This window comes from Anomalospiza imberbis, chromosome Z, assembly GCF_031753505.1.
Source record: "Anomalospiza imberbis isolate Cuckoo-Finch-1a 21T00152 chromosome Z, ASM3175350v1, whole genome shotgun sequence".
NCBI classification, from domain to species: Eukaryota; Metazoa; Chordata; class Aves; order Passeriformes; family Viduidae; genus Anomalospiza; species Anomalospiza imberbis.
Window position 1 is genome coordinate 53,943,455 of NC_089721.1, and position 1,153,433 is coordinate 55,096,887.

The 1,153,433-nt window shown below is 40.2% G+C and overlaps 16 protein-coding genes and 4 long non-coding RNA genes across 40 annotated transcripts; 8 read left to right on the forward strand and 12 right to left on the reverse strand.

Annotated features, from left to right (window-relative positions):
* The first annotated feature begins 4,923 nt into the window (after positions 1-4,923).
* SUSD1 (sushi domain containing 1) lies at positions 4,924-48,571 on the forward strand. The gene is made up of 16 exons (XM_068177252.1): positions 4,924-5,032; positions 6,820-6,951; positions 8,425-8,580; positions 9,218-9,370; positions 10,699-10,875; positions 13,406-13,585; positions 15,582-15,761; positions 21,099-21,193; positions 24,160-24,349; positions 25,332-25,426; positions 26,485-26,671; positions 37,504-37,597; positions 38,671-38,926; positions 42,530-42,569; positions 44,661-44,754; positions 47,483-48,571. The coding sequence occupies exons 1-16, from the start codon at positions 4,939-4,941 to the stop codon at positions 47,619-47,621; spliced, it is 2,262 nt and encodes a 753-aa protein (XP_068033353.1). The 5' UTR covers positions 4,924-4,938; the 3' UTR covers positions 47,622-48,571.
* A 52,142-nt stretch (positions 48,572-100,713) lies between these two features.
* Positions 100,714-153,973, reverse strand: UGCG (UDP-glucose ceramide glucosyltransferase). 2 transcript variants are annotated; one of them, XM_068176718.1, is made up of 9 exons: positions 153,443-153,973; positions 129,573-129,714; positions 126,068-126,170; positions 125,079-125,180; positions 124,582-124,694; positions 122,498-122,676; positions 121,983-122,069; positions 121,371-121,560; positions 100,714-101,239 (listed from the first exon to the last, which is right to left on the reverse strand). In XM_068176718.1, exons 1-9 carry the CDS (start codon positions 153,766-153,768, stop codon positions 101,180-101,182), a joined length of 1,302 nt encoding a protein of 433 aa, XP_068032819.1. In that variant the 5' UTR covers positions 153,769-153,973; the 3' UTR covers positions 100,714-101,179. The 2 variants fall into 2 exon arrangements, with proteins under 2 accessions (XP_068032819.1, XP_068032818.1); XM_068176717.1 differs by lacking the exon at positions 100,714-101,239 and adding an exon at positions 120,183-120,624 and having other exon boundaries at positions 153,443-153,965.
* A 4,694-nt stretch (positions 153,974-158,667) lies between these two features.
* LOC137464825 (uncharacterized) lies at positions 158,668-167,291 on the reverse strand. 2 transcript variants are annotated; one of them, XR_010994442.1, is made up of 3 exons: positions 164,690-167,291; positions 160,380-160,462; positions 158,668-159,471 (listed from the first exon to the last, which is right to left on the reverse strand). It is a non-coding gene; the product is annotated as an uncharacterized lncRNA (long non-coding RNA). The 2 variants fall into 2 exon arrangements; XR_010994443.1 differs by lacking the exon at positions 158,668-159,471 and having other exon boundaries at positions 159,592-160,462; positions 164,690-164,965; positions 165,152-167,291.
* Positions 167,292-199,908: 32,617 nt separating this feature from the next.
* On the forward strand, positions 199,909-247,506 carry SHOC1 (shortage in chiasmata 1). Of its 9 annotated transcripts, none has more exons than XM_068175628.1 (28): positions 199,909-199,965; positions 201,767-201,844; positions 205,403-205,532; positions 206,071-206,152; positions 207,745-207,935; positions 209,641-209,803; positions 211,658-211,760; positions 212,461-212,617; positions 213,906-214,013; positions 217,343-217,472; positions 218,274-218,368; positions 219,373-219,615; positions 220,739-221,185; positions 225,067-225,243; positions 227,759-227,866; positions 229,471-229,658; positions 234,157-234,229; positions 235,637-235,709; positions 236,302-236,486; positions 236,986-237,091; positions 238,734-238,845; positions 239,797-239,918; positions 240,875-240,968; positions 242,004-242,135; positions 243,464-243,613; positions 244,662-244,830; positions 245,050-245,607; positions 247,168-247,506. In XM_068175628.1, exons 2-28 carry the CDS (start codon positions 201,776-201,778, stop codon positions 247,251-247,253), a joined length of 4,251 nt encoding a protein of 1,416 aa, XP_068031729.1. In that variant the 5' UTR covers positions 199,909-199,965; positions 201,767-201,775; the 3' UTR covers positions 247,254-247,506. The 9 variants fall into 9 exon arrangements, with proteins under 9 accessions (XP_068031729.1, XP_068031730.1, XP_068031734.1 ...); XM_068175629.1 differs by having other exon boundaries at positions 235,640-235,709; XM_068175630.1 differs by lacking the exon at positions 205,403-205,532 and having other exon boundaries at positions 199,910-199,965; positions 206,071-206,202.
* Positions 247,507-250,771: 3,265 nt separating this feature from the next.
* Positions 250,772-256,997, reverse strand: GNG10 (G protein subunit gamma 10). The gene is made up of 3 exons (XM_068177167.1): positions 256,833-256,997; positions 253,342-253,473; positions 250,772-251,667 (listed from the first exon to the last, which is right to left on the reverse strand). The coding sequence occupies exons 1-2, from the start codon at positions 256,911-256,913 to the stop codon at positions 253,348-253,350; spliced, it is 207 nt and encodes a 68-aa protein (XP_068033268.1). The 5' UTR covers positions 256,914-256,997; the 3' UTR covers positions 250,772-251,667; positions 253,342-253,347.
* Positions 256,998-257,776: 779 nt separating this feature from the next.
* PTGR1 (prostaglandin reductase 1) lies at positions 257,777-387,460 on the forward strand. The gene is made up of 11 exons (XM_068177165.1): positions 257,777-257,781; positions 375,854-375,897; positions 376,545-376,651; positions 378,509-378,554; positions 379,323-379,382; positions 380,592-380,759; positions 382,616-382,733; positions 383,018-383,173; positions 384,703-384,808; positions 385,859-385,977; positions 386,887-387,460. The coding sequence occupies exons 3-11, from the start codon at positions 376,546-376,548 to the stop codon at positions 386,995-386,997; spliced, it is 990 nt and encodes a 329-aa protein (XP_068033266.1). The 5' UTR covers positions 257,777-257,781; positions 375,854-375,897; position 376,545; the 3' UTR covers positions 386,998-387,460.
* On the reverse strand, positions 268,514-276,391 carry DNAJC25 (DnaJ heat shock protein family (Hsp40) member C25). The gene is made up of 4 exons (XM_068177164.1): positions 276,040-276,391; positions 274,907-275,059; positions 272,404-272,874; positions 268,514-269,464 (listed from the first exon to the last, which is right to left on the reverse strand). The coding sequence occupies exons 1-4, from the start codon at positions 276,358-276,360 to the stop codon at positions 269,342-269,344; spliced, it is 1,068 nt and encodes a 355-aa protein (XP_068033265.1). The 5' UTR covers positions 276,361-276,391; the 3' UTR covers positions 268,514-269,341.
* On the forward strand, positions 279,660-703,918 carry ECPAS (Ecm29 proteasome adaptor and scaffold). 4 transcript variants are annotated; one of them, XM_068177161.1, is made up of 49 exons: positions 279,660-279,777; positions 287,519-287,649; positions 292,116-292,232; positions 293,856-293,974; positions 295,108-295,260; positions 297,322-297,490; positions 297,976-298,115; positions 299,306-299,387; positions 299,627-299,746; positions 299,916-300,001; positions 300,264-300,342; positions 301,430-301,479; positions 302,035-302,101; positions 302,208-302,330; positions 303,409-303,512; positions 304,651-304,774; positions 306,732-306,812; positions 307,519-307,750; positions 308,292-308,383; positions 310,107-310,241; positions 312,233-312,398; positions 312,815-312,987; positions 313,457-313,558; positions 315,375-315,498; positions 316,430-316,575; positions 317,517-317,571; positions 318,307-318,421; positions 319,346-319,411; positions 319,658-319,775; positions 321,520-321,687; positions 322,577-322,656; positions 323,407-323,512; positions 324,132-324,179; positions 325,170-325,291; positions 326,388-326,538; positions 327,332-327,397; positions 329,190-329,279; positions 329,760-329,826; positions 330,459-330,550; positions 330,639-330,705; positions 330,940-331,131; positions 332,091-332,299; positions 332,786-332,829; positions 333,327-333,519; positions 334,093-334,237; positions 334,841-334,946; positions 335,102-335,190; positions 336,369-336,440; positions 337,279-340,114. In XM_068177161.1, exons 1-49 carry the CDS (start codon positions 279,756-279,758, stop codon positions 337,416-337,418), a joined length of 5,538 nt encoding a protein of 1,845 aa, XP_068033262.1. In that variant the 5' UTR covers positions 279,660-279,755; the 3' UTR covers positions 337,419-340,114. The 4 variants fall into 4 exon arrangements, with proteins under 4 accessions (XP_068033262.1, XP_068033264.1, XP_068033261.1 ...); XM_068177160.1 differs by lacking the exon at positions 279,660-279,777 and adding an exon at positions 279,854-280,119; XM_068177162.1 differs by lacking the exons at positions 279,660-279,777; positions 287,519-287,649 and having other exon boundaries at positions 292,114-292,232; positions 295,173-295,260.
* Positions 341,310-365,507, reverse strand: SMC2 (structural maintenance of chromosomes 2). Its single transcript, XM_068177375.1, has 24 exons — positions 365,304-365,507; positions 364,265-364,414; positions 363,552-363,674; positions 362,597-362,635; positions 362,304-362,414; positions 362,067-362,111; positions 361,318-361,551; positions 360,538-360,687; positions 359,587-359,820; positions 358,593-358,752; positions 352,380-352,497; positions 351,539-351,677; positions 351,172-351,291; positions 350,649-350,853; positions 349,939-350,074; positions 348,852-348,976; positions 347,845-348,038; positions 347,404-347,547; positions 346,957-347,151; positions 346,161-346,361; positions 345,256-345,372; positions 343,797-343,957; positions 342,393-342,540; positions 341,310-341,480 (listed from the first exon to the last, which is right to left on the reverse strand). Exons 1-24 carry the CDS (start codon positions 365,469-365,471, stop codon positions 341,310-341,312), a joined length of 3,588 nt encoding a protein of 1,195 aa, XP_068033476.1. The 5' UTR covers positions 365,472-365,507.
* On the reverse strand, positions 394,552-403,706 carry LOC137465242 (thioredoxin). Its single transcript, XM_068177166.1, has 5 exons — positions 403,521-403,706; positions 397,736-397,840; positions 397,041-397,100; positions 396,171-396,236; positions 394,552-394,769 (listed from the first exon to the last, which is right to left on the reverse strand). Exons 1-5 carry the CDS (start codon positions 403,542-403,544, stop codon positions 394,707-394,709), a joined length of 318 nt encoding a protein of 105 aa, XP_068033267.1. The 5' UTR covers positions 403,545-403,706; the 3' UTR covers positions 394,552-394,706.
* Positions 441,736-560,041, reverse strand: SVEP1 (sushi, von Willebrand factor type A, EGF and pentraxin domain containing 1). Its single transcript, XM_068176581.1, has 50 exons — positions 559,197-560,041; positions 546,578-546,833; positions 545,212-545,388; positions 521,457-521,615; positions 521,032-521,211; positions 515,932-516,111; positions 511,502-511,699; positions 509,037-509,155; positions 507,673-507,802; positions 506,917-507,024; positions 506,560-506,691; positions 505,082-505,276; positions 504,051-504,172; positions 502,371-502,479; positions 500,294-500,485; positions 499,729-499,962; positions 499,054-499,215; positions 498,152-498,313; positions 497,141-497,302; positions 496,493-496,587; positions 495,275-495,371; positions 494,531-494,644; positions 493,551-493,664; positions 492,473-492,674; positions 491,284-491,441; positions 489,983-490,184; positions 489,148-489,323; positions 487,724-487,848; positions 484,258-484,381; positions 483,587-483,757; positions 480,851-481,024; positions 477,776-477,895; positions 476,838-477,014; positions 475,972-476,056; positions 475,466-475,657; positions 473,398-473,565; positions 470,800-471,472; positions 466,627-469,406; positions 465,222-465,447; positions 463,985-464,140; positions 462,055-462,118; positions 461,205-461,378; positions 460,074-460,247; positions 459,477-459,650; positions 457,993-458,169; positions 456,483-456,653; positions 451,454-451,549; positions 448,583-448,678; positions 445,888-445,981; positions 441,736-444,285 (listed from the first exon to the last, which is right to left on the reverse strand). The coding sequence occupies exons 1-50, from the start codon at positions 559,713-559,715 to the stop codon at positions 444,255-444,257; spliced, it is 11,076 nt and encodes a 3,691-aa protein (XP_068032682.1). The 5' UTR covers positions 559,716-560,041; the 3' UTR covers positions 441,736-444,254.
* On the reverse strand, positions 575,225-577,109 carry LOC137465040 (uncharacterized). Its single transcript, XR_010994541.1, has 3 exons — positions 576,895-577,109; positions 575,653-575,762; positions 575,225-575,370 (listed from the first exon to the last, which is right to left on the reverse strand). It is a non-coding gene; the product is annotated as an uncharacterized lncRNA (long non-coding RNA).
* MUSK (muscle associated receptor tyrosine kinase) lies at positions 603,636-659,119 on the forward strand. Of its 2 annotated transcripts, XM_068175921.1 has the most exons (17): positions 603,636-603,803; positions 607,760-607,886; positions 611,073-611,224; positions 612,634-612,761; positions 613,248-613,389; positions 629,221-629,345; positions 633,833-633,992; positions 635,473-635,479; positions 638,244-638,510; positions 643,430-643,605; positions 644,005-644,028; positions 647,089-647,177; positions 647,520-647,679; positions 648,923-649,112; positions 649,448-649,639; positions 655,817-655,965; positions 657,794-659,119. In XM_068175921.1, exons 1-17 carry the CDS (start codon positions 603,707-603,709, stop codon positions 658,468-658,470), a joined length of 2,862 nt encoding a protein of 953 aa, XP_068032022.1. In that variant the 5' UTR covers positions 603,636-603,706; the 3' UTR covers positions 658,471-659,119. The 2 variants fall into 2 exon arrangements, with proteins under 2 accessions (XP_068032022.1, XP_068032021.1); XM_068175920.1 differs by lacking the exons at positions 603,636-603,803; positions 607,760-607,886; positions 611,073-611,224; ... (3 more) ...; positions 633,833-633,992; positions 635,473-635,479 and having other exon boundaries at positions 638,273-638,406.
* A 4,298-nt stretch (positions 703,919-708,216) lies between the features above and the next one.
* Positions 708,217-774,779, reverse strand: LPAR1 (lysophosphatidic acid receptor 1). 4 transcript variants are annotated; one of them, XM_068177379.1, is made up of 4 exons: positions 774,699-774,779; positions 751,545-751,716; positions 739,395-740,142; positions 708,217-709,274 (listed from the first exon to the last, which is right to left on the reverse strand). In XM_068177379.1, the coding sequence occupies exons 2-4, from the start codon at positions 751,602-751,604 to the stop codon at positions 708,973-708,975; spliced, it is 1,110 nt and encodes a 369-aa protein (XP_068033480.1). In that variant the 5' UTR covers positions 751,605-751,716; positions 774,699-774,779; the 3' UTR covers positions 708,217-708,972. The 4 variants fall into 4 exon arrangements, with proteins under 4 accessions (XP_068033480.1, XP_068033481.1, XP_068033482.1 ...); XM_068177380.1 differs by lacking the exon at positions 774,699-774,779 and adding an exon at positions 774,453-774,609; XM_068177381.1 differs by lacking the exon at positions 708,217-709,274 and adding an exon at positions 716,613-717,157.
* Positions 774,780-917,757: 142,978 nt separating this feature from the next.
* On the forward strand, positions 917,758-962,732 carry LOC137464612 (atrial natriuretic peptide receptor 2-like). Of its 3 annotated transcripts, XM_068176052.1 has the most exons (26): positions 917,758-917,944; positions 918,277-918,420; positions 918,623-918,732; positions 926,225-926,327; positions 929,480-929,576; positions 932,373-932,505; positions 934,901-935,024; positions 936,127-936,231; positions 936,796-936,898; positions 938,448-938,593; positions 941,118-941,190; positions 943,409-943,556; positions 944,994-945,080; positions 945,351-945,494; positions 946,265-946,386; positions 948,027-948,168; positions 951,086-951,134; positions 952,062-952,166; positions 953,159-953,272; positions 954,100-954,193; positions 955,020-955,107; positions 955,855-955,994; positions 958,619-958,771; positions 959,404-959,502; positions 961,744-961,835; positions 962,392-962,732. In XM_068176052.1, exons 4-26 carry the CDS (start codon positions 926,316-926,318, stop codon positions 962,467-962,469), a joined length of 2,448 nt encoding a protein of 815 aa, XP_068032153.1. In that variant the 5' UTR covers positions 917,758-917,944; positions 918,277-918,420; positions 918,623-918,732; positions 926,225-926,315; the 3' UTR covers positions 962,470-962,732. The 3 variants fall into 3 exon arrangements, with proteins under 3 accessions (XP_068032153.1, XP_068032152.1, XP_068032154.1); XM_068176051.1 differs by lacking the exons at positions 917,758-917,944; positions 918,277-918,420; positions 918,623-918,732; positions 926,225-926,327 and adding an exon at positions 928,219-928,434; XM_068176053.1 differs by lacking the exons at positions 917,758-917,944; positions 918,277-918,420; positions 918,623-918,732; ... (1 more) ...; positions 961,744-961,835; positions 962,392-962,732 and adding exons at positions 928,219-928,434; positions 961,301-961,586.
* A 9,506-nt stretch (positions 962,733-972,238) lies between these two features.
* Positions 972,239-974,165, reverse strand: TMEM215 (transmembrane protein 215). The gene has a single exon (XM_068175923.1). The coding sequence runs from the start codon at positions 973,789-973,791 to the stop codon at positions 972,433-972,435; it is 1,359 nt and encodes a 452-aa protein (XP_068032024.1). The 5' UTR covers positions 973,792-974,165; the 3' UTR covers positions 972,239-972,432.
* Positions 974,166-987,990: 13,825 nt separating this feature from the next.
* On the reverse strand, positions 987,991-990,856 carry LOC137464539 (uncharacterized). Its single transcript, XR_010994275.1, has 2 exons — positions 990,715-990,856; positions 987,991-988,255 (listed from the first exon to the last, which is right to left on the reverse strand). It is a non-coding gene; the product is annotated as an uncharacterized lncRNA (long non-coding RNA).
* Positions 990,857-999,510: 8,654 nt separating this feature from the next.
* LOC137465362 (E3 ubiquitin-protein ligase Topors-like) lies at positions 999,511-1,001,812 on the reverse strand. The gene is made up of 2 exons (XM_068177376.1): positions 1,001,791-1,001,812; positions 999,511-1,000,966 (listed from the first exon to the last, which is right to left on the reverse strand). Exons 1-2 carry the CDS (start codon positions 1,001,810-1,001,812, stop codon positions 999,534-999,536), a joined length of 1,455 nt encoding a protein of 484 aa, XP_068033477.1. The 3' UTR covers positions 999,511-999,533.
* A 14,469-nt stretch (positions 1,001,813-1,016,281) lies between these two features.
* On the forward strand, positions 1,016,282-1,022,223 carry TOPORS (TOP1 binding arginine/serine rich protein, E3 ubiquitin ligase). Of its 2 annotated transcripts, XM_068176679.1 has the most exons (3): positions 1,016,389-1,017,043; positions 1,018,132-1,018,253; positions 1,018,692-1,022,223. In XM_068176679.1, the coding sequence occupies exons 1-3, from the start codon at positions 1,016,404-1,016,406 to the stop codon at positions 1,021,671-1,021,673; spliced, it is 3,744 nt and encodes a 1,247-aa protein (XP_068032780.1). In that variant the 5' UTR covers positions 1,016,389-1,016,403; the 3' UTR covers positions 1,021,674-1,022,223. The 2 variants fall into 2 exon arrangements, with proteins under 2 accessions (XP_068032781.1, XP_068032780.1); XM_068176680.1 differs by lacking the exon at positions 1,018,132-1,018,253 and having other exon boundaries at positions 1,016,282-1,017,043.
* A 27,005-nt stretch (positions 1,022,224-1,049,228) lies between these two features.
* LOC137465013 (uncharacterized) lies at positions 1,049,229-1,049,992 on the forward strand. The gene is made up of 2 exons (XR_010994531.1): positions 1,049,229-1,049,711; positions 1,049,769-1,049,992. It is a non-coding gene; the product is annotated as an uncharacterized lncRNA (long non-coding RNA).
* The last annotated feature ends 103,441 nt before the right edge of the window (positions 1,049,993-1,153,433 follow it).

Sequence of the window (1,153,433 nt, forward strand, 5' to 3'; positions counted from 1 at the left end):
ATAACAGTTACACCTAATTTAATATTACAAGATCAAAGTGCTGCTTTAGTAACAAAACAAAAGCACTGTCTTTTTTTATGCCAATGAATGCATAATTTTATGAATCTAAAATCCAACTCATTCTGCTAGCTTTGTATTCCCAGGGTCTAAATATACAGTAATTTAAGGTACTTTCTAACTGAGATAAAAATAGCTACTTTAAAAATGATGAACAGTTTAATTGATGTAAAAGTTTAATTGCTTACACAACAACTCGGAGAGTAAGGTTGAGGTATTTACTATGAAAGGTTTGGTTACTAGATTCCCTTTTCTTTCCCACTACACAGTGTTGATGCAAATCTGAGAATGCCTGGTGACAAATACAATTGGTCCGTGGAGAAAGAAGCCATGGCAAAAGAATCCCCAACTGCCTGAGCAGCTTCAGAATGGTTTGGTTTATTTTCTCTGGTCACAGAACCACAGAATGGCTGGGGTTGGAGGGACCTCTGGAGATCATCTGGTTCAACTTTCCTGCTAAAGCAGGTTCACAGGAACATGTTCAGGCAGGATGACCAGGAACTGGCATGACACAAATACAGAATTTATCTTCATAGATAATATAATTTAACAAGTTGCCATATTTCCCATTGAATGTTTCTAGACTCACTTTAAGACTCATCTTGCCCGTAAATACAGCAAAGCTGATGGAGAGAGAAGGATAATAAAAGGATAATTGTGTAGTCAGTGGGATTTGGGTTTTTTCCTGTACCTCTCAAAGATATTGTCATTAATTTTTGCCTTTTTGACAAGCTGTTACTAAGTTCTATGCCGTTTCAATAGAAAGGCCAACACCCCTGTGGGTGAGTTTGGAGAGCCTGGTAGAGAAGAAAGCATGAATCTTGTTGCCACATTCTTTCTCTTCAGATTTTAGCAGATATTTTAGGATCTGAAAGGAAAAGATGTCTGTTCATCTACTTGGAGCTGAAAAAATCACATTAGTTTTTATTTATTCAGTTATTATTTTTAAAATGTATGAAGAAAGTGCTGTTACTGTTCCTTTCTGAACTTTTCCTTTGTGCCTCTCTGCCTCTTCCTCCTAACTACGGTATTCAGTCAGCACAACCCTCAAAACAATGACACAGCATGAAACAATCAAAAACAATGGCTATCAGCAGTATTCTTGGATGATATTCCAAGATCTCACAACACTAGGATACTCCTCCATAAACCAATATACATTAAGTCCTTGCGGTTTAAAAACTCCTAAAAACTGGGGCAGTGTGCTGTGGCATGAAAGCTTCTACCAGAGGTTATGTTGCACCATACACACTTATTTGGGAATACTGTCCCTGTTACATATCTAAGTAGGAGGGAGAAGTGCAGAAAGGCAGAGAGGGGTTATCTTATCAAAGCTCCCAGTGGGTTTGTGGCAAAGCCTAGTTTGGTCTCCCATGCTAAAACCCACAGATAGCAGCCCTTTTGCTCTGGAGAGCTGCTTTTCTGATTAGCAGTAACTGTCAGCAGGCTTTATCACCCACTGTGCCCTTGTTATGAGATGTACAGGGCATGCTCTATGTCACATCCAAGGCCTGTCCTTTAGTCAAATTGTATAGAAACATTCAATGTTTAAGGTTCAAATTCAGGTATCCAAAGCTTTGCAGAAATCTCATTTACATTTTCATCTTGACTTCATCTGCTAGGAGTCAAGACAGTGACATAGGCACCCTGAGAGTACAGACAGAAATACTGCAAACAACTTGAGTGATAGTACTTCCTTTAAAAACAATCAAACAAGATACTACTTTACTTCTGCACAGTATTTACTGAAGCATTTTCAATAGAAACTGAAGAGGGTCAACCAATCTTTTCAGTTATTTCTGAATATTTTGAGTTATTTTCAACAATTAGTGTGTCTTATTCTGGGAGCTAAGTGGGTAACCAGAAACCAGTTAGTAATTTGATTAATTTTAATTAGGCAAGAGAGACAGAATTCAAATAGAAGGAATCTTGCATCAAGCTATAGTTACTCTTTCATTGCTATTTGGAAAGAAGCACTTGATAGAAAGTTGTTCAAGAATGCAACTGCACAATGAAGAGCTGAGTGATCTATTAACAAGGATTAAATACATTTATTCACTCTGGCTGAAGATGTTTGCTGTATTTTTGAAAATGTGTTTGCTGAAAGACATATTAGTACAAAATATTTTGTCTTCATGTGTCAAGATAGGTAGTGTAGTCTATGCCAAAAATGCTTAGGAAGAAAATTAAAGTGATTTAGATGACATGGTGATATTCACTGTCTGCAAAGGAGACAGAACAAATAGAGATGGCTGAGGACATGTTTAATCCAGCTTCCCCTTCTGATTTTCAATTATCTTCATTTAGACACTTGAAAGCTAAAAATGCACAGGAAACTTCCAAGCATCTCTGGATTAATTGTATTACTTTGACCATCACAACTCTTTTCACAAAGAAGAACAATTGAAGCAAATACATCTTCTGGTTAATTTAATATTAGGGATGAAGGAAACACTGTAATTACAAAATAGGCCTCCTTCAGGTTTGACCATGAAAAAATTAAAATTTTTATCCTATCCAGAACAGAAAATATAGGTAGATATTAGTCTGTGATTTCGTTAGAGAGATTTTTTACATGAAACAAGCAAGATTTGCTGAAGATGTTAAGGATGAGCATGTTGGGACACTAGTCTCTCTTACCCTCCTGAATCTTTAATTATCTTTCTGTACCAATTAGCTAGGGTTTGGGCAGGTGACATCAGGGCAGAAGTGATCTATGATGAATCTGACTGGTGGATTCAAACCTGAAGTAGTGGAAGAGATTGTTTGGGAATGCTGTGAATTCTACATCACTGTCAGCATAAAGAGCAAGTTAGACAAGTATGTCAGGAATCAAAGAATAGACCTTGTTGTAGAGTGGAAAACAGAACAAATGACCTCTCAACATCTTTTAACACATATTTTTGTGCATTAAAGTAGCCTTTGTATGTAGTTTTAATTATTTGGTTCTGAAGTATGTCTTAAACAGCAATTAATTGTGTGTTTGAGACATGATAGACAGGAACATAACAAGGAGGTCAGTTCCAGTCTAGGTCCTATACTTTTTTCAGCTGATGCACATCTTTGTTCCTTTCTTTAAAGAATATATCTATTATAATTTTTATTTTGTTCTTTTTATAAATATGATGTGTTTCTTCAGGTTTTGTGCTAAAAATATTTTTCTGTTTGCTGCATGAGGTGTTTATAATTATAAAAAGTTGCTTCCACTACTTTTTGTGAAAGGAATAGTAGAAACTGCAGTGATTAGTAGGTCTGCTACACAGTGGACATCCGAGGAAGTGAAAAATTGTAATTTCCAAACCATTTTAATATGTTGTGCAGAACAATTGCTCTCTGAACCTTTCCTTATAATGATAAATCTTACCAGCACTGAGAATGCATGCTTCCAGTTTCTGTAAGTTCAAGGGAGAAATATGCAGTAATGACATATTTAGTGTGTTCTTCCAAAAGCAGGATCACTTGTATGCAACTGGCTGCTGCTGAAGAATCTGGTCAAGATGAATAAGCATAGCAGAAACTGATTTAAAGTGCATACATGCTTAAGTAGGCAGAACAGTAATTAAAAAACAAAACAAGAAGCAAACAAAAAACCCTAAAACAAACAAAAAAAGCCATCCCCAAAAAACAACAAACCTAAACTCCAAAACCTGGAAGAGAGCAGCTTATGTAAATAAATCAATAAAGTTGATAATTAATTGAAACTGGGTTTTGCATCCCTTGAAATGAGACACCAGTAGTTTGGTGTTTGTTATAATACAGCAGGAAAAGATCAGTTTATGTCACTTAAATGCACTGGTGATGGAGGACTGGGCTGAATTAGCATTCAAAGGCATTAATGAAAAGCCAGCATAGTACATGAGCAAAACTGCATCAGGAATCTCATTAGAGTTACCAAATATGCCAAATTCTTCTTTTGTGTTAGGCTTCCCCAATTCCTACCCTTGGCACTCCTCTCTTGGTGTAACAGGGCAACTGCATTTGTAGTTGAAGTTTATGCAGCTTTCTGAAATGCAGGCTCACGGACATGAATGACGACTCTGAGCGCTAGGGCTATTACTACTCTTCTACAGCCGAAAACTCTTCAGGCAGCACTACCGGTCCTGCCAAAACCTGAGGTTCGGGGATTAATCTGAGCGGCGTCTGAGGCCTGCAGTGAGAAAGCTTCACTTTATTTCAAGCAGTAAGGCCTGGCCGTGTACGGCTGCACCAGCTTTGCATATCCTAGGACTGATGCGCCAACTTCGTGCCGGGGCGCGTTGGCGCCGTGCGGGGAGGCAGCTGCGAGCCCTCCCCCCGGGGACACACCGAGCGCTCCCGGCCCCGGCCGGAGCTGCTCCTCGGTCCCGTTTGCCGGCGGCTGGAGGGAGGCGGCGCAGCTCCCACGTACAAACAGGTGTGTCTATCCGGCCGCCCTTCCTGGGAATCATAAATAATCCTACCGTCTGTTTCTCCCCCTGCCCCCGGGCTATGGACAACAGCAGCCCTTATCAGCCTTGCCACCTGCCTGGCCGGGGCAGAGGCGGTGTCCCGGGGAAAGGAAGGGGTTGTGCCAGGGAAGAGAGGAAAAAGAAAAAAAAAAAAAAAAAAGGAAAATAAGAAAAAAAGGGAAGAAAAGAGAGGGTTTTGCGGGCAGTGGGGCTGGGCAGGAAAGGGGCCTCGCTGCGGGTGAAAGCGCCGCGGGGGCCGAGGGCGCGGCGGTGCGATAAGGGCGTCCCGCCCGCCGGGAGGCAGCGCCAGCCGCCCTCCGCCCGGGGCCGCGGGCTCTGCCCGGCCCTCGGGTTTTGCCCTGCCCTCGGCTCGCCTCCCGCCCTCCGCCCCCAGGACGATGCAGAGGCACCGGGGCCGTGCAGCACCGAGGGGCGCGGCGGCGGCGGCGGGGACATGAGCGCGGGGGGCGGCCGGGCCCCGGGGCCGCTCCTGCTGCTGCTGCTGCTGCTGCTGCTGCTGCTGGCGCTGCCGCGGTGCGCGGCGCGGGGTGAGTGCGGCCGGGCGGGGGGACTGCGAGCTGGAGCGGGGCGCCAGCCCTGCCGCCACGTCAGGTGCACGGCTTGACTGGTGCCCGTGGCGGCAGAGGCAGCCCGTGGTGATGGCGGAGCACGGTGGTGTTGTGGGCAGCCCATACTGGTGTGCATGTCCAGGTATCCCATGGTGATGGTGGCGGAGCAGCACGTGGTGAGAGTGCTGGAGGCAGCTCACGGTGGTAGCGGAGCATCCCGTAGCGGTGGTGATGGCACCCGGGGCATTGGTGGCGGAGGTGGCCCTGGTGTGTGCTGTCCTTTGCGCTGCCTGGGCTGTCACCTGCTGACGGCGGAGGTAGCAGCGACCTCGTGTCCTGCTGGGCTGAGGGAGCTTTGCCACGGCGGGAGCCACGCCTGATGAAGCACATGGGTAGGACAAAACAGTGCGGGGACTGTAGTGCTGGCATGATAAACTGTGTGTTGTGTAGGACAAATAAGTAATAAAATTTCAACTGCAGTAGTAAGGGCAGGCGGGGGGTGGAAACACGTTTTTATATCTCCTGAAGCAGTAATCTGAGGAGGATACTTCCATGTCTCATCAGAAGATTGAGGTATCATGAGAAAGTTCTCTCCGTGGCTGTTTGTAAATTTAATTTTCTGTTCTATGTTGGCTGCCATTGCATGCTGACAGTTTTTGTTTTCTGCTCTTATCAGAAACACACACACACACACACACACACACACACACAAGTATATAAAAGCATGGATAATTAGGAGTAGGAATCTAGGATGCTTCCCACAGCCTTAAAGCACTCATAGAAACCCTAAAAAAACTGAAACCCTGTGCACGTGGAAAGGCACTTTTATATATTTAGACATTGTAGAGTAGTCAAAATTTTTCAGAGATACTAAATATAAAGTCATGTTAGTATTCTTATCAATTTCAGTTATCTTAGAAAAGTAATAAAATTCCATACTTCTTTGTCAGGCACCATCAGACATCAGCTTGTGCACTATTAGTTCTTTATTTTAAAATGTAAAAAGGCATCAGCATACACATGCTTTGTCTACATTAAATCCATCCTTTCTGACATTTGTCATTTGAAAAGTGAGGGTATGTTTGATAACAAAAAGAGCTTATAAGAAATGGAAGAAAATGAAGATAATGCCCTGAAACAAACAAAAAAAATATTCTCATTTCATGTATTTTTTACAGCCCTGTCAAATTATAGTAAATTAGGTTTTGTGCTTCTCAATCACTTTTAATATAAATTCATTTCTAAAATTACTTTACTGTAAGTAATTTTACTCATGGCATTGTTAGCAACATTTTTATTAATAACATTTTACCATAATGACACATGGTACAGATTGCTAACTATCCTGCATGTCTATGTGTAAATAATAGAAAAAAGCACAACAAAACAGAGGAAACAGAAATAAAGACAAAAGAGAAACAAATGCATATAGAGAAAAGATTAATAATATTAGATGGAGCTACTTACTGTATACCTTCTAAACCTTTCTGAAACCTGAAAAACTTTTCTTTTGTCAGAGAAGAGAAGGATGGACAGAAATGCTCAGTGTAGTTATTTGTTTAGTAACAAATAATTTTCTGTTTATTTTTAATCTTTAGTATTTTAATACAATAGCTGTGGTTTTCCTACAAGTTTCAAAATGAGGTAATCTATTCTATGTGTTTTAATCTGGATTTTATCTCCACCTTCAGTTCTGTGCTGGTTATCCTACCATGCCACTTGTAAGGTATTTTTAAAAAGGTAATTGTGTTTTTTTGTCCTTAAAGTAATTGTGAAGAGATCCATTCAGGATGTCTGTGCAACTTGCCACATTCATGCAACATGCCAGCAAAGTGGAGGAAAAAGTGTTTGTATCTGCAATTATGGATTTGTAGGCAATGGAAGAACCCATTGTCAAGGTAAGCTGCCTGCTTGTAAAATGGAAGGAAACTCTGTGAATTCCTAAAATGCTCCTTCTCAAGTAATTTTAATGAATTCTTTGAAGTGTGCTAAAAGCTCTATCATTTCCTGGAAGAATCTCCCATAGAATATATTTGGATTATTTTTCCTCACCAAAAGACTTGTACATATTCAGAAGTGCTGTTTAACATTTTGTTACTGTGGCTGATAATGTCCTTCTAAGACTATCTCATATCAATATGTGAATCAAAGGACCATGTCAAACGCTCTGTCTCATGTCTGTAATAGCTTACCACTGCTTAATGGGGGTAGTCCTTCACCAGTGATCTCCTCCTCCCTGTCTCTTACCCTTCTTTCACAAAGCACTGGCAGCTGCTGGATCCTGCACAGAGTTCAGATATCTCGTTGTAGGAAAACCATAGAACTACAGAATGCTTCAAGTTGGAAGGGATCTTTAAAATTACACAGTTCCAACCCCTTTGCTCCGGCCAGGGACAGCTTCTACAAGACCACGTTGCTCAGAACTCCATCCAAGCTGGTCTTGAACACTTTCAGTGATGGGGCATTGGGGCATCCACAGCTTCTCTGGGCAACCTGTTCCAGTGCCTCACTACCCTTACAATGACGAGTTTCTTCATAGTGCCAAATCAAAATCCATCCTCTTTCAGTCTAAAGCAATTTCTCCTTGTCCTAGAACTACAGGATGTTGTCCAAAATGCCTTTCCAGCTTTCTTGAAAGTACTCTTTAGGTACTGGAAGGCCATAAGAGCTCCTCAGACATTCTCTGTTCTAGACTGAACAACCCCAAATCCCTTCAGCCTTTCCTTGCAGGAGAGGTGCTCCAGCCCACAATTATCTTCATGGCCTCCACTGGACTCACCCCAGCTGGTCAATGTCCTTATGTTGGGCACCTCAGAGCTGGGTGCAGGGTTCCAGCTGGGATCTCATCAGGGCAGAGCAGAGGGGCAGAATCCCCTCCCTCCCCAGCTGCCCACGCTGCTTTGGCTGCAGTCCAGGACAGGTTTGGCTTTCTGGGCTGGGAGTGCTCATGGCTGGGTGATGTCCAGCCTCTCATCCACCAAGAGCTCCAAATCCTCCTCAGCAGGGCTGCTCTTGATCCATTCTCTACCCAGACCGTAGCTGGGCTTGGGATTGCCCCCACCCCAGTGTTCCATGAGGTGCTATAATCAGTGTATGGCATAAGGAAGAATAGAAGGAGAGAGCAGGGCCCTCTGGTTTCAGCAGCTCTAAGACTCTTAGATAACTTAAGCTGTGTCACAAAACTGTATTCACATTTTCATGCAGGGACAAAAATTTCTGTTTTTCTCCAGCTTATCAGCAGTGTTTACATCCCAAATAATGTATAAAGGAAATCAGTAAGGAGAAGTCTGGTTATTTGACCATGAGTGAGGAGGGGAGGACACCCCACTTTTCTTAATCTCTCTCTGATGTTTTTTTAAATATACTGACAGATAAAGATGAATGCCAGATTGGAGCCAGCAAGATCTGTGGAAATCATACACTGTGTCATAATACACATGGAAGTTTTTACTGTGTTTGCCTTGATGGATACCGAGCCTCCAACAACAACAAGACATTTATTCCCAATGATGGCACGAACTGTACAGGTAGACATCACAAAGAATTCTAAGCATGACAAATCCAGAACTGCACCATTTTTTTCCCATCACTGTAGAACTTATTTTCTGACACTATATCAGAGAACTTCTGTTGTTGATGTGCTTGTTTGACATCCAGGTTCCTAACACCTATGAATTAGTTCCATTTTGAGCTCTGCTGTGTTACAAATCATTGCTTCACAAACTCATTCAAACAATGATCTTTTCAGAAGAAGCAGCAGCAGGTAGATTAACAAAATAGGATGATACTTAAAATTACCCAGATTGTAATTTTTGTGTTTAGTGTAGAATATTAGCCAGTTTCTTGTCAGTGATGAACTGTTGTAGCCATTTAAGAGATGTCCAGGTACAGGATTTTTCTGGAATCGTTTGAACAGGATATAACATTGGAAACTATTTGTCAAGTAAACCAACAGTAATTCTAAAGATAGGTAGTGGCAAAATTGCAACAGTCCTGTTTCCAGATGCTTGAAGATGAGACAATCATAAGGTCTTTATTTTCCTAGAAGAGCTGTGAGAAGCTATGTAGAGCTCTTCAAAGAAGAGTTAAGCTTGGGCCATTTATTAATTAATTAAAACAAAAACCCCTGTTATGAAGTGCATCTGTTTTTCTCTGAATTTTTAGATATTGATGAATGTGAGGAGTCTGGGCTATGTGGTCGCAATGCAAGATGTGTAAATACTGAAGGAAGCTACATGTGTTACTGCAATGATGGTTATAAATTAGAAACTGGAGAGCATTCTTTTCGTCAAGATGGAAACATAGTTTCATGCAAAGGTGAGAGTCTCTGCTGTTTTTGCTAGCAGATAAAATCACGTGTTGCACCATAGTGCAGTGCTTCTTCTGGCCTGTGCTTCTCCAGGGCAGAAACTCTTTCTCTGGACTTTGCTTGCTGTATGTTTTTTGTTTTTCTCTTCTTGTATTCAGTTTGTTCCAGTGATGTCAGGATCCCAGAGTCAACACCAGATATTCCTACAGGTTCTCAGCAGTGCTTCAGATGTGCAGGGTCAGAGCAGCTTGATAATATTATGAAAGTAAAGTAGTTAGTTTCTGAGTAGAAAGGAAGTGTGCTGTAATCCAGTTGTTTATATAATCACACCACATAAAGGGGAAGAGAAGAGAGACTAAATAGCTGATAAGAGAGGTTAGATGAACAAAAAAAGCCAGGGGACAGGAATAATAAAATAACAATTTAGCTATTCATTACATACTGTACTTCCTGCATAAATAAACAGTTCAGTTTATATTATCATAACAGAAAAAACAAAACCAAGTTTCCGATTTGAAAATCTATCTTTAGTGTCAGTTTTCACAGTAGCAAACTGCTAGTAGTGTAAGCTGTGGGAATCAGAGTATATAATGAACACAGGCATCCCAGGTGGAAGGAGCTGCCTAGATTATATTCAGCTTTTATTTCTGAATTACTGCCAGAACCATCAGTACAGTTCACAGCCTGTAATTGCTCAGTTTTTCTGACTGGAGTGCTCTGCTTTGTTTGCCAGAATTGCTGTGATAACCCTGCTTCTTATCTCACTGACTCTCCTCTCCATATTCTGTGGCCCAGTAGAATGTCTGTACTGATTGTGTTTCTTGCAGAGTTGCACAAGGGAGCCCTGTCCAAGCAGATGTGCTGGAGGAGTGGAGCTTTTGTATGCAGGCTGTTTCAATGAGATGAAGGCTTTGAGGGGCAGAACATTTCATTCTAATTTTTCTGTTGCAAAGTGCTTCACTTTTCCCATGCTCAGGGAAATAAAGCTGTGCCTTGGGGCCTCAATTTTTCCTGTGATGTTGAAGAGTCATTCAGCCATTGCTGTAATGAGACTGGCCCATGCAATGCACCATCACATTGCAGTGTCTCATCTCTGGTGTTGTGAATGGCTCCAGCTGTATGTTAGTAAAGGTGTAGCTCAGTAGCTGCTTCCCTGTGTTCCTCCAACTGTGGCCAGGACAATTCTTCAAATCTATTATTCTACCTCTTTGGTAAGCCCTCAGATTCATCAGATCAGGAGCATTTTGTGGTGTGACCATCCAATTCAGCTGATTTTAAAGCGATCAAGTGTTGTGATTTATGTACTGTGAGATCTTTCAACCCAGTCTCTTTGCAGAAATCGGATGTGGTTCCCCTCCTGAAATGAAGCATGGCTACATTGTGGGGAACTCCAGCTTGCTACCAGGAAGTGCAGTATATTATGAGTGTCAAGAAGGGTTTTACAGCAATGAAGGAAAGTTCTCATACTGCACTGCAAATGAAACTTGGGAACCTGCCACTTTAAGCTGTAAAGGTGAAGAGAGTCTTATATCTTTCTTAAATTCTTCATTAAGGGGTTTAATGCATGGGAAGTGTGAAAGATAATAGACCGTTTCCACAATCTGGAAGTGTTTTTTCAAGATCTGGTTATTTGCAGGAAAAGAAGAAAATTGAAGGACATGTTATTTTACCTTTTTCTTTAGTGTAGTGACATTTTTTATGCTGGTTCCTGCATTTTTACAGACACTGAAGTGTGTCCTTCTGCCTGTGAGCTGAGGCCTAGAAAACAGCTAGATTTCTTTAACATTTCATGGGAAAGGCTACTCAGTTAGAATCACTGACCTCTCATGAAAACATTAATTTTCCTGACACCTTGTGAAGTTTCGTGTGAAGGTTTGCTGTAGATGCAAAAGAGGGCATCATAGCACTCCTCATCTCTGGTTAGTCTTCATAATTTTAAGAACATTTGTGCATGAATGTCCTGGTTCAGGGCAAATTTGGGAGAGAATCCTCGAAGGGGTTCCACTAGAAGGCAGATTCAATTGGCCCCTCCCCCAGCTGGTTTGGGAAAAATACCTCATAGGAGAAAAGTGGAAAAAACTGTTTATTAAACAAGAAAACCTGAACAATATTAAACATTAAAAACTTCTTGCCACTCCAAAAGAGAGACAAACTCAGGAAAAATCCCCCCCAGGCTGCAGCTCGGCTCACTCAGTCTCTTCTCAGTCCCTCCGGCACTGGAAATGCCATGGCCCAGGACCGGACGCTGGGCCACAGGTGCGAGCTGCTGGTGCTCTTCTGGGGTTCAGTCCAGAGCGGGTTTGAGCAGGTCCAAAGAAAAGGAAAAGCCACAGTCCAGGGAACTTCTTTGCCTCAGCTAGCTAAAACTAACTAACAAACAGAGGAGAGCTCTGTCTCGCTGTCTGTCCGTCCGCAGACAGCACAGTCCAGGAGAAGGAACGTGGAGGATTGAAGTGAGTGCAGTTTTTGAAAACAAACTCCACGCTTCTTCTCTCCCCCTTCACTCCTGGAACAAGTCTTAAAGGTGCAAAACTTATTATTCAGCATAAACAGGACAGACGAGTGGGGATAAAAGCATCATACAGACAATCTAGGACAATGAACAAACACTTCCACATCTCTGAAGAGTTAAGTTTCCTATGACTGTCTTTAAAACATGTACTTGCTTTGGTGTTCTAATAATCCATTCTCTGGCAATATTACTGCTTATGAGTGCAGGACTCCTTTTGTATTCTTGTGAGTAGTTAGAAAGCCATTGTACTGGTTACAGGGTACTTGAAGTGCTAGCTCACAGAAGATACACTGTGTATAGCAATTCTGTAGGGGAGAATTGTCATCCTGGAAATTGTCACTTAGTGAGGAGAGTTCATTCTTTCTCTGAAACTTTTTTTTTTCCCCAGTTCTTTCCCTTTCTCTCTCTTTTTCTTTTCTCCGAGAATGGATAGAAATGTAACATTTGTGGGAAGTGAATAAATTAAAATAAGGGTGCTAAAACAATGTGGCTGGGAAAAGCAAAATATTAACGATCACTAGAAATTCATAAGAAAGAAAAGATAAAACAATTTTAAAACAATGCAAGTAACGCTTTACCCCACCCAAAAAATAAATACAGGACAATGAATTTGAAAATGTAAAGGGAGTGCCCAAAGTCTCAAGTGGTCCCTAAAGAAAGTTTGAGGAATGCAATTCTTGCAAGTTGTTGATATATTTTTGTTAATGTTTTTCAGAAGTTGCTTTTTCATGTGATTTTTAAAATTTTTACAATCAAACAGTAGGTCAGGTGAAACTTAACAGCATGGTTAATTCTCTGTTATGGTTAATTGAAATAAAATACATGATACACAAAGAAACAGCCAAAAGTCTGAAATGTCAAACTTATTTCCTCCTTGTATTGCAAGCCCTTTTCCTGTTTTCAATTAGGACTTCTCTTTCTAAAACCAGCAAGTCTAATTTTTTTTTAATACTAGTGAATGTACCTTTAATAAATTCTTTGTATGTGTGAGTATGCTAACTGACTTCTTTGTTTGAGCATTAGGTAGACTCTTGCCTTAACAGGAAGCTTTAATATTGTATATTGTAACCTATTCTGTGATTTTGCATTTTTACAGCTTTTGTACACTTTCTAAAGTTTTGCTTTCCAAAGGCAGTTTCGCTTATTGGCCTTCCTTTGAGTGTTGCTCATTGTGAATGGTATAGAACCACCTTATCCAGTGTAATCAGGTTTGTAAAAGCAGGAGAGTCTAAAGATTCAGAAGAAAATCAGGACCTTTCTGTATACTATCAGCTAGACTGAGGAGGAAGTCAAAGATTTAGCATGCTATTCTGAGAGAAAGAGAGAAAAGTGTCCTTTTATTTGGAAGCAGTTGTTTGGAGTAGCTACACTGCTGTCAGTCATAGTGGGAATATTGCAGAGGACCTGAGGAAGTGTTGTATACTATAGGAGAAGAGGGTTAGCTGGTAAAGATGAAGAAGTACTTTTGTTAGTGCAGCTATCACTGCTCCTGCTGAATGACTAATAGATCCATCTTCCTTCATCTCCTCAGGTGTGGACTGTGGCGTTCCACCTTCTGTTTTGAACGCACATCCAATATCTGTGAGTGGGACCACATACAGAAGTGAAGTTACTTACGATTGTGTTCATGGTTACGTGATGACAGGTGGCAGTGGCACTGCAGTCTGCAATGCCAAAGGACAGTGGGATGGCCCTGATCTGGTGTGCAAAGGTAGATAAAGCCTGCCTTCTGATTTGTTTTGCATAGATACTGTTTAAGTCACTGTAATAAATATCAGTCATCCTCTAGGTGTTCAGTTTATACAGCCTTCTGGCATAGAGAGTTGTCACAAAACAAAAACCATATATTGAACAGGGTGTTTTTTTTTAATCTGTGTTGCTAATGAAGTTGCAATAAATTGTTAAAAGTTAAAATTCCAAGAACATAATCTCAGTGTGTGTCAGGCATTGGGATTACCATGCGATGCAAATACAGCCTAAATTGCTGACATTTTTCCAGTTCAATATCCACTCTACTTTTCTGATAGCAATTGAAGCCACTATCAGGAATCAAACTGCTATTAGTTATTAACATACTTTCAAAATTCCTGTATTTGGACAGTTTCCAGTTGGAAATTATAATTGCTCATAGATGCTGTTGCTATTTGAGATGAGTCAAGTTTCTTATAATGCTATGATTTGGAAGAATGTAGCCTAAAGAGTTCCTCAATAAGATGGAACACAGCTGTACATTTAAAAAAACCAAACCCTCTTATCTTTTTTTTTTTTTTTTTTAATCTGGGCTCATATTCTTAATTAGGAGACCTTAGAATTATTACACTCTTTAGTAAGTTTTCACAGCTTCACTTTTCCACTTGTTGGGTAAGCAATACCTTTTCAGCTTGATCCAGGATCAAGCTTTCAGTTTATTGCAATCAAAAGTAGTAATTTTTTTGAATGCTCCATATGTATGTTCTAACCACTCTCTACTTTTAGAATGACCTTTAATATTCTTGTTCTGTGTCATGAGTCTAAGGAGAAGGTTTGCACTGTCACACAAGAATGTGCTTCTGCATTTCAGTCCGCTTACAGAATGGCCATGGGCAGGTAGCTGGAACAGGAGGAGTTTTTGTGTCTTGTCACATACTGTCCTTCTATGAGTTAAGCACGTGCTTACATGTGCATTAGTTATTCAAGGCTTGTTTTGATGATTTATGGTGGATACATTCATACTTATTGGTGTATGAAAAGGAAGGTAGTCATGATGGTAGAATACATCCATTGAAATACATATGTTTAAATTTTTCTTTAAAGGTTGTACAGATCATGATTCTATAAGCTTTGGTTTTTACTTCTTTGCATTCCTTTTTATAAAATAGAATTTCAGAATCACTTAAAATTATTGAATGGTTTTAAAAGAACTTGTTTGCTCCATATAAGCTTTAATGAGGGTATCATTTTAATTCTTACGGTGTTTGCTTCTTATAACTGAAGTGGTGTAGAATCTTTTATTGAAGTATAACATTCATTGTGAATTGAAAAGCAGATTTTACCCTAAATAATACTGTACCATCTATTTGATCTTCACTTTTTATTCTTTTTGTTCCCTGTTTTTATTATTCAGCTCCCAAAACCTGAGCAAATGAATTAAATTATTAGTTCATTATCCTAGCTTTCTAATTATCTGTAAAGTGGTTTGCATAATCTATCAAATTTTCCCTCAGAATTGCTCATTCATCTTGTCTGTAGCAGCATCTTTTTTCAAAACTTGAATTAAATCCACTGACAAAGGAACATAATCTTCTTGATGCTGCTCTGTCATGACACTTCTTGGACCATGTTTCTTTTTTAATATCTGCTGTTACTAATGGTATGTAAAATAAAGGAATAAATAGCATGTGGAGGATAAGAGAGTGTTGTGCAAACATAGACTTATTCATAAAAAGAAGATCCTTAAGCTTAAAGTTTCTTGCTCTCCATTTCTACTCAAGGCACTTTCTTTTGCTTTATGGGTCATCTTGTAGGATGAATGCCCCACCCTGCTAGAAAGTCTTCAGCCACAAAATCCTGGGTTCTAATGAACTGGCCTGACTTTTAGAAATCTCTAAGAAGTGGAAAAAAGCAAAATGTGACTTTCTAGGACAGTTCATCCCTCCATCTTTAACACTTTGATATGTCTTGCCTGTTTTCATTTCAAGGTTTTGTTTTCCTGTTTTTCTCTGTTCTAGAGATAGACTGTGGCAAACCTTTGCTGATTCCACACACGACAATGACCTGGGACAACTCTACCACTCTGTGGAGCAGAGTGTACTATCACTGTAAAGAAGGATATTATTTCAATGGAGACAGGAATTTTTCAGAATGCACAATAGATCAGTCATGGGAGAATATTACATACGTATGCAAAGGTAAGTATTGCCATACAAAGTTGCTGCTTAAATTGCAATTTAATTAGTTTGTCATTCCTATTCTGAAGTTAGGAGCAGAAAGAAGAATGAAGGCCAGAAATCCTCTTCTAATTTATGATCTAGGGAATGTGGTGGTACTTTTGGATGGAAGGGTCACAGAAGAGAGTGTTAACAATACAGCAGCTTCTACTGGATGCCGCAGTTCTTTCTATAGCTGTCTTGCTTTTTATCTCAAACAGAAAGAGACTAATGCAACTGGAGTTTTATTGCTTCACTGAGGGCCTTCAGCTTTAGAAGGCCATGGAGTGTCACCAGAGGGGAAGAAGGCATTTAACAATATTTTATTGTGATTCTAATACTGTAAAATGCACTCCAGTGAAAATAGTGGAAATTTAATTTGAAGCCCTGTATCTCTCTCTCATGTTGTTTGTTTTGTTTTTTGTTCTTTTCTCATAATGACCAAAGCAAAATTTGTTCATGGTTGCCTTTCCAGCCTACATCTAGTTGTCTGAATTTCATTCCAGAATTATTTTCTTATTAAAGAATGAGTCCCAAGAAGGAAGATGTATATTAAAGTTGTTGTCATACTGTGTGCTTGGAAGCAGGATGTACTGACATTTTATTAACAGCAGCAACAAGCATATGTTTTGGACTATTACTGTTGTGCTCATTGATGTTCTTCTGTGTCCTAAAAAGGAGTTGTCTACTACTTTCTGTATCTAGTTCTTAAGTGGAATGCTGTCTTTTGCAGAAGATAGTGTTCATTTAGCTTTGAAACATCTTCATGGTTTTCAAAATGACTAGAAGTATATCCTTGACTGCTGCCACTTCACTTCATACAGAGTTGCTGCATGAGGCCTCTCTTCCCTCACTTGACCTCTTGAGCATCTGTGGTAAATTTAAAACATGTGACATCAAGTAAAATGAATATGCAGAAAAGCAGTCCTCTAAGCTGTTAAAGTGTCCAAGTGAAAATGGAACCACTGTTGTTGGAAGTCATGGTTCATATTTCATTCAGGAAACTCATATGACTGTATTCTGTGAATTGACTTTGAAGCCAGCATTGTGTAAAGTGACTAAGTTAGTCAGGTCTGTCAGTCTTTGAAGTGCCAAGAGTTGTTTTGAGCGCTCTGAAGCTTTGAAGGGCCCGAACCTGTAGACTGCACTCATAGGATTACCATGGATTTCAGCAAGAGCTTTGCCTGATTCCAGCCCTAGTTGCTGGACAAGAGCATCAAAAAAGTCAGTTATTGTCAAGTAGAACAGTAAGGAAGGGTTACAAAAATAGCCTAACTAGTCCAGACTTCTTTAAAAAAATAATCATCAAGGAAGTTGTTACAAAATCTTGCATCTTCTTGACTTCTACATTTTTCATATTCACTGTAGTTAACAAATTGCTTTAAAATTAAATGAAATTTCTGTTTGTGCAGGGATGCCTTTGAAATTTACATGCTCTTAATGGTATGTAACAGTAACACCCATTAAAATGAGAGAAAATTATTTACCATTACAAAATAATTCATGATAGGCATTGGAAAACCAATTGCCTTTTCATCCTGCCTGAAAAATTCCATTAGAAATAAGGCAGTTAAGAGAACATCTGCAGGAAATTCTCTTTGACAATTAATTTCTTCATTTCTTAAAAAGTGATTGCTATGGATGCATTTTATTTACATTGTTTGGTGCATTGTCTGTTTGGATATGTGGTAAAAATATATCTCTGTGTGTGTATACAAGTACTTTTCTAAGTAGCTAGTTTAAATACTGAAAATGTCTTTACAAAGTTAATTTTACTTGTGATGCTGATTGGATTACACCGTCAGTAAGGTAAGACAGGAGTAAGCAGGATTACAGTTTTTAACAACCTCTGATTTATTTATACGCATAATATGAGGTGATTGACGTGCAGAGAGCAGACCAGAACAGACCAAAATACCTGTTGTCTAGTGTGCTTAGCATGTAAGCCTGGAAATCTTGTGGAGCTGCTCCTCACAAGTGCTTGGTTTCCCAAAATCTCGGAACAGGTAGTGTTAGAAGGACTTCTGAATATCATCCAGTCCAATCTCCCTGCCAAGGCAGGGTCACCTAGAGCAGGTGACACAGGAACGTGTCCAAGTGGGTTTGGAATGTCTTCATGCTTCCCTGAGCAGCCTGTTCCAGTGTTCTGCCATTCTCAGTATAAATAAGTTCTTCCTTATGTTCAGGTGGAACTTCTTGTGTTTTAGTTTATGGCCATCTCTCCACTTTCTGTCTCTGGGCACCACTGAAAAGAGCCTGGCACCATCCTCTTTGCACATGTCTTTGATATATTTTCATTTATTTAATTGCAAAAATGTGTTTTGATTGGTAGCAGATGGCATTTGCAACATTGTTCACCACTTACAGAATTGAACAGGCAAAAATATACAAATAAATCTAATACCTGGGTTTTTTCTTTCCACTAAATTGCTTGTATGAGTGGGGATAGGTAGCAAGAGCTCTGTAAATGAACTTGCATGTGTGGATTCTCTTTTAGCTACTTGCTGAAGATAAATGTAAGAGTGGAGCTGATCCTGTCTGCTTTCTGGTAAAAAAGTTGCTATCCTTGAATTTCTTGACATAATTTCTCCCCCTCCAACACTCACTATTGCTGTTGAAACAATTTGCTTTTTTTGCATTCTACCATTTGTGTTGTGTTGACCAGCACCTGTCTTTCCTGGCTGCCAACAGCCAGGTGCTATTTGCATCTCTCTCTGTCCTTTCCCAAATCTACCTTTCTCTCTGTGACTCCTCCAGGATTTCTTTTCACCTTTCATCTCTGGTTCTCCAGGTATTTATTTGCATGTTGTTTCTAGGACACTTTCTTTTGGGATGAGAAAAAATTGTGAAAGTAACCTGAAGATTAGTGGGGTAGCAGTGAACTTCACTCGCCTTGGTTTATCACAAGTTAAAATTTATAGTGCTGAGATATAGACAAATGCAGGGTCTTCGCTTCTCCCATCTTATTTTGGAGTTTAAGCTGTTGATCAAAATCAGATACATGTAAGACCTTGATGCTACTGTGTGCTACTGTGTGTTTCACAAACCAAGTTCCCTAGCTCTGTAAGTCACTGGCACTGTTAGATTTCACAATAGAATGAATGTTTCAAGGAACCTGTCTCCCTCTAGTTGCAGAATGTTTTTTTCAGAGAAATCTTTGTGCTGTTACTGGATACTCCGTTTATGCTACTGGGATTAATGTTAAACCAAGCCCTTTCTATATATTTGGCTGTCCAAACAAAGATTGTGTGATCAGTAAGAGTAAAGGAGAAAAAGCAGTCTCCTCAGAAAGCTGAAGGTAATTGCTCTGTACAGATTTTCATGCTCTTTCACTCACATCCATTTAAAGTAGAAACTTTTGAGAAGTTGCCAGCTATTCTGTGAATTTATGGTCATTGCCCGGTGGCCTTGTCCTCAAAGTTCAGAAAGTATAATAAAAAAATTGATGTATTTACAGAAAAAAAATGCTACTAGTTCTGCATTCTTCCTTCCAAGGAGGTCTCTGTAAAGATTTATTTTCTTGTCTAAATACCAGTGCAATCCCTTTTGTTGTTTGCTGCTTTGTTTTCTTTCTTTTTTTTTTTCTTTTTAGCTGTATAGCTGTATTATATAAACTGGTAAGTCAAGTTGCAGATTTTCTTGCTAAGAAGTCTTGCAGATTACTCTCTCTCTTGTCCCTCCTGCCTCCTTGTTATGCATTTTAATTCAGATCTCATTGATATGGAAACATTTTCCCTCTGTCTGTGTATCCTTCTTGCTATCCACTCTTTTAATAAAACTGTGTTTGATTTAAAGAATACCAGAACTGAACATAATCTTTTGGTTTGTGGTGGTACAGAAAGCTGCAGAGTTTCGGGCAGTACTGCAAAACATATAACAATAACAATAAGCAGCCCTTAAATACAGTTAATCACTCAGCTATTTGTAAGAAATTTGTTTTAAAGGACACACAGATTAATCTTTTTCTTCTGTCCTGGAAACATGGAAGCTTTCAACAGCATTTCCATATACAATGGATGTGGAATGGAGGAGTTAAGATTAATTGGGAGATGAACTGGTCTAGTGAGTGAGGCATGTATTTGTTGAATATATCGAGAGGGAGATAATATTAGAAAACAGTTTTATGGCAGTTCTAATAATCAAAACAAAAAAGAAAAAGTGCTGCAAAATACATTAACTGTTACATTGTAGTTCTAAATAGCTGCATAATTATGAAATGCTAGAAATGCTAGAAACTCTTAATATACTGATGCATTTTAGTGCCAGCTTGATGCCCACATGCTACAAGGGGGCCCCTGTGAGATGGTAATGAAGTTTATAATACAGAGGAAGAGTGACCTGACCTGTGCTTGCTTTAACATCAGAACAATACACTATTTTGTGAATATTCCCTGAAGTATCTACCAATGCTATCCTATAAAAACTTTTCAATTTTTCAGCAGCTAGTAAGTGTTTTTCATCTTAGATTCTTTATCAGGATGGGTCTGTATGACTTTGGTCATATAGTAAATTTAATAAGAAAATATGGTAGTAGGACAAAGGAATGACAATTTGAAGGCTGGTGAAGGAAAGGAGTAGGTATTTTCACTGTTGATCTGAGTTGTGACTAGAAGGAGTTTTGTTCTTAGCTATATGAGAATATTATCTCATCATGTGAGAGCAACTGCACTGTGTCTAATGACAGCAGTAAGAGAACTGCTGAAAAAATGCGTGGGTGAGCTCACCTTCTTAGCTGTGCTGTGTCTCTGAGAAAACCTGCTCTTCTAAGTGTGTAAATTAGCAGATGTGTGTTGAGGGATGTATCTCTGGTTGCTAGAGCTGTACTTCCTACATACGTGGTTCTGTGGGCTCCATTGTTTTAATCTAGTGTTTGTTTTGAAAAATGTTCTGCTGTGTTATTTAATTTATTTTACAACAAGAAAAAAAAGCCAACACCTTTTAAAAAGCAACTCGAGTCAACAATGAACCAAAACTTTGATTCAGCTACAAATAAACTCTTTTCCAGTCTAATACAGAAGCTCTTAAAAATTCCTTGGATCAGCTTGGCTGTATGTTTAAAGAGTTCACAGTCTTTAGCTCAGGACAGGCTTCTTCAGTTAGCCTGTTATTTAAAGTTTAGGAGCCAACACAGTTAAGAGAAAGCCTTCTACCTAACATGTGCTTATCTTTTTTGGTTTTTTCCTGTTTGGACAAAAAAGCAAAGCAAAGAAAGCCCCAAGACCAAACCACAGAAAAAGTAAGAACTAAGCAATTGCTCCAAACATAAAATATGCATGAAAAGTAATTATTTTCTTTCTGTGTTCATTCTTTTGGTCACAGAGGAGGAATTATTTAGTAATTTATCCATATTCAATGAAACGTGTGTGAGGTGGCAAAGGAAAACTGGAAGACTGGGAGTGCGGGAAACATACACAGTAAGTAATAATGGAAGTATTTGAGATTGGGAATAACATTGTCCTAGTTATATCTGCTGATTCAGCAGTAGATATTTGTATTGTGGGTTTTGTTGGTATGGCAATTTGTCTTGATCTTCCCAGTGGAACACCTATATACCTAGAGGTGACTGGCTGTGCTAGGAAAGAAGAAAATTCCTGTCCTAAAGGTAGGTGAAAAACTCAGGGTTCAGAGTCTCATTCCAGCAAATCACCTAAATGCCTGCTTGAATCTGTAAGAGATTATGCCGTAAGTTTATGTTTTAGTGAAATTCTGTTGAACAGCTCAAGCTTACATTGCCACAGAAAACACTGCAGAACTTGGGTTCTGTGCCTGTCTTTGACAAGCATCTCAGCTGAACTGTGTCTCACTTGTAGATACTGGATATAACCTGGTGAGGTTCCGGATGACTGGAAGCTGGCCAGTGTGACACCCATTCACAAAAAGGGTGCTAAGGAGGATCCTGGTAATTATAGACCAGTCAGCCTGACCTTAGTACCTTGCAAAATAATGGAACAGTTTATATTAAGTGCCATCACACAGAATTTACAGGATGGCCAGGGTATCAGCCCCAGTCAGCATGGGTTTAGGAGGGGTAGGTCATGTTTAACCAACCTGGTCACCTTTTATGACCAGGTAACCCGCCTAGTGGATGCAGGGAAGGCTGTAGATGTTGTTTATTTGGATTTCAGCAAGGCCTTTGACTCTGTCTCCCACAGCACACTCCTAGATAAGCTGGAAGCCTGTGGCTTGGACAGGAGCACTCTGTGCTGGGTTAAGAACTGGCTGCATGGCCGGGCCCAGAGAGTGGTGGTGAACACTGCTGCATCCAGCTGGCGGCCAGTCACCAGTGGTGTCCCTCAGGGGTCTGTGCTAGGGCCAGTTCTGTTTAATGTTTTTATTGATGATATGGATGAGGGTTTAGAGTCTTTCATTAGTAAATTTGCAGATGACACTAAGCTGGGAGCGTGTGTCGATCTGTTAGAGGGACGGAGGGCTTTGCGGAGGGACTTGGAACGCTTGGATGGATGGGCAGAATCTAATGGGATAAAGTTCAATAAGTCCAAGTGCCGAGTCCTGCACTTTGGCCACAATAACCCCCTGCAACGTTATAGGCTGGGGATGGTGTGGCTGGACAGTGCTCAGGTGGAAAGGGACCTGGGGGTGCTGGTTGACAGTCGGCTGAACATGAGCCAGCAGTGTGCCCGGGTGGCCAAGAAGGCCAACGGCATCCTGGCCAGTATCAGGAATAGTGTGGCCAGCAGGAGCAGGGAGGTCATTCTTCCCCTGTACTCGGTACTGGTGAGGCCACACCTTGAGTGCTGTGTCCAGTTCTGGGCCCTCAGTTTAGGAGGGACGTTGAGATGCTTGAGTGTGTCCAAAGGAGAGCAACGAGGCTGGTGAAGGGCTTGGAACACAAGCCGTGTGAGGAACGACTGAGGGAGCTGGGATTGTTTAGCCTGGAGAAAAGGAGACTCAGAGGTGACCTTATCGCTCTCTTCAACTTCCTGAAGGGTGGCTGTGGTGAGCTGGGGGTCGGTCTCTTTTTTCCAGGCAACAACAGATAGAACAAGAGGACACAGTCGCAAGCTGCGCCAAGGGAGATACAGGCTAGACTTAAGGAAGAAGTTTTTCACAGAAAGAGTGGTCAAATACTGGAATCATCTGCCCAGGGAGGTGGTGGAGTCACCATCCCTGGATGTGTTTAAATAAAGACTGGATGTGGCGCTTGGTGCCATGATCTAGTTGAGGTGTTAGAACATGGGTTGGACTCGATGATCTCAAAGGTCTCTTCCAACCCAGAAAAAAAAAATTCTGTGAATTTTAGAAATGCAAAGTATATCAAAATAGTGTGCCTTGCTCAAAAGTTTCAACTAATGTATATCTGAACATTTTAGAACCATTTTTCTTGGAAATTGAAAGCAACCTTTGTAAAAGACTTTTTTTTTTTTTTTTTTTTACATGAGCATAAGAATAAAACTTAAGGCAATTCTCAGAAACAAAAGTTCAGTCAGTGTTATTGAAGGCCGAAACAACATGATAAGAATTCCAATGTTTTCACAATAACATCCCAAGAAAGGGGTTTTTGTGTGTGTGAAAATAAAAGGAATTATTTAGGGTGTCCAGGGTAAGTACATTTCAAGGTTGGGTAATAATTTTGGAAAACAACCCATCTTTCTCCTCCTATGTTATAAACAAAGTATTTTTAGTATTTTTAGTTTGCATACTTTTATTGAGCACTGCTGAGATGGAAAACACAGCTTTCCAGTTCCCCTAACAGGTCAAAACTGTTTTTTATGTAGCCAATGGTAACTGGCAAGCTGTGAATCCGTGGTACAATGTGCTCTGTTCATGTGCTTCTCCTGAATTCTGCCATCTGAAATACACTTCAGAATAGCCAGAGAGGGTGAGCTTTGTCTGTCCCTTCATGTCATACAAGCAACAGGTTGCTTTTTCACTACACTTGGACAATCTTAGACAAGCTCGTCTACTGTCGTTTGGTGTTCAGTCTTACTCCTGCTTCTGTGGGGCAAGGGGGAAATGATAGCAAAAGGGAAAGAAAGTAACAAGTAGATGTACTTTCTATCTGTGTGCTGTAAACAAGAAACAATATTTACTTACACATTACTATTTGAGTTGGAGATCTTTGTAGGGTCCACAGTAGATTAGGTTCCTAATAAATTTGATTAGATTCTGTAATAGATCCCTCCTATCTGTTGTAGAAATATATTAAATAATATGAATAGTTTTAACAGCCAGAAAAATTAAAGATCTAGTTTATTAAGACATCCTGTAGCTAGTCAAAAACCTGTATATTTTCCTTGAACTGATACTCTGAACCAGATGTAATCCTGTGTTACATTTAAGAACTGATAGGATTAAATAAGCTAGTATTCTGAATTTTGGAGAGCCACAACAAATTGCACTATTATCTTTGTTTCAATAGTTTCATATACTGGGCCAAAGATTGGATGAGAATATATTCTCAGAAGATGTGATATTTAACATCACTACAAGTGAAGATAATCCAAAGGTGTGTTTAGATCTGGACTCTGGAAGCAACTACATGGTGAATATAACTACCATTTCTTCTGCAAACATCACTGCCTCAGTTACAGTAGCAATTCAAACAAAGGGTAGGTTGTGTTTTGTATTTTATGTGCTTATAAAAGAACTTACTGTGCTGCAGAGTTCACTGATTTGAGTCTAACAGACAGGAAAAGGGGCTGTTTCCTAGACTCCATAATTATTTATGCTGGCTATGCACATGTAGCCACTGTCAGCATCCTCTTTTTCTGCAAGATGTTTTTCTTTCTGCTCACTTGGTCATTGACTCTTATGAGCAAGAAGAGCAGTAGCAGAAAGTGCTCTTCAGATTTGCAAAATTTACTTTTTCAGGACTTGCCTTCTGGCTGAGGCAGTATTGGTACAGAATTTTGGTTGATGTACAGTGCCTAGTGGTTTCTGGTTTTTGCCTTGAAACACGATTCTTTGCTTGTAGGAGAATTCCCTGTTGCTTGGCTGTGTGATACTAATCTAAGTGGTATAAGCCTTACAGACAATGCTCCTGTGTTTACCAGTGATTAACAGGGTTCTGGCAGTTATCAGTAACTGTACAGAAGCCATGTTCTAGCAGTGGATTTCTGTAGTATTTCAGTCGTGGAGACTTTTGGCTTGTCTTCTGACATACTAATTCTGGTGAGACAGACCTTGAGAAGTAGTTGCTTTTGGAATCCACAAAAATGTTTTTACTCACATGATTTTTCCTAAAGGGCATCAACTATGACAAATTGTTCTGTGATAATTTTATTTACATCAGGAGGCCTGAACCCTTGATGTTTCTGTCATGATAACCTTCTAGGCCTGGACAAGTAAATAATGTGTTAGATTTCCTGAATAGCATGCTTGGGTTTTTCCAAAAGCTGATTGCTCTGGAAAATGATCATGCTTTACTTATCTTGTTAATTCAAAAAGAATTTATAGCCTACCTCTCTGTCTCAGAAGAGAATGAAATTTAAAACTTAAAAAAAAAATTATTCTCAGCTACTTATGTTCAATTAAGTTGAAGGAGGTAGAGTTTTTTAAGTAAGTTGATCTCTTTTTAAATTGTCTCTACAGTAAAGGAAGCTTTCAATAATGTGTTAATTTTTAATGATACCTGCTTGAAATGGAGGAGAAATGTCAGGGGAACTGATGTGGAAGACAGATACTCAGTAAGTGACAATCTATATTTTGAATCTATAAAGCAATTTTCATCAATCAAAAACCTTATTTTTCAAATGCTCAGTGCTAGCAGTGTTCCTTTATATAACAATGCCTCATAAAACCCCAAAGAATAATCTTGCATAGCAGCCAAAGAAAGACGATGCTGTCTTGTAGTCCTATTTCTTGCTTATTTTTCCCATACTTGACCCTCCTTATCTGTACTTTCAAGTTTGCCATGTTCAGGCAAACAACTCGCACAACTCTATTCCAGTTCCACTGAGTCATTTCTCTTTGCCTTGTGGTATGCCTTCAGTCTGCCCTTATCCCAGTGGTGAATTTCTGCATTAACTACTTCTGCCAGTATTCTTGACCACCTGCTGTTGTCTCAAGTTTCCCTGTGCCAGGAGACAGTAAGAGATTATCTGAGGGCACAGGATCTATTTAAAGGAAAAATAATGCAAAATTAATATCCAGCAAATATTTTTGTTTCACATTAACAGAGAAATCATTTGATCAGGAGAGGCCTTAGGTTACTGATTTCATGATCATTTCAGTCATCAACAATAAAAGAGGAAATCCTACTGAAACAAAAAAAAAGAACACATGAACCCGTAAATTTCCCCAGAAATACATGTGACTGTATACGGATTCCAGAGTGTAGTTGGCATGGGTCAAAATAACTTGATTTTGTCTCAATCCTCAGGGTGAAACTGGAGAGGTGTTTATGTGAGCTTAATTTTATAATTCACCAGGAGGGTATACTTCAATGAAAGTGAACTGTTACTGGAAGCCTGTATGTTAGCAGGAAATATGGTCTAGGGGAAATTAATAAAAAAGAGGATGGACTAGGAGGAGAAGTGAAAGAACCAGGAAGATACCAGATCTGATCAAGACAAACCAACTTTTGGAATTATTGGAATTTGAGTAACCATCAATGCCTACAGTTTTGACCCACTGTAAACAGTGGTCTCTTCTGCTGTTTCTTCTAATTAAGAGCATGAGATGGCTGAATGCCAGTAATGTATTATAACATTTCAGTTTTCATGCTGTGATTATTTGGTTACAGTTTCATGTGCAAGGCCAGCGTTGGTATCAGAAGAACTTCTTTCATGAAATGACCTTCGAACTTTCCACACACAAGCAAGCTCCTGAAGTTTGTTTAGATTTGCAACCAGGCACCAATTACTCCATTAATATTTCCATGGTAGCTTTGAATTTTTCACTGCTTGTTTCCATGACAACACAAATTGCAGGTAGGTCTTGCCATTTATTTTATATATTTACAAAAGCACCTAGTGGATGTAAGAGACTCAAGTGAATCTGCATTGTTGATCTCAGTGTTGTGGGATGGGTTGTCAAAGTGTTCTTTCCATGCTCAAAAGTGTCCACTGTTTGTTTTCATGGGTTTTGTAGAGTTCAGAGCCAGAAGGGGGAGAAACATTGAGATGCAGAGTGTTAATGTGTCATTTTGGGACATCAGGGAAAAGATAGTTTGGTGGGTTGGACACAAGACTAGTATCTAGGACAGCTGAGTTAAATTCTCCACCCTATTAGAGGCTAAGTCACTTTTTAAGAAAAAGTTCTCTCCACAGTGGAGTTAATAGCTCAACTGCACTTTGTATGGATATTTGTAACAACAGAAACAGATACCACTAAAGTCTGCAAGAATTCAGTGTAGAGTACAGGAATCTGCAAGTACCTCACACAGATACTTTTGCGTCTAATTGGCAGAGTACAAAACTTAAAAGACATTTGAGCAAATAAGCTTCTGAGGGAAGAGCCTCAGGTTCACAATTTAGCCAGATGTATGTCACTAAAATGCCATGATGAGAAACATCTTAGGGGTCTTGATTTGTTTAGAACAGTTTTCACCATCCCTGTGCTGTCAGTATCTCTGTATTAGGTGAAGTGCAGTGCAGTGTTTGATGATGGTGTCTCTCTTCCTGTCAGGGACACAAATTTCAATAGGTATGGAACATGAAAGCTCTCTGAGTGTCTCTAACTCTGTTCAGCCACTAGATGGAAACAATTCTCTTCTGACTGCTTAGGAAGAGCTGCAGATTTGTGTTTTGAAATTGATAGTATTGCTGTATTTTCAATAGTAGATCTGACAGTTTTAAGCTTCATGAAAGGTAAAACATCTCTTGTTTCTTAAAGCTGCTGTTTAAGATATACAGTGACCTGTGTGTTTCTTTTTTTAAAAAATGAAATTAAATTACAATAATGATTTGGTAATTCCTTTTCACTATTTCCTAACTTTCACTCAAAAGTAGTTCATGCGTACATGTGTCTTTCTTAAAAAAGCTAGTAAGATATCTCAGAATTTTGTTGATAGTGGTAATTTTTGAATACATACTTAAAGAAAAGGAAAAGCTCTTTACTCTGTCATCCTATGGTATTTCCTCAATTCTGCAGGATTGCATCAGGTCACTTACTCAGCAGAGCTCTAGAGAACACTTTGCATTAGGTGCTGTGTGAAACAGTATTTGTGTCTTGGCAGCTGGCATATTTTCCTCTCTGCTGAGTTAGTGCTTAACAAATACATATGCATAGCCCCAGGAAAAGTCTTTGCATAGAAGTTAGGTTATTTCCGTTTTGAAAGGAGATTTTACTACACCAGCCCATTTATACCTGGTAGTTATCGTATTCAATAAGCAATAAAAGATGGGTGTTGCTCTGTCATATTAGGAATTTTTATCAAAAATTGGGTGTGAAAACATTTCTTATTTTCTAACCTCCACTGAAAAACCATACAAGTATGTATTTTTTAAGTTTTTGCAGAAATTCCAGAAAATTAAAAAGGCAATAATAATTTTGCTGCAAAACTTGCCAAATAATGGAATTTAAATAAGATTAATTGTTATCTAAGATTAAAAGGATCCAGCTGAAATAATGCTTGCGGCAGTGCTGCGTTTACTTCTGTGTCTTATGTCTTGGAATTGCATTACCTATGCAGGCAGCTTAATTTATATAAAAACTGTAATTTAAACTATTATTTAAACTATTATTTTCATCTTCATTTGTTCAGTTATTTTGTAATCATGTATGCATTTTCCATGGTGAATGAAATGATCTCAATTTATCTGCCAAATTAATTCTGAAAAGTGGCTTTATTAGCTCTGGTGCTTTTCCAACTAAATGGTATTGTAAAAATGCAAGATATGCCTTAAGCACAGAAGCTGTAGGGAAACTGAGACTTACAAAAGTGTATTACTGATTATGTTCTCATGGGTTGTTTGAGGTTTCATATGCCATCCTTGAAGAGGTACGTGATCATTTGGTCTGTAGCCACAGCTGGGGGCAAATTCAGATGCTGTGTCTCCTTGACTTTTACAAACCTTCTACATTTTGAGAGTTTGGAAAATCTTAACCGTGGAGTTTTGAATAGTGTGAAGAGACATATCCTAGACAATTGGATGTTCACTGCCTTACGGACCTAATTTCCTGACAAGGATAGTGACTTTGTAAATTTTTAGACTGTTGCAAAATACAGTAAGTATGTAAATGCTAGCAATAAGTTTGGGTATTTAAAAAAAAAAACAAACAAGATTTGTCAATGCCTGTTATGAAAGTTACTTCTATATCCTGAATATCTATATCTATGCTCATATTCATCCTGAATGAGGATATGTTATATCCATATTATTTCTAAAGAAAAAAAAAGCCAAGAACTTGGATCTAAAAGCCAGTTTTTCTCCCTGGCAAGTAGCATCCTCAAAAAAAAATAGTTAGTTTTTTCTGTCATCTTGTGGATGCTAAATGCAGTCTAGCAGATGCTTCATGGATCATTGTAAGACGCATCTTGCACAGTCTTTTATGTTGTCTTAACTTATTTAAAGAAACTCTCACCACTTATCTACTGGAAATAGGAAATTGAGTCAATTATCAAAAATTATCAGGCAGTGATTATATTGTAGCTGTAAAAGGGTGGTAGCAAGATTGTCTTTTAAGCAAGGACTCTTGTGCCCCTTTCCAGAGAAGGAAAGGAGTGGGCATACTTGTGATTATACTATTTACACATGACTCTGTTCATTTTCCTTTTGGAATATCCTTTATTAAATCATGCTCAGGGGAGGCATTGTTCTTAATTTCACTACCTGTTTTTACATATGAAATGAAGATGACTGAACCATTTTGTAACCATTTTTTCAAGTGTTTGAAAAACAGAATAATAAATAAAGAGCTAGGTCTACTTTACTTTCATTGCTAGTGTTCTGAGTAAGAGTAATTTTTTCAGTTCAGCCACATTAAAATTCTATTGATATTTGAATCTGGTTTTGATCTTTGCTTTGGGTAGATTCTTTATGAAAACTCTGGTGTTTTGGGGGTTCATGAATGCCTATATGTTTACAGAGTCTGGTTAGCTTTTTTTTTGGTTTAGAGCAGACCACTATGACTTAAGACATAGTAAGACTAAGTGTTTCTGGACACTAGAAATAGATCTTTTGTGCCTGAGTTACTGATTACATTTCCTTCTTGTAAAATAATTCATATTAGGTTAAATTACTATTTTTTCATTGCTTTTACTCTTCTTGATTTTCTGCTTAGAATTCAGCTGTATTTTGAGTTTGCTCAAGGCATGCTATTCACACATGCTGCAATTCCTTACTTATTGGATGTGTACTTTCCAGGGGGTTTGAGTAGGCTTGACCTTAAATCTGTGTGCATCAGGTAATTTTAGTACTTCCTATGTTTCTCAGCTGCTATTTTTTTTTTGGTTTAGCTCAGGATTTGCCTGCAGGCCACGTACTTGTGTGTGTCTGATCTCTGTCTTCATATGAACATGTGAGTGAGAAAGTAGAGTCACAAGCAGAGAGTCTAGAAAGTTACTTGGATAAGGAGAATGTATTCCATCAGATATTAAGTATAATCTTCTAGAGCCCTGCTCCTTTGTCTTGGTGTGTGGAAAATGTACAACATTACAGATCAGATTGTGATGTCTAACTTGTTCATCTGCCTGTGGATGTACCCATGCACATAAAAGATAGACTATTGTTCTGATCTGATGTAGGATGGAAAACATTTATACTCATTCTTTCATAAAGGGAGTTCTTTAAGGTCTGGAAAAGGAGGGAAAGCCCCAAATCTACTTTCCCGTGAGGAAGTGAAAGACTGGAGGTGTGGTGATCTCATAGCTCTTATTCTGGGAGCACCAGAGCACCAGAATCACGTACCTCCAGAGAAACTGTCTGGTAAAGTGTGCAGCATTGGAGCAAGAGAATTGCCAGGAAGGGAGTTTCTGGTTTATGTAATGAGGGAAGAGAAGTGATGAAAACATGAAAATGATTACTTTTTTTTCAATGTACGGGGGAAATGAGATGCCAGTCATGTAAACAATTTCGTATATATGCATATACTTTTTATTTTTGTGCAGAGTTTATTTAAATGCATGATAATTACGTTCATATGAACACCACTTCACTATAATTTTCCTGAACTCCTCCATAGTAAGAATTTTTCATGAGTCTCTGTGAATTCATGAGTGTTTATATAATTTCTTATTCTGTTTGCAAAGCAATTGATATCAGTGACACAGTCTATGCTTTACAGCCAGTGCTTTAAAAGAGGAATAGAACTCTGATTTCCATACTGTTTGCTTTGGGTAGATTGCTCACAGAAGAGAAACAATGAAAAGTAAACATGGTGTCTTATGTCAGGCCTTCTAGTTGAAAGCATCAAAAGCACCTTGCTGAGTTTTCCCTGACCAAATTTTCCTCCTCTCCCATGGCCAGGTACTGTGAAGTACCTTCATCTTGGTGCATATGAGCATATACATATGTGGCCAGTCGCCTGTGCCACACAGCCCATTAAAGCAGTTCCGAGTCATGCAAAGGACAACTACATTTGGCCAAGGTCCAGGAGGAAGGGAGAGCTGCAGAGTGCTGAGCAAAGGCAGGGGATGTAGGAAGTGGCTGGCACTGTAAGCCTGGGTGCTCACCCTGAGAGTCCAGCAGAGTGCTGCACCCCTCTGCTTACCCAGGCAAGGTTCTGTCATTGGCTTAGGAAGTAGGGTGAGAGCAGTGATTGCTGTTGGCAGGGTCCCTCTTGCACTGGGGTTAGGAGGCTGTCATACCAGGTCCCCTCTTGTGGAAGGACCAGGCAGGTCCCTAACCCAAACACTCTGAGGCAACAGCGCCGAGCTCCCATTCTGCTGCCAGACCCTGAACACTTCACCCTGGGTCTGCAGAACAGCAGATGTGAGCACTCAACACACCTCATTTTGTTCCTGGGGATCACAAGGGAAAGGTGCCTCAGGAAGAACCAGAGCAGAAGACAAGCCATAGGAATGTTCAGGCAGGGATGAGCCAGGAGATGGGGATCACCCTGGCTCACCTACACACGTGGCAGCAGAGTCAGGCGACCCTAACGCACCCTAGAGACGATGCCTACAAGAAGCAGCGAGATGTGAGCGAATTTAGTATTAAAGGTGGAGTTCCTGGCCCAGAGGTGCTCTGCAGCTGGAATCGGGGCCTCTTCAGGCCCTGCTCCAGCACCGAAAACACCCAGTGGGCACGAGCTGGCTCCCTGTGTGTTGTGTGGCTGTGAATTCTCACTCGCAGGGCAGGGCAGGGTGGCAGGTCACTTGCTGGCATGGAGGAGACTGAGAGGTGCCAGCCAAGGTCCCCTGGAGCACTTCTCCCTGCTTTTGGCTTTCTTTCCTTGCCCGGGACCGTTTTACTTTTGAAGACGTGCTGGCCCTGGGCACTGCTGGCCCAGGGAGAGAGAAAGAAAGGCCCCTTTGTGCAGCAGAGCTCAGGCTCCCCAGCGCGGAGCCGGGCCCGTGGCACACGGCTGCAGCAGAGCTGGGCCTGGCTGGTGACAGCGCTCTGGCTCCGTCTGCACTGCTGCCTCGCTGAACTCATACCTTTCCCATCATCAACAGGATGGTGTGACATTCAGCCACAGAGCAGGAGAACAAAGCCACAGTCAGCAAAGGGAATCACATCAGTGGGATTTCCAGAAACGACCAGGCTTTAAAGACGATCTAAATGACTTTTTGTGTAGATGTGGTCTTGATTTATTTATTCTCCCTCTTTCCTTCTTTTTGCATAATGTTCCTCTCTAACCAAAAAATCTCTTCTCACTCTGTATTAGAACAATTATATTTAAATATCTACAGTAAAGTTAATTTCTCTTCAAACAGTAATACAAACAGTAAACAATGGTTTTTCATTGTATTAATATCTCTACCTTATTTTAGTTTATTTTTTCAGCAGTATTTTTTACTATTGTTTTAAAATTCAGCAAAAACCTTTTGGACATAAAGCCCGCAAATACCCATGTGATGCCCAAAAGAGGCTGGAAATAAATCCTCATAAACCAGTGTCTATAGAGCAGGTATTTGTTTATTGCAGCGCTGAGGCTGAGGAGATATCTCCACCTAACTTACCCACCCTTGTCAAGTGCTGTGGTATATTTATATAGACAGTATGGCTTTGTGTCACTATGTCACTACAACATCATTACGTATGTACCAGAACTAATTTACATTGTATGATCTCATGGTTCTAAAAAGTTCTTTTGCACTGTGGTTGTGCCTCCCCAGTTTGGTGGTCATCAGGGGTCTTTGATGAAGGCTTCCAAGGTCTTTTTCACTTTTCAGCTTGGTTTTCAGAGCATGCACGGTTACGGTGTTCCTTGCCTGTCTGGTCCTAACCTGCCTTAATTCTTTGTTTTGTGGCTAACTGGCTTTACATTTGCCAATTTCTCATTAGTACCATACTTACCTATCTCTGAAGCTATCCACCTGGTGTGTTTTTTTCTTCTTTTTTGTCTATTCAGCATTAAGCAGCTAGTTAACCATGTACTAGCCATTACATTGTATAGAAGTTATTTTTTATCTGGTTATATAGGTATAAAAAGTTATGATTCAGGTTGTATAGGTATAAAAGGCTATGATTTAGGTTATTTACGTATAGAAAGTTATGATTCAGGTTATATTGATATCAGGTTATATAGATATATCAGATTATGTGTTATAACTCAAGCTATATAAGCACCTTGTGACTTTGACCTAAGTTATGTAGGCATCGCATGAAAGAAATCCCTTGTTTGCAGGGAATTAAGATCAGGCAAATGGTCTTGTTTCACTAATGGGTTGTTTTATTTAAAGCCCGGCCTTAAGAAGAGTCTTTGATTTGGATTCTTTGAAATAATTAGTTTGGTGAAGAGTTGCCATTTGAGTTTGGACTTTGTTGTTCAATTCATTACTGTTTTTAAAGCTTTGTTATTGCCCCTAAAGTGTAACACCAAGCAGGCTTTAGCTCCAGCATTGAGGCATGTGATGATTCTCAGTGTTGCTGAAGCAGGAAGCTCTTCCCGGCATGCACTTTATTCCCTGTAGCTTGCCTTCAGGTTCAGAGAGAAAATCAGTAGATGGATTCTTATTGTAGAATATTAGCTTTTATATTAAATGTTCAAGTGTTATTAACTGCTGTGACAAGGAAGTGCTTAGAGTAAAACAATCTCTGGATATACTTCATTTTTTGCTATGTTCTTCTCTGTTTTCCTGATGTTGCTACAGATATGTTAGTCTGTTCTGCTCATGAAGACTTAAAAAATTTAGTTCTTTCAGAAAGGCAAAGTGCTAACAGAATGTGAACAGACTGGAGGATCTTGATTTCTTCACCTAGTGCAAGTCCTTGCTTCTCTGTAGTATTCTCCTTTTCCCTCCAACTGCTCTGTGTGGTTGGATTTTTAAATCTGGTAATAATGTTGGCCTCCCAGCAGACTTCTTTATTTTTTTAAATTACATTTTTAGGTGTTTGATTTCTGGCAAAGTTCTTATTTTATTAAAAAAGTCAGAGTGGGCAAATACTGCATATGGAATGACTCCTTTAGAGTTTATTTTCTGATCACCAAAAATTAAACTAATCCTTTCAATTGTATTATTAGTAGTATTATTATTACTCCTTCACATTGCTACAAACTGTTCACTCTTTTTATTAAAACAGATTGTCTTCTGTGTGTTTGATGTTTTTAATAACTAGTATTTTTTACCGGAAACTAAACATAGCAAATGACTCCATACTTTAACAGCACTATGTGGTTTTTTTTTTTATTCTTTTCTCTTTTACTCATTTACTAGGGCTGTCAGTTCTGGAAGGCTACTTATTTTCATAATTTGTATTTTCCTGTCAGATTATAGAAAATAGAAAAATCAGTTGTTATGACCTTAGCATCTTCTTGTCATCTGAGTCCACATCTGTTTCCTCTTGTGCTGTTTATCTGTAAAACAATGCAAAACCGTTGCATGCAGTGCACATTCTGGCTGTCATTAGAGAAGAAATTTCCAAGTTTTTCTTGGAAATTGAAAAATTCTTTAGAGAAATTAATAATAGTGTCTTGTGGTGATACTGAATGTCAAAGAAAAGGAAGATAGAAGGAGTATACCAGATAAAACCACCCTGAGAGATGTATTTTCCTGTCACTCTGTATATTGACAGTGTCTGTGCTAAGGAATCACTGAAATTAAGAGATAAGTTCTGTCAATTAATGTTTGGTTATGTTTGCAAAGTGCAAAGAGCCTAAAGATTGGTTGTCAAATATTAGTTGTTCATTTATTTTGTTCAGATAGAAATTCTGCCTGTACCTTTTACAGTATCTGCAGCAGTAGATGTATTGAAAAGAACAGGAGCAAAGACTGTTTCCTGTTCTTGCAGGCAGCCATGCAATACCTTTCATTAACTCGGAAAACTCTCAGAAAGGGTTTTCTGCCCTGACTCTACTAGAGGGAAGAAAGTAATTGTAGAACAATTGCTTTCAGAGAATCATAGAATATGCTGAGAAGAGACCCACGTGGATCGTGAAAGTCTAACTCCTGGCCCTGCACAGGACATCCCCAAGAGTCGCACCATATGCCTGAGAGCATTGTCCAAATCCTTCTGAGACTATTGTCCAAATCCTTCTTGAGCTCTGTCAGGCTGGTGCTGGGGCCATTTCCCTGGGAAGCCTGTCCTAGTGCCCAGCCACCCTCTGGGTGAAGAACCTTCTCCTGATAGCCAGCCTAAACCTCCCCTGACACAGATCCAGGCCATTCCCTCAGGTCCTGTCACTGGTCATCAAAGAGAAGATATTGGTGCCTGCTCTTCTGCTTTCCCTGAGGAGGAAACTGTAGACCATTATATAAATCTTACTCTCATTTCAGTCCTAAATGTTCATGGCTGGTTTCTTCACTAGTAGTTCACCCATAGCCTGGTTTTGAAGATAACCTGGTAAAGGGAGCTACCAAAGCAATTTATTTGGGTAGGTGAGCTTTCAGGAAGTTCTCCTGAGGATGATTTTTGTCAAGGGGTAGAGGATTTTCTTGCTAGGGGTGCTTATATGGCCTGTTAGCTTTATTTTGGGCACACTGTGCTTAAGTTGTATCCCCTCACAAGTTTCATCTGTGTTAAAGCAGAGATCATATAAGCTTTCAGATTTCCTCTTCATATGTTACAAACCCAAAATTTTGTTTGCCTCATATAAGAGAATTTCTTTATCTAATCTCTTCCTTGTATCCTGTGAGCTGGTTTCACACAGCTCTGTCACACTGAGGATTGGAACTTCAGGCACCATGAAATGGTCACACATGGGCCTTGTGTACCTTGGTGGTACTATTCTAGTGTTATGTAAGCATGTTTCTTATGCCTTTTAGAGCAGCCTTTTGGATTTTTCTTTCTGTTGTCATTTTGGCGCCTAACACTCATTCTGAGATGTACTAATATGCCATTCCTACTACTCAAAGGCAATTAGAATATTTAGCATAAATTCTTGTTAGAAGCCCAGATGTATCACCTTGTATTTTGAACTGGTGAATTTAATCCCAGTTTTGAACAACAGCTGTTAGGGTGGTTCAATCCTCATTTTGCAAAATCTCTGTATTTCTAACACTGAGCAGCAAAGTTCATCTATAGATACTGGGATTTTGCACCATGATTGTTAACAAAATACTAGTAGTACTAACCGCTTATAACCTTCCTGCATCCCAGTACTTCTGCTTTCAACATGATTTTCTAGCTCCCTTTTTAGCAGTTACTTACCCTCTTGACAGTTTTTTAACAATCTTCATTTTCTCCTGCAAAACTAATGATTTTCTGTACTTCAAAAGATTATGTGCAGCTATTTGAATTCCAGCTCTTTGAAAAATCCATGCATCTCAGCAATATTTTGCCTGATGTCACTTAACTTTGGGAAGTCTGCATTGATTTTCTTTTGTTTCTCTTCATGATATTGATTATTCTTTCTAGGTCTGAAGCCTTGGTGTTCTGTACATAAGCACTGCATTTGTTACTCTTCAGATATCACAGTCAGATATCACATTGGCAGCCTAATACACTGGTGTACAAAAAGCCTAGCTGTACCTGTATTTACCTGTGCAAGTTCTTTCAGACTTCTGGGCTGGATGGTGTCCGTGCTTCACGCTCTGCCCTCTTAGTTGTGCGCACTGAAGCTATTTTCATTTTTGCTTCCAGGCTGGTAGTGGTAATTTCCATATCAGTGTGCAGCTGTCGTCATTACCATTGAAATTAGAGGAAGATTTATTTGTTCAGCCTTGGCCTTGATGCAAATTCCTGCTAAACAGATAAGAGTCCTGCATCCATATTGAAATCCAGTTTAAGGGCCTGGAGATTGCTACCTGACTATGAGCAGTATCTAAGGAAGTTGCCTTCTTGAAAGTACTTTAGGCATTACTGAATGCTCCTTTATCATACCATTGTATTTCTTGCAATGGGCTCTGTGCACAGTTTCATATTTTTCTTCTCCCTGACCATTTCAATTAGTCTAGTAAATAATACTGCTTACTCCAACAAACTTTCACTGCTCATTTCTGTGTAGTCAACCACCATTTTTGGCATCTCTCTTTTTCCCAGCTAGCAGAAATACAGGGGCTGCCAGATCACCTTGATCATATTTGCTCTGTGTTTTTCTTGGCCAGTTTTTGTTGCCTGCAGGCTTTAGCTGTTTGGGGTTCAAGGCTCAATTGAGGATGTTTTGGCGGAAAAACTAGCTAGCAGTTGAAAAAGGAAGTGAAAAGTTGCTAGGAACTGATGCCTGAAATATTTCTAAAACCTTTCTGAACCACAGGTGTTCATTCACTTTTCAGATCCCCCTTTCCCAGAAGTAGAATTTGTTGCATTTAAAGGTTCTGCACCTTTGCTCAGACTCCGGAAAGCAGAAGATCAAAATGGACCAATCAGGTTTGTGCTATTCACCCTTTCAAAGAACATTCTGCAGATTCATATTACATACAGATTCGAACTGTTTTGGGTGACAAGATTACTTTTTTAGCAATGGGAAAAACTCAAACTGTACAGTTTCTCTCCCTTTAGCAGAGTAATATTTAGCTTCAGGCTTTTTGCTGTTTTCTGGAACAAAATCCTAGTTTGGATAAATGTGAGCTTTCATGACTGGCTTTGTGGTTTGATTTTGTTTTACTTTTCCCTTTATCCACAGTGAGGTTACAGTAGATCTTTATTGATGGATACAAACACACCTCTACTGATGTGATTTTTCTTTTCCAATGAACTCATGCAGCACATTTTTCCCCCCAGAGCCAGAAGAAATAGCGAATAATGTCCTTATTTATGCATATTCTGAAGTCCTGTTTTCATAGTAGTGTATTACTATCAAAATGTATTTCTAGAGTAAAAGGATTTACCCCTTACTGAGTGCTGTTGGTGACAGAAGGAAAAGGTAACTCAGTATTACACTGAAGCAGAAAATACTTGAAAGCTAGTAACATCTCATGGAATGGCTGGTGTAACAGCCTTAATGAATAGTCTTTTCTGCAGTTGAATATGATAGACTAAACATTGTTTTGAGAGGTATGAAGAGAGATTTGGTTAATTTTTTTTAAATGGTACCTTTACTCTCCTCCTTTCAATTGAAAAAGTCTTGTTTCTTTGAAGTTAAAAGTAATTTTTGGAGAAAATGGTATATTACTTCATAGGTGAAGTTCAGTGTGAGGAGGAGGATGAGATTATCTGAAGTATGTCAGTTTTATGTTCTTCTGAATATCAATAAGCATGTAACAATAACATGAATATGATGAGAAGACCCAGCTCTAAGCTGTGCATGCAGTGCATTTTGTGAAGTGGAACACACACACAGAGAAATATTTTAGTATAAGTATTTGTATTGGACATTGTTAATAAAAAACAGTTAAGAGGCTACAAACAGAAAAAAACCAGTATGGATTAATGAATATCTGATGCTTATTTCATTGAAATGAGGGCTAATATTTACTTTTTTTTTTTTTGTTTCACTCTAGTCTTTATCAAGTGATTGTGCTTCCTCTGGATTTGCAAAGCACTTTTATTTGTGACTCCTTTGATGCTACAACTTTCTTTAGTAACACCACTGACATTAAAGGATATGTGGCAGCTGAATTTCGGGCGAAGGATGTTGCTGATAATATGTCAATTGCTCTTGGAGACAGATATTATTATGGGAAGTTTTATAATGCTCCTTTAAAGCTGGGAGGAGAGTATTGTGTTTTTTTGAAAATAATAAGTGAGTGGAATAAGGTAATGGATGTTTGAAAACCTCTTCTTTATGCCTCTTGAATGAAATATTGCTGGGGGAAAAGATGAAAATGTTAGCTGAGTATTCAATTTTTTATGATACTTTGAGGATCTCCTAGTTGACAGAATTAAATTAAATCTGAAGCTCTTTGAATATCTCTTAACATTCCTTAATGGCATTTGTGTCATTCTAATGGTGAAGAAACTCTGAATGCCAAAAGTCAAACAACAGAAAATAATTAAAAATGAATGGCCATCCCTGCCCTCAGTAATTGAAGGTGTGTGTATTGGGCCAGAATTTACTAAAAGAGATTAGTATGAGAACTTGAAAATCACTCCTTAGCAATGATGAATTCACCCTTTTTCATTTTTAATTAATTATTTTATAATAATGTCCCAATTCTCCAAATGACATAGAAAAATATATTTTATCAGATGTTGCTATCTTCCAAAAGGCAGTGAGTGTCAGTTCCAGCTCCACTGAGAAAGCCTTATTTAAAAAAAGTATATTTTTATAATTATTTTTTTATTATTTTAAAGTAAATATGTATTTTTAATTAGAAACAAAAAGTTTCTAAAATGTGCATATAATCTAGTGTTTCAGTTGTATCTATCTCAGGAGTCAACAGTTTTAAATTTTTTGTATAATATAAGTCTTAGCAGTAGAAAAATTTTCTCCCATGAGACGGGATAATGCCTTGTGTGCAAAACAGTTCCTGAATACCAAATGAAAAAACTGATCTAAGCTAACTCTAATAAAGAAAGAAACACCTAAACAGTACCTCATCTTGCCACCAAAGTAGAGATTTTAGGACTTTGTGTGCACGGCACAAAGCAAGAAGGCATGCAAAAACTGATCCATGAGTAACTTATAAATAATTCTCTACAATTTTGGAAGCCTACACACAAATCTCAGTAAATTAAAACAGCTTCTGTTAAGAAATAGTGAATAAAGTCCTCATTTATGCATATTCTAAAGTACTGTTTTCATAGTAGTATTTTACTATCAAAATGTATTTCTAGAGTAAAAGGATTTACATTTTACCTGTAACTGCCTCAGTTCCAAGTCAGTGAAATAAAACAAGTGCATGTAATAAGAGGATTCTGGTATCTACTAATCTGTGCAGTACTATTTAGCAGTAGTCTGAGAAATTTTTATAGCAGAGATGAAGTGGTTTCTGATCCTGATACAAGTCTGTTGTTTGTCATATTTTTTTAATTAATTGTATGAGGGGAAAAGTAGAAAAATGACAGTAGAAGACATTTCATTTAATGAATAATGTTATTAACATTGACATCCAAAATATCTTGGAATTTGGACAATGAACTGTGTTCAGAGAATATATATTCATAGAATTTCATAGAAGAATGTGCTCTGTGGAGCAGGATTGTTAATCAGTTAAATGTATATAAGTTTGGCCTCTTTAAGCGCTACTAAATATATCTTTGGGCTTAGTTTATTTATTCTTGGGTTTATGCATTGGCTTCCCTAGCTCTTCACCCTCAGTATTTTCTAATACTGGGGTATTTTAGCTTCTTTTACTTTTGTGGAGGTTTTTGCTGCACAGAACAAAGTAGATCCTTACACATCTTTGCCAGCCATTTATTAAGCTGATTCTAACTTACGTTATTTTTTCTCTTTCTTATGGATTATTTCCTGATCTTTCATTGCTGACATTTGCAGACGTATTTTCTAGGCCACTGATTTGATGGATTAATATTACAGTTATTTGTAGAGGTCACTCTTGTTTCCTACCTTTAAAAATACATCAGCTCCTTAGTGTACGCTTTCCTGTATGGCTTTTTTTGGTTGACGAAATACACAAAATTACATGCAATAGTTATGAATCATAACTGAGACTGCAAGTACCAAACTGCTTTGCTTTGCAGCTCTGCTTCTTTAAAATGGAACTTGGACTGATGGTTCAAAAGTATTCAGTTGTCTGCCGTTTTATCTTCAGTTGTCATATCCTTTTATTTTCTGCAATTGCTAGCATTAGAAGGCTGATAAAAAAAATTGGAATTATGAATTGCAGGTTGTTGGGTTTTGAGACTTTTTTAAAATGCAATTACTTAAGTAACTGCATTTGGATTCAAGAGCTCAGTCTTCTTTTTAAAAAAATTGCTTGGACCTCAATTCTTAATACCTGTGAAATCAGCATTTCTGAAGCGTCTTTTACTTGTTAGCACATTTCCATTTGAATACAGACAAATTAGAAATAGATGTAATAGGCTCCTAACTAATGTTCTCATTACTCCCTTTCATATTCTGGCATCCTTAAGTTTCCATTCTTTCTCCTTTCATGCTAAAAATGGTGCAATTTGTATCATTGTGCTGCAAAATCAATGCTTGTTTTTTATTTTTATTAACATTATTGCTGAATATCCCTAACTTATTATCATGTTCATTTTTCCATTGTTCAGATTTGAAGGTCCTGAAAAGGGTGTCTGCTGTGACGTTTTTACTTTCCATTTATTTTTTTGTTTCTCTGAGATTCATGTGTCTTCCGTAACTTCCCTGATAGGCAGGAGATATCTGATTTTCTGCACACTAGAGTGTGTCATGAAGGTAACTGTTTCAAAATGATGGCACTCACACCACTGCCCCAGAATCTGACATTTGATTTGGTTTCTACACCCATCTCCTTTTCTTTATCTTTTCACTTCTAAGAAGATTTTTCTTGTCAGTCTTTTGTCTTTTTAATTAACCAGAAAATTCCTTATAAATAATGGGTTTAAGAATTCTTGAGATTCCACAATTCAGCATGCAGACACACAGAAATGAGATTAATCACACAAATGTGCCTTCATCCTTTTATCCAAATGCTTCAAACTGTAGCCTGCTTTCTCAAATGTACTGTTATTCAGAACAACATAATATACACTTTGCTACAATATGAAAAATGCATGTATTGTGTATGTATTATGTGAAAGTCTGTGAAAGTCATTTAGCAGGAAGCACTACAAAAATACACTTCACAGTAATTACACAATAGATAATAGAACCTAGAATAGAACTTTTTGTGTGTTTATGACCATGAAGAGCTGGGGGAAAATGCTCTACAGAGACCAAAGCTTTACTGTAAAATAATCAAACTTGTTTAACAAGCTGGCAAAAGCAGACCCATGATAAATATTTCTTTAATTGTAAGTATTCTATACAGTTATTAAAAATCACCAAGCATGTTATCATAATTGAAGAAAATGCTACATCTAGTATTTGTAAAATATGCTATCAGATACTCGATTTTAACATATATGTTCTGCATGGGAGAGAGTTAACACAGCATATTCAGCCTTATCTTCACATTTCATAAATTCTGAACCCTTATCAAAGCAATGTCAAAGATCCTTCCATGGATGGAAGGTTGTAAAAAGAAAGGAAGAATAATGAGCTAAAAGCTAGAGCCAGCCTTTCATCAAAGTTCTATGTCTAGTCTTATTTTTATAATTTATAATTTTTAAGATGATATAGAGGCTGCTACTAAGGGAATAACAAACTCCATTCCCAATAGTAATTTTTTTCTATGTCTGATCTTTCAGAGAGTGTTAATAACAATAAATTTTTCTCATGAGAAACAGTGATTTTTATGTTTTCTTTTTTAGGTAAGGACACAGACCTGTGCTGTTTGGGCACAAATTAAAAGTAAGTAAATTTTTCCTTCAGTAAAAAAGTGTAAGTTGTCATGGCTTTGCTTGGCAGCATAAACTAATAATTGCTATGGCTGTTTCTTCTTTTGCCATTCATGATCTGTTGACTTCAAGGATTGAAAATATTAGAGACAGGAAATTTTCCTTGCTCTTCACTATTCAATTCCAATGGATTCAGCAATCCATTCTAAAATGGACTCTCCTGTTTTTTCCTGATTTTCAGTGTTGTTATTTCTGTGCATCACATCCAAATCTTTACAGCAATTTTTGTGCACAAAGGATTTGAAGCACAGAAAATATGAAATTTTGGAAGCCTATTTTAAGATAGTTCTATATTGGCTTAAAGATTTAAAAAATTCAATCAAAGAACAACAACAATAACTAAAACTAAAAATATATTTAAAAAACCAACACAAAAATGCAAAAAAAAAAAAAAAAACAGAAGAAAAACAAACAAAAACCCACCCAAAACAACAACAAAATACAAAAAACCCAACAATAACAAAAACCAGCAACACATTGCTGCAATACATTTTAGCTTTTAGAGGCCATATTTTTTATTTTAGAGTGTTCAGATGGTCCATCAAGAATTTTACAATCTTAAAAAGAACAGAAGATACTGTGCAAAAATTAAAAATATGGCTAATTTGTATACTGGTAAGTATAGTTTCTTAAGTATATAAGTGGCATAATTTAAAAACCCTGTAAATTTCTCAGTGTGGTTTTATTTTGATTTACTTTTTGATTTTAAAATACTTCCAATTAATGAGTTTACCTCAGAGGAATTTGGAATCCACTAGAGATCATATTTCCTTCCCTTCCACCATAGCTGCAACTACTCTTCACTGACCTCATGTCTCAGCAAAAAGCAGACATTTGCCTCCCCTGACAAAGAAAGCAGCACCTCTGGAGTCTCCTATGAGCCCTAAAATCTGCTTCTGTGTTGAAAATCTCACAAATTTGAATTAGAAAAGGCAGTAGTGCTGGGAAGTGAGACAGTACTTTGGAATGATGTCAAATCATGTGGTACATGGAGTGCTTGAGGTGCATGTCCTCCATATCAAATTATCACTATAAGTGATCTTCTGGTGACAACTCTGTTTATTTCTAAGTTTTCTTTAGTTACTCTTTCTTTAATTACTCTTACTACCTAGTTCATTTACCACCACACTTGCAGTATAATGTAGGTAGTTCCTTGTGGATACTCTGCTAATTTCAAGGGCTCCTTAGGTTTGATGGTTCCATTGCTAGGACTGTTTAGGCAATAGCTGTAGAATAACTCTGGAAAAACAGAAAACTGTTCTTTTCTAAATTTGTCATTTATCAACATGCACCGCATCATCAAAGACTGTCTTTCAAAAAGGTGGATTTTGTTTTGAGTCTAAAAGAATGAGCATAGCAAGAACAGAGTAGGACAGCTCAGGTCTTTGGCTTTTGCTGTAAATCCATTTGCATTTATATTGAATGGACATATAGTCAAAGTGTCCTTTACCCTAATGCACTTCTGCAGCTGGAGATGCTGAGACTATTTTTGGCTTGCTGAATCATTTGAGAAATATTCCTTAATTCAGCTTGTGTGGAAGGCAAATCTGTAAAATAATCTAAACCAAATGACCCTGTTTTAGGTGCCATCTAGCTAGACATTGTGTGATAGAACATTGTCATAAAAATGGTAGAAAACTGTATTAAAAGCACACTTTTTCCTGCCACAAAAGAAGTTAAATGATGTTTACGGGTTTTTCATGATATACAGTCTACAATATGGAGGGAAGACAATTCTGTAACTTTTATGGAGGGCTGACATCTCTGCTAGAGATGTATAATTCGCTGATGGAAACTGGTGTTACAGTTCTACAAGGGCAGGTATATCTTTTACCAAAAATGAGCATCATAGTAATTTTTTTAAATACTCTAATTAATCTTTATTCCTCAACTAGATGGTAACTACCAGGTAGTCAGCTCCATTACTCTCATTCACTGAGCCATAAGTCCACCATCTGGGTTTTGTTGCTATACTTCAGCTATGAGCAGACTGATGCTGCACTATTTGATTGGTTTGTTTGAATTGTTTGATACTTTCTTTCAGATTTATCACCCACTCTCCAATACATGACTGCTGTTGGATTAGGGTCAGTGGCTGCTGTCTGCCTTATATTGTTCGTGTCATTCTCCATGGCACGGTATGTGATGTTGCTGCCTCCAGTCTTGCAGTCCTCCTTCATGTGTTTTTCCTTTTCAGATAGATTTTCTTGGCAACTTGCTTGGTTTAGGCATCTTGGGAGCTTAGAAACTGTAATCAAGGGTGCTTTCAGTGGCCACTAATGCTGTCCATTGCTTGAGCTGATGTCCTCTGTATCTTTGCAATTACTGGCAAAGCATCTGAAATGTGTAGGGCTTATCTTAATAAAGGAAGGATTTAAGACAGTGAATAGAACCAGGACTTTACTACAGAAGTGTTCTGATTTAATGGGAATTAAGTACATGAAGTTTATATGCAGAGCTAATTTTTTGGCTTCCCAAATTTGTTCAAAAGGTCTGAAAATAATTGTTTTACCTAAAGGCTATGATAAAAACATGTTTACAATTTTTAGGAGATTTATTAATTCATGTTTCATGATCCTTCAAGCAGGGTCAGTAACTTCATAACTGTCTTCCTTTCAAAGCTAAAACAAATATGCAAGTCATGTACTTGTAAATGCCTATATACATGTAAAACCTCTTCACTAAAATCTATGTCTTTGTTGTTGTTTCAGTATGCATATCTACAAGAATAGTCTTCTGATATATTTCCCTTGAAAGATCAGGAGCCTTCAACCTGGGGACTATGAAATATAACATTGATTAGTTAAGCTGCTTGTTTGGTGCTCTGAAACAGAAGGAATTAGTAGTATATAGGACTGAAGAAAGTAGGTTTATTTGGATTGTTTGTGGTTGTCTAAATTTCAAATCAGTTCTTGCAATCAAAATTCTGAATTAGAGGTTCCATAGTCTCATTTTTTTCTTTAAGTAACTAAACAAACAGATTTCAGGTTTCCCTTAGCAGCAGAATGCAGTGGTAAACTTGAGCTTGCAGTTTTGGTTGTTTCTGGGGATTTTGAAAACTTATCAGTGTCAGCTTTGATATTTGAGAGAGAAGGGGCTTTTACTGTCTTGATTTCTAAAGTAGCTGACTCCTAACAGAGGACTTATTGCAGGAGGAAAGGGTTCCCTGGGCTGTCATGATGTGAAAGGCTTCTCAGTTATTTCAGTTTCTCTGGCAAAAATGTGGCAGAGGGATATTAGTACTTTTCAAAACTATGTCAAATCAATTAGGTTCACAGTGATAGGAGAGTGATTTGAGGTATGAGACAGTACTGGAAGAATCATGTATGAGTATGAGCCACATGTGAAAGAGTGCAGAGAAGATAGACCCTGAACTTCCACATCAGCCTTCTTTCAAAAGGAGTGAGAGAGAATGAAATCCTTAGGGAGCTGATTACATTGAGTAAATTTGACAGTGGTGTATTGTAGGGGACAAGGACTTAATAAGTCAGCAAGTGTCTTTTAGGCCCTTAATCCCATGTGCAGAGAAATTTTTGAATCCATTCTCCTCTTCTAAGGAATATCAGACAGAATCATTAACAGAAATTAAAATTGCCCCATCCCAGCAGTAGGCAGAGAAGGGAAACCCTAGATATCAGTTGTGATAAGACCCTTCACAATGCTCACAAAGAAGTATCTGTAATATTTTAAATAACAAATGTGCTTTTAGTTATAATTAACCATCAGCTTAAAGCATTTCTGGATAAGAATGTGATTTGAAAAAAACCCACATGAAGTCAGCCTTCTCTCCTATCCAGTTGTAAAACCATGGTCCTGTTTTAGACACTATACTCTTAGACATTATACTCCAAGACAGATGTGGTCTAGCAGGAGAAAAAGAGAGTGGAATTTAATAAAAGAGATCTGGGATCTATTTAATCTAAATGCAAACAGGGCATTCTAGTGGCAGGTTGCTTAGCCTGGCAGAGAAATTTCTGCAAAGAAGCATAATATGTAAATATACAAAATGCTACTACATAAAGATCAACTTTCCCCTGTTGGTAGTGCCAGTCGTACATGTACATGTACCCATGTGCTTCTGAGCTGTAGGAGAAGGAGGAATGGGAACAAATTGCTGTGAGTGCAGCTTCTGGGTGGTCTGCAAGAGGAGGTTTAACAAACTTGTCAGTAATAAAATAGCTATAGCCGATCTTGCCATGGTGTCAGGTGAATGGTCTTGGATTATTTCTTGGGGTCCCTGTAAGATTCTGTCACAAAGAGTCACTGTATTCAAGTGCTCACCAGCTTGCCACATGTCTGCTGTCTCAGGAATTATGTTTCCACAATGGGTCAGGGTGTGAATTCCAGCTAGTGTGTTTGCTGACAGCAGTTCCAACTGTTCCTCGATAAGTAAAAGTGTGGAACTGCATTCACAAAGTGAAGTCTGACTTCTGATGTCCTCAGATTTTATACTTTTCATTTTAAAAAGTGCATTAGCCCATAGTTGTCATTATTAAAGTCACTCTTCATTCATATACCTTACTCCATTCTTTGCTTTCTTCTGTATGTGATGCCCATTCATATGCATAAGACAGTGCCACAGCTCCAGATTTCTGAAGATCTGCACTGGGCATCAGTGTTGTTGATGCCAAGGTTAACACTGGTCATGTAATCATCTGATAACCTGTGAGAATGCTTCCTACCCATCTCACACTGGCTGTAGTGATCAGGATTTGTAGCAGCACCGTGCGTCTTCAAAAACCTTCAGAAGCATTGCCATATATCTGATAAATATAAGCGATACAAGTTCCCTGTCAGGTCTGTGTTTGAGCCTTGAATCATTTGTAAGATTTTTTTTTTTTAACCAGAACTTTTTTCTCTCTCCAGCTCTTGTCTCCACAGCTCAATGCACCCCCCACCTGCTGCTGTAGCCTGTGAGGCTGTACATTTATCTACCACAGTAGACATGGCACAAGCCGGAATTGCATCATCATTCCTAGAGACTGAAAGTGTCTCTCTTCTCTGATGGTTTATTCCCTGAAGTCAGCATAGAAAAAAAACATGCTCTTCTTTCAAAGCCAGCATGTGTCTGGTATCTTCACGTCACAAATGTACTACAGCACCGTCAGTTTAAATGTGCTTGTCACTGGAGTGAGATGTTCATTGTCTTGCCTTATTCCAGATTGTGTGGTGTGTAAAGGAGAACCTTCCTTCACAAGCAGGTTATCATGCATCCCATGTGTTGGTCACAGTCTTTCAGCTATTCCAGCTGCATGAGTGCCTGATGAGTACTTGTATTGTACTTGATTACATTGAATAATCCTCTGATCCAGCTGAGACTGAGGATTAACTGCTACTTTAGATACCTTTGCACACATAAACTGGCCTATTATGAACAAAAATACAAACCTATCCTTATGCGAGATAAAGTGCCTATTGTATTTCCAATTATAAAGGTAGAACACTTCTGTCAGTCACTTACAAGTAATGATACACCACTAACATGTACACTTGTTAGCCATGAAGTTGCCACATTCAAGTGCTGTCAGCAACTGATGTGTTCCAGAGATATTGCAATCATTGCTCATAGCAATTAGCAGTAATTGCAAATAATATACCAATCTATAAAAATGCAGTTTGCTCAAAAGCTGCTTGCTTCAATGGCATGTGAAACTAATTTAAGGCAGGACTTTCCTGTGTTAAGTGCAGTTTTGTTAATCTCTGTTCTATTATTACAGCTGAGTAAAGCCATTAAATCATTGTTTAGTTAATTGGCTGGTGTGTAACATCTGGTTAGAGTCACTTAATAAAGTACAATTAACCAATTTCCTATGGCATACTCCCAGATAATACATTTTTTTCTTCTGTAAGAAAGAATCAAGTAGCTTTGATTATTTCCGTTCTTCTTCAGATGTTTCTTTGTTATATGTTAGCAAAAAAGATGTCAACTGATGAAATAAAAAAGCAGGAGTTTTGGTTTTGTGATTTTTTTTTCTTAAGTTATGTTTCATGTTTTACCACTTTAAAGATATGCTACACATTTTTAGAATTCTTAAGTTTCTGAATTGCTAAGAATGTGATGCCTACTGCTCTTGGATGTTCTGTCTCTCTGTGACATGTAATTAGGGTCTTTTTGGGTTTAAAGTGCAACAGCAGATTTCATGGTTAGAAGCAAAGAGGAGTTACAGCCAAAAAAGAGTTTTCAATTGCTGCATCCAGCTGAGAGTGCTTTTTCCAGGTCTGGGCAGATACCATTTCTGTTATCCAGCATTTCCAGAGCTGTCCTCCAAGTTACTAGCTAATAGCTAAGTAACACCTTTGTCTACATTAGGGATTAAAAGTTGATAGCATTTTTTGTTGCTAATTGAGGAAGAACTGTTCATACTGGGAAACCATGCCTTAATTTTTCAGTTTCTCGTGTGAAATTCATTCTCACACATTCCATGCCTAATTCCCTTTTTTAGTAGAATAGATTGCAAGGTTTGGTATAGAGTATGAACTCCACCACTTCGTTCTGATTCAGTCTCCTGCTGTTCTGGTCCTTAGAGAGAGTTCATGAGCAGATGTTCCTGTGTAAGGGAGAGCTAGAGAGGCTGGAAATTACTTAGAGAGGCAGATGTGCCATTCTTTGTGAAAAAACTGAACTTCTTTTTACACTTTACTGAGACCACCAGAGTTGCAGTATGCTATACTTGATCAGGACTATAAAGTCCATCTTGTCAGTGGGTATAATTGGAAAACTGGAGGTCTTTGTGTAATCCTTCAGCAGGTTATTTCTTTTCTGTGTGCCTCTTATTTACCTAAGTTGCTTTTTCATAAAATAAAGTTTTCAGAGCAAGGTTTTTTCCTTAAAAAACATCCATACTTCTGCTGGTAGTTAGATAACATATTTAATGATTGATTTGGTCATCTCCACACAGTGCAGCTTCTTGAAACCCTGGAATGGACTAATACGGGAGAAGAGATGAGGCAAGACTCTGTCATCTTCAATTTTCCACAACAGCTACAGTTCTGCAAGTTTCCCTCATTCCCTCTGTCTCTCTTGTCACTCTTGGCAGACCTACCTCTGGCTGTGAGCCATTTTCATCTGTGTTTATCTTATTACTTACCACTTCATGTGTACTTATCTTTCTTCCACCTATATCTGTTTCAATTAAATGTAGAAAGAATAGAGAACTAGTTTAACCTTGCCATCCTCAGATCGATATGCAAATGTTTACAGTTTTTTTGTTAGACCCTTGCTCTATTGCTCCCAAGCTTTTCTGCTGAACAAATTGCAGTGTCATAACCACACTCTCATGTTTCCAGAAATTCTAGAGACATCTCTAGTGATTCTAGAGACATTTCTAGTACCTTCAGTTAACACTGAAATTTGTCTTTTTTTTTCCAATTTTTTCTCTGTTTCCTTGGATAGGTTTTCCACACCCAGGCCAAGTAAGGTTAGTTGAACTGAATCTACTCTATTTTTACTGCTGATCTGTACCACTTCATGGTGCTATATTGAAATGTGCTATATTGAGAAACTCATTGGTTTAGATCTATACCAATGTCTGCACTATATGCGGAGTGTTTTAATCCTCTTTATAGGAAATGGGAAATTGTTAGTCCTGGATAAACAAGTCTTGTAAGCTTAAGTGAAACTATTTTTTCTATTTTATTTTATAATTGTGAAGTAACACAGGATACTGTAAAAATACAGCACTTATACAAGTAATTGTGATGGTATATCAAATGAAAAAGGTTTTATTGGAAAATACATTTTCTACTACATATCACTAATGGGTCCTTTAAACCTTTTGGTGAAATTTCTTTGTTGTTGGCATGATAAAGACAGCCAGAAGTCAGCCAGGCTTGTTTGTTTCAGTATTTATATTTTCAATCAGTTGTACAAACAGGGCCAGATAAGTGAGCTGGTCTCATGGTTTTAAGCCCACAAGTCCATGGAAATGAAACACCTTACAGCCATTCCCTCCATCCCTCCCTTCTCCCTGCAGTCCAGTGTAAAGTGGAGAAATATCAAAGTAAAACTTGCATGTTGAGCTAAGAATAATTTAATAATTGAAATTAAAGTAAAATACAATAATAGTAGTGAAGAAGAAGAATAGTGAAAAGAGAAAAAACCAAGCGATGCACAATGCAATTGCTCACTGCCCACTGACAGATGCCAGACCCCACTCCTGAACCCAGACTGGACGAGATTCTGGGTTATTCCCCTCAGTTTATGTACTGGCTAAGATGTTCTGTGGTGTGGAATATCCCTTTGACCATTTAGGTCACCTGTCCCAGCTATGCTCCCTCCCAGTTTGTTGGGTTTTTTGTATACCTCCTCACTGGCAGAGCATGAGAGACAAGGGAAAAAGAGAGTCCTTGATTAAGTGTAAACACTCTTTTGCAAAACCCAAAACACTGGTGTGTTATCAACACCATTCTTATTCTAAATCCAAAACACAGCACTGTAACAGCTACTGAGAAGAAATAAATTCTACCCCAGCTGTAACCAGGACATCCAGTCTGCTTCTTGTATTTGTGTATGTTCTCAAATTTAACTATTCTCAATTACCACTCCTATTTCCAAGGTCTTGCATTATTTTGTGAGGCCATTTCATATTCGGCATGGTTCAGCTAGAATCCAGCATGGGCTCACAGGTCTCTAGGTCAGATGAGAGGATTTCTGCTCCTAGTGATAGAACTGCCAGGAAGTTATGAAAGTCTGTGAAAAATCTAACTGTTGCAATAGTTTTAAGGAGGTAACTGGTGTCCTTGAACCATATCCGGGGTAGATTCTGTGAAATTAGTTGGTGATCTCAGTGCTGAGCTCTAATGTAAGGGAATAAGTGTCAGTGTTGCAGAAGTACTACAGTTCCTAGGAGCAGAAGAATGACTCTTTGGACAGCACAGGCACTGTCCTGTCATTTCTGACACTGATGAGGTCTGAGGAGTCAGAGCAAAATGATTTAATTTGTGGTATTGCTATTATGGAGCTATTTCCATTTTGAAATTAACAAAATGACACCATTACAGTCACAGAAGAAAAAGGGGAGACTTGCTCTGGAGTTCTCTTTTTCCTCCTCCCCCTCTTTCTCAAATTTTTGTGCATTTTTTTTCCAGAAATAATGCCTTTGTTCCTGAAATCTCACAGTGGAATAAGGAACAACAACACAACAACATTTTATTAGTGTTTTCACAACCTTGAGGCAGCAAAATTTATGCAGTTCAGTTGCAGTTCATGTTTTATGTTCTCTGGAGTCCTTGTTGGATTACCATGTTGTATATTATATATGTATGATATGTATATACATGTGTGCATGTGTGTGTGTATAATTTTTTTTTTCTGTTTGTGCCATTGCACTTAACTAACTGAAGATACAGTCAAAATTTCCCAACAAGAGTGGAGAAACTTGGTTTCCACCCAAAGACTATAAAAAAATGCTAGTAGAATGAGAAGCAACAGAGAAAGAATTATAGAAATAAAGCAAATTCTTAACAGAAAGTAATTTCCAAAGGTCCAGATTTTCTTGAGCAGGTTTTAGCATGGAATATTTTAGCCTGATTTGGTAACAGTTCATATAAAAGTCACTCCTGCAGCCATCCTAGGAGAAGTGAAAAGGCAGCAGTCTGGTGGAAATGTTCCAAGCTAATGACCACAAATCAGCTGTGCCAATACATTAAATAAAGACTAATATAACAAGAACAAAGGGTAGGGTTGGTGAAAGCCATCTCTCAGCTGTCCCTTTTAACTGTGTAAAGTGGCTGTCTCAGATTTTCTCTTAGCTGATGAAAATGTTAGGAAGTTTCATTTTGTTTGGTATTCCTGTGAATTCTGACCCGTTCTGGGTATTTTATTTCCATACATTCATTTGTCCAGTCCTTTCTTATAACCTGGAGTATTCCTTCATGCACAGAAAAACAGAATCAGATCACTGTGGAATGCCACATTAGTGGCAATTGTAAATATTTGCTGAGAGGGACGGGGACAAGGCAGGAATGTTTAACACATTCTTTGCCTCTGTGTTCAACATGGATAATCAATCAAGGGGGTCTCAGTACCCTAAGCTGGAGGGTCTCACCATGACTGTGAGAATGATCAACTCCCAGTTGACCCTGAAGTTGTGCAGGATCTGCTGCTCCAGTTGAACATTACAAATCTGTGGGGCCTGATGTGCTTCCTCAAAGAATTAGATGATGTCAATGCAAAACCAATCTTGATTTTTGGGCAATCTTGGGAATCCAGAGACATCCCAGCTGATTGGAGCTGATGAATGTTGTTCCAGTATTCAAAAGGGGCAGGAAAGAGGACCAGGGAAACTACAGGCCTGTCAGTTTCACTTCAGTGTTCACTAAAATTATAGAAAGATTATTTTGGGAGGTATTGAAAAACACCTGAAGAGCAACACAATCACTGGTCAAAACCAGCACGGCTTCATGAGGGGAAAGTCCTGCTTATAAAACCTGATTTCCTTTCATAACAAGGTAACCCACCTAGCTGATCAAGGGAAGCCAGTTGATGTAAGCTTTCTGGATTTCAGTAAAGCTTTCAATATTGGCCCTCCAGTATTGAAAAGCCCTTCTGGAGAAAATGTCCAGCTCACAGCTGAATAACCACTTTATGTGATGGGTGAGCAGCTGGCTCAGGGGTCAGGCACAAAGGGTTACAATGAATGGGGTGACATCAGACTGGTGACCTGTCACTGGGGGGTTCCACAGGCCTCCATCCTCAGCCCTGTGCTCTTCAACAGCTTCATGAAGGACTTGGACAGACACTGATTTCTTCTCTGTGGTAAGCAGTGACAGGAGATGAAGAAATGGCCTTAAGCTGTGTCAGGGCGTTTAGGTTGGGTATTAGAAAAAAAAAGGTTCTTCACCCAGAGGAGAGGTTGAGCACTGAACAGGCTCCCCAGGGCAATGGTCACAGCACCAAACTTGACAGAGTTCAAGAGAAATTTGGAAAATACTCCTGGGCTTGTGGTGTGACTCTTGGAGACAATGTTGTATGGGACAGGGAAGTGGGCTCGATCCTTGAGGGTCCCTTCCACTCAGCATATTCTGTGATTCTGTGAAAGAGTGCTTCAACAGCAGTTCTGCATATTTACAGTATACCAAACTCCAACTGGCAAATTAATATCATTATTATGTGATTATACAGCATGTTTCAGTTTGACAATTTGAGTGGTTTATGACTTAATGAAACCTGGCTCCTTCCAGTTCAGCTAAATACTACCTTAATCACGTTACTCTTCATGGCTTCAGCTGCTAGATGTTCATTTTTATTACAATAAAACAAATTTAAAACTGGGCCTAGATCAAGGTATACTGAGGAATTCATTTTTCTCCCCCAGATTTTCATTAATTTCCTTTGAATTTATGGCATCACCTACATTCTCACTCTGTGCCCTATAACATTGTTATTTCTTAATTTAGTGCAATGAGACATATATTTACATTAGTTTAGAATCTACTGTTATACTTTAATTCAAGGCAGAAAGAGGAGACCAGAGAGGTGAACACATTATGTATTTTTTCAAGAATTTTGAAACAATAGGTGTAAGAATGTTTCCTGGCATAGCCACAGAAGTATCCACAGATTCTTCAGCAGGACTATTATTTATCCATTGTTTGTCTAGACAGGAGGTCAGTGTGAAGCAAGGTGGATAGGAATTTCCAGCTGCACATTGCCTTTGTGCAATTTCCTTTATTGTTTGAAGATACAGTTCCATACTTTATGTGTGTGTGTTCCTTCTTGAAAGACTTGTCTTTTTTTAATTTGTCCAACAATAGCATATGAGATGAAATAAGATTGTTGGAGTTAGTTTAGGATCCTTTGATCTAGTCTGCTTTCTGCTGGGACTCCTGGGGTTTATTTCATTGCACAATCTGATAATTACCACAAGGCTGTTCAATATTTTTCAAATAAATGAAATTTTTAAACACATTTTTCATGTATTGGCTTTTGGCATTTAGCAATGAAAAGCCATGCCATCTTTGGCAAGGTGCGACAAATATTTCTTTGTCAATTCTATGACTTACTGCAAGTAGCAGCTCTAGCTTCACCCAGCTTCATCCTCCAAAGCAAAAAGCAGAGTTCATGCATTGAAAAGGGGCTGCATTTAAGGGGACAGAGTAAGACTTAAATTGCAGAGATTTTGTAAACACAGGAGTGATGAACCCAAAACACTTGGTAAAATATCAGCAAGCAAGAATAGTAAGCTAATATGAGAAGCAATCCAATATAATGCCATTTAGATATCACTTGGTTTTTTGCAAACATGCCACAGCAGACAAGATTAAAGCAGTATGATAGTAAAATACTTTTGCCTCTAGGCATTTTCTCTGGTACTTGGACTTTCCCTTCCCAGATATTTTCCTTGGAAGTCTGTTTTAGGTATTGACTAATTGCTTCCTGTGTTTAGTCATATCCTTTTCTTTTAGTTATGAGCTTTCTCTGTATAGGTAAAACTGCTGCAGTTGGGATATGCTTCATTATAGGAATAAAGGCACGGTGAAAATGGTTTCAAATACTTTGACACAGTGTCTGGAAACTACAATACTTAAAAGAGATACTATTTCTCAACAGTCTAAATATCAGGTGCTGATTTTAAATTTTTTTTAAGACTTCCAGTCCCTCTTAAAAATCTTACCTCAGCAGTCATTAAGAACCTGAAACTCTTATACTGAACTTCACTTCTATGTCCCTTTCCATTTTTAAGGTATATTTTCCTATGAGTGGCATATCAGCCAAGACTTAGAATCACAGAATCATAGAATATCTCAAGCTGGAAGGAACTCATCCAGATGATTAAGTCCTTGCTTTTCACAGGATTACCTAAAACTAAACCATATGACAGTGTTTAAGAGCTTCTTGAACTTGGACAGGTGTGGTGCTGTGACCACTTCTCTGGCCTATTCCAGTGCCCGACCTCTCACTGAAGAGCTTTTTACCTAATGTTCAACTGAAACTTGCCCTGATGCATCTTCATTCAATTTATTTATCCATTTCCATTGCTGGTCACCAGAGAGAGAGATTAGCATGTCCCCCTCTGCTGACCCCCACTGCCCTTGTTCATAAGCTTGGGATTGGTGTGTCCAAATGTTGCTTCTTCATTACTTATTTTAAGCAGCTGTCTCACAGGTTTAGGTTTTCTAAAGAAATGACCGTGTTACAAACTCTGTCTCCCCACAATAGTATCTTTGCCTACTGTCTGTGTTAAGGCACATTCAAGAGCAACAGGAATATTAAAATTGTTGTGTTTTGAGTTTGGTGAAAGCAGGCAATTGAGAAGGGCAAGAAAACAGCCTCTCTACTTGTCAGACCCCAGAGAATCTACTGCACCAATAAGTGATGTTCTGCCCAAGCTTTATAAAACGTGGAATACAGTAGAATCCATTGCACAATCAATTCTCTCTGTCTCTTGCATGCAAACAGCAATGAAAAACTTTTACTGCTTAGTATGTGATTAGTCTCCTGTGCCTTCTAAGAGCTGAGTTCATTTAATAACTCTACTCAAGTTATGTTAGGAATTCAGGTCAGTAACAAGATACAAATCCAAGGAAAACTAGGCTTGACTGAACCCAGTGTTCATAGATCTGCTTGTTATCTAAACTCTTTCAGCATCCCTGCAGACTGTTCTCTGCAGACTGATTTAAAGAATTATAGAGCAATGGTTTTTTCACTATTCATTTGCAGTCTGTTAATTCTTAAAACCTGTTATGAGAATCAGAAAATCAGTGGAGCTGGAGGTGTCTGCCATAAAGAATCACAGGAGTGTTTCTCACTAGATAAGAACAATGACATTCTCTGAACTCATCTATCCATATTTAAGAGGAAAAACAATTAATATAAGTGCAATCTTTCCATAAACAAAAATCAATATAAGTTCAATCTTTCCATAAACAAGTTGTCTCTGATAGTTGCTGGTCCACAATGATGACACATAAGCAAAAGGACACTGGTTTTCCCCAACTCTGGTTTTCTGGGAAACACGGACACACCATAAACAATATCTAGGGAATATGTAATGTAAGGAAAAGCTAAACCCTGGTGTTCATATGAATAGAAGAAAAAGGTTTATGCAGAAATGCATAACTGAACAGAAGATTTTAAGAGTGAATCAAGATGACATTTATATTCTTTCAGATAAAAAAAGCCTTTGAGTCTCAGATATTTACAGTGGGCTTTCCAAGATATCCACTAAAACCATTCTCTTCACATCTCATTCATGTTCTTACCCGTTCATGTTCTTTCAAGGAACTGTGCTGAGAATGAAGGTACCTATGTCTGTAACACTCTGTATAAGAGGCTGCAGATTAAAGGTCCTTGTCTGTGTTAGCAGGAATTTATTACTGTTTTTGCATCTTGTAGTTTATATGCTAAATTTGCTGTTGCCTGACTTTAGGAAAAATGTGCTGATTTTTAATTATCTAGGGGAAGTCTTCATTTCAACCTTAGCCTTCTCACAGCTGTAGAAATCTGGCTACCAGCTGCTGGAAAATCACAGACAACAAATGCTGGTCTTGAAACTGTAAGAAGCAGCAGTTTCCTTTCCTGCCGTGCACAAATGCAAATCACTATAATCAGGCCTTGTTTTTCAAAGTATAAAAGGAGCTCTCAAAACCAATAGAAATTGTTCTCATTCCTGCCTTTGACATCCTGGGCAAGACTACCATTGTTTTACTTTTACTTGGTTACCTTTTTTATCTTGTATTAATTTTCTCCTACATTGTAATTTATGTTAATTTTGTTTTGTCTTTTTCCCAATGGAGTCAACATCCTGTGGGAATATAGGATTGCCTTTTTTTTCCTCTTTGGAGTAAGGAGGGAAAGGAATTACTCTTTATTTTGTGAAGAAAAAAATAAAATCAGATGATCTCAAATGTGCTTGCTGTGACATTTGCTCTTTTGCACTGTTTCACTTACATTTCAAATCAAGGCAGAAAAAGTGCATGGATGTACTTTAAATTTGGAACTTTCTTCAACAGGAGGAAAATCAGAGAGAGATAAAATGCCTCTCAATGCAACTTTAATCCATATGTTGCAATTTGACAGTGACAAAACTTTGCTGATTGTTCACAATAAATTATTGATCTAAAAAAAAATTCTAGTGAGAGTTCATATTCTAAAAAATGCAATGAGGAGTCATATTGTCCCAAACTGCTTCAGAACATCATCCCAAATGTGACTGGCTCTTTTGCTATCAGAATTTTGAGAAGGAACTGCTTCTTCTGCTGCCAGTCATCGAATCTGCCTTTTGTCATGGTTCCCTACAGGCTCTGAAAATGCTTGCTATCACATTTGAGAATATATATTTCGGAATCACAGAATTCATTGCTTGTCTAGCCTTTTCATTTCTCCATGGCACTTTCGACAGACTGTCTGTGACTCAAGACCAGCACTCATGGCAGTCAATCTTTCTAGTGGGTCTGACAGGAAGAATTACCCGATACTTGCTCATGAGATGATCTTCGCCAATAGATTTTCAGTCAAGGGATCAGCAAATTAAAACAAGTGACAGAACCTCTGCAGGTTCAGGCTGTCAAAGTCTGAAATTTTTATATGTGTCAGTTGGGAAGCATTACCACAGTTCCAATTAAAGACCCAGCTGGATAATGAGGAATTGACCTGAGACCAACCAGAGGCATCCTTTTGTGTAATTGCTGAGCTTTTAAAAAAAACCTGTGATGATGTCAAGACTGACCATTTCCATGCAAATAGATCTCCTTCCAAGGGAAGGTTGAATGTCTGCTCTTATTTTGAAATTGCAGTTTCTAAAAATGATGTGTCAGGTTCAGGTAGAGACAGTGTCCTTAAATTATTTTGATTTCTTTTTGGAAGTGTAACTTCTCTTGTGAAAAAAAAAAAAAAAAAAAAAAAAAAAAAAAAAAAAAAAAAAAAGCCAAAACCAGAACCACTAAATCTGATTAAGAAGGAAAAGCATAAGGTAAATAATAGATCCCAAGATGTTGCAGAAATACATTAGGATTTGCACCAAGGCAACATTGGTAAATTTTTCTTGGAAGGTTAATCTGGGGCATGTGCCTTTATGGAAAGAAAAGAGTGTTTTGGATATGGAACTTCGATACATGTCAGGGTATGTATATTTGCCTCTGTGCAACAGAGACACTAGTACCCCTTTGAATAATTTGTAGATTCCTTTTTCTTTTCCTTTTTGTAAAGGAAAGATGTTTTTGAAAACAAATATAAAGCTTTGTTTACGAAAACATTATTAAAACTGATTTTGCTTTTTCAGAAAAAAAATGTAGATTTTATGGAAAAATTGCATTATTAGGCATTCCTGTATTCACTTCTTTATTTGGTTTGAACTGCTGCTTCTCCTTTGTACTTAGGAAAAACCATGTCAGTACCCAATGCTCTTTCTTCCCTTTGTACAACAAAATGCTTATAATGTTTCCTCTGCTGCTTATCTGGGGTTATTTATCTTCAAATGCCCCTCACTGGGATGAAAAGCCTTGTGTCTGGTTCTGAATATAGATTATTATCTTACACCTATGCCTGTCAGTCCCTATGTGTTCTTTATATCATATATAGATATGCTTATCTTCTTTTCCAGAGAACCCAAAACACTTTGCCTCAAGAAGGCATGAGGAACAGAGAGATTAGGTATTGTCCTGACTGCCATAGAATTGGTTAAAAGAATTAAACTAGAGCTGTTGTCATTTGACTCTCAATTTTGTATTGTGAGCACTGATTTAGACAGCAAGATTAAGTAAGATGTGTTAAATTTTTTATTTTATAGATAAAAAACTTCTTTACTTTTTTTTTTAATATACCTTTACAGCTGCCAAAAGGGTGTGTTTTTGATCTGTAGTGAATGTACTTAAATTGTTATTCTAAGTAAAATAACAGGAGGTCCCTACAGTTTAGAGTGATTAACTCTACTGATGCCCAACATAACAATAATACATCAAAAAATAAAAAGAAATACATGATCACTACAACACAAATTTACTTCTCGGTGTCAAGATGATGTAACCTTTTAAAGACCTAGTTCTATTATTTCTACATCGGTTTTAACACCTAGAATAGCTACAGCTCACACTTTAACCACATTAGTTGCTAACTAACCAAAGCAATAACACATCTGTAACTTTAAACAGGTTACTACTAGAAGTAGACATCATTAGACATACCACTTTACGAAATAAAACAACTGTAATTTTTTTGTTATTAACACATAGTCATTAGAGCATCACTAGATGGCTTAGGTCATTGTTGAAGACTGGATTGCTAATTTTGTTAGTGGTTGTAATTATTGGCTTGTGTCTTCCCTACCTACTTATATTTTTCCAAAGAGCCCTACAAAAACCCTTAACAACTGTGTTTCTAGCTCATATACAAAAAGGGAGAAGTATGGATAGGCTTAGCAGCTGGTCTACAGGCCACATGACTGAGTTAGCAGAAGAAATTGCTAAATATGAGTTTATCCATAGCAAGGAAAAAACAAGGCCATTAGCATAAAAGCAGATAGACACATAAAAGATATGTGACACATAAAGGATATGTGCCTTAGTGAGCAGCGTACGAGCCTTAATAATAATTTGTTATAAACTCTTACCAATTAATTACTGACATTAATTGTTTTATACCAATAAAATACAATAAGCTATTGCTTTATCCCATGAATATAATAAACTGTTTTGATATAACCAATGGCTTAAGATTACGCTTTGTAAAGAGTATAAAACTTGAGAACAACTTGTAATGAATAAAAGCCATTGTTGTCTCTACACAAGTGTGTGTTTACGTCATGTGTCCGTCTCAGCAGTGACATTGCTATTCCTTAATTTTCTGATAACTATATTTTGTGGTTTAAAAGCTGGTTCTACCATACATACCTGTCTATGATCAAGGCCTGTTTTTCATACCACAGGTTGATTTTACTTTACATTGCTGAATGAGAAGGTAACATAAAGAGCTTGTTAATATAGGGGCATTTCCCATGGATTTTTATCCACAGGTGTGCTTGTGATTAGAGTGATACATTTTGAGAGTAGGTAGAAAATAGAAATATTCCATTGTAGGAATTAATGCTTTTTTATTTTTTAACTGTTTGGTGAAAATTATTCGTGTGAATGTTACTCTGAAGGGTATTATATCTATGTATACTCTGTAGCTGCATGCCTGACACTGGTTCTCAGCAAGAGGAGGAGGTCATAGGTCTCTGCTATATCTCATAGCTACTCATCTAACGAAACTGTAAGTAAAGCACCCTGTCTACATCCTGTACACAAAGTGTCATTGCAGCAGGTAGTGTTACCTGCTCAGCTCCCCTCAGCTTTGGTGTGAGCTTTTCAGTTTCTAATGCTTTAAACTGGCCATGAGCTAAACCCACACGACCGTGTTTTCCACAGCTCCGAAACAGTATTGGGAGGCAGAGCAGGAGAGCACTTCCTGTGGGATTTCAGTGGAGTTACCAGCTTCCTCTGATAGTCTCTGTCTGCTAGTGTGTGAGATAAGGAAACAGATGAGGGGCCTAGAAATATCACAAACTCTAGCATACAGTTGTGATCTGAATACTGTGGCTATGGCATGGCAAACATCTGAAACTCCTTTGGGCCTGAGGAGCAGTAAGCAAAATAAAAAGCAACCAACTTTAGTGAAATTATAATTTTGTTTTTCTCCTGCTTTGTGAGAAACACCTCTTGACAACTGGAAAACAGTGCTAAACTATGACTGACAATCTATTTTCTGTCCAAAGTCAAGTGACTTGTGGAAAATACAGACATTCTTGAGGGGAAAGGACCATTATCACTTCAGAGAGAGGCCACTGATAAGAAACTCTGTCACAAGAACATGATTAAGGAGGGGAATGAGTTGCTCAAGAGATAAAGCAAAAGCAAGCAGATAGAATTTGCAGAGATGAATACACCACTTCTGCTTTTCGTGCTGTTTTTTTTCCCATGTCCTCTTTGTTGCAGTTCCTCATAGCCAGTCATGTTTAGCTGGCAGTTTGAGGGCCCAGCCAGACAGGTCATTTGCAAGTCGGCAACACAGGTGTAGTGATTGCAACATCATGGTCATTCTGGATGTGCTCATGTGGGGAGCGGGAGAAGTTGTATTTCTCCAGAAAAATATTTACCTACAGAGAAAAAATGGTGTAGTGGGAGGAGTAGGGATAGCTCAAGCAGCCTGAAGTTAAAGCTGAGATCATAATTTTCCCTTTAAACTTTAGCTGTTTTTTCCCCTTCCAGAAATACAAAAAAAAATTCCCCTGACTTAAATTTGGCAAAGCTCAGGGGGAAGAAGGCACTTGTGGACACCTTTCTAACATGGTTGTCCAGGCATCTATCAAAAGGCAGATTTTCTCTTTGTGATTGAGAGCAGGAGCTTCAATTTGAATCTCTCCTCATGCAGAACACCCTGAATACTGCAATCTTAGACACTTTCATAGTAACTATAGAAAGCACATCCCCATCCACCCAGCCATATTCCAATGCTAATGATGATGATGCTAAGCTCCCTGTGATCCCCTTAAGGAAAGAAAAGCTTTCAGCTGTTTTGGCTCTTTTTTTTTTATTTAAAAAAAAAAAAAAAAAAGCAGGGTGTCTGCACCATTTTTATACTCAAGCACAAAGGCAGGATGTGTGCTCCAGCAGTGTGCAGGTATAGCCAGAGCCATGATGTGAATTTGAGCAGGAGCTGCACACCAGCTGCTGAGTTGTCTGGGCTGCACAGCATGGGATGACCAGCTGCAGCCTCTGATGCTCATGGGACTGGTGCCTTGCTGTCATGCCATGTAGAATTCCACCACACCTCACATTTTTTTTTTGTTTGGTACTGTAGCCTGCATTCTGCTTTCAGAACTCACATTTATTTTAGTAAAAAAAGGGCTTTAAAACACTGTACGTTGAAATAAAGTGTCTCCTCTTTTCTTATTTTGTTTTGTTTGGGAGATATCTGTGAACTAAAAAAAACAGCTCTTTCTTGGGCATTGCTGACCTGTAGCATCCTTCCCCCCCCCCCCCTCCCAGGGTCTCAGTGAGACTGTGACTTTAAAAAGTATGAAATTTGGATTGTTAAAATCTGACACAGCTGGTTTTCACAGCCTCATACTATTTTCCACAGATGATAAATGGTTGTTAGTATTTATATATCTAAGGACTTGTACTGGCTTTGAAATTGACAAGAACAATGATAATTTTGTAACAAAACCACTCCTTTTCCTATTGAGAAACAGAATTTTACAAAAGGGTTGCTGAAACATACATAAATAGGCATTTTTTCAGGTATGTACAATGAAAGTCCAGTGATTTAAGACCACCTATTTTTTTCACAGTTTCCCCATGTAAGGGAAGAGCTGGAGAAATAGGAAGGTATTCCTTTGTAACCTCATAGTACTGCATCTGAGCATTAACTTCACATCCAAAGACAGGCCCTCTGCCTGGTCTGTTCCATTGGGATTTTAAGGGAAGTTCTCTAAGGCATTTAGGTGCTAGCTGTTCTTCTGGGGGTAGATGAACACCCATAAACATCTGGGTAACTACACACTTACAAACCAGTTTTCCTGAGGACAGAGGTGTCTGGAGATGTTTTGGGTGGACAGGAGAGTCAAGGGCACTAGCTATTCTTATTTACTGTGAGTAACTTTTACAGAACTGAAAACAAAGTAATGAGTACAGCTACTGCACCCTACAGAAAACTGAAGGCCCAGAAAGCTTTGGCATTACAAGTGAAGAATGACTTTTTATTTACTCTCCAGCAGGAAAGGTTCAAAGAGCACTCCGAAGTGTGTAAGCCAATGCACATCCATAAAAAGAGCAATGCCCTTTATCTCCAATAGGGTGGATAATGCCTAAGCCATAGAAATATTTGTTTCTTGGTTATTAGCCCTCCAGTCTCCCTTTGATACATATATATACATGTAGAGGGGTTTAACGGTGGTTACAATCACAGATCTGTGTCCTGCTCTAGCTCTGCATGCAATATTTATATAGCTTCCATTGCCAAGTGTTTGATAACACAATATTACAGTATATTTTTCATTGCAGCATCTCTATATGATGTAGAAGTTCACTTAATAAAGTTCTTTTGCTAGAGGGAGACTTACAAGTCACTTTTAAAAGATGTGAACTGGATGGGTACTGTTAGAGCACATGGTAGAAGGAGGAATTTGTGAGTACAGTGCCAGCAGAACATTCACTATAGAGCTGTTCGACAACTTTCACCTCCCTAGGGTGAGTGTTATGCCCTCTCTGTCTCTTTCTCCTCTGTGCAATACGGGTGGTAATGACTGTTCTTCCACTGAGATCTTGGCAAGGGAAAGGCATTCCCTTCTATGCAGTCTTTTCACAGAGTAAATACCAGCCCGGGGATGCTAGCATCATCTTTATTTTTTTGGTACTGGGGGTCTGGCAACAATAAGCAGCTGATGGCTGCAGTGGACGAACTCTAAAAGGGTAAGCAGGCTTGAGGTACGGTATATGGTACAAAACTGTCAAAAACAGCACTGAAAATCTTCTTGTTTAGGATATGCAGGCTCATTACATAGATACATGTTATGTCATTTAGAAACACAGAGAGAACACTGAAATTTCTGCATCCAGAAAAGACAAAATTTTTTAGGAAAACCCCACTTGTAGCTACAAACTATCTTGGGCAGACATTAATAATTCTGAAACAATTCTTCTAAGACAGACCCTTGACCAGGCCCCTTTGAAATAGAGATTTTTGGAGTTCACTTGAATTAACACAATAAATTGATTTTAACCTTTTACTTGAGAAACCTCTGCCATGGTACAAAGGACATAGGAAAATGCAAATCTCAGAAGCTTCTTGCATAAAGGACAATGCCAGAGAAGACCAGGAGATGCAAAGAACCCAGGTAAAGGAGCTCCTCTGTCTCCAAGCTTATCAAGACCGACAGACGTACTCAGATGAGCACCAAAGGACCAAAAACGCATGCGCAGAGGAGAAAAGTTCAAAAGTTCAGTCTTGAGGAAGACCACAATCTTCAGCCTCAGAGACCACCAGAGACCACCGTGCGACCACCACGGCAAACCATGCATGCCCAGAAGGGTGCGAACCTATTTAGCATGAGAGACAAGGACAGGCAGGGCCAGGGGTTGAATATGCATGAAAAGGTTGTGTAATGTATTGCATATGGAATACCTTTGTGAATAAAAGTGTGGGTCAGACCGAGGCTCGGGGCACAAGTTTTTGGAGAGCTATCTCGCTTGTGCTGGGCACTGACATACATACCCACTTCATAACTACATCGAGTTGTGGAGTCTATTTATTTATTCCGCGTATCGCTTCACCTTGGCCAGAAATAGTATTTTTTTCCCTTCTGAGGCACTGTCCCAGTGAAAGCTCAGGTCCAAAAAATGCATGCCTGCAGTCTCATAGGAAAGCTTTCTATTTTCTTCACATAGTATGAATGCCTGGAAAAACTAGTGTAGGCAAGTAGAGCCAGATCCCCCCTACCAGCTTTGCTGCAAAGTAGCTCTACTCTTAGAGGGTGAGTTTTTCCACATAACCCTCACACCTCATGCATGCTCCTCCCTCCACCTGCATCTGCTTCCCTGAGCAGGCAAAATTTTGCGGTTTGGTCTAGCAGCAGCAGTTCTCCAACAAACATGTTACAAGCAGTTTTGAAGCCATATTGAGTGGAAGAGTGGAATTCCCATTCTTCCTTAGCGTGCCATTACTTTTATCCCAGCACCATGAATTATTTCATAAACTTAAAATCCCTGTATTTGAGATGCCTATTCTGCCTTCCCCCCCCTTTTTTTTTTTTTTTTTTTAATATTATTATGATAAATCTGTTTTAATTTAGTTCAGGAAATATCACTGAGTGAGCAAATCAAGACAATCCAAAGAATGACATACTACTTAATCCTGTTTCACCTAAAGCCATGAGGAGATGAGTTGGCTTTGTCTTCTTCAAACTGCTGCTAATCTTTCTACAGTATCGAGATTGAGAGCACGTTGTATCTTCATCAGTTCATCCAGCATCACATAGGAGCTGTTAACTCTTTTTAAGTAATCTGAAAACAAAATGCAGTATGGGTTTAGTGTTTTGGGGCCTTCTTGTTTATTTTCCTTAGAACTCAACCCACATTCAGTAGTATATGGCAACAGAACTGGTCGTTTCTGGAAATCCCACTGATGTGATTCCCTTTGCTGACTGTGGCTTTGTTCTCCTGCTCTGTGGCTGAATGTCACACCATCCTGTTGATGATGGGAAAGGTATGAGTTCAGCGAGGCAGCAGTGCAGACGGAGCCAGAGCGCTGTCACCAGCCAGGCTCAGCTCTGCTGCAGCCGTGTGCCACGGGCCCGGCTCCGCGCTGGGGAGCCTGAGCTCTGCTGCACAAAGGGGCCTTTCTTTCTTTCTGGGCCAGCAGTGCCCAGGGCCAGCACGTCTTCAAAAGTAAAACGGTCCCGGGCAAGGAAAGAAAGCCAAAAGCAGGGAGAAGTGCTCCAGGGGACCTTGGCTGGCACCTCTCAGTCTCCTCCATGCCAGCAAGTGACCTGCCACCCTGCCCTGCCCTGCGAGTGAGAATTCACAGCCACACAACACACAGGGAGCCAGCTCGTGCCCACTGGGTGTTTTCGGTGCTGGAGCAGGGCCTGAAGAGGCCCCGATTCCAGCTGCAGAGCACCTCTGGGCCAGGAACTCCACCTTTAATACTAAATTCGCTCACATCTCGCTGCTTCTTGTAGGCATCGTCTCTAGGGTGCGTTAGGGTCGCCTGACTCTGCTGCCACGTGTGTAGGTGAGCCAGGGTGATCCCCATCTCCTGGCTCATCCCTGCCTGAACATTCCTATGGCTTGTCTTCTGCTCTGGTTCTTCCTGAGGCACCTTTCCCTTGTGATCCCCAGGAACAAAATGAGGTGTGTTGAGTGCTCACATCTGCTGTTCTGCAGACCCAGGGTGAAGTGTTCAGGGTCTGGCAGCAGAATGGGAGCTCAGTGCTGTTGCCTCAGAGTGTTTGGGTTAGGGAAACCAAAGTAATACCTGCAGAAAAAAATTACAGTCCAAAGATTTGTAAACATTAATTGTTTCCTAAATTTGATGATGGACTAAAAAGATGGAGAGTCTGTTTTTTAGTTGCATTTTGCATTGGTTTGGAAAAAGATGCTGAAAAGAAAAACAGAAAACTGTAAACTTTTGAAACATGGTGTATTTTAAAATTTCTAAACACTTCTGAGGTAGCAATTCATTGAGTGCTTTAGAAAGGTTAATACTATAATCTGGAAATGCCTTGGAGAGATTGAGCAAATTCCATTTTATAACACTGTGTTATGCTTAGTTGATGAACATGATTTGGCCTCATTTATGGGAGAGCATATAGACAGAGAACCAGGAATAAACTGCTGCAGTGGTAGACTTCCTTTGTCCTGAAGGTATTCAGGTGAATAGAATGAACGGAGCAGGCTCCAGCTTCATCAAGGCTCTTGACTCTGATAGAAATGGAAATGCTGAATGAAAGAGAACAACAAACCAATTATGTGTTATACAAGGACAGAAAATGGTTAGATTCCTTAAATCCTATTATTTCCAATCAATAGAGAAAAGTATCCTTCTCTTGTCTCTGGTAGATGAAGTTGGATCAGATCTCTGTGAGGCTATTCCTGCTTAATTGCTCTCTAGTTCAGATCTGCACAGGTCTCGAACAGTGCAGAGAGGGGTAAATGCAAATAGCTCTGTATTGCCCTGGATGCACCACCATGCAGGAGGTACCAGCCAGCCCATTTCTGCAAGGATTTATGTTGTTCCTGCTGCTGCAGAGGCAGCTGGCTGGACCACTGGAGATCTGACATGACAGAAGTTCATTAGGTATGCAGGGCATGTTTTTAACTCAAAAGAAGAAATACTATTAAAAACAAAACAAAACAAAACAAAAACACAAAAAACCCACCAAAACCCCCCATTTTTCCTTTCTTCAGTTCCGTTTAGATCAGGCAAAATAAAATCCTGGATATATTCTGCCCCCATCTCAATTCCTGAAAACATTTTCTCTATAGAGAGGAAGTAAACAATGCTATACAGTTAATTTCTGTGGTAGACATCATGTGCCTTATAGCCACAGAAAGGAAATTTGAAAACCCTTGGGGAGAAGGTGGCACTTAAAAAGAATTTCAGATAAAAAGAAGCAAAAAGGTCATAGAAGAACCTCTAGTACACAAAAAGCTGCAGAAATGCACCAAGAGTGTGAATTCCAAATTTAACTGCTACTGAAAATAGCAGAATATTCACCTATTACAAATTAAGTGTAAAATAGTGTCAGAAGCAATTTCCAGTTTCCTGCTGAAGTCCAGATCAAATCTCTGGGATCAATTCCACAATCACCTGAGGGAACCAGTAGTTCTTGTCATAGTAGCAGTGCTAGTAGCTTCCACAATAGCTTTGAAAAATGGATGAAACTTTTACTCTTAAAAAATATTTCTTCAGAAGTCATTGCTAGAGTTATCCTAAAGCAAAGTTGCCCTTTACCTTAAAATTATTTCTAAAGAAAGAAAGAGCATAATTTGCCAAAGAGGTCTGTGAAGCTCACGCACTACTGAACACTAAAATAAAGCTATTCTTTACTGACTTCAAAGGTCTAGTACAATAAAAATACCAAATGTTATCCTTAAGAAAGATTTTAGAAAACTGTAGTGAGAATTGGGATGTCCTGTTAACAGATTGTGTCCTAGGGTAAATTGCTTTTTAGGTCCTTACTGAACCTCAGCTGCTACTTCTGATTGTGCTGTTTATTCAGGACTGGAGTATTTTGACCAACAGTAAAATCAAAAGGGTTAATATCTTTCTGTGGTAAATATCCATCTCTTAGAAGTCTGGTAGTGGAAATACCAAAGGGAGGCATTCGCAAAGCAAAATAATTATTTGAAAAGTATTGAAAGAGACAGGACTTTAAAAATGTTTACCTGATTAAGCCACTTCACAGTCCAGGTTGCCTTCCTCTATAATACTGTGGATAAACTGTGTAATTCTGTCAATAAAATTTATATGTCTACTTCAAGAAAGAGAAATAAGGTTTATTGCACCAATGTAATAGTGAGAGGAACATCTGAAAGAGCTTAGGTCCTCTGGAAATTATTTACATTTTTTTAATACAACATGAGACAGTTTGTAATGTCCAAACCTGTGCTAAATGTGATTTCACTAGTGATCCACATACCTGTGAATACTTCAAAAATATTGAACATAAAAAACCCCTTGAGAATGTTTGTCATGAGCAGGAATAAATATTCCAGCTGTGTTTCAACCTCATGATGAATAATCCAAGCAGAAAGGAAGAAAGTCTACAGGTGGAATATCAGTTATCAGCTGGTCTAGTTCTATGGGTACTACTCTTTTCAGATAAATTAATAAGCAATATTTACCAAATATTTTAAATCAGAAATATTTCTAATAATTTTCCAGGCAAATGGCAATAATGAATTACTGTTTCTTTTAGGATCAGCCTTTTTTTTTTTTTTTTTTTTTTTTTTTTTTTTTTTTTTTTTTTTGTTAAACCTATTCTTGCTTAGAGTGGAAAGGTTTAATCATAAGGAAATAAATGCATCCCAAACACAAAACTTATTAGTTCCTGGAGGGGTAACAGAAAACATTATTTTGTATTGTTTCTTACTGAAACTATATATTAATAATTAAAATGTTACATTGTACATTGTACAAATGTACAAAACAGCAGAAATTGTATGTTATTCTCTTAATAGAAATACACGGAACTCATCTAAAAAATTGGTCATTTAAGTAATTTAATTTCTTAGAACAATTCTGTCAGAATTTACTTATAGTTCTATTATTTTTGATTATTAATTACAGAGATATATGAAACTTGTACCGAATCCTATTTCCATTTTTAAAGCCTCAAATTAAATAAAAGACTTATCAAATGAAGACATATGACACCTAACCTTGGAAATAAGAATTTCCAACAAATAAACCAGATTTTCTTTTTCTAGAGTTTAATTGCTGAAGTTAAAATTTTTCTGTGATTCTAAATTAATATTCACCAGATCATGGCTATTTTTTTCCTTATTGTAAGAATGGCAGAGTGGATTTGTTTCTTTCAGTCCCTAGGTTGTTTTTATGTTTCCTTTTAACAGTAAATGCAGAAATGAAGAGGATGCAAGTGAAGAGGATGCAGTGAAAAACCCTGTGCAGAGCTGAAATGCTTGCAGGGGGTGCAGCTCAAATTGAAAAATACCGACAAGGAGGTATTAAAAAATAGCAAATCTTGTAACTTCGAACACACGGGTAATATCCCAAGAAAAAAGTTCCTGTATTTCATATCCAGCTGTTTGCTAAATAACTTAATAATAACCAGAACAACAACAACAACAACAACAACAACAACAAAAAGTTACTTGACTTACACTCTCTGTTGTGGTTAATTTTAGAAAATACTGGGAAAAATTTGCTCCCTGTCAGTCTAGGGAGCAGCCCCAGTCAAAACCAAGCAGATTCCCAATCAGCTCTGGCTCGTGTACCATAGCTTGAGCTCAGGTTAAAGCTGGGTACAACAGTGCTTATAAATTTACAATCTGCTGGTCACATAGGAGGCAGTGGCCTCTGCTCCACAGCTAGCCTGCCTTTGCTAGCAGGTTTCCAAACAGCATCCAGCACAGAACAGTCTGTGGGTCAGCAGTTTGCTCCCTCGAGGGGCATCCTTGCAATTCATCACACTGTATTTTGGACAACTTTTCCTGTCTCCAGTCAAGTGATTCAACCATATGTCTTGTGAGGATCAGGAGATAAATATGCCCAGGAAAAACAAAAGCCACTTATATTCAGGTCAGCCTGCAGTGTGTGGCTGCTAACCAGAAAGTAACTCCTTATGCTGTGCTATTAGGAGTCCCATTAAAAAATTCATCTTAAACCAGAGTCCTAGTGACCAAGCTCATGCTGTCTCATGTAGAGAATCAAAACTCCCAATAAAAATCGAAGAGCCTATTCCAATTCTCAGAGCTGGTCTCCCTATGTTAGATTTAGAAACTAAAATATACATGCTCTCTTACAAAAATTACTATTAATAGGGAGATCAGGAAAACCTTAAGGTACCCTGAGTAAAAATATCAGTGTAAAACAAAATAATTATCCTTTGCAGAAATAATGGAAGTCTAAAGCAAAAATATTCACTGAATCGGCTATAATACTCCACATGATGTTTTTTTTTTAGTGTTGTTTGTATAAAAAGGCTAACAAATTACCACCTGATAGCTGTCAGCAGACCAAGCATTAGTATAAAAGTGTGAAGTATCTCCTTTACCTTGTGGAGCACCTCTGAAGGCTTTAGCTGTGAAAATGGATGAAAAATGTCCATGTTTTCAGATTTCATTGAACTGGCTGATGGGGGAGACTGAGCAGATGTGCTCTTTAATCTTCCTTTTTTCATATTACATTGTGTAATATTGGCTAACTCAGCTGGTTCTCAGCTGATTTTTCCAAGTTTCTGGAGGGGAAGGACACCAAAGTTTGGAGTTTTCTTGTTTTGTTTTGTTCTGATTTTATCTCCTCAATTTACTGTTTTTGTGTGCATCTGGCAAAACGTTGGAAGGACAAGATCTTTGAAAAAAATTAATATCTGCTCCAGTCTAAATATAAAGGTTATATATCCTTCATATCTATGTAATGATTCTCTCCAGAGACTTGCAAAGAAACAAAACAAAACAGAAGTAGCAAGGAGGAGAAGAGACCTTGAGAGGTCTGTAAGACCAACTTCCTGCTCCAAAGCAGGGTCAGAAATGAGATCAGATGTTTTCTCAAGGCTCTGTGCAGCTAAGGTTTGGAAATCTCCAAGGGTAGAGGTGGTTTCCCCTCCTCGTGCTGTACATGTTGGGGAAAAAAGCTTATGCTTACCTCCAGCCTTGCTGGCCTGGCTCAGCTTGCTCCATGCCAGGACACAGAACTGCCCCTGGCTCCAGTGCAGCCCCTGAGCACATTGACTGCTCTGTTCCCATTTGGGGTCATCTGCAGGTGACCAGTATTTGCAGTGAGTGATTTTTCTTTTTAAAAGTATTTCTTGTGACACAATCTAGACTAAGGAATGTCTTCAGAAATGTGAAATGAAAGGGAAAAAAAATTAAAAAGAAATCACTCCCTTAAATATGTAATTCAGAACTAACTGTCTGTTGACAACTGTGGCAGTAGACATCTGAAACTTCATGTGCTTTGGACAGAATCTAGGTAGATATTCTTGCAAAAAAAAAAAAAAAACAAACCAGGAGACCATGCCTCTGCTTTATAAATATATGCAAATAACCTAAAGGCAGCTGTGTCATGTTGAATTTGTATATGCTGCAGAAATGGCCTTGAGAACTTTGTGAAATTCTGGACATTTTCTTCCATCTCCCACACAAGAAAATCTGCTGCAAAATGGTGTTTCTAGTTTAAATCGATCGTTCATAACAAGCCTTTCTCACAGTCTGAGAGATGTCATGAGAGGAAGTATAAAAGCTACTCAGAACTTCCAGGAGGGCAAAAAAGCAGAAACAGACAGGTATGGGCAGAAAGGGATCACTAGAAACCTCATGTCTGGCTTCCTGTACAAAGCTGGGTTACCTTCAGAACCAGGTCAGGTTGATGAGGGCTTTATTCTGCCTGATTTTGAAAGCTCCCCAGGAGGAAAATTCCTCTTTCTTTCTTGGCACTGTGCTCCGCTACTTCACCATCCTCAAGGCAAATTATTTTGCCTTTGTGTCTAGTCATAATCTGCTTTACTGAAACTTTTTACAGTTACCTCTGCTGTAGACTGCTGAAAAAGACTATGGTACTGTCTTCTCGATAATCTGCCTTTAGGATTAGCAGAGAAGATGGTAATCACTACCCCTGATCCTCTGGCTCCATACAGCTCTCATGCAACCTGAGAGTCAGGATTCAAGGGAGGCATTCAAGGGAAAACTCAGCCCAAAGTCCAGAAAGCAATGTGCAACCTTGGCTCCAAATACCTGTCAACACTCCTGCTTAGTACCAACCCTTCAGAGGGATAGAGAAAATGCCCATATGTCAAAGCAATGCTGTTCCTTGCTGTGAGCAAATGCAGATCACACCTTCTTGGTCTCCTGTGTCAGCATCCCACTGTGCATGAGAGGCAGCACACCTGCAAGCAGGGAGAGATGAATGCTGAGCAGAGCAGGGTATATTGCTTTTCACTTCAGAAAGGGTTTGTTCCTGGAACAGGATTGCAGCACGTGGCATTTGTTATTTTTGTATGTCTGTTGTCAGCTAAAGGTGCTCAGTGACTCTGATTTTTGAGTAGCAAGAAGGACAGAAATTCATACATTCACATGCACTGATTTACACCGATTTTGAGTTTTCCTCAAAGTCTCAGGCAGAAGCAACATCAAGAGACCTTTGTTTTCATGATCCCTTTTACTTATGGCAGGCTTAGGAGTCAGTAGCTATCTGCTAATGCTTATCAGCAGCTGAATGTCTGAGACCTCGGATATCTTGCTTCTGCAATGTGCTATCCCTCCTATGCCATGACCCTTTGGGAAGATGTCCCATCTGTCACTGTTAGCCCCAGGCATGGAATCACATATCTTTTTAATAGCTTTAACATTCCAGGTGTGGACATCCACTCAGCCTCTCTGATGTCTGTCTAAGGCCATCTCCTACTCAGAAATGACATCTCAAACATGTACAAGTGGTGATCGATCCACTTGTAGATGGTCCTTCCCCATAGTTATCTGCTGGGCCCTGTGTCACAGACAGCCTGATGTCTGGATCACTGCCCAATGGGGATGGGAAGAGACAGCTCTGATGGAGAAACTTGGCACTGTGGGTGTGGAATTTCTATATTGTCATCAAGGAAATTGCAGAGATTTTCAAATCACAGATAACTTTAAAAACAAGCTTGTTATTCATCTTTCTGCTCCCTCAACAGGCAGGAAGAGGGTGCAGCTGAATGCAAGATTTTTACAAGCATAGTCAGCAATCTCCTCACAAGCCCAGCTCCTGCCTATGTGTGTACTGCCAGCCTGGTATTTTAGCTTTTTCCCAGGAAAAAAATATCACCTTTCAAATCCCACAGACTCCTTCAGCTCTTTTGCTACAGGAGCTTGGTTAATGAATTCTCTATGGGCTTGTAAACATTTCTGCACCTCATTACTTGCTGCTTCTGGATAGAAATCTGCTTGGAGCTTCATTAACAAAGATTATCATTGTGAACCATGACTAATTTGTCCCCAAGCACTTCCAGCTTTCATGGTCATGTTTAGGTTTAAAAATAAATGCCAGCTGTCCCTCTTTGCTAGTGCTTGTGTAAAGTACAATGGTAGCCTGATAAAATTATTGCTGGACTGATCACATGGTTTGTGTCAGAGGTTCCAAAAGGGACTTACAGATAAGAGAAGAATTTCTTGAAAGCTTTACAGGAATTAGAAAATAACAAGCTTGCCCTTATGCTGCCATGCCATCATGCTGGCCAAAATTAACTTTATATATTTGCAAAAAGGAGAGTCCAACAGTAAACAATTATTGATTCAACTGAAACAAGAAAGAAGAAGCTGTGATTTGTTGGAGCTTGCAATAGTCATTCTTAAGTTTCAGTTTGCAATCATTATTATCCAAACCAATTTAGAAAAGGAAAACAAAGCTGTTTTGCCTCTCCACCTGCAATGCCACACCCTTGGTCTTTGTTTTTTGCTGTTATTATTTAAAAGTGCTACCTACATGGCTGCATACAGAAGGTTAGGCCAAACAGATTGTACAGTGCTGGTTTAGCCACTGTTCTTTACTGCCTGTAATTCAAGAACCAATAGTTTCGGTAGAAGGGTGATGCCTTAAGCTTTAGCTTTTATATTTTTCAGATCCTGTGCTGCACTAGTGTACAGCTCTGAACTCCATAGAGTGTGTTAGTAAGCTCTCTTCACTGTTGGGTCAGACAAAACATCCCTCTAGGCCTGGGAACCAAGGTCACGGTCACTGTCTCAGGCCCTGAAAAGTATGAACAAAAGTGAACTGGGGGGGAGCAAACTGTGGGTATATGATTTCATTACCTGAAGCTGTAACTGGACAATTGACCTCTGATATGCAAAGATACCAAACTTTAATCTGTCTGGAAAACTCATGACCACTGTCCATATCTTGGGTGCAGCCCCTCTTGGTGGCTTTTACCCTGCCCAAGGTGTATCTGTTAAAGGTCTTTAATAAATACCTACCTTATTCTTTTGGCTCTGTCTAGCTTCTGTTCTAGGTAGCCAGTCTAAGGCACCAAGGGGTGCCCCACACTGTCTGCAGTGGACCAACTAATTGAGTTGTTCCTTCTTAAAATCACCCTGACCAGGCAGACTGATACCTGTAGGAAATACAATCTCTGTTTTAAGATGACCATGAACACATACTCCTAGTAAGTCTTGAGAAAAGCCCCAAATGCTAGAAAAGGTCTTCATATTCAGCTGATAACTCCAAAGAGAAGCATGAGGCTTGAGTGCATTCCTTACTGGTACCCATGGGAAGGGGCACTTCCACTCCTGAAGTAGGTGGTAGCGTGGCAGTATGAAATCAAGCCTGATGTTACTTGTAGCAACTTAGCAACTTGGTAGGAACAACTGTGAGAAAGAAGAACCATGAACTCTGAAAGAGAAGCAATGAAAATGGAAAATGTATGGGTTTGTTTTCAGGATATAGACAACTTCTGAATGTATTTGTTTGTGCTGAAAGAACGTGAAGCCACTGGGCATGGATATAATTCATTGTCCTCCTACATTTGTGATTAAAAAAATGAATATATTATAACTCTCATGCTGACCCATAGCTGGCTAATTATTTGCATTTCCCCACTGCAGCCAAGATAAATGTGGAGATCAGGGAACAATGCCCTTAAAGATATATTTCTTATGCAATTGACTGTTTTATTATTTTTTAAATATTTCCGTGATTTCAGAGCGAAAAAAACCAAAAACTTTGTATTTGCTCGGCATTGCTATTGTTGGGGGTTTTTTTGTTTTGTTTGGTTTGGTTTGGTTTTTTTTTTTTTTGGTGGGGCTTTCTTTTAGGCAATATTGATACTTTGCACTTTCAGATACTTTGCAACATAGGACAACTGATTTCCTGACTTGACCACAGAAGAATGGTAATATCAGTTGACATGACTGAAACAGATTCAGAAAGGTTTCTGTAGAGAATGGTAACACTGGAAAAAATATTTGCTATTTGGAGAACTGATTCATGGTTTCTCTCTCTCTATCCTTATCTGCCACCTCCTTCTGGTTTTAACTGATATTGAGATGACCATATGGATTCACTGACAGCCTTGGTGTACATAGGATTTACTGCAAGAAACTTGAACACCTCTGTCAATAATCTGTGATGCTTAATCTGAACTTTCTGATGTTTGCTGAGGTAGTTTTCCCAATTGCAAACATGGCTAAAATAAGAAAACTTGTTTTATCCAATTTTTTCAATACAAACTGTGAAAAGAAATCTAAATCCTTCTCTTAAAATCTTCCTCTGAGATGGCCACTGGAAGACTTTCACCCTTCCAATGTACCCTTCACACATTTTCAAGGTGCAAAACTCATGTTGGGTATCAAGGCCTCCTGGTGCTGGATGGATACAGCAGAGCAACTCATTCCTCTTGTTCCTTTCTTACAAACTCCAGCTACCACTTGCCACCCCCCAGCTCCTATATCTGCCCAAGAAAACTTGCCAGCCATCAAACAGGTTTGATTATCAAATAACAAATCTGTAGCTCTGTAACATAAACAGAGCCTCTCAAGTTTCAAGAGGGTCTCAGACTTCTTTTGCTCTCTCTTAAATTGCTCTTCGTCAAGCTTTCCTACCCGTTTTTCCCCACTCTCATTTGCTTGTTTCATTTGTTCACTTTCTCTGGAGTGAGCCTTTCTGCTGCAGTGCTGGATTCTGCTGCTGAAAGTGAAGATGATGCTCAAGCATGTGCAAACAATGAGCTGGCTTAGACTTCTGCAGCTGATACAATTGCAAACTTTTCTCCACTCTACCATATTACTCCCTTTTCACATAAAACATAAAGGAAAATTTTCTTCAGATCACTTCTTTCTATCTCCCTTTCTCTGTGTCAGATCTCTTCTCTGCATTTCTTCTTCCTCTGAGATATCTTCTTTTCTGTGAGAGCATCTGGAAGGAGTTGTTTCCCCTTAGACCTTAGCATTTAGCTCTTGGTGTTCTCATAGACTGGCATGCATCTCGGGGAGGCTGTCACAAGAGAAAGACCAGTCCCTCCAGTCTAAGTGTGCTCAAAGGCTTTGCTTCTCTGGCAGGCACGTGAGGCTTGGGGCTTCCACCTTAGTGGAGTGGGGCAGACTGTTTTCATGTACTTATGCCATGTACATGAAAACAGTTTTCATGTTGGAGGCTTGTGAGGGACTTGAGCATCTCTTAAAACCGCAGTTTGGAGACAGGACAAGTGGAAACTGCTGGCTTGTACTGTGAAAACTTGGGCAGTGCAGGCAGAGGGGCTCTGTGCACATGCCCTGGGAACCACATTACATACACATATGTACATAAAACAATAATAAAAGAAGTGATAGCAGGCAGTCAGAATAAGCCATGAAAACCAGCTCTTCCTGAAGCCAAGGCAGGCTCTGCTTTTGTTAGAGGTGTAAGCAGGATGAGTAAATCTTAAAAGCAGAGAGATGAACACCAAAATGACTTCTGCCATTCATTCTGCTTTCACTTGCATGGTAGGATTGAAAGTCTGTTTCGGTATCTGTGGCAAAAAAAAAAAAAGTGGTTACATTCGGAATATTTTCTGGTTTTACTACCTACTACTACTACAGTTTTACCCAGCTAAGCCTTGCTTGTTAATCAAAGTTTTTACTAGCTTACACATCATTCTTGTTAAGTAGGTCAAAATCAATATTCTTTTCTTTTCTTTTCTTTTCTTTTCTTTTCTTTTCTTTTCTTTTCTTTTCTTTTCTTTTTCTTTTTCTTTTTCTTTTTTCTTTTCTTTTTTCTTTTCTTTTTTCTTTTCTTTTCTTTCTGAAGTTTAGGAGAGAACTCCTGGGGAATTGCTAACTGTTCACAAGGTTTCTTTCTCACCTGCTCTGTGTTCCTTTCTGCCCATCCCCACCAGGGCAATTGCAGGCTGCTTGGATCCTCCAGCTCCTGTGGCACACACCGACACCTCTGACTCCAGTAATCACAGTTGAGCTGAAAGATATGCACTGGGGGCAACCACAAAAGCTCGGTTTTTGAAAATCATTACACTCAATCGCCTTTCCCTTGCAACCAGTCCCTGAACCTGCTAGAAGGCTGTTTGTTCCTTTTCACCCAGGGAGTTAGCCACTTCCTAGGGATGAAGAGTAGGAGACCTCAGACATGTTATGTCTGTACCTGGACACTGGGTCAGGTACATTGCAACACAGAAAGATTAAAAGCTCAGCTATCCCTAGTGCCTGGATACATCTGTATAACAGCCCTCAGCTGATCCCAAGCTGCAGCTGAATGCAGGGGCTTTAGGGAGACACCTCCCCTCCACACTTCCTCCCCATAGGTTCTAAAACCTCCCCAGCTACCTCTGGTGGCCAGAGCCCATGTGGTGTGCTACAATACAGAAAACTCTGGTGGCCAGAGCCCATGTGCTGTGCTACAATACAGAAAACTACCCACCTGTAGTGTCCTCCAGGGGTACTTAGCAAGAAGAAATCAAACAGCTGCTCTGACAAGACCAGCCCTGGGGGAGGGATGCCTGTGTAGAAACATTCAGAAGCTTGCTTTTTCTTGAGTGGAGGAAAACCTCCAAACTTTTTTTGTTTAGACAATCACTTTTATTCTGGTAGTCTTAACAATTCCCCTGCTTTTCAAACAGCGCATTTTGAGTCACAGGGAATACACCTTCTTTCAGTCTCTGATTTGGGCCAACCTGACAGATGATATGCATTAAAGATCCAGTGATTTCAGGGAATATGGGATGGTCTGGGACTTCTCCCATTTTGAGCATTTTGAAGTCCAAGAACCACAGAATGAGATACGGTTTCAGAACAAATTTTTTACAGGTCACAAGAGTGATGCATGCACAGTCATCTACAAGGGCTTCTCTCTGGGAAAAACAAGGGCAAGGAGATGCAGATTGAAGAAAAGCCCTGGGAACAAGTTCGCTGTGATGGGAGCAAACTAGAGTGCCAACGTGTACTGCCAGTGCTCCCTGGTATCTTTCACCTATCATCCTTTACTAGGAGTCTCAGTGTCAGCTTGTGCCAATGACAGATGCTGAGCAATGGCCACTGACTTCTGCTCTAACTATCCTTAAACCCGTAATCTTGCTACTGAAACAGCATGCATGGTGTTTGAATAGCCCTGCTATCCCTTAAATAACAGCCTGGTACAATTCTTACATAAGTTGTAATTTTGCCCTCCTTCCAGTTCTTGATTTCAAGTAACAGAGCCCAGGTGGCAGCAGGACAGAAGTCTCCATGGCTTCATAATAAATAGCAAGTTGAATCAGTGAAGCCTGTTTTGCCTTACTAATCTGCCTAGTGATTGGGCTACTCTCTGAATGCTGTGATGACTAAAACAGGCCAAACATGTTTTTCAGTAGAGAATGTTTGAGGAAGAAGGACACTATTAAAGTGTATGTTTCAATGGAAAAGGTAAGAACTGATGTTACTTGGGATCATAGCCTCTTGGTCAAATGCAGTCAACACTGTCAAAATATGTTCAAAATAACAGAGCAATCAATGGATCTTTACCATTGTGTTAATTCAATGCTGGACAGAAAAATGAAAACTATTATTTTTCTTTCTCTTTCTCCTCATGAGACACCAATGGAATTATTTTCCTTTTCATGCTCTTATTTGCAGGTTTACTCACTGGTGTGAACCTTCCGCTATGCCTAGAGCCATTAGCAACACACATACCCCATCCCACTCTCCATGAAAATCTGGTTGTTTTTTTTAACATCTGACTGTAATAAAACTACATGCAGGATAATGATATTTCCCTCTGGGCTGGATTTTTTCCTAGTGCACTTAAGGAAACTGTGAGGAGTTGCTGAGCTACCTAGCCTGAGGACCGAGACTTCAGATCTTCATAAGAAAAAGCCAGTTTTATCTTGAGGTAGAGATCTTCAATGTGTTCTGGCTTCCAGAGAGGAAAAGATAGACTCAGTGCATGAATCAATCCTGACTTCACTTACTGTTGATGCAGCCGGAGAAGATCCAAATCGGTCTATCTTCATTATGATTTTCAATCACTTCCTTCCACCTCTACAGCACTACTTGGAAGTTTCTTTCTGCTAAAAAATTGTTCCAGCTGTAAAGGCCTTTCTAACATACCTCAAGAATGGAAAGAACCTACATCAGACACTGAAAGTAGTTAATTCCTTAAGTAGTCAAAGCATTTCTTTATGCAGTTTGGAATATGGTCTCCTTTTGAAAAAATCTGATCCAAGACACAGCCAAACGGTGCTGAATTGCAAATGTTCTCAAGAACAAAAAGATAATCAGAAAAACTAATGTACAAGCACGTAAATATTGATCTTTGTGCCAGTGTGCTTACATTAAAACAGTCGTTTGTGCAAAAGAAATGTACAAAGTCATATAGATATTCAGGTTCCACCATGCCATTTCTTTTGCTTTTGTTCTGTAGTGTAGCAGCTAGGGAGGTAAATTGGGGTTTAGTGTCTGTGCATGACACTGTTGCAAGGGGCTGATAACTGTAGCTGCTTGTGAGGGAAGATTAGCTGGCAAAAATTGGAAGTGTATTCTGGGCTTTCCCCAGAGAGGTAGTCTCTACCGTCTTTGTTTTTTCATTTACTTAATTTTTCTCAATCCAAATAAAATATCTTTCAGTTGGAGGGTCTTACCCATTGGCTTGCTGTGGTTTCTGGGCACCGGAGGAATTGTAGGTGTTTTGTGGTTTTGGGCTCCTTCCATGTGCTTCAGTGGTTTTGATTGCTGTGCTCTGATTTTGGCCCATGCACACCTGAGATGGTGTTACCTTGGCAGAGCAGCAGCCCTGTGGCAAGGGGAATGGGGGCTCTGCAGTCAGCTTTTAACCTGGACCCTCCTCTGGCCAGACGGCATTGAACCTGCCGCCTGTGAATGGAAACGTGAAAATGCTGAACACTGCAGCAACAGCAGCATGGCTGCTGTCACAATCCTTCCTTCCAACAGGAAAAACAGAGTGGTGATAGATGTGAAGCATGCAGCTTGGACATCATCCTGACTATGTTTGCGTCCCATCCAAATTTTGTTATGTTTTTTGTCTGTTTTACATCTGATGAATAATGTGGAGATAGGTCACAGAGCACAAAATATCCTCACTGAGATCAGCTGGCGCATAGAAAAACAGACCCTGTCCAATTCTTTAACTCAGTGGTTCTTCCTGCCATTAAGGATGAATAGTTCACATGTAGGTGGGTTTGCAGAACTGGAAGCCACACTTCCAGGCAGGGAATCTCTGCACAGCCTGTCTTCATTTCTGTCTTAAACCCAGATCTCCTCTAGCTGCTGTATGCAGAGAATGCATATGTAGTATAAAGCCAAATTGGTAATTTTTTATGCTGGTTAGAGCTGCAGAAAATGCAGGACTTCTACAGACTGCCTGAGTGCATGTAGTGCAAGTGGAGGCCAAGCCCATGCTTTGGCTTTCCCTTCCCAAATGCATTGCAAGACAAGCTCTTATCTTGGTCCAGGTGGGCAAGTGTTTATGATTTCAATAGGATTTGTGGCCTGAGGTAATCCAGGTAATGCAGCTAATCCAGGTAAACCTTGGGTTGCAGGAAGCATTTTCAATCTCTTAATGTCACAACAAATCCCAGTCAAAGTGCTGTGTGTTGTGTGACCTGCCCAGGTGAAAAGTCCAAATGGTGTGAGAGCAGCAAACTTGTCTATATTCAGAGCAGGGCTTGTTAAGAAGATCTCTGATGAGGGTAATAGGGTCATCTGGAGTTCTCTGACGATTGCCAAGTGTCCCATAGGGTCTGACACCTGCTGTCATGTTGGGCCAAGCTATGATTTAGTCAATGCAAATCAGTATTGCCCCATCAATCCAGTGGAGATAAATTACCTGAGTCAGCAGTATGGTCAGGTTTGGAGGCAAAGATCTTGTGCTTTTCCCATAAACCAAAGCTTTGTCCAGCAGTGGACCAGCTCCCAGAAGACAGATGAGCAAGCCAAACCTGAATCTTAAGGTCCCTTTCTTGTTTCAGCCTTTGCTCAATTTCCTCTCCAGCTGGTACACTGCACACAGTGCTGCACAAAGTGAATGTATGCTACATGACACGTTCCAGCACAGAGGTTTCTTTGAAAAAGGCAGATCAAAGCATCACACAGCAATTCAAGGCGATCTCCCTAGCACAGCTGTACTGTTCCTCCTCTCCTTGATAACTGAGCGTGAACAGTTTCTGGTGTGACCCTGATGGTATCCTATTCCCAGGAGCACTGCAACCCACTATCACACAAACAATTTTTGTGTAGTCTGTGCTAAACCAGAGCTGGACTGTGCACAGGTATTGTGTGCAGGAGATTTCCCCTCCTCACTGCAGGAGATTTCCTGCTCTGTCAGATGCCCTTGTTCCCCAGACACTTACTAACAACTGCCCTTGCTCATGCTGTCAGAGTGGATCTGGATTTTCCAGAGCCCTGTCCACTTTCAGACATCACCTTATGGATTTCCTACCATACTTAAAGTAGTGACACAGCAGAGGGGTGTCAGGAGCCAGGCACATGTCAGGTTTGTGCTCACCGAGCAGCAGTAAGGATAATGTATTTAATTGTTGCTGTTTACTTGCTTTTTCCCTGTTAAAAATTTTAAGAGCAGATGAATAATCTGGGTGGACTTCCAGACATGTCCACAGTCTGTCCTTTAGGCTCTTAGAAGTGCTCTTGTGAGTGCTACAGGAAACATATAAAGTAAAATGTGCATTTGAAACTATCTGAAAGAGAAGAGGAAACTCTCCAAGGTTGTTCACAAATCTGCAGAGCCCCTTCCCCATTTGGGTCTGTGGTTTCCAGAAAAATCATGTTTGCAGGCCTCCCTGGGTCACTTTGAATTGCTACTCTGTTACAGCTGCCTGTGGCAGTAGCCACATCCAAAAATTATTTTCCCAGCCCAGCAGAGAGGACCTCAGTGTTGAGACCTGACTTGATCTAGGCTGGAATGGAATGACAGGCCTGATCTGGAAATGACAGGCCCATTCCCAGTTCTCTGAGCTGTGGGTCCCCCTCCAGTCCTATAATCACCCAGCTGTGAGATACCTCCTTAGAGTACAGCCCCATGGGAGTAAGAGGCCTGTGTTCTTGAAGCGCTTTGCATTTCCCTTCCTGCATCACTGTCTTTCAGCAGTCAGCCAGCTGCAGATATGATGGGGAAGAAAACCCCAAACCTTTTTCTCTCATCACATTTGTGTTTATTTCTGAATTTTTTAATAGTTTGAATTCAAGAGGATCACTAAGTTACTTGCACATTAATGCAGCTCTCATAAACTCCATTGTTCTTTGTAGGCTTCAAAACCTGAAATATTTAGTGTTATAAGAAAAATAAAAATAACTTCAACTAAGGTCTAAGAGCCAGAGTATCCTTTGTTTGTTTAAACTGTTCAGGCTTGCTAGTTGGCAAGATGAATTGAGTCCACAGGTTGCATTCCAGGTATTTTCACAAACACTTGCTGTATTTGGTGGGTGACTGTTATTATCCAACAACCCAAGCTTCAAAATTGCAAGCACGTGATCCTAGAAGCAGTAGCTTTCCAGGGTAATTGGGTGGAAAAAGATTGCAAGCAAACTTCTGGGTGCTGAACCACTTTTCTCTGCTGCTGGAAGGTACCTGCTCTGGCTGCAAGTGTCTGAGTGAAACGTGTCTGTGTCCCTGGGTATTAGTGGGCTGGTAGACGAAGCAGGCAGGACATCTCCCTGTTGTGATCACTCTGCAGAAAACCTTTGGAGGAACAGAAAAGCAGTAACAAAGCAAATAAAAGAAGAAGCCAAGTGAGAAAAGTCATTAGGGAGGAAACCAGAGAAGCAAAGCAGTGACTGGAAAACTGTGGCCCGCACATGCTGGTGCTCACAACATCCTAAGCAAGGCTACTGCCTCTGTTCCAAATGTTGGCTTTCAACAGCAAAATGAAAGACGTGTTTATTGGCACATTTAAATAAAAGAGAGCTCATGGTAATAGCAGCTGGCTTAGTAGAGCAATTTATGGGAACAATGTTGAGCCTGTGGTTAGCTGTTTTGCTGAACAGAGAACAGTCCTAACCTCTCTCTCTGCACAGAGATTGCTGTTTCTCCTAATGAAGTCTCAGCCACAGCAGCATAGCCAATTTGGAGATGACTGTCTGGTGCTTTCCTGTGATACATATTACTTTTGTAGCTAAAGTGGATTCCTTCTCTCTGCTGGGACAGCAGTTGCAACATGCAATAACACAGATGTAACATGCATTAGCATCTGCAAGTGTGAAAGAACACAAATCAACGACCAAAAATTCTCTGGGTCACCTCTCTGCTTTCCTCAGCTTAACATAATTTGGCATAAAGTATTTCAAAAACTGTGTAAGGTAACCTGCTTACATAGACTAAGTTTAGAAGGGGCAGGATCTGGAGTTTCCCTGAATTTGCATGCAACAGACAAAAGAAGTGAGTCATGCTGAAAACCTGTTGATTAAAATGGTTCAGGAGGGAAAGATTATTTTTTTTTTTGTTTTTGAGCACTGAGGATGAAAATTGTTGTCTAGTGTTTACAGGGTCTGGATTTATACAGCTAAAGCTGTTCTGACAGTGACACACAAAATACAGTATAATCTCTGGCAAAAGGCAAGCTGTGTGGAAATCTATAAGGCTCTTTTCACAGAGCTTGGATCCACCTGAAACTGATCTGCCTGAAGTGGGTCTAACCAATTGCAAAGTCATTGCCCTTGACAGACTTTGGTCTTCAACTGACCCCTGCATTGCAGGAGGATACCCTGATGGCTTGCAGGGACAGGGAAAAGGTGTGCTTTGTGAGAAATGTGTGCAGAGAAGGCAGAGAAAGGACAGCTGCTTTGCTGGGAGTAGGCATGGCCACCAGGGATGTGTCAGGTAGGCAGAGGGGCCGTTTGGAGCAAGCGTACCCAGGGACCAAACCAGGCAGGTACATGTGCCCCCACCACGTGTATCCATGCTTGCTGGGCACCCCCTCAAGGACACAGCTATGGAAAAGGCTTTCAGCTGTATTTGTTCTTTTGGTTCCCTACAATAATTTGCTTACAGGAAAGAAAGAGCAATAAGGATGTGTACCACATCTTTGCCTGAGAAAGCAGCTGTGCTGCATAAATGCTTGAGCTGAACAGATGCTGGAGAGACAGAGGACTATTCTCTCTACCTGGCAGCCTTGGGGGCTCTGACTGTGTGCTACAGAGAACCTCTGGGGTCAGACTGGCATAGTTTTGTCCATGTCGTATTTGGTCTCCCATTCTGGTAGCCACTAAATATTTGGTAGGGTTAACTGTTGCACTCTGAAGACTTGCCACCTCTGTTTCACACAACAGAGTCTGGACTGGTGTCCTCAGAAGGAAAATTAATATATGTGGGCTAGTCCATGCCCTGTGGCAGAGAGGGTATCCCACCTCACTGATGACAAGGATACCTGTGTGCTCTGAGATGCTGCATCTCCTCTTCCACCTCTGTCACCTGAAAGCTGTCCTCTTTATTGCCTTGGTCCCAGGAGCATCACTGAGGGGCAAGGCAGGGATGCCAGGGAGTGCTGTTTTCCCAGTGGCAGTACAAAGGGACCCGAGGGACCTGGCATTGCTTCTACCATACCTTCCCCTTTTTCCTCCTTCCCAGGTTAGCAATTTCAGCCTTCCACACTACCCAGACTCTTCTCCCTTTTGTGCCCATCCAGGAAGTGATGCACACAGAAGAGAAGTGATGGGGAAGAAGCCAGGGAACTCCAGAAAGCACAGAAATATCACATTAAATAGGTTGAGTAATCCTAAAGGGTTATTAGCCATTTTCTCCCAAGCCTTCTTGTTCTTTCAACTTCCCTCCTTACCAGGATAAATAATGTGTTTTATGCTTGTATTTATGAAGAAAAAGCCTGTTATTTCTCTCCCAACAGTTTTCAAGAACAACATAATAAAAAAAAAATCTCTTGTGTTTATCCTGGGACTCATGTTTGTGAAAGGAGGTGTGTGTGGGAAGCAAGCAAAGCAAATCAATACAAAAAGAGAAAGAGGAGGAAACAGGCAAATGTGTGCTAAACTCTGTGGTGTATTCTCTTGGTTCACTCACAGTCCCTTTCTTTTTTTCTTTTTCTGTCCCTTGAAATTTCAAAAATCTCTTCACAGTAATGAATTGTGGCTCAGTCAAAAAAAGGGGCCTTGTACAAACCAGTAAACAATTTTAGAAAGAGCAGGTCTTTTCTGTCAACAAAATAATTCACATTTATTGGGCTAGCAAAATCTCAAACTTTTGGCCTTGTAATCTGAAACATTTGACTTTGTACTGCATGCCTTATAAATAGGAAGTTAAAATCTGGCACATAACAATACTGAGAAAATACTGAGAAAAACCATATAGGTAGAAAAGTCAGATATATTACAGGCAGAAACATTTGCTTGCCTGAGTTATTGCCAATAATTTGGGTTATTGACTTCTAAATATTTAACCCTGTTTAGACTGGTTGCTATAAAACATGTGTGCCTTAAAAGATGAGAGGACATTAGCTACCCCAAAAATTTTCTGCTGCAATCAGAAACCTGGTGCAAGCTAACCTCTGACTGAATAAGTCAGGAAAATGGCACTGTTGCTAAGCTTGTAAGCCTCTCCGTCTTTTTGTCACCATTTCTGTTTCCTTTGAGTCATGCCCACAATTCACATGAAGCATCTACCTCCTTGTGAATCACAGCAATAAAAATATATAACCAAGAAGAAGAATACTGACAGAGCACGTCCACCAGGTTTGTTATGGAAAATTGTCTGTTCTTCTAAAGGCAATCTATCAGAGGCCTTTAAAATCCCTTTGGATACACCAGAATACACTAGTGTGGATACACAATGTTTGACCCCTCTGCAATAAATCCCTGTTCATGTGGCTGTGCCTGCCACGCACAGTGCACAGTGGGCTGAGGGGATGGGGGGTGGCAGATGACAGACACAACCAGCAGCATCATGGGTGCACCCTCATAGCTCACCCAGAACTCACCGCTCACTGGCTCTCAACCCCAAAATAATATCCTTCCAGAGCATGGTTTTCAAAACACCAGCCAGGGTCCCTCTACAGCCCAAATATGTATCTGGAAGACTGTGTCATGTAAAAACCCTGTGGGGATGTGGTATTGCTCCTGTGCATTTGTGAAACTTCTACTTTGCTGTTCGGCACTGGCAAAGGCAGCCTAACAACCACCGTGTGGAGGTTCAGCCCACAGGGATCTCCATACATGGGAACACATCTAATTTTCTAATTTCCTAATTTCCTGCCCTGAGGTGGTGTCTACATACCACATCAGAGTTATTTAAGCAAACCTCCTTGTATGTTTGAAAATCAGATAGTTTAATTAAATAAGATTTGCCATTTTATATATATAGAATTGATTACTGACTGTTATTGCTTATTTCCCACCCCCACTGCCCCTCCTTGGATGTTTTTCAGCAAAGACGTGGACAACTTAGTACCCCACAAAACAACCTGTCTGGCAGACAGATGGTGTTAGAAACAGTTTTTCCGCAGCCATCTGTCAGATAAGTCCCATGCCTCACTTTGAAAAGCTGATGCACACAGTTGAGGCACCCAAGGAAGTCAGTACTTGTAAATGGTATCACTGATGTGCCCAGTACACATGGCAAATCTGGAGTGGCAGGGCCCAAGGCTGTGCTCCTTGGTGTAAAGTGTGAAGTCCCCAGGTTGGTGGCAGCCTCAGGAGTGGACCAGGTGAAGCAGATGATGCTGCAGAGCTGTGAATACACATCTGTGTAAATAACCCCATGTAACTCCTTGTTGCCACCATCAAGCCAGGATGATAATTTCACCATGCTCCCCAGGGATCAGTTCCATTCTCATCCTGGAATAGTCAGGTCAATGTCAGGTGGTTTTGAGCCAGCTGGAAAAGATCATCCTTCCTCTCTCGCCCAGAAAGCTTTGATCTTTCAGGGACACTGACAAGGAGAAAGTGACCGAGCTTTCCCTCTTGAGATCTACCTGTTTATCTCATACATCCTATCCCAAGACAGGCAGCCAACAGCAGAGCTGATCCAGAGGACAGGCTCTTGCTTGCACTTCATCAGGAACTCAGCTTTGCCTTTTTTTTACACAATTCTGAACACACATTCACTGAAATCCTTGTTGAAATCATTATTTGCCAGCGGAATACAGCCATGCCCATTTTGTCTTTTCTGAAAAATATGGGCTGGGAGAGATTCATTTTTCCATGCACTTTAAGTGTTTGTATGCCAGCTCACCCCTAAAAACACTACAGGTAGCAGAGGGGGAAGAGGGTTAAGTGGTCTCCCATGTTTCTTTTCTCCAGCATCACTGAATGTGCAAGGACAAACAGTGGGTCTCAAGTTCAACATAGTTAACACTGTGAAATTGCCAGACATGCAAGTGCTGCACACTCTGATGTTATATCAGCAAACATTGCTATTTCAGGTCGGCTGGGCAGGCATTTTTAGTTTAGCTACTTCTTTAAGATAAGTTTTAAGCATTCCCATAGGTATGGTGTTCACACAGAAAGCAGCTCTGAAAAAGGTTGGTACTCTGTAGAAGGAGCTAGAAGTTGGTGTTTTGTGAAATGCCATGGAAGGGTGAAAGAGCAGACCTTGAGCTGTTTATTAAAAACAAAAACCTCATTAAAAAAAAAAGCCTGTTTGTTCTCTTTAGCTATCCATTGGACATCTCTTATGTACATGACATTTATGTATTTTTAAAAAATCATTGAACAATGAGACTAAACAAAGCTCTGCAAGTAATTGTTTTCTGAACACACCCATAAGGATTCTCCCAACAACCTTATTTACAGTGAGGTGTCAGTGAGCAGCCTGTCCCTGAATCTAAACCTTACCTTACAACTGACATCAGAGGAGGAGGATACAATGCTGTTGTTCAAAGGTTTTAGAAATGACAAATATTATTGAGCTGTTTTCCTTCTGCTGTCTCTCCCTCCCTCCATTGTTCTCAACTTGCAGGAACCTGTTAGGTGAAAACAACCAAAAATCTTAAACACTGCTGACAGAGGAACTTCTCCCAATCTCCCTTACTGCCACAGCACATATCAAAGAGCTGAAAAATATCCTCAGTGACTAATCAAAGAATCGACAGAAGTAATCAGAGCTGGATGATCAGGCTGGGATGGGTGCTTCCAGCTCAAACCTCCACCAAAATAAGAAAGTGCTCTTTTTCTTTTTCTTTTTCTTTTTCTTTTTCTTTTTCTTTTTCTTTTCCTTCTTTTTCTTTTCCTTCTTTCTCTTTTTCTTCTTTTTTTTTTCTTTTTTTTTCCTCCACCACTCCCAAAGATTCTGAATCAAAGATAGGCTTGATATCTCTGCCTGTCAGAGAAGACAAAAGAAATTTGTCTTCTGTTTTGTTTCAAGTTTCTGGTTTTCAAGCTACAGTAACATAAAATGTTACTGTACAATTGGATCGCATGCTCTAGTACTTATTTTTCCAAATGGTAGTTGCTGATACTTACTATGTTCCTGGCATTACTTCATGCATGAAGTCTACACTGAAGTTCCTGTTGGCCAAAGTTTCTGTCTTCAGCTGTGGTTTCAGTTCATCTATATCACAGCACTGAGTAGGGAGCACAGCAATAGTATTCTGTCATTTGTTCAAAAGGCACTTGGGGGGTTAAAAGGTGCTTCCATAAAAAGTATTTGAACAAAGACAAGTGCAGACCATGAGGCAAACTCTTGGTGCCATTGTGCTAGCAAAGAAGCAGGGCGTGAGAGGAGGCATAGGCATGCAGGGAGCACTCCACCTCCCTTTCTAGGATGTGTTTTATGGGAGCAAGCCATACTCACACATACAAACCTTCTGGTATCTCAGCCGAGAAAGAAGGACACCTCAGAACTGACTGATGGAAGCAGAAACAAATCTCTGTCTGACCTTCCATCTGACTAAATGACCCCAGGCTCTGACTCCTCCCATCCTGATCACCAGCTGAGCATGTGTTGGAAGGCTGTGCTTCACTGTAATAAGGGAGCAGGCCAGGGGTCTTCTTACTGGTGTGGAAATAGCTATGTAAGTGATGAAATGCCAGTGCTCACCTGACACTGTTCCAGTGTATTAACTATTGCACAGCCCTGACACGATGCCTGTCAGGGTGCTGATGTTTTGGGATTACTTGGAAAAAGACACTTTAGCTATAGTACAAAATTTATACAGAAAACTGCTTCAATACACCTGCCAGCTGGGAAGTGGGATGAATAGTTGTCCTGGTTTGGGCACCACCTGATATGGACACCACCAGGACAATAGCCTACAAGGTAAGCACATCATAATAATCTTGGTGACTTTGCTGGAAAAACCACTGAAGTCTGCTTTAAGTAAGGGACAAAACTACAATATTTTTATAACAGGAAAGGTGGAGAAAGAGTGAAACAGAGACATCCAGGAAAATTCCCTTACTTGGACAAGAGTTTCAGTGTAACTATTCTTTCTTATTTCTTTTTTTTTTTTTTCTCCATCCCTCTGATATATGATCTTCCTGCTTCAGCAGAACTACTACTGACTGACTTCAGCTGCTGACTTTGAGATTATTTTAATCACTAGGCCTTTAGCCACTAGCCTGCCAAAACTGTTCCACAGCTTTCATCCTTTTGCAGACCACAAGGGCCACACCAACACAATGCACAAGCAGGAACAGCCCTATGGTCACTCAAACTTGCACTGGTGAAGGCATCCCACTGAAGAACCACTAAACAGCTGGAGCACACAGCTCTATCTGGCTCCTGGGTACAAACAAGAGGATGGTCAGGGAGAAGTGGCAGACAAGACATAATGATATCCCTGGAGCCATTGAGAATGCTGCAGCACCAGCAAATTTCTGCCTTGCTACTTAAAATCACTTCCATGCACTTCCTTCCTGCACCACAGTGCTCTTAAGCCTCCCGTTCATAAAACCACAAAAGGTAAAGTCCAACGAAAATGAAAAAAAAGCTGAAAAAAAAAGTTAACTTCAGTGTTCTTAAGTTAACTTAAAAGTTAACTTAAAAGTTAACTTAAAAGTTAACTTAATGTGTTCTTCAGTACACATTAAGAAATATTTGCCAGACAAAATAACTAAACTAAAGCGCAATGGGGCCTTCAGAATTAGTTTAAGCAGCATTTTTAATCAAACAATTTTTACTGACATCCCTACTCAGGCTGCTGAATCTGGGTCTCACACTTTTCATAAGAGCTGCCTGTACAAGTTCAGAATGCTGAGCTTGTGCAAGTGAGAGGTTTCTGTCCTTGCACAGGACAGAACAGGGGCTTGCAGGTTACTTGAGGCAGGAAGCCCTCCAATGAGCAGACCCAAGGGAAACAGGCAGCAAACTCCCAGGAGATTCAGGGCTGAAGGACTGGCTCTGAGATACCATGAGATAACACAGAAGCTTGCTCATCTTACTGCTTCTCAGATGGTTGGTGTTTTGGTAAGGATTGGATAAGTTGTATGGAGAAGGACGCATGGGTGTTCTCCCCAGGAGAAATGCTGTTGCACAGGCCACACACACAATGACTTCAGACCTTGCTGCAGAGGAGCTGCAGGGGTGGGTGCAGAAGGTTGCTAAAAGACAGTCTGCAACCACCTTTAGCATGGTCAGCTGCAGCCCTGCAAACAGCAGAAAACCCCTTTGCATCCATCTGCTTTTCTCTCTTACCATCCTGCTTCTCTGTCTCCACATCACTGCAGTGACATGAGCTTCCCATGGTGGCCAAATTTGTTCATGCACAGGGCACAAACCCAAGACACACTAAAAATTGTTGCTGACATCCAGGGTCAGGTATGAAAGCACTGATGTTTCCTACAGCTGAGTACTCTGTGCCTTCAAAGCATGGCATGGATGTTTCCTGCTGCTTAGCCTCCTGCAGTCCAATAACCAGGGGAAATCATCTAAGCACTAGTGGTCTCCCAGAAGAGCTGAAATTAATTCAGCCTGGGGCCTCTACGTTACTGTGGGCTGTTTCAGATGGGTGATGCTGCTTGAGCTGTGCCACCAGTACAGTCGAGATCTCTTGATACTAAGAGAGACTCTGCTGACCTCCAGTCTTCCTCATCTAACAGATACACCAGGGCTCTCCTGGAAATTTGTGCAACATCATGGCTAATGCAGAGATCAAAAAAGATTAACTTTTGCTTCTTTTCTTGGAGAGACCTTCAAGCTGCCAGAAGCAAAACTGAGTATTTCTTGAGCTGCAGATATACCAAGAACTGAAGATGGGTGACAGCACCTTCCCTAATTCTGCCAGGCTGCATCATCCCACACCCATGGTACTGAGCCCTGCATCGAGTCATTCCAGGGAGGTGTCAAGCCAGTACAGAGCTGTACAGAGGTGTGTGCAAAATTCTGGTGCTGAGAAAAAAATAGAGTGAAGAGGAAGAGATGTTCTCAACGTGCAGCAGTTCCTTTTTCCATTAAGTCAACTAGACTGAGTAAGGTATATCCTTTCCACGTAGGTATTTCCTGCACTGTGTCAAGAAGTAATTGCTCATCCACTGAGTTGCATCATTTAAGTGAAGGGAACATGTATCCACAAAGGGTGTTACTGAACTAATTGAAAAAGGCATCTCTACCAGGGGTTGTAGGCAAATTCACTATCCATGGTGAGAAGCTAATCATCTGGAGAAGAGAAGAAATAGGATTTGCACATATTTTCAGACTGTATTAAAATGTTTCACCTGCTTAAAAGGCTGCTGAATTTCCTATTTTCAACACTCTGCTGTGTTGACTGTTGCAGCTCTCTGTATGTGGACTTGCCATCATCTGTTTTTGTATTAAAGAACAATTTTTTCTCTCACAACCAAATAAGATGCTGAAAGTGCCCACTGTGGGAAAAACAAAGAGCAAAGCAGTGTTTTTCCAGATTTCCTATTTCATGATATGTTGGAGCAATATTTACAGAGAGACAGCCCAGCCATAAAAAAACCCCTAACACCTATTTTTCTCCATGTTTCTTCCCATCTTCTGACCCTCAGATATGGGTGAACAAGGGTCAGAAAACTAGTGGGAGGAGCAAAAGCTCATACAAGTATAATGGGACCATTAGGGCTCCAGAGCACCCACTCAAAGAAATCCACACGAGTTTCAGGGTCCCTGTTAATCTCCCCACAGCACTGCTGGATCTGCAGTTGGAAAACAGATGATGGCATCCCTCAGGGAGAGGGACATGGAAAAATCAACAGAACTTGCTCAGTCCCCTGAGCCATCCAGGGCTGGTGCAGAGGCTGGGTCTTGTCTGTGAGGTGTGTTTGGGGCCAGACACTCCTGTGCCTCCAAGAGCCTGGTACTACCAAGCACAAATGCAGGTACAAATATCACTTGTATGTCTTACAGCCTGAGCACTACTCTTGCAGCCCCCCCCAGCCCTGTTTCCCAAACAAGATGCAGAATCAGGTTGAAGAGAAAAAGAAGGTGACATTAAGGGAGTGGATGGATGAAGGGGTTCTGTGTGAGGTAAGAAAGGCAGAAAGAGGTGTGGAATGCAAGAGCAGGGGGAGCAGTGATTCACAGCAGTGTCCTAATTTGTATGGAGATCAGCAGACGGAAGGTGAGGGTCTGTGTGCATACATTTAGCTGATGGAAACATGACATAATGTGTTATTAACTTGGCCTGTAATAAAAGGAGATTACACAATGTTGCTCTTGTCACAGGCAGAGTGTACTCTCTGACATTCACAGCAGTCTGGCTTATATTCACTGATTTCACACAAATGTTGGCAATTAATACCTTTCATTCCTGCGCTCAATGTCAGAAACAGTAAGAAGTCTTAACTTGCACAGGGTCTAGGTTCATAACACTCAGGCTCCTGGTATGGCTTTTCTTATTAAAAATAGCATTACTTTAGTAAGGAAAATACCATTAAAAGAGAGCAAAAAGCTTCTAAGTGTGGTTCTGGTGATACAGCCATGAAGAAACAGACGTATGCTGCTTTCAAACAGCATCACACAAAAAAAAACTAGCATGGAAATAGTGGAAGAAAAAATCAGCAGAATTAGGGATGCTGCTGTTTACCCTGAAGTGGGAAAAATTAATCAACAAGAACTGAGGGCTGGAGAGGCACAGGAGAAAATAAATATTTCTCCAGGGTAAAACAAGGTTATTCTTGATGCTGATACAGTGAAGTCTATCAAGCTGGGGAAAAAATCAGGGATTGTTGCACAAGGAAGAGGGGTCTCAAAAAAAGCCTGTAAGAGATCCCAGAGGTCCAGAGTAGCCTGACAAGACAGTTTTATACCATACACAGCCATTGCAGTCATCTGTCTCTCTGCCTTCTACATGTTGTCCACACACCCTTATCCAGAGTTGCCACAGCAGCACATTTGGCTGCATTTTCACAATGGCTCCCATTTAATATTAAAGATTCTATTAAAATAGCCAATGGATGGATCACGTTCATCTCAGGGACTGCCTTGGATCAAGTGTGGTTGTAAGTTGAGAAGTGGAAGAATAGTTGTGTAAATGTGTTGTCTGAGCAAATGTGGGTTTTGGAGGAAGACTTCCCATAGTCCAAAAGAGGGGCTATGTGTTCTTAGGTGCAGAAAATGCTCAGACCAACATGGTGTTGGTCTGATATGACAATAATTTCACTTTGTGACGGTTTCATATCACAGCAAGTGAGGTATAATTCTGCCTTGTTCAGGCTGATCTGTTCTCTTATAATTTCACCAAGAATTTATTCATGCAAGCTTTATAAATATTAGCTATTTTAGTCTCACTTCATTTCTGAAGATATTTCTTCATCTTTATGTAGTTTGAATTCATGAGAAGTATTTGCCTTGGATGCATGAGGATTTTTCTGCTTTGCATTTTGTCCTCAACTAAAAATTTCTCCCTCCTGAAACTTCAGAGGGTCATGGGCAAAGAGCAAATATGCTCATACAAAATTAATCACAGCTACACTTCTTCTGGTGTGCTCTAATGGTTTTGCCTATTAACTGTAACCAGAAACTTCTGTCACTTGGTGTTTAGTCCAGACTGTAAACCCTGCTGGGTGGAAGAAACACAAAGAGAAACACTATGCTACTTGATCTGCTGGGCCACCTGATCTTCCAAGGCCAGTGTTAGGTAAATAATAAATAATAAATGCAGGTGTCCATTTCTGCAAGGGCTGAGGATTCTTCTGTCTGTGGAAGCATCTTCATGAAAACATCACTCTGCTTTTCTGCTCCCTGCACAGGTGAAGAGTGAAAGCACAAAGCAGTCTTGCAAAAGGCAAATATTAGCGACTGGCAAGGTGGAGAGAGTAAAGACTCTCTCAGCTCACCATAAATGGGGGAGGGTAAAGGTATCTGTAGCTAAAAATAACTTGCCTGAAAAAAAGGCTGCAGACTTCAGTTGTTAACACATCAGGTGCTGGTCTTTTCTCACGACTAGAGGAACTGGCAAGCCCCAGGGTGCAAAAGGACAGTTGCTGAATGGGATGTTTGTAAGGATATGACGGCAGGGTTGACTAAATGGTTCAGTAATGATAGCAAAGTCCACAGCCACATGATGAGAGATCCAGAAGCATGCACTAACAGCTGCCTGTCCATGACAAGTCCTCTTGCAGGACTGTTCTCACTGTTGCTTGTATGTGAGGTGCCCTCCCCTGCTGTAGAGGAGGATGCAGCCAGGGCTGTGACATGAAGCAAGCTTGGTCTCTCAAAGTAGGCACCATGCTGTGGAACAGAAGCTTCTGGGAGAAACAAAGGTTGTTGGAAAAGGTAATTTGCAAACCCAAAGCTTTCTCCCTTGGGAATCTGTCCTGATTTCAGCTACGATAAAGTTAATTTTTTTCTTAATAACTGGTGCAGTGCTCTATTTTGGATTCAGAGTGAAAATTATGTTGAAAACACACTGATGTCTGGTCTGTTGTTAAGCTTATCCTAAATGAAAGACCGTTCAGTGTTTTGATCATGGACTGATCTACAATAGTGGATCTACTGGCAGTTGATGTGATATACCTTTCTCAGAAGGGGAAAAGCCTTTTTTGCACACATTAGCAGTGCTGATTTTTAGACCTTTAAACTAGATTGGAAGGAGGAATGGGGAAAAAATCAATTTTACCAGTGATATGCAGCAGGATGGTGCACCAAAATTTGAGGGACATAGTGCTGGTGAGATGCTTCAATCGGCTCCACAAGGTGACAGCTGCAATGAACTACCCCTGAAACCCTTCTATACAAATAGACATAGCATGAGGAAAAAGGAAGAGGAAGCAGGAGCTTTGGCCCAGTCCCAGAGATATGCCATCACCGGGATAAGCAAAACGTGGTGGGATGAGTCCTGTAACCGCTGTGCCAGGATGGTTAGTTGTAGACTTCAGCAGAAACAGGTTGGGCAGGTGAGGTGGAGGTGGTGTAGCACTGTAAGTAATGGAGGGGCTGGAATGTGTACGAAGTTTGCAGTTGGCAAACTCTCCATACCTGAGAGCCTCTGGGTAAGGATTAAGGGATTCATATATAATGCAGATGTCATCGTGGGAGCCTGTTATAGGCCATGCAACCAGGAAGCCAGGACAATGACACTAATGAACTTTTCTTTGAGAAACTAAGGGACACCTCCAAATCATTTGCCCTTGTCCTTATGGGGGACTTCAACTTGCTGGATTTTAACTGGAAATGTCACACAGCTGGCACAATCAGGTCAGGAAGAGTGCTAAAACACCTGGAATATTACCTCAAGATACAGGTACCAGATTTGTTACTTATTAACAGAGGAGATTTCGTGAGCAAAGTGGAGATGAATGGCTGCCTTGGCCACAGTGATCACAGAACAATTGCTGTCAGGAGGAAAAGTGCCAGCAAAACCTCAGCTCTGGACATGAGGAGAACGAACTTTAGGCTGCTCAGGGCACTAAAGAGTAAAGTCCCCTGGGAAAATGCTTTTGCTCGTGTCCAGGTCCATCAGTGCTGATTTTTCAAACATCACTGCCTAAGGGCATAGGAGCGGGCAATTCCCAAATGCTGGAAGTCAAGCAGAAAAAGCAGAAGGCCAGCTTGCCTGAACAGGGATCTTCTTGTGAAGCTATGGCAAAACCAGCAGGTGTATGGCCAGTGGAAGCAAGATCAGGTGACATGGGAGCAATACAGAGATGTCTTTTTTTCTACTGTAAGAATAAAATGCATGAAACCAAAGCTCAAATGAAGTTATAGCTAGCCAATACTGGGGGGAACAAGAAAAAGAGTTTTTAAAAAAATATTAATTGGAAAAAGGAGTGCAGAAATTACATCAGCCCATTACAGGATGAGGGTGGTCACCTCATAAACCTGGACACAGACAAGGCAGTTTAATGATTTCTTTGCTTTGGTCTTCAACACCAGTGACAGAATCTGGGAACTATAGTGGCCTGAGCTGGAGTACCACGGCCAAGAGAATAATGAACTCCTAGCCAATCTTGAACTAGTGTGGGGCCTCTCTCAGTGATTTTTGAACAGCTTTGGAAACTCAGAGCGGTCTCAGCTTATTGGGGTCTAGTGAACATTGTCCAAATTGTCAAGAAGGGCAAGAAGGATGACCCTGGAAACTACAAGCTTGTCAGTCTCACTTCAGCGTTCAGTGTTCAGTGTTCAGTAAAAGTACAGAAAGATTATTCTGGGAAGTATTGAAAAACATCTGAAGAACAACACAATCACTGGTCACAGCCAGCATGGCTTCATGAGGGGAAAGTCCTGCTTATAAAACCTGATTTCCTTTCATGACAAGATAACTCAACTAGCTGATCAAGGGAAGCCAGTTGATGTAAGCTTTCTGGATTTCAGTAAAGCCTTTGATGCCATCTCTTACGGATCCTTCTGCACAAACTGTCGGGCACACAGCTGGATAAACAAATTAAGTGATGGGTGAGCAGCTGGCTCAGGGGTCAGGCACAAAGGGTTACAGTGAATGGGGTGACCTCAGACTGGTGACCTGTCACTGGGGGGTTCCACAGGGCTCCATCCTCAGCCCTGTGCTCTTTGTCTTCATAAATGGCTTGGACTCAGGACTGAAGGGATACTAAGTTCACAGATGATACAAAACTGGGAGGAGCAGTTGATTCCCTCAAAGGCAGGGAGGCCCTACAGAGAGACCTTGACAAATGAGAGGGCTGGGCAGGCACCAGCTGTATGAAATTCAACAAGGGAAAGAGCCAGATTCTGCACCTGGGATGGGGCAACCCTGGGTGTACAGACAGACAAACAAATGACAGCCTAGAAAGCAGAAATGAGTGCAGGAAAGGGACCAGGGGATCCCGGTTGAAGTTGAACATGAGTCAGCAGTGTCCTAGCAGCCAAGAAGGCCAAGCATGTCTTGGGGTGCATCAGGCACAGCATCACCAGCAGGACAAGGGAGGGGATCGTCCTGCTCTGCTCTGCACTGGGGCGGCCTCACCTCGAGTGCTGGGGGCAGTTTTGGGTGCCACAACACAAAAAAGACATTGAGCTGTGAGAGAGTGTCCAGAGGAGGGCCATGAGGATGGTGAAGGTTCTGGAAGAGAAGCCATATGAGAAGTGGCTGAGGTTACTTGGACTGGAGGAGACTGAGGGGAGACCTCACTGCAGTTACAACTCCCTTGTGAAGGGAATAGGAGTGGCAGACACTGATCTCTTCTCAGTGGTGACAGTGACAGGACCTGCCACTGGGGGAATGGCCTGTAGTTGTGTGATATGAGGTTTAGAATGGAATTTTCCTTTTCTTTCCAATTCTTCTCCCCAACAAGGGGGCAGGAGAGAGTGAATGATCAGCTGTATAGTCCTTAGTTGCTGTCTAGGTTTAAAACATGAGAGAGTCCCAACTCCTTTGCACATGCTGTAAAAACTGTAAAGCATTTCCACCATCAACTGGCCACTGATAGACAGCCCTCCAGCAATGGATATACCCCTAAGATTGCTCTGTGCCTCTTTCAGCCTCTCCTGCTTCTTCTTCAGCAGACACTTGCCTCCTGCAACAACTACAAGACACTGAAGGATCCTCTGCCCAGAAAGCCCAGGGCCTAATTTGCCCTGTAACCATGGCCAGCATGCCTAGATTTCCATTAACTGATAGTGACTAATCAGTCGTTTTAGAAAAATCTATGTGGGACCATGATGGAGGCTCAAAAGTCTGTGGCTTCAGTGGTGACTCATCTTGGAAAGACCTAGATTAGTTGGTGGAAATCAGACCCAAACTTTCCATTGATAGCCAGCTAAAAAAACCACCGTGATTCTCCTCTGAACTGCAGCAATACTTAAATAGCAGGCAAGGCAGATAAGGCCTAAATCTTGCAACTTCATGTGAACGACATTAACCTTTGCTAGCTGTACCTGAATCATATTAACCCTTGTTAGCTGTATGGAAAGAAGTTGCTCACACAACAGCGATAGGTGACAATATTAACAATACTTACAGGGAAAAAGGGAACAGACTGATGTGTATGGAAAGTATCTTGTTGAGATAAAAATGAGATTAAAATGGCTTTCAACAGAAGATACTAGAAGATTTCTATCATAATTAGTAGAACTCACAGTTTGAGTCTTAAGGTCACCAAGACAATGCCTCTGTTCTGGAGTTGAGTCCTCAGAGGAGAAGCAGACAAACATAAACACCAGCAGATGATATTTTGGGACGCTACAGAATAAAACCAGCAGAGGATGAAGGAGTACATGAATGGCAGGGAGACCCCAGCAAAGGGGAGACCAGTCTCTGCCATCACAGAAGAAAGCCTACAGTGGCATGAACATCCAACATGCTGCAAAAGGTTCTGATGGCAATCACTGCCTGAATCATGTCAAAGGTTAGAGGAGGCAGCTCTGGGAATAATTACCTTAGAGCAGCAGCAGTCATTGTTCAACCACAACCTTAAAGGAGAAGATAAGGTTTAATGAATCTGCAAAGCAAATGAATCTGAATAGTTGTGCAATCCAGCTGGGGTGATAAGGAAAACTGAAGCCTGTGGAAATATGTTATGACATTTCTGTCCCAAGCACATAATGAGTACAACATGCAGTTTGAGTCTTAAGATCAGTAAGCCAATGCATCTGCAGCAAACTCATCCCTAGTGTAAGTTCTTGTACCGTACACACCGCCATCCCCGATCCACCCCTATTCTCTGGCACTTCAGCCAATGAAGCTCAACTACACTGGCCATCACACCACTTCAAGTCACACCACAGCATCAAAGCCTCAGGATGTTTTACATTTTCACTGAACCTTACATCCTGCAGCATTATTTCAGACTTCTTTTCCATATTCTCCCTTACATACCAACTTCTCTTCACTTTCCGCTTTATGATCCACTCTTCAACCCACTTCACCTTATTCTCCAGTTAGCTCCTTCCAAGTAGTATCAGACAGAGCTATCACACGTTTTCTAGCAACTACAGGATAAACCATGTTGAAACTCTTAATATATAAGATATCTATAAAAAATTAAGGAAATATATATTTATATAAAATAAATTAAGGAAAACACTACACTGAGCCATAAACTCAACAGGACCACAGAGTGAGCTGCATCACTGGCGCTGTGTACACCAGGACTAAACCCAGTATTATGAAAATATCAGAGATTTTGAGGCAAAAAAAGACAAGCCTCACTTTATGTTCTTATGAGTCAGGCCTTGTTTTCTTCTCCTTTGAACTACCTCCTACAACACTCACTAAAGCAAGGAAATGCTGAATGCTGTTGTCCTTCTCTGGCCAAGACTCAGGTACACCCTTCTGATGACAGCCTTTAGCTGAGAGAATGAATTCAGGGAATTACTATGCTTGCTAGACTAAAAACCACACACTTTTTTATTGTACATAAGTATGGGATGGCATCTCTATGCTGATGCAAGTCCAAAATTATTTTTGAAGCGTCAAATGACATTGCTCTAAACCTGTAGTTTAAAACTATGCTTTAAACATATGTTTATATGTTTTAAAATCAACTATCCTGGATTGTCCAGTTGTAAATGGCACTGAAGCATTGTCTCTCCAGAGCACACAAAGCAGATCAGCCACCTCCAGCAAGTACATGCAGACAAGCAAAAGGCATTCAGCACGCAGCCCAAGCTGGCTTCATTGTCAGCCTCCGTTTTGTTTTCTGGTTTGTTTGTTTACATTGCAGGAGGGTGGGAATTCGTGTATTTGGGAATAAATTTGGGAATTTGTATGTGTGTGTGAGACATCTAATCCAACACATAAGTGGCATTTTCTAAAGGAATATAATGAATATGTGTAAATTCTGCTTAGACAAAAGCGGTTGTTCTTGAATAAGACAAAGGACAGTCATTTTACCACTGTTACAGCTGCCTTCAAATGCATTCCTGACCATGTAAAGTCAAAATGTGCAGCACTGAGGGCAAGCACTTTCCTGAAAGGAAACAAATTACATCTGTGGTCACAAAATTTGCAAATTAGCTACCACTCAGTCAATTTTGTGAGGAACATGTTAGATGTTTTGCCCAGAGACAGAATTTCAAATTGAGACATCATCTGCAAAAGATAATTTTTTTCCTGAGGCTTTTCTTTTCCCCACAAGGAGCTTATGTCTACAGCCATGTGAGTTCCATGTCTTCAGAGATCAGATGTGGCATTTTCAACATCCCCTTTGGCTTCTCATCTCAGAAGATCTAAGCCCTTCTTCTATTCCAAGTTGCTGCAGATGAAAAAAAACAGATGTGATTTTAAAAATCACAGAAGTAAATCAGTACAGAACTTACACACTGACATTATGAAACAGACATAAAACTTCCTTAAAACCACAAAATCCAAATTAGTTGAAACTTTGGTTTACACTGAATTCAGAACATTCCAGTTCTCAAACACTGCCAAATACATTAGAACTGGCCCAAGCAGGCCAGTCTCAAGTCTGAAAGTGTGGGATTCAGCTGTCAACAGGAGTACCTTTAGTGTGCATCTCAGTAGGGTAGCTGCTGTAGTGATAGGCATCCTTGCTGCTCTGGGCCGCCCTGTTCTGCAAGACAGGTGACATTTAAAAAGGGAATAAGTTGTTTCAATAAAGTGACTTGAAACTCATCCCTTGAAGTATAAAATTGGCTACAACTACTCAGGTGTGTCCCCTGTTAGGTGTGCTATGACAGCCTTCGCAAGAGGCTTGCACCTGCAGCCAGGCTGTTAGCTGTGTCAATGCAGCTGCAACAGCTAATTGCAAAAATAGCATTCTATTTCACCTGCACATTTTACAGTTGCTCCACAAACGTGAGAGCCTGTGTTTGAGCAGAGTATGGAGGAGAAGGAAAACACCTGGGTTTGCCTCAGACACTGTCTTGTTCTGGGTTTGCTCTGTGCCAGACACTTCGAAGGCCTGATCCGTGAATAGTGCTCCCCACTATGAGTGAGATAATGCAACAAACTAGAAGTTAAATTACTCCTTTCACATACTAAGCTACTTCCTCCAGCCCAAAAAACTTCTGTATTTCAGGTCTGTTTCAGTACATCAGACAACCAACTGAGCATGCACCTACATATTTTCTTCAGTCTTATTCCCATTGCTAGTGAAGAGAGACCAAGGCACAGACCCTGTCCCAGCTGTGGAATGCTTCTGGCGCACCCCCCCCCAACAGTGTTCTGCTCAGGATGAAGACCAGCGAAGGGATATTTTGTTTTGCATTTTGATGTGAATGCTGGTGCTTGGGTCTGGCAGCATTCATTTGTTTGAAATTAGAGTGGCATTACAGTAATAGTTTTCAATTTGCTTTCGTATCCAAAGCTTCCAGGTTCTCTAATAGAGTCAGAGACCCATATCTGGCAAGTGAAGCCCTTGAGCAATAGGTTTGTTCCACTGATTTATTTTCTGCTGGCCTCGTAGGCAGAAAACGACCAGTGCAGTGCAGAGCAGCACAGAAACCACAACGTGACATTTATTTGAAAACAGAACTGTTAAAGTGCACTGAACATGAAACTCTCCAAACATGCAATGTTTAACTGAGTTCAGCAGAGAGGCAGATTGAAATGAAAATGAAAAACTCACACAGCTGAATCACTCTCATTGAATTGAAAGAATCACAAAATCACTAGGTTGGAAGAGACATTTAAGATCAGCCCTAACACCTCAACTAAACCATGGCACTGAATGCCACATGCAATCCCAGATGCTCTCTCAGTTGGTTCATGCTTTTTTGATGGTTTCCCATGCAGGTTTCTTTACCTTTTCTTTCTGGGCTTCCTGTATAAGAGACACGGATGAACTGGACTAAGTCCAGAAAGATGACGACGGGCCTGGAGCTGTATTTCCAAGCATTCCTGGCACCTCTCTGCAGAAGAATCAGTAACTTTGTGAGCATGCTGGGCATATGCAAGGACCATCCTCTGAAGGCCAAGCCCAGGGACAACTAGCTCATGCCATTTGCAATTACCAAACACCACATAATTTGTCATTTGCCCTAGCCCTGGTATTTTTATTGTTTAAAATGTGAAACCAGCATAAACTCCCAGTAGATCCAAAATATTAGGGAGTTCAAGAAGACAAATGTGCACGTTCTAGTTACCTTTCTCTAGCACATGCCACAAGATAACATGTGACAAGATGCAGTGTCATACACTGTGGACCTCTGTATGAGACTGGCAATGAGCCGAAGGTGCCAAAGCTGCCAGTCCTTACTCTTTCTATGTAGGAGGGTCAGTACCTACTGCGCATGGTGCCCCTAATGCCTCGGGACATAGACTGGGCCCTGGCCCTACTGAGCAGTGACTTCCAGCTGTCCTGGTCACCTGGCCCCACAGCACAGAGGCCTCTGAACAGCCCTTTTTTCAGCATTTGCCAGCAGAGCACAATGACTCCAAGACAGGAGATCTGGAAGCTGGTAGTCAAAGGGATCAATGGTGTTTGCAACCTGGCTGTAGCCCACTTCTTCCTCTTCTTGGCAAAGCACAGTGCCAGCTGCACTGTGCAAAGTGCTTCCCATGTCAGTGCTTTCTCCCACTAGTTTTGCCCATTCTGCAAGATTCACCCTCTGCATATTATGCCTACCTTTCACGCTGGTCAGCCTCAGGCACCAGCCAGCAGATTTCCAAGATGTTTCCAGAACTGCAATTTTCTGCACTTTGTTTAGTCAAAATTTTATCTAGACCTTTCCAGGTACACGTTGATAACTCCTCAAGGCCAGAAAGTTTTCCTTTGGTGCTTTGTCCTTACTTGGACTTTTGGAGGGAGGTGAGGAAAATTAGAAATGTCAGGACTTCTAGAAAATAGCAGCTTTACCAACTCCTCTCGAAAAGAGATACACTTTTGTTTCTCTTTTAAAGTGAAAACATTTGTTAAATTACTTACTGAATTGATTTTTATGCATGCTCATTATTTCACAGGAAGAAATCTTGGGAAGAAAAACTGCAAGAAGGCTAAAGTATTTCCTCTCTTACAACCCTGCAAAAACACAACTGTGATTTGACATGCAGGATAAAAATACTAATATTCCATTTCTATGCTAAGGACTCTCATGTCACCAATATTATGATGGTTGCACCATTAGAAAACTGTACCACCTACAATTTTTTCCATAGCCATTTCCCACAAGCAAGCTATGACACATGAATGTATGAAAGCAGTTTGCAAAGATGTGCTGATGCATAAAAGGCAGGCTGCCAGCCTGTCCCCATACAGCCCATTTGATGACACAGAGGCCTTTCTGCAAACAAAAACTAGGCTGTTTGAAGGAGCTTAGCTGTGTCTGTCTGAAGTGGTCTTGTCCAGGGTGGGGCATCAAGAGAAAATGCCCCTCTGTCACCATTTGCAGCACAAACTCAAGGGCTGGTTTTCACATGGTGACAGCTAAAACTGCCAACAATGTCACTATCGTGGCAGAGTGTGGAAGACATAGGAGCAAGATGTCCCAAGATCTGCTTGCAACATGCCCAGGTTTTTCTGATAGTAAATGCTGAAAAAAATCCACAGTACAACCACAGCCAGAGATACTATGGCTTGGCACAAGACTTCTCTCAGTGAGTTTTGATAATGAAAGGCCCCTCTATCACACAGAATTATTAAGCCTTGTTCCACAGGCCTGTCCCAGGTCATTGATATGCACCAGTATGTAAGAGTTTCCTTTTGGGCTGCAATCTGAAGTTTTTTGACTGATTTCATGCAGATCTGATTTCATGCAGAAGTTTCCAGGATTTAGAAGCTTTTTTTTTTCCTTTCTGCCTTTTTTTTTCCAGTGCATAAGTAGAAACATTTATTTGAAACAATTTCCTTCCAAAATTATCTCAGCCTGAGGAATCACGCTGCAAGTAGCTTCCATGCCAGCATATTCCACACATTTACTACTTTTATTCCTTGCACAAAGCTTTAATTTATGACTCATCACACTGTAAAGCTGTGGTAGAAAGAGGCCAAGGACTGTTTCAAGACAAATAGCACTAAAGATATGCCTGTGCAGGCTGCTTCCTTTCTCAGGAAGTCTATCTTGTTGCTTTTCTCTCTTATTTTCCTTTCTGTTCTATTCAGCAAGGTAAAATCAAACAGTGCTGCTGGTGAAACAAAAATCCAACAGGCAACTGTGATGATCAACCACAGACTTGCACCAATAAACATTAGTCAGGCTTACTGCTTAGAGAGATATTTTACTTTATACTGGAACCACAGATCTAACCACCCACTCCTTTATCAGGCCTTACAATGAAGGAGACCTGAGCTTAGCCATTTTGCCTTGCTTTGCAGCTAAAACAGTCTAGTGTGACATTAGAAAGCTCTAATATTGAGCAAATATTAGCCTGTTTATCCTGGATGACTGTTGTGGGGGTTGTAAAACTTATTGCTAGAACCTTTGGCTAGTGTTCAGAAGGTAAATCAGGGATGTACCACGTTTTCCCACTGACAGAAGGTCTATCTCACAGCATTGCTATCCGTGAGTGCAGATGGCTCTGGGACACTGCTCATGTGCATGTGAGTTTACTGGTCCTTAACCCTCTTCTGATAATCAGCAGTTTCCTGGGATGTGAGGTGTTGCCCTCCAGGTGCCTGTCCCATTGGTATCTTGGGAGAACATACATGGGAAATATTTGCTTCATGCAGCTACACCTAAGATCCAATCTGTGGTTAAACACTGTCTCTCCTGGTGCTGATAATTTGCTGTTTCCTCTGGCATTTGCAAACAGTTTTCATGCTCCAAAATGCAAGTCTAAAATTTCTGAGAAAACCTGCAAGCTGGTCAGCAGCTCCAGAGAGGTGTGAACCTTCTCTCCAGCATGAGGGATTACAAGTCTTGTCATTTCTCTGGAGACATACTGAGCTTTAGAGGGACTGGACTTGCACAAAACAGATGCGTTATCTGGCAGTGGGTTGGATTAAGCTGCTAAGTATTGCTATTTCCTATCCAGACGGCAAGGGGATGAGTAATGTGTACACAACAAGAACAGCTGGGCAGAGGATGTTTTTCATGTGCTTCTCCTAAGTGGCAGCACTGACAAGTCTTGGATTACTGCTACAAGCAGAACTGTTCAGTATGCTTCAGAAAGCCCCACATTCTGGAAACTGCATTACCTTCATCCTCTGTGGGGAAAAAAAAAAAAAAACAAATTAAAAAAAACAAAAAAACCCAAACAAACAAACAAACAAACAAACAAAAAAAAACAACAAAAAACAAAAAACAAAAAAACCCAACCAACCAACCAAACAAAACCCACAAAAAACAGGCCTCTGTGGTATTCAGCATGTGCCAATTGAATAACCAGCACTGCTTGTACAATGCTGCTTGTACAGCAGCATTTTCTGTGAGGAGAGGTTGCTGCTTTTTCCCACCTGACCTCACAGCAGAGACTTCCAAGACCATGAAAAAGTAAAGGGAGCTTTTGTAAGAGTCACTAACAGATTTACTCCCCTTGATAGGAGAGGCCCATTCACCAAGGTGTCTGGAGAGTGGGTACCTGTTTTTGGGAGCATGCTGCACCACAGATGGGGCCCTGGGCAGTGCAGCACCACTGGTGGCTATGAAGGCTGCAGAGGTCCCTGTTTCATGTCCCCAGATGATCAGAGCTAGCCATAAGGTAGCTGTGCACACAGAATAAGGAACAGGATACTCTCTGATTAAAGGATACTAGTTGCTCCCAACCTTTACCCCCAGGGTCCTGCCCTCTGTGTGAATACAAGACAGTTGGCTCTGTTTGAACTCCAGATTCAGCAAAATTTTTAGGCGACAACTCATCTCACAAGTGTTGCCCACACCTCTTGCAGGCTGCCCCATATATCCTGAGGTGATGCTTGGACCCTGCAGGGACATGCAGGACCCCATGATGCATCTCAGAGTGCTGGTGCTGCACAGGCTGTGGGGACCTGGTACTGAATTGGCACCTCTTGGGTAGCAAAGAGACTTCAGCAGCATCAGTTCCTTGGAGAAATGGAAACCTAATTATACAACCTTGACACTGGTTTCCAAGGACGCAACAGGGCTGGCAGCACCTCTTGTACCGCCAGCACCAGCTGCACATGGTGATTCTGCCAACTCTGCCACTTCTGCCTCTTTGTACTCCCTCCTCCAGCATGAGAGCACAGTAGCAAAATCCACTCCATGGACCACAGCAGAGTCTCAACCTGTGCAGTGCCATGAGGGAAAGTTGATTATGCTGACTACTTGTTTTCAGTGGCCTCGCTGATGGAGAGGGATGCTGCAAGGAGCCACTTAACTCTGCTTCCCTTTGCAGGAAGCACAGCAGCCCTGTTCCAGCAGGGTTGAATGAGGTCTCTTAAGAATATCGTCCAAATTACTTCCTCCCAGCCCCAGGAAGGGGAAGAGGAACACACAGTTTAAGGAGTTAGAAAATGGCCTTCACGTCTCCATCTGCCCTCCTTGTCTTTCTCTGAATTTGCCTTAAAGCTTGCTCCCCCAGCTTCTGCCCACAGAGGCCTCCCGGCTGCCACAGTAGGAAGCTTGCAGCTAACTGTGTATAATGTTGTTCCATCCATCCTGGATCAGTCAGAAGTGGTCCAGATAGCTGCACTCCCTCTAAGTGAGAGAGTTATTTGCCCAGCAGAGGCCTGATCCTGGTGCTGAGGCTGTCTGTTGGCATCAGAAGGAACTACACTCTGAGACAGCCATCTCCTAGCAAAGGAAGTTGGGAAAGATGAGTTACTTAAAATCAGCTGAAGATGTCCTCAGACCTCCCTCTGGCCCAGTATAATTGGCACTGATTACAGCCAATTACTGATTACTGTAGGCATGAGTTCTCATTTTTAGAATGTTAACATGTAGTTAGTTAACGTGGAAGCAGGACACCTGAGGAATGGCTGTTTGCCCTGGGCTGCCCAAAATACACGATCACCTGCTCAGCAACTCCCTTGCCCCCAGAACCGCAGTGGCCATGGCACCACATGTCCCACAGGCTCCACTTCCCAAAAGTGGAGCAAAAGCACATCAGAGCTCTGCCCTTGGCTAAATGGGGAAAGGGCTGCTAATGAGTAAAACAGCATGAAGTGATGCTAGAGCAGGCTTTCCAAAAAGTTTACATCATAAGAGTTGTTCAGCCACCAGAGAAACAATGCAAGAAATAGGCAAGAGAACAGTGCTATCTGCAAAGTACATCTAGGTCCAAAAACTAATTCAAAATCCCTTTCAAAGGTGATCATGGCTAAATACCCAGAATAAAAATAATATTAAAAACAGCCTAGAAGAAGAGCAGCTTAGTACATGGCATGGGTTAAAAGCATTCACCTTCAGTCTGCATTAGCTCAGATTATGGTTCTGAGATTGGAGATTAGGAGGAAGTTCATGGGTTGTGATCATGCACAGCAGGGGCTCTGGGTCTTCACAGCATTTACTTTGACACCAATGAAACTTCAAGGTCCTGAGCCTGGTCCCTGCTCTTGCAGGGTGCTGCCACCTCCACAGGTACACAGCAAATACCACAGCAAGGTTTTCTCACTGCCCTTTGTCCCAGGGATGACTGCAGTGCCATGGGAGGTGTGTAGGATTTTGACAGATGTGTTTCCAAGAAGAAAATTCTCATCTCCTTGTGTGGCAATGTCCAGAGGCTTTGTCTGACTTCATCAGCATATGTTACTTTAAATGCATTACTTTGTCAGGACAGGCACAAAATTTTGTACTCTTTCCTGAACAGGGAACATTGCCTGAGAGAGCAAGTCTAAGGTACACACACGGGGTGATGTAAATCTAGAGGACACATTTGCAAAAGAAGACACCCTAGAAAGGCAAGTGTCAATAAGATATCAGTTAGGAAAAAAACAGTAATAGCCAAAAAAGACTAATTTCAAGTAACATTGCTGCAAATACCACTACCGCCATTCAAACAAGACACAAAGAGAACACATCCACTGCCTTATATACCATTATGTCAGTCAAACCAGAATAAAGAGGGTGGAAGGTACTAGATTTTAAAGTGGCAGCATTTTATACTTTTTCCCTCTCTTTCACACTGGAACAAATGAAGACAATGAGGAATCCAACCCTGTAGCTGCCAGATAAAAAATAAAGCTTCTCAGGAAGAAGATGCATCACCTGGTGGAAAAATTCAAAGCTAAAAACTGGTTTGTTTATATATTTTTAATCTCTGGTACCCAATTGAAAAAATACTGTGTTTGAACAAAAGGTCTTTATAGCAAGTGGGAATACAAACACACCCAGACAGCACTAAGATAAGCATGGAAGTCTAAATTTTTTCATTTACTAACATAAAAATGTCACATCTTTAATATAAATAAAAGGGAAGAAATTAACCAAGACCACAGTTTCTTTATTTTTTAATATTTACAAGCAAAACCTATCGTACAGCAATCACATCTTATGTTTATTTAAATTTATTTAAAATATATCCTGCTAAAGAATACAAACTAATTATTAATATGAAAGTAAATATATTTAGTTTGAAAGTGTATATATTGTGTATCAATGGAATATGCACAGAGTTAATGTTGCTTAGCTAGCTTAAAGCTAAAACTAATCCAATATGCAACTCAAATTGCCACAGCTTAATATATTTTATGACTAAGCTGCTGCTTTAATGGCCAGTCATAAAATCTAAATCACTTAACCCAACATGCAAAGCCTAGCATGTGCACTAAAATCTGTGCTAAGCCATTAAAGACATTGCTGTCTGAGGGTGTGAGCCTACTGCAGCTTATACTGGTGTTGATCGCTGCAGTTACTTCCTTCTGCCAGCCACCAGACCCTTAACTGAGGTCTTCCAACTTTAAAGCAACAAATAAATACACAAACAGAAAAATCAACCCCAAAATTCCCAAACCCTTCCCTTCCTTTAAACTGGATTTAGTTTGCTGAAACAGACTTGCAAAGGGTTTATCAATCCCTGCAGCCAACACAATGGAGGGGCATTCAGTAACTGCCTGTCCTCCATGGCCTGTGCCCAAATGTACCTGTGCCTGGATGGTGGCAGATGCTCAAACTTCTGCTGTGAAGGATGTGCTTCAAGGCTTACAATTTGCAGTGCCTTGTCAAGCTCAAGAGCCCATGGCCACAGGACAACTGGCATGTTTGTTTGTCTAAGCCAAGAGAATTGCATTGCAGGGACACAGGTGCTGGACACACTGCATCTCCTTGCACCATCTTTCTGGGTGCCAGGAGAGCCAGGCAAAAACACAACACAGAAGACAATCCTTTGTTTTATTCTCCAACTTGGCTCCATCACTGTTTCAAAGCATCTCTGGAGCATCCAGGACTCCATTCCAGCAGTCCCTGGCCATACTTACTAGGTTTTCAGCAATGGGTTCAATGGGCAGAGAGGCTGGAGGCAGCCTAAGCTCAGCTGAAAGCCATGCTACACCCACCACATGTGCTGCCCATTCCCACTGTTTACCATCCCCCTAGGTGGGACAGACTGACTTGTGGTCAGCAGGATGGTGACCATTGTTGTGCTTACTACAGACCATCAAGGAAACATGGCTGCCTCTGCATCTCCTCCGGTGGGGAGCAGGTTCGTGCCACATGCAAGTCCTCCAGGAGTGTGCACTCAGCAACGTGAACATGGTTGGCTTCTGTGTGAACTGGTACCTCCTAGAAAAGGAGAAGAGCAAAGGTGAAGAGAACCATGTAAGGCCCTGCACCAGGCCCAGAGATGAGGAAATGCACCTCAATCCCATGGACATGTGGTTGGACAGGGAACAGAAGCCTGTACCTGTACTTGACTGGGAGGGAAGAAATGGGAAGGAAGAGCAGAGAGACCAAACCTAGAGGTAGAGGAAACAGCAATAGGAAACCTAGAAGTAAGACACTGGCCTTGGAAACATTGGGCAGGTGAAGGGGAAACCTCGCAGAAGGACTGGAGGCATTGGGCAAAGAGGAATGGTTTATTGTGAAGGACAAGATGTTGATTCCCTCACCCAGACAAGATGACTCATATCCAATATGCAATGAAGGCACTCAGAGTCTGTGCCCAGATATATCAAGGATTAGCAAAAATCATTTATTCTCTTTTTTCACCTAGTTATTTCAGGAATTAGCGATGCAGCCAGTAGTCACAGTCAGTGATTACCATCAGTAATCCATTTGCATTGTTTCCATTTCAGACCAAGGAGGATATATTTTGCTTTTGGTTTAGACTAATAGATTTTTTCCATATTTATACTGAAGTAAAATAACTTCAGATTCATGCTCCCTTTTTACACCATGCTGATGTACTCATGACAGCCAGGAGGTCATGCTGTCTTCCAGAGGGACATGGTCTGGCTGGAGAAATAGCCCAACAGGAACAACATGAAGTTCAGCAAGGAGGAGTTTAAAATCCTGAACCCAAGAAGGGAACAGGTAGAGCCTGGGGGCTGACAATCTGGAAAGCAGCTTGATAGAAAAGGATATGAAGGTCTGGGTGGACACCGAGTGGAACTTTAGCCAGCAGTGTGCCTTTTCCACAGAGAAGGCAAATGGTGTCTTGGACTGCACAGAAAGGAGTGATGATAGCTGGTTGAGGAATGGGATCCTTCCGACTACTCAGCACTGCTGAGGTCACAGCTCAAGCAAATCCATAGGAATGCCACAAGCATAATGAAGGAACTGAAGAATCTGACATATGAGGAGAAGCTGAGAAAGATAGGACTGCTCAGTGTGGAGAAGAGAAAGCTCAAGAGCATCTTATCTGCATGTACAAATACCTGATGAGGATGAAGGAGAAGGAGACAGGTTTTTTTCTCAGTGGTGCAAAGTGCCAGGATGAGAGACAAAGGGCACAAACTGAAACACAGGAGATTGCTTTTGAAATTTCTGAAACACTTTTGCTGTGAGAGTGGATGCACAGGATGGCCAGAGAGTTTTTTGTCTGCATGCTCAAAACCCACCTGGACCCAGACCTGAGCAACCAGACCTCACACATCCAGTCTTGAATGGACCGGGGGGCAAGAAGTTCCTGTGCTTCAAAAATGCTTATAGTGGGCTGTTTAGTGCTGTTTGAAGCAGCAGGGATTACCAATCTTCTACTGAAAATCCAATACCCATTTTTACTGAGGAGATCCTTGAGGTAGCACAGACACTCTCTGGTTGGAAGCAGAAATTTCTTTGTCACACAAAGTTTTCTTAGAGTAGTGTCTTCTGATTTGTTGCCTGTGGACTTGTGGATATCTGCAGAGTACTTCTAAAGAACACAAGAGATCATAACTAAGCAAAGTGAGCTCATCACAAAAGGACTTAAGCATACCATACAGGAAAAAATCCTTAAGGATCTATCAGCTGGGCATATAAAGGAAAATGGACGTTTGTGTTGATCTGATCAAACTCAAGTGGGTAGTGATGCACCTTCCTCCCTGTAAAACAACAGGTTTTAGCTAAATATGGAGAACAGCCCAGAAAATGGAATCAAGGTTTAGGAGATGTGTAGCAAGGACTGTTTTTTCACAGGAATCCTACAGCAAGACTTTCCAAACAATGTCTTTTTCTCTAAATAAATGCTAAGCAAATACCATTTTCCCCCCTTTTATTATCACCTTGACAGGAACCACTTCCCAAAAAAGCAACTGCCAAGCATCAGTGGATCAGACTTACACCATCTGCACACTGTCATACATGGAAATAAGGTTCTCCAGCCTGGAACTTAGTATGGCCTTTAGTGCTCTCTGATTTTCACACATTGCTAACAGCAGGGAGGAGATGGTAAAATTCCCTTGACAGGAGGAAACACATTTATCCACTGATTGCAGTATTGCAATGGGAGCGAATGGCTCTCACAGGTGCAGACATCAGAAGATATCAGCAGACATCAGAAGTGCCTGCAGTGCAAACCAGATGAAGGCAGCAGAGCACTGAAACAGAAGAGCTTCAGTCCCTTCAGACACTTGCCATCTCCCACCTAGAAAAACAAAGAAAACTATGTCCAGCCTATTAATGACAACATCAGCTTCCTGGGGACTGAGAAGCTCAAAACATTTCACAGTCTACAAGGGGAAAAATACCCCATGATGTTAGGAATTATAAATGAGAAAAAGTCCATGGGGTTTTTTAGGGGGAAATCTACTGGACTTTGGAGGAGGAAACAGTCTTTAGTAAAAAGGGCTCCCTTATTCTCCACAATACTTTCCTTTAGGACATAATCCGTGTTTAGGCTTGAAACAACAGCAGGAAATGCTACCTGCCCATGCAATGCAAAATAGCATAATTATGTGGCCGGAAACCTGGCTTCTGTTATCCTGCAAAACAGCTATCACCACTCATTTGAAGGACTTCAAGGGCAATTTCCTCTGGATACCTGTAGCATTTTGACATTGAAAACCCAATTAGGTACATGGCCTCCTGGCATAAGTCAACTGCGTGCCACAGGCTACTTTGCTGTGACCCCACAAAAACCAGCCTTGAGACAGACTGTATGGGCAAGTGCAGTCCTACCTGCTGTATAGACTTGGCTTATGACTTCATATGTTCATAAAGAATGAGTCCACTGTTAACAGTAACAGTGCCTGAGGCAGAATTGCACCAGATTCTCCCTTAATCACTGGACAGAGAGCTGGAAATGCCAAATTTTAGTTCTGATGTTCATTTCAGCTATGTTTTTAAACTAAACAAAATAATCTCTTTAGTCATCACCTGCTGCATACAAAAGCAATCTGTTCAAAAGGCAAAGCACGAAAATATTATGCAGTTATATTCTGGCTGCAGAAAGATTGTTTTTATGTACACACATAAAAATACGAATGCCAAATATGACTGTTGACTCCTACAAGAGCTAGTGTATTGCTGACGCACTGCGATGAGCTCATTGTTTGTGTCAGTCTGCATACAGACAAGATATGTTCCACGTTCACATGCACTTATCACTGCAGGAGGATGCCTGAAACACACCAACATTTTAAACCTGAGATTTTAAGCTCTAGTAAGAGGGTTCCTAGTTCATACCACCAGCGTAGTACTCACAGAACTACACTCCTTCCAACATCTGCCTTCTCCCTACTAGACACACTATCTGCTTCTAGACACCCCAGTCCCACAGCATCAGCAGAGACCTTTCACAGTTCAGTCATCACCATACCATAAAGTTAACATTCTCATCTCAAATAAAGTCTGTGGCTGCAGACATTCCCAAACGGGGAAAGTCCAAACCTACCTGCTCCAGCTGGAGCTCCCTCCCCATTCAGCCAATGGCCCAACAGTAGCAAGTTGTCCTTATCCTCCCTGCAAATCATCTGCAGGAGGGCAAGCTTAATGCTTCAAGACATGGGAAGCCAAAATAAGGCAGCCTTTGAGAGGTTTGTAATCCAGAGACAACAGGTGCAAATTGTCATGTCTTGCGGAGTGAGCTGCAATCCCCGCTGAAATGCTTTCCTCCTTTTCCAGCCATACAACATAACCCTTAAACAGACCATGCTGAAAGCCCCGTAAAATTCATGGAAACAGGCTTATTCTAGATATCTAGCCTTCAGGAATATCTCAGAGGTCTCCAGCCTCTCTCTGAGCAAGGACTCTAAAAGAGTCTTTCTAAAGTTTTGCCTCCATTATTCTTCCTTGTTACTCAGTATGTTGCAAAGGTGGCCAGACTTGCCCATACTTCATTCTGGAGCATTAGTCACAAGCAAATTTAACACCACTTTCACCAGTTCCACTTCTTATTGCTGTTATTTCTCCTTCCCATGTTTCTGTCCTTGGGAAAACTCTTCTATAAAGACCCTCAGGAACAACAGTTGCCCCAGAATGGAGGAGCAGAAGCCAATGAAACTGAACAGGAAGGAGGCAAGTGACAAAAGTATATGCCTTGCCTTGCTCAGATTTGCAGGGCTGCCAGCTAAGGAAGCAGAGTTTCTGAATTTTTAGTGGAAGATGAAAAAGCCTAGATGGATAAAACATTGTTCAAGCTTATAAGTAAAAAGTCTAGGAAGAAAATTACAGGTTTTGAGCTTTCCTCTGTCTGCTTACTGAGATGTGAAATGGAACTGAATACTAGACCCACTGGCTCATGATTTATTTAACTTTGTGCTGCTGGCCTTTTATACTAGCAAATTATTAATTTATCTGTATGGTCCACTTACAGAAAGAACAGGTTTGTCAAAGTCAAGGCTTCTTACAAGATTTTATTTTGGCTTTAGTACATGTATATCTATATATAAAAGTTCATACACAAAAATGTATGCACATATACCTTTATCTATGTAGTGTGTGTACATGCAATAGAAAAACAAAAATTATATATACAGATTCCCCCAATTTCTCATTTCTATAGGGTTAGAGAGTCACTTTTGAATGTGTTACTGCATTTTACATGTGTACTCTACAGGTTTGCTGTTGTCTCATCACCTCTTCCAGCGTTTTAGTATCAGAGAAAAGGCAAAGTTATTGCCACCAAAAATAAGTTACTGTTCAACATGTAAAAATACACTCTTCCAGGCATCAGGCAAGCCTTAAAAGAAGAAAATCTATTCATCAAACAGTAAAGGCAGGGGGAGAGCTAGCAGAGCTTTAAATTGTCTTGAGCTCACTTCCACCCTGTGAGCAGATCAAAGTTTAACACATGCCCAAAGGATGCAAAGACAAAGTCAAGAATAATAATTCACTTCTTGTCAAAGCCCAGTGAAGAGAATTCTTTTGCCAGCTCCTGCTTTGTGCTCCCTGTGAATTTACTGGCTTCCTGCACAGGCACACGAGCCTGACCTCTCCCATTCACCCACAAACTGGCTACCTATAAAATGGCTATTAATTCCAGCTGGCACATGGGCTTTTGGCTGAGGCCCTTCCTTCCTGTCTGGAACTGGGAAAAAGTGTTGGGGGATGTTGGGGGAATGTATGGAGGGATGAGACAGAAAGAAGCAGCAATCCATAAACTTCCAGTGCAGGGCTCCCTAGTCTGCATTTCTTAATTGAGCATCTGCAGTCACACCAACAATTAGGTAAAAATCATTAGATCTGATTCAGATGAAGAAGCAGCATATTCTCCCCAGAAGCACAAACCACACATAAACAGCAGTCCACTCTTGATCTGAGGAGCATTCAAGAAATAAAGCATTCCAAATGCTGTGTTGAATAGCATTAAAAATACTTTACTTTTTACAGACTCTTAGGTTACAGGATTAAGCTGGCTAGTTATTTTAACCTCAGCTAAGTATAAAAATGGGCAGCCCAAAACATCTTCCACTTAAAAGGGTTGTTAGACACTTGTCCTTTCAGATGGACCGTGCAGAGCTTCAGCATAGTTAAAACATTTGCAAGACACCAGCCTAGAACTGCCATTGAAAAGGAAACCCACTGGTTACAACCTTGCAAGGTTGTAGCTGAACATCAGCAAAGCCTTAGGATCCACAAGACTGGTTGGTATGCTTACAATTAATGCTGGAGTTGTAGGGAGAACTGGACACTGATTACAGGTAGGACTTAAAACTGAAGACACAGCCACCTGTCCTTAGAAACTGCTACAAAGAAGCTTTTAGGGACCTGCCAAATAAACAAAAGCAGAATGTGGTCAAGGTAACCAGAAGAATTATCACTTATTCTCAGTTGTGTGATAGCTGGCAATTGAAATTGGTTTGTGCTGTGCAGAACAGCTAACAACCTTCTAAACAGTCCAACTCTAAGGCTCAGAATCAACAGGATGCACAAAGTCACACACAAAGCAGGGTTTGGCTCTGTGGTTGGTGGTTTCATTGGTTGTGGTGGTTTTTGGTTTGGTTTTGTTTTATTGGTGGGGGTTTCTTGTTTGTCTGTTGTTTTTTGGGTTGGCTTGATATTATAATTTTTTTTTTTTTTTTTTTTTTTTTTTTTTTTTTTTTTTTTTTTTTGTTAAAAGCACATCCCAGGACCCTGATTTCAATTACAGTGCAGTTTTGCAACACTAACACAAGAATCTTTCATATATTCTCCAAAGCCAACATAAAAGCAGAAATCACTTTGTGGAGGGAAATTCTCATCTGCTCAGATAACTGCATTATAATACTAAGTACTGTCTATGACACAGATTTTAGTTTAGGATATAAGAAAAAAACTTATGTAAACCTGTGCATTCAATCTGAATATCCAAGTAGTAAACCATTTAGTATAATCTGATCATTAGTTCCAAACTAAAACATTCTCAGACCCAAAAGATGGATTAAATTTGAAATTATTGCTGTTTTCTACAGTGCCATTCTCTCTTCTAAGTGCTATTTATGCAAGCATAGACACTACAGAAGCAAAAATATTTTTGTGTAACTATTAAAACACTATTAATAAAGTATATCTATTGCCATATTAAATTTTAGTTTTCCTGAACCTCATAGCTATCACCAGTATTAGAGCTGTTGGGGAACCACTTGAATGCAAGAACAGCTGGAGCTCAAACCCACCCTAAAATTAGATGATGAGAAATTAGCTGTGAGACCTAAAATCTTTTAAGATGAATGAAACAGCTTCCAGAAGTGATTTGTGAAAACAGGTGGTTAGAGACAAGCTTTTCCAGCTGTCAAAACAGACTTGAGAGGAAATGTAGGTAGCCAGCACTCAGCAGGAAAGAGGAGAGTGGCAAAAGGAATTCAAGGGAGAAAGTCTTCAAATGAAAGGGCAGAATAAAATGACAATATTATTTTAACAGTAGGCAGGAAGGTAATAAGAGGACCCAAGAAAGAGGATTTAAGTATTGTGGTGTGGCTGCAAATGTACTGAGCACAAAATACACTTGAGAATATTTAAGCTTCTATAAATAGATTTTGAGTAATTCCAGTGGTGTTTGTTTATGCCATGTATGCAAGATTCCAACAACCCTTTCATAAACACAGTCTCTTACTAAGTTTCACATGATCTTCATAAATGTTAGGGAAGAGACAAAAAAAAGCCAAGTTAGATGGCAGAGCAAGTTCAGAGTGCTTTCAAGTAAGTGTACCTGAAATCAAAGGATCAACATTATTTCTCAATGTCAACATTTTTGTGGTAAAAGTTATCACCTCTAAAATCTGAATCTAGGCTAGTTACAATAGATATGGAACTATGCTGTTCACTTGTAAAATTTTTGTACACTAAAGTTATTCTAAAAAATTAAGAATAACTCAAAATCAGTTTAGCACATTTGAGTTAATTTCAGTCAAATATAAAATCCAAATGAGATGGTGTAGATGTAAAAAAACTATAAAGGCACATCCCCTTACTGCTGTGAAGGTTAATTAGAAATATAATCTAACACAACTGCCATAAACACTTAAATCTGTCACATTACAGTATCATTGAAGAAAAGAAAAAACTACTCCAAACAGATTGTATTAAAAATTTATTTTTAAATAAAGGAAAAAACAATACAATTATTTTAAATAAACAAGGTGTATTCTACACATCTGTAAATCAACATAACTTTTACATAAGCTGTTTATAACTTTTGAAACTTCTGTTGCAGCATTGTCTACAACATTTGACATGTTGGTTTCCATTTCATCATCAACCAAACAATACCCAAATGAAACCATTTGCTTAAGTGAAGCTATATTTTTCACAGCCAAAGATGGCTCTACTAATACCAAAGCACCTGTTAAACAATTATCCCCACCTAGTTTTTTAAACGGAAGTCTGTTCAGCCTTTTTTTTTTGGTTCTGTTCCATTGCCTGCATAGAAATCAGCATAAAGCTAAGTAGCAAGCTAAGCTTCACTTCAGTAGTGCAATGAGTGGCAAGAAACTTCATGAAACAAATGAAGATACAAACATTGTCAGTAAAATTCAACTATGTCAAAAACAATATTTGAAAAAGAATGCTTTTGTGGGTCACAACTAGACTAGGTTTCAGTGTAAAGCTTTCCTCAGGAAAAGTGCTTCTTCCTGATTCACATGAAAAGAATGAAGCATGCATCACAAGCCTTTGTTCATACAGAAATGCCCATTAAAAAAGTTCCATGTTACCATAAGGCAAAAGAGATATTAAGGTGGATGAAGCATCTTGGCCCAGAGTATGTTTTACAACAAATACCTACACATTACACTCGTGTAGCAAATGATGGGTAAGGGATTGGCTCAGTAAGGTAAAAAGTCAATTTTTATAAATACATATCATTATTGCTAATATGCTACACATCATCATCCAATTTTTAAAGCTGCTTTGTTGACATAACCTTGTAATTAGCAGGTCACGTTCATGGTGACAATATGCTATTCCATATGAAGAAAAGTAAAGCAGCATAAATACAATTATGAAAACAAAAGGCTTATGCAACAGTCTTCTCTAGCTTGCTATGATTTTTTTAATTAAAGAGTGTTCAAAGAAAATAAGTCCAGTTCACCACAAATTAGGAAATTTCACAATGAGGTTGAAAACCAAGTTACAGGGAACAGAGAGAGGAAAACCATGGCATGCATTATAATCTAGTCCTTTTAGTCATACCACTGGAATACAGAAGTCCAATTTAAAGGCTACACTAACAGGCAAATAGCCAAGAGTAAACTTAGTTTGATATCTAAATTAAGACTACAGTTTTAATCAGTAACAGCAAACTCACCTGGCCCTTTAATATATTCACAATATCTACTGCAATTGAATTACTTAATTGTGACTAGTATAGGTATGTTCACTTTACAAAGATATTAAATACCTGCATCATGAAATTACATTCTTAAGACATTGTGTAAGAAAATAGCTCATGTGTGAAATGTTTCTGAAATGTATTTCTGCTCCCTACTATGTCCCATACACACACCTAACATCCCCCCACCCCCACCATGAAAGCATTCACTCACAGGGAAAAACAAACACCCCTTAAAAAAGGATGGAAGTACTGAGGGGATCACCTTGGCTAGTTACAGCACAGTGCTTAACGTGGTTCAAGAGACAGAACCAGATCAGACTTGGCCAAAAGATGCCCATAACACATGCCTGACCAGTAAATCCTTCCAACTCATTCTTATCAAACTCAGTCCACTTTTGGTTACTGCAATGATTAAAATATTCCCTATATACATATAAACACAAGACTTCAGGTTTACTTTAGTTTGTTTTTGCAAAGCAGTTTAGTCTTTCTATTCATATTGTTCTGCAGCAACTACAAGAGGTAGGCATAAAACATTTCAGAGCTTCTTTCCCAAGGTCCCATTAGTATCTCAATTTAGTGGGATAAAACAAAAATCAGCTGTAACTCTGTGATTTTACTAGGTACAGCCTTGTGCAATCCAGCTGGAAAATAGTTATGTGACCCTAGATTCACTAGCCTAGCACACCAAGGAGTAAGAAGCTGTTCATATCCCAAAAGATATTTTTTACAAAAAAGTCTACTGCAGAGCATTTAAATAGAAAGCAGATGTCAGGATCAATTCTCCCTATTTTTATTTGTACATAGGAGGAAGGTACCATTTGGCCAAGACTACATATGTATTTTCACAGATGCAAGTGCCATGCAAAAATAAATTGAAGAACAGATACTAAACATACAAGTAATAAAACTACTGAAGGTAGATTTTCTTGGAAGTATATAAACAACTTATAATACTTTTCTTTCCCCCTTCACTTTTTGACATTCACAGCTATAAATGTGTGGCTATACATCAATAATTTCTTCTGCAGTGCCTCCACAACGTAATCTGTAGCGCCCTGTCCTCCAGCTAATAGTGGGGTCCCACAAAGCAGATAGAAAAATATAAATTGTCATGGATTCTCTGATGAACCAAGCTACTGCGTAATCAAGTTTTGAAAAACACAGAGCACCACCCTAGAAATAATAAAAAGCAAATTATTTAATCATACTGATAATTCAAGAGAAATTTTAAAGTAATTTAAAACCTTTTAAAAATGTTTTATAAGCTTACTAGGCAGATTTACATATCAATAGCATCCTTCATTAAAACCCAATAATATTTTCTTGTTCAAGATACAATTACCCATATTAAATATTTTCTACAGCATTAGAAGAACAAATGCTGTTCACATTTGTGGCACCTTTCTATGTTAAAAGTTTTATGAAGCCTTGGAAGTAGGTTATGGCTGTTCTTCTTGCCCATTATTAAAAAAAATTAAGAGAAAAATATATGTATGAGTACACATACAGCTCAACAAATATAAGACAAAGTGACAACTAAAATACAATAATAATCTCCCCCACAAAATCAAATCCCACAAAGCTTCTGCTCTTGTACTGTCAAAAGGGCTTAAAATTTCTGCATATGCTCATGTAGAGCAGATTTGAAACATGAATATTAGTTAAGGGGACGGACCAACTTTCAGAGCCTAGTCAGAGGCAAGTGCAGAATTTTGTAGTATACAAAATTACAACCAAAACTACTTCTTCCTTTTCATGATACTGTAACTGAAGCTGGAAGACTGAGAAGTAACAGGATTGGATCTGTTATTTCCTTCATGTCAACAGAATTATTTATGGTTTTAATTAAGCTTAACTTTTTGCTGAAATCAATGGTAATAAGTAGTTTTAGTAACCTCCTGGAAAACAAAATTACATACCTGAACACCTTTTAGTTGAATGTAGTCAAATATAAACCATGCCAAGCAGTGACACATGAAAAATATCATTATATCCCATCTAAACACATGATGAGCTGCCCATCCAATAACTAGACTGGCAACAAAGCACTCTGAGATTGGCTCACAAATTATTGTAGCAGGCAACATATTAATTCGTAGTTTGGCCCACCTAGAAAAGAAAAACAAATCAGTTTTGACTTTGCATTATTCATTACCTCCTCCTCCCCTGCCTTGCCAAATGAGCCATCATGGTATTTTCTAAAATGCTAATCTCATTTAATCAACACCTCCAAATAAAATACTGCAAAAAAAACTCCCTTTCAAAGATGCTATGGATAGCATTTAAAAGGTACTAAAGGGCAGGGGTGTGTTAATTTTTTTTAATACTTGTAACAGTCATTCTGTGGAAAGTCAGTGCCTCTCTCTCAACACTAACAAAGAAGCATGCATCAAGCTGTGCAATGAACTTTAGCACACTGGGCATTAGATCAAATTAGCTTGGAAAATTTATTCCCTCTAATTATCAGACCATCCCCATCAGAAGAAGGGGGCAGGGATGGGTGGGAGAGAAAGTAAAAATCAAAATCTTACCTGATCATTCTGGACTGAAACTGAGAAATAGAATATGAACCAGAGTTTTGCATTGCAACTTGCGTGGCCATTGCAAATTTCCAACCCCTGTAAAAGGAATTTGTTATAATAAAAATGTGCAAATAAGAGATGCAAAAACCAACTAGATAAACCCAAGAATTTTATTAGGCTTGAGAATTTTCTTTGACATTTGTGTCCTACTATTACAATGGATGTAGGCAAAAAAACCCAAAAAAACAAAAAAAACCCCACAACTTTTCTTTGGAAAAAACCAAATATTTAAACTAAGTTCTGAAACTTTTCTCTAAAGGAATTGAAAATGATATGGATTAATTATTTCTAAAAGCCTTATACTGATAGGACAAAGCACATGTCATTAACACATTTGCTATATATATCTGAAGCTGACCTACACTTACAGTACGTGCAATGTGTTTAAAAAAATCCAAAAAGCAAAGAAAAAGGAAGAGTTAAACCACACCTAAAGCAATAAGCTTACTTCAGAGTCATCTTACCGGTCAGCTATAGCTTTGGCCATAAAGTAATCTTCAGCAATATACTGCGCAAAAGCTATCAGTCCTCCAGCTTGGTCCAAGACATCCTTCCTCATCAAGCATGACATTCCTGTTACACACTTAAAGCCAGTTAAGTTGGCTGAAATATATGACCTTGGATGTGAGGTTCCAAAATAGACCTGTCAAAAGAACAAAAGGCATTTAAAACTCTGTATGTAAGTAGTACACTGACAACTTTTTCCTCTGGAAACATAAACACTAGGTAAAAAACACTAGGTGTGTAAAAAACACTAGGTGTGGCCAATTATGATGGTGTATTTGGAAAGGCCTTTAGTACCATTTAAAAAAACCTAGTGTATCACCAGATCTGAGAAATTTATTGGTCATATTTTTGCAAATCTATAAGCAGGTTTTAAATCCACATATTGAACTACTGCACTTAATTTTGTACTTAATTTCTAATTTACGGAGGTTTTTCTCAGGGAAATGATATGTATTAAAAATCCATTATGTAACAGACTAATCACAAAAATTAATATATTATGTGGCGATAACTGACAGTCATGTTCTCTCCTTCCTCTTGTGAAAATTAACTGCATTCCTGCATACGTGTTCTTAGAAACTTAATATATGATTCTACGGAAGCATGGGAAATTTGTTTAATTAACATGCTTGCAAACAAAAACTGTGAAAAAAACCCTCAGATTGTGAGCAAACCTTTTTACAAGATTCAGTAGAAATGACCTACAAAACAACAGAAGGAATGAGTGCTAGTGCCTCTCACTATTATTTAGACTGCCGTCACACTGGTACAGTAACTCATTCAAGAAAAGGCATGCTCATCTTGCAGTATGCTGGATCAGCAGGCAAAAAGCTCTTCCAGGAATACAGGAGCAGGAGTTGTAATTCTTGCTTTAACAAACAGCAATACTAGGAAATTTGTGCTATAGGTCTCTGCTTCCCTCTTGAAAGAGAAAATTCAGACTTTATATCATTAAAAAAAAGGAAAAAAAGAGAAAAAAATCAGCACAAAAACATCTCTCATTTAGAGCAATGATGGAGTACTGAATTTCACCACACTTTCATCTCTCACGTTTCTGTCTTTCATCCTATCAGTTAGCCTTGGGGCCAAAATGTCTTATGCATGCCAGCTCCAAATAAAAGTTTATTAGATTACATGCCTTGAGACACAAGGAACAAAAAAGCAAACTGAACCTCTTCATTCTACCAAAGAGAACTTACTGAGAAAGAGGAGAGGGGACAATAGGCCAGAATGAGTAATATGAAGATGGTGGATAGGAATCAACTTTTTACTTTCTCTTTCACTGCAGTTATTATGAGACGTGAAATGGCACTACAGAACAAGAGTCAGAGTAAACCAGATACAGATCCTGTAACAAACAGATCTATGCAACTTCCTGGTATATAAAATTAAAGCTGTTAAAAATTTATATGTACTCAAAAAGAAAAAAAAAGTTCATTTAATAAATCTCTTCTTACTAAAATACTATTATATTAAAGATTGGTAAATATACGAGTCTGATTCCTGCTCAGGTAGTCTCTCATCTGAAAATTACAGAACACTGAGGCAGTACTACAGGAAAATAGGATATAAGCCTTGCTTTTGTTCTACTTTCCATAAAGGCTCTGCTTGTAAATCCTGCTGGAAGTAAGACACTGCGTGAGCTAGACTTAGCTTAGACTTGTTATGACCATTTTTGTGTGCTTTTTCAGATATCAAAATAGAATTAATTAGTCCTTTCTGACTAAGCACTAGAAAGCATTTATCAGTTTAAGTCTTCAGTTTTTTAGTAATTTTAAATATAAACTCCAAAATGTGTATCTGTTAATCTTTACTGCTCATATTGTAAACTTAAATATTGAATCAACAGACAGAGTACCACAGAGAAATTTTGAAGCACTTAGAAGTTGTTCTAGTTACCCTGAGTTGGAAGTGTGACTGCAGCTAAAAATAGTATTTCCTCACTCACAAAGTACAAGAGGCACAGTACAGCTTTCACTCAGCAAGGTTTTGCAAACAAAAAAGAATAAAACAAGATCCCCCACCCCAACGCTGTACTCACCTGCTCAAGGGTAGCAGCAAAACCCTGTCTGTCTGCAACATAGGGGAGCCCATGGACCAAGCCCACTTTTTCAGTCATTTGATTGGCCATATCTGTCAGTGTGTCTGGTGTTACTAAGTGACAAATGAAAAACAACACTTGATGGAGCAATTCTGTCATTAGCAGACTACTGCAGCAAGACACTAATTCTCATTTTATTATCAGTGTCAACAGTGCATATGGTTTACATAGGCTACCTTATAAAAACGGTTTCAGAAAAATAATATTAGTGATTAACAATTATTAAGATCAACAACAAATAAAATGGAAACAGTCTGAATAATATTTTTAAAGGTTATTTTCTCCTTTAATTAGAGGCTAATCTTTTATTCCATGAAAACAATTTTTTCAGACTTTTAACTTTAATTTCTGCTTATATTCTCAGTTAAAATAGTCTCCAAAATCTGCTTGTTTATATTGAATAAGCACAGTTTAACAGTTAGCATATACACACCTACCTCTGATTCCACTATCACAAATCCATATGAGATCATATTTGGCAACTTCATAGCCAGGCATTAAGTTATTAATCTTGGGGTTGATGCCAACCTTCTTGCCACCTAAAAAATACAAACATCATACAAAACTAATGTATGAGGAGTTTTTGGAATTCAGATTCAATACCCAATATATTTAAATATATGAGCTGAAGAAGAGTAAATGTTTACCCACCAATTCTTAAAGTCCACTTTTATACAAAATATTTACATTATTCCTTCACTTCTATATTTTGTAATTGGAAAGATAAAAGGAAAAAATATTCAAATGCTTCTTTAAAATGGCAGAGTAGCAAGATTATTGTAATTAAAGGAGCAGTATAACTATAAAGCTTATTACTACATTCTTGTAAGGTAAACATTATTAATCTCTTATTCTTTGAGACTATGGTTATGAAGATTGTATTCTACAGTAATTCCAGCAGAAAAGTAAAAAAGGAGCAGAATAGAGTGAGACACACTCCTTTATATCCAGCTGACAGACATGGTCAATATTTTTTTATATCATAGGAAAAAAAACCAATTACATTTTACTACTTTGTTCTAATACACCTTTCCTCTGCTAACTCAAATATAAAGTGAAGAAAGAGCCATGCAGCCTAAGCAGATGAAAAAGGATTGTTACAGGACCTCAAGCTCAAATATAGCCACAACTCTGGGTCACTTCCTGCACATTTAGTTCAGTGCAAAGACAGCATTTAAACAGTTGTTTTAAAATTAGGAGGAAAAATTGCAGGGTGTTACCCAAACCATTCCTCCTAAAGTTTTATTGGACTGATGTCACAGACTGACTACAAACTTACTTTTTACTACAGACTAGTGATTAAGCTAGAGAAGCAACATGGGCTGAACAAGACAACTATTTATTTATCTATACAGAGTATTCTATACGGAGTTGAAGACCTATCATTTTACAAGTCAGAGCCCCACCATCAAGTTGCACTGCTTACCTATAAACAGTCTAGCATCAACATTTGGGTATTTGCCAAGGAGCTTTTTGCACACATCAATAGCTGGATCATCATGATCTTGTACACAGAGTAGTACTTCATACTAGTAAAAACAAAAATGTATACACTCATATATATATTTCCATACATACAGCTAATATCCATACTGTCTATGAAATAAAGCTTAATAGCGTAGTAAGCTAAAAAAAAGGAATGTTGTTATAGAATTAAAAACAAAGGGGTTGTTTTACAGCTAAATAAGTCTAGCTTTTTAATGCACAGACAAGTACTTGTGAAAAAAGAACTAAGGCTGTGTCTCAATGAACACTTTTACTGATGAACATTACTTCTGCTGTTATTGAATGGTTTCTATTAGTCATGAAATAAGATGTTCTGGTGTACAAGGTAAAATTTTTGTTTCCAGTTCCATTTTTGCTCATATACGAATCTTAAATCCAATATTATATTCAATGAAATGACAGCACCTGAAATATGAAAGAATGAGGTTATAATACACCATGACTGCATACCTCTAAACTACATCTTCCATCCCTTTACTTTATAGATACATATGCAGAGCAGAGTTGGAAGACAACCCACAGAGACCAATATATGTATATATGTTTGTACACTTAATTGTACAACAAAGCTCAGGAATATGTATATGTAACATATCTGTCTTTTCTTTTTAATAGAGTAATGGCTGAAAAAATAAATGGTAAGGGAAAACTGTAGCTGCTACATGCTTACACAAGCTAGTGATAGTGGGTGAAGAAATATGAATCACTCAAAACTGAGACAGCTCTGGTAAAGGTATTTCTGCTTTTGCAATAACAGCAAATTTGTTAAATACTTCTTACTTGGTATCATTTTTTTCTTACCCTGTTAAAATTACAGCATTAAAGCTCTAATACAAAGACTAAAATACAGAAAATGCAAATTTCTAATCAAGATACCCAGAAGCCATTTTTACAGTCCAAGGATATCACCTCATTAAACTTTATTTTCACTAAACTACTTAAGCAAAAACTATCTGAATTTTGAAAGCTGCCTATTGGCTCTATGGTGAAAATCTCCGATGTTCTTGTTCAGTAAGGGGTATTACATACAACAGCAGATATTAAGTTAAATATACATATATATATATATATATATATATATATATATATATACACACTTCCAATAAAAAATAGTATCGTTATACACAAAAGCCTGAACTACTCTAACTCCATTCAGAATATTGAGGAAATTTAAAATCATTTAAATGGGAATTAAGATTTGCTCTAGCACTGCAAACTATCAGACAATATCAGACTGCAAACTACCTCTCAGAATGCAAACTTAAAGTCAATTTGGCTAAGGAGAACCAAGTGGTTGATTTCTGCAATCTTACAGCATGGAGAATGGATTTTAAACAGTTGTCTCATTAAGCAGACAGGTCCTCTCATCACAACAGAATCTTGAATGAGAATCAGCATGAATGCTGTAGAAATAAATAACTGAATAAATTAGTTTTTTACTGAACATTAAATTAAATTTGTAAAATAAAACTGTTTTTCCAAGTCATTATACAACCAATCTTCATTCCACAGCAGCAATGACACTTCTATATCCATATTCTCCAAGAAATTGAACCAGAAGTAAAGCAGATATTTCAGACTCCAATAATTGAGAAAAATTCAAAACAAATGGCCTTTGTACACATTAGCAAAGTAAAAAATGCTTATCTACACAAATATTCCCATCAGGTTCATCTGAATTTAGCATGAATAGAGAAACTTTTGCAAAATTACAATATGTACAGTAGATGAGAACTCTTCACTGATAAAAAGATTATGTGTAAGTCCTGCAGTTTTTAGATGGCATAACTGGATTCAATCCAAAAGAGTATTTCACATATGGAGTATCACAGAAGAGAATCATTATCACTACAGGTTGAATTCAGCTTTACTGGAAAAAGTTTCAGATTAATCTTTCACAATAATTTTTCACTGTACAGCTGAACTTTGAATACCAGGCAATACTGTTGTTCTAATTTTTGCGGTCAATCTCTTAAAGTAGTTCTGCACAGTAACTATAAAAAGTTTTTTCAGACAGTTTGGGGACCTTGCTCATATGGTCTAATCTGTGCAGCAATAAACTGAAGCATTCACACATGCATTTTCACTCTCCCTGGAAAAAATATGATTATCTACTATTATCTGAAACTCGGATTTGTGTGGAGTAGCAACATTTTAAGATTATTATCCATGTGTTTTCAGAACTAAGGACCAAGACTACTTCTTGTAAAGCAAAATCCAATATAACTTTTTTTTTTTTACATTATTAAAGAAGTTTTATTTGTAGCCAAATGTTTCAGTTGCATAATGTTTGGATGCTCGTTATAGGTCATATAACAGCTTATGATATTGCTTTAGATTCTTTGCACTGTTGGCAATACTGGCATATGCAGCTTACCTTAAGTATACTTTAAAATGTGCTTGGCCACACTTTATTGCACTTTGTTGAGTTGAAAGAATTCGTATGTTCATGTCTGAAGCTTTTTAGAAGGCCCAAAGCTTCATTACAGAAAAAAATTTCCAATTTCTGATTAGTTTCAAGTGCTAGGGATTTTTATTTGTTTTACCCTGCCTACTTAGGTGTCAGTTTAAGGCTCTCAGAATACACAACCCAAACTTACTGTACAGCTTACCCTTTTATAATGGGAGAAACAGTGTCAGATGTAGTTTTGAGAAGAAATGAGAAAAGAGGAGTTTTATATTAAAGATAAATTTCAAATTTCAGAATTCAGCAGATACAAATTCAGTAAAAAATGTGTTCTTTTTCCCATCCACAGGATCGTACTTCAAATATTGAATGATACAGCAAACATTTACAGACTTCTTTTAAGCTCTTTAGAGCAAGGAGAGCATCTGACACACTTATCAACTACATTGCTTATCGCTTGTATTACACATTCAAACACTGCCCAATAGCAAATGTGAGCTTTTATTAACTATTTGCTTCCCAACACTAACACATGGCTTAGAGACTATCTTAGCTACCAATGACTGGTGAGGTACATTATCTCATCACTGAGCAACTCTTCATTAGATGAGACACCAGTAAGAACCACCAAAATGTTTCAGTCTATCAGTTAAAGGGTTCTCCATTGGAGGATCTCTTAAAGAGAAGTAGTCATCTGAGGAAAATTTCTTGCCTCTCAAGTGATCTCTTACAGCAGTATGAAACACTTAAATCTATAAACACCACAACACAAGCATATTGATTAAGCAAATCTTAGTGGAGTGTAGAGTATGTTTCACCCCTAAGCCTTAGACATGTTCCTCAATAGACAGCTTTTTAAAAAGGAATAGGTTTTGTTTGCAACATGTAAAATATGTAATTACACATTTTCTGCAGAAGGAATAACAATCCAAGACAACCAAGCAGCACAGCTCCCAAGCTTGTCATGTGACTTTTTGAGGCATAGGAGGAAAAAAAATACACTAAATAATAAACATACTTTAGGATAATCCAGCTCAAAGAAGGTTTCAAGGTTGTTGATCAGGTTAGGATCCACGCCTTTTAACGGCTTTAGAAGTGAAACACCAGGAAGCTTGCTATATGGCTGTTTGTCCGTGGCTTTCTTATTGAGGTGGAGACGTCTGTAATGAGAAATAGCATATAACACCACTTAAGAAAATATGCTAGAGAAAGCCAATCAAAATACAGTCAGAAGTAAGAAAGCTTTGGAGTTAAAATTGCTGCAAAAAGGATAAAATCTAGCTGTTGAAGAAACAGCTGTTTTTCTATCCAATAGTTGATGTCAAAGTTGATGTCAACAGCTGATGTCAAAGGCAATGCCTAAAAAAACCTTAGCATGGCATGTAGTTTACATTCGGCTGCATTTCACTTAATAGATATTTTGTATTAATGCATTATACACAATGCATTTTGAGCAACAGGAATATGACGTTTTTCCAAACTGCAGCAGAGATTTTTCTGCCTTCCTCCACACCATTAAAACCCACAGTATGTGAAAAACAAAGTTCTCACTTGAGAATTTTCTGAAGTTTAATAAGAAATTAAAGAAAAGGACAAATATCCAGCACAAAACAAACCAGTTATACTGTTATATTACAGGGGCACATACATATTCATTAATTTCATTCATTATTCAAATATTCTTGTGATTTTAGATGTTTCAGGGATTTTCCTACTTGGTTTTTAACCTTTGACTTGTCTGCATGCCATCCTGTTGATTAGATCAATGTATTTTATTTCTCCTTGTGGTTTTATTCCCTGATAACCAGGGTCAATAAATTCTTCTTTTCTCGGTGTTCTAGTTTTTGCCTCTATTACCTTGTCTTTCAGATAAGACCCTGAATGTGGGAAATTAATTACTTTACATCCTTCTCTGAGTTAGTTACATGAAAAAGCATTTTAACATCCCACAGTCTTTATTAGGTTATGGTCTAAAATACAATATATATATCACACTACTATTTATAGAAGCTATATAGCGCCTACATAAACTGAGAGATTATACTATACCAAGAGCAGTTAAAAATAATTATATATTGTACCATATCAAAATACCTGTGATTAATAACAGCATGCAAAAGCTAATACATAAATGCGAAAGCCAGTATTATATTGTCATTTACAACACAGTATTATAACAAAATAATCATAAAAATCAATTTACTGTAAATAAGGCAAAGAAGTAAAAGTCTCAGGTGCTTTTTCCTGCATCAAGTTATGCAAAATTTAGAACAAACTGAAAGCACAGGAGAAACAGTTGATCCTACTGATCAATTTGTTAACAACTTCAAGAAAAGATTATGGATCAATTAACTGTAGTATAAAAATCCTGACACCGGGCTGGGTCAGAACTACAGATAAACTTTTACACACAATTTCAAACAGTTTCTGGTACTTCAGCAATGAATCTGAATTGTTTAGGTCTTGAAAAAGTCATTTAAGATCATCAAGTCACACTTTTAACCCAGCACTACCAAGTCCACAACTAAACGATGTCCCTAACTGCCACAACGAATATATAAAATGTGTTGGCAATAACATCACAATTCACTAAAATGAATGTTTAATCCTACACTCCTGTGTAAATGAACACAAAATTGCATTCTGAAAGACTGATGGGTATTGGAGACTGAATGTTATAATTTATGGCTTAAACATCTTCATGAAGGGCTTTTTGCTTACATAGTAAAACAGTGTTACAAAAGCTGCAGAGAAGACCACCACACCCTGAACAGACCTTCTGACTGAAGCCCTGAACTGCTCGCTGATGGAGATAAGACACAGTGAACTCAGCTCTTCGGCGAGAATACATTCACACAGGAATCAAGCCTAACACCTTCGGAGCGGAGACCGCAGCCCCGGGGCTGTCAGCTGCCAAGCCCGCACAGACCCTCGCACCAAAGGGCAGGGGAAGAGAGGTTTTGGCTGTGTTTCGGAAAGCCTCTGGTGAGAGGCAGTGACTGCCATCCTCCACTGGGCAAAGGAGCTCATCTGAGGGGCCCCTTCACCCCAGGAAAAGCTTGCCCCAGCAGAGGGGGTCATGGCCCACCAAAGGCCTCCCCAAAGGGGCCCCCAGACCCTGCACCAGAGCACTGCAGATGATGCACAGACCCTCAGGGTTGCAAGGGACGGTGTCAAACTGGTCCCCTGCAAGGGGGGCGCCTGGGCGTTCCCACCTGCCCAAAGCATGGATTAACCCCCGGAAGTCTGAACTCTTGGGCGTGTGGTGGCAGCCACGGGGGACCCTCACCACCAAGACCAGATGAAGGGGAGCAAGGAGATGTCGTTGGGACCCTCGGATGGGTGACATGCTTCCACCTAACCCCTGTCGCTCTCCCCCTGTCCCCTCAACCCCCATGCACACCTCTTTTTCTATTTCCTTTCTTTCCTCTTCCTTTCTCTTTGCCCCTTTTACTATTACATGAAATAAATCAGTTTTTTGGTACCAACATCCTTTGGTTTTAATCACATTTTGTGGGAATATTTTGAATCTTTCTGGGTCCAATCTCTTTTATGCACAGAGGCTTCATTTCCTTTGGTTTTCTGTGGTAAACCACATCGTAACAATGGGCCAGTATACAATCGAATTTACATGAAGAAAATACATACACACAAGTCACTGAAGGACAAGTATCCACAGAAACATAAAATTTGCAAATTAACATATGTACCACATACTGCAATTCTCTACCATGAAGAGTAGTCAGATTGAAAGATTATTTTCTTGCAATGTGTGTCTAATGATATCAATTCTCATCCTTACCAAGTAAAATTACTGAACTATGAAGAAGCTCCAGTAAGAGAAGAGATTCCAGTGGATCTCTAAACTTTTTTTTTCCCTGAAGTGGGACAGTGCCATTTGATACCTCATCAGCCCCAGCCAGCATGTTTGCCTTTAGGCAGGTTAGCAGCTAGACATCTTGAGCATGTTACAAAAAATAAACAATGGGTTGACCAGGAAGACAGAAGAATAAATCAGATTATGTCCTAATACTGTTTTTGAGTTCAGACCTGGGCTCTTCAGAGGAAAATTGAAATAGTGTTGCTGAACATTTAACTGCCAAGGGATGGTCAGACCAAAGCAAAAAAAAAAAAAAAAAAAAAGCAGTAATTCAGATAGCTACCCCAGGCATAAATTTTCCTAGCAATGTTCAAAAACAAAACAGGAAATAAGGCCTTTAGTGCTAATAAAAAGGGAGAGTGTCAAGAATGCAACTTTGACCAGGAAGGTCAAAAGTAGATAATGCAAAGGAGAAAAAAAAAAAGAAGTGTAGCAACGCATAGAGCTTTGTACAGCAAAAAGGCCATGACAAACAGGAAATACTGTAAGGAAATGTCAGTGTACTAAGTTGTGAAGACAGCTCTGAGGTAGAACTGTGGTGAATAAGCATAAAGTGAAAAAACTGCAGACTCTTGCAAGGCAACATATTACAAACCATGCTGACACAGTATTATGAGGGTGATTGAATTACAGTAAGAAAAGCCTACAGACTGTGCGAGAGAAACCTTGCAAAACACACAAATAAGACATGCAGCATTATCGCAATCTATTCAGCTCTGAAGCACCATACAGTTTTGACAGCAAGTGGCAAGACTGTCCCTAACATTCTATCTTAACTAAGACTTCAGTTCATGTCCTGTTCATAACACTGCACAAAAGTGGCAGCTTGCCCTTTTGAAAGCACTGAGGTATTGTGACACTAACTATGGTGCTCTGTTAGAGTCCATGTACCAAACAGCAAATTAACAGTAAACCAGATCATTTTACACTAGGGACTATTTGTGAAGTGGCATATTCTGAGAAAGAATTAAATTGAAAACCTACCAGAGAAACAGGCCAACCATTAAAAAAAGTTACAGTATTGAAATTCCGGCTAACATGCAACATGGAAGTAAAAATAGGAGACTAAATTTTAGGATCATTAACACTGTTGATGCAAGTACATTTTAAGTGAATCTGCTACAGTATATGTACCAAAGTCTCCAAAGAGAGGTAAGATGAAGCTGGTGTTTTTGAGTACTAACTTGTGCTTATGCTGGTTCAGTTTTCTCAGACATATGTTGTGATCACAACGGTCTTAATTTCTACATTACTCTGCATGCCTAACACATACAGTTCAAAATTATAAAGCCAAGTAATCTTTTCTCAAAGGTTCATACTGTGTATAGGATAATATATGTTATTTTGCATTGATATTAGTTCAAAGCAGTCAAAACCACCAACCTTTGAACTCTGAGACAGATGCTGGCAGAGCAGTGTTTGTAAGCGCTTGCAGATAACATGTGTGAACCTAGCCAGGTTATATTTAAGCACTTTGGCACTCACATTTATTAAATTAATCAGCCTGCAGTCCCTAGGTAGTGAAACTGATTTTTTTTTAATACAGTCTGGTACTGGCATACATAGATGAGGAAAGAAAAAAGAAAAAGCAGCCATATGGGAATCATGTCAAGTAGTTTCACTATCCAGCATAATGGAAAAAACACCTGAAAAATCTTCTCTAACTTGGTTGCTTATCACGATGATAATAATTAACCCACAGAAGCACCTGTACCCCAGATTTCCTCTCAGCAGAGGGAAAAAAAGTCTCCAAAGACAAAATCCCAACAAGTTATTACTGTTCAGAAGCAGTTCTTGCTAATCTGTACCAAATTATGCAACAACAACAACAACAACAAAAAAAAAAAAAAAAAAAAAAAAGGCCAAGGAAACACTTCCTCTCCCCAGCTCATTAAGGGCAGAAGAGTATTATCATAGAATGATTTGGGTCATAAAGGACCTTAGAGGCCATCTAGTTCCAATGCTCTGTCATGGGCAGGGACACTTTCCACTAGATTAGGTGGCCCACAGCCCTGCTCAACGTGGCCATGAACATTTCCAGAGATGGGGCATCCACAGCTTCTCTGGGCAACCTGTTCCAGTGTCTTACCACCCTCACAGTAAAGAATGTCTTCCCAATATCTAATCTAACTTACTCTACCAGTTTGAAGCCACTCCCTCTTCTCTTATCACTACATGACCATGTCCTTCACTATCTCTCTTCTAGCACAACCAAAAACCTTGCTACAGTAGACAAGCTGCTGGGTTTCTCAGACATACACATTTTAAACACAGCTGAAAAAACTTTAACAATTCTTATTCTCTCATGTCAACCTTCCCTCAGCAGACAGTTTAACTAAAGAACTATCCTGTTAGAGGGAGGTAAGTATATCTTGATGAGAAATTTGTAACAGACGGCAAAACAAGATGCAGAAAGCACTCATGACATTCCTTGAAGACTGTGCTTTCACAGACCATCAAGATAAGGTAGCAGATTGCTACTTCTGAAAGGGACTTCTTTTCCTGCTTCTGCTTCTGAATTTTTAGTGATCTGAAACATCTCACTCAGGTCTTTGTGGAGTGTTGGTCTTCTGTGGAATGTAGGGCATAAGGTCTCATCCTAAACAGGAATAAGAAAATGTGAGGTTATTTGCCTTTTGGTAACAGAAAGGTTAAAGGGATGAGCTCCTCATATCTTCTTCACTTCACATACTATACATATAATGAAATATACCTATGTAACTATATATTTAACCATGTATGTATAATTAAAACACTCCCAAAAGTTGGTACCTTTATCCACAAAAAAAAAAAAAAAAAAAAAAAAAAAGGAAAAAAAAGAAATTTGCTACTGGTATACCACACTAGTCAGTACAATATGTACAATATTAGCAGACATAAAATCCTACCCTTAATATAATAGTACAGTGTAATAGTATAAAGTTCCACATAAGAAGTCATAGCTAACAAAAAAGTTCCAGTACCTCACAGCAGTAACTTTTTATATAATCATGTGATCCTTTTAAAATTAAGTAATCAAGAATCCTTTTAAAAAGAAATAGGACTTCTATGTGTAAAATAATGTACACAGAATAGTGTCCTTGGGACAACTGGTTATGGGATCAGAACACAAATAGTTTCTCCTCTATCCTTCCAGTTGCAAAGAATGATGAGAGAAGAAACATCACAGGAAGATCAAGCAGAATATAATACCTAGCTCTGTAACTGGTGTCATCAGCAGAATTTTGAGTTTCTTGACCCAGGGTTGGTTTATGTGACACTACAGATGGGGTATACCTGTCTCAAAGAGGGAGAAAGGATTTTTGTATAGGTATTATCACAGCTCATTGTAGGAGCTTTAAACTAATTTAAAGGGGGAAGGGATAAATATTAGACATGGTAGAAATAAGCTTGGGGACAGACTGTCAGTATTTAAGGGACAGTGCGCTAGTGAGGTCCATCAGTTGGCCATCTCAGTGGAGGCAGGCGACTGAGATATACATTGCAGCAAAGACATGAGAGTTACTGATCTCCTAGAAACAAAGGAAGAGTTTGAAAACTGCCACAAACCTCAAAAAAAGGGTGGCAGGATTAATTGTCCAGCTGAAGTGTATCTACACCAATGCAAGCAGCATAGGCCACAAATACAAGGAGCTGGAAGCCATTGTGCAGCTGGAAAACTGTGACACACCTGTCACCATGGAAGCACAGTGCAACAACTCAAGTGCTACCATGGGTGGCTATAAGGGATAAGCAGGGAAAGAGAGATGGTGGGGTAGCCAGTATGTTAAGGACTGCTTTGGTTGTCTAGAGTTTAATGATAGTGATGATAGGGTTAAGTGTTTATGGGCAGTAATCAAGGTAATAGGCCAAAAAGGCAGAAACCCTGGTGGGAGTTAGTTATAGAACACCCAACCAGGAAGAAGACAGATAAAATATTCTACAAGCAGCTGGGAGAAGTCTCATAATCATTAGCCCTTTTTCTTATGGGGACTTCAATTTACAGTTGTCTGCTGGGAATACAATACACCAAAGAAGAAACGGTCTAGGAGGTCCCTGGAGTGTGTAGAAGATACCGACAGTGTCAGGAAGCTGAGTGAGCCTGTTAGGGGTGGCCCCCACTGGATTTTTTGTTTGTGATCTGAGGACTGGTGGATGATTGGAGGCTGTCTGCGGTTCAGCAATCACAAAATGATGGAGTTTCTGATTCTTGGAAAAGTAGGAAGGGTCAGCAAAGATGCCACCTAGGACTTCCAGCAGGCAGACTTTAGCCTGTTTAGGAGACTGTTCAACAGAGTACCTTGGGAGGCTATCCTCACATTCAAGAAGGAAATCTTAAAGGCACAGCCAGCAGGCCATCCCCATGTGCCAAAAGACAAGGCAGAGAAGAGGAGTGACCTGGCTAAAGGAGGAGTTCCACTTTGACTGGAACTCAGGATGAAAAGGAGATTTTATGACTTTTGAAAGACAATGCATGTAGCTTTGGTGTTACTAAGTTACGGACAGAGAAAACTAGATGGGCCAAAACACTAGAACTTGATCTTGCTACAGCCAAAGAAGACAATAAAAATGTATATATAAACACATTAGCAACAAGAGGAGAGCTGAGGAGAACCTCCATCCTTTACTGGTTGCAGAAGGAAACATTGAGAAATTATATGGAAAGGCTCAGATACTATCTTTGTTTCAGTTTCTAATAGTGAGGACATTTGTTCTCCAGGTAACAAGGTCCCTGAGTGGAAAGAATGGAACAGAGAGCAGAATGAAGGCCCCATAACCTGGGACAAATGGACCTGCTACACCACTTAGACATACAAGTGTTTGGGGCTGGATGGGATCCACGCAAGGCTACTGAGGGAGCTCACGGAAGTGCACACCAAGCCTCTTTTGACCACCAGCAGTCCTGGCTAATGAGTGAAGCTCCAGTTTACTGGAGGCTACCCCACATGACAACCATCTGCAAGAAGGGTTGGAAGGAACTAACTACAGGTCTGTCAGCCTGACCTCAGTGCTGGGGAAGGTTCTGATGCAGATCATCTTGAGTGTCATATGGTATGTACAGGACAACCTGGGGATCAGCATAGGTTTAGGAAAGGCAGGTCCTGTTTGACCAACCTGATCACCTTCCGTGACAAGGTGACCCACTTGGTAGATGAGGGAAGGGCAATAGGTGTTGTCTACCTTGACTCAGTAAGGCCATTGACACCATCTCCCACAGCATTCTCCTGGAAGAAACTGGCTTTCCATGTCTTGGACAGATGCACTCTTTGCTGGGTAAACAACTGGTTGGATGGCCAGGCCAGAGAACGGTGGGGAATGCAGTTAAGTCCAATTAGTGTCCAGTCAGCAGTGGTAAGCACATTTCTCTCTCTCTCAGGATTTTTCATAGAGGTGCACAGAGAAAAAGAAAGAGAAACCAACTTCTATTTCTGCTCCTTGTTTTTCCTATGTGGAATGTGCTTAGAGAATTGTTTACCTGAGATGATTGCTTGATTGGATTTGGTGAGGATTGTTTTAACCTGATGGCCAATCCGATCCACCTGTGTCTGGACTCTCGCGAACAGGGTCACAAGTTGTGAGTCGGTTAGATATGGTAGTTAGAAAAGTAGGTATATAGTTTTAGTATCTTCCTTGATGTAGTATATCAATGTATTATAGCATAGTTATAATAAAGAAATCATTCAGCCTTCTGAACTGATGTTGGACACCATCATTTCTTCTCACTGGGTTTGCCTGCATTTTACAATAGTGGTGTTCCCCAGGGGTCAGTATTGGATCCAGTCCTGTTTAATATCTCTATCAATGATCAGGATGCGGGGATTGAGTGCCCTGTCAGTAAGTTTGTAGAAGACACCAAGCTGATATGCTGGAGGGCTCTGCAGAGGGGTCTGGACAGTCTGGATTGATTGGCCAAAGACAATTGTATGAAGTGAAACAAGGCCAAGTGCCTGCACCTGGGTCACAACAAACCTGTGCAGAGCTGCAGGCTGGAGGAATGTGGCTGGAAATCAGCCCAGAGGTAAAGGACCTGGGACTGCTGGTTGACGGTGGCTGAACATGAGCCAGCAGTGTGTCCATGGTGGCCAAGAAGGCCAGTGACATCCTGGCCTGTACCAGCAGTGGTGTGGCCAGCAGGACCCAGGACAGTGATTGTCCTCCTGTACAGTGATGAGGCTGTACCATGAGTGCTGTGTTCAGTTCTGGGTCCCTCGCTACAAGAAATACACTGAGGTGCTGGAATGTGTCCAGAGAAGGGCAAAGGAGATGGGGAAGGGCTTGGAACACAAGTCTGATGAGAAGAGACTGAGGGAGCTGAGGGTGTTCATCCTGGAGAAAAGGAGACTTAGAGGTGACTTTATCATTCATTACAACTCCCTGAAAGGAGACTGTAGTGACATGAGGGCCAGTCTCTGGCCCCAGTAACAAGCAACAAGACAAAGGGCCTCAAGTTGCAGCACTGGGGGAAGTTTAGGTTGAATATTAGGAAAAATTTTGTCACCAAAAGGCTTAGCAGGTATTGGAATGGGCCGTCCAAGGAAGTGGCAGAGGTACCAAACCTAGAGATGGTTAAAAGGTGTGTAGATATGGCACTTATGGACACAGTTTAGTGGTGGATATGGCAGTGTTCAGTTAACAGCTGGACTTGATGATCTTAGATAGCTTTTCCAACCTAAATTATTCTATGACTTTATATGTTGCTATGTTTCCTATGTGAATAATATTTTATATGTATAATATTATGTAACAAATATATATTAATATAATTACATTTTGTATAATAAATATATATGTGCAGGGTTTTGTCTGCATGTGAAGGTGGGAGGGATGGGGCATAAGCAACCACTGTCATAGCTCTAGTAGATCCCATCAGGAAGCAAAACATGGAGGCAGAGAAACACAAGAGGACTCTGCAACAATACAAGTAAGGCAGAATAACACACTATTACCAAATATCTATTTCTTATACTTCTCTGTCCAGATTTAAGCCCATAGAAATACTATTGCTGCATTACTGTGGAGGCCTACTACACTATTACTTTTTTTATGGACCTCATAGACATCAGAAAGCTTTGTAATCTGAAAGACCAATCAAACAGAAAACCCAGAATCACCTGTGGCCACTGGTCTCTTAGTAAACTGAAAGAATTATTCTTAAAGCAAGAATTAAACACCTTGGTCTTGTTTTAAACTTTTCTTCCCCTTGAGAGGAGCTTTATAATGTAGCTGAACCTGTTTAACTGCAGGCTACTGCTCAGAGGCACTCCCTCTTTCTCTTCTTTTTCTGGGATGTCCTGTGCTGACATTTGTCTGATCCCACAGTGAACTAGCTGAGATTCATAAACCACCACATAACTATTACTCAACATGTAATGTTAGAATATCATCAGTTCAACCTAGTAAGCTTGAAAGGATGCAGGAAGATAATCACGCAGCTTCACAGGCAGCAAAGGTCCCCCAGTAATCCTTCTGCTGTGCTGCCATCAATACCAGCCAAGCAAGACATCATGCCGGTACTGATGCACATACAATCCTGCTTCAAATCACTCACCCAAATGAAAGTTAAATGTGGATTTTGTTTTCTTTCACTTCAGATTGTCTTCTGCCAAATTAGAATTCAGGCATCTTATGGAAGGCTGCATAAAGCTCTTGAGTATGTTCAAGAAGGCTCTGAATGTGCTGCCAAGATCACAGGAGAAAAGCAGGGATAGGGTCTTCTTCCAACTCATGCTTCAGCAGGATTCCAGAAGAGCTGAGCTGACCACAGATTTGGGTCAGGCCCCTAAAAACTGTCCCACAACCAACTCCACATCACCGTTTTCCCTCACAGCATTCACTCCCTTAGAGTTTGCTCCTTATCTGTCAGAAAAAGCCAACTTGAGTTAATTAGTAACAGAAAACAATGCCAGTGTTCAAAAGCGACTCTTGAAGTAATACTTCAGGCATACCCCTCTTCTACCTTTCTTGACTGAAAGGAAGACATCAGCCTATAGAAATATGCTAGTGCCAGGCACCCTTGCTTAGCTGCTGGCCTGGGTCAAACCATTGCACCAGACAGTCATTGCTCTCAGAGAGGCATTCTTTCCCATCCTCCACTTTTGTCACCTGCTCACATCCAATTCAACAGCCATATGGACACATGGCAAGTCAATCCACCCACTCACCAGCCTAATAGTTACACAACCCTCAGATCCAGCAATAGGGAGGAGCAGAAACAGACAGCTGCGGACAACATGGTAAGGACTTAAGGGGAATCCCTAATGTAATTAAAAATATTTAACAAGTCACTTGGCCTTGATAAAATGTTCAGGGATAGGAGGAAGTAGATTAGTCTGAAAGAAGAACATGGCAGGTATGATTCAGGTATGCACTTTGTAGCAGAGACTTCTTGTGGCTGTCTGCCAGCAGAAGAATAGTCACAGGTTTGTGCATGTCTGTAAAACCACTGAAAAAAAATGCAATCCTGCCTTTTGCATACTAGGGGTTTATGTTGAAAAGCATGTTACAATTGAACTTCATCACATGCCAGCTAAGTGTACAGGGCAAATAAAACACTTAATTCAATTTCAATGCATATTTTCTCCTGTCCTACACATAACCTCCACAGACAAAATGAAAAGGACTTTACAATGTAATGCACTGAAATCACAATGGGTAATGGAGAGGAAGAGAAATTAATAATAATAATAAAAAAAAAGCTAAAAGAAGCTCAAGAGTCAAAACTTTTCAAAAAAAAAAAAAAAGGAAGAGTCAAATTAGAGGTCTTGAACTGGAATTGATCAAGAAAGAACCTATATTGTGATCATTGTTGTTCTTTAGAAAGTGAGTGCTCTCAAAAACCAAACACCAATTTGCTTTTTCAGTTTTGGAAAGGAGTCATTCAATCAGTGGCTAAGATTAAGGACAAAAATCATGTAATGTAGAACAGTTGAAGTCCTATATAGTGTCATTTGCCATTTCAAATTTAAAACCTCCATACGCTACTGAAATTCTTTAACCAACATTTTCAAAGTATTGCCATTAAGTCACACTCAGTACATGCAATCCATAACTTGATACATTTTTTTCTAAAACAGGGGGGAATTGAATGGGGAGAATTGAAAATGCTTTCAAATCTGTTTTACAGTTTCAAGTAGAAAAACGACCTTATCTTTTAGGAGTAAGAAAGAGCAAACACTAGAGATCTCAGCTTAAAGCCAGCAAACACACTCCCTCTCCTACTCCCCTCCCACTCCCTCAGGATAAAGGGAGAAACAAACAGCCATACAATAGGCTGTGGCTGAACCAGAAGCAATAGGAATCCTTTTACTGACCAAGTCTTGGATAGTTCACAATTCAGCAAATTGAATGGAGTAAACGAAGACATAGCAAGATGCCTACAACACTTCTATTACTGCATCACACTAAACATTAAAATAAACATACCATTTTTCCTTGTAGTCTATCTGCAGTCTGCCATCAAAATAGCAGTTTGTTCCCTGATTCTGCTTTCCCACACCCTCAGCCCACTTGTGGCTATTAAACAGTCAACACCACAAGACAAATCAGATCAGCCTGCTGATCAAACAGGGAACTACCCGACAGAAAAAACTCGCTTGCTGATCTGAGTCACCACAGAGCCACATGGCCACTAAAGGCAGATTAGAATGGCAGAAATGTTTAGAAAGGTATAGCAGAAGGAAGGGATTTGGATTACCCCCTTGACCATCAAATCAAGATTCACTAAGGCATAGAAACAGAAATGGTTTTGGACCTCCTTGCAACAGATACTGTGCAAGTTTAGAGAACTGCAGCATCCAACACAATTCGTGAAAGTCTCCAGGGGATGGCCATAACTCTGGGCCAGATAAACCAACCACAGCAGACAGTTTTTAGTAGAGGATCAACCCATCAATGTTTGGGAGCTTCTAAAACACAAGGCTTTAGAACAATTTTATTTTGAGTCTATTCAATTTGGTTTTCTGACATTTATTTTGAAAATCTGTTAAGATTAAAAGAGCTCAGCCTCAACTATTTGATAATGCACAAGTTTAAATGGCAACATGATTTGCTAAACATTATATAACGTGCATTCTTCAGACCCCAAGCTGCTGCTTTTGTGCAACTTTTTCCAGTTTCTTCTCCCTCAAAACTTCCAAAACAATTAACTGCCAGTAGCAGAACTATGTTAATGACTCATCAGAAATTATATTAACAACCATACAGCAGGTACTATGCCAACATTTTTTCTTTATTTTCAGTGTATGACAGTCTGATTTTTATTTCATTAACTCAGCAACAAGTGTTTCCAGGGTACAAAACAGCATACTACTGAAAAAGAGACTAAAACACCAATTCACACAAGTTTGAACACACAGTCTGGCACCATATTACCCACAGCTAGAGTAGTAAAAAAGTGTAAACCTTGTCTGGACTACACAATTGTCAGTGAGAGGGTCACTGCCTTCATGCTGCAAATGCCTTGGAAAGCTTGAATAAGTCTCCTGTATGAAACATCAGAAACTAAAGGAAGCAATTACATAAAAACAAAAATGCTTTGAAAGAAAATGTTAAGCTAAAATAACACTTCTACACTCAACATCATGTTCGACGGCATTTCAGAAGTGTAGGTTTTTTGGGGGTTTTTTTACATTTCTAACAGGTACAAACCAGAAAAACTAACTTGGCAAATTTTATCTGTCTTAGGTCTACAAAAACCCTGCAATACGTGGTTTGTACTGTCAAAAAAATTTACTGCCCTCAATGCTACACAATCTGCACAAAAGAATCTTCTTGGAAATGCAGGTATAAAACAGGTATTAGCTCTCTTAAAAATGCTCAAAAGTGAGAAGCAACAATTTTGAACTAAGTTTTGACCCAATTTTCAACTTAAAGTATTTCAATATAAAACACTTGGGATATTAGCTCCATAACAGCTCAGTACATTGACCAATATCTGGTTTTCATCAGCTTGAATATTATAATAATGTGTGCATATGATCAGAAAAGTGATACTTCTGCTTCATAAAATAAGGTGTAGCATACTACCCATTATTAAACCAAAGCATCAGTCATCTGGGAAATAACTACAACATCGGCAAATTGAATCAAGATCAAGTCAAGTGCTTAATAAAAACAGGACAGCTGTAAACAACATAAATGTGAATGGTAAACTTCATTTACAGATTCCTCCTCATGGACTATATTGTTAACAAATCCAAGATGAGCCCTCATTAGAGGGGGAAGAAAACAAAACAATCTTTAGTTTACAAAGAGTTATTTCTAAGAGCAGAACTCAAGTGGTCAAAACCTGACGAAATCAGTTAGCAGCACAAATGAACAAAGATGGGTTGTTAGTTATCCTGCTACTTTAATGAAAAAAGATTAGTCCACTAGAAGCACACAGCATGTGTTCAAAAAACTGCTGTAAGAAATAAAACAATTCCTCAGGAAAGTGTTCAAGTAGCACTGGCAAGAAAGTCCTAATCTTTCACTTAGTACAATGTATCCCATCAGCTTTCTAGCTTACAAGTTCACACTTGTAAGAATGTTTTTTACCTTGGTTGTCCAAAGGACAGTGTAAGACTTTCTTTATACATGCTGAAACTGAAATAATTTGATTTAGGGTATGAATTCACCCAGGCTACTTATGAGAAGATATAGTCATCAATATGTCCTCATCACCTACTATTAAAAGTAATTTATATAAGAAAATGCAAAACAAATCACCTTGCAATTAGTAAAATTAAAATATTTTTTAGTCCATAGGAAAACATCTCTCACAATAAAGTAATCAATAATTTATTTTAAACAGTAGTCTTCAACAAACTGTAAAACCAATATTAAGTGTGTCAAAATGATGGTATTTTATTTCAGTTAAAAAGCAATTTAGAAGTCCTAATGAACTCTGACACCACTATTTAGCATTACACCATTCTCAGGGAGTGATGGACAGAAATACTGAAGGGTGCTCTAGTAAACCAGTAAAACTAGTTATATGCTCAGCATGTCATGGAACAGCTAGGACAGTAATTACAGATTCCAATTTTTAAAGTCACTTATCATCTACCATTCTACTCATCCAACTTAATCAAAATTTGTTCTTTTATGGAAACAATTAATGTAAAACATCAACTTCTTCAAATGACTTTGAAATCCTCATATCCTGACATAAGCTGACAGAAAGATTGTAATTTTCCCTGTCCCACTACTCAGCTTCTTCCACTTCAGCTCACATACAAAGCTGGATGCTTTTTTGCCCTAAAAAAGCTCCACTAACCCAACTGTTTCATTTCCATATTACATACTCCAAATCTTACAGCATTCTATCTTCCCCTTCCACAAAAACCACTCCAAGAGATGTGACAAGTAGGCTTTAAAATCAAAATACATCTATTGTACTATCTTCCCTCTTCTCAACATAAGTACACCATCTACCACTGCCATGATTCCTCTCCTTCAAATGAACACTAGACAGTCTTTAATCTAGGCTTAGGATTCTTGCATTCTGGTAAATCATTCAGGGCTACCAATACCTTTATATTTAGCCCAAATTTTATAGTCTGTGTCTTATCCTCCTGACTCCCCTATTAAAAAATTGGCCTGCCCTAATTGCCTTCAACATTACTGGTTTTCTCCCACACTGTTACCACTCTCAGATTTCTAGTCCTGCACTGTTTTGCTTTCCCATTTATCAAGCTTGTAATACAGAAACTCATTCAACCACAATCTTAGTATATTAAAAAATCACAGAAAAAAAGACAGAGCCTCCACAAACTCTCCAGAAAGCCTGTTTCAATGTTCACCATGAGTGTCTCCTTTGCTTTAAAATTACAGTCTTTCACTTGAATTTGTTCTTTCTGCTTTTCTATTTGTCACACAGCACCACTGAGATGAGTCTTGGACCTCACACCCTTCATTCCCCCAAACAATCAGGTACTCTCACACATTAATGGGATCCCTCAAGCCTTCTCCAGGCAGAGTTCCAGCTCTCAGTGCCTCCTTGAGTGAAGGACGCCACAGTCCCACCACCATCCCTGTAGTCCTAAACCAGACTTGCTCCAGCATACCCATGACTCATACTGGTGAGACCAAAACTGTGCTTCGCACTCCAGCCAGCCTTTCTGGTGCCGTGTAGAACAGAAGGATCACCTTCTGCAACCTGCTAACAATGCAGCAATGGCTTTCTCTGCCAAAACTATGTCACTGTTCATAATCAAACTGATGTTTGGTTGGCTGATTGGCACCAATCAGCATTCCCATGTCCTTCCCTGCCAAGCTGTTTTCAAGCCTCTCAGTCCCTAGCCTGTGCTGATGCATGGAGTTATTTCTGCCAGGTGCAGCACATGGCATTTTCCTGGGATGAGCTTCATAAGCTTCCTGTCAGACCATTTCTCCAGCCAGTCTGCGTCTCTCTGAACCCATCTGGTGTATTAGCCACTCTCTCCAGGTCTGTACCAACAGCAAACTTGATGACCATGTCACACAGTCCATGTCATTAATGAAGATGTCAAATGGCCCCAGCAATCATTGAAACTTGATCATTTTGTGCATCTCAAGCTTAACGTTTCTTCAATACTTTCCATCTTCTACCACAAGCTATTATTATCATATCAATGCAACGTGCATACAGCAAACTACGAAAATTTGTTTCAGCTTCAAGCAGGAGATGGAACTTAACCTTCAGCTAGCATTTCCTACACAAAGCACTCCACTTTCCTTCACAGTGTTGAAAAAAATGGCTTTCACCTCTAAGTTGTTAGAGATTGTCCCACTCTGCTCTGCACTGGTGCAGCCTCCCCTCAAGTCCTGTGTGCAGTTTTGGGCACAACAATACAAAAGAAAAAAGATATAAAGCTATTAGAGATCATCCAAAGGAGGGCAACAAAGATGAAGAGTCTGGAAAGGAAGCCTTATGAGGAGTGGCTGAGGTCACTTGGTCTGATCAGCCTGGAGGAGACTGAGGGAAGACTTCACTGCAGTTACAACTTCCTCATGAGAGGAAGAGGAGGGGCAGGCACTGATTTCTTTGCTGTGGTGACCAGTGACAGGACCTAAGGAAATGGCCTGAAGGTCAAGGAAGATTTAGGCTGGATACTAGAAAAAGATTCCCCTGCAAGGATGCGGTCAAAGCATCAAGTCTGCCAGAGCTAAAGAAGTGTTTGCACAACACTCTCAGGCATGTGGTGCGGCTCTCAAGGCCGGTCCTCTGCAGGAAGAAGAGCTGGACTTCTATGATCCTGTGGGTCCCTTCCAACTCAGAACATTCTGTTTATTCTGACTTCGGTGTTCCCACACCCTATCAATTTCTTGTGTTCCTCCCCAGTAACTGTATTTGACTTCCAATCGTTGCATTGCTGTCTTTCAGATTTGCCTCACTACAATGTTGTTAAACACTTGCTGAAAACCCATACAACATGAATTTTATGGATGTAACACTTACAGCAAACACCTTGGGATTTCTGCATAGGGTCCATCATCAATGGACAGATTATGGGAGATAAGAGTTACTCAGGGAAGAAGCAAGATGATTAAATGTCACCTCAGATATACATAAGCCTCAGATAGCTTTCCAACTTTTCCTGTCTCTCTCACGTCCCAGTTTATGGTCAAACACTTAAGTATTTCTTTTGCTTGCTTTTAACCCTCAAAGAATTTTTGCAAAGAGACACTGCTAATCAGATCATGAATTTGCTTCATTCCCTGTTCCACACATACAAGATCACAGACAACAATCTGTCTGTTGTTAGAGTCACCAACACTCTACATCATCCTTGTCATCAGCTACGTAACTGGAAAAACTACTTACCTTGAGGAAGATAACCTGCATAAGAAATTTAAGCGCAAGTTGTTCAAGTTGAATAAAAGTTCATTTAAGTCACGTACCCAAAAACAGACGTGGCATTCTGTATGTGCTAGACACATTCCAGCCACTTTCTGGAGAAGCTCCAGTACAATCACACTTTGCAGTTTTCCAAGTTTGGTTATCAACAGGAGGCAAGGGTACCTCTCACCTCTTAAAGGAGTAGCTGGTTTATCTCCATCAGAGTCTATCAAAGTGTTTGTTCATTTATGACTGGTAACACTTGATAGTAACAGAAGAGTTTTCTAAACATTGCTTTTTAAATTAGATTTACACTACAACATACCTAGGTCTTATCTGCAACAAGATGTGTCTGCAGCAGTTCCACAAATCAAAGAAAATGTAACTCGATCATGGCTAATTGTGTAACTAGTGCTGCTCTTTAAAGCTGTCTTACCCAATCTATTGCCAGACACTGGAAAATATAAGAAAGTTTAAAAGAGGAGACAGTCCCACCAACACACAAAAAGATGAAAATGAGATGACAATGAGAAGCAGAGAGATTAGAGCAGGATGAACCTGGACACAAATTACAGACTGATCAGCAAGAGATGGTCAAAGAGTAAAAAGAAAGGGTTGACAAGACAAACAGGCCCAAGAGAAATAAAATTTTAATTTTCTTAAAAATTAAGTATCACAATTACTATGCAATTAGGAATTATTAACCAAAGTATTAACTTCACATTAAAAAAAAGCAGAAGTTAAACATCAGCTATGTGGAGGTTTTTGCTTCGGTTTGGAAGCCATGTTTAAGAAGTCTTTCAATGTTGCAGAAGCACCTCAGGAAACTTGAGTTTTATGCATCTGTGCAAACTGATTTTCCTCCTCGTGTCCATACACACAATAAGGTTATTAATTCGTTTTAGTTGCACCTGGGTTTTTTATTACCTGTATATGTTTCTGAAAAGTCTTGATTTTCACTCAGCAGACAAAGCCCAGTTACACCCAAATGCCACATAAATGCAAAATTCATTATTTCTTCATTGACTACTGTAACTAAAAGCTTTTTAAAATAATTTGTCTAAAACCAGCAGTATGTTTATCAATTAAGTGTCAACGCACTACCCTTCCCACTTACACCTGGGAACCAAGAAGATGAGCAACCTCAATTGACTGTGGCTGCCTAAAAGTGATTTCCATTAACTGCTGTGATTAGAATTGCCACTGACAAATGGGACAAGAACAATGAAGACTCAAAGCCAGAACATGCATTTATATGAGTTCGGGTTTTTTGACCAGATAAATAAAGACAAAAAGATAAATAAATAGCTTAAGAGAGTTGACAAACATTAATGTCTCTAATATCATTACTGAGGACTCAGACAATGGGAGCAAGTGCACACTACATTTACAATGACACTAAATTGGTCAGGAGCATTGATTTGCTGGAGGGTAAGAAGACTCTGGAGAGGGATCTGGATCAATAGGCCAGGATCAATTGTGAGGTGGTGTTCCACCAAGGTGGAAGTAGTGGGGGGCTGTGAATGAGCTGCTGTGGGTGCTTAATTTCTATCCGGGCTTAAGCCACGACAGTGGTTCAACAAGGTGAACTGCTGGGTCCTGCTTGGGAGTCAAAAAACGCCATGCAGTGCTACACACTGAGGGCAGAGTAGCTGGAAAGCTACCCAGTAGAAAGGGACATGGAGGTCCTGATCAACACCTGCCTGCACATGAGCCAGCCATGTGTCCAGGAGGCCAAGAAGGCCAGTGGAATCCTGGCTTATATCAGAAATATAAGCTGTGGCCAGAAGGACCAGGGCAGTGAAGTGATTGTCCCTCTTTACTTGGCACTGGTGAGGCCACACCTCAAATTCTGTGTTCAGTTTTGGGCCTCTCACAACAAGGAAGACATTGAGGTGCTGGAGCTTGTCTAGAGATGAGCAACAAAGCTGAAGAAAGGTCTAGAGAGTAAGTCCTGTGAGAAGCAGCTGAGGGAACTGGGGTTGTTCAGACTGGAGAAGAGGAGGCTCAGGGAGATCTTTGCTCTCTACAACTCTGAAAGGAGGGTGTAGCCAGGTGGGGTTTGGTATCTTCTAGGCAACTGTTGACAGGACAAGTGGACATGGCCTCAAGCTCTGTCAGAGGAAGTTCAAGTTGGATATCAGGAAGAATTTCTTCATGGAAAGGGTTGTCAAGCATTGGAATGGGCTGCCCAGGGAGATTGCAGAGTCACCTTTCCCAGGGATATTCAAGAAATGGATATAGCACTTGGTGCTAAGGCTTAGTTGACGAGATGGTGATCAGTCAAAGGCTAGGATCAATGATCTTGAAGGTCTTTTCCAATCTAGATGTTTCTGTGTTTCAAGGAAAGAGGTGGCAAGAACCAGATTTTGCAAATACAGAATAAAACTAGTCTCTATGAGATGAAGGGCATCAATAACGGTGTCCAGCCACCAGCATTTTCAGCCATGACACCAGCAACCATCTTTTATCTGGAGCCCTCTCCCCATAAACAAGCTCCAGCATTCAAAGCAAATACCACTGATCACCTCCTTCACCTTCCCTTCACAGGACTATCTTGCTTGCAGGACCAAGCCATTCCTCCATGTACAGCTCCATTAGACAACCTCCCAGCCATCCTCCCTCCCACAGGGCAATGCTAACAAGTGGCACAGGCTCCAAATGCACCAGCACAGTGCCCTCTCCAGCTACATCCCATCAGCTATTGTTTCCCAGCGCCACCATAGATCCTGCAAGGACAGTTGCTTGGGATGGTGTTCCCCACATCTTTATTTTCACTTCAAAGGGCAACTGTGTGATCACACTATGGGGAGCTGTGATCCTTTTTCCTAAGATCTGCCAAATCACTGTAACCAAGGCAGCTCCTCCACAACTGCCTGTGAACCCAGAATAGTTTGCAATTTGGTCACCTCAGTGCTACCAGCAGATCACCTCCAACCATGGGGCACTATTTGCACTGAGCACTGAATACCGCCATTGCAATCAGCCCATTACTCTGTCAAAGACAGCTCCAGACTCTGGCCCTACTGAGATGGCAATTCCAGAGTCCTGCTGGAAGCAGACCAGGGGCCTCAGAGGCTGAGAGCAGATCACCCCAGTTCTTACTCACTCTGTCCACAACTTTTTTTTTGGACAGGTTTTCCACCTGTTAACACACAATTTATACATGCACTTGTAATTCCCATTAACAAAAAATAAAACTCCTTCCAGATTTCACACCACTGCAAATACTCTAGATGCAGGCCATACCCAATCCAGCTGCTGTCTGCATTCCCCACCAATTACTGCCACAGGCAAAACTGCCTCAACTCAGGCAATTCAATTTAAACTACTGGCAATCATCAGGCAACTAATTATCAATTTGTGTATTGAGAAAAAAAAAGACAACCAACCTAACTTTCAGGGAAGTACCTTTTGTCCTCTTTCCCCAGGCTCTGCTTCAGTAAGAAACCTTTCCCCCTCCCCCTTCTATCTGAACTGCTCATTTCCACGGTTTCTTACACTCAGTCCCTTCCCAGCCCTTCAGCAAGGAGGCAAGGGTTAGCACATAATGTTTTTTCTGCCATGCCTTACTTCTTACTAATTTTCTTCCACTACTGGTTGTGTCTTAAACTGTTACTCTGCTCTAGCAGGTGTAACTGTTCAGGAGTGACTGATGTACAGGTTGCAATCCCTTTGGAAAAGTCTGTGCTCCAGTATGGGCCTGCCGTTTCCTCAGGAGAGTCAACCATGGGGCTGCAGCCCCTCAGGGCATCTCTACGCCAGCATGGGTTGCCCACAGGTTATAGTCCCTTCAGGAGTGCCTTACCTGCAGCCCAGAGCGCACTCAGGAGTGTTCCTGCTCCAGTTCTGCCTCTACAAGAGGCAGTTCCTTCAAGGGGATAGCTCCTGTGGCATTGACTGCCCAGAAGTGTACTCTTCCCTCTAGCTCTTCTCTGTTATTTCTTCTCACATCTCTTAGCCTATCTCATCATTCTGCCTCCTGTTCATCCTCTTGCACATCTTCCCCATTTCTGTCTCCTGTCCATTTCAGTTGTCACTTATTTGTAAAAGAGTTATGAGCAGTAGCACCACACATGCTGACTTGACAGGTCGAGATTTAAGCATGCAATAGATAGTTTTAATCATCTTTAAAGCCAACCAAAATCAGCCATGCCCAAAGTAGTCTCTTCCCCCACTAAGCACCCTTTCTGCCCCCCAGTACTGAAATCCTGCCATTTGTGTCCAAGGTAACCCAAACAGGTAGTTTTCAAGAAAGAAGTTAATTATCCAAGTGAATATAAGGTCTAAGGATAACTGAACTATAGCAAAAGAAAATAAAACTATTAGAGCTTATAAGTGACTTTGCATTTTAAAAAACAAACAACGACCCCCCCAAAAAAAACCCCAAAGACAAAACCACAAAAAAAAAAAAAAAAAAAGAAGGTATTCATAAGTTCAATTTGGATAGTGTTAGTGGGCCCAGTCTTGTTTAATTTATCCATCAATGACTTGGATGAAGGGACAGAGGCCTCCTCAGCAATTTCACTGACAACACAAAGCTGGGAGGAGTGGCTGATACCCCAGAGGGCTGTGCAGCCCTTCAGAAGCACCTCAACAGCCTGGAGAGCTGGGCACAGAGGAACCTTCTGAAATTCAGCAAAGGCAGATGCAGGATTCTACACCTGGGGAGGAACAACCCCAGGCACCAGCACAGGCTGCAGGTGACCTGCTGGGAAGCAGCTCTGTGGAGAAAAGCTGGGGGTCCTGGTGGGCAACAAGGTCTCCATGATCCAGCAGTGCCCTGGTGGCCAAGAAGGGCAGTGGTATCCTGGGCTGCATTATGAAGAGCATTGCCAGCAGGTCACGGGAGATGAACTCTGCCCCTCGTCTCAGCCTTGGTTCCTCACCTGGAATGCTGTGTCCAGCTCTGGGCTCCTCAGTAAAAGAGAGACAATAAAGAGTGTCCAGCAGAGAGCTCTGAAAATGGTTAAGGGACTGGAGCATCCCTCATATGAGGGAAGGCAGAGGAAGCTGGGCCTGTTCAATGTTGAAAATAGATGACTGAGAGGGGACCCCATATGTGTCTATGAGTATCTGAAGGGAGGGTGCCAAGAGGATGGAGCCAGGCCCTTCTCAGCAGTGCCAAGCAATAGGACAAAAGGCAGAAACTGATGCACAGGAAGTTCCACCTGAATATGAGGAAGGACTTCTTTACTGTGCAGGTGACTGAGCAGGAACAGGTTGCCCAGAGAGCTTGGGGAGTCTCCTCCACCAGAGATATTCAAGAACTGTCTGGACACAGTCTTGTGCTACGCACTTTAGGATTAACAAAGATGGCTGGACCAGATGATCCACTAAGGTCCTTTCCAACCTGACCCATTCTTCGAGCTTTGCTTCAGTCAGGGCTGAGGTTTTTACAAGTACCTATCAGATGCAGTAGAGTGGCAAGAAAGGAGAACAGATAAGCACAAGGAAAGCAAACAGAAATTCAGGTATTTTCAAATCCTAGTAGTGATGCAAGAGTAGCCTTTTACTTAAGAAAGCAAAACGACTATCTAAAAAGAGGTGTATTCTTAACCCTTTCCCCACTTACCCATAGAAAATTCCTCTGTCAGGTTCTATCTAAATGCAAACACTGCTCACAAACTGTAAAGGCATTTTTACTTGGACTTATCCAAGAAGGATCTGACTCACTACATATACTTGTTTTACTAGTACTATCATTATTTGTCAATACAAAAAAGAAGTGTGCTTATGGCTGGCACAGAGTACTGTGCTCTTTCAGTTGTTCCGCCGTACAGCCTTTGCAGTCAAACACCATACATTTTCTAAATCCTGTGCACCCTGGTCTCCTACCACCACCGGGAAAGTCACAAGTTACAATGTATACCAGTACACAACAAACACCAAGCCTTCCCCAGCAGCGCCAAGGGCAACGGAGCAAAGATCACCGCGCAGAGCAGGAGGCAGAAAACCAGAGGACGGTATTTTACCCGAAGACCGACGGCAGGGACACAGCCGTGCCCTAAGCACGACCAGCCCGACCCCCGGGTCTCTCGGCAGGGTCTGCGGGAGCCCCCCGCAGGCAGGCAGGCGAGTCCCCGGGCTGACACACGGGGCAGGGGAGCCGCCGGCCCGGGGCGGAGGCAGCGCGGCGGACGGGGCCCGCTGCCCGGGCGCTCCAGGCGCGATGGCGGGTGGGTGACGGAACAACGCCGGCGCCATCCCCCCGCACCCCAGCACTTACGTGTAGATGATGGACATGAAGTGCATGAGCCAGAGCACGACGAAGAGGATGAGCCCGAAGATGGCGAATCCCTCCGAGGCCAGGGCCAGCACCGCCATACCGGGGGACGCGGCGGCCCGGGCAGGAGCCGGCGGCCGAGCGGAGCGAGGCGGGGGCGCGGGCGGCCCGGGGGCGGCGGAGCGGCGGTTGCTGCGGGCGGCCCGGGGGCGGCTCCGGAGGCTCCGCTGCTGCTCCGCACCGGCCTGCGCGGGCAGCCGCTCGCGTACCGAGAGGAGCCGCCGCCGCCGCCTTTCTGTCAGCGCAGGAGGCGAGGCGGGCGGGCACATCCGTTACCGGCCCGGTCCCCGCCCGCCGCCGCCGCCGCCGCCTGACCTTGGGTCCGTCCCCCTCAGGCCGCCGAGGGAGGTGCGGGGCCGCGGCGGCAGGCGAAGGGCGGGCAGCTTCGACCGCCGGGGAGGGGTGCGGGTGCGGCAGAGGCGCTGGTTCGCTATCGTCCAACTTTGGTGTTGATCGCTGAGGAGACCGCAGTCCTTTAAACACGGAGGCGGGGATCGGGGGCAGTCGGATATTGCCGGTGTTGCCGAGCATCTCTGAGGAGAGGCTGTGGCAGCTGGAGGTGTTCAGTCTGGAAGAGAGAAGACTGAGAGGGAATCTCATTAATGCACATAAATATCTCAAAAGCAGCTGCCAAGACTCAAGGTGCCAGAGTCTTTTCGGCGAGGCCCAGCGACAGGACAGGGAATAGTGGCCATAAACTAAATCAGAAGTTCCTCTCAACGTGAGAAAGAACTTCTTTACACAGGTAGAGGACTGGAACAGGCTATGCAAGGAGGTCATGGCGTCTCCTTGTCCCGAGACATTCCAAACCCACCTGCACTTGTTCCTGGTTCACCTGTTCTAGGTGACCCTGCCTTGGCAGGGGTGGTGGACAGGATGATCTCCAGAGGTGGCTTCCAACACTAACTGTTCTGTGGTTCTGAGATCTAGTACGGGGGGCTGATATAGGGCTGTATGGCCTTTATTTTTCTTTATTGCTTTTGAGTCCAAACACTTTCTTGGTGATGTTGAATGCTGCAGGATGGGATTGCTATATCTAGCATAGGTGAGTCAGAGAGCTGCTCCAAGGACTGGGGCAATTCCAGCAGTCATACTGCCACCTGTGGAGCCCAAGCAGTGCTAAAGTAACCTGGTGACTACCAGCCTTGGCTACATTTGAGTTAGTGTCCAGTTAATGAAAGAGTCAGTTGCTCATTACTAATCCTCTGAGCCAGTTCTTCTTGCCTTTATTTCATTACAGTGTTTATGGCAATTCCTATTACTGTGATGTGGCTCCATTTATTTTTGAGGGGGTTCATATGCAGAAACCTCCCAACACTAACACTTCTGCTTTCTTTTACAGTTCAGCATTTTTGATCTGGAGTCAGAAATATCAATTTATCTTCTCTTTTTTTTTTTTTTTCCTTATTGTGTAATAGGCAAACATGCATTGCATTCACTGTTTTAAATTTAACTCCATTAATCTGTGGTATGCTGTGGGAGGACAAAATGGCTGTGCCTTGATTATACTGAGCTTGCAAGAATAAGCATAGCTTTACATAAAAGACTATGTTTACCTGTACATGAGAAGGTATACTTTTTCTCAGGAGTCTTCACCAATAACACAAGCTGAACATTGCATTGTATGCATGTTCTCTAATAGTTGTTGTTTTTTTTCCTCCACTGCCCTCTTATTAATGTAGGTACAGGACTGTTCATAAATTCTGCTAAGAACACAGTTGTGGTTTTGAAAAGTATCCTAGTCACCACAATAACTGTAGAAAGAATTGGGTTTCAAGTTAGGTCTAGCTGTATGTGAGAAGTTAAGATATGGTAATTTAAAGGCAACTTAAAAAGGAATCTCAACTGGTGTGGAATTGACCAAATTAAAAGTATAATTTAAAACTAAAATTGAAAAGCTACAAATAACTGGTAAGAAGAGGTGAGGTATCAGTCCATTCTAGTGCAAACACTGCCTGTATAGTCTGTTAGTTCCTGGTTAATGTTAGTTTCCACATAAATAAATAATGGGGCCAGCAACATGCCTTTTCACTGGCTTCAGTGATTTCTTATTATAACTTCCTTAAAAATAACTTTTCAAGTAAAACAAATTACCTTAATTTTCAAATTCCCCTATTGTGTTTGTATGTAATTTGTAACTGAAAGTGGAAGGTTTTTTTTCTATTTGTTCCTTCATTTAGAGTCTAATGATCACGTTTATATTGATTTAAGATTGCCTCAATGATCTTTATAGGCATTTTTTAGCCATGATTTGAATTGCCATGCTCCATGTTGGCACAGTCACAAGACTAGTTGAGTCAGATAATTCAGAGCTGATACATATTAATTTTTGGAATATAGCTCATATAACCTTTACCTGCATCTTGCGTGCATCTCTCTTCTAAGGCAGAAACAGCCTATGCAGAAAAGTATCTTGGCTTAAAATATGACAGTACAGGGAATTGAGGAAGATTGAGGGCCTGTCACCAGTAATCAGTAAAGCAAATAATCAGAGCTTATTAAACTGAAGCAGTAAAGCTTATTTTTTTGTCCTTGAAGATGTTTGCCAGGGAGATTAGATAAAGATGCTGCTTATTGTGCAACAGGTAGGGTCAATGACTCCATGCAAACAAACCTTGCTGAGACTTCTTCATAAATAAGATGAATAGAGGTACTGACTCCTGTACTTCCCAGTCATACTGATGAATGAGCTGTCCTCAAGCAGTGTTTCACGAGGAAATGCCAAGCTAGTACAAATAACTTTGTCCAGAAAAGGATCCACCTTTCTGTCATCCTCTCTGGGATGTCATTCTGCCCTCTGGTTGTATGGGGAGAAAGAACTCTCTCATGAGGTGTTTAAGGTAAGAAGTTGCAGCACTCAGTGTTCAAGTTGATGTAAGGTTTAAAACCAGAATCTTCAGTATACTTTCAGGATTGTAATGGAGGAAAATCAGGGATGGTAAAGCCTTCAACCTGAGCAACTTCTCTGGTAAAATTTGCTGCCACATGGATTCTTTTAGCAGGTATATTAAGATTAGTGAGGGAGCAAAGGTTGCCTGAAGCATGGGACCACCTGGAGTTGTGATCATTCAGTAGTAGGGGACGTACACTTGGTCTCCCCTCTGTAAGTGTGGAGTGCAACAATTCACAGAGAGCAGTGTTCTTCAAGCAGGGCAAATCTGCCTACTGAAAGGTGCCTCATTATGCCTTGGGGCATATGATACACCCTGGTGTTTTAATCAAGTGCTTGGGACTTAATGCAAATGTGTACTATGTTTATATTAAAAACAAAATTAGCCATCCCATGTGCTATAAAGTTGCTGTTCTTGGTTCGCTCATCATTTTGCCAAAATACTGATTAATTTTAACAGTGTTTGAGTGTAGTTTGTTGCAGGTTGAAAAAGATTTATTTAACATAAATCTTCGTCATAATGGCCCGAGGTGACCTAGATATGAGACTTGTTCCAACAACAAAAATGATGCAATAGAAACACTCACATAATTTTGAACTGACAAAAAGAGATAAATATAATTATTTAACAAAGGACCAATAGTGGATTAACCTGTAGTGATGCTGGTATTAATGCTGAGAAGGCTGTGGAAACCAAGACCACTAAAGTTTCTCTTACTGGTACACCTATGAAAGGTTTGAACCCTATACAGACCTCCCAATTTTCTTCTCAACCATCAGTTTCTGTTGAAAACCATTGCTTACATAAGCTTTGGAGAGAGAAAATTGATCTAAGTCTCCATCCTCAGATGACAAGACAGTTTGTCACCTGGATTTCAGTTAAAATTGTATTTAAAATCTGCTGAAATGCTATTTCAGAATTTGTATTAGTGTTTCCAAGTACATTTTCTCCAGTTCACTTTACTATTACTGTTTCTGTTTAGAATGGTATCACTGAAGTTCTGGGCAGATAGAAGGCAAGAATAAATTTACTTTCTCTAGCTTATGTGTAATTTTCCTTATGAAAATATAAAATAAGGGGACAGACAGTGGAAGTTTTCTCTTTGCTTAATGATTAGATCCATGAATGCATCTGCACTCTGAAACTGCTTTGTAAAATATTTTATTATAAAGGGAACATGCATTGGTAAGGATTGTGTTTCTTCAAAACTTGGTTCTAGTAATTTAAACTCTGAGATGTCTGCTTTTATTAAAAATTCACTTTTGTTCATTTTAATTAAATCAAAGAAGTGTGTGTATTACAGCTCTGCATGTTTGTTACTATATAAATACTCTGCCTTGCATCTTCCTCTTAAATGTTTAGATTATTAAAAAAGTTGCAGTTATTAGTTGGATTTGATACAGAAATCTATGCAATTGCTTGTTAGCCTCCATGCCTGAGTTAAGAACTTATATTTAAATATAAGTCCTAGAGCACTTGTGTATATAAAAGCCTGTCTAGGAGAGGGAAGAGAGAGAGACCAAAAAAGAGACACTTCTCCCAGTATCCTCTTTGTTTGGCAGTAACAAGCAATCAGATCTGCATGTGTGAAGTGGCTTGTGAGGTTTAACAAATGCAGCTCTATCTAGGCTAGCCCATAACACTGTCTGTCTTGTCTGTTACTGTGTCTCAAAAAATTGAACACCAGAAAAATTAGAGACCAAAGCTCTTATGCCCAAGGGTTGAAAAAGTTAAAGCTACAGGTTGCAGTGAAACCTCAAAGTACAAATCTGAAAGGAATAAAGCCTCAGTACTTTTGATTTTCAGAAATAACTCTGTAATAGAACAGGAAAGCAGTATTTCAAAAATAACTCAGATGTCTCAGGTACATGTATTTTTCTTGACAAGTCAATCCAGGCTGATTAACCTCTAAACCTCCCAGATATTGCTGTTGGAAATAACTAGGCTTATACACTCAGCATTAAATTGTGGAATACTTGGAGAATAGTTACATTTAGATGACCAAGGTAAATAATTTTGCAGAGTCACAGAAGAGTAGGGTTTGGAATAGACCTCTGGAGATCATTTATTCCAACATACTTCTGAAGCAGGGTCATTGAGAGTAATTTGCTGAGTTTGGAGTCAGTCTCCATCTTCATTACTCCACCCAACCAGTTATTTGTGCATGTTGGTAACATTCCCCCAGGGCCTTCTGCAATTTGAACACTCCTGACTCTTCTGTCACTCCTCATATGTCAGATGCTTCAGTATCTGTCATCTTTGTGACCCTCGGCTGGTCTATTTCCATACTGCTACATGCAGTGGCAATGCACATAACTGAAAGCCAAGATAATGTTGGCCTTCTTTGTCTAAAGGGTGCATTGCTGCTTATGGTCAACTTTGTGTCCACCAGCACCCCAGGTCCTTCTCTGCAAAGCTGCCTTCCAGACAGTTTGCCCTCAGTGTGTACTGCTGCCTTGAGTTGTTCCTCCCCAGATGCAGGACTTCTAATATTCTTCCTTGAATTCTACATGCATTCCATGTAGTTTTTGTCAGCCCATCCATCCAGACTGTCAAAATCCCTCTGAATTTCAATCCACCCATGTATGTTATCAGCCACACTTCCCAATTTTGTGTCATTTGCAAACTTTCTGAGGGTTCAAACAGCACTGGCCCCTCTATTGACACTTGATACATTCCAATAGTGACTGGCCTCCAGCTGGAGTTCTTCCCACTGATCACAAGGCTTGGAGCCTGTCTGCCCAAGCAAGTTTTCAGTTTACTTCACCACACCCTTATCTGGTTTATTCCTTGTCATTTTGTCTAGGAAGATATTGTGGGAGACAGTGGTAAAAGCCTTCTTGAAATTCAGATTCACAACTTCCAGTTACCACCCCTTATTCCCAAAACTAGTCATCTGGTCATAGAAGGCTACACAGAAGGTTGATTCTCACTGCATAAGTCCATGTCAACTACTCCCAATCACTTTATTGTTCTTTGTTTGTTTAGAAATGGTTTCCAGGATAGCTGATCCATCACCTTCCCAGGGACTGAGGTGAGGCCAATCAGCCTGCAGTTTCATGACTGTAGGTTGTGGCCCTGCTGGAAAACAGGAGGGACATTTCTTTCTCCCAGTCCTCAGGAACCTCCCATGTTCTGGTGATGTGTCAAAAACAATTGGAAAAGGCCCGCTGCTTCAGCACTCATGTGCATCTGTCAGGTGGAATCGTCTCCTGATCTTCCTCCACTGAAGGTAGGCACTGAGTAGTTCAGTCATATCCACGTCCTTCGTCACCAGGTATCCTCCCTGCTTAAGCAGCGGTCCTACATTTTCTATGATCTTTCTTTTGCTACAGGGTACTTCACTGTCCTTCACATTCTTCATCAGATTCAACTCCAGATGGAGTGTGGCTTTCCCTCTGTGCTCAGAAAGAGTGTCTGTATTCCTTCAGAGCTGCCGGTCCCACCTCTTCTAAGATTCCATTTTATACTTGATTTTGATGAGGAGACCTTGCTTATTCATACAGGTCTTTTCAACCTTTTTCCTTTATATGCTCTGAATATCTTCCATTTCTTTACTGCTCTTTCCTGACTGTCCTTCAAAGTTCTTACTCTTCACTTCAGCAGCCACATTTTGTAAGGGTTTGTTCTCCAAGGCCCACCTCCAAATGTTTGTTCTGGCTTGTCCTCTGTTACGTACTCCAGAGTCTCTCCTTTTGATTTACAATTATCAATGAGCAAGAACAATGGGGCTTTGTTATAAGTAAGTGTTAATAGGTAATTTTTTCAATTTTTATCTGCTGCCTTTTTATTCCTTTACCTCCTCTTTTCTCCATTTTTATTTTGAAATTTTCAGAACAAGGATTATCCCTTTGAGATGAAAAGACATTTTTCAATATACACACTGTCACAAAATTCTCATATCTAAACACCAGTGTATTTTTATTTTTTAAAAAATTTCCTATGAACAAATTACATGCTCCTTCTAGGGCATATAATGCTATCCTTACCTCCTGGAAAACAAAACCATCTGGCCACAGTATTTTGATTATTGTGGAGCCACAGGCCAGGGAGGATGGCCAGGAATCTCTCCCTGTGTGGTCGTATGAGAAGAGGGTGGTGATCAGGGCTGAGAGCATCTGATTGAAAAAGTGTGATAGTTATGATATATTTCATATCTGAAGATTAAAAGGAAACAATAAATCTATCTATATCTATATCATCTTCATCTATATCTATATCTACATCTATATATTCCACAGAATCACAGAATCAGCTAAGCTGGAAAAGATCTTTGAGATCACCGGGTCCCACCACTGACCTAACACCACCTTGTCAACTAGACCATGTCACTGAGTGCCACATCCAGTGTTTCCTTAAACACCTCCAGGGACAGTGAGTCAACCAACTCCAGCGTTTTAAAAGTCATATATCTAAGGAATATTAAGCAAACAGGTTCCTTTTAAGAACAAAATCTGTTGCAGGTATTATTACCAAAAATATCAGTAAAATAAAGCTCCTTATTACCAATGTGGCATTAAGAAGCAGGCATTCTTTATTACGGCACTGGATGCACACGGGATATCTCCACCAGTTGAGCTAAGCATAGAAAAGCTATTGCTTTTATAATGAATCTTACATAATATTAATTGATTTTCCTGGAATAAACATATATGTAATAATTATTTCCCTGAAATTATTATTATTAAATGTTCCCTCCCCTTTGCACATGTGTTCTTATGTCCTGGGGTTTTCTCTGGTGGTTGTAAACCCTGAGGTTACAGCTGACTGCTATATAAACTGGTGTTACTACCCAAACATGGAAGTATCTTCATTATTTTGCACCTCTTCTTGGTTAGCATTTAACATGATCCTGCAGAATAAGCATTGTGTGGTTCCACTGGCTACTGGTTTTGCAGCATAAGCACTGTATATTTCCACCAGCTGAGCAAATAATTCTTCATCTGACAACAGTATGTACATGGAATTTCACATGCTAAGCAGAATATATATCAAAATATAATTGTTGTTTTTAACCAACAAACATGTTAGAGAAATATTGAGTATAAGCATAGAAAGGGAAGATGAAGGTAATTTGCATTTACATTTTTATCTGTTTAGGTAATGTTTTAAATTTACATTTTTCATGAATAGTTTTGAGAATAAAATCAGTTTTTTTCACAAGTATCTTAAAAAATTGCTTACTGTTAATTTTCCAGTTGGATACACACTATGCATGGACTTTTTACTCGGACTATAATTTATTGTTTTATTCACGGAACTCAATTGGCTATTGACATCAACTCATAATGGCCAATATCTTCTGTGGATATCAGTTTTATAAAGATAAGGAAAAAAAATCAAGCAAAATTGCAAATTGATTAGCTAGCTACATATTTCATGATTTTCAGAAACGTAAGCATTCATTCTTCCGGAGAGTTTCTGAGTTTGCATTCAGTGCAAACCTTCTTGGAAATTAAAAATGCAGAGTACAAGTTAAAAGTATACTACAACTATTAGAAACATGTAATCAAGTTTCTTTTTCCACCTGCTAGACCCAAGCAGACACTCAGGGTTCTTTGCATCTCTCAACCCTTTTTACTGCAAAACTGTTGCATTCTTGTTAACCCAATCAAGGATAGCCAAGAGCACATTCCCAAGATTTAGTGGATTCAATGAAGGGCAGGTTCTTCGGGGACTTAGGAACCAAAGACATACATCCAGGGTTTGAACTGGGGGAAAGAATTTGGTCAGGGAGCAACACAACAGACATTGTGGTCAGAGAGCCCCCTTGGGGATCAAAACCATGAGTTTTTTTGTAAAAGCCAAAAAGGGTGAAATTCAGGGAACGGAATCTAGCTACAGAAGGGAGGTAAATAGTGATGTTTCATGACTGAATGGGACACTATATCTAAAGATAATGTTTGCTGCTTACAAGAACAAGTATTTGATACTCCAAGAATCCATATAGACACAAATAATAAATTTAAATGGATCTATGGATACTGACACTGCGATTAGTCCTTAAGAAACTCCTGGGCTCCAACACTGGCACCACAGTCAAAAACGGTGGCTAGGGTAGGAGCTGATTCCTGAGCTCAGTCAAAGCAGATCCAGGAACAGCTGGAAAGCTCATAGTCCTTTCTCACTACTACAGCTATGACTGCCTGGAAGCAAAACTGCCTTGGCCAGATACATGAGCAAAATTGTAAAGATGTTTTGGTCATTACTTATCAAAGCTTAGAGGGTAGAGGGAATAATTGCTTTAGAATGATATTTGTCTTAGAAATCAGGATTAGCCCTGCCTTGAAGCTGAGTGCCCAGCAATTTCTCAAGTCGACATTAACACACTGACGACAAGATAACTTGTGATTGAATACAGTCCAAGATACCTCACAGGGTTTCCTACTCATGTCTCAAGGGCTAGAATTACAGCATACACCATTAGCTTTGTCAGAGGCATCCCTAAGGAATGCCTTTTTCCCAAATGGCTGCGAAGAGATGATTTGTATTTGAATCTTTCCCAGCCACTACAGAATTGTCAAGCACCCAGGAATCACTCTGCACTCATTTATGAAGTGCTGGGATCTGCTTTCTGGTATCTGTGAGTATTTGCATACAGTTTCCCACAATGAGTGGAGGTACCGACTGAAGATGGACAGAAAGGTTATGTGTAAGTAGCCAGAATGCACTGAGATATCTGTTCCAGCCATGTACTTGGTTCTCATCACAAAGAGTCACAGATTCATAGCACTGTTTGAAAGGGACATCTTGACTTCTTCAATTTCTGCCTTGGTGCTGCTGAAAGAACCTGAAAACAGTGTACCCTAAAACCAAAAATATACAGCTAAAATTGTCAAGAGGAAAATTTGTCTGGCATTTTAAGAATAGTGTTTTAAAAAGCTATTTTAAACACTATTCCTGAAGTGGTTTATAAACAGTTGTTTCTAAATAGTTGTTAACGCAATATTTCAATCAGATATGAATGATTCCAAAGTTGCTCATTTAGCTGTTATTGCTGCTCCTCCATCTTACCACAATGCTTTCTGATATTCCAGTTCCTTTATTTTGTCAAACTAAGCTCAATAATAGAGGTCACAGGAACACGATAAAAGCCGCCGTGCAAATATATTTCACAACCACACTGAGCAAGTTTTCTCAACTCTTTTTTGGGAACATCTCTTATTTCCCATGTCTAATACAGGTATACATCCTGCAAAAGCTGTACTTGCATTTCTTTAAAGGAGTTGCAAGTAACAGGCCCCGTACCTGAGAAGCTCTGCTGTTCCAAATTGTGTTATGTGTTTATAGTATAGTCCAGGCCTGCTATTTCAAACAAATAAATGTTTTTATCCAGAACAAAAGAACGGTTCTGCTTAGGACTTGCAGTAGCAGAGCCATTTTCCCAGTTGTATGCTAAACTGGGCTGATAGGTCACAACTTCAGTGGCTACTCCTGCATGTCTGGGAGGTGCACAGGGTGTGGTGAGCTGAGGCTGGCTGAAACAGTGCAGTCCTTCTTGCAGAGTGTTTGTGATTGGTGCCTCAGATGTTCCTTACCCATCCTCACAGGGATCATCTATTCTGACCTATGACCACAGCAGTTACAGGTGGCTCTTGCACAGGGACATGCATCGAGTTAGAAGAAATCAGGGTGACATGAGATGTCTGATCTGCTAAGTTTCCTGTGTTGTCGGTCATTTGTATTTCTGCTGTGGTTATTTAATTACCACTTTCACAGAGAAGCAGCTGTTAAGTGGCTCAGAAAACTGATATACATTGAGTCTAGACAGTTTGAAACCTGAGTTTTCAGTTTCTCTCTAAATAACCAATATAAATGATGCTATCTGAGTTTCTGTTTCTAAAAACATTCAGTATTTCCATAGCATTTTCCTGTTCTTTGCAAAGGAAAGATCATCCTTAGTTGTGCTGTTATATTGTCCTTGACAGGACTTATTCCTTAAAAATGTGGGGAAAACTGCTGAGAAATTATCAAGTTTCTGTTACCATTTAGGCCCATTACAAAAGCACTACAGTTTAATGTTCTTCTAAATTTCTTTGCAAAGGAATATTCTTATAATCAGGTGCAAAACAGGTGAGAGAGAAGGCTGAACTTTGATTTTTTACAATGGAGTCACCTCTGAAAAAAGAACTCTACTTTTAAAATAGTGATTTAACAAATTCTATGTACATTTTCCTTTCTCTATGCAGAACCTGTCTTAGTTTGTTGTAAATATTAAGTTGCTAGGTGTTGTGTGAACTGGTTTCATGCTGGGGACTGCTCAGCAGATAGGGGATTACTAGAAGAGATAGGGGTTTACTAGAGCTTTTAGCATCATGGTCTTTTCAGGTAGTGACTTCTGTTTTACTCAGGAGTTCTCTTCATTTCGGTTTTCATGTTGACCCAGAAAGTGACTGTAATATAAAGATGTACAGATCAGAAAAATTAACGTGATTTGGTGTGGATAAATGGTAGAATGCTCTCCAAAAGGATCCCCCTGAAATGGAATATCCACTCACCTACTTCTGGAATCAACTGGTCTTAGTAACCACCAGTGTCTTGTTGTCAGCCTTGAGTACATTTGTAAGAGCAGAGTCTTGCCAGGAACAGAAGTATAAGCAGTTGGTTGTTTTTGTGTTAAGGTTAGTGATATCAATCTGGAAATCAAGGAGGAAACAGTGGGAACAGCTGCAGGATCCATCAAAATTTCACCCCAAATTTCCTCATAATTTTGCCCTAAACCAGGACAACCTTGTTCAGGAGTGTGATCTGTTTCAGATACTGACAAAAGTGAACAAACAAATGATTGGGTAATTTGCCCCAGTTTCATTTAAGTTTGAGACCTCAGCCCAGAGTGTGAAAGAGAAAGCCACAGGGTTTTTTGATCTGTCTTGTTTGTCTGCAAGCCTTCTACTCGTCTGTCGTGCCAAAAATCCCCGTGGTACAAAAAACCCGCTCTTGGATCAGTCTTATCTTGAGTGCACTTGAAGATGTTGTGAAAGCATTGGCACTGTGTCTGGGAGACACAGCTGCTCTGCCCTTTTGCCTCAGGACAAAAAGTTCAGTCTTTTACCAGTGAGTCATAACTGGGTGGATCAGCTGTAATACAGGGAACAGGTTAATTCTCCATACTTGTCATCATAAGCCATTGTTGCATTGCATCATGTATTCCAAACCCATGGTGTCAGTGTAAGGTGTGACAGTTGATTTTGATAAGTAGGAAGCAAGAATCTACAAATTACCTCATCCTCCACAGACTCCAAGGGACTATTACAATATCTTCTCATCATTTCTTTGTGACTTGTTCTGGTTTTTATTAGAGTTAAAGGTTCTTTTCAGGCATATAATTTTTGTAAGTTTGAATATGGAAAGGCTATATTCTGTTTCTGTGTATCACAACTGTAAGGTTCTGGGCAGTTGTGCAAACCAGTAGGCATTTTGTCTTCAGGTGACTTCATCACAGTTGAATCAGAAATATTTTATGCATCCCCTCCTAGTAACCTGTCCTTTGCCCTTGCATTCTTTTTCTCCCTCGAGCAAATAGAAATACTATTCAAGCACCAAATGCTTTGTGTGTGTGAGAGAGTACAAACATTTGATATGGTTAAATAGGCAATGTTTCTCTGCAGTCTAAAGCCATTTCCTTGCTTGCATATATGTTTGTGTGCTTAATATGGCCTTACCTTGCTTTTCATTGGTCTGTGATATTCTGTTTCTCAGTGCCATGAGAGAGCAGGCAGCTCACCTAAGAGGCTTGTATCACATGAACAGGTGTGGCTTTGAAAGAAACTCCAAACTATTTCCAGCAGGAACTTACTCACCACTGAGTCTTTTCACAGTTAGCTACTTGTGAGAGTGGGGCTGATAAACAAACTCTCGTTGGGCAATACAGCTATGCTTGCCATGAAATAATCAGCTTTTCCAAAGGCTAGAAGAAAAACTCCTCTGGCTGATTCACACATTTACACAGCAAATTACTCTTTGGTTAGAGGGCTGTGTGGCCAAAGAAATCGGGATGTATTGACTGCAATGCTTTTCTCCATCCCTAGGGAATAAGGAGCAGGTGTCAGACCTTTCATGGGGAACAGAGGGTCACAAAGGGTCTGAATGCAACCTCTTGGAGAAACTTTAGGGAAACTTAAAGGGGTTAGAGCACAGGCCACTGGACTCCTACAGGGCAGAGTTTGGCACAGTGGTACAAGTCTACACTTAGGTACTTAAAGGTTGTAGCTGTGTTAGTGTTAAGGCTCCAGCAAAAGTACTCTCAAATATTCTTCTGTACCGTTGCCTACAGGTATTATACCTTGTATGGAGACAGTTAAATATCAAGGAAATGTGAAAATGGTGTGACAGACAAAGCCAATTAATTAAAGTATGTTAAATTATGATTGTGAATACTTCCACAACATTTATCTTATTCTGGGAAATGCAAAATAAATTACTTCACTATGTTTTACCACATTTGTAAATGCCCTCTTATTTAAAGGACAGATATCAGCACTTGGGTTAAGGGGTGGATAGGTTGGTAATATATGTTCATACATGCTATTATGCATTAAATATGTAGCCTGTGACAAAGTATTGCTAAAGCAAAAGAGTAAGCAACATGTCAGCAACTGTCATAATTGGTGTCCCAAAGCTGACTCCACACTGATGCACTGACAGTTCACACAACCACAGAATGCGTCAGGTTGAAATGGACCACAGTGCATCATTTGCTCCAAGCTTCTTGCTCAAGCAAGGTCATACAAAGCACATGGCATATGATTATGTCCAGATAGTTCTTGAAAATGTCCAGTGGGAGAGACTTCACAATCTCTTCTGGGCAATGTGTTGCAGTGCAAGATCACCCACACAGTAAAGAAGTCCTTCCTCATATTCCTCATTTATTCCCACTGCCCCTTGTCCTATTGCTTGGCACCACCAAGAAGGACCTGGATTCAGCTTCTTAACAACTTCCCTTCAAATACTTGATGAGGTCCTCTTTCAGTCATCTCTACTTCAGGCTGAACATGCCCAACTCTCCCAGCCTTTCCTGATAAGAGAGATGCTCCAGTCCCTTAATCACCTTCATAGTCCTCTGCTGGACCTGCTCCAGGAGTTCCATGTCTTTCTTGTACTGAAGAGCCCAGAACTGGACACAGCATTCCAGGTGAGGCCTTGCCAGGGCTGAGAGGAGCAGGGTCACCTCCCTCAACCTGCAGGCAATGTTCATCGTAATGCACCCCAGGATGTATTTTTTGGTATCCTAGTATTTAACCCTGACTGAAATGGAACTACATTCACCTATACCAGACTAAAGCCTGGCCCAACATTAAAAAGACCCACTTCCAGATATTAAAGTAAGTCCATGCTGCATGTCCCAGAAATTATTGAAATTTTCATTATTTGTCCTAGACATGTTCAGAAGTTTTAAAGAAACCTCAGTGCACACACTTTTGCAAAGACTGAAACAGAACAAATCAAATTTTTGCTCTCCCGAATCACACTGTGGTATCTAAAATATATTGTGCTGATATATTTACGATAATGTTTATATTTATATTTTCTGACTTTATCTATACTTACGGAATTTAATTTTTGCTAACAGATTATTTCCTTTGACACAGTGAGTACCAACATTCTTATATATATGTTTGTAATTTTTACCCACATTTCTGAGAACTAGGGAAATCATTCCCAATTTCCAATTAATGCAATTTAAAAATGTTTACTGTGATAAAATCATGGTTACTTACATACAAAATCTTCTAGATTTTTTTAGTATAATTTCATTTCACTTCTGCTCTAAGTATGTTGCATACTCTGTGGTACTACAAAGAGACCAGACTGTTCCTCAGGCAGCTTCTTGTCAGATTTTAGTCATGATACTACAAAGGCAATAAACAAAGATGAGACAATAAATAAGGGAAATTAAGATTACAGCTAAAACATTTAATCGTAATACCGTGGAGTATAGAGATGCTCGTTTCACATATAGAAATCCAATTCACAGTCCCTCTAGAACAATGTAACAAATAGAAAATACTAGGGCACAAAGCACATATTTAAGCACAGTAGCTGAATCAATTTTGCTGTGATAATTTTGGCAAATAAGAATGCAAGTAGTTGCCAGGCACCCAGAAATACAAATGATTCAAAAATCACAATTTTTTTTTTCTATTTAAAGTACAAAATAATTTTCTAAGATGCCTCCAAATTAAGGCTTAATTTTACATCATGCTCTCCTTAAGAAAGTAACCTCTGTGTCCCTTTTCATTGGGCACATTACCAAGTTCTTCTGTTTGTTACCAACTTAGAAGTAAAGGCAGTTTCAGTGGATGCATTGGTAGAACAGTGAAATGATCCTCAGCAACTTTATAGAGCTTTATAAACAGCAAAAAATGGCTTCAGGACATGGGGAATACTAAATATTTATTACAACAGTCTTAATCTGCTTTCTGATTCTGAAGGTTACTGAAGTGTTTTGCAAAATGTTTTCATTGCAAGAGAATCTTTCTTTATATACTTTCTAAGAAAGTTGGTAATACTAGAATGGTTCCTATCTGCCAGCTCCAATTAATTAAAGCTTGTTTTTCAAGACACTAAAGAAGAATAAATATGAAGAATAAATAAATTATGAAGAATAATTTTATTCTAGTATATTGCTTCTTGATTTAGTATCTAAATACTACAGTTATTTTCTAATATTTGTATCTCAAACACTTTCCCCCTTTAGTCCCAAAGCTTGCTGTACTTCTCTTATTTTTCTAATCCACCTATTTTTTTCTGGATGGGAATCTGTTCCACCAGCCAGCTTTCCCAGTGTTGCAAAGCACCAGACCTGTCTATTTTACAGAGATTCAGAGACATGTTGTATCCTCTTTGGAACCACAAAGGAAACAACATGTTAAAAGCCATTTTCACCCAAGAACTGGGTTTATATTCAGGGGCGAAGGGCTCCATAAGAACATCTCCAAAGCAGAAAGGTAATATGAGAGGTGACATTGATATTGCAGATGCCACACATTTTTTGCTGTGCCATATATAGCTAACTGTCTATGGATTCAACTTTTGGCTTCAGTACATTTAATATCCGGATGTCCCTGAGCAACGAAAATGCTCCCTGAATACTTACCTCATTTTTGTGTACTATGCACTTCTTCTAATTGAATCTTTGAATCTGTAATTCTCTTTTTTATGAACCTCATCCTTTCACACATGAGTGTAAGAGGAGAGTGCCTATCTGACTGCAAAGAGCCTTCCTCTGCCCTGCACCCTGGCCGCCCCACATCTGTAGTGGACACTCTGCTCTGAATTTGCCCCTCTTTCTCTCCCTTCAGAAGATCACTCCCATTATACAGCTGAAGGAGATCTGTTCCTGGAGAAATGGGCTGAAATGAGCTTGAAGTAAGAGGGAAGGTGAGGCCTACTTTAAAATATGAGATTGAGTACTCCAAAAGACTGTAGGAGACTTGGTATAATTTATTTGCTGTGTTTGATGTAAATGCCTGGAACAGAGATATAGGAATGAAGAGCCAGGTGTTCAAAGAGCTATCTTGATCTTCAGAGGCTGGAGAGCCTCAAGACCTAAGTCTTCTCACTGATCCTGCTGTTCGAGCACATCCCTTGTTCCAATGCTCACTTTTAGAAACGTATATGTTCATTTACTGACACAGCACATAGATTCTTGTGCTCTCACTACTCACTATAGCTTTTTGCTAAAATTTCCAGCCATCCAGTTGCTCTGTGCTGTGTGTTCAATAGTCAGGAGCCTACACTGCCTAAACTTTGTTTCATGAGTAATTTCTTCATTTCAGTCCAACTTCATCCGTCTTACTACCTATTTGAGATGCCTTTTCAGACCCTTGACTTCTAAAGAGAGCTATTAGGGTACTCCAGCCTTAGTGACACAAATGACCATAAAATGAAGTACATGGTAAGTCATACTTAAAATACAGGTTTGAGATTGTCTACCATATATGTAGGCCAGGCAAAAAGAAGATCATGGTAGCTGTAAACTCTCTAGGTACTTAGTCCTGGAGGACTGGCTGAAGTCCAGAAAGCCTTCTGGTGTGTTTCTACAGGCTACACATCTGCTTAGACCCTTCTCAGCACATACAACTTGTTCCAGCTTCTTCACCATCCCAGCCTTTATTTCCCACAAAGCAGGTTTCTAAGGAGGTCTGTGGCTCAGAGAACACTCCATATTCTGAAGTGCCTGCATGGAAAAAAATTTTGTCCTGGATAGATACAGCAGTGTTCCTTTTGTTATCACTTTTGCTTTAAATCTGCTGTAAAGGAGAAAAGATCTTACATATCTGAGAAGAGGGACCCCATAACAAAAAAGAGGATGAAATTGTATTGTGGCAAAGCAAAACAAAAGGCTGAGGTTATTATTAAGAAACCACAAATCAACCAAATGAAAAAAAAAATTCAGCCTGGGTCAGCAACAGAAAAAGGGGAAGAAGTCAGAGATGTGCAGGCCTTCATGAACCTTGACAGTCACCAGAATATGTTCTAAGAATGTAGTACAGAAAAATAGGTGGCAAGAGTGTTTGGAAACATACCTATGTGCTGTGTGGTTTTGTGGCACTCTGTCAAAGCCCACGTGTGTGTCTAGCTTGCAATAAGCATTGTGTGTGCAGCTTACCAAAGAGAGATACCCTCATCATGTTTTGCAAGTTGGATTTCTCACTGAAATGAATTAGTGGCCAGCTAGCACCAATGTGCAGGAATGTTTGGTCCACATAATAATATATTTCTGCTGATATGTAATGAAGGGCAACACTAGAAGTCATTACTAGCTAAGAACTTTACTGAGAGTATCTGCAGCAACACTTGTGTATCTCTAATGGATATGATTACAATGCACACAGTGCCAACTATGCCATCAGCAATACACAGGGTAGAAAATAAACCTCTTCCTCCTTTCCCAAGGTTCAACATGTTTTCCAAACTTTTTCTTCCAACTTATATCCACTTATATGACTTCTTAATTTTTTTATTCTGTATTTTCAGGTATATGAGATCTAGAAAAAACTCCTTTTTGCACAACAGACAGGAAATGCTGTACTTACCTGCAGCCAGTTCAGAGATGAGTAGGGTTTTGTCTACATTCATGTTGTCAGGGCAGTAATTTTCCATCACCAAGATGACACTCGCTGTCACCTCACAGAAAATTTTCCCCATTACAAATATTAACAATGAGCCCTACAATTATGTGGTCTCTATATCTTTAGATATAGAGATTTTAGAAACTTAGCAAAATTTTGCCCCATCTCAGTCTTCCACTGTGTGCTAAGCTCCCCCTACCACACCCCAGCAGATGGTCAGAAATATTCTAGTGTTAACTCTCCATCGCCTTCCCCTTCTACATACACAGTAGATTTCTGACAAAACTTCTTAAAAGTAAGACAATCATATTTATGCAACATGTTTTGAAATCTTAACTCTTAGGAAAAAAGCTAATTTGACTCACTGTCAGATCACATGAATTCAAATGGTGTGAAATTTGGTAATGATTAAACAAAACCTGATTAGATTGATCTGAAGTTTATGGCCAGTGATACCATGGATTTTGATTCCAATCAAATTAAATTCCTTGGATCTGGCAGAGGGGAGAGGGAACTGGGAAAATGATTTTTACAAGCAATTTAACTCAGTGCTTGGGAAAATGTAAATGACATCTGTTTGCTGAGGGACGTGAGCAAAACTTTGACACAAGATGCTGTGACTAAGATTTTAATTTCTCTCAATTATTTTACATTTATTTTGCTTCATTTGGTTTGATTGTAGGCAAAGGCCCAGCATTCATAGAGCTCCTTAGTTTGACAGGCATTTTAGAAAATGAAAACCTTTCTGTATAGATGCAAAAAGCAATCCCAACTTGAGAATAATGTATATGATTCATACCAACAGTAAAACATTTTCAGTGGTGTAATTATTTACACAGCAGTACAGGTATTAGAGAATTTTTCTTTAAGAAGGCAGTGAAGCTCCTTAGTTTTGTCCAATGCCTTCTGACGCTTTACTATTTCCATGGCATTTTGATGAGCCCAAATGTCAATAGAGTCTTTCTATCGAGTTCCTGTTGTATAAGACCGAATGAACATGCAGTGACTTGCTTCACTAATTGCACAGGTGAAGCAACCATGTCCCATTTCCTGTTACCAAGTGTATTGCTATCTATAGAGCTCAGCAGTTTATAAATATTGCTACAGCTTCTTATCAGAACTCCATCAGCCACAGTATTTCATAACCATTCCATATGAAAGTGTTCCCAGGTACCAGGGTGTGTTCAAGAAGGCCTGGGAAGATTATTGCCTGAGCCCATGTTAAGCAACAGCAAATGATTAGCCTTCTCTTCCTGCACTTATACATCAACCCCTGCTCCTGTGTGCATTTTCTGTATGATGAGAGATGATCCTGAAGACGCATGAACAGATATTGCTGCAGTACTGGCCTGCACTGCAAATCCTGCCAGAAGTGTCTCAGTATAGTTTTCATGTGCCTGGCCTCTTTTGTTCTGAAGTGACTGCTTATATTGGCTGAGGAAACAGTAAAAAGCATACGTGTGACATTTTCCTCCTTCTGCTCTCCTTTTCCTAAATGTTAACATTAACTGTTCCCTTTTTCATCCCTTTTCAGCTTGCAAGCTGTTTAGAAACAATAATTTATTCTCACAACTGTTCAGGGAGGCAAGTAGATATACATATCACATTTTGCTGAAAGGATAATTGAAATGCTAATTTCAGTGGACTTCTTAAGGTGATAAAATTAAGGTTTTATTTTTGTTCAGTGTTTTTAACAATTCAAAGAAAGGAATCTCAAAAACATTAATCTACTTCACCCAGGTGTAAATGAGATTCATTGACTCCAGACTAAATTACTTTTCTTCATGTCAGACAGGGAGATCATCAGTTGGTTAAATTTCACTTAACAGTCCAGCAATCCCCCTCCAGAACCAATACCATCATCCTTCTTTGTGACAGCTGCACTCAACAGCAGCATTCTGTACAAGCTTTACTGTAAATTACTTTGAAAGCAAGTAGTATATGTGCAGAGTGCAAAGTTTGTAGTATATGTGCAAAGTCTTCCATCAGTAATCTTTCATTCAATGTAAACCTGCCTTCTGTTATTTCCTTTGCCCTGGTGATGGACTTCTAAAGCTACCTGGCAATGAGCAGTAGAAGCACTTGCACAGTAATTCAGCTTGGAGTTAAAGAGAGTAATTTCACTCTTCTCATTTACTCCCTTTGTAACCTGACCCAGCCACCCAGCATAGGAATAAATCCCCAAGATTCTGCATTCCTGTTTTCATGTTCCCATGTTATCAGCAATAGAATAGGGTAGAATTGTAATGTCTTGCCTTAGTTTCATGGCTAAACAACACTAACATGCCAAGCCATCATCAAAAATACTAGCATGCTATGGTCATCGGTCCATGTGTTAGCAAAAGTATCAAACTGCATTTGCCAAATATATTCCTTTCTGAAATTCATTGAAGTGCTGCTTTAAAATAGACAGTAGATGGAATATTTTTTGAGCTTGTCAAAGTTGAGAATTTCCAGGAAGATAAAAATCAAATAATTCAATTCCCACAGTTTCCTTTAATCCTGGTAGGATTAATCCAGGAATGTTACAAGAACAAACTCAGCATCAAGAACAGTGGTTTCAAATTTTCATATTGTAATTAATGCTTCACAAAATTCTAGGTTACAGCTGTGTACTATACAAATTAACAAATAAACCGTACAAATCTAAGAAGTTGCCTTTGAAAAAAAGTAAATTTCCTTCTTTTAGTTTAATAGAAGGATTCAATCCATGGATCTCTCTTTTCACTTATATATGTATTTCTGTTAATAAAATACATTTAAAGTGACATTTGTCCTTGTCTATTGACAAGTCACGATATATTGGTTTTGATACTTAAGAGGCAACATTCCCTTATTTGGTAACAGTTTTAGTAGGACTGAATGCCTTGCCAGCAAATGGAGCTTTGCCCCAACCTTCATTTCTACTGGGCAAAAAATATACTCTTTAGTGTGGCAATAAAGGAGCAGAAGCTAGTACAATGCACATAGGTGGCATTCCTGGCACTTAAGTACCCAAGAAATACAGTATATTACAAGGAAAAACCAGAAGTGTGGCCAGGTCCAGTTTTTTCATGTTCTGGCCAAAATTAAGGAAGCATTGCTGCTTCTTACTTTCACATGTGGTTTGTGTGTTGCTTGCAATTTACCCAGTCAAGTAAATTTTGCCCTTAATATGGCAGTTTCAATAATGCCTGGAGCTATTATAAGTGCATTATGTACTTTCACCTGAATTTTGCCCTTTATGGACTGATGGGACCAATACACTAAAAATAAATACCTTGTTTCTTCAGGTATACAGATTTATTTTCAAAAGACTACAGTTTCTTCCATCCTGTCTTATACTAAACCTCCCTTTGTTCTGTCTCATCTAGGCCACATAAACTCCTTGCAGCCACTGTTATCAACTGGTTTTTCTGAACTTCCTGAATCTTTCCTTTCTAAATTACTAGCAGCAGAGTTAGGGGGTCCCATGGAAGCCATGGGGTAAATAATGCAAAACTTATTGAAGAACTGCCTGGGCCCAAGCTCTTAGTGGAGTTTCACACTTGTATCCTGATTGTTCAAGGGTCTTTGCTTGAAGTGACCATGTAAAGGGTTAGAAAAGAAGTAAATGATAGCAGACTAATTTTGGGGATAAGAATTATAAACAGGCCTACAGATTTTTGTCTAGTGTCATGGAACCACTTAAGGAGAGTGGTTATGATTTTTCTTTGCTATTAGCCTGTGTGTCATAGCATATTTCATAATTTCTATAGCAACATCCATTATGAGATGCAGCTATTCAGCTCATTAATTATTGCTGTTGATTTTACACAAAAAGCTGTTTTTGAAACTAACAGTTAAGAAAAAGTAGCCCATATTTCTCTCACGTGATAAATATTATTGAGACTGGGCAATGTGACCTCCTCCTTCCAGCCATTACATTATTCTGTCAGAACACTAAAAATAAAAAGAAATTTATCCAATTATGTTTTTCCATATAAATAATCTTAGCAATGGTATCTTCATTTTTTGCTGCTACAAGGACTGGGGCAGGATCTATGCCACCTCTAAGTCCTAAGCTCACTGCCAGGTCTATGTCCACTGAATAAATTTAAGCTTAGGATCCTTCAGTTCTTTCTCCTTTCCTGAATAAATTTATGTCTTCCTGTTCTGCACCACCACTGCCTCAGTAAAAGAGGGGCTGGCCCAATGCAGGCTCTTGTCATTGTGAGTTCATGGATGCTGGGTTTCCACTTCCAACATACAAGCAAACCTGGGACACAGCACCTCTGACAGAGGAGTACCTAAGGACTGCAGCTGCAGAATTGGAGGTGTCTTGATCATCCATGGTTGACATCATCACTGTCACAGTGGCATCAAGTTGACCACACAGTGCATGGTGTCCTTAATCCTTGCCCCAGAGCTTACCCCAAGCTCTACAGTATTCAGACTTTTATCTACAGATCAAGTCAGGATAAGGATGGTTGCCATCATTCATAGCTAAAACTGCAAAATATTTTTTAAAAATGGGTAAAATTTTGAAAAGTATACTATTTGAGATTTATAAAGTGCTATTTAAAAAGGGAGCATCCCACAGTTCTTTATGAACTACAGACATAAACACCCTTAAAACCTCAGCTGCTGGCACACAGGTGTCACTTACTCTTCTTAGTTACTATTTGCATTGTGGGTAATGTACAGAAACTCCAGGCATGGATAGGGATGCCACAGTGATTGATGTTGCACTGACAAAGAATGAAAAGGTAGCCCTTGCTCTAAAGATCCTAATGTTTATTATGACATACTCTACACAGGAAGAAGTGGCAAAGATAATAAATCAAACTTGGGATGCAGCTCCTTGCCGTCTGGACAGCTGGGCACTGGTGGTGCCAGATAATGTCTATCTGCTGCTGGGGCACACAAAACTGTGCTCACCTCACACCTTTCTCTTTGTGGGCTCCACTGCAAAAGCAGGTGTAAACACCTGTGCAGGTGTTCTTCAGGCAACCAAATGGGGATGTAGATATTAAAGAAAGCAGATTTGGGGTAAAAATATTTAATTTTCATGAAGTTTCTCTCTTGCCCAAGAAATAGCCATCCCCACACAAGGCTCTAAAGAATGCATTCATCTATCCTGCCACTGTCCTAAAACAGGGCTCCAGTAGCTGCAGACCAGAGGTGAGGTTGCTGGCTGATGGAACTCCAGTGGCTGTTCTGAGGGCAGATATGTTCCTACAAGATGTCTTGTGTTTATGCCAAAGCACATATACGTCCTTTATATGGACAACTTATTGCAGTTACATGGTCTTTCCCTACAGCTAGTGGTGACTAAGGCCCTGCTGATCTCAAGAGTTGATAGCAGACAGAACAGGAAGATATTCTCCCTTCTCTGTGACATTCAAAACGGTAAGTACTTCAGGAAGAGATCTGCAAAGAGAAGTTTGTTCAAAAAACACAATCCTGATCAGGTTCCTATCCTGATCTAAGGAGATGCTGGAATCCACCTATTCTGTCAACATGAGGTGTAACATTCATCAGAGCCAGGAGCCAGATGAAACCCACTGTCTCTGTATGTACTGTTATTTCCAACACAAGGGATTAAATAAAATTTAAAAAAGAGAAAGAGCTGATCTTAAATCTTTTTGGTTTGAGCCTTTCTTTCTGATTATTTACTTTTTAGCCACCTTCACTAGCAAATAAACTCAATTCTGATTGAAGCAAAAGCTTAGACTGTACTGTAAACACTGGACTACAGACTGCAAGGCAAATATCACCCATTAGAAGAGTCAGAGAAGGGGTTGCTAATACTGGTTATCTTACACTAGTGCTTTAACCCCCCAGGAATTCTGTTTTGTGTGGTACTGCATGTATTATTGAGGGATAGTCCCATCTCCAAAGAGCTAAACATTTAGCTGTAGAAGACAAGATGAAAAGAAGAATAACTATGTTTTAAATATATGGATTTAGAGATAATAAAATATAAACTAGAACTTAAAGAAAAGTAATACCTAGATTCATGTTACCTATATCTGAAGAAGGCACAAGCTAAATATCTAAGTGAGCCCATAGTTTTCTTCTGTAGTAAATGGAGAGAGGGCCATATCTGCAGAGGAGCATATAACTCAACTTAAATACATGTGAATAATGTCCCTTTTCAGGAATAATTTACACAATTAGTTTTAATTAGGCTTTACTTCAACAATAGCTGGTTGGGATTAATCATTCTGTTTGACTTACCCAAAGACACATCAGAAATTAAATGCTGGACTATGACCCAGAGTCATCTGTCTTCTTGAATTTCCTGGTTTTAACTTAATGTGCTGTGTTTCACTACCTGTTGGATCTGGCAGAAAATTCAAGCAGTTGATGTAATCTAAGAAGTAATTGGGAATTAACACAAAGTGTTAGTATTCTTGGGTCATTTCTGTTTGTATCTGCTCTAGTTAAAGGTCTTTCTTTTCACAGTAATTCAACAATAATATTTCTGGGAAAATTGTATGGCATTTCATTTTAATCTGAAGCACAGCAAGTTTCACTAATGCTCTATTTTCTGTGAAATATAGCTTTAAAATATATTGCTATTCAAGTAGGAGACCAAAGCTGCACTTAAAACCAGAGTACAGCCTTTTTAAAATAGACATCAAGAGAAATTATCTTTTCTCTCTACTGTTTTAATCACTATGTGCTTACAAAAATGCTCTCTTATTTTTTGTGTGATCCTTCCATGTCCTCTGAGAGTAAGAGATCATCTGCAGTTGTTGGAGACCAGGTAGGTCGGCACTGGGCTGGCATTTCATTTAGGAGATAGCCAGCATGGTGTAATTTCCTTCCCATTCTGAGGAATGCAAATATCTGGGTGTCAGAGGCTTGTGGACTGACATTCTTGTCACCCATGTTAACATCTAATAATGAACTGAAAGTTCAAACAGAAAAGATAGGGGCTTTTTGTTCACTCTCTGAGGTCCTCTGACCCTGCATTGCACCAAGATTGATAGTGAGGTGGTCCTACTGTGCTGACTGGCTCTCAAATCATTTAGCTGTGGTAAACAGCAGTCTGTCACAAACTGGTGTTTCTGGTGTTGTAAGCAGAGCAGTTCGCACATGGGACAAATTGATTCAGATTGGCTTCTGGTTCAGATTGAGATTTTCCACATAGAAACTCTTTTGATCACAAAAGCTGTTGGTCACAAATGTGAAAGTATCAATTCATATCACTGACTTCCCAAGAAAATAGGTGTTAATGAAAACTACATTACACTGGTATCTGCAAGAAGCACAGAATAATTTTCTAATACTGTGCATACACATGTACTGGACAGAAGTCTCTTCTACAGACACAGATACATAAAATGTCTCTGATTCTGACAGCAGATTGTCCAGCTTGCTCAAGTTCCATAGAGGATCACAGAGTTTCCTATGGTATTTCTTATGTCAAGACATGCTGCTATATACGCTTCATGCAGAGAAACTATAGAGTAGTTGCACGGAAAGTGACAACATTTCAAACTATTTTGTTATACAACTTCCCCACCAAAATACAGGAAAGAATATGGAAGAGATGGAGGAAATCTTTGCACCTGGTGAGTTAATACAATGATCATTTTGCAAAATCATTAGCCTGTGGAACCATATAATTAAAACTACAAGAAACATTAACCAAGGAAAGGAATAAGAAACTATACTTCATTGATCTAAAGACTTGCAAGTCAATGAACGAGGCCAGTTATGCCAACTTTTCTCCTAATTTAGGATGTAGTACCAAGTTCATAAGGCGGTCAAGTACAACTTCAGGATCATCAGCCACCAGCCACTGGAGGGACACCTGGAACAAGAGAACACATGTGCCAATGGAAGGAAATACAAACTAATGACTCCGGGGAAGTCGTTATCATATATATATTTCTTCTGAAAAACCTATCTAGTATCTGAAATATAGTATGCACACAGGAACCTTTTCTGTACTGAGGATGCATGGTATTTCAGAGGAAATATTCCCTCATCTGTCTGGTGCCAATTAAAGATTGCTTGTTTCTTAATGCTACATTGATGTTAAAAATTTTTATTGTACTAATTTTGGTAAAACAGAGATGCCAAGTGCACGGCTCTACTGAAGCAGCTTTTTGTACAGTGAAAAATTAGAAAAGGGAACTTTTACCAGAAAGAAATATTTTTAGCCATGTGCCTCAGCAGAGGAGTCCTTCACTATGCTGTTCTGTAAATCCTGAATGGATTCTTTGAGAATAGTCAACTGTGTGATCTTCATCTGTCTTTCATAGCTGGCAAACATGTGCTGTGATGAATCTTGCAGTTTTATTCTGCAGATAATAAAGAGCACTTATGACCTTAGGCTGAGGAATGGTGACAGCAAGCCTCAATTTTTTCTTCATTTATGAATTACCACCCTGTTATTTTCTTCCTAGGTGTATGAATGTTTTATGTCATAAGTGCTTGGGCTAAAAGACCCTAAGTTGGTAAATGCCTTCATTGCTTTGTTTTATTTAAGTAAATGTTCTTCTCACAACAAGTATTTCAAACTTAGAGTGACATATTTACTGCTTTTTTGGAGCTTTTCCAACTTATAAAATGCTGCAACTTTCTGCAGAGTTTGCTGTGATGTCCAAATCACAGGCGAGATTTGGCACACACCTGTGGAGGATCTACCATCTCTTTGTGCCTCACCTTCTGTACTTACAACACTCCTATAATTATGGCTTAAAGAGAGAATACATACAAATTATTCAAATGTTTGCCTTCTTCTTCCTTTGGGTGTTGCTAATTCGTCACCAACATTTCCAGAATCAAACTCATAGCTGTTTTCAAAAGGAGCTCCTGATACACATCTTTGCTGGCAAACTGACCAGATATAAAGCATCAGCAGAAGCCACATTGCAGTCTATATAAAAAATTAGTAAAAAAAGGCTCAGTTAGACAAATAATAATAACTGACATATCAACAGTCTGGGTGTTTCAAGTTCCTCACCCATCTTCCTTGGAAATCATGTTGAATGAGACTTAACAGTTTGAAAAGATCTCTTTGTAGAGCCCAACTAACTTTATGATTAGGTGAGCTGTGCTGATATTAAAATCACCAATGTGTGTATACATGAACCATCACAAAACTCAGAATGCAGAAAGCCCAGAACTAGGACAATTTCCGAGCCACAATTTTCCCAAACACATTATGCTGAAAATTATCTATCTTTTGGGTTTTAAAGATGAAGACATGTTTAAATACATCTGTATATATATTGCCCCATTTTATCACTGAAATCATGAGTCCCACCACTAAAATGATGGCTTGGTTTAAAAATTATGAAGTCTGCATGTTTTGATTAGTGAAACAAATGTGTGTCTAGTTGCATTCAGAGCTTTTAATCTGCTTAAACTGAACTTTTCACCATATATCCATGTAGCTTCTCTTTGTTTTGTAATATATCATACTAGTGGAAAAATCTTGGGGGAAAAAAAAGCATCATGTTAAGAGGAAGAATGTTGCAGAAAAGCAGTGCAAAAAGTGGGAAGAAATCATATGCTAAGAGGAAGAATATTGCATAAAAATGTTTCACAACGTGGGAAGAAATCAACTCACTCTTGTAATTGACGATTATTATTCTTTGCAATGTTTGCTACACTAAATCTGCCTGGTGATCTTATAGTTAGGATCCAGTTTTATCTTCTGTGTCATTTGCATGAAAATACTACAAGCCAGTGGCACCAGTAAGTACTTTTGCTGATGAAATCCAAATGTACAGGCTTCAGTTCAAAGAAGGCCTTTAGAGCAAAGCCAGTCCTGCAGCCAACAGTGAAACTGCCATTATGCTCAGCGCTACTGATATATCTTAATTAAGTCAGTGCCTTTCCTGTTCTTTCCATTTCCACCCAAAAAAAAAAGTCAATTTCAGTAAAAGACAAGTGCACAAAACTGTGTTGTTCCCATTCTTGTACTTATTTATGGCACATCTCAATCACTATGTACAAAGTAAAGGACCAAAACATTTCAGCTAACATATGCAGCAAAGATTGACACGCAAAGCTTGGTAGCCTTAGAAGGAGATTTCCTAAAATATCTCAGTAGATCAAATAACTATCTTCTAATGAAATCAAGGAAGGTTTGATAATTGTGCATGGGAGTACCTTTATTATGTACTAAATGTATTATGCAAATACATTTAGAAATCCAAACTGCACATGCTGCTATGAAATGGTAGTTGGTACAGTGTTAATTTAAAATTAACAAGCGGGACTGAGATACAGAGCAACAAAAAGCCACTTTGAGTTATAAGAGCAAATCCAAAGCTTGAAGGAGCACACATTTTCTTCTCAAACGTGCTATAAACTGTACAGTCTGAATGGACGGAATTGTGCCTTCTGTTTCCTACATGGGCTGGAGGGAAAGGGCATCAACAAAGAAACAGCAATAGCATGGTATTTGAGATTAGTCATTTGAGAACAAAAAAAAAAAAAAAATAAATAAAGCCATTTCATTCTGTGCATCTCTGTTAAGAGTTGGTGCAGTCTGATACTAGCTGAGAATTCTTTTCAGCAGGCTTTTTAAGTAAAGAGTTAGCTCATGGAGTTAGCCCTTGCTTGGAGCAATGACAGATGTGAATCTGAAGTATCATTTAGCTCTTGATAAGTAGTCTTATACTGCAAATTTCCTTTCTGAAGTAGGGATGCAAAGCTCATTCAAGAGGGTTTAACATGGTGAAGCACCCTTGGGTCACAATCTCATGCAGCACTACAGACTGGAGCAGAGTGGCTGGAAAGCTACCTGTCAGGAAAGGACCTGGGGGTGCTGGTCAACAGTGCCTGAACACCAGCCCAGGTGGCCAAGAAGGCCAAGAGCATCCTGGCCAGTACCAGCAACAATGTGGCCAGCAGCAACAGGGCAGTGACTGTCCCTCTCTACTGGGCACTGGTGAAGCCACACTTTGAGTGCTGTGCCCAGTTCTGGGCCCTTCACTACAAGAAATAGATTGAGCGAGTCCAGAGAAGGGCAACGGACCTGGCAAAGGGTCTGGAACAGAAGCTGTAAGAGGAGCAGCTGAGGGAGCTGGGAGTGTTTAGTCTGGAGGAGACTCAGAGGAGACCTAGGCATTGCAGCTCCTGAAAGGAGGGTGGACCCAGGGTGCGGTCAGTATCTTCTCACTGGCAACCGGTGACAGGACAAGAAGAAATGGCTGTGCAAGGGGAGGATTAGGTTGGATACTAGAAAAAATTTCTTCTCCAGAAGTGTTGTCAAACATTGAAACAGAGTGCCCATGGAAGTAATGGAATCACCATCCCGGCAGTGTTCAAAAAACATGTAGATGTGGTGTTTGTAGTGGTGTTGTGGTTGAGCATGGTGGTGCTGGGTTAACAGCTGGATTCAATGATCTTAGAGATCTTTTTCATCATTAACGATTCTGTGATCTTTTAGCTTTGTCACTGAGTTTTAAAAGACAAGCTCCATTACCATGTCTGCTTGAATTTGTCCATAATATTACATATATATATATAGATACTCTGGGAATATTAACACTACCTAACTGTGAGGATTTGTGAATGTAATATTGTTAATTTTCTAGAAACCTGTGGAGAGAAAACAATATGAAAACAGAAAATAAATAAATGCAATTAGTGGGGCAGGGTGATTTTAAACCATCTTTTTGAGAAGGCTAAGGTGGAACATGTAAGAGTTTGAGAGAAGGGTATTCATGAGGCTTTGCCTCTCTGTTTGTTTTAACTTGGTTTGTGCTTTCAGAATGCAGCATTTGAAAAAAAAATTAAATATGTGTCTATTGGGATGTAGCATCAGCTAAAGTGATACCTATATGGAGAATAATGGACCACACCTGAATATATCCCTATTGCATTTTCAGACAACTATTTACCTATCCCAAAGATGCTCTTCTTTACGTAAGATATTATTTTTAAGTGGTAATATAGTACTCCATTCAGAACTTTAAAGATTATTGAAGAACTTAAGTTCAAGAAAAAAAATCAATTTCAGGCTAGTTTAAATTACATGACAATATCTTTTATTATGTGCTTATACTTAGGATCTAATATCTACCACAACCTTTCAGATGTTCTTTAATGCAGAGTATAGAATGAAAAATATATACTTGCAATTGATACAGGCTAAGAGAGAAGCTTTCATGCAGACTGAAATTATTTGACATACACTTGGGCAATCTATATCTGCTGTTATAGAGAACAATGACAAGCTACCTGAAAACACAAGAATACAAAAGAAAAAAATATCAAATAGGGAAATCCTAGATAGGGACTAAGCATTACTTATTATTTTATTCAGCCTTCCTCTGTGTTGAAAGGTCTTTATGGATGATTACTGCCTTCCTGATTTACCTGGTAGTTACACCTATGTGTTATAGATTGAGACTTTCATGATTTGAGGATAATTACAAAAAAAAGTTGTCTGCTAGAGATCAAATACAAACTATGGATATTATAGTTGTCTGGGGGATTTTTATATGTAATTGCAAAGCTGCTCTCTCTCTGTAAGCCACCTTATCACTCAGGTACAGTGCTTGGTTCAGGTCTAAAATGAGGTCACAGAATAATTTAAATGTGAAAATACTTGTTGTATTTGTAAGCTTGTATTCAGGCTTTTGGTTCAACCCCTTCTTAAAACAAATTAAACTAGAGTAAGTTACCTAGGCTCTTACTGAGTCTCCAAAAATGAAGAACCCAACAGCCTGTCTTAGTCGTGCCTTTACTTCACTGATGAAGTTTTCCTGAGAAGGTCCTGTCTCCCTGCTTTTCCTGGCCTGCTGCTTGTCACTTTTGGGCCTTCCCACATTCCTATTCACTGCCATACAGCTGTCTGGGGGCTTAAGAAATTATCCTGGTTACGCATCAAACACTTCTTCCAATCTGAGACCCAGATAATTCCAGAAGCAAATCTGTTCTCCCTAACTCTTTATGTGTTTACCCTTCATCCCATCATTGTAGTGTCTGAATGCAGTGCCTTACATATGTCCCATCTTGACAGAATTAAGGGATGGAACTCACCAACAATTACATCTATCATAAGGAAATCAAATGGGGGCGGGGGGGGGGAATAACTCCCAGTTAATGGATAGCCACACAAGATGGCCTGTGAGGCACCAGTACAATACAAACAGTAAACACTAACCAAAAAAACAACAGCTCTTACTCATCTTTCCCACAAGAAAAGAGGAAGTAGATTGAGGTGGCTACCTTGTCTGTTTAAAAAAAGCAGCTCTCAGGTGGGTTAGGGTACAGTGCACATGAACTATAATTTTAGCTACTGCTGAAGACAGTGGTTAAATTATCCAGCTACCCTACTTCTCTCTCCACTCTTCTGTGCTTGCTGCTCCTCTTCCAACACTATTGATGCTTGTTTGACCAGTTTGATGACAGACTTAAGCTGACAACACCAACCCTATCAAATAAGTAAATGAATGTTTGGCTTCCTAAACTGACTCATCTCACCACTTCACGCATGCAATATGTTCCAGTTTTTGTGCACTGTTTACCCCTCCAAACATGACAGTAGTAACCTATCTCAGATATCAGAAAGCATCAGCATTAGCCTGAATGTGTTGATTTAATTTGTTTGGGTTTGCTAGGATATGATCTGAGGGTAATAACTTTAAGGGCAGATATGTGATACTGAGGAAGTGTTTTGTTTAATGACTTGACACAGAGCTTCTGAGGATAGACAGTATAGAATTCCTATAAGTTTAGAGAAATATACTCTGCAATTTCTGCATCAAGCCTGTACCTCCTGCTGGAGCACAGCTGCACTGCTTTTCAACAAACCTCCAATGCTGGAGATGAAGAATCTCTGAGAAAGTGTGATTTCCAGTTATTAATTTGCTTTATTGTTAAAAATTCCTGCCTTACTTCAAGCCTGAATTAAACTAGTTTTAACTTTCAGTGATTCTTCTTGTACTATTGGTCCCTTGCCACTGGTGTCTATTTTGTACAACTGTGGAAACAGCAGAAGAAAAAGCACTTTTATAAACTCTTATTTTACTGTTATCAGTCTTAAATATTGCTGAGAAGATGTACATTCCCATAAGTCTTCATAAGGTCTCCTTCATTTCTTCCTAAGGTCTCCAGAGAGAGCTGTCAGGGAAGACACCTTAGGTGTACCCATAGAATTTGTTGCTCTGCAAGGTTCATGGAGTCACAACCCCCAAAACCTAGAATGATGTTGTTTTTCTGAGAACAACACACTTTAGCTTCATATGTATTATGCGGGGGGAGGGGAGGGGGAGAGAGGCTGTGGGGTGGAGTTTACCATTATCTGAAGTGCTAGATGATGGCCACAGCTAGACAAAACACATCAGGTGGTTGCAACCACAGCGTAGGAGTCATATCAAGATGTCTGTCCTTGGATGCTCAAAAGATCCCTCAACCTCATCAGAAGACTTATAATCTGGGATGATTGTTCTATGATTTGACTGGAACAATCAGCTGGTCTTACACTTTTTTTGCAGGTGGAAGGTAATATTCTGTTGGATCATTTGGGCATATGTCATCAAAATAATTCACTAACAAGGTCAGGGTGGCTTCACTGCATTTTGAGGACACAGGAAAAATGGAGTCCAGGTTTGCTCTGGTACTCATGTAGGCCACCCTAGCTAGTGGCAAAGGCTACTCCATCACAATCTCATGTATTGTGAAGGCAAAAGGGCATACTTATGGATGCCTCCAAGCTGATGAGAGAAGCTTTGTCTCATAGCATTAAACTTCCATGCTTCCATGCAGAAAGTCCACCCTCTAAGCCTTAGGACTCCAGAAGACACTTGTGACATTCAGTGAGAGAACCCCATAGGAAAACTAGAAAGAAATCCTGTCAAGTGCTTTTGTTTTAGGTTAGGTATCAGCAAAACTTCACTGATTATTTTGCCCTTAGTGTAATACATATTAAACAGACACTGACTTGGCTCAGTGTGACCATACTATCCCAAAACCTCAGGACCCTCACACACAGGACAAGCCCTTACAGGACAGCAACCCCTACCAGGTCTGAGGCTGTTTAGTGTATGTGCTGCAACATTCTGCAAATGTATGCTAACTAATATTATATCTAATAAAATTTTATTAAATATATTAATAAAGGAATAATCAGTGTCCCCAAAATTTCCTAGAAAGAAAAATCCTGGAATATCTTTCCTGGCTTTTATGTTAGGTATGAGTGAGTTAGTGATGAAATAACCTTCACCATCTTTAAATAAAGTTGTGTGTTACAAGGCTTAGTAAGTTTCTAAGATATTCCCACGATTTAGTCACATGATAAAACCAGCTGCCCCATACAGCTGCATGAATGTGTGTTCTCACAGCCACTCATGCTGAGCCTCCTTTTGTGTGTTGCTCACTACCAGCAGCAGCTGGGATGACAAACCTTGCAAGTGCTTAAGACAGTGAGCAAATTTCATGCTCTGAATTTCCCAGTCCATTAACCTCAGCTGTCTTGGCTCAGTGGGACATTCTACTACCCGAAAACCTCATCACACTCACCAACAGGACAAGCCCTACTGATGCATGACCAGCAGCATTGTCCCTGAAAAAGTCTGAGGCAATGATGTGCAGCAATGATGTGCTGCAATTATGTGCTTCACAGCCCAGTCTTAGCAGGGGAGCTGAGTCCTGCCCTCTTCCCTTCCAACTTTGTTCTCTTACAACAGTGAAGGAAATGATTCAATGAAGAAGGGGCTAAACTCAAATCCAGTTATCTGTTTCCCACAGTGACTTCTGTAATCCTTCATCTTTATAGGTACTCTTTATAGTACTTTAGAGAACAGGGACTGGGTAAGCACTCTGCAAGCCAAAGTCATGGCTTTGTATATACGTACAGTCCATGACAAAAATTAACTGACTACTCCGGGCATGCTGACAGCACACATGGATTGCACAACTGTAAAACACAATGTGCCAACACTCTCTGCGAAGTGCTCTTTGGTTTGCTCTTACATATTGTACTGCAAAGGCTTGCTGTCAACATGCAGTGAACCCTTTGTGAGTGGAAGTCAAATAAAAACATTTTTGCATGAAAGAGACCTGGCATAAAGTAAGCTTTATCATATTGCTACATTCAAGAGCTGTTCAACTGAGGATTATTGGCTGCTACAGATATAATTCTGCTACAGTGTCAGAAAAAGCCTTCTCAGCCTTAGATTCCCTTATACTGATTCCTATGATAGACTGAGTACCTTCTTACGTTATGAACATTTCCTTTTGGTAACGTGTTTTAAACATGTGTTTTAAACATGTGTCATACATGTTTAAATATCATAGATGGGGATTTCAGATTTACCGATTCCTTTTGTTTCTCTGTTTTGTCTGCCACATTTTCTAAAACTTCCTTCTTTTTCTGATTTAAACAATGCCTCCTCAAAATCACAACATCTCATTGCTGGGTACATTTCCAAGATTAGCCAGTCCTGCTAACTCCTGAGCAGGTTCCTGTCAAACTGCACATAGATTGCAACACCATTCAGCATGAATTTGTGAAACACAATGTGCATCTGCAAACAGTGTTCATTAATGATACCAATGGGCTTAATATATGCATACTAGTAAGAAAGGTGCCTATTACCTTTCACTTGTAATCATTCCTCCTGTTTCCATTTTCTTGTTATCTTTTTCAATCATATCTGACCTAAACTACAATCTCTTTGGGATGGATTCTTTTATTTATCTGTTCACTGTGACAATAAAAGAATTACACAGAACAAGCCACAAAATCAGGGTGGAGCTTCTTATCACCGTGTTTCACATAGCTAAGTACTGAGCAGGAGGGAGTGGATTTTGGCAGGCCAAGGCAAAAAGCAAATGGGCTTATCTTTGTCCTGCATTGTGATAAATCTTCCAGCCATGTAAAAGTGTCATCTCAAGACCCAGATCCTCAGGATGTGAAAACTAAATGAAATATGAGTGTAGAGTATGAATCACTGGGAGCTGAGTCATCGACACACAGAGTTTTGTAATATTAAGAATTTTTCTCTCTTTCAAAAAAATCCTACTGAGTAAATACTTCAGTCTATAATACTGATCCTGACTAAATCAAAACCTTATTTGCTTATAAGCACATTTGAAGCCAAAGCTCACTCACTCATGAAATCTACATTCCCAGTGCAGCATAATAGAGCCCTGGTTTACACTCATATCTTCCAACTACCAGAACAAGTATCAGTCGCAGCAAGAATGTTCATCTTAGCAAAAAAAAAAAAAAATAAAGGAAATTGCTTGATCAATGTAAGACTGCACAAAGCACAATGATGGATGACATGAAGATCAGGGAATGGAGTACCTGACTTATTTTTAAGAGTGAATTTTATCTTTGCTTTCTTATATTTCAGTGTCTCCAACATCAGCTGCAGGTAGGGACATAGCTACCCTCAGAAAATGACCATCAAAACTAAAGAAAGTCTTTGCTGGCTTGACTTTTTTTCCCAGCAGAAACAAAGACTATGTTTCCCCTGTGTTCCTGCGTTCTGTGTAATCTGTGAGCTATGAAGAGCTTCTTTGCTCTGGATGCCTGCCAAAACAAATGATACATGGGATTACTTTGTTACTCAATCTTGCTCTTGTAGCTTTTATTAAAGTGTTGAACTTCCCAAAAGACATTTTACATTACAGGTGCTTCAAGGGTGTAACAACCCACCCCAAAAGAACAGAAGGAACCTTTTGGCTCCCTTCACTACCTGCTGTCTTACAGGACAGCTTTAAGAATAAAAAAAGATCAGTAAGTTTTCCTGCGGCTACCTGCCACGACCTCAAGCAGTCGAGATGTGCCGGCTAGCCCTGCCCGTGTGAGGCCTGGTGGTCACCACGTGTGTGGGCACTCCAGGGGAACGGCGTCTGGCACCCTGGCAGTGCTGAGTGCTGTGGCGTGGGTTAGGCAGCTTTGGTAGGTCCACACGCTGAGAGGAGATGAAGAGATGAGAGAAGGACACTTGTTTGAGAACCCAAAGAGCTTTTATTCCCCCAGGCAGGGCAGGAACAAAGTTCTCTCAGGATGGTTGCAGCGACAAAACGCTGACTAAACAAAGGCTGGCAGCAGATTAAATAGGGGGTGGGCAGACAGGGGTGTAAACCTATCTTGCCCAATGGGGACAAACGAAAGACAGGATTGACAACGCACAGGGAGTGAACAAACCCGACTGATTGGACCAAACAAGGAGGAAACAGGGAGAGGTGAGGAGATTGACAGTTAACTGTGGATACAAGTGGCGGGAACTCTCAGAGTAAACAACTTGGAGAAAACCCCTGTGAGGGGAACAATGGGTGAGTACAAGGAACAAACCTAACTAACATTAATACAACACCTGACTAAACCAACCCGCATCACAACACTTTCCTTCAAGTAAAAGTTAGATAAATTATTATTATAGTGCAAATGAAGTTCAAATTTAAAAAAACCCACAAAAATAACAAAAAACTAAAACCAAAACAAAAACAAAAACAAACCAAAATTGTTTGAAACTGTGGTGTTGCCCATTCATTTCAGTTCACGGCACATACTAACAAAGAAATTTCCTTGGCTGAGTCTGGTATTAATGAATAAACAAGGCATGCCTCTTAACTCTTACAGCTGACAGTCGCATTCCTGAAAAGGACACCATAAGTTTGGAGTACTACAATACAAAACAGGACACAGTTATTGAAAACAGCCTGAAGTTTTTACATTTTTTTCTGTCATTTGAAGTACCAGACCTATTCTTTCTTGTTCACTTCATCTTAGATAAACTCATAAGGGCAAAAAACACATCAGAAATATCTCTATATGGACTTTTATCTTGCTTCTCTCTGTTTAATTTACGATAACACAAATTAAGCATTGTTAAGTTTGCATCTCTGAACAGAAATTTCAGTTTTATACTTTTTGTTATTCAAGAGTTCTTTCCATCTTCTCTTGTCACCCTGCTTAGGTAGAGAGACCTGACTGAACTGAAACTTCAGCTGGACTTCCTCTTAGTCCACACAACACACATTATGAAAACATTCCCTAATTTTCCAGTGCCATGCAAAAGTTATAACCAATGGGAATTCTGACATTTTTTAAACTTCTGACAGTGAGCGAGGCACCAGAAGCATGACATGACATATCAACATTGCAGAAGACAATATGTCAAAGAGTCTTGTAACTATGGTCCTGTCCTCCCTGCAGTACTGATGGAACATGCAGTTAGGCTCTGGAAGTGTAACATCACCTGTGTTATGCAAAACACTTCTTACGTGACTGTATAATTCTTACACCTGTGCATTACAAATCATGCAGTGCAAGAAGCTTTCTCAATCAAATAACTTAGTAATTTTATAATTTAACATTGCTGTGCAGCATTGCAAGGAAACTATACATGATGAATGGAATGGATGGGCATCAGGAAGTGGATGTCAGAATGGGATTACATGGCATACTGTGAGGGTCCAAGTCTTGGTACTTTTCTGATCTTGAGTTTAAGGAAAGGGTCTTTGATTTTTGAGTGTCTTCCTTTATGAACTTGGATGTTTAGACCTTCCTGAGCAAAAAAAATGTGCAGTTGTGTGAGTTATTGTAGACCAAGTAAGCCTAGGACAGGAGTTAGGAGTATTAGCAGGAATTAGAGATGAAGCCTACTAACTAAAGTTGCTCTCTCCTACTGACTTTCTGTCAACAAAAAAATGATCCCACTACTCAAATAACAGTACAGGTGTCTCCAGTTGAGTAGAAGAAATGGGCTTAGACACTGCTACTGACACAGAACTGAAGGAGGGTGAATAAGAGGACACATGAAGGGACTTAAAACATATCTGTGTACAAATTCATCTCAGATTGAGGGCACTCCCTGCACAAAAGCTCAGATGACAAACATAGCAGGGATGGAATACTCTTGTGAAACAAAAGCAAATGCTGCTTGTCACTGTAAGCACAGTCCAGTGGTACTAGGGACACATGACAAACTCTTTCAGACAGGTATTGCCATATGTGAACTTTTTGCCACTGCTACAGCTTCCAAAGCTGTGTTTCTTCCACCTTTTCCCTAAGAACAAAGTAATTATATCCTATTTGGACAGTTTATGCATATAAACTGTTCCAACTGCATTGATGACCCTAAGAATTTGCACCAGTTATATTTTCCTCTTCCATGACTCTAGCTGTTAACATGAAATGTAATGTTTCAGCAGGAAGCCAGGCAACATCACCTTAATTAACTTCTGTGGTATAAAAAAATCAGACTTTATGTACTGTAGCAAAAATAAGAATGAACTCCAGTACAGAACATTAATTACCCTCTCACTCCACCACATAATTTGTTCAAATACATTCATAAGCCAAAACTTGACTTAAAAACATTTTGCAATAATTATGACACTTTGATCCATGATTCTGAAAGTATTTTCTGTTGTAGTACATTACTCAAAGTCAGGCTTGGATAAGAATAAGAATTGGCATCAGAAGTGAGAAGATGGCACTTAACAGATAAGGCAAAGCACATTGCATGCTTTTAGTTTTATCTCTGTTTCTTGGGCAATTAACATCCTCAAAATTGCCAGTCCCCAGAGTATATTAGGCACGGTCTGTTAATAAAATCTTGTGGCTACCATCAGTAACATATATTTTAGAAGAACTGGACCTTTTCTTTAAAACAATATATCCCTGCTATGAAGTACCTACATATTCTATTTTCTGTGAGATAATTTCATTTGTTTTCCCTTTAAAAAAAATACCAAACTCTTGTCACTAGGTATTACACATCATCATAAATAGAATGCATTGGTGCTTACAAATATTTACTAAAGGCCACAATTTGGAAAATATTTTACTCAACAATGCTTACAATGTCAGCAATACAACACTTCAGTAAACAGTGGACAACCATTTTTCAGGAGTTAATCATTTATGGCATTTTAATGTCAGTTCAAAACAAGCCTCCTTCTGTTGTCCATCAGATGTGGAAGATGAAACCAAACAGATGACAAAAGTATGGAGAAACCAAGTAAAAATGCCCAGAGACTCAGAAATGTTTTGAAATGTTAAATGTAGCTTCCAATATAAACCCTTTACATCCAGTCTGGTCTCATGTCTCCTCCAACAGCTACCAATATTCATTGCATCTGCTGAGGGAGTAAATAGATAATATGTGTTGGTATGGCACTACCTAATGAATGGTGAAAGGTGAAGGGGAAAGAAATGTCTGTCATTATTGGTCCAGATGAGATTTTCTGACCATAATGCTGCCTTTCACCACCATGAGCTGTTTGAGGGATAGTTTAAAAATTACAGCAGGAATATTATCAGCACAGTCCTAAGGCAGACATCTTGACAACTCCTAAACTCAGATAAATCCTGAGCTTGATCATTATGTCAAAGATTCTGTCCAGTTGGAAAAACTGAGCTCTCCTTGGAGCTACCACTGCTGTCACAAAGCCTTAAAATATTTAATTGCAGAGCTGTATTCATTCTAGCTCTTAAAAAACCATATCTTTTAGAGCCTATTTTTTAGAGGCCCTACCCTATACCAGACATCACAGTTCCTGAGAGCATTCCAAATATCCATTACTGTGTTATCTGATGTATTATGTCACAGCCTTGCAAAAAAACTGCATTTGTTTTGGATTATAATGTCCAAGAATCTGTCAACACCTTAACATTCTGGAAGTGTTCAGTGTACAGTTAAGCTTATATAAAAAGAATTCACAACCAGCTGTTAGTCCTCGTGAGATCATGATGTCAGTCCTGCTCACTGCCCACTAAAAGTACAGACTGCGACACTTACCTCATATACAGAGAATTTTTCATTGCAGGTTCTCACTTCCTTAGACTCTCCTGCTAGAGTATTTATTATATGTATATATTTATTATTATATTATATAATATATAATATATAATATTATATAATAATATTATTTTATAAGGCCCTCCATACTAACAATCACAGGGGGGGTCTGATTCCTTTGATAGAGTGAAAGAACAATTCAATTTTGTTCTTTTTTCTCATTATTTCCTGAAGTGCCTGACAGAAAGAGTAGGCCATCCTTCAAGCAGCAGAGATGGAATTATTCAATGCTCATACTTGTTCCCCTACTCTCCCATTTGTAAGTCCCATTTGTACGCACAGTAGAAACTCTTGAGATGGAATCTGAACTACAGTCCTGTCATTAATCTGATAGTTAACTGGCTTTCAGAGCTGGAAGATACTATGACCTGTCAAACTTAGTATGTAGAATGTCAACAATTTGCTTTCATTTCAGCTCAGACCAGAAGATGTTGAGTCTGACTGTGATAAGAAAGCTCAGACCAGAAGATGTTGAGTCTAACTGTGATAAAAAAGCATCTGGAGAAACTGTCAAAAATCTCTGAAAACCCTATTTATCCAGGAAAACTGCTCCATCATAGTTACAATAGCCAAAAAGTTCAGACAGTTTCTAGGTACACCTGTGCTTTTCACTCTAACACCAGAAATATTTTCCTGTAATTCTGGCATGAAAAAAATATTATTTTTTCTGTGTTTTAGTGCATATCAATACCATTCAAGCCATTAAAAACAGGCTACAACAATGCATTCTCCCTCTTCAGGAGACTTATGAAAACTCACAGGGTATAATGCTTCCTACCACTGTGAGCATCTCTTTGTTTCTGCTACATTTTTTAGCCTGATTAATGTCGTTTGCCAGGTGCTACTGTAAAAAGTGCTATTGTAAGAAATTGCTAAACATTAGCCAAAGTCAAGACATTTGGAGACACAAATCATACTTCTGTGTATTTACTACAGTTATTCATTTTATGTGCAAAAATGTTCAGTAGAAGAAAGCTCCATATTTTAACCCATATGTAAACCTCATAAGTAAAAAAGCATATGTCACTCAAGCAAATAGATTTTTACTAAACTTTTACATTAGAATGCAACACTTGATAAGCTTAGCCTCACGGATTTGCTTTAGCATTCTATCAGCTACCTCAGTCTACAAATACATCACAAATTATTTGACTTAACAAATTATAATTTCAACTGTGTTATTCAAAATTTGTTAATTTGCTATTTATTAAAAAAAACCCAGCGACATCAGCAATAAATACTGTGGCTTTAATAAATAAATAGTGTGATGCTGAAGCACTTAGCTTCTCCATGTCCAAATCCCAAGACACTTTGTTCACGATGACTGCCCAAGATGTTAGAGCAGTTTTGGTCAGCCACAGACCTGTCCTGGAGTGAGCTATTCAAGCTATTTACAAATACTTACTAAAGTCAAGAGAATAAAAAACTGCAGCTTATCAGCAACCCCATGTCAGTATTATGAATAGCCTGACGTGTTTTTTATTAAGAACTTTATTAATACCTAAATTTTCATAGTTCTGGATACACAGGAGAAAAACAAATGCAAATGCCTCAGATCCATATCAAATGAGCTCACAGAAACTAACAACCACTACAAATACTTAGCAAGTATAAAACATGCATGAAACAATGCCTGAGAGGCTTAGATGGTGTAATAACCACACTGAGACATGGAAAACTGTCTTCAGTAAAGAGAATCACGCAATAACACATGCAGATTTTGTGTTCATCTTTGTTCCTTCTGCAGTTTTTTCTTTGGTTTCCTCCACCTACACACAATATCTGGTTTCAGATAATTCCTGTTTGATTTGGTAAATCACTAAGGACATTGCAGATGTGCCTGGCCTGAGTTTGGACCTCTGTATTTCACAGCACTGTAATCTTACTATAATTCACAAATGTTGTAAAACCTCAAAATATAATCCCTGCTTTCCTCCTCTCACCTTGGCTGTATGTTGTAGTGAGACTTTCCTAAAACAGTAGAGGGGTGTAACCTCTACACAGTAGAGGGGTGCACCCTCAACCTCTTCAGCCACTCTGCTGTCAGCATGTTGACTCCTTTCTCTTTTCAACCCTTCACCTTTCCTCTACTGGCAGCTTGGGTGAAAGATGAGCTGTTTTTCAGAAGGTGTGGATGTCCCATCCTTGGAAGTGTTTAAGGCCAGGTGGGATAGGGCTTTGAGCAACCTAGTCTAGTAGAAGACAGATATGCCCATGGCAGGGAGGTTGGACTAGAGGATCTTTTAAGGTTGGCTCCTGTCCGTAGATTTAAAAACATTTGATGGTGGCAGAAGTACCTCTTCCAACACAAACTATTCTGTGACTCTATGGTGCAGGTATCACAAAATCCTGTGACATGAATCCTCCACTCACACATCACAGTGGAGCAAACTACTATTGAAATTCTAGAGGAAATACTAAAGATATAGAGTTTCCCAGCAATGATCCATATGCAGTGAAGGCTTGTGTAATTAAGCATTAAGGGCATCTTAATGCTAGTCTGAGAGCTGCAGTATTTAATGGAGGACAATATTTCAGATTTGTGCCTCTATGTGAGGTGCTGCCCTCAAGCATTATATATTTGCATTATATATTTCCATTAGGCAGAATATATTTTGCTGTAACCTGGCAAAAGTTTCAGAAGCTGCTTTGAAGACAGCAGAGACAGGAATGGCAGCATGACAACACAGTAAGGAAGACATGGATGTTGAGCTCTTTTTAATGGCAGATGCTCACTGCAGAATGGTGTTTCTAGGCCCGAAATGCAACCCAGGACTGGGAGTAATCCATCCAACTTCACACTTTGCATGTATCAGAGTTCAGATATAGGCTCGGTAGCTAAGGGGAAGAGTAATGCCCTTCCCCAGCCTGAGCAATGAAATACACAGCACTCCTCCATGCACTGAAATATAGAGCACCTATATTGACTGTGCAGGGAGCCTGACACTAAACTGCTTGGATTAAACAATGTATGTGTCTTCCTGGTGATTAAAAACACACATGGCCACTGAAAGGTCCAGAATTTCATAAGCTTCCTACCTGCGTAGAACAGAAAGGACCTGCTATTGCTGTTCAAACTTAGACTCGAGTCACCATAACTAACTGTCCCAGGAATTTTTTAATCATCAAATATTGCTGCAGTTGTCTCAGACAGGTAAGTGACTTCACTGAGAAACACTGAAACAAATATAGCTACTTTGCCTTGTACTTTTCAATGAAATGATGCTCAAATGTGAAGTCTCAGTCAAAAGGTAGGTATTCTCCAAGGTAGTGCTTTATGCTTTCACCATATTTTTACAGCTAGCATACCTGTGGCAAAGTATTACACTACATTATCCCACTACAAAATGTCTTAGACCAATTTTTAAAATGAACAATAACCAAGCTCTAATCTTAAAGGTATCATAGAATAAAAACATCTCACTCATGGTGTTTAAGTTTTTATGTGTCTCCAGGGTTTTCTGTGGCTAGCACATCTTTGTAAGATTCATATAACAACCATATGAAGCACATCTTCATAAGGTTACTTTTAAATGCGTTTCCTCCACCATGCAAATGGGCTGGAGTCACCTCCTAGTGTCATTCACTCTGATGCCTACTCTGGTTAGTATAAGATAAGGTTTGTAAATGTGTTTCAAAAAGCATTCTTAATATTACAATGGTATTACATATTTACTTGAATTTCTTTCAAGGTTTAGTGAGATATTTGTGACAGAAGTATTCTTCATACCACAAAAAAAAGAAAGAAAAAAATATAAAAATATTACCTGATAATTCCCCCTTAACAAAAAGGATTTGGAAAAACAATGCACAAATCTTTACTGTTATATGCCAATGACTACATACCATACATACATGGTTTTTCTAGGAAGAGGGAATGATAATTTGCAGTATTTAGGAACTGTTAAACAAAAATAAGTCCACAAAATTTCTGAGTCAGCATAATCATTTAGTTATCATAAAGTTTTTATTTTCCCTCAAAAGCAAGCAAATAAAGCAGCAATGAAAATACATCCAAATTCCATGAAAGCATTGTACTTTTATTTAGGGGCTATTGCTAAAGCCAATTTCCCTTATGAGATTTTTCCCTTCTGACAGACCTTAGGTTAATACACAGACCTCTTGAAAGGAGATTCCTGGAGATCTGAAGCCCTTCCTTTTCAGTCCCTGTGGGATTTTTCTGCCTACACTTTGCTCTTGCAAGAGAAAACTGTTCAAGTAGATGTGTGACAATGATAGCCCCTAGTGGAGCCTTTCACAAAACCTCTTCCACAACCACTGCTGGATTCGCAACACATGGATGTACATTTTTCTACAAACAATGAACGAATATGGCAGCCTTTCTTCATTTTTCATTCACTCTAGCTAGAAATTAGCTATGTGCCCTGTTTCATCAAGTTTTCTATTTTCCTCTCTTCGCCATTTTTACCTTATTATGTTTTCCAGTTACTTTTTTTCTGAAATGAAAGTCAGTATAAGGTTTTATTGCTTTTATCATTACGCCAATTCACAAGTTTAAAAAAAATCTATTTGTCCTTTGTTTTCACTTGAAGTGTTATGGCATTACTTACTGGCAGATGCTTACTCAGATGCTCTGAGATGGTTTCTAGGTAACTGGAGGGGAATTAGAGCCTTTGACAGCAGGTCCAGCTCTTGCCTGGTCTTGGAAGCATCAATTTCTCATCCAGCTGAGTCTCCTTGCCCTGCTCCGGTGGTAGGACACACATTGTCTCTCAGACACTCACGGTCTCCTTGAGTCTGTCCCCCAAGAACAGAGCTCAGCAAGCTTGTGTCTGCAGCAGGGGCTGCTCCTGAGGAAAAGAACACAAGCCAGAGATGGAGTTGGGCAGGTAGAGGAGGGGCTGTGGATGTATTGCTCCCACAGGGTGAGGAGGAGGTGGTATCTCCAGTGTCTCCCCTCCCAAGAGCATCCCTGTGTCCTTCCAGGCTGCCACATGTGGAGCACATCCCTAGGCTGCATCAGCCTTTTGGGCAGGGCTGCTCCATATCCAGGCTCATGTAGCATGGCTGGAGGCCATGAGCATAGCTGGGGTTTCACACCCCTCCTGAAGCCATGAATACTAATCCTGACCCTGAAGGGAAATAAGGGGATGCACCAACATGCCCCGGCACAGGGCAGCAAGAGTCCCTGTGCCCTGCCTCACCAGCCATCGTCTCGAAGTGCTTATCCCAGGAAGGGGAGTGAGCCGTGCAGGAAGCATGCAGGGTGGAGTCGGAACACCAGGAAGGCTGCAGGCCGTGCACTCGCACTGTGGCAGCTGAGGCAGCACAAAGAGCTTCTGCACCAGGCAAATGCCCCCTCACCTTTCCTCTTCAGCCTGGGACCTCTCTGCCAGCGGCATGAACCTTTGCCAACAGCCTCTCTTTCTCCTGGGGATGGGATGGGATAGTCTTAGCATGGCTAAAACATGCATTTCTCTATATTCCAGCTGGAGAGGATCACTTCTGAAGTATTTCAAGTGGAAGTTAGAGGGTTCTGTATTGTGCTTACTTGTCCTAACAATTCATCTCCTGATTCTTAGAGAGTAGAATAAAAATATACTACAAATATATAAATACCAAGAAAATGATAAATTACTGACATTTACATTTTTCATATGAACAGCTGTCTAGGAAACACTGGCAATATGCCTGTGACTGAGTTAAACCCACCTTCAGGGTTAAAAAAAAAAATTAAAAACCCCAATTCATTCATAGCAGTAAAGAAAGCATCTGTCATTTGTTTTTTATTTAACTTTTTCACTCACTGGAATGTACAAATACTAATGGAATTTCTGGAACCAGCGTGAAAAGTGCAAATTTTCCACGGTGAAACCAACCCTCACCTGGAACTGAACCCGCAATGAGTTCTTGGAGGAGACACATTTTCCCAGACTCCCCCAACTATTATACCAAGTAGCTGACTGCACCTGCTGCAGCACTGCCAAGGGTTTTTGCACTTCGGACGTGTTCCCTGTGGGTATCCACATCCATCGTAAAAGTAGGAGAAGGCATGGACAGACAATAAAATGGCTTTGTGGTGCCAACAGTAAGGCGTCATTTCAGCAAGCAGAATTGTCTGGCCTACTTCTGGGCTGGGATGTTGCGTAAAGTCGGATGGTGTGTGGTAGGGGAGGGGAGATGGGGCCTTTGCACAGCTACTCCTGAAATCTTTGTCATTCCAGGGACTAGTCAGAGTCTGGAACTGCAGAAATCTGACACTAAACTGCCTTCTGAGAAACACAACAATTTGTTCAACAGGCTGCAGCTCCCCAGGTAACAGGCAGCAGGTTAGCCGTTCAGATATGATCCCTTTAAAAACCAACCTGGTCCCGTCTTTTTAACGTCTTCTCCCATGCGAGCTGCTTCCCGGGGGGACAGAAGAAGTTACTTAAGTGCTTTACTTATGCATTTACTGCTTTAGAAATATTTTCAGCTTTGAAAATCATGTAAGCTTTCTTATCGGCTAACTCCGGAGGATTCCCCTTTGTTCACGCAGCCACCAGGGACGCCCCGCTCCTGAGGGAAGGGCGGGAGCCGGGAGCAGCGGCAGCCAGTCAGAGGGGACAGCTCGGTGAGGCAGCCAATCAGAGGTGAACGCTCGGGGAGACCGCCAATCAGAGGTGAACGCTCGGGGAGACCGCCAATCAGAGGGCTGGCCTCGCCGCCCCGAGTGGGCGGGGCGAAGGCGGCGCGGCGCTGAGGGAGCGGTCGTCTCGGCGCCGTGAGGGGCTGAGGTGGGTGACCCTGGTTGGTGCTTATCCGTAGATCTAAAGCCATTTGATGCTGCCAGAAATACCTCATCCGGCATATTTCGTTTACTGAACGTGGTGTTGCCTCGAGTCCTTGGAGAATGAAGCAGGGTCATACTCGTTTTTCGTTTAAAAAGTTTGAAGACTTCCTTGTAGGCTCACAGACTGGTATGTCTAGGTCCCACTTCCTCAGTTTTAAATTGGAAAGTTGGAACGTACCCGGATGCAGTGTTTTGTTTGCTTACTGATTGACAAGCCCTTAAGGAACTAGTGGTACCTGCAGTGACTACTGACCAGTGCACTACATGTAGGTGTATTAATTCAAATTTTATCCCTGGCCGTAGTAGTTGCAATTCTACAGCTAATACTTGAATTATCGCATGTCTATATTGCTATAAAGAAGTTTTAGTCGGTAATACACATCAGTTATGCTAAGGTGCAGTTCTATCCACTGACCTCCAGCACTAAATGTTGAAGTGTGGATCCATCCGTCCTTACAAACCCATCCCTGCTTGCTCCACTCTCCCACACCCAAATCTGTTGGATGTAGATCTGATGGAGTGTCCTGCAGGCTGTCCAAAGGGTTTTCTGTAGCATCTTGTGATTTTGGTCCACTGTTTCAAACTATCCCCACTCCTTCCCTCAGAAGGTCCCCTTCTACTTTGTTCTCTGTAAGATTTTGTATACCTTATTGGCTGTTTTGTTTCTTTGCCTGAACCTTTTTACTTCTCCTGCACTACTTTTCTCTGCCCAGACTCCTTTCAGCTATTCCCTAGTTACTTTTTCCTCCACCATAGAATTGGTTCCAATCTGTTACATCCATACCTGTAATTGGTATGTCCAAATTTGTTAGGTAGGCAGTTTTAGCCTCATGGCATGATACTGGTACATACATGAAGATTGCCTTCTGTCACAGGTTTCCTTTATGGTCCTACAATTCATTTTGATTGAAATTCAATTACATCATGCTCTTTTTGATGTAATTATCTTACTTTATCTTTGAGTCTTCTACCTATTTTTGAGAAAAAGTATTGCCTTACCTTGTGCGGATCCCAGCTACAATATATCCTGTTTTGCATTCACACTGTGTCTCTGGTCTTGTATAGTTTTTTGCCTCTCTCCTGGTTCGCCTCAGAAATATCAACTGTCTTAGAGACCTGGTGTTCCATCAGGGCCTCGTGCTCTCAGCTAGCCTATACAATATCTCCTTTTTTCTTGAGAAACTGGAAGCAGGGAGAAAGTCCCCTCACAAATACATGAGGGAGTGGGACATTAGTAGTCTAGACAGTTGAATTAGTGCCTTTAAGAACTAATTTACAATCCATTTAAAAAATCAGTTAATTTAAGAGTTAAATTCAGTTTATTTAAGAGTTAATAAAACTGATTCAGTTAATTTAAGAGTTATTACTTACGGGAGTTAATTCAATTAATTTAAGAGTTATTACTTAAGGGAGATAATTTGTATTGCCTACATTCACTTAATGGTTCTAGAGGTTTTCTGAGAAATAAACACCAAGAAGCATAGTTAAAAAAACAAACAAACAAAAAAAATTCCAAAAGCGCAGTTCTTTTAGATAAAAATCAAATGTTCATGGTCTGTAGTTAGTCTGTTACATCCTTCCAGAGGAAGAATATTGAATGCTTTGTTTAGCCTTCTGCTACAGGAAATTCAGTCTGTGGTGCATGTGCTAGAAATTATGAAGCTATTAATGTTGAACCTCCCCTTTCAACATTTTGAGGTGATATAAAAAGTTTTTAACTGATCCATATTCTGTATGTCTTCCAGACAATTGAAATGTTGAAAACATCACAAAACAAGATGTTTACAGCTTTGAAGTATCACTCAACAGACTATTTATATGAGGTATTGTTTTATTGTTTCTCTTTATAATCTGAATGAAATACAGCGGATTTAGTGAAAATGGGAAAAGATTATATGAAAAGATTGAGTACACATTAAAAAAAAGATAACAAGAACTACTTTCTTTAGAATTCTCTCTCTGAGAAGTTCTTGGGCTGCACTTCGTGGGATTACATAGTGAAGTGATTACAGGCTTTTTTAATAAAAAATATAGGTACAATTTTGCACAGACTGTATAATATCAGTTATTTTTAGTGTCTGTTGCATTTATGATTTACTTATCATGCACATACAAGTTTCCTGCTTTGGAGACTACACCGTGCCTTCTAATAAATTAAATTAATTACTTTCTGGATAATTAATCCAACTTTCTAGCTACTTTTCTGTGTATTAGAATAGTGATACACAATGCTGTATTCCTTAATGGTTGTAGGGAGAAGTTTTTGCAGTGTCGTAGATTAAATTCATGGAAAGGAGATTTTTTTCCCCCACACACAAACAATGACTATATTATAACCTCTTATCCCCAAAGTACCCTGTCATAGCTGGTTTTTACTTACTTATATTTTCAAAGAAAGGCCACAGACCAAATACAAGACTTCTCTTGCAAAGGAGCAGAGTAGTGCTTTGCCAGAAACAGCCATTTGTAGTGTGTGAGCAGAACAATGTAGCAAGACATGATGCCTTCAGGAGTTCAGGGACAAGGGACAAGGAGTACAAGGCCAGACAGAAGCACTTCTGGCACGTACCTGGAGAATTGCAGCCTGGGAAGTGGTCTGGCAGTAGTGCTTGCAGTTGAACTGCGATCCATGTTATGAAACATTGCCCACATCCCTTTCCTTAGAGTACAGCAGCTGTTCCGTATAGTGCCTGTGGATGTCCCTGCTGTTTTCTTAGATTGGAACAACCAGAACTTCTTTATTGTAATTCCAGCAGTATGCAGTCTGTCATGAAGTGTTTTTGTGGATGTCTTCTCAATGTAGTTCCATTCAGCTTGATCACCAGTTGTTTCCATATTATCTATGCATAAAAAAATAGGTGTGTTAGCAAAACATGTTATGGGCTATATGCAAAAGAGAATTACATTGCTTTTCTTACCTAAGTTGTGTGGAGGATGGCGCTGACATCAGGACAACTGAAAACTTTTAGAAAAGAAATGCTGAGTGACCTGCTGAATGGCTGCTCTGGAGCAGTGTAAATCTTGATCTGTAGTGCTACCAGAAGGGGTCAATGGATGTGATCACACATTTAGAGGTATACAGGTCTGAGTGTGCAAGGGAGATGCTGTGCTCGAGCTGCAGCTTACTGCTTCCTGCACATAGCTCACTCAACTGGGTGCAGAATCCTGCTCCTAATATACTTGTTATGCACTTATATCAATTCCAGGTATAGTTTTTCCTGGTTCCCTTTATAAGTATCTTTGAAGGAAGGAGCCTTTTCAATCATCCTAGACACAGGAGTTACATACTTCATGCTCCTGAGTGTTGTAGGTGTGATTGCAAAGTCATCTTGGTAGTGCAAGGTTTTCGAGTGTTATAAACTGACAATACATGCAAACTGAATGGAACTGGGATAATATCTTTCAGTTAGAAGAGAAATGTGCAGAGACCTTTATATATTCTTGATAAACAGGGGTAAACATGCACTGATTGAATGCTACAGCTATTAATAATGGCATTGAAAAACACTTCTATATTTTTCAGAATGGCAAGAAAGATTTTGTCTTATCAGACTTTATAAAGTGATCTAATTCAGCTTAAACATTACCCTTAGAACAGTTTCATTTAAAATATTTTGTAAAATGTAGAATTTTCCTGGTTTAGGATGTGGAGATAGTTCTAGGATGTATTTCTTCCACTTCACAAATATCAGTGACAGAAAACAATTTTAGCTATTAAGCTAAAGTTAGCCTCAGTAAAACTGCATAGTGGTGTTTCAAAACTCCTTCTGATCTCTGTTTCATTATTGCATGTACTTATTTGTTCAGTAACTTCTACAGTAGCAGTAGCATTCTTCTTTAACCTTTGAGTCCTTTGACAACTTTTATGTGCCAATTCTGACAGCTTCTTTTAATGAAGAGAAGGGTTATCCGTAGCATTTCCTGTTCCTGTTATCTCTATTAGGAAATTTACTAGCTGCCCTTTATTTTATGATAAATGCAGTTTTTTCAGCAATAAATTCAGTATAGATTACCTAAACTGATATATGGTCAGTAACGTGTAGAAGACGTTATAGGTCCAGCTGCCCACGGTCGTCTGATTCTGTCTTCTTTATTCAGAATTTGTGAAAGAGATCAGTGAGGAGATGCCATGCTTGGACTTAGGCAAGAGGGACTCCAGTGGATCAGATCTGTTTTTCCACAAGAGCCTTTTAAGGAAAAGATGCTATGATGGCAGGAGTTTTTGCTTTTTAATTAAAATTAACTAACATTTACAGAATTGTAACTGTCCCACAAAGGATTAAACAGAAATGGAAAAAGTATTTGTATTGATGAAGTGACAGTATTTGTTTTCGTAGCTTCTCCATGTTTGTTTGTTTGTTTGTTTGTCAGTGTTGGTTTATTTTGGTTTGTGGTTTTGAGGTTTTTTTGCCCCTCAGTTTTCTCTTTTCTTACAGGAAGGTTTGAAAAGTACACCAATAGCTTGGTTATTCTGGTTGCAGTCCAAGTCAGTGAAATATTTCAAATATTTCTAGTTTGTCACCTGAGATTTCTAACAGTACAAGCTTTATTTGTCTTGACAGCATATGTTGGAATGAGTGGGCAGTTCTGGGACCTGAAGGAACACAGCTGAAGTGAGGCAATGGGTTTACAGCTAGAGAAAAATTTCTGCTCTCATTCATTATGTTCTTCCACATGACTATAGCTAGTTCTCTTTTCCGATATGCCTTATACTTCACAGACTTTTAAAGTACAACTTCTTTCTTCTTCTTTCTATAAACTTGATAAACACAAATGTGTAAGTATAATATTTCTTTGCTTCCTGAACTTACTGGTTTTTCTGTGGATTTGTGCTCTTTATGCAATACGGGGAATGGGTTTCTGTGACAAAGAGCTGTAAGATAGTTTATTGAACTTGGTATTCAATAAAAAGTTACTAAACTTGCCACATAGACTATTTAATTCCAGAATTCAATTGATTACTATCCCTGATTTTAGAGGAAATGAAAGACCTTTCATTAACTCATAATGACACATGAAAGACAAGAGGCCCTAGAATATTAAAAGCACTTGAAACAGCAATAGTAGGAATGATACTAAGTTGTTTCTGGTTGGCTTATCCATGTGTCCATTCAGGAGACCATTCCAAGTGTTGAGATAAGCATTTGTAATTGCACATTCAAAGCTTAGTTAAAGTGTAGCTAAGCATATGTGCAATTCTGCCTACTCAGAGGTGTAGATTAAAAGTTAAATAGCAAATCAGGTAAATGTTAGTATCTTCTCTTAAGAAGAAGAAAACCCTTGAAAGCAGTGGGAATGTTTGAAGAGGCAGTGCGCAAAAAGAATGGAACCATCTCTCTCAGAATTTTATCACATATCTTTTTTTTTTTTTTTTTATTCAGAGCATGGCAAGGCAGAAGTTTTCCATCTGGAAATTATCACTTTGCTTTCCTCCCTGTTTACATCAAGATGAAAAGTATCATCTCAATGCACTCTTTGCTGATGATAAGTATAGGAAGCCATGGACTAGAAGTATGTTATATAATCCTTAAGTTTAGTTTAGACTTACTGTACATTAAAGGAAATCTTGTGTTTATCCATAATGTGATAAATCTAGTATAGCTCTTGGAGGTAGAGCATCTTCATTGCCCAAATTGAAGCAAATAGGTAATGGATATTTATTTGAGTGGCACCATAAATAAGATGATATTTGATGTTTGTAGAGATCTCTGGATAGATTTCTTTCCAGAGACATGTTTATGGAAGAAAAGCAATGATCAGAGATAAGTGAATTACCAAATCTGATTAGTTGGGAGAGGTTTGGAAAATGATGCTGAGGTTATGAGATGTGGCAAAAAATGAGGTCTTCAAATGTCAAAGGTAAATATATGTATAAAAGTGTTTGCATCTTTCTTGTGCATTTGTATTACTTTTGCTAATGGAAACTAAAGGTGTTGTTTCTTCCATGCATCATGTGTAAGTTTGATTAACCTCTGCAATTATTTAATCAATATATAAAAATTAATTTAAATATTTTCTGCATGACTTTTTTCTCTTCTTTTCATCATAGTTGGTTCAACACAGAACATGATGGCTATTTCAGTATTGGATCAATGGAAAAAAAGTTTGCCTGTGGAGGATTTCCTGGAAAAGTCAGTAACTTTAAGTTAAAAACATTTATGATTTCTTTGATATCACTCAGGTATTTTGTGAATTATGTGCTAATGAAGAAAACAGAATATGAAGATGTTTCCAGACAGTAACAAGTATGCTGGAGCTGTACACTCTATCAGATAGCCTAGACATGGGTTTTTTTTTCACTAAAAGTAATACTGTGTTTTTATGGAGTTCACTGGTTCTTTAAATAATTTTTAATGGTTGTGTAATCTATTTATGACATTGGAGAAAGTCTCTGAAAACTGCATGAACATGAAAATAAGCTGTTTCCCCCCTCCTTTCTAAGCCAATTATCTTATGTAACTGTACAGGCATAGCTATATGACTTGAACATATCTTTCCATACTTAGAATAGTCTGCATTAAAATATTTGCTATTTTCTAGAAAAGTCTTACTAGGACTTTGGCTTTGGAAGAGATGGCCTGTGTAGTCTCAAAATAAGCAACTCAATTAGGTTTATTCTATCTATAAAACTATAGTGAAACCCAGTGATTTCAGTGAAGTTCTAACTTGGGCAGTTAAGTTTTAAGGTACATGGATTTTCAAAGGTTTATGCCATGTGAAACATTGGATATTAGTTATTATCAGTACCACATGGTTATTACTGGTGAACTATACTACTTGTAGCTTCAAAATTAATTTCTGAACTACAATCAAAGAGTTCTAAAATAGTTGATTTTTTTAGATGTGTAGCAGAGGTTCCCCTCTATTGCTGTTTACACATGAAGTCCTGTACTGAATTTCAGAGGTGTATTTATATGCTGATTGCTTTTATGAGCATTACCTCTATATGACTAGCAAATAGCAAGATGATATAATGTTAAGTATTATTAAAAATGTGAATAAATCAATAGGATACAAAATTGAGAAATCAATTGTCTGAAATGAGAATAGTAAGTACAATAACTGTAGATGAGCTGATTTGGGTGCTTCAGAAATGTCAGCACTCATCAGAGTTACTATATTGTTCAGTCAATTTATATGAGTAGCACAGCATTAACACATATTTTAATCAACTATTGTAACTATTTTGTCCAGATGCATGCTTAGCTGGGGAAAATAATTTCTGTAGTCAAATGATTTTCCTACTTATTTGGCAAACAGTAGGGAGGTTTTCTTAATAAATAATAGTAATACTGAGGTTTAAATGAAAAGTTGCAGGAAATAAAAGTGGTTTTGTTTCTTCACTTACTCAATCTTTTTCCTATTGCTGTTACTTGCAATTCCTTCATGGTTTTTGAAACAGAAGTGTACATTTTACCCAGCAGCAAATTTTGTCACAAACATTATGTCATTAATAGGTTTGATGCTTTTTTCTTTTTGTGCAATTTTATGCTGGGTGTAAGCTTAGAGGGCTTTTTCTTGCGGAAGGATTGAACATGTAGTTGGACCATGAATCCAGTGAATAGAGAGAACTCTAATTTCCAATCTTCTTCAGTGAATATGGTGATTATCAAAGTTCTTGGAGCACCTAAGTGCTGTTGATTCACTGCGGAGTCAGAGAAATTACAACATTGATTTTGCTACAGCTTAAGCGTCAGATTTTTTTTGTTTGTTTGTTTTTTAGGAAACCTATCTCCTTTGTGGAGTTTCAGACTAGTAATGATTTAATAGAAGTTATTCCAAGTTCAAATCCTTGCTCTCAGACTAACACAAAAGAACCTTTTTTACTTATGAAGAATGGTTTTAAGGAAGACTCCACCCAAGACAAATATCTGAAGATTTACTATGCCACTGAATTTGAAGAACCACAGCAAGGTAAAATGTTCAATTCACTATTTTCTGTGTTTTGGTTGAGTAATCTTGTTAACTTTTGTGATATTTTGTGCATGTTCCAGAGACATTGATGAAGTCATTTGGGTGATCAAAAACTTTGCTGTTGCATAAGGTATAACCACTAAAGACAGATTTATTCCCTGGAGAAGCAGGGCTTGTTTTAGTAGTTCAAGAGAGATGCAAGCTAAAAGAAGTCTAAGATAGATTTCTTTGTGGAGATCTGTTTGAGTTAGAACTCAAAGAGTTTGGTGGGAACATAATCAGTATCCATCATTTCCAGGCACTATGAGAGAACAGAGAGTTATTACAGACAGGGAATCACCCAAGGAGTGAAACGGAGATGTGGGAATAAGGAGACTTCCATATTGGTAAAAAGTATGGAAGAAGAACAAAAAACTCCCTTTGCCCTTCTATATGTATTATATATGTGTAAAATGTGTGTGTAGATATATCTGTATTTCATACTGCAAATATAAGGGAATGTGTCAAATGTGGTTACTGCATCACTTCTGTCTCAGGAGAGCTTTAGTTTAAACTCAAAAGAATTAGAATATTGTGATGGCTTGGGTTGGAAAGGACCTTTTATGGGAGTGCAACACCTCTGTATTCAGCTCAGGTTGGTCAGATCCTCATCCAACCTAACCTTGAACACCTCAACTCTGGGGATGGAACTGCCTCACCTCTGGGAATAGGGCATTGACGACCTCCCTTGTTGTAAGAAACTGCTTCCTTATATCTAATTTAAATTATCCCTCTTTAAGTTTAAAACCTACAACCCAAAAGGTCTATCCCCACCTTCCTTATAAGCCTTCTTTAAGTACTGAAAAGCCACAGTAAGGTTTTCCTGGAGTCATCTCCTCACCAGGCATAACAGATGCCAATTTTCTCAGGCTTTTCTCACAGGAGAGGTGTTCCTTTCCTCTGATTGTTCTGTGATCCCTCCACTTGACATGCTCCAAGAGGTCCATATCTCTCTTTCTACTGAGGACCACAGAGCTGGATGCAGGGTTCCAGCTGGGATCTCACCAGAGCAGAGCAGAGGTGCAGATCTCCTCCCTCCCCTGCTGCCCACACTGCTTTTGCTGCAGCCCAGGACACTTTGGCTTTCTGGGCTGGGAGTGCCCATGGCTGGGTTATGTCCAGCCTCCCACCCACCAGCATCCCCCAGTCCTGCTCACAGGGCTGCTTTTGACTTGTTCATTCCCCAGCCTGTGTAGATATAATGTCATCTTTCTTGAAATCACAGTAATTTTCAAACTTTTTTGTAATTTTTTTTCTTCATAATTAGGGAATCTGCAATTAGGTTTAGACATGTATGGAGAGGGTACATCATTTGTACATTTAAAATTGCACTGAGCTAAGTTTCTTGTCCAGAACCTACTTCAGAAGTTCCTTTATCATACTTGAAAGTGCAAACAAGGAAACAAAAAATACCTTTTGTTTTTAATAGGCATTATGTAAGACAGAAGAAAAAGCTGAAGAAAACTAGAGGTTATCATGTGAACCATAGAAGTCTAGATTTCATTGCTCTTCAAATGTATTAGGATTTTTAAGCTTAAAGTTAAAAGCAGTTATTGTTTTGCTGACATTCATAGTATTCCAACAGTTGCTCAACAATTCTCTTTATTCTGATAATTCTTAGTATTTTTATCTTGTTTTATAATGTGTTTTTCTTCTATTTTGTCAGATTTATGTTTGGAAGAGGAGTTTGTTTTTATTGATAATCTTGAAAATTTTCGTAAAAAATTGCCAACTTTATCTATACTTTTGAGCAGACTACAGTTTTTTTTAGTGAAAGATCCCCTTTTGGATTCTGAAGGACAGTTATTTACAGCAGAGAATATTTTCAGGTACCTACAAATTTCTGTATAATATTAAACATAAAACATAGTCTGTGTATAATGCCATTAACATTTTTACGTTTGTTGTATTTTACCTTTGTAACTAGTTTATGTTTGCAACAGGTAAAGACTTCAGCTTTTAATGTTAGGAAAAAATCAGGTGGGTGGAATTTATACGCATTAAGAAAACTAGATTAATGAAATTGTCATTTTTACATTCTATAGGTGTGAAATGCAATCAGGATATTAGTTTTGGAATACTGAAAAAATGTGCATCTTTAAGGAATCTAGTCCTTCTTCAAACTGACTGATTCCATATCATGAAAGTATCACTAAATTTAGTAGGGCTAGGATTTTACACATGCTTCCATGTTCTTTTTTCCTCTCCTCTCAGATATGCTGCCAGTAAATCCATGTTCTTGCCCTGTTGAATTGTATTTCTTCAAGTTTAAATATTAATTATTCTTATGGTTTTGCTCAGTTTTGTATTGCTAGGTTGATTGAATTTAATTGAATGATACCTATGTTATGAATTTGAACAAACCAGTACATTTAAGCAGGTATGTTGTATCAAAAATGGGCCTAGTATTTATTAATATACCCCTTGTGTACATACATTCATAAAGTCTGGCTAAATCTTGTGCTGATTTACTTCATATTTGGACTACTTGTATTGCTTCCTTTGCGCTTGGAAGGGTTGCATGACCGACAGGCAAGGTAAAACAGATTTTAACTGAATCAACTGTACCCATATAGTAGAACAAGGAGGAATGGGGTTGTTTGCCTGTTTTTTCGAAGATGAGCCCTAGTCTTGCAGTGAATCTTGGATGTAAGACTGTGTGAATACTGTAAATACCCAGTAAAGAGAACATGATCTGAACTTTCAGAAATACCAGTAATGGGAGAAAAAATTGCTAGTGTGAAGCTTTACAGAAATAGCTCTGACCTCCTGATCTGTGGTTGACTAGCAAAACCATGGACCTGTCCAAGGCGGAAGTCCAGATCTCCTAGTGCAGCACACAGGGAGATGCATTTAGAGAAAGGGACTCAATTAGACAAACTTCAACTTGCGTTAAATTTAATGAGTATCCCAAGGCTGGACACAGAACAGTTTGTACTCTGTGGTCTAAAATATTCCTCCAGAAAATAGTGGTGTCAGGGACTGATGAAGTTACTCCCCTAAAAAGTTACTATAGATTTAGTGCCTGTAATTGGCACAAAGGGCAAGCCTGCTGAAGCTCTTACTTTCTATCTGACAAATCTTCATCCCTGTGCTTCTTGTGTCCTTGCTTTACAATGCAAGTAGTAGCTTAATTCCTGAGTTTTACTTCCAAGTGTTTTAAAGTTTTTTAGTTAAACCAGGGACATACTTTTAGTTTTCACTTTAACTAGTAATAAACACACTCTGCCTTCTTTCATGTTGAATCTTTCCTGAAAATAGGAATGAAAGGTGGCAAAAGAGAAATAAGGCAAATAGATTACAGAGATTTTCTGTCTAGTAAAAAAATTTGACATTGGAAAAAATTAGATCAGCAGCTTTTGCAGAAAGTGCTTTTACATGAGGGGACTTTTGTGCTGGGAGGTTGAAGAATTATAATATGAAGGTTTTTTTTCTGTAACTGTTTAAGACAGGTCCTATATTAAGCATTTCTACTCTGTATATAATGTATTATTTCTTGAAAGTTTTCCTTGGTTGATTACACAGATAAGTACAGCATTACTTGGAATTGCCTTATTAGAAAAGTCATGGATTTAGAAAAACTTTTGCCATGTATATGGCTATCAAGACTATTGCTAAGAGTGTCAGTCCTAGACATCACATAATACAAAGAAGTCACTTACTTTCTTTTATATCTTTCAAAGAGAATGTTTGACTTTCCAAAATGGAATGAAGGTGGAAGAGAGTCAAAATGAATTGCAGGGGATTAAAGAGAGTTTCTGTGCTGTATCTATGAAAGATGAAGAGGTATCATCCTGTTGTTTCATACTGTATATTATATTAGTGGTTATTCTGTATTATGCATGTGTGTTTGTTCACCTTCAAGTCATCTTACTGAGTTCTTTTCATATTTGCCAAATATTTCAAGCTTTCATGCTTCCAGATAAAAACACTGTTATTGTTAGTAATTTTTTAATTCTTGGATGCTGTTTTTAGTAATCTCTGCTCTGACAAGCTGTTTGTCCTGGTACCTGATGTGTTTGCAGTTTTATGTAGATACTTGTTAAACTAAGAATAAAAATTGATCAGAACAGGAAGCCATGACATGAGCTCAGGAAAGGGAAGGCTACAAGACATGTTCTGGGATTTGGGGGGCCAGCTTGGCTTTTTTTTTAAAGAAGTCAAATCTACTTTTTGCTCCATTTTTCAAAATTCTAAAAAACAAACTTTCAGTAAAATAAATGAGGATTGTACTTGATTGGGAACAGTAAGTTAAGACACACTTTTTACACTCCACTGACTCAATCTGAAGTTGTGTAACATTGTATTTTACTGTCCATTGAGCTAAGCTTTGTGTGTGCTGTGTAAATGTCAAGTGATTTCTCTCCTAAGAGCTCTTAAATTAGTTTAGAATTAAGTTATTTCAAGATTTTAAAGAAGCTTAGACTGTACAGTAATATGAAAGGAAATTTACTGGCCATTCTGTTGTGATTAATATTTTTTTCAGTATTTCCTGTTGCCTGTTGATTTAGAATTCGACAGACCTAACAATGGCAGATCTGATTGTGTTAAGATTCCATTATACTTGCAGCTAAAGGAGATGTTACATTTAGCTCCAGTCCCTGTAGATGATCAAGACCTTTGCAAACAAGTGATTAGAGAAGGTGAGGGTTGGCTTTCTTAAGTGCTTGGCCTGATTTTCCTTTCATTTCAACACATTTAACACAATCAAGCTCTTTTATATTAAGTTCACTTAAAAATTACTTCCTAGCTTATCAGATGAGAATTTCTGTGGATGAACTAGGACCTGTATTACACCCAAATTTCTGATATTAGAAATGTCTCCTTAACGGTTAGTAAACTACTTGCCATTTGATTTAGTCCAGAGTTGCATTGTAATCTTGAAAACAAATGTAATATGAGCCATGATCTGTGATATATATAATCAACATGGCTATAATCATTTGGTCTTGTGCTCTCTGTTTTTAAGTTTACTTGCAGAGACATCCCTAAGAGGATTATACGCAGAACAGTCATACCATAAAAAATGCTTTTGTTGCATTGTAATTGCAAACACAAAAGAAGATTTTTGGGGGGAAAATGGTTAAATAATTCCATGGATAACAGGATTATTCCCAATGACAGTAATAGTTTCTTTAAAGGAATTTTAGTAAAATTACTAAATGCTTTTAGACTTCTGATAAATATAACTTTGATGACAGTTATTGGCTAATGGATTGGTTTGTATGACAGTATTTTGTTTAGTTAAAAGAAAAAGGCATTGCCTGAGGGTTGGTTTTTTGTTTGGTTTTTTTTTTAAGTCAAAATAAATAATTTTCCACTTTTTTGGTGGACAGGAAGCAGCTCAAAGAATGAGGCTTTATGCTTCTGAAGACTGAGGATGTGTGCTGAATTCTGTGTCTCATAGGGCAGCAGTTTGAAGTAAACCAGTCTCTTACTGACGACAGAAACAAAACTTTTTAAAGTGCATATTTGACTAAAACAGTTTCATGTGCATTCCTCTGATATATTTAGTATGTGTCATGTTTCAAGCTGAGATTGCAGGGATTTGAGGATTCCGTACATAAAAGTAAACCTATTGGGGGTCATTTTGTTTTAGTCCTTTTTTGGTAACAAAAGAATCTACAGACACATACTCCTAGTAAACTATATTTAGGCTACTTAATATAGTTTAGTTGTTCTGGAAATTATTGTAGTCATTAGATCTTGGGATAATTCAGATAGTGACTATACAATACTGTGGGGGACTTTTTCTGTCACTTAAGGGACAAGACTGAGCACTGCTCTAATCAGCTAAGGCATCTGGGGTTACTAAGCATGACTAATTTTTCATAACAATATATCATGGAGGTTCAATAAAAAGACTGAATGCTCTGACAGTAAAAATTAAGAAATGATTCATTTATGGCACCTTTTAAAATCTGTTTTCAGATCTCAAAGCAGAAATTACATACAAAATAGAAATTTCCAAGTACTGTGCCATTCCGCAAGAGGTTTGCTCCAGTATTAGCACAAGTATGTCGGAATTCTGTGAGTCAGGTAGGAAGATCTGTGTAAATCAAGGGGTGATATTTAAGATAAATTTTTCAAGTAGTTTCTCTAATACTCTGTTTGTGGGAGAACATAGGTAAGAAGATTCCCTTTGTGTAATCTATTATTTTGTACCCACACCATAAAGAGGTAGAATTGCCATACTACTTTTTAGAGCTTTATGGTCTAAACACAACCAACTTTACAATTCCTTCATGTTGCTTTTGGCTGTAAGCGATGTCTATAACTTTTGCACTTGATTCGATTTTTAGATCTTTTTTTTTTATCTAGCAACTCATCTGCTGAGAGGGTAGATGAAAGTTAAGGCAGATTGTTAAAACTGTGGAGTCAAAAAACACAGTCTGGAGTTTGTTAAAATCTGATATAAATGCTTTCAAAAGAGGGTGGTGGAGAACAATTCAGGTGGCAGTGCTGTGTGAGTTCTAGAGATTCAAAACACCCTTGCAGACATTCTGTTTTGCAAATGGTTCAGTAATTAGGTGTGATAGGGAAGTTGAGCCAGAGCTGTTTTCTACAGAAATGAACTCCAGCTGTTGAGTATTTACTAATGTGTATTGAATCCTTGCTTCTCCTGCACTGGGATCAGGAAATACACCCTGTGTGACCACATTTAATAGCTTGAAAACCAAAGTCATGGTGTTTACACCATCAACCAATGCAGAGTAGCTTTGGTGTTTCACTGCTCAATCTAGTCATCCTACTTTAGTTAAAAATTTTTCGTGTTCTAGGTGTAACCTTTCAAAACTATGTACAGTCTTTGCCAGCCCTGCTATAGTCACAGCTAAATTCTGGCTAAGTGAGGCAGAAAAATGGTTATGCTGGTGACATTTTTCACCTTTCATTTAATGTAGAAGGACCTGCACAAAGAGTAACATTTACAAATAAATGTGATCTGAGCAGAGTGTCAATACATGATTGTACATGTACGTCTCTTCCTAATGTATATACTGTCTATGAAAAGATCTATCCATTGTTGCATTGGACAGTAGCAGTATTACCCATCAGTGCTTGTTCACTTGATAGTTTTCCATACAGAAGTTACTAAAATATTCAAGAGGTGTTGAGTTTTCTCCAGACCAAGACCTTTCTTATTGTCTTAGTTTCACCAAGTTTTAAATTTAGGTGATAGTTGTCCCCGTCCCCTGCATGCCAATAATACTAATAGTACCATGCTTTAGATACTGTATTGTAGTGGAATTTTGGTTGGAACAATCAATCATATAATTTCAAAGTGTCTGATATAAAAGCTTTATGCAAACACACCAAGTTCCACCAAGATAAAGTTAAGCTTATTTTACATCTGGAGATTATTGTCTGGGATGATAAACTGTAATCTGTGTCTACTCAGCTCTCTGACTTCTCTTTACTTCTAAAGCTTAAGGGGCTTAAGTGCAGTAGATCTGACTCTTCCCCTGAATATAGTACTAATAAATTGACTGTGATCTTCTCTAGGGTATTGCCCAGTCTTCTGCAGTAGATAAGTGGTCAAGCCATCTTGAATAGTCTTTTAAAGGAAGTGGCTGCATTAATCCTTACTACCAGTTGCTCTCTTAGCTCTACTGTTGATTCAGGCAGAATTCTATTGTTGGGGCACAATCAGATTCAATCTCTCCCTCCCTCTCTCATTTTTTTTTTCCAGGATAGACTCAGGTCTGTAAGATAGAGACCTACAAATGTGTGCAAGCACTGCCAGAACACCATTTGATAGCAGTCTCTGTATTAGGTGTCAGGTTTCAGCTGAGATACCTGACAGTATTCTCCTTCTAATTAATTTTGTTCTTTATGAGTTACCAGAAGTGAAATATGTTTGCTTGAATTGAGTGAAGAAACAGTCATAAGACTAAGCGGTCTTTCTCTAGTCACTGAGTTTGTTTAAAAAAGGCATTGAGAGACAAGATAGTTCTCTGAGTCAGCAATGTTCTGAGAAGGGAAATGTTACTCTGAGTGTAGGCAGAGTTTAGCTATGTAGCTGATAAAGAATTCCAGTGTCAAAGGCATAAATAACTAGACAAAAACAAATATGAATAGTATTGCTCAAAAAGAAAGAATAGTTCATTTAAGATATGACAGGTATTTTTGCTGTCCTGAGACCAGCTTCTGTCCTGTTAAAAGTCGAGTCCTAAAACTGTTGCTCTTCACAAAAACTGGTTTGTGAGCTGAAGTTCACAGCATGTGTTCATTGAACCTTTTTTGTTCTGAGTGGGAAAGAAGTTATACTGACTGGAAGTATGTTGCTTTCTTTTGTACCCACTTGAATTTCTTACCCTTTTTTTTCCTGCTTTTCTGATATGTTTGTGTCCTTTGGCTTTCTGTCACTGTCCCTTGCCCTTCCTTCCTAACAATCAGCTTGTTAGGTCCTTCAAGGAGAAGCTGAGAACAGCTGGATAGGTGACTGACTGCTAGGCTGCTTTGTGCCAATTGGCCAAGCAATGTGGGTATGATGATTGCATCTACTTATTGCCTGGTGGAATGAATAGGGAATTCATTGTAAGTGTTTTTCCTTGTGGAGGCACTGATTTATTCACAATTTTTCTGCCTTAGTTTTCACAGAACACGGAACAACTGTGGGTTTTCTGATTTCTACTTTTGGGTTAGTAGAATGCCAGAGGGATTAATACCAGGGCAATCACGTGAACCACCAAAATCAATGAAGTTGCAAATAGGACTTGAATAAAATCCAATAATCATTAATATGTCCACATTTAATATGATTGGAAGGAAGAAAAAAAAGAACGTTTAAACTGACTTGTAGAGGACTTTTAACGTGCCAGGTTTGTTTTTATACTGCTTAAAAAAAAAAAAACAAACTGGTGTTGTAATTTTCAGCAATCATCCCTAGAAATTTCAATGAGAACTAATTCTTCTTGAAGGAATTTTTTTTTCATTAAAATCCTGACTGTTTTTGAAGTTCCTGAGGCTGTTCTTACAGCAGCCACAATATTGCCTGTAGTCTCTCTTACACTTAATTAACTTCATTTATGGAGGAATCATCTAAGAAGGATAACAGGCATGAATATCAAAATCTCAGCCATAGTACCTGATGATTTAATTATAAAAGTAATCTCTATGTGTGATGTGTATGTACCCAGAACTACATCAAAGGAATGTGATCTACAATCGTTTCCCCAAACTGTTTGGAAATAAGATGTGAAGTATTTGGGGCATATAGCTTATTGAATTGTCCCATGAAAATATTTTCTGTTTTAATCCAGAACTTCACTTGTGTAAGATTCATAAGCATGTGTATTTCATTCACAATTAGCTTTGTGATTTTGATTTTTATTTTCATTTTGGCTGGGGCTTTATACAATTTCCAGCTGAATATATTCTGTATTTGAAAGATGAAATGGAAGTGCCTTTAACTCCTCCATGCAGACAACAAAGATCATGGGTTAATTTTCTGTGCAGAGGACTTCAAGAAGAACCTATTTTCCTCTCTGGTAACAGGTAATGAAACCTTGGTAGTGACAAATTCTGTCATAAATCCTCAAAATTATTGAAAAAAAATCACTGTATTTATGAATTGGTATTTACATTCTTTGAGCTGCATATGTATTGTGTTTTGTGTGACAGAGTGATGGAATGAACAGTCCATATGTGTGTTTTTCTAGAGGAGCCTGAAAAAGGAATGGAAGCTGCTTCCATAGACCTCTTTCTCTGGGAGGATTTTATAGCCTGAAAATGCAGTCTCCTTTTTGCAGTAGGCAACAGTAAATATTTAAAGTATTTAGCAAGTATGTGTGTGGGCATATGCATGTATTTATACCTATGGCAAGCACATATCTTGCACAAGGATCACCTGCAAAATGTCCAGAAGAGATATAGTAAGAAAGTATTGTGTGTTTTGGGGATACCCTCCAACAGGCCTTTTCATGCCAACATAGGATTAGGATTGCTCCATCTTTTCCTTCTCATCTTATTTGAGACTAGCATTTCTTGCCTTGCTATCTTTTTAACATCAGCAGGAAGAATTTCAATATCCCTTTGGGACAGGAACTGTGGTCTGGACAGAATTCTGATTCAGTGCTGCTTTACTTAATGGCCCAGCCTTCATGGCTCCTCCTTTTACTCTTTGCTGTCATCCTCTCTATGGATAGGAAAAAAATAATTTAATGAACAAGTGAATGAATGAATGAACTGAAAATTTAAAGACAAAGTATATTTTTAAAAGGTAGTTTTTTATAAATCAAAATTTAACTGATAATGCTGCTAAACTTCATACGTGCACATTTTTTATGTTCTTCATAGTATTTTGATTGCAGAGCCCTCTAGGGAATTCTTAGAATCTTTGGTATGGCAATCAGAGAAGTATCGGGATAATATGAGCTCTCTTTTGCTTGTCGGTAAGGATTTCTAATTGATGATCAATTTCTAACTGATGTTTACAAGTTCCATGTACATGGAGAAGTATGGCAGAAAAGATAATGTTATATTACAGAGCACATATTTTGAGCCACTGAAGTTTATCTAGTTACTGTAACCCTGTGAAGTTTGTATTATGTGATTATTTTAGTACATATAAGAAGTTACAGTATGGCAACACAGTAGTTGGTATGCCATTTATCCTTCTATGGAGGTAATTTGAATTAAGTAAGAGTTTTATTGTTTTGTGACAGTGTTCACTACTATTATATAAAATAACTAATAGCTGAAATTTGGTGATCTGTTTAACTCCTTCCTGTGTGCTATTTTCCCTTAAATAATGTTTCAAAATATGTAGCAATCAATACAATGGTACTGTTAATGGAAAATAATATTGTAATTTCACGAGAGTAGAAGAGAAGTTGAATACACAAAACCAAAAGAAGCTGCAGGCTGTTCATGAAAGTGCCAGAATATATATTACTACTATTCTTTCATTTCACTTTATTTGCCTTCATTTTACAAGTGTCAGGATTAAGTGTGTATATTGACTTGTTTTGTTGTCCAATTCATTTGTACTTTGATTTATAATTGAAAATAATGTATGGTATGCTTATTACGGTTTCAGTTAATTTTTTTCAGGTAAGGATTATGATAAGTCTTTGTAACCATGACAATAACCCACAGATAATTAACAAGATAATTTGTAAATTTAGTAATGCAGGTACACATTATTAGATTTGGAAAAAAAATTTAAACCCTCAGCCCTCTTACTCACAGAACTCAGAAAAACACATTTCCTCTGATAATGTTAACTGCTTTGCTCTTAAATCTATTGATGGACACAGAGTTACAAATGGAATTATGAATAATAGATATCTGTAATAGGCCAAGAGTACTTGGGAGCTTTCATTTCCAAAAGGACATTCTGTTTTCATCTTTCTAGATTACAGATATTATATGTTAATTTCTGATTCTTTTGTAGAGCATCCAGCTGTCAACCTTGCACATCAGCATCATTCACTGACAGAACTGTGGAAAAAACTGCCACTTGAGGTTGAAACACCAATGCTTGGCTCACTAGAGGAGGGCTGGTGGCTTCATAGGGATTTAAATCCAGCAGCTGTAGAAATTTTGGAACGATTCAGTATGGATGGAAGTAATGCAAAGAGTCTGCTTCCTGCAGAAGTAGAAACATTCACACAATTTACATCATATCAATTAGAAAGTAAGTATTTTCTTTTTTAAAAAAAATGATAGGCAGAGACAGGTACTTAAACAGAGAATCACACAGGGAGTTAGAGATCTCCAAAAACAAAGGAAATTAATTATTTCTTATTCTTAAGAACAAAATGTTTTACATTAAAATGAAGGAAGGGGACTGCTGCAATTAAGGTGTACTTTCACTAACTCAGAAGAAATTCTAGGAAGAAAAATGTTGAACTACACAAAGTCATCTTTGCTATTACTGTGCAGATGAAGAATAGCCTCCACCAGTCATTTTTTAATAGAATAGTTTCATACAGGAGAATTTCTTAAGAAGTAGTAGTTTTGCTTTGGAATATTTTAATGAAGCAGATATTCACATAGTCCTATCTGCACAAGGTCAGTGGAGGCAGTATGTTACAGTGAAAATTACTTATTTTGTGGTGCTGTAGAGGGTTTTTTATGCAGACTATTTCCAATTTGAACAGCTCATCACTTCAGAATTTCTCATGGATATTTTTGGATACTTATAATCAAACTTCAACAAAGAAAGCAACAAGTTATTCAGATTTTATTGTATAACTACGGCCAGACTGCAAGGCAACAATTGTGGTTGTAGAACTCCAAGGATTGAGAGGAACATGAGATATTGTGAAACACATTGACACTGCTCATGCAAGAACATTTCCAATTAACTGCTTTTTAATTTCTTTAATTGTTTAGCTACTGTGTTTCAGATGGATGTGCAGCTACAGTGCAAAAAAGTTGCAGTTCTAGTGAAGCATATCTTCAGAGGGAACTGTTTACATTCATCTTTTTTCCCCTCTAAAAAACAAAAATTGTCAATTTTTCTTCCTAATGAAATTTATTGCATCCCACTTTCTAGAAATCTAACATCAATAAATCCCATGTAGAGGGTGAAAACTTCAAACAATAGCGTGGCCTTCTGTATCTTAATATTGTGCATTTTTACTTAGGACTAGTCAGTATAAGTTTTTTGAGAAGGGATCCTAGTGATCTGAGAAGGCACAAAGAAGAAGTTTGTAAAAATGTCTTCTCTGTAAATCATGCAAAGTCTTTAATTCCAATGAGGAGAAAGAAAAGAAATCTGTGTCACAACAAATAAATTAAATTGTATTTTTTAGGATGGCTTGAAGAGAAGAATTCTGTGACAAACCAAGAGCTGCTTTCTGCTGAAAGACATCAGTTAGAGAAAGTAGTTAATCCTGACTTGTCACTGCAGATTCAAAGGCAGAACTTTGCCATGAGCGCTCCGTCATCTGCCAAAATTCACAGTACAAATACATTTGTGGAAGAGCTTACTGGAGGAAGCATAAGCAAGATTAAGACAGAAGAGGCAATTTGCTTGTTAAACCAAGAAAAGAAAACCTCCAAACCATCTGAATCAGACAGCTGTAAAGATATGTCTTCTAAACTAGACAACTCATCCTGTAGTGGAAAGCCTGCATCACTTGCACTTGCTTCTAAATGGGCCAACTATGATTCTGATCTGAACAACTTTATTATGATGAGATCTAAATATACAGTCACCCAAAGAAAGGAAAAGTATTATGTAGATAGACCTGAAAAAGGTATGTGAACCAGTTTATTCTGCCATTTTTTCCAGATTTAATTCTTCTCTATTTCACCAGTTACAATAGATGCTAGTTCATCCTAGTCAATTATTTGAAGTAAATTGGCAACATTTTTGTGATCTTAAATGTAACTGAATTTTTAGCTAAGTAACTTACCTTTTGTTGTTTTCCTTTTGATATATTAGAAGATTTTGGTTGGTTGATTTACTTGGGTTGAGGTGAGGAGGGTGCTTTTTTTTGGGACGGGAATTTTTTTTTTTTTTTGTGTTGGAAGTGATATCTCATAAAATAAATATTTGAGTTTATTCCTATTCTGACAAAGTAACTCTAAATGGTATTAACTTTGGGAGATCTCTTCCATCCATATGTTCTAAATTGGATGTCCTGGCCACTTTGGAGAAGTAGTAATCCTCAAATTTATTGTGGTTATCAAATTGCAAATATCAGTACTCACTTCTGTAGCCTAGGAAATGAGCAAGAGTTGTTCATTTGAGCCAGTTACGCTGGTGCAAACCCCATCAAATCATCAAACAATGCACCAAAACATTTATTAGGGAAAACAGACAATTGTTGGTAGGCTTGTTCTTGTTGATGGCAGTACTTGGAAAAGAATATCAGGTTTTGTGTTCAGCACTGAAGGAATGCAAAATAGCATAGAGAAAAAAGAAAGTAGAAGAATTATCCTATTTGTTTTGAAAACTAAGTATTTGTGACATAAAGTGGCAAGTAACAGTGGCAGACCTCCAAGCTCACTTTTCAGAATATAATTTTATGTAAAAAAAATTTTGAAATTTTTTTTCATATGGCAGAATTTTGACCATAACTTTTATCTGTGTTTTAGTTAAATGTCCTAGCATAAAAAAAAAAAACCCAAAACCAAACAGCTGTTACATAAAAGCCTCAGCAATAGTTCCTGTAGAGTTGGGATGTTTAATTGCAAGCATATGTAATCGTTTGGGAGTCTTTCTTTTTTTTTGTAAAGTTCATATGTTTCTGACACTGTCGGAGATGCATAAAGCTTTTCATGGCGTCAGAAAGCAGCAATACAAATTTTAGAAGAGACCAAGGTACGTGAAGTTTTATGCTGCCATCTAGTGAACCCTGACTAGAACTGCGTGGCCTAAGGAGGAATCCAAGTGTATTGAAAGACAAGCTGTCACATTCACGAATAGGCTTGGGAGGGTTTAAGATTCAGTGCAGATTAGGATATGTGTACAGGTAGACCACAGTGTCGCAGATCAGTTATGCCTGACATATAGAGAAGCCATTATAATATGGAGGTCTGTGATAAGCCACATCAGTGTAGAAAGTATATAAACCTTTGCATTCTTTTACAATAAAGAAAAGTTTTTTCAAGGGTCGTTCTAACTCTAACTGAAAATTAGAAAGACCAGCGGTGCTTGCAAGGCCTCTTCATTGTTTGGCTTATTTTTTTAAAAGATAATCATTGTGTGTAATGTTTAGAAAATACGCAGGAGGGAAATAGTACAAGAAACTCAGTGATCCAATTTTGAACCCCAGATATCTTTTCAAAATAAGGCAATTTGTCTAAGTTAACAGAATAAAAATTCAGTTTTTCTTTGCCTTCTGTCTATGTATTATTAGTTTGTTTGCTGAGGAAAGTGGCATTCTTAAATAGAAAAATCAATAATGTTTATAAGAATATTCCTATTCAATAAGAACTCCTTTCACAGAAAAATAATCAGAAATAAAGAGATAGAAGAAGCTTTGTGGCTAGAAGTTGAAGCTCATGCATTGTATATATTAGGAAAAAGGGAAGGCTACTTAGAAATATTAACAAGTTGCAAAAGATAGCTAGATGACAGGAGAAAAATTATTTTCAATATGCAATTTTTTTTCCCATTTTCAACTTCTGTGTTCTTTCTGCATGGCTTAAAGTATCTGAACTTTTCTACTCAAACTCACTGTTGTATTTTCATTAGTTTAAGCTACATATAGTCAGCAGCATCTTTTCTGTCATGCATGTTTTTTCTCGATATAAAGCCATACGAGGTTTCCTATGGAGCTATATTATACACCAGTAATACCAGCTCCTTAACTTTCCCAGCTCTGTATTTCTACCCTTAGGAAGAGCAATCTGATTATGCTTGACTTCTTAGGCTGTCAAGGCAGACAGGGCCTAATCTGTTTTTGGGTCTTACAAATTTGTGTACTGTATAAGCCCAGGAAAACAATAAAGAATTCATGAAGAGAAAATGTATGTTTCACGGAAACAACTTCATTTGAAAGTATTTTTGCATGTAGAGTAATTTGTAGAGCAGTTTTCTTATTCATTGATCTGGTTTTGTGATATTAGCTAAATATTCCCTTGTGGTTTCATTATGTAGTGGTACAGCCTGAAGAGCATATGAGTGTTCACAAAGAAGATGATTCTTTTTGTGAGACTGTAAAAACAGAGGAAAAAACCCAAGAGAATAAAGAATATTACAGTATCACTGTCAATATTCAACCATCAGGTATACACTATTTTTGGAACTGCTTTACCTTCTCCCAGGTAATTAGTGACAGGACCAGAGGAAATGACATCAAGCTGCACCAGATGAGGTTTAGATTGGATATTGGGAAAAATGTCTTCATTGTAAAAGTGGTCAGGCATTGGAACTGGCTTCCCAAGGTAGTGGTGGACTCACCATCCCTGGCAGTGTTAAAAAAACCTGGGTATGTGGCACTTGGGGATGTGGGTTAGTGGTGAGCATGGTGGTCCTGGGTTAATAGCTAAGCTCAGTGATCTTACTTGTTCTATGATTCTATATAGTTTTGCAATATAATTTTATATAAAATAGTACTTCTCAGACAAATATAGAAATTATTGGACTTAGTCTCTTCTCTTTTTGGCTGAAAGTATTGCAAGTAGATGGATATTTATTTTGGCACAGAGGTGAGAGTGGGCTGTGGAGCAGCATCTTAAGACAAAAGCCAATTTCATGCAAGGTAAAAAGAGTAACTTGGACTTAGAGTTATATCTGATCAAAATCAGTAGGCATGAAATCTCTAAATGCCAATCAGTACTTTCCATTTATTATTCTGCACATTTTTGCCTGAGTAAATGAGAAATGGAGATGGAAGAGATCAGTAGTAATTTTTATAGGAAGGGTCTTTAACACAGTAGAAATCAGCAATGGATTTATCTCAGACTTAACTGGGCCTTACACCTTGAACTCTGGCTGTTGTACGAGGCATTGTATCAAAGGACATAACTGACAACACTTTTCTCATGCAGTAAAAATGGTAGAGGAGAACCTAGAAAATTGAAAATACCCTGCCCTAGGAAGTTGTAGGCCTAGCACAGATTAGTTTGGTTTTCCTTGGAAATGCATTCATTCGAGCCATGTGCTTAATGGGATTTTCTTTCACTGAACCAGTGAAAGAGTAGAGTAGTCTTTTCATCTCTTCCCATCTGAGATGGAAATCATAGCTTTAAGCTTATTTTAATTTTTTTTTTCTAAAAAAATTTTAAGCAAAATTGCTTTAATTTAATTGGGGAGAGAAAATAAAGCATTTCTGCAGTCAAAACAAAAATTAGCATTTTGAAAATTACTATGACGTAGAAGCAGGCTGCTGTAAAACAACTGAATATCAGAACAATCTTAGTGTGAGTCACAGCAGTAGAAAATCCTAACTTCTTTTGGAGTTTGGTCATGTTATGAAATGCATAGAACAATGTGGTTACCTGCTGTGAGGATCAGCTGATTGCTACCACACAGGAGGCTCTGTGGCAAGTAACTTTTTTCATTAATGTTGCAGCTTTCATGAACAAGATAATGTTAATGTTTTGCTGTGTCTTTTGAATGTTCATGTTCAGTGGTGGTATGTGAAACCAAACTTCATTATTATGTTTTGTTCATTGTGTTATCCAGAAAGCCAATGCCAGGCATACTGCCTCTTGGAAGAAGCAGCCATTCCTGTACTAAAAGATTTGACAGATCTGGGTGTACTTGCTTCTGTTACTTGGAGCTTTGACAATGTTAAATTTGATCATACAAGGTTTTTCTTAAAACAGCAAGAGAAAGTGATATGTGATCATTTTAAACAAAGTAAGTTTTTAAAACATCTGTTCTTCTTCAAAACTAATACAGATTGAATTAGTGAGACAAGGTTCAAGATGTTTTATAAATTAATGGTAAATCTTTTAACAGTTTATCTTATAGAGTTACAACAACTGATTTCCTCTTTTATTTCAAAAATGTCTCTGTCTTCAACATTGCATTTATTAACCTAATATTGCAATACAAAATCGTTCTCATTGGATTTCAATTTAAAAGATTTTACATACGCTTCAGAAATGTTGTTTCTATAGCAAACAATTTTTTCATGCTAGATTTTAAAATAAAAAGTTGTTTGTGTGGTTTTGTTGTTTCTTTTTTTTATAGCTATATTTTGTCACACCTGTATGATGCCAAATACTATGCCCATGTTAGAAATGAGGAGGAAAAAAAATCCATAATAATTTGGTTTCCTTCTGACTTCATTTCTCTCCTGTGTGGCATGTGAAAGCCCTATAAAACCAGAAAAAATAGAAGGAAAGTCATCAAAATTAGTGACCCCTTAAAAAGATTTTTGACTGTAAAGAAAGTCAGGAAAACTTCATAACAAAATAGAGACTGGTTTGAGGAACATTTAGGAAGTTACTTGGTATACTGTGTTATTTTTTGAGTTGTACAGCTCATAGCTGAGAACTAGTTGTACAGATAACATAGTAGGCTGTCTACTAGTTGCCAAGTTTCTATATTATGTCACAAATTATGCAATAAACTCTTGCTGTCTCAATTTCATTACTTTCTGTGTTTAATGTATTTTTCTCAAAGAAAATATTAACAACCATGAAACCACAAATGAGAAAGGAGGCAAACAAAAAGAACTGTAGTTGGCCCTACAGAATGACAGACTGTGATTTATGGAATTACCGTATTAAAATTATCAGCAGCAGTGTTCACTTAATGTGAAGGAGTTTACAAAAAGACACCATCTTCACAAACATGAGGGATAAACATGGTATCTATATCTGTATCAGTAAATCACAGAAAGGAAAACATTCATGAGAAAAGTGTACAGAGAATTGCTACTGCTTCTCTGAATCAAGGAAAAAATATGTAAGAGTCTGCATTTCAATTCAAGATTAATTTAAGAAACCTTACATCCTCTCAAATGCAGTTTACATGCTATAGAAATTGCATTTTTCTCCAGCTAAAGCAGCAGAAGAAAGTAAGAACTTTTTTGCTGGAAGGTCCACAGGAACAAGAGAGAAAATATCCAATTCATTCATAATGAATATTTCTCTGTGTCTGTATGAGATACAAAAATCTCCCTGGTAACATACTTCTTTTATTTACTTCCTGGTTTTAAATAGTTTCACAATATCCAGTCTTATTCCAATTTCCTTCAGACTATGCTGATGTATTTGCTCCTTAATCCCTGACTGAACATAGAAAACAATCACTTACTGTGATGGTAGTGATCTTTTAGCAGATTACTATTCTCCTCCTGGTCTTTTATGCATGAAATATCACCAACTGCTCCAGTCTTTCATCATAAAATAGTTTCTTACTGTGTTCCTTTGTTTCTAAAGGACCTGTATTCCTCACTGAGTTTTTACGGTGATTGGTGTAAAGAGTTGGATATAGTCCTTCACTAACAGAGCTGAACATTAACTTTCTATCTTTTGATGCGGAATAGTTGCAAGATCCTTGCCTTTCATGCAGTTTCCAGCTACATCCTTCTGTATGCTGTGTCCTTAAGTTGGTTTTTCCTTCCCAAATGTGTTGCTTGTCTTTTTGAATTAAAAGTTATGTTAATCCCAGTACACAGAACTAGCTGTTATTTTTCTCCTAGAATGCACCTTCAGCTAGTAATTTATTCTTTGATTATTTTCCTCAGCCTTTAAAGCATCCCTTTGCAACCCTTTTAAGCATCTTGAAGTAAGTGTTTTATTATTAAGCACACTTACTCTGTAGTTGTGTTTTCAAAAATTTCTGGTTTATGGTGATGAACTGCACCATTACCTGTGTGCAATTTTCAAAAATACCTTCTGTTTTCAGACTAGCTATTCAGTCAAGTCCTATAATATATATTCAAAATGGACACAGTACAGAATAGGAAGCCCATAAATTTGTATGATGTGTGTGGGGCTAAGAAGAAGCAAATGTCATTCAGATTTACCTTCTTGAAGGTGAAAATTCTCATTTTGAGATGTTAATTAGGTGCAGAGAATTGCCACACTAAAACCAGTAAAGTAATGTCGTTTTAATGATGCCCAGGGGAACTGTTACCTCCTCCTCCAGCAAGCACCATCTATCAGTACACACCTTTCAAAAATATTGGCCACTTGCCCTGGGTCAGATGACCTGGGAAATGTTATGCTATATTTTAAGCTATTTGGCAAGACCGCCAGATCTGAAGGTTATCTTTGAAGGTTATCTATGTTCAAGTGTGTTTAATGAAAATGCTTAGATACCGGGATCTTTTAAGCTGATTATATATATACATATATATATATAAAATGTGAGTTGTGACATCTTATGTAGACCACACCTCTGTCTTCTCTTTATAAAGGTAAAATATATGAGAAGGAGATCATATTGTTCAGACACGCTGCTCTGGTACACCTGCTGGTGACAGTTCGAGATCTCCTACTAACATGTGGCTTGGATACAGCTCTAGGTTTGTTTTCAGTACTGAATAATGATACCCAGAAACCCAAAACTTTGTGTAAGTTCTGCAGACAATCCCTCATGTTTATAGCTGTGACCCTTTGCCATCAGGGTATATGCTTAGTTCATGCTAATAGACCAAAACTGTTACAAAATAACAGTTATTCCATTCGTTAAGAACTTTCACATTTATAACATGTCTTGTATCTCAGAATGACAAATTTTCGTTGGAATCTCTATGTAGAAACTGAGGAACATGCAAAAGTCAACCCCTTTCCTATTTACCATCTTTGTGAGTGTGGAGCACTTTCCACATAAAATATTGTTAGGCTCTGTGATAGTGAGCTACTTAAATCTGAGAGCATTTTAAGCAACATCTTAAATATTATCTAATGTGTCATGAGGAAAGATGTTTGAACTTGCAACACTGGACTTATGTAAAAGCTTTTTCTTTTTAACTTTTCTGGTCTTATTCAAATTTGGAGTATGGCAATCCATTGTAACCCAATTTAATGCCTAAAATGATAATGCTGAGCTTGTCAAATTCCTGTAGTTGTGTGTTTCGAATTTTCAAATACCTCTATCAGTCTAGGTCTACAAGATGTTGGAGTCAGTGTCTATGAATGCCCTAGGAAAGTCAGACTCCTTTTTTCTTTATAGGAGATAAAGTTGCTTCAGAGCATCTACCTTCAGTCTGAACTATCCCTTGATGGATGATGTTTCCTTAAAACTGATGTAAAATGTAAAGCATCTGCCATAAACTGAACTCTAGGGGAAAATACTTTGTATTTCCTTAAATATTTCTAGCAATAAAAGAGTAGGAAGAAGAATACAGAATGAATATATAAGTAGAATCCTAAGTACAATTCTTTTCCATCATTACTATAAACAATGTAGAAGGATGGGAGGAAGAAAAATTAGCAGTTTTTCCTTTACTCTTTTTTGTGGCAGAAGCACTCCTAGATGGTATTTCAGAATTACAAAAGCACCAGTATTTCCAAACCTGAGCAACAGCTCACACAGTAAATTGTACAAGTAAAACATATATGAAAAAAATTAGAAAATTGGGTGAGATACTAAGTAGGCCTTGTGGTGTTCACTGTTGTGTTGTGCTGTGTGATTCATCATGTAGTTATCTTGGATGTATTTTTTTCTTTATGCATTTTCAGATAACCCCAGCATTCTTCACCATTTATACATAGAAGCCATTCAGAGTTGAGAGTAGTTGTGATAATATGGAGAGTGGTAAACACACAGGACAAACAAGCTTTAGACAATGGTGATAGAAATATTGTTGTTAGTTAGTATAAGTAATACAGATTAGTTAAGTATAAGAGTGTTGCAGCCAGCAGCTGCAGCTTTAGGATGCAATCTTGCATAATTCTATCTGGAGTTACATAGCAGATACTACATAAAGTACAGCAGTTTTCTAAACACCATTTATGTACCTGATAAGTGGTCATACTCTCCTTCCATACTGGGGAACCACTAACATTCATCTGTTTTTGTGCAAGATACCTTCATATAGATTTGAAATTGATGTGCAGATTGAACACAGTGCTTGACAATTATCTTTTGTCACTTCATGTACTTCTTTTGTTGCTTCATTAACAGGTTATTTGTCCAAGGCAAAGGATATCTATAAAAACATTTTAGAATCCTGTTTGAATAATATCTGGAGGCAGCTGAAGATTGTACAGTACAGCAGCCAGAAAAAGCATGAAACACATCCCAAAATAACAGCGCTTCAGAGTGAAATGTCAAATTGGATGAAAAGTTGTGGAGAGAAACACAGTGTTAAGGTTAACAGAGTAACCAATTTCTCTTAACAAAAAAATTGTTCCAGATTACATGAGTAATTGCAAGACTATGTTTGAACAAGGGCTTATTTATGAAAAAAGTCTTACCTCATGGTATCTATTAAATAAGGCTAAATAAATTTTAAGAACTCTGTCACAGCAGTACAAGTTTTTGTTTGATCAAATCTCCCTTTGTTTTATGCATGAAATAACATGCAAAAGAGTTTTAGCATTGCCAGGGCTTTCTCTTGTTGCAGGTGGTTTTGTTTTCCTGATAAGTTTATTGTATCACATCAGTTACTAAAAATTATAATATAGCCTTTTATTTGAAAGCCTTAGTCATCTGGCACAGAGAGAATCATAGCACAAGTCATGATTGTGTGCTTTTATGGTATGACTTGGAGCACACGTATGCCAGGGAGTGTGTGAATGGTGTTATCCACAGATAACCTGCTTAACCAGTGTATCTGGCCAACCTCCTGGCATTTGAATGATATAAAAAGCAAATATCTGTGAGCGAGTGCTTTGGCATGGAAGAGAGAGTTCTGGAGGATATTCAAATTACCCAAAGATTCTCTTTTCTGGACGTGTGAATATTTTGGGTGATATGACACAATGCCAAACATCACCTTCCTTTGCAGAATATTTATTATTTCTTTTTAGAATACTGATCACATTAGGAAACAGAATGAAATGCATAGTGTTTAAAGTGTTCTAACTGTTTGGAATAGTATTTATGATCCTAAATGCAACCAAAAAAGATCTTTATTTTAACTTCTTTCCATACTTCACTTCCTGAGGATTTATTCTTCCTGTGTTTAAGAGTTGCACAGGGAGCTCTGAATATCTTTTGATTAAATTTTGCTGAGAAGAACAGTATAACAACTTATTACACACCCTTTCTGAATTTAAAATTAAAATGAAGCAATAAAAATAAAATGGTGCTGATTGTCTTGTTGTCTCTCTTTCAACAGACAAAGATGATTTTGCATCCTTTTTCTTCTTAAGAGCAGTAAATTTTGCTTTTTGATTATGTTGCAGTAGGAGGCATATGAGAACTTGATGTCATTTTGATGTCAGCTCAGTGGCAATCTGATTTTTCTTCTGAGCTCCACTAGCCATGATTTTTAAAAAATTTTGTCTATAACTTCTGAGTTTTGACTTGTTTGCTTGACATCGTCATGCAGAGATATGCATGCAATATAATGCTATATATGATTTTATTCACAATTACTAATTGTTTCCTGTTTCCTAACATTCAGAGACAGGTTTTAATGAGCCTGACTAGGTAGAAGGAGTATTCCAGTTTAATAAGAAGTAAAAGTTGTATTCCACAAACTATTTATTGTTCTATCATATCTTATCAATATCAGTTAATATGATGTGAAATAGGATAGTCTCATTATCCTTTTATTAGCCAAAGTTGTTATTGAGGCAGGATTGTAATGGGACATTTCCTTTGTAAGGAAGAAGTTACTGCTGGTTTAGGAAAAAAAATTCCTCTCTGTTTTATTATCTTTTGTACTCATGGTTAGATAGAAAATTATTAAAAATTTGATCTAGCTCACATGAACATATAATGAGTCTGCTGTTGAATTGTGTGCAGAAAAGCAGGTCTGCATTTTTATATGTAGTTGTCCAAAACTGCTTATAAAGATGTCAGTGGATTGTTGAGTGGCTCTTCTGTGCACCTACTTACAAAAATTGAAATCTGCCTCTGCCTGTCTGACCAGAAGTTCTTTTCTGCCAAGATCTAGCACTCTTTTAATGTTTACACGTATGATAATCTTAATGTCTCTAAATCTTAAGAATCAGACAATGCTATGTGACTTCTTTAAAATCTTATCTTGTGTACAACATGAAAAATATCTATAGAATGGCATAAAAGTTCAGAGAGCATCCTGTCAGAAAGCATAGTGATGTATTTAGGTACATACTCTTCTTTATATACTTAGTGTAGCATGTGTATAGTTTGTATCAGTTAAAACAATGGACAAGGTAAACACATTCTCTGGTGGGGATTCTTTTTAAGACTGTGTCAGTTTGGTAGATTCTAATTCTTTTCAACATTTTTGCCTTAAGCAATATTCAATGAGTCTCAGATCTGTGGCAGAAACACTTTTGTGACTCCATCTACAGATTGGAAGATCTTTCTAATCATTTCAGGAGTACATCCAGTACCTCCCTCTGTTACAAAAGTACCTTGCAGACTGAATTCTAGATATCTTCAGCTTAAGTTTTGTCTCCATAAGGATAATGTTTCTAATGTGACAAATCTGTCTAGTACAATAGTAATAATGGGGTAAAATATCTTCAGATAGTGTCTTCAAGCAGGTTCACAAGCATTCTTTTTGAGCTCAGGAGCAATTCAAGTCAAAAGCCAAGCAAGTGAGGCAGAAGCCTGGCCTGCCTGAGCAGGGATCTTCTAGAATTCAGGTGGAAAAGGAATGTATATGGACTTGGGACGTCACTTATGAGCAGGTGGCATGAAGGGACTTTAGAGAGGCTGTTCACTCCTGTAGGGAGAAAATTTATGTGGCCAAAGCCCAATTGAAGCTCAAGCTGGCCAACACTGCTAAGAATGACAAAAAGGGCTTTTTAAATAAGCCAAGAGCAAAATAAGAATCAGAGACAACGTTGGTCTGTTGCTCAACAAGGTTGGTCACCTCACAAATTGGGACACAGACAAAGCAGAGACATTTAGTGCCTTCTTTTGCCTGTCTTCAATCCCCAGAGCCCAGTGTTAGAAGATTGTGACTGAGGATAATGTTGAACTCCCAGCCAATCCTGAGCTTGTTTGAGACTTGCTACTCCATCTGAATGTGCATAGACGTAGAGAGCCCAGTGAGGTTCCCAGGGTACTGAAGGAGCTCAAAAATGTCATTATGGGAACTCTTTCCATTATTTTTCAACAGTGTTGGGAATCTGGAGACATCCCAGCTGAATCAGGTGTTACTTAAGGTTACTGGAAGGTGTTAAATGCTGTTTCAATTTTCAAGAAGGGAAAGAAGGAAGCCTCTGGTAATTACAGACTTGTCTGTCCTACCTCAGTGCCTGTTGAATTATAGAAATGTTTATTCTTGGAGTTACTGAAAAATGCTTGAGAAACAATGCAATCATTGGCTGCAGCCAGCACAGGTTCACAAGAGAAAAGTGCTACTTAGCCAACCTAATTTTCTTTATTTTCCCACTTAGGGCAAGGTGACCCATCTAGTTGACCAAGGGAAGCCAGTGAGGGAAATTTTTAACTTTAGCAAAGCTTTTAATTCTGTCTCTCACAATATCCTAGATGAACTGTTCATCACAGAGCTAGACAAGTCCATAATACTGGGTGGGGTGAGCAGTTGACAGGTGGGTTGAGCTCAAAAAGTTACAGTGAATGGAATTACATCAGGCTGGTGGCCAGTGACCAGTGGTGTTCCCCAGGACTCAGTTTTAGAGAAAGTGCTCTTAAATGTTTTTATAGGTTGTCTGAACACAGGAATTAAAAGTACATTAAGTGATTTTACTGATGATATTAAATTAGGTGGAGCAGTGGACTCTCTTGAGGGTAGAAAGGCATTACAGAAAAATTAAACTAGAGAGCTGAGAACTCACCAGCTCTATGAAATATATGGAGACTAAGTGCCAAACTCTCTGCCTGGGATGGGGCAATCATGGTTATACATACAAATTGGGAATGAGACTTGAGCCCAGTGGAAAGAGACTGGAAGTCTAGTTCAATGGCAAGTTGAGTCAGCAGTGCCCTGGCAGCCAGGAGGGCCAAACAATGTCCTGGGGTGCATCAGGCACAGCATCACCAGCTCAGAAAGGGAGGGGATTGTCCTGATCTGTTCTGCATTGGGGTGGCCTCACACTGAGTGCTGGGGCCAGTTTTGGGCACCACAATACAAGGAGGATATCAAATTTGTCTATTTTATCTGTCCAGAGGAGGAGGACCAAGATGGTAGAAGACCTCAAGGGCAAGAGGAGGGGCAGCTGATGTCACTTCTGTTGTTCCTCGTGGGGAAGAGAAGGCTGAGGGGTGACCCCATCACAGCCTACACCTTCCTCAAGCAAAACAGCAGAGGGGAAAGTGCGTATCTCCTCTCTCTGGTGACCAGGAATAGGACACAAACAACTGGAATGAAGTGGTGTCAGAGGAAGTTCAGGCACATTAGGCAAAAGATTCTTCACTTAGAGGGTGGCCTTCCCTGGAACAGACTTCTACATAAGTGGTTAAAGTACTAAGCCTGTCCAAGTTCAAGAAGCTTTTGGATGTGGTCATATGGTTTAGTTTTAGGTAGTCTTGTGAGAAGCACGGAGTTGGACTCTATCCTTATGGGTCCCTTCCAACTTGAAATATTCTACAATTGTCATTGTGGAAAACTCCAAAGTTTCTGATTTTGCCATCTGTTTATTCAATCTTGTGTTTTCTGTGCAGAGGAAAAAGAAAGATGTATGCGGGCTGAAAGAAAAAAAATTTACCTTACTAGAATTTCTTTTAATTGTCTTCATACAGATACTAATAATTACAAGGATGGACTCTGAAAGAGAAAAAGCTGCCTTCATTCACCCATTATCTAGGATAGAAGGTAAATTATTATTTTATGTGTATTTTTGAAATAAAAAGTGGCTCATATTCTGTAGGGTGCTGCATTCCTGTGTGAATGCTTGGTGCAGGTGTTTCTCCCTTCTCATCAGGACACTTTCTACATATCTTCTCACTGTTTAATATTTCATAACTCTTCCATCAGCCTTTTATCTTTTAATTTTATTTTATCCCATTTAAGAGTGCTGGTCTAATGTTTTCTATTGCAAGAGCATAATAATTTATCTGTTAGGTCAAAGATTTTTTTTAACAGAACATGAAGGAGCTGTGGACAGCCCATTGCCTAATTATATTTGTAACTGTTGTCTTGATCAGATTGTCTCATTGTTTTTAACTGATCATTAGTCACAAGCTTTCTTCCTTGCAAGCATATTCAGAGCAGTTTGATTTTAAAAGTCTTAACTAAACTCCCCAGCATAAAGCCTTGAATGAGTATTCAGGTACAGATAATATTTTCCTTTAGCTATACGTTGCTAATTTGTTAAATATGTCAGCATAAGCTGTATCAATCTATAAACCTCAAGGCAAAAATATACTGTTTCCAATATCCCACCTCCCCACTGATAAAAGCAGCACTTTCATCACTTCAACACTTTACACTGTTCAACACTGCAAATTCAGCTGGTAAAACAAACATGTTTCAGGAAAATTATAATTTGAGCCTATAGTTATGTTTAGAACAGGTCACTGACTCCTTTATATTGCTTTTTTAAAATCTATTTTCATAAATCCTACTTGCTTGAACCTTATCAAGTGTTGTGTATTGTACTGTTCTTTTGCCTTTAAAAATAGTTAGATTTCCTATGCTCTTAAAATAAGAAAGCCTATCTTTTAGAATGTTTTGAAAGGGAGGAGGCATGTTCACAGTGGTTTTGCTAATAATAATATTTAATGAAAAGAGCTTTATTTGTTTTAAGATCTTCAGACTTGTTTGCAAACACAGGTCAATCCTACTATGCTTTTGAAAAGAGGCACTTGTGTAGAACCAACATTCCTTCTTAGATACATCTTGCAGTTAAAATTTCAAATGTACAAAAAGTGTAAAGAAATTTAAGATATAAAGAGGCAAATGTGGTTCCTTTTGTATCACCCTTTAATTTTTCATTTTAAGGTAACAGACTTGTGAGTTTGTGAGATATTAAACTTGTTTGTATTACTTTTCCCTTGAGTTCTGAGAAGGAAATGTCTAAATCATTATATACAACAGTACAATACAGAAATTGTATAGGACTTCAGCAAGATAGAATATGTAATACTTAAAAAAGATAGAATACGTAATACTTAAAATTTTAATAACCTGTGTTGTTCCACATTTGCTACTTCCTGTTGTGTGTTGATTCATACTCATAGAGGCTTATTTATTTCATCAGCTGTTTAATATTTTTTTAAGCAGGTTTGAAAGCTGTGGATTTGAATTCAGAGAAAAAACAAAGCCCTTTAAGTTGTAAAGAGATCATAAGCAAGTAAGTTAAATTCTTGATTCATGAGAACAAATTCTTTAGTCGGGACTAAGGTCAGTGAAGCTTCAGTTACTTTAGATCCTTTCCGTGGGTCTTTCCAGTCTGGAGTAAAGTTTTCATAATAGTATTAGTTTGATAGCTGTAGTTTTTGCCTACAGCTTCATTTTTAGAGTTGAGAATTTTGTCCACTGTAGAAAAATGCTTAGTGAAGCCTAGAGGAACTTTAGGGAACAAACAATTGAATATTCTTTATATGTTGTTTTGCGTGTTTAGAAAAAGAGAAACATGGAGAGAAACATGATTTTTGCTTGTTATAGAAAACAATGCTGGAAGGGCATAACAGAAGAAATTACAAATGATGACATTTCTGAAATATATTATATTTTAGGCAGATAATTGTAGGAGGTAGAGTACAGCTTTTGATTTTTAAAATAATTTTTAAAGGAGTTGGAACCTTAGCCAAGAAGGGTAAATATATTTTTGTAAACAGTCTTTAAGCAGTTAGAATTTGTCAAAGTAAAACTGAGTTTATTTTGTTCTGAGGGTATTTCTACCTGCACTTATTTTTTTTCATATTTTGTTGGGGTTTTTTAAGTCTTAGTAGATATTCCTGCATTATTGTACATAATCAGCAAATTGGAGCTGACTTCCCTTGGACGTGCTTCTCACTAGTAATGGAATACGATTATTCTGAAAATTCTGGCTGGAAAAATCTGTGCAAAAATCTGAATGTCACTTACATGACTTTTAAAACCACCCTCCCTGAAACAATACAAATGGGTAAGTGTTATCCAGAATTTTAATAAACAGTTAGACTAACATATGAAAAGAAAACATTTTCTGTTCCATAAAATGCTGCATTCATATGCCTGTGGAAGAGAATGAGTAATACGTTATGAGGGCTAAAGCTCAACAAAGAGAGCTGGGTTTTCTATGCAACAAGAAGGTGTTTTTATTTGAGTGTAGTCCTAGTTTTGGCCGGCATGTAGGAGTACATGTGGGTTTATAAGAGACTTGTGCCAAGTTTATAAGTTGTTTACAGCTTCTGCAAGCTGTATCCATCCTTCCTCGTTCTAAGGGAATGCTGTAGATCTAAAAAAATCTGAATTAAAGCATACTTTCAAAAAGATTCAAGGGAGTTTCATTTTGGAGAAAAAACTTATAGAGTGGAAGCATTTTATTGGAGATGAATAAAAGCTGAATTTTTGAATGTCCATTTGATATATCTATATTTTTTTTGTTTATTAAACTATTATCTTACATATACAAAATGTTGCAGGGAATCATGGTTGTTCCTTTCTTCTGGAAGTACAGATTCCATATGTATTTCTGACAACTGAAGGTCTTCTTAATATGCCAGATATTCTTCAGCTTTTTGAATCCAAGTGAGTTAAAAGAACCTATTTAATAATGTGGGCTATTTATTTTCAGATTTTCAGGAGATGTATGTTATTCTACTGTATCATGTGTTAGCCGTCTATTTGGCTATCACATACATTTCTGCAATTACATTTATTAGCCTTTTAAGAGGCAAGAGTATAGTTTTTTCTGTTTTTTCACTTAGTACTAGAGATTAACACACATGCCAACCAGAATGGAACTGGCCAATTTTTTAAATTGTAGCTGGTATTTTTAAATCAGAACAACTTTTTTAATTGTCTACTTTTCTCTGAAAATCATCATGTTAACAAACTTTTCTTTTCTTTAGTGCTTCTTGGTCCTTGGAAGACTTTGTATTTAATTCTTCATAAAAATTGCTTTGGTAATTTGTTATTGTTGTTGCTTTCATCTACTGACGCTATACTAAATACTCAAACTGAACAATAATAAAACATCTTATTTTCTGGTGCATCACAGTGTTTAGGAGAGGCTAAGTTTAAAACAAAAGCTAATTTATTATTAAAATTCAGATCTGCTATTCACTTTATTTTTAATACTCTGTAAACTGTATGAAAACTGCTAGGATTGTAAATCATTGTGCTTCTTTATTATTTCTTTGACATAATTTTCTTGAATTTTGCTCTCACAGTAATAAATAGTTGGTAAAGCTACCTTATATCTCATTAGGGGTAAGGAAGAAAAAAGAAAAGAAAGAATGAAAGAAACAAAGAAACAACGAAACAAAGAAATGGGGACCAGAGCAGCAAAATCTCTCAAACATAGTGACAAGAGATACATATAGTTGATTTCACTATGTTGCAGGACAGACATGCCAGTTTTAATCCTGGCTATATCCTTGAGTCTGCTGTGGAGCCATTTTTGGTCTGTGTCTAATTACAGTTCAGTAGGGGGAAAAAAATATATGTCTTTGACATATAAAATTTGAACACATAATCTGATATCCTTTTAAACTCTGACTTGTTCAAGTTCTCTGTTCAGCCTGGCCATAAGCCAAATAGCTAGGAACAGTGTTTTGTTATTTCACTAGCTTCTTTTAGCACTGATGAGGGAGTTAAATAGGTGAGCAAAGAGCTGTACAATTTCAGAAAAGGTGAGAGTTTACTTTTTTTTAAATGTCTGAATATACTGGCCATACACGTTCCTAGTGGACATACTGCTGGCAGATTCAGGTTTAAGTCTCTTGTGTTTCCTAGTAAAACACAACAGGAGCCTGTGCTGCTGGCAGTTCTAAGTCACTCAGAAATTTTAGGATCATACCAATGGCAATCAGGCAATTTGCTTTGCCTTGTGCTGCACAACCATGAAAGGAGGAAAAAAAATGCAATATGTAAAGTTAGAAAAAGTTTCTAGGTATCTATATTGGTTTCTATATTACCTCTATATTTTTCTGTAAACTTGAAGTCTGGATGTCAAGATCATACTCAATGCAGTTAGCAACATAATTTAATTTCACTAAATCGCTGCTAAAGTTAATCACTGTGTCGTGAAGTGAACTGAGCATTTGAGAACGATCAAGACTGTGTAAGTTAAAAACCCGTATTAAGGGCTGCATGTTACCCATTTCCTTTAAGAAAATAGTATTATTTTACTTATCTGAGTTTTAATGAAATAATTTTATTTTTTCAGGTACAGCATTACCTTTGTTGAAAGAAGCAGTAGTTACTCCTTAAGGCTTTTTGGAAGTACAGATCGATATGTTGTGCTGACAATAGATGAATGTACTGCTATCTTTCTGCAGGTACAAAATGAAACTACTCTGTCCAAGTTGTGTTATGTGTTCAGTCACTTCTAGGCTGTATTTTCAGACTTCTGACATATCTTTTCTTCCCCATAATCATATTTAATTCATCCATGGTTTCACATCACAGATCAGTAATCCTAAAATTCTGTCTGTGCCAGTTTGACTAGTTTAAAATGTTCTCAGTTTCTTCACTGAAGTAACATTTGACCTGTGATTTGATTATACAGAATGTAGTTAAAGGAAGCATACTTGAAAAGATGGTTGTATAAAGAAATTTTGTAACAACCAATTAATTGTATTTGCAGCTCTATTGTGTTACCAGTGTGCATATTAATTCCTCCCATTTTAGATGGCTATCTGAATTAATCTATAGAATAATTTGTCCTACTTTTAATAAAAAATAATAGTTTAAGCAATGGCGTACTACTTAAATTCTGGTATGCAACAAGACAGATTGCAGGTAGAAGAATGGCTTCTGAAAGATAGATACATAATAAAATAATCAATTAGTATTACAAGTATTGCAGCATAGACATTCTTATAAGCTACTTCAATTAGTGATGTTGGACTTCATATACTTAGTGTAGGTATTATATGATTTGTATAGGCCAGGTAGGTACTTCAGAAGTTTATAACAATATTTTGCATTATTAAAGTTCACAAAAAATCTTAAGAACAGCCTAAAAAGGTATTGACAGTGTTTCTTTTTAGAGGAAGGAAGAAGAGGCATAAAGCTTTGAATCAGCCTTTTGAAGTTCAAAGGAATAATAAATTGGGAATACAAACTAATTCTCCCAACTTCCATATGTGTCCTTAATGCTTACATTATTTAGCTGTATTTATGTTTGATCTAGTTTCTGCATATTATATTGATACTAATTAAAAGCTTGGCGCAGCCATGGTAATGTATTTATTTAGTTTTCACTCTTTATTTAAATTTGATGGTAGAGTGTGGAAGAACTCAATTATGAGGACTCCTGTGACACTGTAATAACAAGGCTGATGGCATTATCACTCCAATATATGTGCTGTTGGATTATTTTCTATTCCAGAGAAAGACTGAATTTAGAGTAAGTTACTAAATTCTTTTGTTATCCTGGTATTTTTAAAACTAACTTGTCACTAAAGAAAGCTGCTTATTAAAACAAGTTGATACTCATTTATCTTTGAACTTCTCTGTAGGAATACATTTCTCTTAAAACAATACAAATATTGTAAGCTCATATTTCTACTGTGCTTTGGGTTTTTCACTTAGTTACAATGTTGTCATGCTCCTACTGAAAAAACTCAGTGAAAATGTAAAAGTAACAATGATCACTGGAGACCACCAAAATCTTATAAATGTTTTTTTTATTTGTGCGGCTATTTTTAGTCTTCCATAAATGATAAAGGAATGGTTGTCATAAAATAACGGAGTTTGAGGCAGGCAATATTAACATGAGGTGTATTTCAAACCAACAGGTCCAGAAATTTCACAACTCCAAAGATAGGAAATACTGGAATTATTCCTACATCTGTTTGAAGTAAACTAACCCCTACAAATGCATGGTTATGAATTATTGTGTTAATACCACTGTATATTATTTGCAACAGGGAAACATTCTTCAAGTGTTCTTCCAGTGCATTACTAGTTCTCCTTTTGCTGTGGAAGCACATCTTCTGTTGACATAGTTCATAAACATTAATTTATTACCTCTTCTGAGATTTTTTTCTATAAGCAAGTGGTAATTTCCTCTCTGTTTTTCTTCCAGTGTCTCCAGTGACTGACCTTGATCCACACCTTTTGCTTCAGACCACACTTGCCTTTCTGTAGACTGACTCCATTTTCTTTCCTTAAAGTCCATCCTTCAGCAGTCAGTCCTTTCATATATTCTAGTTCTCTTTCCACAGACATTAATGCTCAAACTGTACCAGTATTCTAAATTACAGGAAATGAAATAGATATTTATGAAGACATGGAACAAATGGTTTGAGATTATTACATGTGCTTAATAAATATTAATGATCCAGTGAAATTGTTTTACAGGTACAGTCTCAAGGGAAATACTCTGCTTAACCTTGTCTTAATTTATGCCACTCTAATTGAACTTACACAGAAATCAAAAGACTTTGAAGTGAAGGTAATTTTTTCTGTATTAATCTTCATGATATGATATTTCTAAAAAGCTCAGTCAAGTATACCTTCTACATCAAAAACATAAAATAGCTCAAAATTGCTAAAATAAGAGAGGATCTTAATTCAGTGCTGCTAAAGTCAGTGAAAATACCGTGTTGACTGCAATACAAGTTAAATCGGATTCAAATTTCAGTTGAAGTCTTGTTATGACTAGAAGTCAAAAAATGGGATGGTAGATCCCAAATTATTGGAATACATATTAATCTTGCTGTGTCTTAATTTGAAGTTTCAGATCAATATTATGTTGCTGATGTGACAGAAAAAAAAAAGAAATAATCTGCTGTCGGCTAGTTTGCATTTTTAATGAGACAAAATAACTTTCTTTAAAAATCAGGAAATCTAGAATCTAGAAAATCTATTTTAGTATCTATAATAATCGGCATTAAAAAATAGGGCAGAAGCTTCATTCAGCTTACCAAAATGTTGGTAACTTATACTTTTTACCTAATTGATATCTTTTTAGGCACTTTTTTCACTTATTTGCAGCCAATGTTGAGTGCAGATCTTTTTGAAGTAATTTTAATTTGCATATTAAAATTTTTATAACATTTACCTGATTAAATGAAAGTTACGAGGATGAAGTGAGGATGGAGCTTTTTCCATTTCATGTACTCACCACTGTAGTTAGTATGGAAAGTATAGTTTCAAACTGTTACACATCTTCTTAAACTGTAGTAGGCATCTCACAATTGCCTGTTTTATTAATAACTCATACCCAGAAACTCAATCACATATAAAAGACCTATAGGATGCATCAATTAATTTCACCTACACAGCATTTGCATAAATAAGGAGTGTGATTTGCAGCCAGGATAGAGGTTGGAGTTTTTCTGCATGATAAGCATGGATCAGGTTTAATTACTTAGCAGTATCAACTCTTGTGTTTAGGGTGACCTTTGGTTTTCACCTCAATTTCTGTAGCAAATTAAGACACTCCATAGAGTAAATTTTAACCAAGAATATTATCTATCACTTTTAGGTAGTTCTTACACCGGGGATTGAAGAGACAGCACTGGTAATTCGTCAGATTGCTGACAATATTTTGATAGCATCTAATATCAGTCCTCATGAGTGGCTGGACAAATCCTGGCTTTCTGTCTTGCCATCTGAGGTTTGCTTCTCTTCCCATGAATTTACAGTTTTCTTCCTGTTTCTAAGATTTATAATGTTTTAGGCTTTTTTGTTGTAGTTCTCTTAAGATATATTATTAAAATAAGCATTATTATATATGTGTATGAATATATATATGCATATATATATATATATACAAGCATATTTCTAGTATACATGCAAAGACATGTATATATATAGTATTTCCATCATCTTTGTCAGCACAATTAGATGAAACTTGGACTTTCCCTGTGCTTTCACAATTAACCTGTAAGGAGGTTAATCCACCACATCTGCTTGCCAATTTGTGCTATTCTACAGTTCTAGGCACTAGGTTTAAAAAACTACCCAAATTGTAAAAGAAAAACATACAGTGGCTCACTTGGGCAGGAAGCCAAATTCAGCAGTGCTGATCCTTTACTTACGTAAATGGCATTGCTTGCCGGCTTGCTTTAGTAATAGATGGTAAAAACTTGTTTAACTCATGCAGTTACTTGTTTATTCATATTCCAGTAAATGCTGGAACAGGCCCATCAATCACCATATATCCTTTAACTTGTACAGTAAGGTTCTCAAATGAAACATATGGATTTGTTCATTTTATGTGACAGCTTTGAACTCTTGTAAAGCTGAGATTGTTTTTTGCTTTTGCAAAATACAGAAGCATTATAGAGCAGGTATTTGCATGGCCTTTCAAGAGGTGGGTATTAGATTATAGGTTTTCCAATTTAGAGATTAAGGATACTGGTAAAAAAATGGAGACGAGCCATTGTATTGTGTCTGTTAAAGATATTTGATCTTGGCAGTGTTTTATGAAAGTCAGGAACAGGAAGCTGACACTGATAACAAGCTACTCTCAACTTGCTGCCCTGTTTGTGACATTCATCCTCCCCCTGACAACTCCTGCTTTTGCCACCTGTTTCATTGCCATTAGCAAATACAGCTTTTGTAAAACAGAACCAGTTTTGTCAGTTTATGTTGATCTAGGTAATTCACTTTAAAATGGAGAATTAATAGTAAATCTGGTCATGCATTTTAAAATCAAGTTTAAGTTATACACTGGTTTTAACCTTTAGAAAATAAACATCTTTAGACTTGCTTTTTGTCAAATGGTTATGCAGAACTTACTCTTTTTCAGAAATGATACTATGTTGCATCTGTAGTAAAAAAAAATTATTTTTTATTGGACTGTAAAAGTGCACTGTTTGAAAGCCGTCTTTCTATGATACACTGTAGGACTTATTGAATAAGATGTGACTTGGTAGAACAGGAAAAAAAGGATAAAAAGTTTGTCAGATTTCAGTCTAACAAAATAATTTCCATTTTCAGCCAGAGAAATGCCTGCTTACTTTTCCATGTATCAATCCTTTGGTTGCTCAGTTTATGTTAAAGAAGGGATCTTCACTGAACAGGTTATTTCTTGCAAGCTTTGATCAACTCCAGGAACTTCTGCCACAGATTCCAAAAAAAGTTTTAAAGGTTGGCCAAAATTATTTTATATATTATATTAATTTTTTTGCTCTGTTGTAATATGTGGTTGTTGAGTTTTTTTTTAATTTGATACTACATGTGCATTTGCTGGTGGCATTTAAAAATTAATTACAGGTTTTAGCATATCACTCATATCCCAAAAGTTGAGCCTGCTGATTCTCAGCAGATTTTGTCAAGTCAAGACTGGGAGGAGATAATGACAGCATTTTCTTAACTGGAAAAATACTCATTAGATCAACTTCCTCCTTGAGCTTCACAATATTGAATATTGTATCCACATGCAAGGTTTTGTGTATTTCTATCATAAAAGATGTTTTCCAATTAAGTATTTCCAGGACTTCAGTCCCTCCTTCCTTCCTTCCTGCCTCCCTCTCTCCCTAAATGCACCACTTAGCATTCGTAGCACTTAGTGTTTGACAGAGCCCTAGAGATGAAGAATTGTGTGCTTGTACTGTTCCTACTGTTGGGTCAAATCAGGAAAATTGTAGACTGAATATAGTAACCTAATTCAATAAAAAATGCACATATTTTATCATTCAAGAAAATGGCTGAGGACACCATTCATTTAAGGTGAAGCATACCATTAAGGTGAAGGAGCAAGTGAATAGGTATTCAAGCACTGAATGTGCAGTTGTGCATATTATTGTTTTAACTGTATATGTGTAAAGCCATCTTTATTGACAGAAAAAGCTCAGTTAAATTCCTCTGTGATGCATGATCGGTGCCAATCCATTGCAGACACTGCTTCCTACAGTCTTGGAGTAATGAAGGAGAATAAATTGTATTATTAAGATATTGCTTCTCCTGTGTTTCAAGACAGATACTATTACTTTATCTGTTTATAGATGTAAGACAGGTACATTGTGTACTCTACATGCCTCTCCAGCTTTGGTAAGTCTTTTTTTTGGTTCCAGTAAACAAAAATTTATACATCTTAGAATCTTAGCAACTGATTTAACTTTTTGTACTTAGCAGTATAGACCAAGTAGTGATGTACCATCAACATTCCTGACAAATACTTTCTTCATTGTTACAGCATTTCAGTGACATGATATCTTCATACAACCTAAATAGAGCTGCTCTAGAAAAAACAGAGAAAGGTGCATCACACCCAGAAAACCAGAATAACTTCAACACATTGTATCTTGATAATAAACAAAATTGCCAGATTTTAGACCTGCTTGATAAGGCCCAAAACAGCACAGGTAATACCTTGAACTACTAGGAAAATGTGTCTCCTTTGAAACCAAGTGAAAAATCTGAATGTATTAGAATCTTTATCTTCTTATCATGGCAAGGTCAGTTATTCTGATGAGACAGACTGCAATCACAATGCTCAATGACATCTTGGTTTTCTGTAAAATGTAAAAAATAAGCTAATCTTTCATTCTCCATACAAAATGGTTCATTTTTTTCTCTACCAGGAACATCTCATATGAATTCTGAAGCCCTAATTCCTCCACTGAATCATCATAAGGGTTTTTTAAAGTCTGATCTTCCAAGTTGTATGCAAAAGAAAGCATGCTCATCAGACGTAATTACAAGGAGAAAGCTGGATTTCTTTGCTGTATCAGAGGACTATGAAGATTTTGCTCATCTAGAAGTTAAAAATTCTCTCCGTGTTCAAAGGCAGCCTTTCAGAATGCGTGATAGCTCTGATCATTCTTCCAAAGACTCTGAAAAAGAGGATTTCTTTGCAACTTTCAATGACTCTGCACCTCAGGAGAGCCCTAAGAGTTTTCTAGATGAATTTAGAGACACAACATTTAAAAGCCTTGAAATTCAGATTGACCAGCCCCTGTGGAATGATTCTTCATCCACAGGCCCACGTAATTCATTTGCTCATGATGGTTTTCTCTCTGATTTCTTTGATGATACGGATGAGCTTCAAAATCTGAATTTTAACCAAATAGGTGAAACATCTAAAGGAAAGAGAAAACAAAAGCCTCCATTCTTACAGATAAAAGAAAAAATTAAAACAGGTAGGTCCAAAGTAAGCTGAAGATTTTGCTGAAATTTTTTTTGTTACTCAACTGCAAGTAAGATGCTACATTTCTTTTAAAAATCCAAGTTTAAGTTTGTTTTTAAAAAGTGCCTAACACCTAGTACAGATGACTTAATTTATGATTTGTCTGTTACTGGCTGTCATTAAATCTTTTGGTGGTACAAGGTCAGCACAGCATTAAAATGCTTTCACTAATCAGATCAGACTCATTCATGAAAACCTAAGTAACTAATTTAAACCACTCTTTCATTTAATGCTTAGGGTAATTATGGAGATAAAAAGAGAAAAAGTTAATTTGATATAGTAAACTTCTTTTAATTTTCAGCCTCTGTAAATTTAAGCATTCATACAGAAACTCTGAACAGACCTTTTGCTTCTCTGGAATTAAAATCGAGACCTGCAGTATTGCTGAGTAGGTAACAAATATTCCAGTAACCTGTAACTGGCACTGACAGCATAAAATTCTACAATGTATTTCAGTAGAGATCAGGGCAAATTCTCCTGGTACCACATTTTACAGTGTTCTGAAAATACATCTCCAACTGATAAGCTTTCTGTATTATTCTTGCCCAGTAGGACAAAAGTATACTTGAATGTGAATCAAATCAAAACAAGGAAAAGTGATTTTTGGTTTAGATTTTGGAAGAACATACTTATTCTACTTTGTAATTCACTAAGCAGGGGAAAAATGAGTATACTAAAGAGCTTTTCATGCTAATGCAAACTAACCCCCCCCCCAAAAAAAAAATTAAAAAAACAATCAAATAAAAAAACCACCCCAACCAACCAGTCAAAAAACCCATAACTTCACCTTAATACAATAAAAGCCTCTGAGAGCAAAAATTTAAGAAATATGTAGAGAGTCAAGTTAGAAAGACACACTGGGAACAAACCCCAAGGATTTCTTCAGGTGTCAGATAAATCTCTCATTAAATCACAGATAATTCATGACACCAGGCCAAGCCAGTATTTCCACTGGAACATATCGAATACTTAGGTCAGTTTTAGCATTTTCTGACAATACTTTTTGTAAAGGCTAAATATAATTTCCTTACAGTAACTTGTTTTGAATAAGCAACTTCTCAAATACGTTATTGTAAAAGCACTTGAATCTTAAGAATGTAAGTAGCTTATTAAAACAACTTAGAAACATGACTATGTCTGGTTAAAAAGAACTACATTTCAACAATTATAGAATAATTCTAAGTGTAGTATTAATGAAATAGAAATAAACATTAAATATTTTTTGAAATATTGTGGTTAAGTATAGGTTGATTTATTAATTTTGTATAAGGTCCCATATTCCCATTGCAGGACAATATGCATTAAATGGGACAGTAGCAGTAAGAAGTAGCAAATATCAATCTGTAAACATTTTATTTTATGACAGCTGTTTTATTAGTGAGCACAAATCAGTTAAAGCCAAAGTCTGCTACTGCTTCTGAGAAGCACACAGTTAAGTCTGCATACATGTTGTATTTATAGTTTATAACGATTTTTCTTTTTTCCACTGCTTTTTCAGATTCAGCATTTCCAGAAGTACCGGAGTTCAAAAAAAGAAGATTGACATATGAAAGAGTCCCTGGAAGAAGAGATGGACAAACACGTCTTAAATTCTTTTGAACAGAATGAGGATTTGCATATTACGTACATTTTCTTTTTTCATTCTTGAACTCTTTAAAGGGAAATAAATAAATTATTGTTGTTAGTTTTTAGAAAGTAATTAGGATTTGGAAATTCTTACTAGCTCAGGATTCTTCTGTATGTTTTTAAAATGTTGCTAAACAAACTAGTTTCTTGAAGCTACATAATCACAGCTTCTCTGTTGTCATGGGTGATATACAGGTACTTTATCACTCTTTATATAAAAAAACAGAAGGGAAAAAGAAACAGATGCCGAGGGTCACTCTGGGTTTTCAAAACACCTGTGTTTGCTCCCTGAGCCTGCTGTTTTTCCAATGTAAAGATGGGCTTGATCTGCCAGAATCTCAAGGCATCTCAAGGCTTCTCAAAGTCTTGGAGATTTCTTGCAGTTACAGCTGTGACTTTTTGTAACTGTCCCTTGGGCTCCATTCCACTTCTCTTCTTCTGACAGCTCCTTCAGGAATAGTAAGTTCCTGAGCTCCTTTTAATCATAATCAGTCTAGGAAAAAGTGCTTTGTTTTATGGACAACATGCTAAGACTGTGTTGAAATTTAGCATTCTCATAGATTTGTTTCATGGGATTAAGCTGTGACCCTCACCCTTTGCATAATCTGCTGGAGGCCATTTCTTGGCATCCGTATTTTTTAGCCTGCTGCAGGGCATTGGCAAGTTGGGGGATGAAAGTTATCTGGGAAGCAGATCCAGATATTATAGGGTACAACTTGAAGGGGTGAAAGATTGAATTAAAAAAAAAAATCTATCTCACTTGTAATCTAAAGAACAGGATAAAATAGTACCCAAACCCTCACTTTCCACCAAAAGATTTGGCAACAAAACTGGAAATATGTGTGGGGGCAATGGTAGACAGTAACTCCATTCTGCCACAGGAATGCATGAACAGTTTGCACTGGCATGCCAGCCAGCTCCAGAATGTCTTTCTCTGTTCAGTGGCCTTCAGCTGAGATGATTCAGATTTCAAACTCACTAATCTTCTTAAGTTTGATGCAGTAACAGAAAGGTGAGGGGGACAGGCAGGTAATAAAAGAAAAAACCACCAAGTTTAAGGTTTATGCTTGCAGTTAAATACTTACTTGACATAAAGCCTTTGTTAAGCACATATTCACTATTTGAGTAAATGAAACCAGCACTTAGGGAAGAAAGATTTGGTCTTTCTGAGAAAACAATGCTGGTTTTTGACTGAATTCTTAAAAGCTATGACTGTACTAACTGCAATTTTAGTTCACAGTAATATCCCTGAATTATTTGTACACTGATTGCAAGATTTGAGAAAATACCTTTCACAAGTGGTAACATAAAAAGATTTCTAGTAAAATTGCAACAAGCCACTGTTTCCTAGAATAAGAGAAAGACTGAAATAAAAGTTGTAATTTGCTTACTATCCATGGCCCATTTTTGTGGCCACCAGACCTAACCATTTTACTTCTTTTGCATTATGGGTTATGTTGTTCCGAACTACCTCCCAAAAAAACAGGAATCTGTTTTTTTTAAAGTTCAGTGTTACAAAGTCTCCGTCACAGATGACCACAGTTTGAGAAAATTATGGCTGCCAGTGCCAAACGATGTATTTATGTTCTCCTCTTCCACAATCAAAGGCTGACACCACAACTTCCCCATGAACATATGCTTGTGAAAGCATAGCATAGATAATCTGTAGATAACTTTGAAAACAAAGGCATGTTGTATACATTAAATAAAGAAATTCAAGTGCTAAGTTTCCATTAGGTAGAAAAAATGTCAGGGTACAGTTAAATTACTGGTAATGTAGTGGAAAATAAGGGAAAGGGCTTGCAATGACTCTTGATTTTTACTCTATTTGTTTATGACAAATCTCAGTCTATCACAGATATGGACACATTGACAAATTCATAAAATATTACATTGTTCCCCCTCCTTTTGTAGCAAAATGTGATGCTTGCCCTGGTCTAAGCTGTCACTGGGTTCAGTTCAGAAGTTGTACAAACCCAGGTACAGCTGTAGAAAGGACATTGCCCTGTAGACTGGCTAGGTAAGGGACAACATGTTCTCCTGCCTACAGAAGCAGTCAGCTGCCCCGGCTCATTTGTCAGGTTCTTTGGTTATGCCAAGGAAAGGGGACCTGCCAATGCTGAGCTGCTGAGATGCAGCCACTTTACCCAGCCAGCACAAAATAACCAGTAGTGGCACACTTCACCAAACTGATTGCCAACAGGAACCAGAGCCACAGTGCCAACCAGTCCTGTTTGGAGCTTGTTCTGATGCTTGACTTCTCTCACAGAACATGCCCTGGGAGGGCAGAGGTAGCATTGCTGTCACTCCTCTCCCTGCTTCCATCCAGCAGCTCGGATACACACTGCCCTGAGAGCAAAGAGGTTCAGCAACCAAACTCCTCTGAAGAGGCTGGAATCCATGTCTGAGGAATAAACACCATGCTCAGAGGGACAGCTGAGTGAAGTGTTCCCAATCGATCTCACAACTGCTGCACAGATTTTCCTAGTCCTTGCTGGTGCAAGGCGCTGATGCAGCCAGGTCCTGCAGTATGCTCACAGTGCTACTCCGGCTGTTTTGACCTGGTGCTCCAGCTGCAAGAGATCAGATGGATTTGGGCAGAGCAGCCAAGAGACAGCAGTGGTTGACTGGCTGTCTAGGAGTGGTGGCTCTCTGCTGCACACTGTGATTTGGCCACTCCTTGTGCCAGCTCAGCAGCCACTTCAAAACCCAAGCTCCGAGTGACATTGCTGAGCCTGAAAGTGTATGCAGCAGGGGTTCTGGGGAGAGAAATAAGTGTGGAGGTGTGGGGATGAGGGGAGGTTTTTTCGAAAGAGGGAAAAGAAATATGAAGGGCTTGCCTGGGAGGAAGTAGGCAGCAGCTAAATGCTGGTTGTCCAAAGGCTTTTGATGTATTCACTTATCAGTATCTTTGACATTTTGGCCTCAAACCAAGCCTCTGATGGCCTCTGTGCAATAGTAACTTGCTTTTCTCTAGACTTCTATATCTGTGTCCAGTACTAACAGAAAAACTGCCATACTTAAATAGTCTACAGTGAAAGGCAGTCAGAGTGAAGAGAAGCTGTGAAGGAAGGACGAAGGACGTTTTCTTCAGTATTTAAAGGCATAATACATACTGGCAGTATTACAGCTCTCATGTTGGTGTCTTTCTGAGGGATAGCAACATGAAAATACTTGACAAAGACAGAACTGCCTGGAGGATACTGTTGGCCCATTTCAGTTAACATTAATGAACATTAAGTACTCAGACTGCAGAGTTCTTCCTTACAGCTTCAAAATGTGTAAGTGAGCCTCATAACATTGTTAGTATTTACAGCTGTGGTGAATAGATACGAATGGGATTTTTCTACTAATAAGATACAGTTTCTAAAAATCCAACAGCAACCATCTCTTCCCAAAAGAGCAAAGAGCTTGAGGCCTTCACTCCCACTACAAAATCCACCTATCCTCTTCTTTACAGTGGCTGCTCTTTGTTACAATTACACAATGAGTTCAAAGCCAAGAGGGATAGGAATTTTATTTCGAAACTTCTATAAGATTAGTACAAACAATAGGAAGTACACAAAATTAAAAACCTATTAAAAAAAAAGTTGTTCTTGTAAAAGTGCTCTATCAAAAAAGTGAAGGCAAATGACCAAGCACATTTTAGTAAATTCTGTGTATTGCAAACCGTGACAACAATGCATGCAATTATCTTTGGGTGTTCACAGATTCTTAGTGTCTGTTTGGTAACATTTTAAATATGTCAAGAAAATTAAGAAAATTCCACTACAACAGTACTGTTATAAAGTAGAAGAAGGCTTACAGATTAGAAGTATTGCAAGAAACATGCTTTAGGAATCAGGCCTCTGCTACAGCAATTACTAAAATGTGTCATTTATGCACTGAGATGCACTTGAAAAAAAACTAAAGTTGGTTCCAGGTTTTGCTAATGGAAGCAAAATGTCCCCTGAAGACATTACTTCAGCTCTAACAGCATTTAGCTCTATACTTTAATTATTCACTTTTAGGTTGCTTTATTTCGGAAAAAAAAAAATCCCCGTGAGTAGTTTTTGCTATTATTCTGGAGTTACAGTTTATCAAGGTCAGAGTAAGTAATTTGATTAAAAATTCACATGTTTTTACTTTCTAAAATGTAAACTTCTCAAGTAATATTTGTATAGTTAGCATAGTGTAGTAAAAGTGGTGATGATTATGAAAAGAGTAAGAGTTACATTAAAAAACTTCAAGAACATTACTAAAATATAGTGGAATACAAATTCACAAGAACACACAGACAGATATCTAGGATGCTGTTTTAGCCACATAAAAGACAGAGACTTTTCTTGTGAAGGAAAGGCAGTTGTTATTCATGTCATGCTTGAAGGCAATTCTCCAATGACCTCCCCTACAAGAAGAAAAAAAAGGCTTATTAAATGCCATTTTCTTAAGCTGACAGATGTAATGTCTCTTATAAATTACAACAGAAAAGCTCCTTTGCACTGAGAAAAACCAAATAATGACCTTCCTTTGCTGAATGTTGATATCCTCACAATATCACAACATTTTAAAATGGCTTTTTTCTTTGCTCTGAATTTCCTATGATCCTAAGGTAACACAAGAATAATAAACTAAATATTTGATCTGTCAGCAAAAAGTACCAAATGACATCTTGGGCTGAACTATGCATTTTTTAAAATATTGTAAATTAATCATCAAATTCTTCTGAGAAAATATTTTTGTAATGTATCTGTGTGATGTGATCACCTCAGAATATGTAGACATATACCACACAGACCCCCAAAAAACCAAAAAGGAGAAAGGCTGCTTAAATAACAGAAGAACATATGCAATGGTCATTACAAATTTTATCTTATTTGCACTAAGAATTACAGGTGGTGCCGAAATTAGGAAAATCTGCTTTTGCTTCACCCTCTCTAGATTTTTCCAGAAGAGCATCTCATGTTCAGTTGTTCCCTTTCTTTAGGTTCAGTCCTGTTTTGTTAAACCTATGTAGCAACAATCAAAGCCATGACATTGATGAGGCAAAAGCTCAGGTGCAAGCTCAGGAACAGGTGGCAGCAGCAAGGGGAAGATTTTATGAGTACTTTATGTTCTAGCTTAAATTCTGCCCATAGAGAAAACATCCACTTTTTCTTTAATAGCACTCTCATCAAAAGAACAAGCTTCAGTGTTTCTTCCTCTCTCTGTAGATTTTTCAGCTCTTTAGCAGGAACTATTTTTATTTTTTCTTTTAAGGAGTAACCCCTTCTGAACATCTTACTTCCACATTTGTGTGTCAAGCGAAAGAAGTAGATTTTCCAAGTTACGGTGTGGTTCTGCCCAAGACTACTAGCATGCATGGCCTTTCTTTCTCCTGCTGCAATCACTGATAACCTCTGTGACAAATGGGATAGGCCAGACTGGGAATCATGAAACTGGATCCCAAAGGTTTGCAAATGTTGGACAGCCACCCACCCACCTGCTCTGCAGGTGTTACAGGGGTACAGGCAATGCGGAGTTCAGGGAGTAGCTCATCTTTTAGATCTGTGCTGAAAAAGGTTACGAAGGATGTGGCTATAGATTGTCTCAGCTCCTCTCTGCTTCCACTGGTTTTGGTGCTGTACCAACAGTAAGAACAGGAAAAGCCTAAGGACAGACACAGCAAAATGAACTGCAATATGACATTAAACACCTAAATGTATTTTAACATGATTCTTAAGCTGTGAGCTAGTCATCAGAACATATAAAATTGCCACAGCTTTGTCTTACTTCTCCATGATGGGTATGTGGCTGTCTACTGTCCGGCTATATCAAACATAGCACAAACACAGAAACGCAACTATCCCAATAAAAAACTAACTCATAAAGAAAACACCTCTAGAAAGAGCTGTAGAAAAGAGACATGCTTCAACTGCCACACCTAAAAAGCCCAGAAAAACCATTCACAGAGCCAGCAGAGAAATGATGAACACTCAAGCAAGAACTCAACACTTAAACAAGTATCACCATGTGTCTTTGTCTCTCCAAGGGCTTGAGTTTCAAATTAGAGTAGTTGTCATAGCATCTGTGACTTTATTACCTGATTTCAGAGCAGAGCACAAGATCGGGGTTCACGGAAGGGATTGCTCCCTGCAGGAACCCCAACAAGCAAGGCATCTTTGCAAGCATTTTGCGCACAGTACTGCTGGAGTTCTGCAGCTGCCTGAGAGACCTGAAAAGGAAAAAAAAATCCAGAGAGGAAACTAATTCATTCACAAGCATCTATTAAGCATTTCCTCTTGAAGAGCTATTGTCAAACAGAGCTGGAGTGCAGCCAAGTCACCTCTCAGATTCTAGAACATCAAGTAAATCAGCACAGAAGCAGAATTTACAAAGCTCTGATGAAGCACACATGAAATACTACACCAGTGATAAGCTAGAAGAGTGTAGAGGACTGAGGTGCCAGTATGATGCAATTTCTTTCCATTAAAATGCATAGAGCTATGATGATTTTATAATGTACTGTGGTGTTTGGAGGTTTATATTTGAACTCATATCTTCTGATAATTTATTAAAAGGATTTCATTACAAACTTCTAAACAACACAGAGTATAACCAGGAGTGAAAGCAAAAAGATGAGGATGAAAAGCTTTTGAAGTCCAAATGGTCATTTTCCCCCAGCAGTGAAGTCAGAACTTCAAATCCACACTCTGGCCCCCTAAAAGGAGAGTCCAGAGCTGCAGAACAAGCCCAAGATCCCAAAGGCAAAATGTCCTCAGCACTGAACTCCCCTGCTCTCTCTCCTTGTGGATGGCAAGTCATTCATGTGCCTACATTTTTGAAGGAAAATGTAGAGGAATTTCCAGTTTCCCAGACACATATTAAGAACAGCTGTGGGGAACTGTCAAAACCCATGCTGTCTGATATATATTTTAGAAAAAGGAAGTACTAAATATATTGATGGAACTATAAGTTCCCCTCTGACCTCACCTCTGCCTTTGTTACAGGACTCCTGAAATACTGACTTTTCTTCCTACACAACTCTGCACTGTTGCCAAAACAATAACCAGAAGGGTCATCCACGCTTCCCAGCCTCCTGTCTACAGGAACCACCCCAGAGCCCCAGTGGAATTTTGGTTCTGGGCCATCCCATCTAATACCATCTGAAGACACATGGGAAATCTGGCTTAGCACACATTTTTCTTTGCTATTTTGCTGCTCTCCTGTTCACTGTCTTCCAATTCTTTTTCAGGCTCTCCTCCAGGACGCTCATCCTAGTAACTGCCTGAATTTAGCCAGCAGTTGATGGCACTTCAGGGAGCTGTTATGAGAAGTTTTTTTTTCCCTCAGCCTCCCAGGTTCTCTTGAGCACAATACAGGGAGAAGCATCTGCAGCAAGGACTCCTGCTAAGTCAGCAGGCTTTGTCACTCCTTCCTTACCTGAGGAGAAGCCCTTTCTGGAGGCTGCAGAGGACTCCTGCCCTGCCCAGCCCCTTGGACCCCCTGTAGCATTAGCAACCTTGCCTCAACCACAGCACCTGCCCCTTTGTGGTGCCTGACTGTGCACCACGTGGCTATCAGGCAGAGATCCCACTAGCCAACACTGGCTGGGCCAAGGCTACATGGAGCTTTTTCCTTTGCAAGTCAGCAGTGCTTAGAGCATCTCCTTGCACTTTGCTGCCAAACCCTTCAACAGAGACTGAGCTATGTATATCCTCAAAAGATATAAACCAGAACTGCCTACTCTTAGTCCTACCTATGCCCCGTAACATTCTTCTTTTATCCTGTTCACACAGGAAATTTCTGCAGTATTTCATCACATGACAAACACACTCCCTTCAGCAGCCTCCGCATGCAAGATGTGTATGGGTACTTCTTCCTACTCAGTTTCCTCTTTCTGAAAATATTGTTCCTGTCTGCTTTTTTAGCCAGCAGAGTAAACAAAATCACCATTGGAACTTGGCAGTATGGAATGTATTTTTAAAAATCCTTTCATAACCAGCTTCCGTCTGGAAACACATTGTCTATTCAAAGTAGCTGAAACAATGTTTTCTCCCATTTCAGTGCTTGCTAAAACTGAGCCAAGTGGTTTTTATCAGCTGAATATATTTCACATTATTTTTGTATTGTATCTATAGAAACCTAGATGACATAATTTATATGTGTTTTTAATCATGTGTCATTTTTTATGACATGACATGTCATAAAACATGTCATTTTCATGACATGTTTTTAATCATGTGTCATTTCAAAGCCATGAATAGGCTGCTAGAACAGCAACCTGGAAAGAGACTGCTGTGCAGAGTGCTGCAAGAAAGGTAAGTCTGAGGTCCATCAGGGACAAGCCTCCCCGGATTACCAGAGCAAACTCATAAAAAATACGCAGCCTTGGGAAGTCGAGCTCCAGAATATGTTACTGCCACAAAGTAACACCTGAAAACTACAAACTATGTATTTTATAGCCACTTCCCACCCACAAAAAAATAGTGGGGAGAAGTACATGAGTATTTTGAGTTTATGACTCAAAATGAGCAGGAACAGAGATCCATGCACCAACAATAACTAGCGGGCAATCATTTCAGTGTCTGACAATACTCTTCTTGGCACAAGAGTCTACATTTCTACTCTGAAACATGTTGTTTTCCACATATTCCCACACCTTACTGCAGTGATAAGTACAGTAATTTTTAGTGAATCAAGCATCTGCTGATTCTGTTTTGCTATTAAAATGTAATAACAAAACCAAATTGATTAGAATGATATCCAAAAGCCAGAGTGGTTTCACCTTGCAAAGAGCAAGTCAAATTTTCACCAGCCCAGGTCAGGAGTAGTGGGAACAAGTATTTTGAATTATTTTTAAATCAATTAGCTAAGTTCCTGCAGCTCAACGTGTTGGCACTGTCGTCAGACTGAGGAAGCGAGTCTTTCGTGAGTGACTTTTCTGGACAGAGAAAAATGGCGAATGCAAGCAGAGAGACGAGAAAAGTGCAGCATATAAATTAATTTGATCTCCATCACTCCACAGACTATGCTGGATTTTGTGCATGGTGATGAACCCCTCACATCTGCTGGAAACCAAGAGCTGTCTCGGTCAGGTCACCAAACCTGAGGAGCTGGCAGACGACAGGACCGCCTCATCAAGCTGCCTTTGTCTGGAAATGTGCAAGCAGGAGAAGATTCATGCATGCGTAGCAAATCGCCTGCCTTCCCCAAGTGTGCCAGCGGGTACCACCCCGCACCGCCTCCCCCTGCAGATCCTGCCAGCGCTCCGAAGCAGGGGGAAGTCGGGCTGGCTCCGCTGCGAGGAACTACTGCCGGTTATCTGTTTGCTGGTGCAGAATTAACGAGGAGCTGCTGTATTATTTATCACGGCTCCTTCCACCAGGGAACGGCACTCTCTTCGTCGCTCCCGTGCGGCCGGGGCTCGAAGCCCGCCGGGCACACGCACGCCTCACCCCCTTCCTCCCCAGGGCGGGCGGCGCCGACCAGCGCGGAGGGGAAGGCAGGAGCAGCTCCTCTCTCCCGCCCCACCGCGGGGGTCGCGGCACCCCGCGCCTCACCCCGGTCCCCGCACCCCGCGCCCCGGCTCACCTTGATCCTCTCCACGGCCGCCTCCACCTTCAGCTGCTCCACCAGCCGCTGCATGGTGCTCAGGCTGCCGCCAGACGACATACCGAAGCCGCGGGGAAGACGGAGGGGATGAAGCGGGCAGGCGGCGCGATTCTGGCGGGCTCGGCTCGGTTCCCTCCGCCCCGGGGAGGGGCCGGGGCCGCTCCGCCCGCAGCCCCCGCGGACCGCCCCGGCTCTCGGCCAGACTCCGCTTCTCGCTGCTGCCTGCAGCGCCTGACAGCGGCGCTCGGTGCGGACTGGAGCTGCTTTGGGGGCCAGTAAACCTGCTGGTTACAGCACGGCCGAAAGAAATAAAAGAGAAGGAAACAAAAAGTAAAGTGGGAAGTGGCGGGAAGGAGAGGAGAAGAAAAAAAAAGAGGGGGAAATGGGAGGAAAAACAGGGAGGAGTAATAGAGGAAAAAAGAAAATATGAAAAAGAGGAAAAACGGGGAAAAGGAGAGAGAAGAAAAAGGGGGAAAGGTAGAAGAGAAGTGGGGGAAAAACAGGGAGAAGAAGAGAGGGGAAATTGAATTCACAGAGTCACAGAATAGTTTAGATCAGAAGGGACTTTAAATATGGCCTAGTTCTAGCCCCACTTTGAGCAAGGATGCCAGCCACTACATCAGGTTGCTCAGAGCCCTAACAAACTTGGTCTTGAACAGTAACAAAGATGGAGTTCTAAACATGTCTTCTGCCCACAGGCAGCTGTTAGGTCCCAACTGCCTGGCAGCTGCTGCCAATGTTGCTGCATCTCCTAACCCAGAACTGTTCACCACCATTTCAGCAGTGACCTCTCATATAAATAAGTCCTCTCGCTTTTTGGCAGGGGTTTGCCATCTATTAGTTTGCTGGCTTGTTTAAAAGTTGTTGGAATTAAGATTATAGGCTAAGATGGTTGCTCTGAACATAAGACAGGACAAGCAGAAGGTTAGGCCCAGCCAGAATGGGTTTCTGGAAGACAAGTCCTGCCTGACCAACCGAATGTCCTTCTATAGCAAGGGGACACAACTAAAGAATGAGGGAAAGGTTGTGGATGTTGTCTACCTAGATTTCAGCAAAACCTTTGACACCATCTCCCACAGCATTCTCCTGGAGAAACTGTCAGCTTATGGTGTTTATGAGTGAACTCTTTGCTGGATAAGAACTGGCTGGATGGCCGGGCCCAAAAAGTTGTGGTGAATGGAGTTAAATCCAGCAGGCAGCTGGTACTAGTGGTGTCAGTATTTGGGCCAGCCCTGTTTAATGTCTTCATCACCTACCTGGATGAGACAATAAAGTCCACACCCAGCAAGTTCACAGATGACACCACGTTGGATGGGAGTATTGACCTGCAGGGCAGTAATGCTCTTCAGGGGGATCGAGACAGCCTGGATTGATGGACTGAGGCCAGTTGTGTGAGGCTCCACAAGACCAAGTTCTGAGTGATGCCTTTGGGTCACAACACCCCAGGCAATGCTTCAGGCTGGAACAGTGACTGGCAATCTGCCTGGCAGAAAAGGATGTGGGGGTGCTGACCAAGAGCACCTGAACACGGCCCAGCATGTGCCCAGCATATGCCCAGGTGGCCAAGAAGGACAATGACATCCTGGTCTATATCAGCAACAGTGTGGCCAGCAGGACCAGGGCAGTGATTGTCCCTCTGTACTTGGCAATGGTGAGGCCACACCTCATGTCATGTGCCCAGTTCTGGGCCCCTCACAACACTGAGGTGCTGGTATTGACAAATTTTTGGAACACTGACATTTTAGGAACACAGACAAATGTTTAGGTCCAGAAAGGAAATACTGCTTATTTTACAGAGGGTGCAAGGTGGAAGTCTCCTACAAATCAAACACACTGCTGCGGCGCAGCAATGGCACACAGCGGCATGCTGGGTATGAGTAACAGAAGGGGGGTGAAACACCTCCCCTAGAACCCCGAACCTCCTAAGTAGCTGCTGAGTAATCATGGAAAAAAAAACGTGGAAAAGATGAGATGGGCCTTGCTTGCTTATCCAAGGAGCGTTCATTATGCCAAAACAGCGAAACAAAAAGCATTCATAACTCAAATATACAGCAGAGGCGAGGACGAAGGCACAAGCAGGACAGTGGTTTTAAGGGACAGGACTAGGGTGTAGCTTGGGACTAGGAACCAATACCAGAGTGGCAGGGGAGGAATATAAGGCGGGGATTACAATGTTCTAACCAACAGGGAGTTCCTGGGAAGGGAACAGTCTAACTAAACCAATACGGCAGCAAGGGATACATAAATGACAAGGAATCCTCTGGAATAAGGGGTAGGTATGAGGGAGGACTGACAGCAGGGACTGAACCAATGCCTATTGGAGGGGCGGGGGGTGGTACAAAACCAACTGTTGAAAACAATAGTAAAAAACAAAACACATCACAACAGCGCACCAAGGAGTAAAAACCAAGAGAATTTATACACAAAATGTTACATAAACCCGCCTATCCAATACTTTGTTACCACCTACCTCATGCATAGTCATTTAGTTTGCACAGCCTTATGATGTGTCACCACGCCTGCATGGGCCTCTTCTGGGGTCTCCAGTGCTCGCTTTTGGTCACTTGGGGAGGTGTCCTCTACGAAGTTTAAAGCAAAGTTTAGCTTAGGTCCAGCAGAACGATGGTCTTAATGGTCTTTTCCAATGTTAATGATTCTATAATTCTGTAGGCACAACCAGGTATGCACATGCTTGTGCCTCAGTCAGGGCCTAAGCATGGTCATGGAAAAAGACACACTGAATCTTCTCCAAGATCCTAATACTTTGCAACCCTTTTCTCCATAATGATCTCGTCGCTACCCAGTACCAGCAATACTTGTTCATGTAGACATTTCTCTCTCAAGTCAATTCAACCTACACCGGCTATGCTAAGCCTACTATTGTAACTCCCAGCAGTCTCTGAAAATTTATGCCCAGAAGAGAGACATAATTTAGAACTACCATGGTAGTCTAGAAATGCCTAGTAGCCTCTGGTAACGAGAAGTCACTGCAGTGTTGACAGCTTTCTAAAGACACCTGAGTTTTTTCTTTTGTCACAGAAATGTGACTGCAGTGCTTCTGCCCAGCAAATTTTTGATGCATTCCATGAATTTATGTCTGCATCTGATTATTTTCAAAGGGGTGACATGTCTAGAGAAGACAGAACTCCAAAATGAACTCAGTAAAATGGCTCATTTCCAGCTGTTTTTGTGATATGTCTGACTTCTCCAGCCACTTGATATCAGGCTAGAAGTGTTACAGAGACAAAACACCATTGCCACTGAAAGATACAGCTCTGTCCTCTGCCAGGACTGTACCTCCATTGCATTGATTTCCACTATAATATCAGGTCATGAAATTCATCTTCATTACAAGGAAGGTAGACATCAAGGGAAAACAGATCCGTGTTTCAGCTTCATATTTGCATAACCCAAATATTTTGCTTGGAAAAGGACAGAGCATAATGCTGCAGAAAGTCAAGAGCAGCAGAGCTATTAGCCTGTGAAACTGCACACACAGGTTTAGATCCTCTTAATACAATTGCCTTGTACATTTCCAGATGTAACTGTCTTTTTTAATAATCAACGCCACTGTATTTGTGCTTAGCTTCATTCTCTGTTTCTACCACAGCAACTTACTCTTCCCTCTTCCACTCTTGCAGGACACTGATTGTGTTTTGGAGGATGAAGCAGCAGTAAACCAAAGCTGTGGTCTCTCACTTCATACACATCTTTGCAGTGTCCCTAAGATTACTTCATGAAAGCAAGCACAGCTTTCTGTGCATACCTTCTTTAACAATTTTTAGATTATAATTGATAATTAGATGCAAAATGAATTAAGTTCATTGCTACTCTACATTCAACAAAGATTAAGGAAAAATCTAGCAATTCCTCTTCAATTTTACTACCCTGTGCAGAGATTCAGCATAACATTTCTGTCATGCTGTTCTGGCTTCTGCTGGGATAGAGTTAATTTCTTCTCAGTAGCTGTTATGGTCTTGTGTTTTGGATGAGAGTGGTGTTGATAACATACTGATGTTTTGGTTTTTGCTAAGTCCTGTTGTTCCAAAGTCAAGGACTTTTTATTCCCTCCTTCCCTCATGCTCTCCCAAACCAGGAGGGAGCATAGCAGGGACAGGTGGCCTGTAACTGGCCAAAGGGATATTCCACACCATAGTATGTCATGCCCAGTACCTAAACTGGGGGGAGTCACCAATCTGGGTTTGAGAAGGGGAGTCTAGCATCAGTCAGCAGGTGGTAAGAAATTTCATTGTGCATCACTTGCTATTTTCCCTTTTTGTTATCATTGTTATATTATTTTACTTTATTTTCAATTATCAAATTGTTCTATTTCAACATAAAAATTTCAATTCATCTCTCCTTCCCACATCTGCAAACTGTCCAGTTTTTGGGTAGATCTCTGGGTGATGTTCTGAATTATTTATCTGACCTTAAAGAAGACTTGAACCATTTGCAACAACATGCTGGCTCCCAATAAAAAGACCAATTGGGTTTCAAAGGTAGTCAAAGGATATTCAAAATCTTAAAAATTCTTGACTACTCTTATCAGCCTGGAGGGCAAGGAAGGAAAATAGGAGAGGGAGAAAAAAAATAGGAAGGAGTTCCCCTCATAGGCTGTTCCTCCAAAGGGAAAAATACAAAGATTATTAATCATTCACAATAAAGAACTCCCAAAGCACAGAGGTGCCTGCAATGCTGAATACATGCACCTGATTGGTTTATGTATGGCCAACACTGTCATATCATAGTCCCATCCTGCAAAATACACCACAGAGAACAAGTACTAGTATCACTGGTACAATACAGAAAAACTGTCACAAATATGAGAGCGAATAAGTCCACATTGTAGCTAGCAACTGTTAAACTACAACAATGAATGTTTATAACAATTTTCTTTTAACACACTTTCAGACCTGCCCTTATATCAACCGTTTGGGTCCATGATCAGGTGTGAAAAGGATGTTGTGGTTTAAGGCCAGATGGAAATTAAGCACAAAGCAACCACTTGCTCAACTCCACCCCCTCTCTCCACCTCCAACCCAGTGCAATAAAGAGAAGGATCAGAGTAAAATTCATATGTTGCAATAAGAATATTTTAATAATTGAAAATAAAGTAAAATATAATAATAATAATAACAATAGAAAGAAAACAAACAAGTGATCTACAATGCAATTGCTCACCACCTGCTGACTGATATCAGACTCCTCCTTCCCAAACCTAGCACAGCTGCCATTCCAGGTAACTCTTCCCACTTTATATACCAGGCATGATGTTCTCTGGTGTGCAATATCTCTTTGTCCAGTTCAGGTCACTTGTCCCAGTTTGGTTTTATTTCTATATCTTTTCACTGGCAGAGCATGAGATAAGGAGGGTAAAAAATGTCCTTGACTTTGGATAAGCACAATTTAGCAAAAAGCAAAACATCGCTGTGTTATCAACACCATTCTCATTCTAAATCCAAAACACAGCACTGTAACAGCTACTGAGAAGAAATTAACTCTGCCGTAGCTGTTACTGGAACAGCTGAATAGTTTGGGGTGGCAGGGTGCATGGGATTTTATGAGTAAGTACATAGGGCAGTGGGCACCTTCAAGATATTTGCACCTTGCCCCTGAGCAAGTACAGAATGCAGAAACTAGTAAACTACTTTTTAAATGTGTGCTGTCATCCTGGAAGCCCAGAGAGAGCCCAAATCACTGCAACATGTTGTGGCCTGGCCCATTCTTATTGAGCCATGGTCAACACTGCTCAGTAGTCTGAGGGGGAAAATATCTCTGAATCTGACAATAAGATGAAAACAGGCCATGCAACTGCTCCAGCCACTGTGGGACACTGCAGCTGCTCTGACCCCAGTGACAGGAACTGCCACTAACACCACTGAAACAGAACCTACAGGGGCCAGTGTCAGTTACCCCTGTATAGAAGCAGAAGAAAAGTACATGAAAATCATCCTGTAAAAAACCTTTAGCAAAAGCAGTCAAGGAGGACAGGAAGAATAAAGAGGACAAAGAAGCAGCACTGTCACAAGGGTGAATTACAGAGCCATCATCAAGGCCATCACAGGAACTGGAGGAGGAGACAGAAGAGACAGCCACAATTGATCCCTTTCCCTGAGTGAGCTGTGGGAGATATGAGAAGATTTCAGTCATTGTCCAGGTGACGGTATAATCACCTGGCTGTTCCAGTGCTGGGACAATAGAGCCAATAGTGTGGCATTAAGAGAGTAAGGAAAGCAGGGACCACTTGCTGAGAAACTGGGCATTGACAAAGCAATGGGAATAAAGACACAAGTACTTTGTCTGTGGACATGACTCTTATTAAGTGGGATGGCAAGGTATCCCCATAAAGAAGATATTCCATGTAATTTAAGCGAATGGGCTGCAATAGAGAGAGGTATTAAATACCTGAGGCAATTAGCCATATGAGAAGTGATATATTTTGACCAGGACAATGTGCTACCCAGGTCCAGATCATGTCTTATGTCCACAATTCATAGTGGAAATTTGTACAGAGTGCACCAACAGCACATGCCAACCCCTTGTCAACAGTATTTCTGAAAGATAATGCACAACTAACAGTGGGTGATTTTCCACATCCAGGAATACAAAGACAGTATTCCTTCCCCCATCACTGCAGCTGTGGAAAAGCTATCAGATAAACTGGTAGATTAACTGATTCAGGATTTTCAGCATTTCAGAGAGAATATGTCCTACTCCTCACCTCTAGGGGCCCCTCTTTCTACTACTGACAACAGGTGTCCTCTTGCTCAAGAGAGAGGATATAAAAGGTACACACCACAGGGTGCCTATGGTTTTACCAGGAGGACCACAGTGAGGATATGAGGAAGAGGGATGAACAATCCACCTTGATCCTAGATGCACAGGTGCAGGAATTGCAGGGGAAAAGAAGCACAGTGCAATTTTTTCCAGGGAGGTTGCTGCTCCAGTCTCCAGCAGACAGTTTTCCAGGCAGAATGGAGTGTCTGGTTGTAATACTGACCCTATGGAAAGAAGTTCTAGTCCATTTCTACAAGATGCTAGTGGGGAACCTTGAGATCGGTATTAGAAGGGCCTTAGCCTCTAGCCAGGTGGAGGAGAGGGATAACTGGGTTTACTGGGTTTACTGCTGTGCCAGGCCATTGAATCCACATTGCGTGGATTCAATGGCCTGGCACAGCAGCCCCACAGGAATACAAGGCTTTGGTAGACACTGGTGCACATTGTACCCTAATGCCATCAAGCTGTACAGGAACAGAATTTATTTGTATTTCTGGAGTAACAGGGGAGTCCAAACAGCTAACTATATTGGAGGCTAAAATTAGTCCAACTGGGAATTAGAGGAAAAAGCACCTTAGTGTGCCTGGACCAGAGGATCCACGCATCTTTGGCATAGACTGTGCCAGGAGATTATATTTCAGGGTATTGGTGGGCTTTTGGTATTACTTCTCAAGAGACAGAGGAAATTAAACAGTGGTCTACCTTGCCTGCTCTCCCAGAGCACTCTCCTGTTGTGGGGTTGCTGAAGGCTGAAGAACAGCAGGTGCCATTCACTACCACAGTGGTGCATGGAAGGTAATAAGGCTGCAACAGAGACTCTGTAACTCCTACCCATGGTTTGCTGGCTGGAGAGCCAAGGAGTGAACAGCAGGACCTGCTTACCCCTTAACAGCCCCATATGGCAAGTGTGAAAGTCTATTGGGGATGGAGACTAAGAGTAGATTATCATGGCCTGAATGAATGCTGCCTCTGAGTGTTTGCCACACCAAACATTCTGGAGCTTCAGTGAAAACATGAGTCAAAGGCAGCCAAGCGGTGCCAACACTGACATTGCTGACATGTTTTTCTTAATCCCTCTGGCAGCAGAGAGCAGGCCACAGTTTGTTTTCGCTTGGAGGGATGTCCAATAAACCTGGAACTGACTGTGGCAGGGATGGAAACACAGCCCTACCATCTGCCATGGACTGATCCAGACTGCACTGGAGCAGGGTGAAGCTCCAAAACACCTGGAATATATTGATGAGATCTTTCTTTGGAGGAATACTGCAGGAGAGGTTTTTGAGAAAGGAAAGAAAATCCAAATCCTTCTGAAATCCATATTTTCCATAAAACAGGGTAAGGTGAAGGAAGCTGCATAGGACATGCAGTTTTTAGGAATAGAATGGCAAGATGGACATCACCAGATCCCAATGGACTTTACTTATAGGATAACAGTGATGTTCCCACCAACTACCTAGAAATAAACACCAGCTCTTCTAGGCACTGTGGGATTTTGGAAAATGAACATTTCAAATTCGTCTGATTGTAAGCTCCCTCTAGCACATGACACAGAAGAAGAATTATTTTGAATGGGGCCCTGGGCAGCAACAAGCCTTTGAATAAACCAAATAGGAGATAATCCATGGTGTATCCCTTGGCCAGTCTGAATAGGGCAAGATTTAAAAAATGTGCTTTATACTGCAGCTGAAGAGAATGGTTCTTCCTGGAGCCTCTAACAGAAAGCACCAGGTGAAGCTCAAGGTTGAACCCCAGTTTTTTTGGAATTGGCCATAAGGAGGATCTGAGGCCTATTATACTCCAACTAAAAGGAGACACAAGCCAGCTTATGGTGTCCAAGCCACTTTGGAAGTGATTAGTACTGAAGCACAGCTCCTCCTGGTACACTGGATGTATGATGGGCTGGATATTCAAAGGGAGGATCTCCTCTACACATCATGCAACCAATGCTATATGGAGTAAGTGGGTTGCACTTGTTGCACAACGAGCTTGGATAGGAAACCTCATCATCCAGGAATCTTAGAAGTGATCATGGACTGACCAGAAGGCAAAGATTTGGGAATGTCACCAGAAGGAGAGGTAATATGTACTGGAGAGGCCCCACTATGTAATACATTACCAGAAAGGAAGGAGCAATATGCCTTTTTTTGTTTGGGTCCTTCCTGTCCTTGTGGGAAAGCACTGGAAAGTGGCTGTATGGAGTCCCCCACAACAAGCTGCAGAAACTGCTGAAGGAGAAGGTAAATCAAGTCAGTTTTCAGAGTTGAAAGCCATCCAGCTGGCCTTAGACATTACTGAATGAGAGAAATGGCCGATGCTTTATACTGATTCACAGGTGGTAGCAATTGCCCTGTGGGGGTGGTTGCAGTAACGGAAGCAGAATAATTGGCAAATTGTGAAAAAGAATAATTGGTGTAAGGTAAACCCATCAGAGTTGCTGCATTGTGGCAAGATATTGCTGCCCAGATGGAGAGCCTGGTTGTGAAGGTGTGTCATGTGCTAGGCCACTGAAGAACATCAGCATAACCAGCAGGTGGATCAGGCTTCCAGGACTCAGGAGTCTCAGGTGGACCTGGAGTGGCAATTCAAGGGTAAATTATTTCTAGCTTGGTGGGCCCATGACACCTTGGGACACCAAAGAAGAGATGCAACATAGAGATAGGTTTGGGATTGAGAGGTGGACTTAACCAAGAACACAGGTTATTCATGAATATGAAACATGAGCTGTCATAAAGCAGGCCAGGCAGGTATGGGGAGGCCTGGCAGATTGACCATACCATACCCCCCCAAATCTGTGATGGCAAGTGCCATGTGCTCACAGTGGTGGAAGCAGCCACTGGATGGCTAGGGACGTGCCCTGTGCCTCATGCCACTGCCTGGAACACCATCCTGGGCCTGGAAAATCAAGTCCTGTGGCAATATGGCACCCTAGAAAGGTCTGAATCAGACAGTGGAACTTCATTTCTAAACATCCTCATAGACATTTGGGCCAAAGAACATGGCGTTGAGTGGATGTGTCATTCCCTATCATGCACCAGCCTCTGGAAAGAACGAATTATGAAATGGACTGTTAAAGACTACACTGAAAGCAATGGGTGGTGGGACATTCAAATGTTGGGATACATACACATTTAGCAGAGGCTACCTGGTTAGATACCAGAGGATCTGCCAGCCAGGCTGGCCCTGCCCAAAGTTTTTATGTGGTGTAGAAGGGGATAAATTTCCTGTAGGGAATACTAAAAGCATGCTGGGGAAAGTGGTCTGGGTTATTCCTGCCTCAGGAAAAGGCAAACCTATCTGTGGGATTGCTTTTGCTCAAGGACCCAGGTGCACTTGGTGGGTGATATTGGAGGATGGGGAAGTCCTGTGTGTGCCTCAAGGCAATTTGATTTTAGGTGAAAATAGCCAATGAGTTAAACTGTATGATGTTTGTCACTATGCAACACTGTATTACCACTTCTGTGTGTAGAAGTGGTAGCAATAGCTGCATATGTATCACCTCACAGACCACCTCATGGCATCAATCCTAATCACAACTGTTCTGGGGATCTCAGCCTGACTTCCCTCTGATCATCACACCCACAAAAATGAACTTTGATAAAACCACCATGTGCAGCAGTACTGGGATCAGAACTGGCTTAATGTGCAGCATGCAACAAACCAACACCTCATACCATCTTTTCTGCTTGTAAGACTCTTAACAAGGATGAAGACCAAGTCATGGATTAAATGAATTCAACAAACATTTTTTTTTTAATTGTGTGGATGTTTTAACAGTGTTCAATTGACTAAGAGAATGATGTTTTTATATCTATCAAACAGGGAAGGTGATGGGATATTGGGGAGTGTGAAATTTGATGTAATGCAAATGATATGGAATAAGCACTGGGTATTGTCCTAATTACACCTTCTCAGCAGCTGTTACAGTGCTGTGTTTTGGGTTCAGAATGAGAATGGTGTTGATAATACAGCAATATTTTGGTTCTTGCTAAGTCATGCTTATCCAAAGTCAAGGACTTTTTCCCATCTTGTCTCATGCTCTGCCAGTGAGAAGATTAAAAAAAAAAAACCCACCAAAACAAAACCCAAAAAAAAAAAAAAAAACCCAACCAAAAAAAAAAACCCCAAACCAAACTGGAAGGGAGCATAGCTGGGACAAATAACCTAAACTGACCAAATGGATATTCCACACCAGAGAACATCATGCCTGGTATTTAAACTGGGGGCGTTACCCAGAAGGCCAGCAGATCTGGGAACAGGAAGGGGAGTCTGGCATCTGTCAGTGGCTGGTGAGCAATTACATCATGCATCACTTGTTTTACTGTTTCCCATTACTATTGTATTTTACTGTATTTTCAATTATTAAACTGTTCTTATCTCAACATACAAGTTTTACTTTGACTCTTGTCCCCATTCTACCAGGGTGGGGGGAAAAGAGAGGGGAGTTGAACAAGCAACTAAGAGGTGTTTCATCTCCAGCTGGGCCTAAAACTACAACACATGTTTTTGAATATATTTTTTTAAACAGAAAACTGAAACAACAATTCAAAAATGTGCAAAAAAAAATTGTACTGCCAGAACCAATCTCCACAAAAGGTAGCTAACAAGGCACTGTTTTCAGCAGTTTCCTTCTAAGGAACTCACTTTTACAAGTATGATGACAGGAGAGACACTATGCTCCCATCTTTCCTTCCCCAGTAAAATTACTGAAGAGGAATAAAGCAGCAGAATCTCTTTTACCAGCAAATCACAGAAACTCTCTGATCTCGCTTGTTACAGAGCAAACCACACAGACTGCTGTTATGCATTATTTATTCTAAGTACTCAGAGGTCTGATCAGAAGAGATAAATGTAATGAATACTTAAGATTTAGAATTTAAAACTAATTAAGTCTGCATATATAAACTTTTATTTACATAAGGCATCAAAATTGCCCTTTTTAACAAAAGGGTCATTTTCCCTTTAACCAATAATTTGGTGAAAGGAATGTCACATTTAATAAACTAATATTCACTGGTATACTTGTTCTGAACAAGAAGGTATAACCCAATGTACAAGATTAAAAACCACAAAATATCCAAGCATACTGTTTCATTAATTACTCTGTAGAACAAAGAATTAAGTCTTATTTGCATCACAATGATGATCAATCATGCATAATTTATTCCCACGAAGAATAAAATCCATTTCCAAGTGAAGCAGGAATAGCAGTAGTCTTTTATAATCCCCATATTGTTTACATGAAAAACAACCAATTTGGCATCTTAAAAATTATATTGAAAAGTAGGGGGAAAGAGGAAAACAGAAAATGACCCTTGCTTCAGAATCTTTTATAAGCATTTTCAGTTTCCACTTGCAGAAACCCTTCAGCTTAAAAACTGGGACTTGTCAAGGTTTGAACTAAAAACATTTTCAGAAAGACTAGAATAATGGTTTCATTGATGATGAATATGAAGTATCTAGCAAAAATACATTGTTTGGAATAATGAATTCCACACTGATATCCCCAAGTAAATGGCATATATACATTAGGCTGAGCCTGTTTTAATAGGTCTGATTTATAAAAATGGTAAACCTGTATTATGCTTCTGCCTGATGTAATAGTTCCTGAGTTTTAGATCACTGCTAAGCCACAGCAGACAAAACTCTGAATGATGTAATGAAAAGTTTTGCAGATCACTTTCAGCAATAGCACACATTTTGTTCAGCAACTTTCAATCGTCAATAAAAGTCAGTCTTCCAGGTCCTTCATTTTTCATCCACCGCCGGTATCTCTTCCATCGGGGATCCATGGCCATCTTCTTCTTTAACTCCTCCTCTTGTTCTCGTTTATACACCTGGTAAGACAGAGAGAAGGTTTTAATAAGGATGAAGAAACAGCTTAACTGTTCTTTAAGTAGGGTCTAAGTGTTTATTCTTCAATAATTTGCCAGCTTATTGTTCTTAAGACTGAGTTGCAGTACAGAAGCAGACCCTGACCAACACCAAGTGTTGGAGGACCTGCAGCCCAAGAGCCTACTACTTACTGCCCAAGATGCTTTGTGTTTTTGCTGAGAGCAGAACAACCTTCCTGTAAGCTCCAAAACTTTTTTTTTTGCTAGAGAAGTACATGCTCAATGAGTTCAACAAAATTCACACTAAGCAACTGCTCATATTCTGAAAATCTAACCTTGCAAGTCCCTTTCAGCACACATAATGTTCAATGGAGCTGTTCAGCTCCTCATTTTAGCTGTTCTCCCTTTTCAAAGTCATCATCTAACAGAATAGCACTATGGGACTTTTTGTTCCCAAGTAAGGTTCTCAGCAAACTTAAGAATATCTCAAATATCTCAGCATCCAGTATTTACAGTACTAAAAGATAAACAATTATATTCTGTCAAGAAATATTCTGTCACTGCAATGGGATCTACAGTTAACAGCAAAGTCAATAATCTTAAAAAAAAAAAAGCCAAGAAAATGCAACAGTATCTGCATTTTTATTCTGGAAGGCAGTTTATGTAGGTGCAGCCAGCATGAATCTCAAAACCATCCATGATTTTATCATTTCAGTGTCATGTGACTTAGTCTGACTCAAAGGCCAATTAAATTTAGAGTTCTGCTATGCACAAACAAGATTTTGAAAATATATTATAAATGGCCACATGAATATACAAACTCAATGCTCAGTGATCATAAAGGTTTTAGGAACCACTAGGAAGCAGTAAAAATATTGTGGAGCTCTGTGATGTCCCTGTGTATTGAATTCCTGGTCTTTCCCATCCTAAAACACTGGAAAACTGAACAATATGAGATAGACATCTCCAGTGATGAAGGAACAGACAAGCTTTTGGGGAGAAACACTATAGCGTTATTTTTCAGCCTAGAAAATACATGACTTGGTTTCAAGTAAGGATATGGCAGTGGTACACAAAAGCACAGCTAGCACAAGAACAGAATAAAGCATGATTATTCTCCATTTCCTGTAATACTGGAATGAGCAGGAGTCCAGGTGGTTTCAAAAAAATCCTCTTCTACCACCTTCTTCAAGTATTGATGAACTCATGACCACATGGCACAGCAGACTGAAAACTTCACTGCATACAAGTGACCAGGTAAAACTCATTGAAGCAATTACCTACAAAGACACCGTTTCCTTTTCAAAAAGTCACAAAGCTGCAAAATATAATGGATAAATATTACTACACAGGTGCAGCTGTCATGTATTTGTTACAGAAAATGAACTGCTGGCTACTACAGGAGACAAGTGTGAGCTAAAAACACTTCACTTGTGGCAAATACAGCTCTTTCACATTCAATGACCAAAACATCCTTAGTTAAAAACTGCATGCATGAGAAACTAGGGCAGTTTTTCCCTACTACAGGATATCTATCCAATCTTCTCCCATATTAACATCTGCTTTAACTAGCAGCATTACTCAGTCTTTGGACTTCAGATTGTTCCTTCAAAAGAGGCAAGGGTGGATTACCCTACAAACTTGAAGAGGAAAATGGTAAAATAGGTGTTAATGTAAGGAAAGCATCAGCTGCTAGGTATGTATATGTGCTCAGTTAGGATGGGTTTGCTAGAAAACATTCTCTTATCTTTGATGTCCTGCCATCATCCCACCTCTTTCCCCAGCATATGTAGAACAGCAGCACCAGCTCCATATCCCCTTAAGGAGACTAAGTTCACATGCTCATGTTTTTCTTTAGAAACCTCCCATCAAAATGGCCCACAAATGCACCTCTGTGGAATAACAGAAGGGTGCTGTCAACATGCCATGCCTCAGCATCCCAAATAATTCTGGACTGAAAAATCCATGCTGTGGCTAATGTTCTTTCTCTGCTCTCACAAATTTTTTAAAAATTACATAGTGACTATCTAGTATTGACTATTAATTTATTACCTATCCATGGCAAGAGCAGAAGTTGTGCCTAATGGTGGTTTTTATGCCATGCCTACTTGAATGGGTATACAGCACTGCAGGAACAGTCTATGACTCACCACAGGCCAAAGAACTATCAAAGGACAGATGGGAAAACCAAACCAAAACAATAACAAACAATCAAAACAGTCTGAGCCAGGAAGTAACAGCTTAGAAGACTGATGAAATAGGAGTTTCAGACAATCTGGGTAATACTTATTACAAATTGTTACTGTTTGGAGAACAGACAATAGTCTTCAACCTACCATAAGAGCACACTGTTACTACTGCTCTGGGACTGCTGGATAACCAACATTAGTTTTTCCACCAGGGCTACTGATAAGTAACATAGAAGAGAGATTTTCAGCTTCCCTGAAGCTGCTGGATAGACCTTAAAGACTAATTAGCAAAAAAAGCTAAAGGTATGTAAAAGTAGCTGGAACCAGTGGATGAACAGATAATAAGGAAAACAGTGGTGTCTTTGCATGTAACAAGAAGCAACAGCACATGCCCAAAGAAAAAGTTCAAAGGACACCTGTAATATTGAAACACTGAGTCAATACAACCATCACAGACCCCTTCAGACAAGCCTCTAGAACCATAAAAGGACTTCCAAGAACCAAGCAGGACTTGGATGCATGCAAATTAGCTCTAGGAAAATGATGTTTATGTATTAATTAGGAAGCATATTGAATGAATATGTATGATCATGATGGAATAAATACCCCACTGTAAAGTTTCATGACATACTTTTGATTAGAGGATATATGCTTGGGGTGTGTCCAGTGCTGTAATAAAGAATGCCTGCTTTCTAATACTTCAAGTTGTGTTAGAAAGTTTACTTCCTGGCTGATTTCAGTATCACTACCCACCTCATAGTTTTCTCGTATCCACAGCTGCCGTTCAAGAAAGGTCTCTTTTTGATGATCTTCCAGGCTGTCAAACTGAGACTGAGACATTTTCATGTACCTTCGTATGATATACAACTTCTCTTCCACACCATACTCTTGCCCTTTAATAGTGAAACAATAAATCCACCAAAAGTACCAAACTATGTATTTGCACCAGTAAAAAGGAGCAAGAAGGATCTGAAATAGAAGGATATCATATATTTTGGGCTTCTGATAACCACCCTTTATATCTATTTTATTTTTAATAATGTCTTTGATAATTTCTTCCTCCTCTTCACGAATTTCTTCTTTAGACCTCCTGTTCTTGCCTTTTTCTTTAGTCTTGTTGAGTAAACCTTGTTGCCTGGCAATCTCAGTAGCTTGTATACGGTATTTTGGCACAGATGCTAAGTAGTTGATAGCTTCATTGTAACTACTCCACCAGCTGAAGAACTGTAATTTAAGAACAGTAAAAGTAAAAATCATGTTTTAATACAGACACATTCCTATCTGGAGGTTTGCCAGGAAAAGAAAAAAGTTATGCTGTCACACACTTTTAACCACAGTTATATTACAGAAAGGGCAAAAAGTGAAGCTAACAGTACTTCTGTGGTATCACAGAAGCTATCCCTCCAGACTCAGTGAAGCACCTGGAAAATTGATGTATACAAGTGTATCTCAATTGATGATGACAAGGAAGGCCAAGCAGACACTATCCTGAACAGTTTTGTTCCTGAGTAGATGGCAATCTCCTGCAAGTTAATACCAGGCTGTGCCAGCCATTCTTGTTATGAATAAGCCCCTCTTGTTATAATTATAAATATAGGAGGTAGTATAAATAGTATACAAATATTTAAGTGTGAAATTGTTACCCACTTAAAACAGTTCACTGAACATTGACTAAGTATGTGACAATCTCATTAGTCTGGCAGTGTCCACTTTACAAGACTCAACATACCTCTCATACCTCTCTGATTGCCAGCTGCGCTCTGGATTTCAAGGGAGTGGGGAAAAAAAAACCCCAGACAACAAATCAGAAATTTATTGCCTGGATGAACACAGAATCATAGAACATCCTGAACTGGAAAAGACTCACAATGATCATCAAGACCAGCTCCTAGCCCTGTACAGCACAACCCTGAGAATGCTTCATTCTGAAGACAGAAGAAGCACAAGAACTAGCTAAGAAATTATGTTATTCCCATCTAGGGTCTTGTAAATGACCTGAGATGAGGCATGGAAAACATGGAAGAAACTAGACAGGCAAAGAGGGAAAAAGTTAGCAGCTCACTTTCATTCTTGGGACATCCAAGCGTGTCGCACTGACACAATGTTTTTAACCATGACACATCTCACACCATTTAGCAAGACCAAGCACAGACATAAACCCACTATACAACCTTAGCAAATGCCGAGAAGCAGAAACAACAGAAAGCAAAATGGGCAAACCAGTTTACACAAATGCTTGCACTTGCAGAGAAAATAAGAAATAAGACATGAAATGAAACTTTGCCACTACTAAATCTGAAGATAAATTAGGTATTTGGCTGAATATGCCATTAGAATTTATTATTCCAAGCTCTCAAATTCTGATCAACATACTTCTTATTCCAACTCCCAATGTCCCACTAAACATTGAGCTGCCTGCACCACAGCATAAGCTATATATTTCTCTCTTAAACTTCTTGGGTATTTCTAATGATGTTTTGAACCAGTGATTTAAAAGATCCTAAAGAGAAGTTATGTACTTTTGTGCTCTTGTCAGCAACTGCACAAGCTTTTTCATCTAAAACACAGGGGGTTTTCTTGGCCTTGTATGTACCACCTTCAGAGTAAACTGCTGAACTGAATTTGCTTCTCTCCTGACTTCATCAATGTGGTGTTTAAAATACAATGCAATGAGAGATTCATAAAAGTTTAGTAAACTCCTGATATTCAGTCCTATCATCTGAACTGAGACTTGAATTCAGTTTGCTAGTCTGTTTTTTTTTGTTTTTTTTTTTTTTTAATTTACTTATGGAACTTGACAAGCTGACACACTTTGTTTTGGGACTAGTCCTGCCTGAGCTACTCTGAGCCTGCCAGGAAGAACTGAGTAAATTCTTCAGAAGAGATGCACCTTGTCTCAACAAAAATAAAAGAAACTTATCTCTACCTCTCTACCTTTGTTCCAGGTACCTCTCTACCTTTGTTCAAGGCAGTCAAAAATCTACTAAGTACCTCCTGACTCCAGGGTTTTTATGGACACCACCTCTCTACCTTTGTTCAAGGTACCTCTCTACCTTTGTTCAAGGCAGTCAAAAATCTACTAAGTACCTCCTGACTCCAGGGTTTTTATGGACACCACACAGATGTGAACCACAGCATAGAGGAACAGGGCCCCTCACTGACACTATATATTAAATGGTACATTATGAGAGCTGCCACTACTTCTCTTCTTGTTCAGAAACTCACGGAACAGTATGATGTAAATGTGAAATTTTACCTGAAACACGGAGATGGCACACACTGTAACTAGGATCACTATTGTGACGTCTACTTTAGGTGCCAGTCTCCTGCGGTAGTAGTGGTAGTAATGCCTGTAATACTCTTCAGGATGATCCAGCATGTAGTCATAATCTTTACGTGTTTCTTCATCCTGCAGGATGACATGAAAAACTCGTTCAGGTTTAAATTCCTGCTTTCACTTGCTCTATTGTACATGTGCTTTACATCTCAGTAAGGACCATGCCTCTGTAAAACTGGCGGCAGCCCAAGGGAGTATGAAACAGAGGAAATTAGTAATTTACTTATATTCTCTATAAATTTGTTCTCACACTTACCTGCCCATGCACATATGACATGTTTAGCTGTAAAATGAATAAACAGGTGCTGTGCAAAGGCATTTAAAACTAGAAAATAGACAAGCAACTTGTTTAACTTCAGAATGGGAAGTCCAGCTGGACTGGAATTAATCAGTATTGCTCAGGAAAAGATTTTCAGATGAAGAACCTAGTAGAAAATTGTTTTACAAAACTTAAAGGAATTAGTTTACAGGGCTATGGAATCTGTCCAATGGAAGGCCAATTCAAAACCTCATTGTTCTCATGTCTTACGAGTTTTTCATCATTTTCCTCCATGTAATTGCGGGAGGGGAAATAATTTTGCGAGGCTCAACTGAATTCCTTTCAAACTCCGTCCCCCCTTCCGCCTCGCAAAAAAAAAAAAAAAAAAAAAAAAAAAAAAAAAAAAAAAAAGTCCCCTTTTCTAATCCCTTGTAGCCTTAAAACACTTACATGTCTCCTTCTTCCATTCCTGGGTTCCATCTTTGCAAAGTCACACACGCTTTGCCCTGAGAAGCTTTCCCTTACAGATCCCATATGCTATTCGAGTCAGTGCTACTTTTAAAGGTATACCTCCAAGATAAAGCCCAGTCGGTTCGTTATAAATAAATAAATATAATTTAAAAAAATTGAAAAGAACGCGTTCTAGACACAGAAGGATTTTCAAGAGCACTCCATCCTCCTTCCCGCACTCTCGGGCTGGCTACGGAAGGAGGCTTTTTCGGGGTGTTTCTCCTCCCCGCCCTGACTGCTTACCGGAGCGGCTCCGGCCGCGGCGGCGGTCCCGCTCTCTCACCTTGAGGGTCTCGTAGGCAGCGGCGATGAGTAGGAATTTCTCGTGCGCCGCCTGCGCCCCGCTGCCCTCGCCGCCCGCGGGCTCCCCGCGGTAGCGGTCGGGGTGGTACTGTCGGGCGAGCTGCCGGTAGGCGCGGGCGATCTCCGCCTTGCTGGCCTGCCGGCTGACGCCCAGCACCTCGTAGCAGACTCGGCGGCCGCAGTAGAGGCGGTCAGTGAGGCCCCGTGCCGGCCGCGGCAGCAGCGCCGCGCACAGGCACAGGCACAGCGCCCACCGCCCGCCCCGACACCACCGTGCCGCCGCCGCCGCCGCCGCCGCCATTTCTCCGCCGCCGGGGCCGGGGCCGGGCCGCGCTCCGCGCCGTGCGCGCGGCCGGCGGCGGGGCCGGCGCGGAGGGCGGAGGCGCGGCAGGGGCGGGCCGCGACAGGGCCCGCGCTCGAGCGTGGCGGAGGCAGGGACGGAGGGACGGAGGGACGGAGGGACGGAGGGACGGAGGGACGGAGGGAGGCAGGGAGGGAGCGCGGCCTGCTCGACGCGCCGGGCGCTGGGACGGGTCCTTTGTCCCCGACTTCTCACAGGCTGCTGCCGGCCCGCTTTTCCAAGCCGGCGGTGTGCCCTTGCGTTGCACCCACGCCAGCGGAATCCTGGGATGCATTCGGAAGAGCACTGCCAGCAGGTCGATGAGGTGATCCTGCCCCCTGTACTCAGCCCTGGTTAGGCCGTATCTGATCTGCTGCGTTCAACTCTGAGCTCCACAGCTCAAGAAAAACACGGAGATACTGGAAGGGGTCCAGAGGAGGCCACAAAGGTGATTTGGGGTCTGGAGCACCTTTCTCATGAGGAGAGACTGCAGGAGCTGGGCCTGTTCAGTCTGGAGAAGAGATGACTGAGAGGGGATCTCATTAATGCATATAAATATCTCAAAGGCAGATGCTAAGAGAATGGTACCAGACTTTGCAGTGATTCTCAGCGGTAGTAGGAGGAGCAGAGGCCATAAGCACAAGAAGTTTCACCTCGACATGAGGAAGAATTTTACACTGAGAGTGGCAGAGCACTGGGACAGGCTGCTTAGGGAAGTCACGGAGTCTCCCTTCTGGAGGTAGCCAAAATGCACCTGGACACGTTCCTGTGCCATGTGCTTTAGGTGCCCTTTGCCTTGGCAGGGGGATTGGAGTAGGTGATCTCCAGAGGTCCCTTCCAACGCCACTGGTTCTGTGATTCTTCCAGGGAAGAAACCTTTGAAGTACTTCCTGAGCCTGTACCTGGTTTAGGCTTGCTCCTAGCAGAGCTCAGGGTCTGACCACCTGTCATGTAGGGTCCAAAACAATTTAAATGGCTCCACTTTGGGAACCGCCCAGTACACTGCCTCCATGGCGCAGAATTCATAGAGAACATTCCTCCTGTGGATGCCCAAAGACACAATTGATAGGTGACCTCATCTTTGTCTAGAAGTATCCTAAGGGAGGGTGACAAGGTTCCACCTGAACATGAGGAAGATTTTTTTTATTGTGCAGGTGACTGCACACTGGAACAGATTGCCCAAAGAGGTTATGGAGTCTCCCTCATCTGAGAGATTCAAGAACTGTCTGGATGCAATTGTGTTCCATGTCCTCTAGGGTGGCCCTGCTTGAGCAGGGAAGTTGGACCAGATATCCTTCCAGCCTGACCCATTCTGTGATTCTGAGTGATTCTGTATGCACAGCTCCCTGAAATGGTGGCTTTGACAGCAGGTCTGCCACCTGTGATGTCCCATACCCAAAGACTTCTCCTGGAAAGGAGGATTACATCTCTGTTCTGGTGTAACCAGCAGGAACATCACCTCAGTGTTTGACCTTTCTTAGGAAAGCAGATATGGGCTTGATGCTGCAAATACCACAAAAATGCTCAGCTCATCAGAGAGCATGTGCTGTTCTTAAAGCTAGAAATGAGTGTGCCTCCCATGTAGCTGGTTATAGATATTCTCAGTTCAGTCAGAGAGAAAAGGAGAGAGATTTCTACCAGGCTAAGCCTGGGAAAAAGTCCGAGAGGAATGCAGACAATTATTATCTCTTTTCTGTTCATATTGTTTATAGATATCTTCTACCACTGTGTGCTATTCATACTGCACCAATGGTGTGAAAGGTTTTCACTTTGAGACCATATTTCACCTTAGCAATCCTGGTTATAAAAGAGGAATACTACACTACTTGTTAATAAAGTTTGGATCATTCTTTGCCTTCTGAACTTGGAGTCATTTTCATTCCAGTCCCTGCCTCAAAAGCAACATCTGGTCTCCTCTTCTGCCTGTCTCCTTTCTGCAATAATAAATACTTAAAATGCTTATAGTTTGCATCAGTTGTGGATGGGCCCCAAATCTGCTTCCTCAAAAAAAAAAAAAAAAAAAAAAAAAAAAAAGGTCCACCTCTTTACAGCTCACTTCCTAATTAGAGCCCAGCCTCTCAGCGCTGGAGGCTGTGAGTCAACTCCTCAAATGATTACATTAAAAATTGTGGTGGGTTGACCTGGGCTGGGTGGCTAGTGCCTACCAAGCTGCTCTATCAATTCCCCTTCTCAGCTGGATGGGAGAGAGAATAAGGTGGAAGACGACTTGTTAGTTGAGATCAGGCAGTTTACTAAAGCAAAAGCAAAAATTTATGCGCACAAAAGCAAAGAGGAATAAAATAATTTTATTCTTCCCAGCCACAAGCCATGTCTGGCCATTTCCTGAGGAGTGGGACTTCAGGATTGTAGAGGTTGCTTTGGAATGCAAAACTGTAGAAAATGAATGCCCCCTGTTCCTCTTTCCTCCCTCAGCTTTTGTATCTGAGCTGACATCATATGCCATGGGATATGGCTTTGGTCAGTTTGGTCAGCTGGCCCGGTTGTGTCCCCTCCCAGGATCTTGCCCACCCCCAGCCCCTTGATGGATGAAAGAATGTTGGAGACACAGTGCAGATGCTGTGCCAGTGCTGCTCAGCAACAGCCAAAGCTGAGCAGCAGCTGGTGTATTTTCAGCACCTTTCCAATTATCAATGCAAAGTGCAGCAAGGTGAGGGCTGCTGTGGGGGAAATGAACTCCAGCTCAGCCAGAAACATTGCACAGATGTAGCAAAAATGGTGCATGGAAGCTTTTGTCACCTTTTTTTTTCCTGACTCGAGAAACAAAGCTAGTCCTCTGACATCTGTCACTTGAACTCACGTCTGCCTTGGGGCTGGCCCTGGAGCTTTAGGGAGACGTCACCAGCTGCCCCGTGCCGCCCGCAGGAAGCAGTAAGGGAGGTGGGGAACGGGCGCCACTCTGTCTGCTTCCAGAGGTGCCCCATCGACGCCTCGGCTGGGGCATATTGTCAGGTTGCTTCTTACAGAAATCACATATGGCATGGCAGAGTTTGGGAGAAAGACGCACTGTGGTGGTCTCTCGGAGTAACCCCAGAACGGCATGGGAAGAGTTCTACAGGGTAGCTTTATCCCTTCGGAAAATGGCTCTGGAATAGAAGCTCGGCAGCGGCGGCCGGGAGGGCGTGGCCATGTCGCTCGGTGGGCGGGGCCTTTCCCGGCTATGGGCGGGGCCTTTCCCGGCTATGGGCGGGGCCTTTCCCGGCTGTGGGCGGGGCTCTCCGCCCTTCCCCTGCTAGCGCACTCACGGCCGCGCGGGGGCGCCGTACGCCGCTCCCGGCCCGTCCCATCCCATTCCATTCCTGCGCCTCCGTGCCGGGCGCGGAGCCGGCGCGGCCGCCATGGAGGTCAGCGCGGACTCCGGTCAGTGCTGTCCCCGTAAACCTCCTCCTCGAGGCCCGCCGGGCGGGGCGGCGGCGGCGGGGCCGGGCCGTGTACGCGACGGGGGCGGGCGGTGGGGACGGCAGGTCTCTCTAAATATAGACTGGCGGTGACAGAGGAACGGACCTTGCCACTGTCGAGGGGAGCCGCCGGGAGCAGGAGGAGGAGGGGGTGGAAGAGGTGGAGAGGGAGGAGGAGGAGGAGGAGGAGAGACGCCCGGCCCGGTGCCGGTGCCGGAGATGGGTGGGAGGCGCGGGGCGTCTCTCGCCGCCTCCCCTCCCTCCCCAGCCGGCAACATGGCCGCGGCCGCCCAGGACGAGCTCAGTAAGTGCTCGCGGGGCAGGGACTCGCAGCGGGGGCTGGCTGGCTGGCTGGCGGGCAGACGGCGACCTGGGGTTTCCCCGCAGCGGGTCTTCTCCGCGGTGGGGCCCGGCCGCCGGCCCGGCCGGGCGGTGACGGCAGCGGGGCTGGACCGGCCGTGGGAGGCCATCTCGGGAAGCGGAAACCGGGAGCAGCAGCACCTCCCGCATCCCCGGCCTCTCACGCCGGCTGCGTGACCTTGCGGGGAGGCAGAGGCGGCTCCTGGCCGGGACGGAGCCTGGGGTTGCCGGGACCACCGGCGCCGTGGGAGCGGCCTCCGCCCACCGCTCCTGGACGGGCAGGAGCGGCACCGCCTGTGCCCGTCGGTGCTCTCGCCGTGCGTTGTGCGACTGCCGTGTTTGAGCCACAGCAGCGGTGTGAGCACAGCGCAGGCTGGCACGACCCGGGGCGGGTTCTCCCAGCGCCCTGAGGTGCCGTGCCCCGCGGTGGGTACGAGAGCGCGTCGCGGCCGCCCCTGCGGCGCTCGGCACATGACCGGAGGTGCCGCTGCCGTCGAACATTCGGGATAGCGGAGCTCGGCCCTGCCGTGTCCTCTCCAAAACCTTTTCTCAGAGACTCTGGGGAAGCACCCGATGAGCTGTTCTTTGGAGAAGCTTAGGGAACTTAAAAATAAAGCGGTTTATCTTCCCTTGCTTTTCCCGGCCTGGCATAAAGATGGTTCTTATCTTTGAAGAGTTAATAGCGAGATAGCATATGACTCAGCCAAATGAGAGGGCCTTTGGTTGCCCTGAAATAGTACTTGGCAGTCGTCAGAGAGAAAGGGCAGAAGAAATACTTTGAGCATATTTGAGCACTATTAGCTTTCAGTACTAAAGAATTTCTGTGTGCTGTTTCTTCATTTGTTGTTTTTTTTTCCGTTGTTACTGTTGGGTTTGGTTTTATTTTTTTAATTGTGAGCTTCTGTGTAGACAATGTCCTAATTCTGCACTTTGTTAGATGTTACTAGAACGAGGTTGAGTCATATGGTAATGGTGGGGATGTCCCTTATGTAGCCAAGGTCCCATGGTGGAGTAGAGAAGAATCTTGATCCTGTACAGATCCTAGAACTGGAGGACCCTAATGCCAAGATATTTTTTCCATTGACACCTGGGATAATCACTGCTGCTGTCATGTAAGATCCACAATGCTATTGTGAATCCTGTTGGTGAAACCAGTCAATGTCTTCCTTGTGACTCCGTGGCTTTTATCAGTATGTAATCTAACTTTCCAGGCTCCAGATCTGATCCTGCAAAAAATTAGTTCTCAGCCATGTGCCTGTTGCTACACAGCCCTTTGTCTTAAGCTGGACTAGAAAGACAAATGTCCCCAGACTGAGGTTCACATTAATAATTACATTATTTCATTCAGGTTATTTGACCACGACATCCTTCAAAAATTAGAGAGTTTTATTTGTTTGCTTAGAAATCTTTTCTTTGGGTGGGAGGAAGAATCTCTTTTTGGAAATTTCTTTTTGTTTAGTTTGGGTTTTTTGTGGTACCTCTCTGTCGCTAAATAGAGAGTACTGTAATCTTAAATAAAAAATTAATTAAAGCTAATGGAAAAAAGAGTAACTTCATGTAGAGAAAGAGAGGGAAGCTAAGCCTCCTTGTGGGCTCGCTCTTTTGATACATTCAAATAGTTAAATTTCAGCATATTTGGAAAGAAATCCTTTCTTTTATAGGATAATGACTAGTCCTGAAATGACAAAAATAATTACCATTAGTTTTAGGTTGGAAAACCAGGTTTTCTTGCTTTATATTCATGTAGTATTGTAAATGGCTGTAGGAAGCTTTCATCTATACCCCTGTCAAACATGGAAACTGTGTAAATGCTGTGTAAAGGATGCCTCTCATTTTAGAGGACAAGTTGTTTGAAGGCAGCATAAGATATGGCAGTTTAAAAATTAATGCATAATTAGTAAATTGGCCCTAAAGCCACAAGAGTTCAGATGCAAGAGAAGCAAATTAATCTTGAGTAATAGTAGTCATCCATTCAAATGGAGAACCTGTGCCTGGAATATTGCAAATCGCAACACGGGTTCTGATGTACTATTCAAGCTTTTATGTAAGCTTTTCTATAAAATGAAAGAATAGAATGGGAAAAAAACATAATATATGCTTCCTCCAACAGGCCTTCCTAGCCTTTTCCGGTCAAATCTTGTAAAACAACCTGGTGAATGGCCTGTTTGTACAAGTGCTCCCTTAAGTTTTTTGGTTGTAGGCACACAAGGGGTTACTGGTAGAGACAAGAATAGCACCAGCAAATCCTGACTCACTGTTTGCTGCTATAATCATACTAGTTATATTTTCTCCCAGAGTCTAGTAGCATTTGAACAATAATTTGATTCCTATTTTAGTAGTTGCACAGCAGATGAGAACTTTATTTTTGTGTGTGTGGAATAATGCAAAAGCAATTGCTTAGTTCTAGAGAGACAAAAGGGTGTGATAGACCTTTTGCTTTAGGAGGAACCTACCCCTAAAATTACCCCTGCCATCCAGGAGGTAAAATTGAAATGCTTTTGTACCCAGAACTCTTTACTTGATATAGGGCCCTTTGGAGAAAATGTGGGGGGATGCTTTTGCATGTAATGCTTCTACAGTGTTCAGGTAATAGAGGAGGGTCTCAGAGGTTTTTGTCTGATTTACTGAAACTGTTGTAGAAATTATTTATTTTGTAGCAGTTCCATCATCTGTGAAACTGATAGTTCTCAGGAAAGTGAAAATAAATTCTGACTTCATGTACAGATCTGCTCTGTTTTGCAGAGGACTTAGACACTGCTTTTTAGTTCCTCAGATGTTTTGTGGTTAACAAAGTACAGCTAGCTTGACATGTCCTAGCCCCAGCAGTTTCTTGAGTCAGTTTTCATAAAAGGAAGGGTGTGTGTTTTACTTGATACTCTGCTACACAAATGTGCATTGCTGAGGGGTCTGTGTGGAATAACTGGTATGCTGTACATAATATCTACAAGTTCCAGAGAATGCCAGAGGGAACTGATTTGAAATGGAACTGTGCTTGGCTGAACTGAGAGATTTCTGTGATAAAAATACAGATATACAGTGACATAGCTACTTCAGTAAAGCTAGGGTTTTTGTTTTGTTTTTTCTTTTGGATTTTTTAAAGTAAAATATGGAGGATAAACTCTTTGAATTCCTGGCTGTATTGAGGTAGCTGTTTCACTGTTTATCCATATTTTTATCCTTTTTCCCTCCTTGTCTTTCTCCCACTACTTCTTCTCCCACTACTTCTTCTCCCACTACTTCTTCTCCCACTACTTCTTCTCCCACTACTTCTTCTCCCACTACTTCTTCTCCCACTACTTCTTCTCCCACTACTTCTCCCACTACTTCTCCTTCTCTTTGATGAGCTCCATATCAGTATTTACCAAATGGAAGGATAGGGCATGTTTTTCCTATTAGCAGGCTTAATTTACTGTTATCTTGGGTGACTACAAGGTCAGTTTTGAATTAACAAAACTTAAAATAACGCTGACCTTTTTGTGGTTGGTATTGCAGGAACTGGAAGTTAGTGTCTCCTCAGTGTAGTTTATTTGTAGAATTTGTATCCATTATGTGTTTTGAAAGTGATTCCTTTCTTTTCTGTCTTTGCAAGGTTGTTAAGTGCTGAAACCAGTATTCTTCTTTGTAGTCTTAAATGGAGATTGGAAAGAACCAGAAGTGAAACATGCATTTTCTCACAGATAGGTAGCTACATTCCCATGGTAACTTGGGAATTGCAGATTCCAGATACACCATGTCAATATACACAAATTGGACACTGGTGTTGGAAATAGGGATACAGAGCTATATCTTGTTTATGGCCCCTTTGTTTCTTCTACATACAATGAAAGGAAATGTCTTCTTCATATGCAATGCCTTTTGTTTGGTTCTCCATATTTATCTTTGTCTTTTTGTAAACACATTTTTTCCCTCAAGAAAGTGCCACAAAATTAGCGTTTTTTGTGAAAGTACTACACAGCAGCATGAAAAGAAGTGATTATGCCAAAATACATGAATAACAATTTCAAATTCTGCCTGGACTTAGTTGTATGTATTTTAAAAGTAAATCCAATTAGCAATTTTTTAACTCATGCACCTTATTCTTTGTTGTGTTGTGTTTTTTAATCCATAGTAAAATGCTTACTGTCATAGCTGTGGCACACATATGATGTTTCTAAGATTGGTTTCCAGTTGCTAAGGCTTTTTCCAATCAATTTTTGTCCTTTCTGCCCCCCCTCCCACTCTCCTTGGTATGTAGTAAAGCAAGTTAGTCATCATGTTTTACTTATTTCTACTATCAGATAAGCTCTTTGAATTGCAGTTGCGAAGTTCTTCAGTTGCCAGTAGAGGTTGTAAAATCAGTTGGAGAAGATTTTAGCTTTATACTTAAAAACTTCAGAAATGCATGATGTGGGGAGTTGAGACCAGTTGTGAGCAAGCTGTCTTGTTTGATGTCTGGTGCATAGTGGTCTATTTGCTGGCTGTGAAGAGACATAAAGGAGGGAAAAACACTTTCCTCATGCCAGCCAGGAGGTCTGCAGCACACATGAAGACAAGACACAGCATCTGAGATGCAGATACTTCATGCACAGTTACTTTCCTGGACCATTTTGTGTGTTGCTTTAAATCTCCAGTGTTTATGCTTTCCTGTAATGAATGCTGTCAGCTTGAGAAATGGTCTTATTTGTTAGTAGAATAAAAACCATGGAGGAAATGTTTGATGTACAATACTTGGGAAGTTTTATAGCTCTTTGTTCTCCTGTCTCACTGCTATGGATACAGCCTGCATCAGCAGCATGAGAGAGTACTCTGATAAACTCTTGGCCAGTTTCTTAACTACATCCAGGTGACCAGTATCGTTGAATTTGCTGAAGAGTCTTGTTATGATTATGGTTAAAGGAAGACTATCTGATGACAGTATTAGGGCTTAACTGACTTTGCAGCAGAGGTATGAGAAAAGTATTAAACTTATCTCATAGACAGCGTTAAGAAGGGGGTAGTTTTTTTTCCTCCCGATCTCTGTTATTATTGGTCTTGATATTATTATTATTTCCACCACTCTGGTGGCTGCTTGAAACGAGAATAATGGAGGAAGCTGGAAATGGGGCAAGTGGAAAGGGGGAGTCTTTGAAAGCAGCAGAGGTATGAGAAAAGTATTAAACTTATCTCATAGACAGCGTTAAGAAGGGGGTAGTTTTTTTTCCTCCCGATCTCTGTTATTATTGGTCTTGATATTATTATTATTTCCACCACTCTGGTGGCTGCTTGAAATGAGAATAATGGAGGAAGCTGGAAATGGGGCAAGTGCTTGTAATTCAGTGCATTGCTGCATTTCCCAAGTGCACATGCGATGTGCACTCTGTCAGTGTCTCTGACTTAGAGAAGATCTGTGTGTAGTCCAGTGACTACCAACAAATGGCTTTAGAACTAACTTCTGTTGTGTTTTCTTACACTTGTTTTTGATCTGTTACTATGTGAAAGAACATATTGAGAAAGTTCCTCAGTTGATTTGCTTGTGAATGATGGATCTGCAGTGTTCACCTGGAGTTCCAGGTCCAAGGGGAAAGATTTTATAGTTTTTATTAGTTAGAGTAATTTCAGCTGCTTGATGTGACTTCTGTAGTCCCTTACTGCCTGTGTGGTAGTGAGACACCAAGAAGGTCCTTGAATGGGGGCTCATTGGGATGGGAGGGACAGGAGGGGTAGGGGAAAGGATGACACAAGAAGAAAGGAGAAAAGAAATCAAATATCATGATTTTTTAAAAAATTGAAACATGGGATAAGTGTTATAGAACCATTGACTAACTGGTGACCTGACTGGTCTGTGAAATCTCTCTAAAATGAGATCGACTCATATCTTCAGTTTATTGTATAGATGCTGCAAAGTTTTGGCAGTAGTTACCTTGACAGTAAAATTTCATTGTTCTCTGTTCAGTTGCCTGTCATATTTGCTCAGCAGAAAATGAAATCTTGGAAGTGGTATGTTTATGTTTAATCTGCATCTGGCAGAGGAGGAATGATGCTATGAATGCAAGGATAGCACAGGTTTTAAAAATAGGACAGTGAAGGCTTCTGAAGCCAAGTCATCATAGGTTTTCTGATTAGAGTTGTAGTTGCATTTCAACATCCCTTTTGTTCACTTTGGTTCTAACCATATCCATTCACCTCAGTCTTTACTGCTGCCCTGTACAAGTGTTTTTTTTCTTTTTTTTTCCCCTGTAGTCCTTCACAGTCAGCTCGATGATCCTCCTCTGCTGAAGGAGGCCTCTCCTTGGTCTCCCTCTCATCTCAGTTTGCTAGAGATTATTTTACATTAGTCTTTGGAGAAATTATTTCCTCTTTGTAAAATGTCTTAAGACCTTTAGCCCTTCAAAAACATTGGGTCTCCTTGTTACCTGTGGGTCTGGGCTTCATTGCTGCAGCATGAAATACATGCTCCTGGTCCTGTGCACAAGGACTCTTCTTGGTCGATCTGTTAGGAATGCTGTTGTTGCTGGGGAGGCTTTGCTTTGCTTCTGGTGTAGCTGTTGGGGCAGCTTCATGATGGCACTTAAATTAAGGACTTTTAACCTTGTTTTTATAAAAGCAAATGGTGCTCAGCCTTTGTGCTTGAGTGATTGACAGAAGATTTTGGTGTCATCTGTTTTTGTGAAATGATTTTTTGGTTCATTCCTTTCGGGGTTTGTGGAGTAGATCAGCTGGCCAGAGGAAGATAAGTTGAAACACCCCAGCCACTTTGTATAGTGATAGTAGGATCACAACAGTATGTCCTGTATTTCATGCTTGTGCTTGAAAATGCTTCTATTGATGATAGTGCTGTCTTTTTGAAAACAGATCAGCTACTTGTAACAAACAAGTAACTGGCTCAGCCAACATTTGTTCAGATTTTCTGAGAGACCTTAGTGCCCCAGTGGCCAGGTGCTGGACAGGTTAGCTTATGTCAAGATGTCATATGAATAATCCTGTAACCCTAACCTATGCGTATCAAATTTATCCTGGAACAGTTTTCTTGAGCTTCAGAAAAACTGATTTTTCACTCTAGATTGTTTCTTGTGTTCTCAGGTGTGTGGATTGTACATGCAAAGGCAGCCTTAATTGTTTTTGTCTTTGCTAGGAGAGGTCTTCCTGTACTTTTGAAGACTAGTACTGGAAACCTGGTATTCTGGTATCTGGCTGGTTTCTACCATGAATCATTTTCTCAGTGTTAAAAATCTGTGATGAGTGCTTTTGAGATATAAATACTCGAATGACATTGTGCAGTGTTTCTTGTGAGTCTTATTAGGGGATGTTCAGAAAAAGTTTTCTTGCTACAGGAATTTTGAGTTTCAACCAGTTTTTCTTTTTTTTTTTTTTTTTCTTTATTGCAGATCAGCTGGAGCGTGTGTTCTTACGTCTTGGCCATGCAGAAACAGATGAGCAGTTACAGAACATTATTTCCAAATTTCTACCCCCTGTTCTCCTCAAGCTGTCCAGCACACAGGAAGGAGTTCGCAAAAAGGTAAGGGTTCAATTTACCATAAAGATACATTGTCCTGATCAAGGAGAAGGAAATGCCCGTGGTGTATCATGATTTGCTATGCTTGGATGTTTTCTGTTGAGAAAATTACTCTTTGAGGAAAATTTATCATTCCCGTAATAGAGAATTGGTTCATTACACCTGTTAGAGCTTAAACAAAACAGTCAGTGCTTGTGTCAGCATGGGAGTTGCAGATGTGTAGAGACTGTATTTCTTTCCACTAGAGGCCAGCTAGCTCTGAGTTAGCTTGGGACCAAGCCTTGCTGCCATAGGGATGGTTGCCATGGCTTCAAGGGCTAGTGTGCTTCCACCTGACTTAGGGCGCAAGCTTGCTTCTGTGCGCAAAATACCATGAAGCCATACTCATAGATGTCATTCACTTGGCTGATAACTGGAATAAGAGCAAGAACCAAGTAATTTTAAAGATGGACTGTCATACCTACCTGAAAAAAATCAGTTCCCTGGTACATAAGGCAGCTTTATCACAAAATTCATTCAGGTACCTTAATATGTACCAGTACTGTTTGGTTTTTGCCTGTAACCAGGCTTAAGGATCAAGGACCAAGCAGTTTTAGAGGTGGATTTTAATATGTAACTGGGGAATTCAATTTCCTGCTTTAGGTGTTAGGTCTCATAATAGGAGTGGACTGGAATGTTTTGAAGCAGAGTGCAGATGAAGTGTTGGGAGTTAGTGGTGGAAAAGAAGCTTTCCATAAGTCCCTCTGTCTTGTAGAAATAGGGAAATGATCATACTTTCACTGCATTTATAAGTAGATTTCAGAACCTGCAAGTAACTCTAGCATAGATTTTTCTCAAAGTTCTGCACAAAACATGGCCCTAAGAGTGATGTCATGCCATTCCACTGTGCTGAAAGACAGATATTCCAGCTCAGATGGGGTGTTCTGACTACCTGCTTACCATGTGTGCTTGAAGCTGTGAAGAAAGGCATTTAACCAGCTGGTGAAAATTCTTAGGGTATTTTTACATGTACTTTTTGTCTAAGCTGGAATCTGTTGTCACTTATTTGGGAGTGTTGGAAGATTAAGGAAAGGGGGAGTCTTTGAAAATTAAATTTTAAGAGGCCTCTTGAAATCACACAGCCTACTTAAGGGTGCATTGTAGAGGTAGCAGTTAATAGTTTTTACATTAGAGTGAATAATGAAATAAAATACATTTCTTCTTCTTTTTAGGTGTTTAAACTCTTGATTTTAATTTTCAACAGATGATAATAATACAAGAAATTATAATACTTCCATGTACTTCTTGATATTTGTCAAATTCATTGCCTCTATGTAGATTATTCTGAATACCCTTGTCATATCAGTGAAGGGCATTTAACTTTTTCAGTATTCTATTTTCATAATAAATTCAAAATATAGCAAGAAGGCTCTGTATGTGTTGGGTTTTTTTTAATTTGCTATTTTTCACATACCAAAATAATTTTCCAGTGAGACAGAGGTGAAGGGAAGACTGTGAGTGTTTTATTCTAATTGATATCAGTTAATATTTCCTATGTAGTGTACAATCTGCAAGTAAATTTCTTCCATGTGCACATTCCTGTTTTCCATTACTTATATTGGAACTCAGCTTGTCAATCTTCCTGCTCTTTCATGTTGTTTAATGTAGTGGGAAAACATGCTAAGAATTCTGCTGCCTTTTCAAATACCTAACTTTCCATTGCTAATTTTGCCTGGTGGATAACTAAGAATGTGCTTTTTGTTCGACAGTAGCATAAATCACTTTAAGCCAATGTAAGCAAAATGAAAACGTGGTTTTTATCATGAGCACTCAGGTGATTGGAAAGCTGATCAAATAAAGCTAATTGATGAAATAGAATGGAAAGAGAAGGGCAAACTATTAACATAGTGACTCCTATTACCAGTGACAGAATTGACCCCCACCCATGTAATTTCTCTCTCCTGCAGTGCTTGTTGTGGTTAAAAACCCATAAACCCGCCACCAACAGCAATAAAAAAGTGTGCCATTATAGTTAACCATGGTTTAAAAACGGACATAATTTTAATTGAATTGAAAGTGTAGCTTTTGATCATAGAGATATGAGCAAATAAGAACATTTGTGTGTTGTGAGTATACTGCTAAGTGTAGAGCATTACAATTGTTCAAGGACTTATTTCACCCAACTTTAGAGGCATGGTTTAGTTCTCAAGTACACCAGAAGGACTGACTCTGTTCTAATTTCACTTCAACTCCCCAGACTTATTTTGTCCTCAAGCTTGTACTGCTAGAATAAAAAGTGGAAATGGAATTTACAATTTTTCTTCCTGTTGCCTTAGTGTATTCCTTTGTTGGTTTTTATTGCTGCCCTTAATTTTATGACTCTTAGATTACTATTGCGGCAACATACAGTAATTTGAACTCATTGCCCTCATACATTTTCAGATCTAGGATATAGTCTAACTATGGGGATAAGCTTCTAATGCCTATACCTTCTTAATCCATTTAGGCTGAAGAAGTAATCACTTTTCAGACCACAGTTTTGACAAATGAGTTAAATTTTACTCCAGGATGTCTTCTACGTAATCAGTTATCCTAGTGGTGACAAAGAACGAATCCAGGGTAAATTCACTCTGCTTCTTCAGATGAGCCTCAAGAAGTGCTTTTTGGACTGGGAGCATTTGTGCCAAACTGGATACCGTTGTCACTTTAAATGCATCTTGTGTGAGGCCAGCAAAAACAAAAGAAGTCAGAAGTGTTGATGTTTGCTTGAGGCAGGTCTGAAGACTACTACTCTTCAGATCCTTAGCTTACTTGTTTGACATTAATGATTAGAGAAACAAGACATGAGCTAAACCCTCACACATGCAGCCATGGATATGCGTGTATGGATATGCACACATGCATATCCAAATGTAGCCATGTCTTTTTTTACCAGCCACCATTGCTCATTTGAATGTGTTTCTTGAGTTCTGTCTTAGTATCTCCTACCCTTTCTCAAACAGATCTGTGCAGACAGGTGTTTTTTCCTCTCTAAAATAGTATGAATTTGTAACAGTTGCAATAAATTTACAGCAGCAAAATTTGGAAGCTATTGGTGTTACTTAGTTTATCTCTGGTTTTGATCACATGCTTGCAGTCAGCTCTGCAGTTTCTCTGGATTATAGCTGTATGTTATTTTGTTTGAGTCCTAGTTATGGAGTGGTTGTAAAGATGGTGTCTAAGAGGCTGCTTATATGGAGCTCAGCATCCATATGGGTCTTCAGTTTCCATTGTGGGCTTCAGGGACAGCATACTATGACCAAGGCAATGATCCCTTGAAAACACAGGACACCCTGGATTTTTGGCTTGAATTGCTTGAAGTTAACATGAATCTAGGACTGGCTCTGACTGGTTTTGCCAGAACTGAATTGACTTCATCTAACGTCATTTCCATTTTTCTTGCACCACCATTTTTCAGAATCTAATCAAGTTTGCAAGCATGATGCAGATGTTCACTGTGATTTCTCAGAATGGATAATTGTTCCAGAGTAGAAATTGTATTTTTAAAATTTTCTTCATTCAGTTATGATACCTCCTTCAGGAGATTTACAAATGGCACATTGGTGATGCTTAGAAACTACCTAATGGGATTGTAGAATCATGGGATAATTCAGGACCTTAGGAGGTCTCCAGACCAATCTCCTATTTAAAACAGTCCATTACAAGTTCAGTTCTGGATGAAGGTGAAGGTTTTATCAAGATGGGTCTTGGAAAACCTCTGAGGATAAAGAATGTACAGCCGTCTGGGCCCAAACTTCACTGCTTGATAGTCTTCATCATGAGGGAATACAACGATGCACCTCTCTTGTTTCAACACACTCTGGCCCCAGTTTTGTTTTGCTGTCTGTCAGTGCCCAGGGTCATTCCCCTCGAGCAACTGCCTGTTTCCATTGGCATTGCTGTTGGGGCTCTGCCTGCCCAGTCAGGACTGCACATTGCTTCTGCCTGATGTTCACAGCACTCCTGTTGGCTTCTCCTCTTGTTTGAAGGATTTCAGTTCTGTAATGTTCCTCTCCAAACAGTTCTCATACACTTATTTGGTGACTTTATTATGGGTGGGGATATTTTTTTTGTCTGCTTTGTGAATTGGAGTTATTCTGCAGCTCAATAATAGAGCATGAGTGCAGATTTCCAAGCCAGAGACAGTTTTGACAGATAGTAACCAAACTGTGGGGAGAACTGGTCGTCTTCTGTAATCCTTTCTTTTATTTCTGTTGATGGATGTTATTGATTGTGGTGTGGTTTAGGACTTTTGTGTTTGTCTTAATAGTCACATGGTTTCAAGATAATACTATAAATGATGGCTGCTGTTTTCTTACAAATGAAATAATCAGTTAGATCAGGCCTGACTTGCGTGTACTAAGCCTGCCTAATGGATTGAGGTTGATGATTGGACCCCAAAGTAGCAACATTAGTGGTGTTTTTTTTTTTTTTTTTTTTCTTCCTGTCAGGTCATGGAGTTGCTGGTTCATCTGAATAAGCGCATCAAAAGTCGACCAAAAATTCAGCTTCCAGTAGAGACATTGCTAGTTCAGTATCAAGATCCTTCTGCAGTGTCATTTGTCACTGTAAGTGTCTGTTCTTCCAAGACTGTTTGCTGCTTTACTTTAGCAAGCAGAATATTCTTTAAAGCTCCTGTATTTAGCTCTGTCATTTTTCCTAGCAAGTGTGTAATTGTTATGAGGTTGATGTTTTAAGAGCTTTGTATACTCAGTTTTATAGTCTGGTGTGGGTGAAACTTGGTTTCATAAAGCATTTTGCTGTTCAAATTACTGACAGTTATTCTTGATATTTCATGATTGCATGAATTGTCATTGCTTGTCTTGTGAAGGGTCTGTTCATTGGTAAGAGCTGCATTTTGCAAGCAGCTACCAATCCTTATCCTGATATCTGCAGGATCAGAGTTTTACTTAAAACACCTTTATCTCTTTCAACACATGAGGATCTATATTTTTACATGGTTTTAGGGTCAGGACCTTAGCTGAGCAAGATGAAAAAATGTTATTTTATAGATTGTGAAACTTTCATAGATTATTTAATTCAATGTAATTTAAAAAGTGAAAATAATTTAAAAATGTTTTTTACGAAACTATGAAACAGTTTACATTTCAGTTTTGATAGGTCTGTTGCCAATCATCATGATGAAACAAAAGTGATTAAATCATAGGGAAACTTTGTACTTTTCTTTTTACTTTTCTTTGTACTTTTCTTTCTTTGTACTTTTCTTTTTACTGTTAAGTTCTGTGTAGTATAAATTAAAAATATGACATCTTAGAAATGTATGGAGAAATATTTAGACTTTAAAAAGTAGTGACATACATAAAAGTAGTCTTAGGTTGTCCTCAGCAAGTGGCATTATCTGGAATTCACTTTTTGGAAATGACCAAGACTTCTGGAGTGTATAGGCCTTGTGTAGCAAAATGAACCATCTTGTTTAAAAATATACTTAAGAAACTTTGTGTTTGGCTGTACTTGTCAAAAATGTCTTTTTGTTCATGTATCTCAGCAATGCATATTGCTTTGCTTCCTAATGCTTCATAGCATTTTAACTCAAGTGTCATCTACAAAGTAGTGTAGTGCACTACAACACTCCTCTTTGGCACTACTTTCAGTCAGGTCATGGAACACAACTCCTACCTCTGTGGTTCGTGGCTGGATTTAGATGAACAGTATAACAGTTAAATAGTCCAGTATTTAGTATTGCTCTGCTGTGCTGTCCTGTCACTGGACTCTTAACTGCATTTGCAGCTTTTAAATGAGGTGATTTAGAAACATGTTTTCAAGAGAAATTTTGTCTATGCTGCTGACTTTGTATTTATTCAGTGTTGTATTCTATTTAATTTCAGAAATAGGTAAGAGAGATTATTACATTTGCTTTTTTTTAAGCTGCTGCTTAGTTGCAGCTGCTTTTGGTGAAATTGGTAGTGAAAAAGACAAATCAGAGAGAGTTTTTTTCATTTTTTTTTTACCTTTTAAAACAGAGGCCCAGCAAGACCTGCTCTGACTAGTTCTTGCTTAGTCTCCACTATGATGGTTGTCAATTTGATAAGTCTTAGACTTGAGAAATTGGTCTTGCAAAACATAAGTTGTTTCCAATACTCAATTATGTAACAGAACATACAAGAAGAGGTTAAGGAATACATACTTCTTTTCCATTGCTGCAATACTGTGTGCTTTTTCTACCCCTTTAGAATTTTACCATAATTTATGTTAAGATGGGATACCCCCGTCTGCCTGTGGAAAAACAATGTGAATTGGCTCCAACCCTTCTTACTGCAATGGAAGGGAAACCTCAACCACAGCAAGACAGGTACGACTACTTGTTCTTGGAGTGAATTTTGTTGGTATTGTTTTAGTAAAATAATTGCTGTTAGTTGTTAAAATATTTCTTTTCCTAAGTGCTGTCTCCATGACTTAGGATTATAGATGGCAAGAAGTATATAATTCTTGCCATGTACAATTTGGATCAGTAAATCAGTCATTTGAGTGATACAAGAAATTCTTATAGTCTAATGCTGTAATAATATACAGAATCTGCATCAGCAGACTCCCTATATGATAAGAGGTCTGTGTTATGATGGAAGTGAAATGCCTGTCCATATCCCCCATCAAGTTCTAGTTTCCAGCTTAAGGCCAGACCTTCAGTAGATACCCTCTTACCAGCTGCAGGAGCAGTGCTAGATGTCTCAGATTGGCCAGTCTAAATTGAGAGATAGTGTTTCAAGTAAGTAGGAGTTTTAGCTAAGTTGTAGTATGTGAAAAAAGAGTGTTGGGAACTGCTGTATACTAAGAACCTCTGTGGGTGGGCCTGGTTCTTACCTACACTGAGATGAGTTTACATTGTGTTGGTATTGGAAAATGTCATTAAAATCATTAAAATCAGTCTTCATTCACTTTACATACTGTAATGATGTAAAAATACTTTTTAAATTACATTACTGAAAGGTCTTGCAGTAAAATCTTGCTTCCATTCATGAGATTAGTGTGCAAATACTTGGAATGTGGTTTTTCTGTGTTGAAAAGGCAAGTATATGAGTGAAGAGAGCTTTGGAAAAATCTGGCTGTACTGCTATACAACCAGTGAATTTGCCAGTGTGTCTTAAGGATGAGACAGCCTTATACTGTATTTTGTGGCATAATTATGAAGCTGTCAAAAATCTGGACAAAGACAGTGACTTTATCTCTCCAGATGTCTGCATGCATGCAGATGCATATGTTCCATTTTAAGGACAAATCCTAATTTACCTTCTGCTTTCCATTTTTAAGTACATCAGGTGGTAAGTAGAAGCCATTGGATTGTGAATATGTTCAACTTTTGTTAAGATTTTCTTGTTTTGCTGTTAAGGAAAAGAAAGGTTTGTTGTAAAAGGTTTCTCTCTTGTATATTATAAGTAAACAGGTGTGGTTTTTTAAATGGTTGCAGTAAATGTAATTGTTTTTCAGCCTAATGCATCTTCTAATACCAACCCTTTTTCACATGAAATACCCTGCTGAACCACTGAAAGCAGCAGCTTCTCCATTTAATCTTGCTGAAAAACCAAAGACTGTACAGCTGCTTTTGGACTTCATGTTGGATGTTCTTCTTATGCCTTATGGGTGAGTTGATACCAGTCTCCTCTAGCACTGATGCATTCTTTGTGTGAAACAGTACAAACTACACCCTTGAAAACACATTTAAAGTGTGCTGTTACTTCCCGGCTTGAAAGAAACCAGTAGAAAAGTACAAAAGAAGCTGGTAATTTTAAGAACCAGATTACCAACCCTTTCAAAGAGAACCCTGACAAAAATATGTGCCCATCTTTCTGCAGTTTAGTTTTAAGGTTTATTGCTCTGAAATCATAAGCAAGAATAATCTCTAAAAACTTGTGCATTCCAGAATTGAAGCATTAAACAAGATTGGTCTTTTGTCTGTCTTCTGGTGAAAAAATGTTCAAACTGCAGTGATGTTGTTTTAGAGTGAATGCTGTTTTTGAAAGCAAGAAGAATGTACAGAACAGCTTGAATTTACTGATCACTGCTTGGAACTTAAGAACCTACTAGTGTCTAAAATCAGTACTTTCTCAAAATGTTTTTCCCACTGTTTTTTTGGTGTTTTTTATGTGTCTTTGTATTGCTAGGGGAGCTTTTGCTTTGAGAAAAAAAATAGAAATAATTCTGATAGTTGAACACATTTCTATTTTTTTCTGGCAATTAAAGTCTCGTAGGATTGGTGCCAGTATGTTCTATTTGAGCTCACAATTCTTGCTTTCCTGAGTGGATTAACCTGAAGGTTTGAATTTAAAATAGTAAACACATGGTCTTTCCCCATGTCAATTTGTTGAAGGCCGTGCTTTCCATCAGATAATTAGGGGGCCACTTTACTTTTGTTTGAATATGCAGAATCTTGCAGCTCACAGTTTCAAATGCCTGTTCTTCTGTTCGTGATTCACACTCTTCAGTTGGCCCAGGTTAATTGCCCTTAGCTTCATCCATGGTTGTAGCTTCAGCAGACAAATCCTTGGGCTTTCCAGTGAGACTTCACTCCCTTGCATGCTTTAATACTCTGACCAAGCATGAGGTTTTAAATCACAGAATAATTTAGTTTGGAAGAGACCTCTGAGAAAACACCCAGAGACACTGAAAGTAGGAGGTGAAGGTTTTAATTTTCTTTCCAGAAGGTGCTAGAGAGTGTCTTGAGTTAGCCTGTGGCTCTAGATGCCTGTCTCTTAAAGTCTTGCTCCCTGGGGTGTGAAGCTGTTTGCAGTGGTTTATAGCTAATTTATGCTTGTTAGAACTTGGCCTGTCATTGTCCAGTTGTGATTTAGCCTTACCAGTTTGCTGCAGTAAAGCAACCAGAAAGCCTAACTGTAGGGTTTAAAGCTCATAATAAAGTGTTTAAAGGTTTAACTAATGAGACTTGGAATTAATTCCTATTGTTGAGATTGTTTGCCTCTTTTTGTTGCCTGTGTGCTGAAGGCAAAATGGGAGGCTGGCTGGGGCAAAAGAATTCTTGTTGGTCTCTGCAGTGCAATTTTGAGGCCATTTGGCTGTCTTCCATGGAGAGGTGGGGTGGCTTTTATAAAAGCATGAAGGCGAGCACAGGGCAGCTGGACTAGCCAGTCTTACAAAAGATCAAGCTCTGTGAACTTCTTTTTATTTTTGCTTTCCTTCTCTGCCCAGTACTAAAACTGCCATTTTCCAAGACAGTATCTAATTTATTTATTTTTTTACATTAGGATGTTTCCTGCCACTTGTGCTGCATATGCTTCATTGTTTCCCTTGTTAGGTTTGTATTTCTTATAGAAATCATACAAATGTTATTGGCGCTTTTAGCATGAATTTCATGTAGTACAGCAGAAGTATTTACTTCTAATACAAAGGAAATACTTTTTTCTGGTTTGTAAGCTAAGAACTCTTCCTGGAAATGCCAGTGGACCCTTCCCTTTTCTAACTGAAGTTCGTTTTCATTTACAATGACATTGTTATGGCTCTTGCAGAATATGTTGGGAAAATTGGTAGCAGAGCCTCAAATTCTGTTTTATGTTAGAGTTATAGGATTAATTAAAGAAAGATAATCAAGTTGGACAAGTTATGTGTCTTTCTCAATTCCAGAATCTAATTTAGCTGGTAATGTGGATTGGAAAAGGCTCTAATAAAAGTCTCTCCCTGCCTGCTCAGGTTTGTATTGAATGAATCTCAAAGTCGACAAAACGTGCCCTCGGCTCAAGGGTCTTCATCAAGTAGCGTGGGAGGTCCTGGAATCCCTCAGCCACCTCCAGGGATGAGCTTTTATGCAGCCAAAAGGGTAATTGGAGATAGTCCATGGACACCAGAGCTGCTAGAACAGGTATTTAGAGCTGTGGGGCTGGTCCATTTTGAATTGTGGGTATGGTAATGGGGACAGTTGCAGATGGAGAAATGGAAAGCCAGAGGGAAAATATATAACTGATTCTGACCAGGTCTTTAGTTGCCCTGAGGGAATATATTGAGGAAATTTATTGCATGATGCCTTAAGGAGTTTAGCAGTGGTGAGGGGAGGAGGAACATCATTGGGAAGCAGCCGTGTCTGCAGCCTACTCTTGTGTTTTGCTCTGAAAGGTTGCAACAGTGTCTTCTGAAGCAGAAGAAGTGTTATACAGTGGTGTAACAGAGTACTGGTAATGCTGGTACTTTGCTGCAGATGACTTTGACAGGAGGCAAGCTAAGAGAAGGAGAGCATGTGAACTTCTCCTTAAGCAAGTAGAAGCTATGATTTCAGACAGCTGAGGTGCTACAGTTACTGTAACATCTGCTTTCTTGCCAGTAACACTGCTTTTCCCTGGTGTTGAACAGTGTAAGCTGGGGATAGTGAAGTTCATTGAGGCTGAGCAAGTGCCTGAACTTGAAGCTGTTATACACCTGGTTGTAGCCTCCAGTGATACAAGACACAGTGTTGCCACTGCAGCAGACCTTGAACTAAAGAGCAAGCAAAGGTAAGGTCTGGATGGTTGGAAATGATGCTGTTAGTATTCCTGAAAGAGCTATCTGTAATGAATGTAGTGCTCCAGAGAGACTGTGCTGGAGGTGAGGAAGGCTGAGGTTCCCTTATATCTATGAAGCTGCCATATATTCCCTGGGCTGGGAATGGTGTGGTTTGCAGCCTTGCAGCTGGAAATGTCACTTGGCTCCAAAGCTGACAGTTTAGCTGTGTGGGTTTGATAATTTTTGGTATCACTTCTGAGCCATTTTCTTACCAAATCGTAAAAAATAACAGTGGTTTCCACATTGCCCCCTGTGGATTATAAATTGTCAGTAAGACTTTAGTAAATGATTCCTAGAAAAGTATACTTTCATTTAATTTATTAGGAGAGGAAAGAGACTAATTGTGAAATGGATCATAGTCTAGAAAGTTTGGCAAGCACTGTTGTCATTATTACTGAAGCTTCTGCTCACCTGCAGTTCACCCATCATCATCTAAAGACAGTGCTTCTGTCTTTAACTCATCAAGAGGCCAGAATAATGGCTGCTGATACTGGTGGCTGAGACATTGACAGTGGGAGATTTGCTGGCTCATGTAGGAGGGTGAAGCAAGACAGGCCCATCTTTGAAATATGTGGGTGGCTTCTGTAGGACTATTAACATGGAGTCAAATTTTTCATGTGAAACCTTTGGCAGCTGAAGTATGTTCATGTACCTCAGTTGTGACAGGGGAGAATGATTCTATTAAATGATGAAGCCTGATTAAGGAAGCTGGTCTCTCCTTCTTGTCTCATCTTTCCTTCTGATGAAAAAGATGCCCAGAGAGAAAAATAACTGTGTGGACAACATGTAATGTTGAATGTCTTTTATAAGAAATGTATGCTGCTTCACAGCTTACTGTTTGATATTCAGTTGGTAGATTACCATGGTCTGTATGTCTTGTTTCAGTGGCAGAGAAGGGAACATGTAGGTTTCTAACAGATTACTTGATATCATGTTGTCAGAAATTGTTAAAGTGTAATTAGTTCACATTCTGTATGACTATATATTATGTGGATGTGGGAAAAGTGGTCAGAAGTCAAACTGTGAGGTTCTATGTTAATTTTGGGACTGATATGAATATGATGCAAAATGCTGTATTTTAAGAAGTAGTCAAAGGTCAGAATCGTAACATATTTGTGTTCAATGTGTTTTTTTCCTTCAGTTTAATTGACTGGAACAATCCTGTTATCATCAATAAAATGTATAAAGTGTATCTTGGGGATATACCACTGAAAACCAAGGAGGTAGGATTTGCCTTCAGAGTTGTCTATCTTCTTAATTGCTGAAGAAGTAATTTTAGTTATCTTACTTTATTTAAAAAAATGTATGTATTTCTTTAATCTATCACTTCCTTTGATATCTGATTTCACTGAATATTTATGCTATTTGAATGATTTTTTTCTCTGAGCCAGTGTGTTCTGATTTGCAGCAGAAAGTAATTTACTGTTGTCCAGAGATGCACTATTTAATCTGTTTCTGACAGGGATCTGTTCTGAAACCAGAAATGAAACGAGAGTCAGTCAGCACCCGTGTTAAATTAAAGATAGTTCCTCATCTTCTACGATCCCGGCAAGCTGCAGAAATGTTCCCAGCTAACATTCAGGTGATGCTTATTTTTCAAAGCTACTTCCTAATAAGTTTGATGATACAGTTCCTCCAGTACTTAGAAGTAGGAAGCATTGTTACTGATGACAGTGTTTAAAGAGGAGGGGGAATGAAAATCTTTTGAGTGAAGCCAGACACTGTCTAATCTGCTCCTTCCTTTTTGTCAGGTGGTATATGATGGACTCTTCGGTGCAAACACAAATGCAAAACTGAGAAGTTTGTCTTTGCAGTTTGTGCATCATATTTGTATCATGTAAGTAGTTCAGAGAGCACAGTGTTTTTTAGCTATTTGCCTAGAAGCCACTCTGTGTAATAAAGATATAACTGGACTAATGAGTACTAAAACACAGAGAAAGTAGGTGTTTTTTTAACTTAATCTGGAAAGCTCAGTGTGTCTGTGCTTGTACACAATAAGTTGTAATATCTGATCTTAACACAGTTGAGAGAAGTGATACTAGAGAATAACCTTTTCAGTGATGGAAAAGATAATATTTTGTTGGTTTCTCTAATTGCAGTTGTCCAGAGAGTAAAATAAAGCCCTTAGGTCCAATGCTTTTAAATGGACTTACAAAGTTGATCAATGAATACAAAGAGGTAAGATGAAAAATTCTTTACTATAGTTCTTCATATGAATACAAGCAAAAGATAAATAAATTTATGATGGAAACTGATGTATCTTTTTTTTGTGTTTGCTTGAGAGGTTACCAGAGGATACCTTTTAAGAATTTTTGTTGGAAGAGAAGCAAATATTTTAAAATGCTACATAGCAAAACTGTTTCGTTTATTTAACACCAATAGATATGTGCTTGGGCACCAATTGCAAAATCTGAAGAAACAGTAGCGTTAGTAATATAAAGAGAAAAGTCAAAATATTATCTAGCTGCTCTTACTCTGGAGCACACAAGGGCCTCAACTCTGGCTATTTATCCCATTGTGTTAAGCATCTGAATAGGCCTGCTTATACATTCCACCCTATCTATCCAGGGATGGTGTTATTATGGGAAGGGTTTTACCAAAGAGAACTGCAAATGCCAGTCTGGCCTGACAAGGTGTTTCCAGTGCTATTTCTAAAGTCAAATTCCCCATGATACTCATACATTTACCGTAGAAAGGGCAGATGTTGCAGATCACCTTTTCTGCAGCTTTGAACTTCTTGCTGCTTTGTTTGACCTTTGAATGTGACCTTCTGGCCTAAGTTGGCGTTTGAATGCATGGGACACCCTGCAATTGGGAAGGGAGTGAAAAAGGAGGAAGTAAGCCCCGGTGTATAAATGTGCCGTATTGGTCATCCACAGGATGCATTGTGCAAACAGCTTCCTTTGTTTACAGCTGCTGTTCGGAGCTAGTGGTTTCTGTCCCTCTGCTACTGTTTCATATCCTCACTGAATCTCCTTATTTGTTTCTCTTGAACTAAAATGTAGTTAGCTGAGACCAGAAGAGAGGTTTGCATTTTACCACGATTCACAGTTTCTCTGTTTCTTAGACAAAAGTGTGCTCCCTCTGTTTCTATATAATGTTTTTATTCTTGGATATAAATACTTTGTATTTTAGGATTCTTTTTCCATGAAAGCCTGCTTGAGCAATTTGAAGACAGGATTTAAAACAAATGTTTATTTATAAAAGATAGAACTGTGTGTATTTCTGGTTTTGCTAAATTCTATTCATTGTTTTATTATTCAAGGATTCAAAACTGCTATCAATGGCATATTCAGCAGTTGGAAAGCTCTCCAGGTAACTGAAGCATCATTTAAGCAGTGGGACATTGAATAACTTCTCCAGAGTAATCAATAACTTTATCAGCAACAAGCTTTATGCCACCTACCAATTTTGCAGTTGAGTGCATAGTGCATAGAAAAGCATTCTTCTTGTGACAACTCCAGAGATGAAAAAAGAAATATGTTTTTAGCTGATAGCTTCTCTAGCAGTGATTAATGGCAGCTCATGAATTATGCACAGAATTTAAGAAATCCACATCCTGGATTGCCAGAAATACAGATTTAAGGAATGTACATCAAAGACCAGAGTGCATGAAGCTAGGCAAGTGGTATGTTCAGTCACGTGCTGGTGATTTAAGTGGTTGTCCATAAAATTACTCACTTTCTAAACTGTGTTAAGAGAGGGAGAATGTGCTGCTTTATGGTGGATATGGCTAAGATAGAGCAAACTTTCTGTACGGGCTCTAATTGTTTGACACTTAAAATTTGGAATGAGGGGAAGACCAATGAAGTGTGAAGCATTTCAGTTTAATGAAACAAAAGCTTCATGGATTAAAATATCTTGTTTCAGCCGAATGCCTCAGCTCTTTACCAAGGATATAGCACTGGTACAGCAGTTTTTCGAAGCCTTATGCAAGGTGGGTGCTGATGAGGCTTTGGGAAATCATTATTGTTTTCTTCTGATTTTGCTGAATTCTTGACACTATACACCGTAAAGTGAAAACTCTTGGTTTTTTACTGCAGGAAGATGCTGATACTAGGCTTGCCATTCAAGAGGCATTGTCTATGATGGTTGGAGCATATAGTAACTTGGAAGGAGCCCAGTGTACCCTGATGGAAGCTCTTGTTGCTTCTTATTTAATAAAGGTATTTTCAGTGGAGTCGAAATCACATACCTTAAAAAAAGAGCAATTAATTGTCTTCCTGTTTCCTGATACTTCCTGTTAGATAATTCAGGAGCAGATCTTCATTTTCTTACTGAATGTATTGGCCTGTCTGGGAGAAAGGCAGGGTGCATATGCTCAGATAAAATATTTGTCTCAGTGATGGCAAGGAAGGTAATACTGCAGTTCTCTATTTGTGTTCTGTTTAGCAAAAAACCAAATCCGTTACAATTGCATTGTATGTTTCTCATGGTCTTCTTAGAAAACTTTGAGAAGTAAGTGCTTCAGGGACAGTCTTCTGAAATACTGTGGGACATTGAGAGTTTGGTAAAAAGGATCGTTCACTGCTAAATGGGATTTCAGCAGGCTGTGTGATATGTGACATAAAGCACCTGTGAACTTCTCCAGGAGCGTAGCCTTGAGACACTAGTCTAGACTAAATCAGATTTGACTTACTCATACTTTGAGTACCTTGTTTGTGTTCAGAATACACCAGAGGTCTGGATTTTCAGAAGGAGTGAGTGTTGTATACTCTGTTTGCGTGAGTACTCAGGCTGACTGCGGATGTTGTATGTATTTCTAGTGTAAGATATAATTTTCATGCTGATGACTTCTTTGCTCAAGGGATCTAAATATCCAGGCATTACCTTTTTGAGACTACGTGTACCTTACAGACACAATCACTGCCCTAAGCTGGTATTTCTTTCCCACCTCTGGCTATGCTGTTTTCTGTGGTGAGATGATATATGTCAGTTTCATTTCAAAACTGCCTGGATGGAGCAGTTCAGTTTTTCAGTAATTAGTATGATTCCCTGAAGTATGTATGTGTTTAATTAAACATTTAATTCACTTGTGTATATATGAGAAGTCTGCTTTTCTTTGCCCTGTCTCCTGCCATATGAACTGTAAGCATGAGTAGTGTCTCAAAATGTTTAAACTTTTTGAATCATGTTGGTACCAGAGGTCAAAACAAATGACTGATGGTGTACAAGTGGTGAGTGAAAGTCATTACTGCTGTCATTTAAAATTCAAACCGTGTGTTTATATCTTTTCCCTTTAAGCCTGAAGTTCAAGTACGTCAAGTGGCTGTAAAATTTGCTAGCACAGTGTTCCCTCCAGATCATATCCCTTCCAGATACTTACTCCTGTTAGCTGCAGGAGACCCGTAAGTTGTTTTCCTTTATAAATTGTTTTCTTATATATATATATATATTTAGGCATGTTTGTATATATATATATATATATATATATATATATATATATATATGCATATGCACACACACATGTATATATATTCAGTATAATATATATATACTTGCATTAAATATGAATACATGTATCTGTGTATGTGTAAGTTCGCACATAAATAACATGAAGGAAATTAAATAAGGTAATTTGGAACTCAAACTTGACATTCTCAACATTCTGATGGAGAATTGTTAACTCTACCCAGTAACAGTCTTGAGATTGTTTTTCTTGTTTCAGATGAGCTGCAGTTACTAAAGCATTTCATACTAATGATCAGTTGCAATTGCAAAAGTAAAAATGCATTAACTGATAGCACTTTTACAGTGTCTAGAAGTTATTTTTTCCTGGCAAATTCTGTCAGTCTATTTTTAGCTTGTATTTGCAGAGTTCAGCATGTGGTTTTGAGAGTTGCCACTCTCTGCTGAGGAGTAGGTGACTTGTTAAACTACAGTAACAATTTCATTTGCAGTTTTTTGTTACTGCAGTGTAAATGGTGGTTTTTTTCCCCAACTTACTTTAATTACTAAAGTTTTGATGAAAGCAGCTGTTGTGTAACTAAGGAAAGCTAAGCAGATCAGCTGCAACAACCAGTTCTGTCATTGCAGTGTCAGCCCTGTTTCAGGAGTAGTTATCTATTGTTAAATAGATAATGATAAACCTAGTAGGTGGCAGCTGAAGCTTGACTATAGGAAGTGATAGGGAGAAGTAGCAGATAGGAAAACAAGGATGTAGGAACCAGGAATGGATGGTGAACACTAGAAGGATGTAAGAGGAAGAGAAGTGAGTTCATCCAGACAGTTTTGCAAAGAACACTCAGTACTATCCCTTTTTCTTTCCCGTCTCTAAAATAAACAAATATTAAAAGTTGTAGTGGAAGATTTTTTCCTCCCTTTATTTCAAAAAAAAAAAAAAAACAACCAAAAAAAACCAAACCAAACCCCCATCTCATTTAAAAACTGTTCTCTCTCCCCCAGCTTCCCAACATATCTTATTGCTCATTAAAGGCTTTTTGTTCTGTGCAAATAATGTCTGTTTCTCATCTTTTCTTCTGAAAGGCAGGAGGAGGTACATGGAGAAGCCCAGCGGGTACTGAGAACATTTTCTGGAAAAAATGAGAAGGAGAGTTCTGGGAAGCAGATGCCTTCCTTCCCTGAAATGGTCCATTACATTCAAGACAAGGTACAGTGCTTCTGTCACAGTAAATGACAAATAGATTTGTGATACTCAGGCATGGGATAAGTGTGGTCTTGCCTTCTCTGTGTCTGTTTCCTACTGGTGCCCCAAGGAATAAAATTAATGAAAATCAAAGTAATGACCACACATAGTATTTAATTGCCAAAATTACCACTTGTTATCACTTTCTGCTGGCAGCGATTGCAAGAGATCCAAGTGTTAAGTAGCGCGGCAGATCTTTTAATAAAGGGAATGTTTTGCTTTCTTGCAATTTGTGCAGATGATATGTGGAATGAGGAATCCAGTTCTCAAGGGTTATAATTGAGCACATTTTACAAACACAGTTCCTGAGGTGCAAGAAGACCACTTTTTATTTGGCTAAAATACTGTCTGCGTTACACGCTTCTGTGTATAGTAGCTGTACTAGGCTTATAAGCAGTAAAGAAGTGGAGAGTCACTGACAGTATTTTTTCTTGTGATAGCCTAACTTTTAAAAAATTGCAGAAGTATGTATTGTTGAAGCACATGTGATTTAGCAAGAGATCTGTGATAGCAGAACTCTTACACCTGAGAGATTTCTTGTGAAATATGTGCTCTGGTGGTGTTGTACTCTACTAATACTCTGAAGTATTTGAAGTTCTGTGACAAAACTTGCTTGTTTGTCCAGAATGCTGACTACTTAAGTAGATACAAAAAAATTAAGAAACCAAGGTTCAGTTTTAGATAACACTCTTAAATTCTGTTGCCCTATAGTTAGTTTTAAAGTTTTCCTTAACATTTATAATGTCACTAAATAATTATGGATCAGTGTAGTTTAATCACTAGTGACAAAAGCAAGAGTCCCTCAATCATGGGGGAATTTAACATTTTTTGAGCACTTTTCAGATCTTTGTGTGTACTGAAGGTATATTAAAAATCCTAGAGGTATACTTATTTGTTTAGTTATCTCAAAGTGTGGGTTTTCACATACTATCAATAATCTTTGACGTTTGGAGATGTTTGAGAAGTCTGAATGCATTGCTTGGCACAAATGACTGCATGATTTAGCATGATCCTTCTCTCCTTCTGAAAAAAAAATACACGTGAAAGAGTAGGACCCAGTGTGCTGGGTATGGGTGGGAAGCCATTCCTCAAGGGAGTCACTGTTCACTAAATCAATTTTTCTTTAATAATTCTGTATGTCATTAAAATTAGCATTGCAAAAGATCATTGTGTATTAAGGGGAGTGAGGATCTGTTATCTTCTGCAATTGCCTTGTATGTTTACTCAGGTACAAGGCTGCCTGACTGGCATGCACACTGATGTGCATGTTGCCTGTTTAATATTGCTTTTCTGCAACATTTGCAGTGGGTGTCAGTTAAAACCTCCTGTTTGGATGTTTTTCTGCTGGCATATTCTTGCTTGTCAAAGCTAACATTTACATGGAAAGAAGTTGCTCACTTACTGTTGCAGCCTTCCACATAGCATATAGAGAGATTCCCTCTGATTCTCTGTCAGTCTGAGAGGCTCCCCAGACATGACTGGCACAGTGCAGGGCACCCACCTCCCAGTACTGGGGAAGCATGGCTGCTCTGCAGCCTCTCCAGGCAGAGCTGCCATTTTAAAGCTTTCTGGCTGCCTGTCGAGGGGAGGCTCAGAGTCTGGAAGTTTGTGGAGTACTTTACTTTTAAAATCTTAAGTGCTTCTTTGTTTCCTGAAAGGAAGAAAGAATGTTGTACTCCTTCAGCCTCCCCTGCTATTCTCTCTCATGCATTCAGAGTTTCCACTTTCTGAATTGATGTAAAGTAGATCGAACTGACTATTACCAAGTGCACTGTGCCCTTTATATTACAGAGCTGTTACACATTTCAGGTTGTTAAGTGGAGGATTAACACAGTCATATCAGCAAAATTTCGCTGAGTTTTCCAACATCTCTGTTATTATGGGTCTGAATGGTCCACTCTTAATGTATTCTGTTGTTTAGGCCACTCACCGAATGAAAACTCCAGCTAAATATATGACTGGAACTGCATCGTTGCCTTTTAATCCTGCCACATTTGGAGAGGTAATTGTCTGGTTTTACTTCCTCAGATATGTGTACCATTATTTATCTAGAGGACAGCACAAGAAGCTAACAGGTACCATAAGTCATTCTACATTTTAGAATTCTTCCAAGCAGATGTTGGGATTAACTCTCCATCCTTTGTGGTTAAATGGCAGTCTGAACAAGATTTTCTTGGGGGGTTTGGGAGGAATGTTCATGCAATGGTTGCTCCACTGCTTTCTGCATCATCTCTAGCGTTAGACAGGCAGTCCTGTGCAGAGGTCCCATTATGCTCCTTGGGGCTTTTTTCCTAACAGAATCCCAGGCTCCAGTGATCTGTAGAAACAAACTGAAATGGGAAGTGAGATTTGTATTACCAATGTGTTGGGTTGCATTTGTACACATGCCAAATTGGTATAGGGTACAGGCTGAACTTCCTGTAAGGTGTTACATCAGCTGATGATAAACCAAAAGTCGGCATATGATGTAATCTTTAGACAGTGATGTAGGGTTGTCAGGCCTATTGCAGAAAGCGATCCTAAGGTTTGTTACACTTTATATTTGTTCCTGTCTCCATGCTAACCTTTCTGTCTGTATTTGATAAAAGAAAAAACTATTCCATTTTGGTTACACTGAATACAGCATATTCTCTGCTCTTTTGTTTCCTGCATGTTTTTTCAAGTGCTTATGCATTCAGGATCCTGTGTTTTTTATCTTCTCTACTTAGATAGTTCTCTATCTGCGGATGTGTCTTGCTCACAGTGCCGGTGTGGTGCCAACCTCACAGAACTTGGCAGATATGCAAGATCATGCTCCAGCCATTGGACGTTACATAAGAAACCTCATGTCTGGCAACCACATATCTTTCTCTTCCTCCTCCTCCTCTTCAAAAAGTGCAGAAACCAACCCTGTATATATATATATTGGCCTTCTTCAGCAGCTCTTAGCTGGTGTTGGAGGTAAGAAGCTGTGTGCAGCAGTATCCTGAAGAAGATGTGTCTTCTCTTACTAGAAATTAGTTGTGTTGTTTTTTGAACTTGGCTTCAGCAATCATAGAGTTGAAACACAGACTATGTACTATTTAGTTTAAGCTTGTTTTCTTCTGTGCTGTTTTGTAGGTGGGAGAAAGCATAGCTATAAAATTGCAGCATCAGTTGACATAATAGTGTAAAATTGTGAAGCCATTGTATATAACAGCTGTTTTCACCAGTGAATGCTGTGTCTTCCTCACTCTTATAATAGCCTATCTGCCACAAATGTAGAATAAGACATTTGAATGCATTTTGAATCAGTTGCTACTAGAGTGTTTGCTTTTATTAGATTCCCTAATACATCTGAGAAATATTACACCTTATTATTCTGTATTGTGTGTTATTCCTAGTGGTTTGCAAATAAATGCCAGAAATACCTGATGCTTCTTTACCTCTTTTTAGCGCTGAATGTTACATTGTTGTAAATACTGGAGCTGTTTAATAACCTCATTCTTTAAATATTGTTTAGGTTTGCCAGTCATGTATTGTCTTCTAGAAGTTGTTTCAGTGTATCCAGAAAAACTAGCCACCAGATTTATAGACAAAATAGATTGGATTAAGGTATTGTGAAAACCCTTTTTTTGGTGTTTTTCGCAGGGGGGTGGATGGAATTTGGCATTAGCAAAATCTGGCACATTTCTCATGGTGAAACAGAATATTATTTCCAAATATGCACTTGATTTGAAATTTGGTATTTCTACTCACAGTCAATACCTCATGAAATGTTGTATGTGCCAGGATGGGGAAAATTATTTTTTGGTTTTTCTGTATTATTGTTTTTGTTCATTCATCTACATGTTCTAGGTAGTCCATCAGCTATCCTAGGTATAGTCATCCATTTTTTTCTCTGCAGAAGAAAACTGAAGACAGCATTCTGCACATTTTTGACAGTGTGAATGTTTTCAGTGGGAAGATGGGAATGACTTCTTAGAAGATGAGATTAATTACATCCCTAGTTGTTTTAGAGACCTTCCTGTGGCTATGTTTTTTTTTCCATTTATTAACCCCAGACAAAAAAAAAAAAAAACCCATACACTGGAGTCTTCTAGGGAATAAGGCAAAGGGAAATCTATGTTCCCTAGATTCTTTTCTCAGGCAGCTCTCTGCTTTTTCATTATTTGCCTCAAACAGCTAGGATTTTTGAAGGTCTTACAGGTTGCCATTGCTTTCACTGGAGTAATCTGGCAGAAACAAATACTTAGTCAAGTATTAAAAAACATTAGAATTGTGATGATATGTGTGCTGCATTGCACTGTGTGCAGGTTATAACTTCTCATTTATGCGCAGGTATGAACTGCACAGGAGAATACTTAAAAACATTGTCCTCTACAGTATTCCTCATCATTTGTAGGAAACTCTTCTTTGTCCTTGGCCTAATGTCCATTTGCAGAATTAAGATTCTGAGGTAGTTATTGATAGTACCAAGTTTCAGAAATAGTGTTGTAAATCATATTTCATATGTTTTTGCCTTGCTAAGTGAAACAAACAGGTTGAGGGATTTGTTAGAAGTCAGGCATGTGATCTGATGCTAGGTTGAAGTTAACATTACATTTTCATGACCCTGACAGATCATTTCTTGTTTGTTTGCGTGGGTCATTTTGGTTTCTTTGTGGTGGCCCAAGGCTCTCAAAGATTTGGGTATGAATTTTTCATGGGAGTGTGTTGCATTACATGTAAATTGCTGGTAGAGATAAGATTATGTCTTAACAAATTACCCAAAGCTTCCAAAATTCAAATTTTCATAACTTATTTGGACAGTACTAGATCTCAGGTACAAATTGGGTAATTTTGCTTTAAGAAATGTGATTTCCTGGACACTTTTTTTTTGTCATGGTTGTATTTGAATGGTTAGCCCTCTTGATGTTTTTTATTCCTTTTGATTAATAAGAAGATATGGAAGCCTCCAGCAGCTCAGGGAAAGTGTAGTGGTTTAGGGTGTGGATTTTTTTAGCACAGTATGAATGCCAAACCTGGAAGCTCTTAGCTGAAGACAAAATTCAGCCAAGAAATCAATGTGCATGTTTTGACACTGAACTGGTGGGTGGCGCTCTTATGGCTAGTGGCCTTCTTTCACCAAAGTGCTCAATGTGTAATTAATGCTTTGTTGAATTAAGGATTTTGTTTCTTATTCAGTGATAATGCTGTTGGTTTAAAGTGTGCTTTCTGAATTAAGAACTATTTATGTATCCCCATGACAATTGTCTTTGTATATTGAAGCTCTTTATGAACAGACTGAGTAGCTGCTTCCATATTTTATGGCTTGGTTTTTTTTAAACTCCCACAGAACCTGATGAATACTAACAAAGAGGAAATGCGTGAGCTTGCAGCCCTGTTTTATTCTGTAGTGCTGTCTACCATGTCTGGAGATGAGCTTAGGGCATCCTTGGAGCAGCTGATCAAGATGACAAAAGACAACCATGTAACTACCTTTGTCTGCTTTTTGTTTTTTCTCATGTCATGTAGCTGATAGGATATTTGAATCTCACCATGTGTCCAGGATGTATTAACCTTAATCTGGGTGTAAAATTAACTAACTGGCTTCCAGTTGGATGGTGAGAAGGGATTTTTGTTGTAGGTGATTGCAACAGATCTTTAAATAAATTAATCCGTGAAGCTGTTATGGTCAGTAGGAGGATTTCATGGAGGCATGTCCCAAGCAAACCACTGTCATATATTTAACCAGTTTTAGCCAGCTAAATAGCCACATCCCATTGAGTGGTAATGGATCACACTACCTACCTCAAACGATTTACCTGTTCTTATTCCTGAGCACTCACAGAATCAAGAAAATTTTTAACTTGTTAGATGTTCAGCTCTTCCCCTCCTGAGTTGCAGTCACCTCCTGAGTCCTCACTGCCTCAGGATCTTGTGCTGTGTTAGGGCTGCACCTTCTTCCCTCTTGCTGCACATGGACTGCTCAGCACAGCTCCACAGCTGTGTCTTTACATACTGGGTTTGCCTGCCTTCCCTTCTCCAGCAGCTCCTTTTGCCTCTCCTTATCCTTATTCCTCCATTTTGCCACTGCAAGCATGGAAAAGGAGTCCTGGAAACAAATTGGTCTGGTTTCTGTGCTGGTGTGTCTTGAATCCTGTGTGGGAGGAAAAGCAGTAGTATTTCTAGGTTCTGTTTCCCCAAAATGGTTTTGTAGCAGTCTCTCTAAAGTACTTAAAGGGCCATTATTTTACATTGCAGGTAACAGGCTGACAAGAAGTGCTGATTGCTTTATGTTGTAGTTAACAAACATGATTTATTTTGAATCTATGAAAGCTCTATGTGTGAGCCAAAGCCACTTCATTTCTCAGTTTTGTGTAGGGCACAGCTCTTGCAGTCACGAAGGCAGTATAGATGGGTCCCAACCGCCCACTGCTTTCAGCCCCACTCACCCATTTGAACTGTGAAAGGAAAAAAAGCAGAGTGTTCCCATGCCTTTGTGAGTCTGAGTCAGGTAGAGCTCTGTCTTGCTGCTACTGTACAAAACCACTTGAATTTGTACACCTAGGGGTGGTGGTGATCCTAGTGTCTCAGTTAGGACTGCAGTGTGAATGGATAACTAAAGTGGAGATGGGGGAAGGATCCATCTTCTGCTGGCTTTGTTTGCAGGGAGACCACATCAAGGAACAGTTCCTGGTGGCCAGACTAGGTTGAGGATCCCATTATGGCAGCACAATTGCACCAGTGCAACATTTGTAGTGTTAAAAAACAAGAGGTATCATCTAATCCAAGCTTAAGCTCCTGCACCCCTCCCTTTGTTTGTTTGTTTGTTTTTTTTTTTTTCCAGTTAGGTAGCATTTGAGTCTCACAGCCTTGTTTCTTCACAAAATCCTTTTGCTAGAATTCACTTGCAGGAATAAACATGTTCATTAAATAGTTCCAGCACCAAATCAGTATTGGAGAAATTGGTGTTCTTGACATTTAATTGTATTGATTAGATTTCATTATTTGTAGCCTGCCAAGCTGTAGAGGCATTGCCTTCAGCATAGGCCAGGTGTGAACTCATTCTTAGCCATGCAAATATAGAGTGATTACCCTGTACTGCCTTTTACTAAAGAGTACATTTTGTCCCCTTAGTCTGAATAGGTCTGGTTTTTAAGTAGAGATTATGTAGTTTGGGGTTTTTTTTAAGTCTAGGTACCAAAGGGTAGCTTTAGGAATGTGAGTGCTGGTGATAAATTCCTAAAATGTCCTTCTACATCTCTTTTAAATTTTGTTAATGAATCTTAAAGAACTCCATTAATCAGAGAGCACTTAACAATACCAAATTCTCTCTTGTTTTATTATGTGTTAGAGCTCTGCATTCTTCAGGGTGCCTTCTGATCTGTCTTGTCCATATGTGTTTTTAAATCAGTGCTTTGTGCAAAGTGTTACTTACTTTGAAAATGAGATTTTTTGCACTGTTGGTCTTGTCTGTAGAGCCCAGAGGTCCAACATGGATCCTTGCTGGTTTTGGGATTTACAGTAGGAAGGTACTTGGCCAAAGGGAAGATCAGAACAATGGAGCTACATGACATAGAACAACCAAACACTTCAGTAATGCCGGAACAAGACCAACTTATAAAGTCGGCAACAGAGACAATAGGTAACTTCTGCCTAAGACTTTGCTGCATGTAACAGTTGTTGGTTTTTTTAGTCCACCCCAGGCTGAGGATTTTTCTGAGATGCTCAGCTCATAGATAGTGTAATGTTGAGATCAATTTTTGTGATAGAATTTACAGCCTGTAAGATTGTAATCTGATTAGATGTATGGACATTTCAGCAGAATCTAGGTGGACTTCGTAACTTGCAGACTGAAACGGCACAATCGGGAGTGGTGGTATTGCCTAGATTCCTCTCAATGTCTCCTTTCGCTCCCATTTTTTTCTAACATAATGCTTCCTACCAGCTGTAGAGGAGATTAATGGTTTGCTTCTTGCATGGGTAAAATACAAGTGCCTGTCCACTGCTAAATAAAGATAATACAAAATCTGAGTCATCCTGGTTTTCTTTTCCCTGTAGGTTCTTTTTTGGACAGTACCTCTCCCTTCCTTGTGGTGGGTGCTTGTATGGCTCTTGGGGAGATTGGTAGGAATGGCCCCTTGCCAATCCCCAATGAAGGAACAGGATTTACGAAGCTGCAACTTGTTGAAAACTTACTGGCCCGAATCCCTTCCAGCAAGGAAACAAATAAGGCAAGATTTCTGTAGTGTTCCTGTGATTCCTGTTCATTTCTTGAATGCTCACTAGGTATATGTATTACATGCCAAACTCGGCCTCGTTTTTTAAAGGAATTAGGCTTTTTGTTGGCTTTAGTGAGGTGGGTAGTGTCTGGGTCTTTCTGATATTGTATAGCACTGATCACTTGTGCTTTCTAAAGTCATAACTAGGGGCTTAAGAGATAAAAATATGAATGGTCTTAATTTAATTAAGGAAAAATGGGAATACCTTCTTTTACCTGTACATAATCCTCAAAGGTAACAGGACATTTGTTCTGACCTCCTTTGGAAAAGAGGTGCACTGATTGATTTAATAAGCTGCTTGCATGTGCATCTGATACCTTGAGTGAAATTTCAGCAAGGGTGAGAAACAGTGGGTTTAAGGTGCATCTTATGGACTTACAGGAAGGTTTTATTGTGGTGTTATTTTTTGTTTGTATTTAAGATGAAGGAACGAGCAATACAAACATTAGGTTACTTCCCAGTGGGAGATGAAGATTTTCCCCACCAGAAGTTTCTGCTGCAGGGTTTAATGGATTCTGTGGAGGTGAGACACTACCAGTGTATTATCCTTTATACTACACACTACCAGTGTATTATCCTATATACTACTATTTCTCTTTGGGTGCTTTTTATGTACTCTAGAGCCAGATTTACAAAGGGAATTGACTTTCTGTAATAGTGCCTCTGGGTTTTTTAAAACTGCCTTGAAATAGAGAGCAGAGATAGACTTGGGGCTGGTGAAAGGTTTTATGCCACAGTTTAAAAACTTGCTAGTCCAGGTCTCTGCCTCAATCTGAGCAAATCCTTGTTCCCCTTCAAGAGGTTTATGTTTGGGTTTTTTTTGTAGGCTTATATTAATGAAGCCTTAGGCCTGTACTTTGGCCTTCAAAAGTACCCTGAAAGTAGGTAATATAAATACCTCTGAGCTACATCAGCTAATACAACTCACTTGAATTAGAAATTCACAGGAATATATATATGTCTTGTCCATCTAAATTCATTATTGAAGTGCACTGCATTCTTTCACAGTACTTCAGAGCTTCTGTACATATTGCAATATGCCAGATAACAAAATTAAATAAAAGGAGCTTTTTTGTGTTTTTCATTTACAGCTTGTTTTGCCTTTCTTCTTACTTTGCCTTTCTTCCTTGCTGATACAGACATAGGATTCTGCATTGTAGAAGTGGCTGTTGAGTGTCAGGCATGCTTTGCTGAGTGCTCCATTTCTGATGTCTTCAAACAAGCAAGAACCATAGAATTATAGAATAATTTGGGTTGGAAGGGACCTTAAAGATGATCTAGTTCCAACCCCTCTACTGTTGACAGGTCAGGGACACTTCACACTAGACCAAATTGCTCAAAGCCCAATCCAGCCTGACCTTGAGCACTGCCAGGGTTGGGGCATCTATGAGCAACCTCTTCCAGTGCCTCACCACCTTCCCAGTAAAGAATTTCTTCCTAATAGTTCATCTAAACCTACTCTTAGTTTGAAGCCTTTAACCACTTGTCCTATCGCTATACTTAGAATACTAAAAATGCTGAGAATACTGTGTATGCAAACATCAGAAGATGTTTCTGAGTGCCATGTTTTTCTCCTGTAACTGCATGGGGACATTACAACTTCCTTTATAAAAGGTATACTTGAAAAAAACCCTATTTATGTTAGATTGCAGGAAGCTAAGGACTTAATTCTCCAAGAGCCTTAGCATTTTGAGTTTCTAAAGCATAAGGAAAACTATCTAGAAGGTACTCACTGGTTATGGAAACCAGTTCTTAAAACATAAAATTCATCATGAGTACTGACAAGAAAGTGGCATATCTTGTTCCTAAAGACTCAGAGGATAGTGCACGGAGAACAGTGAAGCAAAACGAGTACCATCTGAATTCTTTTAATGTGAAAAAAAGGTTTCTGCATCTTTTAAGACATCAGCTTCTGGATGGAATTACAGGAGACTCTTTCAACATTCCCCATTGTATTAAAGTCATAATAATTTCCACTAATCGCTATCAGCATAACTTTAACTTTGTTTTATTTTCATTCCATTGAATTATTTCTTTTCACCAAGTTGAGCTTCTGCAGAGACTAGTAAATACTTTGTCAAAGGTATGCTTTAAAAAATGTAGAATTTTTAGCTTTTATCATTTATTTCAGACAGTTTGGCATTGCCTCATTTTCCGTCAGCTTCAGTGGGTCTGAGGTGCCACAAAGTCTCAGAGGTTCACCAGAAGAGTGATCTTACTGTAAATTGGTGCTGAACATCGGGACTGGGAAAGAGACTGTGGTATTTGTTGATTAAGTGACAGAAGTTTTGGTGTATGCTTCGTTAGTACTATCAGTGATGCTCTGATGTGTTTTTCAGGCCAAACAGATAGAGCTGCAGTTCAGTGTTGGTGAAGCTATTACCAGTGCTGCTGTTGGAACCAGTTCAGCAGCTGCACGGGATGCATGGACAGTCACAGAGGAGGAATATATCCCTCCTTCAGGTAGATCTTCCTAATGCAGGGACTGGGTTGGGAAATGCCTGGGCTAACACTTGGCTCCAAGCTTCATTTCTGTGGTGTTTGGTTTATAACGGAATACACAAGAGAATTTTTGTCTTTGTAGTTATATACAGGTTGTTTTTCCCTCTTAACGTCCATCTGCTCAGAGGGCAGAAGACTTTGTTCATGGGCTGCTTGTGTAATTCATTGCCACTTGACTCTGTATTTGTTTGGTTTTTTTGGTTTTTTTTTTTTGTTGTTGTTTTGGGTTTTTTGTTTGTTTGTTTGCCATGTTGACTTAGTTTTGGGTTTTTAATACACAAATCTTTTAAAATACCATTTTGAAGCCTGAACAGGAAAATAGAGTTATAAAATCAAAATGCAAGTGTTTTCCAATAACTTCAAATGATACAATTAAGTGAAATTTACATGCAGTAAATGCAGAAATTCTATTTAAAGACTTAAGATTCTGTACCCATTGAAACAAAAGTGTGACAAAAGGCTAGCTTCAAATCAGGCAGCTGTGAATATCAGTCTCAGACCTGCAAACACGTTTTAATTTTGTGAGAATGGTCTTAGATGTGCAGAGTACAGAAAGCTGACCATGTGGTAAAAATTAAACCTTGCCATTGCTCCAGAAATTGAGTCCTAACAAAAAAATGTGTTTTGCCCTGAGTCTTAGGCAATGTGAATGGTATCTCTTCTTGGGCACAGGCTCTGAAACATGTTTGTGAAGAGTTAGGAGTATTTTGTATTTTTATTATATATTCTACTTCTGTTACTTTCCCAATGACTCCAGTGACTTCCTAAATAAGCAGAGATTAAGGTGTCACCTGAGTACTCTTGAGTTCATTAAGTTTTTTGTTATTTTCATTAAAATGGGTGTGGACGGTTCTCAAAGTTCCTCCCCTCCACCTTTATTTTTTTCATATAGAATTGAAAGTGAATGATGTGGTGCCCTGGGTCCTAGACCTTATTTTGAACAAGCACATCATCAGTCCCAACCCACATGTTAGACAGGCAGCTTGCATCTGGCTTCTGTCATTGGTGAAGAAGCTGAGCACCCACAAAGCAATTAAGGTAAGAAATATGCCTTTTCCTGACACTGGCTCCTTGTCCCTGTTTTTGCTTCTCATCTTGTTTCTATCCCTTCCTTCCCCTTCACTTCTATTGCTTTTTTTCCTCCCTGTGCTGGTACAGTCCTTACTGAGGTCTTTTTGAGACATGGCCTATCTTTTGTTTCTAGAGGAGCAGACTATCTGGCAGATGAACAAGGGTGTTTGTCACCTTTGTAAACATCTGACTTGCATCCAAGTCAGAGTAATCTCAATGTAAATAGCTCTTGTAAGATGAAGTAGCACTACGTCCTCCCTTGGGAAGAAGAGTTTGGTATCTGTATAGTGTTTAGGATTTATATTTGGAAAATATTTGAGAGGTCTAGGAGGGGAAGAAGGAGAAGAGAACTTACTTGTTTCACAGTGTTTAATTTTGGTTCCTAGGAGCAGTTACAATGTGCTTCATGTACTTTTCATGTGTATTTTTGGTATGCTTTATGAACCTTATATTTTAAGTTCTTGTCCATAATGAGAAAATGTGAAAAGTCCTATACAAGGACTAAATAAAACATTCCCAACCAAAATGTCCTCTATTTGCATAGAGGTACTATGGACTGTGATGGGATCAAGTAACCATTTTGTACTCTCCAGGTATTGATAAAGAGCTTTGGGACAAGCTGCTTTGCAAATATAAATTTTTATATATAAAATATTGCCATATATTGCACTCATATAAACAGTGCAGCTTGTAGGGAGGTGGCAAAACTCATCGGTTTGGGGATGGAGAAAGCCCCATCTGGCTGCAGTCCAGATTTATGATGCATTGCTGACTTTTATTAAACTAGGGCAGTTGGTGTCATAAGTGTAGCTCAAATAGGCAACTCCATTGATACAGTAGCCTCTGTTAGAAACTTGCCTGGAGACCAAACAGGATCCAAAATAATGTCCTTTTTTCTCATCTTACAGTCTCATCTCAAGGATATTCAAAGTGCATTTATTTCAATTCTGTCAGATAGTGATGGTAAGTACTGTTGCATCTTAGAGTTGTGTCTTGGGCATTCAGCAGACTGGAGGGAATCTTTCAACAGGCATAAAGTCAACTACACCATCAGTCAGCATTAAAATATGACTGTAGAAACTTCCCATTTCTTATGTTAATAGGAATGATTTCTTTTCTAGGCATCATGTACGGAGATAAGAAGCACAACTTTTTTTTGTGCGTTTGGCTAAACAGCACAATGCATTTGCCCCTTCAGACTGTAGTAACAGAAGTGGTGTTACTTCAGCTCTGTTTTGGGCAGCAACATGTGTATCAGAGTTCTGCATGAACAGAAACTCTGAGACCTCTTCAAAATAGCACATTTTGGCTTACAGCTGTACACATGGCAGCTAGTGAAAAGAGTGGCATCCAGCAGCCTATGCAAAGCCCACTGAAGCTGAAGAGAGTATTACTACAGTTGATTTCAGGTGCCACTAGCATGTCAGAATACCTATAGCTCTTGGAACTCTTTGTGCTGTTTAAAAATTTGGAGTAACCATAGTTATGTGAGGATGTCACCTAATTTGAAGGAGTTTATGCCTTCAGAATGCAAAGTTTGTGTCATCACAGACTAGATCTGCACTGAAATGGAGAGCTCTGAAGTGCAACAGAGCCCTGTTTGCTATGTCCTGATTTTGGTTGAACCTTACTTTTGAAATTTGTGTACTGCTTAGTTACATGCTTATCTTGAATTTTGCTTGCTAACGTCTCTTGCAGAGCTTAGCCAAGATGTTGCTTCAAAAGGTCTTGGGCTGATATACGAACTAGGAAGCAAACAGGACCAGCAAGAGCTAGTCACTACGCTTGTTGATACCCTTATGACTGGGAAAAGGTACAGTGAACTCAGAACACAGTGAAAGAGTACTCTGAGTTATGTGTCTGCGAATAAAAATGTATCTCTTTGTTGTGTGGAAAGACATGTTTGGGGTAAAGGGCAAGTCAATATCCATTCACAGAGAGTCAAACTGAACATTTCTTAAATCATCTTAGAGTATTTTGTGACTGAAGTTGTTCTGGTTTTGTTCCATTCAGCAAAGTTTCACAATAATACGTCAGTCCTGATCAAGTGGTTCAAATGGGTTGGGATTTGCTTAGATTTGCTACTTGCTGCATTGTGTAATTGCAGAGAACAATGACTACTTGCAGCAACTTTGCACATTGTGAATGTTGCAGAAGTGGTGACTTGCTTGTGCTGAAATGCGCCTTTTGCTAAGGAAGTGTTGTTAATGATCGCTTTTAGCTTTCGTATGAAAAATGCTAGTCTTACAAGACTCATGGCTAGAGATCATGTTGGTCAGTACTGGAAATGCTCTTAAATAGACTTCTCCTGTCTAACCTGGTGTAGGTTTGGCCACTGAATCATAAGAACCTAGGCTTGGAGTGTAGGGATTCATTGGTGGTAAGCAGGAAGAAATAAGATGAATGGAAATGCTATTATTTAAATTTTAAGTACAGATTTACTGTCCATTATATGGCTTATGTCTGGACAGAACTAAAAAGTCATCATTCAGTATTTTGACTTTCTACCTTTGCACAGCAAAACTCTCTCTTGCTGTAATGTCTCCTTAACATTACATGTGATACAGGTTAATGACATTCCTTGCAGTGTGTGTAGATTTGCCCACGTGTGTGTTTTTTGGGATTGGAGCTGAAAAAAAAGTGAAGTTTCTAAGTTATTTAAGCCAAATTACCTGTTCTGTAGTGTGCAGTGTATTCAGCTCTAGAGTTTGCTGATGCTGGACTTCTTTTCTATCAGAGCCAAACTTGAGATGACTGGAGAAACTGTGGTATTTCAGGGAGGTCTGAGTAAAACCCCAGATGGGTAAGTTTACTGATAGTCTCTGACAGAGACACACTCAGTGCTGAAACAGAATTCCCTAAATATTCTGCTTTCTGACATTTTGTTCCTTCTTGTTCTCTAAGTTACTGTAACTGTTTCTGTGTAATACAGATGTGCTACTCACCTTTCTCTGCCTGCTTTATGGTGTGAATTGAATATACCTTTAGGTGTTGTAGTATTTGTCTAACTAAAAATATTAACACTGATTTTCCCTTCTGCTTTTCAAAGTCAAGGTCTTTCTACCTACAAGGAACTTTGTTCCCTGGCTAGTGACCTCAATCAGCCAGACCTGGTGTACAAATTCATGAATCTGGCCAACCATCATGCTATGTGGAATTCTCGAAAGGTAATGCTCAGCTTTCATACAACTTCCATTCCCACTTTGAGCTCTGGAAACAACAATCCATTTCTCTATTCCTGATTATATGTTTTATGAATAACTGCATATGTTGATGCTTTGGTATCAGTCCAAGGCAGATTTAGCAGGCTGAGAAAAAAAATTTAGGATTACTTGAAATTCTTACAATAAAACTTTATCAGAGTATTCATATAATCCTATATTCCCCTCTGAATTATCTGACATACTTTTTTTTTTTTTTGAGTGTGCTTAGAAGGACAATCCTTAATGTCTTCAAACAGTGATAATGTTTTGAAAACTGGATGAATTTTTTGGATGCCAAGGAAAGAGATCTTTATTATTTAAGGAGGCAGAATAAAAAGTAATCAGCAAGTTGCTAAAAAGCACTGTTGTCAAAGGTATCCCTTTGTAACTCAAGTTTTGATGTTTTAAAACAGTTGGGAGCTTTAGCAAAGCCAAAATACTGTTGGATCCACTTCCAGGTGAAAAAAGGAGCATCATAAATTTGAAGATTTAGGTGTGCTATTCCGAGTTTTTATGTGGGGACTCTTCACTGGCTTCACAGAAGCATGGAAGAACTTGTTTTGAGTTCCTGAAAACAACACTTAGTGCAAAAAACAAGTCCCAGCTTTAATGCTCATCCAGAGTTTGACAATTCAGCCCCTCTCAAGACTTCCTTCAGCACTGTGACTTCAAAAGCACAGGAGTATGGTTAGGTTCCTGACCCTTATGGACTTTCTCCAGCCCAGATGAGTTAGGAAAATCCACTCCGAAGGTGTGGGTTGAGCTTTGGCATTTGAAGAATTTGCAAAGTCTTTTAAGTTGAAGGGGATATCTGGAAATCTGTGCTCTAAACCCCCCACAAGAGCTAAACAGAGCATGCTGTTCAGGGCCTTGGAGGTCATGCTTTTCCTTACACTTTCTGCAGCTTCTTGCTTTTCAGGGCAGTGATCCTAACTGAAAATTTGTCCTTATTGCTGTTTTCTAGATTAACCCAAACAACACATCCTGTCCTTTGAAGTCCCTAGTGTGGGGTTTTGAGGGGCAGCTTTTGACATTGCAAGTCAGAAAACATGCTTTCATTAGAGGCAGTCACTGCACTACCTTCATTGAGTAATTTCTTCTTGGGCTATCCTGCCAGATCTCATGGGACTTCACAGGCAAGCATCAGTTCCACTGTTTTAGAAGTGACAGTGGAACTGACAGTGTTGGAGAAAGAAAATGTCATAAACAAATACTGAAGTTTGAAGTAAATATGGACAGATGCAAAATTATAATCCCTAGAAATTTCAGGTTTTAGAAATAAGGTGGAGTTACTTTTTTTTAGTTTTTCAGTTCCTAAGTTACTCTAATTTTTTCTGAATCAGCAGAGTTGTAAGGAAAGAGTGGCCCACCCTCACCAGTTTAGCTAAGAAAGAATCTCTTTTGGAAGAATGTATTTAAACCTGCATAGTTTTAATTCACTAGTACTATTTCTGCAAATGAGATCAATCAGTATCTTGAATTTAAGGTTGGAAGAAAGTTTTGAAGTAGTATGTTGTCTGCTGAGTGTGAGATTACTGTGTTACTGTAGCAGTGAGGATGGGCTAATTCTAGTACCATTCTAGACCTTTTGATCTGGTCTAAATCTGAACTATGTCAGTCAACTTTGCCCCTGACTGTGGCGTGCCCTTGGGCAATAACTGGGTGAGCAAACAATATTTCAACAAATACTGTTGTGTTGTTTTTTCAGGGAGCAGCTTTTGGTTTCAATGTGATAGCTGCCAAGGCTGGAGAGCAGCTGGCTCCATTTTTGCCCCAGCTTCTTCCCCGGCTCTACCGTTACCAGTTTGACCCCAACCTGGGCATTCGACAGGCAATGACCAGCATTTGGAATGCATTGGTCACTGACAAGTCGATGGTGAGTGACCAGCAAAGTGCGGCAAGGGGCTTTGCTGCCAGCCAGCAGTGTATTGGAGATCCTCATGGGACAGATGCATTTTGTGAAAGGAGGGGCAGTGCGGAAAGGCGTGAGGTACTGCACTGGAAAGGAAGTGTTTAAATCCATGGACGAGCTTGGAGCTTGCCAGAGGTTTTGCACTCTCTCTTATATGTGAAAGGATTTTGCTGACCTTGTTTGTGTAGCCAGCATTAAAATTTATTATTTACTTAAAATGGGGTCTTTCCACTTTGATATTGCTTTGATACTGCTTATGATAAGTTTTTCAGGAATCCTTATGGCCTAAGATGCCTTCCTAAAAGAAGAGCATCTAAATATAGTTTCTCACTTTTTAAGTGGGAGGAAGCTCGTGGTTGGAGGCTATTCCATCTGTTTGAGGAGCACTCCTCCCTGGTGTATTTCAGGAATAAGTGACTTTCATAAGATGCCCTTGCTCTGGTTCTGCAAGAATTGGAATTGGGTTTGCATTTTTTTCTTCTAGGAAAGCTGATCTTAATGTGAAGTCAATTCATTCTAATCCTTCATTAAAGCACAACTGCTTCTTGAGTAAATACATGTTCGGTGCTGCATTTTAACAGTTCAGCTGATAAACGCCTTAGGGGACTTTTCTTGTTACATCTTCCACAATGTTAAGCACTTGAGCAGTGCAGAGAAAGGCATGTCTAAAGCACAGTCAGAGAAAGTTTTCACAGCACTGGCAAGCATTAGTTCATCTGATGTGGCTGAAAGCAGGTTGTATTTTGCTTTCAACCTGCAAAATACAACCTTTTTGGACTCTTTTTTTACAGAGTACTGAACAAGGATGCATAGCTGTACTTGTTTCTTGATTTTTCCTTTTTTTAAATTATAGATTGATAAGTACATGAAGGAAATTCTTGAGGATTTGATCAGTAACCTAACCAGCAGTCTTTGGAGGATCAGAGAATCCAGGTATTGCTAGGAAAAGTATTAGATTTGTCTTTGAACTCGGTTCTTTTCTCTTGTTCACCGTAAACTTGTTAATCTGAAGAGGCTGAGGAGGAAAAGAGGACATATCCTTTCATCAGGATACAGCCCAGCCTTGTAGCCTGCCTTTAGAAGTATAATACAATCTTGAAGCTATTTGCCTGAAATTTTTTCTTGCATGTTGCTTTATACTAAAGTACATCTTCTGAAGAATGAGTTTTCTGGTTACTAGTTCTTGCCTATCCTTGAATCTGAAATAATTCTTTCTCTTAGAAAACCTTGTCAATCTGACAGTTATGTACTTGGCAGCAGGATGCCATTTTTAATAAACTGCTTTTTGTTTTTAATGGTTTGTAGCTATGCTGTATTGAAAACCTCAATTTTAATTTCAGTTCCACACTTCATACCATTTTGGTTTCTTCTTATTGTATGCTTAAAGAAGAGAAGACTAAAACACTTTTGTCACTAGAATGTTTACAGTAGCAGTTTTCACCACAGCAGCCTTTTTCACCTCCTGTCACCTGTTTCAGGTTTTACCTGAACGACTGAGCATTTTTTTCTCTGCCAAAGGAGACATTCTTGTGACAGAGTAGATTTAGTGTTTGGGGAAAGTAAGGAGTGTGAAACAGTTCTCATTTTTCTAAACTATTTATTTTTATTTATAAGGATATCTAAATATATACAGCTATATCAATAAGAACACTGTGTGAAAGAAATAAAATTCCCTGTTTGCAGTTGTCTGGCACTAAATGACTTACTAAGAGGAAGACCTTTGGATGATGTCATAGACAAGCTTCCAGAGATCTGGGAAATCCTGTTCAGAGTGCAAGATGACATTAAGGTAATGGAACTGAGAACTGAATAGGAATCTTCAACAAACAGTACAGTGATCAAGCTCTGAGGTATTTAAAGAGAGATTCTCTGACAAGTGAGCTTGAAGCCAGTGGGGATTTTGAGTATTAAGCAGACTAGAAATTCATGCTCCTTGAAAGTAAAATTTTCTTGCCACATTGGAAATTCTCTTTATGTTTGAAATGTTTGGTTTCATTCCTGCTGTGCTTATTCTAGATGATTTGAGATTTTTCCTTGATATAAAAGTATTCCTGAGTAGTTGCTTAACTTTTGAATATAAAAACATTTATTTTGGACTTCTAGTATGCTGAACTGATACATGGTGATGTTACGGTGTGCTGAAATTGAATATATGACATCAGAGTCTTTGGATCCTTCCAGGTTTCAGCTCTGTCAATATATTGATTGTACCAGATACTTAGATGGACCAAAGCCAGAATTTCTTTTAACAATGTTCTAATACTTTCTTCTAAAGATACTGCTACTTTCTATTAAGTATTGAACATGAAGATAGCCTTGTCTGTTCTAGTGTTAAATGCTTATCAATTAATACTAATAATTCTAGAAGAACAAAAATAACAGAAGTAATTGATGACTTCTTTTTTTAGGAGACTGTGCGAAAGGCAGCAGAACTAGCCCTAAAAACTTTAAGCAAGGTAAAACTCTACAATTTTGTCATATGCACATATAGACAAGGCATGTATGGTTTTGATGTCAGGAATGACTATAGACTATGTTTACTCAGAGGATCTCTAGTGTAAGATCCAGTTGTGAAAAACTGAACTGTGAAAGACTGCCCTAGAGAGCAATCGTGGTAAGCATCACTGCTTCCCTTTACTTTTATTGATGCTAGTGAAGTCCTGCTGCTTGGGGGTATTGCAATGTTAAGGTCTGTACACGCAAAGGAAGGCTATAATGAACTGTGTGTTTTTCCTCTGATGTTGTTTTTTCCTTACTTGGGAGTGGAATTTAAGTAAATTTATTGTAAGTTCAACAGTTTACCGAGACTGACTGATCTAGTTGACCAAGCCTGGTGGTACATCACTGGTATGAAACAGAGGAACTGTGTATGGATTTCTCTGTGATGCTGTTACTGACAAGGTTTTTTGGGTGTAGTACACATCTATCATTTGATATTTTATTTGGTAATCCTCTGAAAAAGTCACATTAGTGGCAGTGGATCCAAAGTGCTGTGTTTGAAATCACAGTCTTCATAGTGCATGACAGTTTAATGCTGCGAGGATCCAAAATGTTGTTGTGAAAGGTTGTGATTGCAGAATCTGTTCTCATCTGGGACTTGCTGCTCTGCTGTGTGGAATGGTTGAGTCTCTATAACCATCCCTTCATAGGCTGTCCTTCATCTGAGAGGCCATTTGGTTCATCTGTTCATCCAGATTCAAGTCAAGGCCTGCTAGGCTCTGAATTAGTCTTTTCTGGAAGTGGACTGTAGTTGAAACCCCTTTTAGGAATGACTCTTAGGGCTTAACTACCTTTTACAAAATGAAGGTGTAACAGAGCCTGGGCTTGGCTCTGAGCAGTTTGTCTAGTTACTGTTGGCTTCTTCTGTGTGAAGGAGGATGTGCTATAATATAATCTGAGGGGGAGGTTTGTACATGTTTGTAGCACTGATTCTCACCTGTCCCCAGGTCTGTGTGAAAATGTGTGACCCCTCTAAAGGAGCAGCAGGTCAGAAGACAATAGCTGTGTTGCTCCCTTGCCTCCTAGACAAAGGAATAGTAAGCACAGTTGCTGAAGTCCGATCTCTCAGGTTAGTTTTGCACCATGTAAGTTCCTGGGTGTTGGGTCTTGACCAAAGACACCAAGCTTATTCACCTGAGTTGCAGAATGTTCTTTGTGTTTGAAGTGACAAATTGATCCCCAAAAGAGCTTTCCTGCTGAGTTCTTTTTTCACAGAGTTTAAACAGCAGCACTGAGAACTCTGCCTGTCTTTTGGGAGTATGTGACCTCTCTGCAAATGCCCAGATTCAGTTCTCAGCAGAAAGTTCTTTTCTCCCTGTACAAATGGCAGGCTGATCCAGAAGCAGTGTGCCATGCTAAGGCAGGCTTTTGGGACTGGCATATTTGTTCTGGTTGCAAACAAAAAGTCCCATGGTTCTTCAAACAGCCATGTCTGATTTCACAAGTTCTTGTGAATATTGACAGTTCTCATCGCACATGTGACTGACTGCATTTGGTCACACTGTTCAAATACATTTTATGTATTTTAACAGTTCAATGTCCCTTAATGTGTAGGGACTTTATATGCTTGTCAATTTATAACCTTGTTTATTCTTTCCTTTGACTGGGGGATAGAAAAACTGGAAAATTCAGAGTTGAAGGGTGGCTAGCTGGTCTTCATGAAAGTAGTTCTTAGGAAGGCTAGAAGGCTTCTAGCAAAAGAATATTTCTTGAACTTTTTTCATTCCTTTTAAAGATATAAAACCCCTTTGTCAAAATGCAGCATGAGAGATGTGATCAGTCTGAAACCGACCAGTGAGGTTTGATTAGATTATTGTAACGTGTCTTTTCTTGGGCAGAGACAATGCATGTCTCGGGATGACTTTACCCAGTGCTTGTTTGAAACATGGGGGTGTGTTACTTCTTCCATCATCTGTCTGCAGTACTGCCTCTTTACCCATTCCCTTTGTGATTCCAGGGCCAAGGTAAACAATCTCTGGCCAAAATATACATAACATCCCTTGGAAGCTCAGGGCTAAGGAATAATTTTGTTTAAGCAAAAATTACACATGGTTTTGTTTGAAGGAAGATTTATATTAGTATATCTGGATTACAGTAGATCAGAGAGACTTTTCAGATCATTTTGTGTGTATCTCTGTTGACTTTTCCCTTTAATCTTTTTCCAGCATTAACACTCTCGTGAAGATCAGTAAAAGTGCTGGGTCTATGCTAAAACCTCATGCACCAAAACTTATCCCAGCCCTGTTGGAATCCTTGAGTGTGCTGGAGCCTCAAGTCCTCAATTATTTGAGTCTTTCTGCAACAGATCAAGAGAAAGTAAGTGCAGCTATAATGGGGAAATATCAACAGAGCAGAGATGACAAAGATTTAATCTTCATTCAGTGAAAGGGAAAATAGCAGATTTATTAGAGAGATTTTCAAAAAGCAAAGAGAAATAGCCAATAAGTTGCTAAAAAGTTTGGTCACGGAATATGGCTGCGCAAATGTGGGAGTTTTTTTGAAGGATTGGGATTATTTTTATTCCCTAGAGCACTGTATGTTTCCAAAAGTGAAGAGCAATTTTAATAATCTGATTTTAAATGTCACTGCTGTTTTTCCCAAGGTATTAACTTCAGGACTTCATATAACTTCAAGTGGAAGGTGTGCTGTAGCACTGTGGGCTGGAGGTGGATGTTGTCAGCATCATGTTCTTTAATTGTTGCCAAAGAACCATATTAAACAATCACAGTCTTCTTGAGAAAGTGATTGAAACCCGTTGATTAGAAACAAATTTAGCTAATTTCATTATGATTAAATTAGATTTTCCCTTTGCAAATGAAAAGGGAGTGAACAATGTGAACAGTTCAGTGTGAGATTTTATCTCTTTTCCCCCTCTTTGTTTTCTCTTCCTCTCTCCCTCCCTCTAGAACATCCCTCTGCCTCTGAAAGGGAAACTTTCATAGTCTGTAGGCATAATTGCTTTCTCCAAGCATCTGAAATAGATTTTATTGTAAGGTAGTGAGTTACAGCTGGTGTTGTTGACCTTTCTACTGTTTTAAGGTTGTGTTTACACTTGGATTTGTTAGGTGTTTTTCCTGTTGTTTTTTTTTTTGTTTTGTTTTGTTTTTAGACTGCAATGGATAGTGCCAGACTTAGTGCTGTCAAGTCATCTCCCATGATGGAAACCATTAACATGGTATGTATTGATTTCAGAATGTTGTAGAAGAAGAGGAATTAAAATAGAAGCTTTACATAATATCTCTTCAGGGTTTGTTTTCTTATCACATCTCCATGTGGCTGTGTGTCCACTTCCTTTTTCATGTACAGATGTCTCATCATGCACCAGCGCGTTCCCCTCAGATCAGTTGTGAATAACTTCGGCTCCATTTGGAGTCAGATGGATTGCTTCTTCCTCTAAAGACCTGCCTGCTTTGATGAAGAGGGCATCCTTCAAGTGCTTTTCTTTGGATGGGGCCTCAGCTGATTCTAGGTTATGTTAGCTAGCATGTCTCTTCATCTCTGGCCCACAGCTCCAAAACCAGCTTCTCACCAGGGCCTTAATTGATGATAGTCATTGTTGGTAAGGCATAAATGCTGTTCATCCATTGCCTTGTGGTGCCTTAGATATTCCTATCTGGGCCTTGCCCATACTTTCATGGTGGAGGTACTTAGAGAGAATGCTGAAACCACTGGAAGCACTGTCAGCAAGTGGTGTTTGGCACCAGAGTTTCCTGCTGCTAGAGGAGGAGTTGCTGATGCCCAGATGCTGTGCTGTAGGATCTGTCCTGGCAGAAGTCCTTGTCTTCTGTAGGTACCTGTCCCTTCCCAAAAAAAAGGCACCTCTTGTCTGCTCAGGCATTGCATACAGCCAGGGGCATGTGGGCAGGTAGAGAATGTGAAGGTCGAGCAAGTTTTAGGAGAGTTGTAGTCACCAGAGCAATTTATTGCTTGACTTCTGGAAAAGCAGGAACAGCAAGCCCTCCTGTACATTACACTGTGTGGAGTTGAGTTTTGGTGTCAGGTGAAATGGCAATAAACAGAGTGTAAAGTGGCTGGGAATGAAAGGTTGTATGTATAAAAGTGTACTTGCTGCAACCCTGCAGGCTGCAGCAGCTGCTGCTGTCCCTCCTCCAGGCCATGACCTACCCTGCCAGCCCTGGGGGAGCAGCTGTGGTACCCTGATACTGATTGGGATTTTGTAGGATAGGGGAGAGATAGTAATGGCTTCCCTGGAGTATTGTGAAGATGTCCTGGCTTATGAGCAACCTTCTCTATATTCTGCCCCTGGATGGGAGATTATATGGATAATTTCCTTCACCATACCAGTGATGGAGGGGGAAGTAACCATTGATCTGGCTTTGGAAGTTCAGTTACCTTCATTTAGTATGTGGTCCCTGTATTTGCTAGAGAATGGATCTTGACTCTGGTAACAGTGTGTTACATGGAATGCTGGTAACATGAGGCTTTCTGTTTTGCCAAGTGGCATTTTAGGCATAGCAGATTAAAAATTACACTGATCACATCACTTTTCTACCTTTATGTCATTTATGCTGCTTGTTTGTCTTGACCTATTTAAAAACCTCACTTGACTGGTTTCATGTCACTGTCTAGTTTGGATATAGTGTTGCTTCCTGGTTTCAGAGAGTTGGGGAAATGTTGGGTTTTGTTCTAAGATACAGATGCCTTTGCATCTCGTTCTCACCTAGTGTGTTAGTTTCAGGCTTCCTGAAGAGTTGGAGTGCAGGATAATATCAGTTCCAGCAAATGATAGTTTTAGCAAGGCCAGCTCAACAGAGAAGTGGGACAGGAGACTCTGTATGTTGTGGAATCCACTTCATGTGGGCTTTTTCTCATCATGCAGCAGGCTCTTCTGATTCAGATGAGGACCAGCCAGCTGGAACTCCACTAGGAATACGCCAACTTTACCATCATTACATTTCCTTTCTTTACTTTTTTTCTCTCACTCCCTGTCTCTTGCCTTTCTCTAGAGCTTGCAGTATTTGGATGTGTCTGTCCTCGGTGAGTTGGTCCCTCGGCTGTGTGAACTGATCAGAAGTGGAGTTGGCCTTGGCACAAAGGTACGTCTGTGCTTTTAATAGTTCTTTTGGAAATGAAGAAGGGGCTATAGAGCAGTGTCAATGTAAATATGGTTCCTTTGACTATGTCTTTCAAAGCAACAGCTTGGGTTGTTAGATGCTGGGGTCATTTGACATCTGAGTCCCACTCCACTACATCACTGTACTGAATGTATGCTGCTCTAGGCTACATGGCTACCGTGCTCTGTGACACATGAGTGCAGAAGGTTGTCCTCGACTGCTATAAATCTTCTAGGATCATCTATCCTGGCTGTGGGTCCTTTTTCACTTTATATTCTTGTCATTTATGTTTTGCAAACTTTTACTGCTTCTACTTTTACTGCTCTTGGATTATGAGAATAGAGTTTAGTGGGTGTAGGTCATGTCCTACAAGTGCAGGTAGCACCACAGCAAGTATTAACAGTAATAACCAGTGGCAAATATTGTTTTATCTTACCTTTGTTTTCTCTTGCAATCTTCCAGGGGGGCTGTGCCAGTGTAATTGTGTCATTAACTACACAGTGCCCTCAAGACTTAACACCTTATTCAGGTAAGGTTTGTCTCTTAGTGTCAGGTTTTAAAGGGACCTTTTGTTGCTGTGGTGGTTTTTTTCCATTGAGTTTAGTACAAGAATGATCTTTACATGTTTATTTTTATCAGACAGCTGTTTGAAGTTATCTTTTCTGTTTGAGATTGGCATGCTTGGTGTAGGTTCAGTACCTCACCAGTTTGGAAGAGATAGAGGAAGGAGTTGAGGCAATTCACTAGCACTGAGCAGGAATAGGCAAAAATATTTCTTGTCTTTCTTGGAGCAATCTAGCAATTCCTGCGTTAGTGCAGCTCTGTCACTATGTTCTTTCAACTTGAGCTATGGGTGGACCATGAACAGCAACTTTGCTTCACTGGGTGTCTTCTGATACTAGAAAGAGCTTCACCTTTCTGTTGCAGAATAGAAATGAAGCTGAAAGCATGAAGTGCTTGCATATAAGAACATTATTAGTCAAGGTGTGCAAAACACTAGTGCTTGTTTAAACATAAGGACTTACAGACTTAATAACTCTACATCCATGCAGTGGGGAAAAATGCATAAATTCAAGCAGTCTAATGAAATGCAGGCTATAGTAATTCTTGCCAGAGGAATAAAACATAATGCTTTTGATTAAGTAAAGTTTCTTCCAACAGGCAGACTTATGAGTGCTTTACTTAGTGGCCTGACTGATCGCAACAGTGTGGTACAGAAGTCTTTTGCCTTTGCTATGGGGCATCTAGTCAGGGTAAGTTGGGCTTTAAGTTTTATTTTGCTTCTTTATAAGTGATCTTCTTTGAAGTGCTTGAATAATTTGAGTCTCTTCCTTCTTACAGACTTCCCGGGACAGTAGCACTGAGAAGCTGCTGCACAAACTCAGCAGCTGGTACATGGAGAAGGAAGGTGTGTTGTTTTTGAGGTATTCACTTACAGAATACAGTGCAGAAAAAGTTCCTGGTGACATCAAAAGCTAGCAAAGAAACATTTCTATATCATGATGCTTGGTTTCACTGGCTGAATAATTCCTATACAGTGTTAAACAATACTCTGCATTACTCTGCTTTCCAAGAGCCAAACCAAGCAGTTAAAAGGATAATCCTCCTTCCCAGTCATAAGATGCTTGTTTTGCTCTTTCAGAGCCAGTTTACAGAGCAGGCTGTAGTTTAACTGTACATGCTATGGGACGCTACAGCCCAGATGTGCTGAAGAACCATGCCAAGCAGGTGCTGCCATTGGCTTTTCTTGGAATGCATGAAGTTTCTGAAGAAGAGAAAGGAGAGAAAGAGAGTTCTACTCTGTGGACTGAAGTTTGGCAGGAAAATGTACCTGGTACGTTATGTTAAGAATAGTAAAGCTTTCTGGGAAGTATGGGACAAGAAATAGCATGATTTCTGGAATTCCATTTTGAAAATACAGAGTTTTTATGGTAAGAGATTTGGGAAGCATGTTCCCATTTGCTTCCTTGCTCTAGATTTCTTGTATGAAGTTTGCCTTCTCTGGCTATTTAAAATAATTACAGGGGCATTGATCACAAGGGTGGACAGGCACAGTGGAAGTATTTTAAAATTGTGATACAGTGAATGCCACTGTAATGTGGCCCTGGTGGTACAGATAACTAGACATCTTTGGAAATTTTTATGCCAGCCAAAGGGGCCACTGCACACTTCAAAGTTACAGGGACTTTGCCCTTTCTCTCTTTTGGAGATCTCTGTAGTAATACCTCTGGTTTTAGATTCAATGAATGAATCTATGCTACAGAAGTGCAGTTCTTTCTATAGAGGAAGATCTTGATGTATTATAGTATTGTTTTGCTGACTCTTTCAGATCTGGTTCCTCAGTCACCAGATGATTTTTCTGGAGTCTGAGAAAGGAGCTGAAAAAGGTTCTCTAGTGATCTGTTCTTGGAAGAAAAAAAAAAAGACATTATATTCCTTGGAAATAGGATAACACAATGTCTAGTGTCTGCTATATGGAAGGACTGAAATGAGCTCTGTGTCTAAATACACAACAAAGACTTTATTTGGACCCCCTAGAAAAGAACCCGTCTTCAGCCAGGTTGGGAGGAATTCTTCACGCATTTGCCTGTAGTAGACCTTTTTGATGTATCTCATAGCCAAAAACCCCAAGAGATCTGTAACTGGTTGTTTTTTGTTTTTTCTAGGGTAGCACTGGTCTTGTTCACTTGTGGGTTTTGGGTTTTTTTGTGTTGTTTTTGGGCTTTTTTTAGTAAGATCAAAGGTATGTTTGTTTTGTAGCAGAATTATAGTTTTCCTCCATTTGACACGCAGGAACTCAGGGTGGGATCAGACTGTATTTGCAGGAGTTGATATCCATCACCCAGAAGGCTCTGCAGTCCCAGTCCTGGAAGATGAAAGCTCAGGGAGCAGCTGCCATGGCATCAATTGCCAAGCAGACAGGCTCCCTTGTACCGCCACATCTGGGAATGGTGCTCTCTGCACTGCTGCAAGGCCTGCCGGGGAGAACCTGGACTGGGAAGGTAAAGAGGGAATTGTCACCTCCTGGTTTGCTGTGAGCCCAGCAGCATGCAGCCCTTGATCCAGGAAATGCAATGTTCTCTGCTGCAGAGCAGCGCAATAAGAATGCTGATGCAGGGAGTCTGCCTTTTGTCCTGCATTTAGCAGATGCAGAAATGACTGGGAAGATAGGTGAAATTCAGACTGCTTTAGGAGTTGGGTTCCCACTTAGACTCATTCCACTGCACCATTTCTAGCCTGGAGGGATACTAGCATGTGCTCAGAGGTGCTGCAAGGCCCCTTTTTGCTGCCAGTTCCATGCAGATTGAAAACTAGGTCCTCTGCAGGAGGGGTGGCAAGAGATAGACAGACATTGCTTCCCAAACAGATGTCACAGGCATGTTCCCCCACTGCCCCTTGCAGAAGAACACAAAGGTTTGCCCCATGCAGCAGGACCGTGCATTTTGGCTGTGTGGCACTTCTTAGTGATGTCTCTTCTGTCATTGCAGGAGGAGCTGTTAAAGGCCATTGCCAGTATTGTTTCTGTGTGCAGGTAAGTGGCTTGAATGAGGCGGTACCTTCAGGATCTGAGATCTCAAAAGAGAGGTTGTTGTACAGTGTTATTGCATATAGGGTACTAAGGAGATTATAGAAAGTTTGTCATCACCATCCTGAACTCTTATCAGCATATGAAGAGCAAGTGATGCTTCAGAGAGACCTGAAGTAAATGGTTGATTTAGAGAGAAAGATGAGGATGTTGGGAGACCCCAATTGCTAAGACAAAAGCAGATACTAAGGGGAAAGATGGAGACCTTAAATAGAAAGAGGTGGAAGAGTAGTGAGGGAGCATCTGCCTTGGAAGCATATGAGAAAATAAGAGTATAAAACAGGGAGAGCAGACAAACAGTGAGAAAGAGCACCCCAGTGTAACTTCTGTTACAATTACTGCTAGGCAACTGAGTGCCTGGACACAGGAATTAACACCTCTCTGAGAACAGCATATTTTGGGAAGAGATGAACGTAATAGTGTCCATGGGCCTTGCATTTCAGTGCAGAGCTGCAGAAATCAGTACCAGGTCAGCCCACCATCACAGATGTTGTCCAGGCTCTCCTGAAAGAATGTCGTAAAGAAAACCTGAAGTATAAGATGGTGGCACTGCACTGTGCAGCTGGAGTGCTGCAGACAACAAAAGAAGACCGGTTCCAGGAACTTGCTGATATCATCTTCCCCATGATAAAGAAGGTGACAGTTCAACTTCTTGAGTTTTCTCTTTCAAAGCAGAACACCCAAGTGGTAACAGTTCAGTGATGCTGGCTGCATGCCAGACTTCTGCCCAGAGGGCTGATGATATGAGGGATTCCCCACACTCAACCAGATCTTTGGTGGGGCTGAATACCAGACAGTTGGTGAGCCCTGGGGTGGTTCTACCTGTGCTGCCCAAATTCTTAATTAGCCCAGCTATTCTCTAGACAGAGTCCTGCCTGTGATGTTCACCACTGCCCTGTTACCACTTGAAAAGTTAATTCCTGACTGCTCTATAGGCAGCAAAAGGCTCCTGGGAAGCTGTGTAGAGTGCTTGTGTTTAGTATCAGCAGAGCCTTGCAGCTCTGGGAGTGGGACTCGTGTAGCACAGGCATGTGTCTGGGTGCCAGGCCACAGAGCCTGCTGTGCCCCTTTGCAGGCTGCTAGCAGTGCCAGAGCTGGGTGCAAGGGCTGCTGTGTGCAGGCTGCCGGGAAGACCAAGCTGCACTGCATTGTGTGTCTAGCCTGCCCTCATGCTTCTGTCAGTCACACCTTCCCCTGTGGCCTCCACAGAACTCTCTGGAGAGCATGGGAGCAGCTTTTCCAAAGCATGATGAAGAGGATGAGGACATGAGGGAGAAAGAGGTTCAGATGGAGTCCCTAATCTGTGCCTTCGAGACCCTGGGCAAAGCCTGGCCAAGGAGCCCAGAGACACAGCGTAAGTCAGCTGATGACAAGCAGAACAAACTATTTTCTCTTAAAATGAAAAGCAGAAGAAGGGAAGGACCTGGAGATCACATGCAGAGTGAGAAGAGTGCAGGAAAAGATGCAGGATCTCACTGCAGGTAGATCGTAAGGGTCTACAGTAAGACAGCTGCCCCAACAGCTTTCATGTAAAATAAGCCATCCTTGGGAAAAATCTTTACTGTTGTCTTAAATTCACCTCACAAAAATGTTCTGAGTTTATAGATGTGCAGGATGAGTGAGGTAGCTTGTCTAATGAAAAGAAGCCTAACTCTGCTGCTCACATTTATGTTTGCATCAAAACTAGTAGAAGAATTGGGAATACCTGGAGAGGGTTGGGAACAGGTTGCTTTTATTAGCGTGCCAGAGTGTGTAATGCAGCTGTTTTGTCTGCCAGCATTTGTAATAAGTGAGTCAATGTGGTAAAGATTTTCAGGGTCAATTGTTACAGGACGTTGACTTGGTCATATGCAGTGATTAGCTTCATGTCACTTGTTGAGGAGCACTTTGGAGACAGAGCAGTGTTTCCGTCTGCCTTTCCATCTGGTAACACAGTGATGCCCTTATTCTCCTGTAGGTTGCTATCGCCAAGAGTTTTGCAAGTTAATGTGTGACCGTCTGAAACTCAGCACATGGAAAGTGCAGCTTGGAGTGCTACAAGCCATGAATGCTTACTTTCAAGGGTAATTCTTCTTTCTGCAATCCACTTCAGTGATCTGTCTTCTCTTTCTTCCTTGAAACTGTTTAATGAATTTGATGACACTGAATTAATGGAGAATTCATGAGCAAACTTCTGTCCCAGTGGTGCAGGATGCCTGACTGTTTTTGCATTTGACAGGCTAATGCTGTTTGACGAGGAGCACTCTGACCCTGTGGCTTTGACAGAAATACTGTTGGAAACCTGTTCCTCTATCACTCATTCTTTAGGTAAATGGACTTCTCCTGGTTTGTGATGGATGATGAATTACTTGTTAATACCATTGTCCTCTGGGGGTTTGTGTGGTAGAGGAAGTGCACAATAAGCGGAAGTTGTCAGAGGTGACATTTAGCCGTTCCTTGCACTGTAGTGATTATTGTGAAATTGCAGTGTTTGAGACAGTACTGTGCAGGGTGCAGTTCACAGAGAAGTGTGTTCCTCTGGTGTAAGAGAGCTCCGCAAGGGGAGGGAGAGGCAGACAGCAGACTGTGCAACCTCTCAGAACACAATCAAGCTATTCCTGATTTAATGAAACACAAGCTTTTCTCCTCCACCATTCAGACTTCTTAGATACATCTGCATTATGTATCCAAGATTATAGTATCCAAAAGATACCCCAAATTTTCTCAGCCAGTGCACGAAGCTCCAAGGCTTAGAGGCAGTTTGTGCTCTACTGGAGAGGGGCACCCATATATAAGTGCTGCTTGTATCATGTTGACAGTCATGGGCCTCTCCATTACTTTGGTAGTGTTCCCACTTGTCCTGTGACTGTAACAGTGCCCCATATCTCGTACCTGCATGTGGTCTGATGTGTCTAGAGACAATTAGTGCTAGCTTATTTTAGTGCTAGCTACCAATTCAGAGACCCCTTTGGAGAAAATTTCTTTTAGGTATCAATCCTCATGGAATGAGGACTAGGGTTCTCACCTTAGTAAGATTTTAGCTCAGAGACCAAGTGACTTTTTTGTGACAAGCTTCTGCTTGATGGCTGGCATGGGGTTTATGTACCCTCACTTAATCCTGCTTGTTAACATTTGTATGGTGTCTAGCCACTACAGCTCACTAGAACACTCTGTTACACACAGAAGTTGTCTGCCATCACCCTGCAGCTATGGCAGCATTTTGTTCCCTGTTGAAATATGTAAGGAACAGCAGCTCTGTGGTAGTGGCAGAGGCAATGCATAAAGTTTAGCTGACTTGTCAGCCTCCAGTTGTTGACTTTCTGCCATTCAAATGTGCCTAATGCTCAAGTGGGCACTGCAGACTGACAGCACAAACAAGAGCTCAGTGAAATGAGTTAGCAAAAGTGGTCTGGAGATCACAGAGGTGACTGCTTTTTGTAAGGTTAATGCATTTGATTCTCAACGTGGTTTTGGGTTTTCTTGTCTGTTTTCTTTAAATCTCTTAGAAAACAAAAGCTACACATCCATAAGAACAGAAGCTTTGTCTGTGATACAACTGCTGCTCACCAGACTACAAGGTGAGACTTTTTATTTGCCACCTGGAAGAGCCACTGCTTGGTAAAGATGGCACCTGGCTGTATGGCCTGGAACTCCAGAGAGATGGCCTTACCTTCTGCTTGCAGCACTGGGCGATTCTGGGGAAGCTGGGACTTGGAAGTAGGAGAGGCCTTGAAATAACCGAAGCTAATATCAAGTTCTGAAGTACCATTGGATAGCATTTCCTTTGGTGAGGAAAAAGTTCAGCAAGGAGAGTCCCACATGGAGCTCACAGAACTGTCTTGTCAGATCTGTGTTATGTTCAAGCTCCATAGAGGGGGGAGCTCCTCTTAGTACAGAAGAGTGATTTTTACATTTTCAGTGTCAAGTTTGGTTTCTCATTATTATTTAGTATTCAAGCCTTGCAGAATTGTCTTCATAGGGTGAGGTCCTCTTAGGTCTCAGGTTCATATGTATCTGCAGCTGTTAGGTAGCAGATTTTTCCTTTGGGTTTCTGGTATGCATTTCATGTTTCCTTTATTTGGACAAAAATCTTACATGCCTCTTTCATGAGCCATTTGCAACATGGGAAACACGTGTTTCTTCAGGCCTTTGTGTTCACACGTTGCAGGCTTAGACAATGACACCTGGTTTAGAGAGGTGCAACTCCCTGGCAGGAGGCAGCACATGCACCTGAGCATCCAGGTGAATCCGAGTTCTCCTGGAAGTGCAGTATGAAATGTGAGTGAAAGTTTGAAGCAGTCACTCTTTTAGCCTGTGTGGGGAAAGCGATGTCCTTTTGGAAGTTTTTTGTTTTGCTTTCTGGTGTTCATGTTCCTGGTGTTCATGTCCAATGTTTGTCTGTCTTTATCTGCACAGAAGCTCAACAGTGGGAAAGCCTGACACAAGAAAGCAGAGAGCACCTCATTCGTTCATTGTCTACGATGGCATCAGATAGCAAGCCTGAGCTACAAGAGAGGGCATTTGTGTTGAAGAAAACACTTGAAAATCTTGACTAAGTTGTAAAACATAAATTTCAAAATGCCATGTAAAACAAAAACAAAAAAGTGCAGTGGTCTGAAAATCAAGTGGGGAAATGAAGATTACTCTGTAGGATGCATCATTCCTGGCCAAAATAAAAAATGCCTTAAATTCTTTTCCCCATTAATATTATTTTTACTCTTAAGCTGATCATTAGTTGTTTTATCAGCAAATACCTCTCATCTGTCCTAGAATGTTTGTAAGTGTGCAACATAAAAAACACAAGGGCAAGATCCTTTTTTTTTTGAATAGGCAGAAGAATGTTATTCAGACCCCCTTTGTCCTTCAGAAAAACTGTTAAAAATCCACCAGCACAGAAAGTAAAACCATATTTATTTTTCACATTTTTTGTATGTAGAGATTTGTTAACTGGTGTCTACTCCAGTAGTGCTGGTGTTTGTTATCTGTAGAGAACAAAATGCTTCCCTTGATGAGGCCTGTGTTCAACTCCTGCGGTTTCCCAGGGGCAGGGTTTCATCTGACACCCACCTCTGCTTCTGCTTGCTCCTTCCTTGCAGCCTGTTGTCTGTGCATTATGAAAGGCAGAGTACTGTTAACTTCACTCCTTCCTCTTTCTCTGACCTCAGCATGGATTGACTGAGACTATGCCTTCCCCAGCTGACAACCTTGGCCTCCCAAACTTTAAATGAGAACAACACTTCTTCCCCAAAAGGATGCACAAGAGAGCACTTTACTGAGCTGTCTGGGACAAAGTTGAGCCTAGTTGGTGCCCAGGTGGAACACTGCTCTTCTCAAAATTGTTTTGCATGGACACTTTAAATTTAAATGGACACTGGAAATTTAAAAAAAAATGGAAAACAGTCTTTTTTAGATATGTTTTTGAAGAGCATTTGAGGTTTGAAATGACACATTTTTTTAATAGTAGTGGTAATGTTTTATTCCCTTCCTGTTCGTAAACCTGTTCTTGCTTTGGAAACCTGTAACAATTTAGACTTGTCAATATTTGTAAGAAATGGAACCATCTGTCATTTATCAGAGCCCAAATCATGCTGGTTTCTAGCAATTTGCATTTAAGAAGATTATATCTGCATTAACATGGGAGTAAAATTGCTGTATGGTGATGTGGCCCTGCTGCTGCCTGTCTCCTTTTTTTTCCCTCCTCCTCTGACAAAACACAAATCTGACCACTATAACAACAAACTTTACTAGTGTGAAGATAGCACTGCTCCATAATCTGACCAGTATGTGTACAACTTTTTGGGGATAAATGCTTTGCTGATGGTGAAATAAAATCATTAGTGGGGGCAATATCATGTTCATGGCTTTCAGCACCAGAAGGCTTGTTTCTTTTCTTGCAGTCTGCAGCTCCTTTCAGATCCGCTCTGTTAAGGAGAGGATTGCTCAGATGACATCATGTTTCCTCCATGCCCATTTATTCAGATTCAGGTATGCAGTACCTACTTTCCCCTCAGGTGCCATTCCCCAGTCAGTGTTTCCTGGTACTGTAACAGTCCTGTTGTTTGACTTGCTCTCCATAGGGAAGAATGTAATTTGTGCACACCTGTAAGAGAATGTCAGGAAGAAATGGGCAGAGCTGTCCCACTGTGGCTCTTGTGTAGCAGAAACCTCAGCGAGCACTATTGCAATGTACATTAGAACTGGTCAGTGGGCAACTCCTTGGTGCTGGGAGCTGGTGCTATGATGTTTTGATTTACACCTTGTTGCAGGGAGCTGCTCTTTGTTTACGTGTAGTTTGAACTATTGAGCACAGTGTACATTTTAAAATTTTACTGGGCAAATCATTTTGCAGTATCTTTAAAAACTTGCTTACTGTGACATGTAGTGTCATGAGTGCCCTTTTTATTTTTTTTTTTTTTTCCCTATTAGGTGAATATTACTGGTGATGCTTTGCTGTAGCAGTTCATTGTCTGACTTGGGTTTTTTTCATATTGGTGAGTGACAGTAACAGAAAAGCAAAAGCCTCCATGTCTCTGGTAATTTAAGCTTTCGCAGTGGACTGGAGTAGAGGCAATGCCTAGTATGGTCAATTGACTGTACGTAGAATAACTGTAATCATTGTCAATAGCAACCTAATTTCTCTATTGGGGATTTACACTAGAGGGAAGAGTGTATTCTAGGAACTCTATAATAAACAGCTGGATTAACAACTCTGGCCAAGAGTGTTAGGAAGGTTAGAGACGGTATGACACTTTCTGAATCACAAAGCAATATGTCTTTCTCGTGATTACAGAGCAGATTCAGAGCTCCTCTCTAAAGCATGTGCCTATACACAAAACCTACCTGTACAAAAGTTAATTAAGTCAGAGGTTTGGTTTCTACCCCCCTCGCATTTGTAAACTTGATAGGATTAAAAAAAAAATAGATGTGGCCTTCCTAGAGTTTCTCCTCTAAAAGTGATTGCACTATGTAAAACACACTGTACTTTGCCCAGCACGGGCATTTCTTGTGCTGCTGCAGTGCTTTGTATACCTGGAGTGCAGTGTGCAGACTCAACTCTAGCACTCCTGCTCTGACTTACAAGCTGTTGCTTAAATGGATGTATATTGAGAAAAGTTTTCTAATGTTGCAAGATCTCCATCAAATTTACTGCAATCTGTACTGTCCAAATATGTGAATGGTCTGACTGAAAGAAAACCCTCCTGCTTACCAAAAAGGTAAAAACTAAATAAAACTGCATGACCTGTTCCTTGGAGTAACTGGTAGTGTTTTTTCTCCTGTGGTGGGTATTTTATAGTGTTCCTGTGCTCCAGATTCAGCCCACTGCCTTCCCTCCATGGAGACAGATGGTGGCTCTGCCACCCTGGGAAGAACTGTGTGTTTTTGAGCCCCTAGCTTGGTCTCCTGAAACCAGGCAGGGTTAGGACATGTGTCTGTATTACAGACACATTCTTTTGAATTTATTATATATACAGTCTTGTATGTATTACATATACATGGTAGATGAGGCCATGAGATTGAAAATTTACTTAAATAATATTCAAGAACTTCAATATTTCCAAATTGTTCCCGACACGCACACATTTCCCCCCAGTGCTACCTCAATTATATGTACTTTTCTAAACAGTATTCAGAAAGGAAGAAAAAGAAGGAAGGGACACAAATGAGGTAAGCAGAGAACAGCACACAAACACAAACCTCACCTATGCTGGCCACCAAGTGGCAGAAGCATCATCTGGCAAGGGAAATGCTGTCAGACTGTACACCCACCATACACAGACCATGCATAGGTCCTGTGCTGTGGTGAGCAGAGACCTACTCTGCAGTGCTATGAGAAAGCTGGTTTGGACTTGAGCCCCATAGACATGCCATTTCTGGCTAGTGAAAGCAGCAGGATACATTCAGGTAAGAATGTAAAAACTGAAAAAGGGTTAAATTCTGAGAAGGCACTATCCAGTGAAAAACTCTGAGGAAGGAAAGCACACACACACAACCAGGTTGTGTTATATTTTACTTCATTAAACACAACTAAAAATTGGGAAAAGAGCTTGGGAGTTAGTAGTTGAGGACTGTTTTGCTCCTTAAAAAACAATTACATACCCATGACACTTTTCTGTGGAATTTGACAACAGGCAAAGAAGACTGTTACTACACTTTGCAGTAGGTCTTCTGAATAGAACATTGCTAGTTGAATCAGCTTTTCCTCATTTAAAAGCGTTAAGTTTACAAACATTTATGTGTATAAGTTACAGAGGAATGACAGGAATTATGGCACACCATAAAGATCAAAATTGTCCAGCTTACTTAATAGAACAGGCTGTTACAGAGTATTTTGTATGAATTTCAGTTCTTAATAAAATGCAGATATGAACTAAAACATTAAAACACATTAAAACACATTAAAACATTAGGAAGCAACAGAGAACATTTGTTACTAGACTTGTACAAGATTAATGCTCCATAATTTTTTTTTTTTTGGAGGGTTCTTGCCGACAGTTAGATTTTTTCCTCTTTTGAGTCTGATGGTATCTTGCAATAGTGGATACACCATCCAGAAACCTGGTCTTGTAGAGGACATTTGCATTGTTGAACATTCCATCCTTCAAGGACACCACAATAAACTAAAACAAACCAGAAACACGTAAAATAAATGTTGCTATCCAAACAACACTAGAAAATGCTTTCAAAGAGAGGACTCCTTTTACTTAATTTGGCTAATACCTCAGTAATAATCTTTTAAAAATATTTAAAACTAACCAAGGCCCAAGAGGTCCCACTTTTTCTGTAAACCCACTTTTTTCATGTAAACCCACTTTTTCTGCAGCTAATGACACTCCTGTCCATACCCTAGCACCTGGCCTGGGATACAGTCCACAATGCAGGATGCCTGTTTGTGGTGGAAGAAAACACAGAAATAACCGTGCCACTAATTATGAAAGAATCTTACCTAGTAGATTCTTACCTAGGATCTTACCTAGTCAAAAGATAGTACTCAAATAATTTTGCAATACTGATTCCCCATCTCACATAATTTGGAATGGTCAAGTCCTTACACCAAATAGAGACAGGTACTGCCTTTTTTTTTCATGTACAGGTCACAATGATACAGAGATCCTTTCCAGTACTGCCTGACTTATTTCAATAGGGTCAACATGAAATATCTTTAACCTCAAGTTAAATATCTCTAGGAAAAAGAATTCAGGATGTTGTCATGCCTGAAATTGAGTGTATCACAGATACTCCCCCTTATCGCTCCATTTTAACCAGTGCAGCAGCAACATTCAAGTTTCAAAACTGCCGTATCAGTCTAGCTTTCAGTTGAAACAACTCAGAAATACAACACACATCCATTGAATAAAAGGGTAAACAGCTCAGAGTCCTCCGTGCCAAACTGCCTTTGTAAATAATGGAACTCTTAGCAATCTGGCGTGGTGGAACATGTCCTGCCCGTGGCCAGGGGATTGACCTAGATGGTCTTTAAGGCCCCTTCCAATCCAAACCATTCTATTACCACAATAATTTCAAGATAATACCTGGGAGTGTCTGAAATGAGTTTGAAGCATCTTCCCAATATTCTGGGTATGAGAGAGATCAAGGGCTGCATCCACTTCATCCAAGATGTAAACTGGGGCAGGCCTGAAGAGGAGCATGGCTAATATCAAGGATAAGGCTACCAGTGATCTAGTATGGAGACAAGAAAAATAGGATTTAGTCTCATCTGAAGGGCTCTGGCTTTTGAAAACAATTGTTGAAAGGCAATGAAGGTGGTAAAGGGTCTGGATCACAAGTCTGATGAGGAGCAGGTACTGGTGTTGTTTAGCCTGGAGAGAAGGGGGCCCAGGAGGGACCTCCACAGAAAGGAAGGTGTAACCAGGTGGGGATTGGCCACTTCTCCCTTCTCTGTAATGAGACAGGCCAAGGGGAAATGGCCTTCAGTTACATCAGGGTAGGTTTAGATTGGATATCAGGAAAAATTTCTTCACTGAAATGGTTATCAAGGATTTGAATGGGTTGCCCACAGAAGTGCTTGAGTCAGCATTCATGGAGAGATTTAGATGTGGGGTTTAACGATATGGTTTAATGGTGGACCTGGCAGTTAAGTCAATGGTTGAATTTGATGATCTTAAGAGAGTTTGTCCAGCCTAAATGATTCTATGATTCTAAAATAGTCCCTCAAAACCACATTACTGCTATGGTTCTTGAAGAGACGGAATAATAGTTTCCCCATTTCAAAACATGATGTCTTCTGTCAGAAACAGCAAATATTACTTCTTCTTATTGGAAGATCACATTAGTTGGGTGATGATATTTGAAATTATGCTGTTGTTCTATTTCCAGTTCTGAGTTTTGCAGTGTTTTTCCCCCATCTGGTTCTTCAAGTATTCTGTCCTTAGAAAGGACAGAATGTGACAGAGTTCTGTATCTCTGTCTCACCTCTTCCCAAATTCTGTTTCTGTTTTTCAATTTGTAAAGATCTTTTTTTTTCCTTAGAAGCTGCAAAGAAGCACATGCCCTACACAGTACTTGTAAACACTGGAGAAGGAAACTGTTGCCATGACACTACCTTTGTACCAGGGAAATACTTGCCTATATAGATTTTTGTGGTTACAGTTCAAGGAGAGAAGCATTTAATTCAAGGTTACGTTAGTACTACCTAATGTAGTGGTAGTACTAAATCGTGGTTTTCTCACCATTCAATTATTTTTTCCCCCTTCTGTGTGACGGGACTAAAATCTTGTTTGTTATCTTATACTAAGTAAAGCATTGTTCTAAGTCAGCATATATTAATAGTGCTTCCAATATTGAGTCCATTTGGAAGGAGGCAGAGTCCCTGTCTTGACAAGGAAAAGATTAATTTTTTGCTTTTCAGAACTTTAATTAGTTAGACATATCAATTACATACAAAATGACAATGGAAAACAAATGAATTCACCAACCTTTGTCCTCCACTAAGTTCTGTTAAGTTTTCCTTCCAGATCTTTCCTAAGCCAACTTTGAATTCCATACCAACAAAGACATTGTGACTTTTACAGGGTGCTAGCATAGCTCTGGCTCCAGGTAGGAGTGTTGAGAAAATGGAACCAAAGTCTTCATTGACCTAGAAGTCACACCACAAAAGATGTATAAGTGTGCTCTGGGATCAAGAGCACAAAGAGTGAAAAACTTAGTGATGAGCAGCACGACACTCGAGACCTTTGAACTGAGATCTTTCCCAGTTCAACACGGTGACTTCCCATGTCACATACAGGACAGTGAGAAAACATTAGCTTTTACTTTTTCTGTACTGAAGAGAGAAGCAACACCAAAGGATATATGACACCTCATACTAAGCATTTTAGAAGGATCCAATGAAAGCCATATTGGAAGGCTTCTTTATGCTATCAACCAGGGAAATGATTATGGCCCTAACTCAGATTTATAAACTGGCAAATTGCAATTTGCATTTCAATTAATGGACTACTAAAAGTACAAGTACCATGTAAGAGATATATGCTGGCATGCTCCCCACTCTTCTTCTTCCCAGGTTTACTTAAGCAATGTCCAGGTATGGGATGGGATGCAACTTTGTAAATGTAAATTAAAATTTCCTAGGTTTAGGAAATTATCTGAAAACAAACTTATTCTACCATGCATGATGCTTTTGCATTACAGCTCACTAATTTCTATCAAACATGATTTTTACAATGAAAAAGTACAACTTTGTCAGTGATATCCTAAGTACAGGCAGGATAATTAATAATTAAATAGATACTTCATATATGTGCAATTTAATCTTGGTTAAAATCAATTTTCTCAAAGGCCAAAAAACACAAGTTCTGCTGGTACAGCAGAAAATAAAGTGTCAAAAGATTTTCATGTAGAAAGGGATAATTTTATGCTTTTGTTATAATTCATTATATGAAAGACCTGGTAAAAAGGCAGAGTGCCTGGGTAACAGAAACATAAATCAGACATTGCTCTACCCCAGTATTATGTATCCTGACAGTAACAGAAGCAGAAACCCAGGTCCACAGCCCCGCACTGTAAAGGGCAACATAGCAGCAGAAAATTTTTACTCTAGTAAGATACTGGTTTAAGAAAAGAAAAAACACCAAAAATAAAACTCAGCTGTACTTCAATATGCCTTAACCTTCATGAAATGTTTGTGGACACTAAAAGGGAATGAGAAAGTAGTTTTTCAGGTTTAAATGGACCTTTACAATTCTCAAAGAATTCATGTCTTATTCTCAAAAGTGGGAATAAACAGGAGAAATAAAGTGGCTATTTTTAAATATAGGTCAGAGATAATAGTTCTGAAAACAGACTTTTTTTTTTCCCAAGGAAATATGCAAAACGGTAATCTAACATAAATCTGATCCTCAACTAAACCATGAAGATAAATTTCAAGTGTCATACCTTTTTCCAAGCAGTATCTAAAGCTTGTTTTTTCCTCTGGTCAAGCTCTTCAATAACTGCAAGAATTTTTATCTTGTCATTCTCTACAATTCCTTTTTTCTTCATTAACTCATTGTACTGGTGCAAGGAGAAGAAAAGATTGATTTCAATGAACTTGGTGCTCAAATGCATTCTGTGCTAATCTTACAGCGTCACTGTATCATTGTGTAGCTATGAAATAGTAATTAACCACAAGATTAAAACCCAGTGCATTCATTTAGCTGCATGAGGGATGTAAGTTTTGGGATTATTTGCAAATTAAAGCATCAGAATTTTCAACAATCAACAAGGGGGAAGGACGACATTGCTCTGAAAGTTGCACTTCCCAAGTTAATCATGTTTCATTTGCTTTTCCATAGAAGGATAGTTCTGGAGGCTGATAGGAGGAAACAGTACTAGAAAAGCTGAAGGATAAAATCAGTGGGCAGTTTTCAGACAATCCTGGAATAGCCTGAAAATACAGATTAATTCAAGACAACCTTGCTACACCATCAAGCTTGAAGATGAATATATTTTTGGTCTGCAACTTTTAATTCAGTGTACAGATCTCAGATACTCCAGTGGACATCACAAAGCTTGCTAATGCTTCAGCTTAGGATGAATTGGGGTAGGAAGGAATAAAGTAGTATTTTTTACCATCCAAAGTCACGAATAATAGTAACCTAAAAACCTGGTGCGCCAATGAACAGTTCAAAGATGTAAGATTAGTATGAAAGAACCAGTAAAAGGTTTAGTTTTATTTTTGGTGTATTGAGAAATAAAGCACATAAAAACATAAAGCTACATTATATATATCAGTATGTATTGTATATATACCATATGACCAGCCTGCTCAATCCTTATAGATTAAAGCATAGAATGTTTACCCTTTCCTCTGCATCAGAAAGCATGTTCATAGCTCTCGTGTTCACAGTCTTTCCCATCTTCTCTTTATACTCCTGCAATTTCTGCAGCTTCTCACTTGCTTCTTTAGGGCTGCAACTTTTGAAATCATAGGCTGTGTTTGGCTGGCCAAAGAGTGGTCTGTCTGAAGCTATCCACTTATGTTCTTTCAACATTTTGGCCACCTTTAAACAAAAAGTTGAGACTTTTTCCTCACCCTTCTCGAATGTGAAATAAAAATTAAAACAAACAAACAAAACCAAAAAAAAACCACCCCACCTATATTCTGAAATTACCACATTAATTCTTCTATCCCAATGCAGCACAGGTACATATTTTAACAATGCTTTGGGTGATTTCCTTCACTGTGGACAAACAAAGCATTTAAGGTAGCTTTCATGTACATCTTTACTTACTTACTTCAAGCACATGTTTTCTACATCTGAGCTATACCAATGTCACTGCATCATGGAATTACTTTTTTAATTAATTATCTAATTTGTCCATACAGTCAGAATGTTCCTACTGATCACTTTCTCACCATGATCTACCCCCTGTTGCTCCATACAGATAATCTCTTTTACAATGCACAATTTCCACTCCCTCTTCTTCAGATAAAAATTTTACATTGAGAGCTGCAAATACGACAGTGCTTAAAGGAAAAAGCAGTGCTTAAAGGCCATTTCCTTTAAGCAGTGCTTAAAGGCCATTTCCTTTGCATGTGGTAAGGGAATAACCATTCTTGGTCACAATGTGAAGAAAAGCACAATTTTGAAATACCTTGGCACCAGCATCAGCAGCCTCTTGTTGACGTTTGGTGATGCTGTGTTCTAATTCTTTAACTTTAATCTGTAATTCATTATTTTGTTCTCTGTATTTTACCATCTCTGCAGATTTGTCTCTAATTGCATTATCATGTAATGCAATTACTTCCTTTTGCTTGGCAAGCTCCTCCTGTGCTTTCTCTATAAATTCCTGAAAAAGGAAATCAGCAGACATTTATTGCCCTCTTTTAAAGTTGGCATTAAAACCTTATTAGAACTGACACAGCAAGGAGAAAAAATTCACACGTGAAAGTGAAGCAAAAAAAAAAAAAAAACTACCTAGGCCGATTGAGTGTAGTAAGTGAATCTGCCGAAAAAAATACACATTATAAAGTGAGGTTCAGAGGATCACACAGAGTAACATCAAAATGGATACTGAAAAACAGTATTTATTCACTTTTACCTCTGTTTTAGCCACTTCAGCCACCAGAGCATCAACTTGATCCTGGTAGGATTTGATTGCTCCCTCTGCAGCTGTTATCTGTTGTCTATAGGAGACCTGCTCTTGTTTCAGCTCTTCAAGTTCCAGAAATAAAGCTTTGACTCCCTAGAGAGATGTTTTCCAATTTATTAGTTATACTTAAATGGAAAGAATTAAGATTCAGTTTGATGTAGTAAATTCTGCAGAAGATTAACAGTACCCATTCTTGAGCAAATGCACAATCCCACAAAATAAAGAAAGAAAAATACAAAAAACCTCAGTCAGTGACTACGTCAGCGACTACACAGTAATATATTAAGTCCCAAAACTGAGAGTATTAAAACCTCAGGAAAATCATACTTTCTGATTTTTGCAGCCACTTTTAACATTAAGAGAGAACTGCCAACAGAAGTGAAGTTTTACCTGCTGCATGTCTTTTATTTTTTTGCTTGAAGTGTCTGCCTTTTTCTTGGCATTGTCTAGTTTCTGTTCTGCATTTTTCCGCTCTTTTAGACATTCTGCTTCTGCATTTTTGATTTGATTCTCTAATTCCTTGTATTTTTTTTCTGCTTTATTTTTGCTCTCTTCTGTTTTGTGTAATGTCTCTTCACAAGATGCTGAATCAAGAAGTAGAGTACTGAGATTGAGCACTGTTCTCATCTTTAAATTTACACCCTAAATGCCAACTGAAATAAACCTTTCTTTGCCCCCAACAGGAAATAAGTGGGTGACCACTCACTAGTTGCTGAAGTCAGATATTTCAATGATTACTCTAAGACTGTGTGCTTTTGCTATCAGTTATTGGTAGGGGACCAAACAGCCATTATGAAAAGATGACCATTTTTTTTGACAGAGGGAAGAATGTCAAGTTGCAGGATCAAGAAGTAATTAATCAGATGGCTGTCTAACAAGATATCATCACATCCCTGGAATACAACATCTAGCTATGTATCACTTCTGGCCATTTTTTAGACGTTTTACTTGTTGCTGCAATTTGTGCAATTTTTTCTTTCCTTAGCTATATGAAACACTATTTCTTTCAACGCTTTCTTGTTATACAAACTATACTACAAACCTCAAGTATCTACAAAAACAGATGGCTTGAAAAAAGCAAAGATTACACAAATATGGGATTAAATCAATTTTTAAACTTCCCTGCAAAGATGTATTTTCCTTTATTACAAAGTATATAAAAAACATTCCATAAGAGTATAACCTTTACTATACGAGAATGACCATCTTTAAATGAATCACCTCTATGCAAGTATATTGTGATTCTGTGCTTGTTACACGTTCCATAATATAAAACTAATATTTTTAAAGTGAAAAGTACTTCTTTCTTAAATAAAGAATGTGTAACTCAAACAGGCTGATATCCATCTCATTCTCAGCAATTAGTTTTCAGGTAAGAGTAAGAACACATTTGTCACCAATGGTTTTCTTCAGGGCAATCAGCTCTTCCTCTTGTTTGTGGTAAGTGCTTTGACAAAGCTTCTTGCGCAGCAGCTCTGCTTCCTCAGACTTCATGTCCCATTGCTGCTTCAGTTGCTGATACCTTTGGAGACAGTAGTGACACACACTGCTATATGGAAGGGTACCCAGCATCTCACTTTCAAAGCTGAAGTAAGTAGATGAATATCTATATTCCATTTCTCATGTAAGATATAGTGATGACAGTATGGCAAATAAGGTAAAATGAATGAAAATCCAACATAATTGCTTCAATAATAATTGTGAGGTTTATAGGCATGTAAGTTATTATATATGTAGCTCCTGCTATTTAGCCCTGATCTGACCTATTAAAACAAATGCAACTTTTTTCCCCAATTGGCAGCATGACAGATGTTAGGGTGAAGAATTAAAGAAAAGATATCTAAAAGCAGAAGTTCCTTCCTCTTCTTGGTGATATTTCTGGAAGTCTACTGCGGCTCAAAACAATTTGAAAAAATAAATCCAGCTGGTACGTAGCATGTTATGCAATGCTACTTCCTTATGGCATTTTTGCAGAACTGACTGAACATTTTTTTTGGTTCCATCTTTTAATATGGTTTTCAGTAACTGAGTAGCTGAAAATCAAATATACTTAATATGATTTAATTTAAGTGCTGACAGCAGTATTGCTCAGATAATAATTTTAACATCTTTTTATTTCCTTGTGAGAAAAATTAGACTGACCACAAATTGGAATTCTGTACAGGTGTTAAAAATATGTCTGGAACAGATCCATTCTTCAGTGGACTTAATGAAAATTCAACCAATTTCAATTAGATACCAATGTGTACCCTTTATTTGCTCTGTATTATCCAAAACAAAGTGGTTTTGCATGTGTTATTTTAAAACTGAATTTACTTTTTGATTACTGACTTACTAATTATATTGGGAGGAGGGAGAGGAAGGGAATCACTTTCTGCTTATTACATTCTTGAAAGGCTTATGGCCTCCCAAAAGAACTCATTACATTAAATTTACTCAGTCACATTAAGAGAAATTATACACATTGTATAGTGTAAACCTTACCTTTCAGCATCTGTCTTCAAGCTTGCCAACTCAATCTCTACAGCTTCAAGCTCAGATTCCTTTTTCTTAAGTTCTATTCCAATAAATTTCACTTCTTGAATTTTAGACAATATTGATGCAGCCCGTGACGATGCACCTGTTCAATGAAAAAATTCAAAAGCCAGGCTGATTGGAATTAGACCAGTGGATTCACCACTGGTAATTGCAAATTCTAAACATTAATAATGAGGCAGGGTGATGATTTATTTTAGTTGAGAAACAGAAAAGGCAGCTAGGCTAAAGCTAGAGTTCTCAGGAGAGAAAGACTACCTCATTTGTTACAGAACAGAGCTCTGCAGTCTGAACACTACACAAGCATGTCTTATGCAAACAGCTAACTTTCCATAATTTATGAAATTATTGCAAACCAATGATGAATTACTTCAAAAAGTGCTTGAATTCCAAGTACTTTTGCTTCCAAGAGGATTATACAGTCTAATAAGATTTAAGTATTTAAAATCTAAATTACTTTATGTGAAGTTTGTAATTAATTTTTTTAAACTAATTAATATTATTTCAGCTGAAGACAACTTTATGTCAAATGTATTATTCCCATTGTGTATCTAAGTAAAAAGGTTATTGTTAATTTTTATTTAAAATATGCAAGAGCAGTAAACATATCAACAGACACACAATATTATTAGTATTATATGAATAGAACCAGCAATTGCCTCCATGCAGAGTTCCTTGGGGATCAAACACATCTCCATCAAGAGTAACACTTCTTGTCATTATCCTTCTGTCGAAAGTCACTTTCTTAGCATTATCCATGTTATTACAGACCAGTGTTGTTCCAAAGATGTATTCCATTGCTTTCTGCAGTTCAGATTTGTATCCAATTAGAGAAAGGGCTAAATCTAAGTTAGCATGCCCAGCCTAGAAATCAAACAAAATGCAATTAGTATGCCTTAAGTTATAAGAAGTTTCAAATTTGATTTCTGTCTTTTGTTGATAATAACTCTTTGAAAAGTATAATCACATTTTAAAACTATTTCAGTTACAAGTGGAATAATTAATACCCATTTAAACCTCACAAAATCGAAAGGATACAAAGGAAAACAAAATCAATACATCCTCAAACCCTGTACAAATTCTTATTATAATAACCATTAAGAATCTCGAGTTCTTAGTACAGAAATAAAATTAAAATGGGACAGAAGCAATATAGTGTAAAGAGTGTATTTATTTACATACCAGGCTTTGGGCCAACTTGATGATGTCTTCATGAATACACCTGGCTGAAATTTTGTTTAAGGGAATGATGGTGTATCGATGCTTTAGATGACCCTTCTCTAAAAGCTTTTTGCCAGTAGCCTCAAATGAAAAATAGTTACAAAGCATATCTTGAGTACACAAGTAATTTTGTAAAGTAAGACATCAGGGCATTGGAAGAAGAATACATTGTTGCCACCAACTATGCATGCCTTTCTTCACCCAATTAAAACATGTATGTGGGTCCAAACCCGTCTCAAGCATTCAGTAACAAGGCACATGCTTGCCAACCCAAATCATACAACAGCATCTCAAAATTTAGCGTTCTGCAGTAATTAAATAAACTTACTTCTGTGTCCACAATAATGTTATAGAGTTTCCCTCCAGCCACCACTTCCAGGGCTTTAGAATTGGTTAGATTTTTCACAGTGATAAGAGTTAAAACAGGGCCTTTCACATGGCTTGGACTCCAATTTTTTTCTGGTTGTCTTAAAATAAATATAAATTATGACTGTGAATCATGTTTGTTTTTCTCCCACACACCCTTAAGAAATTTATATTTAAAACCCATGATGTTTATTGTTCTTGTATAAGCAATTCTAAATTCTATCAGAAAAAGAACCCCATGAAAAAATGGTTAAATTAAATACTCCACAGGAAGAGATTCAACAATAAAGAGTCAGTTACATATGATTCAGTTACATAGTCATTAAAAGAATGTAATTCCTGATTTATTTCCATATTTTTTCAATGGATTTTTCCAATGGGCTCTGTTATTACCACAGCTATAGGAGTATGTTCAGCCTATTACACAAAAAATTAAACCTGGGAATACAGCTATTTGGCTGGAGTTGACCTCCAAAAAGCAAGTCCACTTGTGTCCACAGGCAGGAAACAGTGATGACATATTTCCCAGTTTAGACCTTTGGATTCTATGGCTTTAGCTACTGAACTTATGACTTGGAAACGCCATCAGACAAAACTTTTAAATTCTAGTGACTTAGATAAGATTATAAGATTTCCTGACTTTTCCTCTCACCTCCCCCTTCACTTTGCAGCATGGGTAAAACAGTCATTATTCACTGGCAGTAAGAAAAAGGTGACAAAAGCTAAGACACTGGTAGAATTATGTGGTAAAAGGCCCCCCAAAGCCCTTTCAAACATCTTTCAAGATCACATTGAGACCTTACTTGTATGTAAACTGTAGATGAGGAACTTTTGACATTAAATTTTCACTCTGTTCTCTAAGCCGGAAGATATCAGAAATCAATGCCTTCTTTTTTGCTAGGAGGACATCTTCTTTTTCTTCTTCAGAGTTGAATACAAACAGCAGACATATATCCAGAGCAGAGAAATCTATTAGCTTAAAAACTGGTATCCTACACTGCTTATCTACATATATGTAGAGAAGACTTTTTAAAATTATCTGTAAATTTTCAGACTAAATAAATTAATGCCATCATGACACCAAACATGCAAAGAAAAAGCTTAAAAAGTACCTAATGGTTAATCTGGAATATCAGCTAACAGTAGTGTCTGAAACAAATGTTACCTGGCATAAGAAACAAACTCTAAGAAATGTTTTAGGTACAGAAACCCAGGAAGTAATAGGAGTCTTGGTCTCTTTTACCATCTAAATTTTAGCTGGAATTTAATTGTTCCATCAAACTTCAAAATGTTCAGCCCAAAGTTGATATAATCAAATTATTTTAACCTGCTGTCTGTGAAAGTTTAGGAGTTTGCAGAGCTTACATCAGAGGAATTTATGCATGAAAGCAGTGTACTTGATTTTTCATTTCCCTCCTGCACTGGAGCTGGGTGAAATGTCCAACAGCAGCCCTCATAGTGCTGTTCTTTGTGCTTCTACTGAAAAAGCATAGATGTAAACACAGTTTTGGCTACTGCTAAGAATGCTGGCACAGCACCAAGGCTGTCCCTCCAGTTTCCTCTTCCAAAAGCTAGTAGGTTGTGAGTGGGCAACAGGCTGGGAGGGAACATAGACAGGATATGGGGTCCAACAGATATTCCATACTATTATGAAGGTGTGCTCATCAGTAAACGCTAAGAGAAAGGATGAGGGAAGGGAGCGTCCATTATTAAGGCCTTTGTCTTCCAAAACAGTCTTCCAAAACAGCATACTGAGGTCCTACTTCACAGGAAGTGGCTGAACAATGCCTTCTAATTCCTGATGGGAAGCAGAGCATAAATTCTTTTGTTTTCCTTTGTTTCTGCATCCTCCAGCCAGCTCCAAGACAGAGCTGCCACTGGCCAAGGCCAAGACCATCACTGATGGTAGTGAAACCTCTGGGATAACATATTATGGAAGAGGACAAAAAGGCCAAACCTATCTGCAGTGGCTGGAAAGAGGAGTGACAATATGTGAGAGGAACAGTCCTGCAGACACCAAGGCCAGTGAAAGACAGGGAGGAGGTGCTCCAAGCACTGGAACTGAGATTCTCCTGTAGCCTGTGGTGCAAACCATGCTGAGGCAGCAACATGGGCCATGGAGGTCCACAGTGTATCCACCTGTAGCCTGCGGAAACCAACACTGTAGCAGGGTCCTGTCAGAACCTGCATACCCATGGACAGATGAACCCATGCTGGAGCAGGTTTGCGGGCATGATGTATGACCCCTAGTGGGACCCACACTGGAGTAGCCTGTTTCTGAGGGACTGCACTCCATGAGTGGGACCCGTGCTGGAGGCCATGAGAAGGATTCACACTTGAGAAGTTCAAGGAGGACAGCCTCCCCTGGGGAAAAACCCCATGGTGGAGCAGGGGAAGGGTGTGAGTGTGAGTGACCCTGAGTAGGAAGGAGTGGCAGAGACAATGTTTGAGGAACTGACTGCAGTCCCCATTCCCTATCCCCCTGCACCACTCATGGAGAGAAAACCAGAAACTAAATAGAGCCTGGGAAATTAAGTTAAATTGATTTCCCCAAGTCTATTTCGCCCATGACAGTAATTGTCACAGAATTTCACAGAATTTTCTAGGTTGGAAGAGACCTTTAAGATCATCGAGTCCAACCTATGTTCTAACACCTCAACTAGATCATGGCACCAAGCGCCACATCCAGTCTTTATTTAAACACATCCAGTGATGGTGACCCCACCACCTCCCTGGGCAGATGATTCCAGTATTTGACCACTCTTTCTGTGAAAAACTTCTTCCTTAAGTCTAGCCTGTATCTCCCGTGGCGCAGCTTGCGACTGTGTCCTCTTGTTCTATCTGTTGTTGCCTGGAAAAAAGAGACCGACCCCCAGCTCACCACAGCCACCCTTCAGGAAGTTGAAGAGAGCGATAAGGTCACCTCTGAGTCTCCTTTTCTCCAGGCTAAACAATCCCAGCTCCCTCAGTCGTTCCTCACACGGCTTGTGTTCCAAGCCCCTCACCAGCCTCGTTGCTCTCCTTTGGACACACTCAAGCATCTCAACGTCCCTCCTAAACTGAGGGCCCAGAAATGGACACAGCACTCAAGGTGTGGCCTCACCAGTACCGAGTACAGGGGAAGAATGACCTCCCTGCTCCTGCTGGCCACACTATTCCTGATACTGGCCAGGATGCCGTTGGCCTTCTTGGCCACCCGGGCACACTGCTGGCTCATGTTCAGCCGACTGTCAACCAGCACCCCCAGGTCCCTTTCCACCTGAGCACTGTCCAGCCACACCATCCCCAGCCTATAACGTTACAGGGGGTTATTGTGGCCAAAGTGCAGGACTCGGCACTTGGACTTATTGAACTTTATCCCATTAGATTCTGCCCATCCATCCAAGCGTTCCAAGTCCCTCCGCAAAGCCCTCCGTCCCTCTAACAGATCGACACACGCTCCCAGCTTAGTGTCATCTGCAAATTTACTAATGAAAGACTCTAAACCCTCATCCATATCATCAATAAAAACATTAAACAGAACTGGCCCTAGCACAGACACCTGAGGGACACCACTGGTGACTGGCCGCCAGCTGGATGCAGCAGTGTTCACCACCACTCTCTGGGCCCGGCCATGCAGCCAGTTCTTAACCCAGCACAGAGTGCTCCTGTCCAAGCCACAGGCTTCCAGCTTATCTAGGAGTGTGCTGTGGGAGACAGAGTCAAAGGCCTTGCTGAAATCCAAATAAACAACATCTACAGCCTTCCCTGCATCCACTAGGCGGGTTACCTGGTCATAAAAGGTGACCAGGTTGGTTAAACATGACCTACCCCTCCTAAACCCATGCTGACTGGGGCTGATACCCTGGCCATCCTGTAAATTCTGTGTGATGGCACTTAATATAAACTGTTTCATTATTTTGCAAGGTACTGAGGTCAGGCTGACTGGTCTATAATTACCAGGATCCTCCTTTGCACCCTTTTTGTGAATGGGTGTCACACTGGCCAGCTTCCAGTCATCCGGAACCTCACCAGTGAGCCCGGACTGTTGGTAGATAATGGAGAGTGGCTTTGTAAGCTCATCTGCCAGCTCTCTCATTACCCTGGATCCTGTCAGGTCCCATAGATTTATGAACATCCAAGCATTTCAGTAGTTCTTTGACTGCCTCCCCTTGGATAATGGGGGGACCATTCTGCTCCCTGACACCATCAACCAACCCAGGCAGAAAGGTGTCTTGAAGGCAAGTCATCTTCCCACTAAAAACTGAGGTAAAGTAGGCATTAAGCACTTCTGCCTTCTCCTCATCTGCAAATACTAAGTTCCCTCCCTTGTCCATTAAAGAACGAAGGCTGGTCTTACCCTTTCTTCTAGCATTAATGTATTTGTAAAAACATTTTTTATCCCTTACAGAATTTGCCATTCTAAGTTCAAACTGAGCTTTGGCCTCCCTAATTTTTTTCCTGCATGCTCTAGCATGCCTCTTGAATACTTCCTTAGAGACCTGACCTTCCTTCCAAAGCTGATACATCCTTTTTATATTCCTAAGTTCCTCCAAAACCTCCTTGCCCAGCCAGGCTGGATGTTTACCCCATTGACTTATCTTTCAGCACACAGGGACAGTCAGTTCCTGTGCCCTCAAGATCTCTGTTTTGAAGTATGCCCACCCTTCCTGAACCCCTTTGTTTTTAAGGGCTGCCTCCCAAGGGACGCTCTGAATAAGTCTCCTAAACAGGCCAAAGTCTGCCCTCCAGAAGTCCAATGCAAGAGTCTTACTGGTGCTCCTCCTGACTTCACCAAATATTGAGGACTCTATTATTTCATGATCACTCTTCCCCAAGTGATCTCCAACCACCACATCTCCCACCAGCCCATCTCTATTTGCAAACAGCAGATCTAACATAGTCCCTCCCCTGGTGGGTTCACCCACCAGCTGCGACAAAAAGTTGTCCTCCACACACTCTAAGAATTTCCTGGACTGCCTCTTTACTGCTGTATTAAGTTCCCAGCAGATGTCTGGTAGGTTGAAGTCACCCACAAGAACAAGGACTGATGATCGTGAAACATTACCTAGCTGCTTATAGAATAAGTCATCTACCTCTTCTTCCTGGTTGGGTGGACGATAACAGACTCCCAGTAGGGTGTCAGCTTTGTTGGCCTTTCCCTTAATTCTTACCCATAGACATTCAACTCCATCTTCCTTAGTTTCAATTTCTACAGCATCAAAAGTCTGCTTAATATAAAGGGCCACCCCTCCACCTCTTCTTCCTTTCCTGTCTCTTCTGAAGAGCTTGTAGCCATCCAGTGCAGCACTCCAGCCATGTGAGTCATCCCACCATGTTTCCGTGATGGCAGCTAAATCATAGCTCTGGAGCTGCACCATGGCCTCCAGCTTTTCTTGTTTGTTGCCCAAGCTGCGTGCATTGGTATACACGCATCTCACCTGGGCTACTGACTTCACCCTTAACTTAGCCTTGCAACCCTTGGGCCTACTTCCATAGAGCCCAGCTGCATCCCCTTCCCCCTTCAAACCCAGTTTAAAGCCCTCTCAATGAGGTCTGCCAGTTCATGAGCTAAAAACCTTTTGCCTTTAACAGAGATGTACCCCATCTGGTTCCAGCAGAGCAGGTGCTGTAAAAGTTTCCCTATGATCAAAGAATCCAAAATTTTGCCGATGACACCAACCCTTAAGCCGTGTGTTGATGATGCGGATTCTCCTGTTTCCTTCGCCACCAAAGGGACTGAGCAGAACACTACCTGTGCTCCTGCCCTATCAACTACCTGACCCAGTACCCTAAAGTCCTTTCTAATTGACTTGACACTCTCTTTTCAATCTCATCACTGCCAGCCTGGAGTATCAGCAATGGATAATAATCAGAGGGATGAATCAGCCCAGGAAGTCTCTCAGAGATATTTTGTACCCGGGGCCCAGGGAGGCAACAGACCTCCCTGTGGGATGGGTCTGGTCGACATATGGGGCCCTCAGTTCCCTTCAGAAGGGAATCACCTACTACAATTACCCTTCTTTTCTTCTTGATGTTAGAGGTAGTGATCCATCTTACAGATGAATCACTGGGGGGCTCACTGGGCAGGCAGTTTTCTTTTAAATCATCTAATTGGGTCTCTAGTTCCAGGACCTCATACCTATTCTGTAGTGGTACCAGGCTGGATGATGGGGATGGGGAGGAATTTTTGTTAATACCTCCCCGAATGGGGACCCATTTCCACTCCTCTTCATCCACCAGGTGCCCTTCTATTGCCTGAGAGCGGGAGGCACATAAGTCCTCAGACTCTCGGTCAGAGGCCTCCCTTAAAGATGGAAGGGCTGAACTCCACCAGTCTATTTCCATTTCACTTTCCCTGATACTCCTTAACCTTTCAACTTCCTCCCTAAGCTCAGCCACCAGTGAAAGGAGGTCATTCACCTGTTCACACCGCAGGCAGGTCTCCTCCACAACACTCCCTGAAGCCACCGATAAGCTCAAACACTCTGGGCACGGATGGGTCTGCACAGACACATCCTTTTTGGAGGGCTCAACTCGCTCACTTACACTTATACTAGCCACAGTTTTTGACCGTGTAGAAACCATTATTAACAGACACCTCAAAGACAACCAGGCAGCAGAAAAACCTCAAACAACACAGAGGACTCCTTACTAGCGAGAAAGTTGGCAACCCTGCCTGTTTGCCATGCCTGCGCGAACTGCTCGCGGCACAAACTGTCTTGTATACCACATCCCTGTTTGCCCGCTGGCTCCCCAGAGACCTCTTATAAGCAGCCACTCAGCAGCTACTCAGGGCAGCTCCACCCCTTTCTCCTCACCGACTCACAATGGCCAAGTCAAGTGTCAAGTGATCTCTCCCTGTCCTCATCTCAACTCATGAGCTTTTGCAGTATATCATCTCCTCTGTCTAGTTAAGAAGGGGTGTGATAGAACACCTTTGGCAAACACCTGGCATCGAATCAGGGTCAACTCATGACACTTCTAAATGCCTTTGCAGACTGCCCCAAAATTATGCATCAGAAGTCTGTACAGACCTGAATAGTTCAGCTCCTTCATTTGCTTCTCTAGGGTTATTTTCATTTCTTCAACAGCATCAAATGCTTTTCGGTCTTTCTTGTAGCTTTCATCCATCTTTTTAACTTCAGCTTCTTTTGCCTCAAATTCTTTTTGTACATAATTCAATTTCATTTGAGCCTATAAGAAGTAAGCAAATACAGAACCAGATCTTCAAAGACAAACTTGCAGGTGCAAATTTAAAACACGTGCACTATCAAGCTGCCCGTGTAATTTATGAAATTTTCCACTGGTTGCAGATATGACAAAAACCAGCCTTGGCTTTTGAAAATAACGGCACAGGTTATTTGGAAACAAAACCACAGGTCTTGTATTTAACTATCATATCATATTAGAACATGAATAAACTCTGAGAAAAAACAAAGTAATTTAAGGTGGGATATAGCTGTCCTTATTACTGTATGGAGAAGAATTTCTCTTTCAGTGAGACGAGGAAGGTGAATTTTGGAAATTTACACTCCACTATCAGAACTACCCCAGCAGAGGTCTTCTATCCTAAGACAAAAGAAGCATCATCTCAGTCATGTGATGAGCATACAATTATCTAAGGAGAAAACAGTTTCCTCTAAACTCTCCATTTCAAAATCACAGGCATCTTTATTTTGATTCCATTAAGTTTAACTGCCAAAATCTCTTTGATTGTACATCATGAACAACAGTCCTCATTTTTTCCTATTTAATACTATTGATCATTTGAGTACAGTGAATCTTTTATGTCTCAAATGCCAGTTTCTAATACTTCCTTGCAGCAATGCTACAGCATTTTCCTGTGCAAGGATATTTCATTTATATTTTACCAGAAAGTTAGTTTAATGCACATGCCAATATGTAAAATATCTTGCATAGATATTCTGCACCTCTTTTCATTGATCTTTCAAGCATATGTCAATTGGTTTTCAGACAATTTTCAAAAGCATGAAGGCAGGTCTGACACAGGCAGAGGTTTTTTCTTACCTGTTTAGCCTCTGTTAGTGCTTGGCTAATTTCAGTTTTGCAGATCATCATCTGTCCTGAAAGACTCTCTTCTACACCATCCTTATTGCTGGACAGGCCAGAAGATACAGCATTAAAATGCTGTTGTGCTGCAGCTAAAGCATGTGCATCTTTTTCACTTTCTTCCAATAAAGCATTTAGTTCTTTCTCTAGATTCTTTACTTCTTTCTCCTTTGACATTAATGTTTTAGAATCCTTCAGGAAAACAAAGGAAAAAAAAAAAAAAAAAAAAAAAAAAAAAAAAAAAAAAAAAAAAAAAAAGCGAGAGAGAGAACCCGAGTCTGTTACTTTGAAATTCATGTTGTTTAGTTGAGGAGCAATAAGTAGTTTCATCAACTGCATTTCTATGACCCTTTGTCAGATTTTGTGATCTTGCAATATGTCTTTGCATGTTTTCAAATGTGTTACTTGCCCCATGAGTGTACTGAATATCTACAGAGAGATGAAATACAGGAAGGGGTAACAACTGCCCAAGAACTAGGAGAATTATCTCCTTCTTCCCAATACCTAAAAAAATGATCCTCCTGCATAACAAAGCATTGATTGTCAAAAATATGCAAGGCAGAGATTTCTTATTTAACATTAAGAGTAACATTAAGAGTAACATTTAACATTAAGAGTAAATGTCCAGAGAGCATAATAGTTTGGAGCTACAGAGACCTCTGCTGAGCTTAAGAGAAAATATGGAACCATGAGGAGTTGCACTTTATTTGTATCATATCTTTTTCTAAAGAGAACCTACTACTTATGCTGAACAAATTAAACAATGCCCTTAACATTTGTCTCTGCTTTCTTAATGTAATTCTTGCCATTCACAGGATTCTTCATACCATAACACGAAAGAAAAAAACAGCTCGTCCCACAATCTGAATTAATTTAGTATGTAAAGAAAATTATATATAAATATCTTACCCTCTGCATACGTGTTACCAATTCCTTATACTTAACCTCTTCGCCTTTTAAGTTTTGCTTCTTGAGATAAAGAGCACTTCGTGCTTTTGTATTAACTCTTTGATTTTCTGAAAGAGCAGCTTCTAGTTCATGGAGTTTATCACCAAATTTCTACAATCAGTAATAAAGGAAATTTAATTTAGCCTGTGACACCAATGTATTATTTGTAATACTTCGTCTTCTGTTCAGAGCTTTTTGTAGAAGGAAATCTGACCAGGCAGGCAGTAGTCTCCAATACAAACAGGTCAGACCATCTCCCACCTCTGAAATCCAACTTAACTAGAATGTATTATTGAAGACCCACACCACTCCATAAGATGGGACACTGTCCCTGTACAGAAGGTGGATTTAGACATCCAAAGACTCTATGGCCCATCCTGTATGTCATTAAATTTACTGCCCCCAAAAATCAAAGTCAATACTGATCACTGCCAACAAAACCTTGCTTACTCTTCTTTTGAGACATCAACAAATAGGGAGAAAAGCGCCTCTGGCAAAACTTACCATTGAATGCATAGAGTAAAAACAAGAAGTCAGTTTTTATGCTTCAGTTATTTTTCATTTCAATTTCAGACAAAAAAAAAAAACAACTTTAAATGGATGTTTTCTAGATAAAACTGACAATAAACAATGCATAACCTAAGCTACACAAATTCAACAGTATATTATCTATAAAAATAATTCCAGTATCTTAAAATTCTTTGTATGCAAGTATTCAGGAGTACAACTGTTTTCATTTACCTTATACTTTTCCTTTTCCATATCCGCTATGTCTTCATTAAGCTGTTTTATCTTCTGTTCAATTTCAGCCCTTGATTCCTGAAACTTCTCTACATTAGATTGCATTTCCTTTGCCATATCAGTGGAGGATACCTTTGTTTCTTCATTCAAAACAAACTGATAAGCTACACAAAAACGGCTTAAATGTTCTATTTCTCGTACTATTTTTTGGTATTCTAGATAGGATGCTCGTTCCTGAACAGACCAAAAAAAAGAAAAAGAAAAAAAAAAAAAAAAAAAAAAAAGAAAAAAAAAAAAGCTCTAAATTTTGATGGAAAAACAGAGTTACATAAAACTACTACAGAAATCTTTAAAGCATTTCCAAACATCAGTATTTGTAAGTAAGAGGATGGATGGATGGATTCTTCATGTTATTCTCAGCTAAAATAATATTCATATAATTGATTGCACACCAGAAATACCACTTGACTTAGTTTTTTTTTAAGAAATAAGACACTTTTAAATCTATTTTTATCTAGTTCTCTTGTTTTCTTCCTTCTCTCTACATCTCTCTTTAGGATTTCCTGGAAGTCCAAAATGTCCCATTCTCTGTATTTGGAAATATGACAAAATTCTTTCCCTTACAAGACTCTGCAGTTCTTGAAAACATGCTATTGTTTTAGCCAAAACTTACTGGTTCAGGGTAGTTGTGAAAGTATTTTTTCAGTACTTGAAGGACCTACTTTACCACCCTTCTAATTTTTCCATACCTCTTTCAGTCTCTGTAAAGTTGGATTGATCTCCTCATTTAAGACCTGAAACACATAACAGAAGATTTATATTTTGATTTTACTGAACTCTAAAATTTAAACATGTCTAGGCATGGATAGCTAGTTCCAGGTGCAGAAACAAAATACTCTAGAACATTGTACAAAGTCAACATTGAACTAGTTGTTCAGTTATCTTTAACAAACATGAATGAAAGTCTACTTTACAACACATAGTACCGTTTGAATGCTTTTCAGTTTGGATTCCTTCTTCTCTATGGTTTTCTGGGCAGTTATTTTCTTGCACTCATACATCCTAGTTCCAGCTGCTTCTTCAATCATAGCTAAGATCTAAAATAAAGCAATGCAAAAGACTTTGATGTCTCTTCTTATGTTAGATTGGTTCAATTAAGCTGAACAACTCATTTCCCTCCAACTTTTATTTTTGTTGTCCCCCTCCCAACATATAGATTCTTATAATTCAAATCAGTTCAGTAAAACTTCAGACAAAAACACTCCCACAACTTTCCTACCTCTGGCGGCTTCATATTTAAAATTTTGGTAATTTGTCCCTGGTGACAGAAAGATAAATCAAGATCAGTGGTTGTGTATCATGAAGTAGTAAAAAGAAAAACCAAAACCCCAAACCTCCACTCACTTTTATACGTGGTATTATAAGTTCAAGTACTTTTAAAAATGTTTTGCTACAACAATAATCTAGTTTACTCAATTGTTTTGCTCTTCAAAGTTCAAATAAGACACTCTTTCAGGTAATATACTTGAAGTGGCCCTTACATTGTATCTTAGGCTAATGCTCCACAGTTCTTATTAGATCTTAAAGGAGTAATTAAATACTTGCCTAGAGTTTTACTGGGTTGCTGATGTTGAATAAGCTGCTAATCATAAACCAGCTGTAATGGTCATATAGCTCATACATAACAAGTAGAAAGAGAGCATGTACAAAACTGTTCCCATCTTTACCATCCACTTGGGACAGTTACATTTGAAACAATAAATCCTGCTCTGTTTTATTATTCCTTGCAAATATTTCAGGAATTTGCCTAGTCTCTTACGGTCTTTGCAATTTGTCAGCTTTCCTTTGATAATTGGGTCTTAAGAAGGTAGATAACTTCATTCAAGATGCTGTCTAACATGGAGCACAAATAATAGCAAATAAAGCCCACCATTTTATAATATTTATAAAAGCAATGCTTATCTGTTAAGGAGGAAAAAAAAATAGAAAATAAAATGGGAACATACTTTGGAAAAGTTTTGCTAATATGAGGGCCACATGAGGTCTTGTGCTACAAGATGTGTTTTAGGGTCAAACTATGCTGTACTGGAAATAATTAACAACTTAACAGACTTCATTTTTTCTTGATAAGATGCCACTCTGATTAGGAAATTAAGTGTTTTCCCACTATCACCTCATCTTAAATTTAGTGCAAGTCCTACTCTTTCTGGATTTTATAAAGATGCACACAATACCTGCATAATGAGAAAGTGAGGATTATTGACATTGAGTCCAACGGAACAGAAGAGATCCTGCACACGACTGTTGGCAGCATTTACACCATTGATAAGATACTTACTTCTACCTCCCACAACAACCTAGAGAACAAAGATGAAAAAATGAAAAACTGCTTGGTGGTGTGAGAATATAAACTGCATTGAAGAATTAAAAAATCTGAGCAAATCACACCTGTTATATCTTTGCATATGTATGTATGTGCAAACTGTGCAGAACATCAAAACAGAATTTGTTTCATATTTAAAATATTTAACTAAAATATAAGAAAGATTAGTCATTGAGGACAATACTGTCAAGAAACTTTCCGAAAACTCTACTTAAAAAAAAAAACATACAATCAAAAAGTAATCAAAAACCAAAACCCCAACATCTTCACCAGAAAAATAAAGGTTCCTTTGTTATTGGAGGCCAAATTTAACACCGAGTTCAGATATTAAGAGGAAATATATGAAAGCAGAAAAAGCTGCAAGGCAGAAAATTTTAACTTGCTTTATGAACACTTCTAGCCTGTACGCTGGTAGTTTGTGTAACTAACTACACTATAGAAGAAACATAGAAACCTTGCCTCTACTGCAGAAACTCAGAAAATCACCCTTTTTTTCCCCAAACCACTCATGAGCATGGTAAAAATGTAAAAGGTTATGAAAAAATACAGATATTAAAGACTTACCTGCCTAGTCACAGTGATCTCATCATTAGATTCAAATCCCAGTGGACTTTGCCTTTTGTTTGAATTATCAAAGTTAATAGATACGGTTGCCTTTGTAATTCCAGCATGCCCACTCTTATAAACTAGATCTTGCATGTTGGAAGCTCGCACCTAAGTCCAGGGAACAGATAAATACTTTTTTGAAAGAAATTAACATTTTAATTGTACTACTGTAGGTTTTGAAGAAATGGAGAAATTAACTAAAAAAACAAAGATCTAGCTGCATATTTATGAGTTCATGTGAACTGGCAGGGGAGCTGCAAGGTGCTATCACTGTAAAACCACAGTGTGCGCCAGTCTATTTTTACTTATCCAGATAACTGTTTCTGCATGAGGCTCCTGACAAACACTGAATACACCTGTAAAAAAAGCCAGCTGACAGTAAATTTATTTAACAAACACTTATTTTTCACATTGCAGTACACAGACAAATGATTCAGAAAGTGTTCCTTGGAGGCCTGCTGGCTTTATCTACAACTGGGGGAAGGTAGGGATGGGAAAGAAAGCAAATTTAAAAATCATCTTCAGACAGAGATTAAAACTGATGTTAAAGTACATATTTTTTAGCAAAAATAAAGAATATATATTATCTCTTAAATAGCAGGCATCACATGAAAGCCACTTTTAAATTTTTTTCTGATGAACCAGGTAGCAGATTTTAAGACTCAATCCAGAACTGAAAACGTTTCTTACAAATGAGTAAGTTAGTGCCTTTGGCTTGAAGTTGTTAGCTTCTAAGTGGTTATTTTTAGTCTACTGTTTTAAGCCACATACTTTGTGTAACTGTGTGGTACGTGGATGAAGTTGTAACTCAACCTTAATGTAAGACTGAACAACAATGAGAGAGAGACCCAGATTAATGCAATGAAAAATTGAAATAATGAAACTGTTTCTTTCAAAGAAGCACCACTTCAGGTCTTCCGTGGGAGGTTATTCACTAGAGTAACATGAAAAGATGCTAACAGAAGAAAGACTTTTCTAAAATGTCCCATCTGTTTACCTGTGACAGATTGTTGATTCCCAGCACGAAACAAATGGAGTCCAAGATATTGGATTTGCCACTACCATTCAAGCCAGTAATGGCATTGAATAACGGGTCAAAGTCCTTAATTTCCGTTCTCTGAGCATAGGATTTAAAACCTTCCAGAACAATTGATTTAATGTACATCTTCTCAATGTTTCTAAAAAGTTTCTAAAAAGTATTCCAGTTAAAAGTATTCCTCTGTGAAGCACTGAGAAAGGTATCCGGATAATAATCCTATATACTTCAGAGTAAAGAAAAAAAAATCAAATTAATCGTACTGCCAAACAAACAACGAGACCTGAGAAAATGGAAAGAACGCATGCCTTTTACAACAAAAATATCATGCATTTATAAACCAAAAAAGCCAAGTAAATCATAGATCCAGGCAGTATCGCAACTGTACTTCAGCATTTCTAAGGGACTTGACTTTACACAAAGTTTATCGCGACACTTGGGTAGAGACTCGCGGTAAAACCACCGTTCGTCGCCAAGCGAAGGGGAAGAGGCTGCACGAGAAGGGGAAGCAAAGCCCCGGGTGTTTCAGAACACGGCAAAGCCTCCCTTTCCCTCTTGCAGAATTGCTGTACCTGTTCAGCCACACCGCCCGCGAGGGGTAAATCCCAGGGAAGCGGCAGCCTCGGCTCTGAGGCACCGCGAACAAGGACCCATCAGAGCCCCATCCACAACCCTGCCACCTTCATCGTGCTGCCCCCGCGGCCCCGCCCGTGACCCTGCTCCAGCGAGCCCTCCCTGCCCGCTCTGATTCCAAATCGGCAGCGGGCAGTCCTGCTTCCCTCCCCGGTCCCTCACCCGCTCGCCCCCGTCCAGAGCTGCTCCTCGATGCCAGTGCTTCACTCGCTCTCCGCCGTCCAGAGCTGCTCCTCGATGCCAGTGCTTCACCCGCTCACCCCCGTCCAGAGCTGCTCCTCGATGCCAGTGCTTCACTCGCTCTCCGCCGTCCAGAGCTGCTCCTCGATGCCAGTGCTTCACTCGCTCTCCGCCGTCCGGGTCCGCTCCCCGACGCTCGGCAGGATCAAATTTTGGCGCCGAGCGTCGCAACCGTTATGGGCGGTGCCCGATGGCGGCCGCCCCGCGCCGTCAGCCCGGCCCTCCCTTCCTCCCTCCCTCCCCGGCGGGAGAGGGGCGGTGCTGGGCGGCTCCTGGCGGCTCCTGGGAGAGGAGCGCGGCCGGAGTGCGGCCGGCCGGGATGGCGGGCGCCCCAGGGCAGGCGGGCAGGCACGGCGGGCGTGACTAGGAGGGGGCTCCTCCGGCTCTGACGGCGGCGGGAGCCGGCGGAAAATGGCGGGAGCCGGCCCAGGGAGGGAGGGCGGCTGGGGGCCTGTGGTTCCCGAGGGAGATGGGGTTGGATGGGAAGACAGTGAGGCGTTCCTGGGGAGTTCTGCACCGCGGCTGAGGAGCTTGAGCGTTAGCTCCGGGCTGCGGCGCAAAGTGTCTTTGTGCCTCCCTGAAATTATATCAAAGTTAAGGAAGTGCTGTTCTATACTTCCTACACGCATTCTTACTACGCCACCCCTACCCCACTCCCTCCTCCCCAAAAAATTAAAAAAAAACCCAAGCGCCATTTTTGCCTGTTCAAATCTATTGTTGTAATTTATACAGACATTCTTCCATTCAAGCAGAATTAGGAGAACTTCTTCAAAACGTGTGAGTACGTGTCACTGGAAGAACAGTAGCTGTCTATTTATTGCTCCACTGGTCAAAGCAGGAAAGCAAAATCGGCTGGATGCATTTACTCGTTTCTGAGCCTGGTTTTGTCGTGCTGTGTAAGTAGACCAGGACTTCGCGGGCAGGCTCGAGCTGTCAGCTGGACGGTGTTACTGTCGAGGTCTGCTGTAAAACTTTCTGTCCTGGACTACTGAGTTTGATGTTACATCAGCAATTTGAAATAATTCAGACTGAAGGTCTACACTACATTAGGGAACTAAAATATAATGCATTTGCTTGCTTCAGGAATTGGATGCAGCCGTTTAAGGCGTTTGTGTGAGAGCACTGCTGCTGGAAGTACTGTGGCCCGAAGTACTTGATGGTCCCTTATCTGCAGTTCACTTGCTTCCATCTGGAACCTATACTGGGAAAAATTATTTTTAATTTGGACAAGAATCAGATTGATACTGTGTAACTATGCAGCCCACTCTTTATTTGGCAAACTGAAAATGCTCCCAAATTATTTCTGAATCTACCTTCTGTGGCAAACGTGCTTGAGTGTTTCTTGCCTGCAGGAGGGTTCCTGGTTTGTTCCTGTTAGAGGTGGCTGTTTGGACTACACTGAAGGTGGCACCTGGTTGCTCTTCAAATGGCCAAAGTCATTCCCAATGTGTGGTTGATGGAGCTGGCAGCTGGGGAGCTAGTACTGCATCTGCTCCAGCTGCTCCTTTTCCATCCAGATTAACCACAGCCTGAAATAAGGAAATTGATATAAAGCAGAACCAATTCTGATGTGAGAGACTTCATCATATGAAGACAGCCAGGATTTCCCCTATTTACATATGACATGAGAAAGACAAGTAATTTCTTAATTATTAAGAAATAAATTCTTAAGTAGATCTGTAATAGCTTTGATGTCATAAGGCTTAAATTTGAGTGCTTCATTTTAAGAAATATAAATCCACTTGTAGCTATTTAACATGCAGTTAGCACCTTGGAACGAATATAACACACGGTTTGAGGAAGGAAAATACATTTTTAGCAGCTGGCTATCTAAGAGTGGTTTTGTTATTGTTATAACTTTATTGAACTTCAGGGAAGCAAAATTCCAGCTGTTCAAGGAGCTAGTCAGTAGAATCCTCTGTGAATCTGCCCTTTTATACAAGAGGTGACATATTTTTAGGGATGCCTTCCATAGAACACAAGAGCTAGTGATGCCCAGTCACAAGAAATTGGGTAAGGAAGGCAAGAAATCAGCATGGATGAGTCAAACAAAAAGGCAAGAGGGACATGCAGTGGAAGCAGACACAGCTATCTGGGAAGAGTATGGGGAGTCTGATTGTGTAGGGATGGGCTGAGGAAGGCCAGGGGGCATCTGAAACTGAACTTGACAAGGAGTGTGAAGAATAACAACAAAGGTTTCTACAGATATGTTACTTTGACAGGAGAAGTCAAAGAAAGTGTAGACGTACATACCACCGTGGGAAATGCAAGGCTGGCAGACGGGTAGCAGTGGATAAGAAGGCTGAGGTACTCAACAAATTTTTTGCCTCAGTCTTCAATGACAAGACACCTCTCTTCCCATACCCTTCGAGTGGGTGGACAGCAGGGTGGGGACTGGAGTAGCAAAGTGTTTCCCACTATAAGTGAAAGTCTAGTGGTAGGATTGCATCTGTGAAAATTGCCGTCCTAGGGGTCCCAGTGTCATGATAAAGAAGCCATCCTGCAGTGACATATGACGCCTGACAGATTTGCCACTTGCCAGTGATCAACACTGATCATGGGTGTGAGTTCTGACTATTTCCTATGGTCTGTAAATGGAATGTTCATCTAGCCCTATCTCAGAGACGAATTGGTGTGTTAAACTTGTCCCTAGATTGGAGGATTGTCCACCACAGGACAAAGTCCAGTTGGCAGCCCATTACTAGCCATAATTTTTGATATCTTTATGAAAGACATAGAGAGTCATGACCTGGAAGAGCAGAATCTTTTTCCCCACTACCCTGAACTTGGATCCAGCTGCATCCAGCGTTCTCAGTTCCCTAGTAGAAGAAAGTCATTGATACACATGAACAAATCCAGTGTAGGGTCACCAAGATGATGAAGGAAAACCAAGAGAGAAATGGCTTTGTTCAGTCTCCAGGAAAAAAAGCTATTGTTTCTGCTGCCTTCTTTAGCTGCTTAGCAAGACAGTATTAAGAGAATGGAACCCACCTCATCTGAGGGGAATGCATGGTAAGAGATGATAAATGTTGCTTGCTAAACAGTGTTTTCCAATGGCACATGGAGAGTCCTGAGATTTCCCCCTGCCAAGCCATGTCAAGGTCAGGTATTAGAACAGGTTGCCTGCAGAGATTGTAAAATCTTTATCTTTCAAAAGTAATACAGCTTCACATGTCTGTGTGCAATCTGATCTGTGCTTCCACTCTTAAAATTTGTTTCCTTGGACTCTTGTTGACACCCCTCTTTTTTTTTTCCTCATGTCCCTTTAATTTTTCATTTATCCGTCTCTTTAATATTATAAGATAACAGGTAACACATACCAGATCAGATGTATGTATATGCTAAGTGGGCTGGAGCAGCAAATTTCTGTCTTGAGGGTGCAGTTGGTTGTGCATTTTTCAAGCAGGAACTTGTTCAACGATGAAACTACCCTTGTTATATTACAGAAATCCAGGAGGGGGCCTCAGAGAGATCGCTGGTGCTTGAAAAGAGCAGCTTGAATTTTGTCACTTCCCTTCTGAGTTCACTTAGTCACGATGCTGCAAGAGATGTTTACACTCCAAGGGGGTGTTTAACGTTTGTAGAAATCTATGCTTTTACGAACTCGAAGTTTTCTTTGGCAGTAGTAAAATCAAGCAGATTAAACATTTCTCTCTGTGGGGCAGTAATAGGCCTGTTCCTGCAAATCTAAGAAGTGAAACTGGGCTACAAGGTGTCTCTACAGCTTTGATAAAATTTTGCATATACTTACAACATATGTTTCAACATTTTAGTAAGGCAGAAGTAATAAAAGTGCCTAAAAGAAGTTTAGGGTGCCATGCAGTGACTAGGAAAGCACAGCTGGCCCTTTAAGAAGCTTCAGCTTTTTTTGTTAGCCCACATCAACTGCTGTGCCCCATAGAACCATAGAACTGCTAAAGTTGTCAAAATACCTTTAAGATCATCAAGTCCAACCTAGCACCACCATGTTCACTAGTAAATTAATGTAGTTTGTCCATGGAGTAGACATGGCTTCAAGTGCCATATCCAAATGTTTTTTGAACCCTTCCAGGTATGGTGATTCCACTTGTTCCCTGGACAGCATGTTCCAATGCTTTACAGCCCTTTCTGTGAACAATATTTTCATAGCACCTATACTAAATCTTCCTTGGTTCAGCATAAGCTCATTTACTCTCATCCTGTTCCTTGGAGACTGGCCCTACCTGGCTACAGCCTCCTTTCAGATAGCTGTAGAGAGTGATAAGGGCTTACTTTATGTGCAGTTTCTGAGACCTGAATGCAGCTGACCTATTTCTATGATGGTGTTGACTTCCCTTTTCACTTCCTCATGTGAACTTGCTCCTTTGAACCTCTGTTGGAATTGTGACCTGACAACAACGTGCAGGGTGGCGCAGTCATTTAGCAGAGTGAAAACTAGTCACCTTCAATCTTTGACCTTCTTCCAAGATTTGATAGTATTGCATAAATAAGTGTAGTTGCAGCTTTATTGTTTCATAATGCAGTGTCATGCTTGCGTGGATATTTGCAGTATGGTCTCTGAGAAAAGCAGCATGGGAGTAGTTTTCCTTTACTTGGTTCTTACCACAGGGAAAAAAAAGTACAATTGAAAAGGCATTGTAAGAACTAAGCCAGAGGGGAAGAACAAGTAATTTTTGCTAAAGCTTGTAGTAATATAGGATTTGAGGCCGTATTCACTCCTAGGTAATTGGTAATCCTTGTATGTGTACTGGAAGTCCTGAGGTAGCCTCTGGATTATTACTCCCTTGGCAGTATCTACTGCCAAGAAGTCCTTTTATGTGAGTTTAGGTTTTTTGGTTTTTTTTTTTTTTTTGTTTTTTTTCTTTTGTTTTGGGTTTTTTTAAGGTATTTGTCCCTTATGCTAGTTCCTACCACTTTGCTTTGAAATGTTGCAGAAACCTAATAAATTAGATCTGGGGAAAAAAATAGATAAGATTATGATTACCAGGAAAAATTTGCTGTTGTGGTGATGGGTGAATTTCTCCTTAGAACCAATCTACAAATTAATTATATCTGAGATACACTTTACTCAGCTTGTAATCATACCCTTTTCTTCCAATGTGGGTGTGAGCATAGGTGTAACTGCTTCAGAATGGAGATAAAAGTACTGCAATCATATCTGCAAATTGTGATTGTCAGGAAGATGAGCTATTAAGCTAACCCAAAATTTGAATTGAACTCATGTAACTGACAGGTTTCTAAAGGATTTTGTCCTCAAGGTTAGATTTGGGCAAGTCCAGGCTAGGAAATCATACCACACCACTCAGGAGTAACAGCTGAGGTTATTTAAGAAAGGTAAAGTTTTCTGATTTGACTCATGCTGTCTTGAAAGCTTTACTGCTTTTCTGCTTTAATGTGATGATTCCCACATTTCAACTATCACCATTAGCTCTTCAGTCTATTGAAACTGTTTCAATTTTCTCACACTTGTCTGTCTCTTCTTTTCTACTTGCTAGTATGTATTATGGTATTCCAGTTTTCACCTCTTCCTTCTCTTCCATTTTCCCCTGAATTGTGAACCTCCTTACTCATGTTGATTTTGGGGACTGAGCTATGATTAGCTGTGTGAAGTTGCTTTGTTTTCACCTTTCAGCTCTGCTACAGTTTGCAGCAATGAACACAGGTGGGATCTTTGATTTGTTGCATATATTGTTAGTGCAAAAAGCCAAGACTTCCCAATCCATTACCTCTTTCCTTGATAATCTTTATTATTTGATAACTTGATGGGCTAGACCTCAAGGGCAAGGAGGGTTTGAAGGACATCAATGACATCAAGAATAAGTGCTGTCTTGGACTTAAATTTCAGCAAAGGCTTTGATTGTTCTTTTGTAAGAAAATCAAGCAGAAGTGCATCACCTTATTTTTAAAAGCATCTTCTTATCACTCTCTGTGCTGTTCGTTCTCAAGTTATCATAGCAGTCTCTTTACTGTAATGATTGTAATGGTCTATGAAACACTTTTTACAGAAAACACACAGAAGTGAAACAGAGTTTTAAATCTTCCAGCAAAAAGCTGTTAGAGGAACATTCCTAATAACAATTTTGAGTCAAAATTTGGAATATATTGGGAATTTATTTGCAGAGACCTGTTCAAAAAACCAACAATTTTCAGGCATTTATATACATTATAACATTGAAGATTTTTTTTATAGACACTCCGAAAAATTTGCCTTTCTTATTGCACCATAGTATATGTGGTTTGTTTCTTTTAAGTACTTCCAGAACATTTAATCTGTCTTTGTTTTGTGGATAACCCAAGTTTTATCCAGCTAAACAGTGCTTTATTAAATTTACTGTCCTGGTTAGACAATTTCTATTGATTGAGTTTTCTGTGGTGTACTCAACTATGGAATGGCTCCCTTACTGCACCTGCAGTGTACTAAAAGTTTTCTGGAATGTATAGACCTTTGACTCCTTATCTTTCTTGTTCTGTGACTTCTAAATTATCTCCAGTTAATTGATAACCATTGAATAATTCTTTATTGAATTTTGTTCTTTAACTATTAATTAGATTGTCTAAGAAATATGGGTTCATGGAGCTCCTTTCTGCAGTTGCAGTGAGGTAATTTCTCAGGGTCTTCTTCTGAAACTCAGCCAACACAAATCTAAATCAAAACCAGATAAAATCACAGTCAGACTTTTTTTTTTAACTAATCAAATGTAGTTCATTACCAATTTTTTTTAAAAATCACATAACTCCTGGTTAACTAAGATATAACTAACTGTCAAAAGAAATGTATTATACAAACCTAATGACATTGAAAACAAAGTAGTATTACAGTTTACAAGAGCAGGTTACTGTTCTTGGAACTGAGATTGCGGCTATGACATACTTAGTCCAGTAAGATTTAGCTGAAACCCATAAATGTTGTATCACTGCTGTTTATCCTTTGGAGTTGTTTAATACGCTTAAGCAGTGTAGTCCTTACAACTTCTTATGATTTTGTATCCAAACATACAAAATCATCTTGGTTTGTTAACCTGGAAATTAGTTTGTGGATCCATTAATCAAGCATGCATCTGTGTTTTCTGTTTGGTTTGGGGTTTTTTTTTTTGTTTTATGACCTACAGCAGAGTCTCCTAGCCTTGAAGTGGATATAATGATGCAAAATAATTTTCAGTAGAGAAAATGAGAAATAGTAGACAGAAAATTTTCCAAAATTAGGCTTAAATATAATAAAAAAGGGTATAGTGAAATCAGTGTTTTACTATTGTTCCTAGGCAGGATCATTGCTCTGCAGAAGAAAACCCGTGTTCCAAAAAGTAGAGATCTTGGATAGGAAGGTGAGGATTCATGTGAATAGGAGATCTGAGAGTAGAAGCACCCTAAGAAACAACGGTAGAGAGACAGAAATGGCCAGTACTATGGCACACAGATTTTCAGATCGTCATGATTACACCAGGTTTGAATCGGCCAGATAGGGAAAACAAAGGACAGCCTGAAGCAAGTAACAAGTTCCTGTGAAGACTCAAGCTACTAAGATAGGATAGTGGGAAAGTAAAAAACAGGGCTGGTGCTTTGGAGACATACAGACAAAAGAGACAAAAAGCAGGGAATCAATATTGATGATTCACAAACACGTGGCAGGCTAGGAGACAAAGTAATTTCTGAATCACTGCTGGCTCCCCGGGGGTACAAATGGCGCATCAGTGAATGGCTGCCGGTCTAGCCAGCATCTTTTTGTCCCTGGTCATTCCTGGTTGGAGCACTTGGTACCTATCTGAATGCAGGGCACACAGGTAGGACAAATCCCTCTCGATGCCTGTGAGTGTAAGCTAGTGAGTGGGATCAGTTTTGTGTTTCTCTGAACTCACCTTTTGCTCTTGTAAACATGTTTTCTGGCTTTGCTTTGTTGTTGCTACAGTGTCATGGTATCCTTTGTTACAGCCAAACACTGTTAATACCAAAGCAAATACATAAAGCAGCAGATACAAATGCTGGCCCACTTACTTACTGTCGGATGCTTTGATTTTGATCATACTTCATTTTGTGAAAGGTGATTTTCCCAGCACACGCTTCTGGTGCAGGAAACCTTCACTTGTGTTTCTTTGTCATTGAGGAACATGGAATATCTCTGTTTCATCACAGAAAGTTGTCGATTGCTGATTAGTTTCTGGATTTGGTGACTTACTCTTTTATCTAAATAGTGGAGAGCTTGACCTGTTCTCCCTGATCCTTGCATGCGCATCTTTAAACACATTTTGCTTTTTTTTCCTCAGGTCCTTGGTACTAATTAGCACTTCAGTCTTCATGGGTTTTATAGTTGAACACATTGCTATATATTGGGTTTTTTACACTTTTCACCCTTCATATTGTACTTGTGCGTTTTCACAAAAAGAACAAAAGCTGAAGACGGTCCCCTGCACAAAGTTTTCTCCCTTGCTACATACCTCATTGCAACATAGTTGGGGCAAAATGCCAAAATTTGCTATTGTTTCTTGAGGTGGCTCGTATATAGAGGCTTAGCTGCACTGAAGCGATACGCAGAATAAATAGAAAGACTCCACAGCCTGGGTTAGTTATGAAGTGGGTATGTATGTCAGTGCCCGGCACAAGTGAGATAGCTCTCCGAAAACTTGTGCCCCGAGCCTCGGTCTGACCCACACTTTTATTCACAAAGATGTTCCATATGCAATACATTACACAACCTTTTCATGCATATTCAACCCCTGGCCCTGCCTGTCCTTGTCTCTCATGCTAAATAGGTTCGCACCCTTCTGGGCATGCATGGTTTGCCGTGGTGGTCTTGCGGGGGTCTCTGGTGGTCTCTTGAGGCTGAAGACTGTGGTCTTCCTCATGGTTGAACTTTTGAACTTTTCTCCTTTGCGAGTGCGTTTTTGGTCCTTTGGTGCTTATCTGAGTACATCTGTCAGCCTTGATAGGCGTGGGGACACAGGAGCCTCTTATCTGGGTTCTTTGCATCCTCTGTCCCCTCTGGTATTGTTCTTTATGCAAGAAGCTTCAGAAATTTGCATTTTCTTATGCCCTTTGTACCATGGCAGAGGTTTCTTAAGTAAAAGGTTAAAATTTAACACGTAACTGTACAAGCTAGAATATAAATGCTTAATTTGTTAACTTAAGTGAACTCCAAAAATCTCTGTTTCAGCACAAGCTCTCCTTGTGCAGGGAACAGTGAACATGTCAGGGCATGCACCATGACTGGAGAACGTATTTGCTGTGTTAAAGTATGAATTGAGCAATGAAATGGACATTAATTTTTAATTAGATATTTTTGCACAGAGGTAGAACTATTAAGAGTTTCAGGGCTGGACAGGTAAAGTGTAATTTGAAGAAACTCCTGTTGTAATGGATAGTCTTGTCTCCTGACTGCAGTATTTTGTGGGTTCTAGAACCACGGGTTTTATGCGTTTAGCATTGTGTGCTTGACAGCGTGCCTGTGCAACTGGCTGGACACTGAACTAGGTGGGTTTGAAAGGCTGATCTCAAATCTTAACTGGAAGATGGTGAATCACAGTGGGTGTGCCTTAGACTGTGTTTACTTACTTCTTGGAAAGTGTACTGAGGGTGGTACCTACCAACAGCAGACATTTTCATCTTTTATAAGTGTGTGTGACTGAAGGAGTCCAGCCACTGACTGAGCAGAAGACCCAGTTTTTTCCTTGACTTGTCAGCAGAAGACCCAGTTTTCTCCTGCCTGCTCTAAGTATAAGCTTCTCTTTCTTTGTTCTTGTTGATTCACTTGGGTGTAAGAAGGGAAAAGGACCTGTGAGGATAGAATTAATGCAAATAATTTGTTTGTATGGAAAATGTTGGTAGCAGTGTGCTCCCGATTCCAAGCTCCAGTCTTCACAACTGGAGAAGCGTTTTCTCTCAATATGAGTGTCACAGAAAGAAGTCTTGATTACCTCTTTTTTTCTCATTTGCACTTTGGTTCAAGCTTGTAAAAGTTTAGGTTCAATAGACACCTCAGGTAATGGGGGCAATTGACAAAAGTTTTAAATTTGATTATCTAAAGGGATTGTTTTCCTTCTAAAGCTAGTAGATTTTCCTTCTTTAGTATCTTTAGAGTGGGAGTTACATATTTTGCTGGGATGACTTCTCACATAAGGACTTGCTGCCAGAAGGCAGAGGTCTCACAGGTCACAGGAAGATCTAGGTTGCTAAAGCAGTGAGGGGACTTTTCTGACATTTTCTTAACCTGGTGATATTACCACAGAGACAAGCAGAGGCTTTCTTGTGTGATGTCACATTATTGAGATAGGTGTTTTGCCTGATGAAATCTAAACCAGCCCCAGGAGCACTGTTGGGCATTGCTTTGACAGGTGTGCTTTGTCTGTGTTTGTTGCACAGGATGGTGATTGCCAAGGCATGGGTTCTAAAGAAGCATTTTGATGGTTTTCCCCAAACCAGTGACTTTGACCTGAAAAAGATAGAGCTACCAAATCTAAAGGATGGAGGTGAGCAGAGTGCTACCTTTACTACTAATATTTCTGGAGGTTATATGATTGCTGATGTGTGGCCGTGGATCTATAAAACTGCACATTTCTCTTTGGAATTTCCAAAATTGCTGGCTTATCACAAGCCACACACCTTAATGGAGAAGGACAATTGCTGAAGAAATACACTGATAGAGTTGGTGGTTTCAAAGACACCTTGCCTTCTGTTAAGGGCCTTAGAAGCAATGATTGAATTCTAAGTCCATGACACAGCAATTGTGGCATACCTTTCACAGTTTCATGCTGCCTAATCACACTTGCTGCCTGATTAAAAAGGCATTAGAATGTGCTTGCAAATGGAGAAAATTACTGAACTGATATGGCCTCAAAACTGACAACCACAAGGAAAACAGAATTTGTTCAATGCAGAAAGACAGAAGTGGACTGTGATTCAGAACCAGTGAAGTAACTGTATTAAGTTCCTAACATGTTTTACTAGTAAAATGTATTTATCTACTTTAATTTTCAAAATCCCTAGAAAAAAGATGGAGAACATGATACCCTATAGGAGCAGGTTTTCAGTGGAGTTTTTCATGCTGATAGAGAACATACTGAGGATAGTCCTAGAGGAGAGCAGAGTGACTGTACTGGGAAGGAACCTGCAGCTGAAAGACCTCAAGGCTGGGGCCAGTGAATGTTGATCAAGAAGTAAGATGGCAAGATTTCTGCCTGCATTCAAAATCTATTTTTTTTTTTGCCAGTCCTTATCTTATTTGATCTGTTGCAACAAGAAGAAAGGCTGAATATAAGTAGGAAAAAAAAAGACAGTTTTTATTCCTGTGTTTCTCTGTTTTGAAAAGAGTAAGGAATATGATAACTTATCATCATATCAGTAGCAAGAGCTGTTGATAAAAGAATGAACTTTGATTTTTGGTTTCATGTGGACATTTGTACCATATTTTCTTGAGCCTCATCCCACCACTTGTCATTTACTTTAAAAGGTGTATAGAAAGAATTGTGCAGAAGGATATTAAAGTACCAATTATGTTTACAACTTAAATGTCTGAAAACTGATTTCTTCTTACATTTACAGATACACTTAAAAATTTCATGCCTGTGGGTATTTAAGAACATGGAGTAATTTTTTCCTTCCTATTTTAATCCTTAAAGCAAAATGAGGCATAAGTTCACACTACAATGATTCTTTTAAAGGTGATGGCCTTCCTTGTTATGTTACATGGCTTTTCTGCTCTCTCTCTCTAGTAATGGGCAGGTACTTACATCTGAGTACATTTCCAGCTAGACTGCTGCAGCACAGGCAATGAAAAATATTAGTAGGTGGAGGTGAACCACTAAAAGTGGTTCATAAATGAGAAGTTTAAAACAGGTTTAACAATGTCTTTCCCAAGAACTAGTGTTGTTAGAGACAGTAAAGTGGATTAGGCTACTTAGAAAAGATAAACTAATGCCTTATGTTCAAGGCAGCTAATTAGTTTGTTTTTGACCTGTGCCACCCTCTTCTGGCTGAATCATGGGATGACATTTTATATACATCAAAATTAAATGAAAATTTTGTTTAGGAATTCTGGCTGCTTGACTCTTCTGTAGAGAGACAAGACACATGCAAAATTGCAAGGTTGAAAATAAGGTAGTTTCCTAAAACTACACTGGAGAAAGTTTCTTTTTCAACAGCATACCAATAATCCAAAACTAATGAATGTAGTAGTTGTTTCTGGTAGGTTTTGCCTAAACATAGATGGTATATGGGGGTTTTGAGCTGTCAGGAGTCCATATCAATTTACCTGAAAGACTGACTTGTGGAAACTATGCTCTACTGCACCATTAATATCCAGGAATTTGCTTTGTCTTTCATTGCAGAGTTGCTGCTTGAATCAGTATTTCTCAGTGTGGATCCTTACATGAGGTATACCTTTTTGTCCTTTCTGAATTTCTGGCTAAAGCACCTCATTTGAATTGCCATTTAAACCTCAAAACAACAGTGAGCAACACACACTGTTGCCAGAGTCCAAATGCCTTTATCTGCTTTTTAAAAAATGTTCAAGACTGAATATATTAATTACATACATGTATTACCTATGACTACTACATAATACATATGTTGAGTCTTGTGAATTACAAGACTCAAGATATGGAGCTGTGTCAGATTCAGCTAGACATTGGGGTAACATTTCTGCTGCCCTAGACTTTTCTTGGAATCAGCTGTTGTTCCTTGTCATGTCTTCAGCTGGCATGCAGTGTACTCAAATGAGACTCCAGCCTTGTAGCAGTTCCTGCTTAATTTAACTTAGCAAACTTGTACTTAAGGACACGTACTCTAACTTGGACATTGCTGATATAACCAATAGGTGGTAGTTGAAGCACCCGGAGACGAGGTAGTTTGAAGAGGCATTGTGGATGCTAAATTCAGAGATAGTTCTCTGGGTCTCAGGCTTCTTGTAGTGATGGACCATGCTGGGAAGGTTAATGCTGTCATCCATCCAACACTTCTGCCCAGGATGCCCAAGTAACTGGCTCTGGAAAACATCCGGTTATGCTGTTACAATGACAAGCTATTTGTGATCTGTCAACAATAGATACTCTCTTCCTGGGTCAAACAGTTGCTATTACTTTATAGTGTGTCTGGAGCATTATTAAAGTTGCACACAGTAAGCTGTGCTTGCCTGTGTTGCAGACCTTACAGCCAAAGGATCATGAAGGAAGATGACATAATGATAGGCACGCAGGTTGCCAGGTAAGACCTTCGCTTCCTGTTACCATTGTGCCTGGCAGATCGCAACAGGAATGTGCTGACACTCGAGACATCTGCAGCCTATGTTACCCATCCTTGACTTGTGTCTACATACTTCTGCTACTGACATTCTTACCTTTAGCTGGTTGGAATGTGTTTTTCCTCTAAGAATCTCTTTTGCCTTTCTGGAAAGCATTTAGACCTATGATAAAATCTGTATGTTTTTTCTGGTGATAATGTCTTCAAAGGCAATTTTTGCAAATAACCATTGTACTTGGCACACATTTTGAACTTCACATTTTAAAACCTGATGTGCTAGTAGCTGTCTGTCGGCAACCATGCATACTATCTACTCCAGCTCAAAATATCTCCACATCACCAAAGATACAGCTGTAGCCAAAGGGTTATATAACCTTAAATCCATCCTTTTCCCAAGCTTCTGGTAATGTAGCTGCACAGATATTTCCCTCTGTCATCTTGTTCCTGCTGTGCTGCCTGTAAGTTGCTGCCTAGGAACATCTGTGGCCTTTGACTCTTGTGTTTCTCTGCAGAAACATTGAGGGCTGGGATAAATTAACAACCAAGTCTGATGAACAGGTCAACTGTTTCTAATAATTCTAAGCTGCTTATCTACCCCATTCCAACACAGTTTTCTTGTTGAGCTAAGAAAGTGGAATTTTCATTTGGCATAGAGACTGCTGATGTGGATATCTCCCTGATTTTAGATATTGCTTTTTATCTGGTTTCATTACCCCAGGAGGTTCCATCTTCAGGATCTTCAGCTTTTAAATGAGGTGCAGGTTGTCTGAGGACAGCCTATCAGCAACTCCTTGCTGTTCCATATTTTAATTCTAGCGTTCCTCTTTCCTGCATTCTAACACACAGAAGCCTGGTCGGATCTCAAACTAAACTGGTGCTAATCAAAGAAACAGTTGGCACTTGTGTGGGAAAATTTGGTTTATTGTGGGTGGGGCTGAATCAAAAATCATCTTGCCAGTATTTTCCTCATGATAAGAGGTTGTAGACATTTCAGGAAAGACACTTGACACCTACAGCATCAGCAGTTATGGGTTAAAAATAATGACATAAAATACTTATTTTCTGAATCACAGGAAGAATGGAAGAGCCAGTATTGATTTGTTTCTAACAGGATGTGGTTTTGCTTGAGTTTTGTTTGGTTTTTTTTGTTTGTTTGTTTTACTTTTTAAACAGGATTGTAGAAAGCAAAAATCCTGCCTTCACAGTGGGGGCCTTTGTTGTGGCTGACAGGGGCTGGAGAACTCATTTTATCTCTGATGGGAAAGGCCTACAACTCCTTCCTTCCAATTGGCCTGAATCACTCCCTAAATCTCTAGCTCTTGGAACAGTTGGCATGCCAGGGTAAGTTTTGAGATGAAAAGGCAACTATCCCTTGGATTTTGGTGTGCAGGAGGTTTCTTCCTCTTTGTATTGATGTAAGTCTTGTTCTACCAGCATATTGCCTATTCATGCTGGTAAAAAAGGTGTGCTTCTGGATGCCCTTGCCCTGTATAGGGCATGAAGTTTGGCCCATCCTTTGGCCCATCAGAGGAGATTTGCCTTGGAGATTATTGGGCCTCTCCTTAAGGAGCTGTACTAAGTCAGAAGGAGGATCCAGGAAGAACTGGAATGAATCAAGTTCAGTCTGTGTTTACCTCAGTGGAAAGTCTCAAACTTCACTGGCACCTGGACTAGTCTGCTTTTACTGATTGGGCTCTGTTGCTATCACTATATTTCCAGAATCAAACCCAAAATGCAAAAGATAGATGCTGTATCATGCAGTAAAATAGATGTCCTTTAAATTGCACTGCAGCAGACAGAAGTGCTGTGTTTTGGAATCTGTATGTACTATCGGAATCTTTCAGTCATCTGCTTGCATTTCTTACCTCATTCTCTGTAGTTTTTATGGGAGATCAGGACTTTGTCAGTCGTAATGATCTGGAAGGCTTTCAACATGACTGTAAAATTGTGTGTGGTGGAGAACTTCTCAGACTGCATTTTAGCATCAGTCAAGATGCATGTTTTTTCTAGATGTCGTATAGAGGGATTCAGTTAGCTCTTTCAGTTGAGACCATATGGGAAGCTCTGAGCTTGAATTTAGAAATTAGCTTGAATTTAGAAATTTAGAAATGAGCTTGAATTTAGAAATTAGAATTCTGTGGGATTCTGGGCCAGTCGATGAGCTACTTCAGTGGTTCCTACAGATTACTAGTGCACTGGGGAGACTTGAAGTACAGTTTCCAGTTTTGGGCCCCTCACTGCAAGAAAGGCTTTGAGTTGATGGGGCATATCCAGAGAAGGGCAACAGAGCTGATTAAGGACCTGTAGCACAAGTCTGATGAGAAGCAGCTGAAGAAGCTGGACTTGTTTAGCATAGATAAAAGCAGGCTCAAAGAGACCTTACTCTTCTCTACAAGTGAGGGTGTAGCCAAATGGGGGTAACTGTCTTCTCCCAGGTAAGAAGTGACAGGACAACAGGAAATGGCTTCAAGCTGCATTAGGGGATGTTCAGGTTGGACATCACAAAGAATTTCTTTGCAGAAGAGGTTGTCAAGCACTGGAAGAGGCTGTCCAGGGAAGTGGTGGATTAACTGTCCCTGAAAGTGCTGAAGAAACAACTGGATGTGGTACTTAGCACTAAGGTTTAGTTGACAAAGTTGTAATTGCTCAAAGGTTGGACTCCATGATCTTGGAGGTCTTTTCCAACCTTAACGATTCTGTGTTTTACCCAGTAGCCATAGCACAGTAGTCCTCTGGAGCAGTGAGCCCATCAGTTCAGCAAGTTTTTCTCAGCCTTTTTATCTTTTTCTGCCAGTTTTGATTTGTGATGAGTATAATTGAATCTAGTAGATTAAATTACCAACTGGCAACTGACCTGTGTCTAGATTGGATTTACTATCTCTTCCAGTATGTAACTGAGTTGTCACAGAGTTATCTGTGTTTCTCCTTTTGACTAATGAGCACAATGAAAGCTGTTTCCACCTTAGAGAAATTTCTGCCTCAACAATCTCTTTCCCAGCAGTGTATCTGTGGGTTTTTTTCTGGGATGGCTGTGAAAAAGCTGAATTAAGAAGGTTGGATTAAGTTTTGTATTTCACAATATAGGAAAACTATCTTGTTCTGGTGGTCACAATATTTTGGATCAGTGTGGTCAAGTCACGTCTCTTTATCTGTCATCTTCTGTTTCTCACTGAACATATCTTTCCTTTTCTTTGCAGCCTCACAGCATATTTTGGTCTGCTGGAGGTCTGCAAGATGAAGCCAGGAGAGACAGTACTGGTTAATGCTGCAGCTGGCGCTGTGGGCTCTGTGGTGGGGCAGCTCGCTAAAATTTGGGTGAGTGTCTTGAACTGCTCATACTTGCTGTTGAAAAGACATAGCTGTAAAACAAGGCAAAGAGGCCGTGAACCATCAGTAGGACAAGCATCCCTGAAGGCATGCCTACACTATGGTCTTGAGATGGGAAAGCTGCTGAAAACATAGCAAATCTAGTTGGAAGTTTCAGGAGCTCATATGCTGACAACAGCCTTACTTTAAGGGTGAACCCTTCACCCAGCACACTGGGTGTCAGCCTGTGTTGTTAGGTCATGTTTATAAATGTTTTTCTCCTTTCCTTGCAGGGTTGCAAAGTGATTGGCTGCACTGGCTCAGATGACAAGGTTGCCTATCTGAAAAAAATAGGCTTTGATGAAGTCTTTAATTACAGGACTGTTAAATCTCTGGATGAAGCACTGCATAAAGCCTCTCCTGATGGCTATGACTGTTTCTTTGACAATGTAAGTTCAGAGAGAAGGCCTTGCCTTGAGCAGCTGTCATTTTCTTTAAAGTGTAGCAGGAACTCAATATTGTAATCATCTGATTGAAGTCTACACCAGGATTTCAATATGGAGATCTATTTAATCAAGCAATGTCTCTATAGGAGCTTACTGCTTTTCTGTTCCCTTCCCACACATATTTCTGCAGCTGACTTGAGCAATAACAGAAAGAACAAAACCCAAAAGGCAAAACTGGATTGTTGGTAGGGTTTAAGAATGGAGAGAGAGAAGTTTTACTTCACGTTCTGAAGAGCATGGCACATTTTGGAAAGTGACAGTCACAGTAATATGAAACTGATCCAGTCCATTCCTGGCCCCACCTTCGACCACAGGCAGTTCTCTGCTATTGCTGTAAGGAGAATGGGTGTGGATGGTTCCATGTTATGTGGTCATGGGGGCTGCATTGGTACCTGTAAACAAAAGGCAAGGCCCACTTGCAAAACTACTGGAGCAGCCCTCAGAAATTTTCTGACGTCTCCCAAATAGAGGTGGAATTAATGGGGACTATGTACTGTTCTTGATAGGTGTTTGAATTTGAACATCTTGTTTTGAAGGCTAAGAAAATTTAACAGTATGGATGCAGTTAGATCATGTCAGTTCACTTTCAAGATACAGAACTAACCCTGTCTCTTTTGATTTCCTACTATATCTAACATATATATTATACCTGATAATAATATAAAACCTGGCCATAGGGGTATTAGTGGGTATACTGGCCTTAAACTATACTAGCTAGCCTCCCTGGCTAGCTACTCGGTTTAAAAGAAGCCATCATCACCTCTTTAGCATGTCTTTCCTTCGGAAGTGCTTCTGCCAATCCAGGGATGAAGGCCATGGTGTTTTGCCTTTCTCTGGCAATTGAAAGGAATGTTTGGTGTCAGGGCAAGGTGCTTGTCTCTGTGGCAGGAGCTCCTGCCACTTTGCCTTAGCCTTCCAAATTTCATGTCCTCTGCTGCTAAGGTCTTAAATAGGTTTTATGGTCACGTCCACTCCCTTCATTCTCACTTCTAACTTTTGTGCAGAGGTCTGCACAGCAATATATTTTCTCACAGCTTTTCACTATTAAAAGCTTCTTTTCACACCTGTTCCCTATTTTGGAAATGAGAACCATAAAGTAAGTAGTCTACACCACCACGACGTAAAATTGCAGACTGGTATGTGGGAAAAACAGAGTTGGTGCTTCTTAGCACCCTTGGGAGGAGGGATCTATGTGCTAGTCCTGCCTGATTCTTCCAGACCAAGCTTCAGGAAGCAGATTTTGAATTAAAACTAATTCCCTACATTCATAACTAATTTTTAGGAGAGTGAGATTGAGTCCTCATAGCACTGTGTAAATGCAAGGGTTTCTGCAGACGCCAAGTCTTTGGGGTAATGGAAGTCGCTTTACCCTATTGAACCTATTGGTGCAACAATGCAATGTTGGCAGATTTCAGCAGTCAATGCTAAACACTGAATTGTCTCTAATGCTGCACATGCTCTGGTTTTTGTAGGTGGGTGGAGAATTTGCCAGTGTTGCTATCAACCAAATGAAGAAATACGGAAGGATTGCAGTCTGTGGTGCCATCTCTCAGTACAATGACTCTGTGCCTCAGAAAGGTGAGGGTCTTTATTGTGTCTAAAACGATTTTCTCTTTGATGGCAGAAGACATAACAGCAATCTACCGTTTAACTTCCCTGTGCCATTTTAGTGTATATATGTGTATACATTTTGGTAACTAACTGCTGCTGTGGGACACTGGAACCATGCTCCTTGTGTGTACATGCACTCATCCTTCTTTGTGCACACTGTCTGGTGAATGTCAGCTGATTAGGAACAAAGGAGTGGCTAAGATACTTAAAACAGGACTCCACATGGCCCTATGCAGATATAGATCAGTAGAAGGCAGGTGTGGTGTCATGATGTCATTTATACAGTAATACATACTTTAAGATGAGATAATGGTTTTCCCTCAGGTTTTTAGATTATGTAGCTTAAGCTTTCTCTTTTTTTTTTTTTTTTTTTTTTGGTGTTTTTTTTTCCCAGTAAGATTTCAGCTACTAATAAAACTGCTGAGAAATGTGGCTGAATGAATATTTGTTTTCAATATTATTAAGTTTCCCAGATTTGCCTTCTAAAAGAAATAGGAGGACTGTATTCTCCTTGGTAGCTGACCGGCTTTGGACTGTCAGATAACCTTAAAAAATGGAACAGGCTTTTGGTAATGAGGAGACTGTCACACATTTTTGTGAATGAGGAAGCTGTTTTTCTAGAGTTTATAACTTAAATTCTGAGAGTTAGAGAGAACATGAAAGCCTGTCAGGCTATTAAACAAGGTGTTAAAACTTTTTGAGATTCAGCTTAAATCTCTCAGGTGAAGCTGAAGCCACTTTATTTCTGAATTAAACTGTTTTCAGAATTGTTTAGTTTCACAGCTAAACAGCTTCCAGCTGTTTATGGATCAGGCCTTTGTCTCCCTACTTGACTATCTGTCCATGAATGTTTGGTCCTTTGTGCTGGAAATTCTCTTTGGAAAAAATATCTGCTTGCTTCTGGCTGAAAGAAAGTGATTCAGTGGTCTCTGCTGGCTAAAAGCTCACTTTATGTGTTGGACTTACTCTGAATGAAACTGATATTGCAGGTGGCTTGCTGATTATTTTCTCTTGCAGGGCCTTATGTGCAGATGCCCATGATTTTCAAAGAGCTTCAAATGGAAGGGTTTCTTGTGAGCCGATGGAACAACCGCCGGGAGGAAGGTCTGCAGTCCCTACTGAAGTGGGTCGTGGAGGTAAGGAAGGAAGGGGCAGTTGTTAGTAAGGTATATTCACACTGCATAGTCCATCTTTGCAAGAGAGGTGTCACAGCTGTTTAGGTGAGGTCCCAGCATGACACTTCCTTCTCCCTGCCTTGATCCTAGAGACACTTAAACCAGAATAAAGTTCAGTATAGCCTGATCCCTTCTGTTTTGTTGAGATGTGTGATATCAGCTTGTAGACTCAGATATAATCCAGAATACATGTAGGCTTTGAAGTAGCATGCTTCCAGAATACATGCTTCATACATGTACAGAATAGATTTCCCAGAAACATGCTTCAAAACACTTATCTAATAATGAAGATTTTCATAGTTAGGGTAATTCCTGTATCTCTCATTCAGTCATTTGTAGGATGGGCCAGGATTTCCATTGTAGTATTGTGCTGAAGTTGCTGGCAAAATGAATTTATAGTATTGGGAGCTGGGCTTTAAAGGTATTTAATAGGGAATTTCTTTCTAGGTGGAGGCTGAGTTAGTTAACCAAGTTCATGGCTGTGAGAATTTTGTGAGTGTGACCAATAAAGGCTAAGAGGCTCTAGCTTTTTGATCATGGGATTTGCAATTCTGTACTTCTGTATGGGTAGAGACAGGCCTGGTTTTGGGGATATGATCCTTTACCTGTCAATTGTTTGGGGACCAAGTAGCAATAAATCTGACCTGGTATGTTTTTATAGTAGTGATTTTTACTTCCTGTTATGACTCCAAGTAGAAGGTTTTACAACAAAAGCAGATCCTCACAAGAGCCCACTTGGCTTTGCAGTTATCCTGGTGCATGCCAGCTTGCATGTTTCAAATGAAATATATATGCTGGAGAAAATATTGCTGCAATTTATTCAGTTTTGGTGGATGAAAATTCAGCAATTTTCTTTCTTACTTTTGACAGGGAAAACTGAAGTGCCATGAACAAGTCACTGAAGGATTTGAGAACATGCCTATGGCTTTTATAGGAATGTTAAAGGGAGAAAATCTTGGAAAAGCTGTTGTAAAAGTGTGAAGATCATTCCTGGGAGACTGGCGCAGGAGAATGTGTTTCTGTTAGATGCTTTTAATTCACTTGTGAAATCATATGATCAGTATGTTTCAATCATTTTGCTGGATGTTTGGCAATGGTAACTTCTGTTAATAATTTGGCTAGTAAGTCTAAGTATATTCCAATTGCTTTGCTCTTGAAGAAATTGAGAATTGCTTGCCAGAGCTACACAAAACAAAATGCCTTAAAATTGCTGAAAATCAGAACTGTAACAGATTTGATAATAGCTTGAACCTTTCAATGAGCAGGCTTGTAGAAAGGAAAATCAATTTGAAAAGCTTTGCTAACTCATGGTACATTTAATTTTTACCCATTGATTTGGCCCAGAGCTTTGCAACAGGGATTTTTTTAACCCTTATCAAGGAGTGGAAAACAAGCTTAACTAACAACACTTGGGGATTCCAGCTTCTTCTCTAACTGGCTTTTTTTTTTTTTTTTTTTTTCATTAAACAGTGTAACTATCTCAGTTATTCTGAGAATATGGAAAGGAAAAATAAATATTTTAATGTATACTTTGCTTATGTTATAGTTCTATTTGTGGAACACTTTCTCTTGCACTTCTTTGTGGTTAACACAGAGCAGCTAAAATATTACAAGGACTTGTTTATCCCAGCAGATCTCAGTACAGGTGATATGGATAGATTACTAATTTCCTTGAGAAACTTGTCATTGGTGTCCAAGCTTGGAGCTGACCTTGCTATAGTGTTCACCCTGGCTCTCCTGGAAGGTGAGATTAATGTGATGGCCTTACTGTGTTTAATTGGTGTCCAGCGCACAAAGTGTGTCAAACAAAGGAGACACACAGATTGGTAACACTAAATATCTTAGATGTTCTGAAAAATAACAAGGATGTGTTACTATGGCATACAGGCATGGAAGGTGATCATGATCCATTTTCAGTCACTGTGGATGACTTCTTTTCTAGTTTGAAGGTTTCATTACTGATCCTTGAAGAGAGATCCCAAGCAGCCGTAATATCTTTGCAGTGCCAGGATTAGATGCTCCGTATGTCAACAAGAAGAGATCATTTATTTAAGATGTAGATTGACAATACTTGCTGAGTGGACTTAACAAAACACACCCTGAAATACACGTCAGCTGGCCACTGGGGAAATAATGAATCTTGGAACAAGTAGGGAAGAGGTTCTGGTAGCTTTATAGTGTTTTCTGAGGACAATGAATTGACAATTTGAGTAAGCTCCAGTGCTGTAGTTTTACACTGACCACTGAGGAAGGTCTGTGGTCTAATACCACTGCATATCACATAAAGAGGTAAACCAAAAAAGGGAACTTCTTGTCAGTAGGCTTCAGATGCACTGAGTAGAGGTGTGTTGTTGTGTGGTAGCTTTTTGTTGAGGAATTTTCAGAGGGCTTCCAATTCCTAAAATACTGAATTGTTTTAAGTCCAGTGAATTAATGATCTTTTTTTCAAGTAAAGTGATTATTGGGAAATTAACTAAGAACAGCCACATGGAGTTCCTGTTCCTTATTCAGAGTTGCAGAAAGATTTGTCAGTTAGAAAAATCCTGGCTCAGCCTGCTTCCTCCTAAAATACTGATGTGTACATTCCCCTTGCTGTGTGCAGATTTTATGCTTCATAAATAGCAGTTGATTTTGCAAGGCTGTTTAACCATGAAAATATAATTTTTCTGTGTAAAACCAACACCACACACCTCTGAGCCTCTGAATTACTCTGGGGAATATAGCTATATCCTCCTGAAAATCCAAGTTTTCTGTTACACATCAGGAACACTGCCACCACATGAGTAATGACAGTTGTATCCCTCATTGTCTGGCACAGTTTGGAGGTCTTGCAGAAGTTTCTTACTGTGAGTCTTATTGTCCTCAAAATTCTAAGTTTGTGGAACAATACCTGGATTTTTCCACATGTTGAAAGTAAAAAGGAAATATTAAAAATTTGGGTTTTTTTCCTTATGGCAGTGGCACAAGGCTGGATGAAAGTGTCTCTGTTTCGCCCTGCTAGTGAAGCAAGCTAATCCTACGAGTACAGCCAGGGTAATGAAGTTAACAAGGTGCCAAGGTCCAGCCTAGAACAAAGACACAGCAATGTGTTGCTGGGATTGGCTTTTCTGACGGTACATTGCTCTGTGTGTTTTTAGGGGCAGAGCGTGGGTAGTACCATGCAGACAGTCCAGCCGATCCTCTGACAGCTGCACAGGGCCTGTGGGCAGCACTCTGCCAGGCACCCCCTCTTCCAGCATTATCACTCTGCAGCTGATCTAAAGGCTTGCTGGGAAGGGGTGAGCTCCAGTGGTCCCACTGGCTGTCAGAAGGTGTTGCAAGGGCTTGCCTGTGGCTAGGTCAGTTCAGCAGTTCTCCACTGCCTGTGTCTGCAAAAGTGGAAAAGGTGTCAGCTCTGCCCAGAGTGCAGTGGTCATTCTTCAATCACCTTGCAGCTGTGGCTATCTGATACTAATCTCTGGTCTTTTTGTGCTGTTTTTCTCCAGTCCACATGGTCATGTTTGTGCCACTTCATAAGTTACAGTTTGCAAGTAGAGTGGCAGTGGGATTCTTGAGACATTATTATGCCAGTTAATTGAGGATGTAATATTTGAGAGCAAGAGGAAGAGTTTATCTTAAATGTAAACAGCTGCAGGCTTCATAATTTGTTGGCTAAATAGCTCTACATTTATACATATTGTTATTTCTAGAGTAGTGGTTTAACTGCTTAACACCTTATGCTTGCCTGTGCAAAGGGAAGCAGTCTCTAGAATCTCTAGAGTTGTTCCAGGCTAATAAATATGCAACTTTTATGTCCTATTCCTAAGCAACATCAAGCTGGGGCTGGTGGCAATAACTTCTCTGAGCTCAGGACACAGTGGGTATCTCCTTGAGGAGTTCACCATAGCCTGCCACACCAAAGGTGGCCTCAGGAAGCACTGGAAATTGTTGCAAAGGCCTGTGGTTTTTTGAAACCAGGGAGCTATCCCTGGAATGCATTGCTGCCTGATGAGCTTCTCTCATGGTCCCCCCAGGGTCAGTGCCCACAGGAGGGGTCATGAGACACCATGGCCAAGCCACAGCATCCATTTCTATGTGAGGTGAGATCTAATCCCCAGCTGGATCAAATCCAACCTTTAACCTGCCACCACCTCTGCCTGTACTGGAGCAAGCAAACCATACCTCTGATCCTTTGCTTTTACCTTGCTCCAATGACCCCTTACTTTAATTGTTCATGTCCAGCATTGGCTCCAGACAGGTTAGCTTGCTGCTGGCCATTACCTGCAGGGTAGGGAGATGCCTCCTGTCCCCGTCCTCAACCCATCATCACTAGCTCAGTGTGGGCTCAGCCTTCTTTGGAGCAACCCTGCTAAGTGGTGCTAAAACTGCCCATTGTGTTTCCCTTATCAGCAGGATTAACAGATCCTACTGTCCATGGGGTGTGTCCTTGCTCTCCCCCAAGTGTCCCTCTCAGAGGAACTAGAAACAAAGGAAGCTGAAATACCAGACTTCATTGTCTCCCTGAGGAAGTGTGGAGGGGAGATGACCCAAGCCTAATCTAAAACTCTTCCTCCTTCTATGCCTTTGGACCTAATGCTTAGCTTGACCACTCCCTAGAGTCGGTTTATACCTCTGTTACATCCATGACAAACGCTCCAGTTCCTGTAAGCCAGGCAGATGGTGCCACCAGGATAGTAGGAGCCACCTTCCCCTATGCATTACCTTCTAGCCCATTACCTCAAGGTACAACCATCACCCCAGCACTGTCAGAGAGATACAAGCACAAGGCATTCCCAGAGCCTGCCTGTGCATACACATGTGTGTAAAACTCACAGACAGCTGCGGCCACCTTGTGGTGATCTGCACGGTACAAGCTTGTGTTTGTCAGCTGTAGGTAGAAATAGAACTTCATGCAGCTCCCATGCTTCCCTCACCTTGTCTGTGTACCAACCTGGACCATAGGAGGAAAAACTGTATTTCAGGTGGATGTCCATTTCCACTATCTTCTCAGGTGGTTTCATGTTTCTCAAACTCATTTAGTTTATTCTTATAGAGGTTTTGTTACTGGGGAGGCTGTAGGAGTGGCTTCAGGTGAAGACGAGAAGCTGCCACCACATCAGATAGACCCAGTGACAGCCAGCTCCAGAGGGGACTTAACCAATGGCCAAAGCCAAGCCCTCAGTGATATGTGAGTTTAAATAAAAGCTCTAAACTGTAGTGGTAGTGAGAAAGGAACAAGACCACATGAAAAAAATCATCTTGAAGGACACCTTCACGAGGTCAGATTCTCCCACCCTTCACCAAGGGCCAGAGACCAGCACAACAGAGTTAATCCAGCAAGGATTTCAACAGTATGCTCCTCAAGCCAATTCCATTGGTGGCTGAATGCTGCATGTCAATAGAGTACAACACAGAGGAGCTGCTATGCCAGTTTGTTGGCATTGGTAAAAAAATAGATGTAATTTTTTAGCTTGTTTTAATGTATGAAAAGTTAAGAAATTAAACATTAAAATTATTACCAATATTCTTACTGGAATCATTCCAGAGGGGAATTAGTCTTCATTCAGGTCAAGGAAAGAAGGGAATGCAGATGGCTAGCTGGAGTTGCAGTTAGGTTGACTGCTGCAAGAGATCAGAGACATGTGGCTGGTAAAGCAACTCAGGTGCTTGGCATACACTTCCCCAAGTGCACAACAGCGCTTTCAGAAGCCCTGGATGGAGGTAAGGAGTGTCACTATTCCACTGCAATTTGATCAAACACAGTTCATATGTCCACTGACTGTGACCCCTTGGCCCTTCCTCTCATGTTAGTCCTCTCATTAAACCTAATTATTCCAGCTATGTGTTTTAATTGCTGTACTCAAGGAAGTACTTCTCTTCCTGTTGGCCAGCCCATTATAAGTAAGCTATGTAACAGGCCTGCAGAAAAAAACATCTTGTTTTTCTTGTTTGACAGCAAGGCACAGATCCCAGCTATTTCATAGCCAAATGACACAGACTGCAGTCGTTGCCTGAGGGGAGAACTTCTTCCTGAAACCCTTATTCCCAAAAGAAACCTTTCTGTGTTGTTTTTTCTCTGCTGTGTACATCAAGTCTACCAAACATTCAACTCAGTTGGCCATCTACCCACTTCTTTTACAGGCATCTTTGCAGACCATTGAATCAAAGCAGCCAGTTCTGTTCATGCAAGAAGCAGACCACAGAGTTTAATGAAAGAGTGAATGTTATGCTACTGCCTGGCACATAACAATACTGGCCTCACACCCTCACACAAAAAACAAAAAAATTCACTCACCAAGCTCTCCATGAAGTATCATTACTTAATACTCATGGGAGACCAGATGCCCTAGGCTTTAGCAAGGATACTCATACCCATTCCATTTAGAACAAAATGTTTATTTGCTATACCTACGCTTGTTAAAAACTGAAACACCCTGTCCCTGCCTGTTGAAAGATCCAAGTCAGTTCCCATCCTGAGCTAGGGTTCTCTTCTCCCAGTAGGAGCACTTGTGCTCTAGGAACCCAGGCACCTTACATTTAACTTTGCATATAACTTTGCATTTGAGGACCATGTGTTGTTTCCTTTAAAGAGAAAGTTTACCTAACATGGAGATCCTCACTGCATACTCCTCAAAGAGCCAAGCCTTAAGAACATCTTTCAAATTAGGCTATGCAAATTATTTTCATCACAGTATGCCTATATACCAGTTCTTGGGAGGGGAAGATACTGCAACACAGGAAGCTAAACTCACTGCCCTTTTAAGAACAGCTTTGCACCCCTTGTTTCAGCACAAGAGGTATTCCAGCTATTCTGGTCTTCCCAATCAGAACTTGATTTTATAGTCACTGTCACCTGGATTGTCCAAGGCTACTGCAGAGTAGCATTTATTAAAAAACTAAACAAAGCATTAAGTTAAACTCAACACACAAGCAAGCAAAACACCACTGTCTGCACCTTTCCCCTGCAACAACCTGGTCTGGTCTTGCCTTAGCAGAAATACAGTATGTTGCAGCACACTTCAGTATTATTTCTTAAGGATGAAGTAGGATGCTGAGACCTCTTAGTGAACTTCATCTGGAACTTTCAGCAGGAATTTTTTAAACCTTTCTTGCTCACAGTTACTGCCCAAAGGGAATAAGTAGGCCATGCAGAAACTGCTTTGAAAAGCAATGCTTGTTTGCACATAGTGTGTGTTCATAGTGCATTCTTGCTACAGCTTCATTTTATTCTCTCCTCACAAGTCTGTCTATGGTACCACTTGGGGTAGTGGTTTCCCATTTACCTTTGAACAGGGCAAACATGCAGCTGCACTTCTTAGTCAAATAGCCAGAGCTACATGGAAAATATTTTCCATATTATTCACATTGCATAATCACAACTCAGAACTTGTATCCAAGCAGAGCCTTGATTGCTCACTCTCAAGTGAAGGGTGTGGCCATTTCTTGGACTAGAAAAATCTTGTTTCAAATTGGGAGCATATACATTAAGATGTTCAAGGCCCTCAGTCCTCCAGAGCCACAAAGAAATTCATGCATGCCTGTGAAGTGAGTGTAAGGCTGAGTCATGGGTGAGTTTCCTACCAAAAAGACAAGAGGCTCACTCATTCCACATTGTCTGTGTATGCAGCAGGAAGTCTATCTTTTCCAATCAGTGATACTCAGTGAGCAGCACAGCTCACTAAACTGCACTCACTGCTTGCTACAGCCCTGCTCCCTTCTTCACTGAGTTCTTACACAGGACAACATCCAAACCAGCAACGAAGCCATTTTGATACAGTGGAAAAAACTCTGCTCCCCTTGGTTACAGTGCCAAGAGTAGGTGAATGGCAAGTATAAAAAGGCTAGCAAGTCAGCATTCATCTAGACAGCCTGATTCAAGATTGGAGAACCACAGAGTCAGTTTACTGTCCAACAGTGTCAAATGTGTTCTGAGAGTGCAACAGTGCAATCAAATTAAAATTACAAGAGTATATAAATCTAAAATTCTCTTGACCACAAGACATTACAAGTTTTACTTCTTCAGTCATTTATTCCAGACTATTGCCTAGGAACAAAGCAGCCCAACTCAGACTAAACACACTTTTTTTACTAATAGAACCAGAAGGTACACATACAAATGGCAAGGCAAAATGAAAAGGCAAAAAGACAGCAAGTCCAAGCACTACCTTGCACTTCCATGGTAGAATTGGTATTATGCTCTGGAAGGACAAGTCATAGCTTTGAAGTTGAAAATGCAGCTTGAAACATTAAAAAAAAAATTAACTAAAAAGATGTAATGAAAGAAAGAACTATCCCACCCAGTGACTACCCTCTTTTCTCCAACTACTCTTTTGGTATTTGTAAACTAGATTATAGCCTAGTGACGACCATCTGAGTAGGGGGGCAGCAGACTCCTCCTAAAGCAACTGTCATAGATCCCAAGCCAACAATGGATGAGGTTGCCTTTGAGAAGTCTTTGTATACAGACAGTACTCTTTTAACACAGCAAAACCTGACACTCCTCTGACATTATGAAATTCTTAAGATATTTGTTAAACACACAGCAATATCCAAAAGTGAAGAGTTTATACTTTATTTTACTCATATACATGGACCAAGAAGATAGTTTGCACCATTTAATCTAGCTAGCTTGTTTATTTTTTTTAAGTAGAAAAGTTGCAGGCTGTAATTTAGCCAAAGCAGTCATGCTTCAATGTCTCCATGGCTGTAGATTAAACTAGACTTTTAATGGTCTCTTCCAGCTTCTCTTTATTGGCCCCAGAGAACTCCTGCACCTGTAAAGAGATACTGATTTTTAGAACTCATGCATTCAATAGTTGTAGTCACATACACACCTATTCAACTCTGCTAAAAACTAAAATTTTTACCACCCTCAAAACACATAGTATTTTGCAGATGTTCATACATTTATTTCCCACTCTATTCAACTCAAGGAAAAGTTGAGACAGAAGACTAGCAGACTTCACTTCTAGACTACCTGGATCAATCCTTGACTATCTGGATTAATACTGGATCAGTAAGACTCAACAAGAGGCTTGAAGAAACTCTGAAAGTCCCCACATATCAGAAGCAGCTCAAAGTCATCTTGAGTTGCTCAGGACTCTACCAATCAAATTCTGAAAGGACTGTTCCAAATTACCTACCCCTGTGCCTGGCTTCTACTGTGAGAACTGTTCTTGCAACTTACAGGGCAGAAAGAGGTAACATTCATCTGCTGTCTCAAAAACAGCAGCTCTGTCTTCCTGTATCAAAGGGGTGCAAGGCAGAGAGCAGACTACACTACAGGCCATGAAACTGCTTGCTTGATACAAAAAGCTATACACTGAATGTCACGCTGTAATCACAATTCTTCCAATGACATAATGAAGTTGCAGAAGTTCACTCTAACAGAACTGTCAAAGGTTCATACTGACCCCATACTGAACTGAAAGTCACCTTATATGTGACACTCAATTACCCAAGGTGCAATTCCATTGCCTTCAGCCATGAAACTTACACCCAAGTAATGTTTTCCTTTAGGAAAGCCTACCTTCAGCTTGCTTAGCCAATAAAAGCCTAAGACAACACATTCAGCTCAGCAAGTTCAGACAGAGAGCTACTCAAACTACCCTCTGCATCCCATCTCATCCATCTCTTGGCAAAGTAGACACAAGAGGTCTGCTCAGTCCTTAAACAGGGCCAGGACCTTCACTTCAAAGGTTATACAGCCTCTCTGTGAAATAAACTAAACAGCTGTTTGTTGTATATAACCTCAACCAGGTTAGAGACTTCTGTTTGGGCAGGATTCCATAGGCACCTATAGTCATGCCTCTGCTTCAAGACAAGCTGCATCCAGATAACAAACAATGACCAAGTAAAAGGCAGGGTGCTAGGCGGAGAGACCAGCAGTCTTAACACAGACATCCCAACCCACTGTCTCTCATGAAACTGTCTGTAAGATTAACCTGTAACTAACTCAGTTCACTACCTGTGAACAACACAGTTTGCATCACCAGTTAAGTGCTGGTTACATTTGCTGTGGTACTAAGATCAACTTGCTTGCTCTCAGGAACGTCTTAATGCTAGTGGTACCATAGAGACAAAATCAAGAGAAAGAGGACTAAGTAGTCCAACACTCCCAATCTTATTTCAAGTGTTTAGCTTGCCTGCTCCAGTTCCAAAAAGGCAGAGCCTACCTTATTTCCATTCTTGTAGAACTGGAACGTTGGCATGCACTTCACATCACAATGTGAAGCAACATCCTGGAAGAAATAAAAAACCATCTTCAACTGGGCATTCTTAAGGATGTCAAATTTAGAACCCACTCTAGATGACTTCTGTTTAAGTAACAGGGTAAAGCCATTACTGCTCAATATAAAGCAAAAGAATTTCTGCTAGTACATCACTAGCAAAACCAGTGCAATGTTAATATCTCCCTGAAGTAAGCCTTAAAGATCTCTTCTTCAACACTTAATTCATACAATAGTAAAAACCTTAACCGGTACTCTGTGTTTGGAAAAAAACAGACTTCTGCATCAAAACAGATGTCTGTTTGTAAGACTCAAGAGCCCTATGGCAACTCTTGGACTTCCATGTGATATTTTTCAAGTACATTTGACTATGTTGAAACTGCATTACAGCAGACATTTTATTGCACTTAATTCAAGACCTAATTTCATTTTTCATGAAAGAGAAAGTGCCAAGAGCAGTGGAGGGACTAGACAGATCAGTAGGCTGTGAACAATTAGGTTTAATGAAGATTGCATCAAAGCAGCTAAAGATCTTCGACTAATGCTCCCTCCCAAACTAAAGGGTCATTGCTTCCACATTATCCAACACATGCCACAGGACTTTGAGAGTGCCGATAATCAAGGCAGTTTGTTCTGTTCAGGTGTTACCTGCAAAAAAAAGAATTCTTTCCAGCTAAATACCTGTGTTTCAACTTTAGTAAACTCTTGTTTTGTTTCAGATTTTGATTCAAAATGTGTGAAGGCATTTTGAATTCTTGTCTGTCACTTGTGTGGAAGTCCTTAGCTGTTCTTCCTCAGCACCACCCCAGACCTTACCTGGGCATCATCCACATCGATTTCTATGAATATCACATCACTATACTTCTCAGACAAACTCTAAAAAGAAATAAAAAGATCTATGCAGTTACAGTGTTCCAGGAAAGCTTCATGAAAAGATGCATTCATATAAATGGAAAGGCTGATGCTGCTTAAACTGCTAGTGAAACATGCTTTGTTATCTTAAAGCAGCTATTTTCCTACCAGAGCAAAAAGTTTCTGTTCTGCTGCTGACTGTTTCTGGAGGAGTCTGTGAAAACATGTTCTCCCCACATACACTCAAATATCCTAAGACACAGGTGGAAGGCCTTCCCTTGCAGCATTCAGCTGATCACCGAAAGGTGCTACAGCTTCTCATACCTTATCAGGAGATAACACAGCCACCTAAACACAGCTGGAGAAGTTACATTAATGGTGTACAGAAGGTTGCAATGCAACTGGCAAGTCTCTATGTACCTAAAATGCATGTAAGCACCAGGACAAAAGCTAAACCTCATATTAGTTCCCAGCTATATCAATGGTCAGTCTATTTCACTTGGTAGCCTTAAAAATAGATATTTCTGCAACTTCTCACTTTTCTAGAAAATGGTGGCAATCACATAAAGCAAAAGGAACTTTCCTCCACGTTATTGTTAAGCAACACAAACATGTATATACAATTTAATGCAGAAATAAATCCAGAAAAAACTACTTACGTGATAAAAGGGCTTGATCATTTTGCATGGTCCACACCATGTGGCAGAGAAATCAATTACTACAAGCTTGTCACCAGCACATTTCAGTTCTGCCTCAAATTCAACCTACAAAAAAAAAAAATTATGACAAGTCTTAAACACTTAAATGGGTTATTTGTACCATCACATAAGTGCTTCAGTATGAATTGTTTCCATTGGTGCTAGCAGCAGTCAGTGTCTTATGTCTCACCAATTAGAAAACAACCAGAATGCTCAAACTCACTGAATTGTGGAAACAAGCTAGAAATTCTCTAGTTATGATGCTCAACTCTGACAGCTCAGTTTATCCCCAGAATATGATCCTTGAAGTTTTTTATAATCCATATTCTCATTTCTGTCTTGGCAGTAAGACTTTCATCTTTGTCTGGGACAGACTTTCCTCTGCAGGACTGGGAAAGGACAGACACAAACCTTTGTACAGTCATCCACTCTGGTGACTTTTCCAATCAATAGCTAACATTAAAATGATATTTTTTTACTCTAAAGCATGTTTTCAAAAGCAGCCTCACAGGATAGTTATTTTGCCAAGTGAACCCACATTTGACATAATTAGCCAAAGCAATGCTACACATACAGACTACACAAGTAAACAACCAATACTTTTTCTGAGTCTTCAAGTCTGTGTTGCACTTAGTCACAAGAATAATCTCTGGACAATATTTCTTGAAACTAAACATCTTACATGCCATTACTCATTTTTGCTGGTCAAAAAGTGAAAGTTTTAACAGAACTGAAAGATATTAAAAGCAACAAATACTTGCATGCTAGCAAAAGGCAAACAAATATCTCAGGCAGAAGCAGAAAGTGCTGATCACCTACTTTCTGATACTGTTGTCAAAGAAAGAACAAGCCACTTCAGTAATTTTCAACTTTGTTGTCTTGGCAATCAAGCTTCAGGAGAACTGTTAGTATAAACTTCAAAAGATAGCTGCTTTAGTCCCCCCACAACTTAATGGTGCAAAGGACTGGAGTCCTGTCAGCAACAGCTGACTGAAAGCAGTATGGTTATTGCCAGATGTACACAGGGGCTGGTTTTGCAGTGCAGGGGTTAACTAATTCATACCTGCTTCTGCAATCAGCCACAATAAGTTGTGACTCAACTCTAGTAAGCTAAAGAATGTCACGCAGTTGAGGAGCCAAAGTCAAACTGGACATGAATATATTTAACAAGCAGAGATCCTGCATAAGCATTCTTATGTATGCATAAGCCTATGTGAAAGTCTTCACAGCTTCCTGTAACTTCAAGTACACTCAGCATTTCATTTCCCTGTTAACAGACTTTTTCCCTCCCCATGTAGCTGTCTTCAGAGGCACAGTACCCATGTTAGTTTTTCTATCTTTGCATCTTGGACAATCACAGTCTACTCTGTTACAAGACCAGTAGTAACACTCCACACCACCTACTCTCATTCTGAAAGAGATAGGAACAGTTAAGTTTTCCTGTCTCCCTATGTTCCCCATCTCCTATACTGACATAGTATGCATTCCTGTGCCCATTCCCACCAACATTTAATATCCCTGTACACAGCAATCCACACTTCCTGCTCCCTCCCAGTACTTATGATATCCTAAGCTCCTCAGTCAAGCCTCACTACTTTCGGCCTTGAAATCCTGCTACTGATTTTTGGTATAGCTTCTCAGACCTCTGCACTGTAACATCACTACTGTATTGAATCCACTTCCCACAGCTGCCAGTTAGACCATCCTCTTCTAACCCCTAAGTCTCCTGTCCAGCTGCATAAAATTACTGTATTCTGTAAAAGGAATGCCAGCCTTAGAATGTGTTCATCATATGGCCACATACCTGAGGTTTGCTATTGCACAGAACAAAGGGAAAGTGGGACAGCATCATAATTACAGCTGGTCACGTATACCATTCACCACTGGTGACCTGGTCCTGACTACAAATCAGGTGCTACCCTGCAAATCATCTCAGTATACTATGAGCCAAAATTGCTGCAGGACAGTGAAAAGAGATGCTGGGTCCAAAGGTGTTACCCCTTCAAGTTAAAAAACATCAAACTAGTGAAAAATTCTGAAAATTTTTCTAGTGAGCTTAATTTCCTTGGAGGAAGGAAGACAGTAGCAGGTGCAAAACAAAAAACAAGCTGCTTGACCTGTCCAACTGACTTCTCTAGTTGTCTTTCATGTTAACTGTAAAGTGACAAGATTTTTTATGAAAAACTAAATAATCTGTTACCAGTAGGGGAACCTCCCATCACAAGACTATTTGTCATGCTTTGAAAGGATCTTACAGCTTTGATAAACAGCATTTTCTCCAGGTAGAAGCTCTCTGGGGGATACCTCAGCTAGCATGCTGGTCAATATTGGTTTGTCCCTTGTGGTGGTGGTTTTGTTGTTGTTTGTTTTTTTTTTTTCTTAAATATTTAACTACAACCTCCCTGAGCACACACAAGACCTCATTTTACTTGTATTGTTGTCCAGCAGAAAAGGGCATGCTACCTTCAACAAACACATTGGTAGTGGGCATCTGTTCCCTAGGGCCAAATAAGAAGCTCTAATAATGAAAGCCTCTAGTGCCACAGAGGCTCCCAGCCTAGGCAGTGCTTCTAAAAGGAGGCTGCTGGCCTCCTTCAGACGGTGCTGAAAGGAGTCTGCTGCTCTCAGCAACAGATAATACAGGTCCACACTATCTGGCATATTTGATTAAAGCTTGGTTGTAAACATTATTTTCAACACATATCAAGTCACCCTTGAACTTGCCCAGTCATCGGCTGAGTGCCAATGGTTACTATGTAATTTAGTGAGGTTTTTTTAAATACAGAAGCTAGCATAAACAAAGCAAAGTTTAACTGCCCAAACTCCCTAGCATACACCACTTCTAAAATTATCACTTATAGCAAAAGCTGCAATTTTTCAGCATTTTCTTTAACTTAAATAACAAGAGAGGCAGCTAGAATGAAGAGGAAAGCTTTGGCAGCTTTTTAAGTTTATACACCCCATTAGCTTTGGCTATAAAAGGCAGTATGTCCCATAGTCAAACCCTCTTAAAAGTTACACTAGTCACTCATCTCAAGGCCACTAAAAAACGACCAATACAGCTCCTTCTGTGATACAGCAGGTACTACACGATCAGTCAAGCACCCTGAAAGTAGACAGTCTTCAGAAGCTACTCTGTTTCTGAAGAGATGTGCAGGGAAAAGGACCTCATCTACCTAGCTCTCACTCACAGAAGCTCTTGCAGATAGTACAAGAATGGGTTTTCCCCTTTGTATCAGAGAAGAATACAAACCTGCTTTACTGAAAACCAGAATTAGTCCAGAAATCCCAGCTGCACTGCGCTTCTTGAATACTCTGGGTGTCACTGATGTTAAAATGCTGTTGTCAGCACAAATGCTGAATTCACACTCTCCATGAATGCATAACCAAAGTTCACTTTAACTACAGCAGACTATTAAACAACGCTCATAGCTACGAGGATAGTGAAAGCCTACCTAACTTAGAGCAGGCTCTTCCTCCAGAGCCAGGTTTGACTTGTCATGTTTAATCTGTTCCTGTGTGTAACAAAAACCTCAACCCTTACACCAAAAGTTTGCCCCTTCTGTGGCACCATAAACAGAGAAGGGGGAAGAGATACAAAGCAGAACAAAAATTCCAGGTTGCATTCACACATCATTCTCTCTTCAGCACCTGAATGGTAAGGTATTTCATTCCTCTTAAGGATGTTCAGGCATTCACCGGTTTTTGAGCTGTGGTCACAAGTGTTAGTTTGTATATTTATGTATCAGATCCCAACACTTTTGCGGTCCAGTGGGAGAGGTCTGACATGCCTTTCATTTATAAAATGAACTGACTGTAGAAGAGCACAGCCTAGAAAACAAACTTGGATGTGTGAGAGACTGGAAAGACTGAGGTCTCAAAACATTTTGAGGTGCAAACGCCTGGGGGAAGGGGCAAGTCAGGCCCTGCTCTGGTGAGGCAGTGCACACCTCCCAGCCCTAGAGCCTGTATCCCAGACACGGTGTCCACCAATCATGGCTACACTACAGGCAAGGGGTATTTAAGGCCAAACATGCTGCAAGCATATGTCTAGATCCTCTTGGAATTTCTATCAGCTGAACACTGCTAGGACCCAGCAGTTAGTAACTGTATGTGCCCTTTTAAATGTCTTTTCTATCTTTCTCTTCTTCTAAGTCTCTCCTCTCAGAATTTTTGAGTGACTTGAAATCGAACAGGTTTAGAGTTTGCTAAGCTGAATGGGCTAAGTTAATGCTTTGAGAAGTGTTTTATGTTGACTGAATGTTACACAAAACCTTTTGCCAAAGTTGTCTGATTTTCTAAAGTTGCCAGTAAAGTAATTTTTATTGTTTTGACCTCTTGAGAATATCTTGACAGTATTTCTTCCGTGTCTAACTCAGAAACTGAGCCCTGTTAAAGACCTGTTAACTGTAAGCCCTGTTAAAGACCTTGCTGAGCAACTTCTTGGGGCCTTACAGGATGCCCACACATCATCACTTGCAGATGCCTGAAAATGAGATCAAACTGACACTTGCATCAGATTTCAAGTTCAAAAAGGTGAGACTAGACCAACAGGATTTTTCCTGAAATGAAGAGCTTGCTAAGTTTGCATGGAGAATAATTTTTGAGACTTGGGTTCCTAAGTTAGAGGTAACAAATACTCTATTGTTGTCTATCAACCACATCAGCTGCTGTGCACAAGACCGCATACTATTTCATCACCAGCAGGGTATTCTCCATGTGTCTAGGCTTTATTACTATTTTGTATCTCAGAGCCACAGATGGGTTTGTATTCACAGAACCATCCAAACAGTAATGTGCTGCATTAGGGCTGTGAATATGTCAGACAGCACCGTAACAAGGGAAATACTTCTTATGCCAGCAACTCCTGCTGTTTAAAAATGGGGAATGGGCTCTAGCAGTTCAATCAAGTCAAGAACGGATGATCTCTTGCATGATGTCTTGCCCAGAAATGCAACAGATCTCAGGCCAAACTCTAAGAAAGCCACCTAGTCCCCTACACACTAGCAGTACATAAGGCAAATCAGGACTGCCAAATTAAGATACTGCATCACAAGATCAATTAGATTGGAAAAGACCCCCGAGATCATCGAGTCCAAGCTGTGACCCAACACCACACTGTCAACCACACCATGGCACTCAGTGCCACGTCCAGTTCTTCTTTAAACATCTGCGAGGACGGTGACTCAACCACCTCCCTGCGAAGTCCATTCCAACGCCAAATCACCCGGTCTTTTAAGAAATTCCTACTAATGTCCAACCTAAATCGCCCATGATGAAGCTTAAGACTGTGTCCTCTCCTCCTGTCGCTGTAGTACCCTGCTATCCGCTTGAGAAACGAAACCTCTTCCTTAAGACTTTAAAGTGCGATGAGCAAAAACCCGTCATAACGTGAAATTGCATCACGTCCCTGCTCATTCCGACTCCCCGAAGCCTCAGGTCGCGCAGTTATTTGTTCCCAGCCTCTGGTCTGGCTGAGCCCTCCGCGCGGCTTCCCCCGTTCCCGCCGCATGGGCGAAGCAGGCTCCGCCTGCCCGGGCAGTACACGGGCTCTCACCCGCCATCTCCCGCAGGCCAAGGCCTCTCGAGAGCCCAGGGCAGTCCGAGCACTGTCCCGACCCTGCCAAGCTGCCCTTGGCAGCGCTCCTTCCCCGCTCGTCCGCCCGCCCGCCGGGGAGCGATGCTCGTCCCGCCGTCCGCTCCTCTCACGGCGAAAGGACATGGCCGCCTCGCCCATGGGACTCACCAGGCTGCCCACGATCTTTACCATGGCGGCGACGGCTGGGAAAGGAGGGTCGGTACTGGAAAGGAAAGGAACCAAAGGCTTCGTTCCCGGACTCGGCTCGGTTTCCTCCCTCGCCTCCCGCCGTCCCAGCACGTCACCCGCGCCGCCCCGGCCGCCCTTTTATGGCCAGCGCCGCGCCGCGCCGCGCATGCGCAGGACCCGACCCGCCTCCTGCCGCACCCCGCGCACCCCCGCCCACGGCGCCGCTGGGACCCAGGGTCGCCGGGGGCCCTGTGAGGGGAGGCGGCGAGGGGCGTGGGCCCAGCCCAGCCCTCCCCGCAGCCTCGGGCGGGGGTAGAGAGTGCGTCCCTGCCGGCTGCCAGGGGAGCCGGCAGCAGCAGCGGAAGAAAGGAGGGCTCAGGAAGGTTGTAAAAGTGCTGTGTAACGATGAGCAGGAAGTGCTCGGCCTCACCCCCACCGCGTGTCCCCGAGGAGCGGCTCTGTGTGACGCGGCGTTTTGCTCGCCTTACGAGAAAGGGAGCTGGTGTTGCCCGTAATGCGGGCAGAGTGGGGCTGCTGTAAAGCTGGAGGGCGGGAGTAAATCACGGGAATCTTTTTTCTTTTTCCTTTTTTTCCCTTGTTGTTTTCCTTCCCACCACCAAAAGCACGGAGTGGCGCCGTTTCTCTGTGCGATGTGGGCCCTTCTCCAGCGCAGAAGGCTCAGCGACGCGAGCCGTGCTTGCCCGGGGTTAAACACTGGCCGTCTCCCTTAGCTCCCCTCGTAGAGGGACTCAGCCAGGACCAGAAAGACTCCTCGAGGGAACAGCTTAGCGTTCCCATCCGAGGGGATTCTGTGGTGGAACCTTACGTTCCCATCCATCTTGTTTTTTTCTCTGTGTTTTGGAGAGATCCTTTGTTTCACCACATGCTGCACCACTGCCCACCCCACAGTGCAAAACAGATCTGCCACAGCCGTACTCTCCTTCTGTTGGGCTGGTAGTGTTTAATTTTGGGCTCTGGACGTTGCTGACTCCAGCTCCCACTGCACGGGACACAGGAAAGGTTAGGCGTTGGGATATTGGTGCCAGATGTGTCACGAATGGGCTGTTTCCGCAGGTTTTAGCAGCTGGGTTACTACCCTGTGAAAAGATTGCTCTGGGATGCAGCTGAACAGAAGATGGGAAGACTTAGTGCAGGTCCTGGATTAAAAAAAAAAAATACACACTTCTTCCTTAAAATAAAAAGAAAACAAAAGACAGTTTGCCTTGGATACAGGTACCAACCCATCCCAACAGGATGTGCCCTCATATGTTGCTTTACTTGTGGTGGAAACTGAGTAAGTAATTTTTTATTTTGGAAGTTTATTAAGTGTATGGCATACTAGTGCAGCAGAACTAGTAAGCTCTTTTCTGTCCCTGTGGTTGCATCCCCTGCCTATGTCTTTCCAGACCTGATAGGTTGTGTCTGCCTAAAGCACTTTGACTGCTACTCTCTCTGTGTCTTCCCCCACCTGTTAGATGCCATAAGCATCCCATTTTTTTTCTTCGGTAGCATCACTAGAGGAGCCAGGATGCCAGTGGGTGAGAAGCAGCACCATGAAGGCTTGGTAGTTTCTGTTGGCTTTCATACTTTCATCCAGCTTCTTCCAGCTGGTCCCTGCTGCCCTTGTTTCCGTGTGCCCTGTGGCTGACAGACACAGCTGGTACATGTGTGCTGTGCTGCTTTGGGGAGTTGCAGCTGCTGCTGATGGCTCAGGAGGAAGCAGGAATTCCTCATCAGCCAAGGCACCTTGCTCTACAACCTGCTGCCTGGCAGGATAAAATAAGAAGCCCAGACTATCAAAGTCCAACTCCTGAATGCCCCACCTCAGCGGAGCATCATGTGGCTCTTGCAGAAGCCAGTGAAAGCAAAGGCAGGGAACAACCCACCCAAATAATAAATTCTTAGAAACCAGCAGCTTTCTAAAGGCAGGTGTGGGTGGGTAAATTCTCTAAACTAGAAGGAGAAGTGTGTCCCTTCTCAGGTGTCATATGTGGCCACTTGTCTCCTGCTGTGCTCACAGTCACTCGACTTAACAGGCTTAGGCATATAGCAGTTTGAAGTCCAAAATGTTGCTGTAGGATTGTTGTATGGTGCCTAAAATAACTGGACATATAATTTATGTCATCTGTGCTTGATTCTTAGACTGTAGTAATTACTATCATGACAGCACATAATAAAAATGATACAGAGGAATGTGTGTCCTCTAAATGGGGAAAAAAATCTACACCCCAAGAAAACGCGCCCTGTTTTCTTCTTCTTCTTCTTCTTTTTTTTTTTTTTTTTTAAATCTGTGGGATGTCTCATTGTTTAGCTCAACAATGCTGTAGCTGTCCCATGTACACAGTCACTCACCATAGGGGCCTCAGCTTCTCATGTGCCCTCACTCCCACCCACCTTCCTCACAACCACAAATGCAACATACTTCTCTCCCCCAGGCTGCTGGAGAGTGGATGTTAAAAATATGCAAGTTGACTGTGGAGAAGTTGAAAATCACATGAATTGCATGCTTCAGCACACTGCTGTATGATGTATCATACCCAGGAGTCACTGGATAGCATGGTGGCTAATAGATGGCTCTTTGCAAATATGGGCTGGCAGAGAACTGGGAAGCACTTAAAGACATTCAGGAAGGTGTGTTTTCTTGCTTCTGGAAGTCAGAAAATGTTGTCTGAGGAGGGACAGAGTGGAAAGGCAATTTAGCCTTCAAAAATGAGTCCCTAGATAGTTTCTCTTGCAGAAAGTCTGGAGACATAGACAAATGCCTGAGCCACCCATATATAAGTGAATATATATTTGCCACACTCCTTGGATGTGTGGAAAACGTGGGAGAGGAAGTCAGAAGGTCTAAATATAGGTGCCCTCAAGAGAATTAATCAGTACCACTTAGGTGTAGGCCAGTAAAAAAGACTGTAATTTTGGAGAGCTCATGCTATGCCACAATCATCACAAACATCCAGGTGGGAATTCAATTTGTCTTGTTTTAGTCACCTTTAAAGCTCCCGTGAGGGAAGGCATCCTTTATTTTTTGGGCTTTGTTTGTGTTGTTTTCTGTCACCTGTTAGGTAAGGGCAACATGGGCCAGCAGTAGGAAAGAGCTTTACCCACAGCTGGAGGTGAACTCAGGGTGTGCTCAGGGTCAGACCTGCAGCAGTGTTTTGGGAGGCTGAGCAAACTACAGTTTCAGTTCTTTCTGAGCTGCTGGGAGAGGTGGGAAGCAGGGTTGAAAAGGTGAGCAGCAGTAATCCCTGACAGGATGACCAGTGAGGCAGGTTGTAAATCATAATGTCCATCTGGATGAATGAGCCAGAGCTGTGACACGTGGTCCTGGTGTGATGCCCCCCCAGCTCCACATGGTTTTCCAGATCTGTTTACCTTGTCTGTAGTTTAAAGGCTTTGGAGCCATGAATCTCCTTTCCAGGGCTTGCTTTGTCTTTTCTTCTTAGTATGTCAGTGCATGTTGGTGGATCGAGGAATGCCATGGAGTGGTGAGACCCAAGGTAGGCTGGAGGTCTGCAACTGCACATCCTGAGTGTGGTGTTGCAAAGCGTTAACCAACAAAAAACCTGCTCTTGGCAGGTTTTGGACTCCGGCACACAGTAGTCATTCATGTTCCATTTCCTCACAGACATGCAATGGAGAGTGAGGAAATATGAAAATAAGAGGGAAAAAGAAGAGGAAGAACAAAGGAAATGGAAAAGGAAAAAAGAGCAGGAAATTAGATCCAGCAGCTTGTGCCAACTTTTTGCAAATTAACCTCTCCAAGCTCCCATGAGCATATCTAAGACAAACTTCTGTCTCCTAAAACCATTCTTAAGTCTCCTGACCTCTCAAATGTGTCATTCAGTAAAAGGCATAGCTACGAGGATTATAATACAACAGCCATGGCACAGGTGGTCAGTCATGTCCAACATTACAAAATGGTGCATCCAGTTGCTGAAATGAGGAAGCTGCTAGAGGCAACAACTCCAGCCATAGCAGCATCAGATTTTACCACAGGGAAGCCAGGTTATTTGCCAGTGTCTTACAATGTAAATTGAGAGCGTAACACCTGGCCCTGACACTGCAACAGGGCAGCAACCTTTAATTGTACTTTCCCTTTCCTTCCAGCCTGCTCATCTGGAAGATTTTGCTTTTGTAACTGATGTATTAAAGGTGCAATAAATGTTTAATAATTGGATAGGCGTGCTTGGTGTTGTGCCAGCATAAGTCACAGAGGAAACATGCTTCTTTCTCTCTTGCAGACTGATGTACTGCAAATGTAATTGCCCAAAGTCTTTTGAACGCTTGGTGTAGCATGTCTGATTAAAAATGAGAGGAGAAGTTGAGTAAAATATGGAAAAAAAACAAAAAAGGGGAATAAAGATCTTGACCACAGTACATCTCCCTTTACCATTGGGGGGATGTTGGTTAACAAAGCCCTTCTAGGAATCAAGAAAACATCCATGTTACTTCCCTTACATCCATTACATCCATGTTCCCTTCCCTCATTTTTGCTTCATTTTTAGTAAGTTCTTTGGAGAAAAGAATTTCAAAACACTCCAGAGCTGATGAAGACTTTTGGGACTTGTTTTAGAAGGAACCTGTTTTCTTTTTTAAAGAAAGCTTCTGTGAGCTCACCTGGGTTTATGCCATGTTCTGGGTCTCCACAAAGGAAGGTATCCTGAGAGGACATCTGCGAACATGGGAATGTTTATATGCACTCTCTGGTATCGAGGCACTTCAGGCCTCATGTCAAGACAAACACATGTTGTGTATTTGCCTTAAGTGTCTCCAACTCAGTCATCTCTTCCATGCTCCCACCCTCTGTTCTTTCTTGGGTAGCAGAGCAGTCTAGAGCAAGCAGACCTGCATTTTTTTCTCTAATACATGTTGTGTCTTTTTTTTTTTTCCTCTAGAGAACCACATCTATTTAGGGGATCCTTCATTTTCCTAGGGAATGACGCTGAATCTGTCTGTCCAAATGTCCCCTGCTACTACACAGGAGTGAGACTCTTTGGGGTGCAGGAGGGTATTACAAGGCTTTTGACCTTGAGGACAGCAGTGGACAAAGAGGAAAAGAGAATTTCAAGGCTGTGCCAAAGCATGAAGCTGAAATTTATCACTTTATGGTTGCTGTGCTTGTGCTGGGCATCTGCAGAATGGGAGACCAGGAGACTCCTGGAGAGGAGATGAGATATTTTTGCTTTTTTGGGACATGTGCATTTTCATAACATTTTGTCTGGGGGGCAGCATCTGCTGATCTGGCCTGACAACAGACAAACACTGGTTCAGGACATGTGGAGATGTCTTTGAGGAAGCAGGCCATGCAGAATAAATGTATATGTGGTGTCTACATAGAAGACAAAATAGTTGGTGTATGTTTTGCTTCCAGGTGTGGCTGGTTGACCTTGGCTAGCTGGCAAAGCCACTCTATCTCTCCCCATTCTGAACTGCAGAAGGGAGAGAAAATATAACAAAAGTCTTGTGGGTTGAGTTGAGGACAGACTGCTGTTACTGTCACAGGCAAAATAGCCTCAGCTTTGGGAAATTAATGTATTGCTAGTTAAAATCACAAATAGGATAATTAGAAATAGGAGCACATCTTTCCCAACCCCTTCCTTATTTCTGGTACAACTTCACTGCTCATTTTCTTTACCTCCTAGCCCCGAGTGAAACAGGAGGATGGGAGCTGCAGCCAGTTCCTCACAAGTTCTCTCTGCCACTCCTTCCTCTGCAGGGCAGCACACACACTCCCCCCCTACTCTGCTGTGGGGTGCCTCCCATGGGAGACTGTCCTCCATGAGTTTCTTCAATGTGGGTTCTTCCCATGGGCAGAAGCTCTTCCTGAACTGCTCCTCTGTTGGTCCCTTTTTAGGGGTGCCATTCATTGCACCCAGACTGCTCCAGCCAGGGTCCCCTGCGGGGGTCAGAAGTCCTGCCAAGAAACCTGTGCCAGCACAGGCTCCTCTCTCCATGGCTCCACAGGTTCTACCAGAAGCCTGTTTCAGAATGAGCTTCCCATGGGATCTCAGCCTCCCCTGGGCATCCCATTGCTCTGGGCATTAAGTCCTCCACAGACTGCAGGTCCTGTAGGTTCTGCTCTACCATGAACTCCTATGGGCTGCGGTGGCAGAGACTGCCATATTGTGGTCTTCACCAGAGATTTCAGAGGAAGGTCTTCTCTGGTGCTTGGAGCACCTCTTCCCCCTTCTCCTTCACTGACTTTTGTATTTTCTTAGATTTCTTACCCCAGACATGCTAGCATCTTTGCTGACAGGCTTACATCTGGCCAGCGGTAGGTTCGTTGTGGAGCCAACTTGAATATGGTGGCAGCTTCTAGCAGCTTCTCACAGAAGCCACCCCTGCAGGCCCCCTATTACCAAAACTTTCACACATAATTCCTATTCACCAGGGATTTGGTCCTCTTCTTTTCATTTAGAATTTATCTGAAATACAATTAGTTCCTGGAAATTACTAAACTATATATTTCATCAGAGATAAGTCTGTTCATTGTTGTGTGGGTAGGACCCTTTTCATCAGAGAGTTTCCAGGAAATCTACAGGGCTCAGCCAGTTTCCACTAGCACAATTTGCCAGGTGCTCTTGGTTTTCTTCATCTTAAAATGCAAGTTTGTGAATGAAATACACTGAGTTGGTGTGTTACCAGTGAACTAACACTCACATTTATGATAAAAGTATTGACATCACACACGGGTGCTTTGTTATGTAATGTAAAGAAGTTGCAAGCTGTAATTATCTTCCGCTACCTTCTCAGATCATGTTCACAGACCAAACAAAGTACCTATGCACCTGAGGTAGGCTCCAGTGATCCTGAAGTGTTTGTTCTGACTGCCACCATTCAGGTGTCCTTGCACCAAGTCTGGCTCTGATCTCCTAATCAAATGTATAGGAGTCCAGTGCCTTTTGGCAGCTGGCTGTGGCAGACCATGCTGTGCTGCCTGCAAGAAGCAGTGTGTGAGAAGGGGTGTTGAAATAAGGTTCAGTTCTTCATTTTTCTTTGCATCAAATTCAAATTACTATCCAATGCCAATGACAAACTTTGGTTTTGACTGTCTGCTGCCCAAAGCTGTTCTGCTTTATTTCTCTTTCTCTTTCAGTGTCACCCTCTTCCCTGTCTTGTTTTTTTCTTAATTCCTGACCTCTCCTAGTTTTTTTTTTTTTTTTCTTCTCACCATGCTCTGCATCTTTTCTTCTGGAAGTAAGAATACATTTTTGTATAGTTCTGAATCTGCCTCACAAACCTCCATATTCCTGCACTACTTGCAGGCTGAGGGACCCAGATGCATGAGCCACACAGAGTTTGACCTTCAGCAGTGATGCATTTGTCAGGTCTGATTTAAAAACACATGATGTGGTTTGTACACCGAGAGTTGTTCATGGCCCTATTGGGAAGGTGTGGGTCTCCCTCTTTCCTGTGTTGCACACTCCCTGGACCACTGCAGAGACAAATTCGGCACTAGTGTCCCTACACTTAGTGCCTCTATGGTCCTCTCTGCTCCAAGAACTAGAATGGATTCGGGGCTTTGGGTCTACTTCACTGGCTTCAGAAGAGCAAGTGTGTTACCTCTCTCAGGACTCCATGCAGCTCTTACTTTCATGCTCTGCTTGCAACCCTGAAATGAGTGATCTGATATGTAGAGACATAGCAGTGCAGTAAAGAAGCTGTCAGCAGTGTGAAGGAAAAACAATGGAAAGAGAAAGGCAAACTAGCTTTGGACCTGCATCCCAAGGTGTCTCAATGCCTCAGTGTCATCTCATCTGTGGGACAGCATCACATCCCTCCCACAAGGTGTACCTCAGAACACTAGAACACCGCCTCAGCATTGTTTCCTGTCCTTGCACCCATGGCTGTCCGTAGGTTGGGGGGTTGACTGATCTCTTAAAATGCAGCTGTATGGTTGCCTCTTGTGGTGGGTCGGCCCTGGTTGGGACACCAGGTGCTCCTCAAAGCTGTTTTGTCATTCTGCTTTTCAGCCGGACAGAGGAGAGAATTCTTGTGGGTTGAGATAAGTATGGGAAGAGATCACTCACTGATTACCATCACAGGCAAAATAGACTCGACTTGGAGGAGAAATCAATTGGATTTATAACCAATCAAATCAGAGTAGGGTAATAAAAAATAAAATGAAATGCTAAAGAATCACCTTCCACTCCATGTCTCCCTTTTTCCTGGCCAATTTCTCTACCTCATCCCCCAGAATGCAGGAAGTTGGAGAAGACTGCAGTCAGTTTATCACACATTGTCTCTTCTGCTCCTTTCTCTGCAAGGGGAGGACTCCTCACAGTCTTCCCCTTCTCTACCCTGGATTTCTTCAGGGGCTGCAGGTGGATCTCTGCTTTGCTGTGGACTTTTTGTGGGCTACAGGAGAACAGCCTCACTCTGGTCTTCACCCCAGGTCCCTGGAATGTCACTTCCTTATCCTTCTTCACTGATCTTAGTGTCTGCAAATTGCTTCTCTCACATATTCTCACTCCTCCCCCTGGCTCTCCATTCCTACACAGTAGCTACTTCCCCTTCTATTACTCCAGAGGAGCTTCCTCCACTGCTGATGGGCTTGGCCTTGACCAGAGGTGGCTCCATTGGACATGGGGGAGGCTTCTAGAAGCTTGTTGTAGAAGCCACCCCTGTAGACTGCCCCCCGCCTCTACTATGAAAAACTTGCCTTGCAAATGCAATGAATCCATAAACCATCACTGTCTCATTTTCTTACCCAAAACCAGCAAAGTGCTTCATCTCTTATTGCTGGCTCACGGGATAGTTGTGTGTAGGTATGGAGTCAAGTTTAAAAACATGTAATCTGTGATTTCCTAGATGCTTGTTTAACAGAACCATGATGTTCACTGGAGAGAAAGTGCACATACAATTGCATTTCTGTGCCCAAACAAATAATGCTGAAGAACCCATGTTTACACTGCAGAAATTGTCCAGCTGACATTTTTCAAAGTAATTATATTTTTGGATGTGCAAATATGCAGGGATGAATAGGAAGATGGTCACCACATCCCAGAAAAAAACTTAGGATCCTTGAAGACATCTGTAATAAAGCATTTGAAAAACAGGGCTGAAATGCCCTGGAGCAGACAGGAAGAAACAAAATTAGGTGGCTATCTCATGAGACATGCGCTCTTGCCCCTTCCGCAAGCTTGGAGGTGTCTGTGATTCATGCAATGACATACAGGCTTGAGGAACCACACAGCCAGAGCCCCAGGACAGAGGAGCCTTCTAGTCTTAGACTTATCCATCAGACACCCTCAATCCACAGCTACATCCAGGCAGAAGCAATGCTGTAAATGTCACGTCCATGCTGGTGGCAGGTGTCACTTGTTTAATAAGGATTTCACAGCTGTTTGGCCAACATATATGTGTGGTTTGTGGGTCTCTCCATATGAGCAGGGTGACCACTGACAGATGGTACCCAAATGTGTACCTCATGTGACTGGCTACAAGTCACATGAGTGCCAGTGATGCATTTCAGGCATCTATCAGCACCAGTTTTGTCTGTTGGAGCAGAGGACTACAAGGCAACCTTTGCCTAGTCGCCAACAGGGCATGAGGAGGAGACCTGGCCTTCCTTTTCTTTGTGCTACAGAGGAGCAATGGGTCCCTTTCCACCCCCTCTACAGCCAGGCTGACCCTCAGCCTCCAACCAGAAGAGGTTTTCAAGTTACTTGGCCATGCCACACACGGATCATGGCCCTCCCAGTGAAGCTGTGGTCATATGCCTAGTGAAGACACAGGGGAATGAGTGGATCTTCCTTTCATTTTCATGCTCTGCTGGAAAGGTGATTGCTGCTGCAGTGCTCCAGAGCTGTCATACCAACTCCCTGAACTGCTGTAGGGCAAATGATATGACAGTGATTAATGGTGCAGGGAGGCATAGCTGCTGCTCTTCCTTCCTGTGCTGGACATTTAACTCCCCCTCAGCACACTGTCATATCCTGCAGGATCCTGGAGACAGCCCACCTCCAGAACCCTCCAAATGAAAAAAACCAAAACAGTATTGAGCTGAGAGGGGAACCTGAACATTTCTATGCATCATGTGATTCCCAAAGATAGTTAATGTTTACCACCTTTCTGGTTAATTAACAGGAACCAAATAATTCTGCTTTATTGCCATGCAATTTCCTCTCATGGCAACTCCAGAATGACTTATGAGACATTTCTGAGAAGTGTGATACTCATTAAAAGCCTTGGGGCACCCCAGCCTCATGAGAGATGTTTTTGCGTGAGTGCACTACTACACTGGAGACAAATGGGCTGGACACCAGTACCTGGGTGCAGGTGCCCTGCTGCAACCACAGACATAAATTTCTTCCCTGACTACCCCATGTTTGGGGTCTATGCATGGTGTTGGAGTGATGGAGGTTTCTGCAGGGTGGGTACTTGGACAGTCCACATGGGCTGGTGGGCTTCTTCTTGGTCATCTGCTTTCTGATAAACCCTGGCTTTTCCCACCAGTGTTGCAGCACTGCACCAGGCAAGCACCAATGAACAGGGATAGATGAGGCATCCTCTCCTCCAGATAGAGTCCCCTCTGAATGTGGTCTGGGGGAAATTCGTGTCTCAATCAGAAATTTTTTGAAATGTAGAGATTTTCTTCAGATTTTACCCAAATTTGAGGTGTAAACTTGAACCTTGATATGTTGCTCAGCAGGACCCTTGCCTTGAGACTGTGTTGCACAATGATGTCTGTGCCAGACAAGCACTTTCATTCCTAAGTTTACTCTTTAGCATCATATTTATGTATTTTCCTTGTAGAGCAATTACAGCTTTAGCTTTTCTTCCCAGCAGCTACAAAACACGGAAACTTAGCAATACAAAAACCAATTAAAATGGAGAAATATGTTGTTTTTTGTTAAGAACTAAAAGAAAAGAGCCTGCAAGCAGGAAATAGGGTATACAATGTAAAGAAAAGAAAGTAAATTTTGTGTGTGTGTGTGTGTGTGTGTGTGTGTGTGTGTGTGTGTGTGTTTGTGGTCCCAAGCTCTAATTTTAATAGTTGCCATAGAGGCTACAATAACAGTGTCCAGACACACAGCTGGTCGAGACAGGCCAATTAATGTTTCAGAGTCCTCTGAGCTCTTAACAAGATTAAGTGCTCCCTTGACTAATTTCTCTTTTCAGTATTGGAATAAAGGCCCAGATTTTGTCAACAGACTCTTACAGAAAGCATGCTGCCATTGCAACAAACTGGTTTATTTTGGGGGGAGGGTTGTGTGCAAAAAGAAAATGGTCCAGTGAGAAGCCTGGACCCATTCCCAAGTGCTGTTACTTGAAAGCTTTGCTCCTGATCTGCTGAAAATAAAGTCATAAGGAGACAGGAACCAGGTTTCTATAGCCTTGTGCCTCTCTAGGAGCCAGCTTGCATCATGAGGTTTGGGACACTTTTTAGGCAGCAATTCAGCAAAGCGCTGAAACTGGTCACTGCTAACACACTTCATTTGGCAGCTGGCAGCCAGGAGGGGGAGCGAACAGAAAGCCAGGGTTTGGCTACCGGGTTTTGGTCTGGGCCCAGCCTAGGCTTACTTCTATTAAGAGTGAGGCCTGTGGTTGGCGGGCTGAGGGAAGTCAAAGGAAATTTGTTAAGGCTGGTGAAATGGAGAGGACAAGACTGTGAAGACACTCTGGGCTGGGCTGTTACTGACAGCTGCTATACCTGAGAGTTATTTCCAGCCTTTGTCTTTGGACCACACCCACCCCTCAGTGGCAGTTGACACCAATCACCCATTGTTTCTTGATTCCACACAAAGATGGTGTTTCCAAGAGGACCCCAGTCTTAATTTAGATTGACTGATCACTGGCCTTTTGGGTGTTTTTGGTCAGAGCAGAAGGAAAGGCTTCTGAACTGCAGGTACCCTGCCTTTTTTGTGTGTGTACCTCTTATTGTAGCTGGTTCACGTTGCTTTTGTCTCCCATTGTTATGGTTTGACAATGGCCAAATTCCAGGCACCCAAAAGAGTAATTCATTCACCCTCTCTTGCTACAGCTGGGCAGGGGGGACGGGAAGAGATTAACAAAGGGCTCATGAATTGAGATAAGGATTGGGAGAAAAAAACACTCCAAGGGCAAAACAGGTTCAAATTTAAACCAGGTTCAAATTTACTAATAAAGTAAATTCATTAATGGCAGAGTCAGAGAAGGATAACGAGAAGTGAAAATAAGGCTTAAGACCACCTTTTGCCCCCTCCAGCCCCTCCCTCCTCCCTACTTACAGTGTAGGAAGACAGGGCATGGGGGTTTGGTCAGTTCATTACTCAAGATCTTTTTCCATTCCTTCAGGGAGAGAGGTCTTTTTTCTGCCACGCCATGGGGTCCCTTCCACAGGCAAACAGTCCTCCCAAAACAGTGTTGTGGCATGGGTCACTCGTCCATGGGGTGCAGTCTTTTAAGGACAGGCTGCTCTAGTTTGGAAGCAAGGGCTCTCTCTATCTCTGGAAGCAGGGGCTCTCTCTCTGTTCGGGTCTCCCACTAGACCACAGCTTTCTCTGGCATCCACCTGCTCCAGCATGAGCACTTTTCCCACGGGCTGCGAGTGGATCTCTGCTCCCCTCGCAGACTTCATGTGTTACAAGGTGACAGTTTGTTTTATCACAGTCCTCACCACGGCCTGCAGAGGAATCTGGGCTCCATCACTTGAAGCACCTCCTCCCCCTCTTCCTTTCCCACTGACCTTGGTGTCACCGTGTTTTTTTCCTTCACATGTCCTCCCTTCCTCCTCTTTTCTGACTAGGAGAAAAACTGCTGTTTCTAAGTACCATTGCCAACAAGTTCCACTAATTCAAAGAATCTTTCAGGATCCCATGGTGCTGAAAGGTTGATGTCGTCTAGGTTCCACGTCAGGGAGTGACTCACCATGCTTGCACTGCCAGCCAGTGGCAGTGGGCAGTGGTGGCTGCTGCGGCGCTGCTGATATTACCTCTCTTCATGGAGAGCGCTGGGAATGGGGAACCCCTGCCCCTGCCCTTTTCACCCATGGTGCAGCTGGTTGGGGTGGCCAGGCAGGCAAGGCCTGCTGTGGGCCATGCCGAGATGGTGGTGGCCATGGTGGCACATCACCACTCACCACGCCGGGGATGGCCCCTGGCGGCGCTTCACTACCTCTGGAAAAAAACTGTGCGTGCCCTGTTTTGATTTTCTTCTCAAATATGTCATCAGAGAAGTGTTACTAACCTCTCTAATTGGGCCAGCAGCACGTCCATCTTCAGTGTCATCAGAGATTGGCTCTGTCAGACATGGTGGAAGTTTCTAGAAGCTTCTCACAGAAGCCACCTCTGTGGCATCACCCGCTACTAAAAACCAGACTGTGCAGCAAATGTCAGCTGGCTCCAAGATGGACCTGCCACTGGCAAACACGAAGCCCTTCAGTGATATGGCATCACCTCTATGATAGTATATTTAAGAAGGAAAAAAAAGATTATTGCACAGAAACAATTGTAGCCAAAGAAGAGTAGAGTGAGAATATGTAAGAGGAACAACTCTGCAGACACCAAGGTCAGTGCCAAAGGAGGGGCAGGAGGTGCTCCAGGCACTAGAGCTGAGGTTCCCCTGCAGCCTGTGGTGCAGACTGTGGTGAGGTGGGATGTTCCCCTGCAGCCCAAGGAGAACTGCTGTGGAGCAGCGACCCATTTGCAGCCAATGGAGGACTCTGTGCTGGAAAAGGTGGTTGCTGAAAATACACCATTCACAGGCCCGTGGTGAGAAACCTGCACCGAAGGCGGTTCCTGTCAGGGACCTGCCAACCCGTGGAGAGAGGAGCCAATGCTAGAGCAGATTTGCTGGCAGGACTTGTGAATCTGTGAGGGAACCACTGGAGGAGCAGTTTATGAAGAACTGCAGCCTGTGGGAAGGTCTCACACTGGAGGAGCTAATGGAGGACTGTTTCCCATGGGAGGGATGCCACTGTGCAGCAGGGGAAGGGCTCCTCTTTCTGAGGAGGAAGCAGTAGCAGAAACAATAAGTGATGAACTGACCATTCACAGTCTCCCTACACCAATATGGGGTAGGAGGTAGAGATTCAGGAATAAATTTATGTCTGGGAAGGAGGGAGGAGTGTGGGCAAGCTGTTTTAAAGATTGTTTTTACTTCTGATTCTCCTACTCTGGTTTTTATTAGTAATATATTCAACTAATTTCCCTAAGTCAAATTTGTTTTGCCCATGGTAGTAACTGATGAGTAATCTCTTCCTGTCTTTTTCTTGACTGATGAAGCTTTGTGCCCTGTTCATTTGAGAAGGGGAGTAATGGAGTGGCTTTGATGGGCACCTGCTGTCCAGCCAGGGTCAACCCACCACACTCTGAGTGGGATGCCTCTTAAAGCTTACCAGCTGTCACATGTGGGACTCTGGTAACTGTTGCCAAAAGTTGCCCATGGGACTGGGCTGATACCCCTGCCTCCTTTAGGGTCAGTCCTTTGCCCATTGAGAAATGCAAAGGCATTTGACATGTTTCACTGAACTTGAGGGTTTTTTTTAAAAGGCAGATATAACTTTGTACATACTTCTATGTGTCTTTGTGTGTGCAGATGTGAATACAGCCTATAGCAGGTGTAGATTGAATGTTGCCATCTCAATTTTACTGCTATGGTTACAGTACACCCTGTTGAATAATTTTGTAAGTATTAAATTAGTCAATGACTAAGGGATATTAAATTCTTTAGCTTTAAACTGTTTTGAGTCTAAATTTGGGCATGGCCACATCTAGGCTTCATCAAGAGTTTAAAAAGAGGGTCTTCACCAAATCTTGTTACTCAGTGGGAGGGTCTCCCTTTTACCGTTTTGTTTCCCCAGCTTCTGAATAATTAATTCTAAAGTGATTCTAACATAATTTTCCTTTGTGCTTCATCTAGGTAGTAAGTGCCAGAGTGGAGCCTGCCATCGAACTTCGTTGTGCTTTTATACATTTATATTAAACTTGCTTTTGCTAATGGTGATTTGTTAAATGACCTAAACAATTCACTCATGACAGTGTAAACTTTGAGTTTCTAGTTCCCATTTCACTCAAAATGCACTTGTCCTTTGTCACCATGGCCTGTCTGTGCTGGGCCCTCAGGACTGAAATAGAAGCAAAAGGGCAATGTTTGAGTTGCATGCAGTTTTTTCCCAAGAGAGCCAGGTCCAGGTGTGGAGAAGTTGAGGCTCCAGTTATTTATTAACACAGATAGAAATAAATGGCCACTAAATACAGAGACCATGAAGCATTGCTTTGAAGCATATTTTTGAGAAAACACATCAACTTCCTGCAGATCAAGATGCGTTCACATTTTGTTCTTCAGAGTCTGCTTCTCCCCTCTCAGGAGCAGATTTGCTTTTTCCTGATTTCTTTTTCCTCATTTTTTTTCTTAAGTATTTGTCATAGTGAAGAGATTTGCTCATGATGAGAAATAGCCACCTCTCCAAACTGTATACCAAGGTGAAAATTTGAACAGTGATAAAACGTCAGGGTTTTGAAATAGGAAATGTCCAGCTAATCTTTCTTTATCTTCCTGGCAGATGACCAGAAACCCTCTCCTATTTTCAGCAATAAAACAGGATGTTTTATTTGTCTGTATTTGATTTGGATTTGCTCATCCCTCTTTATCAGCTGGCATGGATCTGGTAGTTTGAGTAGAACAGGATTGCTTCCTGAAACTAAGAATCCTTACCAGAAAATCAAAGAAAAAGTTGTGTTTTTATATTTGGTATGTTAATATCACCTGTTTAATTGCTGTATACTCTGTTTGGAGTATACAGCATGGACAAAGATTGGCAAAAATATTAGAAATATATATTGGAACTCCCTTTCTTGTGCATATCTCTACTGGGGAAGATCTCTACTGAGTAGGACCTAACCTGAAGTGACTTCCATTATGTGAAACTGCATTAGATGCCCAGTATATATTTCCAACAATCCTGAATAAGCGGGTATTTTTGGTTGTTTAGTGCTGGACTCATATTCCAATGTACCTGAGGCTTTGGTTGTGCACAAATCAAATCCAGGAGCCGTTTGATTCCTTTCTCATTTTACAGTAATGCATAGTTGCTGGAGTATGCACAAGAGACTTTAGGAAGGGGAAGTGCCTATTTTTTCACACCTTACATCTCCTTTGTACCCAAGCTGTCAAATATTACATGCACATATTAGTTTACTTACTGGTCTGACCCTTGAAAAGGCAGCCTCTTGCTGTCAACAGGACTGCTTTACTTGTATGAGTTGGTGGTGTTTTAAATTCTTGCAGTCTGGGGAGGGGGTCTTAGTAATTTGGATTTTGTGCTCAAGACATAATGTTGACAACTGGTCTTTATAAATAGAGGTGACTCAGTCTTTGTTTTACAGCCCTTAACCAATATCAGACTGACTTAAAAATTAGAAAACATTATGTTGCTCATTCCTTTTGGTGTAGGTAGAATAAATGAACTAGACACCATGACAAGTAAAAAGTCCAGCACTTTTCAGCACTCTGCAGCACAGAAGCTGTGCTATTTTACCTGAGCATGCTGTCTTCAGTACATAGAATCATGGGCAGAGAAGATCTGCAGAATGTGCTTGAATGTGGATACGTTTGGACTGGCTGCTCTTTTGCAATTAAAGCACAGCATTTACAAACCACAGTACTTACAAACTTACAAACAGTCACTCCTTTGAAGTGCATTTTCTTGATTTCTTCGAAGTTGAAAGATGAAGAGATATGATTGCAGCAGTTTATTGCTAAAGCAAGCTAGTGAGGCAGAGTCAGGGAGCTTCTTTAGATTTCCACTGTGCTTGCTAAAGACAGAGGATCCTTGCAGGTCTATGGCACTGCCAGTAAGGTTTTTTTTTTTTTTTTTTTTTATGAACATTACACCTGAATCCATACAAATGCTTGGCCTGCTTTTGGGTGGGGGAGGGATAACAGGTGAAGAAGAGAAGAAAGCCAGGGAAAGTATCTTGTACCAAATCTTCCCAAGCTTTGGGAATTTTCAGAATTTTCTTCTAAATCCAGAGGCCACATTTCACCCTGCAATTCTGCTTATCTGATCTTGCAGCTCCAGAGATGGCATGGCTTGAGCTGAGTGCTCAGGGTTTGGGGTTTGTTTCAGGATCAGAGCAGCTGCCTGTGAGTGGGACACACAGGATACTGAGGGCTGACCTGTACTGGGGAGGCTTGCTCAGCTGTCACCATGAAAATAACCCTAGTCGCCTCTGCCAGAATCAAGGAAACTACTTCAGGGTACCCCTGCTGCTGGGATTAGCATTGCAGCACAGTGTTGCTCCCTCCACCTGATCCCAACTTTCGTGTGTTGCTTACTGTGCATTAGCAGGTTTCTACCTGATTCTGAGGCAGCACCAGGACACAGTGCAGCACAGCACCCTAACACCACAAGGTGCTCCCAGAGGTATAGGTTGTCCAACCAGTGTCCACCATCTCCTGAAAGGTGAGCAGGCCCCAAACCTCCCTTAGCTATGGGCATGCTTGAAGGGCAGCCTTCTTCTTCATGGGGATGTAGCACGGCACAGCAATTTTCAGAGACAGAGAAACAAGGATGAAGCAGTTTTGTCTGTTTCCAGCCAATTTTAGGTAAGGTCACCTCTCTGGCATGCCATAGCACCGTATTTCCTGAGTTGTCCCTCTTAAAAAGAGTCAGAGGTTATTTTTTGAAAATGTGCATCATCCTCCTTCCCTAAATTTTTGAACCCTATTCACATCCTTTGAACCTTAAGCATGAGGAAAATTTGCATCCAAAGCACCCCAGAAGGACTTGGTTCATGTGAGATATTTCCACTCTAGGCGTTGTTCAAATCTCTCTGCTGAAAGCCCATCATTGTGCTTTGAAGCAGGGCTGGAAAAATATCCATTAGTGACATTGTCAGCATAACTGATGGTTGTTTTACTATTTTGTAGCATTAGTTGTCTTTATTATAGGTGGTTATTAAATCCCAAGAGCTGGGACTCTGCTTCACTTTCATCCTAAGCAGCAAGAGCAGTGTCTGGCTAATGCCATGAGAACGAGGGGTCAAGGGTCTCTGCCCTCTCAGAGCCCAAGGAGGTACTCTGCTGGGTGCCTCCCCACTGCAGTTAAGATGCCTGATCCTAAGGCACAAGCCAGCAGGTCATTTTGACGCAGAAACCTTCTTGTTCACTGGGTAATGAGCACTCCCTGTGGAACAAAAAAAGGATGCTAAAAACCAGTGTAGCTTTTCAGCTAAAAATGGCAGTCAAATTCACACTAGATGAACAAAAGAGTAGTCTGGGACAAAGTGAATAGGACACAGTTAGTGACACAGACATCATCCCTCATCCCTCTCCCTTTCTATACTCAAATCCACAAATCCTGCCGGAGCAGATGCAGTTGCCACAGGCAGTGCTTTGCTAATGACTGCTATTGAGGTGACAGTGTCACCCATGTACCTTTGAGGGGCAAAGGAGCCTTTTGGGCACTGGCTGAGAGCATGCAGAATGGCTCCCCAGCCTCTACCTGCTCTCCCCTCCACCAACCCAAGAGTTTTTCTAGCCTATACCTTGGCTCTTAGGGAACTTGCTGTATTTGTAGGCTGAGTTTGCTCATCCAAGAAGTAGCAGATTCCTAGGGCAATGCCTCAGATCTGAAAAAGGTGCCTCGGTAGAAAATCTTTTCTGCTATCTGGACTTTGCAAAATCTGAGGTGTCTGGCTTTGTTCATACATAATTTTTATACTAGCTCAGCTTTATTCTCAGTGCTGTGGCACTCCTCCTTTGTCAACGAGTGAAATCAGAAGGAGAGCTTGTGTAAATCCACAGAAACAGGGTGCTGCACACACCCATCCACTAGGCAGTCTGTGTATTCCCAAGAGCTTTCTTGAATTTGGCAATCTGCAAATTCCCGAGTATTTTCCGTATAAATCATTCATATCAGCAGTGCTAAGAGATAGTCAAAGGATGTGATTTTATCAGATGACTCAGAAGTGGGAGCATTTATTCCTCTCAAGCACCTTTACATCATCCTGACTCAGCAAAACAGGTTCAGTTCAACATTTTTTTTTTTCTTATTTAGCAAGGAAAGCTCCTGCTGCAGACAAGGCACTTTGTTCAGTGTTGACATCAAAAATGGAGTCCCAGTTTGACAAGACCTGGCACAGGGTTTTTGTGGAGCATGGAGCCTCCTTGGCTCAGCAGCACATGCCCTGTGCATAGGTGTACCTCCATACATGTCTGTCTGCACACATGAGTTTTCCAGTGTGTGGTGATGCGTGCCACAAATACCACTGTACCAGCACTGTAGGAAAACCCCAGAACTGGGACATTGGACTGAACAAGGTTTTTGTCAGTGGTCACAGCTGGCTGTCATTTATCAGCAGAAAGAAATTTTAATCTGCAGTAAAACATTTATTTTTCCTTTACTTGAAAGACTCCATGATAACAATTTATTTATTATTTCCTTCTTCCTCTGTTAGGTCAATAATAAATTATTCAGATCCTTTTTACATTGTGCCCCACCTGACATGGAAGTCATCATCAATGAAATAAAATGTGATGAGGTACTAGAGAATTCTTCATCAACCACAGGAAAGCACAGACCTGAAGGGAAGTAAAATTGATCTTCTTCCCCTTACTCTCATTTTGGTTGCTTTAACAACACTGAAATCTTTTGTGACTGACAGTCTGAGAAGTCAGCTCAGGTATTAAAGAAGCCCTTTTCTGAGGGTTTTAGGGTGAAGTGTTTGTAGTGCTGACACACATGTCCACCAGGGCATCCTTCAGTCACTCTGATTTTGGGGATAGGTCTCTCAGCCTGCTCCATCTGCTGGCAGAGAAAACTCTGGGTCTGTTGCATTGACATTTTTCCATAGAGTCCTTGGAACCACAAGAGGGACATACCCAGACAACCTCTGGGATTTTGGTACCAGACTTCCTGGGTCATGTGTTCTCATTTGCACCACAGTGAGATGTACTCCCAATAAACCCCACTAGGTTCATTGGATAACCCCCAACCGTCCTGGGACATGGGGCTGTGATGGCTCCAGGTCTTCCTGCCAAATTCCAGGCTTAGGAGAACTGGATGTCCTCAGCTGGGGATCTATCCCCCTCCTCATATATTCATGCCTATATGAGTGCACGTGTGCATATACACATATATGTATGTGTGGGTGCATATGTGTAATCAACTTTACATGAGGGGAAATGTAAAACTAAGCATGGTGCTGGCTGAGAGAGGCCATAAAGGGCTTTTTGGACTTATCTCCTTTAGCACTGCATCAGAGCAAGGGGCTTCCTCACCTGGAAATCCAATTTGATTGTAAAATAGAAGGAAAATGGTATTCACAAACTGAATCTAGTACAAGTCAAACAGAAATCTGGTTTCATTAGCAACCAGTGCAGAGCTCAAGTTAGGCAGGCTTGCTCTTTGATTGAGGCTCTTGAATGTGTGATCATAATCTCTGGCAAGCAGAATATAACAATAAGAAAGGCTCCTTAAATGCAGATTCACATGGTGTGAGTGGAAAAGAGCTCAAGGATGGAAAATTGCTAACTCTGACTTCAGAAAACAGAGGTGATCAGTTAATATTTTTGGTTTTACTTAGGTCTTTGATGTGTTCTTCAGCAGGAAACATATTTTCATGTTGTCATGCACTAACGGTATTAAATAGGGGAATACTAAATGGAAATAGGGAACAAGTATATTATTTTTACTAGAAAATTGTGTGTAGCTTCTTCAGCCCCAGGAGTTCTGAAAAATGGGGAGGTTTCTAAGGAGCCATAGGGAGTCTGCAGCAAAGGGAGACTGCAGCAATCCTTTACATGAGATAGCAGCACAGAATGGGCCATGGTGAGCCAGACCAGAGGTCCAGCTACTTCAAGGTTTTATTGTTGCCAGTGGTGCCCAGGGGTGGTTGCAGACAGGGCACATGCAGTGATGCCTCAGCAGGTCAGAGCAGGACTGGACTGGTGCTGGAGCCAGAAGTAGGGGGCAGGTGTACCTTTGCAATTACACATATTTCTGTGGGTTTTTGTAGAACCCTGTGGCTTCTTGCAATGGAGAGGCATCTATGGAAATAATTTTTTCATTACTAGCCAGCTTAGCCCTTGATGCTTCAGCTGTTACCCAGGAAAAGGCTGGATTCCTGGTACTGCCTAGCCAGCTGCAGTGTGGATCACACCCAGGGACCTCTCTCTGCTACTGAGGTGCAGAGGCAGATGAAAAATCAGTCTAAGTTAAATCTTCCAAGTGCAGCATGAGATGAGTTTGCTGCAGCAGCCATGCACCTGTCCAGCTTTCCCCTCACCACATGGCTGCAACACCAAAGATTTTAGGTGAAAACTAGTTTATAACTCCAAGCCCTCACGATCCAGCAGATGTGGGTCTGCCTGGGTCTGCAAGAGGAAAACCTGCTGTTGACAACCCAGCTGAAATTCACATCACTCTGGAGATCTGAAAACCATATAGCAGAGAGGTAAAAACCATAACAAACAAAAGCCCTCAAGAAAACAAGATAAATTAACAACAACAGAGAAGGAATCCATCTGACTAATGGAGTAGCTGAGCCCCTCTGACTTTGGTTGAAAAAATGAAGGCCCTAATCCTTGTGCTGCTGGAGGTGGCTGCATACCATTCTCATGCTCTGAAAGTTTTAAAAGAAACAAAGCTGCTTCCATTAGTTCTCCCACTGCCTGGGTGGGGGCAAAATAAGTCAACCTAAAGGTGCAGCTCAGACCATGACTTCCTTTTAGGAAAGAAATAGCTGCCCTGCCATGTGGAGAGGAGCTCTGTCTTCTTTAGGAGCTGTTGTGCAAGAGGTTTCAATAGATGAGTACCCCCTTACTTGGAAGTGGCATCTCAGAAGCTGATGACACCTGAGGCCAACTTCTTTCTCTGTTTTTAAACTATGCTTAACATTTTTGCACCTGCCAAAGCAGATTATGCCAGTAAAGGACAATTCTTTTAATTGCTTTCAGGCCAGATGCTGAGTCTTAATGGCCTTATGCATCAGGGAAAGAGAACAGTGCCATGATTGGTCCTTGCAGATGATCCCATCCACTTGTGTTAGTGGAGCAGTGGTCCACCAGGGATGAGTGCTGGAGTGATGCTGGAGTTCCCTGTAGAGCTGGGCGTATTGATGGGGTCTGACTGGAGGTACCCAGCACCTTTGCTTTTAGTAGAAATTAAATACCCTTCTTAGCATTTTATATTTAAGGGGGCAGCTGCATTCTTTCTCTTGAATGAGAAGAACATGAGGAGAGGTGCCGGTGCCACCCATGATGAAAATTGGCAATCAAAAAAACCTTTTTCATGATAGACCCACAAAACCTGTGCAGTGTACAGAATTTGGCATTGGGTAAACAAGGGTAAACTGAAAAGAATGGGTGATGCTCACTGTTCAGGATGCTTTTCATCATCATTCCCTTTTACTCGGTAGGAACTCTTCAAGTTAAAGTCAAGGTGGTGGGTATTTCTCATCTCCTTTCTGTGATCCATATTCACCTGTATTTGTGTTATATGTATTATTTGTATTATTTGTATTATATGTATTATTTGTATTATTTGTATTATTTGTATTATTTTTGTTACCAAAAAAAAAAAAAAATAAGGAAGGCAAATCCCTTTCTCTTCTCTTTTATGAGCCTCATTTCATGTCAATTGTGCAAGAGATGTTGCCATCCCCTCTGGTTATACCATCCCTGTGTTTTCATGTAGTTGTCTGAATATGTCTGCCCAATGTAGCAACAGATCTTTATCCTTCAATGGCAAATTCCTTGTAAACCTTCTTATCCTACTTGTACAGTCGTGAGGTAAAAAAGCAGTGCCTTGTATAAGTAAAACCAAGAGTCTCTGATTGTCTCTATTATTTTACAGCTGAAAGGGTTTTGGACATGTGTTTCTGCTGTGCATGCTTCTGAGCAAACCATTTTTCTGGAAAAGTTGTTTACAGAATTGTAAGTCCCAGGGAGAGCTTTTCAGGAAAATGGTCAGCTAAGACAACATCCACCTGCATTGAGTAGGTTAAATCCTTGGGTTAAATCCTTGTTGCTGGAGTTAAACAACGCTGTGTAGTTGATCTGGATGGTAGGGAGTGATTGCTGGTTGGCATCTCATAAGAATGTGAGGTGCGCACTGATGAGGGGGTTGGGAGAGAGTCCTGCCTTCCCAGAAGCCACTCACTACTACAACAGGAGGCAAGTGGCTGGACAGTCTGGAGACAATGCTCTGAATGTTTTAAAAGAAACAAAGCTGCTGCTTTCTTAGGTGGATGGTCTTGATTGTGCAGCATCTCTCCAAATGCAGGGAGTGTTTTTAGGTAGACTTCAGCAGTGCCCAAGGGTCACAATCAGCCCAAACATCTGGCTTAGAGTGGGGCCCCAGACAGTGCAGGTGGTGAATTTATCTTGTGTTTTAAAACCACTTCCTTTGAAAGATGAGTGACTCAAAAATGCAGTTTCATTGGATAAAGACTTTGTAAATGAGGCATAGAGTTAATTTTTTAAATGCATCACCTCCACTGCTTTGTTACTAACAGCAGCTCTGGAAGACCAGTTAACAGCTCCAGGAAGAGTTTTTCCAGGCAAAACATGGATCTGTTTTAAAGCCCAAAGCTTTTCTGTTGCTTTACCATATCACTCCTTTTTCAAAGAAGCACTGACAAACTACAAAAATGTGAGGAAGACCCTTGAAATGTGCAGGTGCCAGGTTCACCAAGATGCATTCCAGGCCTCACCTGCAGACTGAACTTTGAGGATAGGCCTTGTTGCCTGTGGTGGTGGGGAGGCTGGAGAAAAAGCATCCTCTGAAGGGCTTTTGCATGATGGGCGTTTATGGTCCAACAACCTTTCCATGCTAGTTCTGCTCTTTGTTAGAGAAAGTAAAAACCAGCTTCCCACAGGGTCACAGCTTCCTTTTGCCAACCACCTGCTCTGGCATGAGGTCCTCCACAGGCTGCAGGTGGATATGTGCTCCACTGTGGACCTCCATGGGCTGCCAGGAACATCCTGCCTCACCATAGTCTTCACCATGGGCTGCAGGGAGAATCTCTGCTGTGGTTTCTGGAGCATCTCCTTCCTCTTCTTCTACACTGATTTTGGTGTTTGCAGAATGTCCTTCTCACGTATTCTCACTCCTCTCTTCAGCTGCTGTTGTGCAGCAGTTTTTCCCCTTTCTACAATTTGTTATCCCAGAGTCACTACCACCTTTGCTAATGGGCTTGGGCTTGGCCTGTGGCAGCTCTGTCTTGGAACTGGCTGGCATTGGCTCCATCATAGGGAGCCAATAGAGGAAACTTCTGGCATCTCCTCCCAGAAGTCACACCTTGTTACCGAAGTCTTGCCATGCAAACCCAATACAACTGGTCAGAAGAGAGAGGGGCATACAAACTTTTCTGTCCACTGGCTAAGGAGAAATCTGCTGAGTGTGATGGTGGTGATGACCTGCCAAAAAAAAGTGCCCACCCCACTTGAGTGCTTTAGTGGTATGATGCATTTAACGTGCTTCTGCCTGTCTGGCAAATCCCAAAGATATCCATTGAGCCTGGCATTCACAACCTGACCTGCTCCATTAAATGCACATTGCACACAGTGCCTTCCCTGCCAGGAGTGCAGCAGTGCGGTGATTATGCTCTTGCCCTGATTGTGTTGTCAGCTTTTATGAGCGCCAGTGCGGGAAAGCTAATGAATGAAGGTCATGCTTGCAGTTTGTCTAAAGGAAAATGTACCAGCAGGACATTCATGCATTGAGTGAGCACTGTTAGTTAATGCCTCTTCCCAAACACACCTTTTTGGAAAAGACCAAAATTTGTGTTTCATAGCACCCTGTCCTTGCTGTATTGCCAGTGTAAGGCGTAAGGTCCAGCACCCTCTTTCTCATAAGCAAAGCCGCGCAGCTGAACTTCCTGCAAAGTTACCTCATTTGCAGTGGGCTGTTTGAATCAAGCAGGAGCCAGCTAGATGAATGGAAATGGGGAGGTAATGACAGCTGAAGCATACCTGGCATTTACAACCTGCACCTTCATGCAAGCAGAGTTTGCAAGTGACGTGTATGTTCAGAGAAGATGATCAGGTGGGTAGCACTTCTCCTTTGAGACTGTTCCATTATGGACCTTAGGTAGATCCAAATGCCTCAGGTAGATCCAAAACTTAAATGTGTGCTTTCTGTGCTTACCTGGGGGTTCATGGGCATGCCAGGAAAAAAGCAGTTTGTTGTTGATCATTAGAAGTATATTTTCAGTAGAAACAGTGAATTTTTAAGAACAGAGTAGAAGCTCTTTCTGTTTATTTTTTGCCCTTTTTCCCCAGTTTTTACTCCATGCAAGGTTTCAGTGAGACAGCACAAGCAGATACACTGCTAGTCCCAGTAAATACATATAGTGGTAGCTGCCTGTGAGACTCAAAGTGGGAGACCAGGCAGCAACTTTTGGCAATGGAAGGGCTAAAATGTTTAATTCTATATTTGCATCAGTCTGGATTTTGAGGTGCAGGCTGCATTTTTTGCTAGTTGTTAAACTGTAATAGCAACCAATAAGATTTCAGCCAAAGGGAGGAGAAGAACCCGCAGCTCTGAGACACTGACAGGTTGTCATGACCTGACAAAATTAATCTTCAAACAATGCAAGAGTTGGCTTAGTCAATCCCAGAACTATTTGTAATTACCACTGAAAATTTGATGAAGACAGGAAATGTAACAGAAGACTCAAAAAGTGCATCATGACACCTGCACAGCAGATAGTACTATGAAAAACCTGTTTTCCCCTGAAGGGAGGTAAGAGGTGATGCTGACACGCAGGAGCAGGACACCTGGCACATCTCTTGGCACTGCTGAAGCTTTTTATACCTTCTCCTGTGAGGCTTTCTGGAGCATAGTTTAAATGAGATTACTAGAAGGTGGGTACAGATTTTGCTGGATGAATGCATCTGGTGATAATGACTTACAGCCACACTGATGAGATACTTTAAGCAAACTTCAGAAGTTCTTGATTTATTATGATTATTTTTTTTTTCCTCAGTCTGGTCCCAATTAGTGTTTTTTATTGTTGACCTGAATGCTGGACTGTGGCATGTGCTTCTGATATCTACAGATGATTATGAACTGGGATACACTGTCCTGAAGCACTGCAATAATGATAATGATCCTGGCAAACTGGAAAAGTGGTTTGGTTAATAAAAGGAATTACTCTGAAAAAGGACAGGCGCAAACACTTGTTTGTGCAAACAACTCGTTTGCATCCCTAAAGTATGTCTGGGAAACTTATTCCTCTTCTGATAGCTGGCAAGCTGCTCCTGAACACACAGAATAGAAAAGGAGAAATATAAACCCCTACATCATCAGCACAAGACATGAAAGATGTTATCTCATACGGCTCATATGTGCTGATCAGAGATGTCTGGGAGGTGGCTGAGGCAGGGGGTGCCACATGAGGTTGCCTGTTGGGAGTCCTCATCCATGAAGATGGTAAACACAAGAACACCTTTGGATGTTGAGTCTTTGGGTGCTAGGTGGTCCTGAGGCCATCTGTCCCTGGAGAGATGATCTTGGAGATGCCTGGACTTGGAAGCAAGCACTGTGGAGGGTAACAGCAGAGATTATTTTCTTCTCCCTCTCTCCTTACTTGCACTTTGTTTCTGTACAAATAAAATTAGGACAAACAGGAACCAAAACACCCTGGGGGACCATGAACAGCTTTGATAAAGGAAGTAGCAAATATAGAATATTTTGGAAGGCATGGGTTTCTGCCATCCTCCTTTCCACAAAGACCAGTGCCCTGGAGAGGTACATGGGATCAGGGATACCCCCATGTACAGTACTTCCCACTGTACTCTGCAGGGGCTTGAGGCTTTTAAATGCCTTGTTATGCTTTTAAAAGCCTCCTGGGTGCTGCAGGAAAAAAAAAATCAAGCAAAAGCAGTAGAAAGTGGAAAAATATGTTTACAGACACCTTTAAGAGGATTTATGTGGAAACAAGGGCTGGTGGGCTCTGGGCATGTCATCTATGGAGACACACCAGCATTGGAGTCAACTCACTGGGTTGATGGGAAGGATGGAGTTGCAGGCTGGGATTGTGAGTTAGACTTCAGCCTGTACCTGGGGCTGGAAAAAGCTTTTCCCTCAGGAAAGTCCCTGTTCCAACGCACACTTGGATGTGGGCTTGTCTATGCCTGCCCAGCAAAGGCAGCTCGTGTCCAAGGTCTGCAAGGCAACTGATGGGGGATGAGTGGTTTGCTCAGGAGCACACCATGACCCTGCAGCAGGGCTGGCAGGAGCCCTGGTCTGGCTCGCTGGGATGCATTGCTGCCTTGAACAGAGGTTGCTGAAGCACTTAGTGGGAATGCACAACTGCTGATACCACATGTATGAAGGCAAAAGGCTCTGGCTGGACATGGTTGCTGCATCTCCAAGGGAAAGAAAAACAGAAACAGGATAAAGGTAGGGGGAAAAAAAAGACAAAAAAGCTGTATGAGATGTTACAGAGATGGAGAAAGATACAGCTGCAGTTACACAGAGCACAAAGAAAGTGAAACTGTGTCTTGGGCAATCCCTCTATGGCTGCTAGTTCAACTCTGGCAAGGAGAGACTGATGTGGGAATGTGTGGAGGCAAAAGGGTTTCTGCAGAAAGTGGCAGGACACAGGCAGTTGTTTTGGACTTGCAGGAGAATCACTATCCTCTTGTGAATTTTAAGCTAGAGTTCGGGAATGTGGCCAGCCAGCTCATATGAGAATTTTATTTGGACATATCAATCAGACTGCATCAAATCCTGGCTGAAACATCACAAGCCTGGCAGGGAAACAGTCATCTTCATCTGACCTTTTTTTTTTTGGCCAAACTGGAGCAGTATGTACTTGCTTTGCTCATATGGTAAAAGCAGTACTTCCTCCTAAAGATGGTTTGGAGGAAGACCAAAGAAAACAGCCCGTTTTAGGACAAAGACAGCAGCTAAATGTTGGTTTTCAACAACAGCAGAGCAAAATTCCTTCAGAAAAGGACCCTCAAAGACTGTTTTACTCATGCTGGCAAAGATTTTCAGGTACCTGGGTGCAAGCATAATTTTCAGGGAGAAGGTAGAGGAGCTTCTCATTGTGGTGCAATGTAGACCTCTTCTACACCGGTGTGGGAGCTGTGCATTGCTCAGATGAAGGATCCAATGCCCCAACAAAAATCCCAGTGTGATGATTGCCAGGCTGGTTTCAGTCAGGAGCTGTGTCTGCCATCAAAATACAGGCTACTGGGACCCCAGGTAGACAGATTTGGGGTTGTGTGGCTGTGGGAAGTATCAGCAGGGCTAAAAGCCTGTTCTCAGGTCTTACACTGTTTCTGTTCTGGGTGGGCAGTTGGGGGTGAGGGTGACTGCTGCCAACTGCCTTCTTCCTGAAGCAGGAATACACCACGTCTGACCTGGATCTTTCCAGATAAGACTGAACACCATGAAAAAACATGTCTGGATTTCTTTGAGTTTCTCTCTTTTTTTGTTCCTCTCTTCTAACAGGCACCTTCAGCAGAGAATATGCAGTTACAGTTGCAGTACTTCACACACATCTGGTTGAGTCAGTCTTACAAACTGATCTGGTAGGTAGTGCTGCTGATGCAGTGGCTAGAGCCTGAGGGAAACTGACATCCTGCCATTTTCTAGAGAAACTTTGTGAGGACTAAGCAGCCCAGAGCCCTGCAGAGTTACGGCAGGCAGGGCTCTGCACACTTGCAAAAAGGTAATGGTAAGCCTGAAGGCCCAAACCCATTGCATCCTAAGACTCAGCTTTTTGCCCACTCAGATTTTTTTTTTTTTTATTTCTCAGTGCTTCCAGTTATTTGCTGCTTTTATGGTCCTGATGATCTACTGTGTGATTGGACATGTGGCTCTCCCAAGGTTTCTTGAATACTCTTCTGTCTGCCTTTGAGGCAGAGGGTAGCCTGACAGTGGTGACATGTGGCACTTTTCCTCCTGCATCCTCAGACACCCCACCACATCTCTGAGAGCCCCAGCAGCCACTGACTACAAGCTCTGCTTTGGAGACATGGGCTGGGAGCAGTGCAGCCTAAGGGAGGAACTGAGAAGTCCCAGTTCCAGTCCAGACTGTATCTCTCCATCTCCAGTGCATGGCTGGGCAGATTATCTGCTGCCTGTGCTTTAGTTTCTCCATCTTCATAGATGACATCAATACCTGCAAGTCTTGCTATGGAAATTAATTACATGTGGCTGTGGTCTGAAAACTGGCCAAGCTCACACCCCTCTGCAGAGGATCTGCCCTGTGACATTCAGAACACCAGCCTGACATCACACCAAGTGACATCCACACCTCATCTTGTCAGAAGAAGAGTGGCAAACCAACCCAGCTGCAGCAACACATGGGTACAGGCAGAAACTAAGGGTGGCAGCTGCCACCCATCCCATCCCATCCCATCCCATCCCATCCCATCCCATCCCATCCCATCCCATCCCATCCCATCCCATCCCATCCCATCCCATCCCATCCCATCCCCTCACCATATCTAGGAGGGATGGCAGAGGAGCCTGAGCTTCTGGCACCCTTATGTAAAAGCCTGGTGTGCTGCCCTGGCAGCCAGCTCTGCCTTTGAGTGCAGGGTAGCAAGGAGTTCTGTAGCCTGTTACAGTACAGCAGGATGCCCCACAGGACATAGCATTCCTCTTGGAAGCCAAGCCTGGATTTTGACACAACAGCTGCATAGTCTGAGATATAGGGGCCATTGCAGCTTCCTGCCTGTCTGCCTTCTTGCTAGAGGGACAACAGCTTTGTTGCCCTGAAGACTGACTTTCCCTCACAAGACCCCTGTCTGCTCAGGGTCCCATTTGGCCTGTTCCCCACTGGATGAAAGCACCCCTGCTTCCTGCAGGAGGTGTGGCACTCATTTTTTTTGACCTTAAAACACCCTGCTGTGGAGCTGATTGCACCCAAGCACTGCGGAGATATACACCCTGTATAAAGTTCCTCCAAGGCAGCTGAGACAATGTGCTGGGCATTGCTTCTCCACGTGGCTGCTGTGTGGAGCAGTGCTGCCCATGAAAGAGATCTGACTGTGCCAGGCTGCAGGACACTGGCTGCGGTGCATCTGGCTCACTGCTTTGTAGTCCTGAAGATGCCTGCCTGCTTCACTGTGCCTGCATAGGCAGGACACAACTAAATCTCCCACCAACAGGCTTTTGATGTTTTTAAATTGGGGGAAGTCACCTTAACCATGGGTAGCTAATCTGGTTTGTCCTTTGCAGCTCACTCTCCATCCATGCCTAGGGAGATGTGGAGCTGGCACAAGAATTTGCACTACTCTCCACAAGGGGCAGACAGTGCCTCCCCTGTGCACATGTGTGTGCATGAGGGAGGTGTAGACATAATTCATCTGTTGGGGAATATTGGCAGTGAAGGTTTTCTGATAGCAGAGATTGTCTGGATTGAGTGATGTCACTTTATTTCCCAATGGAATTTTTTGGTGTGTTGGACCAAGTGGAAAATCCAATTGTGGTCTTGTTGTCCTTTTGCAGGTAGTCACCCTGTTATTTCCTGTGTTAGTCCACTGATGCCTCATACAGATCCTGATCTTTGACTTATCTGAATTTCATTAAATTACAAGGACTGTTGCCCAGCTATGAATACTGATAGCTGGGGGTATTTGCAGCTGCTTTTGGGTTCAAAGGCACACAGTGGTGATGAGGACAAGACTGAGACACAGTGCACCCTATATGTCAAATGTGACAGGGTCCTGAGCCTTTTTGGGTCTGACAGAGAACTTTGCACCAGTGAAGGCAAGTTCTTGTGCAAGCCTATTTCAAGTGTTCTTTGCTTCAGTCTTTAATACTAAGATTCGTTGTCCTCAGGGTAGTTGAGCTGAAAGGCAGGGACATGGAGTAGAGTAAAGCCCCTATAATTCACAGAGAAATGGTCCCTACTGGTGCACCCCAGGGTTCAGTGTTGGTGTCAGTTCTGTTTAAAATCTTTATCGATGATCTAGATGAAGAGACTGACAGCACTTGCAGTCAGTTTGCAAATGACACTGTCTTGGTTTGAAAAGACAGGAGTCTATGAAGGAAGGCAAGAGTCTCCCGTGAAATGAAAAAGGTAAACCCCCTCCCTCTGAATTACCACAATTTCAAAATAAAAAGGCTCTCAGGCAAAGATACGGGAATGGGAATAACAGTTCTTTACTAGGGGAAAAAAAACCTAAATAAAAAAAAAAGTAATTAGTATAAACAGAACTACTGATAGAGTCAGAAACCTGACACCCCGAGGAGTCAGGATGTTGGTCACAGTCCAGTTAAATAGTGGCTGCTCCTCCTGGAGTGGCAGATGAAATGCTGCTGAAGCGGTGGTCCTGTAGAAGGGTGTAGTTTTCTCTGAAGGTCTGGTGATAGAGTAGGTGGGCCTGGTCTTCCTCTGGGAATCCAGCAAAGAGGCTGTTCTGATGTCCCAAAAAATGCTGATTTTATGCAGGTAGGGATGCTTGGCTCCTCCCTCTGGTTGGAGCATCTCACAATGGGATGATGTAACCCCATCAGTCACAGTGAGTCATTCAATGGCCCATTAACAGAAGATATCTCCCCGGAGGGAGACATTGTTCTTGGAAGAGATAAGAAAACTGCCCAACTTAACAGAAGATACCTGCCACACCTCCAACAGATGGCAAATAGAATATATGCTTATTTTACAAGCCAGGACAGACACCAAGCTGGGTGGGAGTGTTGATCTGCTGGAAGGCTTTGCAGAGGGATCTGGACAGTCTGGAATGGTGGGCTAAGGCCATTTGTATGAGGTTCAACAAGGATAAGTGCCAGATGCTGCACTTGGGTCACAAGAACCTCACATGATGAAGGGAGGAGTGGCTGGAAAGCTACCCGGCAGAAAAGGACTGTGGGATGCTGGTCAACATCTGACTATACATGAGCCATCAGGGAGCTCAGGTGGCCAAGAAGAACAGTGGAATCCTAGCCTGTATCAGCAATAGTTTTGGACCACGACCATGGGACATGACTGTCCCCTTTGTACTGGACACTGGTGAGGCCTCACCTTGAATGCTGTGCCCAGATTTGTACACCTGACATTGCACACCTGATGTAAGAAAGACACTGATGTGCTGGAGCATGTCCAGAAAAGGGCAATGGAGCTGGGGAAAGTTCTGGAGCACAAGTGTCAAGAGGAGTGACTGAGGGAGCTGGGATGTTTAGCCTGGAGAAAGGGAAACTACCTGAAAGGAGGTTGTAGCCAGGTGAGGGTCGTTCTCTGATCCCAGATAACAAGCGACAGGACAAATGGAAACAAGTTACACCGGAAGGTTTAGATTGGATATTAGTAATTTTTTTTTTCACTGAAAGGGTTGACAAGCATTGAAAATAGCTGCTCAGAAGTCACCACCCTTGTAGGCATTTAAAAGACATGTAAATGTGGCACTTGGTTTAGTGGTGGTCTTGGTAGTGTGAAGTTAACAGCTGGACTCAATGCTATTAAAGCTATTTTCCAACCTTAACAATTCTATGATTCTGTGGTTCACTTTTGCTGCATAGCTTTTACATTTAGTGCCCTAAGGCTCAATTACAGATCTTCTGGGAAATGTAAGTGGATAGACAGGGCTCCCATTTCTAATTCTTGGTCCTTAAGTGCTTGATGGTTTTCAGAGTGCTGATATCTGTGTACCAAGTAATTTATCCCCAGCCAGACTGCATTCTATACTACTTTTGCATCTTTTCATGAATAACCTGAAAGTCTCAAAAAAACCCCAGTAGCTTCTTGAAAGCAAAAACATAAGAAACCTTCTGGATTGAGCTCTCTGACTGTAGAGTGTGTTTATAATGCTGTATCATGCCTTGATATACACTAAGTCAACTCATCAAGTCCAGTGTTTCCTTAGAGGGAGCCCAGCCCATAGGTAAGTCAGAAAACTCATATGCTTTTTGGTGCCATGGATTATCTGCTCCACTTACATTCAATCCTTTGTTGTATTGAACCCCATAGGGACTCCTCCCTGAAGTGTCCTCAAAAGTGGCATTTATACATGGCAGCCACTCATGTCTCATCTATGTAATCTTACCAGGGATGAAATCAGAAGAACCCCATGCTTCTGGAACATTTAGTTTGCAAAATCACACTCTGGACAGGTGCTGTGCAGTGTGATCCTTGGTGGCATGAACAGGGTCTGCTTGCCCCCTGCCCCCAGCTGGCTGTGTTTATTTTCCTTTATTTATCTGCCATTTTAGAGTGTCCTGACTCAAGATTTCGTGACACTCCTCCTCCTTCCTTCCGTGTGGATACCAGCTGCCAGCACACACAGGAATGGCAGGAACATTGCCTCACTGGTGCTGGCCAGAGAGAAGTCATACTACCAAAACTAAGATGAAATAAAATTCTTACAAGCTCTGTTGCTGCACCTCCCCAGTGCTGTGGGCTGGTATTGGTTTTGCTCTCCTCTCATCTGCCTGTGTTGCTTGTTCCCAAGCATGAAATTCAAAGCAAGTGGGGGTGGGAATAGCCAGGTCACCAGCCTGCCTTCACACTTCCCTCCCCAGGGGCACATTATTTTTAAAATTTTTTTTCCTCCCCTCAGAAAGCACTGACTTGTCATTTCTGACTTCAATTTCACATCATTTCCCTTTGATTATCCTTCCTTCACATAATTTATTCTCACACGTGCTTATAGCACTTCCCTGCAATCAACAAGGTTAATTAATGAGCTGTTTATCCCTTACCCTACATTGTTAACCAAGCTATTTAATAAAGTCATACCAGACATCTGGCCTAGAAATATCTGACTGGGCAGCCACCTCTTTTATCAACTTTCTACATTCAGCTGATGGCAGATATTCCATGCCAGGCATTTAGCAGCCATTTCACCAGTGTCTGCAGGGCTGACACAGTTTTTCATATTTATTAGAATCTTGTACTGACTAAGGCTGCAGCCCAGAAGAATGGTTAAACATGTTTTTAACTGCATAGGTGCAATTAAGTACCCTTAATGGTTGTATGACATGACCATATACTTAAGTGCTTTCTAAACTGCAGCTTTCTTGAGGTTTCCATTCTTGTCGTACCACACAGCCTCCCATTCTGCCACCTCTTCTTTTCCAGCATGGGGAAACCTCTCCTCACCTTTGGGAATTCCCCAAATGCCCCATGCTAGGTGAGATGGGTCTGGAGATGTGTCCAGGTTCTCCCTGGGGAGAGCTGTAAGACAGTCCCTGTTCAGCATGACCAGTAACTACTGCAGGCATTTCTGCCCCCATCCTACTTGCCAGGGATGAACTATGGTCCTTCCTGGGCTCCCATGTCTGTTTCCTGGTGTTCCTACCTAGCTTCACCCTCTCCCTGTCTGAGCCAGGACAAGGTCCAACTACAAGGCTTTGGTTTTTTGCAGAGGATGTTGTGAACCTACCTTTTCCTTGCAGAATTGTCTGCCTCCCCAGCTGAGCTAGGGATGGGCATGGAGCCTGACTTTGGTGCTGTGTGTGGTGCTTGGAGGCTGTCAGTTGATATTGCACCCTCCAGAAGCAGCCAAGAGCAGTAATTCCTTAATAACTCTATTGGCACTGAACAATGTTTGGGACCTGCTTACAGTATCTCATGAGGTATGTACACATGAGGTAGATGAGGTCTCTGCATATTTCTGGACTCCTGTGTCCTGTGCACCAGCCTAGGACCCTGCTCACAACCTCGCCTATGAAACTGCAGCTTCCTGGACAGAGCTGCAGAAATCAGTTGTGAGCCACAACAGCGGAGCAAATGTCAGGGAAAAGGGCAACCCTAGGGCTGCTGCAGTGCAGTTGGAGAAGGCAACAGCATCTTCTCCCCAGCTATTGCAAGCTGCTCTGCATGCGCCTCTGCTCTGTGCCTTTGGTGTCTGCCTGGAAAATGCAGACATTCCCCCAGCAGAAGCAAGCAAACCTGTATCTGTAAAATGAAAAGCATGGATAAGGAGTGCAAGATGAAGGGATGGCAAGGCAAGGTGAGGAAGCAGCAGCTGAAGGAGTGCTCAGCTCTGCAGGGCTGCCACTGTGTATTGCAGAGCTTCATCACCCTTCACACTGTGCCTCTCTCCCAGCCAGTGAGGCTGTTGGCTTCACATCCAATGAATCCTGGTGACTTCTGAGTTAGCTGCAAAAAATCACACCACTCCCACCTGAGAAGGAAGTACTACAGCCAGACTATTGAAAACAAAGTGAAATAAATGGACTGTACTGAGGAAGCAGCTAGGAGGAGATAGGAAGGGAAGGCATGACTAAGAGGCAGCCAGGAAAGTCCTGGATTTGTTTGCAGGGTATAGGTGAGCTGGGATTGGTGACTGATGTGATTGTTCTTTGCCACCTGGTTGCATAATGACAAACTGATTTCCTTAGCTGGCTGGGATAGAGCATGGCAAAATTGTCATCCAGGAGAGAAGAGCCTTCAGCAGAGATCCAGTGTCAGTCCTCACCATGCTCTTGGCCTGCTATGTAGTGCAGGCCAGCAGTACCACAGTGACAACCTGTCCCTGCCCAGCAGCCTCCTTTTCTGGCCTTTACCATGCATGCAGGCTCTGGGTCCAAACAGAACTGGTGCCAGTCTGGGCTCGATGACATTGTAATAGCTTCAAAGTTTCTGGAGGCAGAGAAAGAACTTCAGTTTTCAGGACAATCTGTGCAGCTGATGTTGGTTGCAAATGAAATTTTGAAGGAGGAAGATTTACATTCGGCAAAGTTACTAGACTGAAAAGATTAAAGTTAGTGCTGGTCCACTGAGCTAGCAATGAGGTGTGCAGATGATATCTGCAGAAGGGCTATCATTAGTAAAGATGATAATAATGCTTAAATCTCCTCTGACATTTTAAAACTGCAGCACCCTGGGGCAGAAGGTATGTAGGAATTCACCCCTGGTTGGGGTGAGCCAGAAAGGTGGAGGTTGTCTGGCTAATTGGCTTCTCGCCACCGCCCTCCCAGGGAGGCCAGTTGTAGGAATGTTGTTGTATTGTCGGGCCTCACCCCCTGGTTGGGGCGGCCCGGAAAGGTGGAAAAGTCTCTCCTCCAACCCATGTCTCCAAAGAAAGACTCAGTAGTCTTCAGTTGTCTGGTCTCAAGGTAGTTTATTGTATGTTATCTAAAAGATTTTCTCCCTGAACTGCTGCGGTCCGTTCAGCAGTCAGGCAAAGGCACACTCCGACACCCAGGGCGCTGGTGCCCTCTTTTATATCATACATTACGTGTTAAATGTTTATGGTTTTTCCCCAATGCCTATAATATATATTGAATAGTGACTTTCTACTCTAAACCAATCTGTGAATGCCAACATCACCATGAACATGGAGGTTAGGAAGAAGAAAGAAGGAGGACAGGGCACACCCAAGTCCCTCCATCTTAGAACTTCTGACCCCCATGTACAAAACTCAGACCCCTCTGTACAAGTCCTAAAACCCCCCTGTACAGCACTCAAAAACTCTTCCTCTCACTTTGTGATTACTTCTACTATAATATCTAAACTTTTGTGATTTCTTATTCTTCCTGCAAAGTTGGTAAATTGTTCCATGGATCAGGTTCAAAGCCACAGGGGTCTGTGGCTGCATTCCAGGGTCTCAAATGCTTCTGACCTGGGCCTGGAACATCCAAGAGTGTCCAAGGGACATTCTGGGTTCCAACAAAGGTAGGGCTCATCTGACCCATAAAATGGGAAGATTTGAAGTGACTTTCTTGTGGTGGCACAATCTGCCACTGGCTAGAAGAAACTCAAGTGTCCTCTTCACCAGGCCATGCATGATACTTCTTACAGCACAAAGTGGTCACGCTGGTCCAGCTACAGGAAGGACATGTGGCAGGATGGACAAGTCTGTGCTGAAGAACCACGTCCATCAGCTTGTGAAGAGCACCAGATTTTGTAGTGCTCCAAGCTCAGCAGGGAGAGGTGGCAAGTCTGCAGAGCTTGACATTGGCAGGCACTCGCAACACGTCAGGTTAGAAAGCAAGGGTAATGGAAGTGCAGCCCTGCTCCTGGGAAAGGAGCTTACTGTAAATGGGATGGATATGTGAAGAAGGGCTCTGCATCGTGTGCATGAATGGAAATAACTTTAGAGAAACAGATCAATAATGATACTGCATATTCCACCTGGCTTGCCTCTGGGTACTGCAATTCCTGTCTCATGGTGCTGGAAATGTGTGGTCAGGGTATGTTCTCCCAGAAAACAATCTGCAGTGCGGTAAAAGCAGCAGGGATCCTTTATCCAGTGAGGATCCAAACTGCTCTAAGACATTTCAGAGGTGCACAAACTATTCCTGCTCTGAGATGCAAAAGAGATCTCTGGTCAGACTGTTAAAGTGCAAGGGTGACTCCTCATGTTAACAAGTGCTGGCACTAACCCTGTCCAGTGCCTCCCCATGAGATCAGAGTCAACACTTAAACATTTCCCAGTGTACTTCCAAGCAGCGAGACATAGGTGTCAGTAGACTCCTTTCAGAGTTTTAGCTTGTTCAATGTTAACAACAAAGAGAACAGGGCCAGGGAAGGAGCCTGTTCTTACCACATGTCTCTTTAAATAAGGCAGTTCTGTTTCTAGAGCATGCACAAGATCTGAGTCCATCTGCACAGGCATCCCAGCCATTCCCACTCAGGATTTTTACCCATATTTCAAGTACTGCAAATGTGAGATGCAAATTTATATCTTTTTTTATAAGATACACATTAAATTTCACGGCTTCATTAACAACACTATCAGTAACCTCATACCACCTCTTGAGTTGCTGGCTTAGGGGAAGGCTTTCAAACATTGACCACATTTTGCACTTCGAAGTCTCCACTATGTATCCAAACATTGACAGGTTTACAACATTATCTCCAAAAACTTCGCATTCTAAATCTTTTGCCTGTTATGTCGTACGTGCTCCTTGTTTGAAGGAGTGGTGTTTGAGTCACAAAATTTTCTTCCTGTTACAGTGATTCTTTACCTCATTGGTCCAGGAATATGGGCATTTTCATACCTTTAAAAATTCCAATACTGGTGCAGAATAAAACAAGTTATATCTCCTTCATTAGTGAGTGAAGCAGGTTTTAATCTGTCTCTTCATACCAGTGGTACATTTGACCTTTACAGGTTTAAAAATATGCCCTAGGAGAAGAAAGGATTTGAAAAATGAGATGCTAACTGCTTTTTTATCTGTATATCAAATCTGGACTAATCCATCACAATCTTTTAAGTTTGCTGGCAATTATTTTGTCTTTTCGCTTGAGTGGAGTTTATTTTTGTAGTCTTTGTCATCAGATCCTAAAGATTAATAGATTAATATAATTGTTGTGAGGGTTTATAAAAAGAATACCATGTTGCCTCTACATAGGTACTAAACAGGGTGCAACTTTATTTACAGTGTAAAGTGCATCACATGGAAGTCGTTTAAAACACACAACAAGCAGTGACATAAATGACAATACAGTACTGAGTAGGGAGGGGAAAATATTCCAGCAAGTATCAAAACATCATCAATAGCACTAATATGACAGCTTCTAGTTTCAGCTATTCTGTCCTAACACCACATTTCCTTACAAAATATGTTGACTGGGTTGATCCTGGGACTCCTTGTACACATCACTAGTGTGAAGCTGGGATCTAAAAGCTACTCTCCAGCCCTAAACTCTTCAGCAATGTCCTGCCAGACCTAAGCACTCTCCTCACCACTGCTGTTCTGCTCTGGAGATGACCAGGTGAGAGTCAGAGGACACACCAGAGAAGCACACTGGAAAAGGGACAAAAACATGAGAATGACATAAAGATCTGCTTTTCTCACCTATGCACTCTTTCCCTTGAGAATTCCTGTGTTGGTCACTGCAGCTTCCCTTCATTTGCTGTTAAGGCAGCAAGGAAGTCAAGGAACAAAGTGCCTACAAATGGTGGTGACTGTTGAAATGTGGACATTACTTACTGACATTACTAACTTCAGTCAAAGCTGTAAACGTCAATGGCTGTGGAGCTGGGAGAGAGAAGATTTTTGCTACGTGCTATCAGAGTCCATTAGAAAAAGAAGGTTGTGGGAGTTAAAACCACAACTCTTCAGCTGGTTGCAGCTCCCACTGGGAAGGAATCTACATTCACATTAATCTGATCCCCTAATGACTCCTATTCTTTACTATATGTTTTTCTTTTAACTGGCTGAAAGCTCTTAATGGCTAACAACTTTGCTTGTTTCTTTCTTCCCCATTTCTGGTCTCAGGCTACCAGCCATCAGTTATGTGTCAGTATTTACTAGAGCTCTATTACTGTAACTGCGAGCTCCTTTTGGTGTCCTATCACTTTCCTGTATCAGGGTTCATGCATAAAAGGAAGATACATCCATAAAGTGGGGTGGGGCACTTGTGCACACCTTTATCTGGAGGGTAACTAAGCAGGAATAGGGAGCTACAGAAGGTAAAATTTATTTCTCCTTTTTCTTTCCCAATGATTTGCAGTTGCAAATTACACTTCTCTGTTATTATTGGGAAAAAAATGGACCTTCTGATCAATGACTCTCAGGTTCTGACTCTAAGATCTTTTTTCATAGATCAGACTTTTTGTAAACTGATAATAATTACCAAACACATGACTTTGAAAAATGCATGTGATTTCTGTCTTGTAATTCCACCACCCTACCTTAATCCTAAATTTTAAGATTTCAGTTCATCAGAGTATGACTTAATGGTGGCAATCATGTGTGTGTTTTCTTCAGACACAATGGGAACACCAGTCTGAGAATGAGAAATCTGATAACGTGTACTCTCAGTATTTCTAAGACAGCTTAGCATTTCTGCCTATGTGTGCTCTCAAGAGAGGCCTTTTCCAGTTTTTTGAGGATTCTGCATAACAATCCCACAACATTTTGGCAAACAGATAACAAACTTTTACCTGTAAACATAACTGCTGCCTTCTCTCTCCATCTCAGGGGCCAAACATAAGATTGGGACCCAAACATAAGATACCAAAAACATTCCCCTAGCAGATATCTATGAAGATATGTACTTCATTTTTATTGGAAAGGGATGGTAGTTACAGGCAGGTGGTGAGTTCCATGGCAAATGGAAAGTGCAAGTTTCAGAGATCCATCTGCTTCCTACTGCTGAATCCTGGATTATCCATCTTAGAGCTACACCTGAATGGCCTGTAGGTCAGAAAGCTTCAAAGGCTCTTGTTGGCTAGACTTAAATAATTCTTCTCTGAATGAGATGATGTTTCCTCACCTCTTTTAAGAAATCTCAGGTAAAACTCATACTGATGCCTCCCATTAAGTCACTCTCCAATGAAGTTAATGTCACATAAACTACACTACAGAATCTTCTTATACTCACCAGAAACTGTGGTTACAACATAGACCTTATCTCATGCAGTTATAATTTTTATCAACTGAAGTTCCAAGAGAGGCCCAATGGAGAGTTTAGTGGCTCATTCAGCCTTGTGTAACACTCTTTACTGTTGAGTTGCTGGACAGTAGTATGCTTTGGCAGCTGCTAAGCAGAATTGCCATATTCTGTTTAAACATGGTTGGCAGTATAGTAGAGTTTAATTAGCTTACTTAATGTAAGAAATGGAAGGGACTTCACTTTAAGCAACCACTTCCTCAGTGGATTGTAGGAATCTTTACATTTGTATGTGTACGTGTGTATGACACCTAGGTAGCAGCATATATTTGATAATAGTTTTATAAATGAAAAATACAGAGGATTTCTTTAAAAATTGAAAGATGTATCACAAAATGAAATACAAAACAAGGGAGCTGGGGAGGGGTGGGGAAGGGAAACAATGGATTTGATTTATAATACATTAGAATCCAAGCTCTGGTGCCTAGGCTGAAGAAAGATATCTGAATGTAGAGTTGCTGCTCTGATGTTAAAAGGGATAGAATCCAGCCTTTCGTTTCCTGCATCAAAAAACCCAAACAAAATAAAATCAGTGGTGTGCTGAACATACCAAATGATCAACAGCGAGGCACAAAAGGATGGCATCTGAAAGTATACCAAGGATTAGAATGCCACAGCTCAAAGAGGCGGGGAGAGTGGGCATGGGAAATAGAAATATCTGACATTTAATTTAAGTCATGGCTCATCACAGAGTAGTTTGGAACTAGTCTTATTCTGCATGCTGATAAAAACTTTGTGACCTTTCAGTTTCCCCTTATAAATCCATACCTTGTTAACCTGCAGCAGGGAATTTCTACTATCATGTTATTTGTCTGTGTTACTTTAGAATTCCCAGAAAGGTACCATACCCCATAAAGAGCCACAAGTAACTGAGGCCAAAACTTAACAAAAATGTGAAACAGATCTCAGAGCTTATTTCTGTCTTCACTTCACCCACCCAGTTATGTTTGGGGAATGTCCTCTCAAACAGCTCTGGAAGGGACAAGCTGCTAGACTCCAGTCCTGCAGGGCTAATGACCCACCTTCTGTCAGACTTCCCATGCTGCACAGAGCTATGGACTTGGACAAAAAAGCCCAACAAAAGAAGCCAAGGATAGTCTGGTTTGGGAATAGCCTGAAACTTTGCTTTGCCTCTCATGAGATAAACTCCACAATTTTTGGCTATTATGTCCACTGGATTTGGGCTTCTCTGCTTCATATCCTAAATGGAAATACTACCAGACTTCAGGTGTATACCTTTCAGTCTAAAGCTGAAAGATATTGTTTGTTGGCAATACATTTAAGTTGCTTCACTAAGGCACATATAATCACAGCTGACAAATGAAAGTATTAATTTTGGACAATGTGATTTCTCAGTCAAGCATCTCTTCTATAGCTTTAAGATAAACTCTATACAAGAGAGATAGGAAGGAATGTCTGTCACTATCTGCTCAGAAAGAACAGAAAAAATTACAATGTCACAGGCTTCATCTGTTCCCTGCAGAAAAATATTAATATTCATGTGGTTCTTATTTAGCTTTCCAGGATAATGAGCACTGTGTTCAGCAGGAGCCTGTGGGAGTTGAAGTATATACATATTTTGCTATGATGGCCCTAGAGCTGCCAGGAGATTTGAACTTGAACTTGCCTCAGAGGCACCTTCTTATTACATCAGTCAATGCTGGGTGTAAGATGACTTATTATTTATGAAAAATGTTGCATGACCCCAGTCTTGAACATGGACCCAGCTGAGGTATATACAGTTCAAAATGAGCACTAGTAAAGATTAAGCCACCAAAATTTCCCAAAGAACATTTTGTATTACATGTTAAAACCCCACTTCCATTTACATAATGAAAAATCAGTCTAAACATTGTGGGTTTGCCTGTCTGCTTACATGTAAAGATACAATTTCTGAGTTTTCTACAAGTTTGGCAATCATTTTGCAGAGTACCCTCTAAGGTCTTTACACATTGCCCATAAATCTTGAGGTATCTAAATGTTACTGATTTACCGAATATAAAGATACTCAAAACGTTAAAATTATTTGCTCATTCCTCAGATTTAGAGCTCAGTAGGGTGTGATTCAGCCTAGCCCTGGGACAGTGCTCAGTGTCACTTACCTAGAGCAGTCAGGTCCAGTCCAGGAAGAGGGACAGTAGCACCGATTTGGTCGTATGCACCTCCCACCATTTAAACAAGGCAACTGGCAAACAGCTGCACACAAACACACACAAATTTACATTAATGAGCACATCACAACAAACTGATCTAGTAGCAGGACACTGAAAATCCTTCCTGCCTTATTCTGTTAAAAATGGAAAGGGAAGCCTGAGAAGCATGCATCTGCTAAATGTAGTTTGACTCCTTCTACCACTTTTGTTGTCTGACACATTGTATGAACTGTATGAAACAGTCAGTGTGTAATTTTACATTGCCTTAAAAAATCTGTTGTTCTTTGATTCCAGTTAAGACAAAAAAGGAATGCTAACAGAAGTAGAGCAAGAATTAGAAGAATCGTAAGATGAACAGGAGAACGGAATAAAATGTAGATTATTTTTTAAAAAAAGGAATGCAACAGCTTAACACTAGCCAAGACAAACAGACACCAGACATGGGAAAAATGTATAGAAAGAGGCAGCATAAGCAGAGGAAGGTGAAGGTCAGAAAGCCATGTGCAGATCAATAGCAAGCAAGGAGTAAGACTTCATGGAATGGCACCTGTATTGAGACAAGGAAGGGAAGCAGAGAATGACAGTAAGATCCTGAAAGGCACTGGATAGCCCTAAGAGGTGAGACTAGGTACAATGGGGTGTTAGAGAAAAAACCCTTGTCTGCCTTACAGACAAGCCTGGTTGAACATGCTTTTGTGTGACAGTCTAATCCAAGGGTATCAAGCCAACAAATCAAACCAACCAAACAAAAGTCAAAGTTTCAAGTCTTCCTGTCAATTTTGAGATTGAAAGGTAAGGAACCACACAATTTATAGAACCAATTTAGATATACACTTAATGAGGTTCTTCAAATACAGACATTTATATTGCAGGAAAGATGTGAATACTTTAAAGCAGATAATGCCATACTTAGAGGACAGACATAAAGATACTAGTCAGGGTAATATTTTTGCAAGGAATATGCATCAGGAAGCGCTGATTATTATGGAATTACAGGAAGTGGAAATGAGTAGTCACAGGAATGCAAAATACCTACTCCAATTCCTCTGGGCCAAACAAGAACAAACAATGGCAGAAGGCCATAGTGATAGGCCATCCATATACAATTAAGTGCACCAAGTACATAATGTTGAAAATTCCTTCTGATTTTGGAATGAAGCATATGACCAAAACATCTTTAGCTGTCACTGAAATATTTCTCTATCACAACAAAATGTCAAAATCAGTAGCTGAAACAACAAGTGATTAAAAAACTTCGTTAGCAGTGTTTATGATGCAGATGCAGTTGTTCACTATAATTTTCCCTTTAGCTACTGAAAAGCAAGTCATGCCTGTACAGACTTGAATTGCTGGCCAAAAAGCCAAGAAGCCATCTGTCCTCCTAAAGCACCTAATATAGCTGCAAAGCTTGTGAAATATGAGAGGAAATGATGCATTATGTGTTAGGTAAGAGTCCCTTCAAAAGACAATAGTTCAGAGTTAAAATCTTCTCTCTGGTGTTTCAATTTTCTGCAGAAGGATTTGGTTTGCAGTGTATTGCAGAGCTTATCCCCCAAATTCACTATTCTTATCAGTCAAACAAATACTATGAACATTCATTAACAGAGGCATGGATTCCTTCCCAGCTCACCCCATCAGCCACTTCAAAGCCTTGAAGGAAGGCCAAAACTGGGCTTTCATGTTAAGTCCCTATTAAAAAACAGTTAAGGTGCACCTGGACAATAAAAATACAGTGAAGAAACTGAAATATATGTTTAAAATTATCTAATATTTGTAAGTGTTTAAGATTTAACAATGATTGAAAGATGTTTCAGTAATCAGTCGGTTGCTGAGTTTTACTGTCTTTTCACATGGAAAAGTCTTTCAAAACCCAGTGTTCATTCAGTCTTCATATGAAACCCCATATTCTAAACTCAGATTCAAATATTTTCTGTAACTGCAGCCAACCTCATCTCACACAAATGGACTGGTTAGGCCACAAACCAGGACACTAGAATCACTCCCCTCCTATCCCTCACCATTTTTTTGTGCTCCATGACCTTCACCTTAATTTAGGTGCAAGTAAGAGATCTAGTAAAAAGAAGTGCACATTGAATTTGCTCAAAGAACTTAGATGATACTTAATGTAAGGTACCCATGTATGATGTATATATTGAACTCAATCACTTTTAAATCCTTGCTTTGGTGTGCTCTCTATCCTGATTCAGTACCGAGGCAATTAGTGGGCATCCACCAAACCAGACAGCTATGTGGTGAAAAACCTCTATAATACCTGCAGCTTGTTTGTGAATTTAATGGTGAAGATGAAAATGAAAATCGGGCACCGGGAATTGAGAAAAATAGTTTTATTCTTCTTCTTGGATATCCTTTCTCCTTTGCACTGCTTTTTGCAGAGAGTACTTTTGCAGTGAATACTGTCTGTCCTTTTTCAGAGCAAGCTTTTCTGGGAGTTTTAAGACTCATCAGGGAGGGACTAGTCTGATGGTAGTTTACAGCTGGAAACAGCAAATCCTCCAGGAATATTATTGTAGGCCTGGGTTTTCCTGTGACAAGCTTTGGAGTTCTTTGAGTCCCTAGAGAACTGTGCTAGGTATTGCTAGCAGAGTCCCAGAAAGTGAGAAAAAATGCATGTGAGAAGTTTTACCCATATGGCAGCGTGATCCAGTCCATCCAAGGGGGCAGTCACATTGGTAAGGGGCCACACAGCGACCTCCATTGAGACATGGCAGAATGCATATTGCTAAGGAGAAGAGAACCAGAGAAAACAATTATGTCCCATGAAAACAAAGAATAGAGTGTGCAAGAGATGATCTTATGTTTAACTAGAAACTCCACTGCCCCTTGAAGTGTTTGCATGGAGTATCAGCAGAGCTGAGCAGGATCTACCCACCACCAGGCATGAGCAGCAGACACAGCTGGCATGGCAGACAGATATGACAAAGTGTAGTGGCAAATAAATGGATAGGCTGGAGCAATTGCTGGAGTCCTTCAGATGCTTGTAGGCTCTATGCTCATGGGAAATGAGCCAGGGCTGTCTGTATCTTGCATGTAATATCCACAGATACTGGCCACCTATGTGATGGTGCTAACAAAACCAGTTCATGCTTTAATCACAAAAAAATTGGATAGTTCGTGAATTCTCTGGGCTTGGAGATGTAGCATCCAAAACAAGTTAATCTGTGCCCTGCCCATAGAAAAGCACTTTGTCTAGGCTAGTGAAAACATGCTGAGACCATAAGCCTCTTGGGGAAAGGCAGCTTGGATACAAGGCATTCTGGGTGAAAAAGGCTAGGGCTGGAAGCTCTGAGGAAGAAACAAAGCACATACCAAGCAGCTGATGACCTATGGGCAGAGCAACAATTGAGCTACACTGCTCCTGTGAGCAGATCTGCAAAACTCCCACGTGTTCATGATTTAAGTATCTTCACAAAACTATCATCTCCACTATGCTATGTGAACAAACTACTTGAGCATAAATACTTTAAGAAGAGCAAGAGTTGAGCTACGTCTCAAATTTGGACTCAAGTCCAAATGGACTTGGAAGTGCCACTCAAGTGGCACGTCCAGTAGAGTTTAATACAGGGAGGGTGGATGGAGGCTGCAGAACACTGATGTAGGGGCTCTTCTGCTGCACAGCAGAGGTCAAGCTGAGCAGGTGCAATCAGCTTGGATAAGAAAATAATTGTGAACTTCCATGGACCTCACAGGACTAACCTGTATCACCAGGAAATACTTCTCTATATCATTAAACTTGTAGTACCATGCAAGTTTTTTTAGAATGGCCAGGACGTTCTCAAGAAGATGAATCCTATCTTTTTTGTGAAATGTACTGTGAACCACAATGTGACTGAATTCTCTCAGTGGCGTTACTGTGGCCTGATACTGACAGGTCAGTGCTCAGTGCCAGCACTCAAAAATTCCTTGGGCTTCCAGAACAGGCCCTCAACTTCTAAGACTAAACCTGTTTTTCTGTTCACTGGTGCACTTTGTTTGACAAGCAATGCAAAATTGGTATTGCACTGACCAATTGTGGGAATTCTTTTCCCCTTTTCTAACTATCTATACTAAAGTAAAAAGAAAAAAAAAAAAAAAAGCTAGTGTCTGTACCTGCATGAAGTGTCACCTGCCTAGTCAGTTGCCAGTCTGAATTGGATGATTGAAATGGCTGGGATAATAAATGAAATGGCTGGTTCTGGAGAATGCTTCAAGTGTCATTACTGATGAAACTAATAAACTCAGTTGTGGGATAGCAAACACAATTTTGTCAGACACATGGTGCAATCCTCTTCTGCTGAGACTGTAAAACTTACAGGACTAAACTGCGTGAATGGCTGTGGTGATTCTGCTAGGCACAGGGACAGAAAAAGAGGAGCTGTATACTATGACAGCAAAGTATACCACATAGCTGGAGTTTCCATAAACACAAAAAGACAAAACTTGCTGAATCTCTTGTTCTCATTCTGTATCTACCACTAATTTGTGCCATGGGCAACTGATACTGTCACAGAGAAGACCTGAAAGCTGCAGAGATAGATTCAGAGGACCATTTTAACATATGATACATCTTAAATACTTGAACCATATTCTTTTCCAAGAACTAGATAAGAATGTCCAAACTTTTTATAGGTTTCCTTGTATACTCAGTTTCAGGGGCAGTGACTCCGATTTGGGGACAGTGACACCACCCCTGCTGTAGATCTTGGACACACTAAAGCCTTACATCAGGACCATAATGAATACTAAATAAAGGCACTTCCCTTTTCTATCCACATAGGCCAATGCCTTACTATGTGTACAGTAATAAGGTTCCTCATGCAGCAGCTATGCCAGCCTGAAAGGGTTAAATCTCCCAAATTCCTTGTGCTAAGAGCACCATGAAGAGAAACATGGATCAAACTGGCATCCCAATGTCACCCAAGGAATCTGATTTAAGAGTCAGATTTAGCTCTTTTCAGTGAGAGCAGATCCAGTTCTCTAATAATTTGGAGATCCATGACAGGAAAAACCAGTGTAGAATTTGTGAAGCACAAATACACAGGTTAGGAGGGACAGCATGGAAAAGGTGACACATTACATTATTTGAACATGAACTGATGAGGTTCATAACCACAGACTGATAAAAACAGAAGCAAAGAAACTAATGCAGCCATCAGCAGAACACTCACATCTCTTCTGTTCTAATCCCTGTTCATTCCCCAAAATTATCAGGTATTGCTATTAGAAACAGACTTTGGAGAAATGAAATAAGGTGTTCTTCAACCACAGTGAAAGAGCACCCAGAAACAAAATCACATCAATTAAAAAAGTGCTTGTTTTGCTTTGAAGATGCAAGGGAATGGTTATTTTTCTAGAAACAAGCCAAGTGTATACCTTTCAGTTCCCTTTCATTTGTCAAGCAGTATATATTAATGATTTTTATGGTTTTATCTCTTAAGCCTTTTCTGGTTCACTGCAGTAAATTCATATGTCTTACCTATAACACCCTTAAGATTACAATTAGGGGTGGTATACATACGCTCTTCGCAGAGACGGCCCATCCAGCCATCCGGACACGAGCAGGCGTTGGGTCGCTCGCAGATGCCACCGTTCTGGCATGGGAACCGGCAGACAGCTGGAAACACCATGATTTCATTACAAACTCTGGACAGTGAATTACAAGCCTAGTAACTCAGCATCTTGCACAGACCTTTGCAGTTGTAAAGCTTAGAGCAGAACAAACAAATGCAGTGAAGTTTAGAAACATTGCTTGATTTTGATTTCAAGGGCTACATCATCTTCTGGCTCTGTGTGTTTCATTACGTACTGTAAGCAAGAGTGTGGGAATCATTAAGATAATCAAAAGATTGTCCACAGAAAGAATGAAAATGTAGACATACTTATAGTTGAATAAATTATTTGGATAGTGTTTCAAGGCTGACACTATTCTTTATCTGATTTTCCCACTAACTTTTGTAAAACAAAATGAAAATACCCATAGAATACACCATAAAACCTATTACCCTCCTCACCCCTTCACCCAGGCCTTCTAAATTGACTCTGGAATAGAATCAAGCTTTCTTCTAACCTTGGTATGAAACACCAAGATAATGCCATCTGGCATAATATAAACTGTGTCTAAAGTGAGATTAACTGTGTGATAGAACAGGTAATTTTTACTGCACTATCATCAGCATAATGAGAACTGACCAAAAAGGGTGCAGCAGGGGGACAGTAAGTGTTCATCTCTAGAACTCAAAGTGTGCCTACAAACCTGACCTAGCATTCATGCTTACTGGTGCTCCTCGGCTTACATTCCTATTAATAAGCACCTGATCATAAAAGTGAGGAATTTGGAGTGGAGTCTATAATGCTGGTCCAATATGGTGCTTGGGCTGGACAGACTTTGGACTTTGTCACTTCTATGACACTGTACCATCTCTTGTCGCATACATCCAGGGAAACCAGGACTACTTTAGAAAATCAGGTGAAAGCTATGCACAAACATTTTATACTTAAAGATCATTGGAGGAAGTGCAATCTTTCTCATGTTGGTGTACATACATACAGAAAAAATGAAAAATTGTGGCTTCAATACAGTACGACAGAACAAATAAGTAATCAGACTGACAGTAATCTCAGGAAACTTAATCTGAACTCCTAATTGCATCTGAACTGCTATCGTTAATTAGTTATTAGGTGGGCAAAATATGCATTTAAGCTTTGAGTGTTTTTTAGCAATAAATATGAACAGTGGATTGGCACACTGAAACACTGCTCAGACCTGAAAACCCCATTGGAAGGAATGCAAATCTTTTCCTCAGAGAGACAAACTTGAGTCACTCCTGGAGCTAAGCCATACCAAAATGCAAGCTACAGCTTGGAGTCTGTTGAAATGAGGCCAAAGCTCTGCCATGTTATTTTTCAGTTTCAAGAGCCTTCTCATCAAGTGTCAGCTGATAATGAGAATGGGAAGAGACCTCTGAAAGATTATCATAATTTGCAATATTTTTGCAGTGATTTTGAAAATTTTTGTTGTAAAAATATCTGTTACTACTCAGACAGCTTGTCTCTGGGTGTTGGCGAAAGCAGAATAAGTGTGCCAAACAGGTTTCTTTCCTGCAATAGAAGAACCATTTAAAGCTTTGTGTGATCTACACCACTTAAACAATATTCCATATATGTATAATGGGATGTGAGATAAAAGATTAATGTATAAATGATATCCCATATTAAAATCAAAGCCCATGAAATAAGGTCTCTGAAATGCATTTTTCCTCTCTGTCAATATAGAAGATTCATATATTTCATTAGTTTAAAAAATTGCTTTGGATGACAACTCCATGCTACTCAGCAATCAGATGTCAGATAGAGATAGGCTTTTCCTGGGTTTCTGCCCAGGTCCTAGTTGTGAAACTGAATGAGAATGTATCATCCCTCGGTGTGCACTTGTTATACACCAATTTAGGCAAGCAAAGACTACTTGTCTGTAGCTGTGAGGATTATTCTTATCAATGGACAAGACTAGAAAAATGCTTGGGACTGGAAGTTAAGCTGAGATCTCTCTCTTTTTTTTTTTTTTTTGTCTATTCTAAAAGCAAGCAAATGCAGTCCTGATGATGTGCTGGGGAGAGAATAGAAAGGATAAATTCTGACTTTAGTCAATGGTAGCAAATCTCACATCCCTGGTATCAATCTTTTGACATCCCTTGTAAATTTATCTACACAGGACACAAAAGCATTACACTGCTGCAAGTCAAATGTGTCAGAAGGGGAAAAATAAATTCTGTTATCTGTTTTCAGCTTTACAGAATGCTTTTTTGTGGTTGCAAGTGAATAATTTCCTCACGCCCAGCTTCCCTCTCATAATGTTCTTATTCGCTGATAGGATACAAACTTTCTTGTTGACAGTTCCACATGGACCACTCACAGTCAGCAAGATGTGAAGAGGGCATACAGACAAGAGTTTTAGACCACTTCAGAAAGAAGAAACTGGAGTCAGGTAAGCTGTGTGCATCTGTGCAGCCTAATGAGTCCTGCAGATATTTACAGTCACCAGGCTAATACTTCTCACTCCTGAAACTCAGATCAGAATCTGGCCAGCAACCTCTAACCAGTGGTGATTCAGGCAAGCACAGCTGTGGTGAGAGCTCTTCCAAAGAAGTCTGCTTTTTAATTATAATATTTACATTAACAAACCTGTTCAACTGGGACAGAACGTTTCAAGCAGGCTTAGAAAACATTAATAATCAAGTCACACAGCCATAAGCAAGAAATGCAGCATGAGTCATTACAAAGAGTGCTTTCATGTAGTTTCTGATGTAGACCACAAAGGCTTGGGTCCTGTAGGACTTTTGTTAGGAAAATCACTCACATGAATTATAAAGCAGTTTTGAAAGATCACTTTGACATGTGTCATGAAAATGCAGGACAGTCCTTTCAGAAACATCTTTAGTTCTTTTAAAGTCCCCTTTTAGAAAAGAGGAGAGAAATTGTTATTCCCCTCCCTTAATACACAGGTTATTCTACCTTGTTTTCCACCTTCATCATGTGTCTACCTCTTCACTGCATTTTTTGGAAATAATTTTCCCTAATACTTATTCCTCTGAACAGTCCCAGTAGATATTGCAGTGTTACAAACAGAATGTTTGACATTTCTTGGCAGATCAGCCCTTCTTGGTTCCTGGTGGCCAGTGGCATGAACCTTTCTTAGCAGACAATGGCGTCCCTTGGCATAATGGAGTTCTTTGTAACTAATAAATACTAAATAAGAATAAAAAGTAAAGCTGGTGATATCAAAAGGACAGTTGAACAATCCAAAGTGTTACAATTGGAACAGATAATATCCAAATAATTTTGCTACTGAATTCTAGCTTAGGTAAAGTAGCTATTATGCAGAGATCCCTTCAATTCTGTAGCCATCACAGTTTAGAAATACAAATGCTTTAGAAACAGCCTGGTGCTTTGGGAGTGCAAATTTCTAACAGGACTTTTGGATACATCATGTCAACTGAACTAACTCATTTGCTTTCCTTCAAATCTTCTCTGCTTGGCTGTGTGATGGGTAATTGTTCGTGCCAGTGGCAAGCCACTGTCACAAACCCAAGATAAACCTGTTTGTCAGGAAAAGCTACTCTGCTCCTGAAATATTCAGGAATTGCAAGCCCTCTTCATTGGTTCTGGTTCTCCTCAAAATGCTCTAGTGATCCATGATTTTTAGGCAAGACGTTTTAACTATCAGATACAGGAATTTAGGTGAGTGCCTGTTTTCATACAGTAAGGGTAACTCAACCTGTTTAGGCGTCAGCATTCATAATATTTTGCTGTCAGAATTAATATATAAAAAACTCATGAGGGTCCATGATTTGCCTGGCTTAGCACAGTATAGAATCCTCTATCTCCAAATGGCTTCTGACCTAAATAGAATCTCTCTGAGGAAGGAAAAACTGTTGCTTGTATTTTGACGTGGGGAGCTGAGACTTGCAGGAGAGGCAGACTTAATAATTCTGGTAATGACTCCAATGTTTCCAGCTGAGTGTCCTTGAACTTTTCTGCTTCTGTGTGAAGAGGAATGTGGCTGCTTGTGACTGGCCAATGTTGTGTTGTAAGGTTTTTTGTTTTCTAAACAGAATACCTAAAGCTCAATTTGTCATGGTGGCTGTTCCACAGTCTGAAATAAGACATCAGGGTGCAGCTTAACTCCCTGCTCCACAGCTACTCAGCAGCAGAGGGCAAGCCAAGCTTCTGACATGGAAATGGCAGATGGCAAGACCTTTTCTACCATAGCCCTATGACCCTGAACTCTTTTGCTGTGCCTCATCCATGGCTTTAAGTTAGTATTTGAATATGCTTATATATGTTTTTTATTGTTGAGTTTATTTTCTCTTCAGATTTTTGTTTCCCCCATTTTCTGTTCAAAACTTTTTATTTATTTGAATCTTCTAAATGGAAGAGTTAACTCTTGGCTTTAAAAAAGTGAATACTTTAGCTCAACAGACCAAGAAATTACAAATACCTGCTGATAAGCCAAGTGTAGAAAGCCTGGTATACTGTTAGATCTATGAATTTTCTAGAGTGCTCAGTCTGTATTATTTAGTGAGCTGTATCAATCTACCTCTTATTTACTGCAAATTGAATTTCAGGAGCTGCCACACTTTAAACATAGTGAGGGACTAAGAAACCATTTGGTCTGTTTTGGTTTCTGCAGTGTTCAGTTTTTGACTGTGAACAACTGACTGGCAATGCTTATCTGAAACAGCTCAGCTTGTCAAGAAGGTGACTAGTTCTGTCACTTTCTCACAAAAGATGCCAGGAGAAAAGATCCTAGGTGTGGGATATAAACTGTAGCAAAAGAAACTCTAAGACTAGCTAGGACTAAAGAAAAAAAAATGGAAGCTTTCTCTTTAACTTGGAAATAAAAAGCAATAACCTGGAATTAAATGCCCTGAGTGAAACTATGACTGCACTAAAATTAGCAAAAATTTCACTTTCATTTTTATTGCACCTAGGATGACACCTCTGTGTTTATGGCAAGTTAAGCTATCATTCTGTTAATAAAAAATACTTACCTTTGCAGGTAGGTGGTGTTGTCCATGTTCCATTTTCCAAACAAATACTCCGCAGGGCCCCCTCCAGCATGTACCCACTGTAGCATGAATAGGTGATCATGTCTCCATACTGATAGAAGCTACCACGTATCAGAGCATTCTCTACATGAGCTGGGGGACCGCAAGATATCTCTAAACAAAAGAAACCATCCAAATATTGGTGAGCTGGAGAGCCTGCATGACATAGGTTTTAACCCTAGACACAATGCTGTCTGGGAGAGGCGCCACAGACACACCTCTGGTGGTAAATCAGCAATGGAGTCCAAGGATCTGGACAAACTTAAAAAGTGGGGTCATGAAAACCCCATGATGTTCAACAAGTCCAAGTGCGAAGTGCTGTGCTCAGGTCAGGGCAATCCCAAACATGAATAAAAATTGGGAGAAGTCACTGAGAGCAACCTGAGAAGGGCTTGGGGTTCTTTTTGGTGAGAGGATGGACATGAGCCAACAGCTGCATTTTTGGATGCAGCCCCAAAAGCCAACTGTATCCTGGGCTGCATCAAAAGAAGTGCAACCAGCAAGGTGAAAGAGATGATTATCTCACTCTACTCTGCCCTTGTGAGACACATCTGTAGTGCTGCATCCATCTCTGGGGCCCTCAGTACAAGAAAGTGTGGGTCCAGAGAAGGGACACAAAAATAATCAGAGGGATGGAGCATCTCTCCTACCCAGACAGGTAAAGAGAGCTGGGATTATTCAGCATGGATCTAGTAGAAGGCTTCAGGGAAACCTCAGTGCAGTTTTCCAGTTTCCTAAGGGGTCTAATTAAGAGGAGGTAGTATTTATATGGGAAGATAGAGACAGAAGAAGAGGTGATGGTTTTAAATTGAAAGAAGGCATGTTTAATTTAGATATTAGAAAGAAATTCTTTATCCAGACAGTGACGAGGTGCTGGAACAGGTTGCCCAAGGAAGCTGTGGATGTCCCATACCTGTAAGTGCTCAAGGCCAGGTTGGATGGGACCCTGAGCAACCTGATTTAATGAATGGCATCCCTACCCATGGCAGCAGAGGGGTTGGAACTAGATGATCTTAAACGTCCTTTCCAACCCAAGCCATTCTGCAATCCCATGATTCTAAACAGTATTGCTTGCAAGAAGTCAAAAGGCTTTCCAACATGCTTGCAAAAGGATACTGCCTTCTGTCAGAATCAATAAATACAATACACAGTCTTTCTGCAACTCTTGTCTCATCACCCATAATCTCATGGGAATAATTCTTAGGGTATTTAGGGTATCCAACAACAAACCCAGCTCCAGGGCTTGCAAAAGATAAATTAAGAATACATTTACAGAAGGGCTTAGTAAATAGTAGGATGAATACTGTTGAAGCATCAACTCACATAGATGTATTCTGAGTCCTTTTAAAGGAACAACTCTGTTAGAAAGAAAGAAGACACAGCTCTTCTCTAGAGCTTCTTAGAGCCCCCTGGAAGGTACCAATCCCTGTGGAACGATGTGTCTTGTACTTACTTTCACACTTAGCTGTGGCTGGAGTCCAGGTCTCATCAGCATTGCAGGTGATCACAGACTGCCCTTTCAGCTGGTAGCCTTCCCTGCACCTGATGGATACATTCTGGCCAACATGAAAATCCACCTCTGACAGAAGGGCATTCTCTGGGATTATTAAAGGCACAGGACAAGGGTTTGCTGTTCAAAGTAAAGGTGTGAGAGAAAAGAAGAAGGGAAGAAAAAGAGATGGAAAGAAGAGAGACCACTTTAGAATAGTTTCTGCAAATTTCAAACCTAAAACACGTGAGAAGCAATAGAAATGGATGCTGTATGTGAGCCCAATTTGTAATTTGATTTGAAATGATGAGATTTGGGTCATAAAATAATGATAAAAAGATTTCTAATTCGCTGCTGTCACATGGCTTGCTACCATGCTCTGCTGATGCCAGGAGAGGACATTCTAAGCATGTAAGTGAGAAATATCCTACTTGTTAATGTGAAACCATTCTCTCTTGTCCTTTCTGTTTACCATAACCTTTCTATAAAAGAGAACCAGACTTTTCTTACTTCATGTTCAGAGGGGCTGGACCAATAAAGAGCAGCAAAAATTCAGATGTTTAATTAGAGACTTACTGTGACATTCATTAGAGTTTAGAATCTTTCTAATTTTATTTATTGTTAGCTGTAAGCTAGCTGGGCTATTTTTGCATGGTCTATTGATCTCATCACCAATGTGGAAAATATTGGCTCTATAAAGAGTAGAGATATGTGTCAGTCTCTTGATACTAAAATGAATAAATACTTTGTAATACAAAAATTAAATGTCTAAATTAACCACCCTAAGATGACAGTAGGTCTTGAAATTAGTTACAGACATATACAGCAACAAGAAAGGCTATTGTGGGTGTGTGGGCACAGTGCACATGTACATAACACACTATTTCACAGAATTGCAGAAGAATTTATACAGCCATTAAGTCCAACCTGCTTCTCCAAGCAGGGCCAACTAGGTCAGAAGTTGCTCTGCAACCCGATCAGAAATTTGAGTTAAATTTGAGTAACTTTATGGCTGGATAGCTCTCTGGGTTTCTGCTCCTCTGTTTGACTCTGTTGATGGTAAAAAGTTTCTTCAAAAACTTCACTGGAGGTTCCTTTATTGCAACTAGTGTGCATTGCATTTCACTCTACCACGGTGCAACTCTGAGAAGAATCTGGCACTTTTTCCTTTACACCCTGTCAATATGTCACTTGTGGACAACAATAAAGTCTCCCTTTTTCCTTCTTCTCCAAATGATTCTCTCACCTGCTTCTACTATATATCAAGTGGTTGACTATAATAACTCCATTTTATGTCATCTTTCCAACTAGAGGGACCTATGCAGAAGACAGCTTGTTCTTTTACTGTCACAAAAATACACTCAGAGAAATCAGTGCTTTAACTTGTATCTGTAACTGCTCCTGTTGTTTCTCTGCAAAAACTCTTCCATTACAAAGCAAACACACACATTTACAGAGAGGCAAGGGATTACTCCATCTTCCATCTCTTGTGCACTCTGCTGCTGGTTCTCCTTCCAAGCTGTATCCCCTCTCACAGAGATATGTTACTGTACTGCCAACTGTATTGTTTTCATAAATTGCTTTCCCATTCGGCAAGGAAACTGGAATTTTGCATCTGGTCTCTGCAAAGGAAGGGGTCTTATTAATTCAGCTTGATATTTAGTCCTGGACTTCAAACATTTCCTGAATTAATAACAAAATATGTTTAAAGTCACCACAAACTTATAAATAATGAAGAACATTGATTCAGTAACCCCGGGAAGGAAATTTACCCAGCCTAAAAAAGAAGCTCCTCCTGGTGATGGAGAAAAGCCCCAATAAAATGGGGAAGTGAGGGCACATTTATGATTTCAGACTGGGGCCAGTAGGCCAGAAAGATGGAAATCATTCTTTCTTGCCACTGACAGATTCACCAGAAACCCCACATTGCAGAATCATTTCTCAAAACCAATTGAGTCTCTGGATTATATGATATGCATGCATAAAGGAGGAGCTATTGCTTATCCCAGACTGGAATGTTCCAGGACACGAAACCAAACAGTTACCTTCACACAATGGCAAGGGCTTACTCCAGCTCCCATTGGCAAGACATGTGATATTCTGGGGCCCAACAAGATGGTATCCAGAGCTGCACACAAAGGTTACGTTACTTCTGTATGTGCTTCCAGTAGAAATGGCCTCTGCTTTTTCAATGGAGGGATGAAGCCCACAAGTAATTTCTAGGAGAGAAGAAAACTTTTGGGTTTTATACACAATGAAGACTATTCTTTCTGAGTCACACACCATCTGATAGCTCTGTTCTTACCCTGAATTAATGGAAAGATAGCAAGACAGAAGCTGTGAACTGTTACATGGAAAAGAGTCATACAGTTCCTTTCCTGCCCTTTCTCCTGGGGTTCACACTGCAGACACCTGAAAGTGTGTCTAAATGTATTTGGTGGTGTTATAAAATATGAAGTATGATCAAACCAACAGAGGATCCAGAATATTTCTTCTGTGCATGCCTGAGGCTGCATTTTCAGTCCCCTTTTTGCTCCTATAGAGGAAGACGATCTCAAAATGTGCTCAAGAACCATGGCAGTAGTTAAGAAGAATCTTGACCCCTGTCCCACACTGTGGAGACCAAGTGAATTCATCAAAGGTAAGAGAGAACAATGCAAGGCATAGAACTATGATATCAGCAAGAAAAGATGGAAAATTATTTACTGGTAAAGACTATAAATATTTGCATTTTATTTATAAGTTGTATGAAATAAGTAATAAATCCTTGTTCCTAAGCTCCCTCAATTAGTTATTTTCTTGATAGAGAGCCAAGATTTGATCCTAGGGAGCACAGCTGTGGTATCCAGACATACTGAGTGGCCAGGATATACTTGCTTTGGCATGGCAGGGGTGAACATGTCCAAGGCTCTGCACACCATAATTCAAGGCAAGTCAGATACAACAGGTCACCCTACTGACCTCAGCATGACTCTATGTTTATGCCATTTCAATGTGCCAAAAGGAGATTGCTTCTGATCAGAGAGGTACTGCCAATGAGAACTTCTCTGGCTTTTCCTCTGACTCCTCCTCTTACAGACCCTTTGCTGGAGGGAAAGACAGGGAGGAAGCCAGACAAAACACTTTCCTCCTGCCCTAGCTTTCCTGGACATCACATTGCTCTGCTTGCTACTTACGCATGCATGTAGGGGTGGAAGGACTCCACTTTTTGTCAACGTGGCAAATCCTTCTGCTTGGCCCCTGTAGCTCAAAGCCAGGGTCACAGCTGTAAAAAACTTCACTGCCAAACAGGAACTCCTCTCCCTGAACAGATCCATTTTCTATCATGTCTGGAGGTCCGCATGATATTCCTGTAATGTAAGCAATACTTCCCAATCAAACAAAATGTATCTGTTCACTACTCCTCCACAGGTTTTACTCTGAGAAACAGGAAAGAACACAGCAGTTATCTGGTCATTGCCAGGAATTTGCCCCCAAGTATCAGGACAGAATCATACTTGGTGCTTCCACTTCATGCTAAAAGTAAAAAATCTGTTGTTACTGTGCTGGCAGGAAGCCTCAGGAAACTGTTGCCTTTTTCAGCCAACAGGTGAAGTCAGCAGCAGTAAGCATTTGTGTAGAAACTCCTATTTCAGCACTGCAATCAGTGACATCTTAGAGAAGTGAACTGTCTTTGAGGATGATATCCACAGAGTTACATTGGAGGATGCTAAATACCTGTAACTCCTGACAACTAACATGTTCAGAGGTCCTCAGTAACTGCAGAACCCATGACCTCAAGTGTCAGAACTATTTAAACATGGAAGCTCTCTGCAGAGAAGCAAGGCAGGATGTAGAGATTTTCTTCATACTGCTACCTGCACACACCAGCAATTCTGTCCTTTCAGGTTGTTACCAGTGGTACTTACCAAAATGTTTAGGTAAATGCAGACAGTATGGGTAATAAAGCAAAATGAGCATTAGTGATTTCTGTTGTGTGATATCACCCTTGACCAACATTAAGTGATAGATTCAGGTAGAACATACTTCTGCACACTGGCACTGTGCCACTCCAAAGCTTGTCTTCTTGGCAAGTCCGTTCTGCATCACCCTGTGAAACAATAGAAAATGCTCAAAGAACAACTTTGCTTTAGTTAACTTTTCTCCCATCATCTTTAGTATCCAGCAAAGTGAGGAAGCTTTTTCTCCATGTGCCATCCATGTAAAGAGAAAATGAAGTGCTACAGCCCAAGTCTACTAGTAGAGTTTATAGTAGAACTTTCTGCAAAATGATGGGTGTTTGTAAGCAAAAAGTTTATGGGGCCAGTTAGTTAGTACTCTTGTCCTTGTATCTCCGGAGTATCATCTTTTTTGTTAGTTTTATCATTCTTGTTCCTAGGAATGTGTTGTGATGACAAATTTTCTCCTTTCAAGACTCACTTATAGGAAATTCAACTAGCAATTTTTTCAACAACTGTACAAGCTTTTGTTTGATAAACATGATGTGCTGATTTAACCACATCCTGAACACTCATTCTTTATATTTGCCTATAAATTATATTATTTCTTTCTTATTTACAAGTTTTATGGAGAGCCTAATAGCCCAGGATTTAATTCTTATTTTATTCTGAGACATGGAGAAAAATATTTAATTATGTCCCTTACTGTAATGTACTTTTATTACACAGCAGACCTATAGATAAAGAGCAGCTGTTTGACATGTTGTACAGCATCACACCCAATGGACTTTGCTTCTCAAAGGAAACAAACAGGACTTCTACAGCAGGGACACAGTTTGACAACTTCTACAGCGGGGGCACAGTTTGACAACTTCTACAGCGGGGACACAGTTTGACACTAGGTGGCAAAACTGGATTACAAACCCTTGGAAGAGTTTATTACTATGTAACAACACTGGTTTATTGCTTCCTAGAATTATTTGAAACAGCAACTCTTTTTGTCTAAATACCAACACCTTAATCCCCAGTGATATTGCATATTTGACAACATTATGAAAATTACAGTCATTGTCACCTAAGCATTCTCCAAACTCTTATTTTAACTTGACTGAGTGAATTAACTTCTGACTGGGTGATTTTACATGCATGAAGTTCTTAATTAGTTACTGGTGTTACAACAGTATAAAGGCAGTGCAATCCTGCAGTCTGCTTGGCCTTCAGAAAACCAGCATTAAGAGCCAGCCTCTTTTCTGGAGACATCTCACCACCTCATGTCTCACTCATCACCTGGGGATAGTGGAGATCATGCTGTGCCTCAGCAACCTACTCTCATTTCTGAATTCACTGCACCTTTTGAAAACACCCCTGAGGCAGCTCTGAACTTGCTAGCCTGAATCCTGATACTGGGAAAGCAGTGCTGTTTCAGAGCTCAGGTGAGGATAAAATCTGTAATAAAAACAATGGACAGGAAAGAACTTTGATTCCTCCTCCATCAGGGAATAAAGCTGCCATTGAACAAAATGGAATACCTTTGATCTATCACTTTAATACCACCTAGCAATGTCATAGAACTGAGGGCAGTGGAGTTTATGAGGAACTTTAAGTCTGGAAGGCACAACTCTTGGCACACAGACATAATGACTGGGACAGTACAAAACAGAAAAAAATGCAATATAACTCTGGCTAAAGAACCAGAGAAATTAACTCTTCTGTGACTTATGGTCACAATCATGTGTAATGCTGTATTTGCAGAGGACTTCAGTTAAGAAAACTGAAATACTGCAAGATACCTGCCGGACATATACCTCTGAACAGGATTCTTATATTTGCTTCAACTATACCCTTAAGCCATGCAAAGTCTGCCCCAAACATACCAAGAACTCTCTACAGACAATAAGAAAACCAGCAGACATTCAGCTTCTATGGCATCAAAATGAATGAGGCAGTACACAGCAATCACTCAGGAATTGAAAATGAGAACTCAAAGCTTAGAGTGTTGGAGATTTGAGCTTGCTTACTTGTAATTCATAGCCAGAGTCACACTTATAAAGAGACACATCTTTGTAATTGTATTTAGTGCCAACCACAAATCCATGCTCTGGAGACTCTGGAGCTCCACAGGACACAGGACTGCAGATGTCATCAGAAAATGGTGGCACCCAAACACCATTTTCCTGAAAAATAAATGTAATTAGAAATGTATGAGCACTGCTTTATATGTGCAATCATATCTAATTGAAAAAGAAAAATCATAGTAGGAGCATCCAGTTGCTGTGGGTATGCAGATATAATATTATCTGTTCAATCCTTTATAAAACTTGGTAATTTAAGTAACATTTTAAAGAGGTTAACATAGACTGGAGTTATCTTAGGCAGGAACACTTAGCTTGAGATTTAAAAGACAGAAAGAACAAAAAATAAAATGGGGAAAAAAGCTTAGAAAAGCAAGTTCACTGGTGCAAGATCACCTAATTGCTCAGGGAACACATCAGAAGGATGAAAGTACATCTGTCTGATTTCATGTTTTGTATTTCTCTCCTGCTTGAATGTCTAACACCATGACTAAGTGCTTCAGCAGACTTCTCTGACTCAGTAAAAAAAGTCTGATACCTGAAGAAACACTTGGCAAAGGCAATTGCTACTACTTCTACAGATATTTGAAACAGCAAAATGTCGAGAAAACATTTCATAAGAAAGACTTACTCTGCAAACCCACACATGCTCAGCTTTTCTCATACAAGCATACTTAGTGACTTTAAAAGTCTATTTACAAACTTAAGATGAGGTTGTCCACAGCTAATGTAACAGGAGGTTACCAGCAGCATTGATTAAGATGTTTGTTCTTTAACAGAGGATTCAAGTTTCTACAGGTGTACAGTGGATTAAAATGTCTGCTGCATGTTATTCTGGAGATAAAGCTCTCCATGCAATCCTCAAAATACATTAAAAATCTTGGACATAATTTTTTTAAATCTCCCATGATTTAATGCCTGGCATGTGATAAAATGAATGCTTTTCTAAAAGACAGCCTAAGCTTTTGATGGAAGAAGAAATAAAAAATTTCTAGTTCTGAAAGTCTACACATAGAAAACAAATAATTGTTCTTGGGAAACAACTAAACACACTATATTTTGCAGAATATGCTTTGAATTTTTTTGTTGTGTCCAGTTAAGGGCCAAAAGGTAAGGAAGATATAAGAAGGACTCCTGAATTCAAGAAGGCCAGCAGAATAAAACCGTGCTAATAAAACTATACCTTGCATGTAGATGTGCTTGCTCCCACCAGAGTGTAGCCTTCTACACATGACAAAGTGATGCTTGTGTTCACAGTGAAGTTGTTCCCAAGTGCGATTACATTAGTGATATTTCCTGGAAGGGGACACTTTCTGGGGCAACAGGAAATACTTTGAGGGGACCATTGTCCATCTTCCTGGCAAGTGCATACATCCACTTCTGTCGCCATTGTGTACCCTTCCAGACATCTGCAATACAGCATGAAGACCTGACCACACAGACACAGCTAGGAATGACCCAAAAATTAAAAAGTCAGGACAGTAATTTTTCAGCATTAGTTATTAATAAGCACATCTTGAGATTTTTCTATTATTTCACGGTAAGCCTGTAAAAAGTATGTCTGGACTGAATTCATTCTGTTGCAAGAGCTGGAGACTTCAGACTTCATTTCCAGTTGTTTCATGCTGCTTTAGCATCACAATGGAAAATGAGTTGGTGGCTTTAGTACTCAGAGGGTACTGGAAGTTTTAGTGGAGTCTTTACACTGCCCATCTCTTTGTTAGGAGGGCCTTTGGTGAGGTAGAGAGAGTGTGAGAGCACCAAGCAATGCTAAAGATGATCTCACAAGAGAACAAACCAAGCCTTAGCTTGACCACAGACCATTTGCTTAGACACTCAAGGCTGACTCAATGGTGCTTTACCAAGAACAACTCAACTGGCTTGCACTAGTGGGCTTACTAGTGGGCAGCAAAAGTACTCCCTTCACCTTATTAAAGATGCATGGGAATGACTGATACTGTTCAATTCACCCACCTGCTATCTCTGTCCCAGTTCTGTCCCATACCACTATTTGCTTTTACCATCAAAAATAAATCTCCCCTTTGGCCAAGGCTTTCTTCATCTTGGAAAAAGAGGTCTGCAGTGTATACGCTTCATAAAATTAACAGAAAAACTCAGTTTCTCGTATCTGACAAAGGAGTAACTTGCTCCAGTGCTTCAGACAGCACAGTGCTACAGTGCAGCAAGTGGGATAAGAGGGATATCAAGCCTTTTGTATTACAAGAGCCACCTGAAGCAGAAGGAAACCATAAATGCAATGCCAAGAGGAGAGAAGCTGCACACCCTACTGACTGTTGCTGTCACCCACTAACAAAACCTATATGTTGAAACCAGTGCTTCAGAAGAGGAGATTAAGAAAGCAAATGGAAATGGGAAATTAAAGTCAGTGGAGGCATCAGCCCAACAGGCTGAAATGCCTTTCTGGAGTTTTCCTGAGTGGTCCAAATAATATTTGATAAAGCACATGGCAATATGGGCTTTGTCAATCTGATTATGTAGAAACTTGCACTAACTGAGGGTACATAAACCTTCCATCTTCATTCCTTCAGCGACTTTTAATGAAAACAGAATAGCAGCATCATCCTTACCTGTACTGGACCTTACTTCCATAGGTGTACGTGCTTCCAAAAACCTCTGCATTTGGAATAGATGGTGGTGGGCCACAGCTTAAGAGCTCACAGCTTGGGTATGGCTTCTTCCACACACCTGTTTCCATACAAGTCAGTTCTGGACCCTCCTTCATGACAAAACCTGTCAAGCAGGTATAGATGATTGTGTTCTCATCTTCAGAGCTGCTCCCATTGATAAATGTGTTGGGGATGATGGGTGGAGCACCACAGGAAATCTGTCCACAGAGAGGAAACCCAGAACTCCATTTGCCAGCTGCCTCACAGATGACTTCAGGAGGTCCTAGCAGTTTGAAGCCCTCCAGGCATTGAAACTGGACACTTACACCACAGCTGAAATCTGTACCAAGAACGATCCCATTTTGAATCTGGGGTGTAGGACACAGACAGGGTAGGCAAGATGGAAGGCTTCCACTCCAGGAGCCATTGGATAGGCATTGCCGTAAGGGATTGCCATGCAGCTCATAACCAGGGAAGCATATATAGTGGACAATTTCCCCAAAGGTAAAGGCTGAGCCATTCAGAAAGCCATGGGAGATGTCTTCAGGGGGTCCACAAATGACTGGTTCACAGTGTGGTACTTCTGAGTCCCAGGTACCATCGCTCTGACAGGTAAGCATAGACGCTCCTTGCAGGGTATAACCGTCATTGCAGTGATAGTGCACTTCTTTATTAAAGCTGAAATCTGAGCCAGTAGCTCTCCCATTGGGAAGAGGCAGTGGCACGGGGCAGGTCACAGCTTTGCAAACTGGAGTGATTCCACTCCAGCTTCCATTTGCAAGGCAGACTCTACTCCTGTCTCCATCTAACAGAAAACCTTTGTTGCAGCTGTACTCTGTATGTCTCTGGAACGTGTAGTCCTCTCCAGTTACATGACCATTCTCCAAAACTGGTGGTGGGCTGCAGGAAACAGGAATGCAGATTGGTTCACTGCCATCCCACTTCTGGCTCTCTTGGCATCTCCTCTCTGTGGGGCCGTTTAACTGGTAACCAGGATCACACTCATAGTAGACAACACTCCCATAAGTGTAGTTTTCCCCTCTTATTTTCCCATTCAAAAGATGGGTAGGTGAATTGCATGTTATTACTTTGCAATAAGGAGCAGTGTGACTCCATTGCCGACTTGGCAAACACAGCCGTGTGTCAGAGCCAACCAGTGTGAATCCTGGCCTGCAGGTGTACCTCACTGCACTGCCAAGCCTGTTCTCCGTGACATGCAAAAAACCATTCTCCGGGGGGGATGGCAAGGTGCACTCTATTGAAACACAGGCAGGGGCAGTGCCATTCCAAGCCCCATCCTCTTGGCAAGCTAATATGGGGTTTCCCAGCAACTCGTAGCCAGAGTAACATGTGTATAAAATGATAGTTCCAAAAAGGAAAGTGGTGAGCTGCATTGCACTGTCCTCCTTCAAGGAACTTTTGAAGTCCTTCATGTTGTCAGCCAGCAACATATGTGAAAGGGAGGGGTTCTCTGTAACACCCTCTTGGTCAGAACGTCTTTCCCCATGTCTCAACTGCACGTACTCTCCAAAGTCAATGTGAGGAGGCAGCCCACAGTCTGTCGGAAGGCAGGCTGGTGTAGAGCTAGACCACCCCAATTCTTCACAGGTCTGCATGGCAAGGCCTGACAGCTGGAAACCTGGCACACAGCTGTAAATGACCATGGCCCCATAGCTATAATCTGCACCCTCGACAAAGCCATTCTCAATGGGTTGAGGGGGCTGACAATTTATGGCCTTGCAAGAGGGAGCCTCTGTACTCCACTCTCCTGTTTCTAGGCATCTCAGTGTTTCCTCCCCTTGGAGCTGGAAACCTCTGTCACAGAAATACCTAACTGTCTGCCCGTAATGGAAATTTGTGAATGAGTATTTGCCATTGAGAATCTTCTTAGGCCTTGGGCATTGAATAGGTTTGCAAACTGGCTTTCCCCCAAGCCACTGTCCATCTTCTCCACAGAGGACAGTTGTGTTCCCTAGCAGTTCAAAACCTGATTTACATGTGTACAGGGCTGTGCTAAGGAAGGTGAGGCCCTGCACATCAACTATGCCATTCTGAATTTCTTCTGGTTGAGGACACTCCACGGGAATACATTCTGGCAATGGCAAGCTCCATGAGCCATCAGCCTGGCATCTGATGGTGGACTCACCCTTCAGCAAAAACCCATCCACACAGACATATTTCACGGTGCTGCCAAAATAAAGGGATGAGGTCAAGGGGTCCCCAAAGGGGATATAGGGAGGTGCAGAGCACTGTACAGCCTTGCAGAAGGGAAAGGAATCATTCCACTGCTGGGAGGGCAAGCATTTCAGTACAGAGGAGCCATGCAAAACATAACCCTCCTTGCAGGAGAACTGTACAACACCGACTTGGTAAGACACTTCTCTCAAGACCAGCTGATTTTCTGCCAGAGGTGGTTCTGGACATTTTGTTGGCACACATTTGGGGCTTTGCTTTTTGCTCCATTTCCCAGACTTTTGACAGGTCCATGAAACATCTCCCATCAGCTCATAGCCTTCATCACAGAAGAACTCAACTTTGGAGCCCATATCAAAATTTTCTCCCTTGGAGTAGCCATGCTGGATGGATGGTGGTTTTCCACAGCTGAGGGGAGCACAGTAAGGAGGCGATTCACTGTACCATTGTCGATTTGCTTGGCAGATAAACACTGGGCTCCCAACCATCTGGTAACCAGAGTCACACTGATAATTTGCCTGATTTTCAAAGAAGTGTCCAGTGGTGTCCTGGAAAACAGTTAGAACAGAGACATGTCTGAAATTAAGATGCATGATTTGGTCAATAGGAGACTGATTTCATTTATTGTGTTCTCCTGGTCTAGATTCTAGTTGAATCCCTGACAGCAGTGAAGGCTGTCTCAGAAGGAATGAAGACAAGTAACTGGCACAAAATATATTGCCTCAAATAATGCACTCTGTTTTCAGGAAATCTGAGGCCACTTTCAAAAGAAAACAGAAAATTCAAGACTTAAAAGGTAAAAGCTAGAAAAGAATTCCTCTGCTTTCTCCCTTCCTGACCCATGAGACCAAAATAGGTGTGGAGTGGAAAGGAAGATGGAAAAGAAATGGATCAGGGGAAGCTACCATCAAATGGCTTATTGTTGTCACGATTCTTTAGCTTCTACGTGTATCTAATGTTGGAGCCCTCAAATCTACTGCTGCTAGGAGACATTTATAACTGCCACATATGCAGCTGCAGGGCCTTGAGCAGGCAACTGAGGAGCACCTCAAAGTTGCAGTCTGGGCTTTATTGAGGTATTAAAATTTTTCTCCAACTGTAAGGGATTTATGAAGGAGTGATCCTACCTAAAGAAGACAAAACACAGTGATATGCATAATTAGAAGATGCATCTGTGTGGGAGTCTGAACAGAAATTGTTGCTAGTACTGCTGGAAACCCATGTAGGAACTGGAATGTCAACCTCCACCCTCCAAATTTAGCAAATGCAGATTCTCTGGTATCTGGTATCCCTGGTATCTGATATCCTGGTATCTTAAATCCCTGGATTTAAGGAAGGAAGAGGGATGCTCAGAAGAAAAATGATTCAAAAATTCAATGTTAAATCTTTATAATAGTGATTTTGATCTTCCTTACCACAATATTATCCTTGTGCACCAAAGCAAAGCACATTGTTGCAATTTAATTTGATAAGGAAAGGGAAGTTCTGACTTCAGTAAAGAAATCTGCTTGCATTAAAAGAAGAAAAATCAACCCAAGGTGATTTATCTATTGCATATCAGATTTTTTTTCATAGCAGTGAAAAGAGCAAGGCTTGTGAACTTGCATCAGTACTTCATATATAAGAATGCACTTGAAAGCTACCCAAGAACCAAACAAATGAAGAATAAGACATTAAGGAAATCAGTTGAATATGGCATCTTGAGTCTCCTAACTGATAACCCACTTTATGATAGGAAATCCCATGGAAGTATTCATGCTTTTCAGATATGATTCTGCTGCAAATCCACCCGCTTTTCCCTTTCCTTTTTCTATCCAATCATGTACTTCCTCAGTTTTGACAAAAAAGCAAAACAGAAGAAAGATAACCCCAACAGCAACAGTTGTGAAGATATATTCAGTTTGCCATGGTACCAGGCAGATGAGAAAACTCATTCTGTACCTTAATAAAGCCATTCTCAAGCTGCGGTGGCTCTCCACAGGACACTGGGTGGCATGTGGGCAAGCTGCCACTCCAGTTGCCAGTGGCTTCACAGGTCCGCTTCTTCTCTCCCTTGATGTAGAACCCCTTGTTGCAGCTGTAAGCGACCACTGCTCCAAAGCTGTAGTTGGACCCACTGGCATAGCCATTGTTAATGTCGGGAGGCTCTCCGCAGCGAACAGGAATGCACTGGATGCTCAGAGGAGAAGGATTCCACTGGCCCCCTCGGAGGCATTCGATCTTGGCTGAAGTGTTGAGAACAAAGCCTTCCATACACTTGAAGCTCACAACGGAGCCAGCTGCAAACTTGGCTTTACTAATGGACTCCAGGATGCTGTATGAGACGGTGGATGGCTTTTCACAGAAATCAGCTATGCAGTGGGGCATGTCCCTGCCCTCTGGAGGCACCCACATCCCTTCTGCATTGCAAAGCAGCTGAGAGTTATCAGCCAGGCTGTAACCATCCAAGCAGAAGTAATAGGCTATATCACCAAAGAGGCGGTGGCCACTCTCTGGTGATGCATTTTCCACATGGGGTGGTTCATCACAGGATACTGCCAGGCACTGCTGGTGGCTCACATTCCACTTGCCGCTGGCTAAGCACTCTATGGTTTCAGGGCCAACTAATGTGTAACTGTGGATAAGGAAACCACACAGGAAGTCAAAAATACAAGCACTGTTAAACTCTACCTAAGGTTTCCTGAAGCCCTTTTAGTATGAGCTTGTTTGCTAGAACCCCAGAAGAACAGGATCCTTTAGAAAAGCTATGATCAACTTCAAAAGGAAAATCCTAAAGCCTACATGTCCCTGGATGAGGTATCACAAAGGTGGATATATCCTAGCACACCTTGTGCATGTTGCCTCTCTCATCTGTCTATCCAATGACCATTTCTGAACTTCTGAACTTTCTGAATTTTGGCTCAAACTACTACAATAAACCTAGTATTGTGGAGTGATGGTCCATGCAATCTTCAAGGAAATGATCCCACTCAGAAACTATTTCTGTTTAGCAAAACTGATTGGAAAAGAAAGAGACGAAAAGCCTAGAAAGGCCTTTTGGGTTTCTGTGTTAGCCCTGTCAATCTATTTTCACACTTGCAAGCAAAGTGAAACCTCTTAGCGAGTTACCCAGAGATGCTCTTACCAATAATGCATATAGCAATTTAAAAATATCTTATTCCTAAAAACACACTGTTAAAAATACTAGAAAGCCGATAAAAAATTAATGCTGACTGGAAAAAACACAACGAAATTATTTATAATAAAATTATACCACATTAATACTGTTAGTGTAGCTGTAGTTCTCCAGTCTGTCTCTGGGATGCAGGGACAGGCATTAATCCGTGCGGCTCATCATCCCACTTAAACCCCTACTACTTAAATATGCAACAGGCAGTAGTGTACCTTCCACTTAGTACCTTTGACTAGTTTTCTAGTCATAGTACCTTTGACTGTTTTCTTCATTTTTTTTCTCTGTGGTCTCACAAAAAAGCAAAGAAACAATAACTACTGCAAAGTCCCCACTGACTTTCCAACTACAGGCTGTTCAGATTTTGAAGCAACAACTATAAAACTCTTTTGTCTGGTTTGCAGGATTTGTTTTCAAGGCCTCATGATTAGACCCCAGAAAAAGAACCTATCATGTGCCAATGTTTAAAATGATCCACTGTCACAGGCAAACAGCTGTCACAGTCTTTAAATGCTGCTATCCTACCCCATTTAAAGTGCTTGAACAGGAAAGAGAAGCAGCTTTTAAAATCATAATACAGTCTAGAAAACATAATAAAGATACTTTGCTTCAATTATGTTTCAAATGACATTGCAAAGCCAATTTATAAGAAAAATGCTGGCTTGTCAATTTACCTTTTTACACCAAGAAAAAGCTGAAAATCCTCCAGTCACTTTGGTCCTAAACTGGCAAAATCTTTGCTTACCTGCTCTGCCTTTTAGACAGAACAGTTTCAAGAAATTTAATGGAACTGCTTACAGGCTGTAAAGATTATCATGTGCAAAGGTTCTTGCAGGATCAGAGTCCAGCATTATATTTTCATGCTTGATGTCATCAAAGCTGAGCCTCCTCTTTAATGAAAATTTCTCTACATAGAGTAGATAAAAATAAACAAAGAGTCTTTATTTTAAGGAAATAGAATTTAGAACACCAAAACAGAGAGCTGTTAAACTGCATCAAAAGCATTCTTACACCCTGATGAGACATAAAGAATTTGCTATGATCAGAGTCTTGAATTTAACACAGAAGTACTGGTTCTGTAGTAACTCCAAGGAAAAAGGTTTCCTACTGAATTGTGCTACCATTCCCCCTGATTCCTCTCTATTCTTCTCTTCCTGAGTGTATTCAGTCCCCTTGAAACTACTTTAAGAAATGTCTGTGTCTCATACTAACCTGACCGCCCACAAAAAAAATCTCCATTCCATTCAACCTCCAAAAAGTTAAGACAGAAGTAGTAAAATTGAATTAGTGTGCAGTAATAAAGGACTTGTGAAACAGTGCACCAGTTTTACTCAACCTCAATATTAATCCAGTAGTACTAATCTACATACCCTTCCTTACACGTGTAAGAGACCGTGTTTCCAAAAGTAAAGTTATCTCCTTTGATGACTGCATCTTTGATGGTAGGAGGGGGTCCACAAGACACAATTTGGCATGCTGGTGGTGTGCTGTTCCAGTTCCCTGAAGATGCACAGACAAGTACAGAAGGTCCCTGAAGGCTGAGACACAAAGATAAATATTAAGGCTGCCATTTCATTCTGGGTGAGGGACAGAGAGTGGAAGAGCTGCTTTGCTTTCTGGCCCCAGTGAAACTAAGAAGTCTTTCTCACTGACTTCAGTAGGGGCCAGAATGTCACACTTTGCTCATGGAAAACACTCTGATGCTATTAAAAAAAGCTGGTCTTCACATCACTTTGAAGAGCAAGCTGGTGGATTTCTTGTGGAACTTCAATGCTCTGTGCAGAGACACACAATTTCTGCTGTAGCTTTGCCCATCTTTGAGCACAAAAGAAATAAATAATTGTTTAACCTTAAAAATTTATTTGTGTGCCATCAACAACAAGCCAGTCTTGAGACTTGCAACTAGGCCTCTGCATGAGACCTGATTTACTCAAGGGACTTAAAACACTATCATCACCCAAGACACTGAAGGAAATGCTCCAGTTCAAATTTGTTCACAAAAAGGCATTCATTTCCTTCAGGAAGTAAAGGATATTATTTGAATGAATGGCCACACACATTTTAAATTGATGGTATTTTTTTATTTCCTTACCTGAGAAAACAGGATTGGTTCAGATGGTGTGACTCAGATGTCTGAACATAGTGTGAAACACCTCCCTGAGATGTCTTGGTGAAACCCCTTGTCTCCAGCTGCTATGTCAGCTGTCTGTGGGTTCCCTGTAGGGCCCACATCATATCTGAGAGCTTTACATGGGAGTGTCTGATTCCCTACAATTTGGTGTCAAATGGTATTAGACCCCCATGTTTAGCTGACTAAAATAAGATAACGGAAAAGAACACTGACCTGTAATGCTTTAAAAAATTTGGCACAGGCCCTTGTCAGAGAAGTAGGGCTTTGCCGACCTGTGGCGATATGTGTAAAAACACCTAAAAGGTGCTTGAAGGAAGAGATTGGGTCCAGAAATAATGCATAAGATGGACACTGTTTGAGAGGGCTTCCTCTGGAGTGGTAACCACAGGAGAGAGGATCTCTCTCACCAAGCTATGGTAGACAGGTAAAGAAAAAGAATCAAAATTGACGTGGTATTTGTTGCCTATATGTCCAAAGTCCACAGTCAAAAAACTCATTTACTGCCCGGTTTAGTGGGGTGCAGATAAACTCGCAATGTGAATCTATGACTTAACACTACACTGAGCTGCAGCTGAGTTATCTATTTGTACTAATGCAATTAAAACTTTCACCAAATGAACACGCCTCACCTACCTGCCTGCATCTGGACAAGGAAATGATTGCAGCAGGAAAATGGAGAAAATAATCATCCCTAAACAGGCCCATATGGGACTACTTTTGTCAGAGTATATCTGCTAGAGGTACAAGCAGATATCGGGGAGGCAGAAACCTGCATGTAAAGCCACATCCTTGGATATAGCATTAATGGGTTAATTTTTAATTGCAGCATGTTAAAGATGCATTTGCAGTATAATTGCTTACAAATGAAAAACAGAACAAAACCTTAGAATTAATTACTAGTGCAAAGAGATCAAGGAGTAAATTAGTAACTTCCAGAAAGTTCCTTCACAAAAGGTGTTGTAAACTAATAGCAAAAATAATATGAACTACAGTTGTAGAGGTATGAGAACTTTTAGAAATAATGAGAACTATTTTTTTGAATATCCAAAATATTTTTATGAGTTTGATGGTAAAATGAAAGCATTACATATGTATATAGCAAATCCTGAGTGACTTTTCTGAACTGCTCTAGTTCAGGATAAAATACAGAAAGTACACTCAAGGTAAAAAAAAAAGTTTTTTTCCAATTCTGTTTTAGTATTTTATCATTCTGAGCAATGATCTCAGCTTTTTCTCTTTCAGATGTAAGTCAGACCTTCTAACAAACACGCCACCTGCATTTGGCTCAGGCATCTTTGTGCATTTACCTGTATCCATTGTCACAGGTGTATGATACAGAGGAAAGGTAGGCTGTGCCACTGAGAGTGTATTTTCCATTGCTGATATACTGTGGGCTAGGGCACATCACCATTTCACAGGAGGGGGGAGCATGATTCCAAATGCCATTAGCAAGGCACAGAATTTCCTTTTCACCCACCAAGTTGTATCCATCATTGCATCTGCATTAGAAGAAAAGAAGTGCTATCAAACACAGAACCTTTCACGCACAACATAATCAGCCATCCCTTTTTTCTCATCATCCACACCTGCATAAACCATCTTTCTTTTCAGGGAATAGAGAAGTAATACTGGAATAAACATTCAGCTCTGCTAATGAACAGCCACTCTATAACCAAATGTCTTTCCATTATTTTAATCCCATCTTGCTCCTCTCCTTCATTTCAACCAATCTCCCAATTCAGCCATACTCTTATTTGCTGCCAGATTGTCAATCAGTTATTAATACAGCACTTCAAACATACTGAATTCCTACCTGTACACCACCTTATTATGGTATGTAAAATTTGAGCCAAAAATGGCACTGTTCTCTGGAATAACTGGAGCACCACAGGATATAGCTTTAAAAAGACAGGAATACAAGAGAGGTTGATATAACACAAACAAAAATTAACAGAAAATTAGGATTTTCTTTGTTTTCTCAGAAAATATTTGAAGAAGTATAAAGACCTAGGTAACAATGAGTTCTTGACTAATCTGTAAATGACATTTAAGACTCTTTATCTGAATTCACCTTACTGAGAAACTGAACTAATTGGAAGTAACCAATTGGAACTAATTGGAATAACTGCTCTACAAACCACATGCTTGGCTCTCAAGAGGACTCCATATCTACCTCTCTCTATGGACAAAGTAATTGGTTTTCTGCTTAGACAGTCTTTGTCAACTCTTCACTTTACCTGTTGCTTCATCTCATTTGTTCTGGTTTTCTAAAGAAGCTATTTCTGCTATTATACCATGACTATGCACATGCATCAGCCTGTCCTTTCTGGTTGCTTTTTATCCACTGAGACAGTTAATGGTCTTTAAGTGATTAATTGCGTGAAAATGGAAGGCTGGGTGGAGAAGAATAAGAATTAGAAGAACACTTCTAATGTTTGCATTAGACTGAGTCTATACCTCTGACACACTGGAGAATCTGCGTAAGAGAGAACCACTACAAACATGACAACTGTGCTTATGTCTTAAGAAAACAAAGACTTCAACACTGACATCCAGATCTGCTAGGACAGGGTTTCATAAACTGCCATGGTCTCTAAAGGCTCTTCACTATTATTTTGCCCGTTCCATTTGTCTAATGTTAAAGTCACATTTCAGTATGCATTACCCCTAGGAACTAACCTTTACAATAGGGTGTCGGGTGGCTCCACTCTCCAGACTCCATGCAAGTAAGTTTTGTCGCTCCTGTCAGCTGGAACCCTTCTTGGCAGGAAAATGTTACTTGACTGCCAACGCTGTAAGTATCCCCATGTAAATGGCCATGCTCTGGATTTCCTGGATTATGGCATTTCACAGGTTCTGAGGAGGAAGAGGGAAACTATGAATAATATATTTATGTGTCAAGTTTTATGAACAAATTACAGGAGATATCCTTGGGAATTTGCTGAGAGCAGGAAGGCAAAGCACATGTAAAACACTAAAGTAATTTACATAAGTAGTTTACAGTCTTTTCTGTTTTATGTGTAAGTGACAGACACTGAAGACTCATGCAAGTAAGCAAATCTTGACATGGAAGAGCCCTCTGTAACAGAGTTTACATTCCTTGTCAGAAGCAAACACATCTTACAGTCATTTCTCCTTCTGTGAGGGAAAGCCCATTCCAGCATGTCCATCCCTGAACAGGAAAACTGTTCAGCTACCTTTTATGCCAACCTATGCCACTGTTGAGTTATGTTCATCCGAAGTTACCTTGTTTGATGTTTCCACAGGCAGCTCTAGCCCTACTCAGAAGCCTGTGTTAAAATATATCTTCATTGCACAGCTCTGTTCTGAGAAGTGAAACACTGTAGCCTTCCCAGGTCTTGTGCTCCGTGTGCAATAAGGTATTTGTATGTGTCTGTGTCTTGGAGCAGCATCCCAACGACAGCTGTATCCATATTGAGAGGTGAGTTTTCAAGAAACAAAAGGAGACACTTTATCACAGCCCCATCCAGACTAAACTGACCTGGAGGTGAAAGCATGACTGTCCTAGATTCAGTTACTGTCTCGCAACTGGAAGGCAGCATACTGGACTATACAGAATCTTGGAAAGGCTAGCTGGATGTTTTTCTTTCCCATACCTGCACATTTTTTACCATCTCCTGTGTAAGGAGGGATGCAAGTGCAAACATAGGATCCGTTTGTGTTGAGACAAGATGCGTGCTCATCGCAGTCTGATCCAACAGCGCATTCATCAACATCTGCAAAAAACAAAACAAAACAAACTCACAAAACCCACGACTCCAGCGTGTTATTTGTAGCAAGCATTTACTTTAAATTTCTGCCTTACTGTCAAGAGGAATTACTTGAAGTAGTATATTAAAAATCACTTACTGCAATAACATTTTTCATCCACTGGTAAAAATGCTAAATATTTAAACAAATATTTATAACTCACTGTGAAGTTTTATTACAATTTTAATTATAATTTACTCGACAGTATTGCACAATATGAGAAAATCAGAGATAAAAGTTATTAGCTTTCAGTCACTACTTCCACATAAAGTATCTGGTTTCCAAACTGCAAAAGATCAGATATTATAACTATTTTTACTACTAGTCTGCGTAGACACTCTGCATAGAGGAAGGATTTTTGCATTAAGCTCTTGCTTGGGAAATCATTTCTATCTCAACCTTCCTACTTATAAGACAGGAAAACTTAGTCAAGAGGGGAAATACTCTGAAAAACATTAGAGCCCCATCTTTGATGAAGAGAATTAGACTAGACCCAAAAAGAGCCTGCAGTTGCCAGAAAAGTTAAAATTAATCCAAAATGTGTTAGTTATTGTAATTAACTACTTACATGAAATTAGCACCTAAAAATCCCAATTGATAATTTATGATCCATGTACTTTGGTACAATGCAGCAAAATTTAAAAAATTAAAAATTCCTCACTCCAGAATACTTCATAAAATCTTTTAATCTTGACAGTAAGGAAACGTCCTTCTTATGAAAACAATGAGTCAAAATTGCAAAGACTCAGTTTCAAAGTATCTAATTGAAAAGTGCTGGCATCAGGGATTAGTCTCAGGGATTACTCTCTGTATATAAATGTGCTTGTTTCAGAGTATTAGAGAGAGGTAGAACAATTCTTTAAATGCCCTGCTACAGGACACCTGTTGATCTAGGTATACCTTGCAGACACACAGTTTGTGTTCTTTGTCCATTTCCAGTAAAAAAAAGCACTGGTTAAAAAAACAAGAAAATCTACTGAATTGGAGGGTTTACGCTTCACTTCTGGATGAGTCTGATCAGTATGAAAAGACCACAACACATTGTAAAGAAAAAAGGAGTTTCTTTCTGTTATGCAGCAGGACAGCTGCACAGTAATACCAAGACAGTTGCCAATTACACAAGTACCAGGAGAATGCAAACTGCTAGCACAGCAGAACTGGAATGACTGCTTCTTCTGTAATGTCTTGTTAGGCAAGAGACTTCCAATGGGGTGGAACTACACTGTGAATCAGACCCTAACAGAACAAAAGGAATGCTTCAGGGCATAGGTGTACCAGGTTTTGTTAGCAACTCCCTGAAGCATGAGTCAGAAAGGTAAATGGTGGGTCAGAGTGCCAAATCCACTCTTGTTTTCATTTTCCCATAACACTGCTTTAGAGAGACGAGGCAAGCTGGAAGATTGGGCACAGGCTTTTTCCTTCTGAACATTGTGACTCCTGCAGTGTGAAAGAAGAACTATTTAGAGAGCCTTGACGCACCTGTGATACTCTTTGTAGATTTTGAAGGAGCGCTGCTGGACAGGATACCATGAAACTAGATGGATCCTACTCCAAAGTGAATTTTGGCAGAACTAAAAGACTTTGGGCATTTCTTTTGCTTGTATTAATGAAAAAAGAAAATGTGCTATACCTATAAAGAATTAGGAGTCAAATCAAACACAATTCTTGCCAGTTTTTTACTGTGCAACTCCCATTTGAGGCATGGCTAAAATCCAGTATAACCAGATGCAGCAATCAAAGTACAGGTAGCTAGTGGATTCCAGCAGGGGTAGGCTGGAGATGTGGCCCTGCAAGACCAGTGACACTTAGTTCACTGTACACAGTACAATGCCAGCCTGCCACATCTTTCAGCTTGTGCCACTGCACCTGGCACATCAGACCCATCTGACCAGCAAGTAAGTTACTGTGTGGCAACTGTATGAGCTGTGTCCCAGACCTCTCAATGCTGTAGCTGCTTGCTGGTAGGCATGTCTGACTCACCAAAAAAACCCCACAGTGGAAAAAAGGCTCAGAGAACACTGGCAGAGGTGATCTGCCCGTTAAGTTAGGGACTAAGGAGACAGCAAGATGGCCTTTCATTTAGGTAAACATCAATTGACAGTTGAGTGGATCAGCTGGCAGTGTGAATGCTTCTCCTTGATCTCATTAAAGAGTGTGAATGTCTTCCTGAGTTAGGCAGACCAGCATGGAGGAGTGGAAATAAATACATGGTCAACATGAGGTATAAATGTCAGACAACTCCTAATGGGTTTGAGCTGACCTTAACCCACACATTCATTCCCAGCTACTGGGAATGTGAAAGGTCATGATGGTGAACATATTACAGAGCTTGATAATGGGAAACACACTGGAATTATGCCTAAACTGTGTCTTACAATTGCTCTATTTTTTAAGTAACTTGAATTTGTTTCTGTTGTGCTGTACAGTACATTTTGTATCACTCAGCTTGATAGGAAATCCTGTGCAGCATCTACTGTCTTCAGGTGAGTAAATCTGATATTAAACAGTACAATGTCCATGTGTGAAATATCTAAAAGTACCTGGTCAGAGAGCATGGGACACTGCCTGAAAAACACTGGAGAACAACAAAACGCACAGGTCAGAAGAACAGAATGCAAGGATTGCAGGACACAGAAGGAGAAAGGCTGGGAGTGCAATGCAGGCCTATATAATTTTATATATGTTTGATAAATGCAGGATGTGGGGCATACAAGAGGATGGACAGAAAAAGGTGACAGAATTGTAGTTTTGGTTTCACATAAGGCTAAGCATAGTATTTCAGAAAAGTGAATATTTTGGATTATGACTCTGTGACTGTGGTTAGCCTCCACAATTTCAGAATGAATGTCTGCTCAAACCTAAGGGCACAGGAGAAGTGTGAGATTGTCAGTGCATGCATCCAAATGTATGGCACATCTTACCAAGGCATGATGGTGAAATACTGTTCCAGCTTCCATTGTCCAGGCAGAGCATCCTGGAGTCACCCAACAAATAGTAGCCACTGTTACAGTGATAGGTAATAGTACTGCCAGCAAAAAAGTCCTCAGCTGAATAAAATCCATTTTCTAAAGTTGGAGGCACTCCACAGCTGATTCCTGCAACATGGGTTAAAAGAGGGCACAGGCATTAACAGAACAAACACAGATCATCTTCAGAATAATTTCACATGAGAGCCCCTATCATGTGTTTTTGTCTGCAGCTGTACTATCCCATTAGCAAGAGGGCCCAGTCCTTTTCTGAAGTAGCTAATCAATTCCAGGTCTAGTGGAGGGTCTTGTTTTCTGGGCATTTCTCAATAAGAATCTTAGCAGGACTTTCCAGCTCCTGCAAAGAAAATTTTGCTAGGTCTGGAGGAGACATCTGTGGCTGAGATCTGAGCAGATGCCCTTCAGTCACAGAACACTTCTGCTAAGAAATAATCCTTGACAAAGAAAAAGGAAAACTCAGATGGCCTTGTTGTTGTTGTTACTCCCCTTTGCTGAAAATCAAGTTCAGGATCGCTGTGTTTAAACACTGCAAAAGTAGCCAACAGAGACTACTAAGAGTTACAGTCCTGGCCTGAGATGAGGGAATGCATGAATGATGGAGAGATTGGAACTGACTTCACATACAACCCTGGGCATCCCTTAGATTGACTATAGTAAATAATCCCATCTGATCTCAGTTGTGCCAGCAGAAAACAGCCTTGTACCTGCCTACCAGAGGCTTTTATTTATTCTAGCAGAATTGCTTCTGTGACGCTTTATCTCAGTCAAAAAGGCTTGAACTTATTCCAACAGCTACACAGCCCATCTTTGTAGCTACATGGGTTATAGCAAGTCCTAGTCCCCTAGCTGTGTGCAAGAGTCACACAACAAGAATTTAAAGCCTATAGTTATGGAAGCCTAGTACTTGCTGGGACGGAATAAACCTGGAGAGCCTGTAACAATGACAGGCTCTCAGGCATCTGTAGTTTTGGGGGGTATTTAGCACTAGGAAGAGGAAAAGTATCCTGGTGGGTGAAGACAGTGATTACACTGAGCCTGATTCAGTCACTATTTTTTCAGGCCTACACCATTAGTATAGACTAAAGTTCATTGTAGCAGGAAATAGGTATCTTCAAGTAACTTTCATTCATCATGTCCTCGTGGACCAAGTACCTTGAAAGTAAAGGCCAGTCTGTTTGTGGCAGGGCAGACCTATTCTGTCTCAGTTCTGTGCTCAGCAGGTAAAACTGCTTGGCCCAATGCAGAGAAATCAGAAACACTAACAAGATTCTGGTGGTTGTCACAGATCACACACCAAGAAAGTGCAGAGCTGTCTCTGCCAGTGAGCTTTCCTTCTGCTCAGCAGGACTTGCTTTTGGGTAAATCCTCACGGGCATGCTGTTATTTACACAGAAGATGAGACTTTTGCTACAAATAACTGAATAAAGAAGAAGACATTAAAATTTAGATCAAACTATTTAAAAGGCATTTTTAACACATTTTCTCCAAACTGCATATAAATTCTAGGATTATGCAATATCTATTTCTGAAGCTAATTTACTATTCTGCTGAAATGAAAAATGTAATCAGCTCCAACAAAGAACTGCAATCATATGTGCAGTCACAACAGAGGAGGACCAAAGGAAAGGAGAAAGCAGGAGCAGGAATCATAGAATCAAAAGAAACTTGGCAGCCTGAATGCATACAGCTCAGTTTCTGTTGCGGTGTGTCTCCTCCCTCCCAAAGGTAACCCTCTCCCCCTGCCCCAACCCCCATGAGCCCTGGCTGTGAGACAGGGGGTCCAGGGGGTCGAGTGATTGGCAGATTTGAAAGATACCCCCTGCCCCCTGTGGCTATTGGTAGACCTAAGTGCCCCTTCTCCCCTGGCACCCCTCCCCCTCACCTGGTTGGTGGCTACCTGTCCCTGCCCCTCCCCTTACCCCCGGGTTAAAAGGACAATCCAGCCACGTGGCCGCCCCTTCTGTTGGAGCTGCCACCAGGTCCACAACTCTGTAGCTGAAATAAAGACTCTGGATCAAGCTCTAGCAGAAGTGCCTCCTTTCTTCACCATCGCCTGAAGCCTCTCCACTGAGGAATATCGCTCGCAGCCTCTGAGTAACCCAAGGGTGTCACTGGGGAGGAAACATCCCAGCTGCCGCCATTGGACTCAGCAGCAAGGCAAGCCCGGGCAGGTCTCTGTCGGAATATTGGGAACCCCAATAAGTTTCTTTGAAGAAATCCTGTAAATCTTGGAGCACTTCCAAGTCCTGACAGAAATATCTGCTGCCTTTAAAGAAATTAGGTCATAACACATTAAAGTCAAGGCTTCTACTTCAAACCAGACATTCTCAGTGACATCTAAAAATCACAGAGGTATTCTAGCATTTCCTGTGCATCTTCCACATTCCTGATGCCATAGAGGAGGAAAGTACCAGATTGCTGATCCAAATGGATTAATTTCTCTAACAGGAATGGATGTTAAAAACTGACTGAAAAACATGTAAGAACCTGCTCATGATACAGTTTCTGCTCAGCAAAACATGAGTTTAGTTTTAAGCATATATGTATACGCTGTAGCATGGATGGATTCAAGTGTATGCTAGTTGCAAAAAAACCCAGGCCATAAATAGTGATAAGATCCAAATAAATACCAGGGTTTCTTAATCCTGCCAGCTCACTGAGACAACTCACTTTCACATCGGGGAAAAGGCCGTGTCCACTGTCCCAGATTAAGGCAGTGTTGAACAGAGTTTCCCACTATCTGGAACCCTGGGTCACAGGAAAGGCTCACTTTTGACCCTGGCTTCAAATCAGCAGAAGAGGCCCGCAGATGTGGTATGGATCCTTGCAAAGGTGGACAATCTGTGAACAGAATATATGCATTCAGTAAGAGGTACAGCTACATGCTGAAATGAATAAATTGGTTACGTGATTTATCTTAAGCTTTCCTAAATGTTATTCATGCTACATCCCGCTTGGGTCCAAAGGGTTTTTAGAACCATCAACACATAAAATCAGAAAAGGAATTTACAGAAAAAGAAGCAAGGAGGCAGCAGGTATTTTAATACAATACAATGATTATTAGAATAAAACACAGTATTTTTTTTTCTGATCTACTACCATCTTCAGTCTTTTCCCATCTCAATTCAGGAAGCAATAAATTTTTGTCAGATTTCAACGAACTTTTGTTACAAAACCCTAGAATTTGAAGAATGAAGGACTGCATGCTCTAACTGTCAAATTATCAAAATAATTTATTCAAGGTTAGTAGAGCAAAGGCTGCAAGCTATCTTGTTGACCCCATAAAAGAGTCTTGTAGTATTGCTCATAAAAAAATGGGTTCTAGGAAGTAAAGTTCTAACCAGCACAAAATATACTCTTGTAATCTATCTTCACTCTTCCAACAACTCCTGGCAGGAAATCTGGCCAGGCTAGTACATTTCCTTTTTGCAGTTCTTCTGGACAGGATGTAGCCAGAGATTCTACCTATGGATTTAAAACAGTTGGTTAGGTGATGTTTAAGGACAGTGTAGGAAAAGAATATTAAAAAAAATATTCCCTTCATGCATGCATACAACACTAGAACAGATCCTTGAGGGAGTAATGCTCATCTTTTCTAGTACAAGAGGTTCCTGGCTGAAGTACTTATTATTCTGTTCTTATAAGCTATCTAGATATGGACAGTTCGTGCTGAGTCACTACCTGAAGGACTACTAGACATGCAAACAAGGTATTGAACACAGTTCTTGAGACACAATTGCATTTGTTAGTGTAAAAGAAGAACACATCCATATCACAGGAAAAGACAGTAACGAGGCTGCAACCTGAAGAGAACACTTATCTATTTGCAGAAAATATCAAATAGGAGCCAAAAGAAACTTAATGTTCAAGATCTGTATTCTGAAAACTGCTAGCACTGCACCACATATAAGGGACAGAAACACAAAAAGGAGATGCTTAATAAGGCAATTAGTTGTTTCCAGAACACAAGTTTTGTGAACTGTATTAATTGGACTCTCTACAACACTTGGTAGGTGAGGCCCAACCAAAGCAGGACAGGGAATATAGAAACAGGAACTACATAGGCCAGCTAAGTACAGGAGGAACAAAGGAACACACTATTAGACCAACAGCAGATTAGTATCTTGAGAGGATCTGGTCATATGTCTCTGATGGAAAAGTTTTCTCAGATAGGTGATTGCCTTCTGTCAATTTCCAGTAGATAAATTCAATTACCAAGAATAATGTTCTACAGTGTCTATCCTTGTGAGAAGGAAAGGTACATGAACTTTGGAGTGATTTGTTCTCATATTGTCCCTACTCTGAACCCATTGAGGCAGATTGGACTTTATTCTAGAGTCAGGATAGCTGGAGAAGGAACTGATGTTCTCTCTTTATTCTGAGGCCATTTCAAAATCCTCATTTCATCAATCTGTGCCAATGGAAACTGCTTAGGCCAAAGGCTGCAAAAAAATTGCAAGGAATCTGCATGAAAAAATTACCAATGTAGGAAAAACAAGTTTGGGAATCGCCCTTTCAAACCATATGATGGCCAGAAAGGACCTCACAGTTTCCTATAAACGACTCATATTTCTGTTGCTGTCTATTCAACAACAAAGCTACCAGAGTCACAGTTAACCTATAGAAAATTAATGTGCAAGTGAATAAGCAGCTAAAGCATGCAATGAAAAATCTTAAAGACTAGATTCCACCATCCTTTACTCACTAAGCAACATGTTCTGTCACCTTGCTGTCCTTTATGGCTGAGAATAGAAAGTTAAGACTTAATGAATAGTTCCAGCTGGCCAGAATAAACCTAATGATAACAGATTACAATAGAACTTTACTGTTCCAAGCTCTGAAATGAATGAGGTAAAAATTGTATAGGAAGCTTACTTAGCTCAGCTTCCTGTCTGATGTTATATCTGTCTTTTCAGATTAGTAACATGGATACTATAAATGAATGGCAGGATTTTCTTCCTTGTCCTAACTCTGTTGCATCTGAAGCAAGCTGGAATCCAATCAGACCTGTCATTAAAGAGGGGCAACTACTGAGAAAGTTTCAGAAAGTTACACTTAAAACTCTTCACCAGTGTGCCCCGTAAAATCACATGTACGCTTATCAGCTTCAAAACTGCTAGAGGACAAAAACTTGAAGATCTGGTTGGCAATACAACAGTTGGTGACCCTAAAAGCCAAGGACCGTAGCAGATGGTTGGGTAGTTTTAGACCTGTCAGAGAGGCAAAGTAGTAAAAAACCAGAGAAATAAACAGAGGAGACATCTGGATGCTGGAAGCAAAGATTCTACTTTACTTTTTCATCTATTCATGTTATTATTTCTTATCTGGATCATGGATAACAAACAGCTATAAACCACCAAGTAGTGACATGAATTTAAGAAAAATCAGGAGAACAGCAAAACCTTGTAATCCAAAGATTCTTCCCCAAAGAAATGCCTCTAACTTTAAACATTTGTCTTTGTTGTTCAAGTGTTACCAGCAGTTTAACACTACTGACATTCAGGATAGAAATACTAATGAGCAGGAAGCGGTGATGGAGCACTGTCATCAGGTTTGCAGATAACATCAAGCCGGTTATAATATCACCAGTCAGTGTGCTCAAGGACAGAGTTGCATGCATAGGCACCTTGACAGGCTGGAGTAAAGGGCCAACCCAGACTTCAAAAATTCAACAAGGAAAAATGGGAAGGAAAAAACTTCTGAACAATATAGGTGAGGAAAGCCAAGAGCAGGAAAAAACTCTATGGAAAAGAACTTAGGGACTCTGGCAACCAGTGAGCTGAGTACTTGCCAGCTGTGCTCTGTGCAAATATTGAGGACCAACAGCATCCTTGGCTGTGTGACTAGGGTTTCCATCAGAAAACCAAGGAAGTGGTTATTTTTTCTCAGTGCTTATTAGATCACATCTGATGTACTGCATTCCATTTTGTGTTATTCACAGCAAGAAAGACATTGACAAGTTGGAGCAAGCTCAGGGATGGAATTGCCTCCCATTTGCCCTGGGAGGAGAGCTTGGTTCAGCCTAGAGCAGAAACAGCTATGGGGACACCTCCCAGCAGCCCCGTGTATGGGGGGAGACAACCAGGTACATACAGGCCTGTACAGCAGCATATGGTGGAAGACACAACCACTAGTCATAAATGGAATTGGGAGGTCCCAACTAGGAATAGAGAAACAGATTCCACTTGAGGATAACTAAGCACTGAAGCTTGGCTCCCAGAAAAGTTGAGGGATCACTGTCCTTGCAGGCATCCTTCAGTCTTTATTAATTTTTAACTCAGTGGAATTTGGTGCTGCCAAACTACTTTATTTTAGGTACCTGATTAGATGTAACTCACAAGTCAGTTATACTTCCCTTTCAGACTTTTTCTGGAACTATATAGCTCAGATTTTTCAGTGTCTAATGCATTGACTGAAATTGTGATGTCTCCCCTCTGAAGTTTTAACAGCAGAGGAAACTGTACATAGTCTGTAAAACAAGCACTTTGCTTATTTAATTGGATTTCTCTCTCTTGTAGCAGTACTGTTAATTTTTATACATGATTTCCTTCCTGTTATGAAGCCACATACTACAGAAAGACTCAATCAAAATAGAAGGTGACTCAATGTTGATTTTACCAGACTTAGTTCTGCTTAAAGCTACTTTACTAACTACACTGAGCTTATTACCCTAAGCCAGGACTCCTTCTGGTCCCCACTGACTTCTGTGGGAGTAGAGGTCTAGCCAATACGCTAACCTAGAATGCCTTCTAAAATGTTCATCCTATGTTCAGAGCCCTCTGCTCAAACACTGCACTAAGGACTTACCTGCTGTGGAGAAAGGACATGGTCCCAAATGTTGAGTTGGCTGATGGAGCCCACAAAAGATTCAGCTGGGTTGAATCCTTCTCCTTTTTGATCTTGCTCTTGACCCAGCACAAGCGCACCGCCACCTAAACTCAGAAATTGAAGTGGGGTAGGAAACAAAGCCTTACAGCAGGGATCCCATAAGAAGATTAAAAACTAAGCAAAACAAAAATTTTGCTGCCCTATGTTACTAGGATTTTGCAGTGAAGACCAGCCACCTTCAGCAAACTCTCTCAGCAAAACCTCTGTGAAGCCTTATGCTAGACTGAGATAGGTCAACCTAGCAATTTGGAAGTGACTGTCAAATACATATGGGAGCAGAAATCACCGACGGCTGCTTCAGGAATGATATTGGCTCAAAGAGGTCACTTGTAGGTCAGAATTTGAAGTATAACACACAGCAATGTAAAATGCAGATTTGAGCAGGTGGGGCACATTTTACAATACCAACTTACACTTCCTGCTTTAAACAAAAGCTTACTAAGTTTTACAGGTCAAATGTGATTCTGTACCCTCAGAAGCACCCTGAGAGTAGTTAATGCTCTGAGACATGGCACACAAGTTAAATTTATTCTTCTTGTCCATTAACATGTGAACATGCACCTTCTACATCACAGGGTATGTGGACAAGGTCAAAAAGTAATGGAGACAACACACTTCCTTAGGTCTTAGTTCTCTGGAGAGAGCTCCAATTTAAGGGGAAAAGACAGGGACAAACATAAGGATCATGGATTAAAATGCTTTAATATTGTATCTTTTATTTTAATAAAATAGTATTTTGGAATTCTATGTAAATTTGGATGGTGGCAGTATGCAAACAGTACCAAAATAAAACCTCTTCGCAGCCAAATAATACCAGGCTTTTCATAGTTTTTCAATGCTGAAGATACTCCTTTTTATGCCCTCTGATATTGCTCTATAAATGACTGATCACAGGAAACAATGAAATAGCAAACTCCACCTTGTTAGAAAAAAATACAAACATAACTTCAAATATATGACTGAAAAGATCAAGAAAAGGCTAAGTCAATCAACCCTGAATACACATATGTAAGGGAAATGCCAGATAAACTTTATTTTGTTGAGTGAGACACTTACTCTCACAAAGCCATCCCAGAACCAGCCCTGGACATGTTCATTTGTGGACTAAACTGTGTTGTCCATAAAACAATTTACCTACCAGTATACCCTAGAAATGTGCATTTTGTTTTCAGTGATGCTGAATGAGGGGAACTGTCCTCACAAAAAAATAACAGCAAACACAAGCTTTTCAGAAATGCTGAAAACATGAATATATACTAAAAACACCTAAACGTTTTCTTGCATATTCTGCAATAAAAACAGAATGAAGACAACAGATGTGGTATAATATAAATAAAACATACCAGGGATTTTTGATCCAACTGAGAGCCCACTGCCTCCATCAGACAGTTTTCCATCGATGTACACCTTCCATGCCCCATCCCTGCACGTCCATGTCACTGCAATGTGATGCCAGTTACCATCGTTCACTGAAGGACAATCTGTTATCTTCTCTTTCCCATTCACATAAAGAACCCAGCTGCATGGAAGGAAGGCACAGGCATACTCAGCTGCATGCAGCTACTTTAAAAGCATGGTCTGTCCCCCATGACTCAAAAAAATGTTATTTGACTAACAAGATAACTGGCGTGTGATAACTATCATATGAGTCTTGAAAGATCATCATAGATGATATCTCCCTCCCAGAGGACTTGGAAGTTGGTTATCATATGCAAAGCATGGTGAAATAAGTGACATGTTTTTGTAACAAAGTATTAAGGCTCAAGTGGATTCCTAAATTTTCCTGTTGAGTTTGGAGTCACACTACAAGTCATACTCTTGTCAAAGTACAAGTCATACTCTGCTTTTAGAATCATGCCAGAAGTACTCTGAGTGCTGAGCGCCATTTGCTTCACTCATTGTTTCAACGGGCCATTAAGAAAAGGTGTGAATATAGTACAGAAAAAAATCATGTTGTCTAAATTCACAGCTCTCTTGCCATTACTCTTCTACAGTGCAAAAAGTGATGGAAACAAAGCAAAAAGAAAAATAAAACAAAGAGACAACTCTTTCAAGGGAGTTTGGATGCAGATTTTTCTGCCCCAAAGTAGGCACAACTTACATTCAAACTTCTGTTCTACACTTCCTTTATCAATCCAAGACATCTGTAAGCTATAGAAAAGCAAAACTGTGATTTACCCATTGTAATCAGTCAGAAGAAATGCATTATCACTTCCATTTTCTATTGCATAAGAAATGGGAGTTCCATAGTTTGTGGTGTCAGTGGATTTCATCCAGAATGTACAGGTGATGTCACCGAGAGATGGTAAAACACCATCAAGCATGACGTATCCATAGATACCAGAGACTTCAAAATCAAGATTGAAACCAGAGGACTGTTCTGCAACAAAGACAAAGAGTATTCAGTACAATATTCACACAAACATGGAAAGAGAATCTAATCAAATCTAAGCAAATGCAATAAAGTGGAATGCAGTCCTGCTACCAAAATTATTCACTAACTTGAAAAGAGGTAGAAAGAACTTTTGGCAGTCTAACATCAACCAGCATACAGAGCTTTCCAAGGCTAGAATACAGTGCTTGAAGACAAATATCTGGAAAAGACACTGATTATCTAGCAATGAACAGGAGCCTTCCTTCTCTGTTCTCTATCACTGAAATGACCTATCTGTCTACCATCTACCATCCAATAATATAAAGAGGTATAATCAGCTGATTCCATTTAATCAAGCTTTGAAGAAAAACCCCAAAACAACTCAAGATTTTTCCTGTTCTGGACCTACTGAAATACACTGCCAATATGGGACAGCATTTCTGTGCTATTGTTCAAAGCACAGTGACATGCTTTACAAGGAAGCTACAATGTTATCAAGTGAAGTTCTCCCGAAAGGTGGGTGTTAAATTCTGACATAAGATGGCAGGTGTAAATGTCTTCTACTGTCTTTGTGAAATCAACATTGCTTCCATTTAAAGATTCACTGGCTACTTTATAATTTTCAGGGAGAGGGATTTGAGCCTTGTGGTCTCCAGTATTCCCCAGGAAGTCGTGCTATGGGTGTGACCCATGCCATCTGTCCTTAGCAAACTCGATACTCTTTTGCCTGTTAGGATTTCTGAAGCTAAGACTACCCCTTACTAATCTTCAGCCCTGTGATACAAAGCCCTACACAAAATACAAGAAACAGAAAGATCTACTTAACTCAGATACACAGAGCAAATACAAATTGAATTCAATAGACCTACAGGGTATTAAAAAGCTAGAACCATGCCTTAGAAAAGAGAAATGACTCAGACACATGCTGTTACTTGTCTGCAATTACAGTTATTAATGCTGCAGTCACACAGGTTTCACTCATCCTCTCACAGTCCCACCATCGTAGCTACTTTCTGGGGAAGCTGTATGAAATCAGCCCAGCCACTGAAAATCTTGCACAGAGACTTAGTCAAGCCACCTTTTTCTGAGACTTAGTCCTGTGTACCTGTTTCACACCTGCTGCCTGTAAAGCCAGGGGGACATTTACAAACGTACGAGTTCAAGGCATCCACACAGGTGGCTTGGTTTAAGCAGGGACTGGAGGCACAGTCATTGATGTTCACTTCACAGTTCTGTCCTGTGTACCCTGTCACACACAGACACCTACGGAGGAAGAGAAGCACACTTCAAAGGTGATAGCCGTCATAACAAAGAATTCTGGATATGAGGCCAGATCTGCCAATGAGAATGGTATATAACAATACTAAAAAAATCAACAGATGACATACTACAGAATTAATGGAGTTGTATTTTGGTCATTCCTCTTAAGCATGCTTGTACTCTATTAGCCACATAATAACACTGCTAGACAGGGACAATACAATATTTAAACAGCCTGCATTTCTTTATATGAAATTGTGAGACATTACCATTGCACTTCCATGAGTAAAACATACCTCTTACATACACAGAATTAAAGATATTAATGAAGATATTCAACTTCTCAGACAGTCACCTTTATATATAGGTAAAACCAAACCACCAAAGACACCAAAAAGATACCAAAACCTTTGATACTTGGAAAACCAAGGTGCTTGAAAGGCATCAAAACTTCTAGGGCTTTTGGGAGGGAAAGACTAAACTAAACATAGACATTAACAGCTGGCCCATCTACCTATACAGTGATCTAGGATATGACACTCCTGATGGCATTTATAGCATCAGATCTGAATTCAGATACCCAAAATCATAAAATTAAGTAGCTGGAAGTTTCCACTGGGGATTGTATTTTAACCTCAATAGCCTCAATATGTACAGCTATCCCTGTCTTTCCAAGCTATAGAAATGTAGTATTACCAAGTACATAACTGGTCATCCTGTATTATTCCAGTGGAAAGCAAGATAAATCCCTGAAGTTTGGAAAAATTGACATCTTTTGGAAGATCAATATTAAAACCATGCAGTCTTACATTTCAAACTCTGCATATGTTCTTTGCTGATTTCCTTGGAATTTTTTAAGAGTCAAGACACTAGGATATATTTTCTTGTCTTTTAAGCTCTCCTTTAATCTTCATACAGGGACCACTTATTTTGGATCAGTCTGCCAAAATATGCTTGCTGAAATCTGAGAAGGCTGAGGCACCTCAACATGTCTGACTTTCCACATTATATTACATCAGTCATCTGTTTTTCACCTGAAGCTGTTGATACCATCTCTGCATGTAGCTCCATTCCTACAGGGTCTGCTGAGACATTCATCAATGTTTCTTTCACACAAGACACCAGTAAAACCTGGAAGACATTTGCAGGAGAAACTCCCAACTCGATCTTCACAAACAGCCCTATTAAGACATGGGTTGGAAAGGCATTCATTCATCTCCCTTTCACAGTGATCACCTGAGGAAAAAAAAAACCGAACAAAGTAACAGCTCTAGATTGAATTTACCTAAGAAAGAAGATTATTAACCAATCTCTATTTTTTAAAGGATGTAGCTGATCTTCTAAGAAAAAGCAAACATCAGAGTAGCCATGCAGGTTTGGAATTTGCTCCATTAACAGAGGTTAAGTAAACACAGTAGAATTATGGGAACCATCTCAACAGTTACGGAAATAACATGTAGCAAACTGTCGAATTTAAATGTGACTAATTTGGGGTGAACCAGGAAATCACCTGAGAAATTGTTCTGGGCAACTAATGAAAACCTACTATAGAAGACATCTCGCTGAAACCCTAACTCTAAGGAGAGATGTGAAAGCCAGAAACACGTGATTCTGTGATTTATGATGTGCAAGAGACTCTATGCCACAAGCACTGATACTGCATGTGATTATATAGTGGAACTTTTTAGCAGCATGATAATCAACAGATATGTGTATTTGTTATTGAAATCTGTGAAAGCAGGCTATGAGATTGGGGAGTAGTTTTAATATAGACCATTTTATCTACTGTTAAAATATTTTTATGTTTAAATAAAATTAAAAACAACGATTTAAACCCATTAGCATGTTGTTATTAGTTTCTTAACATCACAAAGCAAGTTCATAGCAAAATTATTAATTGAAGATCTAGCACTTAGTAAATCCTTCTGAACTATGAAGAGTCTGAGAGATTAGATGGACCCAAGGAATGTCTGTAACTTACATTCATATTAACATGTAATATATTATATATATTGCTATATAGCCGTGAGATGGAAATACTTTGGGTAGGGTAGGAAGACACATTTTTTGGTCAGAAAGAGTAAAAGCTGACTCAAAGAGAACAAGGTGTACCTGTGAACCCTTTTGCACATGTGCAGTGGTAACCGTTCTTGCCATCAACACAGTGGGCTCCATTCAAACATGGACTGGAGCTACATTCATTTATGTCTTCCTCGCACAAGAGACCTTTGAACATCAAGGATTACAAGGCATGATCAAGACACAGTCACAGACTGTATGCTGCAGTGACTGGATGTGAACAACAGAACAAAACCGTACCGTGAGTATGACAAAGGTTACCGAGAGTGGGTGACAAAATCATGTGATTGAGGGCACTACTGCAACAGCTACAAAGATAATCTGTGTTATTTAGATGCTGGGATCAATGTGCAAAGTCCATTGTGTATCTTTATAATGTTTAAAAACCCACCCAGCTAATGCTGACATCAATAAATGTATAGTCATAAACAGGAATGGTGAGGGGACTATTTCTAATGGAAAACACAAACACAAAATTACACAAAATCATCTTCTCAGTAGTCTATTTCCATATTTAGAAATCAGGTGCTGTTTTGGCCAGCTATTCAAGTGTGTTAGTTTCCCCGCAAATTTCAATACCTTCAACGTGCGTGCTGGTGGCAGTTAAAACCACTGAGAAAAAACATAATCAAAAGCCCACTTACTTATTCCTAGGGCTGCAGTAAAGCAACTGCATAAATGCTGTGTCTAGCTGGGCAGTCTTACAAGCACTTTCCCTGTAAGTATTTACTAATTCCCTAAACCTTATTCCTTTTTTCAGACCAGAATTGTCACAAAGGAGAAGGATACATGCACACACACAGACACACACACTCCCACACCCTGTCCTTGGATGCTTGCCCTTTTATTTCAAAACCTATTCAGATATAGTAGAGCCTTACTCTAACCTGTAGATCATATTGTTTTCCTGTTATAACTGGATGTGAAATTACACAGCACTTGTGTTTTGTGTTACTTACTTGGCACAGAAACCAAGCCTGTCTGAAGAAAAGCTATGAAGTGAAACAAATTACCTGAATAGCCTGGTTGACAGTGGCAAACAAAGGTTCCAATGCCATCTTTGCATATTCCATTGTTTTGACAAGGAGATGATTTACACTCATCAACTTGTGTTTCACATTTCAAGCCTAGAATGCAAAATAAAGGATTTAGAATAGGAATACAAAATTTAAAATTCTTCAGAAAAACGGATGCCATGACTACCTAATGTAGGAACACATGATTAATTGCCAACATTGGCAGACATTCAGGTTTATTATCTTTTCATTAGGTTGTGCTTTAACATAGACCTGAGACAAATGATGTTAGAAAGCTGTGATACACATTGGGCAGCAGACTGATCAACTTCAGAGAGGGGCAATCAAAAGTAACTTCTCAATAACAGCTGAATTATAAGACATCTCTTTGATTTGAAGCAACTGGGTAGCTAACACTGAAGACAAGTACAAGCTCTGTACAGGTGGAACTAGCTGTCAAGACTGCAAATTTCTAGCTTCTGTTAATCATGAATATTGCCAAGTGACAGGATTTTCACATCCACTAATTCCATTAAAAGAAATCCCAATCAAAACCTTTTCTGCAAAAGACAACATAATTCAGCAAGGACATGAAGAAGTATCTATTTTCATATATATTCTAAACATGTGATGAATATTCCAATTAGTTAGGCTATACTGAAATGCTTTACTCCTTAAAACTTCCTAATTTTAAGGGCATCATGAAGTAGTAGCTATTTCACCTGCTTCCCAGTTTTTTACCTGTATATCCAAGTGGGCATATGCAAATATATCCACTTCCCAATTGCTTGCATGTCCCATTATTGTGGCATGGTTCCAGAAAACACTCATGAAAGACCTGCCAAAGGCACAAATGATACAATTACAGCAAAGCTAGCACACAGTACTCTAGTTTTAAATTCCATGCTCCAACAGTTACTTTGGAAAGATGGGATAAAAAAGTCACCAGCCTTAGCTTCTAGTTCCTCCTCTGTCTTCTCAGCATGCTAACCATTTGTGCTTTTTTCCTACTAAAAAATACCATAAATGTGAATATTATTTTAAAATTACATTTCACTTAGCAAAATCTCCTCAAAACTGTCTGAGCTATGATTCACAGTTTATATTAAACTACTTTTATATTCAAGTTCTCCACTTTGCATCCCTCTACATCAGCTACTGGCCATCAGGTGACCTGACTGGGAAGTTGACCATGTGGCATTATTTCTCCTTATTCCTGCAAACCTGAATTCATCAAAGCCCTTGAGTAAATGGTCAACTAAAACCATAGGAGATAAATTTGTCTCCTGTCCCTGTGTTATATAATGTTTCAGGCCAAATCCGTCACAAATCAACTTTGCTCCTTTTTACACAATATCCCAAATTCCAATTCAAGCAAAGCAGTCTTGTCAAGAGTTACAGACTGGGGGTGAAGGGGTAAGGAGGCATCTCCAGCAAACATTGTCACTTGACTAGTTTCACTTGCCTGTATTTCAGAGAGGGTACTCACAATAGAATGGAGCTCTGCTTGCCTCCTCTCAAGTGTATCTGTGTTACAACATGTAAACTCAAGATTTTACATCTGAGACTTAAATTTCTGGTAGCATTTTCTGGTACTCAGCATATGGAAGTCCTCAGATGACTGAACACAGACATTGTATTTTTTCTAGATTATCTGAACCTCTTCCATGTAGTTTACTTTTCTTTTACAAATGCAATAAGTATTTAATATATCAGGTGAAGGCTTCAAAAACAGAATTTAAGATTGTCAACAGCTGATGCCACTTCCTCTGTTCAATGAAAGTTCCTCTATGATGACAAAGAGAATTTGAGTGTTCCCCTCTTAACCATTGCTTTCATCTCTTCAGGAAATAAAGTCAGCAAAATAATTACAGTTAAAAAGGTCTTTCTTGTTTACTGCTGCATGAAGTGCTTTTTCTTTAATTTGAGATAGCACTGGAAAATAACACTTGTCCTTACCTGACTGCTGACTTTGTACTGCTTGCTGATATTTTCTGGGAAGGCTGGTACCATCATTATACTTTCCTCAGCTGCTGAAAAAGTAGAGCCAAAACCTAAAGTGTAAAGATATGAAAGCACTGTTAATAACACTGTATAACAAGGTCCCTCTTCCATGGGGGCATTATAACTACACATTAGTAATGTGCCTAAATATATACTGAAAAAAATGAATTTGTGGGAATAAAAAGAAACCTTACATCACCCATTACAAAAATATGTATTTGTAAGGACAAACACTTCTAAAATACATACATGTTTTTACACATAAAAATATTTAATATGTTTTTATATACAGATACATGCATGCATATACTATATATTTTTATATATATTTCTCCATATAGCATATGTGCATAGTACACATAGGCAAGGTACACACACACTGCATATGTATACTCCATTTATTGAGCCTTGGCATGCATCAGAGTTAGTCTTAAAACCAGAGGCAACACCAGTAGGCAGAACCAGCTGAGAACTTCACTGCTTGAAATCAATATCCTACATTTGTCCAGAGAGGAAGTGGGATGTTTAGTGTTAAGACTACTTCTGGCTATCTTTTAGATGTTCCTCTTATTCGCTTCATCCAGCAGAGATGATGTGGCTTACTTGAACAATCGGTGATGGATCTGGCACCAATAACGGTTGTTGTTCCGTAAAAGGGACAAGACAAGCAGTAGGACTTTCCTGGGTCTGGTTGATAGTAGTCTCTGGGACAAGGGTAGCAAGGTGTCAAACCTGTACGAGAGAACTCGCCTGCAAGACATGGTACTGCAAGAGGAAGAAAACCTTTTTGAGTGACCTGATCTTTTGCACATCCACCTTACTTCCCTCCACCTCTTCATTATCACTTTCTTTTCTCCTGTCATAGTGTCTTCTTAGACTAAAAAGGAACAGGATGAAATCTGGCAGGAATTCACAACTCTAGGAAATGTTGATTTAAAATCTTCTCTGAGATGCCATCTTGTTCTCAAAGGATTATGGAATATCTGGGAAGTATTTAATTTTACTACTTTAGCTTCTCTTGAGGCAGCTTTTAAATGGAACTTCCCTTTGTCTCTCACACCTGTTTTTTTTTTTTTTTTTTTTTTTTTTTTTTTTTTTTTTTTTTGTAATTTGTTTGTTTTAATCATTGTTGTTGGAGTAAGGAGTTGAAGGAGTTGAAGGAGTAAGGACAAAGACAAGACTTTGCACCATGAATCCTTACAGACTATTTCCCCAGCAATTCTTCCGGCAAAGCTTGTCAAACAGAGTTGAGGAGAATTTCTTCAAAAAAATTACTGATAAAACTGTGTTAAAATTCAGAATTATTACATAGAACACAAGGGAGAAATAGTAGTGACAATTCACTTTCTCTTCTGTAAGGAAAAATATTCTATTTTCATTTAGGTACCCATCACATATCTCATTTTATTCCTCCTTATGTAAGAATCAGGAGGAGAATTGGTAACAGGAAATGACCTGTCATTTTATTGGGAAATGTTCCCTGGTCTACACTTAACCAGAAGAGGAATTCAGTCTCAGTTAGATGAACTGGATAACATTAGCTGATGTTTAAACAAGAATTTAGACATTTTTAATATTTAGTCTAAAAAAATTCTTACTCTTTTTGTTACAAACCTCCACAAGCTGAGACATCCACAGCACCTCTTTTTACTGTTAATGTATTTTCTGGACAAGAGATGCAATTCCTGGATCCAAATGATGGCTGATATGTTCCAAGTGGACATGTTTCACATGTCTCAAGGCCATTAGGTGAATAAGTTCCCTGCTTGCACTGAGCTATAAGGCAAAAGAGTTCAGAAAATTTAAGCAATATCCAACAGGAAACATGGCTCCTGATCTCTGAAAATAATGTTGAAATCACAATACACATCACAAGGAATTTTATTTCTGGATTATACTCTACTCTGAAGGACTTAACAGGTACAAAGAGCAAAAAAAAAAGACAGTTGTGGTAGGGTACTGATAGCGCAATTATGAATTATTAACAAGTGAATTCTCTGCAATCAGCCTCACAGATGATTTAGTTACTCATTTTAACTATTTAGTTACTCATTTTAATCAACAAAACAAAACTAATAGCAATAAAGATAATAAAAATTAAACCAAACTATCTATTTCCTTTTCAGAAGATGTCATGAACACATAGCGGTTCTGTGCTGTTCAATGCCACAGCACTGTAGGGTATGATGGAAAGTGGCTGGCAAGGATGACAATGGAATTATATTAAGTGTATTAGTGTCTGAAAAATGCAATTACAGAACTGAAATACAGAAATGAAAGACAGAAATTAAACAAAGCATCAAAGGCCAACTCTTCTCAGAACCTCTGCCTAGGCACCCTGCATGGTAGAGCAGTGATGAAAAGTTAGATATTTCCCTATGCATATGCATTAAGATGCAATTAGGACTGCTCCTTGTTTCACACACTAGCTTCATTCCAGTACTTCGACCATGGGGTCCAAAAGGATGTTACCAAGAATTCAGAAGTGACTGCCCGAATAAGACAAAAGTCCCTACCTTTGCACTCAGAGATGCTTCTAGAGTGTAGATACTCAGTATAGCTACCAGATGGACAACTTTTGCATTCCAGCTGCCCTTCCTCGTCTTGATAGGATCCAGTCCAGCAGCTTTCACAGGTAAGATGTTCCAGGGAGTAATAGGTACCCAAAGGGCAGTTGACTGTAATGTAATGTTGGAAACCTAAGTTTCCCTTAGAGTGAAAAATCATACATACCTCTTTTGCCACTGGAGTTCCCATTTAGTCAAGCAATGTCTTTATGAAATGTGGCTCTGCTCCCCAGCAGATAGGGAGATTTGGAACACTGCAAAGATTCAACTATGCACAAGAAATGGAATCCAATACCCATCTTAGCTACACATCACTCACAGGACTAATAGGGTTAAAAGACTGCATACCAAGCACTGTTTTCTCTGTATGGCCAAGCAAGGATATGACTGATTTCCCTCTGGGAGTGGAATCCTGGGTACAAAGCATCCCTTTTCCACAGGCCTTGGTTAGGAACATAAACATCCTCTAGAAGTCAAACTGTGCAAAGCATTTTTGCAGTTTATTGTTATGGGAGACCACAAGCACTGGTCTGTGCCAAATCATAACCCGCTGCAAACATCCTCTAAAACCTTCTTTTGCAAAAGGATTTTAAATACACATAAGCAACAAGTTATCTGGCTTACCACATATTCTCCCTCTCAGCACAGAACCAGGCCTGCAGAAAAGAAAGGCTTTCTCGGTCTCCAGTGAGTTGGTGTCAGCTACAATGAGTTCAGATGCAAACTGAAAAGAATACATAGGTTCCTTATTGAGAGTTCTATTCAGCCTGTTTGTGATTGTTTCCAGAGTTTTAAGGAGCCGTCTCTGGTTTTCTAGTTCCACTGTATCATTCCTTTCATCAGGCAGTGGCACGCTAGCTGGAATATAAACAGCAAACACAAAAAACACACAAATTTTGCAGTCAGCACTTCCAGCATACTCTGGAACTTATCAAGGGTGCAACACTAAAGCTTGTCAATAGAAAGTGAAAAGGAGGCCATGTGCACAAAGCTCTCCATGAAAATGAGGCTGTGATCTTTCCCCCAAGAAGAAAGTCTGTGATGAAATGGGGCTATGAATGTGTCCAGAGAACTGCCATCTGCATCTTCACCAGGCATTTGTGAGCTGAAGAAGTTTTACTGAATGTATTAGAGACACAATTTTTAAAAAGAAGGAAGCAGAGAAGTTCAGTATTTTGTCTTGTCTCACCTGTGATGTTAAATATTAACTTGATTTTTTGGTCAGTCATTGGAACATTCAGCTTATGCCTTTTGACCCGAGCAGGTGCTGCTTTTACAGAGGCAGAAAGATGCTTGGACAAGAAGTCTTCTCCTTGTACTGCATCAACAAAATCACCATAGGAATAATCCAGGTGATTTGCTGTTCCCCAGCCAGCAGGTCCTGTGGGACATTAAGAAAAAAACAAAAGAAAAGCAGCGTCATGTGTAAAATAAGTACCCTTACTTATTTCTAAAATACAACTGCAATATCATCTGTTTGAAGCTTTGGATGACACTTGTTGGCTTTGACTCTGTACAAGTGGTCACTCTTCCCACATTTTTACTAACGAAACATCTTACTCCTGACTTACAACCTAGAGGTCCTGAGTCTGGTGAAATTAGTCAAAGCTTTAAAGAAGTAGTTATAAAAGTCACATGTTGCAATTATTTTTCTTCCTCTGTCTTGCATGAACCCTCCCTTGCCACCCTCACATGCCAGCAACTTCTTCAACAATTCCATATTGCCTTTGATTCCACTTCTTGCCTACTCACAGACAGCACAGCCTATGCCATGTCTCCATTGCATCTTCTAAGAACTCTGAATAGTTCTAACATTGTCTGGACTCTCAGAAAAGGCATCATCCTGTCTATGTATTACCCCCTGACAGGCATTTCTTGTTACACACAGTGAGTCAAATTCACCCCTTTCTAATGTCCTTCATCACTATAACATGATTTCAATCAAAATATTTTCTGTTTATAATCTTTTTCATGATTACTAAGTCTAGAGGGATGTGGTCTATTTCATTGATCTAGATTATTTTTTAAAAGACATGAAGATAGAAAAAAAAATCTGCCAAGTATCTGTTAGCATCACCAAGATTATGTTTTGTTTACAGAGGTAACTAGGACAAGTTAAGCCCACAGTTTAATATTGTGTGTTTCACAACTAATTTTCTAAACTGCTACCTCTTATGCCTTGAGGAGAGTTCTCCTCTCCTGCTTCCACACTGTAAATTATGAGAAACTCCTGAAAAACAGCAACAAGGTTATTCTGGTAAGAGGCTGACATGAACCAGAAGTGAATAGGATGCTACGTTCCATGGCTGTAATTGTTTTTTCCACATGCCTTTACAGATTAGTTCCAGCTGTCATCAGTATTCATCCTTACCCTGATGACAACTGCAGCGTGAACATCTAGACCAGCCCCATGTCTGAACACAAAGGAATGCTCTCAGAGTGAAGCATTATAAAAGGTGACTATAAGCAGGAAGTTCTACCAAGTAACTCCACTATAAACCTGTGAAAGAGACACACTCCTATGACAGATTCTGATATGGATCTGCCAAAATATCTCCTGCTAAGATAGGTAATATAAGTTATCCACTTTCATCTTTTCTGCTCTCAGCACCCCTATGGGACTCAGAAAGGCCAAGAATAACAGCAGTACAGCACGGACATTAAGCTGTTCAAGAACGGACTGAAAATGGCAGCTTACTTACTTTAGCATAAACCAAAGAGGGAAAAACCACTAGGGTGGTTATGGCTTTCACTCTGAAATAGCCACAGTCATGGTGCAAAATTTGCCCTTGCATGCTGGAAGTATTTTCACAGTGAATAGGCCAACTTAAGCGCTTATAGCTTTACACAGTGAGGATTCTGTGGAGATCCGAACTGGCATCATAGATGCTTCTCATTTTCTTAACAACTTCCAAATCTATTTATTGTAGCTTTTCAGCATTTTGGTTTTAAACTGTATGTTTTTAAGAAGTTCCTTTTTTCTAGGCTAACCAAGCACATTTCTAGGACTCTGTGTATGTGTGCTTTTTTTTCTCTCCCAACCATAAGGCATCCCAGGAAATTCCACTCCACACTATATAGGAAGCAGCATTGATACAAGACATCAAAGAGTTCCACAATATTTTTATAAAACTCTTTATGTAATTGCTTATTATCTTATATGTACCACAAGTTACTTTAAAAAAAAAATCTCACTAAAGACATTGTGGCAGGAATCATGCTGCTTTAAACCTGGATGGCTAAGAACCTATGGAATCAATAATTACCAATGGCAAATCCATTTTCGTAGTCATAATTATATTCCAAGCAGTGTTTCTGTGTCTGATCTTCCAATCTGCAGTCAATATCATCAACATCATTACAGAATGATGGGACCTTTCAACATAAAGAAGAATAACTTTAAAAACATAAAACCACATAGCCCTCTCCCCTGACTTATAAAAACATCTAATTACAATGCAATGTCCTGGTTCTGCCAGTGACACTAGACTTCCCCTGTCATGTCTCTTATAACCCTGGCGAGGTCTTCTAGAAGACTATGTTTTATTGATACAGCTTGGAAATAGGAAAGAAACTTGCATGAATACAATCTCTTTCTTATAGATATTTTTTTTTAAGAGAAGATGTAAATTCATTACTCTTACAATTAATCATTCTTGCATGCCAAATCTAAGAATACAGAAATAAATTCAGGCATTTTTCTCCCTGCCAAAGAGGACTGGAGAACTCATATTTATAAAGCATCTGTGTTTTTTCCAGCTATGTTACTTGTAATTCTATCAGGTTTAAAACAATGCTGTTACTTTTTTCTAGCTTTCAAACCTTCTTCAAATTTTTTGGAATAGGAATAAGCATATTCAAAACAGCCATTTTGAATGTTTTTCAAGACCGTCGCATTTTGACGTAAATGCTTGGAAAGGCCACTACTCATTTTTTCTTATTATCTTTTTCTTGCCAATAGGAACAGCCCAAGCACTGGAACCTGGTGGTACCAGGGAAACAAACAGAAATAAAACCAGTCAAGATTTCTCTACTGGAAAGAGCAAACCTGAATCAGGGCAATAGAGTAGCTGACATTTATGTCCAAGTGTTAGACATTGCCTGACACATCGCTTAAGTTTTCATCCATTTGACAAGTGTTACTGACATATGTTCCAAAGCTGCAGGAGTTTGCCCATTATTTATATATGCTAACAATATTTTTTAGTTAATAGACAACCTTTTATTAGCATATGGGCTGTGTTCTGCAAAAACACGTGTAGTTGCCCAGTTTTCTCCACTGGAAAAATGATGTTGCACTTGGCCTGGACATCCACTCCTGGGATCAGAACTCAACGTTCTGCTCGATCTATTTTTCAGATGAGGAGAGATTTGTGGATAAACAGGGGAGATTGTGATATTGAAGTGGAGAGCAAGAGCCATGGCAGAGAAGATTCAGTATTGTGCAGTTCTTAATTTTAAGAGTGAGAACTCAGAAACTCATGAAACCTGAGCAGATCACTGCTACTGGCATACAAGCACCTGGATGTACACACCAAATGTGGAATGCATCCATTTGTACATATGTGTGTTAATTCATGCTATTTGGTTATGCATTTATTTTATGCATTAATTTTATGACCACATCCGACTTTGAAAAACAGCACTGAGGCGGCAATTGATTGGGGGTTTCAAAACTACACAGGTTCTCTTTGGAAGCCTACTGAAAATTTTGGATACTTGCATAAATTCTGTCCTGTACAAGTCCACATTGGAGACCAAACTGAATTACATTAAAATGCCAGTAAATCATCTTTATTTTTAAAAATAACTTATCAGCCTCTGAAAAAGATAGATTTAACTCACAGGCTTCTGCTGTCAATTTTCTTGTAGAAAATTAGTTATTTGGAAAAAGTAACAATATTTTTCAAGAAGTATGCAAAGGGAAGGAGTATTTACTAACCTACCATTTTACCAAGTGCACTCTGAAATGCATCAGTAAAGCTGTTTAGAAGATTGTTGTCATCACATCGTGTTGCTTTGTAGAGCATTTCAAAGGATTTGAATCCATGATTTGCAAAACGATTTACTGAAAAATTGGAGAAAAAAATTTCTACTGATCAGTGCAAGAGTTTCAGAACTAAAATCAAGACAATTTAGGCTAAAACTGAAGTACAAGAATATAAATACAGTCTTTGAATCAGCAATCCAAATGGATCACTTACATCTCAGCAAATGATATGACCCTTTGGCAGGCATGAAATTTACTGGAAAAGTTAAAAGAAATTAAAACCCAGGTAACTTTTCTACTTCAGCTATTTCTCAATGGAAGAAACCTATGAACTGTCAACTAAACTCCATGCTAACTTTTGAGAGAAAAGCAATAAATATGAAAGTCTTATTACTAATGCTGCTAGACTAAATATAAAAATTCTCATCCAGAAACCAAGAAACTGACTCTGATGGAAGCAGATGCAACATGGTACCAAGACTGGCTTCAAATGTAGTTCTAATACATTTATTATAAAAATGTCACTAAACGTGCAAAATTCCACCACTGAAGTTTTGCATGTGTCCCTCTCAAAGAGAACACATAAGCTCTTCCAATCTGGTGGTAATTAGATATGTAAGCACAGCACACACTGTGCATTTAAATCAGTAAGTTGCAAAGACTGTTGTATTCCTATTAAAAAGACACTGATAGTGTTTGTTAGCAAACTGTTTCAATTAACCTGTTTGCTTTGCCATCCTTGCTATTTTGTGATTCCTGGAATTGAAATTCACTGCTATTTTTGTGATTTAGACAGCTTCTGAAAAAACATATTTACAGACTTCCAAACATTATTTCACCATCTTTGTAACAATTCAGAGGCAGAGGACAGAGCATATTTGTTACAAATGAATAGAAGTCAGATTTTCTAAATTATTTTCATTTGCTTTCTCATTAAATTCAGTTTTCCATGAGTTGCAGATCCATTCTAGTAATAGTAAGACTTACAAGAGCAGCTAGGCCACTCTGGAGAATAAGGTGGCTTCCAGAGACCATCATCATATGCACAATAGTAGTTTTCACTTGATCCTTCTGAAAAGCTGTAACCCTCTGCACAGTGCAATGTGCAATTAACTCCTGCTTCATCTGATGTGCATACAAAATCACCATTCACAGGCTCAAAGGAAACATCACAAGGAGAACCTGTGAAAAATACAAAGATTTATATATTGATTAACATGGTGAAATAAGTGATCCTGCATGAAAACAGCACTGATAGGATTTTTAGAAGTATTTAATACTGACTTGATCTTGCTTCTGTTGAAATTTGTGGAATCATTATTTGCTATATCTATACAGTCAGCATCAGGCTATTGCTAAATAATTCTCAAATTCTGCTATTGCAATCAGAAAACCAGAAATGTGAAGTCTTAAAAAAAAGTTATACATATGAAAAACTATTTACTAAAATAATATAAAACATCAATCTAAATTTTCACACAAACTTTATACAATGAATTCTAGTAAACTATACTACATCTTGAACTCTGAAACTAAACATTATCCATTCTGGACCCTCACAGCAACATATGAATTCATTAGAATCATCTTAGGATAGCCTCATGACCTCAGTTATGATTCATTTTTCAGTCCAGCTGTGAAGGAAGTTCTGAACGTCTGTAAATACAATGTCACAAACACCGAACCACAAAATGTCTGAGATGGTACAGACCTTGATACAATACCAGTTCTAAGCACTGGCTGGTTCTTGCTGAGATTTAGAGCAAATCAGAGACTAGCACATTCATTAGAGCAAATCAGAGACCAGCATGCTCATTTGCAACTTACCTTTCCTGAAAGCTATAACCAGTCGGTATGATTTTAAATTCTCTTCCCTAACAGATATTTTATATAGATGTCCAACTGAGACATAGAAACTAGAAAGCAGATATAAAATAGATTTTTCATTCTTAATAATAGATCTGCCAAATTATTTTTTTGATTTTTAATGTGAAAATGAACTGTGGGGAAGAGATCTCTATGCAATAAACAAAATGCAGTAGTATATCTATAGGTACAAGCATATTCCAAAGTCTAAAGAGTGTTTTATTATTTGCTGCAGTATTTCCATGTAATTAGAGAAAAATTGGCAGAAAATTCCTTTTAACTACAGATTTGAAGCAAGATTTGAGTAACACCTATTAATACATTTTACACTGTATTGCAAGAATTGTAAGTTTTACTGCTTAATGAATCATAATTTCAATGCTTTTATATGTAGTTTGAATTTATAGTTCCAAATTCACTGCTGTGCCGATTCAGTCATGAACAATTTATTTGTTGGTACTAGCAAATATTTTGCCTGCCTTCAAGTTACCTCAACATAAAATGGGAATAACTAAACGAGGAGGTGGAGCAATCTTGCATCATTTTGATATTCAGTTAAAACAATGCCAGGTCTTGGCCAGAATCTAAAGACAACACACCTTTGATGACAATGTGTATCTCACATGTCCTGTTGTTGCCAGAAGGATCCACAGCTGTGTACCGGACTGTTGTCTCTCCTTTGGGGAAGAGGTCTCCAGGTGCATGACTCCTAGTGACAGTCAGTGGACCACCTAGAAGAGTTAAAAGATAACCTGAAGCATCGATAAAAAAAAGTGTTGCTCATACCCAACCTTGAAAAATGGAAAAGGAAATGGCAGCAAATCTTCTAAATTATTTAAAAATAACTAAGTAAAAGGAACCTCAGCAAATCTCAAACTCCAAGGGATCAAGGGTGAACAGGTGAAGTTCTCTAGCCTTCCACTGTGTCATGTATGTTTTGGGGAGCACTATCTCACCTGAATTGTCTGAAAATTCTGGTTCTTCCCATGTTGCTGGGTAGCCATTCTCTGCTGCTTGTATGGGTGGTGGAGATCTGCATCTGTCAACTACAGGAGGTTCGGCATCTGCAGAATTTGAAAGGATGGTATGACATTAGACTGCAGAGGTACTGCCACACTCAAACAACATCTATAACCAGAACAGCAACTTTAATTTCATATCTGAAGATACAACAAAGGTGAACAGTTGGAAGCTGCTGCAATTGGAAGATGCTTAGTGAACGGATAAGAGTAATTATTCTGCTGAACTCATGGTTTCTTCAGTGTTTGTCTTCTCCAGAGCAAACCTTGGACTACCTGCAGGACACCTGAATTACACAATTGTCTGACAGAAATACTTGAATAATTATTTGCATTGGTGCAATATTTGTGAACTTTGGAAACTTGTTGGAGTCTTTCAAGAATTAAATAGAGATTTATGATGAAGGCAATTACTGACAATGCAATAATGCATTTGATAAACCAGTGTGAGGAGAAATCTTAACAGTTAGGAAGAACAGCAGAATAAAATACACCCCAAACTGAACATTGCAAGCAGTGACTGCATGTATGCAAAGCTTTTATGGAGATGCAGAGCCTTAATGGAGATGACAATATTCCTTGGCTTATAACTGCACACATAAAGGCCACAGTGACTCACAGTCTCTTTCTGCACAAATAAGGAGGCTTCAGCCATGACAGACAGCCTTCCCAGTGATCTTTACCAACACTTACCAATAACCTTGATATTGAATGTGCATCTTGCTTCATTGCCTGACTTATCAGTTGCTGTGTAAGTAATGTCAACTTTGCCAATTGGGAGAAGAAATGGTGGTATGAAAGCTGGGGACACATGAACTGAGACCTGTTATAGGAAAACACTAATTAATTAAAAGCCAAAGCTGGTTACTAATCATAATATTAATGTTTCAAAAAGTGGACGGAATATATCCTTTGATGTCAAGCCTGCTCATTCTGAATGCAAATAGCCTCTTAATGTATTGAGGACAGACTTTACAACAGAGTGCTCTATGTCCCTTCTTAAGTCTGCCTTCCTTATGGCAACACAGATTCCCCTAGTCAGGATCTTGACCCTGACTTGGTGCAGATTACAGCACTGTGTATTAAGAAAATTCCATACTGACCCTTGTTTGTCAAATGGGACTGAAGGCACATTATGTCAACTTAGAACCTGTTTTATCTGCTGACAGCTCTCCAGCTGCAAGGGCAGCAGACCTGGGAGAGGAGTGGAGCAGACAATTGTGGGCCATAAGTACTCACATGCCCAGTTTTAATCTATGTACGTGTACGAGTTAATAGGCCACAGATGCTTCAGTATGGCACTTGGCTTCTACACTTCAGTGAATGACCCTGTGTCAGCAGAGCTGTAGTACCTGATCATAGCTATGCCACAGAAAATAATGTGTGAACTTAAATCTCTTTTACTGGGATAGCTCAGTTTCCTAGTGCAAAAAACTCGTGCATTAAAAGTACACACAGACTCGCTGTTCTGCTGACTCCTGATAAAGCATTCAGTTGCTGTAACTTGATCATGCCTGAGCCTGTAGGGAATGTTGCTCTTTATCAAACAGCTCTGAAGCAAGTTTTCTTGGTAACTCCATTTCCAGACACCCTGACATGCATAGTAGCCAATGGCCACATTTTTGAACCCTGCACAGGAAAATCAGATTTCTCTTTCTCACCCAGGAAGCTGAAATTAGTTTTTACTTATCACAGTGTGTACTTGTTAGCCCTTTAGGATAATGAGCTGGTTTACTTCCTTCTGAGATGAGTTTATTTAACTTCTTCACATTCTAAGTGCTCATTTTTAAAGCAGCTGTCTTCAGCTACTATAAACAAGAGCACATTCTTTCTTTTAACCACATAATTTAACCATATGAGGTTTCATGCACTGACACTCCATGCAGTGTTCTGTGACTGTATAACTCTAATCAAGACAGAAAATGCTGAATTTTCAAGATACAAACTTTCTAGGAGATTATTCTTTTGCTTATCAGAAGAAAGAAATTCTAGGATCATAAAATTAATTGAAATCAGACAGATTGCCTCCAGTTAAATAGATACAGATTTTGACTTGCCTCTTCACCAGAGTTATCCTTAGCTGTTGGTACCTGCCAGCTGATATTAGCAGAGTTATGATGTTCCAGAGTCACAGTCTCAATATTGTCTGGGCAGTGAATCTGAGGTGCTTCAATATCTAAACCAGAAGAAGACAATCTGGTTTTATATGTGGTATTACAGAAGTAAAACCTTATAATCACTCTTTTTTGTACTCTTTTTAATAGAAATGTAAGCATTTTCGTAAACTTCCTGTCTCTATCTCTTTGTAAGTTTTTCCTAGAGATTCACACATGAATGGTAAATTCTCCTGTGGAAAGGGCTGATTTTTGCTGTATTTTTGTTTAGCACTGAACACAACGATATTCTGGTTTCTACATAGAACCAAATCCCAAGTAATAAATAAGAATAAATTTGCTTCTTTTATTATCCATCCCTTCCTTCTCCATCCTTTCCCTGTCCAGACACAGGACACATACAGATGAAAACACTTGTTTCTGATAGTCAGTGACTAAAAAAACGTGAACTAGTTGTGACATGATATGGATACTATAAACAGGACAATAGTGACTCAAAATCACTAGAGCATGCTGTGGAACTGACTTAAAAATAAAAATGTCAAGAATTCAGGCAGCAGTTGCTTAATCAACTCCTGTTACAAGGTATCATGTAGGACAAATGGAGTCTTGTGACATGTGACAATGCCAGATGGTTCCAGAGGACTGGTGGTACAATATGGGTAACACCACCACCACCACCATCTACACCTCATGTTTCTCTGACAAACCTGAGTACTTCTTCAATTCCCTGGCACAGGGCCCCCCAAAACATTTGTGATCAGGGTATTTTATTGCTGTAGTGCTTGATAAATGGTCTCTAGAATCATAAGACAAGGATACATCTGGCTCTGAACTCATCATCTATGCTCAAGAGGCTTTAAAACAACTCAGAACTTATTTCACATATATTTTTATTATGAAATAGTTCCAGTAAAAACATAACTCGGGCAATTAAATTACATAATTAATAATGCAAAGCAATAAATACATGTGATTTTGCCTCATTGAACTCATTCAAATGAAAATTTTATTAGCAATGCACTCTTATAAATAACTACCAATTATGGTTCACACTCCCTTGACCACAGCATTCAGACTGGGGCAAATTCCACTTAAAAGTGAAATTCTCTAAAAAGGCTAATAATAAATAAGTCAGAAAAAATGGCTCTTTTGAACTGGCCAAATATGTTGGCAGCAAAACAGAGAAAGACAATAACAAGAATGAAAGCAATTGAAATACAACTGTTCATTTTTACTCAAAAAGAATAAGCTTCAGAGTTTCTCAGTGCCTCCTACATTAGGGCTTTATGCACTGGTAATATCTAAAAGCTTGAACCAAAGCCACGCTGTTTTATCTTGATCTAAACACTTCAGCTTTTGCTGGGATCCCATCAAATATTAAAAACTGTGGTTTGGCCCAGGTTTACACAAGAGATTCAGAAAATCAATGTGGTACATCACAAAATGGGAAACAGTATGTTTAAAGAGAGAGACAAAATCTTCCTGGGCTGTACAGAGGAAAAAAAAAGCCTCAGTTTCTGTAGTGATCTGGCATGATGACTGGCGTAACTGTTTTCTGTACTGTTCCATCACCCAGTGGCTGGCAAGGGCCCCAGTCTGGGGGGAAAGAAATAATTCTCAGAGCACAATAGTTCACGAAGAGGTGAAGAGCATATTCTCAGAGAAACTCCAGTTTTTATCCTACTATAATCCAAAGCCAGACCCTTTCCAATACAGTTATGCTTGTGTGTAAGGGAATAAATAACCTAGCACTTCTAGAAGAGGTGGGTAAATATGGCAGAACCATACTGAAATGCATGTCACCTCCTGCCCAGCTTTACACTCTGTGTCAGCCAATACACTAGATGTTAGTGAATTTTGGCCTTAACTCTTGTCGATTGTTGCTTGGAGCATGTCAACAGCTGTAGCCACTCAAAGACAGTTAAAATGAACACATCTCTATAGTCTGTCTATCAGCCAGGCCTTACACAGCCTTTACAGTTCTGCTCTGACTACAGGGTTTACATAAACTTGTGCTAAAACAGTAATGATAGTATTACCATTATTATTTTATTAGAAGTGTGGGTTCCACTTTGAATATCTTTAAGCTATGAGCTTTCACCTCTACTTTGAAATTGCAAATTTATCTCAGGCAGCTTCCTAACAAATGAGAGATGGAGCCCAGGAGAGGAACTTGATGATGTTCTACAAGATCACACTCAAGGGACCTCTGAACTCCACAATTTTATTACAAACTACAAGCAAATCTGAGAGGCAAGCTGTAAAGGTACAGGCAATACTTCTTAGACACTGTTCAAGTTGTGCTTTCCCCACTCCATGCGTGTCCTCACTCAGTTATTTGCTATGTGCTTCCCTTCAATTCTGCACTCATGTATACACAGACATGATTTTGTGCTGGTCTCTACCTTTACACAGAGCCTCCTGGATGTTTGCACTCCATCTCCCAAATGAAATGCACCTTATTTCTTCTCTAGCTCCAGACAAGATGAATCCTTGGGGACAGCTCAGCTGGCACACAGTCCCAGAAATGGCAGGCTCCAGCCCACAACTGGGAGGGACAACTGTCACACCTTCTGGTTTCTGGAGGATGGGACAACGCTTTTCTGCAAGACAGCAGTAGAACATGACTTATAACTGATATACACAAAGTACGCATTCAAAAAACCTGCAAATAAAGTCATATGGAAAATTAGTGGGAACACAAAATATACGGTCTTTTCAAGAGTCTGTAAGGGTATGAGTGCACCAACACATTACAACCTGATGAAACTTTGCATTTTGACTTTCAGTTCTGACTGAAGTAAAAAGCAGCCAGTTTATCAGGTCTTCTGTTTTCTTGCTCATGCTCTTTACTGAAACCGAACAATGGTAATTTTCATGCAGATCCACTATATCTCATTCTATAAATTTGCCTTTCTTTTCCTTCTTTTTCTTTTTCTTACATCTTCATCTTTCATGGTTGCTTTGCAGTTGCATTTCCTTGCTTCTATGAAAATTAGACCATAGCAGGAGAGAGGGAATTGAAGAGGTATCTGTAGCTTTCTACATCTTCTATACTCTATCTTGAAATCAGGAGAAGGGAGAAGAAATAAGGGAGAAGAAGAAGAATACTCTGCCATGAACTCTTTATAGGTTAGGGATATGACACATGATTTTGCTTACTGCATTCCAAACCAAATTAAATTGCACTTGGTCTTGTCTGTGTTCAAAACAGCTGGAAAGACTCAGGGTGAACATAGGAAGCAGCTGAGCTCTGTAAAATCAGGGAGGTTGATGGTTGCTGAAAGGGTTTAAAGGAAGTTTTGAACTGTTCTATTAATAGGGTTCACAACAAATCCTGAAGACAATTTGCATCAAAGCAAATACCATGAAGTGTTTAAACAGGTTCAAGAAAACTTTGTTTCATTCTTAAGCTGTTGTTTTTAGGAATATTATTTTTACTTCAAATATGGAGACATTAAAAAAGGGGCAAAACGGGGTATCTCATGAATGCAGTTTGCACACTTTTCAGTACTGTTTCTTACAACAGATAATAGGCAAACACACAAACACACTCCCTTACTCAGAACCAATGAGAAGACTTGTAACTCTTTATAGCTTGTCAGTGTAGCAATCAGACAGGTCTTTACACCAAGAGAACACAAAAACTAACCCAACCCAGCTACACAGAGGGGAAGTTCTACTGAGCTCTTAGCAATGGTTTAATGACACAAAAGTGATTCACATTCAAAATACTTCACATTCCTCTTCTCTCCTCTCCTTTCCCAAAACACACAGCAAGTAACTGAAAATTGGTTTTTATGCATGAAAAAAAATTAAAGATTCTAAGCATTCTATGTATTTCCTGAAATTTAAACCCTCAATGCTGAAATGCTTAAAAGTCCAAGCAATTAACAACTGCACTTCATTCCAATAGGATGCACAGGTCACAAACACTTCTAACACATTTTTATAGTTCAGGCAGATACTGTTGGCTCTGCAAGGTGGAACAACTCCATCAGGGGAAAAAACCCCAGTCTCTAAGTTTTGGTTGCTCACCACATGAAGGTAACTGACAAATAGCAAAAAGATCAAAAATTTTAAAAACTATATTTGTAGAGGGATGTTAAAAGCATTAAAATGTATATTACTCTGGGAACAAGTAGAGAAACTGAAACATGTAAGCATAAAAAGCAGAGAAAGTTGCAGCTCTCTGGGAAGCAAAACCAGCTGGGCCTCTTGTTTGAGACACATCCAGCTATAGTAGAAAAACCCAAGTACAGCACAATCCTGAAATGTCTGACAAAAATCAGAATAAAATTTGGTATATCTAGCAAAAGGGAATTTCTTTTAAGTAAGACAGGTTTTACCAGGAAAAGCAACTGTAATAGTGTTGTTCAGATTTTTTAATCTGTGCTCAACTCCAGAATTTGATCAAGCTGATCCAAAAGTCTGGAATTCATTAAGGGTAGAGGGATATCCATAACATTAGTTATATTGATAAGGAATTAATAGAAGAGTATTTCTACGGAGACACAAGAGCCTGCTTTCACCTGCAAGCACCTGTGATGAAACACAACACTGTATTATAATTCTCAACATCAAAAGGAATAAATAAGAAGATTATAAAGCAAATCATGCCTCCTTCCTTCAATCCCTTTGCCAAGATTGCTTCAGGAATAAAACTGACCAGCTGCAATCAGGAGTGTGAACTAGTAATTTCAACGCTAGATGGCATCAACACCCTGGATGTCATTTGTATTTTTACTTCACTAACCCTTGAACAAAGAGAGGAGAAAAGCATCTTCCAAAATTTATTTATTTTAAAGTGATAGATATTAAACTTTTGCCAGTGGGTAGGAAACATAAGAATATGACTATGGAGCTTTCCTAGTTTTGGTTTTTTTCTCCTCAACCTGGACAAATGACCAAGCTCCCCTTTTTTAGCAGATATCTTGTTTGTCAGACACCTATAAAATACATGTAGCCTACTCAGAAGTAGCTCATTGTTAACAATATCTTTAATGAAAAAGACAAAAAATTTAAACATATGTAATATCCAAACTTGCATTATGTTCCAGTCTCTTGGAAACAGATGCATGACAATAGACCCCACAGAAGTGACTGTAAACAATCCAGGAAATGTTATGGCACAGTGTCAGTTGGGGTTACACATGGCTGTGGTACAGTCTCAGTGAGCTAACTTGCAAATACGGCAAATTTTGCACTGATGAACAATCAAACCCAAAAGCATTCAGAAAACCAGCTAGAAGGATACCCTGAGGTCCAAGAAATCTGTTTCAAGGTAACAGACTGAAGACAAGTCCATTTCAGTTTTCTAACAGAAGCATATTAAATCAATAAATTATCAATTGCAAATGCCTAAATACAGCAGGATTCCCAGTACCTTTTATATAGCAGACTGTAAATAATAGTTTAGAGCTATTTGGACTAAAAATTAACAGACAATACCTCCATGACAATGATGATCATTCATAAAATGGGTACAAAGGGTAGCTTCTACCTTCAAGAGGAGGATACAATATCAGTGTTCTGATTTACACCTCTCCCTGAACAAAACTCCACACACGTGTATTGAACCAGAGTTTCAGCAGGCTTGTTCTAGATACCAGTCACAAGAAGCAGCAGAGATGCTTCCTAGCTAACGCTCTTTCCTTTCTGACAATCAAAGGTAACCTTCTCACTAAATTTTTCAGACTCAGCAAAACATAATATATTGCCGTGGGTAATCCAGGAACAGAGGCAATATTGCATGGTGTGAAGAAATCTTCTGATAGAGAGTTGAGCTGGATTTTATTAATCAAAATGCTAAGCTAGGAAGGATAAATTCAACTGATGAATATGGTTAATCTTCTAATTATAATATCCCAACTGGATTTCAGGGTCCCTTCCTTTTGAAGTTAATTGAAGTTTTTCCACTGATTTTAACAGAAGAAAGATTAGGATCTCTTAGCGAACTGTCTTGTTAAATTATTTCTTGTGGATTATTTTCATAATTTCAGAGAATGTACTTACAGTTAGAAATTTATGCTTGTCTCACACAAAGTCCACATTTTAAAGACTGCAATAAAACAGTAAAAAAATAGCCAGACATTCAAGTGACGTCACCCTACTGGCACTGCATTTACTGGATCCAGGTGACATATACTTCACCCTGACTTTAGTCAGCACTGGATCAGCTTCTGTATTGGTGGACTTTAGACTTCTGCATTTTTTCTTTTTTCCCTTGAGTCTATTTTTGGAGGTTTCAACTGTATTTCATCATCTTCCTTTCCAAAGTTAATTCAGTACCTGCCACTAGTCCTAAACAGATATTTCTGAAATAGACAGTCCTTTATTTTGGAACGGCAATACATACCTACCTATCCCTGCACAGCTGGCGCAATCTCTGAATCCTGACTCAGAGGTGTTTAGTTCCTAACTTGTGTAAACTCTTATTTCCTTGCTGTGAGTCCAGCAAAAAAGACAACTGCTGCACCTTTAGTTGGCACTCACAGCGCCTGGCTAACATAAGCTTTAGCTTTATGATGGTAACTCAAACTGCTGGTTGTTCATATTTAATCGCTAGACCTACTGCTTCTACGTTTCTTGTGTGACAGTGTCTGACACTAACGAGATACAGCAGCCTTTCAGTAATCAGCAGTCCATGCTGTATTTAAATGATAATCTGTCCACTTTCTCCATTTACAAATTCCTTTGTCCTTCCCCAACTTCTAAGACATGTAAAAAACATCCATTGACAAATTCTCATTCACGTCTTAGCTTCACTTAGTTGTTAAAATATGAACAATTTCTCACCTGTGACAGCACGGACAGAGTTAGATCAGATACCTACCCACACACTTTGGTTCCTTTGAATCCCACTGAGAGGTTCCCTGGCAGGTGAGTTTGCTGTTTCCTTCAATTTCATAGCCCTCATTGCAGGTCACAAAACATACTGTCTTGTAGGAAATATCAGCTGTTGAACAATTAACGTGTCCGTTTTGAGGAGACCGAAGTCTAGGACATGTTCGCACTGCAAAGGGGAAAAACACCAGTTCACTCTCAGCACTGATTATCATTGGAGTTACACCGCTTTGCCCAGTTTTTCAGAGGTAGGAGAGATACTGTCTTGTACATTAGTTAGAGTAGTTTGTATGAATTGAGAAAATAGAGCTAGTACAGTGTAGATTTTTTCAAAGGCTTGACACCTTCCACTTCGTGAAACACTCCTACATAGAATGTATGAGGTTGGGCACACACTTTCAAGCTCACCTAAGTATTGACATAAGTTCAAACTAGCAAACTAACTGTGCATCTGGTACACAGTGTGCAGCCTGAGCTGGTAAAGTCTATCAGCCTTCAAAACAGGACAGCTGCAGGCAAATCCTGTGAAAAAGTGTGTGTTCTTGGGAGTTTCTAGTCTCCAACAACATCTGAGAATTTTGGGGGGTTGTGGGCTGAGTACACAGCAGGGAACAGGCTAAGAGCTTATGAACAGGATAGATGACAGTGTCCCAGTACTCAGGAATTTTCTCAGGCACTCTGGACTGTATTCACAGAATATAGACACGGGTAAGTTGCAGCAAATCAGAAGAGAAGATGCTCAGCATGCTGGAGGAGACAGAGAGAGGAGGAAGGAATACAAGCTGTTTATATGGCTTGTATACCAGGTCCATGAGAGATGAAAAGGAACAAATCAGGTTGTTGCTGATAACAAAAGAGACTCTTTCAGGTGTCAGGCATGGAGACAGTCCTGGCTGCTGCTCAGCACAAAGGCTTTTCTCTTTTAATCTCTTGCAAACACTGAAAGCAGTGTGATTCCAAGGAGAACGCAGTCCTGTGCAGGATGTGTATGTAGAAAGGGAAGCAGGGAAGTGAAGAGTGATCATCAGATTGTCTTACAGTTTTACTACTGAATCCTGATGCTGCAATCTAGCACAAAGCTACTCTGCAATTAAGATTGATCCCAGAAAAGACAGATGATTGTAGTAAGAAAAACGTAGCAATGGTATGACCTGGGTTTATGTTTTTTGTTTCAGTATTATAACCCAAGATTTTATAGTAGGACCTCTTTCCTTTGTACTGCTTTTTCAGTGCAGTTCCTTTTCAACTAGGATGTAATGCTCCAGCATTTGTGTCCTTGATCCCCTCCAGACAAAACTCTGAACTACATACACACTACCTGGCCTTTGGGTCCCTCAAGTAGCTAAGCTATACACACCTACTGTCTGGACATGAGTATGTGATGATGATGATACACCAATAGCCAGCTGCTGGCTTTCCAAAATGAGGGGAAAACTCTGATTTAAAACTGATCTCAGCTGAAGTTGGCAGATACTGTTTAGTATGTTCAAAAGAGGGATAAAATAAGGGCAAATGGTGTGATTGCTCAAAAATACAACCAAGACTGCAGTTCTCTAAACTCACAGAAGCACAGAATGGTTACAGTTTGAAGGGGCCGCTGGAGCATTTCTAATCCAACCTCTCTGTTCTACATTGCTCATCCTAGAGCACATTGTGCAGGATTGTGTCCAGACAACTTTGAGTATCTCTACTGAGGGAGACTCCACAGCCTCCCTGGGTGGCCTATTGCAGTGCTCAAGTCACTCTCACTGCAAAGAAGTTCTTTCCTATACTCAGGTGGAACTTGCTGTGCATCAGTTTCTGCCCATTGCCTCTTGTTCTATTGCTTGGCACCACCATGAACAGCCTGGCTCCATCCTCTTCAGATATTTATATACATTGATAGGATCCCATCTCAGTCTTCTCCAGGATAAACAGGTCCACTCTCCCAGCCTCTCTCACCCCTTCTTCACAGGAGGATCTCTCTTCTCATTTCAATGTTTTCTACAGCTTCTGTTTACCTTGTTGGCAGGAGGGCATCCTCTGGTGATGGGTGGTTTCAGAGAGCTGCTTCTCTGCTGTGATTTGGGAAGCTGATTTTACCAATTAACCTAATCTTGCTTCTGTCAGGTGGGAGGCAAAGCTCGCTCTCCTCTACAAATGCACTCAAAGAGAAACCAACTTGGCAACATCTCCTTTCTCCAGTAATTGTTTACTCTGCACATAAGTGAACACCACTAGACGCTTCAAACTAATTAATGGGCATGGAGGCTGAATGCTGCTTCAGATGCAAGCCAGCTCTATAATTATCACTAACTACACAGCCTCTGAAAGCTAAAAACAACACATGTTAAATAATATTTTTTTTTTTTTAAATAGCTATGGTGGCACTTAAGTGGAAAAAAGTAGCAAAACCTATGTATATGGGATAAGAAAGAAGGAAAATTAGCCATCTAGATGTACCTAATATATCTTTATATTACTACTGTCTCACGTTTACTCTCTGAAGGTATCACTACTCTTGTGCTTGCATATACATCGTCATTCTTAAGAAGTGCATTTAAAAATGGTCTTGAAATGCTCATTTTGTGAGGCACTCGGAGCTTCAGAGCAGCTTTATAATATGCTATATCTTAATTCTAGTAGGGGTAGTAAGAAAAACATTTACAGCTGAATCTCAAGTGCATTAACCACAAGAAAGTAAGGCTTGCTCTTTAAAGGTTTCTACAGACATAGAAATACCCAATCTGAAGTAAAAAGAAGCAAATTCTACCAAACTCTACTGCTTAGGAAGCCTGAATAAATTAAGAGCACTGAGGATGCTCTTGTCACTGTTAATGTGCCTGGAGAGAAGGCAGTCCCTTCACTACCTGCTGTCTAGCCATTTCTTCTGGAAGGACTATACAGCTGTAGGGCTCTTGCCTCCTCAAGTGTTTCAATGTTCATGCTTATTCAGTGTCTCAGCATGGGTCTGGCAGAAACCTGGACCTGAGCACATGTTACCTCGGTCATGGTTCCAGCATTAAACACCAGCCCATTCTCTTATCAGTAACACATTTTCCATGACCAAGAAACATTTCCAAGAAGCCAGTGAAAACAGCAACAATAACAGTTGCTTCTGCTTGCTCTGGGGTTGCTCCTAATGATTTTTTTGTGGATCAAATATGGGGTTTACAGTTTTTTTTCCCCTGGGTCACTGTTAATTACATGACATATGACTGCATTAATCACTTTCTAATAGCACAGCAGATTTTAGCTAGCAAAAGAACTGAGGAGTATTTAATGTCAAAATCCAAAGCAGCGGAAAGGGATTTTCCTTCCCTCTCCTCTTCCTAATTTATGTGATAAAATACTCTTGGGATTAACAAGACAGCTATAAACCATGCCTTTGATCTTGCTCCCTTTCATAGTCTGAGTGAATCAAGAGTAGCAGATCCAGCACATGTAACAGTGGGATTTTTAGTGGTTTTTTTTTTATTTTTTTTAATTGAAAGTCTTCAGTATGATGGACAACAGCACAAACAAAGCCAAAAAATATCCTACAAATGCTTCAAAGGATATTAGCTCAATATCAAGACAGTATCTCAATGCAGACTTTTCCCTCAACTTCCAAATTCCCTGCTAAAGAAAGATCACACCCCAAATAGGCGAATTCCTTTAAATGCTCCAGCAAGATTTTCAAGTACTATAATCTTCCACTTCTCCATGAAAGAGAAGATAAAGGATCCCTTTTTTGTGGCTGACTGTAGCTTTTCCCAGATTTTTTTTGCACAAAGGGCATCTGTGTGACAGAAGCTTTAACAGGGGGTGCTCTTTCCCAGTGCTCCAGCCTGCCTGAAGCAGCATGCAGTTTTGACTGCTGGAAAGTCCACAGTTCCAATTCCTGCTACTCAAGATACCCTCATAGTACTTGTCAGCAATTTATTTCTATTGAAACCTTCTCCTCTTGTCACTGGAAGCTAAAAAGGAAACCTAAGATTTCTGGGATTATTTGAAGAAAGTTCCTATAAATCTAAGCTGAAGTAAACTGCTATACAAAGAATGTCCTGAGAGACTGATCTCTAGCTCAGATTCCTCCTTTCAGAACCATAAGTTGCTGATTCTTTCAGGGCTTAGTGTTTGCTGTACTGTCATAAAGTGCTAATTCCGCCAAAGATCAGTCCTGCCTTTTTCCCTGAACACAAGACCAGGACAAGAGGTACAGAATAAGCTGATGGCTTTTTATTTACTAGTTTCCAGTGCAGCATACTAATGTCAAAGGCATTCAAGTCAAATTAAACATGCTGAAATACATCTTGTGGCTTTTGAGGAGATAAGGGCTTATACCTGGTTTATTTTTTTATTCTCTCTTTGGAAGATGTACCAGACAGATATACAGGCATGGGATTGCAGTTTTCATTCTAAATCGTCAAAAACCCAGCCTCAGGCAGTCTTCTTGTAGCAAAACAAAACTCTGTTCCTATCAGAAAATCCAGAAATAACTTTTTTCAGGATGCTCTTTCTTGTGTCTCCTCTGTTTCACACCTTATTTCTGGCTGACATTCTTTCATAGTGAACTTCTAGGGTATTGCCAGTCATTCCCTACTGAAATTCCACTCCAAATTCTTCTGAAGACCTTGCTCAAGTCCCAGGCTTTCCTATTTTCAGTAAGAAGAGATTGTAAGAGAGCAAAATGGAATTCTTCCATGGCTAATGTCTCCCAACACCAACAACCCTCTAGGCTGAGAATGTGGTGGAGGATCTAAAACAGTCAGATGGCAAGGTCTTGTTACTTATTTAAATACTTGGGTGGTTCACTGGATTTATACAGTGTAGATACAAAAAATCATAGAAATTAGGTAGACAGAGGTGAAGAGAGGTCTAAGGAAGGAGTTTGTATATTCACTTGCAAAATATTCTCCATCTAGTAAATCTCGCTCTGTTTTTTCCGTTGTAAAGTCCTCCTTCCATTTTAGAAAGGAATGAAACTGAGTGGTTGGGGTGGCATCCAGCCTTTGGAACTTTGTTTCACACAGGGCTAACAGGATCACATCTGCACACCTGACCATGTAATGAGTAAGGAAAACCACTGCCAAGAATGAACAACAGAAAAAACTTTTCAAACACATACCTCTGCAAGTAGCCTCTGATCCAGACCACTGCCCATTTGGTTGACAAAGCCGAATGCTGCTTCCAACGAGATCAAATCCTGTTTTGCATCGGATTCCACAGGCAGCATTAAAGTAATTGTTACAGATATTCTGGACAAAGTGACCATTTTCAGGGGGCTTCAGTTCAGGGCAGTGAACAGCTAAATAATTAGACAACCACAACAAAGTGGTTACTAACTGGAGTGCAATAGGCCACTGAAGGAAAACAATCTTTTAGAATTTCTAACTCAGCTTGTACCTTGGCATTTTTGCTGGTTTGGAATGACAGAGAAAATCTTGCATTGCATTTGACATGTCCCTCAAAGTGCAAAACCACATTAAAAAATTGTCCCAGCACTGCATTGTTAATTCCAGGGGTATTCTGTTCCTGGATGGAAAGACTTACCTTCACAGGTTTGTCCTACAGCACGATATCCCTCTCGGCATGTGCAATCCTCAAGGGAGGTACTTCCTGGTGGAGAAGTATGATTCTCATCAGGACATGAGATGCAAGTGCTGATTCCACCTGGTGAACCTTCAGGTTTGTACGTTCCTGGTGGACAAGCTTTCAGCAAAAGAAAACAGAAAGGAATTCAGGACATTCACCTTTCACCTAGCATATTTTTTCAGGTGTGTTGCTTTACTCTTTCTACATTATTCATTTATATATTCAGTGTCACTTAGGGCAGGAGCATTCTCCACTTGAACTACTTCAGAGCTCTTAACGGGTTTGAACTAATGCCTACCAGACTTGGTGGAGTTATCTACAGCGACTGTCTGGGGACTGACATTAAGTCCATAATTAATCATCTTGAAAAGAAACACAGTGCCAGAAAATGCACCAGATTTTCACTGACAAAACCCGTGCAGATCTTATGAAGACCTTCTTGATTCAGAAGTGTAAAAAATTAGTTCAGACTTAATCCTTGCCATTCAAAACTACAAGATGTTTAATGCATACAGATTCATAATAAAAAGCTAATACAAGCCAGCAAAGCCCCCTGCTTTTGATTTACACATTATGGTCATATGATATATGTGATCTATATACTGGATGTGCTAAAATGCGAGAGGCACAAACAAAGAAGGAATTAATCAAAGCAGTTACTGCTTGAAGCCTTTGCACTCATTTATATTGCATTTCATATTTTTAACTCTGGGCACCTACACACACAGGCTGTAGAAACATTCAGGTAACATTTTCTAAGGCAGGGAAAATGCATAAGGGAAAGGCATCTCTCACCAGAGAACTTCAGATGGGCTTGATAGCTTTGAGTTCTTATTGCTCTCTGCCTTGAATTCTAATCTTCAGGAAACCACCGTAATTATTTGTGTTTCTTTCACAAGATGTGTGAATTAAGGGAGTGACTAATCATCAGGACAATGTAGCAACTGCTGCTAAAGTGAAATTTTGATTGACCAGATTACCACTTGAAACAGAATGTAAAGACATTTGTGCTGAAAAGTGTAACTGCTAATGAAAAGTTCAGGAAATATTCTGAGAAGGTGATGCAATAGAAACACTGAAACCTGGCTAAAAAACTCTCACTCCTTTAACTTGATTGTAAACAAAATGGCCACATTTTCTCCTTCAGACCGCAGGTCAGGCTCTCTCATTCTCCCCTCAGTCAATTTGTACCATTTGAAGTAGCTCTGAATGGTACAACGATAGCTCGGAACTGTACAACGATAAACACATTCAAGTGACTCCCTCTTTATACACTTGCTTGTCTCTCCTGTGGAGCTGTATTTCCTGGAGTTCAGAAATTTTGGCAGCATCAACCTCCTTTTTGGTAGCTATAAGACCAACTTGGTCTGTTCTGAGACTTAGATGCTAAGACACTCTGCCTCTTGTCTTACTGAAGAAAACCTACTGCTTTCTAGGCAACTGGAAAAAATACCAAAAAACAAAGGCAAAAGAAAATCCATTCTCCTTTTTGCTCACCTGCCATGAGAGATTTGACTTTCATAAGCCAAGTTTTATGGAATATACCCCCCAAAAATCAGCCAATATGAACAGGTGGTACTTTCCAGAAGGAGGATGATTTTTTGGATAGCTTCCAGAGAAAATGTTTTTGTTGGTTTTTCAAAAAACTTTGCGTGGCTTTTTTTAAGAAATCAACTGAGTGGCTTCCCGTTAAGAGGCAGTTTTGGGTGCTGAAATTGGATTAATGAATTTTTATTTTAAGCGCACTTTAAAAGAGACAATAACAATGCCTATTAATTAAAGATATAAATACAAAACAAAGCAGTTCAGGAAGGAAATAGGGCAGAAAAATCCAATCATATTTAGAGATGGGATTTTAAAATTTTTGTTTTGGGATTTTCAGAAAAGTATTGGGAAAAAAAGTCCCTTTTATATAATTCACCTGTTCTTCCCATCCAAGACAATCATCTTGGAATACTACTGCTTTTTTCCTTTCTTCTGTGCAGAAATTCCCCTCTTCAACATCACATGCCTTCAAAATATTCTCTCCTACTTTAGATGATCGAAGTATCAGAGGCACTGCTCTGAAATCTCTGAAATATTTCCATCTGGCACTTTGTGAAGGTCTCTGTGCATCCTTTTTAAAACTGTATCCAGCACAAAGTGATGAAGTGCATCCAAGAGGAGACAGGAAAGAGTGAAAATTAAGCATCACAGGGGACCTGCTCTGTGACAGAGCTGCCCTCCATATGCCAATTGAAGTAAATTAGCCTCTTATTTTCCATGTATGGCATATAAAATGACATCTAAACTAGGTGTTTAATTCCAAAAAGTCCCCCCTATAAACCAACAAGCCCTCAATCTAATTTCTCTCTTCCTTTCAACCTCACCTAAAATAAAAAAAAAAAAAACAGCAGCAATTTTCTCTTTCTGTTTTGAGAACTATGGAATAGAAGCAATTACCCATTCTATGATGTGAGCATTTTTAACAATAAACCCAGTAATTTGCTTAGAGCTTTGAATCAGTCTTGCTTTGAAAAAAAATTATTAATTCTGAAATCACACTTACAATTTGCTCTTTCCAGTCAAGCAGCAGGAGGTAAATAACACTGTTAAGATGGTTATTAATGTCTCCACTGAGAAAAAAATGTTTTCCCAAATGTCCTCATTCTTTTTGTATGCTTCAAATGCTTATCACTGTCTTTACAGGAACTTGAACTATATCCTAACTTGGTATTTTATGTGGAATTTTTTTCACATGTCTGAATCCCTGCTCATTGATCCCACATATGCCCTAGACATATTCAAACTACAAAACTCCACATAGGTTTCATTCAGAACCTTTGCCAGAAAGCACTGCCTTACAGAGATATTTCTAAGTGCATGAGATCACACAGCCTATCCTGAGATGTCAAAGAGATGATTTAAGAATAGAGCATAAGCACACCGTGCATTTTCATCATTTCCATAAAGTCACAGAGGTTAGTCTGGCCACAGCTCACATTAAAATCATCCAAAATCAGCTGTGGATGAGCAGAGGCATGGCCATCTGCTCTAGACTGGCCACATTTGACCCAGGTAGATTGCAGACCCATCCTAGCCAGCACTACAGCATGGCCCAAGTCTACACTCAGTGGTGGATTCAAAGCTAGGGCAGAGTTTGAGGGGCAAGCATATCTGAAGAACATATATGGTTCAATCCACGACTGATCATACTGTCAGGAATCTTCTAGGATCAAGCAGTGCCAAATTTCATTCTAGTCACCTGTATGCATTAACCAACTCTGTACCAGCAAAAAAATGACTACAGGGAAAGATCATATTCTTTGGTCCTAATTTGTAAAATCAATTAAATTTTTTTCAAGGTTTGGTTTCCCTTTCCAGTAATGTCAGGGTGTAAAAAGCCTGAAAACAGCGTATGAATAAATCCAGTGTAAATAAGCACCAATTTAGCACTGTCAAGAATGATAAAAAGAGGCAAGAATTTAAAAATTGGAAAATAATTTTAACAGTATCAGCCCTTAAAGAGAGAGGAAACTCAGATGCACATTGCATACATGATTTCCTCGACAAAAGATGTGAATTTCTATATATGTGAACCATGTTGTTCTCTGCCCAGAAGCGAGGGGAGGAGCAAGGAAATGCTTTTTGTTTAATGGAATTCTCCTCTTGAGACCAGAATGGTGAACACTGACCTACACTAGAGGATTTCCTCTTTATTAGAGGGTATCTGGAAGCAGAGATTAGTGTGCAAACTAAAACGAGCACAAGACCCAAATTCCCCAAGCACACAATGATGGCCCATATTGAAGCTGTCATCAACAACCTGCTTTCATAAAATGGTAGATATTCATCAACAATTCACATGCATATTCTATTGTCTATAGTAAGGACAGTGCAATAACTTTCTGACCAGAAATGATAATGAAGTAATACATGTTTATTTACATTAATTACTTCAGCATACCTCATGCATTTTCCTCCTCACATATGTTCTCATAGGTACATAACTAACTGAAAAATTGTAAGAAAATTGAGCACATCTCTTCTGGTTTTGAACATTACTGGGCTTGATGACATGTTGGGCCACCAATGGAATTCATTTTCTTACTTATACTCAAGTTGCAAAAAGAAATCATTAGAAAAGAAATATGACAGGGGTTTGCTAGAAACAAAGACCCACAGGGCAGACATTTCAGTCAACTAGCCATACTGACAGCACAACTATATGTCAAGATGTTGTTTGAAGATAAAAAATGAATATGGAATGTTAGAAAAGGCTGCTAAAAAATTAAAGAACATTTTAAATTCAGTAGGAATTTTATTCTGCCTTCCTACAATTATTTTGTAATTGACATTTTAATCTTCACAAGAATTTAATAATGTAAAAGTGACAACAAAAATAAAGGTTTATTTCAGAGATTCACTAAACAATTAATATGTATTATCCAGTTTGGCTTTTTTAAAATGGCAAATACTAAAGCCATCAGCAAAGTTAAGCCAGCAAGCACTGAACCCCCACAATGGCATAAAGACTCCAGTCTGGACTTAAACAGGTGGAGATAATGGGATGAAAGGTTCTTCTACTCTGTGACACAGGATCACAATTCTTCCTCTAAGTGTACAAGTACAAATTCTAAGGATAAACATTTCTGCCTTAAAAATGTAAAACTTTCAAAATCCTGGGAGAGCAGGCAAACTCAATTTCCTCTCCAACTAGTCTAGTGCTCTAAGTCACTGAAATGGAATTATTCTTCAATTATCTCAGTGTTAAGAGAGAGGAAACTCAAACTCCATGTATTTCAAAGATTAATTTCAGGGATTTTGTATTTTTCTTCAATGCATAATTTCTCCCACTAACTACCTTTACTAAGTAATCCCTGGAATGAACCATTTTTTCCACACTTTATGCTAATGAAGGATCTGATTAAGGATTTATCTTTTGTGGGACATGGCAGGAATCAGCTAGGCAATATCCTGCTGTCTTCTACATCACCCTGAGTTCTGTTGATACACAGCTACTCTGATGACTGTAGGCTATAATTCTCATTTTTCCTCAAAAGTGCAAAGCCTAAATGAAATGACACCCTGATGTAAATCTCCAATAGTCTTTATAACTCAGCCTCCAAACATCTTCAATGAGGAAAGAAAGCCTAGTTTGCCATTTAACCAAGTCACATTTATGATACTGTAATTATTTTTATGACATTGATTGCATGGATAGATACTCAACAGATCTGTCCCAGAATCACAGTACGCCATGAATACCTGTTCTTACTTGGTTTCCTGGTGCCCACTAAAAATTATGGAACCCATATGTTACAGAATCTCCAAATACTGGACATGGAGATTTTTATTTGTGTGGATCTAACACATGACATATGATTCCTTGTGTTTCTAGTAATTTCTTGGAAGTTATGTGGAAGATTCATAACTGAAACCCCTTGGAGAACTGCAGTTTGAAGTTGTGGGTTCTCCCTTCTACTCCTTTATTTCACCGATTATTGCTATGCCTTGGCAATATTGGGAAAATAAAGGTGTCACTGTAACATTCATGTGTGTAAAAAAAGTGCTCTGGTAGCTGTATTTGCCATTAGTCAGGTATTAAATTTGGCATCACGAATAGATCTGACTATAAACCTTATTTATTTTACTAAATGGGAATTTAAACTTCAATAATTAAGGATACGTGGATAAATTACAGTACAGTATCAAGCTACATCTTTCTACTTTCATATCTTCATCTCTCAAGATGACAAAGTACTGCATGATCAGATTTGTCTAAGGGCCAAGCACACCCTTGCTTAGAAGCAGCAGTAGGAGCAAGGGGCTATTATGAATTTCTTTTGACAATAGCCTGCCAAATAAAATGCACTTTACAAAGACAAGCCCATGGTGTCATGTAGGAAATGGATATCCCATTCCACACCAAGCAGTCAAAGACTTCTTGGGATGTCCTGCAGTATTAGCATACAGTGTTGCTCAAACTGCCTCCTGCCTCCAAAACCCCTTCTCCTGCTGCTGCACACTTAAAGTGTGAGTGACCTCTGCAATGGAAGAATGTGAATAACACACGGGAGGCCACAGCTGCATGGAACTCCCCAGACCTCTGCCATCCCCATGTATTTCACAGTGACATCTCTCGGCTTTTGCTGCAACCATCTTACGAGCCCTTCTCAGCTTGGGCCAGTAGGATTACAGACCATCACGGCCTCTGAAGTATATTTTACTGGACCAGCACACGAAGATCTTTAAGCTTGCTTCTCTAAGACTTTCCACAGGATGGGTCTCTATTGTAGAGATTACTTCCAGGAATTACAGACTTTGTTGTCACCTTTATTATCTAGGAAAATGGTTTTTCTTAAGATCTTCTATATGGTAGGTTTGTCAGGTTGCCCACATTGTGATTATGAAACGCCTTTAGAAAGATAAGGAAAAAAATTCTAAACTTTTGGCAAATGCAGTAATCCACCTTTCTGCAATTTGCAACATGTATGATGCTACAAAAAAATCCCAAACAAAACAACAAACAACAACAAACAAACAAACAAAAATGAGGCAGGAGCATGCTAGGATTACAAAAAAAATAGGCAAGGAAGTGGCTTTAGTTAAACATTTGACATGTATGACTTATATAAAGACTGCAAAGGAAAACCCTGAGCTTGCCTTTATGTGTAGGGATCAGAGAAGGATTTCTAAGTCTTAGCAGGTTCTCCTGCTCTTTAATATCTCCTATTATCCCCAGCATGTGCTCTGCATTAATTTCAGCTGGCATTGAACCTGCTCATCCATTTGTACTTTGTCAATATTTTTTAAGCATCCTTCTTAAAGCAACATGATTAGCAATTTAACAAGCTAGATGTCTCTGCTCCTATTTTATGTATTTTCCTCCATCTCCTTAGTAGCTCCACAAATTTTCTCTCAGGCAAAGGCAGCAGGCTGAAACAATTCAGAAGTTTAGCTGTCTTTACATGATACATAGGGGATGGTTCATTCAAACCTTACAGTTGAGGTTACAGACAGCAAAATTGAAATGTTCCACTGCGAAGTAGTCTGCAGAATTCGCTATGACACTTTGAGATAATTTAGCCCCAGATTTTTAAGCACTTCAAACAGTAACAACAAACTTTCAGAAGAAAAAATGTTTTCTTGATAAAAATGAGAATCTTGGATTCCCTCCCACGGGCAGAAGATGTTGCCTGTAAGGAGATCCAGTCCTTGGGTAAGCATCTCATTCTGGTACTGCAAGCATCCACAATGTGGAGAACAATCTGCCTGCTTGAAGAATATAAGCCCTGGAGGCATCAAAGTTTGTAAATGTTAGCATGCCAATGAGAACCTTCTCCACAGGGAGGTCTGGCTGTGCTGAGCATCTCTGGGTAGGCTTGGGGCTAGCACATTCACACAGGATTACTTCAAAGCAATGACTCGGAATGACAAACACCCTCCTTGGACATAGCAGCAGTATTGAGAATATACATAAAATCCACCTATGCCCACTTTTAAAACTTTTTTTTAAGAAGCAGGTCAGCTATCACATGTTAAAAGCAAGGTTAATGGCTTAAACAGATTCTTACTTGAACCACACTTGCATTGCAAGGACACATGGCAGTGAGATGTATTTTAAATGTTTTACAATCATAAAAATAAAGACTACTGATAGAGATTACTATACATACTTTTACAGAAAGTAACTTCTTTTTTAGTTTCAAAGCATGTGGCTTACTTTAGAATAAGAAAAAAAAAATCCTGATTCCATGCACTGTAACTTTAAAGGAAGTCTACCTATGCTTCATTTGAACTACAAAATCATAAGATAGATCCTGGCAACTTGTGCAATATCTAGTTACAGATGTGACATTCAGGTATTGAAATGAAGCTTTTTGGGTTTAAGTCTCAGTGCATTTTAGACAGTTACAGGTTTGCTGTTTGCATGGACATAAAATACAGCCTGGGTGATACATTGGAGAAGATACCCAAACATATACATGCCTATAAGCTACAGATATCAGTTCATACCAGCACTTCTGATTTTTAGAACTTGAATACTGATTTATGTCTTCATGCCCCCATGTGTTTCTAGAAGTTATCATGCCAAAAGTGCAAAACTAACTTCAAAACTACAAACAATTCTTCCTGTGAAATTAACTCAGTTAATATTGTTAAGTTTGCTAAACAAATGTGGATTATTTATGAATTTATTTACATGCAAGTGAAGGGTTTTTTTGTCTAAAACTTCATGTGGAATGAGACCCTTATACAAAAGGGGAAATACAATAAATTCTGAAAATGCTTTGCTCAGAGCAGCACTGCTATACAGAAGGCTTCTCTGGACATGGTCTTTGTCATAATCACAGACACACATTCCTCAGCAAACCTTGATCACTTCTGATGTGATAGCACACGCTACTCTAAATAGTACTGCCCTAAGTGCCCTGGAGAGCATACTGCTATTTAGATATATAAACACTGAAAAAGAGCTTCGCCATCCTGTACTAACTGCACTTGTTTGCCATTTTGGTATCATTGCTGTGAAGTTGCACATTCATTTTTATAATAGCAAATTTTAAAAACCCCAACAAATGGACTGAGTGATGTAAAGAAAATTCTATTAAAGAGAATCCAAACATTTTGTTTCATTTGTGCTACACATAGATGAGCAAATACTTGCTTAAGAGATCAAGTATCTCTCTTGTCTGAAGGCACTGGCAGCCCAGGGTTCTCTAGGCCTGGTCTAACCATTTTACCATGTATCAAATAGCTCTACTTGTACTTTCACCCTTTCACAAAGGGTTCTGGGTCAAGAAGGAAAAGGGAAGGACAAGAAAAGAACACATTTGCACCAACCCATCACCTGCCTCCCTAACAGGAAGGACTAATAATCAGCAACTAGGTGCCTAAAGGGCTAAAATTATCCCTAGGTCAGATCCCAAGTGATGGCTGTTACATACGGAAGAGCTGAAAAGCTCCACTGGGCTGCAGTCTATGCTGCTCAGCTAACTGCTGTGTTAGCTAGAGGTACACACTGGGAAACAAGCAATAGACTTCCTTTATCCACAGCTTTATCCACAGCTTGAAAGAGGGACAACTTGGCAGGAGAGGAATCTGAGCTGGGATGAAAAAACTCATTCTTTAATAACTAATGTGCTACACCCAGAGGAATCTGGACAGAAGTGAGAATCTCCACTGCCTGCGACCCCTGGGATTCACTGAAATTACCACAATCCAGCCAGCACTTGCTCAGCACAGTCTGCACTTTCTTCCAGAAGCAGAGAGCAGGAGTCTCATGTTACAGCTAACTCAACACATCACCTTCTCCTGGGATTGCTCAGTTTAACAAAATAAGGGAGACGGGTTTAGAAACTGACAAAGCATGCACCCCAATCTTCACACTAATAGGCTACTGCAGTGAAGAACGTGCCTGGTGGCTCAAGATCCATTTCCACTATGTTCACCAACTCAGCAACATGAACAGTTTTGTGTTCAGTGATTCTTGGGACTTAATAGTAACCAAATAGTAACCAGTGATTCTTGGGACTTAATAGTAACCAAAAATTACTCTCAGCTCAAACTCAATGAGTAAACTGGCTTTCCTGAGAGAAGCTAGTTGTGTAGGGAATCCAGGACTCTACATTCTCAGATTTTCTCATTCTCATTGATACAAAAATTGTGAATTTTCTCTCTGGCAAATATTAACAGAGTCCTGTATGTTCCTGAATAATTTTGCTAGCCTAACGTGAAATACTCCTTTTCTTCTGTTGCTTCCAACACCCACTCCCAACAGCTTCTGGTGCATATGATCCTGGAGTAAAAAAAAAAAACCCAAACAAAAAAACCAGACACCTATTTCTGCCTCCTTTCTCTGCAGATCAGAGTAGTTCCAGTGCTCAATCACAGATGGAGAATGCAGCAAGTAAAAGTTATTATAAACAGGAAAGAGGACCTATTTCTGCCAGACGCTCAATAAACTGTCACTACTGCATTAGGTGCCAAACTTGGCCTCTTTTCCACATCCCTTATTTTTATCATTAAATATACTTTTCAACAACAGTGATTATACTCCTATTAAGTAACATTTCTGAGCACTGAAGATATAGCACATGACTATGCAGATGGAGAACATATGTCACTATTTCCATGTTTATTTACTTAGCAGCCCAGGGTAGGAAACAGAGTTTTTGGTTAACTTAAGACGGCTGGAGGACATGCAATAGCTCAGGCCAGTAATCAGGCCATAAAAAGTGTTGGTTTTGCCAATTATTTTTTTACATATTGTGAAACTAGCCCAACTATCCCTGCATAGAGTTCAGTAAACTGTTGTAATCTTGATGTTATAGTTTCTACTTAATTACTGGAATCACTACTGATACTCCTGATTTACTGTGAAAAATGCCATAAATCCCATACCCCATTCCTCAAGCAAAACCCTTATGGAAACTGACAGGATTCCCTGAATTCTTTTAATATTATCCAAATATGTATATCAAAATAAAATCTTGTTATGGAAAGCCAGAGGACTGAGGTAACCACTAAGTCAGTATGTTCACTACTAACAGCTGCTTGCTCAAGAAACTTTTGGAAAACTGACTGCTTCTCACTTCATTTTCCCCATTTGTCCTTGTCCCCTATAAACCCACCCACTTCATTCCTTTGCAAGATATAAAAGATGTTTAAGAACAGATCTGACCCTTGCTAAAGCAGTATCTACTGCAGGAAGAGGGTCATTTCAGAACTGAACTGAAGAAAGGATTTTTAAATACTAAGTCTTGTGGCTGCCAATAAAATGAATATTACTGCTGCAAAGTAGAAGGGATGAAATAAAAATGATTATGTTGCAGTACCTTAACAAAATACACAGCCTCAGGCCTCAGTCTAACACAGCTTCCTTCTCTGAAAAACTGCCATTTAAAACATTTCTGAACCATGCTTTTCATCCCCCATTAGATAGTCACTCTTCAATGACCTAATTTTCTGCAATGCAGGAATTCTCCCATAAAGAAGGAATCCCAGGACAGTGAGTCCTACATTTCTAAGGCCCCTATTTTGCTATCAGTATTGATAAAAAGTGCTAAAGTAGCACCTGTAAGATCCAAGGACTTTACTGAAGGGCATTGATTAAACTAGAATGAAACACCATGTGGCAGCTGCCAGAAAGGGAGCAGGGAAATACCAGAGTGAGGTTGTCTCAGGAATGATCAGGTACTCGACCTCTCTGCACATTTAAGTGAATCTGTGCTCTGTGTCCCACTTTTCCATCCTCTTCTCTGCTTCAAAGGTAATTTTTCCACCTTAAAAAGGCAGAATCACTTGTTCTCTTTCTAAAGGGCAGTGAAGGTCCTACCTTCTCCTTTAAATACATGCTCTCTTTCTAAGCTCTTTGCCATAAACAAGACCATACACATCTTCAGAGATGGAGAATAAGAAGGAGGGAACACTTATAACAGCAATCTGAAGCAAAAAGGAAAAAAAAGTTAAGTGGCAAAAATTATTAAATCACTGCTCAATGGACTCAAGACTTAAAATTATCAAATCACAGAGTTTTAGCTAAAAAAATCTATTTCTAAATAGCACTTGATTCCAAATACTTAGCTTCACAACATAATTCATGCTATCTCAAAACATCACAGTTTTTCCTGAGATGGAGCCAAATTCTTAGCTAGTTTCTTGTACTTTTGCAGACTGTGAACCAGTGAGGGTGTAAGTGACATTTTATAAACTACCTCTCTGATTATGAATGCATGAGGCACTGCACTTTCTATTTCAATGTAGAAGGCCTCCCAAAAATTACCTTAAAATAATGAGAATAAATTAATCTCTAACATCTCTGGGAGTGAAATTCAAGTTGTTACAGACAGCTTTGTGAAACACCACAGTCATAGACCTTGAACCTACTACCATTAATACTTGCCTGTGCTACAGCCTTGAGGCAAAAACCAGACAAGTCACAGCTGTAATCCATCACCTCCATCTGGAATGATAGGTAGGTAAAAAGAAGCAGGGGAACAAGAAGGCAATAAGGGCCTTCTCACAGGCTCTCAGAGTGTAAAGTTGCCTTTTTGTCTGTGACAGAGGGGAAGGTGCCCAGGCAGTTGCTGATAAAATGCTGTTAATGTTGAAGCACTACCAGGAGAGTGAAGACAGCAGTATCCTGGAGGTGGGCAAAGCAAGACACCTCATTTTTTTAGCTGGAATTGAGGGCCATACAAACTGTGCTCTTGGCGCCACAGTCTAGCTTATTACTGCTTCTAGGCTAAACTCCTCTGGCACTTAGGCTAGGAGAGCCATTATCATGGGTGAGTTTTGGGCCCTTCACTACAAGAAAGACACTAAGGCACTGAAGCATGAGCAAAGAAGGGTAGCAAAGATGGAAAAGGTTCTAGAGCACAAGTAGCTCAGGGAGCTGGGGATGTTTGGCCTGGAGAAAAGGAGGCTCGGGCGGAGGGAAGCATTATTGCTCTCTACAACCCCCGAAAGGAGGGTGTAGCCAGGTGGAATTCAGCCTCTTCTAAGTAGCAAGTTATAGGATGAAAGGAAATGGCCCCAAATTGCACCAGGGAAGATTCTGGATACTAGTAAAAATTTCTTCACCAAAAGGTCAAGAAAGTCAAAGACTGGAAGAGACTGTCCAGAAAAGTGGAGTCATCAAACCTGGAGGTATTACTAGATGCGTAGGAATGGTACTTAGGGACGTGGTTGAGTGGTGGACTTGGCAGTGTTAAGTTAATGGTCAGAACCAATGATTTTAGTGGTCATTTCCAACATCAACAGTTATATGATTCTGTGAGTATTGAAAAGGAGTATCACTGCTAAGTAGTGAAAAAGGTAGGCATGAAGGGAACCCTTAGCTGCTGTTACACTAAACAGATACTGGCAGAGGGTCCCTCAGTGTCTGAGGCAAGTGAGATCCTTTTCAATCCAAATTTTGATCACGCAACTTCTGTTCTCAGGGGTTTGGACTGTGAGCACAAGGTGAGCTACTGGTCCACTTAAAAAGCCACGCATAAATGCAGCTTGGCTACTCTCACTGGTGAAATCAAGCAATTAAGGAAAACTTTGTGCCATGACCAAGTCAGAACCCCTGTGCTGCCACTGGGACAATTTTTTAGTGTTTTTGGCCAACCAGAAAGAATATGGGTGCTCACAGAAGTGCCATGTCTTAAAAAAGGTGTTGCATTTCATAAGGCACTTTGAATTTCCATTCAGAAATGAGACCAAAATTTATATATGTGATTTACTCCTCTACAATTCACAATGACATAAGAACTCAAATTAAGGGATTTGTAAGTGACAGCATATTTAGATACAAAAGTTTAGGTTCTAAAATGAGGGGAACATTTGCATTTCATGTGATATTCTTTGAAAGGTGACAATAGAAATAGGCCTAAAAGATCAGAATACATTTAGGCATTAGTATGTATATACTAAGGCCTCTGTGAGACAGAAAAGAATGCAAGTCCAACAGAAACACCAGCTTAACAACATGTAAGTCTTCTGGTATATGACTATGATGCTTGGCAAGCACTACTTACATCCTGTGCTGATACCATGACTCCTCAGAACAAGGCTACTTGGCCTCCCACTTTCCTCCTTGTATTAGAAAACCTTAGTCCTGTGAACTGAGTTACTTGACTGACTTTTGCAGTATTTCATACTCCTGCAAGAAAGTCCCTCTTCCATACGTTCTTTCTTGAGATTCAAGGCACCACTGTGTCACAGGGATAAGAGATGCAGAAGATTCAGACTAGTTATCTACTGCATTTAAAGTTTCTAGAGCATCTCCTCATCTGACTGGATTCTCCAAAGTGAGCATACACAATGTTGCTGATGTCAGATGGACTGGTCTTGACTCCTAAGATGCTAAAGTTATTGCAGCAGGCTTTAGCAGACTGGCATTCCCATGCCTGTACAGGCTTCATGGCATGTTCTGAAGTCAGCAGGAGAGCAATGTGTGGAATGAGGTATGGAAAGAGAAAACACCATAACAGGTCAGTGTTGTCTTCCAGAGCTCCAGATATTTTTATACAGGCATAAAACTCAGAAATAGGTCTTTAAATTTATGTGACTTAGGGTATTCCCAGCCCATCAGGTAGGTGCTTCTTGTTCCACTATAATACTGCCTCTATCTCTACACAATTTTTCATACCATCTATATGTATTTCCAGATATGAGTTGTTCTAGGGGGACACAGTGAGAATGTAGCAAGCACTTTTCTGCCATAAAACCAAAAACTGGAGCTGACATGGAGCCTGACAATAATAAGAGCAATGCTATACTCTCAAATAATCTGTGAAGTACTAACCAACAAACAGGTTGGAGTTAATGGTAATAATCTTTGGAAAAAAGACATGCAGTACTTAGTAGCCTCAATGTAGAAAAGTTGTTGTACTTTATTTTCTGGAATTTTTGTTTGAGAAACAAACCACATGCCACAAGGAGATGGCAATTTTGCGTGGATACTTACTAGCATTTACAAAGGAACATCCTTTCTTTGACCTTTTTTGGGGCAAAAGTTCCACTCTCCCTGCTTTTTTTTTTTTTTTTTTTTTTTTTTTTTTTTTTTTTTTTTTTTTTTCTTTTTTGAAAAAAATTTTTTTGGTGTTCAGTATGTTTCTTTTGATGCTGGGGGAGAAAACCCCCAGCAGATTTTGTTAATGGCCAAGAAAGAGCCAGTTCTTAAGCTGTTAGAGTAAGTGCAGGTCTGTGTCAAATCAGCACATTTGCCCATACTGACACAGATGGTAGATTTTTGCCTTGTCTCCATGCTTTACATTGATTAAAATCTGTAATTTTAGTTAAAATCTGTAATTTAGTGTAATTTTATTGGGTTTTGTTTCAAATCTGTCAGGTCTAAATTGTATGTATAAGACATGGCAATAGACCACATATTAGTTTAGACCATATATTTAACTACATTATACTCACTTTTGTAACATCACTTTCTCAACTCCCCACCAACCCCAAGGTCCATTCATTCTTCCTACTCTTATTGACTAAAACATTTCCTATTCAATAAATTTCAGACGAGGGAAAAAAATCTACTTCTCAAACTATCTTCAGGTGTTAGTTCTACTAAAACATCTGCACTGGAAGTGCTGAGTTGCTGTTCTTTCTGTTTTGCATGGTTACAAATTAAACCCTAGGGTTTTGGCCTGAAGATATTTCCATTTCTATGCAGAGTCCCGATTCTGTTTTTACCAAATCACCAACAAAGTGAAAAAAAAAAGTAAAAATGTTTCCTGTTTGATGAAATTGATCTGTGCTTCTGCCTTCTCATTCCCTAGGGTCCGGATCACACTCCACTATGCAGTCAGCATTGTTTCAGGTTGAGAAATTTGGGCTATCTGCAGCAGATTTTAGGCTGTAGAAGAAAACATGGCTACTTGTAAGATCAAATTTGTAAGTCAACCAAACATTCTGGCTGCCGAGTACTTTGCAGGTATAATAAGCTTATAATAAAATATCTATATGTTCTGCAGCCTACATGCTGTAATTCTTCTCCAAGTTGAATGGGCTTTTGAACCCTTTTCATCACAGTGATTTTTCCACAATATCTTTCTCATTGTCCATGGTCTTTGCTTGAGTGTTACCAGAATCTGAAGTGCTTCTGGACCCCGGTGAGGCTGAAGAAACAGAGAATGTGGGAGGGAGCGAGAGCACAACTGCAGAGGGCAGAGAGGGTTCTTCCCCGAAGTAATTGTGAAATGATCTGAGGAACCTGATTTACCACAGAGAGCATAGAAGTCAGATGGACAGGACTGAGCCAAAGAGGGAGCGGAAAAACAATCTCACCCCCTCTCACTACAATATTTATGCTTTTTTGATAGTGGTAGACAAGTGAACAGACAGTAGTGGAAGAAGCCTCTATATTGCCTTTTTGGTATATCCCTTGAAAGACTTTGCTTAGGTCAAAATCTGCAAACAAAAGACTTATTTAGATGTGGGTTATGACCTGATGAGCTTTGTGCACTTTTGCTTCAATGTTTTCTTCTCCCTCTCAGCAAAACCATGGCAAGTAACAGGTCACCACATCTGAACATTTGCAATTGCTGCAAATTGCACTTTATACACAGTATTATCATACTGGTATAGAAGTAGATAATTTTGTTTAAAATATTGAAAGTACTCTTTCTTACAGGGAAAGCACTTTGCAATGTACACTGGCTTGGGTAGGATGAATTTCACAGCATAAGTCAATCAAGAGAAGGACTTAAAAAAAGGAGAAAATACTCCATCTCAATTTGAAACAGATTCCAGGAACTAAGAGTCAAATTTATTTGACACACGACAAATACAGTATGTACAATCCATTAAAATCCAAATGCAGAGACACAGGAGATACCTGACTTTGTCACAATAAGAGTGCTGTGCTCAATTCCATTTAAAGGAATCAGCTTTGACAAGACTTCCTGTGCAATTTATGATGCTAGAAATCCTGATACTTATGCACAGCCTCACAGGCACTAAGACTAAAACTTGCACGTTAATTGTAGCAGAAAGTACTTTCTAGGAATGACTTAAGTAGTTAAATGTGAAGCTTCAGAGCCCTGGAGGAGCCCTTTGTTCCACCAGGAACAAAGCAGGTAACTAAAACAAATTTTTCAAATTTTTAACCTCTCCATACTTCAAAAATTAACACTTTGCTGTATACGCTACCTCATTTTGTCCTTGACGCACTGTTTCATGAATTTAAATATTTTCTTCTCTACACTAGTAAAAAGCTTATAGAATGCTAAGTTGTCTGCTTTTAATTTGTGAGGTGACACAGAGTATGGCTTCTGCATCTCTCAAGTCCTCCAAATGGTTGGTCTTTTTCTCCTCAAATTGCACATATGTTCTGGAGGCTTTATTTTCCTGACATTCTGAGGTGACCAAGACATGTCACTTTGAAGATAAGGAAAAAAGAGTAAGTTGTACCTCATATTCTAATATTCCAACAAATGTATTGCAGAAACAGTTCTCGACTTAATAGGAAAGAGCCTTATTTAGCATAGAGACTTATTTTCTAAAGCCTCAGATAACATCTAGATGGAAAGGATGGATATTTTTGTACAGGTGTAAAATTACACTTCTGTTTTTCTGGCCTGTATATGTCAAAATTGAATCTGGATTTTTACCTTCAACTTCATTTGTTAAAGAAATTCCTCAGGAATGGTGCAGAAATGCAGAGAAAATTTTTTGTTGGTTTTGTTTTGGATTTTTTTAGCTTCTGGGTTTTCTTTTTCTGCCACAGTTGAGTTTAAAATACAAGGGAAACAATCTACATGGTACAGAGGTAGAAAAAAAATATACCATAGAAGCATTGTTACCCATATTAGCTATCATGTTGGGACAGAAGATTTATATAGTTGATACACAAGGCAAAGAATCACTCCATTCCAAAGAATCCAGATCTCACTGATACTAGTGGAAATGCACTTATCCACTTCAACAAGCTTGTCAAAACTATGGATATGGTGAAAACTCACCAGCAGCTTCGTGTGCCATTTATTTATGTGAAAAATGTGTACCAAACTGATTAAGAAAAGCACCTTTTTTTTTTTTTTTTTTTTTTTTTACAGTTTTGCAGGCAAAGTCCCTGGGGTTAGATGCCAAAACTCACATTTTGGTGGTGTTTTTTTTTTTTTTTTTTTTTTTTTTTTTTTTTTTTTTTTTTTTATTGAGAGCTCAATGTCTGACTTTATAGTTTGTTAAACAGTTTTTGTGATGTACTAAATCTGGATTTAAATTCACTGCCAGAAATGCCTCATCTTCATAAAGCAGCTTGTACAGGTGGGCAACAAATTACTTTGGTCAAAAGTCATCTAAAATAACAGCAAAGCTACCTTAGGATCATGCAGCAATCTTCATCTCTATCAATCATTCATACAAAACAAAACCAAAACAAAACTAAACAAAAAAATACAAACCCAAAAAACCCCCAAAAAACCCAACCCCCCCCCTCAAAAAAGCCCCAACAAAAACCCTATCAAAAGCCTCTCCTGAGATGAAGAATATGCTGACAATATACTTTGAAATTTTCAAACCAAAGGAATTTATTTCTACTGTGTGCTACATTTCAAAAAATCTTGCAGTGTACAATTAAGTTCTTCCCTCAGCTTTGCTTTACTTTCTATACAGAGAGGTAGGAGGACATCTACCTCATTTCCAGAAGCAAAGCACACAATACTGGGCTTCATGGGCCTAATTTTTAAGAAAGCAGATTTAAATGCCAAAAATCTGGAGTAGCATGTCTGCATGCTTCTGGATGTATTTATTTTGCACATAAAACACTTGTAAAAGCCATTTTCTTCAGTTTTCACTAAACCAATAATTATTAATGTCTTTACATTATTGTTTTAAGACTTAAAAAGACTTTTAAAAAGATAATTAACCTGCTAAACTTCCATAGTTGTTGCATTGCTCTGGGGAATGGTTTCCCCCCAACCAGAGACCCCTGTAGCTGTTACCATGTTAGTTTAACCCTTCCTTCCTTTCTGGACCCACTTGGCTGGGAGCCAATTGTCCCTTCCTGAACAGGAGAGTAGATAATGCCCTGCCCCTGCATTGTTCACTCTCTTTCCTCTCTTGCCCATGCTCTTGCCCGCTCCCTCTCTTTCCCCCTCTTTCCCTCTTCCTCCTATGGAATAAACATCTTGGACCACATCAGGGGTAAGAGCCTCTTTTGGAATCTTTTGCCCTAACCCTGTAATATTTTTCCCCAAAACTCTCTCAGATCTGGGCTAGCCTTGTAACTCCAGAGGGCTGCAGGGGAAAGTATTAACACATAGCCATGTCCATAGCATTCATTTTTTATATCCACCTTTCTCATCCACTTGTCTTCCAGTACCCTCAGTGGAAAACCACTGGAAAAATGGTTTATGTTTCTCCTGTACTCATCCATCATGATGTTATACTACCCTCACTAGAAAAACACATTTACATTTCTTTTGTATTTAACCATCATGATGTTTCCTGAAACTCTTACCCATAAACAGTCACAAGATTTATAAGAAACAGGAAAAAAATACACAGAATGGCAGCAAGGAATATTTTTGCCAGTATTAATTAGGCATCAATTCAGCATGACTTAGTTACAGGCATTTTGCATCCTTCCTCTTGGTTTAGCTCCCTTCTCATGACAGCCAGGCATTTTGATACTGCATAGTCACAATAGAACCTCTGTGTATTATCCCAGATTGAAAGTCACTGTGTAACAAAAGAAAACTTAATTACAAATAATGAAGGATACAAACGTATCTCATCCCCCTATAGCATTACAGAAATGGGATCATGATTAAAGAGCTGTTCAGTAAAAGAGGTGAATCACAGGTTTTTTACAGATGTTGTTCACAGAGAAAGGTCTCTCCAGTAAGGCTTTTCTGTCTCTACAGCAGGTGAGTCTAACTCCTAAGTCTTTCCAAACTGTTCAGGCTTTGAAAGAATTTCATTCTTTCTTTATTAAGCACATACATTCCAACTTCCTTGCATAGCTGTAATCCAAGCTATATGAAATCATCCGTTCTATAATTTTTATTTGCTTTCTTGTTTTGGTATATCAAGATCTGCAGGGTTACATGACACAAAATACCACATGAGCAGCCATTTGACACTTTCTTCCAAGCAATGTCCCCTTTTCAATTTCTCAGTTTTCAATGGCTGCATTGAAAGGAGCCCTCTTTTAGTGACAGCTAAGTTAGAAATCAAGAGTATTTTTCTGATTTAGAAATTAAAAGCAAAGGAGGAGAGAGGAATCAAAACAAACTCCCACCCAATTTTAAGATGCAGAATCAATGAATGAAAGCATAAAATAGCACTACTTTGTGAGACTGCATGAAAATTAGTTCTAAGGGCTTGAAAATCTGCAGTTCCATGAATTAATTCAAACCTTCAGATTAATCAGGCACATTTAGCTCAAGATCTTACTATGCTTGAAGACATTTTCTACACTCTTTTTTCACACTTCCTTTCTTGCTTTCTTTTCCCTCTCTGTATGTCAGAATCTCAGAGTGGTGGTTCTCCTCCACATCCATGGAAGGCACCCACTGAAGAGTAAAGCATATGTTGTTGTATGTGTTAACTCTGGAAACCTTGGGAATTGGAGTAATCTCAAAAACTTACTGAAAATTTCCAAGTACCATCTGTCAAGTCCCAAGATGGTTGGCAAAGCTTCATTTAGTCAGTAACTCCTCCAGGGTAGCTAAAGAAATACCTCCCATAGAGAAATAATGAGAAAGGGTGATTCAGCTTCTGGGGAGTGGAAGCTCCTGTCAAAAGGAAGCGAGGAAGGAGACAGCATGGCAGGAGAAATATTTACTTTGACTAGATGATTGGACTCACCACTGGAATTAATGTTCTTTGTGTGTGACTAAGGAAAGAACCAAGAAAATTAATGTTCTTCCTGTGTGACTAAGGAAAGAACTGCTAGTGGTATATAAAACTAAATTTTTTTTTCTAACTAGAATGATATCCGATTTATGAACATCAGGTTTGGTTTTGCATTCTCAATAGGAACAATCCAGAAAATCTCATGGAAAAAATGTTCAGATGAAAATTAGGTCCACAGTCCAAGAAACCACAAAATGTGAATCCTCCCTCCCTTGCTGGACCTATATACCCTCAGTTTAAAGTCTTTTCAGTAATGTGTTCTGAATTTATATTTGTTAAAAAAAAAAGTGAAGTTTTCACATGTTTTCATGTTTCGTTGGAAAGGCTCTTTAGAAATCTAATCCATGTGGTGTTTTGAAGCCAAGACTGCTGCCCTAGTAGCTGTGCATATGATCACTGATATGCTGCATATTCCTAAATAAAAGCCTAGGCAAGCTATTAAATATTCATGCAGATGGTGGAATTCAATAATTATACCCAAGCAGTGAGCTAAATATAAACAAAAGAATGAATAACCAGACTAGAGAACAAGGAATTATGTTATTTGTTCTGCCCTGTGAGCTGCACATCATCGTTATGGATACCTTGATCTGCAAAAAATGGGGTCTACATGTTAGACAAAAGAAACTACTGGTTGTAAGACAACAGTTTCCTAACCTCCTCAATAACTGTGGCTGTGCTTAGGAGTAACTGATGCAGTGAACATGACGGGTACTATCTTCAGTTGCATCATCTTGAACATAGAATGTCATCCAACCCAAGAGACCACATAAAACAAAACTTTCTAAGGAGAGTCTTACTCAAAAAAATTGTGAAAATGGCATGTCAAAGACATATATTCTAATCCTGTAAGAGAGAGAGAAGATACCAGTGGAGATCTGAATATTTTTCTTACTCTCCTATGAAAGGTGCAGTTGATTTAAACAACTCACCATTTATTGATTAAATAAATAGAGTCCTAATGAAAAATCACAAGATTTATTTTTGCTGCCCTCTGTGTTTTTCTTCGGTTGTCTCTAGTTTGAACCTCAATATTTGTAATAAAGGAAAATAAGGAGAAGAAAAAGTAAAGAGTTACTGAAGATGAGGTGCTCAGGTACTCTGCAGTACTCGGGTACTGGTTACAGTCCTGCCTCCATTTTAACTATCACTCCCTTCCTTTGCCACCGTTATCACAGGTATCACAGATATCTGGACACATGAAGTTCCCAGTGTGGGCCCAGTGAGGGCAAAGAAGTTTTGTTTGGTTTGCTTTTTAAAGCAGAGAACAGTCAGTCTGTACTTCCTTTAGTGGCACATTATGAACAATACTACAAAGAACGGGAGTGGGACACTGAATTTCTGCTTTTCAGCACAAAGCACGTGGCTCCTATTTTATTTTACAGAAGATTTCTAGGGTGTTTCCTGGTAATTATGAAAGTAAAAAACTGTAAGGATTTTTAAGTGTTATTCTGATGCCTCACATTTAAAACCATAAACAACAGTAAGGTTGTGTAATGAAAAGCAGAGAATACAGAAAATAATCATAGAAAATAAACACAATAGCAAAACCAACAGATGCTACACAGAAAAGCAATTTCCCTCTTAATTCAAATTCTTTTAAAAAAGCCTTAATGTATTAGGGAAACATAGGCTAGTGGAGTATCTTCAAGTTTTGCCAAAAAACTCCTAAAAATAGTCTAACTAAAATTGAAGTCCTGTCACTGTAAACTTGCCACAAATCCTCCTGCACATTATAGAGTGAGGAAAAGTTAAGATGCATTCTTAAGATTCCTTATGCTTTACAAATCCACAACTATGCTCCAATTTGAAATGTTAAAAAAAAGCTAGAATCCTTTTCAGAATAAAAGATTTCAAAATAGGCTCTTATTCCTTTAAAGAACACATATTGTCTTTTATTTTTATGTCCATCTTGAAAAATACAAGAGTTGAACAGAACACAGATAAATAAAAGGTTTGAGTTACTTAGGTCAAATTCTCCCTAAAATACATGTATGCAACTTCAACTACCATCACATACACAGCAGATGGCTGCAATCATCAGCTTACTTGCAGTGTATCTAATACTGGACCCTTCCACAAATTTATTTCAGAAGCACCTACCAAGGAAGCAAAAATGAAACTTTAGTCGGCAGCTGCAAAGTGCCCATTTTAAGAAATCTGACTTTCACCATTTTTGGTGGCACTTGAAAGGTATGCTTACCCTGTCAAAAGACCCTTTCATGAAGAAAGGGCAACTCTAAAATTATAGTCCTGCTCGCTTTAGGAATAGCTCAAAACAATATTTAATGACATAAACTACTGATAAAGGCAGAAATGTTGTATGTATTTTGTTCAATATCTTACTATGGCACTCAAAGTGAAGGAAAACTAATTGGAAAAATTGGAAGGAAAACAAAAGGAAAAATATTATGAAAATGTGGTTTTGTCTTAAATAAATTAGTATTAGAACTGAAAATAAGTAAAATGGAATAGCATATTTGTTTAGAGTTAATCGAGCACAAAAGGGAGCTGCAACCACTTACATAAAATACAATTCTGATCCACTGTGCCAGTGCTGATACAGATTCCTAACTGCATACTCATGGTGCTTTCAAAACACAATGAATTCCTGGTTATATACTGAAAAAAGGAAAGGTATTCCAGAGGCACAAGGAGAATTGCAATGTGATAATTGGCAGGGAGAGTAATACAACTTTACAGATCAACTTCTGTATAGAAGTGTAAACTGTTGTTTTTTAACCATACTTTGAATGCATACAAGTAAAAGGGCTTGTCCAAAAAGTAGTAACAAAACCAGTATTAGCAAAATGTCACAATGACCAGTCTCTGTTTAGTGATTCAAATGTTTTCTTTCTCTGTGGTAACTGGAAGTCATCATGGGAGAATTAAAACACATTTCCATGATTGTAAGTTTCACCCAGAATTTATCCTGCAAAGATCCACATATATAGCCCCTCTTCAAAAAGAAGTCTTTATGGAAGCTCAAAATATGATCAGCAAAACTAATGAGGTAAAAATGTACTATGAGCACTTGAGAGTAAAAGGAATTACCTCAGACTTGGTAAATTCATAGTCACAAATTTCCGGTGTGCTGTGTTTCAGGAAAGTTTTACTTTGTCAGAATATTTGCCCTATTCTTACCTCTTTTCTGTGCATCTCTTCGAGCTATTGCTGATGACAAGGTATGAGCTGAATTTTACTGCTAGAGCTATTCTATGTCTTCAGGCAGAGAGTTTTCCAGCAGCCTTGGATGCATTCTGATCCAGGTTCATAGCCATAATCCCAAAAAGTTCTTTCAGCTCTCAGATAGATTATCCATGCATTGAGAGCATGCAGAGAATCCCAGATACTGAGACATGAGACTCACCTGTACACTCATGTTGTAGTCCTTTCCCATAGTATCCTTTTTCACAGATACATTCAAACTGGCCAGTGTGAGTGCCACATTTACAGCTTGCCATGATGTCACAGCAGTTTTCATTTGCCTCGCAGAGATATGAACAATGCGATATATCTTCTTGGATATAGCTGCCAGAGGGCAGGTCTGAAATAGTATAAATTTATTAACAATAATTAAAAAAAAAAAACTCAAAAAAACCCAAAAGTAATGCCACAGTCTCACATAATACCATCAGTGAAACATTTGTTAAAAACCCTAGGCTCCAGTTCTAAGTAGGAGAGATGGCAGTATGAAGCAGAGCCTTGCTATGCTCAACATGCAAAAGATTGGCGTCCTTATTCCAGAAAAGGGCTCACTGAAATCCACTGTACACTCAGGTTTTCTCCTCATTTGAGCCTAACACTGCCAGAATGCAGTCTCACTCCCAACAGAAGCTGTTGAGACAGCTTTTCCCAGCTTTGGTGGATGCCATATTTGGCATCAGAAGAACATTTGGTCATGGCACGTAAAACCATTTGGTCATATTATAAACTAAAACACTTCGGCACATTCACATAGACCAATCCAACCTTACCAGGAACAAACAGGTTGGCAACAAAGCAGCAGAAAACCATATTTAACCACTGTTATTTAAAGTAGCATGTTTTTAAAAATTATAGCAAATAAATTCAGATGGCTAGTCTGATGCCTGTTCTACGCCTCAATCAAGCAGCATTGACAAACAAATGTTTAGTTGTGTGTTCTCACTTGCCTGTCTAAACCTAACCTATATTTCAGAAAGGACTTTTATTTTAGGATATAGCAGATTTAAAAAGGAATCACAGTCCAAACTCTCTTTCCACCTCTTTCTCTTTCCAGTTTTACTGTGTGTATAAGGTCATAAACACAAACTGTACTGTCTCTTACACAGAGGGATCTAGATTGGTTCTGAACAGGCTGTTGTTGCTGTGTGAGACACCCTAAAGGCATTAAGTCTAGTTCTAAAGCATACACTAGGTGCCTCTTGTACCCGACTACAAGGTTCACCTGTTCAAGCACAAGATACATTGGGCCAAGATCACAGTCTGCTCTTCACAGACAAAATGAAGAGCTGAATGGATGTAAGTGTGTATACACATCAGTGAGGAGAATTTTTCTCACATACTGTTGGTGATGAGTTAAGCCAAATAAAGTTCATCCTTTTAACTGAGGGAGAAAGACCTCTGATAGAAAGTATAAGAAAAATAAAAAGGGAATCAACACTACATGAAGTGTAAATGCAAGACAGTACTGGAGAGCTTTCTATTCAGACCTCTCTGCTCCCTGTAGATTTTTGAGGTTAGGACATGAATACCTTCATGAAGAGCTCTGCGTGCCAGAGCTTCAAACTCAGTAAAACTGTGAAGAAGATAACAGTGATCTTCTTTTGGGTGGGATGCCATATCATTCAGTTCTCGGATATTCCCCTGCCATATGCCAAAGGTGAAGATTTCCACTCCAAGTTCACGCAAGGATGCTGCAATGGGTCTTGGGTCTCCCCCATTGGAATAGCCATCAGTAATGAGAAATATCACTTTTGTAGCATTTCCACGGGCATGCCGTAATATTTGCTGGAAGAGAAAATGAAATTGCACACCTTAGTGAAAGGTTAACAGTGGTTGATCAGTACACTACTTCCTCCATTATGTAACTCCTTTCATTTGAATCATACAGCTAATAAGGCCTTTGCAAGATCACCCACTATAACAAAAGTCAAACATCAGCATGTAGAGCCTGTGGTTGAACGAGGCCAACGATCGAGTCACACTTTAGGTAGTCACAGTTTACACAAGTACAGAAATCATGACAGGATAAGAAATAAGACACTTTTTATGCTGATTGATTAAGTCATCCGTGCATCAGATTCACAATGATTCTGACCAGAGCTTAAATGACTTTGTTCAGTCTGAAGTGTAAATAGGTACTACAAACATTAAAAATCTAGTGCAAGACCCAAAGTACAATCTAACATATTTTAATGTGATATTATGTTTTGATCCACTAAACTATAAACCCTACTGCTGATTTACTCTAAGGCTTCTCCTAACAAGTATTTAGACTGTTGGTTATTTTAAACCCAGCATAAAATTCCCTATTTGTCCCTGTTGAACGATGCTTTCCTCCCTTACAACAGTTTGCCAAGATCACTTTAGATTGTCCATCGTGGCCTCAAAAACACCTGTAGTTCCTTCTACTCTGCTGCTCGCTCTTCCTAGTACTTCACACAAAGCATGTGTGATACTGCTCAGAACTGCCTGAGTAAGAACATGCCCCACAGATTCCTGCACATTTTAGTCTTCCAGTCTGACAATGCACTAGTCTTCCTAATCATGGCCAGGTGCTGTCCACAACCCTAAAGCAGGGGATTGTGAAGATATATTTTCTCCATCCTCTGGGAACTTACATAGAAAGAATTAAATGCAGACTTCCAGTTTGGCAGCAGGCATATTATGACCATGTTTATTTCAATAATAGATTGTACCATGCTACAATTAATGCAAAAGACCACATTTAATAGACCTTTGAATGATACTCTAAAAGATGTCATGGTATGACAAGTAGGTAAATGTGATTAAGACACTCTTAACAAGCACAAATTCCAAAACCGGAGATCAACCAAGTAGAGCTGTTTTATTACAAAATCTTTATGTAAGTCTTATGAAGTAAAATCATCTGGCTTTCAGCTCATCCAAAAGCTTGTTAGCTAGGCCAGCCTAAATAACTTGCAGAGTTTTTATACCCCTTCTCAGTAAGCCAGGCCACATTTTAGGACACTTGGATTTTGATTTGTTAGTTCTCTGATTTCAGGTAGATACTATGAAAAAATAGGCACACACACCATAATTCAAAGCACATACCATTGGCGCTGTGGTCTGAGAGACAGCCAAGCAATATTTTGCTGTTTGGCTTGATTTTATTACTACTTGTTTGCAAAACCCAAAGGGAGTGAAACCAGATTCTCTTGCAGTCAAATATACCCTTCACAAATCAAACTTATTATTCCTCATATTTCTTAAGTTACAAGTGGAAAACCAGAATGAAGTGGGAAACTAGAATGAAAAGAATCAGGAAGAAAAAGACAAGACAAAGGGCAACATGAAGGCAAACAGTAGGAAAAATGTACAAATGCCTAATTTCAAAATGCATTCTGAAAGTGACGCTCTAATACAAGTGACTGCAAGCAGAGACGGTAACATTATTTATAATTAACATCTATAATTAACATATTTACCATTAACTGTGCTATTTTAAAGCAGAATATAAACAACTTAAACTTCTATCCAACTTCTTAAGTATTCAGGCTGATATTCTCAACTCAGGATGTTTGTCTAAAGTTATTTCAGTTAAAATGGCCCTTTCTTGAAAAACAAGACAAGGAAAACATATGTTCCATCTATACTCACTTGGTTTTGGCAACTGTAGCATCTCTGAGCCTTGAAAAAAGAACTTTCAATCAGCAAATCAGATAATAAAGGTGGAAAAATATGCCCCAAATACAGGCAAGTTGTGGAATGTGTGTAACTGAGGAAGAAACCACAACTTACACAGGGTTAGGACACATAATGGAGATTGCCAATGCAATTCTCTGAAGATGTCATCTACAGGCAGATTGCTCTAGCAGAATATTATTTCAACTCGTGTTTGTGGCATAATATGTACAGAAAGGGGAACAAAGCTTAATTTTGGAAGGATGGCAAAACACACTTTGCGGATGAAGGAAGTGGACAGCATTCCACATTGCCCTGGTTCTCCAGCAGTTAATGATCATAATCAGCAGCAGCCAAACTTCTGCGTTTCCTTAAACACAGATACATAGCCTGTCTGCGTGGCCAGTGAACAAATGAGCTTGAGCCCCAGTAGTCTAGACAGGACTACAGATATCTTAGGACTATTTAATTCTGACTAGCAAATAAACAGGGATTTTTATTTTACAAAATTAGACTGCTACAAATGCCCTCTGAAAGTTCTGAAACACAAACCCTCCATGACTTTTCATGTAATCAAGAAAGTTCCTGGTCCCATGAAAAATTGCTTAGCAAAACCTTTTAAAAGGCGTGTGTTTGAGTAAGAGGAAAGCAACAGTAAAAGACCATCTTTGAGGAGCAAATGACTATTTTTGAGGGAAAAATGTGCCTTAGCTACACAACCCTCAGATAAGGCAAGAGCCAGTATCTTTTCTGTCCTCAGAATTTCAAAGGGCAACCACCTCTTCAGGACAGCACTTCAGTCACACAGACATGAATTGAGCCAACAGGTAGGAGAGCATGAAGATATCTTCCTGCTACCCATAAGACTTGAATATTCAGGCACTAGGGAATCTGAGTAGAGAAACAGACAGACAAACAGACAAGATTGCTACATATTGCCCGTAGAAATCAAAACAAAACAAAGCAACTGACCAGCTTGGCCCTCATGTCTTGCAGCTGTGACTTTAGACGCAGAATCCCTGCTGTATAAAAACAGAGGAAAACAACAAGGGAGGGAAAGAAACATTCAACATGGAGGGGGGCAAGGAAGAGGTGGGAGAGAAGACAAAAGTCTATTTTGAAATAATTTGTGTATGTCTGTTGGTCCACTTAGTATTTTGTTTCTTTTAGTGAGGACAAGAGGACAGGCCACCATCCTGTCAGAGCTGCTGACAATCCGAGTATCAGTCCCCATTCCGCTACTCTGCAATATTTGTGCGGCATTTCACATAATTTTTGTTTTCTCTCACCCTGACTTACATCCCTCTATTCTGAGAAACCTCTCTTTCCGTCCCTCTCCAGAAAGCTGTTTTGAAAGTTGTTTTTTTTCCCTAAACAGAAAGTTCATATATTTCAAAATATTTGTTCAACCCCCAAACCTGTTTAACCCCTAAACTTGTACATACACACAAAGATTGTTCATCAGCCCCTGTCAACTTCATGGACTTTATCTACTTAAAGATAACTTTTTTTCATAACAAGTTTTTGCAGTCCCTTCATAAATTGTCAGGTTCTTCAATAAATACAGTTTAAAAGCCTTCTAAATGGTACTAGTAACTTTAAAGGATCCTGAGGACCTGTTTCTTCGACACAAATATCCACATCTGCTTCTGATTTTACCATCAAATGAAACTGAGCACCAGCCATAACTCAAATTACAGGGCTGAATGGCTTGAGAATTTAGCCCATTTGGTCACTACTATAAATTAATAGGGGATAAGTACAAACAAAATAAAACAACTAGTGCTATTGATGATTGAATAGAAATTCACGGGGCCACTAGAAATACCTAGTCTTTTACCATTTCAGTAACTAGTTTCTTGTCTACACTTCCTTCAGAGGAGTAGTAGATCAGTCAGTTTCAGTAATCTTTCCAGATTTTAAATAAAACATTCTTTTCACATTAGCAAAAAGTTATTACCATCTGTATTGTGTTCAGTGACTGTTTGGTGTGTACAAATATCTGGCAGTCTAACCAATTTTTTGTGCCAATAAAAGTCCTTAGAACTTAAAAAATGAAGTCTTGTGCAACAAAAGAGTTATCATACAAAATCCTCTTCTAGAAAGTCACTAATGTAATGGAAAACTAAATCCTATCAGTACAAAACCAGTTAAGTTCTAACTTCTGCATTTTTAACATTAACAAGGAGTTTGTAATACAAAATTAGGAGATGAGCAGTATTAGAGGGCAAAGACTTCTTCAGCCACTTGACAGCCACAGCAATGATGTTGTCAAAGGTTCCTTGTTACTGTCTCAAATACATCTTCTGCATGTAATCCATAAACATATGATCTTGAGCCTGATTCCTGTCCTTACTCTCTCTTTTGATTTTAAAGAAGATTCTGATCATATAGAACTGAATATTAATATATCTATCTAGAGGGGGAACAAGTTGAAATGGGCTACTCTCTCTCACTTTACATACCAAGCCTTCAAAAACATCATAGAGCCCCAGGAGAAGCTTGCCTTAAAATGCTTAAGTTGGAGCCTAACCCTCAAAATAACATTATCCAACATTCACTTTGCAGGAAAAACACTACAAAGCGAAAGTTATTTCTTATAGATCAGGAAGAACCACTACTGCATCTTAGAAGCAAACCAGAAAGCTGTCCACCAGAGAGCCATTCAGCTGTGCTACCCCCGAAGACCACTTACACTGGATTACTTTTCACTTTAGGAATGACATAAAACATACACACTAGGGGGTGAGTTCTGAATAGAATGAAATTATTCTTTTTCCTAGATGATCACTTATTTAATATAAAAGAAATAATTTCCATTTTATAATATTATAGAATTAATTTAACTGTCTATAATGTAACATATTTGTTGTTAAGCTTATATTAAAATGAGTAAATGTTAGTTTATTATGAAAAACACTGCATAGATTTGGTCCATATATTCATAAGAATATTAAAACAGTATTATCATAGGTGGCCACAGAAGCAGATCAGTATTTCATTCACAAAGGGAAATGGCAATGCTAAATCTCTTTGCCAAGCTCAGCTTCTGTTCCAAGGTTTCTTTGCTTTCACCTTTCTCACAGATAAAAATGTCCAAATCTGACAGGAGATTTTATGTAAATAAATATTCTATAAAGAAAAAAAATAACCAGTACTATGATCAAACATAGTTTTGGTGAGTCTGAGACATCTTATCACTGAATCCAGAGCACTCCTGAGGAATCTGGTCATCTCCCAAGAGTAATGCAAAGCTAGAGGGTAACAAATACAGTTCCCCTTCATCATGAAACTGTTGCCAGGTGAAGAATTGTTTGCACCCAGTAAGTGCATATTCTTAAAAACCACTGACCTGTGGAACCCCACAATGCTGATTCTATAGGAAGAATGTCTGGAAAGCAACCAGCCCAACTGTGCAAGCTTTTACCAGTTCACCAGGCAATCAGGTGAGACTTTGGGGTTGCCCACCACCAGGGATCACCAGTCTCCCAGGATAGAAATCATGCACAGAGGGAAGGGAATGTAAGGTAATGACTTTGCTAAAATTATTATCATAAGTATAGTTTTTTCCAGGGAAAATCTATTAATATGTATGTAAAATATAGTATATAAACAGGAGCTTTTTCTGCACTCAGCATGCAAGGTATTTTGGAGGAGATATCGCCTCATGTAATCCAACTGAATAAAGAATGTCTGCTTCTTAGTGTTACTGTTATTGGTGCTAAGGAGTTTTATTTTATTGATTTTGGGTACATAAAAGACCTGTCTATACCTCCTGAGCTCCGTCTCTAAAACAGCAAATATGGTGATTTCACCATATTTTCTTTCTGTCACTATACATTGCTATTTTCACTGCTCAAATCAAATGAATCTTATCCCCATTTTAGGTCTCACAAAATGAACTAAAAGATATTCCACAGTTAAGAGGTTTTGGCTTCCAACCTTTCCCTCTCTTCTCTGCACTGCTACACAGGCCCTAGAGAAGGAGCTGTTACCTATCTGGAAGAAACTAACCAATATTATAGCTTCCCTTGGATATTTCCCTAGCAAGAAATGCAATCTTAATTCAGAGAAAATATGTATCTATAGAAATAATCTGGATATTTACTGGAAGACATGATCTGAGTAAACCTCACAACTATATCAGACAGCCCCACTATAAGGATGAAAGCACACAGGTGAAAAAGCCAGGCATGCTCATGGCCAGGAAATGTACTGACATGACATCTGAGCAAAGACTGACAGATCTAGTAATGTTCAGATGGGGGAAAGAAGGTTTAAGGTCCTCCTATCCATGCATAAATATAAATACTTAATGAGGGGGGGAGTAAAAAAGATGTATACAGAATCTTCTAATTGGTAGCATGAGGCAAGAAACACATATTTAAATACCACCATTCTACTTAAAGAGAGGAAGCAACATTTCTGCTGCAAAAGTAATCAACCATTGAAACAGGTTTCCCAGAAAGTTTGTGGGTTCTCCATCCCTGGGTATATTCAAACACCAACTTAGACACAGTCCCGAGCAACCAGAACAAAAGACTAAACAGCCCAAAATCATCACTGGCTTTACAATGACAGGAGCTATTACAAAGAATTTCGACTCACACAGTTGTGTTAGAACTGTTGGATCTGGTGATTTGAAATTGTGTGACTTGCAGTTTTGAGCTCTGAAACAGAAAGAACAGAATGCACCTAGTTTCCAGGAAACAACTAACATGCATATCCTTCAGCTTCTACCATTCTGAGGTCTTCTAAGCAGGACATTAAAAAACAGGGCATGTTATATACAGACATTTTCTGAGCTTCTTGTGCTATATAATTTTAAACAACTTTATCAAGAATTTGCAAAGTTGTTGGAGGCCTTTATATGCTGCCATGCATATGCCTTTATATGCATGTTATACTCAACACATCATTTCCTAATAGATCTCAGTTTGATTGAAAAAATGAAAAATCCTAGTTTTCTTGTCTGTGAGTAATTTCCATCATTAATATAACAAAGATGTTATTTAATTTCTTTAGTACTGCTCTGGTCTTCTGCTAATAATAAAAATAGGGACTCAAAAATATTTTACTAAACATGTAACTGATTTTTGTATATTTTCAGACCAAGCACTCACATCACTATTGACTAGCACATCTGCCAAATATTTGTTTCTTTTGTGTTTACTTAAACATTTATTACTTTAAATAAAGGGGAAAAGAAGAAAAGCTGGACTGAATAATTAATTCCAAAAGGACCAACACAATTCATGACCTGGCCCATCTACTGCCAGCTGTCACTGCTCAATTACCATCTGAATACTTTTTTTTCCTCCAGGGCTGCTAGAATTGAGCAACACTAACCCAAAGTTATCACTGATTAGAGATGTCCCAGACCAACTGGGTGTGGGGGAATGTTTGGGAGACAAACCCATCTCTGCTTAACTGTTCATACCACCCAAGCTTAGCAGAGCACCAAGACTCTGAACGTTAAAGCTCTTTACAGACTGCTGCATACAATCAAGGAGGCTCTTCATCTTCTTGGTTGAGGCTGCCAGTGAGACCTTGAACCAGAGGGAGTATTATAATTTTAACAAGAGCTTTTGTTTCGGATTGTGTTAATGTCATAGAGAAGGAAGCAGTTCCAAACTTTAAGCAGGGTGGTGGTCCTATAAAGAACCTGTTGCTAAAAGCAATAGTATTTTAGTTTCTGCACCTAGAAAAGTCAGAAAATTCTTAGCATCACAAACATGCGGCCTCACCTGCAAAATCTGACTCACAGATTCCAGTAGCACATGGAATTGGGGGACAAAGTGTAAAATATGTATCACAGAACAAGCAAAATAAACATTCATAAGTTTAATGTTGAGGCTTATGTCAGGAACTACTGCTAAATATTATGTATTTTGCTGTAAAGGTCTCTCATAAGCTTAGGAAATTAATTAAAAATGAACCAACTTATTTTGTCCTGACTTCTTCAAAATTTTAATGCTGTGGATTTATTCCTTCTCTCAGTACAAATCACTTAACAACTTTTCTGCTTTGTCTTTGTATCTCTGAAGTAAAGCATATGATAAGACTGATTTCTCTGTGAGGGTTCATAATTTTAAGGACTGGGGATCAGAAGGGCCTTACTGTCAGACCCTTCCAAAAAAGGCTCTGAGATGACAACAAGAAAATGTTTCCTCATGAAAAGGAATCCCTATTCCTGAAACATTTAGGATGATATCATCCAGATACCATAGTGGTGAAATATTTCATTCATTGTATTGTTGTTTCAGGTCTTACATTCGCAAGATTTGTTTTATTTTGTGCAGCAATATCTACACCAGTCTTCCAAATGACATGCTTCTGATTAGACCAAAAGGCAAGACACAATTTTGTAAGCATAAGCAGAAGAATTCCAAATAACAGGTTTTCAGCTAAAGAAAGCATTAATCCTGATTAGGTAGCCACAGATATTATGCTAAGCAGAGCACTTTTTGCCAGTCCCAGCCAAATGGTCAGAGAAAAATTAACTACTTAGTAACTTCTAAAGATAGGTATATTTCAGGCTTGGTCTAAGGGCAATGAAGAATGTGCAGATGTGTATCTTGCCTCTGACCCTACCTTATTAATCTTGTGAACAATCCCCATGCAAAGTTAGAGTATGCAGGACCAGTATTCTTCACAACACCACACCTATTAAAACTGGAGATTTAGAGCTGACACCAGTGATGATTGACAGGAACGCTACTTTGGTAATCCCTAACTACCAGCTCTGCAATTGCAAAGGTAGCCACAGAGGTAAACCAAGTTGACTTTGATTTTTTTTACCACCATATCTCCAACACATGTCAAAGCCATGTCAAAACTCAGAAAGGCCCAACACTGTCAACCAATCAGTTAGCTCTAGTTGACCTAAGCCATCATCAGATATTTAGAGTATGATGCCAATGATAACCTAGAATCTCTACTCTCTCATTATTAGCTGCAGATTTTGCAGAGAACATAGGAATAAAAATCCTCAAATGCATGCTTGATAACCAGATAATATACTTGATTCTGAATGTTCATCTTCTCAGTGGAAGGGCACTACTTTTTTCAAATAAAAAAAATGTAACCAAGTACATGGTAAGAAAAGATTCTTAGTTCTTTAGCTTCATTAATTTGAAAATGAGATTCTGAATTTGAAAATGCATTGAAAATAAAAGCCAATTTTCATAGTGGGTAACATTGCTGCATCTTGTACTTTTGTGCTTTTGTCATACAGAAGAAACAAAGCCACCACTACTGCTACTTATTTAAACATGCACTAAATAAGCATTAGAACTGTATATCCTAAACTGATATGTGCTTACATTCTTTTGAGGGACACTTTTTAAAATATTTATTAACTATAACACAGTGCATGGGATTTGACATGCTGGTTGGACATTCATCATGCTCCCCCCAAAATCACATTAGATACAAACACCAGATTTCAAAGACCAGATTCTCAGAAAATGTGTAACCTTACTCTGTAGGTGACAAAACTTCCACTTGCATATACCTACATCTATACTGACTTCAATGGAGTGAAGATGAATTACAAAACAAAAAAAAGATTACCTTTTTAATGCAACAATTATTTTTATAACACAGAAGTCCCAAAGGCTCCCTCAGCTACTGCTGTGCCAGATTTTTTACAATCGACTTGTCTGAGCCTGTCTCAGTACTATCTCTGACTTCTGCTTAATAGTAGTGCACACCTACAACTTCCACTTCAATTACAAAGAGAAATTGTTCCCATTTTACTTCCACTGAAAGACAGAAATAAGACTATCTTCTTTTTAGAAGATATAATTTTATCAAAACATTGCCATGTGGAATAGTTTAAATAATTGTTATTTTTGTCTTTTTTTTAGACCACCGAAACCAATGCAGGTTCAGGATGTTTAAACTGTCCATCAATAAAGATAGCCCACCAATGCTGGCATATATGTAACTGTGACTCTCAGCTGCTAAAACAAGAGCCTATTAAACTTCCATCATTGCCTGATGACCCCTCAGTTGTGTTTCAAAATCCATCCGGTAACAAATGCACATCCCTTCTACAAAACATAATGGGTGCTGTTAGCAGTGGTTATCTCCCAGGATCAGAAGCTTCAATACAGTTGCCAACAGGTGTCTCAAAACTTTCCACCTCTGAGATCTTCTGGCTTTAGTTGCATTCCTTAAGCATCAGGAGCAACACTTGCTTTAACCTGTTTGTATTTTCAATTCTGCTTTGGTTCTTTCTTGCTGTCACAACAGCTCTGTAGCTTTCCATAATGCAATAAGCAATCTGCTTAACATAAGCTGCATGTAGTTTGTGCTGTCCCACCAACTTATGCTGTGAAAAACTGAAGCCAAAGAGTTTTGAATTAATGAGCTCAGTTTCTTCCCCTTTCTAAGACTGTTTGCATGTGCCTTAAAAGACTCTGAAAATGAGCATTTGCTAGCTGAAGCATGGCAGGAAATCACAAACAGAGTGGCAAACCCAAACATGAATAGAAGTTCAGTCATTCTCATCAGGATTCTGTCTCTTGCCACTGTCTCTTGTAGTATATTTAGCATATTTCCGTGATTCACATAGAATTTATCTTTAATAGGTGGGGTAGGAATGCCAAAGTGTGGTCTACATGGCAAAAGTTAGTAAGGACAGCTTTGACAAAACACAGAAACTCTGCAATAAACTTGTCTGCAAAGTACTTTTGTAGAGGATGCAAAGCTGCAGAGTTAAGGAGAACTCTCTTATGTTTTCAGAGAAGATAGACATTGTGTGGTGGTTGCAACAGCTTGTCAAACTGCACAGGTCTGCTTTTAGGATGATGTTTTGCTCCACAGGTTCTGAGACAGTTACTGCTGTGTAAATCTTGCTCCTGTTCACTCATGTTCCCGGGTCAGACATTAACTGGCCTGATGACCTTGCAGAATTCACTTATCTCTCTGCCTCTGTGGTTTCAGTGGAACTGTCACAGATGTGAATTAACGACTTTGGGACCTACCAAAGAAGAGTGCTACATGACGATTTAAGTGCTGGGTTTATTCTAACAGTGCACTTTCCTTTATTTTCTATTACTATAACACATAAGTGATACAATCCCAGAGACTTTGTAATCCTTTGCAGACACTTTTGAGTTTGGAAAAGTAGCAGAGAATTCTGGTCAGAAGCATAAGGAAAGCCAAGTTAAAGTGTAAAAGAAAAAGAACAATTAAAAAAAGAGACATTTTAGAAAAGTGAAAGAATAAATAATCACGGTTGTACCAAAAGACAGTTAAAAACATAAGGCAGCAGTCTAAGAGTGCAGAGGGAATAACAGTTTTATTATACTTAAAAAACTTTCTAGATGTATTCCAACAGTAGTATTTGAAACTTAGAACAGTAATTTTCTGAAGAGTGTCTAGAAAGGAGAATATTCTCTGAAGATGTTCATTTGTCTGACATGAAGAAATCATACAGAAGAAAACCACAGTACAGTATCTTTAACCAAGAACTAGTAAACAGACCGGAATTTAACCTTGTCATTCTATCTTAATTTTCCCTGTCACCATGCGAATATTTTTCTTCCCACATTCTTATAAGAACACAGTGTAGAATGACAATCATGCTGTTGCAGCCACAAAGTTTAGCTGGGCTCAAGAAACGAAATTGTAGGTTTCTGAAGGGATTTTTTGTTTATTCCACTTAAAAGTTATCATTAGTCAAGATTTTGTATCAAGACGACAGATGGTATTTCTTAAGCTTGTATTTTGTTTTTAATGGTTATTTTTAACTTGTATCATTAACTTTTTCACACAACAGCCCTGGGATGGATATATATTGAAACATGGCTTCACAGTGGAAGATCTAATACAGGGATGTGTTTTCCTAAAGCAGGTTTGGCATGTGAGCTTATAAGTCATCAGCAATTAAAACAGACACCTGGCAACAGTACGTAGGTAGGTCTGACAGCTAGCGGGCACTTAAGTCCCGCTGCCATGAAACCAGGCAGGCATTTCAGATGCCAGACTTGACTCATATGTATCACTTCTGAAATTGAGACACGGGCTCCATGTCCCTACAAAGAACGAATTTCACACATTTGTTTGCAAGGGCAGCAGCAAACATGGGAGTCGCAGGTGCAGACAGGACGGGAAGATAGCGACTAATTGCTGTGACCAGACTATTCTGCATCCCACACCACACCAATCCACACCCCACCATACAGCCCTACACCCCTTGTCACGGAACACTCTCGAACAACGCAGAGAACCACATTCCCACACCACACACTGCACAGCACAGCACACCGTACGCCGAGCCATCGCACCCCAGCACCCCACGCACTACCGCGACTCGCATCGCCGCGCCTTCCCTCGATGCCGAGACCTCGCCCTGCCACTGCGCACGCCGCACCGCACCGGTGCTGCACCTCACAGCACCACCGCTCGCTCCTCTCACCGCACCCCTGACCGCGCATCCCCCCGCACCGCGGAGCCGCGCACTCCGCGCAGCCCCCGCCCGCCGCCCCGTCTCACCGCCGCCTGCTGGAAGGCGCCCTTGGTGTAGGTGCCGCCGCCGCGGTAGGTGATGGCGGGGATCTCGCGTCCCAGCAGGGCGCACTTGTGCTGCTGCGGCCGCCGCCGCGAGATGTAGTCCACGCGTGGCACCACGTTGCTGCGCGAGGAGAAGGTGACGATGGCGACGCGCGTGGCCGCGGGCACCACGGGGAAGTCAGAGAGCAGCTTCTTGACGAAGCGCAGCTCGCTGAGGAAGTTGGCCGGACCCACGCTCGACGACTCGTCCACCAGGAACACCAGATCCAGCCGCCCGCTGCGCGCCCGCAGACGCCGCACCTGGCGCTTGAAGGCGCGCCCCAGCTTCTCCACTTTGCTCTCCGTCGTGTCGGGCAGCGGCGGCACCTCCAGGGATGGCGACGCGAAAGTTGGGGCGCGGAGAAGGGCGCCCGGTTGGCTGCCCGCCCGGCCCTGCGGCTCCGACGGCGACAGGGACAGTGACAGTCCCCCCCAGCAGCAGAGAGCCACCAGGGGCCACATGGCGTGGCGGCGGGCGCGGGGAGACGCCGGCAGCCGCGGGAGAAGAGCTGCTGACGCCCCACCTCTTCTCTACTCGGAGACGCGTCCGGCCTGTCTCTCTGTCTCCCTACCGGCCTCCCCGCCGGCCCCCGCAGGTATCTGCGCCCTTTAATTCCCTGCGGCTGAGGCGCTGCCCCTCGCACGCCCCTCTCTCCGTTTTCCCCTCCTCGCCTTTCGGTAACGTTCTCCCCCCCGTCCCTCCCCGCCTCCCGCCGCCCCGTCCCGCCCCGATGGGTCCCATACGGCTGGCGGGGCTAGCCCGATAGCGGGGTGGGTGGCGGTCGCTGGAAAAGCGTGGAGCAGAAGCGAAGGGGGTCGGAAATGCAGGACCCCCTGAAAAGTGAGGAGCGCCGTTTCCGCTCCCTCGCCGCACGGGTTGGAGCGAGGGGACGGAGTGAGGGCTTACACTGACGCGTGCTGAATTAATCGTGGTTAATTTAGCCCTTTGTTTTGCGGGGGGGATGCGCCTGCGGCTGGGAGGTTTGAAGGGTCCATATGCTCTGGTCTCGCTCCTGGCTCTGTCACAGTCTTACTCTCTTGTTTCAAGGGCACACTTCAGCAGCCTGAGGACTCGGTTTTTCAACTTTCAAGATGTAGCAGTACTTTATTTATGTACGTTTCACAGCAATGACAGCGAGGTGTCCAGATACGTGGGGTGAGTGTCCACAAGGGTGCGTGCATAAGACAGGGATAGCACTTGCATATGTACATCAACATGTGTTTGCAAACATAAACACTGATGTAGCAACAGTGACAATAAACTATGCATGTTTTGAAAAATTCCTTGTTGCAAACTGTGACATTAGAAGCCATTTCTCCGAAGAGGTCCTGTGCTGTCTTGCTGTCTGTGAATCACTTTAGGAGAGAGATACACTCATAAAGAGACCTCCTGCCAAATTCAGAACCCAGTACCCTTCAACCAATCTCAGTACAGATTTAATTTTCAAGGTTATTATGAGTCAAGAACTTGGGTTTATTTTAGCCATTGGTTTCAAATTAAACAGTTTTCTCCTTAATCAACTGCATTTCCAGGAGTAACTCACTCTCAGAAAAATTTCCCTGGGATTGAGATTAGCCATGTAAAACTGTTGATTGCAACTTTTGGCCTTTTGTTGATATTTTCCTTCTTTTACACATTTTCTACTCCTCCTCTTGAATTTGCTTCTATTGACATATCACAGTGTGATGGAATACACAGTACGTTGGTGCAATTGCAAGTTCAGCCCCACATTTACATTTGGTTGATTTATACATTCCTTACACATTGAGGCTTTTAGCTGGTGGGAAATTGATCCAGTACTGTCCTTTTGACTTTCCAGCAATACTCAAATTTCACTGCAAATGACAAGAGACTAAGTAACAGAAAACATTATTTAATTAGGGAAATAATGCATCTGATATACATAGCCAACATGTTTTTACATATTTTATGTTTATGGAGTAGTGCAAGGGCTTCACAAAAATCTATTTCTTAGGTATACTTCTGCAACTCAGTGTTTGAAGGGAAAATAGAAATCAGACACTCTAGTGAAATGAAAGAGAAAACATCATACTTGGGCTACTATGAGACCTTTTTGTCTTGAGATGGTAGCTGAAAATTGCTACAACCACTGAAGTCCTCAGCAAGTTGATTTGCACAATTGATCTTTGGAAGATTAAAGAAATGATGCTCTAATTACATCACCGTGGTCACACCAGACCACTAGTATACCTAGTCTTCTCATCTATATTGCACTAGGCTGTAAGACTGTATTGGTCTTTGCACAAACCAGAATGAAAGAATGGAAAAGTATAGGCAAGACGAGTCTGGTGTCTCAAGGTGCTCCTAACCAAAGAGGATCATTGCAGTTATGATGTTCTGCTATTACTCCTGAGTTTTCAGATCATAAAAAGTACTTTAGTCTGGGTTAGCTTGTTGGAAAGCTTACTGTCAGTTCCTTTGTTTCACCCATATTTACATAATCCCAGATTCATATTTATAAATGCCACACATTTTAGGACTCAGAAGCAGAGGAAAAGAAGATGTACTGAAAACACTTTTAGCAAAGGAAGAACAATTCATGTCAACAGCCAGTTGCCAGTGTGCAATCAGGTATGACTAATGGTGAAAACACAGTAGTTAACTTCAGTCTTGGTGCTCTCATCAGAATTACAAATGCAAAAAATAAGGCAATTCTAAATTAATCCTTGATACACGTACAATCTGCGAAAGCATCTATTTTCTTAAGTCACACAGGCCCTCCAGTCATGCTGCACAGAAGCTCTTACTGGTTTAACAAAAATAAACGTGTACTGGGCTGCAGAGTGAACTCATCAATGCAAGATGTAAATATATCTATCACACAGGGAGTTTGCAATAGTAGAGGAATAAAGAGGTGAACAACTAAACTTTTGACTATGGATGCAAGACTGAGAAGCTAGCACAGTACTGATGTGAAACAAAATCCAGGAGAATTTGAATGGTAAGGGGAAATTTCAGTCCTTGGGTAATTAGTGTGCAAAAGGTTTTGAAAAGAATCAGTGACTTGTATTTAGTGAATAATTCTCCTAATATATTTTCCCTGTATATAACACAGGTATCTCTCTTTACATTCATTGACATTCAATCTATTTGTGAAGAGAGGAGACACTAAAGCATTACAAGACACAGAGAAGTTAGCATCAGCATCTGTAGTAAAGGAAATCTAATGGTATGAGGGAAGGACTGAGGGCAGCCAAATAATTAAGTCTGCTCCTGATGTGATTTAACAAAACCCTAGAATAATTTCTGGAATAAACTGAAAATTAAAAGCTTGGACTCAGCATGTAAAATCCTCAAGAAGGTATTTTATCCATGAAGCTGTACTTGCAAAAGAAAAAGTTGTCTTGCAGATGGTGAAGGTCATGTATGTGTGTGTAAGCAGCAAGCATTCTGTTCACTATATGTTCACTGAACTTTTCTGAAAGCAGCATTTCCAGGGAAAATCTCTGTTGTAATGAAATTGCCTTCTCCAAGCCTGCCTGCCAACTTTTTACAAATCCTTTCCATGTTGGTGTGCTTAAGCCCTCTTCTTTTGATGGTCTTTTCCCTGTTGTATTCATGCATATTATTTGTGCTTTGGTTCATACTGATCTGTAGCAGATGGAGAGGTGGAGAGCAGAAGGAGTTTTTTCCCACTTTAAGTGTCCCTGAAGGTCAAACTATCTGCCCTGGGTTTCATTACTTCAACAGAAAATGCAGGTTTAATGTGGCTTCTGATGACATGGTATTTAAGAAGGTGGTGCTGGACTGTGACTCTATTCCAAAACAGCAGGTAATAAAAAAAAAAATAAAATTAAATCTTGTGAATAAACTGTCTTTGTCATGTGACAGAAGAGGGCTGACTGGTCCTGAAAAGGAAAGCTTAAGAGCAGCACTTCAGTTGCTTTTACAATCACATTACTGTATCTCTTTAATTGTCTTATTAAAATCTGCAGACTTGGTGAATTCCAGTAATTCTTTAGTGTCTCTCCACAAGATCATTTGGTCATTTAACACCACTCTGATTACTAAACAAAAGGGAAATCTTTACCCCCAGTTAAAAACCCTTCTGGAAACAAACAGTCTGAGGATTGCTGTCCTTCAGCCAAATAGCTTTTTGCTTGAATTACTCAATGAAACATGGCCAAGCATCTTTCCAAATATGGAGAAGAAAAGCATTGTGTTTCCCCCCCTTCATGTTGCCCCAAGTACAGCTGGACAGAGCACATCCTTGCACTCAGCCCACTCTATTTGTGCCTGCAGAGACAACACCACAATATCACATACCCTACCATTTTTGAAGGAATGCAGGCCATTTTTGTTTTTACAGTAAGGGTGTTCTGCTGGCAGCCTTGTGCCACAGTGGAAACCCAGCTGCAACTGAAATGTTAGGTCTTCTGCAGGAATTTTACAGCATTCTAGATTTTAGCTAAGCTAGAGATAAAATGACAGCTTAAGAACAGAAATTGGAACCTGATGTTAGTCAAGCTTGTTCTAAGACTCTCTTTGTGCTCAAGCACACAGTGTCCACCTGGGGAAACCTAACACAATGTGTAGCTAGCAGAGCTAGTCTTTTTTATTCCCTTTAGCCTTTACCAGGGTACAGGATTACTCTGTGCTGTCCATTGCCCCTTGCAGATGTCAGGCAGTATTTTAGCAGGGGGTGTTTAAGGAACTGTATGAGGAGGAAAGCTTTCAGGAATAGCATTTACAGAGTAGAGGTAGAAATACCTTCAATCTCTGAAAATGACCTCTGAAATCTGCCACCAGGGAGACATTAATACAGTATCATAGTAGTGCCAGGCCCTGGTAGGTTGTATCCAGCCTTCATGGTTTAAATGAAAGCAGCAGAGCTGTTCTAGGAAAGGGGGAGAAAGAAAGGGCTTTGGGAAGTTACTTTATTCTCTTTCTTCCTGTTGTGCCCTTTAGGAGAAAGGACACGTCCAACTCCTGAGTCCTGGGATGTGTGTCTTCTCTTCTTGGCTGAGAACCTTCACCTCCCAGTGCTGCAGTGCCTTACCTGCTTGCAGCTTCATCCATTGCCCCCAGACTATAGCAAAGACCAAGCAAGACTGCAGTCTTGTTGCAAAGCAAGGTCTGCTCTTGGAAGCTCCCTATGTTAGAGTATGTTGGTGGAACACAATGTCTCAGCACTTTCTGACAGTTAAAATTTCAAAATTTTTTTAGTAGCAATAGTGAAAGGACAGTAGAGGAGAGCATTATACAGGATGCATTGTGCATTCAGTACTGAGGAGCCAAAGCTGGGCTATAAGGATCTTAGTCATAAAATCTGAGTGGATTTTTTTGGCCATTTTGGGCCTCAGTTGTAAACAGAACATATGAAGGAAACAAAGAATTTTCCATAAATTTTCTATAAATGTAAGAGTATTCTCAAGAAGATTAAGCTCTTAAATTATCACTTGTTTTATCATTAAAAGTTGGGAGAGATACTTTACAATCTTTTCAAATACCAGTAATTCACTGGCTGTAATTATTTTAAGATAAATTTTCCAGGGCGCTAGAAACTTGAAGTCCAGACTTCCGACATAAATACTGTTTAAACACACTCAAATTGAAGACAGTCATTTTTGATTTACACACACAGATCCCACTGACACCTCTGGGAGTTCTTACACAGACTGAAGAGAATACATAGCACTTGAATGAGAGCAAAATATCTGTCCACATGACTTTGGAAAAAGATTATAATGTAGGAGGAGAAGTGTCAGTCTGCCAAAAGTTGCTCCTTTCAGGCAGAGGTCTGTGCATTTTAGTCTTCAGCAGAGCAAATAAGCATTTGAATAAGCCAAATAATGGGTTATTAGTTCAAGTTATAAAAAGAGAAAAACAAGATTTGTATTGCTTCTCAGTATTCAGAAAATGATGAAGTTTAGTCATAAGAATTTTGTTTTCACTGGTGGACAAGCCCAAAACACAATAAAGCTATCATATGGCTAGCTTCCAAGATTAAAAAAAAGGTAGGCAAAATCAGAACATCTGCTGGTCTCTGTTTGCACAGCAGATGTTCACTACACTTCGAAGTTAAGCTCTTCAGAATTCTTGAAGCATACTTTATCCATAAGCACACAGTCAGTCTGTCCTTGGCCTACAACATTCATGTGAAAGTGAGTATATTTTGCCATATTCTACACTCTGAAGTATGTGCTGTATGATTTTTGAAAGATCCAGGCAAACAGTGAATGTGAGGAAAACATGGAAGGCACCTTTGATCATATTCAAGGTAACTTGAGATTCTGAAAACTCCAGTGGGACAGGACAAAATACATAGATATAGTCTGTAGGGTGAAGCCTGTTTATGGCATTTTTTACTCCTGAATAAGCTGATACAATTAAAAAACAGGTTTGATAGACAGGCTATTCCAAGTTGCTTTTTCAAAACTTGCTGTGTATTTTAGTCTTGAAGTACAAAGGCTCTGTCAGTCTTTCACTGTGCTAACTTAACAGCATAGAGGTACTGCTGATTGTGCATGCGTCGTTCCCAAGAAATTCTGCACTAACCCAGCAGAGTGGTGCTCTGGGATAATGAGGGTAAATTTCTAAACTCTCTTTGCTATGTCAAACAGGCTCTAAAGCATCTAAGAAATGGCCTTCACAAACATGACGGGAAAGTGCTTTTCTGAATGAGTAGTGTAGTTCCTACTTTCCAGAGGTAATGAAGTTTTAAGGAGTAAGGGAAAGAAGGTTTGGGGCATGCAGAACAGTTCTTCCCAATTGCAACTGAAACTCACAAGCAGGAAAAGCGTGACTTTTCTCTGTGGTTAAAGAAAGGATTCCAGTTTTGAGGCATACAGCTACCTTTTTAAAATTCACACAACTTCTAGTATTGCATATGAATATGAAGTATTTTGGATGTGCATTTATGTTACTATGATGAAAATGCTGCTCTCAGACAAGAAATTATCTTCAGCTTGGTGGAGACAATTGGAAAGAGGTGTAATGGTGTCCTAGTTGCAGAGTTGTGTGAGTGCCTCTGGCCGGGGAAGCTATGTGGATGTGGCCTACCCATGCCATCATAGTTTTGTTCCCGGTGGAACCTTTTTGTGGGCAAAGCACCTTCTCTTTTTATATACTTTTGCTATTGCTGTTGTTATGGTGCATGTCTTATTTCACTGCTTTGTGCTTTTTATAAATTGTTACCTCAACCCATAGTCTCTGCTTTTGTCCCTCTCTTTACCAGAAGGGGTGGGGGAAAGGAGAGTGCCTTACTTGGGGTTTAATTTCCAGCTAGTGTTAAAACCAACACAGAAAAAAGAATAGGATAAATAATACATGATAAGGAAAAACAGAGGTGATGAACAGAGACATACTTCACTATCATTTCTAATTAAAAAATATATGGTATTAAGTGAATATGTCGGGACCTCTCTTAAAAGGAGATGTTTCACACACCAGTGCAGTCCAGCACTTGAACTCTAACCTGTATAATAATTCAGAGTATGCCTCAACATTTTTGTGCAGAAAAACTGTGGAATAAAAATCCTCCCAGTGCCGGTGTTCTCCAACAAAGTACACATATTTCTTTTCCAACTCTGAAAGCATGAAGCGGTGTACCCCAGATTTTAAAAGAGTATTAACTATACTTGCCTATCTTTAAACTGTTTCCTAGAATATGTTAGTCAAAAGACTTGCACATAGACAGATCCCTATTCTAGTCTGATATGGCTCATATTATATTCATACAACATCACTCTCCCTCTCTATAAGAGTTTTTATGCATATTACCCACAATATTATTTTGAAATTAAGCCAACCCAGGACTGAAAACATGAGAAATTGAAGTGCTTTCAGAATTACTGTGATACACATCTAGGACAAAGAGCCACGAGACACACAGTCACGAGACACAGTGCCACGAGAAAGAAAATACACAGCTTTGGAGAAAGAACGTACTCTTTCTCTCTTACAGAAAGAAATGTGAGTTCCTTAGCTAACTTCAGGGACAGCAGTAATAATTAACTTTGAGCTCAGGATGGGAGCAGACAAAAACTGAAATGAAAGCTAGATCAGCAGAAAGGTCTAGTTACCTGTTTTACACATTAATGAGGCATTGAGGCATCCCTGCCAACAGTCATGTCACAATAGTGGGGCAGCTGGAAGAGTATCAGCCTCCATCCTGTACTCTTCTAGACATCTGCTGCATCTTTTCTGTCCTAACAGCAGGTACACTCAGCACCCCAAGAGCTTACAAACCCTTGTTTGAAGTCACTCACACAACCATGCCATGTCCCTTTTGTCAGCCTATCAGAAATTAAAGCAAACACAAAAGAGGACATGCTGTGTTTTGCAATTCGCTCGCTCGCCTACTTAAAATCACACTAAAGGTCTATGTGTTTGCAGCAGTTAAACTAAAAAAGTATTTGGAGTAAGCTTAAGATGTTTTTAAGCAGTCTGACCTATTTGGTTCATGTGAATCTTTTCATTTTCTGGTTGAAGGGACAATCAGATTATAGCCTCTTATTGTTAACAGTCCAAAGTGTCTCCTTTCCTGCCTGGTTAATGAAGGCTAGATAATACTAAGATTTCAGCAAAACAAAAATAAACATCAGGAACTCAAACTGAGACTCAGTGTTCTGGGACTAATTCTTCCATGCATATTCAAGTGTAGTGCATGTTTATTACTGATGGAAATTTTGTCAAAGGAAGGTCTAAGAACGACACCAAAATTTGGATGGATTTTGGAAATCAGTGAAACCAATGGAGAGATGGCAGTTGACATCATTTCAGAATCCCCGATTTGAGTCTGAAGCTAATAATTTAAATATCATACCTGTATTTTCTTGTATGGAGGAAAGAATCTCCTTTTTGTTTTCACGCCTGAATGTCCATGTAAGTGATGGCCCTAAGTCTGTCTGTCTGGTGCAAGAAGACACATTAGTATGATGAGCTCTACGCTTAGTGTACTTCTTTGTCTGTATATAAATCATGTCTGGAACCGTATGTTGCTATTTACCTTTTCCATGGTCTTGTATTTTGTCTGCTTGTCACAAAGATTTTCTGGCATGTGTCAGCTGATCAGTATTGCATGACTAAAAAGGACATAGATGAATCTAGTTCAGTCAACATATGCTCTCACTTCTATTGTTTTTGATATTTGCCATTAGATGAACTTTCTCAGCATGTAAAGCATGATCCTCAAATGAAATAAAATAATGTTTATTATTGGAAAGGCAATCAATAATGTTAATTGCTATCTCTTTGAAAAGGGTATGGTAGAAGATGATTTATACAGACTTTTGTCAATGGACAGCTAGTAATAAAAACTCACATACTACTTTGAAAAAATTGCTGTGTGTGTCAGTACTGTCACTGTTCATAAAAATATATTGGGGAAAAAGATGTAGAATATATTTTTTGGAATAAATTTACTGTATGTCGTATAAAGCCCATTTTTGTCATAAACAGGAATAAAATATTTTTCCCCACTTAACTTACCTGAGGTGTGCAAAAATTATGTAATGATGAAAAGTCATATCTAATCAAGATAGGGGGTACTACCCTTTTGTTTTATAAAGCTATTCTACTTATATGTACCTTTGTACTCTCTTCTTGTTCCAGGCACAGTTAACTGAAACTATATTTTAAAGCAATTGTAATTTCATCTGGTGTTTCAGTGCCATGTTCACCGAAGTCTTTATTATTCAATTGCTGGTTTACTTTGCATTAGATGGCAAGTTTTGGGATAGATTTGGTCTAAGGATCTCCATTCTGTTGCTGTGATGTAGTCTTTATCATCAGTGAATAAACAGCCTGTCCCTATAGTGAGTGCTGTGGGCAAGGAAAGAGATGCGCAGGGAGGGAAGAGCTTTGGCTGAGGGTAGCTAAGCAGAGAGGACTTCATTCTGCTTCAGCAGTGTCTCATCCTAAGACATGCCAGGTTACAGAGCTGTTATCAGCATCATGCACTTAATAGTGCTGCCTGACCAAGATCAGCTTCAATTATAATCTACTTCTTCTTGCAGTGTTGCAGTCTCCATCATCAGGGATGTTACAACCCCATTTTCTAGGTGAGTTATGATACCTTGATGGATCCCGGTATGACTGTCATAGCTTATGGACCTCTAAGAGAATCAATTAATTTAGAGTGGTCTCAGATCTAGTCTCTTAAGATTATATGAGTTGAAGCTTTAACCACAGGTGTTCACCAGAAACGTTGGCTGGAATCATCTTACAGCAGTGTGGAGAACTTATCTTACAGGATATAAATAATACCTGCTCACATGCGGGAAGGGAAATTCCAGGGCTTGTTAGTAGTAGCCATTAGGTAGGAACTGAAGATCCTGGATCATGAATTGTATGTGGAAGTATTTTGGCTCTGTTTTGCTTTTTTCTTTCCTGCCTATTGGTGGTTTCAGTTCTCCTTCCAAGATTTGCATTTGCATTTTCCCTCCTCATCATTTGACTGTACACACAAAACATACACTCTTGATTTTACCCCCTCTTTGAAACAAATCAGTGCAGTACCATGATAGCAGGATTCAGTAAACAGGTTGTGTTCTGATCTTTCAAATAGACCCCTTAGGTCTCCAAATACAGAGGGCACCTGTGCAGGCTTCTACACTGATTTTAAATTCTAATTTTAAATTTAAATTTGAGTGGACTCAGACAGTGACGATATATACACACCAAGAAAAGGGGGACAATTTCTCTTGATATATTTAGGATAACATTATTTCCACAATGAACTGACTAAAATCTCCTCTTAGATACAATCCCTAAAAAATCCCTTGACATTAGAAGTGTCATCAGAGAACATAATTGGTTTGAAAACTCCCTATGTAAATGAAAGCAACTGCTTATTTCACCCCAGTTTAAATAGTCTTTTAGACTCAAAGCTTCTTGCTTATAAACACCAATTTTCCTATTTATTTACAATTGATTACACACTTGCAAAATCATTCCACAAGGAATGCTCTTTTTTATTCTTCAGAAGTACAAGAATTGCCTCACTTTTTTTTCCTGTGTTGTTTTGTGTGTGCATGTGCAAGTGTCAGCCAATGGGTTGCGTTTGTTAGATAAAGCTTGTTAAGGTGTTTACAGGTTGCATCGTATAACATAATTTAAAAAGGAAAGAGTAAAATATTTGGAAGCAATTTTATTACTTAATAACAGTAATGGGGACATGCAGTCTTTGTTGTTAGTATCTCAAGAATGGACAAGCTTCCAGAAGTGACTGTCCCCGCCCTTCCAGATAAAGACCATATGTCAACTCTTTAAGAACACTGCAGAGATCCCTAACAACTAGCCATTTATGTAAACTAAGCACCTTAAAACACACCAGCTTCACTGGGACCCAGTCATAAAATGGTTCCTTTTGCTGAGGATAAGATCACCTTTTTCCTCTGCTTCTATGTGCTAGACCCATGCTTGCAGAAGCTTGCTTTCTTCTTCTCTCTTGTCCCTGTTGATGAGGATTTTAACTTTCATGTAGACATGGTGGTTTGGATAAAAAAATGTGGAACAAATCTTATTTACTTAAAATTAGAGGGATGAAGAAACAGCAGAGTGATTTCCAGATGTATTTCCAGACCTCTTACCACAACCACTGAAAAAAGGGTCATTTTTTCCCCCAGCAGAGATTTAGTATCATTTAATTGATAAGCCCTTCAAGAACTATAGAAGGTCAAAGCGTCTTGTTCCTTCTAAGAATTGTTCAGTTTCCCTGACCAGGAATTTTGCAGATTTTCATATTCCACTTGCAAAAATAAATGGATTAGGAGTGTAATATTATTGTATTTTTTAAAAATGTGAGAGAAGGACTACAGTATATCACAAATCTGTATTGTTTATTACAGGTGGGAAAAGCTTTAATGTTGAAAAATGCATAAAATACATCCACATGCTTTTTTAAAGGTTCCTTTTATTTGTTGAGCCCTTAAAAAATATGTATAGACAAGAGGGAAGAGAAAGCCTAATGCTGCATGAACTCTAAACCTGAATTTTACTACTGTGGTATCCTTAAAAAAATAAATAGTTATGATACTGAAAATTGTACTTACACTCCCATAGATTTATGATCAACAAAATTCTCAGTTATTCTTCTGTCTTTTGTTTTGTCCCATGCAATCTCAAGTTCATAGCTGCAGGAGTTGCCAGCAGGCCTACCAAAAGTAATAAAAAAATTGATATGCTTATGTGCATTTAATGCTTCAGTTCATGTATGTAACTCTGGTTAGCAAAAACATGCATGATAAAACCTCTCAAAATCAAAACCAAGTCCAGTGACAGCTAAAATTCACTCTGAAATCATTAAATAATTGGATTTCAAAAAAGAGTGAAAAAATTTCAACTCCCAAAGTAAAGTTTGCAGAACAAAAATTGAGTTAATAATGGAAACTGCATTTTGTCCTTAATGAAAGGCTACAAGAACACAGAAGTGTTTCTTTCCATAAAAGACTAGGGACAGTTTTGAAACCTGTTAATTTCTTTACTGAATTTTTTTTACTTTATTATGAGCTGCATATGTTACAAACCTCAACCAAGATGGTTTAAAATAACAAATGTAGACAGGACCTAGTTGAGCATTGATTTTTCCCTCTCCATTGACTATAAGGAAGAACTTTTTTCTCTTTGTTTTATCATTTCCCTTTAATTGTTTTCTTTTCCTTCTTTCTCCTGCAAGAACATTTAAGGGTTTACTATAAGGATACATCTTTCTGCATTGTCAAAACTCAGGGGCAGCCTCCCTTCCCCTAGAGAAAACCTCAGAAAAACCCATAGTTGAAGGATGATGAATTCTTAGGAAGCTGTGGCGTGTAAGGGAAGCAGTTGCCCTTTACATGTGGTGGCTAGTTTTCTTACTCCAGGTGATAGGAAAGAAGGAAGGGTGTTTTTCCAGTTTTAAAGGCTACAGGCCGCCATCCTTTTTGGTGTTGAATATACCTTTATGGGTGAGTATGATTGCTACTAGTGAATTATGCCATAGAATGCAATGGAGCTGGAGGTACTTTTCTAATGTAAATACTGAAAAGGAAGAACAGGAAATAAAATATCTATTAGAAAAATAAATATTAGAGCATTTCATCCTGTTCCTGTGTCTTTGGCATGACTGTCTGTCTCAAGCCTTCTCCCCAGAGTAGAGATGCAGTGAAATGAACTGTCCACTGTTATACCTATGACCAAAGAGTGGCGTTTCCCTGAAATCTGAACATTGCCTCACCTTATGACCTCAGGGTAAAATGGACCTGTTGATGACTCTGGATTGTTGCTTCTTGAGGATAGCCAAGAATGGAGGCCTTAAAGGTCACTAACAAAGGTTAAGATAAAGAGCATGAGGGGAGCTGGAAAGGAGAAGCAGCTAAGGACTTCTTTTTTCAATGACCTAAATCTAATCATGGAAGTTACAGAGGCAAAAATTCCCCCAACAACCCACTGCACTAAGCTTAAGCAAAGCCAGATCAATTGCAAATAAAGACAGATGAACTTTATCAGCATGAAACAAGGAAGGATTTGAAACTTATCTGGATAAATGGTATTTTGGTGTTAGAACATGGCTTTTCTCATGGGCATAATTTATTTTAATTATCCTGCACATGGAATAAGAGGATGCTTTGGACAGAAGGAATTTTGCTCAGACATCTTGACCTAATTAAGAGTGCATTGACATTTTATATTTGAATTCTGTCACTAACATGCACATGACCTTGGAAAGTCACATTGATTATTGTTTCATAAAACAATCTTTAATAGTCACATGAAGCAAAATGGGAAAGTTCATTTATATTTGAATAGAAAAAGATTTGACCCCTTACACATTAAAATTCTAAGATCAACACACAAGTATGCTTAAAAACTTTAACTTCCTTGGCCTGACTTGTTAAATAGTCTGCATAGTTGTGGCTAAAGGTTAAATGGCAAAATGCTAAGTTCACTGGCAAATGTTCTGGCATCCTATGGGTGAACATATAGAACATATAAAATGTGCTCCTGCACTGTGAGAAATAAAACCAGCATGAAGAACATGGCTCCTTCTGGAAAATTTATGGCTCTGCTCTACTGACATGATGTTTTCACATGCTCTCCACACTGCAGGACTGTTTGTTTGTGCTTTTGTTTTATTTTGTTTTTTAAAATTTATTTTCAAGAGGAACAGGTAGAATTATATTCAGACAATACATGTAGGACTAAGAAAGATTCCAAAAATAATGAGATACTAAAGATTCTAAAATATATTCAAAAACACAACTTACTTCCCCACCAAAAAAAAACAAAACAAACCAAACCAAACAAACAAACAAACACAACAAAAATCCACCAAAATAACCCCAAAAAACCCCAAAACCCCCCTAGTATTCTACAAAGATTACCCAGAGCATTTCTGTTGTCTCCTTTGGCTTTGAGTTGGGACTGGTATGGACCTGTCAGATCTGCAAAGTGACACTTGGTTTAGAGCTCATAGACTCACTAGATATGCCCAAAGGCTTTCAAAATGTCCTCATTTACCAGATATCATTTTGTCTTACATACGGTTTGAGAAGATTCTCAAGCCAAACATGACATATTTGCTGCTGAGAGGTGGAAAGAATATGCTCAGGACTTCTGTGTCAGGAGACATCCATTTTGTAATGATTCTGCCTCCTAAAAACATTGAAAGAGCTTTGTTTTTCCTTTAGCCCACACTGAAAATAAGTTTTGAAAGCTTGAGAGCTGTTGTGAAACAGCAATCCTCTGGCAAATTCTGTTGGTTTTGCCTTCCAAATGTTTTAAAGTTTGTATTTTGTCTAGAATGCAATTTTTTTTTCAGAGAGCCACAGAAAACATGCAATATCTGGCTGCTACCTTAATCATATATTTAAGACCACTTAAAAAATTTTAGGGATACATTCAGATTGCAAAAGTGGTTACTCAGGGGCTGGGAAATAACACAGATATCTTTTCTTCTTGGCTGTTTGGACAAAGCTGCTTGCTCTGAGTGAGGCAGGAGTTATAATATATAAAGAGTGCTAACAGAATTAGTCTTGTTGCACACACTGAATTAGTCTAAATTAACACTGTGCCTCTCACAGGGCTAACTACTCCATACAAATATTGCTGGATTCTTTAACTAGACCAACAACCATTCATAGTAGTTTACCAAATATTTAACAAGGGTATGTATTGCTAGAAAGAGGGGCTTGCAGGTCTTTTGGCTTCATGCTGTTCTTCTGATTTTATCTGTAAGCTTCTTTCCAGTGAAGAAGCAGCATTATGTGGATGATATACAGAGTCCTTTAAGGTCTGCTTAAGTTGAACATCAGTTTTATTGTCTTACACCCAAATGCCAAAAACAGGGTGGTAAGTAAACATTCACTAATTACTTAAAAAAGCATCTGACTTCATCTTCAAATTGGAATAGAGATAAATTTTTTAAAAAAATTCCAAGTAATTAAAAATAAAAAAAAAGAAAATCCAACAGGGATAAAAAGATATAGGGAGAAAACATCTCATTCCATAAATCCATGAACTTTGCAATAGTTAATGCGAACAGTTGTGTATATAATGCTACATGCTACTCAGATAAACTACATTTTGCAAAACAATGCACCCACCAACACAACTCTCCCTGGATTCAGTAGAAAGAGGGCAGTATTCAACATTTGAGAACATGGTCCCCATTTCCATGTATTTATGTGAAATGAAACTCTGGTGTGCACCTGAAAATTAGATTTTCCTAATGTATTTTCCGCACTTATAAATGCTTATGCTGGCATTAAAGTAGAATTATGGCTTCTGAGCAAGAACTGACACACACATTTTTCAAACATCCCAAGATATTTCGTTTTCCTGGTAATCTCAATTTCGATTGCAGTTTGAAAAGGTGAAATAATACCCACTGCAGCTGACACAGCTCTTGCAGAGAGTTTTTTTTTACGGCAGTACCTTTCTTTTTGGCTGAGGTGGTTGTCTTTTTCCTGCTCACTTAGAGCCTCATGAGCCCATGGACTCCAGAGAGACAATACAGGAAATTGCATGGATCACTTTATTGTTCTGAGCTGTTTGTTTAGTTATGTGGGGCTTTCGTTATCTCTGACATTCCAGAGAAGCCTTACTTTGAGGACTCCGTGGATACTAGTTATCAAATAGGTGAAGTTAATCTGTCCATTCTGCTCTGTCTTCTGCCTGAAATACATCTGAAAGAGTCAAGGCAAGGTGAAACAATGGCACTCCATGTTAGAAGATCAGTAGTTATTTGTTCACGCTGAATTTGGAAAGGCAATGAATCAGAAAATTTATAATACTTTTGTTGATAAGGTGAAGTCAATTTAGAAGGATGAATGTAGGATTGGATTGATTGCATCATACATTGCTGACAACATTGCTGAATAAATCAGTGAAGAAGTGAGCTTGAGCTGCACAAGAAGAATCTCAGATTTGTATTTTTAATTCAAGCATAATTTCCACCTGTCTTCTGTTGTTGTGGTCAAGGTGGAGGTCCAATCCAAATGAAGGAAAACCAGAGCCCACTGTGCATTGCTGTGACAATATTCTTGCACTCCATGCATTTCAAGTCCCTGTATATATTGTGGGGGAAAAAATAAGATGCAGCTTTCTCTTATAGCTTCAGACAGAAAGATAGAATAAAAAAGCATTGCAGTCCTGGTGAACTGGTCATGTAGCCGGATCAGTAACATTATATGCCTGTTTTCTTGCCTCATTTCAAAGTCAAAGCAAACAAAAGAACAGAAAAACCATCACATATGTGAAATAACTCTTGCTTCTGGGAACACGATGATTGACAATATAACTATAAAAAGTGAAAGTGTAGAGGATTGAGAATTATTACTGCTAATAATTCAAGGGTTAGAAGCAACAGATTTAAAATGAGAAGCAGCCAATTTGAACCAGTAAAAGTATGTTCTTTCCCTCCTTTTTTGACCTCTTCTCTACTATACACATGACAGAAGTTGGATTGAAAATCACTAAGAGGGAATTTTGCAGAGGACAGTGACATTAACAGGTTAAAACAGGTTCAATAGATTCAAGGAAGAGAACTATGTATGGTTACAAATCTTTATTGTAGTCAGTACTTCAAGAAGAAGAAGAAGAAGAAGAAGAAAAAGAAGAAGAAGAAGAAGAAGAAGAAGAAGAAGAAAAAGAAGAAGAAGAAGAAAAAGAAGAAGAAGAAGAAGAAGAAGAGGAAGAAGAGCGGGAGGAAAAAAATGAGGTCTTGTCTTGTAAAGTTTTCTTCAACTGTCTTTAGCAACTGTTGTTGGAAACAATTGCTGCTCAGAGCAGCATTTGGCTTCATCTAGCAGAGCAGTTTTTGCTTATTTTGGAAATGCTTTTTAGAGCAGGTCACTCAATTTCTTTTCAAAATCTTTTGCTGGCTTTTGCAAGAACACATTGAAACGCCTTGCTTAAGAAGGGTTACTTAGCAGGCTGTGGTTCTGAAAAAAACAATTTGTTTGTGTGGAGGCAGCAAAGGGAACAGCACACACAGAAGTTATGGACTCAGCTAAAGCCAGCTTACTCTAGGAATGCAGAGAAAAAAAATACTTCTCTGCTGTTTACATAACTGGAATGTTTCCCTGCTTGTAAGCCGGTCAATACATTTTAGCACTGGCTGTTCAACAGTGCCAAAATGGAAAATCTTGTTTCATTCAGGTGCCTTAAAGTACAACAAATGTGATAGAGCAGCCTTACAGTTTATCATGAAATATGCCATTTACTAGTGCAGCAGAACATGTTCTGTTGTAAGCCATATCTAGCTTGTCACCACAGGAGCTGAGTTCTTGAGTGTGTTTGTGCATGCTGCTAACCTGGACAAAGTCAGGAAGAACAGAGTACAGTGCATGTCTGAGAGCTGAAAGTCTGTTTCCCACCCATCCTGAAGACAGACAGGGAGGGAAAGCTCACTCCCAGGGTGTTGTTTAAACATAACAATTGTTAGGTCAGAGCCTTGGAACAGCAGACAGACCTGGAGATACCACCCAGGGATGGGATAGCCCGAGAGGCCTGTACAGACAGCAGAAGAGATTTGGAAATGGCAGTGGAGGAACTCCACCCAGATTCCAAAAATAATGCAGAACAAGACTTACTCTGCAAGCATATGAAAGGTTTGTACAGGCATTTACAAGTTCATGGTAACTTGAAATTGTCATTCTACTTGTTTTCAGGGCCATTTCTTAATCTGTTTCCCTTTGTCCCCACTTGCTCAATTAAAAAAAAATTCTTAAAGACTCTTTCTGTTCAAGTGAGGACCAATGAAAAGCACACGCAAAAAGGATGTTCAACATCCATTTTAAAGAGACAAATTCATGTATATGCAATCCAGTGAGCATTTCTGTTATGATGGCTCTTATTTTTGCCACTGCTTGCATCTGATAAGATGATGCACATACTTAGAGTGTAGATTCATACTAAAAGCTTGACTGGATCACAGCCATGATACTTGTCTTAGAGAATCTGAGGTACAGAGAACAAACAGATTTTCACTATTCTAGTGTCAGTTAAATCAAAAAGTGTCTTTGCATAGAATCAGCTCTTTCTGTCAAACTGACAAGAATTTTTTAGACAAAGCATTAGCAGTGCAAAGACAGAGGATGGCTGTGCAAAATCCTCTAGATTTCTAAGACCATGGTAGAGTTAATCCTCAATGTTTTTGATTCAGTATGCTGGTTTATGAAGTTTCCTTTTTTCTTTCTCTTGAATAAAGGTGTTAGGCAGGTAGGGAAGAGTCAGCAGAGTGACAATAATGTGCCCCCTATGGGGATCAAGTGGAGGAGAGATGCTGGCACAAAACTTTTGCCTCCTGTAATTCATCCTCACACAGGCCTCTGCCCTGTAAAAAATGCATGAGGGGATAAAAAAGTGATGGTGGTTGCCTAGTCTCCCACAGGGGAGAACAAGAGCTTGCTGAGCACTGCTTTGGCTGTTTGTGTGGAAGCATCTGAGATCACTTAACATGATAATTTTCTCCTCTAACGCTTAGGTTTTGAAATACTATTTATGCTTCCCATTTGTCAACAGCTTATCCAGGAAAGGGTAACTCAAAGGATGGTTTACTCTCACTTGAGTTCTTCACTTTTTGCAGCTGTGCGAAATGGAGCACCAAAGTCATGTATTTTGATCAAGATCAGAAATAATTTGTACATCATCAACTATTGCCAGCCAAGAATCTTCACAGCTATAACTGGACCTTGAAAGCTACAGCACTGACCATGTGACTTGGCCAAATATGGATCTAACTCCTTGTGAAGCACCTGGAAAGCCCAGAACAAATCAGGTGTCTTAACTTAGAAGCAAACACATTTAACTTAGATGTCTTGAGAAAAGAAGAGAGGAAACAAAAGTGTTTCAGAGTACATTTATATTGTGTGACGTAAGTTGAAGTAAGTAACAAGAATTCCTTATTTAATCTGTAAGGGCAGAATAAATACCACCAATACATTCTGCAGGTCACTGTAGAAAATGATGTGTTCACAGGATGAGAGACTGAGGACTGCTTCTTCTAGAGTCCAGCTGCTCATGAAGATTGCATTAAAGCCTGTAAAAATTTTTGCAATTCTGAATATAAACACAATTAATTAAATCTGACATTCCACTCCCTTATATTTTTCTAGTCCACTAGTCTGATTTCATGTGGCCTCCTAAATTCATATCTGCTACTATCCAGGCTTAATTTCTCTCAGTTGTAACGTGTGTATGATCAGTCTGGGCTAAAATAAGATTCTTGCCTTATTTCTCTTTTGAATTTTCCAGCAGTGCAAGAACAGCTCCACCAAGAATTTTGTAGAGCTAAGCCTTCTCCAAGCTCTAGCCATATAACTGCATCCATGGAAGAGCAGTAGGAGAAATCATGGTCTAAGATGGAGACTTGGCAAAGTGTCTTCTATTTGTCAGCTGTTGTACTGACACAGGATTCCTGATGGAGCCAGTGGCAGGTTGTTTCTCACACTCAGTCTGTATGTCACTTAGGAAGCAGAAGGGAACAAGTCTCACTTTTCAATCAATTCAGGCAGATTTGGCAGTAAAAAGTAAACAGCATTTGGCAAAAGTCACCCTCAATGAGAGTGTCATTAAGAAAGTCACTCACAGAGAATATGCATACAACTTCCCTCCCTTTCATTTTTTACCCAACCACTACAACATGGAAGATGATAATTTAGGTTTGTTTTCCTAAAATTATGATCCCCATTGCTACCACATCACAGATTTACCAGAAGAGTTGTTTCAGCTTCCAGCTAAATGAGGCAGGATTTTTGGACATCTGTCCTGTTTGATTGATGCAAATATATTCTGGAAATAGACCACCAAACCCCGATGTTAAAATACCCTAAATAATGTCCCATACATACAGAAGAAAGAAGGAAGACAGAAGAGATCTGGAACTTCAGGCTAACACTGGATGCCTGCTGCCACCCAGGCGTGAATATCCTGTTAAGTAAGTTGAAGGTCATCTCGGCACATCATCTTGTCATCAATGCAAAACACCTTTCTTAGAATGCTCTTAGTATAAGATGAAGAGTAGGGTTTGGATGTCCTTGGATGAGCAGAAAGAGTGCTTCAGCTAAACTTGCAGTTAAAACTAGGTACTTCCTCCCTTATGATAGCAATACCCTCTCTTCCCTGGAGGGGCTACAGCATCATCTAGTGGAAACTGACCAAAACTGTTTAAGTCACAATTGTATGATTCAGTTGCTGAACATAAACGAATGCCCATAGCATTTTTTTGACACGGGGCAGAAAATATCCTCTTTCCTCCAGGGAGAAAAGGTTATCTGGAAAGGACTTGGTCCAGTCGAGCCACACACAGCTTGGTGTAGTAGCTGCTAGATGAGTTGAGTGTCTCCACTGTGGCTAGCCTTCTCCTTCTGCAGAGGTGTTCTAGACACGCCCAAACTGAGCAGACAAAGGCAGCAGTGAAAAATCACAACATGCTAGTGCATCCATGAACATTGTGGTTGTCTATCTTTATGCCAGTGAGTAGGAAGTGTTTGAAGTGCATTGAAGTTCCTGGGAGACATACATGTCTTTTTTCCTCTATTGCCTTTTTTCTTGCTTGACAAGAACCAGTTTGGTCCTAGCTGGGAAACCCTCCAAGACCGTCAATGCTGAAAGAAAGGAAGGAAGCTATGTAGAAGGAAGTACTGTGGGTCCTGCAAGTACTCACAACTAAGCAGCAACCATGTAAAGCTGTGCAAACTGCATTCTGGAAACTAGCATTCTAACAACTGGTTTCCATAAAGACAGCTTTGAAATGTGTAGAAGACAAGGTCCTATTTCAATGCATTTGCTTTTGAAGGTAGGTCAGAGAGCAGTAACTGTTCTTTCAATTGCATGAGAAGAGTGTGTCTAGTCTTTCCAGTAAATCTGAGCAGTGAGGCATGCTGTCATACAAGAGAGACAACAAAAACCCTTCTGATGCAGATTTCAGTCCCAATTTTCTGTGCTCTCTTTCAGGAGGATAAAGATAGTAAATAGCATTCACTCTTTCAGGAGGCTAACTTCTCTTCTGGATCAAGAGAGCAAATGCAGGGTGGGTATCTGTACAAACTCAGCACTGCAAGCCAGCAGCAGGGGCCTCAACAAAGTGTCCTGCCACCCTCTGGTGATGCTCTAGTGAAACTGCTCCTAGCATTAGCAGTTTTCTTGTACAGTCACTAACACAAATACTTTCTTAAAATGTGATCCAAACCTGAAAAAAAACAATTTTTGTGGTTGTCCATCTGATTCTGTTGAACACAGCATACTTGAAACACTTGGTGAAGATGGATTAAGTCAGGACTTTGCCATCTACTTGGGGGAGAGGAGGCATTTTAGCATGGTTTGCATATTTTACTTTTTTTTTTTTCACAGAGACAGATACAAGAAAATCTTAAAATTAGGCAAGCTACAAATATTTAATTACTGACATGCTATAGACACAATGACATTTGAAGCTGCTCTAGTGCCCAAGGGCTCTGAGCAGAATCTGAGCAACCACGGGTTACTGAGATCATTATTTTCATTACACCCACAAGTGATTTAAAATAAGCAGCACAAATGAGGCAAAGAAAGTCAATAAACCAAGCAGCTAGTCACTTCTGTCTGGTGGCATAATCTTATGTGTCCTCATAGCTCAAGAGGCAGGGTAAAGTGGTACACTGCAAAGTAGACAACAAGTGGCATTTTCCCATGAAGTTTTTTCCAGAAAGATTAGCCTGTTTTGAGACTGCAAGAAAATAGATATTGTAAAGCAAGAGCTGTCAAACTGTGTAATTTCAACACACAAAGAAAATCCGAATCGATAAATAGTAATTTTTATTTAAAGATCAATAATACCTTTTGTTTGTTTCAACCCACCACTGTTATTTTTCAAAAGTTTTCCTCTCCATTTCAGGATGGTAGAAGAATGAAAATCTTGTCAGCTGAAGACATGGGGCAATACTTTTTCCCTCTCTTTTCTTGTTCACTCTTCTCTTTACCTGGTTGCAGCATCTGTTACCACTTCCATCACAGCTAAGCCATAGGAAGTGGCTCCTTATTTGAGGACCAGGTAGGTGGATGTGGAGAGATATCCATCAGAATTGCTGGTGTCACAACATTTCAAGTGCAGGGACAGAGAATGATGTAGACAGCAGTAAGGGAAAAATATAGTTCTGATGGGCTTTGAAGGGCTGATTCAAAATCCATTGAAGAAGATAAGATATTTTCCCAGTCCCAGTTTTGTGTGACTTCTATTTGCTGCTCTTATTTTTCCCTTGTCAGGGACTTTATGAATTGAAACAACATTTTATAATAATTTTACTTTGATCCCTTCCCTCACATGCCTTTGAGATCTCTTAGGGAAGGATGAGAGAGACAACAGTACAGAGCTAGGGAGAGCACCTCAGAGTTCCGAGAGAGGCCAAACCTGTGGGGTAGCCTCTCCACCCAGCTGTGTCCTCCATTCCCCAGACAGCTTATTTCTGGTCAGAGCTGACAGCTTGACATTTGGCTCCCCCTGTCACAAAGTTCACTTGCCATCCATATCAAAGGAGTCCACACATGGCAACATTTGCTTTGGGTGGCCGTGTGCCCTGCCAGAGCCTCTTGTTGTGGGCATCACTAAGGTTCAGCCAAGCTGGCAGTGAAAGCCAGGAGGGCAGGCTGGCATGGATTTTATGACATGTTGCAAATGCAGATTGTAAAAAGTGAAGCCTCATGTTTTTGAGGGATATCTTCCTATTCTCTAAATGTTGCTTACATCTCTCAAGCACTAAAAGTTCTTGTGCTCTAAGGAAAGCCCATTCCAAAATAACTAGAAGGCAGCAGACCCTGCATGAATTAAGGCACTGCACAGATCTTCCTGAGGACTGCTGCATGGATCTTACTTAAAGTAAACACTCTCCACAGCTGCTTAAAGGCTGACATTGAGAGCAATACACACTAAATATGAATAGAAATGACCAGAGGTACAATCTCCAGCCTTTTTGTCTGGTGTAAATACTTTGAGCTTTCCAGCCATGAAGTTAATTTTAGCAGTGTGCAGCTGGAATGCTCTTTCCAGGAGAAGCAGGCATTGTCATCTGTCTAGAGAAAGAAGTAACTAACAATTCAATGCAGTATTATCTCTGAGCTCACATGAAAACTGGGATAGTCTCCCTCACAAGATCTCTTCTTGGGGTTTTTTTGTTTGGTTGGTTGGGGTTTTTTGTTTTCTTTTGGTTTGGGTTTTTTTTTTTCTTCAGGATGCACTGAAAGAAACAAGCAACAGTTGTACTACTCTGTACAACCCCTCTTCCTCATAGAGTTTTCCTCCTGCACCATGCCCCCCACAGTAATAAGGGTGTCTCAGAGGGAATATAAATTGCAGTGTAACAGGCATCACTACAGAAATGTGGATGGTAATTACATCCTGAGCCTCAGACTAAGCCTCATACCTAATTATCCACAAAGGCTACCATGGCTTTAGGCAAGACATTCCTGCATGCTTTGATGGCCAGGGATAAATATTGGATGTGCTCCCCACCACACTGACTAGTCTTAGTGCCTTCATAGAATCAGTTAGACATTACATGAAAAAAAAAAAAAAAGTGATGTTGAATCAACACAGAAATTAATCTAGAGAATTTGTCCCAAAGAGATATCAACATGATTGTTTCAAGGCAAAGGAAAAACTGAGCGTCTAAACAAAGACTGTAAGGGACAAAACTTTCCTGTCTCAGAAATTTGTTGTAAGCTGAGATGGTTACCTTCCTAACATAGTTATCTTCCTCCTGTCTCAAACAGAGAGAGGGTTTAGAAATGTCAGCCCATCTTAAATGGGCCCAAAGCATGTTTTGGCCATACATGTTTTGGAGGAAACGTCCCTGGGGCCAGTGGTGGAGGGAAGCCAGGGAAGGGGCAGAGCAGCTGCCTGTGTAGTATTTTGCTGGTATACATGGGGCACACTGACCGTGAAGAGTGCACTGTGCCCCATGGGGAGGGACTGTAGGCTATTTGGGCTTTGCCTTTGCCAAGTGCTGCTGTTCAGCCACAAGCTCCATGCAAGGACACGGCAGCTCTTGTCACACATGGTTTGCATGCATAATTTATGACTGTTTTGTGAACACCTGGTCCATTTTTCACTGCTTGACAGAGGTAGAAGTTGGTCACATTATCTTTATGTGTTTTAAGAGCACTCCTGTTACTTGTTTCCCTCACTCTCTGTGACTACCACTTTCATGGGAAGAAGGTCTTTTTTCATGCAGCCCAGAAGAAACAACTTGCATGTCTGAATTGGAGTAGCTCCATGACAAATTAATAATCCTTACAGCCAAACATTGTATCTGCTGCCTTTCCTCTTCACATCTTGTCTATTCCCTTTCATTACAGCTTCCATCAATACAGTACCACAGACTTTATTAAAACTCCTTGTATGGAGAACGTGAGCTTTTTAGTGACAAATGGGATGTTTTGTGGCCTGAATGTCACATGTTACTCAGCTGTCCTTATTCTTGATTTAGCCAGCATTTGGAAATGCTCTTTGGCATGAACAGAACAGATCTTCTAGGTAAACATGTTCACAGCAGCAGTCTGTGTCAGTGCATGTGTGCATTAACCCAGGGGCCCAGGGAGAAGGACAAGGCTGGGTCACCCTGAGTAGGCAGCCCCTCGACAATAACTTCACCTCCCTCTATCTGAAGACAGTGCAGTGAATGATGGAAATAGTACTGAGTCTCACTATTGTAGCTCTGCTAGAAACTATGAATTCCTGCACTTCAGTGTTCCAGGTTCCAGAGTCTGTTCAGCCACTTTAGAAACAGCTGTTTTTTTTAAAAAAAAAATCTTCTTTTCACATTTAACATTTTCCCCCCTACTTTCCCAGAATAAGCAAAAATAATACAACTTATGTAAAAAATTAGACTGTCCCTTGCAAAAATTTCTCCTCTAAATGTGAACCAGTCACAGTTTCAGATGGAACCAGGAGATGTCAGTATGTTCACAGAGAACAAACCACTGGAAATGGTTTAAAACTGTGCTGACGACAGTCTCAGGTTGCTTATTTCCTCCTCAGAACTCAATATTTACACAAAATCAAAGATATTGCTGAGTAGGAAAGGACTCACAAGGTTCATCAAATCCAGCTCCAGGCCTTGCAGAGCACCACCCCCAAGAATGATATGATGTGCCTGAGACCATTGCCCAAACACTTATTGATCTCTGTCAGGCTTGGTGTTGTGACCACTTCCCTGGGGCACCTCTTCCACTGCCCAACCACCCTCTGGCTGAAGAACTTTTTCCTAATACCTAGCCTAAACCTCCCCTGACACAGCTTCAGGCCATTCCCTTGGGTCCTGTCACTGTCACCACTAAGAGGAGATCAGCATCTTCCCCTCCTCTTCCCCTCACAAGAAGTTGTAACTGCAATGAGGTCTCCCCTCAGTCTCCTCTTCTCCAGGTTGAACAGACCAAATGAGCCCAGCTGCTCCTCACTTATACGACATGGCTTAGGAGAGCAATTAATCCTGGAGAATTAAATGTTCATATGGGAACGTGAATATTCACAAGCTTGAATGTACCTTTATTTTACTCATGGACAGAATAAAGCAGTGGCCATGCTAGTTTTAGAATTTAACATTTTTCCTGCCCTCTGTAGATTATATTCCATGAAAGTGCTCCAAGTAAACAGAAACCAGAAGAAGAGATGAAAATCAGGACTGGTGTTTACTGAAAATGCTCATGACATCTAGATTTCTGAGCCATGGCCATGTATCAGATTTTATTGGTTGAACACTGATAACATTTGACAACTGTTTCGTGCCTTTGATTTAATAACCTCCATGGAATTGCTCATGAACAGACTTTCCCCATCTAATAAATAAATGCTGCTAACACACAAAGCAAGGATGTCAAAGAAACCAAGAAGTGATATTCACGAAGGGTGTACTGCCTGTACAGTGCATTTGTACAAGCTCAAGACAACTTGAGGAAGCAATAGGGACCATCTCAAACTTTATTTATATCTTAGGCAGTCAACCCATTCTCTCCCATCCACAAGAATATTTACTAAGTTAGTAAGATCAAAGGTGACAATAGAACTTAATTATTTGCCTAGTCAAACTAGCAGAAGAGCTCTCCTCAAGCTGAACCACATACTGGACAGGCTTCCATGTGTCATTCTACTGAACATAGAACCTACACACCCATGAAAAAGGAAAGCAAATCTGAAAGACAGATGTCTCAAGAGCTTTAGGAACTGTCTGAGGCTGCATGTGTTCTGCTCTACTTGTTTAGTCTGTAAGGCTGGCTAAACCGCTCTCTCTGTATTTGAAGGAGGCAAGATAATATATTCCTGAATAACCTATTAGGAGCCAAATTCTGTTTGCTTTCAAGCTATTTGTTGCAATTCATGCCATGTCCAAAGAGATAATGTATAATCTACAAGAAGAACCCAGGTTTTCTCACTTAGTTGAGCAAATCTTCATGTGTTATGTAGGGGCACTGTTGGTTTCCATCAGCACTGCAGCATAGCATTCAACATACGGTGAGTGCAGATGCTAAAATGCAGTATCTACTGAAAGAGAATTGTAGCTTTACTTCACTTCTTCTCTGTGTTATTTTGAATAATGTTGTGATCCATTCAGTTAGGAAAAAATATGCTGTGAAAGTCATGGGTCCAGAGATTGAAGATTATAGACATGGAGGAAGAGATAAGAAAGAGGATATAAAATATTTTCAAGTTTTCTACCAAGTCTTTGGCATCTTGTTCAGTAAATCTGAGAAAATGCCCTTCAGGTCTCAACTTGTGAGCAATGTGAATACTGTGGGTAATGTACTGGCATGATGGTTTTCTCAGGCAGTGGTTAGAGAAACTTGATGTACTTTGGGAACAAGCCCTCGGGTCCAAATATTTTCTAATACAACTGAATGAAGTGAAACTGCTACTGGAATAGAAAAAAAAATCATGCCAACCCCTCCTAACTCCCAAAGGGAGCAGCTGTTTCCCTTCTCAGGTCCTTCTCTGATAAAACTTTTTTGCCTGACGCAAGAGAGAGCCATGTTGCAGACCAATACATCGTGTAGACTATCAGAGTCCTGTTTTTCTCAAGTCTGAAATACACATCTGTATTTCTGCAGTGCTTAAAACCAGACAGCCATGATGAAATGAGGAAAATGGTGCAGTTTAACAGTGTCATGAGGAGGGTGTTGTATTGTTTCAAAACTTATGGAATATGCATCAGTCTCACAGAAAGCCCTCTGGAATGAGTTTCACAACAGGATTTGGTTTCAAGAGCTGAAATTTCACCTGAAAAAGTGGAGTTTACAGACAGAAAGCTCACCGTTACTTCCTCTGTGTATCATCAAAGCACATCCTGGCATAATGAAACATTTAAGTGTTAAACTACATGTTTGGAGCCTCTGAAAAGAGATTGACATTTCCTTTGTCCACAGGTCCTTTCATGGCTGGATGCATGTGCTGTACATCCAAGTTGCTATGAGAGCGTGAGCACAGTGCTGAGAGGGAACTGTCACCTCCTCAAAGGTGCTTGGGGCAGGGAGCAATGCACCAGCCTGGGTGAAGGGAGCAGGTGGAGGTGTGAGATGGATTCAGATCTTACTCTTGAAGTACAGTGCAGGTAAGCTATTGGCTATGATTCCTCATTGGTCACAGAAAGTGGCATACTTTCCCAGAGACAAAGCTCTGGGATGAGAGCTTTAGGCTTCCTCACTGCTGGAGTCTGTTTTCAAGAAAAGTTGTTTTTAATTTTAAGTCTAATTTCTTACAACTTTTCTGACTGCACCACTTTCAGACATTAAAATATCACAAAACAACCCAATGTACATGCCTCCATCTGACAATAGATTTAAATTTCAGTAAATGCTACATTTAATTTTTGAAATAAAAATCCCTTAACAATGGAAAAAGGCTTCTTTGAGCTCTTTGAGCAAATGAGAAAAAGCTCTTCAGTAGAAAGAATTTAGCATTAGGGATCTTATTTATTCACTCTTCAGAGAATTTGTAAGCAGATCTGAAGAGTGCCAGATGAAGTCAGCTAAATTTGCAGCTGTCTCAGTTATAATCCACACTGGGAAATGCAGATTAAGCCACCACCTAAAAACTGACCAGGCTGCTGCAGCCTTGGTGTATTGAAGAATAGCTGAACATATCCAGAGATATAGGCAAAATGGTTGCACAAATTGAACAAATTCCTGCTTTAACAGGCAAAGAAAAAATGGAGAGGAATTTTCTCTTATATTTTTGTATGAGAATCTCCCTCTTTTCTCCTACTGGAGTTTTTAGAATAAAAGTGCTTATGTGGAAAGCTGGTCTGAGATTTTGCTTGAAACATTGCAAACTTGCTAAATCCAAGGCAGAGAAATTTAACAGGGATTAGAAGCCAGTCCTTTAGACAAATACTTAAAACAAAAAACTTTCTAAAGACTTCATTAACTCATGGAATAACTCAGATGGGAAGATACCTCTAGCTATGCAACCCCCTGCATGAGGCAGGACCCATTAGAATAGGTTACTGTGTGCCTTGTGCTGTCAAAGTGTTAGTGTTTCCAAGGCTGGAGGTCCTGCAATATCTCCAAGCCTATCTTCCAGTGAATAACCACGCTCAAGGTGAAAAACCTTTCTTAGTAGGTAAACCAAAATGAACCTTTTTGCAAATCATGTCCTCTTGCCTCTTGACTGGACATAAAGTCTGTCCTTCCCGTCCTCCTCTCCAGGCTGAACCACTCTGCCATCCCTCATATGGTCCATACTCCAGCCCTAACCACTGCAAGGATCTTCTCTGGTCACCAGACAGAATATGCATCTTCTTGCCTGCTCTTTATGTGATTTCACTGTATTATGGCTTAAAGGAGATGACACCCTGGAAAGGGTGTGAAGAAATGAAGATCCGCTGCTGGCTGCCAACGGGACTACACTCCATGCACTGCCATGTTGTCAGTTGACTTTGGACAGAGGACAGCTGGCTATGCTGTGAATTGATAAGAGGCACAACTTTTATACCATGAAGTCCTCAGAAGCAAATTTCTTTGTGAAGACACTAAAAATAGACTTTTTCAGAGGCTGAAAGAGACCAAAGCCTTTATGTGACTTTCAGAGATGCCTTCTCCAGGGCCTCAATTTCACATGACTGTCCCATTACCTAAGCAAAACAACACTTAAAGTGCTTTGGCCATGGAGAAGGCAGCACGTACAAGGATGTTCAAGCATGTTTTTGGTTTATTAGTTCTACTACAGGCACTAGAGCAGATGAATGTAACTTGCTTTATAGTAAAGAAAGAGACCTACAGCAGTGACAAATTAATTTCCATCCTGTCATGACTCATGAGACAGCGCTACAGTAATATTAACAAAACATTAGTTAAAGTGGTAGTAATTATTTCCATTGCTAATACTGACTCTGGCTTAACAACATTTACTGACTTTGTTACACTGTCATAAAATAAACAGTAATATAGAAACAAACCAGATTCACCGCTTTTGAAAGAATGGACTTTATCTCTGCCCTTGACAGAATAGTGCCTTGTAAAGGCATGAAAGGTGGAGGCATGAAAACAGCTCATGAAAAATCCCAGTGAGGACTTGCACAAGGCTTTCAGCAGCATTATATTCAGTATCAGAAGGGTTGTGGCCTTTGTTTACCAGGCAGACCACAGGTGAAGGCTACAGAAATAGGACTCATTCAGTCCAAGTCAACTCTGCAGTTTTCTGTGCACCACTAAAACAGCAGACTGGTAGGAACTAGTGTCCCAACAGTCAGCATGTTATTTCTCCTGTTAGATATGTTGAATTGTGTTAATTTTTCACATTTTTTTCTTGTACTGTCAGTGCTCTGGTTCTGCATCTGTGAGGAACAGCATTATCTGCCAGTGCCCATGGCTAGATGTCCTTGTGGCTTCATATCAGATTATTCAGGATCATGCATTAAAAAAACCCAAAGAGTACATGCCTTGACAAAAAAATTGTTGCAGAAAAACACTTTCTCAGTGAAACTTTGTAATGATGAAACAAAAAGGCCCTAGACGAATGATCTTAATAGTTTTGATTTAATACTTTTGTTGAAAAACAAAAATACTTTTGTTGAAATGATCTTAATAGTTTTGATTTAATATTTTTGTTGAAAATGGCCAGTATTATCCAGTTGCCAAATACTGGTTTCTTGAGCTATGGATGGGTCTTAAGACAGCATGTTCAAAATAGGGATTTAAAGCATGTAATTTCACATCACAGAGCATTATTTCTTAAAGGCTGTGCTCCTCCACATGAGACAAAAATGGGGCCAAGTTTTAGTATTCTCCATGAAATGTCTCCTACCATTGCAAGCTTGACTCCATTGGAAATGGGTATCTTAGTCTCTGGGAGTTTAATAGTAAATAAATCCTGGGAATTAGTCAGTTCCAGGTTGCATTTTGCTTTTTAAGGCCTCACTACTTAGTGTTTAGAAGAGTTGAACTTGGCAATGTTCAATGATTCCTATTTACTGACTTTTAAAAAGTAATACCTCTTAGATAAAATCAGGTACTTAACACAGTATTACAAAATGATTATCTGAAGAGTGAATAAGAATCCAACTTAAAATCAGGAGACTTTCCTTAAATTTTCATTAATTGATGGTTTTTTATATGAGGTTCTGCAGAATCAATATTTGATGCATAGCAAAACATACACAGAAGAGGCTTCTGCAGATGACTCCTGGTAGTAATACAAAATCTTGTGAAATTAATCCATATCTCTGCAAAGAAGTGGAACACATCTTTGTAATTCTGATCAACAATTTATATATATTTTTTAATTATTACAGGAGTTACTTTACTTGTTTAATATGCTTGTAATGCATATAAAATTCAAAATTAGGTTGTATCACTACAAAAATTGTTCTGGCACCTTGGCAGACATTTTAGAACTCTCCTTTTGCTTGGGTGTCGGGGTTTGTTCCCTGTGAGTACTCCGTGTGTGATATAGGGTAGCACTGGAGAGCCTCCTGCCCTGCAAGAAATACCAGCCCTGCATATTGGCTCCCAGGTCACCAGTTACCTACAACAGGATGAAAATCTACTAGATCTGTTCATTGCTGTTATATTGTCCCACTCAGCACTGTGTAAGCCCTCTGGTTCTGCTGTCTCATGGTGGTGGGTACCACTAGGGAAATGCTCCCACACCTTGAGCCACAAGGGTCAGGGATTTTCTGGCTAGATTTATTTTTCCACACTCTTGATCTAGTACTAATAGGGTAACTTACAGGACAGCAGCTAATACAGAGAGAAGCTGCTGTTTTGGTTGCACAATTTCTTGGTTCCTGTTGGTACTCAGTGACGGATGTGGGTATTTATAGATTAATACCTCCCTACTATAAGTTTGAACCCATACAAGGGGTTAAAGAGCATTCCTTAAGGAGCAGACTGGAAGCAGACTCATACTGCCCGCACAAGGATAGCAAAAATTTCACAAGATGTATTGTAAATTATGTCCTAATAGACTTTCCTCTGATTTTAAGAACTCTTGGTTAGTTCCTCAGTTGAGACCCCAGGTTATGCTTTTTAATTGTCCTGCAAACACCATCCTCTGAACTCTTGCTGAGAAGAAATTAGCTGCTCATATTTTCAGTGGTGTTCAGAGTCAGTCCCTGGTGTCACCTAGAGTAGGCAGCATCACAAATATGTGATGTGCAGTCTCTCAATGTGGAAGTCTAGGTGACCCTGCTTCGGTTGCACAATGCCATTCCTAACAGAGCAGGAATGTTGTTTGCATATGTTGGTGAGACTGGGGTAACAACACCAAATCTCTTTCTGCCAAACACCACTAAACACAGGTTTTTTCCATTATCACAATCCCCTTTGTATAAAACCTACTTCCAACTTACGTAGTGCCTTCATCTTTCAAGGCCAAACTTGGCTTCTCCCTACATCCCTGGTCAACTCTGCATCTTTCAGGTCCTATCCCCTTCTCTGTCTGCTGTGAATGGGCTTGTTTGTCACTTTCTTTTTTTTACTGTTGCCTCCTTTATTGCCACATGTAATTTGTGCTATACTAGTGACACACCCAGTTTCATCTCTGATTACATGTCCCTCTTCCTTTTTGCCAGCGCTGATGTTGAGGCCAAGTAGTTGCAGTGTGGAGGCAAAGGAATGCATCTCATACCACACAGACATCAACAGAGGCTGTCCATTGTCACACACAGGTATTACAGCCTCAGAGAGAGCAGCAGAGTCATTGCCACGAAACAGCAGGTCTCCATTAGCCCCAGCTTCTCTTACCTAATTCAGCATGAGGTACTGTATGAGACATTCTAAATCCCCCTATGCTGGAGGACTACATTGACAGATATGTTCTTGGCTAGCACACAAGAAGGGTCACAGATCTTTTATCAAGCCTTGTAGGAGCTTGGACTGGGGCAAAATGATGCCTCTGAGCTCACGCAAAGAAGAAGAGAGTCTAGACATTACCACAGTTGCTAAAGTAGCAGCTGCACAGAAAGGATTGCGTAATTTTGTGCTTCTGACAGGCAGAGAGCAGCCCGTGAGGATTGCTTGAGCACAGAGTGCTACATTGGCAGCACCTTCGCTTTTAAGGATAACAGCTGATGAGGAAGAGCCTCATCGCTTTTCTTAGCAAATGCATATGGTACTCTGTCTTTTGTAACAGAGCCATGGCCAGATGTGGCATCACTTGGCAAAAAATTTGTGATGAAGCATTCTTGCTGGAAATGTTGATACATGTTTTCTGAAAAACATTTTGGTCACTGTGTGATGTATGGCAACAACTAAGGTCGGGTGGATCTGAGGGGGTGAGTGAAAGGTCTGGCAGAGGATTATAATCACCTGTGTTCCAGGAAAAACCCCAGCATGTGAAGAATATGATGTTTAGAATAAGTCTGTGATTCTGGAATTGTTTCTAAATATGGAATTGTCCCCAGTCAAATATGGGAAGTGTTTCTTCCAGTGCAAAGTGCATGGTGGCATCCTTAAAGACTAGGAAACCATGTCAGATCTATTCTCAAGTGTGATGGTGGAGACTCAAGGCCCCCAGGTCATCTCCCAGCATGAGGAGCTTGACAATTGGAAGAGCTTTGATTTATGCTAGGAGAGGCCAGGCATCTGCAAGGACTTTAGGAAGTTTTGGAAGCTGAGAGTTTTTCTTCCTTTTGAGTCAAACTTTAGGTCCTCTTATAAGTTAAGTTGTTAGCAAATAAATAAGTGTATTTTAACCAAACCTAATGCTACACATAAACATCATCACAATGTAATATAAAGGGCACAAATTTTAGAGGAATACAGTGCATTTATTGAAAAACAACAGGAGACATTTGCCTTGAGTAAAGCCCTGAAAACCTCAGAACCTCCTTTGAAATGTTGTGCTTTGTTCTACTAGTTAATTTGTCACTGCAGAAGTCTGTCTCTCAGGGGCTTTTCTTTTCTCTTATTCAGAGAGACTTTTTCCATTGAATGAAACAGAGATATCATGTAATTTCTGACAGCCACTATCCAAAAACTGCATCCTAGAAAAATTATGTCTGAGAGTGACTCCACCAAAGCACAGCATTCCTGTTGATGTGGGTTCTTGAACCAACGCTGAAATCTATTGCCAGGGCTACACAAATAATTTTAGCTCCAGCATTGTCAACTGTTTGGGTTTTATCATATTATTTGATGTTCTGATAAATGCATCAGCCCCTGGGGCTGGTAAATTATGTAAGAATATGTGATTTTATTACAAAATAAAGTTCAATTCCCATTTTTTCCAGAAGAATTTAGGAATGCGACCATTAATAGTGCAGACAATGCAAGGTTACTTGCCCCCACAGCCCTAATTTTCAAGGCAACTATGATTTTTTAAAGATCTGACTCATTATTTCTGAATGCCTGAGGGACACTAGTGTATTTTCAAAAATACAAGTATTATTCAGATTTTCAATTTATCTTATTTTCTCAGCCTGACAGAATTGCTTAATTCAGGGAATTTTTTTCCTCTGGATGTTTTGAACATTGTAGCTCTGTAATGCATTTCTGACATTCCAGAAGCAAGCCCCCAGGAGCCTCTGTCATACATCTGTTATTGGAGGTGCCTTGACAAGTATGATACCACACATTAATAGATCCAAAATCATGCTTGTCCACAAAAAAAACCTCAAAAAAACCAAAACAAAACAAAAAAACCCACCCCAAACCAAAAATTACAAACAAACAAAAAGGAAAAAAAAAAAAAAAAAAGAAAAAAAACCAAAAAACCCAACAAAACAGTAATTTTCAGATATGGAATGTCTCTTTTGACATCTTTCTGTGATGACACTTTCTTCAGGATGTAATTTTCATCAAGCAAAGCAGATATTTTTCCTTTTCCAGTGTCTGAAAGCAGACACATAACTGCTGCAGAGCACCCGTGTTCACACCATGACTTTGTGTGCAGCCGTCCCACATGCTTTTGTCACTTTACAGGTACAGTTGTTTCCTGCTTTTCTTGGCCCAGTATCTGGCGAGAGAAAGTTATGCATTACCCAGACACATGCTGTCATCCCCCTGAGGGAACTCCTGGAAGAAATGCATCTCGTGTCGTCTGACCCCTGATAATGCCGGTGAGTGATGTTGCCTCTTGCATGACTGTGCAAGGCTTTTCCTTGCTCACAGGAGGCAAAGGAGAGAGCTGAGAGGGAAGAAGATAATGCCTCGACTAAAGTGTAGCTGAACTTTTGTGCTACAGCTCTGGAGAAAGAGGATAGGCAACAGTGTTTTAGGGGAGTTTACTGGGATAAGCACACGGGCTGGGACAAGCATCAACAGCTGGCATTAGTGACAACAGCTACCAGGGCTAGGGCTGTGGTTTCTACATGAGAGCTGTAGACAGCTGCCTAATAACTGCCCAGCTCAGCTGCGTGAAGAAAGGAAAGTGATGGTTGTTTGCGAAAGGCCTGTCCAGAGTACTCCTGTTGGTGTGAAAAGCACTCTGGCTGGAATAGGCACAGCAGCTCTGGGGCTGTGCAAGCTGAGGGAGGGCCAAACACCCAGATATCCCAAAGATATTTTGTTTGGTCTAGACTAAAATTCAAGGCTCTCTTACAAAGTGGGTCCCTGACTTTGGTTGGATGTCATAGCTCCATATATACCTGGAGATTGCAGTGATAGATGGTCCCAGTGTTAGAAGTTCAAGGTGCATCCTATTCAGTAGCTTATGAGCTCTTTGACATGAGCCCTAGTTTTGGGCTAGGTTAAAACAATTCTTGGAGTGGCTTGCATTTTAGAATAGGCCCTTGCCAGAAGCTGATTGGAAGGCTGTCCACCTCAAGTGGTTCAACAGCATAGATGTAGACCGGTGGGTGGTGGTTGCTCTTATAAAGCCTTTTCATCGTAACCCGGGTAAAAAGAAACTGCATTTTGCCTCACACATGATACATTATAAAAAGTTACAGGAGTTATAGAATATCCTGTGTTGGAAGGGACCCACAGGGATCATCAGGTCCAAATATTAAGTGAATGACCTGCATGAGGATCAAAACCACAACTGTGACATTATTTGCACCATGTTGTAACCAAGTGAGTAATTCAGACTTTTTACGGAAACTTCATATTCAAAATGCAAAAGCCCTGATTTGGCTTCAAGTAGGAAGATAGATCCACAGAAGTTTTAATTTATATTCCACACAGTCTCTGTGTCACAAGTCTTCACAGAGACTGGATTTAAAATGTGTCCATGGGCCAAACAACTTCTTTCTCAGCTGAAGGTAGGGTGTGGGAGAGAGTAGCTCACAGAGCAGAGCAGCTGCACTGGGAAACTCTGATGTGCAGATAAGACAAAGAGCTGAATTATCAGTGATACCAATCAAATATGAAGTTCTCAAAGAAAGGAAAACTGCCATAGTTTCACTGTTGCCAAGGGAATGATAACAGTCTACACCACTTGGAAATTTGTAGAAATTTTGCTGAAAAAATCAAGTCCATCCTACTTTTTCTGTCTTGCATCTTCAACTATCTTGTCAACACCATTAGAAATTTGTTCTGTGGTGTCAATGAAAGTGGGATTTCCATCTGCTGCTAAGAGAGGTGTGGCTTTCTGTGCATACCTCATGGACATTCCCTGTGTCTCTAGATGGCTGAGGGAGAGTAATGAAGGTGGGATGAAATTATCTATGCCTTGATGTAGGACAGAGAGGGCTGCAGGACACATACGATTGCATCCTGTGGAGCTGTGTGGTCCGACTGAGCAGTATGGATGACTCTGCATTTTGACAGGCCTAGTCTGCAACCACACAAGGATCTTACCATGGGAAAACCCCGCCTGTTCCAGGCATGCCGGCAGGCATTGCTCAGCAGCTGCAGTGCATTGAATTGTGTTGGGCAGGGGGAAATCCAACCTTGCTGCATGGCTCTTCCAATGGTCAGAGGAGATGAATTTGGCCCAGAGAATTTTTTTATTCATCCAGATGCTCCAAAGCTGCTACTTCTATTCAGAGAAAAAAGGCAAATGCTATGAAAATGTCCAAGACAAAGGCTTTCCACAGAAGCACTGATTGGAGGAATTGACTGATGAGGTTGTAAGCTATTTTAGGGGCTGAAACCCGGTGCTGCTTGCCAAGTATTATTTCTAAGACAGGATGAAACCTTGGCCACTGCTGCAAAGATGCTCTGGTATCTTACTACTCCTGGGGAACATCTACATCCCTGAGCCCATGCAGGTTTTCCTAATGTGACCTCTTCTCCAGTGACCCTCTGGCCACAGTAAATCTGCCACTAGTGAGGGAAGAAGGTCCAAAGTGGACATGTGCTGAAGCAGTGACCAGAACATCCCATCTGGAGTGGGATGGAGAAGAGGGAGAGGGAGGGAGGGAAGGAAGGAGGGAGGGAGGGAGGGAGGAAAGAAAAGGCCCTCACCCAGGCTAATGTCCCTCTCTAACTGCCATCTGGGGATAAAATGTCAGGGCAGGTGTATGTAGGAGAAGTCACTGCCACTCGGCAACAGTAGCTAGGGCCCTTCGAAAGGGCTCTAAACCTGCCTTCTGAGTCTTAGCCTCTTGCAGAGTTACCCAAAATGGCTTCTGCCCTGTGCAATTTTCAAGTGAGTGTTTTGCTTTAGTTAGCTACGACACAATTTCAGTTTAGGTGCAAACCCTCGACCCCATCTGTATTATCTCCTGATCAGCTATACAGCTGATGCACAATTCATTATTTAGTCACAATATAGTAAATGGCAGAAGCACATCCTACACAGCTGGGCTGTAGGGGTAGGCCCACAAACTGTGAACATTGCCCTCACTTCAAACATATTAAAAGATAATGATGTTATATTGACAACATGCAGGGACAGGACACTCAGGTCAAGTCCAATGAAGTTAAAGAACTAATGTTGTGGATATGCCAATATTTTGGATCAGGTTTTCTACTTCCTTGTTCTTTCTCAAGATTAAACAAACCTAAGGAGGACTATCAGACTGTGCTAATAAATATGGGACAGAAAAGCATAATGTCTCATTCATTGTCATAAATGCCACATGCTCTGCAGAACCTGCTGAAGGTTCTTCTTGCTGTCGAGCTTTCTTCCCTAGGCTTATACAGCATGTGCAAACTCCCATACCTATCCCTCTTTTGTAGCATCTTATGGGCTCCTGAACACCCTCCTCTCACCCTTTGTGCCTCAAATGCTTTTTCTGCTGGGCTGTTAAATCTGCATAAGGGCACAGAACGCCACTGTGGTACCTGCAGAAAGCACTGTTCTGGCTGCAGTCCCCCTGCAGGAGCCTATTGTCCTTGGGCAATTGTATGTTGCTAAGGATGTTTCCTTGAGGCTTCTGGTTCTCCTCCCATTTCTTCCCTCACATCATCTGGATATCACTTTTGTAGTGTTTGCTCTTAAATGTGCTGAATGTATTGGGTGTGTCTTTGGACCATGATCTGCCATTTGATTGAGGGGACATACTCACTTATACTGCTGTGCTAGTTATTGTGCTCCCAGATAATACACAGCAATGTTTAAATAGCTGCCAATGTGACTTCTGTAGCAGGTAGACATTGAGATGATCCAAAATGCCATAGCCAGGAATGCCTCATTGAGTGAAGTTCACACTGGGACCTGATCTCTTCTGTGCAAGCCTCTCTCTGACTGGGATGTCACCAAGGATTATGGCTTCAAATGAGCAGCAGGTGAACTCTGAGTAAAAAAGATCACAGGCAACATTCTGCTCTCAGTTACACTCCATTGACGTCAATGGGGTTGCCTGGGGTGAGCTCAGAGCAGAATTTAATTTCTCATTTTTAATATGTATAGCCAAAGCCCCTAAAAATTACTTTCAGCATATAGCACAGTGTCTCAAAACTCCTCAGCTACTTATGCTGTAAAGTTCTTCTTCCTATCAGAGCAACAGGAAAGAACTATCTTGTCTGGAAAAAGACGGTGGAGCTGTTTTGCATGTTTTGCATGCTGCCCACATTCAGTGAAAGGAAAGGGGATAGGATGCCCCTGGGACCTGTGTGTTGCACACCTCTTGCAGCCACTCATGGCAACCTGCCATCAGCTGGCAGGATGCAGCAGCTCCATTTCAGGTGTCCTGTTCCATTAGCAGACAAGCTATTGCATGGGTGCAGGTACTTCTGAAACTTGAGTGTTTCCTCATATCACACCCCTATGTTGTAACACCTCTTGGATCCCAGTTGGATGCAGAGAGATGTTGTGAGTTTCAGAGGTGTCATGGTGATGGAAGGAAAAGGTATTTACAGGCCTATGAGTCTATGATCACTCAGGACACTTGATTTCTACACTGTGTACAGGACCACAATCTTTCACTTGAAGCCTGCTGTGCTAGAAGCTGTATGTTTGAAATCAAGCTGGTTGTTTGCTTTTAACATGCCTATAAACTCTCACTGCTTGCCTTTTGCTCCTCCAGAATCTAAAACAGCAATCAAGAAGAGCAAATAATGACAGACAAAATCTGAAAATTCAACATTTATTGATCTGACACATGAGATATCATATACGTTTATTTCATTATGCTTTTCTTTGGTTTTAGCTTAAATTGTTTTAAAGAGATGTTGACAATAATTAAAATAATACTCACAGGAGTTCTGATATGAAATAAATTTTATTTTGTAGTGACTATATTTTTGCAGTAACTGCCAATATTACTGCCAGATCAAGCTAACGTTTTATTTTTTTCTTGGTGAGAGTGAGATATTACAAGGTGCAGTATTCTGGGATCAAAATCAATGGGATATATTAAGTCCCTAATGTATTCCTGATGTGAAACACTTCCTTATTTCTGCAAAAAGGGACCCCATAGGTAGATGCTCTCCTTCATGTGGCTCCTATGGCCTGGAAATCCACACTGGGTACCTCCTTTCCCAGTTCCCTGAGCAGGGGTTAGTAAGAGCTCTGCTATAACTATATCTAAATGCAGGTCTTGTTTCTCACTTGCTGGGCTGTGATACCATGTGATGGAGAGCAGGTCTTTTGTGTTAGCAGCCATCCTGGTCCCTAGATTGCACTCTTCCAATAGCAAGCACAGGATAACAGACTGAAACCAGAAACTAAGGAGCAAGGGTCATAAATTTTTGTGGCAACTCTCTCTGGGGAAGCAGGACATCTCTGTCCCACTCCTGTCCAGCACCATGACAGAGTTATCCTCTGAGAGGAGAGGGTTATCGAGGGTGGGGGGTCTTTCCCTGTGTTAAGGTGTGGGGCTGGACAACATTGGCAGCTACTGAAATAGGAGGCAGATCTCCCAGCAGAGGAATTAGTTTTATATATTACAAAATAACTGCATTCAGCTCACCCTCTGTGCTATATATGCTGTGCACAGCTAGCTAGGTGCATGACAAGGGTTATTTCTCTTTCTTTACATTCTTTACATTATTCCACCACACTAACTACATCTCATAACCCTACATAATTTTGCCCCACCACAAAACATAGTATGGCATCTTAGATTGTCCTTAGTACTGTCAGATACTGTCAGCTGAAAAATTATAGGTGAGTTTATAGAAAGATGATTCAAGAAATTAATGCAAATTTTAGGTTTCCCAAATGCCACAAAATCTCAAGAGAATAAAAGAGGATTATTTTAGATTGAGACATCAGAACTTAGTAAGTGTTGAAATATTAGTAGGCGACCAGAGATTGGTCCAGATGGCTGAGGGCAGAGGCCGAGCCAAGTGTGTCTGAAACCCTCAAATTTAAACATTAAGTGGGCCTTTGGGAAGGGTCTGTGTTTCTTGAATAACTTTAGAGAAAAGCCTTTCTTTCACCTTGACAATTAAAAAGTTAAAACACTAAACAAAAAAGCGTCAAGTGCAGGGTAAAGAACAGCAGTAGTACAGCTCACTCCTTTACATATTACACTGAGTACAGCATTTGCTGTTCTGACACAAGCAACAGTACCTTGCTGGCCACATGTGTGTTGGAGATTGAGTTGAATCCCTTGGAGCTGGTGGCTACATGAGTTGCTTCAACTCAGGATCACTATAAACAAGTAACTTGCACTGTGCAATAAGAGAATTAAAAGGATGTTTATCTCCTCCCTTATGCTGGCATGCATTGTCAAAGATGCTTTTTCCATGTCAGACACCCAGGAGCTTGTGCTGCCTGTAGGTACTGCTGGCAAAGTGGGCAAGGTGGTGTGGGAGGAGTGGTGTGACCATAACTCTATGACAATGTGACCTTGATTCATTTCTGCGTAGAAAAGCCCCAAAATGGGTTTCACTGTCAAATGTTTCGTCAAAATGCTATCTGAGAGGTCAGCAGCTTTAAGGCAGGAAGCAGCAAGGGTGCATCAGGCATCACGGTGGTACATGCGGGACATGTGCATGCAATCCGTCTGAAGGGAAGACCACACAGTACATCCTTCTCATCTTTCTGCTGGCTGGAAGAGGGCAGCATGGGAATTGAAAACCACTTGTCTTCTGTGTCTGTATACATTGCTATCTTGGCAGGTTAGGGCATGCTCATTTTCTGGCTTACCTTCAGCAATACACAAACAATCCAGGAGGTTCTTGGAAAGTATTATCACTTTCTCATACAAGAGGTGGAAAGGCCAATGACAAAGGGTGTGGAATTTCACCTCCTACCAACAATGAATCTTTGAAAAGTTGTTGTGTCCAGGAGAAGTGCCTGAGAGCTGGAAGAAAGCAAATGTCACCCAGTTAAAGGGCAAGACGTGTGATCCAGGGATCTACAGGCCAGTCAGCCTCACCTCAATCTGAGGTCAGGCAAGTCAATCACTACTCAGGCTGGGTTAGTGCTGACTTGCATTGTTTCAGTGTAAATCACAAGATGCTTCGGTGATTAGGACTACTGCCAAAGCAATTTTATTAAGTCTCTCTATCTGCCTGGAGATTCTCCTGGAAATACCTGTCCTAGCTTGTCTACTTGGATGAACATGTAGGACTACCTGGGGAGAAGACATCCCAAAGGGTGATGTGGGAGAAAAGGTAGTTTTCAAATAATTCAGTGGTCAAATTATGTCACATTAGCATGCAAAACTGTCAAACTCCAGCAGAATACTTGGGAGAAGGAGGGAAGCATACAGAGGTGTACATAAAAAAGGTCCAGCATGGTTCTGTCCTGCAAACAGTTTCCACTCATCATAGTGGTGAAATATCAAGCAATTGACTGCAAGACAATTATCTCTTCTGCCAGCTCTAACAAATTACTACTTTCTTTACATTTATGCATTTATTTCAAAATACTGTATTTGTCACTTCACAAACAGTTTGCAGTGAGAAAAAATGCTAGCTAGGGAATGAACACAACTTGTGTACTGAACTTCATGAACTGACTTCTTTGGAGTGTTTGAAGTGCAGAGAGGTAAGCAGAAATCCATGGGAGCAAAGCTTCTCCCACAACATCTGGAAGCTGGGGACTGGACTTCTCGTTATTGTGTAGGCTGCTGGGACCTCATCTCAGCAGAAGCCTTGGGGCATGACTATAAGAAACAACATATGTAAATACAATTATCTGTAAACTGCATGCATCTCAGCTTTGTTAGGAAAAACCCTAAGCATAACAGCCAATAAGCAACAAACTCATAACCCCATGAGTAAAAATTAAAAATGCATTTTACTTTTGTAAGTTAAGCTTGGAAAATACTTGGAATCAAAGAAGGCTTGGTGTCACCAACATTTGATTATCACTGATTTCACTGCAAAATCATAGAAACATCTTTCCATGATAGGCATGGATGACCACCAGCTTCCCATCTATATTGTATGTTAGTTGTGTGGCATGTGTAGCTGTAGATGGTGTACCTTTGCCCATGTATCCTCTCTACTCTCATGCACTGAGTAAATTTACATCCTTTCAGTTTAGAATAGTGGAGCTCATTGTGATCCTTAATTAAAATATATGAAGTAGAGGAAATGAGAGACTAAGAGTACTGTGGTAATCCCCAAAATGCAAAGGCATTATTAGCATTTAACAGCCATTTCTGGCAGTGACATTTCTAGATGCTGCAATTGGCAAATAAAAGGGAAATATTAATTTCTGCACTTATATGGATGGTGCAGTTTCAAAGCCCTTGTAACACATTCCAAACAGGAATCCAGCAATGCAAAGGTCAAGTTCCTTCATGAACAGAATTTTACCCTAAAAATCCAAGATGCATTTCTATGGAGCATTTTAATTGGATATGTCTGGACTTACACAAAAGAAATATTCGTAACTTCAGCCATTAATCAGTATTTCTCTGTTCCCAGGTAGGATTATTGTTGTTTCATCATCATCTTCTTGTTTTGCTTTTTTGTCATTGCTATCTCCAGAATTTTTGGAATATCTTTAGCATCTTCTGTGACTGTTTCTGCCTTTATTCATCTTCAGAGGAACACTTGTCTAGAGATCCTTGTTCTTCATCAACAATGGCATGTCCCTAAAGTAACATTGCTATTGTAAAGCCATGCCAAACCATAGGGATTCACACATTCTGCACTGGTCAGTTTTACTCCATTTGCTCCTCAGAAGAAGCACTGCTGAACCATATATGTTCATTGCAGAAATGACTGTTTAGAAGCGGTTTAAGTCAAGAGTTTCAGCAAATAAAGGAAATTCCAGAGATCTCAAAGTACCTTTTACTGTGATGTGTTATGACTGCACATTTGCTTCCTCAAACCATGTAGTTTAGTGCAAACCTCTTATCTGATAAAATGATAAAAAATGTGCAGAGTCATGTTCCAAGAGGATCATCATCAATTAGGTTCTTCCTGGACTGATTATTCATCTTTTTCCCTGCTCATGCAGATATTGCCCCCGCATCAGCCTTTCCACAGTGGTAAGCCTCTTTGCTCTTCATATAAATATTTATGTTGGAAAAACAGGCAGTACAAATTACTTGACATTTTTGGAAAATGTAACATAGGCTTTTGTGGTAGGATGGGGCAAGACAGAGTGAGTCAGAAGATCTTGATTCTGATGTTTCTTTAAGTCTTCCTAGAAAATAAGTGTTGATTGTCTGTCTTTCATCTTAGGCAGAGACCTGGTGGTTAACAAGATATTTCTGGAGATTAAACCCCACTGTCATATTTCCCTACAGAAAAACACTTTTAGTCATCAATGCCAACCTCTTCTGCTCCAGCAAATGCATCTGGTAAGAAAATAAATACTATCAGCAGGGCAACAGGTGGCATATTACAGCCAATCTTCAAAGGTTATAATAAGAGGGAGTATGTGTGAGTGAGAGGAGAAAAACTAGAAAAGAGGGGGACTAAGATGAAGGAAAAGGCAATGGCAAGCATTTTTTTCCTACTATTGTGCTTACAGTGTGCTGGAATAAAGTTCTGGTGACTTTGCAACACTGGGGTAGGGTACTGCCCTGGAAATACATTTTCCCATTGTACTGTTCTCTGTTTGCTTAGAAGGAATTCAGAAGAGATTTGCTTTCTCTTGTTTCATGAGCCCCACGCTTTCACACTGACCAAAGTGGATACACACCAGCTGGCCACGTCCATCACCACCACTGGGTGGGAGAATTCCTGATTATACTTAGATCCCTCAGACCCCACTCTGTCACTTGCAGAGAAGCTCTGCTTGCACACTGCTTCCGAAATGCAGCAGGCTGGCAAGTCTGCACGCCTTGCCTGAAGGAGCTGGATGCCTTCTGGATCAAACATGAATGACCTGCTGAAGGTGCTCCTGGTGCACGTCCTTACCCTGGCAGCCCTCAGCTTGGCTGAGACACTTCTGAAAGGTTTGCTTTTTCCCTGCTCTTCTTCTGCCATTTGCTGATGGAGGTTTTGCAAAGGGGAAGGTGTCTCTGCTATCAGGAGGGTGGATGGTGCTGTAGCATTCTCAAAAAAGACAAAAATGGTCTGCTTTCAATGGTCACTTCGCTACTCTTAAAAGGGTAGCAGTGAAAATATTCTCATATTTGTGTTTGGAATTGAATTCTTTGTCTGTGAAGAGCACATAGTCCATTGTAATAGGCAGGGGAGACCTTTGAGTTCAGCTTGGGTGGGATGTAAATTTCCCATGTGAAAGGAAGCTCAGAAGTGTTAATGGCTGGTAGCACCAGCTGCTGCAGAGCGCAAGATTTGTTGTGTTCAGCACACCTGTATAGGTTTGTAAGTATATAAAACTTCAAAAGAAATAAATATCTATGGTGTCTTTACAAAAAATATGATTATAAGTACAAATATGCACAGTTTATTATAGCATATAACATAGAAGTTATCGAAGTTATCATACCTTCTTTCTCTCTTGTGTGCATACATGCATGTGGGCATATACTCACATACTTTTAGCTAACAAAAGAATTGGTAAAAAAATCTGTCTAGAAAAGTCTTTGAGGTACAAAATGCAACCATGGTACCATTCTGGATGTACCATTTGGTAAACCTGAGGACAACAATTTTTGCTGAATGATGATTCAGAATTACAATTCAACACTCTTGAAATTCAATGCTTACTACAAATTTTGCAGCTTCAGGAAAACAAAATGAAATCTTAAGGGGAATGCCAATATTCACATGTTAGGCCAACTTTGCTGGTCTTGCAGGGCTATGCTTTTACAATTGTTAGTCAGGTTATTCCCAAAATGAAAAAAAAAAGTATCTTCTTTATAAATATTTTGAAATAAAAATATTAGTATATTCCTAAGGTACTGAAGTAAGTTTGTGAACTTTACATTTTTAAATATTGTGGTAAGATAAGTGGTATTGGAGTAACAAGAAAACCAAAGAGGATAGGAATAGATTTTTTTCTGGTGTCACAGTGTAATGAATAGATACATTTCCTTTTCTAGGACATCACAGCTGAGCTTTTTTTTTACGATACGAACTGCAGTTTCTCCAGGTCTCTGCAATGTTGCAGAGGGACTGGTTCTGTTTTCTGTATTGTTTTGTTTACCTGGCTGGTCTGGTTTCAAAAGTGTGAATCCAAATCCAAAGCCAACATTTGGAAGCTTCTGGTGGGCTGGGGACAGAAGGGGATTTGGCTTTCTTATGGTCCCGTGACCAGCCTTGGGTCATTTTTCTATCTCGGGAAACTGCAGCTGACATCCAAAAAATTGGCACCTGTGTGGCTTTACACATATATAGATTAATTTATTTTCAATTTATTTACAGCCACAAGGATACCTTAAAAATATCAAAAAGCCCCAGTATACGCACATGGAAAGGCCTGGCTCCATTTCTGTGTGATGATAGATATGTCTGTACATTGTTCAGATTTTATTTTCCTATGTTAAAATATGGTAATGCACACATCATGAATTTAGAGTGCCTTCTGGTGAAAACATGGACTGACACCAGCACCCAAACCATTTGAATGGCTTTTAGATGTAAGTACCATGTCAGCCATTTTGGAACTCCGTTGCTGCCTCACAAAATGACGGCAAGTCCCACTGCTCACTGTCCTTACTTGGGTTAAATATCACAAAGGTGAAAAGACCATAAGAGAAAATTATACATCCCTATTGTTGTCATTGTTTCTCTCTGAGGATGTAGAATTTGAGAAGGTAACTTTAAAGTTATTTGTTTTCCTTTTACGGTAGTGCTGCCAGTTTGGACACTATTTTCTTGCAAGCATGCGGCTTGATTCTGCCCAAAAAGCTGTGTGCTGGCTTTCAAAAGGTACCAGGTCAAACTGTGTCTATGCAATATTCTGTCATCTATTGAATAAAAGACACACTTAAAAGTATGTAACTGTTTCTAGAGAATTTATTTAATATAGAAACTTGACAGGTCTTGTTTGCCCAAAGAACAAAATACTGTCAGTATGCATACCAGCTCTCAGTACAAATGTAGTTTTATTACTTGTGGGAGTGGCTGTGCTTATCATTACAACAGTTATAAAACTGGTTGTTTTGAATTATTATTACTGTAAAATTTTGCATTTCTCAGGGTTAGAAAAGCATCCTTCCAGAGATTGAGGAATGTGGACAACAGCAACAAAACCATACTATATAAAATTATATTGCAAAACTCTGGGGTTAATGCCATTAAACCCCAATAAATTTTGTCATGAAATAGCAACGTCTCATTTAAAGTAGACAGGATAACCATTGGTAGGGGTTATTCTCCTAAGGCAACCTTCAGTAGTATCAAAATGAAGACTTTATAGAAGTTTTCCATTTGGTTTCACTGGCATAGGATTCATCTGGGGAGCAATACAGATGAATATTTCTCTTTAATGTGACCCAAAATGACCTAATAAAGTGATGTATGATACAATTTGAAGCAGTGATCTTAAACAATAAACTTGTCACAGACTTGTTCTAAATGAAGTTTCATCCATATAACCTTTAGAGCTATCTTAGATGTAGTTTTGAGATTTACGTAAGTATAGTCATGATTATTAATCAATTATATGATTGAAAGTCATACAATCTAAAAATATTATTGAGGCAAATTCATTCTAATGAAACATCAAAAGCGTTTAGAGTTTTACATAAACCTGAGAGTGGAAGCTGGTCCTTTCTTCCTCTAGCTTCATTCCTGCAGAACTCCAAAGACATTCTAATTTTGACTTCCATGTAAATTGAAAAAGGATTAAGGTATTGACTTTCTATTATTCTCAGTCACTTAAATCTGAATGTCTTATCTTTTGCCCATTCCTTAGGGAGGGAAGGGTAAAATGGATATAGTTTATTTTTTGCCTGAATTTGAATCTCATTGTACTATGGAGGGCCAGTAGATACACAGCAGTTGGAATTCTCTGTGAAAAAATAATGGGCCAGTAACTGCTATGCTTAGAGAGGAACGGGAAGACTTCTGAATCCATGATATATTTTCAAGGTTGTGTTTCAGGAATGTAGTAAAAACTAGTTTATCTCAGCACAGTTGTTAGTGAAATCCACTCCAACCAATATGGATGTGTGTCTCTTGCAACCATTGATCAAGACATTCAAGTGTTTTTGGAGGCAGTGGCTGCAATTAATAACATGAGCAGGGAAAGCGAGTGGCTAGGCTTATGCTTTGATCCCTTCCAGCTGTGCTTCAAGTCTTTCACCAGAGCAATGGCAAATGTTTCTAAAGATACATTAAAGTAATGTATGACTACAGGTCTATGATAATAAGCATTAGACATAGCTATTAAACTTCTAACTCTCACACTTCTTGGTTAGAAAATGTGAGAAAACAAGAATGTGTCCTAGACATGACACAAATCTGAATGATCTGAATGGTCTTTGTAAGCCTGGCTTAGAAAAATACCTTGCTATACAATGGGTTTGGTGTTTGTATATAACAGGGTTTTTTTTGTTTTTTTTTTTTTTTTTAAGATTAATAGTTGAGTGAATAAATCCTGTAATAATGACAAAAAAGCCCACACCTCATGCACTAATAAGGAGGCACTCTTCCCACTCCAGGGGGAGGTCAGCTTGCCTTCAATTTGTGTGCTGCCCCTTGCACTTCCAGCCTGTGCAATGCCACCCTTGTAGCAGTGGGACAGCCTCACCTGTGTCCTTGAAGTTTGCTCACCTATTGCTGTGAGTCTTGAGGAAGAGGTGGGTCAGAAACACAGGATGCACTGAGCTTGTTGGAGCTTGGTTTGCTCTGTTTTGCATCTTATGGAGAGACCTCAAAGGAAAATGCCATTGAGTGACCCTGCAGGGACATGGCTCCCTCCACCAAAGGTGTTTGGCAGGCTGTGTAACTCTCTCCAGTAGGCACCAGAAGGCGTTCTCATTTTCCCTTCTTCACACAGCTCCCTTGATCAGCACTCCTCTGGAAACAGTGGATGCCCTGGTGGAAGATGTTGCCAAATTTGTCTGCGTAGTGGAGTCATATCCTGAGCCGGAGATTACATGGACACGCAACAGCATTCCCATCAGGTAGGGAGCAGCACCAGCCCTCACCAGCACCTTCTGCCAAAATTGGCAGTGCTTCCTTTCATGATACAGGAGATATCTGGAAATATAAAAATGGGTCTGTGGCAGGAGAGAGAATGAGTGGCTGTAATTATTTAGGATTCTCTATTTCCAAGGGAGTGGTAAGAGCACTTGGGAGTTGCTCTTACACCTTTACACACTTGAGCTTGCAGAGAGTTGGTTTCTGCTGCAAGGAGTTTTCTCTCCAGCTTCAGACAATTCAATCTGCTCTCTTCCTTATTTTATGCATTTATAAAGGAGGAGGATGCTGTATAATATTTAAAAGGAGCTTAGCAGGACTTGTTGTCTGTCTCAATGTTCTTGGAAACTTTGCATGAAAGGGGCTGTGCTGTGCCATTCTTGTTTGTTTCTAGCTCTGGATCTGGAAATTGTCTTCTCATTGTTATGCACTGTCAGACATCAACCACCAGGCATCAAGATGTCAACAAAGAAAACAGCCTTCTGGAAGTGTGGAAATATATTATGGAAGTTGCTACCATTGTTTTTACTCTTTTACTGTAGACAGGTTTCTACAAAATAAACTGTACTTGATCTTCTAGCTCTGAAATCACATTACATCTGCCACACGGCTTTGCATCAGTTTCTCATTCTAAATGGCTCTAAGTGACTTCCTCTGTGAGGGGAAAATGCAGCACAACACAACTTTGTGTTATATAGTCAATACATGGCCTCCACAGGAGATGTGTATGTTAGGCAGATGGTCACCTGGAGCATGGTTCTCACTATTGTGGTGAAACATCCAAAAAGCTTTTGAACCACTGGCATAGAAGGCTCCGAATAAGTCAGCAGCAGAAGGAGATCTCACTGCTTGGAAAACTGCTTTTGAGTAGGGCAAAGCAGAAATTTACAAATATGAATATAGGCCTTCAGAAATATTTTTTTCATTGTCTTCAATCTCAGCAAAATTTGACCCTAATCTTCTGACCCTGGCTTTGTTCCAGCATGGAGGTCTATAGATGTTATTTCCAAATCAGGTCACCTTTCTCCTAATTCCTTCCCCATTGGTGACATCATGACTGAAAATCAAAGCAGGGAGAGAAAACCATCCATAAAGGACTGTATCTTTCTCTCCTCATGTCTTTAAAATGATCAATCTCCATACGTTCTAAGATAATTTGAAATCCAGATCATTTATCATCTCAATCCTCTCTTCCAGAAGCCCAGCACATCATTCTTAAAGCCATTCCACTTCCTCTCTGAGACACAGTGCTTTTAACAAAATGGAAAATAGAGATAGAAACACCTCTTCTGGTAAGACTATAGAGCTCAGGTGCTTCATCCCTTTACTGGGACTTCTGAAGCAGCATTAAGAACAGCAAACATTTCATTTCACAAGGTATTAACATTCAGTACTGCTGGATACAAACGCTCAGACCAAAGACCCAGGAAAAAATAAGCTGAATATATTTGTTACTTTCTAAAAACTCAGATGAAAGTTTGCTCAGTGGAAAAGCATCAGATCAGAAGATGATTTTTTTCTGAAAAAAAACCCATATAAATGTATTTCTGTGCCTCTGTGTGTGTGTGTGTGTGTACCAAACTTCAAAGGGCCTATATATTGAAAGCAATTAATATCAGTTATTTAATTTCCAAAATTTTCTTCTCTTGCCAAGGTCCCAGCATCCTGGACAGACAGCAAGATTAACCTTCAAAACAAAACAATATATAAAATTTCAGCTTTGATGGGAACTGAGCCAGGGCACAGAATACAGTCATCACTAGTCTTCTTGATAAGCCTTTCCTTTTGACATCAAAACTTGTGCAAGTAAATCAGCAGGTGCCCTGTGCTGAGTGAAATGGTTATCTGTCCCATCTTCCAGAAAAGGGCTGCCCACAATGAGCCTTCCTTAGGACAAGAAGGAGACAGAGTCGGCATGTCTTTTACACTGTGGATGACTCCATGGCACTCCTTCTTCCCACTTTGGAAAAGAGGAGGGAGATGTAATACTGAGAGGTGCAGTGCTGTTGAAAGGAAATACATGCCTAAAACATCATAATGGTACATTTCGATTAGTCAATGACTACTGTACAATTTTTAACAGTAAAAGTCAAAACCTGACATATGTAGTGGTCAGATATTTGTGATTGCTTGAGACAAAATCCCCAGGTCAGAACCCTTTTTCCACGGTTCATTAGAATCAAATGAAGGTGCTTCCAAAAGCATCAATAAAGTTGTGAAAAAAAACACAAAAAAATTTACTATTAGTAGTGTCTATTTATACTATTTCTTTATATTTATCATAGCTTTGCAATGAAAATCAATGCCTCAGCTTTCTGATTTCTCATCTTTCTTTCTGATTTCCCTAGCTCTCACACTTGAATATGCACATCCCCCCCTACTCACATACAACACTTCTTTTGTCATGCTCATATATGAAATTGGTCTTTGCTCCACAGACTTCATTACAATATCTTGTATTTTTGTTGCTCCAGTTTCAGGGCTTCCTTCAGTTTTTTAAATATCCAGGTTAAAGCGTGCTGTCATGAAACTATAGCTATCTTTGAATCCTCTAACTTTCAGATGGCTTCAGCACATATCTTTGCTTGTTTGTTGGTTTAGTGTTTTCTTTTTGAAAACAAATAGACAAAACTACTCCAGGAGGTAGACACAAAAGTTCATGGTTTTTGGTTTGTGTTTTTTTCCACAACTTAAAAAATATTTCCAACACCCAAAAACACCCAACTTTTTTTCTTTTTTTTTTTTTTGTTTTGTTTTTCCTGAAGAACAAAAAACAATTTTAAACAATTTCAGCTCTAGTTCCTATGTAAGCATCTTTCTCTTACACTGAACAATGATACCTAAAACAGGACCCAGCTGGAACAGATTATTTGTGCTCATGCCTGTCCTTGGCCAGTCAAAACCCCAAACATGATGCCTGCAAATTTTACCAATGTCTGGGTGGAGGAAGAATTGCCACTGCACTAGTGACAGTCAGGAACTGCATGATCTAGTGAGAAACTGAATCTTGAGTCTGAACTCAGCACTTTCAGCACCTTCTCATCTTGTGGGTTGAAAATCAAAGGTAGAGCTTATTGCCATTTGTAGTGACATCAGAAGTCTTCATATTTGAATGCAATTCCCTTTCTCTGTCCCTGGTTGTTCCTGACAATCCGTGCTGTGCCCTGCAGGCTGTTCGACACACGGTACAGCATTCAGAGGAACGGGCAGCTTCTGACCATCCTGAGCGTGGAGGACAGTGATGATGGGGTGTACTGCTGCACAGCAGATAACGGAGTTGGAGCAGCTGCGCAGAGCTGTGGGGCTCTCCAGGTGAAAATGCGTAAGTGGGAATGCAATTTCTTCCTGACACCATGTGAGTGTTTAATTGAAAGCCTGAGCAGACTCCCATCTATGGTGACTGGGGATCCAAGTTCAGGGCAGAGACCCATGTTCCTGGGAAGCTGGGTTCAATTCTTTTAGTCAGAGACATGCCATATGGGAACTTACTATCACAACTTAATGCCGTTGTGATTATTTGCTTTGAATAACACACACTTGTTCTAAGATCAGAAGACAAAAACTTATGCTTTGAAGAATGCCCTTTGTGCAAAACTCTGTAAAAGAGGCACAATTTGATAGATTAGACCTCTACAGCAGTACTGCATAGGTCCCTGGTGAAGTTTAATTGTAACATTTCACAAATCAGATTTCTTCCTGAGGATGGCAAAATCAACTAAATTAATTTCAGATGCTCCCAATAGCAGTGTTGAATGATCTGGAGCACTATGTTGTAAATCTCTCCATCCCACATGGAAGGGAAAAGACTTGCTCTTGCAGAGAGATCCATATGTGCCAAACTCAGTAAACCTGAACTCACATGCCCAGAGTTATTTACACAAACGCTTTAAAAGGCAGCATAGGTATATTCTGGCTAAAGCATCTGTTTGTAGGAAAGGATTTGTCAGTGCCAATGGGATGACCCTCAAGGTCTGGTAATACTGGTACTCTGCATCGTCCTATTCACATGCAGGTGGTGGTCAGGGGATGATGCTCTCTGAAACTTGTTTTTCTGCTAGTTGATTATCATGCAAGGGCCTCAAAATGTCAACATATCCCAAAATACTGAGATAATAATATTTTATACTCTCAGCTCAGACTAAGGCAGGCCATGTTCTTTCAGTAAAATGAATTTAAATTTATCCCTCATTAACTTTAAGGGAGTTTGATGGCTTTTCTTTAAGGCTTGATTGTCCTTTTCACTTTCAGCATAATTATAAATCCTTCAGTTAAGGATATTAATTGCGTTTACATGCCCTTCTTGTTGAGCTAGAGGCAAACCTGGGTTAAAACTCTTTCAAAATCAATTCAATCCAGATCTGAGCTCTGAGACAAGACAGTGTTTACGCAGTGAAAAATGTCAGAACCTGGAATCCTAACATTCTTCAATACTGGAAATACTCTTATCTGAATTTGGATTTAAGCCCAGGCCCTAATTCAAATGACTGTCAAACTCCACTCAGGAAAACAAATAACCCATGCAAGTTAGCTGCTTTTGCTGCTTTTTAAACTGAATGCTGTGCTGAAGAAAGTTCTTTCTTACCAAATAGCTTCAAAACCAAGAAAGACTGCTTTATCTTTTAGCAATACATGGAAAAAGCCATAATTTTTTTTATGTCATTTCTGAATTTGCCTCATTCTATTATCTTGTAGCTTCATTTCAACTTTAATTTTTGGCTTTTAAAATTTTAGGACCCAAAATAACCCGTCCACCTGTAAATGTGGAAATAATAGAAGGATTAAAGGCTGTTCTTCCATGCACTACAATGGGGAATCCAAAACCTTCTGTTTCATGGGTCAAGGGAGAAACAGTTGTAAAGGTGAGTAGAGAATGGTTTTCAGTAATGCTGATTATTTGCTAAAGATACTGTGTTAAATATTAGCATTAGTTATAGTATTTGTAAATTCTAGTAGCTAGAAAGGAAGCATTTGGAAAATCCAGGGCTCATCTCATAAATATCTTCATTTGCAATAATTCTACATACGAACCAAATGTTCTCTGTGTATCTATATTTTATGTGATATATTCTTGTTACTACGTATGGCCAAATACTGAGGAAAGCACTTGTGAGTGTTCTCTTAAATAAGAGCTCTTTTGAAGCTATAATTCACTGATCTGCAAAAATAGCAATGAGTGAATGTGTCATGACAATGCTGAGCAGGATGAGCTGGCCGCAAATCCTTGAGTTGTAGGACATGTATAGTGTTCATGCATGTAAGCCCAAACTTTGTAAAGAGATTTTTGATGCTGTTTGTGTGCAGCCTGCACGTAGAGTCCTCATCTCAATGGCTCCTTCCTCTGGCAGGAGACTGCTCGCATTGCCGTCCTCGATTCTGGGAATTTAAGGATACACAATGTTCAGAGAGAAGATGCAGGACAGTATCGTTGTGTAGCCAAGAACAGTTTGGGCACAGCCTATTCAAAACCTGCAACTGTGGTAGTGGAAGGTGAGTGACTTTTTGAACCAGTCTCAAGCTCCATGTGCCAGCCCCTCGTGCATACCCAGCTAACTTGAATTAACCTGATATTGTCAAAACCACCCTAGAGGGTGATAAAAAAAGGAAAGGGAGAAGGAGAAGGAGAAGGAGAAGGAGAAGGAGAAGGAGAAGGAGAAGGAGAAGGAGAAGGAGAAGGAGAAGGAGAAAAGAACTTTTACCTTTGTGGACTTGAACATTTTCTGCCCACTAAATGAACACCAGATTGATTTTTCAGTTTCTGGTCCTTATGTACTCTGTGTCCAATTCTTAGTACAGAAGGTATTTGCTTTGTGGTGTGAACCACCACCAATTTCAAAGTGCTGTCAACGGTAGACAGGGGTACCAAATGTTGGCAACAAGGCATTCTATCTTCCTGAATCCTATACAAGAATTTGGTTTGGGCAAGGGCTTGTGGAGAGAGTGGGAGAAAGACTGATTTAGTAGATGAACAAATTTTTATTTCTGATTCAGGATGACTGCAATGCAGAAAGTAGAAAAGGGTCTTTATTTGCTTAGTAAGCTTCAAAATACTATTGCGAGTTACATTTGGCCTGGAGCTATCAGAAGTTAGTGTGCAATTCCGTTTCTAAGAGGAACATAGACTTCCTGCTGGGAGCAGTATCAGATATATTAGATCCAACTACACATTACTGTAGGTCTGCTGTTTTCCTAAAAAGTGCATGAATTTTTCAGGGTTTTTTTGTCCCTTTTTAGCATTTATTCATACAGACTGTTTATACTAGAAATTCCTTAAATTGCTTTAAAACAGGAAGGCAGCTATCCTTAACCTAGATTCAGAGTTGTACTTCTCCCTGGCTAAAAGTGATGAAGCAAACTGAAAACAGTTGGATCTTGATGTGAACAGCCTGAGTCCTGGGTTTGGCCCATATAATTGAGACAATGGGCAAAGGCTTGTCAAGAGTTCAACTTTGAATGGCAGATACTTGGTGCCATGAACACAAACGCTGAAGGGCCTCTGTCACTGCAATTCTTTGCTCCAGATCTGCCAAAGCAAGTTAGGAAATCTAAAAACAAGCTGTAATTGCACCAAAAATCCAGGCTGCTAAGGTTGATGGCTTGGTTTTCCTCCATCTCCAGAATTATGCAGTGGCCTGTTAATTCAAGGAGTGGCAAAATAAATCACAAATACCCTACTTGGTGTGTGTATGTGTGCTCTTTTTAAAAGGAAGAAGATTAGTTCCTAATTGATCAGTGGCAGGTCAATGCTCCCACACAAATTGTCCCCTCATGTTCCATTCATGTGTTGGGTGAACAAATAAATGCTGTCCTCCAGGCTCACCTTGGTTTCTCTGGTAGGACGCATGTATAATATACCTAATTTCAGGTGGTCACCCAGACTAGACAGACACATGTTTGGGTTATATTTTTGGCTTCCAAAATCCAGAGGTATTAATCCTGACTTAGTACATAGAGTGAACTGCGCAGGATCCATTTGTTCAAACTGACAACAACATTCGTAATCCTGACACAGCATCTTGCTGTGCATACAAATCCCTTTCCCTCATAGTATTTTAGATCAATTTTCATGGATATTTAGCATAACTAAATGTGCACATACCTGCGCACTTGCCTGCAAGTTAGTACGTGCACACATCACCCTCATACACCTCTTTCATCATCTTTAGTATCCTTCCAATCCTGCCTCTCCTACCCCATTAATATCAGCACTTTAAAATAACTCCAAGTAAATATTAAATTAAAATTATTCAAAGCAGGAAAATCACACTCCAACATTCTTTAAGTATTCATAGTGTTTATAAAATTTATGAAAATTGTTGTTTTTTGCTTCCCTGTAATAACATTATGATTTTTTTAAATCTTGGTCCTAGTATTTACTGGAGTCCCCAGCCTGCATAGTGTGGTTTAATATTAAAATAAAATTAATAAGCATGGCTGGTTAACTAGGAATATTTAATTCAAAGCAAGTGTCCATTCAAGGAAAAGTGTAAATATTTATGCCTAGCTAAAGCTAGATCACATGGATCCTGATTTATTTTGTGCTTCCATTTTAATGAGTCCAGCATTAGTCCTGTGTGGCACTCCACCCTTATATGGAAGGGAGCGCCCAAGGATCGTATGTCCTTGTGTTTGAAAGGAATGACAAAAGTAAGAGTGCCTGCAAAATCTTACAAAGTTTTATTAATAAATTACACATTTGGCATGGAAATGTGTCTGGTAATCCCTGACCTCCTATATAAGCATGGGGCAGTGGGTTTTGCATAAAGGGCTAGGATGAAAGAAGAGGGACTGAGAGAGAGAGATATGGATTGAAGAGGAGAAGAGAGAATGAAAATAAGAAAGGAAGAGTGAGCTATTACCAGTCCTGGTTCCAGGATCAATCCAGCTGATGGAGTATGCAGGTCCCTGGAACACTTGTGTGTCCAGGCTTTGTAGTACTTTTTATAGTGAAGTTTCCATGCACTGGAGCAAAATTTCTCACTCGCTATGCAAATGAGTTATCATGTGCAGCCCATTCTTGTAGACCTTTGTGGAAATGGGTTGGGGGGCTTCAGGGATCTTGGGTGCCGTTGATCCCCCCCTTACATTCCACACCTGCTCATCAGCCTCATTCCTGTGCCTCAGCTGTACTCTGTTGTGCTTAGCTCTGGGAGCCAGAACAAGGACGCTTGTGCCAGAAAAGCACTGCCCGACTTCCAAAGGGTCCCTTTCTCCAGTCATGGTTGGTAATTGGCTGTTGCTACCAACAATGCTTGGTTGGCTCCACAGCGATGTAGCTATCAGTGTTTGGGACATACACATTAGCCCCTTGTCTTCTAGGCTTCCACATCTTGCAATTAGCTTAAGGCATTGTTGAAAGCTCAGAGGTGCTCTTGAAAGACTGACTCTCTGCCTCTGCAGGCAGTCAGGCTCCTAAATATGCTTTCGGTCAGGTGCATGCTTAAATGATTTGCTCAGGTTGGCCCAGAAATTGCAGCAAGTCACAAGTACATAGAGTGAACCGTGCAGGATCCATTTGTTCAAACTGACAACAGACTTGTCCCAAGTGTTTACACTACTGAGGTACTTTACAGTACTACTTGTCTGGTTTCAGTGGTCCAAGGTAAAATTGTTTGAAAAATACTGTTATTTTGATTTTCCAAATATATTTCCCTCTATTCCTTGTCAGCTTTCCTCAACATTCATAATATTGCCTCTATTTATTCCTTTTAAAGCATAGCCTTAGTATTTTAAAGATTTTATTATTTTTAAAGCAAAGTTGAAATAATTTGAGCAATAGGCTTTAGATGAAAATTCAGATGAAGTTCTTGTCAGGAAAAAGAAAACACTGAAGGCCTCTTTTAGTGGAACCAATTTTTCAGTTTTCATCAGTGAGTGTCGTGAAGGAGATAAGGATTTGTAGGTTCTTCACTCTGCATAGACCTGTCCCAAGTTAGGACAGCCTGTTTGCTTTCTCAGGGGAGGTTTCAGAAACCAGGGCTTAGGTCATGAATTATAATACATTAATCCTGGGTCAGGATTTTAATTAAAAAGATTAAAAAGCCTGCCTTTTTGCATCCTTTATCCATGTCTGGGGCAAACTCAGATCAATTTGGACAAGTGATGGTGAAATAGATTTTTTTTCTTTAAAGGCATAATCCACAAGTGGTAGATACACAATCAAAATGGACCTAATAGTTGGGTTTGTGAGAAAAGCTTGGTTCCTTACTGGGAACTGTGTTGAGTCTATGGACAGCATTGCACTCACTCAAAGTCTGCCTAGGGTGCCTGGGGGCTATTAGGAGAAAAAACAGGCCATGGAGCATCCCCTTGCTTTGACATCAGAGAACAGGCTCTGGAGATAAGGTATGCAGAAAGGATGCAAAAGGCGAGCATAGGCCAAGTGAGCCGAATGAGTGACTATGCAAGATAGGCCTCACTCCTGAAGAAGAGTTATACACAGTCTTGGTGTGTTCTGTAGCAGTAAAATGATACATGTCTTTGGTTCAATTCTGAGGAATGTCTCAGAGGAGTAGGGATGGCTCTTTCTGACATCTGCTGGGTCGTTATAAATTAGTTCTTCACTAGTGAGCTGGTTCACAGATTGCAGAAGCTGCATGGTTGTATTTTCCTCACTTGGTTCTTCTAGTTACAGCCCACTCAGCCTATGAAAAAAGGACTAGTGAAAGTAGTGGCATGAAGCAGAATTTCAATAGGCACAAAAAGGCCTTTTCCACAAAGGAAAAGGCTTTTGCTTTCTGCAAAATCAAACAAATAAGAAATGCTGAGTTCTTTTGGTCTGCTAAAATTAGCATGTGAAAATGACTTCCTCTTGCTACTGTACATCCAGAAGGTAGAAGGTACACTGAGATAGAGAAGGTAACGTGTGCATTGAGATAAAGAAACAATATTATAATCTTGATTGTTTGCCAAGAAATGAGTTTTTAATTTCCTGGAGGCAATATTTCTGACCTGCAGTTTTGTATTCATTTTCTATCATCTTAAGCATTTTGCTAACTATGTTTTTAATCACTGCATTATCCACTTTGGTAAAGTACACTTCTGCAAAACCTAGAAGAGTATTTATATGCTCAGTGAAGCAGTACATTGCCAAAGGATTTCCATAGATTTCTTGTGTTGCTTGCTGTGCTGATTCTCAAAGTGAATCTCTGGCTGAAAGGTTCCTGAATTAATCCAAGATTCAGGATTATGGTAGAATAGAGGCATTTGCTTGCTTACCTGATCTGTAGTTCACACAGATATCTGAAGGCTGAAGTTTATTGACAAGATGTTGACTGAGATGGCTAAGATGTTCCAGTTTTATCTGAAATCTGAAATCACTCCTTTGGGAATAAAGAAGCAGTCATTTTCATCAGTAGTGTTGAGATCTGTCATCAAATGCAGAAATAACCATTGATGAAAGTGAAAACTTAGGGCAGGGTATGAAGATTTAAGCTGTGCCAAGAAGGCATTTTTGGGTCTCTTCTGAGCATTTGAAATCTGTAGGGTCTGTAAGACCTTTGGTTTTTTCCTTTTTGCATTAGACAGCTATTTATGTACATAGGCCACAGAAGGGGGGGAATTTTAATTTTTGTTGGTATTTGCAGTGATATCGAAGAGGTCCATTAATAGGACCAGTTCCACAAAAGCCATGCAAGAGCTTTTCAGGTTCAGCTTCTGGGCCTGCTGCCTAAAACTGTATAGTCTCCAAGATCTGACATGAATTAAGAATGATATTCCCCATATCCATTATGTATGAATTGTGTGATATTAAAGGAATATATTTAAAGCCATGAGCTCTTGTGTGGTGAGATGAATGGGAATATTCCTGTTATGAGCATGCTTATCACTCAGACACAGAGTGAAGCTGCCTTATTAATTTTTTCTTAACATGCAAAATAGATTCCATTGGATGGTTTTGCTTTAATCTCTTACTATCTTTTTCAGATATTGTCCTTATAGTCAGTGTTCAGATTATATGTAATTCCTGCATCAAATAAGAAGTGTTTATTGCAGAACAGCCACAAACCAGTAAATTGGGTGATGATTTACAGCTATCATTGCCAGATCTGGGCTAAGTTTTTTTCTTTGTTTTGGAGAATGTTTCTTCTGTCCTTGGGGGAAGGAAAGTGCCATTTTGTGAAGTGATAGAATTCACATGAAGAAGGGCTCTTGTTCTTCTTCATTCTTCAAAACAACAAAAAAAATCACAAAAGAAATTGAAAAGTTGTCTATGAATTTCTGACAGTTTAGAAGTAACACCCGCTTACAAATGCAACAACCCCATGAATCACATTTCAGCCTTAGCCTTATATTTAGCTTCAATTATTCAAAGAGTATTTCTGGAAATTAAAGAAAATTGAAAGAGTATTTTCTGGAGTTATTGTCACTGAAACATACAAAGGGTTGTGGTGGATTAGGCACTAACACAACAGAAGGTAAAATATTTTTCTGAGTGGTGTCCTTCGAATCCAACAGCAGCCTGTGAATGGCAGTTTTCTGATGAAGGAAGACAGTGTGAATGGTCTGGAATGTGGTGTGCAAAAGGTTTTTCTTCCCCTGCAGGTAAATAACAAACTTCCTGTCATTCTAGATGTTGTATCCAGCTAGTAGCGTGAGGAGCGAGTATGTGGATGGTCCTGTTGGTTGTGTACTGAGTTAGATGCAACTCCATCTTGTGATTTATATGAAACTGAGCTTGATCTCCACCAGCCTGTGGCCCCAGAGACTTGTGGAATCAAGGAATATAATGTGTGATAACCTTTAGTTTTGAAGTCTTCACTCTACAGACAAATGTCTAGAAATTAGCAATCATTCCTCTGTAAGGAAACAAACAAACAAAATAGCCAGGGCAAACATTAGAAGATGTAGTGTATTTAACAAAAAAATACCCGTATTCTTCATGGATATATTAACGTTTTTGGTTCAAATCTCTGCATTTTCCAGCTGTCTGAAGAGGAACGGGTTAAGGATTTCTGACCCTTTCTTTAACTAGGCCATTTCATTAAACTCTCTGCTGAACTGCTGCTGCTCCACTTCATGCTGTGCTACTATGTGGCAGCACATAGAACAATCAAGAAGCAAGGCTCCCTATACCCACTGACTTAGATGTTGTTTGGTTTTGCGTTCCAGCCCTGGTAGATAGATGATTTTTTCCTGGCCACATTTTATTGCTTATTACTAGCTACTAAAATATTACCCTGCCACAGGCCACAAAAATGTTCCCCTGCAAGCCACTTCTGAAAACTACCTTAGCCTTAAAAATAGGAAGGTTTTCCTTGGAGAACCATGCCTTCAGAAGGAAGGACTTGCCAGATTTTTATTTTAGGAATGTAATCTAATTCTTATGCCAGCGAGGGGATGGCAGACTAGCTGACAATAGAAATCAATGCCATTGCTACTTAGTTAAGAGTCTTTCCCTGTAAAGTGTAAAGCACTAACTTCCTTCAGCTGTTTTTTGGATGTCTTATATAGTCTTGGGACAAATTTGCATCACAGATAAATCAACAGACTAGCAATTCTCATCAAAAATCAAGTAACAGGAATAAAAGCATGTATTTAGTGCAGAAAATTCTACCAATTTGGATAGACCACATTCCAGAGATGGTCTGAATTTCAAATGAAAGCTGACTCCTGATATGCCATCCAGAAAGTTTTTTACACTTTTGTGTTCACTTGCCTGCACTTTGCATAGGTGATGAAGGAAAGTGAGATACCAAGAGACCACTGAAGCAGCCCATCAGCACTGTTACCTTGCATTTCCTACAAATTAGATTTCTGTGTGAAATCTGAATTTTTATCTGTATCATCTTTTGAGGCAGAGTGTTTTGGGTGAGGTGAATTGCCAAATAGCACACTGGCAAGGAAGTTTGCATTTCTTAATTTAAGTATTGGGTGAAACTTCCTCATGAAAATTCTAATACCAACACTGAAGAAAAGTCTTTGGCTTGGCCTTAAGCAGAGGCAGAAACTCCGAGAAAGGATGCCTTTCCTGTTTGTGTTGGTGCTGGCATATGTACCTTCAGGCAATGTCTTATGACAGTAAAGGGTGAATACAGCAGTTTGATTTTAAACATTGCAAAAGGTTTATGGGGAGGAAGCATTACAAGTTTGCCAGTAATTACACCAAAGTATTTGACTGACCTCATTGGGGTGGCGTGGGCGTAACTGAAAACCCAGAATATCTCATTAAATCTCCTCCTACCTGCGGCACTCACCAGAGTCATCCCAAGGTTCTGAGATGCTGCAGAAACAATCATGGGCCTAATTACAGGGTAACAGGGCAAGCTGCAGGAGGAAGAAAACAGCCTCAGACCTTCAGCAAATGATAAGTATGTGTGAGCTATTCAATTTACTCCTGAGGCTTACTCTGCTGTGACATTGGCATGAGGTTCATACTGCCTTTGAGTCATTATCACAGGGTGGCCTCTTGCAATGAGGACCTGCAGTGAGGCTTCAGACAAGGCAAAATTCTTCTTTAAAAGCATTCAAGCCTGTTATTTCCTTTTGCGTAAACCTCTTTCCCCTAACAAAGACCTTGGGAAGGCACTTGAAAAATTTATGACCTTCTCACATCATTGCATGAATTGTGGTTTTAAGGGAAAAAATTATATGGCACTTAAAATCCCTCTCTCTTCTAAACCATTGGCTAGCTAGAAAGCATGAGCTTCACACAGAACAATGAAGGGAGTGGAGGATAGAGAATATCCATAGCTATCAGATATAGGGGGCCAGACCAAACTGAGACAAGCATTGTGAAGTGGCTGGAGCCCCTCATGGACCCTCACAGAAAGGGCATATCAAACGGGGATGATAGATGAAAGGAAGTATTTTCACATGACATGTAATTAAATTTATGGCATTACAAATACCAGTGGTGGAGACCAGATGTCAGGATGATGCATTAATTACTTCATGTTTGGTTATCCCAGTGATTCCCCATAATTGTTTGCTCAATTCCTTAGAGTGGGAGAGGGAGAGGAAGACTTATGCATAGCCATGATTTCAATACATGAACACAGACTGGTAGCCTTAGCAGCAGTCATGATGGGTCGTGATCATGATTAGAACAAGCAAAGGAATTGCTCCTTGAGCAAATCCTCCTCCTTTGGGAGGCTGGGAACTTCCTTTCCAATTTCACATTCAGTAGTGTATAGAGGCAGAGATAAATGCACCTGATATGACTCTATACTGTAAACAAGACAGAGCATGGGGAGGTTTAAAAGGGTCTTTCCTTCAAAGAAACCAAACACATATATAAGACCAGTAATGACATGAAAAGAATTTCCTCACTCATTTCCTTGGGAAGTAATTTGAACGCATTATCCTCACTTGTCCTTGAATCTACTGTTTGCTCTGTATATAGAGATGAACGCTCGTAGAGGACAGGTTTTATATAGTTACACAGGATATAAACTATCTATTTACATTTTACTCCTGGTTATTACATCTTTGCATATTTGTGGTGTCTCCTTTTAGGATTCCAGAGACATCTACATGCAGTGTAAAGTCTTTCACAGCTGAGAAGTTAGTGGCTTATATGTTTTACCATCACATGAGTCCTTCTATGAACAAAAATTGTCCTACTACCCATAAATTAAGGATCCACTCTAAAATAAAGTTAGCTTGAAAAGTTATTGCCTTGCTAAGAAAACTTTTCTTTTATATCAGACACTAGAGCTTTGAATCTGAAGGCATATGATTCAGGATGGAGATGTTGTTCTTTGCTCCATCTTCCTTTCACATAAATCTTGAATTGTCCCTGGTGCCCATCTCATAGCCTCAGGCTCTAGGTCGATGTATTGCTGTCTATTGTGGCCTGTGCTGCATGATGCTTTAAGGACTAAGGCCCAAGTCTCCCAATTAATATATCAGGAGCCAGAAGAACTTGCATCTTACCATTGGTACAAAATGCAGATATTTCAGATGTATTGGAGGCTTATCCTCCTGGCTTACCACAATAACAGGGTGAGGATCAGTGGATGTTGAAGTACTGTTTGCTTACAGCTTGCTTACAGCTCTTCCTCACCTTGCTCTTTTGGGTTCCATACATAATAGTGCTGTTCCTTGAGAAATAATACAGTTATTGCGTGGATTTCCTACAGTGTGTGCACTTTTTTTTTTTGATAACTTGTATTCATGTGGTTCTCTAGCAATAAGCATGTTTGTACATAGATTAAATAAAATAGGTAAGCAATTTGATAGAGATACATGGAAGTGTCTCATATCAGCTTTGCCAGAGCTGTTTTCATCCTCTTTGTATTTACTTGGTAGGCTTACAAAAAATATAAGTGCTGCAACTACGTAAGAAGTACTTGGAGATCAAAGTGAAACTGACCTTGCAGTTATCTTGGGATTTAATTATTGACTCATCCTCATTTTGGAAGTGCTAAGCCACACTCAGAACCTGCTGCTGCTGCTGTGAGAGGAATGGTTGACTCCTTGTCTCTTTGTCCTTGCTGGAGAATATGTTTGTTCTCCAAGGTGGGATTTGGTTCTGTCATGTCAGCTGCAGAGACTGTATCTTGCCTGGTCAGCCCTGGCTCTTGGAATGTGATTAGCTGCTGCACACAGCTCGGCGTGACTGTCTCCATGACTGCTGATCCATGAGCATGGTGTGTGGCCCGTTCTTGGCCCTGGTATTTTGAGAATTTTTATTTTATGCAGGTAATGTTAGAAAACACAAATGTTGCAGGTTTCTACGTATTTAAAAATTTATTTGTCAGACCTTCCCTCATCTCTTACCAGTAGGAAGGAAATGTTAGTCCCTCTACTTTTTACCCCTCCTTGACTGGCTTGTTTAGGCTTGTCAGGAAGAGTGAATGGTTATGAGCTGAATGAATCTGAATGGGGTGTTAGGCAAATGGACTTCTCACTGGCAAAAATCACAGTGCACAAGGTGCACAGGTTCATGATTCTTCAGAGCGTACAGCTAGCAAGCAGAAATGTTTTTTTTTCTACAGCTTAGTAAGCAAAGTCCAAGCCCAGAGACACCTCTTCAGACAAGAAATAATTCTGACCTTTCATGCTTCAGCTACTATGGGAGCACTGACAAACACAAACAAAAAATGCTTGCATTTTAGCTAAGTACTTACACATGAATTTTGCACAGTGCAAAGTCTTTGCCAGGATATTTATAGCTGGAAACCTTCCAAGACAATATGTGGTTTACCAGTTCCAGCAGCAGTGGATCTCAACACAACACTGGATGCAAAGGAAAATGCATTGTGCACACAAGATTTACCTTTACACACTGTGTTCTGCAGCTTAGTTGAAAAAAAAAATATACATAAGACCTGGTTTCAGTCACCCAAAAGGCTGTGTTCCATTGATAAGTACAAAGCAGTTGGGGAAAGTGAGGCAGATTGCGCTATCAGATCTGGCAGGATGGGTACATTGGGTCTGGCTCATGGATGAGGGCAGGCTTTGGCTGCAGTGGGAAGGGAATGTTGCCAGGCGATTGCCAACACAAATTTAGCTCCTGGCCTTACCTTGCTTTGGACAACTGGGGATGCAGATGCTTTACAGTATGCCAGGACTCTGCCAACAAACTCTTGGATGTGAACACCTGTGGATGTTGACAGGCTAAGTTAATTCACGTACATGGGAAAGTGTTACTCATATTCTCTTAAATACAGGGTCCACCGAAGCAACTGTGGCCTCTAGATAAAAAGCAACCTACCCCACACCCCAAAACTAGTGCTTGACTGGTCCTGGTGTTGCCTTTTTCCCAACCTGGAAATAAAACTCGAGATCATTTTAGTAAGGAGGTAATATAAGAATGGATCTTTATTTGAAGGCCTTCAGGGACAGTTATGGAAAGATGTCCAGAAAAGCCCACCCTCCCAAGGATGAGTGCATTTTTATAGATTTTAGGAAATTAGCATAATTGATAAAAAGCAGGACAAGGGGTGATGTAATTCCCACCCCCCGCTGCCCCAAGGTCAAGCCCCTCTCTGGAGTCCCCCTTCTCTGCACTAGCTGGGCTTTGTCCATGAAATGTGTCCCGAAGAGTTGTTGTAGGCCTTGATTCCCAGGAGTAACCAAGATAGCAGAGGGGCCCTGCACCTCCCAGGGCTTGGAGATCTGGAGTTTCGTTAGTCTTTCTGCCGGGGGAAAGGCTGTGGAAAAGTACTGGGAAAACTAGCCACTAGTACAGTAGGCTACAGAGCTACAAATATACATGTGGAGGTCACAGAGAATATATTAAAGTAAAAAGGTGAAAACCAAACAGCATCACTGGTGCTCTGGCCATCACTTTGTCCTTTCCCCAAAGCAAAAGCACGGCCCCAGGCCACCTACATAGCTGTCTGGTTGTGACTGGCCAAATCCAGCCTTCAACAAAAAATTAGGCCTTACCCAGACTGAGGGCAGGCATCTGCCAGGACTGCGGGACCAGACCCCAAACCTGGGAAATGAAACATAACTCAGTCAAAGGCAATGGGGAAAAAAAGTCACCTGGAAAGAGTTAGCTATTCAATGTGGAGGCAGGGGGGTGGACTTGCTGCTTTAATCTTTTTATAGTATAAAAATTTTGTGACTGAATTAAAGCCCTACTCTTTGGACTGGATGATGTTACGTAATTCTCAGAAATGAGAGCGGCTGGCCACGGAACAGATACCTCCTAGTAAGCCCTGCAGTGCACAGAACATCATTTACCAAGGCTGTAAAAAAATACATTTATTAAGGGGCTTGGAAATGAAATTTGACATGCTGTCTTGGCTTTTAGCTGTCTGGATTTCATTTACAGCTCCTCTGTTTTATTTTCCACTAAAATAAATAAATAAGTTAAGCTGTCTTTGCCCACTTTCCCTAATTGCTTTTTGGCATGCCTGTGGGTGAATCCAGTACAGAGAGCCCAGGGGTATTGATGATGTTTCTAACCTTGTAATGGTAATGTAGCAAGCAAGGGCAAAATCCACAACCAAAGGCAAAATCCATGTTGAGGAGGATGTGGAAAATGCAAACAAGTAATAGAAGTATTAGAAATCATCTGATTGTTGAAAATTTTCACTCTGAGGAAAATTGGGAACAAGACAAAGTCCTGAGCCCACCAAAAAATGAGCATTTTACAAACATTTATTGCTATTTCCTGTTCTTTCCTCTTCTTACCTTTCACCTACCTCTGTCTGCCAGCTACACTACCACCAGATTTGCCATTTCTTACTTGCCTTTGCCTCTTTTCTTTACTTGTGGAATTGGCGGGGGGAATGGAGGTGAGGGAGGGGCAGAAAAATCATAGGTTTGGGGACTGTGTTCTGTCATTTAGATACAGGACAGATTTTGTTGCTCATGCAGTTGCCAAAATGGACCCTGAGCTCATCCTGCCCACCCTCACCTGAGGGTGTTTTTGTCCTGCTTTACACAGGTGGATGGTGACACTGGCTGCACTTATGCAACCCATCCTGACTTTACCACAGTACTCAAGTCTGACAGCAATGTCAGTGTGTTGATCATCTACCCATAGATTATGTGGTTGAGAAATAGATGGTACTGTTTTTAATACTGTTTCCCAAAGTGATTAAGAGCCATTTGGAAAATATGTCCTTGGATCAGCCAATCAGCCATGCTCCAAAACCTGTTAGGACCCAGAAACTGCGGTCCTTGTCCCAGAAAATTTCTCATTTAAAAATAAAATAATTTAATCCCCTTCTTCCCCAGTTTATTCCAGTAATACCACCTATAGCTACAAACTTAAGGTACGCAGCTAAACTTTAGGTAAAATATTTGAAAGCATGCAAATGTAAATATCTGAAATGTTAAAGAATTAAACCTGTAACTTCAATTTTGAAGGTCTTGAAAAATGCACATGATAGCACTGGGGATAGAAGGAATTTCAATTCTTCCACTCTTTGGATATCAGCTAGTTCCTTATAGGCCAGATTTTATTTAGCCATCTCTCCCTGCAGTACTTGCCACCAGAAACATGTGAATGTTTAGGAGATGTTGCTGGATTTTCTGTCCTTGTATTTGGTGTTTTAGGATTTTAAGAATGGCCTGATGCTTCACCTTCCCTATGCTGGTAGACAACAGCTTACCTAGCAGTGTGCTGGGCTACTAAAGCAAGTGCAGTGATCAGTGCTGGTGGTTGGACCCTAGGAAGAGGAATGCAGCTTTCTGACCTCATAGGCACCATGCCAGTCATGAACTGGGCCAGCCATAGTGCTTACTGTGGCTTTGCACCCTGCCTGTGTTATTGCCGTTTTCAAAGTCTGTCTTTTTTACTCCTGGCTGAAAGATCCTAGCAGATTTTGGGAGAGCAGCTAGTACAGAGGAGGACATATGTGCCACTGTCCAGCATCAGCTAATTGGAGGCTGGTAATTTGTCACTTTGGTATTAATTTAGCTGGGCAGGATCTGAGCATCAGAGTCAGAGAGCAGCATCAGGTGGGCAAGGCTCTGGGCAGCACAAGAAAAGCACTAAAGACCATTTTCTAACTCTGGAAGCTAACATGCTGGCTTCAGCTGGAGCCATGTGAATGTAACTGCTGCCAGAGGACAGGCCCCTAAGTTTAGTATTTCTCCAAATGAAGTATAAAAATAATTAGGCTGAAAAACCTGGGTCTGAATTCATAACCATCTGGTGTTAATGGCCTGAAGCGAAACTTCAGACAAAGGTTTCATTTTACTTATTATTCATGAGAAAAGCTTCTGGCCAGTGACTGCAGCTTTGCTTATTACTGATGGAGCTTCATACCTGCTGCCTCACTGAGGAGTGAGGGGGTGCAGAAGCCTGATGCTGTTCTGCTTTGACTTTAGGCAGGTAGCACTGTGCAGAGACAGTGGGATTGCTTGAAGCACACAGAAGAATTAAGAAGCTCAATATAATATTTATCCTCTCGCCATTTTCACTTTACTGACATTAATCTTCCAAAAAGCCCCTGCCCAAGAGTTTGTTGAAAGGCAAAAAGATTTCCATGCTGAAATGTACTCCTACTGTTACTTATCTATGAACAAAAGCTGGTTTTAGACTCTTTGTCTAAACAAATCTTAGCTGCATACCGGTTCAGAACTGAGTGGAAGGACTATGTGTAAAGAATATACTTTTTTGTCAGTTCAGCTGAAATGTTGCAGACAAAGCCTTCCCATCCCAAATAGTGGGGAAAGATGTTCTAATTCTGAACAGGGCAAACAGAAGGTGGTGACATGGTGAGGTAGGTTGATAAGGAGAAACACACAGATAAAAGTGGCAAACAAGATCTCAGGCTTTTGTGACAACTCCAAGAGAAACTTCACTGCTTATTAAAGTTTCTGATGGAGATTTTTAGACATTACTGTGTGGTCCAGAAGGTGTTAATTACTAAGCATGAGAAATTTGAGTAAGAAATGGCAGTGCTTTTGAGCCTGCTTCCATACAGACATTCTGGTGTTTCCATTAAAAGTTTTAGGTCAAAACTCAAATGTTCCAGGTGGGAAGTTTCTCTTCTCTGCTTTTCTCTATGTGGTCCAAGTACAGCAGCTTGTTAAGACCATCAGGGTTGTATTTCTGGATCAAAATAAGTTTTCAGCAAAAATACTTTAGTTGTTATTTCTGGCCAACAGTCCTCCCCCTTGTCCCCTCCCCCAATCCCCTGCCCCCAACAACAAAAACCAACAACAACAACAAAAAGGAAGGGGGATGGGGTGAAGGGAATGCCTATTTTGCTTATCTGCAAAGTGCCCAGTAACCATATTTCCACAGAAGAAGCAAGAGCTGTAGAAATGAGAAGCCACTTTAAAAATCTACTTTTCCACTGCAATCTCATCTTCCTAAAGTTTTTGCCAGCCTTTCTCTCATACCTTCATGCTCAATGTTAGACACTTTCCCCTTACGGCAGCTTGTTATTGCACGGAAAATGCCAGACTTTGCAGCACTCTGTGGCAAGTCTTAATCACTGCAATCAGACTGAGATATTTATCTGACCCTTAACCTTCACAGCACATGTCTATACTGGTTGTCCTTAATGGTTCAGACAAAGTTTCACAAGTCAACCTGGGCAGGGCAGCATGGTAGCTTGCTGGTTTTTTTGCTGTAAGCTGTTCCATCTGCATGCAACTGAATAGTTTCCTCTTGGTGGTTTTCTTCCACATTACCTCCTCTGAGGCTTTGGACTTGACACATAAATTTCCAGAGGTAAACTTTTTGTCTGTAAAGTGCAGAATGTAAACACACTGAATATTTGTTTTTCTCCTCCTCATCTGTCTCCCAAGAATGTCACTGACTGGGAAGCCTGTTCTAGGCTCTACTTTTATTCATGGAGCTGTGACTTACATCAAGACCCTCTGGGGAGGGAGTACCCCCATGTCAGCACCAGCCTCAGCTTTATATTATTGTTCAACTAGTACTTTTGTCTTCTCTTACAGTGTTTGCCAGAATACTGAAGGCTCCTGAATCCCAAAACATCACCTTTGGGTCTGTGGTGACATTGCAGTGCACGGCGACCGGCCTTCCAGTCCCTACTGTCACCTGGTTGGAAAATGGGAAAGCTGTAAGTACCTCTTTTTCATGCTTTTGGCACTGGAGAACTGCTATCAGCTGGAAGGGCTAGTAGTCAGTGCCAATGGTTTCTATTCCTTCCTAACTTAGCACCTTGTTTTTCAAATTTTTTTTTGTTTTGGTTTTTTTTTTTTTTTTGGTGTCCAGATCATCTCTCTGCAGCACTTTTCTCTGGAAAAACATTGTCCCCCTTATCCAGGGTGTCGTATGACTTCATTTGTTAGGATCTGAAAAGCCCAAGATGAAGGGTGCTTTAGACCCTTCCAACCATCCTCCAAGACAGGATTTCTAGGACTTCATTGTGTATTTCTGACGCTATCTTTCCTTTTTTAATAATGTGGTAACAATAATGAGGCAAAATTGCATATTTGACGAAGTAACATAAACCAAGGAGTTAGAGCAAACTATTTTGAGGTCAAATACCTGTGGAACCACATTATGCACAGTGTATTTGAAGAAGATAATAGATTTGAAATTTTCTAGGCTGACCTAGGTGATGTGAAATATGTCATGAATTTATCCGTGGGCAGAAACATGTTCTTAAGAAAGGCACATGCTCTTCAGTGGCAGGCACCAAGGGATGCAAATCCACTGTGTCTTATAGGAAAGATTCTGTGGTCTAATGATCCTGAACACTTAATATGGATGCTTGCTTTCAATTTGCTTGGCTTTCATGCCTGTGTGTAGGCTGTTGCAATGCCTTAATTTCAGTGAACTGAAAACCTGCTTGGCACCTAGTATTGCCTGTGTGGGGGTGAGCAGGGAACCACAGTCATGGCAGCTCTGCAGCCCAAGCCTGCCATAGCTTCCCTCTAGTCTTCATGCGCTTAAAGTGAACATATTTATTTTATACTCTCTTTGGTCTTTTGACAGCTTTTTAAAGGATGTGAGCCCCAGGGCATGATTCTGTGGAGGCAGGTGGAGTGTCTGCTGAGAGCAGGCTGGCAATTTGCCTCTGCTCTTTCTCATGGACCTCCTGTGAGCCTCGAGTCCTTCTGAGAACAGGTTGATCCTGACCATTCCTGTGGACTTGCTGGTCCAGAGGACCAATAAATCCCCTTGATTCTTACTTCAGAGGGCTATCACCATCCTGGTTTGTATCCCCTCTCTTCACACATTAAAATACATTATTAAGACCCCATTGCTACTCTGCAGGCTGTCTTGCCTTCCTTGCCTCCTCTATACCTTATTGTGTCCTCCAATCTAATTAGGGTTAATTTTCTATATTCCTTCCATGTTGCTAGGCAAAGCAGCAAAGGGATCAGATCAGCCTCTGCTGAGACCCATGAATACTTGGTGGTTTCTGGCAATATTTAGTTTGAGACAACTGCAGGTGTTTATTTAAGACTTCTTTCCCACTGGGAATGAAACGTTTCATTTTGCAGGAGTCTGGGGTACCTGGAAAGAGCAATGTGTTTCCAGAGCACAGACCTGTACTCTGCTGAGATCCCAGTGAGTGGGTCCCACAGAGATCTGAGGTACATGAGATGATGCTCGGCTCCTGCCTGGGCCACTGCCTGACTGGTCATATCTGCTCTGCCCTATTCCTGTCTGAAAAGTATAGCCCAGTCCCAGGAGGGTAGTGCTCCTGATTGCCTCACTTTAAATATGGCAAGGAAACCTTAATGAGAGCCTGTCTCTGGGAGAGTCAGCAGGAAGCCAGTGCATGGGACATGGTGAATTTGAGGGATGGTTCACATCAAGGGTGAGTAATTTGAAGATGCAGCATGCCTGTGGCATTATGGTCTCTGAACACCAACCTGTAATTGTCCCGAGGTTCAAAGAGCAGTAGTCGGCTGAGCTTACTGAGCTTCCCTGGAAGAGGAGGATGGAAACTCCTCTGTGCCAGCAGCTGCCAGACCTACCTATTTAGAAACACAATTCATTTTCCTCCTGCAATGCACCACAGGGCATCATGTACCTTATAATGTAGTTTTCCACATATCCAGGAATAAATGAGTCAGGTGTGAAGATATGAAGAGGTCTCTAATTTTGTGGTAGCTGAGGTGATGTTTTAAAGGCTAAAAAGAGAACTCCTGGAAACAAAATCTCAGGAAATGTGTTTGAAAAGGAAAGGGAAATCAATTAACACAAAGGAACATCTTGAAGTTTCCAGTAAAGGAAATAAGAGATGGCCACTGTGGAAGTCCTAGGCACCACTGCCTGTGATTTTCCACTGTACTTGGTGCATACTGCTTGTACTGCTTGCAGTTACTTGATCAACCTCTTCCTCCTCCATCAAGCTGGAATGAACAATCCCAGTTATCTGTGCTCAGCAGGCACAGTCCAGTGCTGCCAGATGTGGTACACCTGAGACCTGAGGAGCCAGCAGGGAGGGAAGACTGGATTAGTACAAGCTGCTCACGGCAAGCAGCCACCTATCCCACCAAGATGCTGGAAGGCAGGGGTGGGCTATAGGAAACACCTCCTTCCCACTGAGAAGGTCCCTGCGCCATTTTGGTGCTGAGTGGTTTCTGGAGAGAAAAGGATTCTAAAACTAAATTTGAGCAGCTCTGTAACAAAAGACATATCTGTGAAAAATATCCCCCGTGCGGCTTTGCATTATTTTCCCCGGTCCTGGGCAGCTCGAGAGAGCCCGGCTAAAGGCGCTGTTTCTTGGCGGGACTGGTGCTCTGCATGGCCAGGGCGCTGTGTCATTCAGCGCACCGGTGGGGCTGGCCGTGCTTCATGGCCGTCGCTGGGGTGAGGCAAAGAGGCAAAGGAGGCACACCTTGTCCTTGCAGTTGGCTGGAGAGGGTTTATTGTCACGTGGAGCTGTGATGGAGAACCGCGGTCGCTCCCTAGCACCGCATGGACAAAATGGCCCCAAACAAAGGGACATATGGGGTTTTATAGGGGGCAGGCCGATGGCGGCGGAAGCCCCCCTCACCCAGTGAGGACAGACAACGGGGGAGTGATGAGGACTACAGTAACCGATGGGAACACGACAGGGGTGTGTGCTGGGTTCCGGGACGAATGGGAATGCAGGGGTGGGGTAACAGACACAGAACTCTCAGCAGTGGATGGGGGGGTGGTTGCAGGACTGGCATGGTGATGCTCCAATGGTAAGTGACCTGGAGCAGACCACCGTGGGGGGAGCATGGGGGTATGCAGGGGTACACAGAACCAGCTAACTAACATATATCAGAACCCCTAATCTGAACCCAAACCCGGGATGCAACACCCTGGGCTCCCACCCTCTTGAACTGATTTCATGTTATAAGGCCAAATATATCCTTGGTCCCTCCATTTGCACAGTGGCTGACATACCTGGTGCAGTACTTACAAACTGTGCTGTTCTGATTATTTAGTGATTTCTTCCCATGAACATTCTCTCACCACAAGTCCAAGCTGACTCTGAGAGAGGCAAAACACATATATTCTTTTCAGCCTTTTCTTTTCATGGAGAATCCAATCTGTTAACAAGACATGTTACAACACTGAGTTCCTTCTTGCTGTTTCAATTATTGCTGTCAATACCCATGAGTATTTCATTTCACTGAAAGGTCTCATTGAAAGCATATTTTTACTGATGTCCAGGGAGGTCAGATTGATATTTCTTAGTTACAATGTAGAGTGCTTTGCTGGGGCGAATCCAGGGAGACATTCTGACCTTAGAGTCAGGTCAATGTCCTTAGAGTCAGGTCACACCTAGGGGGTCCACAGGCAATATACCTCACTTGAATTATGTTTGATGCTTCCTATCAGTATGAAGGTTAGAGCAGGCAATGCTCTCCTTCCTACTGCTTTTGCAAGATAGAGTCTGTATGTACCATGCTCTCCTACTTCAATGAATGCCGTATTGGCAGGAAAGACTTGATGGTAAATCAAGGCCAACTGGCCAAAATCAGCAGGCTTCAAGCTCATTTAACTGTGAATTACTGATGTGGGAAAAGAGCTGGCCAAAATCATAGTATTTTCAGCCCCTTCCATATTTCTAGATGCGAGATAAGAAAATCTACCGATATCTGCTGAAATATTGGAGCCAGAGCGCTTTCTATGCTCATGACTGCTTTGAGAGTATTGCAGTGGTTATACTAATCCAGAATCAATGACTTTCAATCTATTTTCTTTTCTTCCTCTGTATAGCGGATGTTCACAAAGTCATCTTGTGCTGTTCCTTCCTAAGGCTTAAAGAGGCAAACAATCTACTACAAGAAACCCTGTAGTAATTAGCTAGCTCAATTACATAAACCAAATTGTGACTATGACCCTCTTGAACTGAAACCTAATTGCAAAAGTATTGCTGAAGTGTGAAATAGGAGAGATCTTTTAACATTTATTTCTGTGTGTGAAGTCAGCGGCTATGAAAGTGCCAAAGTAACACCAGCAGCTTTAGGTCTCTGCCACTTTTATCTCCTTGCTACATCTTCCTCTGCTAATTTAAATGCTTGGGACTCTGTCTCTTAGATTTTTCCTTGGTTTTCCTGTTTGTGTCTTTGTTGGAAATATTACTGAACTGGGCTTTCACTCTTTTAGGTTTCTGTGGGGTCGATAGCAGAAAGTGTCAAGGACAGAGTGGTTGATTCCAGACTGCAAGTGTATGTCACCCGACCTGGCCTGTTCACTTGCCTTGCCACAAACAAGCACAGCAAAACTTTTGGAGCCGCAAAAGCAGCAGCAACCATCAGCATTTCAGGTATGCAGGGAAAGAAGAGGACATTAATTTTTTTTGCCTTTCCTGCTGGGGAAGAGGAAAGGGGTGTGGAGTGCTGTGGTGGAAGAGGGGAAGCCTTGGAGAGTTGATAGTGTGTGGGGGCCTAAATTTGAGTACAAGTACATCCTCCACCAGGCTATTTCCTCATATACTCTTACACTACGGAGACGGGCATAGCTGTCATTTCCTGAATGTTTGATGCTGTCTTGTACTTTGTGTCCCAGAAGCACACTTGGTAAGTTCATCCATATGGAGGAAGTTGTGGCCATGACCCAGCGTTGGTATCATCTAACAGCAAAGTGAAAATAGCTTCAAGCAGTTCAGCTTCACAGGGGTTGGCATCCAGAAAGCAGGGTGGTTGCTGTCAGAGTAGCACCCTGCCTTGCCTGAAGTTATCTCTTCCTTCAGAGATATCTCCCAAATATGAAAATGAATTTCCAAAGAGGAGAAATACCTCTGTCAGAGCTAACTAAACAGCATTTGTCACACAGAGAGAAAGGTGGTAGCTTGTCCCATCCGTCTTTGGACAGGCAGGGGGATTTAGTTAGAGGAAAGAGAAATCACATTAGACATGGGATGGTAGGCCTGGTTCTGCTTTTAGCCAGGCATGTACTTGTTTATCTCTCTGTGCCTTAGCATCTGCTTTCTTGAGAAAATAATCATGCCCTTTCTTACACTGGAGATTGAAACCTAGCAGTAATCTCTGCCTCATAATATTCTCAGCACTTGGTGCTGTATCTCCCATCCCCTCTTCTGCTTTGAGCCCAGGCAAGTATGTATCCTCCCAATGCAGTGGGGCGGACAGGTACTTGGGGCTGGTGGAAGTTGTACTCCTCCAGGCTGTGTCTGCTCAGCAGGAGGAGAACTACCCCCTAGATCTGAGCAGGAGTCTGCCTTGGCCTTGCCCCAGCTCACAAGGCTCCAAGGGCAGAGGTGCCCTGGCCCTTGACTGATGCCCAGTGCCCCCTCCCTTTGCTGGCACTGCCCAACTCCCTGTGGCATGCCAAGCCAGGGCCACTGCTGGCTTGTTGCATCTCCAGCCCTGGCTTCTCCTGCTTGTTACAGCTGCTGCCTGAAGTAATGGGTATCTATGTGGCTTAAACGAAGGATGCTACCTGCTGGTTACATGAGACCCAAATGATCAAGATAAAAGTGTGGGTTTATGGTACAAGAGTCCACTTCAGCTGGCACTGCCATCAACAATCCACTTCCTCCTCCTCATTCTTTCTCACTTTATAGTGTTCAGTGTTGGCCAACTTTTCTTCCCCACAAGAAGATACAAACAAAGGAACAGAATTTAGGTGCATTTTTTTCATACAGCTTACAGTTGTCAGACACATTTCCTAGCATGGAAATCTTGACTTATGCATCTCAGAGGGAGCAATGAAGTGTCACTGATGTCTGTTCCATTTCTTCTTTCTCCTGGTTCATCACAATTCCTGGATCTGGTGCCTCTTGGCAGAATGGAGGTAAGAATGACTTTTTGTGGTTTTGTGGTGGCTCTTTCTGGGCCAGGGAGAAGTATGATGAACGAAGGGGTTTTGGTTAATTTGGCTTAAATGAAGGGGTAGGGATTCTGCATTCCAACTGTGCAGATGAGGTTCACCCATAGGGATCAATGAGTTCCTTTACAGAGGCATAATTGAGACTAATTTTGGGTGGTTAACAATGATTTTGAGTCAAGCCAGCAGTAAGGGTGTTTGAAATACAGTAGTGGGGAGAATATTCTGAAGGAACTTCTATTTGTTTCCCTTGGCCTTATAAATTTTCACGGCAAAGCTTAACTGCAAGGTAAACTCCTACCTGTTCACGGTTAATAAATTGAATTTGGTTTGGTGTTCACCACATTATGGCAAGAAAAGGTTATATTTGTTCCAAGCAGAGTTATGGATGAATAAAGCCACTTACATGTGATGAGAAATGAACTTCTGCTTAGTAATTTTTGCAGGACCGAACAATTCAGCTGGCTTTTTCTCTTTAGAATCCTTCCATGTTTCTACATGCTGCACTGGCTGATCAGTTGGGAAGGAGAGTGAGAATGTTAGCCTGGGAAATGGGCTGGGAGCTTCTGGCCATCAAAGAAAAGAGCAGAGCCCGGGCAAGTCTGACCAAATGGTTTTGCCACTCTGCTGACACAGACTCCCTTCAAAGGCTATTGCCTCCATCAGAGGAGCTTGCAAGATTGATTCAGGAAGTTTGTCAGTGATTAAAGGACCACCCAGTGATGATGGCAGACTTATGCCTTACACCTGCACCCATGCAGGTATGACAGGCATGGGGACACAGATCAAGTGCTCAGCCCATCTGTCCCATAGGTATTCTTAATATTTGCTGCATGATATTTCCTTTCTGTGACGAACCATTGTGAAAACATGTTGGTGCTACTTCTCCATTGCAACTTGGTCTGTGTCTCCTTGCATATTTTAGAAAAGCGAGGAAACGTAATGTTAGCCCTTTCAGTTCTTCTCAGTCTGCCTCTGCAGTCCCCTGAAGTCAGCAGCACAGCTACCTCATTCCCACCTGTCCCTGCTTTGCCCCTGGAGCACAGGAAGGATGCAACTTTCAGATTAAGCACAATGGGAATCATCAGGGAAATGTAAATAACGTGACCCCTGCCATGCCAAGAGCAGTTCTAGCAGGCTGCTGGAATCAGTGGATTGCTCTGGGGAAACCTGCTGTGTGCTGGGGAGATGTCATGGGCTATGAGACTAGTGCAGCATGCAGGGGACTCCTGTGTCACATGAAGGTGTGTCCATGGAGCCTGGGATGATGCAGTGTCAGAGCACCACTGCCATTTTGGTAAAACTCAAGGGATTAGTACCTTCCTGTGTTTTTTATCCATGTGACACAGAAAAAAAATTAAAGAAAAATTCACATGGAAACCAAAATAGAGCAGCTAAAACAGGGCCAGGGATTGTCATCTGTAGAAAACAACCTCTGAAGAAAAGAAATGTGAGCATCCTCTGTAATCCCTTGTCCATGTACCTCCAGCTTTCTGAAAAAAAAACCCAGCAAGAAACCCCAGAGCTAACAATGGGTGATTATTTGGACAGAGGAAAGAAATAAAAGGCAAAGATACAAATAGCTCTGTTGACTGCTCTAAATGGTTGGCATGCTGTGAATTGAACTCTCTGACCCTAGTTACACTGACCGAATGGCAGTGGGGACAGCTGCACCCAGCCCTCCTCTCTGCCCTGATTTGGCCAGGCCCCACACACAGGGAGTCTGTTTTCACAGCTTTGCCTCCCATACCCAGGACACTGCATCCCACGGGCTGTCTAGGCAGAGGGCACCTCCTCACCTACAGACCTTGCTGCTGTTGGTTGACCATGGGAGCTACTGGAAGCAGGTCTGACCTGTGCATTGCCCTTACCCTGCTGCTTACTTTTGATGGCCATGGGGAGGAAGGGAGGAAGGAAGGGGAGAGAGATCTCCTTCTAGATGAAAATAACATGGGAAAGATAAATAAGTGGCCCTCAAAGAAGATGACCCTACTGTGATTTTTACTGCTCCTGCATAGCTGTGTCTCCATGCTATGTGTCAGGACTTTGCAAAATGGGAGATGTGGTGAAGAGAGAAGATACACCTTGCAGAGAAACACCAGGAAAGAAAACACAGAGACTTGTGCCTTCCTCATCTCTGTGTCCCCCAGCTAAAGGTGTGGAAGAGGGGCAGGGTCAGGAGTGGTGCAGGAGCTGGGGAAGGGCGGGCAGGGGCTTGGTCTGACCTTGTAAAAAATTCCCTGGCGCATGATGGTTTGAACTTACCTGGCTCCTGCTCATCAAGTCTATCTTAAATTAAATTCTAACTCTTGTTGGACAGCAGAGTGAAAAATCCTGACTTATCACAGGACTGCAAGCAAGCAGCATGGTTGATCTCTACTGCAGGGAATCAGGAAAGTAAAATATTTTCCCATTAGAGCCCAGAGGCAGGGTGAGGGGCCATGCTAAGTCATGGTTCTGTGTGATCGCTCAGTCTCCAGTCCACTTACAACTTTAACAACACTTGGTCAGAGCCTCATCCCTGGAGCTCACCTGGGCTGGCACCAGGCTACCCTGCAGAAGTTTCATTCTTGCATTATATTAGCTGGTTTTAGTGCTATAAACTTCTACCATCTTCTCTGTCCTCTGTTAGCCTTACACATGCCACTTTATTCAGAAACAGGGCCATTGTGCTCATGCAGCTGTTTAGGTCTGTGAGCTTACTGTGTGTGTGTGCTCTTGTCCTCTACAGCAAGCTGTACAAGGGTGACACAGGCTACTGCAGCACATACAGAGGTGAGGTGTGTAGTGCTATGTTGGCGAAGAATGCTTTTGTTTTCTTCAACTCCTCGTATGCTGACCCAGAGGAGACCCAAGAGCTGCTTGTGCACACTGCCTGGACTGAACTGAAAATGGTGAGTTCATTCTGCCAACCGGCTGCTGAGTCTCTGCTGTGTAACTACATCTTCCAGGAGTGCAATCCCTCGGGAGCTGGGCCAGCTCCAAAACCAGTGTGCAGGTAAATGAAGAAAAACATGCTCATATTTCACTTTCATTTTGTGGGGATGTGGATGCAGCAGGGGAGTAGTGAGGGACTGTCTAGGCTTGCAGAAGCAAATGAAGCTGAGTGAAGCTGGGCCCTCTAGATTTGCACAGGTTTTCCCTTTACTCTCTCCTCTGTACACACAGACTGATTTAGCTCTCACTATGCCCATTGCTAGGGTGTGGTCTGAATTTGAAGTTCAGACCTCTACATTATATCAGGTGTTTGGAGGACCGTGTTGAAAAGAAGTATCCATTTGAATTACATAAATAGTTTCAATAATTAACATATTGTTTCCTGTTATTGTTATCTTATTAGGCCAGTATGTGTATTTTTATTACTATAAAGAGTAATTGCTTCTTTTGAATTTTGACTAAATGCAGCTCCAGAAGATGTAACAAATATGGCCAAGGCAATATACCAATCATTTAGCACTTCCTGCTATAACAAAAATGTGACAAAAATTATGAGACCAGAGACATTGACTGTGTAATTGTACTTGATAAACTAAAACTACAACGTGGTTATTGTATCCTTCTATATGCAGAGAAATGTGCATTGAAATCGGGCTGACAGGGACCCTGAGGAGTCCAAAGCATCTCTTACTATAGCTAATCTACTGTTGACAGGTATTTGTAAACACATCCCAGTGACAGACACTTCTCTCTCCCTGCGCAACCTCCTGAGCAGCCCTTCTATCGTTGCTCCTTGTCCTCCCACCATGGTCATGGAGGCGAGTTTCTTTCTTTCCTCTTTGCAGTGAAATTTTCATCTTTCCCAGATTCTCTGACTAGAATAAAACATGTTTTCCCAAGCCCTGTGCATAGCTTTTGCTCTTCTGCCCAGTCCAGGTTTCATTATTTTTAACTATAACAGAATTATGATTGCTTGGTGTGCTTTGCAGAGGACAACCCCACACATATATTGGGTGAAGCTTTCTTTTTCTGTCATATTCAGCCCCTAAAAATATGGTAATTACTCCTTTCACATTTGGGCAGCTGACAACCCTGCCTAAAGTGCACTGCTTTGTTCTTGTCTTCCTTCAAACACATTTTAAAATACTATACAGATCTGGAAGATCTGGAAGAGTAGCCCCAACTCTCCTGTCCCAAATAAAATACAAACACATTTTAAAATACTCTACAGATCTGGAAGATCTGGAAGAGTAGCCCCAACTCTCCTGTCCCAAATAAAATACAAATCTTTTCTACAGACATGGCAAGCACACTGCTTTCTGGACTTGGGCCAGATGTCTAATGGCAATAATTTCTCCAGTAATGTAGGGGCTTTTTAAGACAATCAGCAACATGTTGTTTTTGTATTTGGGACATTTTTTTTTTACTTCTCCTTTAATATTTCTAAAACAAAGGCACAGAGGAAAATCCCACTGTGAATATTGACCATATATTTAGCTTTCTACTTGGTACCTATGCTGCCTAGTATTCTACCATTGACACAGAGGTGGCATTTATCCTTTGAAACAAGATTATGTGCAAGTATCCAGACATAATCATGCAATCAAGTACTACCATTTGCTTTTTGCTGGCAGGCCCTGCCCTGCCACCTCAATATTCTGCTCTTTGTCATTGTGCCCTTAAATACACAATCATTCTGCCTTTTTTCAAGTTCTGTTGCAGTATTTACATCTCAGTCATACATGCACAGCAGGTTGGTCAGCTAAGGGTTTCGCACATTGCTCTGCAAGGTATTTCAGTTAGATCTTGGCCATGCTTCATTTACTCCTGCCCATGAGTGGCCTTGTAGGACCAGAATTCACAGTGATTTGACTGAAGACCTGTACTTCTGGGACACTTCTAAAGTCAGAATTATATAAACTAACATAAATATGCACTTAATCTTGATGCACCTGAGCTAACAGTTGCAACATTTGCAAATATGTCTAAATGTTAATGGGCTTGCCTGGAACCATTTTTCTTCAAATCCATGAGTCAATGGTGGTTTTTTTTAGTTATTCCTTCCTCCTTCCACCCTGATTCTAATGCAGCTTTCTTCATAAGAAAAGTTCTGGAATAGCATCCTTCGCAATTCCTGTCCTCAGAAAGCATCAGCTGGATAGCAGTTCTTCCAGAGTCCAATACTACTTTTGATAACTCAGACATCTAATATATATATCTTAATGGCTGAGAGAAGTCTGGGAGCTCTTGAACACACCTCACATGGTCTTAGTTACTTTCCAATTCTCTTAACTCCTTTTTACTGACAACTTTATAGCTTTCTGCAGAAGCTGGCTAGACTACACAAGTTTTCAGCTGAAATAGTTCATGAGTAAGTATTTAACTCTTGCTGCTATGGGAGAGCTCTCCCAGTTTTTCAGGGACATACTGCCCTCAATGTATGTCCATGTAGTTTTATCTTGTTATTATTTATTTTCTGCACCAATTTTTCTCTTTCCATGTTGTTTCTTTAATGTTCATTTGGTTTGGAAGCTAGCTAGCAAGAATAACAACTGACAGGCTTGTAAATCTGAGTAGAGCTTGAGTAGAGTAAAGGCTTGAGTAAAGCTTTTATAAAAGTAACCAGAGGGTAAAACAAGATGAAATGAAACAGAAGAAAGCCACATGGGAAAAGCTCACTCAATGTAAATTTAGATAGAAATTGATTAAAATAAGAGTTCTTAAGGGAAAGTGATGTCTCATCTCATAATTTTTGATTACGTCTGCCTGTTGTTGCTGGCTGCTATTGCAATAGCAGAAGTACCCCCAGTTTCTGTTTCAATCACTGCTGATCAGGCTCTAGGGAACAGTCTTCTTTTGGGGAAAGTCTCTCTTTGTTTGGGTCTGTGTGTCCCCACCTCTTCTTACATAGTGTCTTGTGGTCCCTAGAAATACTACTGGCACACTTGCTGTTTTCTGCCATTACTGTTCTTTGTCCATCTGTCATTTACATGACATAACATTTCTAATAATAACCTGAAGTAATCTTTGCCTGTGACCTCAGCAAACTCTCCATGCACAGCATCGGGTGCTACAACAATGGTGTGAACCCAGCTAGAAGTGATTGACCATCCCTCCCTCTGGCTGCGTTACCATTCTTCCAGGGTGTAGATAACCTTCCTTTAACTGTGAAGCAGACAGCATTGCAGAAGAATGGTCTCCTGCATTTTGCAATTGAACACTGAATAAAGAATGCTTATTTAAGAATGCTCAGGATCAGGAATGAACAGAGCTAATTCAATCCAGATCTCCCAAGTCTCAGCCAGTGCTTCAAATGCAAGTTTTTCTCGTTTCCCTATCTAAGCATTTCTTTACTTCACAAGGTCATTCCTATTCCGCATATTGTTTAACATAAAAAAGATAAATCTGCCATCTGGCTGCATTATGGCTTCCATGGAAGGGAGGAAGGAATAAACCAGGACTGGCTAAAACCAAGCACAGAGTAGCTGGGCATCAATGACTTCAGCCTGATGAATTGAGAGGCATCCATTAATGTTGCAGAAAAGCTGTTGCTCTAGTAGAATTCCCAATGACCTCCATCCTTCAGGTGCTTTAGAGGGTTTGCAGTGTTGTTAGCCATTGCTGAAACTCGTGACCATCTGCTCTTGTCATAACTGTTGTATAATTAAGGAGGCTGCATCAACCCACCAGGTGGTGAATTTGGCTAAATCCTTCACCACAGACCTCAGAAGTACATTTCTCTTTCTGCATCATTGTGTGATGGTTGGAAAAGCTGTGGATCTGGGAAAGACTTCAGCTGAGCTGTGCACAAGAAATCACTGCACATGACCTCAAAGCTAATTATGTAACTCAGGTTTTCAAGAATGGCTACATAAATAAGAAAACCACTGATAAATTGACCAATACAACACATCCACAAATTTCCCAGTATGGTGTGTTTTCTTTTTTTCCTTTCCTTTTTTTTTTCTAGTGCAGGTATTTTTACCTTTCCCTTCTTCACAAACAATTTCTCATATAAGGCCCATTTAAAAATACAAAGCACTTCTTGTCAGTTAATGTTTCACATTCTTATGGAGGTAACATATTAGGCGGGAGACAGGTCACTTTTTTTACCAAGCAATCTAAAGCTTTTGCTGCAGATATGTACAGACAAAAAAAAAAAAAAAAAAAAAGGATTTAAAGTTGCCTGTAGAGACAATTTTAAAATTCTGGTTTTTTATTCAGTGAGATTCAAAGTATATGCAAATGTTTAATATAAGAAGGTTAAGAATTACAGCTCACCTTTTGCTTTTAGTAGATGACATTTCTACTGTACAATTTACAGAAGCCATGTGAGATTTTTAGGATATACTGATAAATTCTAACTCTAGAAATGAGAGGGAGACAATTTACAAAAGCATGTAGTGACAGCACAAGGGAGAATGTCTTCAAACTGAAAGAGGTTTAGATTAAATAACAGGAAGAAATTATTTACTGTGAGGGTAGTGAGTCACTGGCACAGGTGGCCCAGGGAATCTGCATATGCCTAATCCTGGAAGTGTCCAAGGCCAGGTTGGATGGGGCTTTGAGCAACCTGGTCCGGTGGAAGCTGTCCCTGTCCATGGCTGGGAGTTGGAAATAGATGATCTTTGATGTCTCTTCCTACACAAACCGTTCTATGAAGTTTATTAGAAGAAGATGTAAAAAAATCTTTAGAAAAAGATAGGAATTAACTCCTCATAGCTTGGTGTGTGTTGTGTTTTGAGCATAAACCCGCTTCATTAAAAATGTAGGTTTGTATGTTTCTTAAAGGAAGCTGTTGCATTTCTTACAGTTTCTTTTATGGTTTATGAGCCAGCCAGACTGGCTTTAAAGAAGTGTCACCCCATTAATGGATTTCTGTCAGCCTGATAACCCCTGCACATCACTGCTAAGTGCAGCCATTTTTTTCTTTCATGCCATTGACAGCTGTATTTCACTGTTTTTTGCAAAACGATGTAGAGAGAATTGCCTTGCTGTAAAGGATCTCTACTGCTTTAAGGAATGGCTCTCAATGGAGGAGAACTCCCAGAAGGGGATTTACAAGCCAGGGCTGATGCTGCTTACTCTTCCTGAATGCAACAGGTTGCCCAGCCTGCACCAGAATCCCAGCTCCTGTACCCGTATCCCTTTCTTTGGTAAGGTAGCACCTGCTGCTGATTGTCCAGAGAGCTGTGTTCTTGGTAAGGGAGAGGGGAAGGGTACAATCCATAATTTACGACTAAAGTAAAAGCTGATGGTGGGTACTGTCCTGTCAGCCCTTGTGCATGGAATTGTGACAACTGCTTTAGCTGTTTGCCTCTCTCATGCAATTGGCGTGTGGGAAAAATCCCTCAAGTAAATAAATACTAAATCTTTGTTGAGAAGATCATAACAATCTCAAAAAAGAGTCTTAACAATCTTACCTTTGGAAAGAAATAAGCTGTTTAAGCACTGGCAGGGAGGGAACTTTTTCCTCTATTGTGCTTTTAAGTGAGCATCCAGTCATATTGCATCCTGGACAATCCCTCATTACATCTTGTCTTGTCTTTTTACAGATTTTAAGAAGGAGAACATAACCAGTAAGTAGATTGCTCCAGACTCTATGTTTTTAGAGATGGACATGACATTCTTTATTGAAGCTGCCATTTGCACATATTTTTGTGTTTTCTGCTGGTGCTGGCTGGCTGAATTTAGATTATTACTGAGGAATATCTGGGTTCCCATGTCCAAGGCATGAGGAAACACATTTCCTGCTCTTTGGAGGTTGGGGAGACCACGGGCTGGTAACTTTTTATGAGAGAGGCATGGTGGTTTTAGATGGTACCCTTCCCTCCAGCTATTTCCTTTTCCCTCTACACATTGCCTATCATTCCCTTCTACCCATATTTGTATTTCTGATTCTGAGGTTGTTCCAGCCTTGTATGTTAACAACATGGTTACCTATGACAGGCTGGCCTTGCAAGACCTTAAGCTCCCAGCATTCTCCTCAAATCACCTCTGAGATCTGGCTGTTTCTTGTATGAGCCTCCCATGACCAGTGGTGAGACCCAGACATCCCCTGCAGTGTTGCTTTGACTTCTGTCAGGCTTCCCCCTGTTGCTAGTCGTGGCTGAAGCACACATATCCAACTCTTCCACTCACGTGCAATAGCAGTTTCAAGCTCAGCCATTGAACTTGCCTCATTGGAAAAAGGAAGAATCTCTCTCTTGCCATGCATCTAAGTAGGCGCAGTTTGCAGATTTGGCAGTGGCAGGCACCTTCTGCATGGAGAGGGGAAAAAAAAAAAAAGCAACATTTTTTGGGAATATTCTTTCATGGAAATATCTTGGCTCCACCTGACAACCCAAGACCTGGATCTAGTGATTCATGCATGGAGACAAGGGCTTCAGCACCCTGTAGGCCATTGCCTACAGCCTGCAAGTGCAGCCATCCCTGACCTGGTGGAGGGACCACAGGAGAGGGGTATCAGGATATAAGTGGAGCATGCATTTGCAGGATGGCTTCAGTCTCCCCAAGATGTTTCAGGTCATATCCTCTGTCTCCTGTGTATTGTGTAGGCATGAACCTTTCTGTTCAGCGTCCACAGTATTTTCCCAGGGTGGCATTGCACAAATGTACAATATTCAGTCATGAACCAGGAAGATATAACAGTAACATTGTCGTAATATTGCTCCTCTTGTTTCTTTAGACCCACTGTTATGCGCACAAGGGTTTGTTGAGCATAAACTGAACTGTTTTCTAGCTTGTTATCAAATTACTAATCAATGTCCAGGTGGACCAGCTATATTATTCTTCTGTCCTCATTGTAGGAAGACAGTGATGAAAACATCTGGATTTCCAGACTATGAAGGATTCAGAGGCTCTTTCTTAGTGTTGCTCTTGCCCCTAAAGCTCTCCACATTCATCTTTTAAATGTCCCACTGACATTTATTTCAGATCTGTGCAGAAATCTTTTCCTTGTCTATTACTAGCTCTGTCATGAGGTATGTTTCAGGCACTGCTTTCCTTACCTTTGAATGTGAAACAAGTAAAATTCTCATCTCAGGTACACAAGTATGTTCCAGGACAGTTTAACACCTCTGATTAAGATGTTTCACCTCTGCAGAGCTACAGGTGCTGGTCATGTGGGGCATATCTTATTGCAGATGTGAGTCATAAATGGTATTTATGTATCAGCCAAAGAAATCCACATTAGAGTATTTTACTTTGCACTTGTCATGGGTTTAAATGTTCCCATAAAGTCCACCATCATTCCTCTACTGAAGTATTTGGATGCCTCAGGGCTACATGAACTCAATCCTTTGTTTAAGCTCACTCGACTGGAGTTAACACTTTAAAGGCAGTGTGTCTACCTACAGGTGCATAGTGTCTGTTACCTGCTGAAGCCTCAGTAAGCTAAGAGTCTACCACAATATGTAACTGTAATCCTGAGTGCAAAAAGAAAACAGCAGATAGTCATGATGATGTGTTGACTATGGGCCTTGTACATGAGAAGGAGAACAATCCACAAAGACAGATAGCTTTGTGTCAAATCTGGGTCAACCCTTACACAAAGCTTTCAGGAAGATGAAAAGTATTTGCTTTAAAAAGCCGTTATTTTAGAACACATCACCTTTCTTCTTGTTCTTCTTTCTTCCTGAGCTCCAAGATTATGAACAAAATTATGACAAAAGAATTTGCTGGTTTGTTAATTTTTCTACAAAGGCTAACAATGCAGTGGACCCTAATATATGCCATCTATTACAATGTTAGCCTTGGCTCAGCTGAATTTAGAGATTAGCTACTATGTATTGAAATCTGTAAGGCTGCATCTCCTCTGCTGTCTTTCTGCTTCCCAGATTGTGCCAGCACGCATTAAACTCTCCTATGGGGACAGGTGTATGTGAGGACATGTGTCCTATGAGGACATTAATGCACATTCCTGCAGTAAAATCTCAAGATTTTCTGCCTAATTTTTCTGCAGCTGGAACAAGCCCTGTACATGCAGTGACTACACCACCTCCATTATAAAGAACATATATACTTTTTTTATATGGATACCATTCCTTAGATCATAGTTCAGATCATACTTCATGGTATGGTTTGCATGCATGCTGAAAACCATAGTCTGTTTCCAAATAATCAAAGAGAAAAAACACTGTACAGAAGCAGGAGGAGGGCAGCTTTATGAATCCCAACTCCCTGCTATCAACCTGAGGAACATGAGCGTCTTCCTATTAGTGCCCCAGTAAGAATGCAGGCTGTGAATCATGGAACCAGTGCTGAGATTTGCTTTCTGCCTAGGTTTGGTTTGGGTGAGTTCAGCGTGGTTCTGCCCTGCACTTTCTGCGTGATGTACTGTGAACTAGGTGCTTGCAGCTCAACCATCACAGGCACATGGCGGGTTTTCTCAATCTGAGAGAGCTGCAGTGCCCTCTTTGAAGTGTTACCAGATTTTCACCTATGTATTGAGTGCAAAATCCATTAGAGACTAAACAGGAGGCTAAGCAATACTCTTCCTGTGTTGTCTAGTCCTTCTGTGTGCTTCACATCTGATGCTGCCACATGGTTTTATATAATGACATGAACTTTATTATTGTGAGTCTCTGCTGCAGGACATGGTCTGACATGCCTTGACCCCATGTTTTTTTCTCTCCCAGGGACTTGCTACAGTGGCAATGGTCAGTTTTACCAGGGCACGGCCAATGTCACAGCATCTGGCATTCCCTGCCAGAAGTGGAGTGATCAGGTGAGTGTCAGTGTGAGATCCAGCAAATAGAGAGCTGTGCTCGAGGGTGGCTTTTCCAAGGAGTTTCTTAGAGCCAGGCAGCCCAGTCTCAGTGAACGGAATGAGTGGGGTACAAGCTGCCTTCATTCTTGAGCTCACTGGTGTTTTATAATCTCATCATATGTCAATCTGCAAGTTTCCCTTACTGTCAAGATGTGTTCTCTGTAATTTTAGGTGACTGAAATTACTGTTTCACCAAAGGTTGTCTTGTTTCACTCCTTTGGATTTTTTAAATTTTGTTTTAATAATAATAGCAGGGAAAATAATGCTGAAACTCTAATACAATTTGCTTCCTTCCCCAAGGCTCCCCATTTGCACAGGAGGACTCCTCAGGTTTTCCCTGAGCTGTTTGATGCTGAGAATTACTGCCGCAATCCAGGAGGTGAGAACGAGCGTCCCTGGTGCTACACAAAGGATCCAGCTGTGACCTGGGAATACTGCAGCGTGTCTCCATGTGGAGATGGTAGGCAACTGCACTTTATGATTTCTGCCACTGTGGTTGTTTCGTGGCCATGCAAGGTGTTTGCATCCTGAGTACACCAATCTGTTCTCTCTTCTGGATTCAGCTAGTTTGGGTCTTATAGATTTATTCAGCCTCTTTAACCACATGGTTTAATGTGCTCCATAAAGAGGGGAAAATGAAGACAGACAAATCAAGCACCTTGCCCTAGGTTATATAAATGCCAAAGATGAAGCGAAATGTCCTGTGGTATTCTGAAAAACGGATTTGTCACACTGTTTAGAAGGTAGGGCTTCAGGTTGTTTTCCAAAGTTGTTTAGTTTAGGCTGATTTTTTTTTTCAGTAATAATTGCCCCCCCCCCTTAACTAAAAATAAGCCTAAAAAAGATGGAAACATCTTTGTTCTTTGATGTTGAAGCTAAGTCTTCCTGTAATTACTTGTTCAAAGAACCAATTTTTGAAAAATGTTTCATCCAAGATTCCCAGTTTCTGGATTTCAGTGCTTAGAAATAAGACTGCATTTGGAAACTTCCTGCACGGGGAACAGAGGTTCTATGGACATAAGTGAACACAAGTAAATGTCAGTTTAGTTGGCAGTTAAGAAGAAGAAGAATTTAAATTTCATTCTGTTCTCAACCATTGCATGCAGAGAGTAGCATTTTCTAGAATGTCTCAGAAACTACTCCACAGGTGGTTATGTGATTTTTTTTCCCTAATAGTTCAGCCAAATGTGCTTTAAACTAGTTTTTCATGTTTGCCCATTAAAGACACCGAGATTCAAACAGCTGGGGGCAAGAGGATATTTTGGGAAAATATCACTCTCTAGTTACTTGGTCTTACACTCCTCCCTGATGATTCCTTTTAGGATACATGATACATTGTGGTTTACATTGTACACCATTGATCTTCCCCACTGCAGACATTACTATATTTGAATACTGTTGAGACTATCAGATGTGACCTCCCATTTGTAACTCTTGTGAATATTCTATATCAAAACTGTGTTCCTAGCTTAATGGGAACTATATATCAGTCTTACCAGATCTTGGATTTTCACATGTGGCAAACAAATAGGTTTTGCTTCCTGCAAACCAAGCTTTCCTAGTATGGTCCTCTTATGTGGTCATAGGGCTGTATCTGTAATGTCAGTAATTCCCAGGCTGACAGGCTAGCTCTGTAAATTCCTCTTCTAGAAAGCTCTATACACTAGCAGAGGCATAACCCTCTGATTTTATTTGTATTACAGCATTGTTATCCCTGGGAACAAGAAAACCAAATGGAGAGACTCTAAATCTTCCCCCTCCTCCTCCATTTTCCCCTACATACTCCATGACTGTTATCATCTCGATCATCTCCAGCTTTGCTCTGGTTGTGATCTTTGGCATTATCACCCTGGTTTGCTGCCGTCGTCGAAAACAGTGGAAAAACAAAAAAAGGTAAAGCTTGGAACTTAATTCAGTGCAAGAAATGCTGCTTTGGAAAAAGGGCTTTCTTGTTCCTGAGAGACAAGTCCTGTGAACACCTGGGAGGGGACAGCTGCTCTCCCTTTGCTTGTTGGCAGCCCAGTGTAAGTTCTGTTGAACTCCTGTGCCAGAGCAGAAGGTGGCCTGGTGACTAGCGACATGGACACTTTGCTGCAAGGCCGCTTCAGTAGCTCTGCTGCTCCTTCCTTTTTCATCCTGAAAGAAATAAGCTCAGGAGGAGATGTAGCTAGTTATCTCCTGGTTGAGGGCTGTGCACACACTGACCAAAAATTGCTCCATTTTTTCAGAGAGTCAGAGACACCAACTCTTACCACTCTGCCCTCCGAACTGCTCCTAGACCGTCTGCACCCCAACCCAATGTACCAGCGCATGCCTCTTCTCCTCAATCCAAAATTGCTTAGCCTGGAATATCCCAGGAACAATATTGAATATGTGAGAGATATTGGGGAGGGAGCATTTGGAAGAGTCTTCCAAGCTAGGTAAGCAGTCTTTCTGTGAGTCTTCTTTATCTGAAGGTACTTGCGAAAAATCAGCTCTGGAAATCATCCATCCATCCATCCATCCATCCATCCATCCATCCATCCATCCATCCATCCATCCATCCATCCACTCAAATGCATGTGTACCAAATAGTACACAACATTCAGGTTTGAATAATTGTTTTTGTTGTCCACTGCTGTCTGTCAATATTGGTTAAACTTTTGCCACAAATTACTCTTTTCTAGTAGATGAAATGCCTTGCTCACATACTAAAGTCTGGTGTAAAAGTTCAGCTAAATTTTGCCAAGAGTACTGCCTGTGACATGTGACCTATTGTGAAGTTCTTGCATTTCCCAGTATTTATGAATTGTCAGTGTGTGGTGATCTCCATTATAACACGAGTACTGAGCTGTGTAATTATGACAAAAGTTATTGCGTCATGCTACATTTCAGTCCAAACTGAATTTCAATTTGATTCTGTGGCAAAACCAAACCAAACGAAAAATCCCCCAAATCCCCTCCTTACATAGGCCAGTGGGGGGGCAGAAGGGGAATGGGCGTATGATTGTGTGTCTGTGGTGTCCCAACCTTAATGGAAAATGCACACCCAAGATTTGTAGATGCTTGTGGGTGAGAGGAATGGCAAAAGCCAGTGTATCTGCAAAATTGTACAAAGTTTTATTAGTAAATGACTCACCTTCCATGGAAATAGCTCTTTTATTGTCCCTGACCTCCTGTATTAGCACAGCCCAGTGGGTTTTGAATAAAGGGGTAGTGTGAAAAGGAAGGGAGACAAAAATATAGATTCTAGACAGAAGGAGAGAAAGAAAAGAAGAAAGGAAAAAAGAGAGATCAGTGGTCCTGGCTACACCATCAATTCAGCTGACAAAAAGCTTATGGTCTTGGGGCACATTTTTTCCTAGGCTTTGTGGGGGTACCTTTTTATAATAAAATTTCTGTGCCCTAGAGCTAATTTCCTCACTTTCTATACAAAGTTATTTATCATGGGCAGCCCCTCCTTCCAGACCTTTCTGGAAATGGTCTGGGGGCTTTGGAGGTCTTGAGTGCTCTTGATCCCCCCTTGCAGTCCATTCTCACCTACTTCTCGTCCTCATTCCTGCACCTCTCATGTATGGTGTTGTGCTTATCTCCAGGAGCCAGAAGAAGGACACTTGTCTCAGAAAAATGTTGCCTTACCTCTTTATGGCCCCTTTCTCCAGCCATAACAATCCTTGGTTGGCTCCATGGCTATCTGGATATCAGTGTTTGAGTAACACACATAAATTCCCTTATCTCTAGACTTCTACAGTGTCCCCTTTAGTTATTTTCTCACTTTTTATTTTTGGAATTTGCAGCCACTGTTACCTGTTTTAAACCTAACATAATAGATGACAGCCCAGTTCTGATAATATCATGGGGGGTGAGGTTGTGCACTTTTACAAATGTGAAAAATCTTTAATTGACAACCCCAAAAATGAGGAGGATGGAAGATATCTAGTTTTTCTTGACAGAATCCATAATTTCTGCAAGACAATCTTTGGACAATAATGGTTTCCTCCTAAAGTCCCATCCCCAAATTCCTAGAAGAAAGTGTACAGTTCCCTGCTTTGTCAGAGCAGTAATCTTTGTCCTTTGCAGTTAACAAATATGGGGCATGGCTGATTTTGTAGCTGTATCTAGAATAGTGTATGATGACCTCATAAAAACTCAGGGAAGGATCAGAGTCCCACCATGGGCCAATATCTGCTTGGTGAAATGCTTCTGTTGACTGCCAAAGTAAAGGACTATCCTTGCAAAAAGCAGTCATAATGCAGGTATTTGTAATATCCTTGCAAAAAGCAGTCATAATGCAGGTATTTGTAATGTTTATAGTTAAGCTGTTGATTTACCTGCTAGAAAATAAGTTCCATACAGGTTAGACATGTTACAGCTGGGAAACAGTTTCAATAGCTGTGATGGATTTTTTTTTTTCTAATGAAGAGATAAACTATTTCTAATGGAAGAAAAGCAAACATACTTTTCTTTATTACAGAGAGAACTAAAAATAACAAATTTCAAAGGCTGCACAGTGGGATTGTCACAGATGCTTAGCCTGTGATGAACTGTTAGCCTGGATGGCCAAACATATCTGAGCTTGAAAAAAGAACACAGCTATAGAAACTGCACAACAGCTATGCTTGGGGCACTGCACACCAAGGGCGCAAGGCAGCTCTTGTCCCAGCCTTAGCACAGCACTCAGGGTGCCCTGAGGTGCATCACCTTCCTGCTCATGCTGAAGGGGTCTTCACCTGTGCGTGAGCAGGGCAGACATTCTCCATCCCGAGTGCTACTTTGGCTCTACTCTGGGAGATTTAATACAATTGGAGTGCTGCACAGACCCTTCTGAGCTCAAAATAACTTTCATGGATATCAAGAAAGACTTCTCAAAGGACATTCAAATGTCACTAAAATGCTAGTTAAGCAAGTGCCAAAGTGGTGTAAAGACCTTTTATGTGGATTTCATCCACTTCAGCACTGCAATTTCTTTCAATTAAGCCTTTTTGTTATTGTCAATGGAAACTGAGAGAAAAAGACAAGGAGAAAAAAAGAAAGTATTGCATCTTATGTGATCTAATGGGAGACGTACCACATCCTGAGAGGTGTTTGCTCTCTGTGGCTCAGGGAAGGAGCCACAGAAATATTGCTTCTTAGGGACCTCCTTTTTTATTACCATTTCTATCAAAAATGCCTCCAAGGCTTTAAAATTCTTTATAATAAGATATGGACATTTCTGTGCACTGCTGGCAGATCAGTGCAGACCGCTGATCCACTAGTATAAGCTGTCCATCCAGCTAACTGAAACTATCAAAACTCAAATTATTGCCTTCCCATCTCAGAAGGATAAAATGTACTTTCCCGCATGTGTTAAATGGACATCTCGAGCTAAGTTTAGCAATCCTCTTACTTCTCCTGCTCTCATATTTCTTGCTCTTCTGTAAACACAACTCTGCAGTCAGTGCCAGCAATGCCTTTGCCAGTTGGCTGCTGTGAGTCCTGATTCAGTGTTTACTCACTCCTGGGTCAAGCAACATGTTAGGACAGGAAGTGTCTAGCTATCATTTACTAGCTTCTCCTGAAAGGCTGCTGTCTTCACCAGGAACAGCTTCACACTTGAAAGGATAAGGAAGTAACCATGCTTAAAACAAAATTCAAGACCTGGCTCAGGTCTGTGCCTGCTAGGTCCTTGTGGATGATTCTCCTCCTGGGAGGACCACGCTGGCCCCACAAGCCATCAGAGCATCAGATCTGTGCAGTTCAGTGCAGACCAGCATGCAAGTTTTCTTCCAGAGCTGGGGCTGTGTGGTCCAGGCTAAGCCTGAAGATCAGGATTGCCTAAAAGCCTGGATGTAGAGTCTTTGCTAGTAGGTCGGTATGGAGCTTTTGCTAGTAGGCTGGTAGACCTACATTACAAATGCACAAACTTCTTGTCCCTCCTTAGGGACAAGGATGTTCTTAAGGTCAGAGTTTCTTGACAGAAGTCTCCTCATGTTCTCTCTATCTGCAAAGGGTGTTTCTTTGACCTGCTGCCTTATATATAGCTGAAAAACAGTGCGGGTGTTAATTTAAAAAAAACCCCAACCTTCCCTTCCCCTTCAAAAAGCAGCCCCTGCTGATTCAGAGCAGTCTCCTGCTCACATATTAACTTAACCAAATAATAAGGTAAAGGTAGGCTCCCACCAGACTCAGTAGACATTAATTGCATTACTTAATCATCTAAGAGAAACTACCCAACTGTTATGGTAAGGAAGATGGGGACAGGACACAGTCTCAAATATAGGTTCAGACTGCTCCTCATTTTTTTACATAGTTACTGCTTTGGAATGAAAACCTGACTGGGATCTTAAGTCAGATATTCTCTAGATAGGCTCAGAGTGAAATTCTTAACTGCACCGCTGGTTAGTTCTTTGAACGGCATGTACTTAAATGCCAATTGATGCCTCTGGTGCACAAATCCATTGGTGGTGAAGCAGGCAAAGGACTGTTGCTGTCCACCCTGTGCACAAACAGCATAAATTTCTCCTCAGCTTTTCATTAATTGCAAGAGAGATTACCTAAGGTAATTTCTTTTCATGATTCCCAGTTCTAGGAGAGAATTAACCTATTTTTTGAAAAACATCCCCCCTTTCTGCCCCTCCACCTGAATTCTCCAGGTTCAGGGGCAGCAGTTTCCCACTGCTACCTTGCAGATGTGCCCCTATCATTTGTGCAAAGACTGTCATTAGGGCATGAAAGGCGTAAAATTTGATAGCTGTCTGCCAAGACTTCAGACAGTCTGTCTGCCTCTGTCTGCCTCTGTGCCAGAGAAGTGTGAGTTTCTCAGGTCTGCTAGAACTGTACTGCATCACCATGAGCTACCAAAGGTGAAACTTCTGGCTTTTACCTCAAGGCCAGATAAAAGGCATTGTGCAGCTTAACCTCACTTGGTTACATTTAGGTTAGTTTTCATTACAGAATTCAGTGAAATTGGTTGCTTGGGTGTACATCAGCCTGGGGTGAGTTTCTGTCTCCAAAGCAGGCAGGACTGAGCCCCATCCACCCCTGCTTTGGCTTTGTGCTGGGTCTGCTAGTCGGAGCTGAGTGGTAATCTATGAGACTACTTGGAAGATATAAAGCTCTCCTATTTTTACTTTTAAATTCTCTATTACTTTGTTCAGGCTGCTGCTGCTGGCTCTAGTGCTGAGAATTGACAGCAGGTGGTAGATGCTCGTACTCCTCCCCTCCTACTAGACAGGAAACTGCTTCCAGCACAGGAGAAAAGAGGGAAGACATTGTGCTGTAATGGAGGCAGTAGCAGACAAGTGTGGGGTCTGATCCTCTGCTCTGGCATGCCAGACCTCCTTGCCTGAGTGTCTCAGCTGTGATCTATCCACCTCTGATTCCTTTCTTGATGGACACGTGCCATCCAGTGACATTTGACATTTACAGCATCCGAGTGCAACTGTTGCAACTGCCATGTGTCTGAAGTAGAAGACAAGGAAGCTGGAAGTTTGCTTTGGAAATCGGAATCTCCTCTAGGTGCTACTGAGCAATAAAATAACCTGGCATTTGAGCAATGGGATGGCAATCAGGCTGGTGTAGCAACATGACACATAAATGGGCACCACTCCCCGTGTGCTCTGGCTGGCTACCTGTACGGAATGTGTTTTAGCTGCAAGGCCCCTGGGAAGAATTTGTGCAGGACACAAAATGTTTGAGGTTTAGTCTGAGGTTTAGCGCATGTTTGAAGAGTGGAAAGTTACTCTTCTCCGGCAACAGTTACCCCTAAATCTTGGGCAAGCCCATCTAATTAAACTTGTTGAGGGTGCAGAGACCTGTGGATAAGAAAACAAATTTGTTGCTCTAAGTCAGGATTCTGTTTCCTAAGGATTTGTATCTAAAAAACTTCATAAGATTCACAAGTGTAAAAACATGTGTATTTACACATGTTCTTCAGACAAGGCACAGGTTTGCTTTGTCCTGTCATGTGTTTCCACAAATCTTGAAGGAATATTAACTGTTTTCTAGGCCTTAGCTACACCACATTAAATCCAGCTGAGATTAGCAAATGGTTTTGTAACTTGTTAAAAGTGCATACACATGCCACACACATATACACAGAGAACAGTAACAAAAGGCTATTTTCCTCACAAAACCAAGGGAATACACTTCCTGTAATTGTTATTTTCACTCTAACAGTAGCCAGATATACCAAAGTCACCACTGCCAGGTATGGGAAAGGAGGCTCTTTCATAAATGTCACAAAAAATAGGTTTATTTTTAACTCTACCATTGCGCACCAAAAGTGAATTGTTTGCACCGAAGAGTCCATCCTGTCCTCCATTAAGTTTATGATGTGATCTCCAGCCTAGGGAGCAGTTGCTTCTTACCAGCCTGTTACTTATTTGCGTCTTTACCGGACATGGTAATGAATCTGTAAGCAGCAAGACAAATGATCAAAAAAAGCCATATTGAATTTAGTCCTACCTGAACCAAATTAAACACGTCTATAATATGCAATGCATATTGCAGTCCCAAGAGATGAAACCAGACTTTAAAGTTCCTTCTGGTCAGCCTCTCCTTTTGAATCAGAAACAGAAGCTATATTTAGTGTGCATGTATTCATCACTGATGGTTTCCTCTCTTACCTCTCCTTGCAGGGCCCCAGGGCTGCTGCCATATGAACCTTTCACCATGGTAGCAGTGAAAATGCTGAAGGAGGAAGCATCTGCAGACATGCAGGCTGACTTTCAGAGGGAAGCAGCTCTCATGGCAGAGTTCAACAATCCGAATATCGTCAAACTTTTAGGTATCCCAATGAGGTGTCCTGTTGCCTTAACAGGATGGTGCATCACATCAAAGCCTCCTCGTGCTGCACTGAGTATACTGCTGGCCGCCTTGCTGCCTAACTCTGTTTCCAGTCTAATAACATTGACCCAGATGTCTTACAGGGAAGATGCGAACTTCCTGGAACTGTGATTTATTTTATTGGTACTGAAAAGAAATAACAAAACTCTTGTTAGATTTATAGGCCCCACTTACTATTGTGATGTCTGAACACTTAATAGCATTAAAAAAACCAAAATTAAATGAACAAAAAAAGCCAGCCACAAAAAGGGTCTCTTCCTTTCCTTCCATTCTCATCTGAAAGGACATCCTTCTTTGTTGGATTTTTTTTTTTAGAAAGTCTTGATGCTGAAGCTTGACTAATAAGACACTCTGAGAATATTCTTTTAGAAGATTGTAATTTCTTTTCTGAAGTAGATGCTGCTGGCCACCTTTATCTGGCAATCTTGCTCAAAGTTGCTGTAAGCAGATCTGAGTCTCATGAACAGTTGCATCTGAGATCTTAATTTATTTCAGTAGGAAGCTCCACAACATTTTGAAATGGATAAACCACAGTTTAAGGAAAGCTGGGTTGATACAGGTACTTTGGCTACAGAAAAGAAAAGCAGGAAATGCACCACACTGGACTAAACTTTGTGTTTATTCTTAACATATTTCAGGCCAGAAAAGGACAAAGGTACAGGCACAAACTGTATCACATCATGGGGTTGTGGAGAAATAGCCACATTGTTGAAAACAGCTTAGATGATAAATGTCTCACATACACTTGCCATGCTTGTCAGATCCTGATGTCATCAGATTGGGAACAGCCATTTGATTTTCAAAGATTCAAATATTAGGTTGTCAACCAGAATTTCAGATTTCACAATAAGTTGCATCACCAATTGCTAAATGATGACCCTAACAAAGCAAAACACATACATTTTAAATGTTGGCCTTTGCTGGTTAGCAGTTAGGTGCACAAATATTACTATATCACTGTATGATCAGTAAGGCTCATGGAGGTGTGGTTAATGGTTAATGCTGGCCCAACAATAAAGCTGATAAAGTGCCAAGCATGTGCCCTTCAGTGGGACTGCATTCTGCATCTAACAGACACAGCAAATGTCTCCTTTCTGCTGTCTGTTTTTGATTTGTCTTTCTTTCATTTTTGAATATCTGTCATGCCAAACTGTCAAACCAACTTTATTGGCATGAGTTGTTTAAAAAAAAGAAAAATCCATAAAGGCAGGTGTTTCCTTGCAATTCAAGGGTTCCACTGAACCCGTGAACACTCCCCTTGCAAATACTTTTGAAATCTTTCTGCATATGTGTCACCCCTACAACAATATTATTGTTGTAATAATACAATAATCACAAGAAATAAAAGTATTAAAAAATAACATGATCGGAACTTTAAAGGTTACTTCCTGAAAGTCCTTGCAGTTGCACCTGGGAAGAGACAATACTTTAGTTAATGCTAACTTAAGAAGGATTGGCTCTTAATTAAACATAGCTCCAAAACTCTGTGTTTTACCTGGGATGTTGAGAAAAATTGTGCATGCAGGCATGTGCATGACTTGTTAGCATCATCCACAGAGCTTAGCATTAGATTAATGATGAAGGAGTTTCAAAAGAGGCAGCATGCATGATGGATGCATGAGAAGTGGTGGATGGTATTTGCATGGTCATATCTCTCTCTGCATTGTTGAAAGCCTCCCTTTTGTGTAGGCATTTTTGTGCTTCTTGGCTTTTGCACAGCAGAACTCTCTTTGCTACACAAATAACCCATGTGGTCTGTCCTCTCCCAGGTGTGTGTGCAGTTGGGAAGCCAATGTGCCTGCTGTTTGAGTACATGGCCTATGGGGATCTGAACGAGTACCTGCGTGACCGCTCACCCCGTAACCTCTGCAGCCTGGCGCAGGGCAGCCTGGACACGAGGCTTCGCCTCCTGAACCCCCTGGCACTGTGCTGCACCAGCCAGCTCTGCATTGCCAAACAGGTTGCTGCTGGCATGGCGTACCTCTCTGAGCGCAAGTTTGTCCATCGGGATTTGGCCACCAGAAACTGCCTGGTGGGGGAGAACATGGTGGTGAAAATTGCAGATTTTGGTCTTTCAAGGAACATGTATTCGGCTGACTATTACAAAGCAAATGAGAACGATGCCATCCCCATCCGCTGGATGCCCCCTGAGTCCATTTTCTACAACCGCTACACCACAGAGTCTGATGTGTGGGCCTATGGGGTTGTGCTGTGGGAGATCTTCTCCTACGGCATGCAGCCTTACTATGGGATGGCTCATGAAGAGGTTATCTACTACGTGAGGGATGGGAATGTCCTCTCCTGCCCAGACAATTGTCCTCTGGAGCTCTACAACCTGATGCGCCTCTGCTGGAGCAAGTTGCCTGCCGACCGGCCAGGCTTTGCCAGCATCCACCGCATCTTGGAGCGCATGTACGAGAGGGCCGTGGCCAACATGTCTGTCTGAGGGATACATTTCCTTCCTTGTCTCCTGTGTCCACCTATTCAGACTGACTTGGACCAGCCCATGAGCTTCTGAGTGATGGTGGCTTGACACAATGTCCCACTCAGGGAGGAGAAACAGCTTGCTCCACTGCCAAGAAAGAAATATAGACTGTACCCCTTTATGCACCTCCTTGAGTGGGACTGTACCTCCCAAACAACAGGGCTGACCTTTAGCCACCAAGACAACACTCCTCAGGTTGGTGAGAGTGCTGGTTGTGCTAACTCAGTACTTATATTTAGCATTTCCAGGAGCACAGAGCTGCCCAGGGAAGGCAAACTAGTGTTTCTTCCTAAGCACTGTTTCTTCCCTTCCTAACAGATCCCACCATCTCCTTCTGCATTTACACTCTTGGCTTTTACCTTTTTTCACCCATTTCTCTTACATTTTCTAGTATTATTTAAAAAAAAGGTTGCAGAGTTCAATCTTCTTTTGGGGATACCGATTATTATGTTATTTTTGCATATTGTTTACTATTTTCTTTTTGCATACTCAGTCCTTTTTGCAGAAAAATTATGTTTCTGAATCCATAGGCCACTTTCATCTTCCTTTTAACTTCCACTCTCTCTCATTAGAATAACACTGAGAGAGTCAAAACAGGAGCTGGACCACTGGCAGCTTATTACAGAGACTGGCAAACACCTGTCAAGCATGACACTTTCCATTTTCCAGTGTGGGAAATCCAGAGTCATGTTCACTTGATGTTTGTTAAAGTCTCACCTAAAAGCTTTCCTTAAGCATTGCAGCACATCTTACCTACCTTCTCCTGAAACAACAAAGCCATTTGGTGCTGTGGGAGAAATTAATCCCAAAGGCCTGGTGCTGCACCTTGTAGGCATCCAAGGTGTATTTATTTGCCACTGCATGGTCCTCACCAAACCAAAAGCAGGAAGAAATGCATCCCCTCTTGCAGAAACATGATAGGTTGTATTAATTGCTTATTTCCTTTTCCTTTACAATCTTTGCCTCCTGTTTCTGGTTTCCTTTCCTGACAGACTCTCCAAAGTCTGACTACGATATTTGCTGGCCACCTTTCCTTGTGCTGCAGTTTAGAGACAGAAGTAAGGAAGGTGTATGTCAGCCACCAGTGTCCTTCAGAGACAACCTGTCAGTTAGGAGAAGGTGGAGACAGTGGGTGCACACGAGAAGAACTGCAAACTGTCCATCTGCAGGGCAAAGATGAGACTGCCTCAGTTACAGATAGCCCATAGCCCATCTCCAAACACCAAATGTTTCTCTGCTAAAAGTTCTCCAAATTGTAATGGATACTTCAGTGCCAGAGAAAATTTTATTCCTCTGGTGACAGGTGTAACCTTTTAGCTCCTTGTGGAGTGAGAAGCAGTTATCCCAGAGCCCCATTACTAATACAAAATATAGCCTGAGGAAGGGATGTGCATAATGACTATAGAGCAGAAGTGCAAATGAATGAGTGTTTAGTGTGGCTTCTGTAACTGGGACACACTGGTTTAGCCTACCCAGAAAGCAGCAGCACAGAGCAGCTATCTGTGGTTTCTGAAAGGTAAGCCTGAAAAGGTCTGTGAACCATTATAAAGAACAGAACTGGAAAGTTCATACTTTCTTCTGCTGCTCTCCTGTTTGTTTGGGGTTTTATTTTGTTGGTTTTGTTAGGTTTTTCTCATATAACCATAGTTTGTTCTGACTGCAGCCACAATAGCAAAATTTAATGTTTTCAGACCACTGGTGTCACCTTCAGTTGAAGCAAAGAGCTTGCAATTACCAAAAACAGTGGCAAGAAAAGAGGTCTGGGCTGCAAAATGTTGAAGCGCTAAAATGGTATCTGCATAGTGAGCACAAAATGGGTGGTGCTGTCTTACTCATTTAGCAGCCCTCATGATGCTATCACACAACAGTTTACTGAGGTTTGGATGCTAAAGACAAATACCCTTGAAAATCCCAAAGCCCTCAATTTCAATAATAAATTTTACTGGAGTTCCTTATATAGCTTCTGTTATCGCATTATGACCCCCTCGCAGTGTGCGAGGTTGAATTTCTTAGGTTGTATCAGCTCCCTGTCTGTCTTCCCTGTTCTGAGGAGGCAGAAGTAAGGAGGCAGGCCTGGAAGGAAGGGGGGTGATGCTGAGCTGAGTCCAAACACACAGCCCAGGACTTGCATCACCTTTGTAAGGGAGGGGGCACATTCAAGATCCTTGTAGTGCTCAAGGTATCAGGCATTTTGTCACCCTCTTTAGAGAGGACAGGGTCAGAGGCTGTGTGTGGGTAGTGGTGTGGGTCCATGTACGCAGCACCTCCTCTGAAGGTGGAATGATTCTTGCGCTAAGCAAAGCACACAGTAACAGGTGCAAAATCTTCACCATGTGCTAAATGTACACAAACACACCCATTTACAGTCTGGAGGACAGTCTGCCTTTCTGCCTTCTAGGATCCCAGTGTTGCCTTCAGTTGTTCATTCTCCCATTCCCCCAGGAAAATGATTTCAAAACCATAATCACAGTCTTCTTCTTGTTAGCTGCCTGTAATGCCACATGCTAGGAATTTTCACTCACTTTCTTTGTGAAAGACTCCTATAAACTTAGAAGGGTAGCCCTTTTTATCTCATTTTCCTAGCCCAAATGCTTGTCTCAGTGGCCCCCTATTTAGGATAACAGTGGAAAATTTGGTCCTCCTCATCCAGCATTCCAGGCTTTGCATTGTAAGCATGTACTGAAATGTGAGGTAGTCAGTGTCTGGAGGTCAGGAGGGGAAAAGCTTCCTTTCTTGCAGGAGGAAAGAGATCATTTCTAGACAGAGAAACTCTCAGCAACACATTCTCCAGGGATGGTAATTGCTTCTGTGTACTGATCCAGCAGGAGGGCTTAGCACCTAGATGGTGCTGTCTTTTGAGGATTAAATTGTAGCAGGCCTTCTGCTGCCTTAGCGTGTTGCTGGGTTTTACCATTTTCTTCTGCTGTATGCTTTTCAGCTTGCTAGGAGCTGGAGGTTGACTGCTTTCATGATATGACTTCTTTCACAGATTTTTTTTCTCCTCCTTATATTTAAAATTCTGCTGTCTTCATTCAATGTTATACAGTGTGAAATGCCAGATTCTTCTAGACTTTCTGTATAATTATCATGCAACACGAATATTTTTGAATGGGAGTAAACAAAGGGATTATGAGAGAGTAGAAAAGCAAGAAAATTTGTTGCTCAAAAAAGTTGCTTGGAAGTAAAAATATTTTGCTTTTCTAGTTTGGATTTATAATTCATGCGGAGAGAGAGGATGAATAAAAAATGAACATTTTTGTGTTCATTTTAAGACATTGGTGTGCTGCAAGGTAGAGCACTTTTCTACATTTAGCTCTGTCCATACTCTCCCAAAAGATATGGAATGCTTCATGAATTTGCATGTCAGCCTTGTGCAGGGACCATACTAACATACGAATTTAAAATGAACTTTTTTGGTGCTTTGGTTCCCATTCCCACTGATAGCAGAGGGAGCCAGCAATCTGAGGCACTGGATGAGAACCCCAAGAAGAGGATTTGCAGAACATTTGATGTACCCATTCCCTTTGTAAGTGTGCTGCCTTGAGCACTGGCAGCATGTATATTTTTATCCTGGGTGACATATTGTGAAATCTGACCAACCGAACAACACAGAAATCCTTTCATGTTCCTGTGTCTTTATTTGACAGGTGCATTTAAAATGCACTTTTGTAAGCATAAATTCTGTAATTGATTGGACATTGTTTACCATATGATCAAATTTGGTTCAGATCCTCTCAAACACTGTGGGCTAAACGTAACTGTCTCGTCTCATTTATCCAAGGGAATATACTAGTTATTATTCTGTGATTGTTTGCTATATCTTCATGAATGATGGCTTTGAAAGACATCCCTAGCAGAGATGTACATTTCTCATTAACTAAACCTGTGTAACTCCTGTGTGCAATATTTTATAAAATAAAGAGACATTGCAAAGGATAATACTAATTCTGTTCTCTCTGTTTTCCTTCTCCAGCATGTTTTTGGGGTTTTTTGCTTTTGTTTTTGTGGTTTTTTTTTTTAAAGGGATGTGTTTCATTTTACTAAAATATCTTTGTTACAGCTTTAATATCACAGCAGTTATACTGCAGGCAGTTGCAGTAATAAGTTAACTATGTGTGCTCAAAAGCATGTTGTTTTGGTGGGTTAAATTGGATGCTGTAGGAACACATTAAGAAACTTTTCATTATGAGAACACATTAAGGGCTGGACAAGGGAAAGGAGAATATTTGTACATCAATGTAGATTGGAGTCCCTTTACGACTATCCCAAAGTGTAAGATGCCTCACACAGATGGGAATGACATCTGTCTGCCTCCAAATATCTGCTGGTATTTGTGCCTGGATTCTGGTCTCACATCTAGATGTGTGGAATTGAAGTGTGATATAAAATCAAAAGGGAATTGTTTTCTGTTTGTAGAACACAACTAAGCAAAGTTTCATGCTGATGGATTTATCTAAAAGACTATAATTTCTTTTCTCTGCACATGATCCTTGAAGATGAAGTCACTCATTAAGTCTATGGGAATTTAAACTATTTAAAAATGAATTACAAATCTTTAACTATCAGAAATGGGGAATCAAACAAAACTTTCTGACTACAATTAGTCAGGGAAACCAGGAAGTACATTCTTTATTTCTCTCTCTTCCACTCACCACCCCCCCAGTACAATCAAAAGTCTTTTCTGCAAATCTTCTTGCTAGAAACATTAGGGGAAAACGTGTTTTGTAAATATTGCTGAGCAAGTCATTAATGAATTAGGAAAGGATTAACTTTTTCATCCTCTGAGTCAGATTCAACCATATTAAAAGGTTGACTGTTACATGCCAAGTTTTTCAAGACACAAGAAGAAGTGGTGCACTTATTTCTCACCATGAAGTGATTAGACTTTTGAATCTGTAGAGAAACATTCTAGCCTGGCTAAGAAGTTGACCCTATGACAGAACCAGTTATCTTCAGCAGTACAGTCTCTGCCAGGCTTCCCTCCTTCCAACCCCCTTCTGAGGTCACCTGAACAAGACAGCTCAATGGGATGTCCCCAGTGCCTTGAGTCACCCTGAGTATTTTGGGTAATTCAGCCATGCCGCATGAAACAATGAGAGTAACTTGCGGCTGGGAGAAGCAGAAGCATGTAATAGATAATTTAATTTTCCTTGACTTTTATATGTGATTTTGTAAATGCATATCCTTGTGTTTGTGTAGGTGTATATGGGAAGAGGGCAAAAGAAGCTTCATTGAATCCTCCATGAAAATTCTTTATTGTGTCTTTCCATTCATTTTAAAACTCTGCATCTTCATCTGAATGTAATGACATCTCACTACCCCAAAAGAAAGTCTTAAGAGGCCTTTGCTTGAGGTCCTAAGAAGCCTTTGCTAAGTTTCTGTCATTGCAGTCATGTGTGAGTTGCTGCCCCTCTGCTGCTGGTGTGGAGCTCTGAAGTAACATGAAGCAGCTTTTCATATTTCATAAAGAAACCAGAAGATTTCAGTGGTGTTCAAATGCAAGATTAGGATAATTTTATTATTAACAAGAAGGAAAAAAAAAAAAACAAAAACAAAACACCCTATCAATTAACCTATTCCACCAAAACCACAGAAACTATCATAATAATGTCATGGGTGTTTTACAAGTTTCTCAACCGTGGGAGAAAAATTATGTACTCATTCATTGACAAATCTTTAGAAACTCACCTTTTTATACAGTGCTGCTGTGCATAGCTAAGAGCATTCCCTGGAGGCCTCAGTCCAATTTAGTGGCACAGTGGCCAGTTGTAACTGTAGAAAGGGGAACATATGAGGAGTTTGAAGTGACCCTTAAAACCAGAACTAGCAATTTTCTTCAGTGCTGGAGTGGTAGCCCTTAGCAAAGGTCATACTTTACACCACTGACATATTCATGTGCTAAAACAGCATCTTATAGTATCCCACAAATTTAGTATTGAATAAATAAGGGTTTCCTCAGCAACTGATAGAAGATTTTATGATAAATTTGGACCAAAAAGCAATAAATTCATTAATTTATTATATTTATTGAAGAAATATTTTTCTTCTGTCTGCTGGGATGCTTTAAATCTTTTTCCATTTATAGGCCAGTGTGCTTACTTTGACTGTGAGATAACCATACCATACATTTCTACTGGGCATGAGTGAACACATTGAAGCACTTGTGTGTTTATCTGCCCTCCCCCATGGCTCTTATATAAAAGAGATGTTACACTTTGGGAGTTTATATAGGCTAGCTAACTTTTATGTAAACAAAAAACTTAATGGAAGAGGGGATCTGTGCAGAAATGAGGAGTGCCAGATGAATGAATGGGCGTTATTCACCTTCTGGATGTTGAGATCATGCTGTGCTAAATTTGAGTTATTTAAAGCAGTGCTAACTTCAAAGCAGTGACACTGAAGAACAGGAGGGCTTTGGTTATTGTGAAGAAGGGAACTTCCCATGTCTGGCTGCGAACAGATGGGATGATGTGGGACTGCTACATGGGAAGTGCAGCAAGGATCAGGGCATTCCTCAGTTGTGGAGCACACCATTTTCCCGAGCGATACAATACTAGGCACAGTCAGTCCCATGCTAGATTAACTCAGATTTGGCTGAGATTTATTTGCAGTGCTTTTGTTATTTTTTCTTCTGTTCTGGAACACAATGAGATCTCTTGATGTTCATGCTCCAAGACCCTGAACTCTCCACACCTTGTGCTCTTCTCAAGGCAAGCAGCAGGACAGCCCTGATCTCTTTCCTTTTCTCCCAGCAATGGATCACTTTCATCTGATCACAGGTCCAGATAGGTGCCTGTTTGTGGAGCAGGGCAACACCGGTAAACGAGTATGTTTCCACACCTCTTACAGTGGAGAAGCTGTGGCTGTTTGGCCCCTGCATAGAGGCAGCACCATCCCTACCCCAGGCAGGTACCCGACCTGCAATACAGGTGCAAGTTTTTTTGGGGTTAAGAGGCTGCATTTTGTTTGGAAAGAGCTCCTGGAGAGGACTGTACAAAATGTTCAGATCAAAACTTCCAGCAATGAAAAGCCACCCAGGTTTGGGTGTCAGTACTGGCCCTGATGAAGTTTGCCAGGAGTATCTGCATGCTGCTAGGCTGCTGAACAGCTACATTTCAAGAGAAACTGCTCAAATTTATAGCTCTCTGTCAGTAGCACATTGCAGTCCAACAGCTGTGGACTGGCAGGGGAATGGACAAGACAACTTGGTATCGGTATATCTTACATGTGAGATCTTCAAGTCAACAGCAAAGCACTTTAATGATCTGTCCTCTCAGTAATCTCAGATGTGAGAAACTGTGACTGTCTGGGCACCAGGTGACACCTGTCTAGACAAAACAATACATTTTTTGCTAATCTATTTTACTATGTACCACACCTCATACAGACACAACACTAGGATACTTATAGACTGTGTTGAATAGGATTGCTGTCTCTTTTGCTAACAATATGCAGTATTGCCCTGAGCCTACAGGACAGAAGAGTATTTGATTTAGCTTGTGTGAGATAAATCCTGTCAATGAGAGGGATAATGTGCCTATTTGGAAACATACCCTGACTCAGCAAGACTTGCAAAAATATTTTTCTTGGACAGCTACCATGCAGTCAAGTAGCTGCTACTACTACACATTTGCTCTTTTATGCCAATCCATACAAAAGATTATCTGTTAGTAAGAAGTTTATAAAAATAACTTGAGATAAAATGTTAACTTCTTACACATGAAATAAAAGTATCTCTGTCTACAATAAAAAATATGCGCTGTTAGTTCATCCTTTTGGAACTCTGAGATCCTCTTTGCCTTCACCAACAATTCTAACTTTACTCAGAGATTAGTGGGGTTTATAATTATTCACTGCTTCTGCCAACACTGAAATGAAGAGACTTCTAATGAACTTCAAAACAAGGATGCAAAAAATCATACACAGGGCACAATTATATGCACAGGAGGCTACAGATGCCAAAGTATGAACACATTTAAAGAAAAAGAAAACAAAACAGATAACAAAAATTCATATGGGAGAGGCCTGTCAATTTGCATTACATTTGATGTTTTTAATGCTTTACGCTGCTGTTTTCTAGAGCATTTTGGAGGAACAAAGAGCAAAAAACCTACTTTATGGTTGTTGGTATGATCTGATCTGGTGCTTTTCTTAAACTATCTGCTGGCAACAGCTAGGGTCATGATACGAAATATCTGTCCTTCTGATACCTGGTTTACTGCTCCTCTTCTAAGATTCCTTTGCAGAAGGGCCTGGGTTGTAAAATCTGGGCTCAGATCACAGGTGGCTCCTACCTGAAGGATAATTGGTTGGTCTGGCATTGGCATGTTACTGGACAAAAAAAGTTAACTTTTTGTTTTCTTGTACTGCGTTTTAGTTTCTCTTGGATAATGCTTATAACTCCTTCTGAACCAAAACCTGAGCATCCTTCAATGGGCAACTGCCCTGTGTGCACCTGCTGGGCTGCAAGAATCAGAACAAACTCCTGGTGCAACTCAAAGTGTTGCTACCCACTGACTGTGTCAATGACTTTTGACCATGTTTCTAGCTGACAGAGATGCAACAGTATTAAACATTGAAGAAAAATAACTGAAAGGCATAAGGAAAAAAGACTACATGATACAGAGTAAGAAGCCAAGATCATCTGCAGAGGAAGCTTCTAGGGACTGATGCCCCTACAGCTGCACACAGCACCTACACTTCAGTTGGGAACTGTAACCCTGTGATCCTGCTGTAGCAGATGGGATTGAACACAGACATTTTCCTAGTTAAAATCACGAACACCTGTGTTTGGAGCCCTTGTCTCTGAGCAAGCCATAGGGAAATGTGTGCTGACAGGTGGATGCACACTTCACTGGATTCTGAAGTCCATCTGTGTCCCTAAGGCATCCCCTGCACTGAACTGATTTGGTCACACACATCACAGGATCACGTAATAGTCTTCCTGCAGATTTGGCAATGCCATAACTTGTAAAACAGCAGCACAGTATCAGCAGCAGTACATAGCAAGTGCTTTTTCCATCTAGTCACTAGCAGCCCTCAGTCCTCAGCTTTAAATGATTGCAGCCAAATGCAGTTCTTTCACTTCCAAACCCTGAAACCATTGACCTAAGCAGCTGGCTGCCTTGTGTCTCCTGGGGCAATCTTTTTCCACAGAAACCCATGATTCATCTGCAGATGGCTCCCTGAATCAGCAGGCAGCTCCACCCTCCGCCAAAAAAACTGACAATCCCAGTGGTTTCTGCCCCAGCAAGGATGTGAACCCAGGGCTGGCATGGACCTCTCTGCATTTTCAGAAACTACTTGCTGTTTCAGTCTCAGTGCTTGGCTGGGTGGTAGGAAGGAGAAAGACTTGTGGGACACACTGTTCACCATGGTGGGGATTTGTGTTGGAGAGACACTGTGATACTGCAGGACAACATCCACAAGGCAACCCAGGATGGGTGTGACTACTTTTGGTATGGCTCTTCTGTCTTTCTGAAGAACACAATTTGTCCTAGCCAAACAGCAGCAAGTGTGTTGATGCTGTTACCAAGTAACAGACATGGTGGGATACAGCAGGGATAATTTCTTGATCTGCTCCATTTCCTGGAGAAGGAAAAGTGGGGCAGAAGTATGAGACTCATCTTTCCCTCTCCCCTGTATTGTTAGTGCAGCTTGCTGGCCCTTGAACTTCCCAGGATTTTGGTACTATCAGGAGAAAGTGGTTTGCTCAGAACATGCTTGAAAATGCCAGCCTCACTGTTGACAGCAAAGTTTTTGTAATATCAACGGTTATGCAAGACAAAGATTTATAACACCTATGCTGCTGTAATTGCGGACATAACATAGTTTTTTGAGTGGATGCAAATTCATGCTAGAATTATATAAGAATGACCTGTATTTGACCTTCCCTGGCAGTTTCCCACATGCAATTAGAAATCTTCTGGTGACAAATTTATGATTGGATCCAAACAGTATAGCAAATTCTAGATATAGAAATTTCTGGTAAGGTGGGACTCCAAATAGCCTGATGCTGCCTTAGGCACATCTTCCAGATGTACAATTTTGGTGGCAGATAGACAAGGAAAATTTCCTCTCTCCCTCTTTCCCCTTGCTTCAGAGGTACTTTCATAAAGAAGAGCCTTCTGGTACTCCCTGCCTGTCTGAGTTAATAGGTTACAGCTCTGAGGAAGTGCCCTTCCTGCCCTTACTCTGAGGTTTGTATTTTTTTTTTTAATTAAATACATACTTCAATAAGGCCAAAATGTGGCAGTTTGCCACCTACAGCAGTACAACTTCATGCTGTGAGTCTCCCAGGTCAAAATGACAGGAGGGCCCCTGCCTCCTAACGCTTGGAACAGATCAATGCAGCAGAGGGAGAGCAAGAGGGAAAAACAAGGAAACATCAAACACCTTGCTAGGTTCCATAGCTGTTACCTAAACCTGCATGGTGGGAAGAGAATGCTGTAACTTGTGGCTCCAATCAGGCAAACCATCAGGCCCAGGACCTAAATGAAGTCTAGTCCAAGGGTAGCCAGTCCAAGGGTGCCAGCCCTATGGGAGACCCAGAGACAATAGGTACTTGGGCCATTGAGATGACAGAATCATCAAGGTTGGAAAAGACCTCTAAGATCGTTGAGTCCTCCTTAGTCCTCCTCATCGAGTCCTCCATTGAGTCCTCTTAGTTATACCTACATTCCTGATCAAGCAAATCGGTGGCCTTAGAGTCATGGTGAGTTGCTCAGCAATGTTCAGTGAAGCATGCTTTTTTCTAGAAATAATTTTCTTAATTCTGTCCAAACAAAGGCATCAAATGTACACCAACAGTAGCATAATGGAAATTTTGTGAGACCCACCACCACATCCAACTCATTATTTGAGGCTTATACAAAATGAGATAGTGTAGTAAAAAAGGGCAACCCCGACGGGGAAGAAATGATGATGTCTGGCTCCAGACCAGAAGGCTGAAGGATCTGCTTTATTAAAACTATACTATATTACATTAATATACTATTTAAAGAGAGACTATCCTATTCTACATACATTACTTACCTATCAACTAACTAACAACTTGTGACTTCTCTGCTGAGAGTCTGAGACACAGCTGGATCTAACTGATCATTGAACCTGAACAACCTTCACCAGAATCCAATCAAGCAATCACTTCAGGCAAACAATCTCCATATCAAATTCCGCATGGAGAAAACAAAGGAGAAGAAATAAAGATTGTTTTCTCTTCTTCTCTCTGTGCTTCTCCTGAGAGACAGAATTGTGTCTCTTTGTCCAGAGAATGTGAATGCCACAAGATAGTCTGCCTGTTGGTGAGCAAGTAGAGACTCTCTGCTCCTATTGTGAATGGATTGAGATCAAGATAGTAATTAATCCCTATTGTGTATTTTGTATGACCTTCTGAGAGCTGCTATGAAGTCAATAGGTGAGAATACTTAAGCAAGCTTGCCCTAAGGGTGTGTGCAGTTTATCCCTTTCTGAGCACAGAAGTTCAGTATTTGACAGAGACTTGCCTATAAACATTTGACTAGGAACCAAAAACTTATTGCCAAACAGGATAGTTCTCTGAAACAGGCTCAGCCATGTTCTTTACCCTGCTTGGGGTAAAGTACAGACAAAAATATGTTATATATCATTACAACTGTTACATTTGGCATAATAGGGTCTGATCCAGCTCTCATTGAAGACAGTTGAACAATTCCTATTGACCTCACTTAGGAGATGGCTACAATTCACAGCCAACTGAAGTTAAGTTAAACACAAATCTGAACATTCCAAAAGTAGTACAGAGTGCTGAAATGGCTGTTTTTTCCCAGTATTGGCATCCCTGGGGGTTCAAGATGACAAATGTACCTGAACCTTTCTTTGAGAATTTATTTTACAAAAAAACACCAGGCCCTTAGAAAGCCCTTTGATGGGCTCTTTTTTCCAGCACAGAACATAACTTCTTCAAGAAAGATACTTTATAAATCAGCTAAACTGAATCTGCTAAAACAGAATTTGGGAAACTGAGGCAGAGGGTGAGGCTATCCATTCCTTACTTTCATTCTAACATATAAAAACTTTAATGACTGTTCCCTGACTTTCTTTGACAAAGCAGTGACAAATTTCTGCAGTTGTTCTGGGGCACAAAGCATTAATGGAAAAAATTAATACTGCTGCAGAGTTGGAAATGGTTTGGATCACACAGGTTTCATCATCACTAACAGTGGCCCTGGCTGGGTACCTTTGTGCTGTCTCTGTTTCAGTGTTAGTTGTGCAAAGGAAAGAGAAAAGCTGGAGGACTCAACTCTCACAGTTAATGCCCAAAATATTTCACAGTCCTGACTAATGGAGACCTTCCTCCCATCCTCCTTTCTCATCCTGAGAAAACAGGGCAGTAACTCACATGACTCTTCAAGTCATGCTGCTTTACTCTCCTCCCACTCAATAAAACAGCAAATTGAGGACAAGATAAGGATAAGCATTGCACTCAGTAGCATTGAGGTTTGTAGAGGCTGAGACATGAGTAGTGAGTAGTTCTTGGCTGCCTAAAAAGCTACAGGTTGTATTCTTTATCAAATGGAAACACAGGAAGTTAGAAACTCAAGGATGGAAAAAAAAAGCCCAAATAAAAATCACCTGTGGTCTTCTATCTAAACAGAATTAAGAAATTTCAGGAAGAAGTAAGTTTCTTCCTCAAAAAAAAAAAAAAACAAAAAAACAACAAAACAAAACAAAAAAAAAAAAAAAAAACAAAAAAAAACCAAAAAAAACCAACCAAACAAAAAAAAATCCCCAAGAGGAGCTATACCTGCTGAGTTCCGTGGCTTGTGCTGTGGTGTGGAGGAGGGTCACACAAGAGTGAGCTATACAGGTGTAAAGAGTAAAGGGCTGAGAAAGTGTCAACAGGTTTGTCCAGTTCAGATACCTTGCAGGAGGTGTGTGTCTATTTCTTAGGGGATGCTGGACTGCCAAAATATGATGCATACTCAAATCACACCCACAGAATATGCTGCCACAATGGAGACAACAGCACAGAATATTTTTTGGGGGAGGAGATAGAAATCAGAAAATCTATTGACTTCCTTGAAGATAGGGAGGCCGTGCAGAGAGACCTTGAGACATTAGAGGGCTCAGCAATCACCAACCATATGAAGTTCAACAGGGGACAGTACCACATTCTGCGTCTGTGATGAGGCAACCCTGGATGTACCAACAGAAGAGGGAATGAGAGGCTGGAGAGCAGTGTTCCAGAAGGGGACCTGGGGGTCCTGGTCAATGACAAGTTGAACATGAATCAGCAGCGCCCTGGCAGCCAGGAGGGCCAAGCATGCCCTGGGGTGCATCAGGCACAGCATCACCAGCCAGGCAAGGGAGGGGATTGTCCTACTCTGCTCTGCATTGGGGCAGCTTCACCTCGAGTGCTGGGGCAGTTTTGGGTGCTACAATACAAAAAGGACATTAAACTGTTACAGAGTGTTCAGAGGAGGGCAACAAAGATGGTGAAGGGTCTAGAGGTGAAGCCGTGTGAGGAGTGGCTGAGGTGACTTTGTTCAGCCTGGAGGAGACTGAAGGGAGACCTCACTGCAGTTACAACTTCTTGTGAGGGGAAGAGGATGGGCAGGAACTGATCTCTTCTCTGGTGACAACAACAAGACCTGAGGGAGGGTTTAGGTTGGATATTAGAAAAAAATTCTTTCCCCGGAGGGTGGTTGTGCCCTGGAACAGGCTAGGCTCCCCAGGGAAGTGGTCACAGTGGCATTTGGCCAATGTACTTGGGTACATTGTATGACTCTTGGGTGCAGTTGTTGAGCCAGGAGTTGGACTTGATGATCCTTGTGAGTCTCTTCCAAATCAGAATTCTGTGAAAAGCAAAAGTCATGAGGAAGAGCTGGCTGAAGATCAATTAATAGCTCCTTCAGTTCAGTTCTTCTTGCATGTCCTGTCAGGGAGATAAAACTGACTCTTGGCTAGCTGATATCACTTCCAGGAGAAGAACAGAAAAGGTTTACAGCTTTTGTTTCATACTTTGTTTCTGGACCACAGTTATCTTTGCCTGCACATTTCAAGTGTCTTTGTGTGTGCTCTCAAACTTGTGGCAATGTCTGCCAACTCAAGCAGTCTCAGGCCACACACAGCATCTATGGACTCTTAGAAACAACAGCCGTTGCATTTCAGGGCAGGGAATTAGCTCATAAATATTTACAAGGCTGTCAGTTACTGACCTATTAGCAAGACAGCTCTGATGAGAATAGGGGAGATGGGTTTCAGCATGCCTGACTAACATAATCTGGTAGTTGCCCAGCAAAATAATTTTTGAGCACAAGGAAAGCAGTTTTCCTCCTCCTGCCTCACAAACAAAGTAAGAGCGTACACTGCAGGATGGCTGCAAAATCCAGTACTGCTCAAAACATGTCCCTTGAGGCTGTATTTTTTAATCCATAAGTAAGTATACCTTTTTTTTTTTTTTTTTTTTTTTTCCAGAGAGACTAAATAACTTCTCCCCATAATCTCACACGTTGTTGGAAACCAAGCCTGAATACATCAACTTGATCATGACCCAGAGTCCCAGTTCACACAGTCTTGGCCCCACTCAAGTCAGTGCCAACAGGAGAGAGTTAAACATCACTCCAGTGTCCTGACTCACTGTCCTGCTTTCTAATGAGAAGACACAGCCATGTGTAGGGTCTCCTTCAGGCATACATGCTGCTCTCACCCTTCTCTTGGTAGTGAGATGTGGTATTCACATGCCCTCTGAACAGAGAGAGACAGCTTCCTCAGGATTTCTCCTGAGAGAAGCTGTGAGAGAAGCAGAGAAAATTGAATCAAACCAGTTCTTATGTCATTTGTTGCTCCTGTGTTTGTGCCCAGGTGGAATGTGTTCTGGAGATTGTTTACCCATTGGTGATGGTTGTTTGGATTAATTGACCAATTGGATCCATGTGTGTGTCGTGCGTCAGGACTCTCAGGAGAGAGTCACAGGTTTTCTATTTAGGTGTTAGTGATAGTTCTTGTTAGTGTAATATACTTACAGTATAATATAGCTTAATAAAGTAATTAATTAGCCTTCTGAAATCACTGGAGTCAGAGCATCATTCTTCCTGCCGGTTGGACACTGCATTTTACTACAGCGAGGTCCAGGGATGTACCAGCAAGATGCCTCTGCCTGTGGATGAGGGCTTGGTGCTAATCTCACTTGGAGTTCCTGCAGCCAGACCACATCTGCAGGCACTAAATCAAACCTCTGAAGGCTATGCTGGCATTTGCCAAAACAGAAATTCACTGCTGCAAACTGAGAGCCATCCTTGTCTGAAGGAACCAATTGTCACCAATTGTAATGTCTTCCTAAAAATTTAAATATTTTTTTTTTTTAAGAAGTCAGGAATATTTTAGTAGTAGTATAGTGTTGATAAATAGGAAGCTGTTGGTGTTTTGGTGTTTTTTGGGATAGTTTATTGCTTTTTTAAACTGACCATGATAAAAGAGCTGAAGGCTTAGCACAATGTTTTGAACAACAGTAACCACCAGGGGATAGAAAGGAAAAGATGAGCCACAGTGGATAGGTGCAAGACCCTAGCAAATGAGGAAATGAGAGGGTTGATATAGATGAGAATTTTTTCCTTGATCCAAATCACATAAGACACAAACAGAACCCAAATTATCTGGGACTATGGGCCAGATTGCCTGAAGCAAGCTCAGCAACAGAGATTGAACTTGGAGCTTCTAGTTGGGTGAGAAATCCACAGCTTTGTGAGACAAGGAAAAGCCTGAAGCCCATGTATAATGCACAGAGTGAAAGTATATTGCTCCATTTCCAGTTATTTCCTCTTCTGCTTCTTCCTTTTGACATAGTGGCATTGGCTTAAGTCCTGTTCTATCTGGCACACTTTAGGGCAATGCTCCAAGTGCACCCCTGGAGCACAGAAGGCTATCATGCTTTAGCAATGATATTCGCCAATTAAGCACTCTGACTGAGACTCTCCAAACCACGAGCTGCTTGCTTGTTATCCCTCCCTTTCTCCCTCCCTCTACAGGTGGCTGGAATTGAGAACTGGACGCACAAAAGGTAAAGGTCACGGGTTGAGATAAGAATAATTTACTGGAAACAACAAGGTAGGAAAATGAACCACAATAGCAACAATACTAATTACAGAGGGTGCAAGAAAAGGCAAACAATTTACAGGGAAACCTGCACCACACTATGCCAACCTGGCTGGGACACCTTCTCCTGGAAATAGATCCCGAAACCCTTTTGCCTGGCAATGGCATGAGGTGATATAGAATAATCTCCAGGTCCTATCCATGCCTCCTCTTGGCTACTGCAAAAGTCCTGGCTGGAAATAGGATAAAAGCTCTATCCACATAGATTTAACTTAGGCATTAGGTCTTAAAGGCAATTTTTTTTAGAGAGAGCCTGCCTCTTATTTTGTGTTATTCCAGCACTCAGCTTCATGTATCTGTGACCCCATTGAACTCGGGGAACAGGAGTCAAGAAGCAATGGCATGAGAGCAGCAGCCTCATGGCATATTTTATCCACTAGGCACTCAGTAAAATAATTATGAGTCTTAAGCCATGGCTCACGTTCAAGGAGTTTTTTGGTGAGTACTTCTGCACATCATTGCATCTGTGTGGAAAGATTCTGAAATTCCACACTTTTTGCTGGTTGGTTTGACTCTCAACTCTCTTCATGGGTACATGAAAAGGTGGGAAAAGATGCAATTTTGTTAATTTTTCCATGGCTCTTGCAAGGCACAGAAATTCAAGGTGTTGGACATCATTTAAGGTGTACTAGGAACAAAAGGACCATGCCAGTAGAGGCTGAAAATTATGAGTCCTGCTTAATTTTTTCTGCCACATCCACTCCAGGGAGTTTTTCAAACCTCACTACACTTCCTATTTCCAACCTGTTGTGAGAGAACAGCACGCACATTTTGAAGCAGGGACTGATAATTAAAGGGTGATCTGGACAGGAACAAACGCAGATCCAAACCAATGTGGTTAATCCTACATTCTCCCTTTATTGTTTACAGACAATAGTTTTTTATACACTTTCAGATAGTTTACAATTGTGAGCACACTCTAATTGGCAAGCAAACATGGTTTGTTCTTGTCTTAAGGTGGCTAAAGGTTCACACTGCAGACCTATACTAATTCACACCTAGATAGCTCAGTACACTGTGTTATACCTTAACATAATTTCTGACTGCACCACAAACTTATTCCTAACTGCGCCACTGGCTTTCAGGCCTCCGAGGCCCACATCTGAGGCCTAAGCTGGGGTAGCCCAACCTTCACTCTAAACATATAAATCATGAACATCCAGATCGTGACCCCTTTCTCTCAGAAATTGCCCTACAACATTTGTTTCACCAGTGACCACATGAGACACTCTGATGTCCAGCAAGATGAAACAAGATGAGAATCAGGCCAGGTGTTTCCAGAGCCTTTCATGCAACAGGAATGGACAAGCCAAAACAAAATCTCAGATTTATGCCAAAGATGACATTAGTGTACCTGATGCTGCCCATACTGTCTACCCCTGAGGCTATTCTCAAAAAGCATGGCACTGGCAGCTTTATCCTACCAGATGCTGCAGAGGTGAACATCTGCAGGGCCAATTCTTAACACAGCTGAAGTAATGGCATGCAGTTTCTTATCTCCCATGGTATCAAACCCTCCAGCCTGGATGTGAGACCTAAGAGCATGACAGTCTAGCATCTCTACTGAAGTCTTCAGTTTCAAAGCTGTGTGCACGCTCTGCATATGCTGATCTCATGGTAAATTATATAGACTACTCATGACTGTTCTGTGTGTGGTCAGGAGGTTCCATGAAGATGCTGAATAATGAAACAGACTCCAGTATGCTGTTTTCACATCTCTTGTTTTGTCTTTTACTATAAAATACAAATGATGGAGAACTGAGACTGCTGCTGTGCTCCCTCTGAAGCCCCCTGGCTTCGCCTGCCCGACAGAAGCACAGTCAGTAGCGAGGGACACTCCCCTGTCTCTCGTGGCAGATTCGGGGAGCGGCTCAGACAGAGCGCTTCGCTGTCTGCCTTGTATGGAGGAGAGGCGGCGTCCGAGAAGGTAATGAGGGAGTCAACTCATGGCCGGGAAAAGTCTCGGGTTTATTGTAAGCTCCGGGGAGCTCTGAGTTCCATGTCCCAGCGGCTGAAAGTGAGTCACATGGCTTTCCTAATCACCTTAAGTACCGGGGCGGAGACAAGGGGGAAGGACGCCCAACGCCCAATGGGGGAGTTCGGGGGAATGGAAGGCAAGAGGACAGACAGAAACACAAACCAATGGGGGAAGGTTAAGGGAGGGACCTCTGGCCTTTGTCCACTCACTCAATGCCCAAGGTGGAAAAATTTGGGAGGGTGGGATTAGGAGCTGTGTGATGGACAAGGCACCAGGGAGGGGTGGCATTGGAGGAAGGGGGGGAGAGCTCAGGGTGGAACCATTGGGAGAAAATGGGGGGTGAAGGGGCAAACCATTATAGAACTGTTACAAAGATATAAAAACACAATACAACAACTCCTCCTTTTTTGTTTTAAAAAGGAAGGAGGAAAAACTTAACAAATAAAACTTAAGGTTCAGTTTTTGAAATTGACCTGACACAGCCCAAGAGTCCCATCTTTTAAAGAATCCAGTTAGCCAGTCTGAATCTTCAGTCCTGCTGAGATGGAATGTGCTGAGTTTGAGCAGCAGCTGCAGGATGGGGCTTAGCTTGATGTTCATACTGGCTGAGTCCTGAACAGCAAAATCTGAAAGGAATCTTGTAAACAAATGACATAAGGAAAGAGGGAGGAGTTAGGGGTTTAAAGGGTGCGACATCTCTTCCTTCTCCAGCAAGCACTGGCTACCTGTGCCGTGGTCCTGGACCTGGATACTTTGGGAACGTAAGGTTTCACCCACTTGGAGGGGACCCACTTCAAACCTGAGGGGGTGGACACACAGGCATATCTCCTCCCCCCGGTTATCATTTCGTAGGGTCCCTCCCTCTCCCACGTTTCTGGGTTCTTTACCAAGACAGGTGGACGAGCTTTTAGGCTGGTTTTACTACTTTCCAGAAAATGCCTGGTAATAGGTGGATTCAGGTTCTCATATGTGCAGTTTAAGAAATTGATGGTAAACAGTGCTTTGGACAACCGTACTTCAGGGGACTCCACCTTCACTGCCTGTTGCTGTTGATGCAGAACCCTTTTTAGGCTCTGGTGGGTCCTCTCCACCATGGCTTGGCCTGTTGGGGAATAGGGGATGCCTGTTTTGTGCTCTATTCCCCACTGTTGCAGGAAGTTCCAGAACTCCTTGGACTTGTACGCTGGGCCATTGTCTGTTTTGATTATTTTGGGGATGCCCAGCATGGAGAAGGCCTGCACCAGGTGTTTTTTGGTGTCAGAAACATTCTCTCCTGTGTAGGCTGAAGCATAGACTGCGCTAGAGAAAGTATCTACTGAGACATGGACATATTTAAATCTGCCAAATGACTGGATGTGAGTCACATCCATTTGCCACACCTCACAGCTTCTCAAACCCCTAGGGTTCGTCCCTGAGCTCAGGGAAGGGAGAGAATTTTGTTGGCAGTTGGGACATGTGGCCACAATCGCTCTGGCCTGTTCTCGAGTGATGTGAAATTGACAAACTAGGCCAGGTGCATTTTGATGGAAGAGCTGGTGACTGATTTTGGCCTGACTGAACACATCTGGAAGTGGGGCCATCTGTACAGGTGCTGCGAGGGCATCAGCTCTTCAATTACCCTCGACGATGAACCCTGGCAGGTTGGTGTGTGACCTGACATGCATCACATAAAACGGTTACTCTTGGTGGGAGACTAATTTTACCAGTTTTGAGAGCAACTCATACAATGCAATGTTGGAGACTTCCTGCAAGATTGCATTCTCTGCTCTGGACAATACACCTGCTACATGGGCCAAATCTGTGACCAAATTAAATGGTTCAGAGAACCTCTCAAAAGCTCTGACAACAGCAGCCAACTCAGCTACTTGAGGTGATCCTTTCACCTCGGCAACATCTGCCTTACACTGCTGAGTCTGAGGATCTTTCCAGGTCACGACTGACTTGTGAGATGCTCCTGACATGTCTGTAAACACTGTCAGTGCCTTTAGAGGTGTTTTGCTCTGGATGGATTTTAGTGTCAATGTAAGTTGGATGTCCAAATTGAAAATTTTGTGGGCTGGTCGATGGATTGAAATTTGACCAGTGTAGCTGTCCAATGCAAATTGCAGTGCTTTGTTTTCCTGAAGCAGATGTTCTAACATCGCTTTGTATAGATGGCCCAATTCTAATTTTAATGGAATGTGGATGCAGTCAAAGTCACATGCTACTAACTCCCTGATCCAGACCCTTGCTTTCCGGATCAGTTCTGCCACCAGTTCTTGTGGCCGTGTCATCCTTTTGGACCTGTTGTGACTGAGGAAGACCCACTCAATGATTAAGAGTGAGTCCCTCTGGTCCTGGTCCTTCTTCCCTACTTGGGTGACCTCCCATTGGAAGATCACCCCGTGGAGGTGTGGTAGCTTACCAAGAATTATGAATTTAAAGGGCAGGCCTGGTTGGTAATGGTGGGCCTGCCTGGCAGACATCATGTCCTGCACTTTCTCCAGTGCGGCCCTTGCTTCCTGGGTAAGGGTCCTAGGAGAACAAGGCCCCTCTCCCCCTTTCAATAAATTGAAAAGGGGGGCTAGGTCTTCGGTGGAAATACCCAGTCAAGGCCTTACCCAGTTCAAAGAGCCACCCAGTTGCTGGACATCAGCCAAAGTCCTGATGTTATTCTTGATGGCTAATTTTTGCGGAGCAATGGTCCGCTTCCCGATCTCCAGGCCCAGGTACTTCCAAGGTGGCATCTTCTGAACCTTGTCTTCACAGAGCTTGAACCCTGCAACAACTAAAGAATTGATTGTCAGGTCAAGCGCGTGGGTAAGTATGTCTTCATTTGGGGCACACACTAAAATATCATCCATATAATGAAGGATGATGGCATCCTTCATGGCTGCAGGGATGGGGGACAGTAAGGAAGAGATGTACCACTGGCAAATACAAGGGCTGTTTTTCATTCCCTGAGGAACAACCTTCCAGTGGTATCTCTTCCTTGGGGCTTCTCAGTTAATGCTGGGAACCGAGAATGCAAAGCATGGGGCATCGTCAGGGTGAAGGGGAATTTGAAAAAAACAGTTCTTAATGTCAATCACGACCAAATTCCAATTTTGGGGGAGCATCGCTGGGGATGGCATCCCTGGCTGGAGAGAGCCCATGCCTTCTATTACGCTGTTAATTTGATGGAGATTGTGGAGGAGACGCCATTTGTCTTTGCCTGGTTTTTTAATTAAAAAGATGGGGGAATTCCAAAGAGATGTGGTTTCCAGGATATTCCCCTTTTTTTTTGCTGCTTGTCCACAAGCTCCTCGAGCGCCTTTAATTTTTGTTTATTGAGCGGCCACTGTTCTACCCAGACTGGAGAATCTGTTTTCCAATTGAGTTTCTGGGTAGCGTGCTTTTCAGTGACCGCTGCCCGAAAAACCTGGGGGGGTCTCTGGGATATCAATTCTGACCCCACACTGGGCTATTAGGTCTCTCCCCCACAAGGGTTCCATATAATCTAAAACGAATGGGCGTATAGAAGCTAATTGCCCATTTGGCCTCTAAATTTGGACGATACTCCTTGACTGTTTTGTTAATTGAATGCCCCCAACACCCTGTATATGTCCAGCCATGTCCTGCAACTCCCAGTGTGACAGCCATTCCCCGGAGGGAATGACAGTCACATCTGCCCCCATGTCTGGGAGCCCAACAAAGGTTCTGCACTCCTCCTCCTGGTGTAACTTGCATGAGATCTTTGGTTTTTTGGCCTGAGTCCAGGCGATGGCATGGTATGTGTTTTTCCTTTGTCCCTGGCTCCACGAAGGCTCAGGCACTGGGATGGCCTGGATGATGACTTGGCCTTTGGGCAGTTACGCTGGTGGGTGAGTACAATGCAGCCAAAGGATGAGTTTCCCCGGGTCTGATGTCACAAGACCCGGGAGAATGTGAATATCTAAAGGTGTGTGTTTGGTGTACCCAAGGATGACATACTTACTACGGTTGTTTCCCCAAGTACCAGGTTCCTTGGGGTTCACTGACACAAAATGCCACTTGGTATCACAAAGATGGAGGGGCTCTGTCAGAGCCAACCTGAAAGGCAGATTTTGAGAATCAGTGGTTAAAACAGGTCTTGCTTGTGAAGAAGCAATGTTAATGTTTGGTTCCCCCCCCGCACCCGCAGATCTTTTCGGCCCCACCCCATTTCTATCATCGCGCAGGGAGGGACTGAGCTTAGATTTTAGTTTTTTGATTGCCCTCCTTCAGAGGCAACCTTTTATTTTTGTTGGGCTTTCCGGAAGTTAATAAACTGTTGCCTCAATGGGCAGTTGGGCACCTAATGCCTTGGATCCCTGCAAAGATGACACCACGGGTCTGCTGGGGGAGGTCTCTTAAATGTTTATGGAGTGTGTGGTGGCTGGCTGTGGGATGGAAGGTCAGGGAAGTCAACAGCTGCCACCCCCCTCAGTTCCCTCTGTTTGTGGTGTTGATTCATGTAATTGTGACTTTCCTTGTGCACAATTCTAACATGGACTGCAGGGTCGGTGATGGGTCGAGGGGCAGGCTCAGGCTTGCAGCTTTACACTTTTCGTTGGCATTTTGCTGAGCGATCTCCATAAAGTTTCCCTGCCTCACTACCAGGTTCTGTACTTGAAGGTCCACCACCCTGCTAAGTCGCTCAATGAACTTAAGACTCAGAGGGAGGCTGAGTTATAAACAGATTAATTATCAATGGGGACATCCGGTCGCATCCCGAGAAACACCTTTTCCGCCGCCTTCACGCTCTCCCAGAGAGCCTCCTTAGGTATTTTTGCGGCTTGTTTTTCCCCCTCCTCCCATTCCCCCTGCCCACAAAGGTGATTAATGGTCAACAACACGTCCTCATCTATCAATACGTCCTGCTCCCATAGTGTTGTTAAAGTGGACCGCGCTTCCTTTTCCCATGCTGCTTCCCATACTAAAAATTCTGTTGAGGATAGCAAGCATGAGAAAAGTGCACGGAGATCTGCAGGAGTTAAAACATTTCCCGATAGAGTGGCCTTCAACAGTCCCTTGAAATATTCACTGTCCCTACCAAAACTTTTTTGAGCTTTGCAGAGCTCTTTTTTGATCTGGTAATTAAGTGGAGACGACTGGGGCTGGGGTGCCCCCCCCTCTTTCCCAGGGATATAGGTGACCAAAGCAGCGGCGAGACTGGGGATAGAATCAGGGTTCTGGTTCACAGGCCCCCCCTGGCCCTGGAAGCTGGAGTGTCGGAACTGGGGAAGGGGTCATGGGAACGGTGGGAAAAAAAGGATGACATCAGAGGGGGTGTGGCTAGGACACGGGGAGGAGAGACATGACTGACACATCCCAGAGTGGGCGGAGTTGGGGGTGTTGTTTTGGGGGAGATGGGAGGAGCTGGAAGGGAGGGTGGGATGCCAGAAAGAGGGGAGGAGTCAGGAGACAGGAAGGGGTTGGTCAATGGGCTGAACGGGTTTAGGGGAGGGGCGGGCAAAGGATCATGGGAAAAAGAAGGCCACATGGCAGGGCCCACCACGTGGCATCTGCCATGGTGTGCCTCATGGGGAGAAGGAGAGCACATGGCAGGGCCCGCCACATGGCGCCCACCATCTTGTGCCTCAGGGCATACTTCTGAGATATGCAATGGACTTTTGGGATGGGGCTGTACAACGCGGAGAAGTGGGGGGACAGGAAAGGTCCTGAGCAGTCTGGCCAGGGGGAGGTAAAAGGGTTAGGATGGGGAGAACTAGGGTCAAGTTTGCTCCTCTGTGGCTGTTCCTGCATTTCAGAAGAGGCTCAGAAAATATTTTAAATTTTCATGGCTAGGAAAGTGAACCTAGAAAGGGAGGAATCCCCTAGCCGTAACAGCTCACTATCTACTAGATTCCAAAACTCCAACTTATGAATTTGGTCGGCCGAAACATCAGAAAAATGCAGGAACAACCACTGGACAAACTTTTTAACTTCAGTTTTTTTAAACTGAATCCCATTCCTAAAAAGGACACCCACAACTTGGTAATAGACTCCCTTATGTGAAACTGAAAGCCGAGCACCCATCGTGGCTCATGGTAAATCTGTTCCTTAAAAACACACTACTCAGGGAAAAAACAAAAGGAAAAGAGAAACTCCTGCTGCTGGCCGCCTGGTAAAAGGTGCTGTGCAGAAAAATACCAGATACTGTAGTAGAGAATATCCTCCAGAGAGGGAAAAGGTTCACTCTCTTCTCAGAAACAGGCAGGGAAAGAGTGTACCAGAGAAAAGCAGGCCAAGAAAGTTCCCCACTACACCAAGAGGGAGAACAAAGGAGGGAGAAAATATACTCACTGCTCTGAGGCTGGCAGCAGGAAAGGAAAAATCCTGAGTAGTATCCTCCTCGTGGAACTGACCATGTGATGCCCCCATGGCTACCAGTTCCTTCCCTAGGAGCGTTACCCACCAAAAAGGGTTTTGCTACTCCTGGGGTAGTTTGCCAGCCATGAGATGGAGTCCAAATGACACTGCAGAATAAATCCAACAGGACGTCCTGCTGTCTCCTTCGTGGGGTCTGGTGATGTTCTCAGCTCCCATGTGGGTGCCAAACTTGCCGCTGTGCTACCTCTGAAGCTCCCTGGCTTCGCCTGCCCGACAGAAGCACAGTCAGCTGCGGAGGACACTCCCCTGTCTCTCGTGGCAGATTCGGGGAGCGGCTCAGACAGAGCGCTTCGCTGTCTGCCTTGTATAGAGGAGAGGCGGTGTCCGAGAAGGTAATGAAGGAGTCGACTCATGGCCGGGAAAAGTCTCGGGTTTATTGTAAGCTCCGGGGAGCTCCGAGTTCCATGTCCCAGCGGCTGAAAGTGAGTCACATGGCTTTCCTAATCACCTTAAGTACCGGGGCGGAGACAAGGGGGAAGGACGCCCAACGCCCAATGGGGGAGTTCGGGGGAATGGAAGGCAAGAGGACAGACAGAAAAACAAACCAATGGGGGAAGGTTAAGGGAGGGACCCCTGGCCTTTGTCTACTCGCTCAATGCCCAAGGTGGAAAAATTTGGGAGGGTGGGATGGCACTGGAGGCAGGGCAGGAGAGCTCAGGGTGGAACCATTGGGAGAAAATAGGGGGTGAAGGGGCAAACCATTACAGAACTGTTACAAAGATATAAAAACACAATACAACATGAGACCACAAATTTGAGAAGAGATTTTGGAGATAAATTTACAAGTGGAACAAATAATGGAAAATTTTTATGATAAAAAACTCCTGAAATGTTTTGTAAAAATCAATGCCACAGTGTGAAAGGACTCACCAGAGTGCTACTCCTTCTTTGCTGAGGCGCTGAAGTAAAAAAACCCCTCAGTTTTGGTGGGACTCAGTCTTCTGAAATAGAGGCGTTGTAGGGTTTTTTTCTGGATAGAGATCAGATCTCTATCCAGGGTTTACTTCATTTGCAGAATTCTTGCAGTGGCAGAGAAATATAAAACTGTATATGTGAAGGATAAAACTGGATGTCTGAGGAAAAGCCACATTCTGAGGAATGCAACAGATATTTTCCAAAAATAAGAAAGATCTGGAAGCAAGATATGCACTTTCTCCAAGAGACAGAAAATAATTTGTCTAAGTCCTTTTCTGACAGGTTGCAAAAGGTGCATAATGCAATGAGTTAACTCTGACTTTATATTATACTTCAAAATGTCACCTTTTCCTTATCACTGACCTCAATTCTACTCCTTTCCTCTACTCAGCAAAACAAATAGATGCATGTTTAATTTCAACCATGTGCTCGGATGCTTTGCTGGAGCAGTACAGACACTTAGCTCATGGTAGAAGCTGAACTTTGCAGGGGCTGCTGTGACACCCCAGTACTTCAGAAACTGGCAAAACTTACCCCACAGGCTTTTGCAGAGCTAGGAATTTGCTCAATTACCCTATGGAAATCTCTCTGTATGTGGGGAGTCAAGCTCTTCTCTTTAATAGAAAATGAGAGCTGAAATGTGGTTCTCTTCCCATTTGATTCCCAAGCACTCCCAGAGAAGTTTTTTTGTATCCTTTTTGTGTATCCTTTGCCGGATCTTCTTTTCCCTCAGCAAAGCGGTAGGTCCATGAATGCCTTGGTGAAATTACATCCCTGGACTTTGCATATGCTTCCTTGCCCAATTGTTAGGAGGAGGAACGCATGCTGTAGGGGGAATGTAGAACTTTTGCAGGAAACAGCAAGTGTCAGGGGTTGCAATATATAGTCTATTTAAGGCTGTATTGGTAACAGGCTACTTTTTATTAAAGACCTTAAGAATGGGTAGAGTTGAGAGTCCTTAGAGGACAACCTGTTGTCACTCAAGCCTTATGTCTCCTAAGTATTCTGTGACAGCAATGTGCACTGAATCAGAAATAACAGAACAATAAAAATACCCCAGCATAAACTGGTCTTCAACCAGTTTTCTCCTAATTAATACTACAGAGTGTAGAGACACTGTAGGATTTTTTTCAGAAATACAATCTCCAAAGGCCTGTGCTGGTTTTCTGAAATGTTTTCATTACAGATATGTGTATGTAATTTATAAAGTCTCCCACTCTGTCAGCAGGCAAAACTCAGGAGGATATATGTACCCTGCCTACACTTTTATTCACACGTACCTGGTCAAGTTCTTTCCAACTCCTTTTATTTAGTGAAGATGCCACATAAATTTCTGGCTGAGGTCCTGCTACAGGTGGGAGAGAAACTCTCCCCTAAAGACATGATCTTCCTGCATTATTCAGTGCAAAAAAAAGTGCTTTTCCCTGTCCTGTGCAGCACGTAAAGCACTGGAGCTCCTGCAGTCAGCACTGTGAGAAGAACAAGGTCTTTCAGTCCTTGTTTGGCAGGTCCCGTCTGTGGCCAAGTGGTGACTGTCATGCAAGAGGAGGGTCACAGCCTCTGTGACATTACATGCCTCAGACAATGGGGTAATGTCTTTTGAGCAGAGGAACTACATCTCCCAGAGGGGAGCACATATTGTTTCACGCCGTTGAAGATGGAAGCTGTTACAGGGCTTTGGTTGTGGAGATGCTTGTGTTTGCAGCTCTGGATGCCCTCTGTTCCTCAGCTCCCTAGCCAAGGGAGACTTACAAATAAACAATTAAACAGTATTGTTGGGGGGAATTTTCAAGGAGTTCCATAAAACACTGTGGTCAGTTGAAAATAAAACAAAGCCCAGTCCCTGGCAGGAGATGTTCCGGACTTTGGAGGATTGAACTTGAGCTGAGCCAAAATAAATCCCAATGGACGATAAGTCAGCAACCTCCATTCCAAACAAGAGTTTCCGTCACATTATCCACTCCTGTATTGTTACTGCTTTAGTATCAAGGTCCTGAAGAAAGCATTCTCTGAGACTAGAGGTCAGAAAAGAGTCTACAAAAGTAGTAGACACCTCTTCACCTCTCACAGTGCTCTGGACCACACACTACTGCAAGTTATGGGCATGCCTCCAAAGGGAGAAGAGGAAACTTTGGCATTGCTTCTAGCTACAAACTTCAAGCCTTTGCTGCTATTACCTAAAAAAAAAAAAAAGAAAAAAAAAGAAAAAAAAAAAAGTAGTAAATGCCTCCTCTGCAAGCTGTAGAGACTGCCCCAAGCCAGTACTTTAGGAAAACTCTCTGCTACTCCATTGCAAATTCCCTCAATATGAGGGCAAAGACAGTCTGTCCAAAGACAAGTCTGCAAAGGTATGAGTTGTGTCAGGGAGACTTCTATCTGACACTGCAGGCTACCACAGAGGTGCCATTGATGCAGGAAAGTGCAAATAAGTTGGTTTGAGATCACAGATTGGGCCTTTAAGGCAGTTTGTGAAACCTGGCCATTCAGTTCTCTTCAGGCTATGGGGGACCTGAGTGATCAGAGATTAATTGGGGTAGGGCAAAAAGCAGGTGAAAGAGTAACACAAAGTTACTAGTTTCAAACATCTAGTTTCCCTATCTAGTTTCAAACACAAGCATCCCAGTTTATTCAATTTCAGATAACAAATTCTGCAAATGCTGGTTTTAAATTTGAGTCTGGACATATGCTCTGAACATTTCTGTAGCTGATAGGAATATGGTGGAAAAATTCTAGAGGAGGGACAAGCAAAAGGCATATTTTAAACTATAAATAGCTTCTAATGCAATGGCACAACTTTTGTATGTTTGAGTCTAGGGTAATTGCTAAGCTTTGGTACCAAAGCAATGCACTCATTCATGGGTTTTCAAACAATATGTAACAAGCATTGTCTTAGTTGCTCAGAGGTTGTGCTCCCCATCAAACCTCTGACATAACCAGAGACATAGCTGTACACTGTATGGTTTGAATGCCAAGTTTCACACCACAGATTTTGAATGTCTCCATATATTCCTTTAGTTGATCTCATGGTTTGAGTATACTGTTACACAATAATTCATTACATATTAAGAATTATGTCAAAACAGACATCCATATGAAATTACAAAATGCTGAAGAAAGATACAAAAAAAAAAGAGGTGACATAACATAACTTTCTGACAGAACAGAAAAAACACTTATGCATGCATTTATTTTCTTATCAGATGATTAAGTGAATCAGAAATGATATTAAGTTAATGTCAAAATTTAATATTATATGTGATTTAAAAAGTTGTAACAAGGTCACATGCTCAAAGGCGACTGAAATTGCCGGATTTACATAGCATTATTGTGTTAAAATGAAACAAAAGTAAAAAGCAGAAAGTACGAAAGAACTCCTTAGAGCTACTGCAGAAAACACTGAAGCGCTGAAACTTTGTTCATTCCAGAATGGTACAGAAATGAGTGTGCTTGATCTCTGATATGTGTCATTTTTGGCTTAATGGAAGCTAGGAATTTCACAGAGACCTACTGTTTCAGTTTATTTCATTCCATCAATTAAAAAAATTATAATAAAAAAGAAACTGACTATTTTTTATCCTAAGTGTAATGAAGATCTGGAGATGCTGAAAATGTGGGGGCAGGGCCAGAAGGGTCCATATTTCAGCAAAAGGGACTGGTGAAGACCTGACTTTAAGGTCTTCGGGCCCAAACCTGTTGCCAGTTAGAAAGAAAGTGTCTAATATTTGTTAAGTGCAAACAGGTAACTTCATGGCAGGAGAGCCAAAAGAGGTGAAAAATAACAGGATAAGCTCCTGGTGAAAATGGAAAATGGCTGAAAGTCTGTATGCAGCTATCAAATTAATGTACTTATTTTTTCCTCTTTGTCTCTTGCCTAAGGTCAAAATAATTCAATGGTTCAACTAACAAGTGGATTCCTGCTATCTTACAGTCGCAAAACCCACACACATCTTTATCCAGATGGTCTGACTCAAAAGATAAGCCAGGGACAGTTTTTGAAGACTGTGTTGCAAAATAATCAAATTAATGTATTAAACGCCTCAAGAAAATTCAGAACTGGCAAAGTTCACACAGGCACTCACCATATGTTTTCAATGGGGAAAAAAAAAAGGTACACATATCTTCCTTCATGAAAGCCAGCACCTTTATTGCCACCTGTCTGCATTGTACCAAGTCAGCATGGGAATGAGCCACAGCCACTTTTCTACTTCTTTTGCTTTGCAATGTGCTTCTCCTGCACAATGCAAAAATGAAACGAGAAAAGTAAAATTTAGAGATAAAAGCAAAGAGAGGCAACATATTGAACATACATGAAAAAAAATACTCTGAAAGGGCAAATAGCAGGACCGTCCTGTTCCACTGGGCACTGTAACATGGCAAAGGGCTCAGGATTTCTATTATTTTATTACAAGCAGATCACATGCAAGGGCTAGATCATCTATCCTGGGCAGCCTGCTGCTTCCTGCTTTTTGGTCTTTGTTTGTAAAAAGCCCTTTATATTCCTCCTCATGCTTCCTCCTTTTGCTTTTGCTGGTGTAGCTCAGTTTCTGACAGCAACAGGAAACATGCTAGTACATGGCATTTAACCATGGTGCAAGATAGATCTCCACCCAAAAGATTTAGAAAGTGCTTGTTGGAAAAATACCAGCTTTCTCAAGAAATAAATCACACTAAACTGCCTCATTTTTCTGCTGATGTGAATGGAGCAGCATCTATGGGGAAAGGACAGAAGGGAGAAGGCACTAATATTTCTGAGTTCTCCAAGCCCTGAAATACTATACCAAGAAAAATTTAACTGACAAATACCAAAAAACCCAAATGAAACCAAAACATTCCAACATGGTCTCATGTATCCCCATGATTTCCAGGTGCTGATCCATTAAAAGCCCATGAAGACTATAGGGTGTATGTGACTAGGTGAGGCTGTGGGAAGCGGCAGGGACAATGTGAAGCCAACATGTCAGAGGCTCATTTAACAAATCTCTATGTACAGATGGCCCAGCTATGGATCATGAGTGACACACAGTGGAGGGGTCTGTGAGCAGAGAGGGGATGCAGCTGAAAAAAACCCAGAAAAGCATGCAAAACTAGAGAAAAACCACGGTGTGCAGGACCTCTCCACAGCCATGCACCCCTGTGGTGCTCCTGGGCTTTCATAAGGGGATTGTAAATAAAGAAGAAGGAAACAGAAAGGGAAGAAAACCCAATGCCTTTCTCAAGGGAAATTTTAGCTTAGAAAAAACAAGATAGTAAAACAGGTGCTCCTCTCTTTACCCTACAGTTGAACACAAGGCAAGTTGGAGGAAAAAAACTTCCCTTTCATGCTCCCTTAAGAGCACCAAGCATACATATTCTTCCAAGCTTCAGCCCTTGTGGCCAACCTTTGCTATTAACCTTTCCCTCTCCAAAGTGAGTCTCTGAAGGTCCTCCCTTGCCAGCTGTGTCCTTAATAGTCTGCTGTGCTAATTCAAGATGTTTAGTCCTTAAAAACTACACCCAGCTGTACAGAGAAAAAAGTGGAAACTAGTTTACCCCCAAACACCTCTTCATGAGGTTTCCACAGAATGTTTTCTAATAATCTGAACTGGGGTGCAGAGGATCTGACTTTCTAATTGTGTGATGGAGTTTTTCCTAGTTTTGTGAGCCAAGCTATTAAAATTACCTTGTTGCCTTCTTTTATGCTCTTTCCTCCTGTTAAAGCAAACAGATGGTTTTTACTTTACTGCAGAACTGCAAATACAAGGCAGGGTAAGTTTAACAAGTTAGTCAGAGTACAAATACATTTTCCAGGGCCAGGGCAGGTGGTTTTGTCATCTGGAGGAGTGTATTATCTGCTGCTCCTATGTGCCTGGCAGGCACAGGGCCTCACCCATCCTGGCTCTGACTTCTGCATTGCAACTATCTGAAAACATCTCACACTTGCTATCTCTCCATGAATATGCAGACATTTTTCTTCTTCTTTATGGAAAAATATTCACTTTTAAAATATTGGGTGTGATATCTATTCTTCTTTCTTTGATCAGTGTAAGTTGTACTTGCAGAACATCTCCTTTGAAATAAATGAATCATGTCGTGACCTCCAGTGAAGTAGAGGCAGTGATTATTTGTTGCAAAACAGGGACTTTTGTAGATGAAGAAGGATTAGAAATTAAACATAGATCATAGTTTTCATGAAGTCTCTTATAAAAATGACTTTAAAAAGTTTTTTAAGAGATGCTTAATAGATTGCCTTAGTGACTGGTAATCAAATTTAAGGAGTCTAAAGGGCAATGAGTTACTTGTAGCCTTTACTTATTTCAGAGTTACTTGAAATCCTTCATGACACACATTAAACATGAAAGATTTGAAATCTTGCATTAACCTATTATAAATCTTTTCCAACATAATTCCCATCCAAGTTAGAACTGAAGCTGCTCTGCAGTGCATGATGCCCTTCCTGGCTGGTGGGTGGATATTTAGAGTCCTCGAGAATAGATCCATGCTACTAGGATGACTTGCCTGTCCTGTAATCTTCTTCAGGATAAAACTTTAGGTTTAAGAAACTGAAGAGGGGCTTTGATGGGGCTGTGCTGATTAATAGGAATTGTGGTTGTAGTTCTGTAGTAGTTTTTTATTAAAAGGAGTTATTACCAAACCTGCTAATGATTTCTTTTAGTTTTAATTTCAAGGCATGTGACTGTGAGGAGAGATTTGGTATGAGGTAATTTTATTTTTTCTCTTCTTTAGAGTTGCTTTGGGAATAATTTTTCATCTTTGCATATGTTTGTACCACTGCAGTGTGATAAAATTCCCATACCAGTTCTTTGCTCAGAAAATTTATTTCTTACTAGCAGGCCTCTGTGACTAGCCAAAAATTCATCCCAGGACAGTTTCATGGAAAACAGTTGCCAGCTCTAAGAATTTTGATTCATTAACCAGACTGCTGATAGGAACTGAGCTGGGAATTGTCTTGAATGAGTTGTACGAAGTAATCCTCAGACTTTCCCTATGATATGAACAGTCTCTGTGTGCATGCAGCCACTCATCTTCTGCCTGTGACTACAGGAATGACCCCATACGTGCAACAGGGACAAGCTGAGACTCCTTGCCCAAGTCACAGTTAACTGTTCTTTCAGTCCCACTAAAATAAGTACAATTGGTGGTCACAGATCAATGGGTCTAATAAATGGGAAGACATTTTTATTACCATTTATGTGTCTATTTTTATTCCCACTGCAGCATATTTGTTAATAGTATACAGCTACAGAAAAGGAATGCTTATGCAATACAAAAGGGAGAAATTTAAATACATACAAAAAAGAGATCAAAGTGCTGTGAAAAAAAGAGGAAAAAATGGCCAGGAAGTGCAAATCTATCCTGTATCTTTCCAAAATCATGTTAACTACTCCCCAAAGTCCCGACATTGTTTTCTCCAGCAAGATTATTTCAAGTTGTGGAATCCAGAGAGCATCAGAAAATATCTTGCCTGATTCATATCTTCGCTGACCCAAAAGACAGTTTTAAAATTGAATCAGTCCTTGGAGGAGTAACTGTCTATTAATTCAAGAGCATTTTAAAGGGTTTAGCAACAGAGCGAGACAGAATCTCACATGTGACACTCCACACTACCAAGTATGAAGCTTATGAGTTTAGCATGCCGTTTCTCTGACAGCACAAACTTTCTCTTGCTTTAACATGAAAGGATAGGCAGAAAAGAGCCTCCCAGATACTTCTTTCTTCATTTGGGATAAAAACCAGTATAATTTTGCAATAATCGTTGCACATGCAAAATGCCAAACTTTTTATATCTTCCTGCTGGAACAAATCCTCAAAACATATCCTTTGACCCTAACTTAAGGAGTCTAAATTTGCGGCAAAAATCTTGGTGGTATCCAAGGGCTCTCTGTAAAGTTAGGACTTAATGGTGTTAGGTGATGCAGAAGCATTCAGGAAATAGAATAATTTTGTGCTGTATTTAAGAAAACATGCAAGAGATGGGGGAAACAGGAGGCCAGGGAGTGAGAGAGAAGAGAGTAAGGTAGCAATATAAGCATATTTTCAGACAGACAAGTGCAGCTAATTTGTTGAGAGCTGTCATTGGAAGACCACCCTCTGGAGCTGTGTTTCTTCCTAGATTGTGTAAACTGCTTTCGGTCTTCTTACAGCACTTGGACACAAAGAAACACTGAGATTGAATATTCCTGAAGAATTGTGCTTGGGACAGCCAGAGCTACAGATGAGAGGCTTTTTCACAAGACTAAGACTTGAGTTCAAACCAGAGGGATGTGTACCTTCAATGAATATTCTGAAGATAGAAAGATTGAACTCATCTTCAGGTTCTGCACTTGCAGATGGTGTGACCCAGAAATAGAGGAAATTTTCTAATGGAAAGTAACCTGAAGGAGCTGAGCTCAAAGCAAGTCATCAACAGGGAATAGAACTGACTGTCAGAGCATCACTGAATCAGGAAGAACATGGAAAATGAGAAGCATGGTCAAAGAAAAATAAAGAGATGGAGAGGTGTTATATGGCAACAAAGCTGAAGCAATCAACATCCCCAGCTAGTGGGAACTGAGGAATTCTTCTTTGTTTTTAAGGAAGAGAGTTTGCTTCTGCAGTGGTCAAACTAAGTTTTAGCAGCCTGGAGTTATTACAGGCAGTCAGATTTTCCAGACCACCTCTAGATTTTTATAGGAGAAAGGTCTCTTAATAACACCCTTTCTTGCAAGAATCCATCCCACAAGAATTTCCATTAATCCCTTGGCCATCACATTGCTGAAATATGTATTTTCCAGCTGCAGGAAGAGACTTGTCAATATGAACAGCCCCAAGTAATAGGATAGTTTTTTAGAGCACATCTCACATGACTGTGGTGGTTTGTGTAGTTTCTTCAGGAGCACATGTTTTGATTCACTTTAAGATAATTTAGAAGACAGACTAGATGATTAATCTGCCCGTTCTGGACGCAGAGCTAAGGTATGCAATGTCAATGGATTTCCATATTCCCTTTTCACTACAGAAAGATGACAGCTGTGTATGAAAAGATCCTCCTGTGCCAACACACAAAGTTTGATCTGTTTCTCTCAAAGTCCACATTCATCCTGGGGGCTAGCATCAATGCAGATGTTCTGTAAAGTGCTTTGAGGCCCTCCGGCATGCAAGGACTTCTTGGTGGAAGATGGTGACATTTTCCACTTGCTACATCAATGTTTCTTTTTTCCACTCAGTTGCCTCAGGACAGATGCCTGCCTGCCTTTCCCTCTCTCAGGTCTGCTGGTAGCTCAGATTTCAGTTGGGTTCATAAGCATTTCCTGGCTGCTGGTGTTTGGGTTGTGTCAGCATATGAGTTAAAAGCTGTTTCCATCCCATAGTAGTTGATGAATGCTAATCTAAACAAACAAATTCTTTGTACTGGTTTTGCTATTTTCCTCACCTGTAGTGGCATTCTAGCACCCATTTCAGAAACAGGGTAGTGCCAAATCTTATGGAAAAAGACACCTTTGGAATCAAGAGGGAGTTGTTTTAAACAACTATATGAAAGAGACATTTTCCTGAGTGAAAACTGTGTGCACTGGATTGGAATATCCAAAGCAGTTGTTCTCAGACTACTTTGTAATGACACCACTGCCTGGATTAGACAGAAAACCCTCCATTTATGTAGGCTGTGCTTTCAGTTTCCATTTCCTCTTTATGGGTCCCACACTTCCTTTTTCCAAAAAATTTCTTCCTTCCTGCTGTTAACACCTCTCCATACTGTGAATGTTGTCGTGACATCCCTCTCCTAGGCTCATCATTCAGCTAAGTTCTCTCCTTACCACAACGAGTGCTCATTCACAAAATAATAGGAAATGCAGTCAGCACTCCTGACATGTCTGTGCTAATGTATGATAGATCATTTCTGGAAAGACCTCCAGCAGCCTTCCTCATTCAACTGCATTATTTCTGTTTACTCTGTCAGAGTTTACTGTCTTGTACTTCAGAGTTTCCTGAAGGCAAGTCATTACAGAGCAGCTCTGGTCCCCCAGCCCTTCTGCTGCAGCTGGAAATGGGAGAGGCACATTCTGGGATTTGCAGGGGCTGGCTGATTACTGGAATCAGCCTTCTAACTCCCAAAAATAATTCTTGGAGGCCAGAAATTCTAGGTATTTTCTAAAGATGGCCCATCTTTATGCCTGAAGCTGTGAGCATTCTTCAGCTGATTAAGATCATCTTTTTGGCCAATAAAGCATATGCCAAAAGTATCCTTCAGCCAGTCTCCTATACGTGCCCTAAGCTTTCCTCTCTCCACACCACCCCATGACCTCTGTTTACAATAAACATCACAACACAGTGAGGATTTTCGCACAAGGGAGTGAGTCTCCCCTCAGCAGATGTACAAACTTTGGAAATGCCTTCTGAGAAAAGCTCACCACATGGTCAAACTGAGGTGAAGAAAGAACTTTTATGCCAAACACTGCGCCTGTATTTCTGGTTGTCCTTCTTTTCAGTTCACTTTTGGATGCCAACTTATCTGCTGAAAAAAAAAAAAAACCTTACAGAAACTATCACTGTATACCAGTGCAAAATTTATTGTAGGTGGCTATCTGACTATATAGCAGATAAAAATAGTGAATATCAAACTAAATGGTAAATAGTGTTAACCTCAGGTATTTTTTAGATTTCTAGAAGAACAGTAGGTAGACAAACATTTTTGGAAAACTGAAAAGTAAATACATTTTTATAGTCAGGTTCTATGAACACAAGGCTTTAAATGTCTACAACATATAAAAACAACTACAGGGAAAGCAGGCTGTTCCACTTACTGTAAAACCTACCTTTGATAATATCGACAGTGCCTCTGTCTCTTGCCAAGGGTGCCACTGTGTTACTGGGTCTCCAAATGCATGCTTGCTTCCCCAAAGAGGATAATGTACCAGGGAACAGGCGTCATCCCCACTGGATGTTGGGATCCAACTACCTGATTTCAGAACTCCAGTTTTTTGACAACCACTCCTGACTGAAAATTCTCCAAAATATGTCTGCTATGAATGGCCCACAATTTGTAGCAGCAGTTTTGTAGGAGATTGTGAAGTAGGGTGGAAATATTTCTCTGAAACACATTTACACTGCTGGTTTAAGATTCTCACTGCTTGTGACAAGGTTAGCACTAATTCTATCTAAAATAAAGTGGAAAGGTTTTCTTTGGAAATCTCAGCCACTGCATTGGTATTATTTCAAATTACAAACTTAATCTCTACCTTTAAAAAACTCCAAAAATATTATGAGGATAATGATTAGGACAGTAGGAAATCCAGGATCCAGGCCAACACTCACCCAACTACTTGCTTGTGTAACCCACAGCCATGCTTGTGCCTTCCACAGCCTGGTCACTTGCTGTCACAGAGACAGCTCAGAGTCTTAATACCAGTCCTTGGTACAGGGAAACTTTGCCCTTGTCCTGAATATTGGTATGGACTTTGGCCTTTGTTTTTATTTTCATGAGTTTTCAGAGATTATGTCAAAGACAGGTATAACTCCCACTTAAAAAAGTGTAGAAGGCAGTGCCTAGATTTTGATCTTTGTCTTAGAAAGATACACCTGGATTTGATTTTCTGATTGCAATAGGATCATCTGGCATTTCCAAAGAAACGAGACAAGATTATGACTGTTTGGGAGATAGTAACACCACTTCCTGCATTTCATTTCATTTCATAAGCTGTTCTGTAAAAGCTTAAAAGATCTGTTTTAGTAGGAATTTAAACCTGTGACAATTGATTTTTCCAGGGTATGCTATCTGCAAAACTGTGTAAACAAGTTAATGATCTTATTCCAGAAGTAGTTCCCACCTGTGCACTGAACATTGCAGCAAATTTGATGGAGAATTAATAAAAAAGGAATACTATTTTTCTTCTAAAAAAGGGCCACTGGCCTACCTGAAGAGCATTTGTTTCACCTAATAGACAAATGTGCTTATAAATTCAGCAAGAGACTGTCAGGTTGATTGTTTCAGCAAAAGATAGCTGTGGCCAAGGCCTTGGCTCTGGTGTGGGAAGCAAGGAACACGTTACCAGCCATCAAAAAGGGGAGGAAAGAAAGAAGTCCAACTGAACTAAACACAACAGGAAACTGGGGCTGGCAACTGGATGGCTTGGCCTCCATCCTGCAAAGAGTGTGGTGCAAATCAGTCCCAGTGAATTTGCAGCTGGCACACAGAAGGTCAGTCTGACATAGTCACCAGAGCCCTTTTTTCCCCATTTCATCTTAGGATTTATGAATGAAAATTCTTGGTTGCCCCTGAGGAATCACCATGCCTGGAAGGAGCATAACCCCAGGAGAGAAAAACAGGGAAAATTCAGGTCATGTTTTTTCATACAGTGTAGTGGATTCATCCTCCCATCCAGCAGCCATCTCAGTCGCCAGTGAGTTTGATGCTGTAGGCTTCAGCCAAGATCTTCCATAATGGATCTCTTGTTAACTACATCTGCTCTAACAGATGCTGCTCTGTGTTTTAGTCATATTTTGGAGCTAAATGTCTCTGCTCCCTGTTTTTCAGGCAAAGCCCATTCCTTAATTTCTCTCCTCCCAAGCACCACTGGTTTCCCTTCAACACCACTCCACAGGCTACATGATCCCGTTGATTTTCCATAACCCTCCTCAGCAGCTGTATGGGTCTGGGTTTGTTTAAATGATAAACCTGCTGACTAACTCAACCCTTCCAGGTTTTCAGGAAACACAGCCATTTCCTGATAGACTCTACTTCAGCATCCTACCTTTCAGCAGGTCCTTTGACGGCTTCCTCATTTCAAGGCCTGTAGAAAATCAAACTTAGCAGCCCATTAGTTTTCTGTCTGTGGTTCAGCAAAGCTTTAATCACAAGGAGTTTTTCACTTACATTTAATCCACTAATTTTATTTTTTTCTACAATTTTCCTTTTAGTTTATAATCCCTGAACATATATTTTGCTTTCTTCCTTCATTACTACTGCTTGGTGTCCAACTGCATTCTTATGTAATTCTCTCCTCCTTGTCCAAACTCTCCTCCAAGAATGAAGTAAAAAGATTACCAACCAGCTCACGCCCGAGTTGACAGTGAGTCAGCTGGGTGACAGAGCTGTTTAACAGAGTGACTCGTGTCCTGATGTAGAAATGGCCTCATTTGCTGTTGGAAATGTTTTCCCATGAACACATTCATTTATTGCTCTGGGTTCTGCAAAAACACATTACAAAGAGGTATTTCCCGTACTGTAGAACTCATGGTGGAAAGGGAGCAGAGGGCATAAACCTAATAACCCTTACTGAAATGGAAAACTTAAATACTGAGGGCTAATTGCCTAGTTGTATATAACATGTGGCAGAGCCAGGCGTAATTTCGGTGTTCGGATTCTTGGCACAATATTTTATTCATCTGGCTGTATTTCCTCTTGCTTTTGATTATTCCTTGCATTTGTTGACTTTGTCCTGGGTCTCTGGCTTAGAGGTAGACCAGAAGGGAAGGCACAGAGTGGCACAGTGTCTGGACTGCTGCATTGTATCATGTGGTAGCCTTGTGCTTTGGCACTGAGCCCCAGGAGAAGGGCAAGCACTGGGACTAGAGCCACAGCCCTCCTCAGCGCAGTGCTCCACTGCTGACTGTGGGGGCAAATCCAGCCGCAAATGGGCTGGGCATGATTAGGGGAGAAGGAGGAGGGGGAGAAGGCAGAAGCCCACCCAGACCGGTGGTGGGATTGCAAAGGCTCAGGAGCTTTATTGATGGACAATTCTTTGATGAATGACTGGATCTGCTTTGTTTTTCACTGTATACTTGACTTGCAGACAGTGTTAACTAATGAAATTATGGGGTTTCTTTCTAAAATCACATGTAAGTCACTGCTAGTTCATAGCAAACGACATGGCTTCATTGTAAATTTATATGCTGTGTAATATTTTTTTTTTTTTCACTCTTAATGGAAAACACACTGTTTTGTTTGGACCATCTCCAGGCATTTCAGTTATGGAGTTACTCACTGAAGGTGAAGCATGTGGGAGGTTGCTTTAAGCAACATTACTAGTAAAGCCACTTACTCTGAATATTGGCTGCTCTTTTACTTTATTTGGATGAAGAGCAATATTTTCAAAAATGTCTGAGCTACTTAGGAGTCCATGGCTTACACCAGAAAAATTTCACTGGCACATGTTGGGCTGGATGTGATGTTTTCCTTCAATGCTTGTACCTTCAGATAGAAATACAAGACACTAGAACAAAGGTGCCTTTTACTAGTGCAGTTTCTTTTAGTTCCTGAACCAGATTAACCTGGACTGGTAAAAGCAATAGGAGACTAACATGGATACCTTGACACAAGCTGAGTTGTGTCTCTCCTATCAAACTCAGTAAAATGAATGCAGCCACCTTTGTGCATATTTAAGGCACTCGTGAAGAAAACTGGTTTTGAATTTTTAAGGGCCAAATTACGCTAATAAAACTTGATACTTCTTGAACTATGCAAATGCTTTTTGAAAATGCTGGCCTTGCAAGTAAAAGAACAGAACACAGACATTAAAGAAAAAACCCAACAATACTATAAAGACTTCCTTTTATACCACTGTTCATTAGAATATGAGTAGATAAAGGAAGAACTTGAATTTTGCATAGATGACTTAGATGTTTTTTCTTTCACCACTGTCTGGTGCTCACTAATGAATAAAATGTCTACCGTGGCTGTTACTGTGCTACAAGAAACTTTTAAAATGCTATTCAAATGCTAGACAGAAAAAAAAATAAATCCCAGGATACTCACATCCTTCTGCCAATACCTGCTGTGGGACGGATTCTGCTGCTGCAGTGCAGCCTTTGGGCCAGACAATGCAAGCCAGAGCTGTCCACTGCTCAGTACTCACTGGAGAGGCAGAGGGGCCAGCAGGCTGCCATTTTTAACACACCTGTGGAAGAAGCCTCTCATATTTTCAAAGCCATATGTGTTATTTTTTAGGAGCTTGCTTTGGAGAGGACAGGCCAGATATTGGCCACACCGCAGACAAGCAACAGTGGGCCTCAAGAAATAAGAAGCCACAACTGATGACATTCAGGCAGCTTATGTTGAGGAACAAAGGACTCACAAAGGACTCTGGGACCAGCTGAGGATGGCCATGCAGAACAACAGCCCATAACTGGCCAGAAGGCTTCTAGAACATTCTGGGAGAGACTGTCTATATCTATCTATATCTATATCATCTATATCTATATCTATATCTATATCTATATCTATATCATCTATCTATATCTATATCTATATCATCTATATCATCTATATCATCTATATCTATATCTATATCTATATCTATATCTATCTATCTGTATCATCTATATCTATATGTGTATGTGTGTGTGTGTGTGTGTCAGCCCCACTTTGGGGTCTTCTGAAGCAGCCTTTTTATGTTTTGTTTTGCACCTTTGTTTGTGCCCTTTTATTTATTTAATAAGTATCTTCAGTTTTAGCACTTCAGGTGTACTGGCCCTTTCCTTGTTGCCTGCGCCATGCGACCACACCATTGCCAAGCTCCCAGAACCAGCAAGTTACTCCGCACATCGTGCAAATCCCTTGGGGGTGCTGTTGCTGGCCCACCTCCAGCTGATCCACTGCTAGCTGGGTCAGAGAGACCACTGGTGGTCAGACGTGTGCCTCAACATTATTTGACCTATCCTTTATGGCTGAATAAGAGCCATTGAGCATGATTTAAGGACAGCACAGAGGATCCCAATCCTCAGAGTTCACTGCAGAGCACTCTGATACCTCCTCCTTCTCAAGACTCATCCCAGACAAAATTTACATCCTTACTCTCTGGGCCAGATCTTGAACCCTTACAATCCATTTTATGGGTTCATTATAATCATATAGTCCTTCAATCCCAATTTAGTGGTGTTCTGCTGTATCTTCACAGAGATTCCACCTCTTTGTAAAGTGCTAGAGACAGACAAGAGGGTAGTCCAGCTTGTCTCCATTTCATATAACTCATTCCAAACATTTTTTGCTATGTCCCTCTTGCAACATGGCCCTGTGGCTCGCTTGTGGCTGCCTCTCCTGGCTGGGCTGCTCTGGCACAGCTGCCTACCTAGGCTGACTTCATACCTCAGAGAAACAACTGACACCCCCTCTACAGCCTGTTTGGTCCCTGCTGCCCTCTACACCATGCAGCCATGGTAACAGGGTGAATAAAACCTCCCCGACTGCTCCCCCTTCCCTGAGCTCTCAGGGTGCAGGTCAGGTTCAGAAGCTGGCAGCAGTTTTCAAGCACAGCAATCTTCCTACAACAGCTAGGTTAGACATGGTTTGTTCAAAAAAGGAAATTGTCACCCATGGATCACCATAAAAAAAAAAGTACTTTCTCCCTTTCATCTTGTTCTTTGTGCTTTCCCAGAATTTTGGAACTCTTACATAGATTCAGGGTATGTTCTTGCCTACCAAAAAAAAAAAAAAAAAAAAAAAAGGTAATGCTTCCCACTGTTTTCCAGTTTTCTGCACAGAAGTAAAAAATAGAAATAAAAAAATACACCCTTTAAGTTTTTCCTGAAAGTTTTCCAATCCTGCAAGTTTTCAGGGAGTTTGGCTAAACAAAATCATTGCCTGTGTCATGACTGTGTTTTATGTGTGCCCTTAGAATAAGTAATTAAACACGTCTGGTGTTCTCAGACAAAAGGAAACATCAAGACACAGACTGTGCATGTGTCCAGCCGTCAAGTAAAGAGGTCTGACAGTCAAGGTCCCACAGTTCCCACTCTCCTGTGCACTCTCTCTTGGGTAGATAAGCTGTGGATACCTTGTGCTTTTAAGCATGTGGACTGAAAATCAGGTTTTCTACTTTATAGAAAATATTCAGGCTTTTTCAGGCGCACAAATAGGAGTGTGCATATGTTTAAACAGCAAGAAAAAGGACAGATGATCTGAAGACTAAACAACAGCTCACCTCTAAGCATGTTCATGCAAAGATGTAGGAGTGATGTTTCAAAAATAAAAGAAAGGTCAATTAACCTTTTTCAAACCCTTAACCCAGTCCAGCTCAGCAAAGTCTGTTTTCCTGATGAATCTCTTTAAGAAACACCATATGGGCAGCCAGCTTACCTGAAGAACATTGCATTAGCTGTAGAGACATATATATGATACTGACATTTTCCCTGACACAAGAATTTCTAAACAAAATAATTGTCACTTGTTAGCATACATTTGTGGCTCAAAATCAGACCTCACTGTGATCAGGCAGGAGAGGGGTCTGGAAAGCAGTAGCAGCTGGACTAGCTCAAATCAGGCACATTTTTAGTAACTGCCTTGAACTAAGGAGTGTTTACATATTTTGAAAAGCAGGATTGCAAAGAGACATTTGAGGACAAGAAGAATGTACAAACTTAAAAATCTGCGGCAGAATAAGCAGCAAAATATCCAGATATCATGAACTCTGGAAAAACAGAGAAATAGAGAACCTCCAACCTATATCAGTGATCCTTGAAGCATCCTTCAATCTTTTGAGTGGTAAAATACCATTTATATAAAAACAGTTTAATTTTGTGCTCAGTGTGGGTGGTAAATAGGAAGGCTTCTCCTTGTTTCAATTGGCCTTTTGATCTCTTAATAAATTAGATACACCTAAAACAACAAAGTTTTTAATCAGAAACAAAAAAGTAATACCATGGAAGGGGCATTACTCTCATTATTCTTTCCTCTTGAACAAAATCCACAACCAAGAATTCTTTTCTAAACTTGCCAAAAAGCCTTTGAAAGGGTTATAAACCAAATTCTACACAGTAGGTAGGAGAGTCTTTTCTGAATTGTCTCTTCCTTCTCACAATTTTTCACTTCCTTTTTCTCTATGTACTGTATTTATTTATTTCCCATTGAATCATATAATGGTTTTGGTTATGAAAGATCTTTAAGACCATTGACTGTAACCATTAATCTATCACTGTCAGGCCCAGCAGCAATCCATGCTTCTAAGTGCCACATCTACACATCTTTTAAATATCTCCAGGGATAGTGACACCCTTCAGATATCATAAGATAAAGATATTAAACCAAACTGTCCCCAAAACTGGGCCCTGGGGAACACCACTTGTGACAGGCTACCTACTGACTTTAACGCCATTTCCACCTTGTCCTCCAGGGAATTACAAAGGAAATGCATCTGTGGTGGAAAACACCTGGCTATCACCCTGAAGCTTGCCACAAAGATGGTTTAGGCTTTCTGGAGGAAGCACAGAGAAAGGCAACACAAATCAGGAACTGGAAGGACTCTGAGGGGTGACAAGAATGTTCAGCAAGAGGTTGGGCATGCAAGGACTAGAGGAGGGAGTAGCAGATCTGTAACCATGTGAAGTCCAATCAATTAAGGAGAGAAAGGCTTTGATTAACACGAAAGAGGCTGACTTGCATTTGCTCCTGCTCATGAGAGGCAGTGCTGCCCACCCAGACACGCCTATTCTAAAAGGGCACAAAAAGGCACAAAGCAGGAAGGGAGTGTTGGCCCAGGCGATGCAGGGAAGTGCACTGCAGGCTCTGAGCACTGTGATCTCAAATGTGGTGGCTCTGTGCTCTCAGAGATCCAGCTCTGCACATCTCCTACTGTGTGCTGAGGCTGCGAGCTGTGGCGCTGTATGTGTTCTGTATTTAATGTTAACAGATCGCCATATAAACAGTCTGGCTTTCCCAGCAAATGGTGATCCAGGGCTTAAGCAGAAAATCCCAGAGGTATTGCAGTGCATTTTCATGAGACGTGATTTATTTTGCAATTGTATGTTTTGGCTTTCTGCTCATTATGTCCAGTAATCAAGCTCTATGGGGCTGCTTTACATTATACATGCCATGCCATGGAAAGCCCAGCACCAAGGCATTAGTCATGAATCACCAGGATCTGGGGAGATGAAAAAACTTGAACTCTTCTCAATTTTTATTTTTGTACTTAATAATGCTTAGAGTGATTAGGAATACCAGCTTCTTTTCCTGTCATTTTTCTGAAGCAGACACTTGGCTCCCATAAGTGTGTAAGTGATTGGCTTCTTTAACAAAAGGCAGGGGGCTAATGAACCCTTTACATAAGTCTCTTTTCTTCAAAATGTGAAATAGGATTTAGCAGAAAAATAAAGTCATAAAGACCTATACTCAAACAGCACTGAAAGAATATTTTTATTTCACTTCTGCCCTCTTCCTATGGCTATGGAGATCTATGTGTGGACACATCCATTTTTATAATAAGCCAACCAGATTTCCTTTAGTTAACCTTTATGGTTAAATCCAAACTGGGGACACATTGTAGGAGAACCATGTCCATGCACAAAAAAAAAGGAAAGGAGGGTGAAGAGCAAAAGGAAAAGGAAGAAAGCAGAGGGAGGAAGGAAGGAGTAGGAAGAAGGAAAAGAAGCAGTAAGTTTATTTTCTCTGTGCAGGAAGTGTTTTCTCTATAGTAACAAGACGAGGTCTGAGGTTAAATGGTGCAAATGTGGACTTCAAAGAAAGGAAGGTGTGCATATAAGGATCACAAACAGAGTGGATTAAGTGATTTACTGGAAATAACCTGTCCCTTTGCTGCCCCTGTGTTTTAGCCCCATGCTATTTCCTGGAAGAGACAAGCCTGTGCCTTGATACAGTTTTTGATAAATTCCCCTCCACATTCAAAAATACCAGCTCTCCCGAAAAAGGGTATTTCTTTCACGCTCCATATTACACATGCCAAATACTTTATTGTACTAGATACAACCTCTAAACATTTACAGTAAGTGCACTTAGTAACAAAATTGTTTGCCAAAGCTCATTGGCTCTCTCAATACTTTTGAATTACAAACACAGTTTTATTTAAACAGGAAAAATTAACAGATTCCTGAGTCTTCCACATACACTTTTGGTTATCAGAATTTTATCACAGGCAAAAGGGAACATTTCATGGAGGCTCATGTTAAAATCCTGGCAGCTATTAGTGTGCTGGATTTCCATATACCACAGAAGACAGCAGCATAATTTAATATCCTCATGCTCTGTGTTTTTCTTGTGGTTTTTTAGTTTGTTTTGTGAGCTTTTAATTGTTGTAAGGTTGTATTTGCTTTTTTTTTTTGGTTTGGGTGTTTTGTTTGTTTTCTTTAAATATCAACCTCTTTTTTGTCTTCTTGATAGATTTAGAAAAGAGGAGCTGGGTGAATAGCTTCTTAGAAAATCTTGTAAGAGAGAAAATTGAAGGAAAGATCCTTATCTTAAGATAATTTTCTTAAGGGGCTGTGGCTGGTCAGGGGTGGATGTCAGTAAAGCTAACTCTCTATTGGAAGTGGCCTTTCCAATCAAATGGAAAAGCCAAGTAATTTGTCTGAACAAATGAGATTGCAGTTGCAAATTCCCTTACAGACATCAGTGTATAGCCAGACTGATGCCTCACAGCAAGAACTGGTTTGAAAGGACATGACAGGTACACTTGCAATAACTGGAAAGCCCTTTCCATTTAAGAGGACCAGAAAAAGGAAAAGCCTGTATTTACCTCTGCAGCGAGTGGAAAAAACTAGCCAGTTTGCTAAGACTGACCTCTGCCAGCTACATCCAGTCTTGCAGTCAGAAGAGACCCAGAACAATGACAGGGACACCAGGGATGGGGTCATGCCTCCACATGGGTTGGGGACAATGCCCTAGAGAAACACCTTTGCCCACTCTGTTTTGCATCACCTTGATCCACACATACTGAAAGACAAACCAGGGGGATTTGCACCAAAGGCTCTCCATTTGGTGGTGTTCTTCTTAATCCCACCTGGTAAGACCAATCTACATGGTGGACTTTTATTTCTTTCACAGAAAAATCTGCATGTTTTTTGTCTGTGGATACCCGCTGCAGACAGATTTGGCTGCAGCAGTATCACAGACAGAAACGCTAGATGGCTTTACAGTAGTTAAGTATGGTATCTGGTATCATCCTTCTGGAGCAACACAAAGGTCAGAAAAAGCTACAAAACCTGCTTCAGCAGAGCCCACTTCAGTTTCCCCTGACACACTACTCCTTGGGACCCAGACTAGCCATGGTTAAACCTCTGCCCACCACAATACTACAGACCAAAAGGTAGTCCATGGAGTGACCTGAAAAGTTTAATTTCAGTGCAATCCAAACAAATTTACGTTGATATTCAGAAGTTACTTAGCAGAGGAAGGAGAACTAAAACACTGGACATAATGTCCTTTCCTCTTTGACATCCAAGTTACCCAGGCTTAATTTGCCCCATGAAGATAGCAGGCCTGCCCTTTCCCTTTCACCAAGTGGCCTACTCCGAGCCTTGTTGCCTAATTGTTTAAATGCTGCTACAGCTGTGACTATTTGGCAAAGGCAGAGTTAAAAAAAAAATGTGGCAACTATTTACAAAAACTCCATTACTGGTGCACTATGGACAGAGAGGTATGCTTAATTTTAGGAATCACTAAAAGAGCCTTTTTTTTGGTCTGCTCTCTCTTGTATCTGTCCAGTTTTTAGTATCTCAGTCAGAAGCCAGCCTGAAGCTGCCAAGGGATCCCAGAAAACTCAGAACAAAAAAAGGTGCTGACAAGGAAATCAATGTGTCAAACATACATAGAATATATTTTCAATAATTTATAAAAAAGTTGCTCTTTTTCTGACCAATGGGTTACGTGGCTTCTGTATATATCATAACAACAGGGAATTAAAATCCAATGGCCATATTTTTAATTAGTTTTCAGATTTATACTGCCACTGGAAATGCATGAAGTAGAAAAACACATTTTTCTTGATCTGCAAATGATATTCCTTTTAATACACAACTTCCCACCACTACAACTGCTGACACAAACACCATTAGATCTGAACTTCAAGAGGATTTACTTGGACCAGAGGCAATCAGCAACAAAAGAATTTTAATGACTGTGGGAGGATTGTTGGTATTTTAAGAAGTCTTCTAAAACCTTTTGAAGAATTTGAGATAAGTAAAAATAAGTGAGGCAATCTTTTTTCCTAAGTACTTTGCACCATGTTTTCACATAGCAGAAGTGAGTTCTACAACTGCACAATGAGACTGGAAAAATCTGAATTGAAGAGCAAAACTTAAAAAAAATATGAGATGACAACAAATCGCTGGGAATGATTCTAAGGAACACAGCAAATGAATCCTTCTATTCCAGGCTCTGGTTTTTATTCTCTTTGCTCACTGGTGCTTTAATTTCATTAGCTTGCAAAGACCTACTCAATTCACAGATCAGATTTCTTAAGGATATAGGAACAACATGTCAACAACACAAAGCACTAATCAAATTGTTATACAGCAGCCATATGCTCAGTGAATTCCTCTAGCAGAATTGCATAAGCAATTTTCCTCCTGTTGCATTTGATCTGAAACATTGCACTTCACCTTTTAGAAGAAAAGCTACCTGTTGTCAGACATGCTCCTGGATTAATATACCTGACAACTGAAATTTAGCTGCTGCCAAGAGTTCAAAAGGTTCACCTTCTTGAATTGTTGAGTACCTCCTAGGGTTGAACTATGTACCTGGACAACAAAAATGCCCTCTGTCACAATCACAATGATGACAGAAAACCTCCTTGGGCATCTATCTTCACAAGAGGCCTTTGGACCCACCCATGTTCAAACAACCATACCACTCCTGTTTTCAAGTTATTCACCCATGGCTTCTCAAAACCCACCAGATTTCCAGCAGGTTAAACAAGAGTGAATGATTTGCTACTATTTTCTAACCTCATCCCCCCACCCTATGCAGATGAGATTCAATAAAAGCAATGCAAATAGCAGTGAAAAGAACACTTAGAAAGGGCAACCGCCCCAGCCCGAAAACCCCAAAATCCTCCAATAAAGTGTCTGTGATCTACTTTTGTGGGGATGTTAGGGACAGGAAAAAGTGCTCTTGCTGGATCCAAGAAAGAAAGCACTCCTGGGAAAAAGAAATTATTTTTCAGTCAGATGTCCCCTGTCTTTGGAGGCAGTCTCTCCTTTCTTCTGCTTACCTGCACTAGTTCAAGTATCAAGCAGGCACTAAGGAAAAAATATGAGTGGATTAGCAAGTAGATGCTTTTAAATGAAAAAGTTCATACAGCCTGTTCTGTTTCTCAGTACAGTTCTATGACTAAAACCAAATCAACCTGTACATTCACTTGCTCTCAAATACAGTCAGAAAAAAGACCGGTTTTGTTCAAAGTAAGTGGATATATTCAAAACCTTGGTCAACTGCCTGACAATGTAATATTTATTCTCTCTGCCTATTCTACCTTCCACAGTGTCCACACAAAACTAGATTGACAGTTCAGGTGGATTTCATTTTTACTGAAAGCAGCATCATAACTCTCACTTCATTCAGTGGAGGCAGGATTTGTTCACTTGTTTCTCTTCCCTCTCTCATCAAGGAAATGCCTATTCCAAGCAATTTTTTGATTGGAAGCATAAAATCCAAGCATCTCCTCAAAGCAAGAGATGCTGGAAACACTGGATTTTGCTGAGCTGACCCTTTACCCTCCATTTGTTCCCTGTCCAAATGGGAGAATATCATCCCTTAAGTTACATTCCAGTATGGTACAATGAAGGATATATATCTAGGTTTTTTGTTTAGTTTTGTGGGGTTATTTATTTTTTTGTGAGTGTGGCAGGTTTTTTCCTTGGTTTTTTTCCCTTTTTTTTTGTTTTGTTTTGTTTGTTTTTTTTCTTTTTGTTATAGAGACAAATTACAATGATGAGAACAGTGCCAGGAATTTACTGTTGATATATTTTTACATTGTTAGGAGAACACACAGTTTCCTGGAAAGAGGTCCCAAGTTTTTTATCAGCAGGATCTCACCTTTGCTCACCGCTTAATGAGTATTGTTTACTATCAGTGATTCTTGGTAACTGATATTCACATGAGTTACATTTCTCTTCAAAACAGTTTCATATGAAAAAAAAAACGCCTGCTAGCTTAGGTATTTATAACAGTGTGCATGTGTTGTTATTATCTGTAATATGGTCCAGTCATTTGAAATGGATGACTATCTTGTAAAGTGTCAATTTACAAAATAAAATTGTGCCTTGGTTCTTAGTACCCCACTGCTTTTGAAGTGAAGGAGGCATCATTTGAATGGTAACCTACAAATACTTCTCAGTGCAAAAATGCAGCAGGTGTTTTGTTTTCAATTACAGGAAAGATTCCATAAACACATACCTTTTCTTTTTTGCCATTAAAAATGCATATGCTTTTTGCCATGAACAAGAAAAGCATTCCAAGAATATGCCATAAATACAATTTTTGCAATCTATCAACCTGACTGTAGCCCTTTAAGAGCCTTAGGGATATGTCCTACTTTAAGAACTTATCCATAAAAAACTTGGTACCTCTCATATGTTACAAATTTAATACTGTACTTCAAAGAAGAACCTTATATACATTGTGACTAAAGTACTGTTTATTTCATAATCTAAACAAACACTGGAATACAGCCTATGTTCTTCTACTTTCCATCAGACTTTACAAAGAGCTTTTTTTTTTTCATAATTAAAACAATCTGCATACACACAGAACATGCATTCTCTAACACCAGTAATGAAGGTAAGAAGAGTCAGTTTCCTCATCTTCCTGTTGCCTGTGTTAGAAAAAAATACTTTTTACTGTAGTTATGACAGTGTGGCTAAGGATACAAAGACTAGAGCACAGTTTTACTCCCTGCACAGAAAATGTTCATCACAAGCATGCTGATGGTGATACATATTACATGTCTATTAAATGACAGGCATATTTTTATCCCCTTTACTCCCTTTTTAAAAATACTAAGTGGCTACATGTAAATGCAGTGAAGCAAGTATAAGCTTAATTAATCAGAGTTGATTCAGACTGGCACCAAGATGCAGCAAAGTCCAACAAAGTCTTAGCAAGGCTTTCCATGGGCTATTGATGGCCTCTTCTGCAAAGCAATTATGTTCTACTTTTTCAAAGTAGAAATCAAAGGCTTTGCAGCGTGGCCAATCCTGTGGACAGGACAGTCTGCGCTGGTATGTCAGGCCCTCTGGAAAAGATGCACTTGTAGTCCATTAGTGTTTGAGAAAACATGAGTGGGTTACCTTCCCTGGGGCCACGCACCTGCCCCGCCCGCAGCGTCACACGCTGCTCTTCGTCGGTCACACGGCTGGCTGTGGTTTCACACCACGGAGTGGTCGTTGCTGTGGACGCCAGCCAAGATGGTGTGGTTGAGGGAGGAGGCCGACCGGTCCGAGCCTTCGGTGGGGCCATTGGTGCTCTCACTGCGCTGGCAGCACAGGATCTGCTTGAACGTCGCACTCATTTCCTTGTCCCGGTAGGAGTATATTATGGGGTTCATGGCAGAGTTGAACTCTGCCAGGAGCAGGAAGAATTTTTCATAGGCCAGGACATTGCACTGGGGACAGCAAACATCAAGGAGCAGCAAGACTAATCCTGGGGTCCAGCAGATTATGAAAGCGCCTAGAAAGAGAAAGAATGGACAAAACACAAAGTCTACAAATATACTAATGCACCATTACTTGTCAAAACACCACAAGAACCATCCAGACAGAAGCAGCAATGGTTAATTTTCTCTTTCAGGAGCATTGCTCCCACACTCTCTTTTCACTGACCCTAAGAGAGGGATGCCTTTCAAAGATCTGTAAATGGTTACGGGCAGCACATCAAAGGAGCAAGACACACCCCCAAGCCCCAGGCCCAGCCCCCCCACCATCTGAAAATCTGCTTGGCAAATACATTTACTTTTAAAGTTGATAATGAGGAACATTTTTTCCCCTCAGCTAGAGACCTCTGACTAATCAATCTCTTGATCAGAAGAAACAATACTGCAATTTACTTCTCAAACTAATAACAACAAAGAAAACCTTTCTGTGAGTGCTGTGACTGAAGCATCAGTAATAGAAAAGGAGTGGTGCAGGCAGCAATTCTCAAGAAAAAGAAAGCCTGGGTCTTGTTAACCCATTTCAGCCCCATTATGTAATGGAAAATCTTAAACACACATCCTTCTTGCACTGAAATGCCGTCCTTCAATGGATCTACTTCTTTTCTTAGGGCTCTATTCAATCAAAATTCAGAGGTTCAACAGGCTTCAATACTGTCAAAGCCACAGAGTCTTACACCGATTAAAATGCTTCCCCCACCCTTTTTCTGTTTTCCAAAGCTCTGAGGAGAAGAAAGCCCAGAACAAAATTTAGAGCTCAATGCAGAAATTAAATCAAATGCTTTGTACTTTATTGGGAGTACCGAATTAAAGGAAGACTGTAACTCCTTTCAGGGTTAGACAGGCTTTAAATATAAGCTCTGCTGGGGAAACCCTTACACACCAATCATGTCAGAACAAAGACAGGGCTCCTGAGATTTTCCATGCTGCTTTACTGAGGTGGAAACCAATGTCTTATCATCACTGAGCAGGATTACCACAGGCAGCAGCAATAAGGACTTCCCAGCACTACTCTGAGAGCGCTGTTTTCAAACTGGCTCTCCTGTCACTGTGGTATTTATTTGTTTACGTACTGCTCCTGCTTTTATTACAGTGATGGTCTCTTGCAGTACTAGCACCTAAATCAGTTCCCACACCAGGCAGACTTTGCCATGCCTGCCAAGAAGGTGCCAGCAATTTCCAGCTTGGGCAGTGACAACTGTAAGCTGTGCAGTTTGGAGAGCAAACCCACCTAGATCAAATAGGAGAAGATTTTCCAAAGGGGTCTGCAAGCCTGCAATATACTTCAGGTGACATTGGTTACCAATCAGGAAGCTATACACACAGGTTTTTTACTCATCAAAAGGCATCCCTAAACTAAGTTTGATTGCAACTAATGGTGCCACTCAATGCCTATTGCTTTGCTGACCAACAAAGCTCACGAATGGAAAAAAGCTGGGGGCTGAATTGCCAGCTACCAGGTCAAAGCATCGAGCCCTTTCACCAAATGATTTTGTAAGGGTCTCTGGCAGCAATGTGACAGCACGGGGATGAAACTCTCCCACGCTGAGGCGGCATCAAACATATGAACCCACTTCATAGCTTTTGTCTTTTTTGCAGCTTTTTTGGATTTCAGCAGTCCTAGAAAACAGTACTTGAAACCCATGCAAAGGACTACAGGCCTTTGTCCCTTCCTTGTACCTGTTGCCTTAAGAGTATAAAACTGAATCTCTTTATTTTCAGTATTGTTCATGCTGATAGAATCTGCCCCCTGCACACAAAAGCTCTGCTGAGCTGCTTTTTGCAGAAACTAAGTTATTACTTAAAATTCAACCACTCACTGTTGAAATTGTGCATGTTGTGCTTAGCCTCCTAGCTAGTTAGGCAGCAGTAGACTTTATTCTAGCTTAAGCATGCATTTTCCTCACCATAGGCTGCCTTGGGAGAACAACATCAGAGATGGGAACACTGCAAGTCATGGGATCTACATTGAAGGACAAAAGACAATGACAGCATCCTCACCAGGCCTGTAGCAGAAAAGTCCAATGTGAAAACAATGGAGCTAGCAGGAAAGCTCTCTTAGCATTGTTCAAAGTTGCAATTGAAGGCTTCCAATTTTCCAATTTTTTTTATATCTGTTGCTAAGGAGCAACAGAACATTCTGTTGGCATAATTTTTGATATGTTAGAAACAGCAACAAAAAGCTCGGTGGTGAGGCAGACAGGAATTTGCTCCTGAGAAAGCCCCAAAGACATCCAGAAAAATCCACATGCAGCTCACTGCACTGAACACTTGTCTCAGATGGAGTTCCTGAGCCTCTCTGGGCTCCTCAGTATCTCAGACAGGTCTGATAACCTATGTGCTGAGGCTTGATTGGCTGCACTCAAGAAAAAGTGGACTGTGGTTGAGCAACCAACTAATTGCTCTGTGCAGCTCAAGTTACACTGAAAAATTATGAAAACAAAAGTTGCCTTCCCGCCCAGCTCTGGAAGGAAGTCAATACTGTGCAAATTGTCCCACTTCTGCTCCTAGCAAAACATGCCCCCATGCTAATGGCTCTGGCAGCTTATTAAATGCTTGTAAATGGTGACAATGCCTCAGGTTTGCTCACTTTTTATTTGACTCTAGGTACACCGGAAAATACTGAGAAGCATCACTCACAGTAAGGATGTGTTTGAGTTAGGTACAGAGGAATTCATAAATGTCAGGCTCTTAATACTTCAGATTTAGGAAACTTCATCTGTTAAACATGGAATTATTTTTCTGCAAGCAAAACAATGATTGAAATTTATTTTTTCCCTCTTACTTAGAGTATTTGTTGAAGTAAGCTGGAAGTGAGATTAAATTCTTCCCCTCCCAGAAATCTGTTGTAAATTGACTTTACCAAGAATGAAGATCTAAAAATACCACATTTAATAAAAAAGTGATATCCAAAAGCTTCCTGCTGCAATATACTGGAAAGACTTAAGCATACACCAAAATATTGATGTTTTTCTGCTCAGAATCAGAACTCAGAGCAGTCTAAAGTACACAGTTAGTAATTTCCAGGAGCATCTTATCATTTTACAAACATTGTCAAACCTAAATTACAATGACATACAAAGCAGATCTGTTGCATTCAGTGACTTGAACCTTTGTGGAAATGCCATAGTCATACCACAGTGAAAGCCCAATGTACTTGAAAAAAAGTGCAGACTTTATGACTTTGGGTGGCTGAAGAGCACTATTCCCTGGACAGTGAGCACCTTGGGATATTACCTCCAGCCCTGGCAGTCCTTCAAAGGCAATGGCACTGCAAGTAGCTAAATGAGCTCTTCAGTTTCAGCAGAAGGAACATTCCCATGGAGCAAGGCCAAGGTTTGTCCTGAGGGTCAGGCCACAGAGGGTTGGGTGAAGAAGAAATGCCCATCAGGCTGAATGTCCACCAGAGGTGAATGGCTAGCCATTAGACAGGAAAGCTTGAGGGAACCAGAGAAATAGCACATCTTAAAAGACTGAAGGGTCCCTACAGACTGAGAAGCATGTTTTACAGCAGGAATGAGTTACAAAAAAGCATTTATGACCTAATCTAATTTTCTGCTGAGGTGTGATACCTCTCATCCCAATAAGAAATGCAATTCCAACTCCTTGTGCATTGTCTGTCTTGCAGAGCTGTGGGAGAAGTCTACTGGAGGTTTTCCAATGTCCGTGATATGACTACATCTTATCTGTCTTGAACCCTTGTCTGGTGCATCAGTGCAGATTATGTTTCCATGGTAGCTGGATGTTGGAGACCCTTGGGTAAATGAGACAAGGCCTCACAGCAAGGTTTGATTGCAAGACAGTAAAAACTATTGTAGGCAGTAGGCATATGAAACCAGCCATGATAAATCACACAAAAATCAGTGAGTACAAGAACAAAAGAGAAAACAACTCCAAAAACCAGCAGCAGAAAAGAAATAAGGTACACAAGAATAAACACTGATGAGCTAGTCACTCATTACTAGGATACAAGACTGGATGGCTACTTATGAAACTTCTTGTGTTAGCAGGCAAAGTGTTTCCAAAGCGGCACTCTTTTTTTTCTTTTTCTTTTCTTTTTTTTTTTTTTGTCTTTTGCCTTGGAGAGCCTATATCTGTGTTTATTCTGCGAACATTTGTTTTCCTCTAACTCGAAAGAGCAAAATAAAAGAAGCACTTCTGCTTCTGCCAAGTCATACACTGGTGTCTTTCAGAGGCTCCAGAGGGATGTAGCTCTTGTCAATGCACACCTATTCTGAAACACCCTTTTTCTCTGCTTTAACCACACTGTAAACTCTTTCATGTGCTCTCTTCTATTCACCTTGTGTGTTAACCCTGATATCTGGCATGGGCTCACATTCACTCTGCAAATTCCTCAGTCTATGTGGAGAGGAAAAAATATTGAAAGGGCCTTTTTAGTGAGTGAGAGAAGGAAAAAAAAAATCTCTCCTGTGTTTGCAGTTTTTTTAAGACTACAGGAATAGGAAAAGGAACTAGCATATCAGAGACGGAAAAGATCTATTCCAGCTGAACTACAGGAACATATATAATCTGCTGCTGTTGCCCTCCTACTCTTGCCCATCTGCTATGCTCTCCAAATCCCCTCCTGCCCTCAGATTGGTACTTGTGACAGGCAGCTGCACCCCCTCTTCCTCTGGGACAACGGTGACTGAGAGAGGAAAGGACATTGAACATCACTGCTATCACCATTATCACAGCTACCAACAGGGAGAAGAGACCTTCTGCACTTGGTGCAGGCTAAAAGCAATGCTCTGGGAGAATGATTTGTTTTAATTAACAAAACCATAGCCAAAAAAGGCTGCAGAAGTGCCTGGCATTTTTCTCATTCTGATATTTTCCCACCTTCATCAGGGAAAGCCACTTGCTAGCTAGCTGAGGTGCAAGCTCATCAGCTGTAACACAACTGCACTTCTTCATGTCCTAGCCATCTGTAAAATGTATCAATAGTCCTCCTTATCACACTGAGCATTATCTTGTGCATAGCATGAACAGAGATAAATACTGCAAGCAACAGTGCCTATTTACAGCTGTGTATTGTTTTCCCCTGACACAAACACGACAGCATGAAATCTAAAATGAATGATTATAGATGCCAAAGATCATGAAGATCATTTATCATGTTGTAAACATACAGAGTGTAGGAGTGATTCTTCTAATTCTAATCTGACCTATTTTTTCCCAATTTTGACACAACACTATTACAATATAGTTACTAGGTCTTGGTGGATGAAAACACTGTTGTTGTTTTTTGCATTTTCTGCTGAAAATAATTAACATGGGGTAACATTTGCTTCGACCCATGGAATTTTCATGTGAAGAAATAAAATGTGACTACCACATTTGGATCAGCTTAATAGATTAAAATAATTGTGCGCTTAAACTTGACAAATTCTGAAGAACTTTATATATGAAAGGCTTGCCTCTCCATCCACAGACTCCAAAAGACTTGAGGAGGATGACAGTGAAGGAAAGTCCTTGAAAAATACCCCAGGTGGGGAAGAGCTGCCTACAGGGTACCAGTAAGAATGGCCATGTTGGAAAAGGTGCAATCAGAACAGCTTCATTTACTCAAGGTGTCTTTATTTAAGGAAGCTGTATGAATTCTGAAAGAGTGAGAAATTCATAGCACACTCCTGCAGTTTTTGATTGATTGTAAAATGCTGCCTTCTCTGATGTGCCTCTGGGAGACTTTAACACTATGGGTGCCTTTGTGTTTCAAGCCGAATATTCATCTGGTGAGGCTGTATATGAAAGCAAAAGGAAATATCTTCAGAAGGAAAGATTGGATAGCAGTGTAAAACAGGAAATGAGAAACAATGCAAAGGTAAATAAAATCTACATTAATATTAATGCAAAACTATCTTACATATACTTCTCTCAGATGATTTGAAGCAAGAGGATGTGAGCACATAAGAGAGAATACCAACTAGAGAGCATATGAAAGGAGCTGGGTGATACAAGCCACCAACTTGTCTTTCATAACACTATATATGCCCCATCCCTAGGGATCTGTGTTCTAGTCTCCTGGGAGCTGAGCAGCTCTAAATGTGCAAGTTATAGATAAAACCCTATCCTCAGCTTTATCAAATATCTTAACTCCACATGAATTCTGTAACTGACAGGTTTAGGAGATTTTTCAGTCTACTGTACCCATGATTTGTAAAGGGATTTTAGAATAAACTGGTTATGGTAGCATTGCATCAGATCCCTGATTTCCTACCTTTTCCACAGCTACCTGCATGTGCATAATCCAACCTCTTGCTGAATCTTGTTCTGGGAATTTCAGCTAGCAAGTTTAGCCAGACTTTGTACAAAATAATGGCTGGATTGTGTAGGAATAGAGAAATCACGTCTAACTCAAAAAATGTGTTTCCTCTTCTCAGCAGGAATTCAGAATGTGTCTGCTTCAAACATCTGTCTTCACCTTTGAAGGTGCACAGAATTTTTTGGTGCTTAAGGCATGGCTATCTCTGTCAACAAACCATCCCTTTTCTGAGGAACCCATCTGCTTCCATCTTCACACCTTTGTCTGGTTTAAAAGATGTAAATGACTTAACATGAAAGCAGCCTTGGGGCTCTGCCTGTGCTCTGGCTGGGCTGGGAGGAGCAGCAAGCCTAGACCCCAAACAGTGAAGTCCTGTCCTGAGAAGTTTTAATTTTTGAGGTTTATGAAGAGCTTTAGGGAGAGATTCTGTTTAAACACTTTAACTATTTACTGGATGTAAAATGAGCTGTGATAATTTTAAAGGGATATTTTTTGGAATTGGTTATTTGTTTACTGGTAAATTGATTAAACATGTGGACAATGTTTTTTTTGGTTTTGAATGAGTTAAATAAATGGTATTTTGACTTGACGTATTGGCTAGAGTCTTTTAAACCTTTTCTCTTGGTTGACTTACTGGTAAGACTGCTACTGTTTAAAGTAACTAGTGAAGAGATAAGGATGATACCTGTTTGAGTTTTATGTTTATCTTCTGCAAAAATGTGTAAATCTCGACACAACTTTTTTTTATAAGATGAAAAGATGACTGATGTTTGTGATGTTAACTGTAATCTTGACACTGGTTTATTTTTGTGCGCTTGTTTTTGTGCTTTGGGGTTTATTGTTCGTTTGTTTTTGTTAGATATGTTAGCATCACCTCTTTCTGGGCCTTAATTATTTTCACATGTGTCTATTCATGCATCCAATCCTCATTACCTTCTTTCATTTCAGAAAAAATAAAGTAGAAAACTCTTTCTAGGGGGACACACCATGTTGACTACCAATGATACTTCTGCTGGCACCTAGACTCCTTTGCTACAGGCTGGCCTCTGCTCTACCTGCTCTTTTCCAGTACTCACATCATCACACAAATATCTTGGTGAAATCTTTAGGTCAAAGCCTTTCTTTTAAATCAGACACACTTTGGCACCTACACCTGCTACACAGAGGGTCAACTGAAGAAACATCTGACCTATTATGGTGTTACGCAGGGAGCTGACAACAACCCTTAACCAATAATTCCATTGGCATCACTAGCTGCATGACCACCATCTCCAAACGGCATGGAGATACACAGACCCAAAATGCCTGTGGTCAGTAGGGCTGCATCTACAGTGATCATACCTTCCCTTATCTCAGGGTGAATCAACACCTTTCATCTTCTCTTCCTGCTTCACTTTGCAAATCCAGACCAGAGGTGATGAAGAGCAGGTTTCCCCTCAGCCAGACTCCCAAGTGACATCTGTGGGAATCTTTGTGAGCTCGCTCTCTACAGCACCTTGTGCTTCCTGCCCTGAGTGCTTACTGGCATGTGCTGGAGGCAGGGTATGCTGACACTTGGACTCTTGGCTTTCCTTCTGGAGATCCTATCTGCTGCATGTCTTCCCACCTGGACACCACCAGGTGATCCTTCCACAGAGACTGGCACCAGATGTTGGTGTTTCCAATACTACACGGTCTCCAAGCACTTTCGTATCCCTGTAGCATCTAAAGCTTTGGCAGTGTGAAACAGCAAAAAGACAGAAAAGACTGGGGAGGACCAATAACAAAATAAAATGAAGAGAAAATGAAACTGGGCACCAGTTCAAGCCGCCAGAAGTGATCTGCTTATTTCATGGGTACTCGCCAAACTCTAGCCCAGGTTAACACTTGATGTAATTCCCTGCCTGATGCTTGCAGTCTTGCAAATGAGTGTACTGGTTTTTGGCCAGCTGATTCAGCTGCTCTCAAGTATTCCACAGCTGACATCTCTGAAGGAGAACTCCAGTGCTAATGCAAATGGAGGAGACCAGGAGGGTTTCTCAATTGACATCTGCAAACCAGAGGCGTTTGAATAGTCCTCTTTTAGAACATACTTGTAATGGTTTTAAAGAACAACTTGCAAAGACGGATGTGCAAAATGCATTCCAAAAATAAAAGCAAAAGCTTAATCCTGTTGAAATTTGTCTGTATCCATTTGAATCCCCCAAAACAAGAAAAATGGAATTTGCTCCTGATCTAGTAACTGCATGAGAGAGATGGTGCACTGCCCTTCTTCAAAGAGAGAAACTAAGGCTTTTATCTATAGAAGGCATTTTAGACAAGAACAGGAAGTCTTTAAATGGCAGTGGTCAGCATTCTGACTGTTTTCTAAATTCATAAAGATATGTGAAGCTCATGTCTGAATAAAAGCTTGGCTGTTGCCAAAGCAATCTGATTATTTATCTCTGTGTAAAGACAAACAGTAGTCCTCGTGGAGTTCCTCTGTTGCCAAAAAAACCTGACACACAGAGGAAATTTTGGTGTCTCTTTCAATTTTCTGGTGTTCTAAACAACTCTTCATGGTCTAACTTGAAAAAAAATACTCCTACAGTCCCAAATCAGTGTTGGTAGCTTGGCTGGAAAATGAACATGTAAGCCCAGCTGATAAGAGGTTCCTGGTACTGGTCTCCCTGGGCCGCGGGACAAAGAAAAGCAGGCAAGAGATGTCTGTGGAAAACTAGAAGCAAGAATCATAGAATCCCAGAACAACTTGGGTTAGAAGGGACCTTAAACATCTAGTTCTAACTCCCCACCATGAGAAGGGATGCCACCCATTTCATCAGGTTGCTCAGGGCCCTGTCCATGAACTTCAAGTGATGAGAGCCACAACTTCTCTAGGCAACCTTTCCAGTGCCTCATCACCCTTATAGTAAAGAATTTCCTCCTAATTTCTAAACTTCATCTACTCATTTTCCATTTAAAGCCATTCCTACTTGCTCTATCAGTCCATGCCCTTGTAAAAAGTCACCCTTCAATGTTCTTGAAGGTCCCTTTCTGGTACTGGGAGCTGCTGTAAGTTCTTCCCAGAGCCTTTTCTTCTCCAGGCTGAACAAGCCCAATGCCCTCAGCCTCTGCTCCAGCTTTCTGATCATTTTGGCCCTCCTCTGAATGTGCCCTAATGGGTCCAAGAAAATACCTTTAGCTCATACCTGGCAACCTGTTTACACACCCTAGTCCAAACTCAGGATTCTCTTTAGGGGCCCTGATTATTCATAGGAATGACTTGGGACTTCAGGTCAGGGACAGACCTCTCCCTGAACAGCAAGAGGACTGTGTCTGAAGGGTCTGGGTGAGGCTTTCAGGTCCCAGATGTGGGGCAGCTGGAGGTCACCAGGTCTCCTAAAACATGAAGATGGTTCTGCAGAAGTGAAGGCTCAGTGCACGAGATTATGTGAGGCAAGGGCAGGACTGCTGGCACCCTACAAGCAGGGCTTGCAGACTGGACTCTCCTCTGCCTGCTTCTGCAAGGTATGTTTAGTGTGCTTGGGACTTGGGTGTTTTGCTGCTTTTTTAGCAACTGCAGTTCCCAATCACAGAAAAATAATTCATGGCCATGTTGAAAAAGCCCTGTTCTGCCCACTTTTCATACAGAAATTCATATAACTTCTGTGGTACTCTGCTACACAGTCAGAACACTAGGCTCAAACAATACAGTGTGTTTAGCAGATATCAAACACCTTTGCTATGTGAGATTGTTTAATTGTATTTTCCTTTGTTGTTAAAGACATTAAGTGTTACTGGTATTATGTTTGGATAAACTCCAGTTGCAATACAAGATTCCAAATGAAGCCTGGGTGGATGCAATTTAATATGTAAAGGACTGCCTTGATTCTTACATAACATTAAACTAATAATATCAGAAGAATTCCGTCGGTTCCCTTAATAGGAATAAAACTTGTTTTATTTAACATGCTAATACCAGACTCTGAGTAGGAGAAAGTGTTACCAAGTGTTACCAGCTCTACCTCAACTGCAAGAAAACTGTGCGTGTTTTTAATTTATATAGCCATACTAACATTTATCTGATTATAGCTATCTGGTTAAGCTGTGGTAGACATCCTTTGAGGGAATTGCATTAAGATCAGTCACACAAAATGGTTTTAAGAAGCAGAATCCATGCTGACAGCTGTGCCTCTCTGAGAAAATGAAGAGCACAAGCTCCAAAGTAAAGTGGACAACAGGATAAGCCCCTATGGACATGGGAATACCACTCTAGGATAAATCTGCTTGGAAAAATCTGCCTGCCTTTGGACAAGTTAGAAAGGCCTTTCCAGTCCTCATCTGAATATATCAAATCAAACTACTGCCTTAAAGCAAAAGCAGCCTTGGACAGACTGCACATGAACAGCACTATTACCTGAGTTGCCTGCACACCTCACCACCCAAGCAGTCTAATGTAATTCAGACATTATTTGGGCTATCAGACCATCAGGGAGGCACCTACGAATGGCACTGCTAAAACAGAGGGGAGAAGACAAATGTGGCATTGCACATCAGAGGAGAAGCACTGAGGGAAGAACCACCCCTGTTTTGATTGTGGCAAGTACATACTTACAGATTATCAAAAAGGCAAATTCTAGGTTTTGGCACTTAATTCTACATGTACCTGTTAAAAACTATCTAGATGAAGCTGGTATCTAGGGTAGAAAATACAGGTTTTATTCTGCATTTCCACACTGTAAAGATGAGACATTGTTTAAAGGGATGCAGCTACCGTTTGGCTCTCACAGATTTTTCTCGATTCCCCATTAGGATGCTTGCTGTCTTGCTGCATAATAATTTCAGTGTGATAACACCGTATTTTCCATACTTCAAATGAGAAATTCAGTGAACAGGACTGGAAGTGTTTCACAGCTGCTGATGGATTCCAGGGGCAGCTTCTCTGTATTTTTTTTTTTTTTTTTAACTAATCTACCAGATATCAGAATATCAGAATCTAGACTGATTTAAAATTTTCAGGCAAACACAGAAGAGAGCTCTAATGAAATCTAGCCTCTCTTTCATGTCATATAATCAAGAATCACATTACCATGCATTATCTGGGGGAGAAAAAGGTGTTTCTTCAGCTAGCTCCTTCTCTCAGCAGCACACACTGGTGTAAAACCCTGGATATGTAGCTACACCCTCATGACTACAAATGAGGGCCCTGTCTCATCCACTTAAGGATTAGTCACTAAAACTGCTATTGGGTTAAGTGAGCTTGATTTGGCTTACAGAACAGATCCTCGTGTTTCCACTGGCTTACAGGAACAGTCTTCTACCTTTGGCAGTCTGCTCTCCTGTTATAAATTTAACCTCTGCTAAGAAAAGTATGGCACCTAAAAGCACCTAAGAGTAGTGCTTGGACTGTGTTAGCACCACATCCTTGGTTGCTTAGCTTAAAGATTGCCATATAAATAGCCTCTGAAAGCACAAAAAATCACACTATCATGCTTTTTTGAAGGTTACTCAATCTGTGTATTTCTGAGAATGTGACTCATTTGACCTCTGGCAGGCAGTTTGCTCCAGTGTCCCTGTAAAAGACTGTAGGTTTTGGCTATATATAACAAGGGACAACAATGATGAAGTTTAAAAGAAAAGGTGCTAAGTCTCTTAACATTCAGTTCCCTTACTCCCATCCTCTTATGAAAGAGCAATTGAATACCAGCAGAAATCTGAAATAACTGTCTGTGCCAAAAATGGGCCAACTCCCAGCCACTTTCATCTCCTTCAGGGGTGTTTATGAGAAGTGCCAGACAAAGGTCATTTAGATCCAGACCCTATCTACCATGCAAGGAAAGCAGAGATGTTAACACTGGTGCTTGCTCTGCAGCATGCCTTTCCTGCTGCTTGGCTTTGTCCTGGGTTTTCTGGTGCTGGGCATGAGCAGGAGTTCCCAATGAACTCTTGGCCTCTCTAATGAAGCTGTCAAAGACAACAGTAATCATTCTCTTCTGTCACCTGTCTTCAGCCCAAGGGCAATGCCAACTTGTTTCTCACAGTGACAAAATGAAGAGATGCTGCTGCCAGGACAGAGCTCATGGCTGAGCTTATACAGGGGCTACTCCCCATAGATCTGCCAGTGAATGTGCTGCTTCTGCAGGGCAAAAACTTGAAAACTCTTCCCTTTTAGCACTCTCTGCTTGCCATGGACTTCAGTCCTCAAGCAATGAGGGATTTATATGCCATCCAAAATAAAATATTTGCCAGCTGAAAATTAAACAATCTAGAATTTTTCTAAACAGAAAAGACAGTTTAAACAACTCCAAGCTGATCTAGTAAAAAAGCAGATCACCATTATGTACAGCAGGGTAGAATTCTACTATTAAAAATAACCACCAATAACAGTTCCATCAGATGTGGAATACAATTCAGATCACACCATGGCTGCCAGAGACAAAAAATATTTGTGAAAGCATTTGCTTCACACTTGGAATGCTTGAGACTTTGTGCAGACAGTGATGAAGCATCCAGAAAGCAAGCCTAATATGTTCTGTCTCATCTGATGGCCTTTACAGCTATCTAATCCCCTCTGGCTGATCCTGTGCCATCTCCAAGCATGTCTGTGGAGCATGCTGCCCTGACCTCTTCGTGTGAACAGGCTCTAGATGCAGGGATGGGATATCTGCTCCAAGGGAGAAGACAGCATACAAGCAGGGAGTCAGCCATCAAAGACAGTGTAACTCCAACAACTCCCACAAGCAATTGCAAAAACAAACAGTTTCAATTGCTACAGCTGCATTGAAAGCTAGCCTCTGAAAGGAAAATAAAAGACTCCTCCACACTCTGTGGAAACCCACAAGAAATTTTGGCAAAGTTATCCGTCCTCAAAAGAAGGTCTTAGTTTGCATAGGCTATCTACTGTATTGTGTCCTGCTTTAAACAATACAGTGTATGCCGGATTGTGAAACAGAAAACCGAACTAGTGCACATCAGTTGTTGTTGCCTGATCGAAGAGGAAGCAACAGACCAAGACTGCTACCAAACCACAAAGACCATTTCCACTTGCATTACATTCAGCAGCTGCACATGTCTGCAGCCCACCTAAGGGGCTGAGGAGGCAGTAAACTGACAAGAGTGGCAGAAGGGATGAAACAGGACCAAAATGGTTTTGAGAGGATAAAAAAAAAAAAAAAAGACACCTCCTCAAATCCCTAGTCCCAGCTTTGTATTGTTCCATGTTAAAAGAAAAATGCACCACACCAAGCAGAAAGGCTGTGCCCACCAGCACTGCTCAATATTACCAGCACATGCCCAGGAGGTAGAACCTGGGGACACAGGAAATATGTTTTATTGCAATGCTAAGTAATCAAAGCACTTCCACTGAATGGTCCTCCTCCAGCACCTCCTCCCCCCCCCCCAAAATAGTACCTGTGGGCTCATTCTTAGTTTTAGTTCATGTTGATGTTTTAGTTCATTACTGCACACAGTAGTTCAAGTCAGATTATTTTGGGACAGACATGCTGATATATGAATCTGAAAGACTTCTCCAGGATTGTGGTTTTTTATTTTGTTTCACCAGATACTTGTAGGCTTGCGCCTAAAGTAAACAGGAAACTGCATGAGATAAAACGAGACCTTCCAGGCAAAAAGGCCCTCCACTGAGGAATTTTTGGGCTTAAAAAAAAGAGATAAACAAGCAATTAGTACATTGTAAGAAAATCACTTGCAAAATCCTTCTACTCAGCAAATTAATAGCTTCTAAGAAGTACCTCTGTTCTAAACGAAATACAAAGCTTTTTTTCCTTTTCCAGAAAAGATTAAAACTCTCCTAACTACTCAGCAATGCACTGAAGGGCACTGCTCAGAGATTACTTTATTTTCTTTTAAAATGTTTTAACAATGGAATATTCAACTAACACTGAGGTAAACTCCAACACAGCAGCAGTGTGTAGGGAAGATGCATAAAGAAAAAGCCCTGAGGCAAACTCAGATCAGATTTTGCTAGACTTCATTTGAAGTTCCTGGTGATACTTGCTGGCTTCTCATTTTTCTACAGAGTTCAGAGTAGTGGCCACATCAAAGTCAGGCTAGCTAAATGAGGGACAAATGCAAGGCAGAGGGGCCATTTCAGCGCTGTAGGAAAAGCCCACACTTCCAGCTCCTTCTTATAAACTTTACAGCCTGGAGATTGATCACAGCTGTGCCTTAAATAATAAGGAGCTAAACCAACCACCACTGCAAGCTTTCTATCTACTGGGCTCTAACTGTTCTGCAAGCTATAAGGGGAGAAAAGGAGCAGAGATTTCTCTTTCCCTGGTGTTTTCTAGGAGAGACAAGCAACAAAGGATAAGCCCACTTATTTGCCCTTCAAAATAATGAGCATTCAGTTTCCTTAGGCATCCAGTGACACCACAAGGATTTTACTGTCATTGGTGTTCTTGCTGTTCTATGCTATCCAAATCCTGATATTGTAATCGTGCTCATTAATTACCTATGAGCATGAAAATTTGTAGCTATGAACAGACTGACCTACTGCAAATTTGTTGCTTTCACAGTATTTCCAGTACATATTTTTCTGTAAACAAGCACTCATTAATTATATTTTTTGTTTTCTGTCCTCTTGTCTTTAATTGCATTTATTAGAGAAGGCTCATTCAGGTTTTCACCACCTTGAATTACTTTAAGAATGTAGTGGCTAAGCTACAGGTGTGGGGCAAGTAACATGGTCTGTGCAGGACAGTTTTCATTCCCTGCTACTTTAATCCACTTTTTGTGGAGCTCATGTGCAAAGCTGGCTGAGCATTCTGCAAAGCCTGCAGCGTTGGAATGCCATATGAGTCTCTTGAGTTGGTGAGTTCCATGCTCCACTACACAAGATATCATCCTGGTTACAATCCAGCCACCCTTCCCCCTTATTGACACGGCTTTTATGTGAACTTTGCTCTCCTCCCATGGCTGGAGAAGCTTTCATCACTACCCGAACCATGGGGTTTTGTAAAACACGAGGTGTGTATGCCTGGTGAAGGGAATTAATGAGAACAGGGAGAAGCAGTATTGCTGGACCCCTCTTACCCTCCCCAAACAGGAGAGTTTTGCTCTTGTAAGTTATAAACAGTGTTACTGTCTCAGATGGTACTGGATCTCATATTTTCTCTGTGGGCCGGGGGAGCTCCCTACAGATTAAAACTGCAGCTGCTGAAATCCACCTTTTTGATGTTCAATGGCTTTGATGTGTTCCATGTTTGGCAGTATGTTACTGCAGATACAGCTATATGTTTCATTCGTAAAAGAAACAAACAAAAAAACAACAAAAAGGGCACCTGTAACTGATCCACAGCTTGGATGTTCTTCATCTCTTCCTTCTTATTCTGCATGACAGACTAATTCCCATATCCATAAAGATTACTTTGTGCAGGAGTTTCGGCTTGATGGGAGAGGGCTGAATGCAGAGATCTCCCAAGGTTCAGTTGTGGCTGTAAAATACTGCTGCTAGCTGTGAAGTCTGAGCTTGAATGTTGCTGCAATGCAAGCTTTGCATTGGCAGGGCAGCTGTGGTCACAGCAATAAGGGGTCTCCTGGTAAACTCTCATACCAAGGGCACAAACTGCAATACGCCTACACACCATTTAATGAAAAAGGGTGAAAATATTCTAACACAAGTCGTCCATCTAAATTAAAGAACAAATCATACATGAACTGAGCTACTGAATCATTAAATATTTCCAGATATTTCTCTTACGGATACCTCTCAAGTTGGTTCATCAAGTTTCCAAACCTACTGCTAGCCTAAAAACTGTTTTCACAGGTCTTTAAAAAGCTGGCAATGTCCCTGGTGTTTCCAATAACTTTGTGTTTCATTTTTCTGAGGTGTGAGAAATAGAGGTGTTTAAACAACAAAATACACTACTCATCTTCCAAGTATATGAACTTCTCTCATTTTTTTGAAAGCGGCCAGTCTGTGTCACAGAAGTGCAGGAAAGTGTTTCAAGATGTGGCAACAAACATCTCTTACTATCACAGATGTCAGCACACACAGAAGCCCTACCATAATAAACTGCTGCAAAATGCTGCCTTCAAAATTGCATGCATGCAGATATTTAGGCAATTCTATCAGGGTACTAAAGCCTGTGCACTGTACTAACACTACTTCCTATTAAAAAAACCCAGCTTAACTCTTTACAACAGTATCAGAAGCTTTCTGCTTGGGCTGGCATTTTTACTTGTGCTTTTTCTTTCTTACCTACATATGAGGAAAACACTCAGTGAAACTGCTGCATCTGTTAGACGTTTCTCTCTTCTGTTTGAAAGCAACTGCAGCAAAAAGAGGCAGTGAACTTAAATTTCAAATGAAAAGGATGTCAAGCTTCTCTAATAAGGCTTTTGGCAAGTATATTTTCTTTGTTATTTTGGGGGAAATCTGCACTCAACAGTGCAATATGCCATGAAGACATCCCATAAGACACACTTTGCAAGATTCCCTGTACTGTAGGAGTCAAGGGTAATTCTTGGTAGCCTGTGGATGCAGGAGACCACTCTGCAAATTTTGGGGAGAAAGGTGAATTGTTTTAAAGTGAAGTGCATAAAGTACAAAGCTTATGAATGTTTTGTGGTCAAGGTTTTAATGTATTTTGTCACTGTTTTCAAGGTCTAGGCCAGGTTTGAAATCTGGTTTGTGTCCCTGCTAAGATTTCAACCGTGCTTGCGGAGAAATCCGTGTGTTTATACAGAAAAATGCAGAACTTGTGCTTCAGCCAGCTCTCTCAGCTCATTTTAAATGCAGGAGATTTTGGAATTTGAGGCACTGTTGTATGCACTGAATCCTAGAAAATTGCTGCATCTCTGGGTTTACATCCCTCCCAATGGTAAATACTCAAAACAGGTGCAATTTCCTTATGGATCAAACCTTAACTGGCCATTATTTCTGTGCAATCTACTTTTTGAATTACTGATGATCAATGAAGTCCTGGACTTAGGAACTGGAAGTACAAGACAACTACTAAAAAAAAAAATAAAATAATCTAAAAAGGTAACTTTTTGATGTTGAGTTTCCCAGACCACTGAGGAGAGGTTATAGCCCTGGAAAGTCATGTATCCTCTGCACCTTTAACCAGAGGATGTGTCTCAGCCCTGGTTGGCTTCTCTGAGCTCCCATGGATGCAGAAGGCCTAGCCAAGGAAAGAAACCCAACACCTAGACCCCCAAAATCTCAGCAGCAATAGTAAATTGACCTGTGCCTGGCCAGTGGCCAAAGACAGCAGGCTCTTTTGCATCCCTGTGCCCCCTTTCTTGGATCAGCATAGTCAGGGAAGCTGGGAAGCAAATGGTTGCCTAGACAGCACACAAAGTACTCAATACTCCTCCCACTGAGGTACTTCTCTCCTACAATCAGAGAGATAAATCAATCAGAGGCCTAAATGGTGAACTGGCAGGGTAAAAATGGAACAGATGAGCCTGCCATTTCACAACCTGGTTCAAATAATTCAGGGAAAAAACATTCGTTTTTTCTTATAAGAGTAAATCTCTATATACGGCATATTTTTGCCTGTGATACTGGTTTGCAAGAAGGTGGCTATAATTTGTTTTCTGGAAATAGGCCTGGAATTGCTTTTCTATGCTATGCCACAAGCCAGGACAGTCTGGCAGCCCAATCCAGCTCAGAGAGACATGTGAGATGGGGCACCAGTGCTCCAGGACAAGGTGGTCTCTACTGTAAAGGCCCCAGCACATTCTTTGACAGCTCAGACTCCCTGGCAGCTAAGCTGGCTGTCAGAGGCGCTGCTCCTGCCTGCCAGCCAAACCAGGGCAAGGCAACACCGAGAAAGTTACAAATAGAGAGTGGAGAGATGGGAACAGAGGGAAAGGAGAGGCAGGAGGGTGAAGATCCAAAAAGAAAAAAAAATAATATAAAAATCTCATAGGGAATCAGTCCTGTGTTCTCTGGAATATGCTTAAAAGCTAGTATTTCAGGAGTGCATACGGCTTTATCCACACCTCTCATCCTCCCTGCTGGTGCCAGGCCAGTGTACCTGAAGGCCTTCTGCTTTATAACAGGACTACACATGGTGAGTACGGCACTCAGGTATTTGATGGGTGAATTGGCTGAAACTTCTTCCAAAGAATGCTACATTACTGATTTCAAGCTAAGTACTTTGCTTTTTTGCTTACTGAAATTGATCCCTCCTCCCCACAGAGTAAACTAAGCCAAGCTTTTCTGCTAGAAAGACAGAAACTCACACGACTAATTTTGTGCAGAACTCTGGCTAAATAGGCAAGGATCAGAGTCAGATCACCCTCACTGAAGGACCATTTTCAGTCCCCATGGTTTACAGGGGCATTATAGTCTATTAACCAATATGCATTCACTTTACCTTTCCTTTGTGTATGTGTGTGTGACAACAGTAGGAAAGAAGTCAAGCTACAACATACTCTGATATTACTCTCTCATTGCTGAAGGAGGATAAATATAAAATACAACTGGAAGGCCAGGTGTGTTCACAAGGCTGAGTATCACACAGCAAGCAGGCTGCCAGCAATGATCCCTGGACACCGAGCACCCTTAGAACTATATCCCCCAACATGGCATCTATCCATTTTCAACTTTAGTCTACAGACAAAGTAGCAACCATTCTACAAAACTACAATAGTTTTATACAATATTTTTTTACTTTCTATATACTGAGCTTTTACTTAGAAAATTCATCTCTAAATTACTCCTTGTACTTTTCTAGAAAAGTAAAAAATGAACACCTTAAAGCAACTTAAAACAAGAGAAGACGAGAATTATCAATGCCATATGTCAGAACAAGTTCTTTCTAAGGTTATAACAATACCAGAAGATGTGAAACAGTTCCCTTAAAACTGCTTTTAGAAGAACAAGGAAGGTACTGAATCCAGGAGAGCTTGGCAGCTTTTTCTCCTTTTAACAGCTAAATCCCCTCCCTTTTCTTCAGGAGATGACTTCTTTAATGAAGGAAGATATTTCAAAAATCTTAACTGTTCGTGCATATCTATGGTTATATTAACAAACTTGTAATCAGATACCAAGTACTTTATTAAAAGAGAAAGACCCAGGCAGACAGCTCTTACTCAAACACAAAAAAAATGCAACAGAATTACTCCTCACTCCTCTCAAACATGTCTCAACTTTTTTCTTTATAGTAACCTCCTAGGCTTTTAACGCCAATATCAAGGAATTAATTAATTCAACCCCTGCAACACTCAAGAGGATACTCTCCCAACAGCAGCAGATGGCCACCCCCACTGCAGAGATGTCTGGGGCAGTTTTACTGACCAAGCCCTCACTTCCCCAGTTGCAAAACTTTACATCACCCTATCCACAAACTTCAAAGCACTAATCCCTGTTCAAATCCCTCCTGTTTGCTAGTGGGGTTGGAAATCAAAGATTTTCACTTACAGCAATTCCCTTTGCTCCAGTACGTCACTAAGTAGCACAGACTGATGGATAACACCAGAGCATGGAAAATAAGTACCTCAGATTTACAAATGTTGTCATAGCTTCCAAAGTCTCATGACCTTCCATATAAGTTCTAAGCCCTTGCTGTTGTCTAGGCATTGATGGGAGAGGATATGTGTCCAGCAGTGGACCTGTCACGCTACACAAGCGGCACACTTGGACACAGTATCAGCATTTCTCCATACGGATCCAGGAAAATGAATTGCAGAGACATTTTCTTATGCTGAGGAAAGTAGAAGTGTGACACAAAGTTTTTCCAAACAAGAACTACAGAAAGGATGGGGATCTTCTGCTGTGATTGCTGCTTCCAGCTTTAAAGAAGGGTATCAAATGTGTGTTTGAGAGAAATTTACAGTGGACCAGCTGGGGAAAAAAAAAAGGGAAGAAAAAAACCCTAAAAATATCTTTGAAAGAAAAAAAAATCAAGCAAAAATAGTCCATCAATGAGCTCAGTGACAGCATCCCCATGAGTATGAAACATGAAAATAGGAAGCTGTTCTGTTGCCACCAGAAGAAATCAGAATCATATTTTCCTTCCACATGCGGATTCTAAATACCTTCATTTAAAAAATGCAGAAACTAAGCCTTTTTGATGAACATTCTTTTTATGCTGAGGCTAGAAGGATGGAACCATGGCTGCTGTCTGAAAGCTATCAATCACTGCTGACCATTTCCCACTGCACTGACTGGCTGCTGTACCTCAAATGTCTCAGCAGGAACTCTGTGATTTGATGTTAAGAGCCATAGTTTCATTGAAACTGTAAAGGCAAAAATAATTTTATATTAAAATTTATTTTCTTCTTTTTTTCATGGATTATCCCAGAAAAAACAAGCCCAGAATACTTAATCATACTGCTCATGTGCAATGAAGCAATGCAGAAGGAGGACCACTGCTTCTCTTGCACAAAAGAGTCTGTTGCTGTCAGTGCTTTTTTTCCACTGGTGGAAACAAAAACAAGAGTTCAGTGCCTCATTGAATGCAGTTTTACAATGAGACTAGATAACAGCTGGCATTTTTGTCCACATAATTTCTGAAGCTGAGGTCTAGCTGTAAATTTGACTTAGCACTTGGGTGGTTGCTGAAACATGGGAAAGACAAATGGTATCACAAAGGTGAAAACAGTGGGTGGACTTGGACCTTACCCTGTACCTTCAGACTGCAAATGCTTTCCTTTAGGAGTTGCCGAAGATGTATCAGTTTTAGCTGAGGGGGCAAGAAATATAATCTGGAAAGTCATAAAAGGAATGAACAAAATAAGCAAAACATTTAGAAACAATTTCTCCATGCAACTATGTGCTTTCTAGGAGACAAAAATGTTATGCGTGAGCAGCCATTTTTAAAAAGCACTATTGTTGCCTCTTCTAAAGAAAGGACAGGTTCCCATTTTCTCTTCCAAAAAATTCAAAATTCTCAAATTTTGAGAGATCAACAGGACTTGGTCATGCGCTGGCATTTCACTGTAAGCCTCCTTGTACATGCTGATTTTCAAAATTCCTTCTAGGTAACAATTTCTGCCCTGGGTATTCAGCAAAGTTTACCAAGGTCTCTGTTTTAGGGCAAATGTCCCACATGCCCATCTGCATTGTTTTGGAGAAGTGCAGGTTGATGATTACTTACTCATGGATGTAGCACTGCTAAGTGAAGTCTGATCTCAGGGCAAGATAGGTTACCAATTAATTTTGATTAGGTGTGGATTTTCAGTAAGTGAATATCACTCCTTAATCAGCATTTTGTTATTTTACCTGGATCCAAGTGAAAATCTTGGATTATACTTTTCAAGGTCAAGGTGTGATTTCTAAATCCTATTATGAAATGAAAGGAAAATAAAAATCAGTTCTCAGGGCCCATTGAGAAATATAACTACTTTTGCCATTGCAATTAATTTTTAGAAGCTTCTTGGAAGAGGTCAAAACCTATGCAAGCAAGAAAAATTCATTATTTGTTTATAATTTTTTTCTAATCAAAGGTGAAGTGTAAGAACTACTTAAAGTTTACCACTTTCTGGCCATTCTGGAAAAATGAAGAGAGCTTTCATCTGCCCTTTAAATTTATTTTTTCCCCGAAAAGGTAATAAATTATACTGAAGTCAGGGGAAAGGACTTTTATTAAATAAGGCCTCATTTTCATCATACTTAATGGAATGTTTTTCCCTCTCAAAACATTTTTCCCTCTCAAGAATAAAATAAAATAAAACCACTTTCCTGTCTTGGGAAATGATGGAAGGTCCTCAAAGTGCATTTTCAAAGGATTCTGAATGAAAATAAATAATTCTGATTCTTAACTGAAGGGGGAAAGAAGGAGAAAACTTCTAAATGGATTCCCCAGGGCAAAGCATTAAATGCCACAGGGATACCTGGAATACTTTAGAGGAAAGACAATTACCAGAGATGTATCAGCTTTAAGTGTGGATGCAATAACATTAATTGAGAGAGTCAGTGAAAAAGTTAAGCAAAACATTTAGAATGAGACTTTCTACACATCCAGCCATACTCTGGGTTCAGAGAGAGTTGCCTGGATACAAGGCATCAGCAACTTCTGCTTCATCAAGTGGAGCTGACATGGGGTTCTTTTGGAAAAGAAAGCTACTTATGAAGTTTATCACACAAACAAACTGACTACACTCAAATTTCCAGATCCTGTGCTTCCTTATTATTTTTCCTTTCAGCATTCTCACCAGCCAACCAGTAACAGGAAGAGATTTGGTCTGGGACTACTAGAAAAAAATTCAAGATCCACCAGAATTCATTTGCTGGACTATAAATGACAATAAAAATGATCAGTGTCTGAGATTTTGAGACAGAGCACACATAGTACCGCTTTTACCAGCAGCATAAAATATTTCAAGCAATCAAGAAAAATCCTTCAAAGGGTGTTAAATTGAAAACACACTACAATCACTGCATAACTACATACATATTGTACATAGATCCTTGGCAAGTTTTCGTGCCTCCATTATTTTAACTGGAAAAAGAAAACCTAACTGATTTTTAACAATTCTTTGTGAAAATTTGTCTTCCTGTTAGAAAACAGTGCTAGACCTGTCTAATATAGTGATCAAGCTGTATTTATTAAGAAAATAGAATACAGATATTTACATTTACAAACATAAAAATATTAGTACACTTGTAACAAATTACTGACTAAAAGTTAAAGTTCTTGTAATTAAATCAGAATGATTTCACATTTAAACCTTCTAACAAATATATGCAATAATATGAAGACTTTTATTCTTCTTCATCTACTGACAAGCTATAAGTATGCTGTTACTCAAGTCAATAATAAAACATCATTAAGATGAAGGGGAAATTAAAAAATTAAGGAAAAAAAAAAACAACAACAAAACCAATAAGATAATACACAATACACAGTAAGTAGAAATGGCAAGGCCTGGAAACCACCATCTCCCTAAACTGCATGTTTTTTGCCGCAAGGAAGCTTTTGAGGAGCAAACAGAACTACTCCTAAGGCAGAGGGAGAAGAGGGAGAAGAGGGAGAAGAGGGAGAAGAGGGAGAAGAGGGAGAAGAGGGAGAAGAGGGAGAAGAGGGAGAAGAGGGAGAAGAGGGAGAAGAGGGAGAAGAGGGAGAAGAGGGAGAAGAGGGAGAAGAGGGAGAAGAGGGAGAAGAGGGAGAAGAGGGAGAAGAGGGAGAAGAGGGAGAAGAGGGAGAAGAGGGAGAAGAGGGAGAAGAGGGAGAAGAGGGAGAAGAGGGAGAAGAGGGAGAAGAGGGAGAAGAGGGAGAAGAGGGAGAAGAGGGAGAAGAGGGAGAAGAGGGAGAAGAGGGAGAAGAGGGAGAAGAGGGAGAAGAGGGAGAAGAGGGAGAAGAGGGAGAAGAGGGAGAAGAGGGAGAAGAGGGAGAAGAGGGAGAAGAGGGAGAAGAGGGAGAAGAGGGAGAAGAGGGAGAAGAGGGAGAAGAGGGAGAAGAGGGAGAAGAGGGAGAAGAGGGAGAAGAGGGAGAAGAGGGAGAAGAGGGAGAAGAGGGAGAAGAGGGAGAAGAGGGAGAAATCCAAGTCATCCCAAATCCAGTTGGATAGATATTGTGTGCTATAAATAGTAATTTTAATCAAGATTTCACTTTTTCATGCAAATATTTGATGATACAGCTTGAAAGTACTGCTGTCACACTGCATCTCTGAAAGCATTTTTTAAAAACATTTGCTCTCCATACTATGAAACAAGATTTTATTCTTTAAACTTACGAGCTCTCCATTTATGCTACAGCCATCAGCAACAATTTCCCAGTTTACTTGACTGTAGGGTTAAATTCACAGTTTATGCAAATTTAAAATATATTGATCTAAAAACACTGGCACTATACATAACTGCAACCTATGTGCTAGAACAGAAAGTCATTGATGCTCACACTTGTATTGCCTGCACCAACTACAGAGTTTATTGCCCTGTTTTTCTGTCAGGATTAAATCAATACACAAGTGACATTTCTGTGACGCAGGGGTCAGGCAGAGTTGGTGACTCCAAACTGGACCCCTGTGCAGACCACAGGGTAACACAGTATTTATGCTTCACAATGCACCACTTCCAGATAAGAAGCTGTGAAAAATGCTGCTCTCATCTGAACTCCAACATGATGTTACTGCCCTGCCCTGCCCATATTACATCTATGGCAAATGTAATAATTACAAGGAAAAACACCTGACGGGATGCTGCTATTCTCCTCATAAGGCCACTGCTACCTGGTGGAAGGACATCCCCAAGCTAAGACAACATCCTCAGTTTCAATCATCTTAGGAAAAATGCTGCAAAGCTCATTTCTCTCAACAGCAGCAGGACTCCTCAAGGAGGAGGTAAATAGGTTGTCTTCTTACAGTCACTGGGCTCAGAGTTAAACCTTGGCTTCTCCAAAAGATCATCTTATAAGCTGCATTGTTCTAAGAGGGCTGATGCTTCCATGGGCAGGAAAGGTCTGTCAAAGTTTGAGCGATACCATAATCAAGCTCTGTCTAGACATGATCATCTTCATCTCAGCCCAGGACCACAGCCTTGGTAACTGATGAAATGTATTTCATATTGTTTAAGTATTAAGGCAAACAAAGCTAAACTATTCCAGTTAATTACCTGATGCTGCATGAGGGATATGGAAATAAAGACATGCCTCTGTCAAAACACCATGTGCTGTCAGTCAGGCTGTAGCATTATTTCATAGTCTTTTTCTATTCTACTGATAAGTGCTTTTACTGCATGAGAAGAAAAAGGGAGTGAAGACGCAGACTGCATGTCAAAACAACCATTCAGAAAAGTTAAAGTTATCAATAATGTACTTTGTTTCAACAGTGTAGCTACAGCGTATGTGAACACTCATGTGCATTAACAGTTTTGTGCTATTTTCCAACCCCATTTGGTACCTAGATGTGAAAGAAAAGCCACAAAAGTACAAAAATAAGTCTCATGCAATTTCTAACTGCTGAAGAGAGGACAAGAAAAAAGCTGTTGCTGAGCAGTTCCACCCTTCCAGATGTTTATACTGAATTCCAGATGTTTTTCTTACATTTATTTCTTCACTATAATAAGTAAAGAACTGTCTTCAAACACAGTGAGACTCCTTTAAATCAAAATTTATACAAACTCAAAGTTTATACAAGAAGAACCTTCACATTTTTTTTATCTGTGCCCACATTAGTTTCCCAATATTACAGAGTAAACCACATTCCTGCAAACAAAGTGGATGATTCTACAGGCAGGAAAGTCCTAAGTGTCTTTTTACTTCCCAGGAACATGAAGGGTAAACAATTCTGAATTCATTGTTTGGTCTTCCTGCATCCTGGGGGCTAGCTGTGGTTCTTGGCTTAACAGGCATGCCTAATTTTGGCCAAACAACATTGAGAATTCACCCAACATAGAAGACTAATCATCAGGATTAGTAAAATACAAAATAAGAAGGGTTGTTGGTATTGTGCTTATTTGAAATTCAGTCATAAACCCTCAGTATCACAATCTCACAGTCCAAATTCTAAATAGAGAGGAATGCCCAAAGATACATATGGAGGTATATGGCAGAGTTATCCACACTGTAAAAATGAGATGTGACAAATTAGGATGGATATTTAATCAGCATTTAGGCAGGAGAAATACAGGCTAACTTTCCAGCTGTAACATTCTAAGCCAGTACTTCTCTACAGATATAGGTATGCACTGAAAATACCTGAAAGACCCTAGCCTTTCATGACTGATTCCAGGCCAAGGAAATTCAGACCAGAGCTAGTTTATCCAGGCTTGGGCTCTGAAATCCTTAATTTGGTGCTTTCACTACTTCTTAAAACAATAGCTAGATACTGTCATCCATTTTTGGGCCAAACTTACAACCGGCCCAGACAAATGCTTTCAGAGTCTAACTATGATCCCCAGCAGAAAAACAGTTTAGCTTTGTCTTTAAATGTAACATGAGAGAAAGTGGAGAACAGAAGAGAGGATGCCAAGTTTCAGCTGATGTATCTGCTCAGTTTCTGCCTGTTCCCTGATTGCTCATTTAAAGGGTGCACGTGGTGGTGAAAGGCAAATTGTCACTGAGCTGCAAGCCAAACCAGACATGATTTTACGGCTATGTGCAGTACACAGATCAGTCCTTCCTTAGTTCCAATGCAAAGGAAAGGCATGGTTTAGAGAAAGAGCTTTATGTTCCTTGTTACTTTTGAAAGATTTCAAAAGCAGCCTTGTTAAAAGAAAAGGCTCAGCTATGAAATCACTTCCTTCATTTAAACTATTTTACTCAAGGAAAAAAACAAGAGGGCATGAAAAAAAAATCTGTTCTCTGCTTTTGACTTGTTCCTAGGATTCAGCATCCCACCCGCTCTGTGGGATGACGCAGTGTGCCAGATCCCGACTGCTCCAGTCAGTGCGTCAAGCAGCCATAGCCCTCCCCACACAATCACCCTCTTGTCAGAGGCAGCTGGCACCCTCCCCACACATGCTGACAGCATCACTGCCTGGAGGACTGCACCCCTTTGGGGCAGCTCTTCTCCTCTTGGAGCAAGGCAGCAAGGCATGAGGAGGGCAGGCTGTGTTAGGCAGCTAACAAACAAGAAGCTCTTGTGTTATTCCCTCCCCCTCCTGCCCCCCAAACACAGTGAGAATGCAGACAGGGGAAAAGATGCTCTTCTGCTTGCAGCAGCAGCAGCATGGCTTTGTCTGGGAGCACAGCCAGCAGGACAACTTCAGGACACCCGTTTATGGAAGTTTAAAAGTCAAATGAACAATTCACTGGTGCCCAATTCACAATGGGGTTACTTATGGCTGAGCAGCATCTTAACAAAGATTCTAAAATTATGAACGGTTTGCCTCCCTCTGCCAGTGCTCACAGGTTTACCCAGAGCCCCAGTTCCATTTTCCTTTCAATCCCAGGGCACCCTCCCTCTCCTCCAAAATGAAATGTCTTCTCCTGTGTAAAGTAGGCAGACACAAACCAGTTTCTTTCCCCACTCGACTGTGGGGAAAGACAGGAGGGAGAGGCATCTTCAGATTAAACTACTCTCCTTCCCAGCTTCACTTCCTGCAAAAAGTTGGTTTCTGCCTCAAACCAATGTATTGAGTAATGCATTATTACCCTGATCTGCACCATTAAGAAAGGCAGGGGCTCTTTTCCTCCATGTTTTTGAGGTTCACTGATGCAGATAAATCAGTGAGATAAATGAGATAAATGTTCAGCAAATTGCTCCATGAGTGCCAAGAAGGCACTCAGGAAGTATGACCCTTGAAATTAAATCTTCTGCTTAAGAAAACTTTAAGCCAGACTTACAAGCAGACTGCAAACAGTGATAGAGCACCACCACACTGGCCTGATCAACACACTGACCACATGTTTGCTTGAGAGATACCTGCTGATATCTGAGATATCTGTTGCCCAGAAGTGCTTTGAAGTGATGTTTAGCTTTTCTTCTTCAGAACCACAAAACAATCCTCCCCTGAAATGCAAATTCAGCAATATGGGATGGTACTCCCCAGCTGATGGCAACTAATGAAAATTTCTCATGGTGTACATAGCAGTCTGGTAACACCCTGATGCACAAATATTTAACTCCCCCAAAGTCTCTGTGGTTACCCCAAAGCCTAATTCTTGACTTCAGTCTATTCTTTCTTTATTTATTTCTTAAATTAAAAGGATTTACACAACAAACCCACAGCTGTTTCCCAGCCATCTTTATCTTGCAACTGTGCCTCTCAGGTGGTAAGGAGGTGAAAGCACTGCTGCTTCTTTACACTACAGGCCTATGACTGACCTCCTCTTGCTTTCCTCTAGAAGCCACATTGCTTAGGAAAAAAAAAAAAACAAACTCAACCAAAACCCAAACCCTTTGCAAAATAATACCAAGGTGGAAGATGCAAAAATGATGAAGAGTGTTACAACCTATGAGCATTTTTGTTTTCTTTGAACAGATTTAATAAAATAATAAGTTATTGTTTTCTGTAAATGGTATTTTATGCAGATTAGAAGAGATACTTAAGTACAGCATGTGCGAAACACTGAATGAAGTGCAGCAGCAACAAGAAATAAGATCTTGTTAGAATTTTGAAGAAAGCTTCAGCATATGCCACTTGCAGTCCCAAAAAATCTCACCTTTATGAGGAATCAGAGGTATTACTGAACTATATCTGCAGCTAAACTGAATTCACCTTCAGTTTTGCTAATGCCCCTTAACCCCTGGAGTTGTTTCACTCTTTCTAGAACAATACCTGAAAAAAATATACTTGTTAGGGAAAAAAAGGGGTCACTTTAAGTTCTTTGTACACCACTGCTGTTGTGGCCACAGTGAGTGGCCTGTACATCTTCCCTCTGACCTCTTCTCACAGGAGAAGGATCCTTCCCGCTGCATACACGTACCTCTAGTACCTTACATGCTTGGGATTAGCTGATATTTGCTATTTATTCAGTGACTGTTTATTGCTACAACTCCACATTGCATTCGTAGAAGTGCCTATTATTTTCCATCATCTTTTTTAGTAGCTGTTTTTGGAGTCTTTTGCCTTTTTTTTTTTAAAGCCTGAGCCAGTTTTTCACCTAATAGGAAATACTGCATAAACAATAATGTCTTCAGGAAGGAAAATAGAGAACTGTCTCCTAAAAGAGGACTGCAAAACCCAAATTTTCTTTGTATTCCTAATCTCTTTTTGTCTTCTGCCATGAGAATCATGGAGATGGGAAAGGACAGATTTTTGAATCACCAGGACATCAGGAGAGGTTTCACCAACCATTACAGATTTCACCAACCTTGAAAAACTCATGTAACTTCTTTTCCTGAAGAGAAGAGCAGGATGTGGAGGAATTAATCTTATCAGTGGTTTAACAGGTTAGCTAACTGCACAATTCATATTCTGGTTAAAAAGCAAATCACTAGGTCAGAGTACAACATGCAAATTCTTAAACTAAAAAGTGAGTTGACACAGTGACTCACACCAAATCTCTGCCACCATTCTGCCACATTTGTAATAGAAAGCTCAAGTCACAGCATAAACCTATGGGAACCATAATGTCAAGGAGAAAAATGGGGCTAAGTTTTGGGCTTTGAGGACTGCATAACAATTTTATTTGTGAACTGCTAGGTCCACCATCTGATGCAACAGAGTACTGGGACACCTGGAGACCCATGTACTGCACTGGAAGACCTAATATGTGAGAACACATATTGGGACAAGGAGACAACCTGCACTATCCTTGCTGCCTTTGGCTCACTATCATCTGCAGGAACAAAGAACATAAAGAGCAAAGAAGATCAACAGGGAACAGTACTCAGCCTTTAGGCTATGTTTCTGCATAAGGAAACTGGGAGCCCTAGACAAAACCCAAGTAAAACTATTCACAAAATTACAAATAACCATCTGAATCCAAAATGTGTTATGGTATTTCCCTCATGCCAAGCTCTGAAGTCTACACATCTCCTGAGCAGTGTGCTGAAGCACAGCAGTATCTCATATGCTACTTTCCTGTATTATCAAATGCACCAAACACAAACCAAAATGCTTAACACACAATCTTTTTGGGAACAGCTCGTAGCTCCTGACTGTTCTCCATATACTGGAATTTCACATGAATACACACAACGCCTTTTGGGTGGCAAAAAGGAGACAACAGATAACTTCAGTGGAATACCAAGCCTTCCCTGTACTATTTTAAGTTTGAAGCCATTTGGCATCTTCAAAGGCAAAAGGACAAACATTATATAATAGGTTGCCTCAAAAGATTTTAAACATGCGTTGCTGCAAAAAAACACCACATTACATCTGGATTTTCACTGGTTTCATGTTACAGGGCTGAGTGACCAAATCACATCAACTTCCATAAATAAGCTTGATAGTCCCAGTGGTCACAGTAGTGAACTCTGGGTGTTCTTATTGTCTGCACCTCTTCCAGTGTCTCCCAAATTCTGCTGACCCCCAGGAGCTGACCATGCATTACTGAAGTCATCTGATAAGAAACAGAGCAGGGAGAACAGCGTGGGCAAAGTAAGCACTTACCAAGCACAATGACCACAGTCTTCAGGAGGCTCATCATGGTGTCCCGATTCCTGCGGGGTCCAGAACTGTGTCTGGACATTCTCATAGTCCTTTGGCGAACGTACCCAAAGATGTGAGCATATAGGACCACCATGACCACAAAGGTGACCAGGTTGAAAATAGCCCAGAAGACCAGGTAGGAGTCACTATAGAGCGGTGCCATGTTGGAGCAGTGGGTGATATCACAAATACAATTCCATCCAACACTTGGTATGGCACCCATGATAATGGCCATAGTCCAGATAACAACAATGACAACAACCACTCGGCGGTTGCTCATCCGAGTGTGTAGCTGCATTCGGAAAACCGTAATGTGCCGCTCAATAGCAATGGCCAACAAATTTGCTACAGAGGCTGTCAGACTGGTATCAATGAGACCCTGACGGAGAAGCCAGGTGCTTACAGTCAGTCTTCTAGTGTTGGGTCCTGTGTTGAACATTAAGTAAAAGTAGGCCAGCCCTGCAAAAAAGTCCGCAGCAGCTAAGTTGGCCATTAAGTAATAAATAGGAAAGTGGAATCGGCGATTGACATAAATAGCCACCATAACCAAGAGGTTGGCCAGCATTATGAAGATGCAGACGGTAATCCCCAGTCCCATTACAAGCTTGCTGACAGTGTTCCATTCAGTGGCTAGATATTTTCCACTTCGGTTATAAAAGAAGGCAATGGTTTCATTGTAGTAGCACTGTGGTTCACTCATGGCTGTGGACTGAAAGAAGAGAGAAAGAGAGAGAAAAAAAAAACCCAGAATGACATCAGAACTGAAAACATATGATCGCCTTCATGGCTAAGACATGCACAAAGAGTGGGGAGGGGGACAGGAAAGGAACACACTTCAGAACAAATTTATTGTTTCAGACCAAATGGCATTCCACAAGTCACAAACAATTGCTCCGAGGAATCTAGTAACAGCAACCAGATTAGAAACAACCAGAAATGGTTCCATCTGCTCTGAGAGTCTGCATGATTTCTGATGTAGATGTAAGTTGCATAGAAAATGAGCTTCTGGGCAAGCAAATCTGCTGAAAGATTCTGTCAAAGGCATGCAACTCATAATTAAGAAAAAATAACTCTGCTAGACACCTTATTTATGTTATCAGTGCACAGAACTGTTGTTTGACTGTAACAGAAGAACAGTTCTTCAAAGAGGAGGAAATGTGCATTACATTTCCAGGTAGGTTTTCACTCTTTCCATTTTCCACCATGGGTATTCCTTCTTGTCCTGTCTTAAAACGTGAGAAGAACACCCTAAATAAAGACAGTCAGTATGTTTTGAGACTGTGAATTACAAGGGATAATGCATGTCCATAAAAAGTGCTTTTATGAGCAATAAAGGAAGCATCACATAGCATTTCTATAAGCACCACCCACATTTCTAGAAATGGTTTGAAATACACAATGCTTTTAAATATAACTCACCAGAACTGACTTATTACAATTTGAAATAGGAGTGAGTCAAGAAACAAGAAAAGTAATGTTTGGTTTAACTAGTGTTAAAAGCATCCAACCTTATTTCCTGCATTAACTATTGTCGTTGCTACGTCAGAGAACATACGATTAATTTTTTTTGCAGACTACTCAGTTGAGAACAGTTAGGGGGGCAACAAACCGGCCCATATTCCACTAGAATATGGAAATTTTGGATAAAACTGTTGGCTTATAAGAAAATGCCTAATGAGTTTCCTTTTTCAGTTCCATTCAGTTACTCAAGGTGCAATTTCCAAAAGGCAAACCTTAAGAAAAGAAACTCCTCTGAATAACATCCTGGTTCCTTGTTTAGCATGGATAAACAACAACAAAGATGTAAAAATAATAATTAAAAAAAAAATCAAACCAGGAAACACATGTCAACAAAGTCTCTTTCTATATGATCTGCCTTTGCCTCTCTGCTTTTATTGCTTTGGAACTCTGTTGACTAAACTTGATTTATTACAAAAACAGGACCAGTTCTAGCAATGCAGGTAAGAAGCCCAATCAAGGAACAGATCAACAACACTTAAAGATGGTAATTTCTTCCCATTAAAACATACAAAGTTAACCGTAGGTTTTGGACAGCTCCAGTTACTCTGCAGGAAGTGCTACAGCTAACCTAACCTTCTTGAAAACAAAAACATACAGAATTGGGAAACTGAATTCGTAACTTGACTCAAGTGAAAATAGTGTCTGATAAAGATCTCCTTAGAATTACCCAAAGCTGTTCCTGTTTCTTTTAATTTCTACATTTTCAATGCAATTAAGCCAATTCCAATAAAGCAATATACAAAACTTTCCACGTATATTCCAAATGGACTACATGACGTTTAAAATTATGTTAAAGAAAAAGATATTTTAAGAAAGATTTTACCTCCAACCTAAACATTGATCAGAAACCTTTGCAGTCCCGGGATAATAAAAAGTTAGAGTAAATAGTGTTTCTCAGCACAGTGAGTATAATACTTTTATTGCTCCTCTAGGATATATCAACCCTAGGGTTTGAAGCTTTTTAGCCTTAATTATTTAAGAAATTTTGAAAGTTCTCAGGTAGGATCTGTTGCATATTAAAAAAAAAATTATAAGGGACATTTAACAAAAGGAGACCTAGGTACAAGACATCTGGCTTTAATTCTTTGGTTAAAGACCTTGTAGTAATAACAGGTCAAGTAAAAGAACCCTTGAGGGAGAGAGGAAGTCATATGAATGAATTAGTGGCCCTTATAAAAGCTTGCCAACATCTGCATTAATTATGTAATGCACAGGATTTTTAGACTCTGTAGGAATATATGGATGCAGGATTTTGTGGATATTTGTGATCTTTAATAAAATTTCTTTGCCTGTGTATTTGTCACTCTGTTCTTTTCTTTCATATGTCTGTTGCCCACATGTATGATTCCTGCTCCACTGTTGCTCTTATGGAAAGAGGCCTTCTACACCTGGAAAAACATATATTTTTAATTCAGAAATTTTAAATGTGGCCAATATTATGCTTTTACTTTCTTTTTCTTTCTTTTTTCTTTGTATTTTTGTTTTGCACATGGGCTTAAAATGTGACTTATTCCCTGATTGTGCAATATTCTTTCCTATGTTTTTGTTTGAAATCTGAAACAAAATATGACAAAAAATATCACTTAATCACAAAATGCCAAGCCAAGGTGGAATGTACGTACACACATAAGGGTATGTAAAATGCTACAGAGCCAGACTTATTCAATTTAAAAGTATGACAGCACCTGAGCAATCTCAGAGAAGTTAACATGAGGCTCACTTGATGCTTCTCTCATTTTGTAGACAGAAAAACAAAATGCAGTGTTCATGTAAGGGATTGTGGAGAAGTTTCGTTTTTAAGGCATTCTAATCTAAAACCTGGGACCTCCTGTAAAAGTAATCTTTTCATGCCCTGCACAACCCCTCCCTCCCCCCCACACCAAGGGAAAGAAGAGAAGAAGATGAGAGAATTTGCTGGCAAAAGTTCCAGCAGGGGACTTCCAGATGATCAGCTTTCTTGGATGCCACGGTATATCTTAAAGGAAGGTTCTGACCTCCCAGGTCACAAACATAAAAATCCTAAGGCATCACATTTAGCTGTGATGCTGACTGGAAAGGCTCAAGCAGGAGAGAAATGCACTGTATCTCTCAGTATTCAAAGTGCTAACATACCACAAAGGCATATGCAAGCAGGCAGACCCCATCCCCTCTCTGGCCTCTGCAGGAAACGGGGCAGGGAACTTTATATTTTAATTTCCTGAAGTTTCACTCAGTGTGTTTCACTGCCTGTGTAAGCCAGATGTGTGGTGCCCAGAGATTTACCTCATCCATTCAGTATATCTCAACAGAAGTTTAAAACAAACTGAGCTGCAAATTGTCCATGTTAACTAAACCTCTAGGATGCATCTGTGTGGAAGAAGTAAACATTGAGTTATAAAACAACATGACAGATAAAGAAAAATGGAGTAAAAGCAGGCTAAAAGCAAAGTCTCCTCTCACCGTATGAAGATGACCCAAGACACATTTGCCTCAAATCAAAGAAGAAAATCACAAGTACATGGAATTCAATCTCTTAATATCATGAGACATAGTTATAACCACAGCACAGTGCACATAGACCAGGAAATTTGGCACCAGGACTTAATAAATAAAACTCACTCTTCTTCAGCAATTAGTCATTCAATTCACCTTGGCACTGGTCTTTACAGGCACTATTTGCCTGGTTGTCTCCTCTCCTCTGGTTGTATGGGATCACACCACAGGGGCGCCAGTGGGAACACTGGGAAGAACAGCCCATGTTAGCATTCCCATGTTTTGTGCCTGATTCATCTTGCTTCTGCGCCACCTCTGCATCACACCCTAAAGAACAGGATGAGGATGTGGATCCACAGCAGCTTGACCATTGGATGTCCTTGGGAGAGCAGCCCATTACTGCCTGCCCCTCCTGGGGCAGAGACAACAGTGAAGAACATAGACTGCCTGGAGCAGAAGGCGAGAGGGGATCTCTGGATCCTGCCAGCCCCGTGGTGAGTGACAGCTCACCTGGTGAGGGCCGCTCACCTGGTAAGGACTGTGTATGGAGAGATGCTTGGGGTGGAAAACAAACATCAAAACGTTTTCAAGTACCATTGACTGATCCTGCCTAAACAAAGCATTAATTAGCACGAGGTGCCTGAGGGGAAGATGATCAGTTTACAAACCCCTCTGCAATCTCAGACTTTGGAGAGTTCCTTGATCCACAAAACAAAAAAAGGCAGGTCACTGTCTCCCCACTCCCAGTACCCATGGGTGCACCTATTTCTTGTTGAGAGAAGCAGAGCAGAACATTCTTTGAATATTAAGGCTGACTTTTACAGCACTTTTCAAACTTGTAAGGCACAAAAAAAAAAAAATTCACATCCAGGAAATCTCTTGAAATCTCTTAAAAATATCTTAACCCTAAACTCTCCAAATACACTCTGCTCCTCTGTTTTTTGTCTTTTGCTGAATTAACTTCCACATGTCACTGTTTTCTTACCCAGAACACAGAGGAGATGAAAAGCAATTAATTTTTCTAATATTGGTGTGGTAAACTAAGACTACAAAACCATAATAACTGTTTTATATCTTTACATTTAGAGCAGCAGTGAACAGAAATCAGTAACACTGCTTTTTGCTTATGTAAATATCTTAAGTTTACCAACATACCAGAAGGAATCAAGCTGAAAAACTTCAGGGAATTACCAACTTCAAAATCCCCAAAGAAGGATATAAATTAAGAATATCTTTAAAATAAGGATAAGCAAGTAAGTATAGGCATAATTGAATCAATATGTAAATACTTCTTCAACCCACAACTGCTAAACATGGGGTTTAGAAAAGTAAAGTTGTAACAGATGAGAAAAAAAAATCCAATTAGCAAAAACAGTTGTCCATGACCTAATGAAAAACACAGACTACTTTTCAAACTGCAGAACATGAAAGAAAAGATTTAAATTAAAGCAGAAAAATATGTGTTTCCTTCAAAGATAAAAGTAGAAGTAAAAAAAAAATAAATAAATCATGAAGTCACAAGACAAGGGTCCTGATTCATTATAGCCTTACGCACAGACATACTTTTCATCTGCACAATGGAAGTAGGAAAACCTACCACCAGCATAGAATGGCTCCTCCTCTTCAGAATTGCTTCTCTCAAAGTAACCATTCAACAGACTTAAAGATAAAGCTGTATAATAAGATGGGGTGGTTCTGTCACAGCAGGTTACTTCATTTCACTAGATTCATTTTGGCCTTCACAAAGCTGACAACACAGTAGGAAATTAATCTCTCTGCAAGGGGATCCCTTTAATGCTATTAAAATATCCTAAAGCATGAAGTTACTTAAGGATCGTGTGGCAAGAGCTAGTGCATCCAATAATTTTTAGGATGATTTTGTAGCATACTGGATTACTACAGAGTCTCAGAGCTGACAAATGTCCCAGTTCAGTATTAGAAACTGAACTGAGAATTTCTCTGTATCCTACAGTTTATACCTGAAAATACAGCTTAACATTCTAGGCACTCAGTGTATTAAAGAGACCCAGCCACCAGGAACAGTGAGAAAAGAGGCAGTTTTACTCTTGGAAGGTATAATTCACAAGTGACACAGATCCCATTGATTAACTATGAATATGACCTCAACAGATTGTCTAAAAAACCAGTGAGGTCATTGACCTTCCAAAATTCTGCAAGTAAAAGGAGATTTAAGAAATTAAAAGCTAGAATTACTTAAAAAAGAATTGAAAAAGAAAAGACAGTGTGACCTCATCTATCCGCAACTTAGCCAGCATTTCACATACTCCTGTGTTGTTGCTCTTTTTCCACAAATCCAGCATCTTCAGATGAGCTGTGTCTCTCACAAGTACAACATAAATATTTCATGAAATATATGTCAGACAATTTGGGTTTCTTTTGCTCTGATATATTGAGATATTTGTGAAATATATAAACAGAATATAGAAAGATCTTTTTCTCAGAGCTTTAGAAACAATGGGGTCTCTGTAACTAACTTGTTCACACTTTACTGAGCAGTTACGTTTAAGGCACTATTGGTCTACTTTAAACAAAACAGAGATGCATTTTCAACCTCCAGTAATTTCATCTAGTAAAATAATTTTTTAAAAAGGTGTACTGGTATTTTAGTTTCCCCTGTGATGTCTGTAACTGGATGGATATACTTCTAATCACAAACTGTTTTTCCAGCCTTACCATTTCCTTTTGTTCTCCTGTTTGCTGTATTTACCACCACAAGAGGCCTGTTTTGGTAACAAGGCTAATTTGTTTACTCAGTTCAAGGGGGACAAAAAAATCCACACACTTGTTGACTGTAGACACTTGGGCACCAAATCCAAAATGCAAATTGTGTTGCGCTTCACTGGGGAAAGGGGTGACAGCAGCTGTGCCAGCTCACAGCAGACTGTTCTCAAGCATATTATGAGGAGGATAACCGTTCTGTGGCAATGATAGTTTAAATCTCTTCCACTCCAATTCAAACAAAATGAGTAGAAAATAGAGATGTATTCAACGGCACAGAGTGGGGGAAGTGGTTTTTGGCTCTGGCCATGAAAGGACATTCTAATGGAAACTGCTCTGGATTTCTCTTTTAAACAACTGCAAGGCAGTTATTTAAACGTACTCATTTACTCCTAATATTTGGCTGGTAGGATCCACTGCTGGCAAAAGCAAAGAGAGAATAATGAATTTTTGTTGCTTTCTTGTTTTAAGCATTTCTGAGGCACTGTCGGAAGTCCCTGGTTCATTAATTAACTGGACCTCAAATCATTACTTCTTCAAAACTTTTACTGCAGAATTTATCTCATGCCATTCACAGAGAGAGAAAATACTAATCACTTCAGAGAATACTTTCATCAGTATGGGTCACAACTTGTGACGTTTCTTCTTTTTGCAAACAGCAAAGCCCTCTGGGATGCTAAATGCTTCTTACAGAATTATTTAATGTTGTTTAATGCATTATCAGACTAGTCAGGTTTCTATGAAATCAGTTTAGTTATGCATATTTGAGGTATGAAGTCATAACATGTATACAAAATATCTCCAAATTAAAAATCATACATTTCTGTTACATTTTATTTCTCTCTCTTTAAGAACAGAACAGCTTAGCTAATCAGAAGTTGCTAGATTGTGATTTATTGTGATTAATTTGAGATCTTTTTTGCCTTACAATGAAATCCTGTAGCAAAAAGCTAAAAGCATATTTGGGAAATTTTTTGTTTCACTGACTTCTCTGATATTTTGTGAATGTTGTCCCCTAACTATTTGCTGTTTCAGATCCCAGCTACAGACAGGTAAACTACCTTGAAACTTTACTTATCCTTTACCTTTACACATGACCAGGATGCCTCTGCTCTTACTCACCACTTCTTGGGTCTGGTAACAAGATACGGGGGGTAGAAGAGGGGAGATTTGAATAAATTAGTGTGGTAGGAGGGTATGAAGAAACATGGTCCTACTGATGTCTCCGAGATTCTTTCTCAGGGGAAATAAGTTTGTTTGCCTGGTGAAGTTAAAGGACTGATGATAAGCAGAGGAGTATTTATTACTGCAATGTGTAAACATGGATGCATATACATATATAGGTATGCAAAATAGGTAGTATTTACTTCTGAGTCTAAATTGACCAAATATGGAGGAAGCCAGGAAGCCAACTATGCTGGCAATGCCAAAGGAAAGTTTAAAGATAAGGATTAAAAAAAAAAAAAAAAAAAAAGAAAAGTAAAATCGAAAACTCTTCTTTTGCAATTAAGATGCTGTCTAGCTCATGCAAAAGGCATGAAAGGTTATTTCCAAGTTTAAAAAAAATCCTTCCTTAAAACACTAGTCTCTAAATTACTTCTGCAGCACATCGTGGCAACTCCTCAATTTCAAAAAGCAAAATAATGTCCTCTGGGGAAAAAAAAAAAAATTTAGTCGACGTTGTTTTCTAAACTGTATCCAAAAATTAATTCCAAACATGAAAAGCAAAAGCTGCCCATGCAGTCCAAGTATGAAAAGTGCTTTACTTCAATATTTAATCTGGTAATTGTCTCCTTACATACATATCTCACTATGTCCTTGCCTGTAAAAAAAAGTCTTCCTTACTCTCAGAAACATATAGATGGCTCCCAGTGGATTGGCTGGAGATGTTATTATTTTATATATGATTGAAGACTTTTATCAACTGTCATATCCACAATGATTTACTGAAATCTGTGAGAATTCATGTAATCATTTAAGTCTTCTTGTACAGATACCAATTTTGAGCCTACTTTTATAACATGAGGATGAGAGAATGGTATTTTTCCTACCACAATCTCCTACACTGAGGTACCAATCTTTCTACTGCTTCTTGTTGTCATTTATTTTTGGCTCCCAAGTCAAATCTCATTGAAGCAGAGTTTCTAAAACTTGAGTGTGGAGGGAGACCTCTATATTACTAATTAATGACCAGAATCACCTATTAATTTCTAGTCTTTGGCCTAGTGATCTAAGTCCAGGCAGAATTTATTCAGCAAAATCTCTCTGTAAACCCAGGATATGTGTATTCAATACAACAGAAAGGTGACTATGCTGATCATCAAGTTCTTTACAAGTGATGGATTTTCTTTCGCTCATTCTCACATTACAGCTGCTCTTATTCTCCTTTTGAGAAGTCATTTGTCCTGAACAACAATTCTTAGATACACACAAATATGAAACATGCTGTAATCAAGCAAACTACATCAGTGAAATCTCCTTGGAATACAGAGTGGTGGCAGAGTTTCCAATATGGTGAGGGCTGGCAAATTGACTATGTTGGACCACTGCCACAAACACACACGGCAGCAAGAGCTACATACTCACCATGGTAGAGGCAACAGCTCTCTGGCTGGAAGCATGCTCTGTAAACCATTGCCACTCCTTGGTACAACATCTCAGGCCTTGAGAGACACATTTTGTAGTGACATGGTACACCAGAGGGAATCGAATCAGACAATGGGACTCATTTTCAAAATAACTTCAGAAAGTCTCAGGCAAAGAAATACAGCATTGAATGGATATATCACATCCCTTATCACTCATGAGCCTCTGGGAAGATTCAGAGGTATAATGGACTGCTGAAGACCATGTTAAGAGCATTAGTTAATGGGGCATGGAAGCACTGGGATGCAAATTTAACAGAAGCCATTTGGCTGGTAAACACTAGGGGATCTGCTGACTGCCCTCGTCCTACTCAAATAAAATCCCTTCACACTGTGGGAGGAGATATGGTCCCTGCAATACATAGGGAAGTAGCTGGGGAAGTCAGTGTGGGTTTCTCCTCCCACTAAGAAAAACCCATTTTTGGGATTGTCTTTGCCCAAGGACCTAGGTGTGCTTGGAGGGTAATGACTTGGTGGGTAATGTGGAAAGATGGGGAGACATGGTATGTGCCTCAAGAAGATTTAATCCTGGGGGAAAAATATTCTGTGGTGTAAACTATATGTTGCAGGAAGTAAACTAGCAAGAGTGACATGAACTGATGAAGAATTAATTTTGTGGGGGGCAAGGAGAATGCGATGACAACCCAGGCCAGGCTGGTGTTGGTGCCCAATGATCAACTATACCACTTCTCCTGACCACTCATCCTGATGGACTGGAGATCTGGAGGGATGAAGGAAACCCATGAAACAGGAAAATAATAATAGCTATCTGTGAAAGAATAGGGGACAGTAGTTAATGAAAATGTATGTTTGATAGAGAGATGGTTTAAGGATGTAGTTTAAGTTTTATGTGTGGGTAAGAAGGGGTTCCAGTCATGAGAAATAAATACAAAGGAATAGCTAGAAGATACATTAATTATGTGTGATCTGAGTGTGACATAAATGGTATGGAATAAGGGGTGGAAATTATATTGGGTCTGACTGAGCAGGAGCACATTTCCCCTCAACAGCCCCCACAGTGCTGGTGCACTTTGCATCGATGGTAGGAACGGTGTTGATAACACACCAGTGCTTTGGCTGTTGCTGAGCAGCACTGGCACAGCATCTGTGCTGTGTCTCAACATTCCTCCCTCCATCAAGGGGGCTGGAGGTGGGCAAGATCCTGGGAGGGGACACAACCAGGCCAGCTGACCAAACTGACCAAAGCCATATCCCATGGCATATGATGTCAGCTCAGATACAAAAGCTGAGGGAGGGCAGGAGGAGGAATGGCAGGCATTAGTTATTTTACAGCATTTGCCTTTAGTATGTGGAGCAGCAGTTCCACATGCTGAAGCCCTGCTTCCCAGGAAGTGGCTGAGCATCACTTACTGATGGGAACTAGAGATTAATTTATTTTTCCCTTCACTTATACATGCACACACAAACTTTCACTTTTTTTCCTTTAGTAAACTGCCTTACCTCAACCTTCAAGTTGTTTTCCATGTTATTACTCTCTTCCCTGTTCCACTGGGAAGGGGATTGATAGAGCAGCACCTTGGCTGGTGCTCAGCCAAGGTCAACCCACTACATTCATACATAAAGAAGGCTGTAAAGAGGTAACCCACAAAGACAGGGGTGCTAATGTGTGGTGATGGCCTGCAGGAACCTTTCCCCAGCAAGGGAGAGGAGTCTGGCAGTAGCTATGCAGCCTGGGACACAGGTATGCAGCATTCACCTCCTATGAGGTATTCTACTGTTCTGTAAAGAGACAAAATCCTTCTGGAACCTTAACAGAGACTCAAAAAGCAATAAAATACACAGGAGGAAGAGTAGCACTAGGAAGTTACTCAAAAGCAGATTTTGGATTTAGCTCATATCACATCATCACCCAGTAGTGGACATGTTTTTTCCTAAATTCACAGAGTCTAGGGATCTTTGAAATATGGTGCTCCTCAGTGCATCTTCCTGAGAGCTATAGTCTCCTGAGCCAAAGAATCTACACAAACAAGAATAACAAAAAATAAGCAAAATAAATATTGGATGTAAAATTTTCTAATATATACCTTAATTATTGTGGTGTCTTTTTCAATAAAAGACATATCCTTAAATGTTTTAAGTTGTAACAGGCACATGGGTCTCTGTGAAGTCAAAAGGACTTTGAAAATGCTTTTCTGAAATGAAATCTTGACTGTTATGAGCATCTCCTTTTGTTTGTAGTTTTTACTTAATCAGAATATTCGAGTACTTGGTGTTCAGTACACGAAGCTAAGAAATCACTTTTATAAATGAGTCTAAAATACACAGTGGTTTCATGAAAGCAAGATTAGTGTGTTAGTAATGCTAAATGTGTTATTAATTTTATTATTGCTTTTCACTTAAAACTTTTCTGTTAAGAACAGTAAACCTAAAATTTCCTTTGGTATTATTCCAACTGATCCACATTAGAGCCTCTATTTTGTATTTATTAAACACAGTAAAAATCAAGCTGTAGTGCAGTGATCACCTATATGGAGTCAACAAAGATCATATTTTGCCATACATTTTCATTTACAAATAGTACTATAACACAGCAATGTCATGTGTCAAAGTATAACAACACTCTTAGTAAGTGATGAGTGTCTTTAATATAGTATTTCCAGAAAATTCCCCTGATGACTCAAAATTAAAGAGGAGAAAAAGCTAGGATTTAATAAAGAAAAACAAAAGAGGTTTAATCAGTTCACCTGCTGGAGTTTCATTGTTGCGTACTCACCTCAATCACCTCAGGTTGGGACATCATGGACGATGGCACCAAATCCGTGGGGATATCCATGGCAGCTCAAAATGCCCCAGCTGCTCTCCTTGCACTGTTCCTCTGCACCAACAAGCTCTTGGTAGGAACACAGGAGTCCTTCCTCAGACTCTAGTCATACTGATATTTACTCCTAACAGGAAAGAAAAAAAAACCTTTTGAGAATAACAAGAGAACTGGGTAGGCAGTTAACACCCAAGATCCTGGGTTGCTGCAAAACCAGTCCAAGTTTGTAAAGCCCCACTTGCTGGCATGACCACTCACAACAGATTTGCAGGAGCAGTCTCAAAAGGTATACTGGAATTTGTTCCAGAACAGGAAAAAAAAAAAATCACTTGACAACACAAACTAGACTCACACAAACTGAAATCAACAAGAAGGCTAATGCACAGACCGCTTTTCTTTTGCAAGGAAATATGGTTACCTACAGAATATTGGAACTGTGTTAACTTTTTTCCCCCCACAACAAAAGGAAAAATAAATTCCCACAAAAGAACACTCATAGAATTACTCACTGGAATTCAGCATACAATTATTTCCTCAGTTCAGTGATCACATGAACTTTTCTTCTTTGTTAAGAAAAAAAGCTTACACACTATGACTTAAAAATATGACAGCCTTTTTTTCCAGGTAGTCACAGAATTGCAGTACATGAATATACCAAACTGTAAAATTTGCTCAGCTGATTCAACAGAATGAAGTTATCTCCATAGCTATCATGTTTATCAAGGTCAGTCGAGCTTCCATATACACGTTCTTTTCTTTTTCTACTCTTGTGTGCAAAGAAAACAAACTAACAAGAGGTGGAGGGGGAAACACCTGTAAATGTCCAAGACAATAATACCATTAAAAAATTCTAGACTAAGACAACTGCTGTCTTTTTCCCTTAGTGAGACCAGACATATACAACACAACCCACAAATTAGTCACCACAGAAAGGATTTTGGAGAAACACAGGTTGCTGTCTTCATCTGTCACTTCCTATTCTGCAAGTCATGGCAGTAATCTACTTGTGCCAAGTGCAATCAGCATCCAATAAACATACCAAAAATTACTCCAAATTTCTGTGGTATTTTTCAAATTGAGGACATGCTATAGTTACACAGACAATGCCAGTAACTTTCCTGGCCATAAGTTCATTTTTTCAAAGGCAACACTTACCAAGCCAAGAAAGAACAGATAAGTGCTGTAGGAAAGTTATGCTGCACATGCTTTTCTGATTTAGTTATGTCTTTGTTTTTGGTCTTGTTAATTTAAACTCAGCCTTTGCACGCCACTGTGGAAATTATTCCTCCTTCTTAAAAAGCATCATCTTGAAATGCCTGCTTCACATTTCAACACATCCCCACATGCCTTACGTCACATGTAGCTGTCTCATCTTCCAAGCTCTAGGATCACTTTTTCCATCTTTATATAGCTTTCCAGTGACCCCTATTCTTTCCTACTCAGTTCTTGCTAGTAACCCTTCATTCTTTCCACTCCCTGCTCCAAATATCTTCTCCTACACTCGTGGGGAGGGCAGAAAATGGAGCTGCAGCATATCTCCAAGATTGTCTTCACAAAGTAAAAGAACAAACACAACCTTCAGGCTTCCTGTTTTCTTTAAAAAATGAGAGATTAACTAATTTTCTGAAATTCACTAATTTATCTCTGGACAGATAGCATCATCTTGGAATTCTGACTTAGGGAGGCTTCTGCAACTTGAGAGTGATTTTCAGTAAAGCACTATCAACAGCCTGAAATCCTCAACCAACACATCTCATCAATATCTTGTGAGCTGTTGCAACTGTAACTTAAATATGATCTCAGAAGACTTTTTTTCTGTTCTTCTCATGACATGCTTAAAAGCAGCAATTTCACTGCACCTACTTTACAACAGTCATTGTTAGCTTCTTTTAAAATCTTTTCTCTTAATCCTGAAATGCTGCCACTTTTGGACAATGAAGGTGGGGAAAAAATTACAGTTGAAGCTGACTTTAGAGAATACTGTCTGAACCAAAACCAAAGGTATGCTTAGAATCCTATCTGTCAAACAAAAATGAGAGAAAACAAACATTTTTAATACAGAGCATCATAGAGAAAAAAAAAAGTGAAAAACTAAGAAAAAAAAATCTGAAGTCTGTTCAGTTTATAGTGTAAAGTACTAATTAATCCCAGATGGATAGGTCCTCTAAACTCAAAGAAAATAAAACATTTGAACATCATGTAAAAAAGGTGAGAAAGTAAGAAAAAGATCTCACACAAATGTCACATCTAAATTTTTGCCATCTGAAAGTATTCATTTCCATCACTCGCCTCTGGCAGCATTCAATAAACAATCCTGCTTGCTATTCATTCATTCATTCATTCAGCTCACAAATAAATGCATCACCCCACCACGGCAGCCTTATCAATCACAAAGAAAGATGAACACCACCCAGGGAAGAGCAACAGCAATGACTTCTTCTGCCTAGCATTTCATTTTACTACTTGTTGAAGTGATAGGTAACACAACAGGTGTTTTTCAGCTGTCTCAAGTTCAGATAAGACCAGTTTACCGGAAACAGCAACGAGATAAGAATACGAACAGTAACAGCAACAATAAGTTGCTGTAACGTAAGTATACATAAAGAACGTGATTTACATGCAAAAATGCTCAAAGACTGACCTGGTCCCATTCTGCCCCATTTTTTTCATGCACAGACCCTCTGTGCCCATATTTTTCCTCCTGACTGCGAGCCCCGCCTCTTTCTGGGAAGCAGGAATCCCTTACTTCCAGCTCCCTATGATGATGTGCCTGGAATAGAACAGCCACCTAGGCACGCCCACAGGGCTCCAGGCTCTGACCCCTTCCGGCTAATGTGTGAAAATTATCTCTGTCCTGGCCAACAAACAAGCACTATGCACCCCTTATTCTATGCCATCTGCATCATGCCCCAATCCTACACCTCACCTTCCAAGTTTACACACATACATATACAGGTACACACAAACACAGGTATCATTTCCACAGTCAGTGGCCATCCCTCCAAGATGTTCTCTTGTGTTCATTTAGTCCATGACTGTGGCTCTATGAGGAGCTCATGACTGGTGTTTCTGGAGCGTCCATACTCATTGTCCTTGGTAGTTATGACATATAGTGGCAGTGTCATTCAGAAACCAATAAATCAGACTCTTCTTATCCAAAAAGCAAATCCTTTTCAGGTACTCACCATGTTTCCCCTTCCCTCTGCGTTATCCACTAAGTGCACTCAGGTCCTTGAACAAAAACAATCCCATGGATGGGTTTGTCTTTTCTTGAGGCAGCACTAATCTGAATTGTCTTCCCTTACACATTTCTCATATGCACTACAGTGACTTTATCCCCTTCCACAGTACATGGAGGTTTGAATTGGGAAGGGCCAGCTCAAAGAGTAGAGCCTGTAGTGTAAACTAACCAGGTGGCCTTCACTAAATGTAGATCCCAATGTCCGAAGGTCCCACTGTCCATTGCTTTCAATGTGGTTTTTAGCAGTCCATTGCACTGCTCAATTTTCGCAGAGGCTGGTGCATGGTAGGGACTATGACAAACCCATTCAATCGCATGCTCTCTGGGCCAGGTGTCTATTTTTGAAATTAGTCCCGTTGTCCGACTCAATCCTCTCAGGGGTACCATGCCGCCAAAGGACCTGCTTTTCAAGGCCCAGAATGCTCCTTACGGGCTGTAGCATGAGGCACAGAGCAGGCCTCCAGTCATCCTATGGTGGCTTCCACCATTGTGAGCACGTAGTGCTTGCCTTGGCTTGTCTGGGGCAGTGTGATGTAGTCAATCTGCCAGGCCTCCTCATACCTGTACTTGGATAACCACCCACCATACCATAGGGGCTTCACTCACTTGGACTGCTTAATCTCAGCACACATCTTACAGTCATGGATAACTTGGGAGGTACTGCCATGGTTAGATCCACCACTAGATCACAAGCCCAACTGTGTGTTTCATCTCTTCTCTGAGGTTCAGAAGCATTATGGGCCCACAGAACCAGAAGTAATTCTTGTTGCCAGTCCAGATCCACCCGAGACACTTCAACCTTGGCAGGTCATCCACTCATCCACGTGTCTGCTGTTGCAATGTTCTTCACAAGCCTGACTCTTGGGTGCATGTGCATCTACAGCACATACTTCTATAGCAACTCCTCCATCCAGGCAGAGATGCCTTGCCACAATTCAGAAGCCCAGATGTGTTTCCCTCTGTGCTGCCAACTGTCTTTTTTCCATCATTCCAGCCATCCCCACAGAGCATTTGTCACCATCCATGAGTCAGTGCAGAGATAGAGTGCTGGCCACTTCTCTCATTCAGTGATATCCAAAGCCAGATGGACAGCTTTAAGCTCTGCAACCTGACTTGATCCAACTTTTCCATCAACAGGTTCGCAACTTGCCATACAGAACTCCATAGATCAGTTTTTCATTTTTGACATATCCGTAAGATATGGCACAAACTGTCAGTAAAGAGAGAACATAGCTTCCCATTTTCAGGTAGCTGATAATATGGTAAAGTCTTCTCAGCATGTCACCACTACCACCTCCTCTTCCACTTCTGATGATAATCTGAAATTTTTGCTTTTGTACCAGCCCAAGATTACGTCCAGTGATTTGGATTTCCTATTTGATCTTGCTGTGTGATCAAGCTATTAAAACCAGGTGGAGCAGTGCTCTTTATCTCTTCCATGACTCATCCCTGATAGCTTTCTCTGAGCGATATCTTCTGCTAATGGGCCACTGACTCTGCATGACTCATAAAATTATGTCATCCCTTTGTGAGATGCTCCGCCAGGGGGAGGAACCAAGCATTCCTACCTGGACATAATCTGAGGTTGGAACACCAGAGCATCTACCACTGGATTCCCAGAGTGCAAGAGCTCCACAACCACCACTGGAGAAGGACTAGACTTTACTATAGGATCAACACTTCAACAGAACCACACCCACCATTTAACTGGACTGCTACCCCCACCCTGACCAACAGGGTGTCAGGCTGTAATCTGACTATGTCAATTTAAGCCAGAATTTTCTGCCTTTATTTCAATTTTCCTATTAAGTTGTAGTTCTGACTTGAAATCTCTCAGTGGTTCACTATCAAACTGGTACAACTACCAACAAAATGCACAAGTTACACTCTTCTTACAGCACATTCAACACCTCCATCATCCCAGTGAAGACCAGTTCTACAAATATGTCCACCCCCAAAGCCTTCCTGCCTGCTGTTTCTAATCACTGGCCAGACTGCTTGAAAAAACTACAGAGCTATAGCTTCTCACCATTTGGAAGCTCTTCATAAAATTTAATAAATTCACTGTGAAAATGGATTTGTGAAGTATTGCTGGAGGTCTGGAAGGGGAGTGCCAAAAACAAGGGACAAGCTCACGATGTTTCCTGTGCTGGCTGCACCATAAAACCCCCTGGAACAGTCCCTGCCAGTAAAGCCAGTCATTTCTTGAATCTAACTTCACTGTCTAGAAAAATAGAATGGAATTTGCTAATATATGAAAAGGTTCAGATGCAACAATAGGAAATCTCTACCTTGCAAATACTGAAATAAAAACAAAACAAAACCAAAACCCATAGTAAAACATACCTGACTCTGCCATTTCCCAGTATCAAAAGTGGGATGCTTTTGGTATTAGTTACAAAAAGCTACAAAATGAACAAAAGTTACAATCAGCCCTAAGAAATTGGCAAGATTTTTAAGTTTAAGACTAAAGAGCAAAGACAGACTGAAGGTACAACAAAAGTGAGCTTATTAACAAATAACCTTCTGCAGAAGAAACTGAGATAAAGGAAACAAGGTGAATTTCTCATGCTGCTGTTGGACTGGCATGCTATATAGGGGCAAAAGCTCTTACATATGCACCAAAGACAGGCAATAACTACAGAGAATAAAAGATTCTTATATAGATAATACCTCATCCCCAAAACACAGTGCATATATTTACCCAAACCACAACTGGCAATCAATTTATATCTAGAAACATTTTTCCATCAAATCCCTGTCTCTGTGGAAGAATCCCCTAGAGACCTACCTAGTAATTTCTTTGCAGTTGTCAGTAGTTAATTCATTTTGACATTAAATGTAAATTCTTTGAAGATATTGTTTAAGAGATCAGAGTTTTCTTTCACTGCTGTCTGAGAACGTTAATCCAACAGCATCATTGTCTATCCAGGCCACTTCTGCTCACATAACTCCTGTTGCTGATGAACTATTGCACTGTTTAACTGCAAACATACCCAGCACAATTATTAAAAATTATCATTTTCCAACCTGAAACAATAAATACATAACACAGAAACTGGCTAAGCAAAATATCATTGAGGCTTGAAAGGGAGAGAAGGAGAGGGAAGGAGACCTGCAACAAGAATAATGTAGTGTTTTATATGTTTTACTACCTTCAAAAAATAATAAAACAATTGTGTTATGTGTGGCTTTTTTTTTTTGGTTTGGTTTTTTCTTGTTTTTCTGGGGGTTTTTGTGTGTATGAGTGTGTGGTTTTGTAGGATTTTTTTCTTTGTTTTCAGCAATCTGAGCACTCAGGACTTTGCCAACCAGAAAAACAGGACAAAAAACTCTTCCAATTACACATCAAGCCCAATCACTGAACATGTCAAAACAGGTAATGCCTACACCACTGCTGTTACTTTGGAATTATAGTGTCCTAAACAATTGTCTTGGAAGTGATTCAGTGATATAAAAAAAGAGTCAGGGTTTTATTATTACTATGGTTCCATGTAAGTAATACATCTACTTTTGTGTTGGTCTGATGCCTGCTTTGATTGCAATTTGCCAGCCAAAGCATACATTCAGCTATAATATTAAGTGCAACCACTTCTTTAGCCATGAACAGCATTAAAAACAGGACAGCAGCATGCTTAGTTGTCTATCAGCTTGCTGATTGCTTTACTGAAACAGTATCAGCTAGCCAGGGCACTCAGCTTTTATTTAAGCAAATCAAAATGAAATAACAGACAGCACCTTGGAAAATTTAACTTCAAGGTGCCCAGGTACCTGAAAAGCATGTGCCAAAAAACCCCAAACCAAAACAAACACAAGAGCTCACTTAAAGATCAAACTAAACTGCAGAAGTCCCAAAGTGTATTACTAACCAGAAAAAAAGAGAAAAAAAGAAACTCATGTTTCCTATCTTCCCTTCTGCCTTCCACCAAATCACACCTGTACACCTCAAAGACTTTCAGACTTTTAAAAAGCTGCTGCAGGGAAGTTTGCACCTTCCTGGGGCTAAGAGACCTCCAGTTTCCATTACCTCAGTCTTTACTTTCAAAATACAGCTGTTAGCCTTTCTTAGGTAAGCAAAAAAGATGAAGAATTCAGTAGTGATTTGAGGCTAGAAATTTATTTCTATAAAAATTTTAAAAACTGCCCTTAGATTCAGTAGGACTCTTCCACAACACAAGGTTTCACAGAGGATCTCAAACCTAATCCATTTGCATTCACAGTGCAGTCTGTGCTTCAAACAAGAAAAAATAATTACGTCATTCAAACCTTGTTGAATAGAAGCTCTGTGGCTAATCTGGGGAAGATCATTGTTCTCCCCTCAATAATGCGAGTACTGCAAGATTGCTGCTAAGGCTTCCCGTGACAGAATAGAGCCTGCAAGTTCAGCCCCAGGTGGAGCCTCCTTAACCAAGCTAAATAGTTTCACAAACTCTATAGAGGGAGTGTGGTGTGAAACTGTCCTCTTTCCCCTCTGTGAGACTAGGGAAATGACCTGTCACCTTAATAATTTATCAATCATGCAGTGAATTAATTTACAACAACAAAATAGTATCATCATGCAGTTGAACTCAGAGAAATCATCTGTTGCTTACAAACAATGTGGTTCAGCAAAGATACTTTTATAGTGACCCCACCAGGGCAAGGTTAGTGAGCCTGCCTACATCCCCAAATAAAAGCAGAAGAGCAATCTGAATGTATAAAAGGACAGAAACCTCTTCACAGATTTTCAATGAAAATAACCAAACAAACCAGTAGATAGTATAATATCCTCAAGCCTTTACCTTGCAGGGTAATCTTTTCCATATGCCACTCTAATTTGCCTCGTACTCCTTCTGAGGATGACAAAAGCAGACTGACCACAGTCATGCACTGGGTTCCACCAAAGGGCAGACAACTTAAGAGACTGTAATTAAACTATACATGTCTACCTTTCTCCTTTACATGCTCTGAGGTTCCACCCCAGAAAGGACTTACAGATGATCTTAAGTGAGTAGATTATTCCCAAGATTACAAGCTGTTCATTCTTTCGGGAATTGTTTTTGTCTTGGGGTAGTGTGTTTTGTTATTTTGGGGTTTTGGAGGGAAAAGAAAATGTCACATTTTATTAAGTGGCCAAAAGCATACTTTGAAAGGACAAACCCATAGGATTTGGCATTGTAACATGTGAAGTCATGAACACATTCACCCTAAGTCATGTCAGTTATGATACAAACTGGACTCACATCAGCAGAGGCTAATCCACCTAGTTTCTCTGCATACTGATGAAGAGAAATTTACCAAAATAAAGGGGGAAAAAAAAAAGAGACTTATTTCTAATTTTCTATTAACATCTCAACTTTTTTTTGCTAGAACTGTCATGACTGTGCTCTCAAAAACTGAATCATACTCATTTTCCTTGCTAAACACAGGATACCTTTTTCTCTGCTACAGATTGAGGCACTTAATCTCATTTTCAGTCAAACAAAATTTCCACTTATTTTATGTAGTTGTCCTTTTCCAGAATCCTTTCCATACTCCTTGACCTAGGTCAGTTTGCACCATCCTGTGCAATTCTCTCACTTGCTAAACCTCTTTTCCTGATTATTTCCATATTGTATCTATTCCACACCCATCTCTTGGGGAGCATTTTGTTGCTGTTTTTTAAACCCAGAATGATACCTCATCTTCTCTTGGAGCCTTGTACTTCTCTGAAAAGCAGAGCATTGTCTGAAAATTGGAAAAAAGTTCTGTATGGCTTCCTCACTTTTCTCATTTTCCTGCAGTTTGCCCTTTAAAGCCAACACATCAGTCTGCCTCCCCATTATTATTCAGCACCTCTAGAATTATTTCAGTCATTATCTAGCTTCTCCTATTGACTTACATAAGTGTTTGCTTGTTAGGAATTGCTTAGAAATGATTCTTCCTTTGCCACTCATTAAGGCTGGAGAACTTCTTTCTACTCTCTGGGGGAAAAGAGTGAGCATCTGCCTTAATGCAAGGGATGCTGGCTGGTAGATACATGTCTCTTGGGATGTATTAAGAGCTTCTTCAACACAATGAACAGGTCAGTGTAAAATAATCACACCAAACACACAGACACAAAAAAATTGCTTTAAAACACCTCTGCTAGCCACGGCACCATCTTCAAGAAACAACTTGCAGCAGCAACTCCATAATGTTTTCTAATTGGTAAATACCAGAACAGTAAGATATCCCTAAAAGTGAATTTTTAATTTTTGCATTTCAAGCAACTTAAAGAACTAGGAAGATTTCAGAGTAATAATTCATGCAATCATCTGATTTCAACATTTTCTCACTAACTTTAAACTTACAGAATCACAAGAAAATAAAGAAGAAAAATACAGCTAGACACCAACTCCAGGAGAATAATGCCAAACTGCTCAGGCTTACATAAACAAGTCACTACAATATGGATGGCCTCTCATAGCACAATCACAATGAAGCTGCTGTCATGTGACTGTATTTTCAAAATATACACTTTCATCATACTGGCATCTATAGTACCAAATATTCCTAAAAGAAGTAATTTCAAAGCAGTTTCTGAAAGTCTTTAAAAATTGTTTATTTCTACTGACAGACATGAAATTTGAAATAGTTAACAAAGAGGCAGAAAAGTTCCAAGTAACCATAGATAACTCATCATTTAAGATCCATTATTAACTGTTGCCAGCACTGTGTGCACTGTGCACGTGTGTGTATAAAAGAAAGTATGGTGCATGCTTTTGTTCTCTTCTGTCTCTTCTGTTATTAAAAAGAAAAAAATAAAAAGAGAGAGAAAAAGTGACAGAACAAGCAGCTGCTTATTAAAATTATTCTGAACACTGGAATTGCAAGGGTAGTGGACAGAATTTGGCTCCAAATACATTCTCATTATTGTTTTGCTTATTAATTAATATAATTAAAGAAGATAGTAGTGGGCAAAGGATTTTGTATCAAATTTATTAATGACATAGCTGCAGGGATAGAGTGTGCCCTCAGCAAATTTGCAGATGACACCAAGTTCAGTGGTGCTCTTGACACACCTGAAGGTCAGGACGTCATCCAGAGGGACCTGAACAAGTTTGAGAAGTGAGCCCATGGAGATCTCATGAGATTTAACAAGACCAGAAACAAGGTGCTGCACCTGGGTCAGGACACTCCCAGTATCAACACAGGCTGGGGAATGAACAGATCAAGAACAGCCCTGCTTGAAGACTGGGGGGTGCTGGTGGGTGGGAGGCTGGACATGACCCAGCCATAGACACTCCCAGCCCAGAAAGCCAAATGTGTCCTGGACTGCATCCAATGCAGCGTGGGCAGCAGGAGAGGGGATTCTGTTCCTGTGATCCACTCTGTTGAGACCCCACCTGGAACCCTGCATCCAGCTTTGGGGTCCCAGCACAGGAAGGACATAGACCTGTTACACTGAGTCCAGAGGAGATGTATAGAGGGATGGAGCTTTCCCTATAGGAAAAGTCTGAGGGAACTGGGATTGTGCAGCTGGGAAGAGAGAAGGCTGCAGGGTGACCTAATTGCTGCCTACCAGGACCTGAAGGAAGCCTTCAAGAAAGACAGAGGGATGTTTTACAAGACCATGTAGAGACAGGAAGAGGGGGCATGAATTCAAACTGAAAGAGTAGATTTAGATTACAGATTAGGAAGAAATCCTTTACTGTGAGGGTGGTGAGGCACTGGCACAAGTTGCCCAAGGAAGGTGTGGATGCCCCATCCCTGGAAGTGTTTAAGGTCAGGCTGGATGGGGCTTTGAGCAACCTGGTCTAGGGAAAGTGCCCCTGTCCATGGCAGGGGGTGTGGAACTAGATGCTTTTAAGGTCCCTTCCAAGCCATTATATGATTATGATTCTAGTGAGGTATAAATCACTATATTAGAAATCAGGATGCTTTTCTCCAAACTACCACTCCTTATCAGAAAAAACACAAGTACCTAATATTCTGAACAACTTACAAAAAGAATTTTAATATTTTTTTTCCAAAAAGAAATAACAAAGTGATAAAATTCAACACTTCTATGGATCAGCAACAGAGACTCCATTTGTAAACTCCGCCTTTGGTTTTAAACTCAGAAAACTAGTAATAGGCTGGCACTCTTCTGAAACAAGTTTGTATTTAAACATTCAGGCAATAACCTTTTGCTAGATTAAAAAAACCATCTGGATGATAACAAAATGTCACAATTCTCTAAGCAGCTTTGAGGGGGGCCAGCCTTAAAACGAATACTTCCTTTTTACCCCACATCCACAAAACAGATGTTCAATCTTCAGGCAGAATAAACCACCACAAAATACAATAATCTGGAAATGCTGAAGCCAAGGAAGTTCACAATTAAGCATGCCAAACCCCAAATTGCAAATTACAAAGGCACCACCTCAATACAGATCTACATGCGCCATGACCAATGATACACAAACAGGAGTTTAATTTAGTTTATCTGAAATAGAAATTTGCCAACTATTACCACCACTCACAACAATACATTTAAGACTGTAAGACAATAGTTTAACATGGTTCAGGCTACCACCAATGCAGACACAGGAACTATTTATCAGTCCCTCAAACCAGAAATAACAGTCATGCTCCTTAAGAAATATTTATGCATTCGTTCAACTGACTGTTCAGAAACATCTGCATTGGTTCAACTGACTGTTCTCCAGACACATTCTGCAGTGCTGTATTTTGCAAAGTTAACCTGAATGAAGTTTGAAACAACTTAGAATTAACAATAAGGAAGAATTATCTTAATGACAGGGTTTAAATTCCCTATTCTCATGTCACTGCTCTTTCCCAAGTCCACAAACAAACTTATCTGATGGACAGCAGTGACCCAAAAGTAAGATCTTACCTTTGATCTTGTCAAAATGGAGGGGGAGCAAACCCAGTAGCTCAAGACAACAAAAATCCTGATGTTGACAAATGAAAGGGAATTACTTCTTGTCCATCATGCAAGTATCTGGTGTGCTCAGAACAATACACTCAGAATTTGTGAATCCCTGCTGTAAAACTGGGGCTGGTTACTAGTTTCCTGGCAGAGGTCAACAGGGCTTCTTAGTCCTCACAGTCTGCATCATGGTCCCTGCTGTTTACAGTATGCCAACTCAACTGGTTGGACTCTTTGTGGAATAGTCTTTATGGATGATCAAGTAACACACTCTGCAAAATACCCTGGGAGCAGTAGCAGGCTCTGTCAGGGATGCTTAGTAGAGAACTGCAGCAGAATACTGGGTTGCCTTGGGTAGCTTATGCTGATCAATCTATGAATTCAAGATTTATAAATGCAAAGCACTACTGAAATATGCCCTGAAATGAGAGATATGAAGAAAACACCACGATTTCATCACCTTTCCCTCCAACCCTTCCCCTTTCAATTATCAAGTGAAGTTTAAAGCAACTTAGGCTGCTGCCTATCTGAACAAGCAGGTAAATACAGAGGATTAGCTCACAGCTTGACTAATTCACTTTAAGAATTGACTTGGATTAACTCTGAGTTGTGTTTAGCAGACAGATTCTTAGTGTATGCAAGAGGTCATATGAATTAAGTAAGCTGTTGTAAATTCACACCATACTTCAGTGATTATTCAGCTTCTCTGATTAGTTCCTCAATATATACAATGCCCAACAGAAACAACAAATATTCAATCAGAATATTTGGGAGATGCCACAAATTCAAGTGAAAACAGAAAGCCAGGAGGCAGTATGGAGTTGATATAAAAGCAGAACAAAATCAAAAAACCCCACCCTGTATGATGACAGAAAGGCTAGTGTCCAAGCACTATCTAGTCTGTCTCACCATTTTTTAAATTCCTTTTGCACATCTTTTAAGGAGTAAGAATGGCAAAAAAAAAAAAAAATCCTACTGGACAGAAGGACAACTTGGTATCAATGGATTATTCGTAAAGAAAAAAGAAAATAAGAACTAACTAGCAGTTTGCCTCCAGCTCTTCTGTTGGAACTTGGTGCACATTAGCATGGATACAAACTTTAAACACATACACACTTCAGACAGTTTTGTAACAAAAGCATAAGCCATAAAGCATTACTTGGGAATCACTATGACTTTTTTTGTGACCACACAAATAAACTAAGAAGTTCAAGGGATCCAGGCCGCAAAAGGAGAACATACTGAAATTCACCCACAAACCAGACTTTTTAGGCATCCCACAATTGCACACACCAGCTGTGCCCATGACACCAAAGCATGAGGCCCATGCACAGCTATTCTCATCCCTGACACAGCCCACTTAGGCATGCTGGGTCTGATTTTCAGCCTCCCACTACTGAGTGGCCTCTCTTAGGTCAGCCAACCTTACACTCCCTTCTCAGGAGATCCCCCCTGGACTACTGCATCCAGCTCTGGATCTCTGAACAAAAGAAAGAACAAGTGCAGAGAGTGCCATAGAAATGATCAGAAGGCTGAGGCAGCTCTCTTATGAAGACAGGCTGAGAGAGTGTGGTTGTTCAGCCTGGAGAAGTCAAGGTTCTGGGAAGGCCTTATAGCACCTTCCAATATCGAAAGAGGGCTTATAAAAAAAGCTGGAAAGGGACATGGGTATGTAGTGATAGGACAGTGGTAACTGACCAGAAAGGTGGTATATATTGATTAATATTAGGAATAAGTTATTTAGTGTGAGAGTAATGAGACACTGGAACAGGTTGCCCAGAGAAGCTGTGGATACCTCAATCCCTGGAACTCTTCAAGGTTATGCTGCACAGCACTTTGAGCAACCTGGTCTAGTGGAAAGTGTTTCTGTCTGTGGAAGGGACTTGGGACCTAGCTGATCCTTTGGGTCCCTTCCAACTCAAACCCTTCTACAATTCTATACAAAAATGCACTACGGCATGCTGGCAGAACTGACTGTTTTGGAGTAACCCAACACCTACTACTTGGTCAGCTGCTGCCTTCAGTCTTGCAGCAGCCTTCTTCCAAGAATACTCCACTTAACCCAACAGGCAACACCGCCAGGCGAGAAGGAAGAGTAAAGCACCACAACTTACCAAATCCTCAAAATTTCCCACTGCAGCAATACTGGCACCCCACTCTAGTGGAGACACAGCTTATACAAGCAGATGACACTTGCAGGGTATTGGGAAGAAAATTAATCAAACCACAAGGGGAACTGTCACAGGAATATACAGAGCACAGAATGACTTCTGGCGCAATTGCAAGAGGCAGATGCATGGCAAGTGCATGTTTGAGTTTCCTACCAACTAAGAAATGTCACCTCATCTTGGGAGCTCCAAGAAAAGTCAGTATTTTGCCCCCCTCCCCCCCTTTCTCACATGACGCACAAAGGAGCAGGGTGTGGCTTCTTTGCCAAAACTGTTCCTACATTTTTGTGCCACTTTCTGAGGGAAAACGCAACTGTTTTCAGTTACTTTTACCAAATTATACTGAAGACCCTCACACAGATCCCCTCCTAATATTCATAGCATATTAGGAACAATTTAGAAAGAAGAACTGAAAAAGCTGTAAACAAGTCTCTCCAACAGAACTTGGTCATAAAAGTCTGTACAACTGATGGCAAGAAACTTTGTGGAGGAGACGTTGGGGATGGAAATATGCAGGATCGTGGCATAAGCCTTTGCTCAGGCATATTATTTTAAAGAAATTTATTTTTTCTACAATCATGTAATTCCCTCCTGTCATCAGATTGTCATCAGCTTGCCTATCTCCCCCTGAATTTTTTTCCTCTAGGCTGAACCTCCTAGGATGCTTTTGCATGTGAAATTCAAGCAATCCAAGGAAGGAGACAGAAACACATTGTACTTCTTGGAGAAGCAGGCATTAACCTATGGTACTCCTACCAACTGTTTGCAAAATTGAATAATTCTAAAGACCCATTTTTAGTCCATTCATTAATACCAGGATTGTTCTGATTATAGTAATAACCTGAAGTCTCAGCCAGTTTCCAGTCCCTCTAGCATAAGCTTTTGAAATAGGATACTGTAATGACTGTAAACAAGAAGCTAAAAGACATGGGAAGCAAACACTAAATCAGAAAAGTCTTCTTTTGTTTGCAAGGCTTTTGGACAGGGAAATACACTGGTCTGAGGTAAAGTTTTCAGTAGTTCAATCAAAACAATTTTGATTGTTTTGCTCCTCCTTTGCATAGGAGGAGCAAAACAATCCTGATATGTTGCTAGCTACATTGGGACAGCTCTCAAAGCCCTTTGCAGAAACCACGACCAGGGCAGTTCAAAGATACCATGACACATTTTTGGGAGGAACATAAAGGAAAAGACAGACCAATAAACAAGACATTTATAACGGTATCTTTCAAGTACACGTTGCATTCAAGATGATACTCCTTGAATGCTAGGTACCTATCCACACATCCATTTCCCTGAAGTTGTTTGTCCCACTGCAGTATCTCAGGAAAACAATTTGTGAATTCCATTTCCTTGGCAGGAGGAATGAAGAGGCAATGACCTATTGATGCACTGGACTTGTGTCTGCAGGAATGTAACAACAAACAGGGAGACACATGGATAGAAACAGCTGAAAATCCCAGTGAATTCTTCACCGAAAGCACAGGCTTTGCTCCTCAAGCAAATCTAATGCTTATGTGGATGATTAACATCTGCTCAAACACCACTCCTAGTACATCCCAGTGTCACTGTGGCACACAGGACATCATGCCCTTACAAGTTGGGGGGTTCATCCTGACAAGACAAATTCCTGGAGACATTCTCAGATGGACGCAAGGAATGTTCAGGTTATTCTTCTGTACTAATAATTTGCCAATACAATACACAACACTTTAGCAGGCTGTGTACAAATTTGCAAAGACACCTTCCAAGTGCAATAGTCACCAACACGCAACACAGTAGTAATACAGACCTCACTGCACTTTACTCTCCTTTGGGATTGACAAGCTTATCATTACCAGTCTGAATTTATACTTCTTTAACATACCCCTACCAATTTCCCAAATGCTTTTTACTTCAATAATTAGTTTTATATATTCAAAGTTAGCATGCAACTACAGAAACGTGCCACAAAGTTTACTCCTATAAGCACAACCTTAGGCAAAGTAGCCAAATTTCCCCTTTACATCCTACATTACAGCTTCACTACCTCATGAAACACTTTCCAGTGCAACTCATAAGAGGACTGTACATATCTTGTAAAACTACCGATCCAGTCTCTACAGACAATCACTGAAAACATACTTGTCACAACAGGTATTGAACCAACAACTCAATTATGCACAAAAGTGCACAAATTACTTATATTAGCTGGAGTATCAATGAAAGAGCTCAGAAGTGTCCAGATAGAACATCAAGCACACATACACATTGCCACCCTTTGCTGCTTCACATCTGGTTACAAGTAACTGCAAAAATGGTTAGTAACACAACCATGAAACCTTGAAAGCTCCAGCACTCAAGAAGTGACACCACTGTTGCAGTAAGAAATTGTAAAAAACACAGTAACCACAAGAAAACAGATTCCACCAAGATAGTCAGTGAGCACCTAATGCAGGCACACAAACCAAAAAAATACTGACCATAATGATGACCACCACAGTCCCTCCCAGTGCAAGGCAACACCTAGGAGCAAGGTGACCTTTCCCTGAGACCGCCGTTGACTTGAGGTACCAACCTGCAGTCCTCCTCTGAGGTCTCCTGCCAGCAGCCATCCAACTGGCAGGAGCTGCAACTGGCGCCACACTGACAATCTGCATGTCCTTGATCCAAAGCAGCAGAAGGGTAGGGGTGCTCACCACCCTGTGGACTTCTGTGTTGTGAGCTGAAGGGACAGTGACTGTTGCACTGGTGGCACCCCCAGAACCTTCCACCCCTCCTTCAGCCCTTCCACCTCACTTGACGCCAGCAAAGCTGATTCAGAATGGAGCAGCAAACAAACTTGAGCTTTCTTCTGCACAAACACCCTGGCTGTGGACACCCACATCCTGGCTGGATGAGGCATGCTGTCCCTTCAGACACTGCAGCTATAAAATGCCACCCCAGTTCCCTTGATCTGACAAGCACAACAGGTCAAAAACAGACTGCACTATCAAAGACTAAACATTTAGTGAAATCCAGTGGCTACAGTCCCTTTATCAAAACCCCTTCACAGTAGACAAAATAACACTTGCCACTATTGAAAGCTATGTAGCTATGAAAGCTTGAGAGTTTATCAGTCTTTCTCCTCTCCAACAAACACCAACCTGAAGTATTACCACCTTAAAAACAGGTATGACCCGTACAGCATCCCTCTTCTCTGCTTGGATTCCAGTAAGTCTTTGCTAGAGCTCATGTTCAGCTCACTGCTATTAAATAATCACCCACTTACTCAAAGAAGATACAAATTTCTCTATGCTGTAAACATTCAGTATTCATCCAACATTTATTGCTGTAGCTAACTTCTTCTTAATAAAAAATGGATACTATTTTAGCTATATTTTTCCACCCAGGGTGAAAATAATCATCCTCAAATGGCAAAAAAAAATTCTAAGAAAAACTTCTGTTCCCATAAATAATGTACCAGCACCATTTCATATCTGCCATACACTCTTAAAAAGATGGGGAGGAGGGAGGGAAACGGGCTTGCAATGAAAAACAGTATGCATTTCCTTTGCCAGATTTTTACCCCTCTTACAATCTCTAGCATTCTGTACAGAAAGATCTTGCCTTTGATGTCAATCCAATGCTTTCAGGCTTGCTCCTGCAAGCACTGCAATATGCAATACATTTTCTAGCTGGCAAAGAAATTGATGTCCTGCATTAAGTGCCTGTGAAATCCATCCCACCCCAAGGTCACTTTGACATGTAAATTCCTACAGAAAAGCCAGAATGGTCTGTAATATGGCAACATGAGGCCTGCACCACCAAACTGAGAATTATCATACATGACTATCAAACTCATAGACATTTTTTTCAGCAGTTTCAAAAATCCACTTCAGGAGGAGTTGGCCTCTTAGTCACAGTAGAAGCAAAACCAGAAAGATAATATTGGTCTCTCATATTTATCACCTTTGTATTTTTAAAAAGAAAATGAGAGGACCTCTGAATTTTATCTAGAGTATATCACATGGAAGCTAAAAAAAAACCAAAACGCAGTTCCAATGCCTTTCAAGTTAAAGAAAGAAACCTAAAATAAAGGCGATTCAGCTTGCACAAAAGTCTACATACAGTTCTCTGCAATACAGTATCTGTACTCTCAAAATATTTTTCCTTCTAAAAGTGATCCAGCCTCGCCACTTTTGCAACTGAAGGCATTTCTTGTGCCACTGATCAACACTGCCTTCATCATTTCAGCAGCAGACCACACTGCAACGTATGAGTGGGAAACAGTAAGGCACAACGCTTTGCTCCTGTTTCCCCAGCAGCCAGGCCATTGTTCATCACAAAGTCCACCAGAACAAATCTTCAAGGCACTTGGAAAGCAAAACACTTTACACACCCCAGGCTAGAACCTTGTCCAGGCTATTATCCTGGGAGTGGCTTGAGGAGGAGGGATGTGGTTCTTTCTCTCCGGCTGTGCCGCTGCTAGGGACAGGCATGCCTTACCCAGACTCCTTGAACCACAGCAGCCCCACAAGACTGTGGCTGTTTTTGCCTGTCAGAAGCAATGGGAGAAGATTCACTTTCTTTTTAAGAAGAAATACTTCTTTACTTCTGGGGTAAGGGCACCAGTGCTCTCCTCTTTATGTGCACTAACCTAACTGCCTACAGTATCTGGGTCAAGAAGGACCCAGATCCAGTAGGAAATCAGGACAGAACCGAAAAAAACATGGTCCACAAACTATTCCAGGCTGTGCTTATCAGGAAATTCTGGACCCTTTGCACTAATCCAAGCTAGGCTATTGTTCCTCTGTAGAGAAATGCAATGCCTTAACAACCTCAAAGTTGTTTGTCCAGAGCTTATAAGAGAAATGCCATGGTCAAGGAGTTGCCATGTGAGATGAGGACACACATATATTACCCAAACCAGCACCAGTACATAGGCTCTTTTCTTTTCTGGTGCTCAATGTTGCATAAATAGAAACAGTATTTCGACAATTAGAGACACCAGTCATTAAAAAATGAAAACTGATCCTAGAGTACAACCTTCATCCAAACAATTACTGAGATTTTGCAGGCCAGGTGTGCTGTTAATCAGCTTGGGAGTATGGAAAGTGTGTCAGGCAGTCAAGAAACACCAATGGAGGAGAGAAGGAGAGGTCTGGGTACACAAAGACAGGCACTTCTCAGAATTCTCCCCCACTTTCAACAAAAACCTAACCAAGGTACCAGACATTCAGATGTTCACTGCCATATGTATCAGTACATCAGTGAAAGTGCAAGAATGCACAGGCAATGCTTCTACATGTTTTAAAGAAACTAAGCTTGAAATATAAATTAAGAAAACCAAAATTCAAGTTCCCTGACATGTAAGTAGAACAGCAGCACTCATTTCATTGACAGAACTTTCTTCTGCCCTGGGAATAATTTTGTATTTCTGTCAAAGCAACCCATCAGCCTTGCACCTGATCCAAAGTCATTCAGTGCCAATACAGGTTTTGCCATTGACATTTTATGGGCCATGGATGAAACTTTAAGCTTCTGCTTTAGCTATGAAGAAAAACACATGGGGAAAAACATGAAGTGAGTAAGTTCAGCCCTAATGCAGCAACACTGAGGAGTGCCACATCTCTACAGCATCACCTTGTGACACCTGGAAAAGTCAAAAACACATCAGATGCTATATAACCACTGCCAGTTGAAGCCGTTACTGCCTCAAGTCCCTCGTGATCAAGCATTTCTGGAAAGCAGAGTTCTCCTTTCAAATTATCAGAACTCCTAAGGCAACAAATGAGGACCATACCTAAATTGAAAGCAATCTTAAAGAAAGGACATGAGAAGATAGAAAAAGACAAACTTTATTTTCTCAAAAGTTGGTTTTCTTTTCACTCTACTAAACTGATAGAAAAAATAATACAGCCCATTGTGAAAGATGAACCAGTGAAATGCACAACATATAAAGAACTAATCCAGTAACTAAAGATGCTGGAGGGATCAAATATTGGTTGCTCTATTCTTCTTTCAGTAAAAGAGTTGTATGCACCTTTCCCCTGGCATTATGTGTAGCAGGAGCTCTTCAAATATCCCATTTAGATGGATTTAAGCTGAACTTAAGTGTCCCTTAAATTACATGCGCTTTCTTTCTGAAAGAGAGGGAAATGCACTTACGTAGCAAATTCTAATTTTGTGAGGGAAACAACAGTGAAAAGGACAACTGCCACACAGTACTGGTTACCACTCTCAAATTCTTTCATGTATCCTTGAGCATTACCAAGACCATAAGCGATGGCCTGTGAAGAGAGCCCCACTCAGCCCTGATGGCAAAAGAGCTGCATTCAGTTTTCTCTGCATCAATGTGATAAAAAACGCCAGATACACAGCAACAGTGCTCAGTAAGTGTTGGCAGGTCACCACCTAGAGGTGCTCAAAGCCAGCTCTTCTGACATCTGGAGAAGGCAGCTCACCTCTGAGAATGCTCAAACTGCTGGGTATTCAAAGGGAAGATGGTAGTGGTCTCCCAAAGGAATAAAGTGCTCAGAAGAATTACTTGCCTTTTGATTTAAACCTCTGAATATGAGACAAGGCAAGCTTAATATGGATAGGCCACTGAGAACCAGTTAACTATCCATTAACGTGTTGTTAAGGGCTCATCACAGTGATATAAAAGTGAATCCCACGTAAGTACAAAGCAGAGCAAAACACTTTCTTCAACAACCTCTCCTGGATTCCCCAAAGAGTTTAACTGTGTGATACTGTAAGACCAAGATAAAGACAGATTTTTATTTTTTCCCATTTTTAAGCAGAGAAGGAATTATATTTTAGTTACAGTCTTCCAGAGCTACTGATGAAAACCACATGACCATAAAGTATTTTTGCTCACAGTGATAAGATTGTCTGTTACTCATACATGGGGTTCACATATTAAAGCTGGGTACACAGTGTAGCATTACTTTAATTTTGCATTTTCCATGTGTTTAGTCTCAAAAGCTGTTTAACCTTTTGACCCTCAATATTTGTTTTGAAGAGCAAAGGAAGAGAAAGCAGACACCAGCCAATGTTTTCCTCTCTTCAAACAGCACTGCTACTGCTAAGTTCTCAGAACAAGGTTTTTAGCAGCCAAGGGTCTAACTACTGCAATCTGTAATGGGGAGTGATAAAGACAGCATCACACTGACCATGCAGCAGTGCTTTAGTGTTCCTAAATAACATTTCCTTGGTTATTTGCCATACAAAAAGGAAAACAACCACCATTCATGTACAACTGCACAGAATGAGACAGTGCCAATTTATTCTGGAGCAAAACAGCATTTAATTTTGTGTGGTTAATGTTTAATAAAAACAACAGTAAAACACAGGCCTATCAAGTTGCTTTGTAAGTCTGAGCCCATATCAGTTAAGGAAAAACATGTGGCACGCCTATAGCCAGTAATAGCAAGCTGCAGGGCAGAGCTTCACTTACGCCTGTGCACACAGAGTATTGCTTCAGTCCACTGCTGAAATTGCCAGAAATATTATTTTAGTACTGCAGTATAGCCCATCCTCGCACAAGAGTAACAGGCTGCACAGCACACAGCCCTGGCCACCAAATGGAAACATGACTCCCAGACCCGAGAGTGATTCATTTTAGACCAAATGGTACAAAATACCAAACCTGAACTAGCATGCAAAAACTTTCTTTGAAAAGATAAGAATTGCAGCAGTTCTTAGCGGCAAAAAGATTGCAGCTACCCCAATTCCCCCACACTTTGAGAGCACAAGTTGCCTACAGGGTTTCCCCCAAGTTACTTCACCTTGAAACTTCAAAAAAAAGCCAACCAAACAAGCAAACAACAACAATTAAAAAAAAAAAAAAAAAAAAAAAACCAAAAAACACAAGCAAACCAACCCAAACCTGGAGCAAATAAAGATGGAAAAAAATAATAAAGGGGGGATTTTCACAGACAACTGAAATCATGAAGGTGTGAGCTTGTTTCACAGAGATATCCCCAAGAAAATTAAATTTAGACATTCCAACATTTTTGTGAAAATGAAAACTTTTCACATATTTCCATAGGAAGCAAGTTTTTGGGATGGTTCCCACTGTGGAGCTATTTTAAAAGAACATAGGAAAAGAAGTGAGAGGAAGAAACTTGGTCCCTCTGGTTCCACCTCTGTCTTCTCACTTCAGTTTGCTAACGGCTTTTGTCCTTTAGCTTCCCTCCTGCTCCCCCCAGCTCCCGGTCTTTCTCTAATAAATCACAACCTTATGCTTGTCATTCATCTTCTCCCTGTCCTTTACCTTTGTAAACACCACGGATACACCGACACTGCTCCCATCGGACTTGAGCAGGCTCTTCGTCCGAAGGACTGAGGAAGTCAAGAGAGAGAGGTGGCAACCATTTTTTATCTAGGACTTTTTCCACTGCCTTAATTTGGTAAAAATAAATCTAAAGAGATTTCGGGGTGGAAGGAGTGAGGAAAGAAAAAAAAAAAAGGAAAAAAGAAAAATATGAGGGCAGATCCTAAGTAAGTCCTGTTAGTGCTCCTTAATCAAACAAGTGCCCAACACTTATTCCAGGCCAGCCCCGGAGACGTTAGTCCAGCAGGAATAGCAGCCTGACGCGACGCCTCGAACCCACTCGAGCCCACCGCGAAGGAGCCCTTCGCCGGAGAGGACCCCGACAAGTCGCGCCGCCCGGCACACCCCTGCGCGCCGCGGGACGTAGACCAGGTTCGGAAACACGAGAGAAACAGCCAAAGAGAGGAGGCGAAGGGCGCCATGGGCACGGAGCCCTCGGGGAATGGGAAGCGGGCACCTTCTCGCGGGCGAGAACTGTGGGACCCCCGCCCCGCTCCGCCCCCCGGGCCCGCCGCGCTGCGCTTACCTGCGGGGGCTGCGCGGGCGCGGTTCGAGGGAGCGCGGCGCCGCCGCCGCCGGCGCGCACAGAGGGAGGGAGGAGGGGAGAAAAGGATAGAAGGAAGGAGGGAGGGAGGGAGGAATGAGGGGTGGGACGGGGAGGGACGGGACAGAGCGGAGTAGAGTAGAGTAAAGCGGAGTGGGACGGGACGGGATGGGACGGGCCGGGCTGGGCTCCCTCCGCCCCGGCTCCGCCTGCGCGCCTCCGGCGGGCGGGGCCCAGGTGTGCCCGCCCCGCCCCACCGAGGACCCCGTGCGTGCCCAGCCTGCGGCCGCTCCCTGCGTAACGGAGCTTGGCCGGCCGCGGAGGCTACGTCGGGCAAGGGCAGGGGGGTTCGGGCTGCGCGGTGATGGTGTGCAGGTGTTTCTGGAGCAGCCACAGTTCTCGTCCTGTGAAACTTTCGAATCTCTTGGCGACACCGGCGTTTGGGAACCCCAGTCATAGGAATAGTCAATTTGCAGGTTCACCGGGCACTCATCCTTGGAAAGGGACAGGGTTGCATAACAGATAATTTTTCAGATTAGAAGAACTATTTTATTATACAAAACCAGGTTCAAATTACTTCTTCTTCCCCACCCCCTGCCCTCCATAAATTTTTACTGTGAAATTGTCTGATTTCATTGGATTGCTGGAGCATCTAGAGGCCACTTTTGCATGTACATGCATCAAGTGAAAAGACATGTTGCACAGCACTTAGAGTTCAGTAGCTGAAATGGCTAAGCATTTCTAAACCCTGTAGTGAGATTTCTAGGGAGGTTACGTACAGCTATGCAAGCCATCAGTGCCTCCAGCAGCACAAAATCATATTATGAAGCACCAAGCCCTCTTAAAGCACTCATATTTCTTAAGCAATCAGAAAGCAGCAGAGATAATTCTCAAGTCTGATCTTTGCTTGTGTGCCATCAACACAGTGATGACACTGTCTGCTATTGCTACTGGCGGTATTGCACCACCGGTATGGTTATTAACAAAGGTTTTGGCAACAGTGAGAGCAGGTCTTGCTGTCATGGCTGGTGAGATGCTTTCTCTTTACGAAGTTGTCACCACAGAGACCTTGTTTTTGTATTCAGCATTGTAATTTTGCTCTGAGACTAGACTTCAACAGGCTTAAAAGTTTTGTTAAGTACTCAGCAGGCTATTAACTTCAGAAAGTGCTGGATTTCATCTACCTGTTCAAAGCAAGCTACCAAGTGTTTGCAGGAGGTGAACAAAAAGCTTATTCTGTTACAAGCTCTAATAGATGGTTTAGCATCTATACACCAATTAAAGTGACAGGTCTTAGTAGTTTTCTCACCTATGCCACATCTGGGCTGGACAATTGCAGTCTTGAAACAATGTGCTCAAACTGCATGTGTCATCTCCTGATGGTAGAAAAGGGATGTCATACATGAGTCACTGATTAGAGAGCAGGTCTTCAGACTGCAGAACTGATTATTCTAGTCCTGTGGCAGCATATCTGCTGTAGCTTCATTATAAATCAGATTTTACTCATCTTTTGGGGACGCAAACTGCCTGTACATTTCTCCAAAACCTGTCCTGTCCTCAGCCAGTTGCCCGGATACTGCTATAAGAACCAAGATTAACTTGAAAGCAATCAAAGCTTCAAGCAAAGGGTGGTCTGATAAGATTTACATCTCTGTAGGTGAGACCTACAACCTCAGGCATGCAGGAGTCTTCTTCAGTAGGACAGTGCTTGCTGCTAAGGGCTGCTACATCTGCAAATTGGAAATCACCACTGCTTAGCATCCCTATGGTTACTCAATAAGTGCTGGTTAGGATGTCCTCTGCAGCAACTCTAGCTTCTGATCCCTGAAGGAAAATAGCAGAAAATAGCATCCCGAGCTCATGGGAAAAGACTGATCTGTGCATGAGATGGAATTATATGAAGGTAAAATGATCGCAAACATTTTAAGGAAAACTGTTTTTGAGTCCTCTTTCAGTAACTGATGTAGAAGCAGCAAAGTTTTTTCAGTTCTTTTGTTTTCTGTTAGTGACTTCAGGCATGCTTGCTCAGCCCTGAAACATTGACTTGTCATTTATTCAAGGATAATGTCATTAATTCTCAGTCAGGCACTCTTGCTTTAAATAGAAAATATAGGGAATATTCAGTAAATCTTACAAACGGGCAAATATTGAAAGTCCAAGGAAGATCACATGGTCTGATGTTTAATGAATGCAACTGCTATGAGACTTGGCTGTGGTGCTCTGTGGTCTGAGACGTGTTTATGTAATTACACACAGATGTACTGAATTGCATTAGATTGGGAAGTAGTTTTTGCATCCTTCAGTCAGGAAAACTTCTGTTTCTAGAACAAACCATGTAAGTTCCTTGTGCTCAATTTAGTGAATTGATTCAAATCATAAGTATGCTTAACATGCTCAGACATTGATATACCTATATTTCATTCTCAGCATTCATAAAGTTTCAACTGAGTGGCTGCAAGATTAGTCATACAAACCCAGAAAAGTTAAACATCTAATTCCTCTTCAATCTGGGCCTGGAAAGTACCTCTGGTGTTTTTAATTAAAAAAAAATTCTGGGAATTTACACTTAAGATGTCTTTTCACTCTGTCATTTCTCCATGCAGTATACTCTGGTGTGGGTAGCAGTGAATAATTTCATTTTGGATTGGAAATGTGCTGAAATTTTCATTGCAATGGATGCTTTGAACAAAACGTGCAATGAGATCACTACTAATTCCTGTGGGAGAAAATGGCAAGCTTCAGCACTATCTGAGATAGGAATAATTAGAGACCTTGAATAGTATTTTCACTTTTTATTGATCAGATTTTATTTCTTAGAGTCCCACCATTTCTGGGAGTCACAGATTGCTAAAGCAGGTATACATTACAAAGAACAGCTCCAACAATTCACAAAGAATAAAGCACTCTCTGGAGTTTGACTTTTTCTCATTTGTTACATTCACACTCTCTGAAGGCCATTGCTCACATGCTGGGGATCTCTGTTCAGAGCAGGATGCAGAGGACTCTGAGCAAATAACATGACCTACAGTTAGAAAATGTGCTGTTTTCCAGAGAAACTTCAGACACATCAGAAATCTCACAGAATGAAAGCATCCCTTGTCCATACAGCTATGTCATCTTTGTTCTGTGGCAGTGCTTCTGCCTTGGTTCAGTCTCCTCGGGACTCCTGCTATGATGCAACAGCAGTGCATGATGTTCTGTGAGCCACAAACTCCTCTAAAACCTCTAAGATCTCAAGGCAAAAGAGCAGCTTTTTCCATGGAAACTCTGTCTCTCCCTGATTCAGCCTCCTGTTGTCTGGACCTGAGGATGTCCTAATCCTTCTGAAGAGTAGCAGATTCCTGAAAAGTGAATGTGACCATCGTGTTCCTGGAAACCAAGCTTTGAGTCTTCATGGCTTTCTGCTCATGCCAAATCCCTAACAGCAGGACTGCAAGGCCAGGATTGAAGGAAAAATGAGTGCCCATAGGTGCCTGAGCATGTTGAGGATTTGGACTATATCCACAAAAGCAGAGGAGATGGTTGATTCTTATAGCCTCTATGGCAAAATCTAGGTCAGATGAGGCTGTTTAGACAATGCCTGCACCAGAATTAAGAGCAGTGTCTGTCCAAGTGACCAGGACTCAGGGGTCTTTGTGAAAGCAGGTTTGGGTTTGTCCTGGCACGTGCAACACCTGTGTCGCCTTGAGATGACTGGACTAGGGTTTGCAAGATGCTTCAGGTAGTTACCGCCAGAGATGCAAAGGAGTTCAGTGCAGACATGACTAATCCAGTAACAACTCATTCAGAACCATAAACTTCTGTGTTACTGTTAAGAGTCTTACGAATCACATGCCATGAGATGCATCAAAGAGAGCAGACAGCTGTATGAAGCATCTGGGGTTTGTCTGGGGCATGCATGGGGGCAGAAGGTTGCCAGGAGGCTACTGGATGAGAGGCCAGGAAGCTATTGGTTGTGTCTTCACTGTGGTGAGGGAGCTGAGACAGTGAGGAGGAGCTATGGTTTTGTGGTAAACACAGGCTCAGGGATGGCTGCAGGTTCCATGGAGGGAAGGTGGGGGGGGAGGCTGGACAGGCATCTCCCATCCCATGGGATGGCTGCAGCACTGAACACTCCCACATGTCCTTTAACTCTATGGAACACCTGCGTTGGAGCCTGGGCCTGGGTCACCATCACTGTTTCAGGGAAGCTCTGCATTTATGCTGCCAGAGAACTGCTATTCAGACTTCTGTTTTCCTGGTTGAAAAAACCTTTGTTTATAGGGTGTTAAGGGATGACTAGATAGTGAATGCTGTTCTGATTTGTCTTTTGATCAAGCGCAGGGCTCTGGTCTGCCATTAAATGACTGAAATCCCTCTTCTAATGAGGGTACAGGGAAACAAGGAAAGCTTTACCTTCAGCTAGTGCAGCAGCAGCTGTTGGGTCTATTGCTTCAGCACGCAAGGTCCAATAGATAAAAAATCATGCTCCAACAGTGATCATTAGTCAATAGACAGCATCTAAAATCCATAATTTATCCTGTCTGTGTCCCTTCATTTTGAACTGGATGATATTTGTACACCAAAAAATTGAGTGCCATGCCTCTGTACTGTCTATAACTTTGTACATCAGTTTGGTCTGTTTAAATGATAGGTCTTACAAGGAGCTCCTGGAGTGAGTCCAGCAGAGGACAACAAAGGGGCTGGAACATCTCTCTTACAAGGAAATGATGAGGGAGCTGGGCCTGTTCAGCCTCAAGAACTGACAACTGAGAGGGGACCTCTTCAATGCCTATAAATATCTGAAGGGACAGTGCCAAGAGGAGGGAGCCAGGCTCTTCTTGATGGTGCCAGCGGTGCCAAGCAGTAGGACAAGAGGCAATGTACCCAAACTGATGCTCAGGAATTTCCACCTGAATATGAGGAAGAATTTCTTCATTCTGTAGGTGACTGAGAACTGGAGTAAGCTGCTCAGAGAGGTTGTAGACTCTCCCACACTGGAGATACGTCTAGACACAATCTTGTGCTATGTGCTCTGGGATGACCCTGCTTGAGCAGAGAGGTTGGACCACATGACCCATTGTGGTCCTTTCCAATCTTACACATTCTGGGATTCTGTGGGCTTTGAAAAGATGCTGGAGCTATCATTTGAAAAAAGTAAATAATGCCAAGTGAAAAAGTCAGTGCTACATTAGAATTTTTCTTTCAAGAGACAGTATTTCTTACTAGTGTCTTAATGTTTTTATTTTTACTGAAACAATAATTGACCCCTTCTCTCTTTTCTAGAGCTGCTAGCAGCAGAAGTCACTAAAAGTTTTCCAAGAGGTGCCATGTCCACAATGGGATGGGTAACACACACACAAACCCAAAGGGGAAATAGTGTGGGATTGAAGATTTAACTGACCAAAACTGAACAAAATCCCCTAAAACGCAGACTTTCCAAAACACAGGATAGGACCTGTAATACTAGCAGAACAATAAAGAATTTGGATATATTTAGTTAATGAAAGCTCTTGCTGGAAGGTAAGATTGGGTCATTTATGTCTGCACAATAGCAGCCCCAGTGTAGAACATATGAATACCAGATGGCTGGAACTGTTCCATTAATAAACTGATGCATTCATTGTTCTGAATTTGATTTTGTAGCTTTTTGCTTATAATGATTTGATTGCACCACCATTAAAAACCTTCAATAACCTCAGAATTCCTCAGAATGCAAAAGAGGACATGCCTCTGTCCCCATTTTCTACTGACCTGCAGGTGTGCAACACCTCTGTCAGTCAAGCTGATGAATACTTTTCGTGCTGTTTTCTTAGTTCTTCAATTTAAATAATGTATGCAGAAACCATGCACAATATATTCTTTCTTCCAAGGCATAGGAAAATGTATTCCAAGTGATACTCCATTATAGTCAACGCGGTTATCCTGTGATGGATATGTAGGACAAAAGAAAATCACAGCTGTATGTACGTAGGGAGAAATTCCTTCCAGATATGTGCAAATACAGGAACAATGTCAGGCAGTAGGAGATACATTTTTCCTCCAGAGCAGATGCTTCCTTTATTAAACATAATTCCTATTGCAATAGTCTTTCCGGTCTCCAAGCTTAATTAATGAACAGTCTAGGAACCCACTTCATATGGATGTTAACACAGACAGCTTAATATTTCTGGCTTACACAGCTCCTCTGTAAACTTGCCCTCTGCTCCAATACTCTACTCCAACACTGGCTCTATCGTCACTGTGGCTCTGCAGACACTTTTTATCACAAAAAGGGCTGGTGTAGTTAGGTAACAAACATATTTCTATCTTTTGTGGCTCATTGCTGATCCTCATGTCTGAATAGACCTGAAGGGAAGAAGAAAAAAAATCAAATCTAGAATATTAGAATATAGCAGTGAGTAAAGGATTGCTGTCAGAGCAGGGCTTTTGCTATACACCTGTCTTTGAGAGGCTGGGAAGACTCCAATCCCTAGTGTCAGAAGTAAGAGACCCCAGGTCTCTTATTTCTTATTTTACTTCCACTTCAGTCCATCTGAGGTTGCACTTATTAAGAAAGCTAAAATTAGAGTAAAAGAAATAAAAAGACAGAAAAACAAGAACAAACAGGAGGGGAAAACCAGAAGTAGACAAGTGTGGATGCAGACTGCTCACAAGACCCTTCTTGAGAGCAGAAAAGAGAAAAGTTCTCTTCCCCGGGGCTCCTCTGCCTCCTCTTCCACCTAGCTCTTCCAAACCCCTGCTGGTGTTGGTAGAGATTAGTTATCTCTGGTACTGCTTTAGGGCAGGGCCACACCAAGAAAGAAGCAGAGATTGGGTGGCAGGGGGAAATTCTCATGTTAATTCTCCTTTAGCATGAAGGCAGGAGACATGGATACCAGATAACAGAGCTGGAAGCCCATTTTTCAAGGCACTCCATCTTTCTAAGAAGAGCATTCCAAGTTTTTCCTGGGATGCTCTATGAGGTTTGTTTCTCCTAAACTTCAGCGTCATGTCTCAGGGACACTAAAGGACAGGAAATGATCTCCAGCTATAAGAATGGTATTCACACCATGTTCCACAGACACTGTTAGGATTATCTAACACCCATCCTGTAGGTGTTGGGCACACAAGGAAGCTGCAGGACACCCTTCTGTGTCGTTCTGGAATAGGGGGAGAGGACACTTTGGGACACCCCAGGTAAAAATAGATGTGTAGGTTTGGATTCAGTTCCCTACCTAGACAGAGTAAGGTAGGATGATCAAGATATCTGAAGGCTTTTCTCAGCTCCACAGAAGCAAAGCCCATGTAATCCAGCTGCTGCACCCTTAGGAGTGCTCTGGTGGCTGGCTGCCACAGCACTGCTTTCCAATCACTGATGCTGGGCACTCAGTGAAATGCCCCTGCTCTTCCTCACCAGCACAGAGGAAAAGCTTGGAGTCAGACCAGCCTTGTTAGTTAATAATTGAAGGCCTGGCTGCCTGCTACTCACTTTGCCATTTAGGGCTGAATCACTGCTTGTGTTTACAATCCCACACGTAGTATTTGCAGCATTTGTTTGCAATTGTTCTTGTAGTTCCTTTGTGTTTCTTTCACTGGGCAGGGAGAGTAAGGGCTTCAAAGGAAAACAAGTAGAAAGCCATTTGTTTAATGCCAGCAAAGCAGGGGGACGGAGTCCCTGACCTCATTGACTAAAGCCACTTTAAATCTGATGGAAGTCTAACCCCATATTTTCAAAAGATTTTTGAAATATAGCTTTCTTGGTGGCACATCAACTTTTTTGACAAGCTGCCAGATTTTGGCTGGCTTGGACTGTGATTTCCCAAGATTTCTAGATGCCCAGCTCTCCTTTCTTTCAGTAGGAAAAAGGTATTCAAAGTGCATGGTAATTTCCATAGGAACTCTTCAGAGACATACTTGCCCTGATGGTGACCTCCTCAGCACTGGGAGAAACAAAAAATAGCTCCAGCTCTGGCTTTTGAGCTGTGCCATAAAACAAACCTGGGGCCCCATCAGATTTTGGTATTTAATTTTTCCCTTCAGGAGCCTCTCAAGCAGCACAGAACAAAGAGTCACCCAGGAGGGGCAGGGAGGAGGCTCAGGAGGGCATACAGCCTGTGCAGGACACTGTACTGGGGCAGTGAAGTCAGGAACAAGAACAGCAAAAGTAAAGGAACAACAAGCAAGTCCCCTGTGTCATCACCCACATGTCAGAGGGGCTGAGTGCAACAAAGAGAGTAAAAAGGGAGGAGGAGTGATGTCAGCCCAAAAGCTGAGATGTTTCTCTATGTGTTTGTTTATTTGTTTTATTTCACAGTACACAGCTGGTAACTAGCAACTTGTTAATTGGCAATAGAATATATTGGCTGAAATTTCCTGTCACAGAACTGGGGATTTTAGACCATGACAGAAATAAGCTGTTTGGTAGGCAGAATAATATGGGTTCCTGATACCTATAGTTCTATTGATGGTAATAATGGATATCAGGTTGTTCAGGACTTGCAATATTTGAATTCAAGTTCTTGCTCTACCATGGCTTAAGATCTTCAAGCCAAGAGCATATATTTTTATGGAAAACATGTTTTATCAGTCATCAATTTTGCACACAAAGGATGAGTAGCCAAGGCAACCTCTGTGGCAGCTATTACACTCGTGGTCAGACTTAATTACTTTTCCCTGAGCCTTCATGTACAGAAGTACATAATATATTGAGTGAAAAGGGCCAGCTTGATTGTGCATCAGTCTGAACAAGAAACATTCTGCCTTCCAGAAAGTAATAACTGTGTCAAAATGGAAGGGAAAAAGGTGTGCTGCATTACAGGAACGAGGCACTGACCTCTACAGAGGTTAACAGGCAGCATACCAAATGGAGTTTTTTTTGTTCATTAGGAGGAAACATGAGAGTATAATTAGAAACAGGACATGTTGTATGGTTTTACCCACTACTACTATTCAACAGAGTAGAATAGATGAAGGTATTCACTAGTTTTGGGATTGAATTAACAACCAGAATGTGAACAGTGAATGATTAAAATGGGCATTAATTTTTTTCCCTATAGGAGTCAGGAGACAAACTTGTAATTGAATATTTGAACTTAACATCAGCAGAATACTTGTAATTTTTATGAAGGTGATTTTAAAAAATATTTTTATAATTAATAAAGAACATGCACAATTTCAATGATCACTAAGTGGATCCAACAATCAAATGCAATAGGAAATCTTTAATATACCACCTGAGACTGATCTCTTCAAATTGTTCTGGAACCTGTTCACAGAAGATCCTGGACCAAAATTCAGTCTCCAGATCATAAGCTGTGCATGAAGTCTGAAAACAAAGATGTTTTCTTTCTTTGAGGTAGGTGCATGTGCCCTGTGAAGGTTAATGGGAACTGCAGAAGCATTTGCCCTACAGGTAAGTGGATTAAAACCCCACATTATTAAATTGCTCAACCAGAAATTTGGTCTTTAGCAGTTACACAGATATATTGAAATTTGGTGTTTTCCCTTCTCAGCAAAAATTCTCAAAAAAAAGTTGTAAAATGTTGAGTTGAACGGGAAGAAATAGGTCAGGGTGCAAGCTTGTTTGTGTCTATATACTCAGAGCCTTACTGCTGAACTGCACACACTTGTGGCCACTTTCTTAAGCTACATAACATCAAGGCTTCACAAATCTGCCCTGTTCAGACTGTTGTCTGTTGAACTTGTTCTATTTGGGAAGAACTGCTTAAGCCATGGATTTGACCCAATCTGTCTGTCAAAGAAATTATTCCTGACTCAGGTAGAGTAAGGCTTGAATCACCGGAAACAGAAATATCACTGTGCCTCTTTCCATTTGGCTGGCATCTATTGGACACGATTCATAGCCTGAAAAAGAAATAAGCAGGAAAAAAGCAGAAATCATCCTTCTTTTCAGAGAAAATCCCCCAGGTACCATCTTGAGTCACTGATCCATCATCCCAGAAATGCATCTTTCTTTTTGACACATGGTAAAAAAATACATGTCTTTGAAAATTGCAATGACAAAAAAAGAAGGATTCCCTTTATGTGACTGCAAAGAATCTATCTTTTTTTCTTTAAGGTGCGTTTGAGAACTATGAGCAGCTAGAAGAATCAAGTGAAATTCCCTTCTCTGGACTCTTCCCAGACAAGGGTGAACACTGTTGCATGGTAGTGAATCTTCTTGCAATTCACATAAGGTGAACTTATTTGATCCTGTAAGCACTGAATAAGAGAAGTTACCTATTGTGAGAGATTGGAAAAATCCTGGTGCAAAATTATTTAAAAAATATTTATGAGAGGACTGACATTGTGTACATTCTCTAAATTTTAAATAACAGTCTGTACAATTTGCTACGTAAGCCATTTGAGTACCATAGTTTATTACGCCTTCCTGAAGTTTGTTAGGATACCTTTTAAATTTGTCACATTAAAGAATATATTCTCAGCCAAACTATTCTGGACCCTATTATTGTCTTTTTCCTTTTTGAATTGTGATCCATTCTTTGTGTCTAGTTTGATTCAGCCAAGTTTTACCTACTGCAGTAGGTGAAAGTTTACATTTTTTTGAGAGGTAGTACCTAATAAGAAGAAGACCATGAAGTCATTCACACAGCCACATGCATAACTTGTGTGATCTCCAGAAATCAGTAACTACCACAAAGTACAGAGGTCAAATAGGCAATGATGAGTTAATGTTTGGGGTCAAAATCAAGTTCTCAGTGTCAGTAAAGGGCCAATATAATTTAAGAGGCTTTTATATGAATGTGTCCACACCACTGTCTGCATGCCTAGGTAGCTTGGCCTGTGACTCCCATTAGTACCTGAAAGGAGTATGACAGAACAATATCCCTCATATTCAAAACAGGAATATAGCCTTGTATTTTAGCACATTCACAGGAAGCCTGGAGCAAAGTGCTCTTTGTGACTCAGGACTGGTGCTTTCCAGATGCTCTTTTGGTCAGTCATTCAAGCGAGGACTGCGCACAGTGCTGCTCCTCAAATTGCAAACCTTCCCAAACTGCCCATTCAGCAGAACAAATACCCGTGCTCCCTGGGATGAAGCCTGAGAATAAAAGGCAGCAGGACTTCCCTGTTTTGCTCCCTACTGAGTTAGGATCTTGGGCTTTGTTACACCAAAAATTTATTTGCTTTACATTGCCGGAAATACAAAATACTCTGAGTACAAGAAATAGGTTATCTCTCATGGTAAGTATGCTGCCTGTGCAGAGCAGGAAAAGTTCCTATCAGCATCCTTGGCATGATGAGAACACACCTCTCTGTGTCTGTACCATCCCATTCTAGTTTCCACTCTACCTCCCAGAGTCTACCAAGAACAGTGAATCTGCTTCTCTTCTACCCACATATGGATTTTATATGGAGGAAGATTATCTTCAGGTGGATAATGAATGGGTGCCTGTAAAAAAAGTATCTGTTTCCTAAAAAGTCACCATCCTTAGAAACTCTTATCAACATGGAATAGTGGAGGTTAGGCTGGAGAGAGAAGAAGTGGGGGAAAAAGGTGGTATGTGCAGCTCTGGGATCCATCTGTGAGCTGGGCACCTGCTGCAGTCCTGAACAGCTCCCAGGATTTCTGGAGCATGCCAGGGTCAGAGGTTTCAAGAATAGAGTCCCTCAGAATATGGAATGAAGAAGGAAGCCTTGAAAACTCTGAAATTAGTATCTCCAGTCAAAAAAATACATATTTTTATTTCAAATGTTCCATTTAAATGCATCAATGCAAAACTTGGTCAAAGTAACGCTAGGGATTTGTAAACTCTTCGAGGCAGAAACCAGGCTTTGACAGTCTCCAGAAGAGTGAAACATCAGTTTTAAGTGGAACCCACAAGTACTATAGTTAAATGCAAACAACAAAAATGCAGTTGGTGCATGGCCACTTCATACATCTTTAGCTGTTGGAAGCATGTGACTCCTGGCTTGGAGTTTCAAATAACATAAAAGGTACCTTGGGATAGAGTATCCTTACTACTTACCACGTCTTGCTACGCACTCTTACTGATACAGACATTGTCCTGGTCTCAGTCTGTGCTGCACACTTCCAGCTCTGTGCAAACTGCCATAATGACAAATAGGACATGAACTGGAGCTCCTTGATGACATCACAGCCACTAGACTGGCCTTGCTCTGCCAACTGGCAGTGGAAATGTCATGTGTGACTCTCAGTAATGAAGAACACAGAATGTGTGGTGCAGGGCCACAGAACATGGTGGGAAAATAAGGGCCTCCATTATAAAATGCAGCCAATCTCCAACAGCAAAACAAATCCTGTGCTGGGATTTTAAAATGATCATGTCACAGCTTGGACCCACTCTGTAAAAGCTCCACCCACTTTTACAGCCACTCTGTAAAAAGCTCTGTGCAATGGCAGACTTGGTGGCTCACAGATGGCAGAACTGTAAAATGCCAGGAAACCACCAAATAAGCACAGCTGTGACTCATAAAGTTTCCCTTCCACTGTGCAGCAAATCTGAAAGCAGGCTAACTCTGAACATTCCTCCTCCTCTGGTCCATGAAGCACTTGACATATGGATAGCTTGGAGCTGGGGACAACATCAAAGATGCAAACCTGGCTATCAAACCCTCTTCGAACTCCACCACTGCCAGTGTGCTGGTGCCATTAAGAAAAACTGTGTTAAAGAGATTCCTCTTGTTGAATCACATGGAGCGAAAAGACTGGGTATATAGCAGAAATGTTGGAAGGCTGTGTAATGTTCTGAGATTCTAGAGCAAAAATTTATTAAAAAGCAAGAAAACTGAAGTTGGCAAAACCAAATGTATGGCATAATAGTAACAATCAATTATAAAATGTCTTTTGTCTTCAATATCATCCCATGGGTTTCATTGTTTCCTTTTGCAAACGACATTGTCTGGAGAACAGTCAAAATTTCCATTTAGTCCAAGAATTGTGATGCTCTCCAGTCATCTATATGCTACAGGAATGTGGGGGCAGAAAAAATGACTTGTGCTTTCTTAAAAAAAAAAAAAAAAAGTTTAGACCACACCTGAAGACCTCACCTAAGATGAATGTTTTAAATACAAGCATATTTCACTTTTATTTTTGTTAAAACTGGAGTCATTGGTGATGCCATAAATCTCTCCTGCCAGCAGTAAAAGACTTGTTTTGCCCTATAGGCATGACTGATTTTAGATTTCATATTAAGATTTGATCAATACATGGTTTGTGTATCTGAACATTTCAGTGAGAAGAAGTAGGCTGCCTTTCAACGATTGAGGTAACTGCTTGAAGCAGAATGGTACATGCCAAAGGACACGTTCCGCCTTCTCATTTGGGTCTCTTCCTTTCAAAGTACACTGACCTCCTTTATCTGTGTCTACTTCAAATTGCCAGTCAGTTTACTGTGAAAGAGACTTGTAAGCTAGGTCTAATAAAAACCTCTGTCATACTGAATATCTCTTGAAATAAAAGTCCTTCAGTGTTATTTGCAGACCACCTTCTTGTGTCTTTGAGAGGTGTGTTCTGACAGAAGCAAATAGTACTGACCTCGGTAGAAGGGATCATTTACCAGCAGGAGTGGGAGAGCCATAGATATAAACATGTAAACAAGACCAAACCATAGCAGTGTTAAAAGGCTTGTGTCTATGTTGAAAAAAACAAAAACCCAAACCCAAGCCCACCAAGAATTACACATCTCTGCTCTTTTGTTCAATCTTAGACTGTGTAGCCCTTGCCTTGTGCTGTTAGTGAGCAATGGGTTGCATGAAAGCTCCTGTGAGTCATGGCTACAAAAGTGCTTGTTTCTTGCTCTCCTGCTTGCTTACCCTTCACTGCATCTTAGTCCTTTGCTGGTAGATATGGAAACTCTTTCTACTGCAGCAGCATCTCTCCTGCCTCTGTGGCTCCACCCAAGGGGATCAGGACTGTATTGTGCCAGATATGAACAGATATTCATACTTTCTAAAGCTTTCACTCTAAATAATCAGAGAGCAGGAGACAGGGAAGAGGTGTATTGTCCATTAAGGAATGAGGGATTTAGTGATTTGCTCAAAGTTGTCCATGTAATTGCTTTCAGAGCTAACAATTGAAAACCTGGGGAGCTCCCAAGTGCCAGGAAGAAGAAACTAGACTTGTCTAAAATTTGCCCAGCTCTGATTACAGAAAATAAAAATATACTTTAAAAATAAACTCAAATATTTTTATTATTATGTATCAAAACATGCACCAATAAACCCCCTCCTTTCTCAAATGCAGGTTCTGTGTACAGACACACATGAAGAAGTTAGAGTTTAAGTGGGTGAACTTTGGTTTACTCATCTGAAACTGTGCCTGTTTACATATGGCTGAATTAGAAGTATTATGTCTTTGACAACATACTTCATTAATATTTTTGTACAAATGTATCTACACCACAATCTCCAACAGCTGTCTATTACCCTGTTTTTCACTTGTTTAAACTTTTCACCTTCCTGCTGAGTTCCTAATGGAACAGTTTCCTAATGTTCTGGGGTAGTGTTTTTGGTCTTTTTTTTAAGGTTTGTGAAGATTGTTCAGCACTTCGAGCAAAAGTTTTAGTAATAAATATATAACACTAGGACCGATACCTTTGCCCTTCCTCATTCTCAAAAGGGGTTCCTCTTTTGATTTCAAGAGCAGAATCAGCTGAGCAAGACACTACTCAGCACAAATAACTTTGGCAGGAGTACCCACAAAGCAGAAACAGAACTCCTGTCCTTCAGCCAAAAGGCATTATAATTTCTGTGACAAAGAAGATCACGTTGCACTTTTGTTCCTACAGTCACAGTAAGAGGAACAGTCAGTTCTCAGAAATACATGATTTTATTTTAAGGAGTGTTGCATGGTAGAGAGAGCTGAGCTAACACTGCAGCTAGGCTCCTGCAAAAAAAAAGTCAGATCCTGGAAAGTGCAGAGTAGATACAGTAATATAAGAAAGAACACATACTGGGAAAGAAAGACAGTGCTGCACGAAGCTCCTTCTTTACTGAGGAATGGATTGAGAGAAAGGAGAAAAGGCACACTGGAAGAATAATTGACATTATCTAGATACAGCAGACATCAAGATGTATGTGACACAACTGGATATCGATCTAGTGAGCAAGAACTGGAGAAACAGAGAGATGTGGAGAACTTCTCAGGAAAGAAAAAAACCACAATGAAAACTCTTGCAAAGCAAACTGAAAAACTCCAGATGGGGGAATGAGGTGCCTGAGGAAGCAGACAGAGCAGGCAAATGCAAGCAAAAGAAGTTAGTGAAGAACTAATGATTGAAGCAGAAACTACAGTGAAGTGGGTAAACACAGAACCTTTTCCCAAGTGACAATCTGCAAAAGAAGAAATGGGTGAATTGAAAGCAAAGGTGCAAAACATTCTCAGATTTGGATAGAAAAACATGTTAAAAAAATACATGGGACTTCCAAACAGTTAGTTCCACCTTAATACAATTTCCAGTGAAATGTGGAAACTTAGCCAAGATATCATTAATATCACTCTAATAGAAATGTCAGCAATAGAAGCTGCATTGAGAAGATGAAAAACAGAGCAGCAGTCAAAAAAGTTGTAGCACTAATGCTGAGGATATGTGACATCCACAACTTAAAAGAAACAATGGAAGAGCTCAGCAGCAATGCTTGAGAAAAAAAGAGATCCCTCCAGCATACTGAAAACACAAAGTTATTGTCAAAATGCTCCAAACTGGGATTGCAAGAACCATGTGAAAACAAGTTGTGAACTGTATCTAATATGAAAAGTTTTCTGCAAATTCTGCACTCTGTGAAGTAAAAGGAGCGATGGATAGAAAGTTTTGTGAACAGTTTCGATATAGTCTTAGCCCTGTACAGACTAGATACATCCACTTAGCCCACTTTAGATATATGCAAAACAAATCACTGGCTTTTAAAGCTTCTAAAATAGCTTGAAGAAATTTTTGTTATTGGCTCGTTTGGTCCTAGAGAAGCTTGCCTCCTGTTATTCATAACAATAAGGAAGAGAGAAGTCAAGTGCTGCTGAGAAAGAGTAAAAATGTGTCTGCTTTTCCTTTTCATTGATATTAAGATTTTTCATAGGTGGACAGTGTCAGTGTGCACCGACAATACTAATCCTGTGTAAGTATGGAAACTGCCTCTACACTTTTGACAGCACAAATGTCCCTAGGTACAGCTTATTGCCACATTGTGCACAACTTCTCAGGAGTGGCCATTAAAGAAGGGCTAGATCATAGAAACATTAAGGTGGGAAAAGACCTCTAAAATCATCCAACACCATCATGTTCACCACTAAACCATGTCCTCAAGCACCATTACCACACATTTTTTAAGCATTTCCAGGGATGGTGACTTCACCATTTTCCTGGGCAACCTGTTCTGATGCCTTGCAACCCTTTCAGTGAAGAAATTTTTCCTAACATCCATTCTAAATGTGGTGCAACTTGAAGCAATTTCCTTTTGTACTGTCACTTGTTACCTGGGAGACCAACCCTCACCTGGCTACATGCTTCATTCAGGTGGTTGTAGAGGGTAACAAAGATGCTCCTTCAAGCATCTTTTTCTCCAAGTTAAACAGCCCTAGCTCCCTCAGCCACTTCTCATTAGACCTGTGCTCCAGACCCTTCCCCATCTCCTTTGCTCTTCACTGGACACACTCCAGCACCTCAGCATCTTCCTTGTAGTGATGGCCCCAAAACTGGTGACAGGACTCAAGGTGTGACCTCACCAATGTCAATTACAGAGGGACAGTTACTGCCCTGGTCCTGCTGGCCACATTGTTGCTGGTACAGGCCAGGATGCCATTGTCCTTCTTGGCCACCTGGGCACATGCTAGCTCACGGTCGGCTGGACGCCAACCAGCAGCCCCAGGTCCTACTCTGCTGAGCCACTTTCCAGCTACTCTGTCCCCAGCGTGTAACACTGTAGGGGGTTGTTGTGACCCAAGACCAGGACTTGGCACTCAGCCTTGTTGAATTCATTCATTCAGCTGGTCTCAGCAGCCTGTGTTTGCATGGCTGCCTAGAGTGTAAGCACTCCATACAGATGTTTCTCTGGTAGGATACATGCAAAACTAAAATTTCCAGTGTTTCTGGCCAAGTGATGAAAGGTAGATGTTTGCCATGGCTGTGACCTGTGTTCATACCTTTTTCATGTGTTCAGCATCTAGTAGTTTCTTGAAGGGGTGAACCATCATGCATCATCCAATTACCTGGGCTGTACATGTGCAGAGCTAAGTTCCTGAATGCTTTCAAGGGCCTCTGGGAGAAGTTAAAGGGCAGACAACCATCAGAATAACACATGCAAGCTACTTCTAAAGGTCCTCTTCTTATCTATGCACCTGATAGTAGGCTGAATATGTTTATCTTGTGGCAGCAGCACACATCAAGTTGCTATCACTGTGGGGAGTCCTGTAACCCCTCCTTATTCACATGACAGACAAATTTTCTGATTATAAAATAGTATCAGATCCAAGTAAAACTTAAATTGCAGCTATTGTTAGTTGACTGTGTTGTCTGCATTCCTCTGCCAGAATCAATGAAAGTGTGCTTATTCTCCTGGAGGACACAGTCATAAATGCATTTCCTGATTTCTTTGCCACAAGTTACTGACAGGTGAGCTGCCATAGCTTCATGATGGCTCTTAAGGCCACTGACTTTTAGCCAGCAAGGCTACAGAGCACTCTTGTTATGTATGCAGTTCTTTTGCATCCATCCCACTCCTTTTCCCATCCATTTTGCAATGTGGTAGTTCTGAGCAGTTTTTTTGGAAATTCACAGAACAGGTGAATGTGTATAGGATGTGATGGCCAGCTTCTCATATTCATTTTGTGATCGCTTCAGTGCACCAGGTTAGCTAACTCCTTATTAACACACTGGTATTTGTAATGAGGTCCATAGTTTTGGACAAAGGTTATATCAGCCTATCCCCTGGTGCTGCTTTACACTGGAGGTCTAAGTCAGTAGGAGATTGAGATTCTTGCAGAGTTTGCAGGGTTTGACTCAAGGAAGTGAGAATTCATTGCCTCCTCCAAATGGACAGGAAACATTTACAGATGCTCCCAGCAGAGTCTTCAAAGGTTGAGGCAGGAAAACATGTGGTGAACATGTGGACTTCTGTGGGAGGTGGTTCTGCTTGATGGATATTTTTCTTCTGTCAGCTTGTGATACAGAGAGCAGACCCTGAAGGAAAAGTGGGATCACACCTGGGACTGAAAGCTCTGCTTATGCTGAAGCAACAGGCGGAGCAGCCATTGCAAGCATTTGTATTTCCAACACTTAAACACTGCCAAACCACCAACTGGTTTTAGTGGGACAAACACAGTATTGCAAGGAAAGGTGAGCACATTCTGTAATGGACGTTTCCTCAGCCTTGAATATTTTCATTTTTTGGAAGCTTGTCAGCAGAGGGAGAAAGAAAGGCAACTCCTCCTGCTTTGCTTCACTGCTTCACCAACCAATTATCACTTATACGATGCACTTGTATAACTGACTATCCCAAAATTAATTAAATCCTTACAATCTTTAGAACTCCAAACAGTTGGGTTGCTGTATTTTACCATTGTATTTAATCAGTCAGTAGCGGAAGGGAACTCTTGTTTAGAACAGAAAATAGTCTGAATTTTTCAGCCTCTGCTTGTATCTTCCAGAACCCAGATTCTTAAAGGAAAATCTTCTTATGGTTTGAAAACAGAAGTCATATAAAGAAGCCTTCTGCTTGTTCTTCATTCAAATAGCACCACAAGAGCCCCCTTTTTGTCACTCAAGACCCTGCACTGAACATAATGAGTACACAGGGTAATTTTATGTCTCTGGCTCATCCATGAAGAAACAAGCCATTCCTTCCTTTCTGCCTCAATCTTCAGTCCAAAGAGTGAAGCTCTGCCTATTGCATGCATGCAGAACTGTTTCTGATGTACTGGCATGACCTCAGCAGCTTCTGCACAACAGATTTGCATGGAAACTTTATGCCACCAATGAATTGAAAGAGGATTCCAAGACACTAGGAAAATGTGAAAACTGCTCATGTGCCTTAGCAATACTTTCTTTAGTTGATCAAAAACTGAAAAGGTTAGGAACAGGCTGCCAGTTGTTAGCACAAAGAAGTTTTTCACTCAGTGGAGCGCTGTATGTCCCTTATGACATATGTAATTTTCCTCCAGCAAAGAAGCCATCATTTTTTTTTTCTTTTCATCAGCTAAGATGGTTAGTGTCTTACGAGCACGTGCATCAGCCAAATTTTTCTCAGTATTCTCAGAACTGATAAGATGTAAACAAGACCAAACTCTTTTTTGCACAAAGAAGTTAGAAGTCTGTTTCTCTGGATATTGTTTGTCTCAATGATACAGCCACTTTGGTATTAATTTGATTGATTTTGTGAACTAAGTAACAAAATCACAACATCACAGAATATGTTGGAATATATTCCAATATGAATTGGAAGGGACCCACAAGAATCATCAGGTCCAACTCTCAGCCCTGTACAGCACCACCCCCAAGAGTCACAGCATGTTCTACAGAGCACCTATTGTGCAGCAAAGTAGAAAAAATAATTGAAGGTAGCTCCTTCTCAGTTACCCTGGGTGGGTTGTGAGTGCTGGATAGAATGAAAGCCAATGAAAAATAATAATTTTGTCACTAAAGCATCCTGACATGAGTCTAAGTTCAGACCAGGAACACAGCAGGGAGGAATGGAGATGACATTCTTTTATGTTCTAGAATAAAATCACATTCCAAGCAAGGAAAGGATGGGATTATCTCTGGATTAAAGATTCCTCAATAAAGGATGTGATGCTGTTCAGGAACTGTAATATTCAATATTTTGCATCTGGTCAACAATATTTTTTATGTACTGGGGAAATAAGTCATGCAGGCAAGTGCAACACAGGACAAAGACTCTTACCATGGGAAAGGGTCATGGGTAAGAGTGAGCCCTATGCCTTCAGCATGAATTATGAGCAGGTCAGAGGTAACAAGTGTAACAAATTACAGTTCCACAAATACTTTTCATGCCATTTAATGTGCTGCTGCTTCATCATTTCATGAGGACATGGAGCAATTGCAAACATGTGAATGCAGCAAGTTTTTATCTGACTTCAGCAGCGATTTGTATATGGTCTGGAGTAATCTGTAACCTCAATACATTTAGTACAACTGTTTGGAAAAGCAGTTAAATATCCAGATGCCTAACAGAATCTCTTAGTCTGTGCAATTGGGCTAGGACAAAACAAATCCTTCTTTATTGGGCTTTTCTATAAGACTAATTTGTCTGGAAGCACATATTGCTCCTGTCTAATAGAAACAATTCCCTTCTCTATCTTCATATCCCCATCTTGAAGTTACTCAAAAGATACAGAAAATTCTCTGTAATTTCAGAAGAAATTATAGAATTCCAGAATTTCACCATGGGAGGTTTCTGAGTAAATTTAATTTCTTCTTCCTGTTAGAAGTCCAAATCCCTCTAGCTCACTGTGTCCCCTTCATCCAATATTAATATAAAGTCTTCTCCAGTCTGAGGTACCTTAGAATTGCAGCCTATATCTAAGAAACACTTAAGAGAAAAAGTGCTGAGAAAACTGTTAGTATGGAAATAAGAACTTCACCAATACTCAGAATCCACAGTTGAGTAACTTTGTGACTAATATATTCTAGACAATATCTATGCTTCCCATTTAGCCCTAAAAGCTCATAGCCAGAGTTCGAGTCACATGGGATGCCATGGGATGCTGTTGTGAAAAAAAAAAAAAAAAAAAAAAAGAGTGGCAGTTTTTAGGAAATAAAAATATGTTTCCATCCAAATTCTCTTCCCTGTATGAATGGCACAAACCTTTTTGACAGAAATAGCTTCTACAGTAACAAGCCCCTTTTGGAGTTGTCTGGACTCAAGTGGATACTAGATACAAACTGTAAGGGTGGCTCTGCATAAAATTGGATATACAGCCCTTCCATTCTAATCCCTAGGTGGAAGTTTCCCTCAGTATCAGAAAAAAAATTACTCTGAAGATCCAATCCACATGTCCCATGTTAACAGGGGAATAAACAACACTAACAAAAAAATTGTATTTTGCTTAATAAAGGAATTAGTTATATAATAAGGATCAGCTGCAGTTGATAAAGAGTTAAAATTTTTGCTTTTGCTATGAGAGAAAAAAGGAGTTTCAGGAATAAGAAAAACCTGTGCTTTTAACCTGCTGTGTCACATGGCAAAGAACATAATTGCTTGCAGAATTATTGAGAGTATGTAAATCCTGGTGCAACAGAGCTTCCATGTCTTAGCTAAATATAAATGTAAGGTAACCTTCTGAAGTCACAGATTGGCAGAGAACAACCTAGGAGCAGTTTGCTCTGCAATTGCATGCAGACATATCATAGCCATCTTAATCATGCTTGTTTTGGAGTTGGAAGACAGCTTCAGGAAACATGAAGCAAACACTAGATCCAGCCCCTTGGGGAATTTTGTCTTTTTTTTTGATTATGAAGCTGTGTAGGTTTTTCTGCTACTGAGGATATACTTCACCAATAGCGAGTTTTTTCCTTATTGAGGTAGACATTGCCATCCATCTGACTGCAGTACTGCTTTAAGATCTAGTGAGGTGGTGTAGGGAGTTCTTTATGGGGAGTACATAGTGTGCCCATTTGGTGCTCCACAGTAATCCATAGGAATAATCCATGTGTCCCAGATGTGTTTTAAAAAGAGAGTTTTGTCACTTTGTGAGTTTTTACTTTCCTGGATTTCTCATGGCAATTCTCAGACATAAATTCACTATTCTGGAAATTGCCACAGCTTAACTTTTGTGGCTTTCTTAGAACTTCTTCATTTTATATAACTCAAATGGAAACTCAAATTTAAACTTACGATACTAAAAACCAGTTTACTCTGAATGTGCTTTGAGGACTAGTCAACAAAAGGAGTTTGGCATAGTTTTCTCTATTGATCACTTATATATCTCAGCCCAAACTTTTAACCTATGGTTCTGGCTTCCCATGATATCTTTACTATTGTTATTCTGATTGTTCTTTAATGTACCTGGACTAACAGTAGACATAGACTCAGACATAACACAGTGATTCCTAATGAAATTTGTATTTCTGTCTTTTGGAAGCAGAAATCTACTGTCTTGGATTTACTCTTGCTCCTTATTGCTGCCATTTTCTTTAAATATCACTCTTGTAAATTAAAAAAATAAATCTTAAGCTAAGTATTTGCATGAATTGAAATGGTAGCTTGTAGAATGAAACTTTTACCTCTTCTACTTGAAGGATTGTCTTCAGGGTAATCCCAGACATGAGTACAGACTGGGACAAGAATTTATTGAGAGCATCCCTGTGAAGAAGCATTTCAGGATTCTTGTGGATGAGAGGCTGGACATGACCCAGCCATGGACACTCCCAGCCCAGAAAGCCAGACATGTCCTGTGCTGCAGCCAAAGCAGCGTGGGCAGCAGGGGATTCTGCCCCTCTGCTCTGCTCTGGTGGGAACCCACCTGGAACCCTGCACCCAGCTCTGGGGTCCCAGCACAGGGAGGATATGGACCTGTTGGAGTGAGTCCAGAGGAGGTCACCAAGGGTAAGAGAGATGGAGGACCTGTGCTATGAGGAGAGGGTCAGAGGGTCAGCGATGTTCAGCCTGGAGATAAGAAGGTTCCAGGAAGGCCTTATAGCATCTTCCAGTACTTAAAGGGGGCTATAAAACACAGGTAGAGGGGCTTTTACAATGGTAGAGAGTGTTAGAACAGGGCAGAATACAATTAATATATGAATGAATATCCCCTTGCTTCAGCTTCACGGAATATAACCTTTATCTTACCCTTGCCCGATTGATGAACAGAGAAGACTGAGAAGTTTCTCAGAGATTCTAGAGAAGAAATCTACTGTCCTAAATTTTTTAAGAAGAGGTGTGGGAACATATCTGGTTTTGTCAGGGATGTTCCAGACACCCTCCCTATGCACTATAGAGCCAACTGACAGACTTGTCGTTTGTCAATTTGCCTCAATCCCTTTTCAAAACTTTCCTGTTGTTTTCATTTGAGTAACCTTTCCATTTTTTAAATGCCATGTTTTCCTTTTGAAAGCTTTTTAACTCTTACAGACTATGAATGATGAAGGGTTTATTTTGCTTTGTTTTCTTTTGGAGCAGTGGTACAGAGTTTACTTTGGCTTCTAACTCCCTATTTTTTAAAAGCTCCTTGTCTGATTGTGAGCTTCTTTTCTCCCTTCCCCCCCCCTTTTTTCCTTTTTCTTTCTCCTTGCCTTGCCTTGCCTTGCCTTGCCCTTGCCCTTGCCCTTGCCTTTGCCCTTGCCTTGCCTTTCCCTTGCTTTTTCTTGCCTTTTATTTTCTTGTCTTTTCTTGCCTTTTCTGCTTTAAATATTACTATTTGCTTTATAGTTTGCTTCATTTTCTGCAGTTCCTCTCTTAAAATGGTACAGCTTTGTACTACATTTATTTGGTATGCTCTCTTCAATAAACTTAATCCTAGGCCTTTCAAATTGAGTTCTTATTCTAGCTCTTAATTTTGTTATTGTAAGACCTAAGATCTTGTTCTTTGAAGTATATTGACTGGCATGCTGATGGCTTCTTCCTGAACTCTCTTCCTAAACTTATGCTTGCTCTAGAGACAGAGATACAAAATCTTTAATTATTCATTGCAAAATCTAATGTCTGCTCTCATAAACTTAATGTGGATCTGCTTTGCGGTGGCACGCTTAATATTGCTCTACAGCCCTGACCTTCACAAGTTAGAAATTAATCTCAATTCCAGCCATAATTTAAGCAGTGACACCTTTGTTATTTCACTGATAAACCTAATTTTGGTTGTCTCAGAAATACTCTATGATTAATTTCTAAAGAATTGACTCTGAAACCTCTTTACTGGAAAAGATAATTGGAGAACAGAACAGAATGATTACAGTTATTGAATACTAATATTTAATGAAAAAATAGTCAGGAAATATAATTTTATATACAAAAGGAATTGAAACTTAGTAATTAAATTCCTAGAAACTTCAAAATATGAAGAAAGATGACTATTCTATTTACCACTGCATCTTTTTCTGAAGGGAAGCAGGGATCTCAGTGTACCTGCTGCTTAGGTTCAACATGCAGTGAACCTAAAGTCAGAAGAACATTTTTCCAGATCAGAGGAGGTTTTTCACTGTCTAATCATTACTATTATTGATTTGTATTATCATAAGTAGCTGTATTTCATTAGTTCCTCCTTTCTTTTCCCCTGAGGAAGAATCTGTTTATGTTTACCCCAGTTTTTGGTTTGTGCTAATCCTCACCAATACAGTTTTCTTTTGCAGTCAGTTGAGTAGCTGGGCAACTCTTCTTGTTGCTCTGCCACCAAGCCTCAGCCTACTGTGTGCTATCTACATACCCTATAGAAAAATAATTCCCGTTTTCTCCTTAAGAAATCTCATGGGTGCAGTGCTGAGTACATCTGAGGTCTCTTATCTAAATGCAGCCCAATTCTCACTGTATAGCTTCTACTTCACTAAGCTGTAAATATATTGTTTATTCATAAACAATGCTCTTGTGTAGATAACACATACCTAAGGCAGGTTTTCCTCCTTAATATCTTCAGGAATTATTATATCCAAAAGTACACTGGGATTTACTGCTTCCCTCTTACTTTGACCCAGACCTACCATACTTTGGTGGCATTGTTCTCATGGGTGATGGCTGTTCCTGGTCTCTGTGCTTCCACTGCATCAGCACCTGAGTATCTGGTGAATTTATTCTCCTACACTCTTATGAGACCCTGCACTGCCATGTTGACTCCTGAATTACTTTTCAATGGTTACAATGGAGCTTTTTGCCAGTGCCAGTAATTGTTCTCTGTCTTCTAGATCTGTGTGCTTCCTCTCTTGGATAATTAAATTCCTTTGAATTGCTTTCAGGGATGGGCATCAGAAGGAACTCTGAGAGCCCTGTAGCTTTGTGATCAGGCACTGAGGAAGGATCTTCCAAAAGCAACTTCTCATAATTTTGTTGTTCTTTACCCAGTGCTTTCCTCTGGCAAGCCACCATTAAATACTGCAGGACCCTGTAGGACCCAGAGAACCATTACCTGAGCACTGCAAAGATATTCTCTGGATATCTTGATGATTGTTCCTTCATTTCAGGGTGTCCTTTGTATGGGAGTGCTATTGCTAAAGTTGACAGGTTTAAGTTGTGAAAGCCTAAAGTGACTTTGTCTTTGGGTTTTTAGCAGTGGTTGGTGTAAAGATAATAAAGCAATTTAACTGTTGAGACAGAACATTGTCTTCACTGAAGCATTACCAATATGGCAAATAAAACACTGTATTGAGTCAACCTCAGTTATCTTTTCCTGTTTGATATTCCATACTGATGGGCTCATGGAGGCAGCTACCTGCTTGGTGCTGTGCTTTGCCAAATAATCCTCTGGAAGAACACAAGCTAACAAACCCCTGACACTCCGTTGACTTTTCCAGTAGGACTTCAGGAAGGTAAATTTGACTAATTGTCGAGTGAAAGTAACTCAGTACTTCCAGGAAGCAATTTCTCTTGTATCACTTGGGCACTTACTTGTTGCCTGCTGAATGGGGTTACTGGGAGTGGCCTGGGACTCCCCAGCTCTGCTAGACAAGTCACAGTATTCCTGGGAACACAAGTGTGCTTCTGAATGCACACATATGTACCAATGTGCACAAGGCAGCACATTCACAATCTCCACATTCAAAAAAACAAAAGCATAACCAAACTTCCCACAGGGATCCTCCCACTGGGTTACAGCTCTGAGTTATGATGTGACATCACATGTCAAAGAGTATATTGCTGCTTTGTTCCCTGCTTTGTACAGACAGATATGACACTAGACACCGCCCGTACCTAGGTAAATTGAAGCCATTCATTATTTATCCCTATCAGTCTCTATAAGGTAAGATTTCCCTTAGTATTTTAAACTCAGTTGACCTGTCTGAAGCCCTGTGACCTCTCCCACTGCAGGGCCTGAGTGCTTTTATGCCTGTAATGTCACTCAACTCACAACCCTACATGCACTGGAGCAGCACAACTGCCCCTCTTGCACAGGCAAAAATGGGAATGCTGGACAGTAAGAGCCCTGCCAGATGAGTCCACAAAGTAGATGAGTGCCTTGCCTCTGTACAATCTTCATGTCATCCACTCTAGGTACTGCATGGAGACTCAGGACCTCCTCATACAACAGAAAATAGTGACCAACAGCATCAGGCCACTATTTTGCTGCAGTGGCCAAGCTTGGTGTTGGGGTGGGATCTTGCTGAAAAAGCTTCAAAGGGTTGATAGATAGTTCTTTTACTCTTCTTTCCAGGGACAAAAAATAAAAAGAAGGATAAGGAAAGACAGAACAGTATGTTGGCAAGTCTGGTTTGGGGGATATAAAAGGAGACCTTTGCAATTCAAGACCACTAAAATCCCCTTATCCCTTGTTTGCTTGCATTTTTTTGCAGAATGCTGGACTACTGAGATGATGTATGAGCCATATGTCCTCCTGCTGTGTTCTTTTTCTGCCCTCACAGTTTCAAGATATTCTTCATAATAAAATTTAAGGACAATTAAATGTCTTTCCAAACAACAAGATATCAGCCAGAGGCAAAGTTCCCTAGTGTACAGCTCCAGTGTGAGCTTTCAGACTGAGCCTTGTCTTCTCCCTGAAGCTCTGGGTTTCTCCAGTGTCAGATTAAAAAAAAAAAAAAAAAAAAAAAAAAAAAAAAAAAAGTTGTGTTATTTTTTTAAGAGTGTTTAGTTCCTATCAAGAAAGCCATATCATATTTACACAGTCAGATGTATCAGCTATGACTGAAAAACCAGAAAGTCCTACAGTGAGGGAGCTGACCAGTGCTTTCAACGAGTTATTTAAAAACAGTATTTATTGGTTTTGTAGATTTTGGCTACATAGACAAAACATAGGCAGTTTAAAAAAATAAAATTAAAAAATATCTTAAAAATTTCTCATGGGACTTAGATGCTTTCCCTTCTGTGTCTTGATTCAGGCTAACAGGACTAATTCACAAAACATAAGGCATCCTTTCTGCTCTAGACACCAGGAGGTACAGCGATGACAAACTATACCTGGGGGGTTTTCTAGACTTCCAGACACTCTTCTGTAGTTGTTCTGCTAATGCAATAAGTCTCATTTGTTCCAAATTGGATCCTCTTAATGCTAAAGACTTACTTTCTGCTTCTCCTCTGTCATTACTGTACTCAGAAACCTTCACGTTTGCATTAGTAGGGTCACCTTCCTCAAGATAGCCTATCATTTCTTTGGCCACATGAAACATGAATATTATTTCATCTGTCTCCTTCAGTATAATCATGGTGTTCCAATTCCATACCAACCCTAAAAGAACACCTGCTAAAAAATATAATTAAACAAACAAACAAACAAAAAAAAACTATCCATTATAGGATCCAACAAAATGATTACAGGGGAAGGCAGCTTACGTGTTTTTTTTTTTTTTTTTAAAAAAAACCTTGTGGATGCCTAGTTCAGCATTTATCTTCCACTGGCTGTTCAGTGGAGAGGCACAAAGGTACCCAGACAGGAAAAAAATACATGAAATCACATATGTTTAGCATGAAACCCTTCTGTGGCTGTTTTTGTCTATTCCATCAGATGTTATTGTAGGTCCTATATTGTGGCATTGGGGGCAGGGGTAATGCTCTGGGGTACTTCAATGAGCTGGTCTGCAGAGCTGTTCTGTCTATTTATACTCTTGTAAATCTCTCTCTGAAATGGTGCAGAGCCAGCTAAAATTAAAATCATATGCCTTTCCAGTTGTAGCCAGTCAATGAGGATAAAGGCATTCCTGTATCCCATTAGAGGATCCCTGTGGTATTTCAGACATCTTGAGGTTGTTGTCATCAGGCCTGTCCCTACTAAAAATCACTGTAGCCCTGTAAAAAGCTCACCCTTACAACTGTCATTACTGCCATGCTAATTGCCTGAGGAGGTAGGCACTCTCTTGCTCCTACACCATGGAAAAAAGGCTGCTCCCTTGCAAATAACCTCTGATGGAAGGCTCCCAGAGCCTGGCAGGCAGTCCTGCTCAAGTGGAGGCTGCCATGGATCCAGTCCTGCATTCAGAAGAAAGCCTAAAGGGTGAAATACATCAAAAAGGACAGAGAAGCAAGAGGAGCACCCACTCACATGGGTTTGGACAGACCAATTTAACTGTGTGCAGAATATTAAGCACAGAAAACCTCATATATTAACAGTCAGGGCAAGAGGGAGGGAGGGAGGGAGGGAGGGAGGGAGGAAGGAAGGAAGGAAGGAAGGAAGGAAGGAAGGAAGGAAGGAAGGAAGGAAGGAAGGAAGGAAGGAAGGAAGGAAGGAAGGAAGGAAGGAAGTCTTTGAGACAGGAGAAGATAGAGACACGTAATGTCATGCAACTCCTTCCTTCAGTGCCATTCCATGAAATTGGTAAATTTTCTCAGACCCTATAAGACATTTCAAGTTTCCAAATGTGCTAGCATCATGTGGTAAATCACCTGCCCTCTCAATCATTAGCTTACTGCCACTGGAGAACAAAAATGGCTTTCATTTGCAAAATGATGTATGACCAAGCAATTACTTATGGTTATTACTTGGCCACAGTGCACTTCCCACACACAGAGCTGCACTGCAGCATGAATCTTTGCACCACAAAAGGAAGTCTTGTATATCTGAGACATCAACAGCTCAGCTCACATTAGGTATCAGTTCCTCTGCCAGTGAGGCTTCTGTGGCATTTAATATCAGGACAGAGATGTTTTCAGCTGCAGCCTTGGACCCTTGCTCTCAACTGTGCAGACAGGTAGACTAAACCAGGTGAGCCAATGTGGGCAAAGTGTTCTTCCACACTCACCTCTGACTACGGTTTTCCTGACAAAATTGGAGGATGCAGTCAAGATCTATAAGCCACTGATAAGGATGGAGGTGTGTGGTGTGAGGGAGCAGTGCCTTCCCTGCCTCTCTTTCTAAACAGCAGCTGCCTCCAGAAACACATCTGCAAAGTATTTCAGAAGAGGCAGTTCTCAGCTTGAAGACCACTGCCAATCCAACTTGTCAGAAATAAGCTTTTAGCCATAGAAACAGAACTGAAGAAGAACCTGTCTCCCAGTTTTCCTTCCAAATGTCTTGTTGAACCACAGTTCTCTGTTTACAGGTGAGGATTGTGACTGCTAATATGATACACAGTGACTTGCTGCATGCAAATAAGAAAAAAATATTGTAAAATATAAAGAAATAAAAATTTTTGTTGAAGGGTGTTTTATTCCTCATTTTAACAGAGGAACCCAGTTTACATTCTAAAAGAGAAAAATGTTCATGTCTCTCCTAATTTTAGACACATTTTAGTTTTTTTTTTTTAATTTTCCTTCCTATCTGAAGACCTTTTCTTACCTCTGCTGCTGAAGGTATTCAGCTATTGGTTTTCTTCCTCAGCCACCATTACCACAGGTAAAGAGATGCAGTTAAGAATTTCACCAAATTAATGTTGGAAAGCAAATGCATAGGTCCATCTTTCATCTCATATTTTGCCATGTCTAAACAAGAGAGTGCTCTTGTGAAATGAAGCCTGCAAGAATGAGATCACAGAGAAGGTAAAACCAAGAGCCACAGTGACTCCAGATAATACACAATAATAATGATAACAACCAAACATTTAGAAAATTATGATAATTTTTAGAAATATAATTTACTTACAGACTCATTTTTTTTTTAGGAGATACAAGTCATGTGTTACTTTTTGTGTGTATTTTTTAACCACATATAGAATAAATGTTTTTCAGGGAACAGGATGAGAGAATTTTCTGCCTTGTGAGGATCTTGGGCCTCTCTGAGATCATCAGTAGTCCTCAGAGGTAGAAATAACACCTTCTGTGGGGCTATTTTATTTTTCTGGTGCAAGGGTGACAGGGTCACCACCAGTAGACAGGAGATTAAAGCAAAGATATATGGAGAATGGATCTCATGGGAAAAGGAGAGGAAAAAGAATGGCTTTGAAATACAGCTCATTCCCAATCTGGAGTTTCTCACATATGTATTTTAACTTTGCTTTCTGGAAGTATAGTTTGCATGAAAAAGGCTTGGGCCCCTGTAGCACTTGCTTTGCACAGACGCTCTTTTCTGAAATGTAACTCCTTTATTTTCTGACTTGTTAGGATCTAGATGCTACAAGTACCATACTCCTGAAAGGAGGCGTTTAACAGTATGCTATACAGACCACATAATGGCATTATGTCTAAGAACTTAAAAATACATTACCTGCTTAAAGTGCTTAAAAAAATAAAAGGCTTTTCACTTCTCTAGAAACAAGGAACTGTACAGCTGAGAGAGACCTGAATGACAGGAATCAAGTTCAAACTGCAATATGCTCAAAAGCTGGTGATGTTTGGATGAATAACTTTTCTTTAGAGCATTGCTACTGCAGTGAATACTGAATTTAGCACCACATGTATCTCTGCTGAGCATCTCTGGCAAAACTTGAGGATATCAAATTTGTGCCTGCTGAACCTCATGCTGATTTCTGCCCTCTACAGGGAGTGAATCCAGAGGCACTCACACAGTGACAGCAAACTGGAAATGTCATTGGTGATAGAAAGATATCTCCTTGCACACACACATGAGTGATACTACTTATTTTATGTTTTTGTGACAGCTGAACAGTTTCACCTGTTGAACTGCTAATTTGGATGATGATACAGGAAATGAAATAGCTGTGGAATCGTAGGTCTGAAGCACTTTTGCAAATGCCGTGAGAATTTTAAGATCGTGGGTGAAGAATAAAAAACCCCAAAATATCACATTGTGTAATTTTTTACATTCAGTGTTGCAGTGTAAATTTGTTTCTTTGGGTCCTAAATAAGTGGTGTGGCAGTCACACACAGGCCACAGAAGCAAATACCTATCCTTTCCTGCTAGACGGGCATTCAGGGGACAGCTATCACAGGCTTAGTGACTGCCAGACTTCTTCTAAGTTACGGCTATCATTATATGACTGTATTGGCTTGCTGGTACGTTGTTCTGCTTGAGAATGGGAGACAGTGGTTTGTTGGAGAGCTCTGGGAAAAAATGGCAAGTAAACATGTTCAGGAATAAAGAACTGTGAGAATATAGATGAAATTATGGATGATGCTATAAAGTTACATGTGAATGAATGGAGCTGTTACAAAGAGAAAAAAACTTGTATCAAAGAGCAGGAAAGCATTGTATGGTGCAATATGTTCTCATAGCATAGTCAACTCAAATGAGAATCTCAGTCCTTTTCAAGATTTCACTTCTAACCCCTTCTCTTTGACCATTAAAGGGTTTTGCACTGCAGTGAATCTAATTAAAGTCCAATAGCTGTAATTTCTGGTTCTTTTTTCCTTTTTTTTTTTTTTTTTTTTTTTTTTTTTTTTATGTTTTGTCTACATGGCCAGTGTTGCTTGGGGGTATTTTTCTCTAAACAATTATATCAATATAGAACCTCTGTAAATAAGAAGAAGGGACAATCTCTTACTTCTAAACTTTCTAGCTCTCTTTTCACTACTTGGAACAGCCCAAACAGGGCAGATGGGGTAAAACCAAGCCTCTGTGTTTGAGTATTGCTTATATTCTGCTATTTTTCTTTTATTTTCTTTTTGTGCCATTTCTACCCATCAGCCTAAGGAAGCATTATACACAGGGCAAGACTGTGGGGTTCAAGAACGAGTACGCACTGCAAGAAGATTTTCCCAATGTAAGGAGCTGCTGAAAGAACAAAGAGCTGTAATGCATTTTCCTATTAACTTCTAATGAACATTATGAGTATTTACATATAAGGATTTGTGTCCTAATAACCATGTAGTGTGCTGCCAAACAGAAGAAAATAGCAGAGTTTTTAATTTGAAAGTTTGAGTTTGTATTTTTTGGGCTTTATGATACCTCAGGGATTTCCTGTTAATTACCATGTCCCGCCTTGAATGAGACACAGGTTTTCCTCATTTTGTTAGCCTGCCTGTCATTCTTTGTGACTCCTCTGACTTCTTTCTATCAGGCCCTGCAGATGTGAATTCTCTTGCAAGAACAGTGGAGAATTTCAAAGCAATTAGGAGGTGTGTGGTTAACCTTAGGAGTCTTCACAACTGGTGTCACTTAACATTACTTTAAACAGCTTGAGGGTAAGTAAGCCAGTATTTCTGTTTTTCTGGTTTTGCTGCTGCTGCTTGTAAGTTTAAAATCTTAATTGGAAGCTTTAGGTTTTCTGAGCTGGTAGCAAAATATACATTCAAGCTTGTATATGTGCAATGAGCAGGCTGGAAAAGTAGGCAGGGAAACTGCTGGATGGCTCGTGGAAAAACTTCAGGCCCAAGAGAAACCCACAGCATACTTTCCAAAAGCAAAACCCCAATAAAACCTCACTGGATTCATGGTCTGGTTTAATTTCTTCCCCTCTGAACTTCATGAAAGCAGGGGAGCTGGTGACTCAGTCCATTGCTGCCTGCCGAGCCGTGGCAGCCCTGATGGTGGTGATGGGTAGGAGCCGGGTCTGAGTCACGCTCTGAGCTTCTTTGCAGCATCAAGCAGTGTTTCAGGAGGAGCCTTGTGCATCTCAGCTCCACTTCAAGTGTGTGTTCTTATCATTTGCAGTTGTGTCAAATGCCTTTTAAGAGCTGTAATTTTTACCCTGTTCCCAGGGAGGGAGGGAGGTGGCTGCATTACTACATCCAGGCTTCACCACCTCTAGTGAGTGCAAATGAGGGGCCAGCCACAGTTTGTGTGAAACACCAGGGTGTTTCTCTCTGTCCCCCATTTTAGGCCAAGGAGGGTGTGTGCACATTTCACAGCCCTGTGCCCAAACCTTTGGTCAGCAGCCAACCCCTTTCTCACCAAACTGCTGAACATTTCTAGTTTATGTCCCCACACTTCAGCTGCTGCTCCACGAGTCCGGTATTGACGCAACTGTCAGCTTAACCCCAAAGAGGAGACACCGCCCTGTTTAACTTCAATTTATTTCACTTTATCTAGAGCAAGCACTGTCCTTGCCAGTTTTGTTTTTTTTCTCTTTCCACTCTTTACCTCATCCCAAAAAAGACTGAAGAGGAATTCATTTCCAGCTGTGCAGGAAAAGAAAGAGAAAAAAAGAGCAGAACAATTCACAGTGCAGCCAAATTTCAGTTGAAAAATGACATTGCCTTTATTGAGCTGTAAATACAGATGACATGCTGCTCTTTTATGAAGGAATGGGGAAAGAGAAAGCATAACTCTATCAAAATGAGTAAAGATAACTGCAATATCATTAATTTAACAGCATTTCACATTACAATATAGAGAATGCTCAGCCCAAGATCTAGAAGATGAAAGGGCTGAAGCAGGAGGAAATTGTCTCCACTTCTGAAAAGACTACCACATTACTAATAGACTCCTGGGCAAAAGCTTCATTATTGCACTGGGGTTAGAGGAAGTCCAGTCTTAAGAAGATGGGACTCAGACAGTGACTCAGGATACAGCAGTGTCATAAGAAAAGGGAGCTAGTGGAAAGGTGTATGCTGCTCATCAACAAAATGTGAGGCAAAACTGTAGAAAACTGCTGTGCACTTACAGTTGTAATTTTGCCCTGAATAAATGTACAACCTAATTATTTCTGATTTATACTGAGCTCTGCCTGACCTAAAACTTTCCTTTTCCAAGTTTTAAACCATAAAAATTCAGAGTACAGCTAGCCCTCATTTCAACCAGGTATTTCTCTGTAGTCCTTTGTTAGGATCTACCCTGGCACAGAGGGTTCTTGACTTAGGATTTACATGCCAAGTGGGGAATTTACCATTATTCAGAGCTCAGATTCCTAGCCTATGGTTCAAGGCAATATGCAGGACTTGGAGTGATATCATTTCAGCCTAAACCTTTCCTTCCTGTTGCTAAACAGGGACCATCATTCCTCACCTCTTTGCTGCTCTCAGTCTATTGTTCTAGGTGCTTTGTTGGTAACTCTGTCCTGCTCAGGTACAGAGACATCTCTGTAACACAGGCATGAGAAATGTTCATAGTTTTTTAAGCCGAGGTCAGCGTGCAGCTGCAGACAAACCCCAAAGGCCATGGCTTGACTGAGTGTGTGAGAGCCAGTGCATGGCTGTGCCACGCTGGCTCTGAGGGCCACCCTGCCTTTGGGGAGGAATCCCTCCTACCTGTGGGGGCAGATCTGTGTCTCTGCTTCCAAACAAACTTCCTTTCTGTAAGAGTCCAGTTGCCAGAAAACCACACGTGGCCATGGCTGAAATACCAGGAGTGTGATTCTGTCTCAGGGATTTGCTGCCTTCATGCTGTGCTCCAGCTGTGCTTTCATGGCAGATGACATCAGCAGCACTCCTCAAGACCAGTATATAATAGTCTCAAAGCAATGCAGAAACAAATTAATTCCAAGTATGCCCTTAATCTCATAACACGGCTTTTGTATGCCTTTACTTTTGCACATGCAGGAACCAAGCCTTCTTCTTTCTCCTCATCCTAAGTGGTCTTGAAATAACTAACATTAAATAAACATGCAAGGTTGTATGTATTCCCTACAGACTGCATGATGTTTTTGCAATGTGGGTCTCATTAAGATCAAATGGGCAAAGGGAATAGCAAACCTAGCATTAAGTAATAAAACAGTCATGACAGTCCTTGTGTAAGCCAAATCTTTTAGAGAAATTTACCACCAAATTCAAAATTTCAAAAAATGTCCTTTGTTTTCACATGTGCAACTATGCCACTTCATCAATTCACATCCTGACTATCTCACACTGAATACAAACTAATAGGAGCACCTAAAAATCAGGAGACGTCAGTGTCATCTTAGTCCTGCAGATTTTTGGTCAAAACTCTACAGAACTTTTCAGAAAATTCAGCAATTCATAGATCACATAATAAAAATTAATCCCCACTGAGGCTACATCTCTTTTGGGGCTTGTTTTAGATCCAAATCCATTTGAACAACTCTTTAGAAAAGTTAAATATCTCACGAAGGTGTTATATCTGTTTTGACACAGTAAGAAATAGATTTGGTTAGATTGATGTAATTTCATCAGAAGAACTCTGTGGTGCAATGATACTGAGCTGATTGCCTGTCATCACAAATGGTAAGTTTTGCACCTTTTCTTGAGTTCTGTACGCAGCCATGAGCCCATCTCCGCTCATGAAGTTGTTTCTTGAATTTCACAGACTATGCATTGCTGCTGCTATTGTAGCCTTCATAATGATATGCAGCCATGGGCAAAAGTGGTTAATAAATGTACTCCAAAATTCAAATTGAAAATGAAAAGAAAAATAACTATTTTACATTATTGTTGGGGTTTTTTCCTGTGTTTTTTTCCTATCAAATTGAGTTGCATTTATCCTTGTTTGTTCTCTGTTCCATGCAGCTGTTTGCTTGAGGCTACACTGAATGAATGAATATGAGTGAAGCCCCAGGAAATGCATTTTTACAAGGTTTCCACTGTTCAAGGTGGTGAAAAAAACTTAAAAATGTGAGTAACGCAATTGCTGCAGGGTTAGCAACTGTAAAATAAAGAGAAAGGAAGTCACTACATAGTACCAAAAGTTGTTGAAGGTGTTTTCTTCTAATCTAGCTGTCCTGAGGCTTTTTTTTTTTCAGGATTTTGTAGTGTTTTGGAATTATGTCTGCTGCAGCAGGTTGGGTAGAGTGACAGTTAAAAAATCTGGGGAGACCAAAGGAACAGATCAACTTGTATCTGCTTTACTTGCCTTCTAGTGTCCCTGACTGTAGCCACTCTATTAAGAGGGTCCTTTGGATGAGGCCACTGATTCCCTTCCAGTGCAGAAACAGCTGGAGGGGCACCCATCCACATAAGCCTCTGTTAAGGGATGTGAGGTGAGTGCTCCTGCCCTGTTGCACAATTTAATTAGTAATGCGTTAATATTGGGGTAACCATTAGCACCTGTGGCCTTGGTGGTGGTGTTGGTGGTGTTGGACTGACATCATGCTGACACCACAACAGGTAACATGCCTTGATGGCAATGACTTTTGCAAGAAAAAGTATGTGATTGACAGCCTCTGCATCCAGCCCTGGTCTGCAGTAATGAGGCACAGCTTCTTGGAAATTGTTGCAACTCTTGAATTCTTGGACGGGGGTGCAGGTTTGGTTTTGTTGGCTTTTTTTATTCCTCTTTTTTTTATGATGGGCAACATAATTTGCCAAGGACTTGTTCCATTTCCACCTCCGGTTGTGTGTACTCCCAGGCTGGGACTTTCCTTTGGTCAGAGTGCCAAAAATGCCTTTGATTGAGGTAGGAAATTGAGCACAGGGGAGTCTGAGCCCACAGCAGGTATCATTGCTCAACAGAAAAGTAAAAACAACCCCAGGAACACCACAGGCTTCTGTGTGATGTAGTGCAGAAAGCCTCTCTCTCCTTTGCACTGGATTTACCAATACCCTTGTAAAAAATCACCATCAGATGTTTTACCTACAAGACGCAGTCCAAAATTGCATCTCTCATACCCAGGTAGGTGATGTAGCATCTGTTCACTTTGTAAGGCTCATGATCCAGTCCTGATAACAACCACCACCCCATTATCCATTTATGAAATGTTGCCTATAAGAGGATGATGAACAGGACTAGTGGGATCTGTGTCACCTGTGGACCTGAAAGTGACCTCTCTGCCAGTCACAAGGAAGCAGCAGCAATGGTCTAAACATCTGGCATACACAACACCACAAAGCATAGCAGGGATTCAAGTGGGTAATAATATGGACAATATGTTAAATATTTCTGGGCTCTTAGGGTACAGTGGATGTCTGTCTGGGTTTAATACAATTTAAGGGGCAGACACTCCAAAATGAGTTACCATCCCTTTTATTTTTAACCACTCCCCTTTTTACCAATAAGGAGAGACCACTGAGATGACTAGAACTCCCACTTTCCACAAACAGCAGGGAACAAGGACCAAATGAAAAGAAAAGCTGGAGTCCAAAACCAGGGAAATGCCCCCTCAGTCTCTCTGGTGGTGGCTGTTGTCTGCCAATCTCTCTGTTGACGAACAGATAGAGAGGCTCTGGCATCTGGAAGTCAGGAACAGAAGAACTTATCCAACGCGCAGTGCCAGCCTCTCTGCCTCTCCCTCAGCCAGCAGTGGTTCCGAGCTGCTGGTGTGCTGCAGGGGAAAGGGAATGGTCCCACACAGCACCGAGGGACAGTGGCCTGGCCCTGAACAGCCCCAGATCCAGGCTGCAGACAGCGATTGTGGAATCTGCCTGAAACAGTTCAGGATTGCAAGGTTCAGCCTCTTAGGCTGCTGCTCGGAGACCTGCCTGAAGCCACCTGGCGGGAGCCCAGAAGGAGGAAAAACAGGCTTGTGCCTTGCACCATCCCAACTTCCCAAAAATAATGAAAGATAAAGGCAAGGGAGCTCCTGCATGAACAACCCTGACCTTAAAAAAGGTCCTGGCATTTCCCGAGCGTCACAATTCCCTTTCCAGCCAACAGGCCTTAAAGAGACGGTAACAATTTTTGGCGTATGACATAGCACAGAGACATATAGAATATAATAATGTTTTGAGTTATCCAGTGCAGTCCCAAATTTGATAAAGCATTCATTGCATTCAACAGTTCAAGTGGAGAGCTTAAGTATCTCCATGGGTTTATCACATTCTACCCTTTTATTATTATTTAATTCCAAACTCATTATTTTATGAAACTCTTAAATGGTTATTACACATATTGCATTATCTTATGTTCAGTTTTCCAGGGTTGCAAACAAAGCCTAGGTTATGCTGTTTACTTAACTTCAGCTAGACTTACATCCTGCTCCCTGTTTTTTTTTTTTTTTTGGTTTGTTTGTTTTTGTGGTTTTTTTTTCCTTGCTGATGGTACTGGTTTTGGTTTTTCTTTCTCTGGAATCTTATTATTTTTAATTAAAAGAAATAGCTTCAATTTTTTTTTTTTTCTAAAGTAAGGCAGACTATCTAAAGAATGCTAGAGTAGGTATTTTCATTCACTTCCACATCTTCGCGTTATTTTTCTCAGCCCTGGTCAGCTCTCGAGTGCCCGGCTTGAGCGTCTCAGCTTTTCGTCGGTGCCAGGGCTCACTGTAATTCTCGGGCGCTTTTGCTGCCGCGCTCCGGGGTGGGCTGTTGGCCGCGCTTCGCTGTTGGCATGAGGGAAGAAACAAAGAGGCAGGAAATTCAGCCAAATCTGTCCGCGTGGTGGCTGGATGCTTTATTGGCTGCGAGAGCTGTGGCAGAAAAGCTGCAGCCCGCTCCCAACTTCGCATGGATGCAAATGGCCTCGAGCATGCCGAGGAGTGGGATGAAATAAGGAAGGGACAGGGCAGATGGGGAGCCCTCCCGCCCAATGGGTACAGACATCGCGGTGATGACGTGTACTACAGCGACCAATGGGAACACGGCAGGGGCGGACATAGGGCTTTGGGGCGAGTGGGACCGCGAGAGCGGAAACCACAGGAGTAGGGGAAAACTGGGAGATGCACAAGGGTACACAGAACTGGAAAACTAAAAAAAAAAAAAACCATAATTTGAACCCAAACCCAGGATGCAACAATTCCCTGCTTTAAAAAAATATAAAAAGGACAGTTGTTTCTGTTTGGATTCTTGCACAGTGGCCTCTTGTCCTAGCTTCTTCTGCTCCTGTGACTGCTTTGTAGATGGAGAGGGCCTGGGGATGGTACTGGAGCTGTTTTTTTTTTTTTTTCTGGGTATTTGGGGATAGGGAAACTGGGGAAACAACTTTATTATAAACATGGGCTAAGGGCATATACAGACTGAGGTAGATGTGGGAAAAGTGCTTTTTAGGGAGATGTTGAGTCTCTCCCTTTTCTGCGGCGCCTGCAATTGGATGCAGCCCCTTGGTTGGTGGGATCATCGGTTGCATCCACTGGGACTGTATCGCTCTGACTCACTGACTGTCCTGGTGTGTAAGGTTTGACATGCCTCCTGGGGATCCACTTGACTCCTGAGGGTGTGGATACACAGGCATATCTGTGTCCCCAAGTCAAAAGTGGGAATGGACCCTGGGTTTCTTTAGAGTCCGGATCCCTCACTAATATTGGAGGCCTCTCCTCTGGCTGGAGCTCCTGATGTTGTTTGAAATGTCTCAGGGTGGCAGTTCTTGTCTGTCAAAAGAGCAATTTAGGAAATTGATGGTAAACAAGGCTTTGCAGATCCTCTCGTGCGGTGACAGCACTCGCACATCTCCCCGCTGCTTCCGGAGGACCTGTTTCAGCGTCTGGTGAGTCCTCTCTATTATGGCCTGGCCTGTGGGGCAGTGAGGAATCCTGGTTTTATGTCAGACCCCCCATTCCTGCAGGAAGTTACTGAGTACCCTGGAAGTATATGCTGGACCATTATCAGTTTTTATTGTGGCTGGGACCCCCAAGGTGGCAAAGTCGTGTATGAGGTGTTTTCTCACATCTGTGGCCCTTTCCCCTATGTGGGCTGAGGCGAAAACTGCTCCCGAGAAGGTGTCCATGATTACATGGACATTCTTGAGTTTCCCAAATTCAGGGACTTTGGTGACGTCCATCTGCCATACCTCACAACTGCAGAGACCTCTGGGATTCACACCTGCTCCCAGTGTTGGTAAAGCTGCCTCCTGACAGTTGGGGCATGAGGCCACAATTTCCCTGGCTTGGTCATGCCGCAGATGGAACTGGCGTACCAGACCTGGGGCATTTTGATGGAACTGCTGATGGCTGAGCCTGGCATGCTTGACTATATTCGGCTGGCCTCCCAGCTGTATTGGAGCTGCCAAGGCGTCTGCTCTGCGGTTCCCTTCAGCAATAAAGCCTGGGAGATCCGTGTGTGATCTCACATGTACCACATAAAAGGGATGCTTATGGTTAGAAACCAGGTGTACTAATTCTGTAAGCAACCTGAAGATGACTTGATTTGGGACCTCTTTTATGACTGTGTGTTCAGCTCTAGACACTGCTCCTGCTACATATGCCAAATCTGTTACCAGATAAAAAGGTTGATCAAATTTTTTAAAAGCCCTCACGACAGCATCCAACTCAGCCACTTGTGGGGAACCTTCCACTACCTTAACGTCTGATTCCCACAACTGAGTCTCTGGGTCTTTTCAAGTCACTACTGACCTGTGGGACTTCCCTGACCCATCTGTGAACACTGTCAGTGCTTTGAGTGGCTTTTTACTTTGTAATTCTTTTGGCAACAATTTGAATTCTGTATTGAACAGATGATGGCTAGAATGCCTGATTTGAATTTGGCTTGAGAAGCTGTCTAGAGCAAACTGCAAATTTTCATTTTGTCTGAGAAGGTGTTCAAAGGTCTCCTTGGTCATTTTCTCCATGGATGTTTTGATGGGGAGGTGGATACATGTGAAGTCACAACCCGCTAATACTTGCAGACGAGCCCTGGCCCGTATTATGAGTTGAGCCATCAGCTCTTGTGGCCTGGTGATACTTTTGGACTGTCTGTGGCCAAGACACTATTATCAAGAGGGGGTCCCGTTGGCCCTTGTCCCACTGGAATATTATGCTGTATAAATGGGGTAACTCACCTGAGATGATGAAGCGGAAAGGCAGCCCTGGTTGACAGCGATGGGCTTGCCTGCTTGCGATGGTGGTTTGGACCTTCTCGAGTGCGGCTCTGGCCTCCCGGGTCAGGACTCTTGGGGAACTTAAACCCTCATCCCCCTCCCTTTCTGCTAACAAGTCAAAAAGAGGGGATAGTTCCCTCGTGGTGAGTCCCAGCCATGGCCTGATCCAATTTAGCGATCCGCACAAGCGCTGGATGTCATTCAGAGTCTTGGGGTTGTAACTTATCTGAATTTGTTGAGGCCTAATCGTTCAGTTGTTAATTTCTAGGCCCAGGTATTTCCAGGGTGGCAGTAACTGCATCTTCTCTTTTTGTAGCTCGAATCCGGCCACTGACAAGGCCCTAACAGTGTCCTCCAGAGCTGCTTGCAGGACCTCGCTGTCAGGGGCACAAATCAGCACGTCATCCATGTAATGATAGAAAATACAGGATGTCCACTTGGCACGCATTGGGGACAGAACCCTGGCGACATACCACTGGCATATAGTGGGGGAACATTTTAGCCCCTGAGGTAGTACTGTCCAGTGGTAGTGCTTCATAGGAGCTTCTCTGTTGATGGAGGGTACAGAGAAGGCGAAACGGGGAGCATCATCCGGATGGAGCGGGATTTGAAAGAAGCAATCCTTAATATCAATTACAGCCAAATTATAATTTTGGGGTAGTATAGATGGAGATGGCATACCCGGTTGGAGAGAGCCAGTATCTTCTATGGCTTCATTAATTTTTCTTAAATCATGGAGGAGTTGCCACCTGTCCTTCCCCGGTTTTTTAATTACAAACACTGGAGTAACAGCCAGGGGCTGTTACTTTCGACTATATGTCCCTTTGCCAATTATTTCCTCCCATCTTCTTAACACATGCATAAAATAACTGATGGTTGTATCATTTGTAACCTGTTTGAAGGTTTATGTGCAAATGCACCTTCTCTAAATTAAGCACTCTTAGTTGTCTGCAGAAGCCAGGTAATATTTCCAAACTTTCTTGTGGCTTCTGTTTGTCTCTGTCTTTCAGAAAGTGAGGAAGCAAATGCACATTCCTGCCAAGGTTTCCTGAGCTTCAGGTAATTTGAGGGATTTGTCCCCCAGCTGAATCTGTTTAGCTTTAAGTGTCTTTCATTGTTAACACCTTCTTCAACCTCTCCTGAAAATGCTTGTGTATATAATTATTTAACTGCACTGAGAGTGCGATACACAGGTTTGCTTTTATGGAGAGGAAAAAAGTCATTGCCGTTTGCCAAAAAGGGTTTAAATGCACTCTCTGTTCACAGAAATAGGGCCACTAGGCCTTGTATGTGCTCAGGAAAAGAAAATGATGCAGTAGTTATAATGACAAATAGACAGTAAATATCGCTGTCAAAGCCATCCTTATCTCCAAAAGAATGTCTCTGGCTAGAAAAATTCAACTTTCATGACCTCTTGTTTTCTGTCTTTTTTGTAGGTAAACAGCTGGTTCCAATTACCCTGCAGGAATGCCGACCCCGGGATGGTGCAAAAGTGAATGTGTCTTATGAAACCTGCAGCCTTGATGAAGAAGGGAAAGGAGTGTCCTGCAAAGATCATTGAATAATAATGACTAATGACCCATTTCCTATATGCATGATCTATCTGGAGACATTATCTGATCAGCTCGTGTGGTTTCAGCTTCCTGTCTGAAAAAAATGTGTTTCAGAGCACAGAAACCCCTGGATTGACTCAGGCAGAATGTATGCTACACCTCTATAGCCTTCCCCAATCTATATTAAAAATATAACAAAAAATATAATCATGTCCACTTCAGAAATGACTGCCTAGAGGCAAAAATGAATCCCTTCTCTTTCTGTGTCCCCTCCCAGGCACTAAGAGTTCTATAACCTTGTTGATACTACCCTGTGCTACAGACACAAAATGTCTCTATTTTGGAAGTGGAACATTAATTTCCACATATGTTTAGCTTCTAGTCTATTGTTTTGGTTTCAGACGTATGGAGAAAGCTTGTGTGCCTGTCACCTGATCTGTTTTTTGGTCAGTAGTGGATGTGTTTGTCTAATAAGAGGTGCCATCCTTCCCAGTAAACCTTGCGCTGCCAACCATCAGTAAAGTCACACTGAGGTAACACATACTTAGCATCAGTGGCTCCAAGCACACACACAATTATGTGAAAGACAGCTGGCTGGTGGGACATGCCACACGTGTTTAATATATGTGGGAATGTACTGAACAACCAGAAGGAAGAGTGTTAATTTTCTTTTGACTTACATGTGAAAATGAAGATCTTTCAGATGTTAGTTACATTATTAATGGCTTGTTTGAATTTGGAGAGGGAGGCTCTACAATTCCCCAAGAAGAAGAAAAGGGAATACTTATTCAAAACTGGATGAGTTTAAAAATTCCCATAGAGATTATTTGAAAAATGGAAAAAATATAAAGGTTATTTTACATTCACATGTTCATTTTTCCTGTATTATTTCTCATTTTCAGAATCGAAGTATATATGTACTAATTTTAATTACCTGCAGGCATAAAAACTGCCAAGTGACACAGGAGAAAAAATAGCAGGAGAATTTCTAAGATAAGAAAATTAGGAAAAAAGAAAGATTTCTGTCTTTGCAGATGGTAAATAAGCTAAAAGATCATATATCAGCTAAAGAACAGCTGAGAAATCCTTTAAAAAACTTTGATATTTTCCCTCTGGAAGATCCAGATGCCTTGGGAGGCTCTGACAGCTTTCCCAGAGCATGGATCAGTGGTGCTCAGGTGTTTGAGCTCTGCAAACACTTCCACATCCAGTTCTCTCTTATGAGGACATCAAAGGTCACACATGAGCTTAGTAATGGACAATCATATTTTATGCATCATCATCATTCTGCAGTTTCAGAAAAGCTGGCTTGGAAAGTCGTGCTGAATCTCTCCAAAGACAGTTTTTCTGTTTTTGTAACCATCCTACTAAGATAATTGTAATCTAAATATGGCCCAGACTCATAAACGTACACTGTTTATAGGAGAGGTACACAGTTCAACAAGTTGGTTTCAGTGGGTTTCTCAGTGGTTACCATAAACTACCCTGTAAAACAACTTAAGGGGAACACACCATCTCATTGGACTGCCAGATTTCTATTTTGAGCCATGGTATTTTATCACCTGTCCAAGAATTTATGCAGTGTCAAACACATGCTATCAGATCTAATCAACTTTTCTCTGGATCAGTTTTGGGAGACCCTAAAGCTCATAACCATTCTCAGAATAACCCTCTGGGGATCAGAAGACAAACTTTAGATAAAACAATTTCCTCCAAACTTATCCTAAAAGTGCTGCATTTTGTCTGGAATGACTGCCTCTGACCAGTGTTTGAACACAAAAGGATGGCACAAGAGGTAGTTTCCAGCCTTTTTTGCCTGCATGATATCCAAATTCACAGCAGTAATGAAGAACTATTTTCTTTCAGACCCTGTACACTGTAAATCTCAAAATACTAAGACATCACTGTCTGCCTGATCCGATTCCTGTTCCTATTGGCAGAACCTTTACTACTGTTCACAGTGACTGCAAAATCTGCCTGGAAATGTGCATATTTCATATATGCCTGGACATACAGGATTTACTCCTAATTACATCTTACACTTTCTACATGTAAAGCATTTCCTCTTCCTGGCAGCAGGTTTGACCATCTTCCCATGGACAAGAGTAGCATGCTTCCTGTTATTTCACAATGAAATACAGTTACACATTTTTTGTGTTTGTATGTGTTTATATGTGTGTACATGCATGTAGTCAGGTTTTTGTTCTGAGCAAAAACAAACAAAAGACATACATGACAGTGAGACACAGGTTTTCTGCCTTGTAAAGGTATTTTAGCTATGTTCATGAGACTGTTTTAGTCAAGTAAGGTTTCTTTCACCAAAAATCTATTGCTTTATTTTAGTTACATATCCAGACTTTCAATACCACAACACAGGAAACTACAAGGCAATCTGCATAATCACTCCCAAGAAATGTTATGCCCCATATGGAACCCTTTGAATATTTACACACTGGAGTCAGCAGTAGTGCTTAATATCTGCGAAATATTCCACGATGACATTTAAGGTCATTTGTATTTTCATGCTTAGAAGCTAATTTTGTTATCAGATTTCTGAGAAACACATGAGGATTTCTTCCAGGCTCCTCCATTGTCAGAAAACAAGTTATTGCCTATTATTTGATGGCACAGGGAGATGACCACTGTCATAGCTACTGGAAATAATGGAAATGGTCTCTTGAAAGAAAAAGTGGTGGTGGAATGGCCCATCCAACCAGAGGAGTCTTTAAACATTTGCAGTAGTGAATACCAAGACTATCCAAAGCTCAGTGTTGCAGAACAGGAATTAAGTAGCAACAGCAAGGAGTGTGTGATGCTCCCATGATTGCACACATCTGTGGCAGTGCCAGGAGCAGCCTGAAAAATCAGGACTATAGCAGAGATATTGCAAGTATGCTGTGGCGTTGTCTAGCTGCTTGCTCATCCCTCCAAAATCCTAGAATTATAGAAGGGTTTGGGTTAGAAGGAATGTTAAAGATCATCTAGTTCCAATTTGCCTCAACATGGACAGGGACACCTTACACTGGATCAGGTTGCTCAAAACCCCATCCAACCTGTTCTTGAACAATTCAGGGGATCCACAAATTCTCTGAGCAACCTGTGCCAGTGCATTGAGCCCCTCACAGTAAGAATTTCTTCTTGATATCTAATCTAAACCCATCTTCTTTCAGTTTAAAGCCATTACCCATATCCTATCACTATATACCCTTGTCAAAAGTCACTCTCCAGCTCTCTTGTAGGCTACATTTATATACTGGAAGGTGCTACTATTGAAGTCTTCTCGTCTCCAGGCTGAACAACTTCCGTGTTCCCAACTGTATTCATAGGAGTGGTGCTCTAGCCATCATCTTTATGGCCCTCCTCTGAACTCATTCCAATAGGTCCACGTCCTTCCTGTGCTGGGACCCCAGAGCTGGCTGCAGGATTCCAGGTGGGGCCTCACCAGAGCAGAGCAGAGGGGCAGAATCCCCTCCCTTCCCTGCTGCCCTGCTTTGGATGCAGCCCAGGACATGCTTAGCCTTCTGGGCTGAGAGTGTACATTGTTGAATCATGTTGAATTTTTCCTTTAGCAACACCCCCAACCCCTTGTCTTCAGGGCTGTTCTCAATCCAGAGAGAGCTAGAAGTGAGGGTAGGCTCAGCCCTGCCTGGCTTTTCCACCTAGACTTCCACCTAGCAAAGGAATGCTATGAAATAATAATCAGTGAGAAAATGAAATACCTTGTATTGTGTCTCCAGCCCCATCCATCAAATAATACAAGAATGTTAGAGATACTGCTAAGAACACTGACTCAAGTTTATCCTAGTGTAACTTTACCACAAGCAACAGAGGCAGAGCTGCAGTAGCTGAAACTAGCTTATTATATCCAAACACCAGAGCTAATGATGTGTACAATGTGTCCTGCTATGTAGATCTCTCCGTTGGAACTCATGTCCTTAACTTATAAAAGAACAAATGTATCTCACTGGTGGAGTGAGGGCCAAAAACATTAATTCTAATTAAAATGGCACTCACAGCAGACTATTTTTTCATTGCTCAGGCCAAAATGCCTGCTCAGCAGCAGCTTCACCTCACTGGGAGGAGTACTGACCATGTTTCTCTAGGAGGAGCAAAACTAAATTGATGGTTCTGTTTTATGTCTTTATTGGATAATGCCAATGTAGGTTTTCACATGCATGCTTGGGAGCAAAACAAGACCTTAATTTTTCCTACAGCTGAATCTGTCATCAGAATTATCAAAACATCTTCTCAAATTTCAGATGACTTCTGCCCATGGTTATGATCTGGCCCAGGTTCATATGAAGCAGCCAGTTCTGGGTCTCCAGAACATGCTCACAATGGAGACCTTGTCAGCGTGCTCCCATGCTGGTCCCAGCAACTAGAGTGCAACTCCACAGAAAGGAAGGATAAATCACTTGTGACCTCACTGGTTTCTGTCTGGTATTCCTGTTCCATTTGTCCTGCAGCAGAGACAGCAGATGGGCAGAAAAGGGGAAAGGCTGCAGTGCAATGCAACAGGCACACATCTAAGTGTGTAAACAGTGCAAAGGTTCTGGGCTGCTGTTCTTAAAAGTAATTATGTGATGTTGTTCGTAGTCTGCACAGAGACAGTACATAACCATTCAAAGCAAAGCAGGCTGGGACTTTTACTGACTGCTCTTACCTTACCTCGGGTGAGAAAAACAGCACTGGTCCTGTTGCCCATATCCAATGCTCCCACCATATTTCTAGTCTTACAGCCTCTTGCTGCAGGATGACAACAATACTAAAGGACCAGCAAAAAATTTATTTTTTAAACCCTTCTATTGGGTTAATTCATGACTTCCACACAAATTCTAGTGAAATCTAAATCTGTACACAGGGATGACAATGCTGTTCCCCTTTGGGGCATTCCTCCACCCCAAAGTAAAATCTCCCAGGTGTGGCTCAGAATAACCTCTGACTTGTCTCATTCTTCCCTTTTGTCCTGTATAAGGCATTTTCCTACTTTGCCAGCAGGACTCATAGCTAAATTGCTTGGATTCACCCACTTATCAGGGTAAATCTCCTGTTATCAGAGGCAGAAATCTTTTGCTTTTTAACAAAAATATTCCAACAACATCCTTTTTGCAAGCTTTCATTCCCTCGCTGCTCTTTAAGATTCTCTTGCCTCATGGGATTAATCATTCCAGAATCCTTCTTAACCTGACACAGTTTTCCCAAAAGCCAGACAGATCCCTGAGCTCAGAAAGGATGTGCAGTTCATGGAAAGGAAGAGGTGCTGTATGTCCGGAGTCTGTCTGTGGTGGCCAGTTTGACATATGATTTGGGTAAATGTTTATCTACTCTCTGATCCCAGGTCTCAGTTCATGTTCAGCCCAGAAGATGCTTTTACTGCACAAAACCAATATTCTGTAAAAAACAGAATAGTCTTTCCACATGCATCTTAGCTAGAAAAGAATTAAACATAGTAGGAAACATCAGCTTGTGTTGGAAATTAAATGTCATGGTGAAGAACAGTACATCAGTATATCAAAAAAGTGTCACAGGATACTAACTTCATCTTTACTTCGTGGCACCACAGGTTTTTGTAATTGGGGGGATTTTTTTCTTTTTTTCATTACCTCACTTTCCCCCCATTTTTGTTGTTGTTGTTAATTTTGTCATAGATGGAGCTTTAAAAAATCCATTGTGATGGCTGGAAAATCCTGGTTTTGGCAGACTCAGTGGCTTGACAGAGCAGCACACACGTGACCCAATTTTACAGACAGCTTTATGTCTCTTGTTTAATGGCTTGCAAATGAGTGCACATGAAGAAAAACAGAAGCCAGTGGAGTATGAGTAATCCAGCCAGGAATGCGCTTTGTTACGGGGATGCGAGAGAATGCTTGCTCACAGCATGGATCACCCATGCAGGCAGCCAACAGCCAGGGACTCCCCCACTGAGGGAGGACGAAAGCTTCTTGTCACATGGGGCCCAGTGGAGGACTCACTGGTTTTGTTGGACAGAAATGAGAGCAAGGAACACAAGGAACACAACTTCCCTCTTATCTCCTGCACATCTTCTTGACATGCATCTTATGGGTTGGTTTGTTTTTTTTTTTTTGGTTTTTTTTTTTTTTTTTTTTTTTCCTGGAGGATTTTGGCCGCTTTTTGTCCCCTTGAAGATTTAGAAGGGTTTTCAAATTTTACAGAAACAGTAATGACATTTCACCCATCCTGGTTCTCATGTATCCACCCTGAAGCTTAGGAATTGTCTTGGTGCTATGAAGGCTAATCTTCATATCAGAGTTAGGGTTCAGTCTATGAGAAATTGGAGTTCTGGTTAATGAAGGATAAAACAGATGAATTTGAGATCTTGTGCATACATGGACTTTGGTATATGTTTAGTTTTTTCATGCTTCCAGGTTTCATGTCTAAATGTAGGTTGAGAAATACGTCCTCCCTGCTAGAAATCCCCAAATATCTTTACCTGTGCAGTACACCACCTGCCTTCTAAAGAAAACATTGTTTGCACAACAGGTGCATGTATTAACTTTTAAACTTAGATTAGACTGTGGAAGAAATAAAAAACCCACTGTTTTTCTGAAGTCATTATAATGCAAAAATAAATTAATATCTGGGGGACTGTTTCCAACAAGAGTGCATGCAATAGTTTAAACTCCCTGTCCTCCTTTGCTTTGAGACCCAGAAAACGGCTAGTCTTTCCATAAAGCATGAAGATATTAAAGGAGGAAATCTGTGATTGATCACAACATGGGTCTCAGTTTTAAACCTGTCATTCACTGGCAAAGCTTGGGTGGCAAATCTAACCAGCATTCACTTTCAAGTACATTTCTGATAAGGAGAAATGGGGTGCACAGTGGGATATTTCCCCAACATTTGTTTCAAATCCTTTTTACATATGCCATCTTTTGTTTATGCTAATTTTACTCTGATTTTCAGAATGTTGGACTGCTTATTCAAAGGCTGCAGTAACGAAAAGATGGTAAGTGGTCTGCAATGAGAATTTGAGGATTGATGTCCAAAATTATCTTTGCCATATTTTAGGCTTGAGATTCTCAGCTGTCTTGAGACTACAGCTGTATCTAGGGGTATTGTGAGGGTTATGTCTCGGTTCAAGACTGTGATGAACGGAAATCCCAAGTGTCATCATACCTAAAGGCCATTTAATTAACATAGAAGTTCGTTTAGCACTTGTCTAGCAGTGTTTTTACATATCAAATTAATGATGGGTTAGTTAAAAACTAGGATCAGAAATCAAAGTAAAATGTTAAAGTGGAGTCAGAAGCAGAGGATACATAATTCAGCAGAATTGAGGAATAGTGCAAAAGCTTGTCCCCTTACTATTTTTAATCCATAAATATTTGGGGAATATTAAAATATTAAATATATTCCACTTCCAATATGCCTTAGGTGTGCTCCTCAACAGAGCCCAGGATCCTCTCTGCCTGGGACACTAACACCAGGAAAGAACTGGCAAGAGTGATGGGACTAATGGTAGGCTGGTGGGTGCCCAGGATTGGGCTTCAGAGTAGGAGAATGAAGCAAGAAAACATTGGCCAAGGTTCAAACACTGTCCATGAGCTGCTTGAACTTGAATTTTTGAGTTTTCTGATTTTGGTTTTTTTATAGTCTTTCCCTGTCTCGTTTTTCCTAACAGAGTATCACCAATAATCTAGGACAAAGCCTAAACCACACCATAAACCCAAGAGATAAAAATATGCAGCAAGCCACACAAGGTCCTAACTTAGGCTGCTGTCCTATTCTTAGACTTTTCCTTCCATGTTTTTCTCCCACTCTGAACTTCAACCTTAATTACACCCCTTGTTTTAGCAACAGTTTTATGTTTGGTCTAGTGATCTCTGTGAAACCCAAACCTCAATATCATCCTGTGTAGAGGATTTTTAGCAAGTGAAACTCCAGTTCAATGACATTAAAGCAGAAGTCAACACTTCCTCGATGGTTTCTTACTTCAAATACTGCAACACTGCTAATTCCAACACTAGGAATACTCTAAATATGAGCCTTATGTCATAGATACGTATGAATCACAGAGCAAAATATCTTGGGCATAATGGTGATACTAACTTCCCACATACCTAGGGATCTGTTTTTAATTTTTTCCAGTTACCTACCCAAACCGACATGTGACACATGACACTTGTCCAAGTCATACACACAAAATCCAGAATTAAAAGTAATTTTGGGGCCAAGTGACTAGCAGTAGTTCTAAACAAGATTATCTGGAAATTTTAAATGCCTTCTTTGCTTCAAGTGTCCCTTTCTTGACACTAATCTCATTATAAACATTGAAGAAAAAAAAATAACTAAGTGATTGTTCTAAACACATCTGTCTTCCCAGGTAATCATGGCGTCTCTCTGTGTTTTCCTCGTCCCTGGGCAGCTCCGGCACCTAGAGAAGCATGGCCTCCCTCCGGGACCCAGGATCGCCGCGTTTCTGGACTCAACTCTGTGCTGCAGTCTGCGCGGGGATGCCAGCAGATTCTCGCCACTACGAGTGAGAGACACCAGTAAAGAGTGAAGAAACGTCTGGATTTCCCACGTGTGCAAGGCTGAAAGTCTTTTATTGCTGCGGAGAGCTGTGCCGAGGTGCCACGACCCGCTCCCAGCTTGTGCGTGAGGAAAAATGGCCTCGGGCACTCCAAGGCATGGGATTATATCGGGGAGAGAGCGAGGAGCAGGGACCCTCCCGTGCAATGGGGGCAGGCGCCATGGAGATGACGTGGACCACGGCACCCAACAAGGACAAGACCGGGGCGGACCCCGGGCTCTGGGGTGGACGGGGATGGGAATTTGGAGTGACTCTAACAGTCAGGGACCTAGAGTGAACAGCCACGGGGGGGGAACAGACACAGGGGGTGCCCGGGGGTACACAGAACACGGCTAGCTAACAGATCAGAACCCCTAACCTAAACCCCAAACCGCGATGCAACAGGTAATCCATTTTATGAAGTCTAAATTCTAATTATAATCCTCCAGACATAGCTTACAGACCACTAAAAGTGGAAGACCTAAAAGCATCCTTGTAACTGATGCATATTTTTTGTAGGTCCCTTTGAAAACTTGTCCTGAACGTCTTCATCAGAGATGCCCATTCAGTTCTAGCTGCCTAAATCACATTAAGATGCTTGGTCACTGTATTGGTATTATAACACCACTAATTTTTTGAACCAGAAAATATGGACCCGGGCTGATGGCAGCTCTCAGCACAGTACACTAATCCTTCCTGAATTCCCCTTCCTGAATCCTTCACTGAATTCCTGAATTCAGTGAATTCCTGAATTTCACTATACTTCTAGTTTTTCCTCATCTCCCTGACTCCTAAAAGAAGCTCCAGAAACTTGTTACTTTGTGAAGCTCAAAATGTTAATGTATTCCAATCTGCTTTCAGGTCCTTCCTTCCCCTGTAGCCCATATTTTCCATCCTGACCCCTCACCAGAGTTACAACTAGTTTTATTCTTAATGCTGTATCTGTGAAGCCTCTGAAACTATGATCTTACCATTCCTATTTTGCACTAAGGAAAGAAAAAATTGGGATGCCTGTGAACATTACCTGTTGTTTCTTTTCCTCCTTGAAACCCTAATGCTGATTCTAATGTCTACCCTAATAATAGCTGTAGCCTGACATCCCACTAAATGTAGTTCATGTCTGTCTCTCTGAGACTACTAGGTTAGTCTCATTTTAACATCTTTAAAATAAGCCCATATTTAAAACAGCTCAGTTCTCTTTTCATGCAGTTGGCACTCTGTGTACGATAATATTGCTTATGTTACCATTAAAACATGTAGGTAAACCATGACACTCTTGGTGGGTGCTTCCTTACAGTACAGGAACTTGCCACAACAGGAAAGAGGATAGAGAATGCTGAGGCATCCTGTTCATCCAGGTAGAACAAAAAGAAAGCTCTAATGTGAAGTAAGCTGCACATTAGGACAGCCTTCTTGTATAAAATGCAGAATCATAAATTGCCCTTAGGTGGGTATCACCAGAGAGTGAAATCTGGAGAGGTTCAGCACTGATTTCTGGCTTGCTGGTCATAGCCAAGGGCTCCCTGAGAACCTGTGACCCTGGGAACAAAGATTTTGGCATATGGCCCTACCATGATTAAACAGGCCACAACTCAGAAAGATTGGATGTACATAAGAAATGTTATTTCTCTAATGCATGTGGTAACTTAAAATGACAAAAATTGAATTGCTAAATATATTTTTAAATGTATTATAATATTAGAAAAAGGCCTTCTCAAACTTTCAACAAAATACTTAGAACGATATAGCATTGAACTTTTTTAATAGACCTTTACACCCTTTGACAAGAAAAACATGGGAAATAGTTTAAAATTTAAGGAGATCAGAAGGATTGACTTTGGAACAATTGTTCCAGTAAGAGACTTCTTTTCTCAAAGTGCTAAAATATTTTATTGATCCCATCCAGCTACCTCCAGTATCCACTTAAAGCTTTTGTGAATTTTAAACAGGGCCCTTCATGGAGAAAAAAAAGAATAAATGCTTATGATGGATGCTAAAATAGGTGGTCTTCCAGAGTTTCACATCAGGCACCAGAGAAATGATGTAGACCAGTCACAGGAAATCTCTTTCGAATGTTCTTTCCCCAAGGACAGAAGAAAAATTGCTTCCTTTTCCTATGCCCTTGTCATCCAGAGGTCAGGGAGAAATTCTAATAAAAGGAAAGCACCCCTGGTTTGCTTGCACTTACTTTGGTCGTGTTTGGATTTGGGCTACGCAGTATGTCTTCTCTAAGGTCAGTGCTAGAAAGTTCTCAGTATTGTCTGGACTTAACACAAGCTTTTGCTTAGACAGACTGCTCATTGTGATGAGTAATTTACCAAATATTTATACAGTTTCACTTACTTCATTAGTGAGCTACAATGCACTGACTGTTCTTAGCCACAGTAAAAAGGGTATGACATCGCCTTATGGCTGTTAAAAAGTGTAACATTTTAATAGCAACATTGCTCAAAGAAGAGTTTCAATCATGACTGATTTTTTTTTATTATTCTTTGGAGGTTCTCTTCTAAGTCCAAGTTCAGGGTAAAAGGACAGTTTGAAGTTTACATTTTGAAAAGACAAACTGAAACTGAAAGAATAATTTACCAAATCTATAATGTTTTGAGAACAGATACATAGGAAATTTCATTCTGTACCAGAATGATTTCCTGTTGTGAGCCTCTACATAGGCTTGTTTGGTAGAGTGAAAAAAAATCTCCCCTGGTTCATTCATTAATGTGGGGATGAGCAGAACTTGTGTTTCTGCATATGATGAAAATAACAGCCATCAGTTTTGGACAGTGTTAGTGTCCCACAGTATTACCATAGCATGTGGGAAAACCTGCCTCCATTCTGGGGAGGACTGTTAATAAAGAATATTGCTATTCCACATGCTTCCGTGAAATGGAGATTCAGGCTTCTGGAGATTCATGCTTCCTGCAGAAAGCACACCACTGCACATATTCAGCAGACATCTTCCCTCTAGGTGGGCAGTGGCTCTGGTGCAAGCACAACCTTCTTCATTTACTGTCATATCCATCAAGCCAGTCTTGGTGCCCATCTCTGAAGGGTTTCAATGGCAGAAAGAGACATAAGCATGTCTGTGGTTTTGGACTTCATTCTTTACCGCAGTTTATCAAAGCCTAAGCTCTTCCTTTGGGAAAATTTTTCCTTCTCCAGTTGGTCACCGTAGCAGTGCGTTTCGAGTGGGGGTGCTATTTGGTGCAGCCAATAGATGCACCAGTACTACAAAAAGACACTATTCTTTCAGCTTTGGAAAGAAATGTTGTCATTGAGAGCTTAGAGATTTCAGAAACAGCACATTTCTGAAAACAAACATCCAACTAACTTATATATTTTGGTCATTTCAGTTAAGTACTTTATGAGTCAGACATCTGGTCCTCACTGGGTGCCTCTGCATAAGCTCTTTTTTCAGGGGTATGAAGCAGTCTCAAAGTTTGCAAAGACTGCAGAGCAAAGCCTTGTCTTCTCCATCTGGGATGAGAAAAGCATGCACAAACTGAGGTTCTGTTCCTTAATTTTGTAGAATACAGCTCACAGGAGGCTTCTCTGAGACAATCCATACATACCTTTCTTGTTCATATTACTATACTCTCCAAGTAATACCATGCAAAAAAAAAAAAAAAAAAAAAAAAAAAGAAAAGAAAAAACTATCAGTAAGGGTTTTATTCAAGAATGGAAACTTTTTTTTCTAGTGATCCCCCAAGTGGATTTCATGTGAGTGACCTTTCAGTGTTTTCAAGACAGAAACTAACAATGATAAGACAACAGACATACCCCTCCAAATTCACTGAAAGAACTGTTTTGATTCAAAACACTTAGGCTGCATTTATAAACCACTTACTGGGGTCTGATTTCCGTTGCTTTGATGTCAATCTGCTTAGCTTGAAACTTAATGTAAATCAAGTCCTCTTTCAACTCCAGGAAACATGAGGAAGGTGCCAACAGCAAGAAGTTCTTAGTGGACTTGTTGGGAAGAGCAGATTCTAGACCAGGATGTGTAGAGAACTGGCCTTTGTAACTACCCTCAGGCAAGCTTTACTGTAGCCTCATAATTTTAAATTGCCTTCAATAAACAGAGCACTGTGAGGGCTGAACTAAGTACCAGGATGCTCTTGTCCAGGCTGCAGGTGTTTCGCTGAAGAATTGTGCATGGAGAAGGAACACGTTTGCCTTGAACAATTGCAATAAGTAGCTGTTCTGCATTCTGACTGTGAACTGTCCCATGGGATGTGAAACATGGAAGGAAAAGGGGCCAGCTGAGTGACACAAGTTTCAGGGAAGCCAGTGCATGGGAACAGAGCTCCAAATTTTGGATAGAAAAGAGGTGTAGATGAACATTAAACATATTGAAAGATTGGTTAAACACCTTAGCTTCATGTTGGCCAGGACTAACTTCTTCATGAATATTTCATGTCATCCTGAAATGATTAGATGAAGGGGAAATTCATCCACAATGGAGACAAATCTGAACATTCCCAGTACCAAGGATGGCACCTCAGTACCATCAGAAAACCTGAGTTTTCTAGATTTAGAAAACTCATGGTGTTTTAGAGAGCTTGATTTCATAACAGAACATGAAATACCCTAACCTCAGGAAAGCAAACAAGACTGTGGGATTGCCAGTCCTTTAGAATACTGTCTCAGACCAACATGACCACCAGAAAGCCTTGCAGGGAGGCCATACCTACCCAGATCCTCTGATGTGCAGTCAACCTGAGGGAAGACCATTTGTTTCTCCTACACTGTAGGAGTGCTCTTTTCCCAAGTACGCATGTTTAAGCTGGGATATGTTCTTGTTATCATGAGAGTATAATCCTGTCATTAGAACATCTTCAGCAAACAGCTCTTCTGATGCCTTATAGATAAGAATGGAGATGAAAACCAAAGGAGTAATCTTGCTGCTTCTGTTTGCTTGAATGTTTTCTAGTTGATTATGCCTTCAGTAGGGCTAAACCATTTGTGTCTCCACATCCAAAGAGGCAGAAGCAAAGTTAACTGTGTCAATTTTTTTTTTGCTATGAGGCTCTTGCTGATGGCATGAAAGTACTTAAAATTTTACGTTTTAATGACCATGCTCAGATCCCAACACCCCTGACAGTAAAGTTTGCCAGGTTTGTCCCTGCTGTGGGAGCCCAAGATCATCCATCACATTACAGCAATTTTCACTCCATCCACAATCCGGATCAAAAGCCCAGGGAAGTGACCACAGCCGTGACCCCATCCTCTTAAATATGAATTATGGTCTTTGTTGCCGTGCCACAGATTTTCAGTACATACCCAATGGTAGATAATTGCCTTTCAGCATGTTGGGAATTTTTTACAAGTAAACATAACAGCCAGAAATGGATTCCTCAGTAAACCGCACCACTTTTTCCTTCACCTATCCTCTTCATAAGCTTATGTGTTTGGGTGTACAAAGGACACCATTCCAGGCCATTAGGTGACTCATGATTACATTTAGTCCAGACATTAAGGAAATGAAGGCTTTTACAGGCATTATATAAGTTGCTTTAATATTTGAAATATTCCTGTGTAAATAAAAGATACTGTAACTATGTCAGTTATTTATTAACTACAGGCTAATGTATTACCGATACTATGTAAAAACTACAGCCTATAAACCATAGACAAATTGATAACAGTTAACTTTGGACCAATATATGAATTATATTAAAAATTATCTATCATATATCCATTTCTGTCTAATCAGACATGCTGGACAGATAACCCTTCAATGAGTTTTGTATTTAAATTCTATAAAAACTCTCACAATCTACAGCATTTAACATTGTCCTCTAGCATGCACCAGCAAAATTAAAAAATAATACAGAATAGTCCCAACCACAACAAAACAACCCCTGCATCTATTAAAAATTTAAAACCCCATGTCTGTGTGTATGGATACATGAAAAACCTCTCCAGCGCTCCTGCACAATCTATACCCCCAGTAATAAGCCAGCTCAAAGCTTGTAGCTGATCCAGGTGCAATCTCCTTAAACCAGATGTGAGCTCTAATCAAATGCATTCAGCACTTTGACAGTGCTTGATATTTCACACTTGTGATGGTGAGAGTGGGTGACCTTTTTTTAAGGCTCATGGTGCTCATTTCCATGTGGAGAGCACCAGCAACATCTGTGGCTGAAATATTGTGAGAATAAAGTGACTTAGGTAAAGAAGTTTGACCTTTTCAGGAAATGGCACTGAGAGAGGTAATACTGGAGGACCAAGAGAGAGTGAGGTCATTGGTGCCAAAAGCACAGCACTTTATCCTGATTGATGTGATCTTGCTGTTTTGCAGTCTTTTTCTGTTGGTTCCCATTTGTGGTTTCTTATTTCTTACTTCCATTTTTGTCTCTCAAACATGATTTTTACTGTGTATTTTATTCATCATTGCTCACTGTATGGATCTAGCACACTTTAGGACACTGGCTCCATACAAATAATCCCTACCTGCAGCAGCAACATGCTGCTGCAAAACGCTGCCAAGCCCCACAAAATCAGTGTCAGGCAGTGGTTTTGAGGATGTCTATGATACTGCTTGATAGAATTAAAAAAAAAAAAAAAAGCCTTACAGATTAATGCAAATCCTACAACAAACAAATATTTTACACCTCTAGGCATTTTTCAATACTCCTCTGATTATTCTTAAATTGAAAAGTTGACTTTTTCCCTGGTTTTCAAACAGTACTGTTGCTACATTTTGATGACAGCTTCTGAACAAACTTCTGAAATGGTAATTCATTAACACTTCCAGCACAGCTCACTAATGACTGAGGAGTTCTGAAGTAAAAATAATTTTTCTTCCTTTTTCTGGCTACACTGTTTGCCAAACCTATATTCCCAAACAGGTATTTAAGTGTACTTCAACTAGACAAAGTCCCAAGAAACACATACTCCACTTCCTGACATGCTCTGAATTGCTTTCAGTTCTGTATTTCTGTACAAATACACCTAGTGGCTAAATTAGAGGGTATGAGCTACAGCAAATTACATAGCCTGTTTAGACTCACAGGCCAGATCCCCATAGTTAAGGGAAGGTTTGCTTTGAAACAGTTCCAAGTTTTCTCTCCTTGGTCTGAATTTTCTTTATCAAGCATCCCTTTTACCTTTCTATTTATGCCTCCCTCTTCTCTTTCAGCACCTCAGCAGCACCTCTTACATTGCTGGAGGAAGCATAGAACCATTTGAAAAAAATAAAGTAGAATAAAAAAAGGCAGCCAGCTGCTTTCCTGTTCTGCTTTCTCCCTCTGTTCTCCAGCCCTCTCCAACACCCTCCTGACAACGTGCAATTTTGTTCTTTTCTCTGGAGGTCTGTTTCTACTGCAGCGTGTTGTATCCCAGCAGCTCAGTGCAGGTGTGTGCATGGCATCTGCAGCAGGTTTGCATTTGCAGGAGGCTCTGACCTGGGCTGCTGGGCTGGGCTGGTATGTGTCACCATCAGACCCCTCAGTACATCTGGTGGGGCAGGTAGTGAGGAGAGACAAGGGGAGACGTGCAGGCTTTCTGTTCCAGTCCAGACTCGTGTTGCAATCACACCTCCACACACAGCCTGGTGCAAGTCTCTTGGTGAATCCCTTGGTAGCAGTGCCTCCTCTGCTCACTCACCTGCATGCAGCTAGGGTGGACTGGGGAGCCATCAATCCCCTTTGTGGTCACAGTAAACATGACACTGCTGGCTTTTCTGAACCCCCAGTAAAAAACTGCACAGCAGAAGTACAGAAAATGCCACTAGGAGTCCAAATTTTAGAACTACATACTGAACATTATATGGTATTTTATTACAGGATGCAGTAAAAATACCTGTCTTAAATGGTTGTTAGACAGATTGACTTTAGCGGAAATGCAGATTCCATTAAAAAAACCCCAAACCAAAAACCAGTAATGTGTAGTCTTCATATTCTTAAAATATTTCCCCCATGACCTAATGTAGGATAAAAATATACAAATATCTTTATGCATATTGTAACAATGGGAACTTCTATAGAAACAGCAGGCAAAAACCTCAGTCTCACTGGGCTTTGAGACTGAGGTAAATTTTAAAACACTTTGTTTTTGCAGTTTTTCTATGCCAGAGCAGTAAATGCAGTTAGAATTTTTCAAAGAAAATTTTCAGCGTAGTCTTTTCCTATCACTGTGGGTACCTGAGGTCCAAAGCAGTTGCATGGTTATTTAAAGCAGCCCTAAGACATCTCAAAGTCCCATTGTTTGTACAGAGACATTTAAAAGTCAGAGAAAACAAGAAAAATAATGAAATTTTGGCCAAATTAATTTTTATCGCATTCTTTTCTAGTCAGCAGAAGTACCTTTTCTCTCTGTCTTCTGTCAAGTTGCAAAGCAAGGAGGTTTGAGCAGAGACAGCAAGCCCAAACTGTGGCAGTCCAGTAATTGTGTGGAAGAATAAAACAAAATACAAACAAAAAAAGAATCAGAGACAGTCATACATAAAGGTATGATCTTGAAAACCAGATGACAGAAATCTAGAAAGAAACTGAGAAATAAAACCAGCAGATGTGGCCAATGAATGTTAATGGTGGGAATTAATTTTGTCAAAACAGAAAGTAATGTTCCAAATCTATCTACCAGGACTGAAATGAGCAGTGGCACCACCAGAGTCTACACTTTACAAAATGTGAAAGGCACCTTGATCATTACAAAGAATCAAGGTGTGAAATTAGCAAAAGGCTCCAAGGAATGTTTGTAACACAATAGATGTGCACTCATGCTTGTTAATAATGGGGCTTCCACAAGATTACTGCCAAATGGTAGCACTTCACAGCTTGCTGCCAGCTCCACACCTACAAACCGGCCTGCTGCACTTCTAAAATGCTACCATCCACTGAGCTTCAAATCACAGGAATCAGCGGGATGGTGGGTGAGTGGTACCAGCTGCATCCACTAGTGTTGCAGCAGAAAAAAAAAAAGTTGAGAAATTAATGATACGAAAAGCTAACTGCAAGTATTTTGTTAGCCCTGTATCTGCAGCCACATTTCTTTCTTGAAAGTTAACCTCTTCCTCACCAGAGCAGCCTTTTTCATTACAATTATTATTTATATTTGATTTTATTTCAATAATTAAACTGTTCTTACCTCAATCCACAGGTTTTGCCTTTCTTTCTGATTCTGCTCTGCATCCCCCCAGTGGCAGCTGGCTCTAGTGACTGCATGGTACTTAGCTGCCTGCTAGGGTTAAACATCTACACTATCAGATGAAATTACTTTGTAATTACATTTTAATGGCAGCCTCATAAAATGGCAGTGATGAAAGTTCATTTTCCACTGCTTTCATAAGCATAGAGGTAGCTTTGCCGTATCATGGTGAACTGTTCAAATACTTCACCCACTGTTGTTTGTACTTTTTTTTACTATTATTTGAAAAATGAAATTTCATTGCCTTGAGCTTGCAGACTTCTATTGAACCAGAATCCCTGGTCACCTTGAAATTTACCATGGCAGGAAGCTCTTGTAGGTGAAATATTCACACAATATTGTATCCTTTCTACGGCTGCTAATAGCCAGACAAGAGTGTCCAGAAGACCTGTAAATTAAATTCTGCTTGTGGGCACACAATCCAAAACCACTCATGCTTTTCTCAAGGGCAGCAAACTACACTATATTATGTGTCTAATGGGATTATATAAAACCTGGTGGGCTTAGTTCAGGGGCTTTATTCTACCTAGCTGAGGAAGAATATGGGGCAGCAGGAGAGCTGTTGCTGAGGGAACTATGATCACTTTGGGAAATTGACATCCTGACAGGTCTGGGAGATACTTGAGACACTGGGGGTGTTGACATTTCCAAGTAGTTGCTCCAGGAGACTTGGAGTGGACTGGTAGGAGGCTACACAGCTGTGCAGCCCGCTTCTGCACATCTGGGCAGGGAGATGTGAAGGGCTCTGCATTTATTTCTTTGAAGCTGGCTTAAATTATAAACATGTTGGAGGCTGTGCTTCTTTTTCTATGACAGAGCACAGGTCAGAAAAAAACATGGGGGAGAGGACAGTGAAAGAAGAGAGGGTTCCCTCCCTATTTTCTTTGTTTACTCACATCCCTCTCCTAGGTTTTCAATGCTCTTTCCTCATTTTCCAAGATAAGAGTATTCAGAAAAAAGCAAGAAGTACAGGAAGAAAGAAGATAAAAAGCAGATTTTTCTTTAAAAAAAAAAAAAAAAAAAAAAAAAAAGAGAGAAATGAAAGGTAACAGTGTCTTTTCTAAAATGGGAAAAAAGGAAAGTTTTCCTGAATTTGAAGTGCTTTCATAAAAGAGTTTTGGCAAAGCTGCATTTCTCAAAAATGCTTTTGTACAAAACTATTCATAAACTTTACTAGAAACACAAACTTTCAACACCCATACCTAACATGACCTGTAGCAAGGGGAAACAAAGTAGAGGAATTAGGAATGAGCTGGACTCAGATGAAGACCCCTAGCAAAACTTGCAACAACACCCTAAAATTAGAGAGGACACTGTGGGAGAAGGCTGCTGATCTGTGCTTTGGCATGCAGCCAAAGGACCTGCCAGCACCAGCATCTCCCTGGAAATAGGAGTGCACTGCCCCTCCATGCTCTTCTCTCTGCTATGGAGTCATTTGGCTATCATTGGCTGTTCTACACGCAACAGAGGAGCATGAAGAGGTCCTGACTATTTCTTTTCTTTTAGTTGTGGATAAAGCCTGCACTCTAGTGGATTGTCTCTATAGGAAAATGTAATCCATTTATTTACTTGTGGACTATAAAGACTGAATTTCCAGAAACGTTGGACTCTGTTCTAGGTTCGCCTCTTGAGGACTGTGAAGACAGCAAAGTCAAGCAGAAAAGTGCTTTAAGACAGTCTTATCCTCACTACAAACCCAGGTTCTCAGAGAACCCCAGAAATTCTGGGGGTTTTTGCTGTGCAGTTTGAAGTTCCTTTCTGGTAAATTCCACACTGAAGTAGCAAGGCTCTCTCTCTGAGGGTCTGTTTTGAAACCAAGAGCATTAATGTAACTCTTTGTGTTGACTCCACAAGGCTTTGGAACAAGTTCTACACCACTCACTCATGAAGATTAATGCCTATACTTAATAGTAAACATGTTTAGTTTCAAAAGCACTGGAGATGCTAGGAAGTAAACATACTCTTTGTTTTAGACTTGTCTCTAAGTCCTGTGCCAAATCTGGGCTTAAAACATTTACTAATAAAATAGGGAGCTGGAGACAGTCAAAGAGAATTTGTTTTAAAATCTGAATGGTTGAGAAACCTTTGTTATATTGTCTTCTCTTATTGTTGCCTAAAACTACAATGTTAAGCATGAATAAGGGCAAACAAGAGCCAAGCGTTGTACTATTAAGTATAATAATAAATATTTCTCTGTGTGTACTTATTTTTTGTGCAAAAGGGTGAAGTAACAATACTGTTTCCATACTGCACAGATCTCACAGGTAGAGGTAAAGCCAGTTCAATCTCCCAACATTTCAACCCTGACACAACTAAAAGACATTATCAGAAATGCATATCTTGTTTATTTGTTTCAGTGCAAGTGATCACATTCTCTCTGTGCATGATGGGAACAGTTAGATGACTGCTTCTGTCCCCCAGCAGCTTTAAAGGCTGTCATCCATTCTCATCTGAATTAAACAGAAGGCAGCCCTCCATTTCATCTGGTTTGGAAGAAAGAGGCAGCCTGTGGGAGCAAAAGAACTATACCCATGCCTTCTTTAAGGGAAAAGGAGCAACTCAGTTTGCCCTCTTATACTAGCCCCTCAGAAAATGGGAGCCCCACACCATTAGTGAATGGTGGTTCTGGGTATCCACGTATTTGCAAAAACTAAGCAGAGGTCATGTTCTGTTTTTCAAGGGCTCTTTCTTACCTGTAGTCATAGGGTTTATGCTTAGATTTAGGCTTCCCTGAAGACAGGTTATGCACACTGCTTGTCTTTTATGTAGGTGTTAGTATTCCTTCAGCATGAGCTGCACAGTAGTTCTGATAGCATTTAGGCATAAAGTCAAAATGTGCAAAGTGGAAATCACCTGAAAGGGAGGGAAGTGGCAATTAGTCCCAGTGCTTATGAGCTACTTCCTTTACATTGCCTCAAACTAGATTCTTCACCTGAAAACAGCAGAAGGTTAGAACTTGAGACAAGTTGGATGTGATGACCAGAAATACCAATATTAAAAATCAAGTCAACATGAGTTGCTGGAGATCATGCCAGGCAAAGTGTGGTTCTGTGTCAACTGGGCATTCCTTTATGGCACTCAAGGTTTTGAATCTTATTTGGAAGTTTTCTGCTGTTATATAGTTCAAATAGTTAACTACAAAATATAGTTAATAATGTCAAATTCTTCTACTTTTTCTATGGGCTCAAAGGCTTTTGGAAATTTACATGTGAGGTGTTCCCATCTTGCTTTAGGATATTTAAAGAGTCATATTGTAAAAACTCTAATAATTAGGATGATCAGAGAGAAGGCTTTTAAATTTAGATTTGACAGATCTCTACCACCAATTAATGCTACCAAAACTAGAGCACCTACTGATGAAAAAATAGAATCGTAGCAGAAATGGAAATGAAGGCAGCATTTAATGGATGAGATGATGCTTTGGCTACTTACATTGTTGTCAGACTAAATACATTATTCTGTCTTTCTTAATGATCTGGTTTCTTCCATTTAGCAGAATTTGAAAGTTCATTTGTTTTTGTAATCCAGCCTCTCAAGTATTAATTTTCTTCTAGCTGTATGGAACATCAGAATCATTATGGTGACAGATGCTACTGCAGTAGCACAGGGAGTCAGGAATTCAAGGAGTGAAGTTTGGGTGTAATGTGCTTGTATCTGGCTCAGTGCAATATGCAGTTGCTTTATGCAAAGCCAGCCATTGCTTACAGTTAATCAGCTACAAAAACAGGACTTAGAGACACAGGTCAGTGAAAAAAAGACTGTGTTGTAAGTTAGAGGGGTTGAGACTATTGAAAGTCATGCTCCAGGTTCTCACCTGATAACAGAATCAGCTATCACTATGTATTTTCTCATTCTTCCAGACCCCATCAAGTAAATGTAACTGTTTAAGCAAGACTCTAAGACGTTTTAACCCATATTAATATTTCATATCCTTGATAATTTGGTTCAAAACAGGTAAAAAGAGATGCATTTTCCAAAGCCAGAAATTTTCCTTTTCCTTTTCCTTTTCCTTTTCCTTTTCCTTTTCCTTTTCCTTTTCCTTTTCCTTTTCCTTTTCCTTTTCCTTTTCCTTTTCCTTTTCCTTTTCCTTTTCCTTTTCCTTTTCCTTTTCCTTTTCTTCTTTCTCCCTCTCCTGCTGCTAAGTAACTCCATCCCACAGTAAATGACTCACACCTGGTGTACATGAGGTTCTTAAAATGTGTTGCCATGGTAGACTTCAGGTGTGTGGACAAGCTCACCTTTATCTTCATTCCTCTAATATTGTTTGATAATGCCATTTTGATAATGCTTGTTTGTTTGATAATGCCATAAATCTTTCACTGTGTAATGACTGCCCATTAGAAACCAGCAAGTTTTACAATGCTGTTCTCAAGGATCCATCATCTCAAGAACCTACAGAATCTTCAAAGGGTTTACTCCTCCAGCCCCTCTTGGAGGCTGGATGCTATCCAGCTCTGGAGATTGCTCAGTATTTTTGTTGAGCAGGAGAAGCTCCAGGGTGCTGGCTGCTGCCGGCACAAGGCTGGCACGTTTTCCACGGTAATGGACATCAGATGGGGACGTGCTGTGGCAGCCCTTTGTGAGGCTGTCTGGGAGCTCTGCTCCAGCACGTGGCAAGGCTGGAACAAAGCAGGGCTGAGCACTGAGTGCTGGGACTGAAAAGAGGGGCAATCACTGGAGGAGGGTATGTCCGCTCTCCTTTTGCTCCGCTTCCCACCATCCCCTCCCTCCCTCCCTCCAGTCAGGCTGTAAGTTCCACCAGGGAACATATTACTTACAGATGGGTATTTTCTGAAAGTACCAGAGACAAGTTAATGTACAATTCTGAACAGACCCAGAGCTTTTTAAAAATTCTTACTTTTGTAGAAACCATAAAACTATTTTCTCCCCTGCTCTCTTAAAAAAAAGAAAATGAAGCCCCTGACAAACCTTATTTTCTGTGTAAACCAGTAAAATTTTTTGTTTAAGTATTTAAAATTTACAACAAAAACTTTGGTTGAGAGGTTTTTTTTGTTTGTTTTTATTTTTTTTTTTTATTTTTTTTAGGGGCTTTTTTTAAAAACACAAGCAGAAAGAATTAAATTTCTCTCAGGAAATTTTTTCTCTGTTTTCTCTCAGGAAAATCCATCAGAAATTTCAAGTCAGATTGTGGTGCTTATGGATGATACTATTCACAGAAGTAATGGGGTGGATTAAAAATTCTCATTAATGTAATGCCATGTACTTGCACCCAAAAGATCAGGTGAAACCAGTGCTATCACCATACTATGGGAAGAGTTTGTGGATCTCTGAATAATGTATTTTGAATTGTTTATATGCAGGCTTTAAACACCACAGGATATTCTCTCCCCAGCCATGCAAACAATATGGTGAGGATCTTATGTCAGCTGGGACTCCAAGTATTTTTAAAATATATTATAAAATGTTATTATACTACAAATAACAGGAAAAACTTCAATACAGCTGGAAGGACATGTGCTGCAACAGTTAGAGACTATCTCCAAGCAACTCCATCTGATGAGATACGATTGCCCATAAGGGACCTTTCCTGGACTCTTGTCTTGTAACATATAATCAGCTACTTATTTTCCAGAACAGGGAATGAAGTAGGAAGGCAGGACTGGAAATGGTGTTTTGACACTTGTGACCTTTAGCCCATTTTTTGTTGGTTTTGGAATTTATTATGCAGGGCGTACAAACACAACACCACCCATCTTTTGACTTCTATACTAGCTCTCAAGATGCTTGTTTTAAGCACAGAACAATTCCCTATCAATTTTTCTTTCTTGGTAAATCTTGTCTCTTCCTCAAAGGTACTTTTTCCTTCCTGGGGAGAAGAAACCTTTTCCTAAAGAGCAAGCATAAAACCTTTGCATGAGTACCTGCCACTTCTTTAAATATAGCTTTTTGTAAGTCAGGACTTAGGAGTCTTGTGGCTCTTCCCAGGTAGCAGTGACTCCTACAAACACATGGTAGAGAGCAGGCCAAGTCACTTGTTTTTGGTGAAGAAGTTGGCATTGCTGATTACTTCACTAAAGTCTGGTGAAGACTTCACAGGTACACATGGGGATATAGAAAAAAATTCTGGAGGTATCCAGGAATTTTTGAACATATGATGAAAGCGGTGTGTGAAATGCTGTGGTGAAGCAAAATTCCCGTTCTTCAAGTGAGTGAGAAGAGGATGTGTGATCAGACTCAGAGCTGAGCTCCCAAGTGGTGTCCATGGCAGTGGTCTATAGGCAGGGCTTAAACTCTCATGGTTCTTGGACCAAGTAATGAGAGGAGATGATTAAAGATTTGCCATTGTTGCTGTGACCATACTTTTTTCTTTTTGTGCTGCTAGTTTCCTGCACAGGAAGAAATGCCCAGTAAAATTACATACAAGTTATATATGTACAAGAATGGTTTATTTGCTACAGTCAGAACCAACTGGAGAAAATCTGCAGCTCCCTAAAACAGCCCTGTACTTCCTCTGACTGCTTTCTGTGAGCTGCACACAAACCACAGTTTTCAGTGGAGGGGGGAGGAGGAGGAAGAGATAATCAGAAGCACATGTGGACATTAACTAGAGATTTGCTGGACCTTTTTGTAAGCAACTGTTCAGGGATGTTGCCTGGCTAGAGAGGAAAGATGAGAAAAAATAGACCAGCATCACACTGAAGCTTAAGAACTGGTTCTTTTCCTGCCCTCCTCCACTGCACTGTGGGGCAATTTGCTGCTAGGGCAGCAGCAAAAGCCAGCAGCCCAGCTTGTGGCTTGGTGTGGGGTACTGCTGACGGAATGCCGTGTCACTTGGTTTTGGTGAAGAAGTCAGCTCTGCTGATTTCCTCACAACAGTCTTGCAGAATAGTTTCCTACCCAGATTAGACTGGGTTTACACTTTCCTTTGTCTCTCCACTTGAAAAAGTAGGTGAGGGCACTGGTTAATTTGTGAGAGACCAAGAGATTTAGTCACAGGACGGCAGCTGGGACAAACATCCTTCCATGCCTTTGTCTTTAAATCTCATTTAGAAACAAAATCTCAGGACAGGGCTCATCTAGCACTGTGTGCTGACACACAGCTTAACACTGCATGACTTGGGTTTCCACTGGGGATATGTGGTTTACACCTACAGTATAAACAATAACTGAAAATTTCTCCTATTACTTCCAGAGTCAAGCAATGTCAAAGCAAATCTTTCCTCTCCCAGCCCTGCTGATGAGAAAACACTTGGACAACCACTGGTGATTGCCAATGAGAATGCTAAACACATCTCTCACCCTCTTTCAGGAGAGGTATTTGGTGACTTTGTTCACCATTAGTTATTTAGATACCAGTCTAATGTATTTTGGCACTAGTCATCTGCTAAAGGAGTATTTCTCCCAATTCTCTTGGTTTTTAATGTAGAACATCTGTGTCTTCTTTTCTTCTTCTTTATTTTTTTTTTGCCCCCTTAAAGTAGATTGATGAATGAATTGTCTGCTTTGCTTTTCAGTTTGGTTTGCTGCTGTCCAAAGGTTTTGCAGACACCTTAGCACACATAAGAGTAAATAATCCCAGATTCTCTCATAGAAAAACTCACATGCTGGCCCATGCATATGCACAAAAAATCATTTCAATTCATTTAACTGAACAGAGTGTCTTGTCTTGGACTTCAGTTTCAACCACATGACCCGATGAACTGTAGATTACCTGAGTCAGACAGCTTGTCTGACCAACTACAAATAATTTTCCCGTTACTGAAAATGCCCTTAGGCCTTTTTATCTTCTCATAGAAAAAAAAAAAACTGCTTCCATCTGCATGAAAATGTTGATTTTTGACAGATCTGTTATTTGGAAATAGTTTAAAGAAAACTGGTGAATATTTAGAGCATCCTGTGTTGCTCAGGTAGCAGTAGTACACTTCCAGAAGAGTCAAGCTGAAAGGTTTTGCCCCAAAACTTTGATTACCAAAAAAAAAATCTTTTATACTTTACTCTGCTAAACTGAAGCCTAAGGCCTAAACCAAATTTCAGTGGAAAACAGTCCTCTGCTGATTTGTTAAGGCTTTAAGGCATGCTTTGGGATGTTCTTTTAGCCGATATCACAGGGCATAGGAGATTGCTCATGAAAACAACAGGGAAAATGAGAGGCAAGGAAGTTGTGTACTTTTTTATTCTCCTGGCTGACCTATCTAACTTTGGGAACTATCCTGGAGTGCTCAAGAAATGCAGGATTAAATAAAATTAACTAAGTAATACTTTCCTTTCAACTAAAGGAAAAATCCTCCTTGCCTTTTCTCAGCACTACCCAAACCTTGAGGAGGAAGTCCCTACCATTAAATAAAGATATTTCCTTCTCTTATTTAGTCTTTTTTACCTCATCAGGCAAATTTTCAAGGGACAACCACTCCAGAGAATGAAATATCACACATCCTGAAAACATAAATTACTTTCATATTTGTAAGTCCTGATAAGATGGACAGTAAATGAAATTTTAACAGGATAACTAGTGCTTTGCTTTCCATTAATCCTTGAAGCAGCTCCCTCTGGGATAGCTTTGGAATTGAAAATGCATTACTGCACATCTCATTAATACCACGTGCTTTCCCTCAGTGAAAAGAGCTTCTGTCCTACAGACATTTTGGCACAGAAATCCAAGCTAGACAGCTGTAGGAAAAGCAACCCATGGTTTTCCTTCTGTCTTCCCTCAGGAGCAACTCTGAAAGTTCTGGAAAGAGAGAGATTTCAGCATCATGTGGGACACAACAGGAGATGGTTAGTTTCATGGGCTCACACATAACCAAGTATTGTTCACCTATTAAGATAAATATAAATAATTAGAACTAGTTTAATAGAGTGAAATAACCACTTGCTACAAAAGACAGTTCAGAAAATCATAGATTTTGAAGGTCAAACTGGAGAACATGATCATCTTCATTGGCTTCCATGGAACTTGATGAACACTAACAGTAAATTAGCAAATTTCTTTTGAAGAAAATTATGTTTTCAAGTATTAAGCGTACCTTGAAGAGATGAAAAAAGGTAAGTCACCAGTCCTTATAACTGATGTCTTTATTACATCCTGTAACCAAGTGTTACACTTCTAGTTTTATTACAGTTTATCTTGCTAAATTATCTAGTCCCTAGCTAATAATTAGATAGTCCCTATAAATAGCAGAGGCATTCAAACTACTGCACACTTATGGCCACTTCATCATTTCCTGCACAAGGTTGGAGAAGGTCCTGCAGACATGCTGTATTTCAATAATTCAAGGGTTCAGAAATCGATTCCCAGAGGCATCAGCTACTTGTCTCTTAAAGTAATAGCTGCATACACAGAGTGCTGTGGGCATGAAGGTATGTGTGTGGCAAATTGTTCAATTGTTCCCCACCCCAGAGGCTGGGTGCTCAGCAGGGTTCTGTCAGAGAAGTTCTGAAATCAGTTAGTCCCTGAACTGTCATGTGTATTTAAAAAATAAAAAATAGGAGCCAGAGCCCAGCAAACAACTTTTTTTTTTTAACCTGAGATATCTAGACTTTTCCATGCAGGCCTATTGCTATTTGAATGTTTAAGTAAAGGGAGCATCATACGCTGCACATCAAAATGCTTGCTGCAGCACTTGGTCAAGGTCTCAGAAAACTTCCTAATTGCTAAGTATTTCCTGAGAGATTCAAATAGTCATAATGGTAAGCATTTATAGAGCATATTTTAGGCAAAGTATACCCTAGGCAGAGCAGAAGCACACCGTACGAGCCAGACAGTGGACCAGTTCCTGCCAGACACAGTTGCTGAGACTCAGAACAAGCTGCCTTCTGAACTCAGCAGAATTCAAGCTCAAGCACCCTGAATGACAGAAAAGCATGACTCAGATGAAGTGTTCTTGTCAAATGTTGCTATAGCCAGCATTCCATACACAATTTGTACACCACAAGAAACAAATGCTCAAGGAAGCACTGGTGATTTGCCTAGAAGTGCTAGTAAGTGGAATACTTACATATTTCTAAGTATTTTCCAAATGTTTCATATTTTTCAATTGAGAAAAACAAATTTTTTATGTACAAATCTCTATATAGGCTGGCAATTTAGTAATATAGCACTGCTAATTTATTTGAGAAAAGCTATTACACTGTGCCAAGGTTAAGGACTTATGCATGGAAAGTACAATAAGTTTCTTGCAATATGTACTTATGTAGAAGTACTTATGTACTTCTAATCTTTCCATATCTCCTCAGCATGAACTCTGATGCTTGGAATTTGGTTATAAATCCAACCTACAAGTGCTTCACCTATCACATGATGCCTGCACTAACCAGATGTGGTTTTGCTTTTATGAAAAGCACCAGCAGAAATAATTCTTGTCATCCAAAACATCTTGACTGCTATGACAAAGAGTCAAAAAATCTAGATTAGGTTTTTGTGCTTTCAAGAGAAGTTTCAAGAGAATAACAAGTTCAGTTCCAATGAGCTAGAGAAGTTATTAAGCAACTTTATCTATCTCAGATACATTGAAAAAAAACCAAAACCAATCTACAGATTTTTTCAGAGTAAGATAGAATTCACATTTGTAAACATAACCTGTCGATTTTTATATGGCTGAAAAAAGTATTTATATATATATTTATATATATATATATATATGCAGTGACAACAAAACAATCTTGTATGTAACTTATTTTGAGTATTTAACCACTTTTAATGAAAGGTTTGCTATGCATTAAATAGAATTGAAAAAAAAATTGCCAAAGCAACAACTCCACCAGAGGAAAAATGTGTTATGATGGCAATTCTATACTTGCTGTCCTGAGTTGTGTAAATCTCCTTCAGTGTTACTCTGATGACTTGTGTATATAAATACCTTATCTTTCTTTTGGTTTTCTGGAAGATGTTTTCAAAAAAACAGTCATGTGGAAGATGTATAAGACAGCTATGTTTTTGGAAAGTCACATCTGTGAATGTGAAGACAAATGTGCCCATCAACAGAGAAGAGAAATTTTTAGAACAGGATCTTATTCATAATTTTGCATAGTGTATTTTCTTTTATTGTTGCTTAGGATGTTAATTGGATAACTTCATACAGATGCATAAAATTCAGCCATTGTTAGCTCTGGGTTGTTTTAGTTTTCTCAAATCTAACCTTGCTATGCATGCCTTATACCTGAAAACAAATAAACCCCCAAATCTAAATAGTTGAAAATCTAAAGTCTGGTGTATGGCCCACAGGTAATTTGTAAAGATCAAGAGCTATAAAAGTCTGTTCCCTTACTCAGGAAAGGGCCTCTCTGAGAGTGGGCAAAACCTGATGCAACTTAGACAGGGGAAGTGTGTGCATGCCAAGGACCCTTAAGTCACTGTGTACTTCAAAGCTGTAACTTGAGCTTCCCCAGTGACTTTGCTATAAATCAAATAAACCAGGCTGAGGCAGCAGGGGAGGCAGGACAGGCAAGTGAAAGAGATGGGGAAAAGAAAGTGCTGTGATAATGAAATGCTCAGGAAACAAAATTGTCCTGCTGCCCAGTCCATGAATGTGAAATTACAGCTGTTGGCTCCAAAAGTGCTTGCTTTCTTCACTCAAGCAATTGAACTGTGGCATCTTCAAAAAGAGGTAACATTCATGGAGCTTAGAAGCAATGCAAGTACTGCCTCACACAAAATTTCTTCCCAGTCACACATTTCTGAGAGTTTTGGTTTTTTATTTTTAAAGTGACACAAGCAGATGTCACACACACACACCAGCAACTTACCTTTTTATTGATAACATTTACCTCAGCCTGGATCTCTAGGAGTCCAACAGCAGAGATGCAGGAGGACACAGGAGAAGCTGATAGACTTACATGAGTTTCGAAGACCCTGGACCTCTCTAACATAAGATCAGATCTTGGAGTCCTACCAAGAGGAGCAGTGGACTTGGATTTACAGATGACTGTTTCAAAATGCGATAGTTCATGCAATGTCTGATATGATTTGCAAAACATGGCTTGTTCAAGACACAAGCTATGTGCTCTGGATCAGTCATGTCAAGCAGGCTTATTCATCATGCATTCATCTTTCCCCTTTGTGAATCTCAGCCTATGCCTCCACCCTGCTGTGGTGCCCTGAAAATAAGGCTGTAATCGAAAAAGCTGACCGATGTAAATTCACTTTGTTTTCTGAAAGCTGGACCCTGCAGAATATGCAAGGGAATAACTAGTTCAAGGGGAGCTAATTTTGCAGAGACTAGTCCTACCGGCTTGTCTATTCTTTTCAACTGGAAGACTAGATGAGAAAGGGTTAGTAATTTTAAGTTAAGTAAAAATTAATAAGGATGTTGTGGGAAGGAGAGTCTGGGTGTCATAAATACTTCTCTCCTGAGTGTTAAGGAAAAGAAAAAAAAATAATGAGTGGGTCAGCAATAAATTATTAAGCTATCGTTCAGGAAATCTAGACAGGAATTAAGACGGAAAGGAGTAAAATTCTTAAGGATTTATTTTATTGACTAGTTTCCAACTTAGAATAAGGTTAGAACTTAACCCTTCATTTTGAGGTAATGGTTATCGCTGGTTCTGTTCCTCATAAAGGATTGCTGATGTTTTTTATTAATTGTCTTCATCTTCAATGATTTTATAAACTCTGGGAGACCTGTATAGCACAGCGATTACTAAAAAAATACCAGTAGCACCTAATGAATGGGCAGAACCTCAGCATTACCTGCTGCATCTTTACTGCTGCTTTAGACATAAGCAGTCCACCCATACAGAGATGCAGAATCCAGGACACTCCCAGACACCATCCCATGTAAAGGATGGCAAGTGATACCATCAGAGAAAGTGAGCCCTACCAGCCTGTGTGCTCTCCTAATTCCAAACTCTGGCCATAACTCTTGCCTAAGAAAAATGGGCTTTTCTAGCTGCAGCCTGTAAGGTGCTGACCTCGGGCAACTGAGAAATCGCTTGTACTTACACCAGATGTGTTGTCTTTTAGAGATCAAAGGGATTTTGTGGGGTGAGAGGGGACCTTTTTCACTTCCTGCTAGCAAATGGTGGTGGAAATCCCCTCTCTAGACATGAACTGGAAAATCTGGAAACTATCCAGAGGGTTATAACAAACGACCATTGGGCCTTCCCGTCTTTCTTGACCACAGCTGTTTGAGATATTGTTCAGCAAGAAGGAGTCCAGGTCACTCAGTTTTCATAATAGTGATCCTTCTACACTTCCTGTGATGTACATTCACTGTCAGAAGACAATGCAATGATCATCAGTGCTTGCCTATACATCTTCATGAAGTAACACTGGTCTTGTTGGGGCTGCATCATCACTCCTTGCTTCTAAACTCAGTGACCAGGGTATTTTTCTGGGAACGCCATAAACAACTGATGGCAGAAACCCCACAATTATAATGACTCCAGCCAATCAGTTGAGACTCTTACAGTTTTAACAAGAGCCAATCATGCCAATCAATGCCCATTGCCTTTTCAGCACAGCTCACAGTCCTCAGTCCTCCTTTGCCACCCCATTGTGCCAGCAGAAGGAAATTCAAGTCACACCCTGAGCCTCTAGAGAACAAAATCTGGCAAAGTAGTGAAAATCCATTTTTATGGGCTTTTAAAAATAAGATTTTGTATTGAATTTATTAAGACGTACGTCCTTTTTGCTGATTGGACACTAAATGCAGGAACTCTCAGCAGAGGAAAGGAGGTGACAGTACCAGGCATTAACTTTTCAAACTTCTGCCTCAGGATCCTTCCCATCTTATTTTTAGTGCCTTTAGTTCTCATATTTGCCTGCTGTCTTCTGCCACCACCCCCTTTTCTTCTTTCCTTACATGGGTGGCATATTGCTTTCTTCTTAAATGCTCAAATATTTAGAAATGCCAAGATGATTTAGGAGCCCTTAGAAATTATTTTCTGAGACTGCATGGGACAGTAGCTGCTAAACAGCCACTCTTGTTTGCAAAATTGGTCTGGGAGTTTTAAGTCAGTGGTACCCATTTAGCAATGATTCTATGAAATCATATGCAAAAAAAAAAAAAAAAAAAGCTAAATTTCCTGAATGGATTTGTGAAGAAAAAAATTACAAGCAACATATGTAATAATATGGTAGGAACTCATGTGGAAATCAGCAGAAGGGAAAGAATAATTGGTCCAATTGTACCATTCATTTCAGGGAATTATTTTAAAGTCTCAGCTCAATTTTTTGATAAAAATAGTAAAAGGGAAGCCTCATTTCAGTTGTTCTTAGATGCCTGGCATTTTGATGGGTGCTTTTACATGGTACAGTCATCTGTATGAATCAGTACTGAAATAAAACATAAAAAAATAATATTAATTTATTAGTAATATTCGTTAGTGATTTTGAAGGTCTAAGTATTTTTGATAGCATTGTTTCAGTGAATCAAGAGTCATTTTCTTAGGCTGCTGAGAGTAGAATTTTATTTACCAAATCTACTTGCATGTGTCACTGATCAAAGTTAAGCTCAAGTTTACCAAATTAAAAAAAAAGAAAGAATAAAATAAAAAAGAACCACTGTCTTATGCTGAAGAGATAATTTACAAACATACTAAAAAAAATCTTTCCCAAAAGAAAAAAGTAAAACATTGAGATTCTTTCTTTCATACAGATGAAGATAAGCCATTGAAAAAACATGTGTCTGAGTCTTCATTTTTTTTAAAGCCAAGTATAAATTTTAAAGCCAATTCTTAGTCATAGGAATTTATCATATTACAGCTGAATCAATGATGTATTAAAGTACCATGGGAACTTAGGAACCTAAATAATTTTCTAGAACAATATCATTAAGTCTCTACTCATGTGGTTTTTGGCCTAACTTAGATACTAAAGAATTTTTATGGAGCCACACAGGTTTAAATTTAACTTGTCAGTGGGGTTCTTCTGAAAAACCAAGAATCTAAAAGGTGAGGTGGCCCAAAGACCTTTAATGCCTTAAAACGTCAGGGTCTGACTTACATGTGAGGATGTCGAGAAGAGCTGCCATTGCAGCCTTAAAGACATCCAGCTGTCCCAGAGCAAATGCAGCTGCTCATGGAGCAGCTAGTGCTCTGCCATGCCTTACAGGCTGCCACACGAAGGTAAATCAACACTTCAAAGACAGGTTTCCACTCTCTTTAAAGCTCCGTGCTGCCATGGCTATTCTGCATTAATAAGAAAATTAAAAAGTGGTTTTTAACTGCTCGGATTTGTACACAGTCTTAAATATCCACTTTGTCATATGCAGCTCTGGGTGTTCAAGATGGTAATAGAGTTGGTATCAGGCCTTAGCAAAGACTGACAACAGCTAACAGTTTAGTTATGCTTTTCTGTCCATTTGTCCACTTATTGCGAAAATGAACCAAAGCACCATGGCTCCCCCAATGAAAAAATGTGTTTTTCAAAACCATTTCTGTGAATAAGCAAGCCTCCTCAAAAAGTCTTTCAATGGGAAGTATACAATCATTCATTCTTACACTGGACAATGACTTTGTTTTTAATCTTTGATCCTATTGTCCTCAGCAACATTCTGTTTGGAAAGGGTGTGAAGGGTTTATGTCACTGTCTTGTCTTGCAAAGCCCCATGAAGTTTTAAATCCTTAACCGTCTAAAAATGGTGATATATGTGTTCAGAACAAGTTTAGTGCTGTTTTCTATTTCAGTGATATTTGTTTCCCTTTCCACTTCTGTACACAGCTTACTTTAAAAAGAATAGATCTTCTCTATTAGGCTAATAGGCTTGTAGGTGTATTGGGAAGTGCCTCAAATTTCTTTTCCTCAGCTACCATGTCCTGGGATAAAGTAGGTCAGGACAGAAATTCTTAAATATTGTGTACTGGTTTTGTGTGGCCAGGTCTTGGTAGCTGAGTGGGGGGTGCAGGGGTGGCTTCTCTGAGAAGATTCTACCAATATGGACCAGCCACTGGCCAAGGCCAAGCCCATCAGTGACACTGAGATCATCTTTGTGATAACATAATTAAAAATTTAAAAAATAATTAAATTATTGCACAGGTATAATTGCAGTCAGAGCAGAGTAGAGTGAGAATATGTGAGAGGAACCACTCTGCAGACACCCAGGTCAGTGGAGAAGGAGGATAGGAGGTACTCTAGGCACCAGATGTGAGATTCCTGTGCAGCCAGTGGTGAAGACCACTGTAAGAGAGCTGCGTCCATGCAGCCCATGGAGGTCCATGGTAGAGCAGGGATGCACCTGCAGCCCATGGAGGACCCCAGGCCAGAACAAATGGATGCCCATGGACCTCCCAGTGCAGGGGGATGTGGGTAAGGAAAGGTGGGTATTCGCCATTTACATGCAGAAGCCTCACAGACGGGGTTACAATGCCCCATGTGCTCTAACAGCATTGTATTGTACCCTGTAACAACACCCCTGTATTGAAAGTGTGCTCTGCCACAAGTACCTACCTCCAAACAGAGACAGAGACAAAGCATCAGCAAAGCAATGAACTGTGCATCAACTGCCATGGAAGTTCATCAACTGCTGATGGTCCAGGAGTGCCAGAGTTTGAAATTGCTGGAAAAGCCAACAGGGACATGAACACCTTGAGTGTTATCTCCGAAAAGGGAGGGCAGTGCACCTGGTTCAGAGAAGGTTTTGGTTTCATTTAAGAGCTCTTATAGAGCTCATAGGTTTGAAATTTCATGAGTATGATTTCAATGACATGATCAGAGATGAAAGCCTATGAAAATGAAAAACAAAGGTTAATGGTTTTGGTTGTAGACCATGATGTTTTGAAGTTGAAGACAATAAAGTTTCAAGAAGTTCTGTGCTTCATAATTAATTGAGGAATTTTAAGCAAATGTGTACTCCTTGTTATATTTAAAACTATTACAGCCATTTTCCAGTGGAAAGGTTTTATTATTTGGTATTTTATTTCAGCTCAAAATGATCAATGCAGTGTGACAGTAACTATAAGAAATTCACACAAAGTAAAGACTGATGGACCAATGACATGACAAATGGAAATGTTATTAACATGCTATTTAATATACATAAGACGCAAGAATAAATCTTCATTAAGTTATTATATTGTAGAGAATGAAGAAACTCTGTAAAGTTCACTGCAAGAATATTAAATGTCTAGTGGGATATCTGGAGAAGAAAAAATGAAAATGTAGAAAAGGAAACTTTGGTAGAAGAACAGAAGCTTTCTCAAAGAAAAGTTATAGACCAAGATTCTTGGTCTTAGACCAAGAGTAAGTCGATAATGATCAATTTGGTAAACAAACTGGTAAAACCCCCAACTTTAAGATGTATGCAGTGGCTTAAGATAAATGTAATGCAGATAGGAATCCGTATTCTTATAGATAAGGAGAACTTGACAGTTTTTCCTAAAAATATATTATTATTTTTTTCATTAAAACTGTGAAATTTACATTCATTTCATCCAATTTCCTTACAAGCCTCAGAAATAAAGCTCACAGGTTATTTACGGTTGATCTAGCTCTGGTGTTTACTGATTCTCTAGTAATATTTTTAGTTAGAAAAGTAAAATTTGTCAGAAAATAACCTGTGATTTTTTCCTTTCTGAAGGAAACATTTTCAGAAGACATTATGTCCCACTGACATTGGACTGACACTGAAACATCTTCATAGGATTTCTCTAAGTCCATTTTTAACCATTCATTAGTATAAATGTCAAACTCTTACTTTTGTTTAAGTTGCAATCATAGATCTGTTTTTCACTTACAGTTACCCCTAAACAAATGATAATCCACTTAACCTGACTTTGTAATACAAAGCTATTTCACAAGAAAAAAATGGGACATGCAGTTGGTGACATCTGTCTCCACTTCATGTCTGGATAGCTATGGTGGCCATTAGAGACACTAGGAGTCTGCTGCTTTTCCAGAAAACAGGATAATTAAGATTGTTGCTGTGTACAGCAAGTACAGGAATTCCCTGTTTTCTTTATATTTTTTAAATTCATTCTATTACTTTGCTGGCAGCATATTGCTAAAGAGGGAACCAAAGACCAGAGAAACAACGTAGTTAAAAAAAAAATTATATATATATATTTAGGGATGTGACCATTAGCATTAAAAAGGACTTGCACGAAGTGCATATGGTAAGCAGAAAGAGCATAAAATTCTTCCCATCAATAGTGTAAGTTCAAGCAATGATGTCCCATTTGGATGTACAAATTTAACTTCACCACAAGACACTGGATAATTGCATTAAGTTCTGAAGTGCAGAAAAATATTTGTTTCAACACTGTGACCCCTGTGCATATCAACTTCTGGTCACAGGCTGTGAACTGAGCATGAATGGTCTCCTGCACGGGAAGCTGAAATCTCTACCCTGGGAGCTTCAAACAGAAGAACAAACGTTCAGCGGAAGGGAAGGTGTGAGGCTGGCAGCTGGCGGGGGTTTTACTGAGTGGAGGATCCTTGCTGGCAGTGCAGCTACACACAAGCTGTGAAGGGCTGTGTGAAGGGAGATGGCAGCACTCGCTCGTGTCCTGTGGGGTACAGAGTTCTTCAGCACAAACAAGGGCCTGCAAAGCCTCCCACAGACAAAGTAACTCTTGTCTTCTTTGGTGTTACCCTTCCCTCCCATGGTCCACTCCTCCCATGCCTCCCCCTCCCCCTTTTATTTTCTCTTGCTGAGCACATAATTTAAACCTCTTTTAAACAGGTTGTTTCCAGATGCAATCTCCAAGTTACTCATGAGTAGCTTTTTGCCACTCTTTAAGGGCCAAGCAGAGGAAGGCACACATGGTTTGCCTCACAATTTTACCTTCCAACACTCACTGAAAACCTACAGAATTTACTGTCTTTCAGACAAACTCTCTTTTCCACCCCTTTGCTTAATGTGCTGAATTACCAGCTTGTTTGGCACTATGTTTTCCCACTGGTTAGGTGTCTGGGACTGGCATTTCCCTGGACCTTCTAACAAGATGGTACTAGTGCTCCATCTGCACTCCCCACCATGTACTTCTCATGTACCATGAGAAAGTCCTCACAAGTCCAAATCAAACACCACACTGTGGTATTAATAAACTGCACCTAGGACACCAGAGGATGACAAAGTCATGTTAACTATTTCTGTGGCCTAGGACAATTTAAAAGCACAAAGGACAGTACCTTATATGTCTCTTGCCAGAAGCCTTTGAAACTACACCAGGACAAAACAGGTTAATAAATGAAAACCAAACAATATGTGTCACCTGTGTGTTTGAAAGCAGAAAAAAAGAAATATTATTTTAAAAAATCTGTATAAACTATCAGCTGTAGTTATGCCACAGAAAAGAGCTTTAAAACATGTTACTTAAGTGCAGAAAATAAAAAAACCAAAACCATATTAGTTTAATACTTCAGCCCCTTAACTTATTTTTTGAAGGGGGGAGAGATAGATTTTTCTTTTTTTTAAATTAAAGCAGAGCAAGGTTGGAAAGGTAAGGGAGGAAATGTCAGCTTAGTGAGATTTCAGAGGAACTTTCTGACATCCAGAGGCCAGACACATAATTTGTAGTCTGTGCATGTATAGCTGAACACCCTCCAGCATGCTGACCATTCCTAGGCAGCCCACAAGGTGCCTGGTGGGCTGCCTAGGGATCTTCCCAATACCTAACTTTGGCAGCATAGCTGGATTGACCTACTATTTACTATTTACCTATTTCCTTACAGTTTTTCTGTCAGAACAACAGAGGCAGTGGGGAAGAGGCACCAGAGACCATCATTCACCATGCTACAGCTGGGACGTGGTCTTGTGGGATTGCTCTCCTGGTCCGTAAAAGAGCACTTTGCAAACGGACTGGAAACCGAGGATCCCTTTGCTGTTGCTCAGCTGCTTGGTGGCTGATGCATAAGGAGGTTGGCTGCATTCACACAGGAGATGGAGCACCTGTGTGAGTGGGGTTCATGCTCCAGGCTGTCATCTGGATTCTCTCTCCCAGTATGCTGCCTTTTTGGCGCCTGGTGCTGGAGGGCGGAGGGCTGGACACAATCCACATGCTTCAAAAGCCCGCAGGCAGAAAGCCACTCTTGCAGGAGGACTTTATCCCTCCCCTCCACCTTTCCCCAGCTGCTGCAAAAGCTACTGGCCAGCATGGTGGTAACAGGACAGCTCCATTGCACTGGGGGCACAGGGACTGCTCTTCTCTTGATCAGTCACCTCTACCTTTCTAATTGACTGGGGCAGAGTTTCTGCCTGATTCCCTCTCTGTTCTGAGCACGTGAGGCTCATCACATGGGATGCAAAGGCATCATGCAGTGGCCAAAATTGTGTGTTGGTAAAAGGAAAATGTCATTGCATGTAATGGTATAAATGCTAAGGACAAGGCATCTCTGTCAATAACTTCTAATGTTAGCTTTATAATAACACTAATGTACTAATGTTTTTTGTGCTCATATGCCCAAATGCACATGCTACTTCAGCTTCTTCATCACACTCTGCCCACAGTTAGTTTTCAGCATGGTCAATACATGGAGAGTAAAAAAAACAGTTGATCATGATCCTTATATGTCACATAATATGAAGCAACCACCACAATCTGAAACCAAACAGCTTCCATCACAACAGAGGCAAAGTCTTGTGAGTGAACAAGGTTATCTGGTCACAAAATGGCAGCCCACTTTTCTCTCAATGATTCAGCCAAGACTAAGGGCTTCTGTGGAAAGTGAGCAAGCTCAAACATGATAGTGATGACTAGACAAAACTATTCTGACTTATGCAACAAGTCTGACTGACAGGTCTAAAATGCAGGGTGGATCTCCAGAACTGGTCAGGAAGCCTATAGCTGGCCTTCAATTGGGATTGTGTCCTCCCTGTAATCTGATGCTAGAGAAAGTTTGAATGAAGGGGAAATTTTTAGCACATCTGAAGGAACTTCTGCAGTGGCTCAGAAAACAGTCTGCGTCCACTGTAAATTTAAGAGAGTATACAGAGTGGATGCAGAGTCTTTCTAGTAATGGCTAATGAGGTGAAAAACTAATAGAAAGATGAAACAATGGGTTCTAACACAGTTACAAATGCAGAACTAAAAAGTATGCAAATTTCCTTATTCAATAAGCATTTTAATGGCAAGAATAAAAGCTTGGTAATGCAGTTTTCCACTTCTAGGCTTGCTGATCCAGAATGACTTATATTTGCTCTCTGCATGGTAATATATATATATAAAATATGTTAATATAACTAAAATGTGGAATGAATAATTGAATACATACATGTTCTAACCACCATGGCCATCTAGAATTTCTGTTATCCATGTCTAGTCAAAGTCAGTTTTGGTGGATCAGACAAGGATTTTGTGGATGGTAACAAAAATACCCTAGAAAATTCCAGGTAATGAATAATCAGAGCAGTAAGCAGTTATGGTGTGACAGTAATGCAGCTCAATCACAGAAAACGATAGGGCCAAGACATACCTTATTATGAAAGGCATATTCAAGTAAACTAGGTTATATGGAAAAGGGATAGTTTAGCAAAAGGTTAAAGCCAGGGTTTAAGTCCATAATTACTAAATAAAGGTTACTCTCACTTTACCCTAAGACTTGCCACAAATTTCTACATGTCCTTCTTCATTTAGCAATGCAAGAGAACAGAGCAATCGTGGTGGCAGCAGCAGATTCTGTCACATTCTGGCAGCAGCCCAGCGTTTTCAGATGTGTTGATCCCAGCTAGATGCACACATCCCCTTTTCCTTGCTAAGAAAAGGGCATCTCATTACATGAGATGACCAAATATGGATGCGTGCATGCTTGTGGGCAAAGGCAGTGGCACATTGGGGAACACAGCTCAGTTAGACTCAGTGAGACACCCTGCAGATCCTTCCTATTTTTACATTAAGAACTTCTACATGTCCAGGGATAGCACCTGAATATTGGATTGCAAACCACAAAGGAGACATGGGGCAATTCCAAAAGCAAATTAAAGACAGGTCAGCCTCCACAACCCATAGTAAAAACGATGCCGTTTGCTGTGCATGGCCCTATTATGCCAATGACTGACTCTTTTTTAGACAGAGGTTAACAGTGAACACCTTGACAAGCTACAGACAAAAGAAGTGACCTTAGAAAGAGAACTCTGTTGAAAAATTGATTTCTTTGCTTTTATGAGGAACAATAGCTATTAGCTGTTACAGTGAATCACCAGCTGCTAATTTATGAAGTCTTTCAAACCCTTGATTATCTGTGTGAGTGATGGATCCCATTGTGCAAACTGCAAAGCACCCTGAGCCCAATCCAGCAAAGCTGTTAAGCATGTGCTTCATAGTAGGCATGCAAGAAAACACAGCAAGATCAACATATCTGAGTTTAGCACATGTTTAAGTGCTTTACTGGACTAGGGTCAGAGTGCTTTGCAACTTGCAAGATGAACTTCTATGAGAATGTATGTGCTTGTGTCTGAAAACAACAGTACATGATGGAGACTTATTTGAAACTACAGTCCATTTCCAGATATCTTGAGCTACTATTCTATGTTCCATTTGATGAAAAAATTCTTCTAAATTGTCAGAAGTACAGCTATGTATCCGCAAGTGGAGACTGATGAATGGCTTCTCCTATTCACCTGCCATATCTACCTCTGAACCAGAGTATCAAATAAAGAAAATCAATCCAACACACAGCAGGATCTTCCTTTTCATTTTACAGAACCTTGACATTATCCATGTACCACACTTAGATTTCATCTGGCCTAATTTTCTTGATAGTCAGGAATCTAAATCTAGCTTCAGGAAGATGAGGGGAAAAAAGTTTACAATAAGAAAGGTGATAAAATAACTACACAGCCTGATTAGAATACAAAGGCAGAGGATTGCAGCTGTTCAGCCCTCCCTTCTCCCTTCCAGCAAACATATTGATAAATATGTTCAATAAGATTCTTTGGGGGACTTTTGCCCTTTCTTTTTAAGTAATTTTAACTTGACATCAGCCAACTTCTTATATTTCTACTGAATTTTCATAGCCTGCAACAACTCACTCCCACTTAGGTTGGTAGAATGTGTATTTGCAAGCACCAGCACCTAATCAAGCTCTCTTCTCTGTTAAAACCATAAACCTCTCTGAAGCAAACAATGTTGTGCACATGCTAAATAAGTGGAGAACTGAGCCCACAATATATGCCAAATAATGAGTGACCGAAAGGGTGAAAGTTAAAACTGCAGCTGGAAAAGGAAAGCACACATATTATAGGTGGACAAACAGCGATGAGTGCAAGGTCCTAGCCAGCTGCCCCCTTCTTCCTGGCTCAGGAAAGAAAACAGTTTTGAAGTCCTAAGGTCACAGACAGAGTAGAAGAGAGGGCAATAGCCAGACTTGGAGCTGAAGCACTTCCACATTTCAAGGGGTGTTGTGGCAAAAAAATAACTGACAGATGATTGGTACGGGAAATGAAGCACCTTAAAGGGAAATAAATGAATCAAAGGAGGCAAATCTCTCCCTAACACTATAATATTTCACAAGCATTAGTCTACACAACACAGAGTGCAAACTTATATTTATTCTTTGTTCTACGCACCTGCAGCAGCATTTCCCTTCTTTTGTATAATTCTTGCTGTGAGTTCAGTTCATCTGCAAACTGAAATGCCTTTTTCATCATTATATCTTCTGTTTCTGGACATCTGGCAGCAATCTTATGTTCTGTGAATGCAAGGAGTACAATGAGATAGTATTACCCAATCATTCTTATACTTTGTGGGGCAAACCTCTTACAAGCATAAATCACTGCAACTTCTCTGAAGTGAGGGAAGTGAGGCAAAATATCTGTCCACAAGGAGGAATTAATCTGTTTTAGTGAGTGTGTTTCATAGCAGAAGAATAAACTATATTTATTTTTCAGTAGAGGGATAGAAGCCCTCAATAAACATTATCTTCCCCTGTTTGCCTCCCTTACTTCACCAGCTGTCTCTAACGTGTGTGAAGCTTTGAAAATGTTCCTTTTAGCCTTTGATTTCTCCAAGGCCCCTGACCCTTGGTGAAAGAAGGCATGGAACTTTAGATGAAGCTGTATCTCTTCAGTCCTATGCAACCTGAGGAATTAAAAGCAGTCACACTGCCACAGAAATGAGGAAATAAGTACTACTGACTAGAAGGATGATCTAGTTGTTTTGATCATCTCTCCTGGAAAAACCCCTTGCAACTTTTCCTTTTGCTCAGGCAGCACAGAAAGCTGTGGGGTGGTCAGGGATCAAAAGACATAATCGAGGTAGACTGGCAGCTATGAATGGGCACCATTACAGACAATTGAAACAGCAGGCCTGAACTTGTCCTTAGCTATTGATGAATCTTAAAGACATGCACACAAGAAGAAGTGAAGCAAAAGTTACAGAATGAATTTGCAGGGAGTAAAAACATAGAAGTGTTGAAAGGAAGATGGGAGGAAACACTGGCCACTGATATCCTGAACGTGAAGGAAAAAATTATCCAGCAGGGAAAATACACTTGGCATCAAGCACCAAAGTTTCACATACAGCAAAGAAATTTTAAGCTGCTTCATGGTAGTCCCAGGTCTGTTGGCAGTGCCCTGCTGACTGTCCTCTCTTTGAATCATCAAACAGGGAGATATGTTCAGGTGCCCACATTAGCTGCACACAAGGCAACCCCTACCTGCACACCTAAGAACCATGCTGCACTCTAACCCTTTTCCTGGGATGTGACACCAAGTGACAGCCACAGGCAACAGGGGAAGATGGTGAGATCAGCTCCTTGGGTGTCTGTACAACCTTCCCCATCTCCTAGTCATACATGGATATTATTACATATGCACAGATGCACAATAACAGTCACTGCCATGGTTTTACTCTAGAGCCTATTTTAAATGCAACAGACAAAACTGTTTTCAGGGTTTCAGTATAGAGATGATGACTTAGAATGGACCTTAAGAACTCCTCTTGTGTGTACAGCTCCCTCACAAATAATTTCCATCATTCTTGAAAACCTAAGGAATTTTTAAATATTTCCAGGGAGTGGATAGAGACAGTGTGACTCCTAGTCCAGTCAGTCCCTAGGTCCACCCTCCACCTACATAATTGTAATGTTCTTCTTCATGCTGAACCTGAGTATTATTTCCTCCTACTTTTTCTAAACATCTGCACAGATTAGAGTATTGCTTTCTCCCCCTCTACTATCTTGCAGACTAAATAACCGTTGTTTGTGTAGCTCTCTTTCATCAGCTACATTTTCCAGTTTGTTCTCATCAGCCTCCTCCAGACTGTTCCAAAATGATCAGCATCCTTTCCTAGACTTTTCCAACAATGTACAAAGACAAGACAAAACTTTTTTTTTTTTTAAACCTTGGAGCAGGCAAGTTAATGTTATCTTCTACCTAAGGTAGTCAGGACACCTGTTTTTCTCCTCTTAGCTTTACTACTGATTATTTTATTCTTAAAAAAATCCTTCCCCACTTGTCATCTACAGCAGACTGTAAGACTTGTTCATCTAGACTTTTAACTTTCCTGAAGAGCAGGTTTTTTTTTTCTGTACAATGCCTTTCAGATCTTGCCTGAAGTAACTCAAAAATAATATATAAAATAATTGGAGATTATATTTTTTGGCCTTCTTTTCCCCCCTAGTCTAACCAGAAATTAAGGCCCTAATCTTCAAATCTGTGTCTATCATTTAAATATTTCCTATCCATAAATGATGTCATTTTTTGGCTCTGGTAAAACCTCTCAAATTCAGTTTTCTCAATTGAGATCTCTATGTTCAAACTGAGACAGGAAATATGCAGGAAGGCAGTCCTAAGCTGTTATATTAGCTATTCAATTTGCGATAAAATAACTACATGGGCTGAATTTTTATGTTTTGCCTTGAGAATCTGGCATTGGTCTCTTAGACTCGAGTGCATAGGTGGACTACTGTGCAAATGTGTACCAACATGATGCTGCTCTGAGGGGAGATAAGCAGTGGTCCCACTCTCCCCACAATCTCTTTTCTTTCTTCACCAAACCCCTTTGGCAAGCTCCATAGTACAATTTCCCCTTCTGCACTGAAAAAACCCCTGTTCCTATCTCCCTTGAAGCTTCCCAAGGATGTTGAGAACAGCCACTGTCATTTAGGCCAGATGTTCTCTTATACCCGAGAGCTGATGCAGCTGGTACTGCATGCGGGTTCTGCTGGAACTACTTTAGAATGTGAAAGAACTGACTGAAGCAATCACAATTACTGTAAAAAACAGCCTCAACACCTAATCCTTGTGGTATATCTCTTTACTGTTCAGTGTTTTGTCCACAGGTGAAGCATTTTAAATATTTGTGGGGAGTAGATGAGATATATTGATCTGTCATCCATTACTGGAAACTTCAGCTCAACACAAACTTCAAATGCTAACCCAAAAAGGAAAGAACATTTTTCAAAAATAAATTGAAATGTATTTTGAGACATGACTTAATTTTTCTCTTGTTGAAGAGACATGAAACAATCCTCTGTATTTCATGCCCTACTCACAATTAGAGTGCAACTGACATCTGCAGCATGGAGATATATACATCTGGTACAACTTCATCAAACTTAGTCATTGCACTTTTCTTACGCTCTACTCATCTAAAAATTAAAAAAAAATTGCTTTTTTAAAAAAGACCCATATTTTCCTAATTTTCTTGAAGTTTTTGACATTATACACAAATATCTACTGGTCCAAATGCATAGCACAAAAACAGGGATAGCTAAATATTAGGACAGAGTAGCTAGTAACACATTCTTTGACCTCATCTTTCCTAGCAACGTGTGTTGAATATCACATAAAGTGATTTAAAGATGTGTAATCGTATATTAAAACATACTACCATTTACTCTGCCTCAGATTCTCTACAGAAACAGAGACTGTAAGAAGGGCCAGAATAGACATAAGTTGACCCCAGCAACAAAGCAGGGACAAGCCCTCTCCTCTGATCTGTCTACACATGGAATTGCTCTCTCACACTCCCACTTTTCCATCTAGGATCAGGGCGATCTCATCAGGCAAGAATCCTGGAAAACTCTGCCTTTTTTTTTTTTTTTTTTTTTCCAGGACTGTGAAAGGACAGCAAGGGGAAAGTTCTGGAAAAATAGCAACAGTGTGTGAGCCAATGGTTTGCTTTGCACAAAGTGTATGTAATTCTTTCCCTCTACTATTCACACAGTAATTCCCCAGCCACAGCCTCGTATTCTCCCACATTATCATGAGAGGAATGATTGCAACAGATTTCAGCAGTCTAGCAGGCAATGGAGCAACCAGCAGTACTGGGGAGTATTTAAGCTGAGAAGATAGACTAGCCAAGTAATGAAAAAAAAAAGTAAAAAAAGTAAGCTGTGAGATATATTACTGGAATCCAGACAAGAAAAATGTCTGTTCTGGCACCACTACAACCAAACAACAATAACAGGTTATGATCCACACTGTACATGGGGAATTAGGCACATAGCCTTTGAATTCAGCCTTCTCACAGGGGTATGAGGTAAGGTCATGCCATGCTGGTTCACAAACTTCTGTAACTCATCATATTATGAAACACAAATTGGCACATGGAGAGAGACAGAAAAGGGGGAAAGGAATGGAAACTTCAGGGAGGGTGTTCCCATCCATCCCTCTCATACCCTGACAAAGCTCTTCAGCCACACACTTGGATATCCCCTGTATTTTATTTCTGTGGAGAGTGCACTGTATTGTTTACATGTCATGTTTCATTAAAGCTGGTGAGGGAAGGACTAAACATCTGGAGTTTTGGGCAGCTGTTTTGCAACACTTGTTGTTTGAAGAAACACTGTTTTCAGTTACCTCTGCACTGACATGTCACATCTTGGCCATACTTAAACACTTTTTCTACCTTGTTGATTGAAAAGATTTCTTTCTTTCTTTCTTTCTTTCTTTCTTTCTTCTTTCTTTCTTTCTTTCTTTCTTTCTTTCTTTCTTTCTTTCTTTTCTTTCTTTTCTTTCTTTCTTTTCTTTCTTTCTTTCTTTCTTTCTTTCTTTCTTTCTTTCTTTCTTTCTTTCTTTCTTTCATCTCTTGCTCTCTTTCTTGCTCTCTTTCTTGCTCTCTTTCTGTCTTTCTCTCTCTCTTCCTTCCTTCCTTTCTTTTTCTTTTTTCTTTCTTTTTTTTTCTTTCTTTCTTTCTTTCTTTCTTTCTTTTCTTTCTTTTCTTTCTTTTCTTTCTTTCTTTCTTTCTTTCTTTCTTTCTTTCTTTCTTTCTTTTTCTTTCTTTTCTTTCTTCTTTCTTTCTTTCTTTCTTTCTTTCTTTCTTTCTTTCTTTCTTTTCTTTCTTTTCTTTCTTTTCTTTCTTTCTTTCTTTCTTTCTCTCTTTCTTTCTTTCTCTCTTTCTCTCTTTCATCTCTTTCTCTCTTTCTTGCTCTCTTTCTTGCTCTCTTTCTGTCTTTCTCTCTCTCTTCCTTCCTTCCTTTCTTTTTCTTTTTTCTTTCTTTTTTCCTTATTTTCTTTCTTTCTTTCTTTCTTTCTTTCTTTCTTTCTTTCTTTCTTTCTTTCTTTCTTTCTTTCTTTCTTTCTTTCTTTCTTTCTTTCTTTCTTCCTTCCTTCCTTCCTTCCTTCCTTCCTTCCTTCCTTTCTTTCTTTCTTTCTTTCTTTCTTTCTTTCTTCTTTCTTTCTTTCTTTCTTTCTTTCTTTCTTTCTTTCTTTCTTTCTTTCTTTCTTTCTTTCTTTCTTTCTTTCTTTCTTTCTTTCTTTCTTTCTTTCTTTCTTTCTTTCTTTCTTTCTTCCTTCCTTCCTTCCTTCCTTCCTTCCTTCCTTCCTTCCTTCCTTCCTTCCTTCCTTCCTTCCTTCCTTCCTTCCTTCCTTCCTTCCTTCCTTCCTTCCTTCCTTCCTTCCTTCCTTCCTTCCTTCCTTCCTTCCTTCCTTCCTTCCTTCCTTCCTAACTTCCTTCCTTCCTAACTTCCTTCCTTCCTAACTTCCTTTCTTTTCTCTCTTTCTCTCTTTCTTTCTTTCCTTCTTTCTTCTTTCTTTCCTTCCTTCCTTTTCTTCTGAACTTCTCTCTTTCTCTCTTTCTTTCCGAACTTCTCTCTTTCTTTCCGAACTTCTCTCTCTCTCTCTCTCTTTACCCCTTCCCTTCCCTTCCCTTCCCTTCCCTTCCCTTCCCTTCCCTTCCCTTCCCTTCCCTTCCCTTCCCTTCCCTTCCCTTCCCTTCCCTTCCCTTCCCTTCCCTTCCCTTCCCTTCCCTTCCCTTCCCTTCCCTTCCCTTCCCTTCCCTTCCCTTCCCTTCCCTTCCCTTCCCTTCCCTTCCCTTCCCTTCCCTTCCCTTCCCTTCCCTTCCCTTCCCCTCCCTTCCCTTTCCTTCCCCTCCCCCCTTTCCCTTTCCTGAAATTTCCTGAAATTTCCTTTCCTGTAATTTCCTTTCCTGAAATTTCCTTTCCTTTCCTTTTTTTCTTCTTTCCACTCTTAAAATGTACATTTATATATACATACATAAAGAGAAAATATCCTGAGTTTTTAAGCTCTGGAAGCTCAACTGCTATGCATTTCTTTTAAAGAGATATGTATTAGAAATTATTATATCTGTCTTTTTGGTTTTTTTTTTTTGTTGGTATGGCTGGTTTGCTGTATTGTTGTTCCCTGCAACAGAGAAATCAGTAGTTGGACCAGTTTTAATTAATCTGAACTCTACCTTATTAATTTACTGTTCAGGCACTCAATCATAAAGCATTACTTTTAAAGCATGCTCCTGTTTTTGTATGTGACATAGCTCTGCCTAGGCAGTCAGCATGACACAAAGAATGTTTACACTCAGCTCCAGGTCAAAGACCAGGTAATGTTTAAGTAGGACACAGACATTATCCAAGCCCTATGCAAAGGATTTTTGAATTTACCTGCAAGTGGGAATTTAGGCAGGGAGAAATCTTAGGTGCTGAGCTATTACACCCTTAAACCATAACATAGACAAGATAACTCACAGAAAAGTACAAGCTTGAAATTTCACTATCAGATGAAGATTTTTCAGTATGTCTTCCTAATAAATCATGGTCTGGTCTTTGGGCTTCTCTCTCCTGACAAACACACACGTTTTTAAGAATTTTACTCTTTTAGGAAGGATGGTAAATTTCTTTTTCTCTCTGTTTTAACATTTTCCTAAAAATCAATACTTTCAGAAGCTCCCACAATGCCACGTTTTCCAGAGTTTACAGCTGAGGAATATCAGGAGGAGGAGTCTGCCACAAAACAGGCATCACAAGCAAATAAAGCCAAAATGAACCAAATCAACCCAAACCAAACCCAACCCAAGTAAAAAACCCAAGCAAAACAAAAAACAATCAAGTCCCCTACATATAAAAAATTCTTTCCTTAATGTGAGAACACTGGAAATATTTGGCCCATGGCTTCTTCTGCTCCTCTGGCATCTTGAAGCCCAGGGAAGGAGAAATCTAATCATCACTTCTTCCTAATGGTAGATTTCTCTTTTAATGGGTCCAAAAGGTCCAGCACTGAACATTTTCCATCTGAATGCCTGCAGGTACACACTGCTAAGGTGAGTGGTGTCTTACTCTCTGTTGAAATAGCTCTGCTGACATAATCGTGTCCTATGGAAATAATTCCCATGCCGGTCTGGATTTTAATGGAACAGGCTGCAACACTTTCCTGACCTGTATCCCACTGCACACTATATCCCACTGAAACGATTAGAGCTCATCACAGAAGATCCATCTATTTCTAGGGAATAGCCACATAAACAACTCCTTATTCTCTTACATTTTCTTGCACAGAAGATTGGCTTTGACCCAATAAACTTGAAAAGTCTCAAATCTTTTAATTAGTTCATCAGAATTTAAGAGAAGTCTGGATGAAATGATGAGTCTTTGTGAGCACGGCTATGGCAATACTCACTTCAGTTAAAATAATTCTTAATGTTTACCCGTGTTTCTTGATTTTTGGTGGGTGTTACACCAATGAGGGCTCTCTCTCCATGCTCAAGTGAAAAAGCAAATCAGCTGTAAAGCCTTCTGCTATGCTGGACAAAAACACTTCAGTTTTCCCATGTCTGTGAAGTCGTCAAATTGCAAAAGAAGTGAAACCCAAGTATGTGTTTTACTGATGAATAACCACAAACATTAACTGCTGAGGTACCCACAGCTGACCTGATAATTTGCTCTAGGTGATCCCAAGGCTTCTGTTTTCCCCCTTCTACTCCATGTCTCCTCTGTTGTGATTGGTAGATGTCTCATGCAAAACTGACCTGGGGTTGCTGAAGAACACTGAAGAATATCTCCAAAATGGCCTAAAACTTCAACTATGCACAAGCATTTTTTTTCTTTGAAGAGCTCAGTACTTACTACTGTGCATACCTAACTAGTGATAGGTTTGGAATTTTTTTCTGCAAAGTTTAAGTAAAAGTACCCCTAAAAGAACTGAAAATGAGGTTGTCAAGTTGTTTTCTATCTTCATCCTGGGACTCCTCCCACTCCTCTATGAAATAGGGTATCTTCTGTGGATTCTCTCTTTTGCTAAAGTATCTATTCAACATAGATAATAAATATTAAGAAGTCCGCAATAGGATGGAGAAAATCTTATGGGCATGGAAAAATTCCAATTAATTTTTGAATCAACCTTTAAAAAACATAAGACTAACTTTAAAAAATCCTGAGCTAAACTTTTTGGATTGATAAATTGATACCAAGAACAGCACTAAGGCTGAAGTTTAGCAACAGGTAAATACATCTTTGCCTGAAATAGACAGTGTAAAACATTCTCTGCAGTCATTGAAATAAGGTATTTTGACTTTGAGATTACTTTAAAACCAACAAGTACAAACCAGACATCACAACTGTGGAAATGAAGAAAATATAACCTATAATCCGCCCTCCAAAGTTAAAAAAGAGAGTAGGATCCACTGGAAAATGAGTGAGTTTTTTCAAGAAAGGGTAAAAAAGCTGTTCCAGGGCCCCACATGACTTTTTACTCTCATATTTGTGAGAAAAAAGGTCCAGGGAGTCCTTATCTGAGGACTTTTCACTCTTTAGGAGAGAAAAATACTAAAAGAAATACTGAAGCTGAAGATAGAATTCCATTGCAGACACACAGCAAGGGAGGCATCAAAAACATTGACCAGTGTTTACTATAAAAACAATGCCACTTTCTGCATTATGAATCAATCATTCTACAAATCATGAGTACGACTGGGCTTGGTTATTATTCAAATACAGCGAGTAGAGTGAGAAGTTGTATTGCAGCTCTCCCAAAATCTGTACCTTTTTTTTTCTTTTTTTTCCTTCTAAACTAAAAAATATCTGAGAAAAAACCCAGTAGTTCTGCTGCCAGTCACTGTGCAAATGAGTTTTGGTGCTTAGTACATCATCTTCCACGGTTTGTAAAAGATGAGGTATTAGTAATCTTTGCATGTAAAAGTAAATAAAGCATTATATTCACACCTGAATTGGCTCTGATCTAAGTTTCCAGAAATCACTTTTGCAAGACCAACAAACTTTCTGCACACCTTCCCTTTTACTTACTTCTTTTTTTAGAATTTATTTTTAAAAACAAAATCACTCTTTTGCTTCAGCCTCTTCCACTCAGTCCTCCCAGTTTCACTCACTCCAGGATGTCCTCTTTCCCTGTGTTCTTTCAGTCACAATAAGCCTCTGTACTTAAAACTTTTCCCAAGTGCAGTGTTGAATGCTCTGTTTTTAATATCATTTGGAATAATGCTAGCAATTTTCACGTTGCTAATACCAGACACGAGAAGTAGCTGGTATCTTAATGTTTGCAAATTGATGGCAACTGAGTGTAAGACCTGCAGGATCTCTGAGCCCATGGATCCCTCTTCTTCTTGTCCGTAATTGTGCAAAGAGTTATACAAGGCATTTAATTTTGAAAAAGCCTGAAACTCAGTTGGACTACTTGTGTGTGAAAACTGAAGTATGTATTCACTGCCATATTCTGTCTGAAAAACGTGTTTTCTTTGGACATATATACTTGGCTTGATTGTAAGAGTTTTAGGCATGAGTGGAGAACAGTGAAAATGGAGAATGATATAATGGCTTGAAAAGCATTTAAGAAAATAGAGCATTCAAAACAAATCAGTGCAAACTAACAAAAACTGCAAAGTCTCTTGAGCCATCCAGGTATGGATTTCATCATGATCTGAAAGATGGCTGAAGGTTTCCTCTGTTCCAAATTTTTCCCAAATGTTTTATGGTGGACCCAACTAAAAAATGTGTAGCCTGTAGGTTAAACAATAGAAGATCAAACTTATTTTAATAAATTTTGTTTAGCTCAGTCCTGCCTTGGTTTTCAAATTAAATAGCATGAAAGTGTGACAGCCATGTGGAATATCAATAGGAGCAGATCATATTCAGAATTTATCAGAAAAACTCAGTTATTCTCAAAGTAAAAAAAAAAAAATTGACACACAAATTAAAAAAAAAAAAAAGTGGAAGGACCCTGATTTGCCAGTGTTTACATTCCTTGTATTTGGGGAGCAGAGCACTCCTCTGAGCTGCATGCACACACCTCCCCACAAGGCATGGCTGGCAGCAGCCCCCAGGTTTAAGCAATACTTTTCTGCCTTTCCCCCTTCATCTGCTTTCCAAAGTAGGCAGACAATACAATTGTAAAAGCCTTATTTCCTTCAGAAGCAAAGATAAAAAGGACTTACCTCTGTGCAGAGTGGTTTGTAGATACATAACCACAATGGGAAACAAGCAAGCCAGCATCTGGGACAAACTTACTAGCATTTGACAGGGATGAAACTAGTGGAATTCTATAGATATTAGCCACTTGCAAATATTTTCAGGTTGTATTGTGACATGGTGTAAATATCCATTTTTTAACATGGGTGTTAATTTACATTAATTTTAATGCAGCTGCTGTATTTACAATAATAGCTGGTCCAAGTATTAAGAGTTTTTCAAATTTCACTTACATAAAAAATTTTCTGTGGAAAGTTATTGACCAGAGCAAATTTTCTAGTACATTTTTAAAGGACTTAAAAAAGGGTTAAATTTTCCAGACAAATTCTAAAGCTTTTCCATATGGAGGCCTAGCTGTTAAAGATCAAATCACAAAATAGTGTCATCTTGGTTTTCAGAGATTTTTCCTCTCAAAGTGAAAGCGTGAAGCCAAGTCACAGACCAACAGATTTTTCTTTGTTTAGATTGTACTTTGATTTCTATACCAAATAAACTAATTAGTAAAATGTGCCGAAGAAATTTATTTTTACTCACTTTCTTTACCTTCACGTTGCAGAAGAACTGTACCAAGTGCTCTTAATAGAAATTCTGAGGCAAACCATCATTTCAATCCTCTCTCAATTTTCCTGTTTGTTATGTTTTATTACTTAATCTGTACCATATGTCTTTTTTATACACTGTATTTCATTGAACAAGATTTAGTTAAGGACAACTGTATTTTTAACTGAAAATGGGGGGCTTGTTTAGTTAGCATTTAAAAAAAATAGGTAAATTCTATAAAGGAATTGTCAAAAACTAGTGTCTCTAACTTTTACTTTCAAAAAACACAATTTTTGAAGCCTTATAGACATTTTAGACCTCTCATGTAAAAAAAAAAAAAAAAGGTGAATAAAAAAATGGTTCTCGAAATCTGAGTAGATGGGTATGTTTGACATTACTTGGATTGAACAGCTATTTGTCTGGCACATGGTTTTCTATTGTGTCCTTAGGACATACACTATTTTAAATAGATTCCACAGTTGAGGATTTAGGCAGGAGAAGGAAAGGTAAAGCCTTGGAAAACAATAGAACTAAGTTGCTATGTTACTAATCTCTGAATCACTATTTTTTCTTCCACTGAGAAAGCAGCTGCAAATGTATTTTTCTATAAAAATAAACTAAATTCTATATGAGTATAATATACCAGACATAAACAAGAGCATCAGTGACAAATTCCTCCAGTGCATTTTTTTGTCACAGAAAAACGTGTGTGTGAGATACAATCTTCAGTTAGATTTACTATTAAAGCTTAGTATGTTCCCTCAAAACCTGAAAAGTGCACAGTCTTCCCTTTTATGTCTGAAAGCTAAGCGTGTATGTAAGTGTATCTTCTATTTCAGAAACTCAAGCTGGAAAACACTGCAGCATTTGCTCATTACAACCTCAAGCAGCTAAAGCGCTGGCTAGCACTTCTTGGTGAGGCTGTAGCCACTACGTTTACAGGCACTCCAGGGTTGCAGAGTATCCCGGCGTGGGTTAGCAGCTTTGGTGGCTGGACACTGATAGGAAGCGAAGGGAAGAGAAAAGGACACTTTGCCTGTGAAACTGAGAACCTTTATTCCTCCATGCGTGGTCTGAGCAAATGGCTCTCAGATCGGTGTAAGGCAAAATGGCCCCAAACAAAAGATTGCATCAGATTAGATAGGGAGTGGGCAGACAGCGTGGAAACCTGCCTTGCCCTATGGGGTTAAACTGAGATATGGTTTCACAACCAATGGTGATATAACAGAGATGGGTACAGTGTTCTGGGACAAATAGAAATGCAAAGATAGGGTGATTGACACAGAACTTGCATGAAGAAGCAAGGAGTGGCTACAAGGTTGACACCCCAACAGGGCGTGATAACCCCTGATTGACAGAACCATGTAAGAAGAAACCCTGGGAGGAGTGAGATGATTGACTGTGGATCTGTGTGGAAACAACCTGGATCAAACCACTGTGAGGGAAAGATAGGGGTACAAGGAACGTGTCTAATTAAATTTAATAAAATCCCTGACTAAACCAACCCAACCTACAACAAAACACAACCCATCTGCAACTTTGTAGATGTAAAGAAACTCACTCAGGATGAACTACTATTGTTATAATAAGCTTTGAGATTTTAAGCCACTTTTAGACTTATGTGGGACACTGCTTGGGCTGGCCAAACTACAAAAAATCTAACTGATAAATGAGGTAACCAAGGTTTACCAACTCCTAACCAAAAAAAAAAAAAAAAAAAAAAAAAAAAAAAAAAAAAAGAAAAGAAAAACTTTGTTTCCTGCATCCAAACTACTTAAAATGCCCATTAAACAGGTATCCCTTCATTTATTATGTAAATAATAATTATGTAAAATATTATGTAAATATACTTCCCCACCTATTTAATTTCCCACTACAAATTAATTTTCTTTTTTTCTTGTTAGCACCATTTAGCCTAATCATAGACTAATATGATTATTAGTGTATAATTAGGTTAACTGGTGCTAGGGTCCCACAACAGAATCCCTTTCATTGCACATCCATTGAGTTCACTCCATTCAGAAAACTCCATGAGAGATTCAGGAATCTCTGAACTCTCAGAGAGATGGGTGAAGCTATTCTGGAGCAAAGAATAGCTAACCCCAGCCAACAGACTTTGTTAGCCATTCCCCATGACCACTGTACAGGAAATGTAAATTGGGCAGACATAATCTCAGATACAACATAAGCAGCTTGTGCCTGTCATTCCAAAGATCTCCAATCCCCTAAACACCATCAGCACCATCAGCCCCAAATCTGCTCTTGCAATTCCGCACAGAGGTTTCTCCCTGAGCAGCTTGTGGTCAGTAGGACACATTTGTTCTGCTTCTTGTTTTCTACTCCTATATTTTCTTTGAAAAGAGGAACTCCTTGTCTTCTTTCACAGCTTCCAAAGCTCTCCACTAAATACTGAAGTTTCTATATCTCTGCAGCCTTGAAGGTTAAGTGTAACACGTCACTGGGATGCATTTTTTGCTCACCTCCCTCTACAACAACCAGCTTTTTGAAGTTGATCCAGCTCTCCATTTCCCCCTAGTTGCTCTAAGCATTTGATTAAAATTATTAAGGGATTAGACATGGGGTTGTGCTTTTGGGGCATCTACAGGATTAACTGTTAAAATGGTGGTGGTGGTGGTGCAAAAGAAGGCAGCAATTTCCATCACACTTCATTTTAGTGATGAAACATGCATGATTAAGAGGGCTCTTCAGAGTGACAGCACACAAGCCCAGTGACAATGGTGTGTTTTATTGAATAGACAGGCTGTATTTCCTGTTACCTCCTGAAAGATGCCCAGAGCCACCAACTTTCAAAATAAATAAACCCCTCCCCTCAACCTTAAAGCAAACAAAAATACTTTAATTATCTACTATCTGTGAGTGTCATGCTGACTCTTTAATGAGGAAGATTTGTCTGACAGTTACTTTCCCTTCCTGACTGGGCAGCCATGAGCATGATTAGATATAATTTTCTAAGACCTGCCATTCCCCCCCATGCTCTGATATGAAACAAATAATGCCCTTTGCTTTGCATTGGACCTTGACAGGGGTGTTTCTCATTTCCTCTCCACTTTTTCACTCCTAATCCTTCCTGAAAACATGTGCCTGCTGAATAAATTGGATTCAGTGTTTTTAATTGCCATTTTTCTGGTGGTTTTGCCTGTGGTTGAATTTTACAAGAGTAAGGTCCTTTTAAAGGGATAGGGGAGATGACTTCCCCTTTGACAACATACCAGCCATGACCTTTGCTCCTGTTACCCGTCACCATCTTGATGTATGCCTTGAGTGCAAGTGGTCTGCCTGCTAGGACAATGTGGTTGGATAAATGCCAGGCTTTGAAAACATGTCAGCAAATCAACCTTCTGCAGTGAGGTGCTTAAAAGTAGAGGCAATCAGTCTGTTTAAACACAAACTTAACAAAGCCTTTTTTTCCCCTCTCTTGAGGCAGGTCATCTTGGCCTGAAAGTGAGATATAGATGATCATTTATTCATGGATGTCTTTCACTTAGAATAGGTAAATGAGAAAACGAAATGAGCCCTGCCACTAGGAGAATTTAAATAATTTCAACAATCAACAAACCAGATTTGGGACTGAAATAATAAACTTGCAGTCTCCAGTATGCTGCATTAGGTTCCATCTTGAAAACATAAATAAATTCCGAGACCTGTAGGCTACTGCTTAAAAGTAAAGGTAACTTTGCTCCCTGACCACCATCCCTTTTATTAATCAAATTACTTTGACACAATGACTCAAAACAGTTGATAAAATTTTTTCTTGCCAAATGAAACTAATCCTAAATTTCAGATTTGCAGTGGTTTCCAATAAAAGATGAAGCATTTTTAGATTCCTTTTCCCTTTATGTGTATCACTGCCACAAACAAACTAGTCCTGAAGCCTACAAGAACAACTGACAAAAACTAGCACAAAATAGAAGTGTACTAATTTTTTTTAATTTATAGCTGTATGCTCACTTCCTGATTCTTGTTGTGCTGTTGTCTTTATCAGACGTCCTCCAATAAAATGTCATTTGCAAGAATTGTGCACTGTTAAATGTCACATTAGCATCCCTTGACCTTGTATTTTCAGGATATGGCAGAATGCCTGCTACTACAGGCAGCTTGCAGTGGGACACATGCAGGGCACTAGTAAAAGACCACTTTTGAAGACAATGAAGGCATTAAATGGTTCATAGAATTAAATTTTTGGTTTGGGAAGACAAAGGATCAGGATGATTGTAACTCAGACACAGTAGACAGCTCCTTTCCACAAATGCAAACTCCAGCAACAAGACCCTCATTGCCAATAAGGAAAGCCAAGTCCTGCAGGACCAACAGAGAGGAAGAAAACATCATCTGTCAAAAGATCAGGGAGGCATTCAAGTTATCGATCTCACGTAAAATATTTCCCTCAAAATGCTTTGATCAGACTTGTTTTCCTTTGTAAAAGATTTGTTCCAGAGAATTTTGAACCACAGCAGGGTGTTAATGATCAGGCCCTTCTATCAATAGAATTTGCCTGAAAAACATTACAGGGAAAGCAAGAATCACAATACTTTGGCTTTTGTTTACCTCAGCTGTATTGAGAGTGGAAAAAAGCAAAAACAGATCCATCCCTTAATCAGAAAATCTTAGGACATTACAAAAGGATGAAAAAACCTGATGGAATTCAACAGGCTAATTTAATAAAAGGCTGTTAGAGGGAATTCTGCACACTGGCTTAAGAGCTGGTTTCCTAACACTGTTGAAATTCCATTCTGCTGCAGCAATTTTCATATGTAGAAGAATATTCTTATGCTGTCTTATCAATTTCACTGTTTTCCCATTCTTTATTGGAAGAACACTAAATGAAAAGAACACAGCAAAACCGCTCAGGGAGAACAGCCGGTTTTAATCACTCCTGCTCCTCGTACCTCACCATATCACACAGAGAGAAAAGTAGCTTTCAAACAAATATGCCACATTAAAGAGCCAGTATGCAGTTTTAAGACTCAGAGGCTAGGTTTTCAGGGATTTGAAGCTGCTGTGGTGTGGGCCAAGGAGGGAAGGGAGAGATTGTCTTCCCTTAAATTTGGCATAATCACATGGAAAAGGTAGCACTGGACCAAAATTTCAGAGAATCCAAAAATTTCCTGCTGACAGATCCTGATAATGCACTGAACTTCATATTGCTTAGGTCATACAGAAAAACAAAAGTTTGGGGATGAAATCTCTCTGTATCTGTGCCTTAAATATCAAATATTCATGTTCAGTATGGGCTACTCAGGACAGGGGCCAGCTGCCACAGAGCTCCCACCTCAGTTAGCATTTCAGGAATATACTTCTGGGTGCTGTTAGCAACCTGGCTTACAGGAAAGGTGAACATCCTACATACGTCCACTTCATACTCCTGATGAAATCAGGCCTGCACTTCAGCAGGGCTACCCAAAGATCTGCTTTCAGGACAGCTCTGAACGGTGTCAGCTGGCTTGCCAATGCACCATACGAAGACTCAAGGGTTTGCCCACTGAACTGACAGAGTCACCCCAAAGGTTGCACATCCAGAAACATTTGATCAGAGTCATCCACCTACTAAAAAGAAAAAGTAAAATAAAATTAAGAACATGAATCAGATGTCTGGAAGAAGTTACTGTGTGAGTAGAGTTTTTCATCATGCTTGCTTTTTGTTCCCAAATAATTTTTATTCTACTTCCATGAGCCAACAACAACAAAAAATGTGAAGACCATCACAATTAGATTTACGTATCTCTCTGTCCATTCTCAAGGTTTTTAGAGTAAAGCCAGAATGAAAGAGCTACAGCACTTCTCAGACTAGAAAGCTGTGACTATAAGTATGTATTCTCTTCTATTTAGAAATTCATGATTTCAGCTACATCGTAGAAACAGATATGTAGATTAAATTCAGTAAAGAGCCTGTACTAAAATTTCATGTTGCAAAAGTTTGGGTCCAGATGTAATCACCATGCATCTTGTGAAAAATAGGCTGTAGACACTTATTTTAGCATAGGAAGGAATGGTCTTTAAATGTAATAATCAAAAACAAGCAGAGGAAGATTCATCCCTACAAAGACAACCAGCTTAAATCAAATTGATTTGCCACAGATAAGTAGCATCCATAATGATAACTCTAACACTGACCCTAGATATCTCAGTGCTTCTGAGTTTGGATGCTAAATCTGAAAGATCGGAAAAGCAAGACCAATTTCTGCCTACCATGGAAAAGAAAAAAACAAACCCACACTACAGTACTTTGACACATGACCATTTACTTTCAGTTCTGAGGACGCTACAGGTCTGTCACTGATGAGAAGAGGGAGGTAACTGTGGTATCCTCTCCATAAATTTGTGAAATAAATTAACAGACTTCTATGCTTTGTAATGGGAAATAGAAGGAAAAAAAAAGTTCACAAAGTGTAAGACAGCAGACACAAGCCACCTTCTGCCTGCATAATATCATCCATACCTCAGTAAAGCAAGAACTTGAGGGAGGAGACAGTGTGGACATTAGACATGGATCACATGCCCACAACGGGGCTGACTCCCTGCACAGATATGGATAAGTTATTAAATATTATGTTACATATAGTCAGATTTTATTTTAACTGCATATATTTATTCTTCATGATCAAAGTGCCTATTGACAGGGATTTACCTGATTCAGTAAGTCTTGAATAAGAAGAAAAAAAAAAGCCAAAAAATAAAGTTGGATTTTTAGGCCCTGAAGCTACCTAAGCTTTAAGGAGGGAAGCCCTGTGTGTTTTGCCTGTGCAGCACACTGACTGCTGTGCTCCAAATGAAATCACCACCCTCCTCCTGGAAGGGAGGCTGCTGGCAGGTGAGGTGAGCCAGAGGGCAGACAGATGTGAATCTGCAGTGGGGAGGGGAAAGAGGAGGGAGAAATGAAATAGGCAAATATGAAACATGCACAGAGCACTTAAAAACTGCACATTATGCTCAACACCTTTCTTTTCTCCCCCGACATCCCAATACCTTCAGATTGGAAGGGCAATCCTCATCAGCTGGCAAATGAAGTTCTTTTTCAAGAAAAGCTGACCAGCTGGAAGTCTTAAAACATCAAGAGAGAGGGAGAAAAAAAAAAAGGGAGAAAAAAAAAAAAGGAAGAAAAAAAGAGCAAATCTAAATCTTTGGATTTCAACACAGACATGAATGTGATATCCATAAGGAATAAATGCTATGCTGTCACAACCAGTGAGTCAAACCTACCATGACTGACTTAAGTGATGAACACAGTCTGAATCTAAAGCTTCAGGACAGAATAAGGGGCTGAATGTGGGTCAGATTCTGCTCCCAGAAAACAGATCCTCAGGGGGCTTAGAAAGCAGAGTTGACCACAGACCAAATCACTTCTGCAGCTCTCACACACAATATCAAGGGTCTGTAAGACTGGACAAGAATTAAAATCAGGCACTTTGGGGAATGAGAAAACCAAGTGTAGGACTATCTGTTTCCTTCTCAGAACAGTATCACTTTGGTCTGGGACCTTGTACAGGCTCTACCAAACACTGCCAAGCCACATGGCTCCTGCAAAGCTTTGCGATACCTTGCTTGCACTGGCAGTTTTCTTAAACTTAACCTTTCTTAGTTCCTTAACCTAAGGAATTTGCACTCTCAAGCATGAAGAATGCTGTCATGGAAATTTTATCCCATTTTGCAATGATGATAAATGCTTCCTTTTTTCATGGTAATATCAGACTCTTTTCAAATCTGCAATGCTCGTTTTCACAGTGATGCTTGCAGCAGCAAGATTCAAAGGCTAACTTCATGGTACTATTTCATACTTTCAGTTTATGTAATTTCATGCTTTTTCCACCCTTCAATTTAACTGACTCCAACATTATGAGATTATTTAAAGAGGACACCAGAATGACCTACTTTGCCCTGTATATTTTTTATTCATCCTCTCTTACACCTCTTTTTTCCCCACTCTGACCTGAGAAGTTCATTCTTTTTTAACTTTTCATAAGGAACAGCTCGTTATCTTCAAAAATAAACCATTGACTGTCAATATAAGGAGATGCAGAGGCATGGTAAGAACATACTCTGAGGCTGAATGATATAATTACAATTACTTTCAATTCTATTTTCTGCCTTGTTCTCTACGTTTTTATCCATAATGCTTCAATAAGATGCACTGAGCAGACCTTTTAGTCCCAGCTCTGCCTTTCTGATAATGTAGAAAAATGTTATGGTTTTGTTTGCTTAAATGCAATATAAACATTGGTTGGCTTTTGAGTGTGAAAATCTTGTCTTGAAACACCAGAAGGTAGGAAAAAACTATACCATAGGGCAGAAAGGTTTGCTGGTGTGTTAGAGTGACTATACGTGCAAATCCTCTGTTTCATTCACACACCAAGAGCTGTGCCTCACAGAGATGAAAGCAGAACACTCACCATCTTTCAGGAAACTTCTGGAGAAGTCTCTTCAGCAACATAATCACCCTCTGGCATAATGCCATTTCAAGGCAACCTATAAGCCTGAAAATCCAGAGGCTAGCAGATTAGGCCACCTAGGCTGAAAAGATTTCCTACAGTAGATGGCTGAGGTGCAGCCCAGCATGCTGGTAAAGCCTTCAGACTGAATGTCACTGGCAACCTCAGATTTGACAAACCCTCTCACACTGTCACCCAGAGTCTTTTCTCATTTCTCATATTTTCTCACTTGAAAGTAATCTCTGCATACCTATGTTGCTCATAGTAAAGGACTTGGGGCTTAGGGAAGTGGTCCCAGAAAAGCAGTGTGACTACTTGAAAAATCAAATGAACCATGGTGTACCGCAGAGATCCTGAAGACAGCTGCCTCTCCCACAGCTGGTGGAGCACACGGCTACATGAGGCACAGTTGTGGCTGAACCACCAGTGGTCTGGCAGTCACATACTGCCTGTCACTGCTCTGTATGACCCCAGTGACTCATGGCATGAGGGAATGAAAAAATCCCAAGCCTCGGACACCACAAACAAAGACACAAACTTCACCACAATCCACTTGTGATCCCAGTGGAACTTTGTGAGTTGTTGGAAATTTAATGGGCCTGTTAGCATGTTGGTCACTACAAATAATTTATTTTAATGCAAATGTCACAGCAACTTCATTGACAAAAAATGATCATTCTGAATTTGCACTACAGAGACCAAGGACAGAACTTGTGAATTTTTCATGTTTTAATTAGGACTCTAGTTGCAACTTACGAAATGATCCATGCTGAGATGTAAAACACCACAGCAAAATGGTTTTTTCCTTTTTGCACTGTGCCAGCACTTACCATTTTTATTTGTATCTTCTTTTTTATTTTAAGGCTTGCTATCCCCTGCAAACACCTGACATAACGCAGCCCACAACACAGGGAATAAATGTAGCCATTATGGACATAGCACGCTAAACACTGCTCACTTGCTCTTGTGCCATAAAGAAATCACAGTTACATTCATTCACAGAGAATGACCATATTCATGGCACTTGCTATGCTACTATTTTTACTTCAACCCTATAGTTAGATTCTATATTTTCAATAGTAGGAGGGGGAGAAATTTTCTCACTGGAATCTGTTTCCTAGGACCACATAAAATGGAGGACATTGTCTAGCAATGATTTGAGAGCAATAAAAAAACCACAGGGTTGGAAATACAGCTTGGGTTTTACAGAAGGCTATTTGGTGCACTGGATATGGACTATTTTTACAGCTAATTATTTTATAATTTTTTTTTTTTCCTACAAATGGACCACTCCATTTCTGAGATTAATGCATTCCCACGTGTTTGTAAATACAGCATGAGTGAACTAGTAGTTAACTACACTGGGCTTCTTGCCTTTTGAAATCAGATGAGTCATGAGGTACCAGGGCAGCCCTGTCCTGTTTCACAGACTTCATCTTCACAAAGACAGACCCGAATTAAAAGTGCAGGTCTCATAAAGCTAAAAAAAGGAAATTACATAGTCCTGATTCAATGTTTTGTTTCCACGGTGGCTTTAGAAGGAATTAGGCTCAGAACTCAGGGTTGTGGTGTGATTTCATTGTGTTATATATTTGTTAACTTATATGAAGCAGTGACTGTGCAATTAGTGAATGACAAAATATCAAGAGCTCCAAACTTCCTCTCAGGTTATACTTGTTAAATTTCTTTGTATAACATCTTTTTCAATCTCAAGGCAATGTTAGCAAAACCTCAATCTATTCTTTCACAGGATGGCAAAATGCCAGGCCTTCGATTTTTGGATGAGACTGCATGAAAGCCATGGTCCGGTTCATGATGTTTGCAGTACAATAGCCAGTTTTGGCACAAGTGCTTCCATAGAAATACACAAGACTTTTAGAAAATATTTATTTTTATTTATTTTTATATTTATACCTATTTATATTTCAACATGAGGTGCAGAAATTAGGAATCTCAGATGTCTGTCGCAGAGTAATCCATTGAATTGACTCCCAAAAACAGTGACAATTTCTTCTCTGATGAATTTTAAGCTGTTTTCAGCCGTTTGGCAAAAACAAAACAATTTAAAAAGCAGAGCACTGTTTTGATAGTATATTATGCAAAGCAGAATACTTTAGTAATGCATTTCTTAAACACATTTCAACATTTTACAGAAAGATAACTGCTCTTTAGAAAAGCTAATTAGAGACGGCAAAAGTAAAATTTTAAAAATTGTGAAGCAATCAATTAATATTTGTTCAAATACATATGTTTTCAAATTGTACAACATTTATTTTTCACACCTTTTATTCCTAATATTTATTCTAAATATGCTGCATCTTTGTATGCATACTGGGAAATCAGGTAGAACACATGTTTGTAAAGAGAATAGTTTTTTGACTTTGTAAATTACCTGGAGAAGTAGCAAGAGTGGATGAGGAAATTGAAATAAACTTTTAGAAAAGAACATGAAAAACACCTGAGGTGCATGCTGTTTGCTAGGTATGGGTTTAGATCTCTGCAGTCCTCTGTGTACTATGTGGTCTAGCAGTAAATGAAAAGCTCCTGTTGTTGTACTCTTACAGATTTAGGAAGTCTAGCAAGTCAAACAATGAATGCTCTTTTAATAGTCACAAAACCACAACTATATCCTTTGTTTTATTCACCCCTTACAAATTAAAACACTGGTTTCATTAGAATTATAGAACAGTTAAGATTTCATCCAGTATCCACACTGATCTGCAAGTTTAAAGGACTAGGAATTTCAAGATCCCCTGGGTTTTCAGTCTCTGAACACAGAAACATAAAAAAGTGAGCACTAAAATTGCTGCGTACTTCCCAGACAGTCTGTGACCCCAGCAGTCTTTTGACACCCACTTACCCTGAACCCCCAGCTGCTTTCACACCTCCCAGGGCGGACACTTGTCCTATGTGGAAAAGCTGTCACAGCAGCACTGGCTTGTTCAGGTTACCCAGTGAGAGAAGCTCCAAGGCATAAATTGACAGAATCAAACCTGCTGGTTATGGCTGCCCTGCATCCACCCTCCCTCCCCCTTCCTCTCCACGCAAGAGGTCCCAAAAATTATGAAAATACTGATTCCTGGTGCTTTTTGTTTTTAATCAGGGGGAGAGGAGGTGTGGGGGCAAGGGGAGTTTTGGCAGCAGAACACCTTACCATGCTTTGACGGGAAGGACTCGTCCAGCAAGCAAGGACAATAGCACACTTGTGCTGGGCCCTACCACATCAGTGTCACACAGGAAGCATATGCAAAGGCCACAACGAGCAGACTACTGCCCAACTATATTTTCACAGGAGGAGATGTAAACCTGATGGATTGAAGGAACATTACATACTGAAGCTTGCTGGCAGGCTGGTCATATACAGTAACAAATTTGCAGTTAAAGAGCGCAGGGGTTTAATGAGCTTCCCTTACTTCAAAGAAATTCTTTCCCCTCCAACCAAATTTGGGTTTTTTCTTTCTTAGTCAATGCTAGATTACTAAAAAACTCAGTTATAATCCTAATTCAGCACCACTACCAGCATGATGAATTTATTTTCTTGGACAATTATTAGATTATCCAATTATTTGGATTCCAAAGCAGGGTGTGGTAGGGGAATCACACAAAAACTTGCTGTTCCAGCATATAGAATAATCTGAATTCATGTTTATGGAGTATTTTATGCATCGCTGGTCAATAATTCTATAGAATTATCTACAGATCCTTTGTGAAATAATTTCTCCCACAAGACTCTAGTCACAGGATCTACCATTTTCAAATGCACAACCTTGTGGATAGAACCACCTTCTCAAACTCCTCGTTTTCATTGGAATGACTTGCAAGAGTTATGAGGAGAGAATGAAACCTTTCTCTCAAGTTTCACAAGAATTTTAGAACATGTCTTAGGAGGAGTTTTCTATCTCTCATCTGTAGCCTAGCTGAATAATCTCATATGGTAAGCACTTTTGCCTTTCTTCTCCTTGTTAACTCATTCCAACACACACCCAGAGAAAACAACAAGGAAGCCCTTCTTTTCATGCAGCATTGTTCTCCTGGAATTAGACTAAACTCAAGACGACTCTCACTAGGCTTAGCAAGAAGGCACAGAAAGGTGGCCTGGCATTTCTCTAGTCTTGCTTTCCTGGGACAGGTCACTAATACACACATGAGCCTATTTACACCTATTTCACCCAGACCCTTACATTGGATGCAGGAAGAGGTTGTCCCATGATTCCAGGGCACCACAGGATTATCTTTATCCTGCAATAGCCATCCTATAGCTGTATGGAAATTCCAGTAGAAGACAGACTATGTCTTCTGAAAAGCAACAGGCTGCTAAACTGTTTGATTTCATCATTAAATGAAACTCTGAACTTGTCTACAGTTCTTCAGGCTCTTATTTATGTCTCCTCCTACTTGTCTTTGTAGAGGAGTTAATTTTGTTAATGAGTGTTTACTTTTTCATACTCTATTTCAAGTGATTATCACTTCAAGCTTCTAAATCTACATACCAGCATGTAAAAACAAATTAATATTCATATTCATTGGTGTTTCAGACACCTAGAAATCAATCTGCTTCCCTTCCTGTTCTTTTTATTTTCCTTCCCACAGATTTATAATAAGTATTTTAAATACAGGAAAATTTTAGTAACAAACATGAAAAAATAGAGGAAGGCAGATAATGGTAAACCCAACCATCTGGCTTGCAACAATCTGAAACATCTACTGAAAAGTACCAAAATCTCTGTATTCTTGATTATTTATCCTCTGTATTTATTTCATACAAAATCAATAATATTCCCTTATGGAATGAGGCTTGACCTCCAGTTTTGAGTTTATACCAAATCTCAGTGGTATGTATGAATTATTAAGAGTGTAGGCAAATCTAAAAAGAAAATCATTATTATCTCATCAAAAACACCTTTATAAAGGACTAGAAAAGAGGGGGAGAAAGGATGGGACATGGAACAAAGAAGAAAGTTAGGTTGAACTTGGAAAGAAAGTGCCATGCCCAGCATCAACTACCATGAGAAATAATTTCATTATTAATAGATGTTGTCTTAAACTAGATATGAGAAAGTTAAACACATGAAGGCCTGAACAATGATTGCTGAGAGTATATCAATTTCTTAAAGCATTCTTAATACCCTACATGCCCTGAAATGACTTTGTTTTGTTGCTTTTTTTTTGTTTATTTATTTGTTTGTTTTGGATTTCTTTTTTGGTGTTTTTTTGTTTGTTTGTTTGTTCATTTGTTTGTTTGGTTGTTTTGTTTTTTTTTTTTTTTACTTTTTACACTTGTGGTGTTATTTGTTTGCATATTTGAACCGCTGGTACCTATGTAGAGCTGTCTGAAAAACCTTCTTTCTGAGGTATATTCAGATGAAAAGAAATAAAATTTCTCTGCACAGAGAGAGAACCATATTTGTTTAGTGAGGAAATTAAATGGGAAGCAAAAGCAAGTGCCAATATGTCAGAAGAGCCATAGAGTTGATTGACTCCATGTGGTTTTACATAGGGTAGAATGCCTCTGAACAAGAATCTATTCAAAAGCCTTCACTTAAATGTATTTCACTTTATTTGAAAAAAAAAATAAAGGGAAGACCTATTTCCATTAAGTTTTCAAGGAATTATTTTTCTATTCAATTTTAGTGTAGGAATTCAGAGAGGAAGAAAATTTCATGGAAGCTTTCCCAGATAAAAAACATGGCAGATGAGGAAATAATAGTAGTGGTTTGACATAATTGACTTTCTGAGAGGTTTTACATTACAGAGGAGAAAATCTTTTCTAAACTTCTTGTGAGCTTTGGCAGTATATTTGAAAATTTGTACATACAAATTAAAGAAAACTTGAAGAGCACTGGTATCAAGTCCTCAGTAAAAGAATGCAACATTGGGAAGAATGAAAATCTAGTATTTAAGTTTATTAATTATTAATGTGACTGTGTCACACTGCAAACATAATCCTTGCTTATTCTGTAACTGTACTGCATGGTTTTCTTAAACTTCCTCTACAGCAGCCACAAGTGCCAAAGACAGGATATGAGATGGGATGGCCCACTGGTCTGAATAATTTCTTTAAACCAATGTCAATCTCATGCTTTAATCCCAGACAGCAATTACCACATAGCCACTCAATCACTAGCCTTCTGTTGGAATGGGGGAGAGAATCAAAAGAGTAAAAGCAGGAAAACTTGTGGTTTGAGGTAGGTACAGCTTAAGCAACAACAACAGTAATAGAACAGAAAACAACAAAAAGATAAGAGACATAAAATCATCCATTAAAAACAAACTATACAAAAATAGGGAAGAGCAAAATCCACCTTGTCTGTCAGCATTAGGGGATCTACTAGTCAGGCTGCCCCTGCAAAACTTTTATGTAGTATGTAAGGGGATAATGTCCCTGCATTGAACATAAAAAATGTGCTGGAGAAAGCAGTCTGCGTTATTCTTGCCTCAGGCAAAGGCAGACCTGCCTGTGATATTGCTTTTGCTCAAGGGCCTGAGTGACTGGGGTTTCCTGTCTGAGCCTGCTGTGCGACAAATATGACTCACTCCACGTAGCATCAGCCGAATGATGTGTAGAGACCCTTCCTTTGGACACCCTGCCCAGCACTGGCAGTCGGGGTGACTTGAGAAGTTGTGCTTCAGTGCCCATCACTTCCAGAGCAGCTTTAAGCCCTTTGTAAGCTTCCAGTATCTCCTTTCCAGCTGGACTATAATGGGCCTCAGATCCTCTGTATGCCCAGCCCCAAAGGCCTAAGGGTCAACCTTAAGTTTCCCCTGCTACTTTCTGTCAGAGGCTCCAGAGAAGACCATCCTCCTCAGCTGCAGTGTAGAACACAATGTTTACAACTTATGAATAATGAATTATTACCCACTGAAGTGATAATAATTTGAATAAACTGAGTTTATTCAAATTCTTGCTGTTGCTCAGAGCCCCATGTGAAAACTGATTTTCTTTCCAGTTTCTTGACAAAAAGGGCCAACACTCAGACTGTAATTTGGGGTGTGCACTCTCCAAAACCCCACAACACCTAAAAAAGCTTGTTTCCTGTTTTCTAGTTGGTGGAAACACTGCTGTTATCTACTTTATCTCATGCATTGGGACATGACTTCCATCTTTGCCATCTTACTCCTAAAAACTGTATCTACTGTATAGATCCCTTGATGTCACTTTTGTTTAGAGCAAAGTCAGACCATTTTCTTCCCATTTTTTCTTTTCAAAACCCTCACCTGCTGTGTTGCTCCATACAATGATGTTATCAATATATTCCAGGTGTTCTGGAGCTTCACCCTGCTCCAGTGCAGTCTGGATCAATCCATGGCAGATGGTAGGGCTGTGTTTCCATCCCTGCCACAGTCAGTTCCAGGTTTATTGGACATCCCTCCAAGTGAAAACAAACAGTGGCCTGCTCTCTGCTGCCAGAGGGATTGAGAAAAACATGTCAGCAATGTCAGTGGTGGCACCACTTGGCTGCCTTTGACTCATGTTTGCACTGAAGCTCCAGAATGTTTGGTGTGGCAGCACTCAGAGGCAGCATTCATTCAGGCCATGATAATCTACTCTTAGTCTCCATCCCCAATAGACTTTCACACTTGCCATATGGGGCTGTTAAGGGGTAAGCAGGTCCTGCTGTTCACTCCTTGGCTCTCCAGCCAGCAAACCATGGGTAGGAGTTACAGAGTCTCTGTTGCAGCCTTATTACCTCCCATGCACCACTGTGGTAGTGAATGGCACCTGCTGTTCTTCAGCCTTCAGCAACCCCACAACAGGAGAGTGCTCTGGGAGAGCAGGCAAGGTAGTCAGATGCCTAATTTCCTCTGCCTCCAATGCACCAACACCAAAGGCCAATTTACCATTTTTGGGCTTTGAAATTCTCTCTCCTGGGATAGTCTGTGACGAGGATGCCTCTGGGCCAGTGACAATAGGTTAGTCTTGCCACTCATTCCCAATCAAGCTGACTCCAGACTCCCATAAAGTCAGCTATTTGTATCCCCCTGTCACAAGTGGGTTCTGTCTCTGCATAGTCTGATGGCATTAGGGTACACTTTACACTGCACCATTGTCTACTAAAGCCTTGTATTCCTGTGGGGCTGCTGTGCCAGGCCATCAAATCCACACAGTTCAGTAAACCTGGTTGTCCCTTTGCTCCACCTGGCTGAAGGCAAGGCCCATCTAAATCCTGGTCAGTATTCATTATTCGCTTCTTGTAAATACAAATCAGAAGCCTCTCTTTATTAAGATCAGAAATAAGACCAGCCCTTCCTGTCTGTTTGGGAACTGCACACTGGAAACCAGAACAGCAATTTTCCTTGAAGAACACTGTTTTGTGATTGGTTTTCCCTGCAACTCATGTACCCATGCCTCTAGGGCCAAAGTAGATGTTCCATCACCCTTCATCATGTCCTCTCCATGGTCATGCAGGCAAAACCATAGAGTGGCCCATGGTGTGTACCAACTGTATCCTCTCTCTTGTGCAGAAGAATGCTTACTCCTAATTCATAAGATACTGATTCCTACACATGAGGAGTACATCCTCTTCAAAATGTGGGAACCCCTGGGACAGTTTCTCCACAGGCAACACGCAGGCCTGGAGGGAAGAAGAGAGACTGTCTCAGTACTGACAGAGTTATCTAGCCAATTCAATCCACGTTTTGTCCCTTCGTGTCTTTCCAAATCATTACTGCCAATAAGTTTGCATAGAACATGGCTTGCTTACAGGGACATGGCATCAGAAGAAGAATCATTAAATATCCAGCGTTCCACTTCAGGATAATGTTCGCATGTTCAGCTGAATTACACAGATTTTGTAGCTATGCACTGCTTGAGACATAGGAAAATGGAGCATTTTAGTGTTTTGTGGTTAAATATTTGGTAATCCATGTAGATAATGGTTAATATTTAAAGTCTAAACTAAACCACTAAAGCAATTCACTACTCATCAGACTGCAGAATTCCAGGTCAAATTACCTGAATGTGCTTAAATTGAAGGTATGAAGATAAGAGGGACAGCAACTGCAAGCTAGCTAGGAATAATGCCATTCAGAAATACAGTGTTGGTAAAGCCCAACACCATTTTCAAACCCAAATTTTATTGCCTTTTATTCCTTTAAAAAAGAGAGAGAGAGAGAGAGAGATGATTTCCTTATATAATAGTGGAGATTTCCATTTTGTCAAAGCTATGATTTATTAATTGAGACACAGAACTTGTAAGCGTCATAATCCCTGATAGCTAAGCACATTCCTAAGCACTTCTAAGGTCCAGAGACTAGATGAGATTTGAGACTTTCATTCAGTTCTTTTCTTGTGTAGCATTACACACCAATACTAATGGTATACATTAGTCTGATATGAATCAAGAGACAATTTGGTTTTTAAAGAATCATCTATCCAAACAGAAAATCCCATCATAACCTGTTTATATTACTTAATATTTAAAAGCAATCTATGAGGACTGTCAGGTTTAATAAATACTGGAATTAGCTCCAAATGGAAAACATATTCACAAGAACTAAGCACATTCTTTTCTCTTACTCGAGTTGATTGTCAGTTTTTAGACAGAATCCAAAAAGTGGACACAGACCAAAGTAGAAAACTGTACATTTTTGGAGGGAAGACACTGAGCTGGTATCCTGAGGCCAGGACCAGCCATGCAATCCTCTGTGAATCTGGGCATTCAGCTTATCAGAGATTGCTCAGGGTAAACCTCTTGAGGGAGAAATAGGCCTAAAACCAGAGAACCTCTGCCTGTTCACACATTTCCTTATGAGGAAAAAAAGAAAGTACAAAAGCAAGGAAAATGTTTACTAATGGGCCTATAACTGTAATAAACAGTTCCCCATCCCTGCTCTATGCTTGTTAAAATAATAATGATAGGGAGCCACATTTTACTGTCTTTTCTAGAGTAAGGCATCATTTTACAGATTACAAAATTAGTCTTCGGACTACTTAGTCATAAATCTGACTTTAAATTATAGCTTCTTAACTATATTTCATTACCTTTGACATTGAAACTGGCCATCTATGAGTAATGCACCTTTCTTTCTGAGCAGATGATTTGGGATACAATGACTAACAGGTTCCTGATGACTTCTTGGAAGCGGAGTTAGTGGAAAGCATGTTGATTTATAGGTTATTAGCAAATGAATTCTCAGAGAAGAGGAAGTATAGTGCTGGAGTGGTCTGCCCTTGTAGGGATGGTATTTCACTCTCTGATGTTCAAAGGCTCCACATCTCATTCAGCCTTTCTAGAGACTAACTTTTAATTAAAGAAAATAAAAAAGAAAAATAATAAAAGACAAGCTATCGTGTCATGAAGAGCCAGATGCAACTCATTCTACCTGTAGTGACAGTACCCACTGTCCCTATGATAAAGGTAAACAGAGCAGGCAACTCTTAATAAACTTTCTTCATTCTCCATGCCTTCTAGACTTCCTAAAACACACAGCAGTGCCAAGTTCATGGTCATGCAGTGCTGCAAGTGTTTGCATGGGGCCACCAAGAGAGATGTAGGCAAACAGCAGGACATTGAGATCTAGTTTCCAGCATTCCTGGAAATACACACTGGCTGCATTGTGTGTTGACTAGTGGAGCCCAGCCAGCCTTGTCCAGACTTCTGTGTTTTCCAAGAAGTTACATTTAGATGTTAAATTGTTTAAACAACTTTTTGACTGATTCCACTTGGCATGTAGAGACTGAAATATCTCTCCTGACTGTTTTGAAGGCAAATGGATAGGACTTTATGCTATTATTTCACATAGTAACTCCACTTTGCTGTTTTGCAAATTTCTTATTTACTTGTAAGTTTGTAGGTTCAGGTGCTGTCGCCAAACACAAACACATTGCATCCAAGATGAGATGGCCTGACATCTTTCAAATGGTGGGAAACAGAAAATTAGAAACATCTTTAGATTTAGTCGGGAAACCACTGAGTGAAACTCTGAAGTTGTTAAGTTAACCTTTTAAAGTACTATTTAATGATACTTTTTTAAAAAAACTGCTGATTTGAAGTAAGTAACTAGAACTTCCTTCCAAATGTTTAGATGATTTTAAAAATATTTGTGTCTGCACACTAAAGGTGTGGATAGTAATTTTCAAACTATTTCCCTAGGGAAGAAGTTTTGGAACCCTTATCTTGCCATTTAGGAAACCTGAATTTTCTTGTGAGCCTTGATGTCTGGTAGACTACCTGTAAGGGACTTGATAAAAGACAATTCTTATGATTAAGATCTGGTGCAACTTTCTCCTTCCCTGACTTCTTAATTAGTTGTTGTTACAGGAATATATTAAATCAGAAGTGGTGCTATAGAAATGGTGCCTCTGATATGACAATGTAGTCAGTGTAAAGGGAGATGGGGCAGAGCCATAACAGAGATTGCAGTCATATCACTTCAGCAATAGCTTTCACTTCAAGAAATGAAGTGCTGGTTTTGGCTGTGATAGAGTTAATTTTCTTCACAGTAGCTGCTATGGGACTATGTTTTGGATTTGTGCAGAAAAGAGGGTTGATAGCACAGGAATGTTTTTGTTATTGCTGAGTAGTGCTTACACAGAGCCAAGGCCTTTGCTGCCTCTTTTATCACCCTCCCAGCAAGAAGGCTGGAGGCACACAAGAAGTTGGGAGGCAATCAGCTGGGACTGCTGACCCCAAGAGACCCAAGGGATACTCCGTACTCTATGGTATCAGCATATAAAGCCAGAGGCAGAAGAAGGACTGTGAGGATGTTTGGAGTGAGGGTGTTTGTCTGCCCAAGTAACTGCTTGCATGATGAGGTCCTGCTCTCCTGGAGATGGCTAAACACCCATCTACTCATGGGGATCAGTGAACTAACTCTTTCTTTTGCTTTGCTTGTGTGAACCTTCTGCTTTCCCTATTAAACTATGTTTTATCTCAACCCAAAAGCTTTTTCACTTCCTTGATACCACCATCCTGCTGGTGCTGGAGTGAGAAAGTGGCTGTGTGGTACTTACTTGCTGGCTGAGGTTAAACCATGACATCCCCAAAGCCAGGACTATTTGAAAAAAAGACAGTTATGAATTTGTACACATGGATGGGGCCTGCAATCTGACAGCTCATCCCTGCCCAAGGGATTGTGATTGCATGTGTGTATTTGCATACATGTTGTTTGCAGCCATTCTGCAGGAATATCCTTGTCTATGGCCATTCTGCAGGCATATCCAAGTAGACCACACTTTGTTAAATGGATGTCAGCATTTACTTGCCTCAATAGATTTCACAGAATTTCACAGAATTTTCTAGGTTGGAAGAGACCTTTAAGATCATCGAGTCCAACCCATGTTCTAACACCTCAACTAGATCATGGCACCAAGCGCCACATCCAGTCTTTATTTAAACACATCCAGGGATGGCGACTCCACCACCTCCCTGGGCAGATGATTCCAGTATTTGACCACTCTTTCTGTGAAAAACTTCTTCCTTAAGTCTAGCCTGTATCTCCCGTGGCGCAGCTTGAGATGAAGCTCTTGGAGAAAGATGTTTCACATGCAAGTGTTTCAGGACTTGCATCTGTGTGTCTTTGATGAAGTGCAAGTCATACATTTGCCCTTGAACAAGTTTGCATGTCTGTGTGTTGCAGCTCTGACAGTCTTACAAGGAACTGTTTCTTGCAGTCTGAAGGGTTGCTCATGCATTAATCTCCTTGTGGGTGGTCCAGCACACACACACAGGGAGTCTGCTGGGTATTTCGTGGCTCCACCCATGCAGCCGCCAGTGCATTATTCAGCCTTAGGCTGGAGGGCAGATCATGGTGTCTGGTGTCAGAATTAAGGGGCTTAAAAATGGGAACAAATCTTTAAAGTGTTTAGAGAACATTTCATATGCAATGTAAAACAGAGGCTAAGGAATAGAGAAAATAATCTCATTTCAGGTATCTGTAACTTCTTAACATGAAAGGAAAATAATTGAGTTACAAAAAAAAAACAAAGCACTTCTAATTATGTGATTTTGAGAATGTCTCTAAAGGACAGTTTTGCTGAAGAGTAGCTCTTCTTGCCTATGAAAAATCTGTTTTTCTTCAGAAGGCCTCTGACACCAAGACCCAGTGCTTAAATGGATGGTTCATGTATGCACAGAAAGCTTTATAGCATTTCTCTATGTCAAAATTTTTGCTTTCCTATGCAGCTAGGAGCTAGAGTTTTCAATTATTTTTTTATGACTCCTAAGCCAATAACATTTACTCAAATTCATATGACACCTGCCATCTGCCATGATCTCTAACAAGTTTAATAGCTTGGTCACATTACAGAAACAAATCACATTTAAAAAAGTGAAGATGTTTTGCTCTGACAGGTTAGAGGGGAATTTCTATGCTCACCTACTAAAGTGTTTTCTCATATACTGGAATTTTCTTTCCTGCCCCCCAAAAGCAGATAGTGTAAAGCCTATATTTTTTTTTTCAAGTACAAATTTATTTATTTTTAGTAATACAGGTCAACAGTCTTCCAATTTCATGTGTGATCAAAGCCAAAATGAGTGGTTGAAGGGAAATAGCCTGCTTTCTGATACAAGGTAAGGAAATAATGAGAACAAAGAAAAGCGGCATAACAAGGCTTCAGCTCACACCCTGACTGATCTGCCTTTCGAACACATCCTGTAACCAAAAAGAAGGTTGTAAGAGAGCAGCCTGAAGTTGGTTTATGTGCTAAATGGCAGTGGTCAGTGTACTTCCATGTAGATCGATGGATGAAGGGGACCAGAGAGTAAGAGAAGATCTCAGTAGGGACAACTTACATTTCTTGCTGATCAAAACTGCAAATGAAGAATCATAGAATCACAGAATATGCTGAGCTGGAAAGGACCCATCAGGATTATTGAGTCCAGCTCCTGGGTCTTTGCAGGACACCCCAAGAGTCACACACTTCTTGAATTCTATCAGGCTGGTGCTGTGACCAATGCCTCAGGAGCCTGTCCCAGTGCCCAACCACCCTCTGGGTGAAGAACTTTTACCTGATACCCAACTTAAACCTCCCCTGACACAACTTCAGGCCATTCCCTCAGGTCCTGTCACTGTTCGCCACAGAGAAGAGATCAGTGCCCGCCCCTCCTCTTCCCCTCCCAAGGAAGTTGTAACTGCAATGAGGTCTCCTCTCAGTCCCTTCTTCAGGCTGAACAGACCAAACAATCTCAGCCACTTCTCCTATGGCTTCCTCTCCACGCTTTTCACTGACCTTGAAGTCTGGATTTATGCAGCTGTTAGCTGATTGCTTCAGTTAGCTTTCTTATGAAAAGTATTGCATATTTTTATTAGCTGTTTAAGCCACTAATCACTGCAAATAAAATAAAATGAGATGTTAATTATTACAGTTGAAAGATGGAATAAATCCATTAGTCTATATCAAATGGTCAGAGCTCATCCTGCTAGTATATTTCCAGAACTGTCTCCAATACAGCTATAAATGATAAATGATCAGACAATGGAATTATGTCTGTTCTACAAGTCAATCCAGAATATGCAGACATAACACCAACAGTCACACAGATGCTGTGGCAGCACAATACCAAGCATGCTGACAAGTTGGAAGACAACTATCATCAAAAAAGTGTCATCATTAAAGAGAGGTTGGGGCCCTTTTCAGGACATGGCTGAGGTGTAGGAAAGAGCCATTGCTTTGGCCTCTGTACAGTATGGCAAAAACATTCTCACCTAATTTTTACTTTATTAGTGCAGATAGCAATGAGAGTGATTAGGAATCAAGAGGACTCGCATCCAGCAGAGTATTTCACTTCCTGATTTTTCATCACCAGAATTATTGTAATATCTGCACAGTGCACAGCTTGGCCAACCTGCACTACCAGGGCTGTGGCTGACCTTAAGACACAAACCTCAAGCTGAAAAAAGAACTGAATGTGAAGCTTACTTGGAGGTTACCTTGTGTAGTGTGTAACAGTGCTGGATGGGTCAAGATACTAGCTAATCCTTTTGTTTCTGAGAAATTAACAACCCATTGGTCAAAAGTTTAAGGGAATGCCATTGTCCAGATTTTGTTCATCATGTTTGGACACAGCAAAATTTCTCTTTCAGTTTGTCTTTCAGTCTGTCTAAGGGGTGGACAACAACAACATTGGTTTTGTCAGTAGAAACAACTGAAACTTCAACAAGACCACATTCTCACATGGACTAGAAATTATTCAACACCTTCAAGATGTTCCTGTTGTGCAGCAGGATGTACTCGTGTGCATTTTAGGTTTTTTTCTGGAAGTTTATGCTGCAAATCCTCACCTGCAAAAGGTAAATTGCATTCCTATTCTTTCCCAGGAACAGTGTGGTTGTCATCTTACCAGCAACAGGGAATTATGGAAAGGCAGTAAAGAAGTCAGAATTTATATGATTTTATCTACATCTAGATGGGCAAGCTGCCATCAGAGACAGATAAATTCCCAAGAAGGTGGCTAACTCAGTCTAAAGGTAGCAATTAGAGAAAAGGCAGCTCTCCATGTGGTTGGAATTAGTCTCAAAGAGAGTATTCAAAACTTGCACTATCTTAAAAAATGAAGACAAAGTAAAATGATTGCTTCCTTCATTTGCAGTTCCCTCATAGGGTACCCACTGAGGGGTGTGCGCTGTAAAATTACCCAATGTACAGGGTTTTTCCACACAGCTGAAGATCCATTAATTTTACATTTATCATTTCCTTTTGTGAACTTTCTAGTGCACCCTCCCCACTTTTTTCCTAATTTTTTATCTTCACAGTGGAATTCATAGCTTATTGTCCTGTATCATAGGATAGGCTCAAGCTATAGGTTTTTTTTTTTTAATCCAGACACTTTGGAACATGTTGTTTGTAAAGGGTCCTTTATTTGATTTCATTTTATTTCATTCCAACTCTTTATTCCTAATATAACTTTGAACTTAGGGGAATTGGTGAGGAAGACAAGAAAGGGGAGTGTTTTTGTCAATTCAATTAAGGTGCTCCTTGTAACCAGGACCCTGTAATGCTCTGCATTACAGCCACACAGATTTCATTTGAAATTAAACCCAGGACCAGAGCTTCTCATGTAATTTGCAAATGAAAACCAGGTGTTTCCAAGTCAGAAGTGCCATGCAAACACTGTATCTTATTTTTTCTAGAAAGGTTAAAAAGCTACAAACATCAGAAGAAAATTATCTTGCTAATCAGTCTTTGAAACAAAGAAAATATAGAAACAATGATCCTGCTTTTTATTCTTCATAAATCAGGGTTTGGGAGTAATCTCTGTATGCTTAAAAAATGGACATACTTACTACTTAGTCTCATCCTATTCTGGGAAGTTTGTCTCAAATCTGATTTCAATAAATAAATGGTTAAAAAGTTATTTAGGCCTAACAGTTTTTCAAGATGTTGCTCTGTAAAAGTACTACATATACTGGATGCCTATGCAACAAAGAGTGTGGTAAGCAAAATTCCCATATCCAGTAGGAAGAACACTGTCACTCTCTGAATAATATGAAAAAGTGACTTTCACTTACATCACTAGGTATCAGGTATCAGGCCTCTTTAACAAGGTCTAGGGAAACAGTTAAATAGCCACAGCCTTTAGATGAAACTAAGAACACGTGTGTGGAACATGAAGACTGAATTCTGAAAATTAAATTGGGTTTTTAAGAATAAAAAGTGTCTTCCAAATATTGCAGTATGACAAGAACAAAATTGCTGTCTCTTTGATGTTAAAGGGATATTTCTAGGGGCAAATATACTCCTGAATGGCAATAAACACTGGTTAATCAAGAGCACATTATGGAAGCAGTAAGATTAAATAACAAAGCAAAACAGAGTTTAATGTCTTTAATAGACATTCTTTTGTGATCAAATTACTTGGAGAATCAGACTTCCATGACATTCTATACAGTGCTGATGTTTCAGTGTCCCAGATGACATACTTTGTCTGATACACTAGAAAATGTAATACCGGATCCCCACAATTAATCTTAAAAAATCAACAGCAACAGAATATTCAACTAAAGCTGCATGGATGTAAGTCCTTGAACATGAAACAGAAGAACAGGAAACACTGAACAGAAGTTTTACCTGAGTACTTCCAGTCCCACAGGTTAGTGGTTACATTGTCCTCTGAAAAAAAATCAGTATTTTGAGGTGGTGTTTTTCTTCTGTTTTTTGTAGTTTGAAGTTGGCATGCAGTAAGTCAAAGAGCTTTCCTTCATGGCAGTCTTATACTGAATTGAACAATTTTAAAGGCCAGACTGGATCTGATCTAATGGGTAGCATCCCTGCCCATGGCCAGAGGGTTGAAACTAGATGATCTTTGAGGCCTTTGCCAACCCAAAGCATTCTATGGTTCTGTGATTAAAGGAAGTGGAATTAATCTGATTAGCAAGGGAATATTTTCTTCAGCACTCAATCAGGTATCTTTACTTCTCACTGATGTGATTTATTCAAATTATTCTCTTCTATTGAAGGATGATAGCCACAGCTATGCAAATACTGAAGATTATTCGCCACATCCCAGCTTTATTCAAAGGTGAATGAGAAACTGGCTTAATGGCTAAGGGATATTTACTGTAACATCATTCATCAAATAGCCATTTTTAATTAAGACAAAAAGGGCCCCTTGAAAGGAGAAAAATAGTGGTGTCTCAAACCAAGCAGAAGGGGGGCCTCAGTGTGATAAGAACTGCTAAGTTCTGTACTGTAAGTCAGTACATTCCTATGCAATGCCACCAGAAATTAATTTATCTTTGAACCTTCACAGTTACGCTGATTCACTTAGGAAGTTGCTACCTGACTTTCTAGAAACATTTTATTGTACAGAGACCTGGAAGATAAGGTAACAAACCGATTTTTCTGAATAAGCAGGACATATTTTCAGGAAAAAAAAAAAACAACACATTATTCCTCCCAATCTGAAGTAATATTTTAATATCAGGGAACAAAGACATACAAATATTGCCCCATTTTATCAAATTGCTTGCCCTTGCCTACACTAAATCTGGTAATTTTAAGGTCAGACCAGTATTTTCTACACTGAAGGAAAACAAGCACTCTTCATAATGAAAAATGTTTGCTACCACTGAAGGGCACTAAAAACATCTGCACTGATAAAGCAATCCTAAAGGAGAAAAAATATCTGCATTTTCCCTTTTCTCTTGGAAGAGCTTGCTGTTGAATGCTATTCAGCATCTAGCTTTACACAGTCATTAATATAAGCATAAAGAACTCCAGAGTTTTCTAGTATTAATTTTGTTCTGTAATCACATGGCCTTCTCCTCAGTAGCATGGTGAAAAAACAATGGGAAAGCAAATAAATGTTGGGATTGATCCTGCACCAAACAATAAGGTAAAGACAGTACATATTTGTCCCTGCATTTTTCCCTGTTTTTCCCCAAGTTAATTTCTCTCTTCCTTCTTCTTTGACTCGGTCCAGACTCTTGTCAAATAAATTTAATTCAGTCCTTTCTAAAAATTCTGCTTTGGTTCACAAACAACTAATTTGTGAGCAAACATGTTGGACATTTCTCTAGAACTCTCTAAGAATATTCCCTAGCTATATCCATGAAAAGAAGCATAATAATGTGAATGCTACAAAAATGAAATTACTAACAAATACATTATTTGTATAACACCACTTCAGGTTGGTTTCTGGATGAGTTAGGAGAAAATTGATTATGTGGTAAAGTGAAAGCATTTTCAATCTCCCTCAGTACTAACAACAGATTGAATAAATTATTTACCTTGAGTAAATGTAGGTAATACGACTCCCAAACTATATCCTAAATGCATTATTGCTAGAACCATGTGACATTTTTTGAGTCACACTGGAAAAATTTTACTTCAGTGGATTGAAGCCCTGCTTGAACCATCTTGATTCTTTGTTGTGGTGGGTTCTTCAAACACATTTTGAGAAGAGCCAAGACATGTCTGCTTCCTTTAACAACTGTGGTTGATTTGGAAAATTCTCTCTGTTTCTGTGCATCTCTGTGAGTTTCTAACCTACAACATCTAAATGCTTTAATAGGAAAACACCTCTGCCTTTAGCAGTAGGGATTAGATCACGCTAACCACCTATGTTTCCCTTTTGCAACCATAGTATTGCCTTAAGTCTATTTCTGTTGTTGAAATAAGTTATTTGTGCATGAAGGACCAAGCATCAGCCTATAACTATGTACTGCAGGTACCAACAAAGAATTATTCTTCATGTGACCGGATCAATGCCTAGCTTTTACAAAAGGTCTAATGACTAGAAATTCTGCAAGAAAGCCAAACAATAGTTTTTTTTTTATTTGGTCTAATACAGTGTTTTTATTTGGTAAAAATAAAAAGTCTGTATTTCTAGCACAGTTTTTTTAACTTGGTCTAATTCAGTCAGTTCTACTAGAGGGGAGACAGAGCTGTCATCTAGATGGGCAATCTTAAATTTCAAAGATAATTTTGCATATCACGTAAAAACATAATATATGTTGGGACTAAACGTACACAGAAAGTCAAATATTCATCTAGTATAAACCACGGCAGCAGCACTGACTTCACTAGAATATTTTACTTTCATGATCTTCTGAACTGGTCCAACAGTGGTAGATTTAAACATAGGCACAGCAAGGTTCAGGTAAAGACTGATGGAAAATTCAGAGGGACCATGGCTCTACTGTATGATATGTTGATTTACCAGACACCTGTGTCAGAGGGTGAATTTTGCATTCTGGCATCTCTTGCAGCCCCTAAAACCTGAAAAACAGTAAGCATTACCCTTCAGACATCTGCCCTGCTTCCTGTTTATGTCCTGATTTTTCTTATCCTTTCATTTTCTCCCTGAGGCAAAAAATAATCCTGTTTCTCATCTACAAGCTAGCAAAGGTTTGTTCCTCACACTGAAAAGCTGTCAGCTGGCTCTGATTAAGAATAATTCTATCAGGTAATAAGACAAGCTTTCTCACTTGTATAAACTCTCAGAATAACCTTGCTGAGTAAAAAATCTGTATCACCCTAAGCCAATGAGAGTTTTCTCAGTTTTATTAGGGCCAAGACACAGTAGTAAGTACTGTTCTCCATATTTATCCCGTAATTGAAAACTAATTTTCTGTAAGCAGCAAAATTGATGCTTCTTTCCACAGAAGAGAAATAATCCATCCTATTTTAAATTACATAACATCTTGTCATTTGGACAACAAGGACAGCAGTGTTTGCTGATATTTTCAAACATGTGTGCTCAAAGATGATCTTTGTCTGAGTGGTAAGGGAATGTTTAATACAAAAGTCATGGTATTCCATTAGCCAGAGCAGATTTGGAAAACTCCCTTTGAAATTGGGTTATACTTCCTTAAGAGTCTGAACAATATTAAACTAGCAATCTCTGAGAACTCTAAAAAGATCTGTACAAAGCTTTGTAAGCCAAAATTTTCAAAAAGTATGAAAATATTTACACCAGGGAGGATATTCTAAATTTGAACAGTAGATATGTAGAGATGAAGTAAAATGCAGAGAACTTTACAGCTTCACAGTGTCTGGAAACAGGACAATCCATAACTAAAACAGTCAGGAAGAACTTACTGCAGAAATGATAATTCCAATAGAAAAACTATATTTGATATTTATTTTCATACTGAGCAGTTTTGAAAATTATTTACTGCATTACATTAACCACAGTATATCTGTTACTATTATACAGTGAATCAGTAGAAAATTTGCCACTGGCCTCAAGGAATGAGAAATGCTGTCATTCAGAGCCATATCAAAAAACAAGTGAGTGGTATTTAAAAAAACAATTAAATTACTTTCAGCAAAATAACAGAATGGAATTAAGTGGAATACAATAGAGTATAACAGAATAGGTACAGCTGGAAGAGACATAACAAAAATCATCCAGTCCAACTGCCTGACCCTTTCTGGGGTGAAGAAAAGCTTAAGAGGGTGTTGTTCCAATGTCTCAAACACTGGCATACTTGGGGCGTCAAGCACCTCTCCAGGAAGTCTGTTCAGTATTTCACCCCCCTCTCAGTGAAGAAATGCTTCCTACTATCAAGTCTAAACCTCATCTGGTGAAGCTTTGAACCATTTCTATGTATTCAGTCACTGGGAATCAGGTAAAGGAGCTTGGCACCTCCCTCTCTCCTTCCTCTCCTCAGGAAGCTGAAGAGAGTAATGAGGTCACCCATTAACCCCCTTTTTTCCAAACTAGGCAAAGCCAGAGCCTTTAGCTTCTTATTACAGGTCAACAAATATTAATTCTCATTTTGAGTAAGTTAGCTTACAATCAAATTATTTTCCTAGGAAATCATATACACATTTTATAGAGTAAAATTCATTATTAGGTCAGATTAGTCACTTGATACAAACTCCTCACTTCTGTAAATAGTGAGTTTCCACTGAAGCCTTTTATGATGAGGAAATTTTTCAAGTAATTTCATATCAGCCTTATGAGTAAGAAAGTCACCAGTGAGTCACATTTCAAATTTCATGAGAAATATCTTGCTATGGAATCAAGTGACAAGTGAGCTTTTCATTTTAGAACCATGCTGATACAAATTATAAAGTCTTGTCTCTTCAGGACAAGTTCCTCAGGGCTGTTATTGTGGCTCAAACATAGCAATACATACAGGATGGAAAATACACCACATCTTTAAGGTGAAGAGTCCTCTGCTGGCCAGACAGCATGCAAGTATTTACAGCATGCAAATATTTACAGTATGCTGTGCTTTTGGCATCAGCAGCCCCACTCACTGGCACTCAGTCGACATCAGTATCAGCAAAGAGAGATTTACAATCAGACAGGAGAAAAGCTGGAACACTTTGTTCTGCACATTCAACAGGAAGTGCTCTATTTTCTCCTATACATTTGAAATAGCATTTTCTCCTGCTTCATGCTTTTTGAGAGCACTAATACAAGAGAGGTAGACAACAGCATTTTCTGCAGCCTTACAGCACCCTACTGCCTAACAGCTGTGCGTGGTAGAAATCATGATCCTGCAGGTCAAACTTTTACCATATAACTTTCTGGCAGCATAGGGTTATTCTAACCTCCCTATCTACAGAAACATCTGCAGGTCTTTTTACGTCACTTGTGACTGGAGGCTACAACAGGGTGTATGTAAGCCATCAGTACATTAGATAAGGAGTTTGAAGAACCAGTGATCTCATCCCTTCTGTGATAGCACCCACAGGCTCACAGTGTGAAGTCTTCCTCTCCACTGTTTATATCTTTAAAGGCAGGATGGCACATATCTGTCTGCCTCAAGCAGAGAAACAGCTACACAGGCACTGGGTACATGAACTACTTACAAAGGCTACTCTGCAACTCTTCATCCCAGTTCCACACATGGGAAAATGCAGGAGGGAAAGACAAAGCTGTTTCTCATTTGTCAGCCAAAAATGTGGACTTTTAGGAAATTGAGAAATATAACTTAGCATTTCTAGTGATACTTCCAGCTTATGATGCTTTAAGGGAGAAAAAAAAGAATGTTAAGCATAAGAATCTGAGAAAATCTTCAGAAACTTCTAGCAATTTTTTGGCAGAATCATGGCTTCAAGGATTGTGGAACAGACTGACTCAGCCCAAGTTACTGTGAGTTTCTTGCTACCTCTGATCTTTAAACTCGAATTTGCATGCTGCTTTATGTCCATTTACAAGTCTGCCAACTTTTTCCTCACTTGGAATATTACTTGTCTCACAAAGAGTATTTCTTCCCAGCCTCACTGCACATCAGTGCAAGAAAGAAAACCTATACAGACATCAGAACAGTGGAAAAATGCCTTTGTCACCTTTCACTCTGTCATTCCCCAGCTGAGACAGGAGAAACCCAACATTGTCATGTGGATGTGCATTAAATGATAAGGCTTGGCCTCTAATGTTTAGAAAGCAGGAGGGCTAGAAGCAGGTGAGAAAATCACAAAGGTCAAGAAATGAGATCTAATAATAACTTCCTATGGGGACAGTCATCCACAGGGGACTCCATCATACATTTAGTCATGGATATAATGCATAGGATAAAGGAAAATCAATTGACAGGCCATGTGGCTGCAGAATAAGTATTCAGACAGTTAAGTTTTAATAAAGTCAAACAGGGTAATTCTCTAGATCTCACCTTACAGGCTTTAACTGTACATTCTTTCAAAGTTATTTTGCCTGGTGTCTGTTGGAAGTATTTCTCCCAGTAGATACAAACACCAGTACATTGTATTTGACTCTAAATCAACATTAAATGTATTAAGCAGAATGATTTGTGCTTAGAAAGTCTATGTTTGAATCTATGGTTTCTGCAACCCATGCCACTCAAGGCCATCAGAAGCATGAAAATTCTTTACTCCTTGTTCTTAATACTTTATTTTCCCTAAAATCTTATGATTTCCTGAGACATAAAGTGCTAGCAGTTTATGCAAAATAGGATGCATATGTCCCATACAGTAGGATAAGGCTTTGTGGCTGGAAGCCTTTGTGGCTCCTGATGACAGGTCTGTGGGTTGCAAATATAATGTATTATTTCATCCATCCAAGACTTCTTCCACACATTTGATTGTCTTAAGAAAAGAGGGGCTCAAACAAGCGATTTCTCATCTAGTAAAGATATCCTGGAGATGTCATCTACCAAACTCAAGTCATCATGAGGAACCTTGTGAGAAGAACAGATGTGGAGAAAAGCAGGAGAGAGAGAGCAGGACTGGAACTCTTACATATTTTTATTTCTCACAAGATCCTGTCCTCCAACAGTCTCGGAAATGAAAAGTGTTAGATGCCTTATCATGCATATACCCCTCTTAAATGTAATTTGCACAACATGTTGTACTGTCTCTTCTTGAGTCTTCAATTTCACTTTCACCTATTAAGACTTATATTTTCTTCAATCAGTTCCAACTTCTTCTCCTGCCAAGTCAAAGTCATCCACCCTTCAAATTTCTTTATTCCTTGTCAAGTTGCAAAGATATTTTTATGTGAAGCTGGATCTCTGGCCCTACTATACTACTCCAAAACTCAGAAAATTCATTTTGCCTTTCCCCTGATATTATTTTACAGTAGTCTCTCTCACTCTTGACATACAGATATTTAGCTGCTAAAGCCTTGGTATTCAAAGTATCTTTCCTTCTTCTCTTAACAACTTGGTCTCAATAGCAGGTCAGAGCCAGAAGAAACTTTCTCATTGTATCTTCCACACCTCCAGTTGCAGTTGTTGGAGTCTGTTGAGGACAAAAGGATTAGTTTTGGCTAAAGGAATAGTACTAGGGCTTGGACAAGCCCACTAGATTTCCCGTGACAAGGTTTCCCTTGGTTCTAAAGCCTTCATTCTGTAAAGGTTAACTTCCTTCTCTAGGTCATAGCCATGTAATACCAAGACAAATTTCTGTTTTTTAACATTGATGGGACTTAAAATTTCTTCTTTTGCAATTTCTCCTTTCATCCTTTTTTTCCAGGCTATGGCCTATGCTGAGGCAAAGACCAAAGAAAATTCCCTTTGGGAACAAGTCCAGTTCTCTCTTCTCCAGTACCCTGAACTGGGCTTCCCAACACCTCCTTGCTCCCAAGCAAAGTTTAAACTTGAAGTTTATCTCAGAGTATTGGACCAAGCTCTCAATCAAAGCTGGCTTCCAAATCTGTGGTCCACTGGGAAAGAACATGAAGTAAACTTCACCTGAATTTTTAAGTCACATGAATTATGCCATAGGTGCAAGGACCAAATGATCTTCTTTCTGAATATATTGGCCCCAGTATGCTGTAGGCTATGAATACTTTTCAGTCTCTTGATTCTCTGCAAATGCAGAGATTACTGAAAAAGAGGTAATGAGGCAAGTCAAGAGCTTTCCCATATGGTCTCCCAATGAAGTCCTGCTGCTCTTTGGCCTATAGGTGCCAGAAAGCAAATTAACTGCAAGTTTCTCTCTAAATCTGAATTTCTTACTTTTTATTATCTGAAGACAAACTTCAAGGTATATATTTGAAATACTAGGAAAACAGGAAATTGTACAGCATAAATTGAAGAGAAGAGATGAAAAGAAATGAAAATTATTATAACTATGAGGCACTTCCAGAGCCCATGGATTACCAACAGAATAACCCATACTGGCTATATTGGCTGTGACAACAGGAGTAGACATTTTCAGAAAATGAAGCAGCCTAAAGCACAAATAGGTTTTAGCTAGGATAACTTTGATTTTACAACCACAACATCTTGTGAGTTTTATGAGACAAAAGGAAAATCCTTTTAAAACACTCCTTTCACATCAGAAAGAGTAAGCAGATCAGTTTTGATTTTAATTTTGGGATTAATAAATCATACAGCTCCCTGCAAAACAGTTGTGCTGCTGAATAATCAGTGATTCAAAGGATCAGAACTGCTGTTCAACACAGATTCATATTTACAAAAAATACTAGGGAGAGGTTGGAGAAGTGGAAGAGAGACTGTCCATTAGGGACCTTATCCAACAGAGAAGTTTAACATAACAGTAGAACACATTTGCCATATATGATAATAAAAAGAACAGCCTATTCTTCCTTTCAGCTGACATACTTTATTTTCTTTCGTAAAGCAAATTAACAAATAAAATGCTACTAAAAACTGAATCATCTGATATTTGCGCTAACCAGAATGAATGTGTCTTCCAGAGAAATGAACAGTTTGGCCACCTGTAACAACAAATTTAAAGGGTCAACATTTGCTTACTTTTCACCAGATCAGAATTGTTACTTAATTTGTTCCCACTGCCATGCTTACCATGTTACCAGCATGTAACATGATAAACATGTAACATATTAACCGTATTACCAGCATGTTTACCAGCATGGAAACAGAACACTGAATTTCTGTAAGAACTAGAATAGCCTCTGTTTGCCACTCATGTTGCTGCTATCTTATTGCCTAATGGTCACAGGTTTGTTATTTCAAACGTTGGCTATTCTTTGATAATCTCCAAAAGACTTTTGCATGGTTATGACTTGTGCAAATATACTTTTGGGCTGCTATTCTTCCCCTAATGCAAGAGGGAAAAAAAAGTTTTAATCTTCATTTCCTGTCTCCCTGTCCCAGTTCTGAAACCATGATTTTGCATTTGGACAACAATCTCTGCAGCTAGATTAAAGAGATTCATTCATTTCTCTGAACAGGAGATTAGACTCTTAAAGCTGGTCTTTGGGTGTTTGCTGTGCCAGTGTTACTCTCTGGTTCTCAATGTCACCCGTAAGTTCAATTTTAAATGTTTTTTGGACACAGTCCAGCATGATCCCATGACTGGGGAATTAGGGATCACTATTCTGTAACAACTTGACCCTGCTACCTCTTGCCTGGCAGTCCTGTGAGAGAAGCTGAAAATCAACCCAGATAGTCCCTTCCTTGTCCCACACAGCATGGGGAAGCAGCTGCTGGATGAGTTATCTGTCATGCCTCTGACTTAACATCCCAGCCCATGCCATGGCAGTGGCATGCCAGCGCAGGAAGCAGGTGGCACATTTCTGCAGGAAGCACTGGTGCCTTGGCAAGTGCACTGCAGACAGCAAGTCTGATCATCCCAAGCATGTGGCCACAATTCCAGGCCCCCTGACCATCACTTGAAGAGGCTGTGCTATTCCTGCAGGTGCTCCTGGGCAACAGCTTGGGAAGCAAGTGTTCTACCATATGGGGCCCTGGGCAGGGAGCCACTGCTGAAGATATGTTAGGCACGTAGGCCAGCTCTTTGGGAAGAGATTAAAGAATTCTGCTATGAGAAGTGAGGAAGATGAGACACTCACATGGAGTCTCCTCCTGGAGATATCTCCTGGACACACTCAAGAACAGTCAGGATGCAATTTTGTGCAATGTGCTCTAGGGAGACCTTGCTTGAGCAGGGAAGTTGGATGAGATGACCCACTATGGTCCCTTTTCAATACAACCAATTCTGTGAGTCTGTGATTCTGTGACAAGCCAGTAGCAGCAGACTGCAGGCAAGTCTTGAGAATCAAATCTGATTTCCAGGCTGAGGGGTACAAAAGACTGCTACAACATCAAAAACTGAATTACCATGAATGTAAATCCCACAGGACATTGCACTTTAGAGGCGGCTGAGAGAGTAAAGTGATTCAGTTCACATACTCTGAAGTCTGTGTTTCACTGTCCCTGAAGGAATGAACATGAACATGATTTCTGTCCTTTCAGCTGCATGCAAGAGGCCACCAGTGGAAACTAGATGGGAAATATTTGTCACAGGACCACGATAGTAGAGACATTTCATAAATGGATTTTGGGGGGGGGGGCATGGAAATAATAAAATATATTAAATACTAACCAGTTTGACCATAAATTAAAAAAGAAAATGCAATGATTTCTTCATGAACACCTTTACAGTAACAGTAAAGGAGTAGTATCCCTAGACATGCTTGAGTTGCACTATGCATTCACGTCTCTGTCCTGCTCTATTGTGCACTAATTTCCTTCTATATAGAAACACTTTCTTCCATAATGGCACTATTTAGTCCACAGTGGGAACTGACTTCTTACATTTTATCCAGAAATAAGATTATAACTATATTCTAAATAGCAAACAATTACAGTGCAATGAGCTAAAATTTCTACATAGGAATGAGATGGCAGATATTTGTGAAATAGAGGAATTAAGCAGAAGGGAAGAATAAATTAATGATTTGCACTTAGAAACAGAGAAGCTGTGGTTGTAAACCAAAATTCTGTTGAAAATTTAAGCTCCATACTGTTTAATTGTACTGCATGATGCCCCAAAAGGAAACCAGTCTTTATTATTAACACTATGTTTTATGGTCTTCTAGATATACATGCTAAACTTTACTCATACATACTAAACTGCCCTGCAGAAAAGATTGGCAACCCGGGGTTTTGGCAAGAAAAAGAAATTAGAAGTTACATCTCAATTATTTTGAGCTTTTGAATATTAATAAACAAGCATCTCACATTCCTGGAGTAACTGAGTATATTAGTTACAGCTTGCTGTCTATAAACAAAAAACCCTGACACTGACCCCTTAAATTTACTGTCACTAATTAAATTAATTCCTAACTGCAAATGCAGGTATACAGTTTCTGTAGGACTTCTTTAATTACCTAGCTTAATAACTGTTTTCTTCAAAATTTCAGTGTGCTCAACCTCAACAACATAGGTAGGCAAGAATTCAGTGAAACAGCATCTAGAAGAATGAGATGTAGACCAGTTGTGAGATACAGAGCTATCACATTGAGTTCACTCCTCACAAGGTTAATAAAGTAGTAGATCTCTTTCCTGGAAAGGCTGATAGCATTTAGAAAAAAAAAAAAAAATAACACTGAATACAGACATTGCAACCCTTAAATATCATTCTCAAGCCAAAGAGATGCTATCAACTTAATGCCAGAGGAACTTCATTTGTGGTACCATTTTACAGTCACTCTTTCATGTGTTTTTAAAAAAAAACTGTAAGACTGTAACATTATGTAGTACAAGCACTGAATCAGTACAAACTGTGGTAGATGAAGAAAAAACAGTAGGCAACAGCAAGCAATTTAAGTCTGTTTCTCGAGTATCTCATAGCAGCCATTGGGTACAGCAATCAGGTACTTTGATTTGGAAACTGACTGTTGAGGTGGCAGGGGACCAGCATGGCCATCCTGCTCTACCAGGCTGCAGGGATCCCCACTGCTGGGAGGATCACTCTTGGGGGTGTATGGCAAGGGAAAACAGTGTCTGAGGCATCAGCAGTCCTTTGGGATGCTAGTTAATAAGAAGACACCATAGAAACAGTGGGATTAAAAAGGGGACCTCCTCATTACTCCAGATGTGCAAGTAAAGTGAACATAAGGAGTCAGTATTACACATCTTTTTCAGATGCAAGGGACAAACCACTATTTGGAAGAACTTGTGTCATTACTAAGGGCAACTAGCAACAATTCAAATATGACAGAAATGCAGAGAAATCATACTGACATATTAGGACAATACCGGCATCCAGTGGATTTTAAAAGCTGCCATGCTTGGGGGCATTTTGTGATATTTTTGTTTATTTGTTTGATTGGTTTGGTTTGCTCTCTTTTTTTCTTTAAAGAAGTGTTCCCTTTTGAAACAGATGTTTGGCACATCTCCCACATTTTGTCAGCTCGGACTGCAATAAAGACTGTGATTTATTTCTAAAGAAAAATGGAGAAAGTATTGTTTCCACTCTTCCTAATTAAGTTTTTACACTCAATAAAGTAATTTGTTGCAGCAAAAAATAAGAAGATACAGGAGCATTTCAGTCCAGTAGAGTGTATGCTCTACCAAGAGCTAGGCAGCAGAGCCTTTCAAATCGTGCTGGTTCTGTCCAGGTCCCCATATCAGGAGATCAGGGTTTCTGCAGTAGACTCCTTCATGTTACAAGAAGCAGTACAAAGCCTACCTCTCCTCAAATAAAGGAGCAGCCAAAAGAATAAGAAGATTATATCTCATGAGGGAACTAAGAGGAATGTGGGAGAAAGAGAAAGGAATAGTCTATGAAGGTCCTTGTTTATGAAGGACTTAAATGCACATAGTTGCAATGTCAGGCAGGGAACACAGCTGGGCAAACTGCAGGCTTTTCAGAGGAAATCCAGGAGTCAGTAGAATAGTTTATGGACTGGGGACAAGAAAACACTCTTGCTAGCAGCAGTAACTCTGAAAAAGAGCTTTCCTTTTGTCCACATCAAATGTAGGTCTTGGGCATACACAGTCTTGGGCATACACACACACTCCACACAAGACTGAACTTCCTCTGCTATCTCTGCTGCCACTGTGACCTAGTACTGTGGGAAAGCAGCTCATTCAAGGGGATGTTTTGCCCTCTCTGGTATTGTGGGCAGCTGAAGCAGCAGATTGTTGGGTTTCGTGATAGGGACTTTTCCATCAAGTCACAGCATCCTCTTTTGGTTGCTACAGACCTAAGCAAGGCTTCACCAATTAACAGTGTGATTGTACAAGCTTCTGCAGACCATTACCAGTATAATGGATTTCTGCTGTAAATTTCTTTTGGTTTATTTTTAACAATTTTGCCCCCAAATTCTGGCTTTTTAGATATCTATCTCAAAGTAAACCTCCCAACCATGCATTGGGTTTGAAATTGCCGTCCATCAATATATTTAAGCTTATTCACAAATGTAAACATATATTTCACTCAACTGGAATCTTTACTGAAATGCGATTAAATTTGCAAAACTCCTTAAACAGAAAAACTGCACATTTCACTGATATTCCTGTCTTAACAACAGTTGTCAAATTCTAAAATACCTGTGTCTTACAGCAAACCAGTATTTTTTTCCACATTTCACCACTTTTCAGGACTATATATTCCGTTATAGTCAATACCATTCAAACATGAGACCAGATATCTTCATGTTTATAATACATTCTTTTGGCACAGCTTGCAAATACACAGTCAGTCGTGGAAAATCTGGTAATGAATGCTTTCATGCCTGGTGTCTTTGTCAGCCCAGGCCATTTGAAACCTCCTAGTTTTAAATTAGGTACCCAATGGTCCATTCTGCTCACTATATCCTAATAGACTGTCTAACTCATATGATAATTTAGCTTCTATCTCTCACTCCTTGTATAGGATCACAGAATCGATCAAGAAAAGATCTCTGAGATCACTGAGTTCAGCTCTTAATCTAACACTGCTATCTACTCCACAACATCCTGAATTGCCAAATCTACCTGTCTATTACATAATTCGAAGGATGGTGACTGAACCACGTCCCTGTTCCAAGCTTGTTCCAGTATTTGACTACCCTTTCAGTGAAGCAACTTTCCCTAATATTCAATCTAAACCTCCCCTGATAAAGCCTTGGGACCATTTCCTGTTGCCATGTCACTTGTTACCTGGGAGAAGAGGCTGACCCCCACCTCACTATAGTCTCCTTTCAGGCAGTTGTAGAGAGCTGTAAGGTTGAGCCTCCTTTTCTCCTTCTCTCCATGACTATCCCCCTCAGCTTAGGGATGGCACTCAGGTTGATCTACTTTATGACCTTCCCCAGCACTGAGGCTGACAAGGTTGTACAAGGTTGTACAAGGTTGTACAAGGTTGAAAAGCTTGTAGTTTTTCAGACCCTCCTTCCAACCCTTCTAACAGATGGGCATCACAACCTCTGGTCATTTGGGACCTCCCTTGTTAGCCAGGACTGCTGGAAAACAATTGCAAGAGGCTTGGTGAACTCTTGTGTCAACTCCAACAGGAGAACCTAATTGTGTTAATTTAACCAGATCCTTAATAAAATGGTTTAACTGCTATGTTGCTTTCACTTTTGCAGGGAGACAGGGCTGATAGCAGCACAAGAAGAACAATAATATCTTCACTTGGGTAAAGGAAGAGCACTGCCAGGAACTTCCCAAAATCAGGCTGAGTGCAATTCTGGGTGACAGATGAGTATGACACTACAGCATGACCCTCACGAAATTGTACATTTCAGTCCTTCAGAGGTGAGAAGGAGCCTCAGCTTATGCTCAGCATGGGCTTTAATAAGGCTTCTCGTGTCTGGAATCCAGGAAAGAAACTTTGAGGACCATTATCTCATTGCCTGATTGAGCAGGCATCTACTGTTTTCACACCTTCTTATACAGCTATGTATAGCTTCATTATCCTTCCTTACTTCCTCCAAATGTGTATGAATTCAAAATGACCTAACACATACGGGCAAAGAAAAATTCCTGAGCTTAGAGGGAAAAGAAACATGAATGGGGCTAGGAAAACTAGATTTTAACACAAGGGGCTTAATGCCTTAAGTGGATCTGATAATTCTTAATGTAGAAGTTTGTTTCTTAGATTCAAACATTTAAATACAGTTTTGTCTTATACTCTTGTATATTTATTACAAAAGCTCAGAGAGGATTTTTGTTAGAAAGATTTGGGTTAGAAAAAGAGTTCAAAAACCTTTTTTTTTTTCCAAGGGAACACATCTTAATTTAAGATTGATTCAACTGGTTAAGCATGTTGCTAATAAAGCTGCAGTTGTGGGTTTGATCCCTGTATAGACCATTCACTTAAGAGTTGGACTTGATGACCCTTGTGAGTCCCTCCCAACTCAGAATATTCCATCATTCCACTTTCACCTCAGGAAATGGCCACACCCCACACAGGTCTATCAGTTCAAGAAATCCCTTTTCTCCCTGGTAAACAGTATAGAAAGGAGGAGCAAGCAATGGACCTACTGCAGAAGGATGGACATATAAATTTGTATGCACACCTATAAAATACAGGACCATGTATGACAACCCTGATGTCTGTAAAATTCTACTTGCTGAAGTTTGTACTATCAAACCTAACCCACCACTTCATGTGACAGCTGTCAAGCTGCTCACACATGAGAAACTCACTGTATTTACCAAGTTTAGCTGTGGGGATTTCTTAAAGCAGACTGGCATGTATGAATCAAACAACTGTTGAAATATAAGTCTCCATGGACACATGCATATCTAATGCATGTAGGGAGTGAAGACATTTTCTAGACATTCTTGACAGACCAACTGAACATGAAAATTTAACTTTCTGAAAAAGCCTTTGGAACAGATTCAAAGCAATATCCTAGAGGTACTTTTGCCCTGTGACTTCTATTGCAACAGACTGTGTCCTGCCTAGCATAGCAGGAACTGAAATCTGATAGTATCTAACAGCTATTTATCAGCCCATATAAAATGAACTGATGTGGTTAACTTGACCTACACAGACCTACAGTCAAGAAAATTGGAATACCTTTGACTCTTAAATACAGCACAGGTGACCAGCAAATGCTGTAATTCTGTGCTGGAGTGAGTCATGGGTCAATATCTACCTAAGAAATGTATTTTAGTGTTCTGCTGAATGGTTTCTGGAATATGGTGTCCACTATCAATTTTCACATTTTTGAGAGTGAAAAATCAGTTCAGACAAAGGAAATTTAGCTGAAATTTACATATTCATGAATGACATTCTCAGAAGCTATTGTCACTTACTTTAATCTTACAAATTGTACAATAAACTCTTTCATACATAGTCACATTTAGAGCTGTTGCACTTTATTCCAACAGCATCTACTAAAATACAGAAATTATATACTTTTCAATAGTTTCTTTCTCTTTTATCTAGTCAGATAGCACACTCTCTCTATTTCAGGCATATTAGCTAACTTCCAACTAGATGCCTGGTAATGTATGCAGTTCTTTATATTTTACATTCTTCTTTCATTTCCAATGACCACGGTTAAGCAAGAGAATCAACATTATAAGACAGATAATGAAATCTTCAGCCTGGCACAGAGAATTTCTTAACTTTTGTTTTCCTGGGATTAATACTGTTTATCTTTAAAGTGCAACACAAGCACCTAAAATTACTCTTATTAGTCACATCTCTGAAGTTATGTAACAACTGAGACTGTGTTGTAATAAAATTCAAGCAATGCCGAAGGACTGCAAAGTCAGAAACCATTTGCTGTGTGGATGGCTAATAGAAAAATGGCAGCTGCATTTCCATAGCTGCTGAGGTCTCTCCCCTTCTTTGATAATTATCTGCTTTTCCAAGACGTACAGGAAATTTACACCATTTACCAGCAAATAAGGAAAATACTGTTTTCTTGGTACTTCTCTGACCATAATTCTATATTTCTCAGTACAGATATTTTGCCTGTAACTTCGAAATTCCTAGGATTTTAGGCATAATATCTGTATAGTACTGAAAACAGAATATTTGAATGTGAGGATTGGGCATTGAGAACAGACCACTGAAGTCAAGTCTGGTTAAATATTCTCCAGTTGCTGGAAAAAATCTGCAGTTCCATGCTGACCCCCTTCAATAGTTACTTTCCACAGGTTTTACTTGTATCACACAACAGCAGGAGATATCCAGCCATGATTTATAGGCTTCCAGGAGCTCTCCTGACTGCCAAGACCTTTCAAAGATGATTATGAGCAGCCACTCATAATCTGTCCACCAGCTCTCTCAGCACTCATGGATATATCACATCAGGAGCCAGGGATTTATAAATATCAATATATAGATGTTCTCTAACCCAATTCTCCTTGACCAAGGGAAAATCTTCCTTCCAGTATTTCTGTACCCTGGTCTCCTGGATCAGAGATTCTTAAGGGCTGCTCTTGCCAGTGAAGACCGATGCAAAGATTCAGTAACTCTGCCTTCTCTACTTCCTCTTGCTTAGTAGCATGTTTGTCATTATCCTGTGCTTTTTTCTTGTTATTGATATATTTGAAAACCATTTGTTAAAGACTATTCATTTCAATAATGTTATTCTGAACTTCATTAACAGAAAAATATTTTCATAAAAATTTTTATATTAACAACATTTACAGGTGGTAAGCTTTTTTACATCCCCTGCTTAGCAATTGGTCCTCACAAGAGCAACAAAGGAAAAAACACCAGCCCCAGTCTAAGCAAACCATTTTCCCTGAGTGTTAAAAACAAGCAAATTGGAGCCAAGATATTTTAGAAGGCTTGAGCCTGTTTATTAAAAACAAAGACAACTGAAGAGGAGGCCCCAGGGTAAGCCCAGGCTCTCAGCAGCAAGTCAGAGATACAAGTAACTGTGTGCTACACAGAGTGTTTCTCTGGATAGGAGTTCTGCAGAAAGACCAGGGTGCTCGGCCCCTGGGGGTTTTTAAAGTCTCTTAAAGGTGCAGGATTGGTGCACTTTTGATCCACTTGTTGATTGGTCCTCTTCCAGGTAGCTGGTTGGTCCATAGGACAGTGCATTCTTGGCCAATCATCTCGGAATTCTGAGGCACTCTTGGCTGGTTAGTCCCCCAGTCACAGGCTGAGTTGCTGACACCACTCCATGATGTAACCCGTCTAAAGATAACCCGTCTAAAGATCCTTGCCTTTACACCTTTTTCGACCCCCCTTTTCCTTGATTGACATCTATGCACACACACTTGACTGACAATACAATTAACTTTGTAACTACATTGATCACAACAGCTCATTATGTTAATTAGCAATTCATTACAACCCAATAACACTATTAACTATTATTAACCCCACCTACTAAAACAAATTTATTTATAACAGGAGCAGTCCGGCTCACCAACAGGACAGCAATGGAACACCAAAGCATGGCACACCCAGGGAGGTTTAGGAATTATCTTTGCTTTACTGAGCAATTCTTCCTCTTCTTTGGGATACTTCTCTGGAAAAAGGCCAGGAAAATAGAGAGCCAAAGGACTTTCTAATGGGTGTTTTTGCAGAAAAATACACATTCACAAAGGTACTGGATAGAAGACACTGACGTTACTGTTATGTCATGTTACTCCATTCAGCAACACCATCTGGAATAAGTTACTGTATGTTTGGTACTGGACCTATATTTGTCTCTGATGAAGTTTATGTTCCTTATTTAGTATATTTTCCTATTTAGTGTAGTCTACTGAAACTGCTGCAGTTTAACTCTACAAAAATTCAATGAAAACAGAGAATTTCTAAACCATTTCCTCTGTTTTTTAGTTTGTGGGGTTTGTTTAGGTTTGTTTGTTTGTTTGTTTGTTTTTTTTACCTGGGAAACTTCTGTTGCATAATAACCAGTTTGCATTTGGGTCATGCAAGCTCCCTCAGCTTGTCTTTCAACAGAGTGAGCAAACAAAGAAAATGAAGGCAAGTTTTTCACTCTTCCATCAGACATGGCCTGCATGAGCTACCTGAGTACAGAGTTCTCATGGTGTGAATTATGTTGCAAAGCACAAAGAAACTGAGGAAATAAGGGGGTTCATAGCTAGCCTTGATCCCCTAGGACTGTGAACAGCTTTCACCAGTGGGGATGTGCTGGTGGTTTCCACAGTGATTGCAGAACTGGTCACCTTAGGCATGTTCCTGAGCACATCTACCAGCCAAACCTGGCATAAACTGAGCTTTGTGATTACCTTTTCCTCTCTGCAGCTCACCCAGCCCTTTACAAACTGAGGCAATCAGCACTTCTCTGCTCTACATGGTAGGTAGGGAAGAGGCCTCAGCAGCTGTTAGGACATGCTGATAAAAGTGAAAGGGGAGGGCTAGATGGGGGACAGCTGCAGGCAAGGCAGCCTGACAGCTGGAACTTCCCAGAAGGGAAAATGCTGCCCCGGTGAAGAGAACATCAGGAGGACGAGAGCGGCGGCCGCTGCACCCACCGGCGCGCAGCCCCGCCCCGCCCCGCCCCGCCCGCCGCCATCTTCCCGCACCCCCTCAGGCCGCCATCTTGCCGCGGGCGCGGCAGGCGGCGCGCGGGCGAAGGGCGCCACCTGGCGGCGCGCGCGGGGCCCGCTGAGGGGAGGGGGCGAAAAGCGGAAGTGGCTGGGTCACCGGCGCGCGCGGCCTTGGCGGTGTGCGTGCTCGCTGCCCTTTAGTTTTTACTGAACTAGGTGTAGTATCTGAAGAAAGGAGGAAGAAACATCGCCCATGATTACAGATGATTTTAATTTAAGTATTTTATGACTAACAATGGGCTTTAGTTTGTACTTAGCAGATGGCTACTGCAAATTTATGTAAGCGTCATTTTCTCCTGGAAACAGAGCAGTAACTCCCGAGTTCTGGCTCCCATATCAGACGTAGCTTCAGCTGTTTGGATTGGAGTATTTTAGCTGTCATTCTGTCAGAAAAAAAAAATCCTGCTGAGGAAGCAAGAAACTAGTCCTGGAAATTAGGTGATTGTTGCATGATTGGTAAATTATTGGAAGGCATTTCTGGATTTTTCAAATGCAGTTGTTAGTCATTCCCTGAAAAACCTGATGTACCAAGTAGTGAGTTCAACATTTTGCATATTTGAATGTTTTTCCTTGTTATTTGTCCTCTGAAACATAAGTAAATCGGTCTGCTTTGTTTTACTGTGTTTTGTTTGGACAAATCATGTGCCTTCTTAATTTTTTACTATCAAATTTTTGGTGGTGATGCCAAAATTTTGTCAGCTTGTGATGAGTTCTTCAAGCTGGCATTGTCACTGAAGGAAAAAAGGTACTTTGTTCCCACTTACTTAATCCAACCTGGTACTGTATCTCTAAGCAGCCCAGCACTCTTAAGAATCTGTGGGCTGTTAAGAATTATGTGTATAGTTAACATTTTCTTCATGGGTACTTTAAGGTACTCCTACAGCCAGTCTTGCAGACATCACGTTGATTTAAGAAGCAATGAATTATAGGCATTTTTTTATACACTATAGAGGTGTTTTGTGTTTTTTATTATATTTCTCTCATAAAAGTTCACAAGAGCTGCATATACCGGAATGAACTGCATTTATATTTGTGTTTCTGTAGGGTGCTTTCTTTTTTCTGTTTTAATCCTGAGATATATGGTGTCACCAAAATACGTTGGTTATGGTTACTCTTCCTTCTTCAATATTTCGTATTTCTCAGTCCCTACAGAAGATGAAGTTTATTTACTTATTGGCTGGTTTGGTTATGTGTAAAAACCCCCCAGTGGGTATGATCCTGTGTCTAGTTTCACATATGTCTGATAGAGCTGCATAAAATTTATTTTATGACTCCTAGTTTATATTTTTTAATTAAATCATTTTTATCGCCTTGTCTGCAATGGCTTTATTGACTGTTGCTATTATAAACTTCCATGGAGAAATTTTGGTTCCTTGTGTTCTTCCCACTGAGTAAATATAAGTAACAAGGGCCTAGAATAAGGTGTTGTATCAGTGAGAGCTGGAGGTGCTCTTGATTCAGAATACCAAGAAAGTTAGTGGACTTCTGTTAATGAGACCAAAAGAGAAAATTTCCTAGTAATTTTCAAGTGCTCAAGCTATGCAGAATTCCAGTCTGTTTCAGCACAAGCATCCTGCTGCCCAAGGACTGAATTAATACTCTCACCAGGTCTCCTTGTGATCTGGTAGAGCAGGGAAGAGAGTTTGTTCTTAATTTGGCACTGCTCACAGTATATCATTTCCTCTTAAAAAGCAAGACCCAGAATTGATATGAAATTACTAAGTAATAAAATAACTGGAGCAAAGAGGACTCTTGGAAAATGTCTAGGACTGCAGCTTGAGCTCTTGTAAGGGAAAAAATGGTGTGTTTCACCAGCATTAAAAAGTGGCTTCTAAAAAGGATTAAAAATAGATAAGAACAGATACTTACTATCTGTGTAATTAATACCCTAGTGGGAAGCAGGAACACCCAATTTAAAATCAATATAGAGATCCCAGAAGTGGAAAGTTTTGCTAAGAATCATTGGCATTTGAACTAATTTTTTATAAAAGGAGCAAAGGTATTTGTACTGCGTACTGAGTTGTGTTTAATGCCAACTTGCAGCATCTGTCTATAAACACATGTGCACACACCTTAAGGAGACCTATTTATCCTTATTGTTATTCTTGCTCCATAGCATGACGAATTCTTAATGTGTTGTTGCACATAGTTTCTACAGAGTAAAATCAAGTGTCAAATACATAGTAGTTTTTTGCAATTCATGAGCATTTCTAACCTGAATACTTTCTTGCAAGACTTATGTTGAATACTAAAGTTTCCTTAAGAATTTTAAAAACTTCAGTGTGCAGAGACATTTTATAGTTATATACCATATCTCACCTTAGAAGTGAACAGCTAATACAGCTCAGCATCAGTCAAACCTTTGTAACATATTTTTTCCTAATATCTAGTTTGTGATTTAGTCATTACCCTACAGCCTTTCTTCAAAAACAGGAAAGCTGAAGGGCAGAGTTCAGCAAACTACAGTAACTTAGAGCAGGTCTAGGACAGAGTTGGAACTGTTTGTCTGGTGGGCTGGCCAACAATATTATATTTGGACTATGCCATCTGCATTTTCAAGTTGCAGAAAGTCTTGGATGTGGTCCACCAGACCATTTGAAATCTGTACTAATAAGGATACCAGTTTCCTTTAGGTTTTCACTTGGAGCATTTTAGTTTCAGTAACCTGAGTCAGTGGTAACACCCTCTGGATATACTATTTCCCACCTCTGTTTCTTTTCCCCAATGAGTTTTGGTCTTTTCATGTTTAAAGACTTCTCTTAGTTATAAACTATGGCAGACCCCTCAGCTGAGACTAGGATATGAAATTTTTAAACTTGAGTTTTTGAAATGGCAGCCCTAAGGATTGAAATACCAGGATCATTTAGTTACCAAAAAAAGAAAAAAAAAAAAAAAAAGAAAAAGAAAAAAAAAAAAAAAAAAAAAAAAAAAAAAAAAAAAAAAAAAAAGCCTGTATATGCAGATTAAATGTAGCTTCCTTTGCAACAATGTTAACGTTGAGGTCTACTTGTGGTAAATCAGCATTTCAAAAGTCCTAATTTAAGTAACCATCATAAGTAAATTTATGTTAAATGTCTGCCTGAGTGCAGTAAACTGCCTCCTTGGCATCGTTTCAGGAGGGATTTAGTAGAACTGTACTACTGTCACTGAACTATGCTACTGGAGAGGTGTAACATGCCATAACACAGTTTCAATAGCAGCCAAATTACTACCCTTTCCAAGTACTGTTGGGAACAGTACCTTTCTGTAACTAAATGTGATGAGTCTGAGCTGTTCTGGTTTTTTTTCCCTCTGGGACAAAGGGTTTCATCTGTTTGTTTTCACTCTGATGCCCTAGGAACTTCAAAGCAAATCATAAAGGGTTACCACCTTCCTGCCTCATCTAGTTACTGAAATTGCCCTCATTTTTTATGTACCCCAGCACTTCCTAGATCCCCTGTATATTCACTTTCCATTAAAGAGAAAGTCAGACACATATATCCCTTCCACTAGTCCCCATCTCCTAGAACTCATTTTCCTAATTTCTGCAGAAAATAGCACTTAGAGTAGGTGCTGCTGACAATCTTTTAAGCAGGTTAAGTCTCTCTTTTTCATGCTCTTTTCCCCAGCTAAATGAAGTAGTTTAAGATGAATATATGAGTGAAATTCATGAGACCTGAGACAAAAACTGAGGTGTTTTAAAATATATTACCTTTTTTAAAAGAAAAGGCTTTGGGGTTAGAAAAATACTGGCAAGTGAATTTTAGAAGTACTTGTAATCACATTTTGAAAGAGGGTGAAAAAATGCTGAGAAGAAAACTTAGTTAATCCTGACAATTATGATAGGCTATATTTCCCCCATAATTGAGCAGAGTAATGAACTCCAACTATTAATAAAAACAGAATTTAGAAAGTCATTAAGTATTTGTAGTGATGTATCTGGGATAACTCTGACAAAACTGATTAGCTCATGGGTAGAAAAAAAACTTCTGATGGTAGATGCTTGAAATATTTTTTGTGCTGAATGCCTGATGTAGTCTAGGGAAGGAGAAATTCAGATAATAGTTCTGAAGCCAGCACTAGCTAAAGGCTTTTGAGCCCAGATGGGCCCAACAGAGGGGCCCAATGCAAACTGAGATGTTTCATCATTCTGATTTGTCTGAATCCTATAAATCTATTATAATACAACTTATTCTTATAATTTGTTCTTGATAGCAGTTTTCTTTCTTTCAATACTGTGATGAAACCAGAGTGAAAAAATTGTTTCTAAAGAATTCACCTTCCTGGTGATGTTTCTTTTGTATAGCTCTAACCATGAACATTGTTACCTTTAACAAGTGGGACATGATTTGCCACCAAGGTTCTACAGCAACAGTAAATGAATGTCACATACACAGAATTATGTTTGTGATTCCTGCCATATTAGGACTAAAGAAGTTAAATAAATGTATTCTTGAATTAACTAAAAGTGTTAATAGAAGACCAACTCCTTAGCCAATGAAAACACTACAAAACAGACTATGTTAAGAATGGTAGAACTTACCCTGGCTAAATCAAAGTTTTTGGACTTTTAAAAAATCATTACAGAAAAGTGATAAAATTATGTCTGTAAAAATTTTGCATTACCAGAGTTTCCCACTATGATTACTCATGCATGATCACTGTCATCTTTGTTCACAATTTTGATTTTTCTCTATGTATCAGGTTGAAACTTGTATTGCTCTTTTGCATTGCTTAAAACATATATAATAATAATACATAGAATTGCTTGAATTCTGGCAGTTTGTGTGACAGCTTAGACTTCTGTTGTATCAACATGTGTCTTTTTCACTATTTCTTGAAGTGCTTAGACAAGACAATTCTTTTAGCACGCCCTAAAGAAAAATGGAGACTGCATTCACTACAGAAGGCATGCAGTAACAAATATTAGTGACTGTTTGCATGTAAGACAAAGATGATATGCTTAATGGCATTACAAGGTAAGTCAAGACATGCTTGGCTCCTGTCATTTTTCATTTCATACATCTAATGAAGAGTAAATATATGTGTGTATAAATATATACCTCACAATTAGGAGTACCATTCCCCCATTCATTCCTAGCAATGAAGATTCATTTTTCCTTTAAGGTCCTTTTGTCTTTCTCAACTAAAGCAGAACAAATTGATGACTGACACCATTTTTTGGGGGGGGCAATGAACTCTGCCCCTCTACCTTGTTCCCTGCTTGCCTATCAAGTGCCCTCCTGCATAAATTCTCATTGCCGCTCCCAGGACTTAAGAAATCGAAAGGCCATTTTGCACTCTCTATTGTGCCAGCAGCATTCAGCAAATCTGTTGTCTCTAAATTAGTTTCATTTCACAATCCAGATTACCAATTAGAAAAAGGGAGACAGTAGAGCAGAGCACTTGGAATATATTTACATCACATCAAGGTCATTTTCAGCCCAAAAATCTAGTGAAACATATTTGTTCAACACAAGGTACAAGGACTTTCTCACTGTGAGATGCCAGGTAAACCTTTCTTATAGCTCTGCTCTGTGATCCTGCTGCTACTCCTTACTTCACTTGCTGCCCTGGATACTCTTTACTCCTTTAACCACAAACATTTCTGCTATTTAAATACCTCTAGAATGCATATAACCTGTGGAACTACTGGTCATCCAAGTGTAGACAACTCTAAAATAAATTTTCTTTCCCTCTTTCTTCTTCCCAGGCTGTAACATTTAGACCTCAAAATTTTTGCTGGGCAGACTTACCAAAGCTGGCTAACTCAGGTTTCTGCACACAGTTACAAAACATACATTGCAATGATCCATATATGGTGTGAGTGTATTATATTATTTTCTTATACATTGTGACTGCTTCTTTAAACAAAAGTGCCTCCCAAACAGACAGGATTAGATTGAGAAGTGTTGCTTCTTGAGAAGGCTGAAGTCTGGCACAGTGACTACATGCTGTGGACATAGAGTAATGGAGTAAAATGGTGCTGCTACTGATAGATCATGTTAATTTCATGTTTGGAACTGTAGGTAATATCAGACTTCAGTAAGAGATAAGAGAATACTCTTTGTGGGACTAGAAATATCAGGTTTTGATCCTAGTCATGATCCCTGTCATAATACACAGAGATGTAGCTAAGATATGCTATGATCGTCTTCCTAATGAGTGTTCTCACAGGTCACCATTTAACATGGCATCCTTTTCTCACCAGCACAGAAGTACCAGAGTACCCTGGAAATTCAGGTTCTCATGCACCCTTTCTCCCCTTAAATGCAGAATACATTAGCATTTGTTACATTTTAGGGTCCACAGAAATTAGTCCCTTACAGCCCATGTAAAGCCCATGTATGCAAAAAGAAAAATGGGCAAGTCTCATGATCCTTGGGAAGCAAAACTTGAGAGAAGAGCAGTTTCTTTCCTGGTTTTCCCTATACTGCATATCTAGTTCACCTAACCTGACTGCAGTTAGCCTGGTTCTTTAATCCCCTGTTTGACAATGGTAGGAGAAATATCCTACTTCACACTTGGAGGGCTAAGACTTTCGTGTATTATTCTTCCAAACATGTTACTTGCATCTCTAAACTTTTCCATGAAGTATGGAGCAGTTTATGCAGCTATGATGGGATAAAAAGAGTAATTAGGTAGGTTTTTCCTTCCCACTGAAGCACTGAGAACAAAATATATATAAGTTAAAGGTCATCTCCTCTTAATGGAATAAGTACCTGGGGCATGAGAAGAAGATATGCCTCATAATTTTAATGACTAGTGAAAGAGTGATATTATGATCCAATAAAACACTTGGTCATGGTCAAGCATTAACAAAAAACTTATCAGTGGTAAAACATTAAAGTGCCAATATGTATTTTATGAAAATATCTAAAACCACAGACGGTCTCAAGCAGATACTTTGTAGCGGGGGTGTGATGTGAAACTGGATATGAAACTAAATCAATTATAATACTGTTCATTTTAAAATACTACTCAAACTACTGATAATCCAAAGATAGTGATATCTGTTTGAAGTTAATGATGTATAGAATTCTGTCCTGTCTTGATAAATTTCTACTGAAGCAGAAAGAAATGAAAATACTATCTTGTTTGTAAAGAGTAAGTCCTTTACAAAAATCCATATTGGCAATTAGAAATAGTTTGGCAAAAGATACTGTAAAAGGGATATCTCTTTGAGGTTTTGTGCAAAGCATTTACATTTTCCTTTCAGGTTAGAATATTATTTTATTGCAAACTTACTCCTGAACATTATTTTTATTTATTTATTTTTAATACTTAAAAGTTTTTTTTCCCTCCAGCATTATAACTGAGATATCCTTGTCATTGAGCAAGGACAGAGTGCCCCACAAGGCAGGGATATCTGAGCAGCAAGGCAAACAGAGTGCCATCACCCCAGAAAGAGCCAGGTCTACTGTGCCAGAGGATGGCAGTCATGACAGGTCTGTAGATAGTCTTCATCCAAAAGTGGAGGTTAACAAATGAATAGATGGTGATGAGATAAATCCAAAGTCAAACCAGGAGGTCAAATCCATGTGGATTCAGATCAACAGGGTTCCTAGCCAAGTGGGGGCATAGATGCAATATAGCTCTGTTAGAAAACAAGTCTGAGAGCCCAGCCTAAAAGCAGATCCTGGAGAAAAGTGAGGAGTCCCTGCAAGGGCTTCTCAGGCTGCCATTTCTGTGGCTTCACGGCTGGAGAGCTGCGCTGTCTGTTGGCCATGAGAGCAGGCTGGTAGCTTCCAGGGGAGAGGGGTGTGCTCAGGGAGCATAGCTGCTTATCACCCATGTCAAGATTGTGTTTCCTTTTTATTACTCACTTTACACATAATACACAAAAATTAGATATTTTTTGAGAGCTATGTAACAGCAAGCCATGTGGAGTTTCAGTGGACATCAGGCCTCTGGTTGCTACTTATGTCTTTAAGAATCTCCTTTTGGAATTTTAAAAACCAGGGAATTATTTTATAAGAACTAAATTATAAAGGAAGTGAGGGGTTTGGAAAAAAATGTATAAGATGAGAAGATACAGTTAAACTCCTAACTAGTATATGACAGCAGACCACTGAAATACTTTGTGGTAGAATCATCTGACATGTCATGCTTCTTGCCAACCAGACTAATCTAGAAATCATTAAGGATTCCACTTTGGAGTGTACTCTCTGAAGGGAGAGGGATATCAAAAAATGAGAACAAGCAATTAACAGTAGACCTAGACAATATAAAAATGAGCTAGTGGAAAATAAAAATCCTCTTTATAAATATGACTTCATATGCTCACATTTCTCCTTTCAGTAGGTTCTCAAGTTTTCCATTCTGGAACTAGCACATCACTGGGAAAAGCACAGACATGTGCCAGGGATTGCAGTTAAAGTGAGGCTGAGCCCTAAATCAGATGGCAATTGCATGTGGCTACAAAGGATACCTTATTTTATTCCCAACAGGTATGTCACATCAGGTATTTGGGTTTCAAATCAAACCAGTTTTATTTTCTGTCTTTTCCTTTCAGTGACCATTTGAGCCACTGTTTCTTGTGTCAAAGCTATACAATGCAAGTGATAGATTGATTTCTGGGAAAAGAAGTTCCTGACTGCCCAGTGTTTTCTGACAGAAGAAAGACATGTCTGACTTCAGCAGCAAAAGTAATGTACCCAAAGAACCAGAGAATCCTGAATAGCGGAGAAAATCTTTTCAGGTTCAGTAGCATACAAAAATCTTCTCCCACAAGACTACTTCTGTCAACTAGTCAGTCACAAAACGTTCTACAAAGTGGCATTATGCCAAATTGAGTTCACTCCACTTGAGGCACAGATTAAAAAAGCTAATTGAGCCAAAGTCTCCATCATCAGAAAGGCTGTGATGTTAAAGAAAGACTGATTTTTATGTTTCTCTGTAACTGACATTTATTTTAATTACAGAATGAGAGTGCTTGGATGGTAGTGATCCCAGGCTGCATTTGCAATCACTTGTTTTCATACAAAACTCCAAGGACAAAGTGTTAATTCTACAGCTGAAATATCTGTTCTGCTTTTTTATATATTTTTTTTGTTTAATCTGCCTTTATTCCTGTATTACAGAAAATAGGATGATCCTTTTTCTTCCTGGGAAGAAATGCTAGAATACGTTTGTGTAAGGCATCTTGATACATAGTAACTGGCAGAAACCAGAGCAGTGGAGACTTTGAGCACGTACAAAGATACAGACCAATCTGACCGTTCTTTCTGTAGCTGGAATAAGTATTGAACTGAAATTATAGCAAGATAGAAGCTGGTGGGACTATAGAGAAACCCTTCTATCAAGGAAGCATAGTGAAGCCTTGGATTACACCACAAAGGAAGAGATAGGGGCTTCATTCCCAACTGTTAATAAAAACAGGTTAGGCAAACATCTCTATAGCCTGGCATATGCAGAAATTATCATGACTTGAGGAGAGGAAATAGTCTGGATCTCTTTTTCTTTTTTGGATTGGTCCAAAGAGATGATCAATAAGGCTATATTTTCATTCAGTTAAGAGACACCCTATCTCAGGGATCTCTCAATGTCTCTCAGTGTCCTGATTGTATGACATCCTGGAAACATGGAAGCAGTTGTGGCTTATGAGGGTATCTTTCTTGGGGGATGGAAGGGCTGTGTGCAATGTCATTAGATGTGCAATGCTAATTGTACATAAAAATATGAGCTTTGGAAGATCATTGAAGAGTTCTGGAAAAAGGAATGACTAATACAGTGAGAAGTGAGGAGGACAGGAAAAACTCATTCAGAGAAAAGGCAGATTTCAGTTGAATGCCACTACTACCAGTGGAATGACCAGTGTATCTTAGGACCATGATGCAGGCCAAGAAAAATAGCTGCTGTCTGTAACTATTACCCAGGCCTCCAGTAGATCTTAAGAGTAGCCAGGGTTTCTGTTCTTAAGCTTTGCAGACATCTGTAATGTTTCTGCCTGTGTGGAAGGACTGAAAGATGGGAGGAATTTGAGAACACCAGTAATGTTCTACTCAGCTGAAAAACTCAAATTATTCTGTGCTGAACTGGACCCACTCTTCTGAAGCCTCCCAGGCAGTCATCCTGACAAACTGAAATTCATTTTCACATTCTTAGACTTGCTGAATGCCCTTTGAACAGCTATGGCATTGACATGCTATGTTACAGTAACAGAAACACAAAGATTTGTTCAGGAAAATCCCTTCTCCAGAAATCTATATTAAGTTATATACATAGGCTAGGATTTTCTAAAGTTTAACCTGGATTACTTTGAAAATAAAATTCTTCGTTGCTTTTCTGAGAACTGAGAGCTCCTTTTTTCTTATCCAGGCTCTTTAGAGGCTTTCAGTCATATATTACATCAAATAACTAACATCACTAATATTTTCAGTTAATGAGGTGATCACTGTTACCTGTTAATTTTCTACCTGTATTTTCCATGCAGAATTCTAGATTATCATTGTTCTGTCTTCTCTTTAGAAGATGAAAAAGTACATGTTGTTTTATATAATGAAAATTCTATAATGTTGGGTTTTTTTCCACAGTAGTTCATGTACTGGTCAATCATCTAAACAGAGAATAGTCTTATTCTTAGGGAAAAATGTTTCTTCTTCAAGTCTGTGACATATCCTGGGTGACAGTCTTCATACAACCTGGAGAAAGTATACAAGGTACTTTTTATTTCAAATTTTGATGTATTTTCTAAAATTTTTGAAATAAACTAAATATTTAGGCTTGTTTAGTGACATGGATCAAATCCGAAGTGCAGCAATAGCCTTCCTGTGATGCTTCATGAATTAGTGTGAACCTGGGGAATGCGTCTTTAAAAGCATTCATTTGTTCAGTATTCCCACTAACCTGAGAGTGCAGGGAAAATTACCTGCCACATTCACCAATTAATACCAATTGCTTTTTTGAGGTTTCTCTGAGATTCTGAGGTATGGACAACATTGTGGGTGGTCGTCAGAATAAACAGTTTATTTGCTGTAATTTTCACTGGCTGTAGTTACCTTTTTTATCGGTTTTGCTTTCATACTATCTCCCTGTTCTGTTCCTTTGTGTATGTATGTAAGTGCTACTTCTGCTGTAAATAAACTGTTATTAAAGATCAATCACCCAACATTAACCTTTCAGATCCTTGAAAACCAATACATCATCACTTCTTTCTTTAATGTATGATTACCATTTTTTTTCAGCTTGAGACCTCTTTCTTTGAAATTATCTCAACCTTTAGTATTTGGAAAAATGTATTAGCGATATGAAGAGGTACTACAAAGGTAAGTGATGGTATGTGAGCAAGTCTTAGGATCTTGCTTACTGCTCTCCAGCATTTCTTTAGACCCACACTTTATTACCTGTTCAGATCTCCCAGCAGATTGAGAACACTCAGTACCTCTGAAACTACTGACCTACTGTGCAACTTATTACAATGTTTAGTCTTTTAATTAAATTATCTCCACTTCTGGAGAAAATCAGGTGATATTTTTAAATCTGCTAATCCAGGCTCAGATGAGATATAAATCTCACTGAACTGTATGAGCTCAATGTGTGTTACTTGAATAAATGTTTGCAACAAGAATGATTAGAAAAAATAAAGGGTGGGAAGTAAAAAAACACAATATTTTTAAGGTAATGCATAATAATAACAATCATCATCATCATCATCATAGCAGTTGTTACCAGATCAGGCTTTTGATCCAGTTGTCCAGTTAATTTCATAAACAACAGAAAGCTTGGAAGACCAGCACATTGAGAAGAGAACAAGAAGCCCATGCTGAAAGGCCTCTTTTGGCACATGTAATTGTTTGCTTCAATGTGGATTTACAAGACAAATGGTCAACACCCTTTGTCTGTAGGACAGCTTTACATGAGTCAGCAAAACCCTTTCTCTACAGGCTGAAAATGCATAAACAAATTATTAGAATGATCCAGTGAAGGTGTGGTCACTTGTGCTGTGGTACTATGACCACGTGCCAGAGCCCTGGGAATTTCTTGTGGCTGCGCAGTGCATCCCTCTGTTCTTGGGAAGGGGTAGAAAGCTGCCTCTGAACTCCCTGGTGAGAACCTGAAATTAAACAGGTTCTGTGCTACGCTACTGCTCTGTATTCCATTTGCAAGAGTTTGTGCATCAGGAGAGGACTTTTCTTGCATCAGACTGTGCACTGTGGGTATATCAAGAGGAGGCTTTCCTTAAGCCAGACTAGACGTAGTGGGTGCATCCAGAGGAATCTGTCGTTGAATCAGAGCGGAGGCGGTGGGAACCTGCCTGCCGCTGTGCTGCAAGGAAACCACTAGAGAGCAGCGTCAGAGTGCTCTGGCCGTATCCAGTAAACGCCGCGGGTAGGGGAAGCTGTGCTCATCCCAGTAAGAAAGGCACTCGGACTCCGTGTCGTTTAAAATTATTCTGGAGCGGTGTAGCAATTGAACAGGATGCCATCCCATGCACAGGATGAACATACTCAGCATAAGTGGAGTTTTATAAGCTAAGAATTAAAGCTTTAGCTACTGATTTCACAAATCACAGCACAGTCCTCATGAATCTGATAAATGGTGGTTTTGGAATGCCATAGATTTTAAATGTCAAATAAGCCCTGGTAGTGGCATTTGAGTTTTTATTTGGGGTTTTTTGGTTGGTTGTTTTAGTTTTTTGGGTATGGGGGTTTTTGGGGATTGTTTGCTTTTTTTGTTTGTTTGTTTGCAGTTTTAGAAGGTTTTGGTTTGTTTTTTTGGGTTTTTTTGTTGGTTGTGATTTTTTTTGTTTTGGCTTTATTTCTTTTTTTTGTTGGTTTTTCTTTGTTTGTTTGAGCGTTTTGTTTTGTTTTTGTAACTCAGTATCCTTGTCTGGCTTCCAAGACAAGAACCATCGGGAAAATTTGAATGTCAGAATAAAGAAATATTCTCAAGGATATCTGAATCGTTCATCCCACTAATTTTTGTTTTGACTTACTGCTGGAAATTGCTATCCTAAAATACTTGAAAGAACATAGGTGGCAACTTTTGTTCAGCAATATTGTATCCATTGTTATCATTTGCTACAAATATTAAAAATTTGTAGGTAAGTTATATGATTATTGAAACATTAACAAGAATGCATGTTCTTAACAATATCTAAAGTTTTCATGTTCATAAATTTTTGAAATATCTTTATTTTGCCTCTGTTTCTTCCATAGTAGAAGTAATTGTTGTGTTAATTACTGGAATGGAAATAATGTAGCTTAAGGGACTGTCTGTGTACAGTTAACATAATAGAAATACATCTGTAAACATAAAGGGATTTGATAATTTAATTTCAATCAGTAGAAATTACCGTTTTTTTTTTTTTCAGATTAAGAGATCCTTTGAAGAGAAGAAGCCAAAGAACTCAGTGTTATTGCACTAAGCAAGTCAAGCAGCAGTACATAGAATTCACTTAATCTATGCTAGAATGGGTCTGGCTGTGATAATAAACTCATCTGTGGTATGTCACCCTGATTTCTTAGGATTTTCTAAAGCCTTCTGAGTTTACATTCTTGTAGAGAACTTTCTCACACAACTTTCTGTAAACAACCTATTGTTTTGCATTCTTTCATAGTGGCGGAGAAATTTGATGTACTGGTAATTTGTCCAGTGTCTTTGGAGAGGTGGCACGTTCACCCTCCAATCCACTGACACCTTTTGAGAACTATAAATGATTGGAGTCAGAAGAAATAAATTAGTGTCTTCATCGTGACCATAGCTGTAGTGCTTTGTTTTATCTTGTGTCCTCTGGTGACAGTGGTATGATGGAATGTTAGGATATTAATGCAAATTATGTACCTGCTTATAACTTACAAATGGTAAAAAGGGGCAAATGTAAAGCAATTATTATCAATATGAGTGCTTCACTTTATTAAAATGTATTTCTGATTTCTTTTATATCCAGAGAGTTGTGAATAGAGCTGACGTATATATTGCTCACTGAACTATCAATCCTTTTTACAAAGGTTTATATATTTATATTGCACTGGTTTTCTTTTTAAAATTTCGAGTGCTTCTCTGCTTCAGTGCAGAGATGGTAATGTGCATCTCAGCTGTGATACATTGTTAAATCAGATAAAGTAGCTGGGATAGATTGTTAAATCAGACAACTATCAGTCATTCCTGTCTGTCTATTTTTAATCCAAGATTCCCAAGTACATGTGGCCATTCTCCAGGAATTCTCAATGAAGTCATAGACAAGTAGCTGTAAATGTATGATATTTATGACTGTATGATATTTACAGTCCTTGGGAATCATGATATCAATGTCGTCTGAATATTTGTCAGTCCAATTAAAATAGGATCAGTCTGGCAATCTTTTGGCTTCTGTAGTATCTAACAAGTATAATCCTTAGCTTCCCTGCCAGCAAATTCCTTGTCAAGCAAAGACATCCTAAAATACAGGGCCAATAAAACCTCTCCAAGATGTTAATATAAGTGGGCTCTTTTAAGTAGATAAATGTACCAAAAAATAAAAAAATCTCTAAAAGACTTCCACATAGTGAAACCCATCATAGCACAGGAAGACAAAACACATATGAGGTTTAGCATCTCCCAACAAACATAAAATTTCAATCTAGAACATACTAGTTTATACAAATAGCTCTTTAACAAGTGAAGCCAAACAAGATTTTTTAAATTCATCTACAGCTCTTTCAAGATTATCTGGACACACATTGCAGTTTTTTTTTTCATGCCATTTTGATGCAAGAAATAGTGAAGTTCAAGCAGTTTGACTAATATTCTTAATATCAGATTGGGCTGAGAGACAGAATTCAAGAGGCGACATAGAGAAATATTCTGGAGATCTGAATCACAACTGAAGATTTGTATTGGCAGGGCTTCAGCGAATATAGATATTCATGGACACATCTATGTCTTTATTGTACCAGCGTAGCTACACAGAAGTCTGTTTCACCTGTGTATGTAGCAGGACACTTGGATAGAAGTTGCCCTACACCTTCAGGGACTGAGAAATTGAAGTCACAGGGTCTCATACAATTCAGGTTGGAAGGAAGCTGGTCAGCTACTCAGCCTTACCGTTCATCTTATACTGGTAGCCTTTACTTGCCTTGGTGTTTATATGCTTCTTCTTTGGGCTCAGCTATGTCTGTGTGTTTATGTCCACAGCATCAATTCATCTGCCTAAGGTCAGATGCTGCTCGTATTTGACAAAGCACTGCAAGAAAATCCCCCCAGTTGGTTTTCTAGTTTTAAGCAGTAAGGGGCACAAATTTCGGGAGGCTGGGGCTGCCCCTAAAACAAGTGGGGACTTTTTGAAGGGTTTCAGCAGAGGTGCAGAGGGGTATTTCAACTCTGTGAAGTGTAAGAGGGAAGGAGGAGGCAGAACAGCTGCAGCAGCTGGAGTTGCCAGGATCAGCTTGCCTAGCAACCCCCTTCTTAGGTAAGGGTATGTAATTCAGAAGCAACAGCGACATCAGAAGCAGCCCTGACACTTGCTGAGCTGGGTGCACGTTAGAGAGCATGGGAGCTGTCAAATCACCAGCTGTAGAGCTCCGAAGCCTCCTCAGTTTTTTGGTAGGTCTACCTAGATCTGCTTACCAGAACTTATTCCTCTGATCTGTGCATTCAGAAAGAACTGTACATGGCTTATTACAGTGAAACAGCTATTTATACTAGTTGTTGATTTTTATTTTAGTAATGTAGAAACCAAGAGTAATGGAATATATATTGGAAAAATAAGTTATACCATTCTATCTTATTCTATTCACGTTGTGTTGTGATAAGCAATTGCACAATACAGTAGGTGATTATGCTTTAATAATATATAGAAAAATAATAGTAAAAAATATATATAGAAAAATAATAGCTTTGTATGAGTATATTATCTTTTACTAGAAATAGAATAAGCCCAGAGTGCATTATCATAGAGTATTCTGATCTGTTAATATACACCCTAAGGTGTATTTTTAATACATGACTAGTATAATCTGTTACAATGTATTGTATACACATATATAATGTATATTTTATCACTGTTGCAATTCAATCTGTGTGCTATTATGATGCTGTATTCTACCTATAATAGGCGTATGCAATTCTTATTTTATGTGTCATTGTATATATTAACATTTATATGGATATAATTTGTATTGTGTTATTAAAAGCATAACAAAAAATTACTTGTTCAAAGATTTTATGTATGAAAGATTAAAAGAAACTGAGCAGTTTGGAGTGAGGGGAGTGCCATTCTAAAAGCAAACAAGAAAAACTTCTTTAAATAAACTGTCTCTCTGCATAAGGTCCTAGAACGATCTGCTCTTTGTAAAGAACCATTTTGAGAGAGAATGGTTACTTAAGACTCCTGTTTCATACCAGTTTCTGGATAAATCAAAATAACATACAGGTTATGTTCATATGGAATTATCTTTCTTTTTTTTCTTTTTCCCTCCAGAAGTTGGAGAGGTCAAAATATGCCAGCCTATGTTTCTGCATTTTGTTTGATTTCTGTAGAAGGATTATAAACTTAGGAGATGGAATCCATCCTTTCCGTCTTCTCATCCTCTCTTTTTTTGACTCTTTTTTTTTTTTTTTTCTTTTTTTTTTTTCTTTTTTCTGGCAGGTGGTATTAGTGGAGGGGTGGCATGATTTAGATAACAAAGACTATGACTGTTGGCCCCTGGAAAAGCCAGATGAGTATAACATGCTGGACTGCGGAGGTGAGTGAGTCATAAAGAAGACTTGGTATATTACTTGGGGAATTGCTGAAATCCCAAAATTTAACTATTCATAATAATAGCTTACTCATGATGGTTGTTATCTGTGGTGAAATTTATCTAAATCAGTGACAACCTCTCTTCCTAGAGAAATAAGTGAAAGAAAACAACTAAAGATACTTCAGAGTAATTATTTGTCCAGTATACCTTTGTTCTAACAGAAAAGTAATAACAGCTGTATCCATTTGCCTAGAGAGAAACTGAAAATATTTTGTTTCTCGTTAGAAAACCAAATGGAACTTAATCCAAACGAAATATGGGGGCAGCGCAGCATTGTAGCAAATTTACTTGCTGAAACTTTACAGTGTCATTTCATGGGGCTTAATCAGTAAGCCAGTAAGCAAAATCACTGCTTTTCCACTACGTTTCCATCACTACGTTATGCTTTTCCACCTTGCACAAAATTCTTCCACAACTACCTAAAAAAAAGCCTGAGACCTTTAACCATTTACTCCTGCCAGTTTCCAAATTAATTTACATGGTGATATAGCAACAAAAAAAATTATGTTGGTAGTTTATTGAGATGAAAAACTAATTAAGGAGCAACTGATATATGTAAAACTCAATTTAAGTGTAAGAAAAGTTTCTTATACTCTAGGGGTTGTAAAGCAGTTGAGCAGGTCTCTTAGAAAGATTGTGGCTTCTCCATTCTTGGAGATTTTAAAAACCTGACTAGACAAATGCTAGAGAAACATCCTTGAGATGACCCTGCCTTGAGCAACACAAGCTTGGACCGAATGATTTCTGTGGGTGCCTTCCAAATTCAATTCTTCTGTGATCTTGTGACTCTGTAACAAATAAATAACTGACATAAAGGAACATTTTGTTTGTGTTGTAAAAGGTAGGACCAGAGAACAGCATTCAATAGGGTTTTTAGAAAACAAAAACATGAGCACCTCAGAAGGTGGTTCTAATAAACACTCCAGGAAATATACTGTTGTGTCACACTCTTAGCTCAGTGTTACAGTTAAACATTCTTCAATTAATTCTGTTGGAACAATAATGTTCAGAGACTTTCTAGATAATTTCAACTAAGACTTTTATCCCTGTATGAATTTACTATTGGTTTAATATTGAAACAGCTATTTATCACTACAGATGCCTTGTTTAAAGCTATTTTTATTAAGTACAAGGAAAACTAACACTAGTAGGTTGCTTAATTAATGTATACCCATTACAATCAGTTTTAGAATGAGCTTCAAGATCTAATCTGCCTTTGTAGGTTTTCTTTGCCATATTCTGGGCATTGCTAGAAGCAGAGCAAAACACAGATACTGTAGCCTCATTGCTGTGGAAGTAAAAAAAGATTTTCAAGGCTTTTGTATGTGGTAGTAACTGTCATTGAAAGAAGACCTTGGTTTACCTTTGTGGGACCATTATAAGGAAGTAGAAAATAATTTAACTGAAATTTGTGCTGACCTTTTTTCTTCATTCTCATACATTCTTTGAAGCTCAACTCTCTTACCTTTTAGTAGAAATCACACTAGCATTTTTAAAGAAATCTTTGTATTATAGTTTTTCACATAACGTTAGCAATTAAAATGAGCCTTTACTTTTCAAGGGAGATTATCAAGGAAAATCAAGGTTATTTTACAAATTGCCTGATAGTAAATTAGGGGGGAAATAGTGGTTTCTGTACAGTGCAAGCAAAGAACGTACTTGTTAAAACAATATGAGTAACAAAAGAGGTCATAACCGAACAACAAGAACAAAAAAATGAGGTGTCTTGTAAAGCAGGTTTACCAGTCCTCTGCAGAAGGAATTTAATACTTCCTGACAAACTGAGTTACACAGTTTCATTAAGTAAGTAATTGGATGTGGTGCAAATTAAAACCTTCATCCAACAATAGACAGAAAGGTAGGTGAGTGCACTGGGAAGATTTTGATAGTGTTAAGTTTATGGATTTAAGACTTCTCCCAACTTTTATCTGACTTAATTCTCAGGCCCAGAGGACGAGACATGATGGGGGTAAATCATCTTTCCCAGTTAAAATTGTGAAAATGGAAAATGACAGATGTCTGATAGCACCCCTTCCAGTCCTCTGTTCTAGATGCCATATGGTTCCATGCATTCTTAAATATACAATTATTAGTATATATAATTTATGTTTCATGAGTTCAAGAGTTTTGACTGAATTTTTTGTGTGTGGCAGAGTTGTCTTTTCTCTTCTATAATAAGGTGTGTTTCAGTGAAAGCAGCTGAGAATTGAGAGCAATATTGCCTGATCAAAAGAGGAAAGCAAATATGCCAGAGCAAACAGCAATGCTATATATTGGAAGCAAAGTTAATTTACACAAGATGAGCAGATTTTTTATTGCATTTCTCCAACTGCTTGGTATGAATGTCAGATCTCTTCAATTAATGTGCATTTGTATTTACCAATCAGCCGCTAAACTACATGACTCATTTTGGCTCATAAAAAGTAATTAGAAAATACTGAGAGGGTTACTCAGAGGGTTGTGAAACACTGGAACAGGCTGCCCAGAGAAGCTGAGGATGCCCCATCTCTGAAAATGTTCAAGGCCAGGTTTGATGGGGCTTTGAGCAACCTGGTCTATTGGAAGATGTCCCAGCCCATGGCAGGGGAGGAGGAACTAGATGATCTTTAAGGTTCCTTCTAAACCAAACCACTCTGTGATCCTATGAGTAGATGAAAATTACTAGAGAGAAAGTTTTACAGCATCTGTTAAGTAAAAAATTATAGCAAATATTCTGACTCATGACTGCACTGTTTCTAGGGCTGGAGATGACATGGGTGCAAAGGCCTCCAGAAAAGGCTGTGAGTGGGGACTCCTTCAATGTGACCTATGCAGTCTTTGCTTCAGACAGTTTTTATCAATATGCTGTGCAAAATGGAATCCTTTCCCACAGGTATTACTTATGAAAATGCTATCATGATCATGAGTATATGAGGATTTTGTGTGTACATACTCAGCAATACAATTGGAACAGACACTCTGGGGCTCTTCATTAATTCCTTCCATCTTTTGAGATCTCTCATAGCTCTGTTTGCCCTGCTATTTTTCCATTTGCTCTCAGACTAGCCATCGTGGCATGTTTGCCTTCTAGGTCAGAGACAGGGCACATCACTACTGTTACAGTGCAACTCTGAAATCACTTCTTGCCTTCTCTGCACATTGAATTTATAGCTGAAGTTTAATCATGAGTCACAGGCTCTCTGTATCTTATATTCATTTCAGTAATAAGTATGATTCAAGTGCACAACATGGATGTGAAAAAGAGCTAGTCCAACTCTGAATCCAATTAATTCAGTGGTCAACTGTGCTTGATTTTAGTAGGATTAAAATCACTCCAAAAGCTTATATGTCGGCTCGCACACTATGTTGGTGACTGTGGACATCAGCAGTTAGAGAGTATGTAGGGGTGCAGCTCCAGATCTCCAGATCTGGATCTATAAATCCAGGGGCAATACACTCTGATTTCATGATTTGTCTGTAAGTAGCAATTCTCCATTCCTAAACAGGAACACCTAGCAGAGAGTGGGACCCCACTTTCCTTGCTGTTGTGTAAGAGATATTAATGGAACATTTTTCTCTGCCTGAATGTTCACATTGCAAATTTCAATCTATAAGAGCTGTTATCCAGAATTATTTTATTTCATATTTAAAGATGATCCATAATCTATTTGCAACTGCAAATTTTTTTTTTGTCATCTATATACTATGTTTAAAAACTACTTAAAATTTGTTTATCACATTTTCTGAAATGTATGGCTGCTAATAGTTCTGAGAACTTAACCATGAAGCAGCTTTTTTCACTGCTTGGCATGAATCTAATTTTTCTAGTCTTCCCTGGGAAACCTACTCCTTCAAATCAGTAAGGAACTTGGAAAAGTCTGCTTTTGTGTTCTTATACACACCTTGAACATAGAGACAGATGGCAAATATTTTATAAGAAGAGATAAATCTATGCTGCAGTTTCAAAGGGATCAAATTTGCATCTCATTTTGTCTAGGTTATCTGGTTGACACTAAAGGTTACAGTGGCTGACCCAAATATACCTGAGGTTGGCAAATCAGTGTATGAGCATCAGTGTAATTGGATAAATTCATGATGAAGTTATTGAATAAAAAATACAGAAAACTGGATAAATTTTGAAAAGGAACCCTAAGGAAAAGTACATGATGGAATTAGACACCAACTTAATTAAGTATTCTTCTTAACTTCCAGTATGAACTCAAAGGCAAATAAATTTTAATATTTTATTTGTTTAGGTGTTTTGGAGGCCAACATATTTTCTTATCTCATATTTCAGATATGTCTATGCCCTTGTAAATCTGGCCATGAGTACAATCTATGATAACCTAATCCTCTATGGTTTTGTTTATTTGCCATAATAAACAATGTTTTCTCATAATAAACAAAGCCTACTGTTTGAGATCTACTTATTATTGGATAATTCTTCTTTCATTAAGGGCAAGTTAAAAATAAATCCTGTGTTCTGAAATTGTTTTATAAAGATCCAACACAAGGGCATAACATTTCAGCTGAGCTGCAGTTGGTTCTGGCTGTATCTGAGTAAATAATGTTTACGGAAAACAATTTTATCTTACAGCCAAATTTATTAGGGTGATAACCACTGAAAGTGTAACTGAGGAAACAGTGTTGCATCACACATTTCAAGGTGTCAACTTTCAGGAATAAGTTTCCTAAAGTTGTTTTACGGAACAGTCTGTTCAGAAAGTCTACTCTAAATTTGTGGTTTGGGAAATTGTATCTGATATCAAAATCCATTATACTTATTTTCCTTGGCAATTTAGATTGTGGAGTGAAGACTGGAGCTAAATGATCTGTATGAATTGCATGCATAGATGAAGGTTTCTGTTTGAAAACTTTGACACTGGAAGTAGCCAGGGACACATATATCTGAGAGTGGAGGTAGAAAAATAGTGTCTTTGTCTGTGCCAGATGGAGAAGTGCCAAGTAATCCCACCTGGTCATGAAGTCAGGTTGGAAAAAGAAGTGGAGGTTGGTCCCTTCTTGCAGCACAGTATCTGCTAGAAGTCCCTAGTGCGAGGCAGTCAGCAAGAGGTCCAGTTGACATAGGTCCAATCTCTAGTACTCCATTAGCATTTCAGCTAAAACACAAATGAAAGAATGAAATGATTCAACAGTGTTTATTTCACTGCATGTTTTTGCTGCTAATTTCTCTGTGCAGGATAAAGAACAAGCTCTCATATGTTTGTTGTAATTTGTGTGAATGAGGAATAGATGTAAAAGTTTTTCTCTCTCTCCTGCTTGGTTAGCAATGCTACTGCTGCAAAGGAATTCTGTGAGGAGCATGACTGTCCTGCCAGATGGAAAGATGCAAATGGGGACAACTGCTGTGTCTACCATGCCAACATTCATTCCTGTCCTTTGGCCTTCATGGTAAGTAGGATGGTGCAGCATCATGTGCTCTGTTCTTGCTACTGGATAAGACATCATTGTAGTAAGCAGGTTCAAGTTTGTGAAGTATTTCTGTGATTACAATTAGACCAAATTTATATAGTTCACTATATATTCACAAATTATGGTTCACTAAAACCAGTATGACAATGTCTGTCAGTTTCAGATTTTTTTTTTATTTTTTGCACTGGATGCTGAGGCTGCAAGGCAGTATTTAGAATCTCCCATTATTGGAGCCAGTTTCATCTGTCTGAGTTTACCTGACTTGGATTACTGTGCAGCCAACAGAGAAGGAAAGGCAGACCACTGCATTCTAAAACAAGCAGGGCAAATTGTCAGTTGCATGTATTCCAATCTCTCTGTTTTATAGAGAGAGTATGAATAATTTGCTTGGATTACTGGAGTTGAGGCAGGTGAGTATCAGTCTGCATAAGATTGAACATACACTTCAAAGTAAGTTTTTTTCCATTGTTTGAGAGGAGTTTGGGTTTTCATTTCTTTATTTTTTCAGTGTCATGTGTTCTAAAACATTTTATTTTGGTTAGTGTGCTCCATTTCTTTTGACTTGGTCTATTACTTGCAGTTCTTCGAAAGAAATGTCTGAAGAATTACCTGGAATTAGGAGACAGGCTTAATCCTTTCAAGTAAACAAAAAACTACAAGGTCTTTGGACAGCCAAAATTAATCCTCCATGTTTGCAGTTGTAGGAGGTTTACATCTTAATAGCTTTATTGAGAAATGCTCTGCAAACAGGCCCTGAGGGAGTGCCTCCCTTCTCATTAAAGAAAAAAGAAAAAAAGCTACTGTAGCAAAAGTGATACTTCAGTAAAACCCCTTGAGAAAAATATTAAAAGTGGAATAATACCATTCTGGTTCTGGGTTTAGCACAGGAAATCCAAAAAAGTGAACCAGCTTCATAAGAACACCCATTCTATGAGTGTTTTGGCATTTTGATAGCTTTGGTTATAAAATAGAACTTTATTTGCTATTAGAGAACATAAGTAATTTTGAGAAAGTAAGAGAGAAGGAGCTAGGACTTTCATTGTATTATGGTATACTGACATAACCAATATGTCTGCTAAAGGCTAAAGGAGGAATATGTGGTCCATGGATTCCAGATGATGGTCAGATATTTACTCACACTTTGTCTACTGCTGGTAAAATGAGCCAAAGAAACTGGACTGCCAAGGTAAAGTATATTTATTGCATATAGGATTTTACCTGATTTGCTCATTTTGGAGCTTACTTGCTAGTAATTTAATGCAGTTCATGAACAAGTTCCCCATTTCATTTATATGTATGTGTTATTATCTGAGTTATGCATATAGCTGAGTACTATTAATTCCCAACTTGACTTGATTTGGAAGTATCACCTTTACACCCTAGGTAGTTAGTGGAAGGAATTGGGATGGAAGGAAAAGGAATAGCATAATCTGTCCATTGAGTTCCACACTAAGAATACATTTCACTACTGACTGGACTGTGATGCAGGTTCATATGACCATTAGGGAGCTTCTACCTGAAAGAAATAGCAGGAAAGCATACATGGCAGAAGGCATGGGGCTGATAGTCCTACCTGGTGAGAAGAAGACACAGCAGAACCAGTGTTTCTCACAAGAGCTGTCTCTCCTGATATTGAAAAAAATGCACAAATTATTCTGAAGGATACCACAGTCAGTCAGTTCTTGTTATAAAAACCTACTGTATGCAAGTGAAGTTTAGAAGCTTGCTGCTTTGTTCACTTGTTTCACAGGTTGTTTTAGTTCATGTTGGTGTGACTTCTCTCATCGCACACATAAGAGTTGGGAGAATCCAAGCTGCTCTGGAAGCAAAAACCACAGTCCTTCCTGCAGTAGGTATGATATAAAATGGAAATGTGAGCTAATTGCTTATTGACTGCAAATCTCAATGCTATTATTATTCATGCATAGTTACCAAGAACAAAAGCGATTCCTACCCCAGCCTTTTTGAAAATACACAAATGTATTCCTGAAGTTCTTCTTCAGATAACACTGAAGTCTGAAAAAGTGTTTGAACTTCTAACAATTGTATTAATCTAGAACAATAGAAAGCCACTCTTGTCAAATAAGTAGTCAAATACCAGGACCAATGGCTTCAGGTACTACAAGGCTTGTCTGCAGTTCATGGGAATTTGAGGATATTCCTCCAGCTAATGTTCAGAGAATCCAGACACTTTTCCCCTGAAGGGGAGCAGACTGGTCTCAAACATATTGGAAAGGTAGAAATCCATATTGGTTTCCTTGTTCACATTAAAAATTGCTCCCAAGGGCATCAGTCTTTCATTCTCTTTAGTATACCTGTATGGAGGAAAGCAGAAATGACTGTAGCAATTCTCTTAGTGATGTCAAATTTTTAAAGTGGACTTGTTTAATAAATGAAACACACAACCTGAAGAAAGTTATTGGCTAAAACAAAAGTGTCATCACAATACTCTTGTCAGCTACTCTTCTGGAAGTGTGAGAATGTATTTCACAATGTTACAGAAAAAAAAAAAAACAACACAAAGCAACTCCAGTGTGAATAGAAGTATTTATCTATAGAATTTTCTACTAATTTCAAAACAACTGCAGCTGAATTTTCCAGGAAACTTACAGTATATCAGAGAAGAAATTTTAAAGAATGCAGCTCTACCCCTGAGACAGAAAGTGACTTCTGTTATTATCTTGGTATTATACTGGAATTAGTGAGGCTGAAACGGAATTATTACTGAGCAGTGGAATTTTTTTGAGGTTTTTTTTAATTAAAAAAAATTACATAATGACAGAATAATACCTGCAGCTCACCTCTCAAGTCTGAAGTACAGCATGATATTAGTTTAATCACAGAGGTAAAATTGAAAGACCATTCAAGACATGGGATAAGGACTTTTGTTATTTAAGACTTTTGTTTTAAAATACATCTAATATTGCTGATCATTTATATAAGACTTTGGAGTAACAGAAATACTTGAAGTGTGGGTTGCAAGATTTCTTTCTGCAGTCCCGAGTGTCTTTTGCTGCTGCTGAGGAAGGGTCCCTGGCTTCAGGGGAATCACAAGTGTTGGATTAAATACAAAGAATACAAAAGAAAATGCTGGCCTTGAAGACCTTTGAGTTTCAGAAAAAAAAAGTGTGGATAATGAGAAACATAATAGTGAGGAAGTAATTTATACACAAAACATGTCAAAAGCTCAGATGTAATTAACATTTAACCTGATGAAAGAGAACCTGTATTACTTTAGATATTCAGATTGTTCTTTAAGTTGCTGGGTGGTATCTCTGAATTCTTCAAAATTTATTCTTTCTGGGACTCTGAGGTTTCCCAGGTCAAGAAACACATGTTTAAATCTGAATACAATCTTAAGGATGGATTAAACTGCCTTAAAATGTTTTGTTTTGTAATCAGTCTGTGGAGATGGCTTTTGTGAGGAAGAAGAAGGCTGCTCTATCTGTCCAGCAGACTGTGGGGAATGCCCTGTTTCTGTTGAAGTTAGGATAGCAATTGCCTTACCAATATGTTTAGTCTGCACTGGCTTCATTTTGACAGTCATGGTAAGTACCTGTTCTCTACTCTTTTATTTCCTTTCTCTTCAATGAATTTATTAGACAGAATGGAGCTTTCTCTAAGTAGAGGGAGAGATTTTCTTTTGCCTCCAGCATCTGTATGCTATGGAAAAAAGCAGAAAAAAGGAAAAAAAACTTCTAAAGCTTCCTTAAGAGGGAAGTCACATTGCACTAGGAATTTTCATCCTGTAAGAGAGAAGACTGAGGTGGAATGTAATGGTGGGATGGGTAGATTATGGTAAAGGAAAAAAAAAAATTTCCATGACATGGGGAGTAGAGGAATGCCAACAAAGTAAGAGTACTTTTCACTCACAATAAAACTCTGTTATGAAAATAACAGCTTCAAAACCTTATAGAAGCCAGAAATATAAAAGATTTCAAAAACAAATTAGGTAAATTGATTAAGGGACTAGCTCCACAAGAGGCAATTAAATCTCAGAGTCCAAATAGAACTTTAAAAGCAAAACATTCAAGTTGGGATATTCTCAAAAGAGTAATGGGGAGAGGATAATTTTATTTTCTGTTTTGGTTGCTTGATTTTTAAAATAGGTTTGTTTTCTTAGTGTGACAACCACCTTGGTTCCATTCAAAGTGATTAATTTTGCATAATAGTTATCAATTATTGTAGCAGAATCATGAAGGAGAAACAAAAAGGGAATGAGGAGAGAGGAGTGTATCAGGATTGGAGAAGTAGTTTTGGGGGTATTTGAATGAAAATGTCTGTATAAAGAGAGAATGGTATTATGGCTTATTACTTAAGACTGCTTATGGGAAAGAGTATCTACATTACTTACGTGTGTGCATCTTGAAAAGAATGTGGTTTTGAGTTTCATAACAGAGATTTATCAGGTGAATATGGCAGCTGAAGAGTCATTGTATTGACTGTGTTCATAACAGGTAATTTATTTAGACCTTGGCCTATATATCCTATAAAACTATAGGCTCTTCTTGCCTCATGGATTCCTCCTCTGTCCATCTTCTACTGCAGTTACAGTGAGCGTCTGAGGTAGCCAGCTGCACAGATAGGGCATGAGTAAGAGAAAGCTGATGGCTCACAAATTGAGGTTCTAAGGGAGGCCTGAATCACGTTGTGTTTGTCTTTCTGTGCCTTGCTGTGTGATTTTCCGAGTTAGGAACAGAAGCACTGTTGAAAGCTCTTTGAGCATTCATAATCCACAAGGAAGTTGTGACAATGAGTTTATGGCAAGTGTCCAGTAAAACCACATGATATGGTAGAAATATGCAAATGGACAGATGAGAAGTCCAGACAGTTTTAGATGACTGGCTTTTTAGAAAGAGTAATGGAGATTCTTGGCCTTGCATATGTTTATTTAAAGTTCTTGTAGCAAAGTCTAGTATTTCTGTTGTTTTTTCTGTATGTTTGGAGTAGTATGTTTTTTTTTCCTGCTTTCATTTCTGTAGACATATTCCTGCTAACTTCTTCATCATGGGGTTTTTAAGTTTTATTGGTTTTACTGTAATAAGATAGGAAAGAGTATTTTATCTAATTCAGGAATTGATATAATGTAAAAGGAACCATATGGGAAACTAATACCTTCTTCAGTGCTTCAAGTAGCAGGAAGGATTCCTTTGCTATATGTGTTTGTACAGTCACACCTTTGCAAAATAAAATGTAGGTTTCTTTCCTCAGAAGCCTTTTGAAATAAATAGGATGACTTCATTTTGATTCAGTGAGCTCTATATTTGTCACAACTTCAACCAGTATATCAACCCAATCTCCACAACCTGTTCCTTGTTCATTATCTGGGCTTTCATTACCCGTTTCAATGAATGCATCAGTCCTAATATTAAATTTTGCACTATAGAAAGTGGTATAATGATGATAAAATGCTGCTTTGATTTGACATTTTGGGATTGACTACGATCATAACAATTTAAGCTGTTGCTCATTTGAAAGCATGTATTTATACTTTGTAAATGTTAGCTTTGTATGTTTGCTCTACCAAAAATCAGCTATTAGCTCAATGCCTTCTTTATAAAGTAACCACAGAATCCCTACCTAGTATTCTTTATGATAGCACATTTGACATAATATGGCCTAATTAGTAGGTCATGGGCGAATTCTATTCCAAGACATAAGATACATTGCTCCTTATCTCAGGATTGGGATGAAATGTGTTCTTGTCATTTACTTATATAACATAGGGCATTTCTATGAGATGAGATGGTGTAAACCCTTCATTTTATTGTCCAAGCTGAAATGTAAATGTATAAATGTTGACAATAATGGAGAGTTTGTAGACAATGCAAAATATGACATGTAATTAGTTCTGGAAAGTTTTTAATATATTTATTAGACGCTGTTTACTTCTAAGCGTGTTATTAATACTTCTCATTCTAATGTTACTGTAAGACATATGCTGGATGTTTACACTTCAGATTTAGTTTGTGTACTTTTAAATTTTCATATTTTATAAAAATAATCTCTGAGTCAATTCCTTCAAAGAGATGAGGGCTACATTAGGAATGATTTTTTTTTTTACTCTTGTAGTGGTTTCAATATCAGAAACAAAAGATGCTTTGGGATGAAAGCTGGATTATAGACTTCACCTGCATCAAACAAGGTTAGTAACTTGTAATTTTGATACTGTGATCAGTTTACTTATTAATTTTGAGAAATTATCTCTATTGTTCTTATCTTAAGGGTCTTGCAAAAAATTAAGATGTTTTTGAAAGGCATATCAAATATTTCATCCCTGTAATTCTGTGAGCTGCTCACTCATATTTTTATTTATCAAACATTTAGATGATAAAGTAATTTTAAATAGTTTCCATCTTTTTATTTGTGTTGATTTGTTAATCAAAAAAGACAAGCCTACCCCAAAAGAAACAGATAAGCTCTGGAGTTGGACAAAATAATTTACAGTTACTTCAGTGGATATAACTTTCTATATAATTGATCTCAGTAAGTTGTCCTGGAATTGCACAAATATATTGAGGGATATAGTACTATCTTAATTTCTTTCAATGTATGCTGTCTGTGGCAGACTTGCTACAAAAAGTAATTTTGGCCAGAGGTTTGGAGGGCTCTTTTTCTATTTTATCTTCTGATTAGAAAATATGTTTTAATTTGTTCTAATTAAACAGGTTAAGAATAAATTCAGGTGTTATTATATGCCTTATTATGCTGTACTTAAGATACATACAGATTATTTACATTGCTGTTCCTTGGTTTAGCATTCAGAAGGAAAACAATACCTAGATCCTCAGAAAGGGTGAATCTATAGAAGTCTGCTGTGCTGATTGTACACACTCTCATTTTCTGTCTCTGGAAGAAATTGCTCAGCAGATGTCTGCTTTATCTGTGTTCTGTTGGGTTGATAGTGTCAAGATGTTCTTGTGATAGTATATAGTAGAGATAGTTTCAGCCTGAGACTTGAACATTAATTTCTGTATAGTTTTGATAAGATATCCTTGTTGTTGTAAATAAGATTTTGGCTTAGAGATTAATTCGATTTCAGGAACCAAAATGAATTTCAATTCAGATTTTTGAAAACAGAAATGGAGAAAAGTGTTTTTCTATACAGCAAAAAGTAACATGAGCAAAATTTTCAGCTGAAAGTAAATTAGAAAATGCTATAAGCATCACGTGTGAGGGAAACCAATAGAAAGAGACTGAGGGAAATTAGAAGCATGGTCAAAAAACAACAGATTAAAATTACTTTGGAAACTCCAAGATGAAAGATGTAACTTTCTTGGAAAAAAACCTACAAAGCAGTAATGCTGTTTCAGAGTATTGCTCTAAGAGTGATGATTAACAGCTTGATGAGGACTGATAACATTATAAGGTCACAGACAGTATGTCCTGCCTGGATGGAGTTGTTTGGAGCTACACACAGTAGCCTGAAATGCACAGATATCTAAATGAAAACACATCAGCAGGTGCAGTACCCAGGGTATTAGCACTCACTATGAAAAATTAACCTTATTTTTTTAAGATAACTTCTTGTTTTGGTGTATTGCACGGTATATAGAGACATAGATATGTATGCAGTCTTATTCTTAAAACTATCTCAGGGATCTGTAATGCATTTCTGGGTGGAATGCTGTAGAAAGCTTCAAATGTCAATACTATTTTGAACTGCATATGGATAATACTATGGTGTGGGAACATGGCAGTCCTGATTCAAGGTGAGATGTTGAACTTCTCAGCAAGATGTTTCTACCAGGGACAGTTGAGAGGTCTCAGCAATTCTGAGACTAATGTGCTAAATCTGGATTTAGATTGGAGATTACGGCATGACCTGTAGTTCATTAAATTTGTTTTGAAGTCCATTTTTTTACTGTGAGCTGGTCAACAGACATTAAAAAATGTACATTGAAAATCACTGGAATTTTTTTCTTCTTACTGTATTGTTGCTCTTCTCTGACTTCTCTCTGGTGTCAGAATCACTTCCCACATTCCTGTACTTTGCAGTCTTCTAGGAGCTCCAAATAGACTTGTTAAAAGTATGGCACAGGGTTTACTCTCCTTCCCTGGGTTCTGTCCTCAGCTTCTATGTTGCAGCAAGGGCTAATCATCTCAAGAGCAGAGAAATGAAATTTGCATAAAATCCTGAGGATTAGTGAGAAGTATCTCTGACAATGAATGCTCTTTGAAACATTTTTTTATTTTTATGCAGCAATCTCTTTCCAAGCAATGGCTTTCTCCCTTAAGTATTAACAAGAGCAGATAAGATGCAAAGATTTTGAAATTTCTCTATATTTGTTTGTCTCTGGAGTCTCCAACTGTGCATAAAGAGGAACCTTCATGTGCCTTTTTTAATCCCACGTCCCATTTAGATTGCATTATACGGACAGCAACAGGAAGCATGCTGAGTGCTCCCCCAGCACTCAGTGACTCCAATGTCAGTTGTGTTACTGCTCTGAGCTCCTGCACAGCAGCTGCCAACATGTCCAGGACTAAATACTTCACCCAGACTGGGAGATAGTAAGTCAATGTATTACTCATTTACTGCAGTATCTGCTATATTAGTTTTACCTTGATTTCTGGTTCTTGCCACTTTCAATTGATAGGCAGTGAAAAAGCATGAATTTGTCTTGTTAGGCCAAATTGGCTAAATTAAGATCAGCATCTAACTTCTGTACCGCATATTGGCTGTGGAGTATTTTACATGCCAGGCTTCAGGTTTGGTTGTCATTTCTCCTTTTCTCTTAGGGTTTTGTTAAAAGGTTGTTGGTACATAAGATGTCTTGCATCTGTTAATGAATAGCCCTTGCTGTTCAAATGTATCTGAAACCAAGACTTTTATAAATCCCTTTTTTTCTAAAATGCAGGCAGAGCAAACTGGGCTATTTACTCTAAAGAAGGACATCCTCTACAGTAGCACATTAGAAATCTTGTCCTTTAACCAGCTTACACGACTCAAGATTCAGAGCATTTCACCTCTGAATAAAATTACAAAGCTGCATATCATGTAACTATAAGGACAAATGTTATAATTATATTCTGTCATCCAAAAAGCAATTGAACATGTGCAAAGCTGGAAGTGGTACTTATCATTTGAATACACAGAGAAGGATCTGTGCTTTGCAGGATAAAGAAGCTTACTTGGGATCATTGGCTGGGGGAGAAAGTGCCTTCAGCATAGATTGTGGAAAATCACAGCCACTTCATTGATGAAATATCGTGTTCAGCATTGGTCTTTTTTGCTTCTTTCTGAATGGTGACATTTTCATCATCATCATCATCATCATCATCATCATCATCTCCTTCCTCAGATGACTCAAAGTCAAAAACATTTATCAAGGTTTAAAAATGACTGAATGGGGCTGTCAGTCTCATTGGTGAAGCACCTACAACCGCTACACTAAACACCCCATACTCTGTATTTATATGGTGGTCACCACTAAAATTCCTGCAGGTATATCCACTGAATTCCTTTAGTCTAAAAAGGAAAATTGCTTTGTTCTTGATCAAACTCAGCTGCTTCTTTGCTGAGAATGCTCAACCCCATGAGAACAAAACTTTTATTAAATGTCAGTGAAGGCTCTGCAGAACAGTAGACTGAAGTAATGGATAGATGGGAGGTGGCTGTATTTATTTCTCTAGCCAGGACATTTCCTTTGCTGCTACTCTATCATCAAACTGCCCCAACTGACTCTAACACCCACATTCCAAATGTTGTCCACAGATCAAGACTGATGGAATATAATCACTAATGCTTCCTTTATCAAAAGAAACAGGGTCCTGTCTCTTGTCTTAGATTCAGAGTTACAACCACATATGAACATGCTTAAATTCTCTGCCTCATCTCTTGAGATGTGGAGCTATTCCCTGTTACAAAATATATGCAGCCTATTTTTGTAGTATTGCTGGCTTCTGAAGTTGCCCTAAAACTGTAAACAGCATTTCATTCTGTTTCAGTGATGGCAGAACAGTGGCCATAAAGAAAATAATGAAGAAGTCATTCACACTGTCTAAAACCATACGTAAAGAAGTAAAGCAAGTGAGGTAAGAAGTGAAATCTAAAAACTGGATGTTCTTCCATTTTTACACTGACTTTTTAGGACTTAAAATCTTTCCAAATGTGACTGTAAATTCATATTTCTCTTTCTTTCAAACTTTGCTTGAAAGAGAGCAAAGATTAAAATTTCCTTATGTCTGTTTTACTTTTTCTCTACATTGTGAGACAAGGAACTTGAGTTTCCAGTTGCACTACAAAGCCAGATGGACATTTGTAAAAATTAATGTTATGCTGTGATATTTGTTGATTTTTCTCAGGGAACTTGACCATCCCAATCTCTGCAAATTCATCGGAGGTTGTATAGAAGTTCCAAATGTTGCCATTGTCACAGAGTACTGCCCCAAAGGCAGCCTGAGTGATGTGCTCCTCAATGAAGATATTCCTTTGAACTGGGGTTTCAGGTGAAAAAATCCAACTTTTGAAATGCTAAATGACATGGATCGTGCTATATGCTGTTTGGGACAAGATGTTAATTTTAGACAAGTTCTTGTCTAGACAAGCCTGTACTGTGATATAGGGAGGGAGGGAGAGAGGGAAGGAGGAGGGAAATGCTAAGCCAATGACTTGTCAACTTTCCCTAGTCATACTGCGAAACTCTTTTAAAACCCTTTATTCCTATATAACATTACTTTGTTCCCAAGTATCTTAGAGTATCCCTATTTAACTAAAACCCACTACATCTCTGTTTGTGAAGACATATTGGTGAAATGATTAGCATACCGGCAAGTGGTTTCTCATTCTTACCAATACAGGAAATGAACTCACATTGTCAATGAAACTTTCACAAAGGCAGTGACATTATTTTTTGAGATCTATCTTCTTGACATGTCCTTTCTGCTTCTGCTCTATGCTTGCCTTCAGCAAAGAAAAATGGTTTTCAGGAAGGAAACCTTCTAAATAAAGCAAGGAAGATAATAAAATTGTTTCACTTGTAAACATGTGAAAGCACTCCCAAGAATAAAAAAAGTACTGACAATTTCTAGAAGAAACTTTACTCTCTTGCCCTGTGAGCTCAGGGAGATACGGGTTTTCAAACAGTCACCTCAAGTATTTTGGAAAAATGACCATGGGGACACAAGTTGAAAGCTATAGTTTCTGTAAACTTCAGTAGGCTTTGGAGCCATTTTTGAGTGAAACTGGAAATACTAGCTCACTGGTTTTTGACTTTCAGGTTTTCTTTTGCTACTGATATTGCTCAAGGAATGGCCTATCTCCACCACCACAAAATGTGTCATGGACGGTTGAAGTCTAATAACTGTGTGATAGATGACCGGTGGGTTTGTAAAATTGCAGGTAAAGAGAAGGCTAGAAAAAATGTTCAAAACTGCCCAGTTAACCCCCTAATTATAGATTTCACATGCAACACTCTTGCCAGTGCTTTCTTGTTGATGTTTCATGTGGAATTGCTGACTGTACCAGACTTCACTAGCAGCGCCTTGTGCTGAAGCAAGTTTCATGTTACATTATCACGTCATTTAGTATGTGTCACTGATGCACACTACAGATCCCACAAAGGATTCAGTCTGTCAACATCTGAGTAGAAACTCTGCCTCATTCTTTTTTTTTGATAAAGAGAGAAACCTGAAGCATGGACAATGGTGTAAAGAGATGTAGTCATGGTGACTGATTGGTAAGCGCAAGGTAGTTTAATGGAGAAAAGCAGACTCAACTCAGAGCTTTTAAGTCTTGTTCACAGCATTGAATTGTATTCTCCCAGAGATGGAGCTGCAGGCCCAGTCTACTCTTGGTACAGGAAGACAGTCTGTAGGAGCAGTAAAACCACTGAAGAGTCTAGTTTAGTTTGCAGTTGCCAAATGGAAATTAAGGCAATTATCATCTCTTCTACTTTTTGCCCAGAGCAATCATCATACTCTCTAAACCATAGCCATCCTAAAAGCAGCAGCAGCAGATTTGTTTTTCAGTGGTATATCCTATGACTAAGGCTCCTACACAGGGCCAAGCTTCCTTCTCCAACTCCTTCAGTATCCTTCTGTCTTCAGAACTGCCTACTCTGCTTGGAGCCTGTTCTGGAGAAAAACATAAAAATTAGACGTAGTTGGATTCCATCCACTGCATCACCTTAGCACAGCTCCTGTCAATTGAATAGGATATCTGTGAAATCATTCAGCAACTTCTGTTTTGATTCTGTTCTGTGCCAAACGGTAGTGTTTTCAAATCATCGTGGTTTATCTGGATGCAGTAATGTCAAACAGACCTCATAAATAACAAATGTGGGAACTATTTTAAAAATTACCTCCACAAGGAACATCTTAATTAGAGGTCACTCCAGATAAAACCAGATGTCTGCATCCAGCCTTTGCATACAGTCAGAAGAGTGCCGTTACATAAGAAAGAAAACAGAAGTCAGTTGTTTTTTTGTCATTCTTCCTGATTCTGAGTCATATGTTAAGAATTCCTTCTATATTAGGCTAGAAGTATAGATGGAAAGATGTTTTCACATCTATGCTGCCTTTGTTCTGATGCCAGTAGTGTTCAAGTAACACCCACCATCTGATTTTCGGTTGTTAGTCTGTCTAACTAGTAATTACTTGAGCAACCTGCCACCAGAGATAAGGATCAAGGGACAAAGTAGAACAGAAACCTGTATTTACATGCTAACTCTTGCACTGAGGTAAGACTATTATCTGAAAATAATTTGATAAAATCATAAAATAATTTTGATTGCAATGGGTCACGTAGTTCAATTTCCATGCTGTCATTCAGTCTTGCCCAAATATTTGGTTTTCCAGATGCTATATTTGCAATAGTTTAGGGGGGCAAGACCACACAAACCCCACTATTTCTAGACTAAGATGTGTATTTAGAATAGGGAAAATTAGTTTATTTAGACTAGCTGCATTACTCTCTACTACTGCATGTGTTTCCAGGAAGTACCCACTGAATAGTTTGCTTCCTGTTTTCTTCCACTTTAGATTATGGCTTGCAGTCATACAGAAAAGAAGATTTTCCTGATGGATCAAATTCATCCCAACAGCATTCGATACAGATTTACACAGCTCCTGAAATACGTACTCTTTCAGACTTTGAACCCAGTTCTATGTCCGATATCTACAGGTAGCTAAGTTTCCCTGATCTGACTTTTAGTAATCTTGAGTATTATTTAATGACAGTTAGGCTTGGTGTAATTCTGTTGTCACTCCAGGTATATGTTTGATTGTATTTTTAAAAGGATTGGTCCTGGAATACAGGTCAGCATAGATATCATAGGATCTCCTCTTTCAAGGTAGATAATCAAATTCTGAATTCACTGACATTATTTAATGACACTGGGCCAGAATTTGTAAGAGTTGGCCCAATGGTTCATAAGAAGTCACTTGACTGGTAAAATAAAAAGGCATAAAGATATGCTATTATCTAATTATCTTTTTTTTCTGTTTTTGTTTCTTATGAAAATTAGAATTATTTTCAATAATGGCAATACTTTATAAGTTAATAGCATCAATGTTCTAGAATGTCATAATGCAAATATGCATCTTGTAATTCCATTATTGAATGTCAGTACAATTATTTGGGGGCATATACATGGTGACAATTTTTGGTTTAGAGTGGAAAAATAAAGAGAAGGGGAAAAAATGGATGCACTAGCAAATAGCTCCATTCCTTTCCTTTTGAAAGCCTTATAGAAGATTGCTTTCCAGTGTCTTTCCTTCCCAGTGGTGGATTACTTCTAGCCAATCACTTTTCAGATAAATGGGAATACAATTGTAAACAAATGTCTGCATATACAATATGCTTGACCATCATTACTTTTTATCTATTCTGTCAAATTAACTGAGCAAGAACTTGAAGTCTCAGTAATATTTCTGCCTATAGGCTTCAATATGTCCTTAGAATCCTTAGAGTCCTCCGAACTCAAAGGCAGTTTGGGATTGTGTTGGTATTTCTGGCTATTGTCATTTGTCCTATCTTGGTCTGTACCTTCTCAACATGAAGTAGTCTTTGAAATAACTGTGCTCCAACTAAACAATCATTTTAGAATTGTTTTATACATTCCAGTTTACCATTGCCCTGCAGCCAGAATGTATCCCAGAAAATGTTTCCTTGGCTTGTTGTTCTCACTTTGCTCCTGTTCTGGATAGAAATCATTATTTGACTTTGCAGACAACTTTGCCTCCTGAATGCATTTCTTGCCAAGGGTTCCCCTTTAGACAGTCCTAAGATCTGATTTGCTCATATCCTATATGTCTATTTGACAGATTCAGTGAATGTTTCTTGGATTTATCTTGCTGTCCCACCCACATGTCTGCAAAATCTACATCTTCTTTTGTGACACTGCAGTTATTCATTTCTTGATTTAAAAAAAAAAAAAAAAGTAAAAGCAGTGAGAAATCACACCAAAAAAGGGAGAAGAGCAACATCCAGACAGGGAAGATAGAGAAGTACCCTCTACTGTTGAAAGGGTTGTCTTCATATCTGGGCTGTTCTTTAGAATTTGCGTTTTAACAAATTTTATTTTTGATGATATGAACAGGAGGTAAGCTTTCCTGATACATGCATTTGGCCTCACTGGCCAGGCAGCATTTAACCAGTCTTGAAATCCTCAGTTTTTATCTGTGCAAATATTCCAATAATGTTCCTGAAGGTGAGGCCCAAATATAAAATGAGAAGAATCTGAAAGAGAGAGACTTGTAATTTAGTGTGCTTTTACAGATGAATCACTTGCTTTTAAAGTTCTCTAGGAAAGTGTTGGTCAGATGGGAAAGCTAAAATGGAAATGAGAACAGAAGCATGAACATAGTTCCTATTACGAGCTGAAGAGGTTGTTTTCAGTCACAGTTTCTCCTAGATTAGTTCTTCTTGATTTGTAATTGTCATATGAATTTCACCAGCCACAATGGATAAGGAATTTTATTGGGCAGTGCGACTGAAGAGGAGTAAAATCAATGCTGTTTTATGAGACTTATTATCATCTATTTATTATCCTTGAAAATCTGTTTTAGCTTTGCTGCCTTACCAGGATTGATTTTGCTTTCTCCTACCAAATCACTGCAAAATTAATATAAAAATCTCATGAGATTAATTTCTAAATTATTCATCATGCTTTATATGCATTATTTTATTTTCCAGTGGTGGTCCACAGGTGGGCTGAAAGATAGATAAACATATCCTGTTACCAACAGAATGTCTTACAGAACAGTGCAACCATTTGCAACACAACTGACTGAAAACCAGTATTCTCCAAAAAAAGTAAATGTTACCAAGCTGAGAGGCATGCAGGGGTAAATTATTACACAGTTTCACTATATAAAGAGGCATCTTTATCCAGCCTGGATGGAGGTTGGAGGAGATGCTTGCTGGAGGAGATGCTTGCTTCTAAGAGATCACTGTTCTGGAAAATCTCCAGTGAGTTCAGAAAAAAGACCAAGTTCTCTGCCTTTACTGTCTTTTTCCATTCTTCATCCTTGATGAATGTATTAGACCTTAGTTCACCTGAGGAAGATAATGACCATGAAAATATAATTCAGAAGAAACAAGCAGAAAGGCTTACTATAAAATATCTCCTCTGGACACACTGTGTCATCATAGACTTGACGGAGATTTTTTGAAACAGCGACCTTTTCAGTGGCTGAAAAAAAACACTCTTTCCACTGGTGATTCTGGTGAACCGGCTCTTGACCCTTAATTGGAGCAAAAATCAGACCCCTATGTTTAACTGGTAGGAATCATGTACATAAACCTGCACATATCACCTCTGGATTCCATTAATTCTTACAGAGAAAATTGCTTTGCTGTCTACCAAACTCAAACATCTCTGGGACCTATAACCATGAGAGGCAAATGCTATGAAACATTCAGTAACAAATCCCTGAAAACAGAAATTAGTAATAAGTAGCAGCACCATTTCTATCCTTCCTTTTGAGATACTGGGATTTCAGTCACAAAATGAGGAAGAATAAGAAATTGTGAAAAGAAATCACTCACTCAATTAACTGTTATTGTATTAAGATTTTTCTTCATTTTTATTCTGCAGTTATGCCATCATTTTACTAGAAATTGCCACAAGAAGTAACCCTCTGGTAGTAAGTAAAGATGAACTATCTGTAAAATTTGCATGACAACTTTGATTCTGTTTCTGCTGAAGGCAGACCAAACTTTGAGTTACTGCACCTTTGAGTTACTTTATGAGCATGCATTTTTGTCATGACTTTATGGATGCCAGTTCAGTTCCCATGGAACATGCAATCAGGGTTTACTCATAGATCTACCAGTTTTCCATTTCAGAGCTTTGAAGAATATATGATAAAAATAATGTAGCTCCAAAATTGCCTTTTGATTAGCTTTGTAGGGCTTAATGGCTAGGTAGATTCAGTGAGAATGTATGTATTAATATCTTTCTTTTTCTCCTGCTTCTTCCTTTTCTTGTCATTTAAGGCCCTTTAAGTGGAATCTTGCAGTAAAAAGAATAACCTAGAAAAGCAAATTAGCTGCTCTCCATAAGGAAAATAACCTGTTTTGTGTGTGTTTTTTGATCTCTGCTAAATGGCATACACAAAAAGAATGCACCTTGAAATTGAAAACAGATGGTCTGGATATGTAACCATGTTCTTTCTGGAATAATTTGCTTAACAAGAGTTGTAACAATAAAGACTTGAAATTACTATTTTTCCAGTTCTCACAGTTTATGATAATAGACTAATATAGTCTTTGTGGTCTCTTAAAAGTTTCCCAATATCTTGCCTGGTATTCATTTGTTTCAAAAGTTGTTTATATCATATAAACACTTTTTCAGCCATGAAAAAGCTTTTAAAAAAGGTGACCCATTTTAGACTAGGTTATATATATTTTTTTAGCCTTTCTTTTCCCTTGTGCTCTTATGTAAAAAAGCTGAATTAGAAGTGATAGGGAAGATGTTATAAAAGTGATGATGATAATAGTAATATATTTTCAGTGGCTGGCATGAGAACCATAATACTTATTTCAACATTGTTTAATTCCCTTTTCTCTAGAAAGATGATGTGCATTCAGCTGAATATTCTTGGTGCTCACCTTTGGCAGAATTAATTTCAGGAAAGGCTGAGAGTTCTTGCCCATGTCCCACAGATTATGTAGAGGTGAGTAAAATACAATATTGTAAAGTAAAGTACAAATTGTGAGTAAAGAACAATATTGTGTACAAAAATCATTTATTGAAATGAATTTACAACATGTCACAGAAGTTTTATGGCAATATTACCTTTGATAAATATAAATAACCCAGAAATCAAGAAGTACACCTCAAAAAAGGCAAAATTATAATAATTAATATCCTTAATAAAAAGCCTGTCGTTGTGACAATGAAAGATTCAGTTATCGCATACAGTTTTCATTGTAATATGTTATTATTTTAATATTCAATAATTGATTTTTATGCAACTTTATTTTATTATAAAGTGTTGAATTCCATACATATTTTATGTTAGTAATATCTAGCTTACTGACAGAGGGCTTTCATATAATGAAATCTGTCTCAGGCAAATTATGAGTTTGGTTTGTTTCTTATGCAACAAGTCTTTCTCTTCAGTAGCCTCAATAAAGTACATCCTCTCCCAGTTTAAGTAAATCAGAACAAGATGGGGTCATCCTCATTTCAGTTTAAGTGCAATATGATTCACCTTTGCTGGTTTGTAGCAACATAAGTGTAAAAAACTTCTCCTTAGCAGCACTGTTTTTTAATCAGAAGTTAACATTCTTAAGGGGTAGCTCAGCTCTTAGCATTTTGTGAAATTTGTGTACAGACAAGTCCCCTGAAAACAGTATGTGGCTCCAACAGCATAACACTCTCTTACAGCACAAGACAAGAGCTTAAGCAGTGTTCAGCAGAAGGAACATGTATATCTTACTCATGATTTCCCACAGCAACATTTTCATGAACTAATATCCTTCATTCAGCAAAAGCCTGTAGAACTCCAGAGGCTTCAGTATAGCTCTGACACTTCACCAGCTGATAATAGAGCTTCACATAGGCAGTTGGAACCAAGAAAACAGAAGTATTAACTTAAAATACTGCTTGTGCTTGGAATAATAACAGGCTGTTTGCTTTTCTCACTCTCTTTCCCTTCTGCAGTTAATTGAAAGGTGCAGAAAAAATAATCCATCCCAAAGGCCTACCTTTGAGCAAGTCAAGAAAATGTTGTACAAGATGAATCCTGTTAGCCCTGTTGACATGATGATGATTCTGGTAAATTTAGCTTTTTAATCCAATCCACCTCTATCTTTCACCTCTGTCCTTCAGGGATTTTTTTTAAATCTTATACCCCTTGTTTGGAAAAAATATCCACAGTTATTTGTTCAGTTCTGTTGGGGTGACTAGCTGCAGTTCTGATTGAAACACAGCTTTTCTTCTCATTCAGTTTTTTAACTTTCTCAACTTCTTTGGAGGCTGAACATTTTTTTTTTGTCTGTCAAATGTTGTTTGAAAACTATATTCCCACTTCCCTGTGGCTCAGTGCTCTTATAATACCAGGGATATAGAATCCCTGCATGCTACAAATAGCATGCTTATAAATCATTTTTGAGTAGCGTATCTCAAGCCCATCAGCTGAGAAAGAAGATTGCTGCCTCCACAGACTATTGCCTCACACAGAGGAGGGATGCAAAAAGCAAAGCATAGACTAGCACAGCAAGATAGTTTATGAAAACATTGTGAGATTTTGATAAAGGTTTGAGACTTAGATACCTTTTTTTTGTTAGGATTTTGTCTGTAAGTTGCTTTCTGCATTGGATTTGGCCCCTCAAGTTTGTATGAAATTTGAAAAGCCTGAAATTCCCTTCTGCTGTCTTGTGTGTAAGCAACAACCTCAAGCCTAAATTCATAAATTTATTTGAGGAGGAACCTGACCTTTGGATTTTGTAAAAAAGTGTAAGGTGTCGTAGACCTGTGCCCTTTTTTTATCTCTGAATGTTTTCAAAGCAGAATCATTCAAATAATTAAATCTTATCTAGCTAGGCATCTGTTTCAGTAAAAAGATGAATTTTTGAAAAATTTTACAAAATTCTGTTATTCAGATGGAGAAATATAACAAACATCTGGAGATACTGGTTTCTGAGAGGACCCAGGATTTAATGCATGAAAAACAGAAGACTGATCGTCTGTTGTATAGTAAGTTATAAAGAAAAAATACTGGATATTCTTCTCAATAAAAATTTTATTTCAGCTGTCTAACTACAAACAAGAACCCTTTCATAGGTGATTATTTAATAGGTAACATTTAGCTAGCAAAGAATGAATAAACTTGTTTCTTGCAAAGCTGGAAAGATATTTAGCTATTTTCTGTATTTCCCCCTAGAAATCAGTACATTCATCTAAGAGCTATGGCCCAAAATCCATAGTGCTTTGACTTTGCATCACTGTGGCAGGCCTTTTACCTAGTTATAAATGTTGTGGAATTGTAGTTGGCTGCTTTTGATGGCAGTGTATTTTCCAGAATTCTGTAAGGAAAAAAAAAGGAATAAAGTGATGGGAATAGCAAATAAGAAAGCAAAAAACAAAGGGATGTGAAAGTCCAAGATAGGGGGAACAAATACAATTAAAAAAAAAAAAAAAAAAAAAACCAAACAAAAAAGGGAAGAGATAGTAAACAAATAACACAGGTAGAAAGCACTAGCAAAGAGTTCACAAAGTGAGAATTAGCGAAATCCCAGATCACACCATTAGAATCTAACCTTACTCTTTCTTGAAATGTATATAGATACTGGTTTGTTTGGCATAAAATTATGGGCCATGTGAAAAATCTGGAAGTGTTATAATTGAGATTTATTTTGAATTCTCACATTACAGCAGAGCAGATTTTGATGCCAAAGTGTGTTTTCACCTTCATAATATTTTGCATTTATGAACATTTTTTGTGCACTCAAACCAGCATGTTATGTTTAATGTGTTCTTTTATCCACGTAAAAAGATTACAATGATCTACTTTCTACAACAGGTATGTTGCCGAAACAAGTAGCAGATGATCTCAGGCAGGGAAAACAGGCACAAGCTCAAAGTTACTCAAGTGCCACCATCTTCTTCAGGTAAATAAAACATGAAAGATAGGACTAGAACTGTCTCCTACAGAAGAAATTCCTAGGTTTCCAGTGGAGATGAAGCTCCTAATCAAGTACAGAATTTCTATCTAAACTGCCACCTATTGTAATAGGTGGCTCTACAAAATAGTGTCTTTCAAAATTCTCACACCTCCCTATTTTTCATTAGAATTACTTCAATAAAAAATGACATTACTCTGGAGCGCTAACAAACAGCAGCATATCACTTTACATGTGTTACACATGCATGAATCTATGTTTCATAAGATAGGTCTAAGAATCCACCATTTAGCCTGTGTAAAGAAAATTTATCTATCCTTAGAGTTGACATGGATTTACAGTTTTAATTTTTTTGCATGCAGGAAGCAACATACAAATGGCATGCCTTCACTTATCATAAAAGAACAGATATCAAGTTCTCCTTTTTGTAATTTATACATAACCCAAAACTGAAGACTGCTTAGTCTGTTACGGATTAAAGTCTACCTGTAAAATTGCTTTACTGCATTGATAAGCAAAAACACTTTGGTCAGTCTGTCCTTTTAAATGGAAGGAGTATTTTATAAATTTAAAAAATGAAAACAAAACTACCTAATAACAATCTTAGCAAAAGAATTATTGTAAATAGAAGGCTGATGTAATTTCATTGAGCAATTTTTACTGTGTGTTTAAGATTACTTATCAGCAATGATTAGGACAGTGGATGATTATGCTCTTTCTGTTGTGTTTTAACAGTGACATTGTTGGCTTCACGGAGTTGTCCAGCAGCAGCACACCATACCAAGTGGTAGATCTCTTGAACAAGCTTTATACAACTTTTGATGAAATCATAGATAACTATGATGTCTATAAGGTGGAGACAATAGGAGATGCCTGTAAGTTCTGTGAGCTGTGGACCATGATGGGGACTGGGGCACCAAGATAGAGACTCTGTGATGACAAGGAAGAATAGCTGAAGGAGATTTGGAAAGCTTCTTGCCACTAGAAAGACCAAATAAAACAATTAGGAGATGAGTTCTAGCAGAGCCCTAGCAAACTTTAGGAACATTTTCCTGCATACATTTAATCATTTGTATGGTTGATAAGTGTTATGAATGGGACAAATTAATGGATTAAAATACCCCTGCTGTTTATTTGGTTCCTATGACTAGTGAGGTCTGACTTTAAGTCTTGGCAGCTGATTAATCCCAGTTGGCAATTTCTGTATCATGGGAACACAACTAAAACATTTATCTTCTACATGGGATCATACATGCCATAACCATAATTTTATTATCTGTCTTTTTTGCAAAGACCATAACAATCTTTTTTCTCCTAATACATTGTAGGGGCTTGAGTGCTTCTTCTCTTTTACCTCTTTTCTTTTGTAGGAAAATGGCTTTTTATTTGCTACCATGCCAATCTGCTGGGGATAGACTATGATTAAAATTGAGTTCTGTAAAACCTAAGGAAATCTAACAGGGCTTTTGAATGAGACAGGCAGAATTCCTATATGATGGGGAACAAAAAAGCCCACCATGGAACTGTTGAACACATTCTTGAGCATAAAATTCCTGAACAAATGTACCCCATAGATCCCTAAACGACTGGTTTCTTGCCCTGCACAGTAACATAATCAAAGAATCATAGAATATCCTGGTTGGAAGAGATCCACAAAGATCATAGGTTCCAGCTCCTGGCCCTGCACAGGACCACCCTCAAGAGTCACACCATGTGCCTGAGAACATTGTCCAAATGTTTCTTGAGCTGTGTCAGGCTTGGTGCTGTGACCACTTCCCTGGGGAACCTCTTCCAGTGTCCAACCACCCTCTGGGTGAAGAACCTTTTCCTGATATCCAGCCTAAACACAACCCTGTTACAACTTCAGGCCATTCCCTTGGGTCCTGTCACTGTCACCACTGAGAAGAGATTAGTGCCTGCCCCTCCTCTTCTCCTCAAGAAAAAGTTGTAACTGCAGTGAGGTCTCCCCTCAGTCTCTTCTTTACAGGTTGAACAGACCAAGTGACCTCAGCCACTCCTCACACGGCTTCACCTCCAGACCCTTCACCATCCTTGTTATTTCTCTTTGGACACTCACCAACAGCTCAATGTCTTTCTTGTATTGCGGCACCCAGAACTGCCCCCAGCACTTGAGGCAAGGCTTCCCCAGTGCAGAGCAGAGCAGGACAATCCCCTGCCTTACCTGGCTAATGGTACTGTGCCCCCAGGGCACTGCTGGCTTATGTTCAACTTCAACCAAGATCCCCAGGTCCCTTTCCTGCACTCATTTCTGCTTTCCAGTCTCTCCTTTCCCAGTCTGTCTGTACATCCAGGTTTGTCCTATCCCAGAAGAAGAATCTAATACCTTTCTTCCTTAAACATGAAGTTGGTGATTGCCCAGTCCCCTAATTTATCAAGGTCTCTTAGCAGGGCCTTTTTGCTTGTGAGGCAATTTAGTAGAATTGGCGGACTTAATATCCCTTCCAGTCCTGAATCCAAGCCATTTATGAAGACAAAGAGCACAGGGCTGAGGATGGAGCCCTGTGGAACCCCCCAGTGACAGGTCACCAGTTTGAGGTCACCCCATTCACTGTAACACTTTGTGCCTGACCCCTGAACCAGTTGCTCACTCACCACATAATTTATTTATCCAGCTGTGTGCCAGACAGTTTGTCCAGAAGGATCCTGGGAGAAGCAGTATAAAAAACTTTACTGAAATCCAAAAAGATTACATCAACTGGCTTCCCTTGATCACCTGGGTGGGTTATCCTGTCATAAATGAAAATCAGATTTGACAATCAGGGCTTTCTACTCATGGAGCCATGCTGGCTGGGACCAATGACTATGCTGTCCTTCGTGTATTTTTCATTACCTCAGAAAAATTTTCTTCAAAATTCTGTGGGGCACTGAAGTGAAAGTGACAGGCCTGTAGTTTGCAGGGTCATCCCTCTTGCCATTATTGAAATTCTTCTGCCCTTCTTGAAAGCTGGCATATTTGCCAACTTCCTATAAACTGGGACCTCTCCAGATTTCCATGACCATCCAGAAAGGATTTTCAGAAATCTTACAATGAGTTTATCATTCTCACAGTCATGGTTGTCCAGCTCAGCACTCCAGGACCCCAAGATCCCATCATCAGTTTTTAAAGCACAGTGCAGGAAGCATAGAAGAATGCCTAGTTGAAGTCATTGTCCTTTTTTATAATATCTGCCCAGTGATGGAAGGCACTGATCCAGCCACATTTGCACTGCCTGTCCCACTTTAAGCATTCTCAATGGAGGGGAGGATGAAGAAAGAAGGAAATACAACATTTTTCATACCTATGACAATTCTATCCATGAGCCATTGCCCTAGCATCCATTTTTTTCTGGTTTTCTTTTCTCAGCAGGCACAACTGTGCCTTGGGATATGAAAGAATAGGGCTTCTTCCTTTTTTTATTTTTTTTTTTTTGTAGGCAGCATACATTAGTAAATCTATGTGTAATGCCAAAGGTTAACACAGTTGCATTGTTGTGTTAAGATATGGTGGTGTCAGGAGTACCCAAGGAGAATGGGATCCTTCATGCTGGTGAGATCGCAAGCATGGCTTTAGACCTTCTGGATGTCTGCAGGACTTTTAAGATCCCACACAAGCCTAATACCCTCCTAAAGATAAGAGCAGGAATACATTCAGGTATGTTGAGAAAGCTGCAACAGAGTCTTCATCTGGCCTTACAAAAGCATCGGTAGTGGCCATTTCCTCTGCATTAAAAATAAAGTTAATTTTTTGATATGCAGTGGAACACAACATAGAGGTCATCCCAAACGAATAATTTATCGGATACATGGGATATTGGTACCTCAGTTTTGAATACAATATTGGAAACATCCCACAGCCCCTGTGCCTTTGCTGATGTGAGTTAGATCTGCCACTCTGTATCTGTTACTTGTCCTTATCAGCTGTTCTCTTCTCAAAACAGTGAGTTGTTTCTTGACAATCTGATCTAGCCTTCACTCTCAGACTCCTAGCTCCTTGATTTACTCTGATGTATGATTGCAATTCCATCTTGATAGCCAGAGTTGGACATGTCCTTTGCAGCCCAGCATCTACCAGCTAATTAAGTCTTATATTGTCTTACCAAGAAATCATATCTTCTGTGTTTAAAATTGCTTGTAAGACAGATTTGTAACCCTTGTAAAGACAAAACTCAGTCTTTATCTGGCTAACAAATTAGATTTAAGATAGTGTAAGAAGCAACCACAAGGCTGTATGACTGATTATGTGATTTATAAAGACAAAATGTCTTGCTTTCCATTTCTTAACAGGGGCAGTTGTAGGTGGAGTTGTTGGAACCAAAATGCCACGGTACTGTTTATTTGGAGATACTGTAAACACAGCTTCCAGGATGGAATCTACCAGTGAAGGTAATAAGGAGCAAACTGCAGGTGGGGTTTTAATCGTCCCTGAATTAGTTTTGAGTCCTGAACTATTCAAATGATTCTGAACCCTGTAAAGAGGTTCTTGATTTCTGTGTCCAGTCTGCCTAGGGACAAGTTATTTGAGTGATATTCTCTACAACTGCTTTTGTAATCAGATACCCTTTTTTCTAAAGTCTCAGGAAGGGGTTTTTGTTGCTTTGAAGTTCTCTACAGTAAAAAAAGGTTGGAATTAAACAAAATGAGAGGCAAGTGGTTATGTTCATTGTTTCTATTTGTTCCTGGAATCCAACTGTATTTATGGTAAGAATATTTTCATTACTCCTCTTTTGTTAATGATAACTTTCTCTAATGGCGAACTCAAGAAACAGTAGGACATCATGGGAGCTGTGTCAGTATAGAAGATTATATATGTGTCCCCTAGAAAAGGGTTTAAACAGAAATTTTGTGGAGGCATCCTCACTGCTTCTTCCTAAGAGATAACAGAGCTCCAAGTTTACTTAGAAAACTTCATCTTTAGCCAATATGAACATTTGAAACTCGGATTCTGAAATATTTTAGCTGATCTAGAAGAACTGAAAGAAAAAAAAACCAAAAAGTGTGATTCAATGTCACAGAACCTTGATGGCTTGTCTCCATACATTCATGAAACGAAGCTGAGTAGTTTTATGGCTCACATGGTAATGCATTATAAATGAACTAGGCACATACAAGATTCTTCAAGTTTAATTTCATGGTAAAACTGATACTTTAAATCTATCATGACCGACTAAAAACAAGGCAGAAACGCAAGGGGAATGGTCCTAAATGATGGATTTGAAAATTTTGAAAGCATTTGAGAATCACTAGCATCCATTGCTTCTCACCATTTTTATCTTTCCAAAGTAAATGCTAACCTGAATGGAACACATATAACTTCATTTTCTTTTTGTCAGTCTCTGAGATACCTCCTTTAATGCTCCTTGTGTCATCTTATCTGAACTCCATTAAAACTAATACCTTCAAAATCTGCTTCCATCATTCACAGGTTATCTTTTGTTCTGTATGCCAGTCTCTTTCTCAGATGGTGCATCAGCACTGTAGACATAGAAGTAAAGACAGAGAATTTATCTATCAAGCATTTATTTTCTCTCCCTCTTTTTCTAGCCACATACATCTGAGGACCTCAAATTACATTACATTACCAAGTTTTAACGATAAGATGATTGCTTTAAAATAGATTAATTACTAGCAATGCACACTAAAATGCTATCACCTGGAATTTGAGTGCTAGTGTCTTGTTCTCAAGCAAGATGACAAATTGATATATATCTACGTCAAAGAATAGTTCTGATATATGTATCTATCTGAAACATATCTCCTGATCTACAGGCAGTGTTCTGAGACTCTAAAAAACATTTAAACAAATAAAAGTGGACATTATAAAACTGTAATTTTCTGATATAACAAAAATCAGTTATACAATCTTAGCCAGTCCTCCTATCACCTGGGATTTTTTTTTTTTTTAAAGAAGCATAATGATTGGGTCTGTGTCATAGAATGTTACAGGTGAAAAAAACCCTTTTAATTTTTTTTTTTAATTTTGGCAAAATTTTGCTTTCCAGCAAAAGTAGAATTTCTTCTATCTGCCCTTCTTGGTCCTTCCTCTATCATTTGCAAAAGGCAAGACACGTGAGGTTCACATGGTTTACCTGAAGATAAAATTTTCAACTAAAGAAAAATCACAATGTTAAAAAAATTGTGGAGCTATGTTAACATCATCTCTTCCAACTGTCTTAATTTTCAGGTTTGGAGTCAGTGCAAGGGTGGCTGTTTCTTTTATATTTAGACTTTGCTGAAAACCAAATGTGCTAAGAAAGCACTGGCTCTTTATTGACCAGGAGGTAGAACTGTGTATGGTTTTCTTCACCAGATGAAAAGAATGCTCATCAGTAGCACAGATAGACAACTGTGAAGAGTACAAAAATATTATTAGGTGCAGAATGTGAAGAGTAGTGTTTGTTGACAGCTCCATATTTATCCTGAGATGCTCTCACATACAGGCCAGGATACTGGAGCTTGTGTGCAAACATTTGAATAACAAATAACAAAGAATGGAAGCAAAGACTTGAAAAAAAAAAAAAAACAAAACCCCAAGGGGGAGTTCATTAATGAGTCTTGAAATTTTTGACACACTTTGGGAGATACATCTGTCTTGTTTGCTAATATGATATTTATCTTTCTTTCCAGCTCTTAAAATACAGTGCAGTTCAAGTGCATACCAGCTGTTGGAGCAGATTGGAGAGTATGTGTTAGTATGCCGTGGGAATTTACAAGTCAAGGTGTGTATACAACATTTATACTCAGCTTTTCTGAGAGGAGAGTATGAAAGTACTCTGGAGTCCTTGAATTTTAACCCATGCAGTCCCCTATATCTTCAAGTCCTCTATATCTCACAATGCTTTGGTTAGACTAATTCCTGTATCCGAAGAGAGCATGTTCAGATTACCAGTTCCATGGACTTGTTCATGGGACAAATGTGGTAAGTCAGATGCAGGACTCAGTCAAGCTTGGAAGTCCTGTATGGCACATTCACTGTCACGACTGCTTGAAATCAAGAAAGGTCCTTCAGAGACATCACAAATCATCATGTGAGTTCCACAAGAGAATTCACATACTTGTGGACCCAGTTTTGGATGGGACTTCGAAGAATTTTTTTTTAATTGATACCACTGCTATTATCTTTTAAGGAAAGGTTTTATGCCTCATTTTTCCTCCATGTAAAGTGGCTGACAGGCACATATTTCTCCTTTTGGGACTTGTTTTGAGTTGTAGTAAGAATATTATTTCATAAATGACAGATGGTATTATAACCCCATGACTAATATTCTTTCTTAGGGGAAAGGAGACATGGTCACATACTGGCTTGAAGGTAAGAAAGCTTCTGTCACCCCGAAGTCACCAGCACTTCTGTGACTCCTCAAGATGCCAACAGAGTTTCATATAGTCCGATACCAGGTGTCCTTCTCAGTGATCCTCTCTGAAGTCCTGCTTCCTACTCCCTCATTAACTCTAGTATCCCTTCTGCTTTCAGTCTGGTAGGTCATCCTGATGAATTAGAAAATTAGAAAAGAGATAATACACCCCCTTGGCCTTGTGAATGTATTAGCTCAGGCTTTATTTACAGGTGTTTCTCCCAGCAGTGGCACTGAAAATAAAAAAAAGCAAATACTCATCTTAAGGAATAAAACATAGAAATGACAGAAAGTAGCTTCCAGTGTTACTTCTTGATGTGGTTTTGATCGGAAATGCTCAGCCAGCAGCCACCATGACCTCAAAATCAGCTGGTTGGATATTCCAGCCTGTGAGGTGCTCCCACAGGAAAGGAGACAGTATAGTGTTGCTGTTTAGTGGTATCATAAACCCTGTGAGCATTGTAGGTTTTGTGCTGTGAAAGGGAAAAATGAAGTGTGCATTGTGTGAGGAAGTAAGATCCATTAAAAGAGGAGGATGAAAAAAAGAGCAGAGAAATTATAGTGGCTACAAATTGAAACAGGAATTAGTACTCCTACTTCCATTTAATCTCCATTGTCTGGGGCACAGAAAGAAGAATTAAGAAGAAAGTCTCGTGTGTTTCCCTACAGCCAATTCCTAGTGACATCTGCCATCTTGAAGAAAATCTTTGTAGAGAAATGCAAGACGTTGTATGCTGTTGCTAAACAGGGTGAAGTTCACTACAGCTGCTCTTGTCTTTGGTTGCTCTGGGATTTCTCTGAAAAACAGCTTTTAACATTAGCTGATGTTTTTGCTTTGACTAAAGTGGCAGTGAACCTACTATTGCTGGATAGCTGTCTGTCAGTGAAATCAGGCAGCCCTCTGAGTCACTGTGTAATTTAGGACACAGTTTAGGAAAGATCATTCCTGAGCTAGTATTTCCTGTAAAGAGAGAACCATCACTACAAGTGGAGTAATTTCTATATGAGCATGATTCTGTGAGCATTGCTGGTGTTGGCTTTCTTAAAAAACTTACCTTTCAGGGCTAATCTATTTTGAAGAGTTTAGCCCATTCCAGTTCAACTGGTTAACAAACAATCTAGAGTAAGTGAAACTGAGAGACAAAGGATTTCAAGAGTCAAAGCATTTCCACAATAATGTGAACTAGACTGAATAAAGCTAATTGGGACAAGATGAAAAGGAAGGACTTTGAGTGACATAGCACCACTTAATTCTGCTTATTCTGCTCCCTTACCCTCCAGTATGTCCCTGATCCTAGGTACAAGTACAAAAACATTTGTGTAGTTGCAATATTTCTGGTTTAAATTTGTGGAGTTTAACCAAGCAGCTTACTGCTTGTTCATGTTTCTATGTAGCTAGCATAGCTACAACTTTTAATTCCAAGTATGTGTTGCGTGATAGTGATAGAGGTGTCACACTACAGTCCTTCTTCAGCTTCTGTGAGAAGTAAATGCAGCAGTAATGATAGATTTTTCAGGGATGCCTAACAGAGGTAGAAAGTTAAATGCTTCCAAATTATGGGAGATTTTTTTGAACTATACAGGAAAGATGTATATAATTCTGAGTGAAAGTAAGTCTCAGAAGTCTGTGAATCACTTTGAGGGACATAGGCATAGCTGACTTTGGCACATGAGATCCCAATATAAAGTCCAACCAATTTTTTTAAAATCAAAATTATTAATTAGTTTCACTTTTTTTTCTAAGCTTAAAAATTCCTTTCTCTTTTTCTAAATTTCATATTGGAAGGTATAGTACAATTACTGTTTTTGTAATCTTAGCAGAATAAACCTTTCAGTTATCACTAGCCCAGAGATATCCTCTACTACAACCATTTCCTTTATCCGAATGCTATCTAGAAATTGTGAATCTCTGCTTTATTACAATGCTTTATGATGTATTAAATATTTTACATTATTATCTTATTGAGTTTGCATTTGTCTACATATTTATTTAAAAGGTGCATATCCTTATCAAATGTGGATGTGAAAGCATATGCTTTGTCCATAGTATTTCAGTTTTAACTTTTCTGCTTTATTTTAACATTGTGTAAAGAATTAAAAGATTTTTAAAAAGTGTCTTATGAGTTTAAAATCTTCTAAATCGAAATGAGTGATGAATGACCAATGGCAAGCTTGCTGGATTGACAGCTTTAACCACTGACAAGTCCTTAGGTAGTATTCCAGTTCTGCTGAAGACAGCAGACTTTTGCTGACTTCAGGAGTCTTCGAGCCTTGTGGTTTTCTATAAAAGAGGAACAGCCTGAAGAGTGCCTGGGTCACCCTACCTCAGTTTTATTGTTGCTTCCTGATCCTCTCCTTCAACAGAGCATCTCCAGAGTGAGAACTATTTTCTACAGACTGTTGAGTCTGTCATATGTTTCCTGCAACTTCAAGCAATAGTCCTTATTAATGTCAGTTTGTCTGATGACTGTGATGATATGACTGACTTTGGAAGATAGAAGTAAAGTAGTGAACATTACAGACACAAACAGAAGTGTCCTCAGTCAACTGACAAGTACTTTAAGATTAATCTCAGGCATTTTGACAGATGTAGTCAATGACAACGACCATATTTCAGATGCAGGAAAGCATTTACCAGCCTGTAAAACTGAAGTATGATAACCAGCACACTGCTCATCTGTGAGATGTTTTAAATCCACTAGTCAGCTAATCTAGCAAGCATTCTTTTTTAAAATGGCACTATATACTTGAAATATGTGATGTGATCTTCCTTTTCTTGATGATTTTATCCATGCCAGAAAATGGGAAAGCAATTGCAATAATAGAGCTGAAGAAGTGAAGGTGATATGTACTTTATAGATCACTTCACAGAGTGGCCAGTCATTTTCTACAGTCATGCAAGATAATACGGAGGATACTAAGACTCTATTCACAATGTGGTGATTTTATTGGCAAGATTGTGCATTCTGATTATTGTTTATTGCAGCTCCATCTACCTGGCAGTGAGAATGCAGGCAGGAACATTAAAAAAAAAAAATCACACAACACAAAAACTGACTTATGAAAGTCTTTTATTAGATTGATAAACCTTCACTATATTGTTTCAACTTGAATATTGAGGAATAGACTGAATAATCACAATATTTTAAAAAATCACAACAAGTAAAGCCAAAAATTCATTAATGTATTTCCAAGTGTAAAACTTTCTAGATTTTATTCAAACCACAGGCATTGGAAAAAGACTGTATTTTGCCACCAAGAAGTTATTCTTTATCCCCTAGATTAGGTAGCAAATATATTTTACTTAGCTTGTTATTGGTGGAGGGGGGGAGAATCCCAATTCCAAGGTTCTTTTTTTTTGCAAACAGAAATGTTATCTTCTTCCTTGTACAGCTAATTAGTCAAATGAAATAAATTAATTTGTTTAAATAAAAGGGAAGTGAAATCAGGTGTCCTTTGCAAACAATGCAGGGGCATAAAATGAGTGTTGAGCCTGACTGTGTAGTCAAAGGATGCAGTCTCTCTTTAAAATCAATGTCTGATTAGTATGAGATTTCCCCAGCTTGTAAAACATCTCTCCCACCTACTCAGACCCCTAAAAATTACTTATAGCCCTTCCATCTGAATTGACCTCAAAAGTAGAAATCTTTGGTTTCTGTAAGAGTGTCTTTCTGGGGCTGTCCTTTCAAACCTGTAAAAAGACAAGGCTATGAAAGATTGTTATACTCCAGTTGAGCACCATCTGCTTTTCAGATAATGAGCACTTTGTCCTCCTAATTCCTTTCCAATTCTCTCCACTACAGTATAAAACATTGCACTGTACAATTTTATACATTCTAAATTGGAATTCAAAGATAAAATATTTTGCAATAAAATGTTCTCTCCACATAAAATATGGGAAAATGGCCTTTCCTCCTAATGTAAATTTGGTTTTAAATTTAAACGCACTTTTGAATGTAGAGATATAAAACAACCAGAGTTTGAAATGTGACAGAGTGGGTGTTTAGAATTTCTTTGTGTGGGAACCCTAATGACTGAAACCTTCCAAAGAACACCCATGAGTCTACATGATGTTATTTAACATCCCACAGCATAGTAACCACAGTCCTCTGGTTCACACAGGGAAACAACCTACCCCACCTTTTTATTTGTACACCATCTTTCCACTGCACTATGTCTTAAACACATATGCAATCCTTTTTCCTTTTTAGAACTAAATTCCAAAGACTGGATTCAACAGTTTTAATACAGCACTAAGTTTGACCTGGAAGTTCCACATGAAATGTTTAGTGTTACATCTCCGCACAATTTGCCTTGGATTTCAACTGCAACAAAATAAGTACTTCTTACCAAGAGGGCCAAATATGAAGCTAATATAGGAGCATCCTTATGTTCATGACTGTGCACAATTGCTAATTATTACTGCATTTCATACTAAAATACAGTGGTGTGAAAATAAGTGTTTTGATGAGATCTAAAATCAGATTCCCACTACATGGTAATTTTTTTCCTGTAGTTCTTGTATCATACCTTCAGGCAGGAAAACACTCTGTCCCTACTTGAGGAGCCATCTGGGTAAGCTACCAAAGATACAGTACACACATGGAACAGTGCACTAAACATACTGGTTTTGTGACCAGAATTCAACACAGTTAACCTGACAATGGAAAAGTAATGGAATACTGTGTGTGAGGCCTTTTAGTCTCTTTTGCTTTTATGAAGACCTCTTCTGTTCTGCTCTCACTAGAACATGTACAGAGCCAGATTCTCAAAATGTTTAACCTTTTTTTCACTCCCTGAGAAGTGAAAAGGACAGTTTAGGGTGAAAAAATGCTAGAAATGCATCTTTCAGAATTGACTAAAGATTCAAGGCATTTACCAAGAGTTTGGGGAAATGCTGAATGGAAAGCTCTGGAAAAATTCAGATTTTGATTTCCAGGAATTCACAGGAGCCATACTAAAACACAGACAAGGAATATCTTAACTCTGTTGGAAGAACTCTGTGTTCTTAAAAAAACACAACAGAGTGGTTCTTAGAAGTTTTTTCTCTTAAAGAACTGAAGGAATTTTAAATTGCAGCAATAGACTTGAGCAAAAAAGCTGGGTAAGGTGTTGGAAAAACACCTCTGAGGAGATCTCAAATTACTATGTTGCTATGACTGTGCATTCTGTTACCTGCCGTTGCAGACAAATGTATAGCATATATACACACACCCATCCAGAGTGCAGGTTGTAAGTATAAACACATTAAGCATAAACATTTCCGTATATCTGACACAAGGCTAATCCATGCAACTGTTCTGAACACAAAACACACAAAGATTTAAAAACTAATGAAAGCTGAATCTCCAAGTCTGGTAAAGACAATAGAGGGTCTGGAATTCTAGCACCGATAGGACTGCTAAATTAAAGGCAATTAAAGTTTGCCAGGGTTCATGAAAAGTGACTTCTCAATCCACTCTCTCTGTGGTTTACAGACATAAAGGAGTCCATATCACCAGGGAAGTAACAAACCCACTGACAATTCCCCCTGTAGGGATTGTGTGTTCAGACTGGCTGCAGAGTGGAAACGGGCTCAGCATGAACTGCTTTGCAGCTGATGCCCCACACCATGTGTCAAGACAACACCTCTAGCGTATATATTAGGAAACTCCTCTACAAGTTTTAATACAATTTATACTTGAAGCATCAACAGAAACCTTTCAGGACTCAAAAAAAGTTTCCTATGCCATGACTTAACTGACAACATGCTGAAAGGCAAGGTCTTGTGTGCTGATTTTGCTCTGCAAGTAAATAGGTTAGTCCCCACACATACATGAAAATCAGGTTGGCAGTGCTTGGTGGCCTGACAGTAACCCACCTCTAACCCATGGCAAAATCTCAAGCTTGTGCTGCAAGATCTGATGATATAACTGAATGTTTCAACATAACAGCTTAGATTGGATGGATGATGTAGTGTCAAATTCTACCACTCTGGCCAAACACAGGAGCTCACTCTGCGAAGTCTGGTATGTAGCAGCAGATACGGTGAGAGGGGGTCACAGTAGCTGTTACTCCAGTAATTTCAACATAATAAATAGTTACTGGAGCCAGGACTGCAGAGAGTTTGGATCAAAGGGGGAGGAACTGCCTCTGCAAGAGTATGACATTTCTACAGAATGCAGATCAAGAATACACTACAGTCCAGAGGGACACATACTCTAAGCACACTCACCTCTTGCTTATTCAGTTCCAGGCCAAAAGGACCAGCTATTGTTTTGCACTCAGAAGGACAAAGTGCACACTGATTAAAATTTCAAATAGTCTTGTAAAGACTCTGCAGTGATCAGCTTGCATGACTGTTACAATGCTACTTATGACAACAGAAATTTAAACAAAGCAACACAAAATTGTCTTTTATTGATCTGCATATCACATTGTCTCTTAAAAGAAGATAAACTACACTGTAGCACTATGATAAATACTATTTCAAAAATAAAGTTTATATATCTTAGGAAACTTCTCTGAATGTCCAAATTACTGTTTTCCATTAAATGCTTTATACACCCTGCCACTTTAGGACTAAGCAATATGTGGTTCACAAGACATTTATCCCCCAAACTGAGCTCTCCTACAACTTCATGCATTGTTTGGAAGAGAGCATTGAGGAGAGAAGTGGGACTCTGGCCCAAAGGTTTTTTAATGTAGCAAGAACAGAACGAAGCTTCCATCTCTGGACACAGCTTGGAATCACACCCCAAGCTGTGGTATCCTGAAGCCAAATTCAGACTAGAAGCTGCCTCTGAAAAGCAAAGTGATTATTCCTGCTTGTTCTAAGATCAGCACAGGTACCACAAGTTCTAGTGTCCACATGAGCTGAATGAAAATAAAGTCCCAGGTGCTCTCTGATATGGGCATGTTATCTGCATAAAAAAAACTGAAAATGCTGTCATGATATCTGTGATCAAATAATCATTAGATTTCTACTGGGAAAACTATAAAAAGGTCACTTTATTAAAAAAATATCTCAAATGAAGAGAACAATGAAACCCCCAAAATAACAAAACCAATGAAAAACCAAATTTTAATACCTAACACCCCCAACAAACAAAATATCTAAACCCCTTTCATTTTAAAATTTTAAAATTCATATTTTTAATGGCCAAATTCATCAATTTCCATTTCATTCTCTATTAAACTAGCAGGGAACAAAAAGGAAAAATAAAGAGATCTCAGAGGCAGTACTAATTTATTTCTCTAATTTCAAATTCTCACACTTTCAATAAAAAATCTAGATGATTATGTTATATTAGCCTAAAAATATTGCTTAAAGTTGTATTTTATTGTGAAATTTTAGCTGAATGAATGAAGGGATGACATTGCCTGTAAATATTAAATTTTAAATACATTTTTTATACCTCTTTCTATATTGTGAGAAGTTTTCACTCCCATTAAACTTTGCTTGAATACAAGCATTCTCTTGTTTTTACACTAAAAATGGAATAAAGCACATGACTCAGATCTGCATGTCTGTATATCAAGTTATATATTTACTATCCCATTTGTCACTAGAGTTTGCTCTCTTGTCTTGAAAAAGCCCATGTAACTTTTGACAGAGAACATCTAATCCTAGACAAAATGGAAAAACTTGACTTCTTTCTATATATATATTTGCAGAACTGTACAAATCTAGGTTCCCAGTGGGCTGGTGCCTTGCTCTCTTATGCAAGGCAAGCGATTACTCACAACCCTGTCAAAGGCAGCAGGCAGGACCCAGTAGCCTGTTTTCTCATGGTTAGTCTGATCTCCAGGGATGCTGAGCACCCCAGGCACAGAGTGAGAACCTCACCTGCTCTGCATAGAAGCAGAAAGCAAAAGACCCTTCATCATCATGTTCATCATCATGTTCATCATCAGTATTTTAGCTGTCCGCTTCACAGGTGAGGAAATATGACTTCCTGGTGCCATTAAAGACTTGCTCTGCACATTGCAGAATCAGGTCCTGCAATGACTAAGCCTAAGCAGGAGGCAAGCTGCTGACAACAACTGAGTGCTTTTATGTGGAAACGGAATGTGTCAGGGAGAGAGTCTGTTTTTGTGGAATTCCTTTGCTCATTGGATAAAACCTAGGCTGCACAGAGTGCAGGTGTTCATTTATTACCACAGCACTGTTACTGCATGCCTGAGCAGCACAGCTGCCTGTAACCACCTATTCAGTTTTTGCCTGACTTCAACTAGCTAGTATTTTTTTAATTTATCCTAGTAGTATCCAGATGCCCCATCAAAGCCTGGACAAAGGGTTATCATCTTACTTGGTCTGAAAGACACCAAGCTAGCCAGAAAATTGTTTCCTTCTTCTGGAAACATGTTCAGAGATGGGTTGTCTGTTATGATTTGACATTTCTTAACAAACAGACACACATAAGTATATGTATAAAATTTACATTCACTTTCCAAACAATTCCATGGGCATGGAAAGCCTCATTTGAGTGCAAAATTCCCTTTAATTTTCTACCCATCATCTCAGGTTGCTACAAATGGAAGGCTGTTTTTCTTATTTCCTACTCTGGTAACTCAATACATCTCTGAGCTACAACTTAGGGTTGACAAAAACTGTCTAAGTAGGAGCAGCTATATTGAGACTTTCATCACACAGGAACTTTTTGGCATTCTGGGAGTTTGCTTATAGGAACTGGGGCTTTGTGAGATGCTAGCAAATTACTCTATGCTTTAGCAACTGTTACCCTAAGACCTGAACACTTAGAGTAACTGCTTAGCATGCACATTGTGTTACACCACATCTCTGTTCCCTACACCATAGAGGTCAGGTAAGATGTTTATGCACAGTATGGAACATGCAACTTAGTGTTAGACAGAACAGTCAGGATTTGAATTTCAGTATGTAAACTGCAGGCTCTGAATTTGAATGAAGTTACTCACTTCACATTTTCTTGCTATGTATCCATAAGCTGTGAAAAAACCATCTGTTAGTCAGGTCTGTTCCCTTCTCCCAGCAAAGCATGGCTTTGAGACCCCTGAGTGGACTGTCACCATGCATCCCCCATACAGAAATATCTGGCATTTTAGAAAAGGCACCAAAAAATGGCATTTTCAGAAGAGTCAGATCCCACTCAGAACATAACTCACATAAGTCTATTCCTGAAGCAATTTTTGAGGTACTGAAATATATTTTAAAGACCTGAGTTCACTGACATCTGCTCCTAGTCTACAAGAACTGTGTCGTGTTTGTGTTGCATTCTCCTTGTCAAGGATGCCTCTAAAATCCAAAAGTGTTAGAAACATTCCAGTGAACTCTAGACCAGTGGAAAATTAAGCCGACACATCTACATTCGTGCTATTGATGATGGGTTAGTCTTTGAAAACTCTCCTGAGCCTATATGGTTCCTAGGAGACTTTCAGAAAAGCCCATGAGGTCAGGACATCTATTCCTTGACGCAAAGGAAAATAAAATCCAGCCAGGACAAAGGGAGACAAATGATTTCTACACTTCCTGACATCAGGCAGCTATTAGAGTTCATGCTGACATATCTCAATCCCTCCTAAAATGAAGTGACAGTATTTCAAAAACTTAATTCAGCCATAGAGCACCACATTCTTTCTTACAGACAGCTCCAGAGTTTCATTCACTTCTTGATCTCATCTGACAGCCACTGCTGCCCTTCTGCCAGAGTGCCTACAGGCTTGGGTACAACAGGCAGCAGGAAAACAAAAGGGAGGGAAAGGGAGAAAATAAAATAAAACAAATTTTTTTCCAAAAATGAAAAATTGAATTCTTTAACCTTTAAACATGCTTGTTTACTTACAGAAAGCGTACTTCAGGCACAAAAGGTTTGAGTATCAGTCACATACCACTTTAAATTGAAATAGTATCAGGATTGTCCCATGCAGTCAGCTATATTATCCCCTATCAAGAAGTTGAAGTTGCAGTTTTTGTATACATACATATATTTAAAGTATGCATCTTTCACACAATGGTCTCCTGGTCTGAATTGACTCCAGTGGGGTTTATGTAACAACAGTATCTGTCATAAGGGCTGTTATCCTTGTAAGAGCAGACAATGATACTATCTTTAGGAGCCACAAAAATGTTGTCTTCAATGTCAGGGCAAGGAGTGCTGTCCCTGCTGGGAGAAGAGCTCTTCTTCTCCAAGGCACTGTATGGGGAACCATCTCCCACGAACACATTCTCTGGCATCTCTGGGTAACAGCTCTCCAGGTATTTCAGCATCTCCTCCTGCTCCACCTTTTTGTTGAGGCTCTTGCACTCTGCCGTGGCAGCGGCGGTGGTGCTGGCGGTGCAAATGAACACGGTGTCCTCTCCCCTCAGCCCTCTCCTGTCCTTGCGGTAAGCTTTCCCGGTCAGCTCGTCACAACTTCCCTTGCCAGACTCCAGGTCCGAGGGGGTCCTTAGCAGCTCCATGACATCCCGGTCCTTGACCTCCTTACAGCACGGACGCATGTTCTCGGGACATTTGGTGCAGCCGTCGGTCTTTCTGGTGAGGGCAATGGCGGCAATGCCCGGCAGGCAGATGGCCGGCCCGATAGCCAGCAGCGGGATGTCTCCCAGGGTCTCTCCCTTGATGCCAGACACGGTGAACATGAAGCCGAACACCAGAAAGACGCTGACCAGAGCCACCACAAGCCCCGTCCGGGGGTTGATGTCGTCGGGTCTCAGGGTCCGCGCCATCCAGCTGGTGCGCACGGGGACACTTCCCTCCTCCGGGGCGCCCCTCAGGGCAGGGGACAGACGCTCCCCGGCAAGCTTCCGAAGTTTCCCAGGCAGCGAGGCACGGAGCACCCCGGCAGCCGGCGCCGCTCGGCTTCCCCTCGGCGGAGCCGCTGACGGAGGGCGGGCCAGGGCCGGGGCCGGGAGCTGTCCTGCCTCCTGCCTCCTCCCTCGCGCCCTCCCTCCCTCGCTCCCCGGAGCCGGTCGGAGCGGCTCCACCGCCTGTAGCCCTGCCGCACCTTCCCACGCTGGCGGCGGGAACAGGGGGCTCAAGTCCTGCCGAAGGCCGGGGGTAGAGACACCGGGCGGCTTCCAGCAGCAGCGGCCGGGGAGACAGCTGCCGCGAGGGTTCACCTGCCCGGTCTCCGCCTCCTCGTCCTCGTCCTCACCCGGACCCACCGGAGCCCCGCACAGCCGTGAGTACGCGCACCGCCCGGCGCCGAATGCTGCGGGGCTGGCGCAGGGGCTCGGCGGGGTTGCCTCTACCTGATGGCCACCGCTGCTTGGCCGGCTGCTGCCGCCACGCCGGGCAGCCTTTCCCTCTTGGGCGAAGGGGGGAGGACCCCCGACGGGCGTCCTTCCTCGGGAAGCCGGCATGTGTGTCCTCCGTACGGGCCCCTGCACCTAAAGCCTCTTCTTCGGTAAGGACGGGGCTTGTGAAGTAAATTGTCTCCTGGGCAGACAACAGTCCTGCCCAGAGTCTTCTGAGTTAGGCACCTGTGGAGAGCAAGTCTTCAGGAGATGCACTGCGACACCTGGATTTCATCCTGAAGGTGGCCCTTAGGGATAAAGCTTCTCCAGATGTTATTCTTTCCCCAAGAATGAACATAGATGTTGGGGTTCCCTTAGTATCCATGGCCTGCCGACTATGATGGTGACGTTCTGGCCCTGTGATTTGATGCATTTCGGTGATGGTAATTTGAAGTAAGCACCACCAGCTGAATGAGCATAGAAAAGGATCTCAGACAGGTGGAAATGTGGAAAGGCAGCAGCAGCATCTTCAGGCAGGTTGCCAGTGGTACAAAAGACTAAATGCTTTCACCTGGGGCAGAGATACTGACAAAAAGGAATGATACCAGAAAACTTCCAAGAAAGTTAAGGTAACAGAAAAGGATACTCTGAACTAAAATTTTGAAACCAAAATTTCTTTAAGTATTCCCATTAACATGATGCATTTTCCTCATACTACACACTTGGAAAGCTCAGAGAAGCCCGTTTAGAAAACACTCAGCTATTTCTCAGGTCATGAAAAGCATGGGTTTTATTTACCCTTCCTACAGTACAACATCAACAGAGCACCTCTGTGTTGTAGATTTCCAACTTGCCTGGCAGAAAGCAAGTCCAAGAATATAATTTTATAAGTGGGAACAACTCCTGCCTTACAGGACACTTTGTAAATGGGGTGTCAAGTTATAGCATTTGCTGTTTCATTTGAAGGATGAGTAAATGGGGGTAGAAGTACACAGTGGGGAGAGATTTTAAGTCAGTGGCAATGGCCTGGGTTTGAGATTAAAAGTTTGTAATGGACCACAATCATTATTTCAACTTGTCCTCCAGAACACTGTCCACTAAAATTCACACTGAACCTCTCACCTGTTGCAGAGCGGGCTGAAACAAGAATGTCTTGGTCTCTGTTAGAAATACCTTTCTTGATTGAAAGATTTAAAAATCAAAACCTTCCAGCCAGCACAAGTTAACTTCTACTTTTGCCACTGTGCAGGATTTAGTAGTATGAGAAATGACAGTAGTGTTCCCAGCTCCTGTTTACCAGAGCGAAAATTTGCTGTTTCTTTCCATCTGCTGTTATTCAGAGACACAGCTTTTATGTCCTCATGTTGGAATGAATAATGCCTTTTTTTTAATCCATCAGCTATATTCTGGCTGAAAGGAAGTGATTAACCTTCAGCAAGCCTGTCCCACGTAACTAAAATGTTGCTAAGTGTAAGTTATGAAGTTATGAGTATGTTGGTAACTAATGCCAATGAAAGTCACTGTTCCTGCTCCCTGACCTTCCTTCAACTCCCCTAGTGCATTTGGATAGTTTTTCAAAAAATTGGAAATTGTTCTTTTGTTGAAAAACAAATTATGATGCCTGGGAAAAGCAATTACCTGAAGCTGTACTCATCAACAGTCCTTCAGAGATAGAAAAAGGACACAGAAATGTAAATATTAGTGTCATTTGTGGAGGGGAAAATTATTGTAAGAGCTGAAGTACATGTCAGAACATCTAACAGGAGTAAAAATGGCCCTTCAAATTTAAGCGACAGGCTTACTGAGATGGAAGAGGGAACATCTACTTTGCAACAGAAAGCTGTTAGTGGACCGAAAAACACAGAAAATGTCAGGACAAAGGTGGAACTAAATGTCTTCAATTTGTTCCTTTGTGAGTGATTTCAAGACAAGATTGTATGCTTCCAGCAGGAGGGGATAGAAAGGGAAAACAATCACCAAGTTCCAGGAAATCATGCCACTATTGTTAAAATTGTCTTCCCAAGCTAAAATCAAGAGATCAGCAAGTGCCACTTAACACAACTGAGCAACAATGCAAATGGTTGTATTTTCTATCCTGTTCATTACTAGAGAAGAAAAATTACTCCTTTGAGGTGAAGTATGTTTCTGTTCCGGTGCTGTACACAAAAATTAGGTACTCAACCATGTGTTTACCTCAGTTTTCAATGGCAACCTCTCTTCGCCCCTCTTGAGTGGATGGGCAGCTGGATGGCGACTGAAGGAAAAAAGTGCTCTCTACTGTAATAGATCGGGGTTGTGATCACCTGAAGAACCCGAATATATGTATCTATGGGATCTGATGAGGTGCTGTGCTGCTTTTGTCTGGGGTAGAGTTAATTTTCTTCACAGTGCTGGTATGGAGCTATATATTGTCCTTGTGCTGAACACAGGGTTGATAATATAGAGGTGTTTTTGTTATTTCTCAGTATAGCTTACACAGAACCAAGACCTTTTCTGCTGTTTGTACTGCCATACTGGTGAGGAAGTTGGGAGTGCATGGGAGGTTGAGAGAAGACACAGCCGGGACAGGTGGCCCCAACTGACCAAAGGGATTTCCAGACCATGTGACATCATGGTCAGTACATAAAGTGGGGTGAATAAGGAGGAAAGGTGGGACATTTGGAATGATGATGCTTGTCTGCCCAGGTCACTGTCAGGTGTGATTGGACCCTGCTCTCCTGGAGATGGCTGAACACCTGTGTGCCCATGGGAAGCAGTGAATGAATTCCTTGTTTTGATTTGCTTGCATGCATAGACTTTAGTGTCCCTACTAAACCATCTACACCTCAACCTATGACTTTTCTACCTTTTACTCTTCTGATTCACTTTCGGATTCCAGTGGTAGGGGGGTGAGTGAGAGGCTGCTGGGGCTTGGCTGCTGGCTGGAGTTAAACTATGACAGACGCTTCCCTGAGTCCCAAGGGAATTAGATTACATAGTTGCCAAGCCAATTTCAACAGTACTTGAAAAGTCCTGGCAGTCAGATGAAGTCCCAGGTGACTAGAAGAGCAGGAATATTGGACCCACCTTTAAAAAAGGTAGGAAAGAGACCTGTGAGAACTACTGACCTCTCAGCCTCCCTGGATTGACATTTCCTATTAAAAGCTACCCAGTAGTTCTCTAAATTGTCTAGAGAATGATTACTCTTGAATCCTTGGGTGGGCTGTTCAGTGGGTAAGGAATTGGTTGAACCAATACCCCGTCATACCCAGAGGGTAGTGGTCAACAGCTCAATCTTAACATGAAGATTGGTAATAGATGGTGTCCCTTAGGGATCTGCCTTGGGACAGGTACTGTTCAATGTCTTCTTCAGTGATGGAGAATCATTGGCAGGTTTGCAGCCAACCTGATTTGAGTGCTTTGAGTGGTGCTGTTGACACCACTGAAGGTCAGGATACCATCTAGAGGGACTTGGACAAGTTTGAGAAGTGAGCCCATGAGGTTTAACAGGACTAAGTTCAAGGTGCTGCACATGGGTTGGGGCAACCCCCAATATCAACACAAGCTCTGAACGGATGGAGAGCAGCCCTGTGAGAAGGACTGGGAGGTGCTGGTGGGTGAGAGGCTGGACATGACCCAGCCATGGGCACTCCCAGCCCAGAAAGCCAAACGTGTCCTGGGCTGCATCCAAAGCAGTGTGGGCAGCAGGGGAGGGAGGGGATTCTGCCCCTCTGCTCTGCTCTGCTCTGCTCTGGTGAGAGCCCACCTGAAATCCTGCACCCAGCTCTGGTGTCCCAGCACAGGAAAGACATGGACCTGTTGGAGTGAGTAAAGAGTAGGGCCACCGAGATGATTTGAGGTATGGAACGTCTTTCCTACAATGAAACGCTGAGACAATTGTTGTACTTCATGAGATTCCCATGGGCCCACTTCTCCATCTCACCCACATCCCTCTGCATGACATTGTGTCCTTCAGGAGTGTCAACCACACCACTTACCTTGGTGTCATCTGCAATTTTGCGGAGGGTGCATGCAATACCCTCATGTGTCATTAATGAGATATTAAATAACACTGGTCTCAATACCAGCCCCTGAGGGACATCTCTTGTCAATGATGTCCGTTGGGACTCTGAGCTGTTGACCACTACCCTCTGGATGTGACAGTTCAACTAATTCCTTATCCATCTAAAAGTCCAGCCATCAAATCCATCTCTCTCCAATGTAAAGAGGAGGATGCTGTAAGGGACTATGTCAAAGGCTTTACAGGAGATAAATGACATTCATAGTCCTTCCCTTGTCCACTGATGTAGTTACTCTATTCATTCTCTATTTCCAGTCACTGGGGATTTCTCCTGACTGCCATGGCTTTGCAAATATGGAGGAGAGTAATTTGTCAGCTGCATTAGCCAATTCTCTCAGAACTTTTTGGGATGCATCTCAGTGGATCCCATAGACATATATGTTCTAGCTCCTCAGATGATCAGGATCCTTCTTAAGAAAAGAAGCACTTCTGTCATCCAGTCCCCGCCTTGCTGTCCATCCACTCAAGAGGTGTGGGAAGAGAGTCTGACAATGAAAAATGTTGCTGAGTATCTCAGCCTTGTCTCATCCGTTGTTTCTGGTTTTCTAGTCGTGTCATCAGAGTACATTTTCTTTGAACTTTCTTTATAACCATGGAGCAATCAAAATAGCTATTTGAATAAGCAGCTTTAGATGTATTACATTCTTTTTGTTTTTTTTATGTAGGTGTGAAGATAGAGATCAGAAAACGATGGACCAAGGTGGATGAGGTGGAAAGGGTTCCAGTTGAATGACAGGTAATTTTTCCTGGTACTTCTTTATTAAACCCTTCTCTGAAGCGGCTGGTTTGCAGATACGATTGTCTACTTCAGTCAATGGCTTTTTGCAAAAGCAAAGACTTTCTCTGATCAGGCAGTACTGCAAAATCCATGGAAAAGTGTGTGTGCCATAATTTTTAGTATCCTAAAATTTAAAGATCTGGCAGATGGATTTTTGAATTAATACATTACAATTGACAGCTGGCTTACTTATAAGATTACATACCATGTAAGAACTCCACAAGCCCTTAATAACATCATGGTAAAATTAGACTCTAATTTTCACCTTTCAAGCTCTATGGCAATTCTAAAACTTGATACTGTTTTTGAGTGTGGGATCATGTAAGTCATATCTGTGATTTGGATATGGAACATGGGACTTATTTTACTAGCAAGTTCTGTGTGGATTGGGATACTCAGGTTTCAGACTTTTACACTAATGCTCTTGTGCACATATTTGAGCCACCCCATTAGCTTGAGGAGACAGTCAGTCATTCTGCTGAGGTCACTGGCACTTCAAACTTGCTCAAGAGCTGCTTCAAAAAAGTTCTTCCTGTGTGCAGCAAGTACTCCTTGCTGAAAGTGGATGCTGAATGAACAACATCCATCTCCAGGCCTTTTTGTACATTGTGTTTTCTTGGCAGCATATACAAAAGAAAATACTTGACAGTTTTTTTGTAATGTGCAACTATGTGCTGTGATCCTCATATGCCTCTGCTGGAAGATTTTTTCCTCTATTTGAAAATGTTTGTTGTTTACCCAGATTCACTTACCATAATTACCTTATTTCTAGCTCTTACGGGGTTTGTGTAGCCACTTCTGATGCCTCTTCCATGCCTCTGGACTGCTTTCAAAAGTTCTCTGGGTCTTCATGTCCTCAAGCATAAGAAGTTCACCTGAGGGAAGATTTTTGGGCTCTGACTGTTCACTCAAGCCCCTGGGTCTTGCTCTTTGTAGACAATCATTTGTGCTTGACTGCTGCTTGCTGGCCAATTGGCTGGATGTGGAAGGACTCTGCTGATGAAAGCATCTGATCAATAAACAAGGGGCAAAAGAGAAATATCAGGTGCCTGAAGGACTTATGTTTTGTCACTGAGCCATCACACCAGGAGTGGGATTCAGAAACCCTGGTTGTGAGTCATGTATCTGTCTTGAGGTGACCTTGGAGACTTAGCAAGATTGCTGTGGAAGAGGTACAGGCTGCTGTATGAGTCACGGCATCAGGCAATAAATTAGCCAATATAATTCACTGGGAACTTAATCTATCTGCATCGCTCTGCCTGATGTGATCTTTCCCCTTGGGAAGCTTCTGAGTAAATATACTTTATTTCTTCTATTGAAATTTGCTCACAAAAGATGCAATAAACTCAAGGGAGTCACCCACAAGTACTGCATGTTATGCACAATGGTGAATAAAGGGTAGCTTGCTTTGTCCCAAAGAACTTAGCAAACACTTCTTAAAGGGGTCTCTAATTGAGTTGCTTGTCTGTGGAAAAAGAGGAAGGGAAAATAGGTTGTCTTGACCTACCTTTGCAGAAGAAGCTAAAATTTTGTGATATGCTGGAACACTTTTACAGCAGTTTAAAGCATAATCATGACCATGTACTTGCAATGAATAATTCTTTCTGTGAAAGAAAGATATCCTTCCTGTCTGTTTAGAAAAAAATAGTATAAAATTAAGGGAACTTATCAAAAGGCTATGCATGTTCTTTGCAGGCTCTGGAAGACTGGAACTTCCCAAGCCAATTAAACTTCAAGCATATTTAAATGGGGATGGATATCATCAAAGTCTGTAGCTCATTTAAACAATGCAAATAGGTATTTTTAAAAAATCATCCTATGCTGTGGATATGAAAGAAGAAATGAAATATTTGTCATAGCAGTCCTGATTGCCTGACCCATGATTACTTCATACCACATCTGTACCTTTGCTAAGACGTACCAGCTAATCCAGGAAAATATTTCCAGGCATATGAATGACAAGAAAATAATCAGAAGTAGTCAGCATGGATTCAGAAAGGGTGAAGTCATGCTTGATCAACCTGATAGCTCACAGTGAAATGGCTGGTCTGTTTGATGAGGGGAGTGTGGGTGCTGTCTGCTTGGACTTCAGGAAGGCCTTTGACACAAGATCCTTCTAGTCAGGCAGTTGTTGCATGGCTTAGGTGAGCAGACAGTGAGATGGGCTGAAAGCTGCTCGAATGGGCAGACCCAAATGCTGATGATTGGTGACACAACATCTAGCTGGATGCCGGTGACTAGCAGTGTATCCCAGGGGTCAATATTGGGTCCTTCAACAATCTTCATTAATGATCTGGGTGATGAGGCAGAGCGCACAATCAGGAATTTTTCAGAGAATATAAAACTAGGAGGAGTGGCTGATGTCAGAGAGACATGTTACCATCACAGGGACATCAACAGCCTTGAGAAATGGGCTGAGAGGAGCCTAATGAAATCAGCAAGGGGAAATGCCAAATCCTGCACCTGGGGAGAAAAAAAATATATATGCTAGGTACTGCCCAGCTGGAAAGTAGCTTGTTAGAATAGAACCTGGGAGTCCTGAGGGACACCAAGATGAACATAAAACAGCAGTGTGCCTTTGTGGCAAAGAAGGAGAATGATGTCCCGGGCTGCATTAGAAGGAGAATTGCCAACCAGCTGGGAGGTGATCCAGCTCCTTTATCCAGAGCTGGTAAGGATATCCCTAGAGTACTTTGTCCAGTTCTGCACTCCTCAATACAGTAGAGCCATAAACATATTGCAGAGAATCCATGCTTCAATGGACCCTTCAATGGAGGGGTCATTATGATGACTGAAGTACTGGAGCAGCTTTTGCTAGGAGGAAAGGGCCTGTTCAGCCTGAAGAGGAGAAGGCCCAGAGGGATCTCATCAATGCCTATGAGTGCATGAAGGGACATCACAAAGAAGACACAGCAGAGTTCATTCCAGTGGCAGGACCAGAGGCAGTGGGCACAAACTGAAACAGGGGAGGTTCTCTCTGAACTTCAGGATACACTTTTCCGTTGTGAGGATGACCAAACACTATGGCGGGTTGCTCAGAGAGGTGGTGCAGTCTCCATCCTTGAAGATACTCAAAAGTCATCTGGACACCGTCCTGGACAACCTGTTGTAACCTGCAATGCCAGCGCCCCCATGAAAATGCACCTTCCCAAATAATTGCTGTAAGATGTGATCAGGAACAGAGCAGAGCAGGCCCAAACTTAATAACAAAGGAAAAAAAAAAACTTTATTAACTACTACTGCTATAAAAGACACACACACTAACTCCAGGATGAAGACACTCCAAAACACTCCTCCACCCCCCACCCAATTTCCAAAAAAACCTCAGTGAGACACCACCTGGGATTCCTGATCAAGCTGCCACCCTTCAGATAATCAATACTCAGTCCATGAAGGGAGAGAGGAGTCTCTCTTGCACCACAGACTTCCCCAGAAAACACAATTGCCACCCTTGTGTCTCCATGTCACACATGGCAACCGCCCGGAGAAAATCTGCCAGTGTGACACTCTCCTTTCCATGTCACAGTGCTCTCACCACCGTGCATGGACAGACTGCCCATAGGGCTCCTTTAGGGATACTTTGCCATGGACCAAAAGAGACAACAGTTCAGCTTCTCAACTTGAGACCACAGTCCCCCCCATTTTCTCCCTCCCGTGGGGCCAAGAGTCTCAAGAACAGAGATCATCTTCTTCCTGAAGACAGAGGGCATCACAACACCCTCCTCAGCTTTTCTCTGTTCTCTCCATTCCTGTGCTGGTGGTTGCTGAAGCAAGTCTCTTGGTTCACCATTGCATCCCCCTAAAATGCAGTCTCTATTGCAGGAGAATTTGGTTCAGTCTATGGCTATACAAGAAAAGTCCAGCCACAAGTGACTCCATCATCTCCTTCCACCCACAAATTTCTTCTTCTAACATCTTGGATCCCAGACTGTCTCTCTTCTACTTCAAATCAAGGAGGAGTAATATTTTACAAAGCCTTCATTTCTCAGGAAAGGGTTAAAAGTTCAGACTCCCGGGTGGCTGAAATCTCTGCCCAGAATGCCAACTCCCACTACTGGGCATCTCCCCCCCCTTCTCCTTCTCCTCCGCCGGCAAATTTACAGGTGCTGTCGGACTCTCTGTCTCTTTCCCTCTGGTGGGGGGGGGGGGGGGGGGGGTGGAACAAAGGCATCTCCATTTCTCTCTACCCTTCCGTCCGCAAGAGCTGGCTCAGTTCTAATCCCTTCACCTCGGCCTACCTTGAACAGGCTGCATGCCTTCCCCTCCACTGCCCAGCCTATGGCTGGGCAGGGGAGAGTCTGCACTCTCCGAAGACTGGAATCAAAGAGAGACAGTTCCCCTGGGAGTTCTTGCTTTTAACCCCCTGTGTTTTCAGAAGCGTGTCCATACCTTCAGTGGTCACTCCAGGTGCCAATATCCAAACCTGACCACTTTGGTTTGGATAACTTCCTGAGAAAGTTTTGACCCAACGTCCTGAGAAAATTCACTTCTGTGTCAAACCATGACAATGACCCTGCTTGATTAGAGGTTTCTTCCAACATGCACCATTCTGTGATTCTTTTATGGCAGAGAAAATAATGGAAAAGTGTGAACATGTGTGCATACACAGACTGAGCACTTCTCATTACTGTGTGCAGGGGCACTGAAGAGACATAGGCAAAACATTTTTTACAGGTGATGGGGATGCAAGAATATGTCTTTGAAGGGATGAAATCTGCATGGTACACCAGGAATTCTCTGGGGAAAAGTATGTGAATGGGGCACTAAGTGTGCACATAAGTCACAGAGCAGCTATGTTCTTGAATAACATGAAATCCACTTTCTTTTCAGGAGGTATCCTGTCTAAAACCTGTCAAATGGTGATGGCTTCCCTGAACCATCTGCTTCAGCAGATCATCAGCCGTCACATGGCTGCAGACACCAGGAGTAACTTGCTAAGGTTCCATGGTAGCCCCTCACTCTCAGGCATTTCCCTTGCAGCCCCTCTTCTTACTGCCTTTGGGAAATACCTGTTACTTCACCCTCTACCACCCAGCAAGCCGAGTGTGTGAGAGAAGGTTTCTCAACCAATGTCCTCCAACAGTTGTGGGGCACAAACACTCCTTGGGGGACATCTCATCTCACCTCAGCCCAGCTAGCTGCTGCTGGTGGCCACTGTGAAGAGCTTTCAGGACCTCTCTAAAGACCAGGGGAGAGAGGTGAGTTATATAGGTATCTGCTAGCTCTGCTGTCCCAGTGATCAATACCTAGCAATAAGCACTGCTGGGGATCAGAAAAAGCACGTATACTCTGTGAAATTTCCTTTTTTTCATTTGGCTTTTGGGTACACCAGAGACCAAGATCAGGGAGTGACAGAAGTCTGTCCAGGCTTCCTTCCGACATGGTGAACATGCAGCTGGAAGACTGCCTTCAGAGGAAACAGTGTTTGAGTTTGTACCCAAAGGTACCCTCCATGAGGAGTTATGGGGAAGAATATGCAGAAATGGTTTTTAGGAATATCTTGCTGTTTTCCTCCATGGATAGTGCAATGAATGTGTAGGAAGTGGTGGTAGTGGTAAGGCCTCTGTGATGGAGTGGGGAAAAATTAGAGGTTCTGTTGTTGAAAGAAAAATGCATGTGCATCACCATGGCCCTTGCATGCCACCACAGTCTAAAAATTAAGAACTGACTTGTAAAGACATCACTCATAGGAGTGGCTAAATGTGTACTTGATTAACCTTATTGCCCTACCAACTAATTAGGGAGCTTATGGGCACAGCTTCACAGATGGTAATATTTGCTTTCTATGGACTTGTTCCCTTTTTCCATAAGCTGCGCCCAAAAGTATCCATTGTCTAACTAAGCCATCACAGATGGTGAGATGACAACAAGCATGAGTCAGTTGTGGTACTGTACTGTGTCAGGGAGCAGTATTTAAAATGTGTGTTCATGGTGGTGGGAGCACAGCTCTGTGAATGCTTTATGTATAGACCAGATCCTAGTGTTTACTACATGAGGAGGTGTGTAACCACAAAGGTGTGAAGGGCAGTGATGGGGGAGGACTTTGCCAGCATTACATATATTTCAATGCAGTAGGGTGTTCTTGTGTTTCAAAGGCATTTGATGCTGGGATGTAATAAAGTTTTTATTACTGTATACTTGGAGTGCTTGCAACATTTAGAGTTGCTGAAAACCTTCAATGCTAATATCAGAGGATATCAAATGGCTCCTGATTGCAAGCGTGGGTGTAAATACACTGCTTTTCACTCCCTTTCTGTAGAACAGGCCCGTGCCTCTGAAGAAATGGGGAAGGATGCTGTAAAAAGTGCTACAAATGTTGCAGAGGCGGAGCAGAGCACTTGGAGGTCTCCAGCCATCCTGCAGGAGTGAGGGGCTGGTGCAAACCAAGCCTTGAGAACAGGTCCCGAAGGGCCAGACCTGTTCCTCTATTCACTCTCACTTCCCCTGCACTCCACCTGGAGCAGAGACAACGCAGGCAACTTGGGGCAGCTCCACTTGAGCAGGGATGTTCCTTACCACATCCCAGAGTTAGTAGGTTTAGAGGGTGCCAAAGAATATTTACCCAATGTGTTTACTATTGCTGGCCCTTCACAGTCCATTACCAGCCATGCACTGGTTGAGGCCCCATCTCTACATCCAGTATCAGGCATCAGGTGCTCTCTGTCCTCTGAAAAGGGATTTCCAGCCAACAAAGGCCACATGGCAGATTCCTTTTTTGCTCTGCAGGTTGCGGTGAAATACTGTCCAAAGCGTGTGCAAAACTGTTTAAATCACTTCCACCAAAGAATACATTTTTCATTGGCGGTGGTAGGAAAGACATGATAATTGAAATTTTGTAACTTTTTGCTCCTTCCTGCAAAGTGCAAGTGGTTCCTCAGACTCTGATGGTATTTTGGGTCTCTTTAACTGGCCTATTCCCAGAAGTCCTGTTACAGCAGGACGGCTGTCAGAGGTCTAGCCCCAAGGCCTCTAGGGGAGGACATTGCTGAAGGAGAAGCCAGTGTGCTTCCTGCTTCCCTGACTGCCACAGCACAAGCAGATGGGCACAACTCATACAGTGTAACCCTGACACAAGATAAAGACCCTTGCCTAAGCACATCCTTGGGGCTTCCAGTTGATTCCAAATGCACTCCTCCCACGACTAACTTTCATTTTCCATCCAGGAAGCAATGTCCAGCTGAAGCAATAGAATATGGGCATCAGAGTCTCCTTGTCTAGACAAACAGTTTATCCCAGGCACAGTCACCTGGCTTGGACACCCCCTCAACCCATGGAAACCCACTATGGAAAGTGAGTACAGGCCAATCTCGAACCCTCCTCTGCTGCTGTCATAGTCTCTGAAAAGGAGCAACCAGCCATTGGTGTGTTTTGAATCGTACCTTGTGCTTTGACAGGAAGCTGCCATGTGGCAGGATGAGAAATTAATTAGCCTCATGCTGCTGCAAGCATTTCCAGTCCCAGCTGACAACAGACTAATTAAGAACCTCCCTGTGGTGTCTATTTTAGATAACCATTTACTTTGATACAATTTAACAAGGGCTTTTCCAATGGTTTATTTCACAGGCAACTCATTAGATTAATGGGTGGAAAACAGCAGGAACTTGAATAGACATTTTGAATTTCCAGCCACCAAAAGTCAATACAATACAGCTCTCTAATTTTACCAAGGCAAAACATATACTTCCTTCTGATATTTTGTGTAGTGCCATTTGTTTCTAGATGCCACTTTAACCTAAGTCCAGAAGTTTTGAAAACTGAAGATGACCTTGTAAGTGCTGGTAGGAGCCAGTTAATTCCCCTGTATGACATTTGCCCATCAGAGTCTTTTGTAGTGCTTGCAGACTGAGCACCAAGGGTGCTAAGTGCACCACATTATCAGTGCTGACTGTTTCAGCATCTCAGTGAGGACTGAGGAGCCAAACCTCCTGCTAGCCCAACAATCCCTGCATCCATGACTATGGAAAATGCTGATACATGTACAACTCCAAGGCTTTCACAGGATCTCCCACAAAGCCTGATAGAATCAGAAAAAGGCCCTACGTCCCTCAAATGGCAGGAATGTCCTTCCTTTCTACCTTAACTTTCAAATGTTAAGCTTGACCCTTCCTAACTGCACCAACACAGTTTGTCTTTAAGAACCTGCAGAAGTGCCAGATGTAGCCTGAGCCAAAGTAGGGACGTGGGCTGAAAGTGAACCCAGGAGCAACTTGGTTTTCTCTGCACAATCTGTCCTAATGGGAAAACGTATAGGAAGATTTTACCTTCCGTTTCTGTCTCTGCACTGCCTCATGTTCACGAATTACAATTGTGAGGGTGAAATTTTTGACTCCAAATTAAGAGTGAGTGGATGACAGCAAAGATGGCAGATTGGAATTCACATAGCATATGATTCCACAGCTTGGAAAGAAGACTGGGGTTCTGGGTGGGGAAAGAGAGCTAAGAACATGAGCTAAAAGGCCTTGCCAGGGGAATAGGGTAGTGCCAGAGCAGCAACTAAGTACTCTATGTGATTTTCAGCAGGATACAATTCTTCACATGACTGAGATCAGGTTTTTCATTGTCGCTAGAATTAACTGTGAAGGTCTCTTTGAAATGAATATTGCACATTTAATATATTTTCTTCTTCCTTGGGAATACTAACCAGTTCCCTGTTTTCAAACACCATCAGAAATTTAGGTTAAAGCCTCAGAGATTAATTTTGCTTCCAAGTTTGGTTGAGATTAGCTTGTGGATTTGGATACATAATTTCATTGGACAAATTGCTTGAACTGGGACTGCCTCCCTACAAGTCATCTGTTCAGAGCCACCTGCTCAAATGCACACAGATCATCGTTTGTTGATGAAGAAGAGTATTTCCATGCTTTTCTTTCTAAAATGCTATCCCAAACTAAAATCCCTATATTCTTGTCTAGGATAGCACATAGGAAGTGAAAACTAAAACATTAGTGGGGTTATCAGTTTGCATTTCTCAGCACCAAATTGTTTGTAATTCTAGCTTCACTCTCCCTCACTCCCAGAAATTCTGTGTGACCAGAATTTGGAACATTTCCCCCGTTTCATGGCAACAGAACTATGCTGTAGAGGCTCCACAAAGCCACACACATTATGATTTTTATCCCTTGTTGCAAGCTAGCTGTGTGCAAACACTTCCTTCCCAGTCCTGTCTGAGCCTTTTGGATGCAAGCAGCTACAGCAAATATCAAGTGTGACTTCATTTGCTGTAGCTATCTGCCCTCTGCCTCCTAATCCTTCAGGCTGTTGCTGCTTTCCTCTGTGGCTGAATGCTGAGAGGCTGGTGACCCACTTCCCAAGACTGAAGGCACCATGGAACACAGGGTAGCTGCAGTGCCCAGCAGCTCTGCTGAAGCTGAGTGCTGCCAGCCAGAAGGCAGTAAGGACTGAATGCAATTGCCTCTGAAATGCACACTGCACTCCCCCAGCAGATGCTTCTGCCATAGCTGTGTGACAAAACGTGCTCTTGACTCACTCCTCACAGGTGAATACTGGCTCAGTGCTATCAGCTTGTATTTCTTCCTGCCAGAAGCCTCCAAGGGCCCTATTAAGCAGGGGGCCTCTAGAGAATATTTTTCTGAGGAGTAGCTTTACATAAGCAGCCTGTGTCACATTGATGAAATTTTTACTTCTATCCTTTTCTGGCTGGTCCTTTGGGTATTTCACGGTGCCTTCCTGAGGTCACTGGCATTGCTCTGCTGACTTCTACCTGGCATGCTACTCCCTTGGCCGAGCTCAGCCTGCCCAAAAAACAACTTTGTTGACCAGAGTGCTCATGTCAACTGCTAGGTACAAGATGAGCTGCAGTTTTCATTCCTTTACAAACTATCAGATGGTGATTTTTTTGTACTCTTTTATTTACTATTAAATATCCATTTCCAAGAATATTGTGTGGTTTCTAAGAATACTGTGTGTAAGATTCCCTAGGTTGTAAACTCACATGTCCTTTGTGCTTTGGTGTATTAACAGATGGGGTACTTGGGCATGTTGCAGTACTTGAGAGTCCGTCTGGCTTCTGAAGCTGACTTGATATTTGCTGATAATTTTCCAAAGCAGAAATTCTTTATGGGAACATGAAAGCATGGCAAGGTCTTGTGGATGAGCTACATCTGAACACCAAGTGACCAAAACCCACGATGATACATATTTCCTTGCAGAGGCTTGCTCAGCCCCAGCAGTAACACTGAACAGCACATTGTACCTGATTGTGCAGTTTTGATTTTCAGACTCTCATCAAATGTGTGTCATTAATTCCTGGGTACTCTCTTGCCCTGAGACAGGCATTGCAATTGGTTCCTTCTATACTCCTAGCTCCCTTCAGGGGCATGGCTATCCTCAGGGATGACACAGTCTCCTGTTAAACACACTGGGAACAGCCCATGAGGCATGGAGTCCTTGGGCTTAAACTGTAGAGTATGATCCTGTGTCTCTAGTTAGGGCATTGGTTTTCCTTTTGTGAATTCCTATCCTAAATCCCACCAAGGGATCTCCCAATCTGCCAAGGGGAGCCACCAGCTGCCATGTTATCCCATGGCCTTTTTCAGGGTTGCTGTTTCCAGCAAATAAAGTTTCTAGTAGTGTTTTAGCATTCATTCAGACCCTGTGTCTCTGTCAGGATCTTTTCCACATTTCCTATTCATGTGCTACCTGCAAAACATATAATCAGTCAGAGGGACAAAGACTGGATAAAACATTCCTCAGCAACATGTATTAGAGAGATTCATCCCCTGTGATCAAAGGCCCTGTCCTTATCCTGTTAAATTTAATGGAAATTTCACTAATAACCTCAGAAGAATATTACTCTCCTGGATTAGTGGACAAGACCATTTTAGAAGAAATTAAATCCCTTTGCCTACTATTTGGGTGGGGAGAACAAGGCATGTATTATGCTTCCTTTTTGGATGATGTCTGTTCTCACAACTGGAAATCATCTGAGACAGGAGCTGGTGTCCTGTCAGAGGAATGTGCTGTAGCAATTTCTCTCATCATCATATATTTAGCCCTGAGTTTGGAAAATGGCTCCTTCTAGATGGGAGCTGAGCTAAGTTTATGTCCATGGTTGCAGCTGTGCAATTCTAGTCCCTGTTACCATTGGTGCTGCAGAACCCAGTGCTGAACTTCTACTACTTTTTATTCATTCCTAGGAGATTTGGTGGGGGGGTATTGAGATAATTTCTCTGTCTTCCCCTGAAATTTTTATTTCTGGAGCATGTCTCAAATATACTTAGAGAAAATTAATTAAATTCAGCAGTATGACTGTGCTAGCAGTGCAAATGTTTTGCTGGTGGTAGCTATGTCCCCCATCATGTTAGCATTGAATTTGTTCTGGTATTCCTGAAATGCCTTTAAACACTTCATTTCTTCTTTAGAGTGAGCCAAAATTCTTCCTTGTGTGAAAGCTAGCCCTGGGAAGACAGCGCTAAGCCTCTTAGGAGGGCAAAGTTGTGCCTCTGTTTAGACTTATTCCAACACCTTCTGTGGCACTTGAGCTGATTACACGTTTTATGCCTATCAGTTTCTCATTTCCTTTGGCTATGATCCCTCTTTCTTTCTGCTGAAATGTTTGGAGGGCAGGCAATTCCATGGCTGCCTGCAGATGAAGCCAGATCAGCTTTCAGCATTGAGTTGTGTAACAGCTGCCCACTGTCACTTCAGAGCCAGTTTTGGGACAGTGTCATCAGCTTTGTCAATCCATATGTCCCAGGGAGATTTTTAGTGGATAAAAGCTTAAGTGTGTATTAACTGGATCAAATTCTTAAATGTACATCTGAGACGTGAAGTGTCAAATGGAAAACCCAACTCTCACTAACCACACAAAACTGTAATTCGTTGATATCAGAGTTCCATGAACTCCAGCTATACATAGGCATGTGATATCTAAAAGATTGTCCTGTACTCATCCGAGCCAGTATATGAACATGTGAGAATGAGCAAGAAAAATTTTACTAGCCCTTTTGCAAATTTTGCCTTTTTTTTTTGTTGTTGTTAAATAAATATTTTAATTGTCAGGTTTGTTTTTGTCAAAAACATGTGACAAAAAAGCCAGTATGAATAGTATCAGGGTTTTAGTTTCACAAAGCAAGTGTAAAAAGATCCAGTGGAAGCTTGCTAATATAGATCTTTCTGATATATATCTTTTAATATATATCTTTCTAAGCTTGCAAATATAGCTTTCTAATAATAAAAATGTCCCACCCACCTTAAATGTGGGACACTGTGTCCTGGAAGATGTTCTCTTGCTACCTGAACAGCAGAGCCTCCTCCAGAGCATTCCCTAGGTTGCTCTTTGCTATTGCATTCATTTCTGAGCAAGATGACAAGACCCCAAGGCCGGTAGGTCAGCTGCACACAAGCTGCATCAGATCCCAGGTGGCCTCTGGCAGGAGGTTCAGCACCAGCCCATCCTGTCAGCAAGTGCCAGGCAACTGATGGGCTCTCAAACAAGGTATGCAGCTCAGACAGCTCATAGTTTACATAGGTTTCCATACACAGCTCCACAACTGAGGCGCACCATGTGCTCCAGGTGAGTTGTCTGCAGAGACCCTACTACTGAAAAGTAAGACTCAGGACTGCGTTTGGACATATTTCTCTTTGTCTAAACACAAAAGCATGATCAGTTCAGCTTAAGTCACTTGCCTTGTTTGTACTAGTTAAATTACTCACTAGACTAATAGTGGCTTAACTTAATCCATTACCTTAATAGTTCTTTAACTAACTCAATTTAAATAAGAAACCAATCTCATCTGGTGCAAAATTTGCTGAATGACAGGGAATTGTGGCTGCTCAGAAGCTCAAAGTCTCACATTAACCCTCCGTCACTTCTCAATAGGCTTCTGCACATCCACAACATGACAGCTGCCTTCAGGGTGGCCAGAAGAGTGAAAAAAATTAATAAAAATAATAAATCAGTGTAAGGAGCTCTGTTGCTCTGATAGTCAACTGGTATATATTGATTTGCATTTTTCATTGATCAGACCTGCCTGCATGAGATTAACACCTTACAATTATCTTATATTTGAAAAGTGAGTTTGACCAATTCCTTTACAGCGCTAGATAACTTTTAATAGGACTTATAAACCCAGCATCCTGGGTCCTTTCGAACAATGGATTTCACTATGGAAGGTCACATAGTACTTTTTCCAGGAATAACCTGGGATTTTTTCAAGTTGGATAAATTTCAGCTCTAGTAATTATACTTTGCCTTCCCCAATTCCCCCAAGGTCCAATTAATTCAGACATTCTTAGCATAAAACTGTTACACACTGCTACTGTACATGGCTAGACAGCTGCTGTACTTCCCCCCAATAACAATTATATCTCAGTGGTGAGTGAGCCGATTCCCTCACACCACTCTGATGTGGTGTGCCTGAATGATTCCAATTCTCACAGTCCTCCAAGAAAAAGCACACTGGTAACACACTTTTGTCATGGTCTTCCTAGACCTGCTAATCTTCATCATGCTTCTTTGTCCTTCTGGTTAAATTCACTCCTGGATCTTGAACTACCATAGGTAGGGAGAGTCTCAGAGCAGGGGATGTGCCAGGTGCACTGGCAGGCTGTACTCACATAGCACATGTTGTTTTGAATACCTGAGAGGGCACCCACCACTGAGGTAATTCATTACTTCCCAATTGCCTAACAGGCCTGTGACACCTGTGCTGGCTGATGTTTATCTATAGTGAAAGAAAAGTTTAAAACCTCAGACAGCACATGGAGATTGAAAGCTCATAGCTGCAGTGGTGCCTGTTCTGCTTTTTCTTTTGAACGTATTTTTACAACTGTTTTTTTACCAGGTCTTAGTCCAGTCCATGCAGCAAGAGCATGTTGCTTGAGGCCCACTGGTCCCTAGCTCTAATGATCTGGTGTGACTCCTGTGGATTGTAAAATCAACTGCAGTGCTCATGTCTGACCCTTGCTGCCAGACTGCAGCCAGCTGTCACATCCATCTCAGAGCTTCTGAATATAGGGCTTTCCAGGCCTTCAGAAAACTTGCCCCTGTCATAATCACTGTGGTAGTGAGGATGTTTCAACACCAGGGTTGAAAGCAATAGCCTCTTGCTTCTTTTAGTTCAGCTCAAAAGCAATGTGAGGCCCAAAGGTAACCCCTGGCTACACCATCTTCTGGAAGGAACTTCTGCACTACTGGAGCAGCAGGGCTACATGAGAGAGGGTCTCACAGAAAGAAAGCTGAGTATGACAAGGATCAGAAGGGGGCAGTTTCTCTACCATGTGCTTTGCTCTTTGACCTTCAGTGATCCTTTTGGATATGCTGTAGGATTTCCAGATGTGTCAACTCCCACCATATGCATCCAGGTCTGCAAGACACAATGGGGACAAGTATTTTGTGGAGTTGCTGTAAGATGGGATAATCCACACTTCTGTCTCATCTGCATCTGTGGATGCATTTACCTTTCAGCCCACATGGGGCTCAGTTCAGTTTGCATTTCCTGAGGGGTATAATTTCAGCTGGCAGCTCCTGGGTCAGGCTAGTGTTGGCAGGTGGAGTAGCTCTGGGAAGGAGGTTGTTTAGTGACGGGTGTCCTACGTCAGTCTGTCTCTCGTGTCCGTCAAGGTTTCACTCAGTGCCAATTTACAGCTTCCTTCCTGCACAGCTGTCAGGGGTAGCTGTCATCATACCAGACCGCACTTCCAGTTGTGACCTTGGCATCCGTTGACCATGGCATGAAGCAGTGGGTAAAGGGTAAAGGCTGCAGCAGGGAGGTGGCAAGTGCCGGCCTTTACTGCATGTGCTACCAGAGTCAGCCAGCTCACATTTCATCTGAGCTCAATCTGGAGATGAACACATTCAGTACATGTCCTTCCTGGGGAAAGGCTGTCATTCCTGAAACTTTACTTCCTCCAAGCCCATTGGTTTCCAAGATGTGGCATGGAGTGTAGACAGCAAGTTAAAGCATTAGGAAAACAGGTTTCATTTCACATGGGTAATTGGGCAATTTGACATTCTACAGAGTGGGATGGGGAAGAGACCGGGAAGGGTAAGAGTGAAAAAAAAAAACCATGGTGAGAGGGACCAATTAGATTTTTATTTATGCCTCAACGTGTGATATACATGAGGTGAAAAATTACAGTAAGGACTGTACACGTGTTGGAATCCCTGTCCCGGGGAGCCTTTGCCCGGCAGCCGATCAGGCCAGAGAAAGCTTCCACGACCGGGCTGCGAGTGACCCCCACTTGCTGGTGGGGCAGATGCCCGGATGCCTGGGAAAAATGCCTGGGAAATCGGGCTGCGGAAGGAGCCTTAACACCTCAAAGCAATTAACTGCGACACGACCCATGCCATTTTGCTTTGGGTTTCTTGGAGGGATCGGGGGCTCGCCCGCAGGGTCAGCTTGGTCCTCCTCCCCCTCGCCTCTCCCTCCCTGCGCTCCTGCCTCCCTGTCCACACCTGTCCTGCCGGGCTCCGCCGCTTCCCGAGGCAGCCCGTGGCGCGACATCCCAGCGCTCTGGTGTTTCCCCGGACGGAGCGGACGCTGCCCGCCCCCAGCCCGCAGCGGCACCGCCGCCGTGTGTCCCGCGTCGCCCGCGGCCCCAGCCCGCAGCCGTCGTTCGCCGACGCCGCTCGGAAACCGCGCCCGGCCGCTCCCAGAGCTGCGCAGGCTTTGTCACCGCTCACAGCTGCCAGCTCCATCTCCGAGCTGACGCTGACCGGGCGTACCGCGGCAGCGACCTGTCCCTGCCTGCTGCTTCTCTCTCCGTCTCTCTTTTCCCGCTCTCTGTCCCACTCCGCTGGGGACACTTACCCTTCTTTATCAATAAACAGCTCCCAGATAGAATATTGCTGCGTTTGCACTTTATTTTTGTCCAAGAAATCTGTCAATAAGAATTCTCCTCAACTCCCCTTATATAACGGCATGGGACATTCATACACCCTGTTTGCAGGGTCAGACCATAGGGATTATATTTACCCAAGTACCGTATGTCTCCAAAAAGGGCTCGTATTCTAATTTACACTATGGCACACAAAAGGGGATGCCAAGGTCTTGACAGTATGCTGAGTTCAGCTGATCTCTCCATGGAGGTAACCGGCTGCCAACTGTATTTTTATATTATTTGCATTCCAAAGGCTTGTGGACTATATTTTACATTAAATTTGCAGCTGAATGTATTTTCTCGTTGTCATCTTATCACCTGTTATGAGAAGAAAGCCCATGACTCCAGATTAACAACCTCTGCCTTGGCAAATCTGGGCTGTCTCCTCTACAGAGACACACTGTTTGCTTGGGTGTTTCACCTCAAGAGAACTAAACTAAGCCACGTTAACATTTCAGTCGTTTCCATTCCTGGCACTTATTAGGAGTGGCACCTCCTAAACAGATGGCACCTCTTAGGAGTTACCTATTCAAAATATTTCAACTCAAAAGGTAGTCAATTAAGCTAATATCCCCAGCTTAAGGCAATGCAACATCGGGCCTTAGCCTTATTTACTGTCTCCAGAAGGGTTTTTCGTCAGAAAAAAAAAAAAAAAAAAAAGGAGGGATTTAGTTTAGTGACAGAGGTGTCAGCAATAAACTCCTCCTCAAATAACTGCATTTCATTAGGCTTGATCTCAGGTTTCAAGGTCTGACAGAACTGTTGTTAGAGCCGTCTGTAAATGTAACACTGAGATAGCCAAATTTTTATGGGAGTGCAAAAGACAGCAAACACTCCATGGAGTTTACAGTCTTACATAGAATGGCTGCAAAAACAACAAGTGAAGGGAAATACAGTCGTGGTTGTTTCCCTGAGTAGAAACTGAGAAGATGAACTGGTAAGCAAATTGTCTGTTCTCACAGGCAAGGGGAGAGCTACTCATTGTCCACAGTCCTCTTGTGATGCCACAGCATCTTCCAAGCCAGACAGGGTTTTAAAGAGCCTTTAAAATCACAGCTAACATATAATTTCTATTAATGACTTCTGAAACTGTACTGAAACACAGCCACAGCTGTGATGGGAAATGTGGGCTGCAAATGGATGACAATGGAGAACTGTAGAGATTAACAGAAAATAAAACCTGTGGTGTCACAGTGCAATGTCCCAGATTAAAAGACAATGAGTCTGGTATTTAAAAATCTGAGCAGGACGGACAGTGGACAACCCTGCTCTGAAGGGTAGGATAGGAAGGGAGACAGATCCACTAGGCAGACAATGGCAAACTGCCCTTCTCAAGATGAAGCAAGTCAGCAGAGGGGGGTATTTTTTCCATCCAACTTTGTCCAGTACAACTGACCCCATGGGGACATCAGCCATTTATAGATGACTGATTTGTATTTTTCCTGACAGCTTGTTTCTTTCTGAGTGGTCCATTAATTTTGGCTTCAGGGTAAAAAAAAAAAATCCAGTGCAAAACGAAAGAACAACAACCAACCAAACTTGCATAGGGAATTTTGGTTTTGGATAAAAAGAAATGTTTTACAATAAATAGTAGGACAGACTATTTCAGAACAGACAAATTCAGAAACAATTTTCATTACTATTCCAGATATAATGGGATATATTAATATGTATTTGGACAAAGTCTGTGTACAAATAGATAATTTAATATGCTTTATATAGTGGTTGTATCTCAAACTACTGACTTTACCTTTGAATGGATAGTAAAGATAACGTGCAATTTCTTGAAATATTAAAAGCTCAGAAAACCATGCTTTCTTAAGACAGCTATTGGTAGACTAGAATAAACTGGCTGTGTTTTCTATGCAAGATTCACCCACAGATAGTCTATGAGTAAGTCAATACCACTATCAGTTTTTCTTAATTGGGATACTTTTACCCATGAGGAAGAAAGAAACATAACTACATCTCAGAACTACTTCGCTCATGCTTCAGCCTGCTGTTTGGCCAATTTATCTTTTTCAGCCACAGCTCTAAACAGCTTCTGGGAAAAGAGTTAATTTGAAGAGTACATACTTGTAGTTTCAGAAGCAATTGTAAAAATAGCTTAGTAGGATTCTTATTAATAAGCCTATGTTCTTTTATTGCTTCCTCAGGGTCAAGCATAACTCATCTATGTTGTTTTTTGCTATTTAAGGTAGATAATGAAACTGTAAGTGATGCTTTAGAAATCTGTATAAAACTTTGTCCCGAATTAAGTGGGCAATATCAGTTGCCATGTAGAACTGAGTTACCATTACATTTAGAAGACAGGAAGCTGTGCCTGCAGCCTGCTGATAACTTACGTTTTCACAGTCATATTTTTTCACTAAAATAAATTCTTCTTTTCCTGCTATGTTGTGTGAAAAGCCCAAATGAAAAAAAAAAAAAAAAAAAAAAAATTGATGGTATGCATGTGAATGTAGAGAGCTGTCAAATCAGGCACACACCCTCATCCCTCCCAGGGGACAAAATGCAAAGTAGAGACTTCTAAAACCACTTGCCCTTTAGAAAACAAGACCATAACCACCAAACTAAAGTTTGACTCTCTTTCCTGGCACAATTAGCTCAGCAGACACAAAGTCATGCCTTTGAAAAAAAAAAAAAACTAGGAAAAAGCCTGTTTCTTCCTTTGCTACACTTATAATAAGTTTAGGCACAACTTGCCACAAGTTTAAAATAAAAAAGTCAAATTGAAGTCATGGTTTTGCTAAGTTCACACAATGTTCCTTTGAAAATAGTAAAGTAAATGTTTTGATGTGCAAGTTAAGAAAGACAGAGGCAACAGTCTCTTACTCTACAGTGTAAAAATGGTACTTTAATGCTTTTAAAAACCTTGAATGAGGCTTTCAAGAAGCATAAAGAACTAACATACAATTAAAAGCCAGGAGATAACACCTATTTTATATTCCATATTTACAAATCTGTAATTATTTTAATGATTTCATTCTCTTCTTATGCCCGCATGGATAATTTGAATTACTCCAGTATGAAACTGATTATGCCAATATATGAGAACCTAGATAGACATTGTGTCTTAACAGCCGTCCAAGAACTAGATGTCTAGCTTAAATTGGTCAACTAGGTTTTCATCCTAGGCCATCCCGCTCTTGCTGAAAGATTGGTGTCTTGGTTTTCATCCATGGGCCAGACTCATCTGGAGTTGAATTACTACTCCATGCTCTGTTCTTGAATTTCTTCTGAGTGCCTTAAAAATGTGAATCAGGCATAAATCACCAATGAATGTCCTTATTGCCTGCATGGGAGTAAAAATATCAAAGGGTAAGAGCTGCAAGGGGTTTTGCTATGCCAGAGCAACACTAACTCCAAAATGTATCAAGTGACATCAGCTTAAGCAGTTTAAGGTGGAAAAATATATGTAACCACAGCCTGAATTTGGGACATTATCTGTATTTTTTCTCCCTGAAAGTGTCCAGCCTTTTCCCACATACACAAACTGTTTCTGACAGGCAAAGATCACTGACTTCTTGCGTAGACTCGGTGCAGACATTTTGTCTTCTGAAGCAAAAGCTTTTATCAAAAAAGTTACCTGAATTAATTGGTTTTTCTTAAGGAGCATGTGGCAGAGAGATGCCACAGGGATGATGCATCCTCAGAATCAGTGAGGTTCTCCTGAGCATCTCATCTGTTTGCTGCTCTTAGTCTTTCCATGGCTTCCAAAATATGCAAAACTAATCTAACTAATGTTAAATTGCAGCTTTTATTAAACAGAATAAAGAGAACAACATGGAATTAACCTGTGCATGGAGTGAGACATTTTTACCATTCATGTATAAAGCCTTTTGATTTTCAGAAAACCATGTGGAATATGAAGTATAACCAGGAAGTTATCTGTAAAGCTGGCCTTCTTGACTTGTTTCTGGTGCCTAAGAGTTATGCATCAGTCACATAATTTATATCCTCCTACTGACATTGAAAATAGCATCTTGAAACAAAGCTGTCTAAATGCTTCAAAATTGTCAAGTGAGCTTCAGTGAAAAAGTTCCCAATTACTTAGAGTGAAAACAAGGTAAAAAAGATCAAGAAGGTCATTTTTACCACTAACCAAGCCCAACATAATCCAACACACTTCAACTACCTACAAAAGTGTATATTATCAAATATGTTCCATTTCCTGGGCAGAGTTTCAACTGACAGTACAAAAAATTAACATCCTTGCTTTTTTTCCCCCTTACATTAGAGTCCTCTGATGCTACAGGAGGACTGTAAATTGAACAGAAAAACATATTGTTAACTTTCAAGTCTCATATCAGACCTCTCTTTCCCAACACTGACTGAGGATCACTTCACTCCCAAATCCTCCAGTGCACACAAGAAGTCCCATGTTGGCTTTTCCTGAGTCAGGACAGAGCTAACATAAGAAGGAAATGTCAGGAATGTTTATCTGGAAGTGAACTGCATTTCCCACTGTCCATTCAGAAAGGAAAGCTGGCATGTGAAGTATGTATCTAAATAAAATGTGTGAGGACACAGGAGTGAGGAAATAGGCAAACTTTATGTGAGGTAGGGTTTTCTCCTCTCTAGAGAAGATCAAGACTGCAAAAAACTTTGATTGTGTTTGTCCTGAACACTGGGCAGTATCCCCTATTGTCCTCATGAATTAAACTATTAACAAAATAGTATTTAAGCAGCATTTTCTACCTCTGTCTGTAGAAAATATGCTTTCCAATGGCTTAGCCTTGCTTGCTGAGCTGATGTTCCAGGCTGCACTGTCTGCCAGATTAGGGAACTTGATTTGGAACAATGAGATCCAGTCATGCAGTGAGGAGTTTAACTCACATCTGTTATAACACCTTTAGAGGTAACTCATTAAATCAGTCTGGCTGTGAAGTCCAGCACATTTGATAGCACTAATCTAATGTCTCTTCCCAGCCCTGGGATTACCAGTGGACAGCTGTAATTACAATTGATTGAAAAGACATATTCAGAGAGGAGTTTCTGTTTCCTGGAATTCAGGCATTTCTGAATATTTTTCCCGTATTGCCCAGCCCAGTCATTCTAATCTTATTATCTTCTGGCAGACATATGCAGCTTTTTAGTAACCTGAAATCAAGATATGAAATTGGCAATATTCTGACAACAGGCAAGGTATAAAGTTAAGCTCTAAAGACAAGCTCACATGGTCTTTTAATGGCACTGTATATACATTCTGCAATCTCCTACATCCTCTCTATATGTTGGGGAATGTGGTGAGAAGCTCCTGCTTGGTTCACTGTCACTCCAGATGTGACACTGGACCGGCTGCTGTTTCTTGACATCTTCCCTTTTGTCTTCCTCGATGGACTCCTCAGAGTCAGAGGACAGCTCAACCACTTCTGGTGTCCTCTCAGCTAACGGCTTAACGTACCCAACAATGACACAATTGTCTGAGGAAGAGCCACTCTCGTTTGAGTCAGCATTAGCCTGTAACTCAGTCTGCAGCTTGGTTCTTTGGCTCCCTGAAGCAGAGTCCTCATCAGAACTTTCTGATGACTCCAGAGGAGAAGCTATGGTTGCACGAACCTCTTCTGAAATGGAATAGGAAGGCCCTGGAGTTTCATCATCCCACGGGGCCTGACCAAGACCAGGTACAGATAAACTATTATCAGGCCCTTGCGGGTACGCCACATCTGGAGATATTGTAATAATTGATGAGTCGGAGTGGCTTCCTTCCTCATAGGATGGTGCAGGACAGTCATAATTGGCGTGTTGATCGTAGGCTTCTAAGTTAAAAGGACAGCGAGCAAAACTGATGAATTCGTGCAGGAAGTGTTCTGTCCGATTCAGCAAAAATGGCTTTAAATCATCAGCAAAGGCCTGACTTTCCAGATCGTATCTGGTTACGTTACTCATGATTATGTGCTGCACAATATTGATCAGAGACCCGTGGGCACCAAACAGGACTGTAAGTTCTCGCTTCAACCAAGGAACCAAGCGGTGAAGGCAAGCAGGGTTGCGGCGGAAGAACTCTGCCGAAATCTCTCGGTATCGGCCGCCGTCCTGAATGCTGCGGATGCGCACGCCGGTGCGGTACAGGACCCTGCGGAAGTTGATCATGTCCTCCTCCTGAATCTGCCGCAGAGATCTGCCCTCTGCACTAGCCTTTCTCCTTGAGGCCAGCCTCCTGATCATCTGCTGAATCTCTCTGTGTCTGTGTCGCGTTGGCTCGCTTGACAGCCCTTCAAACAACATCCCGTTATCCGGAGGGGACAGCATCCTTCGGGAAGGGGAACTGCGCATGTGGCGTTCCCTCGTTAAGGTAGTGCGATAACGAAACCTCTGGCCATCAGGGCTGGCAAAAGAGCTTGTTTCTAAAGGGCTGAGTATGTACTCCTTGAAGTCATCCTCTGCACGAATCGTATGGAAAATGGAAAAAAAGGGTTGCTTGCACAGCGGGCATTCTGCTTTGTTTTTTGACCATTCTTGGACGCAGCGGAAGCAGAACCTGTGCAAGCAGCGATCTAGATACGCAACGTTGTCAAATCTATCCAGGCAGATGGGGCATTTGGAGTCGGGAGACGCATCTGTCGGCAGCTTACTGGTGCTGGCTTTTGGCGAAAAATTGCTGTTTTCTGCAATCTCTCAGCTAACAGAAAGCACCTAGTACCTCCCACATTTTAGGATTACCATTTGGCTAGTGAGGTCATCCCTGCAGCAAAGCACCTTGGAGCATGAGTCACATCCTGACCTCTGAAGGATGGGCTGAGTTTATTCACTGAGATAAGGAGTTTTTCCAAGAAGATGCTCTGTGTGCATCTCCTATCTCTGTTGGCTCTTAGCCAAAGAGTGCCCACAGGGTCCCAGCTTGCAGTAGAGATTTGAGGGTCTTTTTTTATTTTCTTTCCTTTAGTTCCCTGTAGTCTCACGGACTGGTCTTAAGCAACAATCTCATCTTAATGTGAGCAGGCAGCTGTTGGATGGCAGCATTGCTTACTGATATGTGAATGGGAATTGAGTCAGAAACTCAGAAAGAAAAGGTTTAGCTTCTACCACTACCACTTCTTTAAGCCACCCAGTTCTCACAATCTAGTGAGCTATTTTACCTTATAAAATAATCATGTTCTAAGGCAAAAAAAAATTGTTTTATAAGAAAATAAGTTATTATCGTCTAAGCAAAAACATAGACTCAGTCTCCTGGACACAAAAGGTGTGTAAAATATACAGTCTAAACCAGCATCACAATCAAAAAGACCAAGTATGTACACCATGCAGTCACTTACCAAAGGGACTGAATATTTGCAAAATTGCATGCTCCTCTTGAGGAATTCTCTGGGTAACATTTGGAAGGGAAGATAGAAAGGAATTCAGTATGATCTGCAGACTTTTATTTCTGAAAATAGAATAATATTTATTATTCCCTGGCACAGGCTCTTCTATGCAAAGCCTTCAAGCTCAAATGCATTGCCTTCTACCAGCAAGCTGTACATCCTCCCATCCTTCCTCACACTCCTGCAGGGCTGCACATCCACTGGCTAAACAGTGCCCACATTAGCACCCTGACACCTTAAACATATTCAATGCTTGCCCTTTGGTTGTCTGATGGCAAAGAAGCAAGTTAAACTGGAAAGGTCAAGTGGAAATCTCTGAACAGAGTGAGCCATATTGCAGACACAAAGTAAAGCGAGCAATGAGTTCTCAAGCTATGTGAAAACTGGGTCAAAAGGGACTGAAACAGAAGCTGTTAGGCAAAGTGAGAAACCAAGGTTGTTATTTCAAAGACGGTCCATGTGGCAATATCTCTCTGTGGCCAGGATGAGCTTTGCTTTTGGCTCTGCTCAAGACTGAAGGCAGTTTTGAGCTGTAAGCAAAGGTTGTATAAAGCAGATGCAAGCTGCACTGGGAACAGAAGCCATGTGCAAAAACAGGAAGGTGTGCAGGAAAGAGCAAAAGCAACAATCCTGATAAAGGGAAGAAATTATATCACATGCTTTCACTGAGAGGCAAGGACAGCATTGAAAAACATCCACACTTACTAATAGGATACATAGAGAGGACTTATAACCTTCCAAAGATTTCATGCATATTGTCTTCTTAAGTCACAAAGTCTAAGCTTCCAGTCTGTCCACACCATGACAAAACCTTATGCCTCAAAAGAAGAGCAATAAAACCAGAATTGATTCCATCCTCCTCAGAGAAGGATGCTAGCAGGACAGTACTTACAAGAATCTCTGTAACACCCTTTGATAGGCATTTCACAACTTACAAATGTGATGCTTTGTGATCCTGGGCAGCTTCTGGTCCTTCATTGCAATGTATTCAGAGCACACAACACTGAGTGTAGAAACAGGGAACCTTGAAAAAAGAGATGCATGGCAGGTGTGAACACTATGAAGACAACCCATCCTTTCCCTGGTGGAATGCAATCAGAAAAAGCATTCCAACCCAGGACTGCAGGAACTGGTGTAAGACAATAGCAGAATCCTGCACTGAAAAATTTACCTGGAAATTTGTGCAGAAATACTAAGGGGACATAATACTAAGTGGTTTTACTAGAAGAAGCCTTAGCCAGTTACCCCAAATTATCTGTCCTTAAGTCTCGGAAAAAAACAGCCAGCACTTTTGAACAGGGACTAAAGTGACATCCTGCTGTAAAAGCATCTTCTTATAAAGAGGATGAGCCAGGTTGAGTAGAGACCATAAGGGAAAGAATAATAAAGGTAATTCATATCCTATCTTGCTTCCATGACAGCTGAGCTCTGTGCACAGAAAGGCTTCTGGGGCTCCCTCCTCTGCTCCTTGTATGCAGTGGAAATGCTGCTTTTATTGTATGCCACATCATTATGTTGCAGCTGGAGAAAGAAAAAAAAAAAACCTTTTTGTACTTGCCTATAAATGATCAGGTCATGAAAGAAATAAATTGCAACAAATTATGAGGTCCTACTCAAACTGCAGCTCTCTGCAAGCACAGAGTATTCCCAGCCACTTCCCCATTTAATTAATTTTCTTTTTCTTTTATTTGCAATTAAATATACTTTAGACATCTAAACAGCCAATATGGAACAGCCTGGTTTTGGGAGCTAGCATGCTCTGTAACTGTGGCAAGTTCTCAGAGTCAGGCTGATGCGGCAAGGCATGAACTGCACATTTAAGTTACGTAAGCAACTTTCACTGGAGAATATATAAAATGTCAAAATCTGGTACTATGCCTTATGTTCCTCTGTTTCAGAGTTTAAAAGTTAAAAACTGCTGCAAAACCACCAAAGGTTTTCAGTCACAAAAGTACAATCTACATGCTTTGAGCTTTAGATATTTGAGAACCATTTTAACATGAAACTTGGTGGTTTGAGAAGGTTTAAAGGTTTGATTTTTTAATTTAATTTATTCATTTTTAGCATTTCTGGATATTGGAAAGTAAGGTGTCCATCCAGATTCCACAGGTTAAGATTTTTTTTTTTTTTAATTCTGAGGAAAATAACTTATCTTGATATTCACAAAAAGGCAGTTTACAAATATAATCACATGTAATTTCCTGTACCATGGACACATGATTAAACTGGCTGCCAGCAAAACAGGCTGCTAAATGCTGAGAAGGTTTGCAATCAGCCTGAAATGTCAAAATCTAGACCCCTCCATCCAAATTTGCATGGCACAGTACTACATAAAGAGATAACATAATCATTGAGCAGAAAGCAACCACATGAAATAAATGCAGCGAATATTTGCTTATCCTGCCACTAAATAAGGAAAATGCAACCTAGATTGAGGGAGACAAAAATGGAGAGTCCTTATTTTTCATATGATACAAACTATTATCATACTCTACCTTAAAAAGCCTTGTGAAAAAGTGTGGTGGAAGGAGAACAGAAGCACACTTGTGCTACACCACATCACATTTGTTGTGTTTTAAAGGCAAGTTAGCTCATTTCTTGCATTTGCAAAAGCGGGAGAAAAAAATAGATGACTGTGGGGCAAGAAGAAAATCTGAAAAATAGAAATAAAGCAAACCCATTCTCTTCTTCAAGTTTCAAAGGAATCCTCATTTGCATATCCATATCTGAAAATTGAAAGTGCACATTACTTCTACCCTTTTAGATGTTATATTTTACAAATTCATAATGGGCCCACAGTCTGAAGAGACACAAACTGGAGTCCAAGCCATCCCTGAAGTACCAGCAGAACAAAACCTGTGCAGGGATACAGCAGCCAAGATCAGTACGTAGCAGCAGGTCAGCCCCTCAGCTTGGTCTGAGGTGCCTGTACTTCAGAGACTGTAAAAATAGAAAGAGGCAGATTTTTAAGAAAGCACCAACATTCTGTAGTGCTGCAGGTTAATGATATTCTGTTAAAGCCATATGGATCAGTGTCATGCAGACACTAAGGAGGAAGGAGAAGGGGACAGGATGATGAAGAAAACTGAGAAAAGAGAGTGGCAAAGCTGAGGAAGAGAAGAAGGGTAGCTGCATCTCCACTGGTCTCTGCGGCTATTACACAGAGTGCAGAGGTCATCCTGAAAATGGCAATTAAATATGCCCACACCCTACACCCAGATAGGAACACTGGTTCCAGTGTCTGCTCCCCACAGGGATTCCCTATCTGGCACAAGGTAAAGAGTAAATTAAGCTCTGGCTGAGCATCCCATAATCCAAACCGAATCCCTCAGATATTCCTTTGGACAACAGCCACCTTTTGTGCCTGATGCCAGACCCTGGGTAATGCAGCATCAACTCCTTATGGCCCTTCTCCTTGGCATAGAAAGACCCTGGGTGCAGCCTGTGCTGGGAGGGGGCTGTGTGAGGAGGAGGCCAGCAGGGCAGCACACCTTGAACGAGAGACATAGCCTTACAGAGACACCAGAGTCAGACAGCACTTCAGATCAGGGGGGGCACCCCTCTAAAAAGGCTTCAGGTTATGTGCAAAACTTGGTCATCATTTATGCAGGCATATAAGAACGAGGAGAAGAAGACTGTCTGTATACTGGTTTTGGCTTGGGTAGTGTCCACTTTCTTCACAGTGGCAGTATAGGGCTGGGTTTTGGATTTGTGATGAACACAGGAATATTTTTGTTACTGTCTGAGCAGGGCTTGCACAGAGCCAAGGCCTTTGCTGCTCCTCACCCACCCCACCACTGAGGATGCTGAGAGAATGAAAAAGGCAAAAGGAATTGTAAGGGGACACAGCTAGGACAGCTGACCTTAAATGACCCAAGGGATATCCCAAACCCATAACTTATGGTGCCATGCTTAGTACATAAATCTGAGGGAAGAAGAAGGAAGGGAAGGAAGTTCAGAGTCATGGCATTTGTCTTCCAAAGTCATCCTTACACAGGATGGGGCCCTGCTCTCCTGGTGATGGCTGAACACCTGGCTGCCTATGGGAAGCAATGAATGAATTCCTTGATTTGCTTTGCTTCTGTGTGTGACTTTTAGTTTCCGTGTTAAACTGTTGTTATCTCAACCAATGCGTCCTGTCCTGCTCTAAAGGGAAGTTGAGGATGATTCTTATTGACAGATTTCTTGGACAAAAATAAAGTGCAAACGCAGCAATATTCTATCTGGGAGCTGTTTATTGATAAAGAAGGGTAAGTGTCCCCAGCGGAGTGGGACAGAGAGCGGGAAAAGAGAGACGGAGAGAGAAGCAGCAGGCAGGGACAGGTCGCTGCCGCGGTACGCCCGGTCAGCGTCAGCTCGGAGATGGAGCTGGCAGCTGTGAGCGGTGACAAAGCCTGCGCAGCTCTGGGAGCGGCCGGGCGCGGTTTCCGAGCGGCGTCGGCGAACGACGGCTGCGGGCTGGGGCCGCGGGCGACGCGGGACACACGGCGGCGGTGCCGCTGCGGGCTGGGGGCGGGCAGCGTCCGCTCCGTCCGGGGAAACACCAGAGCGCTGGGATGTCGCGCCACGGGCTGCCTCGGGAAGCGGCGGAGCCCGGCAGGACAGGTGTGGACAGGGAGGCAGGAGCGCAGGGAGGGAGAGGCGAGGGGGAGGAGGACCAAGCTGACCCTGCGGGCGAGCCCCCGATCCCTCCAAGAAACCCAAAGCAAAATGGCATGGGTCGTGTCGCAGTTAATTGCTTTGAGGTGTTAAGGCTCCTTCCGCAGCCCGATTTCCCAGGCATTTTTCCCAGGCATCCGGGCATCTGCCCCACCAGCAAGTGGGGGTCACTCGCAGCCCGGTCGTGGAAGCTTTCTCTGGCCTGATCGGCTGCCGGGCAAAGGCTCCCCGGGACAGGGATTCCAACACGTGTACAGTCCTTACTGTAATTTTTCACCTCATGTACATCACACGTTGAGGCATAAATAAAAATCTAATTGGTCCCTTTCAGGTATGTGAATTTATGATTTAGAAGATACCACACAGTGATACAGGAATGCTAATTAATTAATAGCAACCCTGCAAGGATTTTAGTTTGGTGCTTGTGTGTTGCTAAAACTGAATTAATTGGCTTTACATCCTGAACATGGAAGTTCATAACATGCTTTTGTATGTGAATTGTCACCTTGAAATCACTGGGAACAACTGTCACAGTTGTAGGAAGCTTCATGACTGACATGGATCTGAAGCCTACTGCAGATGTTTACATAGAGCATGATTTTTTAATTTGTGTGCTTTTATTTACTTTGATGGGAATATTTGCCCCAAGTCAGGTGAGTAATTTGTATGGATTTTGGATTTAGTCTTCTAAAGAAAGGAAAAGGGGAAGGACTTGAAACGGAGAGTGTGCTACAAATTTCTCCTTCTTGCAATAGGCAATTTTACCTGCTGCAAAATAAATTGTCCATCCACAGTTACATCTGAAAAATAACAACAGAGAACTCAAGAGTGTGTTTCCCTGCATTGAGAGCCTTTGTAGCAATGTGGAGTGACAGCAGGATGACTGCAGCTGATAAAAAAAGATAAGATATGATTATCAAGCTGCATAATCAGCAAATTATTTCACTTGCTTGGGTTTAATTTTTTTTCCTTTTATGCTCTAATGCTGGCACTGAGATTTTTGTTCATCATAAAAATCAATATATGGTCTCAATTATAGTTCAACATTTTAGTAATTTTGATTACTTTGCTACTTGAATCAGCGCAAGGATAGAGTCAAAATATCATTTATATAATTTGCAATGGAGAACTATGAAAACCACTCTACCAAAAAATAGTTTGTGGAGTAAATATATGTTGACCTAATGACTGTTATCAGTAACACACGAAGTGTGTACAAAGTAAATGCTGTCTTTATCTGCTGGCCATGTTGTGCTCTTAGCTGCTGCAACCATTTCAAAATGAGTGGAAGAATGAGTTTTCCTCTTCCTTAAAGTGACTGTTGTCCTTCTTTTCCTAAGTGTGATGTGTGCCACAGAGGAAAAAACTAAAGGAAGTTACTGTCTATGTTTTTCCATCTCACCAAGTCTAGAAATCACTTTTAGAGCAATCCTGAATAGCCACACATCTGTACCCAGTTAAAATATTATTATGACATTATTATTATTATTATTATTATTATTATTATTATTATTATTATAAAGCGCTGCAGCAACAACTTGCCAAACGTACCATTAAAAGCAAGCCAGACTCACTGAACCACAGTAAAATCAATTAATGGCTGCTTGGGGCAATATATCGTCTTTAAAGGTCTTTATCTTTTTAACCATTTTTCTCTTCCAGTGTTTGTGGCAGAGCCCTTCACTTCTCTTTCATTTGAATGTAAAGAGCAATTTCAAAAACTGTAACTTCGTCTTAGTGACAAGCTCATTTAGTGGTGTGTCACTGTTCAGCTGGACCTCTACTGACATGCAGAAATTTGAATTTAAGGGAGAAAACAGCTTTTACTATTAAGGAAAATGGAGCATTCTTTCTGCTTTGAGAACTTCACTTGAGCCTTTTTCACTGCTGCTCTGCCCAATTCCCTGAGCACCCCTTTTGTGGTTGTTGTTTTTGAGGCTGAAGTTTCAGAGATGCTAAACCATTTTTTCTTCAGATGACAAAAAAAGGGAGGTGAAAACCCAATTCTCGTAAACGGAGTTTGCACAGTTAGAGCCCACTGTGCAAACCCCGAGCAGCAGCTTGCCGGTGCCTTAGAGCATGTGCCAACACTGCCGTCTACCTTCCACAAAGGCTTTGTGCACTTCTGCTTCTTGGTTGCTTGCATTCGTGTGTTAACACACCTTTGCCAAGCCTCTGTCGGCAAGTCAAGGTCCTGTAGTACTGACTTCTGTTTGGAAACACAGAATCGTTTGAAGTGGTCACAGCACGAGATGAGGGATGGAAGACAGCAGCAAACAGTGGAGGAGATCTGAAGTGGCAATGCCTCAAGAAAACTCAGTCTGTGTTTGCAGATAGGGAAATGAAACCCATCCGTCCAAACTCGTTTACAAGATATCTGGCAACACAACAAGGCAGAAAAAACAGTTCCAGGTCTGTTCAGTATTTCCAATGACAGAGCATTTGCAATGTCATTGAACAGGGTCTCCTGACATATCACCCCCTGATTTGTCCTTTGGGTTCAGTGTTGAATCCTGCTTTCCTGTGTGTCTCTCTCTCTCTTATCCTTCTCTGTCTCATACCACAAATACATCTTTTTTACTCTCCCCACAGAAGTTGTAGCTTTTGCTTCTTGGTCTGTGGTGACCTGGGAACTACTTGTCTGAAGTACTCTGAAGTACTGTGTTTAGGTTTTATATGCATATTTCATCTGGTCATTTTGGGATTTTAAAACTTTGTATGGTTTTCATTCACTATGAACTTGCATTTGTTTACCAAAATCTGTATTTATATAGCCTTTAGGTTATAGATGGTAGTGCATAAATAATAAAGAAGCTAATGAATATATACATACTTTTATTATATATATTAATATATAAAATTATTTTTAAAGAGGCAGAAGGCTCTATTAGGTCTCTAATTTGAAATTGCACAATTCTTCCATTTTTGAACAGCAAGTAATGCAGGAATGAAGCAATTATGTTGAAGCTTTCTGGGTGGTGTAACTTGTGAGAAACTGATTATCATTATATATTAAAGTGATTTAAAGCTGTATTTAGCCCAGAGTGGCCTTAGTAATGATTTTGTTTCTTGTTTTTGCTCATTTTCAATAGACTTCCTTAAATAATTCAGCTTTAACAGTAATCACAGAATCATCAGGGCTGGAAAAGACCTTCAAGATCATCAAATGCAACTTTTGATCAACCACACCCTGGCATTTAGACCATTACTCTAATTGCCACATCCAATCATTTCTTGAATACTTCCAGGGATGGTGACTCCACCACTTCCCTGGGCAGCTTGTTCCAATGCCTGACCATCCTTTCAGTGAAGAAATCCATCCTGATGACCAACATGGCCTCCCCTGGCACAGCTTGAGGTTATATCCTCTCCTCCTGTCAGTAGAAGCCTGGAAAACAAGCCGATCCCCACTTTCAGGCAGCTATAAAGAGTAATAAGGTCACCCCTGAGCCTCCTTTTCTGCAGGCTAAAAATCCCCACTCCCTCAGCCTGTCCTATAGAGCTTTACTTCTCTGGACACATTCCAGCACCTCAGTGTATTTCTTGTAGCGAGGGACCCAGAACTGAACACAGCACTCATGGTACAGCCTCATCTCCGTACAGGAGGACAATCACTGTCCTGGGTCCTGCTGGCCACACCACTGCTGGTACAGGCCAGGATGTCACTGGCCTTCTTGGCCACCATGGACACATTGCTGGCTCATTTTCAGCTGCTGTTGACCAGCACACCCAGGTCCTTCACCTCTGGGCTGATTTCCAGCCCCTCGCTCCCCAGCCTGCAGCTCTGCACAGAGTTGTTGTGACCCAAGTGTGGGACCTGGCACATGGCCTTTTTTAACCTCATACAATTGTCTTTGGTCAATCAACCCAGGCTGTCCAGGTTTTCCTGCAGAGCCTTCTTGTCCTCAAGCAGATCATCTTGCAAAGTGACTGAGGATGCATTTGATCCCCTCATCCAGATCATCAGTGAAGATGTTAAACAGAACTGGCCCCAGCACAGACACCTCAGGGACAGCGCTGGTGAGCAGCCACAGCTGGATGCAGCACTGGTGAGCAGCCACAGCTGGGTGCAGCACCATTCATCACCACTCTCTGGGCCCGGCCATCCAGCCAGTTCCTAACCCAGCAGAGAGTGCTGCTGTCCAAGCCGTGGCTGCCAGCTTTTCCAGGAGTGTGCTGTGGGAGACAGAGTCAAAGGCCTTGCTGAAGTCCAAACAGACAACATCCACAGCCTTTCCCTCATGCTCTAGGTGGGTCACCATGTCATAGAAGGAAATTGGGCTGATCAAGTAAGACTTGCCTTTCCTAAACCCATGTTGGCTGGGCCTGATCCCCTGCTTGTCCTGTACATGCCACGGGAGCACACTCAAGAAAATCTGTTCCATAACTTTTACCGGCACCAGATTTAGCTGTCCTTACATATTCTTATCAACCTTATAATTAACATGTATCCATGGGTACTGCTTCATGTTAATGAGATAAGGTTGTATTTGAAGGACAATCTTTTGTCTCCATTAAAGCAGCTGTTAGTGTGGCTGCATACCTGGGTCAATCAACTAATCATTTCATTAAACGAAAGTCCTCTTAGCTATACTAATCAAAAGCATGCTTATCACAATTTTTCCAAACAACCTCTCTGAAACCTAAACAAACAAACCACTTCAAGACTAATAAACCAGTCTTACTCTGATATATAAACTATGCTTTATTAATGAGGATTAAAAAGAAAAAAAAAAGATCTGAGGGAAATTTCATCAGCATTATGCATATATTCCTTTAGCCATCTCTGGTGATGTCATCTGAATGGTTAATGCTGCCTAAACATAGTTATTTGCTGCATCATTTTGAATATGACAGGAAACACAGGCTTTCTGCTCCGAACTGCATCTTCTTGGATGAGAAGATGGTGGATACTGAACACTGAGACAAAGCCCTTCTTATTAAATCCCAGAAGCAGGTTGAGGGGGTTTCTCCGTGCTTCTTGACCTCTATGAGCAAGCATATGTGCAGAAGCTGAACAGAGAGTTTTAAAAAGAAGGAGAGGTGGAATATATAACATTGTCAGTGAACAGCTTCATAGACAGCTTTTTCAGAGAGGTAGATCAGTGTATTAAAAAATGAGATAATTAGCTTTAAAACTTCATAGGTGTGGTTTAAACCCAGCAGGCAACTAGAGTACTATGCAGCTGCTTGCTCACTCCCCCTCCAGCAGGATCAGGGAGAGAATCAGAAGAGTAGAAGTGAAGAACCTTATGGGCTGATATAGTAACAGCTTACTAGGTAAAGCAAAAGACACACATACAAGGAAAATAAAACAAAGAATTCCTTCACCACTTCCCAGAGGCAGGCAGGTGTTCAGCCATTTCCAAGAAAGCAGGGTTCCACCATGCATAACAGTGACTTCAAAAGACAAATACCCTCCCCCTTGATTCCTTCTTCTTCACCCAGCTTTATATATTGAGCATGATACCACAGGGGTAGGATACTCCTTGAGTCCACTGAGGCCAGCTGTCCTGACAGCGTCCTGTCTTCTCCCAACGCCTTCTGTACCCCCAGCCTCCTCCCTGGTGGTGTGGGTGAGGAGCAACAAAGGCCTTGGCTCTGTAGAAACCCTTCTCAGCAGAAACAGAAAGTGCATTATCATCACTCTTTTAAGTGCAAATCCAAAACACAGCCCCATACTGGCCACTGTGAAGAAAACTACTCCAGTCAAACCCACTATTTGGAGTGGGTTCTCTACTCTTTATTTCATGCAATTTATGTCACGCTGTAGTCCTACATGATATAATAGAATCTCATTGTCACCCCCCATTCCATCTCCATCCTCTGATATAATATACAGATATCATTCCCTTAGTCTATGGACACTCCCTGCAAAAGCCCACCAAATGTTAACATATGTCCATAGAATGTCAAGTGAATTCATTTCAGAGCCCACGAGCTGGGGGCTCTGTCTGTTCTGCTGGTCATTCGGGACAGGTTAGGAGAGGAGAGGTGAGGTGGTGTGGTACTGTGGCCAGCTCAGGTGAAGTCACTGCTGCATTTGCACTGTTTATTGTAGGACTTGTCCTCCAATGGTTCATGTAGCTCCTATTACAGTAATTCCTGTAAGCAAAACTCAAATAATGTGTTACAATAATTTAAAGGCAGATCCATTACTATTTCCAGCCCTGGGCATTTTGTGCCAGATTGAAGGGTTTAAGAGTGTAATGAACTTCTCAGCTTGCTTCTAGTCTGCCTAGAAACAGGGGTTCCTGCTATAGCAATTATAGGGCCCAACACAGACCTCCATGGGATGCAGAGGGGAAGCCTGCCTGACCATAGCTTCACCATGGGCTACAGGAGAATCCCTGCTTCATCACCTAGCCCACCTCCTGGTCTCTCCTTCTTCAGGGAAATGATTTCTCACACTCTTCCCCTGTACTGTGGACTCGTCCACAGGTCACAGTCCCTTTGGCTCAAGTTCACACTGGTATTCCAACCTGTCCAGTACAGCAGCAGAGCTGCAATGCCCTGGCCACCTGCCAGCCCAGGCGCATCGTGGCTGTTATCAAAATGTTCCCAGGCACAGCAGGGTGAGATAAGAAGCACAGCACTACAGCAAACAGCCACCAACAAGCACTGGACTGCAATACAGCATCAGGCAAGTGACCCCTGTGGGCAAGCACTGGAGCCTGCTAATTAATAATTTAACAGCCATAGCAGCTGTAAGTTTCATCTAGCACATTCCAATCTAGTCTATCATAATCAAGAGTTTTCTGAGCCCCACATTAGGACTGTTGTGGTTTAACCCCAGCCAGCAACTAAACACCCCATAACTACTTGCTCACACCTCTGTGGTGGGATGGGGAAGAGAACTGGAAGGGTAAAAGTGAAAAAACTCATGGGTTGAGATAAAGACAGTTTAATAGGAAAACTAAAAGTCACACACAGAAGCAAAGCAAATCAAGGAATTCATTAATTGCTTCCCATAGGCAGCCAGGTGTTCAGCCATCACCAGGAGAGCAGGGCCCCATCCTGTGTAAGGATAACTTTGGAAGACAAATGCCATGACTCTGAACTTCCTCCCCTTCCTTCTTCTTCCCCCATGTTTATATACTAAGTATGGCACCATAAGTTATGGGACTGGGATATCCCTTGGGTCATTTGGGGTCAGCTGTGTCCCCTTACAATTCCTTGTACATCCTCAGTGTCCTCACTGGTGGCATGGGTAAGGAGCAGCAAAGGCCTTGGTTCAGTGGGAGAAAAACCATCCCTATATTATCATCCCTATGTTTTCAGCACAAATTCAAATCACAGTCCAATAGTGTGAGGAAAATTAGCCCTACCCCAGCCAAAACCAGCACTTCCCCACTAGACTAGAAGGAGAAATTTTCTAAATCTCTGTGGGGCCTTTAATCCCACTTCTGTGTTATGGGGGAGATAAAAGTGGCTTCTTGCTTCTGCCATCATACTGGTATGACTTCAGGTCAGCATCAGGATGTGGAACTGGAGATGTTTCTAGGACCACTGACATTTACTCTAGCACTAAACTGTGACAGCAGTACAGGAGAGAAGATTCAGAGAATAGTCAAGACAGGCTAGAGAAGTAAAAGCTCTTGAGTGAGGCTCTCCGTTCTTTTAATATATGCAGAAACATCACACAGGTTTCTCAGTTAGCTAACGGCCATGTCATAAAAAGAGAAAGGTCTCTTTCTGCCTTAGCTTGCTGTCACTGTGCAAGGTCCTTGTCATCAGCAGGGACATTACTGAGTGTTTCATCCCTCTTGTGAGCAGTCATAGTCTCTGCCTTGGACTTCAGGGACAGGAGAAAATGGACAGGTCTTGGTCCTCCAGAGATTTTTGCAGAAGCATCCCCGAGCATGCACACCGAGCAGCAGGCTAAGATGAAGGGAGAGAAATTCAGCTGCTTTTGCTGTTTCCCCATAGTCCTGCACACCTCCAGCCTGCGTTGCAGGCAAGCCAGCTTGGAAGGGATGCTGGGGAGTATTTTGCCATCTCGTGGCAGCTCGGAAGTAAAGCATCTCTTTGTGATCACAAAGACTCGCTGCCCAGGAGGAATAAAGCCAAAAAAGAGAGATTTCCATTGAGATGGATGCAAAGTGACACTTGGAAGATTTGCAGCAGAGCAGGCCAAAACCCTGAACTGACCAGTACCTGCCCATGTGCAGCTGCAGGTGGAACCTAAAACAAAGATTGAGAAGATAACACTAAAGAGGACCCAGCCTGGGGCAGGCAAGTGGTCAGAGACTATTTCTAACTCCTGCTCTTGGTGTCACGCTGCTGGAGAGTCCCAGCTAGTCAGGGAAAGGAGTGGATAACTGCAAGCTGGTGAAGGCTTCAACACCACAATGAGGACAAGGGCACACTGAAGCTGAGCTCTTCTGGTGTGAACAGCGAAGAATGATCCAGCCAGTCAGCTTTGGCTCAGAGAAAGTCATTGGAGAGGAAGAGAGCCTGCTAGCACAGAAAGCTTTGGAGGAGCACTACTATAGGTCTATAACAAATTTTCATGTATTTACAGGATGATGTAGCTAAGATGGGAGATGCTGAAAAACTCAGGCACTGAACAATCTGAACCTTCCACTGACCTCCTTTCCCACAGGAGCTGTTGCTGCTGTGCCTGAGGGAGCATTGTCCAAGGTGCCAGGGCACACCAGAAAGAGGGCTGGGGGTTGTCCCTGGTCAGTGACTGCAGATCCCACTGTCAACAGTGTGGGCACTGCCAGTGCTGTAGCTGCTGCTCAGGAAGACATGAGACCTCTCCACATTCTTATTCCCACAAAGCTGCTGGCAGGGAAAATTCCTGCTGCTGACCAAGGGACCCCAGAGGCCCTGATGGCAGAGCAAGGAGGGCCAGGCTCCCCAAGAAAAGATTGTTCCCCAGCTTCAAGAGGTATGTGGGATGAGGTGCTGCCAATCCGTGTGGGCAGTGGCAGAGGAGCCACATGAATTCTGCTCTTCACAGCTGTGTAGAAAACCAGCACCTCAAATCAGATCCATTTTACTTCTAGAATTGCCTCTTTTCAGCTCAGAAATCATAAACACCTGTGAAGAGCCTGGAATGCCTTTCAAGTATAATTTATATTTCCATGACCCAGAGATGAACTGTCCAAGTGGGTCCCACCCTGCCTAAGAGCTGACAAATGCACACAGCATTTATTAAGTTGACAGAGTACAACTATTTGTGACAAAAATCCCTCCTATTGTGCCAGCAATGAGAGTGGGTAATGACCCTAAGGCCAGCAAAGGGTGCAGGTGCCAGTGAGGCTACAGCCACTGGGGCAGGATGGGTACATGTGCCCCAGGTGCACCAACTGCGGAACTGAAGCAAGTAAATGAGTGAGTCTTGGCACCCACACACAAAGCAGGACTGCAGGTCACAGCCTGCATGCCTCATGCTACCTGCTGTAAACACAAGAGAGGTTGCATCTGCCCTGAACACCAGGGAAAATTACTGGCGTTAGGGATGTAACTCCTGAGCAAACTTCAAGGAGGGCTACCTGGTGAGAAGCAGGCTCTGGGTCCAGGCAGGTCATGAAGGATAGGCTCGTGCTGCTACTTGGGGAGAGCTTTAGGAGTGGACTACCTGTTGGGATGTGCCAGAGCACACATTTGCTCTTGAGCAAGAAGCAGGACCAGCTGGTGCGTGGGAATGAGTAAAATGGCTCAGGATATGGGGCAGGGCTATCACATGAACAGAAGGGCTGTGCTGGTACTCTGGGGATCTGTGAATTCACACGTGCTTTTGCAAACTTTAGTCCATACCGACTGTGGGTAAGAAAAGAGACAGGGCTGGCTGTGCTCGTGTTTTACACAAGTCCTGGTAGTAATACATGCAGGTATTGTGGCGGGCTGTGCCCTACCTGTGGCAGCCTGCACAGCTAGCCTTGTCCATGTCCTTTGCACACTTGTGTCTACTGCAGGTATATGCTTGTAAAAATCAGTAAAGACGGTTATTTTTCTCTTTCCTCATAACGGCTTATGCTTTATGTATTTCCTCTTTCCTACGTGCTATTTATGTTTTATTTGCCCAACCAACCACACTGCTTCCCCAGCCTTCGACGGACTCCTCTGCACCCTCGGAGACAATGCCAAGCTCCCGCTGGCGTCGCCGGCGGGCTCCGCCATTGCCTAGGGCAGCCCTGGGTCCGGAGTCGGCACTCCCGCTGCCGCAGGGCGCCACCCGCGTCCCTAGAGAACGAAACCCCAGCTGCGCACCACCACGGCAGCCACCACCTGCGGAACAAAGCGGCGGCGCCACCGCCGCAACTCTCCTCGCTTTTACTCCCCAGCGGCCGCCGCCGCCACGAGCTCCTCCCGGGGCACCGGGGCAGCACCGCCAGCCCTGCCGCTGCCCCGCCCGCCCCGCCAGCACTCACCAGGCGGCGGAGCCTGCCGCAACCCCACCGCCCGCCGGCGCCACCTCGGCCCCTCCCCGCTTCCGCCCCCCGGAATGGCGTCAATGCGCGGAGCCCGGATGTGACGGCGACGGCCCCGGCCTCTCTCCCGGCAGATCCCGGCTCATCTCCGCGCTCGCGGGCAGCTGTTCCCGTGGCAACGCCGCCGCCGATGGCGGACCCGTCCCGGCGCCTGGCGGAGGGCGCCCGCCGCCGCCGGCCGCCAGGGGAGGAGCGGCGGGAGTCTCCCGGCACCGGGCGCTGCCGGACGCGCCACAGGCTGAAGGCGGCCGCGGCCCTGGCCCGCACGGGAAGCGAGGGCCCGGCGGCGGTGAGTGCGGGCCTGGGGGCGGGCGGAGCGCCATTCCCCTCTGGGGCGCTGGCTGGCGGCTCCCGAGGCGGGGGTGGTGGGGGCGCGCTGGGGAGCGGGCGGGGGCGGTGCCACAGCGGGCGGAGCGGCGGCGCGGGGCCGGGGCCGGGGCCGGGACCCGGACCCACTCACACCCGCGGGTGCACGGGCATTTCTTTGAGCCCGGGCCGCGCCCCTGGCGCCCCAGCGCTGCTGCTGCCCCATCCCCCGGTGTCCTGCCTGCGGGAAAGGCCTGACAGGCTGCAAAACATGGGCTGAGGGATTTTGAAGTAGGGTGGTAATTTATTTCCACTGGATTGTAATGCCTTAGGGTAACGCCAAAATTTAAAATGACACTTAAATAGATTGAATTTTGTTGACTATGTTTGACTATGTTTGACATTTCTCATGATTTCACCGCAGCCAGCTGCCAGGCACCAGGCAGCCACTCGCACATTCCCTGGCCAGTGAGATCAGGGAGAAAAACGAAATGGTAAAAGCGGAAAAACTTGTTAGTTGAGATAAAGACAGTTAAATAGGGACACCGAAAGCCATGCATACAACCAAAGCAAAACAAAGAATTAATTCACTGCTTCTGATGGGCACACAGGTGTTCAGCCATCTCCAGGAGAGCAGGGCCCTGTCATGTGTGATGGTGATTTGAGAAGACAAGCATCATCACTCCAAATGTCCCACCTTTCCTCCTTCTTTCCTCCATGTTGTATATTAGTAATGTCACATGGTCTGGAAATCCCTTTGGTCAGTTGGGGTCACCTGACGCAGCTGTATCTCCTCCCAGCCTCCCAAGGCTCACCAACTTCCTCACCAGCATGGAAGTACAGAAAGTTCTGTGTAAGCCCTGCTTAGCAATAACAAAAACATCTCTGTATTATCAACCCTGTGTTCAACACAAATCCAAAGCTCAGCCCCAGACCAGTCACTGTGAAGAAAATTTACTATCTCAGGCAAAACCAGCATAACAAGCTGACTATATAAAAGGCAGTGTGTACTTGAGTGTGACATCTGGTTGTTTCTGCTTCAGTCTTGAAAAGAAATACTTATTTTGGAAGGAGCACATCCCTGGAGATTGTCTTATCCAACAAGCTGTGTGTGGTCCAGCATGAATGCCCAGCAAAGAGGGACAGACTGTGCAGGAACAGAACAGGTCCAGCAGAACTTGGAAACTTGGAAGGTGATAACGTAGTTCAATCCCAATTACTTCTTTTGGCTGGTTTGTTTTAACGTTCAGAACTAACTGTTCTCATACTTTTCATACATAAATGCTAGATTTTTTAAAGCTATGTTTTGGAGGATACCATGTAAATAATAAATTTACTGGCCACATCAAAGGAGTTATTTAAGAGTAGGAAAGAAGACAGGCCTGCCTGTTAACTTCATCTATGCCAGCATCATTTGAGTGCTGTGTAAAACTGGAATCACTGAAGAACTAGATCTCACTGTGAAGAGAAGTCAAAGTAGTTAAATCATGCTGCCTCTTTGTTCAGCATTCTTTCAGAGCCACTTCTGGGTTTTGCAACTGTAAAAGCAATTGTTATGGGTTTCTGCATCTAGAGTGTAAGATATTTGCCTCTCTGTGACAGCAATGATCTTCTGTCTCTGTCTTTTCTAGAACATGGCATCAGATAAGGAGTCTGCAGAAAACAGCAATTTTTCACCAAAAGCCAGCACCAGTAAGCTGCCGACAGATGCGTCTCCCGACTCCAAATGCCCCATCTGCCTGGATAGATTTGACAACGTTGCATATCTAGATCGCTGCTTGCACAGGTTCTGCTTCCGCTGCATCCAAGAATGGTCAAAAAACAAAGCAGAATGCCCGCTGTGCAAGCAACCCTTTTTTTCCATTTTCCATACGATTCGTGCAGAAGATGACTTCAAGGAGTACATACTCAGCCTTTTAGAAACAAGCTCTTTTGCCAGCCCTGATGGCCGGAGGTTTCGTTATCGCACTACCTTAACGAGGGAACGCCGCATGCGCAGTTCCCCTTCCCGAAGGATGCTGTCCCCTCCGGATAACGGGATGTTGTTTGAAGGGCTGTCAAGCGAGCCAACGCGACACAGACACAGAGAGATTCAGCAGATGATCAGGAGGCTGGCCTCAAGGAGAAAGGCTAGCGCAGAGGGCAGATCTCTGCGGCAGATTCAGGAGGAGGACATGATCAGCTTCCGCAGGGCCCTGTACCGCACCGGCGTGCGCATCCGCAGCATTCAGGACGGCGGCCGATACCGAGAGATTTCGGCAGAGTTCTTCCGCCGCAACCCTGCTTGCCTTCACCGCTTGGTTCCTTGGTTGAAGCGAGAACTTACAGTCCTGTTTGGTGCTCACGGGTCTCTGATCAATATTGTGCAGCACATAATCATGAGTAACGTAACCAGATACGATCTGGAAAGTCAGGCCTTTGCTGATGATTTAAAGCCATTTTTGCTGAATCGGACAGAACACTTCCTGCACGAATTCATCAGTTTTGCTCGCTGTCCTTTTAACTTAGAAGCCTACGATCAACATGCCAATTATGACTGTCCTGCACCATCCTATGAGGAAGGAAGCCACTCTGACTCATCAATTATTACAATATCTCCAGACGTGGCGTACCCGCAAGGGCCTGATAATAGTTTATCTGTACCTGGTCTTGGTCAGGCCCCGTGGGATGATGAAACTCCAGGGCCTTCCTATTCCATTTCAGAAGAGGTTCGTGCAACCATAGCTTCTCCTCTGGAGTCATCAGAAAGTTCTGATGAGGACTCTGCTTCAGGGAGCCAAAGAACCAAGCTGCAGACTGAGTTACAGGCTAATGCTGACTCAAACGAGAGTGGCTCTTCCTCAGACAATTGTGTCATTGTTGGGTACGTTAAGCCGTTAGCTGAGAGGACACCAGAAGTGGTTGAGCTGTCCTCTGACTCTGAGGAGTCCATCGAGGAAGACAAAAGGGAAGATGTCAAGAAACAGCAGCCGGTCCAGTGTCACATCTGGAGTGACAGTGAACCAAGCAGGAGCTTCTCACCACATTCCCCAACATATAGAGAGGATGTAGGAAGTTGTAGAAGCTGTTTATCTCCTGCAGTTGAGAAGATGGAATCAAAAGTGGATGAGAAGAACAAATGTAAAAGAAAAGATCTGCCTCCACATGACTTGAATTGGAGCCCCTCTCCAGGGAGTGACACAGTATGCTCTCCTTGGAATCACAGATTGTCTAAAAAGGGAAAGTCTAAAAGCCCACAGTCCTGTTCACGGGACAGTCGAGGCAGTCATGGCCATCGGTCTAGAAGGGAGCACCGCAGCAAAAGCCAACTTAAAAGGAGACGATCGAGAAGCAGAGATAGTAGCAATCATAGGAATAAAAGAAACAGCAGAAGGTCAAGGGCTCATGACACCAGAGCGTCTCTGAAAAGCCAGAGGGGCTCTCTAAGTGGTGAGAGCTCTCTATCCAGAGAAGTGAGCAGATCACGTTCACGCAGCAAAGGCCACAGTAAAAGGAGATCAAGAAGTAGAGACAGTGATCGCTATTATGTAAGAGACAGTTCTCAAAGTAGACACCAGTGGGGTTCTGCTTTCTGTAGTCGAAAGGTGTTTGGAGACAGCTATGAATCCTCCAGTAGAAGGAGGACTCGGTCTAACACTCTATACTCGCGGCAATCTGCTAGTCCAGATTACAGGATACGATCATTTATTGAGAGGACAGATCTGCATAGCCAGAGGGGACTCCATGAGAGACACTATTACTGTTACGAAAGATGCAGGTCAAGGAGTCGGTCAAGCAACAGATCAAGGACTCCTTCTGGAGGAACTGACAGAATGAAAAGTGAAAAGCCTGGTGGAAAAAGGAAGTACAAAACTCGCCACCTGGAGAATGCATTCATGGATAGCACAAGTCTAGAAAGAGAAAATGAGTCCAAGAAAACTTCCTCAAAATTTGGTGACTGCTGCAAAAATGAGGATAGCCTGTCAGACAACCGTGCAAGCAGTGAGACAAAGCGTAAGAAAAGGAAGAAGAAAATGAGGAGTCCAAGTGTGGAGATAGTCTATGAAGGAAAAGCAACAGACACAACTAAGCATCTTAAAAAGAAAAAGAAAAAGCATAAGAAGAAACACCGGAAACATCACACAAGTAACTCAGTACATTCTTCTCCAGTGGTGATTACAATTGATAGTGATAGTAGCAAGGAGCCAGAAAGTACTGAATGGGACAGCAGTATTACATGGACAGGCACAACTCAAATAAATGAGAGGGAAAATGAGTCTCCATCTTCTTTTCTGAGGAGGACAGGATGTGAGGAAACTGGAGGAGTAGACAAAAAGTATGGTATACCTGCCACAAGGGAAAACTCAGATGGTTGCATTAGAAATGCTGATGTCAAACTTCAAGAAACAGCAGCTGATCAGAGTCTTACCGCAGTGAATACCATCAGTAACTCCTCTCACACTGAAACTGTAACCAGTTATGTTCAGGAAGCACCAGCAGCGCCTTCCAGTCAACTGCCTTCCCCCAGGACTTCCTTCCTAGAGTGTCCAGAGAGAGAACCATTGATACTGAGACTGCCAAAGAGACTTGTCAACAGATCCTCATGGTTTGATTTCCCAGAAGAAAAAATGTAGTAGGCTTTCCTTGGAACGCTTGTTAAAACTGTGAATTTTAACTACTTTCCTTTTCCCCCATTTTAAAACTAAAATGTCTGATAGGGTTTCTGTTAAAAAGATGTCTAGGAAATGTATAAAACTTTTGAATGTGTATGCACTTTTAAGTCAAAGAAGATAGAATATTGCTAGTATGTAATTCTAAAAGTTTGTTTAAGGATTGTTTGGAAGTTTTAATTTCATAAAGCCATCCACAGAGTATTTCAAAGTTTTGTGTAAACCAAACAACAGAAAAGGAGCCTAAAACAAGAGCCTTGAAATGCATTTTATGGGGATTGCTCTTCTTAGACCAGGAAAATGTTGTTTAGTTCATAAAAAGTGATTCAGTCTGAATTCCAGCATCATTTCAATCTCTGGTTTAAGCTGATCTCTGCTGAAAAGCAGTCAGTGACTTCTACAGAAATTCTCAATGACTTTGAGTAATTTTAAGGTAAGCTATGTCAAAACCAGAATAAAGCAATAAGGTTTTTTTGTTGTTTGTTTAAATATATTTACATATGTGCTGTGTGTTTTGTAAATGGAGTTTTTTCATTTGAGTGTCTCATGTATCCAGACCATTGGATATTTTTGCAGTCAGGAGTACTTCAGGTTGGAACGGTTGTCTGGAGGCCAGCTGGTACAAGCCTTCACTGAAAGCAGGAACTTTGATCAGATTGCCTGGGATTGGTTTGGTTTTGAGTTTTCCCAAAAGCTGGGTGGCTGCTCTGTCCTATCCCTTCTAACATAGGAGTATTCCCTTGGGAAACAATTTTTTTTCAGATTTCTTCTTTTTATTTCCCTTACTGATGCCTGTGCATTCTGCCTTGTGTTCTATAGCTATGCAGCCTTCAAGAAGTCTTTTCCTCTTCTTTATATCCTATGTCTGTACACTTGAAAAACATCTGTCGTGTCTAGCCTTGGCAATAAAACTCTTCCTGCCAACCTCCTTGAAATAACCAACATTCACTCAGCTCAGCACATCCTAGATGTCCTGTGGCCGGTATGTGCAATGGGTTTCTGGCAGGGTTTTGTTTTCCAAGTTTGGTCCTTCTTTGTGTGAACAGCAGTAGCTCTGAGGGCTGAATGAGGAGGATACCTTCTCTCTCTCTCCTGCATTACCTTAGTGAGTTTTATGGGTTTGACCTTGGCTGGTTGCTTGCCATGTAGTCACCAAGCTGCTTGTCACTTCCCTTTCTCTGCAGGATGGGAGAAAGTAAGATAGGAAAGCTGGGGAAGGACAAGGTAGAGTACTGTCACTAACCAGATAGAGTTAGGTACAATTAATATCTTCTGTTGCCAATGAAAAATTGAGTAGGGGTATGAGAAACAAAGGCAAAACTGAAATGAATTTCCCCTCCTTTCTCAACTTCACTCTTATACAGGCTGTTTTACCTCTACCTCCCCAGCTGTGCAGAAGGATGAGGAATGGGTATTACGTTCAGTCTATCACATTCTTGCTCCTTACACTGCTCCTCTGCTCTAAATAGGCCCTTTCTACAGGTGTGCAGGACTTGTGAAACAGATTGCTCTAGCTGCCAGGAAACCTGCTCCTGTATATGCTCCTAAGCACAGGCTTCAGCTCCTGACAGGAGCCTGTTCCTGTGTGAGATCCATGACTGTAGCTTCCACCAGGGCATCTCTGCCTACTCCAGAGTGGGGCTTTTCCACAGCCTGCAGGTGGAGCAGCCTCTGCTCCACTGTGGTTATACAGGGGCTGAAGGGGACAGCTTTTCTCACCATGGTCTTCATCACCTGGAAGTGCCCTGGCTGTGGAGAAAGGCTGCTCCTGCCCAACCAGTTAGCACAGATTGGCTGAGCCTGACAGAGAATCAGGAGTGGTGACAGTCAGTCACCTCCACTCTTGTCCCTGAGAGCATCTCTGGGCTGCATGGGTCAGGTTAGTCCCTAGCGTGGACCATCCAGTGTGTTATGCACAGAACAAGTCACAACTAAATGACAAACTGCTATCCAAGGCATTGAGATGAACATCAAGTGCATAGGGGAAAAGACATGCAGAGCATATTTTTTTTTAAATCATTCACCTTGTGAGTGTAGCTGGGATGGTAAATTTAATCCTCAGCAAATTATATGAGCCAGGTCACACAGCTCCTCCAAAGCAGAGGGCTTTGTGCCTTGAAGTCATATTGGTTTCTTGTCAATTAGCTGAAGAATCAAAATGAATGTACACACATGCACATGTATGTGTATGCTCACCTGTGTGCATTGTGTTTATGGGGAGAGAGGGAGAGAGAGTGGGGGGGGAAAGCACGAGTAAGCTGACAGATGCCTCTTGTACCCTGGGAGAGGAGAAATGCAAAAGCAAATACTGTGCATCTCCTGCATGCACTCCTATTTTATTTGAATATATGAAAGAAAGAAAAAAAAAAAAACCCCAAACAACAAACCACTGGATGGATTGGTGTCCTGTATAATTTATGAAATACTAGATTTAGAAAAGTCATTTTACTCTTGCTGCTGTGTTGCAGGCTCTTGTGCAAGAGTCAATAAGAAAAAGAAAAGTAAGTTACTTTCTCTGTGAGAACATGTACAAGTAGCATAAAAAAGTTTCAATTTATCTTTTCAACTACTGAATTTACTCTGGATAAACAGAGCATTTATCAGATTGTATGTCCTAGAAAGGTAATAAGCCTTATAAAATGTTTCACAGTTCTGCTTTTCTCATTATTGTATTTCAGATAGTTTTCTGAATGGGAAAACTGTTCAAGCAAAATGTTAAATACCCAGCGTGGGATTAGGTTTCAGGGAGCACAAATGTCTGAAGGAGCCAGGACACTGGGAGGCCCGGGGGCCACGTGGTGTGAACTATAGTGGTGGGCTTGCCATAGTCCATTCTGGCAATTGGCTGCTAAGAGCTCTCTGGCATCTCCAGGGAATGAATGTAGTGGCTCCCTTTGTTCTGTTTAGCCCCAACAACCTCTCCAAATTCTCCTAGAGGGAAGGGGCTCAGGGCCTGGGGTGTCCCTGCAAATGGCTCAGGGATTGCTGCTGCAAGTGCCTTTGACTGGAAGCCTTGGTCCATTCAGAGAGCTGGGATATCTTTGGCATAAGTGGGACTTCTCCTACACCCAGAGTGCTGGGATGGAGGGTACAAGCTATTGAGGAGAGGGCAGGGCAAGGTAGAGCTGTTGCACTAAATAGAAGGGAGAGGTTTGATACAGCACTTACAGTTGGTGATGATGTGGTTGGGAATCTCTGGGTGAGGATGAAGGGGTGGAAGACAAAGCAGATGTGGTGGGTGTCTTCTTTCAGTTGCCCAGCCAGGATGCCAGTACTGAGAAGTTAATTTAACAGGCAATTAGGAGAAATCTCTGGATCTCCAGCTCTGGCATGGTGCAGCCATAAGCCTGAGATTGTGGTGTTGGGGTGCTAGGGCCTCCCCATCACTTGGGGGCCATGCATCAGCTCAGCCCCACTGGTTTGTTCTTGTGCCCAGACTCCCAGTCGTCAGACAAGCAACCAGCTATTGGCAGTATTGCCAGTATTTGGTGGAAGTGAAAACTGGTTCAGCTTCCAGTTACCTTAGCTTTGTGCTGCATGCCTTGAGCCTGGTTGTGTGCTGCTCTGCTTCCAGATCCTGAAATATTACATTGACAGTACCACTTAACAGTGATCTAACAGGAGAATCTAGAAAATTATCAGAACAGCTTTGTGTCAGCCCTGCCATGCTTTCAGGTTGACTAAAAAGGACAGGAAAGTAAATGTCTCTGCAATGGTGAACTTTCCTGCACAGTTTCTCTTCCCTGTTTTTCCATGGTCTTTCTTACTTTAACTTAAATTTGTCCATGCTATGGCTCATTCACTACTGAATGTACTTTTGCTCCATCTGCTCAGGCAGTTTGTTTTCCTTTTGTTTATATTGAAGTACATAGATGTATCAGAAGTACAGCTTAATTGCTCTGCAACTCTCAAATTCTCTATGTGCATAAAAAGAGGAAGAGGGACTTTTTATGTGAGCAGATAGCAGGACAAGGGGCAATGGTTTTTACTGAGAGAGGGCTGTTTAATTTAGATATTAGGGGGAAATTCTTTACTCAGAGTGTGATGAGGCACTGTAACAGGTTGCCCAAAGAAGCGGTGGATATGCCATCCCTGAAAGTGGTTAAGGCCAGGTTAGATGGGGCCCTGAACAACCTGATCTAGTGAATGCCGTTCCTGCCCATGTCAGGGGCATTGGAAGTAGATGATCTTCAAGCACAAACCATTCTGTGAAACTGAAGGTGCAGAGTGAAGTTGAGAATAAGCAGAGTAATAATAACCCAACTGGTTATATTTTCTTTTTCATAATAGGATCCAAAGTAATATCTCTCAAGATTAAACTTTGCTAATATCTGTAGGCATTTGCTTTACACAAGCTGTTTTTTGTAGGAGACTAAAAAAATCTAATTTCCAGTCTTTTTTATAAAGATAACTTTATAATCCAAATTGAATTCCCGATTAATAGAATTTCTCAAGAAGTAGGCTATTTTCATACATGTATACACACTGGAAATATTGTAGAGCTGAAGAAATTACCTTTTTTTCCAGGAGAAGTGAGACAAATCAGAATAGGGTAAGTAATTTTTCAGCCATCTGCCTTCTCAAAACACTCTACCCCGCATTCATGTCTTGAGTTGAACCAGGACAAGGACTGAGCTGCTAATTTTGTAGGCTTAGGCAAGACTTCAGCCAGCAGTTGTGTTAGATTTCGCAACCCAGATAACCTTATCTGGGGCTATTTGACGTTTCCTGGATATTCTGCCTGTTTTCCAGGTGGCTTTTGAGAAGAAGGTGTCTTATCTACCAGACCTGGGATGTAAAGCCCTGGACTGTCTTGATGTGTTTCTTTAAGGTTAAACTTTTTTATTCCTTGAGACGGGCACATGGGAGAAACACAGTGTTCTCAGGAGGTTAAACAAAGTTTTACGGGCAAACTTTAGAAAATATGGGTACCTGGCAAATTTTAAAACATTCAATTGGCATAAAGCATTTCACAAGGCATTGACTTAGCAAACTATAACCCATCCAACTTTAAGTTACCCAGATTTCAAGAAGAAGTTAGGGAGAGGGTGTTTGTGCAACTGCTTTTATCTGCTTTAGCCTCCTGGAACCCTCCCCTTCACATGGGGCTTCTGGTATGCCAGTGGCTGATAACCTTTCTGGAGCTGGACTAGAGGCTCCAAGGAGGTGGGAAATGGAGAAGTGCATCATCCCACTTTTTGCAGAGCTTGCCTTGCCACCCTGCTGCACACACACACACACACACACACACACTTTGGTTGTTTTGAGCAAGTAATGATTTTCTCCAGTCTCTTACTCTGGGGTCACTTGTAACACTCGGTCTCTTCGAGCCAGGTCTTACAAGCTCTCAGAGACAAGTATTATACCATTGATAGCTCAGCTACCTTAGGTGGCATAAAAGTAGCAGGATGGCTCTTGTGACAGTGTTGGAAACAAAAAGGTTTTAATAAAAGGCAAAATAAAAAAGCTCTTTACAGAGAAAAACTGAGCCAGGGCAAGAGGTTCTTGCTCCTGCTAAAACACTTCACAAAAGTAATTTACTTCTTTTGTTCTCTTCTTTTTCTAGTGAATTGCTTTGGCAGAACTTTTTGGCTTCTGTCCAATTGGCTATCTTAAGTTTGAGGTGAAGACTCTAAGGTCCTATGAGGTGTCTTTTAACCAAATTGAGGAGAGAAACTTCTGGGTTTTCTCCTTTTTAAGGAGACAAAGGGTAACTTTTTTACAATAGGGGGCACATTCCTACACACTTGAAATCTCAGGAGACATAATGAGAGCAGATGAACCCACCAGAGTTACCTTGCTGTAAATGCATGCAGAACTTACTCATGTAGGCCTGGGATGTTGTTTGCAGTTCATCCTGTCAAAAATACATAATAACCCAGGGTGCCCTGCATGGGGCTTCTCCTTTAGTACCCACCTGCTCTGCTTCAAATGAGATTCTAAGGTTCATCACATTGAAGTGAAACTGCAGGGATGAAGCATGTTTCTGTCTCTGAACTGGACCAGAATCCAAAAGGTGGCTACAGAAAATGCTGTTGCTGCTGTGATGCCTATCTATTGAACATTTTACTGGTAGATGAATCATCAGCAGTGGCACAGATGCTCAGTGCCTCAGTTTTAAGGTGTTTCCAGCAAGCTGAAACTGTCTTCAGTTTAACAGGCTTCATGGCCTTTGCCATGGAGTGACAGAAGACCTGGAAACATCCCAAGCCTAGCTAGGCAAACTGTTCATCTAGGTATGTTGTCAGTGGTCTCCAAAATGGGAACTAAATTAAATGAAGCAAGCCTTTTGTTATTAGCAAGGGCTGAGGAAAAGTCTCCTCTTAGAATGCTTTGGAATGCTGAGTCCTGAAGATTTTTTTGCCCTAGGTGTGGAATGACCAACTGCACATCTAAGTTATCTTTAGTCCTGACGAATAACATATGAACCAGCATGTGTGGCAGTAATACCATTTATCTTTAAAAAACCTGTAGCCATTAGTGATCAGATAACCACGTATATGTTAAATACCATTCATTTGTCATTTTCTTGCACAGACCAGGCAGCATCCTTCTCAATCTCAAGATTTGTAGTTATTATGAAGCTTGTGTTGAACTGTTCATCTTTTTTTGCTCTTTTTCTCAGTTAGTCTTCTTTTGTGATGGGTAATTTCCAGAACTCCTGCTTCAATTGCTACAGGTGAAAACTCTGGAGGAATCTCACAGATTATTAAATATAGAGGATCATCACAAGCTAGTGATTGAGCTGTGTTCAGGTAACATGTACAGGCAACCTCTACTGCTTTACCTGTAGCTATAGATGTTCCTTCATGACAAAAACTTGTGCCCCAAACCACATCACCAAGATCATTACAGAAGAAACCTGTAATTTTAGTCTGAGGCATTGATGAGTAGAAACAGATTTTAATCAATCCCTTTATGTTGTTCATTTTTTCAAGAAGGAAAAAGGAGATTTCTACATTTTTCATGGTAAGTTGATGCAGAGATAACTCAGTAGGACTCTTTGACTTTTGCTATGAATTATGTAATAGTAAAAAATTGGATTAAATACTCCCTTCCAGGTTAAAAAAAAAAAGAAAGGGAAAAAAATGAACTAAAGAGTTCAGCCACAAAACAGAACCTCATGTTGTTTAATGGCACAGCCTTTTGCACAGGCATCTCAGTTACGGAGTGACAGATTTGTTACACTATCATCCTTACACACTAGGTGCCATTGCCCACTTTAAAATTAATGCAAGAATTTCAACATTCCAAAGTATGATTAAATACCATCAAGTTATTTTATTTTAATTCCAAATTTTCTATTGCTTTATGTGAGGTTTGCTATTTACTGCTAGATTTACAGGGCTGGTTGGCTAAACTAGGTTAGAGTGATCATCCTTGGGAATATTAATAATTGTTGTTTTAACATGTCAGAATTGTCAGAAGTTAATTGCACTATTGCTGTCTTTTTGAACAGGTCTATTGATTGCTACAGAGCAGTGTTGGAAGACAGTGTACAGTCAGAAAACAGCCTTGTGCAGGAAACAACCGGCACCACAATGAAGATTGCCAAAGAACTAATTGCTGTCACAGCATACCCCTACCATGTCCCACAGGCCAAATAGGTGAATAATGATCTCATCTCCTGCACAGCACTAAGCAGACGTGTTGAAATAGTATGCAGTACATTATCTGTGTTGTAATCACAGCTGCCAGAGATAGTTTCTTATAAGAATGCCTTGTTGTCACCAATTAGAGAGTATCATGATCAGTTCCAGTTCCATCATAACTGAAGCTCATAAATAATACATTTTATCAATGATTAGCAACATCTCTACAAAGTGGCTAAGAGCCATAGAGCTAGCATTTTCTTCTGCTCTTTCTTCTCCTCTTTATTAATCCTTTTCTCCTTTTAGCACCTTTTCCATTTGTTCTGCAGGTTCCTCAAACATCTCAGATATTTAATCAGATAGGGCAATATTGGTAGAGTATGAATCTTGTGAAGTTAATATCAAGGCCCTTAGGGCATTGCAATACAGCCTTTTCCCCAGTTCTTGTCTGCCTACACTGATGTCCAGCTCTGGCACGGTGCAGCCATAAGCCTGAGATTGTGGTGTTGGGGTGCTAGGGCCTCCCCATCACTTGGGGGCCATGCATCAGCTCAGCCCCACTGGTTTGTTCTTGTGCCCAGACTCCCAGTCGTCAGACAAGCAACCAGCTATTGGCAGTATTGCCAGTATTTGGTGGAAGTGAAAACTGGTTCAGCTTCCAGTTACCTTAGCTTTGTGCTGCATGCCTTGAGCCTGGTTGTGTGCTGCTCTGCTTCCAGATCCTGAAATATTACATTGACAGTACCACTTAACAGTGATCTAACAGGAGAATCTAGAAAATTATCAGAACAGCTTTGTGTCAGCCCTGCCATGCTTTCAGGTTGACTAAAAAGGACAGGAAAGTAAATGTCTCTGCAATGGTGAACTTTCCTGCACAGTTTCTCTTCCCTGTTTTTCCATGGTCTTTCTTACTTTAACTTAAATTTGTCCATGCTATGGCTCATTCACTACTGAATGTACTTTTGCTCCATCTGCTCAGGCAGTTTGTTTTCCTTTTGTTTATATTGAAGTACATAGATGTATCAGAAGTACAGCTTAATTGCTCTGCAACTCTCAAATTCTCTATGTGCATAAAAAGAGGAAGAGGGACTTTTTATGTGAGCAGATAGCAGGACAAGGGGCAATGGTTTTTACTGAGAGAGGGCTGTTTAATTTAGATATTAGGGGGAAATTCTTTACTCAGAGTGTGATGAGGCACTGTAACAGGTTGCCCAAAGAAGCGGTGGATATGCCATCCCTGAAAGTGGTTAAGGCCAGGTTAGATGGGGCCCTGAACAACCTGATCTAGTGAATGCCGTTCCTGCCCATGTCAGGGGCATTGGAAGTAGATGATCTTCAAGCACAAACCATTCTGTGAAACTGAAGGTGCAGAGTGAAGTTGAGAATAAGCAGAGTAATAATAACCCAACTGGTTATATTTTCTTTTTCATAATAGGATCCAAAGTAATATCTCTCAAGATTAAACTTTGCTAATATCTGTAGGCATTTGCTTTACACAAGCTGTTTTTTGTAGGAGACTAAAAAAATCTAATTTCCAGTCTTTTTTATAAAGATAACTTTATAATCCAAATTGAATTCCCGATTAATAGAATTTCTCAAGAAGTAGGCTATTTTCATACATGTATACACACTGGAAATATTGTAGAGCTGAAGAAATTACCTTTTTTTCCAGGAGAAGTGAGACAAATCAGAATAGGGTAAGTAATTTTTCAGCCATCTGCCTTCTCAAAACACTCTACCCCGCATTCATGTCTTGAGTTGAACCCCACAGCATCATACCTTCCAGAGGTGAAAATAAGAAAGCATGGACAAAATTTGGCCAATATGTTCTGTCTGATTCTAACTCTATACATTACTATGCATATAAACAACATTTAAATTTCCTCTGAAGACCTGCTGAAGTGGAAACTCCTTTGGCAGCCTTGCAGCTTTTATGGCTCCAGGGTAAATCTTGTGAAAAATGTAGTATATAGAACAGAATCAGAAAACGTCATATTGGTAACAGGACATTTGAACAGCAGTATAACTTTTGAGCTGAGTCTCATTTTTTTTGTGAAACAGCTGCTTCTGAGAATTTTCACTGAATGGTATATAAGTGAGCATTTGCATGTACAAGGTTATATCAGACAGTGAAACAGACTTACAGACTTACTGATGAAGTCTGTCAGATTTACTAGTGAATTATTTTATTTCTGCAGACTTTGTGAGCTATCTTGTAGAATGGCATTTCTGTTGATACAGAGTTTGTGAGTGGCTTAATACACAGGAATAAAATGAAAAATATTCTAAAAGTCTTTTGGGTATTTCTTTTAAAGTCAGAGACAAAGAATTAGTTTTCCTAAGACATGAGTTAGAGTGGACGCAATTCTAGATAAGCCACTCTTTCTGAATTAAAACATCTTATGGGAATGTTAGGAATATTTGTTTCATTTTAGCACATTTTAGAGATCTCAAAAATGCATTATTTTTCTAATTTTCCTCTTCTGGACTCTTGATTCCAGACTCCCTGTCATGTCAATGAAAAAAACTCAAGAGTTTAATGACAGCTGTTACTGTGACCTAAGAAGGACTTTATGCAAGGTGGAAGTACTGAGGGTGCTGTCAGCCTTCCTGGGATGTGAATATAAGAGCCAGTGGTACCCTGTGCACCATTCAAAGTACCAGCACTTGTCTTCATCTACAGAAGGGCACCCAACAACTTTTGGTGTTCTCTACTGAGTGTGGAAAGTACATTAAGTCAGACAATTATTTTCCCTTTGTCTGCCTGGGCTGGACTTCTGCCTGGCTTTGGGGTCCAGGGGAAAAAAAAAAGAGCATGCAGAGAGCCTTAAACCCTTTGGTTGCATCCGTTAATAGCATTTTATGACTTCTTGCTGTTGTATTTATTTTAAGTTTAAGCATAGAAGATGATAATTGAAAGGTCATTCTCTTGAATTGTGGAATTCTACTGCATTTTTGGGAGGAATTTTCTTCTCTTGAAGTATCTTGTGTGATGTTTGCACAGCACAAGATAAAAATGTCTCCTTTATCCTCACACTTCCTTCTTCTGGATGAAAACAGACATAATTGCTTGACTATCTTTACATGCAGCTTTTATTTCTATCTCTTTTTCTCAAGTCTTTTCATGTTTCCTGGTTCCAGTACAGCCTCTGTATGACTAATTGATCTATCTTCATCAGGCTGCCCTCTGATTAAATGATTGTCATAATGTATAAATACAGTGTTTACTGGAAAATAGCATTTTAAGAGGTATTGTGCACTTTCAATTTACAATAATGGCTTTTTGTTACGACCTGTACTAATCTTTAATTGTTTCGTTGCATTTTTTGCAGGAAAACAAAAAACAGATCTGTGAGTTTTACCTCCAGTACTGTTTGGACCTCCTTGCTTCAGTCTCTAGTTATTATTGGTGCAGTCAAGTATGTGGCTAGTGAATTCTGGAAAATTTGATGTCTGGGATTTTATTGATGTCTTTCAGATACACTCTGCATGCTTTTGACTGGTACTGGTTTGCACATTTCCAGAATTTTTTAGAAGTATTTTGAGTTTTGGCTAAGATCTTCATGGTTATGGACTAATTTCTGGTGGATTTGGCCTTTGATGGTGCTGAAGTCATGAGCAGAGCCAGCCAGAGGCTGCCTGTCAATTTTGTTTCCAGAAACTTCTTACTGGCAATTCTGTTTTCCAGCAAGAAGTTTCCAGGTTTGTGGTTTCCATACCTTTTAGCAAAATAGTGATTTTTTGCAGGGCCTATGTCTGTCTGAGCACTTCAGCTATGCAGTGATATCTAAAGTACATCTTCTTTGCCAAAGGAATATGTATCTCATACTGGCTTTTTTCCCCCCAGCCTATCCACACCTCTACTGGGAGTGTTTGGACTGTGCTCTCAAGCACATGCTGTTACTCTTGGGGTGTCCTGTGCAAGACCAGAAGTTGGACTTGATGATCCTGGCGTGTCCCTTCCAACTCAGGGTATTCTATGACTCTATGACTCCAAACCCACACCTCACAGCACACGAAATGAGGACTGTGATCTGATTTCTTGGCCAAGCTCTGATGGACTGCCTTCAGAAGGAGAAGCTGGGAAACTGATTTTTAAGAGTGACTCAGTAGCATCATCTTCAGCCCAGCCCCGACTCAAACTACCAATCAACCTGTACTGAATCAGGAAGAAATCTGCATCCCAAATTTTCTGCATGCAAGTAAGTTCATATCTCCTCTATGGCCTTGTAAGGATGATAAAGCTATGGTTTTCCTCTTTCCCCAAGACTGCAACACTGTTTACATTGCAGCTTTAAGGAGTTTTTAATTATTTTGAAAATGGTCTTTCTAGTTCTGATCACACTTAAAAATGTAGCCAAGCAAGAGTATCATCTATTAAAACAAAAGTCAGTCAGCCAGCCTTTGCTGCTCAGCTTTTGCTACCAATCTGTTATGCCTGTCACAACAAGTTGACAGATTGTCACAATAAATGGCACAAGTTTAGGATGTTGTTTTGTTTAGCCTTTGTATGAAGTACTTTGAAACGTATTTTAGTAGAGGAGTATATTTAAAGTATAGCAAGTGAATTCTGAAAGAGGGGAATAAGTTATACAGTAGTTAAAAATTGTTAAAATAATATTTTTTACTTAGTTTTTGTTTACTTGCAAATTACTGCAAGTGGTTGTGACTACTGAGGAAATAAATATTGATAAGGAACTTATTGCCTGAAAGCAGATTAGGAATGTGAATATTTCATTTACTTACTCAAATTATTTAATTGGTAAATACTACTCATAAGCAAGTTCAGATAGTGCAGCCTGCCAAATATTCACATAAGAGGAAGGAAAGCTGGTGTCTTTTCCAAGAAATGAAAATGTCCAGCTGTTGGTATATTTTTTAATAGATATTCCTGTTTGGTCTGATTTTCCACAGAGATCTGATATTTTTCTTTTCCTTCTTTTTTTTACATCCTGGAGAAGTCTCTGTGCAGAGATGTAATTTTGGTGTCAGTTCTCACTCCTCTTAAAGACACTGATGCGTCAATGGTCCTTTAAAAATTGTGGTACTGTGTATCCAACCATATGTGTCAACCAACTCTACTGCCATCCCTTGTGAATTTTGACTCATGTGGCATTGTTAAAACCAAACCTTTTTGAAACTGTTCTGTTCTGAAACCACCTTCATATCTGTCGTGAGCAAGTGTGTTTGAGATCGCTCAAAAAATCACCACCAAAGGTATAAGCAAAAGTCAGATTTAATATTAAACTACAAAGCACAACAGATTTGTTGGCAAGATTTTACTTACAAAGGACAACTGAGGCACAACAAGGGGGGAAGAAAGCAACAAAAAAACCAAACAAAATCCAGGCAATTAAAACAGAAATTAATTGAAAATACCTAAGTGTATGTGTGTGTCTGTGTGTAAGGACAGTGTAAACAAGAATGAAAAAGAATAGAGCAAAGTTTAACAACATTTAAACTTAACAGTACTTTAACCTCACTTATACCTTTATTTATAGCTTAACATTAACAATCTAACAGAGAAATAACACTCAAAAGCATTTATCCTAAATTATAACTATAACTTAACCTAACTTCCATACATATGTGCAAAGGATATGCATGCAGACATAGTGCAAGATAACGTACCTGTAGAAAAATTCCCCTAGAGGTCAGTGAATATACTCGAGATGCTTTTGCATCTCCAGATGGGTCCCACTCTGGACTGCTGTTTATAGGGTTGCATGGGAGTGATTTAGTCATTACAATGTTTCATCCTGGCCACAGTTTGGGTTGGCACTTTCTTTGAAAGTGTGAGAACGGGAATGTTATGCCATTCAGGCCAGATAAATGTTTTCCAAGGCTGGTCATGGGAAAAACAGAAACTTGTGAGGAATTTCTGAGAGGAGATAGTGTTTTTTGATAAGCTCAGAAAGACCTGAGCCCAGGTGGCATTTTCAAGGATGAGGCCTAACAAGCACATTCTCAGAGAACACTGCAGCCTGGAAAGGAGTTAAGGGGGAATGTGCCACTGCAATATCTTAAGCCATCACTGTCAGCAGCATGGGCCATATGTTTTTCAGGCCTATGACCTTGTTCAGCCTTGGTCCCTCCTCACCTTTAATCATAGCTACCTCTTGTTCTAGCCAAATGCTTTCAGAGGGCGTATTCTTTACCTTTCTGTACACAGGACTTCCCATCAATGCCCTTGTGTTTCTCTGGCTTAGCTTTCTGCACATGCACATTTTTCATTCTCACAGTAGGTGAATGCCATCTGATTTCCCATCCTTCTGAATGTATCATTAGGGTTTTGACTAATCTTATTACTTCCCATTAATTACTTTCATTTGACTTCTTCATGACTGTGTCGTTTCTTCTTCCCACTGTACTTCTAATCACCCCCTGCCCTCTCTGGTACTCTACTAGCACTCTATGGTGACAGTTTCAGCACCCCTCTTTCTCTCTCTCCTTTTGCTCTTACTCAGTTTTCCATGTTAGTACACAAGTCCTGGAGTTATAGAGCTTTCAATGCATTGCACTGAAAATTTGAATTTTCAAAGGTGTGGGCAAGATTTCCAGGTCAGAGGGTGGCTAAAATACAGATTTTCAGAATATCACTAGATTCTGATGGGGCCAAAAGGTTCTCCAAATGCTCACCCCTGCAGGCTGGACAAAGAAAAGGCCTGCCAGTATTCTGCAACTGGTATAACTGGAGAAGTGTTCCTGGAGTGCATGGTCACCTAACTCCTCTCCTGAAGTGCTTGCCTTTCACATGTGCCACCCAGACTGCAATGCAGTATGGGTGTGGAAAGCTTTTACCTTTAGCGCTTGGCATATTGAAGAAGTTACTAGAAACAATAAAATAACAGTATTTCTTATTAAAAATGCTGTTGTTTATACTAGACTTCTGTACATGATTACATTGCAGAACATTGCCAAAGCAAGCAAAATTTTTTGTGTTTTTCAAAATTAAAGATGAAAGATCATTAATTATTTTTTTGTGTAAGGAAGGGACAGGAACTGGATACACCATATAATATAGTTATCTTTTAAAATCAATGCAATTTTTTTAAAATTACCATATGTGAATTAATATTATCATTGTTCATGTATACATACACAGATACAAACTTTCTAGCCAAATAATCCTATCACAAACAAAGATTTAGAATTCCCTTGAGTATTTTGTGTTCTTGCAAAGACATATTATCCCCACCCTTTTGGAGATGTGGAATTGAAGAATGAAACTGAAAGATGAACTGAACCATGATAATTAGCCAAAGTCAGAGAGTATTGAGACATATCACTCTGTCTCAAAGCAAAAGCACTTTGTCTCAAAGCAAAAGTGCTTGGAAATGACGGGCAGCAAAAACACTGAGATTTAGTTTAATAAAATTAATACACATGGTAAAATTTCCACTAGCAATAATGCAGTCAGTTTCATAGAACAGCAAGAGAAAAATACAGTTTATGAATAGAGGAATCCAAGGAAACAGATGAAGAAGGAAGTCTATTAATTTAAATTCTCATGTGAGTTTAACTAAGTTCCTAGGAAATAATGAACTACAGGCAATGGCATCCCATCTTCAGTGGTGGTGGGATTCTAAAGAAATTAATGTTAAAGTATTTGGTTGAAAAACATTTGAATCATTTAATTGAATGTTCAGTAGAAAGGAAGAGAGTGGCTCTTCAGACCTGGTGCTTAGATTTCTGAAATCAGTGGAAATTGTGCTATATAAATATTTTAGTATTGCCTCAGTTTCACAATGGGGCAAGCAATGGGATCTGCAAGCTGACAAAGACCAGAGGGTTCACTAGACCTTAACAGGCCAGCTGCTTACCTCACATCAGTAGAGCAAAACCTTTTTATAAAATTGAAAATCTAACTAGTTCCCTATGTGAGTGGTTACAGGCTTTAGATACTCATAAGGACTGTTTTTGACACCTGAAGTCTATACAATTCCCATAGTATTTGTCAGACAAGCTTGTGGAACTGATCCACAGTGCATCCCATGTCATCTCTTTTACCCACATTCTATTGATACCATCCTCACAGTTCTATGTATTAGATTTTCAAATGAAACAGCCTTAGATAAACAGCGAGGTTTCCCTTCCAAGACAAGCCATTGTTTATAGAAAGACACAGATGTTAACAGAGCTCTGTGGCCTTGCATTGTGTCAAACAGTGTTCAGAGCTCAGGAGAGCTTCTCTTGCTTCACATTTACAGAGCTACCTCATTTCTGTGACTGGTACCTCTGAGATCATCTTACTGATCCATCAAAGCAGGATCTCTTAGAGCAGGTTGCCCAGGGCCACAACCAGTCAGAATTTGCATATCTTCAGGAATGAAGTCTCCAGAACCTCTCTGAGCAACCTGATCAACTGTTTGACCACCCTCACAGCAAAAGTGTGGGTTTTTTAAATGTTTAAGTGGTATTCATTGTGATTCTATTTGTACTATTTGCTATTTATCTGCTCTGTGGTACCCTTAAGAAAAATCTTCCTCTGTCTTCTTTACTCCCATCTGGTTTATATACACATGTGTAATCCTTCCCTCACACTCATCCTCCCTCGAGTTGTGCAGAACAATTACAGCTCTCTGAGTATCTCCTGACAGACAAGGTAGTGAAGTTATTGCACAAGGATATATATAATTCTAAATTTATTTTAACCTGAAGCATATTAATTTTTCTTATTATAAATGGTGTGAAGGGACACCAGAATAAGCCAAAGTCAGGTGAAAGAGTGATGGGATAACCTATATGAATGTCAATTCAGATTATTTTGGATTAAGGCTCCTTTATCTCTTCAAATAAAACTGATGCCATTTCTGAAATTTGAATTGGTCTCAGATTTCTTGGAAAATGGTTTTCTATATTTTGTTGCCTCCCATCTATTTTTGTCTACCACAACCCAGTCTTTGAAATTTGTATGATTTTATTAGTTTAATCATGGCTTCATTGTGACACTCTCAGAGACCTAGAGACGGGGGCTACATTTCTTTGTTCCTCATGTGCTCCTTGCATAACCTTGATAATTGAAAGGAAAATGCCATCACTGGGAATCACTTTTGTTTCACTTTACAAAGATGAAAATTAAAAGGCAATCTTTTAAGAAGATAAAATTAAGCATTTTTCTCATTTTCTGTATGCATTGTTATGAAAACAGACCCAACGACGTATTCACACTCCAGTCTGCAGCTGCTGTGTAAATTTATTCCAATTTTTTTATTTATTCTGGTGATTCCGGAGTTTACTTTTTTTGACTATAAAGATACAAGCAATTGCTGTTAGATTAAGAATACCTCTCCATAGCTAAGAACTTGCACCTCTATTGTTTCATATGCAAATGAAAATTAAATATCTGAAAGTACAGGCACTCTTATTCCTAAATACTCTCCATTCTGTTTGTAAGATGGAAGAGCTGATCTCAAGAAAAACTGCTCTTTAATCTTCTCTGAACTGGCCTGTGTGTCATAGTGTTTTTGACTGTGCAGACTGATTATCAGCTTTCCAGTGCAATGAAGTATTTTATGAATTGAGTGCAAAAGCTCCTTAAGCAGTGAAGTCTGCAGTTCTGCCTCTCAGCAAGAAGGAATATTGTTTCCTCAAAGAGAAGGTATTACATCTGTTTGTAGGGAATGGGAGGCTATTGTGGTATTTGGCATGCTTCAGCACTGATACCCCAGAGCTTCAAGAAAATAATTTCAAAGGACATTTCATGTCATCAGATGGCCAGTAGTAACAAAATGTTCTCCTGCTGGTTGTGAGGCAGACAGAGAAAAGGAGAGAAAGGAAAATTTGGCAGTTTGAACAATATAAGTTTATAAAGGCAAGATCAAAAAAAAGCCATTACCAGCACTCTCATGTTTTTCAGTTAAACCCTGCATTGCTCTTGAAAGCTTAGACTACAGCTAATGACCCAAAGAAGAAGCTTAATTGTTTATGAAATCTTTAATTTCTGCTGTTGGGTGCTTCAGATTTTACTTCATAACCCATATTACATTGAGAGATAAAGAATCTCTCTGTTTATTTTAAAAGGAGATAACATGTACCAAATGCCCATTATATGAGCAGTGGAGCAGAGAAAGACTTCTAGAGGAAATTAACAAGTCTAGTTACTTCCTTTCATAACTGGCAGTGGTAAACTTATTAAAAGTGAATTATTAGCATATTAATCGAAAGCCAGGCATTTTTGAAGTATGTCAGACTGCCCATTAAGAAATCTGGAAACATTGAGGATGTTCATGAGGGAGTCTCAAAATTTTACCTTTTCAGTGAAATCTGTCCTCAGTTCAGAGATGGCAACGGGAATTCCTTAATCAGAATAATCAATGCCTTAAGCAGACTCTTATGGATAACTCCATAAGGGGTCTATAAAATAACCAGAGTCCTAATCACTTCCTAACAACTCTGACTGACAGTCTCTTATTAATATTGTTTTCCTCTCTAAATTCCCCTTGAAATTCATATATAAGTTTGGAAAAATTGCTGAATTGCCTCTGCAAAATGCAAAGAATTTTGACAAACTTCCCTAAAGTATGAGGACTAGTGAGATGCTACGATTTTTAAGGTTTTTAAAGTTATGAGTAAAAATGTATGTTAGTAATTGTGGGTTTAATTTTTATAAAACATACTACCTTTTTTTTCTGTACTATTATTTTGAACATATTTTGCTGGTAAGCAATGACAAAGGACCATTACTAGCAGGAGTTTTATGCTTCTTAACATTTCCTTACTTGACAGTCAACATTAATATTATCTTTTGTGTGATTCACTTTGATGGACAAGAGTCTTTCATTTGTCCAACTGAAAATTTTTAAAACATTGTGTAATGGATGTACACAATCCTGCCCCCAGATAATGAATGTGCTAAATCTGTGCATGTAGACCTTAAGAAATATCACTGGTTTTGGTGTAGACAGAAACTAATGAAGTTGGCATCTTCCCTCTGTGTTCTTTTACTAGCTGAAGTGCTCTCCTGCAAGACTTTGATTTGGTAGCTGCTGTCTCCAATAGGATTTTCAGATGGCTGCTTTGGGTAAGTTGCTGATTAACTTGGGGTCTTCGCTGATTAACTTAGTTGATTAAGCATGTTGCTAATAATGCTGAAGTTGTGGATTTGATCCCTGTATCCACCATTCCCCTAGGAGTTGGACTCTGATCCTTGTGGGCCTTTTCCAACTCAGTATATTCTGTGATTCTGTCACTCACAAGCAAAAATGCGGTGTGTAGGCTATGCTTATATCCCTGAACTCTTATTTATGTTTGTCTATGGGTGAAACTTCTTTGCTCACTCCTCTTCACCTAAGTCAAGCAGTGCAGGCTTTCTGAAATGTGGTAGAAAGGAAGAACTGATTGGAGTTGCCAGCAGCACCACACTGTCACAGTCCCAGCTTTAGCATGCAGACACCATTGTCTCAGCCAGAAGGCTGTGTTTAATAGAAAATAAAACATCTCCAGGGCCATTGTTCCCAATTGCAGTTCCTATTATGTTATTTTAATTACTTGAATTTTTTTTTAAATTAACGAGGTAATTTTATATTCTAGCTTATTCTTTTTAGAAAATGTCTGCTCTTGTTTTTCTTTCTTTACTAAATGTGTGAACAAACTGCTGTGATACCAATATCTGTATAAAAACAGTAATGAGATACAGATCCCCATCAATTTTTTCCATCCACATAAGTTTTTCAAAGTTTAAACAGTTAACAGAAGGTGGTCTATTGTGAAAAGGTTTCAGTGGAAGGACCTTACATCTCCTTTTTTCTGCTAAGCAAGTACTATTTTTATTTTCCAAATTTATTGCCATTACAAAGGAAAATAACTTCTAGTTCTTAGGTGTCAGCCTTGGGTATTATTTGGTACGTTGAATTCATGTAATGTTGTTTTATTGCATGCATACACATGCCTTTGCACCTCTGTGTATGTATGAGGTGTGGGGAACAATTTGCTCTGTTTGTTTCAGTGAAAGGAAGGCAAGTAAAAAAATACAGCCTTTCAGCTATCAATAAATTTGTGGAGTTCCATGGATTTCAGCTGAGGAGCTGGTGTGTCCATAATCTCTAGATCAATCGGCCTGGTATGAGCCTGCTCTGTATGAGTGAGAATAAAACTACGTAGTCCTCAGAAGCTAGAGGTATATGATAGGCTTGCAACAGCTCCATGCTTGCAACAGCCTGTGATCAGATGAATGTGAACTTCATCTTAGTGTACTATGATTTGGTTCGTGACGTGCAGCATCAGTCCTCTGAGAGTGTCTTGGGGAAAAGATCACCTCTGCTATATGACTGGATGGCAAAAAACTTTTTGTAGTTATAATCAAGCAGCAATTATTTTGTTGGAGGGTAAACAAGATAAATGTTAGTGAATTAACAACTGCAAGATCATTTCTTATTTCACTGCTGGAGATGTACAGCAGGGCCTAAAATGCATCTGCTGCTCACTTTTAAAGCAGTTATAGTTGAGGCAGAAGAGTTTGTTCTGGGTTCTCCAGAGCTAATGTTGCTACTCTTACCTCTTAAGAGTTCAGAATCTCGTGTCCTGACAGAAGCTTCCATCCTGCTGCTTTCTCTCAAACCTTAGGGCCAATACTTTTACAGACTCCAGGAATTTCTGTGCAGTTTGTTTTGTGAAGAATTCCGTTTCCATCAAGCTTAGCTTTTTCAAACTAGGCCCCACTAAGAAGCATTTTCTGTGACCATTTGGCCCCCAGCGCTGAAGAATTGTTGTTGTGCCATTTCCCCCATCTGCAGTGCCTGTGTCCTAACTGAGGATCACAGGATCACCTGCAAGTCTGTGTGAAAGGACTGAGCCTGGCTGAGCAGGATCAAGCATCAGTCTTTACAAATGCTTAAAGCTGACCTCTTCACTTGGCTACTTGGGCCTGCACCACCTGTTGATCTATTATATATTTCAGCTCCCTGAAAATCTCTTTGGTGTGTTTCTTTATGCTTCGTATTTGCTGAGGATCAGCTTGAACCGTTTTGCTTTGACCGCACAGACAAATACTTTGGTATGAGTCATCTGGCACTTTTACACATTTTATTAATACTGCTGTACAAGTGTGAAACCCTTTATCTGCTGCCAGCAGATCTCACCTTGAGTCTTCTCCTTCTTTTGCTTATTTTGCCTTGAACTTGCTCTAGTTTTCACCTTCTGCTTTACATTCTTTACCAGCAACTGCCCTTTTCTTGCAAATAATGCACATTCATAATAACCTCTCCCACCATCTGTTTTTTTGTTCAGTTGGATTTAACTACTTTGGCCTATGAGATTGTAGCATTTACAGAAGGGGGGTGGGAGCTGGAGCAGGTACTGTAAGCCTGCAGTAACCTTCTCTTACAGTGGAGGTTAAACTAGGTGAACTAATGGTCTTTCCTTGCCTGGACATGTATCAAGAAAGCATGGGGTGGGAGAGGAATTCAGAAACAAGATGCTGTATATTATCTGGTATGTTTCCACTAACTTCTCTGGAGCTAAAAAAAATTACCTGAAGCTAAAAAAATAACCTGAGATGATTATGGGCCCTGGATGCTTCATTTTGTGAAGTGCATTTTTGAGTAGATATTTGATGCCAACACAGTGAAGCATCTTCTTAAGGAATGATTATCCCTAAGACAAGTCAGAGGCAAATTGAGGAAAAAAGTGGGACTATTTTTCAGAGTAGCAGAAGTAACAATACCTTGTTTTCTCATGCAGTAATGGATGTTGTATGTTCAGATAATATTCAGTAATTCATATTCTGATTACTGCATTTAATAATTTTAGAAAATTCCCAATATATTTTGTCCATTAGAAAAGCATTTAACAAACAAGTATCTAGTCATTATCACTAGAACTCCTACTTTACCTGCCTGTAATACCTAATAGGCTATAATCCTTTCTGAGATTAAAAATTTAAAACTGCACAAGAAAAGCTTTGGATATGTGTTTGGAATCAGTTCAGACTTGATGTAGATTCATTTCTGTTGTCTTAGATCAAGGTTTTTTGAGCAAAACATCTTATCTGCTGCAGAACACAGGAGCACAGATGACAGTGTTGGTGATCCATCCACCCCAGTAACATGTTTCCATACCTAATATTGAGGAACACATTCACTGAGGTATCTCGGGGTGTAGCTGCAGTGGAGCTGCAGGTTGAGCTCAGGCTGGGGGACCCCAGGCAAAGAGGCCATGAAGAGCCGACCCTGGGCACAACAAGGGCCCAGGGACCTGTATCAAGCCAGGGGACACTGAGACATGGCAGGAGCTGACGATCCCAGACCTTCCCATGCTTAGACTGGTGAGGGGATAAAAGCCCAGGGGATCCTTTGTTCTGGGTTCCTCCTCAGAGACACCAGCCTGAGCTGTTAGTTTGTTATTGCACTGTGATGAAATTATTTTAATGGTTGGGATACCTGAGACTGCTATGGGAAACCTGAGGTCCACCCAGTAAGGAAACCTGTTCTGACTGTGGGAATGTGGGAGCTGTAGCTGGGAAGGGCCTCAGTCCCAGCCCAGGTGGTGCAAGAGTGACTGCCAGAGTGGCTCCCAGATGGTTGGGCAGGGAAGTTTCCTTAACACTGGGCATTGTCAGCTGCACCAGAAGAGTGTAAAAAAACCATTAAACTCCAGAGAAAATGTTCATTTTCATCAAACCTGATTTGATTATGGACAAAAGGATGACAGTTTGCTTCCATTCTCGTGTTCACAATGGTCCTGAGTGCTCCTAAAGCGTAAAGAGATTTATGGCTTTGAGTGCTGCAAAGCTTCTGACCTCCGGAACATTTCTTGACAATGAATTTCACAAGGTAATTGTGCACTATAAAAGTGCATTTCCTTCCATTGGTATGAAATGTGTTGTCTGTCAGTTGTATAGGCTATTTCCTTTCCTTTTATTTTTTGATATTACTGGTGAAGATGTTGGTGGTTCAAATTCTTTTCTCTGTCTGATGCCTTCCCAACCCATCAAATAGTCTTTAGGTGTCTTCTGGGGGTGGTGAGTAAATGGGCATTATTAGCCTGTTGAATCTTAGCTGTCTTTTATGTGTGTTGAGTCATTATAGAATTTATTTACTCTAGAAAGTCTTTATATCTGTTATGCAGAGTATGCACGTGGAGCTAAAAGCAGCTATACAAACTGACCCAAGAGATGGTGGTAATAAGGCCTCAGACAGGAAAAAATACTGGAAGAAAATATCTGAAACAATTTGACATTACTGTATCTGTTGAAATAAAATGCAAAGGCACCTGAAATGAAATTTGGTAAACAAACACTTCAAAATCTGAAGTGGCTTAGGAGGTATTTTCCATTGAAAGAATATGCAGTACTTTACAACAAGTACTCAAGCAGAGTGCCTTGGTAAGCAAATTCCTCTTGACATTTCCTGTAAAACCTGTGCCATCCATGACAATCATACTTTTGTTGCTGAACTTTGCTTGCTGCTAAATAGCTGTTCTTTTAAGTTGGCTATATTTTGCTTTCAAAGTATTTCTGAATTATTCAACTTATTCAGAAGAGGGAGGTAATGCTTTATTAAGCCCTTTCACCCTTTCTATTTGTCACAGATATTTGGAAGTACTTTTGATAGCAACATTAACACTGCTGATGATAAGTTTTGTTGTTTTTGCCTTTACAATGTGCAGAAAAGTGCCAAGACTAAACCTGAGTAAGACCATCAGCATTAAAATTTCTGGCAAACCGGAAGGTTCCTTTAGGTACAAGTATTTTACTCATAATGGATGTAGAGGAGTTGAGTGAACTATTAGTATTCTGAAGTCTAGAAATAGGTACTGTTTTGTGCTTTGTTCTGACTGTCATTAATTAAAGAGTAAGATTCAAATTGCACCACATGGGAAAAACTGGTAGAGATAACAAACATAGAAGTGATTCATACAGTGACGGTTCTGTATGGACATATTTCTTTTACTGGCCATGTAGATTCTCAGTAGGTTCAAAAAATTTGCATTTCAGTCAGGATTTATTGTCCTCCCTGCCTGTTTTCACAGCTGCTGTTCAGCTGTGCTGATGGGTAACAATGAAGAGTATGTAAAACTTCTAAGACCAAATGCTCTGAAATGTTTTTATCACCTAATTATCAAATCTTTTCATTCAGAATTCTTATATGAAAGCCCTAATTGCTCAGAGTTCTAATGTCATATTTGGTCACTAAAAGTTATCACTGAAAATGTAACTGGCCCAAATGTAACTGGCCCAGAATTATGTGCATTTCTCATGGCAGTGTTTATCACACAGTTACTCATACCATCTCCAATACGTCATTACTGGAACAACGTCTAAACTACTTGATTAAGAATTTAATACCTGGAATAAATCTTATACTGTATCTACATGGAACTCTGTCTAAAGTCATCACCAGTAAAAGATCCCTGATTTGATATCACAGAGACAACAAATGCAGAAAAAAATAATAAAGGAGTTTCTAATATTTTATTGTATTTTCTTTAAATTAGCTTATACAGTCTACATTCTGATCTTGGAAAGTCCTTTATAACTAGAACTTGGGAGGATATTTATGCTGTAGTAATTATTGTCAGCTGAGATATATATCCCTCATAATCTCCATGCCAAACAAACCGAATGATAAGGATATACTGACATATTTCTTATTAAAAATAGAATGTCCTGTGAGTAGCTATTGAATAAAGATTTCTACCTCTTTACATACCTCTTTTGTTCTGATAGTTCTACAGTTGTCCTAAATTGTCTTTAAAATGTCTTGTTCTGTATCACTGTGAAGTAGTGAATAGTCAGTGTATAGCATCAGGAACAAATCTGTTTATAAATATGAACATTGTACACAGGAGTTCTGCAAACTGTTCAGCCAGGTAACAGGTGTTTATAACTTGCTGTATTTAAAATTAATTGCTTTTAAAAGTTTAAATTGTTAATGATTTCTTTTAAAAAATGGCTTTCTTACTTGGAGAAAAATGTTCTGTTATGAGCATTATTAGCTGAGAAATCCTTCACACTGAGTTTAGATACTGTCTGCAAACTGCCAGCGTGACTTGATTTTGTTAGAGTTGGTCACATCATGCAGCTGTGACAGAGGATAATTTTCTCGAGTGCATCTCATACATTATGAGTTTGGTGAAAGTATTATTAGGAGGAGTATTTTTCTTACTTAAAATGTTCTACTCTTACAGTGAAAGACACTGTTTTATTTGTAAACAACTGAAGTGTATTATCTGCAATACACCATACAAAAGTGTAATCATTGTCAAAATGACAAGACAACATCACAGAAATTGACTGCTGGAATTGACAGAGGTGACAATCGGGCTCTGAAACTATTTTGTTCTGATTGCATATTCATGATTCCTCTCTATAATATGTTACAGTTACTGTATGAGTTGTTCTAAGCAGATTTGACATGACTAGACTGACACCTTGCACTTTGAGATTTGCAAGTCTAATCTTTCACACAGTTCCTTTCACCTTTTTTCCCAATGTCTAAATCTTGACTTGCAGGCTTAGTTATGGGACACATCCAAGAACACGTACATGCAGGAGTGCAGCAAACTGCTGCACCCGTGTTGCTACACCAGTGATGGTGGTTTACTGGTGCAGCAGTAACCTGGTCAGACACCATACAGCCAACCCAACAAGGAGCTGTCAGAACCTGGTGAGCACTCATTCAGCAGTAGCTGAGAAAATGTTCTTTCATACACACCCCTGAGCAAACCATTTGCTTGAATTTCTCTCTGGCCTTGGGTAGCTCTTTGTAAGATGACTCTCTTCTTTGCTGTTTGTTTGACTCATTTGGCTTTTAGGAAGTCTCTTCCAACATGCTGTGCCATAACAATGACAGCTGTTGGTGAGTGAATGATAAAGCTGCCGACACTTGTCAAAATAAACTGCTCCATTTGCCTCTTGGATAAGAAGGCGGCAATGTTCTCTCTTCTTTTATGATTTTCATTCAAGTTCAGAGAAAAATTTGGAGGGAGAAAAGCAAAGACATTATCTGTTCCTATTTTTTCTTTCATTGTTTGTTTTTCAGACAAAGTCAGAAGAGTTTGGAAATTTTCCAAATAAATTATGATTTTGATTTTTTTTTCTTTTCCCAGGAAGCACCAAAACCCCCCTGAAGTTCTATATAACTACATTCCTGAAGACTTTCCAGATTGTATCAATACATTGTCAGTGGTCCAGAAAGGAAATTACTATAAGGGGAATTTATGAAACATGCAAAAAGAGAGATGAGCGAATGGAACTTTTATTTCATGTTAATTCCCTCCTTTTTCTCATCTTCCTGTTAACTGTACACAGAAAAGTTTTAACTTGATCTCAGTGCAAAAGTAGAAAAGGTGGGTTTTATAAATAAAAATATCTTGTGCAATTAAGAACTACTAATTCCTATCCATCTCCATACATGAACAAAGGAAATATATACCATAAGATGTAATTCAAGACTCAAAGGCATGGGTGGGATCCCAAATTTCCTGTTGCTTTGTCCAGTTGCTGCCTCTCATCTGACCTTCCTCAAATCACAGTCTTTCCACCACTTTCCTGGGTGCTGCTGCCCATGCTTTTGTGGCAGAAAATACAGAAATCTTACATTGGCTAATCTTTCTCTCCATGCAGTTCACATCTAAGTGTCATCATGCACCACAGTCCTATGGATTGGAGTATTTTTTGAGTTGTATATGCTTCTGAGTGAAAGGAGTGAGGGGCATCTCTCTGCAAAGCAGACAAGCTTGCAGAGTTGCACAGACAGCTAAAAGCTGAGTTTTATGTCTGAGGGACAGTGACCAGGGTAGCACAGCAATTTCCTTTTGCTCTCTTTATGCATCCAGTATAAACACGTCTGTATTTGTTGGACATTGAGGATGAGTAAGTTGCAGGAATGGAGGATCTGTTGGTTCTTCTTGGAGAACCCAAGATTAAAACAATAGGCCCTGTTATTTTGACAAAGCCAGTCAATAGCAAACCTAGACTTTTCAGACCAGGTCACCTGGATTTAATATATTTGCAATGAGTCAACCAGGCAGAGAACATTGTTGGGTCTGGTCATTTAATGGGGAATATTTCACTTGGCAACACCTTAGACTGTTGTCAGCATTTCTGTAGTACTGAATCAGCCTGGAGCGGCAGCTGCAATAGTATTCAACCTACCAGAAAGTGCATTTTGATATCTACCTAAATGGGATAATGCATTTAAAAACTTGGGTGGAGCTACAAAAAATCTCCCTTCACAATGCAGCATGCCACCTTTCAAGTGTCTCATGTCCCTCCCAACTCCTAGACCTACCTGCAGGTGAACAGAAAGAGTGAAATCACTTAAGATGGCAGAGCTGTTCAAGCTTTGCTGTTGTCAGAGGGGAGGCACAAATTACTTTTCTGTCTGCCTATCCCCTGCTGCAGAGACCTGCCTCCTCTTTTGCAGCTGCTGTGAGAACTCAGTGAGCTCCTCAGTGAGCTCACTGGCATCTCTCTTGTTCACACAAACCAGAGTGGTGCTGTGCCATAGCCTGCTACAGTAACTCTTCCATCAGTTGAGGGGTCAGACAGTCCTTTAGAGTCCCACTGCTGATCAGCATCACTGCTGATGCTGTTAAAAACATAAGGATGCTCCTTTTCCCCTAGATGCATGGTCCAGAAAATATTTGTGATCATGCAAATTTTGGAAGAGGTGTCAAAAAGGAAGATAATTTTTCTAAGATGATGACATATTTTTGCAATTCTACTGGTTTTTAATATGCCATACATTGAAATGAAACGTTGTAAGTTTTCTAATTATACATGTAAAGTTTGTTCTGTTAGTGTTAAAAACTTTAACAATTTTTAGCATATGCTGGTGTTTTTTTGAAAACAACAACAACAACTAACATGATAAAATGCAGTTAGTTAATAATTGTAGTTTTACCTCTACATAATAAAAGTTTTACCTCTGTTGTAAGTTTTATGGAAATTCCCCCCCCCCAAAAAAGAAATTAAAGTCTTAGAGCACATTTTCAGTTTTGTTATGTCAAGGCATTTCATAAATGTTAAAACAGATTTTCTTCAATTTAGAGTCCATTAATGTGTAATATGTGCATAGAAATTATGTTGCTTCATGGTTAATGTAGTACTCTTTGAGTTTTATAATAAAAGGGGAACAAAATGCTTTAATGATGTTGGCAAATGCTTAAATATTATTGAAATTAGTACTTTTTGGTTTTAATTTCATGGTAAATTTTTTGTTGCATGGTAAATATATTATTTTTGTGACTTTTGACTTGGATATGAAGTAATATATTTCTGCTGGGAATGTCTTCAGAGCACAAATTGTGTTTAATGAGTTTTCTTCACCTTTTTGTGAAGAAGTAGCAACACATTTTCCCACAAGATGGCAGAGGCGAGTTGTGAAATTTATGGGCAAAGATGTATGGAGACACGTTATAATCTGAAAATAGAAGATACAGACTTCATAAACCAATAAGAAAGAGGGTATTACAAAGTCACAGGGAAAACTCCAGATCTAATTCATTTTTTGTGAGCAAACAGAGTAGCATGTATTTTATTGTCAGGTCATGTACCATGGCTTTCTGATAGCAAGCCAAAATTGGCTACAAGTTCTAATTACAGTTATCTAAGATCTTATTTTTCTTTTAAAAGAAGTGTTTTTGGGTACAGATTTCACTCTCAAATACATATTTTTATATCATATGGCTGAAAAGTATCATATATTGTATGCTATTAACCATGTAGTTAGAAACCCCAAATTATTTTACCATTAAAAAAAAAAAAAGAAAAATAAGAAGAAAATATATTTGAAAAGACAATAAAGGAATTTCATGACACTATATATGTAGTGATAAATACATATTTAAAATTGTATTTTATTAAAAATATTAATTAATATTTTTTATGCCAAATCTTGTTCTAAATTTCATTCAAATTGACATTAAAACCCCTGTAAGTAATGAAATACTACATAGGAGAGTTGCCATAAATGTACAATAAAGTCCTTGTTCAATAATGAGATGAACCATCCATCATCAGTGGGCACACAGTGATCTTCCCTGTTCCTAACTGAGAAATAGAAACATGTTGTTCACACTACCTTCATAAAAATCCTGCAATTCTTTTTATTCTGATCGAATTTGAGCTTGGCAAGAAAGTGAGTGGAGTATGAAAGCCAAAACAGCAAATTCCAAGCCTTAAGTAAAAGCTGGTGTTTTATCCCTGTTTCGTGTGAAGCAGCTTGGACTGTGTGTCTGTCTCTCTATGCATGTATGTGTGTGTGCACACCTCCCCCAACCCCCCTGCCTATTTCCTGCTTTTCCAACCCTATTTCCCAAAAGTATGTTGGGAAAAAAACACCTATACTTCTAATTATGAACATTACTTTACCATGATAGTGCAAAGAATGACCATTTTCTGAAGATGTTGGTGCGGAGTGAGCAGAGATGTGGTGGAAACCATCAGTGATGCAAACACAGGAGACAAGGCCAGCTTGCAGCAGCTCAGGAGCTGTCCACATGAGTTCAGCCCTTCCTAACTCACATCTCTCTATAAGGGATAGTAGATTTACTCAAGGCAATGAAAAACCTTCCTGTGAGATTTGCATGAGGAAATGGTTCATCCAAATGGATCCCAGCTGAGGTTAAGAATGGCCATTCAGAAAGCGTGGCTTTGCCCCATCCAGCACATGCTCTTGCTGATGAAGGGTCCTACTTGGATACCTGTGTCTTTCCAAAACATGAGAGGGGCAGGGAATTCTGGCTGAGACAGACTCTTGGTCTTTTCTGCTGACATCGTCAAGTCAGGTCAAGTTCCTACTTTGCAGCTTTCAGATGGGCTTCCAGCAAGGTGATACCATCTCACCTTTCACAAGAAAGGAGAGCTGCCACACAGCCTCAAAGCCAGCAGTGCAGCCAACAGGAGGAATAGACTGACTCTCTCAGCTGCTGTACGGGGAACAAGAAGCATGGTGGGCTGCAGGGGACAGGAAGATCTTGCACTGAGTCTCTGTATAAAGTTGTCCCTCAATTGCTGTTACTCGATTGGGTCTTTGAGTGTACTGTGTACTGTGTGTACTGTGTTTTACAGAAATGCATGTTTTGATGTCAAAAAGACTGTGTAAGTCATCTCTCTATTGTTGAACAGATATGGTTGTTGCTTCCCTAAGGCTTTGGAAAAGAAATTCCAGTGGGAAGGATATTCCACAAATCACCCAAAAAGTTTCCACCTTAGGCATTTGAGAGCTTTTGCTAATCTTCTGCATAGCTTTCCTTAAATATTATCATTTGTGTTCATAATTTGGAATTTGGTTTGGATTTTTTTTTCACCTTTGACCAAATTCTAATCTGCTTTGCAATTGCTGTGTTGATTGAAGTCTTTGAAAACTGTTTTTTATTTCTTGTAGTTTGTTTATCTTGACCACAATAGCTTTTTTTTTTCTTCATTATATCTTATGGCTTTCCTGCTTTATGCAAATTTTTATTATTTCCATTTGCTAAGAGGTAGATTCCACCTCTGCTGAAATCAGAGGGCTACAGTATTCTCATGAATGAAAGTGAAATAAAGTTAGGAATGCTTTAAAGCTAATTGATGCATCATATAAGTTTTACACTGGCAAACAGAAATAAGGCACAGGCTTTATTCTGGCATCTTGGTATCCTTCAGTTTTAACCTGCTACTGAACAAAAGTGACTGTCAAGTATTTTTATGTTTTCAAAACACTTTGTTGCAACATAGACTGATATGATTTTGTTTGCTCAACTGAAAGCTTACTTTATAGTTGTGTTTTTTGACTTATTACAGTTTCAGGTTGCTACTGCTGTTTGGATGTCTCAAAGAAGAACGGGAAGAGTCTGATTCCCATAACACCACCATAGTTAGTACTTCAGTTTCAAAGAAGTAAAATTCAACTTGGCTTCTGAAATCAATTGCCTGCACGAACTACCAGAAAAGCTGAAATTAAAAAGAATTTGCCTAAAATGTGTTTTCAGTTTGCTTCTGTTGTGGTATCATCTTTTTGATGTAGGATTAATCTTATCCAAATACAGGCTTCCAAATGGAAACCACTAGTGCTCAATGACAAATAAGTCATGTTCTTACCTTACCATGCCCTGAAGAGTTTGAAAGTTTTAGCTCTGTTGTGAGTTGATTTAAACTCTTGACTGCTTTTTCACAAAAGGAAAATATGCTCATAAAAAAGTCACCATAACATATAATTTGGAAACTCACTTTTAAAAAATCTGTATTCCTGACAAAGTTGATACCATTACAACTTCTAGAAAGTACAATCAAAGGATGTAGGAATAGGAATGACTTCTGTGCTTTTTAATTTTTCTAATTGTAAAAAGAAAGTATAGCTCACATATGAAGTTTCAGGTTGTTTGCACTGTCTCACAAGCATGTGGTGGCTTGTAGTAAAGCACAACAGAACAAATGGAATTGGCATGTTTTTCTTTCTAATTCCTGGTGAGAAAACTGGATTACAAATTGAAGGGAATGGTTATTAAATGGCTGATATAACAATTTGTTACTTTTTAAATTCTCACATGCAGAAACAAGAACAGATATTGCTTAGCTTTCCACATTTTTTACACATTGGAGAATAATATTATCTTGTATGTATTACTTTGTAAAATCCCAAAAAAGCAATATGCAAAAGTGTCAATAATTCATGTTTGTATATCACTTGGTTTTGGAAAGAAGAAGGCTGAATCTAGGATGTAAGTGAAGTCCATATTGTAAAGAAAATAAATTAATTTAAGACAGCTTTCTATTTTGAAAATGAAATAAAATACATGGTTTCTTAGGCATTTTATTAATCTCAGTATCTCTTAGTTTGGGCCATTTTCTTGTAACATTAAAATATTTCATGATATCTGGCTTCAAAAAGACCTTGGAACTGGAAAGTGAAAGTTTGCCCTTAACATTTCACCAGAAACAAGGATTCTGAGATCATTGATTTTTCAACTGTTCTGTTGATAATAGGTCAGAAAAAGATCTCATCCATTCTTTCAGCTCTTTTCATATACTAATTGGAAAAGAATAAAAGTATTTTGTTTAAATAGAGCTACAAGAAGTTCTCTGAATGCAAACAGGGAACAGGTGTCAGTACTTTGTCAGTACTTTGTAAATTAGAATTTTTGCATATAGTTCAAACTAAAGGAGGAAAAAAGATGGAAGTTCATTTTACAGTGGATTCAACAGTTCTATCTGACATTCAGTTTACAGCTCAAGTAAAATGTTTACTCTCTCCTTCATGTACTCTGCAAATTTCAATCTGACTTTGACTATATATGAAGTTTTTCCAAGATCTATCTTCCTCTGATTGAGAGGCTTCACATTTTTATTTATTGCTTACAAGCTGAAGAAATTCACTTGTATATGTAAAACACTCACAAGGTTCTGTAAAAAGAGCAAAAAGACACTGCTGCCTCCAAAAGAGCTTATTGCCCTTTTTGACAAATGCTGCATGGAATATACTTATTTTAAAATTGAAATAAAATGTATGATTAAAATGCAGTGATCATTTCACCTTTTTCCTTGGTTATTTTGAGCAAAGTATTTCCATTTACCAAACAATTTCGCTACCAAACTAGGCTACTCTGAAAAAGCCAAGGAAAAATGCCAAACCACTTGCATTTAAATACTACAAATCCATTTTTATATCTGCCAAGTTTTGCTGGGCTTCACACCAAAATTACATGAAACTACAAATTTCTTATTATGCCACTCTGGCTCTCCAAGAATTGATTTAGAAAAGAGGAGTAATAGCCCCATGTGTTTATTCTCTACCAAGAGTCTTTCTTTCAAGTTTTTTTTTTTTTTTTTAAGAGCATTTTTAGCTGTTTTCTATCTCTTTAGAGTTTTAAAGAATAAAACCTTTTAGCCAAAAGTTTTATATCTTGCAGTGAGCACCTGGCCATGAAATCCTCCTGAGTTTTAATCAGTGCAATAGTATGAGCTCTCCTTCAATTGTGACAAGGAATTTTACCACAATAGTATCAATGTTCAGCTCATGCAAAACCCCCTCATATTATTAATTTTTTGACAATTGTTCTTTCCTTGCCTTCTTGACAGAACAATTCAGTACTTTCCTTACTAGTTATGACACTTAAGCACTTCAGAAAACACTTTTCAACTTCAAAGGTTTCTTCAAGTATTAAGTGATATTTGTTACATGTTAAAACATGACATGGGCCAGGAGCAGGTGAAGAAGTAGAAGGGTTTGGGACTTGGTTCCGTTTGAAGTTGTCCTCACACAGCCTTTTCTGCAGCCAGGAATGTTTACATAGCCAGTCATTTCACCCTAGCTTAGTCCCCAGCTGCCTGCCACAAGGTTCTGCACAAAATAAAGCTAGACCCTAAACCGGGCCTGGATCTCACCATCCGCTTTCCTGGTGCACGAGGGTCAGCAGATCCCTTCACTGCATGCTGTCCAACAAACTGTCTGAGCACCGTGACCACTGCTCCACCATGCCCTGTGGCGTTGACATCCCTCCTCCTGGGCTTCCTTTCGCAAAACAGAGACAGCAGTGCTCCAGCGATGACAGGGAAGCAGTGCTCCTCCTTGGAACAAGTGGGGTCCCTGCAGCCCTTCCCAGCTCCTGCAGAGTGTGGTAGCTTCTTTATGCAGTCTTTGAATCTCACCAAGTTACATGATATAAGCCAGAAATATTAGAGAGTGTTATGTTCAAGCCATTTAGTTGGAACACCCCGTATCACAAATCTTGTTTTTTTTAGTGCATGTAGTAGTGAAAACCCTATGGGATAAATTTTGAGGGAAGTTTTATGGGGTTTTGTTTAATCTCCTGTAGCACACATACCACACAACACCTGCAATAAAAGAGTTGGATGTATGGTTCAGTGAGCAGCATGACTGACATGTGAACCAGAAAGTCATAATATCAAGAATGTTTTTATTGTGAGCTCTTTTCCTTACCTAATCTCCTTTGTCTCCTTTATATCTTATCACTGGACACATTATATTTTACCCATGCCTCAGTTTCTCTAACTGTAAAATAATGAAAGTCACACTTCCTAAAGTGCTTAAAAACAAACTTGGTAGTTAATTATCTCTGGACAATTGGCAGATCTTTATAACTGCAGTGGCAAAACTTTTCAGGCAAAAAGATTTCTGCAGATACAAGATATACCACAATATGAGACTCTCTGTGATTGAAAAAATTGCATTGACCTAATAGTCCTTGACACACAATTGTTTTCACACTGGCAGTAAAAATCCAGTCAGACCTAAGAGACCAAGCACTGTCTCCAGAGTAGCTATCAAACTTCGAGCTAATAATGACATATGCATCTAAATAGAAGTGGTTCCTTTCAATAGGAACAGATTTTTCCTGATAATATAAATGACATCTGGTGACTAAGGCCCATATATATATTGACAGTTACTGACAGTCTCCACACAATTTCTATACAAATCTTACCACTGAAGGGAAAACATTAGGAAAGAAAATATTTGACATACAAGCAAGCAAACAAACAATGCTTAAATCATCTAATTTCCTCTCACTGGGGTGCAAACACTGACCTAAATTACACTGTATTTCCTTCACTGCATAGTTTCAATAACAGATGTTTCATGCCAGCCTCTGAAGAGCAGAAAGAAAAGTTGTGTTGTTTGAAATACATCATAGTATTGAAATACATCTTAGTATTTCCCAGTGTTTTTATTAGAGTATAGCTCATATATCTGGTTTATATCATCATTTTCATGTGCTTGATGGTCACAATACATCAGTCATCGCCCTCCAAAGATATACTGACTCCCTATTTTGCTTTACCTTCAGTAGCATATAGTGGTTCACCCTAAATGCTGAACCTGGACTTCTCTGTTCCTGATTGCCAGCATCTCTGCACAACAGTCCTGGAGGAGCTCTTATGGTGAAGCAAAGTCTGTTTCATACTGATTGCTTTAAAATTCACTTTTTTTCCCCCCCGTCTTTGAAATTCTGTTGATTTGTGAGTGGAGGATTCCTTTCAAGAAGTGTTGAGGGTCCCCTGCAAGGATTCTGATATGTAGAAGGAGCTGGAGCTTTTTGATCAGCGGCTTTGTTTTCTGCTTGAATCCTGAATGTATCAGCTTGATAAGTTTTTTTTTTTGTTTTAGTTTTGTTTTGCCATATTTCTCATTTTATATTCTCCATCCTATCTAGCACAGGCTTTTGAATTCTCTGGCACTCCTATGATATTTGGATGGACAGGGAGGGGGAGCTCTTTATTCTCAGAGAATTTTTGATATCAATATTGAATTTAGTGAATTCCACCTGCACTGTAAAATAATGTAAAATAAGCTAGTATACAGAGGAGTTAGGTACTGAAACACACAAGTTGTGTGTAGCTGTGGTTACCACCAAAATGCCCTGGGTAAGTTGTGGGCCCAAGTCACCTGTCTTCTAAGCTAATATGGGATAGTTATTCTGCACGCTAAAGAATTTATCTAGAGGTGACTGACTGACTGGGGGTACAGAGCATCCCACTGGCACTCATGATGAGCATGGAAAAGTTCATGTGCGTGTTTAAATGATGTATGGCATATTGCCCCTCATTGTTGTTGAGCGGGACGGGAACAGAAATGACTCTAAGTTAAAGGCAAGAGAAAGAACTTCTTTATTTTAAATGCACTGCTCTATTTATAGGGAACATCGTGTAGACTAATTTTATTGGTCTTAGAGTAAAAACATCTCACACCATTGGTGTGCAGTGAATGATGCATGGTGGCAGAACCTATCTATAAATAATGTGAACAACAAGAGAGATTAGAGAATTATTTACATTCTTTACTAACTGTTTCCCAGGGTCTTGCCTGGTTAGAAAACCTTCTCTTTTTCTCTCTGACTGAACTGAGAATATCCACAGCCCCTGTTTCCCACATTCCTTCACCTGGAGCTTGCTATACCCAAATCAGGATACTCCTTGTTGGCTTCCCTCCTCTCCTCTTCTCCAGGGTGGACACAGGTGCTCTGCAGGACTCCAGTGTGGTTGGCCAGCCCTGCCATGCCTCTAGGCGCAGGTGGAGGGGCATCCTCTCCCAGACCCCTCACTCCCACTCAGGGGCAGTTTTCTCTCCTGATCAGCTTCTAAGCCCTGCAAGCTTTCCAGTGCTGGTGATATACACACTTGAAGTAGATTTCAGGGGAACATTAGGAATTTCATGTTTTGCAGGTTGTTGTGAGTATCTCAGAGGAATTCAAGAGGACTTCATTGACAGCAATTGGGAATGTCCCCAAAGTGGCTGGTTACTGCCTGAAGGGCAATCAAGTAACAAAGGCTAGAATGCACTTAGTTTTAGTTGTGAAACATTTTTTTTCTCTTTGTTAAGGGTAATAATTTTAATGTAATAATGTAAATATATTTTCATTTTCAGTATGTAATATTACTACACTGATATTTTACTATGTCTAAAGAAATATATTTTGTTATCCTTTGTCAGATTAGCCACAGCTAGTTTCTCAGCCAGCTAACTAGCCATAGTCTGTCTCCCTGCAGTGAAGTTAATTTTCAGCATAACCATTTGGGCTTTCTGAAATTTGCTCTAGGTCTGCCCTAGTGTTCATGCTTGGTTCCTTACCTCAATTTCCCCATTACTTACTGTTCTCATAGGTTTTCAACTGCCAGTTTATCACATTAAATGTTCTCCTGCACTTCTGGGAAATATAAAGTACAAAATTGTCTCTGACTCCAAAATAATAGCCAAATATAATGAATTCTCTAAGCACTTTATTGAAATAAAACATGAATCCTCCACTTGTATGTACCCTTCAGTCTAAGCCATTGGTATACAAAGTTATTTGCAGTGCTGTAACTTCTTCAGAAAAACTTCATGAGTAAATCTTGTTTCATTGTTGCCTTATAGTGTTTCTGAAAGCACAAGCTAAACCACAAAATCTGTTTCGAAAACTGGTTCAAACTTCAGTGTCCACAGAACACGTCTGAGACATATACATGGGTCTTGTCCAAGGGCACCAGCTGGATGCAAAGCTCCAAGGCTGTCAGGGTTAAATTAGTTTACTCTGCATAGGCAATTATACTAGTTCAAACTACTCTTGACCAGAAGACAGAATGACCAGTTTTAGGAGACATCAGTAGCAAAGTCCAGACTGCTGCACTGATAAGAGGAGAATAAAGGGCAGCAGTTTCAATTAACACAACTTCATTTGTACAAAATCTGTCAAGGGTGTCCGGCAATGACATTGACTGAATTACCTGCATACTATCAGCATATTAGCTACAGTTGCCTTAACTTTTAAAGCTCTCACCTTCAGAAATGTGTCATACTGGCGGTTCCAGTAGGTGAAACAGCTCTCCAGCAGGTCTCCACTCATGTCCTAGAAAATTAATCTTCTACTGCTAAGGGTCAAGAATCCAAATCAACCAGAACTTTGAATTTGTCTTTCACTTGCACTCAGGTAGACATTATTAGAAAATGGTAAGACATGGAGAATTAACTTTCATGCAGAAAACTTGCCCATAATTTCCCTTAAAAAGAGCTGAGGAAGTGTACATTAGTGTACTTTTGTCACTGACATAAATGCATACTAAAATGAGGGGATAGTAACAGTAAATGGGAAATGTAATTTGCAGTGAAAATCCTGCTTGAAATAATTGAGGGGGGAAATCATAGTAAAAAGGGGACTATCTTATTTTATGGTGCTGAATTGGAAATTGTGTGTGCATTCATTTTTATGTAGAGTTTACTATTGTTAAAAGCCTAAGGTTCCTACTGCTTATTCCTTTAAATAATAGATATATTAAGGCAACCCCAGGGTCCTGATTAGACTGTGGGTAGTTTTATTCCAAGGTAAATTTCAATACCATGAAATTGAGATAATTTTATACATTCAGTTATCCCCTACTTTCCAACACACCACACATGGGAACTTTCTTTTTCATGCATTTTTGCAGCAGAGAGCCTGAAGAGAACTCATGTTAAATATCTGGTGCTTTACAGGAGCTTTGGTTCTTGATTCTTTTAGCTTTCACATCAAATAAAGTTGTTATAGCATAAAGTAATGAAAAATAACATTTGTATTAAACTGCAGTTATGTTTATTGATTGATGCTAAAATCCAGACACTGTATTTCCTTTCACTTGAAATATAGATGAAACTTATTTAGCTCAATTTTATTCTTTCAACAAAACCAAGAAGATTTCTCCAGTGTAGTCTGAAAACTGACTATCTATGCTGGCTTAGGAATAGAAAGATAACTTGGTGCTCCTTCTCTTAAAGATGTTTTTATCCTAGCTTTTTACTTCTAAACTCTACCCTTCTGCAGAGTTTCATTAAGCATTTTGCTTTCTCATGTGCAACACATCTAAGTCACAACTTAAACACTTACCAGAAAGAAAAGTTTAATATATGTGCAAAACTATCAGAAAATAAGAACTTCTGCACATCTTGTCATGTTTTGCAAGAAGTCCCAGGAGCATGACTTGACTTCTGCAATATGATAAATTATATTTGTGAATAGTCTTTTGGCCTCTAGGATCTGTAGAGAGTGAAAGCTAGGGGAGCAAAAGAACTAGAGGCATGTGTATTTTGCATGTAGCCAGCTTCTCTGGAAGTCCTACACCAGACCTAGTGGGATCAATAGGATTTACTTTGATTGGCCTGTTTTGTTCTGTGAACTAAGTCCACCTTCCCCTTCTAGAACAAGGGGGGTTGTCTCCAGAATTACGCAATCTCCTTAAGAATGTCCTTTATTTTGAAGTCTAAAACACATAAATAATCATTTGATATCTAAAATCACTCCCTGTCTTGTCTGTTATCGTCTCCCAGTCTCTGCCTGTATTATCAGAATCTGAAAAACTCTTTCAGGAAAAAGATCATTCCATGTGCATACACCATTTCTTAGGCTTGCCTCACATCCAGCTACTCTCAGGGATGAAACTATGGGCCATGTATTCTTGTCCATGAGACATTTTCATTCTTACACTGTCAAATATTATTAAGTTAGCGATGGAGCAACTTTTTTTTTTTTTGTTTTGTGCTTGTGCAACAGCTATCCAGATAGGGAAATGATCCTTGAAAACATTTCTCAGGCACTTGATTAGCAATCACTGGTGTTTCAAATAAATGCTACTACACTGGTGTCAGAGAGATATTTATATTTCCAGGGTCTCAAATCATCCTAGTTCCTTTTAATTGTGTAGTGCTTAGATGACTTTTTTTCCCAAAGGAAATATATCATCCATGCTCAGTTCCATCTTTGCTAAGTTTCATCAGGAGTAAAATTTTCCAGAAGGGGCAAATAAGACTTGGTGTGGTGTGTGACTTTGCCAGAAAGATGAAAAGGGAGATGCTGTGGACCTGCTGCTGTCCTTGGACCATCAGCATCTCACCAGCTTGTGACCTCCTGCCACCTCCTGGTGGGGTCAATACCTGCTTGTGAGGTGCTGGCTGAAATCTGGTACTGGGTGATTAATAACCAAATCATTACAATAACTTCAGACTGTCCCTACAGAAATACCATGAGGATGTTGCACTACACAGAGGAAAGAAGACCAGTTCAGATCTACTAGTCTTCCATTCGTGATCAAAATCAGCTAAAAGTTCATTGTCCCCCAGGGCACAAAGCTAGATCATTAACCCACTGCACTAGGCAGATCTTGCACTGACGCCTTGTGCTAGTGATTTCTCATGAAAAACCTGTCATTCCAGGCATGAAGCAGGTCTATGTCCTTCGAGCTAGAACTAGAGAAAATGCCATTGTGATTTAAGCAACAGCGATCAAAAGTAGATCACCCAAATCAGTAGGAGTCAGTTCCAGCCCTTTTTTTACTAATCCAAAATAAGTAAAGTACATCATGTTCAAAGAAACAAGTTTTGTGTAAGACTTGACCTTTAAGTCTGTGTGCAAAGATACTATTTTTCATCTATGTTCAGTGGTTTTCTGCACTTATCTAAAAGGAGTTAGCAACACCGGTAGTAAATGAAACTTGAATACACAACAAAACAAACACTAGACAACTGTTTCTTTATGGTTTTACCAGCTCAAGAAAGAACCATGTTCAGAAATTATTAATAGTGCTCTTGGTGTGTTTGATTAAGTAGATTATTGTGGCAAAGAGAAGCAGGGGCAGAGAGGCGACGGACTCTGGGCCGTGTTTTGCCCTTGGTGTTGAACTCCTGTGACTGGCAACAGCTTGGGCTGTCTCACATGACAGATGCTCTTAGAGATCATTTGTGCTGTCTGTGTTAATGCTACTTTTTGGGACACATTTACAAATACATGTGGAGACTAAAGAGGTGACAGAAGAGTTTCTACAGTGTACCCTCTGGTGCTGAAGAACCAAGATTCTGACTGGGTTTCAGAGCAAATACAGCATGTTGGAAAGTAGATATTAAATGTAACTTTCTGTGACAGTTTGAACATCCTTAAATAAATTACAGATTAAATCAAAAGTCACTGAGTAGCAGCATCTGCATTATTGTTAATTGCTGATGAACAAAGATATGCATTCCAGATGTTCAAGCATAGAACTGGCCATGGGGTTTGTGTGTGGTAGATTTTGTAGCTTAACAGGTATCAAGGAATTTCAGGATTTTTGGACTCAACCAGTTTTTGGTCAACAGACATTTCTTTGCATGCTGCTATTAAATATGGTTGTAAGGATAGGAAGCCAAGTAGGAAAAGGCTGTAGCTAGACTTTTCCTTGTTTCTTTGTCTTTTATATGTGTGAATCAGTGCATTGTAATATCTCTTCTTCATTTCAATTGAGTTACATTTCCCCAACTAAGCATGTGCTATCTGAGCTGTATAACTCCTCCTGGATTTGCTCTGATTTATTAGCTTTCTTTTAAATCAGCAGAGGATACACAAATCACAAAAAAACATTTACTAAAGAGCAAATTTTGAGCTATCTGAAACAAAAATCTAGATATATAAAAATAAAGCTTTTGGATAATATCCAGAAAGATGGACATTTGAAATTTTACAGTGAAGCTGATCTGTGGTGGGTGGAAGTACTTGTTTCATAGCAAAACTATGGCAATAGCTGCACTGTGCAACCTGTACTCTAGACTAAACAGCATAAATATTGCAATGCCCAAATATTCAGCAGGGAAAAGAGTAACACTTTCCAAATGGGTTACTTTATTCAAACTGCCTTCCATTTTGCAGATGATAGCTCCTTCTCTCTGCTTGTCCAGCTGTGGTTCTTATCCAAACACAATGCTCTGGGAAATAATTTGTTGCAACAAATCCCCTTTATAAATAATAAACTAAAGCTTTGTCTGAAAGAACACCAGGACAGCTGTCAAAAAAGGTGAGATTTGTTTACAAAGAGAACAAGGACATGTAAATGGATGAGGCAGGAGCAGTGGGAAAAGGAAGCATGGTGTCTTAAGGGTAATGTACAATGCAACAAAACTGTAGGGCACATTTCAGGGGAAAAGTCAAAGGCATTTGAAATATGAGAATCAAATAAATCATATGAATCACTAGGTCATGAAATTGTTATTTTTATTCTAGAATACCAACTGACTTGGCTTGGAGAGTTTTTTCTTATATATTCAGGAACAGAAGATGCAAAAGGTGTTTACTTCCAGCTTGTATTGGTTAGAGGATGGCAACTACATTTATTCTTTTCCAAATATTTGTTGTTCTGGTATCAACACAAAGATGTATAAAGCTATAAAATGTAGTCTACAGTCAGTGTGACACATACCTTTTGAGATCTCATGGGTATTCATGTTTATGATGACTTAAATTTGTATAAAGATTTAGTGTGATGCAATAAAGACTTCTCCGGGCTTACACTTTAGGGTGAATTATCAGCTCCAAATAACATTAATGACTCCAAATGAATTATTTTTAGTTTCTATTTTGATAACTGCTCTGGTGATTAACACCTAGGAAAACACAAGTGCAGCAAACAATCCATGGCAACTTGATACTCAGTTTTTAGCTCTCAAACATGCAGAAAAGCAATCAGATTTTCTTTATGTTTTTATGATGTATAATAGCATTAGTGCTCTCTAAGTCAGGCATTTCATGGCAGCTAATAGTGGGTTGGGTTAAGAACCCCTGGGTTTATCTTAGACCTTTTACCCTTCCAGCCAGTCATTAGCTGCCAGGAAATATTTGACTCAGGGGTCATTATTGCTTAAATATTGCCTCTAAAAGCTTCTCGTTACTATCAATTCATTTTGCTTTTGTGCTCTATTAGCAGGCATAAGTAGTAATACTATTAACCATAATAACAAATCAGGCATAATAAAGGCTCTTCAGGCCAAGGACAGGGCCAAGATAAATTATTTTCTATGTATTTCTAGTTAGGTCTGGATATTGACCCTGTAATAAATCCAAACAAGAAGAGTGTCATGTGGCTACTAGAAGAGAAGAGACAAAAAGAGAAAAGGAGAAAAGAAGAGGGAGAAGCAATTTCATGGCAAGAGAAAAAAAAGTCAGAGTCAGAGGGAAAGAGCAGCATAATGCTGATGTCTTGAGTGAGGAATTTTGCATTCCTGACAATGAGAAAAGTTACAAGGACTTATGTGCCAAGTAATTGCACATATTTAATTACCAGCATCCTCTTTTTGTGTTTTCAGTTTTCTATATGCAAACAGCAACTTGTGGCTTGAGGTCATAGTACAAGTATTAACCAAGTCACTCTGATTTTGTCACAAGTTTTCCACAAGAGAAGAATTCATCTGAAATCCCCAGAAGCAAACAAAAATGGAACATTGCCTCAATGTGAACCTCCTTTAAAAACTTTACTCCTTTTTCACTTGGTGAAATTGCAGCTCAGTTACTCATAAGCTTGAACCCATTATCATGCATATTCCTTTATTCTCCCTCCATCAGTTTTCTTGTATACTGAGTAGTTCAGCTTTTCCTATCACTTGTTGCCTGGGAGAGAAACTGACCCCCACCTGGCTACACCCTCCTTTCAGGGAGTTGTAGAGACTGATAACTCTCCCCTGAGCCTCTCTTCCTTCAGGCTAAACAGCCCCAGCTGCTTATCAACAGACCTGTGCTCCTGAGCCTTTCCCAGTTCCATTGCCGTTCTCTGGACAGACTCCAGCGCCTCGGTGTCTTTCCAGTAGTGAGAGACCCAGAACCGAACACAGGTCTGGAGATGTGGCCTCACCAGTGCCAAATACAGAGGGACAATCACTGTCCTAGCCATAATATTGCTGATACAGGTCAGGATGCCCTTGGCCTTCTTGGCCACCTCACCAGACTGCTGGATCATGTCCAAAATGACAAAATATTGCTTGCTTATGACTGTCTTTATGTACAGCCACCAAAGAAAAGCATCGCAAGCTGAAGACACAGTGTATGCCCCTAAGAAGCCACCAGAATTTCTAACCCTTTCTTTGCACTGTCTTCACAACATTTGTTCACTTCAACATTTACTCATATAAATTTTCCATGAATGAGTCAGTGTTCAGCAGTGATACCTCCCACTGAGCTGCATTTTAGTAAAGCACTTTTGTGAGCACTCAAGCTCATCAATATTTCAGTAAACTTTGGGCAAATACATTCTGGAAGCAGACTGAAAGTTGTGCTTAAATTAAGTCTATATAAGTTAAAAGCACATTTAGGTATCTTGGATATCAAGGCTAATATATCCTGTTACTGCATCTGAAAAAAAAAAAAAAAGAGAGAGAATTGTTTATTTAAACATCAATATACCTATTCTGGAGATAAGAATAACTTCAAGCCTATTTATTTGATTACATTATGTTATCAGTACAAGCCTCACTCAGAACTGACAAGACCTATTAACCTAGCCCTGTACAGTAATCTGCAAAAAAATTTGGAAGCCATAATTATCTAAATTTAAATTTGATGTCTACAGGTATGTGCTACAAAGAGGTCCCTGGTTGAGTTTCAATTTCAGATGCAAGTTGCCCTAGAAAAAAAATGTGAAAAAAGTAGTATAATAAGATGATAAGTACTTCCAAACTTATGCATTTTAGAAATCATTTCAAGTTAAATTAATTAATCTAACTTAATATTACGAAGAAAATTATTCAATGTTGTGAAGAAAGATACATTCTGAGTGAGGAAAATAGTGTTGCCCACAAATGAAAATTCCATTCTATAGAGCAGAATAAAACTGGGGTTCCAGCCAACACTTGTAGAAGGAATGATTCCCTAAGTCCTGGATTTGAAACAGATACATTTATTCCTAACTGTATTTAGCCTTTCAGATATAGATAGATGTATGAAACTCTCATAAATCTGAGTTTCCCGTCTCAAAGGTAGCAAGAAAAACACCCACCTGAATTAGTAAACAGCATTGAGTCATTACTCCCTCAACAGTTTACTGAACCAGTTTTCTAATTAAAGAAAGTAAAAGCTTAGTAGTATTTAACTTCAAATGTTCAGAGTTCCAAACAATGGTCTTGAACCCATAACCTCTCTCAAGATAGGTTATGGGTTCAAGACCATTGTTTGACACTGCAAGACCACTAAAGGTTGTGAAGTCTAGTGTTCAGAAAATGAGGAACTACCAGAATAAAGTTGTTCCTGTTATTTGCATTCACTCTCCTTATGCATATGCTTTACCTTGCAATCCTTTCTTATGTAACAGCACACAAGCTGTTCCATGGGATCCCTGACTCAGTCAGGGAAGGGTAATAATTCCCTTTTATCCTCACTGGAAAGGCCCCAGGCCTCCCTTAATGCATACAACAGGAAAATTTCAGTGAATTAAAAGTTAATAATTCCCTGATGAATATTTCTATAGTCATTACTTTATGGTCTCTAAGACTGGGATTTTCTTAAAATGTATTTAGATAACTGTTTAGACTGCCAATAACCTCCATAAAATTTTCAAAATTGTCTTTGTCATGAGGCTCTGCAGCAATTTTAAGCATTTGTGTGGTGGTCACCTCTGGTAGGAGCTATACAGAGCATTCATCCCTCCCTTGCTGCATTGGAGGAGGATTCACTCTCTAATGCTACAGCCCCAGTGCACCATCTGGCAGAGATGAAGGCTGGTCTTTATATTTCCCTTGTGTTTGTGCCATACCCAGCTGCTACCACAATCTGATGTTTGGGTCTGGCCAGGGGGGTGAGGAAGGAGCTGGGAATGCAAAGGGGCTCAGGTGCAGCTGAAAAGGCCAGGCATGAGGACCTTTCAAATTCAAAGGTTGCCAACAGGTCCAACATTGACTCTGCCTGCCTCTGTTCTCCTAAGACCAAGGACTAGCAGACACTGTGGGATGAGCATTCATCAGGTTTTCAAATGCTGCAGAAAATTCCATGCATCAAGAAACGTCAGTCCAAAGTATGAAAATCCTGGCTGGGAAAGCCACTAACCAAGTGAAGATCACAGAGGAATGATAGGGAAATATATCATGTAGCTCAGCATGGTAGCCCAGATTCTTAAAGATTCATTAATAAATTATAATAAATTAGCAATTTTGGTAAGCTGCAAAGCACAATCTGCCTTAAGATTACTTCTGCATGCTTCTAGAACACATTGCAGAGATCTGCCAATATTTCAGCAATTTTACTTACATTTCTCATATTATATTTTAGCATCATTCTTTCTTGTTTTCCAGTTTATAACCATCCATTAACTGTGTTTTTCTGGTGCATTGAAAGGTGACCATTTTTGCTGCTTGTGTCTTGCAATCCTGGTCTGAAAAGAAATGAACACAATCAAACTAGTGTCTTTAAACCTCAGTAGTCTGGCTCTTCGTGCCACCCCTGCAAGATGTAAGGTGGATGCTGTGCAGCTTAAACTGAGGACAGAAACTTGAATACCATGTTTCCGAGTGCTGCTTTGGGGTCTGCAGTGCTGTGCAGCTCTGAGAGGTATGTGTCTGTCTGTCCTGCAGTACCAACTAAGGACTGCTTTGCTAGGATTTGTGCCTGGAATTTGGAGCAGCTCCTTGGCTTGTCTGGCAATCCAGATTTGAAATTCTACTCTTCAGACACTTTGAATAGGCAGGCAGTTGTTACAGTGAAATTCCCCAAAAAAAGGTGTAAAAGCAATCCTATACAAGTCTTCTAATTATCCTGCATTGTGGTGTAGCTGGTCATAAAACCATCCATTTCTCTTGTCATACTACCACAGCATGTAATACATAATGTCATTAACAGAAAGGAGTAAAAAGGCCACTGTTATGATGCAGAGTAATTGATTATATCATGTGAATTTGGCAATGAAATGTCTCTGTGCTGCTTTTCCTTTTATAGGTTCACTGTAATAGAGCTTGTGCGATATGAAATTGTTGTTGCCTTCCCTCTTCCTGAGATGAACCCTGAAATTCGTTACCTGCTTTTTCTTAAATATAAGGTAGGGCAGGACATCATAATTGTACATTTGTATGATCAGTTCTGCACACACAGGTAACAAAAGACAGGACTTACTCCAGAGAGTGAGGACTGGAGGAAAAAAAAAGGGGGGAAAACATCAACTCTAATTCTTTGTCATGAAACTGGTTTCATATAATATGCTTATTTTCTAATTTTCTCTAAACTATCCCACAAAAATGGGTCATGAGGAAAATAGCGTATTTTATCTATAAGAGGAAAGTGAGAAAACAATATACATGAGTGCACGGGAGAACTCTTATCTACGTAACTGAGAGCAACTGAACAATGTACCTGTTTATTTCAGAATATGAATATGATGGAAATGGTCTATAAAAATACATGCAGTAACAATGCTTCTGTGACCATTAATAGCAATATAAACTGCCTTTAAAAATCACCAGAGAATCAATGTGTATTGTGTGTGAACAGTAATTTTCAAGCTACTTCAAATATTTGGTAAGGTAATATTGGCAGGCAATAAGAAACTGGTAATTTGAATAACTTTAAAAAAAATAAATTAACCTTATAATTTTTAGAAGTTGTTATTATAAATCCTTGAAGGGTTTGCTTCCAACGCCTTTCAAATAAGTAGAAATGCTCCTTTTGATCGAAATAAGTGCTCAGTCCCTCTTCAACTAAGACCATATTTACAAGAACAAAGAGATTATTTACACATTTTTAAAGGTTCTGAGCAATTTTTTCTTTACATCTTGTATAAGTATGGCAATTTTCAATCCTTATTCAGAGCTACACCTGAGTCACCAATCTTCTGAGGCTGGCAAGCACCTCCAGAAATCATCCAGACAAAATGCTACGCCCTGCCATCAGATGTTTACACGCACAGATAAAATACCAACCTGAGCAGCCTCAGCTCTCCATCCTCAGTTTGTGTAAGACTTGCTTCAGTCCCCTGACTCCTCTGTGGCTATTTGCTGGACTCATTCCAGGATGTCCAAGTTTCTCTGTACTGGAGGGATCAGAACTGGGATCAGAACTCTAGATTTGTCCCACCAAACAGAGCTTAAACAGAGAGGGAAGATCACCTTCCTTGATCTGCTGACAATCTCCTGATGCAGCCTGGGAAACCCACTGGTCTTTTTGGATACATTGCTGGCTCATGCCAAAAAAAAAAAAAAAAAAAAAAAAAAAAATCTAAGGCCCTTTCTGTTGTTATTTCCCAACAAGATGGCTCCCAATGTGTACTGATACTCAGAGTTATTCCTTCCCAGGTGCAACATTTGGCATTTCCAAGAAAATGAACTTCAAGTTGTCCATTTCACCAGACTATCCATGACCCTCTGGAAGGCGGCCCAGCCAGCCAGCCAGCCAATCAGCCACTCTTCCCTGTTTTGTGTCATCTGCAGACTTGTTAAGAGTCTGCTCCATCCTAGCATCCTGCTCACTGGAAAGAGGTAAAACAGTATTGATCCTAGTGGTGTTATTGACCACTGGGATAGATACACCATTAGTGATGCTCCTCCAGCTGAAGATTTTGTGCCACTGATCACTACCCTTTGAGCCCAGCTGTTTAATCTCCTTCTTCTCTTTCTTTTTTATTCTCAGAGACAGGAGTGTTATTTGTTTTCTCCCAGCCCTTTGGAACTCTTCTATTCACCATGAGGTGAATAAAGATGATCAAGAATTGCCTCAAAATGAACTAGTGGCTGCATCCTGTGACACATGATGAGTTTTTGACTGTATACAGTTTGTTTAAATATTTCCTAAGCTAATTAAATTGCAGTTATTAGTAAGTCCTAATTTTTTACCCTCTTTTGTTCCTCTCAGGACCTTGGATTCCACCACCTCTTGCATTGCTTGTTCCATGCTCTGTTTCCCTTCCACTTTCCACTGGGGTGGTTAGGTCACTCAAGAAGACAGATAACTGTCAAAATGAGGCTTCTTCCAGCTGTTTGAAAAAGGCTTCATCTAATTTTTCCTGATCGGGTCACCTGTAGCAGTAGTGTGATCCCACTGAAAGGTTACCCGTGCTCATCTTCTGTCTAGCCCAAACCCATCACATCTGGATGGCTTAAGATTCCTCCCTGGATGGAGCATTGTGCATCTCCTCTGCTCTCTCATTAAGTCAGTACGCACTGCTACATCACCTGCTTTGGATAGGAGCCATTGTTCAGAATCTGGGGCTTAAATCTACAACTTCTGGCTTTGAAAAATTGTGGCAATAAGAAGCCCAAATAAGTCATCATCAGTCTGTATATAGCTGCTGAGCACTGGCTTGCCTTTTTTTTTTTCACTTGCTTTCATAGGCTTTTATGATATTAGTACATTTAACAACTCTGTCTCCTTAGTTTTATGATCCAAGCACACTAGATTTAAAACAAACCTTCTAAGTAATTAACTGCCAGAAACTTTTCAAATATTTAAAAAATTATTTATGAAATCTTTATATTTACACTTAGTTTGAGTCTGCTTCTCCTTGAAAAGTAGAAGAGCAAACTTCAGAATGTGGTGGTGACAAACAGCAGGCTGGACATAGTCTCACTGAGAAATCTGTCCAGAACAGATATTATCGCATATGTAATCCTATTTATGCAGACTGTGCATTATTTCAGAGTTCAGTTCAAAAGTATTTAGGAGGTGATAACTAAGTTGCATATTGCACTAGGGAAAAAATCCAAGGGTAAAGTTTAGTTCTCAGAAATATTGGTAACACCCTGAGCTCCTAATTTTAAATCCATTCATTGATTTTAAGGCAGAGTTTAAGTAAGAAATTTTATAAAAGTAAACATGCTACTTTGGTTATCTAAAATGTAGTAATTGGGTTAATTTGTATTTTGAAATCCTTGTGCAATACCCTTGGCAGTAGCTAACATTTGAATACCAGTCATCTTTGCATATCGGCTTTTGAAACCTCAAGAGCTTCTGCCATTTGTTGTGATTAGGTCTGTCTTTAGGAGGTAAGTCCCTCAGGTAATTTGAAGCACAGGCACAAAATGAAGTCCATTTGATGGTCTGAGACTAAAAAATCTTACCTGATTCATTAACGCCTTTTATTAAAATTCCCGTTCATGTTTCATTTTTATACCGTTTCCTCAGATATCTGAATAGCAACACAATTATTTCAGGATTTTTTTCAGTGTTTCTAAAGAGGTGCTCCTTATGTAAGTGGCAACACTTTTTACCATGAGCTAAATAGTGGTCCAAATCCCTTTCCATATTTGTGTCCACAGTGGCACACTCCCACAAGATAATTTCATATAATGTCTGTGTAGAGTTAAAAGTTAAACTGACCTCTTTTACTCCAATATATAATATCCACTGTACTGAGGAATTTTAACACCAGGAGCAAGCAGAGCACAGAAACAAAGGAGGAAGAGCTAAGCTTTCACTCTCTGTAGTGTTGCCCGCTCCATTTCCTTTTAATATCAAAATTGAATTACATGATCTGAAGATTTACTTTAAATTTCAAACTTTTTTCCCCCCATTGAATCCATGGCTGCTAGTCCTGAAGAGTGAAACTGATCTCCAGCTATAAAGTCACTGCATTATTTAAGCTCTCATCTCTATTATGTAGTTACTTTAATAATACCTTTTTCAAGATCATGACCTTACTTCGATGTTTAAAGGAATAATGGCAAATGTCTCAGTCAGTGACACATTTCTCATTTTAAAGAGAGATAAACCTCCTGCTCAGCCCAGAATTATGGGAGCTGGAAATGTAGGAAGCATTTCTCAGCACGTTTATTCGGCAAAACGTACTCTAAGGAAGCAAATGCCACTTCTGAACCCACATCCCTTGCCAACCATTTTGCACACAAGTAGCATTCCTGTGAGCATGGCAGACATTTAGCAGAGAAATAACATCACTTTTGTGTAGGAACCAGCAGGAGACATTGATAAACAGTACTCACTCTTTATTAACACTACTATAACGAGCAGGAAAAAAAACACTGTTTTATTTTTGAGCACTGTGAAGGCAGTAGGAAATTATATTGATCTTGGAGGTGGATAAGGATATTAAAGATTTTACTTTTATTACACATGTATCCTAGTGCTGCGAGGTAATCAAAGAGATGAAATTAAGGTACTGCACCAGCTAAAGAAATGCTGATACTTTTCCTTAAGTCAGTATTATGTTAAAATGCCTGTGAAAATAATTCAGAAATAATTCAAACTGGATCTAAGCCTTGATTTTCCTATTCCAAACTCCTCCAATCCCTTCCCTTTTTTCATCTGTCATGCCTTCCTCTTACTGGTGATCTAAATGTGCACAGTGTGGTGAGATACTGGAATTGGTAAAATAGAAGTGTTCCCCTTTAAAAAAAGTTATTCTCAAGTTAAAATAAATAGGAAGCAAAGAATGCTGTTGGGGTCTGCTAATGTAAAAAATTTAGCAATTTTCACTATGTCATGTGATTCTTTAGTACCACTGAATTTGGTTTTTTTTTCATCTTCTCTCAAGCAAAATTGCAATGCCAAATCCAGTATCAGAAATTAAAATGGTGCACAGGGTGCACTTTTTAGAAGCTCAGTATTCTGCAGAGCACCTTGCATAACTGAACAAATGAGAAGACCTCAGGAATAAAAATAGAAGGGAAAAAGCCAGTGTTGTCAGACACAATTTGCCAGACTTTTGACGACAAAAGCATTTACTATGTAGTTTTTTTATTCAGTAACTAAGATTGGCAGTGCTGTTCACTGTAGGAACCATTAGAATTTTTAACCTCATCAGAACTTTACTTCAATATTTTGCTGGAGCTATTAATTCTATTTAAATGATAATATTGGAGGGTGTGTGTATATGTTTTGTTTTCATAAGGTCTTTTCAAAAGGATGCTTTGTGCATCCATTTTTTGAAATGGAGTATGTTAGCCCATCTTGTGTTGTTCCATGTTTGTGTAGTTATTGCCACAATGCAGTTCATCCTGACAGCTGGGACACATCTGTGGCCCCCTGCACAAGTCTTTATTAATAACAAAGAATTGTTATATTAATTAAACTTTGATTTCACCCAAGATTTAGTGTATGGTGTAGTCTGGAAAAGCTGGTACTTGACCTCTTGATTAAGTGGATTGTTGATTGTCTTGATAGCAGGAGATTGTTGCAAAAATATCAGTACTGTGTGTGCTCAGATGGGTTGTTTTAACTCATTACTGTATTGGTCTAAAACTCAATTAATAAAGTCCTAATTCTCTAGTAAACCCTCTGTGAAGCCTCCCATCATGCTGAAACCCCCACATCTGACAAGATCTCCTTGTGACAGGAGCTGAACCCCCTGCTCACCCACAGGCAGAAGGAAAATGCCCATTCAGTGACCAGTATATACTAGCAGATACCTTTGGAGACTTGTCCCACGGGAGATTAAAAGGGTTTTAGAAAGGATTCATGTCACTGGAGAAAAGGATCCATGTCACTGGTGTCTGACCACCTCAGCCCCCAGCACTCAGGAAGAAAGAGACATTTCATCCCAAGAGAAACTGAAAGGGAAGGCAAGGAGCAAGGAGGTTACTACAAAAAATGGCCAGAAAAGTGAGAGAAGATGTTTTTGCAGATTCATGCTCATGAAAAGGAGACCTGCTGCAGAAGGCCCTTGTAATGTCAAAGGGAAAAGATCAAATCTGTAGGGACTGAGATGAAAGTTAAATGAGAATGTGAGAAAAGATTACTGGAAATGTCTATGGCAGAGGGGTTAATTGAAAGGAAGAAGAAATTCAGACTGCTTTGTAAACATGCTGTCTACGGCATAGATATGTAAGACTGAATACAGAAGAGTGTTTCTAAAATGCTAGCAGACAAACAAGTGAAAGTAACTGTTTCCCCTTCTCTGCCTTGCCTAAAGAATTATTTTTTATTCCTCTTGAAGTTACATTTTCCTTGGCTAAATTAAATAAAAGACTATTTTTTTTCTGATCCACCAAGAAATTGATTTGACTCAAAGTCAAAAAATTTTAGTTGGGAGATTATTTACTTTCTAAAACACAGGAAGTGTATTTCAGCACATTCCAAAGCAAGGACATTTTTTCTTTTTTTAGTGAAAGTCAGAATACATCTGTTTGGAAATATAAAAAAAAATGCTCCTTTTTCCCTTTTATCCTTTCCCCTCTTATCGTGATTTTTTTTTTTTTTTTTTGCTAGGTATTCTACTTTATTTTTTATTATTTCATTTTTTTCATTCTATTTTTTTCTCTCCTTTTTGTCTTTTCCCCTTTCCTAGAGCTATTTGCTTTATCTTCAAGAATATGGCTGGTCAGGCTGAAAACTCATTTCTTTGAAATATAATACATCTGGCTGTTAAAGCTGCACTTATTTGAGAGACTATAAATACACATGAAGGTGTAACACAAGTATTTCAGGTAGCAGGTTCAAAGAACATACTTAGTACACTGCAAGAACTCTTACAAAGGAACGGATACAAATTAAAAACAAGGGTAAGAATGTGTTATTTGACCTAGAAAATACATGGAGAGGAATACACCTGTGCATACAACATTCAAACCTTGGACTGTGATAAATGACTTTATTCCTAGGCTGAATGCTGGAAAACTCCCGTTAAGTACTGGTCAGATGGAACTCTGAGCTACCTGGTCTAGTGAAATGTGTCCAGGCCCATGACAGGAGGGTTGGAACTAGATTGTCTTTAAGGTTCCTGTCAGGAAAAAACATTCTATGATTCTGTGATCTATGATTTATGAGATCTACTGCATCGCAAAGTGTGCACAATTCAACTGGGACCTATGATGATCAGAAGAAAAATCTAGTGGTGAATCTCTTCAGTGTTGTCCTGCCACATATTAGTAAAAGATTAAAAAGAAGAAAGATTTAGCTCAGTCCGCAGTCTCAACAGTTACAATATTGGCTGTGTGAAAATATTGAAATTAATAATTTCTTACTGTTTCAGATCAGGTAAACTTCTACTTCCAAAGAACACCTGTGCCATCCACCCTAAAGTTGCCTGACACAGGATCACCAGGGAGCAGTTGTTGAAACCTATCCAAATCTTAGAGAGCAGAAGACACATTTTCTTCAGCCTTCTGAGCTTCTAAATTAGGGTGTAACTGAGCTGGCAACCTTTACATAAGTCTCCAATGCTGAAACGCTGTAGAACATGCAGGCTGCAGACAATCTGCTGTAGCACAAGATCAAACTGTCAGTGAAGAAATTACCTGGAAAAAAGTATGTCTCACATCAGTCAGAAAATATCCTGTGTCAGTGAGAGTTGCTATCACTTGCTCAGGCTGTGCTTATTACTCTGTTTAATTTCTGGGGGGGTTCAGTGATCAACAGCACTAGTGAATGATGCCTCATTTCACGTCTTCTAGGTGCTGCAGTCTTGACTGTCTTTATGAATGAACTGTTCTTATGTTTGTCCTCATTAGCCCTTCCACTCTCTTTACTTCTGTCTCCTTCTTCCTACAGTTTTTAATTTGATTAAAAAGCTTAAACTTTAGGATTGCAGTATTTCTAACTTCTGATTTATTTTTTCTTTGTATTAAAAACATTCATTATTTCTCAACTCAGAAAGAAGACAGCCTGAATCCATTTATGAAGGTTATTTGCCGCTTGTTACCTTTTACTTGCAAAAGAACAAATCCCTTTACAGCCTACCAGGGACTTTCTGCTGGTAAGATGCAAAACCACTTGATTTGAAGGAGGAATATTGGGTAGAACTAAACCTCTTCTAGCTTCACAATTTTTCCCTCTGAGGAACTGTCAGGAGGTCAATTTATCACAGGAAACACTAAGGGTGGAGAGAAAGGATGGAGGAATTGGGGAGGAGGTAGAATGTGCTTGACAGGAAAGAAGACAATATTTTCTTTGTAGCCATCAGGAAAGTGTCAGAATAAAGATGCAGCTTCCTCTATATCTTAAACCTAATGATTGTCACACCACTCAGGGTTTTGTGGATCTGATTTATGCAACCTGACAAAGCTCCAATTTTGCACAGGTTTTGAAAAATATCTCATAAAGATAACTAAATGTTGATCCTCTGCAGAAAATGTCATACTGTACTCTCCTTTCCCCAAGTCATACATTACAAATATAACTTTATTTGCACTTCTGTTTAGGTTTGATTTTTTCAGGCATTTGTGTAAGTACTTTTGTGAGCTGAGGTGAATGCATTCATGTGCATGATAGTTTTGAAAACTTATCTCAGGGAGCTTGCTATGGAAACCTCTTTAGAAGAGTTACACATATCCAGAAGAAGATGTAATTTGAGCCCACTATCAAAAGCAACAGAGATTTTGAAAGGGTTTTTCTTATCTTTTTAAATGATTACAGAAAAAGATAATGAAACAATTTGTAAAAAACCAATAAAGCTACAAACATACCGTAGGCTTCTGTGAGTAAAATAAAAACAAAATCTAAAAGAAATTACTTTTATTTTAAATATTCTCTTTTCAGTTACAGCTCTTAGATTAAAATTATTCAGACAATGAGGTGGTGAGTTCTAACTCAAAGTTGGAACTTGACAAAGTTCCCAAGTCAGTAGTAGGGACAGAAAATGTTTTTATTGTTTAGTTGAGGTCTCATTGTGGGGAATGAAAATGTCTGTGTTAGATGCTGATGTGTTTCTAAAATATAGTGGAAATGTACTCCCCTCACTGGCAAATTAAGTAAGATATCCGAGACTAGTTTTAATTGTCTGGAGTTCTTCCATGCCTATCTTCCAGTTGATAATTAGCTTCCTCATTGTATTTTACTTTTTGTCCAGGCCCTCTAATAAACTATGGTTTTTATTATCTTTATCCCTTTTTTACAGCTTTTTTACTGTATTCTGTCATTCTTACCCATTGACCAAGAGTCAGAAGCATTATGAACCTGTACAGTGGCATGAGGATGATTTCTACATCGTAACCACTTCATTTCCATTTCCATTTCCATTTCCATTTCCATTTCCATTTCCATTTCCATTTCCATTTCCATTTCCTTTATTTCCTTCCCAGAGCCCTTCTGGGACTCTGAAAGGGCCTCTTACGAGAGTACTGACTGTTCTATGACCTAAACCTAGGCAAAATACATGTACCAGATTTCTTTGTCCACATTGTAGGCAACTTCTTCAGCACGCTGTACTTTTAATATCATTAAAACATAAATATATATACAAAGACACATCATCAGCATCAATACAACATTCTCACCTCCTCACTAATTACTCTTTAGAATAGATTCTATCTCTTTCCTCCTCCTTTATAGAAACAATTAAAAAAATTGTAGTACTAGACACCTTCCAGTTCTTTAGTACTGGAAATTCCTCATTCAGATCATTCCAGGCTTTATCCCTAGACCTACAGATCAGTTGAAATGAATTAGAGATCAGCAAAATAGACCTCCTAGGTACTCAAGGATGAATGAAGTTATCCTACTTAAATTAGGGGTTTCCTTCTGACAACTTTGCCTTGACCTATGACTTTTGGTAAGGATAATGTTTAAAGATATTTGCAAATTTTAATTTTTTATTTCCATTGCAGGTTTTACCAACTTGTTGAAATCAATCACCTTTCTGCTAATGCAGCACAAACGAATTTCCTCCAGGAAATATGATTCAACCAGTTCTTGGCCACTAGTAAATTGTGATTAACATTGGACATTTAAGCTACATGGAACACATGCTTTATAATAGTGGCAAATTTGTTATTTAGTTTCAGAATCTTGAAAATTCATCCCTGTACTGGAAAAAGTGATTTTTAATACTGAGACAATTTACTGTAGCTAGATCATCTTTGAACTCAAGCTAGTTTTCTTCAAAGGAAGAATAAATTAAATTTCAATTCTAGTCTGGATGTCCAGCATATGGAATTTGATTAATAAAATAGTCTTTGTCCAGCATCTCTTAAATTGCTAATTAAATTGCCTCTCTTCTGAGCTAAAGATTTCTGTGACTTTTAAATATCTCTGTCAAAGCTCACTGTCAGGATGGCCCTGCTCCACTAAGAGTTACATGTTGGCAGACTTTAATCATAACAGCTGCTCATAGCTGATGACCACTTCCTAGAAGGAGCCATCACATCAGCTGGTTACTCTGCTGCAGTGACCAGCCTGCTTTGTGCATTACAGCATCTTTTCCAGTCCAAGAGAAATGCCTGCCAGGAAATCCTTTATTGCTGCGATATTTCTCTGAGAAGAGTGCATTGTTCTCAAAGACAAAACCTGAAGGTCTTTTTGGGGTATGACATTCTTTACTACTCTTGAGTATTAGGAAAATTTGAAGATATCATAGAGTCATAGAATCATTTAGGTTCAAAAGGATCCCTACAAACATCGAGTCCAAGTGATAAGCTCTCACTGTCAATTCCACATCTATGATTGGTGACTGCACATTTGGAATGGACAATTCATGTTACTTGTAGATGTATTCATGGTCATACTCTTGTTGAACATCTGAGGTGGTGAAAATGCTGAGTGGTATGGTGCTTTGGATACTATCCAGCAATATAATACATAAGAAAAATTAAATAAACAATATACGCAACAAATGCGTTTGATTTTATTATTTTTAAATTAGCTAGAAGATAAATGTGAAAATATACACTGTGAATTATTGCCTGGGAGTTTGGCACATACAACAACATAATGGAGTTTGGGGTTCCATGTCAACATAAGTGTCTACCACTGAAAATACAATATTTCAAATCCCTAGTTCACATTTAAATGAGTGCTAAAGAAGGCAGCTTGGTGCAGTTCCCACTGGCTGGGAAAATTTAACCCCCATTTTTAAAAAGGGTAAAATGGAAGGTCTAGGGATCTGCAGACTGGTCTGTCTCATCTGTGTTCCTGGTAACATTATGGAACAAAACCTCCTGGAAACTCTGCTAAGGCACATGAAAACAGGGAGGTGACTAATGACAGCCAACATGGTTTCACCAAGGTCTAACCTTGCCTGACAAATTTGGTAGCCTTCTATCACAGGGTTACAGTGTTGGTAGATGAGGGAAGCTACCTGGAGTTGTGCAAAAGCAATTGATATTGTTCCACACAACATTCTTGCGTGTAAGCTGGAGACACATGGATTTGATGGGTGGACTACTCAAGGGGCTAGGGAATTATCTGGATGGCCACACTCAAAGAATTGCAGTCAGTGGCTCCATGTCCAAGTGGAGACAAGTGTGAGGGGTGTCCCACAGAGATAAATATTGTTATCAGAGCTGTTCAACATCTCTGGCAATGACATGGACAGTGGGATGGAGGGTGCCCTCAGCAAACTGGCTGACAACACCGAGCTCTGTGGTGCAGTCAAAACACTGGAGGGAAAAGATGCCATCCAGATGCACCTTGGCAAGTTTAAAAGACTGGCCCATGCAAAACTCAGAAGTTCAACAAGGGCAAATGCAAGGTCCTCCACCTGGGCCAGAGCAACCCCAGACACAAATATAGACTGGGCAGAGAAAAAACTGAGAGCAACCACAAGGAGAAGGACTTGGGGAAACTGCACCAGCCTGGCAATGCACCTTCAGAGACCAGCAAATGTGGTCTGGGCTGCATCCAAAGCCACATGGAGAGCAGGGTGAGGGATGAAGTTCTGCCCCTGCCTGCTCTCATGAGATCACATCTGGGGTGCTGTATCCAGCTCTGGGGTCATCTGCACAAGAAAGATATGGGTCTGTTGGAATGAGTCCAGAAGAAAGCCATGAAGAGGACCATAGGGCTGGAGCACTCCTATGAAGAGCACTATGAAGACAGGCTGAGAGAGTCGGGGTTGTTCAGCCTGTAGATGAAAGGGCTTTGTGGAAATTCTCATCGTGCCCTTTCAGTAGTAGAAGAAAGCCACAAGAAAGCTAGAGAGGGACTTTTGATAAGGGTCTGTAGTGATAGGACCAGGATAATGGCTTGAAGTAGAAAGAGAATAGGTTTAAATGAGATGTTAGGGAGACATTCTTTAGTGTGAGGGTGGTGAGGCACTGGAATAGGCTAGAGAACTTGTGCATGCCCCATTCATGGAAGTGTTCAAGTCCAGGCTGGGTGGGGCTTAGAGCAACTAGATTTAGTGGAAGGTGTCCCTGCTGATGGCAGGAGGGTTGGAAACAGATGGTGTTTAAGATCCTTTCCAGCTCAGACTTTTCTATGATTCACTGTTTCTGCCCTTCTGTTTTCTGTGGCTTTCTGTCAGTCAGTTAATTGTAAGTTGATAAATTAATCTTGTTCAGAGTGACGTCTATGCTGCAGGTACACATTAGCATTTGCCAGTGAGATATCAAAGTCACAGAACATGGTCTCAGTGCTTTGTTCTTCTGGGAGCTCTGCAAAAGTAATTTCTCCCAAGCAAAGGGTGAGCTGAAAGGGACTGAGGGAGGTGATCATCCAGCGTTTTGTCCCAGCAATTTACACAGGAAATCTTCTCAGAAATTAATGTACTCTTCATTTGGAAAAATCCTCTAGAAAAGGCAAAGTGTGGTCAACCCACCATCCACATCTTTGTTTATATCCCATCCTAACAGAAGTTTCCAGTTATTTCCATTTGTGCCTGTTTTGATGCTTATGTCTTCATCTGTATGTTTTCCAACATTTCTGGCAAGATCTGTTTGAATAGTTTGGTCTTTAAATCCGTTTCTACTTTAAGGAGCAAGTGCAGATAGAGACAGTATTACTGAACATTTAATTAAGTTTCAGCTTTTTTTACAATGTGTTGACATTTGACTCAGATGCAGTTATAACCCAACTTACTATGCACCAGGTTTTCTCTTAGCAGACTTAGGAATTTTTAAAGTTGTTATATGATTCTGCAGCATAAAAAAATACCTAAGAATCTTTTTTGCTTCTTATTAGTCCCTATACAGATATGGAAAATGAAAAAAAGTTTCTTGTAGGATAGCAGCCATGAAGTGCTTGACAGATCCTGAAAACACTGATTGGAACAATTTAACAACATACATGAATAGCATTGAAATGAGGAAAGAAATAAATATTTTAGATTTAGGCTGAATAACTATTATTGTCTTCCTGTATCTTTGAAGTAAAGATCAAGAATCTTTCTATGTTCAAGTTATGTACAAACTTTGAAAAATAAGAGAAATAAACCACTCTTTTTACTTTGTAGTTTTATAATGATTTTGAGTTTCCAAACCTCCTCATGAATTTGCTTATTTCAAAAACATATAATACATTTTATAGTGCTATGCGGTTACTTTTTCCTCTGTGGATCTGCTAAAGACATTTGAGATTAATAAGAAGAACAAAGTTCACTAGACAAGCGGAAACATGGAAACCTGTTCTATGAAATGGTAAAAAATACATAAGGTAAGCAGTAGGGAAAAAAAGTTATTGTGATGCTTTCAGTTACCACCATCTTAAATTATAAATTGAAATATAAACTCATTGCAAATTAATATTAAATAGTATGCCATTTTAAATCAGTGTTTTTATTTCAAATTCTGGTCTTCAAAAATAATGGTCTTTTACTAGACAACAAAATTGCATTAACTTAGTAAATGTATAAATGTGCTGACTTTGCTTCTCAAATATTGCTGGATAGGATGACACTTATAATCTCTGGCAGAAGACTCTTTTTTTCTTTACTCACTACCCAAATTTTCTGGCAAAATGGTTTACACCTGAAAGCATTTGAGTGGGTGATCTGTGTCCATTATAAAGTGATGTCACTGTGCAATGGCACTCACAAGATTGACTAAAATCCTAAAATGATTAGTTTATGAGGGTGTATATTTTGTATTATTAATTACGATAGTGGTGCTCTCGTAATATTGGCAATATTGGCTCATTCAGTTGATATCTAAAATAATATTTTTAGGGGCATGTAATTGCCATCAGAATAGTCTGTAAATTGTAGGATTTTTTTCCTTCAAGCTTGCCTTTGAAATCAAATGTTAATTCCTAAAGAAGAAGAGTGTTTACTGTTTTGTCTCTTGTAGTATATTTCTCTCAATAAAATAGTTACCATGCAGTGAACAGAAGTGGAAAGAGAACTTTATAAATTCAGAAGTACCAGAAGTTGAGAGAGAAAACAGGCCAGAATTTCAGAAAGCTATTAAATATGTTGTGTCTGTAATAAAATACTAAATGTCAAGTAAGCAAGCTGATCTGTTTATATAAAATGTGGAACAAGCAGCATTAAAAGGAAATAAAAGTTACATTGCTAAAATAAACTATAATAAGACTTGAAAGAATTGTATCTGTTTCAACATAAATTGCGTCCCCAAATCCATAGACCACCTTGGTGCTACAGCTGGATCTTACATTTAAAAGTTCTAACACTGAATAAGAAAGGATTTAAAATCTTCAGATGGTGAAGAAATATTCATTTTTGTCTGTAACATTTTCATCCTAAAATTCCTTTAACTGCTTGGAATTTTATTGCATGTTCAGTCCAAGGAAGCTAAAAAAAGAAATATTTATCCAAAACTAAGGCTTGCTGAAGCACCACTGAGGACAGATATTGCTGTTGTTATTTACATCATATTGAAGTAGAAAACTTTTGATGCCATGCAAGGTCTCTCTTATTCTTTCAAATCAGTCTTGAGAATAAAAAAAACCAAATAAATCTGGTAATGTGGTTTATTTCTATTGAAAATGGAAAATTAATATGTGATTACACTTAGCAGGCAATATAATTCATGCAATTAGAGGATGTCCATCAAAGAAAAGGAGGCTTTTTTTCCCTTGGTCCATGCAGCTATAGCCAGTCTTATTTACAACAATTTATCTATTGCTATTGCATACCTTTGGGACAGTAAGGCAAAAGGTGGATATCATAGACATCATAGAGGATTGTTGAAGTGTGAATAGAAGAAAGCAGTTTTAGAAGCTGAAATGTAATGTTTCAAGCCATGGGAAGAAATATGTACACTGTTCAATTATTCTTAGCAAGAAGAGTTGTCATTTTTTCAGACCAAGCCTTATACTTTTCCAGTTTTATTGCTTCTTGTCGCATTTTACAAAGCACAAGTGATCCCACCCACAAAAGCTGGAACACTAAACCTCCTGCCTTGATGGATTTCCATGGTTTTGCAACAGACAGGAAGAATTAAAAAAGGACTGAAGGATAGAAGGACGGAAGGATGGATGGAAGGACTGAAAGGAGAGAGAGAGAGAGAAGCAGAGGAAGGAAGGACTCCAGGAAAGAAGGACTCCAGGAAGGAAGGAAGGGAGGGAGGGAGGGAGAGAGAAAGACAGAGAGAAAGAAAGAGAGAGAAAGAGAGAGAAAGAGAGAAAGAGAGGAAAGAAAGAAAAAAAGAAAAGAAAAGAAAAGAAAAGAAAAGAAAAGAAAAGAAAAGAAAAGAAAAGAAAAGAAAAGAAAAGAAAAGAAAAGAAAAGAAAAGAAAAGAAAAGAAAAGAAAAGAAAAGAAAAGAAAAGAAAAGAAAAGAAAAGAAAAGAAAAGAAAAGAAAAGAAAAGAAAAGAAAAGAAAAGAAAAGAAAAGGAAAAAAAAGAAAGAAAGATAGAAAGATAGAAAGATAGAAAGAAAGAAAGAAAGAAAGAAAGAAAGAAAGAAAGAAAGAAAGAAAGAAATTGAAGACACCTTACTATATAAACCCATTCCAAAATCGATAGTTTCTAGGGAGATAATCTACCTATGTCCTCAAAACCCAGTGCATTTATTTCCCTGTGGAGGAAGCTGGTACAGTGATTTTCCTTTGTGCCTTTGCATTGTTTTCTAATTTTGAAGTCTGTAATAGCTGTTCTGCAGATCCTGCAGCACTATGCCTGAAAAAAACCATTTTCTTCCTCTGCTGCAATTTCATCTCAATAATGTTATTTGCACCCTCAGTGAATATAGAGTTTATCTTCTTGTACAGATGATGTTGAGATTTCCAAATGTACATTAAACTCCTGCAATGTTTCAATAAAGTTTTACAAGGGCAGATTGACTTTCAGGATAGTACAAGTCAATGAATTTCAATCTTCATTTATTCGGTCCTTGCCATTCCATGCCTCTTTATTATACTTGGGTCAGCGATTTTATCCCCTGCTTTAGAACTGAATTTGCCTGTAATCAGAGAATGCTGAGTAAAGTTTTCTCTAGTGTAACTCCACAGTTGAGTACTTACATGAGGAATTTGGCTCAGAGTATTTGGCATAACATCAATGTGTTACTGTAGCTTCTCTAGGCCTCTTCATTTCTCATTATCCTTGGCTACTCTGCTTTGTACTTAAACTTGAGTAGTGGTCAGATTTATCTGGGATCTTTAGAGAGGGATTAAAGTAAACTTGACACAGCCTGAATTATTTCCATTAAAACAAGGTGCTTCTTAATCAAGTCTAACACCTTCACAGATGGCCAAAACTGTAGATACTGAATGGGAGGTAGGAACTGAGGGTATAAAACAAGCATCACAAGTAAAGGGAAAGAGGAATAATTTCTATCCTGGAGACCAAAACGCAGGGCATAATATGAGCTTTTTGTTTGTAACATATTATGACTTGCATAATGTTACTTTCAGTCAAAAAGTGCCCAATAATGTTTTCAAATATGATCTTTATGTGGTGAAATTCCACTTCATTATAGACTAGACTATTCTACATAGCAAGATGATAATAATAATAATTAAAAAAAAAATCCTCTCTGTTTCTATGCTGACATTACTAGAAACTAAAAAAGATTTGGTACTCTTACGTTACTTTTTTGTGCCTTATGCAAAAAATACCATTGCTATCTCTTTCCATTGACAAGAAAATTCCCATAGTGGTCAGTTATGTCAGTGATATTTGTCCTTAACCTTGAAATGAAACAGCATCTGCAGAAGAGTTAGAAAATACTGTAAATTGCTACTTTTTGTGCCATATTTGGCATATTTCATATGGAGATCCTAATTTATGGCTCTCCTGGGTCACTTATAAAATGCTTTTAGGATTTTTTTATCCACTGTAATATAAGAAGGTATATTTTCCTTAATGGAAGAGAATACAGGCAGTATTTTCTCCTTTTCCTATCACATCTCCAAAGCTTGGGAATAGGTCATTTAGCTAAATGACATTAGAAATCTCAGCCTTATCTGGTCTATTCACAAGATTATGTTTAGGAAAAAAAAAAATAGATATTTAGGTAAGAAAGGAATCCGTTTCTAGGTTAGAGTAGCCATCTGCATGATTTGGGAATTTCACTTAGCATGCTCCTCCCATTACAGGAAAGTAAAATTTTAACTAATAATGACTCTAGTATCTTATATGCCTCTTTCTCATTTGAGTACCACATTGTAGCTGGAGCTCCTGTTTTGTGTGGTTTTTTTCCTCATCTGCACAATTTTATTTAGGATATCAGTGATATTACTACAATGTCTGGTTCTTTTGTAGCAGACTCCCAAACAGAGGGCCCTGCTAAATCATTATGTTCTTGAATGATTTTCTTTTCATTCCAGCAGTACTTGTTATTTGCTTTTCTTTGCATGTTGCATGGTGGATTCATAGTGGCTCCTGCCTCTGAAACAATGCCATGTTGGATATATGTATGATCTGAGAAAATTTAGTGCATGATTTCCAGTCAGATTGTTCAAGTTCTCCCCGGTATTAGGCTGAAGAATATTTAACCATGACACCTTACAATAAAATGCAGAATCACAGACTGACTTATTTGATGAAAATGTCTGAATTCATCAAGTAATTTCTATTAATAGCTTGCATCTGATTAAGTATCAGCAAAAGCAATATGTTGGATAAGCTACAAAGTAAACACAAAACAGGAGAGAGACAAATAATATTGAACATTGTGTGGAATTGCCAGAGTGGTGGGTTTGAAGTTCGTACTGAATTCTTTGCTAAGCAATCAAAAGCCACTTGTACGACTAAAGTGCCTCTTAAGCCTCTGAGATAGCGTGGAGAGTGAAAAGGAGATGATGTTCATGTGTTTCTTCCAGAACAAGTCAACAAAGAAACCAGTAAAATGAGCAGAGCCTAGCTTGGACCTTTGCTATCTGGCGTAGATATTTGGCAGAGGGCCTGAGGCGGCGTATAGAGATCATAATTCCTGCTGCTGGCCAGACGTAAATAGCCATGGCTCCTCCTGAGGACCATTGTACCAGAGATATATCACCAAGCTGGAAAACTTTCTAGAACCTGACAATATTAGTCTGTGGAGGAAAAGGAAAAATTTCACCACAGAAAGGTTTGTGTGTGACAGAGTGTATTCAGTCTCATACTCACACACAGAAAGACCAGTGATTCGCTGGGCGATAATAAATTGATAGAAAATTGAGTAATTTCATAGAAAAGAAAGCACAGGAACAAATCGTGTTTTCACAGACACAAAACATATTCCTGCAGAAGATGTATCAATAAAAATTCGATAAACTTTGTAGTTCACCTTTTGTATGTAGTAAAACACAGGAATGACTTTTTTTTTTCTGGATTACTAATGTGTGTTATATTACTACAAAGCATCTCCATTGTATTTTCCTATAAATTTTGTTTAGTTAGTGGAAACACAGATCTTTCTTTCATGGTTATTTTCCTTTCATAGCTGTTTGTGGGAGTGACCAAATTCCCCCTTCCTTTGAAGAAAACCTCTTGCTTAAACCTCTATTATTAAAATAAGAAATACAAGATACATATTTTATTATTGTGTTTGAGTATGTAAGCATATATGTTGGTGGTGGCGCTTATGACCCTCTTTGTGGAAATTATATACACAAATACCCTGTAAGTGGCAAACAGTGATCATTTTGAGACTTACAATAGAATTTTGGGAAAAGGATTTAGCTTTGTAACTCAAATACCTCTAAACCAGCAAACAATTATCTACCTTGTCTGCAACAGTAAAGATGGATAATATAGCAATGTCATTTAAAAATTGATCTTTGCTCCTCTCAGCTGAGCATAAAGGAAAATATATGACCTGCTGAGGAGACATAGTGAGCCTGCAGTATACAGTATATCACTGCCAAAATTTACAAAAGCTTTTAAAAGACCTTACTGTTATGAATCAAGTTTTCCATCTGATGCAAATTTCTAGCTAAACTTTCATTTGACCTTTAAAAACTTGAATTACAGTCAATGATCACCTCATATTTGCAGTACACACACAATATTCTGAAACTTTTATTCTATGCACGTTTTAAGAAACGCATGTTCCTGATTCAGCTGGAGAAGCTGAAGAACTTTTTATGGCAGAGTCATAGGCTTCCACAGGGTTATTTTAGACTATCACTGTTTCAGACTGCTGGGTCTTTTAGAACTAGGCTGCTATCTATTTGTATCTTTACACAAAATATGAAGGAATGGACATGTGGAAGACCTTAGCCTTTTGAAATACCCAGCAAAGTAATTGATAGCAGTACAGATTTTCTGAACTCCCCTGTCAGTAATAGAGATCAGGGTTCCAAAATGTTGTTGGATGTTCTTGCAGCTAGAGATTTAAAAATGCAGATGTGTTCCTATGTGTTTTAAAAATTCAAAAGAATTTAGGCAAAATCTCAGCAGAAAAAAAATGAAAGCTTAAGTGCTTTCTATATCACTTGCCACCAGCTCTGGCAACATACACAGTCAGTCTCTGAATGCTGGCTGATGTGCCTTTGTTATAATATGATACCTTGGCAGTGTCTCCCATGCTGCCATTCAGTTTCCCTGGAGTATTGGAGGCTGGTGGGTACTTCTTAAAAAGCTAATAGCAGAGCACCTCACTGTTGAGTGCACTGCCAGCTGGCATCAGTTACAACAGCAAAAACACAAATGTGGGCTGGGTTCGTTCCTAGCAGGGACTTGGCAGGTATTCAACAGATTGTTACCTCACATCAGGCAGCAAAATTTCACCTTCATTCAGTTCAAGCTATATTTGATTTCTATCACATAAAGGACATGAAGATATTTTTACATCTGTCACACTGACTAACGTTGCTCTGACTATAGCTTTAATGATGCAATAGAAAGCAATGAAAATAATTAACAAAAGAAATAGGAAAATGTATAAATTCATTATCATATATTTTCCTGCTCATGGTCACTTGGGACCCCACAGTTTTTTGTGAAGTATATGAAAGAAAAAGGTGTTGAATGGTACTTTCAATAAGCAAAAGATTAACCCTTTGCTGTTCAGAATTTTGATGGAATTTATTCAATACTGTGTGTTCCTTGTATTTTTTTATTCCATGCTTTATGATTTGGGGTTTTTTATAAGATAAAGCCACCTTTCTTGCCTCAAAGGAAATTGTTATTTGCTCTCAAAGCATCTCAAATTTTTGTGGCTTTTGTGAGCAGGAAAGAATTGTAAAATATTGTTAGTAAAAACTGCATATGAGGAGACAGATACCATATAAGGCTAACATGCTACAAGAGTTGAGTTGTCCATGACACAGCTGTAATTGCCATACCATTTAATTCTCTTTCTCATTCTTTGTCAGAGTTGAATTGGAGGGAATATTTCTTCATCCACACCCTCACTACTGCAAATCAGAAATCTCTGACAAAGTCCTTATTTAATCAGCTGAAATCAGACCAAAGCTCATACAATGTAGAGATGCTGGAAGTTGCCAAAAGATTCCCTGATTTCCAAAAATCAATTTGGCTTTGTTAGCTGTGAACTGTTCGCTTGCAACTGTGAGCTAACAGGAAGAGTAGTTGATAAAAGTGGTGATTTTTCTGTAATTTTCTGGTGGCTCAATAGGTATAACTGGAAGCAGACTTTGGCACCATCTTATGGCTTGGACTGTTAAAACAAGTTTATTAATTTAGACCCTACTGCTTTGCAGTTTAACCTATCAGCTTAGGGACTCTGGATTTAGCTTCAAAGCAGAGTAATAGGAACCATATTATAAAAGTTTGGAAATGATAGTCCTTCTTTCTCACCTGAGGACTGGTGTTTGACTTCAGATGCCTGGAAACAGTACTGCAGTTCTTCATATTTAGACGCATTCACTTTGTCTTTTTTTTTTTTTTTTTTTTACATACCTATCGCATGCTATTTTTCTGTTAGTCATGTTTTGAATTCTTGCATGAAATTTTTTCACTGTATTAAAGAGGACATATGGACATAGCTTAACCATTTTTCAACCTCTCCCCTTAGTTTTTTTTCAGAAGTGGTTTCCTCTCCATACAGATGTGGAAATGATGAGGTTTTCTTGATTTTAAATCCTTAAATGAATAAAAGAAGTAGTGATTTGGCTTTTGATTTCATTACCACTGCCTTTACCTGAAAAAAACTCTTCTGAACTTATATGAAAAACTGATTTTGAACAGGAGTGAGAGAAAGTTCCATCTTTCTAGAATTTTTTTAACAAAGGCCTACATAACTTAGGGGGCCGTCACCAAAACAGTTATGAAGAAATTATTTTTTGAACTTGTAAAACTAAATAGACTGCATAATATTTTGCATATTATATTGGCACATCCTGTTGTTAGCACAACAGTCTTTGGTCTTTTTCAGGTATGTTGAGTGCCTAAAAGTATAGAAGAACTATTACATTGCCTGTTACCTTTTCTAAGATTTATATTGAAGCACAGAGAGCACACCCATTCAAAACCCTGAAAATTAATTTGTTAGTTTTGTTCACAGTTTATTTTTACTTTTGATTAATTCTCTTTGGAGTCCTTCTTTGGATAGGCCACTGGAGAAAAGCACTTAGACGTTGTAAGGGGTGATTTCCATGTGGGAAGCTGTGCTCGTGCTATACTAGGCATACAAAAGGCTGACTGTATAGGGGTGGGTTAAATGAGAATAATCTGTCACTATAAAGGGAACACCAGGAATTTTCAGCTGCTTTGAGATCTATGACTCATGAATTATGAAAGACATACGTAATTTGGCTTAGCCTTAGTGTTTCTGCAGAGCTGTGGATGTGGTGCGTGTCTGGAAGGCGTAGCTGTGGTATCCTCACCTTGACCAGTTCCATGTGACATTCCTACAGCTGAATGTTAATTTTACTGTGAAATTTACCATGAAGCTGAAAGCTTCTCTCATGCTAAGAATCTAATTCAATTCCCAGCGATCACCCACAATCTAGTTGAAATTGGACTAAAAATGGAATGAGAAGAGATTTCGTTGCATGGCTATGTTGCTGGTGTTCTCATTACCTTTTCTTATGTATTCATGCTGTTGCTGCATCCCTGCTTTTCTTCCCTTTTTTGCAGTTTACCTACCACACAAGTGTACTTTCACCATTCCTTTTCTGCAGCTGCACTGAAAAGCAGCAGAATTTTCACCCGTGAAGTATCTGACCCTGCTTTTCCAATTGATAATTCATTGAGTTCTCTGAAAGACACTTCAGTGATTGTCATCTCAGGAAAGGAAAACAGGAAGGTTTCTCATGTATCCAACTGAACTGTTCTGATGGAGAGGAAATATGGAAATGATGCGCACACCCATGTGGTGCATCATCCCTGTGTGTACTCATGCCATGAAGGAGAAGTGAGTGCTATCTCACCCTGGAAGCACACAGCTGCTGCATTCAGAGGCATCTCACAGCTGGTTGAGGCCTTTTTCAGGTTTTAGTTTCTACTGAGGACATCAAACTGCTCCTGATTTGGAGGAAGAAGGGTATGTTTGGGGTTTTTTACTTGTTTTGGTTTGTTTAAAGTATTTTAGCAGTAACTAGAACCTGGAAGAACCTAAAAACATCCTTTGAAATGCTTCAAGTATGTCAGCTGTGCATTGGGGAGGGAGGGAGGGAGGGAGGGAGGGAAGGAAGGAAGGAGGGAGGGAGGAAGGGAGGGAGGAAGGGAGGGAAGGGAGGGAAGGGAGGGAAGGAAGGAAGGAAGGAAGGAAGGAAGGAAGGAAGGAAGGAAGGAAGGAAGGAAGGAAGGAAGGAAGGAAGGAAGGAAGGAAGGAAGGAAGGAAGGAAGGAAGGAAGGAAGGAAGGAAGGAAGGAAGGAAGGAAGGAAGGAAGGAAGGAAGGAAGGAAGGAAGGAAGGAAGGAAGGAAGGAAGGAAGGAAGGAAGGAAGGAAGGAAGGAAGGAAGGAAGGAAGGAAGGAAGGAAGGAAGGAAGGAAGGAAGGAAGGAAGGAAGGAAGGAAGGAAGGAAGGAAGGAAGGAAGGAAGGAAGGAAGGAAGGAAGGAAGGAAGGAAGGAAGGAAGGAAGGAAGTTTGGTTTTAAAAAAAAATATTGATCTCACAGAAAATCTGCAGTATTTGACATATTTTCTTGTTAGAAAAGATTGCAAACCTTTTAAAACTTTGTTTTTTTCCTATGGACTCTAGGAAAAGATGGCAAATCAATCAGATTTGTTACACTTAGACAAGAATATAAGAATTTTCTTGTATTAGATGAATGGTCTGCCAAGGCCTGGACCCTGTCTGACAGGTTACAGGAGTCAATGGTGCCTGTCTAACTCAGACTGCAAGAGAAGAACAAGCAGGATGCACTCCCATTGCCTGGTCCCTGCTTCCTCTGGGATGAATCTTAGTGGCTTGATGCTGAAAAGGTACACACCCATTTAAGAGATTTCTTCCTAAGAATCTATCACAACTGGTTTGAATACTAATGATTTGCCAGCATCCACAGCATGTAATGGCTTGGCAGTTTCCTATATATTCACAGATTAACTATATATTCTTCTAGAAAACATTTCCTCTTGCTGCATGGAAAAGACATGGGGTGCGTCCAAAGGAGAGCCAGCAAGAGTGATGAGACGTTTGAATACTTCTATGAGGGAGCTGGGATTGTTCAGTCTGGAGAAGAGAAGGATCTGGGAAGATCTTACTGTGGCCTTTCAACACTTAAAGGAGGCCTACAAGAAAGATGGAGACACATTTCAAACAGGATCTATTGCAACAGGACAGTGGGTAATGTTTTGAAACTAAAAGAGAGTAGACTAAACTAGATATAAGGAATACATTTGTACATTGAGGGTGGTGAGACATTGGGATGGGTTGCCCAGAGGGGATGCTGTATCCCTGGAAACATTCATGGTCAGGTTGGACAGGGCTCAAACCCGTCAGATGTCCCTGCTCACTGCAGAAAGAGTTGGAATAAATGACTCTTAATGGTCTCTTCCAACAGAAAAAACTCACTATTAAAGGCATATTTGCTTTTTGATTTAGTGAAATCAGGGGTTTTAATTCTTATGGAACTTGCATCAAGTGATTAAAAAATCTCCTAAAATGTGTTTAAAATATATATGAATTTCTTATTAGGCTGGTGTTGTTGAAGTTATTTCTTCTATTTATTCCTAAGCCTTGTGACCACACTGTGACAAGAAGGCTTAAGACAAACCCTGAGAAGACTTTACTGACATCTATGTGTGATGTAATTTGTGCAATATGTTACTAAAATCACACAAAGAAAATGTAAAACTTCTGAATTTATTACACTTTTGGTTTTACAGGTGATCTATTCTTCCCTTGCTGTAGATGACATTACAGGCAGCAGGAGAGGCACTGTCAACTAGGTAAAATCAAGAGTTTCTCTGACATTCATATCCACCATGAAATGTTGCTAGGAAATTGTTGTAGTGGATACCCAAGACAGGTTTGTTACTTGTGTCTGCTCTCTATGCAAAACACCTACTAAAAAGGTCTTTGGAAAGAGTCAATATTTTCACTTCATAACTTAAAGACAAAAGGAGTAGATTTTAGAGACAGTCAGTGTTTTATTTGTTTAGAAAAATTAACATGAATGTGAAAAGTGTGGCATTAGGCTACCGTAACTTCATCTCGAGGAATCAGTCCAACAGCTTTGTTTTTTCTCATGTCATTCCAGGGGTCTAACAAAAAACCTCAGACTTTGGTGCAGCTGACATCAGCTGGAAGAGCTGACAGCAGGAAAAAGAAGGGATGGAAATGAGGGGAAAAAAAGACCAACGCCCATCATCCCAACCAACCAGGCTGACCCAACAGTCTAACAGGAAATCACTGAATGTGAAAGATTTGATAAAGATGCAAATCACCTAAAAAGCCTCAGATTTAGACAGTGTTACAGTAATTTTTGTTGTTTCAAAGATGGCTGTCCAGGATGCACTTGCATCTGGGGCTGGGAGGAGACTTCCTCATTCACTCCTTAATTTCTTTTGTGCACAGAGGAGTGAGTTCATCTTTGGTGCCTTTGCCCACTTTGCATGTTGTCATATGTGAGTGGTTAAACATCTTTTCAGAATGGAGTTGTGCTGTACCACTTCCAGGAATCTGCCTCCTAAACAGTAGGGCTGAGGTAGAGGAGGGCTAGGCTGTGGGAATCTTGTGCCTCAGCTGCATCCTGTCCCACCAGAACATATTTTATGCAGAGCTAATATTTTTGTGATAATAGCATTTCAGGGGTGGCTACTGGGATTGTGATACTTGAAATATGAATTCGAAATTCACAGCTTATCAATAAAACCACATTGACTTTCAGAAATGTTGTCTGGTGAATTTGAGTACAGCCGTGCAAATATTTACTTACATCATGTTCACGTTTGATAAACGGCAGTTGCTAATTAGATCCTGGTTAAGCTTTGTCTTTCCTGCTTTTCTGCACACCTTTAACATTTGAGAATGCATTTGCATGCTTCAGTCTACACAAGCACGGAAGAGCTTGTTTAGGTAACAAGATAAGGAGGTGCTCTCTCCACCTTTGGGTTTTAGCTGCAATGGAGGTGCCAGTTCCCAGGATTCACAGCTGCTGCTTATTCAGGCTGCTCTGTGGTTTGTGCTGCATATTAATTTCTGTCCAACACAGGAATTCAATTTGTACTGTACATTTCATTTCTTCACAGATTTAGATTTATTTCATGTTCTCTGCTTTTAATTAACTCTCTGGCACAGCTGCTGGACGGGATATAAAAACTCATTGCTCTCCCTGTGTTAGGAGTACACCACCAGTCATTTAGCACTTAGATGGTGGCACAGGAGCTATCAGTTTCCATGGCAACTGAGGCCGTGGTGATTGATTCCTTGCCGGGATGGCATCACCACAGGGATCGAGGCTTGTAATTTTTTGTATGCTTGCAACAGCCATCTAATTAAAATGGGATTAGAGAATCATCCCTGTGTATGTTCAACAACTGCACCACAATCCATTTATGTAAATGTCGTCTCTGTTCACCACAGTAGTTGGAGTGTTTGTGAAGAAACAGCTGTTTTGCTCCTAGAGTTTTGCAAAGGGGAGGAGGGGAGGGAGGAAAAGACTAATATGTATACAGCATTATTTTGATTACTAAATAAAAAAGTAATCCTTTCACTGATGCACAAGTGCTATGCAAATTGTATCCTCTTTCCAAATCTGAATCATGACTACAGGGAGCAAAGATGGCAGAGCTGTTATAGCTCTGCTCATGTGCTGATGGCTAACACAGAAAAATGTACTAAGCCTGTCTTGAAGATGCATTAATTAATTTAGCGTGTATGAATTATTCATTTGTCAAAAGCCTTTAATTCATATGATTGATTTTAGTACGGTGGCATCTCTTGAGAGCAAAGTAATCCTTGTATTCTCATAATTTTTTTCTTCATGGAGCATTCCTCAAGTCTGATACAGTTATCTGGAAATTTGTGAAGTCTTTGCAGGTTAGGGACAATGACAGCTCTGTAAAATGCAAGAAGACTCCAGATGAAAAGAGACTTTTGGAGTTAGCTGAGTATGCTGTGCCAGTCAAACATCTGCATCCCCTGGTTGCAGAGCAGTCTGCAAGGACAAAGCAACAAACTTCCTTACCTCCTTGGTTTTCTGGAAGCACCATTGTAAATGGTGTTTAATATTACTTCTTAAGCAGTCCTTGGTGTCCCTGATGAACTCAGAATACTCCTCTTCACCTACTAAAACCAACCACAAGTAGCATTTTATTATTCTTATTTTTATTTTTGAATGTGGGTGGCTGCTCACTGTACACAGACAGCTCAACTCACTTCATCCAAGACAATGCTGAGCCTATAGATGCTCTACTTGAGCCTAGTTTTATGTGAAGCATCCTGTGCTGACAGCATCCTGCCATCTCTGCAAATAGTGTTTTTAACTTTTCACACAGGTAAAATCTAAATGTTATTTACCTTTTTAATTTTTGGACAAAGTCCTACTATGCTTACGAAGGATAATTTGCAGTATATCTTTTAATAGACTTTTGTTTATCTCTAGGAGTGGTCTGAATGTATATTTATCAAAAGTTTTTGGTAATTAATAGCTGAAGAGATATTGCTAGTGAAGGGAAATTGCTGATCCCACCTTCTTCTCCTGTTGTGGAAAACTACTGATTATGGAAAGCAACCAAGGGTTTTTTCCAAAGGTTATTTTTTCCTGGCTCATGGCTGAAATATTAATGCCATACCGAATATTTATCTTGCAAAAGGTTGCAGTTAATATAAATGACCATCCTAGGTCATGCCTGAAATAGATTTTGAAAGATGTGTTTGTGCCTCATGTTTAGTTTTATGTTTCTATCTCAGCTGTGGAGCTGTTAGTGATCATATGTAACACTGGGAAGGAATACAGAGAGCTCTAAGGGGCCGAGAAAATTAGTGACTAGCATCTGATTATAAGTCCTGCCTCAAAGGACCTCTCCTGCCATGTGGTCCCATGTTCTCCTTTTCTGATGTCTGACAAAGAGTAGAGAGAGCATGATTCTACCTCAGGCTGTGACATTAAAGATTTTGTCTCACTTGCAAAGCACAATAAATTGTACATTTTACATTATTTTCTGCCACTAGAGTCTGCCAGACCATTTGGCAGAAGTACAGCTTCATAAGCCATGCTACTTGTCCTATTTTTGGAGAACTTTTGATCACAGCCAGTGCTTGCAATATTTTAAAGGCCAAATGGAAGTCACCTGGGCCAGAATGGAGATACAAATGGAGAACCATCCACCACTGTGCACACTTCAGATCCCTCAGGCTGGCCTTTTCTAGTAAGCACAGTGGAAAGTCCTAGCCAGCAGTTTTCAATCTGTAAAATGAACACTACCTAGGAGTGGGCTTCTCTTTGTTACTGTCCTCCCTCACTGCCCATTGCTCCCAAGCTCACCTCTGTACAGAGGGCAGGTACAGGATCTGAGATGAGATCTTAGTGATAACAAAGTTTATAGGAGACATTACATACTTGAAGCGGAACAAAAGCTAATGCTGGTTTTCATACAGTTGTGAGACAAGACGTAAAAATCTAGATAACGTATCAAAAAGCAAAGAAACCAGCTTGTAAAATCCTCAGGGCAGAACCAAGGAAAATGAGGCCTCACCAGTGGTGGTTCCTCTATGAGCTACAGTAGGATTGAATGGATTTAGGTCCTTCTGTCACAACTTTCACTTCTTCTGCTAGCTCTCCAGTGATTAGAGCCATCAATGCTATCCACTCAACTACCATTATGCTGACTCTCCTGAGATGAAAGCCCTGCCCTGCATCCTGTAGACTTATCCACTAACAAGCAGAGGTGATTTGTTCCACCTTGACACTGCTCCTTGCATGCTCACAGTGATGGTGGCTGCCTCACAGCATCCTCTTCTCTGTACCTGCCACATTATCCTCAGGTCCTCAGGTATCTGTGTTACCTCCAAGGCATAAGGGATTCTATGCAGACTGTCTCTTTCAAGGTAGAGGGTATCTTACAGGTTTCTTTGCAGGATGTGGCTGATGGGACTCATAACGTGACCAGAATTGTTGCTTTTTCCTCCTTTCAAGCTGAAGTAAGGAGCGCAGATTTGGCTTTCAATTTTCATTCACCAATATTTCTAGAACCCTTTTCCTCGGCTCCTCCCTTATGTCATTAAAAGAATCTATTTTCTTCATCCTTTCTTTGTCCATCTATTGCAGCAGTCCCAATAATTTTCAGAGACTTCTTAATAAAGACAGCATATTTGGCCCATTGCTTTCATATGTGTCTCCCTTAGCATTTGTTTCCAGGGACAAATTTATAGAATAAAATGCGTTCCTGTGTATAAAATAAACCAGTCAGGCATTTAAAAGTATACAAAAAGGTAAGCAGGAGATGACTCTCATATCTGTTGCCCTTGTGTAGGTGACAGAAATAATTACCTCTAGACATATCACCGCACTGTGCACAGTTGGCACACAGGAGATTGCAAGGTGTTGAATGCGATAGGAAATGTGCAACCTGAATGTGCTAGAATCCAAGTGCTGCAAAACATCTCTTTTCACTGAGTTGAAGAACAAGAATTTAAAGATACCACTTAATTTTTTCAATTGCAGTCAAGCAACATCAGTGTTTCAAGATGAATTTGCAAATCACATGGGGTTAGGGATTGTATGTGATGATAAAAGACTAGAAAAACATTTCCTAGCAGGCAGCCGTAACTGTTCCAGTCTGTTTAAATATTTTCTTTTTCCTTTGCTAGTTTAATTTCCCCTGCCCTGCTGCCAGCTTCAATTTATTTAAGTAGAAAGTGATTGCAGAGCTGGTGGAAGGTGCCACATTCATGACTGTGGAAATGAAACCCATTTGGTCGCAAAGTCTGTGTGAAATTTACCCTTTAGACAGTGAGGCAATGCAAGACCTCATCACCACTGGATATCTCCACATTGCTGCCTTTGGAGGAGGTCTGAGTATTGTGTGAGCCTCTCTCAGCCCATCTCCAAGGCCATTGCTGAGGCAGTGGTGGTGAGACAAACCCTCATGCTGTGCTATCGCTGTCAGCTGGTGCTTGCTTGGACAAACAGCAGCTTGGAGGTACAACTCACATGGACAGAGCACCACCAGATGGAAAAAACAGCTGTCAGGGTATGGAGCACCCCATTTCTGAGCCCATCAGCTCTTTGACAGGGGCCCACTGGTAGCTCCTGGTGATTACTCAGACACATTCTCGTGCAGCGTGATTCCTCCTGTAGCTCTGCACCATGCTTGAGGTGTTAGTGAGTGACTGACCATGCAGACTGGTCAATAGCATGCTGCTTAAAGAATTCATCTCAGTAAAGACCCTTCCAGAAAGTCTATACCAAATCATTTAAATTAATTGCATACCATTTCTCTCAATGCAGAGACAGGCTAAACAATTAATCCTCAAGTATGACTTGATTATTTAGGAACACAATGGCTAAAACAAGTGTATTAGTACTTCTCAAGCATGGAGGAAGACACTTCAAATCTCTATAGCTGTTCAGTTAGATTCATATTTGCATCCTTTTTTATGCATTTATTCACAGTATGTATACAACAGATGCTGAATTTTTCTTCCTTGATATGTTTGAGAACAAGACATATTTCTCAAAGCAACATTTTTGTGCATTTGCAAGTGTATCCATGACAAAACAAATTGAATCCTTTATTGCTGACTCTTAAAAAAAAAAGCTACACGTAATCAGAAAGTGACAAAGAAGCCACAAAAATCTACAATTTTTTCACAGTATATGGGTTATTTATATATTTATTTATTTAGGGGATAGTTTTCATAGAACAGCTTTTCCAGGCTTCTCATCAGTTAATTTACCATTTCTGCTTATTTAAAACTGATACCATGCAATACCAAGAGTGAATTTTCTTCTACTCTTCTAAGATTTTTAAACCTCATAGCAACTCACTTCACTAATAGATTTTTATTAACAGTATCATTGTATACTTGTCAGTCCTTTCCCTACACTTGTACCTCTTTTTCCTTCCATTCTCTTGAATATAAGACCCTCTCCACTCTTCTTTCAAAACCTGCCATTGCTTGTGATTTTGTTGTTAAGTTGATGCTATGAAAAGCCAGGTGCAGCCCAGCCAAGACTTTGAGAAAACTGCATATGAAGGCTTTTCCTTAAGTTCAAATATATTTCTGACATTTTCTGCATGTCAGTAAGACAATAACTTTTCAAAGTCTGTCTAAATGAAACAATCATATATACATGCATACATGAAATAATTATGTTTTGGAGAAGCTTAATAGGTATGGTCATAGTGATGTTGTAGGTGCATCCCCCTCCCACTCCTCCCCCCAACAGGGCCGCACTATGGTCTTAGAATATTCTTTGAAATATTCTTTAGAATACATTCTTTAAGCAGCCTAAAGCAATCATTAACAGAAAATGTAAAGGCACATTGAAACAACAGCAGGTATCTCTATCAGACATTTAAGAAAACAAAAGAAATTTACTCTCTCACTACATTTTGTGCTTTGGTTTCTTGTGGAAACTTAGGCTGTATCCTTTCTCATTCATTCTGCAAGATGTTTCTGTTGCTTAGGCAGCCCTGTTTATTTACTTTTCACCTGCTACCAGACTCTAATCTGAGAAGAGTGGAGTCATTTCCTTGATGCTGTGACTTTACTGTCAAAATAGTGCTCAGTTTTCAGAGCTAAAAAAGTAAGACAGTTCATAAATAACCTTGCAGTCTTGTAACAGAATTAAACAAGCTTCAGAATTTGAATGTTGATCTTGATCAGCTAAGTTAGTGGTTCTTCTGAAAGCAGGTATTTTTTCTCTATGAACAGTATAAATGCCCCAATAAGCCTTGACCAAAATGTCAGGTATGTAGCACATATGGCCCAGGTACCCATGGCATGAGGGACTGACAGAAACCATTTCAATACAAAATTAAGCTAACCTGTGTGCTCAACAGTGGGAGCTGGTGAACAGCTTCTCCCATGCTTTCCAGGGTAGTGAGTACAGAGGAGACTGTGGGATGGGTGTGGAATAGGTTCTTTGAGACCCATCTTCACAAAGGCTTCCCACCCTTACAATTGGTTGTGGCTTCTATGTAAAACATACCAAAGCTTATTTTTTTACTAAAAACCAAAGTATGATGATTCATCTGCATATTATTCATTGACCAGAAGAGTTGAGAGAGGCTAGGCAGGTACGTAGAAAAATTTATCAATTGTGTCTTTTGGAAAGTGTTAAGGCATCAGTCTTGCAAACAAGACACAATTATATGTACAGAAATTTTGAAAAGGTCAAGATCCACATGTGCAGAAGTTTGTTTCATGTCATCTTGTTTGTACCACTTTTACATTAGTATATTTCTATGCCTGGTTTATGAAATATGTTTCAAGTGATCTTATTAAAACATCTGATATTATGGAATATTCACAGAAGGAAAATTTTGATTCTAGAGATTGTGTCTTTTTAGTCAGAGACCAAAACCAATACCAAGTTGGGCATGCAAACAAAACCAAGCAAGCATGTCTCCCGCTCTGATGGAAGGCTGTTTGAAATTCAGTTATGGTCCATGAGTCACACAATTAATGAGCTGAATAATTTCAAAAAAATACAGGAGTGAGAAAGAAAATAAGTATAAACATATCAAGAATTGCAGCATATTTTAGAGGAGAGGAAAATGTGCATAAATGCAAGTTTTACACTATATTCAGTGTACAAAGTACAGAATCCATTCTCAGAAAAGAAACCCTTGCATCCGCTTGTGTGTGATATTGACCCTTTGCCTGCAAAATGTAAAGTATAGCATTTCCTCAGCTCAGCATTCTGAAAATACAGTTGAAAGTTATCTTTCAGAACCCATAGTCATGTAGGTTGAACAGGTTTCAAAGACAACAGGGGTATCAGGAAAACTTACAGTTTTAAAAATATGTCAGTTTGGGATATTATTTTAATGACACATGATTTAAAAAAACCCCAAACAAAACCAACCAAACAAACAAAACAAAACAAATAAAAGGGCTTAGTCAATCCAGCTAAGTATTAGGATAAGAATTCTTTGTGTATAAGAAAGATCAGCCGTATGTGAGTAGTTCCACTGAAGTTGTTGGTGTTAAGTAGGACACATACTGATCTGCCAGACGTTAGTTCTTAGGTCTAAACACTCCAGAAAATCATTCCACCATGCCCTTACCTCAAAGCATGAGTGCAGTTTGGGATAAGGGGTATCAGAATCACCAGCATAATTTCTGAGCTGCAGTTCTGGTGAAGTTAGAGCAGAGTCTGCAGCAGCTGGGAATACAGCAATACCAGAGAAGAGAAGTAATGATTTGCTGTGGGTTTTACTGTATGATTTGCACAGTGTATTAAGAAAGGGCCTCTGTTCCATTTCCTCTCTGCTGCTCTCTTTTTATTCACTACAGTCAATAAAATGCAATTATCTTCTAGAGCTTAGGTGTGAATCTAAGCAAAGTTTAAAGCTATGAAGAATATCCCATGTACTTATTTTTTAATGAAAATTTTGTGCAAAATCACTCCCATGTTTTTGGTTATTTATACAAAACAGCAGTAAGTTTTCTCTGCAACAGGGTCTGACTAAAAGCAACCCTGGAAGCTAAGACACTGTCTCAGAAAAGTCACTGATACTGACCTAAGTTTCCCAGAAGAAATTTTCTGCCATGCTCTCTCTAACCCTGACATCTTAGAAGTAGCATATCACAGCAAATGAACAGTGCTGTGCTGAGTGCCACTCATTTATGTACCATTCTGAAGTCTACCAGTGCAGCCCAGATATCTACTGCCATGTCACAGGGTCATTATTTCTACCAGTACAGTCCACTAAGTAGAGGACGGGGTGACAACGGGGTGATGCAGACTAGGAAAGCATTTCATGTTGCTTTTTTTTATGGTTTGATTGAGAAGCATTTGTGTTTTTTATGATTTAAATGAGGAAGTAGCACATGAGCCTTTCTAGAAGAGGAGTTTATCTTTTTTTTCTTGATGGAATATATGCTGTCTAATATTCCTTTCATTGCTAACTTACATTTCTGCACAATCTCTTCCATGTGTTAACTAATGGCTCTTTTATTATCACAGTAAGTAATTTATACATTTAAGTAACTTTATTTTCTGTTTACCCTTTTTGTGATAATTTCTCTTACTGAAATTAGAACATACCTTTCTTTTCTTGACCAGTGTTAAATTTCACTTGCCTAAAAACATAATACTGTTCTGTTTGGATTTTAGTTTCCAGCCATGTGGGTGGAGGGGACTGCTAAATGTAATCTTAAATTAAACCATTTCCACAGGAATGTGAGCACTTGCATTTAAACTTTTCTATTACCACTTCTTTCTTTGCTTGCTTCCTTTTAATCTTTCTTTCGCATTTCAATAAAACTCAGAGATTAATAACTATCTGACAAAAAAATTAAGGCTATATGTTACTTCTCTTCCAAAAAATATCCTTTTTTTTTCCTTCCCTATAAGAGGGTTGCTTTGCTTGCTAGTAAAATTCTCTATCTATTATGGTTTATAAGATTAATTTTGTAACCATTCTGCACACACAGTCCATTCAGGTACAATGATGCATTGAAATCAATGAGTCTGGCAACATTTGCTTATCCCTTCAAAAGGAATATTCCTGAGAACATGTTCTTAGGATTTTGATGGGTCAGTTGTTTTAATTGAAGCTCTTAATTGTGCTTGGTTGTTAGAATAACAAATGAACAGGGCACAGAGTCCAACAACTTCTTTAGTATGTTTTGCTTTCTCTCAGCTTCTTCTGTGAGTGGAGTTAAGCCATGCTGAGGAGGATGTTGATACTGAGAGGAGGCAACATCAATGGGAGAGTGTGTTCTTACAAGCAAAGCTTTGTATCCTAACCCTTCAGTATGCATCACCCATTATGGTGCACACAATGTCCTAGTCTGACTCCTGTTCAATTGAAGACTTGCTCCCTGGTTCTGGGAAGCACTTGCTATGCTTCCAGAAGGAGAACCTCAAAAATTGGTGCCACCAGACTCTCCCCAAAATCCTCCCCAAACACCTGCTTCGTCTTGGCTACAAGCACGCCCTAAGCAAAGAGGGATAGAGTGTCTGTGCAATGGAGAAGATGATTATTCTGAATTCATCCTTTTCCAAATGTATTTGAAGTCTCAACAGTCGATGACCAGACACCTTGATATTGACTTAAGGAGTATATTCAGGAATATTCCATGTATTGAATCAGCAAACTGTGTTAGCCATAGAGCAGACAGAAGACCAGGAAGATAAATTAATGCCAAAGCTTTTATGGACTGTTCCCTAGAAGCCAAAAACCTGTCATTTATAAATAAAAGAATAGAAAAAGCATTTCATCACTTGAATACAAGATTCATCTGTGTCAGGCAAGGCATCAAAACACCCATTTGTGCTAAAAATCTTATCTCTAAGAGGAATGAACTGCAAATCTTAATTACTGTATGAAAATAACATCCGTCACTCATGGAGTGAAAGTAGAAGGAAAATTAAATGAAAAAGACTTGCTTAATGCGCTGATGAGTAGAAACAGTAGTGCTTGAGGGGTGGAAGTGAATGCTGTGGGAGAAGCAGTAGTTTATGCATGCTGTTCTGCTGGTTTACACTCCCTTATCTGTGACAAGTGTAAGACAATAATCACCAAGTCTCACTTCCTGGGAATATGCTAAGAAAAATCTGCTTGCATGAGAGAGTTTGTAGTTCAAGAAGATTGGAATAGCTGTCACATTTTGTAGCTATAAAACCAAGGCATAATTAGAGAATGGATTGGCTTGTGTATGTCCAGTCAGACAAGATCAGGGTCAAAAAGAGGACTACAGCAGCCAGTGAGATAGGAAGCAGTTTCAACACTTTCTGGGTTTAGACAGATCTATACTTCATGTTGAAATGCATGGAATGGAAGCCTCTCTGAGTCCTTCAGAGAGAGAAAAAAATGCAAGGTTTGAATTAGAACTTCTAGAGAAGCTGAAACATATTAAGCCACACAGACATGAAATAGAAATGTATGTTTTAGTTTTAAGTAAGTAGAAATATATCTTAACTGCCTTAAGAGACTATGTTAGTTAGTATAAGGCCCTAAAGCCTAATTTAAAGTTCAGTAGTGTTATTTTTCACAAGTTTAACTTAGCTCCAGACATAACAAAAAACATAGCAGAGCTTTGCTTTTGTTTCTAGATAGAACAGAGAGAACTATATGTGCAAATAGATAGAAGTATTCATGTAAATAGATAAACTTATATGTGTAAATTTGAAGTAAGAAAACAGTACCATTTGCATAAATAGATAATATTATATACATCATTTTTAGGTGAGAACTGACACTACTTTCATACTACTTTGGCACATTAGAATCAAGTTCAGATTGGTTTAAAAAGGATGTTTTAGAATTGTGTTTTTAGCTGATTGGATGATTTATGAAAAACATCCCTGCAATGGGGTGCAGAAAGGGATGAAGAAGAAAAGGTGGGGGTGCTGCTGCTGCTGCTCTTGCTGATGAGGACTCTATGCCAGAAAGCTTTTAGCACAGACTTTAATATTCTGAAGTCCTTGCCTTCGAGACTGATATATTCATGCAATTAACAACTTTACTACAACTAACAATTGCTCTCATCTCTTGAAGACCCGAGACCCATGAAAATCTTGACACTTCAGACACTGGAGCCAGGAGGGCAAAAGACTGGCAAAGATATGGCTACTCTGGCTGCATGCAGGCCAGCTCTAGGAGGTTCACTGGATTAACACAGTAGCACTCAGCACTCACACTGAAATGCCATGCTAGATTGTTAGACTATACTAGAGTATACTCCCAAACACAGGCTGCATGCAGGTGTGCCACCAGTGATGCTCTGATGGTGCATATTTCATGTCAATTGCCTTGTGAGAAAAATCACATTTTCTGCATCTTTAAAGAGAGCATTCTCATCCCAAATATTCTTAATTAAATTGACATTTCCTCCTTGTGAGAGACACTTTTCCTTAACATTTATAAATTGATGCCAGGATTTTGGTGCATGGTGATGAATAAGAGGTGGGTTTTCTTACAATCCAGGCCTTGGTCTGTTTCTAGAGCAAAAGAAATTGTAGGGAAATTAAGTCAGGCAACATATGATGTATGTATAATCCATAAATCTTCTCAACTAAGCATATTTTCCCCTAACACAGGTTAATGCAATGAAACCTTTTCCTATGTTGCTATAAGATTCATGTTACTATTGGCCCCAAAGATTTGTAGGGATCTATCTGGACCAGTAGATCCTGCACAGCTTCAGGGTTGACTAGGAGTTGATCATTCTCAGTCATGGTCCTCCAGCTCAGGGCACTGACACCTCCTTGGTTCATCATCTGTGTTGAAGTCAGGGGCAAGAATGCATTGAACATCCCTGCCTTGTCTCTGTCCCTGTTCACCACCATCCAGGAGGCTTGTTCTCCCTGAAACCTTTGAAATCTTCCTTGGTTTCTCCTGGCTCTACAGCTCCTTGCCTACTTGGCTGCTGAGGGCTTCCAGGCTGTGAGAGGCTCAGGGCTGCCAAGTGGGTTCCTGAAATCAGGAAATTCCTGAGCAACTTGATCTTACCCCCTGTACATTCCTTGAGTCATATTCACTTGAGAGTCCCCAGCTGAGGTGTTATATTTTTTGTCCATGTTCCTTTGTGCCAGCCAGCTACACAGATGGTTGTACAAAGGGCAGAAATCCTTTGGTCTGATAACAAAAACTGAGAAGTCCAGTTTTTATTTTCTTTCTATGAGTACAATTTTTTTTTTTAAATTCTCTGGCTTGCTGTCAAAGATGATGACTGTAGCTATATTTTGTAGTCCAGGCTTACCTCTTTCTCCCACTCTGAAAGAATCACATTGGGTATTTCTGTGATAATTTACAGGGTCTCTGCTGTTCTCTGATTTTTGATGGGCTTACCAGCTGATGCACTGCTTGCCTTCACAGCTGGTATCCCAAACCTTCTTTCTGTAGATTTGCTTTTTGAGTGTTCCTCAGGAATCCTGAAAGTTTTCCTTGTGCTTTCCCCACGCAGTGATAGACTGGTCACAGAAGCAGCCTCCAAATAACGTTCTTAGTATTTCTTCCATTTCCTGTCCTTAACTTTAGAAGGTTACCACCTTTTAGAATAAGTATTTCTATGGCATAGTTCTAAACACAAGTGCTCCAGCCCTCCCCTTCACACTAAAACATTAACCCCTTCAGCTTTGGTATTCTGCGAGACTTACACTGTACATGCTCATGCTAGTATTTTATTGGAGTCCTCATATTAGATTCCACAAAAGCAGCTGAAGTGAGATTTCAGTGGATGCCAAAACAATGAATAAAAAACTGTGAAGAAGAAAATTGAAGTACACAAATTCAAACAGCTGAAAGAAACTTGTTCTGCTTCACATATCTTAGGTGTGATGCCTAACCATTACTTTTCTTCTGAAAAGTGAATTGATGTGTTGCTGCTCTTCTCTATTCCTAAGTGTCCCAGGCAGAGCACTGGTTCCCTGGCAAACCTATGTAGTCACTACTCTCCCTGGGGTTCCCAGGAAGTAGTCCAGCTGGGACCTACCAGCCAAGAGTTTACATACAAAATCCCTGTTTGGGAGTAGCACTAAAAATTTACTGAGGATAACAATAGACCTTGATAATTTATGAAAAATGGTACCGCTTTAGGTAAGTATAATGCCATAAATGGTTTTGTGACAGTATTTTTCATATTGCAATACTAATTATTTTCTCCCTTACATAAATACCAAGAAGGTCTACACCATGGTTCCTTTACTACACAGATAAATGAAGAAAAAAAAATCTTTCTGAAATTAGAACCATAATTGCTTTTCTGATTTTAACCCTAACAGCAACTTGAAATCAAATAAATGACTGTGATTTACCCAGCTGGTGATCCACACTGATATTTTTTATCATGAGCATGTGCCCACATATCCAAAGTGAACTCTGTCAGTTTCTAGTATACACCTGCTGGGTCTTTTTGCTAAATGCATCAATTTTATGACAGGAAAATTTCAGTCAAAGAAGCTGCCTGGACATCTTGTCTTATTTTCTCATGGTAACAGTGAAGACCTTTTGAGCTTTTTCTAATACTATACTTGAAAAGAACTGAAAAATAATCCTAGGAAGAAATCTTCTGGGTTTTAAGACTTGTCTTAGTTCTGAGTTTTTTTACATAATTAGAATTTTAAAAGACCTTAAAACCACAACTGGATGGAAAATATCTCCCCCAAATCAGTGCAACCTTTAGAAGGCAATTTTTTTTCACTTGGCAGTGCAGTCAGATGTGCTAATTGTTGAACTATAAACCCTGTGTAAGTTATCATTTTTGAGATATTTTTATAAGTGAAGGTAGTATTTCAGTATTCCCAAACCAGGTGATTCAGTCTTGCAGTTGTATGAACTGTGTTTATTTACCTTTAGAAAGAGGTATTTTTCTTTTAATGACATATCACTGTAGCAGCAAGTTACAAGTTTTGTTTTTGACAGAAAGTATTGAGTGTCAAACAATTTCTTGGTTGTTACCAAGCTGATGAAGCTAGGCAGTTGTGATAAAGCTGTTAAAATCTAAGGTGAAGCTAAAGGAGCAGAATAGACTTATAAGAAACTAGCTCAGAAGCCATTAAAAGAACATCAGAAAATCTTTTTTATTCATTTCTTGTGTCTCATTTCTGGAATATGATGTTTTTCAACTCTGCCAAACAGACAGTTGAGAAATTCTCAAAGGGAACAATTTTTCCATCAGAGAATAATTTTTTGTCAAATTTCTAATGTTTGCAGAGACATTTTTATTTCTGTGAAGGTATGATAGGTGAGACAGGGTTTTGAATTTTGCCAGCAACTCTCTTTAACATCTCTGTATCCTACCTGCCTGCTGGAGATTAAATACTTCCCAGACTCTTGAGTTTCTTGTCTAAGTGGGAATTGGAGGTTTTCTGGGTTTTGAGGTTTCAATTAGGATTCTAGCTGCCAGTCATAAAGATGAGCTGGGAGTCAAGGCCTGTAATTTGCAGGCTCAGAGCTTGGGAACTAGCACTTTTAGGATTTACAGACTCCAACTGTTAATAAAGACCCAGGTTTCCCACACACCACAAAGCTTAACTAGAATATTTTAAAAATCACATTTGGACACTTCCTAGGGGTTGCGCATTTTTGTTGTTGTTGATGCTTCGTTGTGTTGTGTTCAGCTTTTTTTTAAAGCTAAAATTCCTAACTTCAAACTTATAATGAAGTTCAGGTATTCCTAAATCTTCTTCAAAATTAATTTATGTTCTTACTTCTTTTAATAATTTTGCAGTTATTTTTAACATTTTTAATTACAATTCTACATAATTCTCCCAGATAGGCTTTCAGTTCTAGGCACTGTGTCTAATTGTTGCTATTATTATTCCATTTAATTTGAGAAATTGGTATTTTTAAATGTTTATATTTTCTTTTTAGTCATTTTTTCCCTGATGAAATGTAGCCCTTAATTCCCTCATGGAAATCAACTGGCTACTGAGACTCAAGGAGAGACATATTGATCTTGTATACACCTTTTGTTCATCTCATTCCTAGACTCCCTATAATTTGCAAGATTTGTTTTAGTAGAACCTTTTACTTTCTACACCCTCTTGCACCACAATCCCAGAGCCATCAGTAGTCCTTGTAAGCTACACTGCGTTTCCATCACTGGCCTTTGTTCAATCAGGCAAGTTTCATAGGTTTGTTGCTTATGAATATGAAAGTCTGTATCTTTGAAATCTCCTCGAGCTGCAGCAAATAGCATCTCTGCTCAGACAAGTATGTTTCCAGCAAAACTGACGTGCCCTTAGGAGATCATTGTACTGAAAAATGTGGTTCTTTCCCTTCAGTCGTGTAATTACCAAAATTTGGGGATATGTGGAGTGAATTTTTTAAATGAAAAATCTATAGCACAATATCTGGGCTTTACCTTTAATATTTTTTTGCTCACATAGAACTGTACAACCCTGACTACATCCAGCAATGCAAAGAAAGCTTTCATTTGCATTTGTCTGCTTCTGACTTGTTTCCTCTTCCTCTCATGTCTTCTTCTCCTCTTTTTTCTATTCCCTCCCTATACGTCTTTCTTCTGCACGGCTCATCCCCTGCTAATTGATCACATGGATTTGGCTGACTTAGGAACAGACTAAGTCCAACCTGCATCCCCACCCCAATCCCCACTGAGCTTGATGTCCCTACCAGCTGACTTCTAACATCATCCACATCCTTTTTAGCTATTTTTAACTGCATAAAAGAGCTTCCTGTAAATGCTTTACATACCTATTCAGTCAAAAAAGTTCTATGCTTATCTACCTCTTTGCTTTTTTTCCGCTTTTTTTTTTCTTTTTTATTTCTATTTTCTATCTTCAGGACTCTGAATTATGGGCTATTACTACCTCATAACTAGAAGCAAGGCAAAAATAGAAACTTTAAAACAAGAAATCTACTTAATTATTTCTGTCCTGCAAACAGTTGCTCAACTTCCCCAAAATCTTGTTTTCATGTCAGGTTCCTGTTTAACTTTTTGGGACTAGCAGGGGCTAAAATACAGCAGCCTTGGGATAGGAAGGACTCTGAAACATCATTTACTGATGACACTGACAGGTGCAGAAAGAGGGTGACTTGGTTTACCTTCGAAAAATGGCAGCAGGGTATACAGTAACATGGTATTTGTCAGAACAGTGTCCTGCAGTTTGGCAGTCTGATATTTGCTTGCCCTGTGGATTGCACAGTTAGAGTACATTGCAAGTCTAACCAGCAAGAATTGAAGGCACGGAGCACCAAAACTAATTCAGGTGCCGAATAGCTCTTGGGTTACTTTGCGAGGATCTCTTTGTGCGGAAGCAATGAACTGTTTCCTGGCACCCAATTTTTATAGCTGTGAAGTGTGGTCATGTTTGTTAACCAACTTCTGATAAAATGGAAAGACGGAAAGAAATGTGAAACATCTCATAGGAGTGTTTGAGATCCCACATGTGCAGGGCCATGGGGTTTGTTTTCAAGATGGAAGTGCTTGATAGAATATGGTGCTGTTGGTTGACTATATTCTAAGATCCAACACAGTGACTCTGCCTTCAATGTTTGCAAAGAGTTTTGAAGTTTTCAAATTTCTTGGATTTTAACTTGCTGATAGAAAGAAATGTGTATCTGTTAGTGTTATTACTTGGATTGTTCCCACTACTGAAAAGGCACAGGATAGTAATTCTTTCCTGTTGTAAAAATTAAATTACTGAGTTCCTTAGGATTTGAAACTAAACAACAACAGCAACAGCAACAACAACAGCAAAACAACAACAACAACAACAACAACAACAACACAACAACAACTACAATAATAATAATAACACCCAGGCAAAATAAAATCACCACACTGGCATATGTCACATATTTAAAGGACAGAAAAGCTGTTCCAATTTCTGCTTATACTGTTCACATGCTTTTTGGAAAAAAAAAAATATGCTCAAGAATCCATTAGTGAGAAGCTGCACTAATGGCATTGACATATGTATTCCAAACAGATTTCTTCTGAGCAATTATCCACAATTAATAAACGGGAACTGTTTGCATTTGATTGAAAGACAAAAATCTCTTCTAAAACTGAAGGGTGAGTTATTCGGAAGCTGGAGATACACCTCGAAGGATTAAGAGGAACCATACAGAATTAAGACTTCCCCAAATCTCAGTGAAAACCTGTACAAGTTACAGATTATGTTCACCAGTAGCACTATTGTTCAATACAATCCCATTTTCAGAGAATGACAGACAAAGGAGACAGTACTCTGCAAGTTTCCTTTCCACTTTTCTATGTTTTTTTAATAGCCAGGTTGTATCTACTGGTGTTATCTGACTTTCTGTAGGAATTTTTGTTGGAGACACTAGGGAGGATGCAACTTTAGCTGAGCCTCCTCAGACTATTTCCTAAGGGAGCCTGTGTCCAAATCATTGCTCTCTCACTCCCAATTCTTGCTCCAAGGGATTTAATTTTAAAAAAGAAGAATTGTTACGTTCTAGTGAGAAAGGTTTATATGTCTTCAAACTTCAGAGTCCAAAAGGTAAGATGAAGAGACAAGTTAATTTGAAGTCCAGTCCTTGACTTGAGGTAGCAAAGTAACCAGGCAATGTCTTGTTTTAGCATAGATTACAATTCATTACTACAAGTGTGTGTAGTGTATTCATTTGTTGCTATCAAGAAACAATGTTTCCAAAGGAAAAACATGTTATTAATACTGTTCTCACAAATATATGGGCTTTTTGCCATAAATATTTTGTTTGAATGCAAAGCATGTAGCTATGCACTCAACAATAACTGCCAATGGCTAAAATGGATTGAAGTGAGTATATAGTATTCTACCTATTTTAGTAGCTGGAAAATTTTTAGATTTTGCTTTAAGAAAGTATGACAATCCCTATATGTTTTTTGTTTAAACCTAATGAAAATGAACCTCAACAAAGGAAAACATGTCCACTTAACTGCCTTACCTAAGTTCTCCTTCTAGGTCATAAATGTCAACTGAACTCTAATTCTACTTTTGCCTTTATTATGCTATTATTATTGCTTGTGTTACTGTTATTCATTTTTTCTTTGTATTCAGGTTCCAGCTTCTTTTCCCTTGGCTGCTGATTATTATTGGAGGAAGATGAAAACACAAGTGACTGTATGATCTAAATCTTTATGCCTTCAGCATAAGATTATTTTCTTATGATTTACTGGAAAAGAGGATGCATTGAGCACCATTAAAATATTACCTTGTGGAAGACAGTGCTCATGGTCTCTCAGGAGACAGACTTGGAAGCTTATTACTGGGCATCTGAGAAGTATCATGGAAAAGTAGGAAGGAGAATTGAAGAGGGTCCCACAGAGAGCTGGCCGAGTAACAACAATCACACCAATATGGTTACATGCCATTCTACAAATTTTATTAACAAACTTATTATACTTATACTTCTATACTTTGTTCATGCAGCAATTATCTAACGCTCAATGGCTAATCATGCGTACACATTATTTGTTGATTGGCTGTCATACTGCAAGTGCTTGGTCAGGGTTTTCTAACATAGCAGTTCTCATATCCTGCATAGTGTCCAGCTTTGTACTTGTACAATGGTTCATTTTTCCTTATTCTGCTTGTTCAAGGATGGTCCAAGATTGTTACAGTAACTCTGTAATCTGCAGGCCAGGGTTGTCCAGTCCCTCCAAAGGAATAGCATGTCCCTGTTCTGCAAGAAATTCCTCTACACATCTCCTTTTTTCTTTCTGGACAACCGAGGCTTGATTAAGAATTGATTCCAAACCTTTCTTCATACAAGAAAAGATACAACCAAAAGTGATAAGCACGGTAAAAATAATAACAAGAAATCAAATCCCTTCAATTATTAATGTTTTTAGCCATCCAGTAATTCCCAATCCCTTAAGCCATTCATCAAAAGGATTGTAGACAACACTAAGCTTCTTCATGTTATTTTTCAATTAGGAAAGCTTCTTGTGAATGGATTCAGAATGATCAGAAAGGTTATTTTACAATTCTCATTCTCAAGTGGCAGTACAAACACCACAAGCCGAGTACTTGTGTTTTCTTAGTAGCTAAGACAAGAGTTAAAGTCTTGCTCGAGGCCCACCAAGAGATATCTTCCCTTCTACTGTCAGTAGTTTCTGGCATCCATATTTCTGGAAAAGGCTGATCTGACTTAAGGCTTAAAAATTACCTACAAGCATTTTGAAAAGTAATATTAGCAAAGGTCCTTTGACAATTCAAGCATAAAGCATAATCATTTTGTAAACAACTACAATTTGTGATAAAATTCTGTCTACAATTACCACAACTTAATACTATTTATTCTGGTTTCCTACAGTTCCCACAAACAGCATTCCTGACATTACAACACCTTCTTAACATAGCATTACAAGCTTGTAGCCCAAGTGATTGTCCTTGCACTATTGTCAACAAGATGCTTTCTATGGAGGAGGGGATTGGCCCGAGTTCTGCATAGAGTCTGTTGAAGACTGGTTGGAGGTAGAGTTGTCATCAATATTTCCTCCGTTCTTCTGGGGTTGACATGCAGGGCAGACAAATCTGCTAGGGACCCATAGAGGCCCCTTCCCTCCAGACAGTGCTGCTGCAATTATATGTCCTTCTTCTTTTATTGCTCCCTTCATTGCTGCACTGAATGCAGGTATTTGATTATTCTGCTCTGCTCAGGAGGCTCTTAAGAGCATTTCACTTACTGGGCTTCCTTGAGGTAAGGTTGCTAGAATCACTCTTGCTCTTGGATTTGCTCCTTCAAAGGCAAGAGTGAGTAACATATGTTCTTGGAATTCAGGTGACAAATCTCAGTTGTCTTTTATTGCTGCTGACAAGTGGTCTACAAATTGTCCATAAGGTTCTGGGGCTCCCTGACAGACAGTGGTGTAGGGAACTGGTCTTTTCTTATCTTGTACAGACAGAATGACTCGATGGGCTAAAGTCTGGGCAAACTGATGAAATTGTATAGGGTACTGTAGTTGAACCTGTGTGGTAGAGTAGGGCCCTTGTCCAGTCAACATATCTGCTTGCAGTCCATAAAAGGGATCTCCTGCTACTTGATGTTGATTTGCTTCTTCTATAGCTAATCTTTTCCATTCCCTTTTGAACATTAAATATAGAGATGGTGTGAGGAGAAAAGAGGGGACCCCAGCACAATCAGCAGGAGAAAGGACACCTGCCGTAAAGATGAATTGAATAATTTGATGAGCAGCTTCTGACCAAACACCATGAGTAGTAACCGTGTTTTTTGTTTGTTGTAATATTTTCCTGTCATGTGGCTGACAACTTGTGTTATTATTAGTAATCAATGCAGGGCAAGTGAGACAACTTGCTGCCTGCCATTCTCCTTCTATGATGGTATCACGAATAACTCCTGACCAATGTTGCTGAATTGGATCTCTCTCTGACTTTGAAATCTGTGGAAGTAGTGCAACCCATCCAGGCATTGGTGGGGCAGTAGGTTCAATGGACTTGACCTGAGGATTGGCAGGTATTGAAACGGAAAAGGGTATAGGTGCAGTCTTTGGAGTTTTTACAGTTTCTGCTAGTTTTTCTAATTGTTCCTACTGCATGGATAAATCTGATAATTTCTTTATTATGTCTTGAATTGAATCATTAGGATTGGAGTGTTTCACTTTCTCAGATTTGTCCTTTCCTTCTTCCTCAGATTCATCCTGAAACAATTTTTCAAATTTGTCTTGTCCTTCTCCCTCAGAGTCATCTGACAATGTTTCAGGCAAAGAGGGGTACAGGGAAGGCACCCTTTTCCTTCTTTTTCTTGCCTGCAAGCTGTAGTTGCCTTTTTCAGTCTTGCACCACCCACTGCTCCAAGTTCCTCCTCCTTTTTCCCTTCTCCCTCCCACTTCCCGAAGGGGGAGTGGTTGCTACTTCCTGTTTTTGGTCAGTTGTAGCAGTCTCCTTTGAAGTAACTTCCTCCTTTGGTGGCGCACTTTCTACACTGTCTATTAACTCTTGCAGAGTAGAACAGGAGCAGTAATTCCTTTCATGGATCGGTGGTACTCAAGCCCGAAAAAGTTAGTAAGGTGTGATGACTTGGAGGGAGTAGGTTTCTTTGTGTCAGGCTGTTTTTCACTAGCATCACTTCCCAAAGTCTCAATTGCTGCAGCAGCTACCCTTTTCTTGACTTTCATACTCTCTAAGGTATTGATGATGGATTTCCAGGTAGTTCCTAACTCCCTTGCCTCTTTTCCATCCTTTCCTCCTTCTATTGTGATGTCCCAAAGGAAGTCTCCGACCTCCATCCGCTCACTTGTACTAAACAACAGGGAAGATTCAGGAAACCTCCCTCTTTTACATGCCCATTTCACAAGGGTTTTCACTTCTGCTTCTTTTGTGCTCTCGCCTCTCTTAGGATACTTGTTAGGAATCTGATTGCTGTGTCTAGTTCCATCGTGGTCTTACCTCGGCAGGGGCTTGATCGGCCACTCAAGCTCTGGACTCAGGTCTCCTCTCTTATCACCAGGTCTCTCCCGCCTCCACCTCTCCGGCTCCCAGATCAGGTTCTTGCCTGATGCCTTGGAGTCTTCCGCATTCAAGTGACCTACTTTCAAGCGTTTCAAAGGGGTCCCTGCCCTGGGCGCCAGTGTGAAGAGGGTTCCACGGAGAGCCAGCCAAGTAACGACAATCACACCAATGCTGTTCTACTTACAAATTTACATTCTTACAAATGCTGTTCTACTTACAAATTCTACAAACTTATCATACTTATACTTCTATACTTTGTTCATGCAGCAATTATCTAACGCTCAATGGCTAATTGGCTGCAATCATGCGTACACGTTATTTGTTGATTGGCTGTCATACTGCAAGTGCTTGGTCAGGGTTTTCTAACATAGCAGTTCTCATATCCTGCATAGTGTCCAGCTTTGTACTTGTACAATGGTTCATTTTTCCTTATTCTGCTTGTTCAAGGATGGTCCAAGATTGTTACAGTAACTCTGTAATCTGCAGGCCAGGGTTGTCCAGTCCCTCCAAAGGAATAGCATGTCCCTGTTCTGCAAGAAATTTCTCTATAGAGAATCTATCTATCCAGTTACTGCATAGACATCACCCTCCCCTTAAAGTAATAAGGTTTGTACTGGCATCTTCACCCTACATCATGGACCCTAATCCCTGGATTTAGGAAGACAGAGTATGGGTGTTACCGTGGCCATTGGTTTTACACCAGGAGAAGTAGGATTTGCAGTAGAAAAACATTGTGAATAATTGATTAAAGTATTTGTGTTGACTGACTGTACTCAATATTATTTGAAATCCAATACCATTGTAAGTTCTTTCACTGGCAAAAGATCTGTTTGGATTTTTTTTTTTAAACAGCTATTTCAAAGATTTGTTGAATGTTTTTCTGGATATCGTGTTAAAAAGGTAAACAATTCACTTGATATTAAGTTTCTTTATGGCTTTTATTATAAATTAATCCTCGTTTTTCTCCTAAAGGAAGAAGCTCTGAGTGGATATACTATAAAGAAATTAAAGGAATTAATTCAGAAATATGTAATGAAATGAGGCTATTAGAGAACTAATCAATTAATCTGTTATGAACATTGTTACAGTGACTCCCCCTTAGTCAGTAAGTATTTTTTGTTATTTCCTCAGTTCATGTACAGACTTTCTTTTCCTAGCAACACTCCATCCTGTTGAAGGATCCTCATCTTGTTTGTTACCATTGACCAATTCTAACCCTGGAATTACTTCAAGCAATTTCAGTATTGATTGGCCTTTTAAACCTTCCAATAATTGACTTTATATTTATATTCCTCCAGACTGACATTCTTGCTGTCTTTATGTGCTGTTCATTTGTACCTCTCCTTTTGTTCATCTGTGTCTTTTTTTTCAGTGTTGTTTTTTCTCCCTTGCATTGTGGCATTAAAGTTTGTGACTGATTAACATTTGCATTAAGTTACTGTTTTTATGCCATTCCTAAAGATTTCCCATAAAATTTCAGGAAAAGATGAACATGAATAAAAATCATAAAGCTCATGGGTAAAAAAGAAATGTAATTGCATATATAAATCTGCGAGCAACTGACACTATTTGCATGTTTAAAGTCACGCATGTACTACTTCTAATCTGGGTCATGGGGCAGAAGAATATGCTTGTGATTTTAGAAGGTTTCACTAGCAGTTTTTTGAATAGAAACCATGAATCAGCTCAATGATGTTCAGAATTCTTTTCATTTACATTCTCCAAATATTTCTGAAAGCAAGTTTTTGTTCAGAAGAATGTTCAGTGCTAAGTAAAATATCAGAGATAAGGGTATGAATGCATGTTTGCATGAGTATTGCCACTAGAAGCATTTACATGGCCATCTGGACAGCTCTGTCAGTTCGGGAGATGTTATAAAATTAGCATGTGATTTGGAAATCATAAGTGGAGTACAAAAACAGAGTGGCACAGTAGTGTTAGTTGCAGCAAGTCATTCAAGAGCAACTTATGAAATGAGATTTCATTAACTAATACTTTTCCTTACTCAATTCAGTCAGGTTTTGTCAAGCTGGGAAAAAAAAGAGTTTAGAAATAATGAAAATATTTGTAGAATTCCCTACTTAAGTACAGAGGGCGTGAGTGTATGTGAAAGAAACTTGCTATTATTCAAAAATTTTTCAGCTTTCCACAAAGCTATTCATCACTTCACTTTAAATAACATAGATCAGTCAAATTCCTATTTTTGAACCTAGCTACTATGAAAAACTTGGTTTTTTGTTTTGTGCTTTTCTCACAATATGCTAGCAGCAGAAATAAAATGCAGTAGCAAACAACAGATGTGGACAGAGGATGAATGTGTGTAAACCTAGTCTTCAGAGAGTTCATCTTTAAGAAACCACTTTATACATGTCCATATCTGAAATTAACTGTGCCACTTGGCTTTACTGTAACCATGACTTCAGTTAATGTGATTGGCATGAACATGAGTAACATCCAGAGTTCCTGGGTCCCAGGCTCTGATTGCTTGTTGCTAGCAAGTTGTCCCAGGACTCTCTGGCAGAAATTGGACACCTTCTATGGGCAGAAAAGGTAGTATTTGAAAACATAATTGTTTGAATGTCAAGCCATGATAAAATGATTCTTAATTGGAAGCTCATGTCAACCCATTACTAACAACAGAGGAAACTTTCAGCTAGAAGAGGAAGGAAGGAAACAAGCAATTGAAGCACACAACTCATTCACATATTTTTTCATGAAAATATCTTTTTACTTCTGCATATTTTTAGAGATTAATATACCTCCTCCTATATTCTAGCTTTCTTGTATATTTCAAAAACATTTTCAGTGGAGGAACATGTTGAAAAATTTCCAAGAATAAAGATTAGTGTCTCCATTTAGGCTCATCCTTTTGCATGGGTAGAAATGATGTTATATTTTCTACCATGGCCAGCCCTTTGAGTAAGACATAAGAGATACACGATGTTTGGCTTCAACCAGAAATAACTACTTTTACTTAAGACCTTTCAGGTCTGGCATTTTATCCTTTTTAGTGCGATGCAAATACAAAAGAAAAAGAAAACAGAAAAAACAAGACAAAAAAATCCAACCAACCTCCTCTTTTTATTAAGGATTAGTATTAGTATTATGTATTAGTATTAAGTATTAGTATTAGTATTATTAAAGGATAGACAGAATTACAGCATCCCCTATATCATTTGTATCAAGCAGCAAATATATTTTTAGATCTTCCCAGAAAAAGAAGCAAGGGTGAAAGTAGCAATATGTTCAATACCTGTTACTCTGGTATGCAGTATGCCTGAATGAAAAACAGACATAGATGTGGAGTCATCTGGGGCCCAGTGTTAGGATCCTCACTTTATTAGAAATTCCTTTGGGAGTTCCCTTGATATTTCAATTAAGTACTGAAATTGCCTTTAATCTTCCAAATAGTTCTAGTTTCGCGAGTTTAAGGAAAAGCTGTTTGACACACACACTTCTAAGGAATCTAATCTTGTAGCTTCTTCAAAGGTACTGAGCTCCAGAACTGTTACTGTTGGCTTGGCTTCAGCTGTGTTGGACATAAAACGCCAGCTGTGCTTCACTGACATGGACTGCTTGCAAGCCACCTGATCCCAGGTTCACTCAGATCCACCATTGTAATCTGGTTGTTTAATTATTATTTTAATTATCTTTAATTATTATTGGAAGTGGCAACCTTGTTCACAAAACTCCTATCACTAAAATTCCTTATGCTAAAAGGAAGCATTTTCACTGGCGTATAGTGTGTAGCTCATACTAGGAAAACCAGTAAAAGCGACAGTAGGAAAAAGAACAGGGAGACAAACCAAAGTGTTGTGGTTCTTGTGTAAATCCACTGAAGTGACATCCTTAATCTCTGGTAGGACAAGGAGTACAGAGGTGGTAATGGGAGAGAAGTGCCTGAGGCTGGGAGTCAGAAATTAGGCTGACACCAGGTGAAAATACTTATCCTCTGGAGAAGACATTCAAGTAGCAATGAAGCACTCGGATAGGGATAATGGAAAGAGCCAGATGAACGGAAAAAATATACAAGCACTTTGTCCATTTCTGGCCAAAAAACAAGTTAAAATCACTAAAATTAACATTTGCTGTTACAACAGGGAATTCTTGTTAAGATGAAGCAGGAATGGAAATCTCAAGTTGTTAATTTATATGTAAAATAAATTTCCTTTTAATTACGTTTGGCTGAAAGCTGCTGCACCTGATGGTTTTTGATATTTTCTGTCAGTCTAAGAAGAAAAGGAAGACAGAGAGTGAAAAATAACAATTTCAATGCTATTTGCTTAGAATCTAGAGGATGTAGCCATTCTTATATTTTGGCTCTCATGCAATACAGAATACAATCTAAAAAAAAATGATCTGGAAGGTTCACTATGAGCCAGCCAAAACAAGAAGAGAGCAGAACTGGTTTAAAGAGAACCTATTACCTGAAGTGAACAGAAAAGAAAAGATCTTAAAGTGAACATATCTATTTAGTGCCATATAGATAATCAACTTACATAAGAAAGAGGGCCATTAATATCATTGGAGGCTTGGAGCACCTCTCCTTAAATGACAGGCTGAGACAGTTGGGACTGTTCAGCCTGAAGAAGGGAAAGCTCAAGGGAGACCCCACTGCAGCCTTCCGGTACCTGAAGAGGTCTACAATATGTCTGGAGAGGGATTATTTACAAAAGCATGTAGTGACAGGACAAGAAGGAATGGATTCTAACTGAATGAGTAAGTTTAGATCAGATATAGGAAGAACTTTTTTACTGTGAGAGTGGTGAAATACTGGAACAGGTTGCCCAGAGAATTTGTGGATGCCCCATCACTGGGAATGTTCAATTGGACAGATGGGACAGATGGGACATTGAGAAACCTGTTCTAATGTGAGTTGTCCTTGTCCATGTAGTAGTAGTTGAACCAAAATGATGTTCCAAAACAAATCATTCCATGATTCTATAATTCTGTGTATGGAAAGGAAGTAGAGTATTGCTGCAGAGCTATGCAGAGGTAAAAATGATGTCAGTAAATTAGTCAGTCATGTAGTAATAGCAGATGCTGCGGGCAATGGTGGAAGAGTGAAGGAAAAGGAGAAGGACAGGAGACCAATTCTCTGAGGACCTCTTCCTTTAGAGAAGAACTGAGGATAGTGATAGAATGCTGCTGTTTCGTCTGATCAGAGTGATGCTGCTGGCCTTGGATCCTCAGCTGAAGCAACTCAGATGAACCGCATTGATATGAGTAGAATAATTTTAATTTATGTTCTAATTTATGAAGCTTGCTTATGAAGCTCTAGTCACAAACAAGTCCATGAGGGAATGGTGCTTTGGTTAAGAAAGGATGAGCTTCAACAGCTAGGGTTTCCTACTCTGGCACAGTATTAAACTCACACATTTAATATGTTTTAAATATATTAATGTGAGTAAACAGATTTAAACGTGTTTCAGTATTTAAAATGTTAAAAAGCAGCCTCCTTCTTACACTTGTATTTCCTGAGATTTGTGGCAGCAAAGCTGTTCAGCAGCTATGCCATGGCTGGCATCAAGAAATTCATCCAGCAATAAAACTCCAAACACCCCATGTTTTCCATAAATGTTTTTGGCATCTGATTCAGTTACTTCAGTCTGGTTCTCAGCATTCTCCTTAAAGATGAAGCTGGAACTGAACCTGGCAACAGATAAAGAATAAGAGAATGGCCTTCTACAGGTGTGTTTACCGGAAAAAGCAGGCCAATAACCTATGCTGGTAAATTGCTGACAGCACCTAGGAGAAGGTGACCACCTGAGATATCTGAATGTATATAAGTCCCTGGGGCCTGATGAGCTGTATCAGGGTGTCCTGAAGGTATTGGCTGATGTAGTTGCCCAGTCACATTCCATCATCTTTGAAAAGTCACGGCAGACAGGTGAACCTCCATGTGACTGGAAAAGGGAAAATATTGTACCCATATTTAACAAGGGCAGAAAGGAGGACCCTGGGAACTACAGACCTGTCATCTCACCTTAGTACCTGGGAAGAGCATAGAACAGATCTTTCTAGAAGCTGTGATAATGGACACAAGGAGGACGGGGAGGTGATTTGAGACAGCCAGCTTGGCTTCACCATGGGAAAATCCTGTCTGGCCAACCTAGTGGCCTTCTATGATGGGATGATTGCATCAGTGGATAAGAGAAGGACTACAGATGTCATATATCTGGACTTACATAAAGTCTTTGACATGTCTTCTCCTAAATGTCTTTCTTTCTAAATTGGAGTGTGGTGGATTTGATGAGTCAACTGTTAGATGCCTAGAAAAGTGGGTGGATTGTCATATCCAGAGTGTAGTGGTCAACATCTCAGAGTCCCAATGGACATCAGTGAAAAGTGATGTCCCTCAGGGGCCTGTATCTGGACCAGTGTAAATTAATAGTTTCATCAATGACATAGATGAAGGGATCAAATGCATCCTCAGCAAATTTGCAGAGGATCCTGAGCTGACTGGTGCTGTTGACAAACCCGAAGGCATGCTGTTGACAAACCAGAGGGACTTGGACAAGATGGAGAAGTGGGCCCGTGGGAATCTCATGAAGTTTAACAAGACCAAGTGCAAGGTGTGCCTGTGCTGAGACAACTCCCAGTATCTTCTCCAGGCTGAACAAATCAAGTGTCCTCATGCTGTCTTGAGGTCTTGATCCAATGGCCCCTGAGCTCTTCCAGTGCAGCCCTTGCTGTGGTTGTGCTGCATCAAAAAAACAATGCAGCTGAAAATAAGGCCTCTCATTCTGCAAATCAGCTCCTCCATCTGGTTCACCATGCAGCTTCACAAAAGCCTGTGCTGACACATTGCAGGGGTAGGCAAGCTCAGAGGATTGGGCACTGCTGATATTGTTCCTCCATGGAGGAAATCTCTGCAAGACTGTGGATGAGATTCTCTGCCCAGGGCAAGCCCAGACTGCAAAATTACTTTTACCTTGTAATGGTCATGGGGGTGTCAGATCCCCTGCCTAGTTCTCCTCATGGCCACACAAATGTCTAAAGATGCCACAAGAATTTCACCTCTGAAAATCAGCTTGCTTCTTTGTGCCTGTTTCAGGTTGCACTTCAAAAGCACAAGGGACTTCATAGCACCAGCTAGGTGTGTAGTTCTTTTCTCAGAAAAAAAATGTTTTTTTTCTCTTAAATATAGAAATGGGGGAACACAGACAGCTGCAGAAAAATTTTTAATGTCAGGCATTTTCTTATTCTTAACAATTATTCATTTTTTAAGAGAGGTGAAGCTGTTTCCCAAAACCTGAAAGATATATAATCTTTTTTCCAGCAACAAAATAAAGGTCCTTTAATTCATGATCTCTTGAGTATGACAAATATATTTACTAGTCAATCTTTTACTCAGGTTACTTTTTATGTGGCTGATTTTTTTTTTTGTTTAACATATGAAAAGGGAAATATTTAAGTGATTTTGTGAATCAAAAGTTCCATAGCTGTGTAGCCTTGAGGGGTATTTTTGATATCTGAGTGTGACAATTTTTCAGACACCACTAATAAAGATTGTTACTGTATACAGTATTATTCCTTTAAAATGTCTTTCCTGCTACTGCAGCTGTGAATTATTTCCTTCAGAGGGAAAAATCCTTTTTTATTCTGGTCCTTCACTCCTATCTAAGTATTTGCTTTACAGCTGTGATGCAGGTTTCTAATTTGAGGCTAATTAAATGCAGACACTTATGAAAAACAAGGGTGTGATTTGCAAGGAGAACAACAGTCCTGGGGATGTGAAAAATGAAACAAAGTCATGAAAACCATCCATTATCACTAGAGCTTCAAGGCAAAATTCTCTGTAGGTGTTACTGCACTGACTCGGGGTGATGTCAGAGGAAGCTCTGGTGTGGTTCTGGGTGTGGGTGAGCACACCAACAGCAGGAGCAGCAGCACACAGTGCTTCACCCAACACGTGGCTGCTGCTCTGAGGGCTGCGCTTGCCTGATTGCAGCCCATCATCTTGCAGGGGCTTCCAGTGTTGCAGCTGAAATAGCTGCTAATAAAGTCCAGGGTAAGGAACAAAAAGGGCCTTTGCATAATATCCACTGTTGTTTAATTCAGCCATGTGGTAAGATGTTCAGTCTTCAAAGGCAGGACTCGTGGGGGAAGTCCAGATTTGTAGATCTTGAGGGGTAGAGGCTGAACAGTGGCACAGGAGCAGTAAAAAGATGAGGGCCAATGGGGGAATAGGGAGTGAGTGGCTGAGGGTCATAGGAACAAGGGGAAGGAGTCTAAGGGCTTTAGCATCTTTTGAGGGAAGCTTGTGTCTCCGTAACCCAGGGAATGCCTCTCAGGGTCTCCACCTCTCAGCACTTCTGGGGATCTCACCGTGGCATGCATGGCATAGGAATAGGGCTAGTGGTGCATTTCAGTGTCCTCACTGCCCTGGGGCCCTGTCCTTGCTTTACAATAGGATTCTCCGCCTGGGGGGCCAGGCAGGAGACCTCTCTTCCTGCTGGCAGGGACAACCCAAGGAACCTGAATTACATGTGCAAAGAAGGTGATTGCAAAACCCAGGTTTTTCTTCAATCAGGTCAGACCCCTTTGTCATTACAAGTGGTCAGCTTTTAGATGGACTGCTGTAGATCTTCAGCTACTTATCTGAACCAGTGTTAGCTGAGAAAGTGATGAGTAAGTTTGTTTTCTCTGCCGTTATTACGTCAATAGATGCCCATGGTAAAATCTGTCCAATTTTTAAGCTGCTGAATGTCTTGTAACAAAATTGCTACCAGTCACAAAGTCAAAATTATTTGGGTACACATTTTGAAAATGGTTGCATTTTCTGGCTGAAGAGGATGTCAGTTTCAAGGAGTTACTTGATTTGAGTTTGCTTCTTTATCTATTGCGGAAGGAATAGAGAATACTGGAAAGAAAAGGTACTAAAAGTTCACAGCTAATAGTGCCTTTATCACTTTGCTGTAGTCTGCTGGCACTGGAGTAATCTTTCCCTGTGACAAGTGTTATGATATACATAGTATACATAGAACTGGGAATAAAGAGCTGGCTGTGAGTGGATCACAGACAAAAGAACTGCAACATAGCACAAGGCAAGAGGCAAGCCCAGGTGACTCTGTGACTGCAAGCATGGGTTTCTCCCCGCCCCCCCCCACCCCCTTTTGTTTTGGCGTTGTTTGGTTTTTTAATTGCTAATATACCTAGCACTTTCAGAATGCTTTTTTCCAAAGTCAAGAGACATCATTTGATTTGGAAAGGAGCCCAGGGAAGCACAGGCATATTCCTGCTCATGGAGAGTCACATATATAAATGCAAATGCCTGTTCTGGGAGAAGGGGTAAATAGTCAAGTTTTCTCTTTGTGTTTTTGTGATTGATTGTTTTTGTGATGTATGGTAATCAAGGTGTGCCTGGAAAACAAGGTCAGTGATAACAGCTGATTATATAGTGTCTGAAAATTTTAGCCACTTATTTGAAGTCTAAATGCACTCAATGAACTGAAGCTTGTGTTATAAATGCATAGAAAGGGCCAGGTGCCAGCATCAGCAACCTCAGCAGCCTCTGGAGAGCTCTTTTTTAATTTACAGTGAGGATGAGACAGGTGGGTTGGTGGTCATGTTCAGACTGGAGCTGGGGAACTGTCTGCCTGAAGACCATAACCATGAGGTCACAATATGCCATCTGCCCGGCATCTTGCATGAGCATCATGTGGCTGCTGATGCTTGGGGATTTTGAGCATTCACCCCTCTGAAGGAGGCTTCAGTTCCAGCTTATGTAACTAATCACTTCCTGCAAAGTGTGTATGGATCCATACAAATAACTTGTAATGTTTAATTAAACTAAACTGTAATCAACAGAATTTATCTTTTGACTACTGTGAAGCAGGGAAACTTTATCTGCTGAAAATTCACAGTGAGATTGGCTTGACTTTTAAAAGCACCATGTGAGGTTCTCATTAGTCTTATTATAATTTCTGAATAATAAATATGTAAATGGTGAGTTTCACATGGGAGATTTAATTCTGTGCTCTTATTTCTGATTAGCTGGAAATATACTCTGGCTCTGTCAGATAATTGGTAGCACTGCACACCAATAAGGCCTTTCCCTACAATTCATCAGAAGCAGTTGAAATTAAAGAAGGCAGGAGCTGTTACATTTTTGACAGTTTTGTAATGCCAACTTGTGGAAGTTATAACTCAGCCATTAATATAATGTATGAATTATTACGTCTTTCTTATGTCAGGAATTTAAAAACTGAAAATCCCAAACTGAAGATCTGAGCCTGGAGTATAAATGCTCTGGGAATCAGATTTCTGCCTTTCTCTCTGCCCCATTTCTTTTCTGAACTACTCCCCATTTAGTATGAGTAAAGTGGAGGGAAAGCAGTATCTTTAGGAATTCGAACTTTTTCGAACTTTACATGCACAGCCCAAAGATGTAGTTTACATGTATGAATTTTTTTTTTGAGATCCTGACATTGATGAGCCTGGCTATATGATGACTAATAAAGTGTCACTGCAAATGCTAGATTCCAAATAAATGTGAGTGTGGTAAGTGGTGCAAAAGAAGTAATGTAAAACAGGTTAATACTTGAATGAATTTCCCTTTCCTTAACTGAACGCAGTGGAAGAGACAGAACCATATGAAGAAATAGTAGTTGATTAGTAGTAGACAATCAAAATGCAAAAGTACCGTCCACATCAAGAATCCATAGTTTTTTATTATCTTTATGCAGATTTTATTTTGTTGCTGTAATAATTGACTCCTATATACATAATAGAATGCAAGGAGTTCTCTACTGAGATGACAAAATAACCACAAGCAGAGACTTTGGTTTTAGCATTATTTTAGTATTTCATGACAGTGTAATATTTGAGTGATTTGGTGAATCAAATATTCTTTTCCGGATTTGAAAAAAGACTCTTTCTTTAGTTATAATGTGGACATCCCCTCAATTGTGAGGTTCAATTGGCCTCCTCACAAGGCAAATTTTAAGTTCCTCTTTTGGTAATTTGAGTTTGAATTTTACCAAGCATCTACCACCTCTCCTCCACACATGCAGTCTCTTTGGCTGACAAAGGACAGTTCTCCCCTGTCCTGGGGCAATTTTCCCCACCCATCAGAAGCATCTCAGTTTTATCAGCTTCTCATTCCTTTTTATTCTTCTTTACTCTTGATATTACCCACCCACTTCCAAATGGCACTAGTTAGCTTTGCTGCTCTTCTCTGTCATGTTGTAAAAAGTAATAAAAATAAAGCTTACTTAAACTGCTCAAACTGCCTTTTAACACCGCAAAAACAGTAGAATAAAACCAGGAAAGGAGTTAATTTTAAAGTTGTAGTAATTGTTCAAGAACATAAATAAACTATAATTGTAAAACTCGTCATATGACCAAAGTGGGTCAAATATTCATATTCTCATGTGAATTATATAGGAAAAATATATGTGGCTAAATTATCTATTTACTCATTTTTATTGAACATTCAACAAGAAGTTTTTCTTTGTTCTAGCTTTTTAAATAATTTTTAATTTTCCAAGTTTTGGAAAACCACCAGCTACAAACTATTAAAACCTGTCACATGAAAAGAAGAGTGACATAATTAAATATTTTAAAAATGTGTTACTGACTTAGGCCCTAATAAGAATTTTTGACAGTGTATGCATTTTTATGTGTTTGTGCAATTCTCCATTATTCCTTTACAGGTGAACCCATGTGAAATAGAGAAGAGTTTGTTATTGCTGTATTGCGATCATCAACCCTTATTTCATTACAATTACTGTTGTAGTTATTCATCATCAGTATTGTGATGATTTTAATAAGTTTAAAAAGCACATTCTTTCAATATTCATTAGTTTTCTCCTATTGTTATGATCCTCATGGTATCTGCAATTGGTAGACATTCAAATTAAAGTCTAACAGAGATGGAAAAATTCCTTTGTGTGTTGAATGCAAGTCTGCATTTTCTGATATATAGTCACTCTACAATGCAGTTAAAAAAGCTTTAATACTTTTGCCTTTTTTTTTAATAGTTCTGCAGTGTGAACTAGGGTACAACCCCCTGGAAGTATTATTTTCCTTCTGTTAAGTGCTGAGGAGTATGAGCAATCCTCCTAATTTATAGACTTCCATCACAATGTCTCTTAATTATAGGGTCACTCTGTTTGGTGAGACACAACAGTTCTTTAAATGGCATTGAGAAACTGCTTTCTGAGAGGATGGAGATGGCAATCCATTGTGTCAGCACTGCGTGTAGGGTGACTTTTAAGATCAACCACTGTGCTCCATCCCAAGCAGTGCACAAAACCAGACTTGGCCCTTGGCATTGTGCGAAAGCACAGCAGTGATTGGGATCAGACCCCTCAAAGATGAGGTGCAAACACAGCAGTGAGCACCCTGGGTGTGCTGTTATTCACTACAATAGCACTGCTCTCTGAAAACATAAACATGAGACCAGATTAAAGCTGTAATGAATGCATTTTTGCAATGAAAGCTGAGATCACTGCACAGTCCACATGGTCTACATTGAGCTGTCTGATACCAGAGGTGGCTGTGAAGAAACACTGTGAAAAATGTACCCAGTAGAAAGGTAAGAACTTGCCTCTCTTTTATGGGGAAAGCATTATAAAGACTTCAGTTCTTTACACTCATAGGAAAAGGCAAAAATATTACTAAAACATTCATATTAAGGCTGGGTGTGGAAGATACCTATACCAGCTGCAGCTAGCAGGATCTCTTCCTTGGTACAGAAACATAATTTAGGGATTGTTTACTCTAGGAAATATTAAAACCACAGCAGGAGCAGGTTTTAATGGAGTCATTCTCCAAGATACTGGAATAACCTGTGTTTCAATCCTTTACATAAAGTGATCAGCCATTTTAGAAGTAGCTCCCTTCTGTTCTTCCTTCCCTTCCTGCACAATCCTTCTGAAAAGCAGTGTCAGAACTGCACTTTACAGGTTAAAAATCTTCTTGTTTCATGGTAAAAATGTATTCATGATATACAAATAGGCTTTGTTTAGCTAGACTTAAACACAGTGTCCTTATCCTGGGGTGAGTTTTCTGTGACCTACATTCTCGTGAAGCATGTTTCTGCTTTGATTCTGAGTGTTTCTTTTGTCAAGATAGGACTAAGAGAGTCTTCATCAAATTGCTCAATTTATGTTTTTTATTCTCTGCTCTACTGGTCACCAGCTTCCCTGATCTTGGACTACATGATGGTTTAAGACACTTGCTTAGGTCAGCTCTGCCCCACATTTAGATTCAGCAGATAATTGCTCATCTGCTGTGATAAAAGACAAAAATTATGTCTAACATCCCTGGCTGTCCTACTTAAAGCATGAAAACTGAAGGAAGCAATAGGAACAATTTCCATTAAAAAAGCCCTCCTAGACAGCAGCAGCAAGAGGCAATCTAACATTTCCCAAATCATCAGAATAAAACCATGTATGCTTCTACTCTGGAGAAAGCCTAGGTCTTCTTTATTGTCCTTTCCTACTTGTGAGAGTCCGCGGCATCTCTCTGTGTTTTCCTGGTCCCTGGGCAGCTCTGGCACCTAGAGCAGCACTGCCTCCCTCTGGGACCCAGGATCGCCATGGGTTTCTGGACTCGGCTCTGTGCCACAGTCTGGGCAGGGATGCCAGCGGATTCTCGCCACTGCGAGCAAGAGACACCAGTAAAGAGTGAAGGAACGTCCGCATTCCCCACACGTGGAAGGCTGAAAGTCTTTTATTGCCGTGGGGAGCTGTGCTGAGGCACCGCGACCCGCTTCCAGCTTGCGCGTGAGGAAACACGGCCTCAGGCACTCCGAGGTGCGGGATTACATTGGGGAGAGAGCGAGGAGAGCAGGGACCCTCCCGCGCAATGGGTGCAGGTGCCGTGGCGATGACGTGGACCACGGCACCCAACGGGGACGCGACCGGGGCAGACCCTGGGTGCTGGGGCGGACGGGGGATTGGAATTCGGAGTGAGGGGCACTGAACCCTCAGGGCAGGATGGGGAGTGGTCACAGGAGTGGCTCTAACAGCCAGGGACCCGGAGTGAACAGCCACGAGGTGGGGGGGAAGGGGGAACAGACACAGGGGGTGCAGGGGGGTACACAGAACACGGCTAGCTAAGAGATCAGAACCCCTAACCTAAACCCCAAACCACGATGCAACATATCACTCTTTTTCAATATATAAAGAAGAACAGCGGCTTGGTCTTCTTCGCTGCTCGTCTGGTTGCTGCTTCTTCACTCAGTTCCTGCTACAGCAATGGCTGCCCTTTGCAGATGGAAAGGGTCAGCTGCGATGATGCTGGGTGTGGTTTTTCTCTGGGTGTTTGGGTGTAGGGGAACTGGGAAGACTTTATTACAAAACATGGACTGAGGACACACACAGACTGCGGTAACAGGAAGGATTTTTTTCTGTGGCTTTGGGGGAAGAAATTTTTCTTTTTAGAGGGATGCAGCATTTTCCCTCTTCTCCTTGCATCGCCTGCGGTTTGATGCCACCCCCCGATTGGTGGGGTCGTTTGCTGCTCCCACAGGCACTTTGATGTTTTAACTCACCACCTGCACAACTTGATAAATCACAGCCCCCCTTGAGCTGCTGTGACCTGCCTTATTTCTGTCCTCATGCGAGGCAGATGCGCATTCCTGTTTCAGTTTTTTGGGAAAGTGGGGGTCTCCCTCCCCCCTCTCCCTTCCCGCTGTCCCTGGGGGTGCCCTCCCCTCAAATGGACACTGGATTACAAAATGTCCTTTCTGAGCATAGTGGAAGCATTGGAGTTTCGATGGAGGTTGCCTCAGAACAGTGTTCTTTGGAGGCATGGCATTCACAGTGACCACGTGGTTTCTGGGCTTTTCAGGGATCTTAAGCCATGTGTCAGCATTCATGGATGTTGTTTCTGGGATGAACTTGTCCTGGACCCCTGATCCCTCTACATGTCTCTCAATTGTCCTTTTGACCTGATCCGTGGAATCTGCAAAATGCTCAGAAACCAGTTCCTACCCCCTCTTCCCACTGCTTCCCTCCCTCCCGGCTCTCTGGGAACCATGGGAATGCAGAAATGGGGGCTCCTGATCCCCCCTCCCTCCTCTTCCCCCCTGCCTGGATCTCCAGGACCCATTGGAAGATGAAGGTAGAGCTTCCTGCTCCTCCCTCCCCCCTCTTCCCCCCCACCCAGATTTCTAGGACCCATGGGAAGATGGGGATAGGGGTCCCCGCTCCTCCCTCCCCCTCTTTCCCCCTGCCCGGATTTCTAGGGCCCATGGGAAGACGGGGACAGGGTGCGGGGAACAGGGCTCTGTTTTTTTTTTTGTGGTCTACAGCACACTCATCATTCTTGCTTGTTATTCCAAGGAGTGAATGTGCATTCTACATGGCTGAGGTGGAGCAGCAAAAGTAACCAAGCTACTCAGGAAATGTCTTCAATGTTAGCTGAGAGTATTGATTCAGGAACAATTGCTCCAAATGTGAGTAGAAGTTGTAAATTTGCTCTCCTTTTTTCTTCTGACATGCACATTTTTTTCTTATGCTTCTGTTCTTCTTCCACAAACATGTCACCAATTGCCATATTTAATTTATGAATATATATTGGAACATCTTTCCAGAAAATCCATTATTTTTCCTTAGCCATTTTTGAATTTATCTACTAAATATTTGTGAGATCTTGAAACTTATTGTATTCCAGCCCTGCCCTCCCCTTCCCCCTTTCCCACTGCCCCAGTTCCTTCACTGATGCAACTGCACAAAAACTTTTAGATTAATAGGAATTCTCTAATACTCACACAGTATTTATTTTCATAATTCACCTAGAACTGGAGTTTATGTAAACCTGCCCTAGGAATTCTTGAAGGGGATTGCACCGGCTGGAATAAAGTGGAGGTTTCTCCATATACTTTCCTGGTCATGGAAGTGGCTCCTTTGGAATTGATATTTTCACTAATGGTCCTTCACTGCTTTCTGGACTCTGAAGCAGTGAATTTCACGGAAACACTTGAAGATTTAGTCAATGTCCTTCTTAAAATGTTAGGAGAAAAGAAGTTCGTATGAATTTTTTGTTGTTGTTGTTAGGAAAGAAAGAAAACAAAAGAAGTTGCATAGGCAGGAATGCTTTATCAAACCTTTGAATTCTTCTTTCTGACATACTGTCGTTTGTCCTCAATTTTGAGAGCTTTACCTGCACTGGAGTCATGCAGAAAATGGGCAGAATTTTTCTTATCACCCATGAAGAAAGGTTGAATTCATGGTACCAGCACACAATGCTAGAAATGGAATTTACAAATCTTTATCAAGTTGATAGCATTTAGCATTCAGCCTGTCCCTCATCCAGCACCATTCTCAGTCTGCAAAAGCTGAGATTGTATTATTATTTCTCTATTAATTAACCTATTTTCAGACAGGAAAATCAATAATAAGGAATACCTTCAGGCACCAGTGGCATAGATAAGAAAAGCCACAGCAGGGACTGTCAACAATTCACAGTTGCATGCTGGTGCTTGCTGGTCCCTCCTAGTTGAGGGATTTAGAGCCCCTTTTCAAAAGTAAATACTGGTTGCAAATACTGGAAGGTCCTAGGCACTAGGTATTTATCTTCTTTTCTGCCTGAGATTCTACATTTTTAGGTTCCCTGACTTTCTTAAAGAACACCAGATGCCTGAGTGTTTTCAAGGACTTAGGCATTGCAAAGCTTTTGAAAAGTTTGCATCTTTTACATCTGTTTCTGTAGTTCAACCAAGATGTCATGCATATAAATACAGCCAGGGTTATATGGGAAATGGATGCCACTGTTGCATCAAGCACTGAATGAACAGCGCCATTCTGCTCAGGAAGAACTATGATGTTTTCATACTTACTATTGTTCATAATTGCACTGGTAATTAATTGCATTCAATTTTTGGCAAATGGAAGAGAACTGTAGTTTGAGTTCACAAATTTGAAAACATTTATCAAAAAATTACTATAACTGGAATTTGCTACCTGAAAAGCTCGTGCAGTGTAATTGCTTCCTTTTGCAAGAGCAGCTGTGTGGAAGTCATATCAAAAGCTGTTAATGAAAGATGCTTCAAGATAAAAATTTGGACTGTGAGCCCTGGGTTCATGACTGGATTACACTGCATTTTTCCTGCATGCCTTCAGGCAGCCCAGGTTACTCTCTGTGTCTAAGATTCCCCTCTCTAACAGAGGGACAACAGCATTTCTCTTTCTCACAGGGCATGTGCTCAGGTAAGTGCATTAAAAGTTTTAGGGGCTGTGAATACCAGAGTATGGAGTATGGTTTATTCCAAGCCTGTGATCCTCCCCTGCAGTATCCTGTGTCTGTAATCCCATTGGCCCGATCTGTTCCGTGCCCACTTTGAATCTCCCTGTTAAGTGTGCTGGGGGGACGTGCCTCTCTCTCTCTTTGCCGGCTCTCCTGACCAGTGCTCTCTCAGCCCCTCTCTCCCCCTCACTCCCCTTTTCCCCCTCTCCCTCAGAAACCATGCTGCCCCCCGGGGGCAGGACCCCCAATAAACCCTCATCTAATGAGCACCCTCAGAAGCCCTGTGGAGTCTCCTTGCCTGCCTGCTGCCACCAGCGAACTCACAGCTTAGGGGGGCATCCCGGGGACACCTGCGGGGGATTCCCCCCCAAAACGCACCACTACAATGGAGGACATAAATGTGTTTTAGAGCTTTGCTGAGTAGGAAGTTGTTAAGAAAGCATTTTCAGAAGAGGAGCAATGCATAACCACATTAAAATGGTTTTTTTCCCTCTGCATCTACCATACATAGAAAATACCTTTGGTCGTATTTTGGGCAAAGACATGAAAATGTTGTCTTATGTGTTATCTATTTTTCCCATTCTCTTTTAAGGGACCCTACTTAATTATTCTCAGTCCAGTTATAAAGAGAGAAAAAGAAAAAAGACAGAGATTTCAAAGTTTTCAAAGTAATTTCAAGTACCTCATGTATGCAATGCATGTCTGTTTAATGTACGTATCAAATTATATACATATATATACATATATATCATTAGTATTATATCGTTTCTTACTACTTGGAATACTGCCAGGGAATCACACTATTTTTTTTTAGTTATCCAAGAGGGAGGATTGCTCAAATACTGCTTTTCAGGCAGCTGTGACAGGAAGGAGGGAAGGAAGAAAATGAGGATCTCTATTTTTTTTTTTTTTAATAGACATCCATCTCTGCTTCAAGACAGTTGTCTATTTCTAAAAAAAATGCATCTGATAGGAGCTGCTCAATTATTTAACTGTTAGAGACAGTCTTTGTGGAATGTGCAGAATGCACTTTGAGGGACATGATTAATGAATGTTTCACAGGGCACTGAAATATGTAATATATGTAACCTTGAGTGTGCATGAACGTACACACATGTACATTGGCACATTTTTTGTAGAATATTTGCACACCAAACACAAATTCAGTTGCACTTCACCATAAGATATATAGATATAGTCCAGATACATAAACACATTTAGTATTCCCTGTTTTTTGGGTTTTTTTAAAATTCAAAATATTTCAATGCCACTATTGTTCTGTTAACATCATCAGCCTTGTGGTTCTTATCTACTGGGTCACTTTTACTTGAATTATCCTCTTGTCATGCAAATTATTAGCAAAGTCCACAATTATGAAGTATTTCTGATTATAAAATAAATCAATAAAAACAAAAATCAGTAAAAGACTGGCTGAAGTGGATTTATAAATTGCTTAAAGTGCAAATCTGTCAATTTAAGTTTTAAAAACATTCCTTTTTTCTGTTTATAAACATTATCTGTGATTCAAAAAGCCATGAATTTAAATAATCTTTATCAGTCTGAGAAATTAATAATTTGAAAACTATATCAGGCAAAAATTTTAAATTGTACGCTCTTCCATTTTCTCATAGAAGAATTCATTGAAGACTTTCTGCCAACATTACAACTGGAGAGGAAGGCAGTGCAAAATAGATAAACAAACCTAGAAGGTCTCAAAAAATAACTGGTTTTTTTATTTTGTAAATACAATATTTGAGATGGATTCAGAAGTAGAGCCTCTGCTGTCCTTTGTTTCCTTCATCTATGACTTGCTCTTGAAATTTAAAAAGCCTCAAAAAAGGGCCTTTTCAGATCTTACTGAAATGAATACTTAATCTGATTCAAATGAAATAGATGGAGTTGCTAGCACCTCTCAAGCCAGACTTTACTGTTTGGCAAAGATGAATGCTTATTTCAATATTCATGCTGACACAGCCTTGCTAACTCAGTCGAACTGACAGTTCACACAGGGGCTTGCAGAAAAAGAGGGGAACTAATCCTCTCCCCTGAAGATGGGGAAACCTTGCTTTGTGGTCCTCAAGGCAGTCAGCCCTGGTATGGCAACTGGGATAGGCACAGGCTGCTTGACCCTGCAGGTGTCCACACCCTGGGCTGCCCAAAATACTTTGTGGGGGTCCCACAGTACACCACGAGTAAGGCTAAAATGCTTTTGTTATCTCCTGAGGCTCTCTGTGGGGCAGCATGGTCAGGAATTGTTTAGATTGCAGCAGAAGGATTAGCCAATAATGTATGGTGTGCAGGATATGTAGCAAACAGCTCTGCAGAAGCACCTCATCTTGAAATTTGCTTTTATCTGTATCCCAGCTGACTCGTGTATAAATGAGTGCAGTGGAGACCATGTTTTTGATTCAGAGCTGAAGGAATGTCACAGAAATCTGTTTTTTTATCCAGCAGCTGGAGGGAGAGGATGAGGATTTCACTTTGAGGCATCTGATGTGTGACAGGGTGAGGTGGCAGCAACGTCTGTGGGACAGTAGTGGTGGATGCACACTGCCACTTTACACGGTGTTAGATTTTCAGTAGGCTTAGTAAAGAATCATAAAATCACAAATTGGTTTGGGTGGGAATGGACCTTTAAAGGACATCCAGTCCAACATACCTGCAAAGAGTAAAGACACCTTCCACTAGACTAGATTGCTCAGAGCTCCTCTAATCTGACCTGAATGTTTCCATGGATGGGGAGCATCCATGACCTCTCTGGGCAACATGTGTAAGCATTCTCGTGGTAAAAACTTGTTCCTTGTATCTTGTGTAAAATTACTCTTCTTCTGCTTAAAACTGTTACCCCTTGCCCTATCACTACAGACCCTGTCCCCATCTTTCTTACAAACACCATTTAAGCACAGGAAGGCTGCATTATGGTCTTCCCAGAGACTTCTCCAGGCTGCACAGCCCCATATCTCTCAACCTTTCTTCATAAGAGAGGTGCTCCACCCCTCCAAATTTCTTCATGTCCCTTCCTTGGACCCACTTTAACAATTCCATATCATTCCAGTGTTGAAGATCCTGGAGCTGCAGTCAGTGCTCCAGGTGAAGTCAGACAGTAATAAATGGTTCCTTGTCTAGTCCTTTGTGTTGCTCTGAAACTCTCAATGTCCCAAGTTGTACAGGGATAGAATCTTCCTGGGCAAAGGAATGCATCTTGCTTTTGTCCTGTTATTTTTTCCAAGCTGAAACTTCAATGTAAAAAATTTTCCTCTGTTTATATTTTCAGAGACACTTCCAGTTTTCAGTGAAAACTGACTAACGAGAAATAGTTTGTTGTCAAACACATTTTTATCAGACTTGGGAGGTTGCCATGCTTGCATCTTGTACTGTATACCTTCTGTTTTTTCCTTTTTTTAATGAAAATGAGGAGAAAAAGAGAAGAAGATCAAATAATGAATAGTGTTATATTAAAAAAAGGTTTTACGTGCAACTCAATTTTGTTTAAGTTTTTAACTAGTTCTTAGACTACCAAATTTGTTTCTGCTTGGATTACCCTGGAATTCTGTGTAGGTACTGGGGTGGCTCAAGTTTGCTGATAGGAATTTAATACTGGTTTTGGCTGAATGTACTGAGCAGTCTTTCAGGATTAGTGTTGTGTGAACTCTTTGAAGGAAAGGTCTGGAAATTTGTAGGTAGCAGGTCAAAGCTTTCAGTGGATATTGACAAGTATGAAGGAATATGGATAACATGGGGAAAGACAGCGAGATTAAAGTCAGAGAAAAACAAAATGGAATAGCAAAAGCAAGTTTATAACTAGACATGCATGGCAATACAGTTTCCCTTTAAAGATACCCTCTCTCATCCTTCAGTTCTTGTCCTTGTCCCTGCCTATCCCAGTCTAGCTGTAATTTCCCACAGTATTTTTCCAATATTGCAGAGTGAGGAAGTTAGTTGAATCCTACTTTCTTGTTGTTGAGCACTGTTCCTTGCTTTAGTCATAGTACAACCTTCTTTCTTCTAGTAGATATGCAATGTGGTTATATTTCCTCTAAAATTAACTTTTCTCTTTCTTCTCTTTCTGGGGCCAGCAGTGTGGGACAGCAACTAGCTGAGATGGAAGGGAGCTGGACTGCTGGGTGCCCCCAGCTCCATGATCCAGCCATCCTGCCAAAGGAAAACTACATTCAAGTTAGTCAACCTTAGCAGTCCTTGTAGTCAAAACTTTTACACCATCTCCATACCTTTTTCTAAAACTTTCTTTTAATTATAAGCGCTAATCCAACTGATATAGCTTCTTGCAGAAGACAACATAAAGATTCTACATAAATGTAAAGTTTTTTAACATCTTCTAAAGCTTTTTCAATCCAGGGAGGGAGGGTTCCTTCTTGTAATAATGCTTACCTTTCTCATGTGGCTAACACTTTAACCCAAAGGCTTTTTGTAACAAACCAGTAGGTGACCACTGACATTTGTGGTCTTTAAACAGAAGTTCTTGGGCTGGGGAATGACTGGGAAGGCACATCCAGCCCTCTCACTCTTGCACTATAGCTACAAGGAAATTAAATCTAAACCATCTGAAAAATACTGCATATATCTTCTCTTTCTGTGATAAATGTGTTAAAGACTTGAGTTACTACTTTGGTTGTAGACACACTCTATTTCCTGGTTATCATAACCCTCAATAGATCTATTGAATTCACAGACTAGGAGCCATTTTACTTAATGAAACATATTTGCAAGTGATATGTTTTATATATATGTAAAATGATACAAAAGTTGGATGTCTAGTGCATAAAACCCCCGAGGATAACTGATCTTACACTGGCAGCAATAGGAATTGGGTCAACTGTTGCCCTGCAGAATTTGCTTCTCCTCTAAATTCTTCACATGAATTTGTCAGTCAAAGTTATCCTGGAGATCAGTGGAGGTTTAGTTGCTGAGTTGAAAGCTTATTGTGAGCCTTGAGAAGAGTTAAAAACATAACAGACATATAGAAGGGAATTCCAGGGTAAAGGTTCAGCTGAGCTCATAGTCGTTTATATAAGGAAAGTCTTACTTGGAGCCCATAAAGCAATCTTTCTGCAAGCAGTGTCTCTGGTCCCATCATGAGAACTCTGTGTAGGCACTTTGATATATAGGTCAAGTCACACAAGGTATTTCTCATATTATATGTGGGAATGAATTGCCTGCTTAGGAAAGTTTAAAGTATTTCATTTATCTAAAAATAATAGCAAAAAGGGAGCAGAAGGACTGACTTTGCTACACTGGCAATCAAAGCACATTCTCAGGTGCCCCAGGCTTGTATGACCCAGCTTTGAAGTTCCGGTTCCTTCCTGTTACTGTTACTTAGCTCAGGTAGATTAGCAAAATTTCTTTGCAGCTTCCAATTGTACTTCCCAGACCTACACTCCCAGTTTAAGCCTCATGTGGATGAAAAAATGTCAATAAAAGAATGCCCTGTGAATTAGCTAGACAGAATAAAATATAATTTAAATTTTGTGGTTTTAACCTGATTAGTGTTGCAGAAGTATTTTGGAAACTCAAAACAGCATTAAACAAAGAAGTCTGTGGAACTTCTTTCAGTCTTACTCATGGCAGAAAACTGAGCTGTGATTAAAATCTTGCTGCAAAATTGGAAATGGTGGGACATCTTCAGCCCTAGACTAAAGATGAATCAAACTTATATTAAGACAAAACCAGTGTGCATTCTGTGCAATATTAATGACTAATATCTGAACTAAAATTAGGGAGTGAAAAGTAACAATGGGTGACATCTTCCACACAAAACTTTGAAGTCAAAGAAATGCAACACAAAGGAAGGAATCTTTATCAGAAACTGTTTGATGCACTCATAAAACTACTAGAAAGACATATTCTTCGACAAGTATCTTTTCAGTACTTTTTAAGAAAAGTGCCCAGTAAAAGCGTAATTTTCCATTATTTGAACCCAGGAGCTGAAGGGATTTGAGTGCTGTAGGTTTTCAAAAGAAACTGCAGCAAATGCATTATGCTAGATCCTGCTTAAGTACAGTGATACATATAAATCTTTGATCTTTCAAATATTGTGGGATCAAAGTATTCACTGTTTTGGACATAAACCTGTGTTAAAATCAACCAATTATAGCTCTGGCCAGAGAAAAGAACCAGGTATAAATGACTTTGAATTGATGTCACTCCAGGTAGTTTGTGCATTTTTGAGTTAATTTGCATGTCTTTGATCTTAATTTCTTTTCTATTGCACGGTCTGGAATAAATAGCAGATACTAATAATCTATTTAAAACTGATTTTTGTGCAACACTGTTACAGAGAGAGAGAGAGATGATTAGAAATGCGTGGCTGTGTGTATTTGGTCTCCTTACTCTTCTTAATATATACATTAAAAAAAAATCACATCTAGCACCCTGTTTACCAGTTTTTCTTAATTGGCAATGCTACATTTGAAATCAAGCACTCACAGTAGCATGAATTAATTAATGAAAGCACAAGAAAATTTTGCAAAGGGTCATTCTTGTTATCAGTGCTTATTTGATCATATAAAACCAGTTTGAAGTTTTAGAGGGAGGGAGGAGGAATTGCTTTCTTGTCTTTAAAGGGCAATTCTCATGAAAAAAAAAAATCAACCCAGAGTTATACAGATAAAAGTTCTGGGTAAACCATTTGAAGGTAGGGTACTAGCTATACTCCTGGACCCAGAGAAAATTTTGATCATCACTAATCAATGAACAGAAATGTTACACTTCACAGGTGTGTTTTTATAAATCAAAGTAGGAGAATATTAGAAAAATAGTAGAGAAGATTTATTAACTTCTCAGCACGTTTTCCACTCTCTTTCTCTAAATAGCACTGGCCCCAAGCACCTACGCCCTCACCCCACTTTCCATGTGAATAGGAATGAATAGGAATGCTAGGTCCCCACATGCTTCCTGCTGAATAACACTAGAGACCCTTTCCACTACCGGGCTTGTCTCCTGCAGCACACAGGTGCTGAACAAAGTTTTTGGAGCACTGGTCCTCTTCTGCTTGTTGCACTTCTGGCTCCATTTTGGTGTGCCCTCGGTGTGGGCACACAGATCATGGACCTTCCTGACCATGAATGAGAAGCCTTCTACTCAGTGGACTATTACAGCCTGGGGTTCTTGGGTCTATCCGACCCTGGCTGCCGTAGGTGTCTTGGAAAGCGCTAAGCACAGCTTGTCCAGGTCCCTCAGGCAAGCTGCCAGCCACAGGCAATCTTAGCAAGCAGCTCAGCTCTTAAGTGAGATCAGCTCTTTGGTGAATTTAGCTTTTCAGTGATTTCAGATTTTGCTTGCTAAGGTGCCCCGGCAGATGCAGGGAGAGAGAGAGGAGAAGGCTGTATGAGGTTCTACAGATGTGTCTTTGTTAGCAGCTTCTGCGAAGAGTTTCAGTGACAGCTCTTCTGCTGAACTGGGCAGAAATGGGGGTTTATATAGGGTGTAGGTGTTTTGGGAAACAGTCTAATAGTAAGGGTCGAAGCAAATATGACCTATAGTCTTACAGAGAGATAATGAGGGTCCGAATGTGGAAGAGGGGCTTCTCTGGTCCAGTCATCATGACTAGGCATTTCTTATCTTAGGCAAGTGACCGCCTAGGAGGCCTTGCAGGGCCTGTGGCTGCAGCAGTGGACAGCCCCAACAGCCCTCTTTGTACCTGGTTTGATTAAGGTTATGTAGAAATGTCCTTGTTGGTGTACTGCCTATGTAAACAAGGTTTTTAAGGTTTACAGGTCTCTCTGCATTATCTCTGAGTCCTTGTAAATAGGTAAACATAATAATGCCCATTCAGTTATGGATATAGGAAACAAAGGATAACAGTCAGAGAGGCTGGTAGTACACAGACTCTGTTTCTTAGGATGTTGTCTCCAGGAATCCTTTCCTCTTACCCAACTACTTTATATTACCTTCTAAAGCAAAAATAAGTGGAAAAAATGCTCGGAGAGAAAACTCTTGAAGGAAATACACAAGTATCACCCACAAAAAGATACAGGTCATTATAAATTAAAAGGTTCTAATATCTGAAATTATTTTGGCTTTAAAAAATGCACATGAAGTACTGATGGTAATTTACATTTGAGGTTAACAGTGACTTGATACTGCAAGAATGGTGTTCTTTAAGAAAAGAGTAAGAATTTACTTAGAAACTTTACAGGGTTTCTTTCAAATCTTTACAATAAAGAAACTTTCTTTTTTTCAATGAAGTGTGTGGATTTTGCTAGAGATTAGAATTTTTTTTTCTTTTAATGCCCCCTAAGATGCACATAGGGCAGTGAACTGAGTTTGCATGTCAAGTCAGCCTGGCATTCCACAAGTGTTGAATGCTACCTGGATATGGACTTTGATTTTTGGACTTTTTCTGTAGTATTTCCCCTTTAGCAAATTTAATTTCTAATTTAACTCGTCCTCGTGAATTTTTCAGAAATTCAATGAATGAAATGAGACCTCACCTGATGGAGTATGTAACTTTGAGAAGCTTGTAATTCAGCATGCTCTTGGACCAGAAGTATATTTACTGATCATGCACATAAGACAAGGCTCATCTATGAGCACCTCAGTGTATGAGATACCATTGCTGAAAAATATTGCACTCAAAAGAGGCTTTTGGTGCCTTTATTTACTGCTTGAGCCTTACACTGCTGAGTTCTCCTCTCATATAAAAGATTAAATAGTGCCCTAGGCTTTTCTACAAAAAATAAATCAGTGTAAAGGTAGCTTATTCCATTTTGTCTTGCTTGTCTATCTGTGGTTCCTTAAAGGTATGCAAAGTTTGACTGAAGTGCCTATTTGTACAGAACAAAAGCAACTTCCACTCTTTCAGCTCTGTCAACAACATCAGAAGAGAGCAAGTAAGTTATCAGGGAAAGGAAAAAAAAAGTCATGCAATATTTCAGCCTAGAGCTATGTAAACAAGGTCTTAAATATATGATTAATGTATCTCATTCATCTACAACTGTTTGTATGATGCTGACACACTTCTGTAACACTAAATAAATTACTAGTGCATTTGGCATTTTTAAGTTTCCTTCCTCTTGCTTTCTCAACCACATCCTCTCAAAAGACAATTTCTTCCAAGATTCTTTGCCCAAGCACTTACTGCATTTCATTCCCAGTTAGATGTAATAAAATAACACACACACACAAAAAAAAAAACAACAAAAAACACCAAAACAAAAACAAAAAACAACAAAAGAGATATTTAGATGGAAATTAAGCTAACTCAATTATTTAACAAACAGATGCTCCATGGAAATGCATAATTTATTCTAAATGTGCAGAAAGGAGCATTAAGATTATGGTGCTGTTAAGTCAAACAACTTTTCTTCCTTATCTTTAAGGTTACCAAGCTACTGTCATCCAACTGAGTAGCAAAGTGGGAATAATATATGTTCTTCTTTGAAGACACATGTCAATCATAATCCTTTTCATGTCCTACTGGCTTAGTGTTTTAGTTAAACTGGTAAATTAGTGAGATATTTGAACTTGAGGTAGCTGCTGAAAGTGCAGAGTGCACAAAAACTGTACAGTGCACAAAAGGTTCAATAAATCAAAAGTGAGAGGGTAAGCATGCATGCCTATGAAGAGGATGAAGGGAGGCAAAATATTTAATGGTTTTAAAATCATGGGATTTTATAGGTTGGAAAAGGTCTATTATCATTGAGTCTAATCATTAATCTAACATAGCTAAGTGAAACGCTAAACCACATCTCTTAGCACCATATCTCTATGTGTTTTTAAATGTCTCCAGGGATGATGACCCAACCACTCCCAAAGGCAGTCTGTGCCAATACCTGGCTAACATTTCAGTGAACAAATTTTGTCTAATAATCAATCCAAACCTCCATCACATCTAGAGACCTTTTAGTCTCATCCTCTGCCTCTCTACTTGAGAGAACAACCTCCACCTGGCTGCTACCTCCTTCCATGTATTTATAGAGATTGAAAGGTCCCCTGTGAGCCTCCTCTCCAGACTAAACAGTCCCTGTTCCCTCATTCACTTCTCATATAATTTGTTTTTCAAACACTTCACCAGCTGTATTGCCCTTCTTTGGACATGCTTAATGGAAATAAACAACAAAGTCATAAATTAAACCAAAGAGAAGCAACATGAAATTTTTTGAAAACTCCATATTCTACACCTGAGGAAAAACTGGAAGAGCTACAAGTAACGTACTGTGAAAACTGCGGCATGATAAGCACTACAGAGTCACAGGATTTTATTAGTGGCTCAATTCTTGAGTGCTTTTAAACAGTGGGACATGATTTTTACATTATTTTTCAAAAACTTACACATTCTCTGCACTCCTGAAAACATGAGATGGCGATGTGCTGAATGTCTCTGGGCAGGGGAGAGTAAAACAAGGGGTGGCAAGGTATGGAAAACACTAAAAGAAAAATGAAGGTTTATTGAGTAGCCAACAATATGAATAAATAACGTACCACACAGAGAAATTTGAAATGTTCAATTACTTTTTACTTAATTTATAAAAAAATGGGTAATTATGATCAGATTTTTTTACAATTATTTGATGACAACAATCTGGTAGGAACCTGAGCTAGAAAAAGAGGGAAAATAGTAAAAACAATTAAATTAGGGAGTTATTTGAACCCAACTAAGTTGACCATATAATGCCACCAGGAGAAGCTGAATTAGTTCCTTAAGTATTACTGATTATATTTAAGAACTCAAGGAAAAAAGTGCAAAGAATGTAAGAGAAAAAACCCCACACGTTAAAGGGTACAGACTAGCTTAAATTCATTAAATAAACAACCCCTGGAACAAATATTATATGCATAGATCAGATGGGAAGAGTGGACTGGATGAGTGGATCGTGAGATTGAGAATTGTCCAAACAGCAGATTTCAGAGTGTCATAATCAGTGGTACATGGACCAGTAGGAGGCTTGTCACTCATGGTGTCCCCCAAGGTTCAACTGTGGGCCCAGTCTTGTTTAATTTATCCATCCGTGACTTGGATGAAGGGGCAGAGGCCTCCTCAGCAATTTCACTGGCAACACAAAGCTGGGAGGAGTGGCTGATACCCCAGAGGGCTGTGCAGCCCTTCAGAAGCACCTCAACAGCCTGGAGAGCTGGGCACAGAGGAACCTTCTGAAATTCAGCAAAGACAAATGCAGGATCCTGCACATTGGGAGGAACAACCCCGGGCACCAGCACAGGCTGCAGGTGACCTGCTGGGAAGCAGCTCTGTGGAGAAAAGCTGGGGGTCCTGGTGGACAACAAGGTCTCCATGAGCCAGCAGTGCCCTGGTGGCCAAGAAGGGCAGTGGTATCCTGGGCTGCATTATGAAGAGCATTGCCAGCAGGTCAAGGGAGGTGATCCTCCCCTCTACTCAGCTCTGGTGTGGCTTCACCTGGAATGCTGTATCTATTTCTGGGCTCCTCAGTACAAAAGAGACATGGAGCTCTGGAGCAGGTCCAGTGGAGGGCAACAAAGATGATTAAGGGAGCATCTGTCTTATGACGAAAGGCTGAGTTGGGCCTGTTCAGCCTTGTTAAGAGACTACTGATATGGGACCTCATCAATTTCTGTAAGCATCTGAAGGGAGGGTGTCAAGAAGCCCAGGCTCCTTCTCAGCGGTGCCAAGCAATAGGACAAGAGGCAGTGGCCAGAGACTGATCCACAGGAAGTTCCAACTGAAGAAATTTCCATGCAGATGCCCACACACTGGAGTAGATTTGAAATAGTAGTGTAGTGTGGAGTTCCTCTCACTGAAGATATTCCAGAACTGTCTCCACTCAATTCTGTGCCATGTGCTCTGGGATGACCCTGTTTGAGCAAGAAGGTTGGACCAGATGACCCACTGCTGTTCTTTCCAATGTGACCCATTCTGTGAGAGCATGGTAACTCAGCAATTTAATCTGAGTAGAAATGCCAATGAATTAGAGTTTATACTATCATGATCTACCAGTCAATGCTTTAATTAATTAGATTGGAGACATGAGTCAAAAATGGACAGACAGAAGACATGTCAAAAATTTTGCATTATCTTATGTGCATGTCAAACTGAAATTTAGGTAGTAGTAGTTACTGTTGCAAGGAAGTATACAGTATAGCACAGTTGAACCCCACATAAATGAAAAGTTTGAATCTGCTTTCTCTAGTAAGCACTATCAAAAACATCACAGAATCACAGAATCATAAAGTTGGAAGAGACCTTCAAGATCATCAAGTCCAACCTGTTCCCTGACACCTCAACTAAACCATGGCACCAAGTGCCACATCCAGTCTTTTTTTAAACACATCCAGGGATGGTGACTCCATTACCTCCCTGGGCAGAAAATTCCAGTACTTTATCACCCTTTGCATAAAAAACTTTTTCCTAATATCCAACCTATATTTCCCTTGATGCAGCTTGAGACTGTGACCTCTTGACCTCTTGTTTGTGGGAGACAAAAACACCAGTTGCTGCCTGGTGAAAGAGAGCAACCCTCACCTGACTACAACCACCTTTCAGAAGTTGTAGATAGTGATCATTACTCTTAGACTCTGAAGACACACAATTTTTAACAGTGATTTGCATATTTTTGGACAAAGGCATGACTAAAAATATAGAATAATCTGGTCTAATCTAAGGCTAGATTAGATTAGATTAGATTAGATAGTCCAGAAATAAATAGTTCAAACCCAACTTCCCACATGCCCATCCTGTGACATTTTCTTGCTGTGCTTGTTCTAGCTGCAGGGCTACATGTCTGTTCCAGCATCCTGGACTATGGAAAGTGTTTACCTTCATGTACTCTCTGAGGCCTGTTGGTCCTTTATTACTCCTCTCAACAGTCATGTCAAAATATGGAGAGGCCAAACCAGTTTTGTGCAAAAACAAAGTTCCTCACACTGTTCCCTGATATGAAAAACACAAGGTCCCCCACAACAGAGTCATTTGACTTAGTGTCTGGCTCTCCCTGGAAAGCCAGAGGGTTTGGAAATATGTCCATATGAAAGGTGGACAAGAAGTCATGGGCATTGCTTGTGGGACTTGGAAAGGACTGCGAGACAACTGAAAGCACAAAGAGTAAGATAAGGGTAGGCTTCCCCGTGCGACTTGAACAGTCAGCTGCTCTGAAGAATGTTTTGATGTGCACTGTGAGCTGACCTTGTGTCACTCACACAGAACTGTATGTGCTCTTTCCTCTGCAGCACATGGGGTGGAATGTGGGGAACGAGTGAGGGCAGGAAAAAGGGAAACATGTGAGCCAGGAGTGGTGGGAACTATACAGCCTGGGACATGTCCTGAAAACAAATAACACACCTTCCCCCTTGGCTGTTCTCTGTGTCTGTGTAAAAGTCTGTGGGACAGAAGTAATGGTCATACAGAAATGTGACAGCAAGCCAGACTGAGCTGACAGGGAGGTAAGGGGAACAGAGTATGCAGTACCTACAGAGGTGCGGAACAGCAGCAGATGTCCACTTCCATGTGACCCCAGCAGCAAGGAACTCTATACTTCTCAATCAAACTGCAGGAAAGTAGTTCCTAGGTAAATTTGTGATGCATGACAGCCCTCAGTCCAAAATTCATCCAGCTTGTTTAATGTGGGGGTCACAAGCAAGCTGGATCGATTCTGGAGTACATCAGGGATGATTCAAGTCCATCAGGATAAACACAGCTTACACCCGAGGTGGGAAGAATGTCCCCTTGACACTGTCCCGGGGCAGTCGGTCCTCCTGACATTGTGATGCTCCTGGTGAGGCAGTACAGCTCTCTACATCCCATGAAGTGTCTGAATAGATGTCCAACAGTGTATTCTTGCACAGATGGGCATGTTGCTTCAGCGAGATGTGTTGGCAGATATCAATGTCAGCAGAGACAACTCTGCTGTCCCTGTGGGACATCCACACTGCTTGGAGGGAGGTGATGGGGTCATGAAAAGCCCAGGCAACCTCCTGGTCTGAGCTGCTTCCCCAAGTCATTCACTGCAAAACACTGATGGTGGTAAGGAAAACTTGCTTTGAAGATGCTTAGGTAGGGATGCTCTTACAGGGCAGAATCAATACTGTACTGTGAGTATTTATACTTCACAGCTAGAGTCTTTAAGCAATGGAGTGAGATGGAAACTCTTACTCCCACTTCCATATTTATGTAGTCATAATTCACAATTTGTCTCTTTGCATGTGCTCACACAAGTCAGTCCAAAGCATTAAATTATTCATAGGTGTAACAAGTACTTTAAAAAAAAATAGATAAAGAGAGCAAAACCTGTTAATGACCATTTTTTTTCTCTTACAACAATCAAAGAGTGCTCTAATACTGATATCACACCTTTTCTTCCTGAACTGTCACTTCATCAACTTACTTTCTCTTCTTTTTTTTGCCAGACTTAATCACATCTCCCATGTACTGCACCTAAAATCCAAATATTTTCAGTGTCCCATGTGTTTTTTCCAACTTCAGCAAGTGAAACAAACACTACCTTAAGAAAGAAATTAACCTTTTCTTCAATGCTAACTTAGAAATTTTTTCTACTTGTTTCTTAATACAGTAATAGATGAAAGATCATCTATTACTGGAGATCAAGGGTAGCAACCAAAACAATGAAAATTACCCCAATCTTTTTTGCTCAGACATGACTCTCATGGTTAAATTCCTACACAAAATTACTTTCACCTCTCCATATAAAAAAAAAGATTTTCCAAAGTATGGAAAACCACCCAACAACACCTTGTGGAATTGTTGATATGCTGTAAAATAATAATATAGCATGTTAACAGGTCTCAGAGTGTTGGCTCCTTGAAGCCATTACCATGTATTTCTGTTTTGTGGAACAATGAGTTTTAGGGAGTCCTGAGAAGCTATTTAAATGAAAATAAATTATATTGGGTAAAACTGTGGAGCCTTCTTATGCTTTGATCTTGACAAGTATAATCCAATTATCTTCAATGGTGTTTTAGATTAAGTACTTTCAGATTTGGCCTCAATAACAACAGCAATGAAAAATATTAAGACAAGATAAATAATCTTCTTACTTTTGCATACTCCTAGTCCCATCACTGATCAGATTACTTCTGTCTATCTGTTCTATGTTCCAAGAGACTGATGCTCTGGCTCATAATATAGAAAACTTTTAATTCTATTCACTTCATTAAATAATACTGCTCAAACAAAAAAAGATAGCTAAAATCATCACAGTGTAAAGTGAGAACTCGAATTTTAATTAAGGACCAATCCTTGATAAGCAGGAAAGCCAGTAGCTTATGATGTTTGAGTTTCAATCGTGTCTCAAAGAGGAAGCCTGAAGTCTCTAACTTATTGTGGGTGTTAAAATTCTATTTTTTCTTTTATAGTTTATTAGTGCTTTCTGCACATAATATCTATGGGCCAAATTTTGACACTTCAAAGATAGTGTTGGAAATGGGGAAAGCTGAGAAGAAAGTTCATCTGTATGATATTCAGTCCTGACGCATTTTTTTCATAGCTTTCCCATTTCTCTTGGTTGCCACATGTGGAACTAGGTGGAACACTTCAACTAAGTTTTTTTGCAGAGGTGCACTGATTTTGCTCACTTTTTAAAGAGAAAGTATCCTTTTCCAAGGTCCAGGGGTTTGCTCTCTATTCTTCTCCATCTAGGGAATAAGACCTTTCAACCTGGAAAAAGCATGGCTGCCTCCTAGGAAAGTGTCTGACATATTTCCCCAGTGCAGACGAGGTGAGGGAAGGAGAGTGCGCATGTCAAGAAAGAGTTAATTAACTTTGTTACAAATTAGAATATAGATTGTTGGACTGTTTTTTACCTGATGCTACAATGGCTGTTGGAGGCTAGGACCAAGATTTTAAAAATATCCCTGGACCACCAATATGAAGACAAATGAAAAAGAATTATATGGCTGCTATGATTGAAATAAAAGATGCCTCGCCTTCCTTCTGCCTTTAAACACAGATCACAGCTCCCAGATCCCCCTCATTTTCAGAACTCTTTTGTACAACTGTGAAGTGAATTCTGGCAGTCTGCCTTGAGGATCCTGCAGTTGACTGGCTGCTAGTTTCAGTGTCTTCTTCTGAGAAGGACAAAACAGGGGCTGCCCACTAAACCTTGGTGAGAACAGCAGAGGAAGAGAATTTTGAGATGCACTGTCACATGGGTCTAGCACCTCTTAAGGAGACAGAACATCTGACAGCCACAGGGTCAGTCAAAATCATTTTCATTTGGAATCTACCATGCAGTAAAGGCAAAAACTGAATAGTTCATGTAATGTTTTTTACCCCCATTCATTGCAACAAAATACAGAGTGTGAAATGGTTCTTTCCAGAACATACAACTGGTGAGAGGAGCAAAGTGCATTCATTTTTTCTCTCATTTTATTAAGGGAGCACACAGCAGATACGTCCTACCTCTGCTCATAACCAAAACTTAGTTCTCCTAGATGCCTTTTGCCACACTATCCTTCTCATAACATTCTCTTATCATCTGGTATCTTCCCCTTCTGCAGGACCACAAAAAGTCACTTGCTGAATCACAGGCAGTCCCTAAGAGGGGTAAGTCTTTTCTAAGTCTGGAGAAGGAAAAACAGCTTATTTATCTGAATTACTGGAAATGTTATTTGGAAATAAATGTACCAGTTCTTCTAGCTTCTTTAAGATTACTTATCATAATCTAAAATACAAAACCAGTGATGTTTCCCCACACATACTAGGAAAAAAAAACCCCTGATTTTGCAGGTGCATTTGGTGGAAGAGACATTGATACAAAACCTAAAGTACAGTCTGGATAGAATGGAAAGACAATTTTCTTCACTATCAATTGTTTGAAAATATTCTTACCAAAAAATAAATTCCTTAAAGATAGGCTACAAACACTGTAACCGTGTAAGTAAACGTGAAAAAGTAAGTACTACTTTCACTGTAAACGTGAAAGTAGTATAGCTATATAACATAACTGTCTCCCTGTAAGAGGGTGGAAATCAAGACTTCACATGGGTTGACATGTACATAAGTTGCATTTTTGCAGGAATTTTAAATAGTGACTCAAAATTTTCACCTTACCATTTCCATTCATATACTAATTTCCATTTTCTGGTGTAATTTTTCATGTCATTATCACTCTATGTGTTTTCTTTTTATACACTGCATTCTCTTAATTTCTCCCTTTCATTTTACTTCCTTTGATACCCTAACAGCTGGGTTTCAGAAAGTGCCACTTTTATTTACAGTCACTATTGGCAAGAAAATTAGCACCTTGATGGGAGGCATACTACATGGAGCATATAGGCATTACAGAGCTCTTAAACACATTTCACTTCACTATTAACAAAATTTAAACCAGTCATCAGCCACTTCCTTTTCTCCCTATAATGCTTTTACAGAATGACAGCCATAGAAATGTGCATTGTGAAAAGTAGCTCAACCGTCACCCTTGATAGTAATAAAGAGCTTTCTTTTCCATCTATTATTTGAGACCAGAGGAATAAAGTACCAGTTAACCTAATGCCTTTTTAGTCAATTTCCTATTGCAACAACAATAGTTACCTCTGAAATATCCCAGGGTTAACTGCAGTTAGATCTTAAGGGCTGGATCATGAGCAATGTTGGGGGCTGAAGGGACAAGAAAAAAGACTATATGTTCCTACCTTCAGGTAACAACAACCTGTGAGAGACTGAAGGTATACTAACCCAATGAACAGTGTGTTTTGTGTTTTTCCCCTGCTCATGACAGATCCAGACTTTGACCATTGCTTCAACCAGCAGACACTGGTTGAAATGGCAACAATCAAGTCTTGTCACTGGATCTATGGACATTGGCATCTTTTTACACTTATCCTTTCTTTTTTCTCTATATTTTCTTTATATGCTTTTATACTGTTATATTTTACAGATAATAACCTAGATGCTACATACCTCCTTTCCATTGCAACCAAAGAGTTCTAAAATAAACCCTACATGTACATTCACACTGAGTGACTGGTATTTATATCTGTATGTATAAACACTGGTCATTCAGTTTCACTCTAATCCACTCCAAGGGATCTATTAACCTCCCATTCAGGGTCAGGGTGTGACACAACCTATGCAGAGAAGTATCTAGGAGCTGTTAGAGCAGCTTGCTCTAACTTGCTGCAAGTCTCAGGAAGAAGACACTAGAAGACATGATAGACACACTTTCCAGCAGGCTGCACAGGAAAGAACAGTAGCTCTTCCCTTGAGCAATGTAGTCACCCACTGCTCCCAGGGAACAAATGTACTCCACACTGTAGATACTAGCTTTGTAAATTTCACCCCCTGCCATTATTTGTAGTAAGATGGACTTTTAGGAACTTTTTAGAGGTATTGCACAAAAACACAACATGAATTTTTCTTACCAATCAGAATCCCATGATCTTTGGAAATCCACAGTCCATTCTTCCAGAAATGCAGAGGAACGTATTCAGTTATGAAATGCTGTTGACTGTTAACTGCTGTTAAACTCACACTAGCTAATTTTAGGCATCTAAGTAGGTGTTTGTGTTCAAAGAGTTGCCTCTCTGATTCCGTATGTGGTCAAAGCAAAATGCTCCCCCATAAAAATGAACCAGGGCAGAAATGTTCTCCAGATGCTTCGAGTTTCCTTAAATAAACGTCTATCCACAGACCACAGAAAGAGCTTAAAGAAGCTAGTCTCCTAATGCAGGCATTAAGAACACAACCTAGAAAATTAATCTGTTTAATATGCATACTCCATGAATAAATAAGGCAGAAAATGGCATTCCTGGTATCTAATATAAAATAAATAAGTGAATACTAGGGAAATATAGCAAATCTTGTTACTTTAATAGAGACCTGTATCAAGGGTCAAAATAATTCAAATCTAGCACTCCATGTGGTCCCTCATCACATCTAAAAGGAGTACTAAATGCTGGAGGACTCAGAGTCAAGGATATTCCATTGTCAGGGGTTGGCACTGGTTAATAAATATATCCTTGATTTTGCATCTGGTATTCCAGGTCCACGGCTGCTGTTGGCATCCCTTTTAACAAATTGCATGCAACTGTGCTTTGGAGATTTGGGGTGCCTCAAGTGTCAAGAAACCTCACGTTTTTCTTTTCACATATAAAAATAAAAAAAAAATTCTATAATTGGTCCTACTGTCCTTGTATCTATACTCTAAACTATGCTATATATGAACAAGTACATCAATGAGTCCTTTTGCAAGAGATTACTGCAAGCCAAGCCTTTTGAAAATAATGCACTTTTGTGAAGTGTTTACTAATTCACCCAAAATAGCACCAGAAATGCCACACAAGAGACTTACTTAAAATTGAGCACATCTTCAAAACTATTCAGTTTAATTGGGGTCTTCGGCGATCTTCTGGTTCATCCAACTGCAATTCGACATCATTTCTTCCACTTTGTTGCTCACCTGTGAGGTCTTTTCACTGAGTCTTGACATGAGCTGTCTTGTGTTGTGTGGAGAGCTCTATAAACATCAGGAAGGATTTGAGCCTGCAACGAAGAGAATGAGGTGATTAAAAACAGTGTAAAAAAAGCTGCATGGCAAACCAGCATTAGGTACAAACATAAAGAAGGGACTTCCTAAGTTACCCAAACACTGCTTTAAGAAGGCATTTAGTAGCTTGCAATTACTTGACACTGCAGGCTGTTAAAACTGTTAAAAATGTTGAAATATCAGTAGAGCACTTTCTCTCACATTCCTACTTACAGTACAGTCTGAATCAGTATTCCTGTGTGTCTTTCTCATGTCTTACTTTCACGGAATCACAAAATCAGCCAGTTTGGAAGGGACCGCAGTCCAACTTCCCTCCTCAAGCAGGGTCATCTGAGAGCACATGGTACAGGATTGTGTCCAGATGGTTCTTGAATATATCCAGTGAGGGAGACTCCACAACCTCTCTGGACAGCCTGTTTCAGTGTGTGGCTACACATATAGTAAGGAAATTCTTCTCCATGTTCCAGTGGAACTTCCTGTGGATTGGTTTCTATCCATTACCTCTTGTCCTATTGCTTGGCACTCCTTAAAGAAACCTTGTCCACCCTCTTGACATGCTCCCCTCCAATACTTTTAGAAATTGATGAGGTGCCTGGGGTTGTTCCTCCCAACATGCAGGACCCTGTATTTGCCTTTGCTGAATTTCAGAAGGTTCCTCTGTGCCCAGCTCTCCAGGCTGTTGAGGTGCTTCTGAAGGGCTGCACAGCCCTCTGGGTTATCAGCCACTCCTCCCAGCTTTGTGTTGCCAGTGAAATTGCTGAGGAGGCCTCTGCCCCTTCATCCAAGTCACGGATGGATAAATTAAACAAGACTGGGCCCACAGTTGAACCTTGGGGGATACCATGAGTGACAAGCCTCCTACTGGTCCCTGTACCACTGATTATGACACTCTGAAATCTGCTGTTTGGACAATTCTCAATCAGTTCCAAATTTCACTTTTCACTCTGTTCACTCCTCCAACTCACACTTCTTGAGCTTGCCTATAAGGCTTGCATGAGGGACAGTCAAAAATGGTGCCCACCAACTCTCTCAGCATTGATGGATGCATCCTGTCAGAGTGCATGGACTTGAAGATGTCAAGCTTGTTTAGGTGTTCTCTGACACAATCCTCCCTGACCAAGGGAAAGTCTCCTTTCCAGCATTCCTTTACCCTAGTCTCCTGGGTCAGAGGGCTGGTCTTCATGAAGTGCAATGCAAAGGCAGTGTTCTGTAACTCTGCCTTCTTTGCATCCTCTGTTACCAGGCTCTCCCCTCCGTTCAATAATGGGCTCATATTATCCCTTGTTTTCATTTTGTTATCTACATATTTGAAAAAGCTGGTTTTGTAATCTTTGACATTCTTGGACAGGTTTAATTCTAGATGGGTCTTTGCCTTTCCAGTCTCATTTCTGCTTATCCTGATCACCTGTCTATATTCACTCCAAGTGGCCTGACCTCACTTCCCTCTCCTGTGAATTTTTTGCTTATACTTGAGCAGTGACAGGAATTCTTTATTCATCCACAAAGGTTTCTTGTGTCATTGGCCTGAGTTTTTTCCATTGGAATACATTATTTCTGAGCCTGGGGGAAGTAAGCATTGAACCACCTGGACCTCTCTTCCCTACAGGGTCTCTCTCCTTCCAGGGATTCTTCCAAGAAGATTCCTAAACAAGCAAAAGTTAGCTCTCCTGAAATCCATGGCTATAATCTTTCTCCCTGTCCTGCAAAACCTTTTTTCAACACTGGACTCTACAATCTCATGGTCACTATAGCCAAGGTTGCCCCCAGCCTTCACATCTCCAACAAGACCTTCCCTGTGTATCTGCAGGAGGTTGAGCAACACAATTCCTTGTGGGATCCTACACAACATGTGACAGGAGGGTATTGTCAATGCCTTCCAGGAACCTCCTGGATGGTTTGTGCTTCACTGTGTATATTCTACAGCAGAAGTCAGGGTAATTAAAATCCCTCCCATGAACCAGGGCCCATTATTTCAAGACTGCTTTTGGTTGCCTGTAGAAAGCCTTATCCACTTCCTCCTTTACAGCAGTCTGTAGCACACACCCACAATAATGTCACCCTTGCAAGTCTGCCTTTTTATCCTGACCCGTAAACTCTTGACTTGCTCCTCACCAAGACAAAGCTGGATATGTTCCATTTTTCTTCACATAGAGTGTAGCACTGCCACCACTCCTTCCTGGACTGTTTCTCCTAAAAAATGTGTAGGCTCCCATGACAACATCCCAATCCTGTGAGTTATCCCACCATGTCTCTGTAATTGGAGTGAGATGAAAGCCCCAAGACTGCACACAGTTCTCTAGTTCCTCCTGTTTTTTCCCCACAGTTCTGTGTCCATTGGTGTACAGGCACTTTACAGAGGTATTTTATGGTGACAATATCCCCGTGGAGGTGCAAAGAACAACCCATAGTCCTCTCTAGTGGTTGTGTGTTTGGTTGCTTGTGCTTGGTCAAGGTATTCCCTCTTCAGCCTTCTTTTGCTACTCAGGGAGTTTATCCGATGTTTCCCTGTTGGCTTCTATTATCTCAGGAGTCCTTAGTACATCTTTGCAAGACAGCAGGGATACTCCTCACAGAGCCTTCACAAGTACCCTGTCCATTTAATTTTTCCATACTATCCCCCAGTTTGCCAGAGACAAGACTGATATTGTTCATGTTATCCCTAACTGTACTAGGGGTAATATCATACCTAGTTGTACTTTCTAAAACAGTAGAGTAAGAAAAACACTTGCAGTCCCTGGTCTTTTGACTACAGCAAAAAAGGACGTCTCCTTCTCAGAAGCTTTGGTATGTTTTTGTGACATAGAAGGATTCTGTCAGCAATGTAAAATAATTTTGATTCATTTGCAAGGGTATATACTGTACTTCATCAACAGGATTACTGTGAAATAATGAAACATTTCAGAGAAAACTCAGGATATTTAGAGTAATTTCT

Coding starts and splice junctions, on each gene's coding strand:
- ECPAS (XM_068177160.1), top strand. CDS start 280,035: ATGGGTGGGAGGCGCGGGGCGTCTCTCGCCGCCTCCCCTCCCTCCCCA. Junction 287,650..292,115: donor AGGAAGGAGTTCGCAAAAAG/GTAAGGGTTCAA, acceptor TCTTCCTGTCAG/GTCATGGAGTTGCTGGTTCA. Junction 323,513..324,131: donor GAGTGCAAGATGACATTAAG/GTAATGGAACTG, acceptor TTCTTTTTTTAG/GAGACTGTGCGAAAGGCAGC.
- TOPORS (XM_068176679.1), top strand. CDS start 1,016,404: ATGCCAAGCTCCCGCTGGCGTCGCCGGCGGGCTCCGCCATTGCCTAGG. Junction 1,017,044..1,018,131: donor GAAGCGAGGGCCCGGCGGCG/GTGAGTGCGGGC, acceptor TTATTTTGGAAG/GAGCACATCCCTGGAGATTG. Junction 1,018,254..1,018,691: donor AGAACTTGGAAACTTGGAAG/GTGATAACGTAG, acceptor TGTCTTTTCTAG/AACATGGCATCAGATAAGGA.
- PTGR1 (XM_068177165.1), top strand. CDS start 376,546: ATGGTGATTGCCAAGGCATGGGTTCTAAAGAAGCATTTTGATGGTTTT. Junction 378,555..379,322: donor AGTGTGGATCCTTACATGAG/GTATACCTTTTT, acceptor CCTGTGTTGCAG/ACCTTACAGCCAAAGGATCA. Junction 384,809..385,858: donor TGACTCTGTGCCTCAGAAAG/GTGAGGGTCTTT, acceptor TTTCTCTTGCAG/GGCCTTATGTGCAGATGCCC.
- LOC137464612 (XM_068176051.1), top strand. CDS start 928,381: ATGGGAGCTGTCAAATCACCAGCTGTAGAGCTCCGAAGCCTCCTCAGT. Junction 943,557..944,993: donor TTCACCCAGACTGGGAGATA/GTAAGTCAATGT, acceptor ATTCTGTTTCAG/TGATGGCAGAACAGTGGCCA. Junction 959,503..961,743: donor GATGGAATCTACCAGTGAAG/GTAATAAGGAGC, acceptor CTTTCTTTCCAG/CTCTTAAAATACAGTGCAGT.
- GNG10 (XM_068177167.1), bottom strand. CDS start 256,913: ATGTCGTCTGGCGGCAGCCTGAGCACCATGCAGCGGCTGGTGGAGCAG. Junction 253,474..256,832: donor CGGCCGTGGAGAGGATCAAG/GTGAGCCGGGGC, acceptor TTTCCTTTTCAG/GTCTCTCAGGCAGCTGCAGA.
- SMC2 (XM_068177375.1), bottom strand. CDS start 365,471: ATGTACATTAAATCAATTGTTCTGGAAGGTTTTAAATCCTATGCTCAG. Junction 362,415..362,596: donor TAAATATGAAGCCGCCAGAG/GTAGGAAAGTTG, acceptor GCTTTATTTTAG/ATCTTAGCTATGATTGAAGA. Junction 342,541..343,796: donor GAACTTAGTGGAGGACAAAG/GTTGGTGAATTC, acceptor TCTCCATACTAG/ATCACTGGTAGCCTTATCCT.
- TMEM215 (XM_068175923.1), bottom strand. CDS start 973,791: ATGCCGGCTTCCCGAGGAAGGACGCCCGTCGGGGGTCCTCCCCCCTTC.
- MUSK (XM_068175921.1), top strand. CDS start 603,707: ATGCCTTCTGGATCAAACATGAATGACCTGCTGAAGGTGCTCCTGGTG. Junction 629,346..633,832: donor GGTTGGAAAATGGGAAAGCT/GTAAGTACCTCT, acceptor TCACTCTTTTAG/GTTTCTGTGGGGTCGATAGC. Junction 638,511..643,429: donor GCTCCAAAACCAGTGTGCAG/GTAAATGAAGAA, acceptor AAAACGATGTAG/AGAGAATTGCCTTGCTGTAA.
- SUSD1 (XM_068177252.1), top strand. CDS start 4,939: ATGAGCGCGGGGGGCGGCCGGGCCCCGGGGCCGCTCCTGCTGCTGCTG. Junction 6,952..8,424: donor TGGAAGAACCCATTGTCAAG/GTAAGCTGCCTG, acceptor ATATACTGACAG/ATAAAGATGAATGCCAGATT. Junction 26,672..37,503: donor CATGACAACACAAATTGCAG/GTAGGTCTTGCC, acceptor TTCACTTTTCAG/ATCCCCCTTTCCCAGAAGTA.
- SHOC1 (XM_068175628.1), top strand. CDS start 201,776: ATGTTGAAAACATCACAAAACAAGATGTTTACAGCTTTGAAGTATCAC. Junction 219,616..220,738: donor TACATCATATCAATTAGAAA/GTAAGTATTTTC, acceptor TGTATTTTTTAG/GATGGCTTGAAGAGAAGAAT. Junction 237,092..238,733: donor CTTCAGCTTTTTGAATCCAA/GTGAGTTAAAAG, acceptor TTATTTTTTCAG/GTACAGCATTACCTTTGTTG.
- LOC137465242 (XM_068177166.1), bottom strand. CDS start 403,544: ATGGTAAAGATCGTGGGCAGCCTG. Junction 397,841..403,520: donor TAAAGATCGTGGGCAGCCTG/GTGAGTCCCATG, acceptor TTTTTTTTGTAG/GTTGAATTTGAGGCAGAACT. Junction 394,770..396,170: donor TCTACAAGAATGGAAATAAG/GTAGGCTCTGCC, acceptor ATCTCTTTACAG/GTGCAGGAGTTCTCTGGGGC.
- DNAJC25 (XM_068177164.1), bottom strand. CDS start 276,360: ATGGCGGCGGCGGCGGCGGCGGCGGCACGGTGGTGTCGGGGCGGGCGG. Junction 275,060..276,039: donor CTGCCTACGAGACCCTCAAG/GTGAGAGAGCGG, acceptor GTCATCCTGCAG/GATGAAGAAACACGTAAAGA. Junction 269,465..272,403: donor GGATACGAGAAAACTATGAG/GTGGGTAGTGAT, acceptor CTGTCTTACCAG/GTGTATAAACGAGAACAAGA.
- SVEP1 (XM_068176581.1), bottom strand. CDS start 559,715: ATGTGGCCCCTGGTGGCTCTCTGCTGCTGGGGGGGACTGTCACTGTCC. Junction 497,303..498,151: donor GGATGTCTCAGCTTGTGGAG/GTTTGTAACAAA, acceptor TTCCTCTTGCAG/TACCATGTCTTGCAGGCGAG. Junction 491,442..492,472: donor GATGGTATCAACAGCTTCAG/GTGAAAAACAGA, acceptor CTTCCTCCGTAG/GTGTCTGTGTGTGACAGGGT.
- UGCG (XM_068176717.1), bottom strand. CDS start 153,768: ATGTGCCCGCCCGCCTCGCCTCCTGCGCTGACAGAAAGGCGGCGGCGG. Junction 129,715..153,442: donor TTCATGTCCATCATCTACAC/GTAAGTGCTGGG, acceptor TTCTCATTACAG/ACGTCTCCACCTCAATAAGA. Junction 122,677..124,581: donor TTGCTGCTACCCTTGAGCAG/GTGAGTACAGCG, acceptor TTCTTTTGACAG/GTCTATTTTGGAACCTCACA.
- LOC137465362 (XM_068177376.1), bottom strand. CDS start 1,001,812: ATGTACAGCTTGCTGGTAGAAG. Junction 1,000,967..1,001,790: donor GTACAGCTTGCTGGTAGAAG/GCAATGCATTTG, acceptor CTGTTAGCTGAG/AGATTGCAGAAAACAGCAAT.
- LPAR1 (XM_068177379.1), bottom strand. CDS start 751,604: ATGGATATCCCCACGGATTTGGTGCCATCGTCCATGATGTCCCAACCT. Junction 740,143..751,544: donor CCCAACCTGAGGTGATTGAG/GTGAGTACGCAA, acceptor CTCTTCTTTCAG/TCCACAGCCATGAGTGAACC. Junction 709,275..739,394: donor GACTGTGGTCATTGTGCTTG/GTAAGTGCTTAC, acceptor TTCTCTTTCTAG/GCGCTTTCATAATCTGCTGG.